Consider the following 1,109,485-nt stretch of genomic DNA (forward strand, 5'->3'; position numbering starts at 1 on the left):
TAGAACCGCTTCCCGACCCCAAGGGGAGTTTATTTTAATCCCGTTCAGCAGCGGGCTGGTTCCCCGGTGGGGCCGTTGGCGCGGAGGAGCTGAGGTGCCTCAGGGCTGCCCTCAGAGGTCGGTGAAGTCATGACCTGGTGCTTTGATAAGCTGTGCCATTCCCTCCTGTTTGCTGCAGGTGACTCAGCAGGTGACAGTATATCATTGCAACTAAATAAAGAGTCTTATTTTTATCACGGGTCATAGTTTCAGTGAACTGTAAGCACAGAGCTGGTTGCAGACTCTGTGGTGTGTTTCTATGTGGGAGCTGCCTGCACAGCAGAGAAGCAACATAGGGGACTCCTGGATTTCTTATTGAGCTGTTTAATCTAAACAGACAATGAGTCACTCTGTATGTATTGGCTCTGTGTAGATTTTTCACTGAGAGAAATGTGTTTTCCCCTGGGACCTGAGACTGTAGACGACAGTTTCTCTGAAACTGAAGGTATGAGACATAGTTTCATCGCAGCCACAAACTTTTTCTGTGGACGAGAGATCACGTAATTAAAAAAAAAAAAAAAACAAACCACAATATAAATGGCTCCAGGCTTTCATGAGTCTGTTTTCAGTTGGGGGTTCAGAAGAGAATTCTGCAAAAAGTACGAAGAACGTCAGAAACATGAGGTGTGGTCTTCATGGGGATTTTACGCATTCTTGTGGTAGTAAAGCTCAGGACTGTATGGCTTCTGGTGTTCTCAAATAACTTACTTAGAGGAAATTACAAATGCAGAATATAGGAAAGTATGTTTATATAGCACTGACTACAAGAAGGAAACTCTTGAAAACCTGGAAGTTCAGGGATCACTTCTTCAAAGTGACAGAAGACAATCATAGCCTCAGAGATTTATGTTAATGAACTTTAAGGTCATAAGGGATTGTTAAAATCATCTTGTTTAATTTGTTTAGCCCCATCCATAGAACTGGAGTGATTCCTGTATTAAATTTGTAACTCCTGGGTGATGCCAGGAGTTCCTGCAATAGGAATTACCGTCACTGTTAAAAGTTTGGCGTCTCATTTTCTGTTTAACTGTTCAGCTTAGCTTTTTGCCACTGGCTCATGTTATGGTTAGCCTGCTGCTTGAACAGAATCTTTACTACTAAAAGATTTCTCCTTGCAGAGTTCAAGATAATTAATTCCAGTTTATTTTTTAGAGGTTATAGAACTCAGACTTTTAATTTTCTTTTTCCTAATCACTTGTGTGCATCTTTTCTCAACCTTTTCAAAATTTTCCCAATATTCTTTTTGAATTATGAACACCAAAAATAAGTTTTACTATTGCTGAATATGCAGTGGGAAGTCAATTTGCTATTTCTAACATATTTCTCCACCTAATTAAAACAGAGAAAGACCAATACAAGAATCATTCAAAAAGGGTGTAATGTTTAATGGGTTATCCACTGTAACCCTGTACGGTTTTGTTAGGGTTATTACTTCCAACATGACAGTCCTGCACCTTATGTTCATTGATCTATGACTACGACCTAGCATTGACCACATTAAAAGAAAATTACAAATGGAGTGAAGCTATTAAGCAATCCAGGTCACCCTGTAGTTAATTAATCTGTATCATTATTAGTTTCCGATTTCTCTGCTATCTGCAATGATAAATACTGGATGATTCCTGTTCATAATTAATGCAGCCCTCAAAGCAATAGTACGCTGAACTTATTATTGAAACAGAACTACAAGATGAAAGGTACTAATGTGAATCTGATACAATTTCAAGAACTCTGGGGGTAGGAAATCTGCTATGGGGTCACTGATAAGAGACAAAATAACTCACATAGAGAATAATTCCTCTGTGCTACAAAAAATTCATGTAGTTAAATCAATCTTTTCCTAAGAAAATTTATCAGCTGAGGAAGCAATGCTGGCTTCTCTCATGTGTTTTCTTTTTGTGAGGTCACAAATACAAGTTTGTTTGTTTGTCAACTATCTGCTGTGGTTCCTTAGAGCTATATGCAGAAAAAAACTGCTGATCTTGATATATCCTGAACATGGATAAGGTGTTGTCAGACCTGAGGGCCTTACCTGAATAATTAACGATTCCCTTGACATAGCTTCCAAATAGAATCACAGAATAGTTGGGGTTGGAACGGACTTTCCAAGGTCATCTTTTGTATTTTAGTCAGACTGGCTCTGTTAAGAGGAGAAAATAATTGTACCAGTCATGTGTTTCTTTTATGCAGTCTTGCTTATAAAATATAACCTACCCAGTTAGATGAGAAGCCTTGAGCTGGCTCAAGCTTTAACAAGGCCACTCTTGAAATGTCATGGGTGATAATAATACAGCCTTCCAAAATCATCTCTAAACTTCTTCCCTGACCTCTTTCAAATTAGTGCTGTAAATCAGGAACAGCAAATGGCATTCATGCTGTAGACTGCATGGGAACGGTTGAGTTGCTCTCCATCAACCCTGAAGGAAGCTCAGGGTGACTTGTTAAGTTATAGACACCTATATTATGAACATCTCAGTCTTCAGGGATATGGGCCAGGTGAAGAGCAGAGTCAGGACACTGAATTTGAGGAGAGCAAACTTTCAGTTGTTTAAGGAATTAGTGAATGGGACCCCTGAGAAACTGCTCTTAGGGATGAAGGAGCTGAAAAGAGTCCCAGCCTGTGTAATAGTGAATCCATTCGATGTATCTTCATCACAGCATCTTCCCTCACGCCTATGTCTTCTTTTATCTTTGGTGGCCATGATATGAGACTGAGTCCTCAACCCTTTAATGTTCCCTCCCAAAGGATATGATAAGACCACTTGATAACAACAGCTTTGAGGTAAAGCTGAGAAAGGAATTTGCCCTCCAGAAGCTCTAGGACTGTAAGCTGTAAAGGGCCTGAGTGACTTAGGGAGTTTCAAAATATTGTGACTATTTGACATGTTATTTGGGTGCTGATTTTTATTGATATAGCTTTTCCAACAGTGCTGAGAACTATATGCAGTCTAACTCAGGACTTCATACATGAGTTCTTGCAGAGTTTCATTGTCATGTGTATAAGGACTGCAGGAATTTCCTTTTGAAACTGAATATAGACATCATATGTATTGTGCAGGTTTATTGATACATTGCTGAGTTCAATATCCTCTCTTTTGCTTATGATGAAGGTTGTTGCACAGCAGTATCTTTAGGTGAGAACTGAAACTTAGATCACTGCTTCCTTCCACTGCGTGGGTCACAGGAATATACATTTTTGTGTCTATGCTAAGTGAGATTGCATAGATAAGAAGTATTTATTCTGTCTGGTAAGAACTGTATGCTCTAGCCAAAGAGAAGACGGGGAGTGCAGCATGAAGTATGATGCTCTAATATGTATCTTCGCAGTTTAGAAGTCCATGAAATATCACCACACCTCAGGATTTTGAACCCTTTGTCTCTAAGATCAGGTCATTCATAGGGGGAAGGATTTGTTTTGAACAAAACTCAAGGAGGTCAGCATAATGTATTCTCTGCAACTTCAGCATTTCTCATTTTATATTCCTGCTTCCAAAATCATGAAGCAGGAGAATTCCCTGAATCTGCAGAGAAAGATCTTTATTGGCAGATACAACATTTATTTCATTGCAGAAAAAGACACGTTCTAAATTTACACTGATATAAGCCACCAAGCAACCACTTGGTAACTGACTATGCAAATTGAAACATGATTTTCAAACTAGAGCCCTGCACAGTCTTAAAATTCCTCTCTCGGTGTCTCAGGCATTTATTCCATTTCTTAATAATGCTACAAAAACCTACGAGGAGAGTTCTTTATTGTTCAACTGAGTACAATGACTCTGATTCCAATATTATTCTGTAAAAAGTCACCAGGTCCAGTATAAATGTTTTAAAGGGGAAGGAGGACAGTCCATGGATCTTTGCATCTATTAACGGTTCCATTTGCATCTTCTTTCTTTTTTACTTGGCTTGTCTGGTTTGTTTTGCCATCGTTTATGGTATAACAGAAGACCAATTTTTTTGCAACATTAACTGTAATTTAGCATGTACGTCTCTAATAATACATAAATATAGTTGAAATACTTTAGTCTATTGTTTTGTTGTCAGAGGACATCTATGCCATGAGTTATATCAGTTTCCATCCCAACTTGGATTTCCAAGTTTTGTAATAATTTTTGATAGGCCTTTATTTGTAAATTAAGTTCTTTTCTGGGATAAAAATTATTTTTAGAACGCTTAAAACTGGGTATTTTGTGAATCTCAGAGACTTAACATAGACATATTTCACTAACATTACAGAAAAACAGTAGCAAAGGACCAGTTCTTACAACCTATCACCAGATGGGATTTGTTGTCTCCACAGGAGGAAAATCATCAGCCAGTTGTACAGTCAATGACCTTTCAATTTAACTCAAATGATTGTTTTGTGATGGGATAACTGAGGCCCAAGGAAATAGCTTTGGGTGTTAACGCAACACTTATTCCTCATAGTCTTTATATTTCTGATAGGCTGTAGTTTTATTTTTCTGAAAAAAAAAAAAAAAAAAAGTCTGTTGAAAGTCCTGGGAGGGGCAAAAAAAAAAGAAGCTGAACTTTATCACAGCCCCTGCATCTAGAGAAATGTACCAACATTAAGCTGTCAGGTCTTGGCAAAGAACCAGACCAATGTGAGTGCTCTGAATATTAGAAACACTTTGCATTGTAGATATTGTGAGATACTCCTGAGGCTACAGAAGAGCTTATTCCTGAATCTAGTCACTCGAGGCTCAGTTTTAGCATTTAAATATGTGGGATGCATAACAAGTCCCTCAAATCTGACTTTCTTAATATGACATTTATTATACTTCCATCTGGCACACACTCAGGCAGCCAAAGAGATTTTGCAGCTGCTTTTATAGTAGCATCAAGACTTCGTACCATATTTCTTTTTATTGCAGTGCTGGCAAGTGGTGCAGATTCAGAATTACTGAAGTGGTGAGACGAGAGAGGAAAGGTCAATTAGTGAGCAAAGATAGTCAGATACAAAAACCAAAATTTCAGGTCAAACAGTTTTTGTGTAATAATTTATTGTACATGGCAATGTAAGAAACTTTAAAGTACATAAACACAGATGTAATAATTCACAACTATGAACTGCCTTTTTTTTTTTTTTAATAATAAAGTAAACTTGTTTTTGCCACTGAAACCTGAAGAATCTCTTGAGATGCTCCACTGTGTTGGAAAAGACCTATCAGCAGTTCATAGCTCAACAAAAGTACGATATAGTAAACTTCACCAGTATTTAATGTTAGCTTAGTGAAACATATTAAAAGCCAAACACTTCCCCTCTTGATCTTTTTGTAGCTGCCCTTACATCACTCACTGTATGAAAAAAACGGCATATATAAATAAAATGAACTTAGTTATATAAAACCCAATCTTCTCTAAGCTTGGGAACTGTTTAAATATGATAAGGTTGTTCATTTTTAAATATTCACATTACAAGGCTGTTGAAGAAGATTAATTCAGCTTTGGATCCAACCAGAATGCCAAACAGTTGTATTTTCCATATAAAATATTTACCTTCCAAGCGACCTCGGTTTACCCCCAGATAAAAAATGCAACAAGAAGAGCAGCATACAGCGAGTATCCTTTATAGCAGCCTAATGTAAACACAAAAAGAAAAGAATCCATGGACATGAGACAGTATAGTTACGTATAATATGAGGCCATTCTAACTTGACAGCGGTTCATGCTGAGGCTTCTCGTTCTCTAGCAGGCAGTGCAACATTGTGGAGCCAAGAGCTCAAGAAAATCATTTCTAAGCACAGAAGGGACAGAAGGTGCCTGGAAGTGGTGAGCATAGGTTCACCGAGGGCAACCACGCCTTACTGACCTGCGTGGCGACCCTGTGGAGGAGTGGGTTGAAACGGATGTCATTTACCTTCTCACAAGGTGCGACACAGTCTCCCATCCTTGTAGGCAAACTAGGAAGATATGGACTAGATAGGTGGACCACAAGTTGGTTGAAAACTGATGGTTCAGAGACAGCATAATCTCGTTCTTCAGAAATTTTTGAAATTTGGTTGGATGAGAAGCAAGGCAGCCAGATCTAACTTTAAAGTTATCGCTGCTTTGAGCAAAGGGTTGGACTAGAGACCACCAAAGGTCCCTTCTAAACAACATTTCTCTTTTAGTCTATAATTAATTAGGCCTATATTGTCTTATTTGCATCCAAGGGGCCTTAGAGATTTAAAAGTGCAGCAGACAGTGAACAAAGTTCAACCATTTGCATGGCTAAATATATCATGTATTTTGGGTGTATTTCTGTATCACTATAAAAGAAGTACATTTAGATATTGCCTGACACGTCAAATATACCAATTAGGCACATGTTGCTGTATCACGTATGACTGAAACTGGACAGAACATAACTTCTCGTAAATAAGTAACTCCCGTTTACTGCTTCAAAATCCCTGATTTGCATGAGGACATCATGAGGCAACTTCGATCATGAAAGAGGTTATGCTGTGCTGCCACACGGCCAAGGGGGATTCTGCACAGCTGGCTCTATAAAGAAAACTCGCAGCAGTACAAACACCACTCAATAGCCTGTGCTTGTTTTCTGTGTTGCACTTTTCCTAATATTAAAAAAAAAAAAAAAAGGAATTGCCAAATTTGGGGTTGGAAAACTTAATTGACAGCGTGTCCCCACTGTCTCGTTTTTTATACTTCTTGATTATCCCTCCTTTCAGTTTTCTTGGAGGGTGTCCAGTTAGTTGAAAAGCAGAGAGAATACTTCATCTCCAAATGCGAATTATTCATCAAACTTATTTTAAGAAATAATTTTTAGAGCAATTTAGGTGGTTTTTGGTTTGGTTGGTTGGTTGGTTTGTTTTTGTTTTGTTTGTTTTGTTTTGATTTTCTGGCACAGCTGAATCTAATGCTGTCTTTCCTTATTTCAATTGATCTTTTTTTGGTGTTTGGAGAATTTTAGAGAGTTGATTTACCTCAAATCTTCTAGTGAAGAAAGCCGCCAAAATACAACATTTGAATTTGGTGAAGTAACGTAACCTGACAAAATGGCAAAGACTGAAAATTGTAAAAGTAGGTTCATGATCCACAAAGATTAACTTTATGTCCAATTTTCAAGTGTCAGAAAGTGCAAACTGTTGATGACAACTCTGGCCTTCTCAGCATAAGATGATCTTTCTGAAGGTGGCTCTTGGTTTTCTGTGTTTGCAGAGCACACACACAGTGTCAGCTGGCAAGTACTTCTGTAATATGTTACAGGAGTCCTCATGGTGATTGTCCAAAAAGAGAGTTTTGTAACTTACCCAGAGTTGTTGTGAATGCAAAGGCAATTATTGAGTTTTAGACCGGAAAAATAGTTTGTCATGTGAGTTGAGAAAGCGTCAAGAGAAGCAGTGACTCAGAAAACACTGCTCGTAGCTTCTTTAATATTGTCACCAAAACTGTTAACATCCTGAGGGTAAATTATGTAATATAAAATTACAGAGTATTTTCAGAGCTTGTATTAAGTACATTTGTATTAAAAACTAAAAATAGATACAACCCAAGCTAAAGTTGGAAACAAATTTATTAGTTCTTCCACAGAGGCCAGTGTTTATTTTAAAGTCCTGGCTAAAAGAGACAGAATTTTGGAGTTTTCAGGTTATGCAGACCAAAGGCTTAAAAAACTTTTGTTCTCGTCCACGTGTTATGTATTGACAAGTTCACTTGCTGCATCCTTTCTAAAATTAAGCTTTCAGCCCTCAGTTTCTTCCTCAGGATCAAGCCCACACAACTCTTTATTGCATTGCAACCTGAGACTGTAAGTGCCTCAGGGTAGGAGCCATTTCTCCCAGTGTGGTAATAACATCTTGTATACATCAGTGTAAGGAACTTGAAAATACTTAAGCACATAACTATGAACTGCTTTTCTTCTCTTTAATCCTACAGAGCAGGGCACTGATCCAAGGCATGCAGATAACTGCACGGCAACAACAACTCATTGCTTTCTGGTATTTCTTTGTTAAAGTTCTGCCACTGCTTTTAAAGAAAGCTGCTTTACATCTTTCAGCAGATTGCATTGTGGCCCTTTCCCCAAACATGGCTGAGAGTGAGATTTATATAAATGGTGAACTAAATCATTCCGCACTGTCCCATATTGCAGTAAAAGAGAGGTAATTTTTAAAGCATGCCAGGAATGTGTAGTTTGGCACAACCACATGAGGCATTCCCTTTCAGGCCTTTCTTCAGGCAGTGCAAGCTGCTTATAGGTCAAAAAGTTGATCATACAATGATAGAATCCATGTGTCTTTAATGACCAGAGCATGCGCTTCTAGTAAATGTTGGTTCAACACAATTTCTTTTATCTTTCCTATTTTTCCTTGGCTATTGTTATAAGAAATGAAAGCAGCATTGTGTGTTTAGCTCCACACTAGTTGAGTTAATAAATGAATCTATGAACAGATTTTCCTGCCAAGTCTGTTATTTGATTCATATTTCCTTGGGTTTTTCCCTGGATTTAACAAGATTTTTCGTGGAAGCTTTCCTACAGCAATTTGCTGTCAATATATTGCAGCACCAGTAGAGCGCTGACTGACTTGAACAAGATACGATCACTTCATCATAATGACATGCGTGATTACCCCTGCAAATCATGTAATTATGATAAAGATTTCAAAGCAAAGAAAGTAATTCATTTACGTCCTGTGAAGGAACTTTTAGTCTCTTGATGTGGAGCAAAACCTGAATCTTAATATGGAATCTTTAGAATTACTGCAATAAGACTGATCTGAGTTAACTGGGAAGGAATCAAAGAAGCTGTTAATAAAGCAGTGCTGAGAAAAGTGCTACAGGGTGTGCTACAGTGTATCTTTACAATATGTGATAAATACTGCATTTATTTCAAAATTAACATCTTTAAAAAGGCAGTACATTTTGTTTGGGAGAAAGCAACCCTCAAACTGAGTTTCCAAGTGATCTGAACCTGTCTAAATCTTGTGAAGTAACAACAGCCAAGCCTTTTGTTTTTCAGCTCAGCCAAAAAGCAAACCTTAAACATTAACAGCACAAAAGCTTTGGCACTAAGCAGAATCTGTAATTCAGCAATGAGCCAAGTATTAAGTCCCCAGGACTAATATTGTTGTGCTCCGATTTATTTTCCTAATATCTGAATACCCCAGGGGGGCTTGAAACACCATTCATGCTACAGACCTATGACACAGTATTTTCTCCAAAGAGCTTTCAGAACCAACAGCCAAGCATCATGGGCTTGTTTTGGTTTTATTTCTGTGTACAGATGGTGTTCAGTTCTGCTAAGTTAAAATACATATCAGAACTTAAATATAACAGCTACATCCTCCATACAAGTGATTGCATAAATATGCAGAATTAGCAGCTTTGCTTTTGTATTAGTTCTAACTGCATCTCACTTATATCATCAAGCAATGTTTTGCCATTATTATCATTCACTACAGGTCTCGTTTCAGACAGCAAATCCAGCTCCAAACACATGCTTTCTGATAACAAAACACTCACGGATACCTCTGCAGTCCATGGCAGAGCTCTGAAAAGCTGTGCTTACCCCTCCAGATGCCAGCAAGGAACAGGGAGAAGCTGAGATGAGGATTCAGAGGTTGCCGGCACGTAAACCACAGCTACTGACTCCTACTTTCCCATTCTGTTCCAGGCAGAAAGAGCAAGCCCAGCTCTTCATGGTTTCCCCATGAGTTTTCTAGCCCAGGTCTTCTCCTTCACCTATTCATCCCGTTTCCCATGCCAGGAAGTGCTTGGTCTCAGCCAGCCGTCTGTCCTCACTGCTTAGGATGACGCTACTCGCATTGCAATAACGGTCACCCTGAACTATCCCGAAAAAGAAGGTTTATAGGTATCCTCTGATTTCAGAGCTTAACATTTGCTAATGTTGCTTTCATTCTGTAGCACCACTCAAAAGCTTGATTGAAATACCCAATGAATCATTATTTCCTTTTGTCACATTACAAGATATTTTCTGATTTGCAGTGGGGGAGCATTCAAGGTTTCTGTGAAAAAAACAGGGTCAGGTTGTCCGTTTTTTCAGTTACACATGGTTTTCTCTACAGACTGTGTGACCCTTACCTTTGGCAATGGAGCTCAAAATTACTCCTGCAGAAGTCATTAGTCCTTGTTCTCCAGTGATGATACCTAAACCCATCAGGATCCAGATTTGGCTTAAATGCAGTATAAACTCATAGTCTTTGCCTTAGGGGACATTCACTCTCCATCTTTCCTTACCCTCATTGCATATTCTACCCCAAGGCAGAGTGGAAGCAATTAATGGTGGCTGTAACGATGACTGCTGTTACGTGAACACTTGCCACTGCAAACTGTGTGGATGCCAATACTGATTTGTCATCAAACACAGTACTGATTTCATGGCATCCAGCCACCCCCAGTAATGGCTAAGTCCGAATTGCAAACTAGGCTCTAATCTCCACTCTTGCAATCATTTACCCATCCAGATTTTCTTCCTTTAATTGACAAAGAGAGGTGGTGAAATGCCCATTCCTGGACAACTTAATCTCATTTGCATGTTACACCTGCTTTGAGCAGGGGATTGGGCTAGAGACCTCCAGAGATCTCTTCCAACTGGATTTTTTGTCCAATTCTACATTTTATAAAAGCAAGTGTATCAGGTGTCCATGTCCAGGGGTGTTCTCAGTGAGAAGAGGCCAAGGGCTACCACTGCATCAGACAGAGCCAACTCCAACCAGCTTTCCAATAAAAGGAGTCAGAAAAATGTGAGAGAAAAAATGCTGAAGACACCAAGGTCAGTGAAGGAGGAGGAGGAAGAGGTGCTCCAGGTGTTGGAGCAGAGATTCCCCTGCAGCCTGTGGAGAAGACCATGGTGAGGCAGGTTGTCCCACTCTGGCCCATGGAGGACCCAGCTGGAGCAGATATCCACCCATAGCCCACGGAGGACCCAGCTGGAGCAGAGATCTACCTGCAGCCCATGGAGAACTCATGCCAGAGCAGGCTCCTGGCAGGAGCTGTGGCCCTGTGGAGAGAAACCCAAGCAGGAGCAGGTATTCTGGCAGGACTTGTCCATGGCGGACCTGCGCTCGAACAGTCTGCAGGACTGCACTCCATGAAAACAACCCATGCTGAAGCAGTTCTTGAACAATGACAGCCCATGAGAAGGCCCCACACTGGAGAAGTTTGTGAAGGACTGTATCCTGGGGGAGGGACACCACACTGGAGCAGAGGAAGAGCATGAGGAGGAAGGAGCAGCAAGGATGAAGTGTTATGGACCTACCACAACCCCTGCTCCCCATCCGCTGTGCTGGATGGGGAGCAGGAAGGTAGAAGAATTGGGAATGGAAGAATTAAATTAAACCTGGGAAATAACAGGGAGAGAGAAAAAGATGTTTTAAAGTTTTATCTTTGTTTCTTACCATCCTGCTATATTTTTAATTGACAATACATCAAATTAGTTTTCTCCAAGTTGAGCCTGTTCTGCCCATGACAGTATTGCTAAGTGATCTCCCTGTCTTCATCTTGACCCGTGAGCTTTTTAATCTTATTTCCACCCCCCATCATGTTGAGGAGGGGGAGTGAGAGAGTAGCTGGGTGGGGGTCTGGCAACTGGCCCAGGTCAAACCCACCACAGCAGGTATTGAATTTTACAAGCAATTGCCCTGATGACTTTAAAAACATGAACAACACTATAGAATTCATAGTGGGATTTATTCAAGTGCATAAAGACATCAGGATATGCCCTCTAATGATTGTACTAGATCTCCACCACTACTGAATCCTTTGAACCTGTGCCCAGCAGAGTTCAAAGAGCGTTGCACTCTGTCCCTTACAGTGTAAAATGCTAATGTATAAAAATATGTGTCTCATATGCTACAACTGTAAACCTGGATCTCCTTATGAAACCATTGAAACAATGCTAAGATTTCAATGCTACTATATTTTGTATACGATATTGAGGAAACTATGAGTGAAAGAAAATCTTGCAGCAAGGCTTTTCTATTTACAGTTAGACAGGCTACTTAAATCATTTGACATCACTCAAACCATTTAATAATTTCCCAATTTAATTAGGAAACACTTTCAATTATCAATTTAAGTTCTTTGCCTTCATTGCTGATCTTTTGGGTGAATAAATACAAGCATGATACATAAATGTAACACAGACTATTTCTCAACAGGGTTAAGTAAAACATGAAAACCCAGTAGTAAGACAATACCAGAGATGGCAAACCAGTGTTAATTACTCCAAACTGAAAGACTGATTGGTTTCACACACAAAGGTAAGCAGGAGTTGTTTTTATCTCACTTCCTTTTCTCTCTGCAGCTATTTTCTTTGTAGGTTTTAATCCCCTGCTCTCACCAGTGTCCACTTTTTTCCAGAAGGAGGAAAAAAAGTACTTCTTGAAGCACGGAGGATGGAAGGAATAAGGAAAGTACAAGCTTGGGAAAAGGCTGCACACATTTACTAGTGAGTACTTTGGAGCATTTATCCTGTATATGTTGGTAAAAGCTTTGAAGGTTTCAAACCTTGGCACTTACAGATCAAAGAAAAGCAAAGCTCTGAAATTTAGCAGCCGCAGAGCAGTTACAGGCTCACATGACAGCTAAGGAATCAGCAATGCCAAATTAAGTATCACAGTAGATCACATTAGATCACATTAGATTCACACTAAATTCACATTAGATTCACATCAAATCTAGCCACCCCTTCTTGCAACATGTACCAGCACTAGCTCCATGTGAATAATAGGAAAAAAACAGGAGATGAGTTGGTAAAAAAACTTGGATGGAAACATGACTTTCCCTGGAGGAGAGAAGGGAAATGCTATATTACTATTGATGTATTTCATATGACAGATATGACAGCTATTTGTGACACATCATAGACAGGCAAGGTCCTGCTGGAAGGAACCTGTCTGTATGTGCAAATATCGTGGATGCAGACCATGAAACTGCAAAGAAAGATGGAAAGGTCTAATTTTGAGTAGTAGTGGTGTGTGCAACAGTGGCATGAGACAATAGTTGTTGCTCTGTAACCAGATGTTCCCTGTCTACCAAGACTACACCGAAGTAGAGAAGGACCTGGGAGTTCTGGTGGACAACAGGTTGACCATGAGTCAACAATGTGCCTTTGTGACCAAGAGGCCAGTGGTACCTGGGGTGCATTAGGAGGAGTGTGACCAGCAGATCGAGGGAGGTTGTTCCTCCCCCTCTGCTCTGCCCTGATGAGGCCGCATCTGGAGTCCTGTGTCCAGCTCTGGGCTCCCCAGTTTAAGAATGAAAAGGAATTACTGGAGGGAGTCTAGTGGCTACGAAGATGCTGAGGGGTCTGGAGCATCTTTCTTATGAGGAGAGACTGAGAGAGCTGGGGCTGTTCAGCTGGAGAAGAGAAGCTGAGAGGGGATCTCATCAATGTTTATAAATATCTCCAGGGTGGGTGTCAAGAGGATGGACCAGACTCTTTTCAGTGGTGCCCAATGATAGGATGAGGGGCAACGGGCACAGACTGAAGCACAGGAGGTTCCATCTGAATATGAGGGGAAACTTCTTTCCTTTGAGGTGCCAGAGCCTGGCCCAGGCTGCCCAGAGAGGTTGTGGAGTCTCCTTCTCTGGACACATTCAAACCCACCTGGACACCTTCCTGTGTGATCTGCTCTGGTGACCCTGCTTTAGCAGGTGGGTTGGACTGGATGATCTCCAGAGGTCCCTTCCAACCCCAACCATTCTGCAATTCTGTGAAGTTACCAACTCTGCAAAGAGATGTTCCACAAGCATTTGAATTTCTGAGCATTACTGCCACTAACTTATGTGTTAGCAGACCAGAGCAAGACTTTTCCTTCTATCCTGTTGTGCTTCAGGCATGTTGATATTGCTTATACACAGCAGTATATAAAGAGGATCAGCTGGTTTTGAGCTCGTAGCAACTGTGGAGCAACTTACACCAGGATTCAAACTACCAGTGGGATGAAGACACCACTGAGAAGAGAAGAAGCTTAGAGAGGATTTCAGTTTATTTGCTTCAGCTGGTACCTACAGACCAATGTGATAAATCTCAGCTTAATTATCCTAATAAGTGTACAGACACACAAGAATAACTAATAAATACATACAGGAAGTTGGCAAATTTCTCAAGAAGCATTTGCACATCTGCATCTTTCCAGTTAGAAATGAGCGGAAAAAAAATCCCACACCTGATGTCATCTGTGCATTTAGAGCTTAGATGGGAATGATTAAGAAGTTGCAAATTATATAGGGTTTTTTTCACCTGTTTCTGACTGCTAAAAAGTTACTAAAACTAGCAAATGACGCTGCCTGAAAGATTAGTCCAACATTTACAGTTCAGATGAACAAAAAATAACAAACTGGATTTCCCTTCCCTGCCGGCCCATTCATGTTGAATAGTACCAGCAGCATTTTCCATATGATTCGTAGTAATTATGTCATTTGGTTCCTCTAGTTTATAAATAAAATACATGTATCTGCACCTCTCTTTACCACGACTCACCTCTGCAATATCGCATGGGAAAAATCAGTGCGCTGCTTTCTTCTCTATCAGGCAAACAGTGTTGGCTGCCATCACTTCTTGGCTTTCAGGACCTGAGCTGTCTGCTTCCTCGTTTCACCTTCTGTGCTGAAAAAGCAGGTAAAATAGCTCCACGGGATTTGTTTTTAAGCAGCTTATTTACCTTGCTCCATCTGTTCAAAGCAAACAAACACAGTGAACAGGACAGGTAAGAGGCTGGGCCAGATGTACGGAGGTGGTTACCTCTGTTCTATTTTATGCAACTCCTGATCTTCAAATTTAATAAACAAGGACTTCTTTCAAGTCTTGTGTGTTAACTCATAAACATGCCATGAAGGAACAGGTAAGAAGCAACCATTTCACAAATAAGACAACTGAAAATATGGACAATTTGAGCTAAAACCGCCATGAGTATGGTAACTGTGAGGTTTTTAACCTGGGTTGGTAGTAAATGTAAACTTAAAAGGGAAATTTGAGGATAAAACCAACCCCCTTCACACTATTAAAAGCCCAGCTGACTTATCTTTATCTTAGCAGAAATTAAGAGCATACCTTTGTGTTTCATTCCTTCTTTGGAATGTAAGCACATCCTAAAGGAGGCAAGGAAGTTCAGAAGTAGCTACTGATTTTGGTTATGTTTTTATATGTTGAGTTTGAAGCAGCTTAAGAGAAATGTCTGGAAATGTTGTCTCTCCAACTGCAGTTGTATAGCCATGATGGCTTCTTGGCAGCCAAAGACATCTCTGAGGAAGTTTGGGGGAAAATAACTTACCCTGTCTCTGAAAACCAGAAATCAGCTAAAATGCTGGTGAGCTGTGGACTTCCCTAATACTGCTGATAACAGGACAAAAAGCTGTGATTATTTGTTCCGTGCCAGCATGTGCAGAGACTGAAATCAAAGTCCTATCTTCTACAAAAGGCCTACTCAGGGTGAACTGTTTCCTACAACTGAGAGAGGGGTTTCCCTCACCACAAAGTACTCCTTTTATCTTCCTTTTTCTGTGCAGTATGTTCCAGCTGAGAAAACCCCAGCTCCTTTTGTTCACTGTTGCTTAACTCTTGGTAGGCCTAGTTCCAGATTCTCTGGATAAACTGATTTTTACTGAGACTCAAGAATCCTGGTTTACATTTCACAGAGACTTAAAAGAATTCGACTTGATAAAATACCCTAACACTTGTGTCCACAATCACAGAGGGAGCTCATAGAGTCACAGAATAGAATCATAGAACAGTTTGGGTTGGAAGGGACCTTTGAAACTCATCCAGTGCCACCCCTGCCATGAGCAGGGACATCTTCACCAGCTCAGGTTGCTCAGAGCCCCGTCCAGCCTGGCCTGGGATGTCTCCAGGGATGGGGCATCCACCACCTCTCTGAGCAACCTGGGCCAGCATTTTACCACCCTCATTGTAAAAGATTTCTTCCTCATGTCTAGCCCAGATCTCCCCTCCTTTAGTTTAAACCCATCACCTCTTGTCCTGTCACAACAGGCCGTGCTAAAAATTCTGTCCCCGTGCCTGAGCTAGCCTTGAACTAGAGCTTCAGACTTATTAAATTAGTTCCCTATGATGTCTACACAGATCGTCTAACCCACCACCTCTCTTCAAGGACAAGGAAATACTTCCCATGTCATAAACTTCCTTTTTGGTATAAGGCGATCAGACTTACAATTGTCTGAAAGAGGAAGAATGCTGTTCTTCCTCTGAAGGTCATGAGAAGAAGGCAGGAGTTATTTCAATTGGTAATGACAGAAAATATTCATTCAACTACATTCAGCATGTCAAGTGGCATTTTAAAAATCCTTTGAGGGCAAGATGGACACAGCTGCAGGCGACTGCTTTTGTCTAGGCAGGAATGGGGCACAGAGGGGTCACATTTGCTCAGGCCTGAATCGTCTTGCACAAATCACACTAAAAAGATCTTTCTAAAGCCTTCTTGAAAAAGATCTGATTTGACAACCTCAAATTCAACTCTTAAAACTAGGACAGAGAAAATCTGGTAAGTTTAAAAGAAAATCATAAGAAAATCTTTGCGGTAATTCAAAAGGACACAAAACCAGAGGATCTGTTTTTCAGGAAACACATTTGAGCTGCTATTGTGTGTCAGAAATAACTGTAACTTCATACAAAGTCTTTTTCACAGTGGTCCCCACAGTTGTTTTCACTGCAGACAGCAGACCAAGAGTATTCAGGGTCAGGGGGCTGTGTCAGGAAATGACTTGTGGGAGCTTTGTGAGATTAAAAGTTGGAATCCTTTAGAAGTTATTTTCTCTTCCAAATAATAGTTTCAAAATCAAATTTTGTGTGGCACTGAGACACGCTTAAGAGAAATGCTGGGTTTAGATACAATGCTTCCTTCACTATAGTTACCCCACTTGTGCTGAGAGCAGCTCACTGCTTTGACAACAATGTGCTGGCTGTAAGTCTCGCGGAGTATTTTAATTCTTTTATGCCAACACATGGGTTCTCTCACCCCCAGTGAAGCATCTTTTACTTCCTGAAATCAAAACACATACTAGTATTCAAGTCAAAGCAGCCACAACCAGTATTGTAGCCACTGCAAATGAAAATAAAACCCAATCTGATATGGCAGAGTCTGCAATTGCTAAAAAAAAATCCCTTTGACAATTTTCATCTTAATGACCTCCTCTGCTCATATCAGAAGGTTATGGCCAAGCAGCATCCAATTTCTTCCCTCAATGCCTGTCTAAAATCGTGCTGCCTTTCTTTAAAATGATTCTAAGACTTTTCCCTGGAATTATTAATTTAACAATACTCTGCTCTTCAACAGTATTTAAACACACTTAGACATGCTCATGAATTAACCTTCATAACCTCCATTACGAATTCATGGCTATCATCCTTACTACTCAAATTAGTTACTGTTAGATGTTCAAACAATCCGTTTCATGCTTTCTCTTATGCTTTGGGCTTACAAAAATATTTACAGAGCTCTCTCATTAGCTTTTCTCAAATCCATCATGATTATTACTTTTTTTTTGCCTTGGCAGCAGCTTATATATACCCTGCGCTGGCTGCCTGTCACACTGATCAGTATTGCTCACATTCCCCTCCGCAACTGTATCCATCTGTTGTTTCTTGTCTTACACCTCGAAAGCAATTTGAGGCAGGATTACCTTTTCATTTCAGATTTTTATTGCTCCAGCCAAAATGAGGTCATTTTCTGTGACTGAAATTCCAACACACAACAGGCAGAGTGTTGAACAAATGGGGAAACAGCGAGGAAAAGGCAAAATGACTTGCCTAAAATATCCTGTGATGGCACTATCCATCTTCCTGGGTTTGCATCCCTTTTCTATCAGTTGTTTATCCTTCTCGTTACAGAGGAAGTTCAAGCATTCTAGTGAGGATGAAAAATCGAATTTAGAAAAGGAAGATTACTATGGGTAATTCTGGTGAAAGGGAAGAGTTGCTCATCCAAATTTCCAAGAGCTTTGAAAGTCTAGGAAAGCTCTTATGAAACATGTCATGGGTGCTTTTAACCACTAGGAGCCGTATTCAGACCATCTCCTGCCCATAATGGACCTGGCAAATCTTAGCGTTTAGGTCAAGAGAATAGTTAAAATAAGATCTGTCATCCAGGGCTGCCAGATGCTATGGTCACCTACACCTCATCCACCCTTGTGTCTGGGATTTCCAGGGTCCCAAGATGCCGGGGAATGCTCAACATGTCCCAGCCTGAGCTGAGACATCAGCTCTGCTATAACATCAACTCATAAAGAGGTACCTACTTCCAGTTTAGATTTCCTCACCATCCCAGTGTGATCCCAGCACAGGCAGCCAGTATTGACAGAGCTGGAGGGAGAGGAAGTGGTTCCACTTAATCTCACACAAAAACTTCTGGCAAAATGTGCAAAGAGAGGGGTTTGTAGCTCTGACTCCTCGGGAAGTCACTTCAGCCAAAGGCCCCATTGTCACTAATGACCCATCCTGTTTTCACAAAGCTCTGGACTCCACAAAGGTCTGGAAAGGGAGCAAACATGGCTTGGCTAGAATTGCTAATTGGCCTAATGCACTTTTTTTTGCCTCCAGTTTGCCAGAAAACCTGGTGACGTTGCGTGTTTGATTGTTTTAACTATTAATTCTTGCAAAGCTTGGCATGTCTCTTTTGGGGGATTTTGCACTCCTGTGATATTCAACATTTCAAAGCTCAGATATCACAAATTCCTTTAGAAGAGTGTGCCAGGTCAGCTGCAGAAAGAGGAATCTGTCTGTCCACTGCCTGTTTTACCAAACAGGCTTCAACATATGAGGAGCTTAATGCAAAAAATCCAGATCTTTGCTACTTTTCTCAATTGAATTCTCTCCAGTCTAACCTATTTGCACACACAGAAGTTTGCAGGACAAATTCACAAGCTTGTACAGAATTCAAAACCTCAGAAAATCACTTAGAAAGCAACCCTTTTGGTTACTTTTTCATTATCCAAGGATTTACATAATAAACAAAGCTACATTTAAAATGCATATGCAAGTTTTTAGATATTATGACCATTATTTATTATAGCAATTTCCACAGCCCCACTATGTTGGCCACGTTCCTCAAAGCTGAAACACATCATCTCCTATTTCCCTGCCTACCACAGATGTGAGCGAGGAGCATGAATTATTTAACGCTTTGTGACGCATTCAACTTCTGTGTGATGCAACAAGATTGCAGTGCTGTGCTGTTCTCATATAAAAAACAAGCACTTAAACACCTAAATAATCTACAGATTAAATTTGGTCCCATGACCAAGTTCAATAGGTATGAGGCAAACACCGCTTGCTACAATTGCAGGAATGAGAAGAAGCAGCATTGAAAGCATCTTTAATGAAGTATGTGGCATCAGAGTGACTAGTGTGTTACCGTTTGGACACAGGTTTGAACGTTGCTTGGCAAAAGAGTTGAAATTCAGCTGGCTCAGCTGTCAGCTGTGTGCATTTATACCTGATCATTCAGGATAAAGACTCGTAGTTGGCTGGATATGCCTGTCAATATTCAAGAAGAGACTGGACAACATCCTCAGACACCTGGTGTGAATTTTGGGGTTGTCATATGCAGGGACAAGAGTTGGACTCGATCCTTGTGGGTCCTTTCCAACTCAGGGCATTCTATGATTCTATGATTTGAAGGTCCCTTCCAGCCCAAACTCTTCTATGATAAGAATGTGAAGGCTTCCCTCATTCATGGGGATCACTTCCTACCACATGCTACGAGAACCTCTGATTAAAGGGGTAAATTTTGACATCTTATTAAGTAGTAGATTAATTACTTCACAGAATCACAGAATCACAGAATCGACTGGGTTGGAAAAGACCTCAGAGATCATCGAGTCCAACCCTTGGAATCAGAGTCCAACCCTTAAGAGATCAGATTGCATTTGTAGCATGTGATGTTGACACACGGACAACCTTTTCTAAAAGGAAGCAGCACCATGGCTGTGAGCAATGTTTCTTAAACCAGCTGCACAGAGAAGCCTTTCTAGCAATCTCCAGAACTTGGACAAGTAATTTTTGAGCACCAGCACCACTGAATCCTGATTTCCTGAAGACTTGTGCTCTGACTTCCATATCTAAAGAAGCAAAACCACCAAGTGAAGCTTTTCCCGCAATAGAAGCACCTACAAGACGTCCCAAACAGCAAGATTCTCTAATGATACATGAGTTTCCAGTTTCTTCAGTACATATGCTTACTGATCCTTTATTTTCTATCCATCTGCCTATTTTCATAAAGGTGGCATGAACTTCTGCTCAACATTTTGCCCTTCTGTCAAACTGGACTGAAAACAGATTTAAACATTATTAGCAAGAGAAGGAAGGATGGGGGCAAATCCATCAGGCGCCGTGGATCTGCAATTCTCCATAGGAAATCGATCAGAAAATAAGCAATTAAACTCCAGCCAGCATCAGAGAAAGATGGGAAGACCCAGCTCTCATCAGACAGAATGAAAATGCTCTGACTGTAAGAAATAACAACTGTTTTACTCTTTTTGATGGTCTTTTTCCAAGCAGCACAGAACATCGAAACACAACCTTTTCCACTGCAATCCAGCGCTGATTGGATTTTTTGCTCAGCTTGTCCATGTTGTTGCTGGATGCCGGAAACACCCAGGACTTTCTCTGATCTCCATGACAAAAGGCAAGAATAGAAAGGTAAATTTGCAAAATCTGCTTTTTACTTCCCTGCTTAGAGAAAATAAATTCTGTCAAATGGGCACAGAGAGAAGGGCTGACAGCTTTCTGCAGACAGCAAGAAAACCACCTTTGGCTCCATTCCCAGTAGAAAAACATTAATTGTCATGATGCTAATTATGTCACACACATCTGTACATGTTTGTGCTTTTCAAGGAGTTAATAGTTGCTGCCACAGATGCAGCTCTTGTAGAACCAGCCTCCCTACTCTGCAGGGTTAATGTTTGCAAACAGATGCACAAGCGTTTGTTTCTGCTCAGCTGCATGGACAATGCCCACACAGTTATGTGCAAACAACACCTCGCCTTGTAGGCAGCAAGTCACATGCCTGATGTTAAGTGTAAGTCGTGTGCAAACTCATCACTGGCCCTTGTCCAAATCCCTGGTTATCCTCCCATATACAAATATACAACATTAGACAACACTGAATACCTAAATCGAAACTCTTCTTAGTTTTACTGAAGTAACAGAGTGCAGCTCCTTTTGGTCTTTGTCACCACATGGGTGAAAACAGCCATCTTGGTCCCAAAATACATGCAGAAGGCAGCACTTAAGCATCTTATGACATTACTACAGCATCCTAAATTACTTGTAACAACATTTCAGAGACCTCCTACCCAGGTTTGGCAGAGCCTGGCACCCATGGCCTCGTAGCCGTGGGAGCAGGTGGCCTGAATTGCTCTTGTGAACTCGGTATGCTGTGTTATTCCATCTGTCACGGGCACCAGAAAGTATGGCCACCCTACATATTAAGCCTGCTGTGCGGGGCTGAGCTGCCCAGCTGAGGCTTTGTCTGCTTCTGAGTCCCTCTAACTCTCTCATTTCTCTGTCCCCTGGATCTTCGAGCAGTGCTGAGCTCAGGGATCAGCTGAAGCAGAGAAAGCAGCAGCTAAACAGCAATTAGGAGCCATCCCAGCCCACCAAGTGCTGACCCTGGGCTCTCCTAAAGACTTTGACCCTTGACTAAAGGGCACTGTGGCCTGAGGATGGAGGTTTTACAGTGTGATCACCTGTAAATCATGATCATCATCATTTCATACAAGATGTGAACACAGCCATAGTCTTGAAGGTTACATATTGTAATAAATTAATAATTAAGTAAGTAATTGGGATTCAAGGAGGGGGAGTCCACTGATAGAACTTGCTGAGATGTGGCTTTGAAATGTTTTGTGCTTGACAGTCTGAGTGCTGTTTGTGCACAGCCCAAATGGTGCGAGGGGTCAGCACAGCAAACAGCGCTTCCCCCGGGAAGAATCGCCTCCAGGCTCCCGTGGGAGCAGAGATTGCTTGTACCCATCGCTCAGCAGAGCGTGAGGGTATCTGAGTGCCATCCCCTCACTTGACAGGCTTTGAGAAGTGGTTTCAGTGGGTATTCGCTAATTTAAATATTCTGGCTAGAGGTTGCAGCACTTGAGATATGCTTTTTAACTTCAAAAAAGGCACACCTGACAGCACAAATTAGTCACAGCTAAGGAAAAGCTAAGAAAATGCATTAAAATTAGAGCGAAGACTTGGCTCCCAGGAGAGACTAGTGTTTTCATTAGCTGCAAAATACAGATAATATTTTGTGGCTGTTCCTTATTTACATGTTGAGAGCCAGATTTGCTGGATATTCCCTTCAACCAGGAGCTCTTGAGTGCTTCACACCCCAGTTGTTTTCTGTGATTTCTGTACTAATCACTTCTGGAAAATTCAGTTCAAGCCTATGTCTGCCTCTAATGCAGGGAAGCTTCAAGAATCTGAGGTATTATTCTTTTTGCATCAGTCTATTTTTGTACCGCTACAAATGTTTTCCTGCTGTGTGGGTCTGCAGAATGAAACTCTTACCTTCCAAGGTACAATAGAGAAGGAAACCTGAAGGGAAATATCCATTCTGCAGGTCATGGGGAGGCTTTGTAAGCCAAGGCACAGCCGAGACGAAGCACAGATGAGGCTGAAAGGATGCACACAAGTGCCAGACATGTCCACCTCTCACCACTCGTGCCCCATGCTGCAGCTGGAACAGGATATTTTGCCAGGAAGTCAGTCACCTCCTCACCCCAGGTGGGATTTCCCTTCGTAAGCAGATGGCTCGGGTGTGATACCAAAGTCCCACGGTTTCCTGAGCAATTCCTCATCCCCCTCCTGTACCATCAGCTGCTGCGGAGGCTGCTCTTGGGTTTTACAGGGAGATAATCACAGCAAAGGGTGATGGGTGACCCTATCAGCCTTGCCCAGGCAGCAGCATCCATGGGATGAGCAAGGATCTGGCTGCAGTTCCTTTGGGCCTTTGGTTTGTGGTCCAGCTTTAGGGCTCTGCCAAGGTAGGATTTCACTGGGTTATGTTCAGGACCAGTAATGAGACTCTGTTTCCAGATGTTGCCTAGAGAGGGGCTCTGAAGGAGGAAAAAGAGATAGTGGATTTGTTTTTTAATACAAGGTAGGAGTTTGTTTTCTGACAGCTGGACTGCATTTAAACAACCTGGCAAAAACTCATATTGGTTTTAAATACATGCTTTACTACAAAGTGATTTCTCCTATAAAAAAACCCACTGGGGAAGTAGACTCTTTTTATAAAAATACTTCAAATTCTCATTCTAGCAGAGGAAGCAAGAACAAAGGCAAGCTCTAAGTTTCACATTGGCTTCCCCATGGAGGATAATCCATCCCTGTCTATCGCATGTGAAAAAAAAAGGAGGTGAGCTCCTGCTGGACAAGGACACGAGTTCAGACTCTGAAAGAAGATGTTACATTCTTTGGTGTTATACTATACAGGGGCAATATTTAGCCAGCAATAATGTCCCCACAGCACAAAATACCACCAGATTTTCATAATGAAGACAAAGCTGATTAGCCATGAAGAAACAATTAGTTTGAAGGACAGATAAATGAGAGGTTGGCCATTACCTGAAGTCTCATATCAACACATTAATCAGGAGGAGAGCGAGGGATGGATCCCAGAGTGAAGGAAACACACAGTGCCAAAACCAGTTCTGTGAAGATAAATCACCACCACAGAGTAAGAGCATGAATATGAATTTAGCAATGAATATTAATTTCTCATGTGTGCTCCTTAGGGGCTTGACATAAATCCTGTTTGGGTGCATCTTCTAGAGTCCTGTGCAATGCTAGGGAATTTGCTCTTGAAATTCAGGGTTGAGATCAGAAGCTCTGTGGTCATACAGATGGGAACCTACAGATATACATATATATATATATATATATAAAGTTTTGCACTTTGGACAGGTGGCAAGGAATGTCTGTAATAGCTTTAGGTCATTTAAACTTTATAGTGAAGTACACTGAAAATATGAGGTGAGGGCAATAGGCTGGACAAGGATGAATTATTCTGGACCAAAGCATCTGAGTGAGATGACTGAAACTACGGATTTAAGCTAGAGATCCTGAAAAGACACTGGAACAGGACAAGACCTGGGAGATTTCACGGAATCATGGAATGGTTTGGGTTGGAAGGAACCTCTGGAGATCATCCAGTCCAACCCACCTGCTAAAGCAGGTTCACCAGAGCAGATCATACAGGAATGTGTCCAGGTGGGTTTGAATGTCTCCAGAGAAGGAGACTCCACAACCTCTCTGGGCAGCCTGTTCCAGGCTCTGGCACCTCAAAGGAAAGAAATTTCTCCTCATATTCAGATGGAACCTCCTGTGCTTCAGTCTGTGCCCATTGCCCCTCATACTGTCGTTGGGCACCACTTGAAAAGAGACTGGTCCATCCTCTTGACACCCACCCTTGAGACATTTATAATATAAGCATTGATGAGATCCCCTCTCAGCTTCTCTTCTGCAGGCTGAACAGCGCCAGCTCTCTCAGTCTCTCCTCATAACAAAGATGCTCCGGGCCCCTCATCATCTTCTTAGCCACTGGATTCCCTGCAGTTATTCCTTCCTCCAGATCTGGCTGAGCATGACTGTCCTTTCCACTACAGCTGAGACAGTAGTTTCCTACCTGATCTGTTGCTCTAAGCATGGTGGCTCCTTCTTATTCTGCAAATGTGTTTCTTTCTGCCCACCATGAACATCTCCCTGCCAGCAGCACCTGCATCACCTCTCATGTGGCTTTCACCCAGCTCCCAGAAGACACAGCACTTGGTGCTTCTGGATGTGAACTGATGCACGATGTGCTGAAGCACGCGAGCCACCCGTCAGACCACCTTCCCCCACCTGCTGTCCTTCAGGCAGCACCAAACCTCTTGCCTTTCGTCGGGTGGCCCTTTGGCATGTGGTCCCTTCCCACACTGCGGCAAGTGGCAATTTTTTCCTCTGCTCAGGTCTCTTCCTCCCTCTGCATGGGCGTCACTGCAGTGGTACTGGATACCAGCACCGTGAGTAAAAGCTGGGAGACTACCAGCAGAGGAAATGCTTTGAAAATGAGATCTCCAACTTCTGTGCGGAGGAACAGGCTATTTTGGGATCAGATTGTGTTGGAGATATGGGCTGGGACAGGATTACTGCAGCTGCTAAAGGAAATGCTGTTATATCCAAAGCTTCCCAATCAGCAAGACATGTAAAGGAGCCCTCTGGGCTCGACGGTTCCTCTCCTCCCTCTTTGACATGATCTCTGGACTCAGAAACGATAGGCAGGAGTTGCCTCAACCACAGAGATCATAAGGAAGCAACCCCACCATCTGCACCTTCCTAGAAGAATAAGAGTATCCACACAGGGTTGTCCTGCTGTCAGTCTGAAGGCAGCAAAAAGGAGCGTGGTAACAGATAAAATTCCAGCAGTCCAGAGCCTGTTTAGCAACATGGTGAAGAAAAATTCAGTCCTGAGCAGCTCCAGAGGAAATCACACCCCCCGTCTGCCTGAGATTCACTGATTCCTCCTCCCCAGCCATTTGAATGACATCAGATAATTAAACGTACTACGAAAGCAGCTACAATACGTGCCAAAGCTCTGTTGGGTTTCACCAGAGATGCTTCAGCTGAAACCTTCAGTTCTTAAATTTTCTCATAAGCAGCCTAGTGGGACTGGCAGGTTACATCCATTTGTCATCACCTGTCTCTTTGGTACTTGGGTCCTGTCTGCCGAGGCAGCAGCCTCCAGCACATGGTACCCAAAAGCAATCCCAGCAGCCTGACTCGGTGCACACCTCTCCAAGCTACATCCCTCCACAAAGCTTCTGTCCATCATCGTGCTCAACGGTCACTCTGAGAATTACCTGCAGATTTATTATCTTTCAACATAACTTAGGGAATAGCATCACTGTCTCTATTCCTACAGAGATTTACAGCTCATTCTGCCTAGAAAAGGGGCTTTTTTTTCTTTTTTTAATTGAGTAATCTGTCTTTTGGGGAAATATTTTATTTTGCGCTGTATGTTTCAAGGTCTTTGACAGTGTCACTTCCACTTTATTTAGCCGCCCTGTCATACCAGCCTTGTGTACTCCCTGCTCCACTATCCATGGCAACCTTCATACATTTATTTTTCTTTTTATGCGTCTCCATGATTCTTCCCAAACCAACTCTCGAGAGTGGAATGTGGCCCTAAATTAGGATTTATCTGCACAGGAGACTTTTCCAGAGATTTTGGGAAAACTTCTCTCTGTGGAATGAGTTGCTGCAGCATACGTGTGCACAGCTGGGAGTTAGACCAGTGAGCTGTCAGAGTTCACTGTGCCTCTGTGCCACGATAAATTAATACAAGCACTAACTCAGAAAAAGTCCTTGGCTGTTACTGGAGGAAGGTCAGTTAAGAACCGCGTTCACTGTATGGCCGCATCCAGAAAGCAAACATATATGAGGCTATAAAAAGGATGGAATGAAGGGTTATGTAATTCTGTTACACAATGTATGTGATTGCTGTCGTCAGAAGACTGTCTTCAGTGCTTTTTACCCTGTTTAAAAAATAAATAACAGAGCTGGGGAGTTCAGGGACAAGCAGCATTCATGTAGCAATGAACAACAACAAAAACTCTAAAAGAAGGATTGGAGTCATTTATCTGGGAAGGATAAGATGTAATAAATCAAATAACGAACAGTCTAGGACATGTAGATTAAGAATGTCTGTTTTCCCTTTCATACAATAAAAGAGCAAAGTGTCATTCAAAGAGATGAGAAAGAGCAAATTTCAATTGTGCAGCTGAAGCACTTGCTTGACATAATTACAAAGTATGGAGCTCTGGAATTCACTTAAAACCCAAAAGTAAGAAATCTTGATGTGGTAACAGGAACATGCACAGTTGCAACACTGAAAGCTAAAAAAAAGAAACAAACAAAACAAAAACCAAAACAACAACAAAAAGCAACAACAACAACAACAACAAGGTAAGGGAGATAAATGCTTCAGTATCTATTGTATATAGGGGACTGATCTTACACCATCAGGGAAAAAGAGATACCAGGGCTTGTTCTCACCCTCTACTGATGTCTCCATCACTAAAACCTCTCAGAGAAAAGCCACCCCACCAAATGTCCATGCATCTGACAGGACAGTGATGTCTGTGTTCCTAAGGAACAATAACAGCACTGAAGGCAGAGGAGCTGCCTCTTATTTCCAGAAATGTGTAACGTCTGCCTATTGTGCCCTTGCTGATACTGAGCATGTCTGCACACACTAGAGCCACTGTTCAGGAACAACTTTCAAAGATGCCAGCTCGACCAGTGAAAAATATTCTGTCTGAAAGAGCTCAGATTTGGTGAACTTTCATCAGATCTGAATTCCAGCTCTGGTTGCCTTGGAAACACTGGGATGCTGAAGACACCTCATCTCAGGACAGCTTTGTCTGACAGATCTGCTCAGCACCGGGAGCCTCGGCCACTGCACCACTTGCCGAGACACCAACGAGAGCATCGGTTTCACTCAGCAACCCCAGGGAGACCAAATTGCTCCTTCCTGGAATTAAGATGGTGTCACATCCAGCCCAGACCTTTTGAGTTGAGTTTTCATAGTACAAATGTACATCTGTGCCATATGGCAGCTGCTCCTGTCTTTGAGTTACTCGTTCCACCAGGTGGGTGCAGACACCGTGTCTCTTGTTTGCCCTGACAAAGCGGCAGAGGGAGCTCAGGCCGTTCAAACATATCCTAGGAGAAAATGAGGAGTGAATAGACTTCTGGCCACTATATCACCGTTTGCTACCAAACACCCAGCTGTTCTCCAGTTGCATTGTGAGATGGACCCAGACCAACTATACTTCTTGGCTCCATTACCAGTTTTCCACCAATCTAGGCTGCCTGACCTCAGTGCTACAGGAAGCTGAGAAACTGCAGCATTTATGGATTTCAGTAGGAGTTACGTGTGTTCAGTATCTGGAGGACCAGGACCTTATCTTGTTCTGTTCTACAGGAAGATATTTTGTGGCTAAGTTTCTCCCTCAATCCCAAGGTTTTACAAAACTCAGATAAAAAAGTTATGCAGCCAGGATTCAAATCCCCAGATTATAGGGCATTCTAGGAGCTAATCATAGAATCATTTATGTTGAAAAAGTCCTGAAAGATCAAGTCTGACTGTAAACATAACACTACCACGTAAACCACTAAACTATGTCCCTAAGTGCCACATCTACACGTCTTTTAAACCCCTCCAGGGATGGTGACTCCACCACTGCCTTGGGCAGCTTGTTCCCAGAGCAGCAAACCACAAGAAATGTAATCCTGTTCTCCTGTGGCAGGAACCGACTGACTCGAATTTAACGGTATTCTCTTGAAATTAATTCTGATATTTAGTTCGTGAACCAATCTCTCCTTCCAGTGAAGAGGAAATCAGAGAATCATTTTGGTTGGAAGGGACCCTCAGGATCATCGAGTCCAACTATAACTGAACTCTGGCACTAAACCATGTCCCTAAGAACCTCGTCTAAATGCCTTTTAAACCCCTTCAGGGATGGTGACTCCACCACTGCCCTGGGCAGCCTGTTCCAATGCCTGACAACCCTTTCCAGGAAGAAATCGTTCCAAATATCCCATCTAAACCTCCCCTGGTGCAACTTGCGGCAATTTCCTCTCATCCTGTCACTTGTTCCTTGGGAGAAGAGACCAACCCCCTCCATGTTCCAGTCTCCTTTCAGGCAGTTCAGAGATCAGAAGGTCTCCCCTCAGCTCCTGTTCTCCAGCTGAACCCCCCAGGTCCCTCAGCCGCTCCCATCACACTTGTGCTTCAGCCCTTTCCCCAGCTCCATTCCCTTCTCTCAACTCACTCCAGCACCTCAAGGGCTTTCTTGGCGTGAGGGGCTCAAAACTGACGCCAGGATTCAAGGTTTGGCCTCCCCAGTGCCCAGGACAGGGGGATGGTCACTGCCCTGGTCCTGCTGGCCACACCATTGCTGATAGAAGCCAGGATGCTGGTGGCCTTTTAGGCCACTGGCTCATGTTCAGCTGCTGTCGACCAACATCAAACCTCCTTAGCCACTGGCTCCTGGAAGGTCTCTCTGCTCCCCTCAGGTTCCCCCAGCTCAGGAACCCCCTGAGCACCACGCCAGAGCTGCTGCTGATCGTGCCGGCACCGGAGCTGCTCACCTGGTGACTGAGTAGAAGTGTCTTCCTTGCAGAGCACTCCATAGCTCTGCTGTGATAGCTGCAGAGCACCCACCAGAACATCATGACTATGGCTCAACCATAACTGATATGTGCTTGTTTTTTAAAAGAAGCAAGCAGTTAATGACTACCATGATTAATTATGGTAATTACTGTTCTCTCTGGAGTGCCTTCCGCTTGAGAATCTCCACAAGCATTTTCTGCACTGGTTCAATTGATGACGCTGTTCTGTGATGTATGTGATGTCTATGACGATGGGCAAGCTACTTAGCAGCCCTTTCACTGCCACACTGATAGAATGAGGTTAATGAGAACATTCTGCTTCACCGGTAGGAACGTACTATTCAAGACTATAATATATTCAACTTAGAAGAAGATGGAAACCATATCAGTATCTAAGTAGAGAGACCCATGAAGGAAACAGAGTTGAAGGAAAGCACCGGAGCTAGAAGCTTGACTGTCCTCCACACATGCTGTCAGACCACGCCAGTGACATCCCAGCTTGAGACAACCCACGGGCATAGTGGATTTGGAGACTGGCTGTGGGCAAGGTTTCCATAGATACGTTTCTGGTAAATGCTTTCAGGCTAAGTAGCCATTAGGACTAAACACAAGCTTTGGTTTAGATTTTTGTTTTCTCAAGCCACCCAACCCAAAATGGGCTTCCTGGTTGTTTCCTTAGTAACCAGCCCATATGTCAGAAACATATCTAAAATGGTTATGTATGAAGGAAACAACTCAAGATTAAAACAGATTCAAACAGTATCCCATATCTACCTGATTGCTATTAATTTCTATTAATTTCTATTAATTCTTTTACATATATGGGAGAAAGTGTTTCTGCACTAGAAATCATGAAACCGTCAGCTCTGCTGTGGATTTATTGTCTGAGTAGAAAAAGAAGCAATTACAGCTAAGGGAATGGCATGAAAAATAACTGTTTCTGATTATTTTATTCTGATTTTAATCAATGTGAGATATAACAGTGGAAAACTTAGTGTTTATATTTAATGTCTAAGTTCATAAGTCTGCAAATTATAAAGTTATTTTCAGGTGAAAGCATTGATAAGGAGCATATTTCACATTCAGAATGAATGGCTAAGGAGAGTTTCATCTGCAGACAAATATTCCTGCCTGATCTTTCATGCCCTTGAATATGCAGGGAATGGAAACAGCATCACATTACTTCTCTGACGAGGTGGAAATAACACGGTTTTAATGTTGAATCAATTCACAGAATGAACTCTGTGAATAGCTGCTGAGGAAATCAATACGAGGAAATAGTGAACTGAAAATAGTCAGAAAAAGAAAACATATATTGTCTCTGTCTTGTTTTGGGGATCCCTGAAAAGTCTGGGCCTAAAAGCCAATGGGGTGCCCAGTTCCTATCTAGATTAACAAATTCATTGAGAACCAAGTGGGGAGATTGTGTAGAAAGAAACAAAAGAAAGAAATTGAAGTAAAAGAAGGAGGGAAGTTGGGCTGTTACAAATAAGCAAAAGGGTGGATAAGTGAGGGGAAAAGTGTATCAAATGAAGAAAGTATTCAAAAGATAAAGGAGTGGAAAGAAGTGGAATGAAGGTAAAGGAAGCAGGTAGAAAAAAAAAGAAAAAACAGTATTTTTCTTTCTGATACAAGATAGGAGTACCAGCAGGGACTACCCTGTAAAAGAAAAAATGCTGGATGAAGAAGACAAGACCTCTGAGAAGGTGCAGAGAGAAAGCTAAAAGAAATAGAGCCACATGTGGTCATTGGATTTGATGCTCTGTGTAGCACAGCCCTTAAATTTCACCCTGCTGCCCCCTCGCTTTTTGACAATAGCAGATTTCCCTGAAGTGATGCAGTCTTAAAGACTCGAAGAGTTGGGGAATGATCTTGGATTGCTATGAACTTGTCCGTGATAGAGGAAGGATTCCAGAACAGCACAACCAGAAGTGAAGGACAGGAGGAAGGTGGCTGTAAGGAGTGAGAGTACACAGAGGTTATGGGAAGGGAGGATCAGAAAAGGGAAAAATGTTAAAGATGGGGAAGAAGAACAGTGTAAGTAAAGCTTTATGCTGGTGAGAGGCGGGGAGGAATGGGGTGCAGAAGGAGAGAAGGAAGATTCTAATGTGGATTAGAATGTGTTCTAATGTGGATTAGAATGACATCAGAAAAACTGTCTGTGCATTGATGCTGACAGAGCAACCAGTTTGCCCATGCTAGAAATAGATAATTGATGGCATCCTTTGGGAGCTGCCATTCATCAAAGCACTTTAGTATAACCTTAGAAACCACTGGTCTCTCTTCGCCTTGAATTTGTTTTAATGCAACACATTTTCCTCTATTTTTTAGCAACTCCTTGGAACCTTTTTTTATCCTCAGCACTTTAAGCAAATGATAAGGTGCTGGTAACCTTGTTTGGAATTTGCAGTTCATTGGAAGTTTTAGTGGCAAATGCAGCACTGCACCTTCCTGCATCGAAACAATAAGTTCTGCAATAAAGTTAACAATCTGGGAAGTGAATCCTTTTTCTCCCACTGCTGCTCAGTCTGTTCATGCAACAGATGTGCAAACAAACCTAAGAACCTCCCGTATTGTCAGCTGTTGTGTGCTTTTGAGCCTTGTATCTCCACAACTTGCTGTTCTTTTTTCTTTAATCTGCTGGACGGAGGTAATGAGGATTTCAGTACTGGATGTAAGCCCGTCTGCCCTGGCAGAGCGGCTGGAGTTGCGCAGAGCTGGGATCAGCGTAATCAGCTCAATGGGTGGTTCTGCCTGCGGCCAAATGGGTTCCATATGTGAAATCATCTGTCATGCAGAAGGCACCATCATTAGCTCCCTTTCTAAGAATTCCTTCTGCTCTCCTAGATGAAATACGCTGTTACTTACCTCAGCACGTTGACTTGCCATGATGGTGTCAGTATAGAGTGAGCTTTTCTCTGTTAACTTCCAAAACTACAATTCCAGTTCCAAAAGTTTTTGGTTAGTTTTTTTTTTTTTTTTTTGGACTGAAAATAGATAATGTTGCTATTGTATTCATTTTATTCTTGATGCAGGTTTGAGGCTCTGAATGAAGATGATTTTGGTGACCTTTGAGGAACATCATCTTGGGTGATGAGAGTAGTCTGGATTGAAGGTATGCCATACCTGTGCTTTTAATTTTAGGCTTAGACCATTAACCAAAGAGCTGCCATTCTGCATATCTGTATAACATGCTGGACAATCAATCTATTGCAGCACCCACATTCATCCTCATTTCTCTTTTTATAAGGAAGGCAGGTTCTTGTGCCCAGGGATCCTCAGAGAATTTTATATGATAGTGGATGAGGTAGCTGCAGAAAGGGAGAGTCTAAACTGCTCTCCATGTCCTCTGGGGGCGTCTCAGGTGTAACGAGTTTAAACTGAAGCGGAAAAGTTAAGTTAGAGATACAGAAACCTGTTTGATAGAGGAGAGGACATTGGATAGATGCCTGGGAAGACTTTGAAACATCCAGCACTGGTAATTTGTCCAATCTGTTTCTCATCTTTTTACCAGCCAGTTTTTCAACTTTGCTTTCTGCTGTTGTGGTGTAGCAGCAGGTGTTCGGATTCTAAATACTTTCCAAAGCAACCCAATAATTATTAGGTATAATTAACACCAGAATCCTTAATCCATAAACCTGCTTTAGGTTAGGCCCAGTGCTTACAAAAATAAAGCCTCAATGGGAAGATCACCTCTTTGAAAAGCAAGAAGCAATCCTAGATCTTAGTCTCTCCCTGTGAGGTAGAGAAATACTTGTAGAATATAAAAAAGCAAGGAAAATTACTAGAACATGTAGCTGTTTGCCATAACAGTAGCACAACTTAACACTTACAAACTCTCCAAATATATTAGTGCTGAATTAATTACCTGGCCGTATATCTAAACTCAAATGTTCAGGAAAGTGATTGCTATTACTCAGAACTACCCGTTTATGGATCATTGTCTGTAATCAGCTTGTAGTAGTTCAACGAGACCCACATTTCCTGTGGTTTACAATGGATTATTCACATAGGATGTGCAGTATAATCGAGTTAAGGTTATGGAAGCAAACACACCTTCTGGACTTTGCCCAGTCTGAGTCACATAATAATAAACTTGCATAATTCAGGGATATTTTTATGCGCTTGCACTGAACAAACACTATGATCATGCTTTCTGAAGAGCAGCAACAATGTGATAGGAATAGTCTTGGTTCATGCTAGGATCTGGTTAAATAAATTAGAAGTACAGTGCAGCGCTCAGGAGATTTCAATTATAAAGCTATTTCAAGAAACCCATGAGGATTTCAGTAAACTCTGCAGCTGCAATGTGCGCAGGCAAACAGGATGCTGTTCTATCACCAAAGGAATAACAAACAATTGCAAAAGAGGGGGTAATTTAGTTAAATATAGCGCTTGAAATAATATACTGAGAATTAATGTCTTTTGTGATCATTCTACCTTTTTTATGCAGTGGATAGTGGCAAAATCTTCAAATTGCTAATGATTGCAAATGGTGTTCCCTTAAGAGAATAAGCAAAGATTTGGAGATTAACAGGCCAAAAGACAGCAAGGCGAGCACAGGCTCTACAAAAAAATAAGATAAAAAGAAAAAAGCACCCGAGTGTCTGAGATCATTGCTGTGTCTGCTTCCTAGGCCAGATCCTTGAGGTCTTAAATGCACAGCAGTGCTGAGAAAAATGTGCAATACTCTAACCACTGTGAAAGCTTTGATGATCAGTGCAAGTGCTTGTTCCCTGATTTATTGCAGCCCAAAGACTGTTGTCTCTAAGAATCTTCCTCTGGCAGCAGCAGAAGTAGATGCTTCAGGAAGAGGGCAAGAATTGGACTAAGCAGACTCCCAGTTTGGAATTATTTGCAGCTCAGGGACTTCCTGAGAAGGTGGGCTTGGTATATTAATAACCCTCAACCTCTCTCTCTTCCTTGAAGGGATGCTGCTTTTGAAGCCACAGCAGCTTTTAGTTCCCACTACACACCATGGCAGGAAGTTCCAAAGTTTAACTACAGTCACAAAGAGTCACTTCCTTCCGTTTGCTCCGAGCTCGTCCTCTCCTACTTAAAAATGCCGCTTCCTTAGTCTTTTGTGGGAAAACGTGATGAAAAATCAATCTCTTCACCTTCCACGATGTCACAGATTTATCCTGGTCATCTCTCAGATTTAAGAGGTTAAGCTATTTAGTTTTTCCTTATATCGAGCAGTTCCATACTCTTATCATCTTTGTTATTCTCATCTGAATCTTTTTAGCTCCATTGTTTCCTTTTGAATGAGAGGACCAGAGCTGCGCACAGGATTCAAGCTGGAAGAGCCATAGATTTATAGTTGTGTAACAACATTCTCTGCTTTGTCCTCTGTCCCTTTCCGGGTGATTCCTAACATTTGATTTGCTTTATTGACTGCCAGTAAATGCTTAGCTGACGTTTTCATGGAACTATCAATTATAGCCCCAAGATTTCAGTTCTGGCCAGCTCAGGGCCACAAATGAGCTGATGGGTATTTTTCCCCTTGCGCATCATTTCACTATCACTGAGATTCTTCAATTCTTCACAGTCTATTCTCATCTTTAATACCCAGAGCAGTTTTGTCTCATGATTAAACCTTGTGCACTTCACTGCTTACTTCTTTCAGGCTCATGTGTGTGTTTGCTGAACAAATAGAACATATCTCCAAGGGACACCACTGCTGATCGACCTCTGCCACAAGACCTGACCATGAGCTCCCACTCTGCTTCCCGGGTTTTTTCATTAATTCCTTTTTTATTCATCCAGGGACCTCTCCATTTTATGCCTTGATGTTCCTTAAAAGCCTTTGGTGAGAGATGTTGTCCGCAGCTCTCAGGAAATAAAAGCCTGTTATTTCAACAGGATATCCTTTATCTGAAGGCTTGTTGACACCTTCAGAGAACTCCAGTGGGACCATACGGCAGGACTTCCCTTTATAAAGGCCATGCTGACTCTTCCATGGCAAATCACATTTACTTATGTGTCCATTAATTTATTTTTTTCCCTGGTTTCTACAAAGCAGCAGTACAATACCAATCTGCACTTGGTATCTTACATGGCTGGAAGAGCTGAGATCTCACATTAATCTGAAAGGCTGGGACAAAGTTGCTCCTGCTGGATCTGTATTTTCCAGACTGCAACTTTCAGGTGCCGGAAGCACAGGAGGTGGGATATTTTTTCCAGAATTACCTCTTAGTGTTTATTGTTGGTTTTGGTCAGATATACAAGTGCACAACACTCAGAGAGTAGCATCGTTTCCCCATGTCCAGATTCCTCTACCTACCCCAGAATGTTAGAAGCAAAATTCCCCACTGCGGTCAGTCCTCTTGCATTGATGAGCACTCGCCTCCCTTCGGTTACATCTCCAAAGGGCAGGAAATTTCTCACTGTATCCCTTAAAACCTGGGGTGGGAATCCTGCCAGACAAGGGGGAGGAAGCACCAGACAAATTACTTGCTGCCAGCCACCACTTGCAGTCAGTCCCCAAGGGAAAATGGTTATTTAGCATGTGCTGAAATGATTCTGTGCGGTGAATCAGGGACACGTTTGTAGCTCCCAGACAGCCAAACCTCCCCCTCCCTTTTGAGAAGGAAGTTAATGCAGGTGACAACCTGGCTTCGTCGAATGAGCCAACATTAATTATTTCTTGATCATTTCAATGACGATTTTTGGGTTTGGAGGTGCAGATTCATCCATCAGTTTATCTGCACCAATTGCCTGGGAAAGCAGAGGACTGGGTAAATAATCTAAGCAGTCTCATGCCACTGTTCTTCTTGGGGCGGTAGGGTTATGACTTCTTTAAATTTTGGGAAATACTGAAAGGAAAATAAATGATGGGAAAAGAGCAGCTGCTAAACAGCTCAAGAAGGGCCTTGTGGTCATTTCCTCAAAAATAAACCAGCACAGGGTAAACAAGCAGGCTTCCCTCTCATGAGGAGCACGTTTCAACCCTTTCTAGCCTTTAACAGCTTTTGAATGAAGTGAAACGCCAGCACTTTTGAGCGTTGCGCTGACTGCAGAGACCTTTCTGAAGCCAAGGAGTGTATTGCTCTGACTCTTTTCGCAAAGCCCATTCCCAAATGTCGCGTGGGGCTCACAGCACAAATCTGACCTCTCTGGGGAGCCTGAAGAGGTGTGAAGGTTTTTTGCAGACACTGGTAGGAAGCAGCTGTCGCACTGCAGAGCGATTCATGTTACAGAGCGCTGCTGGCAGGAACACAGCTGCGCAGGAAGCAAACCTGCCTCAGAATGAGTAATTCAGGTGAGCAGGACACCTGGAGGCACGTACATGCGGGGTGTGACGCGTAGGGTTGTGCAACCCCATGTGTCCTTGTTATAGATGACCTTAGGGGTCTAAATTATGGCTTCCTGGTATGTGAACCACGCAGTCCTGTGTCATGGAGAAGAGCTTTCACTCAGCTGCACCAAGGGAAGCTCCTGCCTCTCTCCCAGCAGCCCTGGGATGCTCTCAGATTACCAAATTCAGAAGTCTCTGGTTTTGTTCAGAAGGTTCCTGAGATTACCCGCTGTGAGGGAATATGGGATCTGTAGGCTGACTTCAGGATTTGCTTTACTCCACTGTTCATCTCACTCCCTTAGGATGGCAGAGGTAGTGCAGATCCCATCTGATTTACCAGGGCTTGGAACACCTCATAGATCATAGAATGGGAAAAGCTTTGAGTACAAAGGTCTAGAACTCAAACGGTCTCCTAATTAAACAGTAATTTCTCTGGCAGCAGTGCCAGCATCCTTCTCGCTGTTTGCTTGCTTGTGCTGCCACCTTAGTTGTGCTGGTAGACGTGTTGTGACTGTTTGGCAAACTAATCACAAAATCATAGAATGGTTTGGGTTGGAAGGGACCTCCAAAGCTCATCCAGTGCCACCTCTGCCATGCGCAGGGACATCTTCACCAGCTCAGGTTGCTCAGAGCCCCGTCCAGCCTGGCCTGGGATGTCTCCAGGGTTGGGGCATCCACCACCTCTCTGGGCAACCTGGGCCAGTGTTTCACCACCCTCAGCCTCATTCCCATGAACTTCAGTAAGGAGTATCCATATCCTGTAGGGAGTTTTGAACATGAGGCTTTGACATGTTTTGATTCAACCCTTTCTCAATCCATCAAGCAAAGGAGTAACCGTGAATGGAAAATAAAGGACTTGGGAACATCTTAAACAAAAACCTAAGCTGTATGAATTCAGAAGACTAAGATCTACCTAAAACTTTGACTGTAAGTGAATGATGATGAGAATACATTTTTGGAATAAATGGATTTGCATTTTTGGAATAAATGGAAAAGCCATTAAAATAACATGGACCACAGTCTAAAATACCAGCACAGGCACAGAATAGCAGCCATGAAAATGCCACAATAAATGATCATGGAATCTGAAATGTGAGTTGTCAGCACAATCACACTTTCATTGAAAATAATGGTACAAAATCTCCTTTTGCTAATTTATTTGTACTCTACCTTCAGAGAAAGAGGAGCAATTCTTCTAAAAAGAAAGAGGAGCATTCTTCTAAAGCAATCTTCCTAAAGTTAGTGTAAAGGTACCAGTTATGAAGGGACATCTTCTTGAAACTAGTGCCTTGCCCATTTGTTCCAGAAGAAGATGCCCATGCAGGACAACTTCCTCTGAAATGTCCTAGAAGAACTTTCCAGCAGGTAAAAACCTAAGTAGTTTTGATAAAGAGCTCGATAAATGAACAAACCACCTTGCAAATCATGACTGTCCTAGTTAGGAGAATATTGGATTAATTTGGTTTCCAATTTCAGACTTTTCTGCTCCTGTGTTACTCAGTTTACGCTGGACCTGTACAAAGCACAAATTGTATGCACCAGCATTTTGACAGCTAAGGAGAAAGGAGAATTTGAAATATAGCTGCTATGATGATCTCCTGTTCCCTGCCTGCTCTGTTCTTCCAGATATCTATTGAGATAAATTCCAATACGCAGAGCAGTTTCTCCTCTTTGCAGTGCAAAGAGCTGTCATTATTCACTCATGCATGGATATCTATCCTGAAAGCCAGAGGCAGCAAAGGAAATTCTCCTATGGAAAACTCGCAGTGTTGTCTTAATATCTTGTTTTCTGTCCAGCTGCAGGGATGGCTGCACATCTATGGGAGCAATGAGAGATGAAAACAAGCGACTGTATGAAAACAAGCAGCAATAGCAGGGGATGGAAAAATCCCAGAGCTGCCACTTACATCCCTGTATCAACAAGCTGTGATTCAACTCAGTTACACAAGGTTTGCTGTAGGAAAATCTGGAATACACTGAGCTCCACTGACTCTCCTCACAAACCTTCTCCAGCTGTACACAATGAAGAGCTGCAATCACAGAAATCATAGAATCATTTCAGCTGGAAGGGACCCTCAGGATCATCAGGTCCAACTATAACCTAAGCCTAGCACTAAACCATGTCCCTAGGAACCTCGTCTAAACACATTTTAAACCCCTCCAGAACCGGTGATTCCACCACTGCCCTGGGCACCCTGTTTCAATGCCTGACAAACCTTTCCAGGAAGAATTTTTTCTTAATATCCAATCTGAACCTCTCCTGGTGCAACTTGAGGCCATTTCCTCTCATCCTGTCACTTGTTCCTTGGGAGAAGAGACCAACCCCCTCCATGCTCCAAGCTCCTTTCAGGCAGTTCAGAGATCAGAAGGTCTCCCCTCAGCTCCTGTTCTCCAGCTGAACCCCCCAGGTCCCTCAGCCGCTCCCATCACACTTGTGCTCCAGCCCCTTCCCCAGCTTCGTCACCTCCTCTGCACTCTCTCTAGTATTTCAATATCCTTCTTATGATGAGGGGCCCAAAACTGACCCCAGCATTCAAGGTGTGGCCTCACCAGTGTCGAGTATAATCACTTGGTCTCCGTTTGCTTCCAGCTTCTGTTTGCTACTTTTTGCCTTTTGCGCAGTTCACAGTGAGGAATGTTCATATAAACACAAATTTGAAGGAAATGCCTAGGGAGCAGCTGCCTGCTATGGAAATGCATGTGGAGGTCATTTGTGAATATTCGCGAAGGAGCGGTAGTTCTGGACAAACTTCTCCAGCCAGAGAAGATAAACTTGACTTGGGACTCACGCATCCAGTCAAAACTGAGCACAGTTCAGTTTAACCCATCTGCCATGAGCTGCTAATGGATATTTTATCAGCCATGACTTACGGAAAAAGAAAAAATAGTGAGAAATATGAAATCATAGAATCATTTTGATTGGAAGAGACACTCAGGATCATCACGTCCAACCACAACCTAACTCCAGCACTAAACCATGTCCCTCAGAACCTCATGTGATATTAATAATAAGCTGCTCTGTTAGCTTCTGAAGAAGAGATTGCGTTTTTTGAACCGATTTCAATGCATCACTTCTCACACTGGTACTGAAGGGCAGCGGTTACAGGATACACAGCTCCATAGGGGTTTGGGTAACCATGATTTTATTGCACGGTGGAGCCAACCCACCTTTAATCACTTCCACAAAGGATGTCCGGCTCCCTGATGCTGTCCCTGACCCCAACATGTATCCTGCAACTTCCATTTCACCACACCGCTACGTCCCTGACCCACACTGCCAGTGCAGGGAGCTCAACCAGCACAGAGCCCTCCAGTTTCTATTCCACAGAAGGTTTTTTTGCTAGTGTAGTTCCCAGCAATAACATACAACAGGATCAGCACAATGGATGTAGTGGAAATGTGCAGCCTGGTGAGCCTGACCACAAACAACTACCCATTATTAGGATCAAAAATACGATAAAATCTCATTCTCATCCTCCTAATACTAACGTGTCGTGCAGAGAAAAACAGTGGATGACAGGGAAGAAGCAAAGGGCTGTAAGGGGAAGAAACACGCAGTCATGAATGACCGTGAGAATTAATTGCTGCCATAAAATATGGCTCATGGTATGAAATGTCTGAGAACCATCTCGAAACCTTGTCCTCTAGCAGTTAATTTTAAAAGTATTAATTATGGCTTAACATCACCTGAGAGCACGTGAATGCCTCGCAGCACAGACTGACGGGCAGGGCTACAGACCTGGGGACTTGCCATCCAATTAACGTCTGATGGCACGAGGGCCACTGTTGACACTGTACCAAATTAGTGTGTGGAAGTAGAGGGTGGCAGGGACATATCTGGTGCCTGAAAAACTGACCAGAAGGGATGTGAGAGGCTGGATATGTGAGCGCGTATCATATCAATGAGTGAACGGGCTCCTATAACTGTCAGAATTACGCACAGCATCAATACAAGTTACGCAGAGTTACTTCGTTTAAGAGAAAAACCAATAACAAAAAGACCTTTCTGTTCTTGAGAAACACCAGCAGAAGAGGGTTGTTTCTAAATTGCTGCCCACACTGAGTCTTATTGTTCACATAAATGAGCTTGGCCTGAAACAGAAAGTTCAGGAACTGCCAACAGCAAAGCCAGCCATGGGTACGAGCTCACGAGAGGTGGAGTTAGGCTGGTCCCACCATGGATGGGAAAGGTCTAAAGAAAGGCTGGGGTGTGGGAAGAAGATGTGTTGGGCGACCTGTTTCCATCGGACATGCTGAGCCAGGGACTTCATGTGGTGATAAAGAACACCTCCGGGGGAGCAATGTGGTCTAATCATATATATAACAGACATCGTGCATCCTTTAAATCATAGAATAGAATAATAGAATCATTTTGGTAGGAGAGACCCTCAAGATCATTGAGTCCAACCGTTAACCTAACTCCATTGCTAAACCATGTCCCTAAGAATCTCATCTACACGTCTTTTGAACACCTCCAGGGATGGTGACTCCACCACTGCCCTGGGCAGCCTGTTCCAATGCCTGACAAACCTTTCCAGGAAGAATTTTTTCCTAATATCCAATCTGAACCTCCCCTGGCACAAACTGAGGCCATTTTCTCTCATCCTATCACTTGCTACTTGGAAGAAGAGACTGACAAATGCTGCCTCTCCCTCTGCAGCCTGTGGGATCAATTGTTTTGTTCTGCTCCAGGCAGCACAGCAGGAGACCACTCGATGCAGATACACCTTTACATTCTTGCTGTCATTTCCAGAGATGCCACTGGAATTCCATTAAACCCCCTAACCCATGCTCAAAGAAAAACTATTCAGGTTTCTCCTACCTACCATTAGTGGTTGGTGTAAGGAATAATCATTGCCTCACACTTGCATCTCTCTGCTCATACAGCATTCCCAAGGTGTATGTGCTTTTCATAGTCACCCAGGCTGTGTTCATCCATTTTGGCTCTTAAATAAGCTGTTATATGCTGACATCCTCTAAACTGAACCCAGAAGTGTTTACTCTGCTGAAAAAGACATCACCAGATGGCTTCAATATCAGCCTAGAAGGATTTCTGTTCTTCAACAGGCGCTAAATGTGGCTGAAAAATCAGCAGGCTGTAGAGTGTCTGTGTCGTCAAATCACCTCTAAGAGGGTTTGTAATTGCGCTCGGTTCTCCCGTGCTGGAAAATGAGGATAATAAGCTCAATGTATTACAGTTAAATTGGGGCTAGACTCCATAGATAGTGGTAACAGGAAACACTGGCTGAGGTTTTAAATGCAACTAGTGGGGCTCAGCACTTTGCTCAGTGGAAAAGGAGACGCCAGGCTACCTTGGTTCACTTGAGAGTCATAGCCATGATCTCCTGAGTTTCCAGAAGCCCCCAGTGATGAGGAATCAGCTATTTCAGATGATGTGGAAAGGCTCAATTCTGAGAAGTCATGTCTTATGCTCTCTCTAAAAATCAGGCTCAGGTAGTGATTTCAGGGTAAAAAGATAACAAACTACACATACAAAATCTGTAGGCATTTTTTTTGACATTCAGATCAAAAATGTTATTTTATTAGTCACTAGCTTCAAGACTACAATGTTCTTTCTAATGCTGAAGCTTTACTAATCATGAAGGTGTTTAGTTTTGTCTTGCTTTGCCTCACTTTCATTTCTAGCTTTCATTTTCTGGCTCTGCACATGAATTACACTGAGGAGTTGTCTAACTGTTGGCCATACTATCTACCAAAAAGTATTTAACGCATTTCCATTAACACCTTCTTTGTGTATCAAGTTCTTTCCAACAAAACTTCAAAAAGGTTTAGCCTTCTACTATCTTTTGTCTTTTTTCTGATACACTGGGTGGATAAATCAGTAGTAGATAAATCAGTGAGTAGATAAGTCACTCCACTGGGTTTCACTTTAAAGGAGTACTTTCTTTTTTACACCATAAGCTGGCAAACACTTTTTCCAGCTGCTATGGCAGTTTGAGCAATTCCAACATCTCCTCATGCTGCCCACTCGATTGTGCCAGTAGAACTTTCCATGGTCTGCCCAATAAATCCTGCAGGGATTGATCTGGGGTAATAATAACCTGGTCAAACACAGCTCCCTTTTTTTCTTAAAGCCCTTTCAAATCTTGTTGAGTCTACATAGCTCAGCACTACCACTGAAAAATTGCACCAAAAGCAAAAGGGAATAAATTTGAAAGTTGGTTTCAAATTACATTTGCGAGTCAACCAGCCGCATCGTTGTATGGAAATTCAGTGCGAAGTCTAATATACTCATTTATCATCAAGCTCAAATCGGAGAACGTGCAGCACCGCAAACTCTCACTCTGCAGGTGTAGCCATGTTCCAGGCACTAAACAACCTGGTTTTATGTGTCAGAGTAAAGACTCTTGACCTTCAGCAAAATTGGTCTCACCATGGATTGGGAAGCCCAGTGAGGGATGCTGAAGTCCTTCTGCCGTCCCTGGGGAGAGCAAGGTGTGTCGTACATATGACGTGACACCATGAACACCAACCAGGGGGGTTGGATGGAATGAACCAACAGGAAACACATAATACATGGAGGCCAGAACATCTCCCCTTTGGTGAGCCTGGCTTTCAGAGCCTTCTTCTGGGGTCAGCACTGTGGAGAGGAGTGCGGTATTCACTAAACCCATCCTCTGGTGGTTTGTAACCCTAAGTGCCCTCTCTGGGTTTTTGCTTAGGGACACTCAGAGGAATTTTGAAGAAGACTTTTCAGATCAGACAATGACATTTAGGTTATGATTTGTCTCACCTCACTTCAGCAGTCCACAAAATGCAGGGTTGGGATTAAGATGCCTGTCTAGATACGAGATACCTAACGCTATATGGGATATTCTGTGTCACCCAAGACCTCTATACAGGGCTGGCAGATGTGACACAACATACAGGACACCTGCACATTCTGCGACAGCAGCCAGCATCACTCTTGTCACCCTTGTTCAGGCAACTAAATGTCACCCAAGAAGTCTACATCTGAACTAATGGTCATCATGGCTAGAAGAGGTCTAATCATCGGCATTAAGTGTAGGGTTTCATTCACCCAAACTAATGCAGGTGTCTTCTTCAGGAGATTGATTACACCCTGTGTTCAACTGATCGGTGCCTGTTACCCTACTGGTTACAAGGGTGATCCAAGTGATTTCTCAGGACCCACACTGTAGATCCACATATAGAAAAATGAATCCCAAGCCCAGGAGTTTTCAGGATGTGGCAGCTGCTTAGGCAGGGTTGGTTGGACTGTGAGTGCGCCAGGATCATTTCTTTCACTGAGAAGAATTAGTTGGGTCAATCCTTTGGACCTTTCAGGTCACAGACTATCACCAGCTTGTGAAGACAAGAAAAATTGATGTTTCTTGTAATGGTCTTCAAAGCACTTCACAAAGATCACTAAAAAGACACTGCCTTATTCTAAAATACTTGATTGAACTGGTTTGCAAGTTCTTGAGCCCAGTGTAGGACACTCTGAGGCCTTAGCTCCTTGGATGTCAGTGGAGAGGGTCATCTTGGTCCTTTATGACAATTGGTGGCTGTTACCTGATTCCTGCCAGCTCAGCCTCCCTAAAACAATGATGATGTGGACCACAGGAGGACAGGGTTTCTTCTCACAACCTTGTCTGTGAGCTTCGGCAAAGCCTGCAAAGAAAGCTTGTGGTGCAGAAGTGACTTCTGACTCGTGTCAGCCAAACTTTAGCAGTGGTGCTCTCTGTGGTTTGCACCTTTTCACATCTCATATACTCATTTTCTCATCTGTACCGTGTAAAACACTACAGGATCTCCCAATGTTTGGAAACTATCTTTCCATCGTGGTCACCTGGAACTGCAATCCAACCACTGGCTCTCAACTGAAAGGTTTCCAGCCGCTCAACCTTCCATTGCCCAACACGTCCTTCAGGCTATTAATGGTTGGACATTTCTGTACAAACCAGACCATAAGTCCCTGCCCAGAACAAGTTGAGTGTCATTACACAGCCTGCATCATGGGTTTGCTTGGCCCATTCAAGACAAACCAAATAACTGGGTACTGCCTCATGCTGCCTGCAACTTAAATTAGAAAGAATAGACCACAAGAACAACTGCAGCGGTAAGAAAAGTGACTATAAATAAGCAAAGGAAAATGTTTCTTTTAGAAACATTCGTTCCATGGAGGGAAACTGTAGAAGTAGTCCAGGATATTTTTGTTGCTGCTTTTTAATTTGAAATTTCATCTCTGGAAGCATTTACAGATGTGGAGCATCGTGCAATGTTTTTGCTGCAGTGTGGTGATTGCTAAGATTAGCACAGTAACCGAGCTTTTCAGAGTAAATTGCATATAATTAATAGGAAGCAGGAGGAAAAAGGAATAATTGTACTTTAATCTAAATGCAAGTTCAGTTCTCCCAGAAGGTGGAACCAGCACTAAGTCCATGCTACAGCAGGGCCTTTTCTTTTCTTTTCACCTGGGTAATGAACAACAATTACGTGCCCATATTGCAAATTCTCATTCCCATTTTAAGATGAGTTTTACCAAAGTACGGGGATGTTCAGAGCTGGAATTTGTTTCAGATCCTTCCTAGTGACATTGGAGATTACTGCTTTGTGCTTCTGGCTTGTTTCCTATCCAATGTCAAAACATGTTACAGACATTAAAACAACATTTCCTTGTGAACAAACTATATAAAACTTATGCAACACAACTTACATTTTGACCTCTGAGGCAGGACTTCATTAGTAACCTAAGCATGGCTTCAGATCACCATTTTTGAAGTGAGGCATCAATGTCCTGTGGAAGGAAAGAACAATTCCTCTCCAGGGTGAAGCACCAGGAGAAAAGCTCCTACACTCTGGACAGGGCTTCTGTGCATTATGAACCCTGTGACACCTCTCAAGACAGGATCAAATATCCCATTCCAACAGGAGTAATTACAGCCTTCTCCCCAAATCCTTTTGGAGCTCATGGTCAATATGGGACCTGCGCTGATGTTGCATGATGTACTTTCATCTTCCATCCCACTGAACCAAATTTCCCAATGGGTCATTGTGTGCAGCAATAAGGAAGGACAAGTCATAGAATCACAGAGTCATAGAATCATTCCAGTTGGAAGTGACCCTCAAGATCATCAAGTACAACCATAACCTAACTCTGGCACTAAACCAAGTCCACACATCTGGTTGAATCAGCATCCCTGGGGGTATATAACAGATGGATAGATGAGTTTCTTGGGGATGTGGTTCGGCAACAGATTAATGGTTGAATTTGATGATCTTGAGGGTCTTTTCCAACCAAAATGATTCAATGATTCTATGATTCACTCAAAGCGTTTCTCAGCTCTTCACTTCCCCACACAGACAATCCTCCCTGAAGACATTTGAGCATCACAACATTGCCAGATGCACAGCTCAGTAAAAGTACTGAAATAAATCATTGCAGCCAAGGTTTCGCTGAGCTGCTGTTATTAATCATTAGCAATAGCTATTGCTAATTAATGTCATTACACATCATGACTATTAATCATAATCTGCTGATGCAAGACATATTGTTTCTTGTAGGTAAGAAAGAGGCAAGCAATAATCAAACTTGAAAATTATGATGGGCAGTGTCTGCAAATTCCTATTGCAAACTTCGTGCTAGAAGGAAAACAACATCCCTGCCTCGGTGGCTGCATCTCAACTGTGTCACAAAACCACAAAATGCCACTTGTCACAAAACCACACACCGCCAAACTGGGCATACAGCTTTAAAATATTAGTTAATATATGACATCTTTTGGAGATACAAGCTCTTAACCATGTAGGAATGAGATTTCAATTAAACTAATTGTTCCATATCGCTACACTGCTCCCCCATGTGCCCCAAGAACACCTGCATGCTGCTATCTTTATACCCAGGTCTGTCAAAGAGAGTTAAACTGGTCGGTTCAAATAGAAGCTGTTAAGCCGTATGCAAAAATCAGGAAAATGCCCATGACCCTTATTAGGTAGAAGGTGTGATTAGCTGACCCTAAAGATCCTTTGGTCCATGAAGTCTACAAAATGTTACGACGCAGCAAATTATTTGACATCAGAAATGCTGGGTCATTAGGATCTGATTGTCATCAGGATTTAAACCCTCATTAATCACTTTTTTTTTTCTCCTCATAAGGAAGGAAAGGGAGATTTCCTTCATTTTCTATTTCAATCTCAAGTGGAAATTTAAAGGCTGGTGTCTGAAGGTGAAACGCAAGAGTGGAATCAATTCAGCAGCTCACAAATGTGATTCGCCCCAGACCTGAATTTGTAATATATCCCCCTGAGCATGTATCCCCCTGAGTCGGGAGCTGCAAGCACTCCAGCCCGCCTGCTTTCCCCACCGAACGTGGACATTGCCAGCTCAGAAATGGAATCTCTACGCGGGAAGTTATTTGCGGTGCTTTAAACAGAAATTCACTGTAATAGCGATCTCAGGCATGGTGCAAAGAACAGGACGTATCTGCTGGCTTTGACGTAATGGGGTGCCAAGGGCAGTTGTACGGAGGAGAAGGTGTCAGTCCTCCGAAATAAAACAGGAGGCAAAAATTGTATTAAGGGGAACTAGTGGGAAATGCCTTCTTTGACTGCTTATACTGACACTGCATGTAAGATCTTTGGACAAGGGTTTATTGCAGCTAATATTTATGCAGGATTTTCTAAAAGGTCTTTACTTTGGTCTGCTGCTGCCTCATCACTGAAGAGAAGAAAACATTAATGCAACCTTTCAGTACTTAAACTGAGCCTATAAGAAGGATGGGGGTAGACTTTTTAGAAGGGCTTGTTAGAGCAGAAAAAGGGGTGATGGTTTTAAACTAGAAGAGGGGAGATTCAGGTTAGACATGAGGAAGAATTTTTTACAATGATGGAGGTAAAACAGGTTGCCCAGAGAGGTGGTGGATGAACCATCCCTGGAGACATCCCAGGCCGGGCTGGACGGGGCTCTGAGCAACCTGAGCTGGTGAAGATGTCCCTGCTCATGGCAGGGGTGGCACTGGGTGAGCTTTGAAGGTCCCTTCCAACCCAAACCATTCTGTTCTATGATTCTATGACTCTATGATTCTATGATTCTGTGGTTCTATTTCTGCCACTCCTTCAGGTGGCCACATCTCCATCTGCTCCGAGAGAAAGGGCTGCTTGTTGATCACAGTGGTGAGCTCATTAAAATGAGATCAATAGAGATTTAATGTAATGCTGAGGATTATTCGAAGGGGAATGCTCAATTAAGTGCAGAGAAAAAAAAAACATGTAACACATCAAATGAATTGCCAGCTGATTCCCCTGCTTTATTTGGAATTTAGCCCAATATCGAGGAGGGCTGACCACCTAAGGCAGAACTGTGAAAACCAGCTGATGCTGGGGAGTTCTGGTCAGCAAACACAAGTTAAATGTGCCACATGGTTACTTGAAAATTTTGCAGCAAGCTCCACAGGTATGTAGTGTTTGATTAGCTTTATATACCTGCCAATTTCCAGTTGCATTCACACCAGTGGCTCTAAGAATATTCGAAAGCTGCCAAGGCGCGGATTTGTATAAATAGGTTTTCCCGTGGCTCTTGAAAAATTGGAAGAGTGAAGTGTGATGAGTGCTACAAAACTTGCCTTTTCTTTGCAGTTCATCTGTAATCCTGACCATTTCACCCTCCCTCCCCGTTCAGACCCAAATCGAAACCGCTGCCACCTCCCTCACCTCTCCAAGCAGCGGCCACACACGCGGACAAAGAGGATTCTGTTTTGAATGAAGTATTTTCTTCTTGAGGCATGAAAACGGAGGCAAAAAGCCAAGAAGCGGGAAGAGAGAAACAGATCCATTAATTAAAACAAGCATTGCTCGCTTTGAAGTAATAAAATCAATGTTTAAAAAAAACCAGAGCGATGAGTTCCTGGCGTCTTGCAGAGATGCTCCAGCCCGAGATGCGTTCCCCAAACTCACTAACGGTGCGGAGCCCCGTGTTGCTTACAGAGAGAAGAATTAATCTTAACATGAACAGCTATGTGGCCTGTTGGCACAATATCACAGCATTATTCTTTTTTTCCTTCCAGCAAGTAGCATTTAATCTTTGCCCAGACATTTCAAGGCAGAGCTGTCTTATTTCTTCCCGTTATGGCAGGACACCTTCCCACGCCGTTCCCTAGAGTCAGGATGAGGTCCAGCCAGTCATGACATCCCTCATGCATTTTCTTTTCTTCTTCATCTACGAGCCTTGCCATCCCTGAGGCTTGCAATTGCCTCTAAGAAGTTCAGCAATTTGCCATCCTGACTATTTCACCCAAACTCCCACACTTTGCCCCCATCTTTATGATCAGAGAGGTTAAAAACAACCTGAGGCTGCACATAGTTAAGGGTGGATGAAGCAATGGTGCCTCGGAGGCTCTCCACGTTCCTCTGCATTCCGCACAGAGAAAGGCCAAGCACAGAATTACCTTCTGCTGCCTGTTACCACCGACCCATGGCCCTGTTTCTGTGCTATTTATCGCTATTGTTATCACTATTTATCACTCTTATTATCATAGCTGTGGCCCAGGGTACACAGCTGGAGTCTTCCTCTCGCACCCTCTGTGCTGTTCAACCCCATAAATACGTTTTATATAATTGTTCAAATATGTTTTATATGTTTGTATGTTTTATACAGTGGTTCAAGATGTGCTGTGGAGGATGGGAAACCATGAGCCAAGGGAGTTAAAAGACCAAACGGCACCTATGGCTACAGATTTCTCAAAACAACTGATTTGGGGATGTTTTCTTGCAATTGCCCAGCAAGTGGGAGCAGTGGTTTTGCAGGCCCTCCAGCAGCAATCACTTGGCTGTCTGTTCTTCTGCTTCTGCAAAGTTTTTCCAGGGTTTTATTGCAAAGCTTGTTGAACTCAGAGGGACAGAGCCACACTGACACTGGGGGGTTGCATTACCCCATCTGGCCCCAAATTAGGGCAGATGCCTGTAGTATTTATAACCTCTCCTGTAATTGCCCTCAGGAGCTTCCCAACTGATCCTACAGACAACAAACTGGATTATCCTGTTCTTATAATGCAGCAGACTGCTCTATCATCCCCTTGTATTGGGTGCTGGTGGGACCAAACCTCGAATCCTGGGGTCAGTTTTGGGCCCCTCATCATAAGAAGGACATTGAGGTGCTGGAGCGAGATGAGAGAAGGGAACGGAGCTGGGGAAGGGGCTGGAGCACAAGTGTGATGGGAGCGGCTGAGGGACCTGGGGGGTTCAGCTGGAGAACAGGAGCTGAGGGGAGACCTTCTGATCTCTGAACTGCCTGAAAGGAGCTTGGAGCATGGAGGGGGTTGGTCTCTTCTCCCAGGTAACAAGTGACAGGATGAGAGGAAATGGCCTCAAGTTGCACCAGGGGAGGTTTAGCTTGGATATTTGGAACAATTTCTTCTCAGAAAGGGTTGTCGTGCATTGGAACAGGCTGCCCAGGGCAGTGGTGGAGTCACCATCCCTGGCTGGACTCTGTGATCTTAATGATCTCTTCCAACCAAAATGATTCATTCCATATCGAGGCCACTGTGACAAACTGGCAGAACAGCACCAAAAAAAGATGTAACAGAGAGATTAAAGGGAAATTTCCTCCAAAGTCTTCTCAAATATTTATATGGAGGAAGAGCATCCTGCAGGGCATACTGTTGGATGTGGGGTACATCACTCTGCCTTGTCCCAGCACTACCCATGCCCATGGGACCTGCTCAGCCTCAAATGGAACCAGCAGGGACCCTGCATCTACCAGAAGATCCTCCTGGCTCCACGACACAGGCAAAACATCTCCCTGACAATGCTTCTGGTGTCAGCACATTGTCAATAGCTTGTAAAGTCTGGGCTAAAAGCTCTAAGGAAGATCAGCATTTAAAATGCAAAAAAAAACCCCTCCTACATCGTGGAGTCTAAGCTTCTTGACCCCACAATGAACATGCTCTGGATGCCAGCAGGTGTGATACTAGAAAGCAGATGTGCAAATGGAGCTGGGCACAAGACACCACGGGGTGCAAAGCAGAAACGTTTGAGGGACTCGCTATTTTAGTGATGGTGAATATGAAACCCAGAAGCGCTTTAACTTTGTGCAAATGCAGCAGTTAAATAAAAAGCAAACAGCACTTGCTGGAGAAAACGATAAATTACGAGGAAAGAAAAAAAGTCATTTATATATAGCATATATCTGTATGCTTGGCGTTTTTACAGTCATAGATTCTATAAGACTTTCTATAATGTTCTGGCAATGTTTTGTCTTATTTTGAGGCTATTAGAAGGGACAGACCGTGCCCAACTTCACTGAAATTTGAAGCGGAAGAGATGCTGGTGCAATTCCAACCCAACCACCTTGCAGCGGCCAAAGGGAAACGGCACCAGCCCCAACGCCTGTGTGCATCTGTCAAGTGCCAGGATTAATATCTTCATCGAGAAATACGCTGTGACTGAACGCTCCTGTCAAGCAGCCGAGGTGCAGCTAATGCTCTGCTCGCTGTGTCCTTGCTACAGTCAGCATCAGGAGAAGCTGTAGAAGATGAAGATAAATGCCTAGGCCAGATGTTTTCAAGGAGAAAAGTAAGCAGCAGAATTCAGTCCTGAATTGATGCAGAACCTGGCATGTCTGTGCAGCCCCGAGCATGCTGTGTTGTCCCTAGTCATGCAAGTCTTGAAAAACAAGCAACCTTTTGCAATTATTTGCTGGCACTCCATGAAAAGCAGTGCCCCCTTCAATTCTTTCTTTCTGGACTTTTGATTGAAACCAGGCGGTCAAAAAAATGCGGCTCTATTGGAAACAGGACGCGAGGACGGTTTTTGCCTGTGTGGCAATTTTCTCGGTGCGATCTGCTCCCGGCGACAGCCCATTCTTCTCCAGGACTTGAACAATAAAGATCTCAAACAAAGGCGGGTCACACAGCTGGAGAAAGGATGCTCGAGGTCAGGGCTCCCTCCTTCACCTCCGGCGAGGTTGGTAAGACGGGCTGTGCCGGTCCCGCTGTGGGACCTGCTTCGCCAAGCACAGGAGGTGAAGGAAACACAAGGTCTCCTGCAAGATGAGGTTCAAAGCTCTCATAGACCTTTGGGGTTTGGCCCCAGGTGCTGCAGAGAGGCTGTTTCCACCAAAGTCCACGCCAACCCTGGGCTGAGGGGCTCCCTCCATCACTCTAATCAGACTTCTCTACTTAAAAGGGTAATTTTGTCAGCTGCAGGCATTTTAAGCCATAATTTTAGAATTCCTGGCTGTGTTTTTTGTTTGGTTGTTTGTTTTTTTTTTTAAACAATATTTTCTAAACTCACCCCATTCATTTAGGAAAACATAGACATACAGAAATCACAGAATCCCAGGATGTCAGGGGTTGGAAGGGACCTGGAAAGCTCATCCAGTGCAATCCCCCCATGGAGCAGGAACACCCAGATGAGGTTACACAGGAAGGTGTCCAGGCGGGTTGGAATGTCTGCACAGAAGGAGACTCCACAACCTCCCTGGGCAGCCTGGGCCAGGCTCTGCCACCCTCACCAGGAAGAAGTTTCTTCTCAAATTTAAGTGGAACCTTTTGTATTCCAGTTTGTACCCATTACCCTTTGTCCTATCATTGGTTGTCACCGAGAAGAGCCTGGCTCCATCCTCCTGACACTCACCCTTTATATATCTGTAAACATGAATGAGTTCACCCCTCAGTCTCCTCTTGTCCAGCTCCAGAGCCCCAGCTCCCTCAGCCTTTCCTCACACGGGAGATGCTCCACTCCCTTCAGCATCTTCGTGGCTCTAAACGCACAAGTATATATTTTGTGTGCAGCTCTGTACCACTTAATAACCCTTTCTTTCCCCCTTTGGACTCCACGCCCCTCTGTAACACAGAAAACCCATTTATCTACCTCGCTGGACACTGAGTGGATATATACATCAAACACTCTGAAGAACATTAGGCTGTTTTTTACCTAGTCAGAGCATCAACATATCTGCACCACAGCCAGACTCAGGAAAACCAGTGAACCGTGTAAACCACAACACCACAGAGAGACTGAACTGAGCTAATGCTCAGTTTGCACAAAACACGTGGTTGTTCAAAACTCGGGATGGAAAAGAAATTGGTGACAGAGCCAGGTAAAACTGGCACAATCCAGCATATTTGTGTAATTAAACTCCTATTTTCCTTGGCAAGGCAAGACACAAATGGCAGGGACTATCTTTGCTCTCTCTGTTTTTATTCCCTCCCTGCCACTGAGTGCCAAAATGCCCTTTTTTTTTTGTTGGAAATGTTGTCTCATCCATCGCAGAGGTGACACTTGCTGCTTTCCTGCTGCCTTCTCCAGCTGCCCTGCAGCCTTTCTGCCTCCATTCCACGTTTTCATAAAAGAGTAGTGAGCAAAACCCCCAAACCAGCCACCATAAGCAGAGACTTCTCCTTCTGCCATCTAACTTGTACGTGTGAAGTTTCCCTTCTGCAAACCTGGATTTGCCTTGACCACAGCTCCCCATCCTGCGCACTTTGCCCACGCTCTCAGCATTCACCAAGAGAGACATTTGCCCTTGGATACAAGTTTGAATTCATTATAGAGGATCTTTTAATTCCATCGCAAGCATTACTGTACAATTGACATGGTGGGACTCTGGCTTGCAGATGTAATTTCTTCTGAGTGTCAAATTTGGTTTGGAAGGGACCTTTAAAGATGGTTGGAGCATGGAGGGGGTTGGTCTCTTCTCCCACATAACAAGCAATAGGATGAGAAGAAATGGTCTCATATTGCACCAGGGGAGGTTTAAATTGAATATTGGGAAAAATGTCCTCCCCAAAGGGTTGTCAGGCATTGGCACAGGCTGCCCAGTGCAGTGGTGGAGTCACCATCCCTGGAGGGGTTTAAAAGATGTATCGATGAGGCTCGTCAGGACTTGGTTTAGTGCTAGACTCAGGTTAATGGTTGGACTCAATCTCTAGGGCTGTACCCAACTAAAATGGTTTTATTGATTCTATGACTTCAGTCCCTGGAATCTCATATGGTGGGAGTTTGGCAAGAACCAAGGGCATTTCTCTTTGCAAAGGGCATTGCGAGGCATTTCTCTCTGCGCCCACATTTACAGTAGAGTTACCTCTTTCTTTTCCTTACCACTTTCTTTTTACCCCTCTTTTACACGTCTCCAGCCCTTGCAAGAATATCTGCCCCCCACAGTCGCACCAGGCGGCGTCTGTTGACACCCAAACGCCATTAGCAGCTTATCCACGGTGCAGCTTCACTTGACATTTTGTCAAGGACATTTCCAGATCTATTATTGGTACGACTGTTGTTTTGAACTCATGTGGCAACACTCCTCTTCCCCAATGGCAGCTTATTAATCAATCCGGCTTTTTGCTTTTGAGTTGTTTGGTTTGTTGAGATAAAACACAGCATTTTCACTTCCCTGCGCATATATTCTTTTACAGTCAATTTGGATTTTTGAAACAGCAAATAAGAGGGTTCATTTAGGTGTTGAAAGATATTGGGCTACTTTAACTTGGCCGTTTTGTGAGATCACACAGTTCGGTTGTGCATTAGAGCAAATTCTTGTGGATTCCTTTAGCATCAGCTTACTCTGATATCTGGATTTTGATGACATCCAGGGTTTTTGGCTAAAGGCACAGCCCTACATTAGGTGTTATTGCAGATAAAACCCTGGATACCTTCAGCTTGTAATCATTTCACATAACAGAAGTCCAAAATGGTAGAAAAATTTAGGATTTTGAGACTTTAATATGAGAAGAATTTTTACCCTGTGTGCAAGCACACAGGTGTGTTTTTATGCTATCAAAGCCTGGTGGAAAATCCCCAGGGAATGGTAGTAATAAAGACTCTCTCATGCTGAAACACCAAGAAATCTCCATGTGTTTGTCATTAAAAAGAGCATCCCTGGCGCAACACCCTGCAGTTCAGGCTGGAAGGGATATGTGCCCACGTCTCTCCTTTGGTAAAGAGGCAGGTTGGACTCCTCACTTGCAACACTATTGATATAAACATCAATTTTGTGGCAGCAGAAGCATCTCCATCCCAGCTTGGGACTCTTCTCCTCCTACTGGAGACCAAACTGTACTAATACCATTCCCAGTGAATTGCCACCACAAACCCGTATTTATTTTTCTTCCGTTATGTTTGCACGTGGGACATTTTGCTTCTTTCCTAATTCCAAATATTTACCATATTTTTCTCCGTTGACAGAAAGGATTTATCTATTGCCATTACGCCAAAAAGCAAGTCCGCACCTGGTAGCTTTGGCCCACGTTGGTACATACTGGTAATTCGATTGTGTGGAGAGTGGAAGAGAAATACCAAGTCATTGATGCAGAGATGGCTTCCCCAATGCCACTTTTCATTGCGATAGCCCAGGTGGCAACTGAGAGAGCAAGCACGGGGCTTCATTTCTTTTTACGAAACAGAGTATGAAGTGTGGTCGCTTATGCTGGTTGGAGGCCGCCTGGTACTGTTCAATTTTTTAATAACCTTCTCGGCTGGAGTCAGTTTCCCCTTTGATGTGGTGCTGGTTTCATTAGTACTCGTTCAAGGTGAATAACTGATTAGCTACGGGGAGCTGAAGGGGTTTTTATTTCCCTTTTTCTTTTGACTTTTGTAATACTTACCGCAGAAAAAGATCACTCGTGCCCTTCCCATGTTGGAAATTAAGTGCCAGAATAGCTGAGTTTGGGTATGTTTGGCAGTTCAAATAAACTAATTCATGCAGCCGCAGCGGAGCTTTTCATGCCAGCTCTTTCCCTGCTGCATTTTGTGATGTTTTTGGTCTTTTGGGGCTCTTTTCTTTCGCAAATCCAGGGCAGCTGCAGAACGGCTCGTAGCAAATATTTTGGCTCTTGTGCACAATGAGCATGAGGGATTTGTGAGCACACGAGGTCTGATTTCCACACCTGCAGATGGATGAGTTTCAGCAAGATCAAGGCTCTTTCCTCCCAGTTTTCACAGAATCACAGAATGTCAGGGATCAGAAGGGACCTGGAAAGCTCATCCAGTGCAATCCCCCCATGGAGCAGGAACACCCAGATGAGGTTACACAGGAAGGTGTCCAGGCGGGTTGGAATGTCTGCACAGAAGGAGACTCCACAACCTCCCTGGGCAGCCTGGGCCAGGCTCTGACACCCTCACCAGGAAGAAGTTTCTTCTCAAATTTAAGTGGAACCTTTTGTGTTCCAGTTTGTACCCATTGTCCCTTGTCCTATCATTGGTTGTCACCGAGAAGAGCCTGGCTCCAACCTCCTGACACTCACCCTTTACATATTTATAACCATGAATGAGGTCACCCCTCAGTTTCCTCTTCTCCAAGCTAAAGGGACCCAGCTGAAATAGACCCATCAACCCACTTGGAAACGGTTCTTCTGAAATGCTAGATAGATCCTAAATGGCTCTTTATCCCTTCTTCCCCGGGGAAAGCACTGTTATAAGAAACAGATTATCCAGTATTATATGTGAGACTGAGAAAAGGTCTGCAGTTTTGGGGAAAAAAGATTAAAAAACTTTGGCTACCTGAGAACTTCAAAGGAACAAATTCATCTGATCACTTGTAAAAAATTCATACATTTCTCTCTTTGATTTTCTTCATGATTTCAAAGGCAGAAGACACAGCGATAAGTACTCAGAAGGCTTCTCAGAGATGCTACAAGCTGTCGACTGAATTTCAGGCCAGTTTAGACAACACTCCTGCTCCCTTTCCAGAGCCCATCAATGTGTCATTCTTGGATAAATTCAATTATTGGTGCAAAGGAACTATTTTCTCCCACTTTGGAATGATAATATAGTGGTAATAACAAGCACTCAAAAAGCTGTTCTCCACAGGAGATGCCAATGTGCTCTGTAGAAGGTTGTTTTACAGCCAGGCCAATGGAGATATGGGAAGGCTGTGACTTGATAGTTGCCATAGAGCAGAGCTGAGATGAGGATGCGGGTCCCCCAAGGGGGATGTCGTGGTGTAGCTTTGAACAAAACCTCCATTTTTTCCCATTTTCCTACCCCTCTCTTGTCTTCCTCCCCTGTCACTCATTCAGCAAGCAGTTTTTTCAGCTTACAGAGACCAAGATATTTACTCCTGCTTCGTGCCATATGTTGGGGTAGATCCAAACATGCTCCACTTTGTCCTCTGTATGGGGGACAGAACTGACCATTTTTTGACCATTTTTTCACATCCTGCCAGGCAGGGCAGGAATACAAGGACCTCACAGCTGCCACGGTTGGTCAACGTGTGAACCCCATCTACTTAGAAAACAGAAATCAGGAAACAACAGGAACCAAAGCGCTGCTTTTTGTGCCCAACATCCTCACCTTTTCTCTTTCCATAGTAGCATGACAGGACTCCAGGACCCAAAATTCCCATCTACCGCCTCCAACCTGGCTTTGAATAGATCATGAGGCTCAACAGAAAAGCAAGAGAGCCTTTGAATAATGTTCCCCAAGCGTATCTTGCTGGAACCGGCCTCCCCCAGCACCCTACTGGGTCTGCCGTCTGTGAAAGACAATGCTGCGTCATTCCACAACGCTGCACGGAACACTGAGCAGACTTTGTGCAATAAAATATCACCAGGGTTCTTACCAGCTTCTTGCAGATTCAGGGGGTTTTTAAAGGCAGGAAGAATGACCGGCTGGCTTCCCAAGAGCACACAGCGCGGTGTCCTCCTCTAGCCCCGTTTTCAGCCCAAAACCTGCTCTTTAATCCACTGCACCATGCAGAACTGTGCTGCATGTTAACCCAAAGCTATCGAGAGATGAAGAGTCCATCACCAGCCAGTTATCATGCTCCCATTTTTAATTAAGCTCTGATTTCTCATTTCAATTTGTCCAGCTTTAACCTCCCAGCGCTGGCTGCTGTCACGCCTTTCTGCCCAAGATTAACGAGCCTCCAGTTACCTGGTACAGACACCAAGTCATCCCTTGGTCTTCTTTTGGATGAAATAAACAGACAGAACTCCTAAATCTGGCTGTGAAGCATTTTCTGTGGGGGCTCAGGCTGTCTCCAGCTCCTCCCTCCCACCTCAGCCCAGTTTTCAACATTTTCACCATCTGAACATGCAAACTGGATGCAGCGTTTCGGCCACCAAAGGCAAAAGCTCAGCCTGGCACTGCCCTCCGACATGCCCTAGCAACGGGGCTGCTGTCACATCTAACTTTGCTCCTGTCCCCTTTAAGGTAGGTTTTATTTGTCCCGATGAGCTTATTAAGTCATTTATCTCATACCGTGTGACATTTTCTCTTTTTAGCAGGATGGGTTTTTAATCAAAATTGCCCTCTCGCATCACTGTGAAACCGAGGTGGTTGGTCAGCGGGTAAAATCCTCTTATAGAAAGCCCAACTTTCATTCTTTCATAGTCTCCTTCAGTACTGGGAAAATATCCCTTTCGAACTACCCAATATATTCATTACCGCATCAGTCCATCCTCTGCCTCTATCAAAAAGGCGTCCCAGCCATATGTTCCTAAGATACCGTCAGCTTCCAACGCACGGACCAATCTGTCAGAACGAAATCTGAAATACAGTTATCTTGCGTTGGGTGTAATATCTTCTGGGCTAGAAAATGATCACACATCATTTGAGAAACTTCAAAGAGATTTATTTCTGGTTATATGAGACTCCCAGCATACATCTTTGTGATTGAAATCTCCCATTAGCCGGTATTTCTTTCCATTTATTACAGATAAAAGCTCCAGGAGCAACTCACCTCTCAATCTGAACACATGGTCTGTAATCCCCTTTGCAGGCACATGCACACTCACCCCTCACTCCACCCCCTAACTTCTGTACTTACAGCTTTAATATCTCTGTATTTAACGGCTAAATGGGTCACGGTCTCATTCCCACTCAGCCTTTTCTCTTGGGCACACGCTACTGTTCACACACAGGTTGTAGTCAGCAGTTTTAATGCTCCGGTTGTGTAAGTCAGCCTCTTCTAACTCCATTTGGGTGATTATTTCAATTTATTTTAATTAACAAGCATTTGCGATTCCTGTCATTCCTCAAAAAAACATGAGGAATGAAGGAGGGAAGTTGTTCGTACAGCCCTGATAATGGAAATTGGACAATTTGCTTGGGCACGTGATCTGCCCCAATGGATGAAACAAATCTGCCGGTCACATTTTGGTATTTGCTTTTAGGCAAATAACCTTCCCTGCCCCGCGACACCAGGCAGCATGATTGGGGAATGCTATTAGGCATTGCCAGTCAGTCATCTAGGGAATAAGAAATAAAATTCATAGAAGAAATAGGATGAAGGTAGAGAGATGCAGAGGACTCTGTAGCATCTGTGAAAGACGTTCGAGTCAACCTGACAGCATCCTGCTTGATTGTGCTATCAGCAAGTTGCTGATGACACCAAGCTGGGAGGAGTGGCTGACACGGCAGAGGCTGTGCTGCCATCAGAGACCTGGACAGGCTGGAGAGTTGGGTGGGGAAAAATTGAATGAAATAGAACAAGGGCAAGTGTAGAGTCTTGAATCTGGGCAGAACAACCCCAGGTTCCAGTGTAAGTTGGGGAACGAGCTGTTGGAGAGCAGTGTAGGGGAAAGGGACCTGGGGGTCCTGGGGACAGCAGGGTGACCATGAGCCAGCACTGGGCCCTTGTGGCCAGGAAGCCAATGGTACCTGGGGTGGATGAGAAGGGGGTGGTCAGTAGGTCAGAGAGGTTCTCCTGCCCCTCTACTCTGCCCTGGGGAGACCACACCTGCAATATTGTGTCCAGTTGTGGCCCCTCAGTTCCAGCAGGACAGGGAACTGCTGGAGAGAGTCCAGCGCAGGGCAACAAAGATGCTGAAGGGAGTGGAACATCTCCCGTGTGAGGAAAGGCTGAGGGAGCTGGGGCTCTGGAGCTGGAGAACAGGAGACTGAGGGGTGACCTCATTCACATTTATAAATATATAAAGGGTGAGTGTCAGGAGGATGGAGCCAGGCTCTTCTCGGTGACAACCAATGATAGGACAAGGGGCAGTGGGTACAAACTGGAACACAGGAGGTTCCACTTAAATATGAGAAGAAACTTCTTCCTGGTGAGGGTGGCAGAGCCTGGCCCAGGCTGCCCAGGGAGGTTGTGGAGTCTCCTTCTGTGCAGACATTCCAACCCGCCTGGACACCTTCCTGTGTAACCTCATCTGGGTGTTCCTGCTCCATGGGGGGATTGCACTGGATGAGCTTTCCAGGTCCTTTCCAATCCCTGACATTCTGTGACTCTGTGATTCTGTGTTTCTGCGGAGGAAGGTCCTTCGTTGTTGTTCGGAGCTTGGCAGGAAAGGATGTTTATAGGTTGTGTCTTTCAAAATACACCATGACCAAATCGGAGGCTGTGTTTGCATTTGGTTGTTGGGTGTTTTTAATATCAGCACAAAGTCCAAATAATACATTTACTACAATGAGAAAACAAGGTAATGCCACTTTTTACTGACACAACAAATGTTAGTGATGCAAAGCTAATAGGTAACGGGGCAAGTCTTTGTTTATTTACCTGGTGCTGGGATTCCTGTCCCTGCTGGGGAGCAGTTCCCCTTTGGCAGAGAAAAACCTCTTAGACACCCTCAACCAGCCTGGGAAGAGTTAAAATCTCACTGTAATTATTAGCCCAGACCTAAAATAAATAAACTCTTTCATATCAAGCAGTGAAACTCAGCACAATGTGACGCTGACAGGGACACGGAGCACTCTCCAACCATCACAACGCCATGTTATTCTAAAGAAGATGGTTCCAAGATATTTTGGACTGTGGAGACCACTGCTGACTAACTCCCCAAAGCAAAGCTCAGTGCGAGCAAGAAGAATATCTCCATTTTCCCCCCAACCGGCTGCTAGAAGCCTGGGTCGAGCTTAAGAAAAATTAGTCTCAACTTAACAAACAGGTTTGCACATGTGTGAAACCCAAAAGAACAGGCAGCAGAGATGGATTTGGAGGCGAGGTTTTTAAAGAAGCTGTCCCAGTGTTTTCATTGGAAGAGGCTTGTGTTCTGTTCAAAATGATTTCCTCCTGTTATGTTCGTTTTATTCTGTGTTTTTATACACCGCTGATACGGTGGAGTCCTGCCAAAACGGGATGTTAAACTGCCAAAAGGGGGAGAGGTTCTGCTGGAGCCCTTCTGAGTCAATAGGAGCCAGGAAGCGGGGAAGCCACAGGCACTTCTGTTCATGCACAAGTTCCAGCCCCAAACTCCCGGCTCCGGAAGCCGGATTTTAGTTAATCACCTGAATTAAACCCGTAATAGTCCATCCTGGCTTGTAAGCAGGTGCACTTTTACCAAGGATACTAATTGCTCTGGAAGTAACACAGCCCAAAAGCTCAAGAGAGTCCAAACCCCTATGCGAGGCACTAAGAGCATTAATTTCACACAGAAGACCTTTTTATGTTTGTTTTTTAACATGAATACTGTCCTTGGCATCCTATAAGACATGCTACATTCCTGTGGGGATAAAAGGAGGCTTGTTGCAGCTTTGACTGGTCTCTTGTCGGACACACAACGTCTAATTCACGCCGGTATTTCTACTTGTCCCACTCTGGTTGGACATACATAGACCCGCTATTACACCAGTGTTAGCTGGGAGGGTTCATATCTTCTTTGATTGTTTTATTTCCTGTAAAACAAAGGAAAAAAAGGATGATCTTGGAGATCAGTGTGTGGCTCAGCCCCAAGGCCAAGGCAACATATCTTGAGGGACCTTTCCGTTCCTACAGAACGATAAAGTGGGATTTGCCCACAAGTAGCACCCGGTTTCTCTCCCTGGGTTATCAACCCAACCTGCAACAGCCAAGCTCAACTCTAAGTGTCTACACCCAGGCTTGTTTGATGATTTGCCCTTTTAATCAGTGGGGAGAAGCAGGTTCATAAAAGATGCACTTCATCTCATCTTGAGTTTGGTGCGAAATACCCCCAGGATGACTCTTTGCCCCCATCCATGAAAAGCAGAGTCCAGATACTTAAGTAGGGCTGTTCTTTTTGTAAGGACCTGCTTTTAGGTTATGTCTGAGGCAAAATACAGAGACCTTCTGCCCTCCAATCATCCTTGCTGAGCTGGGAAAGAAAGGATCTCAGTCACAGTGTAGGAAACACTTCCCTTCCCACAGCCTTTTCCTCTCTTGTCATTGAGAAGATGACATTTTTATTCGCGTAATGTTTAGCACAAGGGACCCCCACTCTCATTTCATCCTTGGGTGCCGCTCTGGTAAAAATAATAAACAGCCGAGTGCGGCGGTGGGGTTTGGGAATGATGCCAGCTGACATTTAAAGGACGGGCTCGGTTATTTCTTGATGAATAACAGCATTTTACAGAAGGCCTTTCACCCCGAGGTGCTTCACAAATTATAAATATACATCACTACATCACAGAACGGGCAAAACACCCAACTTCAAAGTTTCGGCTGGGAAAATCCCACCCCGAGCCGGCTGCAGGGAGCAATTCACCTGCCAGATACCGCAGGGCAAAGCTGCTCAATGCACAAGAGAAGGTTTGCTGCTGGACTCACGGCACGTCCAAGCTGCAAAACAGACCACAGGATCATCTTTCTTCTCTCTGGAAGTTATTCTGGTTCTCTCTGAGTATCTGCAGTTGAACAACGTTGCGCCCTCACTGCCAAAGTTAGAACCATCTATGGTTTATTGCGTTTCAACACGTTTGCGAGGCTGAAGATCCAAACTGTTCCTTTTGGTTTCCTTCACCCCTTCCATGCAACCAGCTGTCCTGCAACGCCACACCGGTGCACAGACCCGAAGAAGAAACTAAAAAGATGTGTCTGTGTGAAAACGCCAACTAAAGAATCCTTAAAAAATGTGATTCTGGAGTTGTAGCTGAGAGCGTCTGTGAGAGTTGGTCCGAAGGTGGAGCAATATTTGCCTGAACATCGCCATCAAGAACTTAGAGAACTGAAGCTGAGACCGAAAGAACAGATGGACAATGAATTGGAGAGAGGCCCAAGGAGAAGCATTGTGTCGCAATGTTTCTCTGATTCAGGGGGGGCTCCTCCTAACAATGGCTGTTGTGTGGACTTTGCCTGCTGCTTCAGCCAAACGAGCCCCAGCCTCCTGAAAGTGATTGTTGTGAGGGTCTCTTTGACCCAGGGACAACAGCTGCCATCCAGAAGATGTGTTCTCACCTGCAGCCTCAGTTACATGTGTCCCTCACCTGCTCCCTCAAACAATGGCCAATGAAAAGGAGCATGCCCAAAGCTCACCAAGGGTCCTGAGGTCACCCAGTGGACCAGAGAAAGACCCCTGAATGCTGGACAAGTAAGCGTTGGCAAAAGAAAGCGTGAATCTTTCGAGCCTGCGCAGTACGAGCCTGGGTTGCGAAATTGAGACTGGCCTAAAACAATGGGAGCAGGGCGGGTGAAGAAGCATAAAAGGTGACTCCAGAATGGACACCGTCGAAGATCTTCCCACCAGAGGATCCCGAACCACGACGGAGGACCGGCAGGACTCCACGGGACCGGACACCAGAGGGACCCTTCTGGAACTGGACTAGTGATAAACGCAACCTCATTTCTCATCTTTACCTTTACTTTTCCCCGTTTCTTTCCCCTTTCTCTTTCTTACTCCCTCTCTCTATCGCGTGCCGCTTTACTGGCAAATTAATAAAGTAACACTGCTTGATTGAATTATAACCCCTTGGCATTTTGGTCACCTTAATTTTGCGCTCGGAGATCAAGGTAAAAGAACCATCACGAGTCCATTGCCAAATGGACCACGACAGCGTCTCCGGACAATTCAGCTGCTGGGATTTGCTTTTGCACCTTCTGAAAGACTCGGGGAGTGAAAGAGCTTGAAACTGAGTGTGAAGGTGAAGAGCAGGCCCTGAAGGTGGGTCTGGAAGGACAATGAGTGTGCAGCCACCTTCCTTCCAGCAGCAAACATAGGATGGAGGCAGGATGACGGCCCACGCACGCTATATCGTGGACATTTCCCAGCATCACTGACCACCCGGGCGTTTTTCCGTCTTGGATAGGGATCAGCAAATCAAACCTCGTGCTCCAATGAGGTGACGCTTTTTCAGGATACAAAACGCGTCCAAAAAGCCAACGGTCCAGAGAGGAACCTCAAGGTCCAACTGGCATCCTTTAATTTGCGTTCAACAGTTTATACCGGGACTTTGCGCTCTCTGCAGCGCTTCCTGCCCTTACCAGGGAAGATCAAGGGGCTTCAAAATGAGGATTTTTCTCCTGTTGTAGGTAGCACAATGCAGGTTCATTCATTCTCGGCTGGAGTAGAATGAATCAGCAGATAGACGGGACAGTAGGAGGACACCATTACAGTCAGAAGTGAGCAGGGAATGACAAAGAATTTGGATGGAATTATCCAAAGGAAAATGCAGATTGTGCAGAAAGAGATGCTTCTCGACAGTGTAATTTATGAGACTACGAAATAATCACACAAGAGAAATACCCAGGGCAAGGGGAGGGGTGGATTGGACTGGCTGATCTTTCCAGGTCCCTTCATGTGATTCTGTAATATGGGAAACCCCAAATTAGAGACATCAGAGCATCTAGAAACCAGCTGAACTCTTTCTTCCTCATTTCCCCAGTGCTCTGATTGCACAGTTAGTTCTGCAAGACCAGGTTTGTGTTTGGAGCAATTAACAATGAGCAGCACCAACTGGTTTTTTCAATCCCTTTGCACATCAAGGGAGGGAAGAAAAATACGCAGCTGAGACAGAATTTCTGCCTCACGCTTCCTGCTCTCAGCGGGGCCGAACGCTCCCGAAAGCAGCAAAAGCAGCTACACGTGGTGGCGTGGAGAGCGTAACCAGGAGAGGATTCGCCCCATCTCACCACCCACCCATCCTTCCAGAGCTGAAGTTCCTTTCCTTTGATTTAGATTCGTGAACTCCACCCCAAATATTTTGCTGCGTGATAAGAACTCGGATAATCTATTAACCGCTTCGTGCCGGGCGGCTGCCTCCGCCGAAATGGGATTTGCACTCCTGCAATACAGAGCCTCCCCTAATTGCATTCTCATGCATATTAGAATGAATTAGAGCCTGGTCGCAGAGATCTTTGCCTTCCTATTTCGTTCCTGTAATGGTTTTTGTTCTGGCTGTTGCTGTCCAATAATCCCCGCTCTGGCAATCAAACTGAACCTGAAAGTGCTATTGGGCTTCATAGCGACCGAGTCCGTTTTAGGCAGCAGATGAAGTTTCCAGCAGAAGAGTTTTGCCCTTGATGAGTTAACCTCCCTCTGCCTCCGTGTTTCCTGTGTTCTCATTGTCCTTTAAGCTTTATATTTATTTATAAGCATTAAATCGGAATTTAGGTACACTACAAAATCTTGAAATCATAAATAATCCAACCCTAGTAAATGCAGAGAAATAAATAGGTATGGAATAGGAATAGGAATAGTGAATAGTGAAAAGGTACAGTTAGAGTTTGTGCTTTTAAAGAGACAGTGTAGATGACATTATTATGCATTCTCATGCCAAGAAGTGAGACCATATCATGTCCAGACATTATCTCATTAACATCCTGTTCATTCTCAAATCTAAATCCAGATTACTGTTGTTTAATTTTGTGTGTGTGTAGAATTTGTGGGTTGTCTACCTTTCGGAGAAGTCAATAGACTCAAGGCTACTGCAAATATGTGTAATTTCCACTCTCACAGAAGACTCTCACATTCCGGGGGTCCCTCCTCCAAGTTCAAAAGGTGTCTTTGAAAAGGAAAACTCTTTGAATTACACTCTTTGCATCCAAAGAAATTACTGATTTTGCAGTGACCGTACCACTTAAAGGTATCTAAAGATACGTACCATGACCTAAAGCCTATTCCATTCATCTTTAGCAGGGCAAAAAACATTCAAAGCATATCATGTAATATGCTGCTATAACTGGAAAAAAAAAAAAGAAAGACAATCTGATCAACCTTGTTCCCTGATAAAAATCACACCAAACACCGTGAGAGAAGAGGATAAACATCCCGCCTCAAAGTTTCATTCCACCGTGTTGCCCTCCAAGTGCTCGAGAAACCAGAGAGGCGCTGCCCTTTGTCCAGAGCCGAACGGAAGGATGGGGTTACCTCCAACACGCCAGGATTGTGTTATAGCACCTTCAGCTCACAAATCCTTTCTGGAATTATAAACGAGAGAGTCTCTGGTTACCAAGGGGTGCCATTAGCCCTGGGAAAACAGATTCTCCTCCAGGACATATCGTGTAACCGGCTTCCGAGGAGAGAATGAAACACCAGCACCGTCTGCAGCAGCTTTTCACCTCCTAAGAGCGAGGCCGAAGGGGATAAAGATAATTTATATAGCTCTGTACTGGTGCGCCCACCTCACCACTGGCAGTTTAATGCTGTTGTAAGTCTCCCTGCCCTATGCTGCTGTGTAGTGGGGCAGATATGGCCTCTTACCCCATTTTTTTAGACATGAGGAAGATATTTTTGACACTGATGGTGGTGAAAAACTGGTCCAGCTTGTCCAGAGAGGTGGTGGATGCTCCATCCCTGGAGACATCCCAGGCCAGGCTGGATGGGGCTCTGAGCAACCTGAGCTGGTGAAGATGTCCCTGCTCATGGCAAGGAGGTTGGTCTAGATGAGCTTTGAATGCCCCTTCCAACACAAACCGTTCTATGACTTTTACATGCAGCTCTGGGGAAGTTTGCATTGAGCTACAAGTCTGGCTGATGAGGGAACTGATGTTTAGGCTTCTGTAAGAAATGTGCCTTGTAACAGTACAGCGTGTTGATGAAGTAACTGAAACAATACAAAAGCACTGTAAAACACATTAAACGGATTAAGAACTGGCTAACTTCAGGTCTCTAACATAATTATAACCAGAGAAATTTTCTTTGAGTGGGTGTGTGTTTGGAGGGATCCCATAGGGACCGGTTCTTGGCTCTACGCTATTGTATTTTATCAACAGCTTAGGAAAAAACCCTTTAAATCATTATCAACAATTTTTTCAGATGAAAAAGGCTGGGAAAATGGTAGGAAAAGAAGGAATACAGGTCTCTGATACAAATGAGTCATTGGTAATCTGAAGGTAAGCAAGTACAATCAAGTCACAAAACCGGAGAAAGAAGATATTTGCTTGTCGGGGGCTGCAAGGGTTCTACATAGGAAAACCACGCCCAAAAAGTGGTGCAAGTCACAGTGAGTAAGCAACTGTCCGTGAACTGACCCAATCTGCATATGTATAAGCAGATGAAATCCAGGGAGAAGAGGATTTTGTTGTCTGAATATTCCCCCTCTCCCAAAACATTGTGCCCTGCTCTTGCATCTGCAAAGCAAGCGGGAGGTTGACAAGCTGGAGACGATTCAAGAGACACAAGAATGAAGACAAGTCTGAAAAAGATGACTTGCAGGGAGAGATGTAAGGAGCTTGGTCTATTGAGCTGGTCAAAAGAAAGCAAAGGGGCGGCTGGACGCTGGTCCAAGAGCCTCCAGGGAGAAATCTGATATCAGAAGTTGTCTTCAGTCTCGCCAGCAGAAATGTCCCATGCCACCAGGCTTGGGCTGTGTTCCCATAGCAGGCGCACTCCTTGGCCATGTCCTGCAGCCATAGATGGGGGAGACACTCACCTTCCTCTCAAAGAGAAATCCATGTTCCTGGTCCAACCAAGACCTCTGGTGGATGCTCCTACCTCGTCAAGCCAGGGACCGGGAGCCTGTTGCGCACCAGATTTTGAGTACGAACGTGGCCAAAGAATTTGGGTCTGGGATCCTCCGGCTCTGTTTTCACTCTGTGGTTTTTGTTTCTGTTCTGATCCTGGTGCCAAAAAAATGTTGCATTGTTTGAGAGATTTGAATCCGATGGCACAGCCTGTCCCAGAACAAGACCTTTCAAAGCTCTCATCTAATCTCTCAAGAGAGACGCTGAACCAATAGACAAAGATAGCAGGCACAAGCAAGAAAACTTCCCAAATGAAGGAAGAATTATGCATTGACCAGTTTGAGCGAGAGAAAAATGGAAAGGCTGGAGAGCAGCAACACTCTGGTATGCTGTACATAAGAAAGACATTAAAAATAAGTTATTTACTTGGCCTATATCTCCGCAGCATTTATTTCCGTTGTCCTACCTGCCCCTTTTGGAGACCTCTGATCCCATCACTTCAAAGGCCAGTAGCCAAACGTGACACTGAAAGGTCAGAAGGGGGTGGAGAACATCAAGTGACTCCATCTGGCTGCGGATCCTGCCCCGAGTGCCGTCCCTCTCTTCTCATGTGTGGGTTTTCCTCTTCAGCTCTGCTGGGAGATGGCTGGAAGCACAAAGAGGGGAAAAATAACTGGTGAAGATGTAACAGGAACAATTTGTTCTTGGATTTCGAGCTATGGACAATATGTAAGCCAGTGTTTTTTCAATCACGATCCCTATATATTAGACTATGGAATAATTAATGCCTGGAAGCGATATATGGGGAAGTGGGAAGTTACACAACGGAGTGGGATCATGGCAGGATGTGAGAAAAGCCCACACCGTTGGAGGCAGCTTATCATGGGGGAACAAGCTGTGAAGGAGGAACATGGTAAAGAACAATCTGGATGCTTTAGCACACTTTTCAAGTGTCTTTAACACATTACAAGAACATGCTAAAAACAATATTCCTGTATTTTGCAAGCGAACACAATGCTAGTCGCCTACTTTTAATTGCAGCAAATTATTGACTTGCACAAGCTTTGCAAAACACTGTTGAAAATCGGGCCATTATCCTTCAGAATAATTGCATGAACTACTTAAATATTCAAGCATTGGTGAATAAACAAGTATTGTTCTGTGCTAAGTTCTCAACAAATTGTTGCTTCTTCTGGTTGAGCCCTGTGTTCGCTGTAAAGACCCCTTTCTTATGGCACTTCTCAAAGCTTATGTGCAAGTGCAACATATAATTTAAGGTTCTTTTAGTTAATTGCCCACACAGCTGAATTATACACAACTGCTGAATTCCACAGAACTGCTGAATTCCAAAAAGGCAAAATCGGAGCTGTGTGTTTCTTGTCTCTTCGGTGGGAACTAAGCTTTCTACTAACCGGTGACTGCAGCTGAAATGAATTCATCGGCACGATAGTGAAACAAGAAGTGCATTCAGTTACCAGCACGTTAAACTGTGGATGCATTTTAGCCCCTCGGCAATGTGGTTGCTATGGCATTTGTGGGTGGCGGCGAGGACGACAGGAGATTCTCAACATAAATGCCAAACCAACTCTAATATACGTCATACTGACCCACTATTAATTCAGTGGCTGCTCTTTTATCATTAAAAAAAATAGATCGGCTCAACTTTCAGTTCAAGAATGGATGTGAAATTCAAACCAGCAGCGGCTATAAGAGTGTAAATCACATGAGAGAAACTTTAAAGGTTGGGGGGGTTGTTGTTGCTGGGGCTTTCTGAAACCATAGAAGGATTATAAAGAAATGGGAATAAGTTGATGGCACACTAAAAATTTGGGCTGTGCACCTGCCCATGGACTTAGTTCTAGTAATTTCATCTTACCATGAAATGTACTGATTTTGGGGAACATGTATTAGCTTAATTATGAGATTTTAATTCCCTGTGAGTTTGTTTTCAGGTGGATGTGAATCCTATTACGGAGCTGGGTATTTCTTCGGTCCCACGCTCTTTATTTACAATAAATGTCAAAGTTTGTTTTCCTTAACTTCGAGAAGAACCGAAAAAGGGAAAGATCTCTTTCATGGTTTTTTTCCTTGGGGCTGTGCTTATCATCTTTGTGCAGAAGGTATGGATCTGTGTATTCTACTCTGAGCAGTAACTACTAGGAGAATCCCCAGAGAACATGCAAAGGCAGCCGGAGTTTCTCCTGTTCCGCATCAGCATTTCAGCTCATCTGGCATCTTTCATTCAAGAGCATTAACCTACAGCCCAGTATAATAATGTACTATATACTCTTAAATTCTTAATTAGTTACATACACTTGAGAGCAAATGGTCCCTTTTTTTTTTCCCCGATATATACACGTAGAACTCCTTGCAGCATTAATGGGGCTTACATGGGTTTATTATAACAGCCTAAACATCAGGTTCTGCTAACATTGACTGTGTAATTTCCTGCTCTCTCAACACACAGGGAGTATAAATGTGCACTAGTGAGGAGAAAAAGCACTGAAGGTTTATGCTTTGCTTTACTCACGTGCTTGTTGGAAATCTGAAGTGTTGTGACAAATCACACGGAACGAAGCAAATCAAAGTGAAAACTGATGTCAAAGTCATGAACGGGGCTTTTCTCCCCTGCAAAAGGGCACGTCTGTCCTTTGGAACCCGCGGTGAGCAGAAGGCTTTGTAGGAGTCTACGTGTGGGAGGTTGCGGAGCAGAACGGGAAGGTCCACGCAGCACCTTGCTGGGAGGGGAATGCATGAAGAAGATAACACCAGCTGGGCTGATTTAATCTGCTCTTACGTGCCGCCGGGCTCCCGTGGGGCAGGCGTGAAACAACAAGTCTCCCAGTGCTGCCTTGGCATTCCTCGGGGCTGAAACAAGGTTTAGTCCCAAAGGATGGGGCTCATCTCTCCCAACTTCAGCTGTCTGCAGCCGAGGTGCCTTCCATGGCCGCCTTGTACCCAAAGCACCTACATATTTCCCCCAAATACTGAGGAATAAAACTAGAACACATGAAGTTTGGTGACGGCAGTTCCACCTGAACTGTGCATGAATGGCCCTGGCTTCTCGTAGAATGGTTTGGTTTGGAAAGGACCTTAAAGCTCATCTAATCCAACCCCTGCCATGAGCAGGGACATCTTCACCAGCTCAGGTTGCTCAGAGCCCCGTCCAGCCTGGCCTGGGATGTCTCCAGGGACGGGGCATCCACCACCTCTCTGGGCATGATTTCTAGCTACAAAGCTTTGCCCTGTTTCTTCCTCTGGAAGTGCCTTGGTCTTTAATGATGAGACAAAACCACTACAAATGGGTGTGCACACGGCTTGTCTCACCCCTGCTCCATCCAGGCAGCTTTAAGGTAGAAAAGGCTACATTATAAACCACAGAATCATAGACTGGTTGGGGTTGGAAGGGACCTCTGGAGATCATCCAGTCCAGCCCACCTGCTAAAGCAGGTTCACCAGAGCAGATCACACAGGAAGGTGTCCAGGTGGGTTTGAATGTCTCCAGAGAAGGAGACTCCACAACCTCTCTGGGCAGCCTGTTCCAGGCTCTGGCACCTCAAAGTAAAGAGGTTTCTCCTCATGTTCAGATGGAACCTCCTGTGCTTCAGTCTGTGCCCATTGCCCCTCATCCTGTCACTGGGCATCACTGAACAGAGTCTGGTCCATCCTCTTGACACCCACCCTAAATAACTGAGTCACAGCCTTTCCATTGTTGTTCAAAACAAACCATTTTAAAATGTCTTCATCACACCAGTATTTTTTAATGCTTTGAGGGCTGAATTTTGCATCAAATACTTTCTTTCTATGAAACGCTTCTCATGAAATGCACAGAAACACGTAGCCTGGGTACATTTTATACGCCGTTTCAGCGTCAGAGTCTCAGTATTGTTCTTCCAGCCATTTTTTTACGTGCTACAGCAGAAGTGACTTGTGAAGAGGAAGCCAAACGGGGAGTATGGAAACACAAGCAATTCTAGTAACCGCTAATACAAATTCTATCCACATGCTTAACCAATTTTCAGAGAAAATCAGATTAGCATTAGCAGGAACACCGTGCAGATCTGTTTATTGGAAAAATTGGAAAGGAAAACCTCAGTAGAGGGTGAGTGCTCCAGGCTGAACTTCTGTTGGCCAGATGCTGAAAACTGATCTCCCCGAGCACCCTACGGCCAGGAGGACCCACACGCGTTTGTTGTGCCACCGTAACACGGCTTGATGGAGCAGCCGTGCGATTTGCTGCCTTTCGTCTGGAGAGGGAAATAAAATAGGAGAAAGGGTTGGTTTTGCTCAAGTTTCGCATTGGAAAACTCGCCTGTTCGGAGGGGAATGTTGCGCTGCCGGCAAATAGGGCCAGCGGCATCCCACACACATACCAGCGCGTACACAGGGAGCCGCGCACAGCCTGCAAACACCCTCAAATCCCAAATAAATATCTCGAAAATCAGTTGTGCTCCAGGGGAAACAAGGGGCCTGCCCACACACAGAATTAAGAAGTTAATTAGTGTTTAAATATTTCATTGCAGGCTTTGGCGCTGTGACTGCTTCAACTAGCAAGAACAAGTAGCTATATGGGAGAAGAATGAGTCTGTTTTTCAGGATGCTGGGATAAATGACACACAAACATCACACAGGTAAACTCCGCGTGGTTTTTATTACAGCTCTAATCTGGCAGGATTGGGAACTGAGGGAAAGACTTTTTTCTAGAAGCATATTTGTTGTGATCTAGCAGTGATCTTTTAATATGTTCAGGTCTTTGCAGCAGAGACGAAGCTACTTATGGTCTTTTGTAAGAAAGGATGAAGAAAAGGGCACTTCAGGATCACAGAAAATCAAAGATCAGCCATGTGGAAATAAATTTGCACCCTCTGAAGTATTTCACCGGACTTGATATTTCATTTTGATACATCCACCTGTATGATCCCAAGGTGGGATGGGTTTTGTTGGGTCTGCCAAGAAGACTCATCTGTCACCCATTGTTAGGGAAGAATGGGGTGTCTCTAGCTGAAGAAACCCCGCTCACTCCATCCTGTAGTCATTTTTATATTCAGTTTAGCTAAACCTGTACCTACAATAGAGAATAACGGAATGGTTTGGGTCAGAAAGGACCTTCAAAGGTCATCTAGCCCAACCCCCTGCAACGAGCAGGGACATCTTCAACCAGATGAGGTTGGACAGGGCTCTGAGAACCTGATCCTTGAACATCTCCAGGGATGGGGTATAATGTGCTTTGAGCTCTTCAGATGAAACATCACGAAAGTGCGGGAATTATTGAAACAAACAGGTAGAAGCCAGGGATAAAACAGTCTTTGTGGAATTACTCTCATGGCCTTGATTGCCTGTATGCATTATTTGTCCTCAGTGCATTCTGGACACAAAGGTCTGAAGGTGTTTTTTCTTTTAGATACAGAAAGGTGGATCAGCAATGCGAACATTCTTTTATTTTGCTAGAAACTCGTGCTACTGTTTAACTCTGAGTAAGAGGAAAAGTAAACAAATGGAAGTAAATCCCCAGTTTTTTCCTCCCTCCTGGCTTCCACAAGTGATATGCATTTTTATGATTTATCTTACAACTTATATTTAAGAAAACTGTGTAATGGTTGAGAACCCAAACATGTTTTCTTAAGCCAGAAAAGCTCCCCAGTTCAGACCCCAACCCAGCCCCTCAAACAACTTCACTGAGATGGTTGTAGTAGCACAAGGCTGGAGTGAAAAGCAAGGAAGGAGAAGGTTTTAATTGACTATTCCGGTCGAGGACTCAGCGTCTTAAAACTCCGGCCCAAAGGATTCTCTGTCTTCAGCTGGTAAAACTGCAAACTTGAGACTCCTACAGATGCCAAATGTGTCTGGCCCCTGCGCAAGGGAGCGCAAAGCGGTGAGGGGCTTTGTCCCACCATTGGAAGGTCCAGGCCAGGCTGGACGGGGCTCTGAGCAACCTGAGCTGGTAGAGATGTCCCTGCTCATGGCAGGGGTGGCACTGGGTGAGTTTAAAGGTCCCTTCCAACCCAAATTGTTCTATGATCCTATGATGTACAATGTTTCAGGACCAAACCCTCTCTAGGCAGATTGACACTGGGCGCCATAGGTTAAAAAAGATATTAAGCTACTAGAGAGTGTCCAGAAGAGGCTACGAAGTTGGTGAAGGGTTTGGAGAGGAAGCCGTATGAGGAGTGGATGAAGTCACTTGGTTTATTCAGCCTGGAGGAGACCAAGGGGAGAGCTCATGGTGGTTACAGCTTCCTCACAAGGGGAGGAGGAAGGGTAGGAGTCCATCTCTCCTCTTTGACCATCAATGACAGAACCCAAGGGAATGGCAGGAAGATGTGCCAGGGAGGTTCAGGTTGGACATGAGGAAAAGGTTCTTCACCCAGAGGTGCTGGACACTGGCACAGGCTCCCCAAGGAGGTGTCACAGCCCCAAACACTTGAACACTTGACAGTGTTCAAGAAGAGACTGGACACACCCTCAGACACACGGTGTGAACTGTGGGGTTGTCACATACAGGGACAGGAGTTGGACTCGATGGTCCTTGTGGGTCCCTTCCACCCCAGGACATTCTATGACACACCTACTTGGGGCTCTTCCCTGTTGCCATGAGGGTTAACTGAATGTATCTTGAGGGTGTAAAGGCTTTTAATAGGGTGTTAGAGGACCTATAGGTATAAAGGACCTATAGAACTGCTTAAGCACTCCCCTGGGAGTGATCTTTGAACAAACCCAAACCCTCCAGTTAGTTTTTTTTCATAGTGAAGTATCTGAGTGGGTTCCAAAGACAGTTGGGACAGAACTGATGGGTTTGCATTGTCCTCTCAAGGCAGAGGACCCAAAAGTGAAACTAATTATTTAAGAGGGTGGAGGCATCTCAAGGGAAGAGGGGGGAACCGGCTGCTGCCTGTAGATATAAGAGAAAAGAGGGGAAGAGAAAGCCAAAAGCTGTTTAAACTAAGGTTCAACCCGTGGAAAACTCAAACACACAACACAGACAAATAAGTATGAATAAAAGTGTAAGATAAAGGGCTCATTCCAGAGGAATTGGGGCAGATCTGCCCACTTCTGTGGCCACCTTACGGCAATGAAGGATTTGGTTCAGATAAAATTAATCGCCAAAAAAGGACTCGATCTTCTTTTGGACTTGGAGCGTCATTATCTCCTTCCTTAGTCTGTTCTTCCAAATACTGCTGAGCAAGAGGGGAAAAAGGATGAATCATAACAAAACTGCAAATATTTGGCTGGTTTAACAGTAGTAAAAGCCATTCTCTGATAGGAATCTCCTCCTCTGTGGGCTCATTTCAGTTTATTTTAGCTTGTGAATGAATGTATCAAGTGTGTCTTTTGAAACTCAAGACAAAGACTTTAATTTAGAGTGAAAAGGTAAAATAATGAAGGGTCGTTGATATATGTACCTAAAAATAATCATCACCAAGCCTGTATTTAAGGACATCAAATATTCCACGGGTGACTTTCCAGTAATTCTAATACATGACACTACAGAGAACAGAAACCTGATGGATGCTAAAACCGTCCTCATTTATTGTGGTAAATAGTCCAGTACTTGTACTTATTGACTCGTAAAACGGTAACAAAAACACCGCACCAAAAAATGGCACAAACCATCGGAAGTTAGAATTTGGTAATGAAGTATAGTTAGAAAAAAGAAATAACTGCTTTAAAAGTTGTCAACTCACAAAGAGAAATCCAGCTGTAAGAATGAATACATAAACGTGAGATCAAAATAGCAACAACTGTAACATTAATAACTGATTTAATTTTAAAAGTTTTGTAAAGGAAGAGTACTCACGTATACCATGAGCCAGCTGTATTTCAAATACACTCGCATGTTTTACTGTCTTATGGTTGAAACTCTGGATGCAATTTGCCTTTGACAAAAGTCCAGAATTAATTTAAAAATCTAGAATAAGCTTTATAACATGTCTGGAGAGTTGGGCAGGGAAAATTTAATGAAATATAACAAGGGCAAGTGCAGAGTCTTGGATCTGGGCAGAACAACCCCAGGTTCCAGTAAAGTTGGGGAACAACCTGTTGGAGAGCAGTGTAGGGGAAAGGGACCTGGGGGTCCTGGGGACAGCAGGGTGACCATGAGCCAGCACTGGGCCCTTGTGGCCAGGAAGGCCAATGGTACCTGGGGTGGATGAGAAGGGGGTGGTCAGTAGGTCAGAGAGGTTCTCCTGCCCCTCTGCTCTGCCCTGGAGAGACCACACCTGGAATATTGTGTCCAGTTGTGGCCCCTCAGTTCCAGCAGGACAGGGAACTGCTGGAGAGAGTCCAGCGCAGGGCAACAAAGATGCTGAAGGGAGTGGAGCATCTCCCGTGTGAGGAAAGGCTGAGGGAGCTGGGGCTCTGGAGCTGGAGAACAGGAGACTGAGGGGTGACCTCACTAATGTTTACAGATATATAAAGGGGGAGTGTCAGGAGCATGGAGCCAGGCTCTTCTCGGTGACAGCCAATGGTAGGACAAGGGGTAATGGGTTCAAACTGCAACACAGGAGGTTCCACTTAAATTTGAGAAGAAACTTCTTCCTGGTGAGGGTGGCAGAGCCTGGCCCAGGCTGCCCAGGGGGGTTGTGGAGTCTCCTTCTGTGCAGACATTCCAACCCGCCTGGACACCTTCCTGTGTAACCTCATCTGGGTGTTCCTGCTCCATGGGGCGATTGCACTGGATGAGCTTTCCAGGTCCCTTCCAACCCCTGACATTCTGGGATTCTGTGATTCTGCGTGAAGTTCTTTTCCAAACTTCTAATTGTAACTCCCAGTCTCTTCCCATAGCTACCCAACTATTACACCTATTTTACAGGCAAGAACAGGAATCATCAAAACATTAAACCCCACATGAAGTTCATAGCAGAAAAAAAGACCTAACGCTGCTCTGCTTCTTCTAAACTATTCGACACTTAAATATCCTGTGTATGGATTATGCTGATAATAAAGAAATGTCTTATGCTTTTAGAAAGAGAAATCCATAACTTGGTACACTTCTCTCTTGCTGTTCCTAAAGTAGCCTTCATTCAGTGCAATAATTCTATTGCAAAGCTAAATAATCATACTTTTTAAACTGGTTATATAAAATTTAAAACTATCACAGTTTTTTTCTTCTCTTTTGGTAACATTTTCAAGAACAAATCCTGGTGCAAAGCTGCATTATAGGTGATTCAACTGCCGTCAATTCACTTTTCTAGAGCTGATAGTGATGCAAGAACGTTACAATTGCCACAAAGAACTAAAATCTTTGGGCAAACTGGAATGCATCTGGCTACGATTTTTCTGTTCTAGCAATTGCTTTCGGAATAAAGAAAACCAGGAGAAATAGTGGTGTTTTTTTGGGAATGGCAGCCAGCATGAGGATATATAAGATGACAATAGTTATGGAATGCGGCCTGTTCTTCAGAGGTTATTGCAAGTATGAACTCACCCCTACATGTGCTGCAACCAACTCATTGAGTTCTCCAAAGCAAAACTCACTGATTTAAGTCAAACGACAGCTCTTCTCCCTTATACCTTTTTTTGTGTGTGTGCCTAATTTTTCCTACAAATTAAATAAGCTTGAGCATGGTATTGAGGTAGGCAGATACATAGCACTTCACAGAACACCCCAAAAGACACGAAATTTCTGTTCCTGTACTGAGAAAACTGGTGGGTAGAACTATATGTGTAGCATGGAAAAGAAGACAATGCAGCAAATCTCTATTTTTCTATACTGCAAATGCACACAGTGTCAGCCAGAGGGTGACATCCATGAAATGGGTGACATGAATTCACACAGGTCAGCAATATCTTGCCTATAATTTAAAGTAACTCTTTATAATGAGAGGAAAATGTAACACAAGGGGATTGCATCTGAAACAAGATACAGGATAGGAAGATTTACCCTACCCCAGGAGTAAGCACTAGAAAATGTCCTTTTTACCATGTCCTACAGTGCAATTATTGGATATTAGGAAAAATTCCTTCATGGAAAGGGTTGTCGGGCATTGGAACAGGCTGCCCAGGGCAGTGCTGGAGTCACCATCCCTGGAGGGGCTTAAAGATGCATAGATGAGGTTCTTAAGTAAGTGGTTTAGTGGTAGGCTTGGCCTAATGTTAGGTTAACGGTTGGACTTGATGGTCTTGAAGGTCTTTTCCAATGGAAATGATTCTATAATTCTAGGTACCAGTCCTGTATCCCACTCCTAAAATCCAAACCGAAGCACTATCAAAGTCTTTGTGATCATGGGACAGATTCCAAGATGACTGGTCACGTTGTCTCTTCAGAACTCCTTCCATCTAGAATTAAAATTAGGTTGATAATAAATACATCAATACAACAGTTGAATAAACAGAGACTGGAAAATAAAGAAAATATTAGAAAAATCAATAATCACAAACTTTCAAAATAATTCACAGAATATGAGCAATGACCCACAGAAAATAATCTCCCCACTTAATGTATTTGGTTCTGTGTTTGAAGAGAAATGAACAGCAAATTAATCCCTGATGTCTAAAAAGGTGAAAGAAAAAAGGACAAGTTTTCCCAAATGTGGTCGTTGTAACCTTCTAGACCACAGGTGTTCCGATCTTATCAGAAATAGATAAAGCTTAACACTGCCTTAAAATAAACTAAGTTAAAATATTCCTCACCAATCATCCCTGCCCTTCTCATGAGCTGGATTGATGTCCCACGGGCTCAGTGGCGACCAGGAGGGTATTAGATCTATACATCCACATCTGACTGCTCGGAGTGTGCTGAAATTTGCATTACATACAAGAACCCCTTTGATCCAAACATCACATGCATTTTGCACATCAAGGGGCTCTACAGAAGCAGCGTAAGCTCAGCAAAGCAGCTGAAGGGATTTGGGGAGGGATTTTGACAGTGAACAGAGCGATGACGCTACTGTCGCCGCTCTTGCAAAGAGCTGAATTGATCTGATTAACGACAAAGGGCCAGAACTGCGTAAGGACAACATTTAAAATAAAAAATGAGGTTTTTTCAATGCCAGTTTGACTAGATGAAAGCATAAGGATGGCAGGTTGGTTCAGAACTGGGAAAGCCACCAAGTGCGCTCCTGGAAAGTAAATCACGTCAGAAAACGAAGCGGCAGCACGGGGAGGGTTCCCTTGCTGCCACATTTGGTTTTAGCCACTTATATCCAGGAAAAAAGAGTCTTGTTTCGTTATGGTTTTTTGTTTCCCACAGGGAAATCTAGGAGGTTATTACCCCGCTTCTAATTAACACATTAACATTTGGTTTGGACATTTTAGTTAATAACAGCGACTCATTAAGTGGGTCCCCCAGCTGATAATTAGTTTTTTCACACCAAACTTTCTACCTGAAATTTCTTTCCTGATCCCGGGTAATTTTGCTGATTTCCCTTGGAGCTTTTCTTAAGAATTTATTTGTGTTTTGGTTTGGTTTGGTTTGGTTTTAACCCTCACCATGAAGAAGTTTCTTCTCAAATTTAAGTGGAACCTTTTGCGTTCCAGTTTGAACCCATTGCCCCTTGTCCTACCATTGGTTGTCACTGAGAAGAGCCTGGCTCCATCCTCCTGACACTCACCCTTTATTTATCTGTAACCATGAATGAGGTCACCCCTCAGTCTCCTCTTGTCCAGCTCCAGAGCCCCAGCTCCCTCAGCCTTTCCTCACACGGCAGATGCTCCACTCCCTTCAGCATCTTGGTTGCCCTGCGCTGGACTCTCTCCAGCAGTTCCCTGTCCTGCTGGAACTGAGGGGCCACAACTGGACACAATATTCCCGGTGTGGTCTCCCCAGGGCAGAGCAGAGGGGCAGGAGAACCTCTCTGACCTACTGACCATCCCCTTCTCATCCACCCCAGGTACCATTGGCTTCCTGGCCACAAGGGCCCAGTGCTGGCTCATGGTCACCCTGCTGTCCCCAGGACCCCCAGGTCCCTTTCCCCTACACTGCTCTCCAATGGGTCGTTCCCCACCTTATACTGGAACCTGGGGTTGTTCTGCCCAGATACAAGACTCTACACTTGCCCTTGTTCTATTTCATTGAATTTTTCCCCGCCCAGCTCTCCATCCTGTCCAGGTCTCTGATGGCAGCACAGCCTCTGCCGTGTCAGCCACTCCTCCCAGCTTGGTGTCATCAGCAAACTTGCTGACAGTCACTCTGTTCCCTCGTCCAAATCATTGACAAATATATTGAATAATATAGGCCCCAGTACTGACCTGTGAGGCACTGCACTAGATACTACGTGTTCCTGCTCTGGCGGGGGGATTGCACTGGATGATCTTTCGAGGTCCCTTCCAATCCCTGACATTCTGTGATTCTGTGTGTAATTAGAAAAACCTCCACCGGTGACTTTCCCTTCAGCTTCTACTCCAGACACTGTCCCAAAATTCTAATAAAATAGTTTGCCTTTTATTTTCATATTTAATCCAGAGAGAAGCAGAGATGTGTATATTAACATTATTAACATTTTAGTGCCTTTTATTGTTCAGCCATGAGGCTGCACTTACCAGTGTGCCCTTCATTGCTGTCACGTTCTCCAGCTGTGTGGCATTCTTCCCTGTAAAATGCAGGACCTGATCCCTCCGGGTAACCCATGAACCTACTGATTATATATAAAATTCCCATATGAATAAAAATTTCAGCATCAGGTTTGCAGCAGATTGTAACTCTGATAAGATAGGCACTGACATTTTATTTCTATCTACTTAAAAAATAGGTATTTACTATATATTTTTCCTTTATCAGTGTCAGAGTACTATGTAGGCTCCTTATGTATAGAGTTGGCATGGGCTGGGCAAATAATACCATTAAGTATTAAACTTAATGTCTTACCTTAATATTAATCAATAGATAATAAATTATAGGGGGTGATATCTTTTCCACCTACTAACAACCTCTATGTAGACAGAGCAGGTGAGGAAATTATTCTTGAGAATCAGAAGAAAACGGGGACCTTAGAAGACAAAGGTGCAAGTCACAACTTATAAAAGTTTAGCTATGTAAGGATTTAGGGTAATTACCTGGGCTCCTCTGTTGTTAATTGAGAAAAATAGGGGTGATGAGAGTGCGATTCATTGCATTTTCAATAGGTAGGATGGATGAGCTGCTGAAGAGCTTCATAGGCAACGAGCTTGGGTGACGCCCTGAAGATGGAGGGGGAAAAAAAGGCACCTAGAGACAGAGCGGAGAGTTTAATGTGATGATTGAAAACTTGATGATTGAAAGCGTCAAGAAACCAACAGAAAAATCCTCACCAGGACCTGAAATAGAGACTTGTCAGGAATTGCTACAAACCATCCATTTGATATATTATTTGGGGCTTGCCTTTATCCCATTAAAACTAATGGGAAAACTCCCAAAGACTTCAGACAGGTACTTGTTTTCCATATGAAAAACTACTAAAAACTATTAAAAGACTGAGCAGAAATATAAGAATTCACAATTCTACCATTGGTCCTGCTTTACTGCGTCTCCTCCATAAATCATCCACATATCTCTTAATAGTTTTTCCATCTGTAAAATGGAGAGAACTGGTACATTGATGTTGCTCAGAGAACCTGCAGAGGATAAACTTATAAAAACTCAGGAGTAGAAATTATTTATTAAAGCATGGATGTTTGAAAATGTACCTAAATAATGTTTATTAAACCTGGATATACAATCAATAGGATATGACAAAAAGTAGGTATGGCTACCACCTTGTATACATAGGATACAGCCCTGAAGAGGAGTTATTTGCTTTTAGGCTTGTTCACCTAGTGAATAATGTGTGAAATTGGCAACTCAAATACTGTCTCAGTTTCCCAGTGTAAAAAATGGGGATAACGAGCATCTTCCCAAGCTTGCTCAGAGGCCAGAGCACTTTGGCATCTGTGAACCAAGGCCAAGACAAAGGAATAATTATTAATAACTGGGATCAAATGCTTAGAAGGGCCATTTATTGCAATTCCCTGCTTTTGCTAACAACTATATAATAAACATTTATGATGCTCCATTTTCCCTTTCCAGTATTTATACCACCCCTTCCCTGTATATTAATCAGAAAACATGCTCCTGTTTTACTCATCCCGTTTTTACTATCCCAGTCCTCAAGAGCTTTCCATTTTTCCTGTGTGTTACTGCGAACATCTTCTTTGTTGATGTCTCCCAACTTTCTGTCATCGGTAATTTTAATCAGCACATTTTTACCTTTTCTGGCAAGAGCATCAAGTCATCCCAAGAGCAATAATTATAAAATAACCGAAGCCTGCCTTCTTTCTTTCTCTTTCTTTCTTTCTTTCTTTCTTTCTTTCTTTCTTTCTTTCTTTCTTTCTTTCTTTCTTTCTTTCTTTCTTTCTTTCTTTCTCTCTCTCTCTCTCTCTCTTTCTCTCTTTCTCTCTTCTCCTTCTCTCTCTTTCTCTCTTTCTCTCTTTCTCTCTTTCTCTCTTTCTTTCTTTCTCTCTCTCTTTCTCTCTCTCTTTCTCTCTCTCTTTCTCTCTCTCTTTCTCTCTCTCTCTCTTCTCATCTCTCTCTCTTTCTCTCTTCCTCTCTTTCTCTCTTTCTCTCTCTTTCTCTCTTCTCTCTCTCTTTCCTCTCTCTCTTTCTCTCTTTCTTTCTCTCTTTCTTTCTCTCTTTCTCTCTTTCTCTATTTCTTTCTCTCTTTCTCTCTCTCTTTCTCTCTCTCTTTCTCTCTTTCTCTCTTTCTTTCTCTCTTTCTTTCTTTCTCTCTTTCTCTCTTTCTCTCTCTCTTTCTCTCTTTCTCTCTTTCTCTCTCTCCTTCTCTCTTTCTCTCTCTCCTTCTCACTTTCCTTCTCTCTTTCTCTCTTTCTTTCTCTCTTTCTCTCTCTCTTTCTCTCTTTCTCTCTTTCTCTCTTTCTCTCTCTCCTTCTCTCTTTCTCTCTCTCCTTCTCACTTTCCTTCTCTCTTTCTCTCTCTTTCTCTCTCTCTTTCTTTCTCTCTTTTTCCTTCCTTCCTTCCTTCCTTCCTTCCTTCCTTCCTTCCTTCCTTCCTTCCTTCCTTCCTTCCTTCCTTCCTTCCTTCCTTCCTTCCTTCCTTCCTTCCTTCCTTCCTTCCTTCCTTCCTTCCTTCCTTCCTTCCTTCCTTCCTTCCTCCCTTCCTTCCTCCCTTCCTTCCTCCCTTCCTTCCTCCCTTCCTCCCTTCCTCCCTTCCTCCCTTCCTCCCTTCCTCCCTTCCTCCCTTCCTCCCTTCCTCCCTTCCCTTCCCCTTCCCTTCCCCTTCCCTTCCCTTCCCTTCCCTTCCCCTTCCCTTCCCCTTCCCTTCCACTTCCCTTCCCCTTCCCTTCCCCTTCCCTTCCCCTTCCCTTCCCCTTCCTTTCCCCTTCCCTTCCCCTTCCCTTCCCCTTGCCTTCCCTTCCCTTCCCTCCCCTCCCCTCCCCTCCCCTCCCCTCCCCTCCCCTCCCCTCTCTTTTCTTCTTTCTTCCTTTCTTTCCTTCTTTCCTCCTTCTTTCCTCCTTTCCTTCTTTCTGTTTCTCTCTTCCTTTCTCTCTTTCTCTCTAAGTCACTGAATCTCCCATTTTGTCAGTAACTACTCCAGTGCCCAAGCATTTCTATAAGAGACAGATAGGAATCCTATACGGTTTAAAAGGGAGTTTCTAGGACTTATTTTTATATGGTGCTAAATGCATCTCCATCACGTTCAGAGCTCACCTGGAGGATTGGATCCTCTAGGGGCTTGGGATATTTCAGGTGGGATTCACCTGAAAAATGGGATTTACAATCTAGGTCCCTACTTCTTTTGCAAGTATCCCTTGGGTTTCTTTATAGAGTCTGGAAAACTAATAAACATAGAGAAGTTTTAATAGTGTGACTTGTCCTACCCTGAAGGAAAGTACCCGTGACTGTATTGACTAGTTCTCTATCAACTGTAAAGGCAGCCCAACCAGGTGTGAATTTTTGAATTTTCAGGACTATAATTGAGGTGCTGGAGCGAGTTGAGAGAAGGGAACGGAGCTGGGGAAGGGGCTGGAGCACAAGTGTGATGGGAGCGGCTGAGGGACCTGGGGGGTTCAGCTGGAGAACAGGAGCTGAGGGGAGACCTTCTGATCTCTGAACTGCCTGAAAGGAGCTTGGAGCATGGAGGGGGTTGGTCTCTTCTCCCAGGTAACAAGTGACAGGATGAGAGGAAATGGCCTCAAGTTGCACCAGGGGAGGTTTAGATTGGATATTAAGGAAACATTTATTCCCAGAAAGGGTTGTCGTGCATTGGAACAGGCTGCCCAGGGCAGTGGTGGAGTCACCATCCCTGGAGAGGTTTAAAAGACACATAGATGAGGTTCTTAGGGACATGAGTTAGTGCCAGTGTTGAGTTATGGTGGGACTCGATCTTGAGGGTCTCTTCCAACCGAAATGATTCTATACTTCTATGAAATGCATTCCACCTCCAGTTTCCAGACACACCAGCAACTTCCAGAGATGAAGGTTTGGGATCTGCTCAAGCTCAGGCTGCCTGGGGTACAAAGAGCAAAAACTGAGCTCAACTGCCACTAGAGGTAAGCAATGGATTAACAGGAGCTTTTAAAATTACTATTCCATGTTTAGGTTATTAAATATACTCAGTGACTGACAAGCACGCAAACACTGTGGTCGCATATAAGTAAATACGCATGCATTTATTTGAAAGAGAATATCCTAGTGTTGAAACAAGAGAAAAAATATGCCAAGCAGTGCCACCGTGGAAACAAAGCGAGGCCAGAGGTCACAGAGTCTGTGTGAGCCGTTTTCAGCCTCCAAGCAGCTGGGACACCTGTTCATAGATGAAAGAATCAGTTCAGTTGGAAGAGACCCTCAGGATCACAGAATCCCAGGATGTCAGGGGTTGGAAGGGGCCTGGAAAGCTCATCCAGTGCAATCCCCCCATGGAGCAGGAACACCCAGATGAGGTTACACAGGAAGGTGTCCAGGCGGGTTGGAATGTCTGCACAGAAGGAGACTCCACAACCTCCCTGGGCAGCCTGGGCCAGGCTCTGCCACCCTCACCAGGAAGAAGTTTCTTCTCAAATTTAAGTGGAACTTCCTGTGTTCCAGTTTGTACCCATTATCCCTTGTCCTATCATTGGTTGTCACCGAGAAGAGCCTGGCTCCATCCTCCTGACACTCCCCCTTTATATATCTGTAACCATGAATGAGGTCACCCCTCAGTCTCCTCTTGTCCAGCTCCAGAGCCCCAGCTCCCTCAGCCTTTCCTCACACGGGAGATGCTCCACTCCCTTCAGCATCTTTGTTGCCCTGCGCTGGACTCTCTCCAGCAGTTCCCTGTCCTGCTGGAACTGAGGGATCACCGAGTCCAACCATAACCCGACTATCGTACTAAACCATGTCCCTAGGAACCTTTTGATGAGCGGGGAGACAGCGGGGACACGAGCTTGCGAGCTGCTTCTGAATGGTGGAGTGAGGATAAGGGGTTAAACTTTCCCTTTTCCACCGGCTCCTCAGGGGCTGCGCCGCCTCGGGGAAAGCGGGAAGAGCCCCCGAGGCCGGCGAGGTGCCGCCGCCCGCCCCGCCGCCATCCCCCGGCCGCCCCGACGGGATCCCAGGCGGCGACTGACGGGCTGGAGCCACCTGAGCCCCGCGCCTGCGCAGGCGGGACGGGGCGGCTCCCCCCGGGCTGAGGGGCGGCAGCCTGACCCCCCCCCATCCCCCGCAGCCATGTTAGTGTGGGGAGCGAACCGGGGAGGGAGGGGAGGGCAGCCGCCATCCCATGGTGCAGCGCGCCGGGAGGGCGGGGGAGCGGCCTGGAGTGGCCGGGGCGGGCGGGCAGCGGAGCAGCCGCCGCGCTGATCCACCGGGAGCGGGCGGCAGCCGGGCGGCCTCCGCAGCCGGCGCTGGCGGGGACGTCTCCGCCGCTTCTCCGCCTCTCCCCCGCCGGGAGCCGGCCGGAGGCGGCTGCCCGCAGCGCGGTGAGTGCGGGCGGCGGGGCTGCGTGAGGAGCGGCTGAGGGGGCGAGGGGGGCGGGCGGGTGAGGCGCGGCGGCCCCAACTTACATAACGGGGTGTGGGGAGAGGGGACGGCGGGGAGGCGGCTTCTCCTGCCGTGTGACGGCGGCTCCTCAGGGAAAGAGCCGCCCGTTTCTCCTGTATCCCTCGGGAGGGGCTGCCTGGAGACCCCCCCGGGGCACGCGTGTGGTACACGCCCGGGGGGGCTGCGAGCGAAGGGCTCCGGCCGACCCGCCGGACGGGGCTGGGGATGCGGGCAGAGCCGCTTCCCTCCCCGCGGTGCCTGCGAGGAGCCCCGTGGGGAGGGTGGGAAGGGAACGGGAGAAGAGGCTGCGGGGAGAGGTCAGCTGGGGCACCGCCTGCCCCTTCCCCGCCCCGGGGCTGTGCCGGGCGGCCCCGCTCCCCGCACCCGGCCCCGCTCCCCGCGCCCGGGCCGGTCCCGCCGGATGTGCCCGCAGGCGGCCCCGTCGGTGCTGGGGCTCGGCCGGGCGGAGCGGGACGGTCCGTAAAGTAAACAAAGGGCAAGGGAAGGGAGGAGATGGGGGTGTCCCCTCGCCGCCGGGGTTGCCCCTTCCTCCCCCAGCCGGGCTGCTCAATCTGTGCTCGCCTCGTACAGCCCGGGGTGGGGAAGTGGTTGAGGTTGGTTCTTTTTGTGCATTTTGGGGTTTTTTTTTGGTTTGTTCTGTTAGTGCTCTCGCTGCAGTGGAGGGTTGTTTCATCCGAAGAGAAGCGGGGTCATACACACACTCCTTGGGGTCTCACACATGCGCTTTTTGGGTCCCCCACACGGTGTTTCTTTGGGGTCCCCCACCTTCTCTCTTTGGTCACACGTTTTAACCCAGAGCTACCTCCCTAAATCCCTTCCTAAACCCCTGTCGTCGAAGGGGGAGCAAGTGTTGCTCAGGCTTTTGATCGACCCAGCTGGTGCCGCAGAAGTTGGATTAGATGGACCCTTTGCACTTCGTGAAGAAACTTGATATTTTTTGGTGGTTGTTTTCTGGTTGTAAACCTGGTTTTTGGAGTATAGTGAGCCTTGTTTCTGCAGCTGTACCTGAGTATCTTTCTCCTCAACACCCTGGGACTGATTTTGAAGAGTGTGCCATGTGTTGCCATTTTTCACATCCATTCTCCTTCCAAACCTTTACTCAGATGATGCTTTTTTGGAACAAGTGGTTAGTCTTTGATTTCCCTTTATGTTTTTTTCCTGGCTCCAAGACTGTTCACCCTATATTTTCTGTGTTAGTCGTATATTTTCTGTGTTAGCTGACTTGCAGTCAGTCTTGTTTAAGTGCTCTGAAATCAAAGCATATCCCATAGGCCTTAGAACCACCGTTGGACTCTTGCAGCATCGGCTCAGTTTTTGGCAGTTTGACTTGAAAACCAGTAGTGCTGTAGTAAATGCATTGAACAAGAAATTCACCTGAAAGGAGAAATGCTTGGGGGCTCGTATTGAAGTATTTAATATAAGTTTTAGCTTAAAAGTGAAGGGGAATTGTAGCGTCCCTTAAAAATTCAGACTCCTTTTGGCCTTTGGTTGCTTAATGTCTTTATTTTCCCCTGTGGTAATTGGAAAAGTCCCACATTCCTCAAAGCTAATCTGCCTTTATCATCTCTGGTTCTATGAAACCTGGGTAAGGTCAAGAGCATAACTGGATTGGGGCCAGAGAATATTAAATGTTACACGGTTATTCAGAACAGCTTGTTATCTTACCCATGTTGTGCATGTCCGAAATTCCACCCCTTCCTTTCCCCACCCAGCGTCTTTTTTGTTACCTCTGAAATCAGGCTGTTATTTTACCTCCTATCTTTGCCGGAACACCTTTGCCCGTATAGTGTGATTTGCAGGATGGGGGCCACAATCTTTGGGTTTTGTAAAGCACGATTGATAGCTGAGATCCCGTAAAGAATGTATATGTGTACGTTTGAGGTAGGACCCTGCGCAGTATATTTAATTGACCTAAAATCTGAGGTGCTCTTAATAAAACAAACCAAAAAAAGACCCAAAAGAGGGAGGAGACACTAGTTGCTGGGAAACGCTTTCTCTCACAGAACCGTGAACTATTCACCAAGAGCGAAACAGTTCTGAAATTAATTAGTCTTTTGTGCTATTATGTCTTAAATGCAGTTTTTGTGGCCCATGGCTTGGGTTGGTGTTTGTGTTGGTTGACCTTTGATTTTGCGGGGAGGTTAAAATGTGCACAGAAAAGGAAGATGACATGGTACTTAACTTGTCAGAGGCTCTGAGCTTTATTTGGCCGCAGCCTTAGGTATTATTACAAGTACTAAGCATGTGTGGTTGACATAGCAATCAACTAGTATTTTATTGGGGTATTTAATCCAGAAATGAATATTCTTAGCGCTCTTGAATGTGTTATTTGCTGAAGTAGCTTTAAAACTTGTTTCAACATCAATATGTTTAGTGCTGTAACTTTGCTTCAAAGTATGTTACATGTTGTGGAAATAAAATAAAATGTGATGGTTTAATATACGGTGACTGATAGTTGAATGGGGGAACCTTGGGTTTGTAAATTCCACCAAGCTAACAGATATTTGGTGGGGATTAGAGTGGGAGGGAAAAGTGCTTTTTGGAGGTTAAGTAGTGAACCAGGTGGCTTTGATAGTTTAGGAGCTTATTTTCTATTTTTCAATATATATATAAATGTGTTTTTTCAGTAGGAGGGTAACTCAAGAAACTGAGCGTCTCTGGAAACAAGAAGTTGTTTCTTGCCATTTGTATAACAAAATGATTGTTTTCTTCCTCCGGTTCGCATTGCCATGTGTTGTGGTACCATCTTTCATGCGATATAACATTCATAATAACAATACAGGTTATTCCCATTCCTTTTATATCCTCTCAAGATTTTTTGACAAGTCTTTTTCACCATGACAGAACTTTGTGTCCTCAAAGTAGAGTTTTAAAGTACATTGTGTTGCTGGTTGTGCTTCAGTATATGTATTCACTTAAAGGTTTTCCACAGGTACCTGTGCTGGTGTTTAAACAAAAGTCACCTTTGCAGAATACTGGTAACTAACTAGGTTGTAGTTTTGCTGTGCAATCTGTATATGCAGATCTTGTATGTTCTTGGTCTTAACTTGAACACTTGTAGCTTTACATTTCATGTAGATAATTGCATATAGCGCCTCCATATTCTGGATGCGTTTCAATATATTGATAAAATGTACTTAGAGAGGACACTCTTATGCTAGAATTTGTACTCTAGGTTTGTTTTTTGTTACATCTACCACTCTTGGAAAACATGGGGTTTATTCACTTCTTACCAATAAGCCCCTGAGTCTTCATTACAGAGAGTTGTCAATGAAAGCTCAAGTGTGGCGCTGCTATTTCGCCCTTTCTGATGTGGTTCCCGGACTAAATCTGGTTTTCCTCTCATGTTAATTGTGAAGTTCCAAGTTCTGAGTAACATGAAAACGTGGACATGTGGACTTAATTTCTCAAAAAGGTTTTAATTATAGGATTTGAAAAACTGCAAGAAACAAGCCCCTGCTGTAGCACTTTGCGCTCTCGTACAGAACGATTGCAGGAATTATTTAGGAACGCTCTAAACCCCTTAATTTTGAATCTGCTTCCTTAGCACCTGAACTACAGTGATTGTCTTCCTGAATGATGATTTTTACTAAAAGCGGTCATTTTATTTTTTGAAGCGTTCAAGAAAACTGTGGGACTTAATACAGATTAATGCAAGGTTAGGGTGTGTAAATGGTGAGGGATTTTTCGGGTGTCTTGTATATACCTGACACTTAAACCTCAGCAGCTCAGTGCATTCCAGTGGCGTTCAGTGTGGTTTATTGCATCTGTTAGACTTGAAAGAATGGGAAATTAAATGGAAAATTGATAGATATCTGGGTTTAAATAGTCTTTTTAGCGTAGGAAAGGAAGAGCTTGTGTGGAGATGATCAAGTAGACGTTTCTAAAAGCTCTCGGTGTCGTGCCCTGCTCTAAATTCAGGCAGTTGGTGGCTGATGAGATGAACTGTTGGACAAACTGGCTATTTATGGACTGAACAGCTTAAAAAATGGCAGGTTTATGTTTTCCTCTCACCCTTTATTTTTAAACTTCATGTTCTCTCTGCCGTGTAAACTTCCTAAGGTGGGAGTTTGTTGCTTGTTCCTGACACTGGGGTGCAAGTCTTGCAACTGGTGGGGACTTTACAGGGTAGCACTTGAAATCTAGAGATGCCCATCACTAGTGTCATAGATTAAGAAGAAACTGGAGAATAGTTTCTGAAATATGTTCTACGAGGTTTGAATGCGATTTCTGTCAAGTACAAACCAGAATGGAAGACAGAAATAACAAAAGCTGAAGGCGACAGGCGTTGCTAGAGAGAACATCTGATTTGCTCGCATCAGCGTTAATTGTGGTTACGTCGAGATTTCCTTCAGCTCCACAGCGGAACTGGTAGAACTCTCCTGTATTGGATTTCCTTTGTCCCCTAGGACTTCAAGCCTTTCCTTATTATGATTTTTCCACCCTGTAACTCTCTGCATTGATCCTCTGCCCCTTTTTTAACCATGTTCAGAGCAGAAGGGGCGTGTAGAAAAAGTTTAAATAGTTTTTCTTAGTTTCGTATTGCATTGAAGAATTTTTTTGGGGGGCTGTTTTTTTATTTATATATATTTTTTTCTTCTAGGAAGGGTCCGGAACTCTGGTTTCGTTTTGCTGCAGGCTTCTAACTTCAAACAATAGGTCAATTTAGAACTTGTAATGATTATTCTTGACCCTCTCCCTGCCCGTGTAACTGTAATTTAACTCATTTGAAGACCCTGCACTAATTTCATTCCTTTTGCCCCAAAGTTTGCAAGCACAATATGTGTATCAGTTATCCCGGGGACAGCACCACGAGATGATGGAATTTTGCCGCTATCGCTCTGGGTATGTTGCCGAACAATAAATATAGAAGCATATAGACGATGTATGTTGGGGGTTGTCGTGACGGAGGCCAGAGGGCTCTGCTGGCTCCTTCCTGCTGCCAACCTTGGGCTCCTCCATTGTTTGCCCGCACCAGAAAATGTGCAATTCCTGCTTTTGTTTGCTTTGGTTCGGGGGAGGGAAGGGGGAGCAGAACATCCCAGGCTCTAAAGTCTCTTTGGAAGGCAGAGAGAGTTTTTCCTTTAGTCCCATTGAAGTTCCTGGGAAGGAATCAGCAGCAGCTGATTTTTTTTGATATATTCTTTTAATATGGGAAGAAGGAGCTGTTGCTCTTTCCTGTTCTTTTGAGTTGCAAGGAGGCAGCAGAAATCTAGTTTAGCTGAAGCTCAAAATGAGCTAAATAACATATTTTGGAGAGCTGAGTGCACCTCTTCAACCAGGTACCCAACTCTTTTTTAGGCCTTTCTTAATGCTACGATGACAGTTTATAGATACTGACTATTGCACCTGCCATAGATTATAAGGTCTCCATTCCATCAGCATTTGATAATTAGTTTTCTAGTGTTGCCTTCAAGATTACTACTACAGAAGGTATTTGTAAGAGACTTATAAATCCCAATTTCTGAGTTATACCCGGCGATGGGTATTTATATCAATCAGTCAATGCCTATTTCACCCTGTCTGGTTTAGGTTTTATGTTCAGCATGAACGCTGAGGAGAGTTTGTCCTTGGTAAAACCCTGTGACATTGAGGTTCAGGAAGTCCGTGATCTTTTAAAGAGAATTTCCTCTTAGTGATTTTAGGCAATCTTTTAAATTAGTGTTCTATGAAAGGCAGCACGAAAGCATAAAATCTTCTGTTGTTTTCTTATTTTCACATGGGTATTTATTCCCGATTTCCTTTTTTTGCACTGGGCAGCTGTGATTTTTCTGTCCTTTGAGAGAAAAATTGTCTGTGTTCTCATTTGGAGTAGCGGAGTTTTTATTGCCCACTTTTCTCAAAGGTTAATACAAAACGGATTAAAAAGCTTGTTTAAAACCTTTTTATTTTTGGTTATTTAACCAAGCTATTCCCCATCTTTTTCCCTGCTATTTCTAATATACTCATCGTTCTTTTATCCCTGCTTATGCCTCAGTTTTTAGCTGTCTCGTCCTTGGGCCCATTTGCTCCTTTGCTGATGCTCCTGTGCAGCGGCAGCTGTTGAAAGCCAAGTTACTTCTTCAGAACTGGGCAGGAACACACAAAGTTATCACGTGTAACAGGTACCTTCAGAATTCAGTTGCTTGAACTTACTTGCTGGAAGGAATTAAGAGTATTCCTTTATTTTTGTATTAGTCCTTATCTCCCTTTCTTCACCTGTGCCAGCAAGTTCCAGAACTTGGAGGAGGTTTTCTTGTGTTTTTGCCAGTTCCTTGGACCTCTCGTGCCTGATACCGCTGATTTTTGTTAACCAGTGGTGGAAAGAGATATACAAGATAATAATAAATAATAAGATGTAGACATTAACACCTCGGGAACACGTTTAACTTTCCGTTTAGCTATAGATTTATTCAACATGACTGTAGATTAGGGTAGCAGCAAATGATCATTGAAGCTTAAAGAATAAGTACCAAGGCCTCAAAGTTGTTCTGAAACAATTTATTTTCAGGGAATACTGTTCAATGTAATGTATGGATGAGATGGGAAACATTGATACAAACAGTATTGGAAGTCAGGAGGCAAGAATTTTATTTCTATTTCTAATTTATTGTTTTTCCTTTTGGTGTTGACTGAACTAATTTATCTGCTGTGCTGTTGTTGATTCCCCTTTGAAATAAGGCCAATGTGTTGCTCAGGCTTCATCCACTGGCATATAAACGCATAGCAATTCTCAAACACTTTCTGTAAGGGGGGTTTCAAGTGCCAAAAAGTACAAACCACGATGTTGAATCAAAGTTTTTCATTTAAGGTGCCATCGTCCTGCTTGAAATGAACCTTGGCATGTCTATTGTTATTAATTCACCGTTGTCAGTGGACTTGTTAACCTTTCACAATGCTGGGCTCAGGGCTGCATTTGTATTTATTAAATAAAATGCGTTTTATTTAATGAGGGGGAACAAAAGCTGGTGGATAATACGTAGATAAAAATGTGTGTCTCTCTGAGATGGGCCAGAAGTTGGAGGGTTTTAATCTCCTTTCTGTTCTTCCTCTGGTGTAACAGCACCATTGTAGGAAACACTGCTAATTGACAGCTGAAGAAGTAATTTGGAATTTTTCTCGGCTCTCATTTTCCATTTCAGGCTTAAACACGATATCCTAGAGGCTTCGAAATTCCACTTGGTTTATTAATTGTCATTTGCACTGTAGTTTGTATAAATCACAAAGCTGGTTGTTTTTTGTGCTTGTTCTGATGCCCCGCAGCTCCCCAGCCCCTTCCTGCTCTGTATTTTGTGCCGTTTGAATTTTATTGCTCTAATATGTGCTCAGAATGGACTGTTTCAAGCTCTAGAAGAGGCCCAGGTTACTGATTGATTAGCGCTCAGGTTGTGATTAACCTTGCGCGGAAAGAAATAGAAATACTTGGAATAATCATTCTACTGAATTCAGTCCAGGAAGGATTTAGTGCGAGTGCTGCGTTCAGTTTTGGGCGCTGCACATCGAGGAAGGATTTTCTTCTCTTTTGGATGCTTTCAGTAGCACATCAGGTGCCTGAAGAATATGACACACAAGAGTTGAGCAAATGAAGATGTTAACTTGTTGTCTTCTTGGAGTCTTAAGTTGTTCATGTGCATTGAACACAAGCCCTATGGGGAGAGGCTGAGGGAGCTGGGCTTGTTTAGTCTGGAGAAGAGGAGGCTTAGAGCTGAGCTCAGCACTCTCTGGAACTACCTGAAGGGCAGTTCTAGCCAGGTGGGGATTGGTCTCTTCTCCCAGGCATCAGCAATAGGACAAGGGGCCATGGGCTTCAACTCTGCCAGGGGAAATTGAGGCTGGAGATTAGAAAGCAATTCTGTGCAGAGAGAGTGGTCAGGCATTGGAATGGCTGCCCAGGGAGGTGCTGGACTCACCGGCCCTGGAGGTTTTTAAGCTGAGATTGGCCATGGCACTTAGTGCCATGATCTAGTCAATGGACTGGAGTTGGACCAAGGGTTGGACTGGATGATCTCTGAGGTCTTTTCCAACCCAGTCGATTCTGTGATTCTGTGATTAGGCTGCTACAAGGTAGTAGAAGGTAAAGGCTTATGGGGGTAAAACGATAAATAATTGACCTTAATAGTAGAACTGAAGACTTGAGTTACTTACTTGGGGAGGGAGACTTCTAAAAATAAGAGTAACAAACCGTTAGAATAGATTAGGGAGGGGGGGCTTGTCACTGACACTCTTTAAGAACAAATTAGACATCTGTCAGAAAGGAAATGTTGTTTATCCCGACCTCAGGAGTGGCAGATTGACAAGGTGACCTCTCGAGTCCCATCCAGCACCAATTATAGTGACGCTGACAGGTAAAAAACATCGAGTTTTTATTTCCAGGTTCACGCCGATGGTCAAAAGGTATTTGTTCAGTAATCCCAGCAACTAATAGTGTTCTCTGAGCTCTTGTTATCTTGGTAACTGTTGCCTGAGACTCTGCAGCTTTGATGTAGCATCTTGTATTTTCTTTGTGGAATGTTATTCTCGGTTATGGTTTTAAAGGTCAGGGAGAGAAGATCCTTTCTGTGAATGAAACTGCTGTGCTTTTCTGTAGATGCAGATATTACCTAGATGTGGCTTGAAAAACAGCATTATGAACTGGTTACTGGTGAATTTATACTTGTCTTCCACTCTTTAATATGATAGCTTGTGTTTCGATGCTGCACCAGTAGGCTTCCCCTTAATTGTAACTTGGATGAATCTGCTTTAAAGCAAGTCAAAATATTGCAGAGCGTTTTGTCACAGCGGGAGAAAGTCACCAGTGAGGAATTAAGTGATCTTTGGTGCAAGTATTTACGGAGACAGATGAAAACATGGTATGCATGGCTGGCTCTGCTTGTACAACCGATATTAATGATGCACCCCGCACGTGAGATGTTGCTGATGAACCAATAAACTCATTGATTGGGTTGCTGTTTAAAGAATAGGGGAAAATTCAGAGGCGGGAGCTGCTGGGATTAACATTTTAGTGCTACGTTTGGCTTTTGGGAAGCCTCTGAATTTAAAGGTGGAGCTGAGAGCGCGTTTGTGCGATGTATATAAACTCTTGTAAGCTGTTTGCTGTGGCCTAGGGAGCTAAAAGTTGTTTAAAAATATACCCATGTGGTGTGAAGGCAATGGGAAGCTGCTTTTTCATCACCTGCAATGAATTCTGCTGAATCGGTTGTAAAAGTACTTAGTCAGACTAGATGCTTAATCTTCATTATCAGGATAATCTGATGCATTTGAGATTTAAGTGGATTTCTTGTCTTTGGAAGTGGCAGGATTTTGGCTGTGGGAGAGGTCTCTCCTCCTAAGGAGGAGGATAGCATTGTTATATATTATACATGGTGCATATATGCCGTGCATACATATATAAATTGATTTGGACATATTAATTAGTGCTTATCAGGAAAAAACAATCCATTTCCATTAGTGAATAATATTCCCTTTATTTTGCCCGCATCTTTTGATGGTGCAGTTTAAGGATTGAAGTTCATAAGAGAAATAGGGGGAAAACGTCTATGGCACGTGCTTTTATTGTGGGAATATTCTGTTCTGTATCCTCTTGAATGTTTTCTGATATTAGATTGAATTTATTACTTGTATTTCTTGGGTTCTATATGGAAACAAAAAGAACTTAGAGCCTCTGTAAAACCTGGGTGAAGAATGGAGTCAAAAGGAGCGGGATATAGCACTAAGTACACCGCTGTTCCATCTTCTGCCCGGAGTTTGTGTCAATGTTTCATTTTTATAATAAATTAAGCTTTAGTACTCTGGATTTCATTCCCTACACAAAATGAATAAACGACCGAGCAGATTTCTTCAGCAGATGAGGCACTTTTAGAAGAAGATGGTGTGCGGTATGAGCGATTAATCCTCTGATGGGGATTTAAATGGCGGCCAGTCACTAGTGGTGTCCCCCAGGGGTCAGTGTTGGGTCCCGTCCTGTTTAACATCTTTATTGATGATTTAGATGAGGGGATTGAGACCATCATCAGCAAATTGGCTGATGACACCAAGTTGGGAGGGAGTGTCGACCTGCGGGAAGGCAGGAGGGCTCTGCAGAGGGATCTGGATAGACTGGAAAAATGGGCTGATTCCAGTGGGATGAAGTTCAACAAGGCCAAGTGCCGGGTGCTGCACTTTGGCCACAACAACCCCCTGCAGCGCTCCAGGCTGGCACAGAGTGGCTGGAGAGCAGTCAGGCAGAAAGGGACCTGGGGGACTAATGGACAGGAAGCTCAACATGAGCCACCAGTGTGCCCAGGTGGCCAAGAAGGCCAATGGTGTCCTGTCCTGTATCCAAACCAGCGTGGTCAGCAGGACAAGGGCAGTGATCCTTCCCCTGTGCTCTGCACTGGGGAGGCCACACCTGGAGTATTGTGTTCAGTTCTGGGCCCCTCAGCTCAGGAAAGAGATTGAAGTGCTGGAGTGGGTCCAGAGAAGAGCAACAAGACCGGGGAAGGGATTTGACCACATGCCCTGGGGGGAGAGGCTGAGGGAGCTGGGCTTGTTTAGTCTGGAGAAGAGGAGGCTTAGAGCTGAGCTCAGCACTCTCTAGAACTACCTGAAGGGCAGTTCTAGCCAGGTGGGGATTGGGCTCTTCTCCCAGGCATCAGCAATAGGACAAGGGGCCATGGGCTTCAACTCTGCCAGGGGAAATTGAGGCTGGAGATTAGAAAGCAATTCTGTGCAGAGAGAGTGGTCAGGCATTGGAATGGCTGCCCAGGGAGGTGCTGGACTCACCGGCCCTGGAGGTTTTTAAGCTGAGATTGGACATGGCACTTAGTGCCATGATCTAGTCAATGGACTGGAGTTGGACCGAGGGTTGGACTGGGTGATCTCTGAGGTCTTTTCCAACCTAGTTGATTCTGTGAAGGGAAAGTTTAGTTGTATCGTAGGCTACAAAGGGAGAGTTTGTGTGGCTTCATTTTACAACTGAATCAGGTTTTTCTTTTCTTAAAGGCAAACAAAACCTTTAAAGTGTTTAATAATCTGAGTTGTGGACGTACAGGATTCCCTTCCTAGGAGGCAAATTGTGGAGTTCTCTAAGTCGTATTACAGCAAGCAGGACATCACGATGTGGAACTATTGGGAAGGGTGAAAACAGATGTACGTGAAGGACAATTGCTTTAATAACTTATTCTTGAAGTTGATAGAAGTAGGAAAATAAGGCAAGACTGAGTTGAGAAGAGTTTTGGAAAGGCAGGATGAACATAGTGAATCTCCACACAGGATTTGAAGCGGAGCCAGAATGAAATGGGGAGGGGGAAACTGTGGTGCCCGAGTGCAAATAATGTGAGCACTTAATGCCCAGCTGTCACTTGAAATGGGATCGTTTTTTCGACTGAGTGTGTGTCACAGCGGTTTTAAATGTTATTGTGTTGTGTTCTGTTGTTAATTTTTTTATAGCCGATATTGTATGATGGCCCTTACGGATAGGAGGTGATAGTAAATATGGACTCTTATTTTGTGGTGGTTTTAATATGATATAGAAGTGAGATCTTACTCAAGCTTGTATTTCTTCCCCCAGTTAAAAGGATGGTATTAAAAGTGTCAGGTGCTGGGGCTGACAGTGGCCGCATGGATGCGTTTTGTGGTGAAATGTGTGTGTTGGGATTACAATGCCTGTTTCTCCATCTGTACAATAACTGTATTTTAGATCATGGTTTGGTACCCAGCTACCATTAACCTCATTGCTCGATGTGTAGAGAAGCTGTGTATAAACATTTTTTAAGCAAGATATAGAAGAACATCTAAAAACCTGTACGTACTGTATAACTGTGAGGGACAATAACATTGCAGGTAAATTAATTATAATTATGTCTCGTCTCTCCTAAAGAAAATACTGTGTCTAGAAACTCTTCTGGCAATGCTCTTGAAGTCTTTCCTGTATGGATCCTGCTATGAAGAGTATATTAATGAAATAATGAGAAAAAGAGGACAAGTTTTCTTGAAAAGGATGATCAAAGAGCATTAGAGGTAGCTGTATATGGAGGTTTAGATCTAGAAGTAAAATGCTCCATATTTTAATTGAAAAGCAGGTAGGATTATGTGTGATTTTTAACAGGAAAATAAGATACCCTGTTTCCACCCAAATAAAACATGGTCTTATAATAATTTTTGCTCCAAGAGATGTGTTAGGGCTTATTTTCGGGGAAAGTCTTATTTTTACATGAACAACAGTCTACAGTTATTCTTGAACAAAAAAACCCCAATGTTTACTCAAGTATAGTCATGTCATCACATTCCTGAAAAATCATGCTAGGGCTTATTTTCGGGGCAGGTCTTATTTTCAGGAAACTGGGTAATACGGAGTGACAGATAAAACTGGGTAGGAAAGTGAAACAAATAAAACTCGACCAAATAACCTACTTAGAGTCAGTTGGAAAAAGTCTAAAAAGGAATCATTTTCCCCTACAAAAAACTGTGTTAAACTTACCATGTAAGTAGTGTTAGTTTCCTCAAAATCTTTCCCTAGTGGAGAAAGGTAGAAAACCTTCAAAAGCTCTGAAAAATTTCCCCTTCCCCCCCAGGAGATGTATTTGTGGTTTGATTTACTTTAAAGAAACCATCTTGTTTACATACAAAAACTTGAAATAAAAGCACCATATTTTGCTCATCCCAAACCACTTTTTATGTTTAATCTCCTTTTGACGGCTTTAGAAGCTTTCAACCTTTATCCCAATTAGAACGAGACTAATTGACACTTTAAGAAGTGTTCCTGGTCAGACTGGAGTTGAGCACAGGATGGTTCTTGCCACCACTTCCTTCCTGAGGAATTGATGGAGTAAATCTGTAAGTAACCTGGGGAGGTGACACTTGGCAGAGTCTCCCACAGCATCCTCACAGCTAAACTGAGGGATTGTGATCTGGATGATCGGGTGGTGAGGTGACTGTGAACTGGCTGAAGGGAAGAAGCCAGAGAGTCGTGGTCAATGGGGCAGAGTCCAGTTGAGGCCTGTATCCAGTGCAGTGCCTCAGGGGCAGTGCTGGGCCTGTACTATTCAATATATTCATCAATGATTTGGACGAGGGAATAGAGTGACTGTCAGCAAGTTTGCTGATGACACCAAGCTGGGAGGAGTGGCTGACACGGCAGAGGCTGTGCTGCCATCAGAGACCTGGACAGGATGGAGAGCTGGGCGGGGAAAAATTGAATGAAATAGAACAAGGGCAAGTGTAGAGTCTTGTATCTGGGCAGGAACAACCCCAGGTTCCAGTATAAGTTGGGGAACGAGCTGTTGGAGAGCAGTGTAGGGGAAAGGGACCTGGGGGTCCTGGGGACAGCAGGATGACCATGAGCCAGCACTGGGCCCTTGTGGCCAGGAAGGCCAATGGTACCTGGGGTGGATGAGAAGGGGGTGGTCAGTAGGTCAGAGAGGTTCTCCTGCCCCTCTACTCTGCCCTGGGGAGACCACACCTGGAATATCGTGTCCAGTTGTGGCCCCTCAGTTCCAGCAGGACAGGGAACTGCTGGAGAGAGTCCAGCGCAGGGCAACCAAGATGCTGAAGGGAGTGGAGCATCTCCCGTGTGAGGAAAGGCTGAGGGAGCTGGGGCTCTGGAGCTGGAGAAGAGGAGACTGAGGGGTGACCTCATTCATGGTAACAGATATATAAAGGGTGAGTGTCAGGAGGATGGAGCCAGGCTCTTCTCAGTGACAACCAATGATAGGACAAGGAGTAATAGGTTCAAACTGGAACACAAGAGGCTCCACTTAAATTTGAGAAGAAACTTCTTCCTGGTGAGGGTGGCAGAGCCTGGCCCAGGCTGCCCAGGGAGGTTGTGGAGTCTCCTTCTGTGCAGACATTCCAACCCGCCTGGACACCTTCCTGTGTAACCTCATCTGGGTGTTCCTGCTCCATGGGGGGATTGCACTGGATGAGCTTTCCAGGTCCCTTCTGATCCCTAAAAAAACCAAACAAAAAACAAACAAACAAACATAAAACAGAAAAAATGTGAACCTGGCAATAGCTGTTGGTGAAAGGGAGATGAAATAATCTCATTTTTTGGATCATTTCCCACCGTGTTACTCTCGTAATGACCAGAAGAGACTCCCCTTTTCCTGTGCTCTGGAGTTTCTGTCCTGTCCAACATCACATCACAGTAGCATGCGTTTGTACATTGAATTTTACACACATGGGTGGTTCTATTGGAAATCAGTGGCATAACTTAGCATGCTTGTGTTTGCATTATTGATGCCTAAGCAATTAAGAGAATATTTTCCAGTGTTTGTGTTTGGTGCATTTTCGATGTTGCGTATAAGTCCCATGATATTACACACACGATTATTTTAACAAATGCTTCGCTGGTGCTATTGACGCAACTTCCCATAGCGGGAAAAGGTCGGTGCTTGGAAATGAAAAGTAGCTTTTGCCTTATAGGAAAACGTCTTTATTTTAATCAATAACTGCGCAGGCTTCTCAATCTGAGAAACAGCCTCATGGTGATTTCCCTTCTCAGAATGGACTTTGTCAGGATGTCGTTCCCATTGTGTTAATCATTGGTGTGTTCACAAAATATCCCAAATCGTGACTAGTTCCCTAAAAATACTCAGAGCAGACATGATTCCGGGGAAAGCTGCTCAGTCTAATGTAGATAGCGGGACAACCGGCTGATTTAACAGATCCTGTATTCACTTTAAAATCGGTATTTTGAGGCAGTGCCACCATAAACCAGTTCAAGTTCTCAGCGATATTTTTCCCAATGGTATGAACATGTGTTTTGGGTGAGTGTCTGTGGTTAATTTTTCTGACTTTCTTGTACATATTGGAGTATTTTCTTTTTTTCTTTAGTTTATTATAGCTTAGATGCACAGTTAAAAATCTCAGCACAGTTTCTCTGAACTTTTTAATGTGACTTTATCTCATTAGATTCTCTTGAGTTCAAACACAAGCTTCTACTTGTACAAACTTGTGATGTGTTGTGGCTTTTTTTTGTTGTTTTTTTAAAATTAATTTTATTTTTCCCCATTCTAAGGTCTTCCAGCTAAATAACATGCGCTTGTAAAGCAGGCCGTGTACTGCGGCTCCTTTGGGCAGTTATCATAATATTAAGAATATCAGTGAATTGTGTTTAAGTTGGTTGGGTATTTGACTCCAGAAAATATCCTCATCAATTCTGTTTCTTGCAGGTTTCATGTTTCATCCCGTGTTGAGCCCCCGCTGCTGAGAGCTGGAAAATCTTCTTAAGGTGAGTGGAACAGCTGCTGATTTCACTTCTGCACAAGGTTTTATTCTGGGTAAAACATTTCAAAGTTGTTGCTGTTCTTTCCTTGTAATTATTGTTGAAAATCCAGACTTTTAAACAGTGAATGTTAAAACGGAATTCCCTGGTTTATCTTTTTCGCAGCAGGTGATTTATTGTGTAGGGGAGGAATTTTGAAGGTGTTTTCTCGCCAATCAAAACCACTTAGCCGGGGATGGTCTGACCGAACTGACGTGCTGGCTTCGGAGCAAAATATATATATGTGAAAATGTATGTGTATGTGAAAATGTATTTTCACATTCTGCTTTTTTGTAGTACAGAATATTCCATTTTGAGCAAAATCTTCACTACAGGGACATTTGGCCTCATCTGAAATAGTTTTGCTATAAGCAGAAGTATAGAGAGAAGTAACCACAATACTATTTGTGTCATAGGAACCTATTTCTGCTCTTTTGTGGTTTTTGAGTCCTTGTGCTCTCCCTCTTCTCCCAGGGTCAGTGGTTTTACTTGCAAACTTCACTCTTATTCCTCAGTATACTTGGTATTTCTGCCTTGTGCTTTTATTGGTGTTGACAAATATAGATGCTTGGAATATTCTCACGTTTGCGTGTGGCTGGAACAACTTGGATCCATTATTATTATTATTATTTATTATTATTATTTTCTGTCTTGACGTGATCTACCTTGACTTGAGTAAGGTATTTGACAGTCTCCCACAGCATCCTCACAGCTGAACTGAGGGAGTGCGGTCTGGACGATCGGGTGGTGAGGTGAATGTGAACTGGCTGAAGGGAAGAAGCCAGAGAGTCGTGGTCAATGGGGCAGAGTCCAGTTGAGGCCTGTATCCAGTGCAGTGCCTCAGGGGCAGTGCTGGGCCTGTACTATTCAATATATTCATCAATGATTTGGACGAGGGAATAGAGTGACTGTCAGCAAGTTTGCTGGTGACACCAAGCTGGGAGGAGTGGCTGACACGGCAGAGGCTGTGCTGCCATCAGAGACCTGGACAGGATGGAGAGCTGGGCGGGGAAAAATTGAATGAAATAGAACAAGGGCAAGTGTAGAGTCTTGTATGTGGGCAGAACAACCCCAGGTTCCAGTATAAGTTGGGGAACGAGCTGTTGGAGAGCAGTGTAGGGGAAAGGGACCTGGGGGTCCTGGGGACAGCAGGGTGACCATGAGCCAGCACTGGGCCCTTGTGGCCAGGAAGGCCAATGGTACCTGGGGTGGATGAGAAGGGGGTGGTCAGTAGGTCAGAGAGGTTCTCCTGCCCCTCTACTCTGCCCTGGGGAGACCACACCTGGAATATTGTGTCCAGTTGTGGCCTCTCAGTTCCAGCAGGACAGGGAACTGCTGGAGAGAGTCCAGCGCAGGGCAACCAAGATGCTGAAGGGAGTGGAGCATCTCCCGTGTGAGGAAAGGCTGAGGGAGCTGGGGCTCTGGAGCTGGACAAGAGGAGACTGAGGGGTGACCTCATTCATGGTTACAGATATATAAAGGGTGAGTGTCAGGAGGATGGAGCCAGGCTCTTCTCGGTGACAACCAATGATAGGACAAGGAGTAATAGGTTCAAACTGGAACACAAGAGGCTCCACTTAAATTTGAGAAGAAACTTCTTCCTGGTGAGGGTGGCAGAGCCTGGCCCAGGCTGCCCAGGGAGGTTGTGGAGTCTCCTTCTGTGCAGACATTCCAACCCGCCTGGACACCTTCCTGTGTAACCTCATCTGGGTGTTCCTGCTCCATGGGGGGATTGCACTGGATGAGCTTTCCAGGTCCCTTCCAACCCCTGACATTCTGGGATTCTGTGCCTCTGCTCCGTATTTTCACCTTCATGAAACACCAGTGGGTCGTGTAGCACATCCTGACTATCTCAATTTTCTGGGGTAAATGTCTTTATTTTGCAGTAGCTTTTTCACTTCTTCCTTCATGAACAGTCTGGATGTTACTCAGCTTCTCTTAAGCTTCAATTTTCACATTTATGGTGACTAATTGCTTCTCATTTCTAATTTCTCCCTTCCCTTTTCTGCTATGGGATGATGTTTCTATTATGCAATTAGTTTTTTCCATGGAATTCCATTTACTTTCACCCCTCTGAGGAACAAGTTGAGTCATTTAAAAATAGTTTTGTCACTTGAAGTGAAAAAAAAAACGAAGTACTTTAGTTGGAACAAAAAGCACTAGTATTATATTTTTATCAATTAATTTATTTATCAATTTATTACCTATAAAAGCCTCCAAATCAGACCTGCGACTTCAGGTATTTTACGCTTCCTTTCATTTGGTTTGACCCTTGCAAAGGAGCAGCAATGGCTCTCATGATTTTGCAGGCAAAAAAGCACATTTGTATGTTTTATGAACCATTTGTTCCTTGGAGCAGACGGTTTTTCAAAGGTTGTGGTGACTCATATCCTGGTCAAACCATGATAGCGAAGTATTTATGAGTTTCTTAGGTAAATATCTTCCCGGATAAGCAACCCTGTGAATAACAAGACCATGGAATATAATGGAGAATAAAAAGAAGAAACAGTGGAAGATCCTAAATGTAAATTGCAAGTACTTGTGACTTGGCAGGTTTACATTGTACGTGTATATTTGGGAGGAGGAAAAAATTAGTGCTACTTACTGTTTGCATTTTTAACACCAATTTCAAATACTGGAATGACAGTTTCAACAGAAAATCATAGTGAGTCTCTTGCTTACCCAGCTGCTTTATAAACTGTTATTGTAAGTCGTGTATTCATGTTGCAAAAATTCAAGCTCCCATGTGTATCACAATGGTGTTTTCATCCCCATACTTTGTTTTGTGGAACCACGACCTTGTTTGGGACCAAAAATACATTAATACCTGTGTATTCATTGCAGTTGTCCAACCCTTTTCTTACAGGATGGGTTTTCCCTGTTAAGTTTGCCGTGGTTAGTGATTTTTAGTGTATTACAAGGAGTGAATTTAGGATGAAAGGTTTCAGTTTTAGGTGATTGTGGAAAACTAAATGACTCCGTTAACATCATCCAGAAACACTGAATGTGTAGATGGCACTGAACTACTTCAGCTCATAATGTATTTTGTCTTCTTCCTAGTTATTTACTGATTATTTATTAGTGGGTGAGGAAGACATGTATCAACAGGAATGGATTATGAGCAACAGTTGTGTTTAGCTTTGTAATTCTGACTTTTCAGGCCGCTGAATCGGTGCAGGGGTTCTGTGCGTAGAAGTAGATGTCATTGGACAGGTATTTACTGTCTGTTTTCAAAGAATTTAATTGATGGCAGGTGGTGCCAGCACTTCCACCTACCAACAGCTTCCAAAACATCTTCTCCTGGTTGTATCCCTATTGCAAGTGCCATCGGATGTGCTCCGACTTGATGGTTTTATTTCAGTTGGAATTAAACTAGTGTTTGATGAGCGACCTTGTTGTATCCAGCATAGTTTAAAAACAGCATGGCAGATGGAGAAATTAATGTATCTTTTTCTCTCTCGCAGGAAGAAACGCTTTTCTAAAGAAATCCTAAAGGTCCGTGTTTTCTGTAGATTTGGGATGCGTTGCGTGGAATCTTGTTTTAATTCATTCATCTTCCAATCCCTGACATTCTGTGATTCTGTGCAATTCTGTGATTTCAATTTGCACTTTAAACTGTAAAGAATAACCACTCCGTTCTCAAGCGTCAAGATAATTAACACATATTGCATCTCACCAATAACACCTGTGAGCTTCGAGCTCCTCCTGGCTTCTGAAAGCGGAGTTTAATAAAACCTCAGCCGCTCTGAGTTATCTCGGAATACGTTACCAAGGTAGAACGAAGTAAGAGTTTTACTCATCCCTTTAGTCTGTATACCAAACAAATTGGTTTTCTTCATCCCAGCCCTGCAAGCACACATTAAATCTGTGCAACCGTGTAAATATGTTGAAATCAGTAGTTCTTATATCTGAAGTCAAGCATGTCTATCCATGGGGGGGGGTTTAGCCATTATGGTGATGGGTTCTTAATTATAGTCATAATGAAGGTGGGTACGACCTGTTTTATTAGTCTAAAAAGCAAAACTAATTCTATTTCGCTTTAGCTATTCTGTTCCATCCCGCTAGCGTACTTAGCGCTTCTTTAAAAGTAAACTTACTGCTTTTGGGAAACACAGGGTTATATTTGCAGTATATTTGGCTGTTTGTATAGGGAGACTTGGCGCCCCGTTATACTACAGGGAGACTTTGCTCGCTGGTGATGTATGATAGTCCTTTGATCCTGTATTTTGGTTAATGAGTTAATATCTGTTATTTGCTGCAAGAAATCCACAAGAGTTTAAAATTATTCTGAATCATTACCCAAGACCGTTTTATAGAAAATAAACAGTGCTAATGTGCATCTCGTTGCACGTTTTAATCTTTCAGTATGTCCAAATTGCAGTGGATCGACTCCGCGTCAGCCTTGAAAGCTGCGTTATATTCCTGCTTGTGAAAAGAAAACTTGAAGAGAATTTTATGAGAGCGTCAAGAAGAGCAAAATTCAAACCAGACTATAATCTTTTCAAGTTCAATTTTTGCCTGTGAACCGAATTAGGCTTGTGAGGCTTTCTGTTTTATCCTTTGTGATACTGTTTGTTATTGGTGTCACATCTTGTAGTTGTAGACCAGGTTGAATGTACTCATAAGAAAAAAAGGAAGAGTAGTGAATACAAACGTACTGATGAGTCATAAAATATCCTGGAGAAAATCACGTCCAGCTCGACGAGCAGCAAGTGACAACGGGGGGGCTGCCGAGGTTGGTTTGTGGGCGCTGGAATAAGGAACTATCTGGGTTGTTATTTTTGGCAGAGCTTCCTTGAAGAGCCGCGGTCTTGGGTATGTTTTAATTCACAGGGCCTGCCATGGGGAAATTCCACTCCTCAGGAAATTCAGGGCTTGTAAATGTTGTGCGGTGCTCAAAACAGGCCCTGATATTCTATCTTAACCATTCTCAGCGTTGTGTAAGTGGAAAAGGTGGCTTGTCTTCCTTATGTTTGGCACCTTTGTTCACAAGTCCCAATGTAATAGGAGTTTTCTCATTTATTTTCCACTTCTTTCAGTCATCTCAATAGTGGTTGTTCACTTGAGATTCACAAAACCCCCCCGATATTCTATGATATGATCGCCTTGCTAGAAATCTCATTTTTTATACGTGTGGTTGGTTATTCCTACGTAATGTAAAGCTAGAAGATAATGCAGTGCAGTGTTAGGAGCCCCTGATGTGACATTTTTCCTTCTCATGTATTTATAAGCCGCGTTACCAGTTACATTTGAACAACCACTCTAAACCTTCCAAACTGACTCCCCTTTATGTCTAGAAGCTTGCAGATAATTTGATTTGCTTATTCTCTTATTTCTTTGGCATCTTGACATCTTCCTTAGGCATCCTAATTCTTTAGATGCCCAATTATTTTGAAATTATTAATAAATGCTTTAAATACGTTTTCTGAGCTTGTAGTTGAGCGCAACACGTTTATGAAAAGCATTCTTGTGTTTGGCACGCTGTCTCTGTTTAAAATGTTCTACCTCGACAACAGAGTTTTTGGTAAGTGGATTTGCGGACCACAAGCGTTGACTATTGAATTTTGGAAATAACGCTGTATTTTCTTGTGCTTGAATTTCATTAAATCCATTTGCCTTCACAGGATTTGGAAGGAATAGCGGTTTATTTTTGATTATATTGCCTACTGTCCACCATAGACTGTCAGAAGTTACATGATTTCTTTTGCTGGTTTCTTATTGGTACCTATGGATCAGGACTTTGTTTTTTTCCATGGCAAGAAGTCAAGAAGATGACTTGAATTCCCTGTGCAAATGCAGCTTGGACAGTGTTTCCTTATTCAGGAAGATGAAGAGCACGTGAGAAGAAGATAAGAGTTTACAACCGCACCCATAAATGAATGAATTAAATGGGATATAATGCTCTGTACCAAGAGGAGCCTTGATTGCCGAGCAGAAATTATTAATAGCTGTTCCAGGTGCCACTAAAATCTGCCCTTTAAGGACACGTGTATTGTAGCACAGCCCGCTCGAGCTGTATTGTGCGGTCTTCGAATTGCTAACCAAGGCTCCTATTAAAACCCGAAAGGTCATTTCTTATTTTAGTAAAACAGTATTTGGGATGCGGAAAGGAAAAGGGCACTTAAAGTCACGGTTGTCAACGGGACTCCAGGTTTGGCATCCGCCGTGTGTCTGTGTGGGTTGGGAGCGGGTGGTTGTGTCATTTCCCTCGCTCGGGATTCGTCTCCCGGTTTGAACTTTAAGGACAATAAAACCTCGGCAGAACCGCAGCAGCTGTTGGTGTCCAAAGGAATTGAGGCAGCTGTGATGGTGAGTTGTTCATTTCAGGGTATTCCTTTCTTGTAAATAACTTCTGCAGTAACAGCGTCCCAAAGGAACGGTTGGTATTTTCTTATGGTCAATGTATTTTAACTTTCTCCTGTTTCTGGAAGTCTTGTAGTGTTGTTTTACTAGTTGTAATATTCACAGAATCACAGAATCGACTGGGTTGGAAAAGACCTCAGAGATCATCCAGTCCAACCCTTGGTCCAACTCCAGCCCATTGACTAGATCATGGCACTAAGTGCCATGGCCAATCTCAGCTTAAAAACCTCCAGGGCCGGTGAGTCCAGCACCTCCCTGGGCAGCCATTCCAATGCCTGACCACTCTCTCTGCACAGAATTGCTTTCTAATCTCCAGCCTCAATTTCCCCTGGCAGAGTTGAAGCCCATGGCCCCTTGTCCTATTGCTGATGCCTGGGAGAAGAGACCAATCCCCACCTGGCTAGAACTGCCCTTCAGGTAGTTCTAGAGAGTGCTGAGCTCAGCTCTAAGCCTCCTCTTCTCCAGACTAAACAAGCCCAGCTCCCTCAGCCTCTCCCCATAGGGCTTGTGTTCAAGTCCCTTCCCCAGTCTTGTTGCTCTTCTCTGGACCCGCTCCAGCACTTCAATCTCTTTCCTGAGCTGAGGGGCCCAGAACTGAACACAATACTCCAGGGGTGGCCTCCCCAATGCAGAGCACAGGGGAAGGATCACTGCCCTTGTCCTGCTGACCACGCTGGTTTGGATACAGGACAGGACACCATTGGCCTTCTTGGCCACCTGGGCACACTGGTGGCTCATGTTGAGCTTCCTGTCCGTTAGTCCCCCAGGTCCCTTTCTGCCTGAAAGGGCATCACAGTTATTTTAAGCAGAAAATTCAGGTTATACTCCACAGCATTTAATGTGAACTCTTACGAATCACCTTACTTAGAAATTGGAGTTGGACTCTTATTACACTGAATAATTCAGCTTAGAAGCCTCTACATAGTATTTTTTTGCTTTTCAAACAAGCAAACAGGCTGTTAACTTCCACCTCCTTTTGCATGGTGTTAGTATGGATTAATCCTTCTTTGATACCTCAAATTCCTGAGCGTGTGATTGATTCGTGTCCAGCCCGAGTCCTTGTGCTTCTGGTTCTGTGTTAAATCCTAAACAAACGTGACCCTGAATGAAGGTGGTTGGTAAACAGTGACCTCTAAATCTTGTTTTTTTGGGTGGCTTTTGTTTGTTTGTTCCATTTAGAGACCCATTTTCTCCAGAACACCTTGTATGGATGAAGAATGGAACGTGTGGTGACATCTGGGCCATTTCTTCAAGGAAATCCAGAGTTCAAGTGATACTAATACAAGGAATAAATATTTTTTTAGTATTAATTTAATATTTTATAACAAGCATTTAGCTTCGGAGACATAAGCTTTAGGTATTACCTGAAATGCACAAATACACAGTTAATTATTCTTGTAGCATCTAATGCTTTTCTCCTGAAAATTCTGCATCCCCTGATTCTTAGTGGGTAAAATGCAGGAAAGGTGGGGAGGGAAGGTTGTGATCATCTTATTTTTAAGTACAAAACCATATAATCCCTTCATTCTTATTCCTCACCTGATATATCTTCAATTTTTTAAGAGCGATTAGTGGGAACCTGTGAACATTGGAGCAGTTCGTATGAAGGGCCCAAAGCTCAGCTTGGAGTTGAGAATTTTTGCTCTCATAGAAGTTATTGTTAATTGTAGAAACTGAAAAAAAACCCCATTGCTTTTGGGGATGGTAGATGTATTATTTTTCTCAGCTCTCTTAAGTGGCAGCAATGCAAAATTGCTGCAAATCAGTCCATTTCGGGTAATATTGGTTTCTGTGTTTGCAGCATCAATATTTTTGTAAAGCTGTTACAGAATCACAGGATGTCAGGGGTTGGAAGGGCCCTGGAAAGCTCATCCAGTGCAATCCCCCCATGGAGCAGGAACACCCAGATGAGGTTACACAGGAAGGTGTCCAGGCGGGTTGGAATGTCTGCACAGAAGGAGACTCCACAGCCTCCCTGGGCAGCCTGGGCCAGGCTCTGCCACCCTCACCAGGAAGAAGCTTCTTCTCAAATTTAAGTGGAACCTCCTGTGTTCCAGTTTGTACCCATTACCTCTTGTCTTACCATTGGCTGTCACCAAGAAGAGCCTGGCTCCATCCTCCTGACACTCACCCTTTATATATCTGTAACCATGAATGAGGTCACCCCTCAGTCTTCTCTTGTCCAGCTCCAGAGCCCCAGCTCCCTCAGCCTTTCCTCACACGGGAGATGCTCCACTCCCTTCAGCATCTTTGTTGCCCTGCGCTGGACTCTCTCCAGCAGTTCCCTGTCCTGCTGGAACTGAGGGGCCACAACTGGACACAATATTCCAGGTGTGGTCTCCCCAGGGCAGAGCAGAGGGGCAGGAGAACCTCTCTGACCTACTGACCACCCCCTTCTCATCCACCCCAGGTACCATTGGCTTCCTGGCCACAAGGGCCCAGTGCTGGCTCATGGTCATCCTGCTGTCCCCAGGCCCCCCAGGTTCCTTTCCCCTACACTGCTCTCCAACAGCTCGTTCCCCAACTTACACTGGAACCTGTTCTGATGACTGATTTGGGTCTGTTCAGAAAATCCTGATAACTTTGTGTTTTCTTATTTTTACTGTTCTCTCCTATTATTTAAATTGTCAAAAAAGTGTTTTGGAGCGAGGACGTGTCTTAATTTATCAGTGACATCTCTAATTTCTGAAGATATTTGTTGCTGTTTGTAGCTGAAATGGGATGGTTATTCCCATATCTTTTGTGAAAAGCTTGATATATTTTAAAAAACACATTGAAATATTTATTGTGTGTAATTGCTGAGGCTGTTGGTAGCACGCACTGGCATTTATTTCGCTTTGTGGTTTACAATATATACATTTTGTACGTAACTTCTGTTACGTTTTCACCTCCCACACTGACTGCAGATTAAATATTGATTTGCGCATTGCTGGTTTTTAAGCTTCAAGGCGCTTCTGAATTGTGGTTAATTGATCTCCAGCTCCAGAGTTGAACACCCAGTGGTGGTTTGGGTAGCAAGGCGTCTGAATTACAAATTACTGTGTGTTTTACATACGCGGTTCAGACATTTAACTGATGTTGTGGACTGGAGACTCACTAGTTTTGCCGTGTGAAGTGCTTGTAAACATGCAAGGAAAATAAGCACAGGACAAAATAAGAAATAAACTACTGTCAACAAGTTTGCTCATGTGAAAGTCATGTTGTTTGCTTGTAAATATGTGGAAATTCCAAACTCTTATCCTTCACACTCATGGCTGCGTAAAAGCATTTGGATGCGTCTTCTTCTTTGGTTCCTAATCAATATTATGATCGATTGGCCTTTCGTTTGAATAACGTGTGGAACTTTAAGGGGTGTTGGGGGGACGTCAACCAGGTCTCTAGTCATGATCATCATGTGAAATTTAAAAGCCCTGCAGGAACTTTGTTGGACAGAGAGAAGCTGTTGGGTCCAGCGGTTGAAAAGAGCTACTGACAACCTGGAAACCTTGTCCATGGTGATGAGCTGATAAAAGTTGGTATAACGCAGTGAGATGATCTGAACTCCTCAGGAGGTAGAGTGGGGGCTCCTTGATTGTTTTGGAAACAGGCGGTGGCAGGAGAGGGACACCAGGTGTAGTTGGTTGACTCCGTCAGTTCTGTGGTTCTCTCTTCTCTCTTCGCCCCCCCCCTTTCCTCTTCTCTCTCTTCCCCCCCCTTCCCTCTTCTCTCTCTTCCCCCCCCTTTCCTCTTCTCTCTCTTCCCCCCCCCCTTTCCTCTTCTCTCTCTTCCCCCCCCCCTTTCCTCTTCTCTCTCTTCCCCCCCCTTTCCTCTTCTCTTCTTCCCCCCCCTTCCTCTTCTCTTCTCCCCCCCCTTCCCTCTTCTCTCTCTTCCCCCCCCTTTCCTCTTCTCTCTCTTCCCCCCCCTTTCCTCTTCTCTCTCTTCCCCCCCCCTTTCCTCTTCTCTTCTTCCCCCCCCTTCCTCTTCTCTTCTCCCCCCCCTTCCCTCTTCTCTCTCTTCCCCCCCCTTCCCTCTTCTCTCTCTTCCCCCCCCTTCCCTCTTCTCTCTCTTCCCCCCCTTCCCTCTTCTCTCTCTTCCCCCCCCTTTCCTCTTCTCTCTCTTCCCCCCCCCCTTTCCTCTTCTCTCTCTTCCCCCCCCCCTTCCTCTTCTCTCTCTTCCCCCCCCCCTTTCCTCTTCTCTCTCTTCCCCCCCCCCCTTTCCTCTTCTCTCTCTTCCCCCCCCCCTTTCCTCTTCTCTCTCTTCCCCCCCCCCTTTCCTCTTCTCTCTCTTCCCCCCCCCCTTTCCTCTTCTCTCTCTTCCCCCCCCTTTCCTCTTCTCTCTCTTCCCCCCCCTTTCCTCTTCTCTCTCTTCCCCCCCCTTTCCTCTTCTCTCTCTTCCCCCCCCTTTCCTCTTCTCTCTCTTCCCCCCCCTTTCCTCTTCTCTCTCTTCCCCCCCCGCTTCCCTCTTTCCTCTTCTCTCTTCCCTCCCCTCCCCAGGTTTCCTTCTGGCGTGGTGATTTTTGTCACCGATCTGTGATTCAGGGATCAGGAGAAAGGCTGTAAATGGAGTTAGTGAAACCACGTTCATGTGGCCGCAGCGTTGACATCCCCGTCACTGAGCCTGAAAAGAATTCCCTTGTACTTGGCGCCTCACTGGTTCGCTCCGAGCTCTGTGTCCCGTTAGGAAGAACTCACACGTTCCTTCTCATGCGGATCTGCTGCAGACAAGTCCCGAGCAGGAATTATTTCAGCTCCAATTCTGGGCCGTGTGGCGAGCGTATGCAGCCCAGGATTCCTCTGGACTGTCACAAATGCTTAATTCACAGAACAACAACATAAATATTAACCCTACTGATATGACACCACAATAAATACACACTAGAGTTCTTTATTTTAATCTATTTCCGCATATCAGCAGGTTTGTGCGTTCAGAAGGTCCCAAAATCCCGGCATCTTTGTGGACCAACTGGATGATTTTATACCAGAATTGAGCATAATTATTGGTAATTTAAATAGGTTTTTAATTTGAACCTTAAGCTGCGTTCTTTCTCATTTATCAGCTTGAACCCAAATGTTTTTTGCGAGTGAGTTTTAGGGTGCAATACCTGATATGTGATGATATGAAAACTAGATCACGGTGTAATTAAAAAAATCACCTTCTTGTTGTTACCGAGGTTGAAGGCGCGTGAAACAACTGTCAGTTGTATTTTCCATAATCATTGCGACCAAGTCGAATTCTTTGTTCTTGTGGGATTCGGTGACATCTGACGTTGGGTCTGGAGCAGAGAAAACTGGACAGAATGTTCTTGCTGGTCTTTCCTTCTTCCATTCCTGATGAACCATCAGAAAAGGTCTTGAATTCTTGTCCTTTTGCAGAAAATTTGCTCACCAAATCCATACCAAGTACAATTATATAATTGGGATCCTTGTGGGCCTTTTCTATTTAAAGGACCACATCACGATTTTATTTCTGCCAAGGCATGTTCCAGTTAACTCGCCTGCTTATACATTAACAGTATTCACAATAAGAGTATTTATACAATAGCAGTATTTATTATACTTTATTATTATACATTAACAGTATTCACTGCTAGTATTGCATTTTATACATAAACAAAGCAAGTTCAAGTCCGATGTATTTGGACAAGTGTAGGCACCTTATGATCCCGTTGTGTGCATGGAAAAAAGCTTTTAGTGCAATATTTGGCTTTGTACTTTCTTAATGTCAGCAGAAATATTACATTTTAGACTTTTTAAAGTGGTAGATGCATTTTGTATTGAACTCTTTTTTATTTTAGGAAGTCATGTCTAGATAGAAAACTATGGTAGAGTTAAAATCCATTTAAAATACACCCACAACACTCAGTAGCACTTAAATACTTATCAGGTAAGTTAGAGTTACTGAGGGATGTGGTGATTTTTAGATGAATAAGAAAGAAACGCTACTGTTGGGATCCCTTTCCTGCCATCCTTACAATTGGTTTGTTAATTATTTGTGAGGAAAATGGGTTTGACAGCCCTGACAGCAGCGTTAATGTCACCGTGGCCTCGGCTAATTTCAATGGAGGTTTGCAAAATTTGGGGATAGGGTTGGAATCTCCTTGTTATCTCATTGTGACCTGGACCTCGCTCTGTTCCGATGTGTGTTTATTCAACCTGGTTTCATCCAGGGTGTGTAAATCACAGAATCCACTGGGTTGGAAAAGACCTCAGAGATCATCCAGTCCAACCCTTGGTCCAACTCCAGCCCATTGACTAGATCATGGCACTAAGTGCCATGGCCAATCTCAGCTTAAAAACCTCCAGGGCCCGTGAGTCCAGCACCTCCCTGGGCAGCCATTCCAATCCTGACCACTCTCTCTGCACAGAATTGCTTTCTAATCTCCAGCCTCAATTTCCCCTGGCAGAGTTGAAGCCCATGGCCCCTTGTCCTATTGCTGACTGCCTGGGAGAAGAGCCCAATCCCCACCTGGCTAGAACTGCCCTTCAGGTAGTTCTAGAGAGTGCTGAGCTCAGCTCTAAGCCTCCTCTTCTCCAGACTAAACAAGCCCAGCTCCCTCAGCCTCTCCCCATAGGGCTTGTGTTCAAGTCCCTTCCCCAGTCTTGTTGCTCTTCTCTGGACCCGCTCCAGCACTTCAATCTCTTTCCTGAGCTGAGGGGCCCAGAACTGAACACAATACTCCAGGTGTGGCCTCCCCAATGCAGAGTACAGGGGAAGGATCACTGCCCTTGTCCTGCTGACCACGCTGGTTTGGATACAGGACAGGACACCATTGGCCTTCTTGGCCACCTGGGCACACTGGTGGCTCATGTTGAGCTTCCTGTCCATTAGCACCCCCAGGTCCCTTTCTGCCTGAAAAGTGTATATAAAGTGTATATAAAATAAATTGCGAGCTCGTAGAATTATAGAATGTTCTGAGTTGCCTTTGTCATTCTCGTTCTTCCTCCCCAGTGTCTGTGGAGTTTGTTGCTATTGTAAGAAATAATAATTTATAAGATTTTTTTTACTTCAGAAATCCCAGTGTAGGAGGCACAACTTGGTTTAGCTGCTGGGGAGGTAATTGCAGTATTAATTAAAAAACCCACAGCTCTTAGAAACAGTATTGAGGCTATAGATGTAGGGTTTATAGCGTATCTAATGTTTATCTGCCACCTTAGATGTAATGAATCTTAAATCTTTCCGCAAGTATTTCTGGTGATCTTAATCCCTTTCGTGCCAGAGGCAGAGAGAAAGAATACATTCAATTTTGTCAAATTAGGTTTTTACTGAGCATTAAATTGATTAAACAGAGCGGCGGGTAAAGGCGAAAATCCTATCCGAAATTGCAATTGGGGGTTGATAGAATCTTAATGATGCCGAGCTGTGGATTTTCAGCGGGTTCTTGATTCTTTCCCGCTAGAAAACTGGATAAAAGGGGACAGAGACAGAGAAGAAGTTAGGGAAAAGGTATTTTTCCCTCTATTTCTGGTGGTGCCGCTGCTGTGGAGGTGGGAGGATGGAACCAACCCAACGCAATACTTTGATGAAACATAGCAAGAAAACTTAATTATATCAGTTTAGGTGAATGCATGATACACAGCTCTATAATGACTCTTTTGCCCATTCCTAATCTGTTGTCTTTATTGCCCCTGAATTCCCATTTAAGACCCTAAGATAGGCTCTTTTTGGCTTATAACTAATGACATATGTTTAACGATAGAAATAATAATGTTTCTTCTGATCTCCTTCCTAATTCTCATCGCGCTCTGTTCTTTGTCAAATAACTGACTCTATCTGGCTGGTTCTTGAAACAACCTACCTTTGCGACTTAGGTTTTTCTTACAATAATAATACTAATGAAATAAGCACACTAGAATTACACTTTGCAGCATGTTACACTTCCAAACAATAGAGAAGTGGGAAGCCCTGTGATCTCTGTCCCTATTAAAATGTGGAAGACTTGCTGAACCAACAAGGTTCTATTCAAATATTCATCCCTGTGCCTGTGCTGGTAAATTTATTGGAAGTTTGTCTGGCACGCTGAGCATGTTGACCTTATTTTTCTATTATTTCTTAAATTAAGACCACAAACTCATGTTTCACCGGAGAAATGGTTTCAGACTCTGTAGCTCTCGCCCCAGATCCTTGTGGAAATGCCCATTTGTATAAAGGGATTTTCCACTTTGCTTTGAGAACCAGCTCTAACTGCAGCAAATTCTTTCTCTGTTCATATACTAAGAAAACACCTGTATTCTTGATAAAAATAGATGTTATCTTGTTTATTGGGGTGGGTTTCTTTATAGAACAAAACGGCAGCTGCTGTCAAGCTCATTTTTTGACTACCTTGCATTAATCCCATTGACATCATGGTTTTGGGTATTTTTTTAGGCACTGAACAGTCTTTTCATGCATGCAAGTGTTAACTATTAAGACCTTTTTTAGTTAAGTACAATGTATGTGCAGAGATTAAAATCTTGTGTTAAAACTTGGGACAAAGTGCTTTGTGTTGTTCTTTACTGGAAAGTCGTCCCTTACATTTTTACCTTCCTCTGTGCTGGTTGCACTGATTATATTCAACCTTCTTTCACTCATCCTGAATGTTCTGTAGAGGCTCTGTGGGGCTCTGCAGAGGGATCTGGATAGAGTGGAAAAATGGGCTGATTCCAATGGGATGAAGTTCAACAAGGCCAAGTGCCGGGTGCTGCACTTTGGCCACAACAACCCCCTGCAGCGCTCCAGGCTGGGCACAGAGTGGCTGGAGAGCAGCCAGGCAGAAAGGGACCTGGGGGACTAATGGACAGGAAGCTCAACATGAGCCACCAGTGTGCCCAGGTGGCCAAGAAGGCCAATGGTGTCCTGTCCTGTATCCAAACCAGCGTGGTCAGCAGGACAAGGGCAGTGATCCTTCCCCTGTGCTCTGCATTGGGGAGGCCACACCTGGAGTATTGTGTTCAGTTCTGGGCCCCTCAGCTCAGGAAAGAGATTGAAGTGCTGGAGCGGGTCCAGAGAAGAGCAACAAGACTGGGGAAGGGACTTGAACACAAGCCCTATGGGGAGAGGCTGAGGGAGCTGGGCTTGTTTAGTCTGGAGAAGAGGAGGCTTAGAGCTGAGCTCAGCACTCTCTAGAACTACCTGAAGGGCAGTTCTAGCCAGGTGGGGATTGGGCTCTTCTCCCAGGCATCAGCAATAGGACAAGGGGCCATGGGCTTCAACTCTGCCAGGGGAAATTGAGGCTGGAGATTAGAAAGCAATTCTGTGCAGAGAGAGTGGTCAGGCATTGGAATGGCTGCCCAGGGAGGTGCTGGACTCACCGGCCCTGGAGGTTTTTAAGCTGAGATTGGCCATGGCACTTAGTGCCATGATCTAGTCAATGGGCTGGAGTTGGACCAAGGGTTGGACTGGGTGATCTCTGAGGTCTTTTCCAACCCAGTTGATTCTGTGATTCTGTAATTTCAAATGGGAAAAAAACCCCCACAAACCCTTAAAACTTTAATTCTAGTTTCTGAAAAACTGCTGTGACAATGGAATCCATGTGTGGGCCACAACCATGGGAACAACATAATTACGATGGTGGAACACAAAGGGAAATGACTCTCCAAACTTTCAAAGAATTTGTCTTTAAAAAAAAGATTTCAATATAGTATTCCAAAAAGCAACTTTTGAGTGTGTTTTGGTTTTACTGTTATGCTCTAAATCTGTTTAACTAGTTATCCTTTTAAAACCAAAGTCCCCCTAAAAACACACAGAAGTGAAGAGTTTTCTCTTGTCGTGGTCTGGGATGTGTAGCTCCAAGTGAGTTATTTTGTATTATTTTGGCTGAAGTGTGTTCTCCTGACTCTCCTGTTGCTGCTTGTGTCCTTGGTTTTCAATTCTGTACCTGGAAAAAACCCATTTATTGTACATTCTGCAACATCTCCACTCTCTTGCAGAATCCCTGTTGTACCTGGAGTGCAAACCAGCTTTTCCGGCACTAATTTCTGTGTGAGTAGAGGAGCTATAATATCCTGTCACCTTTGGAAAACGTGGGTGGCTCGTGGTGGCATGAAATGACAAGGGAAATGCAACGCTGGCAAGCGACGTCGCTCTGTAGTACAAATGGAATGTCGAGGGCTTTCCCCGAGCTCGCCCCAGGGCTTGAATTGTAGGTTCGCACAATGTCACAGTGTTTCCATCAGGATTCCGTGATCACGGATGTTCCTGCCAGCGCACACACGTCCCTCCTTCAATGTTTTAAGTGGTTTTAAAGTTTTCTGGGCTTATTCAGAGTTTAGCGCATCTAGTGCAGTGCCTCAGGGGTCAGTTCTGGGGCCAATATTATTCAATATATTCATTAACGATTTAGACGAGGGAATTGAGTGTACTATCAGCAAGTTTGCTGATGACACCAAGCTGGGAGGAGTGGCTGACACGGCAGAGGCTGTGCTGCCATCAGAGACCTGGACAGGATGGAGAGCTGGGCGGGGAATAACCTGATGAAATTTAACAAGGGAAAGTGTAGAGTCTTGGATCTGGGCAGGAACAACCCCAGGTTCCAGTATAGGTTGGGAAATTACATATTAGAGAGCAGTGTAGGGGAAAGGGACCTAGGGGTCCTGGTGGACAACAGGATGACCATGAGCCAGCACTGGGCCCTTGTGGCCAGGAAGCCAATGGGATCCTGGGATGTATTACAAGGGGGGTGGTTAGTAGATTGAGAGAGGTCCTCCTTCCCCTCTACTCCACCCTGGTGAGACCACACCTGGAATATTGTGTCCAGTTCTGGGCCCCTCAGTTCCAGCAGGACAGGGAACTGCTGGAGAGAGTCCAGCGTAGGGCAACGAAGATGATTAAGGGAGTGGAGCATCTCCCGTGTGAGGAAACGCTGAGGGAGCTGGGGCTCTTTAGTTTGGAGGAGACTGAGGGGTGACCTTATTCATGTTTATAAATATATAAAGGGTGAGTGCCATGAGGATGGAGCCAGGCTCTGCTCGGTGGCAAACAGTGATAGGACAAGGGGTAATGGGATCAAGGTGGAACACAAGAGGTTCCACTTAAATTTGAGAAAAAACTTCTTCTCAGTGAGGGTGGCAGAGCCTGGCCCAGGCTGCCCAGGGAGGTTGTGGAGTCTCCTTCTCTGCAGACATTCAAAACCCGCCTGGACATGTTCCTGTGTGACCTCACCTGGGCGTTCCTGCTCCAGCAGGGGGATTGGACTAGATGATCTTTTGAGGTCCCTTCCAATCCCAAACATACTGTGATACTGTAATCTCCTTGTACTCTAAGCCATTGAAGGATAAATCACAACATTCCTATGACGTAGCTGACGTGTTTTTAAAACTGCTCTTCTGATGAAGAGGGTGTCCTTAAGGGTTGTGTTTAAAGCTTGTGACCGTCCTCCATCTTTACAGAACCTTTTTCCCCCTAAATACATCACGTCTGTCTGCATCAGAGTGTATCCCCTGTCTTTTAGCAACTTGCTTCATATTGTGAGATCCTTCTGGATTTCTTTTCTCATTGCAAAGGCTTTTGTCTACCCATAAGCGCATAGTATCACCTGTAGACTTGATGATTTCACCTGTTTTGTAATGCTGAATAAAATCAATTCCTGGGGCCGTTAATTCAGACTCTATCCGTATATCTCTCTTCCCCATAGGCTAAAGATTTCTATAGAACTTAGGTAGATATTGAGAATAAACTCTTAATCTGTATTACAAAGATACTGGGTGTTCTATAACTCAGTGTGTAATGAGATTGATCCCACCTGCCCTGAGTAATGATTGAGTAACTTCTCTTGAGCGTAGTTTCCACCAGAACTTTGTCATTTAATATCTTACCTTTCAGTATCCTGGTCTCAAATTGGGCTGCTGGATAAGGAACTTTGTGGACAGACTAAATTATGTGGTGTAAATGAATTTAGAGTTTCCAGGTTGTCACGAAGGCACCCCGAGCTTAGTTTAAGGGACAACAGGGTCCAAGGCAACTTTTATTAAACCAGTGAGAAACAGGGTTTTAGCACTTCAAAAGTGACTTGAATACAGGTTCGGATATCAGTTGAGGAAATTATTAAGGGGCAGCAACTAATACAACAGGAGGTCCACAGAGTGCGTGCACGTGGCTGCACCAAAACATTGCTGGAGCCGGCCCTGAGTCCGGGAAGAGTCCACACTGGCCTGAACACGGTGTGGGATTATTTAAGGGATACGCGTACTTGTAGTGAGTACAGAAAGTGTACACACGAGATTCTGCGAGGGTAAATTTATAATACACTCGCAATCCTGCGAGGAGAAATACACGTGCAGATGTGCACGGAATATTACACGTGCTCGTGTGGAAGCACGGGAGGAAAATACACTCGCGATGATGTGAGGATTAATTTATACACGTGCTCGTATTGAGCACAGAAAGTACGCGTGCAAATGTGCACGGAACGTATAAATACACGTGCAGATGTGCATGGAAAGTAGATACACTCGCAATCCTGCGAGGGTTAATTTTACTCACACAGTGGCGGCAAGGCAGGTGGAGTCTCCGATCCCCGAGTAGGGGCGGAAAGCAGCTCCTGGTGGCAGCGGCTCAGCTCGTAACTCCAATGGATCGCACACAAGGGGCCGAGTCTCGACGAGAGTCCCGTTTTATAGCCTGATCAGATCTGACTGTGGGCATTCCAGAAGCTTCTCTGCACCCCCACCCTGGCTGTGGGTGCCGCTGAAGCTTCCAAACATCCCCCACACTGGCCATGGGTGCCCAGCAGCTCCCTTCTCTTAACGACCCCGACCAGCTGCCTCTGGGGTCAAACAAGAGAAGCTGTCGGCCTCAAGCAGCAGAGAGAGGGAGATGGGTCTACACCTTCCATATCGAAGGAGGGAGGGGGAGAGAGCGGGGTTTGCATTCTGCTACACAAGTACTTGCTTTTATTACTTCGGAGCAGAGTTCAGCTGCGATGAAGGAAAATCACAGAACGTTAGGGATGCGTGTGCGTTTCTCTCACCATCTTAATCACATTTTTTTTCCTTAATTTCAAAAAACAGTGTTTAACAGCTGTAAGCCCAGTGATTCAGGAGGATTTTTGTCTCTGTGAGAGAGCAGAAATTGTGTAAAGACCCTTAGTGTTCTGTGCAGTACTTCAGCTGGTCCTCTAATTTCTCCTTGCCTTAATTTTCTGTTTCAGAGGCAGCCGCTTGTGTTAAATTGAATAACTGGTTAAGCAGGACTTCTCAAAATAACATAGGCTGTGCATGAGGGTCTTGCTGCAGTTTGTTCTTGGCCGTTTGCTAGTTAACCTTTTCAACAGATGCAAGTGAAAATGTTAAATCATTACTGCTGATATTTGCGGTTGAAGCAAAGATTTAAATGAAGATAATAAGGACTACAATGCAGCGTGGATCTGTGATGGAACAGAATCACAGAACCGACTGGGTTGGAAAAGACCTCAGAGATCATCCAGTCCAACCCTTGGTCCAACTCCAGTCCATTGACTAGATCATGGCACTAAGTGCCATGGCCAATCTCAGTTGAAAAACCTCCAGGGCCGGTGAGTCCAGCACCTCCCTGGGCAGCCATTCCAATGCCTGACCACTCTCTCTGCACAGAATTGCTTTCTAATCTCCAGCCTCAATTTCCCCTGGCAGAGTTGAAGCCCATGGCCCCTTGTCCTATTGCTGATGCCTGGGAGAAGAGACCAATCCCCACCTGGCTAGAACTGCCCTTCAGGTAGTTCTAGAGAGTGCTGAGCTCACCTCTAAGCCTCCTCTTCTCCAGACTAAACAAGCCCAGCTCGCTCAGCCTCTCCCCATAGGTTTGTAAAGAAAAGGTGTGTGGGTTTGTACGCTGAATTTCTTCTGATCTTGCCCAAGAACAAACAAATACCAGCAAGTTTTGTGGACGGATGAGTGTGTGCTGTAGTATTTCCCTCCCACAATAAAAGAAAAAAGCGTACAATTAATAGCGGATATTCAGCAAACGGCAAATGCAATAAATACGTCAATAGCGGAAAAAACTCCTTAGTAAGCAAGTGGTATTTTTGGTGCTGTTATGATTGATTGACAAATACTGCGCCGGGGGTGGTGTCTGCAAATCGGGGAGGTGCTAAAAGCAAAAAGAGTTGAAGCAAAGACTTGTGAGGATGATCAAAGGTTTAGAAAAATGGGCCTTTGTAGCAGGCCGCTTGTTTCTCATCCTCCATAGCTCATGAAAGAGAAGATTTGATTGAGTCACTCTTGAAAATTGCCCTAAAATTGCCTTAATGGGAAATGATATAATAAAGGGCTGTTAACATCAGCTCTGCCGACTGCTAAATGAGAAGTAGGTTAGATTTGGGTTAGAAACAAGGGATGCACTTATAATGATGAAGGAATAAAAAATGCATGTATAGAACAATCTAATCGGTGGTTTCTGTCATCTTTTAATTATATTGTAAAACTTTTTAACAGCTTTTCCTTAGTGGGTGTGCTGTCAGAGTGAATTCATTGCACCGCCAAGGTCTTTGCTCAATAGGTTGGATGATCATTGAAAAATCCTTGAGATTCTCAGCAAATTTTGCAAAGCGGGTTGTTTGAAAGGTGACTTGTGTACTCTTTATAAAAAGGAAAATATTTTTATGTAGATAATGAGATCTCAACTTCATTAAAGATTAGAGGAACGTCCAGCTCTCGCTTCGTAACCTGAGAATAATAGGAAGGGAGGATTCCAAGCTGTTGAGTCCAGCCTTTAATCCAACATCCTTCAGCATCAGTCGCACAAAGGTTAAAAGCCGAATACACACATATTCTTGAATGATTCTGGCTCTGGTAGATAAACAGGAAAATGGCATTTTACGTTGAGTCTGTGGTATTCCTTGTTCATTTGGAAGAATTGCTGCTGAACTACTTGGCAGCCCAGAGACCGTGGTTTGTGGTTCCTCATGTGCCTTCGGATGCAGTGGGTGGATGTTGTGCATTTAGACTTCATTAAAGGCTTTGACGCCGTATCCCACAGCATCTCCCAGAGGAGCTGCAGCTCATGGCTGGATGGGTGTTCTCTGCCGTGCATACAGAACTGGCTGGAGGGCCGGGCCCAAAGAGTTGTGGTGAACGGAGACAAATCCAGTTGTTGACGGTCACAAGTGGTGTCCCCATGGCTCAGTATTGGGGCCAGTTCTGTTTAATCTCCTTATCAATGATCTGGATGAGGGGATGGAGTGGACCCTCAGTAAGTTTGCAGATGACACCAAGGTGGGTGGGAGTGTTGATCTGCTGGAGGGCAGGAAGGCCATACAGAGGGATCTGGACCAGCTGGATCATTGGGCTGAGGCCAATTGTCTGAGGTTCAACAAGGCCAAGTGCCGGGTCCTGCACTTGGGTCACAACAACCCCAGGCAGCGCTACAGGCTCGGGGAAGAGCGGCTGGAAAGTGCCTGGGGGAAAAGGACCTGGGGGTGTTGGTGACAGCGGCTGAACATGAGCCAGTGTGTGCCCAGGTGGCCAAGAGGCCACCAGCACCCTGGCTTGTGTCAGGAATAGTGTGGCCAGCAGGCCCAGGGCAGTGACCGTCCCCCTGTCCTGGGCACTGGGGAGGCCAAACCTCAAACCCTGGGGTCAGTTTTGGACCCCTCATCATAAGAAGGACATTGAGGTGCTGGAGCGAGTTGAGAGAAGGGAACGGAGCTGGGGAAGGGGCTGGAGCACAAGTGTGATGGGAGCGGCTGAGGGACCTGGGGGGTTCAGCTGGAGAACAGGAGCTGAGGGGAGACCTTCTGATCTCTGAACTGCCTGAAAGGAGCTTGGAGCATGGAGGGGGTTGGTCTCTTCTCCCAGGTAACAAGTGACAGGATGAGAGGAAATGGCCTCAAGTTGTGCAAGGGGAGGTTTAGATTGGATATTTGGAACAATTTCTTCCTGGGTTGTCAGGCATTGGAACAGGCTGCCCAGTGCAGTGGTGGAGTCACCATCCCTGGAGGGGTTTAAAAGGCATTTAGACGAGGTTCTTAGGGACATGGTTTAGTGCCAGAGTTCAGTTACAGTTGGACTCGATGATCCTGAGGGTCCCTTCCAACCAAAATGATTCTCTGATTTCCTCTTCACTGGAAGGAGAGATTGGTTCACGAACTAAATATCAGAATTAATTTCAAGGGAATACCATTAAATTCGAGTCAGCCGGCTCCTGCCCCAGGAGAACAGGGTTACATTTCTCGTGGTTTGCTGCTCTGAGAACAGGTCGGTGCCGCAGACGGGGTGACAGTTGGAGCCTCTGGACTTGTGCAAGGAGCCAAATCCTCATTTTACCTTAAGCTGGGAACACGAAGCTCACAAAATATTCCTGTTTTCAATGATGAGATGTTACTCTTGGAAAGAAGATGTTAAATATAGCGTTAGAGATTAAATCACAGAAAAACCTGCTTGTGACAGGATCCAGAAAGCCAGTACGGCCCAAATTCATCTCAATACTAGTAACACTAGTATTCTTTCTTTAAAATATCCCTGGTTTTTGCTCCTCAGTGGATTCGTACAGGTAATTGGTTTACTTGGCAAGGGTTTTTTTGGCTGAGGACCATTCTTATTTGGTAGCCTCTCTAATGTCATTACAGCTTCTTTCCTGTTCTGTTACTGTCATCTATGGGCGCTATTACAGAACCCTGGGTTGGAAAGGCCCTCTTGAGGCCATCGCCTCCATCCTTTCATATTTATTCGGGATAAAAACCATTTCCCTTGAGAGCTGGTTGACCATTACGTAGTATGTAAAAGTTTGTAAAGCATATGGTCTGAAAATTCTGTCTCTTCAAACTGACGTCTTTCAATGTTCAATATTAATTGAAAAACCATATTTAGAGGGAAAAAAAGCTAAAAGTTTCAAGCCAGAAGCCCCAAGGGTGAATAAATAAACAAGTTGCTGATATGAGTCTGCAGCGAACACAAGTTTGGTGCAAAAGGAATTGCAGTTTTTGCATTGTTGAAGTTTGCTTTTGGATGTTGGGATACGTTCTTCAATCAACGTGGTTGCGTTATGCATCATTTTAATGTACTTTTCTCACTTGGTGTTTTTTTGCAACTCTTATTACTTTCTGTTTGGTTTATATTTATTATAGACTTTGGAAATTGTATTAGAGACAAAGCAAATTGAACTTATTCAAGTTCAAAATGGGCCGTAAATGGAGATAATGACCATTTCACTTGCTTTTGAGGTGTCTGGATACACCAACACCCACAATGGAGTGGAATTGTTACTTTTACCTTTGGGACCATGACAGCGTTTGCTTCATTATGAGTTGATATTTCTGGAATTCAGCTGCATTATATGTGTTTGTTTGAAATATAGTAACGGAGCTGATTTTAGAGATGCTGTATTTAGGTCCCGGTGCAGTGACGGGGGGAGATCGCAGCAAACACAGAATATAATCCAGACGTTCTTAAGTTAAAATGACGTGCGCGTCTTTACCTCCGAGCTTTGCCTGGAGGGGTTTGCGTGGCGAAATTTCTGGAATGTAAATCAATATCGTGTGTATACGATAATGTATTTTTCTGGTGGCTTGCAGTTATTTTCTTGGAATCTGTTGTGTAGGCACACTTAACCAAGAGAGACAATTTTAAGTTTCCCCCTGTGTTTCCCCCTGTGTTTCCCCCTGTGTTTCCCCCTGTGCTTCCCCTGTGCTTCCCCTGTGCTTCCCCTGTGTTTCCCCCTGTGCTTCCCCTGTGTTTCCCCTGTGTTTCCCCCTGTGTTTCCCCCGTGTTTCCCCTGTGTTTCCCCCTGTGTTCCCCCTGTTTCCCCTGTGTTTCCCCCGTATTTCCCCCTGTGTTTCCCCCGTATTTCCCCCTGTGTTTCCCCCAGTGTTTGCCCCAGTGTTTCCCGCTGTGTTTGCCCCTGTGTTTCCCCTGTGTTTCCCCTGTGTTTCCCCTGTGTTTCCCCTGTGTTTCCCCTGTCTTTCCCCCTGTGTTTCCCCTGTGTTCCCCGTGTTCCCCCTGTGTTTCCCCTGTATTTCCCCCTGTGTTTCCCCTGTATTTCCCCCTGTGTTTCCCCAGTGTTTCCCCCTGTGTTTCCCCCTGTGTTTCCCCCTGTGTTTCCCCCAGTGTTTCCCCCAGTGTTTCCCCTGTCTTTCCCCCTGTCTTTCCCCGTGTTTCCCCTGTGTTTCCGCTGTGTTGCCCCTGTGTTTCCCCTGTGTTTCCCCTGTGTTTCCCCCAGTGTTTCCCCCAGTGTTTCCCGCTGTGTTTCCCCTGTCTTTCCCCCTGTGTTTCCCCTGTGTTTCCCCTGTGTTTCCCCTGTGTTTCCCCTGTGTTTCCCCTGTGTTTCCCCTGTGTCTCCCCCTGTGTTTCCCCTGTGTTTCCCCTGTGTTTCCCCTGTGTTTCCCCTGTGTTTCCCCTGTGTTTCCCCTGTCTTTCCCCTGTCTTTCCCTCTGTGTTTCCCCTGTGTTTCCCCTGTGTTTCCCCTGTGTTTCCCCCTGTGTTGCCCCGTGTTTCCCCTGTGTTTCCCCTGTGTTTCCCCTGTGTTTCCCCCTGTGTTTCCCCCTGTGTTTCCCCTGTGTTTCCCCCTGTGTTTCCCCCTGTGTTTCCCCTGTGTTTCCCCTGTGTTTCCCCCTGTGTTTCCCCCTGTGTTTCCCCCTGTGTTTCCCCTGTGTCTCCCCCTGTGTTTCCCCCTGTGTTTCCCCCTGTGTTTCCCCCTGTGTTTCCCCCTGTGTTTCCCCCTGTTTCCCCTGTGTTTCCCCTGTGTTTCCCCCTGTTTCCCCTGTGTTTCCCCTGTGTTTCCCCCTGTGTTTCCCCCTGTGCTTCCCCTGTGTTTCCCCTGTGTTTCCCCCTGTGCTTCCCCCTGTGTTTCCCCCGTATTTCCCCCTGTGTTTCCCCTGTGTTTCCCCCTGTGCTTCCCCCTGTGTTTCCCCTGTGTTCCCCCTGTGTTTCCCCTGTGTTTCCCCCGTATTTCCCCCTGTGTTTCCCCTGTATTTCCCCTGTGTTTCCCCTGTGTTTCCCCCAGTGTTTCCCCCAGTGTTTCCCCCTGTGCTTCCCCTGTGTTTCCCCTGTGTTTCCCCCTGTGTTTCCCCTGTGTTCCCCCTGTGTTTCCCCTGTGTTTCCCTCGTATTTCCCCCTGTGTTTCCCCTGTATTTCCCCCTGTGTTGCCCCTGTGTTTCCCCCAGTGTTTCCCGCTGTGTTTCCCCCTGTGTTTCCCCTGTATTTCCCCGTGTTTCCCTTGTGTTTCCCCTGTGTTTCCCCCAGTGTTTCCCCCAGTGTTTCCCGCTGTATTTCCCATCTTTCCCCCTGTCTTTCCCCCTGTCTTTCCCCCTGTCTTTCCCCCTGTCTTTCCCCCTGTCTTTCCCCCTGTCTTTCCCCCTGTCTTTCCCCCTGTCTTTCCCCTGTGTTTCCCCCGTGTTTCCCCCGTGTTTCCCCCGTGTTTCCCCCGTGTCTCCCCCGTGTTTCCCCCCGTGTTTCCCCCCGTGTTTCCCCCCCGTGTTTCCCCCCGTCTTTCCCCCTCTCTTTCCCCCTCTCTTTCCCCTCTCTCCCCCCTCTCTCCCCCCTCTCTCGCTCCTCTTCCTCCCCCTTCCCCCCCTCTTCCCCCCCTCTTCCCCCTTTCTTCCCCCTCTCTTTCCCCTCTCTCTCTTCCCCCTCCTCCTATTTGTAGTCAGGTTGCTCCATTTGCTCGCATTGCACAGCCAAGTGACAAGCAGGAATTTTTTCACAACTTCATAAAAAAAGTGCCCGGGAACCACCAAAACCCCTGTAAAAAACCAAATAAAATGGACCATTTCTTGTGGCTGATTTCACTTCCCAAGCAGATTGTCACTGCAGCTCATTGTCACCGTGCTGTCACCATTCTGCACAGAAACGGTTGCAGGACGCGACTTGAGGTTTTTCCTTCCTGCAGCTTATGCAGCTTCTTCCTGTCCAAGTTTTTCCTTTCTCAAGGCATTTCTTCTTACATAAACTGTTTGATTTCTCAGCAGCACAGGCAACATGCTAAACACCTTCGAAATATCTCCGAATGATTTTTCAAGCTTTGTTCGGAAAGAATAAATCACACCGTGTTTTCTCTGCCGGGGTGTCCTGGTGCTATTTCATTTTGCATTGTAAGCGTGTTACATTTATTCTGCCTTTTCATTATCTGCTCCGAGAGGACCACAAGTCAATTTTGAAGTTTTTAGTAGGCGGCCTTTATATTTCAGGTGTAATTCTCTCTGGTTTTCAAGTTCTATGACATTTTGCGGCCGCAAACACGGATTATAAATGAAATCAAGCATGATGGTGAGAGCGGGGCTAATAAATGGATTAAGCCTTGGTTGTTCTTCCAGGTAGCAAAGTAGTTGTCATCTGCTCTGATAATCTATGAGTCTGTTCCCGTTGCTCCACCTGTGGTTAAAGTTCATTTTCCATGTGGATTTTGTACCCAAGATGACAATTTTATTGCTCAGCGTTCTCCTTTTAACCAAATCACCGCAGACCTTTTGCGTAGGGTGAGCTCAGTTTTTTCACTCGTTTGTTTTACTAATTCTCCTTTCTTGTTCCCCCATACTCATATTTATGTGTCCTCAATCCTTATCCTTATAGACTTTAAGTCAAGTTCTTTCTTTGTGGCTTCTGGTCTCTGTTTTGAGCTGCGATCGACACCTCAAACCCCATTAGGATCGTGTGTATTGAGATGACAAGTGGACGTAGTAAAAGCCGGCAGAAGGAATATAATGAGTTATAGCTTATATAATTACCTATTTAGGAAAATTTCATGTATATGCATTCATACACGTCTTTCCTTAGGGTATAATTTTTAATAGGGTCTATTTAGACTCTGAGACAGTAATTCTTGTGAAGTTGGTTGCAGCTCAAGGGCGGCGTTGGCATTTACTATAAAAAAAGTGTCTCATGTGCATCCGTGACCAAAATCAGTTTCATCTTTTAATGTTATTTCATGCGTTCTGTACTTATCCATTTATAAGCCGCCTTTTCTCTAATAAAGAAAACATACAGTAACATCCTCTTCACGTGCAAAGGCTGACCCTGATGCTTTCAGCTCCGAAATGATGTAGGTGCCAATGGTGAAACCCGGATATAACGCTTAATTTGTGCTGCAGTAATTACACCCATTGCCTGGCAGTGGCATCTTTGTCCTTTCATTAACACAACCTTGTTAATGAACAGGGCAAGACGAGGAAAACGCTTTTGATTTGCGCATAATGTTCTTTATTAAACAAGTCCGGCCTTGTAGAGAAATGATTTGGCAAACGTGATATCGAAGTAATTTTTCCTTCTGTTTCTAATGTATTTCTTTATCATTACAGATATTTCAAGACTCTCCTTGCCAGCAGGTAAGCTCTCTTATTTCATTTCTGTCTTTCTATGACAACAGGCAGCTTTTTGAGACTTGTTGCAATATAGTCGTGCTTTTATATAATCAGAATATTGGTTCTTCTTGGCGCTGTCGTGGTTCTGAGTCGCGTGGGCGCGCGAGGTCAAAGCAAAAGCTATTGAGGTACAGGTCTTTTTGCCATTTAAATCATGTGTTTGGAGATGGGGACGAGGCAACAGATAGAAATATATGCAGTTGTTAAGTATGCGTGTGATATAGTTAATGCACGTGATAAGGGAGAATGGATTAATGTTGGCCAGTTGTTGGAGTATTAGCGGTGAATCAGATGTGGATGGGGGGAAGGAATCCCACCAAAAAAGAAAAGACATCTTAAAAAAAGACCTGATTTATAAAAATAGAACTTTTTGTTTATTGTTTGAGATATTTGGGGTTTAACCAAGTATGAAGTGTTATAGATTTGCTTGTGCCGTGGGCTCAATTGCATTGTAGAGCTCAGAATGATGATTTATTCTGTTCCCAATCTCTTATCCATCTCTCCACCATTTATAATGTGAGTTGTGGAATCATAATCGTAGCGCGTTTTTAGTGCTGGTTGAGCAAGTTTGGGGTTAGATGTTTATTATCAAATCTCCTGCCTTTTGTCTTTACTCTGCACTGGTCATTTTGCATATGTATCTCTTATTTTGTACCAAGATGTGCTTCATATCTGTCCACAAAATATCTTTTAAAAAGTGAGTATCTAAAGTATAACACTGCTTAATCAATGTGAACCTGCTCTGGAGGTGGTTGCTCTTTCCCATTTGCATCAAATGACAATTTCAATTAAAAGCTTGATAGGTCAGGTCTACTTGTTAAGTTTGGGTTTTGTTTTAAAATAAAGGATATTTATAATAATTTAAGTCAGGAAGGCAAGTACTTGTGGAGAATATTGGAAAAATGAGTGGCAAGAGAGGACAAAAATGAATGAGCACGATAGCAGATTTCACATCCCAATTCAAGACAAAAAGAGTCATGAGCACATTGGCTGATGGGATTAAAACTCCAAAGAAACTGGACAAACTGGAGAAATAGCCAAGATAACAAGATCTAACACATTTGAATAAAGATGAGGTTCAACATGAAGTTGAACAATGAGAACTCATACTTGCAATAAATGACTATATTGTCTTATTTTGCCTTCTGAAGAACTCTGTGGTTATTTCCCAGTGCCACTTTTACCAACAGACAATAGATGTCGCTGGAAATGTTCTCACTTTTGCCACCTGATTTTAGCGCCCTAGATTTGCATCATAATACAGGGGGAAGCTTTTGTGCCATTGAAGACTTTGCAGTAAGGAGGAGACCACTCAAAATACCATTTATTGTAGCGTCTTGTTTGAGATCGTATTATTATTATTGTATTGATATCCCAAGGTCATCCAGAACACTTGATTTTCAATTTGGTTTCATAGCAAAATCGTCTTAGTCGATGAGGTTGGTTGTTAAACCGTTAATGAGGAGGCTCATTAATGTGTATCACTGCTTTGAAATCTATGGGTAACTTGGTTTTGTATGCCCTTGTGATTGAGGCCGTGGATATGAGCACAGAGAATTTTTGGAATGCGAAACAATAGGGACTTGGAGGGCAAATTGCTAAAATATTCTCATTTCCAAGCGAGTTTTCCTCTATGTTGAGTTATTGTGAAACACGAGTGTGGTCACTGTATGGAGGAATGACAGACTTGTTTCTTTCGATAATTTAAATTTTGTTTGCACTGTTGGGATTAAAACCAGTCCCTCCTGGATTTTGTTACCCTCTGGATTTAAACCAGTTTAAGCATCTCACTGGCTTTTCTTTAGACTTGATCCTTTGTTCTGCATCCTGTAAGGCATAGAATTATTCATTACCAGAATCAAGAAATTGGGAAAAAGCAAAAAGTCATGTCAAAGAGTTGTACAAGATAGGGAGAGGAATCACAGAATCCCAGAATGTCAGGGGTTGGAAGGGACCTGGAAAGCTCATCCAGTGCAATCCCCCCATGGATCAGGAACACCCAGATGAGGTTACACAGGAAGGTGTCCAGGCGGGTTGGAATGTCTGCAGAGAAGGAGACTCCACAACCTCCCTGGGCAGCCTGGGCCAGGCTCTGCCACCCTCAACAGGAAGAATCACAGAATCACAGAATTGACTGGGTTGGAAAAGACCTCAGAGATCATCCAGTCCAACCCTTGGTCCAACTCCAGTCCATTGACTAGATCATGGCACTAAGTGCCATGGCCAATCTCAGTTTAAAAACCTCCAGGGCCGGTGAGTCCAGCACCTCCCTGGGCAGCCATTCCAATGCCTGACCACTCTCTCTGCACAGAATTGCTTTCTAATCTCCAGCCTCAATTTCCCCTGGCAGAGTTGAAGCCCATGGCCCCTTGTCCTATTGCTGACTGCCTGGGAGAAGAGACCAATCCCCACCTGGCTAGAACTGCCCTTCAGGTAGTTCTAGAGAGTGCTGAGCTCAGCTCTAAGCCTCCTCTTCTCCAGACTAAACAAGCCCAGCTCCCTCAGCCTCTCCCTATAGGTCTTATGTTCAAGTCCCTTCACCAGTCTTGTTGCTCTTCTCTTTTCTTCTCAAATTTAAGTGGAGCCTCTTGTGTTCCAGTTTGTACCCATTACCCCTTGTCCTATCATTGGTTGTCACCGAGAAGAGCCTGGCTTCATCCTCCTGACACTCACCCTTTCTATATCTGTAACCATGAATGAGGTCACCCCTCAGTGTCCTCTTGTCCAGCTCCAGAGCCCCAGCTCCCTCAGCCTTTCCTCACACGGGAGATGCTCCACTCCCTTCAGCATCTTTGTTGCCCTGCGCTGGACTCTCTCCAGCAGTTCCCTGTCCTGCTGGAACTGAGGGGCCACAACTGGACACAATATTCCAGGTGTGGTCTCCCCAGGGCAGAGCAGAGGGGCAGGAGAACCTCTCTGACCTACTGACCACCCCCTGCTAATCCACCCCAGGTACCATTGGCCTTCCTGGCCACAGGGCCACATAATTATGGTACATAAACGTTTTCTTTACTCCAGCCTGTGAGCGATATTCTGCCTGTGCCCATGCTGCGTTCACTCTAGATAAGATTAGTCCACAGAATTTCTGCTGATTTTTGTAACCTCTCCAACTCTTGCAGTCCTTTCAGCCCCGATGCAGAATTAGTGTAAGAGCTTTGTGTGCAGGTTTCTGTGACATCCACACCCCACATCAGTCTCCAGTCCAGTTATATTTGCATCCTACTGTGGAAACAACCAAAAGGAGCTTTGTTGGGTAGATGCTCGCCGTAGTATCTGCATATGGTAGTACCTGAGGTTTCCATAGGAGCAGCTAGAAGTTCGAGGAAGGGTGGGGACAAGAGTGTTATCAAAAGAAAGATTCTTAAAATCAAGTTGGATCTTGTGTAGTTGGTTTATTTAAAACATTAGAGTGTGGGTTTTGTTCTTTGGGAGCGGCTTGGGATCTTCTCCCAAAATACACAGAAGCTTGTTTGAAGTCGAACATCCCGGGCTGCAGTGAAACAAAAGGGAGAACATTGCGTGGCTGAACTTTTACCGACTACTTTGTTTAAGTTACACCTCAAATGACCTTAAATAAAAGGCTCTCTGAGTTTTCCTTTAGTTTATTTGTGCATCCCTGGCAGCCCTTAATGTATAGTTCAGCTACTCTGCTTGTATAGTTTGCTGATAACTTCGGGGGATCAATAATTTGAAGATGAAAAACCTCACAAGCTATTTTGTCAGGCACAAAGCTGATGTTCTTCAGGTTTTCATATACAAGGGTCAAACTTAAAAGAAGAAAAAGTCTATTCTTGTCGTGAGCACATTTTTCCTCAGGAGTTTATACTGACAAGGGGTCAGAATAACAGAGTTGGGGTGTTAAACACCCATTTGGGGGGCTGGAATTATGCTTGAGGTGGATGTGAAACTTCTTAAATTCTTAAGGAATGGTTTAATGGCACAAAGATGTTTTGCACGTTTTATCTTCATTCATTAATTATCCTTTTAAAAAATCTTTATTAGTCTCTATTCAGATTACTTGCTGGAATGTTTTCACGTGATTTGATTTCTTTTTGTGTGGCGATGTGTGATAATTCTTTCTGTAAAAGGCTTAATGTAGAGAAATATTGGAACTGCTTTTCCAGGATTAATGGACTTGGTTGTGATTCAGATTTACCTGATTTTTAAACCCAATCTATAGGCTGGGCCAGGGTATAAACACACGTGGTAGTGGTTGGTTTTGTGCTTATCCCGCAAATCCTGTACAAAGCCCCAGCAAAAGGATTGTATACATTAGTGGAAAACTTAAATGAGGAAAACTTAAAATGCAACTAACACATTATTGATTAGTATGGAAACTGCTGCTGACTTGTAACCGCCGAGAGGAGTAAAATGTGTTATTGGAACTTGAGGCGTTGTGAACTGAACGATACAAGGGTTGAGGTTCTGGAAACATCAATAGCTGATTTATTGATACTTTTATATAGAACTCCTTAAAGGAGGGTTTTCAGTAGAAATCTGAAGGGCATTAATCCCTTGGTTTAATGTCGCTGAGGGGGAAAGGGGATCTGTCCTCCTACCCCAAGGCAGAATTGACCAGATTTTAAGTCATTCCTTGAAGATGTTTAACCCCTTAAGATGGGAGTTTCACAATGGAAAGATTTTGACTCTGCTTTTGTTTCCGTGTACTTGAACTTCTCTACCACCAGCCGAGTAGACTTTGTTCTCCATATATCGATGGCAGGATAAAGCTTATAGTCTTCCTCTGTTTATGCATTCATGGCTTTTTGTCTCAGTCTCTTGTTCTCTTAAAAGCTTTAATACCGTGTCTTGGTTGAAATGCATCAAATGGGATTACAGAGACTAACGCCACAAGTTTTTGGAAGTCACGCTCGACAAGAAACGAGCTCTGGGGCCTGTCAAATGATGTTACGTGCCCACAGTGTTCCTGTGGTGTTCGATGTAGCTCATTCAGGCTGCCATCAGAAAGGTTGGTTTGGGTTTTTTTAGTGTTCTGCCTACCATTTGAAAATGTAGGATGCTTATTTAATTCCCCTGTCCCCAAAACTAACTTGAGCTTTATTTGGTGGGGAGCTCCTGGAAGCCTTTTTGAAACTAAGCAACACGTGCTTGTGTGTTCTGAACACTTTGCTGTCGCTCTGCGGGCATTTCCACAGGGAAACATGACTTGTTGAACGAAATGGCGCTGACAACAAGCTTGTATCGGAGGAACAAATGAAGGTGGTGGATTTTGCATCAAATAAAAGCTTTTGTGTTAGCTGAAGATGACCTTTGATTCCCATAACAGAAAATACCCAAGAATTGCTCCACAAAAGTTTATTGCTGGTGTCACGAAGGTGAAAGCTCTTGAGGAGTGAGTGTCCCTTCTTGGTTTGAAATGGGGTTGATTAAAGTGAACAGAGCTGAATTTGCGGTGATTTAGAGGCTCAGCTATGCTTGGACTCTAATAGAGCTTCTCCTAAACAAACCATCAAACTCTATTTATTGTTCTATCTCATGCAAGTTTTGAATACAAATGGTGCGAATTGGAGAGGCAAAGGGGCATTTGTGCCTATTTAACAATAATGTTTTAAATACACCAATGTTTGCTTGACAGGTGTGGCAGAGCGCAAACCCCGCTCTCTCCCCCTCCCTTCCTTCGATATGGAAGGGGTAGACCCATCTCCCTCTCTCTGCTGCTTGAGGCCGACAGCTTCTCTTGTTTGACCCCAGAGGCAGCTGGTCGGGGTCGTTAAGAGAAGGGAGCTGCTGGGTGCCCATGGCCAGTGTGGGGATGTTTGGAAGCTTCAGCGGCACCCACAGCCAGGGAGGGGGTGCAGAGAAGCTTCTGGAATGCCCACAGTCAGATCTGATCAGGCTATAAAACGGGACTCTCGTCGAGACTCGGCCCCTTGTGCGCGATCCATCGGAGTTACGAGCTGAGCCGCTGCCACCAGGAGCTGCTTTCCCCCCCTACTCGGGGATCGGAGACTCCACCTGCCTTGCCGCCACTGTGTGAGTAAAATTAACCCTCGCAGGATTGCGAGTGTATCTACTTTCCGTGCACATCTGCACGTGTATTTATACGTCCTGTGCACATTTGCACACGTACTTTCCACGCTCAATACGAGCACGTGTATAAATTAATCCTCGCACAGTTGCGAGTGTATTTTCCTCCCGTGCTTCCACACGAGCACGTGTAATATTCCGTGCACATCTGCACGTGTATTTCTCCTCGCAGGATTGCGAGTGTATTATAAATTAATCCTCACAGAATCTCGTGTGTACACTTTCCGTACTCACTACGAGTACGTGTATCCCTTAAATAATCCCACACCGTGTTCAGGCCAGTGTGGACTCTTCCCGGACTCAGGGCCGGCTCCAGCATTGTTTTGGTGAAGCCACGTGCATGCACACTGTAGACTTCCTGTTGTATTAGTTGCTGCCCCTTAATAATTCCCTCAACTGCTATCCGAACCTGTATTCAAGTCACTTTGGAGTGCTAAAACGCCGTTTCTCACCAGTTTCATAAAGTTGTTTTGGACCCTATTGTCCCTTAAACGAACCTCGAGGTGCCTCCGTGACAACAGGTTCCGCACAGAATTCGCTTGCTGAATAGAGCAGCCTTCATGTTTGTATTATGAAACTTTTAAAAGATGTTATGTGCAAATTAAATTGAAATTTTCTATTTTCTTAGAAGGATGTCAACACTGGCTTGTTGATTTGGTCTGTAACACTGAAACAGCTGTTTGTTTTAACCTGCAAGTGTTTACTTATAGGGGATTTATGCTCCGCTCATCCTTCACTAAGAAATATAATGGTAACTATTCTACCAGTACATTTTAAAATCTAAATGGAATAATTTGCATTATTGTGAGCTCATGGATTTTTTTTTTTATTCAGTTTGTAATTACGTTTAATGGTTTGAAATTCTGAGGAACTGCTGGTGTTATGTGTTTGGCGTAGCACTTGGTTTCTTCTGAGATGCAGTGATACATAAATCAGGCGCAAGTCTGAGTTGTAAACACCTTTTTAGCACCAAGTTTATTTGTAAGCTGTTGTTGTAACTTTGTATTCAGCATATGTAGGAGAATCATGGAATGGTTTGGGTTGGAAAGGACTTTCAAAGCTCATCCAGTGCCATTCCTGGTAAATTGTTTGGACCCTCTGTGGCTGCCCAGCTTTCTCACTTGCCTTTGTGTAACTGGTTACTCCATAGATGACAGAGAAAGCAACCGAGATGAACAGACACTTAAGAGACTTGCTGAACCACAGCAACTTCATTCTCCCATATCCCTCTTAGCAGATGGGACTAATTGTTTGTAGGTTACCCTTGAATTAATGGAGAGTGATTTAACATGCATCTATAAGGTCAACTGATGTACTCATGGATCCCCTCCACAGAACAAAAGGAATCATTGCAGGATGTGTTTCCTTTAAACAGCATCAAGGGGGTGGGTCATCCCCCTTCAGATACCTCTGCTGTGGTTACCTCCTAAATAGGTTTTCCCCATTAATAGAAGCAGTTTTATAAGGTCCAGAAGGGTTCTGATGACCATTCTGACCATTCTTTGTCTCCTCTTCCTCTTTCCCCCATCTGAGAAGGCTGAAGAGAAGCAATGCACATGGATAAGCACAGCGAGCTTGTCACAGCAAATTTATCGGACTTTATTTTGCAGTGAAACAAGAAGCAGAATGTGTAGGGTGCACTTTTTCTTGTCTTAGTTTTCTAGATCTACACAAAGCAGATTTGCTTTGAGCGCTGGAATTGAGTGGTGGAGGAGCTTCTCAAAGATGGCTTCATGGTCAATGGGGCAGAGTCCAGTTGAGGCCTGTATCCAGTGCAGTGCCTCAGGGGCAGTGCTGGGCCTGTACTATTCAATATATTCATCAATGATTTGGACGAGGGAATAGAGTGACTGTCAGCAAGTTTGCTGATGACACCAAGCTGGGAGGAGTGGCTGACACGGCAGAGGCTGTGCTGCCATCAGAGACCTGGACAGGATGGAGAGCTGGGCAGGAAAAATTGAATGAAATGTAACAAGGGCAAGTGTAGAGTCTTGAATCTGGGCAGAACAACCCCAGGTTCCAGTGTAAGTTGGGGAACGAGCTGTTGGAGAGCAGTGTAGGGGAAAGGGACCTGGGGGTCCTGGGGACAGCAGGGTGACCATGAGCCAGCACTGGGCCCTTGTGGCCAGGAAGGCCAATGGTACCTGGGGTGGATGAGAAGGGGGTGGTCAGTAGGTCAGAGAGGTTCTCCTGCCCCTCTGCTCTGCCCTGGGGAGACCACACCTGGAATATTGTGTCCAGTTGTGGCCCCTCAGTTCCAGAAGGACAGGGAACTGCTGGAGAGAGTCCAGCGCAGGGCAACCAAGATGCTGAAGGGAGTGGAGCATCTCCCGTGTGAGGAAAGGCTGAGGGAGCTGGGGCTCTGGAGCTTGGAGAAGAGGAGACTGAGGGGTGACCTCATTCATGGTTACAGATATATAAAGGGTGAGTGTCAGGAGGATGGAGCCAGGCTCTTCTCGGTGACAGCCAATGATAGGACAAGGGGCAATGGATTCAAACTGGAACACAGGAGGTTCCACTTAAATTTGAGAAGAAACTTCTTCCTGGTGAGGGTGGCAGAGCCTGGCCCAGGCTGCCCAGGGAGGTTGTGGAGTCTCCTTCTGTGCAGACATTCCAACCCGCCTGGACACCTTCCTGTGTAACCTCATCTGGGTGTTCCTGCTCCATGGGGGGATTGCACTGGATGAGCTTTCCAGGGCCCTTCCAACCCCTGACACTCTGTGATTCTGTGAGGACAGCAACTATTTTGTTGTCTGTGGTGTGTGGTTTTTTTTAAATAGCCAGGGACATGAAGAGGCAGAGGATTGGAATTGGTGCCCTAAGGAGGGAGTAATTTTAAACCATTCTCAGCTTTTATGCTTCTCTACAAAAAGTAGAAGGAAGGGAGTGGGAGAATACAAGTGGGTTAGTCCACCCACAAGAAAATCTGCTACGACTTTCACGCCTGAGAATAAATACAACCCATATGGTTTGAAAAAATGACTAGTCATTATTTATGAAATAATAAAAATAAGGCTAACTTAGTAGTCCTTGTAACTTGTTGTCTTAGCAGCACGGGCTGGGAGGCTGCGTGTTGTTGGATGTCAGAGAATCCTTTGGGAAATTCCATTAACACCACGTTCCTCCTGCTCCGTTTCCCTTCCTCATATTTCTACTACCAAGAGGTTGAGATTTGAAAAGTAATTAATTCTATCAATCACTATTTTAAAATGTAGTTCAGAGGACGAAGAGGATAATGAGGTGACCGTGGGCAAGAAGGTGAGGAAATGTTGCTTGAAAACTCTGCGCTTTTCAGGAGCACCCTACATGAATTCTACTCCTAAAGCTCACCAAATGGAGGAAGGTAACAATAAATTGGGTATTGGGTTAAATTTATGCCAGAAGACAGAGATCCAAAGCAGTTTATATTCTAGAAGGAACTGATGTTGTGATACTGGTGTCTTTTTCTGGCCGGTTGAAGCACCGTAGTGTAAATCTTGCACTGGATTTTCTTCTCTTTCTGGCTATTGAGCGGGTCTGTCGTACTCATTCCAATCTCAGGCTTTCTCTGAGCAAGAAATCTTAAAGCAAATACCACTAAGAAGTCCAAAATGAAGACTAAAATAATGAATCCCAATTTATCATTTGATTGATGGGAGCTTCACCAAAACCCCTTAGCTTAGGGCAGCGGATATTACTGGTAGTTTCCTTGGCCTTTTTTAAGTTGATTCTCTAACGTTTATTTCCTAAATCATCTTTCCTTCAGGAGAAGAATGGCCTAATCTTATCTAGAGTGGGGAATTTGAGTTTATTTGTATTGCAAAGAGTCAAATTAATTCATGGAGACGATGTTGCTTCTTGGTTGTATTGAGTTATTTCTGTCGGAGAAATGAGTTTGGATTCTGACACTCCAAGTAAAGGGTCTTTGAGGACAGGGATGATGGATGTAGAGACCAGGTAATCCAAGGCAGAGTTCCAAGGCAGGCTTAGCAAACCTGAGCTTAGCCTAAGGTAGAATTCAGGAGCCATAATTCCACATTTGATAGCATAGATTTCAATAGGAGATGTTTGTTTGACTCTGGTTAAAGGGAAACTTAGGGCAGATAATCTTTTCCCCTCTTAAATATTACCAAATGCACACAAAATAATTATAGTCATTAAAAAAGAACCATCAAGAACAAGCTTAAGGGAATGAAGATTAATGAAGAGGACAGTACAGTTTCATTATTTGGAGAGTGTGTATTTTGAAAATACACATGCTTGTTCTTCAGCATCAAGTGACTACCAGGGGGATAAACAGTAACCCATGAAGTGGAGAAGATATGAACGATCAAGTCCAAAATAATAATAATGATGATGATGTGATTGCTGTGCCCAGGGCTGTACCTCTTAATTTTTGTCCTAACGAGTAAACGGGCTCTTCCCCGTCTCTTCCCCGTCTCTTCCCCGTCTCTTCCCCGTCTCTTCCCCGTCTCTTCCCCCTCTCTTCCCTCTCTTCCCCCTCTTCCCCGTCTCTTCCCCGTCTCTTCCCCGTCTCTTCCCCCGTCTCTTCCCCGTCTCTTCCGTCTCTTCCCCCTCTCTTCCCCCTCTCTTCCCCCTCTCTTCCCCCTCTCTTCCCCCTCTCTTCCCCCTCTCTTCCCCCTCTTCCCCGTCTCTTCCCCCTCTCTTCCCCATCTCTTCCCCTGTCTCTTCCCCCTCTCTTCCCCGTCTCTTCCCCGTCTCTTCCCCGTCTCTTCCCCCTCTCTTCCCCGTCTCTTCCCCTTCTCTTCGCCCCCTCGAGATCTCTGCTGCTGGTGTGTCCATCTGGTAGCTGAGAAGTTGCAGAAGAGACACTGAAAACCCACATCTTTACTGTGCTGTCAAACGCTGTTTTGATCCCAATCTGCTTTCTTCCCCAAGTTTCCGAATGCTGAGGCTGGTTTCTCAGGGCAGTGGAAGTTGCGCCAGTATGATGGGTTTGTCCTGTTCCCCTTCTCAGCGCTTGAGCTCATCTGATCAAAATTTGACGGAGAGAGATATTAACTGACGTGAAAATAATGGGTTGAATAGCGGAGAGATGCGAGCGCTGCCGTTCCCTGAGAAACCGGAGTCGGCTCCGCCGCCGGGATCCCTGAGACCCCCCGGGAGCTCCGTCTGCAGCCGTAACCCCAGAGCTGTCCCGGTTCATCTCCCAGCCCTTCGAGATCTTTGTGTGGATAAGCATGAGTGGAAAAAATTATACAGCCTTTTATGTGCCTCCCCGTCGTACAAAACCCTTGTTTAACCCTTTATTCCGCGCGGCTTTGTGATTTTTGCAGTCGGCTTCACTCGGAGGCGGGATCAGCCCTGCAGGCACAATTAAAACCAAAACGGGATGCCTCGATATAATTCAAAAGCTTCTGATATTTATATTCCAAAAAGCTGATGCTGATACTTAGTAGTCTTTAAAACCAGGCTGAAATGGAGCAACTAAAGTCGTGGTCACAGTAGCAAAGTCTTGACTTGAATTTCCATGGAGGCAAAATGCCGTTTCTTAGCTGAGGACCTTGACCTGTCTGTTGTTATTGGGGTAACCCGAGTCTTTTGTGGTTCAAATGTGAGTTTTAGGAAAGCGGCCAATGCTTCTGCATGTTCTTAGTAGAAATTAACCCATTTTTCTTTAAATAATTTTTATTTTTTTAGAATTTTATTTGATGGCGGTTGGCATCCTGGCTTACCCAGCGAGTGCTGCGCAGATACTATCGGGGTATGTTGGCGTACGCATCTTACACAAGGACAAACATCCCCATTCCTAATTCCTGACAGACCATCCTCACCTCGTGAATGTTATAATCTGATTGGCATTACACGAAAGAGATTATTTTACATAAATGGTTCTCAGATACCTCCTTGATGAGCAGTATTTTGAACACAAGACCTGTGGGGAGAGGCTGAGGGAGCTGGGCTTGTTTAGTCTGGAGAAGAGGAGGCTTAGAGCTGAGCTCAGCACTCTCTAGAACTACCTGAAGGGCAGTTCTAGCCAGGTGGGGATTGGTCTCTTCTCCCAGGCAGTCAGCAATAGGACAAGGGGCCATGGGCTTCAACTCTGCCAGGGGAAATTGAGGCTGGAGATTAGAAAGCAATTCTGTGCAGAGAGAGTGGTCAGGCATTGGAATGGCTGCCCAGGGAGGTGCTGGACTCACCGGCCCTGGAGGTTTTTAAACTGAGATTGGCCATGGCACTTAGTGCCATGATCTAGTCAATGGACTGGAGTTGGACTAAGGGTTGGACTGGATGATCTCTGAGGTCTTTTCCAACCCAGTCAATTCTGTGATTTAGAAAATGTTGCTAATACTTGGTATTATACTAGAGACATATTGAACCTCTCCAGTTGTTTTGTGTGTGTGTGTGAGTGTTCATGTTTTACTTTGTCCCTTCTGCTCTATCCCTGTTCCCCTTCCCCCCTACAACCAAAAGTTTGGGGTTTCTGACTTTGTCCATAACACAAATTTTATGCTTTTGGGTTTTTTTTGGTACAGAAATATCCATCATGTTATTTGACAGAAGGGAATGAATACAACATTTTCTCGTGTTAGTAGCACTTTGTTTTCAGCTTCATTTTGTAGCCCGATATTACAACAAGTGTGTCCTTGAGGAGAAGGATTGTAACACTCCTACCATTGTAAGGACAGATGTGATGAGCAGGCTGTAACTCTCGACACCTGGACTGATCATCTCCATTAGTCTCATCTATTAAAAGTATAAGGAAAAATACGAGTCCACACATTCTGTTTATTAAAATTCTCGGCAATGCGCTTAACAGTTGATATTTAAGGGGTTTTGTGCTTCTGAATGAAACTTAGTTTACACACCCCACCATTTTTACTGCGTTTTTTTTTAAGCTGCTTCTCTGCAAAGTGCTTTATTTTTATGGGCTTTTTATATTTCAGACCCTAAAGCACAAACCAACTAAAGAACAGCTAAAGAAGTATCTATCTGCCTTTTTTGTAACGGAACAAGGCCGACTGGCTCAAGGTCACTGAGGAACCCTGTGTTTAATAAATAATAAAGTTACAAAAAAGGCAGTTTTCCTGCACTGAGAGCCGCAGCTTGAACCAGAGAGACACTTACCCTGTGCCTCTGCATCTTCTGTAGACGCACAAATACAATAATTTGCCTTCTAAATATTACTGTAACAATCCTACAACGTGTTTCGCTTTGTTATTGGGGGTAAATAGCCCCGACCTTGGTGCTTGGCCGTATTGCACTTGAGGGCTTTGCAAACTTTAGCGTGGGGGGGAGGACGGGGAGGACACATCCAGGCACGTCTTGAGTTCCCTTCGGCTTTTCCGCAGCCCCAGCAAGATCTTTGTGCCTGAGCAGTGATGCAGAACATCTCATGGGCCTGGTTGTGGCCCCATCGCCGTCTCCTTTTTGTTGTTCCCCCCCACCCTCCCCGCTTACTGAATATTTGTTCTTTAAATATAGAAGCAACGCTTTAAAATGAAATTTAAAAATTAAGCAACTATATTTATCAAGAGTTCTGACATACACCCCCTTGTTCCACATGGAGATGAAGACGGCTGTGTTTTAGTAAAGCATGGTAATTAAACATATGCTGCAGACGAGCGCGTGCTGCTACAAGTAGGCAGAGAGGGTGAGTTGAAAGCTGCTGGCTTTAGATTAATTCCCTTTTGGATATAGGCTTGGATAAGCCTTCTGCTTTACTGCTGGGAGCGAGAAAAGATTACCGTAGAATATTTAAAAAGCTTGAGTGATCAGTGCGAGTCTTGTCCCTGTTGATTTTTTTAAATCCATATTTTAGCTGAATCCGTTTATAATTTTGGGGGAGTCTTTTGCTAGGAGTAAAATCAGTATTTTCGTTGTTTCTTTATTATTTCTTTATTCTCTTGCTGCCTGAATTTTTGTTTATGAACATGCGCTTTTGCAATGGTTATGCTCACTTTTTAAAAGGAAAAAAGTCTTGAGAGCAGTTCAGATGTTACGTGCTGCGAAGTTACGCAGCAAATGGCGTGTATGTGTGTGCCGACCTTTGCCTTCTGGTCGCAAGTACATAAAAAACGGGGGTTCAGAGGAAGATTGGATGTGCTACTGGGTAATTACCAGCGTAGGCGGCGATATTTGCTCTTTATTTAAGGCGAAGGGCCACGACCAGGGTTGTTTCATCGATAATCTTGTTGGTGTGAGGTGGAGCAGGTGGTGATGTTGGGTCTAACCCCGATTCCTGCTGGAGTTCGTGGGAAATTCTCCTGCCCTCGGTACCATAAGGACAGGGAACTGCTGGAGAGAGTCCAGCGCAGGGCAACAAAGATGCTGAAGGGAGTGGAGCATCTCCCGTGTGAGGAAAGGCTGAGGGAGCTGGGGCTCTGGAGCTGGACAAGAGGAGACTGAGGGGTGACCTCATTCATGGTTACAGATATATAAAGGGTGAGTGTCAGGAGGATGGAGCCAGGCTCTTCTCGGTGACAACCAGTGACAGGACAAGGGGTAATGGGTACAAACTGGAACACAGGAGGTTCCACTTAAATTTGAGAAGAAACTTCTTCCTGGTGAGGGTGGCAGAGCCTGGCCCAGGCTGCCCAGGGAGGTTGTGGAGTCTCCTTCTGTGCAGACATTCCAACCCGCCTGGACACCTTCCTGTGTAACCTCATCTGGGTGTTCCTGCTCCATGGGGGAATTGCACTGGATGAGCTTTCCAGGTCCCTTCCAACCCCTGACATTCTGGGATTCTTTTAGGGTGTAATTTTTGTTTGGTACAGCCATGTGTAAGTACAGATGTAAAATACATAGAAGAGATGCTGAAATTTGAAGTGCTCGCTTGAAGGTGTGTTGTGGTGAGAAGGTTCCGAATCCAGAGGGTGCTGGACACCTGGGACAGGTTTTTCCAGGGAGGTGTCACGGCCCCAAGCCTGACAGTGTTCAGGAAGAGACTGGACAATGTCCTGAGACACACGGTGTGAACTGTGGGGTTGTCCTGTGCAGGGGCAGGGGTTGGACTCGATGATCTAGTGGGTCCCTTCACTCAGGCCATTCTGTGAGTCACCGGGGCTATTCAGTGAGTGGGTGTCATTGTGCCGAGGGCGGGGGAAGCGCATCCCCGGCCACGACCCGGCTCAGCCTTGATTTGCAGCTCAAGTCTCTTTTGAGCAGCGGCTGTCAGCTCGGTAAACAGGAGGCCGCCGGGTGAATGGAACAGAAGGGGGGAGATTAGCATATTAATGCGGCTAATCGCCTCCCCTCCCCGTTCCCCGCCTTCCCCTCGCCGCTCTGCCCTCCCCTCAGCTCCCCGGGGAGGGAGCGGCGGGAGAGGATGAGGCGGCAGCGCGGGCTCCTCCCGCCTCCCGCCCGGCCGCGGGTTCGCGGCCCCGCCGCCCCCGCCGGCAGGTGAAGGGTTGCGGTTCTGCTCCCTGCTCGGGGATCGAGCACACGCTGCTGGGGCGTCGAACCGGGACGCTGCTACCGCCACTGGAGCTCTATGTGTGTGTGGCTGCTGGAGGGGCCCGGCCGGCAGGGCCCGGAGCCCGCAGGTGCTGCCTGGATGGAGAGGAGCGGCTGTAGCCCCTTCCCGATGTGCTGGGCTAAAGGTACACAGACCTTTATATATATATATATTTCTCTCCCACCGTCTCTTAATTCAATGTTTACCACCTGTGGGTCTGTAGGTTTGGTTTTGTTTTTCCCTATCAAAAAGCAAAGCTGGGAAATACAATATTTCTATTCCGATGGTGCGCTGGTGATGCGGAACAGTCAGAGGATCTTCTTTCTCCTGACAGCTGCAATGCCTTTCGAAATTATTTGTTCTTTCGTTTCAAATCTTCCTGAAAATCAAAGAGCACTCGGGCTGTTGTTGCTCCCACTGATGTGAGGATCTGAGGGCTTTGTTTTTGATCTTTGTGTGTTTAAAACCACTGCAGGTTTAATTCTGCTTTCCCTTACCTTTTGGAAGAAGTAGTTTGGAAGTGGTTGATGGTGGGTGGTGTTTATAGTGGGGAACTAACATCTTTTTACTTGATGTCTCAGAAGTTGCCCCCCCATTCACCGCCCCCAAAGAGACAATAACCACCCACAACACATGGACTTATTTGACGTGAAATAGAGGCTTAGTAATAATTAGATGGAAACGCAAAACTCATTCACGTGATTATTTTAACTCGCGTCCCAAGACGTTTCTAATATTATAAATATCCCAAAGGTATTTACCCTGTTTGTTGTTACGTTGGTGTGGGTGAGAGCGTGTACATAAAGATGCGGCCCAGGGATAATGCTTGAAATTGTATTAGCCAAAGAATCAAATCTTCCTTAGATGGAAAACAGCTGCGAAAGGTTGAGCGTTGCTGATCGTAAGCATAACTTTCCTCGTGTTCACTTTCATTTCAATGTACTTTCTTTTTTGGAAGAGGAACCGGCAGCAGAGTTTGAGTCACCGAAATGTTGGATCACAGACAGGGGCAGAAGTTCAGGGGACTCGGATCAGGACCAGGAGCTGGTAGATGCAGCTGATGATCAGTTATCTTAGGAAAAAAAAACAGTGAATTTATTTAGATTTTTAGTGTCTTGTTATTTGGAGCACAAAGGAGCATTTAACACTTTGTTTTGTGCTTTTTGTACCTTGCTGAACCGCTCGGGCTGAACTAGAGTTTGCCACACACCGAGACATTATAGCAGCACATATAGTAGAAATCACTTAAAAAGAAGAAATCGCAGAGCTTGAGCACCACAGTTGATAATATCTGATGAAGTTCAGTATCTGTCAGCTCACTGGGGAATAATACTTAATAAAACAGTAACAGCAGCTGGAAGCAAAGCTAAAACAAAGCTTTGCTTTTAGTAAAACTCATTTACCAGGAAGGGGTGACGGTGACGCCTGTTTCTGTGGGGCATAGTCTGGGTAGCAAAACTATTGGATGAAATTGGGGTTCAGCTCCTTTTTGGGCTCTTCTGAAGGGACTTCTCAGAGGGTAACTTTCAAAAATAGGGAAGAAAAAGCAAGAAAAGGGAAGATGGCTCATCCAGCCTCCTCTGTCCCGGACCAGAGAACAGCTACGTAATCTCTTTTTATTCCCGTTGGGGGGAGAAGGGGACACGGGGAGTTGCATAAGAGGACAAAGGCACCAGCAGCTCCGCAGCTGCCAATTGTGGTGATTTCGAGAAAAAAGCCGCATCTCAGCCTCCCGAAAAAGAAGAAAAATAGGGCAGATGAGAAATAGCTCGTGCTATATTTGTCGTTGAACGGTGGCCGGTCCTTAGTCGATGAATACTCCGTATACCGCTCGCCAGCTTAACCTTAGGGAAATGAAACGGCTCTGGCCTACTTTGATAAGGGCTGTGAGATATCTGCAGTCAAAGAAAGGTAATATATTAATGAGAGAAACGCTCTGGATGGCTTTATTCTGGCTCTTGGGGGTTTTCTGTTAAAGCTTCATGTTACCTGCAGCAAAAACTGGTAAAACTTCTTGAATTATTTGGAAATATCTTAAAGTGTGATCTTGGTGTATGTTTTCTTGTCTATAACGGTGCTGTTCTCTATTTGAATGTGACAGATTGAGCTGCTGCGTTCTTGGGAAACGCTTTGGGATATTTCAATGAGCTCGTGTTCACGTATAAGATTTGCTTTCTTTATAAAGTATTCCTATAAGCTCTATATGATACAAGCTAGATTTTTGCCTCCTTAATGCTAAAGTCAGTCCTAAAGTAATGTTGCTGAACTCGGTAATTTAGTCTGGATCTGCATACTGTAGATTTGAGACTATTTTCAGTGTCAAATGAAAGTGTGGATTTTGTTCACTGGTTTTCTTCTCAGCAAGTAAACCTGTATTACTGTATTACCTGTATTTTTGGCTGCTTCCTCCACCCCTTAAGTCATTTGAAACTTAACATCTCTTGATCTTGTGGAATAAAAGCCTCAAGCTCAGTTCCAACTTCGGGGGATGCTGAGAAGGTTCTTCCAGATAAATACTGAAAATTTGTGCCAGGATCATAGAGAAATGGGTTTTTTTTCCTGACTGTAACAGCAGACCAGAGAGTGCTTCAGTTGCCTTAAATTTCACCTTTTATTTCAGTACCAAATCCCACCAGCTGTGCGATGATGATACTTTTGCAAGTGGCCTTTTTTTCCTGAGTTTCCCATTGAAGTTTATGAAATAACCCAGTGGAAGAAATGTCAGCGTAGCTGGGCAGCTCTGCTGTGGAACTGCGAATTATCCACCCTGGATAGGAGGAAGTTTCTTGAATTATCTTGCACGAGCAAGCTCTGTTTAATAATTCACGGGCAATAAATTGACGTGATGTTGGTAAATGTGCGTCATGTGAATAGCGAAGGGTGATCCCGGTTCTTTAATTCAGCCGTTCAGACTAACGTGCCAAAATCTATACTGTCTTACGATGAAGTCAAATTAAGTCCAAAACTTTGTCTTGATTTAAAGAAAAAAATTAAACCAACTACGTTGTGAAATTTATTTAATCAACTGAGGAGTTTCATCCTATTTATTGCACATTTTGTTACAGTGATAAGCAATTCCAAGTGAAATGTTTTTCCTTCTGATGAACCCTGATGTGTTCATATGGGACCTGCTGCTGATCTGCCCATTATAAACAATATACTTGGATGTATCAAATTTCAGTGCTGTTTTTCCTTCATCTCACACGTCTCTGCTGTTTTGCTTTGACAATGTTGTTGGTGACACATCATCCCTTTCCTTCCAAACCACGGATTTGTCCCAACTTCTGTTAAACTTGACTAACTTAGCGGCTTCTTAAGCTGTGAGACTTAAGGTGTCTGTTATTTCAATCCATTTCTTCCCTTGATATTCTTCAAAATGTATAGGAAATACACAGCCCTGAGAGTACCGATACATTTCCATGAGGGTGATTGGTGTCTTATTCAGAGATTACTGGAATAGAAGATGGAGCTGGAGATATTTTGACCAAAAAAAAAAGGCAGAGTGATTGTTTGAAGCTCTGGGGGAGCATTTGGTGTAATGGAGATGGATGATCTTATCAATTGGAGCAGCTGGAATGACCCAGCCGGGGAAAAGCTACAACTTATGCGAGGAAAACCAAGTGTTTTAAATACCTTTGTGAAGCTGCCTTAGAAAAAGGCTCAAGAGCAAAGTCAGTGTTGAAGAGGGTTGAATGAGTGAAACTGCATTTTTAATGGACACAATTCACTGGGCAAGTTGATCTTCATATACAGTTTTTACTGGAAGGATTACTGCAATGAAATAAGCTTTTCTGATTGCTTATACTTTTGTAAGAAATAGATCCGCTTGTATAATCCTTCCACTTGAAGCGTTGCTTGAACAAAATAGTTGCAAATTGACGTCTTGTAAAAATGTTGGTGTGTCAGCAAAGAGTGTGTGGTTTACGTTAATTATTAACCTGAAAAAAGCCTCACTAGTCTCCTTAAATTCATGACTGGATGTGGATTTGTTAATGAAAATCTATTAAAAAGTGGCGACTTTGTAGATTAATTTGATCCCGTTACGGTGGGCAAGCCTGTGCAAGCTACAAACAAGACAGACATAAGGAAACGTCTTTGGAAATGTGGTTCTAAACCAAGCCTAAGTACAGCACATCCTAAACGTATTTAATTATAGCGCTTATAAAACTGTTGTGGCATTCGTGAGGATTTCATCATCTCGCAAAATAATGAATCACTGTAATATCTGCTGTCTCAGCCTTGTTGGGGGTAACAATACCAGTTTATTTCCACCAGGATTGCGGAGGTTTTGGGGTTCGCTGTTGACGTGACACTTGATTTACTGACACAGGAAGGCGGTTGGATTTTCCTCTCCTGATACTGAACGTAGCTTAGCAAAGATATTACGAAAAGTAAATCCTACTGAGTCGTTTCATTGAAAATTAATCTGTTAACAAACTCTCTTTTTTTTCGTTTGATAACCAAGGTTTGTGCCTTTGCTTATTTTCACGAGCACCGTCGCTGCTTCCAAGATAATCTTTTCCTCGCGGTGATTTGAGGTCTGTAAAACGAAGCACTGGTAGCTTGGTTTGTCTTTTATTGACTCTTCTGCAAATGAAATCTTATCCCTTATTTTATTGAGGAAACTCCTAAGGAAAACCAGCTTTTTCCATGGCCTAAGTCTCCATTCAATGTTTGATGGTTCGTCTTGTGTTTGCTGAGTTGGGCCTTGGGATATGGTGGCTTCCTTTCCGAATTGGAAGAGGTTGTGGATACGATAATTCTAAATGTGTCCCAAACATGGGAAGTTTTTGCTTCTCATCCTTGTGGGAGATCTTCATTGTCTGTAACACTAATGATTAAAGAACGGGAGTGACTTTCATTATACGCTTTTTTCGTCCTAATTCCTTAATTCCTATAAGAATTTCGTTTTCTACCTAAAACTGTCAGTAAACCCAGACTTCTCTTCATTTAAACAATAGCTCTTGACAAAGCTGGACTAATGACTTTATTGCCAGTATTTGGTGATGGATTCCCATAGCGGTTACATTTTCTCTTTTAATAACCGTATAGAGGTTACTGCAGCAAAGAACTTTGTCATCACGAGTGGTTGCAGGGTGAGTGATGGTCTGAAGTCCTGTTAAGTCCTTTTTTCTAGGGAGGAGGATGGGAAGGAACTGGATATATTCCTGAAGCTTCTGAAGATAAGGGGCAATAAGATTTAAGCTCTTCTCGTAGGCTTTCTGCTCTTACATTCACAACTCAGCAGGGATCTGTTGTCCTTGTTGTTATGGGGAGATACTCGTAGGAATCGTATTCCTGAAATCCACCCGTGCTCAACTCAAAGCGGGTTTTGTCTGGTTTGTGAGGCGATGGTTGGTGAAGATAAAACTGAAGAATTGCAACAAAGATACTTGAGAGTAGAGCAACCTTTTCAATTTGATCATAGCAACTGATTCCCAGACAACTGGCATTGCCGGTCGACTCGAACAGCAGCTTTTTGTCCGTTCAGGTGTTTGATTGCAGTGGCTGTGAATCTCTCAAATTAAAGGTCTGTGATTGCTGGTTGTGTGTGGCTGTACCTGTCAAATGGAAGCGGCAGCGTGCTGTGGGTTCCATCCCAACCCCTTCCCAGAGGACAGGGAGTTCACAGAATCCCAGAATGTCAGGGGTCGGAAGGGACCTGGAAAGCTCATCCAGTGCAATCCCCCCATGGAGCAGGAACACCCAGATGAGGTTACACAGGAAGGTGTCCAGGCGGGTTGGAATGTCTGCACAGAAGGAGACTCCACAACCTCCCTGGGCAGCCTGGGCCAGGCTCTGCCACCCTCACCACGAAGAAGTTTCTTCTCAAATTTAGGTGGAACCTTTTGTATTCCAGTTTGTACCCACTGCCCCTTGTCCTATCACAGGTTGTCACCGAGAAGAGCCTGGCTCCATCCTCCTGACACTCACCCTTTATATATCTGTAACCATGAATGAGGTCACCCCTCAGTCTCCTGTTCTCCAGCTCCAGAGCCCCAGCTCCCTCAGCCTTTCCTCACACGGGAGATGCTCCACTCCCTTCAGCATCTTTGTTGCCCTGCGCTGGACTCTCTCCAGCAGTTCCCTGTCCTGCTGGAACTGAGGGGCCACAGCTGGACACAATATTCCAGGTGTGGTCTCCCCAGGGCAGAGTAGAGGGGCAGGAGAACCTCTCTGACCTACTGACCACCCCCTTCTCATCCACCCCAGGTACCATTGGCTTCCTGGCCACAAGGGCCCAGTGCTGGCTCATGGTCACCCTGCTGTCCCCAGGACCCCCAGGTCCCTTTCCCCTACACTGCTCTCCAACAGCTCGTTCCCCAACCTATACTGGAACCTGGGGTTGTTCTGCCCAGATTCAAGACTCTACATTTGCCCTTGTTCTATTTCATCAAATTTTTCCCGCCCAGCTCTCCATCCTGTCCAGGTCTCTGATGGCAGCACAGCCTCTGCCGTGTCAGCCACTCCTCCCAGCTTGGTGTCATCAGCAAACTTGCTGACAGTCACTCTGTTCCCTTGTCCAAATCACTGATGAATATATTGAATAATTGCTGCGCGCAAGGGAAAATGAGTAAGGGATGTTTTTAACAAATAACCTACTACATCATAAATATGAAGTAAATCGAAACTGAAACAAGTTTTTGTTAAGGGTTGGTAGCAGTTGTCTCCGTCTCTGGAACATTTGAGCTGTGAGTTTCTTTGGATTAATTAAAATAATCAAGGATATTTGGTGTCCAGCTTAAAAAATACGAGGCTCAGGTTTAAGGGGTGGAAACCTCAGTGAAGTAATTTTGAGAAAACACAACTTTCTGCCCTTCAACAAGATACATTTTTCTGCTGTAAGATGTTTTCAGTCTCTATTAACTGACTCCTTAAACGAGGAATTAATGTTGTGCATTAATGAATCAGAATTAGCTCTTCTTAACGTTTTCTAAATGCGTCAGTGAAATGCGGTACATGAAAGATGGTGCCTTGGGGGTGTTTGTTTGGGGGGCCGGTCTTTATTTGAAAGGGTGGAGTAAACCACGGTGTCTCATCATTCGGATCTCTGGTTATAGTAGCGAAATATAGCGAAAATGGGAAAACTCATTTCCTTCTGGGGTGTGAAAATAACCTGCGGCTTATTTCTTTGGAGCAAATCTTTATTAACCCCTAATGTCTCGAATTTTACTTTTCTGTGACAGGAATGTTGGCATCACACCTTCCAGACCCCAGCAGCATCTATTTTATATATATATATACACACTGTGTCCCACAAGGACCGTTCCATGTTGTCCAGGTGGAACAAAACTCTTCTGGAAGCCCGAAAATCTCAGCTTTTGACTCTTTGCATCTTCATCCCCATTTTTCGTGTCCGTTGTTTCTCAGAATAGCATTGTCTTTTGCAGAGGAATATAACTGTCTTTTAAATGAGCTTTTCTCTTTGAACACCTGTCATCTACGAAACCCACGTCACTTGGTGATTAAAATGTAATGGAATCATGTTTCACTCTTTAAAAACCAGAGTTTGACATTTACAGACTATGGGAGATAATTAGGGGTGAGGTGTGTTTGTGCTGCCATTGACTGCACCAGACATATTTCAATTAACCTTTTTCCTTTACACTTCATTGCAGCTGCTTGTTCTATGGTCTGTTCAAATGGTCTCTGCCAAAAAGTTGCTTTTAACAGGTAATGTGGTGCTTCTCCCACCTCTTGAAATTCCAGTCCCTGGCTGGAGATTTGTAGATGGTGCCATGATAATGAACTATCAGATGCCCTGTTGATTTTGGTGCTAATTACAGGTGCTTTGTATCAGGTGCAAACGAGCTTTACTTGTCTCTCCTATTCCCCAGGAATTTCATCAACTTCTGCCCCGGTCCAAATTCTTGGCATTCAGAATTTCCTTGGTAGGAATGTAGCAAATGATAAAACCTTCTCTAGTACCAGAACAAACTGTCTAATCTGGTGTAAACACTCTGCTCCGAAACAAATGGAACTTGTGGCTGTTTGGAGTGAAACTCAATATTTAGACCATTGGAACCCAGGAGGTGCCGCAACTTTCAATAGTAACAATTCCTAGAGGTAGGAAGTTCTGATACATTAATGTGTTCAGTAGTTGGCAGATACGCTTTCCATACCTTGTTATTCTTCCTTCGTGTACATTTTATATTACCATCGAAGTGCATGTTGCAAAATATAGCATTATATAGGGATTTTGTGGGTGTTTGTGTTGTTTTTTCTTCTATTATTTCTTTATTTTTAGGAGGTAGTTGTATCTCAGAACGCTGGATACTAGAGGAGCCATAATTGTCCCATTTACAAACACTTCACATCACAACAAGGTGAATTTCTGATGCTGCTCCACTGTCAGGAAATACAGGAATAATCTTAAATTAATGATGAGCAATTAATATATGTCTGAGGCCTATTAGATACAACCTTTGAAAGTCTCGTATAGAAACAAAAAGTTTAAGTTCAGCACAGCCAGTACTGTAAAAACGTTTTGATGATTAAGATGTAACACATGTGCAGTTTCCATTCGTTTTTAATTTAATTTGCTGGGTAGGGAGTATAGATTCTATAGGTCTGGCAGTGACCCAAAGACCTGCTCAGCTTTGTTATTAAACATAAACATACATACATACATACATACATATATATATATTTGTGGATGAGGTGATGAGGTGGAAATGTTGAGTGTTATTTCAACCATGAAGCCGATTCTCGTTTTTGAACCTGGAAAGTTCAGTCGCTGCCTTGAGGGTATTAAGTTGTTTTTCTTCATGTTTTTTCCCCCCTTCTGTCCATTCTGACACTTACTGGATGTTTCTCTGCGCTGTTTCAGTATATTATTGACAATTCTTGGTTTCTTTGGCGAATTTGCCTACTTAGTTGATGAAACTGAAGAGAAGCTGCTAAATTAATGTATAGTGTGATTAAATTACAAAAGACATACTTGTCGTTAACCAATTGATAAATGCTTCTGACCACCAGCGGAACGAGGGGATATTCTTCAAGTTTTAGATCTTTCTGCATGAAAAGGAGGCAGATTAATTAATACATTGTTTAGAAGCAGAGTGCTTAGCTTATATTTAACTAATAATAGATGTATTGTAAATAAGAAACTAAACAATTATACTGAACATCATCAGTTATTTCTTAGTATAGATGCATGTCAAAATTTTCAAAAATTGTAATGCACGTGTAATAATTATGTGAATAAAAGCAACACAAGAGCATCCAGCACTTATGGGGGATGATCCCCAGTGTTCCCCAGCCCTGGTACAATAAAGAATGACCCTTAATAGGATCATTGACTCTGCTGTTAAGTTGATTTCTTCTACCAGCTAATAGTTGATAAACAGCTTGAAAGGAAGAGGGGAAAAAAATAAGGTTGATGATGGTATTTGAACCAAATTAGTTTTGCCTTCTTTAATCTCTGCTATCAGTTTCCCACTGATGTTGGTTTGGGTGATTTTTGGGGTTGTGTAGTCACAGAATCACAGAATCCCAGAATGTCAGGGGTTGGAAGGGCCGTGGAAAGCTCATCCAGTGCAATCCCCCCATGGAGCAGGAACACCCAGATGAGGTTACACAGGAAGGTGTCCAGGCGGGTTGGAATGTCTGCACAGAAGGAGACTCCACAACCTCCCTGGGCAGCCTGGGCCAGGCTCTGCCACCCTCACCAGGAAGAAGTTTCTTCTCAAATTTAAGTGGAACCTTTTGCGTTCCAGTTTGTACCCATTACCCCTTGTCCTATCATTGGTTGTCACCGAGAAGAGCCTGGCTCCATCCTCCTGACACTCACCTTTTATATATCTGTAACCATGAATGAGGTCACCCCTCCTCTTCTCCAGGCTAAAGAGACCCAGCTCCCTCAGCCTTGTAACCGGGCTCAAACACATCTTTATTCATCAGAATAGGAGCCATTAAAATCAACACGTTTTTGGCACCAAGAAATAAGTTTGTTCATTCCTGCAGCTTAAAAATCCACGCTTTGGGATTTGATGAACTCTTGGGAAGCATTTTCTGCATCCTGCTGGTTGCAGGAGCGTTTTCGCTGCAAAAAGCTGTTGAGGTGCTTGATGAAGTGGCGGCTGGTTGGTGAGAGGTGGACAAGGCAAGACTTAGCAATAGGACAAGGGGCCATGGGCTTCAACTCTGCCAGGGGAAACTGAGGCTGGAGATTAGAAAGCAATTCTGTGCAGAGAGAGTGGTCAGGATTGGAATGGCTGCCCAGGGAGGTGCTGGACTCACCGGCCCTGGAGGTTTTTAACTGAGATTGGACATGGCACTTAGTGCCATGATCTAGTCAATGGACTGGAGTTGGACCAAGGGTTGGACTGGATGATCTCTGAGGTCTTTTCCAACCCAGTCGATTCTGTGATTCCGTGATTTGTTCCACTTTTGCAGCGTTGGTTGTGCAACATGCGGTTGGGTGTTGTCGTGGAGAAGAACTGGACACTTTCTGTTGACCAGTGCGTTGCAGTTCTTGGTGCATCTCATCGATTTGCTGAGCGTCCTTCTCAGATGGAATGATTTTTTCACGATTCAGAAAGCTGTAGCGGATCAGACCAGCAGCAGCGCACCAAACAGTGGCCGTGACCTTTTGTTGGTGCACGTTTGGCCTTGGGAAGTGCTTTGGATGTTCTTCTCAGTCCACCCACTGAGCTGGTCGTCGTTGGTTGTCACATAAAGTCCACTTTTTGTCACACGTCACAATCCGATTGAGAAATGTCTTGTTGTTTTTGTGTAGAGTAAGATAAGATGATACTTTAAACGATGATATTTTTGGTCAGCTCCTGAGGAACCCGCTTCTCAAGCTTTTGCACCTTTCCACTTTGTTTCAAATGCCAGACGACCTTAGAATGGTCAATGTTGAGTTCTTGGGCAACTTCTCCTGTAGTTGTAAGAGGATCAGCGTTGATGATTGCTCTCAATGGTCATTGTCACCTTCCCGTGGTGGCCACTGCGCTCCTCATCTTCAAGGCTTTTGTCTCCTTTGCAAAACTTGAACCACCACCACCACCACCACCACCACCACCACCACCACCACCACCACCACCACCACCACACCATACGTTCATCAGCAGTTCCTGGGCCAAATGCGTTCTTGATGTTGCAAGTTGTCTCCACTGCTTTACAACCTGTTTTGAACTCAAATTTAAGAAAATCACTCAAATTTGGTGGCGAATCCATACATCTTACTCTGCCACAAAGCAATATGGAATCATTGGTGATGACTGCAGGCATGTGGAAGGAGCCCTGATGCACTGTTTTGAGTGGATTAAGAGTTTCAAATTGCCTTTTTAAGGTTATATCAAGTGCGTTAGTTTTCTGTTTTAATAGAAACCATAAAATATTTATATCTGTCTACTCCTAGTTTGCCTTCACCAGTGTACTGAGACTCACTAGTCATCATTGTGTAGAGCAGGGGTGTCAAACTCATTTTCACTGGTGGCCACGTCAGCCTCATGGTTGCCTTCAAAAGGCAAAATGTAATTTTAGGACTGTATAAATGTAGGAGTGGTTACATGTATATGTAGAGGCTTGGACTTGTGCCTCAGAATCCCAGACTGGTTGGGGTTGGAAGGGACCTCTGGAGATCATCCAGTCCAACCCACCTGCTAAAGCAGGTTCACCAGAGCAGATCACACAGGAAGGTGTCCAGGTGGGTTTGAATGTCTCCAGAGAAGGAGACTCCACAACCTCTCTGGGCAGCCTGGTCCAGGCTCTGGCACCTCAAAGAAAAGAAGTTTCTCCTCATGTTCAGATGGAACCTCCTGTGCTTCAGTCTGTGCCCGTTGCCCCTCATCGTATCGTTGGGCACCACTGAACAGAGTCTGGTCCATCCTCTTGATACCCAGCCTGGAGATATTTATAAACATCAATGAGGTTCACCTCTCAGCTTCTCTTCTCTAGGCTGAACAGCCCCAGCTCTCTGTATCTCCTAAGAAAGATGCTCCAGACCCCTCATCATCTTTGTAGCCCACTGCTGGACTCCCTCCAGTCATTCCTTGTCCTTCTTAAACTGGGGAGCCCAGAATTGGCCACAGGACTCCAGATGTGGCCTCACCAGGGCAGAGCAGAGGGGGAGGAACAACCTCCCTTGACCAGCTGCTCACACTCCTCCTAATGCACCCCAGGTACCATTGGCCTCTTGGCCACAAGGGCACATTGTTGGCTCATGGTCAGCCTGTTGTCCATCAGAAGTGCCAGGTCCTTCTCTGCAGAGCTGCTTTCCAGCAGGTCCACCCCAACCTGTACTGGTGCCTGGGGTTGTTCCTCCCCAGTTACAGGACCCTACACTTGCCCTTGTTGAACTTCATCAGGTTCTTCTCTGCCCAGTCCAGCCTGTCCAGGTCTCACTGGATATCAGCACAGCCTCTGGTGTGTCAGCTCTTCCTTCCACTTTGGTGTCATCAGCAAACTGGCTGAGGCTGCACTCGCTCTCTCAATCAAGGTCACTGATAAACAGCTTGAACAGGACTGGACCCAGCACTGACCCCTGGGGAGCCCCACGAACTACAGGATTCCAACCAGACTGCACTGTTGATCACAACCCTCCAGCCAGTTCATGATCCATCTCATGATGGATCCTCATTCATGATCTTGTAAGTACACAAACCTTGGAGGCCACCAACTGTTTTCTCACCAGGCATTATGCCTTTGACTTGACTGTTAGATTGAATGTCATATTTGAGAAGGTATTGCTTCTTTTCTTTTTAATGAAGCCAGTTCTGCTTACTCTTCTGTATTTGGGTGCAGTAGATGGAGACTTTAGGAGAAACAAATACCAAGCTAAAGAATGATGTGCCTGGTGTTTAGATCCTCAAAATGAAATGTGTGGGGTTGGGATAATAGATTTATTCAATAATCTGAAACTAGGAAAGGTTTAAAGTCAAGTGGTAACCAAACCCAACTGTGTTAAGCTGTGATAACCTGAATCCCTTACTTTTTATGACTTTTTATAACAGTTCAGACATTCCGAGTTCTTAATTTCTGAGTGGCACACTTGCTTTCTCACCAATTCCAATTTATTTTTTGCTTTTAGTATCCGTGAAGGATCCACTCAGTGCTTCTATTTACCACTTCTAAGCCTGTTTAGAAGAAGACTTCGTGTTATGTCGGGTTTGGTGTTATGTAGGGTTTCCATAGAGCAGGTATTAAAACAAGATCATTTGAATTTGTGTGGCTTATTCACCCTCTTGGTTTGATGGTTGTAAGTTGGGCTGCTGCCAACCAGTGGTGCAACTTCAAAGTGGAATTGTAACCTTATTTTTTTAAGAAATACGGAATATCTACCTTGTTCTAATTAAAGCGTATACAGACATTGATTTTCTTATATTCCCGACAGGTTTCCTCATTAATTTTTTTTAATATTAAAACCAGAAATTGGTGCCAACTCCCAAGGGAGTTGCTGGTAGCGCAGGTTATGCAATGTCATAGTAAATTTGGGTTAAACTGAGTGTTTAAGTTATATCAGGACTGAAACCGGTGGGATTCTCGGTGGGAAGGATGGGAACTGTTTGGGATAGCGCAGGATGGACAACAAGGTGCGAGACGTCTTGGTGAATGTGATTTGCTGCTTGACAGTACAAATAGTTTGGCTGATTGTTGATACCCTGAAACTTGTCTCTCTCTCTTCATCCCAAGGTGTTGTCCTACCCAAATATTAATATCAGGCTCCTGTTTCTCTGGGTAGCACTTGGCACAAGCGACGGACGAGTCCTCGAGACAGCGTCAATAGTAGCTGTACATAGAATGTGCCCTTGTTCAATTAGTTTGGGTCATATATGCATTTATTAATTGATTTTTGCTGAGATACGCTTGCCTTGTGTTTAATAGACCCCACATTCCCGAATTGCTTTGGTTCATACAGGTCTTGTAATCTGTGCTTTCTCCAAATTCCTCCTTCATTCTCCCCTGGATGTTTAATCTCTTAAAACATTGATATCATTGAACTAAAATTTCCCATGTTCGCAGCTTGCATTTCTAAACTTATTTTAACTTTGTTCTGTGTTTTATCTTTTCATTTTGATTTTGTAGTGTGTTTCTAAAATACTTAACTCTGCAAAGAATGCTAAACTATACATTTTTGCTTTGAATTGTATTGAAATAAATGGGATAAAATAAATGTTCGGAGGAGTTGCCATCCCAGCCCAATCTCCCATTTCATGTCCATATGGTGAAATATTTGCTGTGTCAATTTAGACTAAAGTAGATTCTAATGACTCACTTTAGAAATTGTTTTAATGTGTCTGGCCAAGCTGCTTTATACTTTGACCTGAGTGCTTTTAGAAATGCTTTTGACTGCAGTTATTGTACTTAAATACATATATGTCTGGAGGAGAGGGGAGGGAACAGTGACCACGAGGGGTTAGAGAGGAGGCAGCAAGAGGAATCAATGTATTTTTGAATGTAGCCATAACAAGTATTACCCACAAGAGTGAATAATAGAGCCACTGTGACTGTTTTCTTAGAGGAAACGTGTTTTAATTCATGCTAAGAAGGATTCCAGCAAATCATCGTGTCCAGCAGCACCGGGACCAGATCTTATCGTAAATAAATATATGTCTGTCAGGAGATGGTCTATCAAAAGTCAACCATGTACTGACTCAACGCAACCTCCTGAAAATACAAGCTTTGTCATGGGGAACATAGAAAATTGGATTTAATATCCTTATTTTCTGTGTGATCGACATAGACAAGTTAATATTTGCAGTGGGATTTAATACAAGCTGTGAAAACACTTTGAGCTTGACCTTCATGAGATGTTTACTGCCCCATGTGAGACACGTTATGGAGAATTCTAAGGACTTCAGAGGGTGGAAGTCTCATATATATATTTATATATATATATATATATTTATATATATTTATATAGATTTTTATAGGTTTGAAGTGAGATGGACCAAGTTATTTTGTGGCAGTGCAACCAGAAGGGATGTTATTTCCTAGATGTCGATGCCTTTAGTCTGGAGATGGGGATCAGAATATGGAATAAGTGTGAAGTTAATTATTATTTTTAATATATTATCAAACCACTAATGTTGAGGACATTGACACTGAAAATATTTCACTTTACCTTTTCTATCGGTTTACTAATAAATTCTTATATTATCAATCGCAATACTTTATTATTTTGACTCTCATTAGTGGAAGTGATTTAGTTTCTAAGTACTTGGAGCTGGTAGCGAAACATGACTTTGAATTTTGATCGTTTGTGCTGGAAATCATAATACTGACTTGGTATGGGAATATGTGTCAGCAAATGACTTTTAGAAGGATTCAGTTACTTAGATCCTCATTTTGTGTTTGTTTTTGGTTGATTGGTTTTGGTGTCAAGAGTTTTTGGCATTTTGGGGTCTGTATCTCTTGGTGTAGGGTGGATATGAGGGAAGATTTTAACTAAGGTTGGTTTATTACGTTTGAATTGATTGGCAGCAAAGGGAAGAGTAAAGCAAGGTAGGAAAGCTATAATGGTTTGGGTTTTGAGACAAGAGGCAACTAAGGCAGCACTTGGCAGGTGGGACAAATCCCTCCAGGGGAATGTTTGGGAGAAGTGTCTCCTCTTTCCATGTCCCCTGAGGGCAGGACATTAGAGGCCTTTTGTCTGACCCAGTACTGCCCATTTTAACTTCAAGTTCTCTTGGGTGAATGCAATTCAACCATTTATTCAAGAGGTGAAGACACCTACACAGATGGGCTGTTTGTTTCCCCTTTATCCTGTGGGTCTGAATCACATCGTCCTGGTTTTAGCCTCTAGCAAACGATGTTAATCTACAGTCTGAAGATTTCAGGCTGTGATATTGCTGGTGCTGGATTCCTGTTGGCTGAGCTCATGGTTTACAGGACTGGTGACCTGGTGTGGCTGCTGCTGCTGGAGGGGAGATGGTGTCTTCTTTACCCGACCACTGGCTCTTCTTCCCCCTCTCCTTCTCCTTCTTCTTCTTCCCCCTCTCCTTCTCCTTCTTCTTCTTCTTCCCCCTCTCCTTCTCCTTCTTCTTCTTCTTCTTCTTCCCCCTCTCCTTCTCCTTCTTCTTCTTCTTCTTCTTCCCCCTCTCCTTCTCCTTCTTCTTCTTCTTCTTCTTCTTCTTCCCCCTCTCCTTCTCCTTCTTCTTCTTCCCCCTCTCCTCCTTCTTCTTCTTCTTCTTCTCCCCCCTCTCCTCCTTCTTCTTCTTCTTCTTCTCCCCCCTCTCCTTCTTCTTCTTCTTCTTCCCCCTCTCCTTCTTCTTCTTCTTCTTCCCCCTCTTCTTCTTCTTCTTCTTCTTCTTCTTCTTCCCCCTCTCCTCCTTCTTCTTCTTCTTCTTCTTCTTCTTCTTCTTCTTCTTCTTCTTCTTCTTCTTCCCCCTCTCCTTCTTCTTCTTCTTCTTCTTCTTCTTCTTCTTCTTCTTCCCCCTCTCCTTCTTCTTCTTCTTCTTCTCCTTCTTCTTCCCCCTCTCCTTCTTCTTCTTCTTCTTCTTCTTCTTCTTCTTCTTCTTCTTCTTCTTCTTCTTCTTCTTCCCCCCCCCTCCTTCTTCTTCTTCTTCCCCCTCTCCTTCTTCTTCTTCTTCTTCTTCTTCTTCTTCCCCCTCTCCTTCTTCTTCTTCTTCCTCCTCTTCTTCCTTTCTCTCTCTTCTCCAACTTAGCGTAAAGTATTTCTAAATCCATTTCTTCCAAAGTCAGTGCTTTTTGTTCCGGGATATTTTGGGTCTCCATTCTCATGGAAATCAGGTTCACAACTTCCCAGAGCTCTTTCCATGATTCTCCTTTGCTCCATAAGTCTCACTTGGCCTCTTGAATAAGACAATGACTTTTATCTGCTGAAGTGTCAAGGAAACCCCCCTGGCTTATGAAAAGAAGGCAGAAAATGAATGTGAGTAGGAAATACGGAAGGCAATACGATTTTTCACTTTCTGCTCCTCTCACTGTCATTCCCCCAACATTTTAACATCCTCTTCTGCTGACCACAGCTCACAGTGAGATACATCACATTGGATATACCATGTTTCCCCCAAAATTAGACAGGGTCTTACATTAATTTTTGCTTCAAAAGATACATATTTTTTTTTACATGTACAGCTGCCTGGACACTCTTCAAATTGACCTTATTTTTGGAGTAGGGCTTCTATTTCAAGCATCCTCAAAAATCACGCTAGGGCTTATTTTCAGGGTAGGTCTTATTTTTGGGGAAACAGGGTAGGTAAGATCAACAGAATATACATAGGACAAAAAATCTCCAATCTCAGAACAAGTCTCTGAGCTTTCTGCATAGAAATAACTATGTCAGAGATAGGGAACACAGGATCAAGCTCCGCTGAGGAGCAACCAGGTGTTCCAGAGCATGGGTCTCTCTTCTGCTTCCTACTGAAGCAAACTAAGGCTCAGGCGTCAATTTATAGAGTTTCACTCCCCTCAAACCTGCTTTTGCAGGCCAGCTTTACTACCAGAAAGACACTGTGCCAAAAAGATCAAGTTTCTTTTATTTTTAAGGCCTCCAGAACTGCATTGGGACAGAGATCTCCAAGCCCTTGGAGCTTTTCCTTCTCTCCAACCTCAGCCTGGAATGATGCTTGGGAAGAGCTATTTAGGATTTGCTCTTTTTCTCTTTCACTGCATTGATTTCTCAGACACCATCTGCTTGTGTTGACTAATTTGGAGCAGTAGCCAAGAGGCAATTAGTTTTGTTTTGTTTTCCTTTGAGATGCACATTCATAGCGCGGTCACCGACCTTGGCAATAATTTGGAAACCGGGCTGGTCGATGATAAAATTTAGCCCTGTATTTATTCTTTGATAAGAGGAGGGACAGTGATGTTCTTCCTCAGTGAATAATTAATTTAGCTCAGCGTACTTTGGGGTCTCACTGGCTCCCAAAATAGCACAAAACAAGTGATGTGACAAAGTCTAAGCATTAAACAGGAGAGCGTGGTGCTGGTGGAAAGTCTCTGGTTTGCTGCCTGGGCTGTCAGACTTTCCCTGGTTGATCTTTAAAGAACCAGAACCAGATTTGGGGGATTTAAGGGCTGGGGAAGGTGCTGCTCTGGCCTGAAGCCTTTTGCAGTCTGTGTTAAGAAACTAAAGGAAGAATTCTTGCCAAAAATAGCGCTTTTCGTAATGATTGTGGTCCCAAAATGTGGACCACTTGCTGAAGGGGCTTGCAGCTTCTCTGGTAGTGGGTTTCTTATGTTTGTAGGTATATAACTATTTTAAGAGGTGACTCCAAAAAAGGCAACTAAATGCCCCTTAAAAATGCGTCTTTATGGCTTTGTATGGACCACTGAAAGATTCACGTACAACTAAAATGAATGTATTTCTTTCTCGCCCTTCTGCAGAATATGACAGATACCTAGCATCCAGCAAAACCATGGCGGCAGCTTACCTTGATCCTAACTTAAACCACACACCCAGCTCAAGTGCCAAGAGCCACCTGAGCAGCGGGCTGGAGCGTTCCCCGGGGGCCATGGAACGGGTCTTAAAGGTCTTTCACTACTTCGAAAACAGCAGCGAACCTACAACGTGGGCCAGTATTATCCGCCACGGAGACGCTACCGATGTGCGAGTAAGTCTGGTTTTAACGTTCTCGTTTTAGTTGAAATATTAACATCGTGCTCAAAAAAATGAGAGGTAGAAATCCGGGAGCAAACACACGCGGAAGTTTTATGGTTTGTTTTAAAAGAGTCTTTACCTGTTGTGATGAGGAGCTGCCAAATTCATATATATTGTGGTTAAATTACAAGACGTACCCATCATTAAACAATTGATAAACGCTTCTGCTGCCTACAAAACGAGGGGATATTTTTCAAGTTTTAGATCTTTCTGCATGAAAAGAAGGCAGATGAAGTAATACATTGTTTAGAAGCAGAGTGCTGTGTTTATATTTAACTAATAATAGATGTATTGTAAGTAAGAAACGAAACAATTATACATAACTTCATCAATTATTTCTTAATATAGATGTATATCAAAATTTCCAAAAATTGTCATTAATTCATTTGTAATGATTATGTGATTATAAGCAACACAATAGCACTTATGGATCATGATCCCCAGTGTTCCCCAGCGCTGAGAAAATTAAGAATGATGCTTAACAGTATCATTATCTCTGCTGTTCAGTTTATTTCTCCATTTCGGTTGTATATCATAAGCTCAGAAAAAGCGTTAAGTGGTACCAGCTTTCATTGAGAACAAGAAAACCTCATGTATGTTGTTTATTGTCTTAAGGAAATGAGAGCTCTTCTCATTTTTGCTGAATAGAAGCCTGACATTTAGAACAGTGATGATCAGTCTGGACACAACTACTGATGTACATCACTTGGCTTTTACCACTTTATATTCCCCCCAAGCCTGTGAGAGCTGAGATGAAGGTGACATTAAATATTTTTAAAATAATAAGAAGAAATTGTATCATGTTTCAAAGTAAGATTTATGTATTTACACGCTTTAAATGTGATTTATACATGACTTAAAAGAAAAATAGTCTTGTTTGGCAACTGGTTCCCTCACAGTGTGGGGAGATTGAGCTGTAGAGTCATTGCTTCCCCCAGGGTGTCTGTTTGTCCGTCCCCCGTGCCACCCCGGTAGTCGCCTGCTATTTAAACTGAAATGAAGCTCAGTTTAACATGTCAAATGCTTTTAAACTTTGTGCTTGGCGTCTTTCTCTAATGATGCTCCCAGAGCAGCGTCCTGCAGGTGGGAGGTGGCGTGTGGGTTGTTTCCTTCTGGAAGGTTCTTGCTGTAGGAGCAGGTTCCCATCTGTTCGTTCCTTCCACCGTTTGTATCTCTGCACTATACTTCAAATTCCACTAGGAAGACACAATTCCAATCTGTTGAACATGGAATTATCAGAGTTAAGGAGACCTTGTGCCTCCTCCTGCCCACTATTAAACTTCATTTGTACAAGAGGAAACGAAGTAAAAACCACTAACTCTTTTTGAATGTTTTCTCTTCCTTTCCTATTTATTTTTTAGCATCACTGCATATGAAAAAAGAAAGCAACAGCATTCTGCAGAGTAGATCTTGAGAACGTGATCATAGATCAAGGATATTCATTGGTGGTGATCAGAAAATCTGTCTCTTGTCATTTTAATAAGCTCCTATCTGTGTCTAGAGATAATTCGGTGAGCGGACAGATGAGAGATACAACAGCAGGAATCATTATCGTCACTAACATATACTTATTTTACATGAAATGGGTTTTTATGGGGCCTGCTTGAAATGTCTTTGCTCTCTGGGTTGAATATAGTGGTTTCGTCTATCTGATGTGATTGATTTGTTTCATAAAGCGTATTACTTCAGTAAAGCCTTGACTTCAGTAAAGCCTTTGACACAGTCTCCCACAGCATCCTCACAGCTAAGTTGAGGAGGTGTGGTCTAGACAATAGAGTAGTGAGGTGGGTTGCAAACTGGCTTAGGGAGAGAAGCCAGAGAGTGGTAGTCAATGGTGCGGAGTCTAGTTGGAGGCCAGTATCTAGTGGAGTGCCTCAGGGGTCAGAGCTGGGGCCAATATTATTCAATATATTCATTAATGATTTAGACGAGGGAATAGAGTGACTGTCAGCAAGTTTGCTGATGACACCAAGCTGGGAGGAGTGGCTGACACGGCAGAGGCTGTGCTGCCATCAGAGACCTGGACAGGCTGGAGAGCTGGGCGGAGAATAACCTAATGAAATTTAACAAGGGCAAGTGTAGAGTCCTGCATCTGGGCAGGAACAACCCCAGGTTCCAGTATAGGTTGGGAGATTACATATTAGAGAGCAGTGTAGGAGAAAGGGACCTGGGGGTCCTGGTGGACAGCAGGATGACCATGAGCCAGCACTGGGCCCTTGTGGCCAGGAAGGCCAATGGCATCCTGGGGTGTATGAGAAGGGGGGTGGTTAGTAGATCGAGAGAGGTTCTCTTTCCCCTCTACTCCGCCCTGGTGAGACCACATCTGGAATATTGTGTCCAGTTGTGGCCCCTCAGTTCCAGCAGGACAGGGAACTGCTGGAGAGAGTCCAGCGCAGGGCAACAAAGATGCTGAAGGGAGTGGAGCATCTCCCGTGTGAGGAAAGGCTGAGGGAGCTGGGGCTCTTTAGTTTGGAGAAGAGGAGACTGAGGGGTGACCTTATTAATGTTTATAAATACATAAAGGGTGAGTGCCATGAGGATGGAGCCAGGCTCTTCTTGGTGGCAAACAATGATAGGACAAGGGGTAATGGGATCAAGCTGGAACACAAGAGGTTCCACTTAAATTTGAGGAAAAACTTCTTCTCAGTGAGGGTGGCAGAGCCTGGCCCAGGCTGCCCAGGGAGGTTGTGGAGTCTCCTTCTGTGCAGACATTCCAACCCGCCTGGACACCTTCCTGTGTAACCTCATCTGGGTGTTCCTGCTCCATGGGGGGATTGCACTGGATGATCTTTTGAGGTCCCTTGCAATCCCAAACATACTGTGATACTGTGTGATACTGTGATACGTTGTACAAGGGAAATAAAACTGTGTCTCAGTAGGTTTGGAACCTTGCAGGACCAGAGTTCTTTACATGGTGCTTGAAATCGCGGTTCTCTTTCCAAAGAAGTCTGTAGGAACTTAGCAAGCAAAGCAGAGATTACATCTATGGTTCCCGCAGCTTAGAAATACCTGTGGTTTTGGGCTTTAAAGATACAAAACTTAGAGCTTCTGTAAGAAATTCAGTGCCGAGTTCAATTTGCAAAGTTACAAATCCTTGGCATCAAAACAACAGGCAAGTAGTAGCTACTTGAGGCTTATGTTTTAGATTTGTTAAATGCACATTCAGTTGGACAGTAGTTTCTAAAAGTGACGAGATTTTTGCATTGTTGTGCTTTCCTAATGAAGAATAATGTGATGAGTCACTGTTAAACTCCCTTCTTTTGTGGTTCTTTTTAATTTATTTTTATTTGGTTAAACTAGGACAATGACTGTTGAATGTGCAGGTACTCCATAGTAAAAATAGTAGAAATCTGATGTCTTAGCGTGTCCTGACATTTATTTTAGAAACAGTAAACCTTTGTGGAGGACAAGCCTGCATTCCATTGGAATGACTGCTGTTTGACCAAGCTGAATAGTTTAGGATTAAAATAGACTTCAAGGGTTTTGTGCCTTAGTTTTACACTCCCTCCCCGGCCTTTTGTGGAGGGGACACTGCAATAGGGCTTCCATTTCTTCTGAATTTCATACTGGGAAAGGTACTGGTGCTGGGTTTGGCCTCTGGCTTGTTTCCAAAAGGAATGTTCAGAGGTGGATGCCTGGGAGCCAGGTCTGCAATTAAAAGGGACAAATGAAGGTTTTTCGAGGCTACTCGCGGCTCAGCAGAACGTCTGGGATGGCAGCCCAGGAACCTTTCCCGGATTCAAAGGACTCAGACTTGGTCTGAGATCTCCAGAAGAGCCAGTTAAAGGTATTTCTGCTGGCACTTTGCGGAATGTGCGAATACGAAGGGAAAGCGAGGGTGGAATTTTCTGATTTGGGATTTCTTCTGTTTCTGGCAAAGCCAAGTTTGCCTCTCAATGGAAAGGATGTGTTGGATGGTCAGAGGTGAGGAAGGCTCCTTTTCCTTAAAAACAATTGAAAAATGAAATCTTCTGTGCCTTCCTAAGAGTGGAAACATTGGTTTAATGTACACATTATACACAAATCCTTGATCATGAGGGGAAACCCTTTTCCTTAGATAACTCAGAATCACACCGAATCCCAGAATGTCAGGGGTTGGAAGGGATGTGGAAAGCTCATCCAGTGCAATCCCCCCATGGAGCAGGAACACCCAGATGAGGTTACACAGGAAGGTGTCCAGGCAGGTTGGAATGTCTGCACAGAAGGAGACTCCACAACCTCCCTGGGCAGCCTGGGCCAGGCTCTGCCACCCTCACCAGGAAGAAGTTTCTTCTCATATTTAAGTGGAACCTCTTGTGTTCCATTTTGAACCCATTACCCCTTTTCCTATCATTGGTTGTCACTGAGAACAGCCTGGCTCCATCCTCCTGACACTCACCCTTTATATATCTGTAACCATGGATGAGGTCACCCCTCAGTCTCCTCTTGTCCAGCTCCAGAGCCCCAGCTCCCTCAGCCTTTCCTCACACGGGAGATGCTCCACTCCCTGCAGCATCTTTGTTGCCCTGCGCTGGACTCTCTCCAGCAGTTCCCTGTCCTGCTGGAACTGAGGGGCAAGTTGTTAACTCACGTTGTTAAGCTCAGACGAACAGAACTCAGCTTTCTGTAGGAGTCTCTTAAGTGGCCAGACTAAAGGTACAATTTTCTCACTGTTTGACTTGAAATATCTTTAACCAAGGCAACTATACACAGTCGTGGCTTTGAGGAGAACTCCTGGCTGCCAAGCTGTGTTTTTTCTGGATGGCTTTAGTCCCTCAGAGACGAGTGTTTCCTCTGAGGATGAGTCTGTATTCTGCAACGGGGCCGCTTTTCAATTCCTCAAAGTGCTTTCTTGGATTTCAAAGAGCTGGAACGCTCTACCCTTCTTCTTGGTATTATACTAAAAACATGCTACATTTCCAAAAGGAAAAAAAAAAAATAGACTTCTAGGAATGTGCAAACAGGTCTCCTACTGCGAAATGTGTATTTCCAGAGAAAGAAAGGTTGTTTATCTTCCCTATTTATCTTGGTATGTCTTCGCTGGGATGTGTTGTCTACGGGCATGTTCACAAAGAGGGATTTGGAGCCGGGACGTGCTCTGCCCTGTTCAGCCCCAGGTGTGCTGGGCGAGTAGGTGGAACAGGCGAGATGGAATTGTTTTGGTCTCCAGTGCACCCTGAAAGTAAACACGGCCGTGGTTCCGAGTAAATCACCTTCCTGTTCTCAGAAAATGTGGTTGAAGCAGGATTGTGTCAGCCGTTTTTAATAGAGGAATGAATGCATTGAGCAGCCTTGGGTGGGTAGGGAAGGGTTCGGTTTTTTATTAAACAGGCATTAGGAAACCCAGAAAGTTCAAAGTGAGAAAATTTGTGGCTGAGTTAAAGACAGTTTAACAGGTAAAGCAAATGCTGCGTGCACAAGTGAGGCAAAACGGGAATTTATTCATAGAGTGATAGAATCATTTGGGGTGGAAGAGACCATCAAGATAATTGAGTCCAACCATAATGTACCTCTGGCACTAAACCATGTCCCTAAGAACCTTGTCTCAATGCCTTTTAAGCCCCTCCAGGGATGGTGACTCCACCACTGCCCTGGGCAGCCAGTTCCAATGCCTGACAACCCTTTCTGGGAAGAATTTTTTCCTAATATCCAATCTAAACCTCCCCTGGTGCAACTTGAGGCCATTTCCTCTCATCCTGTCACTTCTTCTTTGGGAGAAGAGACCAACCCCCTCCATGCTCCAAGCTCCTTTCAGGCAGTTCAGAGATCAGAAGGTCTCCCCTCAGCTCCTGTTCTCCAGCTGAACCCCCCAGGTCCCTCAGCCGCTCCCATCACACTTGTGCTCCAGCCCCTTCCCCAGCTCCGTTCCCTTCTCTCAACTCGCTCCAGCACCTCAATGTCCTTCTTATGATGAGGGGCCCAAAACTGACCCCAGGGTTCGAGGTTTGGCCTCCCCAGTGCCCAGGACAGGGGGACGGTCACTGCCCTGGGCCTGCTGGCCACACTATTCCTGACACAAGCCAGGATGCTGGTGGCCTCTTGGCCACCTGGGCACACACTGGCTCATGTTCAGCCGCTGTCACCAACACCCCCAGGTCCTTTTCCCCCAGGCACTTTCCAGCCGCTCTTCCCCGAGCCTGTAGTGCTGCCTGGGGTTGTTGTGACCCAAGTGCAGGACCCGGCACTTGGCCTTGTTGAACCTCAGACAATTGGCCTCAGCCCATCGATCCAGCTGGTCCAGATCCCTCTGTATGGCCTTCCTGCCCTCCAGCAGATCAACACTCCCACCCACCTTGGTGTCATCTGCAAACTTACTGAGGGTGCACTCGATCCCCTCATCCAGATCATTGATAAGGAGATTAAACAGAACTGGCCCCAGTACTGAGCCCTGGCGACACCACTCATGACCAGCCACCAACTGGATTTGTCTCCGTTCACCACAACTCTTTGGGCCCGGCCCTCCAGCCAGTTCTGTATCCACGGCAGAGAACACCCATCCAGCCATGAGCTGCAGCTTCTCCAGGAGACGCTGCGGGATACGGCGTCAACGGCTTTAATGAAGCATTCGCTGCTTCCCATCAGCAGGCGGGTTCGGCCATCACTGCGAAAGCCGGGCTCCTTCATGTGAAAACACCCACCATAATGTCCCTCTTCTTCTTTCCCCAGCTTTATACACTGTGTGTGACACCGTGTGGTGTGGGATGTCCCTTTGGTCAGTCGGGGTCAGCTGTCCCAGCTGTGTCCCTTCCCATCCCTCTGGCTGGTGGGTGCTGCGAGGAGCAGAAAAGGCCTCGGTTCTGTGTGATCCCTGTTCGGCAGTGACCAAAACATCCCTGATTATCAACACTGTTTTCAGCACAAATAGAAAACACAGCTCCAGAGTAGCTGCTGTGAAGAAGATAAACTCTACCCCAGACAAAACCAGCACACCCACAAAACTCATCCTTGATTCTTGAGTAGTAGTTGTGAGAAATAAAGATGATGTTATTTATGTGGAAATAACAACCAGAAATCTCAAATCAGGTTATGCCATACACCCATCGCACCTTGATTCTTACTCAGTTTGGTTTTTTTCACTTCTTTAAGACTGGCTGCCTAAAACATAAACTGGATAGAGAGAGCATTAACACATCTGGCTGTTAGCTTGTCCTTGTTTGTGGAGGTAAAAGAGGCGTGATTAGAAGCCTTTCACAAATAAAGATGCAGGTTCAAGGTCTCTTGGCTTGTTCATCGTTCAGATGTCTTTCTCCCTTTTCTATGCAGAACCACCCTGAAATGTTGGCTTCTCTAATGTTGACAGAATGAGAACTCAAAAAGCTGAATTAAAAAAAAGATCGTGGGCTAAGGATAAAGATCTATCTGACTCCAGGGAACAGAAGAAGTCTGAACTCAAGGCGCAATGTCTTGGCTGTGTCCCATCCCCACATCAGGGGAAAAGACCGGAGTGAGTTCATCAGTTTCCCTGCTCACCTGCAGAATCTTATTTCTTACGAGCAGAAACCGTGGGTGCAGGGTTGGGAAATTGTGTATTGCAGCCGTTTTCCCTATTTTGAGCTTTTTAGAAGGAGAAGAGCTAAAGCACATTGAGCTAAGACATCGCTAAAGCGGTTTCTTAAACTGCATTGCTGCATTAGTATTTGTTGCTTGCTTTTGTCCTCTTTGCCCGTCCCTTTCTATTTGTATCCAGTTTGTATTTTCCCAACCCATTTCAATTTGCAGGTCGTAGTCCATCCTGCGGTGTCTGTATTTCATTCTGGTTTGGCTGTTCTTGCAGAATTTCCATTCCTTCCAGGTTTGTCTGCATTAGGCTCCTGAGTTTGGACGGGTATTTCTGTGCTATGGATCGTTGCTGTATTTTACCCAGTGATACAGGAGACCTGAGTATTTGGACATCCAGTTTGTGGTGGAGGAATGAGAAAAGCCTTGAGTATAAGGGTCTAGAATTTAAATGATATACTAATTTAACAATAATTTCTCTGGCAGCAGTGCTAGCTTTTTTCTCGCTGTTTGTTTTCTTGTGCTGCCACCTTAGTTGTGCTGCAGAGGCGTTGTGACTGTTTGGCAAACTAATCACAGATCACAGAATGTCAGGGGTTGGAAGGGCCCTGGAAAGCTCATCCAGGTCAATCCCCCCATGGAGCAGGAACACCCAGATGAGGTTACACAGGAAGGTGTCCAGGCGGGTTGGAATGTCTGCACAGAAGGAGACTCCACAACCTCCCTGGGCAGCCTGGGCCAGGCTCTGCCACCCTCATCGGGAACAAGTTTCTTCTCAAATTTAAGTGGAACCTCTTGTGTTCCAGTTTGTACCCATTGCCCCTTGTCCTATCACTGGTTGTCACCGAGAAGAGCCTGGCTCCATCCTCCTGACACTCACCCTTTATATATCTGTAACCATGAATGAGGTCACCCCTCAGTCTCCTCTTGTCCAGCTCCAGAGCCCCAGCTCCCTCAGCCTTTCCTCACACGGGAGATGCTCCACTCCCTTCAGCATCTTTGTGGCTCTGATGACAGAATCATAGAACAGTTTGGGTTGAAGGGCCCTTCCCAGCTCCCCCAGTGCCACCCCTGCCATGAGCAGGGACATCTTCACCAGCTCAGGTTGCTCAGAGCCCCGTCCAGCCTGGCCTGGGATGTCTCCAGAGATGGTTCATCTGCCCTCCCTCTGGGCAACCTGGGCCAGGCTCTCACCACCCTCAGCATTAAAAGTTTCTCGTTCATGTCTGTCCTGAATCTCTCCTTTTCTAGTTTAAAATCATCACCCATTGTCCTGTTACAACAAGCCTTTCTAAAAAGTCTGTCCCCATCTTTCTTAAAGGCTCTTTCAAGCACTGAAAGGCTGCAGTAAAGTCTCCCTGGAGCTTCTCTTCTCCAGGCTGAACACCCCAACCCTCTCAGCCTGTCCTCCGAGTTAAAACGAGTTCTTGCTTTAATGTTCCTTTTAATCCAGATCAATTCCGCACTCTTGTCAGCCGCATCACCTTGCAGACTGACACAACTTGGGGAAGAAAGGAAAAACCTGTTTATTCTGGCACCGCAGTGTTATTGCAGCACCAGGGTTTATTTATGAGCATCTTTCCTCATGCACTGCAGCATTCCTGGTTTCCAGACACTTCTCCAGAAGGATATTGCTTGTCTTGAATCAAGAGGTTTCTCAGTCGAACCGCAGTCACCGAAAAGACCAACTTTAACCACAGTTCCACCCATTCAACTTCATCTCTGTCCTGCAAGTCGCTTCGCTTTTCTCAAACCTGCTTCGTTTTGACATGATCTCTGGACAAAAGGTCTTTGTCCACCTAAACCAAGCAGATAGCTTGAAGATTTCAAGTGGGCTGGGCATGTGATGGGGCTGTCTGAATGTTCCTATTGCTGTCTGTAAAGGAGAACGCTCGTGTATTACACAGAAAAATTATTTAATCTATTGGGTTTCCCTTTAAAATAGATTCTTATGGCAATATAGGATGGGGGTAGCAGGTTGGCCACAAAGTTCTTTCATGTTGAGTGGAAAGAGCCTTTGAACACTAGCAGGACTTAAACCCATTTTTGGGGTGATAAAATCTGCTGTATACATACATACGTATATTTCCACATTGAATTCTACATATGTGCAGTAATACATTGCCTGGAGGCGATGGAATTTTGGAATACGGAAGCAGAGTGGAGAGCACCGATTTCTAACATCATTAGGTATGTATACAAATGTATAGAATCATTCAGTATGTATTAAAAGAGCTAGAAAATCGGTACCGCTTACCAAGAACTCAAAACTGCAGACCTGCAGATCTAAGCAGCATAAAGAAGGTGATGGCACTGAGGTAATCGGACTAATTATAACAAAAAAGAAATACCTTTGCTCTTTAGAATGCCTTTTTTTGTGCAAAATACACATTTTGGAGTTGTGAGGGTGTAGTTTTCTTTCATGGAAATGTTAAATTGTTTTGCATCACAGTTTTGTAGTTTAATTTTGTCCAACTCTTCATTTAAGGTCCCCACATTAATCTCTCATCAGGAGTTATAATAGTGGATATATAAATAGCATTTGACATATTTTAAAGTGCTTTAGAAATACAAACACCCCGTCCCTATGTTAGAAGTGCTACTTAAAGACGTTTTCTAGTGCAGGACACTTTGTCCTTCCTACTAAATAGGGAAATTAGGTTTGTAGTCACACTGGGAGTATATTATTCTAACTCCAATTTATTCATAGTAGGACATGAGCTTTATTAATTGACAAGCAAGCAATTCCTTTTCACACATTTACAGAAGCACAAGGTATTGCTGAGAGATACTGAGAGGCCTTTCAGCCTTGGTTTTTTAGCAGCTTTCAAAATATCCTCTACTGTACATTCTATTTCTGGACGTGTTCTCCTCATTTAGGACAGACATTACTCTATTTTTCAAATTAGCTGTGTTGAATATCTGTGAGTTCTTTAGACAAATGAGTAACAATAAGTGCTATTTACTGTTGTAGGGACTGTAAATGCTTTTTTTCCTCCTCTTTGGGTTAAAGGGAGGGAAGGGTGATTTGACACCTATTATTGATTGGGAATTCCTCCCCATTGTCTTTTGCTCAGCTGCACTGACCTGTTTTATGTTTGGGGTGTAAATGTTAGCTCTGGAAACCCGATTAACGTCAATGTGATCACAGTAAACAGCATTCAACTGGTATACGATTGTGTGACTTCCTTTCTGGGTATTTATGGGAATGACAAGAGCCAAGTGAAAACTGCTGATAGAGATTATGACACCAAGCTGGGAGGAGTGGCTGACACACCAGAGGCTGTGCTGCCATCAGAGACCTGGACAGGATGGAGAGCTGGGCGGGGAAAAATTGAATGAAATAGAACAAGAGCAAGTGTAGAGTCTTGTATCTGGGCAGAACAACCCCAGGTTCCAGTATAGGTTGGGGAATGACCTGTTGGAGAGCAGTGTAGGGGAAAGGGACCTGGGGGTCCTGGGGACAGCAGGATGACCATGAGCCAGCACTGGGCCCTTGTGGCCAGGAAGGCCAATGGTACCTGGGGTGGATGAGAAGGGGGTGGTCAGTAGGTCAGAGAGGTTCTCCTGCCCCTCTGCTCTGCCCTGGGGAGACCACACCTGGAATCTTGTGTCCAGTTGTGGCCCCTCAGTTCCAGCAGGACAGGGAACTGCTGGAGAGAGTCCAGCGCAGGGCAACCAAGATGCTGGAGGGAGTGGAGCATCTCCCGTGTGAGGAAAGGCTGAGGGAGCTGGGGCTCTGGAGCTGGAGAAGAGGAGGCTGAGGGGTGACCTCATTCATGGTTACAGATATATAAAGGGTGAATGTCAGGAGGATGGAGCCAGGCTCTTCTTGGTGACAACCAATGATAGGACAAGGGCCAGTGGGTACAAACTGGAACACAGGAGGTTCCATTTAAATATGAGAAGAAACTTGTTCCTGGTGAGGGTGGCAGAGCCTGGCCCAGGCTGCCCAGGGGGGTTGTGGAGTCTCCTTCTGTGCAGACATTCCAACCCGCCTGGACACCTTCCTGTGTAACCTCATCTGGGTGTTCCTGCTCCATGGGGGGATTGCACTGGATGAGCTTTCCAGGTCCCTTCCAACCCCTGACATTCTGGGATTCTGTGTGATTCTGTGATTCTGTGAAATTGATATTCCTGTATCAGATGTGTTCCCTCCCTCATAACCATTCACTCCAGAGTCTGTATTTTAGAACTCCAGCAGCAAACTTTCAGGTGAGGCCCAATAACCATATGAAGAGCAGACTCTCAGGAGACAAAATTATTCGAAAAATAACAGCTTAATGGAGTAGAATAGCAGGAGGGCTGGCTCGAGCTGCGTACCTGCCTAGAGATCCATCCAAGCATAGAAAACTACACACTTTTATATCTTTACAGACCATTCACACCAATGGCGCTATTTCACCACCAGGTCTTTTGCTCCCCGTTGGACCCTTTTTCTCTGAGGCCTCTGTTTTGTTCCGCTTTAGACACTGGTTTTGGTCCATATCCTTGCAGGTGCTGTTTTCTCTGGATAAATCCTTTATTCTCAGCGCAGTGCAAAATAGGCCCCGCTTTGCAGATGTCTGTGATGTCTCTGTGTTAGCTTTGGATCCTTGTTTTCCCAGTTGCTTCCATTTTTCCCAGCAAAATGCAAGCCAGACTTTACCTTGCAGGTGTTTAGTGTAGCCTGCGGTTGCTTTTGGTAAATACAAGCTTAAAACTTTAGCAAATCTACCAAGTAACACGAAGCAAAGAGTATATTAAAAATCATACAACCCTATATCTCTAAATAATCCACGACATTTGGTGTGCACCTGTTTAAGTGAAATGATTAAAACTGAACTTGAATTGTGCTCATCCACTGACCTGTGAGTAGTAAAACTATCGCCATACAGGTCACTTATTTACAGGGAGAGCTCAAAGTCGGCTCATTTATAAAGTGGTTGATTCATAGTCAAATTGAATACAGTAGGAAAAGTCTGTACAAGACTCATTCACTCACAAGTTACCGGTGTCTGTGTGTCCTTCTGCTTCCCTGTGGTTCTCCTGAAGGAGTTTTTGGCCTGGCTGTGGCTCAGGCCTTTCCCTCTGGAGCCTGAACCAAACTGCTGCTGGTTTGTCTGGGGGGGTCGAGTGCATCCGCCACAAAAGTCTGGAGAGATTTCAGGTTTCTTTAGCTGTGCTTCCAGTTAAAAGGTTTGTCGGGACGTATCCCAGCGGGATGTCTTCATCGCCGCCGTGCCGTGGTTAAGCAGTTAAATCGTTTGTCTGGAAACCGGTGATTAAACATTCTGGTCACTACCCTGAAGAACATCAGACGTGCAAAGCTCCTCATGCATTGGAAGGTGAAGAAGCTGTCGCCCATCCCTGAGTGACGGCGGTGGCTTTGTCACTTCATGGAAGCCGTCCAGAACCCGAGGGGACTCTACACGTGGTTTACTACCCAGTGGGAGTTAAACACACTGACACCGTTATGGCCGCGGTGCCACTTGGACGTAAATCTTGTGCTGTTTGGAAACAGGAGCCAGAGAAAACAAACCCTGTCCCGCTTTGGTGTTCCTCTGGTTGTGAGTTGGTGTCGCTGCTTTCACAGAGTGTCAGGGATCGAAAGGGACCTGGAAAGCTCATCCAGTGCAATCCCCCCATGGAGCAGGAACACCCAGATGAGGTTACACAGGAAGGTGTCCAGGCGGGTTGGAATGTCTGCAGAGAAGGAGACTCCACAACCTCCCTGGGCAGCCTGGGCCAGGCTCTGCCACCCTCATCGGGAAGAAGTTTCTTCTCAAATTTAAGTGGAACCTCTTGTGTTGCAGTTTGTACCCATTGCCCCTTGTCCTATCGCTGGTTCTCACCGAGAAGAGCCTGGCTCCATCCTCCTGACACTCACTGTTGATGCTGAAGCAGATGATGCTTCTGAGGGTGCTGGGCTTGGTGGAACCTCTTCTGACTTTGACTCCATGAACAAGCAATCACTGGAGGGAGTCCAGCAGCGGGTTATGGAGGTGCTGAGGGATCTGGAGCATCTTTCTATGAGGAGAAACTGAGAGAGCTGGTGCTGTTCAGCCTGGAGAAGAGAAGCTGAGAGGGGATCTCATCAATGTTTATAAATATCTCCAGGGTGGGTGTCAAGAGGATGGACCAGACTCTGTTCAGTGGTGCCCAATGACAGGATGAGGGGGAACGGGCACAGACTGAAGCACAGGAGGTTCCATCTGAATATGAGGAGGTGCCAGAGCCCTGGCCCAGGCTGCCCAGAGAGGTTGTGGAGTCTCCTTCTCTGGAAACATTCAAACCCACCTGGACACCTTCCTGTGTGATCTGCTCTGGTGAACCTGCTTCAGCAGGTGGGTTGGACTGGATGATCTCCAGAGGTCCCTTCCAACCCCACCCATTCCGTGATTCTGCAGCTTACTAAACGTGGCTTGTGTTTCTTTCTTTTAGGCTTGAAATATTGAATTTTTATCACATTTCACTATGCGCTGTGTTGCTTCTGGAAACTTATTTCAAGGCTGCAGTTTGCTGAGGCATATGAGCTGATCTAACAGCTCGCCATCACCTCACCAAAACCATGATCCCACTCCTACAGGTGTCATCGTCCCCATCTATTCAGATTTAGTCCTTCCTTCATTTGCTTTTTGCAGTTACTTTTCTGTTTGCCTGATTTGCAGAATCAATGTCAGAAGGGAAACAGGAATATTAGGATTTGGTTTTTTGAAAGGTTCCTTTCTTGGGCCTGAGATCCTCAAACTTTGCCATTGACCACAGGACAAACAAATGGGATGTTTGATTTTTTTTTAGAATCTTCCCAAATAATGGTCTCACCCCATTTCATAAGGGATGAAATGGGTGAAGAGAAGGAAACCAAGAGGCTGTGAGTGACCTACCAAATCCCGGCTGTTGGGACACTCAATAGGATGAAATTCTTAATAAAATTTTCTTTGGAGAGTGACTTTTAAAGAGGGTTTGTTTGCACAAATACATCTTGATTTCATCCGCCAATCTGCTTTTTATATTTTGGCTTTTATGTTATTGTGTTTTACATAGTGGCTCAATTCTAAAAAGATGAATGGAAACGTGTTTACCGCTACGTGTAATATCTGATTTATTGCTTAATGTTTTGTATAGACATTGTTACACTTCCAAGCCTTACTGTTGAATGTTTGGAAAATGCACGTTGGCGTTTTACGGCTTGTAAGGAGTGTGTGTTTCTCTGTTTTAGGGCATAATCCAGAAGATCGTGGACAGTCACAAGGTGAAAAACGTGGCGTGTTACGGGTTGCGGCTCAGCCACCTGCAGTCCGAGGAGGTTCACTGGCTGCACCTGGACATGGGGGTGTCCAACGTGAGGGAGAAATTCGAACTGGCCCACCCGCCCGAAGAATGGAAGTAAGAGCATCAATCTGTTTCGTGGCCAAAGCGAGCCCAATAAGTCTTTGTTGAGGGTTTTGATTGCGGGGTGACAATAAAACTGCGGCAGATGTATTGTTAACCTCTTCTACCCCCCTCTTCAGCCCCTCCCTCTCCCCGCTTCCCACTAATCGGGAGGGAAAGAAGGACAGAGAGAAGAGAGTTGGAAAAATTAAAAGTGTTTTCCTAATGCTACTAATAAGAATAGAGAAAATAATACAAAATATACAAAACCAATCTGGAAAGTCTGAGCAACTGCAGAGCCGGCACCCGAAGTCCTGGACTGGACTCTACAGCCAACCGGAGCTGGATTCAGTCTCTCACTAGGCCTCAGTTCACAGGGCCAACTAGCAAGGTCTTCTCCTAATGTTGCCATAAGCAAAAAGGGACAAGATCTTCGTGATCTCCCACTTTTATATGAAGTATTCACGTGAATGGAATGTTATACACTGTTGGTCAGTTCCTTGGTCACCTGTTTCTCGTTGCCCCTCTGGCGAGAGGTGCATCCATTCGTTATCAATGACCGCGCATTCCGTTGCTGTGTTTACCAAAAAAATGGATCTGGTTCTCTAGGAAAATGCAGCTAATATGAAGCTTTAGCTGACAGGCAAATTCACTAAAAGTGAAACATGTTTTTAACAAAACCAGGACAGTCTTTTTAGCTTGTCATAAAAAATGAGGCTGTAATTCGTGTTATGAAGCGAGATCCTTATGTGGTTGAATAGGAGGGCAAGGGAAGAAAATGGAAAAAAACCCAAGCAAACCAAACCATAAAACCAAACACCACCAAAAAACAAACCAATAAAACCCCACAAAACACACAAGCTTTTCACAAGCAGTCTTGGGTTTGCTTTAAGGGATTTTTGTTGTTGTCGGGGGTTTTCTGCAAACTGAACAGGTAACGTGTAACCCAGGATTTAGAGGATGCGTAAAGTAGGAGCAGAAATCCCTTCAAAATCTGCAGAGCTTCTGCTCCCTCCAAGTTGGGAGGGAGTGTCGACCTGCGGGAAGGCAGGAGGGCTCTGCAGAGGGATCTGGACAGACTGGAAAAATGGGCCGATTCCAATGGGATGAAGTTCAACAAGGCCAAGTGCCGGGTGCTGCACTTTGGCCACAACAACCCCCTGCAGCGCTCCAGGCTGGCACAGAGTGGCTGGAGAGCAGTCAGGCAGAAAGGGACCTGGGGGACTAATGGACAGGAAGCTCAACATGAGCCACCAGTGTGCCCAGGTGGCCAAGAAGGCCAATGGTGTCCTGTCCTGTATCAAAACCAGCGTGGTCAGCAGGACAAGGGCAGTGATCCTTCCCCTGTACTCTGCATTGGGGAGGCCACACCTGGAGTATTGTGTTCAGTTCTGGGCCCCTCAGCTCAGGAAAGAGATTGAAGTGCTGGAGCGGGTCCAGAGAAGAGCAACAAGACTGGGGAAGGGACTTGAACACAAGCCCTATGGGGAGAGGCTGAGGGAGCTGGGCTTGTTTAGTCTGGAGAAGAGGAGGCTTAGAGCTGAGCTCAGCACTCTCTAGAACTACCTGAAGGGCAGTTCTGGCCAGGTGGGGATTGGTCTCTTCTCCCAGGCAGTCAGCAATAGGACAAGGGGCCATGGGCTTCAACTCTGCCAGGGGAAATTGAGGCTGGCGATTAGAAAGCAATTCTGTACAGAGAGAGTGGTCAGGCATTGGAATGGCTGCCCAGGGAGGTGCTGGACTCACCGGCCCTGGAGGTTTTTAAGCTGAGATTGGCCATGGCACTTAGTGCCATGATCTAGTCAATGGACTGGAGTTGGACCAAGGGTTGGACTGGATGATCTCTGAGGTCTTTTCCAACCCAGTCAATTCTGTGATTCTGTGATATATGTAGCGAACAACCCCATCTCAGGTTTTGTCATCCTTGACTTTTTGGCGTAATCCCATTTGTATTTGTGATACGCACACACCTCTGAAAATTTAAAAGGATAAACCTTGTTATGTCAAGGGAAAAAGAAAATATTGTGAAGGACTGGTTGTATTTAGTTATAGACTTAAGTAGAAGAAATGTAATTTGAAAACACTGAAAAGCAGAGAATAGATCAGTTTATTCCTCTGTGAACGTAAAATTGTTCAGTTTTATTATTTATTGGTTACCGAATTGTGGCCCAGAGCCATGAGTGACATTCGCCCTCCTCCGATCTGGGGTTTTCTTCAGTTATTCCAGGGGCAATAAACAATCGCAAGGTCATTGCAGAATCTTGTTTTTCATAGCTTAGGTACTTTGGGATATTTTCATCATACCAGTTGATAGAAATACAAGAGGAAACTAACATTTATTTGCAGAAAGACCCAATAGTCTACTAGAAAAGATGGGGAGCTCAGAGCTTTAATATACCATTAAATAAGTGAACGACTAAACTCACACGGAAACAGCAAAAAGCAGATTTTGCTGTGGTTACTGTTTCATTAAAAGGGTTTTGTGTGTGTTCTTTGGTGGCTTATGTTCATAACCACGATTTTAAGCTTACACATGTCCCCTGCAGAGTTATCGTAAATAATGTATATTTAATTTCTTGTAAATTGAGTTATTCTATAGTAGCAGACATCCCATTTGGCAACCATCGGTTTATAAACGCTCTTTAGGGGCCTGATTTTAGCAAATGCAACAAATCCAAATGAATTAGCAACATTTAAAACTTAAATGGCATGTTCTATGCATGCTACATTTTATTGTTTGTGGCACGTGCATCGGTATTTTTCCTTCCGTAATTTACAATACATTTTTAATTGATAACACAGGGAAATTCCAGCTTAGAAAGCAGGGGGTCCCTGAGTGCTTTTCATGGTAGGAGTGCTGGGTATACGGTGTGAATAATTTATACCGTGGAAATTTGTTACATCGTGTACAAGCGTCGATCCCGATTCTATTAAACGGCGCGTTGTATACGTCGCAGAACAGACTGAATCATTTTGAGCAGCAAAACGAGGAGATTGTTTTGAAGTTTGTGGGAAGGAACGGTATCAAATGCTCATGAAAGAGCTGTGGCGAGATGTAAATTATTCAATACCCTCCCAGAGTGTCGTTGAATGTTTGATGGAACACACGCAGCCTGACGTACCTTGGAAACCTGGGGAGATTCGCTGCGCGTCATCAAAACGCCGCTGTCATGTTTGTGGTGCTGTAACACGGGGTGTTTCAGATCATCCGACAGTACGTGTGACAATGTTTTGATTACACGGAGGGAAGTCTTGGAATCATCCTTAAATTAAAAGCTTCCTATAGTGTTAATAAACACTTGCGTGATGATTGTTTCTTTTTAATAATTTAAATGAAAAGGGTTGTGTATTCCCCGTCTTCAGAAATTAGATCTTAGATGTTCTCCTGGACTAATTTAGATACTGGAAGTCACAGTGATTGGCAGTGGGTTATGCAGAAGATACTCAGCTTTTGTTTGATGCCATACTGCTCGTAATCCTATAGCGGAATGAAGGGGAGAAATGATATGAGATGATAGAGCTGCAGTTAGGGCTTGGGAGGAGGAAATAATAGTGGATTTTAGGGGTAGAGTCACTCAAAATTTGGTCACTTCCAGTTTTCCCTCATGCAGCAAACAGTTCAGGTGCAGGAACATGCAGAATTAAAACCTCAATTACGTTGCAAAGGACAAAGAGGAAATCATTGCTTACTGGAATTCTTCTTTTCCCATCCTCACATTTGCTTTTATTTATTACTCTGACCACCTTCTCGCCATCAAATAGTTGGTATTTTGCACGAGGTAGCAGAGGTTTGAACTATCATGGCGTGGGTTTGTCGGTTGGTTTGTTCATTTCAAATAAAAATCAATAAAGACCCAATACTTCTTTTTTTCATACAAAGAAGAATATTGACCCTAAAGGGAAAGTAATGTACATCTTCACTGTACATTTACTTGAAGAAAGTTCATGCTAGTTAACTCTATAGAACCAAATATCCTTTTAATGTTTTATTTGATTCTCTGGCAATGACGATAATTCCGTCCAGCGTCAGCTCATGGTGCCCAAAATGATCCGAGTTATAATTGTTGGAACCTCTAGCTTATTATTTTTGGTAATAATTTGTTCAGGAAATAAGTATTCTGGAGTCTGCTGTGTTTTGGGTCACATTGGGTAATACTGTTGTATTTCTTTGAGTTACGCAAGATTTAGCACTACAGAAGCATTGTATAATTGGACTGTAATTCCATACGATTGCTTTAGAATAAGTCTAGTCTTCCAAATGCAGTTTGAGTTTTATTCATTGCTGATTCCCAGTATCACAGTATGTTTGGGATTGGAAGGTACCTCAAAAGCTCATCCAGTCCAATCCCCCTGCTGGAGCAGGAACACCCAGATGAGGTTACACAGGAACATGTCCAGGCGGGTTGGAATGTCTGCACAGAAGGAGACTCCACAACCCCCCTGGGCAGCCTGGGCCAGGCTCTGACACCCTCACCACGAAGAAGTTTCTTCTCAAATTTAAGTGAAACCTCTTGTGTTCCAGCTTGATCACATTACCCCTTGTCCTATCATTGTTTGCCACCGAGAAGAGCCTGGCTCCATCCTCGTGACACTCACCCTTAATATATTTATAAACATTAATAAGGTCACCCCTCAGTCTCCTCTTGTCCAGCTCCGGAGCCCCAGCTCCCTCAGCCTTTCCTCACACGGGAGATGCTCCACTCCCTTCAGCATCTTTGTTGCCCTGCGCTGGACTCTCTCCAGCAGTTCCCTGTCCTGCTGGAACTGAGGGGCCACAACTGGACACAATATTCCAGGTGTGGTCTCCCCAGGGCAGAGCAGAGGGGCAGGAGAACCTCTCTGACCTACTGACCACCCCCTTCTCATCCACCCCAGGTACCATTGGCCTTCCTGGCCACAAGGGCCCAGTGCTGGCTCATGGTCATCCTGCTGTCCCCAGGACCCCCAGGTCCCTTTCCCCTACACTGCTCTCTAATATGTAATTTCCCAACCTATACTGGAACCTGGGGTTGTTCCTGCCCAGATGCAGGACTCTACACTTTCTCTTGTTAAATTTCATTAGGTAATGCTGCTGCTCTTGGGTTTATCTTATGGTAGCGTAAATTGTTAATTATTCCTTAAGCATTTGCTTGTATGACGTCCCATATACCTGTGCATGGGAGATGATCCCAGGTGAAATACTTCTTAATGAAGAAATTCCTCTTCCCTTGTAGTATTATTATTGTTTTAATGAGTGGGTGTCCCGTCCCAGCCAGTCTGTGATTGTGTGACAGTGGTCTTCCAGTGCTAGTTTTATCAAACCTGAGGGGTGATTATCAGCTGGGATACTTGCTCAGAAAGCAGACCTGGTTTGTGAGAAGGGGACTTGGCATCCTCATCGCTTGCTGCATTTGAAGGACAGTAGATGTAGACGATACTGAAAATCAAGCCCTGCCTTGAGTTGGCTGTTGAACGTCAGCTTCTTCATTCCCATAGGCCTAGTCAGAGATTGGAATCATAGAATCATTTCATTTGAAAGAGACCCTCAGGATCACCGAGTCCAACCATAACCTGACTCTGGCACTAACCCATGTCCCTAAGAACCTCATCTAAATGCCTTTTAAACCCCCCCAGGGACGGTGACTCCCCCACTGCCCTGGGCAGCCTGTTCTAATTAAGGTCACGCTAGTGACTGTCCCAGCCAAGCTCTTTTGCTTTCCTGATTTTCTCCTGCGATCCTATTGCAAAAAGCCAGACTTTTCAAGGCTCCTCAGTTAGGAAGGCAAGTCCCTGGAAAGGAAAGAGATTGCTTTACCTATATATTTTATTTAATCCGGAGGGTAAAGACATTCTACATCCTGGTCTAGATCAGAACGACTGAGACAGTCCGAAGACTCTTTTTCGTATAAAAACATGTTTTCTGTGCACACGGAGACTGAAACATGCATTTTCCTTTATGAAATAAATTATAAACCCCCATAATTCTTAGTATTTCTGGTTTGTATATAGTTCGTGTGCGGGCGTTTACAGTTGCTAAATATTTTCCTTATTTTACTGATTTCTTACTGCACAACGTATTTCAATGATTCCAAAGCAAAGAAGAATCCTGTAACTTCTGCTTGCAGTGGAATCCTAAGCAGCAATAACACCTATTTTATCAAATCCCGATAGAAATCTTGATGCCACGCAGCCACAGCACTTGTTTGAAAAGAAGTTCTTGCCCTGTTGAAACCAACAGGTTGAAACGTTGCAATATTTGCCTTCACCAGCATGAGGAGGTTGTTAAATACACTTATTTTGGAGAAGGGCTGTTTGATCGGATATGCTGTATTGGCGCAGCGAAAGGAGCAATTCAGAGCTGGAAACACCTTTATAAAATGTCAGGAACTACAAGTAGTCAAAGAGGAAAATTTTCCTTTAGTTTTCTGCATTTGTTTTGATTTGATCCTTATTTTTAAGAATCTTCGAACGCATCTGTAATTTGGGAGGAAATCTCGATTACTTTTGGCTCGCCAATTTAATTCTCTCTTTGTTTTTCTTGCTTTTCAGATATGAATTGAGAATTCGCTATTTGCCCAAAGGATTTCTGAACCAGTTCACTGAGGACAAACCAACTCTCAATTTCTTCTATCAGCAGGTACGGTCAGTTCTGCCACTTGGCTGCATTTTGCCCAATTGAGAAAATTCTGGATTCTTTTATGGGGATAACATATTACAGCAGAAAAAGAAACTGGTAAAACGTTGCATATTTAAAGCAGAAAGGGCATGAAGCCCCTGACGTCTTTCTTTTTAAGACAAAGACAAGGTAATTCTGATGTAGTCTTCTTAATTTAGATAACATTTCCTGTTGTTCAGCTGGCTTATCATTATTTGACACTTACATTAATGAGTTTGATTTTACAAATGCAGATAGGTCGGCAATTTCACTAGAATGTGTTTTCCACTTGCGTTGTTAGGTTATTTTCTTGATTTCAGTATCTCTTATTGATTAGTAAAACTGCATAATAGTGACTATTTCTACCAATTAAGCACATAAATCTTCCTTTTGTTCACTTAAATAATTTTAAATAATCCGCTTTTAGACTGACAAGGTCAAATTAAAGCTATGGGGGTGTCTGTTAGAGGAGATGGGTTATAGTACCTCCTAACTTTAAGAATCCATGTGTCTGTGAGAATTCAGATGTAAAGTTATTTATTTGCTACATCTTTTTGGTACGTTGTCTATATTAATACACTGAAATAGTGTTTAACACTTTGTGGTACTGATGACAAGTTGGTGAGCTATGTCTTTGTTATAGTTTTAAGCAATACTTTATACAACTACTTGGAAGATTACTTTTAACCAAGATTATTTAAAGGAGTCATGAGAGAGATGGAATAAGGTAGGATTAGTTTTAATCTAGATTATTGAGAGGAGTTATTTAATGGAGTATTTTCAGGATAGAGATGGAATGAGGTAAAATAAGAGGGGTGTGAATTCTGCTGGAATGGCAGAGCTCCAGAACTACATCATGAATGGGGTGGAGTCCAGTTGAGGCCTGTATCTAGTGCAGTGCCTCAGGGTCAGTGCTGGGGCCTGTATATTTCGATATATTCATCAATGATTTGGACGAGGGAATAGAGTGACTGTCAGCAAGTTTGCTGATGACACCAAGCTGGGAGGAGTGGCTGACACGGCAGAGGCTGTGCTGCCATCAGAGACCTGGACAGGATGGAGAGCTGGGCGGGGAAAAATTGAATGAAATAGAACAAGGGCAAGTGTAGAGTCTTGAATCTGGGCAGAACAACCCCAGGTTCCAGTATAAGTTTGGGAATGAGCTGTTGGAGAGCAGTGTAGGGGAAAGGGACCTGGGGGTCCTGGGGACAGCAGGATGACCATGAGCCAGCACTGGGCCCTTGTGGCCAGGAAGCCAATGGTACCTGGGGTGGGTTAGAAGGGAGTGGTCAGTAGGTCAGAGAGGTTCTCCTGCCCCTCTGCTCTGCCCTGGGGAGACCACACCTGGAATATTGTGTCCAGTTGTGGCCCCTCAGTTCCAGCAGGACAGGGAACTGCTGGAGAGAGTCCAGTGCAGGGCAACCAAGATGCTGAAGGGAGTGGAGCATCTCCCGTGTGAGGAAAGGCTGAGGGAGCTGGGGCTCTGGAGCTGGACAAGAGGAGACTGAGGGGTGACCTCATTCATGGTTACAGATATGTAAAGGGTGAGTGTCAGGAGGATGGAGCCAGGCTCTTCTCGGTGACAGTCAATGATAGGACAAGGGGTAATGGGTTCAAACTGGAACACAGGAGGTTCCACTTAAATTTGAGAAGAAACTTCTTCCTGGTGAGGGTGGCAGAGCCTGGCCCAGGCTGCCCAGGGAGGTTGTGGAGTCTCCTTCTGTGCAGACATTCCAACCCGCCTGGACACCTTCCTGTGTAACCTCATCTGGGTGTTCCTGCTCCATGGGGGGATTGCACTGGATGAGCTTTCCAGGTTCCTTTTAATCCCAGACATCCTGGGATTCTGTGAAGAAAGACCTGGAGTTTTGTTTTGAAATAGGATTTATGTCAAATGAACAAGAATGTGAAGTGCTGATACTATTAACCAAACGCCAAAGGCTTCTGCTAAGGAAAACTATTCCCATGGACTATGTTGTTGTGTCTCTGCCACATTCCAAAACATCCTGATTTTAACTTGCAAACTGTAATTCTTGAGCAGCTTCCCCTCAAATTAGGATATAACTGGAGCTGGTCCAGATCACGGAACCCTCTGCCCTCGCGAACAGAGCGGAGGAAGAAGGGATCAGTAATTCTGATTACATTTTCATCGGTAATTTCTAAAAAGAGGAAAACATGATCCTCCCCTCTGTCCGATGCTTCGTCTGAAAGCAGAATGCAATTAACATGCTTATCTCATTTCTTGTCTTCTGGCCTTTAACGTGCATTGATATGTGGTGGAGGTTACTTCTGAGAAGACAATTCTGGACTAACTTAACTGTACGATAGGCTCATTTCAACCTAAAAATACCTGGATTTTGGCAACTTTTTAGTACTGCCAAGGTTTCTTGTAGAAACAATAAATAAGATCACATTCCCCTTCACTTCAGCATTGAGTGACTTTCTTCATACCGGCTTTCAACACACATTTGTGTTTCACATGATGCAAAAGCAGGTGATGAGTTCCAAACTATTTTCCTAAACTCCGTCATTCACCCATTCAAGAGCTGGGAAACCTGCACCGTCCTCTCATTTGTACCTCAGAGAGCTGTTTCTTTCAAGCCAGGAATTTAAAATGCCAGAGGAATATTTTTGAGGCATTTTCTGAGAGGCACGTTTTTACTCGCTTGGGGAAAACGATTAGAAACAGAAACGAATGGCTCGGAATAGCAAGAAGGAGGATGAAGGTCATCGGGAACTGATACGCGAAGATGACACCTGCGTGTATCTGACAGTGCCCTAAATCCTACTTCTGAAATATATTTATATGTATGTATATATATATAAAATGAAAATCAGAGCTTCTTGTCTCCTTGCTCTGCACACCATACCAATTTGTTTCTCTTCTTCTTCTTCCTTCTTCCTTCTTCTTTTCTTCTTCATCTGCTTTTCTACTTCTTCTTTTTGTTCTTCTTTTCTTCTTTCTTCTTTTCTTCTTCTTTCTTCATCTTCTTTTTCTTCTTCTTTTCTTCTTCTTTCATCATCTTTCTTCTTTTCTTCTTAATCTTATTTTTCTTTTCTTTTTCTTTTCTTATTTCTTATTTTCTTCTTCTTTCTTCATCTTTTTTCTTCTTCTTTTTTCTTTTCCTCTTTCATCATCTTTTCTTCTTTCTTCTTCTTTTCTTCTTTCTTCTTCTTCTTTCTTCTTTTCTTCGTTCTTCTTTTCTTCTTTTCTTCTTCTTCTTCTTTTCTTCTTCTTTTCTTCTTCTTTTCTTCTTCTTTTCTTCTTCTTTTCTTTTTCTTTTCTTTTTCTTTTCTTTTTCTTCTTATTTTCTTCTTCTTTCTTCTTTCATCATCTTTCTTCTTCTTTCTTCTTCCTTTTTTTTCTTCTTCCTTTCTTCTTCCTTTCTTCTTCTTCTTTCTTCTTCTTCTTCTTCTTCTTCTTCTTCTTCTTCTTCTTCTTCTTCTTCTTCTTCTTCTTCTTCTTCTTCTTCTTCTTCTTCTTCTTCTTCTTTCTTCTTCTTCTTCCTCCTCTTCTTCCTTTCTCTCTCTTCTCCAACTTAGCGTAAAGTATTTCTAAATCCATTTCTTCCAAAGTCACTGGTTTTTGTTCTGGGATATTTTGGGTCTCCATTCTCATGGAAATCAGGCTCACAACTTCCCAGAGCTCTTTCCATGATTCTCTTTTGCTCCATAAGTCTCACTTGGCCTCTTGAATAAGACAATGACTTTTATCTGCTGAAGTGTCAAGGAAACCCCCCTGGCTTATGAAAAGAAGGCAGAAAATGAATGTGAGTAGGAAATATGGAAGGCAATATCATTTTTCACTTTCTGTTCCTCTCTCATTGTCATTCCCCCAACATTTTAACATCCTCTTCTGCTGACCACAGCTCACAATGAGATACGTCACGTTGGATATACTGTGTTTCCCCCAAAATAAGACAGGGTCTTACATTAATTTTTGCTTCAAAAGATACATTTTTTTTTTTACATGTACAGCTGCCTGGACACTCTTTAAATTGACCTTATTTTTGGAGTAGGGCTTCTGTTTCAAGCATCCTCAAAAATCACGCTAGGGCTTATTTTCAGGGTAGGTCTGATTTTTGGGGAAACAGGGTAGGTAAGATCAACCAAATATACATAGGACAAAAAATCTCCAATCTCAAATTTCTGTGCTTTCTGCATAGAAATAAGTGTGTCAGATAGGGAACATAGGATCAAGTTACAGAATTAAATCCAACAGAATAACACTTCTGTAATCAGATTGGCTTTTGTAGATATAAAAATCAAATATATTCTTGTCTTGTGCGATATAAATGAGAGAAAAAAGATTTGGGGGACCAGATGCTGCACACGACTAAATCTTTTCAAGCTGAGGCTGAGAACACGTTGCGAACGTGATAACGTCTAAACACATGTTGTCTGACTTATTAAAAATGTACAACATCGAATTAAAAAGTTCACGGAGAAGAAAAAGGGACATGGTGACCTCTGTCACCCACCTGGATTTTTGACAATGTAATGATTTTCTCCAATTTGAGCGGCAGGATTGTTGAAAAAGACGCTGAGTCTGGGCCCGAATCCTCTTCATCTTCCAGCAAAGCGCAGAACCTTTGGCAAGACAACAAGATGTTACTTTAATCGCCATCAACAGAGTCGCTTTATTCACCCGGTCGACCCAAAGCGCAATTATCGGCTGTTAAACTGAAATCTGTGTTTGGAACTTCACACGCATGACTACTCCTGTTCCCCTCAATGGGTGCAGCGTCCCGGATAAATTGCTGCAAGCTTTTAAGTAGTCTCAGCTTCCACTTAATATGTGAAATTGTTATTTTCCTTTTTATTTTTGCCTTTTTTAAAAATAATTTTCATAATAATTTTAAAAATGTTGTGGCTTGACGTACAGCGTGTGATCGGTGCTCATTGCACCATCTGCAGTGGGTGGAAGCTGCTCTAATTAAAATTAGAAAAGCCTTAACGAGAGCTTTCCTAAGGGTACCTCTGGTTTGTGATCTGTACTGTAAATGATTAAACTGGTGTGTTGGGGGCGACTGTGCAACTTGTTTTTAGCGTCAGAATTAGTCATGCTACTAATAAAATCATATTGATGGTATGAAACTAATGATAAAATAATATCGATACCATTATGCTATTAATAATGTAATATTGATATCATGACATTAATGGTAAAATAATAGTGATACCACGATGCTAATGATAAAATAATATCGATACCACGATACTACTAATAATATAATGATACCATGATGCTAATGATAAAATAATATTGATACCATGATGCTAATGATAAAATAATATTGATACCACAATACTAATAATAATATAATGATACCATGATGTTAATGATACAATAATATTGAAAACATGATACTAATTATAAAATAATATTGATACCATGATACTAATAATAAAATAATAATTATACCATGATGCTAATGATAAAATAATATTGATACCACAGTACTAATAACAATATAATGATACCATGATCCTAATGGTAAAATAATATTGATACCATGGTGCTAATGATAAAATAATGATACCATGATGCTAATGATAAAATAATATTGATACCGTGATACTAATTATAAAATAATAATGATAACATGATGCTAATGATAAAATAATATTGATACCATGATGCTAATGATACTGTTGATACCAGGATACTAATGATAAAATAATAACGATAACATGATGCTAATGATAATATTGATACCATGATACTACTGATCAAATAATATTGGTATCATGGTACTAATGATAAAATAATAATGATACCATGATGCTAATGATAAAATAATATTGATACCATGACTTTACTAATAAAATAAAAATTATGTCACGATGCTAATGATAAAATAATATTGATACCGTGGTACTAATGATAATATTGATACCATGGTACTGATGATAATATTGATACCACGATACTGCTAATAAAATAATATTGATATAATGGTAATAATGATAAAATAATATTGATACCATGATACTACTAAGAAAATAATATGAATACCATGCGTTTCGTTGAAGTATCTGAATTTTAGGCTGTGCTTTGGCCTTGAGATTTGAGGCTGATGCTTAAGCCGTTTTCTCTTGACTAGAGGAGTTCTGTGTTTGAGACACATAATTTGCCATTGCGGTTGAGAGCTCTGATCAACCCACTAATTGTCTTTGTTCACTTTTTGAGCGATCTGTTTGCAAGGTGTCACGGGTGGCTTTGTGACAGATCTTCAGAGGTGTCCTCTTTTGCTCCGTTCATTAAATGGAGCATTTAGGTGGTGATTCTGTATTGACTCCGTTACTCCCTTGGGCCCAACCGTGCAGAATTTCAGCCAAATTACCCAAACTGGATCCCACCCAGGGCTGTTGCAATTGTGAGGGTAAAGTAAAAATGAAGCAAAAATGGGGAAATGCCACATTTGTGGTTGTCTGTAGGTTTTATATTCCAGCGTCACTTGTGTCCCGTTGGATTGTGCGCCCAAACCCAGCGACGTTGGGAGGTGGAAATAAAGGCGACAGACTTCTCTCATTTGCCTTAATACCGAGTGAGGAATGAAAGCAACATATCACATTGGGATAGAATACAGCTCTTAAAAACATTCCTATAATGAGAACCAGACATCAGCTACTTGAATTGCCTTTTATTGTGAGACAAGAGCCTGCGCGCATTTCTCCTTCAATAAATAACCCGTTGGCCTCCAGTAACTGGAGATGGTTTATCCCTTGATGAAAGGGGAAAAGCATCTGAATGGGGTGGAACCGGCTCTTGGGCATCAGCTGGTCCATTGTTGCCGTGCTTGTGCTGGAAGAATTTAGAATTAACTTTTATAGGTCCTGAAGAATAAGGAAAAGGCATTTTTTGTCAGCGTATGATTTTCTCTGTGGTGCCTGGAGTTCTGTATATATATATATATATATGTGTTTAGCTTCTTGTGGTCAAACGGCATCTTTTTACTCCATAATGTTTGTGAAGATGATCTTATTTAAAATATATTTCCTTAAATTAAAATTATCTTCTATATTGTGGTAGATAAATGCATCATGCAAATGAAATTAGTTTTAAAACATTGTCCCCCAGCATGTAGGAAATTTGAAGTGCAGGCAATCGCTTTAATAACTTAATGATAGAAGTTTTATAAGGCTTAGGCACGTGAGACATAATTTGAAATGCAGGCTGGGAATTGAGCTCTTTAACCTAATTAAATAACAACATCTCTTACACCTTAATAAAAATAGGAGACCTAAAGCGATGATTTTGGCAGGACAAGCTTTGAGGACAATCAAGGACATAGGGAGAAGAGCTGGTGCTGTTTCTTATATTGGCAGCTTGTTCAAATAAGAACATAAAATAAATAAAAAGGTCTTTCAGGAGCAATTAATGGTTGGCACATAAACTGTGCCCTAAAGCGAAGTGGTAATAGTGTAAGAATTATTTTAAAAGGATATTTTAAATATATATATATATATGTATAAATCAAATTGAACGTCGTAGATCTTGTTTGTATCCTCGTGTGACTACTCGGGCGTCTCCAAATGTTCCGTGTTAAATGCTTGATTTCTGGTTTACGATGGGAACGTAGAACTTACTCTAATGGCTAAATATCATTTAAATAGTCAAGATCAGTCCACAGAAAAACGGCGGCTTTGGTTTGAAATTCCTGCCTGGCAAGCGGAGCGGTGGGAATGGTGTTCGTGGGCTTTCATGCAGTCAGATGTGAATTGCTCTTAATTTAAGACCATAAATATAAACTGCACGGGAGAGGTTTCCATGTATTGATGCGTGGATGTGTGTTTGTTAGTGATCTCGGACAATATGTTTTTCTGATTAGTGTATCAAGTTGTCCATAACATCCGTTGGACCAAACAACAAATTGAATTCTGTTGGTAGTTGGGCTCATTTATTTCTGGGAAAAAGGAAAAGTATAAAATGAGCTGTTTGCAAGGCCGGGCTTAGTAAGTTGAGTTACTCTACGGCTCCCAAGAGTATAGTCCTACTTAGCGGGGGAGCGGAGGCAGCGCTGGGTATTGCGGTGACAGCTGGAGCTTGGCCAGAAGGGCCCGTTTTTAGCCACTCTGTCCCTAACAATGCCGCAATTTCCCCCCTCGTCCCATCTCTAATGCCCTTATTATTAACAGAGGAGCTTCCAAAATGAGTTAGAGATGTCAAAGATCACTGCTGGATAATAGGGAGGCCGTGACCGTGGGAGAGGAGGAGGAGGAGCAGCCGAGGGCAGATGGCAAATGGATGTTGTCCTGAGACCGAATCGGTGCTTTTAGCTCCACTGGCAGAAGCCAGAGCCTTCATTTTCCCTAATGTAGACTTATCTCCTGTCATAAATCTAATATTATCAGATGGGTAAATAGGGCTGGAACCACATATGTGTTTCCATTCTGTGCATCTTTTAAAACCTGCCATTATGATCATTAAGGTGACTCCTAAAGCTTTGGGCTTTTGTGCATATGGTCCTTCATCCGAAGCAGATGAGGGACAAGTCTTTGAGGGTTAATTTTCCCTAATATTTCTGAGGCTGTAGTAAGGTGGGTTGGAACTCTGTTTTTTGAAGCTGCTTATTCTGATGTTGTGTATTTAGACTTCATTAAAGGCTTTGACGCCGTATCCCACAGCATCTCCCAGAGAAGCTGCAGCTCATGGCTGGATGGGTGTTCTCTGCCGTGGATACAGAACTGGCTGGAGGGCCGGGCCCAAAGAGTTGTGGTGAACGGAGCCAAATCCAGTTGTTGACGGTCACAAGTGGTGTCCCCAGGGCCCAGTACTGGGGCCAGTTCTGTTTAATCTCCTTGTCAATGATCTGGATGAGGGGATGGAGTGCACCCTCACTAGGTTTGCAGATGACACCAAGGTGGGTGGGAGTGTTGATCTGCTGGAGGGCAGGAAGGCCATACAGAGGGATCTGGACCAGCTGGATCGATGGGCTGAGGCCAATTGTCTGAGGTTCAACAAGGCCAAGTGCCGGGTCCTGCACTTGGGTCACAACAACCCCAGGCAGCGCTACAGGCTCGGGGAAGAGCGGCTGGAAAGTGCCTGGGGGAAAAGGACCTGGGGGTGTTGGTGACAGCGGCCGAACATGAGGCAGAGTGTGCCCAGGTGGCCAAGAGGCCACCAGCATCCTGGCTTGTGTCAGGAATAGTGTGGCCAGCAGGACTAGAGGAGTGATTGTGCCACTGTCCTGGGCACTGGGGAGGCCAAACCTCAAATCCTGGGGTCAGTTTTGGGCCCCTCATCATAAGAAGGACATTGAGGTGCTGGAGCGAGTTGAGAGAAGGGAACGGAGCTGGGGAAGGGGCTGGAGCACAAGTGTGATGGGAGCGGCTGAGGGACCTGGGGGGTTCAGCTGGAGAACAGGAGCTGAGGGGAGACCTTCTGATCTCTGAACTGCCTGAAAGGAGACTGGAGCATGGAGGGGGTTGGTCTCTTCTCCCAGGTAACAAGTGACAGGATGAGAGGAAATGGCCTCAAGTTGCCAGGGGATGTTCAGATTGGATATTAGGAAAAAATTCTTAATGGAAAGTGCTGTCGGGCTTTGGAACAGGCTGCCCAGGGCAGTGGTGGAGTCACCATCCTTGGCGGTGTTTAAAAGACACATAGATGAGGTTCTTAGGCACGTGGTTTAGTGCCAGAGTCAGGTTGTGGTTGGACTTGGTGATCTTAAGGATCTTGTAAAAATTATTCTATTCTATGATTTCTGTGGTTCATTTAAAGCTACAAGAAAGGAAACCACAGAATACCGGAATTACTGGAGATAACGGTATCTGATGGGTACCGCAGAAGGGCTGTGTCATGGACTGTAGTGGACTCACATGTGGCACCTGATGCAAACACGGAACAAAATGCGACCTGAACAGGAGCAAGAGAAATGTTGTTCCTTTTGGATGAGAAGTTGTGGGGACAGCAAATGTGGCACATGCTTGTGGTGTCTAAAAGATGCGGAGATGAGGTTCTGAGGGACATGGTGTTGTGACTGCGTTGGGTTAACCATTGAACTTGATGATCTTGAGGGTCTTTTCCAACCAAAATGATTCCATGATAGAAAAAGCTGGAATTTAAGAGTTGCTGAATTACAGGAAATATTTCACTGGAGTTTCATGGGACCAGTGTCACCAGAACTGTTGCGTTTTAGTGTAAAATGAGAATCCTGATAGAGCTGTTTTGTAGGGGGTGACAGTGAGCTGTTGCACAACAAACCAAACCAAAAAGCGCAACCAAAATACTTCTGGGTGTTAGAAACCTGAATGTTTAAGAGCAGGTGTTAGAACTCACCCGCAGCTGTTAAAAAGGAGAATATCCGTCCCTCGTTAAAATGTTTTAATGACGATTTTATGCTCCTTACTAATAGTGTACTGAAGACCTTTTGTTTCTTTGTTTGCTGATGTATTAGGGGTATTTTCTGTGTTGTGGTGGTGATTTATTTTTGTTATGTACTTAACTCTTTAGGGGTTACGGAATCACTGAAGTGCTGTTGAACTGTGGTTTTCAAAGCAATGCCAATTGGAAAAAATATATATATTAAAAAGGGCTAAGTTATATAAGTGGGTCATAAACATTGAAAGTAAAGCAGGAGAAGTAGATTCCTTATTTTTAAACTGTCCTCAAAAACTGGAGGTTGTCCTGTGGGAAATATCTGGGTAACATTAAATGAGCTGGGAAAGCTGGTGTAGTGGCTAATTATTGATTTTGAGGTGCTATTTGATAATACTCTTGCTCAAGAATTTCCAGAGTACTTACGCTTGAAAACTCCATCAAAGTTTGATCGTTTTGTTTAATAATTTCTAATGATATAAACAAGTTTAAACCTGAAATACGTTTTTAAGACACAGCAAGATGGGTTTTTGTTTTATATCCCTGCAATGCATTCAGTACTAATTCCAGAATGATTTTACTCTTGTTCTCATGGAAGAAGCTGAAATGCAATGCGGTGTTTCCATGAACTGCCCTGACAAGTTGTCTCGTCAACCCGAGCGAATGTTTTGCAGCTGCGTTAAATAAATGGGGTGCAGCAAAATGCAGCAGATGGCTTTGGAAAGCAGCAGCTGGGACGCAAAATACGAGCCCCGCGATTGATTTCTTCTTTAATCATCTTCTTAAATCATTTCGCCATCTCTCATGCGCTTTTCCTCTCTCTCCAATATCTATTTTCAGTGGTACCAGCTGGGATTTGCTGGCCATTTACAGAGCTGGGAAATTGCGCGTTATTTTCTAGAAAATGTTAAGAAGTTGGATGTTGCACCCTCAGTAATTTGCCCGTTCAACTGAAAGAACAAATATTTGAAAAGCCTGACATCAGGAATAAACGCGGGCTTTTGTTTCCGTGCCTTCCTTGTGGAAAAAGCTCATTAGTTCGTGGTTCAGCGTTCACCTCTTTTCTTTTCGTGCAATTTAAGAGGATCGTCAAACTTTTAATGATTTTGTTTCACATTTCATTTTATTGGGACGCGTAAAAGACTTTTCCTGCCTCTGAGAGGGACATTTGTGCTTCACATCCGTGTTTTCCATATATTGCATCCCTTCCTTGTATAACAGTAGCCTGTTTGTAGCTGTCATGGCCACGAACGTAACTACAAATGTGAAGCGTAGTTCACGCTTTAATTTTTATTGACCAGCCTGTGAATGAGCAAATCCAAGTCCAGTTCCTTCTAACACTGACGTTGCAGTAGGACCCATCTAAAACCCTCAAGTATTTCCATATTACTATGTCTAATGCAACTTAATAGACTCATCCTTTCCCCCCACAAGCGTACAGCGACTGTAAGTCTGATGTAAACTTGTTAGGACATTTACAATAACAAAAAAATCGGAGGGAAAAGGTGCTTGAAATGAACACCAGCTTGTGGCAAGGAATTATTTTTGCCTCTATCCTACTTTACCCTGTTTTCCAATATATTTTTCTCTGCGAATTCAGATAAGCACAATCTGCTAGAAAGCAAAATGAGTAAGTTGAATTGAGCGTGTTGCAAGCAATTTAAAGCTTAATATTTTGGGGGTTTGATTGTTACCACGTAAGAATTATATAGACTTCTAGCAGTATAACACTTGAATTCATAATCCTAATATAAGTGTTGGCCATGTTAGTGTTTATACATTTTTATTGCTAAAACATCGTGACCATGAAGCATTAGAGATGAGCGGAGACGTGACGTGGTCGTATTGTTGCTGGAGTGTCTGCTCTGCCATGTGTGGTATAACTTAAATAACAGCACACAGATTTAGCAGGAATTCCTTAATGGCATCACTGGGCTGGTGGAAACTGGTAAGAGTTGTTGCTTTGCTGTTTCTTATTTAACCACAGAATCGCAAAATGTCAGGGGTTGGAAGGGACCTGGAAAGCTCATCCAGTGCAATCCCCCCATGGAGCAGGAACACCCAGATGAGGTTACACAGGAAGGTGTCCAGGCGGGTTGGAATGTCTGCACAGAAGGAGACTCCACAACCTCCCTGGGCAGCCTGGGCCAGGCTCTGCCACCCTCACCAGGAAGAAGTTTCTTCTCATATTTAAGTGGAACCTCCTGTGTTCCAGTTTGAACCCATTACCCCTTGTCCTACTGTTGGTTGTCACTGAGAAGAGCCTGGCTCCATCCTCCTGACACTCACCCTTTCCATATTGATCCCCATGAATGAGGTCACCCCTCAGTCTCCTCTTGTCCAGCTCCAGAGCCCCAGCTCCCTCAGCCTTTCCTCACATGGGAGATGCTCCACTCCCTTCAGCATCTTTGTTGCCCTGCGCTGGACTCTCTCCAGCAGTTCCCTGTCCTGCTGGAACTGAGGGGCCACAACTGGACACAATATTGCAGGTGTGGTCTCCCCAGGGCAGAGTAGAGGGGCAGGAGAACCTCTCTGACCTACTGACCACCCCCTTCTCATCCACCCCAGGTACCATTGGCTTCCTGGCCACAAGGGCCCAGTGCTGGCTCATGGTCATCCTGCTGTCCCCAGGACCCCCAGGTCCCTTTCCCCTACACTGCTCTCCAACAGCTCGTTCCCCAACTTATACTGGAACCTGGGGTTGTTCTGCCCAGATTCAAGACTCTACACTTGCCCTTGTTCTATTTCATTCAATTTTTCCCCGCCCAGCTCTCCAGCCTGTCCAGGTCTCTGGATGGCAGCACAGCCTCTGCCGTGTCAGCCACTCCTCCCAGCTTGGTGTCACCAGCAAACTTGCTGACAGTCACTCTATTCCCTCGTCCAAATCATTGATGAATATATTGAATAGTACAGGCCCAGCACTGCCCCTGAGGCACTGCACTGGATACAGGCCTCAACTGGACTCTGCCCCATTGACCACGACTCTCTGGCTTCTTCCCTTCAGCCAGTTCACAGTCCACCTCACCACCCGATCGTCCAGACCGCACTCCCTCAGTTTAGCTGTGAGGATGCTGTGGGAGACTGTGTCAAATGCCTCACTCAAGTCAAGGTAGACCATGTGCACCACTCTGCCATCACCCATCCACCTTGTTATGTCCTCATAAAAGTCAGTGAGGTTGGTCAGGCACGACTTCTCCTTGGTGAAGCCATGCTGACTGCCCCACACCCCACAGCTCAGGATTCATCTTCCCTCTTAACTTCTGAATTCGTAGTGAACAGAAAAACCAAAATCCTTTGATTTGTCAGAGCTTCATTTTTGTGTCTATTTATGTAGGCTTTATGCTCTTCAAGACAGGGCCTTTTTTCTCTTAAACAGACAAAAGATCTTCTCATTTAACTGTATTAACAACAATAATAAAAATAATAATTGAGCAAGCACAAAAGACTTTTAGGAAAGTTATTCAATTGCCTTGTGGCATTGCACTTAATTACCATTAAATTATCCGTTCTGTCTCTTCCATTGAAGATTTGTTCAGGTTTTTTCCTTAGGAGGTTATGGGGCCCATGCTGAACCTCCTGCACAATTCTTATCTAATCTCTGCACGAGCATTAGTTTGTGCATTGATCTAATGCCATCTCAAAGAGAACAGTCCAGAAGAATTAAAGGTGATAAGAGAAGTTCTCATTAGTATTCTGGGAGTAGAAATTAAATCTGCTTTCTTTGCTCTTTCCTTAGACGTACTGAAATTTAAAGAAGAATGTGTGCGGACAGGTTGCGGATAAAAAATGAGATAAAATTAATTCCTGCTATCAATTTATTGCATTTACTATCCATAATAAGATGCTACTCAATCTAATTAGACCACAAGATTAGAACCACAGGCTGCCTGAGTCTTAGAATCTCTCTGTACACCTTCCAAAATTGAAGCACAATAATAAATAGGTGTATGTAATGTATATGCAGTGCTTTAGGATAATCAATTAATTTTGGTGAGAGGGTGTGATGACTGATTTTGTGAACATGTCAGTCACTTGTGGACACCAAAGGAGGGTATTTTTTCCTATGTTTTCATCTCATTTCTTAGGCAAAGGCATTTTTATCCCACTCTTCAGGTTGAATATTGTAATGAATTTGAAAGACTCGAAACTCTGCGTTACTGGACCGAGGAACTTCAGATACAATAAATCAGCAAAGGGAGTTTCTGTTGGCTGAATTGTGAGGTGAAAGGATTCTTTGTAATTTACTCCACCTTTATGGAATATCTATATGTATATCTATCTAGACTAGGATGTACTATCAGCAAGTTTGCTGATGACACCAAGCTGGGAGGAGTGGCTGACACGGCAGAGGCTGTGCTGCCATCAGAGACCTGGACAGGATGGAGAGCTGGGCGGGGAAAAATTGAATGAAATAGAACAAGGGCAAGTGTAGAGTCTTGTATCTGGGCAGAACAACCCCAGGTTCCAGTATAAGTAGGGGAATGACCTATTAGAGAGCAGTGTAGGGGAAAGGGACCTGGGGGTCCTGGGGACAGCAGGGTGACCATGAGCCAGCACTGGGCCCTTGTGGCCAGGAAGGCCAATGGTACCTGGGGTGGGTTAGAAGGGGGTGGTCAGTAGGTCAGAGAGGTTCTCCTGCCCCTCTGCTCTGCCCTGGGGAGACCACACCTGGAATATTGTGTCCAGTTGTGGCCCCTCAGTTCCAGCAGGACAGGGAACTGCTGGAGAGAGTCCAGCGCAGGGCAACAAAGATGCTGAAGGGAGTGGAGCATCTCCCGTGTGAGGAAAGGCTGAGGGAGCTGGGGCTCTGGAGCTGGACAAGAGGACACTGAGGGGTGACCTCATTCATGGTTACAGATATATAAAGGGTGAGTGTCAGGAGGATGGAGCCAGGCTCTTCTCGGTGACAACCAATGATAGGAAAAGGGGTAATGGGTGCAAACTGGAACACAGGAGGTTCCATTTAAATATGAGAAGAAACTTCTTCGTGGTGAGGGTGGCAGAGCCTGGCCCAGGCTGCCCAGGGAGGTTGTGGAGTCTCCTTCTGTGCAGACATTCCAACCCGCCTGGACACCTTCCTGTGTAACCTCATCTGGGTGTTCCTGCTCCATGGGGGGATTGCACTGGATGAGCTTTCCAGGTCCCTTTCGATCCCTGACATTCTGTGATTCTGTGAGTTCATTAAACTTCAGTGTGGATGATATCAAGAAGAAATAAATTGGTTGTAGTTTCTTTTCGCTCTATATATTTCTGGAATATGCGCATCCATATAAGAACTGAACTCGCATAGAATTTGCATTTTCAGTTTGTTTCTTATTTTTCAAATATCCCCACGTAGCCTCGGGGACAAGGTCTGGTTGGGACTGCGAAGGCCACTGATGGTAGTAACGTGAGAGTCTGGAAATCAAATTCCTGATTTAAACACTCTGAGCGTGGCTCTGACATCAAAAATGCAGGTTTCATCTCCTCACTGATGAGCAGAAGTAATCTGATTTTCCGTTTAAGTTATTATGCTGTGCCGTATATGAATGCTTCGAGGTAGCTCTGATTTGAAGTCAAACAAAACTTTGGTTACAGAAGATTTTCTCTTAGAGAAACACTTCACTATTCTGCAATAGAATGAAGACTAATGGCAAATGGAAGAATAGAGGGCCCTGGGGGATCTTATCAATTTGCAGAAATAGCTGAAGGAATGGGGCAAAGAAACCAGTGCTGGGCTCTTCTCGGTGGTGCTACTTGATGCTGAAGAATATGACGCTAAATGCCCCATGCAAAAGACAATGTTTCTGCACTGTCTTCTATGCTGAGTCGTTCAGATGAATGGAATATTCTGTCATATCTTATAAATAAATAGAAAACACGATAATTTCATTTAATTTAGGTTGGACGAGACCCTTAGGATCGAGTCCATTAACCTTACACAGCCATGTCCCTAAATCGTGTCCCTGAGCACCACATCTACACATCTTTTAAACCCCTCCAGGGATGGTGACTCCACCACTGCCCTGGGCAGCTGGTTCCAATGCCTCACAACCCTTTCCATTAAGAATTTTTTCCTAATATCCAATCTAAACCTCCCCTGGTGCAACTTGAGGCCATTTCCCCTCACCCTATCACTTGTTCCTTGGGAGAAGAGACCAACCCCCTCCATGCTCCAAGCTCCTTTCAGGCAGTTCAGAGATCAGAAGGTCTCCCCTCAGCTCCTGTTCTCCAGCTGAACCCCCCAGGTCCCTCAGCCGCTCCCATCACACTTGTGCTCCAGCCCCTTCCCCAGCTCCGTTCCCTTCTCTCAACTTGCTTGAGCACCTCAATGTCCTTCTTATGATGGGGGGTCCAAAACTGACCCCAGGATTCGAGGTTTGGCCTCCCCAGTGCCCAGGACAGGGGGACGGTCACTGCCCTGGGCCTGCTGGCCACACTATTCCTGACACAAGCCAGGATGCTCTTGGCCTTTTTGGCCACCTGGGCACACTCTGGCTCATGTTCGGCCGCTGTCACCAACACCCCCAGGTCCTTTTCCCCCAGGCACTTTCCAGCCGCTCTTCCCCGAGCCTGTAGCGCTGCCTGGGGTTGTTGTGACCCAAGTGCAGGACCCGGCACTTGGCCTTGTTGAACCTCAGACAGTTGGCCTCAGCCCATTGATCCATATCCATGATATGTTCTGTAGATACATGTGACATGTGTCTTCATATAACTGATAGTTCTTTGTAAATTATTTCTTAAATTAGATGTTTCATCCATTGGAGCAATGACTGTTACTTGGCCGACACAAGCGACTTTCTGCACTTTGGGGGCTTCAGGGTTTTGAATAAAAATACAAAGTCAAAATGTCTTCACTTGCTGGATCCATCTCTCCCGGTTTATATCACTTGCAGCCATTGTAATTACCAGATATATAGTCTATGGTTTTGAGGGGCTTTTTCTTTAACTTTTTATCAGATAACTCTTTGTAAATGTTACCAGAAAAACTCAAATGCTGTTTCACATTAATTGTAAACGGAATGAAAAAATAGACAATTATTAAGTCTACGTATTTCAATTTGTGTATTAGTAGCTTCTGGTTTCATAAGATAGAGGATAACAGGAGGTATTGAAGAAAAGTTGTATTTCTGTAGAGATATGTTAATGGTCAAAGGAGAAGACAAGATTCTTCAGCTCTAGTTCTCTTCCTTCTTATTGTCTATTTCTTTTTAATAACTGTATAGATGACTCCAATGTGGTGCCAGAATGGATTTTCATTTTCACATTAGTGCGCGGACATTTGTCTGGTTTATATCCATGATTAGATACACCTAAAAAATTAAACCCTGTTGGCCGAGACGCTTCAGAAACACAACGTAGGGTCCCATATCTCGTCTGCAGGTGCCACCATCTGCTCAACCGCCTGTGAAGATTTGTATTATATTTTAATAAAACATAACTAATATTAATGTAGATTAGGAAGGGTTTAAGATGGATTGATTGGAAAGTTGTTTGGTCAATAATTTAGTCTGTATGGGCACTGATCTTCTGTGATACATACCTGTTTCTTTTGCTGTAGGTGAAAAATGACTATATGTTAGAAATAGCGGATCAAGTGGACCAGGAAATTGCTCTGAAACTGGGTTGCCTTGAAATCCGGTAAGCCCATAATTTCATTTATTATTCAACATGTTTCTGACAGAATAGATACATTGGTTTGAAAACTGTTGATTGTTCATTGATTTCCGACTGGTACGTCTGAATAAAACATCACAACGCTTTTTCCCTATGAAGGAATCTGAAGAAAAACGCAATAGACGGTATTGTAAGCAATTTCTAGTGATTTTTAAATTAACATTAATTTTAACATTTTAATTAATTACATCTTGATACTGCCTTTTGGGTGAATTCTTCGTTTGAATAATTCAAAGGCCTGTAAAGCACAGCGAAATAGACTTTAAAAAAGAAGCATCTGTGGTGTTATTTAGCAAATAGTCTTATTGTGCGTATGTCAATCCTACAGCTCAAGAATTTCTTTAAACATAAAATGCTGCTTCCTTTTCTCTCAGCATTTACTCACTTTTAATGTGCTATTTTCAAACCATTACATCTTAAGGGTGTTTTTGGCGTTCTTGTCCACCCTTTGGACAGCTGGAAAATGAAGATAAATGTATCAGATGAAGAGATCTAGAGAGAGTTCCCAGCGCGGCTTTTGAAACGCGTCGTTTGGTTTTTTGCTCATTTATGGCGAATTTCCAGCCTGAAACGTTTTCTTTAGTTACGCCACGGGGAGATTCGGGAAGAAATAAAATTGATAAGAAATTAATGGCAAATATCAGCTGCTTAACAGAGAACAAAATTGTCCTTTGAACAGTATTTTCCCAAATACAGCAAAATTTCAGCTTCTCAAGTGGCCGAGTTAGAACCTGATGTCTTTGCTTAAATATTCCTGGTAGCCCCAGAGCAAACAAAACTTCTTTAGTAACCACAAACTCCTTCTACATCTACAAAGTTGTAGGTGCTTTATTTCAAAATACGTGATGAGTATAATAATCTATGATTATTTTGTCAAGCAACTTGTCAACCAACACTAAAACCACCTTACCATAAGCACTTTTGCGGTGTAAACAATTATCCCAGCCCTCCTCCAACAACCATTTATTTATTAGCTTATTTTTTCCCCCATGCATTAAATAACTTTTTAAAATAAATATCGAATCTACTGAGGTAGGAGAATAACGTCCTAATATTGAGAGTTGAATTTATTCCGCCGGTGTTTTCTAATGGGAAGTCTCCGGAAGATTTGGCTGCATCGATCTTGTAGTTTGATTGTCCAATAATTGTCGCTTTCCCATCTTTTTCCTGACTTCAGGAGATCCTATGGAGAGATGAGGGGCAACGCGTTGGAGAAGAAGTCCAACTATGAAGTGTTAGAGTAAGTATTGTGTTCTAGCTTGAGGGTTGAGCTGTTTCTTCCTCGGGAACATTAAATTCAGTTCAATAACGCACCGTTCCTGTTGAAATCCTTTATTCCACAAAGCTTGTTGAGAGCTTTGAATGCTTTAATATAAAGATGATGAAACCTATCAAGGTGTGGAAGTAGAAGAAGCACCTTTGGTTCAGGAAAACAAAGTTGGGACTTGTTTAAACTTCATCATGAGGCTTATTACGATTTTTTGTTACGACTTTGCTAATGTTTCTGGGTTCATCAATGTAGTTCTAAGGTGGTTTTTATTTCTAAATGCTTTTCTGTGCATAGTTCCATTCTTCAGTTGTGACTCATCTGTGGTAAAGTTTGGGTTACTTGTAAATGTTTGTGATATTCTTTTTATTATTTCTGTTTGATCCATATGTGGATTTTCTGTACTGTGACCTTGCAATTAGCAAGTTCATTACTTCCTTATACTGGAAGTATTTTGGTTATTGAATCATGTTGTACATTAGATGACTTCACTCCAAACTATCCAAAGTCCTTTAGAAGCTGCAGGGATTGAAAACTGGGTTTATCTGTATTAATTTAGTGGAACAGTGTTTCATACATACACACCCCAATGGTTCGCTCATCACTACTGATTATCTCAGTGAAGAGACGCTGGCCAGTTTAACATAAAATTGAAATAAAAGGTTGGTGTAGCAGCGAAGTCTCTATTTAATTGCATTTTTAATAAAATACATGTGCTAACTTGTAGCGGCGTAAAATTAGAATATTTAGACGTGGAAGATTATTCATCACAATGAATAAGTTCACAAGGATTTGGTGGGAAACTGTAGGATTTTATTCAGTATAGACAACTCTAATGAATTACCTGCTGATTTCTCTAGTGCCTGCTATGTATATAGTGCTCCTCTGTGCTGAATTTGTAAAGCTTTGGTTATGTTTTTGTGTCAGTAGCCACTAGTAGAGATATGAGGAGATGCATAAAGAAATGAGACAGGACTAATCAAGGTGAACAGGGTGAGCAGATGAACAAAGCTAAAAGGGGATATAGAAAATATTTCAGTGTCCTGTGACTGGAGACAGAGAGTGCTGGTGAATGGGGCTGCACCTGGCTAGTGGCCGGTCACTAGTGGTGTCCCCCAGGGGTCAGTGTTGGGTCCAGTTCCTGTTTAACATCTTTATTGATGATTTAGATGAGGGGATTGAGACCATCATCAGCAAATTTGCTGATGAAACCAAGCTGGGAGGAGGTGTCGACCTGCTGGAGGGCAGGAGGGCTCTGCAGAGGGATCTGGACAGACTGGAAAAATGGGCTGATTCCAGTGGGATGAAGTTCAACAAGGCCAAGTGCCGGGTGCTGCACTTTGGCCACAACAACCCCCTGCAGCGCTCCAGGCTGGCACAGAGTGGCTGGAGAGCAGTCAGGCAGAAAGGGACCTGGGGGACTAATGGACAGGAAGCTCAACATGAGCCACCAGTGTGCCCAGGTGGCCAAGAAGGCCAATGGTGTCCTGTCCTGTATCCAAACCAGCGTGGTCAGCAGGACAAGGGCAGTGATCCTTCCCCTGTGCTCTGCATTGGGGAGGCCACACCTGGAGTATTGTGTTCAGTTCTGGGCCCCTCAGCTCAGGAAAGAGATTGAAGTGCTGGAGGGTCCAGAGAAGAGCAACAAGACTGGGGAAGGGACTTGAACACAAGCCCTATGGGGAGAGGCTGAGGGAGCTGGGCTTGTTTAGTCTGGAGAAGAGGAGGCTTAGAGCTGAGCTCAGCACTCTCTAGAACTACCTGAAGGGCAGTTCTAGCCAGGTGGGGATTGGTCTCTTCTCCCAGGCAGTCAGCAATAGGACAAGGGGCCATGGGCTTCAACTCTGCCAGGGGAAATTGAGGCTGGAGATTAGAAAGCAATTCTGTGCAGAGAGAGTGGTCAGGCATTGGAATGGCTGCCCAGGGAGGTGCTGGACTCACCGGCCCTGGAGGTTTTTCAACTGAGATTGGCCATGGCACTTAGTGCCATGATCTAGTCAATGGGCTGGAGTTGGACCAAGGGTTGGACTGGGTGATCTCTGAGGGCTTTTCCAACCCAGTCAATACCGTGATTCTGTGATTCTGTGTGATTTGGATCCCACGTCCTCCTCTTCGGGAAAAGGAGTTTGTGTGTGTTCCAGCAAGAACTCAAGAAAGGTATTTTTAGGTCAGCAACTCATAAGCAACAAACATGAATAATTAGGTTAATAACTTTGGAAACGCTGAGACGAAGAATACGAGGGTTGTAAGAGGTGGCATGAAGCATTAATAATCGCAACAGGAATGGCACGTGCAGAGTTGTGCACTTCAAGTTTTGTTCGTTGAGAAACAAAATGTGGGTTTTGTGGGATTCAGCTGGGAGAAATGAAGGATAAAAGCACCTTAAAGTAGCCAAAGATAATTATAAACCAGTAAGAGTCTGCAAAAAGCACCAACGATCCCCATAACATGCTCCTTCGATTTACCACCTTAACAGCCCTTAAAGCTTTATCTGCACAAGTCATATTTCTTTCTCAAGTGAGGCTTTTTGTTTGTTTATGGGTAGTTTTTACGCTCGTTTTAGTCCATCATGAGGCACTTAACCAGCTGAGTGCAATTTTTCAATGGTGATTTTTGCATTTGGTGGGATCGCTTCTCTCCCGCCTTTGTCCGACGTCTATTTGATGTATATTCATCTTTGATCAGGTTTTCATATGAGACCAAATCTGGATGGGAAGCGCTCGATAGAATCGAACCGTTAAGTGGCCTTTCATAGTTGGGCCTTGATGGAATGAAAGAAGAATTTGTTCATAATAAATGTGAAGCCTTTTAGCATAGAACAGGGATAATTACACATATAGAAAAATAGGAGCTATACGAAGGAACAGCTGCAGCCACGATTTGGTAAAAAGCGCTTTAAAGTCTATTATGTTAATTTAACATTACTTTTTTGTTGCAACTTCAATTGAGATGAGAGATAGAAATAAAGATATATGGTAGCCTAAAGCTGCTTATCTTTATATGACAAGTGGTATCATCTATCGCTAGTTGGTATTTTATTAATCCTATTGAAGTTTATGCATGAAAAAATGAAGGCCACAAGTAGGATGGAGTAGATGAGGTTAAACACATGACGATGAACCAGAATCTCGCCGCTAATTATCTCTCCCTGGCAATTAGAAAACAATTGTCTGAGGTGTTCATTTGGAGGATGGAGTTGGTGTCTGTCTCGAGGAGGAGTTTGTAGGGTTGGGTGTTTCCAACTGTTGGGATGTTCCGATATCCCGTGTTTATTCTCTTTACTCATAGGAACGCACAGTTTGTTGTTGACCGTGGGGTCAACAGTTGCCTCTTACGTTAAATTCTCCTCCAGTAAATAAATTGGCTGCTCAGTGAAACGCAAGATACTCTTTGTGGACAATTTTATGAAGAGTTGTGTTTTGTTGTTAGCGACTAAGAATTCCTTCTGAGTTTGTTCCACGCAGATTTGGACAGAATACTCTCCATCTTTTAATAACGAATCAAATCAGAGTGTGGCAGCCAAATTCCGCAGCACAATTCAATAATCCTGAGCGTTGTCGGGCACTTCATTTCTGAAAACGCCATTTCTCTCCCATGCTTAACTAATATATTCCTCGTCAAAATGTCTTTGCATGTTATTTAGATGGTAATAGCCTGCGCGGGACGATAAACCACGTGTAATTTGCATTTGAGAAGAAACGCATCAAAGGAATGAACATGTAGGGAAGTTTTCTCGCTGTCATTGCACAGATGCTGTTCCGAGTCGTGAAATTTTATATGATTTGTCTTTAAAAACCCTGGTTTATTGTTTTAAGTAAGCTTCTTATATTGACTTCAGTGTTGGTTTTCTTGCACCGTTATGTTGCGGTAAATATATAGACTGGGTATCTCAGGCTTGCTAACATGTGAGAGTTCAAGGTGAATTTCTGTTTCTGTTCAAAGCATCCAGTTGTGCAAAGCTTTATTTCATACTGTTGCTATACAACTAGCTTACAGTCGTGCAAAATTTGATATACATGGCTGTCCCATCCCAACAGGGATGAGGGATGTGTTTGAATGTGACACGTGCCCTGACTCAACAGGTGAAACCAGGCGTGAGTTAACTCTGGGTTAATTCTGCGCGGTTATGCGGAGTGAATGACAGACAATCACCTCGGGGCTCCAATTCAATTGTGAGTTTTACTAAAAGTACTGGTTGGAATATTGGTTACAGCGAGTGGTGACTTGGCAAAAGTATAACAGAGCTTATCAACACGTGAACAGCGAAAGTCCTACTACGAGCGATATATTGGCAACCATCAGGAGCTATAATATGAAGTTTAACCAGAATCCAACAGCAGAGCTTAAAGATAATGTTACCCTTATATGTTCAAAAGGGCAAGAGAGTGGTAGAGAGGGAAGGAAAGCTAAGGTATAAGAGAGGGAGAAAGAGAGTAATATATCACCACTCATGGAAGGTAAGACAAAGAAATAGGGGTATAGAAAAAAAGAGAGAAGGAAAGAGCAGAGAGAATCACAGAATCCCAGAGTGTCAGGGGATGGAAGGGACCTGGAAAGCTCATCCAGTGCAATCCCCCCATGGAGCAGGAACACCCAGATGAGGTTACACAGGAAGGTGTCCAGGCGGGTTGGAATGTCTGCACAGAAGGAGACTCCACAACCTCCCTGGGCAGCCTGGGCCAGGCTCTGTCACCCTTACTGAGAAGAAGTTTCTTCTCAAATTTAAGTGGAACCTCCTGTGTTCCAGTCTGAACTCATTACCCCTTGTCCTGTCATTGGTTGTCACCGAGAAGAGCCTGGCTCCATCCTCCTGACACTCACCCTTAATATATCTGTAACCATGAATGAGGTCACCCCTCAGTCTCCTCTTGTCCAGCTCCAGAGCCCCAGCTCCCTCAGCCTTTCCTCACACGGGAGATGCTCCACTCCCTTCAGCATCTTTGTTGCCCTGCGCTGGACTCTCTCCAGCAGTTCCCTGTCCTGCTGGAACTGAGGGGCCACAACTGGACACAATATTCCAGGTGTGGTCTCCCCAGGGCAGAGTAGAGGGGCAGGAGAACCTCTCTGACCTACTGAGCACCCCCTTCTCATCCACCCCAGGTACCATTGGCCTTCCTGGCCACAAGGGCCCAGTGCTGGCTCATGGTCATCCTGCTGTCCCCAGGACCCCCAGGTCCCTTTCCCCTACACTGCTCTCCAACAGCTCGTTCCCCAACTTACACTGGAACAAAAGAAGAAAGAAAAAAAGTGAGGGATCCAGTCTCTCTTACGGCCCCACACTGTGGATGACAGGACTTGTATGATGATGTATGGCCTCCCGTGTCCTGCGGTGAGGATGCTGGGGTTTGCAGCTCAGGAGCACAGCGTCCTCCGATGTCTGGTTCCATTCCCTCAGTGAGGCTGGTGGGCTGAGGGTCCTCAGGGTGCTGGATTCCCTACCTGTGCTGTTTCAGGTGAGCTTTTTTATAGCTCTCCGAATAAAGAAAAGTCTGGGGGGGAAAGTGGTGACTGCAAAAGATGGACAAGTCTCAACAAGTCCCAGGCGGTGTTGAGGGGTCTCAGCTTTGCCCCTTTGTTTGCCAAGCTGGGCATATCAGAACATGTGGCTCTGTGCCTTCCCGCTCATCCTCCACCTCCAGTATCCCTGATCTGTGGCTCGTTAGCTTGTAATTGATAGGTAAATTGCAGTTCCCCCTATACCGAATGAGTTATCTCCTGTGGCTGGATGAACTAGTTTCACCACAATGTTTTCAGCCATGATCCTTATCAATACACAGCAATGGTTGTATAATGATCTGCACTGACATATCTCTTCTCAAAGCTAATTGTATAGTTGTAGTGATACATACACCCATCGGAAATAAGTTGGTGCAGCACATCTGAGTCACAAACAATATTTAATTCTCATGGCTCTGGGTTTAAAACGGAGGTTCAGTCCTATTTCCAAGTGTAAAAATGAGCTCGGTAGAATTCAGTTTGCAACATCCGAGTTCACAGCGAGAATCGGGAACCTGATTTATAGACGCGGAATATGAGATCACCCGCAATTTTAAAAGTTGGGAATTTTAACGTTGGATGCTCATCATGAGGAAAATGCGACAGTAGAAAATTGAAAAGCGGTCGCTATAGTGCTGCAAAGGGTAAAACAGTAGTAGGATGTCAGTCAGCCTGCTCGATAGACTACTCATGGGACTGCATTTGGTACTCAGAGATCATCACGGACTTTACAGTGAAAATAATATACTGTAGTGCATGTGCTGGTTAAAAATAAAACCAAAACAAACCCCAAACGCCACCCTAATAAAGAGCAATAGAATATCACACAACGTTTTTTTTATGTTAATCCTCTGTGTGTTTTTGTTCCAGGAAAGATGTTGGTTTAAGACGTTTCTTTCCGAAGAGTTTACTGGATTCAGTGAAGGTAATTACAATCCAAGCCAATTGTCTGCTGCTTAAAAAAAATAGTCAGATATCAAATTGTGTTCACATTTTCACCATATAGTTATACGGCTTCTGCAGAAAGAGAAAAGCAACCTAGAAGAAACCAGCATATTTTTAGTGGCAACTTGATTAACCATATTCACCTTCCTTGCTCCAGGCTGTATCTGACCCATTTGAGGAAGATCTCCAGTAATTTCCACTTATATTAATCCTAGTTAAGGCTATAAATATTAGTCGAATCTCACTTCCATTGATGTCCATATGTTCCCAGAGTTAAAAAATGCTAATTTTTCTTGACATGTTTTGAAAAGGGGGGTTAAGAATGATCACCAAGTCTTTTCACAACTATCGCTGTCTTGCTGAAACATCCCTCACCATTCAGATGTGAACGTATAAATCACAAATTGGCATTTTCGAGGTGGTTTTGGTAAGCAGGAATGGTTTGATAGCAATAATAGAATTCAGATTTAGAAAGTTTCTATATCGTGATTTAAAAGAACACAAAAGATCTGTCGTGGAGGGGTTTTGTTTCAAAAGCCTTTTGCAAATCAGAAGTTAATGAAGTCAAGTGGATTTCAGTAATCCGTCTGCATTTTAATTGAAGCACTTATCTGAAACTGTGTGCCCTGCTAACGGGAGGAATTGTCAAAGACTCCAGACATAAAAGAATGAATCACTATATCAAAAAATGATGGTATGGAGCTGGAAAACTGGCCAGCAAAAGAAAAGTGTTCTTTAGAAATCTTGCAATGGAGATGGGAGCAGAACGACCTTCTGCAAGAAGGTGAAGCTGAGGAGAACCTTGCAAAGACATGGAAAAAATGTTGGACGTATGAAGAGGAAAAACAAGGGAAGGAAAAGTGTGTCTACTTTTTAATGAGAGTGAAATCCCTGAGAAAATAAACCCGGATGGGTTCAGGTGATTGAATGACTGATGGTTTTGAACTGATGGGTGAAGGAGGGATCCTGATGGCCACGAAATAGAAAATGAATTCTTTCTTAGCACGTAGTGGTAATCACATTTGTTGATGTTTTACATGTAGGAGATGCCAGTTACAGAGGATACCTCCATATATAGGGAGAGCAGAAGACTGGAAAAATGAAAAAGCAAAATATTTAACAGTGAAAAGTATGGTGGGGTTTAAAAAGAGAAAGTTCAGCTTTATTTAGAGAGCTCATTAAATAAAAGAGAAGTCAAAGGTTTAAAGATGTCTATATATTAGCTGGTCACAGAGTGTCTGTAGGAAATAATCAGAGAATCCCAGAATGTCAGGGACTGGAAGGGACCTGGAAAGCTCATCCAGTGCAATCCCCCCATGGAGCAGGAACACCCAGCTGAGGTTACACAGGAAGGTGTCCAGGCGGGTTGGAATGTCTGCACAGAAGGAGACTCCACAACCCAGGACACAATTGGCTTCTGGGCTGCGACTACACATTGTGGGCTTAAAATGCCAAATAACATGCGCGTGGAAATCAAGATGATGCTGAAACAGGCTGGGAGAGAAAACCACGGGCAGAATAAAGTACCTTTTCACAACCGAGTGCCTGAAAACCTTTATTTCTTTTTTATTTCTTTATTTCTTTTTGCAGTGTCTCTCTCCTGGTATTTGCTGTATTTCCTTGTATTCATTTAAGGCTGAGGACTTTAGTTCCCTAAACATCATTTTTTCTCTGTACAAAGGAAGAAATTCTGGCTATTTAGAGTTCTGAATATTCCTTATAGACTTATAAAAACAAACGTCTAATCTGACTGGAAGTGCCAACGAATAAAGGGAGGGTTTGTGGTGCCTGGAGCTGTTACAGACACCCTGAAAGAACAAAGAGTTTGAGCGCTCTTACAATAAAACATTCCGATATGTTTTGGGAGAGGAACGATGATGATTCCTGTCTTAACCTTGCAAAATTGTGAAAATAAGCGTGGTTTTGCTCTCTTAGTTTAGTTATCCTTTTACCTTTTGAAAGCCTGGTTGTATCCTCTATGTACTTTATTTTTCAGGGTATGTAGTTAGGGGTCTTGCTCCATCCCAAATGTTGGCAGGATGATTTGTGCTGCTCTTTCTAAGTGGTTATTTCTACCCTGAAAACACTTAATAAAATGATACGTAATATAGTTAAAATAGTTGAATTTAAAAGTTTGTTTTACCCATTACATTAATTTTTAATCTTCTATTTAAATGTTATATTTTTATATGGAGATTATTTTGCATATTACCAGACTATATCCGCTTTATTATGGGTAGTCTAAGATACTGTGCGCAGAAATTAAGGTGCAGCTACAACTGGGTTGTTATTACCAGGTGAGAGATGGTGATTCAAATTTAAAATCTAGTATAAAGCCGTAAGTTGCTGTGGGTTTGCATGGGTATGCAGTTAAGAAATTGGGAGAAATAAAGAATGTAGAACAAATAGTTCCTGCAATGGTTAACATGTTGTCTTTTATTACAATTTATTCAAAACATGATTAGATATTCGCTCTGTAATGTATAGCAGAAGTTAGAAGGCGGAACTGTTAACTTATATTTTGAAGCTTCTTTTTTGTTTCCTTTAGAATTGTCTGCATCTCATTGATAAAGAAACTATTAGGGATCCTAAATGACCAAAGCTCTTCAAATGCGCCGTCACTGATGAGATTTAAAATAATCGACCTTTAAACATTTTAACCCACAGGCCAAAACGCTACGGAAATTAATCCAACAAACCTTTCGACAATTTGCCAACCTCAATAGAGAAGAAAGCATTTTGAAGTTCTTTGAGATCCTCTCTCCCGTGTACAGATTCGACAAGGAATGCTTCAAGTGCGCGCTCGGCGTAAGTAGACGAACGTGATGCCAGAATACACGGCATACATACGACTAATTGGTTTTGCTTAATTCCGAACTTAATTGCTTGCCAAGTTCCTGCTGCGATGTAGAGACGAGTCACAGAATCCCAGATTGTCAGGGGTTGGAAGGGACCTGGAAAGCTCATCCAGTGCAATCCCCCCATGGAGCAGGAACACCCAGATGAGGTTACACAGGAAGGTGTCCAGGCGGGTTGGAATGTCTGCAGAGGAGATTCCACAACCTCCCTGGGCAGCCTGGGCCAGGCTCTGCCACCCTCACCAGGAAGAAGTTTCTTCTCAAATTTAAGTGGAACCTCCTGTGTTCCAGTTTGAACCCATTGCCCCTTGTCCTATCATTGGTTGTCACCGAGAAGAGCCTGGCTCCATCCTGCTGACACTCACCCTTTATATATCTGTAACCATGAATGAGGTCACCCCTCAGTGTCCTCTTGTCCAGCTCCAGAGCCCCAGCTCCCTCAGCCTTTCCTCCCACGGGAGATGCTCCACTCCCTTCAGCATCTTGGTTGCCCTGCGCTGGACTCTCTCCAGCAGTTCCCTGTCCTGCTGGAACTGAGGGGCCACAACTGGACACAATATTCCAGGTGTGGTCTCCCCAGGGCAGAGTAGAGGGGCAGGAGAACCTCTCTGACCTACTGACCACCCCCTTCTAACCCACCCCAGGTACCATTGGCTTCCTGGCCACAAGGGCCCAGTGCTGGCTTATGGTCACCCTGCTGGCCCCCAGGACCCCCAGGTCCCTTTCCCCTACACTGCTCTATAATATGTCATTCCCCAACTTATACTGGAACCTGGGGTTGTTCTTCCCAGATACAAGACTCTACACTTGCCCTTGTTACATTTCATTCAATTTTTCCCCGCCCAACTCTCCAGCCTGTCCAGGTCTCTGATGGCAGCACAGCCTCTGGCGTATCAGTCCTTGTGTTTCATTAACAACAAAATATTTTGATTCTATTTAGAGCTTTCTCAGTTGACTGTTTAAAAAGCACCGTTCGTTAGTAGGGTAAGAACTGTACGTGATTAAATAGTTTTATTGGTGCTTTGTTTGTGAAAGTTACCTGAGGAAATGGGGCTTCTTGGCTTCTTCTGTTGATCAGTTTTGCCCTGGTGCCTTTTAAAATCTACCAATGTCAAGCAAATTTTGAGCAAGGGCATTAAGTCTGCAAGCTTTGTGAATACAAAGTAGAAAATAGAACATGAATATCACTGTCCACCAGAAGAGGAAATATAGGAAATATATAGTTCTCATGTAGACCTCAGATAAAACCCATGGAAACGCATTTTGAGTAGCACACATCCCCGGAAACCCGTCATGAGGAGTTGCTACTTATAGAATTACTTGTTTTTCATGTTATTAATTTAAAATGTTTGAGGAGTTTGTGACAGCTTGTAGAGATGAATTACTGAAGGCTGTAGTTGTAACGGTGGAGATGGGGTTCCACAGCGAGGTCTTGTCTTCCTATTGAAACTTTGTCCTGTCTTTCTCCTCCCATTCTGAAGTCGAGCTGGATTATTTCAGTGGAGCTGGCGATCGGCCCTGAAGAAGGAATCAGTTACCTGACGGACAAGGGTGCAAACGTGAGTCTCCTTGAGTCATTTTTCTCAATTAGTGTCTTAACATCCATTGTCCTGTTGTGAATTGAAGGGAATGACCCGTCTGTTCTTTGAGTTAAGCACAGAACAGCTGGGAAATTCAGTATATACAGCTGTTATTCGGGTGTTAACTCACGACACTGTCAGCGTTAGCGCTGAATTTGTTGGCTTTTGTACCCAGTGAAGTCCTTGCTTGTGGAATTTGAAGCGTAAGTGGTGACTTTTTAACAATCAAACGTGCAAATTTATTCTAAATTATTCTCCCGTTTCTTAGGGAGAATAAATGAAGAACTTGTTTAATCAGTTGGTGCGTAGCGGTTGTGCAGTCGTTGCTGGCTGATTTGCTTTATTTCATATCCTTAACACCCTTTTCATTACCTGATACTGACTCTATTACAATATTTCCTGCACAACTTTGTAGCGGAAGGAACTTATATTCAGGTTCTTGTAGCAAAATCTGTGGGACCTTTACAATCTTGACTTGAATTGAGCCCATGTCCAACTAATATTGACATTAATTCAAGGGTGGCGTGAAGGTTTGGAGATCAGGAATACGTAACCGGTGAAAAATGTACCTTTTACAACAGGCCAGAGGAATGTTAAGTGTGCCCGGAGTGCAAATACCGAGTGTAAACCTGTTGAGTTTTCCGTCTTGACCTCCAAGAGGTTGTTTCCACAATGTACTTCAGTGTGTGCCTGGAGTTACTCAACAGTGACCTCTGTAGGCAAACCTGGCTTGGTTTAATTTGCAAATCATGTAGATATTTGGATATATATATATCATAAAACTGTAAAGACACAGAGGAACAAGTTTCTACAAGTGTAGCTTGGAGAGCGAAGCCTACACGTGCTTTTGTAATAGCAGGAATAAAGGCAAAGTGTTTTTTTCTTGTCATTTTGAACTGTTCTCCACTTTTTCCATTGCCTTTCTGCAGCCGACTCATCTCGCAGACTTTAATCAGGTGCAAACAATTCAATATTCAAACAGCGAAGACAAGGACAGGAAAGGGATGTTGCAACTCAAGATAGCGGGTGCGCCTGAGGTACGATACGACCATTACTGGCTTTGGGTTTCCTGGGAAGGGTTGGAGATTATTATACTCTTAACGAAGATATCCTCTATATTGTGATTTCATTCTGGCATGTAACATCATCCTGGGTTTTTCTATGTTGTACTAAAAGTAAACTCAGTTTTGCATGCGCGTGTTTAAACTCGGCATTGCTTATGTGTGAGTGTGTACCAAGATTTCGGTTGTTGGTAAACTCGCTCGCTCCTCCTGTAATTACATTATAGTTCAATATTTTGCGTTCTGAGCATTCTGCAGTCGTTTGATTTTTCTCGTTCTTTAGGGGAAAGGGAAGTTGAGTGTGAGTTGAGTTGAGTGTCATCATACTAGTCAGATTTTCTGGGGTCTTAAAATACGGTAAGATCATTACATGTCTTAGGTTTTACATCCGGTGCTCATACACTTTAGTAAAAGAGACTTAATTTAAAAATACTAAATGCAGCTGAAAAGTTACATATGTATATGATGCTCTGTACCAAAGAGGAAAATGAACCACTTTAATTTTGTGAAAAGGGGAAATATGAAAGAGGGAAAATTTGTTCCCTCAGATGATGTGGAGGCAAAGCTGGGAGTGAAATAAAATATTTCCCTTGGTCCAAACCAGGCACTGTGCTGGAGAAGTGCTGGGGCAGGTTGGCAAATCTGTGCTGAGCGTGATGAATGTTGGTGCTATTACAATTAATACCTTGTCCGTATGTCTCTCGTCTCCTTTTCCACTGTCTTTTCAATCTTTTTTGAAATTGGTAAGGTTACTTTTTAGGGCAAAGAATAAATTACAGAATCCCAGAATGTCAGGGATTGGAAGGGACCTGGAAAGCTCATCCAGTGCAATCCCCCCATGGAGCAGGAACACCCAGATGAGGTTACACAGGAAGGTGTCCAGGCGGGTTGGAATGTCTGCACAGAAGGAGACTCCACAACCCCCCTGGGCAGCCTGGGCCAGGCTCTGCCACCCTCACCAGGAAGAAGTTTCTTCTCAAATTTAAGTGGAACCTTTTGTGTTCCAGTTTGTACCCATTGCTCCTTGTCCTATCATTGATTGTCACCGAGAAGAGCCTGGCTCCATCCTCCTGACACTCACCCTTTATATATTGATCGCCACGAATGAGGTCACCCCTCAGTCTCCTCTCCTCCAGCTCCAGAGCCCCAGCTCCCTCAGCCTTTCCTCACACGGGAGATGCTCCACTCCCTTCAGCATCTTTGTTGCCCTGCGCTGGACTCTCTCCAGCAGTTCCCTGTCCTGCTGGAACTGAGGGGCCACAACTGGACACAATATTCCAGGTGTGGTCTCCCCAGGGCAGAGTAGAGGGGCAGGAGAACCTCTCTGACCTACTGACCACCCCCTTCTAACCCACCCCAGGTACCATTGGCTTCCTGGCCACAAGGGCCCAGTGCTGGCTCATGGTCACCCTGCTGTCCCCAGGACCCCCAGGTCCCTTTCCCCTACACTGCTCTCCAACAGCTCGTTCCCCAACTTATACTGGAACCTGGGGTTGTTCTGCCCAGATACAAGACTCTACACTTGCCCTTGTTCTATTTCATTCAATTTTTCCCCGCCCAACTCTCCAGCCTGTCCAGGTCTCTGATGGCAGCACAGCCTCTGCCGTGTCAGCCACTCCTCCCAGCTTGGTGTCATCAGCAAACTTGCTGACAGTCACTCTATTCCCTCGTCCAAATCATTGATGAATATATTGAATAGTACAGGCCCAGCACTGCCCCCTGAGGCACTGCACTGGATACAGGCCTCAACTGGACTCTGCCCCATTGACCACGACTCTCTGGCTTCTTCCCTTCAGCCAGTTCACAGTCACCTCACCACCCGATCGTCCAGACCACACTCCCTCAGTTTAGCTGTGAGGATGCTGTGGGAGACTGTGTCAAATTGCTGTAAAAGGGTGGAAAAAAGATGCCACCCATGTGAGAATTGTCATAATTATAGCCGTAAAAGTCATAGAAGTTGTAATGAAGAGTTGTTGAGTGAAAGTTTAGCTGGCGGCCTCTTAATAAATCCAGATTAATGTTACATCTAGTTGGAGGGTTTTATCAGCCGTGCTTTCTAAACCTCACATTTTCCATTTGCTACATAAAAGGTGAAGCAAAAACCGCACCGTTCTTTGCTCGCCCGCGTTTCTCTGTTCACCGCGCGTGCCGAGTTGTGGCGCGATGACTCAGCCGCTCTGCTCAGCGCTTGCAACCGCAATAAAACCTCTTTGTTGGTGCCGTGTTTGTTTCCCCTCTGTAGCCTCTGACAGTGACAGCACCGTCACTGACCATTGCGGAGAACATGGCTGACCTGATAGACGGGTATTGCCGACTGGTGAACGGGGCGACGCAATCCTTTATCATCCGGCCGCAGAAAGGTAAGGAGGTGTTTAGTGCTAATACATATATTTACTGATGGATTATTTTGTATTTGAATTGAAGACATGAGATATCAGCAAAAACCTCGCTTGGAGGCTCTTTTCTATCAGGGAGGAACCATGAGGTGTTTTTGTGGCACGAAACACTGATAGTGAATGTTACGCTGTCACAATCACTTAATGGCTGGTAATTTAGACTAGTTTTCAGTAATCACTGCTTTACACTCCTCTAAACTTAAGTAGCAGTTATAGATAAATTGTAATTAAAAGCACTCCTAACAAGGAGGTGTTATCTTGAGGTGTGATTCCCTAATAAATAAGTAGAAACTCAGTGGTTGGTTAGAATGCATTTTGATACAGTTCTGACTAGTGATAGTTATTGGAAATTTCTGCCTTCCTCCTGGATACTAAAAATGTCTCTGGGTTTATTTTTATAACTTTAAGAGAAGTCTCGTGAGCCTTTCTCATAAAATAGAACTAAAGAAGATGCGTTTTGTAGTGTCGATCGGTTGTTTCCGTAGCAACCCACAAGCGGTGAGACGAGGATGCAGGTACACCTAACTTTAATGAGAGGACTTTAATTACATTTCATTAGTATTTCTAATTTCAACCAGCTTTAACTATTGGAAAACACCCAAGCAAAGCTGCTTAGGAATGTGCTAATCTTTAATTCTGGAAAACAATTCACCATTTCTGGTGTCTAAAACAATAAGCTCTTTCCCTATTTGTAATATAAGAAGCACACAAACCGTTCCAGCATCTCTCCAGTGTGAAGCTGATTCTCTTTTTAGCCATAATATTTTTGCTCCTCTGTGGCGTGTTTTTCCCTAGTCTGTAGTTGTTCAAATGGGGGGATGTTACTGATGTAGTTTGGATCTTTCACAGCTCCACAGAGAGAAAAATGCAAAACCTTGAAACTCGGACATTCAGGAATGAAGAAATGGGACTTAGGGTGTTAGATGTTTTGAATTAGATGGTTTAAATTAGTCTTAAATTTGCATGTTTGTTCGTTATTTCTGCCCCTTAGCATGTGTGACTGACTTAGCTCCAACAGAAGCTGCTTTGTTAAATTTGCATTAGTCATGCAGCCGTATCCCCAACCAAAGGAAAATCTCCCTCAACACAAACTCAGCTTTTCCAGCCAACCTGATGCACAGCTCGTTGGTGAAAAGCCACTGGCACTAAGGTTTGACACCAGAACGATAAGCTAGCAACAGTGATAGTAGAATCACAGAATCATTTTGGTTGGAAAAGACCTTTAGGATCATTGAGTCCAACTGTTAACCCAACACTGTCAGGTCTCTAACCCATGTCCCTAAGAACTTCATCTATGTGTCTTTTAAACCCCTCCAGGGATGGTGACTCCACCACTGCCCTGGGCAGCCTGTTCCAATGCCCGACAGCCCTTTCTGCAAAGAGGTTTTCCCTACTATCCAATCTGAAAATAAAACAGGCAGCACAAACCAAGTTTTTCACTCCGTTAGTCTCACCTGTACCTGTGAGCGATTGCCATGTGCCTCCTCTTCTCTGAAAAGCCATGCTTTGGAGTTTGTTACAATCCCTGTTATTCAATCCCAGTGCTTTCTAATACCCAGTGGATTGACTTTTTCTGCCTGAACTGTAGTAGCCAAAGTTGAGCTGTTAAAAATTTTTCATATATTAGAGTCATTTAATCATTTTGATGGAAGAGACCATCAGGATCATCAAGTCCAACCATTAACCTAACCCTGGAACTAACCCATGTCCTTAAGAACTTCATCTAAATGTCTTTTAAACCCCTCCAGGGATGGAGACTCCACCACTGCCCTGGGCAGCCTGTTCCAATGCCTGACAATCTTTTCTGTGAAGAATTTCTTCCTAATATCCAATCTAAACCTCCCGTGGTGCAACTTGAGGCCATTTCCTCTCATCCTGTCACTTGTTCCTTGGAGAAGAGACCAACCCCCTCCATGCTCCAAGCTCCTTTCAGGCAGTTCAGAGATCAGAAGGTCTCCCCTCAGCTCCTGTTCTCCAGCTGAACCCCCCAGGTCCCTCAGCCGCTCCCATCACACTTGTGCACAATCTTAACACGTTACCTGTCCCCACCTCTCAGCTGTTCTGAGTTAATGGGCAGCTCTGACCCTGCCCTATGCTCTTTAGAGGCACATGTGTTCAGTTCTTGCAGTCTCATCTCTGTTCATCCTGTGTACAAGCTTCCAGTGCTGGGCATGGTGGCATCAATTATGTGTTTCTGTTTCTCAGCCCTGCTCTGCTCTTCTTACCCAGACATGGAATCATTTGCATTTATCATGGAACCATTTTGGTTGGAAAAGACCTTTAAAATCATCAAGTCTGACTGATAACACAGCCAAGTCCACCACAAATCCATGTCCCTAAGAACCTCATCTATGCATCTTTTCAACCCCTCCAGGGATGGTGACTCCACCACTGCCCTGTCCAGCCTGTTCCAATGCCTGACAACCCTTGTGTAATAGGAAAGTCGAAAATACCTCAATATATCCATCAGAAAAGTTGTTCAGCTACTACTTACGTGACCAGGACTATGATTCAAAGAATCATAGAGTCACTTTGGCTGGAAAAGACCCTCAAGAGCATCAAGGCCAACCATTAACCCAACACTGACACTAAGCCATGTCCCTAAAAGCCTCATTTATGCATCTTTTAGACACCACAAGCTTATACCACGTGTTTTCCCCACAAATTCACGTTCAAAACCAAAGTCTCCACAGGGTTTACCATGTCCTCTTCAGTACTTACTTCTTCCACGGTGCGTAGAAGCAACCACCATCTCACATTAGCAGGACACATGGGGCCTGACTTATTGCTGCTCTAAGTCGCAATAAGAATTGACCCAGTCTCTTTGCACTTTCTAATTCTTTTCTGACCTGCCTTCCTTATTGTTTATGTCTTCCAAGCTCACTAAGCTCTATTGAGGGTACGATCTCTGATTTTGCTGTGATTTGTTCGGTACTGGGCACAGCTGTGCCTTGCAGTGTGGTTTGCCGGTAGGCACGAATGCAGAATAAATCAATGCTTTTAATGGAGTGTGTTCATTTGTGTGATATTCTTACTGGTGTGTTTTAACACAGAGCAAATGAGCGGTGATTGAGTTAAAGGAACGTTAAATAGAGCTCTGGTAACGCTCCTCCTCAGGCAAACATTAAGACAATCCCTCCAGTTAAAACAAATTGTGGGGCTCTTTTGCCTGAGGTTTCTTGGGTTTGAAGTTCAGAGCCATACACAACATGTTAATTAAACATTTCATAGAGGAGCTGGCCCCACCATGAACTGCATTCCCAGCTCCCTCCTACCGTGAGCTTTGATTATACACAGCACATTGAAACAAATCATGTAGCAACTCTCCATCCAACAGATGGGATTTCTCCTCTCTTGGAGCTTCCCCATCCCCTCTTTGTTGTAAATTTACATATTCATTGCAAGTGTCCTCATAAATTATCATTCTTGATTACTAAAACAACCTGCGTTTTTGTGATATTATGTGTCTCGCTATCTGTTAATAATCCAGTTTTTCTTAATTTGCCGAGAGCACTCAGTAGTGTTTAAGACCTGGGCAGTGTTTGGCATATTTCCATTCAGTTTGTTTTATTTTTCACAAATATTTTGGTATATAGGTCCCTTTAGACCAATATGGAAACTTTAAACTTAATAGTTATGTTTCCATTATCAAACTTAACTCTTACAGGCAAAAAGCATAGATAGAAATATAAACTGATATTACAGAGGGTTTTACTGATTGGACTATGCACTAAGTAGCTTTCCTGTGATCTGAGTTCAGTGGCTGAATTTTCTGTCTATTAATCACTTTAAACAAGATTTATAGGTAATGCAAAATTCTCAAAAGTCTTACAAAAGGATAAAAAGACTCTGGAAAAAAAAAAACAAACACCTGAACAACAGCAATAGTTACCTGATTCATTTCTTTATACCAGAACCCACCTCTACATTGAAACGTTCCTTTGAATCTAAAGGGATTATAGCTGGATGAAAACTCGGAATTTTGAGTTTCAGAACACCAACATTTAATAGTTTATGATGTTCTCCAAATAAGTGTTTTCTCTTTTCACACAAATTGTGAAGACCATTTTCGTTTAGCGGAATGGCAACATACGTTCTAATTATGACAATACTGTCATTGCTTTGACTAATTTGACCCCTCACTGATTTTGCTTTCACGGTAATTTCCGTCAGGTGAGGACAGTTTACATTGTGGTAAATCAAAATACTTGAGAGTATTTCCCATCTCCTGAAGCCAGGGGTTAGAGGAACGTAAAATGACAGTACAATGAGGAGGTGAGAGCCTGGCCCACGTTGCCCAGAGAGGTGGTGGATGAACCATCCCTGGAGACATCCCAGGCCAGGCTGGACGGGGCTCTGAGCAACCTGAGCTGGTGAAGATGTCCCTGCTCATGGCAGGGGGGAACTGGGTGAGCTTTAAAGGTCCTTTCCAACCCAGACTACACCATGATTCCATATACACAATAGAACTCCTTTCCTTGACCATCACCACTTTACGATGACAAATTCCCAACACCGGCATCCAAGCTCCCCACAATTATTGCACTCTCTGGAATTCTCCAGTCTTGACTTTTGGCCCCGACCTCTTCCAGTTACTGGTGTTGCCTTGAACTCCTGAAGCCTCACGTTGGGCACCAAAAAGGTGTTTTAGCCCTGGATGGTGGGCAACCTCGCTGCTCCTCAGCAGGTCAGGGGGAGAAAAATAGGATGAAGAAATCCATGGTTTGAGATCATGGAATGGTTTGGGTTGGAAAGGACCTTCAAAGCTCACCCAGTGCCACCCCTGCCATGAGCAGGAACATCTTCACCAGCTCAGGTTGCTCAGAGCCCCGTCCAGCCTGGCCTGGGATGTCTCCAGGGATGGGGTGGAGATAAAATCAGGGAGGACACTTACTAATGATCAAAACAGACTTGGTTGGGGGAAAATTAATTTATTACCAAGTATAATAGTTTGGGTAGTGAGAAACAAAAGTAAAGGAGCAACTTTCCGCCCATCTTTCCCAGCTGTGTCCAGCACCCACAGAGGCCCCTGCGGTGCCTGGGCATGGACACCCCAATACAATCGTGCATACGTCGTTTTTCAATTGACTACAGAACTGTGCAAAATGTTGTGGGTTTCAACATGTGAAAAACAACATATGCTTTTCCTGGGATGCTCTTAGTAATAAATCTTTACTTCAGACCTACAAGGGTACTAATGAATGCTTCATGTTTTGTCGGGGATATAAGCTGTAAGTAGATTAATGCAGTTTTTGGAAGCAGTGCCTGAAGTGAGCAGCTTGGATTCAGAGAGTGTGGAGGCTCCTGGAAGGTGATAGAACCAGAGAATGGTTTGGGTTGGAAAGGAACTTAAAGCTCATCTATCTAATCCAAACCCTGCCATGAGCAGGGGAATCTTCACCAGCTCAGGTTGCTCAGAGCCCCGTCCAGCCTGGCCTGGGATGTCTCCAGGGATGGGGCATCCACCACCTCTCTGGGCAACCTGGGCCAGGCTCTCACCACCCTCATGGGGAAGAATTTCTTCCATATAACTGATCCAAATCTCCCCTCTTTCAGTTCAAAGCCATCACCCCTTGTCAGTTCACTGCATGCCCTTATAAAAAGTCCCTCTCCAGCTTTCTTGTAGGTCCCCTTTATGTACTGAAAGGCCAAAATAAGGTCTCCCTGGAACCTTCTCTTCAGACTGAACATGCCAACTCTCTCAGACCCCCCCCAGCAGAGCTGTTCCAGCCCTCTGACCATCGTCATTCCCTCTGGACTTGATCCAGTAGATCCATGTGCTTATGTTGGGGTCCCAGATCAGCCCCCAGCACTGCAGGGGGGTCCCATGCTCTCCCTGCTCCTCCCCAGGGCTGAACCTGCGTCATCTGCATCTCCCGCCCATCACCCCAGTTCTGTTCAGCGCACAACAACGCGTTCCTCACAGAATCCCAGAATGTCAGGGGTTGGAAGGGACCTGGAAAGCTCATCCAGTGCAATCCCCCCATGGAGCAGGAACACCCAGATGAGGTTACACAGGAAGGTGTCCAGGCGGGTTGGAATGTCTGCACAGAAGGAGACTCCACAACCTCCCTGGGCAGCCTGGGCCAGGCTCTGCCACCCACACCATGAAGAAGTTTCTTCTCAAATTTAAGTGGAACCTTTTGTGTTCCAGTTTGAACCCATTACTCCTTGTCCTGTCATTGGCTGTCACCGAGAAGAGCCTGGCTCCATCCTCCTGACACTCACCCTTTATATATCTGTAACCATGAATGAGGTCACCCCTCAGTCTCCTCTTGTCCAGCTCCAGAGCCCCAGCTCCCTCAGCCTTTCCTCACACGGGAGATGCTCCACTCCCTTCAGCATCTTTGTTGCCCTGCGCTGGACTCTCTCCAGCAGTTCCCTGTCCTGCTGGAACTGAGGGGCAGGAGAACCTCTCTGACCTACTGACCACCCCCTTCTCATCCACCCCAGGTACCATTGGCTTCCTGGCCACAAGGGCCCAGTGCTGGCTCATGCTCATCCTGCTGGCCCCAGGACCCCCAGGCCACTCCTCTGCCACTAACGCCAACAAAATCAGTTGTGCCTCCTGGAATTTGGCCGCGGACATCTAAAAGGAAGAGGATCAGAAATAATGATTATTTAGTTAGGTTGGATCCATGCGCGCTCTTTGTTTTTCTAACCAGTCTGGAAACAAACATTCTTTTAACTTGGGTCGGAGTCTGTTTTTCTCAGTCCATCCCCATCTTTTCCTTTCACCGTTTTCCATCCATCTTCAATTCCTTGCACCCTTGTCGGCCTTTACTTGTTAACTGTATCCTACTACTGCTCCTCAACTAACTGTGTAATACTTGTATTTGCATTCTCCTTATCTCACCAAACATGTAGAACAGGTTTACTATAAAGATGGAATCAGTTTTGTTGCGAGATGTTTTATGGCAACGCCTGATTTCTATTTCACATTGATAGGAGGCTGTTCAGTTAAGTTGGGACTTTCAGGAACACAATAAAAATCTCATTGTTAAGGAAATTCAGTACTGCACTTTCAAGTCAGATTTCATCTTTATTGCTTTTAGATCCTTTTTTTAAGAGGTTGGGGTTAGCATTTGTATGAGAGAAAAACAACCTGATCTGCAGCTGAGGTCGGTGCTTTAAACATATGAAGCATTGTGGCCCTCCAAGTGTTATAAAATCAGTGACTGATGTCTCTTAAGTCTGCAAATATGATACTGATGTGCTCCACACACAGAAAAACCCCTAGAGGAAATCCCAATTCCCTCTTTAGAATACAGTTTGAATAGGATGCAGTTAATATGCATGTTAAAAAGGAAGGGAAATTATTTTGAATAGCTGCTTGTTGATTGTGCGTCCGTTATCTTGATTGAAAAATAGGGGATGGTGAAGTTAAGCGTGCAGTTTAGTAAAGTCCTTTTAACACAGAGCTTTGTGTGTTAGTATCACTTTCTAAACCTTTAAAAACAACCAGACTGCGAGTGTGTTTCACCGGCAACACCTGCAATTCATCAGCAATATCTAAACCACTAAATCCATCGCCAAGTGTAGGAGCAGTGTTGGAATAACTGGCAGGAGCAGCGTGACGGTGTAAACTAGAGCACAGGATGCTGTCAGAAATAATGACTGAGCTGATGGAGAGATCAAGTGCAATTTAAGGTTCTTTAGGGCTTGTTTCACTTCTTTTCTGCACTTTCCTTGTTGACACCCCTGGTCAGGCAGATCCAAACAGCCCCAGGTTGGTGAGCCAAATGATGCTGTTCTGCCTTTGGACCGGAAAGGTGAAACTGTAGTTTGCTTCTTGTGATGTCTGGAAATTGCAGAAATTTTAACATAGGATGCGAACGTTACGTGATTTTGTGTAAGCAGCATATGTCACCATATTCTAAGTGTGGCTGCTGCGTTTTCCCTTGAGTCACTTTATCAGCGCTACAGTGATTGAGAGATTTAATCCCATTTTAATTGTCCACCTTCCCTGCATGTTTTGATCTAGCAGAAACTGTTGGTGTTTTACTAAAGGATTAGTAATGTCCCCGTCATCCTTCCCCATAGGAGACCAAGTGTCTCATCAAATCCAACAGGGAGCAGAAAACTCCAGTATGTGCATCTGCGCTTTTATACACAACACCATTATTGACGAAAGACTTGGAAAATAGTCTACAAAAAGCACATTTTGTCTTTGGCTACTAAGTATTACTATAGTCTAATCTCAACGTAATGTGAAATCAATATGATAAGTTACGTGCTTCAGTGATTTATTTCAGTCGTCTTACTTGGGAGACCGTATTGGCTTCAATTGTTTTATGTATATGGTAGCACTTAGCATATCTTGGGGATAAAAGCAAAGCACTTGTTACCAGAGAGATGAGATGCTGTCAGACTTTTTGCAGGTGATTTATTGGAGTTATTTGTTCCGAATAAAAAAGAACTTTTATGTTCTGTAGACGTTGTTCTCTCAGATAAGAGTTTGCCGAAAGGTCTGAGAAGTTGTGATAATATCCTGCTTTTAATAGATGTATAGAATGGGCTTTTGAATGGACATAAGTTTCCCTGAGAGACTGAGATGCTGATTGTTTCGGGCATCTATACATTGCACATCCAGAGAGGTTATTTGGAAACTGTAATTTAATCCTGTTTTCTTTTTGTTTACACAGAAGGTGAAAGAGCTTTACCATCGATACCAAAGTAAGTTTTACCCTTTCTTTTGTTATATATTAAAAGAAAAGAAAATGTTTTGAAAACTAGTTTTGCTTAAGCGATGCTTTAGGACCTTTTGTACGTGCTTAATGTTCATTGTTGCTGTTGCGTTGTAGGACAAATAGCAAGCGGGCATTTGCCACCATGGGGCATAAATGATTGACAGCAGCATGAAACTGTAAAGATACCAGAAATAAAATCTGGCAAAAAAAGTGCATAATCCATCGATCATATTTGACAGTAACAAGGGAAGGATGTTTTGGAAAAGACTTGACAAGGATCCAGGCTATTGATTTTGAGTGCATGAGTAAATTGAATTATAGGAGTGATGCTAAGCAGTTTTTGAATTGAGCTTCAATCTGTGAGTCTATGCTCTTGTTTTTCCTATTTCTCCCCATTTCTGCTTATGTGAAATACAGAAAAGGTGGTTTTTAACCTATCGTAAATCTATGTCACCTTTTATTAATAAAGATCTCTATAGTGAGGCCAATCTAAGTTGGGATCTCTAGGTTCATTGTAATAAAGAGTATTGCTTATGTAGCCAATATTTTTTAATCTCTATTTAAAGTATAGTAACGTAGGAAGATGCTTCTCTGGCAATAATTATGAATTTTTAGAAAATACTGATCTGTGTCAGGTAAATAGAGTTGCGTTTTTTCCTCTGGTTATTTTTATGGTGATACTGTGTCCAGGTGTGCTGAGACTCCTTATAACAATAAGAATTCTTACATAAAGTATGCTAAATTTACCTCTCTGCATTTTCTCCTTTCCAAGCTTTAAGGTAAACAAGATATTTCTAATTTAGAAATATATATATCAGTTTGAACTAAGAACCCTTATTGTTGGAGTTGGTGGTTGTCGCCCTTGAGCCTCATCAACCAGTATCACCAGGATCCAGCAGCAGGAGATAAAGCTGAAAAACCCAATGAAATTTAGCAGTTTATAGCATCTTATCTCACCCTTTTCTTTTGGGACACATGGCCTTGCTGGCTCTGACCTTACTCTATTTCTTCCATAATTCCTAGAAGGAGTCCAGAATTATTAAGTTTACAGTTATTGGGTGGAGTATAGAACTCGAGAAACCGGCCCCTTAGATACCAGTGGTTGCTTTTCCTTCACAGGTCCTGCTCCCATCCTCACTAACCAGGGAGTTTTATCATGATGCAGAACAAGTTAAAATGCAGGGAGGAAAAGGAAATTCAGTTTAAGGCTGGAAGCACTAAAATTGGTGAACTTCAGCATGCACTTCACAGAATCACAGAATGTCAGGGGTTGGAAGGGACCTGGAAAGCTCATCCAGTGCAATCCCCCCATGGAGCAGGAACACCCAGATGAGGTTACACAGGAAGGTGTCCAGGCGGGTTGGAATGTCTGCACAGAAGGAGACTCCACAACCTCCCTGGGCAGCCTGGGCCAGGCTCTGCCACCCTCACCAGGAAGAAGTTTCTTCTCATATTTAAGTGGAACCTTTTGTGTTCCAGTTTGAACCCATTGCCCCTTGTCCTATCATTGGTTGTCACCAAGAAGAGCCTGGCTCCATCCTCCTGACACTCCCCCTTTATATATCTGTAACCATGAATGAGGTCACCCCTCAGTCTCCTCTTGTCCAGCTCCAGAGCCCCAGCTCCCTCAGCCTTTCCTCACACGGGAGATGCTCCACTCCCTTCAGCATCTTTGTTGCCCTGCGCTGGACTCTCTCCAGCAGTTCCCTGTCCTGCTGGAACTGAGGGGCCACAACTGGACACAATATTCCAGGTGTGGTCTCCCCAGGGCAGAGTAGAGGGGCAGGAGAACCTCTCTGACCTACTGACCACCCCCTTCTAACCCACCCCAGGTACCATTGGCTTCCTGGCCACAAGGGCCCAGTGCTGGCTCATGGTCACCCTGCTGTCCCCAGGACCCCCAGGTCCCTTTCCCCTACACTGCTCTCTAATAGGTCGTTTTCAAACTTATACTGAAACCTGGGGTTGTTCTGCCCAGATACAAGACTCTACACTTGCCCTTGTTCTATTTCATTCAATTTTTCCCCGCCCAGCTCTCCATCCTGTCCAGGTCTCTGATGGCAGCACAGCCTCTGCCGTGTCAGCCACTCCTCCCAGCTTGGTGTCATCAGCAAACTTGCTGACAGTCACTCTATTCCCTCGTCCAAGTCATTGATGAATATATTGAATAGTACAGGCCCAGCACTGCCCCTGAGGCACTGCACTGGATACAGGCCTCAACTGGACTCTGCCCCATTGACCACGACTCTCTGGCTTCTTCCCTTCAGCCAGTTCACACTCCATCTCACCACCACATCCAGACTGCACTCCCTCAGTTTAGCTGTGAGGATGCTGTGGGAGACTGTGTCAAATTCCTTACACTTATGGAAGAGGAAAACTTTTCTTTACTTAAATAGATACAACTGAGAAACACAAAACAACTTTCCAAACACGTGAGGTTTATCCTTTTATTTCTAGGGATTTCTGGGCTAAAATAAGGTTTGAAGGAAAAGCTTCTTCCCATTTTTTGGGACACTTTACCAGAACTAAGTTTGTACATTTAAGTCAGTTTAAACAAGGGCACCTCATATGCTCTTATTGTGGAATGGGCTTTTATCAGATGTACAGCACTATTAGCAAACACCTTCTTCCATCTGGAAAGATTTGCCTTCACCAGATGAAATTCCAGATTTCTGAAAGCATGAAGTGCCATAATTTTGCTGTCTTACTATTAAAATTGTGTTTATTTATGTACCTGAAAAAAATCGGTATAATTAATTGGAATTTATGTTATTAATGAGCATTTACAGCTAACCACATTTATATTTGCTTTTTAAAAATTTACTCAATGTGCAAATCAATTTGAAATTGCACAGGGTAGGTTCATCTTACAGATGAAAACTCAATCCATACTTTATTTCCAGTAAATAACACAGAAAATAGAAGCACCATCAAACTATGTACATTGGCAAGGTATAGATGTTGGATCGTTACGCTAATTGAAACAGTGACGTTCTTCCTCCCCGGGATGGGTTGGAGATGGTAGATTCCTTTCTGGCTTTTCTCCCCCTCCAAAAGCCACAGTGGGAGATTCCTTGGCCCCGTTATTACTAATTCCCGGGTAGGATGAATTCCCAGCCTGTGCGCCCGTGAAGAATGTTCAGCATTCAGCGATTCCAACCTCTTTTTTCCAGGCTGGCCAACAATGAGAAGCAAGGAGTGAGGTCCCACACGGTCTCGGTGTCAGGTAAAACTCGTTATTTATTAAGACAATTATTGCATCTGTCCTATGTAGCATCGCTTGTGAGAGCAGCAGGATCCGTGCGGCAACACGAGAGCAAAATACTTCAAAGCTACTCATCAATATTTTCACTTACTTTTACAATGCAATAAAATATCGTGGGCTAGAACTTGAATTACCTGAGTACGTGTTAATTACGAAGGAGCAGCTTTGAAAAGCGAAAATAGGCAATTAAATATTAATCGTTGCTCTGCAGAAAGAAGAGACTTAATTGCTGGTTTTTGTAGCTGCTGTTTAGATCAAAGCATTTAATTTTTGCTATTGAAAATCGCAGGTTAATTGAAGGATGAGCATGTGAGGTAATACATGTTGTTTCTGTGGCTTTATAGGCTTCTAAGATTTCTATTAGTTACTTAGTGCCTTAGTAGAACACACATTTCTAATTCCTTCTGTATGATATTTATGAAGGAGATTTTCAGTGCAAAAGTGTGTTAATGTTGTGATATGCTCCTATGGATTACTAGTATTTGTCCCCAAACTTCAATATTGTGACCCAATGGAGTGTCCACAGCCCCACTTCAACGTTTACGCAGCTGCTTAGTGACGCATACACCAAAAAATGCCAGATTTCATACAAAAAGGAGGAAAGCTATGCAGAAGTTCAATGGATTTCCTTTTCAGATCCCTTTCCCCATCCCTGACCTTCTATCAAAGATGTTTGAGGTTTACCCCTTGGCATAGGAAGCCCAATGGACCTTGTGCAAGAAAATAGATGAGAGGATCTGGAATGAAAAGGTGTCTCAAGCTGCAGAGTGTAATGGAGCTTCAGCGGTTACTGTTACCTCTCAAATTACAGCTCTTGTGCCTCCGGTACCTGTCAAACAAGCGTGGGGGATGAGGTAGATAAGCACAAAGCGTGGTCAGCGTGTTTTCTTGATTCTTACTTATGTATCTGCTGCTTGATGCATTATATCCGATGCATTATATTTGTGCCTTAGAGTGCAAACTCTTTTGAAAGAGTGTTTGGATCTTAATGTAGGGAAGTTGGTTGTGATAACGTGTCACTCGTAAAGGTGGATGACGGGCAAATCGTTGCGCTTGATTCTTATTTTTGTACCACGTTACAAACCACCAGAAACACTGACATAATTTATTATTTGTTCTTAAGGGTTCTTCTTTTTAATAAGAACACTGATGGACTTTTGTGTGTTTGGTGATTTGGGTCTTTTTGCCCCTGAATCATCTGAAATGCACCGAGCGTGGCGTGGATGTCAGTATATTCAATTTTAAGCCATAGACAGGTTGTGGAGATGACGTTGAGTGATACGGGTTCTTCCTTGGGAGTTCCTTTCTATAAGAATCTTTGAGTCCCCAGAGGAATCCACTTGTAATAAATGAAGTAACATTTCATGTAGATGTGGAGAATTGTCACTCCTGTTGTCACAAATAACCGATGGAACAGCGGAGGCAACAGATGTACATGATGTTGAGTTAACCCACGAGTTCCAGGTCAGCAGAGCTGACAGCATCCAGCGCAGAGCACAATAAGAGCCTTTCTCTGGTGACATTTAAATGATGTAGAGCTAAGGGCTTCGAATATGACACATTTTTATAACTTAGCTGGAACATCCTTCATGCCTTTGATAGGTTAAATCATAATTTAACTTTGCCGTTTGTTTTCAGCGAGATTGCCCCCCTTTGTTTAGACCTCTCCTGATCCTAAATAGCAAAAATTGGGGACATTTGGCAGGTGAGTTAAGCAGGCAGACATATTAATACCCTTCATTTTAAAGGAAAATTTGACAGTGAGTTCCCCAGCAGTTAAGAACTGGCTAGAGGGCCGGGCCCAGAGAGTGCTGGTGAATGGGGCTGCACCTGGCTAGTGGCCAGTCACTAGTGGTGTCCCCCAGGGGTCAGTGTTGGGTCCCGTCCTGTTTAACATCTTTGTTGATGATTTAGATGAGGGGATTGAGACCATCATCAGCAAATTTGCTGATGACACCAAGTTGGGAGGAAGTGTCGACCTGCGGGAAGGCAGGAGGGCTCTGCAGAGGGATCTGGACAGACTGGAAAAATGGGCTGATTCCAATGGGCTGAAGTTCAACAAGGCCAAGTGCCGGGTGCTGCACTTTGGCCACAACAACCCCCTGCAGCGCTCCAGGCTGGGCACAGAGTGGCTGGAGAGCAGCCAGGCAGAAAGGGATCTGGGGGAATAATGGACAGGAAGCTCAACATGAGCCACCAGTGTGCCCAGGTGGCCAAGAAGGCCAATGGTGTCCTGTCCTGTATCCAAACCAGCGTGGTCAGCAGGACAAGGGCAGTGATCCTTCCCCTGTGCTCTGCATTGGGGAGGCCACACCTGGAGTATTGTGTTCAGTTCTGGGCCCCTCAGCTCAGGAAAGAGATTGAAGTGCTGGAGCGGGTCCAGAGAAGAGCAACAAGACTGGGGAAGGGACTTGAACACAAGCCCTATGGGGAGAGGCTGAGGGAGCTGGGCTTGTTTAGTCTGGAGAAGAGGAGGCTTAGAGCTGAGCTCAGCACTCTCTAGAACTACCTGAAGGGCAGTTCTAGCCAGGTGGGGATTGGTCTCTTCTCCCAGGCATCAGCAATAGGACAAGGGGCCATGGGCTTCAACTCTGCCAGGGGAAATTGAGGCTGGAGATTAGAAAGCAATTCTGTGCAGAGAGAGTGGTCAGGCATTGGAATGGCTGCCCAGGGAGGTGCTGGACTCACCGGCCCTGGAGGTTTTTAAGCTGAGATTGGCCATGGCACTTAGTGCCATGATCTAGTCAATGGGCTGGAGTTGGACCAAGGGTTGGACTGGATGATCTCTGAGGTCTTTTCCAACCCAGTCGATTCTGTGATTCTGTGATTTGGGGAATCATAGAGTGTCCTGAGCTGGAAGGGACCCTCAAGGATCATCGAGTCCAACTCCTGTCCCTGCACGGGACAGAACCCCACAATTCACAAAGAAATCAGCACTAGCAAAAAACCCCTGTGGAACATGATTTCATAGTCTAGAAGTTTAGGTATTTGAAGTTTTGTAGGTTTAAAAATGAGCCTGTTAATGAAAGACGCCTTGTCCTTCTTTTTGAAATATTAACATACCTCCAAATATTTCTGGCCTAGTGAAACGCGAACTTGTTCTTTCCAAGTGTTTCAATATTCCAAAGCACACAAAGACAGAAGGGTTTTTAAATACTTTTTTTTTTTTCTCTAAATAAAGACCTTTTCTAATGAATTAAGGGTGAGGTTGGTTCCGGACTGGGAGCCAAGAAGTGTTTTCTTATGGCTCTGTGTTACTGAGCCAGGTTTCACCACACACCTCTTACTGCATCCTTGCTTGCCAGATTTCCCCCTTTTTTCAAGCGTAGTAATAATTTTATCCCTCAAATTTTACATGTGTGCAGGATTATAAACAAATCTCGATAAGTAGCCCAATTAAATGAGGTGGAGGAACTTACTCTGGCCAGCAGTTTGTTTGGAAATAGCAAACATCAGGCTTACTAAGGTGATGCACATATTTCCTGATACGCATATTTCCAAAAATAATCTTTCACTTAGTCAATTAGATATTATAAAAATTTGACATGGAATCAATAAAGCCTTAGTTTGCTTGCTCCGTTTTTACAGAAATTCGGCCTGACACAGAGTTCTTTGGTTTCTCCTGTCCCATCCTCACTTATATAAATACGACCAGGAAGAATAAATACGCTTTTGCTTCCCTTGGCTGATTCCTGGGCCTCCTTTGCGCTAGAAAATTCTGGGGATGTGATTTTTTTCATCATAGCTCAAACATTTCTTTACATGTAGTGCTACAGAATATGTCACTTCAAGCCCACTCGCTTTGGCGAGTATTGAAGAAGCACAATGTTGAAGAAGTCTTGGCAGTGCTGGGTTAATGGTTGGACTTGGTGATCTTGAGGGTCTTTTCCAATCTCAATGATTCTATGATTCTAAGCAGTCGCTCTTAGCATTTGGATATGCAGGTACTGCTGAATAAAATAAGGTGTTTCTGGGGTGGGAGTAGCTGGGAATGTGGCAGTGAGGAAGAAGAGGGCGGTTCTGGAGGAGCCAGAACAGGACTTGGGCCTGAAGGGAGTTTTTAGGGCCTGTCACAGGGTTGGTCTTGGTTCAAAGCGGGTGCTGGTTTTGTAGCTTGAGTATGTGCTTATTTGGTGAAGGAAATTAAAAGGTCTTTAAATTGTTGTTTCATGTAAGGAAGGCTGTTCAAGCCATAGAATCATAGAATAGTTTGGGTTGAAGGGACCTTCAAAGCTCACCCAGTGCCACCCCTGCCATGAGCAGGGACATCTTGACCAGCTCAGGTTGCTCAGAGCCCCGTCCAGCCTGGCCTGGGATGTCTCCAGGGATGGTTCAGCCACCACCTCTCTGGCCAACCTGGGCCAGTGTTTCAGCAAGGCCCCAAAGAACTTGAAGGTTCGAGTGAATGATGTGGGTTAATCACAAGCAAAGCTGTGAGCAAGGGTGGAAAGACAAATACGACTTCATTGAACCTCTTGTGCTTGCAAAGCACAGTGTGTGCTCTGTTCCGTGGTTCCTCTGCTCCACACGAAGCTCTGCCCCATGCTCAGCTCTTCCTCAAAGAGTTTCTTGTGCAGAACTAGTTCCATTCGAATTGGTAAGCGAGAAAAAACTGCTCTTCGCTTCCGGTTGTAAAGCTGGGGTTTATTTTCCATCTTCATTTTATCAAGTCAGCCCAGAAATTGTAAGTAAACTTTTAAGATGAAAAATTATATCTTGAGTGCTTAGGACTGTGTCTGCTGGCTCCATTATATCATACTGTGTGCATCATACTTACACCTTCTGAAAATACTAACAGTCTTAGCATAAATGACATGCAAATTATTAAGTAATTAGAAGAATAGAAAGGCTCTTTACAGCCGTAGCTCTGCCATAGGGTCACAGGACAGGGAGACATTCAAGCCTAAGGTTTTACTGCATATTAGTTTTACAAACTTTGAGCGAGTCTTTAGCCTCCATGTTCATGAAGGGAGTTACTGCTTAACTCACCCAGCTCTTCTGCTGGTTAACAAGATAACATAGTTAAAATACCCTTAATGCTAATAAGTTACAGTATTTGAGATTCCCATCACAGTTAATACACTGGTGGGGGTTTGTTTTTGTATTTTCAACTGACTAAAGTGCTTTTATTCGTGCACAGGAAGACGGAATGAACTGTGGTGACAGTCAGATTTCCTCCAAATCAGTGTCCAGAAGTCACCGCATTGATTTTATCAATCTGTGCTGTTGGGTAAAGAGTTCTTACCCTTCTACACTCCTCCTTTGCCATCTGTTATTTGGATTTGAGCAAATGCTTTTGCTCTGCTAATAATACCACTAATAATATACTCATTTTTCTTCAAAAGCTTGAAAACAAATAGATGTATTTCTGCAGGTTTTTCCAACAGGTTTTTCTCAAACTGGTTCAGGAATGTACGACTAAAATAGAATGAGACATGAGGAGTTTCAGCCTCCCCGTATTGGTGATCTACTCATATGTTCCTAACAAGATGCTCCAGTAGTAACTGGTCACATCATTTCTAACACAGTCTGGTGAATAACAAGTGATTTTTTTAAACAATAAATTTAGTGAATACTTAGTATTGAGAGTAGGAACCAAGTACAAAAGAAGCCCGGTGTAGTTTTCAGCCGCATTTCTTTTTTGAGCATTTAAGTAGACACTAATAGAAGCCAGTTCGGAATGGTGTAAATTCTTCAAAGTAGTATTAATTTCCAACAGGTGCTCTCAAACCTCCTGAGAACGTGTTGGAACTAATTAGTTTTGTTGCTTTTTTGCTTGTTTTTTTAAATTACAATCAACTCTTTACCTAAATAAACTTCCTTTTGTAGCTAAAGATGTGGTGAGTTTAAGAAGAGGCGTTGGACCGAGTGTCACGGGGACACATACACAATGAATTAAAACCGTTGTCATCTTGCTGTGCCTTTCCTATGGAATAGATCAGTCAGGTTGCAGCTTCTGCTGCCAGTGGGAGAGTCGAGCAGCATTTCCAGCTTCAATTGGGTTTGTAGCCCGAGCAGACGGGTCGGGACGTCTCTTCCCTTTCCCATCGCTCGCATTGCGCCCGGTGACTCTACCCCTGTTCTTCTGTTTCAGTCCCCAGGGTCGGATTCCTCGATTCTCATTTCCTTTTATCAATCTCTTAAAATAGCTGTAGTCGTTTTTTCTTTCATGCTATATCTGGAGTTATTTATGGGTGTTTTTAGTCACCCCACAGGTTTTTGTAAGAACTCTTAATTGTTTAGGACACAATGATGAATCTCACCCTCTTGTTTTATCTTGGAATTAAAATTGCCACCTTGCCAAGCACATGTGGTACATGGGAGAGCATCACCCTTTTAGTCACTCGGCTTTTTAAACCACTTCTTGTGTTTCTCAAGATAGAGGAGAGAGGGGGAAGAAGAAAGAGAGGAGCAAAGAGATAACAAGAAATAAAAGGAGCAGCCGTCCTCAGGTTCTTGGTGTGGCCTCATGTCCTTTCTCACCTTGCTGACTCGCTCCTGGTTGTATTTTCCCCTGCTCAAAAATCTCTCTCCTCTTGTTAATCACTTTGCTAATTAAATACAGTAGGAAAGGGGACAGTGGGGACAGTACATGGGGCATCCAGAGATGAGGGAAAGCTGGAATATCCATTGGCAAGACAGGGATGAATCTCCAGCGGCAGATTCCAGATCATCAAATACATCGGTGGTGTGTTTCGGTGGGAGGGAGAAACTGTTCTATATGAAATACCTGTTTTGTGTGAACATTCTTCTTTTGTGGGTCTAGAAAGTCAACGCTTCCATGTTGAAGTCCGCTACGTAAATCAGAATGTAGGTCTAGCGCTAATCAGAATGTAGCTGTAGCACAAATCAGAATGTAGCTGTAGCACAAATCAGAATGTAGCTGTAGCACAAATCAGAATGTAGCTCTAGCGCTAATCAGAATGTAGCTCTAGCGCTAATCAGAATGTAGCTCTAGCACTAATCATAATGTATCTGTAGCACAATCTGTTTGAACTCAGATGGGCAGCTTGCACACCGGGATGGACGCTGTTCTTTGCACTGTGAGTGGTATCTATAGTTTGCAAACCACACTTTTAAATAGATTCTAGTCTCACTTTTAAAAAGCGAAATAACTTCGCTATAGAAAAGAATTGGAAGGGAAATACCCAATGTGCTTTAGAGTTTCAACGGCGTCCGTGTATCCGCGTGCAGAATTGCAATGTGAAGCTTTACTCGTAATGTTCGCTCGCTGTAGATGTTCTCGCCGGTCTCTATTCTCGCCCAATAATTTGTTTCTGTTCTTTTCTCTCCCCTTTTCTCGCCTCTGTCAAGGAGTCAGTCACTGTCAGCACAAAGCAAAGAAAGCTAGACGCTTTCTCCCTTTCGTCTTCTGTGCCCATGAGTCGCCGCCCAAGGGTACTGCACCGCTCTTTGTCTGGGCTGCCTTGTTCACCCAAAAGCTGAATAGACTAACGCAGATTTAAACTACTTTAGCCACAGGAAAACAGAGTTCCAAGAATAATTCCATCATATTCCCGCTTTCTTCCCGTCGATTCGGATTTTCACGCTGGTCCCCGTGTTGATGGGGGGATTTGTTTTTTCAAGCATCGTATGCTGTGATGACAAACGTATTGATTTAATTCGGATGGGTTTTTATTTCTATGTTTCGACTTCATTCTTGGACCCCTGATCCAGCATGCTTCCCAATGAACTAGAATAGCAACAACAAGCATCAGCTGAGGTCATTTGGAATGAAATCCTGACTCCAGCGATGCTTTTGGCTGCGTACGGTTCGGCGCTTGCTCCGGACCAGTTTGGCTGGAAGAATGGGAGCAATAAGCGCATTACTTGCCCAACATTAACGCGCATTTTCCTTTGACTTCTAAATAACGCGTAAAGCTTGTGCCGTGGGTGCTGTTGGTGCGCGATGGGGACGTGCGGAACACGGTGCTCGTTTCAGTTTCAACTCGGTATAACTGCGATATATTCCCTGTAATTAACACCTACACGGTTCCATTTCTTCCTCGTGTCTTAGTGGTAGCACAGGGAGATGTTTCCTCCAAACGGTCCAACACCAACGCAGCCCAAGTCATAAGTGTATGTGCAAAGTCAAACTGAACTGGCCGTAGATCTGTTTTAAATGCATTAAACTAACTAGTCCCGCTCCCAAATTGCATTTCATTGTCATTTTATGTTCGAAAGTCATTATTTCATCAATGGAGTTTCTTAGAGCGTATCTTTGTCCCTTGGGTTTTAGGTGAGAAGCCTTAAATTCTGCTACTTTTCTGCTTTCTCTTGCGTCAGGTATATAAGATAACTGCAGACTGAATACTTTTGGATTACTCATGAATTTAATAGTGTATTTTCCCCTCCCCTTCTCTGTCCCTTCTCTCTCCCCTCTGTTTTTCTCTCTCCTTGCATGCCACCTGGATCTGCAGATGAAATTAGTGGGGACGGTAATATGTTTTCTAGTCTGTGTATTACTAACGTGCAATATGCAACTCTTATATCCATACGCGCATCTCAGTCATAAATTTGCCGCGGATTGCAGTAATAAAAGCAGCCGATTAATATTGTATTTCAAAGGCTGGGCAACTAATACTGCTAAGCTGGGATTGGAAAAGCGATTTCAAACACGCAGGGGTGCGGGATTGCATGAGGTTACCCTGAGATTCCCGGTGCGGTGCAAAGAAGGTTCAGAGGTTGATTTTCGATTTAAATGGTTGTATCACAATCGTTATTTGAGGCGGTGGGTGAGATGGATGGATGTAACACTGAGAAATGAGTCTCCTAAGTGATGCTTTAAGGCTCGGAAGCATCAGTGTGCTGTGTACGCACACAAAAAAGGACAGACAGACATACATTGAATACACAAATTGGCTTTCAGCCACTCAAACGTCTCACTTTAATGACAGATTGCAATGTTTGCCTTCAAAACTTGGACATTTATTCCCAAATATTTACCTTTTCCAGACTTTTAAAGCCTTTTTTTATCGAGGATATACTGACTTGCTGTGCTCTGCAAACAAGTTGGCTTTGGGTTGGGTTTTTTAAAGAGATCTATAGCGCTTTTTGGAGAGGATTCCATTGGATGTGGGGAAAAATCAAACTGCTGCTACTTGGAGTGTATGTGTCTTTATTCTTATAAGTACGAGGCACTAAAAGGGCATAAAAACTACATAAAGGGAGATGAAAAGAAGAAATAGATCATGTTTTGTGGCCTTCTGCTCAGTAAAATGTAAAGGTGGTGTATAAATCCTCATCTCCTTTCTGTCCTCCAGATATAAATCATATGAAGGTAATTCTAACTAAATTTGCTTTCTCTTCTTATACATTAAAATATCAAAAGGCGTTTTTTTCTATCATCAATTCAGAATTTGTATTTTAGATCCTACTTTGCTTTTATTGGCGCTTATCAACCTTTATAAATTATGGGAGAAAAAACCTCATGGGAAGGGAGATATCAAAAGAGCTGGTTAAAACTATAGATTGGCTACTATGGATTTAATACACTGAGATTTTTTTCCTACTGTTTATTAAATACATTCATATTTAGTAAAGGGATTATTTTCTGAAAACTATTTGTTTGGTTAATTGCATATATTTAAATTCTTCGCAAATATGTTTAGCATTTTGGGTCTATTTTTTTCAGTATAGACGAATAACTTGCTGGCATCCTCAGATATTAGCTTGTAAAAATAATTGATAGATATCACACTTACCGCAATATTAAAAGGAAGCAGATTGATTTATCCCCAGCACGTAGGTGTCACACTGATGATTTCCTTCAAACAGTTGCTTATTTTTTAGATCAAACTGGATATTATTCTCTACATAAACATGAGTTTATAACATAGGGAGGCCAAAACACACCACGAAAGCCTCTGGAATACGCTGCCTGTTTAGAACTGCGCGTGGCCTTGGTAATTAATTGCCTTTTCATTAGGTGATACTGTGTCCTAAACAGGAATTGCCCAGCAGAGATTTAAATGGCCTCGTATTGCCCGATTCTGTTTTTACAAGACACGGTATATACCCCCAGGGCCTTGAAAGAAAAACAGCTTTAATTTCATGTTAGTAATACAAAGTTAGGGCAATAAAACTACATTTCCTCACTCATGAGTGTTGAATTTCGAAGGTCGGAGGCAACCTGGAGGTTCCTAATGGTCAAATATTCGGTTGGTATGAAAATGAAGCCGCTTGTTTCGGTGTGTCTATAATATTTCTGAGCCCCGCTCTGCTTTCAGAGTTAAGTTGGATGAAGTGGGGGCCGCTCCTTTCCCCTCTCATCGCCCACCCAGCAGAAATCGCACCCCAGAAACGCCGCCAGGGATCTCAAATATGGGGCAAAAAGGGGATTAAAGATATACACGATCTACAAATGAAACAAACATACATGATCACCCAAAACCAACCATGCAAAACCGCATCCCGGCTTGGAAACGATGCGATTTTGAGAACCTCTCTTTGCATAAGTTGCAAATAGAAGAAGAAAGATGCTTGTTTTTCGGGAAATATGGAGAACTGGTTGTTTTCCAGCGCTGTCCGTGAGATGCTGATACCTGACAGTGGTGAATCGCCACTAAACAGGGAAAATTGAGTCTAATGGAAGAAAAATAGGTGATTAAAAGATCTTTATGCCCTGGGAGACTCTGGAAAATAGCCACACTGACAGTAGGTGGATGCTGCCCTGGAACATCTTTAGTGTCTGTTCTCCCTGTTTGACATTAAATAAAAATGGCAAACTATTATTCACACTTTATTAAAGCAATTTAATCTGTTAATAACGTTTTCTCCTTCCTGCGGGGGAATTGGCTGTTAAAAAGATAGAAGTCAACAGTTGAGATGGGTTTCGATGAACTTGAGCTTTTTTGGATACACATGAATCTCTTATCCCCTGTCGAATGCATCCGTGTGACGTGGAATAATTGGCACCGGGGTCATTATCATCCCATAAATTCTGCATGAGCGAGTTTTCTTCACGCTGTTGTAACTGCGACCCAGCAACGTTGAGATTGGGGGTTGTGCCGTATTAATATTGTTGAGAATTGGTTTCATCTGCTTTTCCCGAACCTCTTCAATTCCTCCCTTTACAGAGACAGACGACTATGCAGAGATTATAGATGAAGAAGATACGTATACGATGCCATCAAGTAAGTGGGGTGGTTCATTTGGGAATTATTCTATCCAAAAGCTTCTTTGGGTTAACAGGGATTAAATAATAGGAGCACAGAGAAAATATTCTGCACGATGGTTTGAAAACTCAGAGTTTGGAAGCAAATAGAACCACATTCTGGTTTGTGGCTTCAAAAATCCCTTTGATGCCTCAAAATGTCAAAAAGGAAGAATGGATGATGGTTTTGGGATAAGAGCAAACAATTGGGAAAGCTTCTGTGTGTTGCCGTCGAACTGTATGTCACCCTATGTCAGGAAAGCCATCGCTGCTCCATGCAATTTTCTTAAAGATGAAAGACTTCAGGAACGAAAATACAAACGCAAAGTTCTTCCGAGTCTTCATCTTTCAAGTCGCAAAAACAACGCGTTGTCCTAGGGCATATTTGGGTTATATTCTTAAGCCCTCGTGGCAAACGAATTCAATGCCAAAGTCGAGTTTTGGGATTTGAAGAGTTTTGTGTCCACATTACGATTGTGTTTGGGCAGCCGGGGATTTCTCTAGAAATAGATGCGCAGAGCTACAAAAATGCCACTTTTGGTTCAGCTGAGATGGGCTGATGGTTCTAAACCAGCAGAACCACACGTTGGGGTGTATTTTGGGAGTTCACCACGTGCCGGGAACGTTTCGTGATCCGTGTTCCCAACGTGGTTTCCGCTACTGTGGAAAATATCTGAAAAGCAAGAATATATGTTTGGAAAAACATATATATCGGGGTATAAGTGTTTGAAAAGCAGGGATATATGTTTTCCAGAAATAAACAATGAGTTTGCTAAAATAATTGCAGGGTCAAAAAGCACTGTGCTAAATCATAGCCTTTCTTTTTTCTTCATGTATTAATTTGTGTGGTTTTTTAATTTCCCTAATATTTTAAATGAAATTCTCATCAAATAACTTGTGCTGAACGGTATTCCTTCCATTCCCAGCCCATGATGGGTTGTTGAGGTGAAATACATTCAATTCTTTGCTGGGTTGAAGTGAACTGGAGTGTTCAGCTCAGAGAACAGACCTGTGACTTCTACTGCTGTAAATTTAATATCACATCGCTATATTTCTTTCTTTTTAAAACAAATATGTTTGTCTTGATTTTAAGAAGCTCTATCTAAGTAAGCATTTGATTTTTCTCTTAATTGCACTGCAGAAAGCTATGGAATAGATGAAGGTAACAGGAGCCCCTTTTCCCCATCCCTGAATGCTTGCAGTTTGGAATGATGTGGCATTTTTCAGTTGACTATTCTCTTTCATTTAATAAACATTATTTGTAGTTAAACCAGTCAGCTTGGGGATTTTAAAGAGGAAAATGCAGTACTTGAAAAAAGAGAATTGCAAAAGGCATTGATGACTTTGTTATCCGGCTCTAGATGACGTTATTTCTCTAGCGTTAATGAATAATCAGCTGGTTGATAGAGGTGAAAACATATACTGCACATGCTTTTCTGCTCCTCCTGGAATAGTTTTCCACGTCTGCTAGAAATAAAATTGCAAATGAAGCCATTCAATTGCAATTGGTTAAATGCTTTGCCCAAGTACTGAGCCATTTCTACCAGTCTGGTGAACCACAGAGTTAACAAAATTGCATCGATCCGCCAAACCGATCAATTGGACTCCAATTCCAGCGGGGTCGTGCACCCAAAATTTCGCCCTTTCGTTGTAGCTTTATTTGCCGTGTTCTCGCTTGTGCATTTTGTGCCTTGCAGTTACCTCTTTAAAAGTTCTCTGGGCTCGTTTGATGGTGCCAAGATCTAAAATACCACACAGTGGATTTCTCTTCAACTGGATTTAATATCAGCGTCACCCTGGGCTATTGGTTTTCTTTGTCTTTTCGCAGATATAATTAAGGATTCAACTGTGTCTATTGCCTTGAGATAAATAATACGTAGCGGTTAATTTAGCAAATTAAATTTCACAATCCCTTTGTCATTGCTTTAATGGAAACACTTAGTTTAAGAGGCTTCCACTGTGTGTATTCAGCGTTTGTATAGGTTGGTGTGCGGCAAACGTTAATCTTAGTGACACGTGAGACATTTGAGTGACTTACTTGGAGTTTCTGTATCTTGGGGGTGATTTCTTTGCCCTTAATCAGAAGTTTAATGTTTGAAGCGCGTTATATTCTTATAGCCAGAGATTATGAAATCCAAAGGGAGCGAATCGAGCTGGGGCGCTGCATCGGCGAAGGCCAATTTGGAGACGTGCACCAAGGAGTTTACATGAGTCCGGTAAGCGTCACTTCGCAAATGGAAATCAGCAATAAACCCTTCTAGTTCAAACATATAATTATATCTATTCCTTAGATACCTCGGTCTGGATCTTCCAGAACAACTCAAAATGGACTTTGCGATTTATAATCAGCATGTAGAGAATATTTGCCGTGTTTCAGATACGTGGAAAACAAGCTCCAGGGTAGTAGTAGGTTGCACTTTAAATGGATGAAAAATTCAGTTTGTGGAGAAAAACAAGAGAAAGCTGGAGAATTATTCCATTTCCACCGATTTCAGGCTTATAACAAATTAATTGTGGGAGTGTAAAGTGAAGATTTATTTCTTATTTGAAGGAATTCACTCTGGATTTTCGATACGTGTGGACAACAGACCAGTTGTGACTTCAGAAACATCGTTTCCCATAAACATCTGGTTGGCGTCCTGGGTTAAAGAAATAAATCTCTAAGGCAATAATGAAGTAAATAAATACAGATAAATGTTAGATATTTTGGACAGGTTCAAAGTCTGTTCTGATACATCATTTAGAAAAGCAGTTCTGATTTATTTTGCATGAATGGAGAGTCTTTATTTTCATTTAATCCGAGTTAACAGGAGTACTTGAGCAATAACGTTTCACTGGGCTTGGGGCACAGCGGATCAGTCTGTAAAACCCATCAAAGACCCGTTTTCTTAGGGAATGTTTTGAAAATTCTGTCTCCATCCATTGAATTAGAAAACAGATTTTTATTCAGTCATCCCGTGTCACGTATATTTTTAAATGGCTTTTTAAACCTTTTGATTACTTTTATTGATAAAATTTTACACTTATAGAGCAGATTTGTGGCCTCTTGTTCTGCGAGCTCAAATTTCAGTCTGAAAAATCTCATTTGTCCCTATTCAGTGCAAAATAAAAATGGACTTTGTGATTTATTTTTGAGAATAATCAGCGTGTAGCGAATATTTCAAATACATGGAAAACAAGCTCCAGAGTAGTTTCTCTGCTCCTATATCCACATTTCACAGAATCACAGTATTTTACATCCATGGAATCACAGCATGTCAGGGGTTGGAAGGGCCCTGGAAAGCTCATCCAGTGCAATCCCCCCATGGAGCAGGAACACCCAGATGAGGTTACACAGGAAGGTGTCCAGGCGGGTTGGAATGTCTGCACAGAAGGAGACTCCACAACCTCCCTGGGCAGCCTGGGCCAGGCTCTGCCACCCTCACCAGGAAGAAGTTTCTTCTCAAATTTAAGTGGAACCTCCTGTGTTCCAGTTTGAACCCATTACCCCTTGTCCTATCATTGGTTGTCACCGAGAAGAGCCTGGCTCCATCCTCCTGACACTCACCTTTTACATATTTATAACCATGAATGAGATCACCCCTGAGTCTCCTCTTGTCCAGCTCCAGAGCCCCAGCTCCCTCAGCCTTTCCTCACACGGGAGATGCTCCACTCCCTTCAGCATCTTTGTTGCCCTGCGCTGGACTCTCTCCAGCAGTTCCCTGTCCTGCTGGAACTGAGGGGCCACAACTGGACACAATATTCCAGGTGTGGTCTCCCCAGGGCAGAGTAGAGGGGCAGGAGAACCTCTCTGACCTACTGACCACCCCCTTCTCATCCACCCCAGGTACCATTGGCTTCCTGGCCACAAGGGCCCAGTGCTGGCTCATGCTCATCCTGCTGTCCCCAGGACCCCCAGGTCCCTTTCCCCTACACTGCTCTCCAACAGCTCATTCCCCAACTTATACTGGAACCTGGGGTTGTTCTGCCCAGATTCAAGACTCTACACTTGCCCTTGTTCTGTTTCATTCAATTTTTCCCCGCCCAGCTCTCCAGCCTGTCCAGGTCTCTGATGGCAGCACAGCCTCTGCCGTGTCAGCCACTCCTCCCAGCTTGGTGCCATCAGCAAACTTGCTGACAGTCACTCTATTCCCTCGTCCAAATCATTGATGAATATATTGAATAGTACAGGCCCAGCACTGCCCCTGAGGCACTGCACTGGATACAGGCCTCAACTGGACTCTGCCCCATTTCTTATAGATCGGGAAAAGAATCAAAAGTCTGGAGTCTTTGCTCGTTGCAGATGCTGAAATTCTATCGTTTAATGCTAATGCTGGTTATGTGATGTTACAAAAACTCCGTCTCTAACATCAGCAGAGGGGTTGGTCTGATCCAGCGTTGGTTCTGGAACCCTGATTTCAGGAGGGAATAAAATCATCCTAATTTACCACCGTTTTTTCAGTCACTTTATGGGCGCGTTTCTACATGAGAGAAGGTTTTCATCTATAATTCCCTTCAAAGTCAACTCGGAAGAGCTACATTGTCACTTCAAATTAAGCCTGCAAAATAGAAACACTATTCTAATGATGTTTGTCTGTAGAAAGAGATTTAAAATAGAGCAAGTATGAGGCAGACATAAGTTCTTTTCAGGAGAACAAACACATGCAGGTTCCCTGTAATCCTGGAAAGGGAGTTTTTAAAACACCATTTTGGGGGATTTAGTGGATATACAATAGCTTGGTGAAATCTGTTCTGGTTCTGAATACCTGTGTTCTGCTTAACTCAGCGTGAAGCCCTTGATATAAGTGATTGCGAAGCTAATATGTAAGAAGTTTGTTTTACTTGCCTTTGTATAGTTTGAGTTCAAAACTATCGCCCAGCAAGAGCCACAAAAAGTCCTTTATTTGGCTTTCCAGATAAGCCAAGTGTGGCTTTCACGCGTATATCGACTTGTTTGCTAAATACCACCAAGAATTTACCATCCGTAGCAACACTAGTTTACAGTCTTGTTCAGTTAAACTTATTAGTTTTTGTCGTAATTTCTGTAGGATTTAGCGTAGTATTTCCTCGGTGCGTTAGGTGTAAATGCTGCACACTGCATGTCTTAATTATAATATTTTCAAATCAAAGCTTTCAATAATTGCTTATCTAAAGATTTGAGTTAATAGGGATTTATTCCAAAGTGGTTTTGCTGGGATTCTGAAGGACTCAGCTTTTGATGGGCCGTATCTCAGTTATTTCTCAATGATGTCTTTCAGGAGAATCCAGCTATGGCCGTCGCCATCAAAACGTGTAAAAACTGCACCTCCGACAGCGTTCGAGAAAAGTTCTTACAAGAAGCCTGTGAGTATTAAAATACTCTGATTTCTTTCTTTCTCCTTAATGAATTTCTTCAAATGCGGCGCTTGTTTCAGTGTGTTCCTTTAGAAAGTCGTAGCTAAAAATGTTACATCTAAGAACCGTTTTGAAAATTCGGAGTGACGAATTCTGATGGGATAAATCGGTTTTCTAAATAATTACCCACAGATGATAAATACCAACAGAACACTTCAATAATATTCCAGATGTGAGACCACACCTGGAATATTGTGTCCAGTTCCAGCAGGACAGGGAACTGCTGGAGAGAGTCCAGCGCAGGGCAACCAAGATACTGAAGTGAGTGGAGCATCTCCCGTGTGAGGAAAGGCTGAGAGAGCTGGGGCTCTGGAGCTTGGAGAAGAGGAGACTGAGGGGTGACCTCATTCATGGTTACAGATATATAAAGGGTGAGTGTCAGGAGGATGGAGCCAGGCTCTTCTCAGTGACAACCAATGATAGAACAAGGGGTAATGGGTACAAACTGGAACACAAAAGGTTCCACTTAAATTTGAGAAGAAAATTCTTCCTGGTGAAGGTGCCAGAGCCTGGCCCAGGCTGCCCAGGGGGGTTGTGGAGTCTCCTACTGTGCAGACATTCCAACCCGCCTGGACACCTTCCTGTAGGTGCTGATTTCTCTACCACTTGGTTTTGTAAGCAAATTAAGATTTGAGACTTAGGCCTTCATTTTTGCCTCTTATCCTCTGCTGTTGTTTATGGATGATTCTCATACAGGGTATTGTTTTATATCAATATATGATTTGCTTATGGCCAGATGTTACAGGATACTTTTATTCACTCTTCCTTTGTTCAAGGATTTTTTCTAATTGCTCCTAAAATCTGTGTTAGTAGCTAACAGCTTCTTATTTTTAGATGTCAGGTTGTTCTGAAATGACTATAATTTTTCCTCATTACATTTCTCGCTGTTGGGAAAGTAAATACCATTGCTTATAGTAATAACTTAGCAGTCAAAGGTAGGCTGCTGTCTCCTAACAATGTAGAAGATAATTGCTCATTGAATGCTCCTTATTATGCTTTGAGCTTGACAGATTAGGAAATGCCCACATAGCAGACAGATAAATAGTGCTTTTCAATTTGGATTTAATCATTTTGCCATTTCTTCTTTTATTTTTTTCCTTTTTCAATTCTAATTCCCATCCGTTACCTTTCTCTGGTTCGTGTTCATGTTGCAAAATCTTTCCGTAAATGCTGCCTCCTGGTTTTTGAGAGCACTCTTCAAAAGGCCCAAATCCAATATCTAAAAGGGGGAAAGTTGGTTATTTCACTGAATTAAGACATTTATTTCCTAACGTTTTCATATTAGCGCTATTAAAGTATTGTCGGGTTTTAGTTGTTTGCTTGTGGTGACGTTTCCAAAGCCGAAAAGATTTAGTATTGATTCCTGCAACACCTGAGAATAAAAGGTAAATGGAAGAAAACGATTATGTGAGCAGCACCTGTCTCTGCATTCCTGCCCATTTTTGCATAGTAGTGTATTGCTATTAATGCATTTTGCTATTTGCTATTAATAGCAAATGCATTTTGCTATTAATACACAAATAAAATACAAACCACCTGGTTTGGGGAGATTTTTATTGATCTTTTATTGATCTATTGATTGCTCCTTTCTGGACGTAGTTCATTCCTCTAGGAGGTGGATGGCAGAGTGATGTAAAAACTCTCATACCTATCGGAATTTGTGAGCTTGTCAGCCAACATTGATTAAATTCATTTCTGGAGCATTTTATATTTGAAACTGGTCAGGCCATATGATACAAAACTATTTGCGTTAATGGCCTTTCCAATGCTTTGATAATTATACTGTATTTCTGCTTCTTTTTCACATCAATGAAGCGACAGTTCCGTGTTATAAGACGTTGTAAATTGCATCAAGTTAGATTAACCCAAGAGAACCGTAAAGCTGAATAACTGGGGTTTGTTTGGAATATACACTTTATTTACCAAGAGTTTAATACTAACACAGGGTTCAGATAAACTAGTTCAGCAATTTTCGAGGTGCCAGAAATAGCTTCGCTCTCTGAAATTCCATTGACTTCAAATTGGAAGAGGGGAACTGGATGGTTAAGGAATCCAGCTTCAATTCTGTGTAGTATTTTAGCGGTCACCATATTATTTATTCATTTCTGTTAATGCATGAAGGTGTGTCATTGACAGGATTGCTTGTTTTAGTGATTTTTTTCCTGTATTATTCATAATGCATTCATATTTTAAAGAATATGTTCTCTTAAGTTTGCCTGTGCAGGTTTCTTTGCAGGAAAATATGTTATTGAACGATTGTAACACCAGGTCTTATAAACAACGTTGTCCAAGGATCTTTGTTGGGGTCTTTGGTGTTGCAAGATGTGTTGGTTATACAGCTCTTGTGGGCCAGTGAACAGAAGTAGAATTCAGAGTTGAGCAGAACAGGAATCCGGAAAAACCTGCTGGTTTGGGCTTCTGATCAGTTAAAAGCCAAAAGACAGCGGGTTTTATTCTTGTCCAGTTTTAGGAGACTTTCCAGTTTGATAATTACCATGTATTTGTTTTGACGCTACAAACTGTAAATCGTAGAATCACCGAGGTTGCCGAGGTTAAGTCGGCCTGTGCCCTTTGTCAAAACCACTTCCATGAAGAAGAAAAGATGGGTCATTGTCACAGGAGATTCTTCTGTGGGGAACAAAAGGCCCAATATGGGGACCAGACCCAGTTCTTAGGGACGTCTGTGGTGCCCCTGGGGCCCAGGTGAAAGATGGAATCATAGAATCACAGAATCATTTTGGTTGGAAGAGACCCTTAAGATCATCAAGTCCAACCATAACCTGACTCTGGCACTAACCCATGTCCCTAAGAACCTCATCGAAATGCCTTTTAAACCCCTCCAGGGATGGTGACTCCACCACTGCCCTGGGCAGCCTGTTCCAATGCCTGACAAACCTTTCCGGGAAGAATTATTCCTAATATCCAGTCTGAACCTTCCTGGCGCAACCTGAGGCCATTTCCTCTCATCCTGTCACTTGTTACCTGGGAGAAGAGACCAACCCCCTCCATGCTCCAAGCTCCTTTCAGGCAGTTCAGAGATCAGAAGGTCTCCCCTCAGCTCCTGTTCTCCAGCTGAACCCCCCAGGTCCCTCAGCCGCTCCCATCACACTTGTGCTCCAGCCCCTTCCCCAGCTCCGTTCCCTTTTCTCAACTCGCTCCAGCACCTCAATGTCCTTCTTATGATGAGGGGCCCAAAACTGACCCCAGGATTTGAGGTTTGGCCTCCCCAGTGCCCAGGACAGGGGGACGGTCACTGCCCTGGGCCTGCTGGCCACACTATTCCTGACACAAGCCAGGATGCTGGTGGCCTCTTGGCCACCTGGGCACACTCTGGCTCATGTTCGGCCGCTGTCACCAACACCCCCAGGTCCTTTTCCCCCAGGCACTTTCCAGCCGCTCTTCCCCGAGCCTGTAGCGCTGCCTGGGGTTGTTGTGACCCAAAATGAAGGATGTTTGTCAAGATTAAATTAAGGATGTTTGACATTCCTATGTTGGAAGATAAAAACTTAATAAGAGGACTGATGCTTCATTTAACCCACCAAATACCCTTTGGGTTGTGGAAGGAGCCCCAACATTCTGTGGTTCTGTGTGACATGCCAGGAGATGCCATGTCCCTGCCCATGGCAGGGGGCTGGAACTGATGATCTTTAAGGTACCTTCCAACTCAAACCATTCTATGGTTTGTATGTCTTATTGCTTAAAATATACCGTGACCACACTGCCGAGACTGAGAAGTTAAGTCATAGACTGAATGACTCTTAAACAATTGTTTAGTTTTGATGTATAACACGTTGAATTTTGCTTTTCCTTTTAGTAACCATGCGTCAGTTTGATCATCCTCACATTGTGAAGCTCATTGGAGTCATTACAGAAAACCCGGTTTGGATAATCATGGAGCTCTGTACCCTTGGCGAGGTATGAAAAGTCCTCCTGCATCTTTGGTCTCTTTTAGCTCACAGATGCCTTTACAAAAGACTGAAAAGATGGCTTCTCAATACTAACACAAGGCGCTCTCCTCAAAAATCATCCTTGTTTGTAGAATTACGCACTCAGGACCAGGAGTGTCAGAATTTGACCTGACTCCTCCGCCGAGAGCTGCATCAGCTCATGCCAAAGTGATTCGGTCATCGTTTTCAGAGAATTCAATTGCTATTCCAGAGCGAGAGCACGACCTGTGTCAAGAGGATGATAATGTGATATCATTTAAACCAAGATACCTTCTAGAAGTGAAATTATGTGCTCCATCTTTTATTCTTCTGTCTGATACTGTGTTTTCCCTTGGAACACTCAATTTCTGAGCGTTTTGTTCTGTAGTGTCTGCACTTTTGATAAGATGACTTTCCTCATTATTATTTCTTTTGGATGAATGGTTTAAAGGCAACTAGATCTTAGTTTTTATGATCGATTTCTGAGAACGTGAGCAGATGTGATATTTCATACTGCATTGCAAGGTATTCGTCGTAATTATCAAATTGCAACATGCTGTCCAAGAAAAGAAAAAGGCAGAAAACCTGCAGTGGAAAAGTCATTTTCTTTCAACAGATTATTTCCTTCCAGTGCCCAAATCACTTTTCAAAGCCTTTTTTTAATTTATAAGGAGGCTCTAGTGCCACTTCCATTAGGTCCTAACTGCGAATACAGCTTATACAAATTCTGCATTGATATTTGCTTCTCTGAGCTAAATCCAGTTGTTTTAGGGAACGTAGATTAACATGAATGGTGCCAAAACAATACTGGTCTAATCAGTGTTTGGCTTGTCCGCGTACCGTTTTGTTCTGAAATTATTTAGGCCAAAAACATGCCATTGATTCTCATGTCAGCTTTACCATTTGAGATACACCTTGTTTTGATGCTACAAACTGTAAGTCGTAGAATCACCGAGGTTGCCGAGGTTAGGTTGGCCTGTGCCCTTTGTCAAAACGACTTCCATCAAGAAGAAAAGATGGGTCATTGTCACAGGAGATTCTTCTGTGGGGAACAAAAGGCCCAATATGGGGACCAGACCCGGTTCTTAGGGACGTCGGTGGTGCCCCTGGGGCCCAGGTGAAAGACGGAATCATGGAATCACAGAATCATTTTGGTTGGAAGAGACCCTTAAGATCATTGAGTCCAACCATAACCTGACTCTGGCACTAAACCATGTCCCTAAGAACCTCGTCTGTATGTCTTTTAACCCCTCCAGGGATGGTGACTCCACCACTGCCCTGGGCAGCCTGTTCCAATGCCCCACAGCCTTTTCTATCAGGAAATTTTTCCTAATATCCGATCTGAACCTCCCCTGATGCCACTTGAGGCCATTTCCTCTCATCCTGTCACTTGTTACCTGGGAGAAGAGACCAACCCCCTCCACACCAAACTATTTAGGCCAAAAACATGCCCATTGATTCTCAGGTCAGCTTTACCATTTCAGGTACACCTTGTTGAAATGTTGTATTTTTTCCCTCCTAACTTCTTCCCTTCTTTTCTTTTTTCCCCCCTTCTTCGTGCAAAAAGTTGCGATCGTTCTTGCAAGTAAGAAAATACAGCTTGGATCTGGCTTCTCTGATACTCTACGCTTACCAGCTTAGCACAGCACTTGCCTACTTAGAGAGCAAAAGATTTGTACATAGGTAAGATATTATACATATGTATGTGTGTGTATTTTTATATGTAGCTACTTGAAACCTGGGGAAGACGAGGTGTCCTAGATTACCGGAGTTATGTCATTTTTTCAGACGCTGCCACCAAAATTAGGCCCTTTTCAAGAGTGACGCCTGCTGGCCCGATCTGAGATTGACTCGGATTTTCATCACATTTCAGCTTTTTGGTTACAATACTGTTTTTAAAGCTGCGAGGCAAGTGTAATCCTAGCAAACCGAGGGGCATCCCCCTTCTTAAGTAAAGAACAGGCAAAACAAAATATTAATAAAATACAATAACTTGCTTAATCAGAAAGTGAACCTTGATTTCCTTCTAGGTGTGTTTTGAGTTGTATTCCCTAGAATTTGAACATGAGCTTTCTAGGGAGAAGATCCTGGCTTTGGCCTCCTACTGTGTGCAATTAAAAGTTCACAGCGCTCCAGTTATCGTGTCCCATTTAATTTGGAACTTGAGCTTTTTATTTGCGTTTAAATACTTCTATTCAAATTCCATATGTTTTATATGGCGTGCAGATACATATATAGTGTTACAGATACTCGAATTTTGGCCGAGGAACTGTTTATTTTAACTCTAGCGATACGATTTCAAACTACAACTTACTGGTACCGCAGGGAACTGGAAGGAAGCAGCGCAGCTCAGTTTGCTGCACTTAGTTCACTGCTCAGGGCTAAATGTGTCAATACTGAGTCAACCCTGTGGAAATCCAGAACCTACAGACACACCTGAGAAAGTGCAGGAGAAAAACGCCCCCAAGTCTTTTCATAATCACAGAATCCCAGGATGTCAGGGGTTGGAAGGGACCTGGAAAGCTCATCCAGTGCAATCCCCCCATGGAGCAGGAACACCCAGATGAGGTTACACAGGAAGGTGTCCAGGCGGGTTGGAATGTCTGCACAGAAGGAGACTCCACAACCTCCCTGGGCAGCCTGGGCCAGGCTCTGCCACCCTCACCAGGAAGAAGTTTCTTCTCAAATTTAAGTGGAACCTTTTGTGTTCCAGTTTGTACGCATTACCCCTTGTCCTATCATTGGTTGTCACCGAGAAGAGCCTGGCTCCATCCTCCTGACACTCACCCCTTGTATATTTATAAACATTAATAATGTCATCCCTCAGTCTCCTCTTCTCCAAACTAAAGAGCCCCAGCTCCCTCAGCCTTTCCTCACACGGGAGATGCTCCACTCCCTTCAGCATCTTTGTTGCCCTGCGCTGGACTCTCTCCAGCAGTTCCCTGTCCTGCTGGAACTAAGGGGCCACAACTGGACACAATATTCCAGGTGTGGTCTCCCCATGGCAGAGCAGAGGGGCAGGAGAACCTCTCTGACCTACTGACCACCGCCTTCTCATCCACCCCAGGTCCCATTGGCCTTCCTGGCCACAGGGGCCCAGTGCTGGCTCATGGTCACCCACCCTGCTGTCCCCAGGACCCCCAGGTCCCTTTCCCCTACACTGCTCTCCAACAGCTCGTTCCAAAACTTACACTGGAACCTGGGGTTGTTCCTGCCCAGATACAAGACTCTACACTTGCCCTTGTTCTATTTCATTAAATATAAGCATTAAATATACTTATAATCCCCGTGGCATCACTGAAATACGATCTCCTTATTAGGAAGCTTCGGACTGAGATCTTAAACAAGTTCCTTACCAACTCATTCCTGGCAAAAGCATTTGATACTTCTGGGTTTTAATATATATATATTTTTTTAGATGATATTTCACCACTTTAAGGTTTTAAATGACTACAAATAATGTTTGGCAGGGATATTGCTGCTAGAAACGTGCTGGTGTCTGCCACTGACTGTGTGAAATTGGGTGACTTCGGTTTATCCCGATACATGGAAGACAGCACTTACTATAAAGGTGAGTTGACACAGTTGCTTCTCACAATACAGAGTTTACTGTCAAAAGGAATTAAACAGATATTCTTGGTCTAGCTGTTGTATAAGAAAGCAAACTATTCAGCAATGAAATAGATGGCAGTATATTCCTACATGTGTGCTAAAGAAGAATCACAGAGTCTGGTTTAAGTTGCAAGAAGAAGGAGGTTCATGTGTAGGTAAAATGCCACTTTTTAGGACAAGCTTACAATGCTTCCTTCAGGATTTTTAGAAGACTGTCCACATTTGAGGCCTGTTTGAGATCGTATTTATATTCATGGTATATAAGTAGCCTCTGATGAGTTCAGCGTGCCTACAGATACATTTGGAGTTGGTGCTGTCATTGTATGCCGCACACATCAGATGCCACCGGACTAGGGAGACTGAGTACAAAAAAGTCCTTGAAGTCCTAAAAAGTCCTTTTTCCCCTGTTTCTGATGGAATTTTCCCCCTATTTTGGATGGAACGTTCATCGTGAGTGGCTCCAAGGTGTCCTGCGGTGCCCGATAGATGGGAAACACAGCAGGAGAGCAGAGATTGCATGTAGGGTACAAACAGCAGCGCTTTAAATCTGCTGTATATTGTGAAACCACATATTCATAGATCTGATCTTCAATATATTTCTAGTTTCAGTCATACATTTTAAAATCTCTTCTATCTGTCCCTTATGCTCCGTTATGTTTCCTCATTTCATTTGTTTCGTATCACTGGGATCTCCGTAGTGTCATTTTAATTTCTGAGAGGAGAAGGGGAACGCTTTTGGTGGGATTATTTCTTGTGCTTTTGGGGGCTTTATTGGGAGGTTTGGGGGATTATTTGGAGCGTTGTTGCTTCTTTTTTCCGTTTGCGTAACACCAACCAACCTACAGTTTTTAATGAATCATTATAAAACTCGAACACCTACACCCTCGCTGAGATTTCAGATTTGCTGCCAGTCGCTTAACTGCAATAGTTGCATCTGGAAATAAGAATTAATTTAAACCTTGAAGGAGTTCAGTCAGTCTCAATATATAGATAGAGGACACTGGCCAAACTGGTGAGACAGTGCAGAAATCTCTTGTCCAAAATGAAAGAGATGGGGTTTGCCTATGAATTCTTTCCCTGAGGATAAAAATCGATCTTTGGGCTCGGTAGGAGGAATAAACCCCTTGTCTTGCCTTCCCTGTAGCTTCCAAAGGAAAATTACCCATCAAATGGATGGCTCCGGAGTCAATCAACTTCCGACGGTTCACCTCGGCCAGCGATGTCTGGATGTTTGGTGAGTGAACACCGCATGGGGCACTTCTTAAGTGTCCTATCGGACAAGTTCAGCGCTTCATTTTAACTGTAAATGAAGAATTTCCAAACATTTGGCACTATTTTTACTGTACTTTCTGAAATTCAGGCTTTTTTCCCTCTGATTTCTATCATACTGTTGTTACTGCTATTTCTATTCTATATTTTCACTCCTATAGTGGTACGTTTGCATCCTTGCTTAATGCATAAATCAGCCTACGCTATGTCCCATTTCCAGGTCTTTAATGCTAAATTCCCACTTAATTAGTCTTTTGTAACTCTCGCTAGCTTACAAAATATGACCAGGAGCTGAGTTAAAAAATAAAGGTAAATGGGAATACCCTAAGCCTTGGTCCTTTTTCTTAAATATACAAGTTTTGTATGTGAATCTGCCCATCTGTGCTCAAACTGATCCAAACTGCTGGTCTGGACAGAGCAAAGATGGTGTGGGGAAGAAGGGCAATAATACTTGAAATAAAAGCAGGACAGACAAGTTAAGGGTTCACCCTCTTTACAAAAGAAAATCGGAATGTTTTTAGGTATGTGAATTTTAGCAGGTTTATGGTAGTTTGAAGAAAACCATCTAGTCAGCAAAACGAAGCCTGTGGAACATTCTGGGCAGCCCTAAACCCACAGACCATTTTTCCATGTGCGCTTTTAACCCAGTTTCAACAGAAACTGATCTCTTACATAGTTTCAGCGCAAAAAAATGTGGATGGCCGCCAGGGTTAAAACACCCTCCGAGTGAAAACACGCTCGGCGTGTCCTAACAAGCCAGTTGGAACTGGTCAGAGGGAAAAGCAAACACGGATCATAGAAAAAGTAGATTTGAATATGAGCAAGCGCCGGGATTTACGGGAGGTAGAAGGCGGCTGAACGGGGAGCCGGTCATGACTCCTCATAAATAGCTGAGGTTGATACCGTGTGCGCGATCCTACCCGGTAAGTCAGAACCGATTCCTTCACTACAGGTTTCAGACGAAATCACCGCCCAAAATGGAAGATTTGGTTCTTTTTCTGTTCGCTGACATCGGTGAATATTCTCGCGTGTGTTTTCCCCAGGTGTGTGTATGTGGGAGATCCTCATGCACGGGGTAAAGCCCTTCCAGGGAGTGAAGAACAATGATGTGATTGGGCGGATCGAGAACGGTGAGCGGCTCCCAATGCCTCCAAACTGCCCTCCCACCCTCTACAGCCTTATGACCAAGTGCTGGGCGTACGACCCCAGTAGACGACCCAGGTTTACAGAACTTAAAGCACAACTCAGGTAGGGTTTATTATACCGCTGAAAGGCTGTTTCCTTGTTCCTTTATGCTGTATTGTCTGTTAGAGTCTTTTCTTTGCATGGCAAACGCAAGGCGTAATGTATTAAGTTTTATCTTCGGAAGGTCAGGTTGGAAATCTGGACCTTATCTATTGGAGAAAATTAGGCTTAGAAAATATATAACTGGAAATATGACTCACCTTCTTTCCCTCCCAAGAAAAACTTAATATTTTACTAGCAATTTGCTTATAATTTTAGCGATACATACTGCAATCTTTCGGGAAGGGAGCAAAAAGGATTGAAGAGTGATTACATGTGGTGCATAATTTTGGGGTAGAAATGTCCTGTCTTAAATAAATGAACCATCAGGTGAGCGCTGTTATTTTCATACCATCCAGAGCACCTTGGTCACCCCGTGGCAGCTGCGTCTGCGCAATTGCGGCGCCTGCGATAAATGCAGCGTCGTTAGCTAGAAATTCCTTTGCCCTTCGTAAAGCAGGATATAGGCTGCCTTGTGTTTATCTTGGAATAAATGTGAGCACGCACTTTTAAGACTGGTCTAAATTCACACCCTAGTTTATTCTGCAATAATTTATTCCCTATCCATATCCATTTCACCAGCAACAAAACGGGAGTGATATTTAAACTTTGAAACATCGCTGAGCTATCGTGTAGACACAATTGATATCAGTATCTATTTTGCCTGCGTCAATTTAAGCTTCTAGCAATAAGTAGGTCTCATACATTGTAAATCCGCTCATTGTAATTCATTGCAAATTCTTCAGTTTCAGCGTTGTGCTTCAGGGCATGTTTTATTTTCATAATGTCATTTTGTGCTATCACTGGATATTCATGGTACAAGAGGTGGTTAGAAAAGGGGGAATTTTTAATATGATGCTATTTCAGAGTCGCTGTATGGATAACTTCTATTTCTTAAAATGTCAAACTGTTCTGCCATCTGTTATGCTGGGAGCACCTGTGTAAACTGATAATTTCCATAACAAGAGGAAGATGTAGCTCTTCTCACAAAGAACTTCTGCTCTAGACTGTGTGGAGTTCACTGCAAAGGAAGGAATTTTGGGGCTGGGTAGGGATTGCAAGGAAAAGAGAAAAGGGATTTGGGGTAATAGGTGGAAATTGGCGATCACTTGCTTTTTCCTTTGGCTCTGGAAGGGTAGGATTCTTTTTAATTAGTGGTCGGATGGCACTGATAACTTACAGCTGGCTGGCATGGGGAATAAAGCCCTAAAACACGTGAATAGGTAGATGACTGTGGTGTGTAAAGCCAAGTAGGAGTAAAGTAAAAGAGTAAAGGAAAAGTAAATCCAGAGTAAAAGTGGTTGTGTTGGGGGGTGAAATAAATGTAGGCTGGACTCAGAAGCAACTCCTTATGAATCTATAGAGGGAGAGGGGAAAAAAGTGAAGGACGTAGAAGGTATTGCTGGATAAACAGGATAAACCGGTGTCCAAGAGCTTGGTGCTGCTCAGAAACACGCAGCCAAAGGGCAAGAACCGACGGTCCTGACATTCAGCAAAGAGAATTCTCATGAGTTACAAAAAGTGTTGGGGTTAAGCCATGGGACGGGTCACGCGGAGTAACACTGGACTTTCCGTGCTGGGAGGCTTTGAACCCTTGGCTGGAAAAGTCTCCGAGCAACTTGAGCTCACTGTGCTGGAGCCCAACGTCACCGGGAGAGGGGACACGAGACCCCAGGAGTCACAGAATCACAGAGTGTCAGGGGTTGGAAGGGACCTGGAAAGCTCATCCAGTGCAATCCCCCCATGGAGCAGGAACACCCAGATGAGGTTACACAGGAAGGTGTCCAGGCGGGTTGGAATGTCTGCACAGAAGGAGACTCCACAACCTCCCTGGGCAGCCTGGGCCAGGCTCTGCCACCCTCATCGGGAACAAGTTTCTTCTCAAATTTAAGTGGAACCTTTTGTGTTCCAGTTTGTACCCAGTACCCCTTGTCCTATCATTGGTTCTCACTGAGAAGAGCCTGGCTCCATCCTCCTGACACTCCCCCTTTATATATCTGTAACCATGAATGAGGTCACCCCTCAGTGTCCTCTTGTCCAGCTCCAGAGCCCCAGCTCCCTCAGCCTTTCCTCACACGGGAGATGCTCCACTCCCTTCAGCATCTTGGTTGCCCTGCGCTGGACTCTCTCCAGCAGTTCCCTGTCCTGCTGGAACTGAGGGGCCACAACTGGACACAATATTCCAGGTGTGGTCTCCCCAGGGCAGAGTAGAGGGGCAGGAGAACCTCTCTGACCTACTGACCACCCCCTTCTAACCCACCCCAGGCACCATTGGCCTTCCTGGCCACAAGGGCCCAGTGCTGGCTCATGGTCATCCTGTTGTCCACCAGGACCCCCAGGTCCCTTTCCCCTATGCTGTTCTCTAACAGGTCATTCCCCAACTTATACTGGAACCTGGGGTTGTTCCTGCCCAGATTCAAGACTCTACACCTGCCCTTGTTCTATTTCATTCAATTTTTCCCCCCCAGCTCTCCATCCTGTCCAGGTCTCTGGATGGCAGCACAGCCTCTGCCGTGTCAGCCACTCCTCCCAGTGTCCCAGAGTCCCTACAACCTACCGGATTCTCTGCTCCTGGATGGGAAACGCACTGAGGAGGAGGTTTGTTGCTCCTCTAGTCATGCAAGGAGATTGTTGAGAGAACAGGCTCTCTCTCCTGAGGCCACAGCAACCCTAAAATCCAGTTATTACTCTCTTCTCAACGAAGTAGGGAGTTTTCTGCCTCTCCAAAGCGGTGACCTTTATCTCCTGGAATTCAGACACCACGCTCATCCTCGGGTCTTCTTTGTGCTGCTCAGCCTCTTACTGGAAAAATGCCAATTCCCTGGCGATGAGGCGACCTCGGGCAGCGAGGCAGAGATTGTGTGTCGAAACTCCAGTTCCCATGAACTTGGGGAAACAAGTCGCTGCCCTGGTGGCCTCTGCTGCGTGATGTTGCTGCTGCTCGGTCTGGATCCCGTCCAGGCTCATCTTTTCGAGCTGAGAACAGACTCCTTGTTTGCTTGAAGCCAGTGATACAGCTTCTCTCTGTTTCAAAGAAAAAACATTCGTGGCTTTGGGGAAAAAAAAAAAAACCTTCTTTAGTGTGTCTGAAATAGCACGAGAGATTGTGTGTTCTCTGTTTATTATTTGATGCCTTTCCCATTTCATAGTAACATCTGCTTTGCACAAACTGGATTTGCAGCTGCCTGCGCAATGCGAAGATGCTGATTTCTGTAGAACTTATATAGTGTTATCAGATCGGTAATAAGGCCTGATATTTTATAACGTTTGATCTTTCCGGAGTGGATAGAGATGCGTTCGTCTTCACGGCAAATGCAGAAACGAATTAGTGGATTGTGGGTTTGCAAATTTAATTCCTCCTCGCATCCAAGGTCCCTTTTTCAGTTTTGGAAGGTGGCAAAATGCAGAATAAGTCAGGAAAGTGAGAATAAGTCAGGAGAGCAAGGTGCTCCCTGTCACTGACCAGACCAGAATTGCAACCTGTGGTATTTTAATCAGGAAATGTGTATTCCCTTGCTGATTTTGTCTATAAGAGACTTTTAGGCTTGCATGATATGGTAAATAATATAAAAGACCCTTTGCAAAGTGTTTAACGCACCCAAATCACACAATATCAATTTTTTTAGCAATTTTTCTCAGAATGAATCCTCACTACTTACTGTACTGTGTTTATACACTCGCTGTAACCATAGGCGATCTCATACATGCATGTTATTAAATTTAATTTATTCTTCGCTATCTTCAATAGCTGCAGGTGTGTATCGCTAAGGTAGTACCTGTATAATTACCAAATTTCTTATTAGTCCAGGCTTGTGTTTGTGAGTTGTGGTGCCCTGAGTGGACTGTGAACTGGCTGAAAAGAAGAAGCCAGAGAGTCGTGGTCAATGGGGCAGAGTCCAGTTGAGGCCTGTATCCAGTGCAGTGCCTCAGGGGGCAGTGCTGGGCCTGTAGTATTCAATATATTCATCAATGATTTGGATGAGGGAACAGTGTGACCGTCAGCAAGTTTGCTGATGACACCAAGCTGGGAGGAGTGGATGACACTGGAAGCTGTGCTGCCATCAGAGACCTGGACAGGCTGGAGAGCTGTCACATAATGTCAGGGGTTGGAAGGGACCTGGAAAGCTCATCCAGTGCAATCCCCCCATGGAGCAGGAACACCCAGATGAGGTTACACAGGAAGGTGTCCAGGCGGGTTGGAATGTCTGCACAGAAGGAGACTCCACAACCTCCCTGGGCAGCCTGGGCCAGGCTCTGGCACCCTCACCATGAAGAAGTTTCTTCTCATATTTAAGTGGAACCTTTTGTGTTCCAGTTTGTACCCATTACCCCTTGTCCTGTCATTGGTTGTCACCGAGAAGAGCCTGGCTCCATCCTCGTGACACTCACCCTTTATATATCTGTAAACATGAATGAGGTCACCCCTCAGTCTCCTCTTGTCCAGCTCCAGAGCCCCAGCTCCCTCAGCCTTTCCTCACACGGGAGATGCTCCACTCCCTTCAGCATCTTGGTTGCCCTGCGCTGGACTCTCTCCAGCAGTTCCCTGTCCTGCTGGAACTGAGGGGCCACAACTGGACACAATATTCCAGGTGTGGTCTCCCCAGGGCAGAGTAGAGGGGCAGGAGAACCTCTCTGACCTACTGACCACCCCCTTCTCATCCACCCCAGGTACCATTGGCTTCCTGGCCACAAGGGCCCAGTGCTGGCTCATGCTCATCCTGCTGTCCCCAGGACCCCCAGGTCCCTTTCCCCTACACTGCTCTCCAACAGCTCGTTCCCCAACTTACACTGGAACCTGGGGTTGTTCCTGCCCAGATACAAGACTCTACACTTGCCCTTGTTCTATTTCATTCAATTTTTCCCCGCCCAGCTCTCCAGCCTGTCCAGGTCTCTGATGGCAGCACAGCCTCTGCCGTGTCAGCCACTCCTCCCAGCTTGGTGTCATCAGCAAACTTGCTGACAGTCACTCTATTCCCTCGTCCAAATCATTGATGAATATATTGAATAGTACAGGCCCAGCACTGCCCCCTGAGGCACTGCACTGGATACAGGCCTCAACTGGACTCTGCCCCATTGACCACGACTCTCTGGTTTCTTCCCGCCAGGATTGCAGTTCCTTTGGAAATGGGAGGTTACGTTTTTTAATATTTCGGATAATCCTCCATGGGAGTTCCCAGTAAAATGTTTCATTTTCAGTGTCACAGGCCGATCTCAGGATTTCACTTCTTTGGCAGTGAAGTAACTTTTATCAATTCCGCAAACTTTTAATGGTTGAGATTTGTCATCGGACTTACCCAAGAAGACGAGTTAAGTTTGCGTGTCCTACCCCAATATGTGCACGGGAAATCATCGCAGTAGAAACACTTCTCTGCTTGTTCCTCTTTGCTGCTAAAAATACGCATAGTTTGGGAAAATATGCCTAGATCTGACTTCCCTGACCTTCTGCATATTCTACTAAACTGTTCAGTGTGTTTAGTAGTACTGAGAAAATGTCAGAAATATCTCTTGGCACGTTCTTGCTCCGGCTGTGGATTGGGCTTCACTTCCAAAAAACAAAGAGACGTTTCTGTGAGTCATTTATATTCTTAGGGGGTTTATTTTCGAGTGATGCTCCTCGGAGGCATTTCTATTTTCTGTTCTTGTCAGCGATATTCAAGGGCATCCCGGTACAAATTCTGCTGGGGCTCCTCACTGGTGACACAGGCTAAAAGCTGAGCCCGTGTTCTATAAAACAAGTCGTTTCAGGAGAAATTTGTCATTTCCAGTAATACAATGGAAGTGGATGATATTGTATGAAATAGTTTTGATAGCCAGGCAGGTGGGTGTTGGTGTTTCGTTCCTTTTTATGATAAAAACAGGACGAATTAAACTAACAGCCCCTAATTGTCAATAAAACACCTCTAAATTTAGCCAGCTGCTTTCAGCCCACTCCTGTTCCATTCCTTTTGTTCATATTGAAGCAACTACTGTATCAACAGCTTGTTTAAAAATCTGCGGTTTATTCCTTCAGTGTCTGGGTGGGTTTTTTGTGCTGTTTCCTTGTGGTTTTTCAACTTGAGGTTATTTCTTGAAATACACAATGATGGTTCATGGCTGCAGATGCACGTTGGCCGGATTCTCACGCTACATACAAATGCATCCCAAATATCTCAAGTGTGACGTAGCTCTAAAGCAGTGGGGTGTTGTTTTGCTCAATTCAAATAGGAATTATTTCATTTTCCTTATTCTGAGGGCAGGGAAAGGGGAAATAAAAGGATTTGTTCCTTTTAGCTTCCTCCATTGGGCTGTCGCTGTGTTGCCGTGACATTTATATCAGGATGACTTCTGCAAATAGCTCGATTTTGTTTTTGTTCCACATTCTTGTGTTCCTTCAGCAATGATGGATTGAAACTGCAGCACCACTTATAAACCCAGTTCAGCTGCAGGGAGACGAGACGCCTTCTCTGCTTTTAAATGGCAGAGATTCTTTTGTTTTGGCTGAGTAAGGAAAAGCAAAGCTCTCGTCTCCAAGCAGGAATTTCTGCTTGAAATAAGCAGTAAAGTTCCAAGATTAAACCAGATTGCTGCAGCTGATCTCATCCCCTGCGTGAGTAATTCTGGGTGGTTATTTAACAGACAGAGCAGATTATAAACCCAGAGCCCGGCTTTGTTTCTTGAAACCGGAGCGATAAAGAAGCTGGAATCGCTCTTTACAGGATTATCTTGACGCTGGGGAGAGCGATATGGAAATAATCCACCCCGCTCCCATCTCCAAACCGTCCCCGTAACGTGCGGCTCCGGCGCATTTTTGCAGCTCCTTATTTCCAAGCTTCGTTCTGGGTATTTTGCACATGGCAAATATCCAAGGTTAATAATCCGCATAGCGGGACGGGGAGGCGGCTGCTGCGGGGGCAGCAGAATCACGGGGAACTTCAAACAGTCTGGTTTAATAGGCACAACAGCGGTAAGTAGCAAACTCGTTTTTCTTCTGCTTTGTTGAAAACGTTGCATTTTGGCCTGAATATTTAGCAGCTGAGTGAATACCATCAGATATTTCTGTTTGGCTAAATTACTTTGGTCCCGGTTAAACTGTAAGAGCTGAAGACATAGGATTTTTTGACTGCTTTGTTTTAAATAAATCAGTGATGTGAAGCAGTTGTTGGGTTTCAGTAAAGACCATTTTCAGTTTGCTTTGCACCTTCGCAGCACTGCAGTCGATTATTTGCTTGAGAAAAATCAGTTACTGCTCCATCTTTGAGGATTTCTGCGTGTAATTACATATCAAAAGAATGGTTTAAGATGCGAAATATTTTGGTGCAAGATCAGCTTTCTAAAAACTCAGTGCTGCTGCTTCTATTCAGAGCACGCTGGAAATCCTATTTCTTCCCGCTGCTGATTTTCACAAATCAGAGCAATATAAGGAAAAGAAGTTTGTGTTTCAGAGCTCGGTCGCTTTGTCAAATAATGTTCGTTAGTCTGAAAATATGAGAGCTCTAGGGAGATGTTTCTTAGGCACCAAACTGGAGTTTTACTTGAATAGAATACGTTTTTCTTAGTACAATACTGGAGGAAGAGAAGCTGCAGCAAGAGGAACGGATGAGAATGGAATCCAGGCGACAAGTCACAGTGTCCTGGGACTCCGGAGGATCAGATGAGGCTCCTCCCAAGGTACCTAACGCTGCAAATTGTGTGTGTTTAAATATATATAATAATAATTCCATTTATTTCTTCAAAACCTCCTTGGATGGGTTGGTTCAAACCAATTCTGGCCAATTTTGTCATCATCTGCTCCTTGCCTGAGATGACCCAGCTCTCCTTGCCACGCCGTAATATCACACGAGACATTTTCTGTTTCTGAAACCACCCGTAATTGCGACTAACTGCGTTTTCCTTATTCTGGACAGAAAATTAGGGCTTTGCTTCCGAGGACAGAATGTGTTTTAGTTAATGATTTTGTTCCATTACGTATCTGCCCCGTTCGGATGTCACTGCGGTGAAAACAACTTGGGTTTATTCTGTTGAATTTCCCCGTACCAGGTTGGTACCTGATAGATCGGTTCTGCGTTTCGGTAGCTTTGTGGCAACCAAGAAATATGGGCAGGGAAATTGTTATTTGCATTTCAGAGGTAAAGAACGGAAGCCAATCCACCAACCTGTTTAGTCATCTGAGATTAACTGTCAGGATTTGGTGTATATATTAAAAATTATGTTCTGAGTTACAGAATTGGAGCAAAATGCTACTTCATTATTACAAACTCGTTGGAAGGATTTGTTTAGTCTTGAAGCTTTGAGGCTAATCCAAATAAATGAAGAATAAATACCCTTAATTAATGTATGATATGAGCTACACCGTATTAGAAATTATCATCATTAGAGCTTTGGGTGTGATGTATAAACTGGAACTTGACGAAATATGCATTAAGATTGAAATTTGTAGCCTTTTTGTGTAAAATATGGATGTGCAAAGTAATGACATTAGCACAAGTTACATTTCATAGCTAAGGGATTTTAAGTATCTCTTCTTATCTCATTTTCTAATGACGACAACTTATTTTTTCTCAGGTCTTTATAGGGCTTAAACTATATATTTTTTAATGGCCTTAAACTTCTATATGTTGTGAAATAATGCACAGATACCACAATTTGTACTGTGAGATTACTCGTATCTCACAGTGATATCAGTTAGAAACCTAAGCCAAAAAATAGCCTAGTACAGAATGAGAATAGATTGATGATAAAGGACTGCAGGAGCTCATTGGCAGAATTATGAGATTTGGGGGGTTTATATATATATAGTTGTATTTTTATATATATATATATATAGTTGTATTTTTATATATATATATACACACATACATACCTTTGGAGGTTAATATCAAACAAAATAACAGCACACTTCTGCTTGGAAGGTAAAAGTACATTGTTCTGAGCAACATTCTCCTACGTTACTGCTTTCAGTAGTGGGGAATTCCTATAGTTCAGAATATGATCAAAAGCACCTTCCATTTTGAGGCAATTAGTTCCACAGAAGTTAATTATCAAATCTCTGTTCCCCAGAATAACACGTGGAAATATTCACACTGAACAAACCCGTTGGATTTGTGTTCTGACTGAAGCAAAAGAATTGATCGTCACAAAAGCAACTAATTAATAGCAAAACTCTACGTACTGCAGATTGTCAATTTAGGAACGATGCTGAAATTGCACCTGGAAACTTGATTTATGTCCTTAGCTGGTGTCATTTTTAGAGTTAAACCGAACAGAGCTGGTAATTTAGTGCAAGAAATTAAATGTACCCGAAGAATTCACATTTATTGACGTACCCAGCAAACAACTCAGTCGCTTCCATTTCCAAGCAATGTGTTAGTCATTTGAGAATAGTTATTTCAGGGGGGTTTTGAGCTTGCTGTTGTGATGGCACCACCTGTAAAAGTTCGTCTCGCCCAAGAGTAATTTTCTGGGTTTAGTTTAGTGTTTTTAAAGGCTCTTTTCCACTTTCAGCCCAGCAGGCCCGGTTACCCCAGCCCGAGATCCAGCGAGGGCTTTTATCCCAGTCCCCAGCACATGGTCCAGCCAAACCATTACCAGGTAAATACACTGAACACAGGCCACGGGTTTTGTCAAACGTGGGGTTTATAACTCAACTGCAGCTGGTGGGGTTGATTCACTTCTTAAGCAGTTGAGTCTCTATTAAATGATCACAACAAACACCAAACTGAGCCTGGTAGCTTCACCCCAGATGGCAAATATCTTTACAGCCGATACAGTGCTCAGATACCTAAAACTACAATGAAATACATCAGACATCTCCATATTTATTTTCATGTTCATGTTTGTCAAATTACTTTCCTTATAAAATGACATTAAATGGTGGACTCGCCTTGGGATTTTTCACTCTGCTCCCTCACGTTTCTGTGCAACACTTTAATTTTCTGTTGGCTGACAGAAAATCCACCGCATCATATAATTCCAGGTTTCTCTTCCTAACACCGCTGAAGAAATTTAAAGCAGAATTTGTCATAAAAGCACTTAAAGCATTTGAGGTTTTATCAAAGCTCCAACCATACATAGCAGCCTCGATCAAGATGGTTTTTTCCAGTGGAGAGAGGGAGGTTTTCATTGTTTTAACGAGTGCTTCCAACTCATTAAAACTCCTTTGATTTGCCTGTGGAGAAGTTCCCAGGCTGTGCTAATCACACTAATTACACGGTGCCACTCAGGACTTAAGCTTGTAACGTAGGCTGGGGGTACATTTTTCTATGGCTCCATAGGGCGATGTGCACAGGCTCCTATTGAACGTGAGCTCTGCGTGTAACTCTTACAAATGTACCAATGGCTTTATTTCTGCTCACAAGATGACTTGGATCTTCATATCATTTAATGCTGCTGTTTTGCTAAGCATCCTCAAAGAGTTACTGTTATCCTCAAACTTGTAGCTATATTTCTATATATTTATCTATTGTTGCGGCTATTCTCAAGTAGTTAGTGTGATGATGGGCATCCTTAAAGAGGTTTTGTGCCATATTTTGACTTGACTTTCATATTCTGGTGTTACATCCACTCCTCTTCCTCCCTCTCAGTCACAGCTTGAATTGAGTCATTTCTGTGCTCTCCTATTTGCTCCCCGGGGGGGGGAAGATATTAATTAGGGTCTTATTAATATAACTCTTTGTTTCTTTCTCTGTTTGTTTCCCCAAAGGTGTCTGGCTACCCCGGTTCTCACAGTTTACCAGCCATGGCCGGCAGCATTTACCCTGGGCAGGCTTCTCTCTTGGATCAAGCGGATTCCTGGAACCATCGGCCTCAGGAAATCTCCGTGTGGCAACCAAACGTGGAGGTATCGGCACCTGACGCAGCTGTTGTTGCGCTCCTTACCATAAATACACTTTTATATCCTTTAGATCCATTTGGAGGCGATTGCAGGAAAATGATTTCTCTGGTATTTTTTCAATTGCCTTATTGCAGTGGGGCGGGAGTCATGAGTGAATTAGTTTTGAAACAAATGTGAAGTTGGCCATGAAGTGTACACAAAAGTTATTACTATTTATTATCCTGAGCGAGCGATAGCAAATATTTTGTGTTTATTAAAAGAAGGCTTTACCAAAACTTATTGCTCTTAATAGAGATAGGAACATGAATTTAAAAATATGGAATCTCATTAAAAATACCTCTCCTGAGAGATCCCCAGCACAGCTAAAGTATCTGAGGCTTCTTTTTAACTTACCCAGAGCATAAAATGAACTGGTCCAGCAAAACTGTTCTTATGTTCCTGTCCGGTGCTTTTAGATTGCACAGAGTTACTGCGAAGAACATCAAATTAATTCCCCTTTTAAAATCCCATCGTTTTTTTTCTGTTTGCCTCCAATATTTTCTACTTTTTTCATCCCATTTTATCCTCCCCCAAAGATTCTCTCGGTGCAGCTTCTGTGTTCACTCCATTTCCTCTCCAACCAAAGCTCTGTGCCATGGATAAAGTGCCATATAAAGTGCTGTGTGCTTGGATAAAGTGCCGTATAAATGCTTTGCAAATGTTCGTAATAATAAGTTACAGCCAAAGTTTATACAAAAGCTTAGAAAATTGGTTACCTAAAAACAACCTCTGGGAAGTTTGTTACCAAACTCCCCTTGGCTTCCTTTAGAACATTGATTTATACACTATTTGCTACTGATTTCCAGGCAGCACTGGGATACAGTATATGGAGTATTGTGAGCTTAAGACACGCATAAATACTCGTTCAAAAATGCATTAAAAATGTTTTTGTGACATGTTTTGCAAGTGTCAGCTAAAACCGAAAAGCATATTTGCATTGGGTAACATATGTATCTTGCAGCTTTTAACAACTGGATGGTCGCGTTATTGCTCAAGACCAAGAAAACAACATTGATAAATGTGTTTTTCTTGTCCAACTTCAATGAAGTGACAACGTTACTGAAAAACAAAGCAGGATTCCTCAAATCTTTTTGGTTCCAGCGGCTGGGAGCAAGGCAGAGAAAATGTTTATAGTTGGAAAGAGTTGCTTCTCATGGTTTGCTTCAGTTTATAAGGAGCTGAAGGAACTCTGCTTGGCCGCTGTGCTTTTAGAATCTCTTCTTTGATCATCTAGAAGTTTTTGGAGCCGTTAATACAAATTTTAAGTTGCGAGACTGAATAAACTTACTTTGTTTTGTAGGATTCGGGCACTTTGGATGTCCGAGGCATGGGCCAGGTTCTCCCCACACATCTCATGGAGGAGCGATTGATACGGCAACAGCAAGAGATGGAAGAAGATCAGCGCTGGCTTGAGAAAGAGGAGCGATTCCTGGTAATGCTTCATTTCATTGTGCTTCTTCATTCAGTCGGATTTTTCTCTTTTTATTGCAAATAAATCACTTCTGTGAAATGAGAGGGTTTACTGCACGTAGGAATCACTACCAAAATGTAGGTTTGGAAGCAGTTTTTAAATTCAGTGTTCGGCTGCGAGTCCTGTATTATAAACACCTCGAACAGCTGGTTTTTCAGTCTGTCTCGCTTTATCCCATTGAGTATTTCTGAGTGGGAAGCTGTGATTCCGTGCCAATCTGGAGATTGCCTGTTTGTTCTTAAGGGGCCAGATCTGCGCATACTCTGCCCCTAAAAAAGGGATAAATAAACATCAGCCATAGAACAAGCCTGACTGTAGGGAGAGGTGTGAGCAGCCTTGCACTGGAGGAGTGATGAGACACATCAGGGGGAAGAAATAATTTAAGAGAGAGCTTTGCGAGGTGGGGAAAAGCTCTGAACATCACCAGGAGAAAGAAGAGATGCATTGGTAATGGGATCTCATGATGCTGTTTCTCCGCAGTTCCGTGTTTGCTTGTTGGCTGTGCCACTGGTGTGTGTTTTTTTTAGTTCAACTCTGACTTCCCAGTTGTCAAAATTCAAGATCTGTGTTAAAATTCTCCTATTTGAGACCGATGGCTACAGACAGGAGTGTATTACTCTGTACAAGCTGGGCAGCCTCACTTGAGAGGTGGATGATTGATGAGTTGGGACGAACATCAGGGACCTGGGGGGACTAATGGACAGGAAGCTCAACATGAGCCACCAGTGTGGCCAGGTGGCCAAGAAGGCCAATGGTGTCCTGTCCTGTATCCAAACCAGCGTGGTCAGCAGGACAAGGGCAGTGATCCTTCCCCTGTGCTCTGCATTGGGGAGGCCACACCTGGAGTATTGTGTTCAGTTCTGGGCCCCTCAGCTCAGGAAAGAGATTGAAGTGCTGGAGCGGGTCCAGAGAAGAGCAACAAGACTGGGGAAGGGACTTGAACACAAGCCCTATGGGGAGAGGCTGAGGGAGCTGGGCTTGTTTAGTCTGGAGAAGAGGAGGCTTAGAGGTGAGCTCAGCACTCTCTAGAACTACCTGAAGGGCAGTTCTAGCCAGGTGGGGATTGGGCTCTTCTCCCAGGCATCAGCAATAGGACAAGGGGCCATGGGCTTCAACTCTGCCAGGGGAAATTGAGGCTGGAGATTAGAAAGCAATTCTGTGCAGAGAGAGTGGTCAGGCATTGGAATGGCTGCCCAGGGAGGTGCTGGACTCACCGGCCCTGGAGGTTTTTAAGCTGAGATTGGCCATGGCACTTAGTGCCATGATCTAGTCAATGGACTGGAGTTGGACCAAGGGTTGGACTGGATGACCTCTGAGGTCTTTTCCAACCCAGTCAGTTCTGTGAATCTGTGATCAGTGACATGTTTGGCCTTAAGGAGCATATTTCAAGGAATATTTTGGTTTGGAAGTTGTACAAAGCTACAAAACACGCCTGTATAAACGCAGGCGCCACAGGTTTGTTACGCAAGGTAGGTTTGATTCAATGCACCCTCTGTTTAAAGCAGGTGATGATAATGGTCTGTGGTTTCCGTAAGAGTTCTCTGCACTCTAGAGCTGCTCTCCAGGACAGTCTTAGTTGGACAGATGAAATGTTCTCATTTTGAACACCAAAGGTGCTGGTCGTGATTGTCTCACTGAACTTCAAACAGGCTTTTGGGGATCTTGAAGCCAGGACATTGAGTTCTTCAAAAATAGGAGTTTGTGCTTTATTCTACAGGAAGCCGGTGGGCAGGAATGAAGAGCAGATCTTGTATGTAGATGATGTTACCAAGACCTTATTCCTCGCCAGTTTAATTGTCTTGGTCCCTTAGGGTTTAGTTCTGTGTGGTATTAGAGCTGTTCAACCAAGGTGGAATACATCTCTATCAGTTCTTGTGATGTCTCCATGTCCAGTTCACGTTCCAGCCAAGATCCAGATTGTGCCAGAGTTAAGATGTTACTTTTCATTCGAGGATGCTGAAGTTGGCTTTTGGCTGGATTCCTCCTACGTGCATTTGGGGCTTTGCCGTTTGCTGTCGGACCCAAAATTGCTTTGTCCAAGCTGAAGAGAGGGAGGGGAAAGGAAAATTTCTTGCCTAATTTAGGCATTACTTGAGTGAAACCAGTTGCTTTGTGTCTTTCACAAGCCCAGGAGGTCAGATTGATCCCATTGTCAGCTAAAGCTTTCAAGATGGTTGAGAACTTTGTGAGGAATTACCGTGTTTACTGAGAACGAGGTGTTGTGAGTTCAGTAATTTCGGCAGAAAACTTTCTGACCTTTCTGGCTTTTTCTGCAGAATGGATGATAATTATTGGTAGTGTTTGTTACTCTGTTTTGGTTCAGCCTCTGGAGCATTAGGATGTTCACTGTCCCCCAAACCGCTGCTTGAGGAGGGACTTGCTGATTTTTCTTTTGATCTGGAATATGGTCTTAGTGTATGTTTGGAAAAAGAATTCATATCACAGTTGCACAGTATGTTTCACAGTATGTTTGGGATTGGAAGGGACCTCAAAAGCTCATCCAGTCCAATCCCCCTGCTGGAGCAGGAACGCCCAGGTGAGGTCACACAGGAACATGTCCAGGCGGGTTTTGAATGTCTCCAGAGAAGGAGACTCCACAACCTCCCTGGGCAGCCTGGGCCAGGCTCTGCCACCCTTACTGAGAAGTTTTTTCTCAAATTTAAGTGGAACCTCTTGTGTTCCAGCTTGATCCCATTACCCCTTGTCCTATCATTGTTTGCCACCGAGAAGAGCCTGGCTGCATCCTTGTGGCACTCACCCTTTATATATTTATAAACATTAATAAGGTCACCCCTCAGTCTCCTCTTCTCCAAACTAAAGAGCCCCAGCTCCCTCAGCCTTTCCTCACACGGGAGATGCTCCACTCCCTTCAGCATCTTGGTTGCCCTGCGCTGGACTCTCTCCAGCAGTTCCCTGTCCTGCTGGAACTGAGGGGCCACAACTGGACACAATATTCCAGGTGTGGTCTCCCCAGGGCAGAGCAGAGGGGCAGGAGAACCTCTCTGACCTACTGACCACCCCCTTCTAATCCACCCCAGGTACCATTGGCCTTCCTGGCCACAAGGGCCCAGTGCTGGCTCATGGTCATCCTGCTGTCCCCAGGACCCCCAGGTCCCTTTCCCCTACACTGCTCTCTAATATGTAATTTCCCAACCTCTACTGGAACCTGGGGTTGTTCCTGCCCAGATGCAGGACTCTACACTTTCCCTTGGTAATTTTCGTTATGTGTTAGTTTTTATGGGGAGGAGACACCATCTCTCTTGCTACCCCTTACTCAAAGGAGACCCAGCACTGATGAACTTGCACAGCTCTGCAGCTTTGCTACGTTTGCTTGACATAAACCTTTAGAGGGTTAAAAAGGCAAAAACCAGAGAAAGTTGGAGTGGAATTGAGAATGAACTTGACTGGCCAACGTGAGGGATTGAAATCCATAGGAAACTTGGGTTTTTTTGTCTCTCTACACTTAACATTTTGACTTTACAGACTTAAAGGTTGATACTTGAATGCCCATTAGAGGTTTAGTGTGTGGAGAGCTGAAGAGGCTGATGAAGCCACGGGGTGTATTTGAACCCGTAAGGGGTGGATGGTGGGGAAATCTGCTGGTTATAGACAGGTGTTTCTTGGAATGGGAATGTGGTTTTCTAGGTTTAGCCCTGGAGAAATCGAGACGGTAGAAAAGTCATTGCAGGGAGTCACTCCTTGCAGATACCCACAATTGGTACCTGAGAGCACAGACACAGGAGTCCTATAGGGTTATAGGAGCCCTAAAGATCTATAGGAGCCCCATAAAGTAGAACACTCCTATAAAACTATAGGAGCACCCAGGGGCGCAGAAACCTGATGGGGTGTGGGAGCCCTATAGAGCCATAGGAACCATAGAGAGCTATAGGACCCATGGGGTGCAGAAGCCCTGTAGAGCTATAGGAACCATAGAGAGCTATAAGAGCCCATGGAGTGCAGGAGCTCTATAGAGGTATAGGAGCCATAGAGAGCTATAGGAGTCCTATAGGGTTCAGAAGCTTCATGGGATATGAGGACCCTATAGAGCTATAGGAGCCCCATAGGGCTATAGGTCCTATAGGGTGTGGGGCCCCTATAGGGTGCAGCCCTTCGCGGAGGTGTAGGGACGCTATAGGGTGTCTGGCCCATATAGAGTGCATGTCCACCACAGGGCAGCCCCTATAGGGTGAACCCCACTCGGGGGACACCCCAGGACCCCCCCACCCCAAAAGGGACCCAGGCGTCCGGGCGGGGAGCGCTGGAGGACCCACACGCCTTGGCCCGTGTCCTCTAGCGAGTGACAGTGACGTTTCTTCTCTTGGGCCAGGGGCCTTCCCGAATTTCACTCCAGCTGGTTTCGGAAGGAGAAGCAATTTACTTTCTCTCAGTGTTTCAAGACTCCTTTCTGCACTAACCTTTAGATTTTGATAAAACGGATCGCTGAAGTCTGGCTCTCCCTCACTGCTCTAGGCAGGATATAGAATAACATCTCTGAGCCCAGAGTAGAGCCAGACTTTAACTCTTCTCAGTTTAAACTTAGAAAAGCAGCTCTATTTACAGAGTCTTCAGGCTCTGACAGTAGAACCCACGTCTACTCCTGAGAATTGGACTCACAGGCAAGCGACTGCGAATCATTTAATGTAAGACACTGTGAAAAGAAGAGAAATCCCCGGGGTCTCTCTTAATACAAGTTTTGTTTCCCCAGAGTAAGGCCGACTTGCTCATGAGTCGGAATTTATTGCTGCTTCTCTACAGGGGGAAAAATACAACTCAAAATATGCTAGTACGCATCTAAACAGCACTGATGCTGTGTTTGCTACAAGAGACACCCCAGATGAAGAATTAAACTGCAATGGCATTGAAGTGGAAATGTGCCGCTCTTGGGAGACGCTGTTATCTGTGTAAGCAGTTTGCTTGAAACTCGTCCTTTGAGAACACGTTACTAATCAAAGAGACAGAAATTTCGTGTGCGAGCTGCAGCCTTAACAGCATCCAGGATTCTGAAATTCTGCTGTAAAATGAGAAAACAAACAGATGTCACAAACAGATGTCTCTTCATGGGAAGCTCCCGAATGAAAAGATATCTGTTGTGTAAAATCTGAAGAGTAAAGTGTTTCATTTTAAGTTGTACCAAATATATCCATTGTCACAAAACTTGAGGCGGGGGGGGAGTTGATTTTGGGGGAACTTATTTCCAGGACTGACATTTCCTCCCACCTCCTGGTCCTGTCATGTTGCTTTGATGGACACTGATTAAACGTGTGGGTTTCCTGCTCTCTGGATCAAAGCGCTTTGGATATCAGCATCTCCAGGAAGGAGGATGGAATTATCTGGATTATTTTTGAAGCAAAGACAGCGTTACTGTGCTGAAAGCCTAGAACACAGGTGAAGATGAGATGACTCTAGAACAAATGTTCCATCAAACCAGTGGAATTCTCTTTGGCCTTCTATATAAGCGGTCTTATTTTAAGGAGTTTTTAGGTGTTGCAGTCTTGAGGACTGAGGTTTTCACTCATTTACGTCCTCTGACGTTTGGAGCTCGGTCACACAGGCAATATCACAAGAAATCCTTCAAGTTTTCATTCTGCACTTTCTTCCAAGCTGTGGGTTGTTTTTTTTCTTATCATATGGGTACTTCCACCCCCCAAAAATGACATTGACGAAGATCAATCAAGATTTTACTGGGACATTGTGCATATAGAAGCTGATGAAGCAAGCTCCATCCTCAAAGCAGCGCAAACAAGCGCTCGCAGCTCATTGTAACCAGAGGATTTGGCCATTACCCCCCTGTGATACTTGCACTTATGTCCTTATGTTCCTTTACAGTATTCATGCACTCAGAAAATCAGCCCATAAGGACCAAATGACTCCCTTAGAGCCACAATATGTGTACATTCATCTCCCAGCCCTGACTTCTTGTATGTAGAACTAATTTAAAACCAAATCACTTCATTCATTGAGTTTCAGTCATTTTAAAAGGCCCCCTGAGGGTGCTTTTATTGCTGCCTTTTGACAGAAGTTTGGAACTGCCAAAAACTACCGTGGCTTCTTTGTAGGAGACATTATTCTGTATTTTAATACAGAGTTTGACCCAAATGGAGAATCATCTGTACCCAGAGGTAGGAAAGTGGTGATGACATCCAGAGACCTGGACAGGCTGGAGAGCTGGGCAGGGAAAAATTCAATGAAATATAACAAGGGCAAGTGTAGAGTCTTGGATCTGGGCAGAACAACCCCAGGTTCCAGTTTAAGTTGGGGAATGACCTATTAGAGAGCAGCGTAGGGGAAAGGGACCTGGGGGTCCTGGGGACAGCAGGGTGACCATGAGCCAGCACTGGGCCCTTGTGGCCAGGAAGGCCAATGGTACCTGGGGTGGATGAGAAGGGGGTGGTCAGTAGGTCAGAGAGGTTCTCCTGCCCCTCTACTCTGCCCTGGTGAGACCACATCTGGAATATTGTGTCCAGTTGTGGCCCCTCAGTTCCAGCAGGACAGGGAACTGCTGGAGAGAGTCCAGCGCAGGGCAACAAAGATGCTGAAGGGAGTGGAGCATCTCCCGTGTGAGGAAAGGCTGAGGGAGCTGGGGCTCTGGAGCTGGAGAAGAGGAGACTGAGGGGTGACCTTATTAATGTTTCTAAATATATAAAGGGTGAGTGTCAGGAGGATGGAGCCAGGCTCTTCTTGGTGACAACCAATGATAGGACAAGGGGTAATGGGTCAAACTGGAACACAGGAGGTTCCACTTAAATTTGAGAAGAAACTTCTTCCTGGTGAGGGTGGCAGAGCCTGGCCCAGGCTGCTCAGGGAGGTTGTGGAGTCTCCTTCTGTGCAGACATTCCAACCCGCCTGGACACCTTCCTGTGTAACCTCATCTGGGTGTTCCTGCTCCATGGGGGGATTGCACTGGATGAGCTTTCCAGGTCCCTTCCAACCCCTGACATTCTGGGATTCTGTGACTCTGTGCCAGTGCTGTGAGAGATCCCGTGGCACCATTACCTGGTTATTTCGCTTCACAGAGGTTGTGGGAACAAAACTCTGTCCTTCCCAATGCCAAGTCCTTTCCAAGTTCAGTGTAGCACAGTCAATGACTTTTCTGTCGCTATCTCTGGACGTTTCACACAATGCTTTTCTTCTTTGGGGCCTGTTTAATTATCGGCTTCCTCCTTTATCTTTAGTTTTCAGTTTGACCCTTTCTTCCATGGCTGTGTTGGTCGTATGTGTTGTTTTTAATCACATAAAATAAAGATGTATATGTACATGCCTTTTCATAGCTCCTCAGCAGCCAGAGGGCTGTTGTGTTAAGTAATTTATAGCCCTTTCCTGGGATAGGTTGAGAAGAAATAACTCGCATAGTTTCCTTATCATGTTTGGTTTGCTTTTGTTGTTTTTTTTTCTCTGAAATTCCCACATAGTTGTGGCTTTGTGCTATTTTGCCACTGAGAACCGCAATTCGAATATAATTGATGTGAACCGTTGCTAAAATTAGGCTTTAATTTTTAGCCTGAGAAAATCCCACCAAGCCACGTCCTGAGAATGCCGAGGCTGACATGTTCTTTTATTAGGGGCCAGAAATACTGGACATAAAGTAGGTTATGTTCCAGTTTGTCAACATATACATCCTGTCTGAAAATGACATTTCCAACGATTTCAGATAGCAGCCTATTCATTAGAAAAAACACCCTTTGCTTCTCAAGGGTCTTGACTCTCTGCAAGAGAAATACTTCACAAAATACGGTTTCTTCTTGAAATATAGATGTGTAATGGAAATGGTGGTAAGTGGAAAAGACTTTGCTTAAACTTGCGTTTTAGTTTAGGACAATTGGCATTGAACACATTGTGTAATACCAGAATGAGGGGCTGAAATCAAAGCTCTTAGCGCTGTAGAAGCATAAGGATTGCTGCTGAATAATATTTTAAAATACAATGGGAGTTTGATCTTAAATATCACCTTTATTTTAAAATAGTATTGAAATTTCCGCAGCTACGCAAATGGATAAATCAGAATATCATTTATTAAAATGGGAGTTGTTAGAATTAGAACACGGTCAACTCACTAGAAATACATTTGGGCCTCTTCTTAGTCACTGGACACACAAGTGTGTTGAATATTTCTCTTTTGTTCCTTGTGTTCCCAACTCCCCGGGTTTTGATGACTATAAAAGTGCTCGTTATTTCATTATCTTAGGGTGTAATAAGCTCTTAAGAGTGCAAAGAACATTAAAGACCCCTGTGGTCAAATAGTCCTTGTTTCCAAAGGCTTCGGGCACTTCCCTGGCTGGAAACAAACGTGAAGTGAAGGCAGATTGTGAACGTCGGTGCAACGGGAATGGGGTTAATCAGAGGCTTAAATAAACAGGGGTAGCGATTTGCGGTGTAATAAAGTATCTAACGTACCCGTATCAAACGCGGCTTTAATCAGAAAAAATTCCTTAATCGGAATAAAAGAAAGAAGGAGGTTTCATCGTTAAATTGGTCACGCATTCCAGGAGAAGCGTTGGGAAATCGCTCGCCGTGTCTGCTCCGCTTCCTCGTGTTTGAGCTGGGGTTAAATATTTCTAGGCTGGTGCCATTTATCTATTTTTAGTCTGTGAGTTCTTCTCCAGCCAGCGACTGTTCCTGGCTCTGCCTCCGGCTGAATGAAAGCCCAGGGTGTCAGACCTTCTGATGGGCTGCTACACCATTTTTGGGGATTTTTAGTGAGAAAAGATCTATTTTGGTGTGTCTTTGCAAGTCCCGTCTTGTCCCGCTGGCTTTTTAGGCTTGTTCAGCAGGAAAAACAAGGTGGAAATGATTCTTTGGTGCTTTTAGAGCAGAGGAAGGAAAGGGATCTGGAGCAGCTTTGAGCAAGGAATTCATAGATTTGTCCCCCAAAACTGACCCTGAGAGAACATGTATCTGTTCATGGGCTCAGTTTAGTTACAGTCAATATTCACACACCTGCAATTCTCTACATAAATAAGAATTCAGTCTCTTCTCTGTGTGTACATCTTCCATCGATATCCATAAAGGTATATGAAATAATTTGCCTTTACGCTGAGGCAGATGTGGATTTTCTGAAGAGAACAAACCCCGAGTCTGATAGAATAGTGAATCACAGAACCCCAGAATGTCAGGGGTTGGAAGGGACCTGGAAAGCTCATCCAGTGCAATCCCCCCATGGAGCAGGAACACCCAGATGAGGTTACACAGGAAGGTGTCCAGGCGGGTTGGAATGTCTGCACAGAAGGAGACTCCACAACCTCCCTGGGCAGCCTGGGCCAGGCTCTGCCACCCTCATCGGGAACAAGTTTCTTCTCAAATTTAAGTGGAACCTCCTGTGTTCCGGTTTGAACCCATTACCCCTTGTCCTACCATTGATTGTCACTGAGAAGAGCCTGGCTCCATCCTCCTGACACTCACCCTTTATATATCTGTAACCATGAATGAGGTCACCCCTCAGTCTCCTCTTGTCCAGCTCCAGAGCCCCAGCTCCCTCAGCCTTTCCTCACACGGGAGATGCTCCACTCCCTGCAGCATCTTGGTTGCCCTGCGCTGGACTCTCTCCAGCAGTTCCCTGTCCTGCTGGAACTGAGGGGCCACAACTGGACACAAGATTCCAGGTGTGGTCTCACCAGGGCAGAGCAGAGGGGCAGGAGAACCTCTCTGACCTACTGACCACCCCCTTCTCATCCACCCCAGGTACCATTGGCTTCCTGGCCACAAGGGCCCAGTGCTGGCTCATGGTCATCCTGCTGTCCCCAGGACCCCAGGTCCCTTTCCCCTACACTGCTCTCTAATAGGTCATTCCCCAACTTACACTGCAACCTGGGTTTTTTCCTGCCCAGATACAAGACTCTACACTAGATAAATCCTTTTTCCTTCTTGTTGTGGTCCAGAAACAGAGCACTAAAAAAGTGCCCTCATTTTGCCGAATTTGTGTCTTCAGATCACTGTCAATCTTTATTCTTTCTTTTGTCTTTCCCTGCACTTAATGTTTTTCCTGGAGAATAATATACCAAGATTTGCTGGGTGAGATGAGCTAAATTACTGGTTTCTATGCGAAAAAATTGGGCCAGTCTTATTAAAGCAAGCAAGCTCCGAGTTCTTATATCTCGCTTAAAATGTGCCGAATAGAAATTCATTTATTTGTCGCTTGTATCAGAATAGTACATCTGGATGTCTTTATTAGCTTTCTGGATCCAAATTTAAAGAGCTGCGGTAATTGGCCCCGTTTGCCGGCTTGGAGATGGAGCCAAGTACATTTAAGCCGTTCTCGGGCAGGAAACGGGAATTAATGCGCAGAGCATCGCATCCCAGGCTTCACATTTTGCTGTTGGGAAGAAAACGGTTTTAAAGAGAAAGTTAAAATGCGGGTTTTCCAGTGTTGCCTTAGGGAAACGGTACTATCGGTGTTTATTAGAGCGTTGGACGGGTGGGTTGTGGGGGTTCAGCAGCCGCAGGCGCAGACACGGGGGTGTTCAGGCTGGAACAAAGCGACATCTGCGTTGGTCGCTGTGAATTTTGAGCGGTGTTTTCCCCGTCTTTTCAATGGTTTTGAGCGTGGCTGGGTACGGAATGACGCGTTTGGTTTTTGTTGCAGAAACCCGACGTGCGGCTCTCCAGAAGCAGCATCGAGCGGGAGGACGGGGGTGTCCAGGGCCCGGTAAGTGCGATGGAGCTTTTCCCATCCTCCGCGTTCCTGGCTTGAGGATTTAAAAGGGTTTTGCTAAATGTTTCCACTATGGTTATACAGTTCTGGAGCTTTCCAAGAGGCTGTGGGAACAGCAGCTGCGGCAAATTCTTCATGCAGCACTTTGGGGTTTTTGCCTTTTTTTTGTCGTTATTTTTCCCTTGAAGCTGAAACAAATACTCAAAACTTTCCACATACGTTGCAATAACTTTTTAAATACTCATGTGCCGTATAATTGGGCCTCTCATTTAAAAATGGGGGTAGTTTTCTGAAAGTTCTATCAACAGGAAGCAGGATTAAAATAACTTTTGCAGTTGTTTAAATATCTGAAGGGTTTTCTTACTGGGAATGTAAATGTTGCTGTTGTATTACCCAGAAATCTGTTTGGGGTAAATGATCTGCTCGAAAACAAAGGGAATAGACCCCACAGCCATTCATTTATTGCCAGAAAACAGCTGCAGCTCTGCTATTCTTTCCTATGGGATTAAATCCTGTCTGTTTAACTAAGGACGTCTCCCCAGTTGTTTAATTGCCATTGGAATCTCTGAATCATACTTCTTGAAAGGTGGGGAGTGTTAATGACAGAAACCTGATGCTTCACCTATTCTTTGTCACCAGGGATCACCTTTAAACGTTTAAAGTTAATATTTTAAATTCATTTTCCCAGTTCAGGTTGTAAACTCCTCGTTTGGCTTCAGTATTTCTTCACTACCTAAGAATTTAGGGACTATTCCTGCATTTGCAGCCGAAGTACAATCAGGAATTAATGTATTAATGACACGCCGCAGCGCGGTCTCTAGGGACCATTTGAAGAAGGTGTGAAGGAAACACGTAGCGATCATTGGCAGAACGAGGTTTAAAAGAGGCTCCAATTCATGATAACTACAGCTCTAGTTCCACAATTTGATTTTACGTTTGTATAGTCCTTAATACATTCAGAACATAACTCTGACTTCATTGGCAGTGGAAATGCCTAATGCTCCTGTGAGTCACGCCAGAGGCTGTGCTGCCATCCAGTGGGACCTGGAGAGGCTGGAGAGTTGGGCGGGGAATAACCTAATGAAATTTAACAAGGGCAAGTGTAGAGTCCTGCATCTGGGCAGGAACAACCCCAGGTTCCAGTATAGGTTGGGAAATTACATATTAGAGAGCAGTGTAGGGGAAAGGGACCTGGGGGTCCTGGGGACAGCAGGGTGACCATGAGCCAGCACTGGGCCCCTGTGGCCAGGAAGCCAATGGTACCTGGGGTGGATGAGAAGGGGGTGGTCAGTAGGTCAGAGAGGTTCTCCTGCCCCTCTACTCTGCCCTGGGGAGACCACACCTGGAATATTGTGTCCAGTTGTGGCCCCTCAGTTCCAGCAGGACAGGGAACTGCTGGAGAGAGTCCAGCGCAGGGCAACAAAGATGCTGAAGGGAGTGGAGCATCTCCCGTGTGAGGAAAGGCTGAGGGAGCTGGGGCTCTGGAGCTGGACAAGAGGAGACTGAGGGGTGACCTCATTCATGGTTACAGATATATAAAGGGTGACTGTCAGGAGGATGGAGCCAGGCTCTTCTCGGTGACAACCAATGATAGGACAAGGGGTAATAGGATCAAGCTGGAACACAAGAGGTTCCACTTAAATTTGAGAAGAAACTTCTTCCTGGTGAGGGAGCCAGAGCCTGGCCCAGGCTGCCCAGGGAGGTTGTGGAGTCTCCTTCTCTGCAGACATTCAAACCCCCCTGGACATGTTCCTGTGTGACCTCACCTAGGTGTTCCTGCTCCAGCAGGGGGATTGGACTGGATGATCTTTTGAGGTCCCTTCCAATCCCAAACATACTGTGATACTGTGAGTCGACCTCAATTTCCCATTGTGAGGATGAGAAATGGGCAACAGGCGTTTCTAGGAGAACTGGGATTAATAATTGCCCGGCGTTACAGACGTTTCTGTGAGGGTGGTGAGGACAGATTCCAGTTCACCGAGGTCACTTAGGTCTTCCCCACAAAGCGACACTTAGTTTGATGGGTGGTTGTGGCGTTTGGAAGGTGCAGAGCAGAAATCACAGCAGCTCAGGGACACGGGAGCGATGAGGAGGAGTATTCCTACATATATTAATACATCACTCTGTTCTTGCGGTACAAATGACCAGTTGTCACATGCATTTTAGTAGCTCCTAACCAATGAGCACGTTGCTCTATAACTTTATGCACGTTTTTTTGATGTATATTTTTAATATGCGATTTTCTGGAGGTCAAAATACAAGAATTGGTTTAGTGGAACTTTACCCTCCTTCCTCCTCTTCTCTCTTCTCTTCTCTTCTCTTCTCTTCTCTTCTCTTCTCTTCTCTTCTCTTCTCTTCTCTTCTCTGCTCTGCTCTGCTCTCCTCTGCTCTCCTCTCCTCTCCTCTCCTCTCCTCTCCTCTCCTCTCCTCTCCTCTCCTCTCCTCTCCTCTCCTCTCCTCTCCTCTCCTCTCCTCTCCTCTCCTCTCCTCTCCTCTCCTCTCCTCTCCTCTCCTCTCCTCTCCTTTCCTCTCCTTTCCTTTCCTTTCCTTTCCTTTCCTTTCCTTTCCTTTCCTTTCCTTTCCTTTCCTTTCCTTTCCTTTCCTTTCCTTTCCTTTCCTTTCCTTTCCTTTCCTTTCCTTTCCTTTCTTTCCCCCAGGGTTATCAAATTTGAAATATTTAGGTTTAACAACACAAATCAAAGTTAATGACGTGGCCAGTGGTGCTGGCAGGAAGCAGATTTATTTCTAGCTATACCGAGCAGCCTTAGGACAGCATGACGTGATCAACCAGTGGGTTTTAGAGCTACGTGGTGGCAGCAGGAGAGCTTCAGTACTTCAGGTCTTTGATTTCTACACCTGGCTCCTGAAAGCAAAGTTTGATTTTTGCTTTTCACGCCTGTAGTTGCAAACTTGGAGTAGGTGATAACTCTAAAGTGTTAAGTTGATATGATCTTTAAGGTCCCTTCCAACCCCAACCATTCTGTGATTCTGTAAATATCGTCTATGAAACTCAGAAGAACTTCAGATTTCTCCCTGTGCAATACATTTTATGCACCCTTAGACACAAAAAAGTATTCTGACTTTGCAGAAAATCATCTTTATTTTACACATAAATGCCTTTTTGAGATGTTTCAGTACTAGACCTCTTGAATTGTAACCGCCTTGAGTGTTTTACTCTGCAATGGACACTCCTTTATACAGCTGCACTTTGCATAAAACGTGACTGTTGGGATTGTAAAGCTTTTTATGACACGACAACTGCAAGTTTTGTGTGAAGTATTAATTTGGTTGTGACCAAACACAGAATCACAGAATGTCTTGAGCTGGAAGGGACCCACAAGGATCATCGAGTCCAACTCCTGTCCCTGCACAGCACAACCCCACAGTTCACACTGTGTGTCTGAGGACGTTGTCCAGTCTCTTCTTGAACACTGTCAGGCTTGGGGCTGTGACACCTCCCTGGGGAGCCTGTTCAGTGTCCAGCACCCTCTGGCTGAAGAACCTTTTCCTCATGTCCAACCTGAACCTCCCCTGGCACATCTTCCTGCCATTCCCTTGGGTTCTGTTGTTGGTCACTAAAGAGAAGAGTTCGGTGCCTGCTCCTCCTCCTCCCCTTGTGAGGAAGCTGTAACCACCATGAGGTTTCCTCTCAGTCTCCTCCAAGCTGAACAAACCAAGAGACTTTAGCAAGTGACAGACTTTCATCTTTCATAGAACGACAGAATATCTAAAGTTGGAAGGGCACAGGCCGACTTAACCTCAGCAACACCTCCCCCATTGCCCAGGAACCCCCTGAGCATGAGGGCTGTATAAATAATTACCAAGGAAACTCACTTCAATCTGTTATTAAATACTTCAGATGAAAAATTGACCTTGACCAAGAGCTTTGTAACAAAACCAACACGTAAACCAGCTTAGAAATTGTGGAAACCACTTACAGTGTGGAAATACTGGAGTCTTCTTTGCCATTTCTTCTTCACCACCATAACTCCTACAGTCAGATCTCTGAATACGGACTAGCAATTATTGTGAATATACCACTGCATTGGGTTAATAATGAAGGATAAACTGAGGTCAGGGCTGTTGTGAGTGATGCAAAATAAGTGAAAATTATTTTTTTACTCTATAAATAATATACTTGTTGTTAGGAGCTCAGCTAATGGTGAATAGGGATGTATTTTTAACTGCTGCTGAGAACTGGCTGTTTGAGATTGTGCTGATTGAAAGTGTGAGCGCTGCAATAACTAATTTAACTGTATATTTTCTTTTCTTTTATAGGCTGGTAACCAGCACATATATCAGCCTGTGGGTAAACCAGGTAAGCAGCGCATTCATCTTAAATCTTTGATTCCAAGTCTTCTCGCAGCAGCAGCAAACCAAGTTTTACGCCAGTATTATCATACAAGGGGTGGATTCGATTCCAGGTCGCTACACACTACGTGTTTAATTCCCCGGGTCGTCCCCAGAGGTGTAGTCAGCAAAGCCACGTAAGTGTTGAATCACCACGCGGGAAGCGTCTGGAGGAGGCTGAGTCACCGCGTGTGCCGTTCAGACGTGGAAAACAAAAGCAGACGCTTAAATTTAGGTTTCTCAGTCTCAGATTGAATCACAGCCGGGATTTGTGCCATGAGGTCTGGTTTTCCCAGGCGTGTGTGGGGTGAGAGCTCTCAGGTCTGGGCTGGTTGTGCTGAGATAAGTAGTTGCCCCACAGCCGTAATCGCAGGAAAACTCGATGAATTCCACAGCCTTTTCTGTCTGCGTTTCCTCAGTAGAAATACAGGTTCAAGTGTAGCTCCTACAATCGATGGAGACACAACCGGGTGTCCCAGTAGAGTAGAGCACGTGTGGCCTTTGTAGCGTTGACAGACCAAAATTCCCCAGGTACTTACGTTGATCTAAAACACAAGTTGTTTCGTTCACCAGATCACGCAGCTCCACCAAAGAAACCCCCCCGGCCCGGAGCCCCCGGCCACCTGGGCAGCCTGGCCAGCCTCAACAGCCCCGTGGACAGTTACAACGAGGGCGTCAAGGTACGTGTCACGTCAGATACGCTTCGGAAAATTAAAACCTTATCGCTCCGAGACACGTTGGTGTTCCTGGAGTAGAGACCGTGGAAAGGAAAAGTGACTCAACTTCCCAAATCAATGTGGTCACAGGGCAAACGTGCCCTGGCAGCTCTGTGGGGTGGTGGGGAGTTACCTGGTAGGCTCATATCCTCTGTTGCTCACCTAGAACCCTTCCAGGTGAGCTTATTTCTGGTTTGAAGAGCATATGGGCTCTCCCATATGGACTCAGCCTCCCTGCTCGGCAGGAAGGAGCACACCCAGGGTTCCCACTTACTCACATAGGACCAAAGGCTCCTGTCCTTGGGCATGGAGAAGTAAGATGTGTCTCAACTCTAAAAGCTCTTCCAGGGCTCCTAAAACCCTCCTAGATCTGGAGAACCAGGGAAGAGGGGAAATGGGTCGTCTGGCTTGGGATTGGGAAACTTTCTAATGGGTTGGTTCATCTCCGATAAATAGGCAATAAAGCCAAAAATGACACTTTACAGTTTTGAGGGGAGCCGATGGAGCTGTTTTTGATGCGAGCGGTTCCAAGCAGCTCCATACAATATTGGTTGGGAATTCTCCCATCGGAGACAGCTGTTCCATCATTTCACAGCCTCTGGATCAGTCCTGCCCTCAATAACCAGAACCCGTGTTGCTGTGGACACGACTGTTGTGATGAACGATGCTTATTTTAGGTGGCTTAAAAAAATACAGAGAGAATCCGTGTTCATCTGGCCATGAAATTCAACACTTGCCATCAAATCGATCTCAGGCACCACCTGCCTGGCTCACTCCTGCTCTTGTTCGGAGATTATCGGAATATTTCGGAATCGGTGTAAATAGCAGTGGCGAATTTGAGCAGGATTATTTGTGATGAAGTGATGCCAGTGCTTTCCAAGCTGCCAAACCTCAGATCATGTCCAAAAGCAGTAACAGATGCATTACTAAACTTGGCTTCCTTAAAATTTCCTTTCTAAACGCTGATGCTGGACCATGAAAAATGCTCTTTGAAAGAAATCCTTTTGACAACAGACAAAAGCCAGCAGTAATAACAAGATTTGTGTACTAAGTAGCTTCTTCAGGACGAAAGAAGGGCTGAGTTTGTTCTTTCCATCAAGAGTTTATTGACATTTGAGAGGTTTATGCCCCTTCAAGAAAACAGCCCATTAAGCATATAGCTTGGTTAATGTCTGCAATCCTAAAGATGCTTGGGGTTCATTTCACTCCCTCAGACACCCAGTTCAGGCTCCCATTTCCGCAGAATACCAATAAAGAAGAAGGTTTGAGCTGCTCGCCCTCAGGAACCTTTAGGACACGCACCAGGAAATAGATGGTTTTGTGTTACTCACTGAGGCAAAGCCACATGGTCCCCACAAAGTCCTGATGTCTGCAGGGCAGCACTGCTGATGTTGGGTATAAACAGGAAAAAATGGGGTGTTGAGACACGCAGGTGTCTGTACTCAAAGCGTCAGGGCCTGGCGGTGGGAATTGAGTTGGGCTTAATCCATCTAGAGCGGCTTCTTGGTCGACGTTACCCACGACTCATTAGTTATCCCGAATAAGAGTGAGGTGACCACGTATTTCCCACCACCACTTTTCTAAAGAGAAAGATGGGTGAACACAACGTTTCGTTGAATGTCCCGGTCGCCCCGTTTTCCCCTTTGCTGCTGGCCGGCCTGGTTTGCTCCTGCCAAGCTTTGCATGATCTGTGCTGAGGACACGTCGCATGGGTGCATGGCCAAAACCCCACCGAGCACCGGCTAACACGAGTCACCGCACCGGCCAGGATGCCTTTGAATCGCGGGCTTTTAACTGGTCTCTTATTGCTACACATGGTTTGGTTTGGTTTTTCTTTTAATTATTTTTTTGTTTTCCTGCTGAGTTTTATTAATATTGTTTTTCTTTTTTCCCTTCCTTTGGTAAATTTCTTTAACCTCCCCCCACATTCTGCTCAACCATAGCCATGGAGGGTAAGCAGTGCGCGAGCGTGTCTGTACGTGCCCTGTGCCAAAATGTCTTTGCATGTGACTTTGCCAGGTGACTGTTTAACTTCTCGATTGCTGGAATTGATGGTAATCACGCTGGTAATTGAACCGATTAGCGTCCTTTTTCCTGAGGTGGTTTGCGATCGATGCGTTCAATCGGATCTCTGGAATATTTGTCGGTAGCCGCTTAATGAAACGCACCGAGATGGAATCGCTAAATCCCGCACTCCTTGCTTAGGCAAAGTTTAATCCGAGCATTCTATAGTTCCACAGGGTGTAGCTGGGACCGGTTGTAATAACCAGTAGTGACCCAGTGTTAATAAATCAACCATAAATCAACCATAAATCAACCATTTCTTAACGTTCTGCTCCCACCGAGTGGTCGCTCGGGCATCCCGGACCACTGAGGGAACTGGGAGACACTGTGAGAACCCCACGGAGTTCTCAGTTTGTTTCTATTTTAGTCTGGCTTGGATTTAACTCCAGCCAGATCTGACTCAATGGAAGTTTCGTTGAGGGTTTTGAAACCCGTTGTGGTTTTCTTCTGGGCGATTGGAAACAAACGGTATGAAAACATTCCGTGTTTCCCACCGGCTTTTTGTTAATCTGCTGTGAATTTCACTAACAAAACAATAACTTGCACCGCAATATCCTCACTTTATCAATACGTTAATTATGTAGTCTGATGTTAAATATGTTAATTATGTAGTCTGATGTTGTTTTGGAGCACAAAACCTTCTGGACAAGGTTGGTGGAACTTGTCCATCCCTAGTGAGCCACTTAGATGTGTTCCATGCTCCTCTAATCATTTTCTTCTCTGTTATGGGAGTTATACTGGAAGCTCTTCAGGGTAAAAAGTCCCCGGTGTCATTTCACCCATCAGGTTCAGTCAGAAGAACTGAAAACTCCTTCAGATTCAGGCAGGACGGGGACCCAGGGCTTGGGGAGGGGACACTGGGGACTCCGAGACCTTCCCCGTGGCTGGGAAGTGACCGAGCCCCATCTGCTGGGGACAGGAGGTGACACAGCCCCGCTGTGCTTGCAGATCCAGCCGCAGGAGATCAGTCCCCCTCCCACGGCCAACCTGGACCGCTCCAACGACAAGGTCTACGAGAACGTCACCGGGCTGGTCAAAGCCGTCATCGAGATGTCCAGTAAAATACAACCAGCTCCGCCGGAGGAGTACGTGCCCATGGTAAAGGTACGGCGGCAAGTCCTAAAATCAGTGGCGTAGTTCTCTCCTGGATGAGCTCTTAGAAGTTGCTGGAAGTAAAAACGTTCTTTGCGTTGGCGGTGGTGGGGAGTAATTTGTGGCCAGAGGGCTGGAGCTCTGGGTAATTCATGTTCCCGCTATGGTGGGAAAAGGTTGTTATTCCCAGCTTGCCTGTGCAAACCCAGCGGCGGTGAGTTGTGCGCTGTCTTCTCTGTGTTTCACTTGTTAAAAACAGCTTTTCATTCCCCTTTGGCGTTTTGTTTTGATGGTGAAACGTGGAATGGCAAGCGAGGTTTTCTAAGTCCCTCAAACATGTTCTAACTCCCCTCTTACCCAGATGAGGAATTAATTGTATCAGTTGCTTCCTGTGCTCCAGCTCCAAGTCCCCCATCCGTTCATTCCAAGTTTTTAAACTTCATTTGCTTAATTTTCTTCTCTTAGGAGGTTGGTTTGGCGTTAAGAACCTTACTGGCGACAGTAGATGAGAACCTCCCCGTGCTTCCTGCAAGCACCCACAGAGAGGTACGTAAAGCTCCTGCACCTGATGCTGGACGGGGCTCTGAGCAACCTGAGCTGGTGAAGATGTCCCTGCTCATGGCAGGGGTGGCACTGGATGAGCTTTGAAGGTCCTTTATAATTCTTTATGAAATTAATTTAATTGAACTGCAGCTTGCATGTAAAGTCATTAAACAGGGAGCTGAGCCTAAGTTGGTGCAGCTGGCAAGTTCTGATGGGATGTCCCGTAATAGAATCATAGAACAGTTTGGCCCCAAAGGGACCTTCAAAGGTCATCTAGTCCAACCCCCTGCAGCTCCATCAGGTTGCTCAGAACCTCGTCCAACCTGACCTTGAATGTCTCCTGTGAGCAACCTGATCTAGTTGATCGTCTTCATGTCTAAGCTGAATCTCCCTCCTTTAGTTTAAAACCATCACCCCTTGTCCTGTCACAACAGGCCCTGCTAAAAATCTGTCCCCATCTTTCTTATTGGCCCATTTTAAGTAAAGAAAGGGCACAATGAGGTGTCCCCAGAGCCTTCTCTTCTCCAGCTGAACACCCCAACCCTCTCAGCCTGTCCTCCAGCAGAGCTGTTCCAGCCTCTGATACTTTGTGGCTCCTCTGACAGGTCCGTAACCTCATTCTGAATGAGGCGTAACTGAGACCTTTCAGTGAAGTTCATCACTCAGGAATAAAACTGCTTTCCTCCAAACCTCCAATAGTGTGGCAATGGGAAATCCCACGAGTGGCTCTTAGAGAATAGTCCTGACTGAGCCACGTGGTTCTGTTCAGTAACCTCAGTCTGGCTCCTTGACACGTTTGGTGCTTTAGAGCTACTTTAATAATTGCAATAAATAGCGGGGGAAGGACCTGGAAAGCTGTCGGCTCCCAAGACGTGGCGCTTTGGGTCTCGGAGCATCAGTTTGGGTCTCAGAGCGTCAATTTGGGTTTCGGAGCATCGGTTTGGGTCTCGGAGTGTCAGTTTGGGTCTCAGAGTGTCAGTTTGGGTCTCGGTGCATCAGTTTGGGTCTCAGTGCATCAGTTTGGGTCTCGGTGCATCAGTTTGGGTCTCAGTGCATCAGTTTGGGTCTCGGTGCATCAGTTTGGGTCTCAGTGCATCGGTTTGGGTCTCGGTGCGTGGGTTTGGGTCTCAGTGCGTGGGTTTGGGTCTCAGAGCGTCAGTTTGGGTCTCAGTGCATGAGTTTGGGTCTCGGTGCATCAGTTTGGGTCTTGGTGTGTCAGTTTGGGTCTCGGTGCATCAGTTTGGGTCTCAGTGCATCGGTTTGGGTCTCGGTGCGTGGGTTTGGGTCTCAGTACGTGGGTTTGGGTCTCAGAGCGTCAGTTTGGGTCTCAGTGCATGAGTTTGGGTCTCGGTGCATCAGTTTGGGTCTCAGTGCATCGGTTTGGGTCTCAGAGCGTCAGTTTGGGTCTCAGTGCCTCAGTTTGGGTCTCGGAGCGTCAGTTTGGGTCTCAGTGCCTCAGTTTGGGTCTCAGTGCATCAGTTTGGGTCTCAGAGCGTCAGTTTGGGTTTTAGTGCATCAGTTTGAGTCTTGGTGTGTCGGTTTGGGTCTCGGTGCGTGGGTTTGGGTCTCAGTGCATCAGTTTGGGTCTCGGAGCATCAGTTTGGGTCTCGGTGCATCAGTTTGGGTCTCAGATCATCAGTTTGGGTCTTGGTGTGTCAGTTTGGGTCTCGGTGCGTCGGTTTGGGTCTCGGTGCATCAGTTTGGGTCTCAGTGCATCAGTTTGGGTCTCGGTGCGTCGGTTTGGGTCTCAGTGCATCAGTTTGGGTCTCAGAGCATTAGTTTGGGTCTTAGTGCATCAGTTTGGGTCTCGGTGCATCAGTTTGGGTCTCAGAGTGTCAGTCTGGGTCTCAGTGCATCATTTGGGGTCTTGGTGTATCGGTTTGGGTCTCAGTGCATCAGTTTGGGTCTTGGAGCGTCGGTTTGGGTCTCAGTGCATGAGTTTGGGTCTTAGTGCATCAGTTTGGGTCTCGGTGCATCAGTTTGGGACTTGGTGTGTCAGTTTGGGTCTTAGTGCATCAGTTTGGGACTCAGTGCATCGGTTTGGGACTCGGTGCGTCGGTTTGGGTCTCGGTGCGTCGGTTTGGGTCTCGGTGCGTCGGTTTGGGTCTCAGAGCGTCAGTTTGGGTCTCGGTGCGTCGGTTTGGGTCTCGGTGTGTTGGTTTGGGTCTCAGTGCGTCAGTTTGGGTCTCGGTGCGTCGCTGTCACGATCGCGGTGTTTCTAACAACGGGATCTTCTCGTTGCAGATCGAGATGGCGCAGAAGCTGCTGAACTCGGACCTGGCCGAGCTCATCAACAAGATGAAGCTGGCGCAGCAGTACGTCATGACCAGCCTGCAGCAGGAGTACAAGAAGCAGATGCTGACGGCGGCTCACGCGCTGGCCGTGGACGCCAAAAACTTGCTGGATGTTATCGATCAAGCCAGACTGAAAATGATCAGCCAGTCCAGACCGCACTAAATACCGAGGGGGGAGTTCGATCGGTCTAAGGATTCTGCTCGTGAAAGGATGTTCCTTCACCTTCCACCAGCGGTGAGGATTAACCCGGCTTAGTCCTGGCTTTCCAGCGCCTCTTGCTTCAGCAGACCCGACTGACAGCTGCTGGTTCTCTCTCATCACAAAAGTTTAACCGAGTTTTTAATCTTCAAGCCGAGCTGGTCTGGGATTCAAGTGGCATTATCGGGAGGTGAAGTTTGTGCGGCGGGTCCCGGGGAAGCCGCGGCACCGCGGTTTCGCCAGCGGCGCACGGGCCGCGCTTCCGGCCGGGTTCCGGCCTCGGAGCAGCGGGGGAGAGAACGATATTGTGAAGTGAAGAATTCGGGGAAACCTCAGGGCTGAGAATTCTTGCCCACAGTATATGAACTATCCAGACTGGAATTGTTTTTTTAATTAGAACACTTAACGTCGCAATATGCTAATCACGATTTACAGAGAAAAGAATAAAAAGCTATATTTTCAAGACTTCGGTCATTTCAAGACAAACTAAAGCCCTCTTCATCTTCCTGCCTTTTACTTTTACGTGAATGTGTGAAGCATTTGTTTGGAAGTAGCTGTAGGAACAACCCCAAACTCGTCTCTTTCACCGCAATAACGTGCCAGTTCTTTTGTAGCAACGTTGTTTTCCTTGGAAGCAAAAATGCTGCTTTGTACCAGAGCAATTCAGAGCTGCATTTAGAGTTCTGTAACCATCCATGTCCCCCATTTTTATATAATTTATAAAGACAGATTAAAGCCATGTTGAATATTTTGAAGCCACCGTAGTTAACTAACCCATCCTTTTGTCTGTCTTGCCCGGGAGGAGTTACAGTAGAGCAGTGTAATTACATTTTCCTTGGGTTTTTTTTTTCCAGTTACGCCATCTGTTCTGTTAAATAAAAACCACACTCCCTTTTTGCTGTTGAGGGATATAAATTATTCTCAGGAAGAATATAATGAACTGTACAGTTACTTTGACCTATTAAAAAGGTGTTACCAGTGAAATTCTGGCGATTTCTCTGTGTGTGTGTGTGTGCAATGTAGAAGAAACCACTGTGAATTATCTGCTTGGAATTCTCCCCCACCCTAACCCCAAACTTCTAAGAATTTTCTTATGCAGGATTTGAAGCAGCAGGAAGAGATCAAACGCTTCAGCAGGCATCCAGAAAACAGTTTTTTCCTCCAACTACAGAGCACAGGAACAAGTTGGTGTTATCACCTGTGTGACTTGTGATTTAGTGTCACTCCTTAGTCCTTTAAACTTTTCAAGGTGATTTTCACAGAATCACAAAATGTCAGGTGTTGGAAGGGACCTGGAAAGCTCATCCAGTGCAATCCCCCCATGGAGCAGGAACACCGAGATGAGGTTACACAGGAAGGTGTCCAGGCGGGTTGGAATGTCTGCAGAGAAGGAGACTCCACAACCTCCCTGGGCAGCCTGGGCCAGGCTCTGCCACCCTCACCAGGAAGAAGTTTCTTCTCATATTTAAATGGAACCTCCTGTGTTCCAGTTTGTACCCATTACCCCTTGTCCTATCATTGGTTGTCACCAAGAAGAGCCTGGCTCCATCCTCCTGACACTCCCCCTTTATATATCTGTAACCATGAATGAGGTCACCCCTCAGTCTCCTCTTGTCCAGCTCCAGAGCCCCAGCTCCCTCAGCCTTTCCTCACACGGGAGATGCTCCACTCCCTTCAGCATCTTTGTTGCCCTGCGCTGGACTCTCTCCAGCAGTTCCCTGTCCTGCTGGAACTGAGGGGCCACAACTGGACACAATATTCCAGGTGTGGTCTCCCCAGGGCAGAGCAGAGGGGCAGGAGAACCTCTCTGACCTACTGACCACCCCCTTCTCATCCACCCCAGGTACCATTGGCCTTCCTGGCCACAAGGGCCCAGTGCTGGCTCATGGTCACCCTGCTGTCCCCAGGACCCCCAGGTCCCTTTCCCCTACACTGCTCTCCAACAGCTCATTCCCCAACTTATACTGGAACCTGTTTTCTTTTTTCCCAGGGGAAGGTTTATTTACAAGGGACAGGGGGATGTGGCAGCTGAGCAGTTTTTGCAGGAGCTATTTTGGAAGCTCAGGAGCAAATCTCAGCAGCATCAGGGGCTGCACAGACTCAATTCCTCCCTGGGCACCTGCATCTTACAAAAAAAAAAAAGTTCCAGTTCTATGGGAAGATGGGACAGCACAACATGCATCAATTTTTGATCAGGACTTGGCACAACCCTCCTGTACAACTCCGGGTTCTTCTTATATGATGTTACACTAATGCATAATTTTAATCTTTTCAAATATAGAGCCCTTCCCTTGCTCAGTTGCTCTGGGAAAGTCCCATTCAAAAGTTATTTTAGAAACATTCTTTGAAAGTTACACAATCCTCCACCCCCACCCTTCAAAGCCCATTTCAGAGATGCTTCTTACCTATTTTTTTTCTGGAAATGCAAAAAAGTTACCCAACCAACATTACTACCTACTAATGAATAAACAATATCCTCACTTTAGGCCCCAACAAGGGCCTGGACCTAAAAATGAACCCCACATGACCATGCAGTGACAGCAGCTCTGGCTCCTACAGGTACCTTTGCCATCCTCTGCCTGCCCCACTTCACACACATCATTACTGGAGCGAAGTGTATTTAAATGTTGTTTATTACAGGCGGGTACAAAACTAATTAGTCAAAAAGACCAAAGCCCATGTCGTCATCAGATTCCTCTGATTCTTCCTTCTTTTCCTCTTCTTTCTTCTCCTCAGCTGGAAAAGGAGAAAGGGATCAGACTTTGTCCACATTACCAGCACACACTCACATGCCACAGAAACCTCACATCATTACACTACTATAATATCAAGAAGCAAGACCATAGCGACCCTAACAGCCTGAGGAGATTGCTCTTTCCGCTATGGAGAAAGCAGGTTTGTGTGTTCTAAATTAATTCCTGTAAATTTGAAAAAACTTAGCAGGTGTTCTCCCTCCGCCCTTCACGAGGGGATCCTGATGACACACAGGAACATCAGCCTTAATTCTGAGCCAACCAATCCTGTGCACAAAGTGCACCTCCAGCCTTTCTAAAGGTGAGGGGCCGTTTTGCTGTAGAACACCCATCCGCATACTACAATTGCAAGGGGAAGAGCCAAGCTGATAATGAACAGCTGTTCACCCCTTGTTTCCCCCACCTGGATGCAGAATCCCAGAATGTCAGGGGTTGGAAGGGCCCTGGAAAGCTCATCCAGTGCAATCCCCCCATGGAGCAGGAACACCCAGATGAGGTTACACAGGAAGGTGTCCAGGCGGGTTGGAATGTCTGCACAGAAGGAGACTCCACAACCCCCCTGGGCAGCCTGGGCCAGGCTCTGCCACCCTCACCAGGAAGAAGTTTCTTCTCATATTTAAGTGGAACCTCCTGTGTTCAGTTTGAACCCATTACCCCTTGTCCCGTCATTGGTTGTCACCGAGAAGAGCCTGGCTCCATCCTCCTGACACTCACTCTTTACATATTTATAACCATGAATGAGGTCACCCCTCAGTCTCCTCCAGCTCCAGAGCCCCAGCTCCCTCAGCCTTTCCTCACACGGGAGATGCTCCACTCCCTTCAGCATCTTGGTTGCCCTGCGCTGGACTCTCTCCAGCAGTTCCCTGTCCTGCTGGAACTGAGGGGCCACAGCCGGACACGCGTCCCCGCGGGAGCAGCGGGGCAGCCCCGTCACCATCACTCACCCGGGGCGGCTCCTCCCGCGGGCGCGGCCCCGCCGGCCGGAGCAGCCGCAGCGGGGGCTCCGCCGCCGCCCGCGCCCACGTTGCAGATCAGGCTGCCGATGTCGATGTTGGCCAGAGCCTGCAGGAACAAACACTCAGCACGTTTCGCACCCGTTCGAGGGAACATCTCGCAGCTGACCGCGGGGGATCTACCGCCCGACCGGCACCACGGGGTGTGACCAGCCGCCGCCCCCTCCCCAGCCCGGCCCCGCTCCCTCTGCCCACCTTGGCGAAGAGCCCCGGCCAAAACGGCTCCACGTTCACTCCGGCCGCCTTGATGAGCGCGTTGATCTTGTCCTCCTGCAACGACAGCGCCGCTCAGCAGCCGCCCGGCCGCGCCGCCTCCCGCCATCTTGTGGCGCCGCGCCGGGCCGGGCCGCACTCACCGTGACGGTGACCTCGTCGTCGTGCAGGATGAGGGCGGAGTAGATGCAGGCGAGCTCGGAGACGGAGGCCATGGCGGGGAGGGGCGCGGTGCCAGTCGCCGGGTCGGCCTTAGCTTCAGCTGAAGGACGCAGCACCTTGGGCCGCCAGGGACGAAAGGGGACGCGTGCTTGCGGGGGAGCTTTATAAGGGCGCCTTCAGCCAATCGCGGAGCCGGAGGACTGAGACGCCGCAGAGTGTCAGCGCCGCTGGCCAATCCGCGGCCGGCAGCGCGGCGCTGGCCAATGGCGAGGGGAAGCGCTCTGCCAATCGCGGCGTAGCGAGGGATGCCGGGAGCGCTCCGGGGTGGCTTCCGGAGGCCGGGGGGTTCCTCCCGGGGCCGTTTCCGCCGCGGGGCCGTGGAGCCGCCGCCGTGAAGATGTTTCCGAGTGGAGGCCTTGAACCCGCCTTATTGTCAGGGAAAAAACCCTCAGCGTTTGTCGTTATTGTAACGAACGTTTAACGAGGAACTGTTGTTTTCATATCACCGGGGACCTGGCGCCTGCTCCCGGCGGGGGGAAGGACCGAGAGACCTCGGACTCGGAATCCTTAACGTAAAACAGCCTCTTCCCCGAATATATAGATACCTGTGTGCATACTGATACCTGTGTGCATACTGATACCTGTATGGATACTGATACCTGTGTGCATACTGGTACCTGTGTGCATACTGATACCTGTGTGCATACTGATACCTGTGTGCATACTGATACCTGTGTGCATACTGATACCCGTATTTACAAGTTAATTTAGGGGAAAGTGTAGCCGAAGTACCAGGAATCCACATCTTAAATAGACTGATAAGGGGAAGGGTATTGTGTGAATCGGGGGGTCTGTAACCCCCGAAGTACCAGCCGGTACCGTACCCGAGGAGCGTTGCTGTGGTACCCACCGGCTGGACCCGTGTCCTCCGCGCTCACCGGAGAGCGTGTGGCAACCCGGCCAGGGCTCCCGGGAGAACCTGCAGCCGTACGGGTCCCAGGCTGCCCGGAGAGCCAGAGGCTCTCACTGGTGACACCTGTGTGAGACGTGACCGGGTGGATGCTCTGCCAATGGTACCTGGGGTGGATGAGAAGGGGGTGGTCAGTAGGTCAGAGAGGTTCTCCTCCCCCTCTACTCTGCCCTGGGGAGACCACACCTGGAATATTGTGTCCAGTTGTGGCCCCTCAGTTCCAGCAGGACAGGGAACTGCTGGAGAGAGTCCAGCGCAGGGCAACAAAGATGCTGAAGGGAGTGGAGCATCTCCCGTGTGAGGAAAGGCTGAGGGAGCTGGGGCTCTGGAGCTGGACAAGAGGAGACTGAGGGGTGACCTTATCAATGTTTCTAAATATATAAAGGGTGAGTGTCAGGAGGATGGAGCCAGGCTCTGCTCGGTGGCAAACAATGATAGGACAAGGGGTAATGGGATCAAGCTGGAACACAAGAGGTTCCACTTAAATTTGAGAAAAAACTTCTCACTGAGGGTGACAGACACTGGCCCAGGCTGCCCAGGGGGGTTGTGGAGTCTCCTTCTCTGCAGACATGCAAAACCTGCCTGGACATGTTCCTGTGTGACCTCACCTAGGTGTTCCTGCTCCAGCAGGGGGATTGGACTGGAGGATCTTTTGAGGTCCCTTCCAATCCCAAACATACTGTGATACTGTGAACCTGGGATCATGTTCTGCCTTGAGACAGAGAGAAGAACAGCCACCACAATAAACCCAAGATCAAGGGGATCCTGTATCTTCTCCCACCAAACTGCAGCTCAAAGGAAAGGAGTGAATGGAGGCAAGTCACACAGAATCACAGAATCCCAGAATGTCAGGAAAGCTCATCCAGTGCAATCCCCCCATGGAGCAGGAACACCCAGATGAGGTTACACAGGAAGGTGTCCAGGCGGGTTGGAATGTCTGCACAGAAGGAGACTCCACAACCTCCCTGGGCAGCCTGGGCCAGGCTCTGCCACCCTCACCAGGAAGAAGTTTCTTCTCATCTTTAAGTGGAACCACCTGTGTTCCAGTTCGTACCCATTACCCCTTGTCCTACCATTGATTGTCACCGAGAAGAGCCTGGCTCCATCCTCCTGACACTCAGCCTTTATATATCTGTAACCATGAATGAGGTCACCCCTCAGTCTCCTCTTCTCCAGCTCCAGAGCCCCAGCTCCCTCAGCCTTTCCTCACACGGGAGATGCTCCACTCCCTTCAGCATCTTGGTTGCCCTGCGCTGGACTCTCTCCAGCAGTTCCCTGTCCTGCTGGAACTGAGGGGCCACAACTGGACACAATATTCCAGGTGTGGTCTCCCCAGGGCAGAGTAGAGGGGCAGGAGAACCTCTCTGACCTACTGACCACCCCCTTCTCATCCACCCCAGGTACCATTGGCCTTCCTGGCCACAAGGGCCCAGTGCTGGCTCATGGTCATCCTGCTGTCCCTAGGACCCCCGGGTCCCTTTCCCCTACACTGCTCTCCAACAGCTCGTTCCCCAACTTATACTGGAACCTGGGGTTGTTCCTGCCCAGATACAAGACTCTACACTTGCCCTTGTTATATTTCATTAAATTTTTCCCTACCCAGTTCTCCAGCCCATTAAGGTCTACACAGCACTAGGCCTGCTGGTATCAGAAGGGATTCGCCGTTCTCAAAGTGGGAAGAGGGTCTTTGCTCAGGAGCTAGCAGAGCTCATTAACAGAGGTTTAAACTAGGCTCGAAGCTGGAGGGGGATAATATCAGGCTGGCCCATGACAGACAAGCCATGGGACAACATGCGAAGGTTAGAGGGATGGGGTGCTAGTGGGCACCCTCAGCCTGTTGCTCTGAGACTTGATGGGTACGCTGCAGCACACTTGAAAATCTTACAAGGATGAGCCAGGAACTCCTGAGATAAAATCATCCAACAGGGGAACACCACTGAAGTACCACAAAGGAATTAAGGGGTGTTTCTCCAGGTGACACGGCTGACAGCCCAGCTGAAGCACCTCTACACCAATGCACAGAGCACGGGCAATAAACAGGAGCTGCAAGCCACCATGCTGCTAGAAAGCTACAACCTAGTTGCCATTACTGAAACTTGGTGGGATTCAAGACAGCCGGCATGGCTCCACCAAGGGTGAGTCTTGCCTGACCAGCCTAGTGGCTTCTATGATGGAGTGATGACAGCAGTGGAAAAAGGAAGAGCTATGGATGTTGTCTATCTAGACTTTTGTAAGGCTTTTGACATGGTCCCCCACAAACATCCTTCTCTCTATTGGGGAGAGACAGATTTGATGGCTGGACCATTCAGTGGAGAAGAAATTGGCTGGATGGACATATCCGTAGAGTAGTGGTCAACAGCTGAGTGTCTAGGTGGAGATCTGTGAGGAGTGGTGTCCATCAGGGGTCCGTATTGGGACCAGTGCTGTTGAATATCTTCATGAATGAAGCCTGTGCGTGACACCAAGCTGAGTGGTGTGGTTGACACGCCTGAGAGATGGGATGCCATTCAGGCAGACCTGGACAAGGTTGAGAAGTGGGCCCATGCAAACCTCTTGAGGTTCAACAAGGCCAAATGCAAGGTGCTGCAACTGGGTTGCGGCAAACCTCGGTATCAGTACAGAATGGGTTCTGGATGGATGGAGAGCAGCCCTGAGGAGGACTTGGGGGTACTAGTGGATGAAAATCTGGACATGGGCCAGCGCTGTGAACTTGCAACCCAGAAGCCAATTGTGTCCTGGGCTGCATCACAAGCAGCGTGGACAGCAGGTCAGGGAGGTGGTTCTGCCCCTCTGCTCTGCTAAGACCCCCTGCAGTGCTGGTCCAGCTCTGGAGTGCTTGGTACAAGAAAGTCATGGACCTGTTGGAGAGTGGCCAGAGGAGGCCAAAAAATTGATCAGAGGCTGGAACAGCTCTACTGGGAGGACAGGCTGAGAGAGTTGGGGTGTTCAGCTGGAGAAGAGAAGGCTCCAGGGAGACCTTATTGCAGCCTTTCAGTGCTTAAAAGGGGCCTGTAAGAAAGATGGGGACAGACTTTTTAGCAGGATCTGTTGCAAAAGGACAACGGTGATGGTTTTAAACGAAAAAAGAGGAGATTTAGATTAGATATAAGAAAGAAATCCTTCACCGTGAGGGTGGTCTCCTACTCTGGAGGCATTCAAGACCTGCCTGAACACCTTCCTGTGTAACCTCATCTAGGTGTTCCTGCTCCATGGGGGGATTGCACTGGATGAGCTTTCCAGGTCCCTTCCAATCCCTGACATTCTGGGATTCTGTGACTCGTCTCTACATCGCAACGGGAACTTGGCAAGCAATTAGGTTCGGAATTAAGCAAAACCAATTAGTCATAAGTACAGCGTGTATTCTGGCGTCAGGTTCATCTACTTACGCCGAGCGCGCACTTGAAGCATTCCTTGTCGAATCTGTACACGGGAGAGAGGATCTCAAAGAACTTCAAAATGCTTTCTTCTCTATTGAGGTTGGCAAATTGTCGAAAGGTTTGTTGGATTAATTTCCGTAGCGTTTTGGCCTGTGGGTTAAAATGTTTAAAGGTCGATTATTATAAATCTCATCAGTGACGGCGCATTTGAAGAGCTTTGGTCATTTAGGATCCCTAATAGTTTCTTTATCAATGAGATGTAGACAGTTGAAGCTTCAAAATATAAGTTAACAGTTCCGCCTTCTAACTTCTGCTATACATTATAGAGCGAATATCTAATCATGTTTTGAATAAATTGTAATAAAAGACAACATGTTAACCATTGCAGGAACTATTTGTTCTACATTCTTTATTTCTCCCAATTTCTTAACTGCATACCCATGCAAACCCACAGCAACTTACGGCTTTATACTAGATTTTAAATTTGAATCACCATCTCTCACCTGGTAATAACAACCCAGTTGTAGCTGCACCTTAATTTCTGTGCACAGTATCTTAGACTACCCATAATAGAGCGGATATAGTCTGGTAATATGCAAAGTAATCTCCATATAAAAATATAACATTTAAATAGAAAATTAAAAATTAATGTAATAGGGAAAACAAACCTTTAAATTCAACTATTTTAACTATATTGCCTATCATTTTATTAAGTGTTTTCAGAGTAGAAATAACCACTTAGAAAGAGCAGCACAAATCATCCTGCCAACATTTGGGATGGAGCAAGACCCCTAACTACATACCCTGAAAAATAAAGTACATAGAGGATACAACCAGGCTTTCAAAAAATAAAAGGATAACTAAACTAAGAGAGCAAAACCATGCTTATTTTCACAATTTTGCAAGGTTAAGACAGGAATCATCATCGTTCCTCTCCCAAAACATATTGGAATGTTTTATTGTAAGAGCGCTCAAACTCTTTGTTCTTTCAGGGTGTCCGTAACAGCTCCAGGCACCACAAACCCTCCCTTTATTCGTTGGCACTTCCAGTCAGATTAGACGTTTGTTTTTATAAGTCTATAAGGAATATTCAGAACTCTAAATAGCCAGAATTTCTTCCTTTGTACAGAGAAAAATGATGTTTAGGGAATTAAAGGCCTCAGCCTTAAATGAATACAAGGAAATACAGCAAATACCAGGAGAGAGACACTGCAAAAAGAAATAAAGAAATAAAGAAATAAAAGGGAAATAAAGGTTTTCAGGCACTCGGTTGTTAAAAGGTATTTTATTCTGCCCGTGGTTTTCTCTCCCAGCCTGTTTCAGCATCATCTTGATTTCCACGCGTATGTTATTTGGCATTTTAAGCCCACAATGTGTAGTCGCAGCCCAGAAGCCAATTGTGTCCCGGGCTGCATCAGCAGGAGCGTGGGCAGCAGGGCAGGGAGGGGATTCGGCCCCTCTGCTCCGCTCTGGTGGGACCCCCTGCAGACTTTTTAGCAGGGCCTGTTGTGATGGGACAAGGGGTGATGGTTTTAAACTAAAGGAGGGAGATTCAGGCTGGACATGAGGAAGAAATTTTTGATACTGAGGGTGGTCAAACCCTGGCCCAGCTTGCCCAGGTTCCTCTTGTGCTATCGCTTGGCGATCATCCAGCTGATGCAGGGAACTGCTACTCTGGTATTTCAAGGTTGACCTCTAGAGGAGGTTTGTAGAGGAGATATGGCTGTGAGGGTGACACAATGGTTGCAGAATCCAATTGTCCACCACAGGGTCCCCATGACTTGCAGGTCAGTTGTGCCCCAAGCATCTGGTGGCAATGGCAAGCACAGCATGGTGCCCCAACAAACAGGTCCTCCCCAGCTCAGATGTGCTAGGCAAGGCTGCATGGAAGTGCATTCTCATTACTGCTTGTGCCCAAGTGCTGGAGACCTGCCCATCATTTTTCAGACTAGACATGAGGAAGAAATTGTTCACAATGAGGGTGGTGAGAGCCTGGCCCAGGCTGGGCACAGAGGTGGTGGATGAACCATCCCTGGAGACATCCCAGGCCAGGCTGGACGGGGCTCTGAGCAACCTGAGCTGGTCAAGATGTCCATTCCAGCCACAACCATTCTATTATAAATAAGTCAAACTTTCAAAAATAAGCTTGAGCAAAATTATTCAAGAATTTGCAAAAAGACTGAAAGCTTAGAATCCTAAAAATGACAATTTTCCACTACCAGCAAAGCACATCTGAGAGCCCGCTATTGTAATGCTCCTTCATAAAAATCTGAGGATTTATTAGACCATTACAAGTGAAAATGGAGATAGGCAAGAGGGACTTGACCTCTTGTGTCCATCCCTTCCTCACGATCACAAATCACTCAAAGTTTCACTGAATGAAGATTTGACCCTGCCTACTGCTGGAGATGATAAATGCAGAGTGTTGCAGCACTTACCCTGTGAGTTCTTAACCCTATTAGTGGGGTCAACAGCTCTGAATTGAAACATGTACTTCCTACACAAGGCAGAGGGCAACTGTCCACATTTTTAGTATCTAACTCAAAGTAGCAAATAAATACCTGCTACCATTAGGATGAAGTATCATGGAACCTCTGTAATTGCTTGAGGTGGGATGGGATTTCACAAATGACTTGCGTGAGCTGGCTGCGTCTGTCCCTCACAAAATGATCTGACCGAAAAGTAGCAACATGGCAAGAAAAGATTCCTTTTCAATCAAATGAACTCGCCAGTGAAGGTGGCCTGGGAGATGAGTAATGAGAGTGTACAAACAAGCAATGAAATTAGAGGCTTAATAGACATCAGGCATAATTTACTAATGAAGGAAGTTCCTATATAGTATATAACTATATTCCAAGCATCAGGAAGCAGAAACTGGAGTTTGTTCAAGGGCATCAGGATCTCAGAGTAACTCGCATTACGCCACCTCTGGAAACGTACAGCTTGTCAAAAGGCTAAAAACACCTGTGGGACAGTCAAGCTATTCAAATAAGAAAGATTCCCTCCTAAGTGGATCCCACACCAGATTCCATTTATATATGTGAGGAAGCAACTGAAGATTAGGCAAGCCCAGATAAGGAGCTGCTCAGATAGCTTTTCCTTTTTGTTTAGAGGTACTGCCAGCTAAGAAACTCAACAGTGTTCCATTCAGCATCTGAAACATCTGCTCCACAGAAAACATCCTGCAGTAAACAGAAAGGAGCTTATTTTGCAGGATTTATATAGTGGCTACTTATAATTGCTTTCTTTAGACAGGTTCTCTGTATTCCAGGGATTCTTGTTGCAACAATGAGCACGTTTAGCGCTGTGGTACTGAAACCAAATACATTTGGAGACACAAGCATTCCAATTGCTGTTGGATAAAGAGGTGAATGATAGGGGCCAGCTTTTCCTATTCTGTTTTAATGGTGAAAATAGGAATGGAAACTCGTGTGGGCTCTGACGGAGGGAGCAGGAACACTGCTGACAGTTCTGATATAACAGTGCTTAAGCTAAAAATTATTTAAAATGCCGACGTGTTGTTAAAAAATAAAACATAAAGACTCAAAATTTAAATGTGACATTCACATAAGCTTAGGCTCAGGGTGGTAAAGATGTTAATTAAATGAGATTTGCCTACATCCTTGCTTCATGGTTGTCTTGCTGCATCGAATGAGTGACACTGATAAGGCTGCTCTGTCAGGGCTCAGAATAAAGTTATGATGAAAACAATTTCCTATGTAATAAGAAAGCTAAAAAAAGAAAAATAAAGTAGTGCCGCTTCTCAAAGCTTTTTGAAGTCTGGATATCCAGTCAGGAATGCTGGTTAATAAAACCCAGTTCCGAGGCAGACCAAGGAGTAAGGTCGAGAAATTTGCAGTGGGTATGTACTTCTCACTTCTGATCCTGTAACTGTCTATAGGGCCACAAGTTGCACTAGGGAAGGTTTAGATTGGAATATATAAAAAAAAGTTATTCATGGAAAGGGTTGTCAGGCATTGGAACAGGCTGCCCAGGGCAGTGGTGGAGTCACCATCCCTGGAGGGGTTTAAAAGATGTGTAGATGTGGCACTTCGGGACATGGTTTAGTGGCGGACGCAGCAGTATTAGGTTAATGATTGGACTCACTGACTTAAAGGTCTTTTCCAACCTAAATGATTCACGCCAGCACCTTCACCCAACAGCAATGGGTGAAGTCTTTCCCACTCTCAAGGGAGGAAGATGTTGGTAAATAATCATGTTGCCCTGATTTCATTTTGAGCCACTGTTTATGTGCCTCAGACACGGTATTTGTTTCCCGTACCTTCTTTTTGGAAACTACTTTTCTCCCTAGCTGGGTTTTTGTTTTCCTGAACTAAGTTACTATGACAAAGAACAAAACTCTGTTACTACTTAAAACTGTAATAACCAGCATACCTAATATATCCCCAATAGGTGGTGCTGCATCTTTTTCATAGCGTTTAATTGTTGTATTGTTGGCCCTGATCACCTAGAAAAGTCTTTCTTGAATGAAGTTAGTAATCTAATAATAATTAATACTTTTTTTTAAATAAGTAGTGCAATTGGTTTGGCAAAAGAAATCAAGTGTGGCTTTGTAGCTCAGTAATTAGGACACTTGTCTGGGGTGGCGAGACAAAAATCAGGTTTGGGTCCCTCTACCATGGATTATTTGTGATTAAATTAGTAACTGTAACAGTCCCTGGGGAGGGGACCAGAACCCTCAAATCTTTGTAACCGTGTGAACACGTTAGATCATAGAGTTGAGGTCTTCTTCACTTTTGTCCTGATCTCACTTATATATTCTTATGCAAAGCAGGACATAGATTATGTGATGGCTACTAAATGCACTCCAGAATAACATCTTAAAAGTTATTCCAGTTGAGAACAGGAAAATGTAAGTTTAAATCCCACTGGAGTCAAGAAGAAAATGGCTATCTTTTTTGCCACTGTATCGTTATCAATGACTAAAAGACATTTATAAACTGTGGGGGTTTTGAGTTAATTCAGGTTAAAAAGGGAAAGGTTGTTGCTCGGTGAGATCGATGTATGTTCTCTCATCAAAAGAAAAGCCATTTCATTTGTCACTAGCCTGTTTGTACATAAAATATTTTCCCCAGATTGCTCCTGCTGATATAAATGATTTTAAAAGCTGTTCCTAAATACCATCTTTGCTTCCAAAATTAGGTGAAAATGCTCAGTTTTTCCAAAACTAATAATTCCTTCTTTGAGAGATATCAGTTCTGGGAAATGTCAGCTTGAAATCCAGCAGTTATGATAGGTATCATGTCCAACAGGCACTCAATTTTTTCTTTAAAGAAACCTGATTTTAAGTGCTTAAGCAGTTCTTATACCACTATATAATTGTTAAGATAACATATAAAGGGCACGTATAAAAGAATGCTTTAATAGAGCTTTCAAACCTATCTTTAAAACCAAACCTCTTAAAAAACTAGAGGTCTTCCTAGGGTGAAATTGCCTGGTAAGACATAATTAGGTTCCACCATGCTCCTGAATATCGTCAGTGACAGAAACCATTAGAAATAAAGCCCAAAATGAGTGTGTGTCATGTTACTTGAAGAGCAGACTTAGGAAAGAGCTGCAACTCTCCTCAGTGACACAGAAATGCTGCTGGAAGTGTGCGGTAGCATGAAAATAGCCTGCAGGATTTCTACATGAGAAAATAATGCTTAAATAAAACGATGTAACTGATTTATTATTTAACTGATTGTGCAAGTCTGCAGTCATATATACACAGCGATAAGCCCCTTTGCTTATGAAGTGCTAAATCCACAAAAATCAGCTTTCAATCAATAAGAGTATGTTGCACTTTCGGTTGTTCCTGGTATTAATTGCTGGTCTGGGGATCCCTGTTTTCCAGAAAATTTCTGAAATGAATTGCAGAGTATCCTGTGGAGCCCGAAAGAAGTGTGGGGTATGTATTTATTGTTTTGTGAAACCCCCCTTATATTTCACCTATCTTTTGCTGGTTGTTAGCTTGTTATTTTCAAACAGATAACAGACTCTCACAATCTATTTTTTGTTTCTTTTTTCCAGCTACGTGGGGTATCCAGTGAAGTCCCATGTGAGTACATCCCTTCAGCACGTACGCTTCACTGGCCGTTGCTTTCAGGCCAGGATTTCACAAGCAGAATGGTGTAGAAAGGTGAGATGGAATTACCTGTTTCTGTGTCCAACAGTCAGTTTGGTTTCTGTCCATCTATAGGTGGCTCTTTTCCTGGAAGTCTGTATTGAGCTCATTCCACGTGTCTACAAACACGATCTGATGGGAACACACCTTTAGTGCTGCTCATCAGGGTGACCAAATTAGTCAAGTAGACTTTTCCAGAAACTATTCAGTGTATTTTTGTACTCCTTTGTACTTAAATGTGTGACAGGAATAACAGTATTTGTAATGTTAGAGTTATCTTCCTAATTAGACTGAAGAGATTAATTTAAATAGAGTATCAAAAAAATCAGATGTCACTACAGGGTCACTGCATGGTTTCCTCATCACCTCAGCATTTAGTACTATCTGATATAGCAGAAAGGCCAAACTTGCCTCAGATAACTCTCTTCTTTTGGGGATTCCTCCCCCTGCCTTTCAGCCTCTAGCAAGGATATAGAGCAGAAACCAGAAATTATTGGTGGTTGTGCAAAAATATTACCCAGCTCCTCACAGAGGGGAAAACAACAACCCCTTTGTCAGCTCGCTTGGCAAATACATTTTTGAAGTTTATAATTTTGCTAGAGCTACTTGGCTTTACTCTAGCACTAAATTTGACCCACAATTTTGTCCTTTATTTGTTTATAGTTACTGCTAAACTGTTACTTTCCAGCAACTTGAGGAGCTTGGAATGCAGACAAATACAAAATCACTCCTGTGGAAACTCCAGTGGTGACAATGGTTTCAGGAACAGTTCCCTTGAAGGGAAAGCTGAGCTGGTAACAGCAGCCCTTGAATATCTACAAATATGACCCAAAGAGAAGAGTAAACACGTAGCTGATGTAACTTTGGAACAGTGAGATGCTTCTGTATCACTTCAAATATGAGCTGATGAAGGAGGATATTAACTGGTTTGACGAACCATACAAGAGGAATAAAGGCAGTGAGACAATCAAATGCAATTTTCGAGTAAACAGGGCATTCAAGAGTGTAGAGTACATATAATATTGATGCCATTACAGCTCTCATTTTAAACGTGCATAACTAGGTAAACTGCCTTGAAGGAGAGGTCGTGGAGACAGAGCCAGAGGCACACTGTTAATTTTCCTGAGGTCTCATTGAAAGACAGAACAAGTCTCCAGCAGTCCTGGCTGCAGCACACACAGAACCACAGTGTCAGGCTCTGCCTCCCTCACCAGGAAGAGGTTTCTCTCATATTTAAGTGGAACCTCCTGTGTTCCAGTTTGTACCCGTTACCCCTTGTCCTACCATTGGTTGTCACCGAGAAGAGCCTGGCTCCATCCTCCTGACACTCCCCCTTTATATATCTGTAACCATGGATGAGGTCACCCCTCAGTCTCCTCTTGTCCAGCTCCAGAGCCCCAGCTCCCTCAGCCTTTCCTCACACAGGAGATGCTCCACTCCCTCAATATTGACACACCTGCAATTCTCTACATAAATAAGAATTCAGTCTCATTCTCTGTGTGTCCATTTTCCATCGATATCCATACAGCTATATGGAATGAGTTGCCTTTACGCTGATGCAGATGTGGATTTTCTGAAGAGAACGAACCCCGAGTCTGATAGAATAGTGAATCACAGAATCCCAGAATGTCAGGGGCTGGAAGGGACCTGGAAAGCTCATCCAGTGCAATCCCCCCATGGAGCAGGAACACCCAGATGAGGTTACACAGGAAGGTGTCCAGGCGGGTTGGAATGTCTGCACAGAAGGAGACTCCACAACCTCCCTGGGCAGCCTGGGCCAGGCTCTGCCACCCTCACCCGGAAGAAGTTTCTTCTCAAATTAAAGTGGAACCTCCTGTGTTGCAGTTTGTACCCACTGCCCCTTGTCCTATCATTGGTTGTCACCGAGAAGAGCCTGGCTCCATCCTCCTGACACTCAGCCTTTATATATCTGTAACCATGAATGAGGTCACCCCTCAGTCTCCTCTTGTCCAGCTCCAGAGCCCCAGCTCCCTCAGCCTTTCCTCACACGGGAGATGCTCCACTCCCTTCAGCATCTTCGTGGCTCTGTGCTTTGTTTTAGTGTGACTGTTGCTATTGCACCTGCCCAAGGGTATAAAGCAGCCGTGGTGGGTGACTCCAGGGCCTAGAAAGGCTCCTGCTCCACATGTTTTCTGTCTGGTTAGCCACGTTGAGCGGCTGTAGGAGCGAACCACAAGGTACTGATGGCAGGACTGGGGCAGAGCTGCTCAGCTCCAGCGCGGGGAGGAGCGGGAGGCGGCAGGAGGGCGCTCAGCTCCCCGGGGGAGCGCGGCGGGGATCGAGGAGCGGGGAGCGAGGAGCGGGGAGCGAGGAGCGGGGATCGAGGAGCGGGGAGCGGGGAGCTGGCAGCGGAGCCCCCGGGGCGCAGCAGCCGCTTCCCTTCCCGCCCGCCGCGGGCAGGAGGAGGCGGGGCGGCCCTTCCCCGTGACCCCGCGGCTCCTCCCTTCTCCCCACCCACCGCCCCGCTCTTCAGTGCCGCTGAGTAACCTGGTTTCCCGGCGTCGGCCCGGCCCTCCTCCCTCCTTTTTTTTTTTTTTTTCTTTTTTTTTTTTTTTCTTTTTTTCCCCTTTTCTTTCCCTCCCTCCTCCCCTCCCCTTCCTCCTCCTCCCCCTTCCCCCGACAGCGCAGCCGGGGCTCGGGCTCGCTCCCTTCCCCCCCTTCCCTCCCCTGGAGCCGCCGGGACCTGGAGCGAGGCGCCGCCTCCGCCGCCGCACACGGAGACATGTACCCGGGAGCCCCCTCCGCCGGACCCGGTGAGGCTTCGGACGGTTCGCGTTCCCCTCCCGGAGCGACTTTCTCCGGCTCTCCCGGCTGTGGGGAGCGCGTGAGGGGGTGACCGTTGGGGCACGAGGCGCCAACGGCCGCCGGGAGCCGTTTGGTGAGGGCGGGGGGGGGGACACCCGGGCCTGGCTGGGGCCGCTGAGGCCGCGGCCGCACTGGCGGGGGAAGGAGGGGTCAGGCCGCTGCCGCCAGCTCGGGGAGGGCGGCCGAGCGAGCCTGCGTGTCCGGAGGCCCCTTTTAGGGGAGGGTCGCCTTCCCCTGCCCTCCTCTCCCCTCCCTGCAGCGCGGCGGGAGGCCGGGCCCGGCCTGAGGAGGGGCCCCTCTCCGGGGCCGTGTTGCCGCTGCCCGGGCGCTGGGACATGGCAGCGATTCCCCCTCCCCGGGGTGTCCCCTGGGCTGAGCGCTACGTGCCGCCTTCCCCAGGCCGGGGCTGGGCTGTTGTGCCAGCTCGGCCTCCTGCCGGCGGGGGCCCGGGGTCTCCATTTCCTCCCGCCCTGATGCCGCCGGCGGCCGCGTCCTCCCGGGGTGGTTGTGGACACGAGTGGTGGTGGTTTCGCTAACGGCGTGTTTGTCACACGGCTGCGCTGGTTATCATCTGCCGTGTGACGAAAGGCTTAGACCATACCTGGAATATCGTGTCCAGTTGTGGCCCCTCAGTTCCAGCAGGACAGGGAACTGCTGGAGAGAGTCCAGCGCAGGGCAACCAAGATGCTGAAGGGAGTGGAGCATCTCCCGTGTGAGGAAAGGCTGAGGGAGCTGGGGCTCTGGAGCTGGACAAGAGGAGACTGAGGGGTGACCTCATTCATGGTTACAGATATATAAAGGGTGAGTGTCAGGAGGATGGAGCCAGGCTCTTCTCGGTGACAACCAATGATAGGACAAGGGGCAATGGGTACAAACTGGAACACAAGAGGTTCCACTTAAATATGAGAAGAAACTTCTTCCCGGTGAGGGTGGCAGAGCCTGGCCCAGGCTGCCCAGGGAGGTTGTGGAGTCTCCTTCTGTGCAGACATTCCAACCCGCCTGGACACCTTCCTGTGTAACCTCATCTGGGTGTTCCTGCTCCATGGGGGGATTGCACTGGATGAGCTTTTGAGGTCCCTTCCAACCCCTGACATTTTGTGATTCTTTGATTCTATGGTTTGTGGTGTTTGGAGGGAGGTGAACAGTATCCAGATGTCGGGGAGGGCTGGGAGAGGTTATTGGTGCCTTAAATGTCTTCAGGCTCAGGTGTGTAATGAAAGCTGGGAGCAAAGGGAAGATGAATGCGGAGGGAAGAAAGGTTACCGACTCGCTCAGGGGCATTTCATGTTGTTTAGGGGAAAGATAGGTTAATGCTGTGGGAGTTTGTGCAGTTAATATGGGAGAGGTTTTTTCTTTTTACTGTTAGACTTTCTGTGGTGAGGATTCTCTTCTAATCTAGAAACTGATGTTTGGGTGACTGGTACTCAGTTTTCATCTAGAAAAGTTTCCAAATATGTGGAACTTTGTTTTATATTAGTGTTCTCAACAGTTCTGCATAAAATGTTCTCCCTTAGAGGGATAATCCAGCAAAGAATAGTGTAGTGAAATGCAGGACCTGTTGCTGAGGTGTCCTTTACTACCTCTCTTACAAGTGATTGTGCCGTAAGAGCATTTACATCTTACCACAGTTAGGTGCTCACTTCTTTTTTTTTTCCCTGTCTTTCCCTTTTTAAGGGACAAAAATCAAGACAGACAACCAGGATTCTGGTTTTCCTCCTAATGGAACAGCTCTCCTGTTTTTGCTTTCTTTTCTTTCTACAGTGCACAAAGGCTTTTACTAGACACACCGGGAAGATAAGTCTCTGCAGCTATGTGTGTTCAGACTGGTGTTCAAGATTTTGATTTCGTATATAGCATCATTTTCGCCTTTCAGTACCAATAACCATGTATAACTAGTGATGTATCATTTGGTTGCTTCTAGTGTCAGGTTGTCTTCCTAACGTACAGGTATTCATGGTGCTCAAATTGTGCTGTTGTTGCTAAGGCTGTTATATTCACCTCCTACCAGTTTTCAGAAGTTATACCTAAGGAGCTAAAGCATTGAAAATATTGCCAGTGTACAGGCTGAGAGTAGTTTACCGTGTGAGAGTCTCTTTATGTTCCTTGATTTGCCCCCTGTCTATCCTGTGACTCGGAATGATCTTACTTTCCACGGCACCAGTGTTGGTGGCTTTTGTTTGCCATCGGGGACCCACCTTTGGTGTGTAAAGGTATTTTCCCCATATTGGAACAACCCTCTCTTGATAGAACAAACTCTATACTTATTAGAGTCCTAGGTTGCTATATGTTACTGGTGTGCATCTCAGGCTCGTGGGATTCTGCTCCCTCCAGACAAACTCACCTTCTGTCTTGTTCACCTCCTTGTTTATCTCCGCGGCTCAGCCCTTTCCCCTGCGCAGATCTGGGCAGCGACCGTGTCTGTTCTGGGGTATGAGCTGTGAGTTGTTCTCTGCATCATGAGGCTCTCCGTTTCCTTCCTGTGAAATCATCCACCGAGAGCCTTCGCGGCACAGCGGCTTCTAGCAGTCCAAACAGCTTCCTCCTCCACACCGAATCATAAAACAGGGCATTTCAGTAGAGGGTTTTTTTTTTTAAGAGCGCGTGGCTGTGCTGTGAACCAGCCTGGAAACGGGGACTGTCAGCAGGATGCTTAGTTGTCTTGGGTAAGGCTACACGTGGCCCGTGAGCTGCCAGTGAAAGTCCCTTTCCATATGTTAATCTGATACCTATAAAATGAATGTACGCTGAAATCCCGTTCCGAAGAGCGAGCAAGAAGTGTGAAGCAGCAGCTGCCACGAATGTACAAGAGCTCCAGCCTCTACACGTCTGTCAGCACATCCTTGACACCGCTTCAGCGCCCCGTTCGTATCTCCTGTAGCTTAGATCTTGCTGCCGTTTGCTTCTCCGAACGCCGCCGAGCACACGAGCTACTCTGTGCTTCCAGCTCCCGTTGCCAGACTGGACACCGCAGCCAACCCTGTGCTGTTGGCCTGCTGCCCATGTAATCGCTCAATTTGCCACAGGGTTTGCTATTTTCATCTTTATTCTTTTTTTCTGGAAAGAGTATAAAGCAAGTTAGGAGGCCGTATCTGACTAATTTCAAAAAATTGCTGCGGAACGTGGAAACTTTGTTCGAACATGCTGTTACATTGGGAGTAAGATGTTTTTTATACAAGAAAGGGTCATCATGAAATTGCTGTTTTCATGGTTAGGAAACCTACGGTCCCCGTTCTTTCTTTCCAAATACTGTTTGAGTTCTCAACTTGGTGTTGAATTTGCTGAAACGTTGCGCTCTTACGCCTTTTTTTGCCTTCAAGAAAATCTGAAAATATAAGAGAGAATGCTTTTTTTTAAGATAAAAAAGTTTGACACTGCTACATTTTGGTATATCTTTTTCTAGAAGCACAGAAAAATGTCAAAGCAGCATGATAAAAATCCTGTCATGCCTTTGAAAGAATTGATTAAAACTTGTGAAAACTTCTGTAGCTTATACTGCTTGGTATTCATGTATTTCTAAATTCTAAACTTTGCATGCTATAGCTTCTCTTTTTATTCTTTGACAGAATATTTGATTTTTGCCTGCTGTTTAAGGTCTTCATTTACTATTGAAGCAGCAGTTGTCTGAAAAACAGTGACTTTGTGAAGAGGATTATGGCTTTATATGTAAAACACAAACCACTTTTTCTAGTGCAAGGAACCATTTTGAGCCCCCTGTACCAAAGTAGTGAAACTAAGGTTATTTTCCCACTTGTCATTTAGTTGTAAGTTACCTCTTTAAAATTATTACTAGACTTTTCAAACTTCTAAGATCTGAACCTGCTCTTACTGCGCTCGCTCTGCTGGTGTCACAGAGTCGCCCAGTTTCTCTGGCTTAATTTTAGACAGTAAATTATGTGGAAACCCATTGTAAGCTGCCATAGATGGAAGAAGAAATGAGACCTTAATTTCAGCTCTTTTCCTTTTTGCATGGGAAATTTTCCTTAAATTTGGATTGTACTCAACAACGTTAAAACACAGTGTAACTTTTTCAAGTGTGCTATTGCTGTGGCCAGTATATTTTCCTAAAGAGAAGACTGTGTATATTTATGTTGCTTCAGCTAGTCTTAAAGTGGCTTAAAGATGAGGTAGTCATTTGATGAAAAGATAATTGTAGTTGTCATGCATGTGAACCAAACTTTCTCCTTTCCTTAGTGAACTAAAGCATATTTGCTATAGGAAAAGTGAAACATTTCAGCAGTGATTCTCTTACTGACACTGCAGTTACATGGGATTTTGCACACTTAATTTGTCTTGACGTTTTGCACTTTTGGAGCGTTGTTATGTTTATGTATATAGTGACATGTTGTAATGTATATAGAAAGAGCCAAACAATCCTGACTTCCAGGAAACTATGACTTTCACAATTTGTGTACCCTGTGCTGCACTGCAATCACTGCCGGTCTTCTGTTTCACAGAAGGGTGGGAAAGGGAGTTAAATCCTTTAACTCTGAGACGAAAAATATGTCATAAATTATCATATGATGGTCCATTCTTCTACTTAAACAATATAGGAGGGAAAGATTTTTCCATTTGAGCAAACAGCCTCTCTGAATACTTTTGGCTTTCCAGAAATTGCAAGGATCAGGTTGATGAACGCGGTAAACTTCTACCTGCTAAATTAGCTTTGCGAACATACACAGTTCTCGCTAATTAGGAACTTTACATGCGTAATGAAAGTCTGGTTTGTGTCAGCTAAGCATGTGCCGACAACAGGTTTATGAAACTTGTAAGACTTGTCGAAATTTTGTTGTGTATTGCCTCCCTGATTTCAAGTTTACTTGGTCATATTTTTAGTGGTGGAATTTCTAATACTCAGGCTAACAGAAAATATTACTAAGTTTGAAAATTAAGAAAAGTCAACCTCCAATGTCTTATTTTTGGTAAGTTATGAACTAGAAAAAAAAAAAGCTGGTGGAAAATATGATGTAGTTTTAACTGTAGTGGCTGTGGGTAGGGATCTGTTCCATCCATTGTCCAATTAAATTGCTTTAGTATCGTGCATCCTCTCTGATGTACACACAAAGGAGCCCAGTAGAATGAAAAGTATCTCTTATCCTTTCGACTGGGGAAATGCTGCACTCAGTACAAAGATTTTTTTGCTTTATTTTCCCATTTATTGTAATACCTCATGTTGAACTTAAACATTTCCATATCAGTTTTGATAACATAAAAGACAGACCTGAATATCACCATCCCCAGATAGACTATGCAAGTCCAGTTTGTCTCATATCTTACACCAGGGTTGTAATTTGTCAGTACGCAGTTCTCTTTGATAACCATTTCTAGAAATAATGCTTCAAAGAGACTTGTTACTTCTATCCAGGGAGTGGTCTTCTAAATCCTTAGACTGAGATGGTGCTGTATTTTTGTATACTTTTAATAAGTGGTGTCTTCCAGTGCGTTTAGCGAGCACCATAGGTTAGCACAATTCATTTTCACTTCTCTGTTTCAATTTGTTTCGCTTTTACTATTACCTTTTCAGAGCAGACTTAGTGCTTTTAAATAAGCTTTAGTATCAGCGTTATTTCATCTGTTTCTGTAGTGTCTTTGCGTTTTGTATTAAGGCAAAATATTTCTGCTAACTATCTTCTTTATAGCCTTGTTGCGGCTGGGAAGCTGTGTGATACCTGATGACCAGGCTTTCTAAAAAGAAGAGTTTTCTATTTTAGACTGCATGACTTCACAAAACTGGACAGAGCAACGTAAAAGGAAACCACTGATTTAGATGGGAAAGTACCATTGATAATAATGTTATCAAGTCAGTCCAAAGTTTACTTTGATGTTTTTCTCTCTCGCTGCCCTCAGTGTTGTCTCTTCAATTCGGTTCTCATTGAGCTGTCCACAGTGCTGCCAAATTTTGTTTGTGAAACTGATGTTTTTAAATCACACAGGTGGGAAAAGTCATTAATTCTCTCCTGTTGTAATTTGTCCTCTTCTGTTTTTTTTGTCAGTGCTGCTCGGTTGTGTTTTGTCTTTGTTGTAGATTTTAGTCTCCATTCAACCTTAGTTAAACAGGCAACTGAAAAATAAAACTCTTTGCCGCTGAAAGTAAACTTAAGTTTAAGTAAACTTAAACTAGGCTCACCCAGCCCTGCTGCAGAAAGAAATGGTTGTGCAGGTGTTACTTTGTGCAGACCAATCCCAACTAAAACCAAGTCTCTCTCCTTCCTTGATTTAGTCCCCCTCCTAGTTAGTTTTAGCTGCTTTGCCCCACTTGTGTTTCCCAACAGTTCTTTCAACAACAACCCGTTTACGTTCCCTTGTACAAGTCATTTTATAGTCGGAATGTGGAGAATATGTTTAATGTTAACTTTGCACCTGTGTGAAGAATGAAATGGCGCTCCACATAATTCCATAAAACACGTATAAATCTGAAGCCTGTGTGTTTTAAACATATGTGAATTGTATGTCTCGTTATGTCACTTCCAACCTGTGTTGCAGTGTGACTGAAGCAAGGGGGCTGTGGAGTGAAAATTGAGTCTTCGGTCTTTCGAGGAGTAAACTAATCTCGGCACATCATCCTGGGTAGTGGGAGTATATGTTGGCTTTACAACACAGATGTGCATATAGCGAATTAAATTGATGATTTTGTGTGTAGTTTAGAAAAAAACCCCAACAAACTAGAACTGTGTGGCCGGATGAGGAGCTGATTTGGCAGGTGGTGTTAGATACCGTAGGTATCTGTTCAAGCTCCTAATGTCACAGATTGGAGCTTTAGAACTATTTTTTCTCAGTGGTGCTTTTTTTGTGTTCGTAGTTCGATCGCAAAATTCACGTTAGAACTTCTTAATGTGAGAAAATAATGAAATTTAAATTTTCATTTAGTAGCAGGAAGTGTGTGACTGTGCTAATTTAGATTTATTTTGAATAAGCCAATTTTAGAAGAATTCCCAAGAGGGGAGGTTTCACTGGCTTAGCTAGATCAATCTAAAAATTGTTTGAAGTTGAGCTTGTCATGTAGATGAATAAGACTATAAAACATAATTATTACTCAGGCCTCGTTATATACCTTTTGAAACTTGTTTAGCAAGTATTTAGTATTAAAGGACAGGCGTCTATTCATACAGAGGGTAAATTCCTATCTAAATGTTGCTTGGCTTTGCTTATCCTTTGATAATGAACTTATTATTTCATTGTCCTTTTGTACAACTTGTGGTTTGCAGAAAATGCTCCCATTCTTCTCGTTGTTTTAAATCAGTCCCTCTGTTGGTTGTGCTCTCTTGCCCCATCGTGCTCCTCTGTTGTTTCCGAAATCCTTGTTTGCTCTCATGTGGGTGACAAGTCAGAGGATTTTGGGAGAGCAGGGGATTTCTTGTGCTTTTTAATTGCTGGTGCAATGTAAGGTTTCTAAAACTATAGTGCTTGTCACCTTCAGCTCTTCTGACTGGAGTATTTTTGTTGAGGAAGCTAATGAGAGTCAAAGGTTTAAAAAGAAAACCCAAAACCCCACCAACCCTCCAAACCGCAAACAAACCAAAAATAAAACAGAGAAGAAACCCAAGTTCACGTAGAAATGACAATGCCGAAGAATAAATGTCTCTGTGAACTGGGCCAGTGGTTTTTAGTTTGGGTGTTTAATGAGGGAATGCTTGGGAATAATTTGTATGGATTCGGAATATTTGCATAAGGGTGTGTTGTTTAGAAAGGGAGAGCTTCATTCAGAAGGAGGAAACTTCCCACCAGGGCAAGGAAGTGGAGCTTTATTGTTTGGGTCTTGTTATGTGATTAGAAAACAGTACTGGTATTTTTTCCTAATGGTTTCTGACTTGCAAATCCCCTTTAATGTAAAACTTCAATGGAGGTATAGGCCTCTCTGTATGAAACTCGGATGTGCCCTTTTTACACTTTCACAGAATCCTTAAAATAACGCACAGACCAAAAGTGGAAATGTACAGGACTAGATACCCCGTGGAATAAAGTCCTGATAGTGACACTGCAGGAGAAAACTGTTGCCAGAGGAAAAAAATCTGTGGGGATTTGGATCTCCCTATAGTAAGATGCCATTATTTGCGGTCTCCTCCCACGTTGTTGCCGTCGGTGGCACCGAGTTTTGGTTTGTATCAACTCAAACCAGAACTTAAGTTGCTTACAAGAAGCAGGTGGAGGGAAAAAACCAACAAAAAACCCAAGATGTAATAGGAAAAAAAGATTCTCATAGGTGAGTTCTGCTGAAAGCCTATGCTCTCATCAGATCTCATTCCCTTATTATGAACCTGCATTTTACCCCTTTGCAGTGATGCTGAAAACCACAGCCTTATCTCTTGAAACCGCATTAGATACTTATTGGATCTCTCTCATGTTAAAGATGCTCCTGCAGCTGCTTTCACTATCTAAGGCGATAAAATAAAGCATATCCTCAGCTCTTAACTGTGAATTTTCTATTTTGAAACTAAACCGAGAGAGTGTTCATGTTTTTCTGAGATAAATCCAGTGTGGGTATGGGGGAAAATTTCTTATTCAAGGAAAGCATGACTGCTTCTGAGTTGTAGATCACCAGTTGAGTTTTGTAAATTAAAAACTACTTATTTTTAGATTTTACACAAAAATGCTGCTAGCCACAGTCTGCAGGGGTATGAATATGCTTGCAAAGGTACTGCACAAAATACAGCCATCCTAGCTTATTTCTTTAATAAGTGGCGGACAAATAATTTCTGTGTTTCATTAAACTGTATACAATGTGAATACCAGAGGGAACGTGGATTCAGGGCCTCTGTGGCACCAGTTTCCAGACATGCCAGTGACAAAGGAGTAAAGTTTAAGCCATTAGAGCTCATTAAGCTCAGTGGAACTTGTGTTCATGTGGGCACTAATGTCTCTAATAATGTATAAGGCCAGAGGAGAGACATGGGATGTAATGACAAGGGATCTGGAAGGAGAAGGAAGGGAAAGGTGTTGGTAGGAAGGCTGGGGAAGCAACAAGTGATGTTTTACCAGCCTTTTAGTGACTTAAAGAAAAAATGAAAAAAATAAAGATAATGGAGAGTGGGTTATGCTGTTTCCTACATATCTAAGCGGGTGCAAATGTCAACTAATAAAGGATGGGGAGCCACATTTATTTGCTAATCTAAACACTACATCTCAGCAAACAAGGGGTGAGGGAAGGGACATATGGGATGAAAAATACAGAATTTCTGGTCTTACCTTCTGCAGGGGAGAAACAGCATAAAAGGAGGAATAGGTGCTTGTACCTGTTGTTTTGTTGTTTGTTTTGGGGTTTGGGTATGTGGTTTTGATGTCTCTATTCACTACATAGGCCTTTTGCAGTAGTAAAGAACAGAGATGGTATTGAATGGAAGCATTGCTCTTTACAAGTGCAGAAAATACTTCAATTTGTTTCAAATTGTTAGAAAAGGCATCTGGAATTAGTTCAAGATCGCTTTCTAAGGTATGGAAAACTGAATGCATCATTGTGTTCAAGTGTGATAAATAGCACTAAGAATGTTCTCCATTTCCCCCTTCGTTGGCTAGAGGTTTGCCTGAAAATGGAGTTATTTTGTAGTTTGAATTCACATTTAACATTCAGCTGGATTGCTGACTTGTGGGTAAGCCCTAAGCATCCTCTCCATTGTTTGGATGAGGCTTGCTGTTTGGATGACTTAATTCAACATTGCAGTTTGTAATTAAAAGCATTTCTCTGCCTCCCTTCGGAAGGATTGAAGTAGTAATTTGTACAATTCTGTGTAGAGGGATCGGTTAAGCCACCTGGGTAATTAACAGCGAGGACAGATGTTTTGTGCTCTCATGGTGCTCTTCTGCCACTCTGCCCACTTGCAGGTGGCCAGTAGATTGGTGAGAACCAGCTGGTTAGTATTTGAAAATCTGAGGAGAACTTTGAAGTTCTAGGCTGAAAGGACAATGTGGGAGGAAAAAAAGTACTAACACTTGGTGGCTTTTGCGAGTTGACATTGTCCAGAAGCAGCTTGTGGGCTGGAAAGCACCATTCTTTGTTTCTCGCCTGCTGATTTCTGCTGGAGCATTGATGTCTTTCTCTTTGGTTCTCTGGCATTTTGTTCTTGTAGCCTTTCACATATTCATGTTTGAAGCGTGGTCACAAGTTACAAAGCAAACTGGAGTGATGTCTTGTTTCTCCCTTTCAGTTCTGACCCCAACACCCACTCATACTGTTGGTGTCTGGGAGTGATTCTGGTCTCTGTGAATCATATAACTTCTGGCACTGTGGAGAGATCACATCACTGTCTTACAGAGGTCAAAGAGTAACCAGGATAACTAAGAGAGCTATAGGTTATTTATTCTATAGAGTAAATAGATTATTTATTCTGGGTGTAATAATCATAGAATGATTTGGGTTGAAAGGGACCTTTAACTACCATCTAGTTAAACCTGCCTGCTGTGGGCAGGGGCATCTTTCGCTAGATGAAAGGATTGACTTGGGAGTTACATTTCTTGAATTCTTTTGCAGTAAGTGACAATTACTCAATAAAAATCATGTCTAGATTAGGTCTATTGGACATCATGAGATTACAGTTTCAGAGATAGTGCTGCTTATCTGGACTCCTTCTTCAGGCGCTTAATTTCATACTACAGCACTAAGATGTTAGAAGCAATCTGTCAGAGCGGGATCCCTAAACGTCTCAATGGTCATACGTGAGACTCGAAATATGACCAAATATGAGGACAGCGCCTTCAATTTTGCTCCTCACTGTTGAAGCAGCCCTAGCTCTGGTAGCCCACATGCTGTGGTTAGAAAGCGAGAGACCAGAAGAACTTTTACAGAGGGGCTCCATCAAAAATGATATGAAAGGTGTCATATATGAATATTTGGCTATCCAGGCACAGTTTACATATGGTCAGAGTAAGAAAAGAAATAACAGAAATGTAACATGCAGAAAAAAATGAGGGATGCAAGAAGATAGTTGAGCTAAATGTCTCTAAGGGTTGGCTTCCAAGTGTAAATGGAGACACGTGGTGGCCTGGGATGAGCAGGTGCTTGGGAGAAGTAAAGGAACAGACTGAACGCTATGGGGAACGGGGACACTCCATCCTCAAATGATCTACCTGGATAACATTTGAAAGAGAATTCCAGGAAAATAATGATTTACCAACTGTGGGGTGATACGTGGCTTGGAAACTTGCAACAAATATAAGATGGACATTCAAAAGGGGAAGGTACTCTGGTGCAGTAAAAAAAGGAATAAGGAAAAGAGAGGAAAAAAAAGGAACAAGGAAAAAAGAGTAAAAAAAGGAATAAGTGACCTTGAGCTTTGGAAAAGGAAATTGAGATCTGCAGGCTGGGTGATCCCAATGAATGGATAAAGGTGGCAACTTAAGTCCACATTTTGGAGTACGCATATGTGTATATAGCTCTGGTTGCAACCTGTTTTAAAGCAGAAATGTGGCTCTGGACAAGTAAGAGTTCTAAAGCGTTGTTTACTTTGCTACTAAGTAAAAGGACACGCAAATTCGGAGGTTGAATTTGATGTGTCCAGTGACCACTTTGTGTGTTGTACAAGCGTTGTGGTGTAACCCCAGCCAGCAACTGGGACCACACAGCCGCTCACTCATCCCCCCGACCAGTGGGGGGAAGGGGGGGAAATACCCCAAAACTTTAGTGGGTTGAGATAATTTGATAGGACAGCAAAGGGAGAGAAATAATAATAGAATATACAACACAAGCAATGTAGAATGCAATTGCTCGCCACCTGTGGCACTGATAACCTGTCTGTTCCTGAGCAGAGGCATTTCCCCCCCTGGCCAACTCCAGTTTGACATCGTATGGTAAGGACCACCCCTTTGGCCAGCTTGGGTCAGCTGTCCTGGCTTTGTCCCTTCCCAGCTTCTCATGCACCTGGTAGAGCGTGGGAAGCCGAAAATGTCCTTGGCTCCCCAGCAACAACCACAACATCAGCGTATTATCAACATTCTTCTCATACTAAATCCAAAACGCAGCTACTAGAAAGAAAATTAACTCTATTCCAGCTGAAAACAGGACAGCAACTTATCTGCATCTTACTTGATTTGTAGGGCGATAAGGCTCTTATACTGAATTTATTCCTCATAGTGGATATAGATAAGGCCTCCCCACCCACTGCCCTTTTTTGCTGAGGACACCTTTAGAAATCTGTTAGCCCTCCATCCAGTGTCCTGATTGGTACAGCTAAGACAGCAAGTGGCAAATGGAGTGTTCTGAGTAGTCTTAGATACACTTTATTTGCATTAAAAGATAAGGAGAACTGATTTTCCATTTTGCTCTTTACCTATTTCCATTCCTGCAGCTGCTTCTCAGGTTATTTGCTGTACTGGGCTCTACAAAGTACTGTTTCCTATAAGATGCGTTATTAGCAGAAAACCTCCTGAAATCTTCTGCCAGTCATATCTTAGTAAAGAACCTTCAATAGTTTAAGATAATGCTGTAACAGATCATAGAACCAGAGAATGGTTTGGGTTGGAAAGGACCTTAAAGATCATCTGGTTCCAACCCCCTGCTATGGGCAGGGACACCTTCCACTAGACCAGGTGGCTCAAAGCCCTATCCATGGACACTTTCAGGGATGGGGCTTCCACAGCTGCTTTGGCAGCCTCAGCACCCTCATGGGGATAAAAGGTGATTAAAAAAGAAAAGGCTGTTACTCCTTGTTCTATCACTATACGCCTCTGTAAAAAATCCCTCTCCAGCTTTCTTGTAATTCCCTTTAGGTATGGAAAGGCTGCTCTGAGGTCTCACCAAGGCCTTCTCTTCTCCGAGCTGAACAAGCCCAGCTCTCATCATCTTTGTGCCCCTCCTCTGGACTTGCTCCAACAGGTCCATGTCCTCCTTATATTGGGGGTCCCAGAGTTGGATGCAGGACTCCTGGTGGGGTCTCACAAGAGCAAAGTAGAGGGGCAGAATCACCTCCCTGACCTGCTGTCCATGCTCTTTGTGATGCAGCCCAGCATACAATTGGCTTCTGGGCTGCAAGTGCACATTGCTGAGTCCTGTTGAGTTTCTCATCAACCAACACTTTCAAGTCTTTCTCCTCAGGGCTGCTCTCAATCCATTCTCCACCCAGCCTGTATTTGTGGTTGGGGTTGCCCTGACCCCTGTGCTTTTGGCCTTGTTGAACTCCATGAGGTTTACACAGGCCACCTCTCAAGCCTGTCAAGGTCCCTCTGGATGGCATCCCTTCCCTCCAGCGTGTCGACTGCATCACACAGCTCGGTGTCATCGCAAACTTGCTGAGGGTGCATTGATCCCACTGTTTGTGCCACTTACAAAGATGTTAAACAGCGCTGGTCCCAATACCGACCCCTGAGGAACGCCGCTCTCCACTAGTCTCCACTTGGACATTGAGCCATTGACAACTCTGAGTGTGACCATCCAGCCAATCCACCATCCACCAAGTGGTCCATCTGTTGCATCCACGTCTCTCCAGTTAAGAGACAAGGATGTTGTGCGGGACAGTGTCACATTCCACGTTCATAACATCAGTCACCCTTATCCACCAAGGAATCCCATCGTACAAGGCCACCAAATTTGTCAGGCACAGTTTGCCCTTAGTGAAACCATGTTGGCTGTCACCAGTCACCTCTTTATTCTCCATGCGCCTCAGCATAGTTTCCAGGAGGATCTGCTCCATGATCTTGCCGGGCACAGAGGTGAGATATTAGATACAAATGAAGTTCTGATTCCATCATTTCTTCTGCTTCCATCCAGCACTTTGCTCATGGTTTTCTGAATTCTTGGGGATAATAGATAAATTTCCTTTATTTGTTGTGCTTCATCTAATTCAATAATGCTGTCGCTTGACCAAAGAACTTTTGATTTCCATACTCTAAAATATGCTTAATGAGCAGCAGAGGCAGCTGTACAGGTTCCGTACTACCCCTGTAATATCAAGGGAATTGGAGCTGCAGCTTTGAATTTTCCTTATCTCGTAGAAAACACTGCCAGCCTTTTTCCTATCAGTCTTTAACGGTTCTTAACCGAAAGCCAAAAGTTAAACTTCTCTGTATACCCGGACTGTAAGAAAACTTGAAGAGCCCAAAGCTTTTTTATTTGGGTCCTAAAAGGAAAAGGCTGAACTCTGTATTCCTTTTCTTGCTCCGAACTTATATATATGTAAAGAAAAGAAATAACTCTATGCAGACCCTGTCAAGGATTTGTACTGGATGTTTTCCACATTCTTTCCAAATTCCTTCTAATGCTGGTAGTTAAATAACTATTTGTGGAAATCCTGTTTGCCTCCCCATGGAGTGTCTCCTCCCCAAGTCTCCCATTCTAAGCCTGTCCTCCTGAAAGGGGATGTGACTGTTTGCATGCCTGGTGACAGGCCACCAAGGTGGCTGGGGACATGAGGTACCAAGAAAGGCTGAGAGAACCAGGTTTGTTCAGCTTCAGGAAGGCTAAAGGGAGATCTTCTGGCTTGCTGGAACTGCCTCAGGGGGCACGATGGAGAAGACAACACCAGACTTGTGGTGGGTGCACCAGAGCAGGGCAGGAGGCGATGACCAGAAGCTGGAACACAAGAAACTCTGGTATAAGGCAAGTTTATTTGACCACAGGGTGATCAAACACTGGAACGAGTTGTAAACGATGTTGTGGAAGTGATCCTTGAAGATACTCAAAACTTGACTGGACAAGTCAACCCGGTCGCTTCCAACCTACTTCATTCCATGTTCATGCTACTCAGCACCTCTACAGCAGCAGCTGGAAAAGCCTTTTCAAGCAGATGTGTGTGTTCATTTGCCAATCTTGGTTCTTTTTAACCTAAACCCCTTTGAAAAGTGCATCTATTGCGCAGCAATATCTGAAAACACTCGTCGTGATGATCCAGAAGAGCTGCCCTGTTGTGTGCTATTAGAAATAATAAAAACCAAAAGTGAAGCTCCGAATAAGGCTTCCTTCCTCCGCCTTAGCTTCATTTAGAGACTATATTTTTAGAAAAATACTCTTGGAGACTTCCTATTGACAACCGTAGGTTGTGATAGCCTGATGCTAAAGCATGTGTTGAGTTGTGAAAACCTCACCTGTTTATTAAATATACGTTAGGACTTGCCATACGAAGAAACTTATTGATATAATTACAGCAGTATAATTATGCTCAGACAATCTCCTGTGTCGACAAGCCCTTAGATGCAACTAGCTTGGCCCCTTCTTGTGTAGTAACTCACTAGGCCTCTGACTGCACATTAAAATTGCATAATTCTTTGCTAAAAACCCTTCAACGTGCAGGTTTGGTGCTGACTGGCAGCACTTCCAGGGTGCAGTTAAGCTGTAAAAAATTACAAAGAAGGACAAAAATTGTCTATTTTTTTTCTAGTAGACATTACACTTCCTAAGATTGATAACTATTAATCCTGAGTTTATGTAAATTGGAATTTTAATGGGAAGTCTGGGTTTTTTCCTTATGAAAATAAGCTTAAGGCCAGTATACTGGCACCTCATTATTCAATACGCAGCTTACTTTACTTCACGCCTTTAAAATGGTGCACTCGATGGTCCCAGTCATCATATCGAGGCTGAAATGTTCTTATTATTCATATTATCATCTAGTAAATGAGCGAGGAGCTTCTGATACTCATTACCTGGATGCACCAGTTTATTAGTATTTAATCCTTATTCTAATTCATTCTCCCCTTGACAGGAGCTGGGGCAGCTGAATCACTTTGAACGTAGTGATTGTCTTTTAAGATTGAAGCTCGTGGTTTTTTTCTTTGATAGGGAAGAATAAGAAGGTTCTATCCTCTCCATCAGCACCAAATTCAGTATTTTGTGACTCTACAGTTCACAGCTGTAATACATTTTACACAAGATAATTAGACTTTGCATTCTTCATCTGAGGCACTCGTCCAAAAAGCAAATTCAGATCACCAAATTGCAATGTATATTCTTTTCCTCTTGAAATTCAATTCATATCCCTCAGTTCTATAGTTAATGCATATGTATCTGGTTTATGTGGCAAAAATATAGGTTGACTGCTTATCGGGTCAGCGCTGCCGTTCAATAAACAGCACTTATCTCTGTGAAGCACCACCCTGCCCTAAATAAGTTTGCCTGGGTAGTTGAGCCAGAAGTAGCTTCCTTGTTAAAAACTTATACTGGATCATTAAAAAAAATCACTGAAAACAATGTTGAAAATGAAAATACAGCGTTCTGAAACAGTTTGATAATTGTATTTTATTCTCCATCAGATGCGCAGGTTGTGTCGATCCCTGAATGGCTTCGTTACGCCCCTGTGAGAAATAGTGAACGATCCCATTTTAATACAGTGGGAGGAGGATGTATTACTTATTATTGCAGCATAAATAGTTTGTGGAGTAGTTCTCCCCTCCGTCATGCTGCTCTTTGGACTTGTAAATCTTGTAAGCTTGTTTTTGTTTACTTCATATTTCTAAAAATGAGCCGTGACAAACCAAATCTGGCACAGAAGCAGGAAGGGCAGCGGAATTAGGATGTGGCAGTAGATACCGAAATGTTAGAAGGCATCAAAATAAACAGCAAAGAGAAGACAAATGCTTAATATTGATAAGATAATAAATATTGCAGCTTGAATACAGGGTGTGGGTAACAAGGAATGGAAATGTTAAAATGCAAATGCCAGGAAGAAATGGTAGAAAATTCAAATATATTTGAATATGGAATGGCCGAAAGCAGAAGTGGGAACCAGATTTCTTTGGGAAAACTATGGTGAACAAGATTCTGGTGGAGTAGAGGTCGATGCTTGGTGCACATCATCCTGAACTCATTTTGAGGTGGATAATAGAAATATTGGTTATATAGCAAGTCTGAATGTTTGTGGGAGTATTTTTTTATGTTACTTTCCAGCTGTAGTGATAATGCTAGAAATAAATTGGTTGTGTTATCCACAGTAGAGGGTTCTTTCTGATTAATGACATGGAAACTTGGCCAACTTGCAATACCAAGCAAGGAGACCTGGCGCCTGAGGGGGCCGCTTGGATGAGTTAAACACCTTCCAAAAAGCATTTGAAGCAAACAATGAGAATTGCTGTATTTCCATTAAAAGCAAAACTGAAGGGGTGTTTGTCGGGAAATTAGAGAGACAGAATGATCTTTTATCACAGAAACCTGAAGTTTTAGGTGATGGAAATGCCAACCTTCAGCAACAAGCGTCTTTAACATATTGATCAAGTTAGCGTTGGAGAAGTTTCCCAAATGTAAAACGAATGAGAAAAATCAAGAATTGTTAAAACAACTAACTAACAGAACCCTCTTATCATGTTCCCAATGTCATTGTTAAAACAACTAACAAAACCCTCTATCACGTTCCCAATGTCAAACTAAACTGTCTGGATTCTGGTATATAGGGAAATTGGGGCTGAAAGGTTAGAAAACAGTAAAAATAAGTAAGGAGATGCTGATGGGTGGGAAACTGGGAGTGTGGAAGGGTAAAGTGTGGAAACGGTGCTACTAAGGTTGGAAATGGTCTTGTTATTATTTTTATTAACGATCTTTGCATAAATGTTAGGAATTAGTACACGATGCTTCATCATGGGGCGCAGGAGGGGTTGTCAGAAGAGGAGGATCTGAGCATCATCCAGAAAGCAGCAGGGTAATAGAAATGGCTTAAAAAAAAAATATATATATATATATATATTAAGGATGGTGTAGGTTGACGTTAATAGTGAACTGCGAGATAATTGTCCCTAAACAACCGCATGTATTGAGCGGTCACTGGGTGGCCAAGAGCTGCTGGTACGAGGCCATGGTACAACAGGCAAATGCGGTTTAGGGCTCGTTAACCTGACGTTTCCAATTGAGAGGTGAGAACATCAGTGTGATTGTGCTGGACTCTGAGACCTCGTGTAAAATAACACTTGGTGTTCGTTAGAGATGAGCTGAAAATGTATTAGCTTGAAAAAAGACTGGAAAGATGAGGGGGGAAAAACAGGTTTATGAGAAGAGACTAAGAGAAGTGGTACAGCCTGGAATTAAGAATTAAATAGGAGTTTGGTTTAAACCTAAAAATACTATAAGGAGTGCATAATCTGAAGGTCAGTGAGTATAACCTGATAATGAATAAATAAAAATGGAAGGATGTTTCTGAGTGTTAGAGCATCACAGTTCTGAAACAGCTTTCCAATAGGGAAAGTGAGGGTGGAAAAGCGGCGTCTGATCTGTTAATGAAGGGATGTGCCTCCTGAATTTGATAATCCCGGGAAACCACACCTGGAGAGAGATAATACATAAGTAATATGTAATAATATTAAGTAATACTTAAGTAATGAGAAGCCTCCTGGGTTATTTCACATGTGAAGATTTTGCTGCAAGTCGTTATTGCTCTAGACCAGAGAAAACCTGAGTCCTGATGCTGCGGGAGTTCTGAATACTTGACTTGGTACCTCCCGTGCTTCCCCATGGATTTTTAATGGGATTTTGTAGACTGAAAAAGCTACAAGCAGCTATTACGCTTCTGCTTCACGTTGTGTGATCTACAGCTGGTGTTTGAGCTGAAGAATCCACTACAGCAGCACTGGACTATTTGCTGCTTGCTTGCTGGTCAAAGGAAGCAGCAGGACATAGTTTAATGTATGTAGCTGAAATGCATGCATTGCATTTGCTTTAGGTCCATGCAGCCCATCCGAATGTGATCACAAATGCGGTTTAGGTGCTAGAAACTCAATTTCATAGGCGTTTGCCCAAATAAACGTGGTTGGATGGTTCGCTTCAGTGTCTGTTTTGGAATGGAGGTTCTCAACAAAGAGCTGGTTCTGGCTTTCCCAGCAGTGCCCGCTTGGTCTCTCAAATTCCCACCCAGCTGACTTCTTGTATACGAAAATGCAAGTGATTTGAAGGTTTTGTTCAGTAATCGGGGCTAGAAAATAACAGCAAATGGTGAACCAGCGTGGGAAGAAGAGAGCTAGAACTCACAGACTCCTAATAACAGGGTTTTTTCATATTGCTTTAAAAAGTGACCAGTTTAAATATCACTGCTTCGTCGGTCAGATAGTCTGTAAATTTGTTTACATGTCGATTTGCAATAGCTGATGGTTAATTCGTGCTTTCTGTTTTTTTCAGTGCTTGCACCTCCTCCACCGTTGCCACCACCAATCCAGGGATATGCCTTTAAACCCCCTCCTCGACCAGATTTTGGCACTTCTGGGCGAACAATCAAACTGCAAGCCAACTTCTTTGAAATGGACATTCCTAAAATAGATATCTACCATTACGAATTGGATATAAAGCCAGAAAAATGTCCTAGAAGAGTTAACAGGTAATAACTGTGCTTTGCTTTCCCTCAGTTTACTTACGTTCTTGTTTTCCTTAGAAAACTGTGGAGCCGTGTGCCAGTTTTCACTGGTAGCTTCCAGCTTTGCTTATCCATCCATTGGTATTCTCTACCAATCTAAGACTTCGGTGCTAATTGTCCCTTATTGTGATTGAACTTGTCAGCATCTTAAGATGCTGCTGCTGAAAGCCACTGGTGACAGATGGATAAATTGGATTAACTTTAGCGGAGCTGGTTATAAATCAGCTTGATAAATCTGATTTTTCATATTGCTTGGTTAAATGTTGGAGTGCAATTGGCTGACGAGTCCTTCAGCGCAGAGCTGGTGTTACCAGCCTGTTTTCCCACCTTCTCCTACTGCCAAGGGAAGGCAAAACCCATTTGTTTGTGCTGCTGCGAGAGGATCGTGGAGGGACTAAATTAGGTAAGAAATTATCCTTCATCAGCAGATTCTATATAAGGGAAAGATATGCTCCTGAAACAGATAGCAAGGTGAAAACATGATCAGTTGGCCAAGGAAACAAGCAATTAGGTCTTGCATTTTGCATTTGTGCCCTATTAGTCACCATGTGGCAACCTCATTGACTTGGAAAACAGCGGTGTTGCCAGAAGCGAAACTTGAGAACAAGACTTGGCACTAACTGGAAACCACAAGTGTCTTCACCGTAACTACCTACATCTTGACTGTAGAGGATCGGAATGGCTTGTTTATATATTCAAGAGCAAACCCTTTCCTTATTAGAAAAGGTTACATGGGGAGAACATGCAGTTGTGAACATGAACGGAGGGTGAAGTCAAAAAAGCCACCCGAAAGCCAGAGTTTTCTTAATGTGAATTAATAGACTGGAATGTATTATCTGCTGTTATTACTGAGTCTTCAGTGTCACAGCATTTTCATCACTATGCTTTGCTGTTCTGGTTTTTTCCTCTGGTGATCTATGATAATTTTTGAGCAGGGCGAGAATTGAATTTGATTTTAAAAGCAAACACTGTAGTGAGTGTATTAAGCCGAACTCTCTTCTTGCCCAAGGGAAACCCTGCTGATTTTTCACTGAAATACTGCGTTGGAGCGCCGAATAAAAATGTCACCAGTCCCTTTTTTCCTAGTGGGGGCTGTGAGAGCTTTGCTTTCATTAACCAGTATCTCTGCCACCAGCTCCAGCTGGCAACTGGTTTGCTGCTGTGGGTTGTAGTTCTGTGCGTGGGTGCTTGCTCACCAATGGCAGAGAGTGTAATTATTCAATAATAAAGCCCTTTTTCTCACTGAAAAGGCAAATTATGTTCACTAGCAAGTTCTTTCTCCGCTGCCAGCTTCCAACCTGCTCTGCTTTGTCAGGTTAGTCACTCCCTCTGTTGTGGTAACAGGAGCAGGTATGAATCTACATAGATTCAATGCCTTTTGCAGTAAACAAGGATGTCATAAACGCATCTGACAGTGCTATGGTGCGTGTTTCTCAGAGCAGTGTGGGAAGAATACAAATCGGATTCACTTGATGAAGTGCATGCTTTATTTCTTTTGAGTGCTTATTCCTGCATGGACATGCACCTGGGTTTTTGGGAGCCAGAACCTTTCAGTCCTACATGTATACCTATATTTTTGTGTGTGCTTATACATATATGTACAAGGAATGGTAGTTTTTCAGCTGGCTTACACATTAAGAATTGGACTACATGTGCATCCTGCATAATCCTGTGTGTGTGTGTGTGTGTATATATATATATATATATATCCCTTGGTTTAATTCATGAGGACAGCTGGGACTCGTACAAGGTTCAAGATGAGCTTTGCTTGCAGTTGCTGGCGCTCAGTTCTTGGTATGTTCACACAATCTCAGTAGAACCGTAGTCCCAAAGGGCTGAAGTAGTAAATTGGTAAATAACTCTCTTTATTTAACTTCACAACTTGCTTTTCATTAAGATGTCTCCACCCACAGCTGAGAAGCACCATCACTTAATGTGCCTTGAAGCTGGAAAACCTTAATTAAGAGGTGATGCTCTTTTTTAGATAAAGTAGTTCACAACTGTCTACAACTGCCTGAAAGGAGCTTGGAGGGGGTTGGTCTCTTCTCCCAAGTAGCAAGTGATGGGACAAGGGGAAATGGCCTCAAATTGTGTCAGAGGAGGTTCATATCGGATATTAGGAAAAAATTCTTCACAGAAAGGGTTGTGAGGTAATTGGAACAGGCTGCCCAGGGCAGTGGTGGAGTCACCATCCCTGGAGGGGTTTAAAAGCCATTTAAACGAGGTTCTTAGGGACATGGTTTAGTGCCAGAGTTGGGTTATGCTTGGACTCAATGATCCCGAGGGTCTCTCCCAACCAAACTGATTCTATGATTCTACAATCGGAAGAACTTGCTCAGTAAGAGGATGGGTTTTCCATTGCTCAGTCTTTAACTCAAGGTTGAAAAACGCCTCCTTCTTCCCACCCTCCAAACTACGTCCTTGTTCAGGCACACATTGCAGACCTGAGGCAGGACTTACCAGGTCAGGTTTTACTCACATCTCTTAGGAGGTCAGGCAAGTTTCTTTCATCTTGTCTTAAAGCTTTGGCACACAGCTAAGAAATTGTCAATTAAACTAGTCTTCATTCTTTTCTTGAACGAATGTAGTTTCATCTCACAATTTTACATCAGTGTAATATCTAACTGTATGCTGGGTTAATTGCCTTTCCAAGTCAAGGTGTATGAAATAGTCACCCGCAGCCTCTCTGCGCTGCTGCTTGGCAAGGATATTGAAGAAAGAGGATGCTGTGGTTTCCTTTCTGTGTCAGTTTAACTTCTTAATGCCCTTTTGCCCCGAGCTGTATGTTAAGGATCTTATAGGCAGCGTATTGTAGGTGACTGATGGATTTCAGATTTTACAGCCTTGTAAGGACGTGTCTTTGGGACATTTGGACAAGAGACCTTTGGCATCAGAAGGTGGTGTTATCCCAACAGACCTCTCATGGGCTGGTGAACTGCTTTGCATGACCAGTGTGTGAACACTGTGGTTTGACAAGAACTTTGTAACCTCATTCTTACAAACACAAAACTTAATACCAGCTACGCTTAAATGCATTTGTATTTTTAATATTCACCGGTCCCAGTGAATGTACACATCCAGTTCTGTTGGATGGATCCCAGTTCCGTTGCAGAATATCAGAGAAAAGAGGCAGGGAAGTTTCAATCTGAAAAAGGTAAAAACAGCTGCTTTAAGAAAACAGTTTAGTCTGTGAAACTGTGTCTTTAATTCAGATCAGTCAAACAAATCTTGTCTTTAATACCCACCAGTGGACAACCCTTTCATTTATCTAATGCCTCTATTCATAAATATTAGTGTTAGTGTTCATTTGGCACTTAACATCAAAAGTAAAAAGTTGAATTAATGTAATCTTTTTGTATTTTCAGAGAAATAGTGGAGCATATGGTTCAGCACTTTAAAACCCAGATTTTTGGGGATCGCAAACCGGTGTTTGATGGAAGAAAAAACCTTTACACAGCTATGCCGCTTCCCATTGGGAGAGATAAAGTAAGTTTTAAATATAAGTTTCTAATTGGAGATTCTAATGTCATATTTGCAGAGCTTTTCTAGTAACTGATAGGAAATGATTTGCTATTTCGGGAACAGATGTCTCCTTCCGTCACCACTTTGCTCAGAGTGTGTTTTGCCAGGACAGAAGCGTGAGCTTGTTGCCATCAGAATGGTCACTCCCTTTTCCATCTTCCTTCTTTCCTCCCTGTGATTCTCACTCTCCACCAGCCGGAATAAACTCCCCCATCCCTCCCTTGGTGGTGTGGAACCTCTTTGCTAATCCTTTACGACGTGAGAGCCAAATTAATTTGAACCGCGCAGGTTGAGACCTGCTGGCTCAGCCCTGCGGCAATTGGAGAGGACTTGTTTTGTTTGCCAGCTCCGTCTGGGGGGTGGTGACCTTTTTGGTCACTCCAAAGCTGCAAATTGTACCCATCGTTGACTGCTGAAGCACAAGGGACTATGTTGGAACACGCTAACGCACAAACCATATAAAATAATTGAGCCTACAGTTCTGCGGTCTAGTATCAGATGGAATTTTCCGTGGCCTTTTTTAATTAGGTGATGAACACGTGAGGATACAGTCGTTCTCGTTACTCTACGGTAATTCCCAGAGGTTGTTATTCCTTCTGCTCTGGGTGCAAGGTGGGGTGTGCACGGTTACAGGGGCCGACTGTCCCATCCTGTACAAGCTGATTACAACCTGACTAGACAAACTAAAATTAAAGGGGGAAAGGGAAATACAGAGAAACGTGGAAACTTGCTTTTGTGACTGGGAATGGAGATGGGGTCTTCCTAAATTGAGTAGCAGCGTGTTATAATACTGTTGATGCTGTCCTTCGATGTCTCGTATTGTGTGCCTGTGCAGTGCTTGACATAGCTAATAGTTCCACCTGAATCCAATTCTTTATCTCGTGTGTGTCATTTTTATTTCCCCCCAATGTATTAAAGTGAATCTCATGCAGTAAAGCTCAGTCTCTATTCTAGTCTTAATTATTTTTCATTAACTGATAAGCTAGTGTCTAGGGAAACTATAAAGGAATCATTTAAAATGATTTATTTTTCACTTTCACATATGGCGTTCCAGTTCCTACAGGCTGGAAATACAAGATTGCTCAGTGTTTGCTAAAGGTGGAAAAATACTCAATGAGCATCTCCTAGGGGTTTAAACAAGTTCTCTGGATACACACAGAGCTCTTTCTAACTAGAATACTTTCCAAGTTGTGGATGGCTGACAATATATTTTACGACAAGTATGCAATTCTGCATTTCATAAGGTAAATGAAAAAATGGTTGATCTATGGAGGATAAACTGGGATCAAATGAATCCTCAGATCTTAGACTTTGTGAGGTGCAAGTTGACCCTCCTCTGATGGGAACGGGAGGAGATGAAACACTCGTGTTCCTTCCGTGTCTGGATTCCTGCTGACCAAACAGGACTCGATTCGCTTTGGATTTTCAAGCCCACGTGTAGTAAATCGTACACCATAAAAATAAAGTCTAGTGACTGCGTCAGCAGGAAATGCTTTTGATGCCCTGATTCCTTCGTGTCCGTGCAAGCCAGTGTTGTAACCTACACCTGGGAAAAGGCTGACGAACAATTTCATTAACCATTTTGGGTGGGACACAATTATCCAGCCAAAGCAATGATTGTTTGCAAAAGGCAGTCGCTGAGGAGGGTGTTTTTAGTGGAGTTTCGCACAAACTGGTTCAAATAGTTCCATCTGTGGCTCATATTTAGGCTCGCTTTTAATAAACTCCTATTTTTGCCTATTTCCCATGGGATCTGGGACTTTGTCAGTTGTTCTGCCTTATGTATATTAACACGGAGGAAAGACGTAGTAGAGATGAATCTTCAGCTGGTTTAAATCAGAAATATAGCTTAATGAGGGAAATTTTTACATGGTGCTAAACTGGTTTAAGCACAGTTTAAACCAGTATAAAGCTTTTAGGTATTAGGACTTTCCTCCAGCATTATTAGATAAGGTTTCTTTGGGGTTTGGTGTTTTTTTGGCCATTCTGTACATGACAGATGTTGCACGTTTACTGCACATCTGATTACATATAGGATCATATAGAAAAGATTCATGAACATACAATGATTAATAGAGGATCCTTACTCTTAGTGGAAGAAGGCTGTGATTTCTGCGGTTGGTTACGTCTTACACCATCTTTAATTAGGAAAACAGTAATTATGAATGAACCGAGCTGCAGTTTGATACAGAAATCCTGCTTAGCTCCAGATTTCTGAACAAGTCCATGGGAGTTCGGCATCCAGATACTTGGTTGGAAACTCTTTTCCTCTGGAAAAGATTGAGAAAAGACACATTGAATGCTCAAAGCACAATAAAATAATCACGTAGCATTGCGTATATTTTATAGAGGAGTACTAAGAACTCCCCAGAAACACACGGACAAGTTTAATTTTCAGTTCTCATTGCAGTGTGACCTTGAGTACGTTGATTAAGGACACATTTTTCTCTTCAGTAGCGTGTAATTCAGGTGAGATACTAAAGGAACATAAACCTGAGAAGTTGAATTTAAACCTTATTTATCTGAGCAGTGACTGCAACTGTTTTGAAGTGGGATAGACCCAGCAGCAAAAACTGTTTGGGCCGAATTGAGTGCTGCAAACTTCATTGATAGCAACTGCAGCAGAAATTCTTCAATCCCAGGTCTTTTATTTCTACTGGGGACGCAGATACTGCAACACAATTAGTCCCGCTCTTCATCTTTTCCATTCCATCACGGTGAAGGAGCTTCGTAAATTGAAGTTGTTAATAGTCAGCTGAGTTGTGTTTTAACAGCATCGGCGAGAATAGAAATTATGAAACTTGGAGGAGCTGAAAGAAAAGCGCAGTTGAGGAGTGACGGATCTTCCATCCACTGTAAATGAGATGCAAGTTGAAGACCTTTTGTTGGCATGGTGGACAAAAAGGCTTCATGGGAAGCGTCCAACCTGAACGTTGATTTGCACAGGTTTTCAGCAGAGTTCACCTTCCGGGCCCCAGTCAGACCAGCAAACCCATAATTACCGACTATTGCTCCTTCTTCTGCTCCAGTCTCCTGGTGAATAATGTTTGTACTAGAGGAGATGCGGCTGTAATGCTAATTTTGACTGCGTGCTATTGTCAACTTGTTTTTTTGGGGGGATACAGGAAGGTTTATTGTTTTTTCTCTTTCCGATTTTTTGACTGAAGGTGCTGTTGCAAAAGACCAGATGATTGCATCTATTAACTTGCTGCTACCCATGTATTATTTTTGCTAGCCCACTAATTGCAGTTTTTCTGTCAGGCGAATGCCTTTGATATTTAAATTGTCAACTCCCTAGGACAGGAAAATGCAATGTTGTTATTTGTATATAGCGCAAAGGATTCTCTCATCTTGTTGTTTCTTGTAGTCGCTCCCAGAACTGCTCATCGCTTCAGACAAGCCTCAGTTTTAGTCCAAGAACTTCTATGCTCAGGCTTTCTTTGGTGTAATGAAGAGAAAAAAATCAGCATTACAAGTAATTACAAGTAATCGGCTAAAGTAATTTACCATAATGTAGTTTGCCAGTGGTTTTTAGGCAAAAAATTCAGTGTAGGGAACAACATATCAAAGCAGTGCCCTTGTTTCCTACCTGATGCCATCACCAGTACTTGTGGGGGTCATAGTTTGTTCTTGCTTTGGTATTTAAAAATAAGAGGTTGGTGGGTTTTGTGGCTTTTAGAGAGCAAATACGAGAAATTCATGAATCCTGGCAGCCAGCGGCAGACCCCTATTTATTTCATGGTCAGGGGGGTGGAGTCCAGTTGAGGCCTGTATCTAGTGCAGTGCCTCAGGGTCAGTGCTGGGGCCTATATTATTCAATATATTAATCAGTGACTTGGATGAGGGACTAGAGTGACTGTCAGCAAGTTTGCTGATGACACCAAGCTGGGAGGAGTGGCTGACACGGCAGAGGCTGTGCTGCCATCAGAGACCTGGACAGGCTGGAGAGCTGGGCGGGGAAAAAATTGAATGAAATAGAACAAGGGCAAGTGTAGAGTCTTGAATCTGGGCAGGAACAACCCCAGGTTCCAGTGTAAGTTGGGGAATGACCTGTTGGAGAGCAGTGTAGGAGAAAAGGACCTGGGGGTCCTGGGGACAGCAGGATGACCATGAGCCAGCACTGGGTCCTTGTGGCCAGGAAGGCCAATGGTACCTGGGGTGGGTTAGAAGGGGGTGGTCAGTAGTTCAGAGAGGTTCTCCTGCCCCTCTGCTCTGCCCTGGCGAGACCACACCTGGAATATTGTGTCCAGTTGTGGCCCCTCAGTTCCAGCAGGACAGGGAACTGCTGGAGAGAGTCCAGCGCAGGGCAACAAAGATGCTGAAGGGAGTGGAGCATCTCCCGTGTGAGGAAAGGCTGAGGGAGCTGGGGCTCTGGAGCTGGAGAAGAGGAGACTGAGGGGTGACCTCATTCATGGTTACAGATATATAAAGGGGGAGTGTCAGGAGGATGGAGCCAGGCTCTTCTCAGTGACAACCAATGATAGGACAAGGGGTAATGGGTTCAAATTGGAACACAGGAGGTTCCACTTAAAGATGAGAAGAAACTTCTTCCTGGTGAGGGTGGCAGAGCCTGGCCCAGGCTGCCCAGGGAGGTTGTGGAGTCTCCTTCTGTGCAGACATTCCAACCTGCCTGGACACCTTCCTGTGTAACCTCATCTGGGTGTTCCTGCTCCATGGGGGGATTGCACTGGATGCTTTCCAGGTCCCTTCCAACCCTTGACATTCTGTGATTCTGTGATTTTAGGCGTTCAGGAGTCGACATGAGCAGTGATGCATTAACATGTGTTGGGCACCGGAAATCACATTATTGGATCTTCACAGAGATCTCCCTGTTGCTACACAAGCACTTCTCAATTATAACGTTACCTCAAAGATGTACATAAATGCATGGCAGCTTTCTCAAATACACCTTTGGAAAGATCTAGCTGGAAAAAGAGGCTGTACCTAATGAATATTGTTTCTTCATTACTGCTTTTTGTCCCCTCCTATGCTTCGTAGCATTCAGAGGAATCCATCGTCCCGTCCAAGCCCCGTTTTCCCATTGAAATGGAAAGAATCATCTTGGTTTGTTGTTTGGCATTGTTGCAGGTGGAGCTGGAGGTCACGCTGCCAGGAGAAGGAAAGGACAGGATATTTAAGGTGGCCATAAAGTGGATGTCCTGTGTGAGTCTGCAGGCTTTACACGACGCTCTTTCTGGTCGGCTGCCGAGTGTCCCGTTCGAAACCATCCAGGCGCTGGATGTGGTGATGAGGCATTTGCCATCCATGAGGTGAGAAGACCCTGCCGGTGTTTAGGACATTGTGTTGTTCTTTGAATCATTTCAGTGGCTTTTTGGGCAGGCCGCGCTTTCATAACTCAACCAAAATAATAGCTCTGGTGTGCTCAAGCGAGAGGCAATGTGTTGCTTCTCTGCTCATCGTGTGGGATTAGGAGCATCCAGCCTGGGCACAAGTCCCTTTCCCTGCTGGTTTGTGTGATGTTTGCTGCCATCTCTATGACATTTTATGATAGGACAAGGGGTAATGATTTTAAACTGAAAGGGGATAGATCCAGAATAGATGTAATTAAGAGATTCTTCATTATTAGAGTGGTGGAACACTGGCCCAGGTTGCCCAGAGAGGTGGTGGATGAACCATCCCTGGAGACATTCAAGGTCAGGTTGGATGAGACTGAGCAACCTGATCTGGGTGAAGATGTCCCTGCTCATGGCAGGGGTGGCACTGGGTGACCTTTAAAGGTCCCTTCCAACCCAAACCATGATCTCTCTCGTACCCCGTTTCTCTCTGGGCTTCAGGGAAGGAACTTTGCCTGTGTGGAACGTAGTAGACATGTAAGGATGTTTTTAAAACTTGTTCCTACATGTCCTTGGGCAGATGTTTATTGCCAATTTTATATAAAGGCTACTGTGCTAGGAGGACATGAACGCCACCCAGTGTAGCTATTTTTATAGAAAATAAAAACTTTAAAATGATTTTGTTTTTCCAAGCCAGTGAGATCTGCAACATTTGCCGTCCAACCCAAGAGACACTGTGTTTAATTAACAAGTTGCCCAAGACCACTGTTTGAATTACATTCGATGGGAAAGTAAAGAACAAAGCTTAGTGGAGCTGAACTTTCCCATTTCGAAGGGCTAAACAGGGAAAATGAGTTCAATTTATGTAAATATCTTTAAATAGCTTTATATTACATTGACTTTATCCTCACAATAAGGATAAAAAGAAAATCCCTTTAGCCAGGTTTTATGACACCCAGCCCAAACTAGTTAGGCACAAATCTTTGTTCAGAGAAACACATTGATGCTGGTTTGATTAATTTGATATAAAGTGTGCAGTACTGAATTACCAAGGTGAAAGATGCCTCAAAAATATTTGTTAGATGAGTTGTTCACCCACGCAAAGTTTCCATGGATTTCAGATCAAGCCGTACACAAGGGGAGATATTATTATGTCGTTGTATTAGTAGCGGAGATGTTTAATTATTTTCTTACTGAAACATAGCTGAAAAAAATGTTATTATTGCCTTTAATTTGTATTAGAAGGTGTATTAAGAAACGTGCTGAAAATAAATTTAAACCAACACAAGTTACAGCAAATTTCTTGCTGTAGCGATATGGATTCTGAGAGTTGTAACCTGAATCCTGACAGGAATCTCAGATTATTGGTAATTTGAAACACCGACACTTCTGTGCTTTTGAATATGAGAATTTACGTTAGTTATGGCTTTTCATGCTCTGAATTTCTGTTGTCTATTGCAGATATACTCCTGTGGGGCGATCTTTCTTTACAGCTTCAGAAGGGTGCTCAAATCCATTGGGTGGTGGCAGAGAAGTTTGGTTTGGCTTCCATCAATCAGTCAGACCTTCCTTATGGAAAATGATGTTGAATATTGATGGTAGGTCCTATAAAAATATTGGCGTGTCTTTCTCTTTCATTGGAAAGCCGGAAAGTTGGTTCTGTTTGTTGGATTCTTAAAAGTTTCCTCGGTATTGTTAAATAACAGTAACATTTTTGCCTACAGTGTCTGCAACTGCGTTTTACAAAGCACAGCCAGTTATCGAATTTGTATGTGAAGTTTTGGACTTCAAAAGCATTGAAGAACAACAAAAACCTCTGACAGATTCCCAAAGGGTAAAGTTTACCAAAGAAATAAAAGGTAATAATTAAATTACATAAAACTGCTTTATTCTATCTGATTTGTTACCACTACATATTCAAAATACTCTATAGCAGTTGCCTTATTGGGAGGCAGCTTATTGCACCAAACAGCGCATCCGTTTTTTGAGCAAAACTAAGAGGCAAGAACTATTTTGTTACTTACATATATTTCAAGACTTTCAGAAGTTTACTGATTGTTTTAAGTTTCAATCTACTTGGCTTTTTTTCTTAATACATGGGTTAATCTCTGTAGCTTGACAGGCCACTTTGTGAATAAAAGCAAAGTTGCGTCAGTTCAGGCAAATACGCGTCTTCAGGTTTGATGAATCACCAGCATAAAAAGTTAAGTGAGCGTATTCATTTGTTATTTCTTTTTGAACTGGCCGCATTTAGAGCTCAGTTATGCACACAAGTGAATTATCGCAGACTCGAGGTGCTGCTGAGATCTTTTCAGCATGTAGAGCAACATCCCTTTCTATGTCAGTCTCCTTAAAAACAATTTATCTCCCCAAGTGAGTGTTGCTTCGTTATATTGAGAAGCTACATTTACTGTAGTACTTTACTCTTTTAAAGTATCTCTTATCTCTAAAGTAAATACAAGTTAACAGTTAGAAATACAAAAACTTCATCTTTTTCACTTTCGGAACATATCGACAGTGCCAGTTCCATGACAAAGATACTCCAGTTCCTAATCTAATGAGTTCAAACTGGTCACAAAGGCTGGGTTTTCATGTTTAAAAACATTAAAGAATTACCAGACCTTAAACTTTTCCAATTATTGCTGTCAGTATTTTCGTATTCCAGATTTTACTCATAATTTAGCAATGTGGTTTTGCATATTGAGATATCTCGTAAAAGATACATATACTCTCTTGATACATATACTCTCTTGGAAGCTTACTACACTTATTCTAATATGTAAAGATTGAATCAAAGAGGAGGAGGAGGAAGGAATCTTACTGTTTGTGATCACCAAAGCTTGTGGAAAAGCAAGGTCCTTCCTTCATGATACAGAAGAAAACAAGTTAGAAAAACAAACCCCATAAATCCATCTTGCAGCTTCCTTGTTTCTATGAAACATCCGCAAAAATCATCTTTGCCCAATTAGAAGTCGGCAGGAAAAGTATCAATAAATCCCGAGCTTGCACTGGTTGTAAATGTTGTGCAAATATAATCAGGTGCTGAACCGCCAGCTGCTTTTGTCCTTTTTTCCACAAGAGTTTTCCTTCTCCAGATAGAAGAAGTCGTCTGGAATTTGCAGCAAAGCTGGTTGTAAATGGAGCTATTGCGGTAGCAGTTTATCTTTTAATGAAAATACCATCGTGCAGATTTCGGAGGGATTCATGAAAACTTGGTACTTCTTGGAGGTTTCATAGTAGGTGGCGCTTTGAGCCGTAACAAGTTCCATAGGAAGATCAGGGTGGCATTTGACAAGTTATTGGTGCTTCTGATAGAGGGGGGGAAATATGTGGCATTAGCAGCCTGAATTTGTACACGTGTGCTCATTTATTAACTCTCAGAACATGCTAATTAGTGAATGGCTTTAATGCACATCTTGTGTAGCAATCAAGGGCACTGACACCTGCGTTTCCAAGAAACATTGATACCTATTTTCCTATTTTTAGGTCTAAAGGTGGAGATAACACACTGTGGACAAATGAAGAGAAAGTACAGAGTGTGCAATGTCACCCGACGACCAGCAAGTCACCAAACGTAAAGTATTTTGCTTCTTTTTAAGCACGTGTTTACTGTCAGGCTGGTAAAATATCTTGCCTGCCTTATTAACACAGGAAAAGTTGTTTTGGAAAACGATACTTTCTTTGATCAGTGTATTTAAAATACCCCTCAAAGTATTTTCCCAGTTTTGCTCTTCTTTTTGTTCTATTTCGATCCTATAATGAATGTCACAGAATCACAGAATGGACTGGGTTGCAAAAGACCTCAGAGATCATCCAGTCCAACCCTTGGTCCAACTCCAGTCCATTGACTAGATCATGGCACTAAGTGTCATGGCCAATCTCAGTTTAAAAACCTCCAGGGCCGGTGAGTCCAGCACCTCCCTGGGCAGCCATTCCAATGCCTGACCACTCTCTCTGCACAGAATTGCTTTCTAATCTCCAGCCTCAATTTCTCCTGGCAGAGTTGAAGCCCATGGCCCCTTGTCCTATTGCTGACTGCCTGGGAGAAGAGACCAATCCCCACCTGGCTAGAACTGCCCTTCAGGTAGTTCTAGAGAGTGCTGAGCTCAGCTCTAAGCCTCCTCTTCTCCAGACTAAACAAGCCCAGCTCCCTCAGCCTCTCCCCATAGGGCTTGTGTTCAAGTCCCTTCCCCAGTCTTGTTGCTCTTCTCTGGACCCGCTCCAGCACTTCAATCTCTTTCCTGAGCTGAGGGGCCCAGAACTGAACACAATACTCCAGGTGTGGCCTCCCCAGTGCAGAGCACAGGGGAAGGATCACTGCCCTTGTCCTGCTGACCACGCTGGTTTGGATACAGGACAGGACACCATTGGCCTTCTTGGCCACCTGGGCACACTGGTGGCTCATGTTGAGCTTCCTGTCCATTAGTCCCCCAGGTCCCTTTCTGCCTGGCTGCTCTCCAGCCACTCTGTGCCCAGCCTGGAGCGCTGCAGGGGGTCGTTGTGGCCAAAGTGCAGGACCCGGCACTTGGCCTTGTTGAACTTCATCCCACTGGAATCGGCCCATTTTTCTATGTCCTCGCATTGGAAACAATCCTTTTGTTTTAGATCCGTGGTAGGTTGCTTTGTTTGTGGCTTTGTTTTTTAATTTACGGATTTCTTCAACACTGGTGCCCTATTGGTAGCGTAATGTTTCCCACAACTGTTGAGTAGAAAAGCGGTGCCAGTTGGGATCAGTTTTCTAATCTTATTACCAATCTGTTTTTCCTCTGGAGAAGATGTTTGTATTTAATAACTAAATCACCCGAGATTTGCAGAGACCTTGAACGCGCAGGTATTTATTCCCACTTTTAAGTAGTATAAAGAACAAAAATGATATCAGCTCTTTAGAAGAACGTAACTGATCAATATATAATTCTGATATTTAATTGTTTGGGCTTTGTTTTGTACTCTTAGTACAAGCTTAGTACAAGCTTACTCATAGTAGCTTCCTACTTTCTGCGGATGACATATCATAAAATGTAGAACTGTAAGTATCCCAGAAAAGCAGAAAACATTAATCTTTGTCTCAAAGGCTCTTAGGAAACTTAATTTATAACTTCAGGTATCGAGTGTTAGAGAAACAGCCTTCTCTGGTGTTATTAGAAAATACACAGTGGTGGCAACAAGGGAATCCTAATTATAGAACTTGCATCATTTAAACAAGATGGGTTTAATCTCCATTAAGTTTAATTTACACCAAGAAAGGCATTGAGCAAGTGTGGGAGAATACGCTGCATAAAGTAACGGCTCCTTTTCCTATTTGATTTCCAACAGATTCCCGCTTCAGCAGGAGAACGGACAGACAGTTGAATGCACTGTAGCTCAGTATTTTAAAGACAGGCACAAATTAGTTTTACGCTACCCTCACCTTCCGTGTTTACAAGTTGGGCAGGAGCAGAAACACACGTACCTTCCTCTCGAGGCAAGTAAATGTTGAGATAATATTCTGGGAATGGGGGTCAGAGGGAAAAAAAGGCTTAAATGTCGCCAAACCTTTTTGAGCAGCCCATTTTAGCAATTGAGGAAAACAAAATATAGTTGAATTGTGGTTTATAACTTGGTTTTACGCGGGGATGTTTTAGGTGTGCAACATAGTGGCGGGACAAAGATGCATCAAGAAACTCACTGACAATCAAACTTCCACTATGATTCGAGCAACCGCCAGATCAGCACCTGACCGCCAAGAGGAGATTAGCAAATTGGTGAGTGTTCCGCTAAAATCCAGAGAAGTGGAGGGATGGACGTAGTGTCTGCTAATAGTAAAAGAAAGATTAATTTGTGCACTGCACCCAGGTTATGTTTTTGTAAGACTTTCTCCATTAATCGCAGAGAAATACGTTCTCACAAAAGGTTTTTCAAGTGTGCTTATGCTGCTTCATTTCAAATTTTGAGGCGTCCATGTATCGAGTGGAGTTAACGATGGCTCGGAATGCTTGTCACCCATATATAAGGGATATGTGCCAAAATGCAGGTCATCTCAGAAGGTATTCGTATCTCATAAAAAGAACTTATTTTTCTACAAGAAATACCGAATTCCTTTTAATTGCAGATGCGGAGCGCGAGTTTTAATACCGACCCCTATGTTCGTGAGTTCGGAATAATGGTCAAAGATGAAATGACGGATGTGACGGGTCGAGTCCTGCAGCCTCCGTCCATCCTCTACGGAGGCCGGGTACGTGGAACATCAGCTACCAGCTGTGATAACTCCCATCCTATGGTTACTTCAAATGAGTAGTGTTGGGTGTAATGGCATAAAGTCATCACACATGTAGTGTTCAGACTTCAGTAATTTCTCCAAGTCCTTCAACGTATTGGGCATTTTGCTTGTAATGATCTGTCCCTCCATAGCTTCTTTATTTTGGAAAGTATAGCACTTATATAGACTTGAGACAGATGTTTGTGAGCTGTGTTGTGTCTTTCACACACTGTTTTATTGTGTGGTGCAAGAAGAAACCTGCAAATAGATTAAATTGTGTGCAGAGAAGAACAGAAACAACCTGAATTATTACTCTTCGTTTTTGCCTCCCCGAACTCTGAAATCTCCCCGAACTTCTGGTGGGTTTTGAGTGTCCTGTGTAGAGCGGCCGTATTTAGGCAACTATCTTAAGCTGTTATCTCTATCAACATGTTTTTCTCTGAGCCATCTCGTCCTGTTGGAGTATTTACTCACAGCTTATTTCTCTACAAAGGCTTTTCAGTCGACCTTTCTGACAAAATCTTCCTATTGTGGTGTCTTTCCAAAAAAAGATATATATATATATATATATATATATAAAAAATATGTCTTGTTTTTATGCAAGAGGAAAGCCTTGATACATATTAAGGTAATTAACATTATCAGAATTACTTTAGTCATCTTATTATATCCCTTGTTCTCTCCATCACGATAATGTCTGCTTGATGGGAGAAAAGACATGTTGCCCAGGTCAAAGCTGAACAACCTATTTCCCTCTGAATAATCACTATTTCCCTCTATTCAGTGTTGCGTAAAACATCAATAACACTTAAGTTGCTCGCGGAAAGTTCAGTGAGCAGTTTTAAAGTCGTTGTAGAAATACACCTGTTAGCATTACATTCCAAGCATGCATCTGACTTACTGTCCATATGTAATTTCTATCTGCTGCTGATTTATATAACCATCAACAATAAAAAAGAACAAGATGAGCTTTATTTTTATGAGCTTTATATTTCACCAAGCTGTCTTGCTACATCAATAAAATGATCTTTATAAGACAGGATGGATGTTTGAACAGTGGAGAGAAAGGCCTGAGAATATAAACATCCTGCTAGTTGGAGGGAAGCAGAAATAGAACTGGTTTTTGTTAGCGTGAATCAATCTCTGCATTGATGTTTTGGGGTTTTTTTGCCTTCCAGAACAAAGCAATTGCCACACCAGTTCAAGGAGTCTGGGACATGAGGAATAAGCAGTTTCACACTGGAATTGAAATCAAGGTTTGGGCGATCGCGTGCTTTGCTCCTCAGCGCCAGTGCACTGAAGTTCATCTGAAGTAAGTGTGTTTCATGATTATTAATTATGGACATATCATCATTTCACTTATTTAGGAAATCTATTTTGTTAAGTATGGCAATATGTCTTGAACAGTGCTTTTGGACTTCTGTCTCTTCGGTTTTTGAGTTATGCCAATATGATTACAATGCTAGAATCATGAAATCCTCCAAGTCAGACTTACCAAAACAGATCTATACTGTATGGCGGGTTTCTGACCGGTGAGGCCTTAGGACCGAGTTTAAAATGACTGAAATGATGTAATGAAGGGTTTTTATCACTATGTGTTTGTCGAGTGAAAACATGTCTGTCACTTAAGTTCTTTTCCTGGTTATATGGAACAGATTTATTCGTGCAGAGCTTATTTAAAAGGAAAATTTTTAGAAAGCAATCCAGCTTTTGTCTAAAACTTTGTACTCCCTACAGTGACCATCATGTGCAAGTTGCTGTATTTGCAAGATGAGGGGAACTAGTTGTTGTTTTGTTGACTTTGGGCATTTGAATGGAACTTTCACATTTGGTTTCTCGGTCTTGGGACAGAACGTGGTTGTTGAAAGGCTGTTGTTCAAAGTGACATCTCCCATCCTTAGATCAGGGACAGCGTGCGTGCTCGTGTGTGGATGGGTTGTCTATTCCTTTTAGGCGGCTGCTTTCCCTTCATGCACAGGCAAGTGCAGCTCTTAGAGCTGAACCCTCGCAGGTGACTCAGCTGCTCTTTGTGAAACAAATGCAGGACAGTGATTTATTCATAACAGCAGCATTGCCATAGCAGTGTTCCATCAGATGATTTGCCAAATAGCTCGGGAATTTTTCCCAAATAAGCGGCGAGCGAACAATGGGGATCTTACCTTTGACTTTTCTTCCCATTGTGTAAGGCCAGGGACTTGTTCTCTCCATGGACATGGCAGAATGAGAGAATGTCCTGAGCTGCAAGGGACCCACAAGGATCATCGAGTCCAACTCCTGTCCCTGCACAGCACAACCCCACAGTTCACACCGTGTGTCTGAGGACGTTGTCCAGTCTCTTCTTGAACACTGTCAGGCTTGGGGCTGTGACACCTCCCTGGGGAAACTGTTCCAGTGTCCAGCACCCTCTGGGTGAAGAACCTTTTCCTCATGTCCAAGCTGAACCTCCCCTGGCACATCTTCCTGCCATTCCCTCAGGTTCTGTCATTGGTGGTCAAAGAGATCGACTCCTGCCCTTCCTCCTCCCCTTGTGGTGAAGCTGTAACCACTCTGAGCTCTCCCCTCAGTCTCCTCTTCTCCAAGCTGAACAAACCAAGTGACTTCAGCCGCTCCTCATATGGCTTCTCCTCCAAACCCTTCATCAATTTTGTGGCCCTAAACAGGGAACTAAGCTGCCAGAGAGTTTTCCTTTTCATGCTGTTGCTTCTAGTGGAAATGCTGTGTAGGAAAGCTTAGTTTTAAGAGATAGAAAGAAGTCTTCAATATAATGAGCTAAAATTAAATTATTTGATGGCTTAGATGGAGTTTGTTGAGGTTGGTAAAACACCGACCCAGGTTGGCCAGAGAGGTGGTGGATGAACCATCCCTGGAGACATCCCAGGCCAGGCTGGACGGGGCTCTGAGCAACCTGAGCTGGTGAAGATGTCCCTGCTCATGGCAGGGGTGGCACCAGGTGAGCTCTGAAGGTCCCTTCCAACCCAAACCATGCTATGATTCTTACCGCGAAAGGACATTCCTTCACACTAGGAATATGGCTGCGTCCAGCTGAATCACGTTGTCTCCTGTTACACCTTGATGAGCAAGTTAGAACATGACAGCTGTAGATCCAGCAGGGTAAACACCTTCCAAATCCCTAAAAGTCTTCAAAATTATCCTGTTTTACCTGTCCACTTAGACACCAGACTTACAGTTGAACTGCTAAAGGCAGGGTTTAAGCTCACAGGCTGTTACGATTCATGAAGTTAATGATGGGTTTGGAAGACACTAAATCTTTGCACCCCCTCAGTGGGTAAGATTGGATTACCTGGCACCTTTTGGTGAAGACAAGCAACGTTTTTAGATATTTGGGGTGACATCCACTCTGAAGTAATACAAAGGGCTTTGTCAGCGTTGATGCCACTGAAGCATTGCAACCTGGGATCATGTTTATGATGCTGGTCAATAATCCAAGTGCCAAAGAAGGACATCTCTGAGTGAGCATTGTGTCCCTTCAAAAGGAAAGAGAGCCAAACGCTACCACGGTATTAATTAATATTAATAACAAGAGCCAGGAGAAGCAGTCGGGCTTGCAACTCATCAGGGGCTGAAGGACTTTGCGCTGATAAAAGCCTTTGACAAATCAGGTTGTCTCCATTTCTCACCAGGGCCATCAAAGAGCAACTTAGATTTGCTCCATCCTTGGAGAAAGTTTGTCTTCACCCCCATGAAACACCTTTTCTGTGATAACTAAGCAAGGTTTTCTCATTCATTATCGCTAACGTTAGATCCGTTGCAACGCGATTGTTGGTACCTTCTATTGTTTTTTTTCCTCAGCAAGAGAAAGGAGGAACATGAGACATGTGGAAGTTGGGTAGAGCAGACTATCCAAAATACCATCAGTGCCCTGATGTTCCAAATATACTGAATCTCCCATAGGAAGATTAAGGTGGAATTTGGCTTGGACTTGAAGCTTTTATACAGGGCATTTCTTTGTCTTCCCCTGTTTTTCTTTCAGTGACTACATAGGCAGTTAAATAAAGACGCAGCTAAATTCCCAGAGAGCGCCACTCTGCGAGTTTTACCTGGTCGTTCCATTAAAAAGAAAAACCAAGATGGATTTTGCTACCGGAGAATCTAACGTATGTTCTTTCCATCCTCCAGGACCTTTACAGAACAACTGCGGAAGATTTCCAGAGACGCGGGAATGCCCATCCAGGGCCAGCCGTGTTTCTGTAAATACGCGCAGGGGGCCGACAGCGTGGAGCCCATGTTCAGGCACCTCAAGAACACTTACACCGGCCTGCAGCTCGTCGTGGTCATTTTGCCAGGGAAAACACCCGTCTATGGTGAGTTCGAATCACGAGCGCGCGTGTTTCAATCACAGTTCCACGTATTGTTTGTGGAGTATCTCAGTGCTATATAGTTAAACCAGATTTAAACTTCTAAATTCCACTCGGAATGTGCTGTAAATTAATTTTATCCTTGTGCTGCATGATGTTTTATAATAAGGCTTTAATTATTTTTGGCTGCGCTTTTAATTTCCTTTTCCACGTTTTTCCTGTTGGTTGTGAAAAAGCAAAACCAGGGCTTTTGTGGAATTGATGGGACTAATAGGCAGTGGAATAAAATGTACGTACTATACAAATTATTGCAGATGTAACGACCTCAAGAACTGTGTAGCCTCTAGAGCATCTTTGCTCACTCACACCATCACCCTTTGGCACAATAAGTGAAGGGGAAGATTTCTGCCAATTGATTTATTTTCCTGTTCTTTTTTAACTCTTGGGTTACGAGAACACAGATGCACAGAAGGCGAAAACTCAGCAATTAAACTTTCTTTTGGAAGCAGGTTGACAATTAGTGCATTTTATATAGAACACACACACAGGTTTTAATATGTTTGAGGCAAACGGTTTTGGTTTTAAGCAGCTCTTCCTACAGGCAGGACTGCTTGTTTTCCTGTCCTACCTTCCTTCTTTTTCGCTCACCTTGACTAATTGCAGCACCATCCTTTATTTTTCTCTCTCTCCTCTAATGTCTGAGATTTATTTTATCCCATCCCTCACCCTCAACAATTCATTACAGCAGAAAATAATCTCCTAACTTTCTTTTCCCAACTTTATCTAAGATAAAGAGATTAAAAAGGGAACCTTAACAAAATAATACCTTTTTCCCCCCTTGAATTCAGCCTTGCAGATGAAGTTGCTTGTCTCTAAGTTGTTCAATAGAAATTCAGTGCAAACTGCCACTTTGGCTTTTCTGCTTGGCATTAACAGGGGGCTGTTTCCTCTGTTTAACCACCGAGAGGCTGCGGTACCGCTCACATCTGCTTTCTTTGTCATTATCTTTAATTACAGCTCTTTCTACCCCTCTGATCATCTCTCTGTGTTTTCCCTGTGCTCTTGTTCCTCTCCCCCTGCTCCTTTCCTTCTTCTCTTCCCAAAGGGGTTTGTATCATCTTGGAGCCTAAATTTCTTCGTTTCCTGACTGTAATACTATGGGTCTCTTACAACCCTTAAGTCTCAGTTTTGCTGATAACAACAGGACTTATTCTTAATTAATTTCTTTTAAGCTTTTATGGGCCATCCCATAAAACTGGACACTTATTATGCAAGTGATGAACCGGTTGTCTGAATATTCCTTAGCACATTACTGTTATTAAGTTTGCATTACTAGTCCAGCGTTTAATAATAAAACAAGCGTTTATCATCCTGATATTATCCATGTTACCTACTTTATTAGCCATGCTGATAATAAAACACTATAATGCTAAAATTACAATTAGTGTAATTTTAAAAAGTCTTATAAATAAGCTAGCAGTGCCTTTAGTTGTACTTATGCCCCAATTCCTGCGCTGTCGGCAGGTGGAGCAGAACAGAATTAGGAGGAGGTTTATTGGAGGCTGGGTTTAGTGTTAAGTTTTATTGTTTAAGCTTAAACAGTCACTTTGCTAAAACTCAAGGTGTAGTTAATTACCACTGAATTAATGTCTCCTACGCTCTTTGATTTGCAATACGCCAATATATTCTCCTTTTGTTCCGCAGCGGAGGTGAAGCGCGTTGGCGACACGGTGCTGGGAATGGCCACGCAGTGTGTTCAGATGAAAAACGTGCAGAGAACAACACCCCAAACTCTTTCCAACCTTTGCCTAAAAATAAATGTCAAATTAGGAGGCGTAAATAACATTTTGCTGCCACAGGGAAGGTAAGGTGTATTCAAAAAGGAAGAGGGTATTTTATTGTAAAGAGAGTGTGTCATATCAAGAGAGCAGTGTAGGGGAAAGGGACCTGGGGGTCCTGGGGACAGCAGGATGACCATGAGCCAGCACTGGGCCCTTGTGGCCAGGAAGCCAATGGTACCTGGGGTGGATGAGAAGGGGGTGGTCAGTAGGTCAGAGAGGTTCTCCTGCCCCTCTGCTCTGCCCTGGGGAGACCACACCTGGAATATTGTCACACTACAAGTGACCGACTCCGATCAAGTGCAAATTGACTCGTTTGCTGCAAGATACCAAGTGCTATTTACTGGAGTTATGATGTGCTTTATTAAGCGTTGCTTTTCAAATTGCCTTTCTCTTCCCCAGGCCACCAGTATTTCAACAGCCCGTCATATTCCTGGGTGCGGACGTAACTCACCCGCCAGCTGGAGACGGAAAAAAACCTTCGATCGCTGCGGTGAGTCAATTGCGGGCCCGTCTTTAAGCTCCGCTCTCGCTTGCTGCTCAGCAATGAGCCGGCGCATGGTTAAATCTGCTTTTTCAGCAGGGAAAAATGTGAAGAATTTATCCTAATGGGGACCTAAGCTGGTTGAGTTGTGGTTTGGGGGGGATTCGAACTTCCTAACAACCCATAATGTGGAATAATCTCTTGGAAATGTGCTCCTTAAATACAGGGAACGGCCCTTGATTCGTGTTTGTCAAACACCTGTAATAGCTTGTTTAATAATGAAGGTGTTTGACAGTATGTGCAGTGCTAAATGAATTAATACCTGTTTTAAAAAGTTACACCCGTGTGTCCAGGGTGGGAAAAAAACAAGAGGTGGAATTGTGCTTAGTTGTGATTTTTGGACATAAGGAATTTGGATTTTGTTTGTTTGTCTATTTTTAAGTCCCATGGCCGTGAGTTTTGATGTTTCATAAGCAGGGCAATCCCTTCCCTTGGCGAGCGGTGTCTGGTTGGGGTGGGTATTTCTGTGGGACGTGGATTCATCCGCAGTGTCTCCTGTGTCCCAGTCCTAATTAAATTGATGGTTTCACAGTATTAGTGCTTCAAATTGTATTTGCATTTTTTTAACTGTATAGAGGTGCAAATAGGAAATTAATTGTTTTGATTTAAAGTAAGTTTTCTGTTTGCTGAATGTGAGACTAAACTCCAAGCTCTTTGCAATCACATTCTGATTTTGACCACATCTTTGCTCAGTTAACCCTTTAGATGCTGTTAGAAAGATCCTGCAGTGATCTTCCTGAAATAACTTTATTAAAGTGCTTTTAAGTTTGCTCGGTGTCACGGTTTAAGGCAAGGCGGCAATAAACCGCGGCAGACGCTCCCTGTTATCCCCTTTACCTCCCACCGCCCCTTCCTTTAGATCGGAAACATGATAAGAAAGATAAGGGGAAAGGAAGAGAGACTTCAAGTTGGAGAGTTTTAAAGGGTTTTACTAATACTACTAATAAATAGAGAATGTATATACAAAATATACCAAACCAGTCTCAAGTGCTGGATGTGGCGTTGGCGTCACTCAGCAGCAGAGCTGGGTGTGCGGGGCTGGCGGCTCCAGCAGCTGCAGCTCAGGCCCCGGCAGTCACAGGCGGGACTGCACAGCAAAGCGGAACCTGGGTGCAGGACGCAGGGCCTGAGCCCTGTGGATCACAGACAGACAGACAGACAGGGGCCTCTCTAGACACCGGCCATGGGCGAAGAGAGCGTGACCCTCGTGATCACCCTCTTATATAGGGGGTATGACGATTATGGGGTGGAATACTTCCGTTGGTCAGTTCTAGTCGCCTGGTCCATCCACCCCTCCTCAAACACGCCCCTCTCACAAGGGGACGGGGGAAAACTTATCAGTCTTTCTTGGCTACCATAGTAATAAACCTAAACATGAGCTTCTTCAGCATTCCCTTGGTCTCTTATCAGCACCGAGTACAGCATCCGAGGAAAAATATGCAGGCTGAAACTCAGCAAAGCCACCTAGAAGAACAGAGCTGAAAGAAAAGTCACTAAAAGAGAACCAGTCTTGTTTTTAACAAAACCAGGACACTCGGATACTAAACCTATTTTAACAGGTTGTAGGGAGCATGGACGCTCATCCGAATCGCTACTGCGCCACCGTGCGCGTCCAGCAGCACCGCCAAGAGATCATCCAGGATTTGGCCGCCATGGTCAGGGAGCTGCTCATTCAGTTCTACAAATCCACGAGATTTAAACCAACTCGCATCATCTTCTACAGAGACGGCGTCTCCGAGGGGCAGTTCCAGCAGGTCAGATGTTTCTCTTTGCGGTTTTAATGATGTAGTTTTCTGGGTAGTAACGTAGTTGTAATTAGTTGGACTTAAGAAATATACCCTTGACAAATTTCTTGGATTCTACCAAAGCAAAGCAGGCAAAGTACATTCATATTTTCCATAAGCTTTTTTTTTTAATACTTTTCCCCTTCAAAATACTTTTCCTTTGCGAAATTTTAATTGATGTAGGTTTAGCGCTCAACTTACATTCAACATCTGTGACCTATTGAAGGTGTATTAGTCAGACTGTATCCCAGAGAACTTAGACAGTAAAGAAAAATAAGTGTAAGCTGATTTACTTCTTAACCAGGATTAATAAATGCATTATTTTCACACTCAATTTTAATCCATTCCAAATCAAATTCAACAAATGCTTTCTTGTACTTATTTTGTTTGTTTACAAGTACCATATTTTATGAATATTTTTCTATCTGTTTTAAAGCCATTTCCATCAGCTTTCCACTCTTCTTAGATGTAAATTAAGAGATGCAGAATTTAGTCGACATCTCAAAATCCAAGGGGAAGGGAGTAAAGGTCACTTAGTCAACTTGAATTAATCTTTGTATGAACTTTTGATGCTGTTTTCTCATTTATCGCTGTTTTTCACTGATTTTTTAATTTATAATTAACCCAAATCATTGGGTTTTTATTACCCTTCCCCCTGGTTTCATTGATGCCTTCACAAAGCCAGCACAGAACACGCAGTTGAGCAATTCTGGATTTTATCCCTTGTGCTAGCCTGAAAAAATAATTAGGCTGTTTGTATATTCAACAGCCTAATTAAATGTTCATTTGTATTTGGCAGTTAAAAAGATTTTGACATAAAGCTTATTAGTCCAAGCCTCATGCTTGGAGCTGAATGAATACAGAACCAGCTCTCGCCTGGCACAGGAGGCTGCTGATCTAATTTGTTCTCATTAAGTGAAGAAATTAAGGTTTGATCCTTGCATCTCATGACTCCGAGTGCCAATGCAAGAAAGAACACGATAAATAAGAGTAATCTGTGTATTTTCTGCTTATCACACACGTCTTGGTGTTTATGATTCAGGTTCTTCATCATGAATTGTTGGCCATCAGAGAAGCGTGCATTAAACTGGAAAAGGATTACCAGCCTGGAATTACATTCATAGTCGTGCAGAAAAGGCATCACACCAGACTCTTCTGTACGGATAAAAATGAACGGGTATGTTCTGATTGAACAGGCAGCAAGTTCCCTGTTAATTACTCCTTAATTCATTAGAACTGCAGAATGGAGCGGGTGAGCTCTTTCTGCAAAGGAAAATCTTCATTTTCCATCCCATGTAATGAACCGGCAAGAAGCTTCTACACAGTTTCAGCAGGACATGCTTTTCAACAAGTCTGTCCATCCTTTTTGAAGTTCGTCAAAGCTCTTGGTTTTCTTTTCAGTTTATTTTTGTGCTGTCCAAAGATCCTGAAGGGTCGAGATGGATCTGAGCAGCATAGGGTTTATAATATAGGTGTGGAACGGTTACTCGACCGCTCTTTGTTGTAACTGGAGATCCGTTTAGTGTTCCAAATGCATTTTAAGGCACATTCTAGCACTGGTTTGGTTGCAGTTACCAGCTATGTCAACACAAACCTCTGTTCACATGTTCTTTTTCCTTCTATCAAGCTTCTCTATGTGAAACATTTGAAGCTCTGTAGGCTTCAAAGCATCTTTTAATAACTTTAGATGCTGCCATGACAGTGGGTTTTGTATTGATAACATGTTCCAATTACAGTTGTTAAATTGTTTTAAAGAGTATTTTTAAGTTCTGCTGTGAAGTAAAGTGTTTATTAGGGAAGAAGCAGCTGGGTTGTCCCCTTTCAGGTATAAACAAGAAAAGTTAGAGAGGAATAACCTGTCCCAGAATGGGAAGGTGAAGAGAACTTGACACATCAGTTGCAGGAGATTCTTTTTACATTAAGCAGAAAAGCTAATTTTGTAGGTAACTTCCACAAAGATTTTGCTTTTTACGGTTCCTTTTTTCTTGTATTTTTTCCTTACTATACCGCTGAAAAGGAAAAAACTTTGTGTATACCTTATTATATTTGCATTTGCTGTTCACGCAGGTTGGAAAAAGCGGCAACATTCCAGCTGGTACCACCGTGGACACAAAAATCACCCATCCCTCCGAGTTCGACTTTTACCTGTGTAGTCACGCTGGTATTCAGGTACAGCGTTTCCTGTCAAATACCGAAATAACCAGTGAGTGAAGCACATCCTGTGCATTTAGTTTATTGTGCTGCTCTCCTGTGTGCTGTTTGAGTGGTAACCAGGTATTTGGACTATTTTACAGAGCTGCATCTGGCATTAAATTCTCTTGAAATGTGCATCAAGTTCCTGGGAAACAATTAATACCTTTAGATAGCACCACTGTATTTTCACATTTTCTTGTGATTTTTTTACTCTTATTCCTATTCTTATTCCTATTCTTATTCCTATTCTTATTCCTATTCTTATTCCTATTCTTATTCCTATTCTTATTCCTATTCTTATTCCTATTCTTATTCCTCTTTCTTATTCCTCTTTCTTATTCCTCTTTCTTATTCCTCTTTCTTATTCCTCTTTCTTATTCCTCTTTCTTATTCCTCTTTCTTATTCCTCTTTCTTATTCCTCTTTCTTATTCCTCTTTCTTATTCCTCTTTCTTATTCCTCTTTCTTATTCCTCTTTCTTATTCCTCTTTCTTATTCCTCTTTCTTATTCCTCTTTCTTATTCCTCTTTCTTATTCCTCTTTCTTATTCCTCTTTCTTATTCCTCTTTCTTATTCCTCTTTCTTATTCCTCTTTCTTATTCCTCTTTCTTATTCCTCTTTCTTATTCCTCTTTCTTATTCCTCTTTCTTATTCCTCTTTCTTATTCCTCTTTCTTATTCCTCTTTCTTATTCCTCTTTCTTATTCCTCTTTCTTATTCCTCTTTCTTATTCCTCTTTCTTATTCCTCTTTCTTATTCCTCTTTCTTATTCCTCTTTCTTATTCCTCTTTCTTATTCCTCTTTCTTATTCCTCTTTCTTATTCCTCTTTCTTATTCCTCTTTCTTATTCCTCTTTCTTATTCCTCTTTCTTATTCCTCTTTCTTATTCCTCTTTCTTATTCCTCTTTCTTATTCCTCTTTCTTATTCCTCTTTCTTATTCCTCTTTCTTATTCCTCTTTCTTATTCCTCTTTCTTATTCCTCTTTCTTATTTCTTGTTCAGAAACAGAAGCTGTTAAACAGCAGCAGTATTGAAAATCAAAATTTAATATTCTCAAAAAAAGCATATTCAACAGGGGCACAAGTTAGATTGCTGTCAGCTAGTGATGTTTTGCCTCAAGCTACTTCATATGGTGGCTTTTTGTCAGATGCAAGTTTCACAAGATGAAAGTGCGATTTAATTTCGGTAAAAGCCGTTAAACTCTAGAAAATACAATTCTGTCAAAAAATACAATGGGAAAATTTAATGAAATATAACAAGGGCAAGTGTAGAGTCTTGGATCTGGGCAGAACAACCCCAGGTTCCAGTATAAGTTGGGGAACGAGCTGTTGGAGAGCAGCGTAGGGGAAAGGGACCTGGGGGTCCTGGGGACAGCAGGGTGACCATGAGCCAGCACTGGGCCCTTGTGGCCAGGAAGCCAATGGTACCTGGGGTGGATGAGAAGGGGGTGGTCAGTAGGTCAGAGAGGTTCTCCGGCCCCTCTGCTCTGCCCTGGGGAGACCACACCTGGAATATTGTGTCCAGCTGTGGCCCCTCAGTTCCAGCAGGACAGGGAACTGCTGGAGAGAGTCCAGCGCAGGGCAACAAAGATACTGAAGGGAGTGGAGCATCTCCCGTGTGAGGAAAGGCTGAGGGAGCTGGGGCTCTGGAGCTGGACAAGAGGAGACTGAGGGGTGACCTCATTCATGGTTACAGATATATAAAGGGGGAGTGTCAGGAGGATGGAGCCAGGCTCTTCTCGGTGACAACCAGTGATAGGACAAGGGGTAATGGGTACAAACTGGAACACAAGAGGTTCCACTTAAATTTGAGAAGAAACTTCTTCCTGGTGAGGGTGGCAGAGCCTGGCCCAGGCTGCCCAGGGGGGTTGTGGAGTCTCCTTCTGTGCAGACATTCCAACCCGCCTGGACACCTTCCTGTGTAACCTCATCTGGGTGTTCCTGCTCCATGGGGGGATTGCACTGGATGAGCTTTCCAGGTCCCTTCCAACCCCTGACATTCTGGGATTCTGTGAATAGGTACACGGGGAGCAAGGAGGGAGGTTGTTTGCCTTTTTAACAGCAGAAGTAGAAATGGAAGCTGTTTTTGCAGTGCTGACGTGTGTGATCTGCCCCCAGGGAACAAGCAGACCTTCTCACTACCACGTCCTCTGGGATGACAATCGTTTCTCTTCGGATGAGCTGCAGATTCTTACCTACCAGCTGTGTCATACGTACGTACGCTGCACTCGGTCCGTTTCCATCCCCGCGCCGGCCTATTACGCGCACCTGGTGGCCTTCAGAGCCAGGTACCATCTGGTGGATAAAGAACACGATAGGTGAGTCGTGCGGTTTTAAATTCTTGCAGGATTTGAAAGGAAGAAGGAAGGAGATGGGCTTGTTAATTGTGGGGTCAGCGGTACCCTCAGTTTGCAGCCTGAGGGTACATTTGGTCGCACCACTGAATTATATTATGGGAAAAAAGCAGGAGATGTTCCTGTTTGCTTCTGCAGTTGCTTTTGTTTCAGACCTTCAGTGGTGTTGTCAGGGTAATTAACTTCTCCCTGTTCTGTTCACAACAAACGATACAAAAACATTCTATGCAAGCAGAGAGAGATGCAATAAGGCCTTGCTCCCTTCCTCCCCAAACCTCTGTGTTTCTCCCCGCTCCGTTCTCTTCCAGCGCTGAAGGCAGCCACACGTCCGGCCAGAGCAACGGCAGAGACCACCAAGCACTTGCTAAAGCAGTTCAGGTTCACCAGGACACGTTGCGCACTATGTACTTCGCTTGACATGTTTTAATGTTCGGCGACTCCGTACGACACAGAGTTGGATTCACATGAGACCAGCTGCACTTAGACCAACGTTGAGTGATGCATCTTCCCATTTGATTCGCTTTCCCGTTTGCGAGAAAGCCTTCCGTCCAGAATTTCACGCTCCATTCGAAACCGCGTTCTTGTACCAAACCCCGCTGTTGTTGGAAATGTGGTTTGCCAAAAAATCTCTGAGCTGCTCGGTATAAAACAGACCCATATTTTATAATTCAATCAAGAGCTGTGATCTCAGGGCTTAGGGAAAAAACCAACCCAACCCAACCCACAAAATTCCTCGTTCAGTTTGCTATTCATCGAATTGCTTTTAATGAGTCAGAAAGATCTAATTCATACTAAAGTTTGATGGGCTAAAATGCTGCGGATCAGCTTTTAATACAAAGCAAAGCGTTTTTAGACTATTTACAAAGCCTCAATTATTCTAGATGCATTTACAAAACCTTTATTTTCAAAAGCAAAGAGTGGCAAAATTCTGGTTTTCAGCTGTCTTATAAAGATTATTCTCTGTGTGTCTAAGGGCAAATGTATTTTCTGAAGCTTGTTCTTGAATGTTTTTTTTATTGTGCTGCATTTGAAAATGTTTTTCATAGACTAAAGAATTTAAACAAACAAAAAAATGAACTTGTACCTTCAGCTTTCAATAGGTCCAGTTCGATTGGCAAAAGAAAAGGTGCCATTTAAGAAAAAACACAACGTAAAGAGTTTTTTTAAATCATACTGACAGCTAACTTTAGAATTTGTCATACAGGACTGTGACACTTACTTTCCAAAGTCTCTAAAGAATACGGGTCTGTGGTGATAAATACAGTACAATCCTTTTTTCACTGTTGGAGTTAATGTAAATTTTATATATGTTTCACAGTATTAATGTGATAGTCTAGATGCTATTATTTATTTTTATTTACTAAGGAGTGCTCATTATACTTCTGTTCACATATCAAGAATGCTTTGGATTTAGAAATCAAAACCTTCTCGTGGGGACATGACTATTCAACCGCAAAAATATGCAATTGCTGAGTTACATCCAGTGTCTGTTCTAGACCAGCAGAGCAGGTTTGACCTGCGCAGTCCGGAGACGCACACGAGACCAACACTCGACGTCCATTCAAGCACAAAACAATTGTATTTTATTTATATGGTGGATATCGGGGGAGCAGGAGCTCTGGGAGAGGAGCGTTCACTGTTTGTCATTGAGACAGAACTCAGAGAATCTATGCAGTAAAGAGAAATCTTAGAAAACCGAAGTTTACTTACGGAGGGAGGCGAAACTCTCTTCATTATGCATAAGGTCAATAGTAAATGTGAGAGTTTTGACGTTCTCTTAGGAGAAGCATTAATTAAAACTGATGACTAGTCGACAAACTCTTCTGTTAGTTTGCACACTGGGTTCATAAAGAAAACATAGTACACGCGTAAACCATTGCACTAATTACGATGCCACAAGCAGCTTTAGAAGCAAATAGAAAAAGCCCAGGAAACTTGTTGATGCTGACTTGATTGTGTTTATTTTCCATAGGATAACGGAAATATCGTTTTTTAAATCCCATTCTCTTCCGCCGATTCGTTTCGCTTCATCTTTTCTCTTGGCAGATGCTCGGTCGGTGTTTTAACTACATTTACCTCTAGCCAGTGAGATGGGCGAGTAGCTTTAACCAGTACCGAGGTCTGCGCCGCGTCGCGGATAAACCACAACCAGCTGCTGTCGAATAAGCTAAAAAATGCCCAACCTTTGCTGCGTAAAGAGTTTTAGGTACATACATACAAGATCTTCACCTCGTAGCAGTGCGGTGGTTGTCGGTGTTTAGGTGAAATAACAGCGCAAACCCCGTTAATTGTGTTTGTATCATTCTAATTTGGTGGTTGTGCTGCTGGGTCAGATTTTTCTTCTTGGTCGTAGTTCTGTAAATCCAGATTTTGAAGTTCCGTTGGTAGAACAGAAAGCAAATTGCAGGTTGTGTTTTCTATCTTATTGTGTTTCGTACTTACCTCCCGTAACGTTCCCTACAGACCTTTCCCTGGTGGGTATATCGCATTTCTCTGTGCGTTCGTTCGCTTGCGAGATTTCAGTGAAGATTTTAATTCAGCAGAGTTTTCTAGAAGAATTATTTTTTTATATGAATTATTCTTAACAAATAGAAAAAACAAACTATCAACCGTTTTAAGACACCGTTTAGTTTCTTTGCTCTTCATTATGCAGAGACCTCTTGGATGTGAAATCCACCCTCCTCTTCCCTCTCTGCGCAGACGGGGATTGAACGATTTCTCCGAGGGTCAGATGGGGCGAGGGGGGCGGAATCTGTCTTGACCTCAAATCTTAGTGCTGAAGCAGACTCTGGGACTTCACTCTTTCTTATTTAGGGCATGTTCTTGGGGCTGGAGTAGTTGTTGCGGCTTCTTTTGGGGAGGAAAGGAGTATTTGGCAGACCCTGAATCTAGAGCAGCTGTTGTCTGGGTGTCCTTGGAATGATTTCGAGTGGTTTTCCTTCCCTGAGTATGAAGAACTTGGGATGGTTTTTATGCATTTCAGGCTAGGGCCGTTTTTACCTTTTAGAGACCTTCTTAAACCTCTAATAGCGCTGATTATTCATGGCTTGATTCCTCCCCATTTCCTTTCCCCTTCCTCTCCCTGTAAGCACTGAATTAGTGGATAATTTAAAGCATTTTCTAAAACAAATATATTGACTAAATATATCCTTTGGAAAGCAGCTAGCAGCTATCTTTCTGGCAATATTTTGAATATAAATGACGTATTTTAAAATGTCTCCTATCCAAAAAAAAGCCACCACAAACACCTAAAACCCTATTTTTTTTCTCTTTCCCCCCCCTTTACCTCCCACTTGTCCTTCCAGAACAGCAATATCTCAGGTAAACTCAAAGCTCAAGACGTCTCTTATCTCACACACATTCCTGCTGTCGAAGTCGCGGTTATAACCACTACGTCGCTATGCAGCTCAGGTCAGCAATAACCAAATGCACGTTACGCTCCGGTAGTTCTTTTTTAACTTATATTTCATTTTTCAGCCCGTCCGAAGGAGTTGTCTGACTCCTGTTGCAAAAAACAAGAGCGCAAAAACCTCACCCCTTCCATTCCTCTTGCTCTTCGTTGCGTCCCTTCGCTCAAACTCGACCATCGGTGCAGTCGATCCTGGTGCTGAGCAACCTGAAAACTCACAAGATCTCGTTCCCGTCACAGGCGCGGTGGTCAAACTGAGCACCATTGGTATTTGACAGTATTTCTATTGTTTTAAAGGAGAGATGAACAGATATTAAGGAGGAAATGTCAATATAACACGTCCAGTCCGCCTCTTGTAGAGCCCAGGAGGCAGAGTTGACTCAATCCTGTTGTGAAATGCTGGAATTAGGTGGATTTGTCTCTGCTTATTGGAGTTGTTGGCGTTGGAGAGAGAGCCCTATGCAACCTCAACACTTATAGTTTGTATATATGCACTGATGTACAGAGTGAGATCACTCGTCTTTATTAGAACTTGCTTTGGGTTAGAACATTTCTGCAACCGTCTTGAGTTACAATCCGTGCTCTTCTGTGTTACAGAAGCTTTGGTGTGTTCGTCTTGTTTCTACATCTGTCAGGTTTGGGGTGAGCGACAAAGGTGTCGCGGCTTAATCTGCTGGAGCCAGCGTGAAAAACGTACAGGCAACTATTACGCTTCAACAAGAAATCTGTCATCAGTATTTCTGATCTTCACCCAGGCAAAAAGGTTGTGAAGGTTTAGCTTTAATACTGACTCTCTCAATAACTCCCGCGGCCTTTGTCCGTTCTTAAGTTGCGTTCAGCTGTTGTCGATTGTTTTTATAATTAAGACAAGAGAGAACGTTTCCATGAGGATTTTAAATGGAAATTGAGGTTTGTGTCGCTTTCCGAGAAGCCCGAAGTTTCTAATCAAGTTAATGCTTCTGAAGCTTCGATCTAAAACCTCACGTGTTTGTGCCCTAGGGTTTTCTATTAAGTAGGAGATTGTGGTTCTACAAGCTGCGCTTATTCCAAATTACAACTACTAGAAATGCAGGACTGGGACCTTTGGAGATTTGGATCGACACACTTGTCTCTTCATATAATGCAGGGAGCATCTCTGCTGGCACAGATAACCCATAAGGGACTATTTTCTTTTCTCCTTAAATATCTATTTTACACATTAAAGAAACGAATGTAAAACAGAAGTTCTCAGTCAGTATTTCTCACGCTCCATACCAGACTTTATTTTCCAATTCCTTTTAATCCACTTCTACAGTAGCATCTCTGTATATTTGTCTTGCCTGCTTTCTCAATTTCTAATGCAGGACTGTACGTTATTTTTTACTTTTATATTGCATTTGCTAACACGCTTCTCGATGCATACGCGCAGTCTTTTCTAAGGAAAACTTCAAATAGAAGGTAATTGCACTGATTTATTGGTTTTTTTTAAAGTCCCTTTTTACTGTAAGACTTTTATTTTGCATCTGCTGTAGGTGTTGGAGAAATACTGTAAATAGTGCTACGTATAGCGAATACTGAAGTGCTGTGGATACCATTCCTTGGCGTTGTATTTTTCCCAATACTGCCGGATTTTACAGTATCGAGATACGAGATTTGGGGGTTAAACGTTATTCTTTCTGTTTGCGTTATGCTACAAATCCAAGGGCACCGTTGCTTTATTACAGCGGAAATATTTAGGGTTCATCTGCATTTATAAGATATTTCTTCCTTCTCCGTGTGTATTATTCCCACGCCATAAAAATACAGTTTTTCAGCTGCCAATGTGCAACATTCAGATGCCAATTTTTGATATAATCGATAAATAATAGAGTTAATGTAATATCTGGACTATCAACTGCAGCTGTCGCGTTTTCCTCAATCCTTCCAGCGTTTTATTCTTGTGTTGTATGAAGAACTAGTGGGATAATGAATTTGGGATCCAGGTTCCAAGGTCTTGCTCTTGTTGAGCGCGGCGGATGTTTTAGGGCTCTGGACTCAGCAATAGTGTAGTTGCCCATGAAAAGCCATCGATCTCCTGCCCATCAAAAAATGCCTTCTTGTTAATTCTATAACCCTCCAAAACAGGAAGGACCCAAATTCCAGCCCTTTTGGGATGCGAAATACCAGGTATTACCTCCCATTTCTGAGGGTTAACAGCTGGATTTATTCCTCCGAGATGGTTTAAATCGGAGGGACACGTGGCGTTGTGCGCACGTGTGTGCTCGGCATGGCGCTCCATCTGTTTTATTTCATGTGTTTCAGTTGCTTTCTTAGTGTTCTTTTTTTTTTGCCTGAAGTGTTAATATGAATGTAACGGCTTGGCCAAATCACTACAAAAGGTGATTTTGGGATAGTCTCGCAGGTGCAGTTCAAGGCTACCTCCCGCAGAGATATTAATCCTCCAAGTGAGCCAAAATGCGCCGAACAAACTGTATTTTTACCGTATTATTTCTAGTGGTGCCATGATCTGGGGCGGCCGCTCCTCGCTCCTTTTGTCTTCCCTTTGTGGCTCGTGTCGATGCAAAGTATTCAGAGAAGACGCGGCAAATGGCACGTTGGGCACGTTGGGGTTTGCGTGCCCCCCTCCGGACCCCGTTCCCTTCCGTGCTGTTGTTTCCCCATGAAAAATGAGTTTGCAGTTTAGCCGTTGGCCCAAAAATGTCGCGCTTTGGACTGAGAAATGACACGAAGCTGCTCGAAATGGATTTGGAACCCGAGGCAAAAATGATCTATCAATATTTGGGTTTAAATCAGTGCACGCAGACTAAAGGTGCTTTAAGTAACCTGCAATGAAACTGTAGAAAACTGTATTAATCCATCACGTTTCGTTTACAACAAAGCCAAACGAGCTTCCTCATGTTGTAATTAACCACTCTGCTGACAGAAATGCTCCACTGAAGCGCAACATGCTGGCGTGTGGCTTCCTTTCAGTTTTTTCTTAATTTAAAAGTAACTGGGCTTAAGTTTGAGATTATATACTATAGTTCGTTATCGTAATCTTTGAGTATAGACACTAACGAGGTTTATTGGCGGCAGTTGTGACTTTGTGGAAGCCAATTCTCATTGAGTAGACACTATGGCTGTGGCCAGGATGAGATGGAGCTGAGATAATGAGGCCAGGTGAAACATTTTCCTACAAAACCACTAATTAAGCGCTTGTTAAGGTGTTTACTAATTATACTCTTGGTTTTCAACCATGGCAGACGCATCTTAAAACAACCTGTGGCTGCTCTTCGACCGACCTACCTGTGTTGTTTCAAAAAGTCCTATATTTGCATTACAAATCTTTATGAGAGGGCGTATTCATTTTGACGTGGCTTTACGAGCGCACAGATTTATGATGATGATGATGATGATTATTATTATTATCCCTGCCACATTTTGGATGTACTGCTGTCTGCTTTAGTTTTGATGTTTTCCCCTCTTCTTTAAGCACAAATGAAATACCTGCTGGAATAACTACAATCTAATCAGCAGGGATTTACAGATGCTACACTGCAACCAGCTGAGGAATTAGCCCCAAAATACTAATTTAAAGCTTTTTGGTCATTTTATGGGTTTTTTTGAGTGCGCTTGGCAAGCAGGAATAGCGGAAAGGTCAGTGAGCAAGACTGGGAGTTTGGATTTGCTTTGTTAGGTTGGATTTCCTGCCAGAAAAACAAAACTACATTTAATATGGACTCTGGTCTGTATTTATCAGCTTTTCTTTAAATCTGTGAAGCTTCACTCACGCCGCTATATGGAAAATGGCACGTTTTTGCTCACCATATATTTGCCCCGCAATCTCAGCGATCGACTCGTGCCCATCGCGTCTCAACGCAACATCCAAAGACATTTCTTCCTAGATTTCACCCAAGTTAATTCTGTTAATTATATATATTTATATAAACCTTGATTTTGTTGGTCCTGATACGTTTTCTCATGGAACGGAGCCCATAAATCGCTCACCTTATTTACAAACTTGGTAATCCTGGTTTGGGGCAGTAGAAATAATTTGGGGGGGGGAAGGATTAGATATTATGTGCTTTTCTTTAAGGGGGTTTATTTAATAATCCCCAGTAGGCCATTTGGGAAAGGATGGGATTTGTTTAGGGGGAAAAGAGGAAAAAAAGTGATAAGAAATAGTTTAAAAAGGCATAAGTTTCAGAAGTATAAATGGTGAAAAATCAAATTTTAAGATTGGGTGCAATGAGGACGTATATTTGGCAAAGTTATGTGATCTCCTGAGGAGCGGTACCACTTATTTTCTGTGATTTGTTGATAAATCTTAGTAGATATATATAAATATATATGTATATATATATATAGAGAGAGAGAGATCTATCTATCTAGATATCTAGATAGATAGATATCTAGATAGATAGATAGATATCTAGATAGATAGATCTCTCTCTCTACATATATATATAATGTGTGTATGTGTATCCATATATGTGTATATACACACACATTAGTGAAAGGAAAGTGGGACAGTTTATAGACTATTTATAAAAGATATAAAGGTGGCGTTTATTGGGAATAATAAGCACAATTCCCCAGGTTTCCACAGGACTTCATTAGTTTGTCACAAACCCCTCCAAATTTCGGGCAGTTCCTAAATCCAAGGTGCCCATTTCTGTGCAGCAAAGTGGTTAATGTGACGGAAAGCAGAATGTATTGATGAAATAAGTGAAGGGCCTCGAGTGGTACTAAAGGCGTCCGTGCGCGTGTCGAGCTCTATTAAAACGTCATGCGCTCGCGATACAAAAAGCAGACGCAGAAACATGCTGGGTGGAGTTTCCCATGCGGGGTTTAAACGCCGCTTTGTGGCTTCGCGCGAATACGTGGGCCTTAAATCGAGCCTTAAAACCATGAGTTTGGCCCATTTTGCTCGGAGGAGGGTTTAATAAGAGGAGGGTGTTGCTGTAAGGCTGAACTAGTTAAGAAGGAGATTTTCTCACCTGAGAAATGAAGGGAAACGCGTCGGTCTCTGTGTAGCGACTGACGGCTCGAGGCGCTGCCTCTTGCTCAAATCTCAGCTTCTCTTTATTATTATTATCATTATTATTATTTGGTTGAACATATTCTCCTCCCCCCCACTAAGAAATATCTGCCTGAAGGAGGATTGCGATTTAACACTTAGAATTTCCACCCAAAAACCTGCTTTTGAGTTCAGATAGTGCCATTGTTCTCCGCTTCTTCCGACTGACGTAAAATCCTTAAGAACATTGGAAATAGAGGCGAATCGAGTGTTGCGGACCCAGCTTCCTTGCTTTTCTGTTCCTTTCCCATTTGGATCTACCTCATTTAACCAGTTGGGTGCTATTTCCTCATATTGACATTGGCAAAAGCGACCAAACCGCGTGGAACGTCCGCGAACCAAAACCTCTGGCTTTATTCTGCGGAGACAACCATATTGGATTTGAGTTGGATTCTTTGTGCCTTTGTGTTTTGTTTTGTTTCTCCCAGTGCGTAACAATCAAAAGTCGTCTTGTAATTAAAACCAGCAAATGAATCTTAACCGCAAAGTGGTAAAAAGAAAGAAATTGAGCAAATCTTAAATATTTTTCGGTGTATCAAGTCGTAAAATGTACAATATTACAGCAGAACTAGGCAAAGAGAAATACCCAATAAATATATCATCCCGACCCTTAATAAATACATCTGTGTATCTATATATGCACACATATAATACCCAATATTTGTGTGTGCATATATATATATATACACATATATACATATATATATATATATAAAAAATGAAGGGATACACGTGTAAGGGTAACGGAATAAAACGTCACGGACTTTTCCACTGTTTTGTATGTAACAGTTTACAACTCTGTGTAAGTTTTTCTACTACGTGAACCTTTTTTACTTACAAAGTTTCAGTTGTGAAATGCTCTGATTTTTTGAAGTTTAAACAAGAAATAAAGACTTTTTACCAGTACCTAATGCAGAAGGGGAAATCTTGTTTTCTCTCAAATTGTATTTAGTTGAAATACTAAAGGAAAATAATCTATATGTGGAGTCGTATAAGCGCCGACATTCCGTCGCGGCAGGAATTCCTAAGGCTGCACAGAGACTCGAACGAAAGGAAAAACGCCTCTGGTCAATGTTTTTATAAACCCGCTCCATCAGGTCTGGACTTACTTAAGCTCTATTTTCTAAAGCCTGATCATCCTTTGATATGCTGCAGAGAAATTATCAGCATGGTTGCACTTTCTCAATAGTAACGGCCGCCCTGCGATTGGCTCGTGATAAGGACTTTAGTTTTATAACAAAACAAATAGTACTTTGGGCAGAAGGTAATATTTATATAGGTACCTCAAGAGAAAATAAAAAGAGCCTGAATATGCTGCATTTTGTTCCTTTAACATTTTCCATGTAGCATTTGTTTGCTTTGTTATTATTTTTGTAGGTTACTAGCTACCTGTTTTTGCTTTGGGGGACCCTCATTAGTCGTTTTCCGTCGATCGCGGTGAATTTTCCGTCGATCTCGATGGGTTTTCGGTCCATCTTGTAGAACGCGGCGTCCTCGGTTTCACGCGGCCGGGCGGGACGGGGTTTGCCAGCAGGAATAACGCGTCACGTAGGTGTCGGGACGCGGACGCCGCGAAAACAGACGCCACGTGTTCCTCATTCCGAATATCTCGTCGTCGCTCGTGCCGCTTTCTCGACTCTTTTCTCCATCCTGAGCTTATTAAGAGAGGGAAACCAAGCGCACCAACGCGCCCCGTTGCTCTGTGTTTGCGGGCGACGGGGACGCGGTGCCGCTTTGGGCAGGAGCTGTTCCCCGTGCGGTCCCGTTCGCTGCTGTGAACGCATCGTTTGCTTCTTAATTGCCATAAAAATCTACAAATAGGCGGATTTGGGGAGTTTCTTAGATGAGAACTGTTGAAGGAAGCTTCAAAGGCTGTGAAACTGAGCATTTATTGTCATGTTTGTATTTTTTTCAGCTTAGGTGGGTCCTTTTCCAAGTTTGTTTTACAGCTTGCAAGGTTAAAATAGTTTGCACTACTTTTGCAATAAACTCATGAAAAAAAACCTAACAGTTTCTGTTTTGGTTTCTTACTGTATATATATATACAACTAATACTAAAGATTTAGCGTAGTGTTTTTCACCTCAAAACGTTAAGACTTGTAAAAGGCTCAGAATCCTGTAATTCCTGACAAAATAAAAAAAGAATGATGTGAATGATATTTTATAAAGTTATTTTGTATGGTGTCAATTTTGTTTTGCCTCATAGTATGTCAATAAAATACGATTCCTCATCTTTACACGCTTCCGTTTGATGGCTTTTTATTTAATGTGGCCTAAATCCACGGTGAGCAGAGTGGTGGAAGCTGCTGAATTGCTGCTAAATGTAGAAATGGGTGAAAAGTCCCTGTGTGTTCCGCAAACAGCACTGATGTTCCAGCCCTGACGCCGCGTTTTCCTCTCTGCCACCGCTCAGAGTCGAATCTAAGATCATGGATTGCTTCGACTGCTTCACAAGTTATAATCCTGAATATATATTCCTACAATTTTTAAATAGAAAACAAGTCCTTGGTGTTGACTATAAAGCGTCGAGCAAAGAGGGATAGCAAACAATCGCAGGTTTGCTGAGGACAGGGAACTGCTGGAGAGAGTCCAGCGCAGGGCAACCAAGATGCTGAAGGGAGTGGAGCATCTCCCGTGTGAGGAAAGGCTGAGGGAGCTGGGGCTCTGGAGCTGGACAAGAGGAGACTGAGGGGTGACCTCATTCATGGTTACAGATATATAAAGGGGGAGTGTCAGGAGGATGGAGCCAGGCGCTTCTCGGTGACAACCAATGACAGGACAAGGGGCAGTGGGTACAAATTGGAACACAAGAGATTCCACTTAAATTTGAGAAGAAACTTCTGGTGAGGGTGTCAGAGCCTGGCCCAGGCTGCCCAGGGAGGTTGTGGAGTCTCCTTCTGTGCAGACATTCCAACCCGCCTGGACACCTTCCTGTGTAACCTCATCTGGGTGTTCCTGCTCCATGGGGGGATTGCACTGGATGAGCTTTCCGGGTCCCTTCCAACCCCTGACACTCTGTGATTCTGTGAGCTCCCAACGCTGCAAACACTGATTAGTTTTACTCAATACTCAATCCTTTCCAGGCGGAGCTTTATTGGTGAAAACAAATCGCGGTTACTGGTTTTTAATGGCAAAGAGCTTTGGTGAACGTGAGGCCTCGGAGGTGGTTGTGGTGAATTTTGGCAGCTCTCAGGTCCCCATGGAGGACTCTGGCTGAATTGAGTCCCAAAGGGCGTTTGAGTTCTTGTGGCCTCACTAATCGACAGAATATGTTCATCATCCCACAGGAAAATCCTAAGAGGCATGAAATATGATGATTTATACTTAGTAACCACACTTCTTTTGGCTTTTTTTTTTTTAACATCTCACAAGCTGGTGGAAAAAAGTAGAACGATGTGTAAAATGACAGATTCACCCTGGAAAGTGACCCCTGGCCTGCGTTGGGCTGTATAAAAATCGCTGAACACCTTAAACAGGCAGTGATAGACCCAGCAGGACCCGCAGGAACGTTCAGCAACTGCAAAAAGTGGGGAGAAAAAGCCCTGAGCTGTAAAGGGAGAAGCGTGAGATAATGGCTTTTTCTTGCTTTCTCAGTTGTTTTGAGCTGTAGGGTTCAGGTAAATTATCCAGTTGCAAAGTAAGACATGGGCGATTTGCTTTATTTTGTTCAAATGTTCCTCAGTGGCTTTCAGAGCAGCCTGAGGAAGCTCATGTTAAATGATGCGGTTTTAGCTGGCGCTTTATAATCGCTCCTCAATGTGGTTTTCGATTTACTGCAAGGGATGAAGGAGGCCGGGGGGTCCGTCCCTTGGAATCTTGTCCTGGTATCTTGCTGTATTCATTACTCTTATTTGCACATCAGGTATCACCTGAACTATATTTCCTTTAGTGTGTAGCCCAGTGTTAACTTGCTCTTTTGCCATTTCTGGTTGCAGAGGGTGGACCTTGGGGCCAGGTGCTCAATCCCTTTCCTCAACAGGACAGAGGGAGAAAGAAAGGAACAAGAAGCTCATGGGCTGAGGTAAAGAGAGGGAGATCGCTTATCAATTACTGTCACGGGCAAAACAGACTCGATTGATGGAAAATTAATAGAATTTACTGTCAAGTAAAATAGAATTAGATGGTAAAAAGCTGAGTAAAACATTAAAATCTTTCCCAGTTCCCACCCTCACTCCCGACTGCTCCCTGAGGGGCTCAGGACATGAAGCACCGTTGGGTGTTTTGGGGAGACCAGAGCAGATGCTGCAGGAATGGGGTGATCGGGGGACAATGAGGAGAAACTCGTAGGAGCGCTGCATCCTCGTGGCTTTCCTTGTGTGCGTCCTTCCTTCCAGCACAGCTCCTCCACCCAACCACCGCCCGCTGGAGTTTGTCTTTCCCTCCTAATTGTGTCTTTCATGTGACACTCAAAGACACCAGTTGTGTAGAGCCTCAGAATTCCTGGTCTGTGCTTGCTCCTTCTCCCCAGGTGCAGCGTTCTGCAGCCCGGCCGTGGTCGTACCAGCTCTCCTCCTGAGCGCTCTGCTTCAGCTCAGGCTCTGGAGGTGCCGCTTGGGCTCCAAGTCCGGGGCGGCAAGGACACGTTCCTCTCTGCCAGGAGTGAAGGCGGCTCGCAGGACAACGCGGCACGGCAGCCTCCGGTGTGGGACACCTCTGAACGCTGTGGGCGCAGCCCAGGTATGTGGATAACGTTGTCAAGTGCTGCACTGGCCTCTTGCTCAGGCTCTACAGAGGGATCTGGACCAGTCCCTAAGAACCTCATCTCCGCATCTTTTAAGCCCTCCAGGGATGGTGACTCCACCACTGCCCTGGGCAGCCTGTTCCAATGCCTGACAGCCCTTTCTGGGAAGAATTTTTCCTAATATCCAATCTGAACCTTCCTGGTGCAACTTGAGGCCATTTCCTCTCCTTCTGTCACTTGTTACCTGGGAGAAGAGACCAACCCCCTCCATGCTCCAAGCTCCTTTCAGGCAGTTCAGAGATCAGAAGGTCTCCCCTCAGCTCCTGTTCTCCAGCTGAACCCCCCAGGTCCCTCAGCCGCTCCCATCACACTTGTGCTCCAGGCCCCTCACAAGCTTTGTCACCTCCTCGGCACTCTCTCTAGTATTTCAATGTCCTTCTTATGGTGAGGGGCCCAAAACTGAACACAGGATTCGAAGTTTGGCCTCCCCAGTGCCCAGGACAGGGGGACGGTCACTGCCCTGGTCCTGCTGGCCAAACCAGTGCTGGTACAAGCCAGGATGCTGGTGGCCTCTTGGCCACCTGGGCACACACTGGCTCATCTGGGTCACTTGTTGCTCAGACTGACCCAAGACTATTCAAAGCATCACAGAGCCTTTTGTCCCCCATTCCTTCCTGGAAAGATGAACAGCGAGCACCCCAGGCTTGTACACTGATCACATATGTGACGGAAGCCGGGAAGAACTATAGAAAGTCTCTGCATCAATTGTCACTTTTCATACAAAAGATTTATTTTAAAAAGTTGCATATAAAGTTCTACACAGGACGGTGATCATTTTTACCATAAAAAAAGAAACAAAATAAATGAAAAATCCAGCTCTGTCACTCACATGGTAGAAGGGTTTCTCATTCTCAACAATCCACATCTAAGACTGCAGTGTGTGTTCTGGTAGAACACCACAAACAAACCGCAGGAGTTCATTAGAGAAAAAAGGTTCCAGATGTACATATTTACATAGTTATTTCACACCTGTACTTTTTACCACCACAGAACCACCTCAGCATTTAGAATGGATCTCATTCTCCACCCTGTTTCTGTGCCAATGTGGCTATTTCGGCTGTGTTACAGAAGTAGCTGTTTTTGCAGACTTAATGGTCTTGGTCCACTGCTAATGCCCTGGCACTGCTCTGGAAGACAGAAGGAGGGTGTGATCAGTTACTGGCTCCCCAAGGAGTAGACACGGTGTAAAACACCTCCCCTCATCTTCTGCTCTGAGGAGAAACACAAACTGACTTCTAGTCAAAGGGTAGAAGAGCTTCTGGACTGAAAGCTGCCTGTCAGAAAATTTAAATTTGGACAATGATTGTCTGAAGGAGTAATTTTTAAATCACCTGAGCGAGTTCTGCTGGCAGATCGACATGAGGTCTTCTCACCCCACCACGGTTCTGAGGGGAGAATTCCACTCTTCAGCAAGTATAAAGTTCGGTTTCTAAACTTCTTAAACAAAGCAAAAGCAGATGGCTCAGTACATAAATAGATCCAGCATCTGGATTCTCAGTCACAAAAAGAACATCCTTTACACAACAGAAAATGGATCAGCTATTAAGCAATTCCCCATTGGTTTTAAGATCCAACATCTTCATCAACAGTTACATCTTCATTGTCTTCTTCCCCATCCTCTTCATCATCTTCCCCCACTTCTCCATCTCGCTTCTCTTTTTCCAGCATTTTTAGGTATTTGCTAGCTAGGATCTTCTTGGGCAAGATATCTGGAAGGGAGAATCGTTTCTTTTGTAGTCAGTTGAACACTTATATTGTCTCATTAATCCTGTTGCATCCATACCAGTGACAAAATGAATTTGGAAAGAGGTTTTGTTAAAAACATCATTATTTAAGTGAATAACCAGGTAAGCCAGTCTGACCTGTACAGCTGTGTGAAGAGGGAATTACCTACTTATGGTACAAGTAAGTAAAGATAAGGAATATATTTTACAACTGCTTACTGGCAACTGGTTGTACTATCTGCTCGTACATTATTTATTGGATGTACAATAGTGCTCAGTTACTCAACTGCCTGAGATTCATCTCATTTATATCCTGTAAAACGTTTTTCTGCATTAAGGTAAGACACTTGTTCAGGGTGATAACAACAGACATGAGACAAAGCAGAACAGCGTGCTCTGAAGGTGTGTCCACGGGGAACCCCGAGAAACCCCGGCCTAAGAATATCTTGTTCTCGACCTATGTCCTATGCCAGTGCCTTTTCTGAGCTAAGCGTCACAGCAAAAATCCAAGTATGAGTACAAACTGTGTGCACACAGGCATGTGTGTGCACATATATATGTGAGGAGAGAGGAACCATCTAACAAATGACTTTGAGAAACAAGACACAGAGATTTAAACACATAACTTTGGAGCCACATAGTTTCTCACATAAAGATGTGCAGTGTTCTTGCTTTATAGGCTGAAAGCTTTCAGATGGAGTTGCTGGAATTTAAGACAGGCTTAAGGCAAAACGCTGAGAACTAATTAGCCTTGTATAATTTTGAAGCACCAGAAAAATCCCCATTCACAAAGAAATGTTTTCAGTGATGTAGTTTATGAGTTCCAGTTGAACATTATACAGGAAATTAACAACCAGGAGAATTGTGTCCTCATAAAACAAATGAATAAGAGCAAAATTTCTTTTTTTTTTTTTTTAATCACACTACATACTGGATTCACCATCACGCTATAGATACCTGCAAGGAACTGGAAGGTCTCACACTCCTCTGCTGTATGAGACAGGTCACTGTAAGTCAGAGCGTTCTTCTCCTTGCCTCTGCCATGCTTGTAGGAATGTGTAGCCAAATACTGAACAAAAAGCTCCTAAAAAATTAAAACAAAAGAATCAAACTATGCATTCATGCCTATAGTTGGCAATTTTCTTTAATTCCTTAATTAATTCAAGGTGCAGCCTCACCTATCATCTATAGGAAAGCCTTGGCCTTATGTACTGGGAAAATTCTATATAAGCTAATAATAACAAATTGCCACTAACAAACTGCCTTTATTTTCCAACTAATAGGATTCTTTATGAGTACATCCCTTTCTACCCTAAATTCTACACAAATTATTCTTCCATTAACAAGCTGACCATTGCACTCTATGATCTTGAGGGCATCTCCCACCCAAAATGATCCTGTGATTCCCTCTCATGCTAAGTAGTGATGGAATTAGTTGCCTTAGCAGAATCCTTACCAATACAACACAATTGTTTGTGTAGGTGAGGCTGCACCTTAATTCCTGTTTAAAGACACAAATGCCATATTTAAGTGTGTATATGCTGGTCACTTTGTGGAGAGACCCATTTGTTTCAGAAGAGCCTCAGCTCAGGGTACGGTTGCATCTCCTTGCAGCACTGACCGTAGATTTAGGTTCTAGTATGCAACTTAATTTATATTGATCTCTTTAACGCTTTCCACAGCGCAGCAAATGACACTTGGGATACTGAGGGCTGTGAAGCTGGTGAAGGGTTTGGAGAGGAAGCCGTATGAGGAGCGGCTGAAGTCACTTGGTTTGTTTGGCCTGGAGAAGAGGAGACTGGGGGGAGAGCTCATGGTGGTTACAGCTTCACCACACGGGGAGGAGGAGCAGGCACTGATCACTCTTTAGTGACCAATGACAGAACCCAAGGGAATGGCAGGAAGATGTGCCAGGGGAGGTTCAGGCTGGACATGAGGAAAAGGTTCTTCACCCAGAGGGTGCTGGACACTGAACAGGCTCCCCAGGGAGGTGTCACAGCCCCAAACTTGACAGTGTTCAAGAAGAGACTGGACAACGTCCTCAGACACACGGTGTGAACTGTGGGGTGTCCTGTGCAGGGACAGGAGTTGGACTCGATGATCTTGCAAGTCCCTTCCAGCTCAGGACATTCTATAATCAGAAAGCAGCCAGATACCTTTTCCACACAGGTTAATTTATCGTAATGGACAGGGGTGGACACAAGAGCTCTGGGAACTCAGCCGGACGGGACGATGCCCCAGACAAACCCCTTTTGGGAGCCCGGCGCGGGCCGTGGTACCTCAGGGAGGCCCAGGCCCGGCGCGGCGGGAGGAGCGGGGTCGGCCCTGAGGGAAGGGAGGGAGGAGGGAGCCGGTACCGTGGCTTTGGCGGTGAGGAACAGCGCGTCCTGGTTGATGCTGGACACCTCCGGCGAGCTCTTCATGATCACGCGGATCCGCGACAGCGGCAGCGACACCAGCCTGTTCTCCCCGCCGCTCAACCGCGCCGCCATCTTTCCCCCCCCGCTGGGGCTCCAGCCCTTCATCCCCAGCCCGGCGAGCGCTGGGGCAGCCGCCGCCGCAAAGCCCGCTGGGAGTTGTAGTCTCCGTCCGCCAGGGAGGACCCCGAGCGCTGCTGGCGGCGCGTCGCGGCGGGACTACAACTCCCATGAGGCTCAGCGCTCGGCGGGAGGACTACACGTCCCACGGGGCACCGCGCCCGGCCCGCCCGCTCGTCCCTGTGGCGGCACCGCGGGGGTACGGGGACGCTCTCGGGGCCCGGCTGCCGGTTCGCTCGGGTCCCCTCGCGTTTCCACAGCCCGGTGCCGGCCCCAGCAGGGGCCTCAGGGCTTCCCTTGCTCAGCCTCCCAGCGTGGGCCTTGGCCCCCGCTGAGCGCCTGAGTTTGGGGAACTTTTTAATGGCAAATAGGCCCGTCTTGTATTTATTCCAATTACAGGCCAGTGGCTACAGAATTAAGTCAAACTGTAATTAGAGGCTGGTAAACACCTCTCCCCGCTGTAGTACAGCTGAAGGGAATGGTGTCTGGTGTATTGAGGTGCAGAGCGCACATGTAAACTATTCAGTGATGATGGGCCTGTGTGTTCATTATTAACACATTCCCCACATACGCAGAATATTTAACCTGCGTGTTCACCATGTAGATGTGAAAAACGCAGTTGTGATTCGTGCTAAGATGTTTAATGTTTACAGATATAACCAAATGAGGCACGGGCTCTGAACCTGGAAAAAGGTGGGTAAGTTCTATGTAAAAAGTTATGAAACTTGCTTATGAAGTTATATAGTTATATATATAGTTATATATATAGAGGGAACTAACATTTTAAGGGTTAACTAAACATATAATGGGTGCCTGCTAACGAACTAACACTTTAAGGCTTAGCCACACAATAAATGCTTAGTTTAGAGCTTTATGTTAAGAAGAACAGAACCCCATCGAATGCCAAGATAAGAAGTTTTACTGCTGTAAACTTGAGGAGACAAGATAACGAAGATTTACAGCAAAAGGGGGCGCCAGTCTGGTTTCAATCGACTTGGCAGCTTGGGTCCCAGTCAATTCAACATAATGAGCCAAAGGTAAAAAGTTCACTGTGATGAAGCTGAAGGAGCCTTCATCCAAAGACCCCCAAAGACCCCTCCTCAAATTCACCAAGTGGCACTGAGCAGGCGCAACAGGGGAGGGTCTATGGAAATGGTTATCTGAGACTCATTTTAATCAGAAGCGGGGAAAGGTTATGAATGTGTATAGGCGTTCCTGGGGTCATTATGAATATGTAACACCTTACCGTATTTAAGCACACTTCTTATTGTTTAAAGGTGTGCGTGTTGGGCGGAGCGAATCCCCCGTGCACCCAGCGCTGTTTTGCTTATGCTCTAATGAACACATGTTTAAGGAATACAAGGAATTGGATTAAATGTTGTTTATCCATAGAAAAAGCGTAAGTTATTTATTTCATAGATAACTTGTAACATGGTGTCAGCCTAGACCTCCTGAAGGCAACAGGGGTTTTGCTGCTGTTGTCTCCAGAAGTTTGTGCCTGTTTGGGTAAGAAATGATGACACAGAGTTTGCATTTCGTTAATGGTTTTAATCAAAAGTTTCTAACATGCTTTAGAAACAATTGTGTTGTATTGGTAAGGATTCTGCTAAGGCCACTAATTCCATCGCTACTTAGATGAGAGGGAATCACAGGATCATGTTGGGTGGGAGATGCCCTCAAGATCACAGAGTCCAATGGTCAGCTTGTTAATGGAAGAATAACTTGTGTAGAATTTAGGGTAGAAAGGGATGTACTCATAAAGAATCCTATTAGATGGAAAATAAAGGCAGTTTGTTAATGGCAATTTGTTATTATTAGCTCATATAGAATTTTCCCAGTACATAAGGCCAAGGCTTTCCTATAGATGATAGGTGAGGCTGCACCTTGAAAAACTGTTCAGTTTTGGGCCCCTCACGCCAAGAAAGGCCTTGAGGTGCTGGAGCGACTTGAGAGAAGGGAACGGAGCTGGGGAAGGGGCTGGAGCACAAGTGTGATGGGAGCGGCTGAGGGACCTGGGGGGTTCAGCTGGAGAACAGGAGCTGAGGGGAGACCTTCTGATCTCTGAACTGCCTGAAAGGAGCTTGGAGCATGGAGGGGGTTGGTCTCTTCTCCCAAGGAACAAGTGATAGGGTGAGGGGAAATGGCCTCAAGTTGCACCAGGGGAGGTTTAGATCGGATATTAGGAAAAAATTCTTCCTGGAAAGGGTTTTGAAGCAGTGAACAGGCTGCCCAGGGCAGTGGTGGACTCACTGTCCCTGGAGGGGTTTAAAAGGCGTTTCGATGAGGTTCTTAGGGACACGGTTTAGTGCCAGAGTCAGGTTATGGTTGGACTTGATGATCTTGAGGGTCTCTTCCAACCAAAATGATTCTATGATTCTATACTGATTTATTAATAAAATCACCTTAAGCAGCTGTAAGCACCTCAGTGCATGCTTCGCTCAGTGATGCGTTCACTGGCATCCGTTCCACCATTACTGCATTTGGAGACCTCTTTTACAGTTAGTCGTTACAGAGAATGTAAATCTCTCAGGCTGCATGATTCCCTAGAGGTTACAGCTTCCCGGAGGTCGTTCTGTGTTAAGTTGTACCTGAAGTGAAGCATAATGTCCTGTGATGCGATAGGGTTATCTAGCAGGCTCAGCTTCTTCTTTGATCTTTATCGTCTTGTGACATCTGGTGGAAACAGCCAACATTACCGTGAATTTCTTATAAATACTACTGGAGCCTGAATTCAATACAAATATAAAAATCCATCAAAGTACCAGGATTTTGGAGGGCATCGAGCCATTTGGATATAGATGTAGGATCCTTATAGATCCCATAGGATCTGGGGACCTGTCTGCAGTCATTTTACTCACCTGTGGACAACGCAGTGTAAGTCCTGGGTACAGCAGGACTTAACTTTCTTCTCTAGCTCCTATTCTCATTATCAGGCATTTCCCTTTTCCTGTGCAGCTTTTAATAATTGAACTTTTTTTTAGTATCTTTCGAAATGGCAGAATTGACATCATACGAGCAATGGAATCGAAGCTGTTCCTAATTAAAAACAATCACACCCGTAGAGCAGTTCATACTAGAATTATTTCTCTTGAATCAGAACTGAATTGGTATTGTTATCAAGAATTCTTTATCAAACCTGACGGCGAACACAGGTAAAATAAATCTCTCCTCTGGTAAATTCAAAACAACAGATTGCCTAAAAATTAATATGCCTCGTTTGCTATAGGGACTAATTACAAACTGCAGAGAAGAATCATGTCTCAGTGTCTCCTTTTCTGCTCTCCTGTCTGTGCTGCAGGAGTCTCTTTTTGCTGTGATTTGCAGATCTGAGTAAGAAACTGCTCAGTGCAGGTATTTTTGTGCCTTTTGAGCTCTCGAAATAAATCAGGTCTAATAAATGAGTGTCCAGAGATGCTGTTCCTGTCCTGTAGTGGAAATACAGCAACGGCAGAAATAACACCCGCTGCTCCAATAAAGAACCTGCTCAAATGGGGACAATTTATTCACGTGTACTAATGGGTGACCCGAAAGCAGAAAAGAATGTTAAGTCATTGAAAAGTACTTCTCTACATCAGTTGTTGTATGGCATTAGAAGAAAAAATAATGATAAACCTCATATAATCAGAATTTCCCATGGAAAAGAAGCTGGAGAAGTGCCTGCAGAATTCCCCAAAGTTACTGGGAGATATTAAGAGTACTATTGGAGAAAGAACACGTATATTAAAGAGCATGAGGCAATTCTAGTTGCAATAAAGTGTCGCGGTTGAGACGGACAAACGACATGGACCAAGTTCTTCCAGGATGAAAGCAGTAGATGCCATTTATTGCTACAAGTGCATTTTTATACAATTCTACCAGTTCATGTGTCTTTTCACTATTGGTTACAAGTTACAGCACTAACATCTCATTGGCTAATTTTGCTATCACCCGTGCTATTCTTCTATCCCCTTCTCTCTCATGGGTACAACTCCATATCTCTGGATACTCCTTTACTCCCATCTTTCTCAGGGATAAACCTTAATATCTTCAAGACTGATGTCTACTCCCATACTTTCTGTCAAGGATTCCACAGACCCGCTGCAGTTTCCCACAATAAAGATCTTCCAGTTTTCCCAGAGAGAATAAAACCTCTCAATTTCTTGGCAAAACCAAAAAAAACCCTGAAGAACACATTTTCTTTACATAAAAATAGAGCATGGCTAAAAAAAAACCTGGCCACTATGTTGCTGAATGAGGTTTTAAAATTGATCCATGCACATTTAAGAAGTTAATGAATTAATGAGAGATTTAATGGTTTATGATCTGTGATCACACACACACACAAAGAAATTCACCATTATTGTGTGAAGAGCAGTGGATAAATACTGGGCTGTTGGCACAGACAGCAATAAATGTAAAGTTATATTAAAAGAAAGAGGTGTTTAGCAGATGATACCATCACAAAATAACTTGTGTATTAGCGTTCTCTGAATTGGAAGTATATCAATACAAACCCAGCTTTTCTAAACTGAAAGCAGACAAGTTCTTGACGAAGCAGAAGCATTTTCTTGCGCAAAAAATACCCCAAGCCTATTCTGAAGTGCTGCTTGGCAAGGATAAGAAGGCTGTGCCATATCAAAAATACAAAGTAAATCTGAGTAGTGGGTAAATTATATGTTGGTGCACAAATGCAAAGAAAAAATGACTGAATTGACAATGGTCACTTCAAGATACATAAACATGGAACTCTCAGGTAAGGCTCTCAGTGTTACTTCCTCCAGCAGAATAGCTGGAGCAATAAAGGTTTTCAAAAGCAATAATAAATTAATGGAAGCCAGGCTTTTAGTCAGATAATACCATGCCTAATCTTCCATTTCCATTTTTGATTGATACACATTCAGGCAACTTTTCTTCAGAGTTGCTCCACCACTTGGAATTATTCAGAACATGACACATCCTCATCCTGGAGGATCTCAGGAGAAAGAGCAGTTTAATGGCAATGAGAAAACTCCAGATCACAGTATTTACAAAACCACAATCTAAATTATCTTCCAGAGATGATAAAATATTCAATGCTCTGATGTACATTTGATCATAACTATCTTAATTAGTGCAAAGCCATGTATGATCATCACCTTTTTGTTTTGTAGGGAAGAAGTGAAACAATAAATTATGTAAAAAAACATGTTTCTAAATGGTCTCTGACCTAAGCTATAGGGCAGGTTGATGAATAATGCTGAGCACTGTCTCTGTTCACAAGACCAAATCTTCAAGGTGTTTTGGTATCACCAATATCACAACCAAATCCAGCGTCAGCATTTGCCATCCAGCTAGTACTCACCTCAATAATGTAGAAATAAATATAGCAATTATTTTTCTGTGAGAAATCTCCATCGCTGCATTCCTGTCAAAAATTTGTGAGAGAAAAACAGTCATTTTCTTTACTTAAAATTGTCACCCTCTGTCTTCTCCATCCTAACTTGGCCAAGCTTGAACATACCTTTTTTCCTCCTGACAGGTGTGTGCGGCTCCTGGCTTTGTATTATTTCTGAGCCCCGCAGAGCTGCTTTACTTGAAACCTGCAGTTTAACCTCTGTCATCTTTGAATTCATGTTAAATCAATTTACACCAGTTCAAGGAATACAGCTTTGAGCGCAACGGCTTGTCCATAATCCTCAAATAATTGTGAATTCTACTGAAGTTACCTTGTTGGACTGCCACTGCCTTTAAGTCATAACATGTCCCTTTCTACTCCAACAAGGATTTTCACTGGAAAATAAGCAACAGAGAAGCCGAGGATGCTCCGTGCCAGAGGATTTGCAAACTGAGGCTGGGAGCAGTTTTCCCTTCGCTTGCTTTGGCTGAATGGGGAGGCTTGTGAGAATAGATATGACTTTCTTTCGCATTCAGACAACAAAAAGTTGGTTTGCTTGATGATCTGTCTTGATAAATGGATAAAATACTTGGGCCAAGCAGCTCCATGGGGGATGGAGTAGCAGCAGGTAGAGCTCTTCTGTGGGGAGAAAGAATGTTGGAAGAGTTGGTGGCAACCAGGAATGAGTGTCTGCTCTCCTGTGTTATTGTGGAATATGAAAAAAGCCATATTGGAATAAGAAAAAGGTTGTCAGAGGTGATTATTCCTGATGGTTTTTTAAGTAGGGATATATCTAAAATCATATCTATGTGTGTCGATATATATAAAGTAAAATTATAGAAGAGTCTGGTTGCTGAATGTTGATTTCCAACTCTCCCCATAGCTGGCACATGAGCAACGTGCAAAGAAGTAAGTTTGCAGTATGTCTCTCCGGTTTTCATGTGCAACTGTAAAGCTGATAAATGCTGCGTCGACCTCTTCTCTTCAGTGGCCAGCGACAGAACCCAAGGGAATGGCAGGAAGATGTGCCAGGGGAGGTTCAGGTTGGACATGAGGAAAAGGTTCTTCACCCAGAGGGTGCTGGACACTGAACAGGCTCCCCAGGGAGGTGTCACAGCCCCAAGCCTGACAGTGTTCAAGAAGAGACTGGACAACGTCCTCAGACACACGGCGTGAACTGTGGGGTTGTCACATACAGGGACAGGACCTGGACTCGATGATCCTTGTGGGTCCCTTCCAACTGAGGACATTCTATGATTCCATGTGCAGGACCCTGTTGAACCTCATGAGGTTCTCAACTCTGGCACTAGAGAAGCACCAGAACACTTAACAAGCCTCATGCTTCCCGGAGTCTTCAGTGTTTTTGTAGCTACAAGACATCCATGACCCATTCCAGGATTTGGAACGTTCACTTTTGGCTCCTACTGGGTGTTAGAGCCACTCAAGTTGTCAATCACAAAGCAGGTTCCTGCTCCATGGGGGGATTGCACTGGATGAGCTTTCCAGGCCCCTTCCAACCCCTGACAGTCGCTGACTCTGTGACAAACACAACCCGCCGCCCGCCCGCCGCCGTTGCGCATGCGCCGCCTCCCCGGGCGGGCCGGGCACGAGCGCCCATTGCCGTCAGTTCCGCCGCTCCCGCCCCGCGCGTCCGGCAGCAGGAGCAGGTGGGGGCGGCTCCTGTCCCGGCTGTGAGTCGTTCCCCTCCCGCGTTACCCACCCAAGCGCCCGAGGCAGCCGCTCCCCACTCCCCGAGAGATTCTGTCCCTCCCGCTGCCCCCGCACCGGCTCTCCCGGGCTTGCCCTCCCTCAGCCCCTTCCTTAGGGGCGTGTGCGCTGCTGCCGCGCCTCCTCCGCGCTTGCCTCTCGCTTTAAAAATGTATTTATTTTCCCCTCCTAAACTTTGCTGCGGCCGGGGAGAGGGACATGGGTGTGGGGGAACGGAGCGGCGGTGTCCCGGTGTCCCGCCCCCCTTCCCGCCCGGCCGGTGCGGCGGGACGCGGCCTCGGCTGAGGGGAGGCGGCGTGACGGGCGGCGCGGACAGCGGGGGGAGCGGGGATTTGCACTGAATCCCCTCTGCTCTGCCCTGGGGGGACCACACCTGGAATATTGTGTCCAGTTGTGGCCCCTCAGTTCCAGCAGGACAGGGAACTGCTGGAGAGAGTCCAGCGCAGGGCAACCAAGATGCTGAAGGGAGTGGAGCATCTCCCGTGTGAGGAAAGGCTGAGGGAGCTGGGGCTCTGGAGCTGGACAAGAGGAGACTGAGGGGTGACCTCATTCATGGTTATAAATATGTAAAGAGTGAGTGTCAGGAGGATGGAGCCAGGCTCTTCTCGGTGACAACCAATGATAGGACAAGGGGTAATGGGTACAAACTGGAACACAGGAGGTTCCACTTAAATTTGAGAAGAAACTTGTTCCTGGTGAGGGTGGCAGAGCCTGGCCCAGGCTGCCCAGGGGGGTTGTGGAGTCTCCTTCTGTGCAGACATTCCAACCCGCCTGGACACCTTCCTGTGTAACCTCATCTGGGTGTTCCTGCTCCATGGGGGGATTGCACTGGACTCGAGGTCCCTTCCAATCCCCGACATTCTGTGATTCGGTGTTCACAGTGTTGGTAGTTCCAAGGAGCCCCTGCTCCTCACACTGCTGCTCTGCCAGCCAAGCTCAAAACTTTTCCTTTGTTGCATGTGGTGAAGCTATTAGTGTCTGTCTGAAGCTGTGCTGCGTGTTTTTGTTTGTTTTAGGTGTATGTAAGTTTTGGAGGGTGCTTCGGAGCTGAAATCCGCCCTGGGATATGGGAGGTCTCAGAGGAGATGTGAGGGCTCAGCTTTGCGCCCCTCCTCGACTCCTAGGGTCAGATTTGGTCCCCTCATGCCAAGAAAGGCCTTGAGGTGCTGGAACGAGTTGAGAGAAGGGAACGGAGCTGGGGAAGGGGCTGGAGCACAAGTGTGATGGGAGCGGCTGAGGGACCTGGGGGGTTCAGCTGGAGAACAGGAGCTGAGGGGAGACCTTCTGATCTCTGAACTGCCTGAAAGGAGCTTGGAGCATGGAGGGGGTTGGTCTCTTCTCCCAGGTAACAAGTGACAGGATGAGAGGAAATGGCCTCAAGTTGTACCAGGGGAGGTTCGTATTGGATATTAGGAAAAATGTCTCCACACAAAGGGTTGTGAAGCAGTGAACAGACTGTGGTAGAGGTAGTGGTAGAGTCACCGTCCTTGTAGGGGTTTAAAAGGCGTTTCGATGAGGTTCTTAGGGACATGGTTTAGTGCTAGAGTCTGGTTATGGTTGGACTTAATGATCTAAATGGTCTCATCCAACCGAAATGATTCTATGATTCATTTAAGACACAGCCGCAGCTCCGTGATCAATTTCAGATACCTCAGGGGAGGAGGAATTCTAGATATGTACATATAAAAGCAGAAAACATTTCCTGTGCTGTTTTTTGTTTTTCTTTTTTCATGAATTGGGCAGGCGTTCTGCGAAACTGATGAGCACCTTTTCTCAAAAATAAGCATTCTGGGCCTGATTTTCCTCTGCCTGGCCATGTGCAAGCACTGAGAGCTGCGTAAGGTCTGGTCATTCCTGTTGGGTGCGGGTTTACATCCCACCTCACATGATTTTCCATATTTCCCCAAGGAGTGTTGTGAAGACAGAGCCCGAGTCGCAAAGGCCGGTGCCTCTGAGATGGTGCTTTGACAGGAGTTTAGTCTCTGGCTGTGGTAGAGACTCTGCTGCCTCATGGGTTTGTTTGGCTTTTGTAGCACAGGATGGAGAAGTGTTTAGCATCTAAGTCCTGGCTTGATTCAGCAACCACGTGTATATTTCTCAATGTTAAAAAATAATATACTTTTTTCTTCCGCTAGCCTGCAGTTGATGCAAAATGAGCGTTCCTGACTACATGCAGTGTGCTGAGGACCATCAGACTCTCCTGGTCGTGGTTCAGCCGATCGGCATTGTACCCGAAGAGAGCTTCTTCAGGATCTACAAGCGAATTTCAGCAGTGAGTCAAGTTAACGTGCGCGACTCTCAGCGTGTGCTGTATATCCGCTATAGGCACCATTATCCCCCGGAGAACAACGAATGGGGGGATTTTCAGACACACCGCAAAGTTGTGGGGCTGATAACTATCACGGACTGTTCTTCCGCAAAGGAGTGGCCACAGACTTTTGAGAAATTCCATTTGCAGAAGGAAATGTATGGTTCTACTCTCTACGATTCCCGGTTGTTTGTCTTTGGGCTTCAAGGAGAGATTGCAGAGCAGCCCCGTACTGATGTGGCATTTTATCCCAGTTACGATGAATGTGAAACCGTGGAGAAGAGAATAGAGGATTTTATTGAATCCCTCTTCATAGTGCTGGAGTCTAAGCGGCTTGACAGAGCCACTGACAAGTCTGGAGACAAGATCCCACTGCTCTGTGTTCCCTTTGAGAAGAAGGATTTTGTAGGTCTGGACACTGACAGTAGGTAAGGAGCTATTTTTGTCAGCTTGCAGGTCTTGAAAAACTATGTGGCAATTGCTCCTGTTTAGAATAAGCCTGTTAGGAAGGACAAAGTGTATTTTGTTACTACAAAGGTCGTGCTGTAATTTAGGAGAGTTTAAGTTGTAGCCTGATGATACTTAATGTTTTGAGTTATATATGTATATTTAATTTATGAGGCTAATCAAATGGGAGAAGGAAGTCATAGGAAAGGTTTGACAGATGCTGCTATAAAGAGGTTTTTTGCTGGAAAGCTTGAAATGTTTTTATAGACCTACAATGTTAATAAGGAAATTCAGTTATCATCGATGAAAAATTATTTTATGTTGAGTAGTATTCGACTAATCCTACCTATTGTGTTTATTTTCCCTTAAGCTTCTGTCTACTTTTTCATCCTATGAAACAGTGGTCGTTTATTTTGGTGACTAAGTCCATCATGTTTCCCTGTGTTTCATTTTTATTTATTCGATATTCTCAACCCCTCTTAGTTTGTTACTGTTCTTCTCACAACCGTTCTCTTTGGTTTTGTGTATGTTATAGCGTGTTTTTCCCCCTCCCCATCTTTCCAATCTGTTTGGCTCCGCTGTTTGTGGCCAAATCCAAAGGACGGAAGGAACCATCTTCCTTTTGATTTGGAAAAGACAGAGGTGTGGAAGCCCCATCAAAATACATAGTATGCGTGGGAGGAGTATTTTTCACATCTGTCTTGGACTCCTAGGGATGCCAGCCGTGGTTGTTGTGTGTAAAAGCTCAGAGGTATCCAGGCAGGTTTGTGAAGCTTTCCGATCACATTAATTAGCTCAGCATAATTAGTCCTAGCCTTAGAATATCTTTATAAGAATGCAATATACTGGAAGAAAGTATTCTAAGTTTCTAATTAAGTTGAAGCCCTCCATTAAATTATCTCTGGTTGCCTGAAGGACCAGCAGAACCTTTCTCCCCTGTTCTGGTGAACAGCAACTTTCTTGTTCCAATTAGTTAAGAAAACTGAGTTTTGGCCAAGAATTGTTCCATTCCATTTTGTCTTCTAAAGAGTATGCTTCCAAATTTCTCTTTGGAAGTGAGTTCCTGACATAAAGTACTTATTGATGAGCAGTGGCTGTGTTGTAGCTAATGGCTAAATATTTTCTGTGAAGTTCTGAATGGGTTTGGAGCTCAAATAACAGGCAGTATGTTTGTCCACATGTATCCAAGGAGATATTTTATGCTGTTTTGCTGAAGAGTTGAAACAGATTTAATGTAATGCTTGAATTCTTTGTGAAGGTGTGTGACCCTGGTTCTGTAAACATGCGGTTTTACACAGAGTTAATTGCTGGTTCGTATACATCCAACCTTGCTGGGGGGTCCAACTACCAAATATTTTTTCAGTAAGTCTAGATCAGTGGTCCTACTTTAAATGTTTGAATATTTGTTGTACTTAACTGCTTAAAGAAAAGGTGTTAAATATTCTAATCTTTCCTCTTTCAGTTCAGCAGTAAGAAAGTTTTTCAGCTTTATTTTGCTGTGGAGTTAGTACTGCTGATTGTTTTAAAACTTAGGATTTACATATGAATAGCATAATTAAAAGATCTTGATATTCAGTTTAGTGTTTTGTGTGGATAAGTAAGAAAATACTCTAAATGCCTTGAGGGTTTTAGGTGGGTTTTTTTTTTTGAGTTTTGTAACAGAAAGGAGAAATGTATATAAACCCAAGTAAACGTCAGGAAAGGAGTTATCCTGGATTGGGTTAGAAATATTTTCATATGTATATATATGTGAAACAGGTAGTGTACTGCATTTTATTTCTTTGGTTGCAATAAAAGGTTTTTATTGTAGTGTGTTCTCTTGTACAGTGGCAGATTGCCAAATGAGGAGGAAACCATTGCATTTAGTCATAATGAGGTGACACAAAACTAGGAAGGACCTTCTTCAATGGAGTCCAGTTTCTGTTTTTGTAAAACGTGGTGTTGTATAATTCTGTTTGGGGAGGGGTGAAGGTTGTCTGAATGCACAGAGGGCATATGGGAACATCTGGTGGAATAACTTTGCTGCTTTGTTGGTTTTTAGTCTGTGAGCCTAAGGAGTTTAAAGAATGAAATAAAAAAAAGATGATGTTGTTGAGATATTGAGGCAAATGAAACAGCTTTTTTGTAGTACAGGTAGACATTTCTAAAGGACTAAAAGCAAAGATTATCCTATTTTTTTATATATATACCATCCATCCTTTTTTTTTTTTTGTGTGTGTGTATAATTTATCTTGACCTCCTGTCAGTGTGCAACCAACTGGTTAAAAGGCACACAAATTCTGTATTAAGTAGATGGAAGAGAAGACAAACTCTTTGTGTTTGTAACAGAGAGTCTCTGTCTTTACTGCTGTAGTTACAGGTGTCTGCTTGGGCTAAATAAGCACAACTTTTCCTGTGACTTCTAAAATTGAAGTTAAATTTCACAGTGTGCAGCAAAGGTCTCATTAAATGTGGAGTGGAGCTGTAACCTTGAGCTAGTGAACTGGGATGATACATCCAGTGTAAATACGTTAAGAAGTTACATGGGACATAGTAATTATGATCACATGGTTTGAAGACTAATTAAAACTACTTAACTTTTTTGTATCTCAAGAGAGACTTTCCTCCAAGCAATTTATTGAAAAATATTTTGTTTAATACTGATGTTATGATCAGGACTAGACAGATTGATCTCTCTTGCTCAGTTAGTAAGACTGGCTTTAATTTGGTTGCATAATCATTGCAATATGATCGGCTTCTTTTGAGATGCAGAGCTCATAAATGAGGAAGGCGGATTATTGTGCTGCGTTTCAAATAAGATAATTCTCGGAAAAAGTGGAGCTGATCTTTGTCTTTTGCAAGTTGCTTGTCTGAGGAGCAGAAGAGACGGCATTCCCAGAGCTCGTACTGAGATGATAATACGCACAAAACCAGTATATTATCTCTAGAGAAGAATTTTTTGGCTGGTAGAAAACTTGGTGTATGAAAAACAGTGAGCTTAAGTCCTAAGACGTTTTTAAGAAAGTTCATCCTGTTAATTAAAAATTGTAAGACTGGGAGTCTGCCCTTGGTTTAATTTCTAGAGAGTGCTGCCAATAGGTGATCTTGGCAAATCTGTTAATTTTTCTCTTCCAGTTTCTTCATCTGCAAATTGGGTAAAATACTTCTGTGGTCACAGGGCAGCTGAGGACATTTGAAACTGTTTCTAAAATCAGTTGCACTTGGTAGTTGTTTGTAAAGGTTGGGGGACTGATTGAAAAGAATGGAAATGCGTGTTCTGATGGTGACACAAAGGTCCTACAAACTTGAGACTAGGAAACCGACTTGCCAGAATTCCAGTTATTTTTTCTATTTTGGTTTTATTTTCTGCTAAAAAAATAAACTTACTCATGTATGGTTATAAATCTACTTGGATAAGCTCATTTTGCTGTTGTTTACATCAGTTTGTGTCTTAGGTTCTTTCTTTTTTTAATACTGGTAAGGCATCCATGTGATAGTATTGAGTGATGAGAAATTAGGGCACTATTTATAGATGTGTCTCTTGTAGGTGGGATTTGTTCACTGATTTATCAAAGTTTATGATATCTCAGTATATGTATGTGGCTGTTAATTTTCTTTCTGTTCTCTGTCTTTCTAATTTTTGTTTTTTGTTCCTTTTTTTTTTTTCTTCTTCTTCTCCTCTCATACTGCCCTGTGAGTTTGTTGTTGGGTCTAAAAAGGTAGGCCGCCATTGCATATTTTAAAAAATAGTTAGCTTTCTTCCATGTACTGCCTTTCCACTCCGCCTTCATTGCATATTTTAGTGTTGCTTTTATATTTCTTTTTCACTACACACAAAAATAATTGCTGCCTGGAGCCCTTCTACTGTGGTTGACCCCCTTTGGCGCACTTGGCAATTATATTTGGGAGCAAGGCTGAATTTTGTTGTAGGACACACATAATTTGCTTAGGCGGCTGCTGGCCTCTGGAATTTGCTTTATTTTTTGAACCCCAAAGCCATGAAGCTGTTGCTGCCTGTGTTTGGTTTCCAAATTCAAAAGTTCTGGCAATCGATCAAGCGTCGTAGCTGTGTCTTTTAAGCCTGGGTAATGTTATGATTGGTGATACCTGTAGTTCTGCATGCTAATTGGAATTAGTGAAATTTGATGGGCATTTTTTTTTTTTTAAGCACTTTGCATGAATACTTTTGCAAATTCATTTTGCATGTTTCTCGTTTTAAATTTAGCCACTTGGAAGTTTGGGGGATCCAGAAATTCCTTCCAACCTGTTGCTGGATGGTTTGTAGTGAAAATAAATTCTGTCTTGAAATATAATATTGTTACTCTGAATTTTCCATAAAATTATCCTGGGATCCTAGAAAAGATTTGGGGATGAAGAGGTAAAGTGTGGATCGTATATAGCAAATGAGGTAGAAATGGAAATGGGGTCAAGAAGTGCTTTTTGGTTTCTGGAACAGATTTATTGTCCTTCAATTTGAAGGAGTAGTGGTGGTCACTAATGGTAATGATTGTGGTTATTATTCTGAAGAGAACACCAGGGGTGTGTTAGGTACCAGATGAACACAATTAACTTTAGAGAGTAAGATCTTAAACTAGCTTTGTAGTCAACTGTATGTGTTGAGGACCTTCTGAAGAGCAGTTGACCAAGGAGTTGAAGGGGTTTGTGGTGTGTTTTTGGGTGGGAGTTGCATGTGTCTTTGAAACTTAATGTCTTAAATGTCTCCTAGAGGAAAGTTAAATAGAAACAGCTCTTAGAAGTCAATACTAGAAGGAACTGATCTAGAAAAAGGTTGTCATCTTATCCTAGAAAAAGTAGCAATTAACTTACGCAGACTCCCTGTCATCAAATAGATGTGGATTATGCAGTAGAGAGCTAAAATAATTGAACAGTGTTTAGATAAAAGAGTTGAAATAAGATATCTATAAGCTTCTCACTTTCAGCTTTGTGCTCAGACCCTTCAGTTAAAGCTGTGAAGCAAAACGATCTGGGCATTAAAATGCATAATCATAATTTTATGCATGTATGACTTTTTTCCGTTAAGTTTGCACCCCAGTATGCATTGAAAAGACTGTCAGTCACTTAGATATGCTTTCAACAACCTGATATTGTAGATATTAGGGTCTTTTTTTTCAAATCAGGCTTCCCAAATATGAAATAAATCAAGTTTTGCTGTCTGTGGAGAGTGGGTTTTGTTTCAATGAAATCTTTGCCTTCTGTCTTGCAGTAATGGGGGAAGAAAAAAAAATAAGCCTGAATTAATTGTACTTAATTGTGAGTGCTAAATTGCGACACAGTTTATACATTTGTGTGGTCCAAACTTACTCTATAATTAGTAAGAAAATGTTTTCCAGGAGGGTGGTGAAGACTTGCAGGGGCTGTAGGAGGTAGATCCAGACTTGGCACCACATTGAAGAGCTTAAAAGTAGGCGGAATGAATTCAGTCTTTGAATAATTAATAGTAAATTTCTTCAGGAATAAATTACCTGTTTGTTCATAAATCAGGAAAGTTTTGAAAAGGGAAGAGTTTTGTATAGACAATGTTTTTTCATGGCTAAGTGAATAAATGCATTCAAACTTTGCATATATTGCCATATATATAAATTGGCAGCAAAATGAGGTGTTGGTCAGGAGAGCAGCGGCTGAGGCAGCAGAAATAACGATTCTCTAATTATGCTATGTATTCTATGTAAAAAAGAAAAGTTAAAAACAATATAACACAATCTTAATTTCATTCTTGAATACAGAGATTAGTAAAACCTGACTTGTAAACAATTTATACTCTCTATACAGTTCTGATTCAAGATTAGAAAGTAACTTTTTGACTGAGGTATTTCTCTATAACCCAAAGCTCACACTGAAATCGTGGCAGGATTTGGTGCCCTTCCATAGTTGTGCAGAGCAGCTTTAGTTCTCACTTTGAATTTTCTTGTGTTTTTTGCTTATGAAGACCTGTAAAGTACATGCTTGTTGAAAAAGAGAAGAAACATTACAATTTCTTGACATGTCTGAAAGCACAACAGTTGTCTGGTGTTTGGCTTCATTTAATGTTGACATCTTCACATCAATTGTGAATATGATGTGATAGATCAGAAAAATGGGAACATTTATATGCGAGTTATTTGTACCTTTTTAGATGGAGAGGAGCAATAGGAGTTATGTTTCTTTTCTCCTTTTATAATTCCCAGTTTGTCTTGTAAACGATGACACTGGTTCTGATTGCTTTTGTATTTGATTTTTATAAGGACATTTGATGTAGTTCCATAAATCTTTTTCATTTTCTGTCCTCCCTCCATATAAATCTGTTACTTTTATCTTCATCTTCTTGATGAACTATTCTTTTTTCAAATCTACTAGAGGGAATCAGGCATTATTTGGTGGCTCTACACTCTGGTTATCCTTGGGACTTGATGCTTCTGTTTGGGTTAAGAAAAAAAAATCCCAACCCAAACCAAGAACCTCAAAAGCAAACAAACCAGTATCCTGTAATTGTTTTTATTACCATTTCTCCTAGCCTTTCTGCCTTAAAATTGAAAGGAAATAAATTAATATGCTTATTTGCTTATTCCTACCCTTATATTTCATATGTTTTGTCCCCCTTTTACTTTTTCCCCCCCACTTTATGGACTCACGAAAACAGTCTGTTCAGATGTGTTGTGATATAATTCATCCTTAGGGATCTTCACTGGAAAAAAAACCCCATGACCTTAAACCCCTTTTCATTCCATAATTATGATATTTCCTCTTATATTCAAGTCTTGCTCTGGGATCTGAGAGTTCAGCAGCTGGAGGATGGATGTTACCCTGGGTGTGGCTTTATTTATTTCTTTTTTGAAGTTGTGAGGTTCAAATATACTGGATTGTCACCAAGGTTTTGGTTTCAATGATCACTGGGAGATTTTTGATGAATACAGCTTATTGGGAAGAGGTAAGATCCACCTGCCTAGGAAAGACAGGAGAATCTTTGCTAGCAGATTGGCTGAGTTAATCAATTGCACTTTAAAGTAATGAACCAGCAGGGGAAGTGTCCAAAATGGTGACACCTGCATATTCATAAGCAACAGGTAGATGAGAGCACCTATGGGAGTCATTAGGGATGCTCCCTAAGCCTCTCCAAAGGCAAGAACCCCGGTTCAGCCACCTTGAGTGCACGTCTGAGAACACATGGAGTCTGGGCAGCAAAACGGAGGAACTGGAACTGCTTGCCCAGTCTGACAGTTATGATGCCCTAAGAACCACAGAAACGTGGTGCGAGTATTCATGTGACTGGAAGATGACAGTGCATGGCTACGAGCTCTTTCAGAAAGATGGGAAGGGAAGAAGAGGGGATAGAGAAATGTGAATGTATGGAGCTGAGCTATGGAGACAATCAAAGTTTTATTGAATGTCTTTGTATGAAGATAAGAGGGATTGTCACTAAGGGACATCTTATGTTGACTGTGGATAAGTCCATGCTGCAGCAGGTACGCCTTGAAGTGGCAGTGGCTGTGCATGAAGTCATGCTGGAGCACCTCAAAGTGTGGCAATGGATGACTCTTGTGGATAACTCTCTTTGGCGACCAGTGACAGAACCCAAGGGAATGGCAGGAAGATGTGCCAAGGGAGGTTTAGGTTGGACATTAGGAAAAGGTTCTTCACCCAGAGGGTGCTGGACACTGGCACAGGCTCCCCAGGGAGGTGTCACGGCCCCAAGCCTGACAGTGTTCAAGAAGAGACTGGACAACGTCCTCAGACACACGGTGTGAACTGTGGGGTGTCCTGTGCAGGGACAGGAGTTGGACTCGATGATCCCTGTGGGTCCCTTCCATCTCAGGACATTCTATGATTCTATAATCCCATGAGCGAGCGGGTACATCCCTGGAGGGACTGCAGCCATGGGTAAGGCTATGTTGGAGCAGGTTTACTTCTCCATGTGGCCCATGGAGAAGACCATACTGGAGCAGTTGTATCTCAAAGTGACTGTAGATGAGTCTGTGCCACAGCAGGTGTCCTCTTGAAGAGACAGTGGCTCCACTTGGAGCAGGTACACCCCTAAGGGACTGCAGGTTCTGGAGGAGTTCAAGCCAGAGCAGGGGCAAGGGGAGGAGTTCCCTGCAATGGTAAACCCTATAACCTGGCCCAAAAAGGGATCGGGGTGGAGACTGTAATGAATATGCCTTTAAATTGTTGTGGCTTACAATGCGAGTTGCATCTTATAGGAATTACTATAGCAGGAACCCCCTGAACCAACAGAGGACAAACCTTACAAGAAGCTGCACAAGTGCAGCAGTGACCTGACCTGAGTTGGCTTTGGTGGCCAATAACTCCACGCAGCACATCACCTCTCCTGTCCTGAGTGACCACCAGAAGAGATGGAACCCATAGTCATGGACTAAATGAACTCAGTGCATGTTTTGTGGATGTTTCTGGATATTTTATGAACATTTTACAAGGGTGGTCCATAGACTAAGGGAATGATACCTGTCTGTCAAATGATGGGAAGGGTGGTGGTGGTTAATGAGGCCATATTGGATAGTGTGGGACCCCATCCTACTGGTGCCTGTCTGGTGCTTAATTGCCAGCTGGTGTTAAACCATGTCAATCAAGATCAGAGAGATCATCACCAAGGGTCATGTTATGTCAGATATCTGTTACCAGCGTCCTGGTCAGGATGACACGGCTGACAAAACCTTACACCAGCTGCTGGAGGAAGTCTCAGGCCAACAGAACCTGCTCCTCACAGGTGACATCTACATGGACATTTGTTGGGAAAGCAATGTGGTGGTGCACAAGTCATCCATTATGTTCCTGGGATGCATTGAGAACTGCATCCTGCTATAGATTTCTTTATGGAAAGGGTTGTCAGGCATTGGAACAGGCTGCCCAGGGAAGTGGTGGAGTCACCATCCCTGGAGGTGTTTAAAAGACGCAGAGATGTGGTCCTTAGGGACATGGGTTAGCACTAGAGTCAGGTTATGGTTCGACTCGATGACCTTAAGGATCTCTTCCAACCAAAATGGTTCTGGGCCTGTGATGAGGAGCAGCACAGTGTTAGATTTGCTGCTCACAAATCAAGAAGACAACATCACCACCAATGGCAGCCTTGAATACGGTGATGATGACATTGTGGAGTTCGGGATCCTGCTGAACGGACTGAAGATCAGTAGCAGGACAAAGACCCTGGATTTTGGAAGAGCCAACTTCAATATGCTGAGAGCCCAGATGCGGGGGATTCCATGGGAAGCATTTGGGTGTGCTTAAAAGCCCCAAAGAAGCTATGGAAAGGCAGTCAAAAACCTGTTGAGGACAACAAGAGCCTTGCTTTGGAGGTTTTTAAGATACGGCTGGACAGGGTGCTTGATAATCTCATCTAGGCTGCCTTTCTCATGAAAGGTTGGACCCAGATGATCTTTCGAGATCCCTTTCAACCTGGGTGATTCTATGATTCTGTTTTATTCCATCTGTGACAAGGCTATTGAAGTGCTCTGCAGTGCAGTCTTTTAACTTTGTGAGTCTTATCTGTGTAAGTGCTAGGTAGGCAAAATATGTGATGTGTTGCTTTTTTACCATATATACTCAAACTGTTGGTTCTTTTGCATTTTATGCTGGTTAGAATTAGTGCTGGCTGTTTGCTCAGGGAGAGTAAATTAATTTTGTTCTATTAAGGAGGAAAGAAAATTGACTTTAGGTGTTTATTATCTCAATTAAGCATTTCCTGTAAATAACTAAATTGTACCTTTTATTTTGCAGGCACTATAAGAAGCGTTGTCAAGGCCGGATGCGGAAACATGTTGGTGACCTGTGTTTACAAGCTGGGATGTTACAAGATTCCTTGGTGCACTATCACATGGCAGTGGAACTTCTGCGGTCTGTGAATGACTTTCTGTGGCTTGGAGGTAGGATTAATTGATGATATCAAATTAATTGATGATTATCAAATAATTAGTTCCTAAAACCAAGTAAATCAAACTATCTTCAATAACTTTTCTTCTGTATTGTGAAAATTATTTTGGTGACCAAAATCTGAATATCAGGTGTGGCTAAGAATTAAGTCAAAATAAAAATAAGGTAATAAGACACAGGGAAGAAATGTGTTTAAGAAAACATGCAGCATAAAATGTATTATTGTACTAAAGCGTATACTTAAAAACAATACTGTGTGTGACTTCTAACTATTTCTCTGGATGGTGTTTATTTTTTCAGTGTGTTTTATGGGTGTTTTAAAAATCTTTCTTGCAGATATCTACTAGGGACTGTTAGCAAAAGATTTTTGCCTTTACATCTGTCAAAACAGCAAATATTTAACTTCCACGAGCATAAATTCCTTCCTTTGACACTGAGTTCCCAGACTTCACTTTTTCCCTTCCTCCTGTCCTTTTCCTTTTTCCCGTCCCTTTTTTTTCCTATTTATTTGATCTACAAGTTATCTTTGAGGACAATTTCTGCTTCTTGGTTTCATACCCTTTTAGGAAAATTGCCATTTCCAGTTCTGCTTTTAACTTTCTCATTCTACTTGGAAATCCGTTTAGCTTCCTAATGGCTCTGTATTTATATATTATGAAAACCATAACACCTTCTGACTTTCCACTTCTTTCCTTTTACTCTTTCAAAAGCTTAAGTGGCTCAGGATTCTTCAAACAAGGAAGGAGAACTTTTCTACTTCTGCAGAGCAAAAAAATATTTTGAGACTGAAATATGAAATTATACATATAGACTCAGAATAATTTGGATTTGAAATGACCTCTAGAGGTCTTCAAGTCTGATCTCCTGCTCATGTCACATCCACTTAAATCATGTTACTCAGGGACCCACCCTGTTGAGTTTTAGGTATATTTAAGGATGGAAGTTCTTTAATCTCTGAGCAACCTGTGCTAATGTTTTGCTGCTTGTAGTTTGAAAAAACCCAGCAATAAAACAGAAATTGTTCCTACATTAAAGCAGAATATTCTGTGTCAACTTGTGTTGACTCTCATCAATCACTGCACCTCCAAGAAGCATCTGATTCCATCTCTTCCCTACCTTCCCACAGGGTGTTTAAAGACAGCAAGATCATCTCCCCTCTTTAAGGCTGAACAAACCCAGTTCTCTCTACTTCTCATACATCACGGCCCCCAGCCCCCTGATAGTTTTGATGACAATCCGCTGGGCTTGCTTTGGGCTGTTAATGTTTTTCTAGCACTGGGCGGCTCGAAGCTGGTCACTTTGCTCCACGTGTGGTCTCTCAGATGCAGAACACAAGGGAATAATCCCTTCCCTTGACCTGCTATGGCTTTCACAGCCCAGTATGCAGTTGTTACCTTTGTTGCAAGGGCCTACTACTAACTGCTCTTAATTTATCCACCAGGACCCCCAGGTCCTGTCTGCAAAGCTGCTTCCTGGCTAGTCATCGTAGGGTTATTCCATCGGAGATGCATGAGCCCTTCTTGAACTCCACGAGGCTCTCGGTGGCCCTTATCTCCAGCCTGGCAAGTTCTCCCTGCACTGAAGGCCTGCCCTGTGGTTCCCCTCGATTTGGTGTCACCCAGTAATTTTCTGATTGCTCTATGCAATCATCTAGGTTGTTAAAGAAGACAATAGAACATTGTCCTTGGTATTCATCGCTGGGAGACAAAACTAGTAACTGGCAACCATTTGGATTTCACACTGCCGATCACAATCCATCCTATTTTCCACCTACTTTATACGCCAGCTGTCTCAATTTTATAGATTTGACTGTAAGCATGCTATGGGAGACCCTGTCTGAAGGTCTCGTGAAAGTCAAAATACACAACATCCGCCGCTGTTCCTTTGTCCACTGAGCTCATCATCCCATCATAGGAGGCGGTAAGGTTGCCAAAGACTGATTCACTCTTGATAAAACAATGTTTGTTGTTCCCAGTCCCCCTCTTGTCCTTCATGTGCTTGGAAATGGCTTCCAGAAAGATTTTTTTTACAGCCTTGCCAGGGAATTGAGGTTGACCTGCCTGTAGGCCCCTGATACTTCCCTCTAGTGACTGGACAAAGCAAAACGTCACAAGAAACCTTCCCCAGTTGGCATGATCTGTTGAGGGGATGAGTGAGTGGCCTCACATTGGCCAGCTCTCTTGTCATCCATCGATGCTGGTTTTGTAGATTTGTGTCCAGTTGGATTAAGTGCTTTGTACGCTCGTTTTCCTCTGCTGTGCCTGGTGCACACTCCTACAGACTCTGCTTGTAGTTTTGGGGACCTGGGAGGTCTGAGCGTAAACCTGACCCGTAAAAGCAGAGATAGAAGGATATTGAGTATCTCAGGCTTTTCCATGACCTTCGTCACCAGGTCTCCAGTTTGAGGCAGACTTTGTGTAAGTAGACTTTACTCCATGATACTTCACTTGCAAGCATCTCTCCTAATCTCTTGTCTTTTTTTCTTTACTTTCCAGCTGCTCTCGAGGGGTTATGCTCGGCGTCAGTCATCTATCATTATCCTGGTGGTACTGGAGGTAAAGTTGGATCTCGCCGGGCACAAGGGGGTTCTCTTTCTGCTGAGGCGGGCAACAGGCACAGACCAGGTAAGGACGGGATTTGCTTTTTATTCCATTTACCACCACTGAACACCTGAAAATTTCCTCCATGCTTCCTAACCCATGGCAGGATAAACTGGAGGGAGGCGGGTGAGGGGAAGGAGCTGTATTTCTTCTTAATATTTTTACATGAGTGACATTGCTGCTTTTGTATTAATGTCGACATGTGTGCTTGGCATAGAGTTGCAGAGCTTTTGATCTCTTCATCTGATTGTTAATAGTGTCTATTTTAGTTTGAATTTTGTTGGAGGAGATGCAGACAGTTTTCATAAAGTACATGTGTGGCAGAGCTGCACGTGTTAAGAATAAGTTAGGTACATTTATTCAGAGGTCTGTTGCTATTCTAAAGTCAACATTTAATAAATAGATTTGGATAACTAAGTTCCAATAAACTGCCATTGAAGATTTAGTATACTTCTTCTGAACTCTCAGATTGCTTATTAGTTAAAACAATGATTGTATTGACATCAGTATGGTCAATGTTCTTTGAGAAATGGCCTACTTAAAGTATTTGAGGAATTACTAGGAGACTAAAAGAGAGGAAAAAAAATAGGAAGTATTAATAAGTCTGTGTTTCACCTGCATGCAGAATATTGCATACTGTTTCAGTTTCCCACCTCAAAAGGTTGTTCATGTTCCTATCCCCGTTTTTCTACTGGAATGAGGTTGCAGATGGGCAACAAAGGTGATCTTGGTATGATTTCTATACAAAGGATAACTGAACAGCCTAGAACTCCAACGTTCTGCAAAAGAGATGACTGAGGAGAAATAGGAGAGAGCTCTAGAATATGTTGAACATTGTGGAAGAGAGTGGGTGAGGATCGGTGCTGCTTTTGACACAACTAGAGGACATCAAGCAGATGGAAGAGCAAATGAAAGGATTTATTCTTTATTGTCTTTGGTTCATCCCCTGCACATCTTATAAGAAATCTTGTGCAATCCCAAAATGTTCTTTCCCTGCATCCTACAGTGGGTCCCATGCTCACATGAACCGGTCGTGATGGGTTTCGCCCCAGACAGCTCTGTTAGGTTATCGGGGTTCAGCTGCCTGTCACTGCTCCTCTCTGCTCCTTTGTGTTTGTAGGATAAATGCTTAATCTCAGAACTAAGTACTTGCCACATGGTTTTAAGGCCCCTGAAAATTTCTGTGGCTTCCAGGAGCGGCTGACTAGTGTCCTAAAAGAAAAATATGTTGATTATTATTAGCTAGACAGGCCTTTTGTCTAACCCAGCACAGCTGTTTTTATGTATATACCCAGGTTCTTAAGCAGTGCTGAAGCAAACACAAGCTGGGTTTAAGTGCTGGTGTAAGTACACTTGTGTGTAATGGGGTGAAAATGAATTCCTTCATCCAAAAAAAAGCAAGCCCCCATCTTTAGCCATCTGTAAATCACAATCCAGTAAACACTTGCTTTGTCTTATCTTTAGTACAAAATGTGTATGTTGATACCAGATAATTGCAATAGTAAAGTTATCTTATTTTGGGACAGAATACTGATTTTTCATATAATGCCTAGTTGTTAAAATCTGTGCATTTGGTTCCATGACTGATAAGTGTATTTTGTGTTGGCTGTTACAGTATAATTCACACAGTTTTTGTCCACTTTTCAATGAATATTTAGGAGTAGATGTTGCAATCTGTTGGTAGTGGGTACTCCTTGTTACTAAAGAATGTAACAAACAAGCCACAACTATCAGAATAATTGAATAAAATACATTTTTGGTATATTATTCCTGCTCTTCTATATAAGTTGTCTTGTAATTCAAAGTCCTGTTTGCAAACTTGTTAGCATTGTTATATTTTAAAAATGTTTTAGTTTCATGTGACAAGATTTTTCAAAGCACTTTTGTGTGAAGAAAACGCAGTTACAGGGTTTTTTTGTCATCCTTTCCAGATGAAAATGTTACTTGATGGTCCATTAGATATTGTTCCCTAACTAGTTATGTTCTCTTAATGTTCTGAGATCTGAACTGTCTAGACAAACAGCTATTGTTGTGATGTCTTTTTCTTGCAAGCTTTTCTGAAAGTTGCTTTTCAATACCTTTTTTTTTTTTGACTCTGCAATGTCTTTCATTTGAAATCTTTACAAACTGCACCTTTGTTTATAACCTGCTTTGCTATAATTAATTTTGTGAGGACAGTATTTAATCTGGGGAACAAATTCCAGTGTGTTATCCCTTTCTGTAGCATAAGTCTAGAAATAAAAGGGGTTTCCAAATTATGCACAAATGAAGAAATGCTACATTTCTTCATGGAGCTGACATTTGATTTGTACCCACTTTTGAAGCATATAGATGTCATAACTACCTTTATTGCTCCCCGATGTGGCTGGAATTGTGCCTCTTCTTGTGCCTGCACTTCAGCCTTGCCAGGACGGGCTTTCTTGGTACTGACTTTGTGCCATGATAAGAGAAACACCTTTCTCTTGAATGTCTTGCGACTTCTACCATTTGGCATTTTTAGGGGATAGCACAGGACCTGGCTGCTCAAAACATGTTGTGGTATCTGCTTTATATAGAAACGTTAGTGGAAAGTGAAGCATTAATATCTCTCTATATAATGTAGAGAGCACAAGCTTAAGAGGGCAGCGTTAAAGGGTTTTTTTAGTACACATGGTGTGAACTGTGGGGTTGTCCTGTGCAGGGACAGGAGTTGGACTCGATGATCCTCGTGGGTCCTTTCCAACTCAGGACATTCTACAAGTCTATGATTCTATGATTCATTTTTGCAACCTTCAGCATAAAAGCAGATTTTGTGTAGTTCTTGTTGGCCAGGAACTTGGCCGTGATCTGTTGGCTCCATGACCTCTGTGTTGAATAAGCTGAGCTTAGATTGCTTTATGTTTAGCTTAGCACCTGCTTTGGGTTTCTCTATTTTATTTTGCTTGTTTGACATGCTAAACTTTTAATTCTGTTGCCTGACCTGCCTCTTTCCCCAAGCAGACTTAGGACACCTGAGTGAAGTGCTGGAGTATCTTTCTGATCTCGCTCTAAATCTCTGCTTTACTAGTCTGGAGTCAGAGTGAATCAACTGAAGGGAGGTCCTGTCTTGCTCATAAAGCAGTTTTTTTTGACGGATTAACCCTTGATCATCACAATTTTATTGGCATGTTTAATCGAAGTTTAGGGCAACAAGGTTACGTATCTGATAATCCAGCTGTGCAGGATTCTTGGTGACTGTTTTATGTGAATAGTCCGGCTTGTTGGGTTGGTATGACTCAATTATTCAGAAAATTTAATGGAGTGAAATTAATGACAATTGAAAGGGATACAGTTACTTGAAAATGTTATTTGAGAGTATCGTGTAGATTAAATGAGCTCCCACAAGGAGATTTAAGTACTGTAGGACCTGATATTAAAATATAATAAGTCGATTGGGATGGAAACCCAGGAGCTAAAACAAAAATAAAGAAAAAGAAGAAAAAGGCTATGGCTTTAAATTATACACTCCAAATTCTCCAGTTCTTCTTGATGTGTCCTAGAATAAATTGCAAGTTTATGGGATTTTTACATTTATTTTTTCACAAAATGAGATTTAACTTATGGTGACTACTTGAATTATAATTGGTAGTCCTTCAAAATAGCAGTGATGATCCTAATATAGCTTATAATTTTGATCAAGCCTGATGTTAGTTATGAAACATTGTAAGAGCTTATTTTGTTGGCTGTATTTAAGGCTGAAAACAAAATCATTTTTGTTCCTCCTTTTAGGGGCACAAGAAGTTCTCATTGATCCAGGTACAATATTTTCATGCATGTTTCCAAAGTCTTTTCTTTTATTACTTGCATATGTTTTACATTTGTGTAGATAGTTACTGCCATGGGCCAAAACTGGTTCTGATTTCTGATGCTTCAGTTTTTGGCGATAAATTCTGTGGAAGCAAAGAGACTGAAGGGTGACTGGCACAAAACAAATGATGTGGTTCCATGATGTGTCCCTGTAAATTCGAATCAAGATCGTTTCTTCCCCCAAATAACGAGGATTGTACATTCTTTTAACTGATGAACCCAAATTGTCACACACAAGCCTTATAGTGTCGTGGTGCTCTTGCCATCGTCACTAACAAAAATTTTGCACTAAACTTCCATAAAAACCCTAAGAGGTTAATTTACAGATGTGCTTTAAGGCTGGTAAACATATTAAAAAGTTGTTTTGAGCATGTAGAATATTTCTGAATATATAGAGGGAGTAGAAAATATTTTTCACAGTAGCTTTTAACTGTCTATTGAGAGTTGGGTCCAGCTCTGAAACCCAAAGATTTCTTTGCCATCTTAGTAGAGAAACCTCTTGAAGAAATGAACTACCGTATAATGCTACAGATTAAAGGTACAGAGCCTTGCCAAAACTTTCATAAATGTTTTCAATCTTATTATGCAAACTCTGCAATTAAAATAAAATTCTAGAAAGAACATTTTCCTGCTCTTTATAATACCTCAGGTTTCCTTGGCTTCTATTTCAGATTCTTATCCTTTCTGTATGTAAAGACACTTTCTGTCTCTCACCTTCTTTCTTGTATAAGAAAAGCAATTTCTTACTGTTTTGTCTGAGCCTCATCTAATTTTTTATTTTTAAATATGGAAGGTTCAGATTTGGTGCCCTTTGTTATAATGTAACACTTTATTTTTTTGTGATTAGATATCAGGAAGAGAAGTATTTGTTTTAAATGATTGGGGGAGAAGGTCACTGTTCCAATAATTAGTTTATTAAAAATTTGCACAGGTTTTTCTTAGGTGTGCTTTAGAAATATAATTTTTGAGTAGAACAAGTAATAATTCAGAGGTTAAAACTGCATATTTGAACGTGGCCATAATCTGATTTTAACACTTTTTTACTCATAGTCTAATTATTCAGATAAGTATAAAAGATTACAGATATATCTGTTTTTCACTAAGTGAAAGATTATTCCCTGTTGGCTGGTTTATGATTGAATCTATTTTTCATTTGTACTCTTTTAAACAGCATAGCAAAACAGAACTAGTGTTTCCTAGGTAGGGCGAGTATTCTTTGCATATACTCTACTCAAACCTACAACACGTGCGTATTTTCTTCTTAGATATATAGTATTTGCTCAAAGAGCTTCTGCTCATTTCATCCCCTGTTCTGTTCCAGGTGCGCTGACTTCGAACGGTATCAACGCGGACACCAGCGCCGAGATAGGACGTGCCAAGAATTGCCTGAGTCCCGAAGACATCATAGACAAATATAAAGAAGCCATTTCTTACTATGGCAAGGTAACCCTGCTTATTTTTTAAAAATAAGGGTTAATTGGATTAATTGTCTTATATTTTTCAAGCACGCCAAGTAGAAGTGTTAGGTATTTGAAGGTTTGTTAATTATTACATACGTTTATGGTCCTTAACACATACATTATCAACTCCAGTGGTGCTTCTATGCATTTTTAAGCTGAATAATTATTTACTGGACCTACTGGAATGGTCTCTGGGGATTTCAGGAGTTTATGAAGGTGTTGCTGGTGCTGGATACTCCGTGTATAAGGTATTCAGGTAGCTCAATGTTTGCATTCATAATATGAAGAGAAAAATAATGATTTCATGCTATAACAATAGTGGCTCAGCATCCACATGAACATTAAAGACAAGTTCAAAAAGTGATTAAAGCATAAATAACTATGCTGCAGCACAATTAATTTCAGATATCTCGTTTGATATGGGAAGTATCTTTAGACTCATCTGTGTAAATACGATGTGGCATTTCCATGTCTGTGGTGAAGGGAGACTGTCCAAATGAAACAAGATAGATTGTGTGCATGAGTTAATTTATGATCAGAAGCAATGAAATGTGATGGTTTCGGGGATAGTTTCAGACCCATTTGGATCCATCACTATAAGGATGATTCTCGAGGGTGCATTCAGCTTTTTATGTTGCCGTAAGGGCAAGTTGCTCATCTAGAAAGAGTGTGATTTCTTTAGAAGTATAGATATTTAGGGTAAGATATTTATGTTTTGATTATAATAATGGACGTTATGCTCTTAGCAAGTAATCACTGCAGCTTCTTTTGCAAATAATGAAGAGCTTTGTCTTGGGATGATCTATAAGTGTTCAAGACAAGCATAGTTTGGTTTTGTCTGTTTAAGACCTACAGACAGACTAACTCTGAGCTCTAATGCTGAGGAAGCAGCACTTTCTACGTATTTTATCGCTTTTGTACAATCTTCTAAAATGAATTCAATCTCCAGTGATTTTTTTGCTGATATAAACACACAAGAAAGGAATATGTAGCTCTTGCATTTCATTCTGAGCTTTATTTCTCCCATTAGATTTCAAACACGATAAATACCTCAGGAGGAGACGGGCCAACTCAAATATCCAATGTTGGCGGAAATAATTATTAATAGATCAGATTGCTTGACTAGAAAATCGCCTCCGTTTGTTGTCCAAGCTCAAACAGATCGATGCACATCTAGATTGTCTCTTGTCTTTAAGCAAGCTAAATAACTGAAACAGAAAATGTATTGGAAATGGATACTAAAAAACTCAGAATGGCTTGTAATTCACTTGTCATCAGTGATACTGTTTTAACTGAGAAGAAAATGGATGCAGTAAAATTAAAGCTCTGTTGCTACAGCTTCCTGTGCTACATAGTGTATTTTATAGTAAATAGAAAAAGCAAAATTAATCCTTCATTTATTGCGACAGAAGAGTTTTAGGTGCTGCTGAACTACTGTAAAACTGACCTTTTTTCTTCCATACCTGTTACACTGTGAGGGTAGGATTTATTTCTTTGTTGCAGATTCACCACCCACACTCAGCATATATGAGGTTATCCAAAATGTTACTAATATTCCCAACTTTTCTTCATGTCTGAACTCTCAGATTGAAGCTGTGCTATGAGAAAAGTGAGACAAGAGGCTGAAAACTGTAGTTTTATGTAATAAAATTGTAGACACCACCTTAATTTTCACTTGGGCATATGTTGATAATTTAACAGTATAGTCAGTAGCGTTAAGGAATTGCTGGGTTTGGAAGATGTGACAGCTAATTTATGTGTTGAGCAGAAATACTTATCAAATCTACCTGGTGCAATACTTCAATATTATTTTAATTTTCTCCATTCCCAAGTACAAGAACGCTGGCGTGATTGAACTGGAAGCCTGTGTGAAGGCCGTGAGAGTCCTTGCGATACAGAAAAGGAGCATGGAAGCCTCTGAGTTTCTTCAAAATGCCGTTTACATCAACCTTCGTCAGGTCGGTGCGGGAAGTCCGGTTATTTTCCTCTTCTTCTTTGAGAGATTATATTGAAGTGTGGAAGGTATTTAGATTCAGGAGACTCCAGTTTATTTTTTGCGTCCCTACCTTCCTTCTCACTAGGAATCGACTTCTGAGGATTTTTGCATCTGTGAGCCTGGTTTAAAAAGTGTTCAGAATTTGTCTAAAAATATCGTGACTTAGTTTGAGATTAAAGTCTCTATTGGCTATTCTCCCTTGTGAAGAGAAAAAAACCCATTGTTGTTCTGTTGTGATATTGGGCAAGGGGAAAAATGGCTGCTTGGGACAGATCTGCAATGGATTTGCTTTTCTTGTTTTGATCTCGTTTAGTGAAACAGTGAGCAAATTAGGAATGGCCTATTGAAAAGTGAGTGTAAGGGTCTGACTAGTGTTGTTAATCACAGAATCACAGACTGGTTGGGTTTGGAAGGGACCTCTGGAGATCATCCAGTCCAACCCACCTGCTAAAGCAGGTTCACCAGAGCAGATCACACAGGAATGTGTCCAGGTGGGTTTGAATGTGTCCAGAGAAGGAGACTCCACAACCTCTCTGGGCAGCCTGTTCCAGGCTCTGGCACCTCAAAGGCAAGAAGTTTCTCCTCATATTCAGATGGAAGCTCCTGTGCTTCAGTCTGTGCCCATTGCCCCTCATCCTGTCGCTGGGCACCACTGAACAGAGTCTGGTCCATCCTCTTGACACCCACCCTGGAGATATTTATGAACATTGATGAGATCCCCTCTCAGCTTCTCTTCTCCAGGCTGAACAGCCCCAGCTCTCTCAGTCTCTCCTCATAAGAAAGATGCTCCAGACCCCTCAGCATCTTTGTGTCGCCTGTCACTGAACTCCCTCCAGTAATTCCTTGACCTTCTTAAAGTGAGGATCCCAGAACTGGACCCAGAACTCCAGATGTGGCCTCACCAGGGCAGAGCAGAGAGGGAGGAACAACCTCCCTCCACCTGCTGCTCACACTCCTCCTAATCCATCCCAGGTACCACTGACCTCTTGGCCACAAGGGCACATTGTTGGCTCATGGTCAACCTGTTGTCCACCAGAACTCGAGGTCCTTCTCTGCAGAACTGCTTTCCAGCAGGTCCACCCCAACCTGTACTGGTGCCTGGGGTTGTTCCTCCCCAGTTACAGGACCCTACACTTGTCCTTGTTGAACTTCATCAGGTTCTTCTCTGCCCAGTCCAGCCTGTCCAGGTCTCACTGGATATCAGCACAGCCTCTGGTGTGTCAGCTCTTCCTCCCACTTTGGTGTCATCAGCAAACTGGCTGAGGCTGCACTCGCTCTCTCAATCCAGGTCACTGATGAACAGCTTGAACAGGACTGGACCCAGTACTGACCCGTGGGGAGCCCCACGAACTACAGGTTTCCAACCAGACTCTGCACTGTTGAGGTTTTTTTTGTGTAGTTTGAAGACTTTGTTAGGCCAAATCAGAAAGTAACATGGAGGAGAAAATCAGTATTAGGACCAATGAGAAAAATGCTCAGAACTACCCCAGAGACTGAGAGACTAAGCCACTGTTGCTGATCGAGTGTCACTTGGTGTCACTGGTTACTGAGAGACTGCTGTGGTTGAAAGAATTCATAAAAAGCTGTTTGTTTTCTTACTGTTTTTCCATTTTTGCTTGTTACATCTTGGTAAGACCAGCAGTTCAAGTCCACACCATTGAGCTTATTAAGCCCTGATGGGGACAACAAATTTATGAGGGAGCTAAAATATTTCCTTTAATTTGCAGAGAAACTTTTCGGTGGAGTCAACTTTCTAAACCGACATAAATGAGAAATTAATTAATCGATAAGCTTTTATGAAAATAATCAATTTTGTTGCAAAGTACCTTAACTGCTGTAATTGTTCCACTGTAGTTGAGTGGGTCCTGATGAAAATCATCTCATGAGGAAGCGTTGGTTTGGTCACCTGCTTTGTTGGAAAGAACCAAAGGAGAGTGTTGTGGAGGCCCTGCTGCTTTTGTTCCTCACTGGTTGATCCATTTCTCTTTGCTTTGTTTTTCCTCTAAAGGAACTTTGAATTTGATTTATGCCATCAATGACCCTGGAAATAAATACTCATGTGTGGAACTCACTGAGGGTAACCGTCATTTGCACAACATGGGAGATCAAACTAGGTGGGGATGTGTTCTAGAAAGAAAGATATGTTAAATTGGGTATTAAAAAGCATGATCAGTTTTCTTCTCAAGTCATATTGGTATTCACTGATTTAAAAGAAATTAAAAATGTTATTAATAGTTTTAGATGGGTCTTTTCCACTGACTTCTGCTGTACCTTGTATACCTAATGATCATTCTTTCATTTCCTGATGTCAGCTATATCTGATATTATCATTATGCCGCTGTAGAAGTTCAGTATATGGTTGCTTTAAAAAGAAAACCAACCCAAATCAACACCTTGACAATACGGATTATTTGGGCTTTGAGGCCCACTGCTGAGCTGAGAACCGTTCTGTACCTTTATTAGCTTCAATCAAGGATAACATATATCTAGCTTGTAACTGCACATCTACTATTGTGTCATTTTCTTGAGCAGAAGTGTTTTTCTTTCGCAGATTGATAGAACAGCAGCACAACTGATATTCAACAGGAGAAAAACCACCTTGCAGGAGAAAGTGTATGACTGACAAATAGAAGAACTGGGTGTTTTTCATATATTCAGTCTCCTACCCAGTCTGGTAACACTATGTAATTGGTGTTTTCTGGTTATTAGAGCCGCAGGGTAACATGACTTATCTTTGCATTCAATTGTGAGGAATAAATTGTCACATCTAATTACAAGTGAGATTACAGAATTTTGATATAGTAAGAAATAATTAAAAAAACCCCAAACTACCTTCTTTAAAGCCAATCTTAAAACAAGCCTGTGGAAAAAACTGACTCAGTTGCTTAGAAAGTGAACCGCAGCCTTTACAGGTGCAATTGCAAACTCGGTTTGTTATAGCAGTTAAATGAACATTAACCAGTTGGAAAAGATGCTGTGCTTCAGGTGGTGGCTATTTCGCAGCCACTTTATAGGCTTTTATAAATTTTGGAGGCCAGGAAAGCTGATTTTGCTGTATTTGTGGTGCTGAAAAAAACAGTTTCCTGCAACTGCAGAAAATATTTGAGTAGCTTTGTGGGCAATCATTAAGCAACATGTGAGGTAACAGTGTTAAAAACCTACTCAGATGTGCCTCTGATAGTTGTTCCAATTATTACTGAGCACTTAGTGTACCTAAATATCAAGACCAGGTCTCTTCTCATCTTAAAAATTCACACATAGATATGTGAACACTGACAGTATTATGTATTTGGGGAACACGTTTTGATAGTGTTTGGTGGTTTTTTTTTTTTTTTAAGCTTTTCTAATTTCATAGAATCATTTTGGTTGGAAGAGACCCTCAGGATCATCAAGTCCAACCATAACCTGACTCTGGCACTAAACCATGTCCCTAAGAACCTCGTTTATGCATCTTTTAAGCCCCTCCAGGGATGGTGACTCCACCACTGCCCTGGGCAGCCTGTTCCAATGCTCGACAACCCTTTCCAGGAAGAAATGTTTCCTAATATCCAATCTGAACCTCCCCAGGTGCAACATGAGGCCATTTCCTCTCATCCTGTCACTTGTTACCTGGGAGAAGAGACCAACCCCCTCCATGCTCCAAGCTCCTTTCAGGCAGTTCAGAGATCAGAAGGTCTCCCCTCAGCTCCTGTTCTCCAGCTGAACCCCCCAGGTCCCTCAGCCGCTCCCATCACACGTGTGCTCTAGACCCCTCATGAGCTTTGTCGCCTCCTCTGCACTCTCTTTAGTATTTCAATGTCCTTCTTATGGTGAGGGGCCCAAAACTGACCCCAGGGTTCGAGGTTTGGCCTCCCCAGTGCCCAGGACAGGGGGACGGTCACTGCCTTGGTCCTGCTGGCCACACTATTCCTGACACAAGCCAGGATGCTGGTGGCCTCTTGGCCACCTGGGCACACACTGGCTCATGTTCAGCTGCTGTCACCAACACCCCCAGGTCCTTTTCCCCCAGGCACTTTCCAGCCGCTCTTCCCCGAGCCTGTAGCGCTGCCTGGGGTTGTTGTGACCCAAGTGCAGGACCCGGCACTTGGCCTTGTTGAACCTCAGACAATTGGCCTCAGCCCATCGATCCAGCTGGTCCAGATCCCTCTGTATGGCCTTCCTGCCCTCCAGCAGATCAACACTCCCACCCACCTTGGTGTCATCTGCAAACTTACTGAGGGTGCACTCGATCCCCTCATCCAGATCATTGATAAGGAGATTAAACAGAACTGGCCCCAGTAGTGAGCTGTGGGGATACTGCTGCCATATTTTCTTCTTGTGCTCACTTTTAAAAAATGACATAAATGGAAAAAAGGGAGGAAAAAAAAAAGGTGGAGTAGCTTTTTTTCTGACACCTCATGTTCTTCCAGAATTGCAGCTTTTGGGCATTCTGATAAACTGGTTTAAACTTGTCCTGTATTTTCTTATTATGCTTCAAGTTCTTTCCAGCTGTATTGATTCAGGAAAGTTGTTGGCTCAGTGCAATCGCCTTTTTACAACTCTTGTTACAGAGTTTCGTCTCTTATGTGGTTGGGAGTTATTTTTCCATTGAGCATCATCTTGTGTTGTCAGTTCTGAGCGAAACAGCAGCTTCAGCTTCAAAAATTGCCCGAAACTTTCTAAAATAATTTGCTAGTCTATCTGTCTCTTCATATGCTGAAGCCCTGAGATTTGAACTCTCACATAAGGTCATGGTGCCTTCTGAAAATTCGGCTTCTTTGAGGTCTCCTGTATCTCTACGTCCAAAACTTAAGTATCTGAAGTTAAACACACAGAATTCACTGGTTGATTCTTTCAGTTTTGAAGAACGAGTTGCAGAAACGCTGTTTCTGTCCTTTAGTGCTATTTCTGTGTGCAGTTTGTAATTTTAAACACCTTCGCAAAACGTGTTAGCAGCTCTGGAGTAACTGAAGATATTTTATGTCACTTTTGGTTGTGCGCACCAGATACTGTGCACTAGGTGTCAGCATTGGTCCAGCTTTGAACTCAATATTGCTTCCAGAATTTCCATGACAATTTCTTCCTGCCCGGCGGATTTCAAAGCGAGATTGTCCTTCAGACCAGGGGGGAAAGAACAGATACTTGGGGTTTTTGACAATATATTAATGAGCTAAAGCAGCACATGCTCCTCACTCGTTATCAAACTTGTTTCAACTTTAGACGTAACGGGGCTTAACCTTTGCTAAATTTTTCCTCGGTGGTTGGCAAGTCTGTGTGTGTATCGTATAATGGTATAAAAATGTTGTGGTTTACAAGATCAGAGACCTATAAAATTGGGACAGTAGTTTCTTTGCTTTCGCAGCCCGAGATTTCAAGATTGATGATGAGATTTAATCTTAAAGGGATGAAAATGTTTAACTTGATAAATCAGTAGATTTTAGAAGTGGTATATTTTTGCGCCCTTAAATGAATATCATGTCAAATATCTTCCATAAAATATGGAGCTATTATTGTGGCTATTCACTTGTCAGTACTACTGACAGAGTTGCTGAAGAACTCTCTTTGCTGATTTATTAGCTGTTTAATTTGAAGCAAGTCAAGTTTTCCTGCCATTAGAAGCCGTCGTGACTAACTCATATATCCACTTTTTGATTAGAACCAACCCTTTTTTCCCCTTTAAATCCCAGCTTTCAGAAGAAGAGAAAATCCAGCGCTACAGCATTCTCTCGGAGCTCTACGAACGGATCGGTTTTCACCGCAAATCCGCTTTTTTCAAGCGGATCGCGGCCATGCAATGTGCTGCGCCCAGCATTCCCGAACCCGGCTGGCGGGCCTGCTACAAATTGCTTTTGGAAACTCTCCCTGGCTACAGTTTATCACTGGATCCTAAAGATTTCAGCAAAGGTAAGTGTCTCTGGGAAATTATGGCTATATTTTGTAGCGTTGCTGTCAACAATTTCGGATTTCTGTGAGCTGCTGCTGAAGGTGTTGCCATATTCCTCCGCTTGCAGCAAATAATTGGGTTTTATTTGTGAGACCTTAATTTCTACTCTGAAAAACGTCCTTGTATTTTTATGAACACTTCTCAGTACAAAAAGGATCATACTTTGTTTTTGAGTATTTTTATACAATTCAAACGCCTTCAATTTGTGTATCAGAAATTGTATTTCTTTTAGTGTTTGTTACTCTTATATAAAAGGTCATTCTTCAACTATATTTTTGTATATAGACACACACACACACATATGTGTAAAACATAATTATATCGGTATCTGTAGGGTTGAATATGTCACATTTTTCCACAAATCAGATCAGAGTGATGTTATCTGCAAGTCTAGCATTTGCTTAAGGCATTTAAACAGTTTTCAATATGCTGTATATCCTTTGAATTACTATTTGATTGCGTCTATTAAAAAAACAAAGGAAAAGTAGCCCATAAGAACACATGCCAGTTATTGTAGCTGTTAAATACGGTGTTAACCTTCTGTAATGTAGGTAAGCTACGTTTCAACAATTTTTATCAATATTATCCAAAGCTCTATATAAAGTAATAATGTAAAAAGTTATCTTGATTTTAAGGTACCGTGCTGCATTTTTTCTCTGAAGGAAGAGATACTGTGCTGCTTGGGAACTCCTTTTGAGTAAACCTTTCCACGTTGCCCAAAAACATGTGTTCTTTTGTCTAGTTGAAATTTTGGGGACCATTCACTAAATGGTGGAGCAGCAAGTGTTGTTGGAAAGGAGATGGAGTTCACCAATATGAAAACTCTGAACTGGTTTGAATATGAATGAACTGCGAACTGGCTGAAAGGAAGAAGCCAGAGAGTCGTGGTCAATGGGGCAGAGTCCAGTTGAGGCCTGTATCCAGTGCAGTGCCTCAGGGGACAGTGCTGGGCCTGTACTATTCAATATATTCATCAATGATTTGGACGAGGGAATAGAGTGACTGTCAGCAAGTTTGCTGATGACACCAAGCTGGGAGGAGTGGCTGACACGGCAGAGGCTGTGCTGCCGTCAGAGACCTGGACAGGCTGGAGAGCTGGGCGGGGAAAAATTGAATGAAATAGAACAAGGGCAAGTGTAGAGTCTTGTATCTGGGCAGAACAACCCCAGGTTCCAGTATAAGTTGGGGAACGACCTGTTGCAGAGCAGTGTAGGGGAAAGGGACCTGGGGGTCCTGGGGACAGCAGGGTGACCATGAGCCAGCACTGGGCCCTTGTGGCCAGGAAGCCAATGGTACCTGGGGTGGATGAGAAGGGGGTGGTCAGTAGGTCAGAGAGGTTCTCCTGCCCCTCTGCTCTGCCCTGGGGAGACCACACCTGGAATATTGTGTCCAGTTGTGGCCCCTCAGTTCCAGCAGGACAGGGAACTGCTGGAGAGAGTCCAGCGCAGGGCAACAAAGATGCTGAAGGGAGTGGAGCATCTCCCGTGTGAGGAAAGGCTGAGGGAGCTGGGGCTCTGGAGCTTGGAGAAGAGAAAACTGAGGGGTGACATTATTAATGTTTACAGATATATAAAGGGTGAGTGTCAGGAGGATGGAGCCAGGCTCTTCTCGGTGACAACCAATGATAGGACAAGGGGTAGTGGGTTCAAACTGGAACACAGGAGGTTCCACTTAAATATGAGAAAAATGCTTTAAAAAGCATTAAATGACTTGTTACTTGTTACTTTGTAGGAACTCATCGGGGATGGGCTGCGGTGCAGATGCGTTTGCTCCATGAACTGGTCTACGCTTCCAGACGAATGGGCAACCCTGCTCTCTGCGTCAGGCATCTGTCTTTCCTTCTTCAGACCATGCTGGATTTTCTTTCTGATCAAGGTATGATTAACAAAAGAAAGAGATATTTGTCCTTTTTCTGCCCTGAAATACTGAATTGGAGGAGTAACGGGGAGCACAGACGTTAAGGAATTCTGCGTACACATGAAGTAGCTTGTTGTTCGTAATCCGTCATGTATATTGTGTTATTGGTTTTAAATATTAATATCCCGATCTCTGTAGGGTCTAAAATAAAACTTGCTTTAATATTTTCCACCTGTAGATTGCCTCAAGCCTAATGCTCTGTATCCCTTGTAAATATTAAGAATACGATCAGAGGGCTTACTTTGCATGTGGATTAAAAAAGAGAGTATCATTTAAAAACACCAGCAGCTTTCCTAAGTGCTGTTAATGAAGAGATTGAGAGGAGTTGATGTGGAAGAGTAAATTTAGAAGCGTGTACAGTAGTTCAGACTCAATGGACCATGAGCTTTCTGATGAAATACGTTTTCTAATGAAACCTTCATAGTGCGGATACAGAATCTGGCTAAGGGAGTACGACCCTTGTCTCTGTATTGGAGATGATGAACTTGTAGAAGCTGAATGTGATGGGATTGCATTAAATAGTGTTTAACTAGGACAGTAGGCTTAATTTTCTGTCAGTTTCTGTGGTTTCTTTCCAAATTTTAACCCAGCAATGAATTTCAGTGGGACTTAGTAAATTTGTCAGTGGATGGCAATGGGATGAATGTGCCTGTGGCTGATTCTCATGGCACTGGTGTGTGTGAGGGCCACGTAGCGGTAACAAAATCACCTGGAAAAGCAAAAAGTGGCAACTGTTATGTTGGTATTACATTTTGTAGGAAAGATATTTTGAACAGGTGTATCACCCAGATTAATAAGATCGAACTGGTAATGCAAGGTTTGAAAAAATGTTATTAATACACTCGGTAAAAAGTGTATTTTTTTTAGTTATTCCCTCATTTACGATAAAGAGAATGGGAATAAAATTGTGTAGGTCTTTACCTGTCAGTGAATTTCCTCTGTTTAGTTGCTCAAATCAGTGATGGAGGAAGGGGAGGAACTGCAAAGAACTGATAAACTGTAGTAAATTATCTTTTTGTCTGTAGATTTTGTTGTCAAAGGGTCCTTGGATTTTTAATGAAGCTTCGTTGATTTGTGCATGAGGAGTTTGGCTGAAGACAACGTTTTAAGCTCTTTTACTGCGCGTGTCCACATATTAAATTTGCTCATTCCCAATCCTAAAAAAGTGTGAAATCTTAAAGAGAAGCAACTTTTGTGATTCTTGTCTTCAGACATTATACCTCTGAGTAAAGCTTCCAGTTTCATAACACCTCTGATGTTTAATGCCTTTGAAAAATCAGACTAAATATTCTCCAGTGTGTTTGAAAAGCGGCTGAATCGTTTTCTCCTCTCGTGACAACATCCAAAATAGAACTTGGTGTTGTGTTCGAAGCCTTTTATTGACGGCACGTTGCTCAAACGTGGTGTTCTGGACTAGATGAAGTGTGGATGGTGACAGCGCCAGAAATGTATTTCTGGTTGGCAATTTTTTTGGTAGTTCTTCTGAGATTGATATCGTGTGGTGTTGTGCAAGGGTCCATTTAGCATAAGAAGTTACTTTAAATTTATAGTTTCAGAAAAAATATCAGATTAGAAAAAAATAAACCAACAAAACGCCTTCAACGTTGGGTTGTAGTAGAGGACAGTAGCAAGATGATTTGAATACATAGGATTATGGTACTTATATTTTAAGTCTGTGAATATTTTCCTCTGTTTTAAAAGAGTTGTAAATACTAGGCTTCTCTGAAGATCACGACTGAAACTTCCAGGTTTCCTTAAGGAATTAAGATTGAACTAGGAAACTGAAGTAATACGTTAGCATTGGAGTTTAAGAATCCCAAGATTTTATTACTTTTCTGTGCTGTGCAGAAAGTTGCCAAGTTTCCAGGTACAAGGTGGAATCACAGTCTCTTGAAAACAAAGTTTTGACCTGAGTATGTTTTTTCTTAAACAGAATAAACTTCATGTTTTTAAAGCTTGTAATTCATAATACATCTTAAATCCTACATCTGGATTTAAAATTCAGGTGGTTTGCAAAGTGCTTCTCAGTGTAGCTCTGCCATTAAGATCCTCTTGTCCTGTGACTGTTGTTGCGCGTTAATTCTTTCCAGTTTTCTGGTGAGTTTTGCTGATCTGGGTCTCAGGGCTTCTTTGCTCCCCGAGTATAAGATTTTGAACCATTTTGCCTTATTTATTTTTCTACTGATGCCATGAAGGAATTTGTTTTAGCTCTAGCAAACTAAAAATGATACCAATGCACCCCCCAGAGTGGATGCTCATCACCCTGGCCACACTCATTGATTCTGCTGAAAGACACGGAATCTTTAGTGAAAGAATTAACTCATTATGACACTTCTGTTCAACCTGAGGACAGATGAGGTCCTGCGTGTGATGAAGGACTTGGGAGATTTCCTTCCTGTCACTGGATATTTTGTCTTCAGAAGCAAACCTCATCGACAGAGCTCATCAGTCTCCATGAGGAGGGATTTCAGTGCGTGGATTTTGATTTTCAGTTTGCCGGCTTTACAAATATCCATACAGGCGTTGCACCGCGGGGCGGCTGAGATCATTATGTGGTCAGCCGCTGTTTTTATGGTGTATTTTAGAGAGTCATTGGACTTGGTCAGCGGGGTGATAAAAATATCACTCTACCTACAAAAAAAGGTTTTTGTTCCTTGCCCCTCAGTTGCAGAAGGACAGGGAACTGCTGGAGAGAGTCCAGCGCAGGGCAACAAAGATGCTGAAGGGAGTGGAGCATCTCCCGTGTGAGGAAAGGCTGAGGGAGCTGGGGCTCTGGAGCTGGACAAGAGGAGACTGAGGGGTGACCTCATTCATGGTTACAGATATATAAAGGGGGAGTGTCAGGAGGATGGAGCCAGGCTCTTCTCGGTGACAACCAATGATAGGACAAGGGGTAATGGGTTCAAACTGGAACACAAGAGGTTCCGCTTAAATATGAGAAGAAACTTGTTCCTGGTGAGGGTGGCAGAGCCTGGCCCAGGCTGCCCAGGGAGGTTGTGGAGTCTCCTTCTGTGCAGACATTCCAACCCGCCTGGACACCTTCCTGTGTAACCTCATCTGGGTGTTCCTGCTCCATGGGGGGATTGCACTGGATGAGCTTTCCAGGTCCCTTCAAACCCCTGACATTCTGGGATTCTGTGATTCTGCAAAATGTCCTGAGTTGAATTTTCAGAAATATCTCTGGTTGTCTAAATTTTACTGATGTGATTCTGAACTTGTTTGCGACAAGATTCTGCACCTGCTGCAGTACTGGCTGTTATTTGGCACTTCAAAATGATACGACACTTTGACCCGCGCCATGCAAACCTTGGAGGTTTGTAAGTTTGGCTCTCGTGAATACAATCTTTCACTTCCAGAAGATGCTTTATTCTCATTCTATCCTTACATCATCCTCCCTGATGAAGAACCTCTGCCAAAATTTATGCTGAATGCTGTTTCAGTTCCCCGCATCCTCTGCATCAGATGCGGTGGACCTGTCAGCATTGGCTGGGCAGACACTTTGATAACTCAACAGCTTAGAGGTGATGGTGGCTGGAGGAGCAGGGACCACACGCCGATCACCTGAGGTCGCTTTCAGAACCTTTTCATCCTCCTTTCAAGACTCCTGTGCTCAGGCAATGGCTGATGTGTCAATGGCCGGGGTGAGGCCTGTGCCTTTTGCGAACAAGTGATGAGTTAAGAAAAATATCCCCGAACCTTGTTTAGCTTCAGAAATGATGATCAAGCCTGGGCTGATTGTAATTTGGCGATGTCATGTCTGACAACTCTTAAAATATGCCTTTCTATCTCACAGCTTGAAAGAGGAAACGATGCTGTATTTTACAGGCATTTTTATTTATGGAACAGATTGCATATGCATTCACCTGGTGATATTTAAATTTCAAATTGCCTTATAGGAAATAAGAAAGAATATTAAACTGAGGTTGTAAAAATTGGCAGCTAGATCAAAAGTGTGAAAATGCCCTTAAGAGTAACCCTCTGCCCAGCCTGTATTGGCAGCAGTAAAGACCAGACTTGGTTTCTGAGGATCTTTACTTAAAACATTGTCTTGAATTTTCACCCAAACAGCTGGGAGAATGGAACTAAGATACATGGGTGCTCGGTGAGTTCTGTTTCCCCACACAGATTGAACTAAATGGTGTTTCACTGGAGAAAGGGATCAGAAAGACCCATGACCCTGTAAGCACCTGCCGCTATTCTAGAGCGTGGAATAATTTAAACCCGCCTCTTGTTTTGAGGGGCTGCTGGAGCAACTTGTTATTTTATGTTCACCCGACTGGATCCTGTTTATGTCTTGCTATGACTCTCTATTTTTTTACCCTGTTTAGGCTGCCATAGCAAGAGTTCTTGAGAGCTTCGGCTTATTTTGTTTAGTTTGAGCTGGTTGCTTGATATCGCTCCTGTTTGTTTTTGCTCCAGCCTCTTCCCATAGTGATGCGCCTCTTTTTCCCCTGTTCTTCATATTTAGGTCACGTGAAACCATCATAGAATCATAGAAAGAAGATTATAAGTATAGAAATGTAAGCTAAACAAATATGAATGCCCGATTTTTAAATAAACCACCTTGACTGTGGTATTTGACTTCGTAAAGAGGAGATACACTGAAGAAGCTAACTGGAAGAAATTAAAGGAGTGGTAGCATGGAAACTGCTTAAAGATGTCATAGTAGATTCTCAGTAAGTTTATTCTAGTCATTAAAATAAATTAAAAAAAAAATAAAAAGCAAGGGGAGTTAAACAGCAAAATAAATGCAATTTAGGGAGAAAAAGAAAAAAAGTTTACTGTATAAAAGTGGATGTTGTGTCCAAGCATAGAAAGTAGAAGGGAATGTCAGACTTGATAAATTAAATGATGAGGGGGGCAGTGAGGAACATAAGCCAAGAGAAGATTTTGGGGCGTAACTTGCTGAACTCATGAAAGCAAATAACTTCTTCAGATGTATTAGAAGCAGGAAGGCTGCCAGGACTGAAACATAATCGGGGTTTAAAAACACTCAGGGAAGATTGTGCTGGATAAGAAAGCTTTGATCAAGGTTTTATTTTTAGGAAAGAAGATTCTGAGCCTTGGTCCTTCCTCTACAGAGAAGAAACCTGTGGAATTCTTTCCAAGTGTAACTAGAAATGGTTTATGGTAGAGACTGATCCGAGATGTTGGACTTGATGATCCTTGTGGGTCCAACTCAGGACATTCTATGATTCTATGAGCAATAATAAATGTCAGGTACCACAAAAAGTTCAAAGATGCTTAAAGAGTTTTAAAATTAAATTGTTGAACCGCTAACACTTCCAATTAGAGGATTTCTTAAGTTGTCTTCATTCTCCTTCTAAAATTACGAGTGGCAGGTGTATCTCCGTGGTTTTTTAAGAGTTCAGAGAGGGAGGAAGTTCTAAGTAAATCAGGTGAATGTATCTTCAGTGTAGGTGTCTGCATTGTAGTCAGCCTCTTGCTTCTGGCCATCCTGGTGATTTTTTGCATATTTGGTTGTCTCAGTACTGACTGAGGCAAAGTAAACTGAATTAGAATGAGTCTGGAATTAAGTAAATTTGATACCGGTACTGGGTAAAGCATAAGAAACTATAGTAAATCATAGTAGGTGTATGGATAATTGCATTTTAATGGGGAGGAATCAGAACATCCTTGAAGTGTGATTTCTTCCTATAGATGTTCTTTCCAAGGAATGATGGAGCATTTAAATCAGCGTGATTTAGTTAATACAATGTTCCTGAATTAAAAAATTACAAATGATCAGAAGTGATAGAAGGAATCAATAAGTGAATGAGGTTATGGTGTTGACAGAAGAGATTATTGGTCATGCGGTGGAGGCTCTTGCTTTTCAAACCAGTCGTAAACTGTTAGGAAACCGGCAAAAATGATCATATCACAATTTGTTGCTGAGCCAGAGTTGTTTAGAAGAGTTTCTAGAGCAGACTTAATTGTGGTATTGTTTCTGGAGAATCACAGAATCCCAGAATGTCAAGGATTGGAAGGGACCTGGAAAGCTCATCCAGTGCAATCCCCCCATGGAGCAGGAACACCCAGATGAGGTTACACAGGAAGGTGTCCAGGCGGGTTGGAATGTCTGCACAGAAGGAGACTCCACAACCTCCCTGGGCAGCCTGGGCCAGTGTTCTGTCACCCTTACCAAGAAGTTTCTTCTCAAATTTAAGTGGAACCTCTTGTGTTCCAGTTTGAACCCATCACCCCTTGTCCTATCACAGGTTGTCAACGAGAAGAGCCTGGCTCCATCCTCCTGACACTCACCCTTTATATATCTGTAACCATGAATGAGGTCACCCCTCAGTCTCCTCTTCTCCAGCTCCAGAGCCCCAGCTCCCTCAGCCTTTCCTCACACGGGAGATGCTCCACTCCCTTCAGCATCTTTGTTGCCCTGCGCTGGACTCTCTCCAGCAGTTCCCTGTCCTGCTGGAACTGAGGGGCCACAACTGGACACAATATTCCAGGTGTGGTCTCCCCAGGGCAGAGTAGAGGGGCAGGAGAACCTCTCTGACCTACTGACCACCCCCTTCTCATCCACCCCAGGTACCATTGGCCTTCCTGGCCACAAGGGCCCAGTGCTGGCTCATGCTCATCCTGCTGTCCCCAGGACCCCCAGGTCCCTTTCCCCTACGCTGCTCTTGAACAGGTTGTTCCCCAACTTATACTGGAACCTGGGGTTGTTCCTGCCCAGATGCAAGAGAGTGGAAAGTAAGAGATCCTGTGTTGGAAACCTTCTCTTAGAAGGTTTAGCTTGCGCTGACTGTCACAAATAATCCCCTGAAGTACATGTAGCGGCAGCAACAACTACTTTGCTCTGTAGTTTCTTGCCTGTGCTGCAATATTTGCTGATACAGATGTAGCCTGTCAGCACTTTGCAATGTTTTCTAGTCATAAGGAAAGTTATTCCTGAATATTGCATTTAAATTAGGGCAGCATTTCCCCTGGGATCCTCTACAGTGTGTAAATTAATTTTTAGAAAGGTAAAAGTTATTGATTTCAAGGGCTGAGAAGAACGGAGTTTTAATCAGGCTGAACAGAGAATATAATGCAAATTAAAACTTGATGTAAACTTCAGAGTTGAAGTGACGTTTACTTAACCTACACTAATGAACTGGTTTTAATGCACTGCGTGGTATTTTAGTTGACAAGGTACCTGCCACATCAATAAATCTTTCAAAAAGGAGCTGGTTTGGTTGGTTTTGCAGTATTAAAATTAACTGATCTCAGGATGGAGACTGAAATCTTCAATATAATACCGGGGAATATTTATAGCAGCATGGTAGGTTCTTAGCCATTAGTTGGAAGTCTTTTTACAACTTCAACGTAGCGCCCTATCTTATCCGTGTATGGATATATAAAAAAGTATATGTGTTTGTATATATAAAGAAATGTAATTGAGCAGACTCGGCACCTCATGCGTGTTCGATCTATAGCAGCGGCACGATATGGTGTAAGCATTAATACATTAAAAAAAGCTTGAATATAAACGCTTTCTGACATATTGCGATAAAATCTGCTGAGATTGCACATGGAGGAGAAGGAAACTTCTCAGAAGCCACTTAACTCTTCTTATTCATCACGGTCCCGTGATTTCTGCAGCTTTTCGGCCAGTTCTGTGATTTCTTCAGCCGTGTATGGTAAAACTTGAGCACTGCTCCGTGCTCCTGTTGTTGGGAGCTGTTTATCTGCCACACGTTTTCCTGCGTTCTTAAAATTCAAAAGAGTCGCAGCAGGGTAAAACTCACTGGGCTTGGATTATCATTTTAAAGTCTCTCTCTGGAGCTGGTCTTGTCTAGAGCCAAGCTGGCTCATTAAATAACTTCGCTCAAACTGCTTTATTAAAAAGGTGTAGTTTATTTTCCTGAAGTACGCATCTTTTAGACTATGTAGAAAGTGAAGAGGAAAACCGCAATGCCTGTGCACGTTTATCTGTTTCTGTCCTGGTTTTGTTAAAAACAAGACCGGTTCTCTTTCAGTGATTTTTTCTTTCAGCTCAGTTCTTCTAGGTGCCTGTACTTTGCTGAGTTTTAGCCTGCATATTTTTCCTCGGATGCTGATAAGAGACCAAGGGAATGCTGAAGAAGCTCGTGTTTAGGTTTATTACTATGGTAGCCAAGAAAGACTGATAAGTATTCCCCCGTTCCGTTGTGAGAGGGGTGTGTTTGAGGAGGGGTGGATGGACCAGGGGACTAGAACTGACCAACGGAAGTATTCCACCCCATAATCGTCATACCCCCTATATAAGAGGGTGATCACGAGGGTCACGCTCTCTTCGCCCATGGCCGGTGTCTAGAGAGGCCCCTGTCTGTCTGTCTGTCTGTCTGTCTGTCTGTCTGTCTGTCTGTCTGTCTGTCTGTGATCCACAGGGCTCAGGCCCTGCGTCCTGCACCCAGGTTCCGCTTTGCTGTGCAGTCCCGCCTGTGACTGCTGGGGCCTGAGCTGCTGGAGCCGCCAGCTCCGCACCCCCAGCTCTGCTGCTGAGTGACGCCAACGCCACATCCAGCATTCCAGATTGGTTTGGGATATTTTGTATATACATTCTCTATTTATTAGTAGTATTAGTAAAACCCTTTAAAACTCTTCAACTTGAAGTCTAAGTCTCTCTTCCTTTCCCCTTATCTTTCTTATCATCTTTCCGATCTAAAGGAAGGGCTGGTGGGAGGTAAAGGGGATAACAGGGAGCGTCTGCCACCGTTTATTGCCGCCTTGCCTTAAACCGTGACAGATTTAATTGGTGGCCCATACGGGGAGAAAAGAGACCGTACCGGGGAAACAAGACCATACAGAGAGATAGAGTGTACGGGGATGAGATAAGAGAAACCGTGACAGTTTCAAATAATGATCTGCTTATCCTTGTGTTGCTTGATTAACTCTAGTTCAGATCCTGATTCATTCAATGTATTGATTTTGAAGTGTAATGAATAAATTCAACTAAGTAAAATAACAGCGGTGAGATTTATGTTCATATTCATTTGCATAGCACAAAAGGTGAAGACCAACAGTTGTCTGTGTCATGTTTTATCTGAAAGAAAAACATTGTAATGTCAATGAAGATTGATCCAAATTGTTATTGACAAATCTGAAAGTCTTTCACTCCAGTCAACACTACCTTCAGATTCTTAGGTAAAACAAATCAGTGGTTACGATAAAATGGTGCATTTCTTTATGACAAAAGTTTCCTATTAATTTGCTTCGAGTGATTTAGGAACAAAATGAAGTTTCTGAGATTTAGCACAAAATTCCTATTGTCACGTAGTTACCTCTGATTTTTGAAGAAGCCTTTTTGATCAACTGAGGGAAAAGATACAAATGTTCAGATGCAAGTGTTCCAGGAAAAAAAGATACTACTTTGGAGAAGACAAACTTTAACTGGCAATATAAAGACATGAGGAATTTGTGCTGTCTTTTTAAAAGCCAGTGTTTTTCTACTCAAGGAAGCTATTTCAAGAGGTGCTATATTAACTATATTGCTAAAATTCAGCTCAATTTTATATGACACTTAACAGATTCCATACTGCTTCTTTAGCCTAAAGCCAAATGGAATGCAGGTGCTACTGAAAGTAGCAGTTTATGTGTATTGAAAACAAATATCCGTGTTTAAAACAGGAACATCCATGTAGTTTGATCTCCCTACACAGTGTCCAAATGATTTAATGTGTTAAGAGAAGAAGAGGAAGGTTGAGTGATAACGAAGAATTGTTCTAATGATTGGAAATCTCAACTATATGTTAGTTGAGAGAGCTGACATGTTTTCATTGTAAGTTTTCACTCAGTTGTCTAATTCTCTAAACAATTAAATTGTCCTTTTCTGAAGCAATTCAAAGAGAAAGCGCTTGCTAAGGGATAAATTGAAACTTTAATCATGTTGATGCTCTCTGGCCAAGTTCCTGCAGCTTTGCACAATAGTATATTGGGAAAAATGTCCTGCGTGTTGTTTTTGCTGTCTCCTGTCTCTGTGCGTCTTCACAAAATCGTAGAATGGACTGGGTTGGAAAAGACCTCAGAGATCATCCAGTCCAACCCTTGGTCCAACTCCAGTCCATTGACTAGATCATGGCACTAAGTGCCATGGCCAATCTCAGTTTAAAAACCTCCAGGGCCGGTGAGTCCAGCACCTCCCTGGGCAGCCATTCCAATGCCTGACCACTCTCTCTGCACAGAATTGCTTTCTAATCTCCAGCCTCAATTTCCCCTGGCAGAGTTGAAGCCCATGGCCCCTTGTCCTATTGCTGATGCCTGGGAGAAGAGACCAATCCCCACCTGGCTAGAACTGCCCTTCAGGTAGTTCTAGAGAGTGCTGAGCTCAGCTCTAAGCCTCCTCTTCTCCAGACTAAACAAGCCCAGCTCCCTCAGCCTCTCCCCATAGGGCTTGTGTTCAAGTCCCTTCCCCAGTCTTGTTGCTCTTCTCTGGACCCGCTCCAGCACTTCAATCTCTTTCCTGAGCTGAGGGGCCCAGAACTGAACACAATACTCCAGGTGTGGCCTCCCCAATGCAGAGCACAGGGGAAGGATCACTGCCCTTGTCCTGCTGACCACGCTATTTTGGATACAGGACAGGACACCATTGGCCTTCTTGGCCCCAAAATACAAAGTCAGGTGTGTTTAAGTTACACCATTGTATCTGTAAATTTGTACAAAAAACCTGCTTTGCTCAAAAGCAACTTTGCAGCAATCCTTAATTTTTGTTTATCATTATGGAAGTTATTGATGCTTCATTTGCTCCGCTTTACATTAAGGTAGGTCTTCTGGTATTTCTTAAAATGAAAGAAACCATTAATATTGTCCAGTGGTTTGCACACTGATTTTGTATGTACAAAACATATTTTTGTAGTGTTCAGAGTATACAGACATCTGAAGTTCTCAGATACAGCGGAGAACGAGATACTGCAATCTTAATGGCCTGTTTCTGAACTCTGACTTCAGCTGTGTCAATTTTTCATGAGATTTTGGGTAAAAAATACTTTTCTGCTAACCGTGAATTTCAATCTGACTGTGACTCTGCGTACACATTATCTATAATGATTAGAAAGCTAGTAACAGGAGACTGTGACGTGTTTAATCAATCCCTTCCCTTTCTCTCTCTTTGTGGTGGTCGTCTTGGAAGCAGAAAACACTCCGCTGCTGCCTGACAACTCATAGTAGTGAAGCTGATAATTCATTTTTCAAGGCTGAGCTATTAAACAACAAATAAGTGAATCCTTTTGCTTTCATTCTCCATTTTGTATGGATGGAGCCACTGATTTTCCCCATAAAAGTCACTCTTGAGTCCATTGACAAAACCTGGTGTGGAGAACACATCAGGGGCTTGAATTCTGTTCCAGTTTCACGACACCTGAATGAATTCTCAATGGCTTTGGTCCTTTTGTCATCCAGTTGGCTGTTCAGTTTGCATTTGTGTTCTGTCTAACTGATGACCTAATTAATATAGGTAGGAATCTGAAATGGAGCTGTTCAGGGCAGTGTAAAAACATCAGTACGTGCTGAGATTTATTGCAGTAGAGAATATTGGACTGAAAAGCCATGAATTCATTGTGTTGCTTCCAAAGTGACTTGGTCAAGTATCGGATCTCTGAGCAGCTTGAAATTGTGTTTATTTTCTCCGTGTATTTTGCAGAAAGCTATTAGAGGTGCTGTTTGTTTGCTAAAATTGACGTTCATGATTTTTTGGTTAAAATGCTGTCATCTAATACCTATCAGATTTAATGTCATGGAAAAACAGGTGACGCTTGCCTGCAAATTAGAGGAGACCCGCTCTTTTCTGCTGAATGAAACAACCGAAATACTGAATTAGAAGATTGATCCTGCAAGTCTTTGGGTACTGAGCATCCAAATAGGATGTTTACTGTCTGTCCGCATCCATCCCAAACTAGAGTTGAGGGACTACCTGAAAGGCCATCAAGAACTTTGCAGGCATCCTATTAATATAATCTAGTGTTTAACATCGAGGTAAAACATTTTGCTTTTTTTTCTGCTTCCTGGCTGACTTTTCTGTCTTGCTACTTGTTATTAGTAATTTATCAAGATGTTTGCTGCAGGACCTCTCCTTGGATTCCCCTTTATAAACATTATTTCTTGTTTTCAAGGGGGAAGGAAAAGATCCACCAGCCCAAAGAACCCCGGTTTTCGTTAAAACTTCAATTCTGGGCTTATCACCATGGGAAAATGGAAGTCAGAAGGCTTTTAGCTATTTGTTTCCCAACTTTTCTGATATTTTAGCAAGTCGCATAAGGAAATAGAAAGTCATTTGTCTTTTAGTGTAACTGACAGGTCAGACACCAAACGTTCCCTTTCTTCATTCTACCTTGCTGGGGGTTGTTCTGCAGGAAACACAATGACTTGATCAGAACAAGATGTTCGCCGCAGAAGAAATGCTGTATTCTTAATATTTGACTTAGTTTTTAATGGGTAGTGACTGAGACCAAATACAGATATTCTGAATTTCTTCAAATATTTAAGAGCCGAAACATAGAGTTATAGCAATTGTGTTCTTCTCATTTTCTCCGTTATCTGCCAAGGCATGAAATGCTTTTTGTACAATACTGTTAAATCACGGTTAGTGAAGTGTTTCAAAATGTTAGTCTGTAGCTGAGCTTCTTTCTGTCCTGCTCTGATTCATCAATGGCTCCATTATTATGAAATACTGCTTCACATTATTTTGAAACTAGCAGAAAGACTTCTCTTTCACATTTAGTAGCTTTCAGGTCACAAATAGTTTCTAACTGAAACCTTCAGATTTTGGTGTTCTCATATTAAAGAAAGGTTCAAAGCAGCTTCGGGACAAAATGACTTCTCTTGACTGACTTCTCTTGACTGTTCATTCTCTTGACATGAAGTAGTTAAGCAAGAAATTACCAAGGATATTGGGGGACCTGCAAAATTTTCAGTTGTCAGAAGCGGCCAAAAAAAGGGTAATGAGACGATTTGATATGAAAGGGGGAAATTGTGCTACAAGGTTAAACTGAATGAACTGAGAAGGGGCAATACTGCTTGGGGCTTTGTGCAGCTTTATTCAGTTGCAGCTGGTTTATGATCCTGATTTCCCAACGAGTCTGGGAAGAATCTGAAGTAAAAAAAACCATGAATGTAGTTATTCCAGATGAGAAAATAACCCATCGTTTCTCACTCAATAAATGAGTCACTGCGATACCTACACAAGAGGATCCGCAGTGTTTCCAGCCGCGGTGCAGGCTTTTAAAGCTGTTGAGGTGAATTCACAGGTCAAAGGATCAAGTGGTGATTATTGTTGTGCTGACACACAAAAGCATGAAGAGACCAGGTAGGTAAAGACCTCCAAGAGTGGCTGTTTTCTCTTTCTTCTTTGCACAGAGAAAGAAAAGAAACGGTGATAACTGTTTGTCACAGTCTTCTAAACTGGGGGTCAGGAGGCTCAGTCGTTGAATTGATCCTCTCTGGAGGCTCCCACAGCTTCTGATTGTGTCAAAACACAACAACCGCCGGGGTTTTGGCAACTATAAGGCTTTGCAAATTTGACTAAGCAGAGAAGTTTGTGTCATTCATTTGTACCACAGAGGGCAGGTAGCAAAAGTGCTCAGTCAAGGGAGGAAGTCTCCTGCGGGAAGGCAGGAGGGCTCTGCAGAGGGATCTGGATAGAGTGGAAAAATGGGCTGATTCCAGTGGGATGAAGTTCAACAAGGCCAAGTGCCGGGTGCTGCACTTTGGCCACAACAACCCCCTGCAGCGCTCCAGGCTGGCACAGAGTGGCTGGAGAGCAGCCAGGCAGAAAGGGACCTGGGGGACTAATGGACAGGAAGCTCAACATGAGCCACCAGTGTGCCCAGGTGGCCAAGAAGGCCAATGGTGTCCTGTCCTGTATCCAAACCAGCGTGGTCAGCAGGACAAGGGCAGTGATCCTTCCCCTGTGCTCTGCATTGGGGAGGCCACACCTGGAGTATTGTGTTCAGTTCTGGGCCCCTCAGCTCAGGAAAGAGATTGAAGTGCTGGAGCGGGTCCAGAGAAGAGCAACAAGACTGGGGAAGGGACTGGAACACAAGCCCTATGGGGAGAGGCTGAGGGAGCTGGGCTTGTTTAGTCTGGAGAAGAGGAGGCTTAGAGCTGAGCTCAGCACTCTCTAGAACTACCTGAAGGGCAGTTCTAGCCAGGTGGGGATTGGTCTCTTCTCCCAGGCAGTCAGCAATAGGACAAGGGGCCATGGGCTTCAACTCTGCCAGGGGAGGTTTTTAAACTGAGATTGGACATGGCACTTAGTGCCATGATGTAGTAAACGGACTAGAATTGGACCAAGGGTTGGACACGATGATCTCTGAGGTCTTTTCCAACCCAGTTGATTCTGTGATTCTGTAATTTGCTTTCAGAAGTGGCGCTTAGGGAAGATGATGCAGCTCTTGCTCTTTTGCATCACGAATGTTTCTCGATGCAGGTTCGTGAGCGTCTCAGCAGAAATGAAGTGCTAAGTAAAAAGTAGTAGAGCTGCTGGCTTGTTGGCAGCATGTTATAAACTGCATTTCATAGCGTATCAGCATAGAAAAATGCCTCGTTTTAGCCTTGTCTTTGCAGAAAGCACACTGAGCTTCTACTGTGAAATAAAAATGGGACTTTCAAATCTATAAACAAATCCTTCTTGCAAGTGGCAGCGTGCTTTCTTTGAATACAATAATTGATGGTGTTTCACGCTAGGAAATGAAAGCCAGTGCTTCAGAATGACAGACCTGTGGTTTCAAGCAGAATTAAGCACATGCTCTAGCGTTGTCTTCATCATTCTTGGTAGCTGTGACATTTTCCGTCTCAGTGGCTTCTACTTGTACTATGCGCCCTTGCTCACGTAACATGCCACATAACAACCTGAATGCTGTAGCCTAAAATATTGATGAAAATACTCACTACAAGTGCTGGCTCAGTCTTCAGCCGCTAGAACTGGCTGTGCTACGCTGGTCTGAGTGCAGGTGTATGTCTAATGATCTATTTCTGGGAACATTTACTTCACGCGATTAAAATGTGGTGAGTGGCTTAAGAGCTCGGTGAAATATTGACACAAATGAGGCAATTTGTCAGTTATGTGGCATTAATTTAATAGCGAAGATGCTTAAAATCAGTGTTTATTTGCTTTGAAGGAGTGTGTACTCGTGGCCTTAGATGCTTGCAAACTGAGCTGGATTGATGTGGGCAGCACAACCATCAGGGAATGTTTGGGCCTTGAAAGGCCCAAGATGGTGTTTTGGGCAGTGGAAAAGCTTTGTAGGATATGTTCCTCTCATGTTTTTCTCAAACTTCCCTCTCACAGCTGCTACACAGTGTTTTTAACCCTTTTTCAAACATATAATCACAGAGGTGCCACCAGCAGAGCTTTGGGGAGCAACCAGTCTGGAGTTGACTGGAACTGGAAAGCAGCTCTGCAGAGAAGGACCTCGAGTTCTGGTGGACAACAGGTTGACCGTGAGCCAACAATGTGCCCTTGTGGCCAAGAGGCCAATGGTACCTGGGGTGCATTAGGAGGAGTGTGAGCAGCAGGTCGAGGGAGGTTGTTCCTCCCCCTCTGCTCTGCCCTGATGAGGCCACATCTGGAGTTTTGTGTCCAGTTCTGGGCTCCTTGGGTTAAGAAGGGCAAGGAATGACTGGAGGGAGTCCAGCGGCTATGAAGACGATGAGGGGTCTGGAGCATCTTTCTTATGAGGAGAGACTGAGAGAGCTGGGGCTGTTCAGCTGGAGAAGAGAAGCTGAGAGGGGATCTCATCAATGTTCATAAATATCTCCAGGGTGGGTGTCAAGAGGATGGACCAGACTTTGTTCAGTGGTGCCCAATGACAGGATGAGGGGCAACGGGCACAGACTAAAGCACAGGAGGTTCCATCTGAATATGAGGAGAAACTTCTTTCCTTTGAGGTGCCAGAGCCTGGAACAGGCTGCCCAGAGAGGTTGTGGAGTCTCCTTCTCTGGAAACATTCAAACCCACCTGGACACCTTCCTGTGTGATCTGCTCTGGTGAACCTGCTTTAGCAGGTGGGTTGGACGGGATGATCTCCAGAGGTCCCTTCCAACCCCAACCAGCCTGTAATTTGTGTTGCTCTCTGGTACGAAGCTGCTCCTGGTCTCACAAAGGCCACTTGCTACCAACCCCCTGTGTAAGCCCAATATACTTATTTAAGCATATTTTTTGGAAAGGAGTATTTGCTATAATCCTTCCCTTTTCTATTTTTGTTTTATCATTGACTATTTTCATCTCCAAAGCATTTTCTAGCAACACTTCATTTATTGAATAGTTATTTTTATTGGTAGCACATATATTGAGGAATATTCACTGTGCTTTACAACAATATAGGTCTAAGACTTTTCATCTATCTCATTCTCCCATCTAAACACACACTCTCAGGCTTATTTACGTTTGCAGACTCCCATTTAATCAGATAAATATAATTTTATGTTCTGGACGTTAATTGCCAAATAGCCTTTTATTTATTTTTGGAGACACAATTGTATATATATTCTAGAAAATAATTGTTGGATAAAATTGATAAGCGTTTATTGTTGAAGATAACCTGAATATCATATGTTTGTTGGAGTGTTTCTGTATTTTTAAGGGAAACCAAAGCAATTTTCTTACCGGTTGTTATGATTTAGTAGCATAATATAATAAAGTTAGTTTATTAATAAGAATTAGGTAGTTTTAACACAAGGTAACATCAGAAGTAATTTGTTTCTTTTCTTTGCCTTTCGTATTGTTTCTGCTAATGTTTCATAAGAAGGCTCGTTCACATAACAACGCTCTTATTAATAACCTTTACATGTTTGAAGCCAATGGTGTCGGATATGTAGATTTACTAGATAAATTGCAGAGATTTTTATCTTGATGATGAAAAAATTAACAAAAATGAGAGATAGATCGACACTGCAACAATTCTGAAAAGTCCAGGAAACTGTATTACTTAAGGTCACTAAATTATATTTGATTCTTCCCTTATGGCTTCTGGAGTGTAAGTCTGAGCATCCTATACAAAAATTAGTTGTCATTCCCTTAGAGTTATTTTATATAAATACAAAAATAAAAGTAAAAATTTAGGTTACAGATTCATCTTTTGCTACATGTATGTTTGGAATTGTTTTTACATTTCATTTTAAACAAATTTATTTTCTAGAAAAGAAAGATGTAACACAGAGCTTGGAAAGCTACACAGCAAAATGTCCTGGTACGATGGAGATCATCACCCTTCCAGATGGTTTGAAGTTGCCTCCTGTTCCATTCACCAAATTGCCTATTGTGAGGTAAGACTCCAAAATACAATCTTTAACTTTTCCACGGTCCCTGTTAAAGGATACTGGAGGATGTGATTGTCTCAGTTTACATCGGTTGCTCACAATAACGTGGAAAAATGTCAAGATGTCAAATTGTTTTGAGAAGTTCTTAGCAAAAGTTGAGCCTTTGAACAGAAAACACTTTCTGAGGTCTTTATTTTTTTTTTAAACTGTCTTTCAAGTGTTTCTCACACAATCCAAAAAATGTATTTTGTAATTGCAGCTGAGATTCAGGTTTAGACACCTGATCATACTGAAGGTCCGTGGAGCTCGGAACTCAGCTGGAACTGATGCCTTTTGTAGCTGTTCCTTTCCAGATGCTGCGTTTTCCAGCTGGCACCATCGCTGGCCTGTTCTAAATCACAGAATCACAGAATCGACTGGGTTGGAAAAGACCTCAGAGATCATCCAGTCCAACCCTTGGTCCAACTCCAGTCCATTGACTAGATCATGGCACTAAGTGCCATGGCCAATCTCAGTTGAAAAACCTCCAGGGAGGGTGAGACCAGCACCTCCCTGGGCAGCCATTCCAATGCCTGACCACTCTCTCTGCAAAGAATTGCAGAGTCAGTTATAGAACGAGAGGAAATGGCCTCAAGTTGCACCAGGGGAGGTTTAGATTAGGAATTAGGATATTAGGAAAAAATTCTTAGTGGAAAGGGTTGTGAAGCATTGGAACAGGCTGCCCAGGGCAGCGGTGGAGTCACCATTCCTGGAGGGGTTTAAAAGACACATAGATGAGGTTCTTAGGGACATGGGTTAGTGCCAGAGTCAGGTTATGGTTGGATTCGATGATCCTGAGGGTCCGTCCCTTCCAACCAAAATGATGCTATAAGTCTAAGTATGGTTTTGATCAGTGTTGAACAATCTAAGTGTATGATTCAAGCCGTGCTGGAGCCCTCCAGAAACAAACACGTTCACTGATGCTGAAGACTTGTGTTTACTGTTGGCACTTCACGGGCTATCAGTTTTTAATCCATTGAATGTGGGGTGCTTATTCAAGATGCAGATTTCTTAATCAAAACATTGTCAGACATTGCAATGCCACAGTGAAACTGGAACATATAGTTGCCCTATTACCTTTTTCTGCTCTATAAAGAAATAGGAAAAATTTGGCTTGTCAAAATCTTTATGTTCTGTTACTCATGTTAAGTAGTACTTGATGTCAACCTGTCCTTTATTTAAGTATATTATTCTTTACAGTCTTTTCTCTTCACGTTTTCCATTTCAGGGATTGTCATCACTACCTACTCAAGAGTGTCAGTTAGTATTTATCAGTTCCTTTTTAGCACAACCATCTATAAAATTCTGTTTACTCAACAGATCTGTGAAGCTCTTGAACCTCCCGACCAGTCTCCGGCCTCACAAAATGAAAAGTCTACTTGGTCAGAACGTGTCAACCAAAAGCCCTTTCATATACTCTCCAATTATTGCTCATAGTCGTGGGGAAGAACGGAATAAGAAAATAGGTAAGAATATTTTGCAGTATTTCCTGTTTGTTTGTTAAATTAGAAAATCTTTCTTGGTCAAGGAAAGCAAACGCGAACATTACTTTCTTCTATCTGAAATAATCACCTCTTTAACCTGAGATTCTAAGGGAGAAAACCTTTGTTCTGTGTGGGACCGTTTCAAATTCAAAAGAGGAATAAAGTCTCATAGGTGATAAAGCTGATTTTCAGAGGAGATAAAATAGTTTTATTTCCTTCTGAAACAAACAAGAAATCAGAGAGAACTTATTTCTGACACACTGAGTTTGGCAGCAGCCAACTCAGCCCCTTATCATGTGTGGTCCCCTGAGCATCTTTCCGATATCCTATTATGATTTAACTTAAACAGATTAACAGTCTGATTAGTTGGTTTTTCTTAAAGGCAGTTCCGCAAAAATCACAAAAGCCTTCTAACCAATGTTTAGAATACTATAGCAATTTTCTGCGGGAGGATTATTTCATTTGTTATAAAGCTCTTCATTACAGTAATTGTGCCATTGAAAGTAGATTACAAGGCTCGTTTTGAATGCTGGATTAAGTTACAAATATTAGTAGTCCTTTTTGTTGCTTTTGTGCATATCGCACGCGTGATTATTTTTAACATAAGCATTAGTGTCAACACAAAACTGACTTGTGTGACTGTGAAATAGAACTGACTGTAAAAACTTCACTACAGAAATCTGCAGAATGTGGTTTATCTTAAAGTGGCTCTTTATGTTACTGGTTTTAGTACTATGTAATCACCAAAAAAAGAGAAGAAGTAGAAAATCAATAGTTTGAAATGTCATCTAGGTTTGTTAGGTTTTCTGTATCACATTTTGAATAGTAAAATACTAAACATTCAGCAGGTCATCGTCACTAGTGGCTCCAACTAATTCTTCAAAGAGCTCGTTCTGGGACAAGCTAGGGCAGAAACTTGAGGGCAGTATGAGCATGTGGACTCCTCGGTGCCTGAACTTCATGTTTCCCCACTCCCTGCCCCTTTCAAGTGTGAATGCAGAGCAGAGATGGGGAATATTTTCCCTTTCCTTTATTCTCCAATTATCTTATTACTGGTACCTTGAATCCTGGGGTCACTTTTGGGTCCCTCACACCAAGAAAGGCCTTGAGGAGCTGGAGCGAGTTGAGAGAAGGGAACGGAGCTGGGGAAGGGGCTGGAGCACAAGTGTGATGGGAGCGGCTGAGGGACCTGGGGGGTTCAGCTGGAGAACAGGAGCTGAGGGGAGACCTTCTGATCTCTGAACTGCCTGAAAGGAGCTTGGAGCATGGAGGGGGTTGGTCTCTTCTCCCAAGGAACAAGTAATAGAAGGAGAGGAAATGGCCTCAAGTTGCACCAGGGGAGGTTCAGATTGGATATTGGGAAAAATGTCTTCATAGAAGGGGATATCAGGCATTGGAACAGGCTGCCCAGGGCAGTGGTGGAGTCACCATCCCTGGAGGGGTTTAAAAGCCACGTAGCCGATGTTCTTGGGGACGTGGTTTAGTGACAGTGTTGGGTTAACAGTTGGACTCAATGATCCTGGTTCATCCCTTCCAACTCAGGACATTCTGTGATTCTATCATAGAATCATTTAGGTTGGTGTCGTGGAATGCAACCCCCCTTCAGTTTGGAAGGAGCAGGCACGTCTCCCTCTTTATCTGATACTTGAGGCTAACAGCTTCTTTTGTTTGGCCCCAGAGCACCCTGGCCAGGCCCATTAGCCCAGTCGCTGGGCACCCACAGGCAGTGTGGGGGATGATGGAAGGCTCCAGGGGTGCCCACTCCAGTGTGGGGGTGCAGAGAAGCTTCTAGAGTGCCTACACGTCATAATCTGATCAGCCAGTATAAAAAAACGGGACACTCGTCGGCGACTCGGCCCTTGTGCGGGTCCCTCGGAGCACGAGCTTGGCCCCTGCCGCCGGGAGCCACGGGCCCCCCCGCTCCCCGGGATGGAGACTCCACTTGCCCTGCCGCCACGTGTGTAAGTAAAACTTCTCGCAGGATTGCGAGTACATTTATACTTTTCGTGCACATTTGCACATATATTTTCCGTGCACATTTGCACGGGTACTTTAAATTAATCCTCGCACAGTCGCGAGTGGCCGCTGAGAGCCCCTCGCACAACCGCGAGTGTATTTTCCTCCCGTGCTTTCAGATAAGCACGTGTAGGATTCCGTGCACACTGGCACGGGTAAGTAAATTATTTCCTCGCACAATTGCGAGTGTATTATAAATTTACCCTCGCGGAATCGCGAGTGCACACTTCTCGTACTCACTACGAGTACGTGCATCTCTTTTGCACCGTGTTCGGCAAGTGTGTGCTTCTCCGGGACCCAAGGCCGGCTCCGGCATTGTTTTGGTGCAGCCACGTGCATGCACACTGTGGACCGCTGTTGTATTAGTTGCTGCCCCTTCAAATTATTTCCTCAACTGATATCCGAACCTGTATTTAAGTCACTTGTGGAGTGCAAGAACCCTGTTTCTCATTGGATTAATAAAAGTTGCTGTGGACTCTGTTGTCCCTTAAATTAACCTTGGGGTGCCTCCGTGTAATATTTCGTGACAATTTTGGCGTAGTCGTGCAGGATATCAGAAATGGAGGAATTATTTGGAGGGTTAAGCAATATCTCTGCAGTAACCTGGGGTCTTGCAGTTATGTGGGCTGCCGTGTGTTTCAGTTTGGGTGTGTGCTTAAAGGTAGCACAGGATCTGTGTAAACTTAAGCACCGAATGGAGGAAAACCTTTCGCGGGAAAGTGAACAATTTGACTCTTTAAGGCAGGACCTTTCGTGGCAAAGCAAACAGTTTGACTTTTTAAAGCAAAACCTTTCGCGGCAAAGTGAGCAGTCCGAGCTTTTTAAGCAGGACCTCTCGCGGCAAAGCGAAAAGTTTGACTCTTTAAAGGAGGACCTTTCGCGGCAAAGCGAAAAGTTTGACTCTTTGAAGCAAAACCTTTCGTGGCAAAGCGAGCAGACTGACCTTTTTAAGCAGGACTTTTCGCGGCAAAGCGAACAGTTTGACTCTTTAATACAGGACTTTTCGCGGCAAAGCATACGGTCGGATTATTTAGAACAGAGATTTGGCCTGTTAGAACAGAAACTTGGCTTTTTGGAACAAAAACTTGAGTTTTTGTTAATTAATATAAGAGCCGCCTCTAGCGTCTCCCCATTTCAGGCGTGCCCCTCGGCCCCCCCGCTTCTTGACAAAGATACTGATTCTGAAAACAGTGTTGATGAGGGGGGGATAGAAACAAAGGATGTGCGTCCTCTTATTAGAACTGAGACACATACGGATGGACGAGGCAGAAATCCACGCACAGCTACCCATAGCACACCATATTCAGGACTGGAGCTAGGGGATTTGCAAACTAGATTCTCACGGAAGCCGGGCGAGACAGAGACTGAATATCTTTGGCGCGTTTCGCTTACTGGGGGTGATAGAATATTATTGAGTAAGGACGAGGCCACAGGTTTCTGGGGCCCAGGAGTATTTTTAAGTGATGGTCCGGACGGTGATCAGTCCATTACATCTCGTGTAGCTTACTGGGCTGGTGGTATAGATCCCAGGGAACGTGGGGAGCCAGTGTCAATTGTTATAAAAGGTTTATCAGATCTTGCCGAGGGAGTTCAAAAGGCGGCTTGTATACAAGCAATGTATGAACGAGGCCGGCAGTCCCACCCTATGGCGGCGCCAGTGGATCCGGTCCACCTTCGGCTGCTTATTAAAGGATTACCGGATGCCTTAAAAATATATGTCCAGTCCCTTAAGGAAAAAATTCAGGGAGCTATTGATCGTAATAAGCAAAATCCCCGAAGTCCTCCTGAACATGTATTAACCTGGGCGGAAATTTTACACAATGTGATCACACATGGGCGCGAGATGGGGTGGGTAGACCCGAGCGGCAGCCCGTGCAGAAGCCGGACGGTCCGGAAGACGAGCCGAGCCGAGCCTCTTCAGGGACCGCCCCCCACCAGGCCGCCCCCCTCGTCGCAGAAACCGGAGCGTTTTGGCTGCCAGGCAGATCAGAGTAGCAGTTTGCAGCGCAGCAGTCTCTGGCGCCGTGCGGCTGGTCTGGGTGTGCCCCGAACACTGCTACATAAGCTTTCCACTGAGCATTTACAGGAGCTGGTGGAATATTTAGAGGGAAGATCAGAAAACAAAGAGAAGGCACCGGTAACCGCCCCCCTCCCTGAGGACAAGCGAAACACTAACCCTTTCGTATCCTCACAAAGGGAGCCAAAAAACTGGTAGGAGCGGATGGGAACCAGGACCGCCCCACCCGCTTTGTATTTTCTTGCCAATGGTCCGGTGATAAAGAACCATACATACATATCCCCGTTGGTCCAAGGCGGATAAGTGTGAAATTTCTAATTGACACGGGCGCACAAATCAGTGTTTTGAACAAGCGGCAAGCTGTGGAAAAGGATCCAGCCGATACCAGCAAGCCATTCAGAAGGAAAGCAGCCACAGGAATGGAAACATTAATGAACTGTGACTGATGCTGGGACTCAATAATTACCTTGGGCAATTGTTGATTGTTGTAATTACCTCAATTCTATTGTATACTGTTATTAATAACTGTTTTGCAGGGGTAAGTCAACACATGCTATATGGTGATCCACAGTGGACATTAAGGCTCACCGGCAGAACTGTCCCCTTTTTACTTTGGAGGCAAGAGGTGAATATAACACCACTCCAGAGTTACATATATCAGATTATGACTATAGTCACAGGGTGGGATTGTCGTGGAATGCAACCCCCCTTCAGTTTGGAAGGAGCAGGCACGTCTCCCTCTTTATCTGATACTTGAGGCTAACAGCTTCTTTTGTTTGGCCCCAGAGCACCCTGGCCAGGCCCATTAGCCCAGTCGCTGGGCACCCACAGGCAGTGTGGGGGATGATGGAAGGCTCCAGGGGTGCCCACTCCAGTGTGGGGGTGCAGAGAAGCTTCTAGAGTGCCTACACGTCATAATCTGATCAGCCAGTATAAAAAAACGGGACACTCGTCGGCGACTCGGCCCTTGTGCGGGTCCCTCGGAGCACGAGCTTGGCCCCTGCCGCCGGGAGCCACGGGCCCCCCCCGCTCCCCGGGATGGAGACTCCACTTGCCCTGCCGCCACGTGTGTAAGTAAAACTTCTCGCAGGATTGCGAGTACATTTATACTTTTCGTGCACATTTGCACATATATTTTCCGTGCACATTTGCACGGGTACTTTAAATTAATCCTCGCACAGTCGCGAGTGGCCGCTGAGAGCCCCTCGCACAACCGCGAGTGTATTTTCCTCCCGTGCTTTCACATAAGCACGTGTAGGATTCCGTGCACACTGGCACGGGTAAGTAAATTATTTCCTCGCACAATTGCGAGTGTATTATAAATTTACCCTCGCGGAATCGCGAGTGCACACTTCTCGTACTCACTACGAGTACGTGCATCTCTTTTGCACCGTGTTCGGCAAGTGTGTGCTTCTCCGGGACCCAAGGCCGGCTCCGGCATTGTTTTGGTGCAGCCACGTGCATGCACACTGTGGACCGCTGTTGTATTAGTTGCTGCCCCTTCAAATTATTTCCTCAACTGATATCCGAACCTGTATTTAAGTCACTTGTGGAGTGCAAGAACCCTGTTTCTCATTGGATTAATAAAAGTTGCTGTGGACTCTGTTGTCCCTTAAATTAACCTTGGGGTGCCTCCGTGTAATATTTCGTGACAGTTGGAAAAGACCCACAAGGATCATCGAGTCCAACTCCTGTCCCTGCACAGGACACTCCACAGTTCACACCGTGTGTCTGAGGGCATTGTCCAGTCTCTTCTTGAACACTGTCAGGCTGGGGGCTGTGACACCTCCCTGGGGAGCCTGTGCCAGTGTCCAGCACCCTCTGGGTGAAGAACCTTTTCCTAATGTCCAACCTAAACCTCCCCTCATACATCTTCTGCCATTCTCTCTGGTTCTGTCATTGGTCAGTAAAGAGAAGAGTTCAGCGCCTTCTCCTCCCCATGTGAGGAAGCTGTAACCACCATGAGGTTTCCTCTTAGTCTCCTCTGGGCTGAACAAACCCAGTGTATTTGTATCGTAGCATAGCGCATTGCTCTCTGGGACTCCTCCTTTTTTGCCTCTCTCCTTTTTTACATATCCAGCAGTTCTCTTTCATCTAGTTTTACAATTGTCTCCAGCAGCGTAGCCACCACTTGGCCCGTTCACCTGGATCATTCCTTGCCGGCACAGCCAGGACTCGGAGAATCTCTGTACGGTTTCTTTAGTCTAACCCAGGGGCGCTGCAGGCTTTTTCTAGGCTAGATGTTGGACTTAAACTGTGCGCCCCGATTGTGATTAGGATGATATTCTTCACCATGAGGACATGGACATTTTCTACGTTGTTTTATGATGATATGCATTTTCAATAGATAGTTGAAACCTGGGGAATTAGGAGATAAGCAGAGGTTCCAGTATAAGTTGGGGAATGACCTATTAGAGAGCAGCGTAAGGGAAAGGGACCTGGGGGTCCTGGGGACAGCAGGGTGACCATGAGCCAGCACTGGGCCCTTGTGGCCAGGAAGGCCAATGGTACCTGGGGTGGGTTAGAAGGGGGTGGTCAGTAGGTCAGAGAGGTTCTCCTGCCCCTCTACTCTGCCCTGGGGAGACCACACCTGGAATATTGTGTCCAGTTGTGGCCCCTCAGTTCCAGCAGGACAGGGAACTGCTGGAGAGAGTCCAGCGCAGGGCAGCAAAGATGCTGAAGGGAGTGGAGCATCTCCCGTGTGAGGAAAGGCTGAGGGAGCTGGGGCTCTGGAGCTGGAGAAGAGGAGACTGAGGGGTGACCTCATTCATGGTTACAGATATATAAAGGGTGAGTGTCAGGAGGATGGAGCCAGGCTCTTCTCAATGACAACCAATGGTAGGACAAGGGACAATGGGTACAAACTGGAACACAGGAGGTTCCACTTAAATTTGAGAAGAAACTTGTTCCTGGTGAGGGTGGCAGAGCCTGGCCCAGGCTGCCCAGGGAGGTTGTGGAGTCTCCTTCTGTGCAGACATTCCAACCCGCCTGGACACCTTCCTGTGTAACCTCATCTGGGTGTTCCTGCTCCATGGGGGGATTGCACTGGATGAGCTTTCCAGGGCCCTTCCAACCCCTGACCCTCTGTGGTTCTGTGACTCTGTGATTGGATTATTTTCTGGCAATTTGGCTGGATGTGGTTTAGTGCTGCTTTGCTACTGTACTACTGTCCTGTATCAGAAGATAAAGGATAAGAAATTAAAAAAAGGATGAGAAATAAGGTTTAAGTACAGGGTAAGACATTTAGACATGTGGGAAGATCTTCAAGTGCTTCCATGTTAAGGAAATAATTATTTAGAAAATAGCTTATATTATTTCTCTTAATAATTTCTTTAAAAATGGGTCACAATTAAATTATTGAATCTCTTAGGTATGCCTTGTGAGTTTTTTTCGTTTAAATAAAACCTTATTTCTAATCTTGTCAGACAGTTGTATTATGCACTATTCTTGTACCTTGATGGATACGAAAGGAACCTGCATTTTTTGAAACAGTTCAAATTAGAATTTGCTGATGTGCTGTGTGACCGTAGGAGTTTTATGTTATACAGGGCAGTTTTTCCTTTTAGGTTTTTATTTAGTGTAAGGACATGTCTGAGCTGCTTGTGATCCTGTAAAGTGTTTGCCTTTCGAAGTACGTACACAGTCCATTCACTTTTAAAAGCCTCTAATGTTTCATTCAAAGTTTTGCAAACAAAAGAATATACAAAATAAAATCAGATATTTCCGTTGAAAGAAGTTGAAAAATTTAATAAACTTTGAAACTAACAAGTATATTTTAATGATTTATACCTAACTTTAGTTAAAAACAATGACAATAACAAATGAACTGTGTTTTTCTTACATCAAATATGCTGAATGATGGTTAAATTATTGTTACAGCAAAGGAAATCAAGTGCTGTTGATAAGCCAAAGTGAAACAAAACCCTTTAGAAAGCCTCGAGGGGAAGTTTTCAGCTTTGAGCTTGAGAAGCTTTTCTGATTGGAAACAATAAATAGGATAATTATATTCTGGTTAAATTGCTTTAATAGTACGCTAGTCATAAGAAATAAACCTACTGATTTTTGACATGAAGTGTTTTTTTGTTCTGAAGTGCCAATAGTCTAAGGGAGCAAGAAGACAAAACATATATTGAGATATCTATCTATCTATCTATCTATCTATCTATCTATCTATCTATCTATCTATCTATCTATCTATCTATCTGTGTGGTTTTTCCTCCTGCAAATAAATCAGAGAGTCATAGAACAGCCCGGGTTAGAAGGGACCTCAGAAGATCATCTGGTGCAACTTTTTATGGGAAAGGGAGCCAAGACAAGACCATCCAGCACCGTATCCAGTTGCTTCTTGAAGACTGCAGTGATTTAGACTCCACCACGTCCCTGGGGAGGTTGTTCCAGGGAATGATTGTTCTTACTGTCAAAAATTCTTACATTGTGATGAAACCTCTCCTGGTATAATGTGCACCCATCACCCGTTCTCTTCTCCATGTGACTCCTCGTGAGGAAAGAGCTTCTGTTTTCTTTGTAGCTGCCCTTTAAGTACTGGGATAGTGTGATGAGGTTCCTCCAGAGCCTTCTCCAGGGAGAACAGACCCAACTCCTTCAGTCCTTCCTCATCAGGCAGGTTCTCCAGCCCTTAGACCATCTTTGTGTCCCTCCTGTGGATCCTCTCCAGTCTGTTTGTCTTTCTTGAACTGCAGGGACCAGAACTGGACATGGAGCTCCAGGTGCAGCCTCACAAGGACTGAGAAGAGGGGGCTGATCACATCTGTAAAAAATAAATGAGCTTAGATTCCTTTCTTGTTGGAAGAAAAGACAAATGGTTTGTGCTTGTTTAGAGATCCTTTGTCACGGAGGCACCCCAAGGTTAGTTTAAGGGACAACAGGGTCCAAAACAAACTTTTATTCGGTAAAAAAAAGTGCAGCAGGTATGACCGGTGGAAGATGGGGTTTTAGCACTCCAAAGTGACTTGAATACAGGTTCAGATACCAGTTGAGTAAATTATTAAGGGGCAGCAACTAATACAACAGGAGGTCCACAGAGTGCATGCACGTGGCTTCACTGAAACAATACTGGAGCCGGCCCTGAGTTTGGGAAGAGTCCACACTGGCCTGAACACGGTGTGGGATTATTTTAAAGGGATACACGTACTCGTATTGAGTACGGAAAGTGTACACTCGCGATTCTGCAAGGATTAATTTATAATACACTCGCAATCCTGCGAGGGTTAATACACGTGCAAATATGCATGGAATATTACACGTGCTTATGTGGAAGCACGGGAGGAAAATACACTCACTGTTATGCGAGGAAATAATTTATACATGTGCTCATATTGAGCATGGAAAGTACGTGTGCAAATGTGCACGGAAAGTATAAATACACGTGCAAATGTGCACGGAAAGTAGATACACTCGCAATCCTGTGAGGGTTAACTTTACTCACACCTGTGGTGGCAAGGCAAGTGGAGTCTCCGATCCCCGGGGGAGGGGGCGGAAAGCGGCTCCTGGTGGCAGCGGCTCAGCTCGTAACTCCTTGTGGCAGAATGCAAACCCCCCTCTCTCCCCCTCCCTCCTTCAGTATGGAAGGAGTAGGCATGTCTCCCTCTCTCTCTGCTACTTGAGGCTGACAGCTTCTTTGGTTGGGCCCCAGAGCACCCTGGCCAGGGCCATTAGGAGAAGGGAGTGCCGAGGTGCCACTGAGCCGCTGGGCACCTGCGGCCAGTGTGGGGGATGTTTGGAGGTTTCAGGGGCACCCACAGCCAGGGTGGGGGTGCAGAGAAGCTTCCAGAATGCCCACAGTCAGATCTGATCAGCCAATATAAAAACGGGATTCTCGTCGAGACTCCGCCCATTGTCGCGGGTCTCTCGGAGCACGAGCAAGATGCTGCCGACGAGAGCCCCCCCGGGGTGGAGACTCCGCTTGCCGTGCCGCCACAGGTGTGAGTAAAACTTCTCGCAGGATTGCGAGTATATTTATATTTTATGTGCACATTTGCACGTGTAACTTTCCATGCTCAATATGAGCACGTGTAAAATTAATCCTCGCATAATCGCGGGTGTATTTTCCTCCCGTGCTTCCACATAAGCATGTGTAACTTTCCGTGCACATTCGCACGTGTAGGTAAATAAACCCTCGCAGGATTGCGAGTGTATTATAAATTTACCCTCGCACAACCGCGAGTGTACACTTCCCGTACTCACTACGAGTACGTGTATCTCTTTTAAAATAATCCCACACCGTGTTTAGGCAAGTGTGTACTTCTCCGGGACTCAGGGCCGGCTCCAGCATTGTTTTGGTGAAGCCACGTGCATGCACTCGTGGACCGCCTGTTGTATTAGTTGCTGCCCCATAATAATTTTCCTCAACTGATATCCGAACCTGTATTCAAGTCACTTTTGGAGTGCTAAAACCCTGTTTCTCACCGGTTTAATAAAAGTTGTTTTGGACCCTGTTGTCCCTTAAACTAACCTTGGGGTGCCTCCGTGACACTCCAAGATGATCGCGCACAAGGGGCCGAGTCTCGACGAGAATCCCGTTTTTATAGCCTGATCAGATCTGACTGTGGGCATTCCAGAAGCTTCTCTGCACCCCCACACTGGCTGTGGGTGCCCCTGAAGCCTCCAAACATCCCCCACACTGGCCGTGGGTGCCCAGCGGCTCCCTGGCACCTCTGCGCTCCCTTCTTCTCTCTCTTAATGACCCTGGCCAGGGTGCTCTGGGGTCAAACAAAAGCAGCTGTCAGCCTCAAACAGCAGAGAGAGAGGGAGTTAGGTCTACGCCTTCCATATGGAAGGAAGAGAGGGGGAGAGAGGGGGGTTTGCATTCTGCCACATCCTTAGATCATGTTCTTCTAGTAACTTGACTTTTTAAGAATCTCTTCTAACATAGTTGCATTGAAAGTGTTTTCAGAACAGACATTGTGATCTTGTGGCATTTCTTATAATGTCAAAATTAATTTAGAAGGATGGAAGTGCCTACTTGGGCTACTCCAAGTGCCTGTGTTGATCCAGGTCACCATAATGGGGCTTCAGTCTTCAGAGGAGAAACCAATAAGACGTTGTGGACACCAATAAGCAATGAAATAAGAAGAAATTTACAGGAATGCGTAAGACATTGTGGACACCGATAAGCAATTAAATAAAAGGAAATTTACAGGACATCTCATCCAGTGGTGCTTTTGAATGTTTTGTTTAAATCAACAGTTTTGCTTTTGAGGTTGTATAGTAATATAATCTGTTAATATCTCTGAATGTATGTTTTTAATTTCCACTAGCATTAATTGGAGTTAGACATTTGCATTGAGTGCATCTCCCTTGAGCTCTCTAATATTGCTTGCAAAATGTAATCAGATAGTAAATGATTGTGGATGTACAATTAGAGTACAGATGGTTTCAACGGTGAACTACAGTCTTAATGTTAATAATCCTGTTTATTTACCGGACACTTTGTAGTAAAAAACTGTTAGTAATGCATGTTAAAATTATTTAGTAAACTGGTGAAAGTTAATCCATATATAGTCATGATTTATTTAACAAATACAATTAAACCACCTTTTGTTTCTTTGGACTGCGGGTCCTCAGGTTTTATGGAGTATCTTATCACATTCAGTTTTAAGTCTGAACGTCAGGTGCATGTGCTTAATTGTGAGAAATTTGGAAGGCAGACAGGACCTTGTGGGCTGAAAATATTATGAAGTGCTGATGTAAAATAATCTTTCTGCGTTGAACGGTTCCTCTGAACGTGCATCTCTTGCATAAACTTCTTGCCTCCTTAAATTAAAAAAAAAAAAGAACAAAAAAACCCTACGTCTTTTTACAAGTTACTAAATAATTTGTGTTATTGCTTAAGTTTCTGTTTTGTGAAGCTCAGAAAAATCTGTATCTGTAGATCTTAGTGTCATCTTCCCCTCCCACAGCATCTCCCAAACTACTCACTGTCTCCCAAAGAAAATTAGTGGGAGGAAACTAAGGTGGCATCTCGTTAGCGAGGAGTTGTTTCCTTCTTAATTTAGGGTTTTTTATTTACTCTGTATCATCAGCTGTGTCTATATGAAGATTTGTTTCCATTAATTTAAATCCCCTTCTTCCTGTTGTGTTCGTTCCTTATCTGGTTGCTTTTTATCTGAGTCTTAATTACCCAAGGTGATGTGTAAGTATGTAAGCCTCTAAATGTTGAACATTAAAGATGTGTTTAATTACTGTTTTGAATTGATGCCTGAGTTAATTTTGCCAATGTAATGTTAGTTCGTTGGGGCTTTGGAGCAATATTACCCATTGCTGTGAAGATTATAGAGGTGTTAATTTAAAACATGAAGATAATACCGCAATCTGACAGCTCAGATGATGCTACTTTTTAATAACACTGCAATTAGGTAATTCTTGCATTAATTCTATAATAATTTCCTGTAGATTTCCAGTGGGTCCAGGGAGATGTGTGTGAAGTCCAGTTGATGGTGTACAACCCTATGCCTTTTGAGCTCCGAGTAGAAAACATGGTATGTACCTTCCTAAATTTCCCTTTTGAATTATTTTCTGGAAACTAAATAGTTAAAACAATCATTTAGGCTGGTATAACCTCAGCTTAACAGTGCTGCACTGTCCATTTTCTCATATTTGTTGGTAATGAGGTGTTGAAATGAAAATCTCTGCCAGTCCGAGTGTTTAAACGCTTTACTGTTACTGACCCATAAATCAGTTCTGTGCCTTTCTGCATTGACTAGAGTTCGTGCTACATAATTTCCATATACTGCTTTCCGAATAATAATTATATCCTGAAACCTAATAATTAGTGGATACTTACTACTGTAATTTAAAAATCTGCATTCATCCTAGCTTTTCCAATTCCCGTTTTGACCACCATCTAAAAAATCTGAGGAATTACAATAGTTCTGAGAAGGCTTGTTTTGTAATAGAAGCTTCATCGCATGGATCTGCTGCTCCCAAGGATACTTGTTATTTGAAAACACCAAGAGGGAGGAAAAAAAGGCTAAAATACCAGAGAATCATGTACGGTTAGTAGGATCAAGCCCAAACTGTCTGCTGCTTCAGTTGACAGTATGATATTAATTTCATGGACTGCTTGCAGCCTATTGTAAACCAAACTAAACTGGGGTTTTTTCTCCTCTTAATGCCATGTAATGTTAAATATTTTTACCTTTAATATTGCTTTAAAAAATAAATCCCATCTCTTGGAGCCCAATTAAATCTGTCACGGTTTAAGGCAAGGCGGCAATAAACCGTGGCAGACGCTCCCTGTTATCCCCTTTACCTCCCACCAGCCCTTCCTTTAGATCGGAAAGATGATAAGAAAGATAAGGGGAAAGGAAGAGAGACTTAGACTTCAAGTTGGAGAGTTTTAAAGGGTTTATTAATACTACTAATAAATACAGAATATATATACAAAATATCCCAAACCAGTCTGCAGTGCTGGATGTGGCGTTGGCGTCACTCAGCAGCAGAGCTGGGGGTGCGGGGCTGGCGGCTCCAGCAGCTGCAGCTCAGGCCCCGGCAGTCACAGGCGGGACTGCACAGCAAAGCGGAACCTGGGTGCAGGACGCAGGGCCTGAGGCCTGTGGATCACAGACAGACAGACAGACAGGGGCCTCTCTAGACACCGGCCATGGGCGAAGAGAGCGTGACCCTCGTGATCAGCCTCTTATATAGGGGGTATGACGATTATGGGGTGGAATACTTCCGTTGGTCAGTTCTAGTCCCCTGGTCCATCCACCCCTCCTCAAACACACCCCTCTCACAACGGAACGGGGGAAAACTTATCAGTCTTTCTTGGCTGCCATAGTAATAAACCTAAACACGAGCTTCTTCAGCATTCCCTTGGTCTCTTATCAGCACCGAGTGCAGCATCCGAGGAAAAATATGCAGGCTGAAACTCAGCAAAGTACAGGCACCCGGAAGAACTGAGCTGAAAGAAGTCATTAAAAGAGAACCGGTCTTGTTTTTAACAAAACCAGGACATTCCACCCCTTATTCCGTACCATTTGAGTCCTACCCAAATCTCTACTGCTTTCTGCCTGTCTTCAAATGTATATACACACACACACACAAAAATATGTATATCACTAGTTCATGAGTGCAAGTCTCTCTATCACAGCAGTCTCTCTCTAGGCAGGAGAGATGATGTGCAATCTGTTAGGCTGAGGCAGCATATATTTATTTGCCTAGGTTTTTTATTTTTTTGATATTTTTTTAATCGATAGGTCTACCACAGTGGCTAGACCTAAATTACTGATAACGTACCACATATACTAAAGTGTTTTTCCACAGGAAATGAATATACCCAAAGAATCCCAGGATGTCAGGGATTGGAAGGGCCCTGGAAAGCTCATCCAGTGCAATCCCCCCATGGAGCAGGAACACCCAGATGAGGTTACACAGGAAGGTGTCCAGGCGGGTTGGAATGTCTGCACAGAAGGAGACTCCACAACCTCCCTGGGCAGCCTGGGCCAGGCTCTGCCACCCTCACCAGGAAGAAGTTTCTTCTCAAATTTAAGTGGAACCTCCTGTGTTCCAGTTTGCACCCATTACCCCTTGTCCTATCATTGGTTGTCACCGAGAAGAGCCTGGCTCCATCCTCCTGACACTCCCCCTTTATATATCTGTAACCATGAATGAGGTCACCCCTCAGTCTCCTCTTGTCCAGCTCCAGAGCCCCAGCTCCCTCAGCCTTTCCTCACACGGGAGATGCTCCACTCCCTTCAGCATCTTTGTTGCCCTGCGCTGGACTCTCTCCAGCAGTTCCCTGTCCTGCTGGAACTGAGGGGCCACAACTGGACACAATATTCCAGGTGTGGTCTCCCCAGGGCAGAGTAGATAGTGCTTATAGTATAATAAAATTCATTCTGGGAAGCTGGCATGCTGGTCTCTTCAGCATTTTATCTGAGCCTCACAGAAGTTTTCCAGATTGTTAAGAGTGAATAGAAAAAGTAATTGCAAAGCTGTGCATGAGAAAGGACTCTATATAGGAATTAATTTCTTTAAGGACGTTTTGATTTAGAGTCTAATTTGTATTGTGTAAGTAATGGTGTAATTATATATTTAAAAAACCCCATGAGTTTGGATAATTTCTTAATGAGGAAATTTCTTAGGAGTGTTTTCATACACTTCAGAATTCCGAATACAGTTATTTGCGTAGATGTGCACTCCTGAGCAAATTAATTGTAGTAGCGTGAATACTTGTTTTTACTGTTGAAGTGATAAAGTTCTGTCTTTGAATTAACACTGAAGTTTCAGTTTCATTGGTAAGCAGAAGAAGAAGGACGCATGCAAACTAGATACAAAGAATTGAAGTGATTAACATAATTCTTTAGTCAGTGCTCCATAAATAAAGAGCATTGAGACGTTCTGCTGTCATCTCGTTGGTAGAAATTAGTTGATTTTGCTTGATTCGTCTGTGCTCTTGAGACTGTAGCCAGCAAGCTGAAGAAAGTAATTAATCCCCTTGATTTGGCGTTTGAGGGACAACGTCTTTAGGACCAAGGCCAGTTTGGAGCTCCCTCTACAATAGAAATATTGATATACCAGGGTATTACTAAGATGATCGGCAGGTTGGAGCGTATGACAGTTGACGATGGGTTCAAAGAGCTCTTCAGGCTGTAGAAAAGAAGAATATTGGGGTAATTCCTGTTCTTTCCTCCATCCCAACACGGGAAGGTGGGTGAAACCGGAGCCAGACTCTTCCCAGAGGTGCCCAGTGTAAGGGTGAAGAGTCAGCGAACCTGGAAAACTTTCCTAATAAAAAAATGCCCTTTTTCCAGTCATACACTGGAACTGCTTGTCCAGAGAGAACGTGGGCTCAACATCTTCAGAAATCTTCAGAACTTGAGTCTAAAACCCAAGCTGAGAACCTCTGGCATTCCTTTCCAGCCAAAATTGTTCTGATTACCCAGTCTATTCTGTGAACTTTCTAGAATGTGGAAACAGTTATGACTTTCATCCCAAGAACAAACTCTTTTGTTTTCAATTTAATAATTCAAAGCGGTGTTTAATATTTTAAAATGTTTTGGTTTATTACGAGCACGTCCTCCTGCCTGCAGTCCCCGTGTTGTCTGAATTCTCACCGTGTTTCACATTCTCTCGGATTATTTAGTCTCATAGAATCAGTTTCATAGCCAGCGTATCCTTTTCTGTCATTTAGATTCAGCTTGTTTGTCCCACAACTTATTTCCTTCTGGCTGACTCAGCCCCTCACCTTTACACTATGACTCATTTTTCAAGCTCGTTTCCAATGACGAGCAGCTCTTGAGTTCTCCATTGCTTAATTACCTTTGCTCTTCACCCTTTTCGTCGTTCGTCTTTCATCAACATGTACCTACCTTGAAACCTGTAGCCTTATTCCTTATTTTTAAATTTTCCCTTAGTCTTGCAGTTTATGATTTGCTGTTCTTTCAGCTTCGTGTTTCATGTAAACCTGTTTCCCCAAAAATAAGACCTACCCTGAAAATAAGCCCTAGATTGATTTTTCACGATGCTCGACCTAGAAGCCCTACTCCAAAAATAAGCCCTAAGTTACAGTTAATTAAAAAAGTCAATTTAAATAGTCTCCAGGCAGCTACACATCTAAAAAAGCAGTAAGTTTTGGAGCAAAAATTAATAGAAGACCCTGTCTTATTTTCAGGGAAATAAGAGAATTACTGATCCAAACTTTTATCATGATACTTTTCCTAATGTTTCTTCCTGTTTATTGTAGCAGAAAGTTGTGATGGTATTAAAAACACATAAAAAGATTCATATTGAACCCAAGTTATTAAAGGGGATGATTCCTCAATGAAAGGCTTCTCTAGCTTTTTCATTATTTGAAGTATTCACGCTAAGTACATGCAGTTTAATTGACATAGAACTTTTAGACTTGACATGAGACTGTGGAGAGAAGACTTTGATCAGTGTTGCTCAGATTATGTATGAAAAGTTGATTTAAAAACAATTTAATTTTATTGTTCTCAGAGCTTTTTGCCCATTTTTGCTGTTCATGCTGTTTATTCTGTGTCGTGTGTATTCATGATTTGGGACTCTATTTAGATACCTGTTCTTCATGTGAAGTGCTCTAATAATACTGAGCAGGTACCTTAAATAACAGAGCACAAGAGAAACAAAAATTGAGCCTTACTAGATTGACTGCAATGGATTACACTGCATATTTTTGCTGTGCTAGTGGTGGAGCCCAAATTAACAGATGTGATGTTCAGCTGTAAATAAGTGTATTTTTTCCCCCAAATATTGATTTCTGTATAGACTTGTTCAGGTGTGTGAGTGCTTCTGTCTCTTTTGCAGTTCCAAAGCCTTTTGTCTGTCCAGGAAAAAAATGACCTGAAGATTTCAGGCCGTCAGAAAAAATCCTTTCTAGATTTATTTTGTATCTTGGGACAAATGTTTAAAGCACTAAGTCACGGTACAGTCTAGTGAGAATTACTATTAAAATAAAACGCATGTGAAGATGCATTGCAAAGTGTGTTGAGTCCTCTAAGATCTTAACTAATTTTTCCTCTTTGTTCCTCAAGTTTACCCCAGGTTCCAGTAGAAGCTGGGGAACGAGCTGTTGGAGAGCAGTGTAGGGGAAAGGGACCTGGGGGTCCTGGGGACAGCAGGGTGACCATGAGCCAGCACTGGGCCCTTGTGGCCAGGAAGCCAATGGTACCTGGGGTGGATTAGAAGGGGGTGGTCAGTAGGTCAGAGAGGTTCTCCTGCCCCTCTGCTCTGCCCTGGGGAGACCACACCTGGAATATTGTGTCCAGTTGTGGCCCCTCAGTTCCAGCAGGACAGGGAACTGCTGGGGAGAGTCCAGCGCAGGGCAACCAAGATGCTGAAGGGAGTGGAGCATCTCCCGTGTGAGGAAAGGCTGAGGGAGCTGGGGCTCTGGAGCTGGACAAGAGGAGACTGAGGGGTGACCTCATTCATGGTTACAGATATATAAAGGGTGAGTGTCAGGAGGATGGAGCCAGGCTCTTCTTGGTGACAACCAATGATAGGACAAGGGGTGATGGGTACAAACTGGAACACAGGAGGTTCCACTTAAATATGAGAAGAAACTTCTTCCCGGTGAGGGTGGCAGAGCCTGGCCCAGGCTGCCCAGGGAGGTTGTGGAGTCTCCTTCTGTGCAGACATTCCAACCCGCCTGGACACCTTCCTGTGTAACCTCATCTGGGTGTTCCTGCTCCATGGGGGGATTGCACTGGATGAGCTTTCCAGGGCCCTTCCAACCCCTGACACTCTGTGATTCTGTGATATGAATAAACCAAAAGAAACTAAAAAATACTACCCCAAAACATGGGGATAATCTAATTTATAGTATTAAAACTCATTATTCAAAAAGAAAGTGTTCTGTAGTCCTCTGTCTGGTGCACGAATCTATTTGAAGGCAATTTAAGTGTGGTATATTGATTAATGATATAAAATTCAAGCTATACTATTAGCCAAGAAATCCGTGTTGAAGTTATAAATAAACCACGTAAAATTTTGAATAAATCTTGATGTATGATCAGCCCCATAATTTAGCATATGAGCCTTTAAATTGTTTCCACAAACTGCTGTTTAGTGAGTTCACATCTTTGTCCTGTTTTTGCCATTTGGAGAGAAAATTAACTTATGGATAAAGTACATTTAATTCAAAGTACATCGGGCAAGTATGCACAGAAAAAAGGTGAGGGGGAGAAGAAGAAAAATGATTGCTTAGGATATAAATAATTGCATTTCAGGATTGGGAAGTAAAGCCAAAATAAACCCCATTACATCCTCATGTTGTTTCAGCAGCATCCCCAAATTTACCTCCCCAGTTGTTTTGTTTCTCTGAAACTAAATCAAGGTTTGAAGCAATTGAACGACATGGTCTGGTAATAACCTGCATATATTTACTCTAAGAGAATTTAAATTGCTTTCTAAGAATACAAGGAAATGCAAATTTATTTTGTTTTGTGTGATTCATATATTTCCTAGAGGAAACCTTATATACAGGTAAACTTTTCCTATAAAGTCAGAAAGAGCAACAATTACTAAATGATTCCTTGAAATAAGGTATAAGAGTAGGGAAAACAAATTTAACACTGTTAATCTAAAGGATTTTTAGGCACCAGAGGGCAATGTTGGGCAAATATTGTTGAACTCTGCTCTCCAGCAAACAGGAATATTGCAAATGTCTTTCAGACATTCTACATATGTCATTGTCTTTTCAAACTTATTTGTGTGGGTTAAGTTTTAAAGGTGTCTTGATTTCAGTGTATGTCTGGAAACCTGAAGCCTAGTTGATGTTTCTGTATATGTAGATATTTTCTTCCTGTTTCAATGAGTTTTTATGCTTTTAAAATTTATTTACTTTGAAAAACTCAAAGTTTTACCGAACAGTAAAACTCTATTAGTGAGATAAATGAATGCTGCATTCTCCTTTGCGTGATAATACACTCGAGAGCCTTTAATTTCTAATCCATAGTGTGTACTTAATGCAGGTGTTTTGTTGGGGTTTGGATTATGTTTGTTCTCTAGAAAAACTCTTTGTTTTCCTGGGCTTTGTTGTTAAAGAATAGACTGGGAATGCATTCTTAGTGCATTATAGGGCAAATACATTGTGCTGAGGACTTACTTTGCTTTAGCAGTTGTGATCAGCATGATGCAAGGATGTCATTTTGATGTAATTTCAGGGATTAGGGAACAATATACACTCTGTATAGCAGTTTTTTTTTTTTTTTCTCTACTCTTATTAAATCATTTTAACACTAGGAATTTATAGTAACGCTCCCGTCTTGTCTGTAAGCAGATGCTTGTTTTAGGTGACTGTACTCCAGATGCATTCACCTGCTTTTTTGTCTATTACTGTCCTTATTTACCTTGTTTTTTGTCTGGATTCTGTCTGCTGTTAACATACTTGGTTTAAATCCTTTGGCGAGGAAGATGCTTTCTCTGACAGCTGCTTTTCCTGAGCCTTGACCTTTAAAGTATTACTGATTGTACCCCAAGAAGTGAAATTAATGTATAAATCTACATCCAGACATACAGCTTGATTAAAAATGTGAAGTAGAATAAGCTTTTATTTACTCGTTGCTTCTGTCTCCCCCTTGCCTCAAGAAAAACTGTGCTAATTAGGACCATGGCTTAATGAGGAGTTTTCCATACCTGTGAAAAGTGACCTGGTTATGGTTTGGGAACTGTGTAATTTCTTAGTGTTTTATATCTGTTTATAGGCACTTGATATACTGGCTTATTTGGGGAGTCAGATGGGAGTGGAAAAGTGGTTCGTATTAATTGTTCAGAGTTAAATTCAGTGTAGTTTTTTAGGTGAAAGTTTGAACTGGGAAGGTGTTCAGTTTAACCACTGCATTAAGTTACCACTGAGAGAAGCCATTGCTGGGCCGCTCTCCATCATCTTTGCCAAGTCTTGGGAAACGGGAGAGGTGCCCGAGGACTGGAGGAACGCAAATGTCACTCCAGTCTTCAAAAAGGGCAAGAAATAGGACCCAGGTAACTATAGAACGGTCAGCCTCACCTCCATCTTTGGTGCCATCTCAAAGCATATCAGGGATAAGAGGGTCATTAGGGGCAGTCAACATGGCTTCACCAAGGGGAAGTCGTGCTTGACCAATCTCATTGACTTTTATGAGGACATAACAAGATGGATGGATGATGGCGGAGCGGTGGACGTGGTCTGCCTTGACTTCAGTAAAACATTTGACACAGTCTCCCACAGCATCCTCACAGCTAAACTGAGGGAGTGCGATCTGGATGATCATGTAGTGAGGTGGACTGTGAACTGGCTGAAGGGAAGAAGCCAGAGAGTCGTGGTCAATGGGGCAGAGTCCAGTTGAGGCCTGTATCCAGTGCAGTGCCTCAGGGGGCAGTGCTGGGCCTGTACTATTCAATATATTCATCAATGATTTGGACGAGGGAATAGAGTGACGGTCAGAAAGTTTGCTGATGACACCAAGCTGGGAGGAGTGGCTGACACGGCAGAGGCTGTGCTGCCATCAGAGACCTGGACAGGCTGGAGAGTTGGGCGGGGAAAAATTGAATGAAATAGAACAAGGGCAAGTGTAGAGCCTTGCATCTGGGCAGGAACAACCCCAGGTTCCGGTGTAAATTGGGGAATGACCTCCTATTAGAGAGCAGTGTAGGGGAAAGGGACCTGGGGGTCTTGGGGACAGCAGGATGAGCATGAGCCAGCACTGGGCCCTTGTGGCCAGGAAGCCAATGGTACCTGGGGTGGATGAGAAGGGGGTGGTCAGTAGGTCAGAGAGGTTCTCCTGCCCCTCTGCTCTGCCCTGGGGAGACCACACCTGGAATATTGTGTCCAGTTGTGGCCCCTCAGTTCCAGCAGGACAGGGAACTGCTGGAGAGAGTCCAGCGCAGGGCAACCAAGATGCTGAAGGGAGTGGAGCATCTCCCGTGTGAGGAAAGGCTGAGGGAGCTGGGGCTCTGGAGCTGGAGAAGAGGAGACTGAGGGGTGACCTCATTCATGTTTACAGATATATAAAGGGTGAGTGTCAGGAGGATGGAGCCAGGCTCTTCTCGGTGACAACCAATGATAGGACAAGGGGCAATGGGTGCAAACTGGAACACAGGAGGTTCCACTTAAATATGAGAAGAAACTTCTGGGTGTTCCTGCTCCATGGGGGGATTGCACTGGATGAGCTTTCGAGGTCCCTTCCAACCCCTGACATTCTGGGATTCTGTGAAATTCCAGATCTCCCTAATAAACATACTGCGAATGGTTAATGTGGAGTTGGCTCTGCTTCAGATTAGGAAGATGTGTTAGATAGTATTTAGGGGTCCCTGACATTTTTTTAAAATTTATATTTGCTAGAGCTGATAGTGAACAAGACATTGGAAGCATTTTATTTGGTCCTTGATTTTTTAGGACTTTAGGTCCTTGTGTGAAAGTGTTTAGTTGAGGTGGATCCTGAATAATTAAAATAAATTTCAATATTTGGCCAAGTGATAGTTTAATGCTTTTGGGACTGAAATAATCTTACAAAGCCCTCTATACCTGTTTTAAACGTGAGTTTTGGAGTGTGTGTGGGGTCACCTTTGGTTTATGTTCTAAGGTTTGCTTCAGAGGAGGCAAAAGCAGAAAGATTATGATGAAGACTGAGGCTAAGTCAGTATTAAAGTGTGAATATTCACCCCATGTCTGTGGGGTCAGTGCCATTGAAGGATTCATGCTCAGTCACATGCAGTCAATTATAATATGTTGCATCATATCTAAAATTAGTTTGTGTTGGCTAGTTATTACAATATTTGTTTTGAATACTTTATTCTGAAGAATTGCAAGGAATATTTCCCCAAGAACGTGAACAAGGTCTATATGAGCTCCCAACTACATTAATGTACGTGACCAAACTTGACTTTATGGAAACGGGAACCAAAAAGTCTCAGTGCTCTGATACGGTGGGTGGTGAATGTTGGTTGGATCAGGTGTTGTATCAACAGTATCAAGTCTACAAAGAAATAATTGCTAGAATGAAGGATTTTATGACTTTTGGATTTATTATAATCTTGATGACTTCAGGTCTTCAGTAGAAGAGAAACGAAGAACCTGACAAACCTGTTCAGTTTGGTTTCTTAAGCTTCTGGGGTGTTTAGGACTTGCCGTTAAAAATCTTAGATGCGAAGCATTTATTTAGTTGTTATGTAGCACTTAGATGAAAAATGTGTGTTAATTTTCCATAAGAGAAGACATTCTGATAATGCTTTTTAATTTAGCTCAGTTTTTGATTACCGGTGGGTCGATTTTTGGTTAATATGTAGGAATTGCTCGAAGACGACTTGGCGGTGGTTGCTCCTAATGCAAATCAGGCCATTAAAACTTAATGTACACGGCAGGTCAAGTTTCAGTCCTTGGCTGGGTAATTGCGGTGGTGCCATTTGCGTTTCTTAAGTGCTTGTTACACGGGTATCAATGTTCCCAATTTCTAATTGAGAATTAGAAACACAAGAGGGCTGGTCTGCCTTCCTAACTAAACTCCGTGTTGAGCCTTCAGTCCCTTTGTGGTTTTCTTTTGCTCAAGCCGTGAGTTTTTATATCGGCCTTTATAAAAATAGCGTCCACTTCTTTCATAGATTTTTGAGTTGCCATGAAGTGTCCTCATCAAGTTGAGGTTTAATCCGGTTGTACTTAGTACATTAATTGATGGAGATATTTGCACAGTATCTTTATTAAAAAATAGAAATAAATTTCCATGTGCATACAAAAGCAACTGGTAACTTAGGCTTAAGTGCTTTGCAACATTACATTTCTTATGTGTTAACAGTACACTTTGTGTTCAAGCATCTTGAATTCATTAACCAAGCTTAAAAATAAAACAAAATAGTCTGCTAAGGGAGTAATACTGTGTTTGAAAGTTTGTTAAGTTTTTTTTCCTTGATTTCTTATTTTATCCAATATTTTCAATTTAGGATGCAAAGAGGTTTCTCTGACGTAAACTAAGGGAGTAAATCATACCGTCTAACTACAGACATCCAGGCTTGATAGAGGATCGAGTTAGCAAAGTAAATACTTACTCCAGTTTATTGAGATGTTCAGATTGGACAGTAAAGCTACACTTGCTCTATTATCCATAAATATGAACATTTTTTTCTCCCCGTAGATAAATATTTTCTGGCCGTTTCCTTTGATCAAAGCTAAACAGGAGCCCCCATCGATGTTTGATTTGCACTGTTCAAAATACAAGCAGATACATAGGAGCTGGACTTGATGATCCTTGTGGGTCCCTTCCAACTTAGGACGTTCTATGAACATAAGTAAGCTCACAGGTAGAATTAAATCTTGGTACAACACAACACCATGAAGATTATATTGCTCATTCTTTTTACTCATTGGTTATAAATTTTTATTAGTCTTTCATAGGTTGTTCCCACCTTGGATCCTGAAACACGTTTTACTGTTGAATGCAAATCTTGCCGCAGTTCAAGATGCAGTCGCTGGAACTTAAAAACCAAAATAACTGCTGTGAGCAAGTCAGAATAAATCATAAAAGTTTGGGTGATTGAAATAAGTATATATCATAAAATATAAGTGCATATCATAAATGTATTTACCTATGTAATATGACTTTTTCAGGGTCTGTTGACAACAGGAGTAGAATTCGAATCTCTTCCTGCGGCTCTTTCTCTACCTGCGGAATCTGGTCTGTACCCGGTGACTCTGGTTGGTGTTCCTCAAACCACGGGGCAGATCACGGTCAATGGTAAGGGACGTCTTCAGTCATGCTCTTCCTAGCAAAACACCAAAAAACCAAAACAAGAAATGTGTTTTCTCTACTAGACTTCATTAAAAACAGCCTGAAACATCTCTTGGTTGTAACATCAGTAATGAGCATGTATTTACAATATCTCACATACGCGAGGAAAAGGATAATGAACTCAAACTCCTCTTTATTAGGGCTTTCATTTCGAAAGCTTCTGAGGAGGATTACTTGAAGTTTTTCCTGACAATGCAGAAGATAATCTTGCAGTTCATTTTTCTTAATTAATCAGTTTCATGTAAGATGACAGAAATTTTTGCAGATTGCTTCTGTAGAAACAATTCAACCAAGGCGTATAGTCTATCGCAGTTGCGATATCATTTCATTAATAAGCCTAAATAAAATTGTGATCGTGGTAAGTAAAGAGAATTAAAGAGCTCTTGTAGAAGACGAGCAGATCAGTCTCCTGGAAAAGGAAGTGTATGTGGTGATGACAGATTCAACAAGTAGTAGCACTGAATCATATCACCAACACACAACTTTAGGTACGTGTTCCGGGAATACAGAGTTACGATAAAACAACCATTTTAATAAAGCTCAACACCAAGAGAAGGTGCCTTTGAACTTGAAGAAGCTCAGTTCTCACTGAGATTTTCTTAAGTGCTTTTCTGTCTGCTCATAAAACAATTCTTCGTTTGATTTGGTTTTTTTCCTAGAAACTGTTTCAGTAAATACAGAATATCATCAAAGCATTCAGAACTTTTGTAGTCATCTGCTCTGAGTTTCCCATACTAAAAATTTATTGCGGGTAGAGGAGTTGATTTCTGTACTTGTCGGCTGTTTGTGCATCACTGTATCAAATTTTCCTTCCAATATAGCTTGTATATATTGCCTGATAATGAACCAGTGCAGAGGTACTTTCCTATTAAATTGAATTTTCTGAGGATAAACTGTGGTCTTCTATGGCAGATGTCTGTGTGTGTATGGATATATAAAATCCTTTTCTTTTCCTAATCAGTTTCCTTTAGGATTCTTTTATCATTAGTTTCTGGCTATGGTCGAGGGAACTGTTAATGTATGTTTAAAGGTAACCCTCTACTCTGCCCTGGTGAGACCACATCTGGAATATTGTGTCCAGTTGTGGCCCCTCAGTTCCAGCAGGACAGGGAACTGCTGGAGAGAGTCCAGCGCAGGGCAACCAAGATGCTGAAGGGAGTGGAGCATCTCCCGTGTGAGGAAAGGCTGAGGGAGCTGGGGCTCTGGAGCTGGAGAAGAGGAGACTGAGGGGTGACCTCATTCATGGTTACAGATATATAAAGAGTGAGTGTCAGGAGGATGGAGCCAGGCTCTTCTCGGTGACAACCAATGATAGGACAAGGAGTAATGGGTACAAAATGGAACACAAGAGGTTTCATTTAAATATGAGAAGAAACTTCTTCCCGGTGAGGGTGGCAGAGCCTGGCCCAGGCTGCCCAGGGAGGTTGTGGAGTCTCCTTCTGTGCAGACATTCCAACCCGCCTGGACACCTTCCTGTGTAACCTCATCTGGGTGTTCCTGCTCCATGGGGGGATTGCACTGGATGAGCTTTCCAGGTCCCTTTCAATCCCTGACATTCTGTGATTCTGTGCTTACCACATGGTAAAAATCACGGGCACTTAATTTTTTTTAATTGTACATGTCACACATGCAAAGGTGTACATGTGCGTTGTTTGTATGTTGTCACATAATTATAAATTTTGTTATTTACGGGGTTTGAAAATCTTCTCTATGTTTTGTGTGCCGAGAAGATTCTCCTGTAGAGAGGGTGGTGTTTTGGGCAGCAGAAATATTGGTCAGATCTGACTAGTAAGTTTAGTACCATTAGACCTTTCAGAAAATAGACAAATTCACAACATATTGGTGTTTTCTTCTAAAAATCAGGTTACCATACTTCAGTTTTTGGAGTCTACAGTGATTGCCTTCTGGACAACCTGCCAGGAGTGAAGACCAACGGCTGTACACTTGAAGTCATTCCAGCTTTGCCAAGGCTGCAGATCAGTACCTCCCTTCCAAGGTGAGAAGCGGCATTACAGGATCATTTATTTGGTCGTATTTAAGCGTTAGTCATGTGCTGATTAAAAACTCCTTAATCTGAGTATGTAATCAATGCTTTAGTAAAATAAAATGTTAATTATATCAATGCTTTTTACTTGAGAAACCTTGGAATTTCATAGAAAATCTTTTGAGATTTAACTAACTGAGGGAGTGTAATGATGATTCATTATTAAACTCACACTTGTGAATCCTTGAAAGGCTGAATGTTCATACAATTTTGAAGCTGTAATCCATGGAGTAGCATAGGTTGGAAAGGGCATCTCTGGAGATTGGCTGGTCCAGGATCTTGCTTTGACAAGTGATATGACTTAAATGTTAGGTCAGGGGCATGATCTAGTTCAGTTTTAATTACCTCCATGGACAGTGTTTCCATCACCTCTGTGACAAATCAGTTCCAATGTCTGACCACACTCACAAGAGGCAAAATCGCCTCCTCTTCTTTATTTCAAACTGAACAAACCCAGCTCTTTGAACGCGTCCTCATACATCGTGTGCTCCAGCCTTGTCATCCTTTTGAGTAAACCTCTTCCGGACTTGCTCCCATATATCAATGTTTCCATTATTCAGGAGGGGCCCAAATATGACACCATGCTACAGAATCAATACCTTTAAGAGGTACAGGAAGACTCAACTAAAATAACTTCCTTATACACTCAACAAAAAGGACATGGTAGCAGTGTGGGGGTTTTGTGGGGTATTTTTTGAGCTGCTTTTTATGAAAAATTGAACTAATTCCATGATTTTAGAGGGAGCTGGTAAGACCCTGATTCAACTCAAATTTTGGAACTTTTCAAGGCTCAAGAGCATTCACCTACATGTCGATCACTATATGTTGGAGTCTGGCCGTCTGTCTACTGTTTTGCAAATAGTTGTAAAAGTATGGAATTTCAGTTTTCCATTTTTTGGTTTGGTTTAGGTGTTTTTTTAGTATTCCTTTTGGCTATGGATCAGGAAACAGCCTTTTCGTACTTACTGCCTTGATAGCTCCAGTACCACAGGGATCGTTCTATTGATTGAAAGATCTCAGCTCCACTTCTGATCCTTAGTAGGGTGATTATCAGTATCATATGACACAAAGACATAAATATACATATATATATATCTATATATATGTAATTTTTTTTCTGTTGTTGTGCTCTTCAGTATGGTTTACTTAGTAAAGGAAAGGAACTGGTTTGGTTCTGATTTTTCCCATCTGAATTCCATTTTTCTAATGTGGAATGGGCTGTGTCGATGGCTTTATATTACAAATATACAAGAGTAATATCCCAATGAATACAGTGAAATAATAAAATGCTGCAGTTGAGTTACACATAGGTAAATTCCCTATAAAAATTCTGCTAGATATGGAGTCTGTGTGGTTTGGCTGTAATCAAAATTAATATTGGCTAGCCAAGGTTATGAATATATTAAAGAACATGACTTTGAAATACAGAGAGAATTACAAATATTCCTAAATGTGCATAAAATCTACTCTTTTTGGATGTACGTTCAGCTGTTAATGTGGAACATCAACAAGGTTTTCGTTGTATATTGGTGTGTATTTACTTTCTCGTTGGTGTTAAATTGACTTTTAGTTCCTTCAGATGCTTTAGTTTTACTACTCAGGCTCAGTTCCTGTAACATGCTGGGAATTCAGATGCATCTCCTTGTTTCCCATTGCTTACTCCTTCTCCCAACCTCCGTGATCCCACCAAATTGCCTCACGCGACTCCTGCCAACTCTTTTCCGTCCTTCAGACTCTCCGGCCGATGATGTACTTTTAAAAGACATAGTGAAGAACTGAAGGAAAGATCGCTCTTAATTTACAGACAGCAGGATAAAATCTGAATCTCATTTCTCTTCTTGCTTCTTGTGGCAGAATGCAAACCCCCCTCTCTCCCTCCCTCCTTCGATATGGAAGGAGTAGACACTTCTCCCTCTCTCTCTGCTGTTTGAGGCTGACAGCTTCTTTTGTTTAGCCCAGAGACCCTGGCCAGGGTCAATAAGAGAGGAGAAGGGAGTGCTGAGGCGCCAGGGAGCCACTGGGCACCCACGGCCAGTGTGGGGGATGTTTGGAGGCTTCAGGGACACCCCACAGCCAGGGAGGGGGTGCAGAGAAGCTTCTGGAATGCCCACAGTCAGATCTGATCAGGCTATAAAACGGGATTCTCGTCGAGACTCAGCCCCTTGCGCGCGATCCCATTGGAGTTACGAGCTGAGCCGCTGCCACCAGGAGCCACTTCGCCCTCCCCGGGATGGAGACTCCACTTGCCTTGCTGCCACGTGTGTGAGTAAAATTAACCCTCGCAGGATTGCGAGTGTATCTACTTTCCGTGCACATTTGCACGTGTATTTATACTTTCCGTGCACATTTGCACGCGTATTTTCCGTGCTCAATATGAGCACGTGTGTAAATTAATCCTCACAGAATCGTGAGTGTATTTTCCTCCCGTGCTTCCACATGGGCACGTGTAATATTCCGTGCACATTTGCACATGTATTTCTCCTCGCAGGATTGCGAGTGTATTATAAATTAATCCTCACAGAATCTCGTGTGTACACTTTCCGTACTCACTACGAGTACATGTATCCCTTTAAAATAATCCCACACCGTGTTCAGGCAAATGTGGACTCTTCCCAAACTCAGGGCCAGCTCCAGCATTGTTTTGGTGCAGCCACGTGCATGCACACTGTGGACCTCCTGTTGTATTAGTTGCTGCCCCTTAATAATTTTCCTCAACTGATATCTGAACCTGTATTCAAGTCACTTTGGAGTGCTAAAACCCTGTTTCTTGCCGGTTTAATAAAAGTTTGTTTTGGACCCTGTTGTCCCTTAAACCAACCTCGGGGAGCCTCCGTGACACATCTTGATGATTTGCTTTACATTTATTTCCTTTGACGCCCACCAGCACATTAACCTCTGGACTTGTTCCAACAGGTCCATGTCCTGTGCTGAGGACCCAGAGCTGGACCAGCACTGCAGGGGGGTCTCACCGGAGTGGAGCAGAGGGGCAGAATCACCTCCCTGCCCTGCTGCCCACACTTCTTGTGATGCAGCCCAGGACATGATCGTCTTTCTGGCCTTTCATTGCCAGCTCATATCTGATTTTTCTCTACCAATGTCCCATGGCAAGCCTCAGTGTTGCAAGTCCAGAGCAAAGCTGATGGCTGTCTAGTACTTAAACAAGAATTGCGATGGTTTTTAATCAAACTGTATCACAGAAAAGGGATTGCGTACACTGAATTAGCTTGCGCTCAGGTTTCAGCTGTACGTTCATCCAGTGATTGAAAGTACCATTCGTTTGGTTTGTTACTATGCAATTCCTTGACACGTTTGTCTAAATATGAGAAAAGAAATTCCTTTTCTTCCTGCCACTCCAAATGCCCAAACTCCAGAGTGCTGCAATGATAATGATACATGACAGTAAATTCTAAATTATCAAAAAATATGTGTTTTCAGTTCTAGTTGTCATAGATGAATTCTGAAAGAATAAATCTGCTTGTTTGTGGAGGCTTCTTATCTTGTACTAAGGAAGGACAGGATAGTAAGGAAGGATAGCAGAAATATCTGCCAAAAGAAGGTAGTGAACTCTGCTTTTTCCAACAGATTTACTGTTCATTAATTGCCGTAGCTTTTGCCCTCGTATCCTTGATCCCTTCTGACCACCTTGCATTAGCATGAAAAATACAGTCAGAAAGTGAACCGCTGCCCATCTGTCTTGTTCCGCAGTCCTCCTTCCCTCATTCATGCTCTAAGGAGTTCATTTATATTCACTATTTCACCTTTCACACAGTGAATTTCTTCCAGGATGGACTCCCAGGAGATTTGTACCCTCTGCTGTCCCCTAAAACTGCGTTCTCTCAACTCCCGTATTGCTGCTTCCGAGCAAAGGTCGAGGTTACCGCTCAATTCTCCTTTATCCGCGATGTCTTGTCATAGTGCTGTGCACATCTGCTGTTTCAATAATTGACTGGCTGGATGAGTTGGTTATTTTAAAATGAAATGCTTGGTATTTATTTAAAGAGATTATCTTGTTTCTGAAGCTTTAGACACCCATGCATTTCACAGAATCACAGAATGTCAGGGACTGGAAGGGACCTGGAAAGCTCATCCAGTGCAATCCCCCCATGGAGCAGGAACACCCAGATGAGGTTACACAGGAAGGTGTCCAGGCGGGTTGGAATGTCTGCACAGAAGGAGACTCCACAACCTCCCTGGGCAGCCTGGGCCAGGCTCTGACACCCTCACTGAGAAGAAGTTTCTTCTCAAATTTAAATGAAACCTCTTGTGTTCCATTTTGTACCCATTACTCCTTGTCCTATCATTGGTTGTCACCGAGAAGAGCCTGGCTCCATCCTCCTGACACTCACTCTTTATATATCTGTAAACATGAATGAGGTCACCCCTCAGTCTCCTCTTGTCCACGCTCCAGAGCCCCAGCTCCCTCAGCCTTTCCTCACACGGGAGATGCTCCACTCCCTTCAGCATCTTTGTTGCCCTGCGCTGGACTCTCTCCAGCAGTTCCCTGTCCTGCTGGAACTGAGGGGCCACAACTGGACACAATATTCCAGGTGTGGTCTCCCCAGGGCAGAGCAGAGGGGCAGGAGAACCTCTCTGACCTACTGACCACCCCCTTCTCATCCACCCCAGGTACCATTGGCTTCCTGGCCACAAGGGCCCAGTGCTGGCTCATGGTCATCCTGCTGTCCCCCAGGACCCCCAGGTCCCTTTCCTCTAACACATCTAACTGGTAGAATATTTTTTGTTTCAACAATACATTGCTGTATTAAACCTATCTTACCTTGTATTTCATGATCCCTTCAGAACACATTTTCTGGGTGAACAGCTGTGTAAAACACTTAGTGCCCCTCATCTCTCATTAAAGGTATTTCTGTCTTCATTCCGCATTTATCACACGTTGGCGGAGTTTGGCAGTGCCTGACAGTGTAAGATAATGATTCCTCGCTTGTGAGGACAAAGTTTTCGTCTCTTCTGAGGTTTCTTCTACCAGTTCACTTGAATCCCTCTTTGGGACTTGAGTTTGGACTTGAGGATCTTTCTCACACTGTTTTTTCCACTTCTTATTCTCCTCAATTTCATTTTTGCTTATTTCTGTTTTACGTTCAGCTCTCAGTACTCATTGTTACTCAACCCTTGTGTTCAAACACTTGGTAGATCAAATACCCTTTCTGTTTCCAAGTTTGCTTATTCTAATGACCCGCTTTTGCTTTTTTTGCTTTCTTTCCTTTCTTACGATCTTTGCAGCAATTTTTAAGAAGCTTTCAGAGTTAGGAATGCATATTTTATATTGTTTGAAATCTGACTTGTCTTATGCCTAAAATATTAATGTTTGTCCTCAACGGTTGTAAAAAATGACCCTGACTAATGTGAGGATGGAAAACGATACCTGATGTCTTCAAGAACGCAAAGCAGTGGGTTTTGAGTCTTAAAGAATAGTTCATGTAACTCGGAGAGGATTTTAACACCTTGATGGTAATCTTTTGTCTGTGTGTCCCATTTTGTAGGTCTGCCCATATGCTCCAGCCTTCTTCAGGGGACGAAATCTCCACTAATGTGTCTGTCCAGCTTTACAACGGAGAGACCCAACAGCTTGTCATAAAGTTAGAGAATATTGGAACAGAACCGCTGGAGAAACTGGAGGTCACAGCCAAAACAGTCAACACTAAAGGTGTGTAAGCGGCTTTACATATAGAAATAATAGCCATCACTTTTTCTCTGCTAAAAGGGGAACTACTGGTATTTCTTTTATACATCGATTTAAAATGAATATCATAACCCCCTTAAGGAACTGGAATAATTCAGTTGGATTTTATTGTAGGAGTATAGAAATGAAAGAGAGCATCAGAAAATGTAGAAAGAAATTGTAGAACCATTTATGTGTCAAGAGGGTCACCTGCTTTTTGGGAATCTAGACGTCATTTTAATAGTACTTGGAAAAAATAATCCTGGGACAATAACAAGTCAGAAGCAAGAATCTTGGGTCTTAATTGTTTTATTTTTATGTCTAACAAAACTGGTTAGTTAAATAAATTCCCATTAGCAGTAGTGTTGTCCTACTTGAGGGAATGGAAGTGAGCCAACCTCTAATCTCACTCAGTGAGCAATAATTAAAAAAATGGGATAAAATCCAAGGCAATAAAATAAAATAAGCTGTTGTGAGTTAAAAGAATAGTGAAGGTATGGAAGAAATACAGTACATCTCCTGGTTCTAGTTGTTTCTCCTAAAATATTTTGTACATATTAGTATAAAAAATATCGTGATAGGTGAATCTTGTTTCTGTTTTGTGATGTGTTTTATAAGTTTAGTTTGTCCTCGGGCATCGTTATGAAAATGATATTAACAGCAGAACTGCAGACGACAAGCTAATCTTTACTTACAATAGAAATACCTTATTTTATTGCAGGTTTTATTCTGACAGTGACAAAGCATTAAAATGCAATGTGGTTTTTGTTCATTTCAGTATATGAATTAGTGATTTCTTTCCAACAGAGTATCCACTTCTCTGCCACCTCAGCGAATACAAGTTGCCAGTCATCTAAGAATAGATTTGTCTGACACTTGTGACCAAGAACAATTTTAGAAACTGAACTGTACGATAACTGACTGTTGTTATTGCAGTAATTCCAATGTGCTCCTGTTGCGCTGGGTGCTGCGTGTATGTAAGAGAAAGACCAAATACAGCGCACAAATTACACGCTGAAGTTCATGCAATGAAATGTATTAAATGGAGGAATATATGTGCCTCTGAATCAGGTGTTAATCAGACTTTTGATATATAACATTACGCAGTTAATTAGTTCAGAATTTGGAAAGAGAGACTCTTGTCAACTTCAAACCCATCATCTCTCAGTCACAGCTTTTGCTAAAAACAATGCTGAAAAATGGGAAAAGTTGATGCTCAGCTTGAGTTCAGTAAAACTTGGATTTTACTTCATCTTTCATTTTCTTTCTCAATAGAAAATGTTGACAATGAAGCCTCTTTGTGTATTTGACAGTCTCTTAGATATTATTAAGCACAATAATTGTTGTCTTTATCAGAAAAAGGAAAACTTCTGAGGAGTAACCTATAAAGATACATACTGAAAAAAAAAATATTAAAAAAAAAGTAAGTGATTTGTTCTGAGTGTATGATCAGAATTATAGAATTGTAAAAGTTTGCATGGGCAAAGGCCTCTGGAAATTGTCTTAAACAACCTTCTTTTGAAAGCAAAGCTTTCAATGAGACTCTCCAGGCTCCTGACAAGCACAATCTTCAGTTTCTTACCTTGTCTCACAGAAGCAAAATTCACCCCTGTATTTGGAACTGGGTGCTCAAGATAAGCCTTGTTTTGGAGGAAAATCCATACGTATTAAGTATGAATTTTACGTGACTCTGTGCTGTGGATATGACGTAAAGCGCTGAAAAATGCCATCCATGGTAAAAGAATTAATGGTCTCCATTAAGCATGTAATAATTGTGTTATTCCAAATGTGATTGCACTGAGGTCGTAAATTGATATAAATGCATGAGGGTGGACTCATCATACAGTGTGACGGGGTTGTGGTCATCAACTGGGAGCTAAACATTTGTGATGTCAGCAGCTCAGTTTGGTCGGTGATATAATATGGATACGACGTTAAACCGTCTCTAATAGCAACACAAACTCTGAACTTGATATTATAGATCAAGATGAGAGCATATGCAGACACAAACCAGTGCACTAAGAAGTTGTCTCGTGGATGTTCTTCACTACTGTGAATTGTGGCTGTGATTTAAACTGCTCAAGGTCTCCTTGAAAGCCATTGGGTACTTACAGAGTCACAGAATCACAGAATGTCAGGGGTTGGAAGGGACCTGGAAAGCTCATCCAGTGCAATCCCCCCATGGAGCAGGAACACCCAGATGAGGTTACACAGGAAGGTGTCCAGGCGGGTTGGAATGTCTGCACAGAAGGAGACTCCACAACCTCCCTGGGCAGCCTGGGCCAGGCTCTGCCACCCTCACCATGAAGAAGTTTCTTCTCAAATTTAAGTGGAACTTTTTGTGTTGCAGTTTGAACCCATTGCCCCTTGTCCTATCATTGGTTGTCACCGAGAAGAGCCTGGCTCCATCCTCCTGACACTCACCCTTTATATATCTGTAACCATGAATGAGGTCACCCCTCAGTCTCCTCTTGTCCAGCTCCAGAGCCCCAGCTCCCTCAGCCTTTCCTCACACGGGAGATGCTCCACTCCCTTCAGCATCTTCGTTGCTCTGTGCTGGGCCCAGAACTGGACACGATATTCCAGGTGTGGTCTCCCCAGGGCAGAGTAGAGGGGCAGGAGAACCTCTCTGACCTACTGACCACTCCCTTCTCATCCACCCCAGGTACCATTGGCTTCCTGGCCACAAGGGCCCAGTGCTGGCTCATGGTCATCCTGCTGTCCCTGGGTCCCCCAGGTCCATTTCCCCTACGCTGCTCTCTAATAGGTCATTCCCCAACTTATACTGGAACCTGGGGTTGTTCTGCCCAGATCCAAGACTCTACACTTGCCCTTGTTCTATTTCATTCAATTTTTCCCCGCCCAGCTCTCCATCCTGTCCAGGTCTCTGATGGCAGCACAGCCTCTGCCGTGTCAGCCACTCCTCCCAGCTTGGTGTCATCAGCAAACTTGCTGACAGTCACTCTGTTCCCTCGTCCAAATCATTGATGAATATATTGAATAATACTGGTCCCAGCACTGACCCCTGAGGCACCGCACTAGATTCAGGCCTCAACTGGACTCTGCCCCACTGGCCGCATCTTGGGAGCCCATGGGAAATTGTCGTCCAATTTCAGCCCAATACAAAGAGCTTTCTGTCATGTGCTTTGGTTCTTTCAGTCTTGCCAGTTGGTCATCAGTCTTTTGTAGCTGCTGCGTGCAGGCCTGTCTGACTTCCATTTCCATTTTCTGGAGCCACAACTTGCAGTACAAAGATGAATGCTGTAAATGGCAAGTGTTCTGATTTTTTGGGGTGTAAAATACTGGATGGAATTAGCTGTTGAAATGCGATGACTGGACCTCCCTCCTTTGTTATGTCAGCTATAGCCAGTCACTTTTTTTGAGGAAGCCCCATTCTCTGGCATCACTTTTGATCATGTCTTATTAATGAGAACCTCTGAAGATGAGGCTTTCAAAACTGGCTGTTACTTCATTTATTCTTTTTCTTTCAGGCGCAGCTCTTTAGCTTTTCCACTCTGTCCCTCAGATAAACGAGCAGAACTTGCAGCTCGGCTTGTGCAAGTTCATAAAGGACATCACGGGGTTTTCGAGTCCTTTAGCAGCCGTGCGTTATGGAACAGATCCTGAGGCAAAACCAGTGAAGGGAACTTGTCATATCGCCACAATGAACGTGTCTGTCATGTCTTTTAATGTCTCGTTGCACCACTGTGGCTACCAGGCTGTGCTCTCTGTAGGCTGGACATCACGTGTGTACTGTCAAGGTCAACTCTGTGTCACCTCAAATTGTCCCTCACCAGGTCAGACGGTCTAATCCTTCTTTTAGAATGATGACACGTGCAAAGCTGGACCCCTTTCCATCCTTTGTGTCCAGTCAGCTCTCGTCAGAGGTTTGTTATGTCTCAGTTAGGGGGCAGACTCCAAGCTTTGATAATCCAACTATTTGATCTGCTCTGGCAAATACAACACTGATGTGCTGGGTGTTCTTACCAACGTCACAGGTCATTAGGTCTAGGAGTGAGCAACAGCTGCACACACTGAATGAACCTGGGTGATGAAACAAAACCTCCCTGATGACTTGACCTCATTAATGTTTATAAATATATAAAAGGTGAGTGTCCGGAGGATGGAGCCAGGCTCTTCTCAGTGACCTGAGGGTCCTGGGGGACAGCAGGATGACCGTGAGCCAGCACTGGGCCCTTGTGGCCAGGAAGGCCAAGGGTACCTGGGGTGGATGAGAAGGGGGTGGTCAGTAGGTCAGAGAGGTTCTCCTGCCCCTCTGCTCTGCCCTGGGGAGACCACACCTGGAATATTGTGTCCAGTTGTGGCCCCTCAGTTCCAGCAGGACAGGGAACTGCTGGAGAGAGTCCAGCGCAGGGCAACAAAGATGCTGAAGGGAGTGGAGCATCTGCCGTGTGAGGAAAGGCTGAGGGAGCTGGGGCTCTGGAGCTGGAGAAGAGGAGACTGAGGGGTGACCTCCTTCATGGTTATAAATATGGAAAGGGTGAGTGTCACGAGGATGGAGCCAGGCTCTTCTCGGTGACAACCAATGATAGGACAAGGGGCAGTGTGTGCATACTGGACCACAGGATGTTCCATTTAAATACGAGAAGAAACTTCTTCCTGGTGAGGGTGGCAGAGCCTGGCCCAGGCTGCCCAGGGAGGTTGTGGAGTCTCCTTCTGTGCAGACATTCCAACCCGCCTGGACACCTTCCTGTGTAACCTCATCTGGGTGTTCCTGCTCCATGGGGGGATTGCACTGGATGAGCTTTCCAGGTCCCTTCCAATCCCTGACATTCTGGGATTCTGTGATCTTTCTCAGAACTGATTGACCTCTGGAATTTAAGCAACGTTTGGACTGGAATTCAAATTACTCGTTTGGAAAGATCCTTAATTCTAGATTGCAATTGTTGAGGCAGTCTTCCCACCCTGTTTTCTCACACATGGATCTTAGGTGATGATTTTGGAAAGGCTCTGAAATGTTGGTACACTAAAAAATGATTTATTCTTGCACAAAGTTAATAAATATTTTTTTTTCATTGCTGAAGGTACTTAAGTGTCCGTGACTCTAGCTTTTGGCATACTACAGCGCTTGAAATAACACATAACTAACTCATAACTAACTGGTGCTTCATCCTGAGCACAAAACCCTCTGCTTCTCTGTATTCCAAGATGGATCTTTTGGTGTTACTGGAGTACGAAGGAGACTGAATAAGTGGATAAAGTAGCTCGGTGTATTGATAAATAGTAATCTTCTTTCTTCTTTCTTCTTTCTTCTTTCTTCTTTCTTCTTTCTTCTTTCTTCTTCTTCCTTCTTCCTTCTTTCTTCTTTCTTCTTTCTTCTTTCTTCTTTCTTCTTTCTTCTTTCTTCTTTCTTCTTTCTTCTTTCTTCTTTCTTCTTTCTTCTTTCTTCTTTCTTCTTTCTTCTTTCTTCTTTCTTCTTTCTTCTTCTTCTTCTTTCTTCTTTCTTCTTTCTTCTTTCTTCTTTCTTCTTTCTTCTTTCTTTCTTCTCCTTCTTTTCTCTTCTCTCTCTTCTCTCTCTTCTCTCTCTTCTCTCTCTTCTCTCTCTTCTCTCTCTTCTCTCTCTTCTCTCTCTTCTCTCTCTTCTCTCTCTTCTCTCTCTTCTCCTCTCTTCTCTCCTTCTCTCCTCTCTTCTCTCCTTCTCTCCTCTCTTCTCTCCTTCTCTCCTCTCTTCTTCCTCCCTTCCCCTTCCCCTTCCCCTTCCCCTTCCCCTTCCCCTTCCCCTTCCCCTTCCCCTTCCCCTTCCCCTTCCCCTTCCCCTTCCCCTTCCCCTTCCCCTTCCCCTTCCCCTTCCCCTTCCCCTTCCTTTCTTTTCCCCCTCATATTATCTTCTGGCATGTCAGGCTTAGGAGAGAGGAGCTAATTATTACCAGTGCCCTATCTCATGTGGACCAATGATAAATAATTTATCAAACAAATATCTTTTAACACAAACTAGTCCTGTCTGGCACCATCCTTAATGTTTGGGTCGTGTATACTTTGGGTCTTATATACTTCTTGGTTTTCATGAAGGACTTTATTTTATAAAGAAATGAAAGCTTATAGTCTTTTCAGCCTTCTCTGTTGCTCAATGACTAAATACTGTTATTACAGATGCTATTTTGAGCTTTGTGATCTACATGCTTCCAAGTCCATGTCAGTAACCTTGCTAATATCATTCTGGTGTTATATTAATTTTTAATGCCTTAATTGTACATATTTTGGAATTCAAACAGAAAATGAGAAATAATATTCTCTCCAGCAGATGTAAACTTCAACTTTGTTCACCACGGGTGTTATGCTTATGGAATATTTCCTTATTTGAATACAGAGAAGCTATACGGGGACTTCTTGAGTTGGAAGCTGGAAGATACCCTCTCGCAGTTCCCTCTACAACCTGGGAAGATTGCAACGTTCACCGTGGACATTAAAGTGAAGCTGGACTTTTCATGCCAAGAAAACCTGCTGCAGGATCTCAGTGATGGTGAGTTTTGAATTGCTCCTGGCTTAGGAGGGTTGTGTGTTCTGCTGAGCAACGCTCATCCAGTTGTTGTGCCGTTTGTTTTAAAATACGGTGTGAGATAGGACTGTGTATTTTCATATCTCTGTCTTGTAAAGGAAAGAGAACTGTTCAGCGAGCTGTGTGGCTTGAAGACTGAATGTTTGTGACAAATAAGGGCAACGTGTGACCAAACTTTCCCATCATGAGACCTTGCCCTGCTCTCTTTTTAAATCTTCCTTGACAAGGGAGTGTTTTTGACGTGTCTCTTTGTATCCTTATCTTATGAAAATAAATAGTTTGCAAACGTCAGGAGGTTTTAAAGAGAAATAACATGAAGTTGATGATTTAGTTATCCAAGACTGTAGGATTTTATATCTGCAGTTTTACCAGAAGTGACATACTACAATGTAGGGCATCAGCCCCCTAATATTTGTACTGTAGAGAAAGTTTCATGTCCTTAAACTCATAGTTTCTTTTGGGTAAAAAAACCCCAAACAATGTTTGCTTATATTAGAATAATCTGGAATTACAAATACCATTTATTTGGGGTAAAAAAACCCCAAACAATGTTTGCTTATATTAGAATTATCTGGAATTACAAGTACCAGATACTTGTAATAAGGATTTCCTTTCTATAACAAACACAGTCTCACCAGACTATTCGCTACACTCTGTATTTTTTCAATTGCCTGGTATATTTACACTGATTGAATTAACTTGACAAAACAAGATATTCCTGTATTAAAAACAACAAGGAAAATATCATTATTATGATTTGGACTGTTTCCCAGCATCCAGTTGCAGGTATGCATTATCAGTATAATTAATCTTTAAAAAATACATATTTGCAGTATAGTAAAAATACAACAGAATTACATGCACAGCTTATTCGAGCTGAATTGGGCTGATTTCTGTGAGTTATCTTGCAAATGCATTTAGACAGAAATTATATTAATTTTTAATAAAGATTAAAAGAGTGGGTTGTTTATTTTTTTTTAAACCTCCCTGGCGTGAAATACATTAATTATAAAAATATTTTAGGATTTAACGGTACAAAATCCATAGTGTTGCTACACTGAGGTTTAATGTCGAACTTTTGGAAAAAGCTGATATTGGAGGAAGAGACACAAGCAGCCAAGGAACTGAGGCTTCGAGAAACACCCTTGGTAGGAGATTTAATTCCATCCAGCTCTAATTTGTGCCACAAATTCCCAGCAGCGAGGGTGTGAGGCAGCAGATCCAACACTCAGTGTAGGGTGATTTTGCTGCTTCAGGAGCAGATGATGCTGTTTTACTTACAGATCGCTGAACTCTTGGTCCTTGTGCACCCCATAAATGTCCCATCTTTTCCATGGAAATTCTAATGGCTTATTGCGTGTTTATTTTATAAGAACTTTCCTTAGGTCATAATTCAACTCATTATCTATTACATTGAATGGAGAGGGTATAGGCCAGTTGATCCCAAATCTAAATTAAACTTTGGAAGCAGCCTTTATTTGTTGGCAGGTTGACATTAATAGGAGAGAAATCAGAGGCATGGAAATGAGAAGGAACTTGATTAATGTCATCAATATAACTTGAAAAATAATGAGGAAGGTCAATATTTGAAAAGCCACACATTTCTGTCTTTAGTGCAATGGCATCCTCGGGTGTATTACAAGGGGGGTGGTTAGTAGATCGAGAGAGGTCCTCCTTTCCCTCCACTCTGCCCTGGTGAGACCCCATCTAGAATATTGTGTCCAGTTGTGGCCCCTCAGTTCCAGCAGGACAGGGAACTGCTGGAGAGAGTCCAGCGCAGGGCAACAAAGATGCTGAAGGGAGTGGAGCATCTCCCGTGTGAGGAAAGGCTGAGGGAGCTGGGGCTCTGGAGCTGGAGGAGACTGAGGGGTGACCTTATTAATGTTTATAAATATATAAATGGTGAGTGCCACGAGGATGGAGCCAGGCTCTTCTCGGTGGCAAACAATGATAGGACAAGGGGTAATGGGATCAAACTGGAACACAAGAGGTTCCACTTAAATTTGAGAAGAAACTCCTTCCTGGTGAGGGTGGCAGAGCCTGGCCCAGGCTGCCCAGGGAGGTTGTGGAGTCTCCTTCTCTGGAGACATTCCAACCCCCCTGGACATGTTCCTGTGCGACCTCACCTGGGTGTTCCTGCTCCAGCAGGGGGACTGGACTAGATGATCTTTTGAGGTCCCTTCCAATCCCAAACATTCTGTGATACTGTGTGATATTGTGTGCTAGTTCTGTTGATTTCACTTTTGTAACTCCTAAGTATATTATTTGTATGTATATATATCTAATTTCCTTCATTTGTCCTGTCTCCAAAAAGCTTTAAAGACACTCTGAAGCTGCACTTGCCCAGCAGTGTTTTCATATGAAATAACATATGCAAAATATTCTGTGGAAGGAAAAGATGATATATTTACTTCTCACGGCTGTCACAGAACCGTTGTGGATTTTTTTACCCATATCTAACTTTTATGGGACCACACACAACCAAAATTTTTGAACAATGTTTTTACGTTGGTATTTCTGCCTGCGGTTTCTTTGAAAGGTTGTGTGTTTGAAACCTGGAAGCATTTCGACCTTTTCTTGTGCAGGGATGATAAAGGAGTAGAATCCATGAGTGTTTCTGTAGAACTTCAGTATCATTGGCTGCTGTGTATTACACTATGTTGTGGTTTAATCCCAACCAGCAACTAAGTATTATGGAGTATTATTAGAGATGCTAAGTACACTGATATTTTTACTCAGTACTGCAATTTTGCTATATTGCTTTTAACTTTACAGATATTGCATTTTCGAAAGAGAGAGGTAAGATCCTGACGTGAAGAACAGTGAAGAGCCAGAAAAATCAATGGCAACTATGACATGACTTTTAATCATATGGTACCTTTTTCTTTTGAAGACCAGATTTACAGTGATGATCAAAATACTTCTGTCTTTTAAAAGTAATGCCCTTAGCAGGGCATCTGTTACTTTGATCTGTTTGATGCTGAAATTGTTTCCTTTTACTCTGTAATAAGGACATAGTACAGAAAGGATAAATTACCGATGTTTCTGATGGTACACTTATCCAATTGGAAAGTAAACTAAGTTATCAATCAAAATTGCTGATCTAATTCTTGTGTGTTGATGGTATACTGCGTGTAAGGGAAAATGTTAGATGTTCTTCTAGATTAAAGGAAGCAAAAACACACGAGTGGCTGTACAGGATCAGGTCAATGACCGTCTAGTCCAATATCCTGACTGTGAAAGTGGCCAAGAGCAGATGCCTGTGGGGGAATATGGGTCGAATCGTGAACATAGATGCTTCTTTCCGTTAGGTTTTCAAGCTCCAACTGTTGTTAGCTGAGGAACTCCCGGAGCCTGATAAAGTTTCTCTAGTCTTAGGCACTGTTAGTGGGTTTCTCCTTCATAAAAGCTCTTCATTCTCTCCATCAGCACTACAAGGAGAATCACAGCTGAATTTCTTTTAGCAGCTTTGCACCTTCTGCTGTCCTTCCAATATTACCTGGTTCTGTATGGCAAGAAACAGCTGGTGGTTCATCTTCTACACATCTTTCCTCCACTCATTATTTTATACATTTCCTTATGTTATTGCCACAGTGGTCACTCTCCTAAACTGAAGATTTCTGACTGGCTTAGTTGTCCCTGTTATGGCAAGAATTTCATACATTAATCAGCCTTGTTGTCCATTTTGAAACCTTTAGGTTCTGTGTGTTTGAGGTAGGTCATACACGCTATTTGAAATGTGATCTATGTATTTCTGGAGTCACCTAATGAACGCTCTTTATTTTTATATTACTTTCCTTATAACGATGCAATAATGCTCAATTTGTCATTCGCTTTTTTTGACTATTGCTGAACGTTGAGCTCGTAGATTCATGAACCTGCAAACCATAATAGCTCCAGGATCCTGCTCCTGAACAGCCACGATATGCTGAGTGACTTATTTCACATATAAGTTTAGTTTTTCTCTTCCCTCCATCTCCTCCGTCTCCTTCTTCTCCTCCGTCTCCTTCTTCTCCTCCGTCTCCTTCTTCTCCTCCGTCTCCTTCTTCTCCTCCGTCTCCTTCTTCTCCTCCGTCTCCTTCTTCTCCTCCGTCTCCTTCTTCTCCTTCTTCTCCTTCTTCTCCTTCTCTCCTTCTTCTCCTTCTCCCTCTCCTCCTTCTCCTCCTTCTCCTCCTTCTCCTCCTTCTCCTCCTTCTCCTCCTTCTCCTCCTTCTCCTCCTTCTCCTCCTTCTCCTCCTTCTCCTCCTTCTCCTCCTTCTCCTCCTTCTCCTCCTTCTCCTCCTTCTCCTCCTTCTCCTCCTTCTCCTCCTTTTCCTCCTTTTCCTCCTTTTCCTCCTTTTCCTCCTTCTCCTCCTTCTCCTCCTTCTCCTCCTTCTCTCCTTCTCTCCTTCTCTCCTTCTTCTCCTTCTTCTCCTTCTTCTCCTTCTTCTCCTTCTTCTCCTTCTTCTCCTTCTTCTCCTTCTTCTCCTTCTTCTCCTTCTTCTCCTTCTTCTCCTTCTTCTCCTTCTCTCCTTCTTCTCCTTCTTCTCCTTCTCTCCTTCTCTCCTTCTTTTCCTTCCTCTCCATCTCTCCTTCTCCCCTTCTTTTCCTTCCTCTCCTTCTCTCCTTCTCCCCTTCTCTCCTTCTCCTCTTCTCCTTCTTCTCCTCCTCCTTCTTCTCCTCCTCCTTCTTCTCCTCCTCCTTCTTCTCCTCCTCCTCCTTCTTCTCCTCCTCCTCCTTCTTCTCCTCCTCCTCCTTCTTCTCCTCCTCCTCCTTCTTCTCCTCCTCCTCCTTCTTCTCCTCCTCCTCCTTCTTCTCCTCCTCCTCCTTCTTCTCCTCCTCCTCCTTCTCCTCCTCCTCCTTCTTCTCCTCCTCCTCCTTCTTCTCCTCCTCCTCCTTCTTCTCCTCCTCCTCCTTCTTCTCCTCCTCCTCCTTCTTCTCCTCCTCCTCCTTCTTCTCCTCCTCCTCCTTCTTCTCCTCCTCCTCCTTCTTCTCCTCCTCCTCCTTCTTCTCCTCCTCCTCCTTCTTCTCCTCCTCCTCCTTCTTCTCCTTCTCCTCCTCCTTCTCCTCCTTTTCTTCCTTCTCTTCCTTCTCCTTCTCCTTCTCCTCCTTCTCTCCTTCTTTCCTTCTTCTTTTCTTCTTCTCCCCTTCTTGTCCCCTTTTCTCTCCTTCTTCGCCCCTTCTTCTCTTCTCCTCTTTTCTTTTTCCCATTTATTTATACTGAATGTCATTTGTCATTTTATTGCCCACTCATTAAGTTTTGTAAGGTCCTAGTGGTGATGTCAGGAACATGCTATTGCCTGTTGTGTGGGCTTCTGTTCTGGGACTTGGCTTTATGCAAATGAACCCTAATAACATGCCAGAATACATTGCAGAAGAACATGCATCCTATTAAAGCCTGTAATTTAGGGTTCTTGTCGCAATCTGGATTGCCTTGGTTTGTTGTCCTTTGAATTCATGGTTGGACTTGATGATCTTAATGGTCTTTTCCCACCTAAACGATTCTATGATTCTATTCTATGGATTAATTACATTGCAAACACTTTGAACAGCTGTGCAGGTGCTCTAGAGATACTTCATTAATTAGAATTAAGAAGACCAGGCTTATGTCTTGAAGCCAATTGACCAAGATTTAGATGTTCCCCGTAGAAAATCCGTTTGGTCCAAATGTGAATGAAGTTTTGTGTCTCCTGTCCCTCAGCTGGGTGGTTCATGTTTCCTTCTACTTATGTCCTTGGTTCTCTGGTCAGGGAAGTCAGTGTGTGTATTTAATTTGACTCTAAGGTCATTGCAGTAGGTAAGACAGGAGGAAACACTCTGTCTGCGTGGTAGGACCAGGCTTAAGGAGCCTAAGCGGTAAGATCTCACCTGATAAATGAAAGAGCTCAACACGATGCTCACATTATGAGCATAATGAATTCTCCTTCCCAGCCATTATACTATAATTTCTGAAATCCAGGGTTTCCCTGATGCTAAATGGAAAAGAACAACGGCTGCTCTTTCTGGATGGCATTATAAATGATAACTTGTTAGTGGAAAGCGGTCTTTTAAAAAAGCTTCTGTTACATGGGGATAATGTTTGGCAAAGTTAATGAATTAATCTATGAGGGCTTCATTATGCTAAATGTTAGTGTTCATTCGTTCTGTGTATAGGGAACCTAAAGACAGGTGTGAAAATATTTAAATTCATAAACTCATCAAAGGAACTAATTAATTACACTCTAAGAGAAACGCAAATCTATGTCTTAAGACTCCTCTCGGGGAGAAAAGGTTGCAGAGAAAAAGCCTATTTCTAAAAGCAGTGATTCTTAATATTTTTAATATCGATATGCAAGACCACTTAATAGTTTCATACTGATTTCATTGCTTTTCTGCTTAAATAGTCAGATTTCATCTACTTAAATTTTTTCCTACACGTTTATAGCATATAGACAATATATTTCTTTGTTGGAAAGATACCTCATTATGAATTTAAATATAGTCTTGACAGGTCTTCTGAGAAACTAAGTAGCCTAGAGGACTCTGTTAGGATAATTGTATTATTGCTGCTGATGATGGAAGTCCTCCGAGACAGCTGACTATGATCATTTACATGTTACTCTGCTTGGTTGTCTTGATTACATTTAACCATCCAGAATATATTTTCAAAGTGACTTCTTTTCTAATGAGTTCCTTGTCTCTGCTGTTTGAAGGCATCAGTTTTCATTTTCATGTTAATCTGCGTAAATGAGTGATTTTATTTGCTTTGTGTTTCTTTTTTAATTAGAAACACTTCTGTGTCCTCCATAAATTTATCACCGTGTTACTTGAAAAATAGTCTTCATTTTTTGGGAACTTTTCTTAAAGAGTTCTTGAATTCCAGCTTTAGTACTTACTGAATATGACTTTTTCTCTTCCAACTGCCTTTTAATCCAGATAATTAATCTTGTCTCATAGTTTAACTGATATAGCGTGTATTTTATTTGAACAATATGTAAGCCTCATAGGACCTGAGCTTATACCGGTTGTACCAGTTGCTACACAAATGTGTAGTAAAAGGCCTTTTGTGCCCCAAATCTTTACAATGTCAATAGGTAAGAGAGATATGAGGCAAATAGCAATACATTTATGATTGGCACATACAAGCTAATTGACCTGCTATCGTGTTACGCTGTTTCTTTGCTGAGGTGCTTTATTTTAGCATCTAATGTAGTGTGCATAAAAAACCTCTAGTCTTTGATTATGAATTTCTTTACACTTCATTTGCTGCCGTTATAATCACCTCTATTCTAAATATAACTTCCAATTCTAGTCGAGTTAGTTCAGCAACCTCAGGAAGGAAGCCTTCCTTACCGTGTGGTTTTTATTGTTAATTATTTTCATTATCACCCTCTTCCAATGCAATGGAGTCTCAAAGAAGATGCTTATTCTGCTCCGTGTCGTCTCTTGCTGCTCCTGGGAGCCCAAGAGTCGATACATCCCCAGTAGCTTTGCCTGGAGTTCTACTCCCTGGGGTCTCTGCTCTTGTGTTATTCCCCTCTATGTTGCAGCAGACAGCAAGTTTCTATGATTCTTCTTACTTTCACCAGAATATGAGCCTGTTTTCTAGGAAGGAAAAAACCCAACATATTCTAGTTTGGGAAACATACTCTCCTATCTTGAGTTGTGTTTTTTTTTCCTCTTTTGTTCTGTACTTTAAGACAATTACTGTATTCTTAGGAGAGGTTGTCTACCAAGAGGCTTTTTGTTCTGAAATTTCTGTCAGGTTGACAAAACAAACAAATGGGCTGAGGGGGCATTTAGTTTTCACATTTGTTGTGTACTTTCTAAAAGTTATTATTTCCTACTGTTAAAATGCTCATGTAAGAAAGAAGTTTCTATAATGTTATTGCATTTTTTAATATGTGGTGGTTAACCTTGACTAAGGGCCAAACGCCTCCTTGCCATGTCCCCCAGACTCTTGCTCACTCCCCATCTCTAACAGGACCGGGGGAGAAAATAGGATGAGAAAACTGCTGGGTCAAGATAAAGACAGGGAGATCACTCATCAGTTACTGTCAGGGCAAAACAGCCTTGGCTTGGGGAAAATGGCGTGATTTAGAATGAGAGGAAAGGGCCTCAAGTTGCGCCAGGGAAGGTTCAGATTGGATATTAGGAATCATGGAAAGGGTTGTGAAGCACTGAACGAGCTGCCCAGGGCAGTCGTGGAGTCACCGTCCCTGGAGGGGTTTAAAAGATGCGTGATTGAGGTTCTGAGCAACATGGGTTAGTGCCAGTGGTGGGTTAATGGTTGTACTTGATGATCTTGAGGGTTTCTTCCAACAAAAGTGATTCTATGATTCTATAAGTATTCTGCAGAGAAGAAGCAGTTCAACTTGAATTTTACACTGTTATACATGTTAAGTGACATCCAAGTTGCACCAGGGGAGGTTTAGATTGGATATTAGGAAAAAAATTCTTCCTAGAAAGGGTTGTTGGGCATTGGAACAGGCTGCCCAGGGCAGTGGTGGAGTCGCCATCCCTGGAGGGGTTTAAAAAGCATTTAAATGAGGTTCTTAAGGACATGGTTTAGCGCCAGAGTTAGGTTAAGTTATGGTTGGACTCGATCTTATGGGTCTCTTCCAACCAAAATGATTCTATGATTCTACGATCATATTGCCAGTTACCTGTAGACTGCCTTGGAACACTTATTTCCACTATGTCCTGGCATGAGTGATAAGGTTATTTAAGGGTTTCCTGGCTACAGAGTTTACACATGAGCTGTGCTGCACCTGTTGGAAAGTGTGTATCCTATTGTCACCTGGATCAGGCCAACAATTGTCGTAGAACAGGGCGTTAAAATTATATCGGGACGGTAGATGTCCTGTGCCACCTCTTTCTTCAGTCCTTAGTCACCATGTTGTAAATCTCCGCCTTTAACTCCCTTAGTAAACTTTCCCTTATTCAAATATGAAATTTGGTGGGATTGCACAAGTAGCACATGGAGTTAAATTGCCTATTTACTTAACGTTGGAGAGGAGAGAGCAAACGCCGGTAAGAGATTTTGCTTTGTTGTGACAGCAGCGAGTGCGATGTTGGAAAGGCGAGATGTGTTCTTGTGGTTACCATGGAAAAAGTGTTGGTCATGTGCTGTTGCCATGGAAATATTCAATGTGGCTTCTAGAAATTAGGAAGATTTCTGGACAGAGTAAAAAGACAATTGTCCTTTTTATAGTGAAAGGCTGCTCAAGCTGTTTCACAGTATGGATTGACAAAAGAAAACAGTGGGGGATTGATCCTCGTCAAATCTCTAAACTTCAGGAGAGAAAATAAAATGTGTGAAGTCTTAAAAAATATAAATATCAAGTAATAGAAAACTTCATTGATGCTCTAAATTTGTCAATTCACTGTTTCCTTCTGCCGTCATGAAGTTCTGCAGGGCTTTTAACAGGACGTGTTTCCCCATTCTTTAATGGTTATGTTTTAATGTTGAATGAATTTTGGAGGAGCTGGACAATGTCGAAGCACCTTTGCTGTCTGGTCAAAGAACAGAAAAGCTAAATAATTATAAAAAATTGCTAGCAGCAGAACATTATATTTTTTTTGTTGTTCTCTGGCAGTCAGGTCCCCTTGCATGAAGTTGTGAAGGGGTGAGTTATTGGAGATATAACACAGTGTGTGGTGCTGGGCTCTGTTCTGTGCCAAGTCTGAAGGCAGATAAAACATTAGTTGTGTGTCCATTATGTTATTTTAGGTATTATCTATTCCTTTCTCAAAAGAAAACTTGTTTCCTTCCATCAAATGGCAAATCTGACTAATGCCGTGCAATTTTTCATTCTCGGTTCTTCTCATGGTTTTCTTTTCAATGTTACGCACCAGTGTCCACTTTTGTTCTAAATATAGAACTGGTGAAAATCATTCATCGGTTATAAAAAATATATATATATTTCCTTAGATAAAACTTTACATTTTCATTCAAAAAGAGTGGATTCCAAAGCCTGCACTCAAATCTATTCATGATGCGTTTTGTTCACAAGCTGTCTTCAACTTTTTAGTGTATTATTGCCCCAAATCTTAGGCCAATAATTACGTTTTCTTTAATATCAGTTGGCTTCTAAGAGATGCAAAGAGTTCGTCTAGGGATGGTTTGATACTTTGTCTTTTCTTGTGCACATTATAAGTACCTGTTAGCCCATACAAAGTCATTTCACACTCTCATCTCTCTTCATTTTGCTTTGTCTTCATGGGCTGGATTAGTGCACGATATAATGTAGTTATATTATTAAATAAAAAGCTTCCTTAATTTTAGTGGAATATTAAGGTTATCGACATTTTAGGAAGCAGAAGATGTTGATGATGGTTAGCCATGGAAAAGTTAATTTCTTGAGAAATAGTAATCTGTCTTTTCACTTTTTCTGGTTGTTGGTTTTCCATATGAAAAAAATTAATTAGAAATTAAAAACTTCAAGCCTCCTGAATCAGCATCTTCACGTCTGATGTTTGTTACGGTGTTTTATCTTTAAGACTCGACTAAGGTGCATTTTAAAACTAGTTAGTGAAGGAAACTGGAAGTAATATGGGAATATGCCCTTTGTTTTCTTATTTGGATACCTGTGAATTGAGAATTCAATGGAGCAAAATCATTTCATGCTCCATCATATTCTTCTGTTTTCTTCTTTTTTTCAGTCTTTTGAGGAGTTCATCCTCGACAGGTCCAGATTTTAGTTTATCCTTGGAACTGGAATGTGATGTTAGCAAATATAATTTGATAGAAATTTCCACAAAGGAAATATGTTTATGGTTTTGTGTAATAATTTGGCATTTCCCATATGTTTAGATAGATGCGATATGCAAGATTTTGCTCGTATTTAATTGGGGTTTATGGATTGCAGTTGCTTTGCTCATCATAAAGCAGCAAACGCAGGAACACCCAGATGAGGTTACACAGGAAGGTGTCCAGGCGGGTTGGAATGTCTGCACAGAAGGAGACTCCACAACCTCCCTGGGCAGCCTGGGCCAGGCTCTGGCACCCTCACCAGGAAGAAGTTTCTTCTCAAATTTAAGTGGAACCTCTTGTGTTCCAATTTGAACCCATTACCCCTTGTCCTATCATTGATTGTCACCGAGAAGAGCCTGGCTCCATCCTCCTGACACTCACCCTTTAGATATCTGTAACCATGAATGAGGTCACCCCTCAGTCTCCTCTTGTCCAGCTCCAGAGCCCCAGCTCCCTCAGCCTTTCCTCACACGGGAGATGCTCCACTCCCTTCAGCATCTTGGTTGCCCTGCGCTGGACTCTCTCCAGCAGTTCCCTGTCCTGCTGGAACTGAGGGGCCACAACTGGACACAATATTCCAGGTGTGGTCTCTCCAGGGCAGAGTAGAGGGGCCGGAGAACCTCTCTGACCTACTGACCACCCCCTTCTCATCCACCCCAGGTACCATTGGCCTTCCTGGCCACAAGGGCCCAGGTCTCATGGTCATCCTGCTGTCCCCAGGACCCCCAGGTCCCTTTCCCCTACACTGCTCTCCAGCAGCTCGTTCCCCAACTTCTACTGGATCCTGGGGTTGTTCTGCCCAGATACAAGACTCTACACTTGCCCTTGTTACATTTCATTGAATTTTTCCCTGCCCAGCTCTCCAGCCTGTCCAGGTCTCTGATGGCAGCACAGCCTCTGCCGTGTCAGCCACTCCTCCCTTTAAGTTACACAAGCTTGTCAGTAATAAAAGATCCTCCTAAGTTTTCATATTGTCTTTTATTGCTCTACTATACACCAGCACAGACTGCTAGTAAATACCAAAGTGAGGACATTCCTCTAAGAATATCCATTTCTGATGAGCCTTGTCATGACTATTACAATGTAAACCTGCTTTACATTCTGCTGTTGTTATGCACGTGAAATATTTTATGTATTATTCCATGAGTAGATGGTACAAAACATGACTTCTCCATTTTCTGTTCTTTTCTACAATATATGCTTGAAAAACGAATCTTGAGGCCTCATGTTAGAAATTAAAGTTACTAAGCAGTCACTGTCATGGAAAACCACTAACTTTTATCTCTGTTCTTTTTTAATATTGTAAATATTATGACTAATTTTATATTACTAACTCTGCCATCTCTGGTGCGATATTTCAAATGCAGGTACCTTCCTTTTTCTGTGACCTTCGCTGAGTTTTTCGGTGTATTCCTATTTGAGTATTTCCGGCTGATAGAGAAAAATAGAGCAAACTAATCCTCACCTTTTCTTTTGCCTTTCTGTATAAAATGTTCATATTTCTTTTTGCGTCTTTGCTCTCCCTTTGATAATACAGATGTGGATTTGTTGGAATAAAGCAGAATTTTAGAAAAGCAAAAGTAATTCCACTTATTCTGTTTCTAGATGGAATCAGCGTTACTGGACTGCCGCTCTCCAGCCCCTTTCGGCAGGTTGTCAAACCGAGAGTAGAGACCAAACCTGTTAATCCACAAGAAAGCAGCAAAGTCGGTGATTTCAGTCACGTGAAGGTAAGTAAGTGACATCCAAATAAGTAAAAGATGCGATTTTCATTGTGTCGTCTTATGGTTTGTTGTGCGATTCAAAAAAGTAAGTATTTCCCCTTGGGTTTTTTGGTTTTAGAACAGCTTGGTGTGCTGCAATTAGGTTGTTATAGTAGAGCAAACAAGCAAAAAGGTGAAACAAGATGAGGAGAACAGTAGAAATTGTGAAGATTTGGTTTCCAGTATGGTATATTGCAGGAACTGTTGATTCTTCATCTCACATTCCTTTCTTATGCTATTTACTCTGCAAGAAGGTGCTTCTGTGTAAATTCTTGATTTTCTTGTATTAAAATGCATGGCAGGACTTTTTCCTTCTAAACATTTTGGGGTCAAGGCCTTATCTTCACACTTCCAGTAATAAGCTTTTTAGAAGCGTTCATATAAGTAACAAAATAGAGTAATTAAGAGAAGCAAAGGAAAAGCAAAAGGAGGAGAATGGAAGAATAGTTGTGTAGGTAGAAGCTGCACCGTGTTTATTGAGAGTCTTCCCTACTCTTTGATTTTCTGTTGAAGGTCTTACCTATGGAAGACATAAAGTTCTAGTATTGACCAGTCAAATAAGAACAGTTTCCCACTGGCCAGATTTCCAGGATTTATAATTTAAGATGAAAATAAAATAATTGTCAAAAAATGTACTTGTAGCACTTCATTGGTCTCTTCCATAGCTTTGGTGAACATTTCACGTGCCTTGTAGTATTTGCGACGTGTCCCGTGTGGATCCGTGATCTACATTAATTAGATTGTTGTATACGGCAATATTTGGCTCAGCATGACTTTGGCTAAGAAGCAAACACAGGCTTTGCTTTTCTCATTTTACATGTGAATTTGCTTTCTTCCCAGTAATGTTATTTACAATTCTGTTTGATCAATTAACAGGTGAAGCTATTAATTCTTAAGTATGCTTCTTTTGGCTCATTAGTACTGCTAATTCACGGTCATTTGACTCTACAGTGCAAAAAGGGTGATGACAGCGTATGAAAGATGATAAAAAATGAGTAAAGCCTTTCTTTGGATTTTATGACATAACAAGGTATTTCCCAATTACTCTTAAATATAAATAAACATGATTGATGAAACAATTTGATATTTAAGTGTCTAAAATGTCCAGCATGAATTAAGTTTAGAACCTTGTGTAGAATGTCTGAGCTCTACACACTGATGACTTAGAGAATTGAGGAGAATTTTATTTCAAAATTGGACTAAAAATCCAGAAATGCAGAATTTCTTTGCACCGAATACATGAAAAAGCCCCTTTCGATGCACTTTTTGCTTGTCAGCCCGTTGTCCTGGCAACCGAGAAGCTGCAGGTTCCCAGTGATCTATGTGATGGAATTAAGATGTTGGGAAGCTGTAAAGCAAGAATTGTTTGTTTATTAAATAGCGTATAGTGAAATAGCCTAGTGGGAATGCACATGCTCAATTCTGTTGTTAGGCTTATGGAGTGAATTTTGATTTTAATTAATTGGGATTTTATGATGGAAGGACCTTGCAGGTGATCAAAACTGCGTTCAACAGAGAACACACGTCCCAGTAGCATCCAGGGATTCCTTGCTCATCCTTGTTGAGCCTGAGTTGTATGAGTGCTGCACAGCATGCTCGAAATTAACGATTTACTGTTTTAACATCTATTTAAACCAGGCTTAATCACTAACCTTGCATATTTTGTCATGTTTAGAAGAGGTGATTTATACAGGGGTGGAAATGAAAAAGCAGGTGTTAAAACAGCCAGCAGAATAAAGCTCTGGAGGAAGTCTACACAATTCTATTTCTAATTACTTAGATTATTATCATTCTAATCGTATATTTGCAGACGACATCCATGACAGGAAAAATATGACTTCTATTTTTTGCTGTATGTGTAAGATTGCTCTATTGCAGATGAGGAGAGAGAAAACTGCAGTGAGGTATTGCCATCTGTAGGGTGATTTACCATTGTGGTTCATTCCATTTTACCAAATGTTCATTTCTATAACTTCTATTTCTATTTACCGTGTTAATATATAAATAAATATAATAAATAACCCATAAATAATCTCATCCCGGTTTATCCCAGTTAAACTCCTATCAACCAGTCTCTCTGGATTAAAAATGCTTATGAAGTTCAGACCTATTTAGAATGTCTTAGGTGTATTTTTTAATTCAGCAGACTGCCCACATAATTAATTATCTGTGGATATGGACACACAGGGTTGGTATTGGGCAGACGACCAGTTTGCGTCCTCTCTACTTGGACAGTGCTCTTCAGGAGGAAGGAATCTGAGAACCACCAGTAGCTTCAAATCAAAGCCAGACAAATTCCAAATGAAATATCAGGAGTTATTGTAACTAATTGAGTCAATTAAGCATTGAAAGATATAATTAGAATGTATTCTGGTCCAGTTTTCTTGGGTGGGTTGTGAGGAATTTGATGTATTTCAGGGTGTGACGTGCTTGGTTTTAGACTGGGTATCTTTCAAAGCGCACAAATATATGTTTGTTGTCAAATGCAAACTCTTCTGCTCGGTAAGAACTTTGTCTAAAACGTAACAAACTGCGGTATATACATGAGAGTTGATCCAAGGTTCTCTATGAATCCGAGTCTCAAAATATTTGATATTTATTAATATTTTTGAGTGCCCTAGAGCCTCCTTAAAAGTTACTTCGGTTGCTCTCTGTTGCTGCAGAAGAATTCATTGGGTTTTATTGTCTGTGTTCCACACAGTGTCATTTAAGATGATTAGTGAGGTGACTGTGAACTGGCTGAAGGGAAGAAGCCAGAGAGTCGTGGTCAATGGGGCAGAGTCCAGTTGAGGCCTGTATCCAGTGCAGTGCCTCAGGGGCAGTGCTGGGCCTGTACTATTCAATATATTCATCAATGATTTGGACGAGGGAATAGAGTGACTGTCAGCAAGTTTGCTGATGACACCAAGCTGGGAGGAGTGGCTGACACGGCAGAGGCTGTGCTGCCATCAGAGACCTGGACAGGATGGAGAGCTGGGCGGGAAAAATTGAATGAAATAGAACAAGGGCAAGTGTAGAGTCTTGTATCTGGGCAGGAACAACCCCAGGTTCCAGTATAAGTTGGGGAACGACCTATTAGAGAGCAGTGTAGGGGAAAGGGACCTGGGGGTCCTGGGGACAGCAGGGTGACCATGAGCCAGCACTGGGCCCTTGTGGCCAGGAAGCCAATGGTACCTGGGGTGGATGAGAAGGGGGTGGTCAGTAGGTCAGAGAGGTTCTCCTGCCCCTCTACTCTGCCCTGGGGAGACCACACCTGGAATATTGTGTCCAGTTGTGGCCCCTCAGTTCCAGCAGGACAGGGAACTGCTGGAGAGAGTCCAGCGCAGGGCAACCAAGATGCTGAAGGGAGTGGAGCATCTCCCGTGTGAGGAAAGGCTGAGGGAGCTGGGGCTCTGGAGCTGGACAAGAGGAGACTGAGGGGTGACCTCATTCATGATTACAGATATATAAAGGGTGAGTGTCAGGAGGATGGAGCCAGGCTCTTCTCGGTGACAACCAATGATAGGACAAGGGGTAATGGGTTCAAACTGGAACACAAAAGGTTCCACTTAAATTTGAGAAGAAACTTCTTCCTGGTGAGGGTGGCAGAGCCTGGCCCAGGCTGCCCAGGGAGGTTGTGGAGTCTCCTTCTGTGCAGACATTCCAACCCGCCTGGACACCTTCCTGTGTAACCTCATCTGGGTGTTCCTGCTCCATGGGGGGATTGCACTGGATGAGCTTTCCAGGTCCCTTCCAACCCCTGACATTCTGGGATTCTGTGATTTCTTGATTATTTTTTAAGGTTTATCTTGTAACAGTCAATCTCCTTAAAATGGTTTGATAAGGACTAATATAACAAGCAGGTGGGGGTTTTAAGTTAGGAAACAAGATTGATCTTTAAAAATTGGTATGTGAGGTGAAAAAGCTGTTGTTTATTCACGATTTAGCAATAGGTGTCTGTGAATATTCACTAGTAGTTATTTTTCAATCCTGTATGCTAGTCTTCACATAAAGGTGATTTTTTTTGCAAACGAAAATTAATGTAAATCAATGGTTCTCTCACTGCTGATTCTGAAACATCCTTGGTCAGATATTTAGGAGTCTTAATGCTTAAACCTTCCTTCCCTACGTGTTTGCCGTACAGTTTTTGTGCTTCAGCGTTGGATTTTGCCAGTGTTGAACTTCTCTGCAACCCACATTTTCAATTTTGCTAGAGGCTTTCTTCCAATAAACCAGTCAGTGGCTTCTGGAAATGACTGGTATAATGATCTCATAAATTCAGTTTCAAAATTGCTTTATGACCTCATCATAAAGCTTGCTCGTAGCCTTAAGCTGAATAGAATATCACAGTGTAATATTATGTTCAGATACTCATTGCTCCTGTTCGCTGCTGAGTAGTTGTGGTAAGTGTGGCTAAAACCCTTGGTCATTCTGGGCTGCATCTGGACATTGCTGTGGTAATAATGGCACATGAAATAGTCAATTTTAAATCTGAATCTGTTAGTTTTTGAGGAACACTGCAGTCTGTTTCGATATTTAACTATTCTGTATCTTAATGGAAAATCTGTGGAGAGAAACTTCAACAACTATCACAGTCTCTCAGCAAACAATGTGTTATTTGTAACCTGGTGAATTCTATACTGGTTTTCATGCTTGGAAGTGGTTTATTTGGCTTAGTCTGGTTCTTCTCAGCGATAGAAGAAACACACCCTTACTCCATGCCACATATTATGGACTTGAGGCTTAGAGATGAGTCTGATCTATGGAAATTTGGTCTTTAAATTCACAGTGATTACCATCACTTAATGGTAATTTGTTGGTAGTTCCTTTTTGTCACAGGGTGAAAAGGAGAATTATTCATCAAGATATCTCATTTCAACAGAATGTCCATGGTTTCATTGGAATAAATCTGGGATTAAGAAACATTACGTGGCCCTAACTGGACAAAAGCCCAACTCAGGCATTGAAATGGAGATGTCTTGTGGTTGGGGGAAGAAAACTCTGGAAACATATTGTTCTTTTTTAAAAATCTTAGTTTAAGATGTTAAACATAGACATTGATTACTGGCCAGATTTCTGGCAGACTGAGGGCTTCTTATTAATTTATAAGGGCCTCATCTAATTTATTTGTTTTGAAACTTGTATGATCAGGAGAATTTGCCTCTGCAAACTCAATGGGAGCTGTAATTCTAGAGATTCAACCACAGAAAGTGGAGAGGTTTAAGTAATCTTGTTGAACTGCTCTGTTCCTGCACTATCAGTAAATGGTAGGAAATGTCAAAATACGGTATGTAGAGCTAATCTAATTTAATACACTATCTTTAGTGTATCTTTTCTGATTTAGCAATGTATTAAAATGAGACACAGGCCTTAATTGGATTTTTTCCATGAAGTTCTCAGGCTCTGCTCTTCTAGTATGATTCTGTATTTTTAATCAAGATAAACTTTATGTTGTTGAAAGTTTAAGCTCTAACTTTTTACCTGTAAGCCTTAAATACATTCTAAGTTTAAGCCGTTAAACAGAAAAATTCATTTTTAATTTAACTTTTGAACAATTCTGGACCCTGCTGAAGTTAGTGGGGATGTTGAATTCATAGAGCACAATGGAAATTTAGATTCCTTCTTTTTGGTTGGCTAAATGTGAATTTAGGAATGGGATCTTAGGCACAAACATACAATCCTATATGTCCTATGGTGGCATTCAATACTGTGCTTGTAAATTGTGTGTCCCCGAGTTCTTCAGTATTAAACACGTCAAGTCTTATGAAGACCAAAAAAAAAAAGGAAGACACAAGTCTCTGTTTCTCTAATAACTTTCAAGCCTAGAAAAGAAAATAATCCCAAAGCTCTTTCTCTTCTCAAGTTGATTATTATAAAAATATCTATGTACTTTTTAATAATTAATTGACATTTATGAGAGAACTCCCAGAAAGCCACTCACATTTCCTGCAGTCTGCTTAGATTGGAGCCATGAGCCAGATTAACCTTTGCCAGGTCAGTGAGCTGGTTTTTGTTGCTTTTCTGGCCCAGAATTAGAGTTTCCCTTCAGATAAAGATGATAATAAAAATAGAGTTGTTCTGTAAAAACGAGAGAGGGCTGGATTCTTGGTCATTAGTACATGCTTGGCAAAATTTGATTATGATCTGGCTTTAGATGAAAGCCTACAGTTTTTGAGTAGTCTGGGTCTAAATGCCCTAAACTGTTCTTCCCTTGCTAGTTGGGCATTGCTTAGATTCCTTTTAGTGGTTTTGGGCTCTATAAATAGTTGAGTATTCCGCACCATTTCTGCTCACCAGCCACTTCTTCTCCTTCAAGTTGTTTCACCAAGAAACAAACACTCTGTTTTGCCCTAGAGATGATTGCACTTAGAACACAAAGAAAATATTTTCCTAAAGTTAATTTCTAGAGCCACGGGAAAAATAAATTTGCTACTCCTCTGGATTTGAATAAATTCGATTCATTCATCTCATCTAATATTTTACATTGGGTATTATTACTGCAGTAGCTGCAGTTTCTATTCAAAACATTTTACAACGTGAAGTATTCCTATTTTTGCTGTTTTTATTTGACATGAAAGAAGCATTAAAATTTTTGTATTGTGTGGATAGAAAAAAAATTGATAGATTCACTATGTGCCTGTCGTAGACACTGTTCTCTTCACACTTTCGTCATTGTCACTCGGTAAACAAGAGATGATAGTCTACTGATACCCAAACAAATGTCTCATCAAGGGTAGTTGCGGCAGGTACAATCTACTCTATGAACCACACTTCATCTTTCTTTCTCTCTTCTCTAAAGATGAATGAAGAAAAATTAAAGTTGACACCAGCACAATAAACAGAGCTCGTGTGAACAGCAACAGACTACTCTTCTATGTGTAGACAGCACTTCTTGGGCATTACCATGCTAAACAGTAGCTTCCCTACTCATACTTTGGATTTTATCCAGTTTAAAATGTTTTTTTCGTCTCCTTTACAGGTGGATTTTGATTTATTTTTGATTTCTTTTACATGCTTCTAAAATGGGAGTATCCCGTCCAGGTCTGAATCAGAAGCCCTGTAGCATGTTTGGTATCATGCTATGGTTCAGCTAATAAACCCTTACTTTCAACAGTGCTTATTTTTAGTGCTAAACGTCTTTGCCTACATGTCTTCCAGTTCTTAACTGACTCATGGTCAGTCATATCAGGTTGTGAACAGAGTGAGTTCAAGTATGTTAATGACAAAAGCTATAGATAACATTTGAAAGATCTGTTTTACCCCTAAGCATATAAAATTTACTCTGCAACACAAGAATTCTTCCCGAATGACGCACCTGAAAATGTGGAAGAGACAGACATTCTGTCGTAAGTAGTGACTCTTGCAAGCATTTGACATTTAGATTTCAACTATAATAGAAATTCTGGATGCTATATTAACTTTATGGCCAAATGTATTTCCACACTTCACCCTTACAAAGATTTGTGTGGTATTTTCATTTATGGGTATTGACAAACATAGAATCTTGCTGTGCTCATTTTTAATAGACTTGCGATGATAATTTCTAGCGTTTTAACTTAACCAAAAGTGTGGAATTGGCTGGGAGGCAACTGCTCTGGTAGGAAAACGTGGTGGCAGAACCTGAAATGCACCAGAAAATAGAATTACAGAGACCAGGGGCAGCTGGAGTGTTCTCCAGTGCCTGCAGAAATTGATCCTGTGAATTTGTTCGGGTGCTTATGAAAGGATAATCAAGATTTGAATTCAACCTACGTGAGCGTGAAATTAAATGCAGAGCACGTCATGCAGTTGCTGTCTTACTACAGTTAACTGTATCCTACTTTAAGGATGTTAATGTTCCTGACACTTACAACAAAGTAGTGCCATTTACTGAACAGTATCATAGAGAATGTAATTCAAATCTTTAAATCTATGCAGAGAAGAAAATGTTATGTGACATAAGATTAGAGTTTCAATGTAATGTACATCTTGCATCAAACAGTTGGAGGAAAGCTGGAAGTGCGTTAAAAGTAATTTTATATATTTGGATTATTCTTTTACGTAAAGCAAAATTCTGAACACAAAGAATAGATGGAATCATGCTTTTTATTTCATTCTGGAACTGCTGTTATTTGCTGCGTTTCTAAATCCTGTTGCTACTTGGTACGACACGGAGTTGTCCTCAGTTGAGTATCTGTACATTCCGTTTAGCAGCTTTGCATTTGTGAGTTCCGTGGAAGTTCGTTAAAATTCATGGCTGCATTTTCATTTTTATCTAGGCATCCAAATCAAAATCATTTTAAAATGAGCTGTAATGTAGTCAGTATTCTAAGAACTCTCTTGGACAATCTTTGTTCTACCACAATTGAGTTTGTGCAGTTCCATCGGTGCCTTAACTAAGGAAATTTCATCTGCAGTTCTCCAGCTCACATTTCACCTACATCCTACATTCCTCCATTTCTTTTCACCTTGTAAGTTTTAATTTATAACTCCAAACTGAAGTATTATCACCTTTTTCCATCTTTAGAACCTAGTAGATAACACAGTAGGTAAATCATATAGCACATAAATACTACTGATGCCTTGTTTACTTTTTTGGTATCTCTTTCCTTCTTGTTTTGCCCCTGAAAATAACGGAGACTTCTGTAGTTCTGGAATACTACTACTTGGGGGAAATACTATAGTTTTTCTAACTTCTGAGTGATTTAGTCAGAAATGTAAGTTTACATGCAGCATCATGAACGTACATTATACTTCCTCTGACTTAAATCCTAATAGTGATGTATTACCATTCTACATCTTTCCCTGAAACAATAACCAATGGCTTACCTCAAAAAAAATCATCCTGATGTGATAAACTTAACCAAATAGTAACTGGAACAGTTACTCTGTAAATGAAATTGCACTTTTGATGCTGTGCTTTAATTTCATTACGAGTTAGTGGTAGAAAACAGCATCTCCAGCCTCGTTGTATTCATGAATATGTATTAATGAATGTAGCCGCTGCTATTAGCACTTTTTATTTACAGTTCTTGTCAGGAGCCAAATACCAATGGCCTCTTTGAGTATATGGAAGAAGACGTGGATACACAAAATGGTAATTTAGGTTCTTCTAACTCTCTTTGTAGCATTTTGTTCTGGTCACTAAAATTAAGTCTGTGTATTATAAAAGGGTCAAGTTCCAAAGGTAACGATCTAGAAGTTTGCTGCTGAAATTGCTTTCAACTTCTTGTTACATTTTTGCCTAGATATTGCTCATCCTGCGTATGATAATCTCTGCTTGCCAGATGTTTGATGGAACTTTTTTGAGATTACATAAATGTTATCAGTTTGGTCTTTTTCTGTGCTCTTTTAACCACAGGGAGCCAGTGCACAGCAAATAATGAACAGCAGCTTTTCTGAAGGCTGAGATAAACGCCACGTACCATGTGCAGGACTTTCTTAGCACCATATATTCGGTTAGTTTGAAATGGCTCAGTTTTTATTCTGTTCTTTTTTTAAAACTATAGATCAATTCTTCTCTCAATTTGAGATTCAATAAATCTTCAAGCAAGATGAGTTTCTTAAGTTTTTACTTAACTTCTTGAAACACTCTTGATTTCTCCATCACAGGCACAGATCATAGTTATTCATGGAGGTTTGTTCTGGTTTTTGGGCGACCAGCCAAAGGAGTTAAAGTGCAGCTTAATAAAAAAGAAGAATCTTTAGGCTGCAGATCTTCTGTTTAGCTAAAAGTGACATTCTTAATAGCTGCCTTACCCAGGAGTATGAGAAAGAGAATGAAGTTTAGTGATTTATCACTGTGGGGACTTGTAAAGAGTAGGTCAATTGTGGTAGTTTTCCACAGAAGAAATTGGGAACACAGAATGTGAGAGCTGTAATTGATGCCAAGCCATTTTTGAAAGGGCACATCAGAATCTACTTCAGCAACTTCATTTCACCCAGGGAAACGTCGGGATAATAATCACAGCAAGCTCCACATTTACTGTTTATGGGGTAAACCGAGTTTTAAATGTCAGAGTTTGCAATTTTTTAGTAAGATGGTCTGGACTAATATTCTCATTGAGGGATTGCTTAAGAGAATTCCAGTTTTATTTATTTATTTAGGGCTTTCTACTGCTATCGGTGAAAACAGGTGTAAAATCCCAAGGTTTATATCTTAGTATAGTATTAAGAATAGTGTGCTAACTTTATCGTTGATCTGTGTCAAAGGCTGACTCTTCGTTAGGGTGAGTGACAAGTTTGGCTTCAAAAACTTTACATCCAAGGTATAACTCCTATTTTTTGGCCATTTTATGAAAATGGATGCTGTGCAATGTCATTAAACTGCTGTTCCTGTGCAAAGCATTTGACAGTTTCTCACATGACATTCTTGCCTCTAAATTGGAGAGATGTGGGTTGGATGGATGGACCACTTGGTGGATGGTGGATTGGCTGGATGGTCACACTCAAAAAGTTGTGGTCAATGGCTCGATGTCCAAGTGGAGACCAGTGGAGAGCGGCGTTCCTCAGGGGTCGGTATTAGGACCGGTGCTGTTTAACATCTTTGTAAGTGGCACAAACAGTGGGATCAATGCACGCTCAGCAAGTTTGTGATGACACCGAGCTGTGTGATGCAGTCGACACGCTGAAGGGAAGGGATGCCATCCAGAGGGCCCTTGACAGGCTTGAGAGGTGGCCTGTGTAAACCTCATGGAGTTCAACAAGGCCAAAAGCACAGGGGTCGGGGCAACCCCAACCACAAATACAGGCTGGGTGAGAATGGGTTGAGAGCAGCCCTGAGGAGAAAGACTTGGGGCTGTTGGTTGATGAGAAACTCAACAGGACTTGGCAATGTGCACTTGCAGACCTGAAGGTCAACTGTACCCTGGGCTGCATCACAAGGAGCTTGGGCAGCAGTTCAGGGAGGTGATTGTCCCCTCTACTTTGCTCTCGTGAGACCCCACCAGGAGTCCTGCATCCAACTCTGGGACCCTCAACATAAGAAGCACATGGACCTGTGGGAGCAAGTCCAGAAGAGGGGCATGAAGGTGGTGAGAGGGCTGGAACAGCTCTGCTGTGAGGACAGGCTGAGAGAGTTGGGGTGTTCGGCATGGAGAGAAGGCTCTGGGAAGACCTTAGGGCAGCCTTTCAGTACCTAAAAGGGACCTACAAGAAAGCTGGAGAGGGACTTTTTACAAGGACATGCACTGACAGGACAAGGGGTGATGACTTTGAACTGAAAGAGGGGAGATTTAGATCAGATATAAGGAAGAAATTCTTCCCCGTGAGGATGGTGAGAGCCTGGCTCAATTTGCTCAGAGAGGTGGCGGATGAACCATCCCTGGAGACATCCCAGGCCAGGCTGGATGGGGCTCTGAGCAACCTGAGCTGGTGAAGATGTTCCTGCTCATGGCAGGGGTGGCACTGGGTGAGCTTTGAAGGTCTCTTCCAACCCAAACTGTTCTATGATTCTTGCTGTATATTGCAGTGAATGATGATGTGACAGAGGAAGAACAGTTGACGAAAAAAAATCTTCCATGAAGTGGAGGAATTTGGAGATGCTGATCAAGAAGTGTGTCATTTCTTGGATTTTTATCTATGATTGGAACATGGATTTTTATCTATGAAAGGAACATATGGAAGAGCAAGGGCCGTGTCACTGATGTGGAAGCATCTTCTTCTATATCTACATCTACATATCTGTCTGCAATTTCAGACGTGCATACCACAGCCTTATCCTTTCATGTTAAAATTCAAACATTAAAACCATTTCTAGAGTTGTTTTTGTCTCTTTTCCTCTTTTTTCAGCTTACAGGCTTTACCATCTTACTCAGAAAGAAAATCAAACTGTGTGGACATTTTAAGGCTGTGCATGAATATGTAAGAATATCAAATGCAAAAAGAATTCAGTCTATAATTGAGATTGTAGTACATTTTTGGTTTACATCTTAATTTTTGGCTTTGTTTCTAGGTTCAACAAGAAAAATCTCCCTATTTCAAAATACTCATGTGTATGGTTTAGACTACAACATAATGAGACCATACAGTTTGGAGTTCAAACTTCAGTTTTTCTCATATATTTGAATATACTCAAATGTGAGTTGGTTGAGAATCACTGAAATAGGGAGTGAGCATAAATTTAATGTTAGAAGTTTTCTGACCCTTTATTAAATTTAAAAAAAAAGGAGAACTTTTAGGTAAGCCAACTTCTTTGAAGTCTTCAAATAGACATATAGTACTTTGTTACTGAATAATTTCTTTATAGAAAGTTTATTTTGTTTGGTTTGGTTTGTTTTTCTTTCCTTAGTTGGTAAACAGTGTTAAAAAATACGTGATGTGGTGAATGTAATGTGTTCTTACCCAGCTCATGTCCCTCCAAAAAAGGACTAAAATGTAAAAACGTACTGGAATATTGTCAGTGAACATGTAATTTCCTTTGAAAGAATAAGAAAGTCTTTCTTCACATCTCAGGAAAGAGAGGAAGGTGCTCGGTTACTATTCCCTGCAAACAATTTGAAATTTATAAAAGTGGAATGTGCTTTTTGAAACCCAAACCTTTGTGCTCAACTAGTTAAAGTCTCCAGTACAGTGGAACATTATTACAATTCTGTCAGCCGCCCTGAAGCGTTGGCCTTGGACTAACCCATCCCAACCCAATTCAACCCAATCCAACCCAACTCAACCCAACCCAACCCAATCCAACCCAATCCAATCCAACCGAACCCAACCCAGTCCAACCCAATCCAATACAACCCAATTCAACCCAATCCAACCCAACTCGATCCAACCCAACCCAATCCAACCCAACCCAATCCAACCCAGTTCAATCCAACGAAACCCAATTCAACCCAATCCAATCCAACCCAACCCAATCCAGCCCAATCCAACTGAACCCAACCCAATCCAACCCAATCCAACCCAACTCGAGCCAATCTAACCCAATCCAATCCAATCCAACCCAACCCAATCCAATCCAACCCAACCCAATTCAACCCAATCCAACCTAACTCGAGCCAATCCAACCCAATCCAACCCAACTTGAGCCAATCCAACCCAACTTGAGCCAATCCAACCCAACTTGAGCCAATCCAACCCAACTTGAGCCAATCCAACCCAACTTGAGCCAACCCAACCCAACTTGAGCCAATCCAACCCATCTTGAGCCAATCCAACCCAACTTGAGCCAATCCAACCCAACCCAACTCAGTCCAACCCAACCCAACTCAATCCAACCCAACCCAACTCAATCCAACCCAACCCAACTCAATCCAACCCAACCCAACTCAATCCAACCCAACCCAACTCAATCCAACCCAACCCAACTCAATCCAACCCAACCCAATCCAATGCAACCCAATCCAATCCAATGCAACCCAACCCAATCCAATGCAACCCAACCCAGGCCAAGCCAACCCAACAGGATGGATTGGCACAGGAGGGTCTTGCAGCGCTATGTCTCAACAGACTTTCACAGTTTCTCTAAAATATGTTCTTTTTTCTGCTCTATTCTTCCCTTGAAGGAAGGTACATTTTATTTTGATCATTTATCTCCTATGCTTTAAAAATGTATTCCTTCACGTTTGCTTGGCTACCTGTTTGGAGTTATGGTGGGCCTTTTATTTTATTTTACCTTCCTGACCATCAAATAAGCCTTGAATTTTAGCTTTTCACACAACATAAACTGAAATTTTTGATACTTGTCTGTGTGTGGGTAGGTTGCTGGTTTATGAATTGGGAAAACCTTAAAGAACAGTAACAAGTTTTAAAAAGATATTTCCATATTATTGTCTGCATAACTGGAAATGCATTTTTCTTGTGTATTTGTCTGTGTTTTGTTCAGGGCTTGGTTTGATTGGAAAGCAATTAAATGGAAAATGGGCACTACAGTTTTTCGAGTTCCTCTGCAGATTTCTCTACAGGTTTTAGAACCGGAGTGGTTGGCTGAATATCAAATGTGGATTTTCAGTAGAGGACGTGAGAAGGACCAGGCTCCTGAGGTTACCTGGGGAATTCAGAACTGAAAGGAATATAGATTGAGTGAAGTCTACTGTTAAATGCATTTTAAGGTGAAGAGATGAGGGATATCTGTGCATCTTTAGGGAATACTGTTCTACGGTATCTTCTGTATTTCTGTAATAATTTTCTTCAGTGCAAAAAGCAAGGACCAAAATTGTCAAGACAGGAAGAATAGGAAAGGGTTGTCTGGTTATTGTCGTAGAAATTGGGTTATCGCTCAAGTTTTGCTCCGTATTTGACTCCAGTGCATACACAGTTCCTAATTTGAGCTGTGCTTTATATATGTTGAGGCAAGGAGGCACTTTCTACTGAACTAATGGTGTTACGACAATACTTCTCATCTACTCATGGTATTTTGTTCTCTTTGGTATTTTATCTCTGATTTCCTGCCACTGACACTTTTTTAAGTCTTTCTATAGGTTTCTGATCATATACTCTATGAGAAATTGCTACCCTGCATCTTTAATAAATGTTTAGGGCACAGAGTGAAGATAAATCTGTGACCTCATAGAAAGAATTAAGATTTTTCTGCAACTCGGCATTTTAATCTGTAATGGAAACAAAATTATTGAACTGCGAATAAGCATAAGTGAATTGTCAACATTCCCACCCCCACTTGAATAATGTAGTTTGCTTCTGGGTAGGATTTTTTGGATTATAATCTGAGTGTCTTTTAAAGAAATCTGATTGAAAGTCAAGCCTCTTGATATATCCCCAAAATGAATTAGCTTGGAGAAGAGGAGACTGAGGGGTGACCTCATTCATGGTTACAGATATATAAAGGGTGAGTGTCAGGAGGATGGAGCCAGGCTCTTCTCGGTGACAACCAGTGATAGGACAAGGGGTAGTGGGTACAAACTGGAACACAAAAGGTTCCACTTAAATTTGAAAAGAAACTTCTTCCTGGTGAAGGTGGCAGAGCCTGGCCCAGGCTGCCCAGGGAGGTTGTGGAGTTTCCTACTCTGGAGGCATTCCAGACCTGCCTGGACACCTTCCTGTGTAACCTCATCTGGGTGTTCCTGCTCCATGGGGGGATTGCACTGGATGAGCTTTCCAGGTCCCTTCCAACCCCTGACATTCTGTGATTCTGTGAAATTTACCCCTTAAGATAATAGTTTAATTTTTAATAGATTTCTATTTGCGTTAACAAATTATTTAAGATAAAGTTGAGTTCAAGTTACAAATATAATTAATGATAACTAGAGAACGCTTGTGTGGATTAACTCATCTGTTGTGCTTCAAGGTAACAGGTCTAAGAGTTATGGCACTTAAAAAATATATTAAAATCACTGAATCACAGAATTGACCGGGTTGCAAAAGACCTCAGAGATCATCCAGTCCAACCCTTGGTCCAACTCCAGTCCATTGACTAGATCATGGCACTAAGTGCCATGGCCAATCTCAGCTTAAAAACCTCCAGGGCCGGTGAGTCCAGCACCTCCCTGGGCAGCCATTCCAATGCCTGACCACTCTCTCTGCACAGAATTGCTTTCTAATCTCCAGCCTCAGTTTCCCCTGGCAGAGTTGAAGCCCATGGCCCCTTGTCCTATTGCTGACTGCCTGGGAGAAGAGACCAATCCCCACCTGGCTAGAACTGCCCTTCAGGTAGTTCTAGAGAGTGCTGAGCTCAGCTCTAAGCCTCCTCTTCTCCAGACTAAACAAGCCCAGCTCCCTCAGCCTCTCCCCATAGGGCTTGTGTTCCAGTCCCTTCCCCAGTCTTGTTGCTCTTCTCTGGACCCGCTCCAGCACTTCAATCTCTATCCTGAGCTAAGGGGCCCAGAACTGAACACAATACTCCAGGTGTGGCCTCCCCAGTGCAGAGTACAGGGGAAGGATCACTGCCCTTGTCCTGCTGACCACGCTATTTTTAAAGGATACCCAAATTCACTATGTTTTGAAGCCTGTCCTGCCGCCAACGTCTGATAGGTTTTAAAGAGATGACTCTAGAAAAATCACTGCTGGGAATTGAAAAGATTTGTTACTTACATGGAATTACACCTTATGTTTTTATTTAAGTTGAGAAATTTCTGCCTAAACTAAGCAGGATTTCGAGTATGAATTTGGTATTGCAAAGAATGAATATGATCTAAACAAGAATCCCTAATGTTAATATTATATCTCAATGTGGATTGATTTGTGGATGACCGACCTGTATGTCATAAATATGTGTAAACACGTATAAAATACATGATTTACTCATGTTCTGTTGAAAGGAATGTTTATTTTTAATCTACTGCACACAAGACTACTTAATTGAGATAAAATACTATGTGCATGTGTATAGGTCTGAACCATGAGATGGTGGGGAGTACTCCAGAAATAACAGACAAATCTTCTACAGACACATTTGTGCTTCCATTGGAAGTAAATGATCCATCAGGTGTTAAATAATTGTAATGGAAAGGACTGAAATTACCAGTTTTAAGGCCCTTGGGAATTTCTGCGCTTCCTAAGACTTCAGTAGAGTAAAAACCTGAAGAAAATATCACACCGAAATAATTTGGGAATAGTCAGACTATGTAATATAGAAGAGTTTTCATTTTCTTAGAAGTGAAATACCTCAATTTATTTAGTACCCACGATACACTTGTAAGCCTGTGCATTCTACATTTAGACTTTTCTGCAGCTAAAAGACTCTCCAGACTTTACCTGGTTAGTAAGCTGAGATTGTTGCTTGATGTAGCCTTCATGTCCTCTTTCTGTTTCCTTTCCTTTTGGTCATATAATTATATTATAATTATAATTATAATTATATCCCCTGGAAAATTCTACTACTTTCATGAAATATCAGTGCTTTGAGTGTTCTAATCTATGGCTGAGGTTCTGAGCCACGTAAGCTACAAATAACTTGGAAATTGCAAGATGAAATTAATGATTCAGCCTTACAGAAAACAATTTTAAGCTGATTAATTCCACTTAAGATTGTATACAAGCAGGTAGATTTAAAAAAAGAGAAATGGAGCTTGTTTTTATAAATGAAACTGGAGATATTTCAGTCTTACATGATTTATATTTAGAAAAAAATACCATGAGTGTTCGACTGCTTTCAGTTGTCATTTTTGTCAGTTCTTAATTTACTTCTTTCTAAACCAGTTTACAAATGTGTTCATTTAAAATTGAAAGTTGGCTGCTGCCGTTTCTGTTTAACACATGCTTGAAAATGTGCTACTTTTGAAGACGCTTATTTAGGGAAAAGCCGAAGTCAAGCATTTAATGTGTTTTCTTCCAGAAATCTGTCTCGATTCTCTGCCTAACTAGGGCTTCCAGTGCTCCTGTTTTCTAGTCTTAGCTTGAAAGTGAAATAAAAAAACAACTATTATTTGCTTAATATTAATTTGGGGACGAGTTTGTTTCTGCTGAGTAGTAGATTACATGAAGTTATATCCGTATAGTTATACATAGTTGTAGAGTTTCTTCTTATGCCTTCTCAGGACTTAGTAGAAAGTATGAATCCTTACTTTGTAAGCGTTCTGTGAATTGAATTTTTATACTATGGGTTTGTGTTGAATATTCTGGGGTCTTACATGATGTGTAGTGGATGGGATTTGATGGTTTGAATGAAGCTTTGTGGTAGATTTGTCTTGTTGAGAGGCAATTTCTAGTTACAACAGGATACCAATGCCGTGGTATTGGATAGGATGGTAGTAAAGGCAATTTCTTGGGGTGGTTCAGCTTTGATCATGCAAGAGATGGGTTTTGAATAGATTTTCCCTTACTGTAAAAGTGTTCTTCATCAGGGTTGACTTGGCCGGTATCTTCTGTTAACTGTACTTCTTTACATAAATGTTTCCGTAGAAGACCCATTGGCTTAACACAGTCATTTTGGATCAAGAGTCTCATCTTCCAGACCTTACTCAGCCTTATTCGGAACCATTATGTATTGATCACAGAATCCCAGAATGGTTGGGGTTGGAAGGGACCTCTGGAGATCATCCAGTCCAACCCACCTGCTAAAGCAGGTTCACCAGAGCAGATCACACAGGAATGTGTCCAGGCAGGTCTGAATGATGCTAGTTATATTCTACGTTAAAATCATCACTATCAGAATGGAAAGCATAAGTTAAAATATGAAATTATTTGAACTTTCAGGTTCTAATTCATTAAGGAAAATCAGTAGTTGCATTACTAAGTCATATTCACTGGCTAGGAGCTGCACAGCACAAATGAGAGCGTATCTGTCTATAACACAGAACAGCTGTAGGTCCAAGCAAAGGCCGAAGAGCTCAGGTTATAAGGCATCATTCCCAGATTCAGCCTCACAGAGTGGTTGAGGTTGAGGTTGGAAGGCACCTCTGGACACCATCTGGTCCAGCTCCTCGCTCAAGCCGAGCCACCTAGAGCTGCTTGCCCAGGATGGCTTGTGAGTATCTCCAAGGATGGAGACTCCACAACCTCCGTGGGCAACCTGTGCTGGTCAATGGTCACCCTCACATTAAAAAAGTGTTTGCTGATGTTTGGAGGGAACCTCCAGTGTGTCCATTGCCTCTGGGACTGGGCACCACCAAAAAGAACTTGGCTCTGTCCTCTTCGCCCCCACTCTTTGGGTATCTATATACATCAGTAAGATCCTTCACATGTACCGTGAGGTTGTCAAAACTTACTGGAAAAAGTGATATGGCAACAGGGAAGAGTGGATGAAGTACAAGAATAAAAATCTCTATCTGTGGCTACAGGTTTGTTGAGAAGATTGTCACATAAACACAAACGTATAGTCGACAAGTGTAACGTCTGGAGGTGCTGTCCTTTATTGTGCTCAAAATCTTGTTTTACAGGCAAAGAGAAAGTTTGCTTTCCATATCTAAGCCAATAATTTATTATAAGCACACTTGAAATCTTAAACTTTTAATCATTATTAGTCTATATCTAATCATTACAGAAAGAATAATCAGTTTGAACTGTTATACACCGACTTCTTAGCACCGGGAAAAGGGGTAGAAACTGTGCTCACCCTCCCACTGCTCCTCTGGTTGTAACGTTGGTGGGTTGTCAGGTCCTTGTGTCCTTCACTGGGGGGAATGTGACATGGATGGTTTCTTCTCTTGGACACACTTGGGGTCTTCTCTGTGTGTTTAAAAAGGTGTTCTTATACCTTTTTCTTCACAGAATTTCTTCATGAGTTTCTTCATGAATGTCTTCATGAACTTTTTCTTCATTGGTTTGCAGTGCCATGTTGCATCCAAAATCACTATACATTACACCTTTTACATGTCTCGGATGTTATTTTTTCTCCTTGTTACGCCTCAATAGTGGTTTTATGCAGCTCTGTAGCTGAGTTTCTTTGTTGGTGAGTTCTCTACAGCCTTTGGGGTTTCCAGTGTTGAGTGTGTGTCCCGTCTCTTACCATTCCATGCCAATGCTCTTCTGTGCCGCAACCACCTCTCAAAGCGCCTATTATCACACAAGGCCTGTGTTTCTTTACACTACATCATTATCTTGTTCATAAATACCTCATTCTACATAGAGTAATTGCTTCTTACAGCTACATATATATATATATAACTCTGCTGGACAAAGTGTTGTGGCAGCTAAACCTAATAAAATAAAGTTGCAAGCAGGTCAAGAGAAGTTCAAAGCAAGCTGAACAAACCTCAGTCCTGAGGTCTTGCAAGCTTAATATACGCAACAGAAAGCCAATTTCTGTCCCGTTACGAGTGAGGGCAATATGGTGTTACAGGACCGTCCAGCTTAACGAGACAAAGTTCGTAGATAATTAGTTCATGAGGGAGGTGGACATGAGTTCCAGTCACTTCTTTGATGGATGTTCATTCAGGTGAATAGAACATGATTCTGTGTCACTCCAGGGTATTAATTTAGGAGGACAGATGAGTTGAATTACTATTCCTTCAGAAAGATTGGTTCTTTTTTCCCTCCAATTTATCGAATAGTTGTGTATGCTCATCGTTGCCAGGACAGGAGGATGAGCATGAGCCAGCACTGGGCCCTTGTGGCCAGGAAGGCCAATGGTACCTGGGGTGGATGAGAAGGGGGTGGTCAGTAGGTCAGAGAGGTTCTCCTGCCCCTCTACTCTGCCCTGGGGAGACCACACCTGGAATATTGTGTCCAGTTGTGGCCCCTCAGTTCCAGCAGGACAGGGAACTGCTGGAGAGAGTCCAGCGCAGGGCAACCAAGATGCTGAAGGGAGTGGAGCATCTCCCGTGTGAGGAAAGGCTGAGGGAGCTGGGGCTCTGGAGCTGGACAAGAGGAGACTGAGGGGTGACCATGTTAATGTTTATAAATATGTAAAGGATGAGTGTCAGGAGGATGGAGCCAGGCTCTTCTCGGTGACAACCAATGATAGGAGAAGCAGTAATGGGTTCAAACTGGAACACAAGAGGTTCCGCTTAAATTTGAGAAGAAACTTCTTCTCAGTAAGGGTGACAGAACACTGGCCCAGGCTGCCCAGGGAGGTTGTGGAGTCTCCTTCTGTGCAGACATTCCAACCCGCCTGGACACCTTCCTGTGTAACCTCATCTGGGTGTTCCTGCTCCATGGGGGAATTGCACTGGATGAGCTTTCCAGGTCCCTTCCAACCCCAGACATTCTGGGATTCTGTGATTCTGTGAATAGGTTATATTACCCTTGAAAATCAAAACTGGTATCTTTGGCTTGAACTGCTTTCTAAGAAACAATGGGAAGGTGATTCATTATTTGATTTATGGAGGGAAAACTTGATCAGAAATTATTGACCTGTGTAATATGTTCAGAATAATTCTACTTATTGGCTGTGGAATCAGAGCAGTTCCTTGCAGTGAAACTTTTGGACGCGGTGGCTTTTGTTTTGTGGCATAACCTTTCCCATTAGGTACAGCGAATAGGACACCTGCTCAAATTTCTCACCTAAAATGGAACCTAAAAGTGTCTTCCACAGGAAAATAGGAAAAAATTGTTCTCTTTGAGTACCTCAGCTATTTTTCTTATGAGAAAGGCGAAGCATTGTGTTCCTGCTTTGAAGGAAAATGGGAGCATCTGAAGTAATACTTGATGGTTTACACATGTTCCTTGTGGATATATTTCATAGTAGAAGAGATATTAGCCTGGAAATGGAGATATTATTCGTGGTTGTAAGCACCAATAATAAGATTTCATTTTCTAACTCATCAGCTACGCACAGTTTGTTTCATATGAAGTTGAGATGTGATTACTCCTATTGAAAAATGGAAAGAAATGTAGTATTACATGGCATTTCTTTATTCAAGGAGAGACAGAAGTCTACTTGTAATTTTTGTTCTATTATCTATCCTTTTTTCTTTTATATAACAGTTTCTGGGTGAATTGTTTGTATTGTCTTAACTTCCAATCAGATATTATTCTTACAGCACGTCTATATTGAGTAAGAATGTCACCAAGTATAACACAGTATTTCCCTTGATGATCCTCTTTTATAGATACGCAATATATCGTAGTCTTTTCACTTATTTTGTTGTGGGAAGGGGTGGGAGGTGAATAACGATGGGAATATTTGTTGTGAGGTTGGGGAAGGGGAAAAACTAAAGGTCAATACCAATATGAGAAATCTTTCTCCCATGTTGCCGTCTTCATCAAAGTGTCAGAACTCAGCTCATCACTTCTATACATTTTTGGAAGAGATTAAATATATAATGAGCCTGGGACATCTGTTTGCATTTTTCCTATGTGGACAGAGTAAGCTGGCCAATAAATTTTATACTCGATTTTCCGATTTATCTTCACTAAGTTTATTTATCTGCCAGCACCTTTCAAATGCAAACCATGGTAATTTTAGCAACAAAGTCCAGCTATGTTTGTCCTTCCATCGCTGGCTTTTAGAGGCCAAACTCCAGGGAAAAGCAAACAAAAAGCAAACCTTTCCATTTATCTCATTCTTGAGATCATACTGTTTGTTCCTGTCAGTAGCAACTTTTATTATTTTATAGCAAAGTGGTTAAAGTCCACTATGTTCCCAGTGCACATTTAAGTTTGTAGGAAGAACATACAGACTGGACATTTTGAACTATTCCAGTTCATAGAGAATCATTTCTGTCCTCGCCTTCAGATAGAACTTAAGACAGGAGGAGGCGGTTAATGTAGGGTAGTGGATGACATGAGCCTAAGACACACCATCTATTTAAAATGTATAAGAGTATAAATAGTCACCAGATGGCACTGTGACTGAAATTTAAACAACGAAGCTGTAAATATAGCCAAATCTTGGAATAAATGTTCGTTTTCTCTGAAGTTGTTCTATCAAACAGTGGTTGTTTTGATTTTTCTTGGTTTTCTTTCTTCTATTTCTTCAGTGTTGAATTTTAACTGGACCTTTTCTTAGCTTCAGTAGCCACTGCTTAGGAACTGCTGGTTTATCCAACCCAAAACATTTATGTAAGTTGAGCCATCCAGTTGAACTTGCTAATGATCAATTTTAGACGATGCTATTAAATTCTAATAAATTCATAAAAATGTTGATATTCTGCTTTTACCTCTAAGGGAATACAGGCAACAAATTGAGGAAAACAGTTGTTTTGATCAGATTCAAATGCTATTTGATAGAAGAATGATACCTGAATAGAGTCATAAAATAATAGTCATAGTATTCTACTTAAATTTGTGGCACAAGTTTGACTGGAACTCTTATCAAACCCTTGGAATAAAAAAAGCCAGGAATTCTAATTATCCCGAGAGCTTGATTTTTCTTGCCTGAATATTAAAGTCTCATCCTATGGTATAGTTTAGTTTTTCAATATTTAATTATGTGGCAGATTACATTCTTTTACCAAAAATAAGATGGACACAACTGATACAAGTTGTTCTATTTAAACTGCGGTTCATCCTTAAATAATCTTGAGATGGATGGAAAGTGTGATATAAACCTGCTCTAAAACCTGTTTTAATTTTGTCTGGGAGATACTTTTGCTTTCCTAGTGTCTTCCTTCCACTTGCATTTGGAAGTCCACATCAAAGGTCTTCCTTTACTGCTGAAGAACACAAATTCAGTACACTTTGAACTTTGATTTATTATTTTTTTTATGTGGACAATATCTGTTATATCCCTATTACTGAAACTTAATACACATATATGCACTTCCAAAATAAAATTAAAAGTTCAGATTAGATATTAGGAACAATTTCTTCATGGAAAGGGTTGTCAGGCATTGGAACAGGCTGCCCAGGGCAGTGGTGGAGTCACCATCCCTGGAGGGGATTAAAAGATGCATAGATTTGGTTTTCAGGGACATGGTTTAGTGCCAGAGTCAGGTTATGGTTGGACTCAATGATCTTGAGGGTCTTGTACAACCCAAATGATTCTATGATTCTAATAGACATGGACATGCTGGAGCACATCCAGTGGAGGACCACCATGCTGGGTAGGGCATTGGTGTCCATGATGTAGGCAGAGACTTAGGAGAGACTTTAATTTCTGTAGTATAAAGGGGTTAACATAATAGGAGAGTGTAGAGAGGAGGGAGGTGGAGTCACCTGAGAAGTGCACAGTAAAAATAATCACAGAATGGCTGAGATTGGAAAGCTCATCTGGAAGTCACCTTGTCCAACCCACCTGCTCAAGCAGGGCCACCAAAGTCAGTGGTCCAGGACTGTGTCCAGATGACTTGAATATCTTTAAGGATGGCGACTCTACAGCCTCTCTGGGCAGCCTGTTCCAGTGCTCAATCACTGTCCCATCACTGGGCACCACCCAAATAATAAGCAGTAGGCACAAGCTGGATCGTAAGAAGTTGCAGTCAAATGTTAGGAAGGTTCTTGTTGACAGGGAGGACTCTCAAACACAAAGTGGTTGCACAGAGATGTTGCAGAACCTCCATCTTCAGAGATGTGGTCCGAATTTGACTCGATGAACCCCTATACAACCTACTTAGCCCTGTTTCGAGCAGAGGGTCACACCAGAAAACCCCCAGAGATTCCTTCTCAGCTAAAATACTCTGATAGACGACATTATTTACTCTGCCAGCTCCTCTTTGGTTGTGAAGACCTTCTGCATTGGTACTGTGTTTTTAAACGGCCACATTTTCCAATCTACGGTTACTCATTAGGAAATTAACACTCTGTATTTTTATTTGATAATTTAATGAAATGTAAATATTTCCCTGAATAAAAAAGGAAGGTTGTTTGTTTTCCATGAGCTGGCCTAACCGGCCACAGTGCTATTACTCTTATCAAATATGATCACCAAGATTTTGACTCAAAATGATGGAAATACTAAAAGTAGCGAGCGGAAGATATCTCTTTTTGAGAATATGTGTCTGAATTCATGACTACTGAATTCAGAAGGCTGTTTTTAGACAGTTTTATTTTATTCATTTTGAATGGTAGCTCGTACAGTTGGTAGCAACTGTGTAACCATCATTTCCTTGTTCCAGTTATCTGGAGGTAAATTAGAATGAAGCTGAACCCCAGCAGCTCAGATTTGTGTGCTGTTGATTGCCATGTATTCTTTATTTTTCTTTTCCCTGTAAAATGATTTTGGATTCTGCCCTTGCCTCATATACTTGGAATTCCAGGCATTACTTGATGTTTTACAGCAGCCTTTTCAAGGTTTTTCCCGTTGTGCTCTTATTTGTGGTGTTCAAGGAAGGAGGCAGGTCAACAAATGTCATCCTGTCTGTCTCCTGTGTGCCACAGATGTTCATTTTCAGCTTCATGCCGAAGAAAAAAACATCAAAATTCGCTATGTGTATGTGACAAAGTGTTTCTGAGGACAAGTGTTCAAATGCAATATTGTCGGGCTATTTTTAGCCAGCTGCTGTCCCTATAGTGCTGTTTAAAGATTCAGCTCAGGCTGCTAATAGATATATTTATAACCATTCTGTCAACTGCCACAGCGTGAGTGCTGTTACAGATGATAATTCTATTCTTGGAAGCAGTGCCATGGTTACCATTCCCCTGGCTGCTCAAATAGAAGCTATACATCTGTATACACTTAGTAACATTTTAATATACTCACACGTTTTTACTCTGCAAGCAAGAACAAAGCCAGACGTGATGCTGAAAGAAATCATACATGCAGAAAAGCACACGAAAGAATTGAAACCAGTGTATTTACTTAAGAAAATAATTTGATTTCCTAAGTATTACGTATTCTGAAGATTGGGTGTGAAAGAAACTGCATGAGGGTTTTTAACTGCATTGTTCCTGGCATTTATTTTTAATGTAAGCAGTCTGACTTTGCTGGGTTTTGTTCCATATCAGCCTGGAGAAGAGAAGCTCCAGGGACACCTTATTGCGGCCTTTTAGTGCTTAAAAGGGACCTGTAAGAAAGATGGGGACAGACTTTTTAGCAGGGCCTGTTGTGATAGGACAAGGGTGATGGTTTTAAACTAAAGGAGGGAGATTCAGGCTGGACATGAGGAAGAAATTATGGACGTTGAGGATGGTGAGACCCTGACCCAGGATGGCCAGAGAGGTGGTGGATGCTCCATCCCTGGAGACATCCCAGGCCAGGCTGGATGGGGCTCTGAGCAACCTGAGCTGGTGAAGATGTCCCTGCTCATGGCAGGGGTGGCACTGGGGGAGCTTTGAAGGTCCCTTCCAACCCAAACCATTCTATGATTCTATGAAGTACAGTATGAATGTGTGTAGATGTGCTTCCGGTACTGTAAAAAGTCATTATGCTGATGAAATCTGTGTTATGCCTTCTAAGAAATTAAGAATTTTACTCAATTGGAGATTCAGCTGCTTAAAGGTGAAGTTTGATATGAAAAGTTTCACACGGCTTTACATTAGTGTGTTGTGCTCCAAGTGTGTGTTCATGAGATGTTCTGTTCTTTCCTTTGGAAGCCTCCAGCAGTGGCTTTAGGTGACTCCTGGGCATCACTGCAAGCACCAGAGTCTTTTCCAAGGCCAGGTATAGAATCATAGGAGAATTTCAGATGGAAAAGACCTTTAAGATCATCAAGTACAAACATTAACCTAGCACTGTAAGCCCACCTTTAAACCATGTTCCTAAGAACCTCATCTATGCGTCTTTTAAACCCCTCCAGGGATGGTGACTCCACCACTGCCCTGGGCAGCCTGTTCCAATGCCTGACAAACCTTTCTATGAAGACATTTTTCCTAATATCCAATCTGAACCTCCCCTGGTGCAACTTGAGGCCATTTCCTCTCATCCTGTCACTTGTTCCCTGGGAGAAGAGACCAACCCCCTCCATGCTCCAAGCTCCTTTCAGGCAGTTCAGAGATCAGAAGGTCTCCCCTCAGCTCCTGTTCTCCAGCTGAACCCCCCAGGTTCCTCAGCCGCTCCCATCACACTTGTGCTCCAGCCCCTTCCCCAGCTCCGTTCCCTTCTCTCAACTCGCTCCAATATCCCATAGAAGCCTTAGATACTCCTTCATTTGGGCCAAAACCCCAAGTGATCCGCAGCTTTCTGCAGCTTTCTCAGCCATTTTTGCAGGGAATTGGACCATAGGGCCACAAGTAGCAGCAAAAGGCTCTGAATACCATTGGCAATACAGGTTTTGAGCTGATGTTCTATCATACACCATGCTGGGAAAGTGATGACCCCATCTAGTTTTACTCTATTGCTTCTGCAAATCACAGGTAGCAGCGATTAATTTTTGTTTGCCTTTAAATTCATTGGGTGCGGTTAAAAAAGCCAATTTGATTTTTATACAACTACTGTAATCATAAAAAGATCAATATGTTTTTTTAGTACCTCATTGTTGTCATTGAATGTATCAGTTTTCTGCTTGATGTTGACACGAATTACAGCTCATGCCAGCCTGAAAAATTGCAAATAAAATGAAATTTGTTTTTGTAGGAAGAATTGTGGAAAGATTAATATTTTGAAGACGATAGCGTCAGTATTACTTATTTCTACAGGATTTACCAGGTGAAGGTTTGAAATAAGCCAAAGGAAGTTTGATTTTATAATCTGTGTAATTTAAATTGTAGATTTATTAATAGTTGGTACTAAATGTTAGGATGGCCAGAAGAACAGACAGGTTTCACATGGAACAAGAGGAATGGAAAACTGGATTTGATAGGTCGCTGTTATCTGGATTATCCGAATGCAGTGTCTGCGCTGAAAGCTCTTGATTTGGATACTGAGAATAAATGAGAGTGATGGTAAAGCAATTGCTGATTTTACTGTTATTCTTGAGGGTAACTTTTGTCATAATCAGTCTGTGTCTTCTAATTGAATGAACAAACACAATTCCAGGTTGTTTTCATAGGTTTGCTCCAGTTTTGCACCAGAAACGTGAATCAAACTGCAGCTTGTCTTTCTAGTTGATTATTGGAATTGCTAATGGATTGTGTCTACAAGTGAAGCGGGTATCCAGCCTGTATTGAGAATGTGAAATACTGGAGGCAAAATTGTATTAAAAGACTAAAATCCAGTTTGAGATGGACTGAATATGGCTTGGGATGCTCACAATATGTACTCTTTACAATTTGTGCGTGGTTTCTAGAGTGTACAAGAGGCTCAGCTGTTGAGTAAGATAAAAATCAAGAGAGCAAATAAGAACCTTATGTCCTGGTTTTGCTCGTCAGATCGAGAAAGAAGGATCAGGAAGAATGTCATGTCAGTGATTGATAGTGATTCTACTTCGATGAAAAGAAAAAATAATGGATTAGTAGAAGAGTTTTACATGATATATACCTTAAAGCATATTACATCTCTGAGATTTTCTACTCTTAATCATGTAATGCTATCAAAGCTATATTATGTATTGCAGTGAAGGTGACTGTGATTGAAGCTGCCCATGTTCCAAAAGTGCTTAGAATAAAAGTATAAGAGGATGCTGCAAAGTGAAAGGTGTGTAGGGTTCCAGTTTCTGAACTGCTGAGGTTTGGTTTTTATTAATATTATCATGATAATGTTAATATTATTAATATTATCACATTAGATTCATTTAGTGGGACAACAGGAAAACGTGTGTGAATAGTTAAAACAATCTTTATTGGATAATGAAGAATTTTGCTGCATTAACTGTTGGCTTGTCATGCCCAGAATTCTGGATACATATATATATATATATATATATATATGTAAAAATTATTGGAGGTTTATATATATATATATATACACCTTTCTCTATGTGTGTGTGTATGTATTTGTATATGTATGCACCTAGAAACAAGCAGGAGAACTTGATGTTTGGTCCTGGGCACGTACAGAAAAATAAAGAAAAACTGAAGATGAAGTCATGATATAATACAAAGATTTGTGATGATGATGCTGGAGACCATGAAAAAATACGTTGGTAAAGATGAGAACTTTGAAGGAAAGAATTACTTTCTTGTTGAATAATGTACCATAAATGGCATCCAGATGTGATTTCTGAAATGAGTGTCAACCTGCGGGAAGGCAGGAGGGCTCTGCAGAGGGATCTGGATAGACTGGAAAAATGGGCTGATTCCAGTGGGATGAAGTTCAACAAGGCCGAGTGCCGGGTCCTGCACTTTGGCCACAACAACCCCCTGCAGCGCTCCAGGCTGGCACAGAGTGGCTGGAGAGCAGTCAGGCAGAAAGGGACCTGGGGGACTAATGGACAGGAAGCTCAACATGAGCCACCAGTGTGCCCAGGTGGCCAAGAAGGCCAATGGTGTCCTGTCCTGTATCCAAACTAGCGTGGTCAGCAGGACAAGGGCAGTGATCCTTCCCCTGTGCTCTGCATTGGGGAGGCCACACCTGGAGTATTGTGTTCAGTTCTGGGCCCCTCAGCTCAGGAAAGAGATTGAAGTGCTGGAGCGGGTCCAGAGAAGAGCAACAAGACTGGGGAAGGGACTTGAACACAAGCCCTATGGGGAGAGGCTGAGGGAGCTGGGCTTGTTTAGTCTGGAGAAGAGGAGGCTTAGAGCTGAGCTCAGCACTCTCTAGAACTACCTGAAGGGCAGTTCTAGCCAGGTGGGGATTGGTCTCTTCTCCCAGGCAGTCAGCAATAGGACAAGGGGCCATGGGCTTCAACTCTGCCAGGGGAAATTGAGGCTGGAGATTAGAAAGCAATTCTGTGCAGAGAGAGTGGTCAGGCATTGGAATGGCTGCCCAGGGAGGTGCTGGACTCACCGGCCCTGGAGGTTTTTCAACTGAGATTGGCCATGACACTTAGTGCCATGATCTAGTCAATGGACTGGAGTTGGACCAAGGGTTGGACTGGATGATCTCTGAGGTCTTTCCCAACCCAGTTGATTCTGTGTGTGATTCTGTGTGAAATGATGCAATTTCTGTTTTGAAGGCTGATGAAGAATATGTTGTTTTTCTTGTTGAGAGGACAAAAGCAGATTTGAGATTGACTAAGAAAGGTTCAGTAAATTGGTGGGTGATGGTGAGTGTTGGGTAGACATGGCAAGTGGTAGACACTGAGTCCAGAAGCATCTTGAGAAACTTGAGGTTGAGGCCAACAGGACTCTCAGAAGTCCAGCAAGGAGAAATGCAAGATTCTTTTGATTAAATGATCTTTGTAATCACAGTGGCTGCCAAATTTAATAGGAGCCTCTTGGCTCACTGCAAATAAGGCACAACTATTCTTGATTCTATATGTTCTATATATTATGGAGTCCTTTGTGGAGGTAGAGCAAATTTGATCATTGTTCTCAAACACATTTCATCTTCTTCCTCCTAACATGCAGCAATCGCACTGGTTTAATTGTTAATAATAGTATATTAATCACAGAGAATGTCAAGCGTTAGTGCCATACTCACTTTCACTGGCCATAAGAGATGGTTGCCAGGTCTCCACGTTATCTTTGTGTTTGGCAGAACCATACTTTAATTATTCCCTTTTTATTCTTCTCCGAAACAACTGAGTTGTTTGAAGCTGCTTCTCTTCCAGAAGTTTTCCCCTGGAAGTTTTTAGATTCCTGCCAACCTTGCCTTTTATGTGAGACTGCAAAAGAGGTTGTCACAGATTGCTTTGTGGTTTCATCAATATGTTGCTAATACTCATTTTTACATCATTTCATGAAACACAGATGGTCAGGTTTTTTAGATGATCAGCATGTGACTGAAATTGGGTTTTGGCTTAGAGCTTCTTGGCTGAAACTCATCCCAACTGAAGCAGATGACACTGGATGACTAAGGGGAAAAGATGGGAAGGTAGGTGTTTGCTTCTTCAAGAACGCGTAGCTGCATTTAGTTGTAAAGACATATGACGCTTTGCTTAGATTGTTGCTTTTTCTTTTTGGATATGAAGAAAGAAGAGGTATCGAATCATATTTCCAAATGTTCATTTAAAATGCAATTTTCTGCTTTTATTTTACTGATGAGATGCTGGCTTTAGCTGATGGTGTCAAATATTTTTGTGGCTTTGTCTTCAGGTGTATTGAATTCTAATTGTCTGTGATACAGCATGTACCTTCCTCTATTAGGTGTTCTGCATACAACACTCTATCTCAGTTTCCTTTTCTGTTGACTGAGGACAGATAGAATTCTTAAGATGCGGTTTATAGATTGAGCTGCTGTCATTCATCTTCTGCCTGCCATATTAGTTTCTTTCTATTTAAGAAATCATGATTTCCATAGCTCAATTACCAACAAATTGTGGCAGAACACCATGTCCATATCCACATTGTACTGACACGTTCTGGTAGAATTAGTTTTTTTGTAACACTTATAAAATTAAATGCCTACTCGTCTCAAGCAAACACCTGGTATTTGAATTAAAGTTTAAAAGAGAGATGAAGTTATATAAAAATCTCTCTAAGCCTAAAATATTGTGTACTCTTTGAAAACTTTATAAAAGGGGATCCAGTTGCATTTGCTGGAACTGTGCATCAAGAATTCCACCCATGTGTGCATAGAAATCACGCATTTTTATGCAACTCTCACTTAGATTTGTTTTATATGTACTTAGATAAAGGAGAACTTTAATTTGCAAACTTCTCCTTGGGGGGCATTGTCTGGTTTCTGTGGTGATTTTTTATGTGTGATGTATTTAAAACCTGATCTACAACATGCCAAATGATGAAGCCAATTCTAACTTTTAAGACAACTCTTGAGTTCGAAGTGATGGTTTTCTGGTCTTGATTATTTAGAGGGGTGTCCCATACATTAAAAAAAATGCAACAGTGAGTAAAATCCACTGTATTTTAGGATTTAATGGAAATTGGAGTGGTGTGGTGGACTGAAAGGGAACAGTGCAGCTTGGCCATCCATGGGAGAGCTTCTCTTTCATTCTATCAAGTATGAAAGAAATAGAGTAGATGTACTTCTGATAAGAGGAGGATGTATACTATGAATACATATATACTACTGGCCTCAGCTATTGTTTTCTCTGTTCTTTTTTGTTGTAGTAGGGCCTTGTGGTACAATGTAGTTTTACATAAGAATAACAGCAATTGGGTTGTTTTTATTGCGACTATAACTTGTGTTGATATCTAGTGGCAAATAGGTGACCTATATGAATTTGGAAAATTCTGGCAGTCTGATTTGCTGTTTGTTTGGTTTTTTCCCTTCTCTTTAAAGAAAATATCGATGGTAAGAGAAGACCATCCTTTTTTTTCCTCTTTCTTTCAGAAAGTCTCTTTAATGAGATTTTAAAAACTTTCCATCGTTATTCCATAACCTGCAAAATCACAACCTAGTATGTGCATTTATCATGGCCCTGCCTTTAAATCTTGACCATAACTCTTGTTTGAAGGGATCAGGTCCTGTAATTCCCAAATGTCTTGGAAGAAGTTAAAACCTCTAATACCCAGTCTTTGCAAAAGAGAAAGAAGGAACGTGATTCTCACCCTGCAGATATGGACCGTGCTCCTGGGTGTTCTACCTGGTATGACAAAGGCTTTTCTCTTCATCCTGGTCTCCTGAAGAAGATTGATAAACTATTCGGTCATATTTCTTTGAGGTCACCAGTTAATGGCTTTCTCAAAACCTTTTTTTCTGTACATCTTTTGCTATTGACACTTAAGTTTTGACGTCCACATCCTCTCTTCCTGAAGCCTTGAATTCTCTTCTACGTTTTTCTCTAGCAGAACTTGGCGCTGTTTTAGTGCAAGAGAAATCCTGCAAATGATCGGTTATCCCGCTGTCCCGTTCCTCATCCTTTCAAGAATCCACCATTAGCAAGTTCTTGTTTGTCTGAAAATTCATTGCCAGCTCAGCATCTCTCTGCTCTATCATTATTTAGGAGAAGATAATTGCTACTAAACTCCTTGTAAGGACTCATTGTGGTTTTTAGACTGTCAGCTTTAGGATCATTAGTGGTAGCACCGCTGATGAGCACTGAATGCTCCATTATGAGAAAAAGGAGTAAACTTCTGCAGAAAGCTGTGAGTCATATGGATGAAGAACTAATTTTTATACCCTTAACATAAGGCCATTCATCTTTTCTTCTTGATAAAACAGCAGCCAAGAATACATCTATCTATTCAAAAATGCCATGTAAGCAGATCAGTGCAAAAAGTATTTGTTTTACCAAGGTAAAAGTAATTTATTTCACATACGGCAACAGGACATTTTTAAGCAGACAGAAATTAGAGAAAGTCGGGCTGTTCAACATCTGTGATAAAATATGATCCCTTTCACACTCCAGAAGTCTGGATTTCTTGTGTCTTGCCATGTTACCTTCCTAGTTTTTTGTCCTCCATTAAAAGAAGGGCTGCAGTTGGGAGATGTCTTTGGTTTGTTTAAATAAGACTTTGTCCACTTCTTGGTCAGGCAGTCTGGATTAAAATGTCCACTGTAACGTTCTGTTGCTGGTCTCCCCTTTGATCTTGGCTGGTTGTCCATTCTGTAGCAGAATTCCATGTATTTAATCCTTTCTGTTCAATTTTTCTCTCAATCTTGTCCATTCTGCATTTTGTTCTCAAAGCACCTGTGTATCTCTTTATTGCAACACTGGCAATGTGAGCTATCCCGCTGAGTCTCTGGGATCCCAAATGCATCTAGAATATTGTGTCCAGTTGTGGCCCCTCAGTTCCAGCAGGACAGGGAACTGCTGGAGAGAGTCCAGCGCAGGGCAACAAAGATGCTGAAGGGAGTGGAGCATCTCCCGTGTGAGGAAAGGCTGAGGGAGCTGGGGCTCTGGAGCTGGACAAGAGGAGACTGAGGGGTGACCTCATTCATGGTTACAGATATATAAAGGGTGAGTGTCAGGAGGATGGAGCCAGGCTCTTCTCGGTGACAACCAATGATAGGACAAGGGATAATGGGTACAAACTGGAACACAGGAAGTTCCACTTAAATTTGAGAAGAAACTTCTTCCTGGTGAGGCTGGCAGAGCCTGGCCCAGGCTGCCCAGGGAGGTTGTGGAGTCTCCTTCTGTGCAGACATTCCAACCCGCCTGGACACCTTCCTGTGTAACCTCATCTGGGTGTTCCTGCTCCATGGGGGGATTGCACTGGATGAGCTTTCCAGGTCCCTTCCAATCCCTGACATCCTGGGATTCTGTGAGATGCTTCCTGATACTTCTTGATGTTTCCTTGATCTTACGAACGTTTAGCACAGTGATATATTCAAAGGTTAGAACTTGAAAAATTGCAGATTTCCTCAGAAACAGTGGATTACTGATACAGAGACAGCACCACTACAAAATTATTCTCATTATGCTTCACTCTGTCTTCTTTCTTCTCATTAAGAGGCAAAGTTACCTGTTCCGTAGCTGCTGAACACATTCATGTTCTTTTTTCCGCTGATATCCGAAAGTCAGAAATTATTTTAAAATTGCTGGTTAACAAAAAAGTGAATGTGCTGTTCTTTTATGTGCACGCCATTAAAATACAATAGCTTCAGTTAATAATGCTGCTTTATGATAAGGGTTTTTATCAGAACCTTTTAAAAAACCTGCCCATTCTGCCTGGAGAGAAAGTAAATTTTGAGGAGAAAGCAGGATTTCAGGCAGCTTGTACTCAATTTCATTACCGGCTTCTTAAATAAATATTCCAGCTGCAGTTATTATAACAAATTTTCCCCTCCACGTTTGTCCAAGAGTTGCTACAAATCCCAGAACGTCGAGCCGAGAGGGACTTTGAAGAGAACATCCAGTCTCTGTCTTGCTGCCTCAAAGCTCAAGTTACAGCGATGTCCAGACCATTCTAAATGAAGATCTGGTGGTGGAAATTCCACAATTTTTATTTAATTATCTCAAGCCTTTGCTGTTGCAGAAAGCTGTAGAAAAAATGTCCTATTTTTCAGTAGTAAATCTTCCTTTTCATGGTTTACATGTCCCCTGTGGAAGCTGTTACCATCCTCTGTGCATCAAACTTTTAATTGCTTAAAAACTGTTACTTGATCTGTTATTTGAGGTTCTTATGGTCATGGCTTAATGCCAGAGTTAGGTTATGCTTGGACTCAATCTTAAGGGTCTTGTCCCAGCAAAATGATTCCCTGATTCTATGGTCTTTTCTATCAAACCTCCTTATTAGTTGTCTCTTCCAACCAAAATGATTCCCTGATTTTATGACCTTTTCTATTGAACCACCTTGAGTCTTAGTCAGAAGAAAGGACTCTAAATAGGAAATAGCTCGAGTTTTAGTCCAAAACTGAATCACTAGTTCATTTGTTGACTTTGGGAGAGATGTCTAACACTGTCATTTCAGGGAAAATCCAATTCAGAATGAAGATCTTCTGCTATGTCTGGTTGAGCATAGTTAGATTAATTTCCCGGAGTGGAAAGTGATTCGGTTACAATCACCAAACTCTTTCAGTTGGAAGCCAAAATTGAATTATAAAAACCAACACTCTAACTAAAAACTGTGGTCCATATAAGTAGCAGACTCAACAATACTTCCACGGATTAAAAAACCTTGTGCTAGTTCAGAAACTATTATTATGGAGATGTATTATGGGGATGTATGGTTGACTTGGCAAATTTTTAATGGCAGAATGACTTTGATTGTAAGTTGAATAATACCGTATAATCTTCTGCTCCTTTACCATCGGGTGTAATGTAGTTCCTGGAACTACAACAAACTGTTTGAGCAATGGTAGAATTAATCCTTAAGTTTTTGCAATTCTGCGGTTTCTTTTAAAAAGGCCTTTATGCTGTAGTTATAGTAAGAAGAAAGGTCACTGAGCACTATCAGAGCACATTTGGAGAAAGTCTGGGCAAACACTTTGGTCATCTGTGATACAGAGTTTCTTGGATGTCATATAATTGTAATTTATGACTTTATTCAAATGTTTGTTTGTTTTCTTTACACTTCTATAGACCTGATGGCAGAAGGCTCACAAATAAGTAAAAGAATAGAGAACATAAATGCCTGTTATACTGATTGGAGCTTAAGAAAAAAATATGATATTCTTATTCCCTTAGAGTTTTAAAATTGCTTCACCAAAGTGCAAGAGGTGGGAAACATGGAATAATCTCCATTAAAAAATGTGAGAGACTGTATTAATTATCTGGTGGAGTTGTACGTAATGTCAACATGTTTAACAAAAAATGCACTGTATAAGTTTGAACTAAGATGAACAATAACTATTGATTATGGAGGCTCAATTCAATAGAGTCCTTTAAATAAATACTTTGCCCTTTAATATATGGCTTAATTATTAATAAATTCCATTTCACTCAGTTTCCGTGATCAGTTTCAATTGCTTTAATCAATTACAATTTGTGATGCTTCACAACTAAATAGGGGGATGAAATCAGACAATACATTCTTCCACTTTTCTTTCCCTTTCTTTCCCTTCTTTTCTTTCTGAAGGTCTTAAATGTTGTTTAAATGAAATGTTGAATTTATTATCACATACAGCGGTTCCTTGCAGGGATGAAGATGTCTGGCATTAATATATTGGTTGCCTATAAATGTATTTTCAAATACCGATACGTTGAGCGAGGCCAAGTTAGCAGCGTACACTAAAAGTGTGTGAAGGTTCAGATTTACTTTATATATACATGGTGTATGCTTATGGAATTTATTTTTACTATTTGTGATTTAATACACACTGAGCACTAGTCCTGTTATTTTTGATAAAACTTGGCATATTGCTGGAGGCATTTTAATTTAAAGAAGACTGAATCCTTTTAAATTTGGAGTAGCAAAGGGATACATGTGGAGCTGGTTATTCGGTTTACCTGAGCAGTTACCTTGTTAAGCTGTCACCTTGAATGGAATATATTAAGTGATTTACTACAAAAGAAAACATTTTTTCCTAATTGCCATGAAAGTTATAGATATTTTAGAAGACATTATAACTCATTTGCTCTGAACCAAAAAGTGCCTTTGTATGTCACTAATTTTTAAGCTGCAGAAGTTTTTATATCAACAGTGGAGGATGAAATATCGGATAAAACATTCTGGAGTTTAAAATCTCTTGATGCGTTTGATAATGTGTGAATGCATAATGCTTTACGCGTTGCCTTTTTTGATGGAGAGAAGAAAGATTTAATATAATACATCTTTTATTGATGTCAAACTTCCCCAGGTGTAGCCAATGAGATTAGTGTTTCTGCAGAGTTTTGAGGCTAAACTATACATTTTAGTGTAGGTATTAATCCTTTTACACATTGTTAAACATTTTTAACTTAGTCTGGGATTACATGAAGACACATGGTGTCCTAAAAAGTCTTTAAGGTTGTTTGAAGTTACCGTCCCAAATTTCAGCCATCACCTGATTTGCTCGGCGCTTCCCGATGTTCTTGTACATAATTACACAAGATAACCTAGGAAAGCAGATAACTCCTTCCTGTGTAGCTACATGTTTGCATTACGCACAGTAATATTAATGTGGCCTTCACTAGATGTTCAGATGTAAAACGGTGATAGCTTTTTGTTTCTAAGAACATATTTCGTTGGGTTTAGTGGACTCAGCTATAATTGTGTGCTCGCAGTTGACATGACTGATTAGAATTGTTTTTTCTGGTTCCTGTTATAATCAGGTATGTAGTTACTACCATAAAGAAGAAGAAAGTGTTTAAATTACTTGCACATATAACAAATGGAAACTCCCTTGAGATTCTATAGACAAATTAAGATTTTGATCCAGCAGGCTTTGAATAGAAAATGTCTAAATTTGCATTGATCGTGTAGACGTATTCACACCATGAAATGCTCAAGGCTGGAGCTTTATTTTTAGACCAGGTAGTGTAGACAGACAAAGCACAGCCTGTGCTCTTTCTGCTTAGATGTGTGGTCCATGTGCAATAGTGTTTTTCTCTCTTGGGCTTTGCGCCTGTTGATTTCTATTGACTTGGGACGGAACATTCAGCTGATCCTCTGCAAAAATTCTGTTTCTTTGGCTATCTGAATATGATTTTCCTCATGAACTTCATTTGAGCCCTTTCTTTCCCCCCCCCCCCCTCTTTTCTCAGTGGCTTAGGCCACTTTTAATGTGCTGATTTTCATTTTTTAACTTTAATTTTTCTTCACAGAAAGGGTTGTCAGGCATTGGAACAGGCTGCCCAGGGCAGTGCTGGAGTCACCATCCCTGGAGGGGTTTGAAAGACGTGTAGATGAGGTTCTTAGGACATGGTTTAGTGGTGGACTTGGCTGTGTTAGGTTACCTGTTAGATTTGATGATCTTAAAGGTTTTTTCCAACCAAAATGATTCTATGATTCAAATTCTAAAATCTTTCTGTAACATGGCCCTCTTGACATTTTGTTTTGTACTTCCCATAGAATTCACAGAATCCCAGAATCCCAGAATGTCAGGGGTTGGAAGGGACCTGGAAAGCTCATCCAGTGCAATCCCCCCATGGAGCAGGAACACCCAGATGAGGTTACACAGGAAGGTGTCCAGGCGGGTTGGAATGTCTGCACAGAAGGAGACTCCACAACCTCCCTGGGCAGCCTGGGCCAGGCTCTGCCACCCTCATCATGAAGAAGTTTCTTCTCAAATTTAAGTGGAACCTTTTGTGTTCCAGTTAGAACCCATCACCCCTTGTCCTGTCACTGGTTGTCACCGAGAAGAGCCTGGCTCCATCCTCCTGACACTCACCCTTTATATATCTGTAACCATGAATGAGGTCACCCCTCAGTCTCCTCTTCTCCAGCTCCAGAGCCCCAGCTCCCTCAGCCTTTCCTCATTCTACTATTTGCAATGTGCAAGGCTTCCATTCTTAATAAAAATATAGACCATGAACAGTTCCTTTAATTTTTGGAACTGTTAAGGGTGAGTGCAATGTAAGTGACAGATTTATTATGGTTCCCCACCTATATTTAACTCGGATTTGATGATCTTTCTGACAAGCTACTTGCATTTAGACTAAGTCAGCAGTTCTCCATGATGAGACATGGGCTGGGACAGGACAACAAATCATCTGAAAGGGACAGAAAATAGAATATTCCATGGCAAGATGTTAGGGAAGACAATTTAAAGTAAACATTGCAAGTGATATCATTGTGAATTTTAATCTGTCAATTTGATGTCTGCGAAATGCTGAATGCTTAACTTTTTTAGTTACACAGATATAATGAGTGAAATGAGCAATAGTGTCAAAGACACAGGAATAATTAGCTCTTTACAGTCTTAACAAGCAGAATAATGTATTGCTTTAACAAAAGTATAAGATTCTACATGCTGCATTGTATTTATTAACCTTTTTGAGTTCCTATTATGATCCTGAATCAGTTCTGTGCGTGTTTTTCTGCTTATTTCCAGTATATGCTTTATTATTAACAAGTGCACTGGACTCAATTGGGAATTTTTTAGAATTATGACACTGAATGAATTTATTTCTTAAATATGAACAAATTTTCATTGTGAGGTGGAGAAAAACCCTCTCAGTTAATAAACATCTTCCACCTCAAACTTGGATGCCCCTTTCCCCACATTGTTTGCTGTTCTCAGATCTTCCTGATAAAGTTCCTTTAATTCTCAGGTTGAGTAGGCGGTGCTGGTGAAAAAAACAGATCCTTTGTGAGACAATTCAGTGAAAAACATCCGAGAGCTCCGCTGAATGTGTGTGCAATTAAAACATTAAAATATTGCTCTGCAAAACACTTATTACACCATCCATCATGATCACTCAAAGGAACTGCTACTTTAATAGCAGGACCAGATTTTGCTTTGTGTAGCTGTGAATTTAACGAGCAATTTGCTGTTAAAATATTTGGAAAATTTGAAGGGAGAAGATGTGCAGGTCGCATTTTGACTGTTGGGCTTTTTACAAGAAAAACATCTTATATTTGAAAGATAAAACTTGTAAGTATCACACAGAAAATCCAATTACAGAACTTTCTCCTGTTTCTGATGCTCTCCTGTGTGTGGTGCTGTGTATCTACAGCAATACAAAGCTGAGGTTTTTTGAGAAGCTTTTCTATACGTTAAAATATTTGACACCAACTTCTTCGCTTGCATGAAGTAGAAGAAAATATTCCACATCTATAGATAAATCAGCAACCTGGAGCTTTGCGTGCGTGAATTGTCTGTCACATCTCATGTTCTGACTGATATAATAGCACTTAAAAGATTAGTGGGTTCTGATAATAATGAGTTAAAATATATTGGGTTAGCCCTGAATTTCTTACTTATCACGTAATTCTAGGCTTAGAGATGAGTGCGGAGATGTATACCAAAAGTGAAGAACACGCACTGTGTTTGGGATGAGGAAATTTGTTAGACAAGTGTGCAGGTATTTGAGCTTTGAAGTTCAGGACCATTCTCTTTAGCGTAACTACAAACTACGGAACAATCACTTTACACATTTTTTTAACATAATATAAAGTTTCTAACTATTTCCTCTGCATTACAATGGTGGGCGTTTCAGCGAACGTGCGGTTGGGTTTTTGATGGCGGTGTAGCGCTACGAATTAGGAAAAACTTTAAGCAAAACAGATTAATAAATCAATCAATTAATAAATCACTGTGTAACACTGAATTTCTTTGTTAAGAGCTTCAACAAATAACACAGAATTCCAAGCTTGAAATCTCAGTCCTAAATAGGAAGAAGACGGTATTGAATCAATGCTATGGCCTGGTCGGCATGGTGGCCTGTTCAGGAGACTGGTTGATACAGTCTCTTGGGAGGCAGCTCTGAAGGGCAGAGGAGTCCAGGAAGGGTGGATGTTCTTCAAGAAGTAAATTAAAAGCACAGGAGCAGGATGTCCCCGTGAGCTGAGAGATGAGCTGGCGGAGAAGAGGATCAACCTGGCTGAACAGAGAAATCTGACTGGAACTCAGGAAAAAAATGAGAGTTTATGACCTTTGGAGGCAACTCGAAAGGACTACAAGGCTGTCGTGAGGTTATGCAGGGAGAAAATTAGAAGGGCCAAAGACCAGCTAGAACTTAATCTGGCTACTGTGGTAAAAGACAATTCAAAATGTTTCTATAAATACATTAGTAACAAAAGGAAGGCTAAGGAGAATCTCCGTCCTCTATTGGATGTGGAGGGAAACATGGCCTGGAGAACAGGAGCTGAGGGGAGACCTTCTGATCTCTGAACTGCCTGAAAGGAGCTTGGAGCATGGAGGGGGTTGGTCTCTTCTCCCAGGTAACAAGTGACAGGATGAGAGGAAATGGCCTCAAGTTGCACCAGGGGAGGTTCAGATTGGATATTGGGAAAAAATTCTTCACAGAAAGGGTTGTCAGGCATTGGAACAGGCTGCCCAGGGCAGTGGTGGAGTCACCATCCCTGGAGGGGTTTAAAAGACGCATAGATGAGGTTCTTAGGGACATGGTTTAGAGGTGGATTTGGCAGTGTTGGGTTAATGCTTGGTGCTCTTAAAGGTCTTTTCTAACCGAAATGATTCAATAATTGTACCAATTGCATGATCTTAGGGAGATTAGAGGGGTTGTGAATTTTGAATACAGTAGTAAAGATGACTCCATCTGTTCTCTTAAATTGGACGGGTGCTGCACTGGGACGTGAGACAGACCAAATGTGCTGACATGTGTTTTATGGAGCAGTTGATTAGAATGCAAATATAAGTCAATCCTTTGCATTTTCCTGGGGAACATGACCTGGTTGAAAATGTGATTTTGGAGCTAATGATTTTGGTATACTTGGAGACAGCCCTACCAGTCAAGTGAAGCAGTGCACAATTTTGTAAAGCTACGTGAAGGAAATATTCGTGCAAATGACAAAAGTTGTTGAAAAGGAACAGAGCAGCTGAGAGTTAAACCTTAGGCAGTGTGGAAAGTCTTTGAGGGCACCTTCTCAGAAGTTCTCAGCTGTAGTTTGTCACGTCCTGCATTCAGTCATATTCGTGCTTGAGGAGTGATTGATAGATGGCAAAGACGGTGCCAGTATTCTCAGAATTCCAGATCTGGGACGCTCTGTACTGCTAAGCCTGATGTCTCTATTGGACACTTGGATAGAAACTGTAATACAGAATTAGTGGACGCGTGAGCATGTCCGATACGCTGGGGAAAATGCTTTTTCATTTTTATTTTAAAGTCAGTGCTTCACAGTCCATGTGTTCCATGCACTGGAGTTGTTTGAAGATGTGAAGAAACACTTGAAGGAGGGAGATGATGGAAGTTTTCCTGGATTCTGAGAAACACTGAGCAGGCTCAGAGGAGAGAGGTTCAGTGGGGGTCACTAAATACATAGAATTCAACTTTGTTTCAAGGAATCTCACTCTATTTGCACCTGGGAGAGTATAAACTTATAACAACTTTCTCTGAGGGCTGTACCATTGGTGAAATCTTATCACAGTTATAAGACTCTTCGATTTTAGATTATATTAGTGAGGCTCAGTAAATTTAGGTGAGTGGGTGTCTACACAGGGAAACAATTGGACTTGCTGCCTTTAACTGGAAAATAAAGAAGAGTAAATGAGCATTGAAAACACACTGTCTCAAATATTTTTGAAGACGATGCGGACTGGCAAGTACCAAGAGATAAACAGGAGCTGGATCTTCTGATGCAAAAGGTCCGGAGTAAAAAGCATCTAGTTTTTACATTGTTGTTCTGATTATTAACTTTTTAAGATGTCATTTGCATTAGAATTGTTAATGCAAGCCAGGGTTTATTTTTGTTCCCTGTTTGCATGTTCATGTGTTGATTCTTGAATCAGACAATTCAAAAAGGCATTTCAAAATGGGAAAGTGAATATAATGTGATGTTACAGTTTTGAGAGAATGAGTGAAAACGTGCAGCTACTTTTAGCACATTTGGTTAAGTTTCTATTATAACGTCCATTATATGGAAGATGCCTAAACACCCTAATTATTCTCTCCCCAATGAGTTGTATGTTGTCTTGGCCTTTCTTTATCTTTTTAAACGAGTGGCTGAAAATATAAAAGGATTTCATTTGTATGAAGCAGGAGAAAGGGAGAGCAAGGCCTGGAATGTCTGAGTAACATGGGCAGAGGGTGAGTAGTGTGTAATAACTATATATTTGCTCTGCAGAACAACATTTATTCTTGACGTCATTCATAAAGCTGTCATGCCCACACCACAATAGAGAATTACTTCCCCCTACAAATTTCACAATCTCTTGCAAGCTTGTTTGACAGGGCACATGACAGGTCGATCAAAACTGGGAACCTCCTGTGACAAAATTCAAGACAAGTGGCAATCCTGTGAGTGGAAAAGGTGGAATTTCTGTATGTCAAAAGCAACCCCATTTTTATTTAAATTACTAAGAGTCATCTTATCATTTTTCCTTTGCGTTTTTCTATCTGTAGTATTTGAAATATTAAAATGAGAAACACACTGTCTAGCTGTACTACGCTTTTCTGTCTTCTTATTAGAACAGTTTCTTACCATAACTTTGAATCCCTCCTTTATCTCGTTTAGTTGGAAGGAATGAAACTACAAAATAAATGTCAAAACCCGATATTTTTCTTGTGTTTTTCCCTCAAAATATTAGAGGTTTATGGTCAGTGAAACAGGTGGGCTGGGGGCTGCTGGGGGCTCGCAGGCTGCTGGGGGCTCGCAAAGCTTGTGAGATCTTCTAGCTGAACAGGTGCTTTAATGAAGCCAATTAAAAAGAGCAGAGAAGCCACAGGCAACGGTGGGCAATGGTGGACACACAGTCCATAAATCAAGCACAAACGCTACATTGCGGTGCCTGAGGACATGAAGGATTTTTTTTTGTTGATTGAGGATATATTTAGAATGGTGCAGGTTCCAGTTCAAGCTGGGGAATGACCTATTAGAGAGCAGTGTAGGGGAAAGGGACCTGGGGGTCCTGGGGACAGCAGGGTGACCATGAGCCAGCACTGGGCCCTTGTGGCCAGGAAGCCAATGGTACCTGGGGTGGATGAGAAGGGGGTGGTCAGTAGGTCAGAGAGGTTCTCCTGCCCCTCTACTCTGCCCTGGGGAGACCACACCTGGAATATTGTGTCCAGTTGTGGCCCCTCAGTTCCAGCAGGACAGGGAACTGCTGGAGAGAGTCCAGCGCAGGGCAACCAAGATGCTGAAGGGAGTGGAGCATCTCCCGTGTGAGGAAAGGCTGAGGGAGCTGGGGCTCTGGAGCTGGACAAGAGGAGACTGAGGGGTGACATTGTTAATGTTTACAGATATATGAAGGGTAGTGTCAGGAGAATGGAGCCAGGCTCTTCTCGGTGACAACCAATGATAGGACAAGGGGTAATGGGAACACAGGAGGTTCCACTTAAGTATGAGAAGAAACTTCTTCATGATGAGGGTGGCAGAGCCTGGCCCAGGCTGCCCAGGGAGGTTGTGGAGTCTCCTTCTCTGCAGACATTCCAACCCGCCTGGACACCTTCCTGTGTAACCTCATCTGGGTGTTCCTGGGATTGCACTGGATGAGCTTTCCAGGTCCCTTCCAATCCCTGACACTCTGTGATTCTGTGAATAGCAAGAATGTGATCGTTAGCTCTCTCTGATGACAGAATGGACTGTATGAGTAACTAATGTGGCCAAAAATGCAGATTTTTTAAAGTGAAGCAGTTACTGCTAAGGGTAGGATGTCTGTGGTAGCAATGCTTTTGAGGATGGATGGGAGATTTTATTTTGGATTGTCTCTAATCTGGTATTATGGACTTGAATGCCCAGTAGTGGATAGGATACACCTTCCAATTTGCTATCGCAGAGTTGTTCCTGTTGGGAGGGATCTGTGGTGATGGTCTAGTCCAACACAGCTGGTCAAAGCATGGTCAGAGCAGATTGGATGCCTCACAAGCTCTTTGGACAACCTGTTCTACATTTCACTATGCTAACAATACTAAAACTCTTCCTTATAATGATAGGGAATTTTCAGTGTTTCATTTGGCCCCGTTGCCTCTAGTCCTTCCTTCCATTGGAACCCACTGAGAAGAGCCTGGCTCCATCTTCTTTGCTCCCTCCCATTGGTTTTATATCCTTCAAGAACACTCCACAATGTGAACAAAGACTCAGTAAATAATAACAAGTATGAGATTGACTGTAAAAGGATCTTCCTGAGCCAGATAATCCAAATCCTGACAATGCACCCAGAAAGACAAACAGTGGATTGTGTGGAGTTGCCATGAAGTCAGCAAGATGGACTGATAGAAAATGTGAAAGAATAGAGTAGGCAAGGCGAATTTATTTACAAAGGTTCTAAAAAGGGAGGCTTTTAGGAGAGAGAAGTCTAAATAAATCCATCTCAAGGTTTTAGTTTGAGGTCCCATCATAATTTTGTGGTTCATTTTATCCTGTGGTATTTTAAACCTTGTTATTCTCTTCTTCACATTTTGTGTATACTGCAGTTAGCTTGGCGCAATTTTAGTACCAAGTATTTGAAATATTACATGTAACTCTACTAATTCCGATTTTTCAGAATTCCTTTGGACTTCTCATCTTCTTTGGAAAAGTTAGTTCCCTTTTTAAAGTCTATATAGCTTCATTTTTCTCTGACACGGTTTGAATGCATATAGGTTGCCTTAGGCAAACAGTTACAAATCAACCCCCAAGCACAGACCTTAGGAGTAATTTACACTTTTCCTGTAGTAAAGCTGTGAGGCTTAAACTGAGTTCTTAAGTGCCTTTTATTGCAATAGGAAAAACTTACCCTCGTGTTACCTGGTAAAAATAGATCACGAGTTGCTGAACAGATTGCTTACCATTTGGTGCGATTAAAATGTTAGAGATGGACAAGAACAACTTAATTCTTTATCATTTTATTATTCTTTTTAAAGCAGGGTGCGACACTTACAATTTAGATGCAAGCATATGTAGTCAACTCTTTATGCTTCATTGTTGTTTGACTTTGAAATTAAGTTTTGACTATTATTTACTTTCTGTTGGGAGAGTATAATACAAGTTTATTGGTAAATTAATGACTTACATATTATCCATTCAGTAAAAGCCTATGTGTAATAACATGAGTGTGAAAGATTCAGTGCATGTCATTTCTCCCACTATGGAACTAAAAGGAATTAGTTTGTTAATTGGAAGGGAGCACTTATTTTAGCAAAAATAAAATTGAATCATCACCTGATTTCAAACATTCGTCATGAAATAAAAAGGGGGAGAGGCCATAGGAGGACTTCTGAATGACTGAAATCATGCATTTTGATACTTCAACTAAATCTAATTTTCATGTAATTACTTCTCTCTTAGGAAAAAGACCCCACACAACAACATAAAAACCACCACCAACAAAGCCACAACAAACTAAAGAGAAAGGTTTGATTTGGTTTTGACTGAAGCAAAGCGCCATCATTCCCGTTGATTCAATTTGAATAAAAAAATGAAATCATGATCTCATCATTTCCATTTTGTTGTTGGGTGTTTTTTTGTCTCAAAACCACACATGATGGAGCAGGTCAGGACTCTCTTCAGTTTTTTGGTGAAATTATTAATAAAGTGGCTATAAAAAAAACAGTATTTTACTAAGAATTGCCAGAATGAGTTTATAAGACATTCTTGTCCATTTTACAGAACTCGCCCACTTTACATTGATTACATATATTTTTAATACTGTTAAACTTGAAAAATACACTATTTTTTGTTTTCAAGACAAAATGGGAGCATTATGATGATATTTAGCAATAAACCATTAAACATTTATTCTAAGAATCATAATTCTATAAGAGTAGATAGCTAGAGGATGTCAATGCTTTTTCTAAGTAGTAACTCAACAGGATGGTTGAGTTTTCGGGTCTTTTTAATCATTCTTTGATAAGATGAAGACACAATCCATCCACACAACAGTTGTAAGGGAAGGAATAATTGTCCGATGTGTATTTATATGAACTAGTTTTCCTATATAAACTGTTGAGAATTAGCACTTTCCCCACTTATCTGATTGTGGTTGGTTTTTCCCAAAGCGCTCTTCTTTCTGTAGAACTCAACGGATGGTCAAGTGGAATTCACAGAAGCAGGATGGTTTGCGCTTAGGATTTAATTGGGTATGAGTAACAGTTGGAAAATTAATGATTATTTGTCTGTTTTAAACCTCTGAAGTTATGAGTCACTGTTTGGGAATTTCCTGCTGCATATTTATGAAGTTCTCTGAGTGGGCTGACTCAGTGTGTTTTTCAAATAAGCATTTGTAATCCTTTTAAATGTGTGATAACCACTTAGACTGGAAATCAAGTTAGCATCCCTCATAACATCAAAATAGTGATTTAAAGATCAGGCACCAGTACATTCTATTTATCTGTCTGTCTATCTATCTATCTATCTATCTATCTATCTATCTATCTATCTATCTATTACCTGTCTATTATCTGTCTATCTGTCTATCTATCTGTCTATTATCTATGTATCTATTATCTATCTCTATCTATCTATCTATTGTCTATCTATCTATCTATCATCTATCTATCTATCTATCTATCTATCTATCTATCTATCTATCTATCCATCCATCCATCCATCCATCCATCCATCCATTATCTATTATCTATCTGTCTATCTATTTGTCTGTCTGTCTATCTATCTATGTCTGTCTGTCTGTCTGTCTATCTATCTATCTATCTATCTATCTATCTATCTATCTATCTATCTATGTTATACCATAGAATATCTCTAGTTGGAAGGGACCCATAAGGACCATCGAGTCCAACCTAAAACTAAACCATCTTAGGATCATCATCCAGACGCTCCTATATTTATATATTTGAATATAAAATGTATTATACGTATTTAGCAAAAAATCTTTTACTCTTAGGAATTTGTTTAGGTCAGTTCACCGCTGGAGATCCCTAGAGAGTGAAGTGGCCACATGAGAAAGAGGTTTTTGAGATGTCATTTATGTGTAAGCAGGTGTTGGAAGGTGGGGAATATGTTGTTAATGGTGAGTTATGACCTAATAGTAATGACCCCCAGTTGACTTTCAAGAACGCGTTTTATTGGAGGGGGAAAAGCCAAAAGTAGCAACATATATTAAGACTTTTTTGTGATATTATAAGATATTCAGCTACTTTTAGACTAGCCCGAATAAATCTATTATTTGGAAGGAACATTTTGTGATGCTTTTCGTCATCTTTGAGACCTATGCCTTTGTAAAATCTGTCTGTTTTCACTGTAACGTCACGGAATTTAAAACACGTTCTCAGCCTTCAAGAGTCTTTGGTACAGGTGGGATGTGGATGATGCGGGAGCTGTTTCCCGGTCTGAATTACGGCAAAATGGGATCAGCGACGAGAGGAAATTAATTTTAGTGTCGTCAATACTTCTGATTCATATCTGCAATTATCATTGTGTGTTTACTCAAGAGCTAAGTCCAAATTCCCCATATTGAGGAAAACCATTTGAGGAAATCATGGACGCTGAGTTTATTAAAAGAACTGTATGTTTTAATAATGCGAGTGAGTGCTTGGTTGCTTGGCTTATTGGCTTTTGGATAGAATGCCCAGTGCAAGAAAGATGGTACATTAGAATGGAAAGCAAAATGCGGCCTGATTTCTAGCAAAACTAGACTAATTTAATTTCTGAAGCGTTAATCCCTGAAAACTAATGTCGCTATTTTTTTTATTCTGTTATTTTTTATCATCATACAAAGAAGTAGGAATTTGCAATATCAGTTCCATATAAAACTTATTAAATCAGTGATAAATTTAGCTCAATAACTTTACTGATTTCGAAGATGATTGTGCTGCTAGAGCCTCTACTTCCAACCCGAGTAGCAGCTGAAAAATCTGATGTACTCAGTCTTCCATATTTATATGTTACTGAATATGCTGAGTAAACACATCTATTGATTTAAGTTGTTCAAGAATTCCTATTTTAAAAACCTCTTTCTTCACTTGCTGCTACTTTTGAACAGTCATTTAATTAGGCTTATCCCTCCTAATCACAGGAATTCCTGAAGAAAATGAGGATTGTTTAACACAAGAATGCCAAAGAGCTCTCATGGAAAAATCTGATCACTCAGTTTCAAGGATCATTTCTGTATGTGTTGATTTTCTGATTTGCTGGATGCATTATTTCTTTTTAATGTACTTCAGCTATCGCAGAGGAGGATTTGTTTTATCTTTCCAGGTTGTGAATACGAATTTATTTAGAGTACAGTACAGCAATATTACACATAAAAGGTACACAAATAGTGAATGGAGCTGGATTCTTCAGGAACCGTTATGAACAATGAGTTGATTTGAGATCTTCAGGAAACATTTGAGCTTTTCTTGTGTCCTTTGTATTGGATGGATTGCTGTGTTGTAAAATAGAAACTCTGAATTTTGCTTCCTTGGGTCATGGTGATGGTCTTGGACCTGTGTCAGACCATAGACCCATAGGGTCTATTGTGATTGTGTCTTCTTTGTCTAAAATATATTCTTCTTTGTCTAAAATATATCCTTCATGTTCTCTGGTGCTTTAGAAGTTTGTAAACTTCGAAAGTTTTTGGTTTTCATTTGGTTTTTTTGTTGCTATTGTTGAAACAGAGTAGCTAATAAATTTAATTTAGTCTTATTACTGGAAAAGATAGTAAAACGAGAATGGCAACAGCAGAGTTAATAATAATAAGGTATGTATGTTGGGTTACTGTTGATTTTTTTTTTAAGGGCAGTCATGGTAAACGAATCTGTCAGAATTCTTTGAAGCGTATGCTGAACAAAGGGAAAATCATCAATACTGTGTACTTGATTCATTTCAAAAAAGACTCTCACAAAAGGCTGTTTGAGAGAAACAAACAGGCGGTGAGATAAACTGGAGGTCCCATCGTGAGTCAAGAGATGGTTAAAAGCGGCATAAATGGCCCATTTACTCACAGGAAGGTGTCTTCAGACTAATTTGTAGGGGTCTGTATTGTGCCTGTTTCCATGCTCATAAAGGATCTGGATATTAGGGTGACAGAGATCGTATCCAAGTCGATCAAAATCAACTTTTAAGGATTATCTTGTGACAGAATCATTTTGGTTGGAAGAGACGCTCAGGATCACTGAGTCCAACCATAACCTAACTCTAGCAGTAAACCATGTCCCTAAGAACCTCATCTAAATGTCTTTTAAACCCCTCCAGGGATGGTGACTCCACCACTGCCCTGGGCAGCCTGTTCCAATGCCTGACAACCCTTTCTGTGAAGACATTTTTCCTAATATCCAACCTGAACCTCCCCTGGTGCATCTTGAGGCCATTTCCTCTCATCCTGTCACTTGTTCCTTGAGAGAAGAGACCAACCCCCTCCATGCTCCAAGCTCCTTTCAGGCAGTTCAGAGATCAGAAGGTCTCCCCTCAGCTCCTGTTCTCCAGCTGAACCCCCCAGGTCCCTCAGCCGCTCCCATCACACTTGTGCTCCAGCCCCTTCCCCAGCTCCGTTCCCTTCTCTCAACTCGCTCCAGCACCTCAAGGGTTTTCTTGGTGTGAGGGGTCCAAAACTGACCCCAGGGTTCGAGGTTTGGCCTCCCCAGTGCCCAGGCCAGGGGGACGGTCACTGCCCTGGGCCTGCTGGCCACACTATTCCTGACACAAGCCAGGATGCTGGTGGCCTCTTGGCCACCTGGGCACACTCTGGCTCATGTTCGGCCGCTGTCACCAACACCCCCAGGTCCTTTTCCCCCAGGCACTTTCCAGCCGCTCTTCCCCGAGCCTGTAGCGCTGCCTGGGGTTGTTAATATTGGTTGGCTCATTAAAATTTGAGATGAAGATCAGCATTGATGATCTTGGGGGTCTCTTCCAACCAAAATGGTTCTGTGATTCTATGTTACACAGCCATGGCTGGGAGAAGCACAATGAGTTGGTGGTCTCCACATTGTTCATCAGTATCTACCCCTGCATTCACTCTCCTTTTGTACCTTCCTACTTCAGAAACAGGGCAGGATTTCAGAATCGGAGACGTTATTGAGGAACATGCGTGATGATTTCCTCCTCTGTTCCTTCACATCTTCCAAGAACAGAAATCAGGGCTACCAAATTCCCCGGCACACTTTTTGTCGAAGAAATTCTGCAGTTTAGACGGAGAACTCTCGATGGGAATGTTCCACATGAAAGTTACTTGTATTTAAATGATTTTTAATCTCTCATCTGTATCTCAGCCAAGAATGAGATTCTGCGGTAGCTGCGGTCAGCAGGGTTTGTATCTAAGTTGACAGAGATGAAACCTTTGAGGCGTTTAAGAACATTCATCAGCCACTTGGGTGTTCGGCTGCACTAGCGCTGCCCTGGAGGCCTGGATGTAATTTGCCTTTAATTAAAGAAAGCAGAATTCTGTGATTAATATTACAAGAAGTAATATGTGTTATATTTCTTCAATGTTTCCAGATGGGAATTGAACTCTAGGAGGGAATATTGTCCAGAGGAATAACTCTGTATTCTGTTTGCTTTCTCCTGTATTTTAGAAGAGTTCTAGCTAAAAAAATGCAAAATAATTTGTGAATGTGTGGCTGCAATAGCCAATTAGCGCAGAGTTTAATGTGAGATGAATGCTCGTCAGTGAAATATTGCTGCATATTACATTTTATCCGTCAGTCTGTCTGTCTCTTTGTTAGAATGACCTTTGATTCACCCTGCTCGTTAATGCGGAACAACTACAGCATTCCTGCCTTTAAACTTAATATTATTCTGCTCACATCTCCATTCTCATTATAAACACGGCTATTTTTAGCTAGCACAGATTCAGAATATGCCTTGTAAGCTTAAGGGGGATTTATTAAGCTCCTGTGTGTATTCACCAGAGATTCCTTGTTGAAGCTTACTCGTTTCGCATCGGGAAGGGGTAAAATGTACTATTTAATTCCTGCCATATGCCTCCAGGAGCTATATTTAGCTTCAGCTACTTGCCATTGTGCTATTTTTACAAAGGGATGCAGCAGTTTCGTTGTTCGGGGGCTTAACTAGGCAGAAATGTAGATGGATGAGGTCGATAAACCATTGGTGTGCTGCAAAAATTGCTCCTGAAAGTCGGTGTGTATGCGGTGGGTGTATCGAGTAAAACCGCAGCAGAGCATGAACGCAGCAGGCACCTTGTTCAATAGACTGGGTCTGATTAATACATGTGCTAAAAACGATATTTAATTTTGTTTTAGACTGATAAAGTAGTTTAACAGGAATAACAACGTGGGCTTAGTTTGTATTTTTACATAAAAGGTCTGACTTACTGCAGCGGCACCGTTTATTTCGTTGCTTAATCAGTTATTAAAGATTTTATCGTGGCTTTTGTAGCTGCCATGTATAGTTTTAAGGGAATACAGAGGAGAAAAATTAGTATGGAGAAAGCTTGCTGCAGTTCGGTCCTAGAGGATTATTACATATGCACTACAAGATGATTACATATTCATATCCTTTTGATAATGCACGTATCAGGGCTCTTGCTATCAATTACTATACTATTTGGTGCTTTAAGGAACAATATCTACCAGGAAAGTCTCCTCTTCCTATTTGGATTCTACCTTGATCAGTTAAGTATTCCGGTAGATTTAGATTTGCTTCATACTTTGCATTCAGAGAAATCTATAGGTACTTTCTGCCCTTTCTTCGCTGTTTAATTTCTCCTTAGAAATATGGAATTTATTTTTTAGCTAAAAAAAGAAAAGAGAGCGTTGTTGTGTCGTTTATAAAACTACGGAAAAGCTAAAGTGTATTTTGTGTATCAGAAAATCAGGCAGGTTAGCTGTAAGTGAAAAGATGAATATTCTCCACTGGGAGACACAGCAATTAATAGATCTTATTTGGCAATGTTGCGTGTTATCACTATGCACTCATTCCGTCCATTAGTCTCATGCAAAAATTCAATTTATGATAAAATTACTTTTTATGAACCATAATATGGTGTTTTCTACAGGTAGATAATTTCAAATATGGTTGTTCATGTATTCCACTTCTGATCTTCATTTCTTATTGTGGACCCTTCTTGGGCAGCCTAAGATTTGTGCCAGATGCCAAAGGTATCAGGGAGCACTAGTTTATTTTAGATTTTGTAATAATACTCATCTTGAAATAAACCTTGTCAGGTAGAGGAAGGTCTAATTGTTTGAGGCAATGATGTGAATTCCTTCATGGAAGAGGCTTTGAAGAGATCAGCATCCAAGTCCCTGTGGTCTGAGTTTTGTGGTAAGAGTCTGGTCCAAAGAGTCAATACTAAGAAGTGTTTTTCCTTTTTATCGTAATTCTCCTGAGAACAGGTAGGCAGGAGGTTATTCAGCTTATGTACATAACATCTGTTGCTTCTCCCAACACTTCTGCTAAGCCTCATTTTTTTATACATCCTTTAAGCCTGATTTTTAGACAGAGTTTATCCTTTCTCAGGTTACCCTGTGGAATCATGGAGTGCAGACTCAGTAATGAGTGAAAGAGGCAAATAATCACAAGTATTTGTCTTTCATAGAATTGTAGAATCATTTTGGTTGGAAGAGACCCTCAGGATCATTGAGTCCAACCTCTAACCTAACTCTGGCACTAAACTATGTCCCTAAGAACCCCATCTAAACGACTTCTAAACCCCTCCAGGGATGGTGACTCCACCACTGCCCTGGGCAGCCTGTTCCAATGCCCCACACCCTTTCCGGGAAGAATTTTTTCCTAATATCCAATCTAAACCTCAGACTATTGTAAATTAAATCTCAAGAAAGTGCTAATCTAAATTAATTTTGGTAGGCAAATGAATACATAGGCAGTGATGTGTACATTTCTAAATGCCAGGACTGAATTTTTTAATGAGTACCACTCGAAACATAGACACAGTCTTTGCATTCACAAGTCCAAGGACTAGAGGCTTGACGTGTTTGAGTCCCACAGAATCAGAGAATATCAGGGATTGGAAGGGACCTGGAAAGCTCATCCAGTGCAATCCCCCCATGGAGCAGGAACACCCAGATGAGGTTACACAGGAAGGTGTCCAGGCGGGTTGGAATGTCTGCACAGAAGGAGACTCCACAACCTCCCTGGGCAGCCTGGGCCAGGCTCTGCCACCCTCACCAGGAAGAAGTTTCTTCTCATATTTAAGTGGAACCTCCTGTGTTCCAGTTTGAACCCATTACCCCTTGTCCTATCATTGGTTGTCACTGAGAAGAGCCTGGCTCCATCCTCCTGACACTCACCCTTTATATATCTGTAACCATGAATGAGGTCACCCCTCAGTCTCCTCTTGTCCAGCTCCAGAGCCCCAGCTCCCTCAGCCTTTCCTCACACGGGAGATGCTCCACTCCCTTCAGCATCTTTGTTGCCCTGCGCTGGACTCTCTCCAGCAGTTCCCTGTCCTGCTGGAACTGAGGGGCCACAACTGGACACAATATTCCAGGTGTGGTCTCCCCAGGGCAGAGCAGAGGGGCAGGAGAACCTCTCTGACCTACTGACCACCCCCTTCTCATCCACCCCAGGTACCATTGGCCTTCCTGGCCACAAGGGCCCAGTGCTGGCTCATGGTCATCCTGCTGTCCCCAGGACCCCCAGGTCCCTTTCCCCTACACTGCTCTCTAATAGGTCATTCCCCAACTTACACTGGAACCTGGGGTTGTTCCTGCCCAGACACAAGACTCTACACTTGCCCTTGTTCTATTTCATTCAATTTTTCCCCGCCCAGCTCTCCAGCCTGTCTAGGTCTCTGATGGCAGCACAGCCTCTGCCGTGTCAGCCACTCCTCCCAGCTTGGTGTCATCAGCAAACTTGCTGACAGTCACTCTATTCCCTCGTCCAAATCATTGATGAATATATTGAATAGTACAGGCCCAGCACTGCCCCTGAGGCACTGCACTGGATACAGGCCTCAACTGGACTCTGCCCCATTGACCACGACTCTCTGGCTTCTTCCCTTCAGCCAGTTCACAGTCCCATCTTCCTTGGTTTCAGCTACGTAGGCATCTCCATTTCCCTTCCAGTGCTCAAATTCTGGTCTTTCTCTGAAAATAATTCTGTGTTGTTCAACGTCCTTAATTTCTGTGTGAGCCTTGTTACATATCCTGTGATTCGATACCTTGCATCTCCAAGACTGGATGTTTTTGGGTTGGGTCTAGTAATTTTTAGGCCAGGTAATTTTGATAACAAAGATGGGAGCAGTGCTCCGAGAACACTTTCGGCTTTCCATCGCGTTGTTACGGGTGTAATTATTGCCAGTGTTACCTGCTGCTGTTGGGAAGAGTGTGGTTAATTTGAGAAACTCGTTTTCTCTTTGTTACTGACAGATAATTTAATTAGTTACAGCGAGGCGGCTGAAATTCCTCATCGCTGGTATTTACGCAATCCTCAAAGCTGGTAAAGGAATTTAAGCGTGGCGCCCAATAGAAGAAATTGAGAAATTAATTTTTGTAGAGAGAGGTTCTCTGGTGCCTTTTGCGAGGTGGAAGTGATGAACTAGTACATTTTTATTTCTCTTTAGTACTTATGTATGTCAGCGCTTGCCCATCAGAGTTTGATATGGGAATGGTCAGAGAAAGAGAAGAAAGAAGGAGGGAGGCAGAATTAAAGAAAATTGGGGTTTATAGTGTGTTTAAGGGGGGGGGAAAATTAAACAAACAAAACAAAGATTAAGATGATTAAGAGCAGGTACGAGTTGTTGGGGATTTTAATCATTTTCTTCAGTCTGATTAAGATGATGATTAATATGCTGAAGGGAGTGGATCATCTCCCTTATGAGGAAAGGCTGGGGGGCTGGGGCTCTGGAGCTGGAGAAGAGGAGACTGAGGGGTGACCTCATTCATGGTTACAGATATATAAAGGGTGAGTGTCAGGAGGGTGGAGCCAGGCTCTTCTCGGTGACAACCAACGGTAGGAGAAGGGGCAATGGGTTCAAACTGGAACACAGGAGGTTCTACTTAAATTTGAGAAGAAACTTCTTCCTGGTGAGGGTGGCAGAGCCTGGCCCAGGCTGCCCAGGGAGGTTGTGGAGTCTCCTTCTGTGCAGACATTCCAACCCGCCTGGACACCTTCCTGTGTAACCTCATCTGGGTGTTCCTGCTCCATGGGGGGATTGCACTGGATGAGCTTTCCAGGTCCCTTCCAGTCCGTGACATTCTGGGATTCTGTGAAACGACAAAACCAAAAAAAACCCAGGAAACAAAAAGTATCTGATGAGAAAAGAGGCTAAAAGTCAGAAAGAACGGCTGAACATTCCTGAGTGCGTGCAACATGTTCTGCAAATGCTAATTTGTATGAGAAGCAAGAGGAGCATGGTGGGATTTGGGAAGAAAATGTGTTTACTGTTGGGAAAGTTGTATGTTTTGTTTTTTTAAGGAAGGTATATTTGAAGATTACACACCTAGAATAAATCATTTTTCAAATTGCAACCCCTAATCTCATGAGAAATCACACTCACTAGTAAGAATTGTTTTCTATAAGGAGTTCAGAAACTTGAACAATTATATTCTGAATTTATATATTTTTATTCTGGTCTTCATGCTGATATATTTTTTTTAATGTTATATCTTAATGGGTGTCTGCAATGGTACATTCTGGTATTTCTTTGCAGTTATTATAGTCAGTATCTGCAGTCTCAGGAGTAAACTGCCTGTAGCTAAGTACTGGCATTTCATCTTGTATTAAATATTGAGATCTACTTAGTGATATTTTTACTATACTAAGGGAATTTAGAAAAAAACCTGAAATCGCAGCGTATGTGAGCATTTCTTACAAAGTGAGATTTGTTAATTTAATTATGGAGAATGCTGATAATGAGTATTTCAAAAATTAATGTTCCACTTCGGAAGGAATTTGAGGACAAAATCTTGCTTTTCCATCTGCAACGCTACACGCGGCATGTGTGGTCATACGATACCGTAATCATGCAAGCACAGAATCGACTGGGTTGGAAAAGACCTCAGAGATCATCCAGTCCAACCCTTGGTCCAACTCCAGTCCATTGACTAGATCATGGCACTAAGTGCCATGGCCAATCTCAGCTTAAAAACCTCCAGGGCCGGTGAGTCCAGCACCTCCCTGGGCAGCCATTCCAATGCCTGACCACTCTCTCTGCACAGAATTGCTTTCTAATCTCCAGCCTCAATTTCCCCTGGCAGAGTTGAAGCCCATGCCCCCTTGTCCTATTGCTGATGCCTGGGAGAAGAGCCCAATCCCCACCTGGCTAGAACTGCCCTTCAGGTAGTTCTAGAGAGTGCTGAGCTCAGCTCTAAGCCTCCTCTTCTCCAGACTAAACAAGCCCAGCTCCCTCAGCCTCTCCCCATAGGGCTTGTCTTCTGCTTCTTCTAGTAACAAGATACAGGGATAGAATCACAGTTAGTGCTGATAAAATTGCTTGGGAATAAAGTTAAACTTTTGCTTAAAGAAAATGAGAAACAAATCGTTAGCTGCTTTGGGGAGATTTGATCTCAATCTGAAAGGCTCTACCTTGTGTATAAGTAGCAATATAATGTAGAATTCTATGGAAATTCCCTTTAGATTTTGCTCTCTGCTTCTGGGTAGGAAGTTCCATAGTCGTAGTTCAGTAGAAACAGTTGATCTGAGTTGTAGATTATAATTCTTTGAACTGACAGTTAGAATAAAAATCAATATATGAAAGGAGTTACTGTTCAGAGTCACTGCTGAGGGACTGGCAGAAGATTTCTAGCTGTTGTCATTCAGATAGGAAACTTGAATGCCAAGTGTTTTCATTAATGGCGTAGTATTCTTCAAATATCAGTTCTTTTTCTAATTTAGCTCTTAATTCTATTATAAAGTGAATTTGGGAAGGATCTCCATGAGCAGACCGGAGAGAATGATTAAAAACTCCTCAACAACCGGTACCTGCTCTATGCACGTTTGAGGACAAAATGCGTGAGAGAAACCAAGATGGTAATTTTTTGACAGTTTATCTGTAAAATATTTCTTGTTAATATAACAGGTGGTATTAATGTTTGGCACCATTGGATAAGAGTCTTGTCATCTGCAACTTAGCTTTGGAAATACTTTAATTCCCTTTTCTTCATCAACAGAAGGAAGGACCAATGAAGTAGTAGAAAAATTATGAAGCCAAAGTTCTATAGGTTAAACAATTTATCCATATTTTTACTGCTGAGTTTCCAGAATGCAACTCTGCTTAAAAACAAGAATCCCTCCCTGGTTTGTAGATATTCCAAATTCCAGATGTGTTCAGTTGAGCCTTTTCCTGACTACCTGCCCTGAAAGGCCGGTGAACTCCATCCTATCCCTCCCTTCCTTCCTTCCTTCCTTCCTTCCTTCCTTCCTTCCTTCCTTCCTTCCTTCCTTCCTTCCTTCCTTCCTTCCTTCCTTCCTTCCTTCCTTCCTTCCTTCCTTCCTTCCTTCCTTCCTTCCTTCCTTCCTTCCTTCCTTCCTTCCTTCCTTCCTTCCTTCCTTCCTTCCTTCCTTCCTTCCTTCCTTCCTTCCTTCCTTCCTTCCTTCCTTCCTTCCTTCCTTCCTTCCTTCCTTCCTTCCTTCCTTCCTTCCTTCCTTCCTTCCTTCCTTCCTTCCTTCCTTCCTTCCCTCCCTCCCTCCCTCCCTCCCTCCCTCCCTCCCTCCCTCCCTCCCTCCCTCCCTCCCTCCTTCCCTCCTTGTGGATCATTACATTTGCAGCAACGCCCCAACATTTCTTTTTGGTCTGCAGTGATGCAGTTTAGGGGAATCAAATAAATTCTATTGATATTTGTAAAGATGAATGGAATGTGCAGCTTGCTCCATTGTTTGTGTGGGTTTGACGAGGCCACTGCAATATTTCTACAATGATATTTAAGTAGGGGGTTGTAGCATTTGGTGCTGCGGGAGAGGGTGGTAAATGGTTTTAAATTGGATCTTTGTAAGCTTATGAAAGTGTAAGGTTTTCTTTCTATCCTAGATGTAGAAAATCAGTCTTTCATATAATATGTGGAGTCCTTTCTAAGGTATGTGTGCATAGAGGGGTTTAAAGGAGATTCAATCTACATGAATCCTAAACAATAAAACTCTCTCCGATCACCTGAGTGCTCCTGAAAAGATTATTTCCTTCAGTCATTCTCCCTGCTCAGAGATATCTACACTCCTGATGTAAGGTCTACCTGATGTTTTGTGTTTGTGCATGTGTGTTCATCCCTAGGAAGCCTCCAAATTATCACGGCCAGGAAGAGAAAATAGATTGGAGTGTTCTGTGGTTTGCAGAGATATTCGAAATCTCTCATGGCCCCAGTATTAAGTGTCCCCAGTTAGATCTTACATTTTGGGTTCCTCCTGTTGTCTAGATTCATAGAAGACCATTAGGTCTTCTGGACCAGGCTGCCCAGGGCAGTGGTGGAGTCACCATCCCTGGAGGGGCTTAAAAGGTGTTTCGATGAGGTTCCTAGGGACATGGCTTAGTGCCAGAATCAGGTTATGGTTGGACTGAGTGATCCTGAGCATCTCTTCCAACCAAAATGATTCTATGATTCCATTTTTTCCCCTGTTCTCTAGCATGGGATGTGGGACACTCACATAGGGTCATCAGCAAGTTTTCTTTGACAAATTCCTCATTACAACAGGACCAAGATTATGATGATGCCCTTAAACTCTCCTGGTCATCAGCGACTGTATGATTGTATTTTTTAGCCTTTTGCTGGAGGTTTTTCATTTGGTGCAGGGTGTCAGGAAGGGTTTTACCTATGAAATGATAATGCTTTGTGACCTTTGGAACTAACATTTATTACATGTTTATCTGTAATTATATGGGACTGGGCTTAATAAATCAGCTTTGTCCTATGGCCCTATGCAGAATGAACCACGGATCAATACTACAGTAGTTTTCCCAAGGAGGATACTGAGTATTACAGCAATTATATTGAACATACATAGCCAGGATTTCAATAGAAATTTAAGACGATTCTCCAATTACGATGTCAGTAGTGTCAGATCCCTGTACCTGTGGAGTCCAGCTCTGATTTTTATTAAGCGGTCCAGCGGGTTAATTAGGATGAAGTATGTTTTGAATGGGTTTGCACTTCTTTTATTTTTGTATTTAATATTGATTAGCTCTCCTGACATAACATAAACTTGAGTTTATTAACTGCAAATTAGGAACTGACATAAACAGAGTAGATGGGTATGTTCAGAGTGTCCAGTGAAGGTTTTTATTTGTATTATAAGGTGACTCTCATGAATTTTAATGAAACTAAATTAGGAATTGGAGTTAGCCCACTTGACTTAAAGGCAAGCTGGAAATAAGAAAAACACTTAAGTGTGAACAAGCAGCAAAACATGAACCTCTTGATTTTGGTATTCATTAAATCACTGGATTGTGGTTATTTTGAGCAAGCGACTGTATCAATGTTTCTGTTCCTTCAGCCCGACTTAGAAACATGAATGTTATTTCTAAGTTAGAAAATCCTTAGATTGTTCCTTAGAGCTTGTGAAAAACATGAACGGGTTTCATAAAATGTTTGATACATCTTTAATGACGCGACGTGGGGTCGGGTACACTGGGAAGCTTCCCACATGCTGTTCATTAAGGAAAAGACAAAAACCCCAAAATTTCATCACAGAAATAAAGGCTTAGAATTACTAAAAAAAATGAATGAATAAGATTAATGCTAGAGAATCAGCCTCATTTTTTAATATTTGCTACCCAATCACATTCTATAAAATGAAGGTGAGTGTACGTCTACAGCAATTGTTGAGACCAAATGCTTTTAGTTTTGTATAATGTTCATCTTTCCACGCTCAAAAACTTCAAAGGTTTTCCATTTGATTTTGAATGTAATGAAGTGTTGAATATTCTTCAAGTGTATGAAAGAGCGCGGCATTTAATAAACCTCAAGCTCTTCTAAGGGAAAATGAGCTCTTCATTTTTCTGTCTGTCGAAGGTGGTGTGGAGAGGAATTCTGTACCGGGAAGTCCTGCTGACTTTGTTCTGTATTCCTTAGTTTTTAAAAGGATGAGGAAAAAAACCCATCTGTTTACGTAAAATGCAGTTATTAGTTTGATTACCTTTTTTCTTCAGATAATAGAATGGATGGGTTAGGAAGGCGAATTCTTGAAGGCACAGAAACTTTGTTGGTAAATCACTTCTGTGGTCTAATGTAATTGAACTTGTGAAACGTAATGAAACACCACTAATAAGTAATTTACTTTTATTCCTCTAGACGCTGGAAGCCGTTTTGAATTTTAAGTATTCTGGTGGACCGGGACATGTTGAAGGATATTACAGGAACCTTTCGCTTGGCCTTCATGTAGAAGTAGAGCCATCTGTTTTCTTTACCCATGTCAGTACCCTTCCAGCAACAAGGTAAGCCCTCTTTTGACTCGTGTATAATATATTTGACTAGTTGTCTCTCTTATATTGGCTATAACTTTGCTGGAAAATGTCAATATTATCAGCAAAATGTAGGTAAATAGTTATGTGAACAAATTTTCAAATTCTTTATTTAGGTGTTTAGGCTTTTTTAACTGCAGACTATGATTAAAGCAATCTGTGTGCATTGGGCGATTTCTGAGGTTCAAACATTCTTTAATGATGGTTGATTTTACCAGATGTCTGTCTCCTTCCTTCCTTCCTTCCTTCCTTCCTTCCTTCCTTCCTTCCTTCCTTCCTTCCTTCCTTCCTTCCTTCCTTCCTTCCTTCCTTCCTTCCTTCCTTCCTTCCTTCCTTCCTTCCTTCCTTCCTTCCTTCCTTCCTTCCTTCCTTCCTTCCTTCCTTCCTTCCTTCCTTCCTTCCTTCCTTCCTTCCTTCCTTCCTTCCCTTTCCTTCCTTCCCTTTCCTTCCTTCCCTTTCCTTCCTTCCCTTTCCTTCCTTCCCTTTCCTTCCTTCCCTTTCCTTCCTTCCTTCCTTCCTTTCCCTTTCCTTCCTTCCTTCCTTCCTTCCCTTTCCTTCCTTTCCTTCTTTCCCCTTTCCCTTCCCTTCCCTTTCTTTCTGTCTCTCTCTCTGCTGTTGTGGTGTGTTGTGCATTACATTTATTTTGTGCTTGTCTGACAGAATCTTACCCAAAAACCATGTGTTCATCTTTGGATGTGAGAAATAAATTGTAATAATCTTCTCCTTCGGTGCTTGCTCTCTCGTGTAAGCCACAGAGTAGTTTCATATATTGTCGCGAGTTTTAAAGAACATGGCAACACGTGATGGCGGTCAAATGCCATAATAGTGAAACCTGATTACCTAAAATTCGTCAACCACTGCGTGCAATCACTTGTAATAATTATTTTTTGTGCTAGAATTGTCTTTATTTGCTGCTAAATACGAACTTCCTATTCTATATGGTTTTAGTAATTTTATATTTCTTTACATGCTGCTTAAGCAAAACAGCTTTTGCAAAAATGAATTCTGTAAGTTAATGATTTTATTGACCCTTAATCAACATTTTTTTAAATATAAGTTCATCTGTGCTAGTAGTTAAATACTCTACAATCTTTAACTATTTGGAATTTATTCAAACTCTGGCAGTTCCAGAGGTGACATTTGAATAACTGTCATTCAAAAGATGAATAGAAGAGCTTGGCTTTGTTGGGAAGAAATAAGCCTGAGAATGGACTTTGTTTCATTGCACAGACACGTGCGAGATATAAATATCAAGGAGGAGGAAATACCCTTTGAGACGAAGGATGAAATTAGTGCAAGAAAAGATTGTTAAATTGCACAGGAATATGACTTCAGAAATGAAACCCAAAGATAGGCAAGAAAGGGTGGTACAGGGTGTTTCAAAAAATGGACTCAATTGAGAAGCATTTGGGACAAATTCAACTATCATCTCAATGTTGTCTGTACAGCAGATGGAAGCAAGATAGAGCATTTATAACAAGGTTACTAAAACGTGGTAGCTCATTAAACTGTTTGTAAATTTTTGTGCAATTGTTACATGTCGCCGTTGTGAAATTGGGTCCAACTTTGTGAAACACCCGGTAAGTCTAGGAGATATTGGGGGATATTTCATTTTCAAAGGGAAGAAATGAATCTCCAATATCCCACCATTGCAAAAATATCCAAGGACGGATGGACAGCAACATCGCTTGCAAAACACAAAGTGTTTTCACAGCAACAAAAGAAGCGAAACCTCAACAAAAGTTACCGTATCTAGTTTAGGGCTTGAACTTGGAGACACATGAACAAACATGGGCAAGTTGGAGAAAGTGTAGAGCAAGAAGGGTGATAAAATGTGGCATATACTACAGCAAAAGTTTAAAGAAGCTCTTGGTCTTGCTGAAGCCAAAGAGAAGACTGACCATGGACTTAAGTTTTAGGTACATAAATGACACCGTCTTTCACAGCGGGCCATACAGTAAATAGTGACCTTTACATATAGCAAGGGAATTTTAGTTGGGCAAAGATCACAAGACGCTGAAGTAGTTTTTGTTAAAAACATTTTAAATGAGACAAACTATTGTTTTGAATGAGTAGGTCGTATCTAGTTTTTATGAAAGAGACTTAAACTGTATGGTTTTATTGGTAAGCAAATTTGTTAATCATTTTGCTGCTTGTAAGTGTAGCATAATAGGTATAAATGTATTATTTTAGGAACTGCTCTAGTCAAGTAAATCCAGTGCTACTTGCAAAGCCAGAACAAGTATCTGGAGCAGCTGTTTGCAAAACTCCAGGAACCTCGTTAATGATGGTCAGAGTTTCATGCCTGCAATGGCACATTCTTAGGCCTTTCTGAGGTTTTCAAGGTTTAATAAGTGATCTTTCTTTATCAACCTGGAAGTACCGCAGCATCTTTTTCAAGAAGATTCATTACACCGGTTAAAACACTCAGTTTGCGTTAATTATTTGCACGTGTAGTCCCCGTCATTCGATGTCAACAATGTCCTTTGTCCTCTATGCGTATTTTTAAATGGACAGCACGACTGCTCTTTGGTTCGCTGCAATTACTTTTCTATAGTCACAGAGTGGCCTGGCTTTGAACTTTCCATAAAAACTTCAGATACAACGTGATGCTTTTATTTGAAATTCTCTCCTTGCTAAGCTGGCTTTTGTGCTGGGTTCCCCCAACTGCGTTTTGCGTTAGACGAGGTTATCCTACCCCTGCCGTGTCAGCCTGTTCTCAAGAATTTACGATGCGAGGAAAGCATTTAATCCTGAAATCTTTAAAAATAGATGGAGGTGCTAATACAAAGGTGAATTTTCTGCGTTAGTGGCTGTGCACAGTTTCACAAGTCCTGCAGCAAGTGCTAAATATAGTGACTCCAGTTCAGACAAGTGCTTCAGCTCCTATTGGATGCGTTTGCTGCATTCTTTGCCTGTTGTCATACTGGTCAGTGTTTGGAGAAGAGGAGACTGAGGGGTGACCTCATTCATGTTTACAGATATATAAAGGGGGAGTGTCAGGAGGATGGAACCAGGCTCTTCTCGGTGACAACCAATGATAGGACAAGGGACAGTGGGTACAAACTGGAACACAGGAGGTTCCACTTAAATTTGAGAAGAAACTTCTTCCTGGTGAGGGTGGCAGAGCCTGGCCCAGGCTGCCCAGGGAGGTTGTGGAGTCTCCTTCTGTGCAGACATTCCAACCCGCCTGGACACCTTCCTGTGTAACCTCATCTGGGTGTTCCTGCTCCATGGGGGGATTGCACTGGATGAGCTTTCCAGGTCCCTTCCAACCCCTGACACTCTGTCATCCTGCTGTCCCCAGGACCCCCAGGTCCCTTTCCCCTACACTGCTCTCTAACAGCTCATTCCCCAACTTATACTGGAACCTGGGGTTGTTCTGCCCAGATACAAGACCCTACATTTGCCCTCGATATATTTCATTAAATGTTTCCCCGCCCAGCTCTCCATCCTGTCCAGGTCTCTGATGGCAGCACAGCCTCTGCCGTGTCAGCCACTCCTCCCAGCTTGGTGTCATCAGCAAACTTGCTGACAGTCACTCTATTCCCTCGTCCAAGTCATTGATGAATATATTGAATAATATAGAAAATTAGATATATATTATCTGCTAAATCATGAAAGCTGCTTTTTTTTAAAGTTATCTCTGTTTGTTCCATACTATTGCTTTAGTGATCAGTAACACCATTCCTTTGCTCTTGCGATTCTCTGTGTAGATTCTCCATCAGAAGGAGAAGTCTATGTTATAGAGTGAAAAACAGCGGAAATATGTCATCTTCCAATCTGCTAACCGTTTATCATTAAATGAAACTAAGTTTGGTTTTGGGCTGTTGATCATCTCTGCCAATATCTGAGACTTGATAACAGCAAATTATAAGTAAAATTTTCTACTTGCTCGGTTAAAATCTTGATTTACGGCTGAGATTTCATTGGCTGAATGCTGAGGCACTGAGCTATTTTTGCTTAGTCATGATGAGAAACTGTGTTTTATAATGTACCTTCTCAGCTGTCATTTCAGAATGAAATTTGTCATTGCTTTCATTTTCTGGATTCATTTTTTTCCCTTTTATGGTGTTAGTCGGTTTTGTTCTACATTTTACCTCAACAAAAGTAAGAAACAATAGCTTGTTAGCTACTGAGCTTAAAAACTCAAAGTAAAATACAAAAATATGAACATTGATTTTTCCCTTAGGCCTTTATTGAAAAAAAAAACGAGAAAAAAGTTAATGAAATCCCTCCTAATTGCAACATAAAGATTATGGTTTATGTAAAAGCCTTCCAAACTTAATTGATGTTTCTTTATTTAGCTGCTTGAGCACATATACATGGGAAATATCACTGAAACAACTGGGGATTCAGGTTTATTTTTTGTTTTTCTAACTATCTGCTTGAGCTCGCCCAGAGATGATGGATCCAGGGTACATAATCAAGAACGCAGTGGTTTGTAGCAGCTCAGGGTATAGGAGAGAATGAGTTAATGTTGAAAGTTTTCCCAGTCTGTCCTAGAGCTCACCCACCTGCAGATCACCCAAGTCTTAAATGGCTTCAGGTATCTACTTGCTTGACTGCTTATTTACCATAAAATTCAGATAAAACTATATAGGAAAACTGTACCCACTGCCTCCTGTAATTAGGTATAACGTGTTGTGCAGATGAGGTTCTTAGGGACATGGTTTAGTGACAGTGTTGGGTTAAAGGTTGGACTCAGTCTTGAGGGTCTTTTCCAGCCAAAATGATTCTATGTAATTGATTCCTTATCAGGTCTTAGCCCAAAAACTACTGACGTGATTCCGGGCCTCAGAACAGTTCAGTGACCAACAGAGATCCGATGATCTGATCCCAGACTGCCAACAGAGATGTTATGCTAACGGTTCGGTGGAAGGGAAGCATTCTGTTGACAATTTCATGCAATACATCTTTTCATTTTGACATAGTCTTAGTTCTAAGAAAGTCTGACGCTGAAGCTTGTGCTGACTAGATTGTCTTGAACTGTCTCCTTTGTGGTTGCGTCACCATCCCTGGAGGTGTTTAAAAGACACGTAGATGAGGTTCTTAGGGACATGATTTAGAGGTGGACTTGGCAGTGTTGGGTTAACAGTTGGACTCAATGATCTTAAAGGCCTTTCCCAACCAAAATAATTCCCTTCCCCTTCCCCTTCCCCTTCCCCTTCCCCTTCCCCTTCCCCTTCCCCTTCCCCTTCCCCTTCCCCTTCCCCTTCCCCTTCCCTTTCCCCTCCCCCTTCCCCTTCCTTCTTCTTCTCCTCTTCCCTTCTATGCTACCCTATGCTATCCTATGCTATCCTATACTATCCTATGCTATCCTATGCTATCCTGTCCTATCCTATCCTTTACACATGTTGATTCTCTCAAAGGCATTATCTGCCAGTTTTGGCAAGCACTGAGTGTCCTTCTTTATTGCCTTTATCAAAGGGCAGAGAGCATGAAAAAAACACTGTAAAAATACCGTTTCACTCCGCATGTTTGGTAAGAAGTCAAGTAAGACGTGCTCTCCATGCTCTGAGGTCTCCGTTGGTCTCCTTGTGTCCTTTGGCATTACACCATCAGTACAAAAGTGTCTTAAGAGCCATCTACAAAGGCTGGAAAATCATGGTCTTACTTATTACAAAGGTGGTGAGATGGTCTGACTTTGTAGGTGAAGTCAATCCACAGCGCAACAGGGATGCTGCCTTTACTTTTGGGCAAAGTTCGGGAGCCAGATACATAAGAATATTCTTACCTGTAAATTCTAAAAATTCAAGATGATGAACAAGGTAATTTTTGTTAATTTTTTGAGGCAGTGGAATTTTCTTCCTATCTTACAACAACCGTACAGCCGATGAGACACCAGCTGCCGATCGCTTTTGGCAAGTGCAGCAGCTTACGCTCTGTTCTTGTAATTGAGTCAGAGACAAAACGAAAAAGGAACTGCAGCAGGTCTGACACTGTTAAATTCAAAGTGTCAGTTCATCTAACTTGAGGTTCAAGTTAATTTTCCTTTGTACCATTAAGGTATATTATGTAATGAAATGCTTCAGTTTGGTAAGGAAGGCATCAGTTTATAGTGAAGCCTGCAGTGTGCTCCCTAGTTTAAGACCTTTCATCGTTTTGGATTTAAAGTTAGGATTGACTTTTTCCAATCTGGTTTCACTAAAGTGTTTGGAAGGTGAAAAACAACAATCTTGACTATGGTGGGAGTTGTCAGGACATCCTTAGTTTGGTGGGCAGAACTTTGAGTCTTGATGAAATAAAACATAATTTTCAGAATTTGCATTCCAGTTTCTAGGGTTGCCTGTATTTTCGCTACAATAAATTATAACACATCCTCTTCAGATTTGGGTTAGAAATTCTGATCGTTATATATTTGCAAACTATACAAGGGAAAGAGTAAACAGAATCACAGAATCGACTGGGTTGGAAAAGACCTCAGAGATCATCCAGTCCAACCCTTGGTCCAACTCCAGCCCATTGACTAGATCATGGCACTAAGTGCCATGGCCAATCTCAGCTTAAAAACCTCCAGGCACGGTGAGTCCAGCACCTCCCTGGGCAGCCATTCCAATGCCTGACCACTCTCTCTGCACAGAATTGCTTTCTAATCTCCAGCCTCAATTTCCCCTGGCAGAGTTGAAGCCCATGGCCCCTTGTCCTATTGCTGACTGCCTGGGAGAAGAGACCAATCCCCACCTGGCTAGAACTGCCCTTCAGGTAGTTCCAGAGAGTGCTGAGCTCAGCTCTAAGCCTCCTCTTCTCCAGACTAAACAAGCCCAGCTCCCTCAGCCTCTCCCCATAGGGCTTGTGTTCAAGTCCCTTCCCCAGTCTTGTTGCTCTTCTCTGGACCCGCTCCAGCACTTCAATCTCTTTCCTGAGCTGAGGGGCCCAGAACTGAACACAATACTCCAGGTGTGGCCTCCCCAATGCAGAGCACAGGGGAAGGATCACTGCCCTTGTCCTGCTGACCACGCTGGTTTGGATACAGGACAGGACACCATTGGCAGCATGTTTCTTCAACCATGCTCTAACAGACATTTTTGTTATGCAACAAAAAGGTTCTTTAGCGTTTTCTGAAACGCTTCTTGGTTTTAGGTAGCTGAATTTTTAAATTAAATGTTGGCATTTTCTACATTCAGAATGAGAATCAACTACCTCCTGACAGGCTGCTCTTTCTAGTCTTCTCTTTCTCAATATTTCAGTGTCATAGAGCTTCGAAGGGTGGACAAAAACTCTTGTTTTGGTGCTTGAAGAGCAATCTGTTTAGTTTGGAGGAAAGCTGGGATATGACCTGTTTAAAATGAATGGATGTCTCTACATGGAGAAAATATTTAGTCTTAAATTTGTTTTTATGTTAATGAAAAAGAATTAATAATAAAAGCCAGTCAAAATGGAAAACAGGCAAATTTGACTACAAGTAAAGCCCTCGTTTTGATCAATTCGCACAATTAGCCATCAGAAAAAACTGTCAAGCAATAGATATAATAGCCATTTTTTAATGTTCTCAGGACTTGATGACTTTCTAGAATATATTCCTCATACACACAGCAGTGAGCTCAATGTAGATTCTACCAAGTGGGAGCCCAAGACATGTGGGACGTTACATCCAGGAGTTAAATCATCTTGCTAACCTTAAACTCTGCTAATGCTATAATGTTGCAGTGGGTTCATGGAAGAGCAGCAAAAAGCAGCTTACAGATTGAGGGAATTGATTTTTGAGATCAAAATGTTAAATATGTATGGTTTGGCGCATGAAGACACGAGAACATAAATCTGCAAATATTTATAGATGTGCTGGGAATATTTAACGTAATTGAAAAGGTTTACAACTGGGGGAAGTCAGACGAGGACAGTTCTTGGAGTATGTGAAGAGGCCTTTTAATAGTAAGATGGATAATCTGACTTAATCGTCTGAAGTTAGTCTCAGAAGCTTCATTTTTAGCCACTTTAATAAAAATCAAATTGAATTAAAGCAACCCTATTGAAAACACAATAGCTCCAACTAAGATGCTGTAGATCGCTGTTTTGCTTTGTCGCTCGTTGTGTTTGTCGGTGGATTTTGGAGAGAGCGTTGATATCTGCCACTCCATTGCCTCTCATCGTATCCAACGCTTCTCTTCCCTTTTGAGAAGGGGAGAGATATTGAGGGGAGATGTTGCATATGGCTGGTTAAAGGAAACAGAAAAGAAACAGCAAAAGCGCGGATGTGAAAGTCTCCGTCATTTCAGTCGATGGGGAAACGGAGCTGAGTCAGGATGTCGATAACTTCCCAAACCCCCCTGAGCGTCGCTTGTTTAAACCGACTTTAAAACTAAGCTAAAAACAGCACTGCAATAAGATTATTCACTGGAGTGAGTCGTCATTAGAGCACGGCAGCTGCGTCTGGTTTTTAATACCGCGTTCAACGTTACCGAAGAGTATCCTCTGCTGTCATTTCAGAGCAGATTGGAGCAGTCATCACAATACCCCTGAAAGAAACTTCTAGATTACAGTCTAATTGTCTGATGCCTTAGGTTCCCATGGCCCCAGTTTTGTGACTTATTTTTGGCATCGTAACAGTCGTCGTAAGATTTATAAAAACCAGCATGATTCATCATGTCGCTGAGTTTTGTTTGTGCCGCATCTTGAATTCTGCAGTAGGGGATAAGAGTAATTAATTTATGCAATAAATCTTCTAGAGCTGTTGAATTAACTTTTAAGAAAATATTAAGAATTTCTTTTTTAATGTTTCTATCGACTTAATTTTCCATGTTATTTTGAGACTTTCAGATTATTAATCACCTATCCGAATATGAGTTTCCTTTCTGATGTATAGATTGTGTGTTTCTGATGTATAGATTTTGTGTTACTTGTAAACGAAAATCTTCAACATGAAATTTATGGTGGATTGATTTAAAGGAAACATCATGGACAAATAAGGAGGATCGTTAGAATGGAAAATGTTCGCACGTTGTGATTTTTAGTATTTTTCCATTTGGTCTCTGAAACTGTTTGTTTGACCCAGTTTTGTTCCCTTTCCATTAACAGCTGAAATGACAGATGGAAAGAAGAGTAAAACCCTTTCAAGAACTTTTATTATTTATCCCAGTGTCTATATACAGTCCAGGACAGCTTTAATTCCTCTTCATTTAATTTGGACTTTTAAAATAACGCAATAATTTGTGTATCATTCCATCCGTTGTGTATGGTTCCATTCAGAAAAGACAGATGTTGTGTTTGTGGTGGCTGCTGTGTTTTTCTGGATAATTTTAGGGAAATTAAGTTTGTATGATCACTTTAACTGTTTCGCCCTCTCCCCTCAGTAAATTTTGATTAATTTCAGCCAGCTATATAGGGATAAGTTAAATATATTCCTGCAGATTGGGCACTGGGTAGAGAAGAGAGATCCTAATTTATGTCACAGTGAGGAAAGGCAGAAGCACGAGTTTTGCAGAAATGCGAAACTCTATATTAACTCCCCTGTCCTGGGCACTGGGGAGGCCAAACTTTGAATCCTGGGGTCAGCTTTGGGCCCCTCACACCAAGAGAGCCCTTGAGGTGCTGGAGCGAGTTGAGAGAAGGGAACGGAGCTGGGGAAGGGGCTGGAGCACAAGTGTGATGGGAGCGGCTGAGGGACCTGGGGGGTTCAGCTGGAGAACAGGAGCTGAGGGGAGACCTTCTGATCTCTGAACTGCCTGAAAGGAGCTTGGAGCATGGAGGGGGTTGGTCTCTTCTCCCAGGTAACAAGTGACAGGATGAGAGGAAATGGCCTCAGGTTGGACCAGGGGAGGTTCAGATTGGATATTGGGAAAAATGTCTTCACAGGGTTGTGACACAGTGAACAGGCTGCCCAGGGCAGTGGTGGAGTCACCATCCCTGGAGAGGTTTAAAAGACGCATAGATGAGGTTCTTAGGGACATGGTTTAGAGCTGGATTTGACAGTGTTGGGTTAATGGCTGGACTTGATGATCTTAAAGTTCTTTTCCAACCAAAATGATTCTATGATTCTAATTCATATTGTTTCCTTAAATACTTGTCAGTTCATACATATATGGAATAAAGCTAGATGACAGTTTAATTTTGTGTGTGTTAAATTGCGAAGATACCATACTATCTCAACAGATGTTCTGGAGGAACATCATTAATGGTTATCAATATGGAAAGGGTGAGTGTCAGGAGGATGGAGCCAGGCTCTTCTCGGTGACAACCAATGATAGGACAAGGGGTAATGGGTTCAAACTGGAACACAAAAGGTTCCATTTAAATTTGAGAAGAAACTTGTTCCTGGTGAGGGTGGCAGAGCCTGGCCCAGGCTGCCCAGGGAGGTTGTGGAGTCTCCTTCTGTGCAGACATTCCAACCCGCCTGGACACCTTCCTGTGTAACCTCATCTGGGTGTTCCTGCTCCATGGGGGGATTGCACTGGATGAGCTTTCCAGGTCCCTTCCAACCCCTGACATTCTGGGATTCTGCAAAAAAATAACCACCACCAATCAACCAAACAAAATAAGCCCCAAACCCACATATCCAGGCACAAACTGAGTTAGTTCAGATGTGTTTGACCCAAACTTAAGAAGAAGGAGCTGATAACAGCAGAATGACCCCAAACCTCTGAAACAACTGGGAAGCCACTGATGACCCAGCACGTTGTGTGAAATGTTGAAGTTCTCATCCTTCTCTGGGATGAATGGTAACTCACATCTAGTTAACTAGACGTAGAGGACTCAAAATACACTCAAATTGGACTTTTTCCCCCAGTAACTCACCCTGTACCTCCATCCCCAACCCACTAAATAATGTACCCTTTTATATGAAGGTGGATAGTTTGGAAAAGGAAGAAGAAATTGTGTAAATGTGGGATATTCTTCCCCAGTTCCAGGCATCAGTGGCTTACGACTGGTATTTCTCAGCCAAACATTTGAGTAGACCATTATGGTATATAATTTAATCACCTTTAAATCCGTTTATTAATTTGAGTGGTTTAAGTTTTTTATAAGCTTACACAGTGGGCTTTTTTTGTTTTTTAATTAGTTTATATAGTATGAAGATCAGGGTTAATGGTCTAAGATTTTCTCAGTTGCTTTAAAATTCATAAAACAATGCGATGTTGGAAACTTCTCTGATACAGAACATAGTTTAAGCAGCAGGTTGTTGACTGAATAGTAGTTCAGTAAATTCATATTGGAGTTCCTTTATCACACTTGCGTGAATATGATTTGCCTCTCAAATCTCATTTACTGACACTTTGAGACAGGTCCTTACTTGAATACAACTTCCAGTACTTGAAACTTACTCTTTTAATTGAAATATTTTTGTAACCATTTATTTTGTTTGGTTTTCTTTGCTCTAATAGTCTCTTTGATACTGTCCTGTATTTACTCTGAACATCTCATGCAATCTTTTTCTACACTCTTAATGTTACTGTCAATCTTTTCTACACTCTTAATGTTACTGTCAACCTGTATCTTATTCTTCTACATTTTCAAAGTGCTATAATAATTTTGTAACATTGTTTTTTACTTATTAATTTAAAGACTTCCCTGGAGAATTAACTTAAAATTGACAAGGAAAGAATTGTTTCCCCTGCACATCTATTTCATGTAGTGTTTGAAGAAGCTGAAATAAATGTTGTGATGATGAATAATTTTCCCTGCATCGTCCAAGAGTTTATATTTGGGAATTTTTTGTATGAGTGATCATGGTTAGTCCTGATGGGCTGCAGCTTGTATACATCCTTTATATTTATGGTGTAGATGGTTTTATTTACAAAACTTTGCTTCTGCTGCCAAAAGATACTGAGCAAGGCTTGAATGTTATTTCAGACAGTTATTGGGTTTTGCTGTGGGATAAATAAAAAGTTCCCTTAGTGCTGAATTTTGTAAACACTAGAAGTCTCTCTTGCAGATCACAACTTCATTATTTCTTCTTCTTCTTCTTCTTCTTCTTCTTCTTCTTCTTCTTCTTCTTCTTCTTCTTCTTCTTCTTCCTCTTCTTCTTATTATTATTACTATTATTATTACTATTATTATTACTATTATTATTACTATTATTATTACTATTATTATTACTATTATTATTCTTCGTCCTTTACTGGTAACAGGACAGCTATCGGCTCAAATGCTGCCCTCCCAGTCACTTCTTTCTTGTGAGCTGTTAAAGAAGAGCATTTCTAATAAGAACCATGACTCCTTATTTGCTCTAAATTCTTGCTTTTTGACATGTTTGCTTCAGGCAGTCAGCTACCTTCCTGCTTTCTTTTCTATATTCTTTATCCATCGAGGTTTTACCCAAAGCCTCCATCCCCACTTTTGCTTTTGACTTTTGCTAAAAGACACGCTATTGTCCCCAAGCAGTGCTTGCTTGTCATTCAGTGCCTGATTGCACGTGATGTTGCTGTCACTTCTGTGACCTGAACCTTAACCTCCCCTGCTTGTCCCGTGGGTGGTCCCATCTCAAGGGTTCCTCCTGTAGGTGCTCTGAAAATGGATATTGTCCCATCACACCAGGTGAGATCAGGTGTGGGTTAACTCTGGGTATTTCTGCACCGCAATGCAAAGTGAATGACAGACAATCACTCTGGGGGTCCAATTCAATTGTGAATTTCCTAAAAGCACTTGGTGGAATACAAATTACATCAATTAGTGACTTGGTAAAAGTGTGTTATAATATCACAAAACTTATAAATACATTAACAGCAAAAGCCCTTCTGAAAATGGTGGATTGGCAACGTTTAGTGACTATGATGCAAAACTTAACAAGACTTTAGCAGCAGAACTTAAGATGATGTTACCTTTATCTGTTCAAGAAAAAGGAAAAGAGAGAGAGAGAAGGAAAACTAAGATATCAGAGAGAGAGTAAGAGATCACCACTCCACAGGTCAATCGGTCCCACAATGTCCTCTGGAGGGGGGGACGCATTGAAGATTTTGATAATGCCACCATCTCGTGTCACACGTGAGGTTGTTTTATAACCCAGTTCATTTACATGCGAGATAGGAAAGGGCAGTTCGTCTCCTCCCTCTGTTCGCTCTTCATGCGAATTATAACAACTCTTCTGGAAATGGGTCTGGGGTCGTCAAGCTAGTTGACAATGTTGACCAGAAGTGAGTGGTTTTGCCCGTCAGGGGTGGCTGTTGGTTTGTGGTTTCTTCTGGTAATTAGTTGTCTGACAGATGCTTCATCTCCGTCATCCCAATTAGGCCATGAAGCCTTCACAGCAACAGTGTAAATTGGCTCTATCTTCACAGAATCCCAGAATGTCAGGGTTTGGAAGGGCCCTGGAAAGCTCATCCAGTGCAATCCCCCCATGGAGCAGGAACACCCAGATGAGGTTACACAGGAAGGTGTCCAGGCGGGTTGGAATGTCTGCACAGAAGGAGACTCCACAACCTCCCTGGGCAGCCTGGGCCAGGCTCTGCCACCCTCACCAGGAAGAAGTTTCTTCTCAAATTTAAGTGGAACCTTTTGTGTTCCAGTTTGAACCCACTGCCCCTTGTCCTATCATTGGTTGTCACCGAGAAGAGCCTGGCTCCATCCTCCTGACACTCCCCCTTTATATATCTGTAACCATGAATGAGGTCACCCCTCAGTCTCCTCTTCTCCAGCTCCAGAGCCCCAGCTCCCTCAGCCTTTCCTCACACGGGAGATGCTCCACTCCCTTCAGCATCTTTGTTGCCCTGCGCTGGACTCTCTCCAGCAGTTCCCTGTCCTGCTGGAGCTGAGGGGCCACAACTGGACACAATATTCCAGGTGTGGTCTCCCCAGGGCAGAGCAGAGGGGCAGGAGAACCTCTCTGACCTACTGACCACCCCCTTCTCATCCACTGCAGGATGCCATTGGCCTTCCTGGCCACAAGGGTACAAGTTGTCTGCCTCCACACCCATTATCTTTTCCTCCTAAAGTACCAAAACTAAATGTTTAAGGCGTAACATCATTCTTTGTTTTAATTGGGATGGGGGGAGTGCTTCAAGGTTGTCACAGATACGTCTTGATTTTCAGCAGAGATGAACCAGAGAACCTGTTTCCAAAGCGGGAGAGCAGTTCCTTTCAACTCTTGCACCTCTTGAGTTTAATTGCCTTTGGAATGGCTGGCGTTTGAGTTTAATTGCAAATTATTGTGCGTCAGGATAAATACACTCGGTTGTTTGAGATGCGCAGCTGTATCTCACTCAGTTGGAATATGTGTGTTGGAAGGATGGCTCTGGCGACTCTTACCAACATTTTCCTCTTCCTTCCTTTTGGGGAGCTTCTGATTTCAAGTGAACTCTCCCAATGCTGCTGGTGGGTTCTACTTCTGACACCAAATACACATTATTTTTCCCCACTTACTGATTCCGATAGCAAGTACATGGGATGAGATGACCCATTATCTTTGTGCAATGACCGTGCTACTTTATACTGTAATTCACAATAAGTCACCTAAGTTTGTTGTATATGCATTTAAACTTCAAAATCATTGATAGCTAAAGCTAAAGTGTAGAGATGCTTAAGGCTGGGATATTTCTTTTCGGAAGTTTTTAACTTCCGAGTAGATTTATGAAGCATTATTGCAGCTGCATGCTTGTTTTTGGCATTTTGCTATCCGTTTCTGATATTTTTCCGTGTGTTTTATATTATAATCACTCAACTCTGCTATTTCTGCTTCATTTCACAAGAAAGAAAAGTTTACAAATAAGAATAAAAATTTACAATGAAATTTATTCTCTGTAGATTTCTCAGTATTATTTCCTAAGATTACCAGAAATGTGGCTGGTATATTTGTATTGTGTGCTTATAGGGAAATTTGGATTTGAAGGGCAGTAGCTGACAAATATAAAGTATTCTCTGAGAACTGCCTGTGTTTGCCTTTTGCACAGATGGGACAGAGTTGTCTGTCTCAGAATAATTGATATAATGGAAAAATAATCTAGTTCCCAGCTTGCTTTGGTCTCCAGACAAACCAGCTATTGCAGTAAATGGAATTACGCAGAATCACAGAATGGACTGGGTTGGAAAAGACCTCAGAGACCATCCAGTCCAACCCTTGGTCCAACTCCAGTCCATTGACTAGATCATGGCACTAAGTGCCATGGCCAATCTCAGCTTAAAAACCTCCAGGGCCGGTGAGTCCAGCACCTCCCTGGGCAGCCATTCCAATGCCTGACCACTCTCTCTGCACAGAATTGCTTTCTAATCTCCAGCCTCAATTTCCCCTGGCAGAGTTGAAGCCCATGGCCTCTTGTCCTATTGCTGACTGCCTGGGAGAAGAGACCAATCCCCACCTGGCTAGAACTGCCCTTCAGGTAGTTCTAGAGAGTGCTGAGCTCAGCTCTAAGCCTCCTCTTCTCCAGACTAAACAAGCCCAGCTCCCTCAGCCTCTCCCCATAGGGCTTGTGTTCAAGTCCCTTCCCCAGTCTTGTTGCTCTTCTCTGGACCCGCTCCAGCACTTCAATCTCTTTCCTGAGCTGAGGGGCCCAGAACTGAACACAATACTCCAGGTGTGGCCTCCCCAGTGCAGAGTACAGGGGAAGGATCACTGCCCTTGTCCTGCTGACCATGCTGGTTTTGCTCCCTGATTTATATTTTTCCTTGTAAATTGGTTTCTTAAAAAGATAATGTCAAGGTAATCTGAAATAAAAAAAACTGTTGCATGCGAACGCTCAAAGAACTGGAAAAAAATCTGGGGCATTTTCCATAGAAGTGATTCTGAAAACTGGGTAGGGAGAATTTGTACAGGGGATCAAATGCTATGGGGCTTAATATTGTGCAAGGCGTAATTACCATGGAACTTTTTCTTTTTAGGAGATGTGCTTCTCTCTAGTTTAGTGAAAAAAAAAGTTATTAAAAAAACCCACGGTTTTATAGTAAAAGAGTAAAATACTCTTATAGTTGGAGTAGGCTATAAAACGTATGTATGCGAATGTATGCATATTTATGCATATATATGTATACTTATGCATATATATTTATGTATAAGTATTAATTCTGTGTTACTGAAATGGTGCTGTTCTTATTTCCCTGCATCTGGCCAGCACCCGGCAGTGCCATCTGCTTCTCGATGTCTTCAACTCTACAGAACACGAGTTGACCATCAGCGCTAGGAACAATGAAGATTTAATTCTGCATGCTGGGGAATGTCAGCGGTAAGTGCTTTCAGTATTAAAAGGGCCCTGGTTTAACCCCAGTATTTTTTTATAGGCAATCGGTGATATTTGGATACTATATTTCTTTTTAAACATGTCAAGTAGGCTGTTATGTGTATTGGTTCTTACAACCCTACTATGGTGATGTAAAGGTCATTTTGTAGCCATCTATAACCATTATTTGCTATCATTTATCTACCTGGGATTCCTATTCCCTGGTTGCTTGGCTTATCTATTTCCAATGATCATTACATCTAGATGACACCATTTTCGGCTTGAAAAGATGAAACTGTGAAAAAGGAAACGTTTCTTGTTCTGCACAGTTCTCTTTGGGCGAGTTGTGCTGCCGTCTTAAATCATGCGCTTGATAAACTTATTTAAAGAGAGATAATTGGATGTCTTGAAATCTCAGTCTGAATATTAAATTCAAAGTAAAAACACATCAAATGCAAGGCAAGCAATTGTCAAAAAGAAGTATAGAATATGTAACAATAGCAGTAAATTCAGAATGCGTTTTACCTTAATGACTCCAGAGCACAACCGTGAGAAAATACATTGACCCAAACCAAGGCTGAATTTTCTCAATTTACCAAGGATTGGACAAAAATATCAGTAACATACACAACTTGTTCCCTTTGTTTAGAAAGAATTGGGTTATTTTTATATATATATATTTAGGTAGTCTAAAAACAAACCAAAACATTCATGTTCTTATTCGTACTGTTTCATAATTTTGTTTTTATGCCTCTTGCTAATTCTCATCACTTTTGTAGTTGGCAAACTCCTTGAAATTTTTCACTCCCATTTTTTTGGACAGCATGTAACAAATAGAAATAAAGCTACAAATAACGTTATAAAGTTCACTTTGCATCTCCTCGATCGATTTACTTTTATTTTGCTATGGATTTAATAATTTAAATATCCTTAGATCTTTATATTGTAATGGATATAACCCCTTTCAATAAGTCTTTTGAAACATTCATTTTTCAAGGCTAATTGTGTATTTGCTGCAAGTATTTAAGCCTCTTAAGGACAGTGATTTTTATTCTTACTGCAAGATATTTTATTTGTACCTGTTGTTGGACGTTGCACTGAGTTTTCTGTGAGTTCTGAGCTCATTTGTGTTCTCTTTCTTAAATGACAAATGCTTTGAATTGTGACAATGTGTATATAGCTCCTATGTTGCTTAGAGTTTTAATTAGTAATTTGATGGACTGGCTACAGCATTTGAGATTAGCTTACTCCTCCTAGCAAAGGACTTGTGTTAATTGTAGGAAAAAACCAGAAATCTCCTTTTTGAACAAGGTTCTAGATCTTTCCTTTTAAACATGGGACAATCGTTCTCAGGAGTTCACATTTGAACCAAATGTTTTCAATCCAAATATACAATGCTTTTCAACAGGGCCTACTCTTAGATTCTCCTTGTATAACTTTTTGCCTTGGACATCGATTTTTGCTAATATCTGATTAATATTTGACGAGAGGCTCTTCCATCAAGTTCCATTTTATCTTCCGCTTCCGTCTACCTTCATGATTCTGGCCTCAATCTTAATATTTTCCTTAGTCCGTTTTTATTTAAATTATAACTTAATAACTTGGGTCAGTCTTGCTTCCTTTTGTGATTTATTCTCCCTCCATCATTTTGAAATGTCCTGTTCTGACCAAGTGTTTTCTTCGTTTGTGTTCTTATTGCTGGAGACTACAAGTGTTTCCATATTCTCTGCCTATGGACCTACAAAGGAGCGTAAGCCGTGGATGTGGTCTATCTGGACTTTAGCAAGGTCTTTGACGCTGTCTCCCATAATATACTCCTGCAAAAGCTGGTAGCCCATGGCTTGGACAAGTGTACTCTACGCTGGGTTAAGAACTGGCTGGAGGGCCGGGCCCAGAGAGTGCTGGTGAATGGGGCTGCATCCAGCTGGCGGCCAGTCACTAGTGGTGTTCCCCAGGGGTCAGTGTTGGGTCCAGTCCTATTTAACATCTTTATTGATGATTTAGATGAGGGGATTGAGACCATCATCAGCAAATTTGCTGATGACACCAAGTTGGGAGGGAGTGTCGACCTGCTGGAAGGCAGGAGGGCTCTGCAGAGGGATCTGGATAGGCTGGAAAAATGGGCTGATTCCAATGGGCTGAAGTTCAACAAGGCCAAGTGCCGGGTGCTGCACTTTGGCCACAACAACCCCCTGCAGCGCTCCAGGCTGGGCACAGAGTGGCTGGAGAGCAGTCAGGCAGAAAGGGACCTGGGGGTACTAATTGACAGGAAGCTCAACATGAGCCACCAGTGTGCCCAGGTGGCCAAGAAGGCCAATGGTGTCCTGTCCTGTATCCAAACCAGCGTGGTCAGCAGGACAAGGGCAGTGATCCTTCCCCTGTGCTCTGCATTGGGGAGGCCACACCTGGAGTATTGTGTTCAGTTCTGGGCCCCTCAGCTCAGGAAAGAGATTGAAGTGCTGGAGTGGGTCCAGAGAAGAGCAACAAGACTGGGGAAGGGACTTGAACACAAGCCCTATGGGGAGAGGCTGAGGGAGCTGGGCTTGTTTAGTCTGGAGAAGAGGAGACTTAGAGGTGAGCTCAGCACTCTCTAGAACTACCTGAAGGGCAGTTGTAGCCAGGTGGGGATTGGTCTCTTCTCCCAGGCAGTCAGCAATAGGACAAGGGGCCATGGGCTTCAACTCTGCCAGGGGAAATTGAGGCTGGAGATTAGAAAGCAATTCTGTGCAGAGAGAGTGGTCAGGCATTGGAATGGCTGCCCAGGGAGGTGCTGGACTCACCGGCCCTGGAGGTTTTTAAGCTGAGATTGGCCATGGCACTTAGTGCCATGATCTAGTCAATGGGCTGCAGTTTGACCAAGGGTTGGACTGGGTGATCTCTGAGGTCTTTTCCAACCCAGTCCATTCTGTGATTCTGTGATTCCGTAATGCTGGTGTAATGAGGAGGGTGTAGGAGACGGAGACAGAAATGCCAAAAAATCTGGGATTGTCAGCACTGCCAAATCTTTCCGAGTCCACACAAGGCATTCTCTGGTATCCATTTTATAGAATCCATATTATTCAGTGCTTTCCACCCCCGTCCTGTTCTCCAGCTTATTTATGTTTCTGTAAAATGGATCAAATGCATAGAATACTATGCACCCTTTATACTTGAAGGTCTGAAGTTTGCTTCCATTTATTTAGAGATAGGGAAATAACAGCTGTTACGATAACACTGTACGAAGCATGAAAAATTGTATTATACTATTAAGGAAAAGTGACATCCGTTAAACCATTAAAATATTGTCTGGAAAATATATGCCTTTTTGTACAGTAAGATAATTCTGCGGACTAGTAAAGACTATCATTTTGGCTTGCAGAAAACCTTAATCTTACAATTTACTGTCATTTTTTAAGCCATTAGTTGGGAATGTTTAGTGTGTGTGTTGTATCTGTTCTTGGACAGTGTTTCTCAGTGTTTCTGAGAAATGATGCTCTTTTCCCTCTGTTTCAGCAGAGAGGAACACCTAGTTTGCTCCCTATCATTTTGTAGTAAGAAAAGATAATTTTGGCTCAGTGATTATTTTGTTCACTCCTTTTTTTCCATCTTTTATTGTTATATGTTCTGCAGACACACAAATGGAAAGGATCAGCCTTTCATTTTTTTCCTATATCCCGAGATGTTACTTAGTGATCTTCATACTCCTCCTTTTGGTTTCTACATGACTTGAAATGTTCCTTTGTGTCCCTCTGTGGGACGATTAGTGATATATTTTACTTTGAGGTCTTTTGTTCTCAGAAGATTGCGGTGGGAAAAGAATTAAGAGTCATTTGGAGGAGAGAATGAGAAGAAAGGAAATTTTCCTTCCCTCTCCCATGAGGTGATATGTTGAAGGAAAGTGAGGAATGAGGGTTTTGGAGGGTCCTTTGTTGAACTCCTGAAAATAAATTTAGGGTTCATTACAAAGCTAGTTTCAAATTCATCTGTAAGAATTTTTTTTTAAGCTTTAATGTATGCAGGGAAATACACTGGAGAACTGATATTCCAACAAAAAGTTGACAGACAAGTTACTCTACTGAAGTTCTTGCTGCAGAGAGTGATGCTGAGATGGTAGCAAAATCTTCAGTTCATGACGATATGTTTGATGTACCACAGAACCACAGAATGTCAGGGATTGGAAGGAACCTCAAAAGCTCATCCAGTGCAATCCCCCCATGGAGCAGGAACACCCAGATGGGGTTACACAGGAAGGTGTCCAGGCGGGTTGGAATGTCTGCAGAGAAGGAGACTCCACAACCTCCCTGGGCAGCTCTGTCACCCTTACTGAGAAGAAGTTTCTTCTCAAATTTAAGTGGAACCTCCTGTGTTCCAGTTTGAACCCATTACCCCTTGTCCTGTCATTGGCTGTCACCGAGAAGAGCCTGGCTCCATCCTCCTGACACTCACCCTTTATATATCTGTAACCATGAATGAGGTCACCCCTCAGTCTCCTCTTGTCCAGCTCCAGAGCCCCAGCTCCCTCAGCCTTTCCTCACACGGGAGATGCTCCACTCCCTTCAGCATCTTTGTTGCCCTGCGCTGGACTCTCTCCAGCAGTTCCCTGTCCTGCTGGAACTGAGGGGCCACAACTGGACACAAGATTCCAGGTGTGGTCTCCCCAGGGCAGAGCAGAGGGGCAGGAGAACCTCTCTGACCTACTGACCACCCCCTTCTCATCCACCCCAGGTACCATTGGCTTCCTGGCCACAAGGGCCCAGTGCTGGCTCATGCTCATCCTGCTGGCCCCAGGACCCCCGTGGTGTCAACATATTTTGTTAATCTATGTGGTTGAATATACTTGATGTGATAATGAGGGAAACAAGTTCTCTGATACATGCTGTCGGAAAGTTTGTTCTTCAGATATTTTGCTCAAATAGCAGAGCCTCCTGTCTGCAAAACTGTTTCTTGAAATAGTCAACTGCACACTGTTCAGCGGGCTTTGCTATGAGTGTAGAAATATTTTGAATGTAATCAATAGTAAAGCTGAGCTTATTTATCACGGCGATATGGCATTCAACAAGTTGTTCTTAAATGGAAAAATATAGCAGCCAACTCCGGGAAGGGAATTGTATTATGGATGTTAACAAAAAAGTGTTGCCACTAGCAGTGATTGAAATTTATTGAAAAACCAAGGTATGGTAATTATTGTGTTTCTTACTTGATTATCAAACCATTAAAATTAAATTTCATGACAACCCTCATTTATGCACAAATCACTTCATAATTTATGGTAATAGATGTTATCTCATTACATGCCCCAGGATATCTCATTTTGTACAACGTACCCTGCACTGCCTTTACATTTCCATGCTGTGCACGGTGTGTCTGGCATTCGGGAAACGAAAACATCCTCATCAGTGGAAGATTTATCATGGTGATGGTCTGAGTAGATCAATCCTCTCATATATCCTTGTGTTACAACACAACTGAGTGGTTAAAGTCCTCCACGTATACGAGAGTCCACAGTTGGGGGTTGTAGATGTAGGACTGTTAGTTTTCAGGGTATTTTGGCCTCAGTGTGAGGACTATATTGTTTAAAGCTCGGGACTGGCTGAAAGAAAGAAGCCAGAGAGTCGTGGTCAATGGGGCAGAGTCCAGTTGAGGCCTGTATCCAGTGCAGTGCCTCAGGGGGCAGTGCTGGGGCCTGTACTATTCAATATATTCATCAATGATTTGGATGAGGGAATAGAGTGACTGTCAGCAAGTTTGCTGGTGACACCAAGCTGGGAGGAGTGGCTGACACGGCAGAGGCTGTGCTGCCATCAGAGACCTGGACAGGCTGGAGAGTTGGGCGGGGAAAAATGGAATGAAATAGAACAAGGGCAAGTGTAGAGTCTTGAATCTGGGCAGGAAGAACCCCAGGTTCCAGTGTAAGTTGGGGAACGAGCTGTTGGAGAGCAGGGTAGGGGAAAGGGACCTGGGGGTCCTGGGGACAGCAGGGTGACCATGAGCCAGCACTGGGCCCTTGTGGCCAGGAAGGTCAATGGTACCTGGGGTGGATGAGAAGGGGGTGGTCAGTAGGTCAGAGAGGTTCTCCTGCCCCTCTGCTCTGCCCTGGGGAGACCACACCTGGAATCTTGTGTCCAGTTGTGGCCCCTCAGTTCCAGCAGGACAGGGAACTGCTGGAGAGAGTCCAGCGCAGGGCAACAAAGATGCTGAAGGGAGTGGAGCATCTCCCGTGTGAGGAAAGGCTGAGGGAGCTGGGGCTCTTTAGTTTGGAGGAGACTGAGGGTTGACATTATTATTGTTTATAAATATACAGAGGGTGAGTGTCAGGAGGATGGCACCAAGCTCTTCTCGGTGACAACCAATGATAGGACAAGGGGTAATGGGTACAAACTGGAACACAAAACGTTCCACTTAAATTTGAGAAGAAACGTCTTCTCAGTAAGGGTAACAGAACACTGGCCCAGGCTGCCCAGGGAGGTTGTGGAGTCTCCTTCTGTGCAGACATTCCAACCCGCCTGGACACCTTCCTGTGTAACCTCATCTGGGTGTTCCTGCTCCATGGGGGGATTGCACTGGATGAGCTTTCCAGGTCCCTTCCAACCCCTGACATTCTGTGATTCTGTGATTCTGTGACTGCCCAGGAATGGCACTGGAGTGAGGAGTTAAGAAATGAAGAGCAAACAGGACCTGGGTAAGAATGGGCTGGGAAAAAATGGTTAAATGGTGTCAGTCCTGGAGGACCTGTGGCGGATCTTTCCCCACCAGAGAGGACATCTTCTCCACTAGATGCTGCCATGAAAACTTACAGTTTTTGAGAACTTTCTTTCCTTGAGAATAATAAGTAGCCCTGAAGCATCTGGGTAGGTGTATCACTGGTATGGTCCATCCTAAGTGAGGAAATACTTTTATTGGTAGTTCAAATGGTGGAGGCTTTTGTGCAAAATGTACAAGTTCTGAAAAGTACTGGTGACCCATGGGAGGGCTGGTGTGAATTAACATGATGGAATCTTAGGCCTTTTTTTTATTTGTTCGTTTCCAATTGGGAGCTGCAGAAGAAAAAAACGGGCTAAAGGAATACTGTAGTAGCAAACTCAACACTCCCAAGCTTCTTGCTGGGTCGGCAGTTCCTGCCTTTTTCGCAGAGACTGTAGGTGTTTTCATATTTTGTGCCTATGGACCTACAAAGGAGGATAATGGTGCGTCCTGCTCACTCCTTCCCTCTCTGCTTCCCACTTGGTATGTTTAGAAAGTGAAAGGACTTGGAAGTCTCTGTTGTGTTGCTTTTTTTTTCTATACAGCAGAACCATCACGGTAGAGTATAAGATTTGCCTCCTGTGCCTGGGGAGGAGGAATTTGGGGTGGATTCTTCCATTGCTTTTCTGTTAAATGAAGGGTCCTGCGCTTGGGTAACACCAACCGCAGGCAGCGCTACAGGCTCGGGGAAGAGCGGCTGGAAAGTGCCTGGGGGAAAAGGACCTGGGAGTGTTGGTGACAGCAGCTGAACATGAGCCAGAGTGTGCCCAGGTGGCCAAGAAGCCACCAGCATCCTGGCTTGTGTCGGGGATAGTGTGGCCAACAGGACCAGGGCAGTGACCGTCCCCCTGTCCTGGGCACTGGGGAGGCCAAACCTCGAATCCTGGGGTCAGTTTTGGGCCCCTCATCATAAGAAGGACGTTGAGGTGCTGGAGCGAGTTGAGAGAAGGGAACGGAGCTGGGGAAGGGGCTGGAGCACAAGTGTGATGGGAGCGGCTGAGGGACCTGGGGGGTTCAGCTGGAGAACAGGAGCTGAGGGGAGACCTTCTGATCTCTGAACTGCCTGAAAGGAGCTTGGAGCATGGAGGGGGTTGGTCTCTTCTCCCAGGTAACAAGTGACAGGATGAGAGGAAATGGCCTCAAGTTGCACCAGGGGAGGTTCAGATTGGATATTAGGAAAAAATTCTTTCCGGAAAGGGTTTGTCAGGCATTGGAACAGGCTGCCCAGGGCAGTGGTGGAGTCACCATCCCTGGAGGGGTTTAAAAGGCATTTAGATGAGGTTCTCAGGGTCATGGTTTAGTGCCAGTGTTGGGTTAATGCTCGGACTTTATCTTGAGGGTCTTTTCAAACCAAAATGATTCTGTGGTTCTATAGGGTTAAGTGAATGAGTTTACTTACACATATCCACTCTAGTAATATTTTTTTTCGACAGCAGAAGTATAGATATTTTTCTCAGTTTCGTTAACGGAACATTTCTGTCTGTTGACTTAACCTATTTTTAAATACCTTTTGTGCTAAATTCTAATGAATCAAGAAGAATTAAATTATAATTTTCATTAATGAGGGCCATTGACTACTACTTAATTTCTGTATTCAAATGCGTTGAATAATTGAACTGTAAAGTCTGGGATGTTTTATGCTGCAATTTCTGCAGAATTGGTTAACAATACATGTACATATTGATAACATTTTGAATAAGACCTCTTTCAAAGTGTATGATAATTAGGAATTCTGGCCCTTTTAAAACTGTCCATTCCCTTAATAAATTTATCGTCCATGTGTAAGTAAATCTTGATTGTTATTTCTCGTAGCTGCCAAGTCAGTGTTTAATTTGTGTGTTTGTTTATGAGAGGGCATGTTGTCTGTATGAGAGATTAATGATTTTTTTCTTGCATTGCTGTTAAAGTTTATGTTTTAAACACAAAGCTGCTATGATTAAGGCTTTGCATGGCGTCATCAATGGAAAATAAAGTTTCACAGCAATTTCCATGGGTCTTCATGTTAAATCCCTGGCAAGCTGGAAGTTTCTGAGATACCTTGAAGTCAGATTTAAAAATACCAAAGCCTGTATTAACTAAATCATTAAAATCACCTTCTGTTTTCAGGGTAATAATTGTTATTTTGTCTTTTATTTGACATTTGTTATATACACATTTGATTTTTTTAAGGCTTTTTTTACTACTAGCCAAATCAATCTTTAAAAATATTAGATAATTTTCAGTGAATTTGTTTTCAACAAAGAAAGTGGAAAGAAAATGTTTGTTTGAGTAGGAAAGGGTGGTGTGTCCAGCTCTGGTCAGATCCGTAGTATGACCCATTTCTTATGTTCATAGTTCTTAGAGAGCGATGTAGAGGAGAGGGACCTGGGGGTCCTGGGGGCAGCAGGGTGACCATGAGCCAGCACTGGGCCCTTGTGGCCAGGAAGCCAATGGTACCTGGGGTGGATGAGAAGGGGGTGGTCAGTAGGTCAGAGAGGTTCTCCTGCCCCTCTGCTCTGCCCTGGGGAGACCACACCTGGAATCTTGTGTCCAGTTGTGGCCCCTCAGTTCCAGCAGGACAGGGAACTGCTGGAGAGAGTCCAGCGCAGGGCAACAAAGATGCTGAAGGGAGTGGAGCATCTCCCGTGTGAGGAAAGGCTGAGGGAGCTGGGGCTCTTTAGTTTGGAGAAGAGGAGACTAGAGGGGTGACATTATCAATGTTTATAAATATACAAAGGGTGAGTGTCAGGAGGATGGAGCCAGGCTGTTCTCTGTGACAACCAATGGTAGGACAAGGGGTAATGGGTTTAAACTGGAGCATAAGAGGTTCCACTTAAACTTGAGAAGAAAGTTCTTCTCAGCGAGGGTAACGGAGCACTGGCCCAGGCTGCCCAGGGAGGTTGTGGAGTCTCCTTCTGTGCAGACATTCCAACCCGCCTGGACACCTTCCTGTGTAACCTCATCTGGGTGTTCCTGCTCCATGGGGGGATTGCACTGGATGAGCTTTCCAGGTCCCTTCCAATCCCTAGCATTCTGTGTTTCTATGATTCATAGCTATAGCCAAGCACTTTTCTTATCGATGTTACAGGAAGGATCTGCCAAAAATGTAGGCTGGCAAAACAATAAACCCAAATGTGATCCAGGAACAGGACAGGCTAATAGAAATGGGGAATAATGTATGAGTATTATGACATTCAGTTCTGGCCATATGTGTACAAGAAAGAGGAGATCAAATGGTAGAAGATGCAGATAACTGATGAAAATAATGTAGGCATTGAGTTTTGTTTGATAAGCGCAGTAAAATTTTAAAGAGATAATGTATTCTGTGATGTCAGGGGCAGAGAAGGGCTCTCTTTTAAAGGTTAGGAAGGTGTGGGCACCAAGAAAAATTGAGCTTTGAGCTGTCTGTTAATATGGCTGGTAATGAAGAGATTTCCAGGCCACAGAGATTATGAGGTTGTTCAGTCATCTCCCCCACAGAGAAGAGGAGGCAAAGAACCTGCGAGCTTTTGAGGTGTCCTCATGGAATCATAGAATGTCCTGAGCTGGAAGGAACCCATAGGGATCATCGAGTCCAACTCCTGTCCCTGCACAGCACAACCCCACAGTTCACACTGTGTGTCTGAGGACGTTGTCCAGTCTCTTCTTGAACACTGTCAGGCTTGGTGCTGTGACACCTCCCTGGGGAGCCTGTTCAGTGTCCAGCACCCTCTGGGTGAAGAACCTTTTCCTAATGTCCAAACTGAACCTCTCCTGGCACATCTTCCTGCCATTCCCTTGGGTTCTGTTGTTGGTCATTAAAGAAAAGAGTTCAGTGCCTTCCCCTCCTCCTCCCCTTGTGGTGAAGCTGTAACCACCATGAGCTCTCCCCTCAGTCTCCTCTTCTCCAGGCCAAACAAACCAAGTGACTTTAGCTGCTCCTCATATGACTTCCCCTCCAAATCCTTCCTAAAGACCTACCTGCAATTCCAAAAAGACCTTTTCCAGTCTTCTCTCCCTGAACTGATGATGGGAAAACAAATGCCCCTGTAGGTTTTACAGCATCAAATATATGAGTAGATGCTTGTTGCTCCTTGTTCCCTCCTCAGTGCAATACCATCCTTTTGTTCTGAATGTATAGTTATGATGTATTACTGTAGGCATCATAGAAGAGAATCTCCTGCAATTTGCCTTTGAATGTAGCATTTCTGTTTCCGTCAAAAACACACGTTTGCAACACAGGTAAACCTCCTTTCTCTAATAGTTGGCATGGAGACTTTCCCTTTGGGTGGGCTTTCTTGGATTTTCCCTTATTAGATGTTTCTACCATCTCACAGCACCATTTGAAATCCTCAGTGTATTGATTAGATCAGTTGGAGGATGCCACACTGGGTAGGCAACTCTTTTGGTATTAAATGACTTCTCATAAGATTCTTCTTCTCTTCCCACTTCTTCAGTAGTAGGTCCAAGTGAAGTGACTGTTTTCCTAAATCACAGGTGAATAACTCGCTGGATCTAGACTGCATGGAAATGTTTATGACCGCTTTGAACATTGATTTGACCTCAGGAGACCCAGTTTGCACTATTTCTAATATCTTATGTATGAAGCAAGGGAAACGGGAGGTTTGTGAGTGGAGGCCAAGTTTGTCCCTGACAGGATTTATTAAGTTTAACAGGGAACAGCATAAACAGGGCCAGATAAATTGGCCCTTGTACAAAATATTGCACTGATATAATACAAGTTTGCTATCCTAGTATTGCATGATCTATAAATCATTCAAAATTTAAAACAGTCGTCTTCATTTGCCCCTTAAATCATAGACAGACCACAGGTTGTAGGAAGTGCAGGATTCAAAAGCTGTCTCTTGAAAAAAGTCAAAATAATTGGTTTCAAAATTCAGATTTAGAAATTATTTAAAAAAAGGCATTTGTTTTTGTTTTTCCCCAAAGAATAAAACAGACTTTTTCCTTCCTTCATTTCTTCAGTACTTGGAAAAAAATATTTATTTATTGAAATTTTTGGGTGCTAGGCATGTTTATAGAAGCTGTCCTCGTGGACAGCAGGATGAGCATGAGCCAGCACTGGGCCCTTGTGGCCAGGAAGCCCATGGTACCTGGGGTGGATGAGAAGGGGGTGGTCAGTAGGTCAGAGAGGTTCTCCTGCCCCTCTGCTCTGCCCTGGGGAGACCACACCTGGAATATTGTGTCCAGTTGTGGCCCCTCAGTTCCAGCAGGACAGGGAACTGCTGGAGAGAGTCCAGCGCAGGGCAACCAAGATGCTGAAGGGAGTGGAGCATCTCCCGTGTGAGGAAAGGCTGAGGGAGCTGGGGCTCTGGAGCTGGAGAAGAGGAGACTGAGGGGTGACCTCATTCATGTTTACAGATATATGAAGGGTGAGTGTCATGAGGATGGAGCCAGGCTCTTCTCAGTGGCAACCAATGATAGGACAAGGGGTAATGGATACAAACTGGAACACAAGTGGTTCCACTTAAATTGGAGTAGAAACATGTTCATGGTGAGGGTGGCAGAGCCTGGCCCAGGCTGCCCAGGGAGGTTGTGGAGTCTCCTTCTGTGCAGACATTCCAACCCGCCTGGACACCTTCCTGTGTAACCTCATCTGGGTGTTCCTGCTCCATGGGGGGATTGCACTGGATGAGCTTTCCAGGTGTCTTCCAATCCCTGACATTCTGGGATTCTGTGATTCAACAAAGTGCAATCCTTTTAAAAAATACTACTTTTAAATTGGCTTTTCATTTTTATGCAAGATATGTGGAAGAAAAGAAAGAACGTCAGAAAATTCATCAGCATTTCTTTTGGTAGATAACAATGGAGCAACAAGCTAAAGAGGAGAAAATACTGCTTCCTGAAGGGGATCACAGTTGAAATGGCTTGTTCTTGCTCTTCATTCGAACATTCTCAAGCCAATATATTCATATTGTGGTTCTAGTAAAACATGTTTCGACGTTGGTGGGTGATGGAAAAAATGGAGAATGAAGGTGAACATTATCAACTGGGCTTTAGATTAGAATTAAATAAAAAATACCAATATTCACAGGAAGAAATGATTCCATGGAAAAATTGGGATGTGTGTGTTCTTTTTCTAGTGGACTCTCTGAACATTGAAGGAGAAGGGTGAGTAGTATTAGTCAACACTGTTATGTTTTTTTTCTACCAGTTTGTCAGTATTTCTGTGAGATGGAAACTTAATTCTAAACATGAGGAAGAAATTATAGACATTGAGGGTGGTGAGAGCCTGTCCCAGGTTGGCCAGAGAGGTGGTGGATGCCCCATCCCTGGAGACATCCCAGGCCAGGCTGGACGGGGCTCTGAGCAACCTGAGCTGGTGAAGATGTTCCTGCTCATGGCAGGGGTGGCACTGGGTGAGCTTTGAAGGTCCTTTCCAACCCAAACCATTCTACAATTATATCATTCTATAAGTGAAATGATGATAGAGAACCGCAACGTAAAATGCGTTGTCATACGTACCAAGTACATATCTGCAGCTCTGCTAATATAGCAAATTTCTGTAAGACTTGGTGTTACCATGTAAATTGGTTCCTCTGTCACTTTCTTTCATCCTTTAAGGCTTTCAACGCTTGTCTTATTATCTTTTTTCTTTTATTGTCCCCCTACCCAAGGATTAATTTATTTCCTTAGCCTTTCTTCCTTTATTTTTCTGCCGTTACAGATGGCATAGTGTTAGTTAATGCTAAAGCTCTTGACCTCCAGACTCATATATTACTTTAAGTAGCGTGTTATTGAGGGTAGGGTGTATTTGCACAATCCTCTCTCATATATCTGATTAGATGCATTAGTTTTTCTGTTCATTCACAACTAAACCCCGGTGCTTTAGATGTTTATGGAACAGATGAAAAATTGCCGTGGAGTTTATTTTGCAGTTAAATTGCTCTAATACAGTATTTGGAGATGTGGAAATAGGGAGTGAAGGGTATCTGGATGCATAAAACTTCTATAGGTTGAAATGGTGATGATAACTGAATAGTTTTAGTCCATTTCCTAATTAACCATCATTTTTATATTCAGGGAAAAAGCCACCGAACACATTTCAGGGTATTTTTGTTCATGCTGCCAGTAGCAGAGTGAGCATTTGAGTGTAGGTGCAGCTCCGAGTCGCACCTGGTTTGATCGATAGCTGTAAATAAATAGATTAATTCAGCCTACAGCCCTGTCTGTATTCAGGAGCACTCGCTGTGTTTTGCAGCTGTGGTGACACGGTGGCTGCATTAATGGGATGAAAGAAGATTGTCTTGAGTGGCTGCCAGTTGCATCCACTTTAATGGCCAAAGGATTTATTAAAGTTACTCTGATGTTGCGCTGATTTGGCTTTCTGCCTGCCGTCTGATGTTCTGTAAGATCAGGACGGTACCGAATAGATTTCCTGAAGTTGGAAATGAAAATACCCAATTGCTATTAATTTAGTTTCGATGATCAGACATATAATTAAAATAGCTGCTTTATGAGTCTTTCCTTCAAAGAGAACGGTCATTTAAAATTAGTGCTTCAGCAGCCTGGATTTATTCTTCAGTCTTGACGTCCATTTACTTCTTCCTTCATTAACTGGAAACAAAAGCTAAAACAACAGGTATCTGAAAGGATCACTGAAGGATGTTATGTAAATGCTATAGTATATAAAGCCATATTTTAATGATATTTCGATTTTGCGTTTATAAAGGTGTATCCAGAAGTCAGTTTTGAGTTTCCTGTTTTCTTCTCCTGCTGCTACTATGTAAGTGGGATCATAAGCAAAAAGCTGAATCCTTCTTTGGAATAATGGAGTAATGGATTTATAGGTTCTAAATTAAGAAAACAAACAAAAAACCCCCACCAAAATAATATTCTGCTAAATTTGAATACAATGTATGATTCACTCCATAGAAGTGTATAATTTTGGTGGGGAATGGGGTGATGTTAAGTCCTCTTTGGCCACTTTGTCTCCCCACTCCAACCCACTCTTTTGATGGCTGGATCTTCTTTACCCACCTTAGCTTGGTGTCCTCTTAGTCCGCAATGAAGCATTTGCAGCATATTTGCTGTTTTAAAAAACACATACTGCTTCTAATTCATTTTCTTAGAGTTGTAATAAGAATTAATTCTGCTCTAGGTTTGGATTTTTAAAGAATAACAGACAGTTCTCAAAGAAAATCATTGGCGTTGTTTAATTTTCTGGCCCTCAGAAGTACTGTTACTTGAAGGAGATAAACTCTAAATCTGAATCCTGTAGTACTTTGATTTTTGTCTAGTTTGGTAGGTGCGTTTACAACCTCCATATATGCACTTTTAAAATTACTCCTTGGCTTATGTAGTGCTTTCAGGCTGAGAAAGATCCTGACATTATGGATACATTCCAGATTTAATATGTCGAATCGTAAGTGAGCACCCTCAGGAAAGAGGGTGGCTTGTAATAAAGAAGGTTAATTACAGGTTTCTTTCAGGTTTCTTTTTCCGAACATCTGCATTGGATAAGTGTGCTGAATTGGAAAGAGTAAACATGGTTTTACGCAGGGAAGATGTAGCTCGTAAATCCACTGAAGTTCTGTTAAGGAGCTAACAAGCCTCTGGGTAAGGAAGATCTAATTAATATAATTCTTGACATGCGGCAGAGTTCCCCATCAAAGGCTTATAGAGAATCTAAGCTGCTGTGGGATAAGAAGGGGAAGTTATTAATTGGTGAAGAGAAAGAGGAGTGAATAATCACTTGTAGAGACCAAGTCATCGTCGGGGACCTTCTGGCATGTGGGTTGGGCCCTGAGCTGCTCAGCCTCTTTGGGAAAGGGGTGAGCGGTGGGATGGGAAGGTCCCCGAGGGTAAATTCTGGGCTGTAACAGGGGAATCTGACGGCGAGGAATTACAGGAGATGATAATAAACTGGCAGGTGACCTTCGGTCTCAATAAATCCAAAGTTATGAACGGGGTGGAGAAAGAACCTGAACTTTGAGTAGGGAATGATGAGCTCAGAAGCCTCTTTAACCTCTTAGGGGCTGGATGCAGGTTTTAATACACACATCTATAAAAATGCTGCCCGGGGTTCAATAGTTGACCACAGAACAACCATCTTTTTGGGGAGGTGTATCAATGAAGGGAAGGACGTTTTCACTTCTTTGGTATGATCTCTGAGAAGATGATACTTGAAAATTATTTAATTTGAAAGGAAGAGCTGGAAGAAAATATTCGCAAAAGGGAAGAAGCCAGAGAGTCGTGGTCAATGGGGCAGAGTCCAGTTGAGGCCTGTATCCAGTGCAGTGCCTCAGGGGCAGTGCTGGGCCTGTACTATTCAATATATTCATCAATGAATTGGACGAGGGAATAGAGTGACTGTCAGCAAGTTTGCTGATGACACCAAGCTGGGAGGAGTGGCTGACACGGCAGAGGCTGTGCTGCCATCAGAGACCTGGACAGGCTGGAGAGCTGGGCGGGGAAAAATTCAATGAAGTATAACAAGGGCAAGTGTAGGGTCTTGTATCTGGGCAGAACAACCCCAGGTTCCAGTGTGAGTTGGGGAATGACCTGTTGCAGAGCAGTGTAGGGGAAAGGGACCTGGGGGTCCTGGGGACAGCAGGATGACCATGAGCCAGCACTGGGCCCTTGTGGCCAGGAAGGCCAATGGTACCTGGGGTGGGTTAGAAGGGGGTGGTCAGTAGGTCAGAGAGGTTCTCCTGCCCCTCTGCTCTGCCCTGGGGAGACCACACCTGCAATATTGTGTCCAGTTGTGGCCCCTCAGTTCCAGCAGGACAGGGAACTGCTGGAGAGAGTCCAGCGCAGGGCAACCAAGATGCTGAAGGGAGTGGAGCATCTCCCGTGTGAGGAAAGGCTGAGGGAGCTGGGGCTCTGGAGCTGGAGAAGAGGAGGCTGAGGGGTGACATTGTTAATGTTTACAGATATATAAAGGGTGAATGTCAGGAGGATGGAGCCAGGCTCTTCTCGCTGACAACCAATGATAGGACAAGGAGTAATAGGTTCAAACTGGAACACAATAGGTTCCACTTAAATATGAGAAGAAACTTCTTCCTGGTGAGGGTGACAGACACTGGCCCAGGCTGCCCAGGGAGGTTGTGGAGTCTCCTTCTGTGCAGACATTCCAACCCCGTGGACACCTTCCTGTGTAACCTCATCTGGGTGTGCCTGCTCCATGGGGGGATTGCACTGGATGAGCTTTCCAGGGCCCTTCCAACCCCTGACATTCTGTTCTTCTGTGAATTATAAAGCTATTTCAGGTTTAAGAGCCCCAGATGATCAGTAGTATCTCCCCCTGCCTCCCCACTTTCAGTTGTGGGATTAAAGTTTTCCTGTCTAGTATAACTATTGGTAAGGTTGTTAAATGGAAACTGGTTCATCGATTCTTATCTTCACCAGCTAAATCATGTATTTCTTGCTGAAGGTTTTGCTGTTGTCTGCGGATCTGTTCCTGACTCCTGACCTGAAGGTTTCTGGAATATTTCCACACATGCAGTTAAATCAGGATTTGCGCTACTGAAATATGTCATTAAGTAGAAGAGCTGGTAATGGGTAGGGGCCTGTTTATACTAGATTCTGGGGACAGAATAGAGATTTTCCCCACCGATGACAGTTGCTCGTTCAGATTCTCCACAGTATTTCTCTGTTCCCCAGTTGCTTATTCTCCTCTTCCTTTCAGAGTCTTTCCCGTGAATTGTACTGACTCCAGTCAGCTGAGTGTAGGTCTGTCCTTCAACCAAGAGGGGAGGATAGTGGAAAAATAAGAACAGGAACCTTTGCTTTAATATTTTTGAAGTCAGCTGAAAGCTTTATAAATTACATGGCAAAATTATAAAACATAATCTGGATAAATTCAGGTATGTATTGAAACTAGATGTACCCAGTATAGCAGAATAGAGTGGTTTGTGTGGCTACATGCCTTTAATACAATTAATTTTTCCTCTTTGCTGTACAAGTCTCCAGAAACTAATCTTGTTTTGGAAAGTATCTACTGAGTCATTGCTTGTGTGAGAAAATCTTTCTCTTTATATTACTCCTGCTATAACAGTTTACTAGGTCATCTGTATTTTTCCTGAAGTGTTTATTCATATTTTTTTTTCAGTTCAAACTAAATCTATGTCAACTCCTCAGAACACATTCCAGAATATTAATGTTGTTAATAGCTTCTCTGAAACACGTGGTAAACTCCGAACCATGGATTTATCTCCGCTAAAACCTTTCAATTTGACAAACGAGGGCCTAACATGTAAATTACCCACACTGATCACCAAAGATTCCCTCCGGGGTTACTTCACCAGCGAATCTTTGTTCTCAGCCCTATCTTTTCTATGAATATGGTGTTAATCAGTTATGCATCTCCCAATGAGTTGGTAGAGCTTTGAGAGCTTCAAGGAGATTTAACACCTGCTTATACCAGTGCAAAAACTTGGCTGCTAAGTTGCCAAGGCCACGTTTAACCTATTTAAATCACAAGCTACCGTTGATCTGGTTTTTGAAGTGTGTTCTCTTGGGTGCTTTGGTTTTAGAAGACTTAATTTTTAAAGAAAATTTTTAGTATTTAATTTGCAGTCTTTAAAAGGAGAAAAGCTGCCTCCTTGGGATTGATAAAGGTAACAAACTACAGTTTAGTGGTAGTTTATTGATAATTATTTCTGAGCTCATAAAGATCCCTCTAGTAGGATTCTTCTACTACATGAAGATTCAGTTTGGTGTGAACAAAACCAGAGTTGACCAAGAAAGAAACTTCAAATGGCACGAAGAGAAAGTTTTGAGAACCGTATCTACATTAACAGTAAGGATGGGAGTAGAGAATGACACTTTATGTAAACCAGGTGTCTCCCAGTGGTTCTGGCACAGTTGAATTACCCACGTTTTGAGAACGGTGGTGGTATTGAACAGACCTTTCCATCCACATGTGTAGTTTGAAATTGTAGGACGGTAGAATAGTTTGAGTTGGAAGGGACCTTTGAAGGTCATCTAAAAAGTCTCACTCCATCTTTCTTATAAGCTACTTTTACATATGGAAAGGCCACAATAAGTTCATAGAATCATTTTGGTTAAAAGATATCCTAAGGATTATTGAGCCCAACCATAACCTAATGCTGTCACTAAACCATGTTCCTAAGAACCTCGTCTAAATGTCTTTTAAACCCCTCCAGGGATGGTGACTCCACCACTGCCCTGGGCAGCCTGTTCCAATGCCCGACAAACTTTTCTGTTAAGAATTTCTTCCTAATATTCAATCTAAACCTCCCCTTGCACAACTTGAGGCCATTTCCTCTCATCCTGTCACTTGTTACCTGGGAGAAGAGACCAACCCCCTCCATGCTCCAAGCTCCTTTCAGGCAGTTCAGAGATCAGAAGGTCTCCCCTCAGCTCCTGTTCTCCAGCTGAACCCCCCAGGTCCCTCAGCCGCTCCCATCACACTTGTGCTCCAGCCCCTTCACCAGCTCCGTTCCCTTCTCTCAACTCGCTCCAGAACCTCAAGGGTTTTCTTGGTGTGAGGGGCCCAAAACTGACCCCAGGGTTCGAGGTTTGGCCTCCCCAGTGCCCAGGACAGGGGGACGGTCACTGCCCTGGTCCTGCTGGCCACACTATTCCTGACACAAGCCAGGATGCTGGTGGCCTCTTGGCCACCTGGGCTCTCTGCAGGCTCATGTTCAGCCGCTGTCACCAACACCCCCAGGTCCTTTTCCCCCAGGCACTTTCCAGACACTCTTCCCCGAGCCTGTAGTGCTGCCTGGGGTTGTTGTGACCCAAGTGCAGGACCCGGCACTTGGCCTTGTTGAACCTCAGACAACTGGCCCCAGCCCATCAATCCAGCCCATCCAGACCCCTGTGTATAACTGGAGCTTCTCTTCTCCAGGCTGAACACCCCAGCTCTCTCAGTCTGTCCTCCCAGCAGAGCTGTTCCTTCCCTCTCATCATCCATGGCCTCCTCTGGCCCTGCTCTAACAGGTCCTTGGGTCTGGCTCATGCTGAGGGCCAGAGCTGGACACGGTGTCCCCTGGGGTACTAAGGAGTTGCAGCAGCACGTTTTATTATATTTTCAGTCCTGAAAAATACTTTTTCACGGTTCTGATGGAAACCGTGTCACTTTGTGTGTACAGTCATGAGTTAATGCAGGCTTGTCTTTAATGTGGTCCCTGTGGTGTCAGTGACAGTCCAGGTTTGAAACTGGCACTAGAAGTGAAATGGACTTTGTGTAGAAAAAGGAGAAACCTCATTTTTTAAAGCTATTCATACTGAAAACTTGTTTGTGTGTATGTGGAAAAAGTACCAGACATATATCTGAGATAATATCCAACTGGTCAAATATATTTTTTAAATATAACAGCTGCATATTGTATTGGCAAATAAGGGCATTTAAACAGTTTTTTAGACAAATCTTTGGATTAGTTTCTGAATGTCTTGTTGCATAATACCGTAAAACTATTATTTTACCATAAGTCCTGTAACTGTATCTTTTTGGCTACCCAGGTGAAACGTTTCACCTTTTGCTACTTGGAGTTTTCATCCGAGTTGTGAGCTAAATTAATTTCGCAAAGAGTAGCCAAACCGCGGGTAATGTCTGCAAATCTAACCTGTTCGATTTGAATCAGGCTCACGTTGAGGTCTTAACAGTTCAACGAGTGGAGAAGTGGAAAGAGAATACGAAATCAGGAAAATATACATATTAAAGCGAGGTGTGTAGCAGTTTACTTTCCTGCTGCTCTTTGCAAAAAAGGGGGCAGGGAAGAAAACAGCATCTTTAAATAGCCTGTCAGGCTGCTGCTGCGTCCACTGCCGTGTGTGACAGATACTGCGTTTCTCATTAATGGTACCTTGCAAGTGCCTGCGGTTGCCATAGTAACTATCTCCGAGCCTTATACCTTAAATTTATCCTGACAAAGGTTATTGTGGCAATTCCTACTAATTGGCGCTTTTTTTCCTATTCTTTTTTTATGATGCTATTTATAACTCATCCCCTCCTCCTCTATTTAGGTTACAGATCCTAAATGGAATGGATTGGCAGAATGCTCAATGCTTTACAGAGCAGGACTAATTGGCAACTAAACTCTACATTTTGTTCTTCAGTGCTTGCTCAGAAAAACCTAAATCAGTTACTTTCAGTAACTAAACTGCTATCTGGTTTGTCCTTCATGTGTTTCGATAGGAAATAATATAGATGCCCTTAAAACACAGTTTTGGTTCATGCAGACTTCTGCTATTGTTTATTACCAAATATTAGTCATGTTGTTTATCACCAGATATTACTACCAGCAGAGATACCAGGAAATAAGCCACATCCTGAAGACCTGAAGAGCTAATTTAGAGTAAGTCTCTAATAGACAGAAGATTGCACAGTAATGGGACTTAGCCTTGTGCTATATTAACACCTGGGACAGGTGCTGTGTTAATACGGATGCGGTTACGTGGCATGTGCTGGTACAGCAGATTGAATTAAAAAGTTATACATAGGCTGATGATATCATAATTTAATTTCCTGTAGGTGTTTTAGAGTACTACGGCTACAATATTTCCAGGGGCAAAGAATTCTCAAATTTAATTACTTGATTGACTCGAGTTAAATTTTTCAGGCTCGGGACTGAGACAGCAAAGCAGTGACTTGATGAGAAGTGCCAGAATATTACATTTCATGGATACGGAGAATCAGGGAAGAAAAGTTACTGGTAGAATATGGGGCTGACAAGCACTGTAAGTTTTGATAGTGCGGAAGGAATAGTTCAGTTCTGCTGAACAGCAAGAAATGTGATTGCGGCTGTGATAAGGCACAAAATGTATCCATAAAGAAGGCAGCATAACAGGAACAAATCAAACCGTGCGATTACAGGAAGGGAAGGGGCAGAGGATTCTCAACTTTTCGGTAAGGTGAAGGATACAGATGCACATTCAACCCTCTGTTTTACACTCAGCCAATTTCATCAAAAGGTGCAGCCAACAGTCCTTTGACCTTCTTCTTTCTCTTGAGAAATACGAGAAAAACTCTTAAAACTTCACAACCTTTAAACATTGAACTTTCTCATTTTAATAGCTTCAGTCCTGGTGTAGAGAAGCACTTAACTTTAGGGCACAGAAAACCTAAAATATGTAAGAAATATCTGTTCACAGCTGACTACTATTGAAACGTTAAGGCTGATGCATTCAGTTGCATTGAAGCCCAGGAATACATCCACTAGAACTTCTTAGAACAATTTCATTTTCTTTTCATGCTTTGTCAGAAGGAATTTACAAGGACTGTAAAGTCATGTCTGGGGTTGGAAATTTGCTACAGAGCTAGAAAGATTTCTATGGAAATTTTTGGGGAAAAGGAGATTCGAGAATTATACACCTCCTCAAGGGCTCTACAGGGATGTGTTTCATTCCGTATGGTTTTTTTCTGGTGTATAACTTGGACCAGAAGCCTCTTTTTAAATGAAAAACAAAGTGGAAAAATCGGGAAGATTTTCATTGGCTTTCGGTATTTTTAAGTCTCCTCCTTCAGCTTGAAGGATAACGTGGAGGACAACTCTATGCCAAGTAGGTGGATGGGATTTATATCTTGTTTACCGTAAGTCTGCCTTTCATATAATTTAAACTGAAGGTAGCAGAGCTTTGTCGCTATGAAGCCAGTTCAATGGGCTTACTTAGAAACCTCCTTCTCTTTCCTCATGTATTTGATTCTACAATTCCTAACACACTGGTGAGCTTCCTAGATTTTCTTATATTCATCACTTGGTGTGTCTGAACAGGAAGAGAATTCAGAAGCGATATTTGCTCATTTTTTGGAAACATCAGTCGTTTCCTGTTAACAGGTGATGAGCTGGAATGACAAACCGTGTGCTTTAATGTAGATATACACGTGGTAATACCAAGAGCTGTGATGTGGAAAGAGCAGCTTGAAAATTTCCAGAAGTTTTTACTTTAAATACATCAGCAATGTAAATGGTGATTTACAGTCATGGAGAAAATTACAGCACTGGTAATGACTGACTGTGGTCAGTCCTGGAAATACCAGAGACCTGTTGGAAATCTAAAATAAAATATGGATTGAAGAAAATAACATTGACACGCTGTTATTATTTTTCAAACTTTCAAGGCATTTAGACTTAAATTTTATACATAAAATTATATTAATTTGCTGAACACATACTGAAGAGTTTTTCTTCTTGTGTTGACTTCTCTATAGTATTGATCGTTAACTCTAGTTTTTGTTCTCAGCAATTTTATATCTTTGTTGCTTTATAAATCCATTGACAATGGGATGTCTTTCCCCTGTGTGTGTGTTCTCCCTGACACAAAGTGATTTTGATCAGTACTTAGGTGTTATACTTGCTGCTGCTGGAATCACGAAAGATAAAGGAATAATACAAAGTTATGGGAAAAAAAATGAATTTAAGCAGTGAATGTATTCTCAGATCTTTCACTTAGGCATACAGAATGTATCTAATATATCATAGATACTGATTTTATTTTTGTTGGGGGAACTGTTTGTTTTTGGTTTGTTTTTTGATACTGTGAGAGAATATAATACATTATACAGAATTGTGAACTCCATGTTTTATTCTTCATAAAATACTGTTCCATCCTAAGACCTACAGTCTAAGAACTACAGTCAGTACCTTGTGCAACGCCCCAGAAAACAGGGAAATAACAGAAGCAAAACAATCTGTAATAATAAGATTGCATCCTGACCAATTCCAAACAGGTAGCGGAGTTTTGGAAATATTGCATTTTCTTACCCAATAAATGTTGGGAGTATCTTGATCAATGCACAAAATAAAGCAGTTTTGGATTCTGGCTGCTGGGACAGAGAACTGCTGGAGAGAGTCCAGCGCAGGGCAACGAAGATGCTGAAGGGAGTGGAGCATCTCCCGTGTGAGGAAAGGCTGAGGGAGCTGGGGCTCTGGAGCTGGAGAAGAGGAGACTGAGGGGTGACCTCATTCATGGTTATCAATATGGAAAGGGTGAGTGTCAGGCGGATGGAGCCAGGCTCTTCTTGGTGACAACCAATCATAGGACAAGGGGTAATGGGTTCAAACTGGAACACAAAAGGTTCCACTTAAATTTGAGAAAAACTTCTTCATGGTGAGGGTGGCAGAGCCTGGCCCAGGCTGCCCAGGGAGGTTGTGGAGTCTCCTTCTGTGCAGACATTCCAACCCGCCTGGACACCTTCCTGTGTAACCTCATCTGGGTGTTCCTGCTCCATGGGGGGATTGCACTGGATGAGCTTTCCAGGTCCCTTCCAGTCCCTGACATTCTGGGATTCTGTGCTGGGGGAGAGTTTTTTAGGAAGAACTATTTGTGATAATTCAGTATAGGTCTGTCCTAGAGTGGAAACTGAAGGAAAATCCACCTCTTATTAAAACACCAACCAAACCTTTGTCGAGCAGAAGGTGCTGAAGAAAAGTCTAAGATAACACTGAGCTTCAATGGAAGTCAGTAATATACCCAATTTTAGAAGAATTTCAGTGAGTGCACAAGAAGCGTTCAGTGTGATTTTCCAGAATCTGCTTTGCAGTCTGTATTAAATCCTAGATCTAGATAATTCCAGATAACTAAGCAGACATAGAAACACATTTCTATGTCTTCGTGCCATATGAGTCCAATTTATGAATGACTCACTGTAAGAGCTTTGCAAAAGCTTATGCAGGGTAATGGTCTAATAAAATCTGCAACAAAAATTAATTTATTCAAATTGACATTAAATTTTATCTTCATGCATTAAAATATAAATCATAAGCTCCTGACAGCTTGAGCTCCTCAAAGGTTTTTCTTTGTATTATTAATGACAGTAGATATGCTTGAAACACTCAGGAAATTTATTCAAGACCGTTTTGCTATGGATGTGAATGCTCCATCAAAAATATTGATGAAATATGTTTTCATAGAATGATTCACAAAATCCTTTAGGTTGCAATGGACCTCTTGAAGTCAGATTGTCCAACCCCCCTATTCAAGTGAGGTCACCTACACAGGTGCCCAGGATCGTGTCTAGTTGGCTTTTGAACATCTCCATGACTGATGATTCTACAACCTCTTCGATAACTTGTTTCAGTGTTTGATCGTCCTCACACTGGAAAAAGTGTTTTCTCATGGTCAGATTGAATTTCATGTGTTTTAACATGTCCTGTGCCACTGGGCACTACTGAGAAGAGTCTGGCTCCCTTGTCTTCATGTCCTATCGTATATTTAGACAATGATTAAAACCAGCTATTTTACCAAAAATAGTTTAAATCCTGCAAAAGGTAGTTAACTTCGTGTCTTGTGAAGTCACGCTTATGATTTAAACACAGCAATTTTGTTCTCATTATCAGAACCTGGAATCTAGTGGTTATGGTGAGGATTAGCGCCGTTTGATGCCGTTGCTTTTTCTGTTCTGTCGCCACTGAGTTTTGAATTCTTCAGTAAAATCAAGACTAGAGGTCTCAAAGGTAGATTTAATTCTAAAAAGTTCTGTCAAAATCATTGATGGGTAGAGGGGAAAGAGAAAAATCGCTGCCCCTGTTCTGAGAAAGACAGATAAATTTAGTGAATTTGTGTTTGATTTGGCACCTGGAGCTTTTTGGTTGTTTGGCAAAGAACCTGGAGAAATCAAGTCTCAGGTTAGAGGATGAAGAACAGTCAAAGAACACAGATCCTGATTAAGCAGACTTCATTATTCTTTCTGCTTATGAAATAAATTCTTTGACTAAAAGCAGCGTTGTGTAAAATTTCTCAAGCGGAAGGATTTTGACCAAATACTTTTCGTGCGTCTGATTTACTTTTGTTAAAAAAGATTCTGAGTTTTTATCTCCACCTGAGATGACTTGTGATATTGTCTTTAAGGAATATAGTAACCTGGCACAGAACAGGATCCTAGTATCAAGTGTACTCTTTCTGTTAAGGACTGAGTTTTGTAAGATGTGATTCTTTCAAGCTACTACGTGCCGTCTGCTCCTGTGGCTTTGAAGCACAGTTTTTAGAAGTCTGAGCATTTATCTCCACTTGTGATGGGACTCCATCCTGAATGATGAAAGGAGTGGGAAGGTTCCCCACAGAGCAGCTGATGCGTGAGTGGTGTAGGATGCTCAGAGTCCCTTAACTGACAGTGATCTAGTGGTACCCAACAAAAACTGGTCCTTCTGGGGTCCGCCTGGTGAGTTTTACCCCTTATTTTTCAATTTAAAAATATTTTTAAATTATTTGTTTACTTTGATGGCTTTTTATTTTTTTTTACCTTTTTTTTTTCCTCTCATAGATTACAAATCATTCTAATATTACATTTATTTTCTTTGAGCTGTTCTTTATCGCTTTTAGAGATGTCTTTACTGACGTCACTGATTGCACGAGATCTACCCATTCTTTTTTCCTAGATTCAGAAAAGCCAGAGATTCTTTCCCTTACTTTCATGGTGTCATTTTCCTGATGTCACTCGTGTGTTTTCTTATACTAGCAAATATACCTGACTGTTTCTGAGTATCTAATGGGAAATTTTCATAATGATCAGATCTTCTGTCTTCTGAAGATCTCATCACTCTCTAGAACTACCTGAAGGGCAGTTCTAGCCAGGTGGGGCTTGGTCTCTTCTCCCAGGCATCAGCAATAGGACAAGGGGCCATGGGCTTCAACTCTGCCAGGGGAAATTGAGGCTGGCGATTAGAAAGCAATTCTGTGCAGAGAGAGTGGTCAGGCATTGGAATGGCTGCCCAGGGAGGTGCTGGACTCACCGGCCCTGGAGGTTTTTAAGCTGAGATTGGACATGGCACTTAGTGCCATGATCTAGTCAATGGACTGGAGTTGGACCAAGGGTTGGACTGGATGATCTCTGAGGTCTTTTCCAACCCAGTCGATTCTGTGATTCTGTGTTAGTATGGAAGAGAACCAGGAGGAGAATGATGTAAAATTATGTAAAATTATCCTCTCTCAGCTGCGGGCTCCTCTCTGACATCCCCGAGAAGATTGGACCTTGTCCATGTGGATTGTGTTTATCTGCCGTCTTAGCCTCGATGTTCCTCGGGGTAATTCTGAGTCATCTTTGAGACCTCGGTCTGCGAAAGCAATAAAACATCTTCCTTGTCTATAAAATAAAGGTTCAATTTTGCATGGTGTGCCAGAAGAGCAATTACATTTGACAGTTTCAATATTTTGATTTCGCACCGTGCCCCATTTTGAATTGCGTCTGTCAAGGGAAAGGAAAGGTTTGCTCCTACAGAGAGCATTGTCTATAAGACATGATAGTTTTTTATTATGCCGTTCAACAAATTTGTGCATTTGTCTTCAGCTTTGTCTTCAGAGGGCAAAGAATCAGTTTCATTTTGGTTATGATTAAAAAAAAAGAATCAATAAGGAATTAAATGGTCATAAGTCAGGCAAGGCCTGATTATGATGGAGAGCTGTATTACAGGTTTCTGACTTCTTTTTGCTAGCTGGTGAAATGAAAGTGGAAGAATTGGAGGTAGAAGTTACAGAAAGTAAATTAAAAGAAATACTCAAATTATCTGAATTACTGTGATTTGATGGTGGGATACATGGCTGACAATTAGCTCTGTCTTCTGCTTGCACTCCTCACTAGTAATTAATACAAAATAACTTGTGTTGAATATACTGGCATCACCTCAGAAAATTGTTTTAGTTTTATTGATAATTTGCTCCTTGTTTCTATTATTTTAGCCCTTTACACTGGAGAACACATTATTACATGATGTAGTGGCTTCCAGATGAAAGAAATGATGAGTCTGGTCAAGGACTTGGTAACTGCAGTAAAGACAGGACGCTAATTAATTACTATGACATTGTTCATAGTCTTCAAGCCTTTTCAAACCAATAAAGACACTTTCAAGTTTCTTGTTGTGAAGTCTCCTAAGTGTCCTCCTGGTTTGTCAGGAGGGTGTTAATGGAGATGACCGGTCTTAATCCAGTCCAATCCAGTTAATCCAAACCAGTCCAGTTAATCCAACTGCTGTTCTTGAAGGGTTTCTTTGATATGCTGGGATGTAGAAGGAGATAAACAGCAAGAATTGGTTAACACACACACACACACATGCACATAATTTCAATCTCTGATTTAATTGTTATGAGTAGAAATACACAGAAGGGGACACTAAAGAAAAATCTGCTTATACAACTGATCTTCGAAATGTTTCAAATTGTGGAGAGTTGTGTGAAAGAAAATGAATTTTGTGGAAGCGTGTGAAAACAAAGAAATGCTTTATTTTGTTGAAAAAAAAGTATTTACAACCATCATCTTGAAATTCACTTCATGTGCGTAATAAAGGAACTACAGATAGTTACTGCTATAACGTGAAGCATTTTTAGGAATAAAGATTGAGATGTGGAATTTCACCAAGAATCCTTTATGAAACCGTAGTAGAGGGAACATAAGGATCTGATGGCTTTTAGTGGTCTCTGCTACAGAAGTGATTGTTGTGAATATTTTTGTGATACAAGAGTCAGATACGAGCTTAGATCTCAAAAAGAGAATGTGAGAATAATCAGGTTTACAATTCTAGTGGATGAGAGCTGTCTCTAAACAGAGAGTGATAACACACATCTGTAACATTCCTGTATGAAAACTAGCATGGTCAGCAGGACAAGGGCAGTGATCCTTCCCCTGTGCTCTGCATTGGGGAGGCCACACCTGGAGTATTGTGTTCAGTTCTGGGCCCCTCAGCTCAGGAAAGAGATTGAAGTGCTGGAGCGGGTCCAGGGAAGAGCAACAAGACTGGGGAAGGGACTTGAACACAAGCCCTATGGGGAGAGGCTGAGGGAGCTGGGCTTGTTTAGTCTGGAGAAGAGGAGGCTTAGAGGTGAGCTCAGCACTCTCTAGAACTACCTGAAGGGCAGTTCTAGCCAGGTGGGGATTGGTCTCTTCTCCCAGGCAGTCAGCAATAGGACAAGGGGCCATGGGCTTCAACTCTGCCAGGGGAAATTGAGGCTGGAGATTAGAAAGCAATTCTTTGCAGAGAGAGTGGTCAGGCATTGGAATGGCTGCCCAGGGAGGTGCTGGACTCACCGTGCCTGGAGGTTTTTAAGCTGAGATTGGCCATGGCACTTAGTGCCATGATCTAGTCAATGGACTGGAGTTGGATCAAGGGTGGACTGGATGATCTCTGAGGTCTTTTCCAACCCAGTCCATTCTGTGATTCTGTGATATTAAACATACTATTTTGACTTCATGTAGCTGCTTTGCAAGCACTGCATGTTGATCTGTTGCATTATGATCAGCAGTCTGAGAGAATAATCAAAGAGGATTTTCTTTTTTTCGAAAGTCAGCCTTGAACCCCAACTTGGGATGGTTTGTCTTGCATCCCAAGTCTTAGTGATTCAGGATGCTGCCAAATAAATGATACTGAGCTTAGAAGCACTAACTTCTGTGGCCTTCTCGAATGAGAAGAGAATAGAATTTTTACTCTTACACCAAATTCTTCATGTATCTGAAGTTTAACGATCCGTGTTTCATCTGCAATATTTTGGTGTATTATGGTTAATTTTACTTAATGACTCTCTGAACCAGCACCTTCTGCCTTTCATGGTAGAACTTGGCACTTCAGGAGATTCCCATTAGAACCCAGTTTCCTATTTATTAAGAAGTCCATAAATAATGTGCTTTATCGATACAGAATGTGGTTGAGTAAGTTGGCGACCCCAAACACTGTAATAAGTTTACTTATGTTCACGTTATCTATTTATTTATCCCCGATCAAGTGATAAATTCTGCAGACTCTGTTCATCAGATGTACCTACTGGGTTGTACTCAGGTGTTGACTTGAAATATGTATTACAATCTGCCTTGTATCAATTCTGGGTATAAGCCACATAAAACAACCCTTAGGGGTTCCCTTTTTGCCTTGCTACCCATCTCTGTCTCACTTTTTCCCCAGCTTAACCTCTATTTTCCTCTTGTCCCTTCCCCTTCAGCCCCTCCCCAAGTCGAATGAACAGATTTCTGAAGCAAAAGGTTTTCCTTTTATTTTCTTCCCTTTCTTTGGGTAAAATTTTGTGTAGATGTTGGGAATAACTGAAGGTTGGAGCTATCCTTACAGAGAATTCATTTTTGTGAAATTAACAGTATGAAATGAATGTAGAAGAAAACTCTTTATTTTTTTGAGGGCAGAGATAATGAGCAGGAGGTGATGCTGCAGGTTCTTGTGTTCTTGTCCGTTGTGGTAACATGTTTTCTGAGCTGACTGTGCCTTATCACAGAATCACAGAATGTTAGAGATTGGAAGGGACCTGGAAAGCTCATCCAGTGCAATCCCCCCATGGAGCAGGAACACCCAGATGAGGTTACACAGGAAGGTGTCCAGGCGGGTTGGAATGTCTGCACAGAAGGAGACTCCACAACCTCCCTGGGCAGCCTGGGCCAGGCTCTGCCACCCTCACCAGGAAGAAGTTTCTTCTCAAATTTAAGTGGAACCTCTTGTGTTCCAATTTATACCCATTACCCCTTGTCCTATCATTGGTTGTCACCGAGAAGAGCCTGGCTCCATCCTCCTGACACTCACCCTTTATATATCTGTAACCATGAATGAGGTCACCCCTCAGTCTCCTCTTCTCCAGCTCCAGAACCCCAGCTCCCTCAGCCTTTCCTCACACGGGAGATGCTCCACTCCTTTCAGCATCTTTGTTGCCCTGCGCTGGACTCTCTCCAGCAGTTCCCTGTCCTGCTGGAACTGAGGGGCCACAACTGGACACAATATTCCAGGTGTGGTCTCCCCAGGGCAGAGTAGAGGGGCAGGAGAACCTCTCTGACCTACTGACCACCCCCTTCTAACCCACCCCAGGTACCATTGGCCTTCCTGGCCACAAGGGCCCAGTGCTGGCTCATGCTCATCCTGCTGTCCCCCAGGACCCCCAGGTCCCTTTCCTCTACACTGCTCTCTAATAGGTCGTTCCCCCATATGCAACCAATCTTTCAAGTACTTGAGTGTAAAAATAAATAGTCACCAACCCAGTTCTGTATAACTTCACCTGATAAATAGAAATATTCTCCTTTTACACATGACATAAATATTTATTCCTATAAACATACTAAATGTTTTATTCTGCATTTTGCAGCACCTTTAATGTTTGGGAATATTTTATTTATCATCAATTGAATATTTTTTTCCCATTGCTTTCTTATTATTTATTAGTAAACAAAACCTGGAATCAGGAACTATTAGAGGACAGACATTTGGGAGTAACCTTCAGACTGGCTTTTTGCCCTTCCTGGCTTTCTAAGCAGTTTGAAGGTAGAATTGATAATTTTCTGAGTAAGGCTACAGCATCACATATGCGATCATAGACTGCATGGAGGATGCACAAACTCTCTGAGCTGTTCCACCGTTTGACCACCCGGAGAGGAAAAACGATTTCTGCTATGTCTAGATGGTATTTCCTGTATTTTGATTTGTGCCCATTGCCTCTTGTCCTGTCACTCGGGAACCACTGAATCAGAGAATTACAGAATTATAGAATCATTTTGGTTGGAAGAGACCCTCAGGATCATAGAGTCCAACCATAACCTGACTTTGGTACTAAACCATGTCTCTAAGAACCTCGTTTAAACGTCTTTTAAACCCCTCCAGGGATGGTGACTGCACCATGGGCAGCCTGTTGCACTGCCTGACAACCCTTTCTGTGAATAAATGTTTCCTAATATCCAATCTGAACCTTCCATGGTGCAATTTGAGGCCATTTCCTCTCATCCTGTCACTTGTTCTTTGGGAGAAGAGACCGACCTTCTCCGTGCTCCAACCTCCTTTCAGGCAGTTGTAGAAGAGCCTGGATTTCTATATAGTCCTTGCCTGCATCAGGTGTTTATTCACATGGATAAGACCCTCCTGAGCCGTCTCTGAGATGAACAGTCCCAGGTCTCTCAGCCTCTTCTCATATGACAGATTCTCTCATCTCATCATCTTCTTCATGACCCTGGGCTGGACGTGCTCCAGTATGACCATATCTCACTTGTACTGGGATACGCAGCATTGGGCACCTGATGTGTCTCACCAGTGCTGAACAGGAGGAAGGATCACCTACTGAATCATAGAATGTCCTGAGTTGGAAGGGACCCACAAGGATCATCGAGTCCAACTCCTGTCCCTGCACAGGACAACCCCACAGTTCACACTGTGTGTCTGAGGACGTTGTCCAGTCTCTTCTTGAACACTGTCAGGCCTTGGGGCTGTGACACCTCCCTGGGGAGCCTGTTCAGTGTCCAGCACCCTCTGGGTGAAGAACCTTTTCCTCATGTCCAACTTAAACCTCCCCTGGCACGTCTTCCTCTCCTGGGGCAGGACTTGGCATTACATGATATATTGCTTATTGCAGCTGGACCCTGGGGAATCATTCCAGCTATAGGTTTTAATTACACTAAAAAGAAGACTAATGATCATGCCTGCTCTATTAGTATTATTATTATTTTTTCTCTAAGAGTTTAAATTCAACCTGTAGCTTGTTTTCTTCATTTATATATATATATATATGATACAGTAGAGCCACAGAAACATGCATTTTTTACATCTTAGGAAACAGCGATGCAAAAAGTCTTTATGTCAAAATGCTGCTATATTTACTTTAAAAAGGGAAAAGAAAATGCTGCACATTTTTGCCATGTAGTTTCCTTTTATTTGTCACTTTATTTTCAATTAAAAATCAGTCTGGTTTCTATTTGGTATACCAGCTCAAACTTCATTCCTTTCTTTTCACCTCTTCCTCTTCTTCAGTGGTAGTCCTTAGTCTTCAATATATACCTTAGTATTTTTATATACTACGATAAGATATAGGTATCATGTTTTTAAGAGATTTTCATATAACAAATGTGTGGTAAACCATTTGAAAACTCTTTTCAAAAGTTATCAATATTTGAATTAAAGTTTCCGATTTAGAAGAATATCCTGACTTCCAGGAAGCACTAGATAATTCTGTTTTCCCTATAAGTAATTAATCTCTAGTTGAGTAGTACTCTAAAACTTATCCGTGGGATGCTGCAACTTAAATTTTCTTCTCAAAGACAGTATTGTGATTTAATTTTTCTTTCTGTCATGAATTCTGGTAGCGTTATATTAACTTCTTCTGATGTTTGATGTTCTGATGCTTGATGTTCTACCAATGAAGAAAGGAAATGGAAATTTAACATCTCATGGAAAGTGTTCTTTTCTGAGTTGCAGTTGCCAGTAAATCAATTCAACTTGCCTATTGTTGTCACCACTCTGATCAACATTCTACAGAGCAGAGCCATTTATTTCCATTACATCAAGAAAAAAGATTTATCTGAAAGTATATTTGCTCTTTTCAATGTTTTGTTAAGATTTCCACCCACATCAATATATGATACTTCTTATTTTTAATACAGTCAGTCACTTGAAAAAACACCATAATCAGAAAAAAGAAGCAGTGAAGAATTTGATCAGACATTATTAACTGGGTGCTGCAGACGCTTTCTGTCCCAAAATGTGCAAGAAGAACTTTGTTAATACGCAGCAAAGAGCCTAATTTATTTTGACGTGCATCGAAGTTTGACTGTATCGTCCTTCTTCAAGGATCTAACAGCCACATTCATCTCATTTAATTTAATACATAGTTCTTAAGGCATTTCATAATTTCTCCCAGGAAGTTATGGTTTAGTCTTCATGACTCGTTTTAGGTCGTACTACCCAAATTTAACTAATCTTATTAGTAACATCGAAACTGAAAGTCAAATATAATTACTGAGGAAAGCAGTATTTCTGTCTGTAGCTTTAGCAGAAAACATGAAAGAACCTCAGGACACCATGGTGGTAAATCTATTTTTAAAACAGAGCATTGCTGTTTAATGAAATGCTGAGCCCAGGGAATTGGGTCTGGGATAATCAGAGCCACTCATCACCTTTGACAGCTGCGGTATTTCTTACGGCTTTGTTTCAGCCTATGACTTCTTACTTCGGTAATCAAATACTTCCCGTGCCCATTTCCAGGGAAAACATTAAAGTTTTAAAAAAGTAGAGTAAGAAAAAAAATGTGTAGCTGGAAGGGGTGGCAGAATGCATGAAACATCAGATCTTAAATATTTCGACTCCGTAAATCAGAGGTTCAAAGTCCAGGAAGATTGGCTTAGCCCTTCATCTTTTGCTACGCAGGTAAATTCAACTGGATACAGAATCACCGAAGTCCCTAAATTGTTGTATCAGTGAATCACTTTACTGATCTTCAGAGCGCACTTATTGACCGTCTCGTTAGCTTGTTTTTCAGGGTCTACAAAGAGGATCTCTTCATCTTGTGGTACAATACCCTGTTTCCCTGAAAATAAGACAGGGTCTTATATTAATCTTCGCTACAAAACATGTTGGTTTTTTATATGTATAACTGCCTGGACACTATTTAAATTGACTGTTTTTTTATGAACAGCAACTAGGGCTTCTTTTTGGGGTATGGCTTATATTTCAAGCCTGAAAAATCATGCTGGGGCTTATTTTCAGGGTAGATCTTGTTTTCGGGGAAACAGGGTATTCTACCAGGTGTAGACCTGCCACAGCCACCAAAGAAACCCCAAAACCTCCATGAAGTCTGAGCCAACCATCATTATCGCTGTTTTCACGGTGTTTTTAAAATGAGAAATACGAAGTATAGTAAAGTAACAGTTGTTCTGTGATACGGCTGGTTTAGTTTCCACCAGGAGCTGGAAAATAATCCATTAGAAAATTTTCATGGAGTAGGTTTCTCACATAGTGTGATCAACACTCTATGTGTTCTCTTCATTCATAGTAACTGGGCCACAATGAATTGTTGAAAATTACTGGTTTCTGCCTTCATGCATCTCAAATACGTTTATCTTTGTTCTCCTTTAGTACATCGCTGGTCAAGAATGGAAAGGGCATGCACGGAAATTTAATTTCAGTTAATAAATTCAAATAAGTGTGCTCTGAACACCAGTATTTGGGATTACTACTACATCTCAAGCCATTTAGCTTGAGTCTAACTCAGCGTGAGTTGAGACTGAAGAACGGGATAGAAATAGCTGTGAACTGGTGGCAACGCTCCTGTCAATAGTATTTTCCTTATTGGAAGCTCTTTGTAGAGCTTCAGGTCTTTGCGTGTCTTTTGTAGGCAGCGTAAAGTTATTTTTAGACCGTTTGTGAGCATATTTATGTGACACCAGCTCTTTTACATTTGAAAAGCTTTTTAGAACGTTGTTAAAGGGGCAGCAGTCATGGCTCGGTAGTTAAAATTGAATCCTGTTTTGCACTTTAAAGCTGAGATTTATCCTTTTAAGCCCTGTGCTGGCTTAATGATTCAGTACAACTGTATGTTTGCGGGGAAATGGTTTCTGGCTGCCTCGCCCTGTCTGTGTGGATTTCTCCCTTAAAAAGACCAGGGATAATTTGTGCTGTGTATCATCTTCATGCTAACTTTCCCTGTTTTAATGGATATTAATTTTTGGCATTGTAGATATTGTAGATATTTTGCAAAACAACGCAGTTTCAGGATAAAACCAAAACCCCAACTATACATTAAATAGCCTAGGGTTTGAATGTACCTCTTAGCAATTTGAACAACAACAAAAAAGATACTGTAATTATCCCCACATTAATCACTATGTTGTAAATAAATCCACAACACTTAGCCCAGAGGCTGATGTGTAGGGTACTGGAACAAGGGCAGTTTCATCATTCCATGACTTGCAGTTTGTCTTCCTAATTCTTTCTTTTTCCTGCTGGAATTGAGAGAAGCTTGTTTTAGAATCTCATAAAACAGCTTATTTGATCAAAGTCTGGGATCTTCAGGTGTTTTTCTATTAATGAAAACCAGCAGCGGAAATAACGCTTTAGATCAGCTATGTCTGTTCTCTTTGTATAGTTCGCTTTTGACGCAATTTTTTGTTGTTAAAATAAATTACAGTTTAGTGGTGTGGGGTTTTTTTTTTTGGTGTCTTTTTGTGTTTGTGGGGCTTTTTGTTTTGTTTTCTGTTTTGGTTTTGTTTGCTTTTTTCTTGAGTGATTGCCCCACGTACACTTTCCAGCAAGGGTGTGCGTGTTTTCAACTCCTCGCCACCAAACACTTTATCTTCTCCTGTACTGAAATAACTAATACCTTTAAAATACATGGGTACCTTCTGAAGGAGACTTCATCTACCTGTGCCATTCTTGGCATGACATTGCACCTGCATTTTTCTTAGAATGTTGCCTCGCTCGTGTTCTGAGTGCTTAGACAAAAATACTTATAGATGATTTGCAGTTCTGGATGTTGACTTCAAAGCTGTTGGGCTTTTAGGGTCTTGTTTCAATCAATTTCTGCCTCTCAATCTCAATTTTTGATCTTTGACCCCAAATTGTGTAGATCTTTTCTTGATTTCATCTTTTGGAATGAAAAAGACAAAAGATTCCAGAATGCTTGTCTTGAAGAAGGTTGTTGAGTCAAAGGCTGCTCCACTCCATCCATCTACATCTACATCTACGTCTACGTCTACATCTACGTCTACGTCTACATCTACATCTACAATTCCTACAGGGCCAGAAGGCAACAGAGAAGTTAATTCATGACAGAGCACTAACCAACAACATCTTGGAAACTTCTTCTTGGTAATGAAATTACCTTAATAGAAATATATCTTCTAAATCTGTGTCCTTGAGGTACCTGGAATTATTCCCATCCGTGACATGTTTAAAACATACCTGTCGTTAAGTCAGTGCACTGAATTAAGGCAAATCTGTGTCCTCACTATGTCACAGGTTGATGTGATGGCTACACCCTGCAGCAGATACTATTTCTCAGAACTGTAAGAGACCAAATACTTTGCCAACAAGAAACCCCATAGTGGAAGAGCTCGAGATGCAGTTCCTTGTGCTTAATGAGTGTCTCTGAGGCTGGAGCCAGCTTACAAAAGCTGTGATTTGTCTTTTGCCTCCCTAATAGGGCTCCATTAAGGTTCTTCATGTCTGCAAGGTGGTTCTCAATCTCTCTTGGCTGCAGTTGTTGATTCTCAACAGTAAGAGCCATCCTCATGGCATCTTTGTTAGGGAACCACCCTCTTTATCTCCTCCCTTGAGTTTAATGGGTATTTAAGCACCTGTGTAGACACCAGTAGAGGTTACTTTATTTTGAAGTAAATCCCACTGTTAGATCCCTTACCAGCAAGAATGACTTCTACCTACCCATCTTTCTCTGTCCTTTTCAGATATACTTCTCATGGAAGCCTGCTTAGAAACACTACTAAATGTCTTCCCCACCAGGTTTCCTCTCATTTGAGAATAATGGAGTTCTACAGCAGCTGTTTTCTGGTAACAAAGAGGAAAAAAATGTCAGAGACTTATTCTGAATTTCAGAACGATTTTTGTGGTTTGAGTTAGATACGGTAACTGCAGTTGGAATATTCTGTCACTTCATAGGTAAAGCTGGTTTGTTTCTATGCATTTTCTGGGGGCTGTGCTCTTCATATTTTGCATCTTCTGTGTAAATATGATCGGTTTTTCATAGGTCAGGACCACTATCAGTACAGGGATGTGTAGTTTGGATTCTGTAACTCCCGGGCTGTCCCCAGAGGTCTCTGCACCAGTAGATATGTACACGTCCAGTTAAGTGGAGTTATTTTCTTATCATTACTTCAAAGAGGTACAGAGATTCCTTGACATGATTGCACAGCTGTTTCACTTACTTGAGTCAATTTGAGCCGTGCTTTTTGTTTGATGATGAGACATGGGCAGCGTCTGCAAATAGGAGCCTTTCATCTTCAGCCCTTACCCTGCTACTTTTTCTCTTTTTCTTTGGTTAGGACACACAATTTCTGATGTACCTAAGTGCACTGGAGCTCTTCCTTTTATATCAGCAATGATCATGTTGCAGGTCCTGATGGGTACCAATAGAACTGTGTGATATGCCATCAGGAAACCAGTGTAAAATGAAGCACAAAACATTTTGATTTCTTGGAGTAATTTCTGGCTTCCAATTAGAAGAGCTAACATCAAAGATAATCTCCTTTACTTAATTTTCAGCACTGGACATGTCTAAAATTTCATTCGTGTTGGATACCAACAGAAGATCTTACTAAATTGTGGATGCTGTGCTGCTCCAGATCAAATGTGTTTCTAACTCACTGATTTGTGTTCCTGATCCAGTGGGTGTAACTAAGGATGGATGCTTTCCCCCAATTCCAACTCTGAAAATAGCTTAGGAAGAACACAATGAGGCTGCTATAGTAATTATATTCACATTATCGTATTGTCGCTATAGTTATAATGTAATATTAGTGTTATATTCCTATTATCAGCTGCTTGGTCTTTTGAGTTATACAGTTGTCCCAAAGTCCAGATCAAAAGTCCGTGGTCTGAGGAGCATCTCTGCACTTAACTGAGTGCCTCACAGAGCTACAGGTTTCATTATAGCCTGGACCATGTATTATCTACAGAAATGTCAACTGAATTCTAATCATTTGGCCAAATTCTGACCTTTCTTTGCACCTCATCGTCTTCTGGGCATAGCACAGACTTCAGAAAAACTGCTTGTTGATGGTGATGGATGGGACAAAGATTATAGACAGTAATAATCTGAGTGTGGGGATTAGAAGACTGGAAGGGAGAAATTAAATGATAAATGAAAGAAATTTGATTGGAAGCACTGACCGAATAAACCATAGGATAGTTGTTTAGAATGTAAATGCACATTAAACAAAGGATTATTATCCCCCAAGTGAACTTAGTTTAAGTAATGAGGATTTATGGACAGGGCTGAAATTTTGTCTAAAGACTTGTCTCTATTTTTGAGAAAACTTTTGTATTATGAAAAATCATTTTAATTATTAATAGAACTGAGATTGATATTAGATGATTTCTTCACTGCAATAAACAGGGTACATCAAAACACAAGATGGTTTTGTACCTTGAGATCAGTAAACCGACATCTCCTAGAGCTGTCACACAGAATAATTTAATTTTCTAGAAAGGTTTATGGAAAAAAAAAATCATGAAACAATCAAAATTTTCACCCTTAGAAAAGAAACAGGTTTATTAATTCCAAAGACTTCTGAAGAAATGGGAGTAAAAGAATGCAGCAACATCTGTAGACCTAGTAAATATTTTATCATTATTAATTCCATGCATTTGCAAATGTTTAGTGTGTTGATTTTTTTCTCTTATGTGTTTGATATCCCTTATTGTTACAAGTGGTGTCTTTTTAGCTGCTTGATTGGATCTTACTGGTTTGGATCCTGACATGAATGTAACAATTTAGCTGCATTTCCCCCCCTGAATTCAGTTTAGATTTATTCCTATGCGTTACACTCTATGTTGTTTATTATTCACTATGCACTGAAGGGAAAAGCAAAGTACATATATAAAATGAAAGGTGAAAGGGAAGAAGTTCAGAAACATTAATTTAATGATAGGAGAGCATATGCGACATGCTTGAAGTCAGGTTCTGTTGGTTTTGGTTTTAATTTAGAGTCGTAAGTACTAACTTAAACTTTGAAAGTGAAGTTCGTCTTAAGTCATTGAGATGTTTTAAAAAATATCCATAGACTTAAATATTAGGCTGTGCTGTGTTCTATTAATAATGCTCTAAACTGCTTCTTCTTAATGTATTTTTTATTACTCATGAGCAGAAGAAAGTTCAGTCATAACCTCTTTAATGTGAAATAGAGAGTTTCATGAAAGTTATGGAGCGATGAGTGAGCGCTGATAAAATGGTGACAACAGGCAAGAATTACATATACACAGGCTTTAATAATGGAATTTAAATCTAGATGAGGAATATTCTTACGTCAATACCCCTTGTTGTTTGTTTCCCAGGCTGTTCTATGTGTGTTCAAGTCAACTTCTTTCTTCTCCCGTGTATTTTGATGCTAGATCTTCATCTCTGGAAAGAGCTGGCCATCTGTAGTTTTGAAGGAGAGCTTCTTGTCTTTCATCTGGCATTATCTGAGAGGTTCTGCAGGCTGGACTCCTGTACAATGATATTTTCAAGCACGCGGTGACATTAGACAGTTGGTTGGGTCTGTACGACTTGTCCTGAAAAGGTGCTCAACAAAACAAGCCATGTTTTTTGTCTTTCAAGTTGTGTCTTGTTCCTCTCAGTGCTGCCATCAGCTACACAAATTCTCTTAGTTTTGATCTCTTGTGCACAGGAACTGATTTAAACCAATAGTTAAAATTGGTTATTCTTTTTTTCTAAGGCCATTTAAACCACATTCCCTTTTCTTTTTCTGTGCTTCCTTACTGTCCAATTGAAAAAGCAAATCACTTTATTTCCTTTCCAAGTCTTCCATTTTAATTTGTGTGTATGTATGAAATGAGCAACAGACTGATATTTCCAATAATGAAGTAAGGACAGTGATTTAACCAGGGTTTCTAAGCCTACTTGGCAAATCTATTCCAATATGATAGGAACTTGCTTGAGACAGGTCATGGATTTGCTATTGAAATGAAATTATGTAAAGAAATATAAAAAGAGATAGATAAATATGAGTTATGGGGAGTTACATGAAAGAAAATATTGATTTGCCTTAGGGTGTACAGGTTGTCCTGAGTTTGTGAAACTGTTTGCCTCCCTTGTTTGCTGAACAATTGCCAAACTAATTTTGTTCCAAAAGGCAACTTGTGTTTAGAGCTGCTAATCCATATCTAATATTCTCATTATCATCTAGATGAATGGTTATTGGTTTAACTAAATGCTATTGGAGTGTTCTCAAAATGAGGTGAAGACGCCTTTACGTTTTAACTGATTTAGACAATTTTCAGAAAGCAAAAGTGTAGAAAAGCACCGTGGGGAGAGGTAAGTGTTGCTCCTCCTGCTCCTCTGGCTTCTGTAGCACCAAGTCACAGACTGGTTGGGGTTGGAAGGGACCTCTGGAGATCATCCAGTCCAACCCACCTGCTAAAGCAGGGTCACCAGAGCAGATCACACAGGAAGGTGTCCAGGTGGGTTTGAATGTCTCCAGAGAAGGAGACTCCACAACCTCTCTGGGCAGCCTGGGCCAGGGCTCTGGCACCTCAAAGGAAAGAAGTTTCTCCTCATATTCAGATGGAAGCTCCTGTGCTTCAGTCTGTGCCCATTGCCCCTCATCCTGTCATTGGGCACCACTGAACAGAGTCTGGTCCATCCTCTTGACACCCACCATGGAGATATTTATGAACATTGATGAGATCCCCTCTCAGCTTCTCTTCTCCAGCTGAACAGCCCCAGTTCTCTCAGTCTCTCCTCATAAGAAAGATGCTCCAGACCCCTCAGCATCTTCACAACCACTGGACTCCCTCCAGTAATTCCTTGTCCTTCTTAAACTGGGGGAAGCCTTGGAGAGTCACCCACATCTGCCTTCTGGAGCAGGTTTTCCTCCCAGCCTGAGTTCCACCGCCTGAAATAGCTGCCAAGGGCTGGACCAAAGCACCTCTGTGGTGGTACAAGGACAGGGCTCCGGCCACTCATGACCTGCAAGGAGCAATAATTGGCTGAGAATGGCCAAAGATGGAGAGCCCGAAACCTTGTAGATGAGAATTATCTGCACTGCATTTTTTTTGTCCCCACTGCATTATTCTTTTTGATGTTCACCATCACAAGCCAAAATTATCCCTATTTATTTTCCCTCACATTACAGTTGGCAATTAAGGTGGTGATTTCATTTAGTGATTTCCTGCGTATGGATTTCTGTAAGAGAGCAGTCTAACTGAAAAAATATCTGTAGGCACCTATTAGAAGGATAATACAGCTAAAAAAGAAAAAATGAAAACTCTTTTATGACTTTTTACTCAATTCTGCATCATTAGAGTCTTGTAGATTTAGGAAGAAATGCTGCTATTTAGCCCATTTCCTGCCACCTGGAAGTAACTTGATTTACAATTAAGAAAACTGCTCTTTTTAGTAATATCAAAACTTAATGTGCTATTTCAGTGCCATGTCATACAATGTGCCATGTGCTGATTAAAGTCAGGTTTTGTCCTTTTTGGGAAAATGATTCTAGTGCAGTCTAGTCAAAGAATTTCATTTAATTACATGTGTAATACAACTTTCTGCCTTTTACTTAATTGGTCTCGCCTACGTTGTTTCTGCCTATTAGATGATAATTTACCAATTTCCAATTTGTGTATCCCCGAGGGAGGCTCAATGGGAATAAATGGGAGTAAAAAAATCTCTGCAGCTTTTTTCCTTGATTTACTGCTTGATGGTGTCCCTTTTAGTTGTACAGAAGAGGAGAAATGGAGAAAAGTAAGGAATAAAAAAGGAAATCTTCTTTTGTATAGAAAGCTTAGTTTCAGAACAAAGGAGATTGTGTAATCTTTTCTTAGTATATTTACAGTATTATTTGCTTATTGTAGGATATATGAGCCTAATTCTAACAATATATGCTTCCACTTTTAATATTAACCCTATAATCTCTTTAAACTTATATAATTGAAAACTCAGAGCAAATCAGTGCATCAGAAGCGTTGGTGACTTCTCAGCTGTGGATGGGAAGGTTTATAAAACTACTGCACCATTCTGGGACACAAGTTGGGGAACAACCTGTTAGAGAGCAGTGTAGGGGAAAGGGACCTGGGGGTCCTGGGGACAGCAGGGTGACCATGAGCCAGCACTGGGCCCTTGTGGCCAGGAAGGCCAATGGTACCTGGGGTGGATGAGAAGGGGGTGGTCAGTAGGTCAGAGAGGTTCTCCTGCCCCTCTGCTCTGCCCTGGGGAGACCACACCTGGAATATTGTGTCCAGTTGTGGCCCCTCAGTTCCAGCAGGACAGGGAACTGCTGGAGAGAGTCCAGCGCAGGGCAACAAAGATGCTGAAGGGAGTGGAGCATCTCCCGTGTGAGGAAAGGCTGAGGGAGCTGGGGCTCTGGAGCTGGACAAGAGGAGACTGAGGGGTGACCTCATTAATGTTTACAGATATATAAAGGGTGAGTGTCAGGAGGATGGAGCCAGGCTCTTCTCGGTGTCACCCAATGATAGGACAAGGGGTAATGGGTACAACCTCGAACAGAGGAGGTTCCACTTAAATATGAGAAAAACTTGTTCCTGGTGAGGGTGGCAGAGCCTGGCCCAGGCTGCCCAGGGGGGTTGTGGAGTCTCCTTCTGTGCAGACATTCCAACCCGCCTGGACACCTTCCTGTGTAACCTCATCTGGGTGTTCCTGCTCCATGGGGGGATTGCACTGGATGAGCTTTCCAGGTCCCTTCCAACCCCTGACATTCTGGGATTCTGTGACAATTTCTCAGGTAGTATTAGCCTGTCATTTTGAGATAACCCGAGTCTGGGATTTGCTGTGTTAAATTGTTCTTTGTAAATGGGAAGGAACTTTTATGTAACCATCAAATTGGCCTAATACTTTGTGTGTAAATATGTGTTCCCCTCTATGCATTTGTTTGGGGGTTTTGGGTTCTTTGCAGGAAATGGGAACCAAGTGGGACAGGATGGTTTTAAAAAAATATGTTGGTAATCTATATACAAGTGAACATCAGCTCTGTCATAAACTGGAAGTGAAAATACATTGATGTTTTCCCTTCCTAAAGCTGGAGAATAAGACTGATTCCTAAACTGGGATTCAGTTTGAAATGGATAGCTATATATGCTTTTATTATACTCAGCAAAATCTAGTCTTTGAGTGGAAAGTATATGTAATTTTCACTAAAGAGATCTGAAATAATTGTTTTCTATTTTGACACCTTTGAATTTTACCTCACAGTTTTCATTCTTTTAAAGGAAAAACTGTCTTGCAGAAAAATTGTCTTGCAGAATTGTAGATAGCATAATCTTCCGAGCTTTTATTATCTCTAAAGGAATACTACAAAGAAACAGAGATTCATTGAATTTTGACTCAAGTCTTTTCTTAGGCCATAAAATTTTTATTTAGATGAATGAAAATACTTTTTAAATTTCTAGATTTAAAAAATGCTAAAAAAACTCACCTTCGACATTTACCTATTTTAAAACCCTACCAAAACTCAATAACTTCAAGTTAATTTTTCACTTATAATAATGATTTCTCCATTTAAGAAACACTGAAAAGATTAATCTAAAAATACACATTTTTAAAGCTAGACCTTTCATGTAGACGTGAGTGAAATACTTAAATGAAAAATTAGTCAACTCCTGATAGGTTATTCCTTGTTTTAAGAGTAATACTTTCTCTTAAAAACCATGAATATTTTGAAAAAAGTTAGTAGCATACTTAAAATGATGCCTTCAGTGGGAACTTTTAATTGGAATGTCATAATTTGGGGGGTTTCTTTGAAATTGTTCCTCAGCTGAGGTTTTTGTGCTGACCATGACAGCAAAGGGTACTCTGGAATTCTATCAAAACCAAAGCATATTTATCACCATTATTTGAGCACTCATAACTTGTAGTATTTGTAATCCCCCTTCCCTCCACTTCTTCCAAATGTAGTAAAGGAATCCATTTTCCTGTTAGAAATTTGTATATATGAAAATGCTTATCCTCATTTTATTACTGGCTACAAAAATCCCAGGTTTACCTCAGTTATTTGACACCAGCTACATATTCTGTGAAAGCTTCCTGAGCTCATGGGTGAAATTTTACTTTCTAAAATGCAAACTACTACAGTCAAAGTATTTCTGAACCACGGGAAAGAAGAGTAAAAAGCCCTTTGATCTAGTTCAGATTGAATATTAGGAAAAAAGTCTTCACGGAAAAGGTCGTCAGGCATTGGAACAGGCTGCCCAGGGCAGTGGTGGAGTCACCATCCCTGGAGGGGTTTAAAAGACGCGTAGATGAGGTTCTTAGGGACATCATTTAGTGCTAGATTTAGATTAATGGTTGGACATCATGACCTTGAGGGTCTCTTCCAAACAAATTGGTTCTATGATTCTATGAATACGGTGGGCAACTGCTCCAAAATGAGTATTTATCCATTTTAATAATAAAATAAATACTGAATTTCTAGCTGCAGGGTTCACATCTGAGGCTGGTGGCCATTTAGCTGGCCACACTGCGCTTTCCCATGGGAACCCAAGCTCAGAAGTCTCTGAATAATAGGGCAACTGGCATTTATTTGATAAGATACAACGATTTCCAAATGGGAAGATACAGCAGTTGAGTTGTGGAGTTGTTGAGGAGAGGTTGTGGAGTCTCCTTCTCTGCAGACATTCAAAAGCCACCTGATCTACTCCAGGTGAACCTGCTTTAGCAGGTGGGTTGGACTGGATGATCTCCAGAGGTCCCTTCCAACCCCAACCCTTCTGGGATTCTGTGAATTTTGGCAGAAATAACAATGTATTCTTGAGCTGTGCTCATTTTCCGATATTCTAATTAGGCAAATCAGACAACTCATGCAACACAGCAACACATGGGGCAAAAATTTGCAAAGCTAATTCAATATCAACACGATGAGATACAAGTGAAGACAATCATAGTGCTGCATTTTGCTTAAATTGGATGCAAGGCTGCTGAAGGCTGAGTATAATTAACAGTAGAAGCAAAGCCTTTGTTTATTAACCCAGATATCCTGGGCAGAGAAGTGCTTTGGGGCTATCACAGCTATCATATCGATGTTCTTTGATGATCTACCCATTGACAAGAACTGGTAAGGCTAATGTGGTCTTTCAGGCTGCTGCACTGCTCAGTGGGAGATATTTCTTTTCTGAAAATAGCTTGTTTCTCAACATGCTTCTAAATATACGTTTAGGTGTTATTGGTGGAGGATGCATTAAACAGACTTCTCATGCACACTGTTTTGTGGCAAATACGTTGTTTAGGTGAAAATTTTATGTGTGTACTTTGAATCCTGGGGTCGGTTTTGGGCCCCTCATCATAAGAAGGACGTTGAGGTGCTGGAGCGAGTTGAGAGAAGGGAACGGAGCTGGGGAAGGGGCTGGAGCACAAGTGTGATGGGAGCAGCTGAGGTACCTGGGGGGTTCAGCTGGAGACCAGGAGCTGAGGGGAGACCTTCTGATCTCTGAACTGCCTGAAAGGAGCTTGGAGCATGGAGGGGGTTGGTCTCTTCTCCCAGGTAACAAGTGACAGGATGAGGGGAAATGGCCTCAAGTTGCACCAGAGGAGGTTCAGATGGGATATTAGGAAAAAATTCTTCATGGAAAGGGTTGTTGGACATTGGAACAGGCTGCCCAGGGCATTGGTTGAGTCACCATCCCTGGAAGGGTTTAAAAGACACGTAGATGAGGTTCTTAGGGACATGGTTTAGAGGTGGACTTGGCAGTGTTAGGTTAACGGCTGGACTTGATGATCTTAAAGGTCTTTTCCAAACAAAATGTTTCTATGACTCTATGATTCTATCAGGTGCGTAAAATTCTTTTCATAGTGCTGAGCAGTTGACCGCTATGGAACCCGTACACCTCATCAGACGATTTAGAGAGCATGACTAAAGCTACTTGTGCCCCACTCATGTTTGTGAACATTATTGCTGGTAATAGTTACAAAATAAACTCTGTAGATCCAAATTCATGGACCACGTCGCTACGGTGCCAGATGTTTGCTATTGTACTGGTGCTTTGGTTTCTTCAACTGTGTATGTCCTGACTGTTCCCCACCTTTACTCTGTGGCATCGCCTGCAAAACTTGCTTTTGGGACTTGAGAATCTGTAGTAAAATCTGAGTAACTATATACTGAAAGAATCAATAAGGCCATGGCAAAATAAAAATGTTAAAGTTTGTAGACCGGGATAACTTGAATATGAGACTCTTGAAGGAATTAAATGAAGAGTACTCTCAATACCTGTTGTTTTTCTAAGAAATCCAGGAAATGTGAAGGTCTTGTGTGATAGACATATACAGGTTATACATCTAAAAAACCCAATAATTTGGGAAAACATTGGCTTGGAAAAGAATTTGGTTCTCACAGTAAATCAGCTCAAGGTGAATTCTGCCGCAGTGCTCTGGGAATAGAGGAAATTTTATCTTTGTGTATAAAAAAGAAGACAAGCACTTAGGTTGTAAATTAAGAATTCACTATGAATGTAAAATTTAATTGTATCTTGAAGTGACAGTTCATGGTGAAATGTGTATGCTTGCACACTAAGCATTCATGTGTCCTATCATTTTGCCCCAAAATTGTTTGAATCACTTCCTTTATGAAAACTTGCAGTTCCTTTATGAAAAAAATGTATGTAAATCTCAGTATCACTTAATTTTCTCTTGTAATCACTGAGATGGGCGGCTTCATGTATGAATGATTTGTTAGTTGTACAGGCTGTTCTGGTGTTTTGAGAATTCTGAGTTTGTTTTTACAGGATCTCGGTGTCTTCTCTGAAGATACTCTTTCAGATGAACAACCTGTCATGGTCAAATTCTTTTAAGAGAAGAGCATTGCCATCAATTACATGATGTATCAAGCATTTTTAAGGCTTTTTTTCTAAATAGCGAGTTGATGCTCCAGGTTTATCCTGTACAAGAGGCTGTGAGACCCCTCTGAGGGTCTCGCTGACCCGTGTTGGTTCTACACGGACCCGACTCCCCATGTCCCAGACCACAGTGCCCTGTGACCAGCAACAACCATCGGTGTTGGGACAGGACAGAGACCGTGCTGTGAAGTGATCCGGTGGTCATTCCTGATCAGCGTGCTACTTACCGGTGTTCCTGGCTTTTTTTGGGGTGTTCCAGAAGCAGAGACACTTGGTGGTTTTGTTCCATGTTCTTCAACACAAGGTGTGTGCAGTCAGGAGGAAGACAAGGGTTGGAGCAGGTGGGTACCTGGTTCTTCCACTTGCCACTACCTGGAAAAGATGCTTTGAAGAGAACAGAAACACCCTATTCTGCTGTATTTTCCCTTTATTTTTTGGGCTGAGCAATCTTGGGAATCTTCTCCTGAGAAGACAGAGAGGTGAATTGTAGATTCATGATTGTAGAATGAGGTTTTTTTGGTGGTGTTATATCTGGCACAAAATTCCACGTTTTTAATTTCCATATGTTTTCTTTTGAACTTTCTGCCATATAAAGGCAACACTGAATTGTACAAATGAGCAACTGAATTTGAACAAATACCTTTTGAAGTTTATTTCTCTGATTATTAATATTCTATTGAGAGGTGGGCGGTACAGTATGGCATTATTTTGGATAATAACAGGATTAGAATCCTTGCATAGTTGAGCGGTGATAAAAAAGGTAGGATATTCAACTCAGTCTTCAAGTATTATCATGCTGAGGCTTTTCTACATTTCCTAAGAATGAATGATTATTGATTATCAGTCTCTTATGACCCCTATAGAAATTGGCGTATTTATTTAAAGAGTAGGGTATTACCATTATTATTTTAAATTTCTTATTTCATTATTAGCTAAGAATTTTGCTGCATGGTGATTGCCATAGAAGTCCAAATTATTTAAATGGGCAAGTGAAAAAAGATGCAAGTTGAATCTAATCGTTATGCCACTTCGTTTCCAGTTTATGGTTTTCAGATTTGGAGTTACAAATTAAAAAGCCAGATTCTCAGCATGCATAGTATAATCTCATTTAAACCAAAGATTTGTGTAGCTAGCTGTCTCTTAACACTGTTCCATTTTCAAATATCGCATTATATGCAGTGGAATTATTCCCTTCTAGTTTAACTTTTTATCATCCGAAATGTTGTGGATCAGATAAGTAGAAGCTGTTGAATTTTACAGACTTCAGCGCTATAGTTTGACTATTATCTTCTCTTCAATTATTTTAAATAAATAATTAAGTTCTAAATGCAAATTTTTAAATTTAATTGACTTTTCCTTTTATCTTTTACTCTGCATAGTTCAGATATTAAAGCAATCCTTTACGAAGTCAGTTTTAAGCCAGAAGGAGAGATCATTACTTATGGGCCGCTTGAGCTACTTATTTTTACAGTTGTATTTTATAGTACTGAATGGAATATATATTGTACTTCTAAACCAGTGAAATCCTTAGAAGTAAACACAAGGTATATGTTAATTTGCATTACTTTACTTTCTCATTTTAATCTAGTGATACATATGTATTAATCTCACAAGAGATTATTGAAGTCCCTGTTTGCCCGTGAATTATTATACTGGGGTGTCACTACTCGACATTTTTTATATCAGCTACAGAACCTACATTTAGGGGGGAATTATGTGTATCTGAAACATGATTTTATAAAAACTGAGATTGCACAATGGAAAAATCAGGTGACGTTTCTTTTTTTAAACTAAGTTTTTCTTTAGGCATTTTTTTTCCCCTTGTGAAATTGAGAACAAGATTATCGTCCTCACTTCTGGCTTTTCCTGAAATTTAAAGTCATTGACTATATGATGATTATTCATACACATAAACATTTTGCATACGTAGTAGTAATGTGGTCTGACTCTGTGTCCCTACCGTCTACTTCATATAAGAAAGAAGGATGAACAGGAAGCGTAATATTGAATAAAGTCTGCAACTGCCTTCTTTCAGCTTGATTATGGAAACAGCTTGCGAACTTATCTGTGGCTGGTAGTATTTAAATAGGCACTTAGCCATGAGGAAGAGTTTTTGGGTTCCTGTTATATCGTTTCTTCCTAAAGTTAATTCAATCAGGACTATCTCTAGATTTTATTCTTCCAACCTAAGCAGCAGTATTTTATTTACTTAACGAAAGATAAAATCTAGTTATGCTAACTAGATTGCTGCTTTCCTTTTAATACCATGCCTGCTTTTAACCCTGTTTTATTTGGAGAGGGTGACATTTAATTTCACTTTATAGATTCATCCCCTTACGTTAGATGGGGATCAGCAGAGCCAAGATGCATCAAGGGGGCGTCCCTGGGACTTGTCCGCTCTCCCGCCACCAACAAGCTCAGGAGTTTATAGCACTACAGGCAATATTTCCTTACTGAATTTTTCACTTATTCATTTTATCTGCTCTTCGCCACTTCTGTGAAACTCTTGGTATTGACGAATTGTAACCAATGCTGCTTTAGTTCAACGCTGCTTTAGGCGGATGCGCAAGGTGCTGGTTCAGGGATGGTCGTGATGCCATTTAAAGGAATTTCTTGATGCAAAGTCCCTCCTGTTGTCCATTTATGGGGAGAGGCTGAGGGAGCTGGGCTTGTTTAGTCTGGAGAAGAGGAGGCTTAGAGCTGAGCTCAGCACTCTCTAGAACTACCTGAAGGGCAGTTCTAGCCAGGTGGGGATTGGTCTCTTCTCCCAGGCAGTCAGCAATAGGACAAGGGGCCATGGGCTTCAACTCTGCCAGGGGAAATTGAGGCTGGAGATTAGAAAGCAATTCTGTGCAGAGAGTGGTCAGGCATTGGAATGGCTGCCCAGGGAGGTGCTGGACTCACGGGCCCTGGAGGTTTTTAAGCTGAGATTGGCCATGGCACTTAGTGCCATGATCTAGTCAATGGACTGGAGTTGGACCAAGGGTTGGACTGGATGATCTCTGAGGTCTTTTCCAACCCAGTCGATTCTGTGATTTCTTTTGTCGGGACAGAATAATATTTCCAGTAAAGTTTGAACTCATGAGAAGCGATGAAACCATCTGTCCAATGTTTTTAATAATTCTGTACTGCGACTTTAATAGGACTTTGAATAAGTGTCATTGAAACGTCTGCTGCACCATGAGAAGGTTTGTCATGTTTTTTCCCCTGTAAGTCATCCTGACAAGTGACGTGAGACGGTACCGTGCAGACATACCATCAGCATTGCCAATGAGCTGACCTTTTCCTCTTCATTCGCTTAATTTGTATTTGAATAATTTGCATCCCTGTAACGACGCTTGGTTGTCTGAGTAGCTGTCACAACGGCTCGGGCTCGTTTCGTGACAAAACCCAGTGGTTTCGCAACATGGTTGTTTCATTATTCATGAAAACTGTTGTTACTTTATCCCTTCTCCCACACAAGCAAGGTTAGAAACAAAACCTGTTTTGCATTTGCAGGATTGGCTATTAAATATTTTTACATAATGCAGAGTTTTTATACAAATATCTCATGATTTATTAAAAACTCTTCTTGTAGGAAATTTGGATAGCTACCCACGAGGCAAAGAAGGTTACAATGAAATTCTAGTCCCTTTTTCTGGAACAAATATATGTTTAAACTTGTGCATTTTAAGCTTTTTAATGTTTTCTCTGATATGTAATTACTGTGAAGGGCAAGGTACTGTGTATATAGTTACCCTTACACAATGTGAGCCGTCGTTATCCTGGCCGTTTGTATGTCTGTTTCAATCCAAATTGTCTTTTTCTTTTGACCTCTTTCTATGTAGATTCTATAGATTCCTGTCTATCTCAACAAACAATGACCATTTGGGGAGGGAATAGGTTGTAAAGTAACTGTAGGTAGAAGTGGAGAGAGACTTCCATGGCTAAAACCCATTTCAGTTGGGTGATGGCCAAGGGGTTGCCTTTCGCTGCCTTCTGTTTCTTTTAGGATAAAGCCCATGCGATCTCCATAGATCACTTAAAATACTGAAAAATCACTCTTTTTTAGTGGGTGTTTGTAACCCAGTCTCCAGCTTCTCCATTTTCTCCATCAGTCAACTTGCTTCAGGAATTGTTGGTCCATTCGTCAATACCTCACTGGGGAAATGCATCTTTTGAGATGGGAGGAATCACTGTATTTAAAGTCAAATGAAGCAGCCGTGTTTGTGGAGGGGCAAATTTTTAAGGGTGAGTGACTGATTTAGGTTAAGGTATTTATTTTTTGTTTTGACTTTTATGTAAAGCCTTCCGTTTTACTCCACATTCCCCAGTCTGAGGAATAAACACTGAAGCAACATTATTGATAAAAACTGCAGAGATAAGAATATTTTCAGCAGAAGAGAAAGCAGAATATTGATGATGAAAGAAAAAGATGTTTAAGAAAAATAGCTAGGATTTAGTTTTGTCATGCTTTACTTCGAGTGTAATGACAGTCTTGAGCAGTTTTATTCTCTCTCTTTGTTGCTTTCATATATTCTACCTACAGCTGTGTTCATCATATTATTTTCTGTGATTTTTTCCTCCCTCCTTAGTTTTCTTTTGCTCAGACCTCTTCACTTTCCCACTATGTTGTTGGGAATGTTTTTGAATCTTAAATACAGTATACACAGCATAAATAAAAGCATGGTTAAAAACTTCAAAAAATTAGTAGAGGTTCTGAGTACGAGGTTCTTAGTACTAGTACTAAGCCCTATTTACTTAAGTTTTCCCTACCTTAAAGCTTAATAAAAGTTGTTTCAAACAGTCTTGTAAAACCAACTGTCCTAAGAGTAATCTAAGCTTTATTTCTGAAACTGATGTGGATTTATTGTAGACTGTTGGGGGAAAAAGTGCCTACATGCATATCTAATTTCCAGGGAAAAAATGGACCATGTTGCCAGTAATGATCCATTCACAGAAGAATGCATTCTGAATGCCCTTCATTAAATATATTGTTAGGTAGGATTGTTTCTCTAATATATTATTCACATAGAAAAATGTGGCACAACAATTAGATGAGACCTGTTGTGCAGGTCTGTTGGGAAATGGATTCAAAATACGTTTGATTGTTCAGAAACTACGATACTTTGCTGTCAAAATATGGCTAAAGATAACTGTGAGTATTTATGTGAGAATTTAAGCAGTACCGTGTATATAATAGAAATCAATACTGAGTTTGCATCTGTTCACGTACCACAGGGTGATGAAATAATCTCAGAAACAAAGGCAAAAATGTTTTCGGAATGTTCCAGTTGCGCCTCTGTCTTCCACACACATTATGTATTCAAAATCCAGGAAAATTAAGCATATGTAGAATTAAATTACACCTCAATACCACTAAGAACTGATGTTGTTAGTCATAGTTTCAAGCCTATTTTTTTTTTAATCTACTCCATAGATTGTATCAAGGTGTTTTTCATTTGATTCTTTATTTCTGGCTTGATTTCTGCGGTTACTGTGATACACTTTTGTAGCTCGTGTTAACTTCTTTTATATGCCCAGCACTTGCTGCTCTTTGCATACAAATGAAGAGCTCTTAATGATCTCTTGCTGTAGGAAAAATAGCCCAAACAAAAACAGGCCTTAGAGAGGAATGGATTATCTCCCCTGCCTTTTTTGATTTTTAAATGTGAAGAGCAATAAAGATGCGCTTTGCAGAAGATGTTGCAGAAACAATAATTGTGCCACCTTAGTCTCAGCGCTATATTTGTATTTTTCACGATAAAAGTAGTTTGGAACATTAACAGTTTTTCCCGAAATGTCGGGTTTTGCTCAGGTTGAAGCATGATGTGCCTATTTGAATTCATCTTTCCACAGTAAAATTAATAAACTCGAGATTATTCCTTTTCTTGTAATTGCCGTGTATTTTCTCCTAGTTTCTTCCAGGGTCAAGATTCTCTCAAATTAATGCTAATTATAGAAAAACTCTTCTGGTCTGGAGGGATTTAAAAACCCTTTCTTGTTGACTTTTGTTACTAGTGTTGGCAATATTTATGGAACACGTTTCTATATGTAGAAAGAGATAAAGGAGTAATAGTAATCCTGTGCTTTTGTTAAATTCCCTCCCCATAGCCTTTCATAGATTGTAGCTGCATTTCATCATGAATGATTTTGAAAGCTGTTGCTTGCTCTTCTGTTTTCCTTAAGTGCAAAGTCATCTCAAGAGCAATATATTTTAATTCTTCCCTAATTATTTTTCTATTTCAGACGATTCAGGAAATTAAAGCTCTTTTGGCAGCACAGTATATTAGATCTGCTGTAACCACATTTCATGTGATGTGAGCTGGTTTAAAATCCCTTTTCTATTAGATTAGTGATTCTAGTTTAACATATAAGTATTTAGTATGCATTATAGCATCATATAGTTAATTTAATTTGCTTTTATGCCTTACAGTACATTTAATAAAGTGATTATTTAACCATTTACTACCAACGAATTACACTGTGATATAGAAATTAACATTGCCTGTAATACATGAATATATACAAAGCAAGTTGCAAGTGTCTTCTTAAAGAAAAAAACAAGGACCACATTTATTCCCTAGTACTGTGGTTATTTTGTCTTTCCTGCCCGAGTTTTGTAAGGAAATTTTTAAAGGAAAATTTAGGAGCTTGGCTTGTATAACCAATGGTGTGCACATGGCTTTCTAAGTGTGTTACTTCAGGAGACACCTCTGTATGTATTTTGTTTTAATTGTATATAGGTGGGGCTTAAAAAACTGCTTTAAATAGTATGTTTAGCAGCATGTGGCCTGGTTTTGTCGCTTTTTTTCTGCAAGTCTTAAGCACCCCAGGAACATTTACATACCAAGAGAGAAGGCAGATGAACCTCTGCAGAAGCACAATAAGATCAACTGGTTGCAACTGCAACACAGATATCTCGTGTATCACTCACAAAGACATTCATAAGTTGATTATCAATTTTTTAAAAATCTTACCAGTGTGCCCAGGTGGCCAAGAAGGCCAATGGTGTCCTGTCCTGTATCCAAACCAGCGTGGTCAGCAGGACAAGGGCAGTGATCCTTCCCCTGTGCTCTGCATTGGGGAGGCCACACCTGGAGTATTGTGTTCAGTTCTGGGCCCCTCAGCTCAGGAAAGAGATTGAAGTGCTGGAGCGGGTCCAGGGAAGAGCAACAAGACTGGGGAAGGGACTTGAGCACAAGCCCTATGGGGAGAGGCTGAGGGAGCTGGGCTTGTTTAGTCTGGAGAAGAGGAGGCTTAGAGCTGAGCTCAGCACTCTCTAGAACTACCTGAAGGGCAGTTCTAGCCAGGTGGGGATTGGTCTCTTCTCCCAGGCAGTCAGCAATAGGACAAGGGGCCATGGGCTTCAACTCTGCCAGGGGAAATTGAGGCTGGAGATTAGAAAGCAATTCTGTGCAGAGAGAGTGGTCAGGCATTGGAATGGCTGCCCAGGGAGGTGCTGGACTCACCGGCCCTGGAGGTTTTTAAGCTGAGATTGGCCATGGCACTTAGTGCCATGATCTAGTCAATGGACTGGAGTTGGACCAAGGGTTGGACTGGATGATCTCTGAGGTCTTTCCCAACCCAGTCGATTCTGTGATTCTGTAAACTTTTGTTTTCAGTAGTATAAATCGTATGGCTTTTATTTCGTACATACAGACTAGATCCCATTGAGACAAATACAGTGATATCGCAGTGCTTGGTTTCACAGTGCTCTGCATTTTCCGCAGAAGTAATATCTGTAAAATTGTGCTACTGAAAACCCTGTTTGCTTTCTTTTGCCTTTGCTACAGCATGGCTATCCAAGTTGACAAGTTCAGCTTCGAGAGCTTCCCAGAATCCCCCGCTGATGGGACACAGTTTGCGAATGCGAAGCAGCTGGAAGAAGAAAGGCAACAAGCCAAAGGTCTGGAGATTAACAGCAAGCTGGATATTTGCTGGAAAATTATATCCTTTCATAAATACTTGCTTTAAAAAACATATAAATATATGCCCTATGACATGTTTTATTTTAGAATTTAAGTCACTTTATAGCAGTGTTACCGACAAGTAATTAGAACTATGAAGCTTATCCTAATTACAGACTGTTTAAGGTTAATTGTGCTTTATATTATTTAGATGATGCTTGGGTCTTACTAGAAGGCTTTTTCTAGAGTCAACGAACCTGCCACAAACCCTTTTTTCACAACTTTTTTGCAGAAATATAGTTAAGATTGATGAGTAATAGTTTTATAGAGTCAGATTTTTCTGTCGTTCCCCACACCACGTAACTGAATCATAAAGAAATGCATGAAGCTGGATTTAGAGAGTTTTCATGTAGTTAATTACATTTGGGCAGACCAGAACATATTAGAAAAATCTATTTCCAAGTCCTCTTTAGAGATTTAGTAATAGATCTGATCTTGAGTAGCCTTTTTAAGGCTTGGAAAGGACTTGCGTGATGACTTAGTCATCCTAAACAGAAAATCCTCATCATCATTCTAAAGTCAATAAAAGTTTGCCTTATGATTATTAATAAGAAATTACATTCAGTTTAGAGTTGAAATAAGCCACTGTTGTTGCTGTAAATTTCATGACTTCCATAAAAAATCTTGTGTGCCTGTCAAAAGTACAATTTTCATGATTTTCATCAGGGAAACATCCTGTGCATCCAACCCCAAGTCAAGGGTTGATATTCACCATCTTCCAGGACTCAGATCATCCTCAAATTCATGCGATGGGTGGCAGGAGATGAGAGAAGAACATCGATCAAATCATGGTTTATCTTTAAAGTCTTTTTGTGGTTTTAATTGTGCTTTTATCTAGTGATCTCAAATGATTTTTTGTTAGTAATTATTAAATTAGCTGTACAGGATTAGTCAAAGGCAAGATTTGAGACATAAATGAGATTCCTGGTGCCTGGTTCCATCCAGACACCATTTCAGACAGAGTTTGTTTATGCAAAAATGTCAATATTTAACCAGCACTCACTTAGAAAATTTGTGTGTTGTGGAATGATATTAATATTCTTTGATAGCATAGTTGAATTCTCACACTGGCATTGAATGCATAGTTGTAATAATTTTGTCAGGATGTAAAAATGCATCCTCATTCATTTCTGTTGCTGGGCAACACTGTTTACATCCATTCTGTGTTCTGTATTTAAACCTAATTTTGATACCGAAACTGTCATGACTGACACATAGGTCAGTACCATAGAAAACCAATAGAAAAACGCATGAATTCCATGTGCTAAATTCAGTACAAACACTAGTTTCTATGTTTTTAAGATTTGTTACGAATGTTCTCTCTGTTCCTAGAAGAAAAACTATCCTAATGCAAAGCAATGAATTGCACAGGTACTTAAAAATTCTTGAAGAAGCGTGTACGTTGTTTTCCAGATTTCATGTTCCAACTAGAATCGAGTCTTTATCATCCTTTTATTTCTTACGGTAACATTTAGATGTGAAGCAGTACCAAAAAAAGGTAAAATTTCCTCTCACTTCTGTTAAATTTGAGAAACTTTGTTTCCAAGACATCTGTCCTCCCACCAGACTAATTTGAAGCTGGCCAGCAGCATTTATTTTGGACATACTGATGGACAGACAAAGAGGGAGAAATGGATGGATGGCTCAACTGGATAAGCCTTTCTTTCCTTCTGAAACCAACCTAAATGCAGCCAAGAGATAAAAAGTATTTGCAAAAATACACAGGGATATTGTTGCTTATATTTCTTACTAGAGAAGGCATTTTTGAATGTTAAGAGTGAGCGGTCTCTTTGGTGTCTACCATCCTTGAGCTTCTTTGAGCTCTCCAGCTAACCTTTCTCTCCTAAGTCTATGCATGAGAAGGGGAATGTATATTTTAGAGAACATGGTTCCCACAATTTTGTTGTAAGTAACCTTATATTGCCTACAAGGGAAGGGCTGTATTACTGAGCTTGTGATTCCTCAAATTCTTATTGTATTGGTTGATATGATATGAAACCATCACGTAAACAAAGGCTTCAAACTTTAAATGTGCACATTACATTGTTTGCAGTGAAAAGTTAGTTATATGGAACACGGGTGATGGCCAAAAATTGTTCACAAAGGATGGGCACTTCAGGCTGTTTCTGTGTCTTGAGGAGCACCAGAAGTATTTTTGAGTATGGAAAGTCCATTTTCCATGGCTTTATCCATTGAAATATTCAGCATTTCAAGTAATGAGATTTTCAGTGCTTTATATATGAATGTATTGTAAAACTTGATTGATATTCATATACTTTTGGAGAGATGAAGGCAGGAGGTAAAGACAACACAGCATATTATTAAATTCAACCTTTGTAAATTTTTGATAGAACGAAAATTATTAGGAAAATAGACCTTCTTATGAGAAAGCTTTCTGCTATGCCATTTCAATTAAGAAAAATTTTGGAGTAATGTAATTTAGTGTATCTTTGAGATTATAAATGTATTGAGATAATTTAAATTAAGAACATGCTGTCTTCTTTTTAAGCATCTGTTAGATGGCATCTGGTATCAGCTTAACAACTGGGGTTTGTTTTAACAGGATTTGAACAGAGAAAGCACATGTAGTATTAAGCTGGCCAATATTTACAAATTATACTTCTCTTCCTATTTTCTAAACATTTTAAAACAAATTTTTTATTTTATTTGGGGACCTTCTATGCGTTCTGACTCATGGATCACAACAATAGTACAAAGTATCCTTGGAAGTTCCTAGAGTGTTGAATTTCCTGCTGAGTGCTCTAAGATTTCCTTCTTTTTACTGATACTTAGTACCTGAATTCTTCAAAATCTTGAGTTAAGAAACCTCATGTTCCCCATGTGGAAGGTGAAGGGCAGGTTAAAATTCTCTTTGTGGCCTTTGCACACTTGGTATTAGAACCACTGTCAAAGAATCACAGAACTGTTGGGGTTGGAAGGGACCTCTGGAGATCATCCAGTCCAACCCACCTGCTAAAGCAGGTTCACCAGAGCAGATCACACAGGAATGTGTCCAGGTGGGTTTGAATGTCTCCAGAGAAGGAGACTCCACAACCTCTCTGGGCAGCCTGGTCCAGGCTCTGGCACCTCAAAGGAAAGAAGTTTCTCCTCCTATTCAGATGGAACCTCCTGTGCTTCAGTCTGTGCCCGTTGCCCCTCATCCTGTCATTGGGCACCACTGAATAGAGTCTGGTCCATCCTCTTGACACCCACCCTGGAGATATTTATAAACATTGATGAGATCGTCTCTCAATCTTTTCTTCTCCAGCTGAACAGCCCCAGTTCTCTCAGTCTCTCCTCATAAGAAAGATGCTCCAGACCCCTCAGCATCTTCATAGCCGCTGGACTCCCTCTAGTCATTCCTTGTCCTTCTTAAACTGGGGAACCAGAACTGGACCCAGAACTCCAGATGTGGCCTCACCAGGGCAGAGCAGAGGGGGAGGAACAACCTCCCTCCACCTGCTGCTCACACTCCTCCTAATGCACCCCAGGTACCATTGGACTCTTGGCCACAAAGACAGATTGCTGGCTCATGGTCAACCTGTTGTCCACCAGAACTCCCAGTAGATTATTACTTTTTAGAGTATTCCATTGATTGGTGCCATCTGCATTTTTACTTCAGAAATTCATATATGTTCACAATTATTGCAGAGAATTTGCTCACATGTAGGTGGTCCTCAATTTTAGAAGAATAAACAAAAAATTTTCTATGTTCAGATAGTGGGATTCTAAATAGGAAGCAGAAAAGGGTTTGGCTTGCAAGACGGACCCCAAAGCCTGTAGAGTGGTGCAAGAACGGGGAAGCATGGGAAAGGGGAAGTAATGGGTTAGGATCACCCAGTCTACCCTGAGGTGTGATCAGGAACCCACATCAGATGCTTACACCTGAACTTGGAAAAGCATGTGAAGTTGGAATTAAAGGTCAGCGTGTGCTTGCAGAGCTGTGGTGTCATCGGAATTTCAGGGTCAATGGGTAGTTTGTGTGAACAGGATGTGCTGATGGGTGGATGTTGGTTATTTAGGGAGACTGGGCAGAGGTGATGAGGAGGGGTGGTTGTTCTCTGTGTAAAGGATGGCTGAAGTGCACAGGGAATCATGAGGAGCTGAGGGATGGGCCAGCTGAAAGCTTTTGGGCCAAGGACAGCAGAGTCCAACAGAGTGATGTGGTGCTTATTTGTTACAGACCACCCATCAAGAAGCACCAGTTTTGGGCCTCTCATCATAAGAAGGACATTGAAATACTAGAGAGAGTGCAGAGGAGGCGACAAAGCTCGTGAGGGGTCTAGAGCACAAGTGTGATGGGAGCGGCTGAGGGACCTGGGGAGTTCAGCTGGAGAACAGGAGCTGAGGGGAGACCTTCTGATCTCTGAACTGCCTGAAAGGAGCTTGGAGCATGGAGGGGGTTGGTCTCTCCTCCCAAGTAGCAAGTGACAGGACAAGAGGAAATGGCCTCAGGTTGCACCAGGGAAGGTTCAGATTGGATATCAGGAAAAATGTCTTCACAGAAAGGGTCGTCAGGCACTGGAACAGGCTGCCCAGGGCAGTCGTGGAGTCACCATCCCTGGAGAGGTTTAAAAGGCAGGTAGATGAGGTTCTTAGGGACATGTTTTAGTGCTAGAGTTAGGTTATGGTCGGACTCGATGATCCTGAAGGTCTCTTCCAACAGAAGTGATTCTTGGATTCTAAGAATTTAGGAGATTTCTGGAGTACTTCAAGGACACTTTTTTTGCACAGGTGCTGGATTTGGTGAGTGCTGTGCAGGATCTGCTACTTGAAAATGATCAAGATCCATTTGGAAGGGTGCAGTTTGATGGCAGCCTTGGCTACAGTCACCCTGAGATGGTGGAGTCCTGAGGTGCAAGTAGCATGATAGTGACTCTGGACTTCAGGAAAGGAGACTTTGGGGAACTGGTAGGCAAATGGACCTCCAGGGGCAACCTTCTCAAAGCCCCAGAGTTGCAACAGTCAACAAATACATCTGACTGTTCAAACAAGATGTATCATGAGGTGACTGGAGCAAGTTGCAGCCAGGTAAATTCCCAGTTAGGTACTGGGAAGAATACTTTTCATAACACGGGTCCTCAAATAGCAGAACACATTGTCCAAAACTGCTATAAAATTGATGTCTTTGAATATATTGAAAAATTCTGGACAAGGCCTTGAACAACCTGATGCAATTTCAGTATTTTACTTGCTGTGAGCTCAGGGTTGGACAGTGACTCTGGAATTGCCTTTCAATATAAATTTTGGGATTTGTGCAGCCACGCAGAGGGCAGAGAATGCTGACAACTAAATTCCTGTTCTCCCCCATCTCTTGCTCTCCTCAGGTCTGATTGCAGCCAGAGAAATTTTCTAATCTACTGTGAAAGAATTGCTGTTTCAGTGAAATGAGACTGTGACATTTTGGAGTGATTTTTGTGAAAATATTCCAAACCTGGCACTAACAGCCTTTAAAAAATGAAACTTCCAGTGCTACCTTAAATATCATGTTCCATTTCTAACTTTTCAAACAGTTCAACGATTTTTTTTCTTACTTCACTATTCATTTCTGTGATTTATTTGAGGCCTGTCCTATTTACAATGTTTTCTTACATTTTTGAAATTGTATTCTGTGTACCCCTTCCTCACTTTTTTCTTTTCTATATTTAAACCTGATTGCCAACATTTTTTCAAAGCACATTTTCTTTCAGACGTATGGCTGACATTCTCCTGCAGTATAGATGTATTCTTCTCAATGTGTGGGATCCAAAGCTGGAAGCAATGCTTCAGGTGAGGTTTCTCGTAGAATAAAATCCTTACCTTCCATGTTTCAGATATGATGCTTGCTCTGAGAACTATTCATGACTCATTTTGCAAGTGTCCCATGTCTGATTGATTTTCTTTTTTTGCATGTGTATAAGTTGGGATATAAGTTGGGGAATGAGCTGTTGGAGAGCAGTGTAGGGGAAAGGGACCTGGGGGTCCGTGGGGACAGCAGGATGACCATGAGCCAGCACTGGGCCCTTGTGGCCAGGAAGGCCAATGGTACCTGGGGTGGATGAGAAGGGGGTGGTCAGTAGGTCAGAGAGGTTCTCCTGCCCCTCTGCTCTGCCCTGGGGAGACCACACCTGGAATATTGTGTCCAGTTGTGGCCCCTCAGTTCCAGCAGGACAGGGAACTGCTGGAGAGAGTCCAGCGCAGGGCAACCAAGATGCTGAAGGGAGTGGAGCATCTCCCGTGTGAGGAAAGGCTGAGGGAGCTGGGGCTCTGGAGCTTGGAGAAGAGAAAACTGAGGGGTGACCTCATTCATGGTTACAGATATATAAAGGGTGAGTGTCAGGAGGATGGAGCCAGGCTCTTCTCGGTGACAACCAATGATAGGACAAGGGGTAATGGGTTCAAACTGGAACACAGGAGGTTCCACTTAAATTTGAGAAGCAACTTCTTCATGTTGAGGGTGGCAGAGCCTGGCCCAGGCTGCCCAGGGAGGTTGTGGAGTCTCCTTCTGTGCAGACATTCCAACCCGCCTGGACACCTTCCTGTGTAACCTCATCTGGGTGTTCCTGCTCCATGGGGGGATTGCACTGGATGAGCTTTCCAGGTCCCTTCCAACCCCTGACATTCTGGGATTCTGTGATTCTGTGGTCCAGTATAACTGACAAAATAATTATTCTCAACTATCGTTTATAGATTTGTTGATTCCTTCCAGGATGATACTTGGAACTTTTCTTCATTAAATTTCCTATGAGTGATGTTCCACTCATTTATTAGGTTTGTGAACAGTGACATCTTTTCCAGATACATAAATTTTATGAATGTTTTTGTATTTCATCATCTAAGTAGCCAATCAGAATTTTGAAATTATTATGCATTGGAGAGAACCTTGAGTCATCTCATTTGATATAATGTCTGAGCTTGACAGCAAACAACTGATAACCATTATTGACATTTACTTTTCTGTTTGTCTGCTCAGCTTTTGATGACTTTATCTTGAGTCTACATCATAATTAAGAAGCTTTGATTATGAGAATATCACATGTTGTGGAACTTTTGTACATTAGGAAAGGTTTCCTTAGTTGGATAGAGCTTTACATTTCCATGCAGCTTCTTAGCATCAACAATTGCTTGCAAAAGTTACTGTTATTTAAGAACCTCAATAACTGCTTGTAATTAGTCTTAATAATAAAACACCTCAATGATAATCAAGCAGAAAGCTTAAAATATGACTAAGGCTACTGTTATAAGTAAGCTGTGATCATTAATCATTTAAATTTGTTTTTCATAAGTATAATTTTTATTTATGAACATTTGCTGATTTGTTTCTGATTGTGTGCACGCTTCCACCTGTATTTATTTGCAAAGGAGCTGAGAAATATGCTATTGAAAATAAGTCTTCTTAGAGGATGCAAGATGTGGAATGCTGCAGAGAGAAAAAGCATGAGTAACTTTAAGATAAAAAACATTTTTAAAATTCTATTATATTTTTAAGCAGTAGGCTTTAGAAAACACGCTGTGTTATAATTGTGTGTACCCAGCTACACATTAGACAATCAAGATATTATAAAACACTAAAATTTTCCTTGGGGAAATAACTAGTTCATTTGACTGTCACTCAAGTTTTCAGTATGAAACAGTTTATATCATATTCAATCTGTTGCTAAAGAAACGCGAAATAAAAGTGTCTACTGTGAAAAATTAGGGTTTGGGTTTTACTTTATTTATTTTTAAACAGCATCTGGTGGTTGTGTGTTCATTGGCTCTGAGGTCCCGGTTGAAATTCACCCGATTGTGCAAATGAAAATGTCTTGAACTGCCAAATGTGAACAGTTGCGGTGGAAACTGGAAGTCAACTCAGTTCTGGCTGGTGCACGTGTTGTTAATAATAAATATTTGACCATTGGAAGTGAGGCCGGGGTCAGTAAACGCATTTAAGAATCTGATTCCTCTGGAAGAGCAGGTGTATTATCAAAATTTCAGCAAAACGGTTGTAGGTTTGGTTAAGTAGATTCTACAAGGTCAGACTTAGCTTTGACACCCAGAACTTTAATTTCTGAATCTTACACTTCCATCTTTATAAAGTTCCACTTTGAGCTAAGAATGAAAGGATTTATTGGCAACCCTTGTTCCAACTGCTTTGATTTCGTTGACTTCTAAAGGCTTGTCTTAGAAAACAGGCGAACTCTTGAGTTAAGCTTTTCTCTCTTTTTCCTCTGACATTTTATTGCTGCATATTTTGGTTACTTTTCATCTCCAAGAAGATGAGTTTGCTGCATTATTCAGTTTGTATTTGCATGATAGCGAGCAAATCTATATAATTGCCTGGTATATAGTCAGGAGATAAAAATCAATGATACGAAATTCCATGCTACAGTATTTTGTCCGTTAGGAATGGTTAGACCATACCAGCTATACTGAGTTTCTTTGTCAGCTTCAGTGATTTTTGTCTTTGAGCCTGTTTGGCAGCGGAGCTTAAGCTGGACTAGATGCTTAGTGAACTCTGTGGGCAAAATTTGGGTAGTTGTTAAAAACACAACACATTTTGGGGATTTTTTCGCAAGGTAAAGCAACTTCTTTGAATCAGTTTGTACAAGTTGGGCATTTTGATGATGTCTGAGTCCATTTTTCCATATGTGTGGGAACACTGCACTGAATTCCTCTGGTACTGCCAGGTCTTCCTGCGAAATAATCTGAAGACAGCAAGGTTGTGTTGATTAAATAATAATTTAGGTTGGAAGGAACCTCTTCGGGTTGGTTGTAATGCCCTGTCGTGCAACTCGTGTCCATTGCCCCTCTTTGTATCACTGTGTTTCTCCAAGAAGAGTCTGGTTCCACCTTCTCTATAACTTCATGCTATGACAATAAAATTTCTCCTTAGCCTTCCTCTTCTTCTCAAGACCAAACAAACCCTATTCTTTCAGCTTTTAATGTTTCATGTGCCCCAGCCCTGTAATCAAGTAATTCTCCATGGAATTTTATCCTGCATTTCAGTGTCTTAAACTGGGGAAGCAAAACTGGACACAGGATTTCAGAAGTGTCCATCTGTCATTTTTTTGAGGTATAGCTATACATACTTTTGACACCCAATCTAAGAAGTAGTTGGTTTCCAAAATAATCCGGACCTGTGTTGAATTTGAAACTGCAAAATGTATTTTCCTTGCGAATACATGAATCTGCTTGGATAGCGCTTACTGTGATAAAGTATGGAGAATCACCTATTTTATAGTCATTTTATAATGGTATCTGAGACATTAAGCTTTCCATGGAGCTTTAAGCAGTAAAAATTTGTAATATTCCAGGCACCACAGTGAGCCAGTTGTAAGTACATTACAGTTAAATTAGTTTAACGTTACAGTTAATGGCAGCCACTCTGTTTTAAAACTTCTTTTAAATACTACCTTTTTATTAGTGTTTTCTCTCACTTATGTTCCATACATTAAAGATGCGGTAACAGAATTATTTATCTGCTGTATCTATAAGGTAATCCAAATTGTGTATTCTCTATCCTATAGCTTGGTTTCTGGAAATCATTCTGTTGTGTTGGTGTCCTGGGTCTAATTTTTTAGCAGCGATGATTTTCTAAGGTCATATTCTGCTGCCTTCAATTTTCCAAAGAGGTGCTTTGCTTTAATGGTGTTTACAGCTTTCAGACTCTTTGGGATTTGTGATTTCTTCATTTGTAGCGCTTTTAGGAAAAAATCTATTTAAGCTTTTTTTTTTTTTTTTTTTTTCCCTGAGCATAATGAGAATATGAAGAAAAAATTTGTGAGAATGCTATAAAATATATCGATTTTCCTCTTCTATCATCTTCTTGAGCTCCTGAGTCTCAGTCGCGTGTTGTTAGATCTCATTTTGATCTGAGGTTTCAAGACTTGTCTTTTAAATTTCCTGGAGAGCCTGTAAAATTGTGTCCTCTGGTCAAAATTAGTTATCTGCAGTACTTGTTAATTTTCTTTGAAATGAAATGGTTGAGAATGGGATGGGATGAAGTTCAACAAGGCCGAATGCTGGGTCCTGCGCTTTGGCCACAACAACCCCCTGCAGCGCTCCAGGCTGGCACAGAGTGGCTGGAGAGCAGTCAGGCAGAAAGGGACCTGGGGGACTAATGGACAGGAAGCTCAACATGAGCCACCAGTGTGCCCAGGTGGCCAAGAAGGCCAATGGTGTCCTGTCCTGTATCCAAACCAGCGTGGTCAGCAGGACAAGGGCAGTGATCCTTCCCCTGTGCTCTGCATTGGGGAGGCCACACCTGGAGTATTGTGTTCAGTTCTGGGCCCCTCAGCTCAGGAAAGAGATTGAAGTGCTGGAGCGGGTCCAGAGAAGAGCAACAAGACTGGGGAAAGGACTTGAACACAAGCCCTATGGGGAGAGGCTGAGGGAGCTGGGCTTGTTTAGTCTGGAGAAGAGGAGGCTTAGAGCTGAGCTCAGCACTCTCTAGAACTACCTGAAGGGCAGTTCTAGCCAGGTGGGGATTGGTCTCTTCTCCCAGGCAGTCAGCAATAGGACAAGGGGCCATGGGCTTCAACTCTGCCAGGGGAAATTGAGGCTGGAGATTAGAAAGCAATTCTGTGCAGAGAGAGTGGTCAGGCATTGGAATGGCTGCCCAGGGAGGTGCTGGACTCACCGGCCCTGGAGGTTTTTCAACTGAGATTGGCCATGGCACTTAGTGCCATGATCTAGTCAATGGACTGGAGTTGGACCAAGGGTTGGACTGGATGATCTCTGAGGTCTTTCCCAACCCAGTTGATTGTGTGATTCTGTGAGAACATACTTTGCAGTCAGATGCTGTGCCTGAGTTTTGCAGAAAAAGGACTGATCATGTTTAGGAGCTGTTCATAGAAGCTCAGATTTTTTCTTTTTTAACCTATTTTTGAGGAAGGTGGTTCCAGTAGTTTTGGAGTTGTTGGTCGAAACCTTGACCAGTCTTGCTGGGAGTTCGACTCTTAATTATGGTGAGAGAGCACTTCACCTATGGCTGTTTCATTTGAAGATTACAAAGTTGGAACAGGAGTGTTTTCGAGTCTCAGGATCCTTGCCTCTCTTGAATTTTGTTTCTGTGTGATCCTCCTGCTCTGGGAAAGCATGACCCGAGCTGTAAAGACGATAGAAGTTTTACCAGAGGATTTTCAGGGTAAGGCCCCAGAAACTCATATGTTTTGTGTGTGTTCATGAACGAGCCGTGCTTGCTCCACCTCCACTTCTTTCAGTCTGGCCAAGATAGGGACTTGTTGTGGTACAAAACGGTACCAAAGCCAGCAAATGAAACTTTGGCCAAATATTAGATGGTGCTTCAAATCCATTGTCTGAAGTCAGGGAATTAGATAAAAGAAATCCAGTGCTCTTTCTGTTAAAGATATATGTTGTCTTGGTTGATGCATCACACGTGAAATTATTATTATTACGCAAGTTGTTTTGAAGCCCTTTAAAAATAGAGATTTCTCGTTTTCCCAAGAGGCTGTTTCAGCGCTTCACTGTCCTTAGAGTGAACATTTCCTAAGATCATTTAAGACACACCTTGAGGTGTTGGAGCAAATTGAGAGAAGGGAACGGAGCTGGGGAAGGGGCTGGAGCACAAGTGTGATGGGAGCGGCTGAGGGACCTGGGGGGTTCAGCTGGAGAACAGGAGCTGAGGGGAGACCTTCTGATCTCTGAACTGCCTGAAAGGAGCTTGGAGCATGGAGGGGGTTGGTCTCTTCTCTCAAGGAACAAGTGACAGGATGAGAGGAAATGGCCTCAAGTTGCACCAGGGGAGGTTCAGATTGGATATTAGGAAATATTTATTCCTGGGAAGGGTTGTCAGGCATTGGAACAGGCTGCCCAGGGCAGTGGTGGAGTCACCATTCCTAGAGGGGTTTAAAAGGCACATAGATGAGGTTCTTAGGGACATGATTTAGTGCCAGTGTTAGGTTATGGTTGGCCTCAATGATCTTGAGAGTCTCTTCCAATCAAAATATTTCTATGATTCTCTACGATTCTAATTTTTCCTCATTTTAGTCTGAGCGTGGTCCTGAGCTCCTCATACAGGGGTGAGTAGAACAGGAACCAGTTTCCGTGTCTGTGTGATTCTGGTGTGATGTTTGCCCTCAATACCGTCACTGTCGCTGTATTGTCCAACATCCCTGTATCTCCACAGAATCGGCATCGAGCTGGTATTCAAAGCTCTCCTAGCCCACATTTGTTCTGTTTTTATTGCCTGATTAAATTTTATCCTTTTTGTTTTCAGGTTGCTCTTAATTTGTCATTTTGAATTCTGATCCTGCACCACATAGTCACAGGTTCTGCATTTTTACGGCTTCCACGCTTTTTTTCCCTTGTGTTTTAATATGGTTCAGGTACATTTTACCTTTGCATCTTCATATTAACACGCCTCAGTGGAATTAAGCTTTTATATTCCGAAGATACCAACTGCTCTAATTATTACTGTTAGCCAATTCATGGGTTAATAAACCAAATATGTAGCATTAACCTTTAATGAATCTCTAGCTTGCAGTTTTGATTTGCGGTAATAAAAGTTGTACGTGTTACATGCTCGTCTTCTCTCCGAAACAAAATTTTCCTTAATTCCAATTTACCCTTCCTTGAAGCGTGAAGGGGAAGCAAGTGTGGAGGGTGTTCTTAATCAACTGGTCCTGGAGCATCTACAGTTGGCTCCTCTCCAGTGGGGTGAGTAGTGTCAACATCTATTGATGATCTTTTTCGAGGATATACTGGCAAGTAATTTTTAGCAGCATGAGAATGATCATGTTTTCATTTACTGGTAATCTACGATACAGGAGAATTTGGTATGAATTTTATTTTCTTTTAGATATTTTACTTGGCTGAAGATAAACTTAAATTGATACCTATTTTATTTTAAGTATCACTGTTCAGTGGTTTAAATATGAAACCTGAGTACACACTTCTTTCTGTAATTTGCAGTCCTAGTTATGTTGTATGGGAGATGGCTGCTACTTAAATTTTCACTTTGCCTGACAGTATGTGTTTTGAAAGGAATTTCTCTAAAATATTTTCACATGGAATCGTAATATACTTTGTGGCATATTTGCATTACTAACTTTTTAGGTACAGAAAAAGTTGTTATTCTGTGTAATGGGGAAGAACAATTCCTCTGAATTTTGCTTTTAGAATGATGTTTCAACAATGAAATACTGAATTAATTTAAATTTGAAGAGTCCTAATAGGTTCTTAGCAAGGCTTGTTTAGAGGCTTTGGAACATGGAATGGTTTATCTCCAGCACTTTTATGTCAGTTACAAGTTTCAGAACAAGTCCCCAGTAGCAAATTTTGCTATATGCTCCTTATTTTAATTCATTTGATGACTTGGAAAGGACCAGTTTTAAGGAACAATGATCCATCACTATTGTCTGCATTCTAAAATGACCCCAATCTCTAGTATTTGTGTATTCTTTGGAGTATTTAGGTTGTTTTCAAGCCTGTGGACCATCCTCGACTCATATATTAAAACTTGTAAGCACTTTGTTTATACATGAGAAGGTTAAAACTGGTAAAGTTGTTTATCATAAACCATCTGTTTCTTAAATCATGCTTATCTGGCTTCTGTTCTTCAGAGGATTCAGGGATTTGGTGGCATTTGCTTGTATGACCAGTTTTGGCTGTGATTACCTTGGTCCTCATCAGTAAAACAAGTGGTTTACATCAGATGCGTGTGATTTCCTTGGTTTTCTTCTTTTAATTTTCCTTTTTAAAATGCCGAATTCTGCTATTTTTGTAGTAAAATAAGCTTTTAGAGTCATAGGATGCTAGCTGGTATTCCTGCCTAAACGGTGATATTCATAGATACTTTGATGCACTAATTGGAAAACATGAACGTAGCACCGATTTACCTTAAAATCTTATTGCCTGTGGAGCTGATAAATTCTCAGGTTGTTGCTTAATTCAGTTAAAGAATTCCGGCTACTTTAGTTTTCAGGATGTATGACCAGCAGACAAAACTCTGTGATATTCTCTGCCTCACAACCATAAAATCTTTTCAAGCACAATCTCTTGGCTAATTATGGCTTACATGTTAATTATCTTTGTTAAATCAGGGAAAAGGAGATCATGTAGGATCTCAAATACTTGGTTTCCCACAGCTTAAATATGATATGTCCTTTTTGAAAGTTCTGGTGGAAGAAAAGAGTGGTTTGCAGAAGTCTACTTTATTTTTATGTCTAGTATCTTCTCAGTATGAAGTTACTATTGCATATATTATCTATTTTGTATAACACAAAGAATATGTCCATGTAGAGATTATCCGTGGAGGTTATTGAAAAGGACATTTTGATTAAAGGCCTGATGTTACCTGAAAACAAAAATTGAAAATTAAACCATAACTTCAAATATTCAGTAGTTAAGTCTTTGCTAATTGGTTTCACAATGTTGTAACCACGTATCCCTGCCTGGAGTCATCATGTGGAAATCTACTGCAATCCATCCAGAAGGTGAACCATGGCGATACAGGCAGATTTTGGTTTTATTGATATGTGGGATGAAGGAGGAATTAAAAGATTGTTGTTTTGTTTTGTTTTGTTTTTCACTTTGGTGTGTGGGACTAATAAGGAGTTGTTGGACTGTCTGGACAATCAAGAATGTATGTGTACATGTACACATGTATTTAGACAAAGTGACATGTCTGTTGGAGTTTAATTTGTCTTTCAATGCCAGAATCTGTGTCTTATTTAACACTTAAAGGCATGGTAAAGTGTTATGCGTTTCAAATGCAAGTTTTGTTTTCCGTGTCTTTTTTATTTTTCTTGATATTTTGAAGTGATCGACCTTAACTATTTTGTAAGAATCAGCTATTTTAGTAGTAGTAGTCTGCACTGAGTACCAGTAATGAGATAGCGTTGTGCAAGCTAAATTAATTCTTTGACCATTAACATTTCTACTAAAAGAGAACTGTAATCTTAATATGTATAATTCATAAGGTGTGCTGGTTTTGCTGAGATCGTGTTAATTTTCTTCATAGTAGTTAGAATATTTTTAGTAGCTAGCACTGTATGAGAATTTAGTATGAGAATAAGGTGATGACACACTGGACTTGCCATGGAAAAGAGTCCATGTTCTTGGGACAGAGTTAATTCTTTCTTTCCAGTAGCTGTGCTGTGTGTTCGAGTTGATATAAAAAGAATGTGAGAACTCACTGATGTTTTGGCTCTTGCCAAAGAGACCAAGGACTTTTTCAACTCTCCAGCCACAGGTACTCATAGAATTTGGGATAGTGCACAGACTGGACAGCATCCAGATTGATATCCAGGCTGGCCAATGAGATATTCCCTTCCATTAGCATCATGCTTGGTATTTGGCTGGAGCTGTCTTTTGCAGGTCATCAGTTCAGCTTTTTCCCTTTTTACTCTCTTTCTGGGATTTTCTGTATGGGACAAATGTTTGAGAGCAATTGCATTGTGCATCACTTCTATCTATCTATAAGTATCAATAATAATAGCAATTAATATTATTTTAACTTCTCTTGCCATCTTATTAAACTGTTCTCATCTCAACCCACGTATTTCCTCCCTTCCCTTTCAATTCTCTCCCCCATCTCACTTTTTGGGTGGGAGGATGAGTGAGCGGCTGCGTGGTCCTAATTGCCAGCTGGGGTTAAACAACGACATAAGGCAATAGTCTACAGATCTTCTTTTCTCTTCCTGCCTTGTCCAATATTTTGATGTCATTTATAAGGTGACATCAAAATATTGGCATCAAAATGCTGTAATATTATGGTGTCAGATTTTTTTTCTCTTAATTATAACGCACTGTAGTCACATCCATGCTTCGTTTTGAGTTTTGCTTTTCTTTGTGTTAAGGATATATTTTATTTTAATGTGAATCCTTTAATACTAGCCATCATTATGATATAATCTCTGCATATATTGCCTGAAAATTTTGCCTTAGTGTTATGCAATAAAATTGATTCTATGAGTCTTCCGAGGGTTTTGCTATATTGATAGTTACATTGAAGGGTTTACTTCATTATAAATGCTCACACTGAAACATGAATGAATATTTAAGATGGTTTTGATTTTAAAAATGACCAGCTCTTGTTCAAATCCGTAGAATCAGCACTTCAAAATTCCTTTTAAATTTGGCATATTTAATTCATATTAGAGTTAATATTACATTTCTCAAATTAGAAAAGCATATTGAAATAATTTTTCATGTAAATTTGACAATCCTGTCTTTTTTCATTAAATGCCAGGCAAATAATAGAATTAGAAGTTAGTGGCATTGAAGTTTTGTTCTGAAGGTTAGAAGTCAGCTCTGAAATTTGTCAGATAGAGGGGAAAAATGGCTTTTTGTGAACAGTGTTGGTTGTGATTTCATAGAATTAAATGACTGGGGAAGGGAAAAGTATTAAAACGTGAGGAATAATAAAAAAGAAAATATGTCAAAGGCCAGAGAGAGGGTTCTTAATATGTTGTTAAAATTGATTTTAAGATTTGGGACATCTCTGTAAAACGGAGTTGTCTATTAGGGAGGTTAGTAAATCACGTGTAATTGAAAAACATAATCTTGCTCAACACCACCAAGTTCAATGTTCTCTAAAATTTATGACATATTTTCTTTTTACTGCTGGGCAACAAACCAAATGTAGGAATAGATGTGGCTTTAAGGCGAATATATTAATATCATCAAATCGAGGAAACATAGCCTGTGAAGCTTAATGAGAACCAAGGCTCTTCAGAGGTGTATGTCGTGCAAGTTCTTTGGATAGATTTGAAAATGATCCAATGGAGGCGTTTGTAGTTGCTGGCTGTGCGATATGTTTTCAATCTTTGTTTGAATTATGTTGCTACCTTTTGCAAGCAAGCAAAATTCCGAGACCCAACGCTGATCAGTTTGATGCCACTCTTCTGCATTTCATAGCAAAATTATCATAGGTACAAATGCTGTGCACAAAATGTTTTTATTGAACTTGAAATAGCCTCAGTTTAAAATAGGCTGTCGATCGAACCCTGAGTATCACACAGAATCCCAGAATGTGAGGGGTTGGAAGGGACCTGGAAAGCTCATCCAGTGCAATCCCCCCATGGAGCAGGAACACCCAGATGAGGTTACACAGGAAGGTGTCCAGGCGGTTGGAATGTCTGCACAGAAGGAGACTCCACAACCTCCCTGGGCAGCCTGGGCCAGGCTCTGCCACCCTCACTCACCATGAAGAAGTTTCTTCTCCAATTTAAGTGGAACCTTTTGTGTTCCAGTTTGTACCCATTACCCCTTGTCCTATCACTGGTTGTCACCGAGAAGAGCCTGGCTCCATCCTCCTGACACTCCCCCTTCATATATCTGTAACCATGAATGAGGTCACCCCTTAGTCTCCTCTTCTCCAGCTCCAGAGCCCCAGCTCCCTCAGCCTTTCCTCACACGGGAGATGCTCCACTCCCTTCAGCATCTTGGTTGCCCTGCGCTGGACTCTCTCCAGCAGTTCCCTGTCCTGCTGGAACTGAGGGGCCACAACTGGACACAATATTCCAGGTGTGGTCTCCCCAGGGCAGAGCAGAGGGGCAGGAGAACCTCTCTGACCTACTGACCACCCCCTTCTCATCCACCCCAGGTACCATTGGCCTTCCTGGCCACAAGGGCCCAGTGCTGGCTCATGGTCATCCTGCTGTCCCCAGGACCCCCAGGTCCCTTTCCCCTACACTGCTCTCTAATAGGTCATTCCCCAACTTATACTGGAACCTGGGGTTGTTCCTGCCCACATATAATTCTCTACACTTGCCCCTGTTATATTTCATTACATTTTTCCCTGTCCTACATTAAAATGTGAGTTACCTCTTGCACAAGAGGTTCCCAACACTTCGAATGCTGTACACAAATTTCACCACAGAAATTTCTCCTACGTAAAGCGAAATAAGCTTAACTTTCTTCACTACCTGCAACCACAAGGTAAAGATATTTTTTCATGATGATCATTAAATGTTAAAGAATGAAGATTTATTAGAGAAGTTTGATTTAGGAATTTAGAACAGTCGACACCTGAAAGTGCAAAATGTTTTAATATATTGGGCAAATAATTTTCTTTTTCTGTAGAAACAGAATAACTGAAAATCAGTGATTATGCATGAACTCTAGAGACAGTATTTACAGTCATGTTCTAAGAAACATACATTTGTCAAGCTTCACCATGGGAAAAGTCAAGAAATAGCTTTTTGCTTTCATTCATTCTTTTATTTCATTCACTCATTTCATGTGTTCTTCACGTCTTTGTTCGTAATAAAGATGAATTTTAAGACAATTTGCAATGTTTAAATTAATCATGGATACCTTTTGTTACATATGATTAAAGGGAAAGCTAACAATACTGCTGCTGCGTGCTGCCCAGATCATCATTTAAAAAAGTGATGGTTGGTAACCAAAGTCTTTTTTACTTATAGGTAGAGAATGCTACACATTTTGTTGTGGGTTTGCAATAAACCATGTGTCTACTCGCATCTCGTAGGCATATTGTACTTAGAGAAAACTCAAAAACTCAGAATTGAGGGGTAGTTTTAAATTTTCCCTCAAAGAGAGTTGGAATCAATAGGAGAGGTAGCTTTAAAAGTGTTTTGAAGTGGTTTATGAACATGTAGTTCATCACTGCTTGTTTGGAAGGTCTGTCCAGTTAAATTTCATGTAACGTCTTATGGAAGCATTACTTTAAAATAAATTATCTTAATAGTTCGTTCTATGTTTTAGAGAGCACCAAATCAGAATCAGTTTTCACAGTTTATATATTTCATGGATCTTTAATTACTGAAACTACTCACCCATTTTATTTTACATTTTCCAGAGTGACCTTAGGCTTTAATTAAATCTTTCTTTCCACAATTTATGTGATTAACTCTTCGGGATCGCAGCAGTGTCAAATCACCACATCCTGAATACAGAAGAAAATAGTTTAAAGTATTTGTCAGTGGACAGATGAGTAAATGATACATTTATAAGCCCATGTTTTGGATGCTGTCTTGACACCATGGCAGGTTGTTGTCCCCAAGGACCTGGTTAAAAAGAGCCAGATCTCTGCGACATGATCATTGGTAACAGTTTTGATTTAGTCGGGTCAGTCCTACAATATTGCTCTGCCCACATATTTGAAATTCCAAGGTTGTCCTGGATGTTTGTTCTAAGAATAGTTTTAATGGGCAACTCTTTTAATAACCCTTTCATAGACCCTCCACAGAGACTTGTAGAATGTATAGGTATAATCTGGGAAATATGGAAAGATCAGCACAGTACACAAAGATCTGCCTTTCAAAAAATTTATGAATGTTATTCTGTTAATTTATCAAGCTATAATATTCTTTAATGATATCTATTCTTAGAATTACAGTAAACTGGCCATTATTATCATTAGAAAGATGAAACCAAGAGTGTTAGCCAGAAAATCTCAAAGAGTAGAGAATCACAATCTGATTCGTAGGCAGACCGAAATCGAGGAACAATCTGGTGGTAAATGGATTTTACTAGGTAACCAACCTTTCTCATCCATTTATAAAAATCTTCATGTTTTTCATTTTTATTTTTAAGATGCGAGAGAGGTGGGAACACTTTTGTATCTTAACAGCTTGTGTGCAGGCTGTTTTGGAGGATATTTTGGCAATGTCAAGCAAGCAGCATGCTTTAGTTACGGGGAAGTGTTAAGGGACTGGGGTAGTACATTGAAAAAATGGACAAACTCGATAAAACTGGGGCATCTGGCACACAAATAATGTTCTCGCATGTCAAAACGACATGCCATTGTGTGATAGGTTTTGAATCGGCTGTTGTTTCTAATTCTTACCAAAGCTTTGGTTCCTCTAAACTGAGAGGTAAAGTTTGTAGAGAAAGGGTTTTGGACATAATGGAATACTAAATACTAACGGAGTTGTCTAGGACCAGTTTCACCTGCGTGAATCATTAGGGATTTGAAAATTAGGGAAAATGAAAATAGATAGGAGGAGGAGGAGGAGGAATAAACTGATGAAATATGCTGATGGCTCGAAGATAAGCACCACCATCTTCCCAAAAAGAGTTCAGGGTACTGCACAGAATCACAGAGTGGTTTGGGTCAAATGAGACCTTTTAAGATCATCTAGCCCAACCCCTCTGCCATGGACATCGAGGACACTAGGCCAGGTTGCTCTAAGTCCCATCCAACACAACAGGTTGACCTTGTGTTGTGTTGATGTTGAACACAACAGGTTTTCTGGGCAACCTGTTCCACTGTCTCACCACCTTTGTTGTAAAGAATTTCATCCTGATGTCCCATCTGAACTTCCTGTATTTCAGTTTTGGAGGTGATCAAGGAATGAAGACTTACTGTTGGGTTTAGGCTATGGAGATATTGTGGAATATTGTGTCCAGTTGTGATCCCTCAGTTCCAGCAGGACAGGGAACTGCTGGAGAGAGTCCAGCGCAGGGCAACAAAGATGCTGAAGGGAGTGGAGCATCTCCCGTGTGAGGAAAGGCTGAGGGAGCTGGGGCTCTGGAGCTGGACAAGAGGAGACTGAGGGGTGACCTCATTCATGGTTACAGATATATAAAGGGTGAGTGTCAGGAGGATGGAGCCAGGCTCTTCTCGGTGACAACCAATGGTAGGACAAGGCGCAATGGGTACAAACTGGAACACAAAAGGTTCCACTTAAATTTGAGAAGAACCTTCTTCCTGGTGAGGGTGGCAGAGCCTGGCCCAGGCTGCCCAGGGAGGTTGTGGAGTCTCCTTCTGTGCAGACATTCCAACCCGCCTGGACACCTTCCTGTGTAACCTCATCTGGGTGTTCCTGCTCCATGGGGGGATTGCACTGGATGAGCTTTCCAGGTCCCTTCCAACCCCTGACATTCTGGGATTCTGTGAGATACTACACTGAGTAGAATTAGATCAGTTCTTTAAAGTTGAGTAAATCTGGCAGATGAGTTCCGTGTTCACTACTTGAAACGTCTTAATACCCTCTTGCTTGCTTTGAACTGCACTTTCTCTGAGACTGATTAATTTAGCAAAATCAAGAGCTGACTGATCTCCAGGAATCCAAGGTCTCAAGGAGGGGAAAAAATTGCTGAAGTAGGGCAACTTTTGGCATAAGAGGACTCTGAATAGAAATTATCTGTTAATAAACACAGTCTGTATTTTTTAAAGACCATTAAGATTTTCAACACAACATTACAGCAGAAATACTGGCGGAGAAGGAACTACCAAATAATGATGTTTAACTGGATATGAGAAGGAGTAAAAGAAACAGGACATTGTGGTAGCAGAAGAATTAACCAATTCAAGCTTCATTCAGACACATGTGCCTAATACATTTTGTTATGTTCAGTGAGTGACTTTGTTTTCAATATTTCATTAAGAAAACCACTGTATTTTCAAAGGAAAAAACAACCCCAAACACTATGCATAGTTTACTTCTTTATAGGAATACAGTTTAAAATATTTCAGTTAAGCCGTAACAGGTGATTGAGGAGCAACATAATGATGATAAATTGTTACACAGTTTTGTAAGGTACTTAATTTTCTATATATTGTTAGAGTAAATTGAATAATAGATTCATTGAACATCCAAACTGAAAAATGAAAAGCTATCAAAATAATTACGAAAATGGGTTAGACTTTTCAAAAGAGGTGTGAAGATAATTGTAAGGAAGATGGAAAAGACAAAAAAGTCAGCTTGAAAAGCAGTTGGTGAAAAGTATCACTGAATCTGCAGAGAAATAGATTTCTATAATTTTGATGGACACAGAAGATACCATCTGAATAAAAATTTAGAAAAATATGATTCAGCTTGCGGACAATTAAAAAAAGATAAAAGGAAAAAAGATCAGAAGATGTATGTATTAACAAGAGAGACAAGAAAGAGGCTTTGATCAGGCAGGATTTTAATTACCCGCAATTAAATGAATTGTACAGTTAAGTGTGTAGAGAATGAGAAATGGAAGATATGCTAATTGTAGTGGAGGAATATTCTGAATAGCCTGTGTAGAACAGGTTCAATGTGTAATTGTTTTTGGGCAGTAAGCAAGAAGGGAGAGCTTATTCCAGAACGCATAGGCTGAGCTTTCCTTATCCAGCCACTGACATTTTTCAGCTTTGGTTTTATTTCACTTGAAAAAATAATGCATATGGTTGGAACTGAATGCCATGAACGTGGTAAATTAAAGCAGTATTTTCACTGACTACGCTGTACTTTGGATCAGAATCTTTATTTTGCTAATAAAGTGTGTTGTTTAAGTCGACTGTTACTTCTTGGTAAAAGTGCAAGTGTACTCTGTTGTAGTTTAAGGTTTGTGCTTAAATAAGTGAAATGGAAAGTTTTGTATTTACTAAAAGCCAAATTTTTCAAGTATTTGTACGTGTTCTTCCCCCACCATCATATATTTTGACTCATCAGCTAAGGCCATTGTGACCTGTCATCAGTAGAAGTTCTCCGGCAACCAGATGTTTTGAGGGCAGGGAAGGTGGTTTAATTTTCAGCGTTCATTCTGAAATAGCCCTTTAGTTCATCAGGAAGCAGAAGTGAATTAACAACCGTAAAGAACATAAATCCACCTCAGTAAGCCTTGTAATACTGAAATTAATAGCTTCCAACTGTCAAAACCTCAACAGTACAAGTACAGACCAGAACAGATTTGTAGGAGGAAACATAAGCTTTGACTGAGATATTCTCTTTCATTTTTTCTCCTTTTCTCCCTTTTAGTTTCTCAGAATTGGCAGCTAATTGTCTGGTTTTTAGCATAACAGATTTTCTTTTTACCATTTTGTGACTTCTCTCAGCTTATCCCTTTTCTCTTTGGTAAAACAATATCAGAACTTGATGTTACTTTTCTTCTGATTTTGTGTCCCAGGCCTTTGTATTAAGGAATCATAAATGATTGTTTGAAAATAAAGGTTGCACAGTTTTAGACCAAAAAGAGGTTAATTTCATTTGATTGATTTGAGTCATTAATTGATTTGATTTTACAAAGGAAGCCAGTCAAACAGAAAATAATTTCTGAGTTCTGTTCCTGTGTGTTTATTGATAATGTACACTTGATAGTGAACTTAGAGTTTTATTTTAGTATCTGTTTCCTTATTAAGCAGAAATTCAGGCTCTCTTTAATAACATTTCTGATTACCTATGGATACATCAGAAAAAGTTACAGGAGAATGGCTATTTTTTCTGTGTCTTAGGATATAAAAGAGGAGATGAGCAAATGTAGGATGGCTTTGTGCAAAAGGGCTTTCATCAAAAGACACTCAAGTTGTTTTCTATTACTCATTACATTTCGTACAGTATCATATGAAGTTGTGGCTCAATAATATCACACATGTACAGAGCTGTTACAGAACTTTTATGTCAAGGCCAAACACAAGAGATTAAATAAGGAAGAATCTTAATTAAAATTTTTAGGAGTATATAGAAAGGGTAAAATGTCTCGGCACTGCCTGGAATTACACAGAGAAATAATTGGTTGCCTCGTGAAAACTTCAGGAAAGACAAAAAGGCGGCAGCAGCAGCAGTCCTCAATAATTAAAAGAAGTGTTAAGGGATAATTACATTTCTGTGCTTTGATAAACAGTCAACTGTCAGTTACCTGAGTGAATGATGGAGCTGGGTTGTTCAAGCTAAAGGAAAAACACAAATATTAAAAGTGTTGGAGACCATATCTCAGAAACTTAAGAGGACGTGACGGCTCAGAGCTGGTTTTATGCTGCACCCAAGCTCCAGGCTCCAGATTGAGCTCTGCGCAGTGAGGGGATCAGCAGCTCAGATCTACCAGGGCTTCTTGGCTTGGACTTTGCCTTAGTTGGAGCTTAGACTGGTAGACTGGCTAAAACATGACTGTGCTAGTTTGACTGAAAATGGGTTAATTTTCTTCATGCAGTTAGAAACCGTTTCTTTTGCATAGCTAGCATGGTCATTATTTGGACTTGGTTTGCGAACAAGAGATAACACCCCAGTGCAGAGTTAATGTTGTTAATTGCTCTGGTCTGAGAACCAAGGACGTTCTGAGCACTCTGCCCACAGGTGTGAGGCATCGAGGAAGGGGGGCATGGATGGGGCAGAGCTTGACTGACATCCAGACTGGTCAATCAGAGTGTTCCATCCCATTAGCATCGTGCTTCATATTGAAGGAGTCGGGGCCTTCTGGTTCCTCTCTCTCTTTCTGGTGTTTTCTCTCTCGTTCTGGGGCGCTTTCTCTCTCAAACCGGGGGAGTTCAGCGCAGGGCACTTATTTCAGCTTTTTGCCATTTTGCAGAGGCCTCTGGGACTTTCTGCCTTTTTCCTCTTTTTTCTCACTTTGGGATCAGCCGTTGCAACCGGACGTTGCTTCCTGGGACTGGCTGCTCAGTGTGGATGGAGTTTGAGGGGAATTGCATTGAGTATCTTTTACTTTATGTTCTATTTCTATTTTATATATACATTTACTAGTAGTGTATCAGTATTTTGTTATTTTATTAAGCTGTGTTTATCTCAATCCAAGTTTCTCCCTTCCCTTTTGATTCTCTCCCCTGTTGGGGAGGGGGTGAGCGATCAGCTATCATGGTTGTATTGCCAGCTTGGGTTAAACCACGACAATAACTTTGCATCTATAAATTAAGACACTTGGATTCAGAGCCCTTGTTTGGAATGAGGTGTTTTTGTAGATCCTTCATTCTGCCCAGAAATTTAGGCCCATGTATAAGCCCCCCAAAGTAGGAGCTGACCCCATGGGGATGGGTCTCCCCACTGGTCGGTTCCTTCGTGGCATCTAACTCCAATAACTACATCACCTCTTGCTTTACTGTCACAGTTTTTTCCCATATTTGCTTCACTTAAAAAAAAAGAAAAGACAAGATACAGGTTTCTCTCACTGATGAAATTGCCAAATAGTGGCAGTGACACAAAGAAAAAGAAAAATGAGTGTGAAACCAAATGTAACTTTTGAGATTTAGATGATAATAATATCAGTATACAGCTGCCAGTTGGAGTGAACATCCTGGACTTTCCCTGTTAGAAGCAAAATGACCTCTTCTGGTTTCCTAGTGATTATAATTTTGTATATTTTGCTGGAGCAACCAGTGAGTTTCTGAACATCTGTTCCTAATGAAGGTATTAATCAGCAGTGTGCTCACTATTCGCTACTTATGAACTGGTTTTTCTTAAACAGATAGGCTGGATTTGAAGACAATTATTTCTGTTTATGGGTACTTAATAGAAAGTGATCAGTATTGTCCATGTATCTTTAAAAAATAATCTCACAATATAAAATATACATATTTACATTATTTCATTCCAAAGTAGATTGCAGAAGGTGTCTCAATGTAATTTTGTTTGGAGAGCCTTTTGTAAACTTATTGAGCTCTGTCTGAGAACCTTTCTGTGAAGAGGAATTTCGAGATCAAGTTTATTTGTGACTCATTTCCAGCCATTTTGTTCTCGTGTCAATATTGTTCTTTAGTTTAAACAGCTTTTCTCAGTCTCTGATGTTTGCCTTTTCTTTTTTCTCTTTATGCCTTTCAAGAGAGCAGTCAGGACAACCTCTCCCAGTCTCCATGATAACACAGGGTTGTCTTTTACTGCCCACCTCACGATTATCTCAGTAGCCTCTGTCTGCATCTGTTGTCAAGTGTGTTTTTTGTTTCCTTAGATCTGGATGGCAAGATTAGATCTGCAGTAGCATTAGTCCTGACGCTGGTCCTTAATGATCTCTACCTTAGTAAAGTAAATCTGTGCTTTCATTTTCAAGACTATCCATTGTCCTTTATCAATCGCTACAATTATAGTGAATATTTAGTATTTCAGAGAACATGATGTAGACTATTGAAACCAATACTGCCTCTGTCACAACCATTACTATGAAACTGGCAATGATATAGTAAATCCAGGTTATTAAAGCTTCTGGCTCATTTCAAAATTAATGTACTAAGATTACTGTGAATTTTGTTGGTATCTGACCACAATACAGTGGTTAGCAATTTGCTCCTGCCTCACATAGCAGGATCTTGAATGTTTAAGGTGGATAATAATGTAATCACTCTGAGTAAATACAAAATTATTAAACCACCAAAAGTTTCAGAGGTTGGGTTTTATTACATTTCAAGTTTCGGCAACTCAGCATCATGATCAATAGTGTAGCAAAGCAGTATCAGGCCTTATTTCTGTTCGAGATTGGTATAATATTGTGAAGAAGCATCTATATTTCAAGATCAGTACAGTTTGTCCGTTGATGTGAAATTCCTGTGTTAGGGTTTTTCATCACTTAAAAGTCTTTTTTAACAAACAGCAAGGAAGATGCTCCACATGACTTTGGGAGTCATTTCTCCAAACAGCTGGAGCGGTGTCGTATTCCCCAGGTCTGTGACATTCCCCAGGTCTGTGACATTCCCCTGGTTGTGCTGATATTGCTAGAGAAGATATTTTCTGAAGAAAAGGCTTCTTCTTGCTGTTGTTTGCCCTGATGCTGAGAAAACCTCCCATTTGTGGCTGTGAACCCTGCACTTGTGTCACTGTCTGCTAAGAACTGGATTGATGCCTGCAGCTCAATCACTAAATGGTCAGATACGTAACAGCTTCTTTTCCTATTATCTAGGCTTGTATTCTGAGTGGCAAAGCGACATTTGTCTGTCCAGGTGACTTATTTTGTCCTTATGAATGTGGAATAAAAGCCGTGTTTCTCGTAGTATCCTTTGGTGTTGCTAGCTGGAAATTCAACACTTTTGAGGATACACAGATGAATGTCAAGTTTAGGTTAGTTTTCAGTGCACAATAATTACAGTTTTTGCCACAGGTTGGTGTTGCCTCTGTTACTGTGTGTTTTAATCAGTAATAAGTTAAATGTTACCCAAGTTGAGTCTGTTTTGCCTGTGACGGTGACTGGTAAGCGACCTCCTTGTTGTTACCTTGACCCATGAGCTCTTTTATCCTCCTTCCTTCCTCTGTCCTGTTGTGGAGGGGAGTGAGTGAGCAGCTGCGTGGCCACCTGCCAACAGACCAACGTCAACCCACCAAAGGTCGTTACTTCAATATCTGGATATTCCCTTTCAATTATTGTCGTTTGAGGTTGTTGTAGTGTACTCCATGCAGTCCCCTGGAGCCACTGGTTCTCAGAAATCTCTGCAAAAGCAATAGATACTACACAAAGCTAAAAGAATACGCTAGGATGACACACAGCAAAGAGGGAAATTGTGACAATAGAGGATTGTTTGCTTGTGAGAAACTGTTTTGGCTTTCTAGCTGTCGCAGTAGTTTTGGTAGAGGAGGTCTGTTCGGAAAGCTGTGCATGATTCAGTCAAGTAAAAATGAGCAGAGACAAACCAGGACGGTGACATGAGGTGACACGTGCCTGACAGGGGAGACAGCTTGTAAGAGAGGCTGGCGATGATAATCTTGAAGCTGTTCTTCAAAAGGCACGGTGGCAGACAATGAAATCCGTCTGCTATTTTGAGACAGTTAAAAAAATCCAGCTACTTGATATCATCAGAACTAACCTTCACAGGTTTTCTCCTGTTCTTGCAATAAATTGCTTCTTAGGCAATGTATTGTGTGAGATTAAGAACAACTCTGACATACTGTATAGCGTCAAATCCTTCTTGTTCTGTTCTATTCTATTCTATTCTATTCTATTCTATTCTATTCTATTCTATTCTATTCTATTCTATTCTATTCTATTCTATTCTATTCTATTCTATTCTATTCCACTGGTGCTGGCAACTTGGTCATAACCCAGTAGCATTGCCTCCTTTATGTAAAATACCAGAAGTGGTGTTCGCCTCTATCTTTCAGCTGGAGTTTCTGCCTGTGGAGCTGTTTGTTTGCCATACATAATACCATAATAATCAGAAAACCTTAAATTAAGCTGAATAGTTTAATTTCCCAGTTTGGCCAGAGAGGTGGTGGATGCCCCATCCCTGGAGACATCCCAGGCCAGGCTGGACGGGGCTCTGAGCAACCTGAGCTGGTGAAGATGTCCCTGCTCATGGCAGGGGTGGCACTGCATGAGCTTTGAAGGTCCTTTCCAACCCAAACTGTTCTATCATTCTATGAAGATGGTATGAACTCAGCAGAAAATTGTTACATGTATAAAGATGAAGAGACCAAAGCATTACAAAGAAATAGAGATTTCATTTAGCCCATGAACTACCTTTTATTCAGATCTTATTGTCTGTAGATACAGACTGGAATGTTGATCCTTTGAAATTTTGAAGCAGGTTGTCTGTGCCTTCACTTATCTCACATTATATGGTTTACTATTCTAATTAGAAACTCACCGTATTAATATTCTTTATGGGATAATGGACGTTTCTCAGTTGCACGGATTCCAAACGTGACCCATGATTGTTCAGTTATTTTCATTTTCCATGGAAGTTCATACTAACAACATTGAATCACAGAATTATTTAATCATTTTGCTTGGAAAAGACCTTTAAGATCATCATTTTGGGGTTGTTCTGCCTGGAGAAGAGAAGGTTCCAGGGAGACCTTATTGTGGCCTTTTTGTACTTAAAAGGGGACGATAAGAAAGATGGGGACAGACTTTTAAACAGGGCCTGTTACCACAGGACAGGGGGTGATGGTTTTAAACTAAAGGAGGGAGATTCAGGCCAGACATGAGGAAGGAATTTGTTTAACTGGGGGTGGTGAGAGCCTGGCCCAGGTTGGCCAGAGAGATGGTGGATGAACCATCCCTGGAGACATCCCAGGCCAGGCTGGACGGGGCTCTGAGCAACCTGAGCTGGTGAAGATGTCCCTGCTCATGGCAGAGATGACACTGGATGAGCTTTGAAGGTCCTTTCCAACACAAACTGTTCTATCACTCTATGAAGATTCTATGATCAGGTCCAACCATTAACCTGTCACTGTCAAGTCCCCAGCGTATGCATATACCCCGTACACCAGCCTTTGGATATCGTTGGGTAGTGCTGTCAAATAATACTATTTATACCCAAACATGCAGTAATAAAGTCTCTGAACTACCTTTGGGAAGAAGTTTTAAACTGAAATTCTGTAGCGATGACTCCTATGCTTTTCCTGGCCTGCAAATTCTAGAGAGGAGGCTTTATGAAGGGCTTTACTGAGCTCTGAGATGACACTGGAGAAACAGGACATGTAAGTGCAGGTTCAAATATTTTCAATGCTAAGGTGGAATTGCCCTGAGCGCTTCACTAGAAATTGAATCTGACTACACGGTATCTGGCAATTAATGGCAAATTAAAACTATAAGCAGCGATTAGACAGACTTTAATTGTCATTACTTCTGATGGCAAAGTGAATTTATTGAAGTTTGCAAACACTGAAATAAACACAAGTAAATATTTTTTTCAGTAAAACTATACTAGTATGTAATAATGTCTAGGTGAAAAGTCATTTAGAAATCCTTCTATTTTGAAACAGGGATTAAAATGAATCTGAGTCATCTTGCTATTCACGGAGTAGCTCACTCCCGTTCCATCATAAATAATAAATGATATGATGGGAAGACTCATCACTTGTTCGTGAAATTTGAATATCAGCAAGTAAGTTAATAGATGCAAATAAAAAGTAAGCTAATGTCAGCATAACATATCTTTGAAAGTTTCCAAAGCTGTATGATGAAGATTGGGATTGGGTACTTTCTACTGTCTTAGAAAGTGGAAATTTCTGAGATCTACCTGTAGAGCTGTTTCCTGATTTCTCCATTCCCATAGACCATTCAAACTAGTTATAATTGGCAAGAACATAGAATATTTAGCGTCTTGGGCTTACCCATGAAACTGTTTGATATCAAATGTTCAGATAAGCTCATTGTATGAGATCCTTAAGATGTCAGAAATAGCTGCGTATTTCTTCCTTTCAACCCCTGTTAGCAGAGAAACCACATTGTGGAAGACCAAGGCATAGTGAATATACGTGGATTACAACCACCACCCCCAAAAACCCAAACCCCAGCTCACCCATAAAACTCCACCATGACATCTCTACCCCATTCCTGGCGTTGAATATCTTAGAACTGTGTGATGGGAAATCCCGGGAAGTTAAAAGGACGGTGCTATTGGTGAAAATGCATCTTTCATTGTGTCTTTCGCCATCCTCTCCTTTTCAGTCTCCTGCGTGTGGAGGTCTCTTCCTGAAGCCAAATTGTGTTTGTGATTTGGAAGATGTGTGGATTAAAATATTGTAGGCTCTGTTGAAAGCCCGAAAGCACCGACGACACCAGGAAATTTATGCTTTACCCTGCTAATTGTTGGAAAATATGAGCCCTTGATTGGTATGCAATTAGAAGTGTAACATTCTGTTAAACATACCACACAGCATATGGTACGTTAGTACCAAATCCTCTCATTTAAAATGGAAAAAATATATGTAGTTTTGCATATTAGCAATTTTTGCAGAGCATCAAAATTTACCATTTATCTAAATGTCAGAGGGGGGAAAAGCCATCCTTAGTTATTTTGGTACTCTAAATTTGGTTTATGTTTGATAAAATGTCTGTTCTCTAACAATAAACATATATAAGAGAGGAATAAACATAATATAGTTAAATGTGCTGTTAGTTCTAACTAATCAAAACTATGCCTTTTATTGAAGAAACAAATTGAATTACCTTACCACACCTGCTTTAATTCAAGTTAAAAATGCTGAAGCAAAAACATAATTGCAGAACTACAGAAAAAAAAGAAGTCAAAGGCCCATGAGTAGAATTTATTGATGGGCTCTCTGTTTTGGATATTAAAAACAAAGTGTTGATCCACAGACAGATGATCCTTTCTTTAACAAACTCAATGTTTTGAAGGCTCAATATACCCTCTAGTCTTACAGTACGTAGTCTCTGATCGCTATTTTTGGGTGGTGTGTTTTGGGGCATTTTGGAATAATGTTTTCACATATATAGCAAGGTGCTGCAAGAAATACCCTTCTGTTAGAGCCTGAAGTCTTGGTTGTGTGGGCCCAGGTGTTAGACGACGTACTAACCCATTTATAAGGCTAATTGTAAGCACTGCTAATTGTGGGCATGGTTCATTGAGCTTGGTAGTCCGGGCTGAGATGGGATCAAGTAAACTGCGTTTGAGAAGGAAATAGTTTCACAGTGGATGTGCAGGGTTACTGTGTGTCTTCAAACACAATTAGTCTTGGAGGGGATTGCTTTTCATCGACTGACTGCACATACACCACAATTTTTATTAGTGAATCTTTGACACGTTTTTGTTAACAGGGTATTCAACGAGCTTGTTATTTCTCATATTGGTAGATGGTCATTTTATCTCATGTTTGGCAGGTAATATTTATCTTCTTCCTCAAAGTTTCTCACTTCCTAGTCATTCTTTCACCGTCACTATGTTAGGATAACTCATCACTTAAAAAACGTGCCTTATTCCTCCTTTAATTTACATCTTCTCTCCGGCCTTTTTCCCATGACATAGTATCTCTGAGACATCAATCTGACGGTGCATTTACTAACGCATCTCAAAGGAACCTCCTAACGCTGGTGTTATTAAGTGTTTATCCTGAAATGCTGAGCAGGATTCCCATTCTGCTTGTCCCCTCGTCATCCCTGCCTTTGTCACCCTCCTATTTGAGTCACCGAGTGTGATCTGACCACGCTGTAGCCGAGTGCTGCAGAGCCGCAGCATCCCTATCTTTGCATCCCTATCTTTGCATCCCTATCTATCTTTGCATCCCTGTCTTAAACCGGGCAGGGAACAAAATTCTTCTGCTCTAGCAGATATGACTGATCATTTTTTAATGCTCAAGCACTGACTTCAGTTTTGTTGTGACTTTGTACTTCGTTTTGACATTGCGTTATACAGTCAATTTGGCATTGAACTGGAGAAAATGAGACTACTAGGAAGCCGATTCCTCAAACTATTAATTTTATATCAAAGACATCTCTCCAAAATGTTGTGCAGGGAGGAGACGGTTCTTTTTCGTTCTGCTTTACTCACCAGATCACGCCATTACTTTGGAAATCTTAAATCTAGTACATTTAAAATCAGTTTGTGCTACAACGCCTGAGGTTTGGTATCGGTCGTTCCTGTTGTGTGTTGTAGTCACTAATCCTTTTAATGAAGAGCTTTTAGCATTGAAGAGATTCTATTTATAGTAAAGCCATTAGAGCATAAAGCTCCTCATTGCTATTCTGCAGCATGTAGCCATAATGTTTGTCAGTGGAGAAAGGATATTTTTAGCTGCAGCATTGAAAATCGAGGCTGAAAGGTCAAGAATCCTCGCGGGGATAAGTTCTGCTACATCAGTGCCATCACACAGCTGCTGTTTACTCTCTTATCGTTCTTCAGTAATAAGAAGATTTCTTTATTGTGACACGAAACGTATAAAGCATCCAAAAGGATTTTGTGCATGAAATGATTACTTGGAAAAGGATGATGTATCCAATCACATTAAATGTTCTACTTCTCCTTAAGTGAATGATTTTATTTTCCCAAAGACTGTCTCAATACCTATTCATCAAAAGATTCATTCTAGGAAAGTTTTTTATTGAAGGGGGATAAGACCTAATGCAAGCAAAAGGCAATCCACTGAAATAGTGAAGAATTTTTAAGTACACGTTATTCTGCCTGACATCTACACCATTCATTTTCTTAGCAGCGTACTGCACGAACAGAAGACATAATATCAACATGTAGTTTGAGCCTGGAGATTTCTATTGGTAATTTGAGGAACGGAATAGTGGGTGGCGGTGATTTTATCTGCTCCAGGACAGCTTGTAGCGCACCGGATAGGTACTCGCGAGCACAAAAAGATCATGTGGTCCTATTGAAACGGGATGTGATGGATGATATGTAAAAGGGAGAAAGGAGGGGAAAAAAAGGGATAATTATAGGAATACAAGGCTGCATATATTAGCTGAGCGTACAATGTGGAGGCTTCAGAGGATTTTCTAATATCTTCATATAAAAAATCAGGGGGAAAAGAGATTAATTGCAACGTTGAGAAAATTACGGCTGTATGATCAAAGGAAAGGCAGAGAAGAAATAGCCTGTTGACAGATGGCTTATAAAATGAAAAGATTTTTCAGAGGATATGAGGCTGGAGTTTCGTGCTGCTTGGGGAGACACAGGCACTGTCATCATATTTTAATAATAACAAGCTGCTGTGTAACCCTTTTTATTCACCAAACCCTATGTAGCGTATGAGGAAAATGATACACTGATAGGTACACATTCTTCTCAGGGTATAATGAAATTAATTGTACTTCTGTAAGAATTTCTTTCAGGTCTTGCTGCTGGAGGTTGTTCTTCTGACACAGAGAGTCCATTCTTACGTACCTTTTAAAACAGGTTCCTTCATATCAGGGAATTACTGTAATTCTACTCTTCCTGCATATGCAAAAGAGTTTTTAGCACCATCTTTTTAAGCTTTTTCTGTTGGCGGTGTTTGACTTAGTCCGTACATAAATAAACCAAAAATTGAAAGATTGTCAAAAAACGAACTGGGGAAACTGAAGGGACATTTTCTTTTGTAATTATATGGGATTCTTTTGTAATTGAATGGGATTTAGGTAAATGGGCATTGGCTGAAGGGAATGACAGAAAGGGAGGGTATGCCTTTATGAAAAGACAAGACATTAATGGCTTGTTCCTATCAGAACCGACACATGTTGCTTAGATTCACCACCTCTCATCTCTCACTCTTATGTGGAAGAAACTCATGTTTCTGGCTCTGTTGCTTCACAGAATCACAGAATCAACTGGGTTGGAAAAGACCTCAGAGATCATCCAGTCCAACCCTTGGTCCAACTCCAGTCCATTGACTAGATCATGGCACTAAGTGCCATGGCCAATCTCAGTTGAAAAACCTCCAGGGCCGGTGAGTCCAGCACCTCCCTGGGCAGCCATTCCAATGCCTGACCACTCTCTCTGCACAGAATTGCTTTCTAATCTCCAGCCTCAATTTCCCCTGGCAGAGTTGAAGCCCATGGCCCCTTGTCCTATTGCTGACTGCCTGGGAGAAGAGACCAATCCCCACCTGGCTAGAACTGCCCTTCAGCCTCATCTTCTCTAGACTACACAACAAAGTGACTCGGTCACTAAAAAGGGGCTGTCAAAATCCGTCCCGATGCCATTCAAAGGGCTTGAACCATCCCTGCTGTCGCTCTTCAAACCTGCACTGGTATCTGCTCCTCATCACTCCAGGTCCTGTTGTGCCGGGATATTGTTTTTCTTTTCTACTGATTTCTTCAAATATACATGACTTGGAAAAAAGAAGACATACTATGTAGAATAGAGGAATTTATCCTGAGTTCTTGACTTCATGATGTGTATGTATACACACTTGCTTAATTAAAGAGAAACTTCATTAACATTCCTGATGGATTTAATATATTGGGAGAACTGGAAATTCCTGGGATTTTGATGGTAACAAAAAGATTTATTTCAAAAGAATGAATTCAAGATGTTTTTCATCTCTTTGTGTGACTGCTGGACTACAAAAGGAATCAGCAGATAATCCCATAAAAGAAATTATGTAAACTCATAATCCATGATCTGAACTGCAAATTAAGAAGTTCTTATTTATAGATTTCATAGCCTGTAGAAGCAGTCATGGTGTTTGCGGGATAAAAAAGAAGCGGTAGTTCACAAACTGATAGAATAGTGTTAAATGAATTGTTAATATTTTGTGTTAAAATACGTATGATTTGGCTGTTCTATCTGCTAGAGTATTGTGGAAAACCTGATGTATATCCCAATTTTCCTCAGTCTCCCTAGTTAATCTTGGTGATTTTAATACTTGCTAGCCCTGTAAGATCCCATGTAGGTTTTCTAGCTCTACTGCATCCTCCCTTTTCTAGACTATTTAAATCTTATTTGGGCTTAGACCAACTTCAGTTACTTTAATGGTGGTGTCTTTCTTGCAATTTTGCAGTCACTACTTTGTTTTTGTAGTTGCTTTTTTTCCCACGGTTATCTGTTCATGTAGTACCTAATTTGCTTTATTAGCTGAGTGTTTTTGGGAGAAACAAAGGTGATTTGCTTCTTTTTTTTACTATTAGTAGCTTTGGTAAGTAAAAACAAAGGCCACTCTTTTGGAATCTAATGGGCTAATGCTACCGCTTCATCGTGCATTGGATGAAGTTGCAGACTGGTAAATTTTGGTATCTGTTGACATTCAACTTCGCTATAACTTTGTAAAATTCAATGTGAGTCACTTATTAAACCACTTTGTTTTCATTAAATTCTCCCCTGAATCTCTTCCATGTGCAGAGATAGGTTAAAAATAATTGAAAAGTAGACATGCCAGGCTTTGTTGACATAGATTCAATGAACATGCAGCAATTGACAGTTGCCTTTTATGAGTTCCGTATTTTCACTTTAAATACACAGTTTCTGTGAGAGAGTGGAAATGTCAAATCTGTATCTGTAGTGAAGACAAAAATACTTGCCTGTAATTACTGTTCTCTGGGTTTTTTTTGTGAGAGCAACTTTATCGGTTCTGCTTTCTGCTGTATCTGAGGTTTGTATGTTATTTTCTTAATTTGTTTGTTAACCAAGGGGAATTTTTATCACCTTAGTCTCTCGTGTTTTGAAATCTATTGTGTGACTGCCTCTATTATGAAACTCGGCAAATGATGGAAACGTGACGTAGTTCTGACCTCATATATACCTGCCCAGCATTTTTGTAGCGATGCCACCAGTACATTTGATGGCCCTGCAGGTCCTTTTATTTGCAGTCTGTCATCACAAAATGTATTTGGCTTCTGGTTGCTTCATAAAAGGATTCACAGTTCCTGACACAGCTGAAGTTTCGGTTTAGGAATCTCAAATCTCCGCACAACAACTGAAATATGAAGGCTTGTTATTAAAGATTGAGTTGCTTTAAGAGACATGTGAAGACCTGTGCAAAATTATACGTGCGTGGGAGAATCTCATTGTGTCAACTGCACTTTTCTGGCTGGTACGGAGCAGTATCTGGAGAGTTCAGCTTATCCACTTGAGCTAATCCACAACTTCAGTTTATTCTATATGCAGAGCCTATGCTGTAGATCCAGTTCAAATTAAAACAAAGTCCTGGGTGTCAGTGTTTCATTCTGTCTGCGGCAGCAGTTGTTTTATGGTAGCAATGCCGAGAACAATTCGCAAATAAAGCTTCAGGCAGTGGCTAACATTTTAATTGTCCTGTCCTTTAAATTTGCTCAACTTGGGAGTCTTGTCGATGCTAATGCTGTCTCTGCAATACAAAGCCAGGATGACTTGTGATTCCAGTCCTGGTTGTTAAGTGGATTTATTTTATGTGTAACTAGTGGCTTGCTGGTAGTGGATGGCAAGTGTAACTACTGACTTGTTTTATTGTCTATTTAAAGCTCTCATGAATCTCCGAAAGTCCCAAGATACATTTTTGCTGTGGTTTCCTGCTTGTGATTGGGGCCGTTGAAGATTTATAAGGAATTAAGAGCTATAGGTGGCCTTCACTGACTACTTCTCTTTCTATATAGCATTTGGGATCCACTGGAATTTATGTTAACAAAATCCTAAATTGGGCTCCTTAAGGGTAAAACATTTGTGGGAATGAACTTTCTTGTTCTTGCTGTCAATTAAATGACCAGTTCTCAGGGTAAAATCTTCCTCAAGATTCTGACTTGTGTGCAGTTGACATGCTGGAAATGTAGATAAGATGTGGTAAAACATACTGTTACTATTGCCTGCCCACATATATAATTTGTTTGCTGCAAAAATACACCTACAGGCTTGTTCCATACGGGGGGTCTAAATAACTACACAGAAAAATATATTTGCTTTCTTAATTCACAGAGGTTTTCTTTGATGTGTTCAACATAAACATAGATAAATAAGCCAAGATTTCATCAGGGAAAACCATGTTTCTGCCAAACTGGGTTACAGTAGGCCAAAAAATCCCTTCCAAAACATTTCTCGAATGTTTTGAAGGGAACACCTACTCCAACAAAGATGCTGAAGGGAGTGGAGCATCTCCCGTGTGAGGAAAGGCTGAGGGAGCTGGGGCTCTGGAGCTGGACAAGAGGAGACTGAGGGGTGACCTCATTCATTAATGGTTATCAATATATAAAGGGTGAGTGTCAGGAGGATGGAGCCAGGCTCTTCTCGGTGACAACCAGTGGTAGGACAAGGGGTAATGGGTACAAACTGGAACACAAGAGGTTCCACTTAAATATGAGAAGAAACTTCTTCCTGGTGAGGGTGCCAGAGCCTGGCCCAGGCTGCCCAGGGAGGTTGTGGAGTCTCCTTCTGTGCAGACATTCCAACCCGCCTGGACACCTTCCTGTGTAACCTCATCTGGGTGTTCCTGCTCCACGGGGGGATTGCACTGGATGAGCTTTCCAGGTCCCTTCCAACCCCTGACATTCTGGGATTCTGTGATTCAGCGCGTGTGGCTTATAAATAATCAGTCTGTTCCTCAGGAGTGAAAGTTGATGATGAAAGAATAATTTTGTCTTTTCACCTAATGACTCTGAGTCTGGGAACTGTACGATGAATAATGCCAACTGATTTTTAAAAACAATGAAAGAGATGTAGGTCTGTTATTGGGGAGCCAAAGCCTATCAAGATGTCTAATTTGAATATCACGCATTGCATTTCAGAACAAAGTGAAATACAAGATAGAAATACAACTACATAAGCAGATAGCCTTTTTAATAGCTCATACTTCTCACTAGTTCCCAGAAGAAAATGTTGCAACGTTCTGCTCCTCTTTTGTATTGTATCTATCTGAAGAAGCATCTTGGCAACTGCATTTGCTGGCCAAGGCTCTATTGGTATTTCAATAAAATAAACGAGCACCTCTGTTTAACAGCAGAAGCGAATCTTCAACATTTCATCGGGTCCTTGCCCTGAACGTCTTTCTTCTGGCCAATGTTATGTGTATAAGGCTGGAAACTGACTTGGGAAGCTGATTTTTTAATTTCAAAGCAAACCAAAACCAACCAAAACCCACAAACCTTGGAGATCTTGATACTGGATAATGGTAAATCTCTAGTTAAAGTTTGTTGTAACTTTTAAATTGTCCAGCTACACTGGTATGAGGAGACAGCTGTTTTGACTCTGTTGCTTACCTCTTGTGAATTTATGATGCTATTTTTCTGAGAACACTGAAATGTTTCTTATCATCAGTGAGCGAATCATATCCCTGTGAGAAGCATAATGTGCATATTACATATAGACAGCCTGAGAAAAGATCATTACTTTGCCTCAGGCTACAAAATAAGACAGTAATATAGTGGGAAACTCAGTCTCACAGTCTCCCGGTTTAACCAGTGAATGACTCATTTATGATACTGGCTTAAAATGCGCTAGGAATGAATGGTGGTGAATAAAGCTTAGAGAATGATTGGTCAGAACAGTGTCTCCTATTCAGGATTTAATAACGTGTGACTTTCACACCAGTTTTGAAATTAAACTAAAACTATGGGACTATATTTTGGTTCTGGCAATATCCCTGATTAATAAGCAAAGCAAATGTATTTTTTTTACACTGAATCACTTGCAGTATTTTTATTTACGCAGCAGGGTGTCAGAGTAGCCCTTCCACTTGTAATTTGGGTGTTTCACAGATCTGGTTTTTGTTAGTCCATTTAGCTGCCACTGGCTTGGCAATGGGGTGGCATTAGGCTCATGTCCTTCTGAACTTGAAGTCTTCCAAATATCCTCCTCAGCATCCCAGCAATATTTCTGTGCAGACACCTTCCTTATTCTAGAATTCCAAGATAACACGTCTAGGAAGAGGTTTATTTTCAATAACATCAACAAATTTACACTCAGTTTATTCCAAGCCCAGTTCAGTATCAAGGCTCAGAGGAACTCCAGTTGGGATGCCCAATTTCTAGCGTCCTAAGAACCTCCAACCCTCTGCCTTTGTTCTCCTTCCTCAAGTGTCATTTGAGCAGGACTTTTGACTGATCTAAGATGAGGGCTGCTATGAGGGAGGATCAGGGCATTCCTCTCTTATCACAGAATCCCAGAATGTCAGGGGTTGGAAGGGACCTGGAAAGCTCATCCAGTGCAATCCCCCCATGGAGCAGGAACACCCAGATGAGGTTACACAGGAAGGTGTCCAGGCGGGTTGGAATGTCTGCACAGAAGGAGACTCCACAACCTCCCTGGGCAGCCTGGGCCAGGCTCTGCCACCCTCACCAGGAAGAAGTTTCTTATGTACTCCTTGTTTTTGGTGCTGGTGTTTTTAGAGCTGCCAGGTAGGTCAAATTAACGAGTTGACCTTTCTGAAAACATTTTTGTCCCCTCCAGATTATTTCCTCGATTACTTTGCACACTTTTACTACCTATGTTGATCCAACTTTGCCTCTTGCCAGGCTTCCCTGCACTGATTTATCACACCAGTCCGACAGGAGACAAACCCAGTGAGGAACGCGGGTAGTTTTGTGTAGTGTTAGTGATTGGAACGACTGGTGGACAGGTGGTCTTGATTGCGGTGAGAACTGCAGACTCAGATCCTCTGTTCCCAAAAAGAGAGGGGAAATAGTTTGCTAAGGAAGTGGAATCTCTTTCATCCCTATTCCAACCTTATTTATTTGATCTTCATTACAAATTATGTCTTACGACCAATGTTCTTCACCCTGGATTTCAACGTACCAAACGTAAGACCTTCCACTGCTGGAGTACGTTATATTCCAAGGTTAGCTCTGTGCACATGAAACTCCATCGCAGAATATCCTTTGATCCATGTACCTATTCAGCTAGATATTTTACAATACAAATCTCTTAAGAATTGACTGCTCAGTTCTAACCAGCGTTTGCAAATTATCTGATGAAGTTTCATTTTTCTCCAGAGTCGTGTGACTAAACACGAGAAGGGAAAACAGAGTAGTCATCAGTGAAAATAAACAAGTAATGACTTAATAATCACAAACCTAACTGAGAAAGCGGTAATTATTATTCATAGAGGGGTGATTTATCTTAAAACTTACTGTTAGGCTGGCAGCTGAAATAAAGGCAGATGTTCTTGTTTTGTCCCAGAGGACTGGAAATCCAGAACTAGAGTCAAATTTGATATCCATATAATGATCTGGGAGGGTGTGGAGGTCTGTATAGTTGTTATTTGTGTATGAAGTTTGTTTTGAATCACAGATGGAAACACTTTCTTTCAGTATTTGTACTGTTCCTAGTTTCTTCTATGTGTTGTGTAGAGATTGCACTGTAACATCTTGGATTTAGCACTCTTGCTGAATATTTTGCAATAAATATTTGCAGGAATAAAGACAAATGAGAAATGCTATGTATTTAAGTTGTAATAGATATGTTAAAATTCTGAAATAGCTTCTAGCAGTTACATTTCACTTTTTAAGTGCTTTGCAAATGCGCTTAAATACCACAAACCCATAGTTTCAGATGACGATATTTAGATTAAAGGTGGAGGCACTATAGCAAAGCAGAGTGAGAAGGATGAAATAGATTTGAAACAAGAGGCTGAAGGTTCTAGGTTTCAGAACACGTCTTCCACCTCTATTGTAAATATATTGTGATACTTTGAAAAGCACTAAACAGTACAGTATGGAATCACAGAATCACAGAATCGACTGGGTTGGAAAAGATCTCAGAGATCATCCAGTCCAACCCTTGGTCCAACTCCAGTCCATTGACTAGATCATGGCACTAAGTGCCATGGCCAATCTCAGCTTCAAAACCTCCAGGGCCGGTGAGTCCAGCACCTCCCTGGGCAGCCATTCCAATGCCTGACCACTCTCTCTGCACAGAATTGCTTTCTAATCTCCAGCCTCAATTTCCCCTGGCAGAGTTGAAGCCCATGGCCCCTTGTCCTATTGCTGACTGCCTGGGAGAAGAGACCAATCCCCACCTGGCTAGAACTGCCCTTCAGGTAGTTCTAGAGAGTGCTGAGCTCAGCTCTAAGCCTCCTCTTCTCCAGACTAAACAAGCCCAGCTCCCTCAGCCTCTCCCCATAGGGCTTGTGGTCAAGTCCCTTCCCCAGTCTTGTTGCTCTTCTCTGGACCCGCTCCAGCACTTCAATCTCTTTCCTGAGCTGAGGGGCCCAGAACTGAACACAATACTCCAGGTGTGGCCTCCCCAATGCAGAGTACAGGGGAAGGATCACTTCTGGACTGGACCGGTGCCGTCGTCTGGTCCGGACCCCACTCAGCGCAATCTTAATATTAAAAATAAATTCTGAGCCGGCGCAGATCTGAGGGGACTCGTCGTTATTTTGCAATTTCCCCAAGGTCAGCCCAGGAGTTAGTGACAAATCTGACTGTTTGCTTCCACTCTGTCTTCTGGCTAACTTGCTTATAAATAACTCCAAAGACTTCTTATGGGCACTGTAATTTTTCTTGAGTAATTACATTAATTATGGTGAGAACTTCAGGTGACATGAAGGACATGGGGTTACGATGAGGGAAGGGAAAACAGGTTGTGAAAGCTAAATAGCTTTACTGGAACAGGAGGCCTAAATCTGTTGCCTTAGTTAAGATGTTAACAAGGCGCAAGATTAACACTTTGTTGGTAGATAACTGTTTTCGTGTCATCTTTTGTTTTAAAATAATATGTATTTAAAATTTCGACTAGTGGGTTTAGCTTCTCAGCGTTTCATTTCATCTGGTTGAACTATATGGCATCATCTTTGTTTGAAATGTGGTAACATAATCTTTCTTTATAAAAATCCAGACCAAACCCGAATCAGCATGTATTTGCATTCAGTGCTTATCTTACTTATGAGCATATTCATGTGAAAATAATGCAGATTTACTTGAGCACATTGGGAAAAGTTGTGATATTCACAGTTACGTGTTTGTACTTTTCTTCTTGTCCCTAAATTTTGGGATATGCGCTATTACAAATAAACTTTATTAGTATATATAAATAAATCATGCCATGCACCAGAAGGGAGCCAGCAGTGCCTACCTCTCTCTCACCATGAAATTTTCTTGTCTTGTTCTATTGATGATGCACAGAATTGCAACAGGTACATATGGGTGTGCAGGTAACTACAGTAAAGTGATGCTGTTTGCCTTCCTCCAACGCTGTGCACGTATTTTTGCAGACCCAGGTTTGGACAACGTTTTGTATTTCTTTGATGGGGCTTTGGATACAGAGACCAGGATGTCTCAGCTGTTTCTCTTGTGGAAATACTAAAACAATAATAGTTTGACTTAAAGATGTTACAAGAAAGCTCCTCTCAATTCAGTTCAACATAGAATATGATCCAGTGGGCTTAAGACATCTAGAATTATCTGCCATTATTAAATAAAGTTCTATATGCCATTATGCTATACTCAAGTTTTCCAGTACTCATTCCTAGGATTCCTAATTTTTATGTGAGCTATGGCAAAATTTAATAGGTTTTTACATATTTTAATTCACATTTTTCATGGGCACCCCGAGAATGTTTCTTAGCATCTGCATCTCTGAGATTTTAATGATTTTTCTCTAACATTTTCTTTAGAGAGTAGGTTCTTTTCTGGAAGCTTCTTGCCAAGCTAACTTCATTATGTTATTACTATTTAGTAATACAGTAACACCATTTCATTTTATGAAACTGGTTGACCTTTTGTGGTACTGAAACTGCACACATTTTATTTGGGAAAATTGATATATTTTATCTGTAGGACACAGTCTGGAACTGCTTAAAAAAGAACTTCTTCCAGCTACTTTTCCGTACTGATACCTAAAATAAAATTGGTAATAATTACCAATGCCTCTTCTCAAGGCTTAATAATAGAACCTATGCTAGAACAGCCTATCAACTGAAGATTCCATTTATCATTTCAAGGGGAGAGATGCACATGGAATTTTAACAGCCTCAAGCTTTGTCAAAACAGGCAATTTGAAAAATTTTAATTTTTATTGAAGGCAGCAGTTCATTTGCTTCAGTGTTAGCACTATTTGGGTCATTGACTATTATTCTGCACCAACGTACACTCAGTTTCTCAGCTCTTAGATGGACTCAAGTCAATGAAGTAATAGGATGAGGGCTGTTGGCTCTCAAATGTGTGTATTCTTTTATATTTTTCGGTAAAAATAAATTTGGAGTTATTTATGCCCACTTTGTCCAGGAGGATGATTCTATTGTGTGTGTCAAGTAAAAAGAAAGCATGAGACTAATGGATATTTATTCTCCTTAGACAAACTGGATTTTACCTCATAATGACCAACTATCGCTGCTCTTAGTGTTACCTGTGGTTGTCACATTGAGGCACAGATTTCTATTTCTGCCAGCTAAATCAAAGTGACCACGGCAAAGAGAATGAAATTGGGTATTTGCAAGGTTGGTCCTTTTTCCTTTACCCAAATCATCATAGTATTCATATGGAGAGGTTCACGTTTTTTGTCTCAGCTTTCACATTTTTCTATAAAATGTGTTTCTTGCTGTTCCTATTTCTAGACACAGTTTTGCATTTGTATCTATAGCGTTTCTATTGCACATGTACGTGTGCAAAAAATTTACTGAGATTATATGCAGGTCATTTTAGTTTATATGATTAGTGTGTGATTCTGCAAAAAATATACAATTTAGAGAAGAATAGTTGGTGGACAACATGATGGAATCCAGAATACAGACACTTGCTACTTTGAAGACACAAGTGATATTTTCACCCTGCATCCATTTGCTGAATATTCCATAAATAGACTTTATTCATATCCCGCTAGGAGAGACGTGGCTGCAATTTATGGAAACCTCATCATGCTTCATGAAAAAGCTGAATGCTGCAGCTTTACCCGAAGCGTGCTGGTTCATAAATGTTGCAATGCTATGAGCAGTATAAAAGTATACTTTTATTTTCCCTTTCCAGCACGCAATGTGGTCTCATTGCTTGAAGATGATTCCTACAGTGTTCAAAGAGGAAAAATATATATATATCTCAGATAATTTTTGAAAGAATTTGGTGCTGGCTAGTAAAAAGATTTTCAAAATAATCATCTGGCAAGGTGTGGTTTAGTGGACACTGTATCCTTCTGTTGCTTCTCTATATGATGTCATGTTGCAGTCAAGTCCTCCATTCTTGATTTCACAGAATCACAGAGTGTCAGGGTTTGGAAGGGACCTGGAAAGCTCATCCAGTGCAATCCCCCCGTGGAGCAGGAACACCCAGATGAGGTTACACAGGAAGGTGTCCAGGCGGGTTGGAATGTCTGCAGAGAAGGAGACTCCACAACCTCCCTGGGCAGCCTGGGCCAGGCTCTGCCACCCTCACCAGGAAGAAGTTTCTTCTCAAATTTAAGTGGAACCTTTTGTGCTCCAGTTTGTACCCACTGCCCCTTGTCCTATCATTGGTTGTCACCGAGAAGAACCTGGCTCCATCCTCCTGACACTCACTCTTTACATATTGATAACCATGAATGAGGTCACCCCTCAGTCTCCTCTTGTCCAGCTCCAGAGCCCCAGCTCCCTCAGCCTTTCCTCACACGGGAGATGCTCCACTCCCTTCAGCATCTTTGTTGCCCTGCGCTGGACTCTCTGCAGCAGTTCCCTGTCCTGCTGGAACTGAGGGGCCACAACTGGACACAATATTCCAGGTGTGGTCTCACCAGGGCAGAGTAGAGGGGCAGGAGAACCTCTCTGACCTACTGACCACCCCCTTCTCATCCACCCCAGGTACCATTGGCTTCCTGGCCACAAGGGCCCAGTGCTGGCTCTTGCTCATCCTGCTGTCCCCAGGACCCCCAGGTCCCTTTCCCTTATCTGTTAAGAACTGAAATTCAGAAAAAAATTTATTCTGGGCCCCAGCTCTGCATGACTGGAAACCCTTGAGCTTTCCTACATTAATGATGGTATAAAAATTGATCAATAGAAAAGAACTGTACTGTGTCGTGGTTCTTTTCTCCTGAAGATGAAAGCTGTTAGTGACAACAAATGATATTCTTTCCTTATACCAATAAGTGTGTAGTAGAATGCTGAGTAGAAATACTACCGTGGTCAAACTGGTCCTTCTAGTGTCCTTGGCAAAGTGCTTGATGAATTAGCAAGAGAGTGGTTCTATTACACAAATTAGGGGCAACTCATTCTTCATAATAACAATTTATTATGGTGCATTGTTATTTAGCATTCCATGTATGCAAAATTAAAGTTCTAATATATCTATATTAAAACCATATATTAATACAAAAAAAAAAAGATTCACTGTAGTTTTAACTTGCTGGGTTTGAGTTTGTGAAGCCCCCCCCAGGTCTCTGGTGGGGCCTCAGGTTCTCGGTAACTTCTGAGGTTTGGGTGGACACCAAGGATTCTGAGTTGTCTTTAAGGAGGCACCAACCCTCTTGGCTCAGATCTTGTCTCTTTAAGTGTTTATGTCCCTACATAAAGAAGATTTGAGAGTATAGATGATACATAGAGGGTATAGCCTAATAAAGAACCCTCTTGGCTCAAATCTTGTCTCTTTAAGTGTTTATGTCCCTACATAAAGAAGATTTGAGAGTATAGATGATATATAGAGGGTATAGCCTAATAATGCTTTAGATGGGACATAGCCTACAACTGGTTTCTCTCATTCCTGTGACCTGATTCCCACCTCTGTTCCTTCCAAAACAAATATACTTATTGCAAATAAAGCATGTTCTTGTTGGGTTTTGGCTTTCCACTTAATTGAACAATCTAAAGTATTAAGAAGATGTAAGAAAGCCCTAAAGAGTTATTGAAATGAATGAAGATTTCAAAGGAAGAACCTTTTTTTTTTTTTTTCATTCCAGAAAGTAATTAAGAATCATTAATATTTTGGCTACTCTGCAATAAGCAAATCTGTAAGGGATGAAAATAGGCTGTTACTAGCTGCTTTGCAAATGTATAAAATTCATACTGTGATTAAAACTTCTGTATCACTTACTTAAGCTTTTCACAGAATTCTATAAGCATTTCATAATGGGTGGTTCATAAATCCTATAGGTACATTCACCACCTCTGTCAAAATCTGATAGATGCAATGTTGAGAATTTAAATAAAAAATGTACAAAACTGAATAGAAAGTTAAGAAATACTGCAAAGAAACAAAATGGTCCTTGTATTATTGAGACCTTGGGCAGTGCTGGGACTTCATATTTTTGCTTTGAATTGCTTTGTATATGTGATATTTCAAATATACTTAAGCATGCTAGAGATATGTGATAGGGGATGAATGGGAAAGCAACACAGAAAATAGGGCAGAAATATGGAACTTGAGTTCTAAACTGGCAACAGATTGTTTAAGGCATTTCTGCTTGATTTATTTTCATATTTTAAAAATAGAATAGTTAGGATATATTTGCTTTTTTTCCTGAAAACCTTTAATAGACTTGCCATAAAATAAACATTTTCATCCCTAATTGTGAATCTGTGGGTGAACAAACTAATGTGATCCTCTCAGTACAAACAGTTGCAAGTCAAGTTAGCAAATTAGCTTATAAATTCTTCTGCTGAATGCGAGTTGCATAATACTTAGAGGTTATTATCAAGCCTTAAATAAAGTGAGTTTATCTAAATAATACATGTGCTGCAAATGCTGTTAATTCAGTGATTTTCAATAATCTGTTTCTTGAATAATTGTCTCTGGGTCACCTGCAATACCCTTCTTACCTCTTTCTTTGCTGAATTTTATTATATAGCTGAGTGATTTTCCAACTCAGAAATAGAAAAGGGCCATAATGACATTATTGCTGTGGGTTTTGTTGCTGAAATTTTCTCCAAGCCCTTGAGCAAAGTGAAACGGAACCAGAATTGGCGGCATTCATCAGCCCCAGCAAACAAACAGGATCACTTTTCACGTCAGAAAGAATTTTAATGTTTCATTAGAATCCATAATTAAGTGCCTGCTCTTTCCTCATCTCCCTCTCTCCAACCTGTATACTTGGCCATTCATAATAGTGACATTTATGCTGACCTGTGTTCCTTAAAATTGTTTTGTAGGTCTTTAATTCCATTTTCCACATTACCCTGAGGGGAAAATTTTTGCCGTTCTCTTCAATGAAAATGGCTGTTACCAGCTACTTTCAGTATAGCCTTAATTGCCAAAAATTTGTTCCAAAAGCTTCAAGAAGAAGAAATACTGAACAGAAAAAAGGGGAGGTCACAGGAAAAAGAAATGTACAATGTTTCACTTGGCGGGGAAAAAAATCAATTGTATGTTTTCATGTGTTGTGATATTTGGAATCTTACGTGATGCAGAAAAAATCACAAGTGGTAATTTTGATTTAAGAAAAGAGTAAATCACAGTATGAAAGAAGATTAATTTATATAAGTTTAATGTCCCTGAGAAAGTGGCGGAAAAAAATAATCAATCTGCTTGCATTTCAGATTGCATTAAAAAAATGAAAAGTGATAAGTATGAACTTGAAAGAAATCAAACTTTGAAATGTTTCTGAATGTCTTTGTGGTTAATTCTTATCATTTAGCAATTTCATTCTATACTTTTATTGTAATCAAATAGTAATATTTGATACAATAAAGTGCGATAGAAAAGTAGCTGCTTCTGGTTTTCACGTTGGTGATTCAGAGCAAATTAAGTTTGGAAGCCTCTAATTTTGCCCTCCTAGTATAATCTAATGCATGGTGCTCTTGTTGAGCCCAACTATGACCAACAGCAGATCTATGAGAACTTCAAAAGTCAAGAGAGTTATGATACAGATTTATAAGAAATTTCTTTCAACCCAAGAGGAACACAATAGTTGCTTATTTCAACAAAAAATGTAATAATTGGCAGAAGCTGATAATGTTTGCCCAGACATTTGATCAGTAGGCAGGGGAATATTTAAGACCTTTTAGGCTCACAAGGAGGTATTTTAGCTATACCTATCAACCTAAACAAAATCCTCCCATGAGAACAATTACCAGTTTCAAATTAAAAATTTTATTTTAAGACATTCAAAGTCAGATCATCTGGAAAACAAGCAGTGATCTGATTTTAGCTCAGAAATGGCAGGTGTCGAGGGTTAGATTGCGGGGTGACAATAAAACCCTGGCAGATGTATTGTTAACCTCTTCTCCCCCCAGCTTCCCCCTTTTGCCCCTCCCTCTCCCCCCTTCCCACTCAGGACAGACGATCGGGAGGGAAAGAAGGACAGAGAGAAGAGAGTTGGAAAAATTAAAAGTGTTTTCCTAATGCTACTAATAAGAATAGAGAAAATAATACAGAATATACAAAACCAATCTTGAAGTCTCAGCAACTGCAGAGCCGGCACCCAAAGTCCTGGACTGGACTCTGCAGCCAACTGGAGCTGGATTCGGTCTGTCACTAGGCCTCAGTTCACAGGGACGACTAGCAAGGTCCTCTCCTAATGTCGGCCATAAGCAAAAAGGGACAAGATCCTCGTGATCTCCCACTTTTATATGAAGTATTCACGTGAATGGAATGTTATACACGGTTGGTCAGTTTCTTGGTCACCTGTTTCTCGTTGCCCCTCTGGTGAGATGTCCATCCATGCTTATCAATAACTTTGCATTCCATTGCTATGTTTACTAAAACATGTCTCTGGTTCTCCAGGAAAATGCAGCTAATAGGAAGCTTTAGCTGATAGGCAAATTCACTAAAAGAGAAACTTGTTTTTTAACAAAACCAGGACAGCAGGTTATTCTTCATTTTAGCTGCTTTGGCATTTGCCTGTTGCTGAGGTTATGGAGAACTTATTTTCACACATTGACTCTATTTTCCCTTATGGGCCACTTTCATATTCGTGAGGTAAGAGCTGTTAGTAAAATAAAAGCATGTGGAAATTTATTAGGAATATGTGCACGTTTTGGAACAGTATTGATTCATATTGGAATGATCAATTTTCTTTGCTGTTAGTTGCAAAAAACAATTTTAATTTAACTGACTTTTTATTGCAATTTGGCACTGCATGTGTACATGATCGCTGGCACAAGTGTTTTTGTAAATATGAATCAAACTCATTAACAATCATTTAATGCCAGGGAGATTTCTAGTTCTGAAGACCTTTTTTTTTCCATTAGCAATGGCCAATAGTATTTTAACAAATATTCTCTTTAAATAAAATATTATGCATATTTTCATTCATAAAATATTAAAAAAATAATCTTGCAGTGCCTTTTTTTTGCAAAATGGAAATACATGGTGTTGCACATAAGAAGAATACAAAGTAAAGATACTAATTAGACTATGAAATTGGGCACTTGCAGCCCAGAAAGCCAATAATCTCCTGGGGTGAGTGACCTGGGGGCTTCAGCTGGAGAACAGGAGCTGAGGGGAGACCTTCTGATCTCTGAACTGCCTGAAAGGAGCTTGGAGCATGGAGGGGGTTGGTCTCTTCTCCCAGGTAACAAGTGACAGGATGAGAGGAAATGGCCTCAGGTTGCACCAGAGGAGGTTCAGATTGGATATTAGGAAAAAATTCTTCATGGAAGGGGTTTTGAAGCATTGGAACAGACTGCCCAGGGCAGTGGTGGAGTCACCATCCCTGGAGAGGTTTAAAAGACATGTAGATGTGGCACTATGGACATGGTTTAGAGCTGGACTTGGCAGTGTCGGTTAATGGTTGGACTTCATGATCTTAAACGTCAACTCTATGATTCTGTGATTCTAATAGTTGTATAGCATCAGTTTAGTCTTCAAGTCTTCAAGCCGCACGGTGTCTTCATAGGCCTCCTAAAGAAACTAAGGGTATCCAGACCTCAAATCCTTTTGGGATCCTGCTGGTATTTGTAAGGGAAAAATCTGATACTGCATGTCAAAATATTCCAGAATTCTGCTCCAAGAAATGAGGAGCACAGCAATATAATAAATTCCTTATCTATCAGCTCCTCATTCTGGGCCTTATCCTTCAAGACTAGACCTTCTATCTTTTTTTTTTCCTTGAAAAACTTGCTTTTACCCTTCAATTTCTTGCAGGAAGATTGACCTTTAGGAAGTCTCCCACTGCTTCCCTAACTTATAAATCATTACGTGACAGTGCGGTTCTTTCTGTCCTATACATAAATGGAAAAGAGACAGATCCTGAAGGAGGCCCGTAATGAAATTGCTATTAAATCCAGAAGCAGTGTCACACTTGAGCTAATTCTTCTTTCTTAGGGATGCTCATTCAGGCATCTTATCCTGGTGCACACCAAGCTGCACTATGACTTGTCTTGGGATTTTCTGTTTGCAGTCTGCAAGTCTGCAGCAAAACTGTCACAAAAGGTGTTATTTTAAGCTGGTTATTTTACTGTTTCCGTCTGTACCTAATTCGTTCATGACATACTAGGAGAGCTTAACTTCTATGCTCTATTGCTTTCTGCCTCTGTCGTAAAAATAACTGCTGTGATGTCTACATTTTTGCCTATTCTTCCTCTCGTAGCAAAAGAGTTGATAGAAGTTGAAAGTCAAAATAGGCATAATATCCACAATCAGTTCTTCTTGAAGTGTGTTAGAAACCACATATGGCTGACTGGACAAGAATAGGGGGTATATTGGTGAAAAAGATGTGAAGTGGTACTTCTGTACCATGGCTCATACTGCCCATGGAGCGAAACGGCAATTAACTGTGTCCAAACCACAGCTTTTACCTCATTTGACATTTTTTCTGCCATCAAACTCATCAAATTTGATAAATTTTTCAAATGAAATTCATTCTAGTGACTTAGCCCAGGGCTTAAGTCTAGATGCCTGCCTAACTTTAGGAAATTGGGGACAACAAAATCATATTTATTATATAAATTGTTCACTGGCAGTAGGTTACTTTTCCTTCAATTTAACATTCCATTTTTTTCCTTCAATTTTTGAGTTAAACAAAAGGCAGGCTGATCTTAAACCTACCAGATATTGCTCTCAAATGAGATTGTTTGGAAACATCTTATGAAAAAGTATGTACTGCAATAAAACGAAGTATTCTACCAACTGCTGACTATGTAGGGAGACATTCGGAAAGAAAAATAATTAGAAAAGGCAGCAAGACTTGTTTCAACCTCTATTTTCCTACTTTTTCATCCGTTCGTTTGGAGTGAACTCTATGTAAATTTCTAGTTCATATTGTAGGGAAACATAATATTGGTGGTAATTCCACCAGAAGTTCTGAGGGTTATAGAATCATAGAATGTCCAGAGTTGGAAGGGACCCACAAGGATCATCGAGTTGTGTCTGCATTTGCGATTTTATTCATCCTCTTACAGCAAATTGGGCTTTTATTACTACGGCACATTCTTGCAAGTTTACAATTTGCTACAGTAATATTTTGTCCAAGGCAAAGAATTTACACTGAAGAGGCTTTCAGGAAAAGATTCTTCTCTTTGTTATGCCCTTGGGGTTATTCATGGTTCAGTCCATTCCCATGTACAAAGTAGAAGAATTCAAGTGAGATCTATCCTAGTTTAAGTATCATGATATGTTTTTCTACTAAATCAATTGTTTTTGAGTTACTATTTAAGCTCTTTCAAAGATGTCTTTGGTAGAGGCTGAAGTTGTCGGGTTTTTTTGATCAAAACGTGCGTAATGATGATTTTTTTTAGTCAAGTCATCAGGTTTTGCTTCTTGCAATGGTGTGCAGTGCAACACGTGCAGGAATTTAGAGATGATTTAGTTTTGGTGTCAGGTAACCATCCTATTCTGGTTCATTCTGAGTGATTCTATACCCAGAAAAAGGTCTTAAAATACTAGAAACCTTTATAAAAATGGCAATATTTTAAAGAGCATCCTTGCTGTCCGTGTGTCTGCTTGACAGTGTGGACAAATAGGATGGTTATCTTGGCAGATTTTCTCTTCCAAATTGAAGGTTAACAGCCACTGTGTTCAGCCATGGCATGAACTTGTGCTTTGCAATTCGGTCTCGCCAGTGATGGGTTTAATGAGTTCATATTCAACCAATTGTTCCCCATCAGAGCGTTTCACAGCTGTGAGATTGATCTCTTGAGTGGTGGTTATTCCTGTACACCTGTGTTTTACTCCTATAGGTTGCTCAGGAAGCTTGACACAAGGTCTGGCCTTTCTCCAACATGTGATGTAAAAATAGATGGATTCTTCCAGCATTTAAAAAAAATATATATTTTTCTTTTTTTCCAGTATGACGTCCAGATGAATTCTAATGTGTTTATCAGTTAGGAAGATGATAATACAACATATATACTGTACTGGCTGGCTTCCCAATTCCAGTATTTATGTACTAGAATTTTGACATTAACGACAAGTCCTCTGCTTTGAATTACGTCCAGACACTTTTTTCAGTGCAGGAGAAGACATTTACCCACATGCGTGTCTGAAAGTGGAATATGTAGAGAATTAGGATGATTCTTACTGAACACACTAAGCTGTGCAACTGCAGTGTGGCAAGTAAAGAGGGAAAGCAAAAAGAAAAGAAAATCTTTAAAAAAAGTATCAATGTTGTGTTTAATTTATTTAGTTGGAGTCCAGGTTCCAGTATAAGTTGGGGAATGGCCTATTAGACAGCAGCGTAGGGGAAAGGGACCTGGGGGTCCTGGGGACAGCAGGGTGAGCAAGAGCCAGCACTGGGCCCTTGTGGCCAGGAAGCCAATGGTACCTGGGGTGGATGAGAAGGGGGTGGTCAGTAGGTCAGAGAGGTTCTCCTGCCCCTCTACTCTGCCCTGGGGAGACCACACCTGGAATATTGTGTCCAGTTGTGGCCCCTCAGCTCCAGCAGGACAGGGAACTGCTGAAGAGAGTCCAGCGCAGGGCAACAAAGATGCTGAAGGGAGTGGAGCATCTCCCGTGTGAGGAAAGGCTGAGGGAGCTGGGGCTCTGGAGCTGGACAAGAGGAGACTGAGGGGTGACCTCATTCATGGTTACAGATATATAAAGGGGGAGTGTCAGGAGGATGGAGCCAGGCTCTTCTCGGTGACAACCAGTGATGGGACAAGGGGTAATGGGCTCAAACTGGAACACAAAAGGTTCCACTTAAATATGAGAAGAAACTTGTTCCTGGTGAGGGTGGCAGAGCCTGGCCCAGGCTGCCCAGGGAGGTTGTGGAGTCTCCTTCTGTGCAGACATTCCAACCCGCCTGGACACCTTCCTGTGTAACCTCATCTGGGTGTTCCTGCTCCATGGGGGGATTGCACTGGATGAGCTTTCCAGGTCCCTTCCAACCCCTGACATTCTGTGACTCTGTGGAGTGAAGCCATAGTAATGTGATTTTCACTTGGGGATGGGGATTCCGAAAATCGGAAAATTTAGCATCTCTGCACAAACCTTTCCTGCAGGATTGCCATATAGGAAACCTAGACTGAGAGCTCTGTGCATTTGAATTACAGTAAATCGTCACTGTTAAGGGAAATCTTAGTTTTTTTCAGAACTGGACTTGCAGATGCATAATTTGTTAAGGAGATATGTGTGCTGTTTTGTTTTAGAAACTTAAAATGTTGTTTTTTTTGGAGTAAGTATCAGTAGGAATAAAAGGAATGGTCCTAGGAAGTCAAGGGATGGGATGTGAGTTCAGGAACTGGTTCAGTGTCTGGTTTTAAGAGGCACCAAATAACATGCTTATCCAGGTTCCCAAAGCAAATAACAAAATATTCCTGCCCATAAAATATGAATAAATTATAAATATATTTTTATACTCGTCCCTGTGTATGTTCCATTATATTGTGTGTTCATCTATTATTTATTATTTTTACCTTAAAGTTGTCAGCGTTTGCACTCCTAAGAAATGTATCCTCTTGCCAGGGGAAAAAGGGAAACAAATCATTCTCCGAATGTTGATGGCAAATAGAAATGGATGAGATATACATAAATAATGGAAATAGGTTTCTTCGCTGGTTTCAGACCGCCAGTGTGTTTTACCGAGGATTTTGGTAGCAAAGGGAATGGGTGGTTTTGAAGTTGAGCGATGTTGCCGGGGGCTCTGATGTACGTAGAGAGACCTGGGGACGCAAAGCAGGTGGTTCTTGTGCACATTAATTCAGTCTTTCCTAAGCTACGTGTCAACTCCTTCAGCTCAGGGCTTTGTGACTGGATTAAATGGAAGAGGGTGGCTGTGAGTGCCCCTGGCTTTCAGCAAATGTCAAATACAACCACTGGTGTAAAAATAGTAATTGCAGAAAAAAATAATCCATTTATCGGTATGGGATGTCAAAGGGAAAGCAATGAACCTGCGTATGTGTTGGCAAGTTTGCATAGTGCAGAGAAAGAGGTTTCTGCAGAATAAAGTGTGTTGCTTGCATCCTAGGTTGTCAGAAAGGGACAAGATAAAGAAATCATGTTTTCATTATGAAGCAGTCCAGTTCCTCTAATGAAACCCAAACATCCAGCAAAGGCTCAGAGGGATTTTATTGCAGGGCTCCAGCAGTGCAAACCTGTTGCCAGTTGTGTCGTTTGTGTGAAGGGTGAGATGACTTAGAGAAAACAATATTGACTTTCTTATTTAAAAATCAATTTTCATAAGACCTGGAAGAAGAGAGTATAATTTCAACCTGTTTTCTGAAGTACAAATTTGTAACAATATTTTTAATTCGGACGAATTTTATGTGACTCTCTTTAACAGTCTTAACAATGCTGGCAGATGCTTCCTCTGGTGATACAATTTTTCTGGGGAAATACGTAGTTCTGCAGATTTTTCGGGTCATTTGGTAATCTCAGCTCCTGAAATAAGAGCACACTTGTCTGCTCTACAGAAGTCATTAGTTATCTTGGGTCAGCTGCCTTGTGCAGACTAAGCAAAGGCTACACATGATGTTCGATGATGTTAAATATGATGGTTTATTATGTGTATTGTATGAAGTCTAGTAGTTTGTACTATAGACGCGTAGTCTCAGGTTGAATAATCCCTTAGCGATTTGCAGGATGCTGAACCAGTGACTTGAAGTTGTCATTTATTGGGAGGATGAGAGAACACTTAATCTGTGGGTTTTATTTTGCAAGTGTTCATTAACATCATGAATTCCTCTTGGGGTGGGAAAAGCAAACAAACAAACAAAACAACAGAAAATGTTGAATTGTGAATATGTCATAAGGTGGCAAAACAGTTTGGAGCTAGAAATGTGAAGTATAATGGGATGCCGTAGGTGGGTACTTTGTGTTTAGTGCACATGAATATATTATTATTAACATGCTGTAGGATGTTGAGAGAAGAAAACTCTGATCTGAAAATGGTGTCTCATACTGGGCCCCTCAGTTCCAGCAGGACAGGGAACTGCTGGAGAGAGTCCAGCGAAGGGCAACCAAGATGCTGAAGGGAGTGGAGCATCTCCCGTGTGAGGAAAGGCTGAGGGAGCTGGGGCTCTGGAGCTGGACAAGAGGAGACTGAGGGGTGACCTCATTCATGGTTACAGATATATAAAGGGGGAGTGTCAGGAGGATGGAGCCAGGCTCTTCTCGGTGACAACCAATGATAGGACAAGGGGTAACGGGTTCAAATTGGAACACAAAAGGTTCCATTTAAATTTGAGAAGAAACTTTTTCATGGTGAGGGTGCCAGAGCCTGGACTAAGCTGCCCAGGGAGGTTGTGGAGTCTCCTTCTGTGCAGACATTCCAACCCGCCTGGACACCTTCCTGTGTAACCTCATCTGGGTGTTCCTGCTCCATGGGGGGATTGCACTGGATGAGCTTTCCAGGTCCCTTCCAACCCCTGACATTCTGGGATTCTGTGACATTGGCAGAAATGTCTTTATCAACCACCGAAGAAAGGAAATTATCAATAGAAAGTTCTGTAAAGTTCCTTCCCCACATTTAAGTGGAATATTGGCAAACACAACCTCACTCTGAAGCTTTGCTTTCGGAAAAATTTGCCATTGTCATGAGCAGTTGTAGTGTTTTCTTTAAGACAGCTTCAAAAAATGTCCAAATCACATCCATTTAGTAAAATAGCTTAGCTCAGTGGATTTATTTCAAACTATTTTTCATAGTTTACAGCAGTATGGGTCTAAATTAATGTGATTTTGTTGTGATGAGATGACAAATGAATACCAATCAGATCTTAAAAAAAATTAAAGGATAAGACAGAGAGATAATAGCAGTAAAATGCATCGATCATAAAGAACCCCCAAGTGAATATACAAGATACATCATTGAATAACTAACAGAAGGTATCTGGTTAGTGCTAATTTCAGCTCAGGAGGAGGCAGGTGGCAGAGGAAAAGGTTCAAGTCCACATCTTGTCTTTGGTTGTTCTGTTGGTTATAAAGTGGAATCTTCAACATGGATTTAGAAAATTATTTTTTATTATGTTGATTTTTAATGATATAAGCAGCATTTTTTCCTTTTCAAAACACTAGTTTTCTTTTTTTCAGCTCAGAAAGAGTGAAAGAGTAAACTTGAACATAAAAGCTGCCATAAAAGCTGAAATTTCAGACAGCGTTTCAGATCTGAACCAACTCTGATATCTCCTGTTTTGGTTTCGGACACTTTAGAAAACAAAACGCAAAGCCCACAACAGCTTTTATTTGCATTCATGAAATATACCATTAGATATAGCTATTGTGAGCCAAGATAAGTTGTATTTAGAGTATGGAACTGGAAATATTTTTTATTACAATCTACTTAATCTGCCAGAAATGCAGTATATATTTTATTGAAATCGTGTAGGCGCACATGTAAGCCAGCTTTGGCTAGTTTTCTCCTCTCAAGTTCGAGATTTGCTGTTTTTCACCCGGATCGACTATTCTGGTGTGGATCTGAGAGGTATTTCCCTCTTCCTCCTTCATCAGGGATGAAGGAAAGAGGAGGAGAATGGAACAGACATGGGAATATATTTCCCTGCCTATAGCCTCCTGCAGCCTTGCTAAATCTTTCCGCAGATGTGATCCCTTTGCTGTCTAGTGTCGACTTTAACATCCCGTTTTCACCGTGAGCATATTTTTCATTCATTCGCGATCACCACAGCCATGACGAGAGGAAATGTGATCTGCTGTTGAGTGTGATGAGCTTAAAGTAAAAAAAGAGGAAAAGAAAAAACATGGAATATTGAGTTGAGATGTCTTTTAATAGTTTTATATTAACATGGTTACCTTTTTTTGTTTGGGCTTTTTTTTTTGGAAACATGAACCAGATTTGACTGAGGATGGAAGGTGAAGTTGCAGAGATTTATTTTTTTCATGGTAGGTAGGGATGGAGGGGACTTGAAGGGACTTGAACACAAGACCTATGGGGAGAGGCTGAGGGAGCTGGGCTTGTTTAGTCTGGAGAAGAGGAGGCTTAGAGCTGAGCTCAGCACTCTCTAGAACTACCTGAAGGGCAGTTCTAGCCAGGTGGGGATTGGGCTCTTCTCCCAGGCATCAGCAATAGGACAAGGGGCCATGGGCTTCAACTCTGCCAGGGGAAATTGAGGCTGGAGATTAGAAAGCAATTCTGTGCAGAGAGAGTGGTCAGGCATTGGAATGGCTGCCCAGGGAGGTGCTGGACTCACCGGCCCTGGAGGTTTTTAAGCTGAGATTGGCCATGGCACTTAGTGCCATGATCTAGTCAATGGACTGGAGTTGGACCAAGGGTTGGACTGGATGATCTCTGAGGTCTTTTCCAACCCAGTCGATTCTGTGATTCTGTGAGGGGGGTAGTTGAAAACTAAAGCAAATCTTGTTCTTTCTAGCAGCATGAAGAATGTTGGATTTAGTAGCTAGAGGATGGCCGCTTTCTTCTTGCCTTTAGCTTAGCGTGAGAATTGGTGGAGATCCTCTCCTCTTTAGCATTTATTTTTCAATAAACTGTTCAGAATATTATACTTTTAAGACCTCTTCTCATTTTGTCAAATTTAGTTGGAATATAAAAAGTATTTCCAGAAAAATAATCACCAGAAAGGGACAAATTAATTTGGAGGCTGTTACTGGATAAACCTTGTTTCATTGTGAAACGTGGTACACATGAGCAAGTCTGAGCCAGATGCATCGTGATTTTTTGCCTTTTTTCTCTGCAAGCATTGTCATCAAACTCAAACTTCGCTGGATTGTCTCCATAGTTTCCCCCAGCCAATCAATTAGCAGAAACATTAATTTTTTATAAATGTCACACTGTTATAAAATTACTTTATGTCAGTTGTTTTTCCCCTGGAACTAATTTTTATAGCACAGGGAGAAGTATTAAAGTGTATCATTTTTTGGATCTGAACAAGATTTGTTGCAGTAGGATAATAACCGTATGCTTTTAAACAGATGGGATGTCATTTGTTTTCTTTGGGCCTGCTTGCTTTCATCACAAAGCATTTAATTAAAAATACGACTGTTTATCACTAAAGTTTTTCTTCCCATGTGTGCCGGTATCATCACCACGTATGAGAATAAAACTCACTATCACGGGTCATCCCGAGCAAGTATTGAGTGATGAAATTCTTTACATTTCTTGCTAATCCAAGGAAGGATTGTTGTTGGGGTTATAAAGGTCTTGCAGTATGTTAAACTCTTGTTACTTCTGTTTTGCTGCTATTTTTGCTTTGGCTAAAGGAAAGAATTGGGAGCAGAAAGATGTCTAAGGATGGGCCATTAGGGTTGACCCCTGAAATTTTTTATCGAAAGAATCAATTTTCCCTGAGGAAGTTTCAACCTCTGAAATCCTGTCTAATGCATTTGGCATTTTCTTATGACTATAAGGAAATATGCTGATCTTCTTAGCATTTCATTTATTTTTTTTGTAAATTTTGACTGTTGCATGGTGAAGGTGTTAAGACTAATACCATGCTCTTGAGCACTCTGGAGTAAGTATGGAAAAATCTCAACTGGAGACCAATACTCACTGCTTTTCCTAGACTTTGAACAGCCTTCCATCAGAAGCTCTTGACCGAAGACAAACTTTCTTACCACAATGCTCAGTATTCACTCACAAAAAGCTGAAGTTTCCTTTGGTTTTGGGTTTGCAAGCTCACCCAAGTGAGCTGTGTTAAAGGAGACGTGTGCTTGTGATGTGAAACTCTAAGAATCCCTGTTCGCTCAGCTCTTGAAAGTGTGAATTGTATTTCACAAAAGCAGGACAAAATGTTTCTTCTCACTTTCATCTGAATTTCTGTCTCAGGAAAGAGTTTGCACTTTCTAAAATCCCTGTACTTCCGTAAAGCTTTGCCCATAGAGATGATGTTTGTAGAGGCAGGAAGAAAGAAGTTCTTCAATAATTCTGCAACAGCGTTTCCAATTTCTTCTTAATATTCTTATGCAAATTTTACTCTACAGCACTCAGATTTTTTTCTATAATGAGGCCTAGGGAATCCCAGCTTTTGAACTAACATGTTTGCTATACTCCTGCTTCTTGTTCTCTATAATTTATTGTTTCAAACTAGCAGCTGAAAGCTATTTTGTACTTCATATTAAGAATATGGTTAATATATGGCATTAAAAAGAATCAGTATTTCAAGAACACATAGCAGCTGTCCTGGTGCATATTTGCTTTCAGATAAGGTAGCTGTATTTTGCAGTTGTTTGTTTAGAAAATATAAATCTGTTTCTTTTTATATAATACTTTGTTCAGGTACGGTGTGTCATGTTCATTCTAGATGACAGCTGTATCAACTTGAGGGTTCATAATTATGTGAGGGTTCATAATTGGAAAAGTAGTCTGTTAATTGTACACTCAGCAGGTTGATTGACAGACATTGGCAGGCAAGAAACACTGACTCACAAAAATATCAGTGTTCCACAATACACCGCACAAAACCTGAAGTCCCCCAAGAACAAACACCACACTCATTTTTTCAAGTGGTCAACAACCTATTTCCCATAATTGGGTTGTAAAGAATATAAAGTGTTCCATTTGTCTGCTCTTCTGCACAGCTAAACTTCCCAGGTGGATTTGTGCTTTGGCACTTCCAGTGAATTTTGAATGCGCGCTGCTCATCAAACTGAATAGTAATACAGGTTCTGATATGTTGGTGTATCCACCACATTATTTGGAACTAATAAGAGTAAAATCTTTGTTATCCTTTTGAATTTAAAATCATCAAAGGCATTAATACCCTCAAACAAGGGGGTAAAGCTCCATGAACAGCAAGTAGTCAAAAAGAAATGTCTAATTTTTCGTGAGCAAGTGGCAAGCCTTATGGAGCGAGAAGAATTTGTATCTTGTGGGTTTCCTAAGGTTTTTGACATTCCTTCTCATGACACTTTAAGCTGAAGAAACGTGGTTTAGGTTGCTGTATGACAAATGCAAAACTCACTGGAAAACCACCTATAGAAAACAGTTATGAGTGGTGTGTAGCAGGACTGGAAGGATATGTTGAACAGAGCTAAGCAAAGGAAGTTTCTAATTAGTACCTTCAATACCAACCCAGATGTTGGACTGGGAGGCATTCTTATAAAATTTGCCTATGCAAGGCATCATAGAATCATAGATTCATGCAATAGTTTGGGTTGGAAGGGACCTTAAAGACATCTAATTCCAATCCCTTGCCATGGGCAGGGACACCTTCCACTGGACCAGGTTCCTCAGACCCCCATCCAACATGGCCTTGGACACTTCCAGGGATGGGACATCCACATGTTCTTGCATCCTCATGGTGAAGAATTCCTTCCTTATATCCAATCTAAACCTACTCTCAGTTTAAAGCCATTATCCCTTGTCCTATCACTGCATACCCTTGTAAAAAGTCCCTCTCCAGCTTTCTTGTAGGTCCCCTTTAGGTACTGGATGGCTGTTATAAGGTCTCTCCAGAGCCTTCTCCAAGCTGATCATCCCCAACTCAGCCTGTCTTCATAGCAGATGCGCTCCAGCCCACTGATTATCTTTGTAACCTTCCTCTGGACTTGCTCCAATCTGGAGAAATTGCAAGTGTGTTAGAGTACAGAATTAAAATTCAAAATCATTTGAAGAACTAGATTGAAAAATGTAAGAAGTCTTATAGGAACAAGTAGAAACTAGTAAGTTTAGGTGGGAGCACTTTGTTAATTCTCTGGTGTGCCTTTCCAGTAGGGTACAGACTAATTATAGAGAATTCAGAGTTCAGTCATGGTTATGATTAGACATTTACACAGCATAATCAGGGAAGAGTGAGCGATTTGAGGTTATTTAACTTGACGGAAAACCACGAGGTACATAACAGCTCTCTAATGTGTTACCTCTCTAACTGATTTTGGCTGGGGTGAAGTTTATTTCCTTCATAGTAGCTTGTGTGGGGCTGTAATTCAGATTTGTGACAAAAATAGTGTTGATAACTCCGGGATGTTTTAGTTACTGCTGAGCAAGGCCTTTTCTGCTCCTCACACCACCCACCCGTCAGTGGGCCGGGGGTGCACAAGGAGTTGGGAGGGGACACAGCTGGGACAATTGACCCCAGCTGACCAAAGGGACATTCTATACGATGTAACGTTGTGTACAGCAATAAAAGCTGGCGGAAAAAGGAGGAAGGGGGAACACTGGGAGTGATGGCATTTGTCTTCCCAAGTAACCGTTTGGAGTGATGGAGCCCATGTTTCCTGGAGATGGCTGAGCATCAGCCTGCCGATGGGAAATAATAAATGAATTCCTTGTTTTGCTTGGGTTGCACGCAGCTTTTGCTTTACCTGTTAAACTGTCTTTGTCTCAACCTACGAGTTTTCTCACCTTTAGTCTTCTGAGTCTCCCCCCATCCCACTGAAGGGGGAGTGAGCGAGTGGCTGCGTGGTGCTGAGCTGCCTCATGGGGTTAACCACAACGCCTCTGCTGTAAAAAAGGGCAAAAATAACAGGTTACTTGTGTTTCTGATTAAAACAAACGTTGAAATAAAGTTGCAGGAAAAGAGATTTATAGAGGATAGTTTTAAAAAATAGTTAAATTATCCCAAAGTTATGGAAGAGATTATCTTGGGAGACCATGGTGACTTTACCATGGAAGCCTCTGATATCTGACTAGACAGAAATGTCTCATGAATGACTAGACTTAACAAGATCCTCTTTTGGGAAAAGGAGATGGAGCAGATGTCTTCTTCAGGATCAAGATCTTCTAATTTTCATTACAATCTCACAAGGTTGCCATACATGGTACACCAGAAATTTATGTGATCAGCCATCCTCACCATTTTAATTGGTGGGTGTGTGCTCAGGCATATAAACTTGTCAAGCTGTATCCTCCATTGTTGATGAGTGAATAAATTAGATCTTTTATTTTTACGTTTATGAGCCTGTAAAGGCTTCCCTTGCCTATCAAAACAGAAACTTACACATTTACTAATGGGTTGTAGGAAGCAAATGAAGCTTGAATTCAGTTCCTTTCATTTTGACAACTGTTATTGATATGAAGTGTAATGAAAACAGCCTGTCTGTTGTTAGGCTTTTAGTTATTTGGTATGCTGTTTCCAGCCTTTAATTTACAAGGATGAAATAATTGACCTTGTATCCTTACAGGGCTGATAGGGAATTACTGGCTGCAGTTATGTTTTATTTAACCAGGAGCGCTGTGCCATTGAGAATAAATGGATGTGTGTCTTTAATAAACATAGAGGATGGTCTGGTTAAATGTTCTAGAGATTTTTGGTACTTGATAGCCTTCTGATTGCACAAATGCGGACTGAAAAACTGTTGCAAATGGTGAGCAGCGATAAATTCAAAAGAATTGAAGCAGAAAATATACATTTATATCACTACTGCTGAGTTCGTGTTCTCATGGCAGATATAGAATATTAATATTTGGTTTTAGCGTCCTACAGCTGAGCCCTGAGATACTTGTGATACAGCATGCTCTTTGGTGTAACAATTATAATTATTATAGTGTAATTACTGTTTCCTTCAGTTGGATTTGATTATCACAAAAGTTGAAACAACTTAAATCTTGTTTACATCATAGATGTGAATATCCTTCAAAGAGAGTTGGAGGATAACTACTATACATAAGCCTTGCGGGGTTCCGAAGGACACAGTCACACAGCAAGTTAGTGGCTTCTTAGCGTTACGATTAGGGTCAGATTTCTATCAGTTTAACAGATTGGAGTTGCATGTCAGTTGTATCACCGCTGAATTTTGTTGAGATTACGTGAGCTCTGTGATTGACGTAGCGAAGGATGTGACCTGGACATCATAAAAACCACCTCTTGCTGACAATAACTTGACACCTCCCCCTCCTCTAGACACATTTTTGAGCTATGCCTCATCCTGCTACTCTGATGCACGTATCTCATTTGGGTATGTCTAACCAGAATTCATATGTAATTATTTTTAATCATTAATTTAGGAGATATGTAAAGAGTGGGCTTTCTTGGATCAGGAAGGTTATTGGCAGCTGCCAGCAAAGAGTTTTGCTAAATTTGCTACCAGGAAAGCCTCGTGTAGAGACTTGGCAGGGAATAATCTAGAAAGAGAAGCCTAAAGATTTTAACTCGAAGCACCAAATCGCCGTTTGCCTTTCCATTACACCAGCATTATCCTCTTGGTTTTGACTCATTATGAACTATCCACATTGCTGACAGGCAGTTTAGTACCAGCATTTCACATTTGCTCTCCAGCAACCTCGCTTGCTCCAAGTGCCTTTCATCGTCCCCTCTCTGCTTTTTATTTGTCTTCTGCTCCTAAATACTCATCCTTGAACTTCCCACCTCTCCTCAACTTGCCGCTGCATATTTTATTTCCTTCTTTCTGTGCTTTTTCTGCCATAATTATTTAAGTGTTAAGGTATACAACAGGAGATCATCCCATACTATCGTGGGGGCCTTGCTGCAATATTTAAGGGACGTGTCACTCTTGGTTCTTTCTCTCCCTTCGTCCCTTGGACAGTGACCTCTGCCAGATTATTTTCCCTCAAAGAGTTTACTTTTCTGTTAAACAAGCAAAGCCATATTGTCTAATGTGTTAGTATTTGTTTACTGAGGCTTCATTTCCCATCTTCTTGCCATGCATCTGCTCCTTCTCTTGCTTAAAGTCTGCCTGGTCTCTTAAATCCTTGCATAGTTTTGCAAACAGATTTATGGTTGAAAGTATATTATTAGTACGGTGCCTAACACAGAGCCTCTGGGTGGCACCACAACATGAATAATGATAATTATAATGAGTCGGGTCAGCCATTAAATCACTTCACCTTCAAATCTTGGCTACGTGTGGAAGCCTTTTTTTTATTTCTAGAGCTGACTTCTTCCAAATCTAAAATTCATTACTCTGTGCATTTTTCATCTCCACAGACGTGCTCAGAGAAAATTGGGCCACAAAACAAAACAAAACAAAAGAAAACTAAAAAAGCTTTAATTAAAAAGCAAATAGCATTTTTCAGCAGGGAAGAGAGGTGGTGAGAACTCCCCCAGGTTTTTCTTGCTATAAAAAGGTCCTTCTATTTTTGTTTCACGTGCACAGAATCACAGAATGTCAAGGGTTGGAAGGGACCTGGAAAGCTCATCCAGTGCAATCCCCCCATGGAGCAGGAACACCCAGATGAGGTTACACAGGAAGGTGTCCAGGCGGGTTGGAATGTCTGCACAGAAGGAGACTCCACAACCTCCCTGGGCAGCCTGGGCCAGGCTCTGCCACCCTCACCAGGAAGAAGTTTCTTCTCAAATTAAAGTGGAACCTTTTGTGTTCCAGTTTGTACCCATTGCCCCTTGTCCTATCATTGGTTGTCACCAAGAAGAGCCTGGCTCCATCCTCCTGACACTCCCCCTTTATATATCTGTAACCATGAATGAGGTCACCCCTCAGTCTCCTCTTCTCCAGCTCCAGAGCCCCAGCTCCCTCAGCCTTTCCTCCCACGGGAGATGCTCCACTCCCTTCAGCACCTTCGTTGCCCTTAAAATCCACCACCTACCTTATTTATCCATCCCCCAGTTGGGGTTTACTGATCCAGTTGTAAGGGAGGTGTTCAAAACGAGCAGCTGTGCTGTGGCAGCCTCCAGGGTTGTGCGACTTCCTTCTGTAACAGCAAAATTGCAGGCTCTGCACATTGCTCGTACAGCTACTCAGCCAGGGGGATGAAGCTCTAATAGTGTCAGTACCTTTTATTTTCAATATTTAATTGCCCAGTGTGTAAAGCAGATTACATTTGGCAATAAATAGAGCAGGTAAGACATGTTTTTTTATTCTTTATATTTCAGACTAGGCTGATTGGAGAAGACGATGTGAAATGCTGTGGTTATCGTTTCAATTTTCACAATTTCATTTAGGATGGTGTGGGTTACCCACTATTGATATTCTGCGGAGATTTATGAGATTAAGCATACATATCTTTTAGAATATTACTTGCTTCTTTGAGTAGATAATGTACTTATTCCATTTCCAGACTTTGCACAGTTGGATGAGTTGTGGTAGAACTTCTCTGATGGTATTTGTATGCACATTACTCTTTTGTATTCAAAATCAAAGCGATGAAAGCCCTTTATGATTTATTAGCTATTTGATGGCCAATTTGAAATCAGCTGTGATCTTTCTTTGTAGTTCACAAGAGCATATCTTGTTGTGTTATATTTAGCTGTAATTGGCATCTTTATTGGCAGTCTTAAGAAAATGAAATGGTGAGGTGGGCCCTGGGAGCTGATTAGACCCTATTAATTACTGAATGTTTGTGCTCCTGGGAGACACTCGACTGTAGCTCTGGCAAAGGGGATCTTTATCCTGCCACTCTATTTTTTTAATTATCTTTGCAAAAATGCAGCAATTAAAACTCTGCTGAGCTTTCAGTCAACCTTCCTTCATATAAATGAAAAAAAAAATTAAAATATTTATTTTCTTAAAACCACTTAAATTGCTTCTTTCTGAATTGTGGACAGTGTATTTCTAAGTGGTTCCTCAGGTGTTGAATGCTTCCATGTACTGGAACATGCCATCCATCCCATGGTGTAGTTTGATCTTCTCAGAGGTGAAATCTTGGTAAGAATTTGATTTTTGGTTGAGCGACAACAAGGATTTCACCTTTGATGTGATGTGTTGAGACGGCCTGGCCATCAGCTCATGTAGTTTAACACGTCCCTGTTCACAGTCTTGAGGTAAGATTTGACTTCTGAATTGTGTCTCTTTATGGCTGTTTTGAAATGGAGAATTTACATGTCTATGTTTTCCAAGTGGCATGGATGTGACTTATGAACACTCCTTCTCTGAATAGCATAGACTTCAATCAATCCAGCAATCAATCAATCAATCAATCAATCCGTATTTTCTTCTATACAAGGGCTTTTCTTCATACCCATAAGAATGGACTTGGTCCTGATGCTAACTCAGAATAATCAAAGTGATGAAATCACAGCTGGACCTGATTTGATTTTTTTAGCTCATTGCTCATGTTAATGTATATACATATAATGTATATACATATAATGTATATACAAGGCCTTCTCTTTTGTTAGGATGTAGATTATAGGCAGCAATCCTTCAGAGCAGTCTCTACAAAGCTGACTCTTTTGTATTTGAGAGAGTATAAAACCATGAGAGTCTGCAACTACATTTCACCTTCTGCCATCAAATATATGCATAAAACTTTAAGGCCTGTGGTTTAAATTCTTTTGGTAATATAAAAACGTGAAGTCATCAATTTTATTAGAGAGTTTTAGTTGCCTCTCAAGTCTTCTGAGGGACATTACCTTCCTCTTGTCTGGTGGATCTGAGTGCCTGTTCCTCTAGTCCTTCGGTACATAATTATTAGTGATTGCATTGAAGTTTCCATCTTGATTAATGTTCTTTTATTGAAGTTTATAATAAAGAGTTTATTATAAAATAAACTCTGAAATGGTATAGTGAACAGTGTTGAACCAAGTAACTGTTCAAGTGGAAACTGTACTCAGAGTTGTTGTAGTAATGGATAATATGGACTTCGAAAAGGTGTTTTTCTTTTGCACGTTGCAAGTTGGTTGACCTTATTCTAACTATATAAATGTACTGGATGTGTTAAATGATAGTGTGATTTTTATAAATAGAAGTTAGTTTGCTGTGTTACTAGATGGAAATATTTTAAATTTCAGTCTTTTAAACAATTTTTGGCATTCTGTCATAGTGAACTTGGACTTTCAAAGACTATGTCAGAGACCATGAGAGACTTTAAGTGTATCTCTGAGGCTTCTGCTTTTCATTTTACTGCCTCATAATTCATGGTTTCTTTGCTTTAAGCAGCTTTTCTCCTCTTGTAGCTTGAAACAGACTATTCTACATGTGCTTTGATTTTTTCCTGGTCCCTTTGTTTATAGCTTTTTAGGCAGTGTCCATCACCTTTGTTATATCAAGCCTCTTGTCTTTTCTTTTCCCTGCCTAGCAATCTGCCCTTGTCTTTATTTCTCCTTTAGCCAGGTTAATGCCTGTTTTCCTCGTGACATTCAGATCCCCTCAGGAGATGTATTTCCATTACAGTGCCAGCAAAACTGGTGGCAAATTATAACGGTGCATTTTAAAGGCATTTATTTATTTTAAAAGCCTTTATTAAAAAGGGAAGCATAACCACGCCGTCTGTTTTATTTATACACTGTACCATCCTCTCTAATTCTCCTCTGGTTTTAGATTCCTAAATTTGCACATTGATTACGGAAAAAGAAAAGGAAAAAGTGGGAATTTGAGCAGTGTCCGAGTAACTGTCTTTGAATTGTCGTATTTTTGAAGGAGTTACCTACAAATTACCTACAAATTGTTTAAGCATCTGAGATGAGCTGCAATACTAGAAATAAACCCCAAAATCTTCTTTAGAGAGTGTTTGCAGACCTGTTAGACATTAGCAGTACTCAAAGCCTTGAAAAATTATACTTTAAAATCAGCCTCTGTAATTAAAATATTATTAAAGGAAAAGATAAAGTGGCAACAGAAGTTAATGATTTATGAGGTATCCATGTTATTAAATGTGTATCACAGGTTTAAACCACCAGAATTTTATATCAGTACTTAAAAATAAGTATTTTCGACTTGTTGGGAACAGTGATGGTCTCTCGCAGGCTTCAACTGTTAGACTTGGAGACAAATAACAGCATTTCTTCCCAGTGATGAATGACCACTTAGATTTTCCTTTCAGTTAAAATTACTTTGGTGTAAAATGCTGCAGATTTTAAATTGAGAGAGGATACTATTTATCCAGCCCTTGCTATTTGTTATATTTCTCCTTTTATATTGTACGGAAAAATGATCCCCTTACACAGAAACAGATTGTAAGCGTTAGACAATTTGGTATCATAAACTATTTTTCTGCCCTTAAATATTCTCTTGGGAAAGAAGAAGTGACTGTCTGAAGTTCTCCAGGAGCAGGAAGATACATCTGTGATATCTGAAGTTCAGTAAATTGAATAGGAAACTAAAAGGATCACACGGCACTTGAGTACTTAAAGTAGGAGGAACTGTGTGGTAGCTACTTAGTAAATCAAAAGTCAGATTCTCCTTTGCAGACAAATGGAGGGAGAAGGAGGATGGGGGTTTGTGTCCTGTGTCCTTTTAATTATCCCATTAAATTTGTTCCCCTTGGGACGCTCCAGTTCACCTTCCGAGCGGTCGGGCCCTTCAGCCGGCATTTGCTCACCTGCCCAGATAACCGATGGGAGCAGCCATGCAGCCGGGGGACACATTTATCTGCCCCACCAGTTATCTTCTGATGGCCCCCAGTTATCACAGAATCACAGAGTGTCAGGGGTTGGAAGGGACCTGGAAAGCTCATCCAGTGCAATCCCCCCATGGAGCAGGAACACCCAGATGAGGTTACACAGGAAGGTGTCCAGGCGGGTTGGAATGTCTGCACAGAAGGAGGCTCCACAACCCCCCTGGGCAGCCTGGGCCAGGCTCTGGCATCCTCACTGAGAAGAAATTTCTTTCCAAATTTAAATGGAAACTCCCGTGTTCCATTTTGTACCCATTACCCCTTGTCCTATCATTGGTTGTCACCGAGAAGAGCCTGGCTCCATCCTCCTGACACTCCCCCTTTATATATCTGTAACCATGAATGAGGTCACCCCTCAGTGTCCTCTTCTCCAGCTCCAGAGCCCCAGCTCCCTCAGCCTTTCCTCACACGGGAGATGCTCCACTCCCTTCAGCATCTTTGTTGCCCTGCGCTGGACTCTCTCCAGCAGTTCCCTGTCCTGCTGGAACTGAGGGGCCACAACTGGACAATGTTTTTAATGTTAAAAGTGACTTTTTTTAATCTTGTTTTTTTTCTTATTCTACTCTCTTTAATATCACTTTGCCAGCAATGCCTGAGATGGGGGCACACCATGGATTTCTGTACAGCAGCACACTAGGGTTTTCTCTCTTACTTTCAATCCCATTCTTTATTAATGTCCTACGTGCTGTTTTCTGTTGTGTTGTCTGCCGAGCATTCGTAATTCTCCTAGTTCTCATAGACCTGTCTACCACGTATCTCAGATGTCTTTCCGGAGTGGCAACGATTAACTAAGAGCCTGTCAGGGCTTACATTATATTTCAGACCTGTCTGCCCTCCTTTGCATTTCATCTACCCTTTTATCACCCCATCACTTAGGTGGTTTATGCAACACCACAATTTTCCACTGTAAGCTTTTGATTTTTGTTATTCTGAACAATTTCCTGTTGTCAGCAAAATTCAGCCCTACACTACTCCATCATTTTCCAGATCACGCGTTAATCTTTTCAGCTGCAGAGATCCCACGTGTGTTTCTCTGCTATGGAAACATAGTGAGCTATATTTTTAGCAAACTTATAGATTTTTCCCTATGATATCCAGAAGTTTTTCTCTTTTTGAAGCTTTACGGTGATCCGTATGTAAAGATTTTGGTCTTCTGTTTGGTCTTCCGCACGTTGCTCTCAGCACCATCATGGTTACAACCAAGAAGAAGCAAGGACTTGAGCAGGTGTTGAAGGAACCTCCCTTCATCTGCTCTGGGCTTTATCTTGGTTAGGACAGAAGATCATTGCGTCCGCACATTGTGAGAGATTCACTTGACTATGGCCTGTACAGCCCCTTTTTTGTGGATTCAATGGGGATTTAAGGATGAATCACCATCAGCCTTGAGCTATTGCTCATAAATTCAAAATGCCTTTTTTTCTTTTTTTTAAGGAAAGTTTATGAAGCTGTGCAATGATTTTTTGCTGCAGCCATTACTGTGTTATGAATCTTTAGACAGCAAAGCAGCAAGCAAATAACTATTGATCATCTGATATTCCCCATAGTTAGATGCACATAAGTGCAATTTCCCTTTGTTGGTTTGCTCTATGGCCCTAGTCTGGCCATGAGAATGAAGTAATGTTGACATATATCAGTTTTATGGTATTTTTTTTCAAAAAGTCAAAACTTTGATCAATGCTGCTATATTTAATATCCATTGCTGTATTTCCTTAAGCAGTAGTGTTTGAAACTGTGGCAGAATGAAACTCTAGAAAACATAATGCATCAAAAGTTTATATTGAAATACTTTTTAGTACCATTCCAGCAATGGATTTTAATGTCCATTGTGTGAGCTGTTTACCAGATGCATAAACATATTTAGATTGCTGGTCTTTTTTCAAGAGAAGGCCAAATTATGTCAATGTGAGGAAAGTCCCCAGAGAACAGATGGTGGGCAGGGTGCCCTCTCTTCAACACTGCTGCTGTGCAAGTGTGGCAAGTGTTAAACTGCCCACATATGTTTTGAAGTTAACATCTCTTATTGTGAACGTTTCTTTGGTATGAGGCAGAGCTGATGACAAGTCTGTAGTTGACCATGCTGTTCAGAGCCAAAGGTGTTTGTGGTATTGTAGGTTTATTCATATTTATTTCTACCAAGCTTTGATGGGTAACAACAGGGAAAGAAGGTCCAGTTTCCATACAAGCATTCCAATGATTTAGCACTCAGGATTACTACAGAGCTGGAGTCAGAGGCTTTGCTGGTCCTGCCTTTGCTGCTGCTGTTACCCTTCCTCGTCACAGCACAGATTAGAATCATAGAATCATGGAATCATAGAATCATTTTGGTTGGACGAGACCCTCAAGATCACCAAGTCCAAACATAACCTAACTCTGTCACTAAACCGTGTCCCTAAGAACCTCATCTACGCATCTTTTAAACCCCTCCAGGGATGGTGACTCGATGACTTCCCTGGGCAGCCTGTTCCAATCCCTGACAACCCTTTCCATGAAGAATCTTTTCCTAATATCCAATCTAAACCTCCCCTGGTGCAACTTGAGGCCATTTCCTCTTGTCCTGTCACTTGTTCCTTGGGAGAAGCGACCAACCCCCTCCATGCTCCAACCTCCTTTCAGGTAGTTGTAGACATCAATAAGTTCTCCCCTCAGCCTCCTGTTCTCCAGGCTAAATAACCCCACTTGTATTCATTGAATACGAGTTGGTTTGGTGTTCCTGCAAGTAGGTCAGATGCAGGGTTGCGGTTACTCGGTGTGTTCTTTGCAAACTAAGGTAAGGTATCATATGGCAAGTATTTAATTATGTATAGTTAAATTCAAGGAATTTCACTGAATATATGAAGTTCAGCTATCTTTTCTTTCATTGTCTCCTTTTTGTGCTAGGAAGGTTTAAGTGGAACCCTTGGAGGCTCCGCTGATTAGTGTTAGGGCTTGAATTTGTGTCTTCTTGGAAGCAGCTAAAAGCAAAAATAGCCAATCTCAATGCGTGAAATATTGTTTATGCAAGAAAATTGTTTTGTGTGCCTATTCATCAGAGAAACAGGCACATCAATTTTAAAGACTGGTACATTTCTTAGAATTTTGGCACAGAGGATTCCACAACATCAGACACTTTCAAGATTTATCCGGGTGGGGTGTTGGGCCATCTCATCTAAACTGTGCATTCTCTCAAGAAAGGTTGGACCAGATGATCCTTGTGGTCCCTTCCTAACCTGGTATTCTATGATTCTGTGATTTTGAAGTTTATTAAGTGAATATAGCATGTTATGTAAAGCCAGAGAGCTTTTTTTTGTAATGTGAAGTGGCATAGAACTTTTAATGGCCGTACACTGAAATTCTTTGGGAAGTCTGGTATGAACCACACGCCGTTGTGAAAACTTCTGGCGAATTACAACTGCCATTGGTGTTTGCATCAAGGATATAGTGCTGTTAGCTGCTTCTGTGTACTCGTTACTTTCCCTAATGCTTAATTTTGGTTCGCTCATACATTTGGCTCCTCTTCCCAGTGCTGTAGGTTGGGATCTTAACAGATTGAACAAGCCTGGCAGGGTTTTTCAACTGATGAGCCATGAAGAAGGTTTTGCAGAACACAGTCTGGAATCAGGGTGGGTTTTATTCCCCAATTGTTTCTTCCTCTTGTATTGATGCTAGTTCAGTCTTTTCTCTTTTGGATGTTGTCATCTCTCAGCTCTGAAGAACTTTTGGAAGAAGGGTCCATGCTGGATTTGAGGGGATAAAGCTTCAGTCTTATTTCTGAACTCCACTAAGAAAAATGTAAATGGGTAAAACGAATCATGAAAACTCATTTTAAAGATTAAATAGGACGAGAGTACAAACATAGTGTATTTTTTAAGACATCCATTAAAATCAAGACATAAGTGTCTTATTAGAGAGGTGCAGAGACAAATTAGAGATGACACCTTTCTGGCATGGTAACAGTTGTCACTTTGTAATGAAAGACTCAAAGATTTTAAGCTGTTAGAGCTGTTCATTACTTTATAGACTGAGACTTGTGAACTACTTGTTACACTGCAGGTCAGGCAGACGTGTTGCTGCAGATGTGATTCCTGTTACAGACGCAGTTGGCACTTTTCTTCCCAGTCCTGTTAGCAGTTATTTTCCCGCAGTTTCACTCCACTGTTTATTCAGTTACCGTCAGCTCTTGTTTCCTGGGACCCAGAGCTGCAGAATTTATTCTAGAATGACTTTCGGATGCTTTCAAGTCCTCTTTTTTTTCTCACCAGTCTTGTTTCAGATCCATGGTTAACAAACCTCATTGCAGATACACACTGGAGGTAGTTTTGTGCTGAGGAGAGCAGCAATGAGGGAAGCGGGAATGGCTTTTACTGGATATACCGGTTAATAATTTTACCAAGTGAAAGAGTTTGAAGTGTTTCCATACTTGAGGCGGAGGTTACCCATCTCTAACTACTGCGGGATCATTCCTGCAGAGAACAGGATTGCTGGAAAACACGTGGTTTTCTAAAAAGTAGGTTCTTAAAAATACATTGTCATGCACATCATGAAAGAGGAGGCAGGAGGGTAAGTGAATAGTGGAGGGCATGCTACTATAGTTTCTTTACATTCCTTCAAATTACAAAGCCTGAATATTGGGTTGTGCAGTAACACACTACAAGCGTTAAGAATCATAGAATTATAGAATCATTTCAGTTGGAAGAGACCCTCAGGATCACCAAGTCAAAAATAACCTGACTCTAGAACTAAACCATGTCCCTAAGAACCTTGTCTAAACGCCTTTTAAACCACTTCAGGGATGGTGACTCCACCACTGCCCTGGGCAGCCTGTTCCAATGGCTGACAACCCTTTCCTTGAAGAATTTTTTCCTAATATCCAATCTGAACCTCCCCTGGTGCAACTTGAGGCCATTTCCCCTCATCCTGTCACTCATTACCTGGGAGAAGAGACCAACCCCCTCCATGTTCCAAGCTCCTTTCAGGCAGTTCAGAGATCAGAAGGTCTCCCCTCAGTTCCTGTTCTCCAGATGAACCCCCCAGGTCCCTCAGCCGCTCCCATCACACTTGTGCTCCAGGTCCCTCACAAGTAGTACCTCAATGTCCTTCTTATGATGAGGGGCCCAGAACTGAACACAGGATTCAAGATGGGGCTTCACCAGTGCCAAGTGGCACGATGACTTCCATAGTCCTGCTGGCCACACTATTCCTGACACAAGCCAGGATGCTGGTGGCCTCTTGGCCACCTGGGCACACACTGGCTCATGTTCAGCCGCTGTCACCAACACCCCCAGGTCCTTTTCCCCCAGGCACTTTCCAGCCGCTCTTCCCCGAGCCTGTAGCGCTGCCTGGGGTTGTTGTGACCCAAGTGCAGGACCTGGCACTTGGCCTTGTTGAACCTCAGACAACTGGCCTCAGCCCATCGATCCAGCTGGTCCAGATCCCTCTGTATGGCCTTCCTGCCCTCCAGCAGATCAACACTCCCACCCACCTTGGTGTCATCTGCAAACGTACTGAGGATGCACTCGATCTTCTCATCGAGCTGATTCATAAAGAGATTAAACAGAACTGGCTGCAATACTGAGCCCTGGGGACACCACTCATGACCAGCCGCCAACTGGATTTAGCTCTATTCACCACAACTCTTTGGGCCCAGCACAACTCTTTGTCCAATACAGTCTGTTCATTTGTTTGCAGAAGAGGTCCATAGCATGCTGTCAGTGCAAGGTGTTGGATGCTTGGGACAGGAGATGATGGGAGTTGATGCAAAATTCCCTTCTCTGAAATCCCGGTAAAAACATCACTGTCATGACATAGTTTGGTTGCATTGCTGTAATGTACAGTTTTTAAAAAATCATTAGAAATCCATAGTTAGCTTAGTGCCTGGATAAACCAATATTTGTGTGCCTAAATAAGTAAAAAGACATTTTTCAATTATGCCAAATCCCAGTGGCTTCCATTGACTCAATAATGTTGTGGCTAAATTCAGCTGCCTGTAGCAGATTCCCATGCCATTGCAGATGACTTGGACTCCTTAATTCATTACATTCCAAACCTTGGACAAGATTTGGCACTTACTAACCTGTTCAAGGGGCTGGGTGAAATCAGTTTGCACTTGTATGTTTTCGTTTGTTTGTTTGTTTGTTTTCCTATATAAATTCAGAAATTAGTAACTACAATGTATCCAAAGACCCTCAGGAAAAAGTATCCCGAGGAACAGAGCTTTATAGCATGGGATATGCTTATTTAATGTCTAACATAGCATGCTCAGTAATGGTTTTCTCAGAACTTTTTGGGACTTCACAGCCAGACTTTCAGAGAAGAAGATACGTTTTTGAATTAGGAAAAGTATGTGAAGAGGGGAGGAAGGGATTTTTCATGAATTTTACCAGGATGAATATGCATTTAGACACAGATATTAGAGCCAGTGCCTGCAGAAACCTGCTAAATTTGCCAAGAAGCATTACCAATTAACGTAGTTAATTAACAAGAAGCTATGTTAAAATTAGTTTGGGGTTGGAGGAGGGGAGAGTGAATTGTAATTAGAAAAAGAAATCACAGCTGCTATTTAGAGAACTGATAGGGAAGTTTGCAGGTCTCGCTGTTGGAAGAAGCACCGCATTGCGGCTATGCCCATTCATTCATTCCATCCCCAGTTTTCTAGGAAAGAGCTACTTTGGTCTTGCGTATCATGATTTCCAAGCAATATTGATTAACCTAATCAAATTTAACTTTCTGCAGGCTAACTTAATAATAATAATAATGAAAAAAGTCTTATTTTTTGGGAGCTTCTCAGGAAGGTGAGGTTCTCAGAATTTCTTGAGCATCTAATGTTCCAGAAATTATGCTGCTTTACTCCAGTGAAGGATTTGGGTCCCGCTGAGTAGAATTTGCTCAAAGGAAAATGCCAACTTTCGCAGCTTGTGTTACCCTGCACGCTGTTACTAAGCAGAGTGGAAAAATCAAGGCGTTTATCTTTGCAAATTGAAATGAGTTTCGCACTAGAAATATATGAAAGTTACCCATGAAGGAGTGAATCTCTCACGCACATCTTTTTATTTTCCCAATTAGGATGTGGGAAGCATGCTTGAGTCTTAGGCTCACCATGGTACAATGAGCCACATGACCGATGGTTTACTTTAGAAATGTTTGAACAGGATAACTATGGTGGTATAGAGAAGATGTAGTTTCTCTTGTCAAGAATTGTCCTTTCTTGGCTACTGTAATTAAAATTTCCATGAAAGGTACCAAACTTATATGGAAAAGGACCCTCTTAAGAATGTATTCTGCATAGAAGGGGAAGAATTTCCTGCAATGCCCTTCAGTCAGATTTATAATATGATCCGTTCAGCTTCAAGAGAGCAAATTCCAACCTTGCTGTTGAGGCAGAAACTTGATTAATAGAAGCCCATGAGACCTGGACAACTAATATTCTGGTTTCTCCAGCCAATGCTGTTTTGAGCATCTCGAGGGGAGATAGTGTGGGTTTAGGTGGTCAGGGCTTTCATGTTTTCCTTCTCATGTGCTGTTCATAATTCCAGTTCAGGAAAATCCAAGTCTTTTGCTCCTTTTGTGTTCCCTTGTGGATGTGTGCTTTAATCCCCATTGGATTTGATATTGGATATTGGATTGATATTATTTAAACAGATATGACCCAGCCACCAAAGGAATGGGACTGTTTGTGCCCAGTCAGTTTGTAAATAACGTCATTGATGAATATAGATCTGGAGAGACATTATCGTGAAGAGCTCTGGTTACTGTATTTAGTGGAATTAGCTTGGTGTCTTCTAAACACCTTAAATCATTACTTATTGCTCTGTTTGTGTTAAAGAAAGGTTAAAAGAGATAATATTTTTAGTCATTCTTTAAAATATTTTTTTTTGGTTTGACATAGCATTTCTTTGACTTTTTAATGCAGTCGGTACCTCCTGACAAGGTCTGTATGTACAAGCTGTTCTACTTAAGGATTATTAGAAGTGACATTAATAGCAAATGTAGTAGCTTCTCCTTCCCATTCTCCATTAGAAATCACAATCCTTTGTTTTCGCTGACATAATTACCTCCATATGAGCCGGTTGTAACAAGGCAGAATTAAGAGTTCACATTATAAATGAGCAGCAGGAGCAGATGGACTGAGAAAAGACTCAGGTTTCATGCAAATATCAATAAAGGTGATTAGTAAAGCAATAAAAGCATTTGGCTCATATGCTCCTTCGTATTAATAAGAACTGCCTAACTGGAAAGTTTTTGAGGCCATTCGGAGGACCGGGGAGTTAGATGTTCTGCTTCTGTACATCACAAAGTCAAGTTTTGGTTTATGAGAAGAAGACACCGCCATGAGTGGTGTCACTGGCAGGCCCAGTATTAAAATTCATCATTTTCACAGATTCGCGGAGCTTATGGGCTGAACGCATTGCATTTCATCCAGTGAAACAGATACTGAGCCGAGGAGCTTGAGTTGGATTAAAGCGCTGGGTAAATTTTGACGAGGGCCCCTTTTGCCTGGGTTTCAGCTTTCTGGTTTGTGAACCTCCGCTTGCAGGTCCCCCTGGCTTTGAGCTTTCCTCACTTTTTCTGGAGGTATCAGTCTTCTGCAACGCTTCAAGTTTGTTGTTTTGTGGTGATGCTGGTGCACTCCCATATTTCTCTGTACCATATGGATCTGTGCCCTTTGGTAGATCACTGGTGTGTTTATCCTGCATTTTCTCTCGCTTCTCTAACAGCCAGAGACGGGGGAGAGCAGCAGAGCCCCTGGCAACACAGAAGATAGGAAACAGCTGGAATATATACACATATCAGATTTATAACACATGTCTATTCCTGTCCAGGATTTTTTGGAGAGAAGCATCTTCGTACTCCAGCATTGCTTTTCATAAAAACCGTTCTATCCATTTTTGATATTTATTTCTAAAGCACGTACAAAGATACAATGTTTTCATTCCACCCATTAAGCAGTTTAAAACATAATTGAAATAAAGTCACTGCACTTTGAGGATTTATTTAAGGTTCCTAGAATCAAGAAGTGTTGTGAAGTCTATTCAGCTGCTCTATTCAGGTTCTCAAACATAATATAGTGTAAAATGTCTCTATAGAAACAAGCAGCTTCCTTGAACTTATTGCTGGTCACTTAGCTCCAACCTTGACCCTTGCATGACTATACGTATGAAAAGTTACTTCTTGATTACTTTTTCATCTCATAAACACGTATTAGCAAAAATAAAGGAGAGGCATCTTTGCTTTTTACTCTCAAGTTTTTAAAGTCAGTAATTCAAAACAGGGCAGCTTGACAGTGGCCTTAGTTGTTCACAAGCATTCGTTTGTCGACTCTCCCGTGTTCTGGAGTCATCAGAATATCAACACACACATTTGGACATTATTGAGGTGCTCTTGATGGGTGCTTTGGAATTGCTGCCCATGTAGCTGATGCGCATGTACACTTGGGGTTGAATTTCCGGACAGCCAGATTGAGTCAGGAGCTCAGATGTGCCAATCAGCTATCTAGAAAAACATCAGTAGTCCTCAAAATTTGTCTGGACATTGTTTCCTAACAGAGGTATCTGGGGAAACCTAGTCAGCCCTTATCTAAATCAGAAGGGTAAGATTGCCTCCTGCTTCTTCTCCCATGCCCAGAGCTGCTAAGGGTCATGCCAATGTAGACATGTATTTTTTTGGGGGGGGATATTAATTTTATGTGTAAAAAGCTCTATTAACTCTGAAAAAAAAAATTCCCAGTCAGATAAAGCATACTGTATGGAAAGGCATCCATTGATTGTGCTCTTATTTACTAATGATTAAACACCTGGAGGAAAATAACTATTAACTTAAAATTCAGTTGGCTAATGTATTTCAGTTGTAAATATAGGAAATGCTCATTGTTCCAAGTAAGTCCTTAGGCAGAGTGAGGTGATACAGTAGGATCTTTGGCAGTAAGCTCTTCAGATGTATGTTCTAGGTTTACCTTCCTGGAAGAAAATCTCTTATGACTGTCCCTGAGTCTTGCAGATATTCTCAGCGTTTAATGTGGGATCTTGCGAGGAGTTCGGAGAGGACTTTGAAAAATAATACTGTGGAGTATTTTCAAACTGTAGATGTCTTGTTGTCTTTGAATCACTTTGAAATACTGTACATTTATTTTTTTTTCTTCCACTTAATAACATTTTTTCTCCTCAGTATTAATAATGGATAAGAAACCTTGGCTGTAGCCTTGATCGCTGTAGTTTTGCTTCTAGCCAGAGCCCACTCCCGTTTTTTTTTTGCATTCAGCTCTGGGAAGAGAGGAGAGTTTTCTCAGCTACAACCAAAGCTTCATGCATTTCACTTAGCTTTTGATCGATTTTGTTGCTGCTCACTGTTGGTATGATATTGAAGTTGTATTTTTATTGTTGTAAGCTCCTGTGTGCTGTGGTGGTTGGCAATCTAGAAATGTGTTAAATAATATTGATTTTTTTTTTTTCCCTACTTGGCAAGTATTTTATTTTACTCCGTCTCTAATACTACTTTAAGTATCATTTACTAGTTTTATTTTTTCTTATTTATGGCTCGACATCTCATAGAGCACAGAATCATAGAATCACAGAATGTCAGGGATTGGAAGGGACCTGGAAAGCTCATCCAGTGCAATCCCCCCATGGAGCAGGAACACCCAGATGAGGTTACACAGGAAGGTGTCCAGGCGGGTTGGAATGTCTGCACAGAAGGAGACTCCACAACCTCCCTGGGCAGCCTGGGCCAGGCTCTGCCACCCTCACCGGGAAGAAGTTTCTTCTCATATTTAAATGGAACCTTCTGTGTTCCAGTTTGTACCCATTGTCCCTTGTCTTACCACTGGCTGTCACCGAGAAGAGCCTGGCTCCATCCTTCTGACACTCACCCTTTATATATCTGTAACCATGAATGAGGTCACCCCTCAGTCTCCTCTTGTCCAGCTCCAGAGCCCCAGCTCCCTCAGCCTTTCCTCACACGGGAGATGCTCCACTCCCTTCAGCATCTTTGTTGCCCTGCGCTGGACTCTCTCCAGCAGTTCCCTGTCCTGCTGGAACTGAGGGGCCCAGAACTGGACAGAAGTGGCCATCATAGTGCTTGGAGAGAAGTCCTGAGAGAGGACGTTCACGAGAATATTCTTCCTATTCTGATGCTAACTGCCTTCACATAACAAGTTGAGTTTCCATATTATATTAAATTATTATTAAATAGCAGGTTTACATATTTGTCTCAGAAAAAGAATCATTTTGCTTTTCTCTGCACTATATGGAATTCGTTAAGGAGTTCTTCTAGATTGGTGTTTTGACAAATCAGCTTTCAGAAAACAACCTCCTGGGACCTCCAAGACCTAACAAGGAGATATAAGACTGGTTCTTTTCTGATATCTTTCATAATGAGGGGATTGGTCTCTTCTCCCAGGCAGTCAGCAATAGGACAAGGGGCCATGGGCTTCAACTCTGCCAGGGGAAATTGAGGCTGGAGATTAGAAAGCAATTCTGTGCAGAGAGAGTGGTCAGGCATTGGAATGGCTGCCCAGGGAGGTGCTGGACTCACCGGCCCTGGAGGTTTTTAAGCTGAGATTGGCCATGGCACTTAGTGCCATGATCTAGTCAATGGACTGGAGTTGGACCAAGGGTTGGACTGGATGATCTCTGAGGTCTTTTCCAACCCAGTCGATTCTGTGATTCTGTGTGATTCTGTGATAATAAATAGACACACTTAAGTGTTTTTCACTTAATGATAAGATATAGGTCCATCTGTTAACAGCAGCTTTTTCAGAATTGTCTTTATTTGGCATATGAATGTATTGGGGAGATGTTTTCAGGAAAGAAAGGCCGTGCTTTACTAGGGGGGAATAAAGATATTTGTTTTTTGAAGCACAGGTCCCGCCTAATGCTACCAAAGTTGTTAGTACATCTTAGAGCTTTCCACAATGGTCTTGTGGTTTTATCCTGAGCTGGAAACCTGTGCTGAGCAGAGGAGAATAAGGTACAGAAAACAACTGGGTGATAAAGCTGTGGTTTCCAACAGTAGTTTTCATTGCAGCTATTCAGGGAGCACAATGGCCTTTTCAGCTATGATAATTGTCTGTTTCTGTTCAGACTCCTCTTGAAATAATAGTGGGAGGTTAGTTTTTAGATCAAAAGTGTTTAATATGGTGGTTTATTGTCACCATTTATTTGTTTCACTTTTGCTCCGTACAGTTTCGCAAAGCTCCGAGTTGTTTGTGACAAAGACGTGCTTGTTTAATAAGCGGTGCTTCCGTCCCAGATTTTGCACAACAACTATTGAAGTGTTTCATTTTGCATGAAAAATGTAGACTTGAGGTCAGGCTGTTATGACACTTCACAGAAGTTCTGTGAGTCTGTGGGAGAGGAAGAGGTTAACTGTTTTTCATGAAAAGGTTTCTCTATTTAAAAATTTTGAAGGCAATTTTTCAGGAGAAATTCCATAATTATGGAAAAATACTAGCCGTTCTTTTTCCATTAGAAAAACTTGTATTTTACTGTATGGAAAGAGGTGAAAAGAGAACCTATTCGTCAACTTCAAAGGAATTTCCTTTCTGTGTAGGAAAGTAGGAAGGGGTAGAAAAGGGGAGTGTGGAGAATGCTTGGAAAGCTCTCCATGGGTACATGAACACTCACATTTTTTACTTGATTTTCCCCCCATGAAGATGGTTGAAATGTGAACTTGAATCCAGTTCTCCATCATTTGAAGTTGTAGTAAAGTAAATACGTGAGTTTCCAAGGGAATGGTACAATATCAATTTTCGCAGTGCGGAGTACAGGGGTATGATCACTTCATAGTCCTGCTGGCCACACTATTCCTGACACAAGCCAGGATGCTGGTGGCCTCTTGGCCACCTGGGCACACACTAGCTCATGTTCAGCCGCTGTCACCAACACCCCCAGGTCCTTTTCCCCCAGGCACTTTCCAGCCGCTCTTCCCGAGCCTGTAGCGCTGCCTGGGGTTGTTGTGACCCAAGTGCAGGACCCGGCACTTGGCCTTGTTGAACCTCAGACAATTGGCCTCAGCCCAATGATCCAGCTGGTCCAGATCCCTCTGTATGGCCTTCCTGCCCTCCAGCAGATCAACACTCCCACCCACCTTGGTGTCATCTGCAAACTTACTGAGGGTGCACTCAATCCCCTCATCCAGATCATTGATAAAGAGATTAAACAGAACTGGCCCCAATACTGAGCCCTGGAAACACCACTCATGACCAGCCGCCAACTGGTTTTAACTCTATTCACCGCAACTCTTTGGGCCTGGCCATCCAGCTGTTTTTTTACCCAGCGAAGAGAACACCCATCCAGGCCATCCAGTTTCCCCAGGAGATGCTGTGGGATACAGTGTCAAAGGCTTTTCCAGGTACACAACATCCACAGCCTTTCCCTTATCCCCTAAGCTGTTCATGTTGTCATAGAAAGAGATCAGGTTGGTCAAGCAGGACCTGCCTTCCATAAACTCATGCCAACTGGGCCTGATCACCTGGTTGTCCTGTACGTGCCATTTGATGGCATCCGGATGATCTGCTCCATAACCTTCCCAGCACCAAGGTCAGACTGACATGTCTGTAGTTCCTCACATGCTCCTTCCAGCTTCTATCATTCATGATATATCATTATCATAAATACTACTACATAAACACTCATATTCCTGAATATGTCATTTTACTCCAAGTAATTACCCATTAGTGCTATTATATAAAAATCGTGGGTCTAGCATACAAAGATAAGTAAAAGAAATTAGGCCTAGCCACCTTATCATTAGGAAATTTGCTGATAAATTTGGAAGGTAAAATGAAGCTTCCCGGAGCCCAAGATGAGTTGAGACTGATTCTCCTGGGCTACAGTGCTATGATGGATGATAATGTTGGTAGAGCGTGAAGTGTGAAAAGTGGAAATTGAGACTGTCTCTAGAAAAGAGTTTCCCAGGCTATTTCAGCTGGGAATTGACATTGATTATTTTGGGTATCATCAGTGGCAGCAGCAGTTCTCACCTTTTTTCACTGCGCAGACCGCTTTGATGGGTATTGCTACGTATGTTTGTACTCATTGCTTCCAGATCCCTTTCTGTAATAAAGGCCATGCGGAAAACTGAAGCTAGAAAGGACTAATGCCATTTCACCTCTGACTGGCACTATCTATGACTAATTATAGGTATAGGCAGTAGAACCAAGGACACCAAAACACCCAACCATGACTCTGGTCCATCCTTCACTAGGCCACAAGATGTTGGGAACACGCTGTTGGGGAGTGATGAACCAGTGCTGCCTGACTCTATTCACAGCTTTAATCTGCTTTGACTACTGATGTTGACATTTGTTTTTCTGTCTTTGAAGCACGTATGGTTTTCCTGCATTTCTATACATAGACACACTCTCAGATCTCCAGACTACCATTTTCCTTTTGGAAATGAAGGAAGCATTTGTGCTTCTTTCCTCTAGGATAGCCAGTGGCACCATGAATGTTAAATATAGAGGAAATTCAGCTGATTCACAACTGTACGTACCTACTGCATCCAGTCTTCCCCACCGTGTCTTTTAAAATGTGCATTAGTTGAGATGTTACAAATTCATCTCAGTCATCTGAGTAGTGAAACAGGCATCTCCTGTCAAATATCTCTTATGGATAGATACTATAGCATGTCTTATTGAGCCCTAATATTGGCTTTGGCTAACTTCAAAGGCACCACTTGGACAAATCCGTAGCATCGCACCTGTGTAACTTACCTTCTAGTACATACAAAGTACATCTCACTCCCTTTTACTAATGTATAGTGTTTTTCTCAGATCTGTTACACAGCTCATTTTCAATTTTCTTGAAGGGGAGTTAAACTTTGGAGATAATGTTCAGGCAGAGTTTTATTTATGTCTAATGCTGCGATTGTGTGCATGACAATTTGCAGATGAATGTAAGAAAGATGGGAATCCTAATTCCTTTATAACCTAAACTGAATACAATACAGGGTACAGCACTGGGGCAGTAAGCAAAAGGAGATGGCGAAGTGGATCCTGATGTTACTTCAGTAAAATACTGTGGCAAAGGTGTATTTCCAGTGTCTATCTCAGTATTGGTGACCTGTGCTTCTAAACCAGACGCACCCCTTGTAACCATCAGTAACTCCCAATGCCTGGATAAGTGTTTATTTTAGAACCTATTTGATAACCTAATTCTCCTTACTCAATTGATTTCTGACCTGACTTTCATTCTCCATTCAAATTGTTTTCTTAATAGCTTAGCTAACTACAGTTGCCAGTAATTGATCCTTATTAAAAGTTTTTTTAGCATATCTCAGCTTTTTTTGCCACCCATCTGCTTTTAAACTGCCCATTTGTACGGATTCTTTGCATAAATATTTTGTGGCTCATTTGATTCTCTGCAGAATAAATTAATTGCTTCTCACTTAGTTTTCTGCATAACTAATCTACTGCCACATAATTAACAAACTTTAATTCCTTATTAATTATTTACTGTTCTTTTGAATATATGAATTAATTGACTGTTTAAATTTGCTGCTGTGCTGATTTGACATCTAGTTAATTGTTTTGATTAATCAATTAATTAGCTGCTTAATCTCTGCTTAAAATTATAACCCCATGACTGCCTTGCAAATGTTCTAGCGCCCTTCCCCATTCTCTTCTCATTCAGTGCTATCATCTCATCCACATCTGATTGCTCAACGTACTGTCCAGGCATACGTGGACCTTTTGGGCTTATATGTATCCATGTGGTGAAGCATCTCTATAATCCTGGTGATACTCCTCGTATCTCTGATCTTTCATGGTTTATTTCCACGTAACTCATCGCTCATACACTTGAACCTCAAGAGAGATTCAACTCTGCTGAGTTACGGCAAAATGAAAAGGGGACACTTGTGAAGAAAAGCATTAAAATATTGAGGAATGAAAATCCATGAGGTAAACATGATACAAGAACAGACCCAGAGAATTATGCACGTTTATGGCACGTAGGGTGAGGGTGTTTCAAATGCAACATAACTACTGCAGACGTTTGTTTGCAGACTGGATGAGCTTTCGAGGTCCCTTCCAATCTCTGACATTCTGTGATTCTGTGTGACTAAATATAGATGTCTTAATCTTGAGCCGAATCCTACCCCCAAATGGTTTTGATTAAACAATTTGGTAAGAAGGCACCAGCTGGGCCATGAAAAGTCACCTTCAGCAGTCATGTCCATGGCCAAATATCTGGGGCTTGCTCCTCTGGTGGAGAACGTTGTGGAATATGCAGAAGTTGTTAATATTTCAAGACATGAGGCAATACGCAACAACCTACTAGCTTGTTGATGTAGCTGATAAAGTTCCTGAAACTTTAGATTTACCTATAGCTCTTCCACTAGACTTACTTGTTCAGGCTATTTTTCTCTGATTCTTCACTATGGAAGAATTTTAGCAAGAAAAGGACCTTTTTCTTCACGCTTTATTTATGTGCTGATCCTGGACTTAAGGCTTCACAACTGGTTGCTGTAGAAACTGCTGTTCTCTTTGGGGACAAGGCCTTTGAAAGAGGTGTTATCTTAAAAAGTAGTTTGGGGTTATATATCACAAATAAACCAAGAGAAAATATGCCCAATATGAAAACTGCTTCAAAATGGTTTATTCCAGTTTTCCACAAGGTGTCAGCTGCTCTTCGGAGGTATTTAATTGTGGCTTCTTATACAAGTGGAAGTGTGAAAAGTAAAATGGCTTTATCAAACACGCAACCTGAAACATGGAGGGTACATTTACATCTTTAAAAGAAGGCACTAAATTGAGTATTAAATTTAATAGCAAGAGAATAACCAGATCAGAATCACAATTGGTTGGACTTACGGATATGTTTGATGGGTGCTCTTCTAATTTATTGTTTGAGGTTGATCAATCTACAACTTAATAGTGAGAGTGGTTACCAGAAATATAATACTTTTGGTGCACAGGAAAATGTATAAGAAGTGTGTTATCAATGAAAATTTTCAAATACATGGTACGACAGGTTATAATGGTATGTATTTTTAAAGTTACAGTCTGCGTGATATGTATGTTATAATATATCTTTAAAGGACCATTTAGAGTGATGATGAGCTGGCTGACATATATTAGACGGTAAAAGGCTGGAGCTCGCTGAGGAATTCCCTGGATCCTCCTGTGTGCCATCAACTGTGGCAACTCGATCTCCAGTCACTACTGTAGGACCACAGACACTTGAGTGCATGTGCACATACCTACATGCAGATGAGGGACTAGAGTGCACTGTCAGCAAGTTTGCTGATGACACCAAGCTGGGAGGAGTGGCTGACACGGCAGAGGCTGTGCTGCCATCAGAGACCTGGACAGGATGGAGAGTTGGGTGGGGAAAAATTCAATGAAATATAACAAGGGAAAGTGTAGAGTCTTGTATCTGGGCAGGAACAACCCCAGGTTCCAGTATAAGTTGGGGAACGAGCTGTTGGAGAGCGGTGTCAGATCTGGTCAGATCCGTAGTATGACCCAGTTCTTATGTTCACAGTTCTTAGACAGCAGTGTAGGGGAAAGGGACCTGGGGGTCCTGGGGACAGCAGGATGACCATGAGCCAGCACTGGGCCCCTGTGGCCAGGAAGGCCAATGGTACCTGGGGTGGATTAGCAGGGGGTGGTCAGTAGGTCAGAGAGGTTCTCCTGCCCCTCTACTCTGCCCTGGGGAGACCACACCTGGAATATTGTGTCCAGTTGTGGCCCCTCAGTTCCAGCAGGACAGGGAACTGCTGGAGAGAGTCCAGTGCAGGGCAACAAAGATGCTGAAGGGAGTGGAGCATCTCCCGTGTGAGGAAAGGCTGAGGGAGCTGGGGCTCTGGAGCTGGACAAGAGGAGACTGAAGGGTGACCTCATTCATGTTTATAAACATGTTTAGGGTGAGTGTCAGGAGGATGGAGCCAGGCTCTTCTCTGTGACAACCAATGACAGGACAAGGGGTCATGGGTACAAACTGCAACACAAGAGGTTTCACTTAAATTTGAGAAGAAACTTCTTCATGGTGAGGGTGGCAGAGCCTGGCCCAGGCTGCCCAGGGGGGTTGTGGAGTCTCCTTCTGTGCAGACATTCCAACCCGCCTGGACACCTTCCTGTGTAACCTCATCTGGGTGTTCCTGCTCCATGGGGGGATTGCACTGGATGAGCTTTCCAGGTCCCTTCCAACCCCTGACATTCTGTGATTCTGTGTGACTACACGTAGATGTCTTAATCTTGAGCCGAATCCTACTACCAAGTGGTTTTGATTAAAGAATTTAGTAAGAAGGCACCAGCTGGGCCATGAAAAGTCACCTTCAGCAGTGACATCCATGGCCAAATGTTTGGGGCTCGCTGCTCTGGTGGAGAACGTTGGAGAATATGCAGAAGTTGTTAATATTTCAAGGCAGTGGATGCAAGGGCTTGCTAATCTTTTTTAATCTTAAATTTATGTGAAACTTATTATCAGGAAAACTTGCCATGAGAAGACAAGGCAATGTGCAACAACCTACTAGCTTGTCTTTTGGCTGTGAAGTGTACAGGTAAAGAATTGAAAGTAGTTTGCTTTTCTTTATTTACCCGAGGCAAATTAACTAAGGGTTTTTTCAGGGCTGTTTCACAATATGTTGAGTCTAATTCATAAAGAATCTGAAACAATCAGATTCCTTGAACATGTGGTGAATAATAATGAAAAACAAAAGATGAGGTGGTTGTTATTCACCTGATGCTGCTATAATTAGTCTGTGATATGGTGAATGTGCTGCAAAGTATAGATAATTTCTTAGTCTATATGTGTCTCTGAAGAATGAAACTTTACTCTTAATATTTCCAGGCAGTTGCTGATACAAAAGCTATCAATAACTATGATCAGCGTTAAGCATATATAAGTATATACTTATATATGCATATATAAGTATTACACTTCAGGAAGACTATTCATATGATTAAAATTAAGCATTAAAGTTAGATAATTTGATGGACCCAGGCCCTAATAATATTCACATTGGAGATCTGCCATTGTAAAATTTATTTTGAAAAGAGATACGATCTGAATGAAAAATGAGCTTTTCAAAAAGCTAAAAAAAAATAGCAGGAGATGTGTCATAACATGATATGGAAGAAATATGTGAAGAAGTTATATAAGTGGGAGTCATTATAATTTTTATTATCCAGAAATTATATATATATATATATATATACATTTACAATATTTCTTATATTTCTTGAAAGTGAGAAAAAGTATACGTCAGCAACCCAATGGTCCATAGGAATTATTAGAGAAGGTGAAACAGCTGAGCCTGCAGGAATATAGTTCCCATTCAGCTCTGTCTCACTGCATTTTTATGTCAGCATAAATCCACAGATTCAGTGAGATTCATCCCACACCTTGAGTTCTGTGTCTGACTGAAGCTGTGCAAGCAGAAGCCCATACAGAGTTCCTGTTTCATTTACTGCTGATAGAGCATCATTCCACTGTGGTACAGAGGATAACATTGTTATTCACTATAATATTTGATTTATTTATTTTTTTAAACTAAAACTTCTTCCCTGGCTTCCTGTATGTTCAGTAGCTCACTCTCAAATTTAAGTTAACTTTCACAATAGTGTATTCAAATTGAATTTTAGTATTCCTTTAGTTTTCTTAGGTAAATCTAGAAGAATCACATCAAAAAATGTGTTTACCCCCTCATTTAAAAATCTGTCACAATCATGACACGTTGCTTTTAGTTTCAGCAGCAGAGTTGGGCGACAACATTTCAAATAAAAGCTTCTAAAAACACTGGCTTCGCATTATACGCAAATGTGTTGGATATTGAATCACCTCTTTTTCAGCTGTTTACTTCTACTAGAAGTGAAAGGTTATGAAAACACGTAAAATGTAAAAGCTACATTTCTTTTTTTGCAAGATTAGGCATATTACTTTGTACGTGGTTGAGCAGTTGTGGCTGACACAAAGGATTGAGGCAGAATATGAGACACCATTCATTTGTCATGGGTTTGTGTTGAATCTTAACCTCAGTAGTTTGTTTTTTTAATGATTATATGCACTTGATAACATTTGAAAGCTGTAACAGAGGATCCAGTGTTCATATGGGAAGTCTATTAGCCTTAAAATTAGGTTGGCAGAACTTTGAAAAATAACTTTAAGTGCTTAATAGGGAAAATTGGCTTCCTTTACTGCTTTCTCTTCACTTTATTTAGATTTTCAGTTTGTTTGAAAATAAGATTTTGGGAGAAGCTTCATGTTCAACAACATAATACTTTAATTACCTAGTATTAAATTTTGCTTAATTGCAAAACAATGCATAGAACAGAACTTTTTGACAGATCAACAAAACATTACCAGCAGCTTTCTTTTGAAACCTAAAAATCTGCAGGAAAAAGCAGGTGCTGAGACATTTAATAATGCTCAGTCATTTTACAAAACTCCCTTGGAAGACAATGGAGTGTTTAAGTGGATGAATTAGAAATAATTTAGCTGTTAGCATTTAATTTATGTAAGAAGCTGAACAGCAGATTATTCTAATGTCTGTGTACGTGCCTCAATACTGTCAGAAAAACAACAGAATTCTGTCTTTGAATTTGACTTAAGGCAGCTCAATAGTGTCTGACAGCTTTCCAGAAAGTAGAGAATCACCTGTAACCCAACAGCATCACCTTTGCTCTGCTGCTCTTGAGTGTTCAAATCAGGTAAAACTAACAAATGACCTAAATTTAAACATTCAGTTTGGTTTTAGGGGGTTTATTTAGCCCAGCACTTGAGTCAAGAACTAATTACTAAAAGAAATGCCTTTTCATTGCAGCTACAGTTTAGCTACTCCGCATAATTCATTTTTTGCCCAGTATGGTAGAGGGGGTAGCTGGCTTTCAAACCTGGGGAATAAAACACTAATACTGGAGGTACCTCTTAATTCTAATGTCTTGGTAGAGTTGTGGTTTGAGCACTTTGAAGGACGGCATGTTCATCTCTGTAATATGGGAAGTCAGAGTAGACTTCTTTCAGGTCACTTCTATATGAGATGCAATACTGTATTTGATTTAAAAGCTTCTGGAATTGGTCCTGACTTGAGCTTCAAGAAATTGAGAAATACATTTTTCTTTAATTCCTGCTGCCAACTGTCAACTGGGAGTCGTAGAAACCAGAATGAAATTGTCCTTTAAGGTATTGTAACTTCTCCCAGGCAGTCAGCAATAGGACAAGGGGCCATGGGCTTCAACTCTGCCAGGGGAAATTGAGGCTGGAGATTAGAAAGCAATTCTATGCAGAGAGAGTGGTCAGGCATTGGAATGGCTGCCCAGGGAGGTGCTGGACTCACCGGCCCTGGAGATTTTTAAGCTGAGACTGGACATGGCACTTAGTGCCATGATCTAGTCAATGGACTGGAGTTGGACCAAGGGTTGGACTGGATGATCTCTGAGGTCTTTTCCAACCCAGTCGATTCTGTGATTCTGTCAACCCTAAGCCCGAGCTCCCTCATTTTCAAAGGCTTATTTATTTAGGATGAGGGACAATGGGTACAGACTGAAGCACAGGAGGTTCCATCTGAATACGAGGAGAAACTTCTTTCCTTTGAGGTGCCAGAGCCCTGGAACAGGCTGCCCAGAGAGGTTGTGGAGTCTCCTTCTCTGGGGACATTCAAATCCACCTGGACACCTTCCTGTGTGATCTGCTCTGGTGAACCTGCTTTAGCAGGTGGGTTGGACTGGATTATATCCAGCGGTCCCTTCCAGCCCCAACCATTCTGGGACTCAGTCATTTATAACTGAGAGGCTCAGTGATGCTGGATAACAGGAGCTACGCATGGGTATCCACGCAATGCTATGCTGGCTGATTTGAGCTGCGCCTCTTTCCTATAAATAACAGATTTCACAGAATCACAGAATGTCAGGGGTTGGAAGGGACCTGGAAAGCTCATCCAGTGCAATCCCCCCATGGAGCAGGAACACCCAGATGAGGTTACACAGGAAGGTGTCCAGGCGGGTTGGAATGTCTGCACAGAAGGAGACTCCACAACCTCCCTGGGCAGCCTGGGCCAGGCTCTGCCACCCTCACCAGGAACAAGTTTCTTCTCAAATTTAAGTGGGACCTCCTGTGTTCCAGTTTGAACCCATTGCCTCTTGTCATTTTTCCAAGAAACATGCCCATCAAGGTGTGGGAAATGACACAGGACAGAAGGGCCAAGTGAAGATGCTTCTTACAGGTAAGGAGAAAAAGGCAATTTGGGAAATATGAAGAACACAGGGATTTAAGAGTTGTCTTCACAATGGATCATGTGTTATATATTACCTTGCAGAAATAGATTTACTTCTTAAATAGTTCTTCTATTCAAAACACGCCACGGAAGTTTAAATTCCCCTTGATGGGAACATCTGGCTCTCTGATTAATATGCTATTAACTGACAAATCAGAACTTGAGCCTTGAGCGCATGGATGCAGCTGAGTTTTGGTCGCAACAGCTTGTTCCCCTGTCTCGGGCAACCTTCTCGCTTCGGCAAAGTCCTGGGCTGCCAGATGTTGTCTTCAATCTGAATCGTTGACTTAGTCCTTAACAAATCCTTGAGAGTAACACCGTGTCCCAAAATCGCTGAGTGCCAGCTCGTTTGCGAGGCACAAGTGACTAATATTAATTTGAGAGGATCAGAAACATAATGTTGTCCTCCTCATGTATTCAGATAAATGGTGAGTAATTAATTCTGATCTTGTAGATGAAAACATTATTCTGGGAGCACCTTGCTTGAATTAATCCAAACGTGAACCTTTAATCTGGCCTCATTTGTATGTGACAAGCAGATACCAAGATTATCTGGGTAAACATGTGGGTAAAAGAACATTTAGGCTATTGAATCATTCAATGAGAGGCGTTCATTGTTAAATACAGAGCTGGTTCTACAGTGCAGTGATGGAAATTCAGGTTCTAGTTTCAGTTCCTCACTCTCCAACTCAATAACTGCTGCTCTGTTGCCCTGGGCAGTCTCTTAATGTTTAACTTTAGAAATTGTGGGGTTCCTAAAAGATACGATGGAAATCAGGAGGATTTGTGAGAGCATCTTCTTCAGGCTGAAAAGCTTGTGTTCTTTCTTTGACATGTACGATGATTTCTTTTTCTTGTTTTTCATACATCTTCTGCATGTCTACAGCATCCAGGTTCTGCTAATATAATTCTATATATGTTAATAATCTTTCTCATATATATGTATATACAAATAATCTTTTGGCATTAGAAAGAATCACTGCTAAACAGAGTCCGCAACGATGAATTTATTTAATGACTTTCTGGATTATGGTGGAATCAAACCAGGATTTGTTTAATTTCCATATCTCTATTAGTTGTTTATTCAAGAAAAATCAAGACATATATTCAGTTAAATTGATGAAATATGAAGATACCAATCAGAGTGCTCAAGGTATCTTTTTATAGAATGAACAAAAATATTACTTTTGAAATTTGTCGCCAGACCACGAAAATTCTCATTACAGTACTCCTGAGATAAAGTGATTTTGTTAGGAGATACCTGGGTTTTCCAAATTCTTCAAAGAATTTGAAAAATATGACAACATATCTGCTACATACAGAAAGGGAGGTGGGTTTTACTTTTATGCAGGTAAATGAGGGGTGACCTCATTCATGTTTACAGATATATAAAGGGTGAGTGTCAGGAGGATGGAGCCAGGCTCTTCTCGGTGACAACCAATGATAGGACAAGGGGCAATGGGTTCAAACTGGAACACAAGAGGTTCCACTTAAATTTGAGAAGAAACTTCTTCATGGTGAGGGTGGCAGAGCCTGGCCCAGGCTGCCCAGGGAGGTTGTGGAGTCTCCTTCTGTGCAGATATTCCAACCCGCCTGGACACCTTCCTGTGTAACCTCATCTGGGTGTTCCTGCTCCATGGGGGGATTGCACTGGATGAGCTTTTCAGGTCCCTTCCAATCCCTGACATTCTGTGATTCTGTAAATAATATTTGGAAGAAATATCAGCCAGGAAGTTGCTGGTTTTGACACTGTCCAATAGGATGATGTTTTGGGTTTTTTTTCCAAGATTTTAGGTCTTATCATAATACTTTTTCCAACCTTGAGCCACTTATTGATCCATGATGATTTTAAATGGAAGAGGCACAGCAGAGCTGCTACTGTTCCAGTTCACTGATAAATATTCAGTCCGCTTTTGTAGCTGCTGTGTGTGACAGGAATAAACTAAAGTGCAAGGGTTTAATGCTGTTTGGAGCTGTTCCTTTGCTTTGACTCATTTTACTCTCAATTTCCAGTTATTTTTTACTCTTCTTCCCATCGACATCCTCACATCCATCCCCAAAATTTCTCCTAAGGTTCAGTTACCCAGTGGATATTCTCTTCATAGACAAGTTGATGTCAATAACAGGAACCACTGTTGTTCTCCTGTTGATTTTGGTGTTGCACGATAGTAACACCACATCTGGCAGCACATCATGGCAAGTAGCTCAGTACCTTTGGCTTTTCTACAGCATCACGTTTTATAATTGCGTTCCAGCAGAGTCGCAGGACACGGATGTCTTTATTTTGAACTGTTAATTAATAGCGGAAGCAGGACGTGTAGTAAACTGCACAGATTTAACATCTAATTTGAAAGTGGTGAAGTTTCGTTCCAGGTTCTGCAGAAAATTGGAGAAGGAGCAGTAGAAAGGTTCCAGTTTTCCTCTTTCTTCAGAAACAATGCACTGAAGTTACATGAAAAGGATAAATAAGAGAACAGGAAAAGAAAGAACACCTGAGCCTGGTCATGTTGGAATTTAGCAACCCGAGAGATTTTCTGAAGGCTCTGGGTTTCAAAAGTCCCATCAAATCATGGTTTAAGACCTGCTGAGAGCAATACCCCAGGCAGTCAGCAATAGGACAAGGGGGCATGGGCTTCAACTCTGCCAGGGGAAATTGAGGCTGGAGATTAGAAAGCAATTCTGTGCAGAGAGAGTGGTCAGGCATTGGAATGGCTGCCCAGGGAGGTGCTGGACTCACCGGCCCTGGAGGTTTTTAAGCTGAGATTGGCCATGGCACTTAGTGCCATGATCTAGTCAATGGACTGGAGTTGGACCAAGGGTTGGACTGGATGATCTCTGAGGTCTTTTCCAACCCAGTCGATTCTGTGATTCTGTGATCTCCAGCAGCTTGAAATTGAGTAACAGGTGACAATATAGAAGGTTACCAAGCATTTTTTTGTGTTTATGTGTTAACACTTGTTTATATTTTTAGTTAAAGTAAGCTAACTACTAATATCTACACTATAAAACCAAGACAAAGCGGTGAGGTGATTCCAGAACAGAATAAGGGGCTCAGCGGAGGCTCCCAGTACCAAAGTGTATGGCCATGAGTTCAGGGTCTTCTGGATCAGTGCCCGTACATGTGAGCCTTGGGAATGGGAACAGTCCTATTGCCTATGGGCCAGAAAAACTGAGATTTAATTTTCAGCAACTTGAGATTATTCTTCTGTTTCTCTAAGTACTTTGTGCAAAGCTGATGGTCTTGGCGTGGAGTCCTAGTTGGATTTGAGCGTCTTGCAAAAGTAACATCAGTTTTAATTCCGTGTGTATATGCACCAGCAAAACAGCTTTTTGAATCAGGGAGTGGAGCCTACTGGCTCAGTGAATATGTTAGGGATAGGAGCTTGAGTGGGCCTTCTTTTCTTTCACTTTTAAAATTACTTGTGAAGTTAATTTTTCAGGTATTCTAAGAGGTTTTTTTCAGTTCTTCTGAGCTAAAGAAAGTTATTTTAAACAGAGATAAGCCTATTACACTGTGTAATAGGAGCTGGTGAGGGGCTGGAGCACAAGTGTGATGGGAGCGGCTGAGAGACCTGGGGGGTTCAGCTGGAGAACAGGAGCTGAGGGGAGACCTTCTGATCTCTGAACTGCCTGAAAGGAGCTTGGAGCATGGAGGGGGCTGGTCTCTTCTCCCGGGTAACAAGTGACAGGATGAGAGGAAATGGCCTCAAGTTGCACCACGGGAGGTTTAGGTTGGATATTAGGAAACATTTATTCACAGAAAGCGTCGTTGGGCATTGGAACAGGCTGCCCAGGGCAGTGGTGGAGTCACCATCCCTGGAGGTGTTTAAAAGATGTGTAGGTGTGGCACTTAGGGACAAGGTTTAGAGGTGGACTTGGCAGTGTTAGGTCAATGTTTGGACACGATGATCTTAAATGATGATCTGGAATGTCTTTTCCAACCAAAATAATTCTATAATTCTATGATTTAACATCACTTGCAAGCCATGAGGTAAAGGATAGTGATAAAAATCCCTCCAGTGCCATATGCCAGGGCACATTCACAAATTCCTACTGCATTATGCCAGCAAATAATGAGGAGATGCTCTATAGTGCCTGTTTCTAAAATAGCTTCTACTGTTGATTTCAAACTTTATCAAATAGTTATTTCCCCCCCCAGTAAAGTAATCAGTTTCAAATCTTGTTTGTTTGAAAGAAAATGCAGGTTTCAGCATGTCCTTGTTTTTTCTCCTGCACTTCGCACACTTGTATTGTAGTAAATTAGAACCTGTGTTTGTCTTTAAGATCTCTTGATACTCCTGGAATTTCATAAAGCTAAGTAACAGAACAGTTTTGATAAGCTGAATACATTATTGTTACATTATGAGTAGTGCTTTATTCAGGGTTTTTTCCAGATAGGGATGAAAACCAGTTTCTGGGCTTAGAACACTCCAGTCAACAAGTTAGAATGAAAGAACCCAAAGAGAACTGACTTCAGAGCTGCTCTTTCATTAGGTGATGCACTGTTAGTTTATCTATCTCTGCTTGTTTTTTGCTGGTAGCCATTTGCTGTTTTGAACAGTTTCCTCATGTACTGTGTTAGAAAAAAAAACTGTCAGTTGTAGATTTTATATCTTACATCCTGTGTAAATCGAAATGGTCTTGTTTGCACCAGGACATAAAGAGTTTGCACAGCATGTGGGTGTCACGTATCTGTCGGGCGAGAAGCCAAAAAGCCCTTTGTTTACAATGAAATGTTGCATTATCGAACTGTGTCTTCTCACTGCTGGAAGAAAATCTCTCTGGCTGGTCATTCAGAGCTATTTTAATGGTACAAAAGGCCATAATCAGACATCATTCTGCTCTGGAGGTAAAACAGGAGCTCTTGTTCATGTGTTCTTACTGATGCTGTGCTGCAGACCTGATATGGGAGAGAGAGGTGAATCAGCCCTACGTGGACAGCCTGGGCATTGGCAACAAAATTAAAGATAGCTTTGGTGTGTATATATATATATATATATATATATATGTATGTATATGACTATATATGGCACTGCAGTCACTTCTGGGATGGTGGGTTTGACCTTAAGTATGAAATAAGGCAGTGACAGCCCAGTATTGACCATACGGTTTCACAAGGGCTCAAGGTTCAGGTTGGACATTAGGAGAAGGTTCTTCAGCCAGAGGGTGCTGGACACTGGAACAGGCTCCCCAGGGAGGTGTCACGGCCCCAAGCCTGACAGTGTTCAAGAAGAGACTGGACAACGTCCTCAGACACACGGTGTGAACTGTGGGGTTGTCCTGTGCAGGGACACGAGTTGGACTCGATGATCCTCGTGGGTCCATTCCAACTTGGGACATTCTGTGATTCTATGAGTAAGATTCTATGCTCTGCTGGCCAGAGGAGCAGGTGTTTTTCCATGGGATCCAAGCTCCCTGCCTCTGCAGGAGCTCTCTTTGCTCGTACAACTTCTATAAATATATTCTGAAGAGACAGTTTAATGACCTGAATGTGCATCTTGTATCCTACCTAGCAAAAATGTGATCTGAAGATTGAAAATCCTGTATTTTTTGATATTTTGCTTTTGAATAGCATTTCTGTCTTCAAAATAGTCTAGAGACTCTGCATAGCTGATGCTCACAATATTGGGGATGCAGCTGCTCCGTGATGTACTGCTTGGAAAAAATTAGCCTAAAACTGGAAAAAATACAGAGTTGGCACCAACTTTAAGAGTCAAGAACTGTCCCTTTATTCCTCCTTTCTCCATAAGGAAGAGATGGAAAAAGAAACATTTACTTTCATGTGATAGGCTGGGTATGTTTTGTGACATAGGAACTGTGGTTCGTTCCACAACTATGTGATTGCCAGAACGGTAATGAAAGATGGAAGTTTTGTTTAACTCTCAGCAGGTGGATGTACAATGCCCCCGAAAAAGTAAATCACCTTGAAATCACAGAGTTAGACAAGCAGAGGCAGCACACTGCTGTCACAGGTTGTACGATCAGAAATTGGAGACAAAATGAGAGCTCTCCTTCGTTCAAAGCTGAGCCTCAAACTCCAAATGTTTCAAGGACTTTGTGTGGATTTGTGAATCTTTTATGTGGAAGCTAGTTAAGGATGCTTGACACTTCATAAGGGCACACTGCTATGCTTTTAATATTCAGCCTCTAAGCTAGAAATAAATTATAATAGAAATGCCATAAAACTCACGTTCTTGTCCCAAAAATTAAAGTAGACAACATGAGGAAAGAGGGTGGAACAATCTGAATTTATAATGTGAATTGCTAGTGTTTGCTTGATCCTAACGCAGACTGCCAGTTTGAATTTGGGAGACTTCTGAGAACATTTTAGAGACACGTTTCTTCCAGTCTGGAAATACCGGGAACACTTGATGCCGTTGAGACTGGTCTGAGCATGATTTTATTGAGAACGATTCTTCTCCAAATTTTGGAATCACCATCTAAAGTTATAGAGCGATAAAAGATAAAATAAGGCTGTTGAAAAGGAGAACATTTTTTTTTCTTCTTCTACTCCTCTTAAAAGAGTGGACTCTTCTCATGTTAATGTCTTTCAGAAGATGTAGATGGTTTTTTGGTTCTTTTTGTGTGTGTAGAGTGTGAACAAGGGTTCTCCTTGTAGCTGTTGCGTGGTGCACCTACCTCAGCTATCAGCTGCAGTCTGAAGAAATGAGTATTTTTCATCCTGTGCTCATTGCTGATGATAAAAAAGATAATCAAAGAAGGATCAACGATTAAGTGCTGTGTTTATTCCATAAAGACTCTACTATGTTATATGTTATATGGAAGGTCTGGCACAATGAGCTTTGAGATCTCTGCTGTGTGTTAAATATTGAGCATATAAGTTGAATCTGAGAGTATTAGATTTCACGATAAACTCTATTTCTAATCTCTTGTATCCCTTCATGCCAAACCACTTCTTGTGGATCACAGTGGAATGAGGCAGCTGCCATCATTGTTCTTTTGCTTTGGACAGCAGGAGTGCCTTTTGTGGGCTCACAGCTCCCTACCATTTATGTAGCTAAAATTTCCTTACCGATTTTGGTCTTTGCAATAGAAGAGAAGTAGTTCTAAGTCCTACCTAAACCTAATAATCAAAATCACTATTTCTTGTTTTCTTGATTTAACTTCCTTAACTCTTTCTCTTTGCTGTTCAAAGCCATTCAGCACTCTGACAACGTTACACATTCAGGATACCGGTTGGGCTTGAATTACTACATGGTCAACACAGGTTCAGAGGATCCCCAAAATTTGGAATGACGATTCCAAATGTGCACTCACTCATAAGGTGAGGACTTTGAAGGGCAGCCCAGAAGACACAATCACTCAATCACTCACCAATAGTCCTCAAGGAGTTTCCTGAGGTGGTTTCCCAACCCAAGAGGAGAGTCCCCAACTGCAAATGTACCGCTCCAAGGAGGACCTGTTCAAAATGGGGTCTCCAGCGGGACTCATTTATACCCGTGTTGAACCTGATCTGTGGTCATATATTCTCAGTGGTCTAGAAACTTCTCTTAAGTGAGGTGTTTCATTGGCTAAGGGCCCTGTCTGTCAAACAAGGGGCAGGTACATGACCATAGTGGTCCAGGAAAGGTTCAGATTGGATATTAGGAAAAATTTCTTCTTGGAAAGGGATGTTGGGCATTGGAACAGGCTGCCCAGGGCAGTGGTGGAGTCACCATCCCTGGAGGGGTTTAAAAGATGCTTAGTTTCAGTTCTTAGGGACATGGTTTAGTGCCAGTGCTAGGCTAATGGTTGGACTTCATGATCTTGTGTGTCTCTTCCAACTGAAATGATGCTATAATTCTATGATCGGTCTAGAAGTTTCTGATGTTGTTGGGGGCAGGGGTTGCACCTGCCACATCATCCCAGTGGAGGCAATGCAAGAAAAACCTTCTCTGCTCATGGCGTGAGTGGTTTCTGCAAATTCTGCTCTGGAGAGTCTGTTCTTCTCCCTTGACACACAGGGACACTCAACTCCTTGTGTGAGTCCTCACATCCATACTCTTTCACACATAATGATTTTACCTGCTGATGCATTTTAGCTAATGAACTCAAACTGAAATGGATTTTATTCAATCATTAAAACTTGAAAGAGCAAAAAAGCCTCAAAGCCAAACAACCAGTGTTGCGAGATAAGTTGACTGTCCTTTATAGCAAGAAGCAAGTTCCTGAGTGTTGAAATTTGCTTGCCTAAGGTCAAAGTGAATTGACAACAGATCCCAAACCAGGACCTAGAAACACAGTTTCAAGGCTCTAATTACAAGCTGGAAAGGGAGTAGTTGTCTTAATCTATTTTATTGCGTTGCTTCTTTGACCTGAACATGGTAAAGAATAATCAATATTTTCCATAGACTTCCGGAGTTGGCTTTGTGGGCGGATGAGGACAGTCTGATTTATTTAACGAAGCCAATGACATGAAGTAAATGCTGCCATGGGGTTTATCACCAGATATTGGACAGAAAGCAATGATTTCTAACGAGGCTGCTATTTATTGATCCTTTGGTGAAGCTGTAGCTACTGGTACTTTCGCGATGCCAGATTACTTTATCAGTGACACGTCATGTGTTTCCTCCTCAATCCATTTATATAATATTCCCTTTAGACACTGGCAGGGCATGGCAAAGCAGTCTCAGTTTTCTGGCAGAAGGTCGCGTTGTCTTTCTGAGTTGATGCATTCACCCTCAATCGTTGCCATGCTAAAGATGTCTGATAATTAAGAACTGATGTACGTTTGGTTAGAAGGAGCCAGTGGGTTCTGACTTCAGGCTCTAAGGTTGTTCCTAAAGGAACGTGCTTTGTCTTTGTATCATAAAAATGGGAGAGTCTCAATCTACTGTTCAGTGAAGCACAAACTTCTCCTCAGACAGCCAGAGGATCCCAGTAAGTCACAAAAGGCTAAATAAGAGAATGTATATCTCTGTTCTTGACAGCAATAAAAGTCAACTCATTATGTGTTTTGGCTCATGAATTTAAACACCAGTGGAATTGAGAAAGCCTCTTAGAGTGTTACCAGGATGATGATTGCCAGTTGCGAATTACAGGGCTTTTTAGATCTGCTTACTGTGCGCTTCGAAGTCGCTTACAGAAAAATTGACTGGATGGCATATTTTAATATTCTTAAACTGCTGAATGTGCGACATAATGAGTCCCTAACCTTGTTTGATCGAAGTGAATCAAGCAAACTTGTTATAGTCCTTAAAGTCTCGTAATTTATGAAGTTTGAAAATGATTTTAAAAATAGAGTCTAATTGAGGTACATATTGCCATTTCTCTTTCTTCATGCTCCACAAAGCCAATTAATTCTCTCAGCAAACCAGAATGTGTGACAAGGTAGAAGTGAGCACCGCCCAAGGGTACTCGTATCTTTGAAGGTTTATTTTTGGATGGGATGCAGGCAAGAAGCATTTGAACCTGTGAAATTTCATAAGTGTCTTAAGTAGTTGCAAAGGCACCAAATGCCATTGATGTCTGAAATGGGGGAGATGCATGAGATGGGGTCATTGCCTCAAATGGAAACCTGAGGTTGGGTGGGCATCATACTTCGTGCTGGTGGAGGTCATTTGGTGTTGTAATTTGACCACCCTTACAGATGTTAGAGGTTGTGAGATCGTATATTCTAGCAAAATCAGTTTTTTGTCTTAAATAAGCGAGCACAGGGTTTTTATGTGTCACATCTCTTTTAAGGGAGCTTGGAGAGATGCAAACCTTCTTTTCTTAGAGGGTTTCCAGCTGCCACTGCACCACTAGAAGGAAAAGGAGCCTGATCTAGGGAAATCCTCATCCAGATTGTTGGAGGAGTTTAGTAGCCCAGATCAGAAAAAATATTATAATATCAGCGAGAACTTGCTGCCTTTGAGACAAGTTTTGTCATTTATTTTTAATATTCATAACTTCCAGGTTGCTTAAGTCAGTCCTCCTAACTCAGAGCAGAAGACGCATAAAGTATTTCAGCAGTGACTCATTAATGGCACATGGCATCTTCTTAATCTTTTTCCTCCTCGGAGATTTCAGTTTTAAAAACCAAAGTCTCATAAAGCAAAAGGCTTGTATTCAGTTAATTATCTGAATTCAACAAGAGTATTCTAATGAAAATTTACTTTCAGTTCCTCCGTGTCTGTTACTTGTAGACGTTTACATCTAAAACAAGAAAATTGTCTATTTACAGCTCACAGGATAATTTCTTTCCTACCTGGTGAAAAGATATTGGTCTTTGTACGTAGAATAAAACAACCAATTGCTTCTTTACTGTCTTTACTGTCTGGGGAACGGGACCTGGGAGTCCTGGTGGACTGCAGGGTGACCATGAGCCAGCACTGGGCCCTTGTGGCCAGGAAGCCAATGGTACCTGGGGTGGATGAGAAGGGGGTGGTCAGTAGGTCAGAGAGGTTCTCCTGCCCCTCTACTCTGCCCTGGGGAGACCACACCTGGAATATTGTGTCCAGTTGTGGCCCCTCAGTTCCAGCAGGACAGGGAACTGCTGGAGAGAGTCCAGCGCAGGGCAACAAAGATGCTGAAGGGAGTGGAGCATCTCCCGTGTGAGGAAAGGCTGAGGGAGCTGGGGCTCTGGAGCTGGACAAGAGGAGACTGAGGGGTGACCTCATTCATGGTTACAGATATGTAAAGGGGGCGTGTCAGGAGGATGGAGCCAGGCTCTTCTCGGTGACAACCAATGATAGGACAAGGGACAATGGGTACAAACTGGAATGCAGGAGGTTTCACTTAAATTTGAGAAGAAACGTCTTCTCAGTGAGGGTGGCAGAGCCTGGCCCAGGCTGCCCAGGGAGGTTGTGGAGTCTCCTTCTGTGCAGACATTCCAACCCGCCTGGACACCTTCCTGTGTAACCTCATCTGGGTGTTCCTGCTCCATGGGGGGATTGCACTGGATGAGCTTTCCAGGTCCCTTCCAACCCTTGACATTCTGGGATTCTGTGATTCTGTGGTGCTTTTTAATCAGTTACCATATTTTCCAGCCAGGGTTTTCTTAGTACTACCAGATACTCTGAAGATAGATTTTTTTTTTTGGCTACTATATCTGTAAAGCGCCATGAGCACAAAGTCATTATCTTGAGAGCTCCAAACTAGAATTGATCCATTTTAGGCTTAGCATAATTTCCATGTCTGGGTTGACCCGAATGTTCTTGTCCAACAGGTTCCTGAAAATGTCAAGAGCCAGAGGGGAGGTCCCAGTGAAATTGAAGTTCTTCCTTCCCTCAGAGTAACTGAATTCTAAAGTGCCCAAGCCCTGTAAATAAAAGAGAAAAATGGGTAATGAGAAAGGGAATTAATAGGGTAGTCTTTCACACGATTTATATAGCTTTCAAAAACTGTTGCATTATTGTGTTTAAAAGTGCTGGTCTACAGCACTTTCACACTAGGAAGATAAGATTAAAAACTCGAAGGGGCAGCTCTGGGAATTCGAAGCTAGAAGAGCTGATGGATTAAAAATGAAATAAAAGCTGCTATTGGGGAAAATTTATTTTGAAGCTAAAATAGTGTGGCTGCCAATAAAGTATTAAGGGAACTTGGATGTTTACCTTGATACAGATGTCACATTTCAATTTAGTAGACAAGTACTTTTTTTGCAGCTACTGTTGTCATTATGGAAATCAGGCGAATGAATCTCTGCTGTGTAATATATTATAGAATAAATTGGAATCTGAAGCAAAGTTACCATCATGCAGATGAGATATCCTGTTCGCATGTGTGTGCAAAGTCGTGTCATTGCAGCCCTCTGGAATATCCTGCACTTGCGCAGAGAAAATTTCAAGCAGAAGTTAGAATGGTGGTTTAATTAGAAGGGAGAAAAAGGAACAGGCACTGATGACTCTGCAGAGCATCTGTCTTTATTAAACGTCTCTTTTTGGGGGAAGTGATTTTAAACTTGTCACATTTATAATGAAATACATCTTATTGCAATGAACCTTATTTTAGTGAAACAAGGGCATAGGTTCTAGTATCGGAGGTGATGTGTTTGCTCTTCATGCCTTTATTTATATTTCTGCACGTCTAAAAACTCCTCTACTCTGCCCTGGGGAGACCACACCTGGAATATTGTGTCCAGTTGTGGCCCCTCAGTTCCAGCAGGACAGGGAACTGCTGGAGAGAGTCCAGCGCAGGGCAACAAAGATGCTGAAGGGAGTGGAGCATCTCCCGTGTGAGGAAAGGCTGAGGGAGCTGGGGCTCTGGAGCTGGAGAGGAGGAGACTGAGGGGTGACCTCATCCATGGTTAGAGATATATAAAGGGTGAGTGTCAGGAGGATGGAGCCAGGCTCTTCTCGGTGACAACCAATGATAGGACAGGGGTTAATGGGTACAAACTGGAACACAGGAGGTTCCACTTAAATTTGAGAAGGAACTTCTTCCTGGTGAGGGTGGCAGAGCCTGGCCCAGGCTGCCCAGGGAGGTTGTGGAGTCTCCTTCTGTGCAGACATTCCAACCCGCCTGGACACCTTCCTGTGTAACCTCATCTGGGTGTTCCTGCTCCATGGGGGGATTGCACTGGATGAGCTTTCCAGGGCCCTTCCAACCCCTGACATTCTGGGGTTCTGTGATTCTGTGATTCCTCTCTCCTCCTTTCTCTCAAATGTGTGTATGTTCTCATCTATTTTTGCTGTGAAATTGCCTGAATTTATAGCCATGTGCATAGAAGTATTGTCTTATTCAGTTTTGTTGTGCAGTTATTGCATTGGGGGTGAGATTAAGTTGATTGCTTCTGAACTAAGGTGAATGATTCCAAACTCCTGTGGCTTTCCAGTTTTTACCAGAAAGTCTTCTGTTTGAGTACAGCTCTTGTTAAAAAAAAACAACTTTGGCACTTCTTTTTGATAATTTCCTGGATGAAAACTCATGCAAAAGGGGTCACTGCTGCTGAAGTAAGGATGGGGATGTTAAGTATTATTTTTAATTGAATATGTGGTCTTTTCATTGGAAGCTTTCCTTTTTTTGCCTGTAATTTGCTCTAGGGAGCTTTTCTAAGAATTTCCATCTCCTGATGTTGTCGAGTTGTCTTGTCTTAGCTTTTCTTCCCTTACAAGAGCTTTAGAAGTTTTCTAGGCAAACAAATTGATTGTTACACCGCAGTGTAGGAGGATTTTGTGTTGCATGTGTTTGAAAATGTTATTGCTCCTGGAACTTTGTTGTTAAACTAAGAAACATTCCTAGTCCTTGCTCTGTTTTCTGTTCCATTTGCACCTCTTTTTCTTTTTCCTGACTATATGGAAATAATCTATAGTAGTGTTGAAGTTAATGAACATAAGAGTGCTGCAGGAATTAGAGAACTGTGAGTAGGAAATGCGTATTCTTAGAAGTTTGGTGTCAGCAGAAGCCAGGTTCACAGGATGAATTATTCCTTTTCTAATTTTAATTTATTCTCAGGCTATTTATCTGCAGTATTTAGTACAAAAGGAAACAGAATAAGGTTTCTATCAGCATTTCCAGGAAAACAAACAAAAAAATAAGGTTGTTTGTTGTTTGTTTGTTTGTTTGTTTTTTTCCCATTTAGAAACAAAGTGAGGCAAAAACATACAAAGCAAATTGGGGCTAAAATTCTCAAAAGCTAACCTATTTTTTCTAATATACAATTGCTGTGCTGTTTACTCACAGTTAAACTATTAAGACCATATGCAATACTTAGAAAGAAGTGTCTCTAGGTATGTTGTACCTCTAACAGTTCCGTAGGTGCTGTGGGTGACATAAAATACATGTTTTGCAAAGCCCTGCGCACCTGAACACAACTTCCACCTACCAACAATGCTCCTCCGGGAAACTCCGCTGTAATTTTAAGGACCTGCTACACACAAGGCTGGAGAGTTGGGCGGGGAAAAATTTAATGAAATATAACAAGGGCAAGTGCAGAGTCTTGTATCTGGGCAGGAACAACCCCAGGTTCCAGTATAAGTTGGGGAACGAGCTGTTGGAGAGCAGGGTAGGGGAAAGGGACCTGGGGGTCCTGGGGACAGCAGGATGACCATGAGCCAGCACTGGGCCCTTGTGGCCAGGAAGGCCAATGGTACCTGGGGTGGGTTAGAAGGGGGTGGTCAGTAGGTCAGAGAGGTTCTCCTGCCCCTCTGCTCTGCCCTGGGGAGACCACACCTGGAATATTGTGTCCAGTTGTGGCCCCTCAGTTCCAGCAGGACAGGGAACTGCTGGAGAGAGTCCAGCGCAGGGCAACCAAGATGCTGAAGGGAGTGGAGCATCTCTCGTGTGAGGAAAGGCTGAGGGAGCTGGGGCTCTGGAGCTGGAGAAGAGGAGACTGAGGGGTGACCTTATTAATGGTGATCAATATGTAAAGGGTGAGTATCACAAGGATGGAGCCAGGCTCTTCTCGGTGACAACCAATGACAAGGGGCAATGGGTTCAAACTGGACCACAGGAAGTTCCGTTTAAATACGAGAAGAAACTTCTTCATGATGAGGGTGGCAGAGCCTGGCCCAGGCTGCCCAGGGAGGTTGTGGAGTCTCCTTCTGTGCAGACATTCCAACCCGCCTGGACACCTTCCTGTGTAACCTCATCTGGGTGTTCCTGCTCCATGGGGGGATTGCACTGGATGAGCTTTCCAGGTCCCTTCCAACCCCTGACATTCTGTGATTCTGTGAAACATGGCACACTACAGAAGGAAGGTCCCATTCACCATAGCTACTGATTGGATCCAACCCTACATTGGAATGTATATTAAAATCACTAAATAATTGCAGCATATGCTGGAAGAGAGAAACTACCCTCTGTCCCACCTTTCTAACACCTCCCCAGGACTGGTGGATGTATTACCAAATGGAAACTTCACATCAGTGCCAAAAATTAAGAACAGAATACAGCCTGCTGATGCTTCTTAAAAACAATCATCAGTGCTATCTGCAGAATCATGAAATGAGACTTTAAAATGTGTATCCCCTGCTATGTTTTTCTACCAGTGAGCATAATGCCTTGTGGAAGCTGAGGGAAAGAGGGTGGTGAGACTCGCTTTATAGTTTATGCATCAGTTTGTAGTGTTTAAAGTGCTTCAGAACCTGTTCCAGTAAACATCCTTATAAAATATAAGAACCTTGGTATTAATTGCTTTGTCAATAGCCTGAGAAGATGGTAAAGAAGAGTACTTATCTGATAGCATTTACACCTGCCAAGAGAATAAATTGAATATTTTGTATTGGAAAAAACATTTTAAAAAGTAGAAAAAAACCAAAGAAGCTTCTGAAGTGCTTGTTGTGCCTCTTTGGTTCTGCGTGAGAGGCATGGAACGAGAACTGGAAGTCAGCAAAGTTTGATTTCAGATAGAATTAGTAGATATATGTAGAATGAAGCATGAATCGTACTTGTAGGTACAATGTTATGTTCTTGCAAAGCCTGGCTGCTCATCTGAGTGATTCATTTGCAGTGTGGATAAGTTAACCTCAGAAAATCTGTCTCTGTGTCAACCGTTAATGGCATCAAGGTGGTTATGCAATACAGAAAACAAAACCTAAATGTATTGTCATAGTTAAAAATAAGGATTAATGGTCTGTTTCGTGCTACCGTGGCATGCGTAGCTCTGAATTACTGTGATTAGATAAGGGGAGTATTTATTGTCTAAACACAGGTGCAGTGTTTTCATCTCAGCACATCACTCTCAAAGCAGCGGTGACATCTCTTTGTAAAATGCTACGTGCCTTGCAGCGTTTCTCCAAACAGGAATCAGTGCTTTAGAAGGGGTGTCTTTAATGACTTGGAGGCTTCTTCAGCCAAGGGACCATGAGAGAACTGATAAGAGGAGGAGAAAGTCCATCTCATGGGAAATCTCACTTTGTTGTAGTTGAGACAGAACGCTCGACCATGCTTTAAATATTTAATGCTTCCCAGAATGAGGTGGAAAACTATGTGTCATCGTGATGCTATGTGAGACACGGCATATACACAAGGTAAATAGTACAGGCAGTACTCACACTTTTACCTTGCAACGCTGTTGTATTCTCACTGTTCGGTTTTACAGCATAACAACGGAAAACATATTTGGATTCAGAGTAAGTCAAGCCACACTTCACAAAAATCATGCTTTTCTGGGTAGCAAATCTGAGCATTAGCACTACAGGAAAAAAATTGTTATGCCTTAGGCTGTCAAGCAAGCTCTGCCCTTCAACCCTCCTGCTATGAATATATTCTGTATCTGAAGCCACGGGCGTCACTCTGACTCCCCTAAGTTATTTTCATGCCCTGAAATTTTGGGTCCTTGTTGTCTGAAAGGAACTGGCAGTCAAGGCCAGAAGAAGATCCCTGTGCCTACATTGTTCAGTTTAGTTTTCGGTCTTATATGTTTTGTGCTGTTTGTTAGCAGGAATAATCAGTATATTCAAGAAGTGCTGCTATCACTGCTTATTTTTCTGGCAGTATCCCTGATACAGAGTATTTCCTCTGCCTAAATAGACTATCCTCTCATTCCTGCTTCCTTTCTATTAGAGATTTTCTACTCTTCACAATGATGCCATCCCCTGATTACTCTTCCAATTGAAATTCAGCTGTTTCGCTCCTGTAGACGTAATTTCTTCTTCTTCCTTTGCTACATTGTGAGGAGATTGCCAAGATGATGAGAGGTGGTGAGTTGAGATGGGAGACTTCCATCTGAACCTCAGGTGTGCTGGTACGTGGGCTCCCATAGCAATGTTCAGTCTTCTCCTTCCATGGCTGAGAGCCTGGACTATATCTATCTCCACACTCGGGCTTTTTTTCTGTCTTTGTATGAAGTTGTTTTGGTAGTTTGGGCTTTACTTGTCTCACAAGAAGAGCAAAGTTCAAAGAAGAAATCAAGGTTTTCTTTAAGTGCAGCAGAATAGAAGTGGGTAACCTGGCCCCTAGCAATGATTTCCCATGCACATAAAAAGTTTCCAAATTAATGAACTTTAAGCAAACCATGGTAGAGTTGGGCTCATTACCAAGTCTTCATAAAAGTCAAATGCAGGCTTAGCATTCGCAAAGAAAAACCACTAGCTTGGAAAGTCAACAGGAGGATGTTTCCTGCAGAAGTCTTATTGTCCCATGAAACTACTAAGTTCCTTGAGTTATCTGAAGTTCCTTGAATTATCTGAAGGGTTTGGAGGCAAAGCCGTATGAGGAGCAGCTAAAGTCACTTGGCTTGTTCAGCCTGGAGAAGAGGAGACTGAGGGGAGAGCTCATGGTGGTTACAGCTTCACCACAAGGGGAGGAGGAGGAGCAGGTGCCGAATTCTACTCTTTAATGACCAATGACAGAACCCGAGGGAATGGCAGGAAGATGTGCCAGGGGAGGTTCAGGTTGGACATGAGGAAAAGGTTCTTCACCCAGAGGGTGCTGGACACTGAACAGGCTCCCCAGGGAGGTGTCACAGCCCCAAGCCTGACAGTGTTCAAGAAGAAACTGGACAACGTCCTCATACACACGGTGTGAACTGTGGGGTTGTCCTGTGCAGGGACAGGAGTTGGACTCGATGATCCTTGTGGGTCCCTTCCAACTCAGGACATTCTATGATTCTATGATTCACTGTAATATGCCTAAAACCCCGCTAAGTAAAAGCTGAAGTGATCTCCCAGATTGACACAGCACAATCTGTAGAGAGTAACCTTTGCTACCTGGTCTAGTAATAAGAATAGCAAAATATAAGCAAAGCTGTGGTGAAATAAATGAGTAATTAGTGAATTCATACTAGAAAAACTGTTATAGACCAGCACCTTCTTGGTGATGAGATTTCCCCAGAGAGGCAGTGAATTGGCTCGGATTGTCCTTTGGGCAGAGAAGGTCTCCAGAAACGAGCCTGCATGCACAATGTGCCCTTGCGATGTTGGAAAATGCTTGATTTGGATGTGATAGGTTTTAAATATAAAAATGGGTTTTAAATATAAAATTCTGTGAAAATAACCTTTTTTTGTTCTTTTTTTAAAATGAAACTAAAACTTTAATTAGCTTTAGAAGAAAAGAAAGACTACAGCATATGTATCCTGAAAACGCACGAGGGAAATAAAACGCCTTTCATGGAGAGAAATAAGAGAAACATTTCCCCTTAGTTAATACAGTAAACAAACCCAAAAAAATTCTACATATGGATGTTTTTTTAATCTGACCTTGATAATGTTAAATTTGTAGAACTGGACGAACTATGCGTCAAGCTAATGGTAATGATAATACCCAAAATCAATACAGAAATACCTTGCTTATTTAGTAGAAATGTCTTAATTCGGACATTCAAGGAATAAAACAAAATTAACCATTTCCTCCCCAAATATATGTTGAAAGGAACATGTACTTTCTGACTAATATAATTTATGGGAGAAGGGATTTCATTTCTTGTCAAGTCTTTATGCAGTTATCTCAGCTGAGACCAAAATTCAATTTTGGCACATCTGTACTACGAATTTGCTTGCTATTCGCTGCATTTATTTGTATTTTTAGATTGAATTCCTGTGGAAAGAGGCTTTCTGTGCTTGCGCTTATCTCTGTCACCCTCTACTATCTTTTTAACCTATTGGGCAACCTAAACCAAATTTAAGAGAGTGGTGGAATACTCACAAGTAATTTAAAGATCTACCCGTTTTACAAAAATCTGAAGAAAGATGCACCAGTACAGGTTGGGGTGGAGCTGCTGGAAAGCAGCTCTGCAGAGAAGGACCTGGGAGTTCTGGTGGACAACAGGTTGACCATCAGCCAACAATGTGCCCTTGTGGCCAAGAGGCCAATGGTACCTGGGGTGCATTAGGAGGAGTGTGAGTAGCAGGTCAAGGGAGGTTGTTCCTCCTCCTCTGCTCTGCCCTGGTGAGGCCACATCTGGAGTCCTGTGTCCAGTTGTGGGCTCCCCAGTTTAAGAAGGACAAGGAATTACTGAAGGGAGTCCAGTGGTTGTGAAGATGATGAGGGGTTTGGAGCATCTTTCTTATGAGGAGAGACTGAGAGAGCTGGGGCTGTTCAGCTGGAGAAGAGAAGCTGAGAGGGGATCTCATCAATGCTTATAAATATCTCCAGGGTGGGTGTCAAGAGGATGGACCAGACTCTTTTCAGTGGTGCTCAACGACAGGATGAGGGGCAACGGGCACAGACTGAAACACGGGAGGTTCCATCTGAATATGAGGAGAAACTTCTTTCTTTTGAGGTGCCAGAGCCTGGACCAGGCTGCCCAGAGAGGTTGTGGAGTCTCCTTCTCTGGAGACATTCAAACCCACCTGGACACCTTCCTGTGTGATCTGCTCTGGTGAACCTGCTTTAGCAGGTGGGTTGGACTGGATGATCTCCAGAGGTCCCTTCCAACCCCAGCCGTTCTGTGATTCCGTGACTGTGTGAAATGTTCTGCTGTTTGCTCTGGTGATTTTCGGCATTGCTTTTGCAAATTATTTTGTGTCTCAAAGCAAGATCTGAACAAACCGATGTAGGAAATAGTGGTCTTCTGATCTGGATACCTGAAGTGTATCAAGGACTATTTCACCCTGTCCACAGAGTGAGGAAGCCTGTGGCTATCTTATACTTTATACTCCAAGTCTCATTTTCAAAACCAGGTGACTGTGCTGTTGTTGTGTTCCTAGATTATATTTTTTGCTTATATTGTTAAACTTAAATAGTAGTTACTGTTGTGAGTAAGTGCTGGACAAAATTATTCCCTTAAGCTTGATCAGTATTATCAGATTGTGAAGCACCTCTGAGCTATGTCTTGAAGTACATTCTATACTCTACTTAAAAATCAAGTAAAACCCCTATTCTAAGTCCTACTTCAAAACCTGGGTAAAAACCCATAACAGTATTATTTTAATGATATGTGGCTACACGGCAACAACTGTCTTAACTTGGTACTGTCCTTCAACACAGGCTGAATCAGTTAGTTTTTCTTCCTGATGCTCCTTTGCGCTAGGAAAAGAATTGCACATTCAAGTCCATTGGGGAAAGGGGGCTTCATCCTTTATGAACCAGTACAAGATGATTGACCGTGTGCCAAAGAGCAAAGCATCAGAAATACAGTTTGTTAGCAAGAAGGTGAGATGAACAAATGGTTTGTTGTGACAGATATTGAGTACAGAATAACAAAAAGTATCTGCAGGTGGTAGCCAAAACAGTTAAATTTAATGCTTTGTGAAATATTCCCGTTAAAATAAAAAAAAAAATACAAAAATCTCATCAGTTGTTTTGAATTTCGGCAGCTGAATCCACGCTTCTCCTAAGATGGCAATCAGCTGTACTGGGCTGGTGATGTACATTAATTTCTTGGCTGATGTAATGAGGCATATAGTTGTCATGCAGGGTCAGTCTGAGCAAAGGAAATGGTGCCAGTCGGAAGTGATAACTTGCATTCTGTCCTGCCCAGGTGGAATCGCAAAGATTTGGCTGCTCCAGCCCAGGATGTAGCCAAGAGCTCATTGTGCCTGCAGAAACTTGAAAGATCAGATGGCACCTTATGTGAATGGCAGGGGAGCAGAGATTAGTCAGGAACAGATACACTTCGCATGTCAGCGTATTTTATATTTCCATTCTTCATTCTTTTTTCATAATTCAAATCCGTTGCTATCTATCACGCCATCTTCTGCTGGTTTCTTTAGCTTATTTGACTGCATTTTCAACTTTATTGGTATTGCGGTCCTTTCGCCGCTGTGCTCTTGACACAAGCTGAGGATGCATCATTTACCATGATCCTTGTGTTTTGCTTTGTTCAATGGAATGATGACAGCAGGATGATGTATGTTGAGCTAAATATATCCTCAGGCTTTAAAAATGGCATTTGGTTGGACATATGGGGCAGTGTTGTACGACATCAAAAGTCACGCTTAAAAAGTTTGTTTCTTCATAAAAATGATACATTTTTGGCAGTTCTCAAGGTGTGCTATAGACCCAGTTATTTTTGCTACTTATGTGATCTTCACAACATGTTTCTTTGGGGTCTGCTCTGTCTTATGTGGTAAAAAAAATGTTCCAACCCATATGTCTAGTACTGCAAGGGCATTAATATAATAAAAAAGAGGCCTTTACAAACTAAAACTAGTTTTAACAGCAAATCAGAATATTTTTCTAATATCTGTTGAAGAACTTGGTCAATTATTAATTGAAGGGCTGTAAATCTAGGCTCTGATTTTCAGAGATATTTATTTCTCTTGCCCGATTTGCCATATGACTTTGAGCTGCCATTGAAGGGCTTCTTTGCTGGAATCAGTGATTTAGTTAGAGCAGTGCAATATCCTTTAGGTTAGTAGAATTTTTCCATAACTCACTTTAGCATCACAATGTAAAGAATTGTTCTTGTCACCTTTTATAGTGAAATAAAAAGAATAACTGTCATTTCAAAGGCGTCCTGCATTATTGATGGCTAATCAGAAGTAGGTATTTTGAATTTTTTTAAAAATGGGTAAGAATAAAACCTGTAAAGCCTGTAGAATCCAGACTTAGATTATGAGAAGATGCTTTATACTACTTCTCATGGCCTGCACACAACTGATACTTTGCCCCATGTTCACCTGTTTCAACGGCAGTTGAATCGAATTCATGTTTTGCCAATACAATTTTAGTATGTGATTGGGAGTGATTCGCTTATTGAAGGGTGTAGCAGAACATTCAATGCAATCTGGAGGTGCAGGGTCATTCCTACAGCTCAGCCTCACTGGGATACGACAAGATTATCAGCATGCGCAAAGTTATTTGGAAAAACTGTCTTGGCCTTCGTTTGAACTGCTGGACAGTGATGAAAACGGATGGGAAAGAGAAGATGTTTTTCTTAGGCAACCCATAATCCTTCACCCCTTAGTGGCTAAAGAAAAAGGATATTATTCCTGGGAAAATAACATGGCATACTTGAATTTCAAGGGCATTGGGCTGAAAACAAGCTCCTAGCTGGGGAGGACAAAGACGTGATGACAATAAAGGAAGGAGGAAAAGAACAGCTGTCTTTCACGCTCAAAGAGTTTGCTTTCCCAGCATGGTTTCACTTGCAATAGTGAAAATCAGTTACTACGGAGCTTCAGGGAAGATACTGTGGTTGGCTGGTCCTTGGTTTAGTGTAGCTGATACGATGGGTTCACCTTAAGAAGAAGAAAGTCACAGAAATGGACAGGAGGTAGAAATTAGCTGTTCTGGGGTTGGCAGCTCTCATCACAATGGTTTAAGCTACATTTGAGAGCTCCAAATTCCACAAAAAAAGACTATCTGGTGACTACTAGGTGAGTAAGATCTAGTGCAGCCAATACTGATTTATTTTCACCCAAAAACATGTGCTCGAAAAAGACACCCGTGCCCAGCCGATTGCTGCAAATAAGAGGGTGAAATTTCTCATCTGTTTCTCTCTCCTTCCTCTGCCTCTGTTGTGGCACTCGTGTTCTAAATACTTGTATAAGGACTTTTTTCCATTTTAAATTTCTGCCTTTTGAAGCAAAATGAGAGGTTTTGCTATTGTATATAAAATCATGGAATCATTTTGGTTGGAAGGGACCTTCATAGCTCATCTAGTCACCGTCTTTCCTGTACTGAGGGCTCTAGAGTGGCTTTGGCTTTTATTCACGTGGAAAGGGAAGAGTACAAACACAGTCAGGATTATCCATTTCAAACAACAGATTGAAACTATCATCCGGAGATGAGTTGAGAAGTCATTTAGTCCAACTTTCATCTGATGGATTTTCCTGTGATTAGTTGTACTGAGGGACTGGGGAAGAGGAAGCAGGAAGGCTTTGGCATATGGACTAAACTGCATTTGTTTGTGCTTAAAAATGGGGAAAAAGTTTGTTGTCAGCTTCTTTTGGGGAAGTTAGAGAAGCTCCTAGCATGTTAAGCAAGCTGTTGAGATTACGTAGTAATGAATAATACATGAGTACCAGTGGAGAGATCTCACTGCTGATTATTTAAGTGGATATTTTTCTGGCCAAAGTACTTGTGAAATATGCAGAGAATTTTTTATTATTAGCAGAATAGATAAAGAGAAGACTGGAGAAAGTTGTTGAACAATTTGAAGTGCATTGATTTGTTACAGGAAGTGGTTAACTACACTAGTTGCATGATTTTTAGACTGGCCATATGCTTTTGCAAGCAAAATTGTCATGTTGACCCGTAGCGTATAGATTCTTGAAACTACCTGGCTCTGAGGAGCTCATCTGGAAAGTAATACCAATGTTCGTCTTAAAATCATAGAATCATTTAGGTTGGAAAAGACCCTCAAGATTGAGTCTGACTTAAAAGTAACACTATGAGGTCCACCTCTAAACCATGTCCCTAAGCAAGACATCCATGTCTTTTTAAACCCCTCCAGGGATAGTGACTCCACCACTGCCCTGGGCAGCCTGTTCCAATGCCTGGCAACACTTTCTGTGAATAAATATTTCGTAATGTATCCAATGTAAACCTCCCCTGGTGCAACTTGAGGCCATTTTCTCTCATCCTGTTACTTGAGAGAAGAGACCAACCCCCTCCATGCTCCAACCTCCTTTCAGGTAGTTGTAGGAGTGATAAAGTCTCCCCTCAGCCTTCTGTTCTCCAGGCTAAACAGCTCCCTCAGCTGTTCCTCATAAGACTTTTGCTCCAGACCTTTCACCAGGTTCGTTGCTCGTTGTTGCTCTTCTGAGCCAGGGCTGTGGTTTACAGCTGTGTTCCCTCTTAGCCCATATCCACCAGCTTTCATGGGTCAATGAAATTTAATTCCAGGCAGCTCACATGGCGCTTGGAAGACCACACAGTATGTAGCAGGCACAAAGTGATAAACATCTAATGTCTCTACTGCCAAGATTGGGACACTTGCAAGGAATTGATACAGGTGAGAAAGAACCGGGTATTTGAAGACACAAGTCAAGTCCTGTGCTACAAAAAAAATCTGAGAAAATGAATGCAAAGCTCTTTATTGCAAAAGCTTTCTTGGCTCCTGCCTCATTAGAAAGCCACGGTGGTTTTGTACGCAGTAACCAATGGTCAGAATGGTACCATGACACATATTCAACTTTTTTCCGCACAGAACTCTACTTTCTGCTGACCTGATTTTGCCCTCTAGCCCAGTTTTTCTCGCTGTGTGTAACCATCCAGGCTGCATTTTCCAGGAAAAAAATTGTTCATCCGTACAATAAGACCTGGATGACGGCAGTTGGTTGCCAGTTTTAGAGCATGCCGTAACATAAGGGTTATATAGATCCACATACAACTGCAGAGTCAACAGCTGTAATAGGAAGGACGGGGAAGAAAGTCATCTGGCCTTGACCCCTGGGAGCAGAGTGTGATGGCTCCAAGAGGAGATGCAGCAACATCATGTATGGAATGTATTGAGGACTGATTATTGAAATCGTTATTTTCAAGGAGCGCTACTTTCAAAGACTTTGTGGTTATCTGACAGCTGGGTTATAGTTAGGAGAAAGCGGCTGTTTTTTGTCAGGCTAACAGGCTCCGGGATTACTGGAAAATGTTATTGTGGATTAGGTGAACTTTCCTTGGCTGTTGTAGAGTCTTGTATCTGGGTAGGAATAACCCCAGGTTCCAGTATAAGTTGGGGAATGACCTATTAGAGAGCAGCATAGGGGAAAGTGACCTGGGGGTCCTGGGGACAGCAGGATGAGCATGAGCCAGCACTGGGCCCTTGTGGCCAGGAAGGCCAATGGTACCTGGGGTGGATGAGAAGGGGGTGGTCAGTAGGTCAGAGAGGTTCTCCTGCCCCTCTACTCTGCCCTGGGGAGACCACACCTGGAATATTGTGTCCAGTTGTGGCCCCTCAGTTCCAGCAGGACAGGGAACTGCTGGAGAGAGTCCAGCGCAGGGCAACCAAGATGCTGAAGGGAGTGGAGCATCTCCCGTGTGAGGAAAGGCTGAGGGAGCTGGGGCTCTGGAGCTGGACAAGAGGAGACTGAGGGGTGACCTCATTCATGGTTACAGATATATAAAGGGTGAGTGTCGGGAGGATGGAGCCAGGCTCTTCTCGGTGACAACCAATGATAGGACAAGGGGCAATGGGTTCAAACTGGAACACAAAAGGTTCCACTTAAATTTGAGAAGAAACTTCTTCCTAGTGAGGGTGGCAGAGCCTGGCCCAGGCTGCCCAGGGAGGTTGTGGAGTCTCCTTCTGTGCAGACATTCCAACCCGCCTGGACACCTTCCTGTGTAACCTCATCTGGGTGTTCCTGCTCCATGGGGGGATTGCACTGGATGAGCTTTCCAGGTCCCTTCCAACCCCTGACATTCTGGGATTCTGTGATTCTGTTGGTGGATCACACATATTTGCACTTACCCTGAAAGGGGTAAAACGTGTCACAGTTGTTCGCATCCTGTTGTCTTGGAAGACGTAGACTTTGAAAGCTGAATCTTGCGCACTGTTCAGTGCTTCCCTCTCCCCTTGGTTAACTGGGGGCTGACTGGGATGCCTGCAGGTCACAGCTGCGGTCTTTTGAAAGCAAGCCACGGATTGTGGTTAGAAAAATCAATTTTCCTGTAGCAATAGGTAACAAAATGAAATACCTCTTGCAAAAGCCCTCTGTGATCTGTAATCATTCTGCTCGTCCGTGGCTCTGGTTTTGCTGTGCTGCAAGCAGGAGGCAGCACTTGAGACTTTAATTTTGTGCTATCAGGAGAGTGCAGTCTGAACTGACTTGACCAAAATGAAAAATTACCATGAACTTGCAACCACCGGACAGATACCGAGAAGCAGCAATTGTTAATGTTTCCAGATTATTTTATATTTAGAATCTGAATAAGCTAAATCCAGAATGAAGGATTACAACAAACCTTTCAGATAGAACATTGCTACAGTCGTTTTTGAAGAGATAAAGAAACTGTATTTCCGATAAGGTTTGTGTGAGGAACCCTCGAATCCTTATAGCAATGCAAATGAAAACTCAGTATATAAGGGGAAAGGGTAATGTAAAAAACACTCCCTTGTGTCATAAACCTTAGAGAGCAAAACACTTTCATAGCCATAATGTGTTCAGGGCACTACTTGTGCTATTTGTAAATTGTCTTGAAGCTGGAGAAAATGAATCTGTGCATCTCCTGACCATGCCTGATGCATTGGACAGACGTCAGAGTTTTCCACTGATTTCATTTCTCCCCATCTGTACTTTCGATGTTTCCATTTCCTTTAAGGTAGACTGAATTCCCCAATTTTCTATTATTTAGAGTTTATTTCTTTTATTGCTACAGACTTTTAGAATTACTGCGTTTACCAAAATGAGCCTTCAGGCTTCACTTTGTCTTAGCTTTTATTTGCAAGCGGGTAGTGTATTGGGGTGCATCCTTGTGGCACTATAGAGTTCAACTTTTAGCAAACACTGCAAGCTTTTATTTGTAAACATCTCACTGAAACAACAACTCTCAGAGTGAAAAATTGGAGTACCACTTGAACTTTCCCTGGAATATTATAAAAAATGTATGAGACTAGAAAAAATAATAGGTATTGACAATTACCTCTTTTTCACATTTTCCTCAGAAAATCTCCTTGCTTTGTGCGCTTTTCGAGGGAAGAATAAACATTTTGTGTCCCTCCTTCATATCATTTAATCATTGCTTGTTTACTGGCTTGTAGAGTATCAGTTATAGTTCAATAGCTTTTGTCTAGAGCTCGTTATCTGTAATTGAATGTATGCAACAAGCTGAATATGTTTATTTGTAACTTGATAATTAAGCTGCTGCAGACCCTTGTTCTGGGAGAAGGGAGGAGACAGCCAGCCAGTTATCCCACAAACACCGCTCTGGCCTGAAAGGGGAAAAGTGGAATGTGCTTGGAGGTGATCGAAGTTTGCCTGCCAGCATTTACAGCCACTGGTGAAAACTCGCTTAGGTCCCATTTGTTGGTTTATTAATCTTCCCATCTCCAAATTAACTGGGCATTGAGGAAAAGGGGCTTCATCTTTCTTTTTATAGATTATCTTGGCTGGGATGTTAATTAAGAATGATGTCTTAACATTGTTTAAGACTGATCCTTCCTGATTTTTACCACTGTAGCTCCTAATTTTAATATACACAGTGGGTTAAGAAGTGTTGATTTCATGAATTCTTAGGCAAGATAGGTGTGATGTGAGGGAGCATCTTTTTGTTTTTACAGCTGATACAGAAGTATGAGAAGCTTCTTTTTTAAAAAAAAAAAAAAACCCTAAGAACAAGTTTGATGGGAGTATATTACATTTTGGTATTTCTTGGTGATGAAAATGAGAGCCTACTGACGTCTGGTAGCCATGGTTGCTAACATTGCAGGAAGCACAAAGGCAGGGATGAGCGTAAAAGTCTCTCTCTTTCAGTTCCTAATTCCTTCCCTATGAGGTTTTGAATAAATCAGACATATAGTTCCACCTTAATTTTTACTAAATATATCTTAGTTTCCTAGTGCTTTCTCAGAGCAGACCTGAGATGACACTGTAGAACTTAACTGCTTTGTTTTTGCTCTAGTTACCCCTATGCATTTTTTAAAGTAGAGCATGTTCACTTGCATTTTTATTTTCCGTCAAGTGTAAGAGCTGGTACTACATTATGTCCCATTAATCATGTTTTAAAAATAAGTCCAAATCCTGAGAGGAAAAACGCTACATTCACTGATTGATTCTCTAGGTAACAAAATGGGAAGAAAATATACTGGCACGGGAAGAGCTACAGTGCTGCAAGTACCTGAACATGGGTTATATTCTTGCAAGGCACTGAAGGGCACATTTAATGTCTGTGTGTAAGTTGTCCTTCTGAAGCCAGTGGGACCAGAGTTTTTATGAACCTGAAAGAAGAAACGTGATGTGACTTGTAGAGGAGTGTGGTGCCTTAGACACGAGACTTTCTGTTGCTGAATTTACTGATCTCCTTCCATGACAAGATGACCAGCTTAGTGGATGAGGGAAAGATGGTGGATGTTGTGTACCTGAACTTCAGGAAAGCCTTTGACGCCGTATCCCACAGCATCTCCCAGAGAAGCTGCAGCTCATGGCTGGATGGGTGTTCTCTGCCGTGGATACAGAACTGGCTGGAGGGCCGGGCCCAAAGAGTTGTGGTGAACGGAGACAAATCCAGTTGTTGACGGTCACAAGTGGTGTCCCCAGGGCTCAATATTGGGCCAGTTCTGTTTAATCTCCTTGTCAATGATCTGGATGAGGGGATCGAGTGGACCCTCAGTAAGTTTGCAGATGACACCAAGGTGGGTGGGAGTGTTGATCTGCTGGAGGGCAGGAAGGCCATACAGAGGGATCTGGACCAGCTGGATCGATGGGCTGAGGCCAATTGTCTGAGGTTCAACAAGGCCAAGTGCCGGGTCCTGCACTTGGGTCACAACAACCCCAGGCAGCGCTACAGGCTCGGGGAAGAGCGGCTGGAAAGTGCCTGGGGGAAAAGGACCTGGGGGTGTTGGTGACAGCAGCTGAACATGAACCAGTGTGTGCCCAGGTGGCCAAGAGGCCACCAGCATCCTGGCTTGTGTCAGGAATAGTGTGGCCAGCAGGCCCAGGGCAGTGACCGTCCCCCTGGCCTGGACACTGGTGAGACCAAACCTCGAATCCTGGGGTCTGTTTTGGGCCCCTCATGCCAAGAAAGCCTTTGAGGTGCTGGAGCGAGTTGAGAGAAGGGAACGGAGCTGGGGAAGGGGCTGGAGCACAAGTGTGATGGGAGCGGCTGAGGGACCTGGGGGGTTCAGCTGGAGAACAGGAGCTGAGGGGAGACCTTCTGATCTCTGAACTGCCTGAAAGGAGCTTGGAGCATGGAGGGGGTTGGTCTCTTCTCCCAGGTAACAAGTGACAGGATGAGAGGAAATGTCCTCAAGTTGCACCAGGGGAGGTTCAGATTGGATATTAGGAAAAAATTCTTCCTGGAGAGGGTTGTCAGGCATTGGAACAGGCTGCCCAGGGCAGTGGTGGAGTCACCATCCCTGGAGGGGTTTAAAAGTCGTGTAGATGTGGCACTTAGGGACATGGTTTAGTGCCAGTGTTGGGTTAATGGTTGAACTCGGTGATCCTGAGGGTCTCTTCCAACCAAAGTGATTCTATGATTCTGTGAATTTAAAGCCATCCTTATGCACAGGTATGCAGTCTATGAGAGAGAAAAATCCAAGGAATAAATTTCTATCGCTTGGTTGAAAATCTTTTTAAACTCCTAGTTGACATTGGTTCAGTGTGTCAGGTTTGCTTTACCAAGTCGTCAAACTTAGTGTGCTCTTAAATAGTAAAACATATTGGAGATAACTGCTTTAATGTGAGATGTCATCACTGAAATCTCACTGCCAGGTTTGCCAGTTCCAGGTTGGTGTACCAGAGTTGTTGGATTTGGACTCTGCAGACATTTTTGCAAGCTAAAATGGACCCTAATACACTGGTATTGGAGGTGTTGAAAACAACTCAGTAGCATCTGTGTGCAGAACATCTTAAAAAGGGACAATTTGGCTTCAGGCTGAAATCCTATCCGTATTTCTCATTAGCCAGGTAAAAACTGGTTTATAATCTGTACTGTCGTTACTCATGAGTTTATTTCATGGGAGTAGAAAAAGGCAACAAGGAGCACATGATGTGAATGAGCAATGGTTGTAGAGCACCTGATAGAAACTGGTGGTATTTTTTTGCCCAGAATTTATGGTGTGCAAGTCTACATATGCACATAACACAAAGATGCACCAGATTCTCAAAGACAGGATTTATTACCCAGGTTTGGTCTATGTCCTACTTGGTTTGGGGAAGCTTCAGATGTTGGGTACATAGTCTTATGACTTTTTATATACACTTTTGTCATCTCCTGGGTACTGCAGCTGTCTGTGATGATGGCTTTGGTGCCCAGAGTTTTAATGACAGGACTGCTTTCTGCCTGTTTTCTTTAATAAGTGTTGTTTGGGGATGTAAATTCATGTCTTGATGTAAGATAACAGCTCAGGGAGGATTGCTTTGAATCTTGCCCCCTTGTCTTAAGAGTTATTTTAGTTTTTTGAGAAAAAAAATGTATCCAAAAGCCATTCTGAATTGATACATCTTTACAGACATAAATGCAAAGAGCAATTGTATGAGGCTGCAGACGGATTTGTGGTTTAATTTCTTCACCTTTTTCTGACGCTGGTATTAGTGACCCAAAAATTAGGCATTACTGCTACATTTTTGCATTTATAATGTCCTAGAATCAGTGCTATGTTCTGGAATAAAGTGGAATATAAGGGAGAAATAAATAGTTGCCTTTAAATTCACTTTCTTCCCTGGAAGCCATGTAAGTCAAGTCTCTGCCTCGCATTGTGCTTGAAAGACCGTTAAAATCATCCATTTGATATGACACTGTGAAAGCTTTATTAATTCTGAAAGGTTGCCTTAATGCAGAAAAATGAGCTTAATATATGAAATGATTAAAACTTCTGAATTTGTAGAATCTTTGAGCACGGCAGATTTTTTTCCTGGAGTGACTATTGCATCATACTGCTATAAATTATTCAAGTACCTGGGAAGATGTTTTCTCTGCAGGGATTTACCACCCTCAGTTCATCATGTAAGGTACTTGCTTCCTTTCCATAGAATAATTTCAGTTAGAAGGGGGAGATCATCTCATCCACCCTCTGCCTGTACAAGTTCACCGATCTTCTTATATATTCATCTATAAGAAAACTATTGTGCCAGTGAAAAAAAAATGTGGATAATAAATCTGTTTTCTTACACCTGGATTTCCTCAATTTTGTTTTTGCTGATCTTTTGTAGAACTTCTCCAGGTGTCTATCTTGTGGCTTTCTTCTATGCTTCTAATGTTCCTCGTGTGTTAAAATAGTTGTGAAGGTTACTTCTCTGCACAGGATCACAGAATCACAGAGTGTCAGGGGTTGGAAGGGACCTGGAAAGCTCATCCAGTGCAATCCCCCCATGGAGCAGGAACACCCAGATGAGGTTACACAGGAAGGTATCCAGGCGGGTTGGAATGTCTGCACAGAAGGAGACTCCACAACCTCCCTGGGCAGCCTGGGCCAGGCTCTGACACCCTCACTGAGAAGTTCCTTCTCATATTTAAGTGGAACCTTTTGTGTTCCAGTTTGAACCCATTGCCCCTTGTCCTGTCATTGGTTGTCACCGAGAAGAGCCTGGCTCCATCCTCCTGACACTCACCCTTTATATATCTGTAACCATGAACGAAGTCACCCCTCAGTCTCCTCTTCTCCAAGCTCCAGAGCCCCAGCTCCCTCAGCCTTTCACATTTCTGTGTCACCTGAAAGTCTGTGGTTTTTCTGTTCAGTATTCTTTTGTGCTTAGAAGTGGGCAACAGGATTTATTTCTGTGTGGGAGGATCTTGGGAGTTAGCACATGGTGGATTAATTTTGCCTCTTTGAATACAGTGGACAATAATTCACTGAGGGATTGCTCAGTGCTCAGAAAAACAGAAAAAAATAATTAAACCCTTTAAATATTTTTTTCTTTTTTTTCAAAAGGATACTGTCCTAGAGACAATGGATAAAATGACACAGTTTTTAAAAGCATCCCACCCAAACATGGCAGCATTTCAGCTGAGAGTCAACAGTGGAAGCGTGTGTGAGGTTCTGTATTGTCTCTCTGTATATACATGCATATACATGTATGTGTATACTTGTAGGTATATAACTCACATGTCCACTTTCCCAATCTGATTTCTTATCCTATGCCTTACATTTATTATCTCATACCATTATTTAAGTGCCAAACACACTGTAAATAATATATGTTGATCTCTGATGTTGCGATAGCAAATCAGCAAAGCAACCACGTTTAACGTCATCTATTATCTTTGATTATAAAAACCCAATAGTATTCCTGAGCAACTTTGTCTCCTTACTGTGTTTTCTTTAAGTGTTCTAGTAGCTTGGAAAGGCATCACAGCAAAGGGGTGATGAAGCTGCCTTTGGGGTAGATTTTATGATTGGGGAGACTCGCTCTGTGGTCCTTTCCATTTGGGAAGGAATCCGAACACCTTCTAAATTAAGTATTTTGACTCCACGAGGTAGCAAACTGAAGTTAAATTATCAGACAAAATGCTTGGCCCATTGGCTTCATAGCCATCTCATAGCCAAATATTTGTACAAAACCTGTTTATTTTATTTTTTTATTTCCTTCTGCCCACAGATATGCACTAGTTTTGTATTCTTACTAACAGGGCTGACATCTGTTGCTGAAAATTTACCCACTCCCTACAATGGTATAAGCAATTGAAGAAGGGTTTCTTGCACGTCTCCCCTTGCTTAATTCCCAGGCCATTATTAAGTCTTCAAAAAACATAAACTCTGGGAGCGACTGAGCCAATTTTCAGCTTTTATAATTACACTGGAGAGTTAGACCTATTTGATGACATCTGAATGGATGTTTTTAGTTTGAAAGCTTCACCTGTGATTTCCATAGTGACTGCTAGTGATAAAAAAAATCCCCAAATAACCAACATCCCCCCTTAAAAAACAAACAAACAAAAAGCCCAAACCAAACCCCAAGCTTAGGAGTTAGGCCATTTTGGTCATAAATTGTGAAAAGGACATTTCGTGTCTCTTGCTGTGCAAGAACAAGGTGCTTCATTTTGATCTGAGTGTTGGAATGGACATTGCAGGCTGGGACATGGCTGAACATCGTTTTCAAATGGGAGAAAAGAGCAATTTCCAAATCCTCTAAGCAAAGTTGGGCCTCCTCCTGAGCCTCTGACAAAGTGCTAATGCGTTCCCTGGCTGGCTTTAGTTTGGATGGCTTTGGTAGGTTTGTACATATCGGAGTTTACAGCACATTTTCCAGACCTTTTGGAGCAACTGTCTGGATTTCTCTTCTTGCTTGAAATGCAAATGTTAAGATGTATTTGTTGCCAACTGACAGAAAGGAAGAAAAATTATTTTAGGAGAAAGAAATCAAGCAAGCAAGCGTAGCCATTCATTATTTAAACGGTGGTGTTTCATGGCAATTTTGTCTTGAAATAACCTTCTGGTTTTGTAAAATGTGCAGCACTGTTTTTCAGTAGCCAAAACTCTTTTTCACGCCCTCAAACCCCTTTGTGATACGTGCATTGCTATCTCAGTAATGGAAAGTGAGAGCAGATAATTGACAAATAGAATTAACCAGATGTATGTTCTAGTGAGAGTAATGAATCAGTATTTTGATTTGGTAAATGTGTGTTGGTCTCCAAGCAATTTGGCAACACTTTTGATTTGACTTGAGAAAATAACTAGAAGAGGATTTTTTTAAGTGTGTGTCCCCAGGTTCAGTATCTTTGAGTCTTACATCTGGGTAAGAACAACCACAGGTTCCAGTATAAGCTGGGGAATAATCTATTAGAGAGCAGTGTAGGGGAAAGGGACCTGGGGGTCCTGGGGACAGCAGGGTGACCATGAGCCAGCACTGGGCCCTTGTGGCCGGGAAGGCCAATGGTACCTGGGGTGGATTAGAAGGGGGTGGTCAGTAGGTCAGAGAGGTTCTCCTGCCCCTCTGCTCTGCCCTGGGGAGACCACACCTGGAATATTGTGTCCAGTTGTGGCCCCTCAGTTCCAGCAGGACAGGGAACTGCTGGAGAGAGTCCAGTGCAGGGCAACAAAGATGCTGAAGGGAGTGGAGCATCTCCCGTGTGAGGAAAGGCTGAGGGAGCTGGGGCTCTGGAGCTGGAGAAGAGGAGACTGAGGGGTGACCTCATTCATGGTTATAAATATATAGAGGGTGAGTGTCAGGAGGATGGAGCCAGGCTCTTCTTGTTGACAGCTCTTGATGGGACAAGGGGTAGTGGGTACAAACTGGAACACAGGAGGTTCCACTTAAATTTGAGAAGAAACTTCTTCCTGGTGAGGGTGGCAGAGCCTGGCCCAGGCTGCCCAGGGAGGTTGTGGAGTCTCCTTCTGTGCAGACATTCCAACCCGCCTGGACACCTTCCTGTGTAACCTCATCTGGGTGTTCCTGCTCCATGGGGGGATTGCACTGGATGAGCTTTCCAGGTCCCTTCCAACCCCTGATATTCTGTGATTCTGTGACCTTAGAGTCATCTTTCCCATCCTGCCTTTCCACTCAGAAATGTGGAATCAGGAGCTTATTCCCCACCAGCGCAAGAACTTCGTTGTCTCTGGCTCCTTCATTAGGATGACTGTATGAGAAGGACATTCTTGGTGCGGATCAGTCCCTGAGCTGAGCCATGGGATGTGCCAATTTTTGAGGCTGCCAGCATGTTTCAGAAGACAAGTTAGAAAGTGGCCGTGTTGTACATTCAGTATTTTTTCTTTGCCATCTGCCTGAAAGAAGTACCTTTAAGTAGATTCAAATCAGGGAAGAAATTGCAGTCATTGTTTCCAAATGCTCCATTTTGTGCAGAATCAGTTGTTTTAAAGATATGATCTTTTACAACTTCTCTATTAGAGATGCTTGGCTGTTTTCCCCTCCTTTTTATTACCCCACCAATATTTCATGGGTATCATTAACGTAAGAACAGAAGGTTGTTTAAAGTTAGGTCTAATTTTTCATTAGGAGAACATCAAAGAGCTAATTATATACACAAAATTTGTTGGTTCTCCCCAAGCTACTTGTATTAGAAAAGCGTTAGTATCTGGAAATTGTTACAACATACCTACATGCAGCCATCTAAACACTGCTTTTCCTCGGGTTTTGAGGCTAAATATCTGACTTTCAAAGCCACTTTTAGACAACAAAATAACTGCCTTAGGACTCCAGTCATCTTCTCTTCACAGGTGAAGTTCTGCTATACCCAGAGGAAACTTATTTTGTTCGTATCTCAGCTGTTTTGTGGCCTGTGCAATTTTTCGCCTCTGTCTTTAGGCTTACAGCACGTTGATGCCTGTGTTATTAGTGAACTCTCTCCGGCGGTGATCTCTGTCTTTGTTACAGTATGAATGAGCCCTACAAAAACTCTCATAAAAGCCCTTGTAAGCACTTACGTGGGAGAGTAAAGGGCACCTTAGAAGGTGTGTTACATTTCCCACGCACTAGTTTTCAGCCTCTCGGTTCAGGAGTCGCTCACAGAAATTAATTTAATTTTATATCTGACGTTAACAAAAAAATCGACACTGGTTGTTGTTTCTTTAAGTGGGTATTTATTTTGTTAATTTAAATTTGGAGGGGAGGTGCTGCGATACACCTGTGTTAAAGCCCTCAGGTGTTTATAATGACTATAATGCTGATGGCCATTATCACAGTCCTTACTCATCACCGTTCCCTATAAAATCAGCCTCATTTTAATCACTTATCATAGACATTTAGTAGAATTTTCTTTGACCCAGCTGAGAAGGAATCGAAGCTGCTGCTCTCTTGGCCCTTCCTGGACTCTGGGTATGGAGCTGCTGCCTTTTGGTGTGCAATGGAGTATTTACCCACAGACAGGGATAATAAACAGTGCTTGTACTGCACATTCAGGTCTTGAGCAAAGCGACGCTTTATTTTGGCTTCAAGAAATATGATAATAATAAAATTTAGCTACCACGTTTGTTATATTTCACGATAGCGCTATGCAGAAGTATAAATAAAGAATAAGCACATTGAGGAGAGGGGAAGGAGATGGCTGTTAGGCAGAGCCCAGCGCCTAAAATCACAGCTATGTCATTACTGGGGCCTCTAGGTATGGTCACTATTCAAAAGAATTAAATAATATTTGTCAGTCAGTATCTCAGTCTTATTAAATCAATGTTTCATGACTCTATGCAACAGAAACCTATTGTTGTCTGCGGACGAGTGGGCTGTGTTTTAGACCTAAAAAGGGAAATGAAATTCATGAATTAGTGTTGATATCCAATTTTATGTTGTCATTTCTTTTGTGGTTCTGATGCTGAGGTTGCATTATTGGCATCTTACACAGATGCATGAGAAAACACCTGGTGTAACAGCTCAACTAAGTGGATATTTTACGGTCCATAAGAACATGTGACTATAGCAGGCAATGAAAAAGAATTAGACCATTATTGGCAAAGATTGTGTGGACAAAATGCATTTCCTTCATGCAGCGGGAAGGAAAAACGCCAGCAAGGATGATGAAGACTTTTTTAATAAGATTTCTCTTTTCAAATATTCTGCTTCAGACCTCTTAATGAAATGAATGCATTAGATGCACAGAGCTAAGATCACTGTTGAATGAGATTATACTCTTGTCCATTTAATAATGATGCAGATGTAGATTTTTTTCCCCTGCCTTCTCTTGTAACTTCAAATACTTAATACTGAGCAAATTTTGCTTGGATTTAAATAGGTTGATCTATTTATTGTTCTATTTTTCTTTCAGTTTATGTAGTCTGGGTGGTACCTCATCTCTCAAAAGGCTAAACATTGTTTTTTTCTAGTCATCTTGTGACTTCGGCGCGTTTGTTTACTGCAGAGGCCACAGGGCCAGGAGCCTTTGTAGGACAGCATTTGAAAATTGAATTCGAAGAGAGCATTTTGGTTTAATTTGCTGGGCCAATTTGTTTGAATAGGCAATAATCTTGTATTTGTCCCGGTGAGACCTTGGACAGAGAGTACATTCGGGCATCATTTTTGACGCTGCAGAATGTAGCACTTGTGCTAATAACTGCTGGTAAACCGATACGTTTATGTATTTTTACCCGGAATGACCGATTTTTGGCTTATGTATTCTTTGTGATTGACTGCAGGTTGCCTTATTCATTTTCTTTCTGGCTGGGCTATGGAAAGAGGAATTACTCTTTCCCTTTCCTTCCTTGCTCCCCTCTGTTCTCAGCCACCTCCCCAAGAGATCCGCTCCAATCTCAGCACCGCGTGACACTGAGCGGTTGTGACAGGCTCGCCTATTTTTGGAAGTCTGTCCCCACTCTTTCCCTGCTGGAAAAGAATCTCGAAAAACTAATCCATCTGGAAGAGGAGGAGAAAGCTTCACCAGGCGCTCGCCACTCGGTGCCTGGGCTGCGGTTGTGCTAATTATTTGTTATCTCGCGTCGCAGGATCGGAGAGGTTTGCACTCCGCCTGGCGTTGATCACCTGCCCTTAAGCTCTGCATGAACCCTTCTGTTCCGTATGGAAAAAGCAGGAGACTAAAATACAGCATAGAGCTGCATGGATGATGTCCAGTCATGTCTTATATTTCACACGTTTCTGAGCTGCTTCTGCAAAACCAGAAATACTACTGCTTGTCTCCAAGGAGCAGAAACAGAAGTTCAGAATTTGGCAGTTAGGGTGGAAAGATATTTTTTTTTTCTCATTTATTTTGCCCCTTCTTTAGACTCTGCAGGCTTTACAAGTAGTAAAATGTATGTGTTAAATTGTACTCGCAATGGAGTAACATCCATAATGCTGTTCCATGCAAAGAAGCAACTGCTGTTGTGTCCAGTTGTGGCCCCTCAGTTCCAGCAGGACAGGGAACTGCTGGAGAGAGTCCAGTGCAGGGCAACAAAGATGCTGAAGGGAGTGGAGCATCTCCCGTGTGAGGAAAGGCTGAGGGAGCTGGGGCTCTGGAGCTGGACAAGAGGAGACTGAGGGGTGACCTCATTCATGGTTACAGATATATAAAGGGTGAGTGTCAGGAGGATGGAGCATTGGTGACAACCAATGATAGGACAAGGGGCAATGGGTTCAAGCTGGAACACAGGAGGTTCCACTTAAATTTGAGAAGAAACTTCTTCATGGTGAGGGTGGCAGAGCCTGGACCAGGCTGCCCACGGGGGTTGTGGAGTCTCCTTCTGTGCAGACATTCCAACCCGCCTGGACACCTTCCTGTGTAACCTCATCTGGGTGTTCCTGCTCCATGGGGGGATTGCACTGGATGAGCTTTCCAGGTCCCTTCCAACCCCTGACATTCTGGGATTCTGGGATTCTGTGATTCTGTGCTGTGTGCTTAGTCATTACATCTCTTATTTTTATATTTATAATCAAACTGCTACATCTCTGTGCATTGCAAACCCAACCCAGATAAAGCAGATGTAGTCCTGGTGCTTTCTCAGGATTATCTATTTAAAAATATAAAACAAATGCTAATGTCTGGTAGGGAAAGTATGGCAGCAAAAATACATTGTCAGTGACTAGTGTATATTGTATCAAGAAAGCAATAATTTCAAGTACGTGAAACTATGAACAAAATGGCTTTTAAATTCTCACTCTATGTTGTCAGTGTCCCTGAGACTCAGGAGCACCTGGACAGCTGATGTTGGTTTTGATCTCCCAAAGCACTATTATTTTGTTTTCTCATAGGTGGTTATTACTGGAACTTTAAAAATAGACTCCACTGTCTGTTTAATCTATTCATTTAATCTTGTTCTAGATGCTTCACTTCATTTCCTTATATATGATGATAATACCTCTGTGCCTACACTTTATATCACTAGACTATCAGAATGCCTTTCAATGGAAAGCCACTGCTAAGTCATCTTCAGAAGGTGCTCATCCTCAGCTTGGTGTACAAGAAATTAAATATCCAAAATATCATTGATGTAAGGAGCACAAAAGGAGTGAGGAACACTTGGTCATTCGGGGCTGATCCTGTATTTTTAAGATCTGTGGCAGCTGTGTTGTTTCAGGCTCCTGAACCACAAGACACAGATTTATAATGTTAATTGACTAATGATGTAGATGCCATGAAATCTCCAAAATAAAGTGCCTTTGGAGGCAAGATTGTGGTGCCTAATCCCAATGCTCTGTTTACGTGGACAACATTTCCTGAGCGTGGCTTTTCCTTTGTCCCTTTAATCATTATAATACTATATGGCTGTTTCTGTCCCCTGTACCAACCAAATCTCAAAATGTATGTAGGCTTACCTGATGGGAATGGGCTGGATTGATAGTGAAGCAGTAAATTAATTTACAGCTACAGTAAAGCATGTCTTGATTCCTCCAACTCTAACACTTTTTCTTCTCCTTTCTACCTCCCAAATAAATAAATGCATATGTTTCACATTTTAATCCTTCAGGGTTAAGACCTTCATGAGGAATATAGCTCACCGGATTATGTTCTCACCTAAAGACTTTTTTAATTATTGTGTGACATTAAATTCAGAGTTCTCTCTTATCTAAGCCTTCATTACCAGAAGGAGATGCCCAGGAGTATATAGGTACACACGCCGCGTTTGTACTGTTTCATATTAACAGGTGTAATACGTGTGAACGCTGCATTAATTCAGATGAACCAGACCCACATATCTGCAGATCTTTGGTGTGCGCCCCACATGCTCTGAGGCATAAACTATATATACGTAATTCCGTGTATTTTTGAGACATTTTATTACACCAGTTAGATGTTCTTATGGAACAGAAGAGTTTCATTGTGGAAGACAAAAAATAGCAGAGGAGAAAAAGATTTTAGGATAAATTTTGATACGTATCTATGTGTGTTTCTTTATATTATCTGTCACTTGGCAATATAGGTCAGTGAGGGGCATCATCCTGCAGCGTGTTACGTTCCTTTTGCATGGTTTTCTGCATGAAGGGGGAATGGTTCCTTAATTCTACCCCCCTTATTATTTACAGAAGAGTAAGCATAATTAGACCCATAAATTAATGATTACTCTTTCATATCCATCACCACTAGGATGCAGCATTTTTAAAATATTCATTTGAAGCCCATGTGAACTAGCAAAGTAATGAATGGGCTGTGCTTCTGGACTTTGTCTTTTCATATGCTAAGTAGCAATAGTTAATCAACATTGGTATGTGGTACAACATCCGATAATCAGACCAAAAACATCCATCTGCTTCTCTTGAAGTGAATCATCGTTCCAGCATCCTTGCTTAACATCTTCTGCAGGGGAGAAACGAAACAAACTTCTTTTAGCCTAAAAAGTGTTTGTTTGCTTATTCTAAATGAATATCTAAGAGGAGGGGGGAAGAAGTGAAGTGATACAGGTATGTATTTTCACAAGGCTGGCCAATCTGTAACATTTTCTCTATGTCCTTTCCATCAGTCCACCAGAAGCAAATGTGCTTCTCTGCGCATCATCTTGCCATCTGGGGAAACGTCTGTCCCTTGAAGCTTTCCTCTGCTCTTAATTTGTCTCTTCAGTTGTCTAATCTTCCTAGTTTGTATACTTTTTAATATGAATTAATTTAATATAATTTTATGTATTTCAGTCAATAGCTTTCTGCACATGGTGATCAGCCTTTTGGCTGTATGTGTAGATCTTTTAATTTGTGTTTCTTCAAACATGTAGACATCATACTGGCCTGAATTTCCTAAGTCAGTTCTGTGGCTATAAAATATCATGACAAATTCCAAGCCAGTCTATATTTGGACACACAGAACAAGTCTTGGGAAGTTGCTCTGAACTATTTACATGTTGAAACTATTGTCCTCTGCTTACAAAAATCATTCTTCTTGGAAGAGGTGAGGACTTTTGCCTTCACTGGTCTGCAATTGCTTTGAGAATAAATGCTACTTGTACTTTTTTTTTCTTTGATCAATGTCCTTTTTTAATTTTTTAAATAGTTATTTGAGATGGTAGTTAAAATAGTTCTAGTTCTGTATTATTAAATGCCAAATGGAACTACAAGAAGTTACAGCATCTAATACTTTACATGTGGGCATATTGATGGTCTGGTAGCTGTAACAAAAATGCAGCCCATTTTTGAGCTTTTTTTGAGGATATGTGACTTTGTTCTGCATGAATTTGTGCTCTGAGGTTGTCATTGGCCAGGTTGTAGCATGAGTGGTGTGGAAGGTGCACATTGCCCAACACCTCCTGCTCTGCCCGGTCCAATTCAAATGCCTGACAGGGCTGATTGACCGACTGGATGGAGCATCCCAAAGACTGTCCTGGGTTGTTCTCCTGTAGAAGGGATCAGATTGTACAAAAGACATTTTTTAACAGTCAGTAGAAACTTTCCTGCAAACAATAATTACAGAATCACACAGAATGGTTGGGGTTGGAAGGGACCTCTGGAGATCATCCAGTCCAACCCACCTGCTAAAGCAAGTTCACCAGAGCAGATCACACAGGAATGTGTCGAGGTGGGTTTGAATGTCTCCAGAGAAGGAGACTCCACAACCTCTCTGGGCAGCCTGTTCCAGGCTCTGGCACCTCAAAGGAAAGAAGTTTCTCCTCATATTCAGATGGAACCTCCTGTTTTTCAGTCTGTGTCTGTTGCCCCTCATCCTGTCGTTGGGCACCACTGAACAGAGTCTGGTCCATCCTCTTGACACCCACCCTGGAGATATTTATAAACATTGATGAGATCCCCTCTCAGCTTCTCCAGCTGAACAGCCCCAGCTCTCTCAGTCTCTCCTCGTAAGAAAGATGCTCCAGACCCCTCAGCATCTTCGTAGCCACTGGACTCCCTCCAGTAATTCCTTGTCCTTCTTAAGCTGGGGAGCCCAGAACTGGACACAGGACCTCAGATGTGACCTCACCAGGGCAGAGCAGAGGGGGAGGAACAACCTCCCTCCACCTGCTGCTCACACTCCTCCTAATGCACCCCAGGTACCATTGGCCTCTTGGCCACAAGGGCACATTGCAGAACAATCTTTTCTATGTCATTAAGATACCAAGGAGATGTTTGGTATCTAGTCAAGGTATATCAATAAAGACAAATTATGCATGTGCTTGGGTGGTCACAGAAAGTCATGGTCATCTGGATTAAATAACAGAGCAAAAGTGTTTTGAGTAGTCTCCTGACCAGCTCACCCAAACTCCTAGGGGGAGTTTTGGAAGCGTTGGAGAAAAAGGAGTTAAAGTATGCAAGGATGTAGGTTTGAGTTGATCATTTTGAGTGAGATCTGTGCAAATAGATGTACAATCTGCCTCTGCACTCAACTGGTGCTAGTGACTGGCACTTGGAGCAAGCAAGAAAATCTACCCAAAGCATAAGGCAGATGATGTCCCGTTTCTTCCTCTCCCTCCCACCGCCCTTGGTCTCCAGCAGTGTCTCTCTTGGGGTTCCTTCACTGTATCTTCCAACAACTAGCGTGGGTCTGTCCTCTATCACTTCTGCTACTTGGAGCCTGAATCAGGGAGTTCTCAGTGCACTGGAAAATGCGGAGGAAATCTCACTTTTGCCAGCCTAAGGTTAATTCTGCTCTTTGACCAAAGCTTGTTATTCCTATCCGCAGACATGTTCATCTGGTTTTAGTGTTAGACACTTACCAGTCCTTTTGTTCACTTTTTGTTTATTATAGTCTCATTTGGATATAAGGCAATGCTTGCTTTTTTTTTTTTTTCTTTTTCAAATTCTACTATTTCAGTGGCTTTCTAAGGGCTAATTATGCATATGATTGTAATTCTGCAAATCATGTGTGTCACTGAAATTCCAAAGCATGAAAATTAAAGTGCTTCCATATGGCCACCTCAGCTTTAGCTCTTTGTTAATCAGTAGAGGAAGGGGCCTAGCTGGACTTCTTTTGCACATGAACATCCATCTGTTGTACGATCGTCCTCATCTCCATGAGTTTGTCATCATCATGCTTTGCTCTGGCACTTATCTGATTGTAAAAAATGCTTCTATATAGATTTGCTTGTTATACTTGTTTCTCTTTGATTACCAGCTTGAGTGTCAAGAAGTTTCCATAGTATTTATTATAATACAGACTAAATCGATATCTGTGTAATGGAACAAGAATATATGCATTAAGATTGTGAATCATGGTGGTGTCTCTGATGAAGGCTGGGATGATGCTGACTGACAGAAGTAAAAAAGAGATATAAAAGAGCTGGTTCATCCAATTTTTCTTTAGCTGAACTCCCAGGTAAAGGGACCTGTTTGCTGTTCACATCACCTTTTAACAGGGTAAACCAAAGTGCTGTGATATACTGTGATATCTAAAACCCTCTGTGTAAACAATTTATGGTTTATTTATCCTCGACCTGGGAGGAATACTCAGTTGTCCCCCTGTTGATTGAAAAACTTCCATGTTTACATTTCTACAAAACGTATCAAAACACAAGTGAAAGCACTGATTTCTAATAGCCAAATATCACACTGTTAGTGGGCTTTGTTCTCCTGCTCTACAGACTAATGGTAACGAAAAACTAAAATGACATTGGCACACTTGTACACTAGTGTGGAGAGAACTGGAGTTAACCTCAGATATAATAAGAAAAGACAAATGCTTGATTTCACCCAGTTACCTAGAAAGGACCTTTATGCCGCGCTTCAAAGCTTGCTCGTGGCTCTGCTTTTCACATAGTTACATCTGCTGATTTGACTGGCAAAGGCTTTTTTTCTGCTTATTACTCGGGACCCTGGAAGCCAGTTCGCCAAAGAGAACCAGCTAATGCCTTCTTATCACCATCACGAGGTTTTTGTAACCTTACTGAAAGGACCGTGTTGGGATTGTTGAAAAACATCATCTTTTGTTCCCTTGAGTGCACTTACCTGTGTTGCATCCATCATGGCATCTCGTGTTATAAACACTAGTGGTGTTCTTGCTGTGTTCCCAAGAAAAAAATGATGTATGGTAACAAAGGAACTATTTAAAGTGAATAATTGATTAACATGATATATTTTTGTTGACAAAGGCAGAGCTGTAGAAGTTTGCCTATGTTTGGAATGTAAGGACACGGCCAGTGACATCCAGGGTTTTCTTCCCTTCAGTCCTCTGACTCTTGGGCAATTTTCTCTTGGCATTGTCCTATCTGAGGAGTGGATTTCTTACCCCCCAAACGGGTGGTATTTGGTCATATTTTGGGTGTCTTGACTGCAGACCACTTGAAGGCATCAACACAGCTGTAGGGCTGTGTGATGTGACGTAGAACTGGCTTTGTAAGATCTTTACTATTGGTGATGCTATGTGAGAAGACGATGACACAGGTTGGCTTTTAGATACTGTTTAGAACCTGGCTTGATCATGAGGCCCTAACTTTTAGGAAAAGCAGAACTGATGCATTAACTATGGCATTATGGATTCTTAGCATGGAAAGCCAGAAGGCTGTTTTTCTAGGAATATTTTTCAGAGCAGAGTCTGTTTCTTATCTCCAGCGTCCTTCATATCGTGTACATTTATTACATATTCAAATAACACAGGGAAGGATATCCCTACCCTGCTAATTTGGTCTCCGATCTTTCAAACACTTTCTGATATCCTTATGTTTATTCATACGAGTTCTTCATTTGACTAGTCTGGTTGCAGAATATGAGATGCATAAATAGCGCGTTTTGAGTTTATTATGCAAAGTTAAGAAAGATAAGGGAAAGTATGCATATGTCATTGCAAGCTCATTTATTTAATGGTGTGCTGTACAGAACACAGCAGCATGTTCTACAAGGAAATTTATCCTTGCGCTGCTGGTGGTACAGAGGAGCGAATAAAATACATTTGTTACAATAAATCGTATTAATACCAAATAAAATAGCGTAGGGATCTTGTTATAGATACTGTGCCTGCAGTATTACCCAGGGCAATATGTGAATAAGTAACATTTGTTATTAAGTGTAATTTTTATGCTGCTTTGAAAGTGACAAACGTTTGACATGTTCAGTTAATAGGTTTAATTAAAATTCAAGATTAATTATGAAGATGAGTAACTCTCCTTCATTACCTTGTAGGAACAAAAGATACTTACATTTTGAGAAAGAAAAGATGATTAACCCAGTAACATGTATCAGAAGAAGTGCAAATACTCCCTTACAGGAGCAGAGATCATAAATATTAAATTCTGCCTCCCCCAACAACGAGGGAATGAGATTCAAAGCAAATTGGGCTTGCAGAACTGCTGGGTTTTGAAAAAGTGATTTTAAAATAACCGTAAGTGCACTTGTCACAGAGGTGAACTGTTGCTTCAGACAAATCAGAGATGATTGAACCAGGAGAAGGTGTTGGAGTCTTGCTCAATTGAAATATAACTCAGATGTAAAACACTGAATGGGAGATTGGTTCCCTGGGCTTAAGTTTTGAATGTTCATCCCCTGGTCATGCAAAAAACTTGAAAGAGGGTATCAGACAACTATTCTGATTTCTTCCAGTGTTTCCAAGAAAGTGGTAACACCAGCTGATGTATTGTAATATGCTATATTTATAGGTCAATTTAGCAGCTTTTTCTATTAAATCTTGTCAGGCTCTGTGATTTATATGGTATTTGTTCAGCACGCCTGTAGCAGATATGACTGGGTAATTTGAAATATGAAATGTGTTAACCTCTGAGTTGAGCTAATGATAAAGTCGAATTAGGCTAATAACAGTTTAAACCAGCCATGTGTTTCTTTTCAACTTTGTAGACTTTCAATCTTAGATGTGTTTTAACCTCATATAAAAATAAAAACTGTTATTTCTTTGTAAGTGCAGCATGTTGTTCTGAAGGGTCACCCCCGGGTCTTCAACTTACAAGCAGGAGTAAAAGGATTTTGGTCTTAATATGTTCTGAAATTCCAGCTTTTGAAAGATGTCTTCTCCTATTGCCTGTATCAGTCATCAGTATTTAGCTTAGATTTTTAATCAATTGCCAGATCTCACAACTGCTTTAAAACAAATAGTAGAGTTGTTTCATTTTGGCAACTTTTCTATTGGGTCCTGTGAATTAGCTCAAAATAAGCTGTGAGCACCACAACTCTCACACCGTTTTATGGATTTGATGTGAAAATGAGGCATTGCTGTACCTGTCACACAGAGAAACTCTTGAAAGTCATATAATGAGAGAAGAATGTGTTTTGGCCAGGATTCAACCCCTTACTGTCAATCCTGACGGGCAGGTTCAGCTTTCCAAAGCTCACGTCAGTGACATCTTGGGTGGTTGGTGTGTCCAGTCTTTTAGTGTATGTTGCAGTCAAATTATTTTAAATGTAAAATACTATATCCCGCTTTTCCCACTTTTCCATCTTGCCAGTTTTCTTATGTATTCCCAGAGAAACCTGCATTACAGGGTTCATTTAGACCTTGCTTCATCCATGGTAGTAGAAGTTTATGTTTGGCGATGTGGAATTATTAGTGGAGCTACTAGACTGGGAGAAAGCAAGGTGCAGATCTGAAATGGGCTCTTTTATTCTACAGGTTGGGAAATTCTCATTTCCATTAAGAAGTCCTTACTGGTGACTCCTTGAACTGCTGTATGAGTATCCAGGTGTAGAAGTGAAGCTTTTCGTGTCACTCCGAATAACCAGTAGTGACTAGAAAATGTAGAAAACTTACAAAAATCCCTCCTCCTTGTTGTCTTTCCAATAATTAATGAATATACAAAATTAGCCTGTGTTGATTAACAGCCACTTTATGTTTTTAACCCCAGTAGCTTTTAGGCAAATTTTTATATGTAGGTTTAGATGCACTTGCTGTGTTCAGTGTATTACCATCGCTCAGACTCTAAAGCTTGTGGTCGTGAACATTGGCTGTAAATCTGCTATAGAGGGCATTAGAACATAATAAAGGTTCCGGTATAAGTTGGGGAACGACCTGTTGAAGAGCAGTGTAGGGGAAAGGGACCTGGGGATAGCAGGATGACCATGAGCCAGCACTGGGCCCTTGTGGCCAGGAAGGCCAATGGTACCTGGGGTGGATTAGAAGGTGGTCAGTAGGTCAGAGAGGTTCTCCTGCGCCTCTACTCTGCCCTGGCAAGACCACACCTGGAATATTGTGTCCAGCTGTGGCCCCTCAGTTCCAGCAGGACAGGGAACTGCTGGAGAGAGTCCAGCGCAGGGCAACCAAGATGCTGAAGGGAGTGGAGCATCTCCCGTGTGAGGAAAGGCTGAGGGAGCTGGGGCTCTGGAGCTGGACAAGAGGAGACTGAGGGGTGACCTCATTCATGTTTACAGATATATAAAGGGTGAGTGTCAGGAGGATGGAGCCAGGCTCTTCTTGGTGACAATTGTTGATGGGACAAGGGGCAACAGGTACAAACTGGAACACAAGGGGTTCCACTTAAATTTGAGAAGAAACTTCTTCGTGGTGAGGGTGGCAGAGCCTGGCCCAGGCTGCCCAGGGAGGTTGTGGAGTCTCCTTCTGTGCAGACATTCCAACCCGCCTGGACACCTTCCTGTGTAACCTCATCTGGGTGTTCCTGCTCCATGGGGGGATTGCACTGGATGAGCTTTCCAGGTCCCTTCCAACCCCTGACATTCTGGGATTCTGTGATAATTAAGTTCCCACAGAAAAAAAAATCGCCAATGTTAGCTGACTCATCTAACGCCTGGAGGTGACCCTTAAAATCGTTCATATTTGTGCTGTGTAAATGGTGCTTCTTGAAATGTTTCTGTTGAGGGGATGTGGATTTTTTACATGGACAAGATTACTGCTTGGGCGCATTAGCTTTGCCACAGGCAGTGCAATAAACTTCCAGATCTTGACTGTCACAGCAGAGTTACCGATCTGGGCTGAGTTTAGATTGCTTTTCAACACATGGCTCCGAAATCAGGCTGGAAAAGCCCAGGAAAATCTTTTGGGTAGAGCGTATCAGTCGCCCCACGCACCCAGATGTACTTGTGTCTCACAAAAAAAAGTCTTGTGATATTAATGAGTGGCTACAACGTCTTTCTTGAGTAAGCTGCTGCCTGGAGGCATGTGGTAGATTTGAATGAAAGGAAGAATATCTGCAGCACAAATAAAACTGAAATGGAATTCCCTTGTTGGACACAGCAGTGCTGCAAGTTGTTGAGATATCTTGTGTTTCATTGTCCCTACTTCTTTCTGATGTCCTTCATTAACAACAGGGGCTAATGGACCCTTGGTGTCCTGTATATGTTCAGGCCATCTCAAATAGCTCCACAGCTTTTTGCCAGCAATGATGTAGAAATTCGCTCATTGATAGTGACTCTGCGTTGGGATCCTTCAGCCGAAATTTTGTGCCAAAAAACTTTGTATTTTTATCTTGAAAAACACTGGTCCTACTCTTGCATCATGGCAAGACACTAGTTTAAGAAAATGTAGATTGCCAACCTGGACAGGATCACCTCGGTAGCTTCACTGAGACCTTCCAATCCAGATTCAGCACCTTTTGGAACCTTGGTGGAAGTTGTCTACTCGGTGTCTCTCAATACGAGGCCAATCTTGTGGCTCATGGAATCATTAGATCATCTCCAGAGGTCCCTTCCAACCCTAATCATTCTGTGATTCTGTGATTATTGCTATTCTTCTGGTTTACTTTAGGTTCTGAGCAAAAGCTTAAGATACCTGTGCTAGCTAGTTATGCTAGCTGGTCTAAACAAAGTTGATTAACTCTTCTAGAAAACTCGCTCAAAGAAATTACTCTTAAGGTTGAGAGGCCCAGCAGTTGCTGGAAGCCGTCACCCAATGCTGGAAGTTCATCGGGGAAGAAATAAACCAGAAAACTATAGAGTTCTTCGTCTGCAGAAATGTTCAGCGTAATTTACTGCATTTTGGGGAAGAAATAGAAAACTTGCATGTTTTCTAGTGTAGACAATTATAGGCTGAACTGGGGAGATTGCAAGGTTAAAGACAAGCGTTTGTGTGGGATGACAAATGATAGCTTTTGTGCATTGTATTACTGTCGTTATCTTTTGTGTTAGGTAACAAACACATTTAAAACCCAAGCACGTCTGCATCTTTTTCGAAATGCCTTGAAACACAGAGCTAGGCTGCATTTCAGTCTTCACAATGTGTAGTCCAGAAAGTTGGCTACTCTGACAGATGTTGTTGAGAAATGCTTTTAGTTCGGAGGATCTCTTAGAACATAGCACAAAGAAAGTTTTCAGCAAGGGAAGGAGCCTATCCCTTTTACATTTGAAAAGTTCATAGTCTAGCAGCATATCAAAATAACAATAGGTCTGTGCATTTCAGTCCCTCAAAAGGGGGTCTGTAGACATCTCGTCCTTATTTATTTATCATTTTTCCTTGGAAGACACTGGAAAGTTTTTATCCAATTTGGGTATTGTATATTTTTCTTAGTAAGATTTTGTGTGCTTTCCAGGAAGGTTTGGCCCAAAAGGAGTCAGATCATACCTCCCTTAAAACTGTTATTGAATAGGCATGTTGAAAAGGAAGTGGAGTAGGCACGTTGAAAAGGAAGTGGGTTTTCATTTATTTTCTGGTCAGAATGATCTGAATTTTTCAAAATGGAGATGCCATTCTGCCACTTTTGTTCTCTGCCCGGTGCCTACCTATAAATAACAAACTGTTTTTTACATTTCCTGCTGAACTTCTCAGTAACGTTCCCCTACGTCTGAGCTGGTGGGATGTCGCATCTCGAAAACTCTCACCCTTCGCCTTCTGTATTTTCATCCAGCAGGACTAAGACCTTTATACAAATCAGAAATAGGTACCCAGAAGTTACACACAAAAAATATGTGTTCTTATAGACCACTTAAATATTTATCTTCTCTTCAACTTTTTGGGGTCTAACCATACCAAGATCCAACCATACCACAGAATCCCAGAATGTCAGGGGTTGGAAGGGACCTGGAAAGCTCATCCAGTGCAATCCCCCCATGGAGCAGGAACACCCAGATGAGGTTACACAGGAAGGTGTCCAGGCGGGTTGGAATGTCTGCACAGAAGGAGACTCCACAACCTCCCTGGGCAGCCTGGGCCAGGCTCTGCCACCCTCACTGAGAAGTTCCTTCTCATATTTGAGTGGAACCTTTTGTGTTCCAGTTTGAACCCATTGCCCCTTGTCCTGTCATTGGTTGTCACCGAGAAGAGCCTGGCTCCATCCTCCTGACACTCCCCCTTTATATATCTGTAACCATGAATGAGGTCACCCCTCAGTCTCCTGTTCTCCAGCTCCAGAGCCCCAGCTCCCTCAGCCTTTCCTCACACGGGAGATGCTCCACTCCCTTCAGCATCTTGGTTGCCCTGCGCTGGACTCTCTCCAGCAGTTCCCTGTCCTGCTGGAACTGAGGGGCCACAACTGGACACAATATTCCAGGTGTGGTCTCCCCAGGGCAGAGTAGAGGGGCAGGAGAACCTCTCTGACCTACTGACCACCCCCTTCTAACCCACCCCAGGTACCATTGGCCTTCCTGGCCACAAGGGCCCAGTGCTGGCTCATGCTCACCCTGCTGTCCTCAGGACCCCCAGGTCCCTTTCCCTACGCTGCTCTCTAATAGGTTATTCCCCAACTTACCAACTTACAAGAGGTCCCACCCTAACCCACTGTCCTTTTTTTGGACAGTGGCCAGTCTCATGAGTCTTTTTTTAGGGAATAAAATGTCTACATAGGGGAACAAAAGTCTAATATAACACTTTCCCAAATGTATGCCCTTCTAGTTTTGGAAAACTGCATCCTAGGCACTTTTCGAGCCTGAGGTTGTATCCACAGCTTTGTGTTTATTAGGTCATGCTGAACTTTCTTTGATGGATTTGTCTAATTAGTCTTTGAAACCACTTGTACTTTTCAGTGCCTGTATCACAGTGACTAATTTTTTATACATGTTTTATAGCAGCATAAATGACCTCCTATGACTACCTACATTTTTTTCTATCTACCATAAATTATTTTCTAAGTGCATAAATCCAATTAGTATAGCTTTTATTCTATCTGTTGACATTTTGGTAAACATCTCTGCATCAACATTTTTATCAACAGGTTTATATAACAAGCCATTATTCCATTTTCTAAGTACAACTGCCCTTTCTTAATTGTGGGAGAAGGAAATATTTTTACTTTGCCAAATTTTATATTAAAAAAAATCTAGTAATAAAGAGTTAAAGCTCTTTTAAAGCATGTAAAATTCAGATATGAACTCATCTATATTTGGATTATCCAGCCTCGTTGTCTCATCTTTTTCTTATTGAAACTGGTGTCAATCCAGAGGACAGTTGCTTGTTTTTTGTGCAAAGGAAATGTACCTGTTCCACATAATCCTTTATAGAACATGTCCAAAAACTTTTACTTTTTATTCTGAACTAGTTATCAGATATTTCTTGCTATTTCTAATGAACTGACTGGCCTCATTGTCCCTTTTCTTCCTTAAGCTTAGCATCCTATTATTTTCTCTACATTGTTTTCTGCTGTTGAAGAGATGCGGTTTCTCTCTCACTTCTCTATTTTCTTTAAAAAGTTTTAGATCTGCTTGTGCTTTAATTCCAGGGATAATGAGATTTTTGTCAGATAGCATTCAGTCCTTGGTTTTTAGGATTGGAAGCTTTATCAATTAAGGGTGTTTTTCATCACGTACATGCTGGTATCAAGTTCTGGGGTTTATGTATTTCTTCTTTATCTTTTTCTCTTAGTTCTGAAAAACTCGTTTGTAATTTTTTAAGGCGCACCATATAAGGGTGTGTTGAATCTCTAATAATATTACTTGTTTTTTTTCTTTCTAGTCTTTTCACCCTAAATTGGTGGGTGATCTTGTATCTACAGTGCTCAGCGTATTTCTTACCTGCCAGAAGGGAACAATAGGCTTGTTTTAATATTTAATAGGATCTCTCCTCTGGGAGCCTTTTAACTGTATGTTATTCTTTCATGCTTTTTTTATCCTCCATGTTCTCTGTAGGGTGCCTTTTTTATTATTTTTTTTATATATATATTTTTTTAAATCTTTATTTTACTGGTCTTGTCTTAGTTGTAGCTTTTAAAATGTATTTATCTCCAGCTTAGGGACTGTGCTTCCAATTCCTCCTGTCTCCTTGATTCAGTTTTGGAGATACAATTTCTGATCTCAGTTATCTGGGGACCTCTCTCCTCACTGTTTTATGTCTCTTCTGGATATTCTGTTTCCCACTTGATCAACCATATTCTATTTGCCAAATTCCGCGTGGTATCCAGAGCTGTGAATTTCTTTTGGGAAACAGCACTTGTAATTGCTCCCTCCCATAGAGTATCTTTCATAACCAGACGAGTAAAGATAGGGAGTGAACAGGGAGTCCTATTTTTGGAAAATTTGACATCTCCCCCTTCAAATTCCAGCAACAGGCAGTGATGCTGTAGGCTCCTGGTCTCTTATTGTTTCTTTTCCTTCTTATAATTTTTGCAAGTTGATCATAAAGGTGAATTCAGAAATTAAAAAACTGTTTGGATGCTACTAACAGACTGTTTTAAAAGATTAATACTGGAGACCATGTCTTATGGATTTTAAAGTGCCTACACTTGCTTTTCAATTGCCAGGCCATGTTGCCAATGTTCTTTACTATCATAATCTGTATCTTTATGAAAAAGGAAATAGTAAAAGTTAGCCAGGTAATGATTTCTGCAAAGGAGAAAAGTAGGAAGAGTTTTTAGAAACCAAAATGTGTTCTTGTTGTAAAACACTGGTTTTAAGATTGTAACATTAAGTGTTCTCACTTTTTTATACAAAGCAATTTGCCTGGAAATCCTTGTTTTTTCCCTAGAATTAAAAGTCCTTTAATGGAAAACCATGCAGTGAGAGATACTCTGCAGTTTTATCTGTGGAATATTGAGGGAGGATAACTGAGGAGCAATAAGGACAAAAGTGAAGAGAAAATAAAGGCTGTGGGTTTTGTGGCTTAAGGAAGGAGCAAAGGGCCACAATAAGAAATGAAAACCAAGATACAAGATCACTGCAGAGCCAAGAACATGCATGTGCTGTTGTAGATGTGGTGTGTTGGGTGGGAGCGGAGGACTCTGTACAGTAAAAGCACAGGCTGGAAGAGACCGAGTGCACCCTCAGCCAGTTTGCTGATGACACCAAAGTGGGAGGAAGGGCTGACACACCAGAGGCTGTGCTGCCATCCAGAGACCTGGACAGGCTGGAATGGGCAGAGAAGAACCTGATGAAGTTCAACATGGGTAAGTGTAGGGTCCTGTAACTGGGGAGGAACAACCCCAGGCACCAGTACAGGCTGGGGTGGACCTGCTGGAAAGCAGCTCTGCAGAGAAGGACCTGGGAGTTCTGGTGGACAACAGGTTGACCATGAGATAACAATGTGCCCTTGTGGCCAAGAGTCCAATGGTACCTGGGGTGCATTAGGAGGAGTGTGAGCAGCAGGTGGAGGGAGGTTGTTCCTCCCCCTCTGCTCTGCCCTGGTGAGGCCACATCTGGAGTCCTGTGTCCAGTTCTGGGCTCACAAGTTTAAGAAGGACAAGGAATTACTGGTGGGAGTCCAGTGGCTACGAAGATGCTGAGGGGTCTGGAGCAACTTTCTTAGGAGGAGCAATTGAGAGAGCTGGGGCTGTTCAGCTGGAGAAGAGAAGCTCAAAGGGGATCTCATCAGTGTTTATAAATATCTCCACGGTGGGTGTCAAGAGGATGGACCAGACTCTGTTCAGTGGTGCCCAATGATAGGATGAGGGGCAACGGGCACAGACTGAAGCACAGGAGGTTCCATCTGAATATGAGGAGAAAGTTCTTCCCTTTGAGGTGCCAGAGCCTGGAACAGGCTGCCCAGAGAGGTTGTGGAGTCTCCTTCTCTGGAGACATTCAAACCCACCTGGACACCTTCCCGTGTGATCTGCTCTGGTGAACCTGCTTTAGCAGGTGGGTTGGACTGGATGATCTCCAGAGGTCCCTTCCAACCACAACTGCTCTGTGTGATTCTGCAAAAGTCATGTGGGAATTGGATGCCAGGTAGGAGGGAGCTGTAGTAATTGAGGCAGGAGGTGATCAGGGTGAGGATGAATGATTTAGCCGGGCTGGTAGAAAGAGTGTTTGATATTCAGTATATTGCAAAGCAAGGAAGTGATGTGACCTGCTGAGCATCCAGATGTCACGCTGAGGGCAAAGCAGAGCAGCACAGCGGGTTTGTAAGGATATTGCAAAGCTGCTTGAGCGTGAGGTTGGCAGTGACAATCCCACACATGGAAGGAGGAGATGAAGAAGGGAAAAGAATTCACCCATTGCTAGTGTGTGACGTGCCCTTCTGGCTGGGAGGTCTGGGGGCTGTGCTGGGAGATTGTGCAGCAATGTTTGTGTTGAATTTCCATGTGAATGTTGAAGTTGCTCATGAATGAATGCACTTGTAGGCAAGGGAAGAAACGTGGAGGTGAGAACTTATGCACACAGACATGTTGCAGGTGGGAGAGTGAAATGAAAGAGATGTCAAACAAGTGCTTGGAGAGGACATTGAAGTTCACCAAAACTGTGGCAAAACCACATACTGCAGCAACAAAGAAAGCGTTTTAGTGACATCTAATAATATTTACTCCAGCAGGTTTTGATTTTTTTTAACAAAGTAACTGTATGCTGTGTTTTCAGCTGGAAGGAAGTGACATATGGTGTTGTTTAATAATTTAATTTATTTTAGGGCATCATGTAACATAATTGCCCTGGATGTACTGTACATACTGCTTAGCTGCCTCTGAGAATGGAGAACAGTGCTCGTTCCTTACCCACAACAGTGCTGTTGTGCTGCTAGATAGCTGTGAACATCGACAAGTCAAGTAAGTGGTGTTAAATGATGGAAGCGATTCTGGAACCACTGATGTGCGAGGAGGGAGAGACTTTTCCGGGCTTTCTCTCTGCTTTGCCTCTCTCATGGTTGTGACCATTTGCCACTCATGACGAGACCAAGTTAAGGCACCTGATGGTCACTGGCTGCAAATGCAATAAATATCCAGTAAATATCCAGTCACTAGCAGGGTTCCACAGGGATCCATCTTAGGGCCAGTGCTCTTCGATGTCTTCATAAATGACTTGGACACAGGACTTCAGGGATTGCTTAGCAAGTTTGCTGATGACACAAAATTGGGGGCAGCTGTCAACACTCTCGAGGACAGAGAGGCCCTGAAGAGAGATCTGGACAAACTGGAGAACTGGGCAATCACCAACCACATGAAGTTCAACACAGGCAAGTGCTGGATTTTGTGCCTGGGACACGGCAACCCTGGCTGTACATACAGAATGGGGGACGAGATGCTTGAAAGGAGCCCTGCGGAGAGTGATCTGTGGGTTCTGGTCGACAGCAAGTCGACCCTGGCAGCCAAGAGGGACCCGTGTCCTGGTGCATCCAGCACAGCATGGCCAGCCGGGCAGGGAGGGGATTGTCCCACTCTGCTCTGCACTGGGGTGGCCTCATCTGGAGCATTCACACAGGATAAAAAAGATATAAAGCTACTGGAGAGTGTTCAGAAGAGGCTACGAAGTTGGTGAAGGGTTTGGAGAGGAAGCCGTATGAGGAGCGGCTAAAGTCACTTGGTTTGTTCAGCTTGGAGAAGACTGAGGGGAGAGCTCATGGTGGTTACAGCTTCCTCACAAGGGGAGGAGGAGGAGCAGATGCCGAACTCTTCTCTTTAGTGACCAACAACAGAACCCAAGGGAATGGCAGGAAGATGTGCCAGGGGAGGTTTAGGTTGGACATTAGGAAAAGGTTCTTCACCCAGAGGGTGCTGGACACTGAACAGGCTCCCCAGGGAGGTGTCACAGCCCCAAGCCTGACAGTGTTCAAGAAGAGACTGGACAATGTCCTCAGAGACACGGTGTGAACTGTGGGGTTGTCCTGTGCAGGGACAGGAGTTGGACTCGAGGATCCTTGTGGATCCCGCCCAACTCAGGACATTCTGTGATTTTATAAACCCGAACACTTTTTATTCTTCACTCTTCTTTGTCTATTAATACTTCCATTTGCAAAAATAGATGGGGAAAAATTGACGTTGACTCCACTTGTCCTTCCTGTATCTACAAATTTTTCAGAGTGAGGGGTTATTTTAGGCTTCTTTGGCCCTGGCATCCTCCTTCTAACAGGGCTGGCAATTAGGAAAGCATTTGTAGAGCCGTTTTGGACAGCACTTGAGGCAGAAACATTCTCCCAGAACAGCTCATACCCGCTGTCATTAAAAGACCCTTTACAATGGGGAGAATCTTCTGCTTTGTTCCCAAAAGGTAGAAAATGTCTGAAAGCAGTGGGACTCTTCCTAATGTGAGTCCCTGGTTGTATATTTTTGGTCCTGGAAACAGAAACTTTTGTTCTAAATTGGATTGTGCTAGTGTGTTATTTATGAATATATTTTAAAAAATCTTCGTTCCATCTCTTCATAAGATTGAATGCAAGCCAGAAACAGCAGGATTGATATTCTGCCTTGGTTAGATATAAATTTTTTATCATATTAGCAATTTTGTTGTCATATTGGTTTTCGCTTTCTTCAGTACACGGTGTTCAGATGTTTATTTTCCTTTTGAGTTATCTGAACTGAATTATAACTTAATAAATGCAAATAGCTGCATAAAAACACCATTAGGAGTGAGGGGGAAGAAAAATAAGAAATAATTAATATAGAGGTAAATATTCTAGTTTCTCTCCTTCTTCTGCTCCCACAGGATCTCAAAACAGGTATTCTTATTGCAGACGCTGCTTTGTTTTTTGGTGTACAAGAAATTTCCCTGTGGAAGTGACCACAATATGGTCCTTCCTCTGAACCAAGTAGGGATGTCATGCGGTTTGTCAAGCAGTTTCGCACCCTCTTGAATTTGTGCTTTATTACGGTATAGTATTTATTGTATTTTATTATCATTAATGCTATTAACTGCAACAAATAACTTCATTCGTAGCCTCCTACACCATGCTCAGGTCCATAGGTCCTTAAAAAAGCTAAACTGGCTTTTTTAGGGACCGTCATGGAGCAAGTTATGTTGCTTCTGTAGTTCAGCTTTGGGTCTTTAGAACCTCGATTGGTTCCCCCAGTACTCCTGGCTGCTATTTTTCTCATTCAGCGGGAAATTCCTAACTATATTTGAAACCTCCAAATAATTATTTCAGGGTAAGGATTTAGGTCCATAATGTGTTTTTCCAGTCCTGAATTATATCTGCAACTGTACTTATTTTGGGCGAAGACAGTCCTTTTGCTGAGCGCTCTCAGGAACGTATTTTTACCAGCAGATGTTTCAGGAAGGAAAGCCAAAAAATCAAAGGCATCAGTCTCTATGTCCATTATGAGCCCTTTACTCCTCTGTTACAATGGGTTATTTCAGCTTTTTGGCTGATGAAAGAGGCAAAAAAGAGAACTAGAGTAGCTGGGTCCTGCCGAGGAATCGCCCCTTCTGTCCTTCCCTTCTATTTCCTTCAAGAGAAAATGAGAAGGACAATATGAGAGACAGTATCTATATCTCTAAAGACTTCACCAGCAGTTCTTCTAGGCATGGCTGGCAGTCAGAAACACACCGTGCACATTGTCAATCTTACAGAGTAAAAATTGATGGTCAGTTTTATTTTTTTTAATAAAAATTTAGCATTTGAGGGCTGTCGGAGCTCTTTTAGGCAGTTGAATCTGCAGCATCTCCCAGGACAGATTCATATGTGACCTCTTGGGAAGGGAAGACCATAAACTTCATCTCCGGGCTCGCTGGTAGGGACATTTGTGGCCAAACACAAATGACTGGACTTTCAGGAGAAATGAATGAAATTATATGTCCTGGGGAGTCCAGGAGGTCAGAGAAGAAGATATAATATTACTTGTTGGCTGTAATGTCTATGAATCAAGGACAAACTCTCAAAGGGAACATTCATAAAGCTGAAATAGTCCTCCTGCTCCATTTATTTTAAGCCAAACTGACAGGTTGGTGGTTGGCCTCTTTGAATCACGAACAGCAGGAAAGTCCCTTCTTTGCACTTGATACGTATGAACCTGAAATCTCAGATTATCTTTGCAGAAATAATAACTGTTTCCATGTGGTATTTTCCTACTGATCTGCATGGCTACATAAAAGCCATGAAAGAAGAAAGACCATGCATATGATTTCTTAATTCCTGACCTGTCTAGACCCTGCATGGCAGGTTAACATCACATTGTACTGTTTGATGATGCTACTTTATGACAGGCTATTATTTCCCTGTCGCTTTCTACCCAACAACAAAACCCTAAAAAAATCCCTCAAAACGAATCCACCCTTTGCCATCCAAGAGGCCCACAGGAAGGTTATTGGATGGAAGGCATGTCACTGCTATAGGCTGTAGAAATAAAGAAACAAATCAATAAATCTATTCCACACAAAACTGGGTTTGCAATTTGAGGAGTTAAGAAGAAAGTGAATAATAGCCTTGCATTTGAGACATTTCTCACTTGTATCAGCGTCCTAGAAAAATGATATTTTTTTTAATTAACTCAGGTAATATTCCATGAGAGGAATATTTATTCAAACAGAAACAATAACGATAAGATTCATGGTACTTGATGTCGATGTCTGTATTTAATCCTGTTGCACTAGGCTGCCTTTGTACTGAAATGACAGTAACAGGCATTTGCAAGATTGGAGTAGCTTGGCCTATATAATTGTCTGGGTCAGGACCAAAGACATTGACATTGACCTTGAGTGGAGCATAGAGAGATGTAAAACTGGTGAAAACCAGCTACATTTGCTCAGCTGAATTCTGCCTTAATTATTTGATGTATTAATGAATTCTTTTTTTTTCTAGCTCTATGAGTTATAGAAAACAAGCTTGGAACAGCCCCAACCATACAGCATGCTTTAGTATGATATAACGATAAACTCGTTAGAGTTATTAAGAAATCAAGCAAAGTTTGCACTAACTACCAATCCAAATGTTGCTTTACATCCTGCGAAGAGTCGTTGGCATGTATGCCATGCCAGAGCAATAGCGGTATATAAATATTTAAATGTTAAAGGAAATATGGAAGCACTGCACATATAAGCTATAAATGAGAGAGGATTGGTAATGCCAAAAGGCAAAATCGTTTGAAGAAATCTATTTTAATAGTTGCTTTGTAAATTAAACAAGTTTGGGGAGTTTTTACTGTCACAGATAAAATTTCACAACAGAATTTGCTTCTAGAAAACCTGCATCACTGTGTAATTTTCCCTAATGAATCTGAGGGCAGGATTAAAGGACACGCAGAGTACTAAACACTGACATGTGAACAAACGCTTGATTCGCCGTTTTGTGGATAGGAAGAGCAGAATGCACATTGATTTCATGAAGTTATCTTAAAACTCCAGCATGTTGCGTTTAAAGGATATTCAGAGGATTCAGGTTAGTTTTATTGGATCAGACCCAAACTGGATGGGTTGTTAAACATACAAAATTGAGAGGAGGAAAAGATTTTGAGTGTGCCTTGAAATCTGACAGCACAACTACTGTAGTTTGCCCAGGGAATATTAAAACACTGATTTGTTTGCCGAAAATGTGAAAGAAAATGAAACTGGCTGCTAAACTGTTGATATTTGTTTGCTTTTCTTTGTTGCCTTTGGAGATATTGGTGTTATTGCAGGTTTGAAGTTGAGTAACTTCCTTTGATATAGTTTATTTTAAGCTGTGTCCCAGAAATTACTCAGACAAAGAGAGGTAATTTCCGAGACAAATGAGGTCTTCTGAGTTGAAGCCTCTTTTGATGGCTTGGTAGGGCTCTTTCTAGGGCATTGCAAGAGGTAGCTGTGAAGTATGATATTGAATTTCTATACATTCAGTAAGCAACTGTTTTGGCGTTTGTTCTTCTGCAATAGCTACTTCCCATTGTTACGACTGTGCTTTTCCGCTGCGCATTTTTACATGTCACAGAAAAGGTCATTAAGAGCAAAAGGAAAATGCTTTGTATTGGGAAGGCTGTTTGTTTGAGGTGTGGTGTGTGGTAGGTCTTCTCGCTAGAGAGGTTGTGGTTGTCCCATCACTGCAGGGATATTGTGGCTGTTTAGGAAAAAAACATAGGAAAATGTGGACCAACTCTTTTCTGTTTCATATGCTTGAACTCCTCAGCCTACTTCCTACCCCAAAATGAAATATTTAGCTAAAACTGTCTTGGCCTCTTGATTTCATTCGCTTCCCTCCTTTTGACCAGGAATTCTTTCACCACTCTCACTAAGCAGAATATCTTACATGACAGATTTAGCCACTAGACAATTCAGGTAAAATAACATATGAAATTATTAATCCAGGCAATTATTAAAAAAGAACCCAAACCAAAACTCACAAAATCAACACCAACTTTAACCCCCTCTATTCTATACAGCACTGACCACGTGGTAAAGCATATGTGAAAACAGAGTATCCCCACCAAGGAAAGTATTACAATTAAACGAAAGATGTGACAGAAACCATACCTGAAGTAAGGAATTACTTGGATTTCAAGGTAGTTTCTGGTTTTGGAAAACTTTTGTGACATTTGAGGTGAGTCCATTAGCAGCTTCCGAAATGTGTCTACAATATTCAGGTCTCCCTTCTGTGGGTGTCTCCTTGTTCTTGGGGCTGTAGGAATGATTCTTGCGTATGCTGAGTCAGGAGTTGTATGATTTAATAGGGTGTTTTTCTCCTTAATTCATAAGATTTTTTTTCCCCTCAGGATTTAGCATGTGTCTGAACTTTAATGGGTTTAAAATTTCTCTCCTCTAAAGGTATGTTTGGTATATCGACTGTAAAATGTTCCTTCTGAATAACGGCCTCCTTCCAGCAACCTAAAATAGCACTGCTTTTTCTGTCCATGTCTATGAATCCTGGTGAGGATTTTGAAAAGCCAGCCACTAGGCATAGGTATAAACATCACCTATTTGACAATGAAAATCCCATTGGTATCTTCAAGCAAGAATGTATTTCCATGTGTCTATCTCTAATATACAGAAATAGTTTTAGTTATAATATTAGGAAATTTATATTTTTTACTTCAAAAGAGAGAATAAGCAGGAGAAATGTAAAATATAGTATCAGTTTTTTGAAAGAGTTAGTAAGTGCTAATATGGGAAAGTAAATTAGAAGACATGATCCATGAAAAATAGAAAAAGTATTTATTTTCTTAGACTCCTAATAAGCTAATTATTGAACCTATAAATTATAGAACCTATAAATCCTGCTAATCCTGCTGACTAACTGATGCATTGCAAGCAACAGGACAAAACCGTGTCTAGAAATAACCATCTGTGTACAAGAGGAAAAACAAAATAACTGAATGAGCTGGGGAAGGTTCGAGAAAACAAGGAGATGCTGTGGTTCTCCATGTCATTACCCTTGGGAAGCCTTTGTGGTCATCATGCCAAGGAAGTGCTTGAAAGAGGGAGTAAACCAATGTAAACCTGAGAGTCAATGAGCAGCACATGCAACAGTTTGGGAAAAAAGCTTCATTTAAAACCAAACAGACGGGTGATGGATGTTCTCGCACCTCAGCAGGAGGTGAGCACGGCTATCCAGCGTGGCATGAAAGAGAAAGACATGGGAGGACAGACTGCGGGAGAGGCTGAGAGCAACAAAATGTGGCAGGCATTACATTTCTGTACTTCTTGTGTGATGGTATGAAGTCAGAATTCATTAAAGCCTTTTTATAGGTACAGTAGCAACACCATATGGAATATTTCTGTCTTGGCTATGGCCACATGAAGAATACCATGTGTGTTCAGTACATGGTCTGTGGCACTGAAAGTTTAGATGTACGTTAAAGGGATATATGCACAGAATTAAATGTATCTAGTAGCCAAGTAATGTCTAGTAAATTCTGTTCTCCTTACTACTACCAAGCAATTATTTCCTGAGGAGGGGTGTGCTGGGTTGACCTTGGCCAACTCTTACTCCCGCACCTCAACAGGGTGGGAGAGAGAAAATATGAGATAAAGATCATGGGTTGAGATAAAGGCAGGGACATCACTTACCATTACATTTAAAGAAGGCTCAACGAGGGGAAAATTAATGTGATGTATGGCCAGTTAAAGTAGATTGGGATGGTGAGAAACAAAGACAAAAAACTGAAACACCTTCCCCACGCTCACCACTCTTTTTGCCTCCTTCCCACCTTCACCCATCTCTCCCAATTTCTGTCCCCTGAGGGGTGCAGGGGTGGCATGGGGGTTGTGGTGAGTCCTGGTCACAGATGGGCCCTAATTATATTTAATTGAATTATATTGCATATATATCAATATATATGCAATATAATTCAATATATATTAATTGAATATATATATATATATACTGACCAGCATACTGTTAATCTGCAGAATGAGTTTCCTTTCTAATTGTACTATTTTTTAAATTTTTGCTATGTGATAACAAGCTCCTTCACTAAAGTTTATTTATGAAGTGAGAACACGCAGGCCACAATGCCACAGTCTTATTAACTGATATCTGCCACTTATAAAAACCCCATGTATTTAGGGTACTGCTCCTTAAGACAGCATGTGAGGGCCAACCTGTGGGAAATTACCTCTTCCATCCCAAAATATCCCTTTTCCAAATGGATTCCAGGGACACTAGAAGGAAAGGTCAGCATTCCAAATTGTCTTTGCACTGGCTGCATTAGGTGTGGTAGATCCCGTTGGAGAATTAACCTCTTTGGTCTGCCCAGAACTTGAAAGAAGGGAGGAGCAGACTTGGGCTAAAACTCTGAATTTCATATCTCTAAACAGACAAAAGAACTGCCTGCCTAAACATCTATAAACTTAGGAATGCAAATAAATCAAACTGTGGGGGGTGGTTTTGTTGCTGCCCTTCTTGATAAATATCAAAATACTCAAATTTTACCAAACCAGGGAGTGTTTGCAGCTCGTCATCGCAGGAAGCCCATTTCAAAGCATAAGATAAAAGAAGGCTGATGCAAGTCTCCGTGCAGTTTGCAGATCTGGGGCTGAAACCGTTTCCATTTTCAGTTCAGCTAATTGGTTTCCAATTGCCTGTTTCATTTCACTGCACCCAAATGCTCATTTTCAAACCTGGAAGCAACTGCATTGCTAACTCTATAAAACAGGAATATTTTTGCTTGGCTTGATGATTATCTGAAGCATTTTTTCTGGTATTGGTGAAACTAGAGCTAGTTATGGCACCGATAACTAGAGTTAGTTACATTATTCCTATAAAATTCAAACTTACAAGGTTCGAATTGGTCCCTCCTCTAGTGTTGTAGCCATGTCAGTTCATCACTTGAAACTACCATTAAGACAGGACAAATACCTTGATGTAAAAAATGTTTTAGATTGAAAAGAAATTCACACCAAAGAAAGGTACAAGTTCTGTAGGCTGCCTGCACCCAAGTGGCGTGGCACACACGTACGTCAGATGCAGGTGTTTAATTTCACAGAATCACAGAATGTCAGGGGTTGGAAGGGACCTGGAAAGCTCATCCAGTGCAATCCCCCCATGGAGCAGGAACACCCAGATGAGGTTACACAGGAAGGTGTCCAGGCGGGTTGGAATGTCTGCACAGAAGGAGACTCCACAACCTCCCTGGGCAGCCTGGGCCAGGCTCTGGCACCCTCACCAGGAAGAAGTTTCTTCTCAAATTTAAGTGGAACCTTTTGTGTTCCAGTGTGAACCCATTACCCCTTGTCCTACTGTTGGCTGTCACTGAGAAGGGCCTGGCTTCATCCTCCTGACACTCATCCTTTACATATTTATAAACATTAACATGGTCACCCCTCAGTCTCCTCTTGTCCAGCTCCAGAGCCCCAGCTCCCTCAGCCTTTCCTCACACGGGAGATGCTCCACTCCCTTCAGCATCTTGGTTGCCCTGCGCTGGACTCTCTCCAGCAGTTCCCTGTCCTGCTGGAACTGAGGGGACACAACTGGACACAATATTCCCGGTGTGGTCTCCCCAGGGCAGAGTAGAGGGGCAGGAGAACCTCTCTGACCTACTGACCACCCCCCTTCTAATCCACCCCAGGTACCATTGGCCTTCCTGGCCACAAGGGCCCAGTGCTGGCTCATGGTCATCCTGCTGTCCCCAGGACCCCCAGGTCCCTTTCCCCTACACTGCTCTCCAACAGGTCGTTCCCCAACTTATACTGGAACCTGGGGTTGTTCCTGCCCAGATACAAGACTCTACACTTGCCCTTGTTATATTTCATTAAATTTTTCCCCACCCAACTCTCCAGCCTGTCCAGGTCTCTGATGGCAGCACAGCCTCTGCCGTGTCAGCCACTCCTCCCAGCTTGGTGTCATCAGCAAACTTGCTGACAGTCACTCTATTCCTTCATCCAAATCATTGATGAATATATTGAATAATACAGGCCCCAGTCCTGACGCTTGAGTCACTGCACTAGATTCAGGCCTCCAACTGGACTCTGCCCCATTGATCACCTTTTTTTCTTACCTTTTATTCGTATACTCCTTGCCAACTCAGAAAAAAGAATAATTTATACATTAGTTATGGTAGATTGTGGACATTTTTATTTATTTCTTGAATGTTTGTGTGCTGAGGAAGACTTGGTGCTTTGGACTAGAGGTTTACCCTGCTGTCCACATTTCCAGTTTACCAGACTGAGGTTGTCCATGTCCATCCTTCGTGACACTCTCCATGCCGACTTGCACCGTCACACTGTGCTTTAACAGCTGATCCTTTTGAATCAGGGAGTTACTGGTTCCATCTTCAGTAACATCAGGAGAGATGTAAATGCATCAATTAAGCTTGATATACTTCATGTAGAAGCAAAGTTGAGCACAAGTAACATCCGAGGTGGGATTAATCACAGAAATAAGAACAGCACTAATACAGTTTATGAGTTGAAGATTGTTAATGTTTCCCTGAAGAAATTTTTACATTTTTGTTTGCCAGATTTGTGATGCTCTCTTTCATTTTAATATTCCAGTTTTCTCTTTTACTTGCCTACTTGGAGAACATCTGAGAGACCCCTTTATGTTTATTTGAGCACTTAGTAGAATTAATGCTGGTTTACTCCTCTCAAAGATAATTACATTTTACAATTAGCTAAATTATATTTTATTTCTTCTGTCTAATTGTTTAGATGGCAGCAGTACTAAAATTGCCGTGGTCTTTTGTATCTCCTCTGAGCTTGTCCATGTTTATTACAAAAAAAACCTTTGGGAAAACATTAACCAGCAAAATTTTATTGTTCAAAGTCAACCCACATCATGTACAGTGCATTAAATTTGGTCATTTTCCAGTTATCTTATGTAACAGCAATATGGAAATCTTGATAAAATCTGAATATGGTAATCCAAATATATATTTATAAAAATATATACTCTTTGCACATATTCAGTTGTAGATTATTTTTATGTTTCCTTTTTTTTTTGTGAAGTAATACTTTTATATTAAAGATTTTCAAATCTTATGTTCAATCTATATAGGCTCCCACCATAGGTACAGACTGTGATGTTCTTATATCTTTAGACTATCATGCTTACACCAAGCCTTTTGTTATAAAGAAAAATAGGTATGGTTTTGAAAAATTGAATGAGATTCAGAAATGCTCAGATTACTAAAAAAAATATATTAGAAGGATTGGGAGGGAGCTCAGTTTATTTAGTTTCAAGAAAGCGATGTTATGAGATTTTGGTTGCAATCTATGCATAATATCTTTTTGAGGAGCAGAAAACTGGTGATGGGAAGAAAAACTGGTGGTGGCAAAGAAAGATCTGGCAGCTGGAGACCGAAAGTAGATACGTTCCAACTTGAACTGGGTATCTTTTCTGAACGGGACGGATAGCTCACTAATGACAGGAGCACTCCCATGAAGGGTGTTGGATTTACCATCGCTAAGCATTGATGCATTTCTCAAAGTCGTTAAAAATTCAATAAATTGGATGAATCTGCTGGGATGTTGCATAGGTCACAAGTTCTGAGAAAACCTGTTTTCTCTCTGAGTTACAGCTGACGTGGGTGGACGTGTTAGAGATGGTGCAACCTGTAGAAATGACGGTGTGATCTGTGGATGAGACGATTTGGTTGATCTGGTGTCGCGTCTCCTCAGGGGTGTGATTGCTCTCTGAAATTAAATGTGTTGTGAATACTCTTAATGGCTTAATTCCTGTATAATAGGCAGCCTGACAGGAACAGTCTCTGCCTACATCGTGAGAAGAAGATGAAGTACAGTTAGAGGGATGAAGTGTGTGTTCCTGTTCTCCTCTTCATTACTAAGTCATATTCTTGGTATGAAATGATGGTAGCCAACACACATAGGTAGTCGTTTTTCAAAGTGACAAGCTTCTCTGCTCTGCTCTCAGGCACATGATTCATCCCATCTCATGACTTAGATTGAAAATAAGCATGCCACAGTATGCATTTTTTTCAATGCAAGCTTAATTCTGTGGGCTGTGTTTTCCTGAGGAGGTTAAAAAAGCCAACGCTTCCTGATGGTAAGAACTGTGCCTGTTTTATGTCAACACTTTTTGTAAATACAGATTTGATTTATTCATTCTATTTTATTTTCTTCCCAAATTGAGGTCTTCTGTACAAGTCTGCAGTGATCAGAGACAAGAATGTAGGATTCCTCTAAGTTTTTTTTCATTCACACCTTGCTGGATTTAGCATAATAGTGGAAGGACATGATAAGGAATCAGACTCTTGGTTATCAACTCCATGCTACCAGGGAACCTGTTTTTCTTAAGACTCTGCTATTATTCTGCATTTAACTTGTGTTAGTTGCTGAAAACAATCCATATATTAGGTTGACTAAAGTTGAAATCTTAAATATTTAAAAGGAAATGGTGGGAATTTAAGTCACGGTTTTCTTTTGTTACAAGTGGACAACCAATCAGAAGTAGAAATGTCCCTTTTGGATATAAGCAGCTTTAGGATTCTTGGTAGACATTGGTGTCTGTGCTCATTTTTAATGTGAATAAAAGTGACTTTATGGCCTTGAGAAACAGTACTTCTATTTCATATATGAGCTCTCTGTTTTGCAAACAGAAACCTATAGCAGTGACACATACATGTAAATATATTCATATTTGCAAGCATCTGTGAATGTAATTTAAAATGTTTTGGTATACAGATTTAATACTGAAATGAGAAAACCATTACGGAGCAGTGAATCATAATAAAATATATATTTACTCATCATTACTAATCAGTGGTAGGTGAAACACTGGGTTTTCCATACATCGTGTCATCCATTCTAAGAATATCTCAGTACCACTATGTTACAAACTCCAATATTGACTTTTATTAAAAGTACATTTCAAAAGAATTACAGCAATATTTTTACCTTCAAATCCCACATCTGGACTAACCATGACCAGATTGCTACCAAGCAGTGTTAAACAAGAAATCCCAACTACACTCCAGAGACAGAAGGTAGGCAAGTGGTGACTGGCTTCTTATTGGAAGAAGGAAAAATAATCTCTTTGTAGAGATATGGAGAAAAGGTTTAATCTGTTTTTTAACAGCTTCTTCTCTTTTTCAATCAGTAATTAATTTTAGCAGTTATTACGCTTTTGCAAATCTTTTTAATATATAATATTTATATATATCACATGTAGTCCAGGTAGAATGGTGAACCCAACACTAGGAGCTAGTAATCCTGTATATTGGAAGATACACTGAACTCAGAATTGATTTTTTTGGAGGAAAAATACTATAACTGTTTTAGTATTCTTAGATTTGTACTTCTAAGTGCTAAGTCATACCAATCATCATGGGTTTATTGCATTATTTCAACGGTGGAGATAATTAAATGAATGATGACTAAAAGAGGACATTTATATGACATTCAATTATTTAACGATGTAAACTGTCAAAGTATTTTATTCCAAGACTCTAAAAGCAGAATTTAGAAGCCAATCAAGTGAAGTCTTTGGAACGGAATTTTTCATTAGCTTTAATTACTTTTTTTCAATGGTTATTGTATGGGTCATCTGCAAAATGCAGCAATTAAAGCACTGGTCGTAATTATAACTTACAGAAAATAACTGAGACTGAGTTGGAGTATAACGTCTGTCTTTATGCCACAGGACTACACCAGAGGCAGGTATCCACACTTCATTTCCAGTTACCATGCATTCCTTTCTGTGGTGGAAGGCATTGGGAAATAATTGCTCAGAAATTACAAATACCCTCCACTGCATTATATTTAAGGTTCTGTTGAGGGTTTTTTCTAGTCTAATTTTAAAATAAGCTTGCAGTTGCTAGTATCAGATGTGTGTCCTTTGATTTAACAGCCTTCAGTGATTCAGATTGATTGATGATCCTCAGCATGTTATACCTTTGACCCCCGATGGTTTATTCTCTTTACAATCCTTAGTATTGTGAGACAGTCCAGTTGATAAAGTGTGAGGCTAAGACTCAGAAGACCTTGTTTTCCAAGTTCTTCTCTGCCCTACCGAATGAACACAACTTTCTATGTCTGTAAAAGAAGGGAACATCTTCCCCTTTGAGGTACTTTGAGCCTGGCAATATAAAAAACAAATAAAAGCAATCTTAAAAGGCCCTTTTTTATTATCTTACTTTGGACTTTATTGGAAAGGAATGCACCTAACATATTCTCTTAAATATACTCTTAGATTGATTTTGATCTCTGCCATTTATTTACAGTGAGTCGGAACAGTCACTTAATGGTATGTTCCTTGGTTTATGTCTGTAGGCATAAAGGTCTACAGGGGAGATGGTCCTGCACTCTTGTGCTTCACATTTGTCTTGATGACTTGAAATTACTGAACAATTTTAAGTAGGGATGGTCATAATTAGTGCTATATTAACTAGTGCTATGTCATTCAACCGTTTCAAGGTGCACATCGAGTGATTAAAATTCAGGACCACGTTGTTCCTACTAGAATAACTCTTCTTGTTTTGAGGCAAAATATCTTATTCAGCATCAGGCAGAAAGAAGGGAAAAGAGGCTGCTGCTGGTATTATGGGCTCTTGAAGTGCGGCGATTAGGGACAACGCATCCCAGGACACAGACAGAGATTCACGCAGAGGCAGAGATCTTGTTCAGGAAGGAGCGCAGAGCCTGGCCAAGCAGAGAGCTGACCTAGGCCGCCTGCTTTATTCACCATTGACAATTTATAGGATTTACAGGTACGGGCCTGGACTAAGATGTTTACAAAAGGTGTTTTTCCACTAATAGTTTTAAAAAACACACTAAACTCATGTGATGTTTGTCTCACTTGTTTTTCCACTCATTCACAGACCAGGTCCAAGGACATTCACACATCCCATGCACTTGGGGGCGGTTATCCGGCCCAAGATACCATTCTTGTGAATCTGGGCTGTAACTTTTTACAATTATGAGAAACGTACTTCAAAATAATCTGTCCAAAGCTCTTTATAAAATATTATGTTAGTATTATGTCTTTGACTGTCCAGATGGTCATGTTAGTATTGATCTTCCTTTATCATCCAGGTGGCTGGAACTGCACATTTTACCTTCCAACATTGAAGTTCTGCAGCAGAGCCCCAGAAATGAACTATCAATTGCAGTGACAACTGGATTAGCCTGACCGAATAAGCTTTGAGACCCATTAATATGCATAGTGTTCCTTTTTAAGGGTTAACCTTGAAAAGATCTATAACATGCTCATTGGATAGAACAGAAAACGCTAAATGCAGTTGAGATTTTTTTCAGTTTTGTTTTCTTTCTAACATCTTGCAAAACAGATGAGAACCGTGTTGTTTGTTTCATGAGTGTGCAGAAGTTATAAATGTCTTAGCTTTGGGGGGGTTCCTCAGGAAATACAATTATTGTTTTGTTTTTTCCTGGGTTTTGAATCATTTGTTAAAGTCACAGGTCCTTGTTTACAAATCAAGATCCAATATGTGAAGCAGAATTGTAATTTCCTGGATATTACTCTTATTTTTGTTCAGATTTTTACAAAGCGCTCTAGTCTCAGGGAAGGGTATTATTAATACTTCACGGTTTTAATTTTTTTGTATTGTTTGGCTTCCAGAAAAAGTGCAAACTCGTTCCTGGGAAAGCCTGTTTTGAGTTTATAGCAAAAAGGGATTTAAAGTTTGCAGATGTTCCAGGTTTGGAAGCAGGCCAGACTAGAGTTGCAAACTTGATTTTATACCCTATAAGGGTAAAGAGATTGGAGAGTTTTTACCAAGAATACTTTACTAACACACTGGGCTTCTCTTCAGATAAAGTTGCCAATTAAAAAGACTCCCTCCAATACTTATTTATGTACTTTGCTTCTAAAGGGCAGAAGTCATGCTCCCAAGTTGGGTTCCTGTTGAAGCGAAGGGGATCTGCCCTTCATCAGCAGTTGACGTTGAGGTTGGGAGAAGCTTTTCATTCTGTCCGTGTGTCACTGAGCGCTCAGGACCCGGCTCTGAAGATCTGACTCAGGGTCTACCTCGGGCAAGCGTAAATGGAGATCTTGCCTGAGGAATGACTATTTATTTAATACAGGAATCCTTAGGTTATGAAGTGATTTGTAGTAAACCAAGGGAACTGGATTCCTCATAAAATGCTGACACGCAATTTCTATCGGCTTGCCCAGGGAGAAATTATTCCTTTTTGTCTGATCTTGTGAAAGTTATGCCTGCAGACCCTTAAAAATCCTGCTTTGTGCCACTGGCAAGCTGAGATTGCCAACTTCGTTCTGTTGTTTGGGAGGAAATGGTTTGGTGCAGAGCAACCTTCAGTAAAACACTTGATGCAAACCCGAGTGGCATTTCAGAAAACTGAGAAACTTTTGGAAAATACGTAAAGCTATGGAAAGTTGCTGTTGGCCTCATGTTTTGTAGATATTTTGTGAAGACGCTTTCAAAAGGCTTAGTACCATTGTCCAGCACTCTGTTGGAAAATTCAAGTTTCTTAGGACCAAGGCAGAAGAATTAGAGGGGGATGTTGCTCATTTTTCATTCCCTCCCCCTTCCACAGTACCAGAAGATGAAGCTCTTTGTCTTCCCTCTGAAGTGTCTGGTTTAGAGGTACTGTTGGACTAGATGAGTCTTGTGTGCAATTCAGCACAGTGATTTCCACATAAACCACCATGAAATTACATTACTGATCTATCCGAATAGCTTCTGCCAAAGGGTTGTATCCTTATGATGCTTTAAAAAAGCACAATGTCCTTAACATGTGTGGTTTAAACTTATGGCCATTGGCTACTCCCATCACAATGGAAGGACGTACAACTCCTTCTCCTCTTAAGACACTACAATGATTTGGGTCTCAGCTGTCAGCAACTGAAGGTTCCAGACCTTGGTAAGGAATGCAAGAAATACATATCACAACATAAATGTTGCTTAGCAAACCTGCCCAATATTTTGAGCCTTCTAGATTCCTCCAGTGACAAGTGTACACACCATTTTGGTGGTAATAGAGAACTTTGACAATAGCAATCTCTGTTCATGTACTGAAACAATAGATTCGTTTAGACAGATAAAGATAAATGAACTTTGGGGCTTCTGGGGGGGAAAGCATTTCATTTTCCCATCTTGACAGAAGAGTTTATAAAGAACCAGCCAAAAGCTCCAGCTGAGGTGGTTTTGTGTGGAAAATGATAGGCTCAAAGAGTGTAAGTAGCCTCATGGCTGGTGTTCCCATTGGAGACTGTCTTAAGCAACCAGTCTTCATCTAAGTTGTGAACTTGGTCCACCTTTGAGAGAGCAGCAAGCAGTTCCCAAGACAGAGCTCAAGCAAACAAGGGCAAGAAGTGTCCAGCAGGATGCTCAACCAACTCTTCTCCTTGGAGTCGCTTGCATATGTGCTCAAATGATGGGTAACAATACAGTTTCGTGAAAATCTGCTGAAAATTATTTCAGGTAGACAAAAAGCTACCCCGAAACATTTCTATTACTGTGCCAATAGTTGGAAGTAATTTGTTGGCCATCGAATTCTCAGATAAAGAAGTTGGAGGTCTAATTGGAACCTCGGTTCTTTGGGATGATTTTCTCCTCTGTAATTACAGACTGTCAAAAGTCAGTGTTTGAAGTGTTTGCAATCTGAAAGCTCTGCGTTCACTTGATATTTGGAACTGCCTTTGAGCAAAGGCAACATTGTGTTCCCATTTAAATGTATAGATTTAGATATGTAGGTTCTTAATTTACAAGGTAAATTTACTCTGCAGTTATGATTGCTTTAAATCTATCTGCTAAATTATTGTACTTGCTTTGAGACTGTTCTTCAGAGAGGGTTTTTTTGAGAGAATGATGATCGAATTTGTAACTGTGTTCTCTATAGCAACATCAATTATGCCAATAAAGGCCAAATAAAAAGAGCTATTTACTTGTTTTCTCAGACAAAGACTTGCTGAGACTTTCAAGTAGCTCAGATGTCTGTATTGCAGCAAGCCTGTGTAACTCAATGGATTCTCATGCTGCCTTCAGATGTGTTCACACACGATTCGGTGGAGAAGTCCATGAGAAGGCACTTGATGCCCTAGAGACCAGCTTGTTATCCTCCTCTTTATAGATTATTTCCCCAAATAATGCAGTTCAATGCAACAGGACTTAAAATAGGAGTCAACAGTGTTGAAAATGGGTTTGGTATTTCACTGAGAGAGTAACTCTTTAGCACGACCTTGCAGTTGGTCTGCTGGACTGAAATACATTTGTTGCTGTTGAATGTGAAAAACTAGGAAGCTCCCTGCTGTTTATTTTGCAACAACAAAAGATTGTTGTTGTCTTTCTGTTGGAGTTCATAGTATCCTTCTACAGAGTAGAGGCACGAAATGTTTTTAAAGGATGGAGAAATCCCCATTTCTGCTGATACGAGGCAATTCTATTCGGTATGAAAAGAGGGAATAGAGGTCTCGTCCTATGCATATGCCAAGGGGCTACTTAAGGCTTAAGCATTAAGACAAGATCACCTCTCTGATTCACCTGGGCTCTCTTATCACTTTTTATCTGTTTATTGCACAGCTGGTTGCTTGGCATCAAAGTTACAGAAGTGAAATTTCTCAGATGTTGTTTTTTTAAAACTATGAGGAGAATGATAATTTGTTTAGACTTTTTTTCTAAGCAGCTTCATTTTGATTATCTGCCTCACTTTGACCATGATTTCCCTGAGCCTAAAACAAGGGACATTATCTCCCCAATTTAATATTTTCTTTTGATTGAAATTGTGCAACTCATGCTGAGAATAGTAACATGTTTTACAGTTGTTTTTTCTTTGTTTGCACCACTCAAAGGAATCCATAAAGAGGCAGGTGGCATTAACACCATTTTGTAGACAAGAAATTGAAACAGAGAGAAGGAAATGCCTTTCTCAAGATTTCACTCAGTTGACCAGTCTTGTGCCCTGTGTGACAATCTAATGCTGTTTATCTGTAAATAACTCGACTGAATGCTGGTGAATCAGATAATTTCATGCTTCAGCTCTCTTTTTGGTGATTTAGCTGTGTGCTTAGTCCTGTTTTGCAGACAGTGTGGCCTGTGACATGCGAGTGGTCCTAATGCTAGTAAAAGAAAAACATAAGCACCTGATTTTGAATGTTTTGGTTTGTTTTTTTCACCCACGATGGTAACAGAAACCTACGTATTTCTAGAAATATCACAGTGAACTCTAGCAGTTGGGAGATACGAGCTGCTAAAATATCCCAAAGTTCAACCTCAGTGCACGGGCACTGAAGATGTAATGCAACCAAATCTTGAGAGGAAAAGGTGTTGTTCTGAGAAACAGCCAAAGAAGTGACACCTGAGGGACATGGATGTCCAGCAGTACCCCTGGCAGCACTGTCGGTTCCTTTACCCACATTACTACTGGCTTTCTCTTGGCAGCAGAGGCTGAGATGTCATAGTTGTACCAATAGCTTTGGGTCTGTTCTGGAGCTCGCTGTTGGACTTGGTTTCCAGTCAAGGATTATTTAATACTGGTAAAACATCTTCATCCACAATATATTCTGAAACAGTAAGATGAAACAAAAGCTGAGTTTCTCTAGATTCAGCATGCTCTGGATGTAGCAGGTGAAAAGTTGGAGCAAATAACAGAGATTGGTCTCTCTCCCAGGCAGTCAGCAATAGGACAAGGGGCCATGGGCTTCAACTCTGCCAGGGGAAATTGAGGCTGGCTATTAGAAAGCAATTCTGTGCAGAGAGAGTGGTCAGGCATTGGAATGGCTGCCCAGGGAGGTGCTGGACTCACCGGCCCTGGAGGTTTTTCAACTGAGATTGGACATGGCACTTAGTGCCATGATCTAGTCAATGGACTGGAGTTGGACCAAGGGTTGGACTGGATGATCTCTGAGGTCTTTTCCAACCCAAGCGATTCTGTGGTTCTGTGAACAGTACCTGATGGGTGGCCTGACCCTCTTCAGCTTTTGATGGGTTTCAGTTTGTAGGCAGCTGCACAAGAACTGCCTCCTGCACAGGATTGTTTGGAAAAGACTACTTCAGTAACATTTTACAAGTTTTCAAAGGCAACAACTGTGGTAAGTTGTTGACTCCTAAATTCCATAGCCAGGTTTGATTAAAAAAATCTCCTTTATTTGACTGCATTTACTCACATGAAAAAGAACTCTTCATAGTAAACTTCTTGTAGCCATGATAGTCTAAGGATATAAATGAAGTAAAGTTTCTAAGAAGAGGTCATCTCTTCTATTACTTCTCTCTACAAACCCTTCATTTTCATTAATATGCATTCCTGATCGTTCTACTATAGAAAACGTAATCATGCACCAGAATGACTGTTCCCTTTGAGCTTTGTCACCACAGGCTTTACAATGTTATTTCGTTTTGCTTCTCATTTAAGAAATTACTCAAGTTCTGTTTCTAAAAGAGGTATGGAATGTTAATTAGGTCCATTAGGTCTATGCCAAGGCCATCAAATTAATTTTGCTTCTGTCCTGTGTAGATATGAATCTCAGTTTCCTGAATTGAAAAGGCTGTTACATTATATACAACTCGTTGTGCCCTGGAACTTCTCAATAATGCATTTATAGTACTTATCTGCCCCAAAGAAATATTTCTGCTCATTCAGGATAAGTTTAAAATTCCTGCTTTGCAGAAGAAAGCAGTCTCCTCTGTCTCCTTTTACTTCTGATTTGTGGCAAAGGTCTAACTGAAGTTAAACTGGAATAATAAACGTGTTCTTGTTTAAAGTATAGGACTTTTATGGGGGCTTCAGACTTCCTGGGCATTTTAAGTAAAATGAATAAAAAATTCTGCATTCTTTAGTTCTGATAAAAGTGCTTATTTTATGTGGAGTCCAGCATACAAACTGCATCTAAAATACTTTGTGAAGCTGAATGGTAACAGATGGGAGAATTTGTGTCCTTGGTGTGCTTGAAGGAGGCAGGACTTTGTATCATCGGTGTCAGGAGTCTATTCTGATCCCACCAGAGAAACAGATATGACATTAAAGCTACTAGAAGATATGACAGGTTTGCATCTAAGGCCCAGAAGGCTGACAGCCTCGAAGGACTGCCGAAGGAAAGCATTATTCATGCTAGCCAAAGACGGCACATTTAAAAACAAGTAACTTGCTGGGTAAATGGTTGTCATTTCAAGTTTCAACCATTATTGCAAATTTCCCTGCAAAGAAAAACCTGGAACAAGGGGCTGTAGTACATGTTATGAGGTAGGGAGGATTGACATTTGTCTCAGGACTCCTTTGGTTATATTTCTACAAGGGCTTTGGCTTGTGCTTCACATCTCCGCCTGCTTCACCTACATCTCATGAGTATCTCAAGTACTCATCCAGCAAGACCTGGACAGGCTGGAGAGTTGGGCAGGGAAAAATTTAATGAAATATAACAAGGGCAAGTGTAGAGTCTTACATCTGGGTAGGAACAACCCCAGGTTCCAGTGTAAGCTGGGGAATGACCTCTTGGAGAGCAGTGTAGGGGAAAGGGACCTGGGGGTCCTGGGGACAGCAGGGTGACCATGAGCCAGCACTGGGCCCTTGTGGCCAGGAAGGCCAATGGTACCTGGGGTGGATGAGAAGGGGGTGGTCAGTAGGTCAGAGAGGTTCTCCTGCCCCTCTGCTCTGCCCTGGGGAGACCACACCTGGAATATTGTGTCCAGTTGTGGCCCCTCAGTTCCAGCAGGACAGGGAACTGCTGGAGAGAGTCCAGCGCAGGGCAACCAAGATGCTGAAGGGAGTGGAGCATCTCCCGTGTGAGGAAAGGCTGAGGGAGCTGGGGCTCTGGAGCTGGAGAAGAGGAGACTGAGGGGTGACCTCATTCATGGTTACAGATATATAAAGGGTGAGTGTCAGGAGGATGGAGCCAGGCTCTTCTTGGTGACAACCAATGATAGGACAAGGGGCAATGAGTTCAAACTGGCACACAGGAGGTTCCACTTAAATTTGAGAAGAAACTTCTTCCTGGTGAGGGTGGCAGAGCCTGGCCCAGGCTGCCCAGGGAGGTTGTGGAGTCTCCTTCTGTGCAGACATTCCAACCCGCCTGGACGCCTTCCTGTGTAACCTCATCTGGGTGTTCCTGCTCCATGGGGGGATTGCACTGGATGAGCTTTCCAGGTCCCTTCCAACCCCTGACATTCTGGGATTCTGTGATTCTGTGACTCACCTAGGAAACCTAATTTTTTTATAAAAGTAACGTCAGTCGGAAAAGAGAGATTTAAAATCTTCCCAAAAATGATCATCCCCTGTCCCTGATTTGAGATTTACTAAGGGGAGATAAGCAGTAATTGCTTAATGACACTGGGGGTTCTTACAGTGTAATTAATGAATGACTGCAGATGCAGAGAAAACATCTGATAAAAGATACCCAAGACAGAAAGTATACTTACTTTAATGTCTCATTGCAAGGACTCTTTCTTCAAGTGAATATCCCTGGATTAATGTAATTGTCATGACAGTCACTTTTAAGTCTGTGTAGTTCTTCTGGAATTCCTTTTTCTTTTCTAATTGTCACCTTAGGAAGAAATTCTTTCAGTTACATTTTTTCACGGCCAAGTTGTAAACTCTAAGTTCAGCTTAAAGGAGGCTCATAAGGGAATGCAGTAAGAAGATGTGATTTTAAATGTGATGTCGGGAAATACAGTATAATGGGGATTTTTCTCTCAGATGGAGAAAAAGTAGAAGTCCTGGTCTGGAGCACAAAAAAAACAAGTTTCCATTTTTGATATTTCAAATGAGAAAGAGATTAAAAAATTCTGAGATGGAAGCACTTTAGTGAGCTCTGTACTATGGAGACAAGTTATCCAGTGGTAGGAGGTGGAAATAGGAGCTTGGCACAGGTGTCTTTTCTGGCCTTGAATAGGCCATTGAACTGTCTCTTGATTTCTTTCTTCATCAGCAAAATTTAATTAGGGATTGACATTTTAGTTCAGAATATTGTGATGAATCTAGGTAAGGAAATTTGAGTAGTTTTTCAAACATGTTTGCCAGTAAGCTGAATTTAACCATCCAGATAATCACAGCTGATATTAGTAGTACCTTAAATCAATTTTATTTTGTATGTTTTCCTTGAAGCAATCAAAACTAAAACAATGTACAATTTTATTTAATGTCTTTGAAGTTCTCCTTGGGGTCATATTGGGGTTTTCAGCCTGCAATATGCCCTGTTATTCTGCAAAAGAAATCTCAGTTCTTTTCCCCAAAAAGTTTACACGGTAAACAAAGTGGTAGAGTTGGCAATACGTACCTATTTTGATTTCATAGGTGTCTTTTTCCCACAACCTTCGATGTTAATTCCAAAAACAAATTTGTACAGTTTCTTTTGGGGGCTGCAGGGCTATGCAGCTGGGTTTTCCCAACAGCAGATGGATTTTCATTTCTTTGTTCCATTTAATTCGTTGTTCTTATTAACCTGATCCCTGAAGGTATGCAGCAGTCAAGAATGCACCATTCCTTATTGCTTTCCTTTCCCGACGGTAAAGTAACCAAATATATCTTCGCTAAAATTTGGATCAAGGAAAAGTTGAACATTACTGCTGAGAGACTTACTTGACATAGCTAGAGTTGTCTACTGGGCAGGTGACCAGAGATAGATAGATAGATGTCTTTAACTTTGTAAATGTTATGACGTTAGAAGCCTAAGATGAAATACCGCTGTGTCATGAGCTCAGTCAACATCCAAGAGATGAATGCATCCGTCATTGGCGTTGTGATTAAAAAGCATAAAGTGGAATAAATCCAATAAATTATTCCAGAAGTTTGTGAGGTTTTTTTGCATCTTTTTAATACGAAAACTTATGGTTTCATTGTGACAGGGGTTAAGAAATATCTCAGCGAACTACAGAGTAATAGATTCGCTACTTAAAAATTATGATCCATATCATAATGAATATATTGCAGAAATAAAGGAAATAAAGGAAGACAGCCAAATACATGACAAAAAGCCCTGAAAACATGCCCGATAATATATCCAAAACAGTACATGAATTATCAAAACTAGAGCATGAAAACTGAGCTGGCTCTAATGTAAGTAAATTGGGTGTTTGAGGTACTAGCAAGAACTTAGGTAAATTAATGCTCTGAGGCAAAACTCTGCTGCTCTGACACATCCATCTGTGTCCACGTTGCCTCCAGTAATTTCTATTTTGACTTTTTGCTGACAACGCTTGAAAGGAATACAGTCTACCCAGCAGAAATCTGGCTTTCCTGGATTGTACGAGCGCAATATAGAATTTTGCAAAATGTTTCCTAAAAGTTAGGTTTGATTGGAAGGAAAGAAATGCTTTTTCATCTTCATATCTTCTGAGATAAGCTAACAGACTGCGGATTCCTCCTATCTGTATTAATGCAAAGAACATGCAAAGGATTTTGGGCCTAGGACTGGAATTAAGCGTTGTTCCAGCTCTGCAGAAAGGATTTCCAGAGTGGAAATGAGAACAAGTGCAGCATGAATTAGATATTTGAAGGTGTTGGTCTCCAGGCAAATTGCTGTTTGGCAAATAGCAAATTTTCAGTGCAGACTCAATGGTCAAAATCAAGGCATTCGAGCCTTATAAAATAATATCCTTGTTAAAATGGAGGGTCAAGAGACACCAGTTAGGAACTGTATTCTGTGTGGGCATTGCTGCTAGAGGACTGTGCATGTATGCGTCTTAAAAGGTCTGGTGACTGAAATGTGTGGGGACAGAATGAGGAATAATTCTATCTCTTTAATGTGTGACTTTTAACGAAGTATACACCATGGTATTACTGTATTTGGCACTTATGCATTTTTACATATTCAAGGCATGGTTAAGCCATTAAGGGATCCTCATGACATGTCTGTGAATGAAGAATAATTGCTGATAAATTCACACTCTTTGGCTTAAAATCGTATGCCTTGATCTTTGCGAAATTGCCTGTCTCTCTGTTAATGAGTCAGTGTCAGACCGTGATTTTAACTTAGGTGTGTTTCCTACCCAGAATAGACTTATTTGAGCTGCATATATTGAGGAGCCATGAAAACCCAGTTGGCTTCAAGGAAAAAAAACAGAAAGAAAAAAAATCAATTAATTAATAAATAAATCCCAGGCAACAACACAGTATGTTCATTGCTACAAATGTCAATCCATTTAACAACAATGCTCTCTTTTTTCCCGTCTTGTTTTCTTTATCCTGGATACCCTCAGATCTTCTTTCTGTGTTGAATTCGTGGCTTCAAGTGGTGTGTCTGCTGCAGTGTGTTAATGATGTGAGAAGGAATCAGGGTGAAAGCTTACTAGGGCCATCTCCAGTGCAATTCTATTATTAATATTAATATTAATACTTCCTTTGTTAGTCAGGAGGCGTATTTGTTTAGTACTCTTCTTGAATGATTGAATTCCCCCCACAAATACTTTTTCTGGGGAAGGGCAGAGAGTCCTTCAGAGAGCCTGTGGCTTCTTGTCAATGTAGTTAGAAGTTCTGTTGCTAGGAAGCATGTAAAGAAAAATACGATATGGATAACATGAATACATACTGTAGTCCTCAAATAGCCCTTGTATCCATCTGTCACATGTCGCCATTTGTTTATGGAAATATCCTTTCCCAAATGTCAGTGTAGTTCATCCAAAACTTCACAAGTTTGCTGTGAGATTGTCATCTTTAGCTATGCAGATGAATCCAGATAACTCTAGTGCAAATAATAGGCTTTGACCTCAAGCAAAGCACTTTTATTGTTGAGTTGCTGCGTTTCTTCTTTAGCCTTCACTACCTTTGTTCAGTTATATGTGTAATTTATTCTTTCTTTAATTTTTTCTGTTATGGATTTCATAATTGCAATTGAAGCATTACACTGGGACAGGGCAAAGATTAATTTGATATTAATTCATTTTTAATTGCGGTTTTCTCCGAAGCTTGAGTTACACTCCTCCGTGTATTTAGAGTTGCTACATTGAACTAACATAAATATTAACCCACTTAAAGCTACATATTACTTTTACTCTTAGAAAAATCCTCTCTTCAGTTTAGGAAGACATTTCATCTCTGTTCACAGTGAAATTGCCACAAATGAGCAAGAATAGAGTTGTGCTGTTAATTCCGTGCATGCAGCATCGAATCATTATTCTTTAAGGCATTTATTTATTATCCTTTGAATAGGGAATCTATTTATGGATTTAGTGTTATCTGGACTAATGTTTGTCTAGGCAAGGGCTATATGCTGCCACTTGGGGTCACAGGAAAAGGTTAAATGCACTAGAAACAAGAATAGATAGGACGATCTGGAATAACAGTTGTCACCAGATGGTCCCACTGTCCAAATGCACTTTGCAACTCAAAATCCATTTCGGAATTTAAGTTTACAACGGGATCTCCATCTTTCTCACCAGGTACCATATGTAAAATAAAAAAATCTTGTGCTCACTGGATTAATGTTGTTATTGGCATGCTGTTAGGTTGATAATATGTGCCCATATTAGTGCTCCTTCTCAGAAAAGCTTCCACATGGAATGTTTCTACCCATTTGATTCTCATGGGAGAGATGTGCCCATTGTACATCACTTTCTTTCCTGGGAAGCTGTTGGGCCAGGACAGATAACAATGCTCACAGCAAATAAAAATGATACAAGTCATAACAGAGCAGAACTTACCTGATTCCTAAACTTGTCTGAAAAATTTAAAACAACAAAATGATAGCCTGTTATGATAAAAGCCTTTTTAATTTGTACAATCTCAGAGTTCTCTCACTGTAAAAGTATCTGTTTTGGGAAATGGTGTTATTTGCCTGTTGAACAAATCCGAGGATCACCAGGATTGCCAACCTTTTCATTCTCACGTTAGCAATCATGCTGCTCCTCATAAGAATAAAAATTCAAGTTAATAACTCTTTGTTCCAAGCACAGGTAGTGTTACCTCCTGAGGTTTGTCATCTCACTCAAATGAGATGGCTTTGAAGGAGCAGACTACACCTGTCAGGCCTTAGTCGTGTGAAAAGACACTAACTGCTGTGTCACATCGTGATCCTGATGTGCCTTCCCTGGGTTTGCTTTGTTTTCAGTAGCAATATTTCAGGGCCATTTATGAGAATTTTAGGTGCCTCTTGATGAGGAGCAAGAGCAGATAACACTTCAAAGGCCAAAGGGTGCTGTGATGGCTGGCAGCTCCACCAGGAATGGGGAAACATTGTCATGGTGAGGAACACAAGAGTGTTGAGCCAGGAGACAGTGTGTGAATTAGGATGGAGTCTGGAGACACTGCTCAGTGCCACTCACAGCCCAGTAAATCCATGGCCATGAGACTGCTCCAGAATCAAAGCAAGTAGCCGTGACATCAGGTCCGGGTTTGGATGGGGGAAGCAGAACACCAAATGCAGATGTAGCTGCTGCACAGCTACAGCTTGAAGTGAGCTCCAACCTTCTTATTGATTTCATCCCTTTCACCACCTTCTTTTTCTGCAAAGAATCATAGGATCATAGAATGATTTTGTTTGGAAAAGACCCTCAAGATCATCAAGTTCAATTGTTAGCCTAACACTGGCACAAAACCCCATACCCTTAAGAACCTCATCTTTTAGGCCCCTCCAGGGATGGTGACTCCACCACTGCCCTGGGCAGCCTGTTCCAATGCCTGACAACCCTTTCAATGAAGACATTTTTCCTCATATCCAAACTAAGCCTCCTCTGGCACAACTTGAGGCCGTTTCCTCTTGTCCTATCACTTGTTACTTGGGAGAAGAGACCAATCCTCTCCATGTTCCAACTTCCTTTCATGCAGTTGTAGACAGTGATAAGATCTCCCCTCAGCTTCCTGTTCTTCAGGCTGAACATCCGCAGTTCCCTCAACCACTCCTCGTCATATTTGTCCTCCAGACCCGTCACCAGCTCCGTTCCCTTCTCTGAACTTGCTCCCGCACCTCAAGGGCTTTCTTGTGGTGAAGAACAGTATCTCGCAGCATCCCAGCAATGCCATACCCCTGCCTGCGCACATTCATTTGCCAAGTGTGTAGTGCACAGTGGAGCATTGAAGATCATGGCATTAAAGAGAAGGACTTACAGGAACTGTCCAGAGACAGATTTACAGGAACTTCAGACAGGTCATTTTAACGGATTCATGACATTATTTAGCTATTCTGAAGAATCTTAGAAATGCATCTATTCCCCAGCAACTTAGGGCCCATTTATTAAGGTGTCGTTCAAGTGGAGTATTCTTGCTTGTAAAGTGTCACCTAAGCATGACCCTGCATACGATGTTTCCTACTTGGTGACAGTGATGAAGCTTTCTGATGTTGTTACACATTTGAATATCTACTAAGCTTTTATGTAAGGACCAGTGTAATTCCCATAAGTTTCCGGGGTTTTATGTGCTGTTTTCGGTACTGGCAACTTAAGTGGTTTTATGGGTAGTTTGTGCTGCCACTACAACATTATATCATTTGGAAAGATTTTGGTGAATCTCTGCCCAGTGCTATGTCCTTCTTTTACATAAAACCTTTTCTTGGTGAAGATTAAGATATTATGAAGGAATCTACAATTTCCACATTTATTTAAAATGTTCATATATTTATTTATTGATCAGGTAATCAATCAGAAGAGGTATGAAGATATCATCTCAGTGAACTTTCCCTTCCACCACATGGTAATATATAGCATTGCGGAGCTGCCTTGCCAGCAAATTTTACTGTGACTTGCTAATTTTTAATAAGGCAAATGGGAATTACTGTGGTTTTAAACTGCTTTTGGGACTGGTTTACACTTACGCTTTGAAAAAGAGAAGTTAAATAGATAAGGATAAGATAAAACTATTAGTAAAACTGTAAATCAAAAATTTGTACAGCAAGTGCTGCTAGCATGCCCAACAATTATTGATGTAGATACCAGTGCTTAGCCTATTTTAAACTTCTTGATGTTTGTTGTATTTAGGTGTCAGCAATGAGTTGTTTTTTCATGTTTCATATTAACAACAAAGCCGAAGCTTTGCCCAAAGTTTCTATGAATCATAGAATAATAGAATAAGAGAATTATTTTGGTTGTAAAAGACCTTTAAGATCATCAAGTCCAACTGTTTATGTAATGATACCAAGTCCACCACTAAAACACGTCCCTCATCTACATGTCTTTTAAACTGCCTCAGGGATGGTGACTCCACCACTGCCCTGGGCAGCCTGTTCCAATGCCTGACAACCCTTTCCGGAAAGAATTTTTTCCTAATATCCAATCTCAACCTCCCTGGGAGCCATTTCCTCTCATCCTGTCACTTGTTCCTTGGGAGAAGAGACCAACCCCCTCCATGCTCCAAGCTCCTTTCAGACAGTTCAGAGATCAGAAGGTCTCCCCTCAGCTCCTGTTCTCCAGCTGAACCCCCCAGGTCCCTCAGCCGCTCCCATCACACTTGTGCTCCAGCCCCTTCCCCAGCTCCGTTCCCTTCTCTCAACTCGCTCCAGCACCTCAAGGGCTTTCTCATAATGAGGGGCCCAAAACTGACCCCAGGATTTGAGGTTTGGTCTCACCAGTGTCCAGGCCAGGGGGACGATCACTGCCCTGGGCCTGCTGGCCACACTATTCCTGACACAAGCCAGGATGCTGGTGGCCTTTTGGCCACCTGGGCACACACTGGCTCATGTTCAGCCACTGTCACCAACACCCCCAGGTCCTTTTCCCCCAGGCACTTTCCAGCCGCTCTTCCCCGAGCCTGTAGCGCTGCCTGGGGTTGTTGTGACCCAAGTGCAGGACCCGGCACTTGGCCTTGTTGAACCTCAGACAATTGGCCTCAGCCCATCGATCCAGCCCATCCAGATCCCTCTGTATGGCCTTCCTGCCCTCCAGCAGATCAACACTCCCACCCAATTTGGTGTCATCTGCAAACTTAATAAGGGTGCACTCAATCCCCTCATCCAGATCATTGACAAGGAGATTAAACAGAACTGGCTCCAATACTGAGCCTTGGGAACACCACTCGTGACCGGCTGCCAACTGGATTTGACTCCATTCACCACAAATCTTTGGGCCCGGGTCTCCAGGTGTTTTTTTTACGCAGTGAAGAGAACACCCACCCAGGCCACAAGCAACCAGTTTCCCCAGGAGATGCTTTGAGAAACAGGGTCAAAGGCTTTACGGAAGTCTAGGTACACAACATCCACAGCCTTCCCCTCATCCATTAGGAGGTCATCCTGTCATAGAGAAGATCAGGTCGGTCAAGCAGGACATAAACACATGCTGACTGGGCCTGATCACCGGATTATCCTGCATGTGCCATGTGTTGACACTTGGGATGATCTTCTCCAGCACTGAGGTCAGACTGACACACCTGTGATCCCTTGGAATGAGCTCAGGGGTCTGTTTCTCTGGTAGCTGTGCAAAGAGATCCAAAACAGGAATATAAATGTAAAGGATTTTAGGAAGTACCATTTGGGTCTGCTAATTTGACTCCTTGTGCTTGCACCATGAGTGCCAAAGTGTTTTTTTACATTTCTTTTTCTGTTTTTGTGTGTTTTGTGGGTTTTGTTGTTGTTGTTTTCCATGCTACTTGCTATGGATTTTCTCTCAATGAGGTTTTGAGGGTTTGATATATGAAAGGATCTCGTCTCCAAAATCCGTATAATCCATATTATTTGCTATATGCCTTGAACCTTCTTTGTGGTCATGTGTCCTCATTCTGGAAAGATGACAGAAAGGTTTCTGTGAAGAATTGGGTGATAAATCAGGATTGTACTGACTGTAAGGTAATTGCAATCCTGAATTTGCTCAAGTGTTCAACTTTTTATACTACTTTATTCTAAACTTAGAGGTGATCTGAATGTTGTTTTTTCAGCAACCAAGATGAGTGGAAATACTTATTATGTAGGTGGCTGGCTACGGGGTTTTATCATATCTCTAAAATAGAAACAATATTCCTTTTCATTTGTGTGGAGACTTTTGCCTGAGGATGTTAATGCAGCTTTATAACTTTCTTGGGAAGGAGAAGAATATTATTAAATCTAGTCTGCCAATAGAGTAGATTTAGTCACACTCCAGCAGATAGTGTATACTCCAGTGGGGAGCAGAACCATGTTCCCACAGTCTCTTGAGTTTAGAGCTTATATTGGACAAAGTCACGTGCTCTTGGTGTCAGATACATATGTATTTGTAGATAAATAAGTCCTTTGAAATGTTCATTCTGTCTGGTCAGTGTGGTCCATCAAATCACAGCAAACTACTTGGAGATCATCAGGATCAAACTGGGATTATTGTACCTGAGCCTATGCCATCCTAAGAGCAATTATCTGTATTTTATGGAGTTATGAAATCTGACTTAAATCAGGGGATGTCTTTTGTATGGTATGAATAAAAAGAAAACAGCATAACATTTCCGAGACCTCCCTTTGAAACTCTGGGAAACCAGTAAGAGTTGCCTCATTCAGGAATCAAAAGCTCATGACAATCCCTTTACCTAAGGAATACGCAGGCTCTGTTATGAAGTTTTAAAAGTCATAATATGGGTTTATCTTTATTAATTATGACACAGAGATTAGCATCCTCAACTGGCTGATGCTGTGGGTAGTTCCCTTTCTGAAATGTGTTTCTTTTTCTCGCTTTGAAATTTTGATGGAAAATGGAGTCTTAGCTTTGTCTCCATAGATCTTCCCTGCGGTCTAGTAACTACTATATCTAGTAACTATCGTTGACCGTGTGAAGCATATGATGACCACAAACTATTTAAGGCATTTACTGAAGGCATTAATGAAAGAAGATGTGCAATTTTATTCTGTCAGTAATTGGCTGAACTTTTTCAGGGCTGAAGGGAGTGGAGCATCTCCCGTGTGAGGAAAGGCTGAGGGAGCTGGGGCTCTGGAGCTTGGAGAAGAGGAGACTGAGGGGTGACCTCATTCATGGTTACAGATATATAAAGGGTGAGTGTCAGGAGGATGGAGCCAGGCTCTTCTCAGTGACACCCAATGATAGGACAAGGGGTAATGGGTGCAAACTGGAACACAAGAGGTTCCACTTAAATTTGAGAAGAAACTTCTTCCTGGTGAGGGTGGCAGAGCCTGGCCCAGGCTGCCCAGGGAGGTTGTGGAGTCTCCTTCTGTGCAGACATTCCAACCCGCCTGGACACCTTCCTGTGTAACCTCATCTGGGTGTTCCTGCTCCATGGGGGGATTGCACTGGATGAGCTTTCCAGGTCCCTTCCAACCCCTGACATTCTGTGATTCTGTGACATGGAAAATGAAGTGACGGGGTGTAAGACGAGGCTGCAGAGCGTGGTGGGAGAGGTGGTGTTGGAACAAGGCAGGTTCAGCCATACCATGAATTATCCCTGTGCTTCGGAGCACTTGGCTGTGTGCTCACTCCATTAGACCAGCTAAAAAATGCCCCCCTCATCTTCTCAACTTCTTCTGCTTTCTGGAAAATTCACACAAGCCGTACCTGCCTTAGAAACGCCTTGTTATTGGCAGGCAGGATTTATAAATAGGCGTGTTTATGTGGCAGTTGATTAAAAAAAATATTATCCAAATAGCAAACTTTCTGTGTGGCGGATTCTACGTGCTCGTCTAAGGAATCAATACTCTTTTTGATTTTCACAGTATGGATTCAACCTATATGTGCTGAGAGAAGCAGGAACGCGCTTTTCTAAAGGAAACAAAATGATTCTTTCAGTTGTTTATGTAGAGTATTTTATTTGCAGATGAAGAATATCATGTGTAAGTGTAATGGATCTGTCAGTTGCAAATGATTTCTATGTATATAAAAAGAGATCAAAGATATAACCTTCCTAAAATAGACCTCCTTATGTAATCATTATAAAGTACTACCACGGGGAAGATAAATAGAGACTCATCATGGCGATAATATACTAGAAAGTTGAGTTCAAGCCTAATAAGGCAAGTGTTTTGCTATTATGGATGTTCATATATTTTAATTATTTATAAGCATACTATCAAGAACAAGACAGGGACTTTATAGATAAAAACATTAGAAAGCCAGTATCTTTTCCCTTTCTCTTTCTTAAAGGTTTTGACCACTATAATTTTGTGCAAAATGGTTCTTGTAGACTATCTGATGTCTGTTCAAAGTGGGAAGGAAATGAGAATAATATTACAGAGGTTTGAAGTGAAAGGAACCAATAAATTAATTGAAAGCATGAAGCATCATTTCAGTTGCTTTGGCTCGGGAAATAAGATATGTGCTTTCAGGCTGTGTTTTATGAGCAGTTTTATAAAACCCATGTATAGTTTCAGCAGAGATGGAGAAATCAGAGTTAGGATCCCAGAAGCATTTATGCAGAAACCTTAGCTTGGATGTGTAGAAGCAGAAAATCAGTGCTCTTTGTACATGTTTCCAGGGCTCCTCTCTTCTCTTCTTTCTCTTCTCTTCTCTTCTCTTCTCTTCTCTTCTCTTCTCTTCTCTTCTCTTCTCTTCTCTTCTCTTCTCTTCTCTTCTCTTCTCTTCTCTTCTCTTCTCTTCTCTTCTCTCTTCTCCTCTCTTCTCTTCTCTTCTCTTCTCTTCTCTTCTCTTCTCTTCTCTTCTCTTCTCTTCTCTTCTCTTCTCTTCTCTTCTCTTCTCTTCTTCTCTTCTCTTCTTTCTTCCCTCTCCTCTCCTCTCCTCTCCTCTCCTCTCCTCTCCTCTCCTCTCCTCTCCTCTCCTCTCCTCTCCTCTCCTCTCCTCTCCTCTCCTCTCCTCTCCTCTCCTCTCCTCTCCTCTCCTCTCCTCTCCTCTCTCTCCTCTCTCTTCCCTTCCCTTCCCTTCCCTTCCCTACCTTCCCTTCCCTTCCCTTCCCTTCCCTTCCCTTCCCTTCCCTTCCCTTCCCTTCCCTTCCCTTCCCTTCCCTTCCCTTCCCTTCCCTTCCCTTCCCTTCCCTTCCCTTCCCTCCCTTCCCTTCCCTTCCCTTCCCTTCCCTTCCCTTCCCTTCCCTTCCCTTCATTTTTTTTTTCCTTTTCTCCTTTTTTTTTTGTTTTTTCCTTTTCTCCTTTTTTTTCCTTTTTTCCTTTTTTTTCCCAGTAGTCATTTAATTATTATTTGGCCAAGCTGCTCCTACTGCAGTATCTTTCATACTAATTTGGGCACCCCAGCTTTTGAATAATTAATGTTGACCATTCTCAGAAATCTGGTTGAACCTCTCGAGCCCCGAGATGTGTTGAAATGTATGAGCTGCCATTGATGTGAAGCCCATTATGCAGAAAAGGAATAAAGTGTGTTTGGACTGGGCTGATATATGTATTCCATCAGAAACCTGACAGCCTTCCTGTGTTCTCCAGCTGTAAACCTGTGTCTGAGCTACTGTCTTTTTTTCCTCTGGGGGCTCTGGTGTTGCTGCTTTCAAGGTTTTTTGTCTCCCCTAGAACATATTTTTGATATTATTCCCCCTTGGTGTTACTCTAATTCTGATCACTCTATATTCAGACCTTTATTTTAACCTTTTCCATCTTGACAATATTGGCAATACTTACTTCAATTACATATACGAAACCATTTCCTTTTAACTAAATCCAGGTCCAGTATTTGCCTCACAGCTCTAGCTTTTATTGCTCAACCCACTGCCATCTACCATTATGACTTATCCGTTATCTGAGCAATTTTTATTTCTAAATAAAAAACTGAATTAATTTTTCATCTCAAGTTCAGTAACACACAGCAGGGAGTGCTTTCCTGGAGTTTAGACAGGCACTTAGATGCACCATGTCCTCCTCATTCACTAATTTGTGTAGGTTGATCAAAAATTACTTTCTGCATGAAATTAAATATCCTGGGAGGGAGGATGTTTTGAATGTTGTGTGGCAAGAAATGTTCATACAGAAATTAATATTCAGTGCAGAATAGGAGTTGGCTGTTAATTTTCACAAGTGTTTTATGATGGCAGTAGTACTTTAATACAGAAAGCACTTCATTGCTATAGAAAATAGATAACTCTATTATCTGTAAACAACAATAGGAACTATACATCAAGTTGTTTATGTAGCCATCCCATTTTTAAGATTTAGTGAGGCTTACTTTTAATTTTAGTTTCTACCAAACATTCCTAATTTATCGCTTCAATGTCTCTCAGTTTATTGCAGTGTCGAGCTGAGCATGGTCCCCCCTCTGTAAATACACATTAATGTATCGTCTGTTAGTGCGAAACTCAAAAGTAATATTTAGGCAATAAACTTGCGTAAAATTTGGTTGTTGTCTCCTCTAGTTTGTTCTGCCTTCTCATTAGCAGACCTGCTTGACAATAGATAGTGAATCAAATAGAAACATAAATCTGGTTTACCAGCTCGGGTGGTCCTTAAAACCCACAACAGGACCAGGCTCTGAGCAAAGATGAACATACCTGAAAGCAGGTGTTACTTTCCAAGAGACAAAATGTCTTCATAACCCTCTCACAGTCCCCCTGTCCCCCTGAAGATGAACACGCACATCTCTGCCATCTTTATTAATTCAAATAAAGGTCTATTCCTGTGGAATGTTTATGAATTCTTACCGAGACATTGGCTTTACTCAGACCTTGGAGAAATGAGCTTAAGATATTTATATGAATTTCTCTTTTGATTTTACTGCATCTAAAATGCGAGCCAGCTAACTGATATCAGCATCGGTTCTTTTTGCATGTGTAAATTTTGCATTTGGAATTGAAAAATGTCTTTTGAAATCAGACGCACTTGTCAAATGGCTGCAGGAAAGGCAGGGGCCGCTGTACATTGCTCTGTCTGCTTGGACTTGTTTTAACTACTCTAACATTGCCCAGCAAATAATTCAGGTCTTAATTTTTAGGTGGGGGTTACAGTCTTAATATCAGAGTATCTTCAATGGCAAGTAGAGGTTGAGAGGAAGGAAAAACAACTAAAAAAATGACAATAAAAGAGAAAATAGGTACCAATGGCTATTTGTGCTGCCCTCCCACACATGCGCGTTCTTTCTGCCCTTAGTCAGGACCTTTTTATCAGTTTATGGAATTTGATTTAAATTATGGCTCTGGTCTTTAACCTCCAGAGAAGAGATGAAGTCGAATGTGGAGGAATCGTCCTGCACCTTCTGGGAACCTGTAGATAGCACAGCACTGTAGAGATGAGTTGTGAGTGTGATGGGTTATAGTGTTGCATCCTTGTTAGACCTGTTTTTCTCAGAATTGGGGAAAAAGCCCAGCAGCATAAATTAAAGTGTGTTTATTGCACAGAGAAGTGATTTTATAGCTGGTAATGTTTAGGAACCACCACTGCAAACTGTCACCACTATGGATCTTTGTCTCCAGTTAGGTATTTACAAGGGCCACAATTAAAAGATAAACCAGCTCTTTTTAACATCTTTATAGCTGCTGGATGCAGTGTCAGCTGATCGCTTTGTGATGGTGAAATTTGTCTCATCTCAACATCGGTCCTAGTCTTCTATCTCACCTTCCTTTCTAAATGCACTGGAGGAATATGGTGACACATTGCGGCTTGGTGGGTCATTGTTTCAGTCTTTAAACCTGGGAATGGGCAAAGAATTGTGAAGGCGAAGGATGGGCATATCTGGAGAAGACTGGGGAAGGGGGTGTGCCAGGGTCCTGCAAATTTGTCTTGAGTTCCTTGGGAAGGTGCCTTATGCACAAGTCAGAGTGGATCATCCCGATGAAAATGCTCTCATGAGAGGACAGAGGAGGATGTTATCACGTGTGGTTTGACTTATTACTGTGTGTGGTGGGTTGACCCAGGCTGGACACGAGGTACCCAGCAAAGCTGCTCTGTCACTCCTCTGCTCAACTGGAGAGGAAGAGAAAATATTATATATAATGAATATAATAAAATATGTTAAATGTAATATATTAAATATAATAAAGATAATTAAAGGTTCACGGGTTGTGATAAAGACAAGGAGATCACTCAGCAATTAGTGTTATGGGCAAAACAGATTCCATCTTCCCTGGCCTTGGTGTCTGCAGAGCTGTTTCTCTCACATGGTAGGAGAAGGGGTAATGGGTTCAAACTGGAACACAAGAGGTTCCACTTAAATTTGAGAAGAAACTTCTTCTCAGTAAGGGTAACAGACATTGGAACAGGCTGCCCAGGGGGATTGTGGAGTCTCCTTCTGTGCAGACATTCCAACCCGCCTGGACACCTTCCTGGGTAACCTCATCTGGGTGTTTCTGCTCCGGCAGGGGGAATGGACTGGATGAGCTTTCCAGGTCCCTTCCAGTCCCTGATGTTCTGTGATTCTGTGATATTCTCACTCCTCTCTCTGGCTCCAGTTGTGCAGGTTTTTTTTTCCTTTCTTAAATATGTTATCACAGGGGTGCTACCACTGTTGCTTGATGGGCCAGCCTTGGCCAGTGGTGGGTCTGTCTTGGAGCAGGTGGCATTGTCTCTATTGGACATGGGGGAAGCATCTAGCACCTTCTCACAGAAGCCATCCCTGTAGCCTCCCCATGACCAAGACCTTGCCACACAAACCCAATACACTATTCTTTCCCAAGTCTATTAAGCCTCTTTTGGGGGAGGTAGAAAGGTGGGAAGAGCCAAGCACACCAAAGACTAAGTTTGGGGAGGTCTCATGTGAAATACTGGTTTTTTTCAAGAAGAAAAATTATATTTGAATCTAACCAAAGATGGTTTAAAAAAAAAAAATATTGTGTAGAGGGAAGCAAAATGAAAAGGAAGCAAAATAGAAAGAAAGTTTGGCCTCTAAATACTATGGAGGTGAAAGCAAGACTTGCCTGTGTTAAAGAAATACACAGTGGCACATGGAATTAAATATGGATTACTTTTTCTGGATGAGTGTCCCATCCCTTCTGCTGGTCCAGTACCTGCACGTACAAAGGGTTCTGTATAATGTGCTGCTGTGGGGAGGACCTGATGGAGATGACTTTGAGATCATCCTCTAGCCAGGAGGTTAAGTCTCATGAGAAGTGAGAGACTAGTGGAAATCCCAACTTTGTGTGTGGATATTAATATAAATAATTGAATTTGAAGTTCTATCAATTTTTGAGCACTGAACTTTTGAGCCTCTGAAACAAAACCTGGCCTATTCCATCCCCTCCATGGAAAGCTGATTTCTTTCTTAGGGTTTTTTTTTTTTATGTACTCTTGAGATCTAGAAATAGGATTTCTACCACTTGCTCAGCTGGTGATTTGGAGGGTGATCTATTATTTCAAGCTACATTTGCCAGCACTCATAACTTTCCTGTTCTTCCACATACTTAATTCAAGCTACAAATTTTAAAGGTAATCATAGAGGTTCTGAAAAAGCAAAAAGAGTATGGTTTTAAAGCAGCTGGGCTACAGCCATTCTCTGAAAGGGAAGAGGAAAATTATCAATATTTTATTTGATATAATGCAGAGTATCCCTGTTAATGTCGGAGAAAATATCCTTACTTGCACTCAGTTAATGGTTGTTCTTTTTAGTATTCATAAAACACAGAAATATTTACATTTCTCTTGTAATTTGCGTAAACTTTGGGCCAAACAGCATTTGGCAATGGCCCTTCAGTTACTGCAAAGGTTTCTTTCGGTCCTTTCTTGGGAGGAATAAAACCACATTAGGAAAAGCTGTGGGTGCTCTTGGTTCTTCCCAGCCAAGCACTAAAGCATTCAGCCTCAGAGCTCCAGACATGAACTAAGCCATAAAGCGTGGATACAAAGCTGTGCTGTAAAGCACTTTATAACCTACCAGCACAACATACTATTTTGCAAAGCAATTTATAGCACTATTCAAGCCTGGCCAGAGAAAGCACATTACCACCTTGCAGGTGAGAAATGTGTTTTAAAACATGTCAGTCAGGATAATTTTGAATCCTGCTCTAATGAGAGCCCTCTAAATGTATCAGAAAGATGCTCAATGGATCTTAAGAAGGAGATGTAGTCTTGTCTGTAGTCTAGGGAGATGATGTTTGATGAAATTGCATCTGTACTTCCTCATGTTATTTATATCCAAAGATATTGCCTTCTATGCCTGATATAATCTCTGTATTATCTCTGGTACATATAGTCTCCCTCAGGCTTCTCATGAAAATGAGGCATTTATGATTTCCCTGGAAAATTAGATTTTACCTAAATACATCCATACTGATTACAAAAAGCGCTGCAAAAATCTTCATATTTAGGGTTGCATGAATGTTTCCATCCTAATTCCTTGAATGCAGCATTAAACCTTTCTAAATTTTCCCTCTGAGGAGAATTTTTCCCCATCATTATTTCTGCCTGAAGACTAAAAGTTGTTTCAACTTTTGAATAGAAGTTGTTCATCTGCTTTTGAACAGAATGGTAGACAGAAATATTGGTTTTCTTCCTACTAAATAACCAAAAGCAAATAGATCATGCAGCTCAGGTTATATCCTTGGTTATATAGTGCACCACAATCCGCAACTTTAATACCTTTAGTCTTTAAGGGATAGTTCAACCCTTAAAGAGTTAAGTGGAATTTTTTTGTGGTGTTACAATAGTTTATTCTTATTTTAGTTTTGCAGCTCCTATAAAGAAAGCAGATAGTTTTAAAACAAAACCAAAAAACCTATCTTTTCTTTAAAAGGGACTGCATTTGAAAGAAAAAGGCTTTTGTGTAGAACTTTGGCAGTTTAGTGACCACTTTGTATCAGACAATGGCACCATGAGTGCCCACAACATCATCTGGAAGACAGTACCTTGTAGAAAGCAACCCAACTTGTTATTTCTATTGAGACTATTCGGCCTGATTTACATGTATTAAAGTACCACCTTAGGGGACCACCGAGAGGTCTAGGAATTTGTTTTATTAAATTTTATAACAATAAATGCAACAATATTGTTGTGGAAAAGAGCTGGGGCGGGTACTTAGCGCTGCAGCTGGTATTTCGAGTGGGAAACCACTTGGTTTTGATCTTTGGCAGGGTGCTCAAAATTGACAAAATGCTTGGAAGTTACAAGATTCGTCTGGATTTATATTGCTTCGCTCTGTAGAAAAAGGGCCAGCAAGGAGATTTCTCTGTCTCCACAGAGGGTGGAAAAAGCGTATTTTGCCAGTTGAGATGACTGGCAATTGCAACTAAAAAGAAGCGTCCGCGCCAATGTGCCGCTCCTCATGTTTGTTAAAATGCAAGTGAACAAATTATTACCTCACTTCCAAATCACCAGCAGCACATGAAGTCATAAAGACAGGATGTATTTTGAGTTTTGGCAGATATTGATGGAGAATGACATTGTTTGCCAAATTTATATTATCTGCTGTGGTTCAGCCTTTCAGTTTTTTTCCTATTCAGCTCTTGTGAAGAAGGGCAACCTTTAAAAATTAATGAGTGCGGTGATGATAAATACAACAGTGGAAGGGAAAGGAGGAGAGAGTCATTTAAAGGGAGACTTGGCAATAATACAGGAACATCCTTAGGCAAAAATTTAGAATTTTTATGTAAATCAGACCACCACATTTAAAAACACAACAGAGTATGGAGCCCAAGCAACTGAAAGTTAATTTTAATCTTTAATGATACTGTTTCTGAAATGTACTGAGCAGACTTAAGCAAAGCCTTAGCTTTTCAAAAGCAGTATCTTCCTCATCCGCAGTTCATAGTTGAAAACTTTCTGTGCCTATGAAGAGAGTTGTATGGTGATGCTTGTTGCTGGCAAACTTCTGCCTACTCATTCAATATCATCAGAATGTGTCTGAGGTTCTTGAGTAAGTTCTAAAAGTAAAAGCAAATCAGCAGCTTCCAATTTCTTATATTAAATTCTTTATAGAATTTGGGGGGGGGGGGAAATAAGAGCATTGGAGATGTGTGTTGGTAAAGCAGAGATACACTAGCTACTGCAAAATTCAGTAGGTTTGCATGCCCTGAATAGTTGAAAAGAAGTATGTCTAGCTAAGTTATGTATTTGCTAGCTCTCTGCATATTTAAAGTAGAGCCTAGTTGCAAATTTTTATATGAAAAAGATCATCGTTCTAATTGGATAAAAGGAAAGAAAAACTGGAGAAGGTGAGTCACAATGTAGGTAATTAATATCTTGCACTAAATCACTACGCACTGCACAGAGGATGTGGGATGAGGTGGACTAAAGGGGCTGAGACCAAAGAATGAAGGTACCATTTTGGAAGGGAAAAGGGAGCTGGGTGTGATGAGTTTGAGTAGTTATGAAGTTGAGGAGACCACAGACAACAAACGTCGTTGGGAAAGAGCTTCGCGATGCCTCCATACCTCTGCGCTTTGGTGTGCCCAGAAAATGGGGAGTTTTCTTAGAAGTAACTCTTGAAAAGAGCAAACCGGGCACAGCGGGAGCCCACGACTGAGTGAAATAAAGATGCCTTTAATCAGTGCTTGCTGTTCTGTGTTGTCAAGTCTATAGCAGGCACAGAAAGACAAATCCAGTTTGAGATTTCTGAGCGAGTCTGATGTAAAAGGAACATGTTTTAGTTGGCGCGGCTGCCTGACTCAGAGACGGCTTTGAAGTATGTGCTTCGTTTGCAATAGGTTGGCTTGTTTTCACCCAGCAGAAACTGCCTTTTTGTTCTCTCTCCAGTTCCTTCATGTAAATGGTTCTTAAATAACAAAAACCTTGTCCCACTCTCCAAATTATGGGAAAACTTAAGCTATCGATGGCAGTTTGATGAGAAGTTCATATGCAGGGTTGTTTCTGAGCCCCAGTGCTCTGCTCCTCTTGTTTGACTCTCTAATGGGGCAAGTTCAGTGGAAATCAGATGCTCGATCCCAGATCAAAACACGTCATGTTAATCCCCCTGCACAATGAACTTGGATTGGAATGGTTTCTTTAATCCTGTTAGCTAAAAACTATTAATTCCTTGCTCATCTTGAATGGCATATTGGAGATAATTTCTTCAGACCTCGTGTTTTAGATAAAGGCTGTGATGCTAAATTTAGGGTATGTGCTCACCTTCCCCTTCACGAGCCATTCACAGGATCCAAAATAATTCCCTAAAACGTACTGCTGTCATTCTTTTGTTTCATGCTATGGAAGTGACTAAGTGGCGTGTGCTGATGGTTTGGGTGCTGCTCTGTTGTGTTTCTTATGACACATGAAATGTCCTTTTTGACATCATTTAACTTGTCTTGGGTTGTTTTGTCTACTCAGAGCACTTCAGTGAACACCATACAGAGTTAATGAACCAACAGCATTAGAGACCAAAAAACTGACACTGCTTGGGAAGTGGTACAGTATATTTTTTCCTGGCAACACTATGTCATTGGTGAGCCTGGGCAGAGATTTACAGTGTAGGCACCTGTCACTATGGAAGTAGGCAAAGGCCACTATATTACACCATGAAGCAGTCTGGAAAGCTGTAGATTTTACTCTCTAGATTAGTGGCTTTAGTTATTGCAAAGAAAAGAAACGCCTGAAGCCTGTAATTGAAGCCTTTGCACTTCTGAAGTACACCAGCTTGTCTTACTTTTGAAACTCGTCCCGTTATTGTTAATGGAACCTGTTCATAAAATCTGTTTCCCCAAATGCTCACCAGAAAGAAAGCACCACACAACAAAACTTATAATTATAGAGAGATGTCTCTGTTCTTTTTTGTACTTCTTAGTTTATTTGTGCTTTCTCTACTATACAGAAACATATGGAAGAGCATAAATAGAAAAAAACATATGATGGGGGGAAGGCAGAGAAATTAGGACACATAGCCAAAAGAGGAAAAAAAACGTGTCTCCATGTATGTCATTTCTATCACTACAGTATATCAAGTTAGCTTATAATCTGTCTCATTGTTTTAAGAGTATCACAGTGTTGGCCAGAACATGACAGACTGACTCAGGGACACTTGAACCGAGAGCACCAATCTGTGCCCCTCACTGGCGAGCTGAGATGTTCCCGCTGCCATTTTGGGTCATGTCCCAAATGGCCAGCGAAACATGTACCAAGTGGAGCATTCTGTGGTGACAGGTGGTTGTTTTAACAAAATACGGTCGGTTTTACGCTATTTCCAGTGACAAGATATTGCAGATTCTTTGGGGCTTTTGGTTTGTCCGTCGGCTCAACTCTGCTTTCTGAAGAGTTTGCGGGGATTTGAAATGAAGGCTGGAGACTGAAAGAAATGTGAGGAGAAGGAAGATGAGGTATTTTTGTAGGCAAGAACTGAAACACTTACCCAGTACTGAGTTTTTGTGTCAAGCCAGGCCTGGTCAGTCCAAGGCTCTGGGAATTTAAATTAAAATACCTCCTCGTGACTGACATGGATTTATAGCTCTCCATCAGTTCTGGTTTAGCACATAAGTATCCTTTAAATACCCTTATTAAGATACATACCTTGCATAAAATTGGGCAAACATATTGCAAATATTTAGATAAATTAGAACCGCTTCACTTAATTACTGTGTGTGGCTGAAGGACAGTGAGAACAGACAGAATTTAAACAGGATGAACTGAAATGCAGAAGCAAGTGGAAAGTTTTTAAATCTCCCCTGTCAAATACAGAAATTCTTGCAATACTGAACCCTTGCTTTGTATTAGTTTAAGTGGTAGAAATGCCCCTTATGAAAATTTATGAAAGTACTGCGGAAATATCTCTTCAGTTTTCAAGGCTTAGTTGTAGGATTATTGTTACCACTGATTATAATTTAAAGTGACTCATCTGCTTTCCTGTATGTTAAGGCATGAGATCTCTTCATTTGTACACAGATCCACTCCTCAGCTTGCGGTTGATGAAATATGTACCCTTTGCCTTAAGAATAAAAAAGCAGCACGAAACATTGAGCATTAGCTCCAAAAATAGCTTCTGCACTATTGTGTTTAGGACTTGCTTTGTAGAAAATTGTTTCTCTTCGCTGCGATTTTGCTGTTGCTAAAAGGAAAGGGAGCGGCACATCGAGCCATGGCAGGGCAGTCTATTAGAAATTTCTCTCTTTGATCAGAGTAAATGCATAAATAATTGCACCTTGTCCTGTCACCCAGTGGAATGAGGCATTTCAGGCTGCAGTGGCATCTGTCCTTTTGAGTTGTGATGCAGCCTGATAGATCCTTTTACTTCTAATAAATGACTGAATCTCCCTGGCTAGCAACCTTTGAAATGGTAGTGATAATTGTTAGCTAAGCAGAAGTGTTACAAAGTCTGATTAGTGAAAGTTTTAGTATTCATGGGGAAAAAAAATATATATATATGTACAAATGCTGCTTTGATTTTTCTCTTTTAAGACTGTATCTATTAAATCTGCTATTGTGCAATTGTTCTCAGTGCTTTCAGGTATGAGATCAGTAATCCAAGAGGGCTTTGCCATCCTGAAATACCGTGGGTCTTGACCAGCCTTAGGCACAAAGGCTTTTTCTCACAAATGTAAGGAAAATAATGCTTCAGAGCCCTTCGCTTCCTTTCAATAGGATGTTCTAAAGGGAAACTATTTTAAATAGGGATGCAAAGCAAATCAGAGCACTTCAGTAAGGGCCTCATCTTGCCACTGTTTAAGGATGTAAATAACTTTGCAATTGTGAGTTTTCCTGTAAGTTTGCAAGGTCTACTTGAGTAGAAGTGTTTCCAAGACTGACGATGTTACCTGCCTTTCTGACAAGCTTAGATGATTCTTCTCTGATGTCTTTGTTCTTTATGGCTTTTTTTTCTTCTTTTTCTTCTTTAAGCTTTTCTCTTTGTCAGTATTTCAGCACTTCCTAGTTAAATTAGACTTAGCACAGCAAGCCTTCCAGAAGACTTCATGGACTCTTCTTCGAAGTGGCTTGTTGCTTTTAAATAAGCTGGTTAAAGTAGTTAGTTATATAAAGTATGGGTAAGCTTCAGAAAAGATAAAAATTAAAAAAAAAAAAGTAATTAAAACAAAATCTTACAAGTTGTCCTGATAGTAGAACATCTCTTAGCCGGGTGTTCTTGGCTCTGCTGTGTTTCCTATGGAGCTCTGTTAAAAATATCCTCCCTAAGGAGGACTCTTTCCTGATTATCACACACTGGGAACAATAAATAAAATTATAGTCAATGAAGTTATAACCCTCATGATATGAATAGTTGAAATAGAAAAATCAGTGCAAATGTTTATAATTGCCTTCCAGTCGGAGATTGCGGTACGGAGCCAGGTAGAGGGCTGGCCTCCGCTTTTCACCCAGTTTACCACGTAATCATAGCAGACTATGAAGTGTGTTGTCACCTAATGCAGCAGCGTGATTGGGAATTCAGAAATCTGGCCCTGGTTTCTGTTGTGAGCTGTTAGCTATAAGAAAAAGTAAATGGGACTTTGACTTTGCCTTCCTACACATTTATGGTTAAGACCATCTCCTCTGTACCTTCTCCTACTGAAATTAAAATCTCACAAGGGCATCTTGAAGTTTAGTGAGGTGATTATGCTTCCAATTTAACTGTTAGACAGGCCATGATTTTATTATTATTTAAATATATAATTAACTTCCATTAATTTCTTAAGCCATTAAGGAAAAAGAAGTATGGTTAAATATTTGACCATAATTTTGACAGACTAATCCTTGCCCAGAGCAAGGGCTTCTCTTGGCTGTTCTGTCCTTCTAAGATTATGCAAGCTCCTCCTTATTTTTAATTTTACACTTGATTAATTCTACTTTGTTTATGAATTTGTTATTTGCGGCTGACTCCCCAGGATGCTAATTGCCACTGTAAACTACAGATACTGCTGAGCTAATGTATTCTGAAAATATCAGGAAAATAAAGGATATCTTGAATGTACAGTTCAAAAATGAGCCACTGATTTCTAATTGTGAGTTCTTTCCAAAATAAAAAAAGAAAAATAAAAAGATCCCTTATTCTTTGCTTCTATTGGAGAAAATGTTCATCTCCACTTTATTTATAACTGTGAAAGGTGAGAGTGGATCTGGTAAAAAGAGGTTTTTTCTTATTCTGTCTTGTATTTGATATGTTTTATTCCATAGTTATTGAGAAGACAGTAGGATCACAAATTCCAGTCAAAATTTCAAGGTTATTTAGACCGCAATAATTAGGAATTGAGTCCTGGGTAAAGTCTTAATCTAAGTGGAAGGAATACAAAAATTGATGGCGTCAAAGTTACAAACTCTTGGCGTTGTCCTTTCATTGCTGCCCTTTTCCTAGCGAAGAGAAAGTAAGATGATCAGTGGAGTGCAGGGTAGCTGTAAGAAACAGAAATCAAGACATCAGTCCTTTCATGGGGAGAGTTGTCCTGTTGGGTGTGTGATCTTCTGGATGAGGATCATCGAAACCTTTTGTTGCTATGTTGACCTTCCAGACCAAGCCTGACAGCCAAAGGAGAAATGTCCCATGCAGAAGTTGGCTCTTGGTGGAGGTGTCTGGATGGACACCCAGATGTTGTGAAGCTTTTGAACAACCTGAGGCAAATCAGTTTAATCCATTGGACTTGAATTTCTTGTCTTCACAAGTGTAGGCATATTTGTGTTTACTCACTGCTACAAGATGTCCCAGGGATCTCTCTTTCCCTGCCAAATGTCAAAGAGATTGTCTAAATGACAGTGATTTTCCCTGTTTTGCTTGGGTTTTAAGGTGGCATCTCCTTTTCCCAGTTCAGGATGGATTTTGTCTGCCTTTTCCACCTTTCTCTGAAATACAACTTGTCCTTCAGCCCACCCTCAGGAGTCCTATCTTCATTCTGTGGGCAATTCTGAGATTCCTTCCTTCCTTCCTTCCTTCCTTCCTTCCTTCCTTCCTTCCTTCCTTCCTTCCTTCCTTCCTCCCTTCCTCCCTTCCTCCCTTCCTCCCTTCCTCCCTTCCTCCCTTCCTCCCTCCCTCCCTCCCTCCCTCTCTCCCTCTCTTCCTCTCTTCCTCTCTTCCTTCCTCTCTTCCTTCCTTCCTCTCTTCCTTCCTCCCTTCCTCCCTCTATTCCTCTCTTCCTTCCTCCCTTCCTTCCCCTCTTCCTTCCTCTCTTCCTTCCTCTCTTCCTTCCTCTCTTCCTTCCTCTCTTCCTTCCTCTCTTCCTTCCTCTCTTCCTCTCTTCCTCTCTTCCTCTCTTCCTTCCTCCCTTCCTTCCTTCCTCCCTTCCTTCTTCTCTTCCTCTTCCTCTCTCTCTTTCTCTCTTTATCTCTTTCAGATGGGCAGTGAATACTACAAGGCAATGAGCAACACTTCGTAGTAGCCTTTTCCTTTCTTTAGTCTTCATTCGGTACATTAATTAGCATTTCTCTGGCTTCAGGTTGCTTTTATTATTATTATTTGAAGCCTATAGAAGAAACACTGGTAATACTTTATATGTCAGATGATCTCGGCTATTAGGACACACTTGTCTTCAATGTTCGACTATTTTCTTTACATGAACCTTGATTATAGAAAAAGAAGGGTGCTTAGACCACGTACAACATCATACTCCTCAACAAGCCTTCTGATACAGGATGAGTTTTGCCCTGGCTCATGATTCCTCTTACACCCACACTTTGAGAGCGTTTTGAGATCAACAAGCAAACAGTGGCAGTTAAAAAGCATGGTGCTGCTTCTCAATGGGGGACACATAAATTAGTTGTAAAATAGATGAAGATCCTTACAGGAACTGCTTAGTTGGCCGTGACTTTCCGCAGTGGGGTTTATAGAGATTAACAATCAGGGTAGCAAAATATTTGCCTGCGGAGCAGACAGCCCTGTTGTAACAGCATCTACCAACTGTGGGAATTTCATTTACAGCCCCGAGGAGTTGTGCCGTGCCACGTTTTATCAGTGAATTACCACAGCAAAGGTGCTAATAGCTCGTTATAGTGCAAACAGGTGGTGCTGGTTCTTGCTGTTGTATCTGGAGAGGCTGCGGAAATGGGGTGGTTCGGGTCGAAAGGCATCGCTCTGGATATTCTGCAATTTCCGCCAATATCTAAGCGGAATATATTGCAATATTTGTCCAGGAGCTAGGGCTGAGCACTGTGTTTTCATGCTGCGTTTGGGCCGAGACTTTGAATTTTCATTGGGAAACATTAACATGCTGTAATATCCTGAGGATGAAGCAATTACCTTAATAGATGCTTCTGTCTTATTGTGTGGTCTAGAGCGTGTTACTTGCCATCCTTTTCTCCATGTCGCCTTCCGTATAATGAAATATTTACCATCATAATCCTGCAGAGTCTTCAAAATACTGAAAAAGTATTGTATTGCATAGTAATGTAGCATAATAATAGTAGTATTCAGAGATTAGAGACTGGCTTAGTTTGTGCAGAATCAAAAAAAAAAAAAAAGTTATTTCATTATCTTTATTTAATTTTGCAAATGGGAAGTCTGTGTGGCATAACATTCATCTCCCTGCCTCTAGGTTTTTCATTAAACTTGGGTCCAAATGAGATGATTTCTAGACCTTTGCTTGCTGATCCTTAATTTTTATGATAAGTGGGTTCTCATGGCCTCTGTCCTCCTCTCCTCTCCTTTAACGTAGTATTTTCAACTTCTAATAACTGAATGCGGAGTTTGCAGGTACTGAAATCAAGGCAAATGTTAAATCAGGATGTGCCCAGTAACTATTTAATGTGATTAGCATTTTGTCTGCCTAGGCAACCTGAAAAGTGCTTCACAGGTACAACATAAGGTTTCGCGGTGGCAGCAGAAGATGTTACTTGTTTAATGCCAGCACTAAATAATGTAATGTTGATCCTGTTGTCAAATGTCAATTTTCATTGCTGTTTTCCATGCAGCTTGATTGCTGGAAAATTAATACATCGCGGTTTCAGAAATTCTCACAGCTTTTCCATGAAAAAGTAATTCTTATTCTGAAGAAGGAAGGCTTCTTCACCCCAGACACCAAATTTTAACATTAATTTTTAGGTTTTATTCATTAAGGTCAACAGGGAAGGAGTAAATCTCAGGCTTTTAGATTTTAGGTTGTCATTTTGAAAATCTTGTGATCTGAGACTGTTTCTTCGGAAAGAAAAGCAGCTCTCTGCTTTGCATCATTAATGAAGTATCAGACTTCTCCTATGAATAATATCCTGGCTAAATTAAAAAGTATTTAACCAAATATTTAAATCAGAGCAAATGTAGGAAATATAACACCCTGATTCAATTAGGAAGCAGTTAAAATTATTTAAATCAGTGCAAATCTGAGAGGTGAATAAAATATTAGAAAGTAGATACTCCTGCCTTAGAAAAGTTAGAGCTTTGAAAGTGGCTGCCATAAAATACCAATGATTGTTTTACCTCTGGGGCCAATAAACATTTGTCTTCTGTTCCCACCACCAAAAGCCTTTGTATGGAGACATCAAGCACCTACAATAGATTTTGTTTTAAAAGAAAGCCGGGCACGATCTCCTCCAGTGGCAGTCTGGCTTAAATGTGCTTGTGTCAGTTGTTTGTGTACATACATTATAAATATTTCTTCAGCATATTTTATTCTGACATAATAATTCAATGGCTTTCTTTCAAAGTACAAGTGAATATTAGTCTGCTAAATTGCATTACTTCTTGGGAACTCCTTTTGGTTGCTTTTCTTAGTCATTAAATATACCACAGCAGTCTAATGCTGCGTTTTACTTGAGTACAGCTAAGAACCCTTTATTTTCTCAAGTGTGGCACAGGATGCTCAGCTATAATCACACAGAATCACAGAATCCCAGAATGTCAGGGGTTGGAAGGGCCCTGGAAAGCTCATCCAGTGCAATCCCCCCATGGAGCAGGAACACCCAGATGAGGTTACACAGGAAGGTGTCCAGGCGGGTTGGAATGTCTGCACAGAAGGAGACTCCACAACCTCCCTGGGCAGCCTGGGCCAGGCTCTGCCACCCTCACCATGAAGAAGTTTCTTCTCAAATTTAAGTGGAACCTTTTGTGTTCCAGTTTGTACCCATCACCCCTTGTCGTATCATTGGTTGTCACCGAGAAGAAGCTGGCTCCATCCTCCTCACCCTTTAATGTGGCCACATCAGTTTCTGCAGATGGAAGGAGAATTTAAGCTTCTTATATTCAAGACACTTTCAAGGTGAGGCTTGTGTACAAGCCTCAATTTCACGTCAAAATCTCTAAAATTCCAGTTGAAATTCTTAAAATTAATGTTGAAATTTTTCGAATTCCTGTCAAAATTTTTGAAATCCTGTTGAAACTTTTCAAATTCTCACTAAAATTTTCCAAATCCCCGTCAAAATTTTTACAATTTCATGTCAAAATTTCTAAAATTCCAGTTGAAATTTGTAAAATTAATGTTGAAATTTTTCAAATTCCCTTCAAAATTTTTCAATTCCCGTCCCGTAGCTATAAATCTCAGCAGTGAGGTTCTTGGTCAGATTTTCTTTGATTCATTGCAAAAAACATGTTGGTGATGAGACACCCAAAAGCCAGTTTGCTGCTGGAGCCGATGTCCGGCTCTGTCATTTCTGAAAATGACACTGGAAGAACGCTAAGTCAGGAAATTTAAGACTGAATTGCAAAGATAAATCTCCAAGAAGTTAGAAAACGCAAAAATTAAGGCTCATTCTATGACTTTGAATGTTGATGAGTAATCATAGCTTTTTGCAGGGCCCAATTATTCAATGATCTGACTGAAAATACAGATGTAGGACCTACTGTGGCTTCGTGCTAATTCTTATTATTGTACGCATTCAAACTCATTTACCAGCAGAGTCCATGAAGGCCATGTGTAAGAGATCTCGGCAAAACCATCACTTTGCATGCTGCAATTTTTCCCAATTCCTAATAAGTTCTGTGCATTGTGACGTTCTATTTGAAGTTTCTTTGCTTTTGCTTTCTCAGATGTAGACTTTCTGTTGAAAATCGTATCGCTGTGAGGCTGACAAGGTCTCCTGGGCTTCCTGACCTGAGACTAATTGTGTGCCTGGATACGTGGGGAAGTGCATAAGGGAGGATTGGATTTGGTTGACAGTCGTGTTGGTTTCTTTCCACTCTCGTGGCATTGCTGAGACCTTGCTACAAATGTCCTTTTCCCTTTTGGAATGGATATACTACAGATCCGGTCCTTAACGGAGGCTTAGACGTTAAATCTTTTTGCGGCACTGTGTATACACACGATTGTTCTATTTATTTGTGCTGTGAAAGCACTTTGTGCCTCTGCTAATTGTTTCTTTACCCTTCCTAAAGTTATGTTGGCAAAATGAACATACTTCCCTTCTGCCTGAGCTTGTGAAAAAGGAAGGAGGAGAGCAAGCAAAATCAAGATTCCTGCCGACTCGCATGGCAACAGCCATCTCCTTCCAGTTGGAATTAATCAATTGGGTGGCGGTGTTAGTCGATTTGTCTGCAGCATGCTGTCAACTTATTTTTAAGAAAGTGAAAATGAGTGCTGGATAATTGCTTGGAACAAATGAATGAAAGGGTTAACTGCAGGCTTGGTACTCTGAAATAAAATTATGGAAGAAATATCTTCATGACATGATGCAGTTCTGCCTTGGGATGCACTAATGGGCCAGATAACCACACTATGGAGTTATTTGCAATCAGTGCTAGGATATTTTTTCTCCAACTTTGAATGAATTTTATGGTTTTAAGTGAATTTCAGGGGAATACATTGATTTATATCTCTCATCAGTTCAGGGTTAGATGTTAGGCTGGGTCTGAAAAGGGATCCAAGTTCGTTACCGGCCGCTGCATCTGTACAAGGCAGCATTTTTCTTTATGACCTTTTCAAGTTCCAAAAGCTTATAAGGAAATCGGGAGTTCAGTGAAATAAGGGAAATAGGCACAATTGGTCATTGGAACCAAATCCATTTATTGTTGTTTGTTGGGTACATCTGCTCCTGTGCAGACAACAGGGTTTGGTGGTGTTTGTCTTGACACTTTGCAACCACAATGAGAGGTGCCTCAGCAGCGCTGTAGGAAAAAAAACACGTGTATTATGAATGAACAGGTCATGGCATTTTGTTCTTTTATTTTGGTTTTGCTCAGTGCATGTACAAACAGAACGCTTTTTGCTTTTTTCTTTCCCCTCCAACTTTTCCTCTATTTTGTGTTTGATCTTAAAGGAAAAGAACTCCTCACTTTGCACCGTAAATAGTTATGGTCTCCATCTATGCCTACAAGGAAGATAAACATAATAAAGAATGCAACACAGGCACTACAAAGACATAAATGAGAGCTGAACGAAGATTAGTAATTTTGGGGATTCATACGGGAAAATGTTCTCAGGCTGCCATTACCAGGACATTGCCATTCTTGATTCAAATATATGTTTTTTAGGGTTTTACCAGAAGGTCTCCCACTTATCCCAATATAGTACATTAAAATTTGTTTCATAACTGTCATTTTGATCTCTGGTATAAAATTCTTAAAAGTTCTGTGGTTTAGGAATGGAAACTGGATGGATGTTCACAAAACCACTTTTGTGGGGATGCTGACTATTCAAGACTATTCAGGTGATTCAGAACTTCTGTTAATAATGGAAGAACCTGTTGTCTTTAAATAATGAGAGTGACAGAGCAGAGGAAAATCAGCCTCTTACAGCAGACAGAAAGCAATCAGAAAAACCCCTCAATGTTTTCTACAACATGATGTTATGCAGTATATGGATTCTTTGTTCAACAGCTTATCATACCTCCTTTAAAATATAATAATTGTAATCAAGTATCTGTGACATTAATGGCATAGAGATATTTTCATGTGTGCCAGTAATTCACCACAGCTGGCAGAAAACCTATGAAGTTGTATCAATCACAATAAGTATGCTATCATCAAAAACTGGTTAATGAGAAATAAGAGGAACCTGAAGAAAAATTGGAGACAACAAAAAGTTGTTACTCCTTTTCAACTAAGAATATGTTATTTTTGTTTAAGAAGTGTGTTGTCACCAGAAGTGTACTACAGATTGGCCTTTTCTTCTGTTTTATATGTAGATAAAGAAGGATGTTATATGTTTAAATACTTGAAATATGGCATTGTTCCATATTCTGACACTACAGGAGCTCGTTTGGCTGGTGCCAACCATGTAGCATCGTAAATAGGGACACCAAGGTGCCCCCTGAATTTATCCGTGGCTTGTACCAATGTCTTCAAGAGAAAACCTCACTGAGACTGGTGCAAACATCCTGCATTTGAACTGGCATATTTTGCAGCCAATTAAGTATACTGTACTATGAATGCAATATAAAATGTTATATTGTCTCTGCTAGTAGGTACTGTTTGCATGTAGGATATTGAGCAGAGCTTATGCTGTGATACTCACTTAAAAAAAAAAAACAAACTGTGAAGCTTCAGATTTAAGCAACCTAAAAAATTGGTTAAGGCTTCTTTGCTAGCTTATTGTTGGAAGTCCAAGTGTTTTCACAGAATTACAGAATCATCTGGGTTGGAAAAGACCTCAGAGATCATCCAGTCCAACCCTTGGTCCAACTCCAGCCCATTGACTAGATCATGGCACTAAGTGCCATGGCCAATCTCAGCTTAAAAACGTCCAGGCACGGTGAGTCCAGCACCTCCCTGGGCAGCCATTCCAATGCCTGACCACTCTCTCCGCACAGAATTGCTTTCTAATCTCCAGCCTCAATTTCCCCTGGCAGAGTTGAAGCCCATGGCCCCTTGTCCTATTGCTGACTGCCTGGGAGAAGAGACCAATCCCCACCTGGCTAGAACTGCCCTTCAGGTAGTTCTAGAGAGTGCTGAGCTCAGCTCTAAGCCTCCTCTTCTCCAGACTGAACAAGCCCAGCTCCCTCAGCCTCTCCCCATAGGGCTTGTGTTCAAGTCCCTTCCCCAGTCTTGTTGCTCTTCTCTGGACCCGCTCCAGCACTTCAATCTCTTTCCTGAGCTGAGGGGCCCAGAACTGAACACAATACTCCAGGTGTGGCCTCCCCAATGCAGAGCACAGGGGAAGGATCACTGCCCTTGTCCTGCTGACCACGCTGGTTTGGACAGGACAGGACACCATTGGCCTTCTTGGCCACCTGGGCACGTGTTTTTTTTTTTTTTCCCCATTTTGTTCATGTGCGATGCTACAGAGAGCTTTAGAAAACAGCAAAAGCATAGCGTGACATTGAAAAGAATAAACAGCTGTTAAAGATATTGAGGCAATCAGACAAACAACGTGGCAGTGAATGTTTTCTGATATGCAGGGAACAGCCCAAAAGACCTCTGAAATACTGCTAAGATAAATTCAGTGGATTTTTATTTTATTCCAATAGTTTAAAAGTACAACAGGCATATGAATAAAAACTGATGGACACAAAGCTCTCGAATATCTTCATGGCTGGCGGCTGGCATGTAGCATATGAGATTAAATTTCAGCAGCAAAGAGCAGATAGAAAAATATTTAACTGTCCATCCATTTTGATATGTGGTTGCCAAGGCTATCCTTCAGCAACAGAAAAAAAGGAGATTGGTTATGATGTGTTGATGGTTTAGAAAACTTAATTAAATGTATGATTTTTTTTTTCTGTTTCATCCAAGTGAATCACAGTGGTTGAGGCTACACTTGGTTTGCTTGAAGTATGGAATACTCAGATAGTTTAAATTACACTTAGGTGTAATAGTTTAGAGAACAATGTGAATTTTGGTATCAAAACTGTATGAAATCAGAAGTTCTTTTTTACCCTCTGGTAGGTTTCTATTTCTGTTGTGTTAACTAAATCAGACTCCCAAACATACTGTGATACTGTGATGGTTTGGAAGTTCAGTTCCTGGACTCCTTTCAGTTAATTTTTCTTTTGACAACTGCGCATCTTCAGGAATTCATGATCACGCTATGGCTGTATTCAAAAAGTTTATCTGTTTCTGTGGACAGTGCATGAGAGTGTGATGAAATTAGAGTGCCCTTCAATTTTTGTTATTCCATAATGGTTTAAATAAACCTGTAAGTATAGCTTTTGTTTAAGCATTGTTTTGACCACAAGTCCTTCCTTGAAAATGAATTTCAATATTTGCCTTTTTAGAGTGTAATTTTGTTGGAGTACCCACAACATTTTGTATGGCAGTGCTCTCCTAAAGTAGGGAGGAACTTTATCTGTGCTGTGCAGCTGAGGAGCAAGAGGAGACAATTCACGGCGTTCTCTAAGGTGTCCAAGGATATGGTGGCAGAGCAGGGAATGAAGCCTGGGTCTTCCAAGTCCTTGACTACAGCAGCATCACTAAATTTTTGAACTCTGAGCTGTCTTCTTGATGAATTTCTTCTTATGTATCTGCTCAATCCCACTTGGAGCAAGGAGGGAGAACTGATTTTAGGTATGAACATTTACTCCTCTACTCTGATTAAGGGCAGACAGAAAGTACATAACAAGTATGAGCATTTGCAGCCAGCACTTAGCATCATAGAATCATTTTGGTTGGAAAAGACCTTTAAGACCATCGAGTCCAACTGTTAACCTAACACTGCCAAGTCTACCTCTAAACCATGTCCCTGAGCACCACATCTATGTGTCTTTTAAACCCCTCCAGGGATGGTGACTCCACCACCGCCCTGGGCAGCCTGTTCCAATGCCTGACGACCCTTTCCAGGAAGAATTATTTTCCTAATATCCAATCTCAACCTCCCCTGGTGCAACTTGAGGCCATTTCCTGTCATTCCATCACTTGCTACGTGTGAGAAGAGACCAACCCCCTCCATGCTCCAAGCTCCTTTCAGGCAGTTCAGAGATCAGAAGGTCTCCCCTCAGCTCCTGTTCTCCAGCTGAACCCCCCAGGTCCCTCAGCCGCTCCCATCACACTTGTGCTCCAGCCCCTTCCCCAGCTCCGTTCCCTTCTCTCAACTTGCAACTACTTCTTGTCTCAATGCTGGAAAAAAACTAAGCTGTGGCTGACTAGTACTGCTTTTTCTTAAGCTTTATAACAGACATTGAACTCAATGTCTGAGTTCCCTGGGATAGCATTTGTTAGCCCAACTCTGGGCTAAACCATCCTTTTTCTCCAGTTATAGGCCTTGTTTTTTGTAAATCTTTTCCAACACTTTTTTTTTTTTCCCCATGGATAAGATTGTGATATTGAATGACTACCTTTCTGTAAGCTAATCTAATAAAGTAATGATTTTCAGACTCTTAGGTACAAAATGAGAGAAAAGCCTCTTTAGACTTCCTCCTTAATAAGATTTACAGTGTTTCCTATTAACCACAGACATAGTTTCATTCCTAGCTAGGAGAATGTTCACTTCACAGTCAGGCTTCCTAAATTAACGCCTGATTCTTTTTCCAGCAGTTTTTCATCTCCTTTAATTGGCATCAGTCGTCGGCCTCTCTTATCACATTTTACCACCTCCACTCAGGCTCGTGCATTATCGTCTGTTCATCCCCACCTTCCTCTGTTCATCTCCACCATCCTCTACTTCAGCCTTTTCCATTACATCCCACCTACATCTGCACTACAAGACTTTCAGAGCCCATCCTGCCCTTTGTCATGTATGCAGGTACCTGAGAAAGAAATGGCTTATTTTATTCAGTTTGCCCTTTTTGGGTGAAAACACCTTGGAAAAAGTAAGCAAGATCCAGTAGTCTCTTGTTTCAGATAAACTTCTTATCTTTTTCAAACTATTAGGATATCAAATATTGAAATGATAGCCTTAATGGCAACATTAAATTCTGTAATATTCAACTTCTGTGTCCTGTGAGATTTTTCTACAGCAAAAAATGGCAGGTGTGTAACCTTAATTTTCAGTCATATAATTAAAATTATGTAGCTTGCTGATATATATTTTCAGTATATAACGTTTCATATATATAAAAATGTTTTTTTTAAACCAGATCCTAATTATATGGGTAACAACCAACACACACCTACTCCTCTTTTCTTTGTGTAGGTGGTTGTTAGAGTGCTCTCCAGCAGAAAGCCTATGGTCTGTTTACTTCTATTTTGCCTATTCCTTACTTTTTAAAATGAATTCTTTAGACTTTACTCCAGTTTATCTTACCTTACACTGACTTTAATGCATTGACTTCAACAGAGTTAACCATAATCTTCATTTACGTAGGAGGTAAATTGTGCACATTTAGCTAATTCTCTAGGTGTCTGGGCTTGAAATGGAGTGTAATGGATCTTAGTCACTGCTGTGTTTTCATGCAAACTGTTATAACAACACTTTATTTGCAGAATTTCCCAAAGCAACGGAAAATAAAGAAGTTCACAAGCAGGCTTTTGTCTACAGAAATGCAAATCTAAAATGTGCTGATTTCACAGCGAATGGCCTGGGGAAAAAGGAAAAAAAATTAGTAGGATCAGGAAAACTCAAAAATACCAATGGTCAACAAACATTTCCAGCCGTGACTCCTTACTAAGTATTTTCTTAGTATTTTCATAATACAACCTTTTCTGGTTTTACTTTTATTTTCCATTGGAAGCCAACATAGGTTAAACATGGTCCCTGCAAGTGCAGTGAGGAAGCTGCAGACTGTAGCTAAATAGGGAAGGTCATAGAGTCATTTTGGTTGGAAGAGACCCTCAGGATCATCAAGTCCAACCATTAACCCAACACTGGCACTAAAGCATGTCCCTAAGAACTTCATCTACACATCTTTTAAACCCCTCCAGGGATGGTGGCTCCACCACTGCCCTGGGCAGCCTGTTCCAATGCCTGACAACCTTTTCTGTGAAGAAATTTTTCCCTAATATCCAATCTGAACCTTCCCTGGCAGAACTTGAGGCCATTTTGTCTCATTCTATCACTTGTTACTTGAGAGAAGAGACCAATCCCCTCTGTGCAGACCAATGCAGACAACACTGTCCTGGTGTCTCCCTGTTCAGGGAGAAGCAGATGAGACCTTCTTCAGATGACTAGAAGAAGCCTCACAAGGACAGGCACCTGTCCTCATGGGGAACCACCCAAAAAACTGCTGGAGGGACAACAGAGCAGGTCACAAACAAATCAGGAGGCTTTTGGGGTACATTGGTGACAGCTTCCAGACACAGGTGATCAAGGAGCTGATGGGAGGACATGATCTGCCTGGACCTGGCGTTTTAAACAAGGAATAACTGTCCGGGGATGTGAAGGTCAAGGGCAGCCTTGGGATAGTGGAGTTCAGGATCCTGATGAGACGATGGTTTTCAGGAGAACATTTTTGACACTGTTTCCCATAACGCTCTCATGGACAAACTGAAGAAGAATGTACTAGAGAACTGGGCAGTGAGGTAGACAGGAATCTAGGATCTGACCATCTCCAGTTCACACAACAAAGTTTCAGAAAGCCTAATGATCCTCTCTTTTCTTGCTTCTATTCTTGAGTATCAATCACTGTAAAGGAAAGAATTTGGAAAAGGACTTGTACGTTATCCAGTTCACCCCTGTCTGCTGCTGAGCTATTCCCAATAATTCTTCAAAGTTGCATGGGGAACTATAACTTCATGTAATATGATTATATTTGGAATAGGAAAAGGAAGAAAACAGCTGTTAGTGAAATCTCTTGGTCCATGGGCCAGCCTGCTGGGAGACCCACTTGGTGTAGTTATTTAAAATCACATAAAACAATGTAGGGAACACAACACAGTAATGGAATAAGAGGATGTAATTTAAGTTTCACTTAGCAGGGGCAGCAGCAATGCCTTCAGGCCCATGCTCTGCTCACAAGAGCCGCAAACTGTTTTCGACTTCTGCCTCCTGTGCGATACAGAGATTAACGTACTGCTTTTTCTTCCGAGAGACGGCATCTCTGTGTGGCAGCACAAGTCCAGACATACCCACCCCTGCTTCCACATCAGCTCTGTCTCCAGACTGCTCTCCCTGGCTTCCTTTAACTCCCATTTGTTTTTCAATGCTGCCTCCTTTCTCATTTGCTATGAATATTTTTACGTTCTTCTATTTGTTTTCAAGAAGTCTAGATGAGGTGTTTGCCATTCCATGCTCACGCCGTCTTATATTAGCGAACATCCGTTGTTCCCTGTTTACCAGCTTTTCTCTCTGCTGTACAGGCATTGTTGAACTGAAATAGCCTTTTGGGGAATCTAGTCTGCCAAATGAGTAAATATGTGAGAGAGCGAGCAGTGAATCAGTTTAAGAAAAGCTCTGAGTCTGAGAAGATGGAAAAACTCCTACTTCTTGCAGACCTCTGGTTGGATCTCTCCTCTCTTGTACATTTTATACAAGCCAATATGCATCTGATATCTCTTTGTAAAGCGTTATATTTAAGGAAAATCTTTGGGAAATGTTCTCCTTTTCTGTAGACAACTCTTTGTTAATGGCTCTTTTGACCCAATAAAATTAGATGCTTGACAGAGACCTGCTGCTTTTCCAAAACAACTCAGTTGTCATCTATTTTATATCTATGAGATCTAGAAGAGCTATAATTTTTGCTCTTGTTATAGGCTTAATGCTTTGTCTTTGTCTTCTCTATCTTCCATGGACATCTTTATGAGTACGTGTTACCCCAGACTCCTGTCCTCCCCCGCTGTTTATCTTCAGAGGTGACAGCGGAGTAGGAACACGCTGAGGAATTTAATCTCTGTCTCAGGTGAGAGGCTGGTTCCCCATATTCCCTGACTTTCCCAAGCTGTCCCAGCTAAAGCCGCTCTTGTCATTATTCACTGCTTGGGTCACTTCAGTGATTGCTTTAGTTTGAGTTATTTGCATTCACCCTTCGCATCCTTCACCCCTCATCCTCCCACCCAGCTTCGCCTTTCACATCTGCTAAGTGCTCATTTTTGTCAGACTCTTTCTCCAATTTTAACAACAGACTTTCTCTCCTTTATCCCCTGGTAAGCCCCAGCTCACTGCTGTCTTTCCCTTCTCTCCTGCTAACCACTGCAAATGGATATCCTTGAGTCCATGGGATTTATAAACATCTTCAGTGAAAAGATACGATTCAGTCTAATCTCCCCCATGTTCTGGGAGCTTATGTGTCACTTCTTGCTAATACATTGAGCCCAACAACTCGAGTTTGATTGTAGAAAGGCACCGGTCTTCATATGAAGAGGTCAGGATTGGAGTAATCCCCCTCTTCCCTGCCTCATTTGAACATTTTCTGCTCAGGCTTCCAGCTATTACTTTTAGTAATGCATTTCTCCAGTAAATTAAAGAGCCCTTTATTGCTCTTCATTTTCTCACCATAGAGATACTTATACACTAATCAAGTCATTTTTTCAATCATTTTTTTATAAGCTAAACAGATTAAGCTTTTACTGAACAATATTTTCTCTAACCTTCGGTTATGTTTTTTCCTTTTTCTCTCTTCTGTCTCCTTATTGTTCTGCATTCCCTCTCAAAAACAGTCACCAGAACTGCGTGTGGGTTATAAATTAATCTTACCAATGACAAATACAAAAGTAAATTATTTGTTCTACTTGTTACCTGTTTAAGCGTTTTGCAATTTTTATTTTTATTGCAATGTAGCATTAGAAGGGAAAGTTACTTATTTCCTGTGGCTCTTCAAACACAGGAACATAGAAATGGCCTTTCAGGGTTAGACTAAAGACTCATCTGGTCCAGGATCCCACCTCTGACAGAACCCAGTGGTAGATACTGGCGAATGATATAAGAATAAAATGAGCACAGCCATTTATAGCGATTGCCATAGCAGTTTATGGCTGACCCGAGAAGTAGCAGTGCTGTATTTAATAAGTCGCGATGACTCTCTCTTCCGATCCCTTTGTCCACTCGCTTTTTTCAACCCAAGGAAACCTTTTACATTGATAACTTATCTTGGCAAGAGACTCTAAGGCTTGACTGTGGATTGTGTGGCGAGGCACAGAGTCTGCAGTGCACCATCTGCTATTTTGTTTGCGTTTCTCTGCTGCTCCTCATAGAAGAGCCTGTGAACTGTTGTTCCCTGCTCACCTACTCCATGTCACTTTTGATTTTATACACCTGTATCATGACCCTCCTACATCAGTTTCAAAACTACTGATTTTCTTGGCAGGTCTTCCACTCTCTAAGAAGAACCTTTGTAACTTGAAGAAATACAGAGGTTTTCTTTTCCTTGTGTTTGTATCACAGTAAATGCTTTTTTTGAATGAACTGAGCTCTCTGAGTGGTTTGCGTTGTCCTTAACAGTTCCCCTGTCCTCATTATTTATTATTATGTCCAAGCTTGCTAAGAAATAAAAGGGGCGTAGCTTTGTTTCTGTGCAATATTTTCTTCACGAGCCTGTTTTTAAAACTCTGACATTTGGTCTTTTTTACACTTTTTCTCCCAGACAGGTTGACAGTAACCGCAGCTCAGTAACATCAGCCACTTAATTAAGTCCAGCTTGTGATGTTACTTACACGGGATTAGTAAAATATCATCTGTCTATTTATGATCTTTTTGCGATGAGCTTTCTTACAGATTTTTTAGTATAAATGATTGCAATACTTAATACAAAACCCACTATTGATTCTCCTCTTTTAACGAGGCAGACTAGGAAGTCTTTAATGTAGCTCCAAGGTTTCCAGTGAACTTAACCCACCGACACGCTGTTGCTGCAGGTTTTTGTTTTGTGTACTTAAAATACATTCTTGTCCATATAAAATAGTAAGGGTTCACTTTTAAATGGTAAGAGCAGTTCTGCAGATCACAGAATCACAGAATCGACTGGGTTGGAAAAGACCTCAGAGATCATTCAGTCCAACCCTTGGTCCAACTCCAGTCCATTGACTAGATCTCAGTCCAATCTCAGTTTAAAAACCCTCCAGGGTCGGTGAGTCCAGCACCTCCCTGGGCAGCCATTCCAATGCCTGACCACTCTCTCTGCACAGAATTGCTTTCTAATCTCCAGCCTCAATTTCCCCTGGCAGAGTTTAAGCCCATGCCCCCTTGTCCTATTGCTGATGCCTGGGAGAAGAGCCCAATCCCCACCTGGCTAGAACTGCCCTTCAGGTAGTTCTAGAGAGTGCTGAGCTCACCTCTAAGCCTCCTCTTCTCCAGACTAAACAAGCCCAGCTCCCTCAGCCTCTCCCCATAGGTCTTGTGTTCAGGTCCCTTCCCCAGTCTTGTTGCTCTTCTCTGGACCCACTCCAGCACTTCAATCTCTTTCCTGAGCTGAGGGGCCCAGAACTGACCACAATACTCCAGGTGTGGCCTCCCCAATGCAGAGCACAGGGGAAGGATCACTGCCCTTGTCCTGCTGACCACGCTGGTTTGGATACAGGACAGGACACCATTGGCCTTCTTGGCCACCTGGGCACACTGGTGGCTCATGTTGAGCTTCCTGTCCATTAGTCCCCCAGGTCCCTTTCTGCCTGACTGCTCTCCAGCCACTCTGTGCCCAGCCTGGAGCGCTGCAGGGGGTTGCTGTGGCCAAAGTGCAGCACCCGGCACTTGGCCTTGTTGAACTTCATCCCAGATGCTGACTTGTGTGGAGAGGATCAGTTATGAACTTCTTGTTGGAAAAAATAAGAAGCAAATCTTGTCTCCTCTTGCCTGCAACACACACTGGCACAAACACAACCTCCTGAATGAGTAGCCTGTTCCATATGCTTGGTCTTCTAAGCCAACAGCGTTGCATAAAAGGGTTTTGGTGTGTTTTTTAACATTGTGCTGGTGATAATCTGAAAGAAACCAACCTGCAAAGTATTTCATAGACCTAAAAAGAGCCTTGCAGTGAAAATCAGGTTGCTTCGTGTCTATATTCTTCTACAACAAAAGAAACCTTATTAAACTGGGAACATTAGGAAATAATGGGTAATTGCTTGGCGCTGGTGTGTTAAGAGTGTTCAGAGTGTAACGCTGAATGCAGCTTCTCAAGAAAATATATAAGGAAATTAATGAAAAGATTTGGAAAGAAGCAGGTTTTTGCAGTCTTGAGAAGATGACATCCTAACCTGGTAATGACAACAGTTCTGGGGGTATGGAAGAAAAGGAAAAGAAGGACTATTAAAAGTAGTGCGGGTTTTTCAGTTACTCATGAAAGTTAGAATGAATGGTAGCCTTCTTTTCTCAGCGGCTTTTAATGGACTTTATTCTTCAAATTAGGATTTTTTTGTGTGTGTTTCTGTGGACTTTGTATTTCGAAATAGTGCAGTTAGGAACCAAATAAGGACTATATCCCTTCTCAATCAGACAGTCGCTTCAGAAGGCAGCTGGTTTACTTGGTGCTTCTTGGGACACTTTCAGGATTTGCATTATCGAAAAGCACTGAAGATGCACTTAAATAGACTTTTGACTCCAATATACATGAGTATGACAACAGGAACGTTACCGAAGAGTAATACAGGCTCTATACTGTGTTTGCCTCTTGTTACTGTATTGATACACATAGAACTAGATGCCTTTGATGAGTACTGCACAAAACCTAGAAGAAACATACGCAGAAACTTGGAAAAATTCCTGCAATATGCTGAAAAATGTGTCTAGAGCCTGTCCATAGCTCACTGCCCGCGTGAAGTGAGAAGATAAGTCTTTCAGGCACTTGTAGCTGATATTTGGGAGAGGCAAAGGTTCACCAGTATAGCAAGGATGGGAAAATGCAAGCTTGACTTGTGGAGATGTTGTGAGTGAAACCACAAAGTGTTGTATTTCAACAGTCGCTCTGAGATCTGTCGTCATTTACAAACCTCACAGGATTTGCAGAGCTGGACTTCTAAAGATTTTGTGTACTTTATAAAACATCAGTTAACTGTGAGCTACATCAGCATTATCTTATGAATGTGCGCTGCTTTTTGGCAGTGTTCTTAAAAAAATGTCACTTCTTATAAGGAAAATAGGTGATGGGACTCAATACCATTGCTATCCAAAGTAGTGACTTTTGTTGGGATTTTGAGAAGGTGATTTCCCTTCCCTGTGCAAGAAAATAACACCTTTTTAAAACGAATTGTTGGAAAAATCAATTGGTCTGTTGATCCAAAATCATAAGGCAATTTGAGAGTGAGAATAGACTTGTGTGATACTCCGCAGCAAAAATAGGTGCTGTGAGAATTATATTTAAATATTCACAATATAAAATGTTTCCTACAGAGGGACTGTTTTAAAGTTTCCTTGGTGCAACTAAATGCATATCAGTGTAGTAACAGAGACTCAGACTTGCTCTCCCACTTTTCTCTTAGGTCCATAACTTCTCTTTTACCAAGAGGAGGGGAAGAGTAGAATAAGCTCTCTGTCTAAATATATAGGAATTAGGGCTAAAAGTAAATAATTAATTATTTGTTCTCCAGTTTTTTGCACTGAGAGTATAAATGCACATACATGCTCTTTATGCAAAGGCTTCAAAACCAATATGCTTTTTAAACATTTCATGAGCAGCAGAGAATTTGATTACCTCATACTCCTAAATTCAGCTGTTAATTATTTATTTGGAAGTGTTGGGTGGGCTACCACAATTAGCCTTGACATATTAAATAAATGTTTTTTTACAGTAATTGGTGGTTGATGCCATGCTGCTTAGAATAGGTTTCAGTATTTCGTTCCTGTCTTGGAACTAGCTGTAAATTTTAATTTTGCAAAACACTTTAAGACACCGTAAGAAAAAATAATCACATTACACGTGAGAAGTGTCGAGTAAATTTCTTTTACAAAAAATGCACCCGTTATGAATTTAGCCTTTAATTGGTAGCATTACAAAGTGCTGAGATGGAAAACAAACAGGAGGAAACCTAATAACCCGTAATGTCAGGAGTCTGCACCTGCAGCTCGGTCGTGGTCTGCTTGCCAGGTCACATACGGGCTGTTCAAGAGGTAGAAGCTTTCGGTAGTCAACTAAAATAATCTTCAGATACCCTGCGCCTGTTTTGGAAAGGTGTCCAGCTGAGGAAACAAGAGGTAGGCAATGACCTTTCCGTTCTTATTTAGTTTCACGGTCTCAGCCGAAGGGTTTTCCTGTGCTATTGCTTCCAAGGCAGCAGGACAAGCCATCGGTTCTCCAGGTTTTCTTGCTGCCAGGCTGCACGTTCTCCACGGGCAAGCTGGCCTCTGTGGTTCATCCAGTCTGTTTGCTTTCAGCTCTAGGCAGGCAACTTGGGCTTCTCACGCCACCATCAACTGAATGGAGAAAAAGCTTGAGATCTGGCTGCATGGCGATAGAGTTGGGCTGTAGATCTGGCTCTATCATATCACCTCACTGACTGGAAGATGTCCAAGTTAAAGGGCTCCTATCACTCTTGACCTCCTGACAGAACAAGAGAGCAGCAGGATTAGGGTTTGCTTGACAAGTCTACTCATCCAGGAGCACATTTGGCATTCCTTATGTTGCCTCTCTCCTTCCATCAGCATCCAGGTAGTCTGTACCTTGAAAGATGTACGAGGATGATAAAAAAAGGGCATTTTGAGAGCTTTGCTGTGTGCCAGGCTTTCATACCTCCAGCAGAGTAAGATGTTATTGAAATACTTCATTTGACATGTTCCTCAGGGATCTTCAGCACTCTGGTTCTTCCTGTTTTCCCCTGGGTTACATCAGCTTTGGAGACTCCCTCCTTTCAGTTCAGCCACGAGTTCATAATGTGTTGTCTGATGTGATGGACCCTTCCAGTAGCAGGTTCCTCCTAGTCCTCCACGTTTGGGTCCAAGTTTCAGAAATATGCTCCTGAATTACTCACCAGTTTGAAGAGCAATTTTGTCTTCTGAAGTTCTCCAGCATCTCCATCTCCAGAGGGCTACTGGTTGTTCTCTGTGGACATCACCTGGGCAACTGGCTGCATAGTGAAAAATGCTGAGACTATAGTTAAAAGTCCCAGAACTATCATTTTTATACTGAAAGTCTGTAAGTCATAGAGAGCCAATTATATTTCTCCTGTTTTCTGCTTGTAGGAGGATGCATTTCAAAGGTGGCATTGAGTGAAATGATTCTCTCTGCTCTGCAGCACTGGAGGTTTGATGGGTGCACATTTACAAATGATGGACTTTGTGCAAGGTGGTCTGTGTCTCAGTGTGTCCAAAGACATGTTCTTTTCTGCCATCCCTCAGTAGTTGGCGTTAGGGCAGTATTTTTAGCCCTGTCTTCCTTTCCTTACCAATCAGAATTCAGTTTTATTTTGCAAATATGCAGTGATTTCTCTGTACAGCTAAAGCCGTTGACCTTGGTGTTTAAAGAAGCTTTGAAGGAGGAGATACAGCAGCAGGTGTGATGTGCAGAACCATGATAGACTTTGCTGCTTATTCTGCACTTCTGGAGAGATAATGTCTGACCTGGAAGGATTCCTCTTACTGTAAACCCCTGCTGCACCAATGATTTGTGATGGTATTTCTCTTAAGTCGTTGGTCAGTCAGTGGAGGGAACAAGAAGAATCTTGTGGGGTTTTTTTTTCTTCTTCAGAAGTTCCCAGTAAATTGTTGTGGCCTCTTACACCAAGTTGTTTTTCTTCCAGTGCTCCCCTCACATACGAAACTGCCCTTTTCAAGGGGTTGAACTTCTGATGAGATAAACTTGTGAACTGACTCTGACAGACTGTTGTTGCCTAATACTGGAGGAGATAAGGCTTTTTAGCCTTTACCTGTTCCTTTAAGCGTCTGTATAAATTCAGACAGTGGTGTTTGATGTCATGATTGGTTGAATTTTAATAGAAGCTTGAACTGAATCTGAATAAAACTTTTATAGTGGCAATTACGTACAACAGGTCAGGAAACTGAAGTCATCTATCCATTCAGCCAGGGGATGAACTAACTTCTACCCAGTGCTCTGTGAATATGTTTCCTTCCTAAATTGAATCAGTTATGCAAATACTTATTTCTCCATTTGAACACCCTCATCTCTCTATCCTAACATTGTTAAAATACATAGTGGAAGAGTATCTGCCTAACAAACATCTCCCACTTGTAGAAGATTTTGGTAACCCAGTGCCTCATAGCATGAATTTGGTTTTGTGTACTCAAAAGTCCTATGCTAGCAGTAATTACAGGCTATAGTGCAATGCTTAGTGTAAATCTTAGTCAAGATGCACCATTCAAGCGCATTTTTTCTGGTGTTTCTATTATTGTAGAGCTCACAGCCTTATTGCAGTAGGGACAGCATGCATGTGTAACATGTAGTGAGACTATCATCCAAACACCAACAATGAGACTCCAGTTATTTACAATAAAGAGGAAAAATGACAAAATTGAGCATAATCTGCTCTTGCTGCTGTGTGTTCATGGCCTGGCATGGGCATTTGGGTGAGAAATCTCTGACTACTTCTCAGTGTAAATGGGGACAGCTGTCCCAGTAAAGGTTTGCAAGACTGCTTAGTTTTAATGCAAGGGGAGAACTGAAATGTGAATAAATTCCACAAAAAGCTGATATAATCTCATATGTATTATCTTTCCACTTTTCTGTAACCACTTGAGAATGGATTTCCCAGTGGGCTAATTAAAATCCCCCTGTGACATCCCGTTCTCTTAACAAACTGCTGTCTCCCTGTGTGATACTGTCCCTGGGAGGATAAGTGTGGATTGTGTGGACTATATGGCATAAAATAGGTTTCTTTGATGTTGGCCTTGTTTTGCTATTGCTATTTGCTTTGCTGGAAAGGCTGAGAGAGCTGGGGTGTTCAACCTGAGGAGAGAAGGCTCTGAGGAGACATTATTGCGGCCTTTCCATACTTAAGAGTGGCCTGTAAGATGGGGACAGACTTTTTAGCAGGGCCTCTTGTGATAGGACAAGTGTGATGGTTTTAAACTAAAGGAGGGGAGATTCAGGCCAGACATGAGGAAGGCATTTATTACACAGAGGATGGTGAAACCCTGTCCCAGGTTGGCCAGAGAGGTGGTGGCTGAATCATCCCTGGAGACATCCCAGGCCAGGCTGGACGGGGCTCTGAGCAACCTGAGCTGGTGAAGATGTCCCTGCTCATGGCAGGGGTGGCACTGGATGAGCTTTGAAGGTCCTTTTCAGCCCAAACCGTTCTATGATTCTGTGCTAGAATGTGACTGTATTGGGTGGCTTTGGCAGCATGTCCGAGATGAAAGTAATGGAAGAACTGATAGCAGCAAAATTTAATAAAGTCAGAAGAAAATGCTGTGCCTGTGACTTACCTGAAGAGAAAGACACGAACTAAAATGCAGCATATTAATGAGTACTGAGGCAATCTTCCTCATTCATCTCTGAACTGGTCTCTGCAAGCTCTGCATTCTGGCTTTCTGCACATAACTCAATTAATTTAAGCAAGTTTTGGGTTATCTCATGGTAGAAAGAATGATACATTCTTTTCCTTTTTAAAATCATAAATATTTTTTAAATAGTGGGTATAATTATGGAGTAAGGAAGGCAAATATTTTACAGCAGATCATGAGAGCTGATTTTGCCTGTTCAGTTAGCTCCTCTGCTGTGTGGCATTTCCTTTAATATGCCAAAGGTGAAGCTGGAGGTCACAAATAATAAAAACAAGTAAGAATTTGTCTTAATTCAGGTATGCTCTAATTGTCAGGTCTCCTGTTTGCAGTAGAGGATTGGTCCTTTGGGGAGAGAAGAGGTCATTAATGTATTGGTAAGACCTTTTTAAAAACTCTGGTTTTACTTAAAGGCCTCATGACCCGGTGAGGTTTATTTGTCTGGTGGTCATGCAAATTTGATGGGGACCATTGCCAGAGTAAAACGGACGCTTTGAAAAATTGTGTAAACTTTGATTGTGTTTCCAGCAACTGTATGATGAACAGAAATGACGTCCAACTGGACCCCAAAGAATCACTGGAGGTTGTTCAGTAGTGTAGCAAATTTTCTTTCAGAATGGTATTACACATATGGAAATACACAGTATGTGAAGCAAGTCTGATTTCCTATAGGAACACATTGGTTTTTAGAGACTTAATCTCATGGATCACTGTTATGGTTTTCCATTTCTGTCCTTCCTCTGTAGTCTAAACAATAAGTCTTGCTATCCACAGGTGATTGTATTGTTTCCTCAGGGTCCCCATTCCGGGGATTGCTTTTTACAGGATTTTATACTGCACTAAAAATGAAGATAAAATAAACTGTCCAGATGGGGCTTTAAAGATATGGACTGTGGAGATGTACGATCCACACATACTGTGAATGGTTTCTGATAGTCCCACAGCGTTATAAGGGAAATGCACTTTCTTTGTGCTTCTTTTCTACCTTGGAAGCCAAGTACAACAGAAACCCCTTTGTTTTTTTTTTTACCATCATTGCTGTTGCTTTCATTTTAAACAAATCCAGGAGTATGAGAAGGATGCAGGTAAAGGAAGCTTCACAGCACAGGTTTAGGCCATGGACAGGACCTCCCAGGCCAGACAGCCAGGAAATCGCAACGATCCTTTTCTTGGTTTATCAGATTTTTTCTGCTGAGGTGACGCTAAAGGGGTGAATGTGAGGACAGTTTCTCTGATGATTCAAAGAATCACAGGGTGTCAGGGGTTGGAAGGGACCTGGAAAGCTCATCCAGTCCAGTCCCCCCGCCGGAGCAGGAACACCCAGATGAGGTTACACAGGAAGGTGTCCAGGCGGGTTGGAATGTCTGCACAGAAGGAGACTCCACAACCTCCCTGGGCAGCCTGGGCCAGGCTCTGCCACCCTCACCAGGAACAAGTTTCTTCTCAAATTTAAGTGGAACCTCTTGTGTTCCAGTTGGAACCCATTACCCCTTGTCCTACCGTTGGCTGTCACAGAGAAGAGCCTGGCTTCATCCTCTTGACACTCACCCTTTATATATTTGTAAACATTAATGAGGTCACCCCTCAGTCTCCTCTTGTCCAGCTCCAGAGCCCCAGCTCCCGCAGCCTTTCCTCACACGGGAGATGCTCCACTCCCTTCAGCATCTTTGTTGCCCTGCGCTGGACTCTCTCCAGCAGTTCCCTGTCCTGCTGGAACTGAGGGGCCACAACTGGACACAATATTCCAGGTGTGGTCTCCCCAGGGCAGAGTAGAGGGGCAGGAGAACCTCTCTGACCTACTGACCACCCCCTTCTCATCCACCCCAGGTACCATTGGCCTTCCTGGCCACAAGGGCCCAGTGCTGGCTCATGGTCATCCTGCTGTCCCCAGGACCCCCAGGTCCCTTTCCCCTACACTGCTCTCTAATAGGTCATTCCCCAGAATTCACACAGAATTGTGTGAAAACATCTCAGCATTTTCATACTGGGTCCTAGAGTTCATTAATAGTGATTTTTAAGCTGGTCACTTAAAGACTGAAGTCTGAGTATTGTTAATAATAAGACACTAAACATCCAGCTCTGCTGTGACAATCCCTGTTTGTACATTGAAGCTTTAAATGGAGGCTTAAAATGTCGCCTTTTAAAATGATTCATCATTAATAAGAATTTAAAATCTCATTTTCATGAAGTTATATTCTAAGTTTCTCAGTAGTCAGTGAGCTTGCAAGAAAGGAAGGAGCCATGGTGCATCCCAACAAGACTCTGCTTTAGGTTTTGGGAGACCAGGACTCTAGAGCAGGGCACCTGTGTCCATCAGTCAGGACATAATCAAGATGAATACCCAAAATTATATGGCCTGTAGGTCCTATAATTCACATTGTGGGTGCAGGGTGACATTCCCGTCAAAATATAATACAGCAGCAAAATGTAGCAAAACTGCACTTCTGTTACAGAGGCCAAACCTGAGCCTTATGTTTTCCTAGAAACTTAAACTCTGTAACTCTTCAAAAGCCATTTACTTTACATTAGACCATTTCTTAATGCAGGCAAATATCTCTTTGTACTAGTACTAAGTGCTGAAAACCTTGCTTTTGCTTGGCCGTGCATCAGTGGTTTAAATACAGGATGTGTTTGAAACAACAGCAACTGCAAACAAAGTAGAATTTATTAAGTGTGGGTCAGATCATACATTAAAAACTTTAAAATCTGTTGACTAATTTCAAACTGCTGAAAATTGTGTATGAAAATCACATAGGTGCTGAAGGCTATAACTTAAAAACTGAAGAAGGTTGTATTTTCAAGAGGATATAAAGGTTCAGTGGCAATGTTAACATAAAGGTGTTAAGATGTATGGACATGGGCGTGTTGCTGATGGAATAATTTCTCTCTTGAATTTTAATGTCTTTCAATAAGCTGTTCTCAGTTACATTCACAAATACTTCAGCAGCAACTAATATAAAAAATGAAATAATATTAACTGAATAAATGAGTGTCTTTTTTGGTGATTACCAGTACATTTATGCTCAATTATTTGACGAGCTGTCATGGGCAGTTCCTGTTAGAAGCCACGTTTGCCCAAATCTTATTCCAGCACTGATTTAGAGGAGATTGAAATAATATTTTACAAGTTTATTTTACAGTCTGGTCAAAAGGTTGAGAGCTAAAGCTGAAATTGATAATGTCCAAGTGAATGAAGGCATTAGGTGGAATATAAAGCTTTACTCGACAGACATACCTAAAAAAAGGGGACAGAAATATCATTTGAAGCCAAAAAGCTTGTCAGTGAAATTTATAATGTCAAGGCTCATCACTGAATGCTCACCAAGCATGTAGGAGCATGAGGAAGATGAGTATCAGTATTGCCTCTCCTCGGCCATTTCTTTGGCAATTTTTAGAGGCATATGGGTTTGTAGAGACTGTATCAGCAGCCTGGCTGGGAATTGCCTGGTGCACAACAGGGTTTTTAGGCTGATGAATGTCTTGGGTTAGAGGAGCCATATTATCAGATAAGCTGTTCTGGGAGGAGAACCACAGAGGTCTTGGGTTGATAACTCTGGTTCACTTCAGGAGCCCGGTGCTTGTGCATTGCAGAGCAACACAACTGGAGAAATTAGAGAAATTTGCTATCCTGCTGTTTCTAAGTCTCCACTTTATGAGCGCGCAGGGTGGTAAATTCTCCCTCTTCCCTTTCCTGCTTCTTTCACTTGACTGTCCAAGTGATTTGTGTGAATTAATTATTTTTTAAGTTATCTTTTTCAAAGAAGTAATATTTTACTTGACAGTCTTCCTGTCAAGCGCCTTGAGCAGAAGGGACCACACAACACACTTGCTGCTACTGAACAGATCAGAAGAGATGGAAGTGGGGAGTTAGAAATCTTGTGTGTTAAAGACCTTGGGGTTTTGCACTGTTGTTTTTTTCCCCGATGATTTATTTTTTAAATAAACTTTCTGACTGGAGCAGTGTTCCAATGTCAAAGTCTGATTTCTTTCCCCTTAAAATATCTTTAAAAATAGGAAGCAGTGTTCTGCTTGCCTGTTAATCTTTGCCAGGGTCTTCTTCAAAAGGAAAGATACACGATCAATTCACTCAGGCTGAATACAGTTAATTTGGTGTCTTCTGCAGAAAATGTGGCACAAATTTTTTAGACAAAAGAGAGACTTTCAAGTTTGCTGTGTCCTGCGGAAAGGGAGGAACCGAGGGAACCATTGTTAGATAAGAGAAAGCACATCCCAATTCCCTCTGCAGTAAAAATGAACATAAGAAAGAAAATCTCCTCTATATGTTTTTTAAAAAGTTGTTTTTCTGTTCATTATAGGTGGATGGGATCAGCATATTATTTCATAGCGATCCTAAAAGATTTTCCCAACCATGATCTAATTTAATTCTTGATCGGGAGCCTCTCCTGATGCATTCCGGAATCCCTAATTAAATGTCAGGTTGTGTTCAGAGACTTTAAGGGATTGGCAACTATTGGTTTATTCTAAAATAGTGGCATTAGTTGTATTAAAAATGACATTCTCTTTGACGACATGTGCAGCAGTCAATGAAATCCTCACTCATTCAGTTTTCTTCTACTGTGTAGTCACCAGTTTCCCAAAGCACTGATAGAAAGCAATCTATAAATACCTTTGGCCTTCGGAAATAAAAGACCCTTTTTTGCAGTTTATATATCCTAGAAGTATTTACTGAAGCAGAAGTGCCTCCATTTTGGAGCGTTTTGCTCGTTGCATGTTTCCCCTTCCCATTTAACAAGATATTAAAAAGATATCCTTGAGGGCAGTTAAATGTAACAGCAGAAAGGTCACTCAAAGAGCAAGAAGATGGCCTTTGAAGAGCTAATTCTGCAGGAAAGATAAAAGAGAAAGATTTGCTTTCTAAAATTTCATTTCAGGTATAAGGTTTTCTTCTTTTTCCTGACCTTTTTCTTGAACCCAGCGTTGCCTTTTTTGCCCCCGCATGGCTCTCAACTGCTCTGGTTTTAAGATTTTAGGATACTTTTCTTAATATTCTGGCTGTTTTAGGGGCCTGGGGTGCTAGGGATTATTGTGCCTACTGCGTCGAATTTTGGGTTGGGCTTTAAAGGCCTATTTTAGCTTGTGGGAAAGTTAATAGGCCTGTGTTTTCTTAAAATGCCATTACTTTTTATAGCTTTGATATAAGCTTCCCTGTCCGATTGTGTTAGCAAGAGGATGAGTCCTTCTAACTCTGAAATAAAGGAGTGTCAACAGGACTGCATGTGGAACTGGGGATGGCAAGAGTTTTAAGATTGATGGTGGCTGGTTTGCCTTCACAAATCCCTTCTCCTTAGTAAAGAACACTTCTTCCATGGTGTTGTTAATCCTTGGATTTAAGTGAAAGTCATCACACTTCTTTGTGTATGAGTGCAGGAAAGAAAAGAGTTCACAGAAGAGGAATTGCAGCCAGGCTTTTGGTCTTTTTTAATTGCTCCAATTTAAAGACATTATTGGTGCTACAATATCAGTTAACAAATGTGTGTCTAATTTTCACAGAATCACAGAATATCAGGGGATTGGAAGGGACCTGGAAAGCTCATCCAGTGCAATCCCCCCATGGAGCAGGAACACCCAGATGAGGTTACACAGGAAGGTGTCCAGGCGGGTTGGAATGTCTGCACAGAAGGAGACTCCACAACCTCCCTGGGCAGCCTGGGCCAGGCTCTGCCACCCTCACCAGGAAGAAGTTTCTTCTCAAATTTAAGTGGAACCTTTTGTGTTCCAGTTTGTACCCATTGCCCCTTGTCCTATCATTGGGTGTCACCGAGAAGAGCCTGGCTCCATCCTCCTGACACTCCCCCTTTATATATCTGTAACCATGAATGAGGTCACCCCTCAGTCTCCTCTTCTCCAAACTAACGAGAGGTCACTGAAAATGTTCATTTCATCTTTCTTCCCAAATTTCCAGCTCACTTTGATATTATTGTTAGGGAGGTGAGTTATTGGAAACGTCTTTCCACAGATGAAAAAACAAAGAACATTTCTGGTTTGAATGAAAGCTTTGGGCATCTGGACACCTTAATTAAAAAAAAAGGGGGGGGGGAGAGGGGAAGATTGCAATACCCCAGCTAATTCATCGCTTAACAAAATAAGTGAATGACAGAACTAAAGCTGTTTTGATAGTCCAAGCATGTTAGTCAATACAACAATGACACTTCTCTGACTCACCAGTTAAAAGTAGTAAAGGAATCATGATAGATTGCGTACATGCAATAAAAAAAAAAATAATCAGAAACTTCTCATTTTGTTTTTATACTTTGATTTTTGTTCCATTTTCTGCTACCTATATAGGAATAGCATTCCTTGGGGTGCTATTCGGGTGCTCTGTTATTAAGAAGAAATTGTGTTTGTTTCCTTATTGCAATTTTCAGACTGTCCATTGAGGAGCTTTTTACTGGAGGTTCCTGTGTGAATGACCTGTATATACGATGCTTGAGGAGGTTTTTACTGGAGGTTCCTGTGTGAATGACCTGTATATATGATGCTTTATAGCGTCGCATACTCTGTTAGAATTCCAGTTCCTAAATTTGGATCAAAAAGTAAAGACATTTAGTTATGCCTCTTTGCTAAGGGCATATCTTTCATAAAAATGAGACATGAGACATGTTCCATGATCCCAGTATGAAAAGTATTGCAAAGAAATAGCCAGCTTGTAATTCAACTGCTTCTTACTTCGAGTTTTGAGGATGAATGCTGCAAGGTACTAAAAGTGTTGAGGTCTAGTATGGGGTTATTTTTGATTTGGTTTGGTTCTTTTCTCCTTTTTCTTTTCCCTCCCAGTTTTTGTTTGTTTGTTTGTTTGTTTGTTTGTTATTATTTCCATTTCTGTATTTTTATTTCATAGATCACCTTAATTCCTCAGAAACTTTAAAAATCCAAAAATAAAATAAGTGCTGTTTTTCTGGTATGGCAGTGACCGTATGATGAATTTGTTAACCTGCCACCCAAATTATTGTCTCAATTAGCCATCTTAGAAGAAGGGGCACAAAGACTTGAGGAGCTGCCTTTCCTTTGTTACTCTACTTTCCTCATCATCAGAGCACAGTCCCTCCTCATATTCTATCATTGACTCATTCCACAATTACTTTGCTTTTCTCTTGAATATTTTGAAGGAATTACTCTAACTCCACTTAGTCTAAATTCAGGAAAACTTTATTGTTTTGCTATGTGTTAAGCTTTCTTGAGGTCATTTAGAAATTAGTATTATTGAGGCAAAATACTGAAAAAATTATAATAAAAATAATTTTATTTTCAAGCTCCATTGCTATTAGAGTAAATCTTTGTCAACAGGTTGCTGACTTAGTAAAGATGCAGATCCTTGATTACTTACATTTTAAAGTACAATGTAGGATATTGTACAATATAGATATCATGTCTTGCCTGTAGCACAATTAGAGCCATTTTTCCCCAGCCTAACTTGTAGTGAAATGATTATCTGGAGTAACTAAATAATACTACAGTACTGCTTTGTATTGTGATCAGGTTTGCGTGCGTGTGCTGGTCTCCATAAAACCTTCTGTCGCTGTGAGTCCTGGAATTTGTCACCATTACCTTGGAAAAGAAAAATAACCCTGCTCTTCCATCTCTGTTTTTTTTTGCAACTTGAAAAGTAGGAGGGATATTCCAAAATCATTCGGCTACTGAAGCGATATTGCTGCGCAATGAGCTGACAGTGTGCAGCGGGCTGCATAGCAGGGGTGCTGGTTTTCAAAATGATCTAAGCATCATACAGCGAAATAGAGGCCCTGTTGCTGTCATGAAGAACAGTAGGTCTGTAATTCTCTACATGCTTGCGGTTGCCCTCTGAGCTTTATTTCTCAGTCCCTCGGAAGGAAAACTGGGGAAAGAGTCACAACAAATCAGCTGCTTTCAGTCATACTGAGGTCCCCTGGCTGCATGGAAGCTGAAGACTCTCTTGTAAAACCAAGAGAAAGAAGGAGGTCGCCTCATCTCTTCTCTTACGAGCAGTAAGTTTTGGGTGTCCTCTCATCCCTCCATTTCTGGAGTGCTTACAGATGTGGATAAGTAGTCCCACGGATGACTTTGACCCCTCTCTCCTTGAAAAGTGATGATGGCAACCTGGCTCCTCTGCCTGACTTCTCCTCTAACAGCCATCACCAAAAAACAAAAGTGCATGAATACAGACTTAGATATTGAGTATCATACAAAATTTTTGGTTGGAAGAGCCTTCTGGAAGCCATGTAGTCCCACCCTCTGCTCAAAGGAAGCCTAACCTCAAAATTGGGTCAGAATGCTCAGAGCTGTCTCCAGCAAGTCTTGCAGATCTCCAAAGATGGAGAGTCCACACTTTCTCTTAGTGTGGATTTTGATTTCCTTGTCTCTGATCAAGATTTATAATCATGGAATCATAGAACTGTTTTGGTTGGAAAAGACCTTTAAGATCATGGAGTCCAACCATTAACCTAGCACAGCCAAATCCTTCACTACAACTTGTAACCGCTCCCTCTTGTCCTTCCACTCTTCACCTCTGAGAAAATCTGGCCCTGTCTTCTCTGTAAGCTCCCTCTATGCAGCAATACTGATGGCAAGAAGCCCCCAGAACCTGCTCTCCCAGTTAATTTAGTTTTCCATTTACACTGTCCGTTCCACCCTCCAGCCATATGAATTCACAGAATCACAGAATCACAGAATCACAGAATCACAGAATCACAGAATCACAGAATCGACTGGGTTGGAAAAGACCTCAGAGATCATCGAGTCCAACCCTTGGTCCAACTCTAGTCCGTTTATTAGATCATGGCACTAAGTGCCATGGCCAATCTCAGTTTAAAAACCTCCAGGGACGGCGAGTCCAGCACCTCCCTGGGCAGCCATTCCAATGCCTGACCACTCTCTCTGTAAAGAATTTCTTTCTAATCTCCAGCCTCAATTTCCCCTGGCAGAGTTAAGCCCATGCCCCCTTGTCCTATTGCTGATGCCTGGGAGAAGAGACCAATCCCCACCTGGCTAGAACTGCCCTTCAGGTAGTTCTAGAGAGTGCTGAGCTCAGCTCTAAGCCTCCTCTTCTCCAGACTAAACAAGCCCAGCTCCCTCAGCCTCTCCCCATAGGTCTTATGCTCAAGTCCCTTCACCAGTCTTGTTGCTCTTGTTCACTCCAGTTTTCAGCATGTCTCTTGTACTGGGGGAATCCCAAAATTTGACACAATATCCCACGTATTAAGGCAGGTGAGTAGAGGGGAATAATCACTTCCCATTGACTTGCAGGCTCTCAGGAAAGCAATCCAGCATGGCTTTAGCTGTTTTGAGGTTGTTCCTTCCCAAATGCAGGACTGTACTTGTGCAGTTTCTGGCAGCCCATTCTTCCAGCTTCTGGATGTCCTTCTGAATGGAAAAACCCTCCAGTGTCTTGACCGCTCTCCTTTCCCAGTTGGGGGTCATCTGCAAATTTGCTGAGAGCACATTGCATCCAATGAGCCAGGTGAAGATAGGAGATGGTATCACCCCCAGTACTGACCCCCAAGAAACATCCCCTGTGACCAAGCTCAGTAGCAGTACCCTTCAGCTATGGTCTTATCATTTCTTTATACCCGTGGAAGAGGAAAATGGTTATAGCAAGCAGGGTCTCTTTTTCCCTAGAAATGAGAAAGTTCAGTCCTTGATGTCAGGGTTTTTTTCTGAATGAGAAATTTCTTTGCTGGCTTTTATGGCGATGTAGTAGAACAGAATCATGACATAAAAAAGCAGAAAAGGATCATTCTTGTAATTTTTTGTATGCAATGTGATATTCAATTTTGTCCTAATAGGCTTACTGTTGCCCCTCATCTATTTCAGCTCAGCTGCAAAAAGTTGAAAGTACTGCTGCAGATATTCTAGACAAAATGCCCTTTTGAAAACCAGCTTAAAGCTTCACATAACCACTGGTATGGAACTGCCAATACCGGTCCTCGTCTGCATAATATTGATGTATCCATATGCCTGTGGAAGATGAGTGTGCTGAGCCTCAGATGAGTTTGATTGCCAAAAGGTTACGTGCACTCAGCTGAAGGATTTGGGGAAAAAAGAAGGAGGAGGGCAGCTTCAGCGTGTTTGTGGTCTGGAGAGCTGCCCGCTCCTTATCACAGCCTCGGTCCCTTGTGATTCTTTTCACTTAGATCAATTTAATAAGCTGACAGATACAAATTTTCATTACTGTCAGCACGGCACAGCCAATACAGGAGCGAAAGATCACGCTTCATGCTGCTCCGCTCCCTCTCTGCAGTGCAGTCACCAGCCCGGTTGTGTCTCTGGGCTCCTTGCTGTGGGGACAAGGATCGACTGATGATGGGAAAAGGTCATCGGCTGATCTTTTGATGCACCAGCCTGAGGTTGCAGGCTGAACAACATGAAATGTTTGGACTTGTAAACCATCAAGCCAAGAATGAGACACGTTGGGGGAATAGATCTGAAACTGGAACACAAGAGGTCCCACTTAAATTTGAGAAGAAACTTCTTCTCAGTGAGGGTAACAGAACACTGGAACAGGCTGCCCAGGGAGGCTGTGGAGTCTCCTTCTGTGCAGACATTCCAACCCGCCTGGACACCTTCCTGTGTAACCTCATCTGGGTGTTCCTGCTCCATGGGGGGATTGCACTGGATGAGCTTTCCAGGTCCCTTCCAACCCCTGACATTCTGGGATTCTGTGAAACCACATAATTCTGTGTCAGTGCGTGGCTTTGGTACACAAAGTCAATCATCGAAACATTGAATCATTTTGGTTGGAAGAGACGATCAAGATCATCGAGTCCAACCATTACCCTAGCACTGCCAAGTCCACCTCTAAACCATGTCCCTAAGAACCTCATCTACACATCTTTTGAACACCCACAGGGATGGTGACTCAACAGCTTCCCTGGGCAGCCTGTTCCAATGCTTCACAACCCTTTCCGTGAAGGATTTTTTCCTAATATCCAATCTAAACCTCTCCTAGTGCAACTTGGAGCCATTTCCTCTCATCCTGTCACTTGTTACCTGGGAGAAGAGACCAACCCCCTCCATGCTCCAAGCTCCTTTCAGGCAGTTCAGAGATCAGAAGGTCTCCCCTCAGCTCCTGTTCTCCAGCTGAACCCCCCAGGTCCCTCAGCTGCTCCCATCACACTTGTGCTCCAGCTCCTTCCCCAGTCTTTCTTGTAGTGAGGGGAATGATTCTCCCTTTGCTTTATAAACATCTTTTTCAAATAGACCAAGATGACTTTTTCTCCTGCCGCCCTAAGGAGCTGACTTTTGCCGTGGGTTGATGATTATAGCTAGAGAAAATCCTCCTCCCCTTGCCCATCCCCACAAGCAATTTCATCTTCTCCTGGGAAAGCATTTGTGCACCACATCTGTCCACCTCCACACCTGGGACACCGTTAAAGGTCTGACTTGGCCACTCGTGTTTTTGTGGGTGCTGCTGAGCTGTTGTGCTCCAGCGTGCAAGCCCAACAATTGGCTTTTTAATTATTACTGTTTTAATAGAGTCGAATAAATAACAGTGCCCTGCTTCTGAGGAGTGCGTGTTAGCTTTAGCCTGGGCGAGTTAATAATTGATGGAGAGGTGGTAGCTCCTGGCCTGTCCCCTCCTTCCCTCCCCTTGCTTCCATTCTCTCTCCCCCATATGAAGCTCAATTAATATGCTACATTATTTCAGGACAAAAGCCGATCTTGAAATATGCAAAATAAAGTTTTCAATTTTATGTCTTCAGTCACCTTGGCAGGGGGTATTTTTAGCCCAATTTCCACATGAATATTACATCATAAAAGGGCTGATTAAAATGAGGTAACATGACAGGATTGACTCGTAGTGAATGGATATGTTATTTGTCCTGTTGAAAGGACATTGCTGTAACCTTGCCTGCAATCCTGCAGACTGTTTCCCAGTAACTTATAAGCCATCTAATTTTCCCTGAAATTTATTCCTAACAATTGACATGTAGATTATCAATGCAGTAGAAGACTTTTATATTCTCTTTAGAGCAGGGGATGGCAAGTAAGCAGCCTTTCAAACAGAAATCCAAAGCGCCCATTGATAAAACTGGAGATACATAATTGAGAATGATATACATTCTGGATTTCAGCAGAGGAGTAAAAGAAAAGCATTGGAAGAATTTTACAGTCAAAAAAACCCTGAGCTTTTTGTTCTCATTTCAAAGGGTTTTGCCTTCACTTGAGTAAGGTATTTCATTTCTAAAGCAGGTACCTGCTATAGTGTGAGCCTATTATTTTAGAAAAATGACTGTTATTGAAAGTTCAAAATTAACCAGTAAAAAAGTTTCCTGGGCTAACAGTAACATGACTTTAGTGGAACATTTTTCAGTGATAGATCTTGAAGTACTGAACAGAAGACATCAGGGTCATCCTTCCCACTTGATGGGTGGGGAAACCAAGGCAGAGATTGAGCCCCCAGTTTGCCCAGTATACCAGTGGGACGGCTCTAACCCAAATGCAGGTTTTCAGAGTTCTGCTCTGGCACCGTGTGCTCGATGGTGTTTCTGGCATCGCGTGCTGAGGGACAGGGACATCTGCAGTCGTTCATCTCCTATTTTCAAGAAACATCAAGGAAATACTAGAAATATAAAACTACGTTTAAAATCTTTCTGCAGAACCTGCTGCCAGAATCTTCCACCCAAATACCTTTTTCTTTTAAGGCTTCCCACTTCTCCTCATTCCCTTTTCTTCACACATCTGATGATTGAAAGGTCTGAAGGAGAATTACTGTGGCTATCTTGTCCCTAAATATCACAGATGCTACTACTTCACTTCTTGATTTCCGCACTGTACCCGGTAAATTCCAATTAATGGACTGCAGGATTTTCAGAAGGAGATGAGATTTTGCTTTGAATTTTCCAAGTCCTGTAAAAATCAGCCACCCCTGTGATTCATCTTTTATTTCCCATTCTAATTTCTCGAGGTTTAACCTCTGCTGCTGGATGTCATTCTGCCTTTGCTAGAGTGGAGCACCTTTCCAATATCAAATAAATGAAAGTAGCCTCTAATATCAGTTCCCTGAGCAGATAGGGTGACCCAGCTGGTGTTTCATTTTTTTTGCCATTCTGCCTTTTAGTTTGTGCCCAACAGAGTCAAGACTAGTTGAGAAAATGACACAAATCTTTTCTGTATTCGGTGATAAAAGGCTTTGAGGAAGTCCCCAATGTAGTGATTTTATCCTCAAAACCGTGACTTGTTTCTGTGCTGATTGAGAATTAAAAAAAAAAAAAAGCCAAAGGCTATCTGCAGTCCTAATGACAAACAGATATATGTACGTTGTGCACTTATGTTATCAGATGCTGTTATGTTAATGATTGATGTAACTAAGGCCGTGGCTTGTTTATTTATCTCAGAAAAGTTAGGATAGCTGTAGGTAGAGGTAGAGACACATGGGGTTAAGGAAAATGGACTTCTGTCTGGCAATATAGGCAGGAAACTGTTATTTTAGCTTTATTTCCTAAGGAAATGAGTGTCTGCGCTGCTCTCTGTCTATATGCCTGTCCCCAGTAATTTTTCAAGACGGTGGTTGATTTCAACAGTATTTGAAACAGGACAGAAATCTCAAATCTAATTATGTCCCTACAAGTCAGCAAAGGTGAAGATCTCAAAGGGTCGGAGATGGTTTCTTGTACCCTTGAGGGGGGTCACAGAGACTGGGCGAGAGCCGGGGTGATTGCAGGAGCGATAGTGCAGGACATGGGACAGCAAGCACAGGTTTTGCAGGAAAACGGGCATTTCTTTTATTCTCCTCACAGGAAAACCTACTGTCTGTGTACGCATGGGAGGGCATCGTGCAAGGGAATGGCTGCTGTTGTACATGGCATCGGGGCCACTTCCAGGGGAGCGAGAAGGACAGATTTCCTGACCACATGCTGTGGTTATGAAGATGAGGTGGCCAACCTGTTGTGTGGGGGCTACAGATTGAAGCCCTTCAGCTGATGTGCCAATGGGACACAATTTAGTGCGAATATTATTTCTCTGTTTCTGTGCTTTCATTCTCTTTCTGTGAAGGAAAAGGTATTTGTGGGAGAGGATTCATCTAACTCAAGGTTTGTAGCCAGCGAAGCCAGATCATCCTTGGGATAATTAAGGCTGAGGCTCCTGGTTGGGCAATAACATGCAGTTTCTTCTGGCACAATTATTTTTGCTCATTTGATTCAACACACATGGAAGGGAAGTGGGTGCCAAAGACATGGTTAGGATGAGCTGTTTGTATCTGGTCTTAAATAGGAAACAGTTTCTCCATCCTCGATTTCTTTCTCACTTTATTTGAGCTATATTAAGTGAATGTTGTGCACAAGCTATTTTCAGAAAGTGGTAATTATATTAAATTATCTTCTTCCGGTATTCTTTCATTTTGTAATGTATTCAAATGCTGGTAAGATATTGTCCAGACAAGATGATGATAAAATCTGATCATCTGTTACTGTTTAGTAATGAAAGCAAAATTGGAAGATTGTGTAGCAACTTTAAAAAGGGTACTTTGACAGTTTTTATTTTATTGGAGTTGTTCTAGTCTATTATTTAACAAACCGTCTCTTTATTGCTTAAAGAAGTGATTGCAATATTTCACAAGGCGCTCATTTTTCTTCAATTTCTATTCACTTGTGCAGCGCTCTTCTGATAGCTTTGTGCTCTGCTTCTCATGCTAATTCCCTTTACAGCAGCTGCTGGAGAATCTTAATGAAATTTGGCGTCTCATGCCCCTTCACCACCTGCCATAGACAGTGCAGCGGCATAACTTGGTTGAATATACACGTTACCACCACAGGCTGGTGGTAAATCTGGCCACTCAGTTCCTGAGCTTGCAAACCTTTCTAATATCCTTTATTTATATACATACCCCTTTTTAAATCACTGTGTACGATGCAAATACTATAACATCTTTTAAGGACCACTCTGGTATTGCTCCAGCCATGGCCAAAGCTAAATGTTCATAGCAAAGGGAAAACACGTATAAGGCAATTACCATTCAATGGTGGTGAAATTTTAATGCAGTTTTTGACCAAATCCATCCATCAGTTTCTCTCTGGTGCTGCAGACTACTCTGACATTTTCAGTCTAGTGAGTTACATGGTGAAAACTGTATTAACACACATGAAAATCAGCCCTGATTTGAAACTCTTGCCGAGGAGTTCTGCAGGTTAGTTGAATTAGAGTCTGTGCATGCTGCTGTATCCTATCAATTTTTATCTTTGAGTTTTATTGATTTTTTTTCTTCTTGCATAGTCAGGAGAAAATGAACGTGAGAGTTCACCCAGCTTTCTCATTCTTTTTCTGGTGTTCAATCATCAGTGTTTTTTCATTTCTCCTCTATACGGAATTTATTGAAACAGGTTTCTATGTTCCTGCAAACACAACAAGGCAAATTTCATTTAGGCTGCAAGGGTTTGTTTGGTCTATCTCCAAGCCTGCTACTGTTTCTCTGGGTGAAAATAATAGTCTTATTTTCTTTACGCTTACAGATATATATGAAAATATATATAAATATGTATGTTTTGCAGAGATAAGAAATTTTGGAATTTTACTGTTACTGATTTAAGGTGTAATAAATAACATATATTTATTACGCAGGCTCTCAGAGGAACTTTTATAGAGGTTAGAAATGGCAGTTAAAGGGTTATCCTGCCTTAGTATAATATATCCTGTCATTGACTCTGCAGGGCACGTCTTATAAATGGATTCTCCTCTATTTATTCCCTAACATACACCAAAAATCAGCCCTGAACAGGAGTTGGCAGTTGGTGGTTGAACACAAAGAAAGCCGGGAGGTGGTGTTTCTTCAGCCCCGTTCTTCATTCTCAACCTGGCTTGAAGACTTTGCCACTAAAAAGCCATTTTACACTCAGTGCCGTTTCACTTATCTGAAAGACAAACCCATTTCAGGGGGCATTTAGTTGCTTTCGCTTCTGCTGTTGCTGTATGCTTCTCTTAGCTGTCATTTCTGAGGCTCTGGCTTCTTGCAAACCCCCCAAAAATGAATTTTCTGTTCTGTGCTGCGGTCTGGGTGATCCATAGGATCCATAGGTTGGTGTACATTGCTGGATAATATTTGTTCTTGCAGCCACCCACCTTCAGATATTGCGTTTCACTATAGCTCTGCATTCAGTTCCCCATTAGTATTGCTATTAATACTAATATTTTTAATATTGGTGCTGATGCTGTATGTGTCAGGTGGAGTCCGAACAAGGCTCTTTTCTCAGTACCTCACTGTACTTTGCAATTTCCATGTAATCACCACACATTTAGAGCCCAGTCTTACTCTTGCATTCACACTGAGCAAAGTGCAAGTATTCTGCTTTACTTCAGGTGGACGGAAATGTGTTTAAGGTAGAATGTGCCAAAAGCTCATCCCACTCATTTCCTCCCTTCAGCCCCAACTCTATACTCATAATTTGTCCATTTTGCACTCACAGATTGATAGAAGTTGAAAATAGCGAAATAAAGGTGAGGTTTCCCTGCCCTGCCCCTAAGGTGAGCTTGGCGGGGGGGAATCCATGCTCCAAGTCCTCATCAGCTTTTCCAAACCTTCTGCCAAAGGAACATGGGGAATGTCTACAGGCAGAGTCTCGGTGGCGTGTGCAGTGTTGTGATGTTGCCGCAGTGCTCAGGAGCAATTCTTGCGGATGGTGAAAGGCGCTTTTAATGAAAAAATAACCATTTAGCGCATGCTTTTTTGAGGACCTGGGTTGCCACTCGGGTAATCACTCTAATGGAACTGGAAAGGTGTTGTGCTACAGTTGTTTTCATATTTATGTGGTGCTCTCTTTGGCTATTATTTTACTGTTAGTGGGTCCACTATTCTATTTCCCAATTGGAGCTAAACACTCCCGAGCCCTGGGGATTTTTGCAATTATTGCCACTGACGGAGCAAACAGGAGCGAGGAATCCAAGCCGTTGCTATAGCGGCTGTATATAACACAATACCCGTGGAGCACTGGGCATAATAACCATAACATGAAAAATGAGTTATTGATTCTCTGCCCACTTCCAGGGAATGAAAAATTTCCTCCCAATCTGTAAGCCAGTGCGCTGACAGCATCGTTCTCCTGAGTGCTTGTCCACAGAGGTCTGACTCCGTCCTCTGGTCACCATTTAGTTTGAACTAATGAAAATGCATGTGTATATGAGGGAAAAGCTTGTCATAGGCTTATTTAGCGGCTGTATAACGTCACCCGTGCAATGATTTCACGGCACTTAGGCATGCAAGACGCTGTTTGGACTTCGATGGGTACCAGTCATGCCTTATGTCTCAGGGAGGAGCGAGGGCTGAATCACAGAAAGCGTCAAGAGGCAATTCTGGCATCCTTACTCATTCAGAGCATTGTTTCAACCTCTGCATAGCTGCACTGTGTATTTATGTCCGACTTGATGTGAGGAAAGATGTCATGGTTTAAGTGATTTTAGCGTAATCATGCAGGAAATGTTCAGGATTCCTTAGCCCCCAGTCCCAGTAGACGCAATACGAGAAGTGATCACTCCCATCCTCACAAGCTAAAATCCAGCTGTTTCCTTTGATGTGATCAACTATTTAGTCAGTCTTGAAATTTTGCTTCTTATTATTTTCTATTTGCTTCTCAGGATTTTCAGTGCTGCCTAGTGCGGGTTTGGTGGCCTGGGAGGTGATGGCCCATGGACACATCTGCCACAAGAACTGACATCAGTTTTCCTTACCTTGATGTTCCTTTTGCTGGTTTTAGGTGCCAATTACAGGGCGAATAGCCCACAGAAGGCAGCATTAATTCTTTGTGGGCAACTGAAAGAGAAGCGCCGTGTGAATATCAGTAAATCTTGGCCGCGTGTTTCACCGGCATCAGTGCCAGCATTTTCTTTAGTTTGCTCCATGCAGATTTAGGACGTTGTGTTTCATTTGGAATTCTGCTTGGGACTGAACCCAAGCTTGGGAAATGATGCTGCCAAGTTTTCTCTGGTTTTGTGTCAAGAGCAACTTTGGATTGAAGCTGGAACTGAACCAGGCACGTGATCGAACTCCTATACTGTCTCATATGTTGAGGAACACCAGTCTCGTCTAGCCATAATGGAGTCAGACAGAGCCTGTTATATATTCCTGGTGTAAGATAAAAGTAGCATCCGTGGACGTTTTTACTCTCCCTTTGGTCTTACAAAAGAACATTGGCGGAACAAACCTTCAATGTGAAGGTTATGGATGCTCTGTTTTCCCCTCTCCATTTCTGAAGTAGCATGTTGAAGGATGATTCTGCCGTTTTTAAGTGAATGGCTGAAGGAAAAGGATGAGGAAGCAGTGAGTGAAGCCCAGTGTTTGAATGCCAGGTGCCTGGAGCTGCCGCATCCCTGTAGCTTTGGGGATTGGTCCCCAGAAGCAGCATCTGACCCCCTCTTTGGAGACTTTGAAGTGTTCTGCTGGGCACTGTGCTCAAGCCTGTCACCTGAGGGTGATATATAAGAAGCCAAGTAAATGGTTTGATGTGTCAGCATTTCTGTTAATACAAATAATTAATGAGAAGATTGATTTTTTGGACCAAATTCCTTCTTCTCTCATGGAGACAGATGATCTCACTAAAGGTATCTTGCCATTTATTTGGGCATTTTCTGCACTGTTCATCACTTACCAAAACAAGCACTGCAAAAGACAATTGGGATGGCATTTTTAAACCTGTTTTCAACAAAGTCCATAGCATAAGACGCTCAAATGTGAGCAGTAGCTCAGCGTAACCCCACAAACAGTCAGGAGGAACAGGCAAATGACGGCTCTGTTATCTGCAAACACCTTTTGTGCCCCACCGTTACCTCTCCTGGGTCATTATCCCTTTGATTCGTGCCAAAGCATCCGTGTGCTGCTGTGCTGAACGTTTCTGCCTCAACGCTGAGTCTCCAAAACCTTCCATGGTCTTCTGCTGAGCTCTGCCTGCAGCACAGAGGGAAGACCTTGGGCACAGGCCATTAGGTTTTATGTTCCCAGCTGTAGCTCCTGTTATTTTCTTGCTCATGCAAAATATCTGTGCTGTTGACAGGAATTAATTGGCCCAAATTGTGAAGAGCAACAGAGATGTTTTAGGGTATATTTTTGTTTTGGATGGAGATTCAACTCCCACCTATTCATAACTAACAAGCTTTATTTTTAGCGTTTGGATGCAGAGTGATAAACAGGCATGGAAAAAAAGCGACCTCAAGCTCTATTTTCAAATATATAGAGATATCACAGTGTTTCGTGGGGTTTCTGCTATCTCCTGTCATATCAGTGAGTGTTTCTCAGCTCTGTGCTGAATCAATCTATTTGCTTTCCCTCTTGTGCTGCCTTTCAAGCAGCACCTGACCGATGCTGATCAGCCGAGAGAGATGTGATATGTGACCTACCCACTCGACTTACAGCAAGTCAAGCTCCACACAGTCTATTTTTAGAAGCCTGGTTTCTGTGTTAGGCTCCTGGAATTCTGTATTTGCTTCATCTGGAGTACGACAAAAAAAAATTATCTTTTGATTAATTTTAGAGGCAAAGCTCCTTGGAATAAAATTTGGTTTAATAATGGAAGTACATTAAAAATTTATATGAGAAATGGGAATTTTTATCTCTCCGGGAACTTAAATTTAAATACAATCTACCTGAAACAGACACTCAGGATTTAATAAACACAAGATTCACATTGAACGTTTGAGCCCTGTTGAGGTCTCGAATCCCACCCTGCTTAAACCTTTCTGCATAGGAACTGGTTACCACGCTTCCCATTCAGCCTTTTTCTATTTTCTAGCCTAAATGAACACATTCCCTCCAGGTTTTTCCTTGGTCAGGTGAAAGACTCTTACCTTTCTTGTTACCATCTTCTGACCGTTTTTCCCAGTGACCTGTGCTGAGACTCAAAGTGTGAGCCGAACCCAAACCTGATGTTCGTGCTGAAGTGCCAGCAACGCCAGGCACTGGGGAGGCCAAACCTCAAATGCTGTGTCCAGTTTTGGGTCCCTCACACCAAGAAAGCCCTTGAGGTGCTGGAGCGAGTTGAGAGAAGGGAACGGAGCTGGGGAAGGGGCTGGAGCACAAGTGTGATGGGAGCGGCTGAGGGACCTGGGGGTTTCAGCTGGAGAACAGGAGCTGAGGGGAGACCTTCTGATCTCTGAACTGCCTGAAAGGAGCTTGGAGCATGGAGGGGGTTGGTCTCTTCTCCCAAGTAACAAGTGACAGGATGAGAGGAAATGGCCTCAAGTTGTGCCAGGGGAGGTTCAGATTGGATATTAGGAAAAATTTCTTCATAGAAAGGGCTGTCAAGCACTGGAAAAGGCTGCATAAGGCAGTGGTGGAGTCACCATCCCTGGAGGGGTTTAAAAGGTGGTTCTCAGGGACATGGTTTTGTGACAGTGTTGGATTAATGGTTGGACTCAATCTTGAGGGTCTTTTCCAACCAAAATGATTCTATGATTCACTATACAAGACATTTTATTAGGTGATCTGCTAGCAGAGCACCTTCCATGGGCAGCTGGTCCCTGAACCACATTTTTGGGTGGGTTTGTTTTTAACTACTAGATATTTACATTTGCAGTCTCCTGCTGAGAATTAATATTCTGTCCTTGTCTTCAGTGAACTGCATTTTACTGATGAAAATCCCATTGAATTTTGTGCACTTCAAATCAGCAGCAGCACCTTCCAGTTTGAATCAGTTTTCCTTTCTTTCTTAGTTTTGCTTTGATTTGGTTGGTTTGTTTTGTTTGGGTTTGTGTTTTTGATTTGGTTTATTTTTTTCCCCCGTAGAACTTAAATTGTCAATGAAGATATTGGCTAGACCTCAGGACTCACCCTCATGGGTTTCACCTCTTTGAAATATTCTGAAACATTTTTGGCAAAGATACCAGATTTTCAGTTACCTTTAAATCACGTGTGTTGAATACTGAGGGAGCTGGGCTTGTTTAGTCTGGAGAAGAGGAGGCTTAGAGGTGAGCTCAGCACTCTCTAGAACTACCTGAAGGGCAGTTCTAGCCAGGTGGGGATTGGTCTCTTCTCCCAGGCAGTCAGCAATAGGACAAGGGGCCATGGGCTCTGCCAGGGGAAATTGAGGCTGGAGATTAGAAATAAATCCTTTCCAGACAGAGTGGTCAGGCATTGGAATGGCTGCCCAGGGAGGTGCTGGACTCACCATCCCTGGAGGTTTTTAAACTGAGATTGGACATGGTACTTGGTGCCATGAATGGACTGGAGTTGGACCAAGGGTTGGACTGGATGACCTCTGAGGTCTTTTCCAACCCAGTCGATTCTGTGATTCTGTGTGATTATTTTCTGGTTCAGCTCTATTTTGTAGCCCTGCCTCAGCCAGACCTTGAGCTCATGCAAGGATTCAAAAGCAGATAACACAAAAGAATCTTTTAACTGTGACAATATGAAGCAGGGCGCCCTGAGGTAGTGAGTGTTTTTAAAGTTGGGCTTAAGAAAATTAAAAGAAGTTATATTGTGTTTTAATTCTGGGGTCTAAACGCAGGACTGAGAATCCAGAGGCTTAAAGCTTTAACCTAGCTCAATGACTCGGCATTGCAAAAGGGAAATTGTGCTCTGTATCACATTGTCTTCTTCTAAAAAAGATTTGTGTGGGCAAAGTGCACTAATTTACTGCTGTGAAGGCATAACATTTTTAAGATTTACTTGTGCCCACACAAGTTGAAATGGAAACTATTATTTTAATGTTAAGCATTACCCTTTTTTTGTTGTTACACTGCAAGGTCTAGATCCTGCACTCTTTTCCAATGAGTGCTGGACTTAAATCAAGTTTTAGTTTTATATATCAATCTTATTTTTTTCTTCCAACTGTCTTTTATTCCGGTTTGTTTCTTGCCTTTTACAACTCTTCTAAAATGTGTTTAGTATTTGTGGTCTGCTTAATATACTCTCCTAATATTTAATTTGTTGGAGGTTAACAGCATTCTGATTGAAATTTCCATCAGCTCACAAATAGTTATCAAAGGAGAAAATAATAGACAGGGGAAATCTAGGGTATTTTTTAACCTAAAAGGCTAATTCAGACTAAATGCAAAATGGATGTGAACAACTGCCCTAGTATCTTCACAATAACCAACCAGATGCTATCTAAAAGAGAAGAAAAAGGGCACTAAAATATTCATTCATTTTTATGCTAAAACATTGGCAGGTATGGATATAGGAGGCAAACTAACTCATTTGAACTAAATTGGGCAGTTCACACTTAACAAAAGGCATTCAGCTGCAGTTGCACAAAACGTGGTACAGAGGCCTCTGGATACTGGAAAACAGTGTGTGGAATTGTCTCAGAACCACATGGTTGTCAAATTACTGTTTTTCTGTAAATATCACTCACTTTGGGGTATATTTTTTTCTCTCCAACTCTCACTTGCAGCGTGCAGAGTGGAGTAATCGCTGAGGAGCAAGGTACTGTCTACACTGACCAGCCTCTCAATAACTCACTTGGACGTAGAGAAGTCACAGCAGAAAGCTTTGAATATTTGCCCAGGGCTAAATTTGGGGTTTGCCATGGGGACAATGGTTTGCCATTGCCATGGCAGTAAGAAATTTGGTCTTGACTAAGATGGTTGTCTTGAAAACCCTGAAGATTTAAATCCTCTATAGATGTGATTGTCACCACAGCAAAGAGACTTTGCGTAACAAGAGTGCCTCTTTCCGGTGTATTTTTAGCATGGATCATTATCTGTTCAGAACAGGTGTGAAATGTTGGGTAGGATATACCAATTTGTTTTTATTTTCACAAGGTATTATTTTTCCATACCTTATGAATAAGCTCTGTATGTAGCTAAAGCTTCCTGCCTAGCTTAGTTAAATCCTCTCTCAGGATCAGTCCTTACACCCCTGACTATGCTGTAGTCACTTGTCAGCTCGTTTTTGGTTCTGGGTTTTTGTTTGTTTGTTTGTTTTGTTGGATTTGGGTTTTTTCTCCCATAATACATCCACCTTGAAACACTCATCCCATTGTTAACAGAACAGTCTATTATCGAATTTGATCTCTAGATAGGCAGATGCACTGAAAGACTGTCTTCATTCAGCTGTTAATTCATTAAGTACACAGATATAAAGAAGTCGCACAAATGTATTATAAATGCAAGTAACATCAGAGTCAAGCCTACAGAAAAGCCATCCCTACCACAGTAATTGGAAGATTCATTCAAAGTGTGGAATGAATAGAATTCCATCAATAGGTATTTGAGGTCATATTCTGCAACTTTTAATATCAGGAAGATTCACTGTGGGTGAGTTTCTTGAAAGTTCAGTCACTTTCTAATCTTAGGGTTTGATCCAAGCCCATTTCATGAAGAAAATTATTTTAAATGTAATTGATTACTACAAGTCACATTAAGGACGATGAGGATTAATTGTCTTTGTCTGTGAGCTTTTTTGATCTGCCAAATGTCTCTGCAAGAAGCATCACATAAGGCCAAAACAAAACAAAACAATGCATTAGGAAATCAAATGAAGAAGAAAGAGCCCACTATGTGGTCTTTGAGATTCCCTTTTGTCGCATGATTTATTGGTCTCTCAGTTTTGTTTCAAGCCCCGGCTTGGAGGACGGTAGCTTATGGTGCGACCACATAGGCTGGCTTGACAGAGATGCATGTTGGATCTGTAATGTAGAGACAGCTGGAAGGAAAGGTGGCTGAGAGTTCAGGGAAATAAGACAGACTTTTCTTTTTCTTCCTTTCTCACTCTCTTTCTTTGTTTTTTTATTTATTCTAAAAAGAGTTTGTGCGTAACATCACACATTTGCCAAACCATTCATTTTCTCTAGGCCTTTTGACACTGAAATTTTATATCTGCTTGTACTCATTATATTTTTGCATTACTACTTATACAGAAGTCTAGCTTCATGTCATTGGTTCCTCTTAATGACCAATAAACCATAAATCAGCATCAAGGTAAACAACTTCCAGTAGTATCACCATGCATTGATATTTGTCTTTACAGTGGTTGTGAAATGAGATGAATTATAGAAACCCCACCTACACTTGCAACACCTACACGTTTCTCAATCGTTTTTATGCCCATGCTATCTGAAAATGGATTTGGCATTAGAAATGTGCCTTCAAAATATTGATGACAATAAAAAGGCATCCTACTCCATTACTGTAAAGTCGTGACCATAGAGAAGTTTGCACATAATTGTGTACTACAGGAGACATTTATCTCCCTTAATTGGAATTGCCTGAAAGTCCAGGCTCTATCGACCATCAGTGGAGTGAGATAAGTCGTCCCAGGGTAATTCCTACCATCCTATGTAGAAGACATTATAATAGTACATATTTTATGGGGCAGGTCTGAGAAAGGAGTGTATCGTACCTGACAAAAAAACTCTCCTTTGTGCAAATGCTCATATAGATTCATTTGAAATTAAGGACAGATCATCAACTCTTCTTGTCACAGGCCATTAAGTGTCACTCAACTACACTGTTACCAGCCTGAAGACGTTGGGGATATATGTTTCACTTTTCCGGGAATTCAAATGTAGGCTTCAGACAGAAAAAGAAGAAAGAAAAATCCTAGTGCCCATGGCCCATGTTAAATTATTGTGTAGGTGTAGTTCCCTCAGGAAAACCTATCGCTATGTTATGTCCCATCTTCCAGAGAAAGCTGAAAAATCCCGAAGGATGGAAGGCTCAGTCTACTCCAGCATCACTGTGCATTAAAAACAGCCATCGCTGTCTCACACGATGCCTTCCAGGGTCTTTTCTTCATAGTTTTTCTTAAAATGCAGAATTTGTTGTTGCCTTCCAAGCTGTCCTTTGTGATGCCTCTTCAAGGAGAGGCTGAGGTTCTTCCTTCTTTATATTCCTATCATGGCTTTGTATGGGGTGAATAAGTTGGGGCTGCAATTCATCTGGAATTGTTTGAAGCAACGGATGATTATGATTTTCCACAGTGAGTGGAAGTCTTGGAATTGTCAGACAATAACTCGTCCAGGGTTCTTCTGATAGATTGGCTCCATCATGGCTGATGAGCACTGTGTAGCCACAGTGGCTGTGGCAGAGAATCTTTCAGAATCATTGAAAATGTGTTCATCTCCGAATACAGCAATAAAGGCTTTTTTTTTTTTGTAATATATTTTTCGGTGAAACCTTTGTGACTGATGCCACAGACTGGTTTGGCATGACTGAAAATTCACTCTGACCATTTTCATTCAATATCTCCTATTCAGGCTCACAATGTCCCTTTAATGATACCATTTAGGAAAATGATTCTACTCCGTGGTAATACTGGCGGGCCAGGGAGGTTCATGCTTGTTAAGCAAACTGGCTCATACACTGACCAAATCACTGCTGCAATACTCTCTTTGAGAAGGCATTTACCACTAAGTGTTTATTAGCACAGAGAGAACCCAAGCTGCTTCCAAACCTTTGCAAATCTAATACAGAGCAGACTTATCCTGGAATATCTTTTCAGGAGGTGAACTCAGGAGCTATTAAGAGGCCAGGGTATTGTTAGCAGAGACAAGAAAATAAAATACAAGCTGAAAAGAGAACATAAGATTAAAGATAATAGTTCTGCTGTAGGGGCCCCTTTAGGCAATCAGGAGAAAGAGAATAAGGCTCGTAGCATTCTTCCCGTTCTCTCATAGCCTAGAGAAATCTTCATGTGCAAAATATTTTTAATCTCATTTTCTATTTCAAGACTCTGTTTCACAAAGTCAATTTTATGCATCCCAGTATAAACACTGCAGCAGATTTAAGAGGGATTTTGTGTCTGTGAAAATTAAGTGCATCAGTCTGTGTGCGAGGCTGGGAAATGTTAGGAGGCAATCGTAGTGAAAAACAAACATACAAAAAAGGCAAACATCAAGTATGAAATAGTTTTATCTTTCAGATAAGTGACTTTATTCTGAAAGCTGACTAATGATGGGGGAAAAAGAGGTTATTCAGTGGTTATCACAGACGATGGATGATTGGGCTTTTGGGTTCTTTTTCTTTGCTGACTCATTTTCTGGCCTTTAATGAGTCAAACTCTGTGTCATTGTAGTCTGTAAAAATGGGTGTAATAAGGATGTGTGTCCCAGAAGCATTCTGAGTCTTAATTGACGTTGCTAAAATATTCCGATATTTTTGCTTAAAGACACTAAAATGAAAATAACGTCGCTAACAGAAGTACCAACTCTTTCCGTGCGAGCATTTCTTCATGGAACCACACTCTTGTGGACCTAATTCTTTTGGATTTTCTTTGCTTTCCCTTAGTTTTTGTACTTCATGCAGAAAGCTGAATGTTTCCACTGGTGCATTCAGCAATGCCACTCAAATCTAACATTTGTATCTTCCCATGTTTCTCCTACTTTTTCCGGCATGAATGCTTTTATATTAAAATCTAAGGTTTCTCCAAATTGAGCTTTCTTCTTGACAGTCCCATGAAAGTCAGGGACAAAATTCCATTGATTTTCAGTAAGGCAGGATCAGATTCAATATAAAGAAAACTTCATTTCCTGCTAATAATCTATTTCTGTCTCCAGACAATTTGCAGAGTTGCCTTTAAAACAGATGTCTAAATCTGATCGTCTGCTTGTTTTGTTCTCTCTAAATAACCTGCAAAAAAAAGAAAAATACGTTTGCAAGGTTCAGTCCTGCAGATTCTTCTCAGCATTGTTGCTGCTCATTCAAAGGTGACCCTTTTTATAAATAAGGATTACTTCTTAGAACAGAGGCTGGCAGTATCAAGCGCTAACGTTCTCGCAGCTGTTTGTATTTCAGACCGAATTTCATGTCAGTCAGCTGACTACATTCACTGTGACTGCAGCGGAGCCTGGCAAATAGAAAGCAGACAAATGAATTAATAGTGAACCCAACTAAAACAGGAAAGTTTGAAGAGATTCTAAAAGAGAAAAAAGGTGTTGGGCAAGTAGACAGCACAGCTTGAATGACAGAGCACGTTCGTCGTGTTGGAGGGCACTTGGATTACATGGTCAGTAATAGTGCAACGCCACCTCTGTTCTAAGCAGCAGTCTGTAAATTGCATTAAACGGACCACAAGCAGGATCTACAAATCATTTCCACATAGGAACTGCATAATGCAAATTAAGGGAAGTACTAATGGAGAGGGATAGAAATTGTGAAGCAGGGACATGGTTGTGGCATGGGTTCCAGGAAAGAGACGCTTCAGTGCTGAGCATTTCTTGTAGCATCTTTGATGAGATTTTGAGGGGTTCGGTGCTGGGCAAACACAAATCATAGGAGGAAAACTGGCAGAGACTCGGGGCCATATTCAGACTGTTTTTCTACAGAAGCCTATCTTTAGCATCTGAATTTGAGAAAGTGATCAGTGATTCAGGCCACCTACAAACCAGCGCTGCCAGACCCGGCTGTCTGCACTGTCAGTGGAGAAAAGCAGTAATGATACCTAAATTAGCTACTGGGAGCAGATTATTCTGAATACAGCCCCGAATTTAGGAATGGAAGTAAGTCCTTGTACTGTTTGCCTAAAGGCAGCTGTTGAAACAGCTGGGGACCCAAAAGGATGGAAGTGTGCATGTTGCTTGGTTCTGATTTCCTAATTCAATAACTATGGAGGAATGTGAAAATCTGGTTTACCTTCAGGTAAAATTTAGGGAAAAGCGTATAAAGAGAAAATAGATAGTAAAGGTGGTTTCTCCAGTGCCCCTACATATTTTGGGCAAGGATTTAAAGTCATGCATAATAGGAAAATTCTAGGTTTTCAGTGAGGAGCCTTAAAACAGGAGAAGTGCAATGAACAGGGCAGCACAACAGCCTGTAGCAAAAAAAAGGCCACATAATTTCAAATAGGATTGTGTTTAGCCGATATGGTGATTTTGGCGAACATATTTATCAGGAGTCGCGTATTCCCTGTTGCTTTTTATCTTTTTAATATGGTTGCTTATTGTCTAGGTGCTTTTGCGTTGCTTTGCTTTTTGTAGCTGTATTTTGGTTTTAACTCATTGTCACGCTGTAAAATTTTAGCACTAATAATAATTACAGGCGGATTTTAGTTGCCCCATGTGGGTCCATTAAGCTCAGTCTTCCTTGTTCTTCACCCCCTCTCCCCCCTGCTTTATCTGGTATGTTGTGCTTAGAATTCTATACGATAATGCCTAATGAATTTCATGGGTGAATACAAAAACTTGTGCAAATAAAAGACAGAGAAAAGAGAAAAAGGGGAAAATTGGCATACTTCAGCTCAAAAGCTAAGAAAATTGTAGAAGAAAGCCTGTATTACACAATTCTCTTACATATCTCTGGCAAATATGATTTTAGCCTCTTGATTTAAAAAGAAAATAAATTGGAAGTCAGTGGGTGGCTTTTCTAATGGCTCAGTGGGTTTTGGCTGACTAATACTCTGAGTCTTAAAGAATATGAGCAAAGTACTGTTGTTATCTGCCAGGGAAGACCTGATTGCCCAAGAATTAAGCAATATTTTGGGTGGAATACACTTGATGTTGGGTGGCTACATCTGAGCTGCTTCTTGAGCTTGTTCCACATCCAGGAGAAACCTCATCAGATCTGTTGCATGGGGCCCCTGAGGTCAAGAGAACAAATGGTGTCGGTCTCTAAATCTCGCATTGCTTCAGATAAGCCCAAAAGATCCGCGTGGTTTTTAATGATGTAACGTAACAACACTCCTCCTGATTGTCCCCACTGCTCATGGAAGCAGTAGGTGGATCGGAAAGCTCCGGACACGCTCAGCTGTGGGTGAGGGATTTGTGACACTAGAGATCTGCCTCTGGAACGAGCCCGTGGGCAGGTGATGTGTATCCAAGCCTTGACCATCGTCAAGAAATAGTGCTAAACTTCTTTCAAAAAAATTAATTCTACAAATGGCATTCACAGCGCTGCTGCCTTCACTTTCCAGGCAGAAAAAAAAAAAAAAAACAACAAGCCAACTCTGTCAAATAGCAAAATAAAGATCAAAAAGCTATTTCTATTTTTGGGTTATTATCAAGACTGAGATTGCCGTCAAGAAACCCTGAGGACTTTTGGTATTGATTTCCCATGGAAGGTTTGGGGAGTCTTTTGTGAAAGGTGGTGGTAAATCAACCACGTTTTATGATAGATGAGTCGGAGCTCAAAGGACTCACTGGAGTCCTATATGTCTTTTCCTCACTGACTGGGCCAGCATCCCTGTTGGGGAGGGCAAAATGGACACATAACCTCTTCCAAGCGAGACAAAATTGTCTTTTCTCAACCCAGTGGATGGGTTGAGATATATGGGTTGAGATATGGGTTGAAAAATACCAGTAATGACTGGTATTTCAGGCATCAGTTCATGCAGTGTGTGAGTGCATGTTGTGCTTATCGTTAAGTGTGGAAAAGAACAATTAAATATGTGAAGTATTAAGTAAGACTTCCACATTCTCTCCTCAACAACTTCCCAACATGGTCATCTAGATGTTTCCCACTGAACTCACTCGCTGACAGTGCTGGTATTTGTGATGCGCAGGAACATCTTTCACTCGGTGTTTTTATTACGCTAACTTTGATTTCTGCTTCAGCATCTTGAAGAGCCTGACATTGTAACGTGCTTTCTCGACTCCGTCAATACATTAGGAGAAATACCACTCAGAGGTCGTAACATACTGTTCCATCTGCTCTGTCTTGGCCTATATCCCCAGCTGGATTTGCAAATCGGGTCATGGATATAAATGTTACACGGGAGCCAGAACACGGGAATTACAATACCAGGTCAGAGCAGTTGGCTGCCTCGTCTGGGATTATGTCTGGTGGAGCTGGCATGGAGTTGCCTCAGGACAAGGAGTGTACTGGAGAGCAGGACCATCCATGTGCTGGGAAGACAAATGGTGGTTTTGTGCCTTCATATCTCTGTGTTAAGGACATAATGAACAGGACAAGAATTCCCACATGCTCTGCCCTGTGGCGAACTGCCCTGGGGGAGCAAACCAAAAAATAAAAGTGTGTGATCATTCCTCTCTGGAAAGAAAGAGAGAGGGAGTGTGCTTACATCTCTGTCCTTCTGTCTCTCATTTCTCCCTCTATCTCCCTCAAATGTTTGTTCACCAATTTTTAATACAATTTGATAAAGAGGGGGTCCTGGTGGACAGCAGGATGACCATGAGCCAGCACTGGGCCTTGTGGCCAGGAAGGCCAATGGTACCTGGGGTGGATGAGAAGGGGGTGGTCAGTAGGTCAGAGAGGTTCTCCTGCCCCTCTACTCTGCCCTGGGGAGACCACACCTGGAATATTGTGTCCAGTTGTGGCCCCTCAGTTCCAGCAGGACAGGGAACTGCTGGAGAGAGTCCAGCGCAGGGCAACAAAGATGCTGAAGGGAGTGGAGCATCTCCCGTGTGAGGAAAGGCTGAGGGAGCTGGGGCTCTGGAGCTGGAGGAGACTGAGGGGTGACCTCATTCATGGTTACAGATATATAAAGGGTGAGTGTCAGGAGGATGGAGCCAGGCTCTTCTTGGTGACAACCAGTGATAGGACAAGGGGCAATGGGTACAAACTGGAACACAGGAGGTTCCACTTAAATTTGAGAAGAAACTACTTTTCAGTGAGGGTATCAGAACACTGGCCCAGGCTGCCCAGGGAGGTTGTGGAGTCTCCTTCTGTGCAGACATTCCAACCCGCCTGGACACCTTCCTGTGTAACCTCATCTGGGTGTTCCTGCTCCATGGGGGGATTGCACTGGATGAGCTTTCCAGGTCCCTTCCAATCCCTGACATTCTGGGATTCTGTGTAAAGAGCTCAGTGACCATGGGATTCCTGCAAATCCGTGAGATCTGGAGGAGAGGACAGGGACTTTGAATGAGGGAAAGGCTAATGAGCAGGCTGCAGTCTGGGCAAAGGCCTTTGCAGGGACCACCAAGTTCATATCATAGAAGGCAGAAATGTCCCTTGGAAGGGGCTGCTGGAGGTCTCCAGTCCAGCCTCCTGCTCCAGGCACCAGACCACATCAGGTCAGCTTTACCTGGGCTGAGTCTCAAATACCTCTAAGTCTGCAGATTTGACAGCTGCCCCAGATGGCCCTTTCCAGCGTTACACTATTCTGCAAGTGAAGAATCTTTTCTTGATGTCCAGTCTGAACCTCCCACTTGGGGCCATTTGCCCATGATTGAGAAGCATTTGTCTTCATCGTCTTTACAATTCCCCTTGGGGTAGTGGTAGGCTTAGATTAGATTGCCCCTTAGCCTCCTCTTCACAAAACAAGCTGATGTTGAGTCAATCACCCCACAAGAAAAAGAAGTCATAGGCAACCCATTCTCTTGGAATTACTTTTTCTTTTATAAATGGGACGACAGAGGAATGAGAATTCGATGTTTCTGCACTTCCTGCAAAAATTTATAAATGCGACTCTGCAATGCATTGATCTCTACTTTTTCCTACAGTCCTTGAAGAATAACAGCTATTGCTACAAGAACAAGTGCTTTCTTTCCAAACAAATGATAAAGTGTCTTGCCTTATGTCAGCATTAAAGAACAGAAATCAGTCGTCTTTCTGCCAGCATTATGTATTTCATGACAAGTTCAGATACTCCAGGGCAATTTCAAATCAGTACCTCATTTGCAGAGTTTATGTAATGCCTCACCATAGTGCTCCATTAATGTTTGCAAGTTAGCATTTTAGAACTGGGTTTTAAATAATTTCAGAATTATTATTGTTTTGCTGTTTCCCCCGTTGCCTTTCAAAACATCAAATTTTTTTATTTTTTTTTTTTTCATGGAGAATTATAACGCCTGTTGGTTACACAGGAAAATCAAGGCATCAAGAAACTGTACGGTGTAAAAGAAATTTAGAGATTTGCAGTATTTCCCATTAAATGTCAATTTACATTGTTTAGGAAAGTGATGGGCTAGGATTTAGCCCAACTCTATCTCATTGTAACCTAAGAAGCTCCACTGGCAGCTTGTGTATTGTTTATACACAACATTGTGCTCTTCTCTGTACTTCCACAGATGAGGAAAAAGAAAAATAAGAAGAAAAAAGGGAAAAAAAAAGAAAGAAAGGGTGCTTTGAACACAAGCTACTGTGGTTCAGGGCATCTGTGAGGACTCAATAAACTCATGAGGTGAGCACAGATGCAGCCAACTCATGATCAGATTCTGTGCTTTCCTGGGAACTTCTGGGGCTGTTGGAGGACTCTTGGGAGCTCTTCAAGGATGTTCAGGGTACCGTCTGCACTTGGGAAATTCCATTTAGACTTAAAGAAATGTTTTTGCGATGAGGGAGTCTGAACACTGGCACTGGCTGCCCAGGGGGGTTGTGGACTCTCCATCATTACGCCTATTCAAACCTGGCTAGACGTGGCCCTGGGAAACCTGCTGTAGCTGACCCTGCTTTGGGCAGAGGTTGGACTAGATGATCCTCAGAGTTCCCTGCCAGCTTCAGTGGTCCTGCAACTCTGTGAGAAACCACGTTTCTTCTTTTCCTTTACATCAGTGAAGCAGCACACAGCAGTGAAGACCAAGGTACCTGATTTCTGGGGCTGAGCTTGGAGTTTACATGAAGAGACAACAACTGCAGCACAGCTTTCCCAGAGTTTATTTGCTTAGAGCAATGTAAATTTTTTTGAGTGAAATAATCTACCTTGAATTGCTTAATTATTGGCAATAAAAGAAACCACAAATCTGACCTGCAAATTACAGGGATAAAAAAACTAAGTGCAGGTTTAGCCTTCACTGAAGCTTTGTTGAAACTCCGTAGGTATTCCAAGTGTATGTTTAAGAATGTCAAATGAGTAAATAACAGCTACTTGAGCCGTCTATTCTTTTTAACTGCAATTAGTGGTACACTGCAATCTGCTTTCTGAAAGAATTGGAAATCTTCCAAAGGCAGAACAGACCACAGGAGTTTGGTACAGTTGTTAGAGATAGTGATGTCCTTGCAGGATGGAGGAAGGAAAGACAAAGGAGAATGAACAGGCAGATGTTGGATGGTAAACATCTGGGTTTCAGCTCAAGCTGGGCAAAGGAGAAGATTCACAGGCTCATAGTCAGAGAATAGCTGGTGTTACTCTTAAAGCAATACTTTGAAGAGATCTTGAACATCTCTTCTGAGAAGTACAGCATAAAATGAATAACAAATTAATGTATTTCAGTAGCAAATGATATTCAATATAGGTCATCTGCGAAGTGCTCGATTCCAGTAACTCATACATTATATGTGATTTAACATAGTTTAGGAGAAGTAGGTTTAGCGCCTACAGCAATGATTTAGACACCATTCAAGGAATGTAGGAAAAGAAGCTGTTTCATTAAATAAGAAATGGTAGCAAAGGGAAAGCGAGTGTCACGTGGTAAACTTAGTTAACTGAAGAAAGTTGTGTTTTAGACTGAATACGGCCCTGGAAACAAAGTCTCTTTAGATCCAGGAATTCATCCAAGTTACCTGCAGTCAGAAGCACGTTGGGTGGTAGATTAGATGGCCAAAGCCATGACCAGAGTAGTTATAATAAAAAAAGTCATTGCCAAGTGCCTCAGAGCTGCCTTACGGATAAATAGGATCAGTTCTTTTCTGCTGTGCCAAAGGAGGAGGTCCTTTCCCGTGTTCTGCCTCTGGGGCTCGGGATCACTAGCAATGAAGTAGATGTGGAATTGTGTATTACAGCTTTGGCGGGTGCCATTAGCATTCTGCCAGTTTGCTGTAGCTGTTCTCTGAATGACAGGCCCGGTCTGTCCCCTGTTCTTGCACGTAGTGCAAATTGCTTATGTGTAAATGGTGACTCATTGCTACAGCCTCTCTCCTACCTCTGGTTCCTCCAATTGCAAGATCCAGCCAGTGCAGATGCAGAGACCAGCAAGGTCCCCTGTTATTCTTGCTTATTTTTCATTCTTCCAATACTCCATGAGTGACAGAGACTTATCCATTCGTTTTCCCTCTAGCGTCTGCACCTGCCTCTTTGGCCTTCATTTGCAAGATAATTTCAGGGTCTCCATTCATACACCCTCCCTGTTCCTTCTCATCACCTTGATGTCAAGATGTCACCTCTTTCTCTTCTTCTTCTTGTCACCCCCATTTCATGAAGTCTGCTTCGCTCAGGGCTATATTTCCTTGTCTACACTTGGTAGATTCCTAGAAAATCCATTATTATTTATTATTGTGTTGGTTTGAAAGTTATCCATAAAAATGGTTACACAATGCAACTGCAGCTATTTACAGAGACATAGCAAATAATATCGTAAACCTATCCCAAACAACTCTGCTATAATTCACCCTTCCCTATTGAAGAGAAGAATTTTCTCTGTAGCTAATCCTAGTGTGGGGAAAAGAAAGCAACTTCAAATGAGTGGTAAGTCTGTTGGTTGCTCTGCTGAAAGGGAATAAACCATGAATGAAATGGAAACAAACCTCAAAAGGTGACATTCTCCTGAAAAAAAAAACAAAAACAGAACGACAACAAAAAAAATAATAAAATTGTTTTTCCCATCTGCATGTGAAGTTGTTCTTTTGCTTTTGTGAAGTTTGGAAAAAGCTATTTCTTACATGTGTTGGAAACTAATTTATTGGGCAGGGTTGGGGAGTTTGGGGGTCCTGTTCTCATATATATATCTGGTGTATAGTGTAATCGTGAGCAAATTATTTCACCTCTCTGTCCCTGTTTCTCACTGCTAAGTAGGGCTAACGATCCTTCCTTCCTTCATAAAACTTCTTCAATCTGACAGGAGATCCAAGCTATGAAAGGTACATGTCCATGCTGTCATTGCACACCAAAACATCTTGAAGGCTTCTTTTAAAATTTAGGAGAGAACGCATCCACATGTATCTGAAGTCAGCATGAAGCATTATGGCTGTAACATTAAGACCTAAGAATCCAAGTAAACTAGAGTTGGTGCCTAATGCACATTTTTATGCTTTATGTGGCTGGTTGTTCATATGAATAAGAAGATATTTCTTCTATTACCCACCATCCTCCTTTCTCTCCGTAGAGCTTTTTCAATTGCCCAGAATAGAAATGAGTACATAAATGGATGTATTTCTAAACCACCTTCCCCTTTTTTACAGAATTTAAAATGCGGAGGTTATTTCTGCTGTGCTATAAAACATGTGGAATTGCAGTGGCTTTAAGATGCTTCAGCACCATCAGCTTTCCAGTTAGTTTAAGGGATATTGTTCTGTTACTAGGACACTATAGCACCTACCAAAAAATAGTGAAAAATAGTCCTTTTCTTCTTTTATTTCTCCAAGGCATTGTATTTGTATTACAGTACAGAGTGATGCGATCAGATTACTTCAAAGGCAATCTAACTTTGAGCTCCTTGTGTTTGTAATCATTTGGTCATCGCACGTTGGTCTCTCTGAAGGTCTTGGGTAATGATGTTGCCATCAGAGCTTTTATCTGTTAAACATTTTAGGGAATTCATTCAGAGCAGCTCTCCTGCAGAGAGAGCCCTGACACTCTGCTTTCCTTTTCTGCCTCGCTGTTTGCGTTCTGTGATAGCCGTATTTTTAGAGAAAACCCTGTGTGTGTCTAAACAAAAAGCTTGGTCACTGTAAGTGTATGCAGGTGGAATGAGATCTGCAAACAAGGAGGACTTTGCAATGCGACCTGTTTTTTTGAGAAGATCCCTGAGGAGATATATGGGTGGGTGGAAATAATACGCTTCTCAGTTCATTGACTTTCTGGAGGGGTTGCAGGTCAGCCTGACTAAACCTGGGATCTCTTGAAAAACATTGCTAAGGAAGAATGTTTCAGATGTTTTTACTGAAAGGGCCTGTGTGACTCTCAGCACTGATATTGGAGTGTTAATCTTAGCTTAAGCCGTCAGTTGGTACTCAGCGCAAATTTGCGAAGCGTTGTCTTCTGAATAAGGGTTCGAGACCTCAGTACTGGTTATCCACCTGACGTCTCCACCTTCTTTATTTGACATTTTAGCAGAGGCAGTAACACTTTGGTGCAAAAATTCACCCTTTTCAGAGCTAAAATGAGCTTCAAATCAAAATTCATGTCATTCTACTAGTGCTAATAGTGGTTACATTCCTCCCTGTGATGTTAGGGGATTCAAAGCCCAAAGCCCAAACTCATTTATAATTTGAAAAGCTGCAAATCCTTCTGCCTTGGAATATGTTTTCATCTTTAGATTGTATCTGCCAAAACAGAATAAATCCTGTACACAGTTGTCCGATGGATGAGTTGGACGCACAGTAACGTGTTTGGTGTTTTTTCTTTTATGTCTACATATTAAACAATGAAATAATTATGAAAACGTAAAGAAATCATTTCAAATGGTACCTGTAAAGAAGTGAGGCTTGATGCTCTCCAAATAGCTTTCTCACTTCAAAAGTTAAAATGAAAGTTTAAATTCATGACTGAAACTACACGATAGCCCAGTCAAATAATTTCTGAAAGAATGAAGGTCAGGAGATACGTGGTCTGGTTGTGCTAATTAATTGCTTTCAGTTGTGCCATAAATCTGCCTGAAATCAAAGAAGTTGTAGAGTTCCCTTTTACGATGGTTAACAGCTATTAGTGATTAAATGTAATATATGGAAAGTGTTTGTACACATGTCCGTTTTAAAGTGTTAGTGTTGATTGTTCTTGTTTGGGTTGAACAGCCCTCGTGAGCTCATTACTTGGGTTCTTCTGACAAATGTTATTTTTGCAGTTTAGGAAAGGACAAAATAGTACAAAAGACCATCGAAACTTGCATGTTGAAGTTTCAGAATTAGGAAAAGCTGGATTGAAAATTATATCCCTGGTCTTGTTTATGGAAGCAACAGAATTAATGTAATGCTGATGGATGGTGAGTTAGGAATGACGCTGCTCCTTCTGACTTTCGATTATTAGTAAAAAGTGTATCTAGTAGGTGAGGAGGGTTTGGATGATCACACACCGTTACGGAAAGTTATTGAAAGTGTCTCTTGGCTCTTATCCCCCATAAATTAAGTGACATGAGAAGATCTCTATGGTTTTCCATAGCCATACCTTTCCTTTACTCATTTAATTCGAAGTCAGTCATGCAGCTTTGGGTGAAGCTGGGGGACCCCTAAAGAGCCAGGTTGTTCTGACCTTCTGTACCTTGTGGTGTGGTAAATGGGACTAAAGGGAACATTGGGGCTATCTGGCTAAAAAGTCTTGACTATGAATACAGAAATGTTCACACAAGCTTATAAATTACAGGCATTTGGACTGAGCAGGAAAAATATCATGCAGCTGTACCTTCCCAGCCAAATCTCAGATCTCAGCTATAATGCCTGAAAATGCTAGAGCTGCTCAGGAAAAAAAAAAAAAAAATCTGCAAATTTGAAGCTCATCTTAGAAACTTTTGAGTCATACTAGACGCTATACTAAAAAAAACCTGCTGTAATTGCGCTCAAACTAATTCATCTCAATGGTGAAAGACAGAACTGGCATCTTTGGTCAATATTTATCCAGGAATATTGAAAAGAAAAATCTCTGCTGTCACTCAGACCACTGTATTATCAGAAGGAATCTGTGGTAGCATTCAAAAAGCAAAAATTAACCAAAATATGATTCTCCTTTTGGAGAAAAGCAATTTAACATTTAATAAAAAAAGTAACTTCAGTTGGAGGGTGAATCTGCAGCCTATCAAGCCTGCCATATCATTTTAAAATTTATAACTCTCATGATTAGAAAATGTCAAGATAATCAAAATACAGGGGAAATTACAGCTGCTACAGTAAATGAATGGTCTGAAAGTACTCAGATTGTGCGATGCTATAACATCCATACAACAATTCCAACTTTTAAAACACTTTTGTCACACAGTTTTTTTGCTTACACATTGCTTGAAGGTAGTGAAGATTTGGGTTTGATTTCACAGCTGATCTTAAGAGTGAGTTATTAAATCCCTTACATTTGATACACCGCTCCAATAATGAACCCGCGCTGCACAGAAAGTGTCAAAAAGTTTAATTCCTTTTGTGCTCAAACCCTCCATAAAAATGTGCGTGGGTAATAAAATTATAATCACATATTCATACCTCTTTGCAAAATAAATGTAATGATACTTTGTATTCCCACAGAGCCGGCTCTCTCAAGTTCTTCAGGCACTTTATAAACATTAATTAAGACTCGCACCTCTGCGTTGCGTAAGTGCCATACTGATCACCTTCATTGTTTTTTAAGTGTCTGCCATATTTTGATTAATCCAGAGCCACTTGTTAATATTGCACACATCAGTAAACTGAGGCAGGGCGGTTAAGTCGCATGATTAAATTCTTGCAGCAAATGAGTGATTAAGGTTGGGGCTGCAATTAAGAGAGTTGCGCTTTCCAGTTCCTCGTTGGGCGAACTCCTATGGGGACTTCAAAGCACTTGCAGTGATTTAAATTGGTTTCTGTGTTGGAAGAAATGCAATTCATAACTTTAATAGGTGTAGGGTTTTTAATGCATTGTCTCCTGGGATCTCTTGAAGGCAAACATGACAGGAGGGCAGCCACGAACCCTACCATGACACCCATTGAAGGCTCCTTTCCTATAATAAACTATAATAGGCAGCTGTCTGCAAGCATAAGCTCTGTTTTATTATCATGAGCCTATGGCTCATTTATGACTAAACAGACTCCTTTCCTGTTGGTCCTTAACTTCCAATGTGCTACTTTTCCCTTGTTTTCCAGATGAGAAAATTGTACCTTCTCCTGGAATCGGTGTTTCTCTCCTCTCTTGCCAAAGGCTGTTTTATTAACTCCCGTTTGACTTCTGTTTCCTGTCATTTTCTGCTGCTTTCCCATCTGAAAGAAGACAGCGGTCATGTCATAATTATTTTCTTTAGTAATTGCCACAAAGATACTGAGTGTTTCCTAATTAGATCAGGCAGCATTCATGGCGAAACCTCAGAGATGCTGTCCGAGGACGCGAGTTTCCTTCAGATCTCGGTAATTGAGTTGTACAGCCCAGGCTTGTGCAACCCGAGTTTCTCCCCGCAGCTCTTGAAGCACACCAGGGGCTTGGGAATTGTGGTATTTAAAGAGAAAGAGAAAAAAAAAAGCTTAATTTAGGAAGTAATTGGATTTTTTTTTCTCCTTTTCCTTAAATATGCCAGTCTGTGGAAATATCGGTTGTATCTCGTCATAGTCTCATTTTGCAAACAGCAAACTGGAGCTAAAATATTTCTGTATAGGTGAGGATCAGCTAAAAAAAAATTGAAGATTTAAATTGGGTTTTGGGGCAGATGGATAAAACTTACCTAGGGACTGCAAACACATTTTTCAAATGTAGCAGGATTTTGATGCAAAATAACTTTGCAAAATGTTCTAAATAGTGCCATATTTTGCTGCTGGAGGGCTGTAAAATTATAGATCATTGCACTTTGGATGAGATGTTAATTCGGGGGAATTTGTGAGCAATGTAGAATTGCTGGATGCATTCAGTGTGCTGCTTGCTTTCATTTTTTATTGGTCAAAATGAACAGCGGGGCGGTCAGCATTTGAGTGCGCTAACCGTGCGGATGTTCCGCCGACAGGATTAATAGTCATGGCGAATGCCAGAAGCGATGGGAGGAATGGTAAAACTGCCCTTTATCTAACATTGAGGAGGGATGGGGGGGAGTATTCCCTTAGCTGTGCTATTTGTGTTAACAGCACCTCGCTTCCACCATCTTCTTTTTAGTGGACAGGAATGGGACGTTTATCTGGAGATAGAATCATTTAGGCTGGAAGAGACCCTCATGGTCATTGAGTCCAACCATAACCTGACTCTAGTGCTAAACCATATCCCTGAGAACCTCGTCTAAATGCCTTTTAAACCCCTCCAGGGATGGTGACTCCACCACTGCCCTGGGCAGCCTGTTCCAATGCCTGACAACCCTCTCCAGGAAGAATTTTTTCCTAATATCCAATCTTAAACCTCCCCTGGCCAACTTGAGGCCATTTCCTCTTGTCCTGTCACTTGCTCCTTGTGATAGGAATGGAACACTTATCCAGAGATAAACCCATGGAGCATCTGAGGGGCTGTGACCTGGTCCTCCCTTTGACCACTGCTGTGCCTTTCCCATGCCATTTAGGTACACTGGATGCTGGGGCAGGATTAAATAACTCCCTGTACTTTGTAAGCACAATTACAAAGTAGATGATGAGGGAGGGTGTTGAGGCTCAAAGTTGAGGTAGGCCCAAGATGATCTGCCACCCCTCAACTCCATGTCTCCCTTGAAAATTGTGCTTTTAATTGTAGATTCTTCAAAACAACTGCAGCCTATCAGTATCTTGGATTCATGTTTTCTGTGCAAAACCCATAGCAACACTATGCCCAGGCATTTTTGGGGAAAAATAATACTTTTCTCCTCCATCATGTTTCCTTGAGCTCTCCCCATTGCATGATGGCCACGCTACATGCAGCTTGGCTTGTGACTCTTACTGAGCTTTCAACTCTACAGGGCTAAAAATTAACTTAATCCTTAAAAGAAAGGGTTAAAAGTTAAAATTATCACTTAAAAGAGGACAGTGAACTTGTCGTGGTGTTTATGTAATTGCAGGTAAAATGCTGGAGAAAAGTAAGCCATGGGGTAGTCAGGAAAGAAAAAAGATAATTCAGTTCTATGTTAATAGCGGTGTTTAATAATAATAATTATATCAGATTATACTTTTCTGCTATGATGAAAAAAAAAACAAAGGCTGGCCTTCTAAGTCTGGAGTGGCAGTTAGATACCCTCTTAATGCTAGTTATTAAACCCTTCATTTGATGAGCTACTTAGTGTAAGTGTCTTCATAAAACATCTAAAAATTACTCTGAAGCCTGAGCCACAGGCAGGCAGAACACAGCTAGTTTTGCTAAGGAGGAGGACAAAAAGGCAACCAGCCCCTGGAAAACAAGAAAAAAGATATTATAGGAGAAAAACGTGAAGTCTCTACTTCTCTCCTATCAGTCTTTGTGGTCTAGTGGTTAGCGATACAAAATGCTGCTGAAGGACACCGAAGCAAAGTAACCTTTTCTTTATCCAGCAGGTGATGGAAAATGTCGTTGTCATTTCCAGGGCTTAGTGGATTCATTCTGTTTACCAAAATTTTGAGCCTGCCGATGCTATGTATACAATACAATAGCGGGGGAAAGCTGCTGCAGGCTGCACAAACCAGAGGCACGTATCAGCAGCACCGTTCTGCTGTGGTCTGTTGGCAATGTGAGTCAGTCATCTTTCTCTCTTAAGAAAGATTAGGAACAAATTCAAGAAACAGGCTACTTCTCGCAGACAGAAACCACTCTGATATATAGGATGACAGAGCTTCTGCATATTAGCAGGGCCTGTCTTTCTTTCTTTCTTTCTTTCTTTCTTTCTTTCTTTCTTTCTTTCTTTCTTTCTTTCTTTCTTTCTTTCTTTCTTTCTTTCTCTTTTCTTTTCTTTTCTTTTCTTTTCTTTTCTTTTCTTTTCTTTTCTTTTCTTTTCTTTTCTTTTCTTTTCTTTTCTTTTCTTTTCTTTTCTTTTCTTTTCTTTTCTTTTCTTTTCTTTTCTTTTCTTTTCTTTTCTTTTCTTTTCTTTTCTTTTCTTTTCTTTTCTTTTCTTTTCTTTTCTTTCTTCTTTCTTCTTTTCTTCTTTCTTCTTTTCTCCTTCCTTCCTTCCTTCCCTCCTTCCTTCCTTCCTTCTTCCTTCCTTCCTTCCTTCCTTCCTTCCTTCCTTCCTTCCTTCCTTCCTTCCTTCCTTCCTTCCTTCCTTCCTTCCTTCCTTCCTTCCTTCCTTCCTTTTTCTTTCTTTCTCCAGATAGAATTCACATAAATAATTTAAAAGAAAACACAAAACCTGGTTGCCCAGCAGATGAGAAATAAATATTTGCCAGATTGAAAATGATGTTGTCACAAAACAGACTTGTATCTGGATTCTTCCCAGCCTTTTGTGGTCTCTTTGCCATTCCCAACTGTTTTTGCCAATTAGATTCTCCCCAGAGTTTGTAAGATCATACACATATTTGAGACTTTCAAGTTCTCACCTTGGTATGGAGATAGCAATCAATTCATAGTGACACACACACACACAAATCAGTTTTTTTTCCTGCAGTGTGTGATAACAGTGAATGCAGCTTCTTAAACACAGCCCGTGACTCGCAAAATCAGAATCAAAAGAGTTGGAAACACTATCAGAATTATGCCAGTCAGACCTTTTTTAAGGGTCGCTTGCAAAAATAATTGGCCCTGCATTAAAATTCAGGAAATCTGAATTGATTGCTTTGACTTTCCAAAGATTGGTGAGCATCTGAACTCATGTTCGGGGCATGTGTTTCAAGCTACAGACTGTCAGGCATATCTTGAAAAAAAAGAACATTTTTTTCTGGATACTGTAGGCTTTTATCATCATGAATAAAAGGGTTTTCTTTGTTCACAATCTATCAGATCTGTTTCATTGCAGTCTCCAAGTAAAAGCTGACGTAATTGTTGCTGTAGACGCTAGTTTTTCTTTAAAGAACAGAGGATTGTTATTCAAGTGCTTGCCTTCCATTGTATCTTAAAACAAAAAGGCCAAAGCAATGACCGGCTTAAACCAGGTGCTAAAGAAACACAAAGCAAAGCATAATGATATTTTCTCTAGACTGTAGATACTGTATTGTGGTTTAGATGTGGGGTGTCCTCTAATCTTTCAGGACAGGTCATTACATTACAGGACAATTACATTTACAGGTCATTGCATTTCAGGACAAGTCATTACATTACCCATTTTGAGTGTTTAGAAATTAAGCCGGAATGTCTTTTTATGTGCTGCTTATACAAAAGGGAGGACATAAGGTCCAGCTCAGCACCAGAAGCCCACCATGGCTTAGGTTTTCCAAGAAAAGGGCAAACGGGAAGACCTGACCTCAATTCTTGCTTCCTCTGTGCCTTGTGAGAAGAATGAGAGCATCCTCACTGAAATGATTTACACGTGTCAGCAAACGTCTCTCATATAACAGGCCTGAAGAGGCTGGTAATAAAATAAAGTGAGGTAATTTAGCAAGGAGACAAGGCAGTTTGGTTTTCCCCCAGTGGTTAGCAATGACTGCAGTTTTTCCTGCTTTGCTTAAGTTGCTAAGGAACCTTATTTGCTCTTGAATCTATTTTTAATTGACACAACAATGAAGTGTTTTGTTACAAGAAAATACTTTCTTGAAGCTACATTTGTGAATCGAGATAATTGAAAGAAACAGAGTTCATTCTTGACTGAGATGGCTTGTATTTTCAAAGCAACTCTTCAGTCCTTAAGACAAATGTTTAAAAGTAAATATAGACTGTAACAGACTGAAGCCTGTTAGATATGTTGGAGATTAACTGTGGTTTATCAGTTTAAAAAGTTTAGGAACAACTTTACTGTTCTTCCTTGAGAATACTCTGTTGAAATACAGGAAATTACTTCTATCTTGAGCTAATTCAGGCATAACCACAAAGAAAACTTAAAAGAACCCCCTAATTGACATGGGGTCATTGGTGACCACAGTCATGCTACATGGTCTGACTTTTGGAATGTGCATGTACGTCTATGTTTCCTTTAAAATAACTTTCACAGGACTTACAGATTTGAGATTTTGATGTATTGCTGTTTCATTTCGACCATCTGTCTTCTGATATCCCGAAATGGTATTTCTTGTAACACAGTTCCTATCAGAGTTGTGGTGTTATTAAAAATTAAATTTCATCTCTTTTTTATATTTTTTCTTGCCAGGCAAAACTGCTTGGCATCAACATTGGTGGTAAACAAACACAATCAAATATTCTTCCAGTACTGCATTCCCATGTGTGTTTGTTGAAACTGCAGCTCAAATGAGGTTGGATGCAGCAGTTCTACCTGACTGCAGACAGGCACAGCAAAATTTCCCTTTGTACTCAGTTTGAAGAAAGCACAAGCTTGACAGATAACTATAGTGAAGTCCTGTCCAAGATCTTCACGTTGGGGATAGTTTTACTCTAAGACAAAGTTTTCTTAAAGAAAAATATAATAATTTGATTTTTGAGAAATAAAAACACACCTTCAAGTGTTCCTGTATTAGCATTTTTAGATATACTATATAAAGGCCAAGAAATTCTAAATTAAAAAGATATGCAAGATTCTGCTTGACCTTTTGGCTTAGATCACATTTAACATCAGATTAATTTAGGACATCCTGTATTCAGGGATGCATTCAGTAATCTAATAGGCCTTCTCTATTTTCAACTGCTCTAATTGTATTTATTTTTAAATTATCTGGCATACATCGTTTTTTCTGACAATTTTAATTTATTCTGGTGTATTTTTCTAATGTCTTCCTATGCCAGAGGCTAATGGAGGCTAGAAATATTAGAAGGATATGAACCCCATGTGGGAATGGAATTATTTCAAGGCTAGAATATAGGCTATAACTAAGAGTAATGGGATAAAATGAAGATGGGAACATACAGAGTGAGACTTAAGGAGCCTTGACAGTAAGATCCATTGAACTGTGGAGGTATTTCCTACAGGATATGGTGAAAGTCTCATTATTCTGAAGCTGCAACTAGACTGCATAAGTTAGAATTACTGTACATGGAGCAATCATAGACTTATAGTTGGAGATTACCTCTCTTTTCAAGCTAAATTTTGGCTATTTCTCTTCCTTGACTTTATCCAGCTCCTTCAGAGAAGAAAGTATGATGTATTTGAATATAGGATTACCTGAGGAAGCTGTACTGCTGTGCTGCATCAGTAGCTTTTTCCAATAGAGCCAAGAAGCCACCAGAGATTTGATTTTTCTTTAACTCTACCTGCTAGGCAGAAAAGTGTTAGTACTGTTATCTGCCTTGCTGCCCAAAGAACTAGTAAGACTAGTTGTTTTCTTTGCTAATATCATTTTTGAGACCAAAAAAATGCAGAATTAAAGATGGCTTCCTTGAATGGCTATGGTGGCACCAATAACACAACAGAAGTGAATTTTGACAGCTTATTTAAGAGATGTGCCTTTCCCAAGTGCTGAGTTTGATTCTCACTGGGAATTTGTATTGTGGTGATGAAAGTGTGATGCGGCAGCACCTGGATGTGGTGGGATCTGAACACCATAGTGTTATCACTACTATGCACACAACAGAGATCTCTGCTGCCCCGGTGAAGTTGAGGAAGGTGCAACAAGTGAGCAAAGTGCTCGACCTGCAAGCCTGGAGAGAGGTGGTCTGGGAAAACTCTAGTCTATACAATGACCAGAAGACGTGGCCATGTCTTCTGGTCACCTCCCAAGCCATTATCTTCTAGTATTGTCCCCAAAAGTGTTGTTCTGCAAGTGTCACGGGAAGTAAGGTCACATTGCTACCCACTAGTCTTATTTGGCGAGGCCATCACATGTATAATTGGCATTTTAGGAGACAGCTGGAGATGAAAGAGCATTTGAGACCAGCCTCGATGGCAGAGCAGAGTGTGAGATTTAACAAGGCCGTGGTCGTGGATGGAGATGGGGACACAGCTCTAAGGACCATCAGAAGTAGCAACTGTGACTTTTTTTGAAGTGGACAATAGGCAGTCAGGGACAGGATCCAAAGACAGTGCAATGCGACCAGAATGATGGTCTGGGAAATAAAACCAGGCTATTTTACTATTTTGGTTAATCCCTTTTCAGTGTTTTTTTTTTCTTTGAGCACATTAAGTGTCTAATGTGTAGTGATCACTGATTTTTGGTGTACTACATATGTGATATCAGCTTTAAGTAGGGAACTTTTTTTCTGAGGCATCTGTTTTGGTGCTGCCATTTTTTTTGAAAAAGTGGCAATTATGTAGTGAAAGTAAAGAGAAGAAATAGAAGAGAAACCAAACAGACAAGTGAACAAATCTTTAGGAATTTTTCTCTCCCCCTAACTCAAGTGATCTTTTTGGATAATAACCATTTCAGAAGTCTTAGGACTCATTTACTCTAATCACTGTTATCTTCTTTGATACAGGTCTCTTTCTGCAAGGTGATACAGTGACTTGAAAAGTAGCGATCCTAATACCAACTCTGCTCATTAGTATAAACAACAAACATCAGCTATTTTATTAATTAACAGCTGTAATGTTCACCCTTGGAAATCTCAACAGAAGAGGCCATTCGTGTGGCTGCCCACAGAAGTTGCTCAGCTGTCAGAGCTGAAGGTGGGAGGTGGTTTTCCAGGGCTTTCAATAAAGTCTGTGTCATACTTGTATTCTACGCAGGGCTCGGCGAGTGGGCAGTCAGGGAAATGGTGTTTACTTGCTTTGATGGCAATTCACACTATGGCCAAGCAATAAAGAGACATGCTTGCAAATAATCCAAGGGAAGATTACAGTCCCCGGTCCCACACAGTGCAAATTCTCATACAGGATTCAAATATTTCACAGAATCACAGAATCCCAGAATATCAGGGATTGGAAGGGACCTGGAAAGCTCATCCAGTGCAATCCCCCCATGGAGCAGGAACACCCAGATGAGGTTACACAGGAAGGTGTCCAGGGGGTTGGAATGTCTGCACAGAAGGAGACTCCACAACCTCCCTGGGCAGCCTGGGCCAGGCTCTGCCACCCTCACCGGGAAGAAGTTTCTTCTCAAATTTAAGTGGAACCTCCTGTGTTCCAGTTTGAACCCATTACCCCTTGTCCTATCATTGGTTGTCACCGAGAAGAGCCTGGCTCCATCCTCCTGACACTCACCCTTTATATATCTGTAACCATGAATGAGGTCACCCCTCAGTCTCCTCTTCTCCAGCTCCAGAGCCCCAGCTCCCTCAGCCTTTCCTCACACGGGAGATGCTCCACTCCCTTCAGCATCTTTGTTGCCCTGCGCTGGACTCTCTCCAGCAGTTCCCTGTCCTGCTGGAACTGAGGGGCCACAACTGGACACAATATTCCAGATGTGGTCTCCCCAGGGCAGAGTAGAGGGGCAGGAGAGCCTCTCTGACCTACTGACCACCCCCTTCTAACCCACCCCAGGTACCATTGGCTTCCTGGCCACAAGGGCCCAGTGCTGGCTCATGGTCACCCTGCTGTCCCCAGCACCCCCAGGTCCCTTTCCCCTACACTGCTCTCCAACAGCTCGTTCCCCAAACTGGAACCTGGGGTTGTTCCTGCCCAGATGCAATTTAGGACTGTTTTGATAGGGTGATAGGTCCAGGTAAAGTAAATTGTTGCTCAGTGTTATTAACAGGCACATCAGATCACAGAGCAAAGATTTGTGAAAATATTTCAGTGGGCTGCAAGAAAAGAAAGAGATTTTGCCATGATTTCTGTCAGATGTTTAGATATATTGTTGGGGTTATTGTGATTCCATGGATTCACAATGCATGAGAAAAATAAGTGTGTTAAATACTGCATTTGCAGGGGAAAAGCTGACTGAGTAAACGTAGCCTTTTTTTCATCTCAGTGTCAAATAGAAATATTCCAGATATAACTAGACCTCATACTTTTAGGCACAGAAAAGCTGCTACTGGCAAAGGATGGAATCCTTCTGGAGAGGCATAATTTGAAGAAAGTTCTGTACTAAACTGTGGACAGGGATGGACAAGACATATATGAAAAGGCCCAATATTTGAAATGCTACAGTAATTTTCAAATGAGTGGGTCGATGGGCAAAAGAAAGCTGACATGGTAAAAAGTATATGATGTACCTATACATGTAGATTGCTACTGGCAAATAACAGTGAATCAATTAGCTATCTTAACTATGAACCTGATAGCTGGAGTGAGTGACTACATATATTTCTCTGTAAACTTAATGGATGTATACATGGATAATTATACATATCATGAGTTCAGCAAGGTCCTAATACCAAATTTAAAATAAATGCAGGAGGCCTAAATGCCCAAGCCACACAGCAAGAGTACACAGGTCATGTATATTAATTACAGTTATCTTATGTGTCAGAGAGCTGGAAGATCCTTCCCTTCTAGACCATCAAAATGTAGGCAAGAAAGAAATATTAGAAATTATCCCAATAGATCGCTATCAGAAAGCATCTCCATGGATTTTTGATCAGGTTAATTACTGTTTACTCAAAGAAGACATAACTACAGCTTGTATTCTATTAACCAAACTACAGCTCACATTTTAGGAACCACAGGCATGCTCCTAGGTTGGAAAGGGGTTGACAGCTCTGTTAATTTTTATCCTCATTCTCACTTTTCTGAACTCCTTAAACCATGTTTTCTCTTTAGCAGAATATACTTGGTTAACTCACTTGTTTAGTGAGTTGTTTTGGGAAGGTAAAGACAGCAGTCCTGCTGCTGAATGACTTCGAGATGTTAAAAATAAATAAAATTTGTGAGTGCCAGTAGATGTCCTGTTGGTCTTTACTGACAGTTGTTCTTTGGTGTGGGACAATATTCAGTTCCAGCTAGTGGCCCCCTTCAAGAAGTGTTGGCACACTGTGGCAGATACTGGCTTTTTTTTCTTAGACAAATACTTCAATAAGAGCAGGTCAAGCTTGCCCAATTTTCAAGTAATTAACAGGTTTATTAGGTGTTTTTTTTTTCCTCCTTTTTAGAGAGAAGATAGTTATACTAATTTAAATTAGATCTCAAAGAAAAGTGTCAGAGGAAATGGACATTTGCTCTTAGAAAGCACTTTTTACTTGAGTTTGCCACGCTCTGCAAAGTAAATCACAGAATCACAGAACGGTTGTGTTTGGAAGGGACCTCTGGCGATCATCCAGTCCAACCCACCTGCTAAAGCAGGTTCACCAGAGCAGATCACACAGGAATGTGTCCAGGTGGGTTTGAATGTCTCCAGAGAAGGAGACTCCACAACCTCTCTGGGCAGCCTGTTCCAGGGCTCAGGCACCTCAAAGGAAAAAAGTTTCCCCTCATATTCACATGGAAGTTCCCATGTTTCAGTCTGTGCCCATTCCCCGTAATCGTATGGTTGGTCACCACTGAAAAGAGTCTGACCCCATCTTCTTGACACCTGCCCTTAAGATATTTATAAGCATTGATAAGATCCCCTCCCAGTCTACTCTTCAGCCTTAGCAATAAAGACAGAAGCAAACAAGGCATTCAGTAGCTTCACCTTCTCTGTATGCTCCATCACCAGGGCACCCACCTCATTCAGCAGCAGGGCCACATTTTCCTTACTCTTCCTTTTGCTGCTGATGCACTTGAAGAAGCCCTTCTTGATGTCCTTGACATCCCTTGCCAGATTTAATTCCAAGTGGACCTTAGCTTTCCTCACTGCATCCCTACGTACGCTAACAACATTCCTATATTCCTCCCAAGCAGTCCAACCCTTTTTCCACATTCCATAAACTTCTTTCTTCCATTTGAATTTGGCAGAATCTCCTTGCTTATCCATGTAAGCCTCCTACTCCCTTTGCTTTACATCCTGCACATGTGCATACATCTTGAGCTTGGAGGAAGCAATGCTTGAATATTAACCAGTTCTCTTGGACCCCCCTACATTCTAGAGCCCTAATGCATGGGATTCCTCCAAGTAGGACCTTGAAGAGGCCAATGTTAGCTCTCTTGAAGTCCAGGTTTGTAATCCTGCCTATTTCTCTGCTTCCTCCATGCAGGATCCTGAACTCCACCATTTCATGGTCACTGCAGCCACAGCTGCCCCATCCTTCACATTCCAAACCAGTCCTTCTTTCTTTGTTAGTACAAGGTCCAGCCACACACCTCTCCTTGTTGGTTTCTCTACCACCTATGTCAAGAATGGAGCCTAGCTACAAATAGAAGTGGGAAAACAAAAGGATGGATGCTACGGTTGAGTTTTATATGATTCAGGTCATTAAAAACAACTGGAACTGACCTTTCCCATCAAAGACAATTCTCCACTACTTTTTTATAATTTTTCAGTGTTTCATGGGTTTGTTGCTTCTGTACTTGCATAAGAAACCTGAGAATAATGTTAAATTTGTTGCATTTTATAGTAACAAATATCATGGCTCAATGTTTTTAAGACAGGGAGTGAGTTCCATTTATACTGAAAGGTCGAATGTTTGGAGTTTATTGTGCTCAACATCTCCATGTCACTTCAACAGCTGGCAAACTCCTTGTGGAACATCTGCTTTCTATTACAGCTGCTCTTCATTGAGGCAGATTGAATGTGGCATCTGAAAGGGCTCTTTGCATATGTGGAGATTTCACTGGTCTTTATGGGACAAAGTGATTATTTAAGGATGGAGATTTTGCCTGTTTTCACATTGTGGTTGCTGTCAGAGGCAAATGCAAGGGACATTAAGAAATGGTCAGGAACAACATGGAGAGAGATGAAAACAAAGAAGAAAAGATAGCAAAGTTCTACATCTTCAGAAACTCCTGAGTTTCTAAAATGCTTGAATTTAACTTTATAGACTTTGAATGCTTTTTGATGTTTTTGAATGAGATGCTTCACTTTAACGGATTATCCTGCTCTGATAGATGTTTAAGATTGATGCTATTTTTAGAACCCTTTCAAAGTCACACCTCTCATGAAGGTAAACAATTTTTCACCTCTGTTTTTTGATTCATTTGTTTTGATCAGGGATACTCTATTGACCAATTTGGTACTTAAATCTCATGAAATCTCATCTTGCTTCTACTCTATGTGCTTTTATCACTAGATGTGTCTCAGGAATATCAGTGATACTTTAATAGCAGAAATAATAACTGGTATTTGGCCAGTGATCTTCCCAAATTACCATCTTGTGATGCCTGTCATTTCTCAATAAAGGATTTTAAGAGATTCTTACTGAGCGGGCTCAAGCGAGAAATCTCTTCAGAGAAGAGGCCCATGAATGGTATACTAATAGGTGGTTATATAGCTATGGGCTGGAGGCTGAAGCCACCTGTATGATATTCCAGAACTATTGTCTGGCAATATGGGTCAGAGCAGTTTGTTGACTCCTACTAACATCTATGAAGATTCGATGCACCTTCTTCCTTCCTTGAAAGCATCTTTTATTTGAATCAGCTATGCCAGGTCAAGCTGGATGCCCTTTGCTTGTCCCCATGCAAGTGGCTGTCATCTCCCCCATGCTGTCCTCTCTTGGAGTCCCCTCTTAGAGCACAGGGGCTCATGTTGCACGTTTGACAAGTGAACCAAAAGGGAACCAAGATTCACAACTGAACTTTCCTAAAGCTCGTGGTCAAGTCTCTGAATGTGAAGATCTTCTAGGAGGTGACTGCAAGTTGTTTTTCTTCTTACTCCCATCCTGACATCTGGCATCCCTTCTGAAACTTTAAGCAGGGAGCCACAGTTTGTATTCTCCTAGTGAGCTCAATTGTACTCCCTGGTTTACAAGGGGGACTATAATATCTCTTTAGGACCTCTATGGAAAAACAGTTAAATTCTATTGTTGCTTGTTACTGCTTCCCCGTAGCTGTTCATCCAGTTGTCATGTTCTCCTGTGGTCTTGCCACTAAGCATGCTAATGCCATTAATGGAAATGGATGAGAGAGAACTTCATTTGTTTCAGAGAATTTTCCAGAAGAGGGCAGCCATAGTTAATTCTGGGTCAGTTCATGTAATACAATGTGAATATAGATTACTGGCAGCATTTGGCTGTGACACTCTGTTGCCCAGCATGGTTTGTGTGCTTAGTTCTTTTAATTTGTTCTTTTGTTTGGATTGCAAGTGCATAAAATATAGACTTTTTCACAAATTAATGCTGGAAAAGACAAACCACATAATAGAGTGGTTAAGTCCTAATGCCCTGTGCTTGCTGAAATCGCAAATGCTCTTGGGAACAGTTTTGATTATATGCCACTGTTTGCTTCATACAGTTTCCAACTGGCTCAAAAGCTTTTCTTCACTCTCTTACTCAAAAATATTTATGGAAAAACATACCCAAACTCTTGCTAGAGACCTGAAAACTTCAGCAAAAAATTGCCCTTGGACAGAAAACTTTTACTTCTTTAGGAGTTTAGAAAGGATCAGGACACAATGATCCTCTCTCCTCTCTTGTTTTACATAGTGTGGATACACACAAAACCTCTCTGAATTTGGATGTAAGGGTGATAAATCAGTGGTGGAGTCACCATCCCTGGAGGGGTTTAAAAGACACATAAATGAGGTTCTTAGGGACATGGTTTAGAGGTGGACTTGGCAGTGTTAGGTGAACGTTTGGACTTGATGGTCTTAAAGGTCTTTTCCACCCAAAATGATTTGATGATTCTATGAATGATGTAAAGGGCATCACATTTTTTAAATACTGCCCTCCCAAGGCTGTTGCTTTGCAAGAACTGCTTCTGGGACTGGGGTTGCTACCAGGACCACATGACATGCACCCTCAGTCTTTGTATTAAGACTGCAAGGAAAGTTGCTTTTTCATATGAAATGTGTACCTTCATTTCTTGCATCAGCTCAAAACAGCAAAAGCTATTTTTCTCTTCGCTTCCTTTTTTTGTTGTTGTTGATTAAAAAAAACCCAACAACTTAGTTTTGCTGTACCACCGAATAAAAACTCCATTAAATACTTTTGACAGATCCCCAGGCAATGCAAATCAATGGATTTTTATAAAGCTAAAAATCTGATCCCTGTAGGTATAGAGGTGATAGGGTTTGGGAGGATTTTTTTGTTTGTGTTTTGTAGGAAGGAACAAGGTGCAATCAGTATCGCTTCACCTGTAAATCCACAAAACGATGCATGACTTCAGAGGTATGACTAAGGAAGCCATCAGGTCTTTCCGTACATTGAATTTTGAGGACTCTTAGCTTCGATTTTGTCAGCTTTGTCAACTTCTTATGCTTTACAACCTCTCTTCATTTCTTAGACAATACACTGATGTGTATCAAACGTACACAGGTAATCTCAAAATACATAGACCATTAAAAGATTGGATCTGTGAGAGCCTGTCAGACAATGCAGTTCTGCTTTGCCTGCCGTGGAGGGTGAGGAGTTAATAATTTCTCTGCTTTTCCATCTGTGGGTCTCTAGAAGGTAGAGCAGACACAATACTGATTCTGTAGATGAGCTGATAGCCCTGGCCAGTCTGCACACAGAGCCTTGTGCAAATAATTCTTAGAAAAGAGACCTAATCAGCTGCCGCACTACGCTGATTTGCACATAATTGTGTCTGTCTTTTAAAAGCCGAAGATAAAAGGACAGAATTTGACACCTGCTCATTGCTTATTTTTCCAGCGGCTCGGCGGGCTGGAGCACAGTTGCGGGTTTTGAGCAAGGAAGGGTTTTGCCACCCGAATGGTCAATTAGAAGGAGAAGGGTTTGCAGGAATGCTTTGCACCTCTTGACAGGTGAAGCCCAAGGCATGGCTCGCAGCCCTGGGTATGGAAAGGATTTAATTCTTTACTTTCTCTAGCTGAACTGGGTGTTTCTTTCTTCTCTCCTTGTTTAAACTTGAATTCTTCATCCTCTCTGAAGTTCACCATTCCACTGAGTTCTCTGTTCCTTCAAAATGTAATGATGGGGAAGGAAGGGCTTCTGAGTGCTTACTTTAACTCTGTTATCAAAGAGTTCTCCTTTAAATAGCATTATTTTTATTTCTATTTAATTTTTCTTACGGTTGAGTTTCCTTTTAGCCTCTCTCTCCCTTCCTGCATGTCCTAGAAATCCTCAGGTTTTACATTTGGTTTAGTGTAAGGAGTTGGTGCCTCAATGAGCCAGCACAGGGATTTTGAAAGCTTCCAATTAAAATGTTTTTCTCTGTCTCCTGGGAGTCAGCTTCCCCTCTCAATTCTACTGGGTAGCTAAGGCATCCATTTCTGCTCAGGAAAAGCTCCCGACTGTTCTTCACAGGACAGGTTAACTCCTTCCCAAAATGTCTCAGTGTCCCCATTTGGAAAACTGGTACAGTGCTCACTTCCTTACCTCACCAAACAGCCTTGAAATTTGATAAGTGTGTGTATATATATATGTATGTATGTATTTATTATTATTATTAATAATAATAATAATAATTTTATTTAAGGTGATTTTTTCTATTGTGTCTGTTTCTCTAGCAGTGCTGGATGGGCATCCCAAGAAAATAGGTCTGCATAGTTCTAGATGCTACACAAATTCTTCTGCTAAGCTCTTAGGAACACAAGTAATTATTGTCCTTAAGAGCCTCTTGTCTAGTATTATATATACATATAAGTGTGTATATATATGTATATGTATTTTATATATGTGCTATAGAAGTATATACGTTATATGGAGGAAAATGATTAGCAGGGAAGTAGAATAGGGGAAAATAGGGTAACACAGTCTAACAGGAGGGAAGTAGTTTTGCACCGATGTTGTAGCCCATGGGTAGCAATGACCACAACTTGCCACCTCTGTAGTAATCAGGTAGCAGGTTTCTGTGGGTATTATTGTGTGACCTGAGCAAAAAGGTTTCAGTTTGCACGGGAAAAGTTGGGTCAGTCTGTGGGGATTTAGCCCAGGCTGAGCTCTACAACTACAGCTAGGAAGTAGACAAGCTGTGAATGATGTCTGTAGACATAACCAGGTCATAGACCTACAGGAAGATCTTTGAAGCAAGGTCTTCAGTAGGTTAAAAAGGCATTTATCTGAAGGTGTCAAAAGCAGAGATGAAGAGACTTTAACTGTTAAGTCTTCTCATCCAATTAGATCTTAGACAAGGGTTTGGCAATGTAGGCAGAGCGAAAAGGTCAAATTTGGAGAAGCTTTGTAGAAAGTGGCATCAGGATTTAATCACAGACTGGAGGTGTGAGTCATGAGAGGAGATCAAGTCAAAGAGAAAGCCAAGACTGGCAGAAAGGTGTCTGATTTTATTTCTGAAATTAAGACAGGTATGGAAAGTAAAGGACTTCATGAAAAATTCAGGAGCTAGGTTTTGAGCATGTTCAGTTTTAGCAAGTATTAATAATAAATTATTAACAGAATGATCTGAGAGGCCAAAAATTGTTTGGATTCATGATTCTAAGCTTAAATATTTCTTGATCTCAGTAAGTTTGGTTGTTATTTGTGTGTTCATATCCTGTCTAACAAGGAAGAATATGGATTTGTGTCACAGAGAATGACCGAAAGCTTCCATCTACATAAACCTTCTGTTGTGGACTCAAATGGGATTTTGAGACAGGCCATGGTGTAGAAGAGGTTACAATCAGAATTAAGAAGTCACAGCACCATAGTAGGGCTTGATAGTTTCCTAGTCACATCTACCTAGATTACTGTCTCATGTCTTAACACAAAAGTGGCAGAATGGACTAACCATACCTACGGAAAATAGTACAAATTTAACTCAGTCCACTGGTAGGTAAAACAACTTGGAGTCATTAGGCTGAAATATAATGTGACTGAAATGCAAAGAACCTTCATTAAGAATCTGTCCGTTTTAATGTGCACCTCTGCTTTTGAGCAACTCTGATCTGTAGACATTAGCCACGTGTAATCTGGTAACAACACGTCACACCTTCCCTGTACATAAAGTGCTGCGATACAGCGTTGGTACCTGGAGTTGCTTAATATCTCTCATTTAGCTCAGCTCATTGCACTTCAATCATGGTTGGGCTAAAGGAGACCCGTGATGCTCAGTGTCCTAGTGCCCATGTTTGCACAGTTGCTGCAACATGGTAAATCATCTACCTGCCTGTTAATAGAAGGTTATATATTATCTTGTACCAGCCTTTGGCTGCTCTACAAGGATACAAAAATTATTATGGCCTGGACATCTCGTGCAATATTTCACAGTTCCTTTTTTTAAGACAAGCATGGAAAATGGGTCATGTACCTGTAGTTTTTCTTTACATAATAAGTATCGCTTTTTTTTGCTTTCTTAAAGCATCGTGCCCCCATGTCTCTATACATGTGCATGTGGAGATAACCTCAGCTCTCTTCTCAACTACATTTGAGTTCCTTCTGCTTCAGACAGTACATCACATACCTCATCATACAGCAGCCCCAAATACTCCTCAAATATGCCAATTATACTATGCAGAGGATTAATTTAACTAGGAGTTTTAAACATAGCTACCTGTTAGGTGTGATCCCTTATCTATGTAAGAGTCCAGAGCACCACTATGTGTCTGTTGAATGGGGACAATACTGTTTCCACTTGAAACAGAAAATCCAGAAAAAGGTTTACACTTCTATATTGCCGTATTCAGGGAGAGTTTAGGTAAGTAGAATGTGTGGTGAAATCCACATATTTGATTTTGCGTGCACAGAATTGAGGACAGGAGCCTAGATTTGTGTCTCTGCTGTGAATTAGGTATCACTTCTTCTGTGATCATGTGCTGGTTCACTACGATCTCCACTGGGGATGTGCCACAATCACCGTCCTTATCACTGATTTCTGGAGCAGATAACACTCCCTAGAGGTCTCCTGTCTACTTAGTCTCTAGACTAAACCTGCTTTGAGATCAGAGAGACTCCCAAACCAGCACATAAGAGCTACAGACTCTTTTTTTACCATTAACTTTTCAGCCACAAGTCAGAAACTTTCACAAAGGTTACATGAGACCTTTGAAAATCTCCTCTTCAGAGGGAAAGGTTTGTCTCACATCCATCATTGCAGAATCACAGAAAGAAGAAGAAAATTTCAAGTCTCATTATGCATCCAGTGAGGAATAAGTTGATTTTCTTTCAGTAAGCTGTAGGTTAAGCCACTTTTTTCATGACCTGCAGCGGTTTTGCACAAAGCTGCCACTATACAAAAAATAGTGTTATGTGATATATCCTAGTATGGATTAGTTTTGTTCAAATGTAATATAGGACTTTTTAAATTTCCTTTTTTCCTTTCATTTTTTTTTTCCACAACAGAGGGTAAGAATGCTCTGAAAATAGTCCTGCCACAAACAAGCTGTAGAAATAAAGTTTTCAATAACCTAAAATAATGTGCAAATCCTGTAATAGTGACGTTTCAAAACATACGCATACAGTGTATTCCAGCCTGACCTTCTGGCTGTGTAGCAGATAATCAAAAGAAGCCTGCAAATCCACTTGTGATAAATAGATAAAAAGGGGTTGTCCCACATTCAGAAATGAGACTATTTAAGCAAGCTGGGTCTATGCCATGGAATATTTTAAAATAACTCAGGCTCACTGGGAAACACATAGCTTTGAGAATTTAAAATGTTTGGGGTCTGCCTTTGAGCATTTAGATTGGGACTGGACACAAGCAGTACAAACTCTGAAGTGATTTTCGCTTTGATACCAAGTTGGTCTAATCACCAAATGACAGGTTATCTCGGCTGCCAGAGGAGAAATGAGACACACAAGTACCAGCCACGTGCCAGCAATTTCACATGGTAGGAAATATGTCTATCATAGAAGGCATGTGCAAAATCAAATAACTCCCACCAAAACCAGAAGAGTTGCACTGGACAACTCATTTCTTAAATAAATCTGTAGTTAATGTGCATTCAAGTTTGCTGTTTTAATCACAGAATCACAGAATCACAGAATATCAGGGGTTGGAAGGGACCTGGAAAGCTCATCCAGTGCAATCCCCCCATGGAGCAGGAACACCCAGATGAGGTTACACAGGAAGGTGTCCAGGCGGGTTGGAATGTCTGCAGAGAAGGAGACTCCACAGCCTCCCTGGGCAGCCTGGGCCAGGCTCTGCCACCCTCACTGGGAAGAAGTTTCTTCTCAAATTTAAGTGGAACCTTTTGTGTTCCAGTTTGAACCCCTTGTCCTATCATTGGTTGTCACCGAGAAGAGCCTGGCTCCATCCTCCTGACACTCACCCTTTATATATCTGTAACCATGAATGAGGTCACCCCTCAGTCTCCTCTTGTCCAGCTCCAGAGCCCCAGCTCCCTCAGCCTTTCCTCACACGGGAGATGCTCCACTCCCTTCTGCATCTTTGTTGCTCTGTGCTGGACTTAAGATCCCGAGTAAAAGCTGGAAACAGTCAAACCTCAGAGCACTAGTCACGTTCATGCTTGTCTTTTCAGCTAGCGTGACCCTGGTACTTAGAGTTAATTGAAGAAGATTGTACTATGTCTAAATGTTTATAGACAAGATCGAGTAGAACTGAAACCGAATGCTGATCAGGTGTCTGCCCAGGATAGATTTGGAGATCAAAATTGGACATAAACATTATACTGATTTGGAGGAAGAAAGCTTGCTCAATCCGAATGAACAACGTTGAGAAGTCCTTTTGCAAGCGAGTCCTCTGGGGATGCTGCAGCATCCTCGGTCCATTGTCGTCACAGAGTTAAGCACAGACAGAAACTCGAAACAATTTGGCAAGAGCGATAATCGGACCAGTCGGGATCTGTCATCAGCATACTGGCCACTGCAAAAGAGTGATTAAATAGGAAGACACAGACAATTATCGAAGACTAATTGCTTATTGTTGCTAGAACTATATTTTAAATGTGTTTTTCTTTTTTAATTGCTTTTGGAGCGAGTGAAGTGTCCTTAATTCAATTGTAAAATATTTGGGAATGGGAAGCCGGCCAGGAATCAGGCAGCTCAGAGGTCTTCTGAAGGCAATTGCCTCTTTCACCAGCCTGTATTCATGTTCAGTTGTCCCGTCCTCTGCAACTTCCCAGTTTTCAGGTCTGTGCCCGTATGTAAGCAGAAGGTCTCTGGGTTGTTGGTACTTGCAGGAAGCACCACTAGTTTGTTCATGTCTTTTTCTGTATTTTTTATTCATCCCTGTCCAAGGGCCTTGACCCAAAGAGGAGCTGAACTCTTCTGGTCCATCAGGGTTTTGGATCAGCAGGCTCTGAGTATAAGGGCACCTTCGAGGACAGGACTAGCAGGGGTTGGCAAGGTGAAATATTCATATAATTTGAACATGTTACAATACAAATATTTGTATACCTCTGTGCTCTGTTACTATTGACTGCAATTAAATTATGCAGGGGATGGACTTGGCTCAGTATTTTGTCAGTATAATGATGAATGAACACGAGGATGTTATTCCGAGTTAAGACGGTCAGGTTTGGTGTGAGGAGCAGCAGATCCAAAACACATACAGAAGATTTTATGCAAATATCTACGAGGCTCTTGTGCTGTTAAATAACCATTCAGCATTTTCATGAAGAGAGTGACAGTGAACACAGTTTTTATATTCATAGCAATATCTTTTGTATGGATGTATTCAGCTGTGAAAATAGTGCAGGACCTCGTAATGGACGAACAAATGTAACCAGTGCGATATCTCTGTGTGTAAATAATTTGCATGAGTGGTTTGGAAAATGAAAAGAAACTGGTCTACATGAGGGAGAATAAGTGGGAAGAGGGGAAACAGAAGCAGTGTTTAGGTTCACATATTGGAAGGGATACATAAAAAAAATGAAGGAACCTGTTGTTTTAACAGGATGCCACATATTATCTGCCAGCTCCTCTGAACAGCTGAATGAACCCCAAATAAAAACTGATAAAACTGTTGCTGGCCTGAAATGCAGCGTGAAAGGAGGGACAGGGAACTTGCTTGTTTGGAGATAGGCAGGTTCAGTTTGCTCTGTAGTGCAGGTTTTTTTGTCTTTCTCCATTCTGAACTTTCATCCATCTGCATAATTTGTAAGCTCAGAAATTGACAGACTGACTGGTCCTTTCATTGCTCTTTTAGGGCAATTAAAAGTAAAGCTGGCCTGGGCAGGCATTTTAATCAGCACTTTAGATTTGGTGAACACAGGAAAACTGAATCATTCTGCAAGACTTTCACTGCAGCAGCTCCGGATTGGGCTCTTGGTCTTTGGCTTTTCTCCATCAAAGCACATGATGGACATTATCTAGACACATCAGTGTTGCTGCTCCCTTCTCAGACCACGGCTCTCCCAGTTCACAGATGAGTGAAACTACTGTTTTGGAACAGCTCTAACAGCATAAAAAATGGTTGATTGACTGAAATTCCCCTACCACAGTAGAGCCGATGCTTTGCTGGGCATGAAGATCTCTTTTACCTCTTTTGTGAGGATGTATTTACTCATCTGGGCATCTCTTGCCTTGAATTTTGTTGACCTACTTGTTTTGTGTGAAGTCACGGCACTTGGAGGTGTTTGTCTTGAGCCAGGTTCCCAGCTGCAGCAAACAGCAGGGCCCAACACATCTGCATCAGCTGGGCATTCAACATCAAGATTAAGAGCAAATAGACAATGGAAATTTCTCCACCTCCCACGGTAAAGATGGGCACAAACACCCTGCCTTCCTATGCAGCCCGTTCTTTAAAATCAACTCTAATTTGAGTGAGGAGAGTAAACAATCTTGGAAGATGCGTTTCCACTGAGATTAAACATGTATTTGTATACGGCTTTCCAAAATTAAACTTTCACAGTGGCAAACAGGGAGTTGAGTGTGGAAATGTAATTAGCCACGACTCAGGACTCTTAATGTACAGGTGGGACGATGAGTTGCGAGTGCTTACACGGAAACTTGAAGTAGCAAGATTGACTTACTGTCTCTTAATATGAGCATAATAAATAACGTGAAATGTTAATAATGTGGCGTTCGTTTCCAAGCTGCTCCTTTGGGTGACATGCACCTGGCAGGTAATGGTAAATGATGTTTTTCTTGTGGAATAGTGGTTGTGTTCCTGTTAGTAACATTCATTCTTCCTCCTTGAGAGTTTTGAGATCCTGAAAGACACTATAAAAATTCTGGTCTATTATTCCGATGTATTTTTTTGTGTGTCAATGAGCATCACCTATCAGCCAGGCTGTGAAGCAGCTTTTCCAACTCAAAAATGAATTCACGGAGGTCCTAAAAGGCTTGGCTAAAGGCCAGCAGTGAAAAAGCAAGGCTTTCCAATCACCTTTCTTAGTGGCTTATATCATCCTAATCCTCTGCCTTCCAAATGTGTTGGGCAACATTTTCCCCCTTGGTACAATAATCACTTAGAGAAGGTCCTAGAGACAAACCAAGAGTGTTCCTGTGCCTCTTCATTGGTACGTGGCCAAGACTGTGTCTTTCCTTTCTTTTGTGACTATCAAGGATTGCAGGTTAATGTTGGCACCCAAGGATACTTCCCATAGGGGACATGTGTAGGTAAATATGCAGGAAAGGGAAGAGAGAGAGGGGGAAAAAGCAGCATTCTGTTGGCTTATTAAAGTACTTTTTAAGGATTTAACTTTTAATTAGAATGAGTTTGCTATGTGTTTGTGGGTCTTTTTCCCCTGACAGCCAGAGTTTACGCTTCCACATTTTTTATGTAAACACGCTGTTTGCATTAAACTTGTAATTTTCTGAAATACTGTTTATCTCGTATCTGAATCTTTGGAAGATGGAGATATGGCCATGACTTTCTTCTGAGCGACTGTATCTTCCGATCGAGAGCTCCTGTGTGCTGAAGCCAGTAATGATTCACTCTCGCAGCAGTGGTGTGAGCAGTCTCAGCTTTTATACGCCATCTGTGTGAGTGAGCTGAATCTGCAGAAATGGGACCCTGTACACATGTCTTTTCCTCTGCTCATGGATGAAAATATTAAAGCAAAATCCGTATGGTCCACGAGATGTTTTCTGTGTCAGGAAGGAGTAAAACTGCCTGTCAAACCAAGCTGTTCTCTCTGATGAGAGGGGACTGTTTTTAAACACTCCTTTCCATAGTATTTTGCACGCCAGCCGTGTGTGTTTTCTCATCTGACATCTCATTGGGAGACTTCGGCTTCAGTACTTCAGGAAGGAAGGGTGTGCTGGGAGGGAAGGAAATAATCCCTTAATGTGTACACAAGCACGTGTGCACACACAACCTTAAATTAATCAAAGAAAATTAATCTGCTTGAGCCAAGCTTAATTGCTTCTCTTTTTTTTTTGGATTTTCTATTTTCACATGGAGATATTGGGAAGCAATGCTCTGAGCTGTTATTAGATACAAAGGTGGAGACAGAGGGCAAAGGATTCATTTACAATTCCTACAGCAGAGCATTGAATTTTAAAGCTAAAAGGAAAGTTGATGAGCAGCTTGAAAATAAAGGTTCATCCACTTAGCTTACTGAGTATTTCTAAAGGTTCATGCTGGTCTGGGGAGCCAAGTGTTCTCACAGTTCTAAGACCTGCTGGCTGGAGGAAACAGGAAAAAAAACCAAGGGATTTATTTACATTTTCTTTTTTAAATGAAGGCACCTTGCAGGGAGAAACTTGAAAACATGAACTGCAATAAAGTCATGAATTAATAGAAATGCATTTCTTTTGAGGGAAGCTTCACTTCTGTGGCAGTGAAGCGTAAACATGATACACACACACAAGCACACACACTGTTATAACCACCACTTCTCCTTCATGGTCCTAGGGCAATCCTGCAGAAAGCAATTTGATCACGTTGGGCAGGAGAGCCCATAACATTAGAGTGTACTATTGCAAAGAAAACCAATTCCAAACAGGTTTTCTAGCTCTTTCCTAAAATGCAATGGTGAGTATCACTTCCTTTCACAGAATCACAGAATCATAGAATGGTTGAGGTTGGAAGGCACCTCTGGACATCATCTGTTCCAACCCCCTGTTCAAATGGGGCCACCTAGAGCTGGTTGCCCAAGACCGTGTCCAGATGGCTTTTGAGTATCTTCAAGGATGGAGACTCCTCAGCTTTCCTGGCCAACCTGTGCCAGTCAATGGTCACCCTCACACTAAAAAAGCTTTTCCTGATGTTCAGAGGGAACCTCCCGTGTTTCAATTTGTGCCTGTTGCCCTGATCCTGGGACTGGGCACCACCGAAAGAGCCTGGCTCTGTCTTCATTGCTCCCTCCCTTTGGGTATTTATAGACATTGATAAGATCCCCCTGAGCCTTCTTTATGCTGAACAGCTCTGGCTCTCTCAGCCTCTCCTCACAGGAGAGATGCTCCAGTTGCTTAATCCTCTTCATGGCCATTCACTGGACTCTTCTCACTATATCCTTGTCTCTCTTGTATTGACGAGCCCACAACTGGACACAACACTCCAGCTGTGGCCTCACCAGTGCTCTCGTTGTCAAAAACTGGGCATTTCCTTTGGAAAGGGTAGATTGGCACAGGGACTGTTCCAGCTGGGACACCGGCATTGGTTTTGTGTAGCTGCAGCCTGAGCCCTGCGGGGTTTCTTTGTGCTCGCTCTGCCAAGCCTCTTGTATCTGGGACTTGCTGCTGCATTTGGGCAGCTTTGGTCAAGGAGGGGTTTTCATCTGAGTAGCTCAGCTTTGATGACCCAACCTCTGGAAAAAAAGTCCCTTTTTGAACTTGTTTCTTCTTTGACACAAGTATTTTTTAAAATTTATTTTATTTCCCCGCCCCGAGATCCTGTGCTAAGGCTTGTTCGGTTTGCCAGGCTAAAGGACATCATGACCTGCATCATTTTGTAGTGTTTCTTCTGTGAAAGCTCCTGAAGCATAGTGTCTTTTCTTGAAGAGGGGATATTACTAATGTAAGTCCGATGCTGTTGGCAGAGGAATAAGATGGTGTATGTCATAAGGCAAGCAACTGAGGAGGAGCTGGAGTGATTGAAACACCTCATGGGTGTATGAGATGGTGGGGATAGGTATTCACACAGAGGATGCTTTCTTACATGTGCCTAGGGCTTTCTCTTATCTCTGAACATGAACTCGTAGTGAAATAGAAATGTTTCTGTATTAATAGTACATTGGAGATAACCCCCATCTGAAAAATACAGTAATGCTACACTACTGGGAATCCTTTCAGAGCAGGGAATTGGACCAGCAATCTCATAGTGTGTTGGTAATGAAACATTTTGGTTCTATATAAGCAAATGGGCAAGGTTAGTGGACACATTACTCCAGCTGTCATTGTCCCAGCAGTAACCAATTTAGAGGCTTTGTATTTTCTGCTATCCCAGTAAGGGAAAGAAAAGTAGAAAGTTAAAAATAGAAATCCCAGAATGAATTAAAGCGCAAAGAGTGAACAAGCTTGTAGTATTGCTGTATAATTCTAAAATCCCTTTTTTCCCTATAATCTGGACCTTAATATATGTATTACTGTGCAAATTCTAGCAGTGTCTCTCCTGCTCCAAAACGTCATCTCCATACAGGAGGGTTTATTCTGGCTGTAACATGTGAACATGGGCATACAGCCCTGGATTATCTAGATGCCATTTGTACCGATGATTCCTGTTTGTATTTCCATTCACATGATGCTGTTGATTTGCAGGAGAAGCATGAGAAGTTGCTTCTGACTTTGGCCTGTAAGGGCGGAGGTTAAAAAGATATGTTCTGGTGCTTGTGTATAGACCATAATTGAGTTTTTTCATAGCTTTTTCAACCGTTGTGGACAGATATTGGACTTTCATGAACTGGTTGTTGCAAGTAGTTTCCCTGCAATGCTACTCTACACAACACTGCAGCACTGGGTCTTCTTTCCTAAGGTTGACCATCACGCACTCTTGGGTTCACTTAGGTTACTTTTTCTTCTTGAGTCTCCTAATAATCCAGCTTAATACAGGTTCTAAAGCAGGAGTCCGAAATAACATGGAACTTTTTTCTTGATTTGCAGATATCCTCGTTGACGGCAAGCTTTGCGACTGCGATATCGTGGTGGACTGCAAAGTGGGGGACCCCATCCCGTTGGAGGTGAAGCTGACCAACTGGAGCAAACACAGCGTAGGGCCCTTTGCGCTCACCATGACGCCCTACCAGGATTACCAAAACGGGGTGCACAACTATGAGCTGCAAGATGCCATCACCTTTGTGGGATCCAACACCTTCTACATCGATGCAGTAAGTCTTTCTATCAAGCGGGTCCCAATTCTGGATTATGTATATTTGCAGAAAAGGGCTTTGTTATTCAATTGTGCATTTTAAGGCACATTACTCCTTGGAAAGCACCACAATTGTGGCAGCTGTTGCTAAAGGTGCTGCTAGGTTTGGGGACATAGAATCATCTCTCTGAGATAGTTTAAGACTGTAATTTCCTGTTACGTGAACAACTAGCAAACTATCACTTTTGTTGACTCCAGATCTGAACCTAGATAAAATGTTTAATACCATATTGCCAGTCCCTTGAGCCATCCAGTGCAGCCTGCAGTAGTAGATTTTAAGTAACTTTTTCTCTTTAGTCCATAAGAAACATTCCCCAGGCTGAGCCAAGGAACTCAGCAAATCAGTTTTAGTCAGGTCCTGAGGAAATGCAACGGACTACAGAAAGAAAATGCTAACCATTAATGACCAAAATTATGAGATGCTTCATGTCCTTGTCACGACAAAGAAAAATTGAAAACATGTTTAAATGAGACAAAAAAGTCTCTTTTTTAGAACAATTGAGACTTTTATGTTTCTCTCAATTTCTTCTTTATAAAACTCAAGTCTAGTAGCTTTTTGCTTCTAAGGCAAGACACTGAAAATACAGATGGAGCTACACTTTCCCACATCCTTCCTCCAAAAAAATGCAACAACACAAAATCAGGAATGAAAAACATATGGACATACTGCAGAGTAGAATAAGCAGTATTTCTGGTAACTTATAAAATAAACATGAAGAAGAGGGTGAGTGTTTGGGATAGTGCTTAGGGCCTTTGCTTAGGTCAGCTCTTCGGATAGGTAATAAAATGTACCTGTCAAAACTGAATATTTAAGTGAGCCTTAGTAAGAAGAAAATTAAAGGTTAACCACAGGAATAGTCGCCATGCTTATTTTTCAGTTACGCATCATGGGAAGAAACTATTTCAAAAAAGCTAATGAGCGTGGAGTACACCATCAACTTGAATTTTAATGGGGGCTCAGTATATTCTTAGCTGAATAATTTAGGTATGTCAACAGAAATAATCAAGAGATGACTTTCTTTCTGACAATGTGGATTTTTTAATCAGAGTGGCAGTGTTTGGATGTCCAGCCGCCGAAGGGCCTGACCCTCCAGGCTAATGAGGGAAAAGGGAGATGTCAGCATGATGTATTCTTGCCTTCTGATTGAGTCTTCTATGGGGGAAAAAGTCAAGAGGTCACATCTCTTGTGCCTTCCCATACGTTATAGTCCCCGCTTTTGCCCCGTTATTCAGTATTGAGATATTTCTCCTGTAAACACAGTCCTCGGTAAGTTAAAAATAGAGAGTTTTGTTGGGGTTTTTTTCTGCTATTTGTCCTTCTTGTCATCCATAAAGGTGAAATTAAGAAACCGTTTACTCTTAGACACGAAGTGTTATATTTCACGGTGTGTAGTGTTGATACTTGTCCTACACAGGCTCCCAAAGAAAATGCTTAGTCTGATTTCTTTGAGGCATAGAGCCCTGATAGTGGAAGAAAAATCTTCAAACAGTGTATCGAATTCTGTCAGAGGCCTTTTTGTCCCCCGTAATAACTAATTCAGTAATGGAAAAAAGATTTCAGAAAGCTGCACTGGTTTCGGAGACAAGTAGAAAGTCCTGGTTTGTGCATTTGGTGCTTCAGGGAAGGATGAACATACTCAAAATTATGTTCATGCTCTGGGTCTGGCAGAAACTCAGATGCTGATTAAGAAACTGAAGAAGTTCATGTTTGGGTGAGGTGAAAGATTATCGGAGTTTCTCTTTTTTATAAAAGAAAGCTGACACACTGGACCAGATTCCCCGCTGGTGTAACTCAGTGCTGTTCTATCGAAGCTATTAAACATCTGCCCATTATTTTTATAAACGGAGGTCATGGGCACATGATTATTTTGCTTGCTTAATGGAGGTGGATTGAGATGCTCCTGTTTCCCAGCTGCTTGTTTCTGCCCCTCTGCAGGAAGATGCTCCCCCCTTCCCCAGCAAACCCAGCGGGAGAGGTGGCGTGAGCATTTATTTGCGTGAAAAGTTGGCCAGTTTAGCAAAAACTATGTTTGTCAGCAGTTTAAGCTAATTGGGCTGACTTTACACTGACACTGGCAAGGAGTTGGTGACATGATTTATTACACTGCTGAGCTGGGTGGGGGGAAGGATGGAGAACTGGCATATGGTTTGGTGTATCAGTAATGTACGGTCAAGAACAAGTGGGAGCATCAGGTATTACAGCACGAGAATATACTTCTCACGCCCTGAAAATTTCGCCTGTTGTCATGCTGATGCAGAAACTACAACATCATTGGTCCTCAATTGAATATGATCTCTTTGGGGAAAAACAAACCCAAGCCCCCTCTTCTTTCCCAAATGTTAATTTCATACTAAGGCTGATGCTCAGCAGATCACAACTATTTTTCCTTCCAGATTAAAAAGTTTCAAATCAGTTTCTGCTGCTATCTGAAAGACAGGGGATATATATAGGACTTTTCAGTGTGCACGTGCTACTTCACGGCATTAATATAAACTGGTTAAAGGGTAAAAGTCATATGATTTTATAGTTCTCCTTTTTGCAACTTGAAGTCTGGGTTAGATGAATTATCTGAAGGCAATGAGTGCTTTTCCACCTTTCTGTGCTCCTACTTCAGTTTAGTGCAGCAGTCTGGGTTTATGTCACAAAGTCTGCTGGGATGTAGTACTTCCAAAAGCAAATTCTTTTACTGAAAAATTTAAAGGATATGGAGGTATTTCCATGCATTTTAAAGTAAGTAAAATCTTTATTTTTAAGCACAACTTCTAATTTGGTTAACCTTACCTTTCTATGTCTGTATTTAAGAGAAAAAAAAAAGTTACTTCATCAGTTGTCATTTAGATAGGAAATATTTTTGTTTGGTGTGGGGTTTTGAAACATGAGATAACACGGTAGGTCCCCACCCATTAAAATACATTGCACTGAATTGTTTTATCTGAATTCACAACCTGAAGTTTATCTTCAGCCATATTATTAAAAATCCTTAGTTCTTACCAATGTTTTCTTTTGACTAATTAGTTGATCAGACAGAGTCGCTTCTTGCCAAATTAAAACAAAAAAAAAATGTCTTCTGTGAAGATTCCTGTAACTATCAGCAATTCATCTTTCCTTGTTGTTCCTGTTATTGCCATTACAATTCTCAAGCAGGTTTTTTTCCTGCGGGTGTTGCCCCGCACTAGCTCAAGTGTTTGGTAGTGGAGACAAGGAGAAATTCATTAGTAGATGGTCATTTCGAATCAGCTCAGAAGCTATGATGAACATTTGCCCGCTTCTGGCAGGTCCTCTGTGGCCCATCTGGAACAAATTAGTTTTCTTGGCACCGTTTTACTTGCACTGTAAACTCTTTGGGGCAGCGAACAGTAGCTGGCACTAGCCCTAATCTCCAGCTGAGCTCCCTAAGTACTACAGCAGTATAAATAAGTAGTAATTAGTTCTAAGCAATCTCAGTCCCACATGGTAGCCTGAATCGGGGAAGGATTAGGCTGGAGCTAGAAACTTCATTTTTCTTCTGTCTCGGTGGAACAGGGGAGTAATGTGGGCATTTTTTTCATGATTCCTCAGTCATGCTTTTCTAGGGTAGAAACTTCCCATCTTTGGTTGCCATGCGAAGGATTTGGTGGATTTTTAGTGGAATCTCTTTTGCCTGACTCAACTCAATGGCACCCCAGGTTGGCACAATGTATAAGCAAGTATCCAGGTGGTGTGCTGCTCGATCAAACAATACAAATTTGGTCTGGATCGGACACAAGTATGTGATCTTCATGTTTCTCATGGGTTAGCTGGATCGTGCATTGCAATCAGGGGGATGGTGGGTACTGTCATCTACGGCAGGAAATGTCTGACTTGTGTAGACATCAGAACAAGTCACCCTGAGCTCCCCTCATGGGCAGTGGAGAGCTGGTCATCGGGCTTGATGGAGTTTAGGGGAAATCTTACCTCCTTCTACATTTGATCAGATGAATCCTTGTGTGTTCAACAGCCGGCTCAGATGTGGACATCCACTTTACTGGCATTTGGATGCATTCAGTTCCAGACTGAGACATATGAATGAGTAGGTGTTACCATGGATGCTGGTCAGCTAAGCTCCCATTAGTCAATGGAGATGGAGTCTCCATCCAGTAGAACCTGGCTAATGCCAACATAGACACCAGGGGTGAGGTTCTGTTGCCTAGTAGTAGTTGTCTACTAACATTTAGGTGCTGTGGGCATCCCACTTGGCCTCCACCTACTGCCAAAAATCCTATAAATCATCCTGTAGATCTTGCTAGCCCTTTAAAGATGTCTCAGTGACTTAGGTCATACCAAATGTCATGAGGTACCTATGTTTAGGCAACTGTATCCTGACTCTGTAGGCTTGCCAGGTAGACCACTGTGTGTTTACTCCACTGGCTGAATTAAATAGGTGTCTTCTTTCTGTAGTAGGAACTTGGATACCTAGTGTGCAGGGAGACACCTAGAAGTAGGTGATTTAACCTTAAAATTAGCCCTGTGCCCAGTATACTTGTTGGTTTGGACCTGGCCCTTCACCGACCTGAATGTAGCAGATGTACTTGTGGTCTTCTGGGAATGTTTGTAAACAGCCTCACTAGAGGGACAGCCTGACTTCCCAAAGTTATTTTGGAAGAAACTTCTTGTAACTTCTGCAGAGCCACTTTCATCTCAAGAGTGCAGAAGTTTCAAGCTACTTTTGCTTCCCTGTTTCTTCCTCAAACCACAGATGTTGAAGTGGTTGTATAAGCGGTCATGCAGATGTGGATAGACCCCAAACCATGAGCATTGGTGTCTGGTCTGTGTATACTGTGCATAGGCAGATGGGCAGCAGACAGAACTGGGCACATACCACTACCTTCCTCACCGAGTCTTCTCACTTTTGATGAAGATGATGACTGGTACAGAGACCTGTGCTCTGAAGGCAGGAGTAACCAGCAGCCATGTAGGCAGAACTTCAAATGAGTGAAAAGACTGTGTTTATCCCAATGTGCCTGAAGCCACCTTCCTGCCTGTTAAGGGCTATGATCAGTGCTGTTACAGATATTTCTTCATGGTGCAGCTAGATTTGTAAAAAATGGACTGTGAGCTTGAAAATAGTATAGAATCATAGAATCATTAAGGTTGGAAAAGTCGCTCAAGATCATCGAGTCCAACCATAACCTAAATCTAGAACTAAACCATGTCCTTAAGAGCTTCATCATGAGTCCTGAGGAGGCTTAATTTGCTGTTTGCCTCCACCTGTTGCGTGCGTTAGTGCCTGCCTCTGTCCTCCTCTGGATGCAAGTACACATCAGTTCCAGTGAGGTGGAAATAAGGCAGGCAGCCCCGGGAGGAGGGGAAGAAAGCAAGAGGGGATACTGCTTGATGTTGTTGTGTATGCCCAGATGCAACACCAAAGGGCAACAACTTCTACCCAGTGAGGAGGGGAGATGCCAAGGACAGGGGTCAGGAGAACAGCTGTGGCTGTACTGGTCACTCATGTGAATGATATGATGCTGATACAAGTTTTCTGTAGGTCAGCAAAAGTGCTCAGCACCAAAGCCGCAGCAATTGTGGGCTCTGCCAGCTCTGGTGATGTTGCTGCTTATGGACAGCCAGGCCTCTATGCAGGAGGAGCAATTTAGGGAGGTTCAGCAAAGAAGCCTGGTGCTCCAGAGGACTATATGGAGTGCATGTATAGAAAAACCTAGTATAGGAGAAAACCGAATGAAACAGCTTGTTCTCCTCACACCTGAAAGCTACAGAGAACATTCCTCACTGGAGGTGTTGACAGGCAATTTTCATCCCTCTGGCATCTTCTTGCTGTGCCCCACACTCCTGGAAACTTTTTCTAGTGGTTTGTCTCTCTCCTTTTCCCCACTGTGGTTTAGTCACCATCTTTGTTCTGATCTTCCTATGCAACGGCAAGATGCCCTTCAGCAAAGGGTATCCATAGGCACTTGCCCAGTTAATACCCCATTGTTGATGTCCCAGTTTACCAATTTTTTTATAGTGCGCAATAATCCTGATAACCTGTGTCAGAGCCTCAGCCACATTCCATCACTACTTCAGGTGCTCATGTCCCGTTGGTTCCCAGCGATGCCCCTTGCAAAGATTTTCTCTCCCTGAATACAATCAAGTCCAGAACATCTGGACAGCTCAGTGCTTGCCGATCCAACATCAGAGCTTCTGCTGTGGTTGGGCTTGGGTCTTGGCTTGGCTAACTAGTGGTGTGTGATGCTGTCATTTGGAATCAACGCTGGATCCTGTAACATGGTAGGCACTGGGTTTTTTGGAAATGGACAAATAAAGGCCCACTACCAGTGAGTACTCACATAGAAAAGAAAATATGTGGGCACAGGGCTACTTGTGAAAGTGGGGATGACCCCATGAGTACATTATTAACTGGTGGTTTAAGAGTCCACAGAACAGAAGGGAACTAGTAATATGATCTTGATTGAGTAAAGACCAGTACGAAGGAGCATCAGGTGCCCTTTATTATGTCTTTTCTACTGGCAGGTTTTTTTATAAATTCCATCCAATCGAATGGCTTTGTACTGATTCTGTTTTCTTCATCTGCAGCAATTTTAACCAACTTCCAGGCGCCCTGAAACCGGATTTAACATATACCGATATTAACATAAACAGATATTAATTCAAACATTATCACATGCTGAACAGTCGTGGGAATTTTGAAGTTAGAAATTATTTAAGTGTTTTGCTGAAGTGATGGACCAAGATATATTATTTGTTGTAAAGACATGGATCATATGAATTCTGTATTTCATCTGGACAAGTTAACTGAGAATGGCTACTTTTCATGGAATGTTTCTTACTAAACTGAATTCTTTCAATAGTAGTGAATATTAAAGATTCCTGATAGAATTGGCAGTCAGATTTTGGCTGAATAATAAATGGAAATGAACTTATTTTATTATAGCTGAGTTGTGTTTAACCGTGTGTTAAACATTCAGAGCCGTTATTTAGACCTTTAATACAGATATTGATAAATGCAATGTGAGGAAAGATGTTGCTGGATATTCAAGACATTTTGGGTGACTTCTGCCTTAAAGCAACTCTGTTCTGGCATCGGTGGCTCCTGAAAAGCCTGGTTTGGGCTGTGCCACAGCCTTGCTGCATGAGAGAATAACAGAGGATTTCATTTTCAGTGCTCTGGTTTTACCATTGCTAGAACAGGGACAAGATCTTCACCCCTTTTTGTGAGAAGGCAACGTTGAAATGTGAATCTAGAGTACTTTGAGTTCAGTTGAAGGAACTACTGCATTGCAAAGTACAGTTACTTTGTTTTGTTGCTGGTTTAATTATACTGATTTTCGCGTTCTCTTTTTCAGGTGAAGCCGACCAAAGACTCTGTGTACTTTGGAGCACTTCTCTTTCTCTACACAGGTGACTTCTACCTGGATATCAAATTCCATGAGGACAACTGCAGCAAGGAGCTACCTCTCTCCTGGTTCTGCCTTCCTAGTGTCCACATCCGGGCTATGGAGCCCATGGTCCAAACTCAGCCCTAAATGTACCGTGCGCTATCTGATTAACCACAGTGCACAGAAATGCTTGGCACATCCTCTGCTTGACCCCAGCTTGTTTCTGTCCAACCCCAGGCCACAGTTTCTACTTTGGAGGAACAGCTGAACACTTTCTGAATTGGCTGATAGTCATTTGGGCAGCTGCTTTAGCTAATTTCAGAGAGAGAGAGAGCGAGATTGTAACTATGCTAGAGTTTTCCTCTATTTCCAAAAAAGCCTTTGAAACTGCTAATATATGCATTATACTTTGATATCTGTGGGTTTGAAAGGGTCTTGAGGGTTGAATTTAAAAGCACTGAATTTAACCATGTGTTTGAGGGTCACAGTTCCAGCTTGAATAATCTCATTTTAGCATTTTTCAACAAGAGTTGTATACCTGTTTGAAATGCCTCCTGGCTTACACTGGACCCATGGCATGTACCCTTGAGATGTAGTTCTCTCTCAGACTTGTTCCCAGGTTTGTTCTTCTTCACTTATTTGCGGAGTATTTGGTGTCTTTGGTAGTAAATAGCAGTAGTGATGCTTTTTGCTGTGTTACTGAAAGTAGGAATAGAAAATGTGTCTCCAGTTATTCTCTTCCTCCCCTGAACCTAGTGCCACTTGCTCCTGGTAAAGTCACTGCCTTTAGTTTGGTAGATCTATGAACAAGAAATGAAAGATGGCAATGAAGACCTAAAGAGTTTTGTCCTTGAAAAAGGAAATAAGCCACCTTTTGGGTTGCCTAGGGCTTGCTTGTGAATTTGGGCTTTCACAGTTCTGTTTTATACAATCACAATTGCTTGAAACGTTTGCAGACACTTAAAGAGCCACCAGAATTAATCAGCTGGTCATTAATAACACTTTGCGTGAGTTTTTTGCAAACTCTCCTTATCAGATTTTTCATGCTAATAGACTGGGTTTGATTACGCGGTTGTTTTTCTTCCTTCTTTTTGTTAGAATGATTAAGTTTAATTATTAGGCAATTAAGGCTGTGGAATCCTGGCCATAAAAGTAGTTGATGAATGTACTGAAAATTTAGCCTGTTGTCTTTCAGAATAACGTTTTGTATAAAGAGACCTACATCTACACCATGTAAAGCAGGGAGATGTCTTGGCTGTATGATTAATATATTCTTTTATGGACCATATATTTCAAACCTGTCTCAGTCTTTTCTTACATTTACAGCCTGCAGCTCTTATATTTGGTGGTAGCGTACTTTTGGGGGTGGATACACCAAGATGTGGCAGGGGTGCTCCAGTTTGCTCCGGTTAGCTCTATACGTGCTAAATCTACATGCACAACCTCTTTGCAGATTCTTTTTGTTTGTTTAGGCTTCATCCAAATGTGAGCACACCACTTCACGCCTGACCTGGTCCGTCCTGCTCATGCTGTGGAGCACCAGCCCAGTTTGCTCATTCTTGCTCCTCACACCATCCCCAGTTGTACTTTTAGATGTGACTGGTGTTTTCCATAGGAAAGACCGTGCTCAAAACTCCATCACATGTTTGCAAATGACTGTAATGTGTTAATCCTAAATATATTTCTAAATTGAGGGAACTGTAGCTGGAGCATGATAGCTATATTTCCAGTGTATGCGGGGTATTATCTCTGAAAACCTATATTGTGGCAATGTTATCAGTGTTTGCTCTTGAGCTATGGCTTTGCACACAGCTTTGAATGCCAGAGTGGAAGTCTCTGGTCTTAAACTGGTGGACATTTGAGACCAATTGAAGATCTACTTGCAATGATGTATTGCTCTGTCAGCTGCCAGCACGCCATGTCCAGTAAGAAAACTGTTCCTTAGAATTGCACAGTGGCTCTGGGCCAGAGACACCTATGGGAAGAATGTCATGGAAAGAGGGTCCAACCAGCCAAGTAGGGCATTTTTTTTGTTGGTGGAGCTTGGTTGACCAGTTTGTGCCATGAAGCTGAATTCTCTGTCGCTACATAGGCATATACACAGAAAAATAAGATCCAGGAGAGCGGGAATTAAATCAGTTAATCTTCTCCATGAAAGCTTGCTTTAGACATGTGTCTCTGGGCTGTGTTACATAGCACTGTTGTGGCAAAATCCAAATTGGGTTTTATTCAGTATTCCCAGTAGGTAATCTGCAGATGCCAGGGATACAGCTAAGGGTTTCTAAGGACCACATTGCATTTGAAACAAAAATATTGGGAAGCAAATGCTGTTTCAGTCAGGATGCTTTGGTTTACCCAGTTAAGGTATAATTTCCTAGTTTATTTTTGAGAGCATTCTCTGAGAGCAGAGGATATTGTTCTGTGAAACCTGTACTGGGATGCAGCACTGCTGTGCCCTTTACCTGAAAAGGATCCTGATCCACAGCCTGATGAAGCTGTTGGAACGGGGACAGATTTTATTATAACAAAAGCAAGTGGCATATTTCCTCGTTTTCCAATATGCCATTATAAATCTCCCGTATGTGCTCATAAATATAAATCCTTATGTGCGAGCTGACCCTTAATGGTCTATCTGTTCATTATATAGTAGACTACTCTGTCCCTTGTCAACTTTGATGCTTAGTTGCTTTTGGCATTTATTATATCTTTCCCAATTTTCTCACACTTCTACTTGTCTTGGTAAGAGAGAGAAAACACAAGAAATTTTTCCTTCTGGGGATCATTTGTGACTTGTCCAGAAGGAGTATATTTAAGTGTCAGTGTAATTTGGAAAAGGTGAGGGGTACTTGAAATGAGAATACTACATCATTTTTGGTTTTCTTTTTAATGGAGGTTTTCACTGGGCTTGCTGTCAGGATTGGTCCTTGCAGTGCTTGAAGAGAAGGCTGATACTTTTCTGATCTGCTCTCCTTTTCTGGAACCAAAAACTTGTTTTTATTTCTCTGAACCACCCAGCTATTATTTTGAACACGATGAGCCAAACTGCGCATTGTTACACAGATGTAAATCTGATATGATCCAACTTGGTTGAATTAAATCATTCCTAATTTAAATCACCATTACTGAGAGCAGATGTTGGTCCAATATATGTATGCATTAGAGAAGTATAAGTCATGTAAATTTAACTGTCTGAATAAATACTTACCTTCCGTTATTTACACCTCTGCCTGTCTCTTCTGTCTATAATTCCTGATAGTGTTCTTGTATGATTTTTCTGGTAATAATAATGTATCTCTTGATGTTGCATTCTGTCTCTGAAAGGAAAAAGTATTTGACCCTAGAACTGAAATTTTGGCCTCACTCAAACTTTCTCTTCCTAGATGAACTCAGAGCTGATGGAAGATGTATATTCCATAGTTTGGCTCCTGTGTCAGTGTCCATTAACTGTCAGCTGTAGAAGGAGATATGCATTCATGTAAAAGGTTGCTTGTGCCTCAGTATCCTGATATTGATGACAAGGGTAGTGAAACACTGGCTCAGGTTGCCCAGAGAGGTGGTGGATGCCCCATCTCTGGAAACATTCAAGATGAGGTTGAACGGGGCTCTGAGCAACCTGATCTGCGTGAAGATGTCCCTGCTCATGGCAGGGATGAGCTTTGAAGGTCCCTTCCAACCCAAACTGTTCTGTGGTTCCATCATCCTTTCCATCCTCCACAGAAACAGCTCAGAGACTGGAAGAAGGACCACTTACAGAGGTGGTGCATCTGGGAAGAGGGATTGTAAGCATTTATTTTGTGTGCACCATCTAATGTCCAGCCCTGTTTGAGCTTCTTCTGTCCAGCAGTCCTGAGGCTTCTTTGTTTGGGTTCCCAATCTAGAAGCTCTTAAACTCTCCTTAGTGACAGACAGCTACACTGTCCCTTCCTTGGATTCTCTGGCTCTCTTCTGAATGTGGGCACTATGACTCCTCACTGAAGTGGGACTGTGCATCCATCCTGCTTGCACTACATGCCACTACAGTGCCATCTACCAACTCCCTGGGATGTTAAGCATGACTTCCAGAGCGCTGGGCTTGCAATTCGGCTGTTTGGGCACAGGTAGGATTTGAAGGCTTTTCTCCACTTACCACCTTCACAGAGATTTGTAAAAAATAACACATTTTACACAGAATCATAGAATCATTTGGGTTGGAAGAGATCCTTTAGATCATCAAGTCCATCCAAAACCTAAATCTAGCACTAAACCATGTCCCCGAGAACCTCATCTACATGTTTTTTAAACACCTCCACGGGTGATGACTCCACCACTTCCCTGGGCAGCCTGTTCCACTGCTTCACACCCGTTTCCACGAATAAATGTTTCCTCATATCCTCTGAACCTTCCCTGGCACAACTTGAGGCCCTTTTCTCTCATCCTAAAGAAGACAAACAGATCTGGACAATTTTCTGTAGTCAATGATACATGTTTACCTGTGGAGGTAAGACCTTTCTTGAACTTAGGTCAGGGTCCTTGGGTTGTTCAGCCTTTTTCTGTTTTAGCTCTCAGTTTTTCATCTCTTTCTGACCTCATCCTTCCCACCAACTCTTCCACTTGCTGCTCTTCTGCTTTTCTTTGGTTGGTCCCAACAGAAAGGATCAACATGACCCTTTCTCTCTCCTTCCTCTGCATCTCCATCAGAGCTATCCTAACACTTTGGTTATCTGGGGAAGAAAAAAAAAAATGCTTAAAACCCTAATTTGGTTGTTAAATTGGAGTTTGCTTTTCATATCCTCACTTAAAAGCATCTCGAGATATTTCAGTGGAATGAGACCTTATCTATTTTGTTACCATCTGATGTTGCTTGTTGGAATTATAGAGTCACAGAATGTCCTGAGTTGGAAGTGGCCCACAAGGATCAAGTCCAACTCCTGTCTCTGCATAGGGCAAACTCAAAGTTGACATCATGGGTCTGAGGGTTTAGTCCAATCGCTTCTTGAATACTGTCAGGCTTGGGGCCGTGACTACCTCCCTGAATTGATAGTTAGGCTACTAAATTTATGATGCATCAGTCCCGTGATACCAATGGGATTTGTGCTGTATGTAGGTGACATGTCATTTAACATATATTGATTCCTTATTGTCCCTGTGTTCCTGATTCAGCAAGATATCTACACATGTGCCTAAAGTTGATCACATTAATAGACCCACTGATTGCAGCTGATTCAGTCACACATCTGCCTGGTGAACTTGCTAAACCTGTGTGAGCCTGCGAGTCTGAGATTGAGGTCCTGTCCCATTATGTTCCATGGGCCATCACCACTGGCTCCCAAGAACCCCAGTTGAGGAGAAGATATCTCATCAAAATCAGGCACTGTCATTTTAGTATGTAGGGGATAGATATATACAATCAGACTGGGAGTGCATAAGATCCTTCCAGGACACTATGTTCTCAGTGTATATCTATACCAACCTTGAAGGCATAAATCATATTAATAGACTTGCTTGGGAAATCACGCTATACCCAAAGGCTGTGCCCAGGAGCTATGTACTGGGTGAGACAGCATTCATCCACCTCCTGCTTGCAGTTGTTCTTCCAAGTGTTCCTCTTCCCAGGGCTGGTACCAGCACAGGCTGCACCGGCATCGTCTCAGCCTCCCCATCTCCACATCCACAAGAGAACTCCCCAGAAACTTCTCAGGAATTACTTGGCATAAGGGAAGGTGCATTTTGACAGTGAGGGAACACAGCAGCACTTTTGTGATGAGGGAGTGCTGGATCCTCTGAGGTCTGAGGAGAAGAATTTGTTATGGCCCAATGTACTCTGGTATCATGACTGAAGAAGGGCCATTTCAACCCCTTTTCAGCATGTATTCAGTCTGAAAAAACAACAGACACTGCCAGAAAGAAATCAGGCCAACTATTGAAACAGTTTAACAATGAGCATCTTGTTAATGGCTGTGAGGATGTCATCACTCATCTGTGTCAGAAACAGGGCCCTTCTGCTCTCCAAAGTCTGCCCATGTTTTCGGTCCAGGCCGATGGCTGAAGTGATGCCATGGTCTGGTTTATCGTCTGCTTACCACCTCCTCCCCCAACAGCTCAGATCCAGAGCACAGGTGTGATTGCCACCCCATTCCCTTGCCTGATTCACCCTTTTGTGGGGCCACACCAGGCTGAACCCACCCGTTGAGTTTGGGTTAAAAAGGGGAAAGAAAAGGCAGGAGTGAGTTTTCCTTTAGTGTGCATACATGTGCATGAGCGGATTATGGATGTGCAGCTCGATCATTGCACAGACTGTTTAAACTTGTGAGGTTGCAACATTTGCACATTTGCAGAGCTTTTTGGGTCAGCAAAGGGGTAAATAAGCAGTGGGATGAAGGAAGGGTAGAAATGCATAAAGAAATGGTACAGGACTACAACCAGAGACACCTCCACAATGTCCGAAATTAATTAAGATGAATCAAGTCCAAATGGGTTATGTAACTGTCATGGCATTAAAAATAGGTTAGTCTGTATATTAAGATTTCATTTATGAATTGTTTATAAACAATTCATAAATGTTAGATGTGGTAAGCACGTTATGCACATGAATACTTTGTGTTCCAACATTATCGATGGCTGTATATATGGCAGCTGTAGGTATTATAGATGGTTAAGTCACAGCTCTAGAGACCAAGGGTTCAATAGCAATATACAATAAATGATTCATCAATCACTTAAACATGTATTAAGCATTTATGTATTCTTTATAAATGGAACCTTAATATGAAGTGTGACCTTAAGAAGTGTGAAACAGAGAATGTTTCCCCTTTCATATTCTTTTTTCCCTTCTAAAAAAAATAATTTAAAAAAACCTCTCAAATCACCAGTTTAATAATATTTTTCTTTCCCTTCCCCTCTGGCTTGAGAGGCCACAGGTTCCTGAGAATTAAAAAAGGCTCATGGAGTGAGTGTGGCTTTTGGATGTGCTTCTCTCTCCCTGCAAATATGTTTTGTGTTGGGTGGGGATATGAGTGCCAGGGATGCAAAAGGGTGTCACCCCAGAAGAATGTCACCTTGCAGCCAGGGTGTCTGCAGATCCCTGGAGAAAGCACAAGAGCCAAGGTAATGTGAGTGTAAAGTAAGTAAAGAGCAGAGGAGAAGATATGTGAAATGAGACTTAAACAGGGTAATTTAATTCATTAAAACAAACCCCACTGCTAGCTGTGGGTATTTTCTTGCATGGAAGATGCCAGCAGAGAAGATGCCGACATTGCAGACCCCCAGCACAAGGTAGACCTGGTAGGAGGTTTCTCCTTCGCTACCATGGGGTCTGCAGTGTAAACGGAAACCTGGAGGAAGGTGTAAAGGAGTAAAGCCCAGCTTACAGTGCCTTGGAGAGGATGAGCCCCTCAAGACTCTTTTTATTAGATACAAGATGCTCCTGTCTTTCCACACATGGCTGAAGTCCTGGCCAGGGCTGTGTCTTTACAAGTCTGTTGAGGAGGACATGTCAGGGACTTGGCCCAGGCCTGTAGTATTTGACTTGTATATAGATATTAGCCTCTTCCGTGTGGTGTCAGAACAAAGGCCTTGGATAATGAGCATTTAAATTTAGACCAAAAGTAAGATTAAGTATGTGCAAATGCTTTGGGCTATTGTTTTCAATAAAAATATTGGGTAAGTCCACCAGATTTTCCCTTTTGTATAGATGTCCAAATGCTGCTGCTCTTGCTTTCAATATAAAATCGTGTCCTCTAAAGCTTGTGGTCAGTTGATACTGGGGGCTTGGGGTCACACGAGTTCTGCTGTGAGGAACAATGGGAGGGATCAGTGATGTTATTAACACAAGCCTCTTTATTTAAAACCACTATGTATGAACAGGAGCCACAAGATGAGCTGTTGAGATTTACAGAGCAGTCATCTAATCCTGCCCATGGCAGGGGGTTTGGACTAGATGGCCTTTAAAGGTCCCTTCTGACCCAAACCATCCTATGATTCTACGATCTATGCTGTCCAGGAAATCCCAAGGGACAAAGAGGTTTGGTAAGGAAGGAATCAAGACATCTTAGAGAGAACGCCCATCCTGCATCAAAAAAGTCATGTTTCCAATCCAAAATGCCTAGTTTTTGCCAGCGGCTATAAAGAGAGGCCAAAGCGACTAGCTGAGATGGAGACATCCACTTAACAGACCATATATTCAAGTGAGATAAATCCTCCTACTCTGTCCCAGATGAAGTTTTGTCTAAAAGTTTGAAAGGATGCAGGGAGACACCCCTGCACACCAACAGCATGAGCACAGGAGCCTCATTTCTTTGGAGGATGGCTGGAGCAAAGCCCTTTCGCTCCCTGTGCAGGGAGTAGCTCCATGCAGGGCAGGTTTGTACATGGGCTCTTCAGCATTGCTGTGCTACAAACCCCAGGACTGCAGCTCGTTCCCAGTATTTTTCCTCTTCGCTGTGCACACCATTGGCCAGGTGCGCAGTGACCTTCCGGGTGACCAGGACATCACGTGCCAAGTCAACGAGGAACCACGCGATGGGGAAATACAGGTCTCCTGGGGACCACTGGTGTCAAATGACCGGGGAAAGGGGGAAACCTGCCACAGCTTTATCTTGGCTTTGTGTAAACCTGTTCTGACGAGACCCTCAACTGAGAGGCATTTTGAGCCATTACCGCATGAGCACGCTCACATTTTCCCCTCTCTCTTTTCCCCGCACCCCTTGCTGCACGGTAGATAAGGCAGCAGTGTTTTGGCAGCTGGGAGGTGATGCTCTATCTGTTTGCACATATAGGACGCTAATGGAAATGTGCCACCCATCACTCTTAGTGGGGTTTAGCTTGCCTCTGCTCATTGCGCTGGGGACATCGGCTGGTTCTTTTTGGTGGCATCGCAAAGGGCTACGATGCTGGGCATAGATCACAGACCAGGCAGACGTCTGCGTTGAAACTGAAAAAGCTCCTGCACCAGCTTTGCTTTTTGCTGTTGTTGCTCCAGGCTCTGTTGTAAATCTTGGCTCTAAACCTATTTTTCCCCCCTGCCTCATTAGTTTTTCAATTTCAGGGAATTTTTTCCAACATCAGATTTATTTATTTTGCAATCCCTCGCCCTTTGTGTCTCTTTTCTGCAGCTACACCATACCGTTTTGTCTGCTTGACCTGACCCTTGGTTTCTAGATTTGGAGCTGTCAGGAAGAATCCTGAGGTCCATGGCTTAGATGCAGTACTCCTCTGTGTTTTCTAGTGCATCCTTCACCTGCTCAAGGCTTGTCCACCCCTGCTCTGCTGCCTGCCTTATTTCAAGGTTAGGCACTAGGAGGAGAATAAGACCCCTGCTTGGATGGGCTCTCCCTTCAGACCTGAGACATCTGGTTTGAACTGTTGTCCTCTCTTCCCTTATTTATCAGTCTTCCCACTGGTCCCGACAAACATGTGGTCAAGACTCTGGCTTATGGTGACCTTGGTGCATTGAAGAGGAGGGTGGAAGAAAGGAGATTTAGTATCACCTTACTATCTCCTGCAAAATCCTTGTTTTGTTGCTTAGTGACAGTATCTTTATACGCAGTCCCAGTGCTACATGTAAAATACTGAATGCAAAGCACTGCTGTGCAGCAAGAAGTTAAGCATCACTAAATACCATGTTTCCCTGCTTGGTGCTGGTGATGTGGTTTCCAGCTCCTCTTCTAAACACCGGAGGGCACATCAGGTCCTGGCACTGCAGACTGGCACAGCATTTACCCCATCTCCATGGCTTAGCTGAAGCAGTGGTGGTGATCTTGGTCTCTCTGCCGTATTTGGGACATCTCAAATATTGCTGGTGTCCATGTGGGTGGGATCTGGGGCCAGATTCAGGTTGCCTAGGAGGACAATGTTCCTCAGACCACCCTACAGAGCCCAGGAGGAAGAGGCAGCTGCCTCACAAATATGTACACATGACCTCTCTTAGCGCGACCTAAAGTTTATTTTTACTCTGCAGTCTTTCCCATGAAGAAACATTTCAGCAGCTCTTTTTCTCACTTCCGCCTGAAGATATAAAGATGACTCCTAACTGTTTTCAAGTCTCCATCTTGGTGATACTATAATTCACATTAAGAGAGGAGGCCCTGGAGCTACACTTGGTCCAGCTCTGTGGTAGCAGCCGCAGTATGTACCAACCCTGACGACTCAAGCAAGGGAGCACATTGTCCAACAGTGTGCCCTTCCCTCACCCTGTGCACCTTGTGCTTGTGGATCCAACAAAAACAATATAGAATGGAAATGGAAATGGAAATGGAAATGGAAATGGAAATGGAATGGAATGGAATGGAATGGAGTAGAATAGAATAGAATAGAATAGAATAGAATAGAATAGAATAGAATAGAATAGAATAGAATAGAATAGAATAGAATAGAATAGAATAGAATAGAATAGAATAGAATAGAATAGAATAGAATAGAATAGAATAGAATATTTCAGTTGGAAGGGAGCTACCACAATCACTTGGTCCAACTACCAGACCACTTCAGGGCTGACCAAAAGTTAAAGCATGTTATTAAGGGAATTGTCCAAATGCCTCTGAAACACTCACAGGTTTGGGGCGTTGACCACCTCCCTTGGAAGCCTGTTCCAGTGTTTGACAGCCCTCTCTGTGAAGAAATAACCCCCCGCACCCCAAAGCCACGCAATGTGAATTGGCAACGATCGATGAATCAGGATCTGACCACCCCCTCCGTAGCAGACAGTGGCAGTGAGAAGTGGAGAAGGTTTTCTGTGCCTCCTCTGTGTCTCCTCTCCCATAGGAACAATTACCAGCTGCTCATTTCTCACTCCAGCAAAGTGAAACTGGAAGTCACAGATCTGGCCTCTGGCTTGTGACCCACCTGGTTACCGGTAACTGGATGTGCAGGATAAATAAGCCAGAACCAAAACAGTGGCAAAATTCGCCAGCTGCATCAGGGAGAAGAACTTAGAGATTAAAGCCTGGTTCAATCAAAATGAAGTAGCTGCTGTATGAAAATACATTTTTTATGGGTTACCTGTGACTGACAATGCACCAAATATATTTTGGGCGGTCTGCCTTGCTAGTAAACTCTACCTAATCCACTCCAGGGACTGAAGTAGTTGCAGCAGCCTTGGCTACACCAACACAATATTCCATTTCTGTCTTGTTTGATACCATTTCATACAAGGCAGCACGCTCTGAGCTGAAAGCCGCATTGCTATTCCTATGACAAAAGAAAGATCTCCTCTCATTTTAGGTGAAGTCTCCATTTGCATTAAGAATGCCCAGGGGATGTGGATACACGAACACACTTTATCCGAGGGAAATGTTGAGCAGGGTTCCTGGTAAGCCCCAGCTGATCTGTCTCAGAAAAAGGGTAAAAATCCAAGTCAGGGCTGTAGCAATACAGTCAAGCTTTTTTTTTCAATCTGTCACGCTGGGCAGCAAACCTGCACCTGCGATGGTGCACAGGAGGGCTGTAACAGCATGAACATGCCTTTGGAATGGATTTAGAGATAACAAGAAATCTTCTTAATGCGACTGTTGAATGTACAAGGGATCGGGTAATAGTTATCACAGGTACACTTTCATTAACTCCCTTTAATTTAAAAGCTCAGTGTTTGCAGCAATCTTTTACAGGCAAGAAAAAGTCAAATCAAATAATAATAAAGAAATCCTGCTGAAGTGCAGTGCTGCTGCTTCCCCCAGCAGCTGTACAGCTCAGCCTGAAATCCATCTGTGATGAGCCCTCCAACCAGGTCCCACAGACCTTTAATGGGCCAGGTGGGAACTGCCGGGCCTGCGGTGCCACTAAAATGTCCCCTGTCATCTGTCACCCCCTTATCTCTTTACAGCAAAGACCCACACTCGCTGACTACAAATGGGGCTTGGGTGGGACCTTTCCAGGGAGAGGAACACAAGTGACGGCACCCACCATGTCAACAGAGCTTCAGCTTTTCCCCGTGCTCAGGTGAAATCAGGAACACAGCCCAGGTTTGCAGCGATAAAGTTTCTCCACCCAGGAATAACCTGTGTCCATATCTATGGGGGAAAAGAAAAGAAGAAAATAGATGGTTTAATACCCAAACGTAGTATAGTTCTGCAACAAACACCTAAATTATATAATCAAGATGCAGTGTAATTCTCCTGAAACTTAATAAACTATTCAACCTACCCAATACATGAGCTGCACAAATCAAAAAAACATATCAGAGAAATGAGGGATTTCAAACAAAAGCCCACAGCTTATGAAACCTGTGATTGCTGAGTGGGGGGAGACAGACCATTGCTTCAACACAGTGTTGTCCCCATCTCCTCCTCCACTCCTCACCCTCCACCCTGCAGAGGTTGCACCAGATCCTGTCAGGGAACAAGGAGAAAAGCCGACTCAACTATGTGTTGGCTGACTTTACAACAGCTTCTTGATCTCTGCCCCTAGTTTTTCTGCGAGCAATTCAGCTTTATGAAAGCCTTCATACATATTCAGGCGTTCCAGAGGACAAACGCCGGGCGGGCTGTAGGAAATTTCGGTGCAGGGATGGAGTGTTCCCTGGGCTGCAGTAGGAAATGCCTTTATTTGCGGAAGCAGGATGAGGGGTGGGGACACAGAAAGGAAAAATAGTTTGGTTCAGGAAAGGATTATTAAAGGAAAATAACCCAATGGTTAGATGCTATCTGTGTTGTGAATCACACACATTTCCAGTTCAGATTCAATGGAAGACCGATAGTAGCAACCTGTTCCATGGTGTAACAGCGTGGTGACATTTGGGGACAGCTGGGGGTTTTAGGGCTAAATGCACCATAGCTGCTTTGTTTAATGTGTCTCCTCACCTTGCGGTTGAGACTTCTGCCACAGGTGAATTATTAAGAGAAATCATTGTGAGGTTAACTAAAAGGGTTTAGTAATGAACTAAGAATAATCAAATGGTAATCGATGATTGGATGAGAAGCAAATGGTAATCCAATGGTGATTAGGCAATAATTAAATGTTAGTGAAAATGATTTGACAATGATTTAACAATTATTTAAATGGTAATTTAGATGGTGATTAGACAACAATTTAGACAGTGGTTTAGACAATGATCAAACACTCTACTGTTTACTACACATCTAATAATTAAGCTATAGCTGGATATATATAAACATCGTTAGCATACAATATACTTTTAACCCAATGGAAAATATTGCTTACCTCATTCTAGATATCAGATGCCAGGTCTCTCATCTTCAAGGAGCAACCTTGAGAGATGATCGTGCTCAAGGGGAAGATCACTGTTGTGCAGGCTGATGATGTCTAAAAGAGCTCAATAGACTCATGGGGAGCTGCACATTTTTGTAGCATAATGTGATGAACTTGTAGTCACCCCCACCTTTGGTATATATGCATCTGTGCAGCCGTGACAGTTTTGGTTTTGTCTAGTTCCAGCTTGGGCTGGTACTGTTAGCACCTGATCAGACACAGCCTACATTCCTTAGTTCCTGAGAAGGTGGAACCTAGCACAGTTCTCATTTTTCACAGCAGGGCTGATTTCAGTCAGGTCTGCTTGTCGGTGATGCCTGGATCAAAGTGCTGTTCATGCACTCAAAGTGGGGGGATCCATCACGACTTCCCATGCCCTGTCTGCTCTGGACGTGCATGAGCATCCGATGGCAAGACTTACAGTAACGCTAACAGGAGGGAGACAAATGGATGGAATATATTAAAATAATTTAAAATGAGGAGCCGGAGAGAGGTGGGGAAGGAGGAACAAAGAAAACAGCACCTGTATGGCATGTGGAGAGATGTGGGCCTTTGTGTAATATAGGGAGCTTGCCTTAAGCTGCTCAAAAGAGACCTAGCAGGAAGCCTAAAGCCAAAGTCACTTTCTCAAAGGCAAAATTGACTTGTGGGATTGGAGGGAGAGGAATCATGGCATGTAACAGGGGTTATGGCATGCAATAAGGAACGGGTTATACCTGCTGTCCCCAAGGTAGTGTGCAAGGGCTGCTCTGACCCTGCTCCAAAAACTGACCCTGCAGGGAGCTTCTGTGCCTGCCAGTGCCAGCACTGGGTCTCCAGCAAGACCAGGGCTTGGATGCTGGGGCAGGAGCAGCTCCAGACTTACGGGATGGATGTCCAGTCCAACAGATAAATGTCTTGGATAAACCCTGTCTGGCTTGGTCATCTCTGAGCTGGGGGAATTCTGGGCTATGGTTCTAGCTGGAGACATGGTAAGTCTTTTGATATCTTCCATATTTTGACCTATACAATTGACATTTGTACCAGGGTGCAATTCAAAGTAACCTGCAAGAAGCTTTTGGGTGCATTGTAAGTCATTTAGGTAAGGGTATATCTGGGTCTTGCTTTCTTTCATTCTACTTGTCCTTTCCCCTGTGACTCCTGCAGGCTGCAAGGACACACTGCAAGGACACAGAAAGCTGGTGTCTTTCCCCACCTCATCACAGAAGTTTGTAGACGCTTCCAGCTGGGCCCTCCTGGAAAAAAAACAAAAGTTCCAGGGCTCAGAGGTTTTATGTGGTAAAATAGGAATGCAAAGGTACTTATGATTATAACAGGGGAAGAAAATATTTATATATGAGTATCTTGTGGTTGCTTTCTCTGTTATCCTGGACATTTCCTAGCCCTTTGCTGTCCATTACATCATCACTAGCTTGAGCAGAAGCTCACATTGGCTGTGAGCAAGACCCAGATATACCCTCATCTAAATAACCTACAATCCACCCAAAAGTTTCTTGCAGGTTACTTTGAATTGCAACCTGGTACAATTGTCAATCGTATAGGTCAAAATATGGAAGATATCAAAAGACTGGAAATGTGGGCTGAGGGGTTTCTTGGACAAAGGAGATCTGAGATCTCTTCTTCTTGAAGAAGAAAAGTTCAGATGAAATGGAGGGGCCATTAACCATTGTCATGTATCAGCTTGTAGGCAATATCCAAGTAAGGGTAAGAGTTCAACATCAATGAAGTTGATTGATAGACCAAGCAATTATTTTATGCTAAAAACAGTGCCTGGAGAAAGGATTTGGCAAAGAAATCTGGGTCACAAACTGAACACCTCCACACTGCATTAAACAATGATCAACAGAGTCAATCTGGACTTTACTACATGTGCTGGAGTCCTCGCAGGGATACTCTGGGCATGGCAGCCTGAAGGACACCGCTATCTCCTCTCCAGCCCTTGTGTTGCTTTCTCACCTCTCCTTCCTGGCTCATCCGCGCTCTGGTTTAGCTTGACCTGCCATCTGCAGTGGTGATGTCCCCTTTGCAGTTGCATTCCAGGACTTTCTGGGCCCACAGGAGCAAAAAGGAGGACCTTGTATGGGGAAATGGCAAAGACCAAGCTACGACAGGAAGGCCAGGCAGGTCTGACCCCAACCCTTGAAGAGTGGATTGTCATCTATCTAAGAGACTCTGGTTTGCAGGTTGGGCAGGAGAACAGGCATCTCAATGGAAAACAGCTCTGAGAAGGCTCTTGCCTTTGTGAAACCCATCCCACCATGGGCTGTGAGCCTGACAAAGCGTCTCATTATGGGAAATGGCTTCTCATCCAAACCCTTCTCTTGTAACCTCAAATGCTTCACTCCAGGCTCAGCAGGACCATCAGAGCTATTGGATTTGGTCTCTGCAAAGTGAAATGAAATCCACCTTATCTTGCAAAGCGGTCTATAGGGCAGAGCCACCCCAAGGCTCTTAGTTTCAACCACCTACACCCAACTTTTCACCATCCCTCCCCTAGCCCTGGGTGAGTGTGGCAGCCCTCCCAGACAAGGGCTGTCCCTTGGTACATGTGGTAGCTTTGGCTGTGTTTCTGAAGGACCTTGCAGGAGTGAAGGTCTCTGAATACTGATTTTTGCAGCCAAAGCACCAGTGCTACCGGAAACTCCTGCGGGCTTCGGATCTACTGAAGGATCATAAGCAAGGCAAGTGCTACTGGGTCCCTCCACGAAAGCTGGAGGAAGCCTGTCCCCATGCAAGGGGCAGCTGGCACATGGGTTTTTATCTGAGCAAGCTGTAGAGGATTTCTTAGACTTGCAGTGTCTCATCCATATGCTGCGGAGCGGCTGGCACGCGTCTTGTCAGGGTGAGTCACACCTGTACTCCACTTTTTCACACAAGGCACTACATACAAAATGCTCTCGGGCAGTTTTGGCAAGCAGCTTCATCCTTTGCATCTCCCTTAGCTACAGCACCTTGTGTAACTGAGAAATATGGCATATTTATCCCATAACTCAGGCCGTCTCTATGCTCTTCCACTGTACCTTGGAAACCAAACTTCTATTCTTGCCAACAAATCGCTTTCAGACGAACGGGGGAGTGTGTGGTAGCTTGGATTTCTTTTTCTTTTTCTTTTATTTTTTTTAAGAAATTTTTTTCCAATCTAAGAAAAGACTTGAGGATCTATTTTTGAAGATTATATCCCCCCTCCACCCACTGTGCTGCAACAACTGAACACTTTGCCTTGCTGAGAATATTAGTAAAGCAGTCACAATCTGTAGGGTGCACTTCTTGAGACTACATTGCATAATGGGACAAGTGGCGAGCATAACAAAACAAAATGCAATGGGGGCAGGGATTTTCTGTAGTATGTGAACTAAAAAGTCATCTTCAGCCAGAATTGATCACCAAGTAGTTTGCAATAACCCACTCCCTGACCTTTCATGCTTTTGCCTCCCCAGATTTAAATCCATCTTAGAGGTATGCCAAAGCATGGTTAATATGATGTTTTACAGGAAATCTAACAGCTAAAACGATCTCTTTCTCCTGCTTGATATATTTTGGTATTTAAGGAAACCAATAAGTACAGCAATGGCAATCATACACATGTAAGATGATTTGAATTTTTATCATTAGAGTCTGGGAGAATTGCATTAGCTCTAATAAAATCCTATAGGACTTCAGTGAGGATAATAACCTTAAAATGCTGTTATTAGTAGCATTGTCAATTTTATTCTGAGATCTGCAGTGTTAACAAATTAGATGTGAGAAAAAAATCCATTTGATTTGGTTGAAGGCTACTGCATTCAAGGAAAAATATAGCGCTTTCTAGATTTTATCAAGAGTCCTTGGGAATCAGCCACCCACCCGGGGTGTACTGAGTGATTAATGTGGTCATGTGCTATTTATTCCTTAAAATGTAATCACAAGCTGATTATTTTGTTCAACACATTTTTGGTGATTTGATTAAGAAGCTGCATGAACTTAACAGATTCAGAGGAAAACACATGGAAAACATGTTGAAAGACAAAGGTTGCTGCTAGGTAAGGATGTTCTTGGGACCTTGGTATAATCAAATATCTCTGATTAAGATTCAGCTTTTGCAGCGCTTTAGGTTCCTGTGTGTTTGCATCTAGCTTGAAAGAAGTGGGCTAAGTTATTGAGGGAGTATGGCCTCATTCTGCAGACCTTTGTGCAGCTAAAAGAAATAATATTGAACTTCAGGTCCACAGAATGTAGAGGGGGAGAATCACAGAATCCCAGAATGTTAGGGATTGGAAGGGACCTCGAAAGCTCATCTAGTCCAATCCCCCTGCCGGAGCAGGAACACCCAGATGAGGTTACACAGGAAGGTGTCCAGGCAGGTTTGAATGTCTGCAGAGAAGGAGACTCCACAACCTTCCTGGGCAGCCTGGGCCAGGCTCTGCCACCCTCACTGGGAAGAAGTTTCTTCTCATATTTCAGTGGAACCTCCTGTGTTCCAGTTTGTACCCATTGCCCCTTGTCCTATCATTGGTTGTCACCGAGAAGAGCCTGGCTCCATCCTCCTGACACTCCCCCTTTATATATCTGTAACCATGAATGAGGTCACCCCTCAGTCTCCTCTTCTCCAGCTCCAGAGCCCCAGCTCCCTCAGCCTTTCCTCCCACGGGAGATGCTCCACTCCCTTCAGCATCTTGGTTGCCCTGCACTGGACTCTCTCCAGCAGTTCCCTGTCCTGCTGGAACTGAGGGGCCACAACTGGACACAATATTCCAGGTGTGGTCTCACCAGGGCAGAGTAGAGGGGCAGGAGAAAAAGGTGAAGATTTAATTTGAAAAAATTTGAAAAAGAAAGGTGTTTGCTCCCAGCTGAGCTCCCATCTTTGAACAACCGCTCTCTATGACTGGCTTGGAATCCAGGATACAGGAACCTTATGGTAATAATAAAAAAATCATGTTTGTGTGGCTCTTTGCATCTGCATATAATGAAGCACATTGGAAGACAGGTATGCATGCCTACCCCTGCTATTGAGCTAGGAGTACAAGAGCACACAAAAAGCTTTCTCTTTTGATTAGCTAGCAACTGCAGCACCACCAAGTCCTGGGATGGATGTTCTCTACTCCACTGCTTGTTTCTGATTTCCTGACCTAATCTTTGGTGGCCTACAAGAGAGTCAAAGCTATCTGCTTGTTTGGGATGAGATGATAAAATATATTTTCTTCTTTGACAACTTTCTTGTCTTGTTGTTGTTTAGTTTACTTTTGTATAGTTTTGTTGTTGTTGGATTTTGGTTGTTGTTGGGGCTTGTTTGTTTGTTTGTTTCCATTTTGTTTTTTAAGGCTGAGATGTGACAATTACAACAGAGATGCTCTTTCCCACAGGTGTCTAGAAGAGTCTTGTGAGAACCAGGAGGTGGGTCTGAATTAACCACAGAAAATCCATGGGGCATATGTCTGGGAATCCACTGGTCTTACACTGGCAATTGCAGGAAGCAGAAGAGGTGACCGCACCTGCATGTGAATGCAAAATATTTGATGTGAGAATGGAAGCTTCTCCTAATTAACGGAGTGAAAGCAAATTCAGTTTGTCTGGCAACATGTGTGTGTTGGATTAAGTTTGCCTAATAATGGTTTGAGCTTAACCCTGTTAAGAATATAACTGGGATCCAGGATGTAATGCCTGGAATTTTACGGGACACTTCACCCATGAGGTGTATGTCCCTGTCTGAGGGAGCAACTCAGGAAGAAACATAGAATAAAAGATGAGGAAAAGAGTTCCCAATTTTTATCTTCTGTGTGGCAACTAGTTTTAAAATTAGAGAGACTGACTGTGTTGAGCTTAAAAGGTGGTTAATGTTCAGAAGTCCACAGACAGTGAACGGTCTTTGGCACTTTTTGGCTTTGCATGGGCTGAGATGACATTCAAAGGTGGTGTGTTCAGCCTGCTAGCTGGAGGACAGGAGGGAGGGTTTGACAGGTCTTGACAGTAGCTGTTGTTTCAGCCTGGGAGCTTAAAACGAGGTGAACTTATTCATACAAAAATCAGCCTTTTGTTGAGTCCTGTCATTCACAGTCTCTGAAAGCTCTTTGATTTGGAGGCAGGTATTTTGTTGTTTTCTAGACAGTGTTTCTGCTGGAAATGGCTCCTCTTTGCTTCCTAAGCATCCGCTGAGATTTTCTTGCTGAATAAATGTGTCTGCCTGTGCTTTCCATGCCAAATCCCTTCTTCATCACCTCTCCCTTGCCCTCTTCTGGAATCCTATTCCTACCTTCCACCACTTGCCACCTTTTGGATGCTTCTCCCCTCTATGGCAGGCCCAGAGCATCACCTAAGGAACCTTGCAAGGCAATACCTCTCTCCAGGTAGCTTTTTTAATGTGTTCCATACTCCTTGCATCCAGGCGTTCCCCAAGACACTGCTCTCCAGCTCTCTCCTGCCTTTCCAGGCCACCCCACCAACATGTATTTTGTCCTTCTCCTTTTTCCATTTTTCACTGAACCTGTATGGAAATTCATACTCTTCTCCCATTTTGTCCTGTCAGTGACTACTCTGGATCTTACGCATGGCACTAACATTTCTAGGTAGATGTTTTGTGGGCACTCTACTCCCAAACTACTCCTCCTGGCTCGTTGTCCTTGCTTATTGCAGGACTAGATGACCTTTGATGGTCCCGTCCAGCCCAAACTATGATTGCTGCATCTAGAACAGAAGAAAATCTCATGCTGCACTGTTGGCTGAGGTGGATGATGCAGGACTTTTTTGTCTTCTCTCTGTCAGGTCTGGAGCAGCACAGTTCTCCACATTACCTAAACCCACAATAGAGCTGCCACATTTGAGGTTGGCCATCCCTCTCCCTCAGATCCTCAACAAATGACCAGGCCACCACACTGATGTGCACTGCTGGTGGTAACAGCTTTACCTCACAGGTTACTTTACTGCCTGTCTGAAGTTGTTAAGGTGTGTGAGAGTGAGTCCAGCTCTTTCCATTTGTGGTGGGAGGTGCCTACAACAGTTTTGGGTATCAGTAAAATAGTAAAGGGCAGAGATTATCTCTACCTGAAGCACAAAGTAAGAATATCTTGCAAGAAAAATCTCTTTTCAGGAGATGGCCAGCACAAAATCTTTTGATTTGGAGGCAGTTACTTTGTTGTTTTCTAGACAGTGTTTCTCCTGGAAATGGTTCTTCTTTGCTTCCTAAGCATCCGTTGAGAAATGAGTCAAATACACAAAAGCAGAGCTGTACTTGGTGTAATATGGCATGGGTCCACTTAAGTCAAAGGAAGAGTACAGAATTACAGAATCACAGAAACACAGAACTGGCTGGGGTTGGAAGTGACCTCCGGAGATCATCCAGTCCAACCCACCTGCTAAAGCAGGTTCACCAGAACAGATCACAGGAATGTGTCCAGGTGGGTTTGAATGTCTCCAGAGAAGGAGACTCCACAACCTCTCTGGGCAGCCTGTTCCAGGCTCTGGCACCTCAAAGGAAAGAAGTTTCTCCTCATATTCAGATGGAACCTCCTGTGCTTCAGTCTGTGTCTGTTGCCCCTCATCCTCTTGCTGGGCAAAACCCAAACCAGCTGAGTCTCTGGCACCTGAGGGACTTCATATGAGCTTCAGTTGAAACTGATTTTGCACTAAATGAACCAGCAGTTCACAGCCAAGCTCTCTGCCTTTTTTTTTTTCATTTTCTTTTTTTTCTAAGTGCAACATAACATTGGAAAAAAATAGCTGCTAACAACAGCAGAGAAAACTCTTGCAGGAGGGAAGGAGCCCAGCACAGGCTCAGCTGTGGCAGGGGATTTTAGGCAATTATTGCATCTTGCGTGAGATCAAGAGGCTTCTGCAGCATCGCGTGGCCCAGTGTGGGACCTGGGGAAGGTACTGCAGGGAATAGGTTGTGCTGATGCCGTGCTGATTTCAGCTCAGTGGAAACACGGTAGAAGCAGGATTTCAGCTGCGCATCTCTTTGAGATTACCCCGTGTCACAGGATGCTGATGAGACGCGTGGAAGTTTGCTGCTGTCAGGGAACCAGAAGTGTGCTGGGATCACAGAATAAATCCAAAGTTGTAATGGACAACCAGAGACCATCTTGCTATTCCTGACTCCTAAATATTAACACGGGGGAATGAGAGATAAGAAACCAGAGTGTCATTTATTGCTGCTTAAGAGAGAGAAACACATGTTCGACACGGACAAATTTCTGCTTTTTTCCCCATTATTCTTTTTTCCTGAAGCCAGAGAAGCTGTTTCAAAACTATTTCCCGCAGAATTGCAAAAAGCTGAGAAATGGAGCTGAACAGAGGAGACGGCTGTAATTTCCAGCAAACTCAAGTAAAGAATTGTTATCGACAAGGTTTCTGCAAGACCATTAAAAAACCCAGCAGCCATTTTTTCGCTCCTGATACTGAGTGAGATAGCGGAGTCGGCGACGGCACAGACAACTCCTGCCTCATTACTCTGACACTGTGCTCAATAGGTTCAAACAAGCCGCTGCCAGAGATGAGACCACAGGGACTGACTGATACATGGGGCCACCAAAGCAAAGCCAGGCATTGCAGGATGGAGACTTCTGCTGGCAGGGGGTGTTGTAGCTAAACAATAAAAGTGCCCCTGGTTCTCTCACTGATTGGGTGACAGCTGCTTCTTTCTTCCTTTGAGAAACAAGTTTCTAAACGGCAAATAGTCTGAACCCCTCTAAATGATAGTTTAAACTCTTCATAGCTCTTCTAGTTACTTCTGCAAACTGAATTCTGTGAAATTTTCATATGATGGCTTAAACTCTTTTTAAAGCTCAGTTTGTCAGAAAAACCAAGACCTTTGTTGATTTTCTAGAAGGAAAATCGAGTAGGAGACTTTGGTGGAGAATGTGCCTGTGTAAGGACAAGGTTTCTGAGTGATGGTCAGGGGGAGAAATGCACCACCTGTGGTCTGTGACCCCATCTCTGTCCACGTACATTTGATACTGCACCAAATGAAATTATGGAGAACTCCCATTGCTTTCAGTAGGGTTAGATTAAAACCTAACGAGAATGGTTTGGAGGCAGAAGAGTGGCCCATGTGGTCTTTTCCCTTTGATGTCTCATTAGGATTCCTTCAAAAAGAGTCTGACACGGGCATTTCACTTTTATGCCACAGTCTTGGAGACAGTTCAGATGAATAGTGACTGGATCGGTTGCCCTCTTTTGTGTGATCAGAGGGTTTTGAGACATGGACACATAATCTCAGCACATCTCACTGCTTAGATGTCCACATCCTCCTAACCAGAGGCTTTGTTCTAGGCTCAGGGGTGCAATGAAGACATGACTGGACCTGCATGCTAAATTATCGTCTCATCCTGTAGGTGATCCAATTAAGCCAAATTTGAAGAGAACCAGAGAAGTTCATGCTCTGCCTTGCTGTGCATGAAGTCAGCAAGTTAATAATGGACATTGATCTCTAAGGCTGTCAGTCTGTCTAGGGCTGGGTGGAAGAGATTTCAGAATTTTTTTATCATCACATCATTAGGTTTCATACTGCAAGCAATAAACTCTGTAGCCTGCAGCTGTGAAAATACTAATTTGAAAGCTATTATTTTTTTATATTTTTGAGAATTTGCTGCTGGTTTTAGGTATATATATATTTCCCCCCATACCCCGCCCTTTTTTTTTTTCTTTCCCAAAACTCCAGTAGTTCTTCCAGTTTACTTTTTCTCTTTTCTGATTTTCTGGACTTTAATGTCAATTAGGATATCTCTTCCCCTCCTTCCCTCTGTCCCCCCTTCTCTTTTTCTTCCTCTCCTTCCCTTTAGTTGCTAGAGCAACAAAAACATTCATAGCAGAGGGGATTTACTCAGTACAGATTCCAAACATACGGTGACACTGAAGTTTTGTCTGTTACTTATGAATATAATACAAGTTCCTCCCATACCTGCATCCCATTCTGTGTGTGTTTAATATCTTCTTCCCCCTTTCCAACACTGTAATTTCCCATATCTGTTGGCCTCATTCCTACATCTTCAGCCTTGTAAGATCTAAAGAATAGCCCTTGGCTAGGACTGAGTGACACTATCTAGAAAACAAATTGCCACCTTAAACTTTGGCACATTCAAGAGTTTCCTCTCTCTTCTTTCTCCTGTGTGTTTACCCCCAGAGGTCTCTCTGCTTTATTAGTCTCTACAGTTCCACAATCCTGTGATAGCTATTAATAGTAAAGACAATCTTCTCAGGATAGTTCTCCACCTAATGTGTCAGAGGGACATAAGTGCAAAGGCTGGCCCTGGGAACAGATGTTTTGAAGGCAACAATAATATTAAAACTTGAGACAATTTTGACGGCCTGTGTCTTTCACATTAAAGAAAGAAGGTGCAATACCTGCCCTTCTGCTGTTGTGGGATGGTTATGGTTAAACATGCTGGCATATAACACCGGGTGATGAAAAGCCACATTTCTGTCTCACTTAAATACAGGCTTGGAAAATAATAACAGGAGTTAAAGTGTGACTAAGCACTTCCAAGGGCTGTCATGCTTGACACTGAAGGCAGCTGGTCATGCCCTTAAAGTCCTTTTTAATAAGATTACTGTGTTGCTCATTATTCAGAGTTCTAGAAAAAGCAATACATTGTTGTGTTCTTATAAAGGTAACTAGCTCCTTGGGTATGTCCTTATTCCTTCTGCACCAGGGCTCCTGAAGAACCTTCTCTGTGATGGTCAGGCTGGACCCATGATGTTTAATTTAGGCATACCAACTTCTGAGCTGTACATTTTGTAATGAGCCTTTAGTTCATTGAATTCCTTAGGTTTATGTCTAAATACTTCTGAGGTAGTAGCAGATGCTTTATGCATAGATGCATAGAGATGAGGTTCTTAGGGACATGGCTTAAAGGTGGACTTGGCATGTTAAAGGTCTTTTCCAACCAAAATGATGCCATGATTCCATGTGCCTGACAAAAGACACACCGGTGCCATAGTCGCTTCCAACACCAATCCTGAATGGCATTATGTGGTCACCGCTATCCAAGCCAGGGCACAGTCGACAGGAAGAGGTGCATGATCTGCCCCTGTTATTAATGATCAAAAAGAAATCTCTCTCCTGTCTGAATCTGTGCTGGGCTGGAGAATGAGACACACAGGAAATCCGACTATTTTGCTTTCCAATCCTCATGTTCAAATCTCCATGACTGTGATTCATTACTGAGAAATGACTCTGTTCTACCTTCCTATGTTGTAACTAGATTAATACAGCCATCTTGCATGTGTTGGGGATGATGGCCAGTGGTTAGCACACCTGGGATTGAATTAAAAGCCTCTGGAGCTAAAAGCATGAGTCATATGTGCAGTCTGAGCTCAGGCATCAACCTTTGTAGCTGGGACTGAGAAACACATCTCCCGTAGATGAAGATGTGAGGCCTCTGCACAGAGCTGGGTGGTGATCTTGGCCTCACCATGCTTCTGGGAGTTACTGGCTCTGCATCTCACCCACCAACACTGACACATTCACAAGACTGAGAGGCCAAGTGTGTTGGGATGCTGGAGCTCTGGGTACCAACTCTTCCCTTCTTTAATCAGGCTCTCTGGAAAGGATAAATACATCTGAGATTAGACGCATGGAAAGTTTTGAAGTTGTATCTTTAGTCGCAGATTGTCATTCACAAGGGTTAGCCTCCACCTGAATTCATCTTCCAGTGTGAGCGCTGCTGATACCACCAAGAGAGACAGAAGGAACCACATCTGTGTGAAAATACCGGGCATTGAAGCAGCTGGAATCAAAACTGAATTTCATTTCTGAGAGAGCTGGGATTGTTCAGCATGGAGAAGAGAAGGCTCTGGGGAGACCTTCTTGTGGCCTTTCAGTACTTAAATGAGGCCTATAAGAAAGATTGGCACAGACTTTTTAGAAGGGTTTGTTATGACAGGACAAGGGTTGATGGTTTTAAATGAAAGAAGGGGAGATCCAGGCTAGACATGAGGAGGACATTTTTTACACTGAGGGTGGTGAGAGCCTGGCCCAGGTTGCCCAGAGAGGTGGTGGATGAACCATCCCTGGAGACATCCCAGGCCAGGCTGGACGGGGCTCTGAGCTGGTGAAGATGTCCCTGCTCATGGCAGGGGTGGCACTGGGTGAGCTTTGAAGGTCCCTTCCAACCCAAACCATTCTACAACCCCATGAGAAAAGGAACTGGGAAATGCAGCTTGTCCTGAGCGTCTGGGTAGAGCAACATAAGCACAACAACAACAATTAAGAGAGGGTTACTTCACTTGCCCGGGGCAAATAAAGATGCTCTATTAGACAACATTTAATCTTGGAAAACTTTGCCAAGTCTTCTACTTGTATTTTCTCTATAAATCATTTGGATCCAGAGTATGTCCATGGATTTAGGAATAATTGTGGTGAGGCTGACATTTGGCAGGATGCTCTAATTGCTTTGGTAGGAGGGACTCAGCACCAGCACCTTGGTCCATGTGGACAGGATTTAATGCATGGAGGCCTGGTCCCTGGTCCCCAGCTGGCCCAGTCAGTGTTACTGAAAACCCTCTGCAGCAGCAACAGGATCAGCAACAACAATTTAACTCGTTTCTGCCTTTGAGGGAAAATGTGTATGTTACTAAAAATAAAATCACAGCAGATGGCACCTTGACAGCTGCTGGCGTGGACTGGCCAGGCCACAGAAGCTGAAATCCCCTCTGCTGGCCCCCAGAAGCACCCTCCTGAAGTGGGGCTGATGGGAATTAAAGTGTTATGTCTGTGTCATCATTCACAAATGCCAAGCAGCAGAAATCACGGTGAATTTTGAAATGAATGATCTTTTTTGTTTGTTTGTTTTTCAATGGATTAGGCTGCTTTTGGATACAATGAATTCAGGTTCATTTTCAGGTTGGAGAATATGAGTTTAAGCTATCTCTGATTTCTTTGAATCTATGGAAATAAGAATAAAACATGACCCTTCACAGCCTCAGTGGTTCAAACTGAACTGAAATAGATGATTATTTAAGGCTCAGAATAGGTTAGCTGTCTCCTCCGATATACTGACAAGTCTCTCTCTTCATCTCTTTCTTACTTTTCTTTCCTCTGCACTCTGGCCAAACCCTGGGAAAAAAGACATGCCAAAACTGAAAACTTGGATTATATACATTCTTACCCAAAACAGAGCAAGGGTGTTAGAAATTCAGTAAGAAAATGTATTTTCAGAGGCCAAGTGAACTTGATAGTCAACAAAGCTTCAGAATTACTTAGTGACTGATGTTTACTGTCACTATTGGTTTTGTTTGTTTGTTTAAAGGTGAAATGTTTGGGGCAGCCTGGACTGGACTTACTTTTGTTATTAAAATCAGTTTCAACAGAGAGGCACACTGAAAAAATCCACTGCTGTGGTGCAGCCCTATCCATCTATAATGGATGCAGTCTACAAATCTGAATCCACCATTAAATTTTAGGGTTTCAGCAAAATTTACTGGCTTTCTAACCATTTTTTTTTCTGTCACTGGGAGCAGCTGGTATTTGAGATCTATCAGTAAGAACATCTAAAATCTGCTCTTTCCATATTGGTTGCTTCTGCTGTAGGCTCGCTCTAACTCCTGTGTGCAGAATTGGTGTTGAAAGGCTTTTAGTGCCAGTCTCAGCCATCACAGATCAAGGCACAGCCCTTTTTGCAGTTAAAGGCTGGAGCATTTTCTACTGTTGCATTTAAGTAGAAGTCACTCTCCCTTTTTTTTTTTGTGTGTGAGTGTGGCAGAAAATCAATGCCATAATAGCTATTCCTTTTTGGCAAGAGACTGATAGCATTGGCTAGAACCCAGAATAATGCAAGCTGGAGATATAGAGTTCTGCCAATGTACCTTAAACCTCCCGACCTTCAGCGTCTCAGGATTTCCAGCCCTGAGAAGAGAGCTTTCAGGAGAAGAGATTGATAATTCTGCCTGGCTGCAAGACGGTGTCCAAGAAAAAGCCTCAGTGGGAAGCTGAAAACCTCTGTGTCACTTCTACTTTCACAGTAAGGTAAATAATGGCTGAGGCCACTGAAGACAAGGGAACTGACTACCAAAATTAGGGCAAAAGACAGCAAAATCAGTCCTCCTAGACACTTTCTGGCTCCAGGACCGCACTATGCTCAGTTCACTCACAAAGGTATATTGGATGAAACCAAGCATGTGCTTCGTGTGATTATTTTTTCCCTGCAGATTAGTCTGTGTTTTGGATGGTGGCTCCTTGTGGTTGCTGATGTGCTGTTCCCTGTGGGGTACCCACTTTGCAAAGGTCCCCTTGAGGCTCCGAGGCAGCCGGGCTGTCTGACCCTTGTAGATTATCATAAAACTGCAGTTGGAGTTCAGCATCTCTTGGCTTCTGAGAGTGCAACTTGCACTGATTTTGCCCTGATTAACCTGCTGTGTTGCTGATGTGCCAAGGCAAACTCACCCCGTTCCTCAGACATTAACATTTTATTTCTTGCTGAACAGGAAGGTTTGGTTCACTAGTCAAAGCACAGCTTTGGGAGCCAAAAGCGCTGACATCTCAGTCTGCCTGGAGCGATGACTTAGCACATGACCTTGTCCCAGATGCTCTGCCTTTACTTTCCCATCTGTAAAAATGGGTTTACGAATCCTTAGCAATCCACCTTTCCAAGACTGTTTACTAACATGCAGAGCTGTAATATTTCCAGTTTACTGCTCACTTGACTTGCCTCATGAACTAGCGTGGGCTGCTGGACGTAATGATGCAAAAGAACCATTGCCCCAAGCTGATCCCCATAATATAATTCCACCATGAAATATGACTTCTGAAGAGATATTGAACACAAGGATACTTATGTGTTGCTATATCTTCTCACTCCTTTCAGCTTTAAGCTTGCAGTCCTGTTGTCTACAACACGGCTGCTGCTCTAATCCTTCACGTATTACTTTCACTTAATCTGAGAAAATTCCTTCAAGGGGATATTGTGTTGTGTGTCTGTATCATTTTTTCCTTTATAGTGAATGAAACCATCCTGCTCACATGCAAACAGACTTCTGAGGGGTGAAAGGGTACTGTTATTTCACCGGTCTTAGATCAAGTGCATCCATTATAATTGTTGAATCTGATGTTCTGTATAGCCAGACTATTGAATTTCACCAAGAGATTTCTGCATCAGAGTATCTTTATATAATATATATACCTTTTTTTAAAAAAAAAAAAACAAAAACAAACAACCTGCAACAGACAACATCTCTTCAGACACAAATGTTAGGAAAAAAGGAGATGCAAGAGTTAAGCTAAACTGAAAAGTGACCGTGTCCCAGATGCATTGACACTAATGTGCCTCTTCAGAGTTCACACCTAAAGGCTTTGTATGCCATGATAAATATATTTGTTTTGGTTGCTGGAAGTGCCCTTAAATTATTAAAAGACAAAACAGAAAAAAGGCTCTTCATTTTCTAGCCCCATTAGCTTGTTTCAGTGTCCATGAGAGACTCGAAAAGGGGTTCAAAATCGAAAAATCAGGGCTCAAACCACTGTAAATATAGTTATAATTTTCAGCCTTTTGTTGTGTTTCATGTTGCTATCTGTCTAGGTCCAGTTAAGAATGCCACTTAATTATAAAACTCACAACCTCTGGCTGCTGCAAGGGTCTTTTTGTAATAAAAAAGGGAAAATACGGCATTTTCAATATTTCCTTCTATTGATTTTGTGTATGTGTGTGTGTGAGAGAGAGGGAAAGACAAAAAATGCAGTTGTGACAAAATAATACAGTAGCATATAATTTTAGGTAAAAGAAAAATGTTAAAGGGGCAAAATACTTCTGGGTCCGTGAAGTTCTTTGACAGGATCAAAGACACATTTTGGGCTCAACTTTTTAAAGTGGAGATTCATCCCCATCATGTGTTACCTTCTATCTATTAAGGCTGCATTTTGCTTGCTGTTGCCCCTTCATTTAACTCTTTGCTCCTTACATAGCTCTTCAGATCACAGAGCTTTTTAAAAAGGCAAGGCCTCACCCAGATCTTGTGGAGTTCCATAGTGGCTTTTTATTTTTTACCCCCAAAACTGAAAATCAACCATTTGGTTGTATGCTGCAGATCTTTCTTGGCATCCCTCCATGGTACACTGAACTTGTGGCTCAACTCAGCCTGGTCCTGGTCAATGTAAATACATGTATCTCTCAACTCCGTATGTCCTTGTGCATCTCTCTCCACTTGCTCTCAGGTACAGAGTGCATGTTGATAAATAGAAATGAAGCTTTGGTTCTCACAGTTCTGAGAATCACTAATTAATGAGACGGATGACAACTTCCCCGGCTCAGTTAGTAACGCAGACTGTCTCAAGGTCCTTGACCATTTCTGGCAGCAACCTCCTGACTGATGCCAGTAAGAGAACAATATCCCACATAACGACATGCGCTTTTGCAGGAAAACCAAGTAAATCAGATACATCTACTGTCAAGAGATCTGTGCAATGAAGAGGGATGAAACTGTGCAACTAAATACCACATGGAGTAACGCGGAGGGATCAGGAACCCTGCAGTCCTACAGATTTTTATACAAGCAAGGCCTATAGCAAATAGATGTGTATAGGGCACTAGGTGGGACTGCTTGTCTTGGGGCACAGGAGAGCTTACCAGCATTTTCAAAATCAAGGTGAGATGATGAGGACTAAACTGAAGACACAGAGTTGGTGAGATTCATGGTTAACAAAACATTGATTCAAAGAAATGGAGGTGACTTCTTTCATTCTGGCAAGGAAAGTTTGCTATGCTCTTCACCCACAGCTTTTGTTACCCTTTCTATATGTCCCCCCACAGCCTTTCTATACATACATCAAAGGCCTGTATGCAAGACTGGTCCTACTGACACCAGCTGATGTGTATGTATTATATATGGGCATGTCCTCTGACCAGGAGCAAGGACTAGGAGCAAGGACTCAGAAGGTCATGAACAAAAAAATATCAAGCAAATGCCATAGCAGACAGCAATGGTCAGATGCCTGGGGCTGGAAAACAACACCTGCCTAACCATCCTGAAGTAAAAAGCTGTTTCAGGGCTAAATAAAACTAAATGCAGTGGTTCCCTAAGTAGATTCAACTGTTAAGTAAAGTCTCCTACAAACTTTCAAGAAGCTGGCTTTACACAGTAAAAGCTATTTATTTGTTGTTTAAGCTATGTTCTTTCAGACTAAGAAAGGCCCTTAACTCTGATAACCTATGATGAACTTTATCCCATTAAGTAAATAGAAAACAGTATTACATCTCCCTTGTTAGTGGCTTTCTCAGTACATTGCATTTTAAAATATCAAGTCCCATCATTTCATAGATACCTTTAGCTACCTGAAGGAGCAAATGGAAGTAGATTTAATGTTAGGCTTTAAATCTTAGCTGGGTCTTTATTCAGGAACAAGCACAGTCAGAGCTGACAGTGCAGCCTATAAAGCTGTCTAACACATTCACTTCTGTATGACCCCTCTTTCCAAAAGTTTTGCCAGACTTTCACACCATCATGGGATAACTTTAACTGCTTTGCCTAAAATATTCTGCCTGCTTATTTCTGAGCTACTTCTTTCTGTGCCTTTTTTGGTTGGTTGGTTTCTCTTTGTTTGTTTTAATATTATGTATTTCCCAAAACCTATGCCTCAATTTCAGCAAAAATTATTTGGCTGTGAGATGTAACAAGGAAATGGAAAAACTGCTTGTTTTGTCCAGGTCCTGAGGTTCGTTGGGAAGTCAAGCACCCAGATGTTCCACAGCACACAAGACATCCCCCTTGCGCCAGCGATGTGCCTTCTGCTACTCCTGTTAAAATTCATCCTCATTAATTTTTAGTTATGAGCTGCTGAAATGTCTGTTTGTACGTACTCAGAAGGGATATATTGGAGTCTGCATGCTACATTTTACTAATATGCCACCCACCCTGACTATGCTCTACTCCCTCACTATACCTCCTTGTTGGCAGGTCTGGGTGTACAAATGTCTAAAATACATATGGCTAAATGTGTTCATCTACAACGTGGACATCTTAATCTGTAAAAGACTCTTCCTTTCTAGATAGTGCAGAGCTGATCTGTATGGTGAGTGGAGATCCATCCTGAGCTCTCCGTAGGAACACCACTAGTTCTCCATGGGATGCTAAAAGCTCAGGTGCAGACACCTATGTTGCAGACAGGTGAAGTTAGCTGAGATGAATTTTGACTGAACTGATTAGTCCAATACCATAGAGACTTAGCAGTAACATGTCCTGGGAATCTGTCATAATGAAATATTTAGAGGGAGAAAACACTTGCCTGAACATTTGTTGAGCATCATTTCTGGGTGGAATTTTTGACACTATTTCTTCCCAAATTAACTCAAGTTACTAGGGACTTCAAGCCCATTCCAACTTCTCTAATGGAATGAGAAGAAGAAGAAAGAAACTGCAAATCTATGAAAGTATCAAGCTAGCCAGCAGTAGTGAGATGCCAACAGAAATTTTTCTTGTGCAAGGATTAAGAGCAAAAGGAACAATGCTGTATAAACTGACCTTTTTTGTAATAAAAACTCATAAAAAAAAGAAGAAAGAAAAGGGTTTAAACATTTGGAGAACAGTTATGGAAATAGGCTCTAGGAGGAAATATAAGACCCAGACTTATAAACTCATGTGGGATTGCCTACTGTTAAAATATGTCTAACAGGTGACAGAATATAACAACTTAATTTAGTTTATATGTGGCTCTGGACTTCCTAGGCTTAAATTCTGCTGATGCTGTGGTCTATCAAGCTTGTTAAATTAGCTTGATGGACATTACCTAGTGCTCAAGAAGCCAAAATGGCACTCCAGAAGAAACCGATGAAGCACCAATAGTGCCTCAAGATCCTACATTCTCCTTTCTCCCAAGCCTGTTAAATTAATTTTAATACCTTCCCCAGCTTCCGAACCCAGCATAAGTTCCAGAAGGAGCCTAGCATGGGGATGATCTTCTCTTCTCCAACAGGCAGGAAAAGCAAGAACTGCAAAGATGCCAGAAGAGTTTGCTTTTGCTGCAAAATCTTGACTGAGAAATGCTTGCAGAGAAATGCTGTTCCTCTAGAGGTGGATATACATCTACTCCCTCAGCACAAGAAATAGCTGTTCTTGGGCATTTCTCTCCATGAGCCAGAGGAAAGGAACCTCAAGCCATAGAAATGCTTCCTAAAGACCAGTTAAAGATGAGAGTAAACACCAAGCAGTTCTGCTATTTTTGTGAGAGACTGAGAATGCAGATACACAACCAGAAAATTCCCTGCTCTCCCGGTCTCTCAGTTGTCATCCGTCTGCATGTTAGTGCTGTAGAAGTTGGATTCTCAATAAGTGACATCTGCAAAGTAGCGGGAGCCTTGGAGGAGTGATCTCTGGTGACAGACGGTGGGAAGCTTCACCAAACCGGTAGCCTCTGTTGCAGCATCTGTGAACTGCTCATCCAGAAACTTCTCAGCTGTTTGTTAGCTACAGCACTTGAGAACATGACTATCCCTGGTGTTGCTGAAGAGCCTGTTTACCGCTACAACCCTTAATGGGATACAACATGTCTCTGCTGCGTGTTCTACCAGCCCTGGCTGCAAAAGGGAGGAGGAGAAGAAAGGGGTAGGGCTTTGCTTCTGATTCCCTTTTCCATTAGGACAGCTGGGAGGGAACCAGTCTTCAGATGTGAATGGGTGCTCCATGGCGTCCGCCAGTCCCTTCAGTATCTCCATACCTTGCCCTAAAAAACATGTGGAAAAGCTTGATTATCCAGTAGCACTGGCCAGTTCTAGGCATTTCCAGACGCCTAAAGAGATTCGTCAGTAATTTTTGTCATTCTAATATTGCTGCTGATAACAGTGTAAGCCATCATCATGGGTTTGTGCAGGGTGTCAAGGAAGAAATGGAAAGTATCTGCTGGTGCATTTTATCTGGAAGTCCCCTTTGCCAGTGGCATCATATACTTGGAAGATCAAGGAGGAATCAAGAATGAAATGGATTGCTGCAGATGGTGAAAAATCTCACTTATTGATCACCATAAGTGAAGGATGTGTCTCCAACATCTACTCTTCTTCTGTTGCCTGGTCTCAGGCTTCACAGGTATAGATGAAGTTTATTTATTTCTTATTTGTAAACTTGCAAAAAATGTGCTGAGGTGTTTCAGGGAAAGGAAATTAATAGTTATCACATGGCTTCTACACTGGAAGACTTTGCAACCTGAATTAAATATGGTGCTCAGTGTGAGTAGAAAAAAGAATATGGGGACTAAGGGTGAGGGTTGAATTGGTCTGAACGTGTGGTGAGTTAGTCTGGTGTTTGTGGGTGTCTATATGTGCATACGTTGCTGGCTCTCTTCCATGCATGAAATGGGCATGCAAAACTAATGAGTTTATCTAAGAAAGACAGGCTATATTCTTCCTCTCTTTCGAAATGGGAGGGATGTACTGTCCACTCCCAGAACACAGGAGTGCATTTGAAAGTAAAAATAACTATTTTTATCCATTCACAAGGAATATGTTACCTTAAAATGTATCCTCTTCTCTGACTGCCAGAAAGGACTTACTCCTCTACCTGCCATTCGATCTTTTTCATAGTTCTTGCTACTCTTTTCCTCACTTTCAGGCTCCCTCATGCATCCAAACATTTCTTCATTCCTTCAGCGTCCCTCTGATTTCCCTTCATCCTTTAACAGAGACATTACCCGGAGAATGAGGAAGGGATTGACCTGGCCAGAAGACACCATACCAATGAGAAGCGTCTACCTCCAGCCAGGTGGGAAATTGTACCTTGAAGAAAGTCACCACTTCTCCTCTGTTCCCTGCCACTTGAGTCGGCAGAAAGGATCTGCATAATCACCAAGACTCAGAGCCATCTATGTTCTCATAAGGTTATTTTCCAACCAAGGGAGTCCAGTTAGGTGGAAAATATTCCTTTGATTTATGGCCCTCATATAGTCAGGTCATAAATTAACATTTGCGTTGGCAGCTTCAATATGTGCCTTTTACATCTGAAGGCTGGAGGTAGCAGAGAGTGACAGGAAGGCATCAGACTAAGATGTGTAAAACATACAGAAACTGTGTTTATTTTCCGTGTCTCAACTGAGAAGCCGTTTCACTATGAGTGTTATACCATGGCTCTTTAAATGCTTTACTATTTGTAGACATGAGTTGGATAGTATTGAAAGCAAGATTTCTGGGTGACGGTAAATGGTGAGGAGAGGTAAATAATGAAGAACAATGCAGATAGACACAAAAGGTCTTAGATCATTTAAGTAATTGGGCAAAAAGATGACAAATCTAGTTCGGTGCAGATAAATGTAGAATAATGAGTCTTGGAGAAAAGAATATAAAGAGAGAATATGTTAACGAGGAGAATGCCACTGCATACTGACTAGCAAAGTGATCTGGGGAGCTAATGGAAAGAAATCTCCTTAATGCTCAGGATATAACTGCTCCCGAATGGGTGGAGTCACAGAGGAATAAGAAAAGGGTCAAGAATTTAATTTTTCATAGACATAAAACCCACTTAGGTTATCTTGTCCATCCCCTTGCGTCAGCTGAGAGACAATTCTTTCTGCAAAGAACCCTATTATGTTGAATTATGAGGACTGTCAAGGTGATTTATAAGACAGATTTAGTTTGAGTGTGAACATTTTTGCTAGCCAGCACAAAAAGCTGAACATTCTGGATCAGGTTCTGGCCTCACTGACACAGATGTAAACAAAGTCGCCTGTGCAATTTTGAGCAGAATCTCTCATGCTATACAGAAGTATATATGCAGTTATTTATATTCAGAATGGGAATTTTACCCCAGGGTTTGCAATATTGGGATTTTAGCTACAGGTGCAGCTGAGGCAGGTGAAGATGGGCTTTTCTACCAGGGAAATTCATAGAACCTATGAAGCCCAAGCTGACTTAGGGCTGGTGCTTGGAATCCTATTCCCTCTCTTGCATGGCTGCTGCATGGTGACCCAGTTCAGATGTTGATCTGCATTAAACAGTTATCATCTGCTTTCTCAGCAGACCCATTGTCTTTAGAAGATATTATTGGAGTGTGAAAAGAGTGGGATCTGACTCTTGCAATAAGAATGTAAACATGAAAAGCACAAATCAAAGCCCAAAATTGTAAGCTTAAAACCCTGCGTTTGACTCCCACTAGAAACATCCACATCTTCTATCAGTGAGTATTTGATACCAGTGTTCTCCAGGTTCTTGAAATTCTGCTCTGTTCTTGTTCTCTGCTGCTAGAACCTACACCAAAGTCTGTCTGGGATCCCGAAAAAAGTATCAATTCCTTGTCTTATCTGGGAAGAAATGCAAGGTTCTGATCTTTCTCCAAGGTCTGGTCATACACTTCACATTTAGCAGGCACAGGAGCAGTGAGAGGAACCCAAACCTCCCCTTTCTCCACGAAGTCAGAGCAGACTATAGCCCTTTTGTGCTTCTGCCCAATGGGTCAACAAAGGTTGTGTTCTTTTCTTCTTCTGACACAAGGGGTGGAGATCTCTCCTTCTGAAGCTTGGATTTACAGACATGGGTGAGATATCTCTTGCTTTGAGGGGGGCACTCATCTCAGCATTTCTTTTAAGTAACATAGAAATGACAACTGTGAGTAGCACAGCATTGCTCTAAAATGGAAACAAACCCCTGCCCGTGTCTTTTGGAGGATAGACCTATGTTGCTTCTTCAGGGAGGGCTGGGGGTCTTCAATACTTTCAGTTCTGAGAAGATGGAGGAATTGTCCTGCTACCCTGTACTGGGTGAAGGAAGGATGAGAAAATGAGGCAGAAGAACCCAATCTCACTGTGCAGTGCTGTAGGGAATCAGCACTGAGTGCTGGGTCCCCGATCTCAGGTGCCTTGGATCCTGCATACCAGGCAGGTATTACGGTGCCTACCTATTTCCATGGAAAAAGCCTGAGATCCACAGTGAGCTCAGTGCAAAACTAACAGGGTAATCTAATCAGAGCACCATCATTTTGTTAATTCAACCTTGGAGAAACTTATCTCTAGGTAAACAATAGCTGCAATATCCTTTTTTCATGTCAGTTAGGTATATATTCTACTGCATCATTCACCCCCGGCAGTTCTTGTTTCCAAACGTTGCTGGGGGACCAGAAAATGCTTACACTGTTAAACACAGGCAATTTAAGAAACTAACACTCAATTGGAATTTGAGATGTTAATTAAAAAGTTAATTTCCTGATCTCTAGTTCCTTTTTTCTTCCCTGTTTGCATCAGGCTGGGCAGTACTTCTGAGGGGGTAAAGCAGAATTTGGGTGAGGTAGAAATAAGTAATGCGGGGTGGGATAGAAGCAGAACTGCTGTACTGCTGGGAGCAAGCCATGCACATTGCCCTACAGTGGGCAGCAAACAGCTCCATTTGTGTAAATACTCCATTTTAACAGGGATTTTCTAAGACCTGTAGCTGAGATGTGGAAAGAAGACACAAAACCCTCTATCCACTGCAAGCTTTCCATATCACCATTGCAAAGGTACGTCTGGTTTCGTATCGTTGTCTGTAAAGCCTATACCCATACAAACACACAGCATGTATACAGAACTCTTTCCCATCTCCCAGGGCCAGCTTACCAATAAATGCATTAAAACTCTCTATATGGCATTTAGGGACATGGTTTAGTGGTGGGCTTGGCTGTGTTAGGTTTACAGTTAGCCTCGATGATCTTAAAGGGTTTTTCCAACCTAAATGATTTTATGATTCTATGATTTCTGATAGATTGACCTTTGGAGCCTTTAAAATGCTTGAGAGATTTTTTTGACACTTAATTACTTTTTCTAAGAGATGTTCTTTTTCTATAATGTGTGTTGTTTGTGGGGAGACACTAGACTTGGCCGAAACCCACTGCAGCTTTGAAGTTTTGTGGAAAAGTAGTTTTTCTTTGTGATGAGGTACTGACTTTTTGGAGCAGTAGCAAAATAAAATTATTTTATTTTATTTTATTTTATTTTATTTTATTTTATTTTATTTTATTTTATTTTATTTTATTTTTCAAAGCTGCGGTTACTGTCTATGTCTAATAACTCTGCTAACAAGCCTCTGTGGCAATTTCTTTCCTTCTGATGCCTCGTTTTCAAGGCCCTTGAAGAGTGAGACATCACATTGGCTTTTCAACATCTAAATGAAATGGTTTTTGCTGCTCTCTGATCTACTGTGGGTTCCAAATACCTTTACTTGGTTATCAAATGGATGCCAGTGTCCAGTTACATGATTATCAGGTATTCATTTAACCTCTCTGCCACACCAAAATGCCAAATGGTTCAAGGTGCCTTCCCATTTTGTATACAAAGCTGCAGAACTTTCTTTTAAATTCTGATGTGTCTTTACAACTCCAGGATGCTGTTGTTTTAAATGCTATATATGGTTTTAAAATAAAATTATACCCTGCTTAGTACTAATGAACAGCTCCTAAAGCCCACCAGCTCTATAGACCAAGATAATTACAGTTCCCCTGATGGGAAATCTCTGACTGCAGCCAACCACAGAGCGAATAGGACATTGAAGAAGCTTTCTGGTAGGCAACTAGTATCCCAGCTTGAAAATTTATCTTCTCACGAAGCACAAAGAGCAACTCCTGACATGGGGCATGAAGAGACTATAAACCCTGGGTTTCTGCAGGCGTGGGAGATAACCTGACCTGAGGAACCAAATAGAGCGATTCTGCATGAGGTTACTGTAAACTATCTGTCATTTCCTCCATCAATGAACCTTTTCTTCAGTGTTGCAGGTGGCATTCCCCTTTTTTAGAGGAGAAAATGCAACACACATATAATCTCCAAGACATCATGATATTCATATAGCCGCATCCAGGATCATTTTTCACTAGCCCAGACTCTGGATTAATATTACTTCGATAAAGAAATTCCACATATGAAAGACACAGTAAGATTCTTCTTAAAAAAAGATGTGTCTGAGGTATCTTGGTGGGATGATATATTGTGCTGAGTGAGAAGGAGCAAGAGAATTTAACATGGATACACAAGATAGCAAATTCTATAGGATAAACACGTGGCATATAGCACATTCTACTGGAAACAAAAGCATATCTCCAGTAATTAACTTATGTAGAGGAAAAATGGTGTTCTTTCCCTTCATTTTTTAAAATCAAGACTAGATATCTTTCCAAAAGACATGGCCTGTTTCAAAGAGGAAGGAGGAACTGAATGCAGTGGTTTCTGGCTGGAAATCATGATAGGTGGTTACTGTAGTCACCTGTCAAACTGGAAACCCTGGGTGAAGTCTTGGCTTCACTAGAACAAGAGAGGATGGGATTTTACCACATCAGGTGATGCCTTGTACATCCAGAAGATATATGCATATGATATTTTATATTAAAATTTGAAGCATAGTTGTTTTGCATCACTCAATGCAGAAAGAACTCCAGAATCAGCTGCAAGAGGCAAGTACAACTAGTGATTTGATGGAAAGATGTCCAGTAGCATCACAGATGGATGAAGACAGCAGTTGTTGAAATGCTGGAGTTCAGGCAGAAAGGCCAGAGAATATGATCTACAAGGCTTGCTCCTGAACTTTGACAAGATCAGAGTGGGACAAGAAGCAGCACTGCCACACAGGAGGAGCAGTGTGGGCTGATTTTTGAAAGAATGAGCTGAGATCAGCTACGCTGCTGCATTTAGTGTCAAAGCAAGCTTTCTAAGTCTGGGACTGTAGTAGGACATATCCTCATGGATTGGCATATTTACAGTGACAGAAATTACTATCTAGGCTTGAAGGAAAGTGTATAAAATGTGTTGTAAATGTAACATCTCTATGTAGTGTGTGTATATATGTATAAAAAAATTGGTTTGCATTGACTGTGTGGTGTTTCAAACACCTGAACATAAAATAAGTGTACAGGGGACATTTGGACCATTGGCACCTGTTTCGTACATGGTGCTGTGATCCACTGAAGGAACTGGACGGGACCTACACTCAGGCAAAGGAGACCTGAATTTTCCTATGAGTTTTATTGAGATAACTTGACCTAGGGAACCATCTTGGGCAAAATCAGCATAAATCCGTTTGCCTAATTTTTGCAATCAATAAAATGGGGACTTTGGAAGAGTGCTCTGGGAACATAATGAAATCTACAGTGACCAAAACTTTTGTGTCAGCGTTAGGAGGCTCAGCAAAAATTTGTGGTACAGGGCCTTGTTGATGACTAAAGGATATGGTCCTTGTTCAAAAAGAGGATTAGAACCTTCTCGTGCCTTTTACAGCTCCAGCAGGACATTGCTATTGATGAAGCCTCTGATTAAGAAGCAGTACTTGAGAGATAACAAAATTTCAGTGATTACCATGGGAACCACAAACGATTTCATAAGGGTGGAGAAATTATAAAAAGTTCTAATTGAGAGAGGATCAGGCTTAAAACAGTTTCTATGGAAACCAGAGGTGGCATCCAAAAAAAGTGTGTGTACTAATCTGATAGTCTGATTGGCAGGTAATTGGTTCAGTGCTGGAGTGGAAGAAGCTGTGGGATGTGAGATGAAGTGTCCACCACACAAATATATAAAACACATCATCTTCTGAAGAGGAGCTGGAGTCTCGAACTCTTTCCCTCCCAGCAGAATATGATCATCCCTCAATTGGTGATTCAGTTTCATTCTTGTCTCTGTGCTGAGTGAATCTTTTAAAATTATTTTTTTATTGTGGTGTGGAACAACCTCAACAGAGGTGATGGATGGAGCTGCTCCCTCACCTTACCCAAAGGGCAGAAGTCATGAGGGTGCTTTTATGGACAGCAAGACACAGGATGCTTTTATGGATAGCAGATGTGGGCTCCAGTGTCCTTCTTCTCAGACAGAAAATAGAAATGAACACAGACTTCCAACCTTCAGCGAGCACTCTGAATAGTTGGATAAGATACTTGCCTGTGTTTTCCAGGACTTCAATTTCTTCTGACTCACTGGCTAATGTCCAGCTAAGCTCAGTTCACAGAATTCAGGATTTCTGCAGTACTTTTACTTGTCAGATCACAGTGGGAATCCCAAGGACACAATGTCCTGTATGACCTGTGGAGGCATACAATAAACCAGCTAACCTAGTATTTATATCTACCAGAACCATTTGCTTTTAGGGCAAGTTAAAAAACTATTGTCAAGAGTTTTGGGGAAGACATAGGTTGAGCAAATCAAATGTTTGCTCTCTTTCATGGGGCTACAGCCCAAGTACATTACAATATCCTTCAGCTTGATGCCTGAAGAAGGAAAATAACATAACACCATTGTCAGTAAATTAGATAAATACCAGACCTTTGGCCAGCTGCAAGTTGCTGAAGCCTTCAGCAAAATCTTTGCCAGCTCAGTGGTTTGGCAGACACATACTTTCCTACAGTATTCTCTGAGCTCACCAAATTCATTTCTCCATTCAGCAAATGTAGACAGAAAAGCCTAGAACTTTGAAATATTCTATGGATCTGAGGTGTTTTGAAAGAAGATAAGCCTTTCTGTTGAAACATTGAGAAGGCTGGTCTTCAATTTCTGTGACACCGTGGTTCATGGCACCCCCACTGATAACCGTTATAGTGACCTAAATGAAGTATTGCAAAAATATTAGGAGAAAAAACCCCCAACCTTTAAGTTAGCCAATGTGCATTTGGAGAATTTACTTTGTCCATTTTCTGATCATAGAATTACCAGTGCCAGCACAAATCAGCATGGTCTAGGCTGGAGCCGTTTGCAGAACAGCCACACTTGCCATGGTGTGTGGCCAAGGTTTTAGGCAAATTCGTGTCTAGAATGGCTGCTATATCATAACCTCTGTGTGCTCCAGCATAAATTGGATTTGAAGAACAGTACACAAAGGTACTCAAGGAGATCAGGAAGATTTTTTTTGCTCCACTTTTAGTCTGGCCATTTTAGATTAATCCTGGGTTAAACTTCACTCTCTTTTTTTATATATAAGACTAAGTTTAGGTGAGTTTTATGCATATCACACCTTTGCAAAACATTGAAGTGTCTTCCTGGATAACAAGCTTAAACTGTAACCTTTCAAGGATTCTGTATTTATACTATGATAAAAAGATTGTTTTCTGTAGACTGAAGGGCTCAAAGGAGCTCTGAAGAAGGTGGTGGCATCCATTTAAAGATGACTCTTAGAATAATGCCACATTAACAGGCATCATGCAACTGAAGGGGTCTTCAGGTGGTCACCCTGCTTTTGGGTTCAGTGAATCCATCGCTGCTTGCACCACACGTCCTTTTTAATAGCATTTCACAAAAATGAGGCAGTGAACTAAACACCTGAAAAAAATTACAGGAGATGTAAGAACACCCAGGGCTCCATCCTGCTCACTCAGCCTAGGTAGCCTTCTTGTTGGTTTTGCCTTTCAAAAACGGTGCATTTTTGAATTTTCATGTATGTTTTTATTCCCATTGCCACCTGTGGGCGAGGAGACAACCAGAGAAACAAACTTGACCCCGTCGTACTTCTAGCTGGGTCCTCGCACATCTGCTGTTTTCCTGTTGCATTCACGGATGCTGCTGGTCTGTGCCTTGTCTATTATGAACCGTGCAAAATTTTCCCCTCGACTGAATCAGTAATCTATATTTCATCTCAGATCTTGCACTTGCACTTCTCAGAAGTGTGTTCCTGCCTGGGGGAAGGTGTGTAGTAGCTGTAGTAGCCTTATTTATACACATGCACAATAAGAAGCAATAGCAAAAGTTTCTGGTTCCCAGAGGTGAACATTTCTGTGTGGGTTTTGCAGGTCATGCTTCATCGTTTCCAGGACAGTGTGCCAGTAGTTTTAAGCCACTCTGGAAACTCTCTTTTCTATGCAAAAGTGTTCCACTAGCTACAAAGCTATCAGAGTTCTGTAGCTGCAAAAAAAGACAGCAATCCTCTACCATAGTGGACAGGAGACAGCATCTACCACATTTTGTGAAATCAATATGCCACAATAATCACTGGGTCAAGATCAGGTGAACTAAATTAAGGAACTTTTGTGGGGCTTAGACAGGAGATGCTTAGCCTGTAGAGATTAAGAGATGTTTGAGCACATGCAGAGTTGTTTATTATCACTTAGAAGCAAAGTTTTAAGGGTAGAAAAGTACTTTGCATGAAAATATAACTGTGCTGCTCTGTAGGGGTCAAAAATACAAACCAGATGTTGGAAGAAGGAGCTGACAACATGAGACAACTTGGCCATGTCTGCATAAGTCCACACTACCCATATCATGATGACTGTGTGGAGCTGTGTTCCGTCTATCTCAAAACAGTGCAGTGGAACTGAAAGGCATGGAAAGGGTGACACAGCAAGGGATAACTGTGTGAGGGATGATTAAAAAGCTAAGATTCCTCTGCCTCAACAGAGAACAGCAGAGGAGGAATTTTAAAGAGGCCTTTAAAAACCTGAGTGGTGTGGAGAAAATGAAAGACAAGAGTTTTCTTCATGTCCTCTTTCAGTACAAGGACTAGGGGATAATAATGAAACTAGCGGGCTGCAGATTACAGATCCAGTGCAAACAAGAGCATACAGTCCCTTGTGTAACGTATAATTAGGCTGTGAAATTTCTTCCCATGTGATGCTGTAGATGCTAAAAGTTTACATGGGTTCAGAAAGTGATTAGGCAGATTCATAGAAGAAAATCTCTGCTAAGGACTACTAAATACAAAAACACAATGTCTGGGTCAGGAATTCCTAGATGACAATTTACAGAAGCTGGGCAAATATCAGCACATGCTGACTTGGCTCTTTCTCTTCCTTAAGAATCCACTTCAGGGCAATGTCAGGGATGGCATAATGAACCAAAAGAAATCTGTGTCCCATCTAGAAAAGCTGTTCCTTCATGAAAAGAAGTGGACTTGTGCAGGGATCTAGCTGTGAGAAAGAGAAGCTTAACGTGGAATGTGGAACAGAAGAAACTAACACAGGACAATGATGATCCTCTGATGAGACATGCAGTTCGGAAGTACCAGTTCGGAAGTACCAGTACCAGGTTCATTTCTGTTTGAGTTCAAAATCACAGCCCCAGCTGCACTGAGAGCCCTTCAGAAGTCTTTGCAACACTGTGAATACGTGGTTCAATACATTATTTGCTGCAATTTTTGGAGCTCAGCTCAAAACATATTCACAGAGCCTGATGTTCAGATAGTTGGTAGTCCTATCCCTGCTCAATAATGTCATGAAGCCCAGGACTAATCAGGATCCTGTGAGGAAATTCATCTGAAAGAAGCCAACATCCAGATGTTCGTCTAATCTGTATATTCAATGAACAAACTTTCTTGAGTTTCTTATTTTTGTTTTCAGCTCTCTTTTAGATCACAGCACAACTTGTATGTCCCAGAGTACAACTTCATGCTTTTTGGCATGATTAAACAAACTGTGGGGGAGAACGGAGTAAGAGCATTCATAAGATTTGAAGTCCTCATGTAACCATGGCTTACACAGAACAGGTGCTTTTAAAATATAAAACTGGGCCTGTTTATAGTTCTGGTCTGAACTCAGTTGCTATTTAGGCCTTAGCAGTCTAATGACACCATTATAGATACTTGTGTAGATTTAAACTAAAGGATAAGAATTTGGCATTTAAAATAAATAAATAAATAAATAAATAAATAAGAACATACAAGTCCACAATAAATCAAAATTTAAATTCAACAGCACCAGTTCTATTTGCAGACATGCCAAGAGTTACATGAGAGTGAAGTCAATGTGCATGTTCTTGAAGATTGCTTACAGTGATTTGCTTGCAGAGTTTGCAAATATATAATAAATATAATATATATAATAATAAATATATATATAATATAATATGATATAATATGATATAATATGATATAATATAATATAATATAATATAATATAATATAATAATATTTATAATAATAAACATAATTATTTGCTCATTTCTTGACTGACAGTTAATACAGTAGCCTGGCTAATACATTAGCCTTCCTTCCTACATGCTGTGAGGTGAGCTAACATTAATGGAGTACAGGGAACAAGCAGAGCTGGGAAAGTAATTTGCCATCAATAATTTTTCCTGATAAATGTTACCTTTCTTATTTTTTTCTTGTGTTCAGAAACTGAGCTAAATAGGCTAGGATTGGAAATATGTGCTGAACAATTTCTGCCACTGTGTTTCCATCTATCATGAACTTTTTTCTATGAATGTATGATTGACAAAGGTCAAGCAGCTTTGACTATACACATATGTTACACGGATTGTTTCTTTTCCATCATTGGATGGCAGGAAACCTCAGAGTAAAGCCTTCTGGAAAAAAAACAGCTGTAAAAACAAATTCTGTGTCTGCTTGCTGATTGATTCAGTTATATTTTGCTGTTCTTTTAAGCTTTTCAAAGTGTATTACATGTTCCCTTCCAAAAGCTGTCATTCACAAAGAACCTGGTAACTCTTCAATTCAAAAGCTAAAGAAACTCATGAGCTCAAGTACAGAAGCCTTCAGATCCATATTTCATGTATTTTAAATGAGTAGTATTGCTATTTGCCTAAGCACACTGGACAACAAATTGTTTTACTGATATATTTTAGATTCAGGGATTACTATAGATTGGAAAGGACCTCTGGAGGTCTCTAGTTCAACCTCCTGCTCAAAGCAAGACTAATTTCAAAGTTGGGTCAGGTTGCTTGAGGGCCCCTCCAGCTGAGTTTAATATACCGAAGGATGGATATCCCATAGGCTCTCCAGGTAACCTGTTCCTGTGCTTAGTTATCCTCACTGTGAAAAACATTTTCTTGTAAATAGCTGAAATTTCTCACATTGCAACCTGTGTCTGTTGCTTTGTCTTCTCACTGTGCACCCCAAGACGAATCTGTCTCCATCATTTTTATAAGCACCTACTAGATAGTTAATAAATTTGTCAGCTTTAATAAGGGCAAATATGAAACACTGGAAGCAATACTTGTCTGTATAATGTTATGTCCAAAGTTGACTTACTATCAAAATTAATAATTGGGGTGTTATCCTTACTTTGAATGGCAAAATTCATCAGCACGTATGTTATTGAGATAGGACACATGGAGAGATAAAAGAAAGTAAACAGAGATATATTTAATGAATAGGATGGTTTCTATGTCTGTAATGTTTCTTGTTACAGCATGCAGTGCTCACATAACCTGTTTCAAATGTGCGTGACTTTCTGCAGTTTGCCAATACTTGAATGGCATTAAAAGATTCCCCTACAGAACATCACAGGAAAGGATGAAAAAAAAAATCATGTCCCATTGAAACTGTAGGGCATTTGTTCTGTGGGAAGTAAATCTGCTCCATAGGCCATACCATATGCAATGTAATAACAGGATAAATTCAGAGTGGTTTACACTAGTCACTAATGATAGCTATTACCAGGGAAGATTTTTCAGATGATATTAGCGTAGACACTGGGGATATACAGTTACAGTATTATAGCCTTCAATGGTACCAGTGGTGCAGACCACCTATTGCACACTGCCTACTTGCTGATGCTGGGCGTCCTGAGAGACAAGGTTTGCTAATGCAGCTTAAAGATGGGTTTAGGGCATGTGGGTGGTGGTTTTCCATCCCCCTGGAGGCAACAACTTCAAGTTTAGCTGTCCAAGGTGCTTCTCAGCTCTCTGTTCCATCTCCCCTTCCCCACACTGGGAATAGCAAGACCCCAGTGTGGTCATTAATATTCATATGAATTGTAGATTCATTCAGGTTGGAAAAGACTTTAAAGAGTCTTGAGCTCAACCATAAACCTAACACTGCCGAGTCCACCACTAAACCATGTCCCTAAGCACCACATCTACATGTCTTTCAAACCCCTCCAGGGATGGTGACTCAACCTGTTCCAGTGACAACCCTTTCTGTGAAGAATTTTTTTCTTAATATCCAATTTAAACCTTCCTTGGCACAACTTGAGGCCATTTTCCTCTCATCCTACCACTTGTCACTTGGGAGAAGAGACCAACACCCACCTTGCTACAACAACCTTTCAGGTAGTTGTAGAGAGCAATTTAGATTTGTCTGTATAAAATTCGCTTTATTCTTCATGGGGTGCACTTAGAAAGAAAAGGGTATCAAATTCCTCAGATGACATGCTTGGTTCAGTAGTTGTTATCAGTACTGAGTGTTTCATTTCTGAAAAGGCAAAGAATATATCAGTTTCCAATGATTCATTTTTGCAAAGGCAAAGAATAAAACAACTGTTAAATGCCAAAGCCTATTTTCTCCAGTGAGTGTTAACCTAGACCTTCAAGGAAATTTTCAGCACGTATGTGTCCTTGGTCAAACACACTCTCATTAGAGTACAGCTGTTTTTAGTGCCTTTTCATAATCCTCATGGATCCCTCCTAGGCACTGAGTCAATACAGTAATTTTAAATGAACTGCTCTACCCAGCATTCATATTTGGGGTCTTGTAGTAGCTCTCATGGGGAAGAAGGAGGTCAAGGGCAGAGCAGTGCTGCTTGATAGCTATTCATGGCTGGTGGGATGTCTATGATAACCTCAAGCCTGTTTTAACCAGCATCATGAGGAGACAGATTAAAGGCTGCCACTAAGACCAGAAAGGTGTGAAGGTAGGTTAAGGCAATCTCGATTCATACCAGACAGCTGTTGTGCTGAATGCAAGCAAATGTGACAGAAACTAAATAACTCCTGTGAGATTTTTGAGTGGAGGCAGTGAAATACTTAGTCCTGGCTACTGAAATTACAGCAACTGGTGTAAAGCATCTTTTTTTTCCAGCTCAATGGTGTCAAATTATTTCAGTTAGGTTCAGAGCTAACTGGTACCTATTCCAACTGATGCTGGTGCATGTTAAGTGCTGTGCACCTTCATTGCACTGTATGCTGATGTTAAATTATACTAAAGGAAGAGTTCTTTTAGCAGTCTGGCCATTGACTTTAATGAAATAGCTAATTTGATAATTTTAATTATGAGCTGGGGAAAAGTAAGAGCATAAATGTTAAAATATCATTTCATGCCAGTAGAGAGAAAAGTTGACATTTACCTAAACCAAAGACTAGATTGCTGAGAATGAAAGAGAGAGATAATGAGCAAGTACAAAGGAAAATAGGAAGGAAAGGGTGAGACAATCTGAAAGGTGACAAGACACTAGAAGGACATGACCTAGAGCCAGAGATGGCTGGAAAAGCCTTCAGGCAGGGAGAAGATGAGAAGTTTTGTAAAAAGGTTTCATGTGCTTCTTGAGTTAGGGAGGAAGAGTCTCGGTGCTGGAAAATGGAGCCTCTATTTCTTGCAGTTCTGAAAGAACATTCGATATCACACACATCGCAAAATCTCTGGATTGTCTTCTGAATGGGATTGTCTTTGTGTTTCTGAAGGTAAATTTGATCAAATTTCCACAGGAAGAGAAGCAGACACACAGACTGTCTTTTTGTCTTTTTTTTTAATAAAGAAAGCCATACTTCCATTGTGAGAGGCTAACAACTACAACAGGCTAGCAACAATGTTAACAGAAACCAGATTTCTAAGAGAGAAAGAATGAAAGAATAATGGGATTACATGATCCCTTCGATACCAGAAGCAGAGTAGAATTACCAAAACACTGCAATTGCAAACCGTTCTGGCACCAAAGCATCTCCTCCTACACAGGTTGAGTTCTTCCTTTGCTTTAGTGATTGATTAGGTGTGTGGATTTCACATGAATCATCCAAACTCCCCAAGTGATCTCATGGAGCTGCTGAAATCAATGAGAATTTTACCATTGGTGTGACTAGGGGCCAAAATGTTGGTGTACAGTTTTGAAAAGGAGGTGTAAGAATATTTACTGACTTTGCAGGGATGTTAGTCACTCACTGTTTGGTGTTCATGTAGCACTTGAATGGACATGGTGCTATGGGAAGGCTAGCTACGATCCAAGGTTGATCAAATCCTGCTTTATGTACCTCATGCTAGGGCTAGATTTTCCAAGCTTTTTTTATTGGAAATATTTTTTGTCTTTATCAAGAAGAAAATCAATGACCTGAATAATTGCAGTGAGCTGCATCAATACGTTTGCCGAAAAGCTGAGAGGTCGAAACCACCTTGAGAGCTGGAGCCCCATACTGTTTTCCCAGCTTTAAATGGGTCTGAGAAAGATGCTGTTAATCAGCATCCTCATCAGGAGATCCTGAATGATATTTAATGGAAATACAGAGATGAAGGAAAGTTCCTTCATAAGCAATTTCTCATGAGAATACATTTCCTCACAAAGGAAATTCCCTGTTTCTAGTAAATTTAGTAGCGATATTGTAAAAAGAGAATCCTTGCCTCACATTAATTTTTTTTTGTTCTTACCAATTCAGTAGAGAGAAATTCTCTAAGATCTTACAGTCTAGAAGACTGCTTTGATCTTATACTAAAGATATATAATATCTGACAATTTCAGTGGTTTATCGTCTGTGTAATTGGATGCAGTGAATGGACTGGGCCAGGTTCTCAGCAGGTGTAAATTGACATTGTTGGCAGCTTTGAAGCTGTGCATTTCCCCCAGTTTCTGTCAGCTAAAGATTTCAGCATGGATTTGAAATCTCATTCATGTGGGCCTGCCCAGGGAGCAGTCTCGGGGAAATATGGTCCCCATAGGTACTAGGAAGAGGTAAATGGGGAGGCAGATTTGGCTCCTGTTTATAGCCTTTTGATCGAAGTTTCTGATTTGCACAGATTTCCTGCATGCTCCTGATCAATGCTGTAATTTCTCTGTCTCTAAGATGAGGATAGTAATTCAGCACTGAATTTCTCCTCACTCAAGTGATGCAAGGAGAAATCCATTAATGGGAGGCATTTAGGTAATAGAGTAATGGTGACTATGAGCATCACAAATAGCTGGGCCTAGTCCTGCGGAGGGATGAATTCTGATATTTATATGGAGATAAGAGCCATGTTTTTCTATCTGCTACCAAACCATTTGACATTCTGTGTTGAAAAAGCACAAGACAGGGAAATAAATATCCTAATTGCTGTTCCAGAGAAGAATTGTGTGGAAATAAAGAATGGAGAATTGGAAAATGCTGTTTTAACTTCTGTTGTCATTTGCTCTCCCAAGCTGTGGGAAGGTTTTGCAAAATAAAAGTGCTGTTTTGTGGCTCCTGCTCTCCCTCCGTAATCACCTGCTCTTTTTTCCTCTAAAGCACCATGACAGCGTGTCAGTTAGTAGTGATCTTACATAGAATTAAATTCTTCTTCCCTCCTCAAGTCCCTCAGACTCAGCTCCGGGTCAGGCCTGGAGCTCCTGTCCCATTCCTTAACCATACAAGTTGTGCTAGGATAGATTCAATGACATATTCATAACGGATGCTTTGGGCTGAATCCTAGAATTCTTTTCATTCATTCTCAGTCTCTGCTCATGCATACTCCCAGTGAAACCAGCCATTTCCAGCAAACTCAGACCTTTGATTTATTAAACCTCAAGAAACACAGAGAAACAAGCATCTGCTCCAAGTAATGTTTGGATATCAGGTTATAGCTTCTTCTTTCCATATGTGAAGAAACTGAGGCCAGAGGAGTGCAGAGAAGTGCACCATGCCATAGAGTCACCCTGTGCAGTGCCAGGAACACAGACGCGTGGTGGCAGCCCATGAAGGGCATCCAGAGCTTTTGGCTGTTGTCACGGCAGACGTGGTTTTTACATAGGACTTACATGAGCTGGTGGTATTGGGGGTCAGTAGACAAACTGAATCCAGGAAAGTGAGAAGCATGGAAATAGTCCTGCAGTCGGGAGAGGAAGAATAAGATAAACAGAGCACGAGGGCCAGAGTAACTGTGAGGTGGGAGTAGAAGTTGGACGGTGGCGGAGGATGTGATAACAGATGAGGCTGCTATAAGAAGCCTCAACCATTAGTAGTATATTGGTCTTCTGTTTTACTTAGCAGTGTGCTGGAAAATGTGATGAAAGCAGCCTTGTGTATCTTGTGGAAAGGCAGCTCTACGTATATTTGAAATGCAGGAGATGCCGTGATCTGGAGTGGAGCTCAGCCCGTTTTATCTTGCACACCTGACATTTACCGTTGAAGGAAGCCTGCAGCAGGAAATAGAGTGCAGTTTATTTCACAATGTTTATATGAAAAACATTCAATCATATGCCCTGCTGTTCATACAGTTGCTAAGAGGATGAGATTGATAGTAAGTGGTCTTAGGAAGCTATCAAGCAACTTCATATTCAGAGCTCAGATTTCTGCCTTTTCAATCTGCCCAAAACAGGCCTTTTCAGGGCTTTCCAATCTGCCCAATGGGACTTTTCAATCTGCCAGAAATTATTATCCTTGCCAAGACATGATCTTCAGGGAAAACCAGAAAGTCCCAACCCCCTCCTTCCCCATCTCCTTTGCCTGACTCAGCAGACCAGAAATACCATTTGCTATTTTCTCATAGACTTATGACCTGCAACTCTTGCCTGTTATTTAGCGTGACTTTAGAGCAGGTTCGGCGAGGAAGAGCTCAGCAGTGCCCCGAGCACACGCGCTGTAAAACCAGGGCCAGCTCCATCCACACTACTTGGCTGACATCAACCACAAGCTTTTTGCTGGCCGAGCGACATTGCCCGGGGGTGTGAGGAGGTGTGAACCGTGACTGTCTAGCTATGCTGGCACCAAGTCCTAAAAGCAGTGTGGCTATATAGCAAAAGCTGTGTGCTGCAATAAGACAGCTTGCTTTGCTGATGGGGAAAAGCTACTAAGCTTGTGCAAAGCTCTGCTTTGCAGGCAGGCGTCTGCGGATACTTGCAGAGATGCTTTGCTACTGTAATTTAGCAGCAAGGAAATGCATCTACTGTAGACATAAAAGTAATTCCAGGGAAAGTCTATTTAAACAGCAATTTTCCTTCCTGAATGGTGTGTCCTGAGCAGTCTTTTCAGGAGAATGGTGGGAAGGGTTGTTTGGGAGGTGCATTAGGGTTTATGTGCCTCAGCTATCGGCACACACAAAGATTCTCCAGCTGTGCTCAGGGAGGCTGGGATCAGAAAACTGAGGAGCTAGGGGACCCCTCGTTCCTTTTCTCCCTCACACCATCAGTTTGACATGCAAGCACAAGCAGATGTCTCTGCAGTGTTACATCCATGCAAGAAAAAACCCTTAGCAAGAGATGCGCTCAGAAATCTTCAAGGCACGATGCCTGTTGGAAACACAGTTCAGGGCTGAGAGCTCACTTTATTCTGCCAGTACAGAGGTAACTTCACTGAACATAATGTGCCTTTCCCAAGAATACCCTAGATTTTGAACACTACACGACAGACTACTTGCTCCCCCTGGGTAACTACAGTGCGGGTGCTCTCTGTTCCCTCCTCTACTTTGTTGCCTTCAAGAAAAAATGCCAAGAGGATTCAGACGGAGTCTCCAGACAGCTGGAAAAGCTGCAGACACAGCTGAAGTGGACATTGATAAACATTTTCTACAGTTCTGACTGCACTTTTTTCCTGCCCAGTGCCAAATAGCTGATTACACCAACCACCTCCCCCCTTGCCCCTCATCCTCAGCTCCTAATTTCTCTGCCCACTTCCTTCCTCAGTCTCCCACACCTTCTTTCCAGTCTGCTTTTTTTCTTCTATCTAGATTAGATCCCCTATATGTCAACCATCACTGTCATATTCTTCCCTCTCTTCATGCATTCTGCCCCTACCACGGATCTTTCCTGTCTTGCACATGTAGACTGTGAGCCATCAGTGGCAGCTGTCCCTAGTCTTGGCTAGTCCTTCAAGATTGCCTTCCCGAACCTGTGAGCAATTGAGCATCTCTAAACCTACTAGTAGGTACACCTTCTCAGCTCCTATCTCAACTACTTAAATGGAGGGCATGTTGTCAGGCAAAGCCATGGGTCTCAGAGTGATAAGATGTGACACCATGCAGATATAAAGGCAGCAGCACCACGACAATGTTAAGTCACAATATTTTTTGTAGCCAAGAGAGACAAAACTGCAGAAATTCTCTCTCTACTTAGGTATTGTCATAACCTTATTTAGACAGTCAGACTGTCCCATACTGAGCAATGGCAAGGAAGAAGTGCTGTCCCAAAGCACTGAGGGATGATAGTTAGGATGTGGCAACCTTCATCTGGTTCTTGCTCTGCCTATAATTAATTTGTTTGGTTTGTAACCATATAATAGTGCTGTACTTTAGAGTAACCATCTGCAAGCTGGGTATAGTCCTTGCTGAATCACAGGGATGTTGTGAGGCTTCATCAATCAATTGTGGTTTTAAAAGGACTCTCAACTCCTGGCCCCAAAGTGTAAATCATCATAATTTATATCCTTGTTAGAATTTTTGTATACAAGCCTTTGTCCTATTCTTTTCTCATAACAAATGTACAGCAGGTCAGTTCTCAGTGGGTTACTCCTGATTTAAATGTGTGTAACAGAGCTGAGAATCAAATCCCTCATCTTCAGCCAGAGGAAGGCTCTTAACACAGTGGCCACTTAGGCACCCTCGAAAATGGAAGCTATTTAAAAGCCTTATTTGACTTCAACAGCAGGAAAATGTACACCTCACTTTCCTCAGCATCAATCTCTTTTAAAGCATATTGTGTGTTTACAAGCTGTCTTGAGCACTGAAATTGATTTTAGAGCTGGGCAGTTATTAAAGGTTCATTTTCTTTCCCTCCTCCAGTTTCAAAATAAGTGATAATATGAGGTGGTGGAAAAGTCTCTCCATGAGATGGTACTGCCTTTGCCCTGACTCAAGAAAGGTTTTCACTAGAGTATATATCCTGCTTGATTTCAACAAGTAAAACTATAATCTTCCCTTCAGAGAAACAGTTTAGCCTTATGTGTATATACAGGTTGGAATTTATTTTGAAAAATAGCTATAAGAGACTCTGGCACAGCAAAATGTAATTGAATTAACTGGGGTTTAAGCTACTGCTATGCTCTTACTTCCATTTCAACACAGTCAGATACAGTCATAACAATATTTAGCATCAATTTCTTAATTACTAGTTAGTCCAGCTGCTGCCTGATTTTGGTGAGATAAAGCTGACACGTCCAGCATGTCTGTGGAAAAGAGGGAAGATGCTGTTCTTCCACTTGCCCTACAACAGATTTGTTTGCTTGGCCCCAGTCTATCCTAAGTAGATTCCAAAGCTGCACCTACAATTGGAGCGTTCAGGGATTACATTGGGATATTTAGGATTTGGACCACTGAGACAGGTTTGCAGGAGGTGCAAGTGGAGACATTGGGGACACCCCACAAGATGCCCCTCTTTGTTTGTGGAGGATTTAGACCAAGGCTGCAGCTGGATGCCCCACCTGCCACAGGCTTTCTCTATGGCTTAGGTAAATCTCTCTGTTCCCTGCCTGAAAAATGGCATATACAGTAGGAAAATGTAGCTGGAAAAAGTTTTTCCATTACTGGAAGGCAGTCAGGTCATAAATGATGGGAATAGAGACCAGAAAAAAATACGTTAGAACAAAATGCACTCTGAAAATTACAGATGTATCTGGAGGGTGACTGTAGTCATGTGTCCTCAAACAGGAAAAAATAGAAGGAGGTGTGGAGGAGCCCACTTAATCCCTTCCAAATGAAAAGCATGTATATGCATTGGCCATTTATTCAAAGAACTTAAAAGCTAGGTCCTGCTGCTCAAGCAGTCAACACAGAGAAGCCAGTAAGGTAAATCAGCACATTATATTCAGCATTATTTGAAATATTCCAAGCAATATGGAGTCTTCTGAACAAGACTATTCCACAGCAAATGTTCCTGATACCTCCTATTATCCCTTTACAGTGCCATTCCATTAGTAACAGTTGTAGCTTATTGCATCAGCTAGGAAGCCCCCTAAGCAATTAATTTCCTTCTTCAGTGGTGATTTTAACAAAATGCACACTGCCACAAATTCATTCAGAAGTTCTTGCATCAAATTATAGTACCCGTTGCTACAGGAACTCCGTTGTCTCTCCCAGCATTCTGGATCTTTGCAGCTCAGTTACCTTCGGTAATGATGGAGAGGCTGTACTGGTACAGGTATCTTCCTTTCTACTTTTCCGGGTTCTCCTTCAAGACTTATTCTTATTCAGCAGCAGTTTTGGTATGCAAGGTGGTAATCTAAACTATGCATCAAATACCAAATTGAGGCATCAGCTGCAGTAAATGCGAAAGTGACAGCCACACTGTGAGCATTTGGTAACCTGCAAATAGATCTGGAAGTCACATTGGCTCGGGAAAATTAGGTGGGGTCAATTCAGTGACAAATGCATCAATAGTCAACACCTTTGCTATAGTAATTTCTCCAAGGCAGCCTGTTCCTCTATAGTGTGCCTACAAGACATGCATACATTACTGTCACTGACTGATGCTGCCCCCTTAGCTGCTCATGTTTAATGAAAGCTTTGTGCCTATATATAAATTCTGTGTTTGAGTGAAACATCTTCCAAATCCTTCCCAGCGGTTCTGGAAGAGACCTTTGGCGTGTATACTGAGAAGCAAACTCACCCCTTCTGCCATGCACAAGCTCTGCAGAATAAAAATGATACATGAATATAAAAATAGAACAGAAGAGACTATTTAGGATGGACCAGATGCTCACATTCCTGCCACCTAGATTGATTTAGTGTTAGTGAATTCCCTGTAAAAAGAAATGAGTGTGGGAAAAATACGAAGCGTAGGTCTAATCTTGTTCTTTCTTTCTCCCACATGTGAACTTGCCTCACACAAGCACCCTCTCCCTAAGTCAATGAGACTCTTCGTGCATGTTTTCTGTCACTGCTGATTACTTTCAAGGGGACTGTCATGTTGCAGGCACAGGGAGGGACGAAAGCAAGAATTAAAGCACCAGTCCCCTGTTCTACCTTCTTCTGCACAAACACTGCTCGAGGAAGGGAATGCTATTGAATCACTTGAGACCCGCCTAAGCATATCCAATAGAGGCTGCCCTCCTTTGAACATCAATGGGAAAAAGGTACAAAGAATAAAGCAAGAACTGCACAGGGAAGGTTCCCTCCTCCATCATTTTCCTGAGCTACTGCTCTAAGGACACAGGTGTATTCATCCAGTAACCCCAGCTCGTCTTCCTCTCGCAGGAGGCCAAATAAGTCTGTGGTCCACAAACGCTTCGGTGACTGTGCAAATGCACAAAGCTGGCGGAAGCAAAGGATGTGGAGAGAGCTTGTGAAGCTAAAGGGAAGTTGAGCTCCTTACAATGCAGTCTCTTAATACTTGCTGTGCCAATCTTTGCAATTCTGATAAGAGCCTGATCCAAAGGCCACCAGAGACGATAGATATTGCTATGACAGGCTTTGAGTCTGGCATTACATTTTTAAACCAAGGCACTTCCCAGTTGTTAAAACTGCAATGTTTACCTCGGTGCTGCAGCTACATTATGGTGGACAGTCTTCATTCGTGGTCAGGACATTTTGTGAATTAGTTCTTTAAACTTGCAGGGGAGAATTTTTATGGGGGACCTGTAGTGAGCTATTCTTAATCACTGAAATCACCATGTTTTTCTTATGCATCCCTGATCTCATCAGTTGTTGGAATTGCTACAGAACTGAAGCACTTCTCTCATGTAAACAGCATGGCAACAACCACGCCTTGCGTGTGACCACCTTCCAGGAATAATTGCCAATTGTCACTCAAAAGAACATACACAGAATATTTCAATGCCCATCAGGTGTCAATATATATCTCCTGCTTCCTTAGGGCATGCAGCCTTGGAGACCACAATGCCTCCCACCAAACTTTTATTGCAGTATTTCAAAGAAATCCCCCAAGGGGCTGGAGACCCTTCATGGGGCAAAGTGAGCCAGGGCTACACCTCTGCCTTGCTCACCAGTACACACCAAGCCTCTTGCTCTTATTGCTGTGGCAGGCAGATGGGGAAGCCACACAGAGCTGTCACATCATGTCCCTGCATGGGAGGACAGTGGCTAAAAGTGGTGTTACTTTCTTGAACTTCAAAGTCTCTACCAACCATGAGTGGCATGGAGAAATTGCACAGTTTGCTCCCTCTTCCAGTACAGGGGCTGGGGACCATTGAAGGAAGCCTGGTCTGAACAGAGAAAAGGGAGTTATTTCCTGCTCAGAATAACAGATGTGTTGAAGTTCTCCTTAAGGGCAGATGAGAATTTTTGCTGAGGATGCAAAAAATTTTAGCTGGACTTAGGAAGAGAAAGGACAAATGCTTGAGAAAAAGATCCATCATGGATCACTAAATAAAGCAACCAACCGAGACTCAGAAAATCCCCTAAATTAAAATAGTCTGAGGTTAGGAGGGTGTTTAAGGAAGTGAAAATGAATCACATATACTCGTTCTGTTTTCATTTCTCCCACAATGTCTGCTACAGCCTCTGTAGAAGAGACTTAGGGGCTAAATGGACCTTGGCCCTGAACCAGAACTGCTGTTCTGATCATCTTCATGCCACTGTTTCAAGAAAATGATTTCTCGATAACATGTGTAGAAAAATAGACAGGTTAGATCTTTTTCTTTGCAGTTTTGATCATGGTTTTTGGTTATTTTTGTGGTTTGGTTTTTCTTTTCCTTATCTGGTTTGTTGTGACTCCTGTGGTTCATCTGGAAGATGGATTGGCAGCTCTCAGCCCCTTCTTGCAGAGAGGGAGACATTAGATTTCTCTCAAAGACCATCTCTGACAGGTCAACAGGAGCGAGTGGAGACATCCACAAAAGCAACTCAGAAGCCAGTTGCCCTTCCTGGTAGCTCCTCCTTCATTCCAGAGTAAACTCAAAGTAAAACAGGAGAGATACTATAATACAACAGCACCCACAGACTCTTGCCATGGTGGTAGACTTCTAACTCCCATTGGCTTCTTGCAGAGGGACTAGGTGAAACGCTGGGTTAGCACAGCTGGCAGCAGCCAGGGCAACCACCACACAGCTCAGGGCTACCTTCCAACCTCCTTGCTCTCCTTCAAGTTAGACTAAACCAAGAGGAACGTGTTGACATTTCAAGTTAACCTTCCTTTTGGTGACTAACCAAGGTTTGTTCCTTTAGTAGGTCTGTTTACAACTGTCCAGGTCCCCACAGTCAGTCACTTTTCCCCAGAAAATTTTCGGCCAGGAAATATCTTTCTAGCCACTTCCACCTATATTGAAAAGGGAAAAGCTCTTCACTCATCCCTTACCACTCCAATCTTTTCCACACCAGCTTTACAGAAAGAAATTTTCTAGATTCTTCATCTTCACAGCTTCCTTCTCTTTCAGACATGTTGTGCACCCCTGGGGCCTGATCCTGCACTCAGGCTGACAACAAACTTACTGTTTCTGGGTGTATGAATCTCTGCCTCTCACTTGGGTGATGCCAGCTCAGACCCTGCGAGCATTGATCATCCTGTCCAACATCAATCCTTCTCTCCCTGAAGTTTGCCTGTTGGAGATGGGAGGGTTGAAGGACGTTTCTTTCAGATGTTGTTTTCTCTGTAGTGCAAATATGGACTTCTGCTGGTGAGTCTGGATGAGCAAAGACTGGTCCTCAGAGAGGCAGACAGTTTCTAACGCTAACCACCACTTTCCAGCTAAAGGTTAATTACTCCAGGGGACATTTCCATCCAAGCTGTTGCCCGCAGGTTGCAATCCCTGCCTGAGCACTATTTTTAGACCAGCTCCTTGGTTGCTATTGATCCCAGTCACCCTCTGTTAATTAGATACACACAACACACACAGCATTTGCAACTCATTTATCAATGCCGTTCAGCACCTCCCTCCCCTGAGATGTAATTTGGAGCCCTCCTTGAATCATGCTATTGATCTTTCCCAGCAACTTTGCTATAGGATTTTCTGTGTCGCAAACTATTTATAGATCCTTCTTCTTCTCCTGCTCTCCCTTGGGGAATCAGAAATGGGCAACGGTAATCAGACTTCTATTTTTAAGGAGCTGATCGAAACCAGATACTTCCTCTTTTCTCATTCTTTCCCCTCTTTCCCCCTGTTGCTGTTGTATACAAGGCAAGACCTTCCTGCTCCACCTGTGCTGTAATGATTCTGGTAATGCTCAGGTGATGTGATGCCAAATTTGCCCTGGGTGAAATCTTCTTTGCTGAATTAATGAAATTAATTCTTCCTCCTCCCTGCAGCCAAGAGTTTCATGGAGGGCTTTGTGACCTGTTTTGTCTGCTCAGCTTGAGGTGCTCCTTTCAGAGGGCTTCAGTCTCAGAGATTGCCTTCTCAATCTGCACATTTGATCCATTCAGAAGGCACTGGGTTCCCATTGTCCCCTTGTACCTCAGGAAAGGCATCCAAAGGCCTTAGACAATGTGTAGTGAGGAGACAGATGGGAGTTGCTTTTAGGGACAGAGAATGACAGTCACGAGCCCTGTGGTCCTAGGATTTGGGAAGGACCTAAAAGAGGGAACATCACCTGAGGCTCAGAGAACTCAGAAGCAGCTCAGTCTTCACTGAGTAAGGTTGAAAATCCCACCTGTAACGCAGGAGGAGGCCTACAGTTACCATGGGCAAGGTGGACCCTTGTCTCACAGAACACACTAAAGCAGTGCTAAGCTTCCAAGGTGGCACCTGCTGCTGAATAGCTGATGGTGAAGTAGGAGAGAGGTGTGCCTGGAGGAGCTGGGCAAGAGGGGCCCTGGCCTGAAGCCCCAGGTTCACAGTGGAACCAGGGCAGCCGTGGGGTTTGCAGCCCCCCCCAGCAATGTGGTGGCTCAGGGGTCATGAGGCTGGGTGATGTGGAGCAGAGCTGGTTCCTCTGAGCCACTGGGAACATGCACTCTGTGTCTATGTTGTGTGTGAGGATCTATGTGTGTGCCTGTGCTTGGGGAGGTTGTGCTGCAGTTGGGGAAGGGGCCGTGTGGTGTGGGTCAGATGGCGCTGGTGTGGAGGGCTGGGGTGTGCGGGGGGCTGTGGTGTGGTTGCACAGTTTGTATGGGGGTGTGTGTTTTGGGGGAGGCTTTCGTGTGCATGATGGACAGGGAACTGTTTGAGAGAGTCCAGTGCAGAGCCACAAAAATGCTGAAGGGAGTGGAGCATCTCCTGTGTGAGGAAAGGCTGAGGGAGCTGGGGCTCTGGAGCTTGGAGAAGAGGAGAGTGAGGGGTGACCTCATTAACGTTTATAAATATGAAAGGGTGAGCATCACAAGGATGGAGCCAGGCTCTTCTCGGTGACAACCAATGATAGGACAATGGTTTCAAACTGGAGCACAGGAGGTTCCATTTAAATATGAGAAGAAACTTCTTCCCAGTGAGGGTGTCAGAGCCTGGCCCAGGCTGCCCAGGGAGGTTGTGGAGTCTCCTTCTGTGCAGACATTCCAACCCGCCTGGACACCTTCCTGTGTAACCTCATCTGGGTGTTCCTGCTCGGCAGGGGGATTGCACTGGATGAGCTTTCGAGGTCCCTTCCAATCCCTGACATTCTGTGATTCTGTGATGCTGTGGTGGGGCTGACTGGGGACTGGGTGGGGGGGCTGTGGTGCATGCAGCTGTTTTTGGGGGCCTGTGTTTGTGGAGCTGTGTATAGGAGAATTGTGGCTAGGGTGTGTGTGTGGGGGGGCTGTGTGAACAGAGCTGTGTTGTGTGTGTGTGTGGCTCTGTGTGTGTGGAACTGCGGGGTGTAAGGGACGGTGTGCTCAGAACTGTGTGTGGGGCTGTGGTGTGTAGGGCAGCACTATGCGTGGAGATGCGGTGTACGGGGCTGTGCATGGAACTGCAATGTATGCAGCTGCGGTGTGCGGGTCCGTTTGTGTGTAACTGTACTGCGTGGAGCTGTAGGGCTGTATCTCATAGAATCACAGGTTCGGGTTGGAAGGGACCGGAGCGGTGTGTGTTGCAGACCTCAGCGTGCGGCCGCGGTGCCGCTGTCCCCCGGTCGAGCGCCGCGCTGCCGCTTCCTCCGTCCCTCTCCTGCTCCCAGCGCGGGGAGACGCGGCAGATCCTTCGGCGCGGGCGGGCCCGAGGGGGTGAGGAGAGACCGCCTGTCCCGGCCGTTACCCGCTCCGGGCTGTCCCCGAGGAAGCGCTGCGGACCCGCTCCGCCGCCACCGCCCGGCCCCGCTCGGCGGCCGGGGCGTGGCCAAGCCCGGGGGAAGAGCCGCGCCGGGAGAGCCCCGCGGCTTCTCCGTGACAGCGCCGAGGGGGTTAACCCGCTCCCCGCGGCGGGCCGGGGCGAGCCCCCGCCTCCCGTGCCAGCGGCGGAGCGGACACGCACACACACACACACACCCGCTCACACACACGCGCGGGCGATGGCTGAGGGGCGCGGGCTCGATTTTCCCCGAGATGATGTCAAGAGCTTGGGAGAAGGAGGAGGAGGAGGAGGAGGACGGTTGCTCTTTTTCTTAACGGCTTTGTTCTAAAATCATCCTAAATAAAGCAGCCCCAGCCCCGAGCGCCGGGGAAGCAGCCGTGAAAGTAGCGCTTTTTTTTTTTTCCTTTTTCTTTTTTTTTTTTTTAATTTTTCTCCTCATCTCTGGCTTTGTGTCCGACTGGGGCCGAGCCCCCTCCCCGCGCTCCCGGGCCGCTCTCTTCGCCGGGGAAGCCGCCGGATTTTTTCCGCTCCTCCCTGCAGCCCGAGCCCGGAGGCAGCGCCCGCCGCCGTCCCGCCCCGCCGCTGCCCCGGGCAGGTGCTCCGCCGCTCCCGGCGCCTCCTCGCTGCCCTCCCGCCTCCCCCGCCCGCCGGCCGGGGCGGCTCCGCGCCGCTCCTCCCGCTCGGCGCTGGCTCCCCGCCGCCAGGGCCACGCCGGCGGCCCGGCGCCCCCGCCTCCCGCCGGAGCGGCCGCGCTGCCCGCCGCGCCCGGGGATGCTGCCCCCAACTCCCCGCCCGCCGCCTGACACCGCCGCCGCCGCCCTCACCGCGCCGGACGCCGCTCCGCTGCCCGCACCGCGGCCACCTGCAGCAGCCCGGCTCCCCGCCGCCCGCCTCGCACCGCGGCGGAAGGAATAAAGCGCCCAGCCCGTCCCGACCCTCCCGGCCGGCGCTCCCTCAGGCAGCCGGGGCCGGGGCGGGCCTGGCCCCCGTGGGCCGCCCCCAACGGCCGGAGCCCGGGTGCCCTCCGCCCCTCGCCCCCTGCGCGGCTCCCCGCGGATGGGCGCGCTGCCGCCGCCCGTCCCCCCCCGGCCCCGCCGCGCCGCCTGAAGAAACTTGGGACGGCGGCGGCCTCCGCCTCCTTGCCGCGCCCCGCCCGGGCTGCGGGGGACCCTTCCCCGCGGCGCCGCGCCAACTTCGCGGGGGGACCCGCCCGCCGCAGGACTCCGGGCCGGGTCCGCCGGGCCTTCGGCGGGGCGCCGCCCAGCGCCCCCTTCCCGCGGCGGGGACCCCCTGCCCCTGGCCTCGGTGCTGGGGAGGAGCGGGGGTGCCCTGGATGGCCCTGCGCACTGGGACGGCTTGGTTTGGGCAGGTCCTGCGCAGAGTTTCCCGGCTCCAGGGCACCTGGTCCCGGCGCTCCAGCAGCCTCCTGTGTCTCTCCTCCTCCCAGGAGCCCGAGCAGGCGGGCGGAGAGCGGCCGCCGCCGCAGCACAAGCTGCCCCGGAGCAGCGGCAGCGGCGGCGGCGGGCGCCGCCAGCCCCCCCGGCAGCTGCCCCCCTGCTGCGGCTGCTGCGGCCTGTCGGATCCCCGGGCGGCCAGGGGGGGACATGGTCCCCTCACTCGCCCCTTGCTGGCGGCCATGAAGAGGCAGAACGTGCGGACCCTGTCCCTCATCATCTGCACGTTCACCTACCTGCTGGTCGGGGCTGCCGTCTTTGATGCCCTGGAGTCCGACAACGAGATGCGGGAGGAGGAGAAACTCAAAGCCGAGGAGATCCGGCTGAAAGGAAAGTACAACATCACCAGCGAGGACTACCGGCAGCTGGAGTTGGTGATCATGCAGTCCGAGCCGCACCGGGCCGGCGTGCAGTGGAAATTCGCCGGCTCCTTCTACTTTGCGATCACGGTCATCACGACCATCGGTGAGTGTCTCGCTTCGGGGAGGCCCTCTGGAGCCAGGACCAGGGCTGGGGCAAGACCCCCCCTGTTTGGGAGGGGCAGGGGGGGCGTAGCATGCAAAGGGTTAAGTGCTGGATGAGTTTTTTGGCTTCCCTCCTGTGTTATGTAAGTCATCACTCTTCACAGGGCACTTGTTGGACTTGTTGGTGTCCCGCATCTCTTCCCCTGGAGATGGAGCCTGTGTCCCCTGGGTGGTTCTGGAGAGGAGTGGAGCTGGCCTGGTAGTGGGGTTGACACTGGCAAGGTGGGTGCCACCGAGCTGTGGCTTGGGTGGCAAGGTGGAGGGTCACTCTCTCCTGGGGTTCTCCTCAGGAAGCATGAGGCCCTGTTGCCATGCTTCTCCTTGCACCTTTGCTTAAGAGATATGGGGAAAACTTAGGCAAAAAGCAGTTGAATGAGGAAGAAAACAATGAGGGCATGGAAACTGGACCAGCTGCGGAAGAGCTTGGTGTGGCCAAGCGTGGCCCTGCTTTCACAAACTTTGTTTTGGTGTTGGCAAAGGCTGTGTTGGGGGCTCCCACAGCTGTGGTCTTGACACTGAGCCTCTCCTTGGCATTCTCAATGCGTTCCTGAAGTTTTTATTGCAGCCGGAGTGTCTGATGTGCCAACAGGTCACAGTCTGTGTCTCCTCTCTGTGGGCACATGGTCCGATGGGCAGAATGATGCCTGCTGTCACATCCATGCTGCCCAGCTTCCCAGACATGCCATTTCTCAGGACGGTCAAGGGACAGTCAGTGGACACAGCCACAGGCTGTCATCTTGTACTTCTCTGCTTCCCGCAGCTAAAGCGCAGTGTTTCGCCTAAAGTCGCTTCCCCTGTTTAAAAATAAACACCACAAGTGCATGCAGAACTGTGCCACAACTCTGGTTTTGGCTTGATGAGCAAGTTTGTTCTTCCTGGGTTTGTATTCAATCAGACGGATTTACTGAGGCAGTTGGTAACGTTCCTCTCCCAGCACTTGTAGATGTTACCCCCCTAACATCTGGGGAGATCTGAAAAGACCTGTCTAGCTCAGTGGCTGTTCGATAGTGCGTTATATTGAACAGGACATGAAAAACTATCTCTCTTATTAATACAGCAGGACCCGATCTTTTTACAGGTTAGGGCTTGTTACAAGAAATTTGCACATCGCCACCTGAAGACAGGGACAGTTTTCAGCTGTCCACTGCCCTTTGAGCAGTGTTTATTCATGTTTGTATTTGACTGCATTGAAGCTGGGGGAGTAAAAGATTTCCTTTGAATGACCATCTGACAGTATAAAGCCTGTTTTCCTTACAAAGATGAGATTTTTAGGGCATAATAACTTTTTTTGTCCTCTGTTACTAGACTTATATCTGTAAAATGCATATATGAATAGGCTATAGAATGTAAAGTAGAATGCAACTTTGGCTAATGACTGAGGTTTCCTGCTGTTCATTATGATGTCAGAACTCTCCTTTCTCCTTTGGTTGTCGATTTTCTCTTCCTCGATCTGTGTCTTATAATGTATTTGTGCTAAGTGAATAAATACGGGGCTGTTGTCCTCCTCTGGATTACAATAAGGCTTCTGTGCACACACCTGTGAATGCATGGTGCCCTATACTCCTGCCTGAGAGGTGGTTGCAATACTTTCTGCCTTCTTAAACTCAGTCAGTGACAGGTAGAAAGAGCTTTACAGTAGTTTGCTGTTTTGATCGTATTTTACCTGGAAACAAGTGCAACTTGCTTGGGAAGCTTTAGCATTTTCTCCTGCAAAGAGCTGGGATTTGTTTAGGAATCTCGGAGCACATCAGCGTGCAGAGGATAGCATGCATTTTTGTAGGCAGAGGTGCTTTGGGATGTCAGAATTGTTCAAATTTAAAATGTGTATAGCAATAGGGAACCACTGGGAGGAAGAGTGATAATAAAGAATGGTGCAGAAGAACAAATGATTGTTCATCTGGGAAACTCTGCTCCAGGAGGAGATGTGATCCGTCTTTCAAAAGTTTATTAATAGTTACTGTCTGGATCTTGCCAAATGCACTTCTATTTTGTGTGTCATCTCTTCAGTACTAAAGTAGATTTGTGGTGTTATCTGATCTACTGATAGCCTGTAAAAGTGAGTATGGAAGGTTTTTCTTTAATATCCCAAAATAATTTGGTTCACAGAGGGGGAAAAATGCCTTTCTGTGTTTAAGTTTTAAGGAAAATAAGAGAAAATTTCTTTATGTTTCTTGCACAAGGCAGTGATCTAAAATGTTCTTATTAACCTTTTATGGTGGTTCTTATTTTTCATTTGACTGTGTATATGCTGTCACACATATTTCCTTCTTCCTTTGACACCTTCCAGACAGACTCCAAGACGCACATGCAGTGGTGTACGCATTAGTGAATGTGCTGTAGTCAGTAGGTACTCCTGCAAAAGTGCATCTAACTAACCATCACAGGCTGATTTTGAAAACAGAGTGCATAAAATCCTTTGCTGCCTAATCTAGAGTGATACAACTGTCTCAACAGAACTTCTCTTCAGAGAAGCGCGACAGGAATCAGCGGTCCACAAAGTCCAGCAATATGCATATGATGGCAGACTAATTTATGTCTAACTTAATTGTTCCCCTTGATACTGCTGTGCTAGCGACGCGTCTGAAGCGATTACCTCTTCACCGTGTTGATTCGAACTGCTGTGGCTTTAATTTAATTGCAGCCGTTTATCGCTGGCGATGGACCATGAGCCAGCAGCGATCGGTAGCCTGGCGGGGGACGGTTCCGCAGGGCTGGGGCTGGTTCCGCGGCGCTACCGGGGGGCTCCGGGTGGGGAGGACGGTGGTGATGAAGGAACAGCTCCCGTGGTGCTGAAGGGACAGCTCCCGTGGTACTGAAGGGACAGGTCCCAGTGGTGCTGAACGGGATGATCCCGTGGTGCTGAACGGACAGCTCCCGCGGTGCTGAACGGGCAGCTCCCACCTCCCCGCTGCTGGCTCTGTCCTTTCCCCACCCCCGCCCTGTCCCGCAACCTCCGCGGCTTGTTGCTTATTGTAAAAACGTCCTTTGAAACCTTTTGGGACAGGAGGATGAGAAACCGAAAACCTCCTGTGACCGGCAAAGCGCTGAGATTGGGTCAACTCTCCCATTTCCTCTAACTGATGGCATTTGGGGTGGGAGGGGGTTGTTGCTCGCTTGTGAAGCTGAGCACTAAACAAAGAAGAGAGGGCTGATCAAGTCAATGCAAACTCTTTTTTTCACCTGTGAGACAACATTTTTTTCATTTCCTCAGGTGCAATGTTATTTTTATTTTATTTATTTATTTATTTATTTATTTTTAACTGACCCAACAACAACAAAATAACAGCAGGTGCTACAACATTCGGTGACTCTGCTCCTAAAACCCATTAGCAGAATAAAAATATCCTGCTTTCACGAAGTTTTGGTCATGTTTGAATTCTGTGAAAGTTTTTTAAGTGATCAAAAAGAACTAATCTGTTCTTGGCTCTCACCAGTTGCTGAGTTTACTTCAGGATTTTTCTCACTTCAGAGTTAGCTGGTATAATTTTCTATCTATTTCCAGTTACATAGCCAAAATGATGGCAGAGAGCGATTTAATCGAGTTCTCAATCCAGCTACATTTCTTTTATGAGATACACTGTAGAATACACTGCAGAGTTCATCAAGAGGCTGGATATGATGAATAAAACCACCAACTTTTGAAAACAAAATGTAATTCCTAGGATTCCTACTAAGTTTTAATGCCCTTTTCTACAGGTTTAGACTAGTGAGTAAGCTGCATCTATGTAAGCAGGTGTCAACACTGTCAAAATGTGTTATTGGTATGGATATCACTCCATCATTTAGGCCTTAAAGGGTGATAGTCATACTTGATTTAACACCACCAAGCTCTAGTAAACACTGAATATTTCTGGAGGCTTCTGCAGAATGTAAAGAACTGAAAGCTGTTTATGTCACCCTAAAATGAACTGAAACAACAAACAGATTGAGAATTTTTATTTATTTATTTTTTTTCCTGAGAAGTGACTGCAAGGGGACCAAAATTGAGACAGTGTGCACAGTGAATAGCTAGTCTCTTTTTCTAGTTTTTAGGCCTTTAACTTTCAAATCTACAAGCAGTGACTGAACTATCCTGGTGAACACGGACAAAATATTTTTCAAGAATGCGGTGCAATACCTGTAATGGTGAATGGAATATCCACCAGCTGTTTGGCTATTGAGTAGTTAAAAATTCAGGAACTGTCTGCATCCAGATGTGGAGATTGCATGCTTCTGGCAGATGTTGGCCTGACAGGGAATTTGAACCTACATTAATGAACTAAGCCAACAAATGCATATATCCATTTCGGGATAGCAGCAAAGTCTCCATATCCTTACTCTGCATCACTTTACCCTTCTATAAAATGGGTATAAAAATACGAAACTGGCAGTGTTGAGATGTCTCTAATGTGGGTTAGAAAAAGATGTAATTGTTTTCATGTGTAAATTATTTTGTTAGTATTGCTCTTTCTTTCAGATCAGCCTCTGGTGTTTTGAGTCTACTCTTGGGTTTTGATGGATGGTAGTATTTAGAAGCAGTCCATTGAAAAGCTTTGAGTAGGGTATCATGGCAGATGGACAGTTTGCAAATAAAAGAAAAGAAAGGAAGAAAACAAGACATGAAAAGGGAAAGATAGAGAATAAAGATACCAATGCTTTGGTCTATTAACTGCTGCATTCATGGCTTGCCAGGACCATGAAGGTCTTATCTCATATAAAAAAAAAACAAACAAGCATAGAGTAGGTTATAGCCAGTCTGTGATTAATAAACTCATGTGAAAATAGAGGACAAGATTTTTTGGTGGTATGAGTTCTTTTAGATGCGCTGAAATTAAGGATCTATTCATTCACATCATCTGAATCTTCAGTGGAGAGTGCTGGATGACCAGGACTTGTAATATCTGCTGGTGGTATCTCCCAGGCAAGGAGGAGGTCAGCTTCAGTGAGCCCCATGAAGATGAACTGTGTGTAGCATTTTGTTCCCCTGCATAATGAAAATATTCTGCAAGATCTTGTCACACTATATTCTTTGTCTCGTGGAGATTAAAAAAACCCAGACAAAACAGCATTCTGCTAACATAGAGGGGACTTTGTGGCTGCTTTACTCACATATTCATAGAAACAGTTACTGAGTTCCTGAAAACTGGTTTTGCAATGATACCTCACATTCCTGCCAGAGGCACATTAGCAAAAGCTTTTAAATAATCACTGATAAGCAAGACAAAAGTACAGCTCAGACTGATGCTGAACAGCAACTTCTCACTGTATGGCTTACTGGCAGCGCAAATGCAATATCCAGCAAGAGTCTGAAAGCAGTTTTGGGGAAGCATAGAGAAGACTCCAGCCACTCAGCAGATTTCTTTAGTGTAACCAAGCTTGAGAAATCAGTGTCTTGCAGTTTGAGTGCGCCTTGATTTCCTTCTAACTATTTGTAACTTCTTTTTTTAACTGAAGCAAGTGAGCTTTAGATGAGAAAACTCCAGCTGTTGGGCTGGTTGCATGCTGGAAGAGATTGCCTAAGGAGAATGTGGAATGTGGAATGTTTTAAAAAGAGTTTAGACAAAAATTTGTCAGGAATGGTTAAGTTATAGCTGCTTTTGCCTTTGGGGAGCAAGGTGGACTGGCTGATCTCTTGAAGCCTTATCAGCCGTATGTTCTGTGATTTTCTGAATCTTCCTTTTTCCACATCTTGAGCTCTGATAGTGTCAGCACAGAAATATCTGTTTGTCCACAGGGAAGGCTAGAAGTTAGAGGTGTCAGTGATTCTTTTGGGAGAGAAGTTAGCTGAAGAAGAAAATGATCCTGCTAATATGAGGACGGCAAGCAGAAATTTACAGAGCAGAACTGGGAGGTGTTCTAAGTGTAGAAGTTTAAATGTTAGCTATGGGCTCATGCCTGCTTCCGCTAAAAAGAGTAAAAACCCCCTCGATTTCTCTGGGAACAGCATCAGAACTGTAAAGCTTGATCTAAAGGAAAACTGATTAATGGAAGAGCTTGGCTTGTGGACACCATGGGCTTTCAAACAGACGATGCTGATCTGGCACAAAGCGAGGACCAGAGTGCTGTTGTCTCCCCTTGAAGGCAATCTGAGCTGAGGTCCTGAGTTCCTTCAGTGCCAGAGCATATTCCTTCATAGATCCTGAAAGCCATGCTTGTGGCTTCGAGGTGGAGTTACACAGCACTTTATATTCAGAATGCTGTACTGACATTAGGTGATTCATCTTCAACAACACCTCTGTGTAAAAATTATCATCAATTTAGAGACAAGAAAGTAAAATGACTTTCTGAAGATTCAGGTTGGGAACTATTTCTAATTGCCAAACAGCTCACTTCTCTCTCTTTCAGACCACATGCCATTAGTTTATAGCCAGATTAAACAGTGAAGATGAACCAAAGGCAGAGATCCATAATGAATTCAAGGTGATATTAGAAAACTCCTGCAACTTAGGTCTTCTGACATGCAATAACAGCAGAACCTGGAGCTTTATTGCAAGAAGGAGCATGCACAATTCTGGATTATTACTATGGGTCTTCTATCAAAGGCTCTTTAGGATTTTTAGGTATACGGTTTCTATGGATTTTTGCTAGAAATCCTTGACTGGATCTGGATAAAGGCCACATGAAATAGCCCTTTCCCTGGTAACAGATGCTAGCAAGGACGTTTGCTGGTGATGCAGAACTAATCAGGTAAGAGTCCTCACTGCCTCTGAGTTGAACTAAGAGGTTACTGTAGACTTGCAACAGATGTTTGCTCTGTGTAGAAGACCTATTCACCTCTTTTTGGCTTGTGGATATTTTTGGGTGAAGCCATGGACTACTTCCGAAATTTCACATAGGTAGATTGCTGTGACTCAAATTAATTTGAAATTGTCACCTTCTAAGGATTATAGTCCATGGAATCCACTGTCTTCAAGTTAAAATGTATGCATAGAGTCCTTTCCGCTGGTTACCTGTTCCCTACCACAAGTCTGTGACTTGATGAGCTACAACTAACATTGATATTGTTAGTTTCTTGGACTTAAGTGAGAAGGTGTATGGATCAGGGAATATTAGGGAAAAAAAACCCAACAGAAATTAAGGCCTGATCTAAAGTCTGTTGTAAATAATGGAGATAATATTTTGAGTAACGGTAGTTTTGAATCAGGCCATTATTTGACATGAGTCCTACAATGCAAGGAGCTATATTCTATAGCAAACCAACTCCTGGAAAATATTTGTAATAGCACTTTACAGATTTTTGGTTTTTAAATAATGAAGCAAACAGAGCTTGTGGAGTTAAAGCGTATATTGACTTTGGCATTTATACTGATTTTTATTTTTTTAATTGAAAGTGAAAGGCTGAACTACATGCTTACTGCATACTTTAAACTTTGAGCAAAGTGAAATCTTAAGGATGAACGATGATGCTTTATATTTAATTTATTTTTTTATGGTGTTTTTTTTTTTAAATTTTCCTTCCTTTCATTACTGCCAGACAGTTAACAGCCTCTTCTGATCCAGCCTCTTCTGATCCACTGACATGCCTTTTTTGTTTCTTTTTTATTTTTATTTTATTTTTTTTTTTAATTTTAAAGTGTATTGCACACTTTTCAGTTTTTGGGGAAGAATTCCTAAGGTTTTTTTTTAGGAGTTAAGTAACCATTTTTTTTTTTTTAATATCTGGCCAATTGCCACAAAATACTTCTGCAGTCATCGGTTGGTTAGAGGTTTCATTATCCTTTTTAACTGCTGTCATTATGGAGGTGATTAGAGCATGTCAGGGAAAGACTATCTCTATTAAGGACTGATGTATTTGTTGCTTATTAGGGTGATTAGGAGGGAATAGACTACATTGTCCTTTCAATTCCCTGGACCAGTAAGAGAGAAGAGCTCCAGGGAAAAGCAGGCAAGTAGTGAGGTTAAAAGGCATCTGATGGGAGGTTTATTGTCTCCTCGCTCTCCCGTGGCAGAAGAGGATCGCTCCCTTTGCCAGCTGCATGAGCCTTATCAGACGAGAAAATTTCACAGAGCTTTAGTGCACAGATTGGTGAATGAAACGTGCAGCAGCTCTCTCTAATTGTACAGAAGATTAGCTACAAGGAAATGTTCGTAGACTCCCAATTTAGGGATATTCTTGACATATTGAAGGGAAGGTAGAAGTAAAAGAGATCTACTCCCAAGACAATTGGCTCTGTCAGCAATTTCCAATGTGTGCTGCCATTATCTCATTATAGAAGTGTTGCGGGTGCAGATGGAATATTTTATTTCATCCACCCTCTTTTCTTTTGATGTCCTCTAGGGAGGATGTCCTCCTCCTATGTTTAAACCATCACAGACCATTGCTATGGGAACTGTATCAGAAATCAACCATTGTTACGAACCTGTGACCACACAGAGTTTTGAGTTGTCACTTTGCTGTATTTCACAACAATCTGGAACTTTTCAGGACCAGATGCAGCAGGAAAAGGTGTCAAATAACCCTTGTTTCAAAGGTTTAGGTCTCCGTTACTTGAACTAAGGAACAGTTGCTGTTAGATTAATACAATCACGGCATCATTTAGGTTGGAACAGATCTTTAGGATCATCAAGTCCAACTGTTAGCTGTTAACTGTTTGGGCTGTATGGTGAAGCAGTTCTGATTTCATTCAGGGAAAATAATGTTATTGCCACTAAAAATTTCAAAAATCTGCAGTTTGGTACTTATGTTAACTTTGCTCTAGAAGCTAGGAGACCTCCAATTAAATGAACTCCAGCAGCAGAAAGGGCATGAAACCCTGACCATAAGGCCCTGCATGCACACTGTGTTATAATAGAATCTTAGAATGGTTTGGATTGGAAGGGACCTTAAAGATCATCGAGTTCCAACCCTGCCATGGGCAGGGACACCATCCACTAGACCAGGTTGCTCAAAACCTCATCCAACCTGACTTTGAACACTTCCAGGTGTGGGGCATCCACAGCTTCTCTGGGCAGCCTGTTCCAGTGTCTCACTACCCTCATGGTGAAGAATTTCTTCCTTGTATCTGATCTAAATCTCCCCTCTTTCAGCTTAAATCCATTATTCCTTGTCCTATCACTACATGTCCTTGTAAAAAGCCCCCCTCTAGCTTTCTTGTAGGTCCCCTTTAGGTACGGGAAAGCTGCTCTAAGGTCTCCCTAGAGCCTTCTCTTCTCCAGGCTGAACAACGCCAACTCTCTCAGCCTGTCCTCATAGGAGAGGTGCTCTAGACCTCTGACCATCTTCCTGGCCCTCTCTGGACTTGCTCCAACAGGTCCATGTCCTTCTTATGTTGGGGCCCCCAGAGCCGGACGCAGCACTGCAGTTGGGGTCTCACATGAGCAGAGTAGAAGGGCAGAATCACTTCTCTCGACCTGCTGGTCATGCTTCTTTTGATGCAGCTCAGGATACAGTTGGCTTTCTGGGCTGCCAGCGCACGTTGCTGGGTCATCTTAAACTTCTCATCAACCAACACCTTCAAGTCCTTCTCCTCAGTGTTACTCTCAATCCATTCTCTGCCCAGCCCCTATTTGTGCTTGGGATTGCCCTGACCCATGTGCAAGGACCTTGCATTTGGCCTTGTTGAACTTCATGAGGTTACTGAGTCTGGAATGTCTGAAAATTGTTCATGAAATAAACATGATTGAACAGTACAGTTTTGCATTAGAGAAACACCTCATACCTGCACAGGCATCTTGAAGCCTCAATGCTCCCCCACTGTTTTTCTGGCCTCTGGGAACTTCTTGTGCTTCCAGAGGTAGACCAGGAGTTTTAGAATAGTTCCTTACAAGATAAAGCACATAGTATTTCCTGCTGAGGACTGGAAACAGTTGAAAGATGCCCTTTCAGCATTATTCAAGATTGTTACAGGGCTGTCATGAAAAATCTGGATTGCCCTAGACTACCAAAGAGGAAAAAAACATATTTTGAGATGTGGAAGTCTGGGGACTGTTTGGGGAGTGAGATTGTCTCCCAGTATTTGAAAGGATCTACCCACCATCACTCTGCTGCATCCTCCATAAAAGTCCCTGATCTATTGTTTGTTTGCTCCTGGACACCAAATATGATTTACTATTGCAGCCTGTTTTGCACTATTACTTACGTGTGTTAGAAATGAGATAAAGCTAATTCTGGGCAACTGATAGTTTAAACAGTCACACTGGATCCGTGCCATCAGAAGCACCTGGAAATCCCAGTGATTTGACCTGAATTCTTCAGCTCATCTTTTAACTGATATATTAAGAATTCAATGATCTTCTCAAACCCTCTCTTTCAGAGTTTCTCCCCTCCTTTGGTGTTTCACATGGGAATGAACATCCCAAGAAGAGGGAGGAAATGGTAATGTTCAGTCTGTACTGATGCCCTTTCAGCTTTTGCGTTCTTTTCTGGTATTTTTGTCTGACAAACAAATAAATGATCATCCAGTCTTTTGGCAGGAAAGGCTTAAGCTCATGATTTGCTCTTAAAACTCATCCTGCCTAGCAGTAAAAGGCCTGTTATTTAAAGGGCACTTTTCAAAACAATTAGGGCTTTAGTAGCAATGTGTTTTACTTAATGAGTGCAGTCTGCCAGTCAGAGGAAACAACATAAGCTGATACCTACTAATGTAGGCCAACAGAGGCAAATTAGCAGTGTTACAAGTCAGTTCATGAATGTACTGCACATCCAAGAGGTTTATTTTAATGTTTGAGAAGCACTAGATGTGATTCAGAATGGCTTCAATTTTGTTTTCTTCCCAAATATCCACCCCTAATTATATTTTCATTTAGAAGCCTTCGTACCACTCCTATGCTTGTGATATCTTAATCTGTATGGGTTGCATTCAGCTCTGGTTTGACTTGTTGGACAGGCACCAGAGATAATTTTTCATGAAGCCCCAGTCTTACTACATTGCCTGACGTTTGAAGTCAGTGTCCTTATGATATAGGCAGGTCAGCTGCTGGCATTTTGGTGCGATATAAATTTCTTTTTTAAAGGTTTCAAGAGGTTTTTCTTTCCTCAAGATGGGCCACAGTAAAGGCTGGCAGTACTGAAAAGGTAGATGCATGGGAAGGAAGCTTAGCTCTGAGAATCTAGTGATCGCTATCACAATGGAAGTTGCTGGTCCTTAAACATTTTTTCCTGCTTTGGATGACCAGTTGAAACCTGACTGCAAGTTGAAAATAATCCAGCGTGAGGGAGCTTTTCAAATCTGATCAAAACTATGCTCTGTTTCTAAAGAACTTGAGTGTGGCACAGTGAATAAGAAAAGCTGTTAAACAACAGCAAGGGAGTGTTAAGAGTGGACACAGAGCAAAAAAATCTTTCTAGCAATGATACTAGTGAAACACTGAAATACGTTGCCTGGGGAGGGTGTGGGATCTTCTTTGCTTGGTCTTGACTAACAGGACAGACAAGCATCTGTCAAGAATGACCCATGAATATTGTCCTGCCCTGCGGCAAGGTATGGACTAGTCTCCTCCTGCCTTATATCTAATGGTTCTGTACACACACAGGCTGTTTGAAGTTTGTCTTGGATCTTGCTTGGGATCTATGTAAGTTTATCTTGTCCTTTTTTTTTGCTGAAGGTTCCTGCTTCCCTGAGGGATTATCAGTGCCTCCCACAATTTTGTCTCCAGCTGAATACCTAGATAAGAATCAAACCTCTTCTCTAAGCAGCAACTGTTCACTGTCAGCAGCCTCACCAGTTTTTTATGGCTGCTGTTTGAACAGCTCTACCCGTGGCTGTTGCAAGGAAAAACAAACATGCTGCCTATCTTTAAAAAAGGGACAGGAGAGAACATGGGAACTTAATGCTCAGTCAACCCAAATTTGATACTCAGAAAGATATTTGACCAAGCTGTTAAATATTCAGAATGAAAATACCGAGGGGATAACAAGGGACAAGCTGGAAGAAACACATTTTTCTCTTGAGTAACTTGCGTTGGACTTCTGTGGGTTGCTGTTTTTTCAGTAGAGGAGCAGGTGTAGCTGATAGTGGAGGAGCAGTAGATCTTGACATTTATTATGTACGTAGCATTATAACAGCATCATAATTACAGTAGAAAAAACATAGACTGGGTTAAATTGCCACAGGTGGGTGCAAGGTCTGGATGTACACACACTGTGGGCTGGAGGTGGCTGCACTTACTACGTGTGTGAAAAGCACATACAGTGTGCAGGTGGCTGCAAATAGGGCAGAAAATACAAACCCAGTTGCCCCCTGCTAAATCTGCCATCAGATAATTTCACGAGAGGATATTTATCAGTAGTTTTCTGTCAAACTGGATGGGCATAACATGTGCAGTCTTACAAGGGTCTGTGTTGTGGTTGGTACTATTCAATGTTCCCATTAATGACGTGGCTGACAGAACAGAGAGTACACATATTAATTGTGAGAGGAGTGGCTAGCACTTTGGAGGGCAGGAGCAGAATACAAAGTTATTTTGACCAATTGGAGCAGTGGTCTGAAATCAATATGATGAAATTCAGTAAAGATGAATGTGAAGTATTACGTTGCAGAAGAGACATCAAATGCACATATAGAAAAATGGTGTGAACTGACTAGATGCAAGTAGTGCAGCATCATGCTGATAAAATAGATTGTAATCTGAATATGAGTCTCTGCTGTGAGATGTTCAAAACAGGCAAGTGTTGGATGTAAGTCACAGAAGGTATCTATTCTGTTTTGCTGGTATTGGTAAGGCTTCAGCTTGAAGACTGGGTCCAGTTTTGGATACACAGTGTTTTCTGACAGGAACAGAAAAATCAAAATACTAAGAAAAAACTTGACCTGTATTCAGCATGAAGTGGACAGAGGTTGTTTAGTCTGGAAAAGAAGTACATGAAGGGAGGAGTAAGAAGAGTCTTCACATATATGAAAGGTTGTAAAGAAGACAGTGATGAGTTTTTTCTGCATATCTACCCAAGGTTTATTTTTCAGCATGGCAGATGTAGATTCATTGTCAGTTGTGGAAACAGCTGCAACAAGATCTGCAGGGAACCTCCAGGGTGCCAGTCATAGAATAGTTATCTAGATGAGTTAAACAGTTGCCTGGCATGCATGGGCTTGGTATACTTCAGCCTGCCTCAGATCTGAAGGGACTAGGCCACTCATTGAGGTCCCTCCAAGACATGTTCCTAGGAGTGGGTGGTTGATAGCTGCAATACAGGACTGACTGATGAAATGAGTAATCCTTAAGTGATGGACTGAGCATCCCAAAACAGGTCAAACAGTTAGTTGAGGTTTCTCCCAGCCCTCAGCTTTTGGGATTATACACTCTATGGATGTTTCTGAGTACCATGCTAAATCTACAGCAACGTTTGCTGTCTGGTAGTGAACTTCATTATGATCAAGGCTGAATGTGCCTTGAAGAGAGCTGTTCTGCTAGAACGGGCATCAATGCTCATATTGCAGCCATTGCATATTTTGCATTTTGGGTAACAGATTGTGTCATGCTGAAACAAAGAGGTTTCTCCTCTTTCTCTAAATCCCATGCATACAAACCAGCAATTTCCATAACACAGACAATCATCCAATCATGCCTTTCTACTTTGGAGGAAGGAAATCTATCCCATAATACACCTGTGCAATATATGGTGATGGTGATTTCGTTGCTAACCCCCGCAGCAATCAGTTTATGCCCTCAAGCATGCGATTTGATTATCCTTGTCATTATCTTAGCTACAAATGTTATTAGCAGCCATAAAATTGTCCATTAAAGTGAGAAGAATTGCTTGCCTGCACCAAGGGGAGAACAGATAATTTACTACACAGATTTTAAGCCCAAATGCACTTTTTTCCAGAAGAACCCTCTAACCGTCTGTACAGCCTCCATTCTTGTGTTTCAAAACCTTCTTCGGCCTCCATGGGCTCCAAGTCTGTTGTCTTTATGCCATAACAGTGAGATAGATACGTGCTGTTCTTAAAATAACTCTGAGATCATGACCATATAGTTCTTCATGTTCCATGGCATGAATGAATTCTTCCCTGAATCTGGAAGGGTAGATGCCCAAACTTTGCTTGGGTTCCATAATTTCTAGACTAATTGGTTGGGGCTTCGCTTTACAGATGAACAATCCTGAATGCCTTGGGCTGACTTGGCACCCGTGGACTGATTGTACCTTACTGATTCAGTGTAGGATCAGTTGATCTTGTCTTAGCAGAGTCATTTTTAGAGGTTTTCTTGATACTGTGATACTAGGCTTTTATGAGAGGAAGAGATGATGTATCACAGGGGCCAGGAAAAGTTGCTGTGTCTGAGTGGGTGAGAGCCAGGGTAGTGTCTGAAGAAATTCTTTGTCTTCGCGAGGACTGGCTGATTCATTCCCTTCCCACCACCCTGTTAATTCTTGTTCATATATCAGTACACCATAAAGCTGCTTTTTTATTCCCACGTGGTATTGTGTTCCCATCCCCTTCTATCAACAGGGAGTGGGAGAGACCACCTACGTCTTTCCCAACAGACAAAAATGGTGGATCCTGACAGACTGGGACAGATTCTGATCACAGTTACTCTCTGTAAATCCCGTGGAACTTGGTTGTTTCAGTGTATTTGTTGACTTTAAACTGAGATGAATGTGTGCAGAATCTGGTCTGGAGAGCCTGTGTTTTGAAGGAAGCATCCCCTCCTACTCACCCAACAAATTCACACACTCACAATGTAGCATCAATATTAGCTCCTGTAGCAAATGGAAAATGTGGCAGTAGCCTGAAAGGAACAGAAAATGTTCTCAAACAAGGCTTAAAAAGTAAATAAACATCATATAACCAACAAAATCAATACAGTTCCGTATTAGCCATTACAGATATCTCTGTTTTTGTCTCCATCACACTGCACACATTTCAGTGCTGTGGAAAATGTATAACCCAGGGGACCTCACTTCAGAACCTGGAGATGGTATATTAAATGCAGGGTCTGGGACAGAAGGCCTGAAAGAGATTGATGTTAAATAACAGAAGACGTTTTTCCTTTCCACCTCCCGAAAGAGCTTTAACTGAACTAAAGAAGTGTAAATATGTATCCAAAATGGATATATATTCATGGGTGTTACAACGTTATTATTAGAAACAACTCCTCAAAAGCTCTTTTCTCCTGAGTCATCTCCACTGACTTAGAAAAATTATTTTGCAAGAAGAACTGTTAGGTTCAAGACATCCAAGAGGGGACAGCCTTTCAGCTCTCTGCATTCTAAAAGCTTTATATTCCTCAGCTCTTCTTCTGCTTGGAGGGAATCCTAGACACAGGAATGTTCTTATGCTGTCAAGTCAAGTGCTGATCTCTTCTCTCTGGTGACCTGAGGAGTGAGTAGGAAAATTTGCCAAGGGGAGGTTTAGGTTGGACATTAGGAAAAGGTTCTTCACCTAGAGGGTGCTGGACACTGAACAGGCTCCCCAGGGAGGTGTCACGGCCCCAAGCCTGACAGTGTTCAAGAAGAGACTGGACAATGCTTTCAGACACATGGTGTTAATTTTGGGGTTGTCCTATGCAGGGACAGGAGTTGGACTTGATGATCCTTGTGGGTCCCTTCCAACTCAGGACATTTTGTGATTCTATGAGTCTATGTCTCATGGCCTTCTTCCTTAACTCTTCATGTCTTTCAACACAATCAGCAATATTAAAACTGTTCTTTTAGGCTTCTCTATTGAACTTGTTCAAGCCAAGCTGCTCTTGCTACTGAGGGCATTTCCTCTTCTCTTCCTTTGAGAACCTGATGCCCCCCTTGACCCAGGAAGCAAGAGACATAACTGTGGACTAAGCAGGTGGCTGATGATCTTCCTAACAAGAAGACTGTGTCATCAGCTGTCTCAGTGGAAGTTTTGTTAGATTTAAAAGGAGGAACTACTCCCATGACCCAGGACTGTCCTTTGGTTGCTTGTCTAATACACGTAATATTGGGGGAACATCTCGTGTCTTTTGAATTGTGACTTTTGCTTCCATTCACAGTGCAGAGCTCTTTGCCAATGAGAGCCTGGCAAGTTTTCCTGCACAGCACATTGGTAGAGACTTCAAAGAAGAAGAAGAAGCTGGAAACATCTATTAGGACAAAACAGACCATTACCTGGAATCCTTCAATCAGGTGATTTGCTGAAACAGAAATGTCTTGCTTTGTTGGTCTTCAGTCTCCTGAAAAGGTGTGCATGCTCGCTGAGACTATTGGAGACCCCACAGGAGCTGTGCTTCACTGTGTTTGCTTTTCTATTAGAATGATAGTATTACCTGAAAGATAGATAGATAGACAGACAAATATATCACATTTTCTTTTGTATGTGACCTTTTAATGTGACACGCTCCAATGCTTTTGCAAGGGTCTGTAGGGCCCCTGAGAGGTCCAAAACCCTTCGATCTTGAAGGAGAGACAGAAGACTTTTGTCTCTCCTATGGCTTCTCCTTCACCTTCCAACAGCAGTGCTCAATGTCAGTCTTGCTACTCAGAGTGCCTGCAGCATGCACGAGACCTGGGTGCCTGGGTTTCTTGTCTCTTTAATGGCATTCTGCGAGCATGTGTTCAGAGAGGGACAGAAAGATCAAAGGCTGTGCAACTGCACTGTGCTTGATTTTGCTTACACCAATATGAATCGATTGACTTCACCAAGTTATGAGTGATTTACAGCTAGGGGAGAACGGATTCTGACCTAATGGCTCCAAAACAGGCTTTTCTTGGATGAGCAATGTAATTAAAGCACTGGAACAGACAGATTTTGTGACTCATCTGTGGGTCTGCAGTCTTTGCTTCTAGTAGGGTGTTCACTAATGTCACCACACTTTCATTTTCACCCGTGGGCTGATCTAATGACGGACCAACCTTTGCTTCAACAGAGCTCTCTATCCAGCTGCAAAGCATCCTCCGATCTTAATGTCACTGTATAAACTTGATTTACTGCAGAGCACACTAGGAAGGGACCAGCAAGCTCAGGGCCAGACACTGGGGTAGCGAAAAATTTCCACTTTCTTCATAGAATCGTAGAATAGTTTGTGTTGGAAGGGACCTTCAAGGGTCATCTAGTCCAATCCCCCTGCAATCACCAGGAACATCTTCACCCGGATCAAGTTGCTCAGAGCCCTGTCCATCCTGGCCTGGGATGTCTCCAGGGATGGGGCATCCACCACCTCTCTGGCCAACCTGGGCCAGTGTTGGAGTAAAGCAGAGGGTTAAAAGAAATAGAAGTGAGGCAGTGGCCAGGGAGAATGGATTGATGACCAGGTTCACTTACTAATTCCAAATATGTGTCTTAGCAAGGAGAAGAATGGTGGAGCATATGTGCCAATATCAGCCTGCTCTGTATATCCAGCTGGAAAGCAGTACGTGCATTTCGAAATCAGTAAAGCTCCTTTTCAGAGCTGCTTGGAGGTCTGAGGATGAAATATTTTTGTGAGATGATACCAATTCACTCAGAGTGCAAGGTATTAATTTGGGAAACTTTGCTGAGGCCATCGACTAAGTTTGCGGGCCTGATGGAGAGGTGGCGTCACTCAGGAGGTGGAGGTGGTCCAGCTTTGTCTGCTCATTATCCTTCAGTCCCAGTGCAACAGGAATTGGAGTCAGAGGCCAGCTGTTGCAGTTTGGCTGGTGGCAGTGACCATGACAATGCTTTCTCACCCTTCTTTCATTTCAGCTGAGCTTGAGCTGTGAGGCCTTTTCAACACCAGGGCTCTTGCAGTGGCAGACTGCAGTGGCCTTGCTTTGGTCTACTAAAGTAACAAGGAATGAGAAATTGCACAGGGGTTGGAAGATCTGGAGATCACCTAGTCCAACCCACCTGCTAAAGCAGGTTCACCTAGAGTAGATTGCACAGGAATGTGTCCAGGTGGGTTTGAATGTCTCCAGAGAAGAAGACTCTACAACCTCTCTGGGCAGCCTGGTCCAGGGCTCTGGGACCCGAAAGTAAAGTTTTTCCTCATATTCAGATGGAACCACCTGTGCTCCAGTCTGTGGCTGTTGCCCCTCATCCTGTCATTGGGCACCATTGAAAGGAGTCTGGTCCCATCTTCTTGACACTCACCCTTGAGATATTTATAAACATTGATTTCTGGTAAGGCTAGGGAGACAGTGATGCAGTGAACTGGAGTTCAGCATGAGATGGTAGAGGTGAGGCAGAAATACCACATCTGACCTCATTGAGGATTCCTCCCAAAAGACTGGGGACCATTGATGTGGGGAACCCAGTGGAGGTGCCTGCCTTACATGCAACCCTATCCTTTTTGCTTGTGTGTTATCTTCTGAATCCTTCAAGACACCAGTGTGCATCTGCTCCAAAATCACAACCAACTGCAGCTATACCCTTGCTAGGTTTAGACTTCCTAAGTGGGTTGCTGCTGGTGCGGTACTCGGCACAGATTGGAAGACCCACCTGGGAAGAAGGTGAACTGTTATGTGCCGAACTGTGTGCCTCACCACTTGGCAGTGACAACAGCACAGCTATATCTGCAATTGGATTTGATGTTGGTTTTCTTCTGATTTCCCACTCACTGAAACTTAGAGCCAGTCATGATGATTGGTCCTGTCCTTGGATTTAAGCCCTGATGCACCGGGCTCTGTACCAGCATGAAATTCAGGGTAATTTCAAAAAACAGTCTCTAGAAGACCACAGAACTAAAGCTCAATTTTCAAAAGTAGCTTTTGCACTTAGGAGGCTAGTTTCCAAGCCAAGTAAGCTGGTACCTGCCAAATAAGGGTTTAGAAAACAGGTTGGTTGGGGTGTGAAGTCATTGAAGAACATGTGAAAAATATGCCTTTCAGGACAGTTTAAAAATAAGGGGTACAGGTGCTGGTCCTTTGGTAATCCACCTCTTCAGCTACCTGTAACACAAACATCCCTTGGAAGATTTTCCTCTTCTCTTACTCCTGAGTGGGTAAGTCACCATGTGAAGTATTAAAGAAAGCTGCACTAGGTGCTGGTGTTCTTGTACATAGATGTTAAAACTACTTTTTCTGCATGTTGACTCATGAGGTAACAACTCCTGTTGATATTCACAGGAGATTGAATAATACCTGTAAAACAGAGGAGTAAGTCACTGCCTTGGAGAAATTTCTATTGCTTTGAAACAAGACACAAATGAATGCAACAAGTAATAAGATGGAAGGAGAAGAAATAATGTAAATAATAATAGCTATGTTCTGCTAATCTCTCTCAGTTGCCACCATCACTGACTAGCTGAAGAATTTATCCCAAGAAAGATACTGGCCTCGTGGGTTAGATCAGGACATCTTTTGTGTCCAAGATGATGTGAGAAACAATGCCTGGAGACATTTTTTGGAGAAGCCAAAAGACACTACTCACAGCTGGCACACATGGCATTGCAGATGGGGAAGTGGGTGATGAGAAACGAGAGCTGAGGGAGATGGAGCAGTGCTGTGTGGTCATGAAAAGCTTGTGGATGTGGAAAGAAGAGAAGTCAATAGAGAGGGAAGGATGAAGACCTTGAGGTACTGTGCTGCTCAGAATAGAAGTGTTGAAACTTGGTTTCCTTTGATGTTTTTTTCAAGACAGGTGAGGATATCTCACCTGAATGGTGTAGCCTGCAAGTACAGAACATCACAACTTCTGCACGTGCTGTTTAAGAACAGTTACATCTTGATCGACCTTCCCTGGGATGCCAGTGGGAATTGGACTTGGCCGAGGACATCGTTGTGCCTTGCATGGTTGTGAGGATCTGGACATGGGATGCACTGTCCTTTCTGAAAGAGTCTGAATCTATAGATTTTATTTTTTAAGCCTTCAGAGATAAACACTACTATACATTCCCAGGCTATTTGCACTGCACAGCTATCTGAAAGATGGTCTAATACAGCATCAGACATTCACACAGCTCACAAAGCTGCGACATAGGCAGGGTTCAAGCATCCCAGCGCTGTGTTGCCTGAACCTGCAGGTTTTGTGTGCTCTCTGCACTAGGTTTAGCATCCTAGTGTCAGCCTCGTTAGTAGAACAGCTCTTTTTAATGGTCTCTAACACTTTTCAGCAAACTTTGGGGTTACAACACTGGTGGGAGAGTTGTAAACCCTTCCCACTGTTCTGACCTGTGGTGGAGTAGAATACTGGACCTATGGCACTGAACCCAGGTTGCTGAACAATAATCTGCAATCCTAATCTGCCAAGCCCAGTTACTTTTTAAATGACTTCAGCTGGATTTGTGGACACCTTCCAGTTTTAGGTGTCTTGAAAACACCTCCAAGGAGGGAAGCTGCTGTGGCAAAGGTGTGGCAAATATGCTGATGCTTCTGTTTTTGCTCTGAAAAGTGGGGGCAGAGCTATGTAAGCCTTCCTGGAGCTGTTCTGTAGGTTAAACCACACCCAGGGAGTACTAAATATTGTCCTAATTACTTGTGTGACTGAAGAGAGCAAAATCACCTTGGGGAAAAAGGAACCGGCCAAATCCACTCTCCGGGCTGCATTGCCCCGAAGAAGAATTTTGATAGTGAGCAGCACAACTCCAAACTGCTCTGATGTTCAGCTGCCGTCCCCGTAATGCTGAGGCAGACGTGCCGCTTCTCCAGATTGTGTATTTTGATCACGTTTCAGTAGTGCTCTGAGTTAACATTTTTTTTCTCTTCTTCTACAGTGCCAGTCATTGCCTTTTCTTCATTTTAGTGATTAATTGCTCTAAATACTCCTGCTCCTGGGCTGCGGGAGTACGATTTCTGAGCTGTATTTCATTTGAACTTGCTATGCAAGTACAAGCAAACTTGGGGGAGTGCACACACCCACGTATTGCTAGGTAGAGATGGTTGCCAAAAGGACACCAAGTAAAAGAACAGTTAGTTCTTAAACAAGGGTATAATCTAATAAGCCAAAAAAGAGAAAATTACATACTGGAATTTTCAGTGCTTTCCCCCTCCCCCCAGTTTCAAAATTTACAGCTAGTACAACCCCTGACTAGAGCAGTGATTTAAATATATATAAGGCATCTGTGCTTCTAAGAAAAGGAAGTGTGTCTGTTTGGGGAGCTGTGTGGAATGAGTTGGTGGATCTCAGTCCAACTTCTGGCAGCCAGGTTTTCACATCACTCAAAGCCACCCCCTTGCCCAGCCCCCCTCCAGAGCTCCTGCCAAGCTCTTCAGCTTTTCCTTGTATGATGCCACCTGCCTTAGCACCTTCTGCAGAAACAGAGTGCTTCTCATTTTTGGTTGTGGTCCTGATACATAATGGTGCTGATATATAATGCTGGCCCATTAGCCCTGCATGCGGAGGGCAGGGTTGGCTGGCTTCTTGGTTTTTCCTTCCACCGGATGATCCTTTGCACATTGCTCCCCATGATCCCCATGTATTAGACACTTCCAGACATCCCAATGGCTGGTTTTGCCTGGCATGTGGCATCATCTTTTCAAGACAACATGGTGCTCTCTTGTGTTAGGACCATACCATGGGCAGGCATGCTGACATGCACCTCTCCTAGGTCAAGCGTACCAGATATATCAGGAGCATGGATGTTGTCTAGGATGTGGAAGGACAGCACTTCTTCACCTTTTCTACACTGTGGTTCTGTTTTGTTACAGGCAAAAAAGCTTCAGGACTTGAGGCAAATTTAGCAGCTCAGAAATAAAAGGTTATTTCGTGCTGCCTGGGGGTTACAATTTCCTCCTCAGCTCCTAGGTGGAAAATCCATGGCTTGCTTCTCCCCTCTTTCATCTGTTCTTAGAATGTCCATTGCCAGGACCCTCAATCTGGTCTTGTTTATGTGCTGCCTTCCAAACCTGACTGTGCGAGTTATTTCTTACAAAGCTGTCGCAATGCCTGGGTGTATTTAGCTGTTTAACGATCCTCTTGTGCCCCTTGAAAAGCACAACAGCCCTTTCTGATGAAAGCGGCACTCTGCAGGCTGAGTGCTTTTACCTTGACTCAAAAACTTGAAAGGAAATGTTAATTACTTTAGTGGTGTTATTGTTGAAAAAGGCACGCCAGGCAGACTAGCTCACAAAGATGAGTGACTCCTGGTGCTGATAAGTGCGAGTGCAATCTATGAGTCTGTGAGAAGTCAGTAGTGCCCAGAGCAAATTCAAAAGCGGAATGGAAATATCTCAGTGATTTTTGTCCTTTTGTCCGGCGGTGACAGAACTGGCTGGTATCTCAGGGGTGTGTTAACTCATGCGCTGCTTTGTCACAGGCTCAGGTCTTCTTCTGCATTGCTGCCTGTGCTGCTTTTCTCTGTGATGGCAAGTGGCCAGCTGGAATGGAAATGCAAAGGGGAGAGGGAAAAGAGACACTTTAGAGAATGCGTTAGTTACAGGAGTCACGAAGGACATGGGAAGAGCGTGTGCTTGCTCTTCCTCCAGAAGCAGAGCTATTGTGGGTAGAACAGCACAATCAAATTCAATATTAATTCAGTTGAAGGATTGATTGAAAAGGTGACACAGCTATCCAGGAGCCTGGGTGCAGAATGGTGGCATACAACCCCAGAAACGTGAGGATGTCCCAGCAAGTTCCCTTTCCCAGCTCCCATTTGCCGTAAAGACAAATCAACACGGCCTCGAAGTTGCTGGTGGTTTGAGATGTAGATCATGTGTCTTAATGTCTTGGGCTTGCTTGCTTTGGTGCTTAAGTGACCTAACCAATACTATTCTGATGCCTCTGCTGTTTGTTTGTTTGATTGTTTTTCCCCTTGACTTCTCGAGCTCTTCCAGTTACAGCAGTTGAGGTTTTCTATGTGTGCAGAACTACCACTCTCTTATCATCCCAACACCGAACACACTTTTAGGCATGCTCAGGATCACGGGTGGAGGTTACTTGGAGCAAGAGGAGGTAGGGAGTGAACACTTTCTACCTGTTCTGTTAGTACTGAGCCATTCTGTAGAAAAGAATCCAGCAAGAGAGTTTACATGGGAGGGAGCATGTGATGCACTAGCATGGTATTCAGATGAGGAGGAAATAATTGACTCTGTTTTTTGTTCCTTGCACTGATTCTGAAGTTTTTATCTGAATACAAAACTTTTAACAGTCATGACAGCCACATCTCCCAAGCCCCTGGGATGAGGTTTTGTATTTTACTCTGTGAACTTGACACATAAAGCATATGCATTGCTATACCTCTGTTGTGGGTGCCCAAGGACCTTACTGCTTCTCCCCTTAATTTGACTGTATCTCAGTTTCCTAAAAGTGAAGTAGGTACAACAGTGCCTCCATCTTCCCCTACACGTGCAGTCTACACTGAGAAATAATCCTTCCCTTTTCTTTTCCTACATTTATGCAGTGCATAATATGTAGATGCTTGGCTGGGGTTTTAAAAGCCCAGCTCCTATCCAGTGAACTAATGTGCTATTTCAATTTCTGTGTGCACCTGTTATTGTTCTCCAAATTCCTGGATTATTTTCTTCTTTTCTTCTACAAATTCACGCTTGTTCTCCCCAAAGAAGTTTTAATGTGCGTAGAGAATTAAGGTAGACAGCCTATAAAAATTCAGACACTTAAGAAAGAGCAGCAACCTAAATTATCATCTCAAGTTATTGCTGTACTGTGTTACTTCTTACCCTACAAAGTGCTGTGAGCTGCGAGGAAGCAGCTGGTTTGAAATAGTGGAGTTGATGGGTATCAGGTAGAATCAGAAATGCCCCATTGCACGCTATGTTGTCAGGGTGGTCTTCTGCATGAGAGCATGGTGGAAGCTCTCCTGTAGCAGAGAAATGCCTGCTGACTTACATGGCCACAAACCGGCTATAAATGGTATTTATTTAACAGTACCTCCAACTCATACTACAGAATACTCACATGGGATAGCTTGTAATCAGTTAAATATTAGTGCTGACTGGTGGATCAGGAAAAAACAGAACAAAAAGCATCCTAATAGGCAAATGGGAAAAGAAAGAAGTAGTATGTAAAGTGGGGAATAAACTTGCCTTAGTCAATCTTGGAAAAAAGGTAGCCTTGTGCTCTGCAGACTTCCAGGCAGCCAAATCATCCTCTACTTGTTTTCTTCTTGCTCTATAATTCACTGATAGACTCGCTTACTTTGCATTATTATTATTATTATTATTATTATTATTATTATTATTATTATTACTACTACTACTATTACTATTACTATTACTATTACTATTACTATTACTATTATTATTTACTATATTTCAAGCTGTTCCCCCATATTTACTCTCTTTTTGATCCTTAGCCCATGTTATGTCTTGTTGGTGGAATTTCACCCAGAGTCTGATGGTGAAGGGTTATATAGCATGCAGCAGTTATCTGTCAGGACTGTTGCTGAACAATGATGGCTATTAAGAAATGCCAATTAATGCTTGTTTGAACTATTCAATAACCTACAAAACTGGGCACTAGCCTGAGACATTCAGAACATTCCCAGAAAGACCCAGACTCCAGGCTTCACAGGCAACTATGAACATTTAATCCTAGCACAAGATAGTGTTTTTCCTGCCCTGTGATGTTTTATTCATGAGTAATGAAGACCACGGCAGAGTGGCAAAAGTGCTGTGGCAGAATGTGGCTGCTTGGGTTTAACACAACAGTTGTGATGGTGTTCGTGTGCATTTCCCCTGATTTTCAAATAGCTCTTTTTTTATTGGAATGGTCCTTCTTGTACTTGTCATTGCTTCAAACAGAGCAAGCATTCAAGAGGTGGATGGACTAAGTCTTATGGTAAAGTAGTGACTTAGCTGAGATTCGTGTTATCGCTCTGCTACTGGCTGTGTGAGATGCATAGAGAAGAAAAGGTCCAGGGGAGAGGTAAGGAAACACTTCTATTGGAAGCTTGAGGATGAGATGCCAGGGTTCAAATCCTTCCTGAATGGAGCTGTATCTCTCCAAGGATGGTGATTTTCAGCCTGAAATTCCATCCTGCTCCTAAGAATAATGCTGTATGCCAAAAAGTGATGTATTCACAAGCAGGGGAGCAATGACTGAATTGACACTTTTAATAAAAATGCAGGAAAATTACTGTATATTCAGTGTCTATCCTCACTGCTGCAAGGGAATCCAGCTGTGTGTCCAGCATCACTGGTGGTGATGTTGAGCACAATCCCAGTGCAATCAGTTCTGTTCCTAAAGTGAGTGGAGGGTTCTTTAATAAGTGTATACAAATGCAGTGGGAACCCCAGAAATGCATGTTGAGATCTGCATCCCTCCGTAAAATCTAAGCAGGCACAGAGGAAGAGGAAGGAGTGAACCTTTTGTTCAGCTCAAGTGATGGGCACAGGTCTGGCCTCACAAATTTGCTTAAGGTATGTGTTGTAGGCAGCAGACTGACTGTTCCCCACACTCTGGAAAAGTTGTTACTGCTGGACGGCCCCGGAGGGTAATCTGAATATCATAGAATCATAGAATAGTTTGGGTTGGAAGGGACCTTCAAAGCTCATCCAGTGCCATCCCTGCCATGAGCAGGGACATCTTCGACCAGATCAGGTTGCTCAGAGCCCCATCCAGCCTGGCCTGGGATGTCTCCAGGAATGGGGCATCCACTACCTCTCTGAGCAACCAGGGCTAGTATTTATATATATAATATCTGTCACAATATTATGGCTGCTTTTTCTGGCCACTTGTAAGCCAGGCAACTGTGAAAGGAGCCTAAGAAAACTGCATGGTACTTTAAAAGGAGTAGATGCAGTTACAGGGAACCTGGATGCTGGGAAGGCAGGTGGGACCTGATGGGCAGACAAGGGCTCCCACAGGATATCCCCTGGCCTGTTGAAGTAGGACCTTGGTTACAATGAACTTCAGGGAGCCTGGTATTGTGCTTCAGCCAATTTGAAGTAATCTAATGCACTTTCCAATATCCTGTGAGCAGGAATAATGTAACTGTAGTGCTTTTTCTTTTATCCCTGACATTCATCACAAAGACGAAAGCAATGATGTTGTGACTCAGCCAACCTGAACGAGCCTGACAGTTTGTCTCTCTGATGGGCTGGGGCTGGGTTATGATATGGAGTAATTTACCCTTAGTTGGCTTTCAAACACTAAGGACTTCAGAAATGTCCCTGGTGAGGTAGGAAGGAGGGCACTTAGCAAAAGCCAGTTCTTATCTAACTGGCAAACAAGAAGTTGTAAGAAGCTCCTTATGCGCGGTAGAAACGTAACATCGACACAAAGAAGACAGAGTTGGAAAAATGCCTCATTCCAAGAGTGTTTATCCTTGGTAAAGTGCTTCTATAAAAGGCATCTTGGGACTCCATGTTTATTCCCCCTCAATGACTTCTAGACTGGGTTTGCTTGATTTTTAAGTCAAAAGCTATGTTTTTTTTTCCTACTTCCAACTGTACAAACTCAGCTGGGTTCTGGAAATCAAACAGTGCTTTCTCCCTCACCACTGTTGCCTCCAGTAATCTCCTGCAATCAACACGTGGGAAAGAGCTTTATTGGCGATACGTGAGCCAGTTCAGACACAGGTTTATACCCCACTAAAGTGACCCCGTGGTGCTAAGAACAGTAAAAACCTGTCCCTCTAAACAACATAGAAAAACCTAATTTGGGGACATGCCACCTTGAGAAAGAAGGAGCTGCTTTTTACTTTGACATGGTGATAATTGTGGACTTCTAACTTTTTTTTTTTCCTGGTTCCCATATTCATATTTCAGTTCACTATGGTGAAAAGCTAATGCTGTTTTGTCTGTTTTGTGGTGAAGAGAAGAAAAGCACATGAATGCATGTATTTTCCCTCTTTTCAGAGGGTCATGTGGATTCCCCACTTGTACACTATAGAATCTGTAGGTTGGGTTGTGCTGTGTCCTGAAGGCAGCAGCTCAGAGAGTGATTCCCAAAGGGGAGCATGCAAAGGTGGCATCAGATTTCCAATTGAATCTTTGAGATTTTGGGTGGATGTCTGGGTCAGTTTGGGTCTTCAACAGTGTTATGGGAAGGGAAGCTGGAGAACAGCTTCTGTGAATTGTTTCTGATGCAGATCTAAGTCCATTCTGTGCTTCTCAGGGCTCTCGCTCCTCATTTAGCTCCCAATTTTGGTTCAGGTGAGCTCCTTACATAGAACCACAGAATGGCTTAGGTTGGAAGGTACCTCTGGTCATCAGCCCAAGTCTCAGCACAGTCCCAGTCCTGAGTTCAGAGCCTTGTCCAGTTCAATTTTAATCATCTCCAAGGCAGATTTTTGACCAGCTGGAGATTGCACATCTTGGCCCCTTGTCAGGTGTTGTGAAGATTTTTATCCTGGTACTGAACTTGAATTTCTCTCTCTGCAATATGTGAACATTGCCTCTGATTTTGCCATGCACCTCCGGCTGTACATCTCTGTCTTCCCTCGACCTACTAGTTATACTCTTCCTAAACAGTCTTGATGATTTTCAGGCCCCTCATGACTATTCGCAGCACTTGCAGAGGATCACAGGGGCAAGAGCAAGGGAGTAGGGATCCATCTGGATGAATACTAGAAAAAAGGAGTGAGAAGGCCTTCAGCGAGGGATCTGTCACCAAGGAGCAGAGGAAGCAGAGCTGCTTCCTTTCATAGCTCGAGTGATGTTTTTTTCCTCCCTGAGTGTAGAACTGCTAAAAAATTGCACAGTATCAGTTGTAACAGCAGCTTTACAATTTGCAAACATGCGATGCTAAGCAGTTAGTGTGAGGCTGCGTGCCACAGGTTCCTCCACTGATTTCAGACGAATCCTTGTAGATATTAGATGGTTCTGCAAGACTATGTCTGCATTAAATAAAGTCTTTGCTTTTTCTGAGAAAGGTCATTCTCCTTGATGGCCTGTTCTCCTGATGCTTAAGTCCAGCATTTGGAGTAAGCTCCTAATTTTTAGCCTGCGTTTTGTGTTTCATAAATTCCTTAAATTCTTGCTAGTTTTACTGCCTCAGGTGAAGTGTTCACATCCTTCCAGTATTTACAGACTGTCATAAAGTCCTCACCAAAGGTTATATTTAGTCAAACTATATGTTTATTTGACTGTTTAGATCTTCCTGTGTTAGTCAGTTCTTTCCCACATTGAAATAATTTCTCGTGCCTTTCTTTGGCTTTCCTTATTTCAATATAACTAGTTATCCTCCCTTTCTGGGCTGTGGAGTAGTGTGGAGAAGTAATCACAGGCTAGCTTCTTGCCTCTCATTTTTTCACCAGAACATTCATACCTGTTATATTTTCTCAGTGATTTTAGTTTTTTTAATTTTGCCTTCCCTGATTAAAGTGTGAATGCAAGAGAGGTGCAGCTACATCAGCAAGTACCACATTGAACCGGGGACTCCTGGAACTGAACCCCACATCTACAACTTGGGCTGAAGTAGAGGAGGAACGTGCTGACCAACTGTCTTCACATTTCCCTCTGCTCCTCAGAAACGTGGCTTTTCCCAAGCTCAGCTTAACTCACACCAAGGACCATCACAGCTACAAGGCCAAAGTCAGACCAGCATTAGGGACAAGGACAGGAGGGTCACAGATTCTCTTCCCCCATGGCATGAGGGGATGTTTAATGTATATGCCCCAATAGTCTCTTCTGAGCAAGAGGTGTTCAAGGACCTGTGTTTCACCGAGACATATGAATGGACTGCTCTGGTCCTCAGTGATAATACTGATGGAGACAGCAGGGACAGGCACCCGAATGACTACGGTGAAAGATGTTGAGATTAATTAATTCGGAAGCCATTCAAAATGCCTGAGGTTCTGAGAGATCACACAGGAGCTGGTGGAAAAACATGCCACAGACTTCAACATCGCTGCTGGTTCTCACGGCGGTGCCGAGGATCAAGGTCTCAGGTGTATTTTCCCGTACACCGATACAACTGGTAGCACCCCAAAGAGACACTTGTTGAGAACAACGTTGTGGGGCCTGATACGGGTTTGCTCAGTTTTTCTATTTATTCTCCAGGCAGTTGACAGAACACTGTGAAACAGATACCACCTGCGCTTCCAAACTGAATTTCCAGGGGAAGTGGGGTGCTTATTTCTCAAATAGAAGGCTGTTTTCCCTCCCTCTCCCAATTTCACAGCAGAGACAGCGAGATGGAGAAAGGCCCGTGGGGGGGTGAACTGCGGTTCCCGAGCTCCCCCCAGAGGCACGCCAGCACCCGCTGCCTCCGCAGGGCTCCAAAACCTCTTTTTCCTATTTTTCCACCTCTTTTCCTTTTATTTCTTCCCCCAAGAAAGCCGTAGGTAAGTAGAGCATTTCTGATCTTCGGCAAAACTAAGCCCCCCACCTCCATTTCTCTTCCTTACGGATGGATTTTGTTTGTAGAATAAGGCATTCGCCACAACCTGCATTGCAAAAAAACCCCTGCAACCCCAGGTACACTCTGATGAATTGGTCGTTAAGTCTGTTGTGGACTCTGTGAAAACAAGAAAAAACAACCAACCAAAAACGAAAACCACACAGAAAAGGAAAGAAAACCATCTAAATTTCAACTTCAAACAATTTTAGCTGCTTTATTTTGGGGATTAGCTTTTTTTAGGACATTTGCAGATGGCTGAGGGTGTACAAACATTTCCCGTTTAGGCTGTCTGCTTTAGTACAAGCCATCCTTGGAGAGAGGGTATAAAAGGCAGAAGGGACACCTGTGCAGAGTCCTTTGAAGGGTGTGATTGTACTTGGCTTTTGCCTTGTGCAGTATTTGGACATCCTCATATTGGATCATAGAATAGTTTGGGTTGAAAGGGATCTTCAAAGCTCATCTAGTTCCAACGCCCTGCCATTAGCAGGGACATCTTCACCCAAATCAGGTTGCTCAGAGCCCCGTCCAGCCTGGCCTGAGATGTCTCCAGGGATAGGGCATCTACCACCTCGCTGTGAAACCTGGGTCAATGTTTTACCACCCTCATAGTAAAAAAATTATTTCTCATGTGTAGATGGATGTTCCTGTTGACTCTGGATTCCTGGACAAACCGAACTCCCACTTTTTGGGAGTGCAATCTCATGTCTCTAGGTAACGCCTGTTTCTGGCTGAGTTGTTCAGACTTCTGCAGGTTCGAGGGATGTGGTTGATTAAGCTTGTGTTTTTCTTTTGATTTTGCTGGGGAATTTTGGATCAATTCCTCTTCCAATCCCACTCCTCTTCCTTTCCTCCACAAATGAGTGCGTTACTGTAATAAAGAAAAATGAACCACAGAGAATTGCAACATCAGTTAGACAGCAGTGTGGGAACTGTTTGGTCAAGCTTGTGAGTGGTTGCTGTGGAGGAGAGGGATGATACAGGCATTAAAGTGGTGTTTTGTAGGGGGTCTTCAAATTACATGTGTTTCTTGCAAGGGATTAGAGGAGGAGATGCTAATGCTTTTACAGTACTCATCTCCTAAGCCTGTGTTATGGTGTTTGGTTAATATTATGGCGAGATTTGAATGATCCCATTAGCTTCTCTGAGATGAAGGAGGAGAAGACAGAAATCTTTGCCTTGTCAGCGAGGCCGTGGCCAAGTCCTGGTGAGTCAGTGAACCGAAAGCAACATGTAGTTGGGGAGCTATGGGGATGCCAATTTATTTGTAGAGAGTTCCCATTTCTGGATGGTGGCATTTTGACTATCCTTTCTCGGCTTCTATTGGTTTTGCTTGGCACTCTGCAGACACAGTCGTTTCGCCTTTAAAATTTATTCTGTATTCAGCTGGGACATGCACGGACTGATGGATTCTCTATTAGATTTCTTTTTGGCACCTGGGTTAGATTTTCACAATGGGCTATGTACTCACCAAGGATTATTTTCTGGTATTTCCCTCTTCAATTTATGCAATCTGACTGTATTTGTCCTGCTTGAGCACAGGCTTGAAATCACTCACCTGACGTGATTCAAGTCACTTAACAGCTTGTAATGGGCAGTAGCATTTGAGGTGGTTTCTTCATGTCTGCTGAGGAGTTTCTTCACTTGTTGGCAAACTTTTTTATTCCAGACTTGAGGCAGAGTGGGAGCCAATGTGAGACCATTTGGGAAGTCTGATCTCAAGCCCTGAGTAACCCTATTGTATGATCATATAATCACAGAATGTCCTGAGTTGGAAGGGACCCACAAGGATCACCTGTCACGTAAATGTTCTCAGGATACTTGCACGTTTCATGTGGCAAGAAGATGTTTTGTGGTGGAGACTGGTCCGTGCTGTGCGTGTCCTCCAGAGTAAATCTCTAAGCTGCTGTCAGGAGTTTCCACATCAGCATGAGAGGAAAGAGGAGGTACATTTTTAGGCCACGTGTTTTTCTAATCAATGGCATTTATGTAGGAAATTTTTGTCCCTTTATGGCTTGAGTGGTAAAGACTGGAGCGTGTTCTTCAGTAACTACATTTGATGTCAGTTCACCTCCCCTGAAGAGTTGTTCCCTGGGGTCACTGCAGCTGCTGGTCATCAGAATAAAACTGGTGGACATCAGAGAGACTTTGTCACCTGTTACAATAAAACATCTACTGGAGCAGACCTGGCGTGAAATTGGCTGGTCTGATATTTCTTACCAACAGGCCTACCTCCTCTATAACCATGAAGCTCAGCGAGGATGGAACTGGAAGGCCTTTCTTTTTCTTCTTTAAAGTATAATGTCAAAATTTTTGGTAAATGATAAAAAATTAACAAGCTTTCAGGCAGTGGTGTGTAAACAAGAAATAAATAGCTGGTAGCTAAGTCCTCTGAATGCCATTAGTAATGCTGTGTTACACTAAAAGGACAATAATACCATGTAAAATCTTTTCAGTATGTGTAGATTTCATTTGGAATAAAATATTACATTCAAAATGTCATTTGTTACCCAGTATCTAGTTAAATTTGACCTGTTTAGTGAGTATGGAACACCTAGAAAATCAAAGCTCCTGTACCTCTGAATGAGTCAGTAAGTCAATACAAATCATATTATGTTCTGGTTAATAGATGTTTAATAAAACAGGATAAGCAAATGCTGCTTTTATACTTTTAATTTAGAAGACTATAAAAAAACCCATAAAACCTTGTGGAAAATACATACGTGTTTTGGATAGATGCACTGCTTCTACCTCAAGGAGGTTTTGATACCAGAAGTCATGAGCAAATGTACACCAACGTTCTTCTTCTAAGTATACAGTCAAATACATGTTGAAGATGACCAAGGAATTCCACAGGAATGATGCACAACTAGGTCTCATTGATATTTTGTTAAGGTAATTATTTTTTTTCCGCTTTCCAGAGCATCAAGTTTCAATAAAAGAAAGTGAAATTGAAGAACAGTGACATTCACATTCTGATGGAATTGACTCAAATAATCAATTCCCTTGTCTGAATCATTCAACTTTTCATCAACAGATTCACTTCTCTTATTTTTCCCTTGATTTGACTATTCAGAAGTGCCACTACTTTATCATAATCGTAAGAGATCATTTTTAGTATCTTCAGTAAAACAATGTTTGGTGGGAAGAGGAAATTAAATAGTGAATCCTGGCAAAGACAAACAAAGTTGTCTTTTTTTTCCTAGTGAAGATGCTACTATAATGTTAAGTGAAAATTATGAGATGTTCAAAATTGGAACAATACTTGCTGTTTGCTCTTTCAACGAGGAGTATCAGTCAGTCATGATCTAACTTCCACACCAAATCTTGTCTTTTGCATCTTTAGGGTCTCATGGTTCTTCACTACCACAACCACCTCCAAGCTCTCACAACTTTACAACAGGGGAAAGACCACCAACTAAAATCCACATAATTCTCATTTAGTCCTCATTTTTTTCTTCTTTCAGACTTTCCTCTGCTATAGTGCCTATTGAACATTGTCTGTTGACAATTTTCCAGCAAGAAGGAGGGTGAGCTTGTATTTATGGCATTGCTGGAAGGGATTTAGGGTTCCTGCAACACATCAGGTTCTGGGACCTGGTTGTGGACATGAGGAAGGAAGGATATAACCACCCCTAAGAGTGCTATGAGCCGGTCACAAACATGGGATCAGTAGCCTCAGGAGTACCTGCACTGACATGATTGCTTGTAATGCAATTGTGCAATTAAGTAATTGCTGCCTTACAGTCTTTGTTAGCACTGTCTATCTGCCTAGCTCAGGAAGCATCCCAGGCCTTACAGCTGCATCCCATTGAGTCCAGTCACAGACCTGTAGGACCAATGAAGGGGCCTGGGCTGCTTTGTGCCCCAGGAAACCTGCCCCTGCCTATAATAGAATGATTGGGGTTGGAAGGGATCTCTGGAGATCATCCAGTCCAACCCACCTGCTAAAGCAGGTGCACCAGAGCAGATCACACAAGAATGTGTCCAGGTGGGTTTGAGTGTCTCCAGAAAAGGAGACTCCACAACCCCTGTGGGCAGCCTGTTCCAGGGCTCTGGCCCCCTCAAGGTAAAGAACTTCCCCCTCATATTCAGGAGAAGAGCCTCTTGTACCTGCAGCAAAATTAAACTGGTCCTCAAAAGCTGGAAGGCGAAGGTTTCTCCTGGAAGCCACGTGAACAGTCAGAACTGCCAGAGTAGTCACACCAGTATTGCCCTGGCTTTATCTTTCTTTCTAGAAACATTTAGAGGGACGAACGTCCCTGAGAGGTCAGTCCCTGACCTGACAACCTGGTTCAGTGGGTAGATTTGGGGTAGAGCTATCCTCTTAGTTTTGCTCCTTCTCTTCGTTGCTTTGTTGGGTCATTCTGTGCAACTGACTTAAATCAGCTACCTCAGTTTCCCCCTCTAGCTGCAATGGTCCCCACTGCCTGTCTCCCTGAATCCTCGCTGAAGATTATTCAGCAAATGTTGGTACAGTTCGGTGGGAGTGAAAAAATACCTCCAAAGCTGCTAATTGTTAGCTCAATGGACAAAATGCTCCTGTGCACAATTATCCTTTTTTTTTTTTTTTTTATGAATTGGCTAGTGGCAAATTAGCTAATATTCAGAACCATTCCCTCCAACGTCCTGCTTAGCTGGGCTTATGAGCCATTGAATTATTAGTCGGCATGTTACATATGACACAGCTATCGAATATGCATCAGCAAAGCCTCCATTAGCAAGACAGGATGGGTGTAATGCTGTAAGTTGCAGTCAAGCCCAATTACCACATGAGAACGCCTGTCCTGTTTCGTGGCTGCCCACCATTTTGTTGTGTATTAATGGTCTTTTCTCCATTTAAGCAGCTTTGCCATCGTGTCCTTGGCTTCTGTTTCTCTGGCGGTGCTGCACGACAGTAAGCTGTGACTGGCATGTTCAGAGGTTGCTTCAGCTTCAAGGTGGCATTAATTGTCCTTTGAAGACAAGGCAGAGGTTGGGGGTTGACCATGGTCAGCAGCAGTGATTGCTACCCCAGCCACCTCCATAATCTGGTGGGTTAGGAGAAGCAAGCTTGCTCTGTAGCCATCTCCCCCAAAACTTTCCTACCCCCTCTTCCCCAGCTTTCAGTTTGGCATTTGCTCTGAAGAGCTCCAGCTTGCCTTCTGAGCAGAGAAACCTGTGCTGTTGGGCTTGTCCATACCAGCTTTTTCAAGCCAATGTGAGATGACCCATATCATGGGGTTTCCTCTATGTCAGCCCTCTGGTTGTTGGTACAAAAGAGGGATTAGGTCCACGCCTGATCCTCCCCAGTAATCTGAGGCCAGACAGGGTCTTTTCTTTCAAGAACAGTTGTTGAAAAAGATTTTAAGGATGTTGTCACAGCCACACTCACAGGCAAATGGAACAGTTTTGGCTGCTTCAGGCTGTGAAAATTTAACTGGGCTTTGAGGGAAGGCTGGGAGCTGAATTCAGTCTTTCTGATGGAGAGCAAGGTCTGCCATAAATACATTTTCCTGATGGTTCCCTACATGCTAACTGTACCAACTCAGGACCATCTCTAATCCAGTTCAGGGCAGAGTTTGTGCTGAGAAAAGGGCTGTTTGCCTTGCTGGAGTTCCCACAAGGAAATAAACTGTTTTATTCTCTGTTCAGCATGTGAAAAATACATTCAGAGCAACTGAACTGCCCTTTTTTAATTACTGTTACTCTGTAGCTAGAGATGGTGAGATTTGCAGGCTCCAGTCGAAATGTCATAGCAAGATTGCTCCTTATAATCGTCTAAGAAAAAACAGCATATGTGGGAGAGATAGGCCAAAAGAGAATAGTTTATCTGTTTTCCTTAGTAATATAAGGATGACACGTGTATTTATTTTGGAGCAGACTGTGGAGATTTGTTGTAGAGTTTTACTCCTGAATACTCAAGGAGTAATTCAATACTAGCACGTTTTGAGTCTCAGGCCAATTTTTCAGCCTCCTTGCTACCTTACTCCTTAAAACCAAAGATACTTGTCTTGTCCATCCCTGTAAGGATTAAGTTTGGAGATCCTAAGGGACTAATCTTATGCTGATTACTTGGAATCAATTCCCCTGGATTTCTGCACAGTCTTTATGCAGAGTGTCATCAACTGAAGTGGGTTTCCTATGCTTTGTGAAAACTAGTATTATTTTTTTTTTTAGGATGTGTATATATATACATTTATATATACATTTATTTTTTAAATGAGGAAAGAAATACTGAAAATCTCTTTAAAATTCATCTCTCTTTTTAAAGTGCTTTGGCAAAACCTAGAGGTGCAGATGTCTGAGTAAGGATCAGAACTGCAGGATATCGGTGTGAATTAAACTTTTGGGAATTTCTAAGGTACTTACTATAGAGATACTTGCTGAGAAGGTATTTTTGCAATCATATGATCTTTCTATGGATTTAACAAGAATTCAGAGAGGAGGTCTCCTGGTACCAGATCAGTTCATTAAGATACTCCCAAACTTCAAGTCTCCTAAAGACTTTATCTTTCTTATATATATTTATATATTTATGTATTTTTTTTTTTTTCCCAGAGATCCTGCTTTGTAATATGTCTGAAAACATTTTCATTCAGGTTTAACTGACCTTAGACCAACACTGAGGTGCCAGAAGTATTTAAACTAGAAAAGAGTTATTACAGAATTCAACCTTGAACTACCATGGGTTAGAGGAGAACACAGAACTAGGCCTGAATTATGGGGAAATAGATGTGAGGTGAGTGATAGGTAATATTCTCGGAGGCTTAATGATTCCAGGAAAGTGGGAAATGTGAAATGGAAGATGAGACAAAATTAAGAGTCAATTCAGAGACACCAATAAATCTGAAGGGTGCTGATAAGTGCAAGGTTTGTGAGCAGCTTCCCATCTTTTGTGCAATTGAGGGGAATCCTTTCTAAATCAGTGCATGCTAACCTGGTTCTCACCTTGTACCATCATTTATACAGGCACAAAAGGTGACATAAATCACAGATGTGGCCTGTTTTGGTAGTGTTTTACCAACCTTCTGCACAGATAAAAGCAAATGTCATGGTGACTAAACCTTATTTTGCCCTGTGACTCTGGGTATCATTGCATAGTTCTGGGTCTTTTCCGTTTCTCTGACATGATGAAATGACAGGTGTTTAAACCTCATCTGTACCAAAAGCTGAACCAAATCTAGTGCAAAACTGAACAGGCTGGTGCCCGTGTCTGAACCTTGAGGATACCTCATCTCTTTTTATGCTAAAACTTCACTGGGGAGGGATTACGTCTCCTCTAGGAGATCCAGGGTCCCATTGTGCTGTAATTCTCCCTGGTGATTTAGGTACCACATCGAATAACCCCGCATGTAGCTTATAGCTGGAGCTAAGGCTCTCTGTGACCTTGGTGAGATTAATCCTCATGTGTGCCAGCATGAAAACAGAATCCAGTCCATATGCTCAGCCTTGCATGTGGCTCCAGGAAGTGCCATGGATGGTTTCAATATTAGAGTCATATCACTGTCTCCTTGGGTAGATGGAAGCTTGCCAGGACTGGAGGGCAAAATGTTAGCTGATATTCATGAAAGCAAGGACATTAATGATTTTTCCTTCTCCCACCTAGGTTAGACACCTGGAGAACCTGAGAACTTTTCTGTTTTGTTTTGTTTAATGAGCGAAGATATGGAAGGATTGATTTTGATTTAAATGTCAGATGACAGAATTATAGCCTTGCCAATGCCGTGGGTGCCCTTTTATTTAAAAGAAGCATATGTGCAAGAATAGGTACCCACAGCAAAGCCAAGGTCTCGGACAGCAAAATTAAAGTGACTCTAGCCACCTGGTAAATGAAAGGCACAAATATGCCTGAATCTGCCTCAAAAACTTCAGCTTCTCTTCAAGCTGCAGGATAGAGGCCACAGATTTTCTTAATTCTCTGACTCACATACCAAATTGTTCTGCAAAGCCTGTGAGCCATGGGATGTATCATTGTCCCTGGGAGATGAAGGGATGGGAAGATTCAGGAATAGTTTACAATGGGAGATGATGGTGGTTTATCAAGGGTCAGTTGCTCATTTTTGCTCTGCTAGGTGATCTGATGGTCTCAATAGTCCTGGGAGCTTTCTAGGATCCTGTGTCCAATGCTGGGCTCCCCAGTACAAGAGAGACATGGACATACTGAAGAAAGTCCAGTGAAGGACCACAATGGTGATTAAAGGGCATCTCACATATGAGGAAAGACTGATAGAGCTGGGACTGTTGACCTTGAAGAAGAGGAGGCTCAGGGAAATCTTATCAATGTGTATAAATACCTGAAGGAAGGGTGTGCTGGTTTTGGCTGAGATAATTTTCTTCTGAGTAGGTGGTAGGGGCCCATGTTTTTTATTTGTTCTGAAAACAGTGTTGATAACACAGGGATGGTTTAGTTACTGCTGAGCAGTGCTTGCACAGTCAAGGCCTTTTCTGCTTCTCACACCACCCCACCAACGAGTGGGCTGGGGGGACACAAGAAGCTGGGAAAGGACACAGCTGGGACAGCTAAACCCAACTGACCAAAAGGGATATTACATACCATACGACATCATGCTCTGCAAGGAGGACAGAGCCACACTGTTTTCAGTGGTAGCCTGTGACAGGACCAGAGGAAGGTCCGTCTTAACATCAGGAAACACTTCTTTAACTGTGGACATGACTGAGCACTGATACAGGCTGCCCAGGGAGGTTGTGGAGTCTCCATCCTTGGAGATATTCAAAAGACATCTGGACATCATCCTGGGCAGCTGACTCTAGGTGGCCCTGCAGGGGGATGGGGCAAGGTGACCTCCAGAGGTCCCTTCCCACCTTAACCATTCCATGATTGTGTGATTGTTTGTAAAAATAACGGTGTGGTTTCCTGAAAGGTGCAACTCACCCAGCCTTGTTTCTGAAATGTGAGTGGCTCTCTAACTATTCAGCCTATGTGCCCCTCAAGAGCCACAGCCGTGACTCTCCTTTCTTGGGTTAGAAGTAGACTTCACCAAAACACATCGTATTTATTCTGCAGTGGAAAGGAGAACACATTTCACACCTGGCAGCCCTTGCAAGGATAGACCTCGCCCACTATAGAGAAGGATTTACATATGACCACACCAATATCTCTGTTAGAGAAATCTCTAGTAGAGGGTATCTCAGTTTCTAGAGCTCCACTTCGAAACACATAGCTACCCCAGATTACAGACGAGGATATGTTGGATGGTTTTGAGGCAAAGGCTCTGTAAACTAGTATTTCACTGTGTTTCCCTCCAATAAATGGGCTTTGACAGAGGCAGTTCCCTGTGGGGGGGCCTTGGGTAGCAGCAGCGTCCTCATCGGAGGGGTGAAGCTTCAAACTCTCAACCTCTGTCCCAAGTGGGCTTTCTGGGAGCTGTGCAGAGTACCCGAAATAGCAGCACAACGTGTCTGACTCACCTGATGCACCACTGAAATGCTGCACAACACTGCAGGTGACTCAGCAGGGGTTAAATAATATCTGCAAGCCCACGGATGTCTTCTGGAGAGGTCTGAACTACTGGCATCAATGTAGTGCAGCGGAATAACGGGAAATGAGTTTTGATGGGAGGGAGGGTAACAGTAAAGACAAGAATCCCTTCTAGATCAAGAGGTTAATACAGGCCAGGCCAGTGAAGCGTTGCTGATAGAGGTGCAGATAGGCCATGAAAAATTCACAAGCTAACATCTTGATCTCCTGTCAGACTGCAAAATGTTGACCTTAGTCCCCTGAGCCCGTCATGCCATTGCCAGGCAGTAGATGCCTTTGCAGAAGGGCAAGATCAGGTGCTGATGGTCAGTCTGCTTTCCCTGCAGTGTTCTTCTAGGATCTGTGTCTCACTCGGTGTCATCCCGAATATGGCTGGATGTCTGATCTGTTTGCACTGAAAATGCAGAGCTGAGGCCTTACTGGAGGGTTGTCAGGAAGGTGAAGGGTAACTGGTCTCTGCTGGATCTGCTGAGCTGTGGGATTCACTGGAAACATGAAGAATACATCTGATCCTAAAAGGTCCTAAATATCTCCCATTCCACATCAGGCAGGGGTCTCTTTGACACAGCAGCAGTGTTTTAACTGCTTAACATATCTTTATCTTCGTTGATGCTTTTTCTTCATAATAAAATTACTGAGCTTGCTTCTGTTTATCTGAAGGAAGACTCACCAGCTCTATTCAATTAGAGGAATACTAACCTAAAGTGTTCAAAAGTTGTTCTGAGGATACAGATTTAACACCTTGTGCCTTGTCTAAGCCCTGGGTGATATGGCCAATGGAAAACTAGGAATCTTCTAACCTCTCAGTACCAAAAGAGGAGAGACTGGTTGGAGAACCAGGCTAAAAATTGACTCAGCTCTGTGTTCCTCCCAGTTCTGATCCTGACTTGCTGTAATGGTTGTGTATCTGTAAGCACTCTCCCCCATCTCCAAAGCAGCTCACTGCCTCGCCAATGTCAGAAGATCTGATTGCCTGGTGTTTATAAAATGTTGGAAATCCTCCAGCGAAAGGCTGAGTGCTATTTTATTCCTTTGACAACCTACCATTTTGCGTGAGCTGTAACTCCAGTGACAATGGTATGTCACTCTTATTTTAAGCCTAATCTGGTTTAAACTTTCTTATACAAAAGCAGAGAGAGAGATGACCCCATACATATCCACTTAGATTTCCATTTTAAAGACAGTGTAAGTAAAGAGTAAAATCTGAGCAGAGTCTTCAGGACTTGGCCCCCAGGGAGCCCTTTTTTCACCCCATAGAATGAACGTCGCAGTAATGGGAGACCCTTGTCTCACATCTCTGAGCCCACCTCTTCACGTGCTCTTGGAAACACAGGTTGTATGCCCCTCTCCAAGATGCAGGCCTCCCCACCATGGGCTGTCTCTCACACATGCACCATTGAACTGTGACAGAAAAAGCCAAATCCAGCTGATGCTCTGGAGTCCATCAGCTGTCAACAAAAAATGTGGTTGTCTCTAACTAATGTGCAAGGTGCTGGCACTGGAGATTTTGGCCATGAAGCTTGTCAGAGGGGTAAATGGGTACTAAAGATAGGGCCCAAGCCAGCTGGGGTCTCCAGCCATGGCAGTGGTTTGTCTTGTGAAAGATGGAGTATCTGCTTGCAGGGTAAATCAAACAGATAGATGGGAGGTATCCAACTGAAAAGTCTCCTAATACATGCTGATTGAGTATTGGCTTATACAAGCATAGATTTTGTGTCTTCCATTGAACTGTGTGACCGCAGACCTCAGAGATTTTACTGCTCACAGTCAGGGAAAGACATGAGTACATAAAGTAGTGATAAATCAGAGCCTTAAAAGTTTTTTGATTTAGTGAGGCAGTGAACAGCATGGAAACAAGACCAAGTATTTTCCCTTCTTCCATATCTCCTTCTCTCCCCGTCTTCCTTTGGCTTTTGTGCTTTGCCATAAGGAAGTACTGAGGGAGGCTGCACAACATCACTTTTGCTCAAGATGAAGTCCCTAATTATTGTTTTCTCCATTCTGCAGGCATAAAATTTATGATGACAATAAATCGATGGTGGTAATATGCTCCCCAATTTATTGGTGAATTCATGTATAAAAATGAGTGTGAAATACAGGACTCCTACTGCTGACTTGTAGTTTTGTAGCGAGGCAGCCAGAAACTATAGCTCCCTTTTCCATAGAAGTGTGGACCCCTCTTAGTGGCTTAATTCATGTAGAGGTGATCAGGCTTCTCATAAAGCTTTGTGGGCTTCCAAGTGATGCATCATTTTCAAATTAATTTTTCTTTGGGTTAATAAGCAGTTGATTCATCTCCATCCTGGTTACAAGCTAGTTGCAATGACTCTAAATACTAGACCGTCAAGGTGAAAGGGAGGTGATCATGGGCAATAAACAGACTGCAGAGTTCAATTACTGGTTTGCATCAATCTTCACTCCAAAGCTGTGTTCATTTTGAATAGGAAACCATTTGGGTGGCAGGGTGAGAAGAGATGTGTGGGTTTTGAGTTTTAATTTCTGAGTACCATTGAACTATTCCCACCAGCAAAGCTCTGTGCCTGTTAGCCAGACTATTTCTGACATAACATCCCCCCTGTGAGTGCACCACATTGAAGCAACTAAAAGACTATCCTGACACTGCAGCTGCAGGTAATCCCGGATCCCATTTCAGAATGTTTTTCCTGCCTTTGTTTATGCTTTGCCAATAGAATAATTTGGGAGGGGACGGAAATGCAGAGGTTGAGAGACGGAGCCAAAATCAACATTGCGTTGGAACAAATGGGAATCGTAAGGCTGTAGCACAGTAAGGACCACATATCTGTTGTACCCTGCAGAAGGTGGCTGGGCACAGGCTTTGTCAAAAGGATCTGGTTCCAGAAGGGGAGCTGCATAAGAGTGCTGTTTAGCATCAAAATCAGCTGGATAAATGGAATTACAATGTGATTAAAACAGAGTTTTTGTCTTTTGAGACTGAGCTCTCAAGTTCCCTTTGCTTTGCTTAGTTCACTTGTCGCTGTTTGCAAGTGTGCTGAGACCCCCAAAGGATTCAGGAAAGCATCTTTCAGTCTCCAAAGTCCAATGATGCTAAATCAGTTTATAATTGACCAGTGATTTTCAAAGAATTTTTTCCCTTCACAGAATGGTTGGGGTTGGAAGGGACAACTGGAGATCATCCAGTCCAACCCACCTGCCAAAGCAGGTTCACCAGAGCAGATCACACAGGAAGGTGTCCAGGGGGGTTTGAATGTCTCCAGAGAAGGAGACTCCACAACCTCTCTGGGCAGCCTGTTCCAGGCTCTGGCACCTCAAAGGAAAGAAGTTTCTCCTCATATTCAGATAGAACCTCCTGTGCTTCAGTCTGTGCCCGTTGCCCCTCATCCTGTTTTTGGGCACCTGAGTTTGGTCCATCCTCTTGACATCCACCCTGGAGATATTTATAAGCACTGATGAGATCCCCACTCAGCTTCTCCAGGCTGAACAGACACAGCTCTCTCAGTCTCTCCTCATAAGAAACATGCTCTAGGCCCCAAATAATCTTTTTAGCCTGTTTCCAGTGTAGCAGTGTAGCATGTGGCTTCTCTAATAAAGCAGTTATAAAATATTGTGGACAAGGGGAACCAACCAAGAACCAACCATTGAAAGTGAAGAGTCAAGCAAAATTGTTTGAAAATATCTTATGGTCTTTTTGCCAAGTGCTTATAAACAATCAATACATTTAAAGAAAATCAGGATTGTTCCCAAACATTCTGCTAACCAAAATGGGCCTTTATTCATAATAAATACTATTTATGATGAATAATTTGCCTATGGAGGACTGGAGAGTTGCCAATATATCCATCTATTTAATAGGAACTCTGGGTGATCCAAAGAATTATAGACTTCTCAGTCTTATTTCAGTTGCTGAAAGAATAACTGAGAAATTAATTAAGGAACAGGCAATAAAACACCAGGGTAAGTATAAGTTTAGAGTCAGAAAACTCCATGGGTTTTAAGAGTAAAATTCTGCATGCTTTGATTCACATTTTTCTAAAGCCGAGGTAAGAATTGTTCCTTTCACTAGCATTTCTGTATCTGCTAAGATCATGAACAAACAGAGATGAGGACTTTCACTTGGTGTAGACAGAGCTTAGCACGTTGCCACCTAATCTTTGCTGATGTCTTTGAACACTGGAGCACTTGAATGCAAATAATAAGTTATGTCTCTAATGTTAATAACCCCTCAATTTCTTTGGAAAGATTAAGAGCAGAGCAGATAAAGAAGGGCTGGTAAATACAGTTAATTTAGATTTTCAAGATGTTTTTTAAAAAGTCTCTTACAAGAAGGTATTAATGGTATTTGGTGACTATAGAGGGTGGTGAAGAGTAGGGACAGAAAGAGGAGGGCTAAGAGTTCAATTCTCAGCATGGGAAGAGTTTAATAACAAAGTCTGCCCAGACTCAGGTTTGTGAAGACCAGCAAGGAATAAAAGTGACTCCATAAAGGCCTAATAAACCTGAAAAATTGCCAACGTGAATTTCAGTATAGCCAAGCACAAGACAATGCTGCTCAAAAGGACTGATTTAAATGCTTTGTGCACACTGGTGATTTCTGCATCGGTTTTAACCCTCCAGATCTTGGGACATCATTGCCAACAGCTGAAAGAAGGGATTGGCGCAGCGGGGGCTGGATCAGTGAAAAGACCACTCAGCGAGTTAAGGAAGGGGTGGAGGAAGCTGTGTCTAATAATAATGATGTGGCTAATAATAATCCAATGAACTAATGCTTCATCTGTACCACCTGCTGTACTGAGTCCTGATCGCTCTTCTGTTGAGAAGAGGAATGGTAGTGCAAACAGGAAAAAAAAATTAGGATGATCAGCAGCATGTGGTTCCTCTGTATGGTGAGAAGGGAAAGTGATGGGGTTTAATCTTTAGGCAAAGAAGATGAATAAGTTAGAACTGACGTATTTTACAGAGTTAATACTCACAGGGAAGAGCTTGTCTGCCACTCTCTGGTTTTGCTTTTTGTCTTTTAATCCTTTCTATGAAGCGATGAGTACAGAGAGTACAAAGAAAGCTAAAGACAGCTTGTTTCAGAGAGGAGAAGTGTTCAGAGGCTGGATGACAACTGTTTTCAGTTTGTGGACCTCAATGGGGGAAGTAGTTATTGGAGGCAGCTGTATATTTTTATAACATATGCTTATATATATATATGGATATATATATTTTTAGTTAAGGATCTAGTACTTTAAGGACCTAGTACTTTAGTACTCAAAAGAAAATAAAATGTCCTGGGCTGTGAACATTTAAGGTGCCTACTGATGTTCAACTGGGAATAGGAAGGGATGTCACGCCGTGAAAATATCACCCTGTTCACAAGTGACGCTATACACAAAATCCCTTGCACACAGCAGTGATTGCAATGTGGGTTGCCTCATTCCAAACCGCACATGGTTCAGTTGTGATTCAGTCTCAGGTTCAGTTTTCAAGCTCAGTTAAACTCCAGGGAAAAAAAACACAGGCAGGCCTGTTCCTTCCAGCTCTTGGGCAGCAAAGCTCCAGATCAGCTTTCCTGAAAAGGTGCAAAGTGAAATCTCTCCAAAGCTGAAGAGTGCCTTGAGCAATCTCTTGTGATCTGACATTCCTGTTTGTGCTGATACAGGCTGGGACACTCCTGCTGTGCACAGACGTGCTGGCGTGGAAGGGACACCGAGCTCCAGGCAGCCGTGAGATGCTTGTAGGTGGTAGGACTGCTGCTGTGAGATCATAGAATTTCTAAATCACAAAATTCTTTGGGTTGGAAGAGACCTCTGGAGATCATCCAGTCCAAATCGCACAGGAATGTGTCCAGGTGGGTTTTGAATGTCCACAGAGAAGGAGACTCCACAACCTCTCTGGGCAACCTGTTCCAGGCTCTGGCACCTCAAAGGCAAGAAGGTTCTCCTCATATTCAGATGGAACCTCCTGTGCTTCAGTCTGTGCCCGTTGCCCCTCATCCTGGTTTTGGGCATCACTGAAAAGAATCTGGTCCATCCTCTTGACACCCACCCTGGAGATATTTATAAACATTGATGAGATCCTCTCTCAACTTCTCCTCTCCATCTGAACAGACCCAGCTCTCTCAGTTTCTCCTCATAAGAAATGTGCTCCAGGCCCCTCATCATCTTCATAGCCCTCCGCTGGACTCTTTTCAGTAATTCCTTGTCCTTCTTAAACTGGGGAGCCCAGAACTGGATGCAGTTCTCCAGATGCAGCCTCAGCAGGGCAGAGTAGAGGGGGAGGAACAACCTCCCTTGACCTGCTGGTCACACTCTTCCTAATGTACCCCAGGTACCATTTGCCTTATGGACCACAAGGGCACATTGTTGACTCATGGACAACCTGTTTTCCACCAGGACTCCCAGGTGATGTCAGTCCCTTGAGCCAGCTGGAGGACTGAGCACGTGCTGTCTGTTCTTCTTTTTCCTGAAGCCACTTGATGTACATGTTAAGTTGTGAGCACCCAAGATACCTAATAGGTCTGTTTTGTCTCTAATGATGTTTGCTGCCCCAGCCTTATGCTAATGGGAGTCCTCCAGCTGGTGCTGAGAGGTCATCTGCTGTCCTCCTGCCTCACTTCCTTTCTCTGCAGCACTTTTACTGTTGCTGTTAACCACAAAGGTGGCAAATAGGATGAGGAGAGTCTAGCTGGATGCTAAATAATCACTTAAGACACTGATCAAATTACGACACAGGAATCACCTCTTCCCTTTGCCTGAGAAGGCAGGGAAGTGCTCCATCCTTCCATTACCACTGGAGACCTCAGGCACAGAAAATGTCCTGGCTACACCATGAAAAATTTCAATGCCACCAACTGACTCTGGCTTTCCTGGTTCTTAGCCCTGGGTGTGCAGCAGAAGCTTGACTCTTCATCAAGGCTGCCTGTTTGTCACCGTGCCTTGTTGCATCGTGCTCAGATTTAGCATCCACGTGTGCTGTGGACAGGTCGGGTCTTTCTGGGGTTCTCTGTGGGGAGTGAGCCTTGCTTCAGGGCTGTTATGCAATTCCATAACAACAATGATCCAGAAATTATAATCCTTAATCATGGGTAGTTTCTAAAATGAATCTAACACACTCCTTTCTAAAGAGTAATTCTCTTAATACTGAGCATTAATAATGATAAGGACTTCCTAGTGTTCCTACAATATGTTTTTAAAAGGCATCAGTCTCTCCTTTTAATAAATCCCCTTTGGAAATGTTCTGTTTAATTTGAAAAACCTTAGAAAATAAGAAGGATCTGATTGAAAGCAGTCACTGCTGTATGGCCTTAATCACATCAAGAGGGTTTTCATCTGCAGATTTAATGCCTGCGAGTGGATGTGTGGCTCAGACCCTTCCTTAGGCATGCGCTGACTTGATAAGTCTTAATGGCCACGTCAGTGATCCATGGATGACAGGTCATGGGGAGATGGGGCATTTTGAAACTGCACCTTTCAATCTGTACTGCTATGCCTTCGGGAAGTTTCTGAGGCAGCCGCAGGAACCAGACAAGTAGTTGTGATTTTGTACCCATCAGGGAGCATTCTAGAAACACCTTGGGCAGTGACTTTCATCACAGCCCTGGCTTTTAAACAGCTCTGAAGGACAACTCTAAACTGCAGGATGTTGAGCAAAATCAGAAAGCCAGGGGAGGTAATATTGAACCACATTGCCCTGCACTGGTGTTTCTTTGCTAATTGGGGATAAAGCTGCTGCAGGCCTGATGAATAAGCCTAGAAGTAAATGCATGCGTGTAGTCTGTCCTGGAGGCATTTGTGGAGTCAGTGGAGGGATCCCAGGAGGCATCTGGCTGGAGAGGTCTGCCTTGAAGTGCTTGGACTCCAAGTGGGGATATAACTGAGCCAGGCTGGAGAGACAGGGGCAGACACACACATGCAACACGTGCACATGCCCTCGCTGTCAGGAGTGTAATGCTTTCAACTAGTATTGATCTTTCCTTAGTACTCTTCTACTCTTTCCTCCTGCCAGCCTACATGGAAAAAAACCCCACAGATTGTTTCCTTAGAGCTGTGAGAAGGAAAGAGCAAGGGAGGAAAGTTTAGTGGATGTCATCAGGACTCAAAACGCTGAAGGGCTATCAAGGAAAACCAGAGATGCTTGTGGCTCTGCAGATGATGCGGTAACTGTGTGTTCAAAGTGTCTGAGAGCACCAACGTGCCAGCTGCCCCGCTGCACGGGGAGGCACGATCTCGTGTTGTTCCCCACGGATGTGCCCACAGGACAAGTTTGTGAGCACAATGGTGGTGGTGAACACTCAGTCCCATCGGCAGGAAGAGAGAGTTACACTGGTACTTCCTGGCACTTTCATTCACACTTCTCCCATAGGATGCCCTGACCACCTGCCACAGTAGTTCTTTTACCAACTTACTTTTGGTAAGTCAGAAGTAGGAAGGCATGGGATTAATAACAGAAAACCTTTATCCCTTTCAGGACCGTGTTTCACAAGGAATCGAGAGACTCTCCCAGCATGCAGTGCCCGAGTTCCAGAAGTCCATTGCCAAGGGTGCAAAGCTTCCTGCTCCTGCAGTGTGGTTGCACAAAATATGCAGCAGGAGCATATGATCTTGGTTTTCCCCTCAGTTTTCAAGGTTGTCCCACAGATGGCAGTGAGATCTCTATATGGGGATACATGCAGAGATGCAATGAACTCTTGCTCTATATTGCTATATAGTTCACTCTTGGATAAAGAGTATGTAGATAGGGAGGATATGGCATCATGTCACAGACATGAGTGAGTTTGAGCTTCCCTTTATGCCCCTACTGAAGGTTAAGCATGTTTCATGGTGGTGTGAAGAGAAAGACCCTCATCTGAAGACCTAGTGGTCCAGCTGGACAACATTCAGAAACAAGGGGAGCAAGGGAAGTGAACATCCAAACCAAGAGCTGGATAAGGAAACTTACTGCCCTTCTAGCCTGTCCAGTGCTGATTGCATGTTGGTCTTGGTGCGTAGGTCACTGGAACTGGTAGCCTTTGATAAATAAGCTGTAGGAAAGTGGTAGCTAGCTTGAAAAATTAATATCACTATATTTGAAGGTAAGGAAAAGGTAAGTACCCTATGATGAAGTTTCTTGCTGTGATTGACTTGTTTTTTTTAACAAATTGGCTTGCTTCTAATAGCATGGGTGCTGGAGAAATGAACTGTGGTGTATATGACACCAGGAGAAGGGGTGGTCGAAAGCAGGCAGACAGGAACGTGTGGTTAGGGTCATGGGTATCTTGAGAACTGGATTTGCCTCTGGAGATGTTGTCATATAAAACTTCAGCATCAGTGTATCAGGATGGTCATCCTCCTTCTCCATATCCTTTAGGATAACCCAGATGATTTTGCAGTAGTTTGCTGTGGTTAAACAGCAGCTGCACGTTGGCTTTCCATTTGCCGGTCCGTGCTGCAAAGAGTGTATAGATCATGGGGCAGGTCATTCCTGGGCACTGCTTGGTTCTTCTCTCAGTCCTCCTGCAGCTCTGTTCCCCTTGCCCAGGACTGCAGTACCTGGGATTTGAGTGGGTTCTCCACCTGGATCTTCTCCTTTTGTGCTCTCACCCTGATTATGACAAAGAGAACCTCTAAGTATGCAGAGTTAGTGGGATAATTTGACTGAAAATTATCCTCTACCTGATTTGGATGTCATGCAAGACCCAATGTGGCCCTATAGGATGCAAGAGACAATTAAACTCTTTGTGGGAGTAGTGGGTTAAGTAGTGCATAGGGGCTTAGAATTGCAGAAGGCAAACATCTATTGACAAATTCTTCCTGTCCTGTCCTCTAACACTCATTCTGTATGTGCTCTTGTACAGAGAAACTATTCTGCAAACATTATAGAGAGCTGTAATGTATTAAAATTAGGTTCAGATTAGCATCCTCCCACCTGGAAATCCATATGCTTTACTTATCATGAGTTGAGCCCTCCAGAGGTTGGAGACAACTGTAAAGCTTCTGTGAGCATCCTTAAATAGCTGTTCTGCACATGTAAATGATGCTTCTTTGAAATCAAATACCTAATTCCCAGAGCAAGTGATATGTATTGTTCTCCTTCCATGGGTATGAGTTGCTCTGTTCTTCTGCTGAAAAACATGGACTGGGGCCCAGAGTGGCAGTTCCGTCTGGTTGAATTTTCCTCCTCCATTTAGTGGAAGGTGCAAGTGGGCAAGAGAGAAGAAATTATATAAGAAACAGTGTATGTAACATCTAGAAAATAGTAATCAGTGGTAGTCATTTGGAGGTGTCCAGATAAGACGGTGGAGGGGCAACATCACAATGTATCAATGTTCTTGTAATTACCCATGTTATCTTAACGACTCTCCAGCTTATCACAGGGGTATCGTTTCGCCAGATGTAGAGTATATCAGCTATTTTTAAGGGCACTCTGAAATCTAAAGTGTGTCTTCAGCTGCCGTGGGGTGGCATAACTACATGACTTCAGCAGAGCTCTGTGGATTTTTTCCAGCTGAAGTTCTCATTTATTGTCCGATTGCCATAAAAGAGCCCTGCACGTAGGTTCGAAGTGGCGAGCACAGAGCGCTGCATCCAAGGGAAATTTTAGGGATGCAGAAATCACACAAAGCCGGTTCACCGCAGCTGGCATCCCACCAGGATGCTGGGATTAAGCCGACAAATGCTTATAAACAGCACGGCTGGCCCTGGTTGTAGCTTTTTCCTTAATCTGCACAACGTGATTCACGGAATCACAGAAAGTCAGGGATTGGAAGGGACCTGGAAAGCTCATCCAGGAGACTCCACAACCTCCCTGGGCAGCCTGGTCCAGGCTCTGGCACCCTCACTGAGAAGAAGTTTCTTCTCAAATTGAAGTGGAACCTCTAGTGTTACAGTTTGTACACATTGCCCCTTGTCCTACCATTGGTTGTCACCAAGAAGAGCCTGGCTCCATCCTCCTGACACTCACCCTTTATATATCTGTAACCATGAATGAGGTCACCCCTCAGTCTCCTCTTCTCCAGCTCCAGAGCCCCAGCTCCCTCAGCCTTTCCTCACACGGGAGATGCTCCACTCCCTTCAGCATCTTTGTTGCCCTGCGCTGGACTCTCTCCAGCAGTTCCCTGTCCTGCTGGAACTGAGGGCGTTCCTCCCGAGCAGCCTCCTGAGCCTTGGGGTCAGTTCTCCTTCTGATGAATAAAAGCTGACGAAGAAGGGGCTGATACCTGGTGTCCCCTTCTTGTGGCTAATGTGTTGGGAGGCTAATTGCAAAAAGTTCCCAGCTTGGGGTGGAAAAAAAAAAAGTGGAAAATGGGGAAAGATGATTGGATTTTGCTGGCAGCCTGAGGAGGCGAATAGTTGGAGTGTGGAGTTTATTGTGAAATGGAGGCCTAACCCAGTGGCCTTTGAAATCAATAGAAAGCTTCTGACTAGCTTCAGCGTTTCTTTGTTCTAAACGAGGGGAAGATCACGGAAACAGGAAAGCAAAACGATAATGGGCTTTGGACCTGCAGAATGAACACTTGTCCTGGACTCTACAGAGATGCAGTTACCTGTCCAGGCACATGGAGAGACAAAATACTGGTTTGTCTTAAGGCAAATGATTTTTTAAAAATCAAAACCAAATAATGCATTCAGCAGAACTGGATGGAACTGTCTGCCAAAGATGAGGAATAAAAGCTTCATTCTGCCTATTGCACTCTTGCTCAAACTCAAAGTATAGAAGCAAAGTAAAATAGTGCAAAGAACAAAGGAACCTGTTCCAGTTCTGCAAGGAGATGGTGGGTATCATTACCCAAAAGATAAAGAAAACTAAAAAAAAACAAGCAATAACTTCTTATTGTAGAGCCAGAGAGCTGAAAAGACCTGTTAGAGAGCAGACAGGCGGGAGAAAACCCAAATTGGCAATAAATTGAGGGCAGACAGTTTGTCTTAGGAGTCTTCAATCTACCTGGTTGTCTGTGCATACATCAGCCTTCTTATACATGAGGCATCCTATAGCTACAGTAAAAAATCAGGTAGGCCATGACATACACAGATGGTGCTGCTTTGCACACATATAGCTGAACAATGCCTGGTTACTATGGTGATGGACACTATAGAAAGTGTTCATATGGATTCCTTGACAAGTTGTAATCCAGTGGGGAGAGTGAGCGGTCTGGGAGGGGGTCTTTGCCAGATGGACAGCCTTTAGAGCACACCCCCACAGGGACTAATGGGTCTTCACTGGACACCTTTGGCTCATATGTTGAATTTATATTCTTTAAGATAGATAAAATGAACTCTGAACATCTGACCTCTGGGGCTAGTGTATTTGGTGACACATGGCTAGACTTTGGCTCAGAAACTTACAGATGCCTGAGATGTTTAGTGATGCCCATCAGGTACTTAAATGTGTATCCGCTTTTAAACAGCTAAATCCGTTGCATAGGTGGTATTAATATCCTTGAACAGCCAATAAACTGGGGTGAGCCTCATGTAATCAGAGAGTCATGGAGGTTTGAAGGGACCTCTGGAGGTCATCTAGTCCTCAGCTCAAGCAGGGTAAGCTCAGGTTGCTGAGGGCCACATCCAGCTGAGTGTTGAATGCCCCCAAGGAAGGAGATTCTACAGCCTCTCTGAGGAACCTGTTCTTGTGTTGACCACTCTCACAGTAAATAAGTTCCTTATGTTTAAATGTAATTTTGTGTATGCTGTGTTGTGCCCGTTTTCCTGTCAGTGAGCATCACTGAGAAGAGTCTGGCTCCACCTTCTTTACATCCTCCTATCAGCTATTTATATGCATGGATAAGATCCCCCTGAGCCTTCTCCAGGCTGAACACTCCTAGCTCTCTCAGCCTCTTCTTGTGTGACAGATACTCCTATCCCTTAATCATCTTCATGGCCCTTTGCTGGATGTGCTCCAGTATGTCCATGATGTCTCTCTTGTATCAGGCAGCCCAGCACTGGACAACTTGGCTACAAGCACGGTCCTTTGGAGAGCACCCACATTGTCCATCAGAAGATGATCAAGGGAGGCAGGATCTGGAACTGTGTGTCTCAGCTCCCTACTCTGACAGTGAGGCCACATTTTCTAGTCAGGCTTGGAGATGGTTCCCTCCTCTGGCTTCTCCTTTTTATTGTAACAAAAACCTGTTTGGACTGATCGTGAGAAGCAGAGAAGTTGATGAGTCACTGTCTTGTTGAGCAGCACAATTTTGTGTGGAGCGTTGCACCGATCTGCCTACCTATCTCAGGCGAAGATTTATTTATGGGGCTCTCCGAAGTGATACTGTAATATCCTTTTCTAGCCCACATTCCCTCTGGTGCCTGCTCACTACAAGATTTCTTTTTTTTTTTTTTTTCTCCTCCAGTGTGTTAAATAAGATCACAGAGTATTGAGGGTGAAGAGAGCAGGATATTGTTAGGATTTTTGTCATCAAATTACTGCTTTAAGCAAACTGGAAGTACCTGATCAATCATGTAGAGCACAGTGTACTGGTCCTGGCCTTGACGTCCTCTCTCAAAGCCCCAGCAAGATTCAGTGAGGACCTAGAGGTTACTCGAGGTAAAGGTGGAAAATATTAGTGTGAACAGCTGGTGCTGGCTCTTTCAGGAAGAGTTCAGAGGCAATAGATTTGTCTCAGTGAAACATTTCTCCTGCTTGGTAAGCCGTGCTTCACTAATGTACTTATCTACCAGGAGGCTGTTTTCAGTTGTTGCCCATTCCAGAATTGAAACCACATCTCCTCACTCCTCTCCAGCCTCCTTACTCTGCCCTGGGATGGCTTGAGGGGATGGTGGAGACGTGATGCCTGCAGGAATATGTGGGAGCATTACCGTCTTCTTCAATGAAGTGAGAGAAAAGTGATTTGAAGGTGTCTATGGCAGGCAGGCCAATAGTTTCTCCTTGTCTGTCACAGGCACAAAGGTAGTCAAGTCACATTTAATTTTGATATAAAATTAGGAATGTGTTTAGAGGCATATTCAGTGTGTTTTTCCTGGCAAGACACTTGCATTGCCTTCAGTGCTTCTAAGCGTAGGTTGATAAGTGCAAACGATAAGGTGGTACCATCCCTGCTTCAGAAGTCCAATGTCTCTCTTTCTACAGTGGGCTGGTGGATTCATGGTGGTGATGTTCCTTTCGCCTCCTGAAATATGAAATTTGCCTTATTTTGACTCATGCCATCCGTCAGTCAGCACACAGAGGCTACTCAGTGTAGTACCCAAAGAGTTAACCCAGAGGGGCAGCAGTGAAATGGTTAACAAGAAGGCCAGGGAAGCACAGAGGGATGGAGATGAAGAGGAGATGAACCGGGATTATCCAGGACAAGTTGTTTCGGTTTGCTGCAGGGGCATGAGTCACTGGTGATGGTGGCTAATGTAGATTGTGAGAGATGTGCGTCTTTTTTTTTCCGAGTGAGATTTTCAATGGAAAATCTGGTTTAAATGTGGACTAATGTCAAATGATGCAACGGGGACAGCAAAGTGCATATGTTAAACTGAATAGCTATGCAGCTGGATGCCCAGTGAAAGGATTGATGGGTTATTTATTACAGATTATATGACAGGGGAAGAAATCTGGCTCATCAGGGGCCAGAGAAATTAAATGTTATTCTCCTGTCACGGTAGGTGCTGAAATGAGTCTGTTACCTCCTGTTACCTTTTTTGATGAGCATGCAAAGCAGCCTGTTGCTCGGTGGATGAGGCCGGTTTTTTAGAGTTGTAGCTGACTAATTTTGAGGGCGGCAATAACATTTCTGATTATGAAATTCAGAGCATAAAATGTTTTCTGTATAGATCAAGAAAGATGACATCCTTGCCGGGTAAAATATTGATTACCCATTATGGAAGTGTTTTTACATAAAGAGAGCTTCTTTGAACCGTCAAATAATGATGCTACTAGAAGCATGATACTGAAGTAAACCTGCCTTTTTTTTTCCTGTTTTATGCAAAATTATGTCTTCCATGCGTTTCAGGAGAGATCACCCATTTTACAGCCTTATAAGGCTTGACCCTGTTTCCATGTCATTTAATTCTGTGCCATTCTATGAATACCGTTTCTCTGCTTCCCTGTGGACGTGTAACAACATTTGTCAAAGTCAAAAAACATGTCGGGAATGTGTTAGCCAGGGCAACTTGTGTCCTGTGCTTACCATCCATTCAGCAATACTGCTCCCCAAACCCTCTTAGATCTTTAAGCCTTAGATCTTTAAGTCCACGCACTTGGTGACTGATTCAGTTGGCCCAACTTTTCCTAAAGCAGGAAAAGATATCTCCTGCTTTGAAAACTGTAGTCACTTCTTTGCTTATCTGCCAACATCTGTTGGTGTGTGCCAGTCATAACATGTGTCTTAATCCAAAGTATACAATGCTCTAACACCTACAAAACCCAGGCCTAAAGTGTCTTGACTCATGCCCATGGCCTTTGGGGACCATTGCTGTATAAATGTTTAATAGTGGTGGTAGATATGCTGTGGTCCTCTGTTAATATCAACATCTGGCAGATTTTGACAAGAGTGTTGAACATGGAGGGGTGACTTATGTCCATCCTTGATGGGTTATGCAGTGCAGATAAGTGCTAACAAGTACCTAAGCAGGTAGAGCTGGAGAGATGTAACTGCTGCTTTTCCAGTGGAGGGACAGACTACAAATCCAAATCTACCCTGTGGTAACACACAGCTAAATTTTTGGGGGAGTCTATGTGCAGACCAATTGCCTTTTACTGGAAAGTTTTCTTCTGCACTAAGGAACTAGGTGGCTTGTACCTGGCAATGGGGTTGATTGCATTTGGCTTGTAAAAATGTTATTTATGTATCAGCACAGATTAAGAACCTTAGTCTGTTCCTACTGAGATGACTGCAAGGTTACCAAGCACTCAGCATTACGAAGCAATTTGGTAAATCTGAATGAGATCAGCAGCGGTTGCTGAGAGCAGCCTAAGGAACACAACAAACAAGGCAATCTAAATGCGAGCTGAATAGGTGGGACATATTGCTTTATGCAAGAGACAGTCATATGGAGTCAGGACATGGGCAAAAAGCAAGGCTAACCAGCTTAGGAGACAATTAGGCTGTGGCTGAGCGGAAGGACAGTCTTGTGATTTAAATGCCAGCAGAGCTGTCGGATCAGGGTTCTGCTCCTGACTCTGCCGCAGGCTCGCAGGCTCCTCTGTTTGCTATTGATGCTCTCCCCTGCACAGCCTTGTTTCTGCTTCAGAGCTGCCCAAGTACAGGGGTGGCCATATGGGGAGGAAAACGTTTTGTTAAAGACTTTGAGCTCATTGTCAAAACAGTCAGGTCTCGGTTGAGAGAGGCATGCTGGCGGCAAGGCTGGTTCCTACAGTATCTTCAGTTATATATGCATATATATGTGCGTATATATATATTTATATAGTTCTCTATGTATGTGTAGCTGTAAGGCTGTCATTCTTGCTTCTGCCTCTCATTCTTGCCTCTGCCTACCACAGAGGCACTGCCTATCACTTGGAGGTGCTTTTCGGGAGGTGGCAAGGGAGGTAGGAGCATATCTGTACTCTGCAGATGGGGGCATCTGCACCAAGTTGTCCAGCAGGCTGAAGCAAAAGCAGTTGGACAACACCCTCAGGCACGTGTTGTGACTCTTGGGGTTGTCCTATGCAGGGACAGGAGTGGGACTTGATGATCTCTGTGGATCCCTTCCAACTCAGGACATTCTGTGATGCTATAAAAAGCTGAGACTGTGTGCTTCATAGGAAGAAGTATTGTAAAGCAAGGAACTGGTGGCCTCTTGGGTAGAAGAAACTGCTTTCTGTGATCATCGAGCAAAATGGGGACCCTTTTGTAATACCCCTGGTACGCAGCACACCCGTAAGGGGAAAAAAGATCAATCACCCACTCAGAAAGCAGTATTTGCCAGCAGATTCTATGCCAAAGTGTCTGAGTCAGTGTTCTGTGCGTGGGGAGCTTCTGGCTTCCCCACCGCAGCCCCAGTGGCTGGAAAAGCCCAGCAGTGCAGAAGCCAGCGCTGGCCTTTGGAGGTGGCCAGTCTTTGTGCCACGGGCCACCAGCACCTTTCATGCAACAACCTCAGGAAGCTCAAAACCACTCGTGCTTCTCTCATGCACGTGGAAAGCTCTCTAGGAGCACAGAGTTTGCTGTGCAAAGGGGAAGGGAAAGGGCGACACAGATGGGGAAGAAAGTGGCAGGTGGATGAAGAGAAATAGGGCAAATGCAGGACAGACTTGGAACCATTGGTGGCCAAATGTGTGAGCTTGAACAGACCAGGAGAAAGCAGAGATCATGACCAGCTGTCAAAAAATCCCTGGGATCCATTGCCACTCATTTCTCCCTGGAAAGATAAAGAAAATAGGAGGCTCATTGACTTCACGTCATGCCAGGAGCCTCCATCACTGTGTCGTCAGCTGTAGCGTGCCGTAGGCTGACCTTCTCTACCCTGAGTCAGACTTTGTCCTCTCTTGGTTTGGAAACCCTCTCTTGGATGGGCTGGGGAAGATCAGACTGTCAGGAGCCAGAGTGTGAAGGGCTTGACAGGCCATGACAGCCATGTCCTGCATGGCCGGGAGCAAAAACGAATGTGACATGGCTCTTCAGCTGAAACACGAGGAAATGCAAGGAGCACTGTCCCTAATTTGTCAGTCAAGCAGAGCTCTGGTGACGTGAGGAATGGGAGGTGACACCCCATGGCACAGCCACTGGTAGGGACGGTGTCTGCATGTGCTGAGCTCTGTTCTGCGTCAGCAGGGCAGTTGTTTCCTACTGGCCCCCCCTCCCACAGATGTGCCAGAAAAGATCTGCCAAATAAGCTGAATTAGCTATTTGACTTCAAAAGACAGTGGAACAATAATTCTGGCAAAGAACAAATTTTCTGGAAATTAATTACCTAAAATTCAACCTCCATCTGGGTGAGGTCCTGCAGATTCCAGTACAGTGTTAGCATTGCCTAATGGATTTGCATTGGGGGTTTCTCTCCTCCTTTTAATTACAGCTCCTTCCAACAAATGCAGCGAGGAGCACCCTGTAAAACCAAGTCAGGCAGCTCTTCTTCATGCACCCTTCAAATATGGGCAATGAGGCTGTTGATCTTGCCACCTTGTTACATCCAGAGATCATAAAATAAGAGTCATGCTTAAGTGGATTATGTAGATTTGCTCAGTAGCTTCACGTGGAGAGTGGAGACCGTCAGCCAAGATTTCAGGTTCCCTGCATTGCCTGTTGGGAATGGCTGGGCTCTTCCACCATTTATGGCATGGCCACTGGTTTTATTATTTGGTAGAAAGCTGTGGCTTCCTTTGAATGCACCTTCCTAGAGGCCTGTCCTCAATCCCTCCCACAGAGCTGGATTTCTTCCCTGCTTATTCCTTTCCTCTTTTCTTTATATGCTTCAGTCTTTAAAGCTGTAAAATGCAAGTGGAAAGATGCTACATAGATGAGTTTAGAATTTTCAGCCTGTGTGTGAATCTCCCTGGACTCTTGGCATATCCTCCAGATATGCTGTAGGTGCTAGGACATGAGCAGATGGCTTCATGCCATGAGAAGGAATGTGCAGCTCTTCCTGCAAGAACAAACATGGTGGGGAGAAACAATCACCAGTACAGCCACTGGGAAGGAAAAGAAAGAGACTGAAGGTCTTGTACTCAATTAAGAAAGAGGAGTTCCCCACTCGTAGTTTCAGTAAAGGCATATATTTAGACCTTGTTATGCTGTTACCAAAAAAAGGAAATGCACAAAAAAAGGAAACACACAAAAAGCAGTGGGAAGGCAATGCAAAGTACTAGTGGAGGGTTAAATCTGGAGAGCTTGTTCAAGGGATGAGTAAAAGGGCTTGTGCTACCTAGCTACAAAAATTTAATGGATATAAAAAATGAAGAAAGAGGAAGATGATTTGGCTTAGTCAAAGGGCATAGCACTTAGCAGTAATGGGGGGAAATTATGGAAGGTTAAAATCCAGGTTGAGTACAGTACAGATTTGCAGTCAGATATGTTAGTTTAAAGAATAATCTCCCGTGGAGGTGTGTGGCACTTCTTTGGCATTTTATAACTAGATAAGTGCGCAGAAGGGGTAAGGGCAAATGGGCATCTGGAGAAAGGAACGGTGCATGAACAGGTCTGTTGAGTATGAATGCATTTGAAGCTGTGTTGTAAGGACCCATGAGTATTTTGCTCATAACTAATAAGAACAGAAGAGCTAGGAGAATCCAATGGGATGGCTTCCCAAGCAGCTGTCCCAAGGAAGAACCTTATGGGAAAAATCACAAATCAGTAGGGTTTATTGGAGCATTTTTATTTCCAGTGCTTGCTGTTCAGAGATCCTACAACACTTTTCACTTATTGATGGATGATAGGTACCACTGTTTCCAATTTACAGAGGCAGTAAAGAGAAGGCTTGGAGGACTAAGACTCTCTGTAGTCATTTGGTTAGCAGCTGACCTGAAAAAAAAATATTATTTCTTATCATTTTTTCTTTTCTCTGAAGTGTGCCATCTCTGAAGCTTGTGTCTTTTTACCATTTCCAATCAGTACTGGAACCTGCTGTATCTGAGTGCTGCTGGGAAGCTGTTTCTTGAAGAGGGGTAATCTCTGACTGAATCATGAGAAAGATTGTACCTGTCAGATTTCCAGTACAACTTTTGAGACCTTTTAAAATGCTTTTAAAAAATATTTAAATCTGTAGACGGTTTTCCGGACCCCAAAGGAATGATGTGTGAGGTTCTTTCAGCAATCTTGCTGGCAACTTCATCCAGGAAACAGCAGTTTTCTTGACTTCCCATTGTATATGTTGTAAAGCCCAGTGTGAAGGAGCTGCTATATTCAAAGTTCATGTGTTAATTCATTTATTTTTCATCTATGCACTGAGCAGGAGGCTGCCAACAGCTCTTGCACCAGGATATGGGAAGGGAGGAAACGGCAGCAAATCAGGGATTACAGATAAGTCCCTCATCTGGGTGGAAGTGAAGTAGAATTTCCAGGTGAACAAGTTGGAGACAGAGGTGTCTGTAATTGTTTAGGAGCCGGTCCCTAGCTAAGCAACTGGTCTGATGATGAGTCAGTCTGGAGCTCCAAATAAATGTCCAGAGAACCACAACCCTGGAAATCTTGGAGCAGTTGTGAATTTGTCCAGAGACAGGGAAGTCTGGTGCTGATGAGATGTTACATTGTCTTTCCTTTCCTTGCTCATTTGATTTTCCCATTTATTTTTAGCATCACATCCAAGACACAGTCAATTTCCCAATCTCTTTTAAGCTCTAGGATCCAGTTCTGCTAATTCTTCTCTCTGTATTTATTTAATATGTACAAGCAGAGGCTGGTTGATAAATATGCTACTGAACTGAATGAGGCCACTGCATGAGAAAACTGGTTTATTTTTTTCTCCCTAATGACAATTGTGGTAAGTAGGCAATGACTCCTGGAGGATTTTGCATTGAGATCATGGAGTTACAGGCAGTTCTCCTTCCATAGTTCCCCTCAAATCCTCAGCCTTGGACTTAATGTGTCATGTTAAAATACTTTGACCTCTTGGTACCTATGATGTTATGCAGTAAGATGCATTTGGGACTTGCAACAAAGCAGCCAGCATGGACTTGGTGTTCCAGGATTCCATGTTGATTACCAGGCTCCCAAATGTCACTAAAAAACTACTACCAGAGCGTCACACTTCTAAACCTGAACAGAACCATGGAGCCATGCCCTTCCTCTCCATCTGTGTGTAGTGTTGATGGATGACAATGAAGGAGGTGCTATCTCATACCTAAGGCCAATGTTTGAGCACAGCAGTCTCCAGAGTAGTATCTGGGGAGATAGTTCCTCCAAAAGCTGAGGGAGCTGGGGCTCTTTAGCTTGGAGAAGAGGAGATTGAGGGGTGACCTCATTAATATTTACAAATATATAAAGAGTGAGTGTCACAAGGATGGAGCCAGGCTCTTATCGGTGATAACCAATGATAGGACAAGGGGTAATGGGTTCAAAATGGAGCACTAGAGGTTCCACTTAAATTTGAGAAGAAACTTCTTCTCAGTGAAGGTAACAGAACACTGGAACAGGCTCCCCAGGGGGCTTGTGGAGTCTCCTGCTCTGGAGACATTCAAAACCCACCTGGACTCCTTCCTGTGTAACCTCATCTGGGTGTTCCTGCTCCGGCAGGGGGATTGGACTGGATGATCTTTTGAGGTCCCTTCCAATCCTTGACATTCTGGGATTCTGTGAAGTCCATGGGCATCCAAAGGCACTAGTGTGATGTTGATGTGAAGACAGGCTTTGACATACAAACAGTCGAAAACCTACGTCCCTGCTGCAGTGTGGTGGTTGGTGGTTGGCATCATGGCTAAACAGACCAGGGGTTTAAACAGCTACACAAGAATAGATTAAAGAAAAGCTGTGTAGTGTTAGAACTTCTAGGACTGGCCATTGAAGAGGATATATAACACACAATGCCATGTCCCAGAACTCTATATGACTACATCTGACAGCCTTTACTGTTTAACTTCACTTACAGACTTTTCAGGAGCAAATATCTTCAGCATGCAAACAGCAAGGACTTCTTCCTGTCTGAGATGTTTTTTTTTTTCTTTGTAAATTGGTTAACACCAATTGCCTGCGCTTCCTGATAAGCTAAATAACTGCAGTTGGGTTCATCTTCATGGAAATTTCCATATGCCCCTTGCAGAGAAGCCAATAACCAGCTGTCAAGCAATGAACCTCAGCTCAAACACCCAACCAGGATGGCTGCTAAATGGGTGTGGAGGGAGTGATGACTCCCCATCCACATCCAACTCCTGCCTCTGCATGATGGCAGGGTTGACTGCTTGCACAGTGGGCTTGGGCTGCTATGGAGTGACTGTCCCAGCTATGAAAGAAATTCCCAGGTGGATATACAGGAACTGCTGCTGCTGGACTGCCCATAAATTCATCCCAATTAGGGATGGAGAGGGTGTCATCTTCGTTTGGTCCGCATCCCTTTTTCACTGCAGAGGTGGAATTAAATACTGTGATCGTCAGTGCTGGGTTATTGTAGCTCTTCCTTGGTGGCCAGCAGTCCCTGAGTGGTCTTACCTCCTCCAGCCCCATCAGTGCTCCCATGACTGATAGCAGGGTGAGCTTTTCTTTTGTCACTTGTCAGCTCTGCAACAATACAGTTTTTATTGCACCTTTGTTCTTTCTTTCCTTGGAAAGTAGGCTAGTGTCTCCTGTTTCCCTTATGCTACTCAAGGAGTAGTAGAGATGGTGTATTTGGGGTATTTAGAGTAGACTAGACTACAGTTACCTAATCTGCAGCCTGAGAGAAGTAATGTATGTCATTCAGGAGTATAGAGAGTTGTTTTGTTATTATTTTATTAAAAGTGCATTTTTTGGTAAAGGAGATCCTTAGCCAATAATCAAATAAGAGAAGCTGCAGATCATTAGGAAAACAATAAAGGATCAGACTAATGACTCTTAGGGCCTCATTTGCTCTCCAGTTAATTAAACAGACAACACAGATGCTGCTGCTGTTAATAATATCATTCAATTACTGTGCTGCTAAGTATTATGGTCCCTAGGAAACCATTACCCAGTGCTGATTGAGAAGGGGAACCTTGAAGGGCTACTTAGGGGGCAATAAACCATGTCTCTGTTGAAAAGGGGTCTGAAAGCAGTGTTTACTGGAGACACTAGGTGCTCTGGTACAAGTAGGTGCAAGGTTGTTTGAGGTGATGGAGGACCTGAAGGGCTGATCTGTAAAGCTGCACTCCTACCCCAGGTGTGCTAATGAAGCTCAGAGCAGCTGGTCGATATCAACAGGAGGCATTTTTGTGAAGAAGGGGCTGGGGAGGAAGTATTTTGCTTGTAGAAAGAAGAGAATGTGTTCATATAGCAGCCATGAGATGGATGGTGAATAAAAAGGGAATTGGAAATGGAAACAAATGTTATCTCAACACCCTAGAGAACACTAAGCATCTCTCTAAGGGGCACAAGGGATATCATAAAAGCCTCATTGAGGAGTGCAGGTAATAGATTCACTTGTCTGATATTTCCACTCTCCTGGTTTGAGGGCGAGTGTAAAATCCAGGACTGGCAGTAGAAGACCTCATCTCAGCCCCTGGGACTATATCAAACTCAGCTTTCTCATCCCAGGCATTGAGCAACAGGCACTATCGAGCCGAAGGAGAACAGCTCCTGTTCATGGCACAAACCTGCTTCCTCCCGCATCCCGGGAGAGTGATGCACAAGCTTGTGAGGTGGCAGAGGACAGGTGTTGAAAGGACACCCAGACCTTCCCCAGAGTCCTGATTGCACCATTTCCTCTGTCCCAGTCCATCGGGTATTCCTAATTTCCCCCAGAAGGGCCAGGGAGTGCTATTTTGGATTATTTTTTCCTTTTCTCTGTGTTTTCTTGTGCAAAAGGAGCTTTTGTAGTATTTATCTATACTGTGGTAGCAGCTGGGTACCATGACCAGGGATGTAGGAGGACTTATGCTTTGATGCTCAAGCCAGCAGGTAACAACAGTATGGTGTTAGTGTTCTCTGGTCTTGGATCGTGGTTGTAATAGCTTAAGCAATATGAAGAAATGTGTTGAAAAATGCTCTTTGTAAGAAAACCCCTCCTGCATGGCTTGCACTGACATTTTGAGCACAATATGGAGGAGTTTGCTTCTATATCAGGCTACATCTTTACGGGTGCTCAGAATGAGCAAGTGAATATGAGGGTTTGGGATGCAAACACTCCATTGGGGGGGTTGGACTAGATGGCCTTCGAAGGTCCCTTCCTACACAAATTCTATGATTTTATGATCCATAAGGAGATATGGTGGTGTCGGGGGCTGCCCTGCTGTGGGGTGGCACCAAACCCCGTTATAACTGGTTTTGCTAGTTGCAGAGGGACAATTTTCTGGCCTCTGCTGGAACACTGCACCAAGATCAGGGTTTCAGTTTGCATGTTGAGAGCTAAAATGATGTAAGTTTGTGCATGGATTTGATTTTGATACAAAATGGTTCAACCTCAAACCAGTAAGAAAGGAATTATATTAACTTCTGAAAGATGCTCTGAGAAAAGTGTTCTGTTTTCTTTAAAGCTCAATTGAAAAAAAAAAAAAAAAGGAACAAACTATGTTTTTTTTTTTTTTACTCAAACTTACATTTATTCATTCATGTGCTCCTTTGTCACTCTCTCAATATATTATGCCAAAATAGTTTCAAATGGCTTTAACCCCCCAGATACCTGTGCCCCCCAATTAATGTCTTTGCACCTCAAATCCAGAACACAGAGACTATTCTTGCTCCTGGGACTTGTAGCATCACCTGACATGTAACATCTCTTTGCTGTTCTGCTATGAGCAAGGTATGGACTTGGGAACACGTTGGGATCTGAGACCTGGGCATGCACCAGCATCTCACCAGCCCTCTGGCTGGAAGGGGGCTGTGAAAGACAAAGGTCAACCCAGATCTGGTGGTGTTGCCAGGGGGTGGAACTGCTGCTTTGTCCTCAGACTGGCACCATCCAGATGTTTTTGGCAGGTCCAGCTCGCTGGGACTATGTGGGGAAGCATCTTGGTGGCCAAGACACATTCCTTGACCTAAGGCAGTGGCCAAGGTATAAGACTGAATCTCTTAAGACATGTCCTAGCACCAAGGCAGAGAAAGGTTAAAATAGGAGGATACAGTGAAGCAGTAACAAAGGAAATTTGGACTCGGTTCTGTGCTTGAAACACGGTAAATTGGCACTATCATCAATTAAATTGAATTAAATGCAATAACAGCCCAGCCCCTTGCGATTGCCCCTGTTGAGAAAGGAGATTTATTGTGAATGAAATCATTCTCCGGGGTGCTTCAGTGTAAGCGGAGTGTCTCCTCATTCCTGTACAGTTTGTCTCTGCTGGCACTGACCTGTGGAAAGGCAGCTCCTGATCTTTGCATCAGCAGGACGAGAATCAGTCTTGCAAGGCAGGGATGTGATGCTGCACTCACCCGGTCACTCGGGGTGTGTGAGAGCTGGGAAGGGGCTGGGGTGGTGTGAGTGAGTGGGGCCAGGTCTGTGCTCCATGTCTGTGGAGATGAAAACTTTTCCAAGATATCATTTTCCTTAAGTTTCAGCTCTTTCCCAGCCTCCTGGAAAGTGATTGGCAGCCTATGCCCCTGAAGACACTCACCTCAGATAATTTCAGTGGTGTTTGGTGACTGTGAAAACCTTCCCAATGCTGTCACTTTACATTTTGGTGGTATCAGCTATAGACCCCTCCTTTATTATGGGTGTAATGGGGACAGATGTTTTAGCAGGGCTTGTTGTGGTAGGACAAGGAGTGATGGCTTTGAACTAAAAGGTGGGAGATTCAGACTAGATGTAAGGAAGAAATTTTTTACAATGAGAGTGGTGAAACACTGGCCCAGGTTTCCCAGAGAGGTAGTTGATGCCCCATCCCTGGAGACATCCCAGGCCAGGCTGGACGGGGCTCTGAGCAACCTGATCTGGGTGAAGATGTCCCTGCTCATGGCAGGGGTGGCACTGGGTGAGCTTTGAAGGTCCCTCCCAACCCAAACTATTCCATGATTCCGTCTGTTTGTAACTTGCTAGCTGGCTTATCAATGGCATTCCACTTCTGTTTCTGGAATGGAAATAATATTAATATCAGCCCCATCATGAGGAGGTCTGCATGTGCTTGCAGGGATGGGACATCTCTCCATCAAGGCTTTGGCCGTGGTGCCTCTGCCACTTGCCTGGCCACCATTCCACGTCTGCAGCCTGCTGATGTCTGTGGATCTCTGCCGCTGCTGCAGCTGTGCCTTCCTCCGTTGTTTCTTTGCTTACCCATTATTGTACTAAAGGCTTGTCTCGCTCATAAGCTGCCACAGACACCTCTAACCATGGTGACGAAACACAGCCACTAACTCTTTTTGAGCAAATCCTCTTCCATCCCACACAAGGTGTTGACATTTCTTGCTTAATCCTTCAGCATTCCTCATTTTCACAAGGGATTCCCTGTGGGGCATGTTAATTAATCTCACTGGAGTGCAACAAGAATCATGTATGCAGTTTTGGGTTTTTTATTTATTTCTGATATGAGGATATTTGGTTTCTACATTTGAGGATGTGGGGAGTTGTTCAGGACTTGTTACCAGTTCCCTATCCCAGTCACTGGTCTCTATCTGGACTTTGCCTGAGCACTAAGTAACCTTCTTTCTGCCGAAAACTAAAGCAATATTTTCTTCTAATGTATGGCTCATCCTACTCTTGTTCCCCTAGCTGCCTTCTTTCCTTACACATCCAGAGAACCCTCTTCTATTTGTTTTTATGTTTTTTAGGCAGTTCTCATCATAACCCTATAGATAGAAACTTAGCTTCGTTGATTTGTCCTTTTCCCATTCCATTTAGGTGTTCCTGTCAATTCCCCCTTGCAATAAGTATTATTGTGATCTTTCAATAAGCTGCAAAATCTGTTGCAATAAGCATTATTGTTATCCAATCCTGATATTCTTTGTGCATTTGTCATGGAGAAATTTCAAGCTGCTTTTTTCAAGTTATCTGTGTTCTTCATACCAAGTGATCCTTTAACTTTTCACCATTGTACTTTGGAAATGAAGGACTTGGATACCTGCTTTTGCTTATCCTTGTTTTTAATTTCAACAGTACAGGTGAACACTCGATCAAACACTTCTCCATAGTATTCATCTAAAACAAGTATCAAATAGAATTTCTTTTTGCTAGCTCCAATGCTATTTCAGGGGGAAAAATCTATTGCCTATTACATCCAGGAAGGACAGAGCTTGAGTATCGCTAGTAACAGTAATTCTCCACTTGCCATCTAGAAAATTGGAAAATGACACATTTCCCAGTAATATTTATCTTTCTAATAATTTCCCAGCGATCTCTTGTCACGTCTGGATCCAATGGCAGAGATCCACAAGAGCTTCCCAAAAAATAATTGTTTTCAGATAGATCCTGTTCTATGCATGGTCTCATTTTTCAAATCCTTATGAGCTACCATGTTATTCACCTGCACTGCAGTTTTGCTATTATGGCTTTTATTTATTTCGCAGATCATATCCCCAGTACTGTGTACCGATCGTATCATGTTCCTGTTATCGCAGAAATACCCTGTTTTGCATCTGGCACCAGGAGTTCTTGTTCTTCCAAGCATTCATGCTGCATATCTGTCATTTTCCATGGGCAAGTTTTCCTCATATTTTTATTTTCTTATCACTTTCTCTTGTTTCTTGCCTTTCTCTTTCTTCATATCCTCCTTTCTCTTTTTCACCTCTTCTCTCTGCTTGTTCCATCTCTTTTTCATACTCTGCCATCTAATTTTTCTTTTTTCCCCACCTTTCTCTTTTTCCTCTCTTGCTATGAATAGCTCCCATACCCTTATAAATCCATTTGTGCCTGTCTCCCTGCTTTAGGTTAGCTTGCGAAAGAGTCACAGCGAACTACACTTTAAAAGCATTTAAGATGTGCTTAGTCTATAAAATATGGAGCACGCTTGAATACAGTGAATCTGTCTCTGCTAATGTCCTGGTACGTCAGAGAGAGTTAAGCAATCAAGGTCAGTGCAAATCGGGGCTTGTGTGCACACTGGATTACTCAAAGCCCTGCACATAATGACACTTGTTATCTCTGCCGGCCGCATTTAACTGTTTTGCTTGTGTTCCCTAATCCTGATGATTTTTACACCAACCTGCTCACCCCAGTTTACAAGCAGAGGAGGGAGAGAATGAATCCAGTCTGGGAAATGGAGGAGAGGGTGTAAGAGCTGAGAAATTGTGAGGAGGGGGACAGAAGAAGCTGGAAGGTATTGAGGGTGGAGAGGGGAAACAAAGAGGGAAAGTTACAGAATCATAGAATCATTCTGAGTGGAAGATCATTGAGTCCAGCCATTAACCTAACACTGCCAAATCCACCTCTAAACCATGTCCCTAAGAATCTCTCTATGTGTCTTTTAAACCCCTCCAGGGATGGTGACTCCATCACTGCCCTGGGCAGCCTGTTCCAATGCCTGACAACTCTTTCCATGAAGAACTTTTTCCTAATATCCAATCTGAACCTCCCCTGGTGCAACTTGAGGCCATTTCCTCTCATCCTGTCACTTGTTCCTTGGGAGAAGAGACCAACCCCCTCCATGCTCCAAGCTCCTTTCAGGCAGTTCAGAGATCAGAAGGTCTCCCCTCAGCTCCTGTTCTCCAGCTGAACCCCCCAGGTCCCTCAGCGGCTCCCATCACACTTGTGCTCCAGCCCCTTCCCCAGCTCCGTTCCCTTCTCTCAACTCGCTCCAGCACCTCAAGGGCTTTCTTGGCATGAGGGGCCCAAAACTGACCCCAGGATTCGAGGTTTGGCCTCACGAGTGCCCAGGCCAGGGGGACGGTCACTGCCCTGGGCCTGCTGGCCACACTATTCCTGACACAAGCCAGGATGCTGTTGGCCTTCTTAGTCACCTGGGCACACTGTTGGCTCACATTCAGCTGCTGTTGACCAAGTTAACAAGATTTGAGGGGGACCACGGTGGTCAATATGGTGTAAGAAGGACCATTCAGAAACTTGAATAGTGTTGAAGATGGTACACTGGCTGAGACAAACTCCAGATCTGTGCTGTATTGCACTTCTGCATGTGAGGGAAAGGGAAAGGGAAAGGGAAAAGGAGTGGATGTGTGAAGAGGAAGTCATGGGAGGGGACTGAGAGTTGTAAAATGTATGGAGTGGGTGGGAGGTGGAAGAGTGTCACCCCTGATCTCCCATGCATGTCTCACTCATGGTAAGAAGCCAGTGTTGTCCCATCACCCCATTCCACTTGGTCTCTGGAGGGTGCTGGTACCACCTTGGCGTTGCCTTTCTGTTGCATCCATCGAGCGATGCCTGGCCGAGGGTTCACCGTTCGCTCCCTGGGTCAGCATCAGCAGCAAAGTAACAGGGTCAGCCACTGGCAAGATGCTGTAGTTAAAAAACAAAACAACAACAAAAAATTATATACATAAGAAAGGCAAAATGAAGCAATGATGGGTTGGACAATTAAGCTAAAAGCATTTGAGAGTGTAATCCAGCTCTCTCTATCAATAATTCAGGAGTCTAAGATCAGTCTAATTGATTGAACACCTTCCACAGTAGTCAGCCACTAATAAGACAAATGAAATGTCTTTTTTATTGTCAAATCTCCATCTCGCATTTGCACAGGCAAAATCCTGCAGGGCTTTTCATTTGAGGAGACTGGGTATTTTTTTCTCTTGAGGGAGATGAATTGAGGGCCAGCGTCTGTTTTTAAACAGCAGTAAATTAAGCCAGTCTGCTCCTTTGGCTGCGGGTGGGTGGAGAAACAGAGCTGTGCTGAACAGGATTCACACGTAAAACTTGAGTGGGTTGTCAAAAGTTGAACCCAGCTTCCAGAGGACATGTTGTCACTTTGTGATGATTTGAGTGCCTGGGACACTTGCCCTGGAGAGACTCCAGGGGACCACAGATCTTTTTGCCCTAAAGCCAGTGTCTCTTGCTCCCCTTCCTCTAAAGAGCCACATTGCGATCCTTGGTTTCCTAATAGTGGTGTTGATGCTTACCTTTTGACATGGCATAGATGTTTAAAGGAGGCTGGACAAATGTTTAACTTTTCCAATTTGCATCAGCAAACCATGTCACAGCTTATGAAAATAAAAAAGTTGGGTTGAAACTATTCTGTGTTTTATGTTTTTTTCCCAAAATCATGCCAAATTCAGCTACTTCAGGGGCCTCTGTGATGAGAAAGTAGGGCATGCTCAGCAAATTTGCTTGATTTTGTTTTCTTTGGACCATATCCTTGAGTTGGGGTTGGAGATCGCCCCAGCAGGATGGAGCTTGTGGACATCAGCTCCAGAGCATTGTTCATTGCTGATCAAAAGCTGACATGGAGAAAAGGTGAGGACTGAATTGCTACTGATGTATATACATGGTGAAAATCTATGTGTCAGCAAGGCTTCTTTAAGCCCAGATGCTCAACAGTTATGCTAACACATCCTCTTGTAGGCACAGAGGCTCTGGGGCTGAACTTTTAGCCAACATAAATCAAAGTAGTTCCTCTAGGGCATTCTGCTGACTTAGATGAGCCGCAGATCCAGTCCTGGGGTGAAGGAGCAGCTCTGATTATTATGTGTCTTGTGTTTAATTAGAAAAGACTTCAAACTCTGTGTGTGCTCCAGAGTCCTCACTGAGTTAACCTTTTAACTGGTGTGGTACAAGTTACCTGTTGAGCAAATGCAAATTCTGGAGATCTGGTAGTGACTTTCCTTATTTTCTATTATTTCATGTGCCTCTCCACAGCTTGGTTGGAGAAGGATGGAAGCAGGAAAAGTCCCTAAGAGGTTTCATTTTGCCTGTATTACCTCTGAAACATTATATAATATGTCCAAATGCTTGATCTAACCGAGGAGTAATCGTTTTACTTCCTAATCTAATAACTTCATGATGTCTGCCTCCTCTTAGCTTTGCTCTAGCTTGACTGTGCAAATGCCATTTAATTGTGTTCTTGTGAAAACTAAAGGCCAGTAGCTTTGCCAAGGATGGCTAATTTTATAATGTACCATGCCAGAATTAATCTTGACTGCAAAGGTAAGGCTGATGGTTTATAGTTGGCAATTATGGTCGTATAACAACTCTTGTATAGGGTGGTTATAGGCTATGAAGGTCTTGTAACTATTGTTCATTGCCTAAGGATGCAGGTGTTCGCTGTAGTCAAGACAGAGAAGAGTGAAGAAAGAGCAAATGGGAATGAAAGTGAGCAAGAGAGAGGAGGTAAATAAAAAGGGCATGACAGCGAATGAAAACAAGTAGTGTGAAAGCATGGGAATGTCATGGGAGTGACATATAGGTGGAGCAGGGAAAGAAGAGGAATGGATATGGCCAACAAGAAGAGAGAGGCTATGGAGAAGAAATAGAAATAAACTGGTGGGAGAAATAGGCCAGTGAGTACAGAATTCTATCTAAAATTCAGTGTAGTCAAAGAAGATTTTGTTTTCTTTTGAAAGATATTTTCATCTCTGTGTTTAGGACATGGACTGCCTATCTGCATAGTAAGAAAAGCAACTTCTCTACCCAGTAGATGTGTCGATGCTTACCGAAGTCTTTTTTCCTTGGGACAGGTTCTTTCAAGCCGAGAGCTGTTTTTCTGCAAAGATAAATAAAACATTGCCAGGTTTATAATTCTGCTACTGCTACACAGCCAGGAAGTCAGGAGGTCTTCAGGACTCAGGCACATCTTCAGCCTCAGTGTGAGCACTTGAAACCCGTGACAAAAGCTCTGTTGAACTTCTTATAGTTTTACAAAGTGAGAGCCAACAGCAAATGAGGTAGCAAGTCTGGAAGTGGGATGGTTACTTACAGGACATGTAAAAAAAATAACAAATAGCTATTAATCTGTATTGGGTTTACGTGGTTTTAGTTGGCAGCAGCTGCAGGGATGCCCTCTGTGACATCAGGAGCTGCCCCCTGTTGGACAGAATCAGCTTCAGCTGGCTCCAAGATGGACCTGCTGCTCACTAAGGCTGAGCCCATCAATGATGCTGGTGGCACCCCTGTGTTAACATAGTTAGGAAACAGCAGGTGGAAGAGACAAACAGTCTATTCCTGAAGAACTGCACCCTGTGGAAGGGACCCATGCTGGAGCAGCTCTTGAAGAACTGCAACCCATGGGAAGGACCCCTGTTGGAGCAGTTCAATGAAAGACTACATCCTGTGGGAGGGACTCCACGCTGGAGCACAAGAAGAGTGTGAGGAGGAAGGAGCAGCAGACATGATGTGTTAATGTTTACAAATATATAAAGGGTGAGTGTCGTGAGGATGGAGACAGGCTCTTCTTGATGACAACCAATGGTAGGACAAGGGGTAATGGGTTCAAACTGGAACACTAGAGGTTCCACTTACATTTGAGAAGAAACCTCTTCATGGTGAGGGTGGCAGAGCCTGGCCCAGGCTGCCCAGGGAGGTTGTGGAGTCTCCTTCTCTGCAGACATTCCAACCCGCCTGGACACCTTCCTGTGTAACCTCATCTGGGTGTTCCTGCTCCATGGGGGGATTGCACTGGATGAGCTTTCCAGGTCACTTCCTACCCCTGGCATTCTGGGATTCTGTGATTCTGTTATGGACTGACCACAACCCCCATTCCCCTTCCCCCCCCTGCACTGGATGAGGAGGAGGGTGATAGAAGACTTGGGAATGAAGGAGTGAAGTTGAGCCTGGAAAGAAGGGAGGAGTTCAGGGGAAAGGGTTTTTATTTTTACCTTTGTTTCTCACTATCTTACTCTGTTATTTATTGGCAATAAATTAAATTAATATTCCCCAAGCTGAGTCTGCTTTGCCCATGGTGGTAACTGTTGAACAGTCTCCCTGTCTTTATCTCAAGCCACAAGTTTTTCCATCCTGCTTTTTCCCCCAGTCCTGTTTATGGAGAGGAAGTGTGAGAGCGATTTCATGGCCAGCTGAGGTCAGCCCACCACGTGATTATACATATCGATTTCCAGAAATGCACAGTTGAGAAAATTTGACTTCCACAAAACTGTGCTAAGATTCTTACTGAGAGTCCAAACTTGAGCATATGTCTGCAACTTCAATCCCAAACTAAGGAGTGTGAGATGATATACTGGAAGTACAGGGCATGCATGTGAGGGGCAGCACAACTGAAGGTCATAATGTCTTATAGACAGGAACTCCACTGGTCCCTCAGCAGTGCTACTCCTTAAACTACAAAGCTTGCAAGTGAAGCTGAAACTGAAACTTAAATCCCTACGGGACTGGTTCTGGAGGATCTTATTCAGTGTTTTGTCCAAAATGGTTCTAAATAATCCTCCTACTGGGTTTTCTCCCTTGTTGAACAGATTAATAATTTTCCAGATCACATGGCCTTTTATGGGGGGTTTTAGTCAGATCTATATTCTTCACGACTAGGTCCTCCCCTTCTCTATGATCCATGTCTGGAAGGTGCAGATGTTAGTTCATGTCAGAGAAGAATTGTGAATAGCCATGGATCATCTCATGGTATTCTGTGTCATTTATATAGCTCCTGTCACTGTGGGGTCTTGGATTACAGTGGAGGTTCTCGGGTATAAAACTGTGCAAATGATGATTAGGTCTGCTCAGAAACATCATATGAAGTATTTTGTCAGTCTGATTTCTTGAGCTAATTTGTATGGAGGAGTTCAGGGATGAAATAAAATGAAAAACACCTGGTTATGATATTAATATAATATAGTCGACACTGTTTTCCACCCAGGAAAAGAAAAATGGTGAGGTTTGAAGAAATTCTGGTAAGTGGCTTCCCTTTTCTTTCTACTCAGTTTGACTATTCCTGCTGTCTGGGAATAAAAAACTGAAGTGACGGATTGTTCTGATTATGCCTAGTCAGGTACATTAAATGGTATCTCACTCTACTGCCTCCTGCAATCTTGCTGCTTGCTGTGCTTATCAGGGCTGACGTGGAAAAGGTAGATGTCTGTAAACAATAAAGAAATAAAAGGGGAGGTGAAAGATCTCAGAGTGGTCTCAGAAAAAAAGGATTTGTTGGGAACTGGAAAGGTGTCGAGATTAAACTGAGCCACTTTTAGAATAACTAATTGGGATCTGCCTGTCAGCTTCAAGACTCAGTAGCAGACATAAACCCCATCCGGCTTTTCATGGGTCATTTGTTGGAGAGATGCTTGCAGTATACGGAAAGTTTCTTTTTAGCATCCATCTGTTTAATGCTAACATGGAGCCGAGCTCAAACGCTTGTCTCGAGTAAGACCATGAACTCCTGTATACTTGAGTTATAGTGCTGTGACTTCATAGTCACCAAGAAAGATTATTTTCATCAGTATGAGACAAAATAAGCTCCCATGGATTTTTAGCACTGTGAACAAAAGACAAGTAGGTTAGTGATGCAGTACTTTATTTCAAGTTTTGTGTCAGTGCTGTCTACAATATCCATCTAAAATTGTATGAAATACTATTCAAAGTCTGTACAAATGGAGCATTGAATTTCTGTGTTTCTGTATCTAAATTTGGGTTGTTGATGTACGAGAAAATTGAATTCAAGCTGGAAAGGTGCAAAATGCTATGAAAGTGAAACTGTCTACTGCAACAGACTAGCAGTGGCTGATTTATTCATCCTAGGGAAAAAAAATACAGGCTGGTGAGATATGGCTGATCTTTATTAATCTATGGGAGCAGAGAAGACAAACTGGGAGGACTGCTATTTGAGCCAAGGACTTTACTTTTATGAGAACAAACAGACCTTCAACGAATTTTGATTGAAAATAGGAAGAGTTTTAGCTGGCAGAGCAGTGAGTTTAGGGACAGCCGTACAGCTTGATTAGTGGAGACAGATGTCCCAACTGAAGTGGACCTCTGTCTTTTTAAGGAGAGTTTCACTGTATATGAACTGAAGTTCTGGGTTTAACTTCTCTTAGGCGCAAGTTCCTAAAACACCTGACTTACCTTGGACAGTTTCTGCTGGCTGGAACAGCATCCCATGAGAAACATCTCTGGTTTTGTCTTGGTGGGGAAAGGTGCTGACAGTCTCTATGCTCCTGGTATGCGTTTGCTTCTTTCAGATAAAAGCCACTATCAGAAAAAAAGGATGAGGTGGCTTCATTTGAAAGTGGCAACCCAGTGAGTTAGACTGGTCTAACTCCAGCGATGTAATTACCCTGATATTGCAATTCCAGCAAATCTTCCCACAGACAACCCTGAACAAGGTTGCAAAACTTTGACCTTCATGTTTTAGTTCAGTTCTTCTGTCTTCAAAGTGCAAGGATAAATGTACCTCAAAGTTAGTACAGGCTCAATGGAAAACTGAACAGGACAATAGAGTTGGGCAATATATTTCTGTTAACTTTCTTCCTTTCAACTTCCAAAAATGCTTTCTCAGTCAGAACTGAACTTCTTCCTTCACAGTAGTTTTGGATGAATTATTTCAGTTTTTCAAAGGCAATTGACAGAATACACTTAAAATTTGTAAAGAGAAATTGGGAATTCTCTTTATGCTTGTATTTTCAGGCATAAGCCTATTTTAAGAATAAGAGTAACACAAAAAAAATTGTACATTGGTAAAATAAGCTCAGTCCAAAGCATTTGAACAAAATGCTTTTCTTGTTGGTTTTTTTTTGTTTTTTGTTTGTTTGTTTGTTTGTTTGTTTTTAATGAAACACATGTACTGCTTTGGTGAAATCTGTCTATAAATCCACCTGAATCACTGCTTGGTCTGTATGTGATGTAATGGGAGAAATTGTGATGGACTACACTTGCTTTGGCTGTTAGGTCACTGAAGACAGTTTTCAGCTAATAAAGCTGCTGGAAAATTAGTGTGTCTGCAGGAAAAATAGCCTTGGCCAAAACTACAGCCAGCCAGAGTCAGAAGATATGTTCTGGAGTGTTTTTTTCAGAGAAGTATACAATAAATGCTGTAACTGATGTAAAGGAGTCTATGATTGCAAAGATCTAGAAGCAGGAAAACTTTTGTCCATCTGGCTAATTCCTTATCATGATCATGAAGGGACAGAGAGTGAGAAGCAAAGGAGAGGGAAGAGGAACTGGTGGTTCCTCCACACTTGACTGTTCACCTGCCAAGACAGAAATTACCCTTGAATAGGTGCTTTTGTATCTGTGCAACTTTGTCTAAATCAGAGCTTGTACCACTTTATCTGTATTAGTAAAAGTCTCCTAATTGATTTGCTGGCATGTTTTTCTAGCAGGGACCAAAGCTGAGCACAGTTGGAATTGCTGACCCTTCTTTTATCTGCCCTTTTGGATGGAGGAAGACCTGGTTTCTCAAACAGCATAGAGGACAATCTGCTTAAAATACCATGTGTCTTTTAGTGTTTTCTAAAAGTTTGAAATATATATATATATATGTATTTTTTTTTTCTTCTGCATGGGAGCAATCTGCAGTAGATATGACATGAAATAAAAACAGATAGGTGACCAAACTCATGTCAAGCTATCTGTGGTCTTCTAAGTCTCTTAGTTGCATAGAGAGGAGAGTCATTGAGGCAAAATGCAATTGCTTCAGTGAAAACACAGTTGACCCGCTTCCCTCAATGTCACCCCACATTTCTTGCTGGATGTGCTGCATTTTACCATTTGAAGTCACACTGATCTGCAAACAGAGCTCTGTGGACTGCAGTGGGCAATGACACCACAGGTTTGGGGGATGTTGTTACTATGTCAGGAGTGATTTGTGCCTGATGTTTCGAGCCACTATGCTGCTTGCCAGCCTTCGCTGATGCTTCTTGAGCAGAGTTTTGTTCAGATTGAGCTTCTCAAGCCCTGGCAATGTCGGACTTAGAGCGGTCTCAGGCATTCATCAGGTCTGAGAGCAGAATCCTGTTAACCCCGCGAAGGCTCAGACTCGATACGCTTTTAGTTTGAAAAGAACTAACACCTTGAACAATGAGAAATCAGAAATTTCTCATAGTGCTTTTCTGTCATCAGAGCATAGTGAAGGAAGAAGAAACTCGTTCATTTTTGGCCTCTTGTTCAGATATGAGCCGCTATGCTTCTTCCTGATGTATTTTCCCCCTGATCCCTCAGAGTGCGGTTTGGATCATCCTGCCAGCTCTGCAGGTGGTGAGTCCTTCATCTTCCTCCCTCATGGAGACATCTCAGATCATTGCCAATAAACTGGGAGCAACCAAAATCAGTTACAGAAAACTGTTAAAATTGCCCAAGAAGGCCATTAATAGGAGGGACCGAGGAAAAATAAAGCTTATTGCAGTTGCATATGTGCAAAGGAGGCTTTGAAATGTAAAGAAGTGACAGCATCAGGAGTAGTTTGCTATACAATGAAGACAATGTTATAGTGATGGCCACATCACTATACCCAGAGGATATTTTGCATTCTAGGGAACTGATAACCCTCTTGCCATGGTCTTGTATCTATAAGGACTGAGCACAACTCTAGCGAAGTTCCTGAAAGTTTCTGAAGAGCAAGAGGGATCTCAAAGAAGTTCAGTAAAAGTGATCACATAAGGAGCTGCTTCTGAGAAGACATTTGAAATCTCAGTCCAGTTATATGTTTTAAAACACCCATTGTCTTCCTTGCAGCAGGACTCTGCCTCAAAGAGCTCTGTTTATAGCTAATGCTAACTAAGGGATGAAGCTGTGACAGTCTCCAAGAAGTGTAAAGGAGCAAGTAATGATGGAGAGAAATGGGGTGTGTTGGATTAAGGGCTATAAAAGAACACTGTGATAAAAGACAGCATAGAAAAATACAGGCTGTGTATCAAAAAAAGCTTCCTAATAGCTGGATCTGCTAGACAGGGGAATAATTTCCTAAGGGAGAGAGCAGAAACCCTGTTATTTCAATCATTTAAACAAAACTGGACAAAGCCCTGAAGAATATATTGTAGGGAACAATCACATGCTGGCCCCCAGGAATGGATAACATGACTTGATAAGTCTTTTCCTAGTGGTTGCTACGATTCTCTACAGATTGAGAACTTCTTCAGGGGGTGATTTGTCTTGGGACTAAATGTGATGTGGGCCTCAGGTCAATCCTCTGTTTCAGAGAACAAAATGGAGAGGAGAAAGTGGACAAAATGTGTCCAGGGGCAGTCAGAAACAGAGAGCACGGAAATATGTTGACTCAGAAGTGCTACAGGGCTTTGTGCAGTCACGTATCTCAGTGCCAAAGAGATATAAAACACACTCTGGTCCAAATACAAAGGTTTTATTCTTAGTTGGTGGTGTGCAGGCTCCAGAAAACCTGATCATTTGAGCTTGCTACGAAGCTCTAAAGATGTATGAACCCAAAGACTCACAGTCATCCTGCTTCTCCTTGAACTTTGGAGATTTGTTTTTCTTGCTGTTACAAGAATCCAGCTTGTTGACTGATCTGTCTTGCTGCGTCCCTGTGATGCACACATGCTCTCCTGGTGGTGTGCCTGGCTGACGATTTGTACCGCTCTTGATTTCTTCAGAAAGGTGGCCAGGCCCAGCTGCAGTCCAGGGAACTGTCAACTACTGCCCAGCTGGAAATCCAGAAAAGAGATGCTGTTGGTTTCAGGAAGAGTTGAGAAATGTTATGCCAGAAACATGGCCCAAATCACTGCTCTTTTCTGTGCCAGTCTCCTCACATAGCTGGAGAGGAACCCTGTCCCTCTTCCCAGACTCTTTTCTGAAACAGAGGAAGTCACAGAGTTGGGTAGAGGTAATGTTGTCTGGAAGTGCCAAGTGTTGGCATCCTTGATGTCCTGGGGGGTGGTATACCAGGTGTACCTTGGATGCTCTGTCATCTTATTCAAAAATATTGCCAGTAATGTGGGGGACTACGGTGGGTCCATGGATTCCATGACAGAGGTTATGGGAACAGAAATTAGCCTTGAAGATATTAAGGCCTACCTGTGAGAAAGATGGGAGTAAAGGAGTATCTGGAGATATTAAAGTGTACCCGTGAGAAAGAAGGGAGTAAAAGAGTAACACTGACATTAGCAAAATTAGCAATAGCAAAAAGACACATGAACTGGTAAAGAATATATAAAAGGGCATTTGTGGCAATAAATGGAGACTGCTGTTTGTACTTAGTAACTTTGTCTGTGTTATTTGTCCGTCTCAACCGCCACACAGTAATCGCAGACATCTCTTCCCTAAGCAGTAAGAAGCTGTCAAAGTTGAACAAGAGGAGGTTTGAGATGATCAGGTTTTCTGTGTTATACAGATGGGCAGGAAGCTTGTCAGTGTTTTCACGTGGCTATTTGGAAATTTCCACTTTCCTTCATTTACTGACATTTTTTAGTGACAATGGAGAAGGTTCACGTGAAAAAGAAAAAAAGAGAACGATGAACTCAAACAAATGTAGAACCATCAAATCTTTAAGTTTTTTTTAAAACAATTCTTAAAAAGTTTTGTCATTTGCTAGAAACAAGAGCAGCAGCAGCAGTAGTCAAACTTGGTTTCCTGTCAGCTCCAAAATATCCTCCAGTTCTCTTGAACTCTGGTCTGCATCCTCATCTTCGCAGGCTGTCATAAGATGATGGACACATCCTATTCCTTCAATTCTCTCCCATGCCCCTATGTCTCACTGCATCTTGCAGGACCCCCAACTCCTGTTTCTTTCCTGTAACTGGTCAGAGAAAGAGCCGTTCACATTGCAACTGAGTGTGCGCTATGTGTGTGTTGATTTTTCGTCCCTTTTATGTGTATACACAAATTAGCCAGATGGCAGGCCAAGCAGAACAGATAACTATCAAGTTCACATTACAGCTTCTTCTAAGTGATGGAAATTGGTGGGCAGCTTCAAAGATTTTGGGGAGGAAAGACAGATGGGCAGAGATACAGATATAGGTGGCTCATCCTTATAAAGAAATGAAAAGAAAAGCAGAACTATTCAGAAAAATATAAGTTTCTTATGGCTCAGTTTAAACTTGTAAACCTATTCCTTCATGCAGTAACCCAGTGGGTATCTGAAAGGGCCAAATGTTGTGACCAAATCTGTGCTTCCTCATTAGGCAGAAGCATTATCTCTTAAAAAGAGGGAGTTGTGTCCTGTCACTATATAAGTTCAAAAGGAACACAAAATCTTTTCCAGGGGAAGCAGAGAAGCCCCCAGGTCTCTCCAGCTGTGGGAAGGGTGGAAGCTGCCTGGGCACACACCTGTGACAGGCACACGACCGAATGAGGAACACTTCCAGCTTCTCTGCTTCAATTAACTGAATAATTTGTCCCCCCACTGTCACAGGTAGGCATTCAACAGGGCAGATGAGACCCTGTCCCATGTTAATGCTGGTGGTGGAGTCCAGGCAGGGAGGGGGGAAGAAAGCCCAATCTAAGCAGTCTGAGAACCTCTGAAACACTTCTGCCATGTGCCCCATAGAGGTGACCTTCTGTCTCCTTCTCTGGAGACATTCAAGACCTGCCTGGACACATTCCTGTTCAATCTGCTCTGGCTGAACCTGCTTTAGCAGGTGGGTTGGACTAGAAAACCTCCAGAGGTCCATTTGAACCCAAACCATTCTGTGATTCTGTGATTCCTCTGCAGCTAGGACATGGAAGTGGTCATAACAAACCAGGGGCGAGCTGGGGTGACAGGCTGTGCTGATTTTGTCAAGGGATTTCAGATTTGAGGTTGAACCAGCGGGTTGACACATCCTTCCTTCTCTCACACAATGTCCATGTCTTCACAACATGGGATGATGTTGGCCCATATTGATGTGTGTTCCTGCAGGGAGCTGTGTGCCATGCTTTGACCTGACATTAGAGACTGTCTTCTGAGCATGGAAGGGGAGGATGTCTTTGAGGGTGGAAGGGGAAGCTGTGCGAAGTAAAAGGGGTTACTCAGTTGATGTGCTGCAGTGAGATCGACTAACAAGAGAATGAAAGAAAAAGAGAGTCCTGCAGGTGTTTGTGGAGAAAGGCAGCAGAATTCAGGGAGAGCCAAGGCATCTGGGAGAGAGAAGGAGCTGTGCTCATATGCCAGGAGGCTGGTGTAGTTACATGGCACCTTTCATCCAGGTACAGTAGCATCCATGATGTGCTCTTGATTTCCTTACATGACAATGGATTTGTCCTGGTAAATGAGTTACAACCAATGAGATTAAACCCCTCTCTGATCCTGACTGAAACCTCTTTCATCTGCACCATGAAGGCCATGTTGTTTTTTCTCCCTGCTGAAAGCACAAGCTGTAAATCCAGTGGAGAGCCAGCCTGTTCCTGTGGCAGTTTCTCTGATGTAGGTGAACCCCTGAAGTGAAGTGTGTGACATCAGGAAAATGGTTTAATCTGAATTATGTTTGCTCATCTGAGTAACAGGTGCCGTTATCCCCTTTTCATTATCTCACGGCCGGGGCTGCTGCCAGCATGAGTAAGAAAGGCTTGAGTCATGGGGATGGAGGCTGTTGTCAGAGACAACCAGGCCCAAAGTCCATCATGGGGATGAATGATATGTAGATGAATGAGGGGAGAAACCTGCTCCTGAGAGAAATAAAGTGTCCCTCATGAATAACACAGTGTTGTTTCAAGATCCAAGACATCTAAAAGCTGTTGTACATTGAATGTGAATGTGAATGTGAATGAGGCTCAACCTCTCTGCATCTACACACTGACCTGGACATCACCTATAAATAACTTACCAGTCCCATATTTCATTTTTATCTTTTAACACTTCTCATGTATTTGGCCTGGTACCGATGCACATCTAGAGGTAAACCTCTCCCAATCTCTGACACAACTTGGTGTAGAAAAACACCCTTTGCTTTGCACTACACAAGCTCCATCTGTGCTACTAAGTACAGCAGGACTTGTGTTTTGTAGGACATGGAGGCCAGCAGAGATGTCATGGAGAGTGTCAGTAACAGCTAAACACAAGTAACTGCCCCAAAGTGGTGCTTAGCTGCAGTGGTCTCTGGCCAGTATCAACCTCCATGGGTTGACCAGGCACAGACTTTGGAACAGTGCTGGTTGGTCCAAGGTAAAGCCATGATGGGAACTGTGCTAATGATTAAAGATTGTGGACAATCATGGGTTGGTGGTAGAATCCACCCCTTGTCCCAGTTTAGTTTGCTGGAGTAGGTATCGCTTTGCAGTATTGGAGGTGGTTCTTATGTAGATGGAACACACTGAAAGTATTCAGGATTTTTTCCCATAATGTTTTATTTTTCTTATGGATTTACTTATTCTGGGCAGTCTGCATCATTGCAATAGCATGAAATGGTTTACTGAGGCCCTTTTTGTCCCAGAAGCAGTGTGTCATTCAGGAGTGTTTGTGTTGGACGACAAGACAGACGTTATGGGCCTGTCTATACCCTGCAGCTGAGCGTGGTGCAAAGATCACTGATGTAGATCTAAGCAAGCTGGTCTGTCCACATGAGGCTCTAAAGTGCCAGAGATACTTGCCTAGGGCATGCATGCAGGCATTTTTGGTGATAAAATGTCTATAAAATCATGAGTGACACAAAGAAAGGGAATAGGGGATGGTTGTTCCTGCTCTCTTCTATAGAGGAGGCGGGGATATCAGATGATAGTAATGGGAGAGAATTAAAGAAGCAATGATGATTTTTTTTTTTAAAGAACACACAGATCTATGGACCTTCTTGCCACAGGATGTTGCTGATGCTAAAAGTTTATACACATTCAATGCATGATGCCCAAGATCATGGAAGAGAACTCCATTGTGTTACTAGAACAAGTGAAACCATATTAGACTCCCTGAGCTCCAAATGATGAAGCTGGGTACAAGAATACTTGGGGGAAGTGTCACATGTAATTATACCATTCTTATGCTCTTCCCCAACCACCTGCTTGAGGGTCACTGCTGGATTCAGGGTAGCTGTGTGCTGTGTTCCACTGCATGCTGTGGTTGTGGTACCTTGGCACAACCTCCATTTAGAAGTGAGAGAAAGCTCTTTGGCTTGTTGTCCCAAATGGGCCTCACATAGATTGTAATGAGGAGTTTCCCTCTGTGTCTCATCTGAAAGACACCACAGAAGAATAAACTTTGAAGGAGGGTGATTGGGTTTTCCCCAGACTTTCGTAGCTACATTCTGCCAGATAAGAAAACAGTATACTCTTTTTTTCTTAGAATCACATAAAGATGCACATGGCCTTTAAGAGTTTTCCAAGGACAAGGCATGGAAAAATCAAAGACAGGGAAGACCTCAACAGAATACTCGTTTGGTGTAAGCCCTCCTGGTCTGACCCTTTGTATCCCTTGCTTACATGTTCTTGCAACCCTGCTTGATGTCTGTAGTCCAGCCCTTCTGTAACTGGGGAGAGATGACTTTTGCAGTGCATTGTTGCTCTGCAGTCTAGAATTGGAGTAATACTCTGAGGCGTCACATTTATTCATGCCAAACTATTCTTCTTGGTGAAAGCCTAAGCAGCTGGGAGATGTTATAAAAGAGAGAGCACTAATGATATGACTTCCAATCAAGGTGAAAGTAATTTAGACTGTCCATCATTCAGGTTATATCTCATTAGATATTAGACAAACCTGCCTGCTGTGGTCATGTTGCTGTATTGTGGGACCTCAGCAAACTGGTTAGTAGGCTAGAGTAGTATAGGTAGTATTACCTAATATTATTTACCCAGGTGTGGTCCAATGTAAAACTCCATCTATACCTTTCTCACTGTTATCTCAGCCCCAAGGCTTATTGGGAGATGCATTTGCTAAACCTAATTCTAAGGTCTTCTCTTTGATCTTTCTTCTTCACTGCAGAAGAGAGAAATACCAATGTCATGTTTAACCTTTCTCTTTAAGCCTTGTTCTTCTTATGGTTCATGTGGATTAATCTCTTTATACTCCTCTAAAAGGAAGTGGCATTCGTGCAGCAGAATTTGGGCTGGATTGTGGTAGCTGAAATCTGCTACCAGGGCAGTTGCTTCTGCCTTTACTTGACACAAGTAAAACCCAGGTACCTGGAGACTGACCCTGTGTACTTTCTAGCATTAATGATTCTCTCTGCCCCGCTTCCTCTGGCAATTACTGACCTACTCATTCCTCCCAGAGACAGCCTCTGATGTTAAGATGGCAGTGGTTTGTTCTAAATTTGAGATTTGCTGAATTTCCGAGAACTTGCACTGCTGGAGTTTACTTTCATGTATTGCTCTCTGTATGGCTGGAGAGATTCTGTAATGCTTAAGTAATGGAGAGTTAAGTCTTTCTTTGGTGTATTTTGAAACCCTCCACTTCAGAGTGCTGAACACAATGACTAAGGTGCCTATTCCTTAAAGCCATGTTGCACTTGAGAAATATATGACTCTGATCCCTTATACATGAATCTATTTGTAAAGTCTTATTCCAGCTTCATGAATAAAGTATTTTTTCTTTTTTTTTTTCTTTTTCTTTTTTCTTTTTTTTCCACCACAGCTTTATAGTTAAAATACAGTAAAAGACATTTCTCTGATGTTGTGGAAAATGTGTGTGACATTGGGCAGAATAGAAACCAGAATTTCTGGATATTCTGTCTACCTATAGGAACTGAAGAGAAAATATAACCTATTGGTGCCTATACATTCTTGTCTGTAAAACAGGGATATAGATATATTCCTATTTTATGGAAGAGCTGTGAGTCCCAAGTTGATTACAAACTCTGTGACAAATCTATTCAATTGTGAAGTAGTGTGTAAGCACATAATGTTAATATTTTACAATGTCCCTAAAGTGTCTCTGTGGATATCTTTAGTGGGAAGGACATAGTCATATCAAAAGAAATCTTTTTTTTTGCCCCAACCATTTTCTTTAGAAGCCAAAGTGAAACCTGTTTCCACCAACTGCCATCTCTGCAACCATCTGGAAAATCGCATTTTCTGAAGCTTTCCTTCTTTTTATCAGCTGTAACTAAAGCTATAAAATGGGAAGATGTCCCTGGTTTAATTAACACCCCTGTAGTTCAAAAGCTGATCTTAGTAATGAGAGGCAATTATAGCCTTTATTGAGGGACAGTCAGGTGGAACTAACCCAGCATCAATCTATTGAAGACACCTCCCTTTCCAGGTAATTTGGAAACTGCTTTTTATGATGAACAGGCTACCTGGTGCAATGCAACAGGTGAATCTCTTTGGTTTGTAACCTGAAAAGAACTTCCAATTTTGATTTATGTACCTCTTTTCTAAAGAGATTTTTGCACCCCATCCATCTGCCAACAATTTGCAACTGAGCTAAGGCAATAACTGTTGATTTTTGAAGGGCATTCTGGCTGATTTCCTTGTTTTATTTTTCTTGTCCACTGTTGCTTTTGATTTTGAAGGCCGTTTGGTGTTCATATTTTTGTCCTAGTAAAACTGCAGACTCTGTGGTGTGCTCACATCCTGAGGGTTATGCAGCGTTCTAGTCTCTGCACCTCAAAAATTATGTGATAGAGCTAGAGAAGGCTGAGAGACAGATGTTGAAATGATCAAGGAAATGTAATTTCTGTTATAGGAGCTGAAAAGGCTGTGGCTCCAGTTCAGGCAGGAGAAAACCGAGGGCAGAGATAAAGCTGAGTTTAGCTGAAGTCATGAAAGTAGTAGGTAGGGTAGATATAGAACTTTGATACTGGGCACTAGCTGAAACAAGGAGATCTGCTTGAAATTATGAAGTACTTTTTTACGCAGCAGATAGCAAACTTCTGGCATATGTTGCCACAGGAGGTTGAGGAGGTGGGCAGTGTCAACAGTTTCGAAGGAAGGACTGGACAAATTCAGAGCAGCAGGTCCATGGCCTGAGTCTAAAGGTGATGGGCAGGGCTGAGGCACTACAAAGAGAATGGTCCTGCCCCACTAGTATCTCATGTGCTGTCTGACCTCCAGCTTCTGATCTGTAAGAGTGATGGTCTGCTGTACACCCTATGCTTCATCTGCCATCCCTCTATACATATCCTGATATCTCAGGGGCCTCAAATGATGCTAGATGCTTCTTTCTGGAAAGCTGATTTAAACTCCCAGTGTCTACAATGCAGGCAACTATATTGAAGCTAGTCACTGAGCATGGAGCTCTACTCATAATTGAGATGCCCACAATTGGCTGTTTGCATGCAGTTGTCTACCTGTGCAGAAGATGTCTAAATTCTGCAGTGAAGAGATGTCTAGTCAGTCCAATAGGGACCTAATGAATATGGTCAATGGAACAGTCAGTACTGTCATTTCATCTTGCCACAAGGTAGACAAGTGTTGGGATGGTCAGTTAAATAACTCACTACTGGCTGTTTTCATTAAGTCTTTGTTGACTATAGTGAGAGCTTGGCCATCTAGGACACATACAAATACCAAAATTTAGGTATATTAATCTTGAACTGAGTTCTGTCCCAAGCTTTCTATTATAAGGACCATAGAGAAATAGGTGTCTCCTCAGAATAACTCATTGACCTGTTTTAGACACCTAGGCATAGATGAGAGGAGCTGCACTTGTGAAGTGCATATTTCTATTCATTGACTTTAAGGGGAGTCTGGAAAGTGGTACCCACATTGTCAATCCACACCATGGCCTCGTAGGTCCCAGCCATCCCATTTTGGAGACTTTAGTACTGTCACTTAGAATCTTAGCTGTAAGAAATGTAGATTTTCAAAGCTGTGCGATGTGAAAAAGTGAAATTATAATTTCAAAACAGACTTCCCCATACTTACAGTTTGATCCAGAATAAAGGTTTAGCCGTGATTTTACTGTTTGTAAACTACGCTTTGAAATTTGCTACATCTTCTGTCCTGGATTAGTTTAATATCCTGACACAAATGCCTTTGCCAGACTAGCTGTAAAAGTTGTAAAAATAGAAAACAACATGATAAGTTGTTTATTCTTCAATAATTAAAGATATAGCAGGCATTAAACCCCTGAAGTCCTGTGGTGTTTGAGCAGCAAGTAGCTTTCATATATTGTCTAAGAGAATGGTTTGTTTAGTATGGAAGAGTGTGAAAAGGAGGTTTTTTGGTTGGTGGGTCTGTGGACATTGTCAAGTCCATGCTGCCAGCAGACATAGAATTTGGATGCCATCAGTGTACTCTGGTTTTGGGACAGGGCAACACCAACTCCTCTAAAAATTCTGTGGGCAAGTCCACCTATTTCCAAAGTTTTTGCTATTGCATGTAATACAGAATGGATGTAAAATTTCTTTAGCAAATGAGCGCAGTATGATGTTGTTTAGGAGACTGAAGTAGGATGGATTGCCCATTCTTTCATCTTTCCCACTGCTGTGTGTATAACTTTGTTATTCTATGTTTTATTTGCTCCGGATACAGGACATAGGCGACGAGATAGGCAGATTGTGTGACTCCAATGTTCCCACAGCTTTGGATCTCGCTGCGGCATCAGAGTCTCTGCAATTCCTGTGGTCATCACCTGCCTTGCTGACTGTCCTGTCTTTTCATTCCCTCTCCCAGGTTACGGACACGCCGCCCCAGGGACAGACGCGGGGAAGGCCTTTTGCATGTTCTACGCGGTCCTGGGGATCCCACTGACACTCGTCATGTTCCAGAGCTTGGGCGAGCGCATGAACACCTTCGTCAAGTACCTCTTGAAACGCATCAAAAAGTGCTGTGGGATGAGGAGCACCGAGGTCTCCATGGAAAACATGGTCACTGTGGGTTTCTTCTCCTGCATGGGAACACTCTGCATTGGAGCAGCAGCCTTTTCCCAGTATGAGGAATGGAGCTTTTTCCATGCTTACTATTACTGCTTTATAACATTGACTACGATAGGGTTTGGAGACTATGTGGCCCTGCAAACCAAAGGGGCCCTTCAAAAGAAGCCTCTCTACGTGGCTTTTAGCTTTATGTACATTCTGGTGGGGTTGACAGTCATCGGGGCATTTCTAAATCTGGTTGTTCTCAGGTTCTTAACCATGAACAGCGAGGACGAGAGGCGGGATGCTGAGGAACGGGCATCCCTGGCAGGGAACCGCAACAGCATGATTATCCACATCCAAGAGGACCCCCAGCATGGTCGGCCACGGTACAAGGCCGAAGTAACAGACCTTCAGTCAGTTTGTTCCTGCATGTGTTACAGGTCCCACGAGTACACCAGCCGGGTGGTGTCCCACCAAAATTCGTTCAGCTCGAAGCTGAACCCCCAGTACTTTCACTCCATCTCTTACAAGATTGAGGAGATCTCGCCAAGCACATTAAAAAACAGCCTTTTCCCGTCTCCTGTCAGCTCCGTCTCACCTGGGTTGCACAGCTTTACAGATAACCACAGGCTGATGAAAAGGCGAAAGTCCATTTAAAGGGATTTGTCTTCTTTTGCTTTCCTTGTTCGCCCCAGTTCTTCTCCGTTGTTTTGGGGTTTTTCTTTTTGTTCCTTGTGTGAGACGGAGCGAGGCCAAAGGGAGCAGAGAAAGCCAGTCCTCCTCCGAGACTCAGCTCTTGAGCATGAAGCATGGATTATTTACTGTTCCAGCAAAGTATGCCTTACATTACCCCCTCGGTGGATGTCAGAGGATTCAAGGTGACGTGAAGTGGGTACCAAATCCAAAGTTGCACACACAGCTGGGAGCCTTCATGTGCCGCTGGCACTCCTGACCTAATAAACTACTTTCCTCACGAGCAGGTTGCAGCGTGCGTGCTTGCGTGTGTGTTGGGTGTGCGTGTGCGTGCAATCCCACAAACAGTGCCATGTGACAAAAAAATTGACGCATCAGGTATTATTATTTTATTGTTTGTTTGTTTTTTTTTTTTTTCCCTTGAAGCAATTGTGTTCCAGCCTGCTTTTAACTTTTGGATTGCTTCCAAAAGAAATGGGGAGGGTGGGAGGGGAGCCAATTTGATTTTATTTATTTGTATTTCTTTTGCCAAGACAAGCATGCGCCATAAGCAGCCAATATACCAGGTGTATCATTATAAATTTTTTAATGCTAGATTTTAGATTGCATTGACATTAAAAAAAGGCAGGAAAAGATGGACCATTTCAGCTTGCCAGTTCAAAATTAAAAAAAAAATAAAATAAAATAAAGCATGCACTTTGTAAAACTGGTATGCATAATAAAAACACAAGAAAAACTAGCAATGGAATTAATAATCAAAAGCAAATAATCCTATTGATTTAACTATGTTTTTAGTTTTATCATTTTCAACCGTTCCAACAATTTGCAAGTGGAATTTTTAAGGCTGATCATAAGAATTGTTGGAACTAAAGAGTGCATTTTGTTATTTTTATTTTATTTATAAAATTATTATTATTATTATTATTATTATTATTATTATTATTATTATTATTATTATTATTATTATTTTTTTTTTGTGCAGAAATTACCTGCATGAATAAGAATTACATTTTTTTGAATGCTTGGATTAGGATGGGTATAAATAGGCGGATGTATATTTTTTTTCTTATATAATAGTGACAGGGCATTCCTTGTTTTAAATAAAAAAATAAAGTTGATTGTCTCTAAATGCTTTTGATTTGTAAATAATGGAAAGCCTTTGTTGGTCTCAGGAAGAATTCAAGGGACAGTATCTTGTGTTTGGCTCACTGGGAACTTGTGAGATTAGATGTGATATTGCTTTTTTGCTAGGTGGAAAGGCAAAAAGCATTTAGCAGTAATGGGCAAAAGCAGTTTTATTCCAGTGTTGGGAGTGATTACGTTGGCAAGTCATAGTGGAGGCTGTTGAGACCACGTCATAGAGATTGTCCATCACTCAGTTGTTCATCTGGACCAAACAGACTTTACAGAACTGAATTAGAGGCCTAATCCAGCTCCCTTTTAAGACAATAGGAATTTGCAATGATTACATGGGATTTAGTGCTTTTGGGAGATTTGTGTTTGATTTGACAGGGATAGGGTTGGGAGTTTTATCAATCTGCACCTTTGTCTCTGATTTAATCCTATCTTTTAAATCACCTTCTGTGTTAATTCGCTGTACAAAACCCATATTTTTTTGGCACTAATCACCTCCTGCTGATTCTACCATTTTGTGCTTTCAGTGTAAAAACAATAATCCTTTTTTTAAAAAAAACTAGATGGTGTGTTTTTGTCCAAGCCCCAGCTCTGAGCTCTGTGTGCTGATGGATGCTGATATCCTTTCAAAGAGGCATCTATAAAAAGCATTAATAGGGAGAAATAAGGAATGTCATTCCTCCTCCATTCTCTTCTCCCTGGCTTTAAATTATTAGTTGTATCAAATATGTTCATGTTCTCCTAATTCCCATATCTGTGTTTCAACAAGTAAATGAAAAGCGAGTATCCATGACTTTGACTCCCCTGTGCCGCTTCTGTTGGGATTATAAATTGCTGTGGCGTGAAAATCTCTATTAAGATTAGTGAAGAAATAGTTTAGGATTCTTAATGAGGATGGATGAGGATGGACTTTTTCATCCTGACATCTGGGGATAACATCCTTCAGCACAGTAGGAGAGGGTGCTGGGTGCGTTAATGGTGTGCTGCTAGTACCAAGTCCTAAGGCAAATGCCGATGGCAGAAGTATTGAAAGAAACATACCTAGAAAAGCAGTTTCAAGACATGTAAAACCACCTCAGTGATTACCATCTAGAAGCTGGTTTCCATGAGGGTGGCCCATAGGGTTCACAGTGCTGTCCAAATTCACTTTTGTAGTCTTTGCTGGTGGCATCCCAGAAGTGCAAATAAATCTAGATTTCTTTTGCTGCTAAGCAAATAAGAAAAGAAATGCCTGGAATATACACATCTGTATAACGTACAGCTGTTGAGTGTGTTTGACACTGCAGAAAAGCAGGAAAAGTTTGGGATTTTGCAGAACTCGAGTTAAATTCTCTCTGCCTAGCAAAGGAGAACATTTGTAACAGGAGTATCAGCAAAAAATTTAGAGTTTTGTGAAAACAGTTATATCATATAAAACATAGATTAGCTTTTCCTTTTTTTCTTTTTTTTTTTTATTTAAGAAAAGAAGAATATTCTATTTCTGATGCATATAAAAATAATCTTTAAATATCCTATAAATAATGTTGAACTCCAGAAGTTCAAATCTGTTACATTATCTAGCTGATTTGTTGCTAAATCTTCCCTTTGGAACCATAAATGAAGAGTAAATTTTAATATATGAGGTATTTAATTAGGCAAGCAATTTACCTGGGCATGTCATGGGTTATCTGCCACTTAGAGTCTTTGCATTAAAACTCAATGTCTTTATAAAAACTCTGTTTTAGCTTTGTCAGAGTTTATAGACATGATTGAAGAATCTAAGTATACTGATATGAAGAAGCCAGAGCAGATATCTGTAGTGATGCTTTAAAAGCTCTAATGAGTGTGTATGTGGGAAAGTGTTTTGCTAAAATGTACCTACATTCCTTAGGATTTGAAAATAACTTAATATATTTTTTATTTTCTGTCTGTAGAACCCGCAATTCTATCCAACCTATATTTTTGTGATGCGTGAGATTCTAAAGTGGCAAGAGATTTCCTTTGCAAGCCTGCAGGCTTCCAGACATTTACATGAGCTCTTGCAGGACTTTTCTTTGTGAGCAGCCAGGAATACAAGAACTCTCATCTGCACACATCAGTACGCCAGGCCAAATATGCCTCTCTCTTCCATCATTTTTGTGGTTCGACTGATGTGTGAGTAATGACTTGGGCTGTCTGGAACTGGAACAGACAGTCTTGTGAAAGGGAAGCTTTTGTCTGAGGTTAATCCCAGCTTTTCAGTTACACATGAAAAATTAGCCAGAGAAAGGTGAGCTGATTTGTGTCTGCTCTGTCTCTGCCTTCTCTTTGCCCTACATGAATACCATTTTCTTCCCATGACACTGCTTTTCACTGAATATTTTCTCTGGTACATTATTAGTTTTGTTCCACTTAAGACATTATTTCTTTCAGCTCAACCTCTCTTCCTTGCTACTCACTTCTTTGAAATTCATATAGAAGCAGGTAATAGTGGTGTTGCTTATGACAAGACGTCCTAATATCCAAAATATCCAACCTGTGTTTCAGTAGCACACAGACGTCTACTATCACTTTGTGATGCACTCTCATTCCCCAGAGTCTCATTTCTCCTACCCTTCCCTATTATTAAGCATTAGAAATAATAATAATAAATCAGATTACTCTATTTATGTCACACTAATGTACTCTTCATCAAAACAACACAAATTTAGCTCCCTGCTGTCGACTTTGATTATATAACAACCCCATTATCCTATCATATTTCATATTATCATCAAAGGGAAAAATCAGTTTGATCAGTGAGGCATCAAAATAGCTTTGACTGAGCATGCTGTGATATGTAAACGAAAGAGGAAACTTAACAGAACAATGTAGGCACAACTCTCTGCTTGGTCTTCATTACTGCGTAAGGAAGATCATGACTGATCTAACTGGGGCTGCTTTGCCAGAACTTTGTACATATATATGCTTTACAGGGATGACTGCAATGGGGCAGCTCTAGAGGTGGTGTTTGGGTGTTACTTGAAGGATCCAAAATAGCTTCTTGGTTGTTAATGGATGGAGAAATGTACAGTGAACTTCAGCAATAGACTTCTGTTTGGAATCCTCTGTAACAGCTCATTAGGACAAAATCAGCATCATTATTAAAAAACAAAACAAAACAAAACAACCAAACAAACAAAAGCAACAACAAGCCCCCAAAACAAATAAACAAAAACCAGAAACAAACCAAAACCAAAAGGAGGGAAGTGACCAAGCTGATCTACTATGTTGTCGGTTCTCATTTAGTTTCCTAGCACTTCGCTCAAGGAAATGCCAGGGCAGTAATCAAGATTATTGCAAATCAAACCTGAGAAAGGTAATTTCTTGTTTCCTCTGACAGATTTGAAAGCTTTTGTCATGGAAAAAGAAGAAAAAAAATACTTATTGCTAAAAGCTTAAAAAAGAGCAGTCATTGGAACTAAGATCGAGAATGAAAATGTTCCGGCATGACTTGGTGTTTGCAGACCAGAGGGCAGGGGCTTAGGTTGATGTGGCTTTCAGCTGAAGTTTATGTATGTCCTCATTTAGCTTTATGAAATATTCCTGTTAATATTGGGATCTAATTAAGACAGATGTTTAAAATCTCTGTGAGGAAGCCAGACTAGAGAGATGTGTTGGAGTGTGTCCATTACACTAATGTCATGGGCTTTTTAATGCATATTTCAACAAAAGACTGTTATTGACTGGAATATTGCACAAATTACAATGAGAATCACACCACCACTGCTTTCATCATCTAGAGGTGCATAACACTCTCAGAAACAAGAAATAAATAATGCTTTTCTGACCAGCCTGCTTGTCACCTAGGTTTAATATCAAACTTTATTTTTGGAACTCCAGCAAGATAAAACGTATGAAAAGGATTATCCATCATAACACCACACCAAAATCAAAACAAATAGTATAGTGACATTGGATGCAAAGAAATTGATTACAGATGGAAGGTGCTCAGGGACTCTTATACTAGTTGATCTGAGCTCTGAGGCTGAATTAAAACCGTGGAAAGTACTGGTACCCTTCACCAAAATGCAGCATGCAATTATTTAAGAAGTAGATAATGAACGTGGCAAAAGAAATTTCACCCATAAAAAATCATAGGCGGCCAAAAGTGAAGATGGGAAGAAAGAAAGAAATTTTTCTCGACAGCAGGTAGCACGTTATTTCCCATTGAAACCACAATGAGGTGACACTGAAGTCTGTTGTCCTTCAATCTGGGTAGAATCTGTTGGGGATATGTCCTCTGCTTAGTCAAGGTCTACGCCTTTGCTGGTCTTTCCTTCACTTGTACTCCCAAGTGTAAGGGCTCAGTAGGATGTAAGCAAACTCTTTCTTTAAAGTCTGGAGTGGCAGGACCTTCCTCTGAAACCAATGGACACTTTACTAAAGCTAAACTTGTTCAGCCTTGCCCTAAGTCTTTCATTTAACAGAAAATTGTTTGGTGATTGTTATTTTTCCCTCTTCCCCAAAGAGGCTTCTCCACAGCCTGTGACTGATTCTCAGTCAGACTGTATTGTCCTTCACACAAATTTCCAAGTTATGTACAAGTGCACATCAATATCCCCTTGAGGGAAAAGTCCAACATAAAGCTTTGAATTGAGGAGCTTTCAGGATTTGTGTCCCTCTTACACTGGGAACTCTGCAAAGTTTCTCCTTTCTTGCTGGAGAACACAGACATGGTTGGTTTTCCGCATAACCCAGGTGGAAGTTGCAGCTGATAAGCTGGCACTTTCTGGACTATTTGCTGAAGTGGGCAGCTTCATATTGCTGTAAATTTCTAAGCTAAAGAGAAATCAAAGTGCTGTCAGGCTAATTTTTTTCTCACACATATTTCCAATGTGGTAACCTAACTGATTTGGGTTCAACACACCGAGTCCTGACTGATACCCCTTTACCGAAAGTGCAGTGTGAGCCTTTTTACCTTTTACTTCTATTTACTGCTAGATGCTATCTCTTGAACTTCAACTAGTGCCATGAACAAACCTTCCTAAACCTAATGGAGAACAGAAAGACCTAAAGACAACAGTAAACCTGTATACTTTATGCTTAATTGAATCCATTCATCCAAATCTGCCTGGTAATTTTAGGCTGGAAATACTATCCCTGGGGCCTTCAGCCTTCAGTTGTCCCTCCTTCTGTGAATATTGTAATTAATAATTAAGGCAGAGCCTGTCCTCACCTTTCTTTCTGACCATGTGAGGAGGGCTGCTATACATTAACACCCACACACCCACACCAGATTGAAGGAAAAAAGAAAAAAAAAGAGGATTAATGCTGCAATTCTATTGGTAATTAATATTCACAGTTCCAAGCTGTGTTGTCTTTTAGTTCACTTTGAGAAATGCAGAGCAAACAACAGCATGACAACATTTATCATAGCTGGCTAATTCACAAGTGGAGTTAGCAAATATAATAATTGAAACTATGCTCTATAATGCATCTTCCTCATGCCTGAGTTCTGATACCACTAGCCTGGCTTTGATTCATTGTCTCTCTGGTCTGTGGAACAGCTTGCAGTAATTGCTGTATCCAGAGCACTACACTTGAGGCTAGAAGAGAGATCCATTTCACAGACAGCAACCCTCTGGCTTTCTCCATATGCCCTCCTCCCCTTTCCTACCCAGACATTAACTCATTAGTTTGCCATTTCATAGATGTATGTTCAGACCCAAGATCACTGTATTCTGTACTTTTTATCCCCCTCATCTATTAATGAAAAGCATTATGTTACAGAAACTGCACCATGGGGATGTAAATGTTCCACTCTAATTACTACTGACAAAAGAAATCTACAGATTGATTAAAAACAATATGAGGGGAATCAAATAGAAAATGCAAAGTGCATAAACCTGCATGGGTGATATCCAGTTCTTCCATGGCTGGGACACAATCCTTTAGCTCGTGAAGCAATGTCTTGGAGAATGCCATCAGGAGAAATGGCAACATGAATGACATGAGCAGGCAAAGAGACACAGTGGTGTGGCTCATTGTCTGTAGATCATTGGTCAGGTCTGTGGTGTGGTTTCAAATTAAGGAAGAGCCAAGGGTCTTCTGGGTTCAGTCTATTTGCTTTTCACCTGCCAGCATCCTCCCAAGCAGGAGAGGCAGGAGGTGTGGGAGGGATGGACCATGACTGGCTCACAGTGGAGTGGATTGTCATTGGTGAGATCACATTACTGATGCTGGTGTCAAGCAGGAAGCAGGGAAAATGGTGTCATCTAGAGCATCTTCCCTCTACTTTTCCTTGGAAGAGATCAGTTACACCATCCCTCCTATTGCCTGCAGCAAATGCATACTGTGGGTCAGAAAGACCTGGGTTGTGGTATCCTTGCCCATCGTTGATAGCATCTCCCCAGAGCTGTGCTATAGAAATGTGTGGGAAATGCAAAGCTTCTCCAGCTGATTTCAGGAGGTCACAACATAGCAAAGAAACCTCTTCCTATTGACTGTGTTTGGACAGTTTCTGCATGTCAAGACATGATCAAAATTGACCTTTAGAGAAATAACATTAATTCACTATTGCTGTCTCTCCCTACGGCATGGGTGTGCAGCTCCTTAATCATAATTATTGTTAAGAGGCTAATTAATCTGATAACAGTATTTAATTAGATTAGCTCAAGTAGAGTGTGTAAATTATTTTGGCCTCCCAGAGTCTGAAATCTCAAGTCTACAGAATGACTTCCAGAAGGCCTGTTTGGTAATATAATTGCTGACATGGGGGTCATGCCACAGCTGTCCTATTGACAAGCATCATCTTGGCATGTTGACTGGAGCTGGTCACAGGAGTATCTGGGCAAAGGATTTTATCTGAGATCCAATATATGCAATGAGGCTCTTAATTCTCACTGAAATAAATGGATGCTTTGTGGAGACAGGCTTTGGGCCTGATTTTGTCTTACCTGAAGAGCAAAAAAACAGTGCCATGTCTTAGAGAGATGGGATGATGCAGATAGATGAGCAAGGGGCTGTATTTCAGGATGGAGTATGGTTCTGGTACCCATTTGGTGCAACGGCCAAAGTGTCTCAGCCATGCTCTCTGGGATAGATTATGCTTTTAGGAGGAAGGGTTTCTGGATACATGGTCAAACATGTCTGGACCACTGGGGGAACAGAGAAGATACAGGTGAATTTCTGTGTCACAAGCTGAATTGATTGGGACACTGATGCTATGGCATATCTTTCTCCCAAACCCTCTCTGAGCAAGGTTAAAAATGGCAGAGGAAAGACTGGATTTCATTATGGCCTCTGGATGAGGGAGGAGAGGACGAACTTCTAACTTCCACACTGGGCATGAGCTCAGGGCAGCATTGTCCTTGGGAACCTAGACAAGGAGCTTCAGTGACAGAGCCTTCAGATAGTTCCATAGCTGTTTCTTCTAAATGTTTCCTTCAAAGCACATTTCTCTGATCTCTGTGATTTGAAGCTCTTCTCTGAGAGCCCCTTCTGAACGGTGATGTGGTTGGATTGGAGTTTCTTTTTCAGCATGCAGCAGTGGGCACATCTTATTATCTTCTTATTATCTTCTTCGTGCTAGTCAACCAAATAGATCTGTGGGGCAGCTCACAGCTATTCTCCATGGTTGTGGCCACCAGAACCTGGCCAAATTATGTTCTTCAGCATTTAAGCCCCACTTGCTCTACAGTGACTTCTTTCCATGTGGCTTCTTTTTTCTTCAAAGAATTCTTGTCACATACCTTTTCCAGAAAAGATGGATTTCATATTTGCTCCTTTTTAGCATATCTTTTCAATTCCCAGTTTGCAGAGATACTGCAGTGAGAGGCGGCAGTAGGAAATTCTTCTTCGTTGTTGATACTGTGACCTTTTTGTTCCCCTGGGGAGATGAGTACAGCAGAGTGTGGCGTAGTCACCACCGACCAACACAACTGGTATGCTCGATACAATTTAGGGATCTCCTCATGACAGTTTACCTCCTTTTGATGGCTCAGATGCATTTACATTGTGGCAGATACTTTCTGTGTATTGGAGGACAAATATACTACCTGCATAACAAGAGAGGGATCCCAGTGTCCAGGTTACAACAGATTTAAGACTCTGTTAATCTAGCAGTTGGCTTTATTAAGTAATTTCCTGGGTACCTCTCTGAGCACTGCTCTTTTGGACTTTAACGAATTTGGTTAATCCACACAAAGGTCATTCGGGTGTGATTACTGTTGGGTTGTCCTTGTATGAAAGAAGGACTAGTACATGCTTCAGAAAGAGTCTTGTCTACTACAAACTTTTTAAACAACTAATTAATAAGCAGAGATTACAAGAGAATGCAAACCTAATCTCTATTTCTTTTACAGAGTGTAAATTTCCTATAATATGCTATACAACCAATAATTCATCTGTTTCTTTATTTGCAAGGTCAGGAGTGAACTGTGAAAGAAAAAAGAAGTTGTTTTCTTTTTCCTCTTCCCTTGACTTGTTAAGATTTGTGTGGCTGTTTGTTGCCATTGAGGAGTATTGACTAAAACTTTTGATCGTAGTGATATGACAGCAAGGGAAATTATTTGGAGCTGGATAGGTCAATAAAGAATGGGAGGGGGGATTAAAATTGTTTCCAGTAGGCCAAAAGAATGTGGATACTGTCTCTTCAAGGTGCAATTTCTTACTTCAACAAACTGTTCATCTATGAGAAACAGGCATAAAAGTGTTCAATTTGGGACCTAAGGAGTTTATATGGAAACTCTTGGATTTCTTCCAAACACACATACATGTTGAAATTAAATTGTGATTCCTACTTTGGAGACTGAGCCTTCCTGCTCAGACAGAAGCGTGCGTGTATGTGTGTGTTTTTGAGTGTGTGTCTCTTTTGGATCTCTTGACACTTTTTGGTGCATTTTTGTACTTCTTTGAATGTGCATATGCGGACTTACCGATGGTGTATTGATGGCATTCTAAAGGCCCTCAACAGCCTGAGATTGAGCAAACCTCTCTAAATTTCTACCCTGGTTGATACATTTTCTGTGCAGCACACAGAGTGTTAGGAGCACGATCATCTAGAAAGAGGAGACACTTGGCTGTGGAAACTGCACTGGGAATTTACCTCCTGGAAAATGTTTTCTCTACTCATTTCAGACCTGTAACTTTAATGCAGTTGTTGAGCTGGTCCTAGCAAAGGAGAAAGAGCAGGTCATAAGCATCAAGATGCGATTTGTTAAACCAGTGATAACTTGATTACGAAGAACCAAATTAAAGACTCTTTTGTGTTTTCATTTCTTTTTCTGGCCTTCTCTGTAATGGGAGAGGATGCCTTCACACATGGCCTTAGAATGCCGTACTGGAGTTAGAATGCAACAACAGTCAAATGAAAATAAGATGTATTGCAGCTTACATAAAGAATGAAAACTGTATCACACAAATGTTTACAAGTCCAAGTAGACAGCGAACCCCTGTACAATATGTAATTTATGCAAGGGATTGCATCTTTCTTTTGTAATGAATGCACTAAGCAACCCTGTATATATTTTACAATGTCTTTACAGAGAAAAAACAAAAGAATCATTTACTGTAGTGTTGTAAAATAATGCACTTTTCTAATTTTTTCATTAAAAGTCCTATGGCACGTTTTCAAATGTATATTGTTTCTTTTATATTGAATGTGGAAATGTTAACTTCCTGTAAAATTGCACTACAGAAGTAAAATCCACTGATGGAACTTATTTTGTTAAAGAAAAGTCCCTTGACAACCAACAGATGTTTATGATTATACGATATGTATGTGTGTGCATATATGTGTATATAGTGTATATGTGATGTATATATATATGTATATGTACACACACATGTATCTAGTGATATGTGTATATAAAATGATATAGGTCCAGATTTATATATGATTGTATTAATATAATATCTATAGATTGATAGATATATAGATATGTATATATATTCATACATACACACAAGAATCACAATGTACAAACCCAGAAAGGATTACTCATTAAATTTAAGGGGGCTGAGGGGGAGAAACATGTCATATACAGAAGATATTTTGCATTGCAATAAAAGCTTTTTTGACAAAAGTACGTGCAGAGTGAAGTATGAACCTTCATCAAATACCCAACCACGCTGTTCCCAGAAGACTACAGCATAGAATAAACAAAAGGAGAGTGCTTAGGGGAGGCATAAAAGCAGAGTCAGTGCATGGTGGACTGGAGTTAGCTGTTTGTGGACTCAATCACTTTAGCTTGAGCTGAAGTGCAAGATATTGGGAAACCAAAGTGAATAGTATAACTTCTGGTCACTTGAGGAAATCAGCGTTCCACTCACAAAATTACTAATCTGATGCTTCCTAGCAAGAGAGGGGAAGTGGGTCTTGGTGCCAGTTTTATCTGGCGCGTGTTGCTGTGAGGCACAAGCACAATTTCTCATTTGGGATGGACCACTGGGCTACTATTACAGCTGTTACCATCCAGGTAAGTCACAAGTGAACTCAGGTATAGGACCTCACTTTGTCTTCATGATGTGATTTGTACAAACTGCTGCTCATGGAAGAATTCTAAAGGTTTCCAGAGCTAACGTTTAATATTTGATAAATATTTTACCAGCAGCATTTGACAAGGGAAAATGTCTACAAGAACAGTGAGAACAGTTAACCATGAGTATAAGTAACTGGTTGCAGGAAGTTTGCCATGGCATGTAGTGATAAAAGAGAGACCAACTACCTTGTGCACTCTCATGTGTTCAACCACTGCTTTAATGCAGAAAGTACATGGTAAAAGTTCTGTATTATAATGAGAGATTGTCTTGTCATAGCCTTCATCTGTTCTTGCTGTGTATGAGACTCGCAAATGAGTGAAGAGCCAACATACACTGTGCGTAGGGATGCAGTCAGTGTTATACATACCCTATATTTAGTTCCTTGCTTATATAAAAAAAAAATGACAACAAGAAAAGCTTGTGAAGATTTCATTTTCTGATGGTGAGGACAGAAGTTCTCATGTCACAGAAAGAAGAAAAACAGCTTTAACAATACAGATAAATATACCGAGCAATCTCACATGCGTCTTCTGTGCTACGTCAGACAACATCTCTGTTAGTAATTAAGATCAACAATTATTTTCTTTTTGGAATGGTATTTGCTGGCATATTTTTTCATCTCAATTTATCCAGCATGCACAGACAAGCCAAATGGTCGCTGAACCCCATCCACCCCTTTTGCAAGAAAAAAAAATCCTTTTAGAATAATTAATTAGGCAATCATTAATATAGACTAGAATACTACATTTTAAAGGGCTCCAGCTAGTGCAGCAAGACGCCCAGGAGAATTTTAAGATGACATTGTGTGATGAACTTTTCTTAACAAACACAAGAATGTTAGAATCCAGGAGATTGGGGGAAAATGCAGAAAAAAACCCTCCAATCTTCCATCTGTAGGTATATAAATATCTTTATAAATCTGAATCAAAGTCACAAGATGCCTGATTGTTCAGTTTGGCTGCTGCCATGTGCCTGAGTCCTGTCTCAGAAGACAAAAGAAATTAAGCATCCTGCAGAGCTGGATGCAAGAGCCTGCTCAGTACACATCAACTGCTTGGTTGACAGAAAACAAAATATATCAGTGGCTGAAAATGGGTTTGTGTCTGTAATCATGCTGTGACCAAATCTCTGCATCTTTCTCACCTAAGGCAATGTCTTCAGTTCAGCTTGCCTGATGTAGAAAACAGTGAGTTTTGAGAGGGGACAAATGAGGGAATTGTGCTGGGAGTGTACAAAATAATGAGCAGCACAGAAAAGGTAAATGAGCTCTTCCCTGTTGTGCTTTCTCACTCTTCCAGGAGAAAGCAATATCCAATTAAACAAACCAAAACATTTAGAACTGAGAAAAGGAAAATCTTTATTTCCGTTATTAAAACAAAAACCAAACCAAAACCAAAACAACCAAATAAACATCTACTTTTTTAGGGGGAAAAAAGTATATTTCTAGGATCTTCACAGCCAGGAATAAACCTGTTATTTGATTAAAAGATAGAAACAAAAAGCCCTGGGAGACCTGAAATCAGTGTATCAGTCCAAGTCCAGCCACTGAAGGAGGTATAAAAAGAGTAGAGTAGATGCTGCTTATATTCAGACTATCCTTGCCTTCAGCATTCTACTGCTGGGAAATTTTGACTGTTGAAGGAAAGGAAGAAAATGTTCTCCTAGATGAAGTCAATGTACTATGTCACTTACATAGTGACTATTAATGGAAACTCTTGGCTTTAATGCTTGATATGGATTCAGATAAGCTGCCCTGTCATCTCACTCTGGTTATTTGTTCCAGGTCTGGCTGGGGTGGGAGTGTGTCACTTGGTTTCCAAGAAGGTGGGAATGCTAGAAACAGAAGCGACTAACCTATACCACCTCAGACTATATGGACTCTACCTGGAGGTTAATCTTCCCTTTCTGCCCCCTAGTCAAGATTAAGAGGAAGAAAGAAATCATTTGACAGCCACATTGCATCTACATACCTCATATACTAATGGTCTTGTGTCACAACAGGCAGTTTCACACTGGAAGTTCAGTTATATGAATGAACTTGGTATTCCAAAGTGTAACACTAGACTCAGGTTTGAATAAAAGGAGGATATATGGTACATTTTGGTCACAAGGAATTTCAGACCTGACCCTTAATCTGTTTCCACTTTGCACTTATCTGCTGGAGAGGACCTGTGGAAAGGGAGACACTAGATCATTGGTGCCATAGGGCAGGAAGAGCATCTCCTCAGTAAGTCATACCATAGTCACCTTTATCTGGTGTCCTCCTCTAGACAAAAGCCAGCAGCTGAATTTTCAAGCAAGGAAGAACAGTTTACACCATCCTCTGGTGTCCTATGCCACACAGTGCATCATGAGCAGCAGCTTTTATTTTGCATTTCACTGTTGTAGTGTCTGATGAGTGTTAGCAGCTGCATTTTGAATAGTAGGATGCAGAGACAAACTGCAAGATGCTGACACATCTGTGGAGTTTTAGAACAGAGGTTTGCTGGGTTGTACAGAGAAATGAGAGGAAAAGAGGCCAACTCGCAACACGAGTGACCTTGATCTCAAGCTATGAGTTATACCTCTTGATGATGCTCACATTCAGCGCTGTTGCTGTGCTTTCCTTTTGTTATTTCTACTTCATAAAATGTAAGAATTTCCATGGGTAAAAAGGGGGCTGCTAAAACAGGCAGTCAGCCTGCTCTTCTAAGTCCCTGTTTCTGTCTTTGAAGATGTGAGTCGAAATTATTCTCCCAAGAGGCAAAAGGAAACAAGGAACAGCGATGGAGGAAGAAGGCAATGTCCCTGCATTCTAGACTCACGTTGCCATTGTGAAACACTGTGCAGTACAAGTGATCCCAGCTTCTATTTCTCTGTCTCTGTCTCTCCCTGCACTGTGCATGGGCTCTGACTCTGGGTATGGACTCTGCGTTTCAGAATAAATCCGATATTGATTCACTGAATTTATATTAATGTAAACAAGAGGAATATTTGGACTAATGGGTTAAATTAATCTGTATTTTGATGCAAAACCCTTTGGATGATACGTGCCAAACTGTTGTGTGGTCATGTAAAAACCAACATCACAGACACAGGACTTAGCTGAATGCAGATGTGGTGGAAAAAGGAGAGGCTGGAGCAGCAATTAATAGAATCTGAATTATTTAACTAGTCACAATTAATAAGAGATCTTACCTCATTTTTTCAGCCTTGCACTAAACAGTTTAATCAAGGCATAACCTACACCAGGGCTGAACTTTGCTCATTTGAGTCAACCCAGAAGATTGGTTCAAGTTATAACACCTCACCAGTTCTACCTGTATGGTCTTCCTGCCTTGGATACTCTACACTGAGAAGGTAAATCCCAGCACTGTTCCCATCACTGACAGCCTGATTCTGCTCTCCTTGGCTGTGATTTCATGCTCATGATACATTTCTCTTCCTAGCACACTAACACAATTTGCCTATTTTTTTCCTTCCCGAAGTGTCTACAGGAAAGACATTTCCATTTGCATTGTAAATTTGCTTGGCCAGAACATGTGGACACCAAGGAAGAGCCCTCCTGCAACTATAAAACATGTAGATGGAAGACGTGGGTGCTAATAGCTTCTGGCTCATTAGCACAAGAGCAAGTATCTGTGGGAGGTAAATGCTGTAAGGGTAATAATGTAGGAAACATCCAAACCATCGATCTCTGTATGAAGGTGAATCCCCAGGTGCTTAATCACTTGAATTAATCACCCAGTACTGTTACAGGCAATGATTAGTGTCTGCTCTCTTGAGAGAGGGGGATGGAGGGGAGAAATCTAGAACGCAAATCATGCCGTCTTTGTTGTCCTGTGGACATTCTCCACTTCCTTGCAACAGCTTGGAGGCCAAAATGGCTTTGCAAGATGTGATTTTGTCAGGATTCCCAAATGCAAACAAGTCAATCGAGTCTAGCAGATCCACTAACAAGACAAAAAACAGGTGACCAGTTGCCGGTTTAGTAAAAGAGGGAGCTCTGGGAGCCCACTTGGTAAGTAGAATCCCAAACATAGTCTGTGGCAATTGCAGTTGGATAATTTCAAGATTATGATCCTGATCTGCCTTCAATCATTTAAATCCATGCCATGTTGATATCAGGAGCAAGGGTCTCACCATTGAGTAACCATCTAGTTTCTTGTAGCATGTGAGTTTTATGTGTCTGGGCCTTTACTGGAACGGCTGAAAGAACTGATGGTCTAGAGGTGTTTCTCAGCTCTCCAGACTTCACACAGACAGAGATGATACCACAGGGGTTCACATCTGTCACGAAGTTAGTGTCTTAACAAGCTGTTGTGCATCAGATGAGCTGTAAAACCTGGCCTCGGGTCTCTCCTCAGCCCATGGCCACGCTGTGTGGAGTTTTCCGATCAGTTGTGATGAAGTGTGTGTTTCTGGACAAATACACAGAGACACTTATTCTACCTCATAGTTATTGGGGAGTTGCCTGACCTACTCCACTCCAGTTAAGTCTCTGTAGGAAACAGGTGTACTCCTGTATCCAGTCAAACACCTTTACACACAGGAGCTAGCTCAAACCCCATTCTGGTCAGGACGAGAAATACTCTTTCCACTTAAACTGCTACTGGCTCTTAACAAGTTTGGCATGCCCAAAGACAGTTAAGGAACCCATCCAAGGAAACAGCAGAATTAAGGGGCAGCAGAGAGGGAGGTGCTTGTCTCCTTTGTCTAGTGACCAGCTATAGGACACATGGAAATAGAATGAACCTGTGTCAGGGCAAGTTCAGATTGGAAATTGGGAAAATGTTCTTCACTGAGAGGGTGGTCTGTCACAGGAACAGGCTCCTCAGCGAAGTGATCATGGCACTAAGCCTGTCAGAATTCAAGAAGCATCTTGATGATGCTCTTAGTCGTATGGTTTAGCTTTAGGTAGGCATGCAAGGAGCAGGGACTTGGACTCAGTGATCCCTTTCATCCCTTTCAACTCAAGATATTCTATGATTCTGAGGTTGTTTTAAACACACGACTCTTCAAGGTGGATCCAGACAGACTGAGAAAAGTGCCTCCTATTCTTACTTTAGTCTTATATTCAAGATTACATTTTAATTTGATTGCAGCTGTGCTTAATGCCAAGCAAAAATAGGGCCATTCAGGTTGGCATTGGATTAGCAGAACACCGAGGTGAACTGGTCTCTAAGAGTGTTTGTAATCTAATACACAAATACACAGCACTCTCCTGGGAGTGTTACCATGAATTAATGGGGAACTCCTCTCCCATATTCTGCTGCTGGAGTACACCAAGTAATCATAAGTAGGTAACTCTTTTGCTGATGATGTGTTGGAGAGGGAGTGAACACCACCTTAGGGCTGTTTGTAGTGAAGATTATCACTCAAAATCTACTCCAAGAAGGGAAGGCACATGTAAGGAGGGCGCTACAGGGATGAAAAGGGTGGGAAAGCAATTGTCCAGGTGAAGAGTCAACATCTGTATTGTGTGTCCATGTCCAAGCAGAAGATGGGGGCAGGAGGTGCTGCAGTCCTGGAGCAGGGATCCCCTGCAGCCCTGGAGAGACCCCGCTGGAGCACAGACCCACCCTGCAGCCCGGGGAGGGCCTGGGATGGACTGACCACAGCCCCATCACACCCCTGTGCCCCTCAGGAGAGGAGCTGGGAGGGAAGGGGTGAAGGTGGGAATGGGAAAGACTCTTGGGTCGGGGGAAGCTGTTTTTGTTTCTCACCAGACATATCTGCTTTAATTGGCAAGATGTTAAATTAATATTCCCTGGTTTGAGTCTGTTCTCCCCATGACAGTAACTCCTAAGTGATCTCCTTGCCTTTATCTCATCCTGCAAGATTTCTGTTCTTATTTTCTACCCTGTCCTGTTGAGGACTGGGAGTGAGAGAGTAGCTGAGTGGGAGTTTGTCCCTTAGCCAAGGTCAAACACAGCACCCAAGTGGAAAAAGCCCCAAACAACTTGATCTGACTTCAGCGTTGGCACAACTTGAAGCATGAGGTTGGGCTAAAGACCTCCTGAGGTCCTTCCCATTCTGGACAAGACTGTGACTCCGTGTTTGAATCAGTGTAACGTGAAGGAGACATTTGGAATCAAGACTTGTCCCATAGATATAGCAGCAGTGACACAATGGCTAGTTAAACATAGTCTCTCAATACAGACACAATAGATTTGTCACTCCAAATGGACACAGTAGAAAATTTGAACTGATGTCCATGAATTAAGAGGAAGCTTAAATGAAGCATAATCTAAGCACACTTAAAATAAATTTCCTGCAAACCACGATCTCTTGTAGACGCTTTCATAGCATCCTGGATTTCCCTGGTAATGATCACACATTCGTACCCATCTTCTACCAGGCTCAAAACATCATACATGCAGCTTCTTTGCCTCCCAGGGAGAGTGGTGTGCAGGCTCTGGTAGGTAGACATTAATCACTCAGGACGACAAAGTGACGGATGGCTGAGTGAACAGGTCACAGTGTGCTTTCATTCTCAGAGAAGACTCTGATAAGCAGGAGCCAGGCTTGTAAGGACATGATTATTAGTGTAGCTGTCTGATTACCAGAGAAACAGCAACAGAAAACACAATCTGGTTGCGACTGCTACTTGAACGCCTCTCCCCTGTAACAGCTCAGGGAGAGGTGAAGTCAGGCAGGAGATGGATGGCCCTGCAATGGTTGGAGCCCCGTGAGTTGCCTGCAAAGCAATGTTATATGCTGAGCAGAGAATGGAAGACAGCTGCGTTGTTTCCTCTGCTTCTAGAGGAAGAGGTGACCCTGTACCTAAGGAGAGTTGCAAGTCAGCCTCTCTTTGCCAACGTGACTCCGTGAAAGTTCATAAAGAGACATAAGCTCTTTGACCACTGACTTGGGAAAGGGCTGGGGAAATCAGGGGCAAAGAAACAAGTGCAGTCATCAGTGCTGCCACGTCGTGCCCATCCCTTGGGGAGCTGCCAGAAGCAAAATGGTGGGTCTGGACCATCTCCTCAAGTCATGAGGAATTTCCCTGTGTCCCATAGCACTGACACTAGTGCAGAGAGTGATACCCCACCTGAGAATGACAGGGCATTGACAGGCAAGTGTCTGGGTTATAAAAGCAGTATTCGAAATGATGCCTTAAGTTTTCCTTAGTGGAAATCTCAATACAATGAGAAAGATCAGGGATGTGAAGAGAAATGAGCTTCCTTCTAACCACCTCCTAAGATGGACTTAGGTCTCTACTGTGGCATTTAACTTGAAAAGAGACTGAGATTCTTCACAGACCTCAACAGGCAGTGGGGAGAAATGATGCTGTACACATACCCTTTGCCTCCTCCAGCTAGCTGACTTAGATGTTGTAGCTACTTATTTCCATTAACTGTATCAAAAACCATGCTCTGGTGCCCCTTATTAGAAGGCAGTCTGGATGAATCACAGTCACATCAGCTGGGATGCTCATGCTGCTGCCTCTGCAAACAGAGGACTCAACTCTCCGCTTCAGTGGTACTTGACTCAACTGATTCACCAAGAAAGTGACCACAGAGGGAAAAATGATGCTGGTGTGTTTGTGAAGACCCTCCTACACACCCCTATCACGTGTAAAAAATGACCTTTCCCTTTCTTTTTTCGGTTGTGGAGTCTCCTTCTCTGCAGACATTCAAACCCGCCCGGACACCTTTCTGTGTAACCTCATCTGGGTGTTCCTGCTCCATGGGGGGATTGCACTGGATGAGCTTTCCAGGTCCCTTTCAATCTCTGATATTCTGTGATTCTGTGAATCTGTGAAAGTATAGCTGGGAGGCTGTATGGCTTACACAGCCTAGATTCTCTTCCAGTAGCTGATTTCATGGCTCTGCTTCTCTCCAGTATATGTTGTCTTCCATTTTGGTTCAGCCTGTTCTTTAACTGTATAATCCATGTTGAAGGGCAATGATATTTCTCATCTACTTAACTTCTGGACAGAAAGGTACATGGACTCACGCACCACCTCTAAGGATGCTTCTGAGGCGATACACCATGGCAGTGATTTAGAGCTCCAGAAGAATGAAAAAAACCATTTGCATTCGATTTTCAATAAACAGATGATACACGGCTTGTTTTATACTGCAGTAAATTTTAAAGTCCCTACTGAAAAATAAGAAAAGCGAGAGCATTTGCTTTTATTTCAAACTATCCCTGTTTCCATGACAGTATCCCAGTGAAGTACCAAGAGTAGATGCTGGGATAGGAGGTATTAAATAGCAATTTTTCTCTACATCATGAAAGGCAATGCTGAGATTCACGTGTAAAGAAAAGCAAGTTGGGAAATGATGCAGGGACACTGAAGAATTATTGCACCAAGGATGAGAAAATGTAACATCCTGTGAATCCACAGAAGGATAAGCTAGATTTGTCCTTTTGTTTTAGCCCAGTGCAACTCAGCTGATTTTCAGTAGATCTGAAACAGCACTCTAAAGATGGGACCATTCCCACATTGTATGAGTGGTTGTGGAGAAGATGCAGCCAGGCTCTAGTTGCAGCTGTGCAGCAAAAGGATGAGCAGCAACAGACACAAGCTGTAGCAAGTGAAATTCCCATTAGGTACCAGAGAAAAAATAATTGCAATCAGAATGGCCAAACCCTGGAACAATTTGTCCCAGTACCAACCCTGAAATAATCAAAGTTTGGCTGGAAAAGCTCTTTAGTAGCTTGATCTAACTTTGAAGTTGGTTCTGCTTTATTCAGAGGTTAGATGGTCAAGTTCTGCTTCCAACTCCAATTATTTTGTTGTTTTATGATTCCCTGTCATAGGCACTTCAAGAAGTCTCCATTTTCCTATGGCACTGTATTTCAGCCTAGTCTGTATTTAAGGCAACTGAAATGATGCTCCTTCTGTTGCATCCTGTTGCAGATCATTCCGCAATGTCATAGATTTCGCATAGAGAGAATAGGTAAGCCAAATTTGCCTGCTGTTCCTTTCTCCTCAGTTTTAGTATTGCCCTTGGCTGACACACTACAGTACACTTGACTGAGATCTGTATTTACTGTTTACTTCAACAGTTTGACACCTTTGATACCACAACAGCCAGACAATGAGACACCTCAGATAAAATGTGTAGTCCAAGCATCATTTGCCAGTTACAGGGAAACAAGAGGATCATATGATAATTCATTTTGGTAGGCACCTCATGAGGTAGAATCATAGACTCATTTCGGTTGGAGGAGACCGTCAAGACCACTGAGTCCAACCCTAACTTAATCTAGCACTAGTCCAGCCTTGTGACTGAAACAGGTTGTGAGGGAAGCTGATTTGTACAGACTTAATGATTTAGAGAAGGGTGTGGAATATCTTAAAAGAGTGAGAGGTCCTGAAATATAGCAGGCATTGGATTGTCTTCTCTAATAACTGTGAAAATATACATAGTAACCCGTTGGTAGTGGTGGAAATAGTAGTGGTAGCATGCATTGAAATCCCAACTGTTTAAATGAAAAGGTATCTATTAAAATCTAGATGGGGAAAAAAAAAGATAAAATTGAAAATAAAAGGGGTATATTAGATTCATTATTTTTCAAACCAACGATTTACATGACATCTCTGAATGGTGCATACTGATCACACAGTTGGAAAATGCACTTACATTCTCCTCAATCCCAGACTGGTTCCTATAGGTGACTATCATTCTAACAATAGTTTTTGTTCTTTGAGGTGTATGTTTGCTCCACCAGCATTCATGAAAGCTTAGGTCTCTTCAGCAAGAAAGAGGATACGAAGAGGGTATTTATTGGCTATGACTTGGGAAAGAAATTGAGATCTTCTTTTTCCCTGTCTGCATGTGATAAACCCGAAGTTTTTTCTTCAAATGGGTCACACCCATGAAGATCTGTATTTTTCCCCTTTCAAAGTTGGGCCAAGATTTCAAGTGGTCAAGATTTCAGTAACACTGTCTCTGATGTTATTGTGGAGGCAGGTGAACAAATGAAAATCTCCACAGCACTTTGCAAAGGCATCTGCAGCTTTTTCCTCACTGTAAAATCAGTGGATCAGACCTTACTCAGCTCCTACAAATTCACCTCTAATGATAGGACAGCTTCTGTAATAACACTGAGCTGGCTACCAAAGGAAGAGCAGCTGAGTTTCTGAGTTCTGCAAATCAAAGACTGTCCTGTTACAGGGCCCAAGCAGTCTGGTGTATTCCTGTCACTTTGTTCTTGTTCTTACTGTACTTAATTCATTGCTTTCATGTTTATTTTACTGACATACATACTATTGATTAGAGACTAAATATGCTTCTCTATCACAGTCTAATTTTTTCTAATGAATGAACAATGTCCCACTTCTCCAAACACAGCAGGTATCAGTGTCTTTGCTCAGTTTATAACCTCTTTGTAACCAGTGCAGCAACACATCTCTCCTTGTTTCTCTCAGGGTCGTACTGTCAGTATTTCTATTGCTTTCCCTTCTTTCCCAGCCCTTCCATCTGCCATCCTGCGACTGCTTCTGTTAACGCAGGTCCTGTGCAGTGCTTCTCCCATCAGTCCCTTGTGAAATAGCCACCAGTTTGTGATTTGAACAGTGACTCAGAACAGTGATCTTGTTTGCTCCTTAGTTAATCCTGGAAGAAAGCTGGTTCTGATGATCACTGCCTTAGAATCGTAGAACCATTTTGGTTGGAAAAGACCCTCAAGATTAGAGTCCAGCAGTCTAACCCTAAATCTGTCACTAAACCATGTCCCTAAGAACTTCATCTATACATCTTTTAAATACTTCCAGGGATGGTGACTCAACCACTTCTTGGGCAGCCTGTTACAATGCCTGACAACCCTTTCCAGGAAGAAGTGTTTCCTAATATCCAATCTAAACCTCACCTGCACAACTTGAGGCCATTTCCTCTCATTCTATCACCTGTCACTTGGGAGAAGAGACCAACCCCCTCCATGCTCCAAGCTCCTTTCAGGCAGTTCAGAGATCAGAAGGTCTCCCCTCAGCTCCTGTTCTCCAGGCTGAACCCCCCAGGTCCCTCAGCCACTCCCCATCAGACTTGTGCACCTTCCCAGTGGTTCTAACTAAGGGTTGACACAAAGGGCTGTGGATGTTCTCTGCTGGAAGGGGATCCTAAAACTAAAAATGGCATTGATTATAGTGAATAGTTTAAATAAAATCTGAGCCTTCCTTCCCAGAGAGGGAGGCACCAGCCAGGTTCTCAAGTCCTACTAGCCTTTTAACCCACCACAGAAAGGGCTAAAGGATCACCATGAGTCTTGTTCTCAGGAAGTGCAAAGCAGATCTTGGCCTGCAGAATAAACAATCAGAAAAGTGAGACAGAAACCCAGTTGGCACAGCCTCACCTTCTAATACAGGAACAACGCCGCCTTCTCTTGTGCAAACAAAACCACAGCTTGTGAGGTGGGCAGTGATCCGTGACTCTGTGAATGTCTGAGTTCTAAAAATCATTTGGTTGAGACCACTTTAGTTGTTGAGGAGAAATTTAGAAAGAGCATGAGTCTTGTTCTAACTCCAGGAAAGGCGCTTGTAGATTCAACTGACATTTACTGGGATTCAGCCAGGTTCTGAGGCTGGGTGTGTTTTAGCAAAAAGCATGACTGAAAGTGTTTGTCTAGGCAGGTCCTGTTTGAACACTGACCACCCTCCACGAGTACCCCAAGCACCAGACAGCACCAACTGTTCAGTAACTATTTAGGAAAATAAATGCTTTCAACAAACACTTTCTTCCATAGCAACAGATGGCTTGAAGCTGCCGTGAGTAAGAATTCCTAATGAGATCCTTCTAGTAGAGCTCCTGCAAAGGGCAGTGGAGGGAGAGAAATGTGCCCTAGATCTACAAAAGTGCTCACCTGCACTCCTGCTGTCCTTCTGCCTCTGCAAGTGAAGAAGCAGAATCTCACCGCCACCTTGCAGAGATCAACCTCAGTCAGCAAAGTCAAGCCAATGAGACAAATACAAAACTGAGCAAAGAGTTTAACAAAAATGAGCTGTAAGGTGACTTGTTTTCAAGGTTCTTTGTTAGTAAAACTGTGGCATATGGAGCTTTCATTCTAGCAAAAGCAATGACATGTGAGGGAAGCACAGTGCAGAGAGCGTGAGGCAGACACCCATTTGCCACCCCTGCCACAAAATCTCAGAAAATCAATAGTAATAAGATTAACACACAAGAAGGCTGAAATAAAATGTGTGCACCAGTGCTGTGATATTTAAATATGGTCTTTTTGGTGAGCAGTGAAAGATAATGAGATATGACAGGGAGAGCCATCCTCAGGTCCAGAACTAATAAGGATCTTGCACTCCTAAAGATACTTTCTGTGATATCTGACTCTCACTCTTCTGGCTCTAAGAGTAGAACTGAGATGTCCTGCATCAGATTTCTGGGTGTCTGATATTATGGTCACAATGGAAATCGGTGGGTTTGTTTGAGAGACCAGAGGGTTGTGTTGCCTTGCAGAGGGACCTCAACAGGCTGGAGAAATAGGCTGACGTTATTTCATTAAGTTCAGCAAAGGGAAATGCCAAGTCCTGCCACTGGGAGGAATAACCCCAGGCACCAGTAAAGGCTGGGGAGCAAGTGGTTGGAAAGCAGCTTTGCAGAAAAAGACATAGAGGTCCTGGTGGACAAGTTTCACATGAGCTGGCAATGTGCCCTTGTAGCAAAACAAGACCAGCAGCCTCCTGGGCTGTATTGGGCAGAGTGTAGGGAGGTGATCCTTCCTCTCTGTCCAGCAATGGCGAGACCCATCAGGAGTGCTGTGTCAGGTGCTGGGCTCCTCAATACAAGAGAGACATGGGTGTACTAGAATGAGTCCAGTGAAGGGCCACAAAGGTGGTTCAGGCATTGGAGCATCTGACATGTGAGAAGAGGCTGAGAGAGATGAGACTATTCAGCTTCGAGAAGATAAGTTTCAGGGGGATCTTATCCATGTGTATAAATATCTGATGGAGTGAAGTAAAGAAGATGGAACCGTCTTGTGATGTCCGAGATGTCCTCAGTGATGCCCAGTGACAGGACAAAAGGAAATGACAGAAACTGGAATAGAGGTAATTCCATTCAAATGTAAGAGAATGCATTTCTACTGGAAAGCAGAAGATGGGGCTGGGGGTGAGGGCCAGGTTCTGAAACAGGTCACCCAGAGAGTTTGTGGAGTCTCCATCTTGGAGATATTTGGAACCTGAATGGACATGGCCCTGAGCAAGCTATTCTAGCTGATACATAGTCCTATTGACAAATTAAACAAATAAGATTTTGAAAACGGGAGAGGACAGTAAAGTCCAAGATAATAAAGACTCTTTAAAATGAGTGAAATACAAGAAGATATCCATTGGCAAAGAAGGAGTGATGTTCACAGAGCCAATAAAGGGCTACTTGGCACTCAGTGTTCAAAGAACTGAACGTTTCTGTCCAGTTAGACTCCAGGGCTGAGTCTCTCTTGAGACCAATTTTTTTCTAATGGCATTCACAAGTTTTCCAGAAAGAACCTCACCAACTGGCGTGCTCTGTGATTAGGTGGGACTAACGTGGTTCTACTGATGTTTCCCTCAAAACCAGAATTCACGGATCATTTAATCACAAATTCCTTAACATCCCAGTATAGTCTGGATCAAAATCCAACAGTAGGCCACAGGCATCGGGACCATATATGTAGCTGGATGAAATGTGGTTGTCAATTTACACAGCTTTGTAGAATCTAAAGATGAATAACGAGGCTTCATTCTGGCATTTGACTATGGCCATTGCAGGGAGGAAGATAATTTTCTTTTACAGTGACTTAATAATTTATCCCCTGACCACAGGAATATTCATTAAATATCTTCACTGACCATCTGGGCAAACAGAAATTGCACTAGGCTATATCCAAAAGACATCACTCTTTCGAATGCTAGTGGGGCCAGACCATGGTGTGGGAATGGGATGCTGTAGCACTCGACTGAGTAGGAAATTTTTGGATCAGAAGAAACTGCAAACTTAAATTATAAAAGAGTGAAGGGCTCTATGCATGGGTTGCCTTTTGTGAGGCAGCCAGATGGTGAATGGGTTGTACAAGTCCTTGAATAAGAAGGCTGAGAAGCATCTTTCAGCTTATTAGATGAATCACAGAGTGTGAAAGAAACTTTGAAACCTGCTAGACTAGAAAGTAACATATTTATAGTGACGTGCCTGTGAACTGCATTGTCTATTCCTACACTATGTACTCTATCTGGTATTACTACTATTTGATCTTACCTTAGCCCAGCATGAAATAAAGTGATTTAGAGATAATGGGCTAATACCAAGTCTTCTCATCCTTTTGGCATGCCAATCCTCAAAATGAAGTTGTTGAGATAATCCAACAGTACTAATTAATCGAAAATCCCAAGAGAATGGGAGTGTACGTTCCCTCACACCCCATAGGGTGCGTGTCAGCATGTTATGTGGGAGCAAGGAGAATCTTCTCATGGCCACTGTTAAGCCAGAAGAACTTTGATATGCAGCAGACCCAGGAGCTTCGTGCTGAGACCCTTGAGTCTGCAAGGGCTCTAAGGTAACGCTGCAGAGACATAGGTAACAGGCTGATGTGGCAGGAACAGACTCATTCCACTAAGACCGTGTGGTTCTCTCCCTGGAAGAATTTCTTGGCCCAGAGCCCAGTTCCTTGGGTTACAGGTGTAGCCCATGAATAGTCTGGGTTTGGGGATGCTGCAGTTCATTTATTTCAATTTGCCTGAGAACAAGCATCCGTGAGTGCAGCACTTGCCACAGACACAGCCCTGCTTTGTTCATTATTCAGTTTTGTAGCAGGTACTGTTACTAGTAAAAGAAAAGTAGCTGGGTTTATTGGGCCTGATTATGGAGGTATATGCTGTGGGGTTTTTACATCTCTCCCTGAGTGTCTTAGTAATTTTCTTGATGCCAAGGGTAAGAAGGTTAGTAGTAGTGTGAGAAACAGTTACATCCTTAATCAATCAAAGCCTATTCAGTGAGAAACAGATCAGTGTAATGCAGAGGATTAGTCCTAGCAAAGGTCCACAGCACGGCAGAATAGTAAAACCAATTCCCATGGTTCTCAGGGGACATGCAGTTAACTATCCCTGTAGCGAGCTGAATGTCCTGGCAGGGAGATTAATTCAACTTGAGCCGTATCCCCTAGGGAAACAGAGCACCTTAGACATTGAGAACGGGATGAGGCACCATCTCTGTCTCTCCTTACACAGGGAGTGACGGACCAGGGCCCGGAGAGTATCCCTCTTACTGAGGGATCTGGATGCCAGGGTGGGCACCAGCTCGGTGCCAGTGCCATGGGGAGACAATCGGGGAGCTCCTGGGTGGACATCCCAGCCTTGCTATGCACTGCTGGGATGGGAGGGAGAAGGAATAAGGGAGAGGAGACCTTCAAGTAGTCCCTGGCACTGCAGCATCCTAGTTCTACAAACACAAACCAGAGCTGGAAATCTATCTGCTGTTTCCTAAAGAGCAACATCTAGTGAAGTTCCCAGTGGCTGTCACAAGGCAGACACACAAACATACAGCCCATAGCAGGCACGGAGAATTGTGCGGTGTAGGACAATGACAGTAGGAAGGACAGAAGGAGCAATGAAAGGCTTAGTGGGAATATACAGCAAGATGGCCAAGGGGCACTGGCATCAAACAGAGAGCTTGTGGAAACATTACAAGGGAAGAGGAGGCACCATTTATCACTGCAAAGTCTTTATTTCAAGCCTTTTTTCAGTGCGTGGTATGAAGGACGAGAAGAAATGGCCTCAAGTTGAGCCAGGGAAGGTTCAGGTTGGATATTAGAAAAAGTTTCTTCCCTGAAAGGGTTGTGAAGCAGTGGAACAGGCTGCCCAGGACAGTGGTGGAGTCACCATCCGTGGTGGTGTTTAAAAGACATATCAACGAGGTTCTTAGGGACATGGTTTAGTGCCAGAGTTAGGTTATGGTTGGACCCCATTATCTTGAGGGTAACCTAAATGATCCTATGATTCTATGAATTAACACTTACATGACTTATCTGTTCCCTGTAGCAAGATGGTTCCTGCTCTTGTCCTCACTTGTACAGGTCAGCCACTTCTGAAGTCACATCTTTCACAGAATCACAGAATCTCAGAATGTCAGGGATTGGAAGTAACCTCAAAAGTTCATCCAGTCCAACCCCCCCGCCAGAGCAGGAACACCCAGATGAGGTTACACAGGAAGGTGTCCAGGTGGGTTTTGAATGTCTCCAGAGAAGGAGACTCCACAACATCCCTGTTCCAGGCTCTGTTACCCTCACCGAGAAGAAGTTTCTTCTCAAATTTAAGTGGAACCTCTTGTGTTCTAGTTTGAACCTATTACCCCTTTTCCTATCATTGGTTGTCACCAAGAAGATCATGGCTCCATCCTCCTGACACTCACTCTTCATTTATTTGTAAACATTAATGAGGTCACCCCTCAGTCTTCTCCAAGCTAAGAACCTCCGCTCCCTCAGCCTTTCCTCATAAGGGAGATGCTCCGCTCCCTTCAGCATCTTCATTGCCCTAAACAGCATTTCACTAAAACCTTTGTAGATGTTTTAAATCAGGTCTATCTTGTGGCCAGATCTTGCTATAGGTGGGATTTGGGGGTAGGGGGGTAGGATCTTTCAGCACATCAATATGTTATAATGTCAAAGTATAATAAGGGATTGCTTAGGGTGGTGGGTCAATGCATTACTGGTCTCTTCTGCCAGGTGATCACCACTCGGGGTCAGATTATGAGGTTTATAAACAGGAATTGAGAACTGCTGTGAAAGTCGTAGTAACCTGATTAGTGAAGAAAATTATAACTTTTTAAGGTCGTTTGAGATTTGTTCCCTTAAAAGCAGTTGTGATGTTTAAAATCAAGACCAAAGCTACTGCTTTGCAGAAAAAGGCTAGAAAAAAAAGAGTTAAAAACTGAGAATTCAGGAACTAAATCTCTCCCTTGCAGGCATCTCCTGAAATCACATGGGATACTGGGCTTTTGGTTTTGAGTGTCTGTACTCTGCTGTAGGCAAAAGAGAAAGCCAGATCTCCTAGGGCTTGGGCAAGGCTTGTGTCCCGTTGTATCTAACCCAGTACCACTGAGCAAAGGGTCTCCATCTATCCTAAATACTAGCTGTGGATTCAATGGGAAAAGGCATACCTTGGTCTCAGAAAACGTCCAAGTCATGAATTCTAGGCCTGACAGGAGTTTTGTACATCTTTACATGGGCTAACACCTTCTGTTCTGGTCCTTGGTTTCATTTCACCTTCACCAAACGGCACAGGAGATCAAATCTGTTCCCTGGGGTCAGGTCTGGTTCCAGACTTTTGAACATCAGGGTGACAGTATCAGATACTATCTCTTCTCAGTTTCCCAGCCTTGTTGTGTGGTTCCAAGAGAATTTGGAGAGGTGTTTGACCTTCAGTGCTTACCTTGCCAACCTAATGAAGCAGTTGAGGTTTAGCTGCTTGAGAGGAGTGAAATGCAAAACTCCAAATCAATGAAGTAATTTAGTTTAATAATTTAAGCATCCACGAAGCAAGGATGAGCAAAAGCTAAGACCTCACATCCAAAGCCAGGTTTTGCATGTCTGGGGATGCAGAAGTCTGGACTATGTTGGATTTTTCCTCCTTCAGTGAGTGTTTTCTCAGCATGGCTGGGCTTTCTGCCCAAAAAGCGTGTTTTATACAGCCAGGACAGTCTAGTTCTTTATATGTGGTACAGATTGTCCAAGAAGACACCAGTACCACATCTCTCACTAAGACTTGTGCATTTGCAACTTGATTATCTCCCTTCTGCAAGACAGATATTCATTTTTTGCAATAGGAGGTGGTTTGATTTCCCATTAAGACCCAAACACATCTGGGAAATGGGCTTGTAGTAACAATCCTGTACAGGGCTGACGGGGGGAACAGGATGTGTCCAGTCGAGTAGAGTGTTTAAATTATTGGGGATCTTTGTCTGCTGTTCAAACTGATGCAAAGTGCCTAGCACAGATGGCAGTAGTATCCAAGTCTGCTGCAGATATTAAAGGACAATTGAAGCAGTAATGCAAGTGAACAGTGAGCATCCTCCACCATGTAATTCGCTCGTGTCCCCACTTCTACAGTAACTCACAGGTCACCAGCTGACCCAAGGTCTATTGAGGAAGAAAAAAAACACCCACATAGACAACCATAGATCCTACTTTGTTTTAAGACTTCCTGAAGCTTACAGTGAGATTTGGATGAAAAATGTTACTTCTGAAAATAATAACTTCAATAGTTAAGGAAAACATAGGAAGGCAGTGCAATCTCCCTGCAGGTGCAGATAACCTTCTGGGACTTACACCTGAGACAGAGAAGGTAAAATATAACTCACAGACAATGAAGAAAGGCTGAAAAAAAAAGAAAATCTCTGAGAAGCTTTCATCAGAGAAAATTGAATTTAGGGGATGAATTTTCCCCATAAATCTATGACTAAAAATAGCCAAGGCTGGCTGATAGTGGTCTGAAAAATGAGTTTAGTTAGAACGGTCACATCTGTGATGGATAGAGGAGCTGCTTCTTATCAGGTCAGGCCAGTAATGGAAAGGCAATGGGATAATCATCAAATAATTCTTTTTACTACCTATCAGTTACACATAAGTGGTTGCCTTACAGAACCAGTTAACTGGTGACAGTAAATCCGAGCAGAGCCTGTACACTCCAAATGAGGAGCTCCTTGCGCTCCTCTCTCACATATTTGAGTGCATTTTGTTTTTCCATCTCTGTTGTTGCCCATGTTAACTCTAAGTGCTGTTGCCATCTGATAGTGTCTTGGTACCTATGGGAAATGTGCTAGAGATGCCATATTAGTTTCAAGCAGACACGTATCACCAGCAAGCCCACTCCCCGAGACTTAACTGTTTTTTTCCAGTGCGAGGAATCTGAGATGCTTTAAGAGATTTATTTTTCAGAAGAGTAAAGTCATGAAGTCATGACTATGGCTCCTAAGAATAATGCCCTTGTTACTACTGTTATTGCTACACTACTACTCATGCTATTACTAATACAGGTGATTTGGCATACTTAGTAGTGCTAATAATAAAAACAACAAGGTATAATAATAATGAAGACATTTCCCTCACTCTGAGCCCTATAACTTCCCTGAAAAAATTAAGAATAATACCACTGACTCCCTGGTACCATCTGACCTTGGACAGCTGCAATTTCTCCAAGCAGGAGTTTCCTGGGGAGTCACTTTGGAGCTGGTGTTATTTAAGTTTGCTGACCCTGTGGATAATTTTGGTATGTGCTGCAGGGGTGCCTTTAAACTGGGGGGTGAAGATGTGGATTAGCGTAATTGTGAAGATACAATAAATAGTCTAGTGGGAGAGGCTGTGTTGGGGCTGTAAGGAATTATAAACGTACTATTAAGAGTCCAGAGATAAAATTGTGACCCTGGCCATGGTCACATGGATGTGTGACAAGTAATGATGCCCATATAGCCAGATACCTTGTTGCTCCCTGTGTTTCCAAAGTGAAATACGTTCCTGTTTTATCAGACATTGACCCTGATAGTATTGTGGGTCAACTATTGTGCTGAGGCGTGGTGTATATTTTGAATATCCAGGTCAAGATTTTGTCTGGCCCCTGACACTTATTTTTTCTAGTTTAAAGGACATAATCACAGAACTGAGCAGAAAAGGTGGCTCTTGGTATGGCATAGTCTCATTTGTTTCTGTTACTTAGGTTGTTCTTTAGGGAATAAACTCTCTTTTAGCATAATGGTGTATGTTTGGTCATGACAGGGTTGCATCCACCAATGAAGTTACTGAGTATCTGTGAAGCATATGGAAACCTGCAGCCCTTCTCTGTGCTCCCTGCTCTCCGCAGCTCTAGAGTAGAAGGCACTGACCTTTTTTTCATTGAACAGGGGCTGTCTTTTACTTTACTGCTTAATAACTTGTTCAGTAAAGTCCTAATTTTATTTGGGGTTTGCATGCTACTGTATTGTTAATATAACAATTGTTCATAAAAGTGAAATAATCACTTCTTTGTGCATCCCCTTCTCTTTTTAACACACACAAAGAAAATCTGCTGAAAGAAGAATACCATTTGATTCCTAGTGATGTTGTCTTTGCAGTTTTCATCAGTAAATCTTCATCTCCAGAGCTTCAGCCGTTCACAAAGCTTTGCAGTTTTCCTTCCAAAGCAACACACTATTTGGTGAAGCTCAAGCCAACTCATGAGTTTAATTAGTTATATGACTTAAGGGGAAACATGGTTGCAGTTTCCTACATGTCACACCACGCATCTGTCAAATAGGCTGTGGGAGCCTTCCAAGAAGTGCTTGCCCTATTATTCAGAAAACCAAGGCCTTATGTTCCTTCAGTGGCAGCTTGACTTAATAATTAATACTTAGCACTATGTAAACATGAGTTAATGAATCCTCATGCTACCCCAAGGCTAAGGATTAGTGCTTCCCTAACATGAAAGAGGAGACTGGGCCACAGCAAGGCCCATTGTGTCCTCTTCTCTGGTTACGATGGCCCAGGAAACTTCAGGACTGTGATGTCCCTATAGAAGAAACCAGCTTTAGGCAACGAACTGAAACAGAAGGTTTTTTATTCAGGGACAGTAGGAAGAAACACTGAGCACAGTAGATCTGTGCTTCTGGACCCTGATATTCTCGCTGATGTAGCAGAAGACCATGATACTCGGCCTTTCCAGATATAGGCAGGAATTCATGCTGCCGTGAGTGGGGCTGGTGAATATAAATCCAGCTTCCATGTCAAAATTATTCTTGAGAGACCATGGCTCTCATGGCAACTCCTCCTTGACCTTTCTGAAAGTTTAATGGCATAGACCGAGATACATAATGATTAGTGAGGCTTGTCACTCTTTCTCATTTCATAAATCAAGAGAAATGGTGGATCCTTGAAAAATTCAATGATTAAGTGCAGGTGTCAGAGTAAAATAGAATATAGAACTCAGGTCAGGGAGAAACAATCCAGGTTCAAATAAGGAAAAAACTCAGACAAGAATCCCTTGAGCACTTCCTCTAAGGAACACAAAAGACCACACAGAGTCTACTGTTCCACAGAATAAGTATGTGGAGTTTAGAAAGATACAGATGATGCCTCTTCTCTGCCCTTACCCATACACTACAGTCCCCTAAACATTCACCAGTGTTCCTGTATCGTGACACTTCCAAAGTGCAAATGCCATAGCCAGAATTCAGACCCACTGATAAGCAGGACAAATATCTGGTCTCAGACATACCAGTACTATTCAATATATTCATCAATGACTTGGATGAGGGAATAGAGTGCACTGTCAGCAAGTTTGCTGATAGACCACACTGTGAGGAGTGGCTGACACGGCAGAGGCTGTGCTGCCATCCAGAGACCTGGACAGGCTGGGGAGTTGGGCAGGGAAAAATTTAATGAAATATAACAAGGGCAAGTGTAGAGTCCTGTATCTGGGCAGGAACAACCCAAGGTTCCAGTATAAGTTGGGGAACAACCTGTGGAGAGCAACATAAGGGAAAGGGACCTGGTGGTCCTGATGGACAGCAGGATGACCATGAGCCAGCACTGGGCCCTTGTGGCCAGGAAGGCCAATGGTACCTGGGGTGGATTAGAAGGGTGGGGTGGATCAGAGAGGTTCTCCTGCCCCTCTACTCCGCCCTGGTGAGACCACACCTGGAATATTGTGTCCAGTTGTGGCCCCTCAGTTCCAGAAAGACAGGGAACTGCTGGAGAGAGTCCAGCGCAGGGCAACAAAGATGCTGAAGGGAGTGGAGTATCTCCCGTGTGAGGAAAGGCTGAGGGAGCTGGGGCTCTTTAGCTTGGAGAAGAGGCGACTGAGGGGCAACCTCATTAATGTTTATAAATATGTAGAGGGTGAGTGTCAGGAGGATGGAGCCAGGCTCTTCTCGGTGACAACCAATGATAGGACAAGGCGGAATGGGTATGAACTAGAACACAGGAGGTTTCCTCTTAAATATGAGAAGAAACCTCTTCACAGCGATGGTGTCGGAGCCTGGCCCAGGCTGCCCAGGGAGGTTGTGGAGTCTCCTTCTGTGCAGACATTCCAACCCGCCTGGACACCTTCCTGTGTAACCTCATCTGGGTGTTCCTGCTCCATGGGGGGATTGCACTGGATGAGCTTTTGAGGTCCCTTCCAATTCCTGATATTGTCTGATTCTGTGATTGTGTGACATATGCTCTGTAATCTTGATTTGGGCTAACTATATGAATGGCTCATAAGCTGAAGATGGTGGATTTTTTTGCTTTTTTTGAGCATGTCTGTGGAAGAAACTTGTTTTCCCAAGGTACATAGGTTAGGTGAGGGGATCAAATGTTTTCAGTATGTTGATGATGCCTAAGCAAAGGCTTGAAGTGCCTGCATTGATAGAAGAAAAGCTGGGTATCAGTGGTTTAACTAATTCACTCAAAGCTGTGGCAGAGCCAATAACTGGATCCAAATCTCCCAATTTCTTCCTGTGTCTGCAAACCTATCTGGACATAAAACTGAACCACGTTTGTGAGTCTGTGCACTTTCATCCTCTTTTTCAATGGCATTAAAGGCTAAAACACTGTAGCCAAAACTACTTCCTTATCAGGCTGTGTATGAGTTTGACCTCTTTCATGTCAATGTAAAGTTTGGCAGGGAAGGGACTCCAGGGGAAGGGTAGGCCTCTTCTTCAAAGCAGCTTAATCCTGCTAGGGAATTGCTTCTGAGCCCACTGCTGAATGTCATCCTCCCCTGCCCGCCTTGGCACTCTGGTGAGGTGCAACTCCATGGCTTAAGCTTCTCCTTTTGACTCGGGCTTCTCGCCAATGATTGTGGTGATGACGCAGCAAGAGCAACTCATCACTGACTCACTCCACCGACGTCTCTGGGAGAAGCAGGGGCAGGAGGGAGACCTGCGTTTCCTTCATTTAAATTCCAGATTTTCTGTGAAGCTGGCAAAGCAAGCCTGAGACCGTCTGCATGCCGTGCTGGAGAAACCTTCACATACATTTCCTCTGGGAAGCTGCCTGTGGCATCCAGCACCCCTCTGAGTCAGAGCTGGCGGCTCTTCTGATCGTTTGTTTCCCTGGACATAGACAAATGCATCACAGGGGAAAATGGGAAATGAAAATTCGCTCAAAGGATGGTCACTGACACAGCGGTGAATGCCGTAGCTTTTCACACAGCACAAAGGAAAATGAGACCGAACAACAGCAGCATTAATAACGTCTACGTGTGCCAAAGCACCACAAGAAACCAGAAACAGCTGCATGTTGCACTGCCTTCCCCAGTTCTCTGTGGCAATTGCCTTGGGATGTCTGATAAATCACCTTTGTCTAAAGCTGAATTAAAAAAAGGCCTCTTTTGTCAGTGTGTGTGTTACTACAATGTTCCCAACATTCTGGTTCCTTGTCTGCAAAGCTACCATGCAGCGGAGCCTCCTGGAATCCTTATCTTGGTGTCTGACACAGTTTTGCCCTGAACATGTTGTACCTTTGCAAATTATAATCCGATTTGAAAGTGATACTTATCTAAAGTGGGTTAAATGACTTACAGTTCATAATCCTGGACTTCAATAGAAGTCTAGGCATCAGACACACAATATCTCTCTGTCCAGAATGTAGTGTTATAATCTGTCAAGGTCCCTTATTGGGAGAAGGGATTGAAATCCTTGTGTGTAGCACAGACATCATCACTTGCATGATCCTCTGGCTTTCAAGTCATTACACCACTGACTGCTCTATTTCTCAAGCGACTTCTACAGCTTCGTTGCTGTGCCTGATCCCAGGAGTTTTATTTCCCTAGTTCACAGAGCATCATAGCAGAAGTCTTTGTCATCAAACCATTGGTGACATCGATGTCTGAGAGTTCAAAGCCTTATCCAGCTCAGGTGTGTCTGCAAACAAACTTTAGCTAGGGGTTTTTGAATAGAAGTGACATTGTCACACTCATAGAAACAGGAGGCTTCTCTATTACAGGTTTTTTTTTCAGTATTTTTGGCAAAATGGTGTTTTCATTTATTAATGGGAGTCATGCAGACCTCCATACACACAGTTTTTAGGACAGTGGACAAGCACTAAGACAGCCTTGGTGTGCTGATGTTCTGATGCTGTGCACCAGCTCTTGCTGTCACCAGGTGGATGATACAGTCCCTGGGAGGGAAAATGTTGCTGGTGGGGTGTTCCTCGTAACTGGCCCTTGCTGGCGTACAAGCTCCTGTGATAACAACAGTGATCCTGGCAAGAATCTGGAAGGGCAGCAGATAAACAGTGGCTAAGTCTGTCTACATATCTATGCCCTAGCACTGCACAGATTGCAGATCTCAAAAGCATTTGCTCCAGGGCAAGGAAATGCAAACACTGTATTATGAAAAGAAAGCAATGATTAGCACTGGGAGGCAACACCAAATGTGTTTGGTTATAAAGACCCTACAAATATAAAGCAGAAGGAGAACAATATGAGGCAGTAGCAGGCAGATGAAGAATGATTGTGGTAGATCTGGAGATCTGGGTTGAATCTCTGCCTTGCTGTGTCCAGTCAGTCTCAGATTGAGTGAGGACCTGCTCAGCAAGACATCAGGGTCCCATCACCTTACTGAGTGAAGTCACCTGCAGACACTGCTGAGTGTAGCTCAGTGAGTGCCCGAGTTTCAGACAGACATTGGATTAGCTTGTGAGTACATTGCAAAATTTTACTATAAAGCAATACCTGCTTTTGGGCCCTTTTGCAATCCGGAAAGAAGTGTTTCTAGTTCTAGGCTGACACTGTCCAGACACATAGTGGAAGCAACGTGCTTTGTTTCTGCTCCTCTGGTTGTGGCACACAAAACATATTGGAGCAGGTCTCAAAAAAGCTGCACTGAAGAGAAGAGGAACAGATTTACTTGTGTGTTTTTTTGTTTTGTTTTGTTTTGTTTTGTCTTGTTTTGCTTCAAGTAGCTCCTGAGACATATTTGCCTTCCTTTACTTTGGGCACTGCCTTTGTGGTATTAACAGGGTATATACTCCACTTCCTTAGAGCATGGGAATGACCTATTCTGCTTGCAAGACCCATTTTATCCATATTTTTCACCACTATAATGAATCCCTGCAGTGACGGCTTCCTCACCCCCTGCAGATCTCACCTCTGTTTTCTAGTGTTACTGCCATGCAAGTCATCAGACTTTAAAATAGCTGTTGGGGAAAGTCTTGTCCAATAACTAGGTAAGAGTGGGATGAAACCCCAGATCCTATGGGTTTAAATTTTTATGGCAGGCAGATTTGATTCCCCTAAGGATATCTTCTTGACACCATTAAATTGGAATTTTGGAAATGAACTATCTCATGGTTTGAAGGCAAAATGAGGTACCACTACCAAAAATGCAGTACAGGCAGACTCTAGAGACGGGAGATGTCAGGTCTGTATCTGGAGGATGATCTGGAGATTCTATTTAACCCGTGAAAGTTTTCGTGGTGAAGCTTAGGATGTGTGTATTATTCATGAGGAGCACTTATACTTCTGGTTTGTTTATGCCACAGATTCTTACAGAAATGAGTTAGAGAGTTATAAAACATTGTATGGTCTGCACATCCAGCAGTAAATCCAGGTTGCCTTAGTTACCATCTGGCTAACTGCTCAGGTGAAGGGAGAGAGAGAGACCGAAAGGGAAAGAGAGAGATTAGTACTAATACATTTTCAAAATCTTGAAAGATCTTGTGAGTTGTAATGTTGTGGTGTGATAGAAAGCTCTCAAGATCTGCACAATACAGAGGACTATGAAAGCAAAGATTCAAACTGGCAGCTTTCTGACAAGATAGTGAACAAACTTATAGGTTTTTTTATTAAGAAAATGATGAATCTAAACCTGAATATTGCTTTAGTGAAGCTAATACTTAGTCCCTTCTTGTATGCTTTTTGTATTTGGACTAGAAAGCTGTGTCTTCCCTGGTTATAAAATGTGTTTCAGCCTTGGATTGTGAGACCAGGTGGCATGGCACAACCTATATCCATATGATTAAATAATCTTCCCAGCCCTCTTATCCAAACTGTGTATTGGGCCAGTCTATTCTATGTTACCTCCTGACCCTAATGGTTAAGCTGAAGCAGGCACAGGCACTGCCCACGTTGGTTATTATGGACCAAAATTGTGCCATGGGTAAGCTCATAACTAAACAGTAAAGACTGGATGCAGGATAGCTCTGGATGCTCAGAGCTGGATGCTCTGGTTAGTCTGATTTAGTGTAAAGGAAGGCATGGGGGGGAAAGACATCTTCAAAATACGTTCAAAAGTGGTATGGCTACTTGAACAAAGCAGGCTGGAATCACATAACAGTTGATGTTTTCCTCAGAGCAAGTCCCAGCTGCCAGAATAAACAGCAAAGGCTTGATATTCTCAGCCTTCATTTGAAAAGACGAAGGGGAAGATTAAATCATGTAACTCTAGTGTGCAGATAAGGAAAGCTTGCACGAATGGAGGTCCCCCTGTGGACAGAGAGGTTAGCATTTCATAAAAGTTGTTATTTTAAGCCAAGTTTGTAATCTTCTGAGAAAAGACTCGTAATTGTGAGAAGAGGAGTAGTAGCAGATCAGATGTCTCTGACTCCTAATTATTTCTTCATTCAACTACTCTATGTGTCCATGGTAAACCAAATATATTTTTTTTTTCTCCCTTTCCTGTTTTTCTGAAGAAAAATGCACCTAAGAAGTTTCGAAAGAAAACCAGAAGGCCTGTCCCATGTCTGTTATCTGCACACAATCTGGAAAGGTAGTCATGGCTCATTAGGCCCATGGATCGGCTTTTTGGTTAACTGCTACTGAATAATATGATCAAATAGGTTGAGAGCTGTGTATTGGGATTCTGAGCCCCTAGGGAAGCTGAATACAGATATTTGCAGTTACTCTTGTCTAAATGATACCCTTGGGATCTCAGATATTAGTGATGATTGCTCCTAACTGTATCTTGACAAAAATAGTTTCTCGAAATTAGAATGAGGAGAATGGTTAGAAATCATGACACATTTATTTTATTTTTAGTCTGAGTTTGTACTGAAATCAGTAGAATATGCAGTAGTGTTGACACCTGGCTCTTTGTTAGCATCCCCGAATCCCTTATGAGTTTTGACCTGATGGCCAGTTTCAACCAAAACTAAAAGAAAGCTTGAAGCGCCAGATCTCAATTTTCCATGTGTATAAGATAAAACATACTAGTAATGCTCTGACAGAAAGGTTGTAGGCGTAGTAACTCCTATTAGAGGTAGGAGATTTCACACAGGAATGCAACTTTAGGACATGGGACCTATGCCTATTGGCTTCCCACTCAAGGGCCTGCTAGTTTCTAAATGAGGTAACAGAGAGTAGGATCCCAGACAACAAAAAGGGTGTTGGAAATAAGTGGAAGAATTTTTTTGAAAAAATTACTTATTTTGGGGTAGGAATACTTTAAAAAGTATTTAATTATTTACAAGGAAACTATCTTCTTACCTGAACATGTTCAAAGGAGTGGTTATACTATTTTGTGTCAGAGGTATGAAACATTTGGACACCTAGATTATGTTCTCGCTGGTGTATTACATCTCACTGAGGTATTTTTGACTGACCAATATTTGTTGACTTAGTGTGGTGGGTTAACCCTGGTAGGCAACTAAACACCACACAGCCACTCACTCACCCTCCTGGCGTGGGATGGGGAAGAGAACTGGAAGGGGGAAAACTTGTGCATTGAAATAAAGACAGTTTCATAGGTAAGGCAAAAGCTGTGCACACAAACAAAACAATATAAGAAGTTTGTTCACTATTTCTCTTTGGCATGTAGATTTTTAGCCATCTCCAGGAAGGCAGGGCTCCATTATGCATAACAGTTACTTGGGAAGACACTGTAACTCCCAATGTCCTCCATTCCATCTTCCTTTCCCCAGCGCTGATTGCTGAACACAACATCATATGGTGTGGAATATCCCTTTGGTCAGTTGGGGTCAGCTGTCCCAGCTGTGTCCTCTCCCAGCTTTTTGTGCACCCTCAACTTTCTCACTGGTGGGGTCATGTGAGAGGCAGAAAAGCCCTTGACACTGTAAGCACTGCTCAACAACAGCTAAAACATTGGTGTGTTTTCAACACTGTTTTAATCACAAACCCAAACCATACAAACTACTATGAGGAAAATGTACTAATCCTAGCCACAACCAATACATTCACTAAGGAACTCAAATGTTATACATCTTGATTTAAAAATGCCCCAGATCTCTTTCTTCAAACGTAGTCATAGTGATGAACCATAATAGGTAAGGAAATCAGGAATACTATGTTGATGTGCGTCTTGAAAGGAAGCAGGATCCTCCATTCGGGTGAAGGTGAAAGGGGGACCCAGGCAGGGACTTGCTCTTCCTGCACTAACTCTGGTTGGCTGGCAATATTAGCTTTCCCCACAATGAATCCTGCCTGCAAGCAAGCATGTGATTCTCGATATAATAGAATCAAACTAGCTCTTTTGGCAACTGTGCATGTTGAAAGAAGAGTTATTGAGTTCGCCCACAGACAGAAGTCTTGGACATCGATCCTTACTTGCAATTCTGGCACTGAAGATGTGGTTCCTCAGGGCTTCTTTTTACCCTTGTCCATCAGGAATGCAATCATAACCAGTCTTATATGTTGAGACTGTAACATAAAAGTAGCTTTCAAAGTGGAACTAAGAAATAATTATTCTCACTGATCACTGAACTAGATGGGACCAAATATTGGGTTGGAAGACAGAGGTGAGTACAAAATAGTCCCCAGTACTATCTCCATGGCCCCCAGTTTCCTTCGCTGACTTGATGTCTGAAATATACTGGACAGATATTTTTTCTAGCAGTGTTAAATATAGATGAGTTATTCTTGTGGTCTTTAAAAATAGTTCAAGCAAAGAACTACCCATCTGTACGACTAATGCACTCATAACCACCACATTTTGAAATTGCCTGGCTTCCTTTAAAGGGTCCTTTTTCCTGCAATTGAAGCTTACTGAAACAATAAATATGGCAACGCTGTCATTTCTGATGGGGTGAGGAGCTCAGAACTGTTTAGTATTAATTTACTCCTTGAGGTGGTTTGAATTTTGACAAAAATATAGTGTTTTGCTGTTGCTGTTTCAGTTTGCTGGCTGAGCATTTCTTTAAAAGCTTACCGTTCGTGCTCAGCAATATAAAAGCACAATTGCTTTTTATTACCATTGTCTCCCAGCGCAAGATTGTGTCTGGGTCTCTTACAGACATAGCTAAGCTTGTCAGTCTGAGAACTTCATTTCTGATTTGCCAGGAGCCCCTAGACCATACTTCTTGTGGTAGACCTCTGTCTCCCAGGAGAGGTGATAGATTCACCATTAGGAGTGTGAGATGACAAAGGACCAGCATTCATCCCCCTGTGCAGCTTCTGTGGGGAGTTCCTACCAGGCAAAAGAAGCAATTGCAGGAAAAAATAGGTCCATTTTTCCAAAACCTGGGAAGGAGCATGCTTACTAGACTGAAAATTTTAGAAGGACCTAAAGACCCTGTGCAACATATTCTGCTGAAACTGCAGCTCACCAGGCATGAAAGAGTGGACAGGACACTGCTGATAAGTGAGGCATGGAGATGAGAATGAAGGTGTTAGAGAATCATCACGAAAACAGCAAAATAATTACTTCAAATCTATGGAAGATTTACTTCCTTAGATTCACTTCAAATTATCTGCTTATTCCTTCAAAAAGTAAAAGGAATTTTCCTGAAATTTTCTAAGGACCCTGCTTTTTCCACAGTCAAACATACATTTAAGGGAAAATGTTTAAGCCTTCCAGTCTACAAGCTTGCTGTTCATAAATAACAGTTAGGGCGCGATGAGAAAGTTGATCTCAATGGAAGTTGAGGACAAAGAGAGAAGGCTGAGACAGCAACACAAGGGACAAAGTGGAGACATCAGTCAAAATGTGTCAGATCAGTGAACACATGCAGTCCTGCCCTGGCGGCTCACTTTCGCTTGTTTTTGTCTGGCAAAAAAAAGGCAAAAGAATAAAAGTGTCTTTTTGTGCTCTGCTAGTACAGCCTGTGTCTTACTGAAGATGCTGAGCGGGGGAAGGGAAGGCTCAGAGAGGAGCTGGAAAGTGAAGGGAAAATTCCACTCATGATTCATTTCTGTGCTTGGAACTTGAAATTCAATGTCCACGCTTCATTTAAAGGGATATGATTAAAGCTTGGGGGAGTTTCCTAAGGGACTTATGCATACAGGGGTGGATAAGGGTGCCTCACAGCACTTGCAAAAGGACCTAAACAGGGTGGGTACCTAGTTCTCTACAATTCTGTACTTAGGCTTTTTTTATAGATCATATGGAGCTTCTATCTCACATCTTAATACGCCTTTGTAAACCTTATGTAATCTTGTACTCACTAAATTCCTTTGCTTGGTTATACAGCAGGCAGCTATTTGCAGCAATACCCCATGAGCACAGCACATGCTTTCAAGCAGCATTTCCCCAGAATAATTTCCTTTCTATAAACTGTTTTGTCCTCCCAGTAACAACAGGAGTCCTTTAGGAAAAGCAGAGCACCAGGATATTGCTGATACTGTATATATTCTGTACTGGGGCCAGTATAGTATAAGCTGGCTCTCTCTTTACCCAACATAACTCCAACCTGGTGTTCATCCACCAGGCACTGAAATCTCTTGCTACGGCATCTTACCATCATGCTACTTCGCTTTCTCTCTTCCCTCAAAACACATGCAGTTCAGCATCTGTCTCTTCGCTACTTTTGGTAGGTCTGACATATTTTTTCCCCCTAGCTTCATTGTTTGAAATGACAGAATAATTTTTGCTGAAATTTTAAAGAGATCGATCTATCTATCTATCTATCTGTCTGTCTGTCTGTCTATCTATCTACCCATCTCTTTATCTACCTATCTATATCTCTCCCCATTTCATGGCCTATATTTAGATGCTACTGCTGAGTACCATGAGCTACTGCATGTGAACAATGCATTACAGGTTGATATATATTGCCTTTCCCTTGTTTCCCATCTTCTACTGCAGCTGTAAAGAAGAATGTGGCTTGAAATGAAGTAAATCTGAGTAACTCACTTTATGATTACTTGGAAGAGTCAATCAGTTTTTTGAAAAAAGTTGTAATTGATTTTATATAAGAAAGTAATTCCCTAGCTAGAGGACTAAGTAGAGAGAAGTCACTTTTGTAAGAGTATTGTATTTATCTGAATCTCTTTATAGAGCTGCCAGAGTCTCAGACATTGAAAAAAAACCCCAAGCAAAATAATAGAAAACAATGCTGAAAAATATCTTAGGAAGCTACCAAAGTACCCCTCTAAAAAAAGCCATAGCAAAACAAAGATGTTTCTTTAGCCTAATCATTCTCAAACATTAGGCTACAAGCAAAGGGCCTGGTCTCTGTTGAGCTCTATGAAATTTATAGAGGTCTTTGGCTTGAGCCCTCACTGATGAAATTGCATGTTGCTTTTGTATATTTATTAGCCCTTTTCCCTGTTTACCTCCCTCAGAGCTTCTTCCTCTTCCACACCCATGAAACAACTGTGACGCTCACTTGGGGAGACAGGCTGAGTTATTGTTATATCCTTATTATCCTTATATCCTTATATCTCTTTATTCTACTCTGTAGTGGTTTTGGCTGGGGTGAAATTAATTTTCTTCACAGTAGCTGGTATAGTCTAATGTTTTGGATTTGTGATGGGAACAGTGTTGGTAACACACTGATGTTTTAGCTATTACACTGCTGGGACAGCTGAGGCCAACTGACCAAAGGGATATCCCATACCATACGACAACATACTCAGCAATAAAAGCTGGAGGGAATAAGGAGGAAGGGGGTACATTTGGAGTTATGGCATTTATCTTCCTAAGCCACTGTTATGCATGACAAAGCCCAGCTTTCCTAGAAATGGCATAAAATCTGCATGCTGATAGTGAATGAATTCCTCATTTTGTTTTGCTTGCACACACAGCTTTTGTCTGGCTGTCTATTAAGCTGTCTGCATCTCAGCCCATGAGACACAGTGAATCTTCTCACTTTCACCCTTTTTGATTCTCTCTCCCATTGCACTGGCGGGGAGTGAGTGAGTGGCTGTGTGGTACTTAGCTGCCTACTGGTTTTAACTCACTACATACTCCCTATTTTCAGATGCTTTTACCCCTGTGTAGCTGTATGCAAGCTCAGCTTGGCAGAAGTGCTGTGACAGCTGTGAAGGTGTGAGGTGGGGAGAGGTTGGATGGATGTTGGGAGAGTGAAGGGTCAAGGGAAGCCTGGCTGGATATCAGACTTGGACTTGAGTGTGGCTGTGCTGAGTGTGACCAGAATAGACAACCTGTATTGTCAGAGGAAGATGGATGACTGAAGGACAAAAGGTCTGGGATGGCCAGAGGGTGCAACTTATTTGTATGGAACAAGGTGGGACTGGATGGTCCCAAGTTATTACAAGAAGAAGGTGTCAGACTTTGATCCGAAGTAGGGGTGAAGGGAGGGGTGATGAGTTCTGATCTAACCTGCACAGAAGCCTCTCCTGACATGCACCACCATCCTAGACATTCTTTTGCAGTGTTTCTCCTTGTCATATCTGTCAGCCTTCTGTGGTTATTGCAGAATCCTTCAAGCGACTCTACACACTTTTGGGTAACTGAATTGCTTGCTTAGTCAAAAAGAGCAATTCAGTTCATCTTGAATTAGCCACTTACTGACTGGTCAGACAAATTGCTGTTTTGAGTCCATTCACTGTACTGACTAGATTTGACTAGATTACAATGACAGTCCGGGCCTCTACAGTAGCTGTAGGCATTTCTTTCTAACTGGGTCTTGGTCCCACCTGAGATGTCAGAGGACAAAAGAACAGCAAGGGCCCTGCTGTATCGCACTTCTTGGCATGTCTCATTGTGTTGGGTTTGGATTTACACTGACATGTCTTTCCAAAGCTGCAATAAAACAATGACTTCTAAGGATGTCCCTGTTGCAAGTGACCAGCATTCTCTGTCCCTGCATTAAGGCCAGCTTTCTCATTCTTAGTCTGCAGGAAATTCTTCACTTAGAGTTTCCTAAGGAATAAGGATGGAGGCCACAGCTCCAAATGGTAAACCTTATTACTTGTTTTCACAACATTCTCCAGCCTTATTTCTGAGCTGTCCAGTTTTGGGACCTGGCTGTTTGCCACAGGTCAGGTTAGATGACCCCACAGAGCATTATTTCATAGCCTCTTATTCTTCCCATCAAACACCCCTGGTATCTTTTAGGAAAGCAGGTTTGCCAGAACCCAGACAAATCTTTTAGCTCTCCACTAAGTCCCTCCTATTTTTTAACCTTTTTTTGCAGTAGTGGTTTCTCCAGCATTCTATGTAAAAAGTAGCTAATTCTTCTCTCCTACTGGTATTTATGTTCTCCTGCTTATATATTGTATGCCTGAGTGAAAAGACAAACAAAAGGGTTGCTGATCACACCAGTGTAATCTCTCAGAAAAGTTCTTAATGAGTGTTCCTTGCAAGGAAACAAATAAATGGAAAATAGTGTGTTTTCTTCTTTTGGTCCCTTCTGCAATATGCCAAGAAATTTTGCTCTACACATTATCAGTAGTATAAATCTAATCCTGCTTAGAAACAAATGTTTAAGAGATAAGATCCAGAGACCAAAATACATAAAAACTTGATGCTGGCTCTGCAACCATTGCTTTACAAAAATTGATAGGAGGGATTTATTTTTCCTTATTTCTCCTCTCAGGGAATTCATAACTTTTGTTTTATGACAGATAAAAATATTTTTAATAACCTTGCAACAAGGAATTTGGTGTGTAATTCTTAAAACTAGTTCAAACCAAATAAATCCTTCTCTGCCTCAGGAGTATAAGTGATCAAAGAGTGGATCTGAAACACCTCTGGTGCTGCCTGGTATAATTCCATTCATTGCTGGCTCACTCTTTTCATATGAGTGTAAAAAACTCAGCAACATTTAATGCATTGATATGCAGTCTCTTTTTTTACACTGCATTTCTTGTTCTTACTAGGAAGCATTGTCAGACAACTAGATCTCTGCACTTTATGGTTCATTAGCACCCTTGCCAAAACACTCACAGCATTACTAAGTGTCGAGGTAGACTCACTATTTGCACAAACACACGTATACACACACAGGTTATTAAGACTGAATTATTATTCATAAATTAGACTTAATTAGACTGTTCATCAGTCTGAGAGATTATGCTCCCCTGTTACGAGTAACATTAAATTACTTCTTAAAATTCATTACCATAGCTTGTTTTTCATGTGTGTTTTCCCCCATGGTTTCAAAATAACATCCTCTTATTGCTGAAACAGTTGAGAAGATTTTGACATTGCTCAGCTTGGTGTTAACTCCATAATACTGGCTGCTCCTCTAGGCAGAGTTCCTCAGCTTGCATGAGAGGGAAACAGTAATGGGACAAGATCTTAGCAAGCAAAACCATCTGACAGGGAAATCAAATTATCAAAATCCAGCCTGGCTTGTATTCCCAAAGTTTTCATCTATGTGTTTCCCCACCTGCATCTTCTACATCCTGGGCAAGACTCTTGGAATTCCAGTGGTCTCTTTGAAAGGTAGCTGCTATGTTAAGGAGAGGGTTTAAATGAATATTGCGCTAAGATATTTAGATCTTGAAGAGGAGAGGGAACAGTCTGTCCTCAGCATTTCTTATTTCCTAGCATGTATGTTCTCGGCTTTCATGTGTAACTTTTATAGATCCTTTTCAGAAAAACCTAAATCTCTTTCCTCTTTGCATGGACCCTGAACACTTATCCCAAGTGCCAGGTTTCTACTATAAAGCCACACACCAGAACAGGATTTGCCATCCTGACCCTCAAAGTGGCTGACGGAACCTTTGGGAGGTTTTGGCTGGACAGAGAGACTCAATGCACAGGGTTGGTGATACCATTTCCTTTTCCCATGGGCTGTCACATATAATTTATTGCCTGCAAATTATCTACCTGTGATGCCTTCATCTAGACAGTGAGTTTGCCCTCTTGCCCATATTCCTTAACAGACTGAACCATCAAATGCTTTTTTATTTTGCTTGTGACACGGTAAGGCAAGAGTCAAGAACGCCTAGAAAGAAATAATACCCACAAGCGCCGAAGAAGAAAAGACAAAACAAATCCTGCCACCAAGGCAGAGATCTCAGAGCTCATTTAATTTCAGCTTCCAGCTTACACTGAGATTTTCCAATTTGCTGACGTTAAAAAGCACATCGAATTTGGCTGAGGTACAAGATCTCAAACTCATTTTTTTTTAAAGCAAAATTTACATCTAGAGATGGATAAAAGAACAGGCAGATGAAGCCTACCCCTTCCAGGATGGGGAATTTGTGAGCACTGTGATAAATTTCTTTCCTTTGCCTTTCAGTTGTGTTGTGGTATTGAAAACCATCAAAGCTTATTTCCTTGTTGTCAGAACTGTGAGGAAGGAAAGAGACATTGCTGGGTTATTTACTTTATTGCTACCTGTCTTCCCCTGGGATTTCAGCATCTGCGATCTTTCTTTATGATGTTCAGCTTGTCTAACTATGATATTAGGGTGCCCTGCCAATCTATTACCTCTCTTCAAAGAGTGCTTCCATGTACAATGAGGACCAGAAAATCTATTGTCCAAGTGTGTTTAACTTGCTTTTTCTCCCCTTCAGAACTACTTTAGCAACTTGCCATACATTCAACTCAACTGAACCCCAGCAATACAGCAGGAACCAAACAGTGAGTAAACCAAATTAAGGATTTGACTCACAGTTGCTCTGGAGAGCAAGCTGAGCTGTTATGACTGATCCTCGCTGCTTAGGCTCGAGCTAAGTCCTGGTCCACATGCAGACGAGGAGGACATGCTGTGCAGTGGTTTACCTCCTTGCCTCATTGTTGTATGCATGTGATGGGCTTCATGGGGTTAGCAATGGGCAGCAGGCTTGTTTCCTGGCTCACAATCAAACTTGTACTTATCCATGGTTGCCCTAGGCTCATGTGGCTTTTGCTGACCTTAACCAGCTGAAGAACATAAGAGTTCTGTCACTCTGACCTACCCACTCAACAAGAAACCTCTAGAGTTTATTTGTCTGTGTGAGCCCACAGTCTGAAGAGGTGAGATCAAGCCTGCCCCACAGACATGCCTGCAAATATCCAAAGTTACGAATCTCCTGTAAGATCCATTAAATGTAAATGTCATCTAATTATATAAATTTCCTTCAATTTCTTCAGATAGTATTGTATTCTTATAGTTGGTTTTTAAGCTAAAAGAGATTTATAATGCTCCTTAAACTTGAAAAGACTTAGTCCTCATTTAAGACTCTTCTTCTCATGTGTATTTTGTGTCCGTGCCCAGATACTGGCAGGGGTTGGACGGGCCTCTATGAGGAGAGGTTGGGGCTGCCTTGTGCTGGACACTGTTGAACCCCTCACAGAATCCCAGAATGGCTGGGGTTGGAAGGGACCTCTGGAGATCATCCAGTCCAACCCACCTGCTGAAGCAGGTTCACCAGAGCAGACCACACAGGAATGTGTCCAGGTGGGTTTGAATGACTCCAGAGAAGGAGACTCCACAACCTCTCTGGGCAGCCTGGTCCAGGCTCTGGCACCTCAAAGGCAAGAAGTTTCTCTTCATATTCAGATGGAACCTCCTGTGCTTCAGTCTATACCCATTGCCCCTCATCCTGTTGTTGAGCACCACTGAAAAGAGTCTGGTCCATCCTCTTGACACACACCTTTGTGATATTTATAAACATTGATGAGATCCCCTCTCAGCTTCTCTTCTCCAGCTGAACAGCCCCAGCTCTCTCAGTCTCTCCTCATAAGAAAGATACTCCAGGCCCCTCATCAAGCTGGGGGCGCCAGGGGGAAACCAGGTTTTCAAAAGGGTCCAAGGCAGCCAAGGCAGAGGAGGAGGAAGCCAAGGAGGGAGCAGCAGTGGATGGAGCCTGAGGCTGGAAGAGGGCAGGAGGTGCTGCAGGCCTGGAGCAGGGATCCCCTGCAGCCCTGAGAGACCCCGCTGGAGCACAGACCCACCCTGCAGCCCGGGGAGGGGCTGGGATGGACTGACCACAACCGCATCACACCCCTGTGCCCCTCAGGAGAGGAGCTGGGAGGGAAGGGGCGAATCTGGGACTGGGGAAAGGGGAGTGAAGGGAGAGGTGTTTTTGTTTGTTTGTTTGTTTTTCCTCATCATCCGCATGTACTTTAGTTGGAAAGGAATTATATTAATTTCCTTCATTTGACTCTATTTTGCCAATGACAGTCATTGGGAAGTGATGTCCCTGCCCTTATCTTGAGTTATGAGGTCTCTTATTTTCTACTCCTGTCCTGTTGAAGGAGAGTGAGTGAGCAGTGAGATGGAATTTTGGCCCTTCATAGAACAGAATAATTTCAGCTGGAAGAGACCCTCGGGATCAAGTCCAACCAAACCTAACCTAATGTTAGCACTAAACCATGTCTCTGAGAACCTCGTCTAAACACCTTTTAAACACCACCAGGGATGGTGACTCAATCACTTCCCTGGGCAGCCTGTTACAATCCCTAACAACCCTTTCCAGGAAGAATTTTTTCCTAACGTCCAATCTAAACTTCCCCTGGCACAAATTGAGGCCACTTCCCCTTTTTCTATCACTTGTTACTTGGGAGAAGAGACCAACCACTTCCATGCTCCAACTTCCTTTCACGTAGTTGTATACAGAGATAAGGTTTCCCCTCAGCTCCTGTTCTGCAGGGTGAACAGCCCCAGTTCCATCAGCTGCTCCTCATAGAAAAGCCTTTCACCAGGGCTAACTTGCCACATCATGACAAACTGATCATGCAATTAAAATAATATATTCATTTTCTTAGCTTCTTAGACAACATCTTTCCTTACAATTGCATGTGCAAAACTCTAGTTCAATTACTCAGTGTTGACTCTTCTCTTGGCAGTAAAAACCACTGTCTCTTCAGTGTCCTGAAATGTAATGACTGAAGATCTTTGCTGTGTTAATGTAAAGGCTCCAGGAAAAGTGAACATTTGCTAGTCACACAGCTTGTGTAGAGACATTTAGACTTCATGAGAAATGTTTAGTATCACAAATGCCTTTGAAAGCATGAGGGACTGATACACTGCTGAGGACCTATTGGAAGCAGCACTGCACTTAGTTTCTCAAACAGCAGCTGAGGTCTCTGGAAAATGCTAGAAACTCTGTATATTGCCTTCAGAGTGCCCTTTAGTGTCAATTGTCCCAATAGGAAAGCATATTTAGCACTGCCGTGACCTTCTAAGTATTGGAACAAGTTGACTGCTGCAGCTTTCTCTTTGTTTTCTGCTAATGCTGTTTCTTTGCCTGACTGCTCATACTTTCAAGATCAAGGGACCATAACCTCATATTGGCCATTTATCTGACTAGATTTACCCTCCAAGCCAAAAAAAAAAAAGTGTCTGTGATGGCCAAAGTTTCTCTTGAAAACCTAGAAAACATTCTCTCAGAATATATGGTTTTTCTCTCTCAGATCTTCACTCCAGCTGGCTACACAGATTAGACAAAGCATTTTAAGAGCCTGAGTTGTTGCTCCCTGTCTTCAGCAGCAGAAGTTAAGGGCAAGTAGGAATCTAAGTTTCTGTCATGCCAGTTTGTTCCTTGCTAGCTAGGCAGGAGATAAGAGCCTGGGAAATGTGGTAAGCTAAGCTTTAAATTGTGCCCTACTGCACTCCTGTTCTGGACTCAGCAGGAAAGGTCGCACTGTCTAGTTGCTTGATTGAAGGCATCTAGGACCACTTCAGAGTCCCTAAAGCATCCTGCCTGAAACTGCTTTTGCTACAGGTCCTGTGGCATACCTCTGAAGCCATCTGGGATGCCACCGTCATCTTGAAAGTCAGTACACACTTATTTTTGGGCAACCAAACCAAACCCAAAGAATAGAAATGGCACAGAAGCATGTATCTTCCTCTCAGGCTTTCCCCAGAACTCATGCTTCTACCTCCAGATTATAAAAGACAAATAAAGGTTTAAGCTTTTCCCAGTGTTCAGATTAACAGGCAAGTTTAGGATTGTTAAACACACATATTCATGGCAATCTCGATAATGATCAGTGGAAATGTCTCCATGGCATTGACTTGAGTCTGGTTTGAGAGTAGCCTGATTGGGGTTGCATGCTTTGTGGAAAGGGGATTGTATTTTTCGCATAGCAGTGCCAACAAATGACAATGATTAAGTGCTGAGCGATATGCTGTACTCCCCTAAAGGAATGGTTGGACAATCTATTTAAAACCAAGATAAATGGAAAATTGGAGCAAACACTGTGGGAAGGCTCATGCATTGACAGTGGAGTGAATCTGTCATGCTGTCTATCTGGAAGTCTGCCAGTCTCATACTGGTGGCTCTTCCCTTGGTTGCTTTCTGGACCAGCATGGCTGAGAGCAGCTTGAGACATGTAAATACTAAAGAAAATGCAAGGAAATAAAAGTCACAGTTTTATTTTCACTGGGGGCCAGTAGCAGGAAAAAACCTTAGTGAAGCGGAGAACAAGGTAGAGGAGTGTGAAGTTCAGGAAATTACCCTAAGAGAGAAAGGTATAGCTAAAAGGGGATTAGTATGCATGAGAGTACAATAGGAGTGAATGTGAAAGACAGACTGGGGCAGAGAAAAAACTACTAAGGCACATGATTAGTGGACATGGAGCTAAGCTTTGTGTTAGGAAACCTAAGATCTCTCACCAGCACAGTCATGATTTATCCTCAGATGAATACTTGTGTTCTCTGGACGTTCAATTCCCTTTCTGCCCTTTATCAACCATCCTTTAGATGTAAGGCTCACTACAGTGAGGCCCTTCTTCTGTAGCTGTATGAGGACTCATGTGGTAGAGTCCTGATCAGTGACATAAATAGCAAGGAAAGAGTACATCTGAAGAGAAGACTACCTCTTGGAGGGATCCGAGATCCAAAGAAAGCAAGAGGTGAACAAGAACTGCTGGTTATAGAAGGTCCTCACTTTGTTCTGTGAACCAAGATCCCTGATGAACTCATGGATCAGGAGTTGTCTGGGGTCTCAAAATACTGCTGTGACCCTTGACAATAAGCCAAAGACATTTGCTTCTTCAAAGTGGCTTCAGAGACAACTTGCTTTTTACTTTCCTGGTATTACTTTTCCATGATTACTATCCAAGAAGCTGTTGTAAAGACATCAGAAAGTCACTAGATAAGAAGCAGCACCTCTGGAAGAAGGAGTGGTGGGATTTACCTGTGGAGAAGTCTAAGGATGACTAAATGTGATGACAGACTCCTCTCCCATCTCTACTTGCACCCCTTCCCAAGTCCTTCATGCTGAAACTTGCTTTCCACCTGTATTCTAGGTGTGCCCAAGCTGCCTGGATCATATGGTTTTAGAAATGTCCCAATGCAAAGTAACAATAAACAAATGAAAGAGGTTATTGAAAACATTACAGGTCATAATTTTAATAAATGTTGTCTCCTGTCGCTCTGTTCTCTAGTATTTATAGTTTTATATACTGCCAACAGATCCAAGTATTTTGTCTTTTTGACAAACATTTCATGGAGTCATAAATTAACTCATTTTTCAGCAAAATCTGACATCAGCAGTTAAGCTGTCAGTACACAGAAGTACTTGGGTTGGCAAATCCTCATCTCATAATGAAAACAAAGAGCTTTAGATGTGTCCCAGACAGTGAGCTAAGTGCGCCCAGGCTGAGTCTGCTATCGCAGGCCACATTGGTCACAGATCTGACAGGCAGTGATTCCGCAGCTCATGCATCAGCCAAGACGGCTCTTACAAATGTTTGTTGTATTAATAATCCTGCACAGGTATGCAGAAGCGGCTCCTGGGCTTTCGATGAAGCTATAGAACTTAATGCCTCTTCATTTTTCCTTGCTGGCTTGTGTTGAGCTCCATGTGTTGCTAGTTTAGATCTTAAGAGAAGTTCTGCACCAGGTGGGTGTTTTCTTTACACATAGTGCCAATAAAAACAGACTACAGACTGGTAGAATATTAATTTATCCATTTGATGCTGGAATTTACCTAATTTCTGATTGAGTAGGACAATTTGGGAAGATAGATCTGCTACCACATGTTTTGAGGGAGCTGCAGAGGAGGAGGAGGAGCCATCCTGAGCTCTGTAAAAGCACAGGAAGAGCTCTGCTTACCCATATGAATCTTCCATATGGATCTTCCATTCTGAGCAAAAGCTTATGCTTAAAATGAACCCCAGTGGTTTAATCATATTAACTGTTCTGTTTCTCAGTGTCTTTGGAGAGAGGCCTTCTCCACAGACTTCCTCAGGAGGACATCCTGCCTGCAGAAACCTGCATAAGCATAGTGCTCTCAAGGCACTATGCAAAAAGGGAAACATTTCACCCTTACAGCACGTTGGAGTACAAGGCAAAAACCACGTCTTATCCGCACAAAGATGGCAGATGAAATTATAGCAATGAGTTGGTCCTTGAAGGAGCTGGGGCAGAAGGTAACAACAAGGAGATGTACCCAGGCTATTATCAGCACAGTTGTAGTTGACATGGGGGCACAAAGGCTGTTGAAAGAGCACTTGTCAAGCTCAAGAGATATGGATGCCTACAGACCCACATAAGTCCTTCCAGAAACCTTAGTGTTAACAGGTGTGACCCAAGCTCAGACTTGAAGATCTGAAACTAAATGTGATCAGGAATATAATCCCAGTTCTAGGCATGTATCTCTTACAGGGAATGGCTGATGTTAATATCAGGGAGTAATGTATGCCAAACTCTTCTCTTTAGCGACCAACAGAACCCGAGGGAATGGCAGCGGATGTGCCAGGGGAGGTTCAGGTTGGACATTAGGAAAGGTTCTTCACCCAGAGGGTGCTGGAGCACTGGAACAGTTTCCCCAGGGAGGTGTCATGGCCCCAAGCCTGACAGTGTTCAAGAAGAGACTGGACAACGTCCTCAGACACACAGTGTGAACTGTGGGGTTGTGCTGTGCAGGGACAGGAGTTGGACTCGATGATCCTTGTGGGTCCCTTCCAATTCAGGACATTCTATGATTCTATGAATGTAGAGGGAGACCCCAGCTCAGGTTGCCTGGATATCAAACTGGCCACATGTGTGCCAGATCCAGGATCTACCAGCATGATAATGGATTTCTTGGGAGACTGATTTTCCTACCATGAGTGTGGCACTGCACAGGCACAGCTACATTTCTTCTCCTGGAAAGTGATTCACACCAAGATAACTGTGAGCAGGACTGAGCAAATTCAGTTTACTGGTGCATGCTGAAAGAGATTGACTGTTTCATTGGATTAGCAAGTCATCTAGGTCAAGATTTAGGGGACAGTATGAAGGGTTGGTGAGAAAACTTCACTTTTAATTCACTTAGTGTCCACTGCATAAGCATAAGTACTTACCGTGATCTTCGACTTTTTGCCACATCCTAGTTGGTCTCTGTTGGGTCATGAATCTTCCAGGGGACCCATGTCATATCTGTGAACGTCTAGGACACGTAGGGCATTTCACGATGTTTGCAGAACTAAATGCAACCTTCAGGTCCCTGGAAACATTACAAAAAAATTCACTTTGCTTTGGAGCTGGCTTTCAAATGACTAGGGTAATTGTGACCCAGGAGAATTCTTCACTGAGGTAAAGGTTTCTATAACCATCTCTTGATTGCAGATCTCTGCTTGCATGTGGAAGAAGAAAGCGCTGGCTTCCTGTTCTGAGAACCAGTATGGAACAGCTCACTTGCTGCAGTGGGTTGACCCAGGCTGGACATCAGGTGCCCACTGCAGCCACTCTGTCCCTGCCCTCATCAGCTGGACGAGAGAGGGAAAATAGAACAAAAGGCTCATGGGTCGAGAGAAGGACAGGGAGAGATCACTCACCAATTACCATCACAGACAAAACAGACTCAACTTGGTGAAATTAGTTTATTACCAATCAAAATCAAACTAAGATAATGAGAGATAAAAACTTAATCTTAAAACATCTTCCTCCCACCCTTCCCTTCTTCCTGAGCTCAACTTTACTTTCAAATTCTCAATTTCCTCCCTGCAGTGGTGCAGGGGGACGGAGAATAGGGGTTGCAGTCAGTTTATCACACGTTGCCTCTTCTGCTCTTTCCTCCTCAGGAGAAGGACTCCTCACACTTTTTTCCTGCTCCAGCATGGAGTCTCTCCCATGGGAGGGTTCACAATGAACTTCTCCAACATGAGTACTTCACACAGGCTATAGTTCTTCATGAACCTTTCCAGCATGGGTCCCTTCCACAAGTGCAGCTCTTCAAGAACAGATTGCTCCAGCATGGGTCACAGAGGGTCACAAACTTTGCCCGGAGTCTGCTTCCCCACAGGCTTCCAACAGTCACAACCTCCTTTGGGCACATCCACCTGCTCCAGTGTCATGTTTTCCATGGGCTGCAGGTAGATCTTGGCTCCACCAAGGACCTCCACGGACTGCTGGGGGACAATCAGCTTCACCATGGTCTGCACCACAGGATGCAGGGGAGTCTCTGTTCTGGTACCTGGAGTGCCTCCTCCTTCTCCTTCTTCACTGACCTCGGTGTCTACAGAGCTGTTTCTCTCACATATTCTCACTCCTCTCTTCTGGATGCTGCCTCATAGCACGTTTTTTCCCCATTAAATAAGTTATCACAGGGGTGCTACCACTGTCGCTGATGTGCTCAACCTTGGCCAATGGTGGATGTGTCTTGGAACTGGTGCCATTGTCTCTGTTGGACATGGGGCTTCTAGCACCTTCTCACAGAAGCCACCCCTGCAGCCCCCCCGCTACCAAAACTTTGATGTGCAAACCCAAAACACTCATGCATCTCAGGAACAAACAAAAACCAGTATTTGTAGATAACTTCTGCAGTTTCCAGCTTGTCTGTTTGGGGACTGGTTAGGGCAGTGTTGGGTGTTTAATTAGAAACATCCACTATTCATTTTTTATGGACTTAACTAGTAAGCTGAAAAAAACTTAAAGTGCTTATGCTTTAACAAGTGGAAGCCTTCAGTTTCACTAGTGACAACAAAAGTAGTACTATGGTGTCACGGTCCATTCGGCGATGGACTTGTGATGGTTCTTTTACCTTGATCTCAGAGCACAAAATTAAGGTGACCAAAATGCCAAGGGTTTATAATTCAATCAAGCAGTGTTACTTTATTAATTTGCCCATAAAGCGGCACGTGATAGCGAGAGAGAGTAAGAAAAAGAAAGGGGAAAGAAATGGGGAAAAGTAAAAGTAAAGATGAGAAATGAGGTTGCGTTTGTCACCAGTCCAGTTCCAGAAGTGTCCTTCTGGTCTCTGGGTCCCGTGGAGTCCAGCTGGTCCTCCGTCATGGTTCAGGATCCTCTGGTGGGAAGATCTTCAGCGGTGTTCATTCTGGAGTCACCTTTTATGCTTCTTCACCCCACCCTTGCTCCCATTGTTTTAGGCCAGTCTTCGCCTTCATTTCGCAATCCAGGCTTGTACTGCACAGGCTCGAAAGATTCACGCTTTCTTTTGCCAACGCTTACGTGTCCAGCATTCAGGGGTCTTTCTCTGGTCCATTGGGTGACCTCAGGACCCTTGGTGAGCTTCTGGGCATGCTCCTTTTCATTGGCCATTGTTTGAGGGAGCAGGTGAGGGACACATGTAACTGAGGCTACAGGTGAGAACACATTCTTCTGGATGGCAGCTGTTGTCCCTGGGTCGAAGAGACCCTCATAACAATCACTTTCAGGAGGCTGGGGCTCGTTTGGCTGAAGCAGCAGGCAAAGTCCACACAGCAGCCATTGTTAGCAGGAGCCCCCCCGTATTGGAGAAAACAGTTCAACACAATGCTTCTCCTCGGGCTTCTCTCCAAGTCATTGTCCGTCTGTTCTTTCGGTCTCAGCTTCAGTTCTCTAAGTTCTTGATGCCGATGTTCAGGGAAATACTGCTCCATCTTCGGACCGACTCTCACACATGGCGATGCCTTGCATTTTTTGTTCAGTGTTCCTGCTTCAGCTAATCTCTGCTCTCATTCATCATATCTTTTCAACATTTTGGCTTTCCCCCCAGGCAGGATATGCTGGTTTGGTTTGGGTTTGTTTTTCTAAAAGGAATAGAATATAATAGGAACCATTTTTGTTTATTTGAAGTGAAATTTACAAAGAGGTAAATAGCACGTGAAACAATAAAGGGTGAGATCACAGGTCGTACTGTGTAAAGATTTAAACACCACTTATTTCTCCATTCTTACAAAGTTTAAAAATTGTGATTATTTAATCATTTGAAAATGGCCATAGGCATATGTTCGGATAAGGCCTTTGTTTATCAGTGTCTCTGGTGTGTTGTGTTCTTCTTGTCTTCACTTGTTTAATACAAAGCCTTTCAAGATATTTTTCCGAACTGTTTGCTTGAGGAGTGCCAGTGACATCTCACTGCTACAGTTGTAAATGAAGAACTTTGATTTTTTTTTTCTGAAGACAGGAAACCAAGATGGAAAGCAGGGTATAAGGACAGGTGATAATTTCCTTTAGCAGGGCTACGCTAAGGGCAGATTTGGCAGGCCTTCACAGCTTTGGCTTCAGCAATTCTGGATCTTCTTTGACCTCAGACACTGCTGAGAATTGTTCTTACCACCTGCCTTGCACTCTTGGCTTCTGCTGTTGACCACACAAGAGGAGGACAAGAGACAGGAGCATGACAAAGATGTTCCTGAGAACATCTTAGTGCTCTGTCACGAAAAGAATATAAGAAAGTTTAGGCTGGCTCATGCAACCTTGTGCTGTGTCTGCTCCTTAATAATTTCTATTTTCTGGTAAAGTGAGCTAAGGCTTATTTTAATAGTGCTCTGAGTTCAAACCTCCCACTGGAGGCTCCTTGCAAATCCAGCCATCATAATCCCAGTCATCTCAAGCAATTATTCTTGACTGTACTTTTAAATCCTTCCCTGAAATGGGATTTTCCTCAACTGGGCTAAGTAGCTTATCTAAATGCAGACTGTATTGCAAGTTCACCTCTTCAACAAGTAGTTAAAACTTGGGCTAGTCTAGGTTGTTGTAGTCTTTATACACAAAGGAGTGCAGCAATAATCGGAATTCAATTGCATAAGGACATTTTAAAAATCCATTGAAAGAGTTTGGCTGATTAAAGAACTGGTCACACCAAAGCAAATACACAAACAGTGCACTAGACTACGTGCTTCAACAAGTTCAATTCCTTACAATTATAAACAAGTGTATAATAAATACGTAGTATGAAAAGTTCTATAAAACAGTTATTCCACTTGTTTTCATGGGCCAGTGATCCATTTATAACAGTCTGCACAAAGACTTCCAATCAAAAAATCAAACGCCACCACACTAATATGCCATGCAAAGAAGACCAAGGGCTTTGCCATGACATTCTCCAGTATTCACAGGAGGTAGACAGTGGAAAATGCTACACACAAAGGCAAAAAATCCAGTCCCAGCACTCTACACCACTCTGATCTGAGGGGCACAGGCTGTCCCCCAAGGATGTGAGCCCGTCGGTGAGATTACCAGCAAAGAGACAACTTATCACCTCTGCCTGTCTGTTGCAATCTGCAGTGATTCAGACAGAGGTAAAATCTTCCTCTAAAGCATCCCAGGAGACAAATTATACCTAAGAAGGAAACAGTTCCTCCATCATCCTTTTAGGCAGCTGTCAGAAACCCTGAAGAATGGCAATGATATTATATTGAAAGATAATGGCATCACCTGAAATCATCAGCTGTGTCAAAGGAAGTTGAAAGGAACAAAGTTGGCATTTAAAAAGAAATGAGCTGATAAGAGGGGTGGGATGTGGGTAAAGCTACATTTGACATGTAGGTCCAGATGATTTCCAGTCCTATAATGCAAGTATACTGTGGACAGATGCTCCATGAAACAGGGAGGAAATAAAGGACATCATACTCTTTGGCTTTTGAGGAGATAAAACTACTCCATGGTCCTGCAGAGGTAAGAGTATGGTGTGGACATATGAAATGTTCACATAAATGTATGTATATTCACTCAAATGTAATTGCAAATATGCACCAAAGACATTTAATCAGGGCAGAGGCTGTCTCAGAAAGTTCCCATCAGTGAAGTATCTTCTGATTGCGGATGGTTATAATGAAGTTAATGAGAATAACACTTTAATCATAGATAGCTGTCGTTGTGGGAGTATAATAGCCACATTATTTAGGCTGGATTTTTGCTCTGACAAACACAAATTTAGATCATAATGGTCAGATGTTTGGTTCCCAATTCTCAGCTGAACCAATTAAAAGTAAAGAGAGTAAGAGAGTTCTTGCTGAGAGATGAATGGACCCAAACTCTTCTGAAAGACAAATCTTTTTTGTTCACATCTCTACATATTGATTTAGGAACTCAACATTGGTTACTGAATTTAAATTAGGAGCCAAAAGCTACTGCTCTGCTTTATGAACATTGTTAATGAATTAAGCTTCCCAGTATGCCCTCCAGGTAAGTAACAATCATTATTTGAATTTTAGAAATGCAGAAAGCTGAGGCCAAGTAATTTCTGAAGTATCCATCAATGTGCCTAATTCAGGATACCTACCTTTCAGTTTTTAGTTTTTTTCTGCTGACACTAGGCACAAAAATTAAGCCAAAGGACAAAATCTGGAAAAACACTATAAGCACTTCCAATTGAGGTGTCAGAGCATGAAAAACTGGATATCTGTGCCTCCTGCCCTGATACCCTGCACGGTGAGAAAAAGGAAGCGTGTGGCTTCTTGTATGCCTGCAGACTCAATGGGGAGAGGTTACTGCCCCATGGGGCAAAGAGTCACACACAGCCCAACATTAAACAACCAAGTAGTGTTTGAGCAGAGGAGCATGTTCAAATGCCCTCTGTAGAGTGCCCATGTCTGAATCAAGAAGGTAGCTTAGATGCCTCCATCCCCTCAGGGTCCCTGGCTGAAGGAAAGATTACAATGCAAGGAGGTTTTTCTCTCTTTGAAGGTGATACTATGATGAATGTGTATGTAATGAACTAGCTGTCAGAATCTCATCAAGAGCAACGTCCATGTTGTCTCTAGGTTTTCTCCATCTTCGGATATCACATCATTGAATAGAAAATACTAATCATATCTTTTACTGAAGGTAGTTTGCTGTTCAGTCAAAGACACAAGAGACATTGGAATAGAAGTTGAACAAAGGGGTCATAGTCCTACCTCTGTTACATGCTTTTAATCAAGGATTATCTAACGTGATGTGTGCAGAGCATGAGCTGGAGATAACCTCCCTTTCAACACAGTTGAGTCTTCCAAACAGCAGCCAGGAGGCCAGCCAGGGTGGAAGAACTGATACACCCCCAGGTCTGACATTGACCTTGGTCCTACTTGCATTTTTAGCAATTAAACCTGAAGCTGCAACAGTTGTGTCTTGCACCAGAAATCTGTGTCAGAAAGAAATGCAGTGAAGTTGTCGAGTTGGTAGAAGAGGGTCACCTTGCAAGTGCAAACTTATTTTCTGGTAACTATAAATATATATTCTGAATGTTATGTATGGTATTCAGATTTCTAGGATTGTGGCAGCAGGGAAAATTGAAGTTGTAAGAGGAAAATCTGAGGGGAAATTGAAAAATTTGGAAGCATGCACGCTCACTGTCTTCCTCATAAATGAGTCAGCAGCTGCTGTCGACACAGCCCAGTACTCATTTGAATGATGTCTACAGAGCACATTTTCAAAGTAGAACTTTGAAAAACTCTAATGAAATAAAACACTGGGAGGAAACATTTTCCTGCTATTCTTAAGGAAGATGTAAGACGTGGAAGTGCTATTCCATAGCGTGTTTCAATAACAGCAACTGGTGATTTTCCCTTCTCTCAGTGATGATACTGATCTACTGCAAAGGAAAGAGTTATCTTTCTAGGACCCACAAGTCCCTGATAAGGTTAAAAGCAGTCATTTGGTAGCACAGACTGTTCTGAGGCTGGGTCAGATTCCATTATTTACCTTTTTCAAATGATATTTTAATAGTGCACACTACAGCTGTCTACCTTCTCCACACAATAGTGCAACAGAAAAGGAAAAACACCAAAAAGATTTCAAAATCGTGTTCCAGAAATATCCCACTTCTTGGATGAGAGAGGTAAACAGTATGAAGAACTCAGTGGTCCTCTACAGTCTGGTTTCTCTTTCACTGTTGAGCTGACATCCAAATTTAAAGACCTTAATCTTGAAATTCAACGTGAAGGGAAAACTGACACAAATTATGTCATCACTAACTGCTTTCAGAATTAAGCTCCAGCTTAGATAGCCTAGTTCAACAAAGATTTCACTTCTCTACATTTAAGAAGAAAATCAAAGAAGAAATAAATTTTCCTAAGATGATGTAGTGTTTGGAAAATGCTAAGGAGGATTTTGAGATGTGGCTTTCTGTCTTCAGATGCAACATACTCACCTCACTAGCTTCTTCATTGCTAGACTTACATGTAGAATTTATAATCAGATTGGAAGTGTCTTGAAAGTAAATGTCAGTGACCTGGAATGGAAATTATAACCTTGCAAACAGATGTGCAATTAAATGCAGAGCCACGTCAACCATATTTTTAGCCATTACTGGAAAAAAAAATCATCTTTCTCTTTCTGACTAGAGCTCCCATTTGATTAAGTGCATGTTTCAGGTCAACACATCTGAGTGAAGCTGAAATTTCCATGATGAAAATATTGAAGTCGAAGTTCAGGTCTTTCTTGTCAGATGACCTCTTTAATGACTGCAGACAAGTAGCAGTGACACATTACACATCCTGAAAGGTAGGCTGAGAATATGCAATGCTGGAGTTCTCATTATTGCTTATCTGAGGGCAATTTTTGTGACACTCATGGCAATTATACATTTAGGCCTATGACTGCACTGTATTTTTTAATATAGAATTATGAGAAATTTAAAATTATGTAAAAGTGAGTTAATTATTAGCTGCGTATTATTTTAACCTCCCATTTTTGTGCAAAGCACAGGTCTTACTGAAAAATCTCACCCTGGCATTGGCCTTAAATAGAACACAGTGAGGCACATCCCAGCCTCACAAGGCAAGTCATAATAGAAATGTAGAGGTGCCCAGGGATATCAGTGCTGAAACAGATTTATCATAACTGGACCTGAACTGACATTTCCATATACCCCTGCTGGGGTTTGAGATCTTACTGGATTGCTTGAGGATCTTTTTTTCTGAACTCTGTTTTGTGCTATAGTTGCAACCAGGTCTGAAATGTGTAGGTGGAACTTGGTCAATAAATGTTTATCCTCCTGGTCTAGTTCTATGGTTGGATACAATCAAAAGGGGGAAAAAAACCCCAAATAATCAAACACAAAAACCTGTCGTGAGGTGAGTGGATAAAGTGTCAGTCAAGTGAGCAATGCTGCCTCCCTGGAACAAGCTGTTGGAGATGGCCACCGACAGTCAGGTGGTGCATTTTGTGGACATCCTTGAAAATGTGAGTCTTGAGGGAGGAAGCTGGAGAAGATACAAGTGTTGATTGCACAGTTCACAGCGATATTTTCTTTAGTAGCAAAATGCGATTTAGGAGGAGAAACAGATGTGGCTTGATTGGTGGGTAGGTGTATACAGTAAAATTATCTATGATATCTTTTTGTATATCTATCTATTGACCATGGTGGCTGTACCCTTTAGCTTTTTTTGATGGCCTGGGGTGTAGTGCACTAAATTCCTCAAATCAATAGGTCTTTGTAAAGCCAGCTCGTTTCTGCTGAGGTAGGTTGAGCTGCACTTATACCATCTGCTCTGCTGACAGGTTTGAGGAACCAGAAGCATCTATAGAGGGGAGCCCTGGGCATGCGGGGGTGGTAATCTCTACCTGTGTCTGGGAGAGGATGTTTTTGAAGGCCCCAGGAGGACAGCAAAAGTTAAACTCCTTCTTACATTCTTTGTCCAAGGGAGTGACTCACAAATTTCATTTTTTTCTATAGACAGACATTTTTATCTGTACCAACATCACCAGAACAAAAGCAAAGCAGCTTGAAATAAGACTCATTCTGGCTCCTGAATGCAAAGGCTCCACAGCCTGTTGTCAATGGTCCCTCCAGTTTGACAGCTTCTATTGTTCTCATGTAAGTATTCCATTAACTCAAATTTGTACCAAAATGGGTTAGTCACTCCTGGCTTCTCTTTTATGAGCTGTACGAGATTAAAAATGCCTCAATAATAAACACCTGAGCTTAACCTCAGTACTGCAATAATCTATTGTGATCATATATTAGAAACTACTAGATAATGCATTTTACAGCACAAAGAAACTTTGTAATAAATTTTGAAACAACCACATCAAAAACACATAAATTATGTTTCTTCAGATGAATATCCCATCGATATTTTGCCATTATTTATTGTGCTTCATAGCACAATACATGGCTATAAATATTGTTCAAATGCCTAACACATGGCAGGCTGTACAGTAACACTGTACCTTACCTCTGTGCGGATGTATATGCAATCATAGATTTTAAACCATCTTTGAGTAGGGTCTCTGTAGGACAGCGGTTGGCCCATGCCGTAAGGTAGAGTAACCTCCAGGCACTGCAGTCTACATCCAACACATGTGGAGCTGAAGAGATTGATGTGTTTCAAGGATCCCTACTGTTCTTGCATCTACAAGAACTCTTATTTCTCTTACTATCCTGGATTTTTGCATATTTATTCTAGATTCTGGACTTCTCCTAGACCTTCATTTTTTTCCCTCTTATTCCTTTCATTGATTTTTCTGGAGCTACTCTTGGCCACAAGACATTAGGATCTCACCAGAGAACCAAAATATTAATACAAATTCTTGTAAAATAAGAATTGTGATGTTTCTCAAAGAGGGACAGTAGGAGCATTGGCTACAATTGTAGTTTTCTGTGAGAGGTGAGCTAGCCAGCTCCCTTTGGTGGGGATTGGTCAAGTGTATTTTCTTCACAGTATAGCAGAATGACACGTTGCAGAAGGTGAACATATAATGATGGATATTTTATTATTATGCAGTGTCTGGAAGAATTGAGCACTGGGACCAAAACCTGGGAGATTACTCTTTTGTCTGAATACTTTCTCTCCAAGGAAGAGCAAGCAACAATTTTTAGAAGATGAGGTTCTATGCAATCTAGTACTGTACAACATCTGAGAATGTATTAGCCATTTCATAAATAATGTACTAAAATACAGCCACTGCCCCCAAAGAATTGCAGTGAAAATAGCCTACACACAATATTACTGGTGTTGTCATTACCTGTAACTGATGTGGTCTTTTCACAGCAGGGCTGATTCAGCTGCTCTGTCTGTTCAGAGTGGCGAAGGCAGGTAGAGCTGCCTGGGCTTGCCCTGGAAGCTGGTTAAGTGTTGACCCACACTCATTTATTCTGGGGTAAGAAAAAACAAAAAAGAAAAAAATTGTTTTTAAGGTAAGTAAACACCTTTTAATCCCTATGAAGGAAGGAAAGTGGGCCTTGAGAAGAGTTATCAAGTTATCATAGCATCTTTGTGGGTTTGCACTTTATGCAATGCAAATGGGCTTGCCATGCTCTTCACAGTCCTGGGTGATCTCATTGATAGAATTCATTTCCTGCATGTGGGTTACAAAACATAATTTGGAAGCACTTGAGTGTGTAGAAAAACAGTCCAAATAGGCTGATCAGTCTTCAGGTACGTATGTGCTGAATGGGAAATTGCTGTGGGACAAAGACCCTTGACAGGTGTTATATGACTGCCTGTGAGATCTAATGCAGTGCTCCAATTATATGCTGAATTCACTATATCCAATGATATAGCGAATGAATACCACTGTATAAGTGTGACCTTGTATGCAACAGGCAAAGCTAAGGTCAAGGTAGCAAAATCCCTTGTGCTTTCTGAAGGAATAATGTTCTTGGCTATTCTGTGCTGATGAAATTCCAAGTTTCTGTCTCAGGAAAACAAGCAGAAGGAATGGAAAGTGATTTCTCCAGCTTCCTATCATTAAAGCATGCCTGTCCCCAGCATGAGTCTCCCTAGGTGCTGGCATGTTTTCCTTCTAGTGCAGCATGCTCTGCATTATTAAAAGGCTTCTTGTTTGACCTCATCATTAGGTTTTTATTTTACTTTTTGATTGTAGTGACTAAATATAACAATAAATGATTTAAAGAGGAGACAGAAATAAGTGTTAGAGAAAACAAACAGCCTCCCCTCTGCCAAAATGCTGAGTGGTGTAGCAGCGAATGGTTGAAAGAATCAGATTTAATTAGGGTTCCTTTCAGCACTGAAAATTCCATTTATGCACACTATTAAAATAATCTTCTGCATTAATACTAATTTACATCATCAAAATAGCACTTCATCTATTATTCATATGGCATTGTAATTTCCCCCGACTGAGAGGGTGAAGTGTGGTAAGACTCTTCTGCTAAATACTGCACAGATATTAAGATATCAGTAATGGCTTAGTATTTTTTTTTCTACCACATTAGATATCCCACACAGTTTCCTCTCTTCTCTGGGTCTGTGTAATGGCCACTGAGAAGATCATGATAATTATTACACTCTTTCCATGCCAAAGCATCTCCCTTTCAAAGTCATTCTTGTAAAATCAGTCTCATTTTGCCTGCTGTCCAAGTGCAGCCTCATTGAGGGGAGGGTGCAAGGAGCTGTTTAAGTAAGAGAGTAGCTCTTGAAGAAGAGCAAGGAAAAATCTCCTTTCTTCTCAAGTTTGAAGGGTAGTAGGGAGACCTGATGTGCAGAAGGCTACGCAGCTGGAATTTCAAGCAGTCTTTTCTTGGAGCTCCCTGTTCCCAATGAGCATCATGGCACGTACCCTACCTCATGCTACACTACATGACAGACTGGGGTTTTCTGGCTTTTTGTAGAGCAGGTGCTAATGGACATCATGTTTCTTGATTTCTGAGCCTGACTCTCATTATGCTAAGAAGACAGACTTAAGTTGTCTATAGACAGTTTAGAAGGGTCTTTCAACAGTTTATTTTTCATCTACTTGAAATTATGGTTCCCCAAAATGTTTACTGTGCAGATTCTTTCTTCATCTACACATTTCTACAGTGAAAATACAAACTTCTAAATCATCGTTTAAGGAGAAACTTCCCTGATGAGTTATCTATTAGGCTGAAAAAGAGAGTGACTACATTGAGCATCAGCTTATATCTCCTGTTCCAGCAGAGGGAAGGGCAGATGACCTAGCAGGACTTTCATGTTATGTGATAGAGTGAGTCACTCTGCTCCTTCTGATTAGTACAAAGGGAGAAATAATTGTCTACAAAGACTGAAGCTAATCACTGAATAACAAGCTGGAGGGAGGAAGGGAAGTATGTGGGATGCAATTCTACTTTTGACAAATAAAGAGGTATAAACAGAAGTTTCAGGTGTCAATGGAAGATGAAGAAAAAAGTTCATAAGGTATTTCTTTGCTTTGGGAATCAAGTGGCCTTTCTAGCACTCGTTGGTTTAGAGTCTGCAGCAAAGCACAGTGTATGACTCTGCAATGTTTAAAAAGCAATAATAATGTAGACTTGGAAATCAATAACTAAGACAAAGTAATTCCAGCCTCAATAACCCTAAATATCAGAAATCTTCTAAATGAGATTATTTTTTTCCATGAGTGGAAAGGTGTTGCTTTATTACCCTTCCAGTTTTATTAACCTCTATAAAGCTTTTTTTTTTTTTTAAATATTTATTTTTTAAATTTAGGCTGGTGTTTCATAATTACTGTCTGTCATATTCTTGGCTTTTTAGAATATATTAAGCACTGTAGAGCCGATATACAGTAAAGCGTGGCTAAGCCTGACCAGTCATCATGAAACTGCCCATTGGAAAGATACTTCAATACAGACTTAAGAGTGGAAGCACCATAAACTTGTGGAAACGGACTGACTTTTCAATGCACTTAAAAAAAAATGTTAACTAATATGCGTTATGGAGAGATTTCCATCACTGTTTTGTTACTGCTACATGTGATAATAAAAACATAATAAAAGATATCTGATACAGTAAAAATTAAGCGTCAAGTGGAGTTATATTATTTAAATGAATATAGGAAAAAGATATTTTTAGTGTGCTCTGCATTATCTCTCTCGCACCATGAGTTCTGTGAACTTCATGAGTTCTTTGCTAACTTATTGGTGCATGGCACTATAGTAACAATTAAATCAAGGTCCCCATTAGTTTATTGGTTAATTCCTTTTTATAGCCAAGACCTTACCACTTAAATAGAGAAGATAAGCAAGTAAAAGCTGTGTGAAATGGTAAACAGCTGTGTATTTGTAGCAGAAGATATTTAATGACCTCTTGCTGAAGGTCTCAGAGGATATTTGTGGGAACCAGGAGTGGATAGTTGGGAAAAGAGGTTCAAATTAGGTGGTAAAGATTGGTTGAGGAACTGGATTTCACAAGGCTTGGCTGGCTCACAGAATGTTAGGGATTGGAAGGGACCTCAAAAGTTCATCTAGTTCAATCCCCCCGCCGGAGCAGGAACACCCAGATGAGGTTACACAGGAAGGTGTCCAGGCGGGTTGGAATGTCTGCAGAGAAGGAGACTCCACAACCTCCCTGGGCAGCCTGGGCCAGGCTCTGACACCCTCACTGTGAAGAGGCTTCTTCTCATATTTAAGTGGAACCTTTTGTGTTCCAGTTTGAACCCACTGCCCCTTGTCCTATCATTGGTTGTCACCGAGAAGAGCCTGGCTCCATCCTCCTGACACTCACCCTTTACGTATTTATAACCATTAATGTGGTCACCCCTCAGTCTTCTCCAAGATTAAGAGCCCCAGCTCCCTCAGCCTTTCCTCATATGGGAGATGCTCCACTCCATCATCTTTGTGGTTCTGCGCTGAACTCTCTCAAGCAGCTCAGAGCTGTAATGGTTGGAGAGAAAGGAGCTGTTTTGGAAAAGCAAAGCTGCCTTTAACAAATGTCAATCTCTATGACAGAGAAAGCTGGAACAGATGGTTAAGCCTTCCCTAGCCCATTCTGAGAACTTTCAGTGAGAAGCTGAAGGGCCATGACCTCATGTTATACTCAAGATTCTCTGAGAAACCAAGGGTTTTAGTTTCCAGATTTTCCACAAGTTTGAACATCAGGTTGATAATCTAAGATATGCCCAAGTAGTAATACATCTATATGTACATACATACTTGCAAACAATAAAAATGACAGAATTTACAAGTCACTGTCTCATCAGGTACTCCAACCACAACAAGGACACCCAAGTCATTCACTGAAGTGTTAAGTGGGAAAATGTTGCATGCTAATCCTTGAATCCCAGTTATGCCTCTCAGATGTGTTGCTGTTTTCCTGGTGTAGCAGCTTTTAAAGCCAGAAAGAACAATAATAATTATTCAGTGTGAAATGCATAGACCAAGCCATAGGACATGCTTTAACTGATTCCTTTTCCAAGTCCATTATCTCTCCTTGAGCTGCGACGTAACTTTCAGAAGAACATCCAATACTGATTTAAAATTTTCCAGTGGTAGAAAATCCATCATAGCTGTTGGTAAGTTCTTCTGATGGTTAATTACCTTGCCTGTTGAAAGTTTATGACTTGTTTCTTGTCTGAACTTGTCTATACTATGCCAGATCTTTCTGTGTGATTGCCTGTGAGAAAGAGGAATGTTTAATTCACTATTCAGTCCTTTGTGTGATAACTGGTGGGCAGCTTAAGTTACCCATGTCATCTTCCTAATACTTTGATACCCATCCCAAAGTGTGGAGAGCAGAACTAAGAGTAATCCCGCAGCTGTGATACCTTATCAAATTGAGGGGATGTATAATTTCTTTTCATATGCTCAGAAATCCTCAAATTTATTTACTCAGGAGTCAATGTGTCAATTGAAGATGAAGAAAAAAACTTCATATGATATTTCTTTGCCTTTCTGACTATGTTACACCCAGAAGTCACAATCTTTTCCAAAGTCATCAGTTTCCAAGAGGGAAAGTGCTAATACATTATTCTTTATTCCTCTATGTATAACTTGACAGTTGATGAAAGCACACTTTGTGTGTGTCTACTTTATTATGTAGCTCTGTCTCAGTGACCTATCTTTTTGTTATTGTCTGCTTAGAAACCAAACTAAATATATACTCTGTTGAAAATTACTTGTCAAAGACTATCAGTCATCCAGTTGTAAAAAGTTCAACATCTACATATTCATTTTGTATTCTCCTAGTTCTTGTACAAGTTGTTTCTGGTGTGAAGTCAAATACCATAGTGATTTCTACTGTTTTGACATTATTGTCTTTTTCATCCAAGCCAGCAGTCTCAGGAAAAATACACTATATTTTTTTAGCAAGATCTGTTCTTACACTTGAATTTTGATTCACTTTTTTGATTCACTT

At 42.5% G+C, this 1,109,485-nt stretch overlaps 7 protein-coding genes and 1 long non-coding RNA gene across 25 annotated transcripts; 4 read left to right on the plus strand and 4 right to left on the minus strand.

The window, feature by feature from the left end:
• The first annotated feature begins 84,656 nt into the window (after positions 1-84,656).
• Positions 84,657-290,549, plus strand: PTK2 (protein tyrosine kinase 2). Of its 8 annotated transcripts, XM_082045900.1 has the most exons (36): positions 84,684-84,818; positions 100,029-100,087; positions 127,641-127,667; positions 161,449-161,675; positions 176,400-176,566; positions 183,080-183,167; positions 201,050-201,129; positions 202,343-202,405; positions 208,799-208,853; positions 211,541-211,681; positions 213,213-213,290; positions 214,241-214,348; positions 216,615-216,732; positions 225,414-225,444; positions 228,632-228,684; positions 236,038-236,121; positions 237,144-237,161; positions 239,802-239,858; positions 241,020-241,040; positions 241,997-242,094; positions 245,116-245,200; positions 249,066-249,166; positions 250,745-250,860; positions 252,648-252,748; positions 253,934-254,023; positions 255,102-255,306; positions 262,878-262,989; positions 264,823-264,909; positions 266,021-266,158; positions 267,492-267,623; positions 278,239-278,301; positions 282,586-282,625; positions 283,231-283,337; positions 286,386-286,541; positions 286,995-287,075; positions 289,317-290,549. In XM_082045900.1, exons 4-36 carry the CDS (start codon positions 161,481-161,483, stop codon positions 289,527-289,529), a joined length of 3,282 nt encoding a protein of 1,093 aa, XP_081902026.1. In that variant the 5' UTR covers positions 84,684-84,818; positions 100,029-100,087; positions 127,641-127,667; positions 161,449-161,480; the 3' UTR covers positions 289,530-290,549. The 8 variants fall into 8 exon arrangements, with proteins under 8 accessions (XP_081902028.1, XP_081902026.1, XP_081902024.1 ...); XM_082045902.1 differs by lacking the exon at positions 100,029-100,087 and having other exon boundaries at positions 84,657-84,818; XM_082045898.1 differs by lacking the exons at positions 84,684-84,818; positions 100,029-100,087; positions 127,641-127,667 and adding an exon at positions 143,015-143,293.
• Positions 176,750-658,211, minus strand: LOC309436619. The gene is made up of 2 exons (XR_014183382.1): positions 658,034-658,211; positions 176,750-176,910 (listed from the first exon to the last, which is right to left on the minus strand). It is a non-coding gene; the product is annotated as an uncharacterized lncRNA (long non-coding RNA).
• RPLP1 (ribosomal protein lateral stalk subunit P1) lies at positions 292,181-293,856 on the minus strand. Its single transcript, XM_082045917.1, has 4 exons — positions 293,688-293,856; positions 293,527-293,601; positions 293,263-293,380; positions 292,181-292,301 (listed from the first exon to the last, which is right to left on the minus strand). Exons 1-4 carry the CDS (start codon positions 293,757-293,759, stop codon positions 292,222-292,224), a joined length of 345 nt encoding a protein of 114 aa, XP_081902043.1. The 5' UTR covers positions 293,760-293,856; the 3' UTR covers positions 292,181-292,221.
• Positions 293,869-307,757, minus strand: LOC309436615 (uncharacterized protein; the record flags this gene model as incomplete). 2 transcript variants are annotated; one of them, XM_082045913.1, is made up of 4 exons in its annotated part: positions 307,608-307,757; positions 304,211-304,312; positions 298,063-298,203; positions 293,869-294,132 (listed from the first exon to the last, which is right to left on the minus strand). In XM_082045913.1, the coding sequence occupies exons 2-4, from the start codon at positions 304,247-304,249 to the stop codon at positions 293,869-293,871; spliced, it is 444 nt and encodes a 147-aa protein (XP_081902039.1). In that variant the 5' UTR covers positions 304,250-304,312; positions 307,608-307,757. The 2 variants fall into 2 exon arrangements, 1 of the variants encoding a protein (XP_081902039.1); XR_014183381.1 differs by lacking the exons at positions 293,869-294,132; positions 304,211-304,312 and having other exon boundaries at positions 297,992-298,203.
• AGO2 (argonaute RISC catalytic component 2) lies at positions 306,312-365,011 on the plus strand. 7 transcript variants are annotated; one of them, XM_082045909.1, is made up of 20 exons: positions 306,325-306,378; positions 306,825-306,954; positions 326,019-326,214; positions 329,616-329,736; positions 334,858-335,042; positions 336,528-336,664; positions 336,791-336,925; positions 338,553-338,640; positions 340,380-340,527; positions 340,688-340,807; positions 341,155-341,277; positions 342,480-342,613; positions 345,439-345,623; positions 347,322-347,481; positions 347,858-347,948; positions 349,559-349,753; positions 350,826-350,960; positions 351,851-351,952; positions 354,092-354,291; positions 354,636-365,011. In XM_082045909.1, the coding sequence occupies exons 2-20, from the start codon at positions 306,924-306,926 to the stop codon at positions 354,742-354,744; spliced, it is 2,595 nt and encodes an 864-aa protein (XP_081902035.1). In that variant the 5' UTR covers positions 306,325-306,378; positions 306,825-306,923; the 3' UTR covers positions 354,745-365,011. The 7 variants fall into 7 exon arrangements, with proteins under 7 accessions (XP_081902033.1, XP_081902035.1, XP_081902034.1 ...); XM_082045907.1 differs by lacking the exon at positions 306,825-306,954 and having other exon boundaries at positions 306,312-306,378; XM_082045908.1 differs by lacking the exon at positions 306,325-306,378 and having other exon boundaries at positions 306,386-306,954.
• CHRAC1 (chromatin accessibility complex subunit 1) lies at positions 368,221-371,763 on the minus strand. The gene is made up of 3 exons (XM_082045916.1): positions 371,597-371,763; positions 370,197-370,323; positions 368,221-369,224 (listed from the first exon to the last, which is right to left on the minus strand). The coding sequence occupies exons 1-3, from the start codon at positions 371,729-371,731 to the stop codon at positions 369,079-369,081; spliced, it is 408 nt and encodes a 135-aa protein (XP_081902042.1). The 5' UTR covers positions 371,732-371,763; the 3' UTR covers positions 368,221-369,078.
• On the plus strand, positions 378,738-896,043 carry TRAPPC9 (trafficking protein particle complex subunit 9). Of its 4 annotated transcripts, none has more exons than XM_082045894.1 (23): positions 378,738-378,820; positions 380,993-381,593; positions 391,318-391,463; positions 393,966-394,094; positions 397,818-397,844; positions 399,217-399,338; positions 401,188-401,313; positions 407,018-407,234; positions 409,006-409,149; positions 426,297-426,423; positions 427,777-427,922; positions 440,386-440,471; positions 452,030-452,156; positions 454,074-454,206; positions 459,756-459,919; positions 466,263-466,415; positions 478,771-478,895; positions 538,961-539,103; positions 555,105-555,215; positions 609,841-609,994; positions 622,563-622,653; positions 885,206-885,429; positions 892,791-896,043. In XM_082045894.1, the coding sequence occupies exons 2-23, from the start codon at positions 381,010-381,012 to the stop codon at positions 892,968-892,970; spliced, it is 3,459 nt and encodes a 1,152-aa protein (XP_081902020.1). In that variant the 5' UTR covers positions 378,738-378,820; positions 380,993-381,009; the 3' UTR covers positions 892,971-896,043. The 4 variants fall into 4 exon arrangements, with proteins under 4 accessions (XP_081902020.1, XP_081902022.1, XP_081902023.1 ...); XM_082045895.1 differs by having other exon boundaries at positions 378,769-378,796; XM_082045896.1 differs by lacking the exon at positions 397,818-397,844.
• Positions 896,044-954,070: 58,027 nt separating this feature from the next.
• Positions 954,071-1,040,705, plus strand: KCNK9 (potassium two pore domain channel subfamily K member 9; the record flags this gene model as incomplete). Its single annotated transcript, XM_082045531.1, has 2 exons — positions 954,071-954,656; positions 1,039,864-1,040,705. The coding sequence occupies 2 exons, from the start codon at positions 954,071-954,073 to the stop codon at positions 1,040,703-1,040,705; spliced, it is 1,428 nt and encodes a 475-aa protein (XP_081901657.1).
• Between the last annotated feature and the right edge of the window lie 68,780 nt (positions 1,040,706-1,109,485).

This window comes from Streptopelia decaocto (assembly GCF_964273445.1).
Source record: "Streptopelia decaocto genome assembly, chromosome: 2".
In the NCBI taxonomy this organism is placed as follows: Eukaryota; Metazoa; Chordata; class Aves; order Columbiformes; family Columbidae; genus Streptopelia; species Streptopelia decaocto.

What these genes read in the sequence shown, in the direction of transcription:
- PTK2 (XM_082045898.1), top strand. Translation starts at nt 143,185, where the DNA reads ATGTGTGTGTGGCTGCTGGAGGGGCCCGGCCGGCAGGGCCCGGAGCCC. An exon ending in TATCATCCGGCCGCAGAAAG is followed by an intron (nt 216,733 to 225,413) that starts GTAAGGAGGTGT and finishes TTGTTTACACAG; the next exon opens with AAGGTGAAAGAGCTTTACCA. An exon ending in GTTACAACGAGGGCGTCAAG is followed by an intron (nt 283,338 to 286,385) that starts GTACGTGTCACG and finishes CTGTGCTTGCAG; the next exon opens with ATCCAGCCGCAGGAGATCAG.
- RPLP1 (XM_082045917.1), bottom strand. Translation starts at nt 293,759, where the DNA reads ATGGCCTCCGTCTCCGAGCTCGCCTGCATCTACTCCGCCCTCATCCTG. An exon ending in GGCCGGGGCTCTTCGCCAAG is followed by an intron (nt 293,381 to 293,526) that starts GTGGGCAGAGGG and finishes TTGTTCCTGCAG; the next exon opens with GCTCTGGCCAACATCGACAT. An exon ending in CGCGGGAGGAGCCGCCCCGG is followed by an intron (nt 292,302 to 293,262) that starts GTGAGTGATGGT and finishes CTCCTTTTCCAG; the next exon opens with CTGAGGAGAAGAAAGAAGAG.
- AGO2 (XM_082045912.1), top strand. Translation starts at nt 320,548, where the DNA reads ATGTTGGCTGTCACCAGTCACCTCTTTATTCTCCATGCGCCTCAGCAT. An exon ending in TTCCCATTGGGAGAGATAAA is followed by an intron (nt 329,737 to 334,857) that starts GTAAGTTTTAAA and finishes TTGGCATTGTTG; the next exon opens with CAGGTGGAGCTGGAGGTCAC. An exon ending in ACACGTACCTTCCTCTCGAG is followed by an intron (nt 340,528 to 340,687) that starts GCAAGTAAATGT and finishes GGGATGTTTTAG; the next exon opens with GTGTGCAACATAGTGGCGGG.
- CHRAC1 (XM_082045916.1), bottom strand. Translation starts at nt 371,731, where the DNA reads ATGGCGGCGCGGTTGAGCGGCGGGGAGAACAGGCTGGTGTCGCTGCCG. An exon ending in TCCTCACCGCCAAAGCCACG is followed by an intron (nt 370,324 to 371,596) that starts GTACCGGCTCCC and finishes TTAATTTTTTAG; the next exon opens with GAGCTTTTTGTTCAGTATTT. An exon ending in GACCTTCCAGTTCCTTGCAG is followed by an intron (nt 369,225 to 370,196) that starts GTATCTATAGCG and finishes TCTCCCTTCCAG; the next exon opens with ATATCTTGCCCAAGAAGATC.
- TRAPPC9 (XM_082045894.1), top strand. Translation starts at nt 381,010, where the DNA reads ATGAGCGTTCCTGACTACATGCAGTGTGCTGAGGACCATCAGACTCTC. An exon ending in TTTACATCAACCTTCGTCAG is followed by an intron (nt 401,314 to 407,017) that starts GTCGGTGCGGGA and finishes TTTAAATCCCAG; the next exon opens with CTTTCAGAAGAAGAGAAAAT. An exon ending in AGTACCCTTCCAGCAACAAG is followed by an intron (nt 539,104 to 555,104) that starts GTAAGCCCTCTT and finishes GCATCTGGCCAG; the next exon opens with CACCCGGCAGTGCCATCTGC.